The sequence below is a fragment of the Trachinotus anak genome, unplaced genomic scaffold (genome assembly GCF_046630095.1).
Source record: "Trachinotus anak isolate AG129_WGS33_773 ecotype Australia unplaced genomic scaffold, CSIRO_AGI_Tana_v1 ptg000025l, whole genome shotgun sequence".
Lineage (NCBI taxonomy): Eukaryota > Metazoa > Chordata > Actinopteri > Carangiformes > Carangidae > Trachinotus > Trachinotus anak.
Window position 1 is genome coordinate 10,361,567 of NW_027273876.1, and position 1,134,672 is coordinate 11,496,238.

At 40.1% G+C, this 1,134,672-nt stretch overlaps 37 protein-coding genes across 72 annotated transcripts; 16 read left to right on the forward strand and 21 right to left on the reverse strand.

Moving 5' to 3' along the window:
* The first annotated feature begins 282 nt into the window (after positions 1-282).
* On the forward strand, positions 283-178,069 carry nrg3b (neuregulin 3b). Of its 3 annotated transcripts, none has more exons than XM_071462733.1 (9): positions 283-2,800; positions 92,755-92,887; positions 150,215-150,288; positions 156,470-156,496; positions 160,221-160,323; positions 162,924-163,050; positions 168,736-168,845; positions 173,399-173,581; positions 176,838-178,069. In XM_071462733.1, the coding sequence occupies exons 1-9, from the start codon at positions 1,957-1,959 to the stop codon at positions 177,586-177,588; spliced, it is 2,352 nt and encodes a 783-aa protein (XP_071318834.1). In that variant the 5' UTR covers positions 283-1,956; the 3' UTR covers positions 177,589-178,069. The 3 variants fall into 3 exon arrangements, with proteins under 3 accessions (XP_071318834.1, XP_071318833.1, XP_071318835.1); XM_071462732.1 differs by having other exon boundaries at positions 284-2,800; positions 92,752-92,887; XM_071462734.1 differs by lacking the exon at positions 156,470-156,496 and having other exon boundaries at positions 284-2,800; positions 92,752-92,887.
* A 30,984-nt stretch (positions 178,070-209,053) lies between these two features.
* On the forward strand, positions 209,054-218,720 carry cep55l (centrosomal protein 55 like). Its single transcript, XM_071461826.1, has 12 exons — positions 209,054-209,189; positions 209,661-209,890; positions 209,989-210,096; positions 211,020-211,169; positions 213,783-213,836; positions 214,348-214,492; positions 214,769-214,914; positions 215,273-215,466; positions 215,725-215,848; positions 216,106-216,177; positions 216,390-216,515; positions 216,646-218,720. Exons 2-12 carry the CDS (start codon positions 209,702-209,704, stop codon positions 216,856-216,858), a joined length of 1,521 nt encoding a protein of 506 aa, XP_071317927.1. The 5' UTR covers positions 209,054-209,189; positions 209,661-209,701; the 3' UTR covers positions 216,859-218,720.
* A 1,737-nt stretch (positions 218,721-220,457) lies between these two features.
* Positions 220,458-469,956, reverse strand: rbp4 (retinol binding protein 4, plasma). 4 transcript variants are annotated; one of them, XM_071461831.1, is made up of 6 exons: positions 469,952-469,956; positions 222,530-222,634; positions 222,207-222,343; positions 221,987-222,093; positions 221,385-221,597; positions 220,458-221,161 (listed from the first exon to the last, which is right to left on the reverse strand). In XM_071461831.1, the coding sequence occupies exons 2-6, from the start codon at positions 222,629-222,631 to the stop codon at positions 221,124-221,126; spliced, it is 597 nt and encodes a 198-aa protein (XP_071317932.1). In that variant the 5' UTR covers positions 222,632-222,634; positions 469,952-469,956; the 3' UTR covers positions 220,458-221,123. The 4 variants fall into 4 exon arrangements, with proteins under 4 accessions (XP_071317932.1, XP_071317933.1, XP_071317931.1 ...); XM_071461832.1 differs by lacking the exon at positions 469,952-469,956 and adding an exon at positions 436,826-436,829; XM_071461830.1 differs by lacking the exon at positions 469,952-469,956 and adding an exon at positions 285,967-285,977 and having other exon boundaries at positions 222,530-222,632.
* Positions 226,109-238,610, forward strand: pde6c (phosphodiesterase 6C, cGMP-specific, cone, alpha prime). Of its 2 annotated transcripts, XM_071461821.1 has the most exons (22): positions 226,109-226,777; positions 227,637-227,789; positions 228,785-228,874; positions 229,091-229,231; positions 229,345-229,419; positions 229,505-229,569; positions 229,903-229,969; positions 230,773-230,820; positions 231,075-231,224; positions 231,737-231,880; positions 232,306-232,371; positions 232,492-232,647; positions 233,129-233,236; positions 233,694-233,803; positions 233,892-233,979; positions 234,077-234,177; positions 234,368-234,475; positions 234,628-234,691; positions 235,158-235,232; positions 235,327-235,410; positions 236,083-236,236; positions 236,350-238,610. In XM_071461821.1, exons 1-22 carry the CDS (start codon positions 226,310-226,312, stop codon positions 236,400-236,402), a joined length of 2,568 nt encoding a protein of 855 aa, XP_071317922.1. In that variant the 5' UTR covers positions 226,109-226,309; the 3' UTR covers positions 236,403-238,610. The 2 variants fall into 2 exon arrangements, with proteins under 2 accessions (XP_071317922.1, XP_071317921.1); XM_071461820.1 differs by having other exon boundaries at positions 236,083-238,610.
* fra10ac1 (FRA10A associated CGG repeat 1) lies at positions 240,628-257,514 on the reverse strand. The gene is made up of 14 exons (XM_071461828.1): positions 257,400-257,514; positions 256,624-256,706; positions 256,262-256,354; positions 255,528-255,573; positions 255,234-255,310; positions 254,938-255,021; positions 254,636-254,720; positions 252,899-252,944; positions 245,650-245,763; positions 244,333-244,375; positions 243,332-243,465; positions 243,116-243,166; positions 241,441-241,525; positions 240,628-240,817 (listed from the first exon to the last, which is right to left on the reverse strand). The coding sequence occupies exons 1-14, from the start codon at positions 257,415-257,417 to the stop codon at positions 240,775-240,777; spliced, it is 1,002 nt and encodes a 333-aa protein (XP_071317929.1). The 5' UTR covers positions 257,418-257,514; the 3' UTR covers positions 240,628-240,774.
* On the forward strand, positions 258,461-269,514 carry lgi1b (leucine-rich, glioma inactivated 1b). 3 transcript variants are annotated; one of them, XM_071461822.1, is made up of 11 exons: positions 258,461-258,600; positions 259,002-259,259; positions 259,430-259,501; positions 261,030-261,101; positions 261,778-261,849; positions 264,183-264,254; positions 265,040-265,209; positions 265,437-265,601; positions 265,799-266,019; positions 266,489-266,735; positions 267,634-269,514. In XM_071461822.1, the coding sequence occupies exons 2-11, from the start codon at positions 259,048-259,050 to the stop codon at positions 267,981-267,983; spliced, it is 1,653 nt and encodes a 550-aa protein (XP_071317923.1). In that variant the 5' UTR covers positions 258,461-258,600; positions 259,002-259,047; the 3' UTR covers positions 267,984-269,514. The 3 variants fall into 3 exon arrangements, with proteins under 3 accessions (XP_071317923.1, XP_071317924.1, XP_071317925.1); XM_071461823.1 differs by lacking the exons at positions 258,461-258,600; positions 261,778-261,849 and having other exon boundaries at positions 258,618-259,259; XM_071461824.1 differs by lacking the exons at positions 258,461-258,600; positions 261,030-261,101; positions 261,778-261,849 and having other exon boundaries at positions 258,618-259,259.
* Positions 270,152-278,319, forward strand: slc35g1 (solute carrier family 35 member G1). The gene is made up of 5 exons (XM_071461827.1): positions 270,152-270,776; positions 272,454-272,628; positions 273,485-273,619; positions 274,027-274,223; positions 275,431-278,319. Exons 1-5 carry the CDS (start codon positions 270,419-270,421, stop codon positions 275,841-275,843), a joined length of 1,278 nt encoding a protein of 425 aa, XP_071317928.1. The 5' UTR covers positions 270,152-270,418; the 3' UTR covers positions 275,844-278,319.
* On the forward strand, positions 282,153-365,912 carry plce1 (phospholipase C, epsilon 1). 5 transcript variants are annotated; one of them, XM_071461814.1, is made up of 46 exons: positions 282,153-282,477; positions 293,698-294,050; positions 294,149-294,200; positions 294,461-295,126; positions 295,317-295,727; positions 295,846-296,055; positions 318,888-319,063; positions 319,806-319,948; positions 332,079-332,233; positions 332,385-332,552; positions 338,066-338,211; positions 338,311-338,458; positions 338,632-338,742; positions 338,828-338,937; positions 339,147-339,263; positions 340,874-340,915; positions 341,296-341,424; positions 341,564-341,700; positions 342,048-342,154; positions 342,341-342,465; positions 342,584-342,728; positions 343,120-343,284; positions 343,528-343,642; positions 343,905-344,064; positions 344,167-344,289; positions 345,280-345,416; positions 345,517-345,755; positions 345,926-345,987; positions 346,277-346,442; positions 346,583-346,690; positions 347,085-347,201; positions 348,102-348,260; positions 348,657-348,792; positions 352,235-352,353; positions 352,797-352,914; positions 354,054-354,191; positions 354,772-355,062; positions 356,133-356,296; positions 357,500-357,761; positions 357,999-358,117; positions 358,377-358,505; positions 358,671-358,868; positions 359,119-359,334; positions 359,549-359,761; positions 360,458-360,666; positions 361,777-365,912. In XM_071461814.1, exons 4-45 carry the CDS (start codon positions 294,506-294,508, stop codon positions 360,620-360,622), a joined length of 7,020 nt encoding a protein of 2,339 aa, XP_071317915.1. In that variant the 5' UTR covers positions 282,153-282,477; positions 293,698-294,050; positions 294,149-294,200; positions 294,461-294,505; the 3' UTR covers positions 360,623-360,666; positions 361,777-365,912. The 5 variants fall into 5 exon arrangements, with proteins under 5 accessions (XP_071317915.1, XP_071317913.1, XP_071317916.1 ...); XM_071461812.1 differs by lacking the exon at positions 294,149-294,200 and having other exon boundaries at positions 282,154-282,477; XM_071461813.1 differs by lacking the exons at positions 282,153-282,477; positions 294,149-294,200 and adding an exon at positions 289,609-289,770.
* Positions 366,162-645,152, reverse strand: LOC139608268 (protocadherin-15-like). 3 transcript variants are annotated; one of them, XM_071461819.1, is made up of 39 exons: positions 644,457-645,152; positions 506,256-506,406; positions 493,927-493,941; positions 493,150-493,215; positions 485,799-485,959; positions 485,058-485,213; positions 480,832-480,951; positions 479,693-479,803; positions 476,352-476,522; positions 468,252-468,360; positions 466,327-466,439; positions 464,975-465,181; positions 462,304-462,438; positions 460,098-460,247; positions 459,818-459,909; positions 458,944-459,045; positions 451,094-451,226; positions 450,602-450,681; positions 446,830-446,923; positions 442,538-442,666; positions 434,054-434,173; positions 433,749-433,934; positions 432,139-432,375; positions 430,784-430,900; positions 428,201-428,341; positions 426,145-426,257; positions 407,272-407,381; positions 406,570-406,710; positions 402,719-402,846; positions 398,375-398,605; positions 398,010-398,098; positions 396,060-396,236; positions 395,421-395,639; positions 392,927-393,037; positions 379,245-379,266; positions 378,446-378,484; positions 378,143-378,216; positions 373,555-373,684; positions 366,162-369,644 (listed from the first exon to the last, which is right to left on the reverse strand). In XM_071461819.1, the coding sequence occupies exons 2-39, from the start codon at positions 506,386-506,388 to the stop codon at positions 368,868-368,870; spliced, it is 5,439 nt and encodes a 1,812-aa protein (XP_071317920.1). In that variant the 5' UTR covers positions 506,389-506,406; positions 644,457-645,152; the 3' UTR covers positions 366,162-368,867. The 3 variants fall into 3 exon arrangements, with proteins under 3 accessions (XP_071317920.1, XP_071317918.1, XP_071317919.1); XM_071461817.1 differs by lacking the exons at positions 366,162-369,644; positions 373,555-373,684; positions 378,143-378,216; ... (2 more) ...; positions 392,927-393,037; positions 644,457-645,152 and adding an exon at positions 529,111-530,083 and having other exon boundaries at positions 394,547-395,639; XM_071461818.1 differs by lacking the exons at positions 366,162-369,644; positions 373,555-373,684; positions 378,143-378,216; ... (3 more) ...; positions 493,927-493,941; positions 644,457-645,152 and adding an exon at positions 529,111-530,083 and having other exon boundaries at positions 394,547-395,639.
* Positions 539,492-541,967, reverse strand: LOC139608276 (leucine-rich repeat-containing protein 51-like). Its single transcript, XM_071461834.1, has 4 exons — positions 541,765-541,967; positions 540,974-541,179; positions 540,303-540,451; positions 539,492-539,666 (listed from the first exon to the last, which is right to left on the reverse strand). Exons 1-4 carry the CDS (start codon positions 541,832-541,834, stop codon positions 539,537-539,539), a joined length of 555 nt encoding a protein of 184 aa, XP_071317935.1. The 5' UTR covers positions 541,835-541,967; the 3' UTR covers positions 539,492-539,536.
* An 18,055-nt stretch (positions 645,153-663,207) lies between the features above and the next one.
* LOC139608654 (glycylpeptide N-tetradecanoyltransferase 1-like) lies at positions 663,208-668,250 on the forward strand. Its single transcript, XM_071462617.1, has 12 exons — positions 663,208-663,337; positions 663,448-663,556; positions 663,766-663,910; positions 664,745-664,863; positions 664,981-665,072; positions 665,530-665,646; positions 665,791-665,961; positions 666,311-666,419; positions 666,618-666,788; positions 666,909-667,076; positions 667,217-667,354; positions 668,038-668,250. The coding sequence occupies exons 1-12, from the start codon at positions 663,318-663,320 to the stop codon at positions 668,059-668,061; spliced, it is 1,383 nt and encodes a 460-aa protein (XP_071318718.1). The 5' UTR covers positions 663,208-663,317; the 3' UTR covers positions 668,062-668,250.
* A 1,590-nt stretch (positions 668,251-669,840) lies between these two features.
* Positions 669,841-714,745, forward strand: svild (supervillin d). The gene is made up of 29 exons (XM_071462372.1): positions 669,841-670,179; positions 682,475-682,971; positions 687,796-687,830; positions 691,348-691,412; positions 693,848-693,945; positions 695,081-695,186; positions 696,401-696,936; positions 697,466-697,601; positions 703,718-703,865; positions 704,404-704,487; positions 704,713-704,799; positions 705,040-705,223; positions 705,470-705,642; positions 706,715-706,870; positions 707,128-707,264; positions 707,528-707,675; positions 708,041-708,186; positions 708,424-708,599; positions 708,868-709,003; positions 709,167-709,467; positions 709,775-709,929; positions 710,167-710,269; positions 710,497-710,704; positions 710,785-710,918; positions 711,016-711,171; positions 711,765-711,908; positions 712,339-712,448; positions 712,862-713,017; positions 713,415-714,745. The coding sequence occupies exons 2-29, from the start codon at positions 682,595-682,597 to the stop codon at positions 713,499-713,501; spliced, it is 4,482 nt and encodes a 1,493-aa protein (XP_071318473.1). The 5' UTR covers positions 669,841-670,179; positions 682,475-682,594; the 3' UTR covers positions 713,502-714,745.
* A 37,954-nt stretch (positions 714,746-752,699) lies between these two features.
* LOC139608590 (G protein-activated inward rectifier potassium channel 1-like) lies at positions 752,700-765,857 on the reverse strand. Its single transcript, XM_071462524.1, has 3 exons — positions 764,746-765,857; positions 755,503-755,719; positions 752,700-755,119 (listed from the first exon to the last, which is right to left on the reverse strand). Exons 1-3 carry the CDS (start codon positions 765,412-765,414, stop codon positions 754,446-754,448), a joined length of 1,560 nt encoding a protein of 519 aa, XP_071318625.1. The 5' UTR covers positions 765,415-765,857; the 3' UTR covers positions 752,700-754,445.
* Positions 765,858-768,987: 3,130 nt separating this feature from the next.
* znf281b (zinc finger protein 281b) lies at positions 768,988-776,317 on the forward strand. Of its 3 annotated transcripts, none has more exons than XM_071462521.1 (7): positions 768,988-769,204; positions 771,490-772,017; positions 772,181-772,294; positions 772,482-772,604; positions 773,556-773,649; positions 773,778-773,896; positions 774,323-776,317. In XM_071462521.1, the coding sequence occupies exons 2-7, from the start codon at positions 771,562-771,564 to the stop codon at positions 775,949-775,951; spliced, it is 2,535 nt and encodes an 844-aa protein (XP_071318622.1). In that variant the 5' UTR covers positions 768,988-769,204; positions 771,490-771,561; the 3' UTR covers positions 775,952-776,317. The 3 variants fall into 3 exon arrangements, with proteins under 3 accessions (XP_071318622.1, XP_071318624.1, XP_071318623.1); XM_071462523.1 differs by having other exon boundaries at positions 768,991-769,204; positions 772,482-772,605; positions 773,566-773,649; XM_071462522.1 differs by lacking the exon at positions 768,988-769,204 and adding an exon at positions 769,211-769,536.
* An 8,024-nt stretch (positions 776,318-784,341) lies between these two features.
* LOC139608994 (uncharacterized protein DKFZp434B061-like) lies at positions 784,342-793,203 on the forward strand. The gene is made up of 12 exons (XM_071463177.1): positions 784,342-784,507; positions 786,275-787,618; positions 787,754-787,876; positions 788,570-788,679; positions 788,999-789,054; positions 789,208-789,374; positions 790,216-790,344; positions 790,485-790,530; positions 790,618-790,655; positions 791,055-791,142; positions 791,459-791,717; positions 791,951-793,203. Exons 1-12 carry the CDS (start codon positions 784,453-784,455, stop codon positions 792,140-792,142), a joined length of 2,607 nt encoding a protein of 868 aa, XP_071319278.1. The 5' UTR covers positions 784,342-784,452; the 3' UTR covers positions 792,143-793,203.
* A 1,680-nt stretch (positions 793,204-794,883) lies between these two features.
* On the forward strand, positions 794,884-834,278 carry lrp2b (low density lipoprotein receptor-related protein 2b). 2 transcript variants are annotated; one of them, XM_071463138.1, is made up of 81 exons: positions 794,884-795,261; positions 796,259-796,369; positions 796,487-796,609; positions 797,151-797,267; positions 797,436-797,546; positions 798,130-798,246; positions 798,361-798,477; positions 798,604-798,747; positions 799,575-799,691; positions 800,005-800,133; positions 800,351-800,520; positions 800,737-800,960; positions 801,370-801,576; positions 801,694-801,896; positions 802,020-802,160; positions 802,613-802,822; positions 803,018-803,210; positions 803,661-803,786; positions 803,911-804,041; positions 804,530-804,667; positions 804,953-805,231; positions 805,333-805,572; positions 805,678-805,800; positions 805,920-806,036; positions 806,328-806,705; positions 807,762-808,007; positions 808,320-808,528; positions 808,613-808,797; positions 808,927-809,155; positions 809,468-809,645; positions 809,822-809,950; positions 810,109-810,275; positions 810,621-810,764; positions 810,871-810,980; positions 811,207-811,387; positions 811,675-811,888; positions 812,420-812,656; positions 812,769-812,960; positions 813,186-813,658; positions 814,468-814,915; positions 815,054-815,219; positions 815,327-815,485; positions 815,581-815,870; positions 815,985-816,188; positions 816,382-816,624; positions 816,961-817,086; positions 817,203-817,322; positions 817,859-817,990; positions 818,131-818,332; positions 818,446-818,741; positions 819,487-820,003; positions 820,110-820,265; positions 820,570-820,740; positions 820,887-821,110; positions 821,211-821,388; positions 822,162-822,358; positions 822,549-822,794; positions 823,118-823,246; positions 823,911-824,030; positions 824,282-824,398; positions 824,495-824,611; positions 825,186-825,323; positions 825,573-825,695; positions 826,967-827,095; positions 827,957-828,088; positions 828,247-828,372; positions 828,740-828,883; positions 828,995-829,160; positions 829,386-829,514; positions 829,916-830,136; positions 830,316-830,498; positions 830,745-830,864; positions 831,205-831,292; positions 831,494-831,558; positions 831,666-831,819; positions 832,108-832,171; positions 832,279-832,410; positions 832,678-832,767; positions 833,027-833,110; positions 833,420-833,473; positions 833,868-834,278. In XM_071463138.1, the coding sequence occupies exons 1-81, from the start codon at positions 795,195-795,197 to the stop codon at positions 833,898-833,900; spliced, it is 13,860 nt and encodes a 4,619-aa protein (XP_071319239.1). In that variant the 5' UTR covers positions 794,884-795,194; the 3' UTR covers positions 833,901-834,278. The 2 variants fall into 2 exon arrangements, with proteins under 2 accessions (XP_071319239.1, XP_071319238.1); XM_071463137.1 differs by having other exon boundaries at positions 794,885-795,261; positions 833,417-833,473.
* Positions 834,279-835,926: 1,648 nt separating this feature from the next.
* Positions 835,927-856,586, forward strand: LOC139608457 (MAGUK p55 subfamily member 3-like). 8 transcript variants are annotated; one of them, XM_071462232.1, is made up of 20 exons: positions 835,927-836,065; positions 845,059-845,195; positions 845,837-845,955; positions 846,656-846,733; positions 847,189-847,269; positions 847,767-847,904; positions 849,019-849,100; positions 849,569-849,654; positions 849,764-849,838; positions 850,370-850,566; positions 850,647-850,711; positions 851,231-851,248; positions 851,592-851,633; positions 852,888-852,953; positions 853,208-853,366; positions 853,560-853,640; positions 854,302-854,395; positions 854,625-854,733; positions 855,515-855,634; positions 855,794-856,121. In XM_071462232.1, exons 2-20 carry the CDS (start codon positions 845,159-845,161, stop codon positions 855,971-855,973), a joined length of 1,827 nt encoding a protein of 608 aa, XP_071318333.1. In that variant the 5' UTR covers positions 835,927-836,065; positions 845,059-845,158; the 3' UTR covers positions 855,974-856,121. The 8 variants fall into 8 exon arrangements, with proteins under 8 accessions (XP_071318333.1, XP_071318334.1, XP_071318332.1 ...); XM_071462233.1 differs by having other exon boundaries at positions 851,595-851,633; XM_071462231.1 differs by lacking the exon at positions 852,888-852,953 and having other exon boundaries at positions 851,520-851,633.
* Positions 856,587-856,588: 2 nt separating this feature from the next.
* Positions 856,589-861,214, reverse strand: psmc5 (proteasome 26S subunit, ATPase 5). Of its 4 annotated transcripts, none has more exons than XM_071462241.1 (12): positions 861,144-861,214; positions 860,044-860,118; positions 859,874-859,943; positions 859,658-859,755; positions 859,505-859,561; positions 858,993-859,223; positions 858,249-858,375; positions 857,953-858,143; positions 857,264-857,362; positions 857,067-857,177; positions 856,895-856,981; positions 856,589-856,762 (listed from the first exon to the last, which is right to left on the reverse strand). In XM_071462241.1, exons 1-12 carry the CDS (start codon positions 861,201-861,203, stop codon positions 856,709-856,711), a joined length of 1,260 nt encoding a protein of 419 aa, XP_071318342.1. In that variant the 5' UTR covers positions 861,204-861,214; the 3' UTR covers positions 856,589-856,708. The 4 variants fall into 4 exon arrangements, with proteins under 4 accessions (XP_071318342.1, XP_071318343.1, XP_071318345.1 ...); XM_071462242.1 differs by having other exon boundaries at positions 860,044-860,115; positions 861,144-861,212; XM_071462244.1 differs by having other exon boundaries at positions 861,043-861,147.
* Positions 861,215-861,476: 262 nt separating this feature from the next.
* Positions 861,477-871,491, reverse strand: smarcd2 (SWI/SNF related BAF chromatin remodeling complex subunit D2). Of its 2 annotated transcripts, XM_071462240.1 has the most exons (14): positions 870,916-871,205; positions 869,219-869,418; positions 867,341-867,383; positions 867,116-867,238; positions 866,461-866,580; positions 865,682-865,777; positions 864,995-865,096; positions 864,698-864,859; positions 864,303-864,400; positions 863,860-863,995; positions 863,596-863,718; positions 862,904-863,005; positions 862,729-862,822; positions 861,760-861,896 (listed from the first exon to the last, which is right to left on the reverse strand). In XM_071462240.1, exons 1-13 carry the CDS (start codon positions 871,063-871,065, stop codon positions 862,769-862,771), a joined length of 1,509 nt encoding a protein of 502 aa, XP_071318341.1. In that variant the 5' UTR covers positions 871,066-871,205; the 3' UTR covers positions 861,760-861,896; positions 862,729-862,768. The 2 variants fall into 2 exon arrangements, with proteins under 2 accessions (XP_071318340.1, XP_071318341.1); XM_071462239.1 differs by having other exon boundaries at positions 861,477-862,822; positions 870,916-871,491.
* A 1,555-nt stretch (positions 871,492-873,046) lies between these two features.
* atxn7l3b (ataxin 7 like 3b) lies at positions 873,047-877,573 on the reverse strand. Of its 3 annotated transcripts, none has more exons than XM_071462885.1 (9): positions 877,434-877,573; positions 876,830-876,876; positions 876,583-876,707; positions 876,276-876,408; positions 875,869-876,040; positions 875,427-875,527; positions 875,280-875,302; positions 875,065-875,110; positions 873,047-874,033 (listed from the first exon to the last, which is right to left on the reverse strand). In XM_071462885.1, exons 3-9 carry the CDS (start codon positions 876,631-876,633, stop codon positions 873,954-873,956), a joined length of 606 nt encoding a protein of 201 aa, XP_071318986.1. In that variant the 5' UTR covers positions 876,634-876,707; positions 876,830-876,876; positions 877,434-877,573; the 3' UTR covers positions 873,047-873,953. The 3 variants fall into 3 exon arrangements, with proteins under 3 accessions (XP_071318986.1, XP_071318988.1, XP_071318987.1); XM_071462887.1 differs by lacking the exon at positions 877,434-877,573 and adding an exon at positions 877,274-877,348; XM_071462886.1 differs by lacking the exon at positions 877,434-877,573 and having other exon boundaries at positions 876,830-876,970.
* Positions 877,574-877,689: 116 nt separating this feature from the next.
* LOC139608805 (nucleolar transcription factor 1-like) lies at positions 877,690-885,781 on the reverse strand. The gene is made up of 21 exons (XM_071462884.1): positions 885,442-885,781; positions 884,887-885,062; positions 884,575-884,652; positions 884,047-884,202; positions 883,885-883,949; positions 883,705-883,783; positions 883,513-883,593; positions 883,211-883,260; positions 882,017-882,149; positions 881,822-881,863; positions 881,671-881,739; positions 881,367-881,416; positions 880,408-880,549; positions 880,240-880,281; positions 880,089-880,157; positions 879,811-879,872; positions 879,011-879,200; positions 878,876-878,923; positions 878,721-878,792; positions 878,364-878,432; positions 877,690-878,273 (listed from the first exon to the last, which is right to left on the reverse strand). The coding sequence occupies exons 1-21, from the start codon at positions 885,473-885,475 to the stop codon at positions 878,220-878,222; spliced, it is 1,761 nt and encodes a 586-aa protein (XP_071318985.1). The 5' UTR covers positions 885,476-885,781; the 3' UTR covers positions 877,690-878,219.
* Positions 885,782-886,409: 628 nt separating this feature from the next.
* slc4a1b (solute carrier family 4 member 1b (Diego blood group)) lies at positions 886,410-898,425 on the reverse strand. The gene is made up of 18 exons (XM_071463198.1): positions 898,315-898,425; positions 895,751-895,797; positions 893,821-894,001; positions 893,376-893,511; positions 892,746-892,818; positions 892,200-892,242; positions 891,862-892,046; positions 890,735-890,945; positions 890,447-890,650; positions 890,217-890,365; positions 889,845-890,039; positions 889,465-889,713; positions 889,257-889,346; positions 889,008-889,174; positions 888,656-888,897; positions 888,285-888,454; positions 887,495-887,668; positions 886,410-887,354 (listed from the first exon to the last, which is right to left on the reverse strand). The coding sequence occupies exons 3-18, from the start codon at positions 893,975-893,977 to the stop codon at positions 887,274-887,276; spliced, it is 2,526 nt and encodes an 841-aa protein (XP_071319299.1). The 5' UTR covers positions 893,978-894,001; positions 895,751-895,797; positions 898,315-898,425; the 3' UTR covers positions 886,410-887,273.
* A 9,412-nt stretch (positions 898,426-907,837) lies between these two features.
* Positions 907,838-937,481, forward strand: ngfrb (nerve growth factor receptor b). The gene is made up of 6 exons (XM_071462422.1): positions 907,838-908,208; positions 912,121-912,262; positions 919,338-919,694; positions 930,729-930,948; positions 931,900-932,060; positions 933,090-937,481. Exons 1-6 carry the CDS (start codon positions 908,155-908,157, stop codon positions 933,431-933,433), a joined length of 1,278 nt encoding a protein of 425 aa, XP_071318523.1. The 5' UTR covers positions 907,838-908,154; the 3' UTR covers positions 933,434-937,481.
* Positions 937,482-955,253: 17,772 nt separating this feature from the next.
* Positions 955,254-966,707, reverse strand: LOC139608784 (alpha-tectorin-like). Its single transcript, XM_071462853.1, has 24 exons — positions 966,638-966,707; positions 965,582-965,605; positions 965,054-965,169; positions 964,419-964,697; positions 964,243-964,338; positions 963,941-964,106; positions 963,350-963,750; positions 962,666-963,242; positions 961,994-962,577; positions 961,220-961,769; positions 960,536-961,134; positions 959,954-960,108; positions 959,358-959,758; positions 959,006-959,202; positions 958,446-958,841; positions 958,055-958,338; positions 957,483-957,760; positions 957,204-957,323; positions 956,883-957,067; positions 956,637-956,797; positions 956,239-956,490; positions 955,971-956,130; positions 955,762-955,858; positions 955,254-955,661 (listed from the first exon to the last, which is right to left on the reverse strand). Exons 1-24 carry the CDS (start codon positions 966,684-966,686, stop codon positions 955,549-955,551), a joined length of 6,240 nt encoding a protein of 2,079 aa, XP_071318954.1. The 5' UTR covers positions 966,687-966,707; the 3' UTR covers positions 955,254-955,548.
* Positions 966,708-980,995: 14,288 nt separating this feature from the next.
* Positions 980,996-1,011,406, reverse strand: LOC139608783 (alpha-tectorin-like). 2 transcript variants are annotated; one of them, XM_071462849.1, is made up of 25 exons: positions 1,011,253-1,011,406; positions 1,010,722-1,010,793; positions 1,010,578-1,010,616; positions 992,385-992,500; positions 991,773-992,051; positions 991,584-991,679; positions 991,274-991,439; positions 990,423-990,823; positions 989,739-990,315; positions 989,067-989,650; positions 988,357-988,906; positions 987,673-988,271; positions 987,087-987,241; positions 986,466-986,866; positions 986,113-986,309; positions 985,200-985,595; positions 984,809-985,092; positions 984,237-984,514; positions 983,958-984,077; positions 983,627-983,811; positions 983,381-983,541; positions 983,001-983,252; positions 982,660-982,819; positions 982,399-982,495; positions 980,996-982,299 (listed from the first exon to the last, which is right to left on the reverse strand). In XM_071462849.1, exons 2-25 carry the CDS (start codon positions 1,010,765-1,010,767, stop codon positions 982,196-982,198), a joined length of 6,243 nt encoding a protein of 2,080 aa, XP_071318950.1. In that variant the 5' UTR covers positions 1,010,768-1,010,793; positions 1,011,253-1,011,406; the 3' UTR covers positions 980,996-982,195. The 2 variants fall into 2 exon arrangements, with proteins under 2 accessions (XP_071318950.1, XP_071318951.1); XM_071462850.1 differs by lacking the exons at positions 1,010,578-1,010,616; positions 1,010,722-1,010,793; positions 1,011,253-1,011,406 and adding an exon at positions 993,034-993,068.
* A 7,972-nt stretch (positions 1,011,407-1,019,378) lies between these two features.
* On the forward strand, positions 1,019,379-1,022,495 carry LOC139609104 (neurexophilin-1-like). Its single transcript, XM_071463356.1, has 2 exons — positions 1,019,379-1,019,570; positions 1,021,640-1,022,495. The coding sequence occupies exons 1-2, from the start codon at positions 1,019,379-1,019,381 to the stop codon at positions 1,022,381-1,022,383; spliced, it is 936 nt and encodes a 311-aa protein (XP_071319457.1). The 3' UTR covers positions 1,022,384-1,022,495.
* Positions 1,022,496-1,026,307: 3,812 nt separating this feature from the next.
* Positions 1,026,308-1,040,073, reverse strand: LOC139608755 (speckle-type POZ protein). The gene is made up of 10 exons (XM_071462802.1): positions 1,039,951-1,040,073; positions 1,030,882-1,031,085; positions 1,030,661-1,030,782; positions 1,030,111-1,030,262; positions 1,029,873-1,030,000; positions 1,029,572-1,029,749; positions 1,029,170-1,029,225; positions 1,028,291-1,028,413; positions 1,027,760-1,027,902; positions 1,026,308-1,026,594 (listed from the first exon to the last, which is right to left on the reverse strand). The coding sequence occupies exons 2-10, from the start codon at positions 1,030,957-1,030,959 to the stop codon at positions 1,026,450-1,026,452; spliced, it is 1,125 nt and encodes a 374-aa protein (XP_071318903.1). The 5' UTR covers positions 1,030,960-1,031,085; positions 1,039,951-1,040,073; the 3' UTR covers positions 1,026,308-1,026,449.
* A 1,270-nt stretch (positions 1,040,074-1,041,343) lies between these two features.
* Positions 1,041,344-1,047,647, reverse strand: cenpt (centromere protein T). Its single transcript, XM_071463277.1, has 13 exons — positions 1,047,288-1,047,647; positions 1,046,874-1,046,994; positions 1,046,650-1,046,794; positions 1,046,470-1,046,563; positions 1,046,231-1,046,367; positions 1,046,040-1,046,097; positions 1,045,724-1,045,860; positions 1,044,359-1,045,363; positions 1,043,366-1,043,686; positions 1,043,171-1,043,270; positions 1,042,722-1,042,892; positions 1,042,429-1,042,533; positions 1,041,344-1,041,841 (listed from the first exon to the last, which is right to left on the reverse strand). The coding sequence occupies exons 1-13, from the start codon at positions 1,047,371-1,047,373 to the stop codon at positions 1,041,712-1,041,714; spliced, it is 2,610 nt and encodes an 869-aa protein (XP_071319378.1). The 5' UTR covers positions 1,047,374-1,047,647; the 3' UTR covers positions 1,041,344-1,041,711.
* A 1,356-nt stretch (positions 1,047,648-1,049,003) lies between these two features.
* LOC139608771 (cytochrome c oxidase subunit NDUFA4-like) lies at positions 1,049,004-1,051,163 on the reverse strand. The gene is made up of 4 exons (XM_071462834.1): positions 1,050,987-1,051,163; positions 1,049,872-1,049,960; positions 1,049,636-1,049,696; positions 1,049,004-1,049,325 (listed from the first exon to the last, which is right to left on the reverse strand). Exons 1-4 carry the CDS (start codon positions 1,051,035-1,051,037, stop codon positions 1,049,269-1,049,271), a joined length of 258 nt encoding a protein of 85 aa, XP_071318935.1. The 5' UTR covers positions 1,051,038-1,051,163; the 3' UTR covers positions 1,049,004-1,049,268.
* A 2,962-nt stretch (positions 1,051,164-1,054,125) lies between these two features.
* LOC139608770 (protein FAM117A-like) lies at positions 1,054,126-1,060,820 on the reverse strand. The gene is made up of 8 exons (XM_071462833.1): positions 1,060,145-1,060,820; positions 1,058,781-1,058,926; positions 1,057,916-1,058,011; positions 1,057,453-1,057,569; positions 1,056,537-1,056,665; positions 1,056,178-1,056,364; positions 1,055,243-1,055,414; positions 1,054,126-1,054,595 (listed from the first exon to the last, which is right to left on the reverse strand). The coding sequence occupies exons 1-8, from the start codon at positions 1,060,266-1,060,268 to the stop codon at positions 1,054,286-1,054,288; spliced, it is 1,281 nt and encodes a 426-aa protein (XP_071318934.1). The 5' UTR covers positions 1,060,269-1,060,820; the 3' UTR covers positions 1,054,126-1,054,285.
* Positions 1,060,821-1,063,527: 2,707 nt separating this feature from the next.
* rundc3ab (RUN domain containing 3Ab) lies at positions 1,063,528-1,072,134 on the reverse strand. Of its 2 annotated transcripts, none has more exons than XM_071463354.1 (11): positions 1,071,818-1,072,134; positions 1,068,428-1,068,543; positions 1,067,857-1,067,984; positions 1,067,391-1,067,476; positions 1,067,210-1,067,299; positions 1,067,037-1,067,117; positions 1,066,743-1,066,908; positions 1,066,418-1,066,575; positions 1,065,960-1,066,079; positions 1,064,897-1,064,997; positions 1,063,528-1,064,785 (listed from the first exon to the last, which is right to left on the reverse strand). In XM_071463354.1, exons 1-11 carry the CDS (start codon positions 1,071,922-1,071,924, stop codon positions 1,064,643-1,064,645), a joined length of 1,296 nt encoding a protein of 431 aa, XP_071319455.1. In that variant the 5' UTR covers positions 1,071,925-1,072,134; the 3' UTR covers positions 1,063,528-1,064,642. The 2 variants fall into 2 exon arrangements, with proteins under 2 accessions (XP_071319455.1, XP_071319456.1); XM_071463355.1 differs by lacking the exon at positions 1,071,818-1,072,134 and adding an exon at positions 1,071,274-1,071,292 and having other exon boundaries at positions 1,064,505-1,064,785.
* A 1,932-nt stretch (positions 1,072,135-1,074,066) lies between these two features.
* On the reverse strand, positions 1,074,067-1,084,400 carry pth3r (parathyroid hormone 3 receptor). 4 transcript variants are annotated; one of them, XM_071462636.1, is made up of 13 exons: positions 1,083,993-1,084,400; positions 1,079,641-1,079,746; positions 1,078,441-1,078,551; positions 1,078,103-1,078,227; positions 1,077,595-1,077,686; positions 1,077,173-1,077,326; positions 1,076,917-1,077,070; positions 1,076,778-1,076,838; positions 1,076,630-1,076,696; positions 1,076,460-1,076,554; positions 1,076,146-1,076,287; positions 1,075,964-1,076,005; positions 1,074,067-1,075,874 (listed from the first exon to the last, which is right to left on the reverse strand). In XM_071462636.1, the coding sequence occupies exons 1-13, from the start codon at positions 1,084,056-1,084,058 to the stop codon at positions 1,075,434-1,075,436; spliced, it is 1,656 nt and encodes a 551-aa protein (XP_071318737.1). In that variant the 5' UTR covers positions 1,084,059-1,084,400; the 3' UTR covers positions 1,074,067-1,075,433. The 4 variants fall into 4 exon arrangements, with proteins under 4 accessions (XP_071318737.1, XP_071318736.1, XP_071318735.1 ...); XM_071462635.1 differs by having other exon boundaries at positions 1,077,595-1,077,689; XM_071462634.1 differs by having other exon boundaries at positions 1,076,460-1,076,696.
* A 928-nt stretch (positions 1,084,401-1,085,328) lies between these two features.
* Positions 1,085,329-1,088,039, forward strand: taco1 (translational activator of mitochondrially encoded cytochrome c oxidase I). Its single transcript, XM_071462638.1, has 6 exons — positions 1,085,329-1,085,395; positions 1,085,562-1,085,850; positions 1,085,934-1,086,040; positions 1,086,233-1,086,366; positions 1,086,797-1,086,959; positions 1,087,600-1,088,039. The coding sequence occupies exons 2-6, from the start codon at positions 1,085,565-1,085,567 to the stop codon at positions 1,087,807-1,087,809; spliced, it is 900 nt and encodes a 299-aa protein (XP_071318739.1). The 5' UTR covers positions 1,085,329-1,085,395; positions 1,085,562-1,085,564; the 3' UTR covers positions 1,087,810-1,088,039.
* Positions 1,088,040-1,088,193: 154 nt separating this feature from the next.
* kcnh6b (potassium voltage-gated channel, subfamily H (eag-related), member 6b) lies at positions 1,088,194-1,095,984 on the forward strand. The gene is made up of 12 exons (XM_071462632.1): positions 1,088,194-1,089,231; positions 1,089,808-1,089,957; positions 1,091,144-1,091,569; positions 1,091,809-1,092,202; positions 1,092,513-1,092,712; positions 1,092,830-1,093,082; positions 1,093,171-1,093,364; positions 1,093,458-1,093,566; positions 1,093,821-1,094,090; positions 1,094,428-1,094,608; positions 1,094,978-1,095,182; positions 1,095,304-1,095,984. The coding sequence occupies exons 2-12, from the start codon at positions 1,089,814-1,089,816 to the stop codon at positions 1,095,598-1,095,600; spliced, it is 2,673 nt and encodes an 890-aa protein (XP_071318733.1). The 5' UTR covers positions 1,088,194-1,089,231; positions 1,089,808-1,089,813; the 3' UTR covers positions 1,095,601-1,095,984.
* On the reverse strand, positions 1,095,978-1,101,991 carry LOC139608668 (DDB1- and CUL4-associated factor 7-like). The gene is made up of 7 exons (XM_071462637.1): positions 1,101,580-1,101,991; positions 1,100,358-1,100,516; positions 1,099,992-1,100,103; positions 1,099,743-1,099,861; positions 1,099,383-1,099,592; positions 1,099,051-1,099,168; positions 1,095,978-1,097,619 (listed from the first exon to the last, which is right to left on the reverse strand). Exons 1-7 carry the CDS (start codon positions 1,101,715-1,101,717, stop codon positions 1,097,447-1,097,449), a joined length of 1,029 nt encoding a protein of 342 aa, XP_071318738.1. The 5' UTR covers positions 1,101,718-1,101,991; the 3' UTR covers positions 1,095,978-1,097,446.
* A 4,916-nt stretch (positions 1,101,992-1,106,907) lies between these two features.
* LOC139609107 (G-protein coupled receptor 15-like) lies at positions 1,106,908-1,108,299 on the reverse strand. The gene is made up of 2 exons (XM_071463357.1): positions 1,108,291-1,108,299; positions 1,106,908-1,107,756 (listed from the first exon to the last, which is right to left on the reverse strand). Exons 1-2 carry the CDS (start codon positions 1,108,297-1,108,299, stop codon positions 1,106,908-1,106,910), a joined length of 858 nt encoding a protein of 285 aa, XP_071319458.1.
* Positions 1,108,300-1,109,054: 755 nt separating this feature from the next.
* erbb2 (erb-b2 receptor tyrosine kinase 2) lies at positions 1,109,055-1,132,604 on the reverse strand. The gene is made up of 27 exons (XM_071462405.1): positions 1,132,356-1,132,604; positions 1,124,468-1,124,619; positions 1,124,040-1,124,220; positions 1,123,797-1,123,937; positions 1,123,022-1,123,087; positions 1,122,797-1,122,912; positions 1,122,502-1,122,643; positions 1,122,031-1,122,159; positions 1,120,878-1,121,019; positions 1,120,701-1,120,774; positions 1,120,376-1,120,466; positions 1,119,053-1,119,255; positions 1,118,475-1,118,604; positions 1,117,283-1,117,373; positions 1,116,566-1,116,720; positions 1,116,434-1,116,481; positions 1,116,158-1,116,296; positions 1,115,862-1,115,984; positions 1,115,636-1,115,734; positions 1,115,359-1,115,544; positions 1,114,970-1,115,125; positions 1,114,807-1,114,882; positions 1,114,343-1,114,489; positions 1,113,890-1,113,987; positions 1,113,552-1,113,743; positions 1,113,013-1,113,403; positions 1,109,055-1,112,884 (listed from the first exon to the last, which is right to left on the reverse strand). Exons 1-27 carry the CDS (start codon positions 1,132,426-1,132,428, stop codon positions 1,112,523-1,112,525), a joined length of 3,903 nt encoding a protein of 1,300 aa, XP_071318506.1. The 5' UTR covers positions 1,132,429-1,132,604; the 3' UTR covers positions 1,109,055-1,112,522.
* Between the last annotated feature and the right edge of the window lie 2,068 nt (positions 1,132,605-1,134,672).

Here is a 1,134,672-nt window from a genome sequence, read left to right on the forward strand (position 1 = left end):
TCTACTGCCCACGGAGGTATCAAGTTGAAGTAGTGCTCTAACTCACCCATAAATTATGAGCGGGGTGTTTGGTTTGTTTGCTCTTGTGTGCCGCTGGTGGAAGACATCGGGGTGGCGCCTCCCTCCTTCTCCTCCTCCTCCTCCTCTGCCTCCCTCCCTCCCTCCCATCTCACCGCTCCCTGGGGTGTGTCTATGGCAGCGCCTCTCATCTCCACACCGTGTGTGTGTGTGTGTGTGTGTGTGTGGCTGCTGTTGCTGCCGCCTCCTCCCTCTGCCTCCTATCTGCATCTGCTGCAGAGCTTAGCCAACACGCACATATTCTCTCTGTCTTGTTTTCCCCACTACCTTCCTATTTTTACCCACCAGGAAATTTTCTTTTTTTTTTTTCCTTTTTCTTTTTTTTGTTGTTGTTGCTGATGAAGGAGTCAGCGCACACCTACAGCTGTGGAGTCTGGGGGGAGACGGGGGGCAGTCACTAGTCGTCACTTCGGAGTATTGAGGACGGCGGTGAACCGGAGGAGAGCGCCGGATGGGATAGGAGCCGTGAAACCCACATCACTCACCGCGGATTGAGCAAGCCCCCCTCCCTCCCTCCCCTCTCCCTCTCTCTCTCTCTCTCTCCGTCTCTCCCTAGTCTGCAGCCTCCAAGAACAGCCGCCGCATCATTTTTTTCAGAGCAGCAGCCCCCTCCCTGCCCCTCCTCCCTCCATCCTCTCTCTTCTCTCCATCTCCCTTTCTGCTGCTTGCACCACTGTGGGAATGCAGCGAAGGTAAACGAATCGTAGAAGCTCCCTTTCATTCTTTCTTCTTCTTCTTCTTCTTCTTCTTCTTCTTCTCCCACCCAATGCCGGATCTATCAGCACAGTGACGGACTGCGGGCAGACAGCTCTGGAAACACACCACTGTCACTCCGGGGGAAATCAGAGTCGGGCGGTCGGACGTGGATCAGTTGGATTTAGCCCGCTCCTCCGGACGCCAGCACCACCCCATCTCGCTGGCAGATCAAATCAGATCCCTCTCTGCCCTGCCTCGTTTTCAGTTTCCCGTGGCTTTTTTCAACCGGCTTTCTCGCCACTGGATTACCGACAGCTGGAGCGACTAAAAGGCTGGCCGGGCATGGAGAACTAAGGGCTGTTAGAGGCAAACTTGCAATAGCCGACAAAGACACCTGCAAGAGGAAAAAGGAAAAGCCCTCTGATTGCACGTACAAAAGGTCAGATGAACTCCGCTGAAACCTGAGAGAATAGAGGAATAAAGGACCGACCAGTGGTTTGTATTTTAAGGACCCTATGCGGCCGATGATCACGCGGCTGAGAGTGGGAGAAGGGAGCTGCCGGAGCCGGGGCTGTTGATGTACGCGATCTCACACGCACATGGATTTACAGCTCCAGTCTGAAGCTCACCAAGCAGCGGATCGATATCCTTCTCCGTTTTTTTTTTTTTTTTTTTTTTTTTTTTGAGTCGGCTTTGGGAGTGAAGCATCCTGGGATTTATCATCGCTTCGTTAGCGCTGAACTACAGTGAGGCGCCCCCTCGCTTCGCTCTCTCACCTGTCCATAACCTGTGCGCTCCCGTGGAAAGTGTGTGGCTGTTTTCGTGCATATTTCTGTGCGTGTGTGTGCGCGTGTGTGTGCATGGGTATGCTTGGTTTTGTTGTCCGCCAGAGGGAGTGTAGGTTATACTGCTTGTGTATGCATTTGAGTGCTGTGCCAGCTTTTAATTAGTAGTACTTGACTGTGAGTGATTGCGTCTGCTTGTGCTTGCAGGTGCTTGTGCATAAGTTTGTGTTTTACATTTGTGCATGTAGATATATATAGGATAGGCATTGTGCAGGTACTTACTTAAGATGCCCAGCATTTCTTTTGCACCACATCCCCTTCCTTGTACATGCCCCTGTGTCATTTGGCCACCTGTTTGACCTCCCGAACACCCTAAGAGACGAAAAGCTCCAGCAGGATGAGTGAGCGCTCTGGTGCGAGCACTCTAGCGGCCATGACGCTGGAGGAGCCAGGGGCTGAACAGGCATCTCCCCGAGCCCCAGGCCCTCTCCGCTGTGGCCCTTGCGCTGTGTGGCCTCGCCAGCAGACCTGGCTGTGTGCCGTGCCCCTGGTAATGGGCTTTGTGGGACTGGGCCTCAGTCTCATGCTGCTGAAATGGATTGTGGTGGGATCTGTCCAAGACTATGTCCCCACTGATCTGGTGGATCCTAAAGGTAGCATTGGACAGGACCCTATATTTCTCTCCAAACCCAGTGCCATGCCCAAGGGGCCCGACATTTCCACCGCCACCACTACTTCAGCTGCCTCTACCACAGCAATGGTGTCAACTACCACGCCGCTAGCTGCGGATGGCACTGCCCCAGCTCCAAGAACTCGATCAGGGCCACCAGCAAACCACTCAGCCAATGGCAGCACTGCCAATGGAGATGGCAACCGCGCCCCACACCTTCACAATCGTGTTAGCAGCCGCACTAGCGGCACTGTGGTTACCACCTCCACCACTCGCGCCACCCGACTCACCCCACCACCCAGCGGTAAGGAGGTCACCCCTCGCAGCACTGTCAGAAAAGGAACCGGCGCTGGTAATGGACATAATGGAGCCGCCAACTCAAAGCCAGGACAGACTTCTGCTACCATCACCACCACAGCATCCGCTTCAACTACCGGTACTGTGAAGACCACCGCCAAGGTGCAGCCGACCACCTCCCAGCCGGCAGCCCCGGTCAAACCCACGTCACGCTGGAATCATGGACGCCCAGGCAAGGGCCCAGCCACACGCCCACACCACCGCTTCCGAACACGTAAGTTCACTTTCTGAGTTGGAGTTGGAGGTATGGAGTTGTATGAGTGAGTGCAGTTGTGTGAGCTTATCTGTGGAACTTGAGATGAGTGCTTCACAATAGCTCTTTTCTGGGCCTTCATGGCAGTAATAATAGTATGTCACTATAGCTACCAGTTATCACATATAACTCTATGTCTGGGTAAAAGTGCTTTGATATGACTCATGGTCTAAGAATATATATTATATTATTTCTCTTTATATCTACATGAAAAGTGGATACTCCAGCAGCTTAACATTAATCGTATTCATTAGCACAGAGAGATATCAGGGGATATTCTCAGTATTTTCACCCCTCTCGTCTTTATCTTTTACTTGTGCATTAATCCGATATGAATCTTACCTCCGGAGGAGTTTTTTTCACACACTAGTTTAAGGACCATTAAAGGCAGAGCACCATCTAGTAGAATTTATTTTGTTTCGTCTGCTAGAGTTGGGATGTTGAATCTTTAGGATGTGTGCTTTGACCAAGGATGGCGTGTTTGTGTTATGAAAACAAATAACAGGCGCTGGTTAGGTGTCGAATTGGGAGAAAGGTTAGCTCTCACCTCCTGTCTAGAGGAATCAGATATAGCGAGGCCACACATCCCATTTAGATGAGAGGATACTTGGAGCAGAGTGTCGCAGGTACTGCTTTGTACACTGCAGGGAGATTCAGAGAGGGAGAGGGTGAAAACGATGAGGCTCAGAGGGGAAAATAGATATAGGGATGAGAATAAGGTTGCATAGGACAAGTGGAAACGAAAACGACATAGGAAATAGGAAAAAAAAGGGGGGGGGGTTGCTTTGAAAAACAACATAAAGCTGAAGAGGATGGCGAGGGGAGGAAGAGAATGCGGGAAGCATAACAAAGCAGGAGAATGAAGAGTGGGAGCTGTGAGTAGAGAGATGGCAGATGGAGTGGGCTAAGTGAGGGAAAGGCTTGAGGGAGATAGAGGGTATAAAGCAGGGGAGCTGTGAATTTTGCATATTTAGCATTGTGTAAAGAAGGAAGGCTTCCTGATTATTCATTCCACAAGGGACATGTTTTTAACATCACAAGGTATTTTTTTTTTTTTTTCAGATGTGGGCGGGGCAGGATGTGAGGGTAATCATGAGCACTGACTGGATATGGGCTATGTGGACTTTATTTTTTCTCAAACTCAGGGTGCTGTGTTCTGTCGGAACATAACATTTCATTTGCAGCTTTGATTTAATCCTCCCTATTGGCTCACACTCGTCTCAGCTATGTTGCATATTCACCTTAGCTTCCTATAGTTGCAACAAGGCAGAGGCTCTAGTGACTAACAAGTGCTGTGATCAACATATCACAGCTAAAATATGGGCTAAACGGATTTACCATGAGAGCGAATTATGAAACAGTTTCTGTCAGTTTCCTGTTCATTTTTTTCAGCAAAGTGCTCTAGAGGGCGGTGACAAAACATTAAAATGAAAACTGACACCATTTCCCCACATTTCTGGTGTGGATCATATGTTTAGACAATGGTTCCGGTTGACTACATCCTCTCATTTATCTGCTGGATGCGTCAATGGCATCGATTCCACAAGCAAACGGTGATCAAGTGACATCATTTTCTTCTTCTTTACCTCAGGGCGAAAATACTTTCAGCATAGCCAGTTGGACAGTGGATATTGAAGCATCTGTACTCTGTTGGCAGCTGTGGAGAAAATAATGTTCTAGTTTCCCCAGCTGAAGGAGAACATGGGCTGTGGTCAGCTTGAGTTCAGCCGGCAGCAGCGGTGGTGACAGAAGTATAGAAATGTCCATAGACAGTCCTCAGACTCCTCCTACAGAATAATCCACTGCTCCAGAGTCATTGACGTCACTAGATGAAGAGCTGCTGAACAGCTGAAAGCTGCCAAACCGGGCAGCCCCCTTGTGTGAACATCAGGAAGCATGTGTTTGTACTGTATTCTATGAAAGGGCGCTGCCTTCAAAAGCTAAAGCACACTTAGTAAAGCTGCCCTCAGTTAATAAAAGCTTTCAGATAGACAAATAATTGTCATGGGCAGCTGATGGTTGTGATAAGTCTCCAGCCTTCATTTTGACATCATGCAGAGTGGCCTGATATTTTTTATTCACTCATTGAATCGTTATCCCTGAGTTTAATAATTGTCTGTCAGGCTTTCTACAGGCACCAAAACACATATCTGCCATGCTCACTGATTTTTAAATGAATGGGGACATTTTTTTTTTTTTAGTAGACTCTGCATTGCTCGGTTGGAATAAAATCCTTCAGAAAAAAAAAATCCTCAAACCCTTTGAACCAAGAATATAGAAATACTAATGAAAGCCATAAACTCAGCCTCTTTTGTGCTTGTCAAAAACATCACCATGGCAGCTGGAACTGTGAAAGCTCTGTTGTTAGCCCTGGCAATAATCAGTGACGTCAGTGGCAGTCATAAACACCTTCCTGCAAAAACAGAGATATTTGTAGAAAACTCTTCTGTGATTCTGCACCTGTCCGCTACTTGTTGGAAAAGACCATTGACATCTTCGGAGCAATGAGTAATATCATTGTTCGCAGACTCACGAGAATGTTATAGTGGTCTTAGAGCTGCAGGTAACGTATGTGTAAAAGATGTCAAGACATGTGCCAGGTCAGAAAGCGGATTTGGCTGTAAGATCTTTAAAGAGGAAAAATTCCCCTTTTTGCAGGGAGCAACAACTCTGACTCTGCAGCACTCACTCCCTATACTTACGCATTGTATATGATATATATCAGGAACAGTATGTCTGACAGGATGTGGCTTTTCACTTGTCATTTCACTAATTTGGTGTTATGTTGAAGCATCTCTTTGCAATTTTGCTGAAGGTCTTGCTGAAATACGATCTATTCTCATGGCCCAGAATCTGTGCATGAGTGCAGTGTGTTCATCGATGACTGTAAGTTTATTGTTCTATGTATTAACAGACATCTGGCAGAAATGAAATTAGTTACTTTGTGTTTGTCGAGAAGAAATAAAAACCCCTTGTATAGTCAAGATAAGCTGCGTACTTCAACTTGTGCGTTTAAAGAAGGACGATTGTTAGCACAGGAGAAGCTTGGGTCACAACATGTCAACAGAAGTGACAGTTTTGTATTCATCAGCAACACTTCTTCAGCTGTGAATCCATCAGTTTATAAAACAGACCATTAAACTACCATGCTTTATCACTTCCAGTATTCATGAATAATGTGCATAGAATTCAAACACTAAACTTCCTGTGGCTAGAAATGAATGCTCAAAGTTCACTGTGGACTCCTACCACTGTTGTTGCTTATGCTGTCAAATCAAGGCCACGCTGTGTGTTAAATGGCTTCATGTTGCTATGTTATTCTAGCCTGTGCCTAGTTTTGACACTTTTGCTGTGGGTTAAAATATTCAAGCATTCTCTTTACTGGAAATTACTTTCTCACCACCCCTGCGAGGTTAGCATGTATTTACATAACCCTCGTATGCAGCATTCATGTTATATGTGCAACATTAACACTGAATTCTTAAGGGCCACACTCAGCCTTTTATGAAGCTAACTCCAGAGTTTTGGGATTGAAGACTCTTCTAAAGCCTGATTGTATCGAGCTTACTGTAATAGAGCATAGAGTTGAGCAATACAGCGTATTTAAAGTGTAATGATACACAGAAAACTCGGCTGATGATGAAACGCCGTGCAAAACATGGCTTCAGGTGAGGTCTCGGTTTCAGATGATCTGGACTGCATATAGTAACGTTTTTTTTTTTCTTTCCCTCTCTCTCTACTCATTGCTGTCTCTTCTGCTGCTTTGGTGAAGGGCTAAATGAATCTCTGTGTCCTGGAAGAAAGACAAGCTCTGTCCATCGGGGATAATGACATATTTTACCTACTCCTTTTGTCTTCTTTTTTCCCCCCTCTCTCTCCCTCTTTCCCCATGGTTATTGTGTCTGCTCTCGGTGTCATTGTATTCCTCCATCTATTTTTACTTTGCCTTTGTGCTTTCGGTCCCCTTTCAAACGTTAGCTCCTCAGCTCACATTCACGAGCATATGGGCAGACGCAGAAAAACTGGCACACTTGTGAACACAAAGACAAGCATGTAGCATATGTGTGCCCCTATTCATGAATCTATCATCTGGTTTTTCTGTATTTGAGGCTATTATGTATCCGACACTACTCTCTACATACAAGCCCCATTGGCTCAGAAGTAGGGAAGTAACAGACGAATGGAGCCGTGCACAATGAATGCCTGTTGGGAAACCATGGGACGCTGTGTTGGCTCAGGGCCCATTGCGTTCTCTTCTCGGCTGTAAGAAATCTTCCTTAGTAAAGTGTGGTTGTAATTCCCTGCACATCTCACTAGCCTGATTCCAGACGTGTGAATCGCCAGCCACATTTAAATTCAGAGGTCTGGCGTTGCTCTTCAACTGATCCAATGGCTGGTTGGTTTCCCCAGTTCAGGGGAAAACAACCGAGTCAGTCAGCGCCGTTTATGGGTGGGTCTCATTTTGGGAATGTCACCTAACAGAATACAAGGAAAGTGACACAGCTATCAAGGCTGCTGTAAATCAACTGACTGAAACAACAGCCATTAAATCAGAACAGCTGTGCACTAAAGGCATTAGAAAAAAAAAAGAAAAAAAAAAAGATGAAAAAATGTTGTTGCTGTTCTCCCAATGGGTTTAATTTATCAGCCGGCTCCTTTGGCACTTGAGGAAATGAATCAGGAGGATGCAGTGCTTATAGTTAGTCCAACATGTTGGAACTGTCTGTTCAGAGGTTTTTCTTCACGGTCTACAGGCAACAGAATTCTTAACTTTGTCACCACTTCTTTATCCTGTACAATAATTTAGCATAAACAGCTTTGATTAGCATGATAAACGGCAAGCTGACTTTTCTCAGCCACTGTTAACGCGGAGTCGGTGTTGCCTGAAAACGATGTTGGCAGACGGATAAATAGTCACAGAGATTGGTTAGTGCAAAATAAACTCCCTCCTAAACAGAAAGCAGCTTAACAGTGTCAAACTGAATACTGGGGTGGTAGCGAAATGGCATTTGAGTCTGAATAAAATGCTGGCATCATACAGTTTTGAAATCAAAAGCCCAATCAGATATTGTGCCACAGCTGACTTTTTTTTCTCCTCTTTCAGACAGGAAAACACAGGAGAATGACACAGACAATGTCTCTGATGTCACAGAGAAAAAAAAAGAACAGAAATGGATGTTTTTCTTGACACACAAGCCCCCGTATATATATATATTTTTTTCCTGACTATACATGAAGCCCACACAAAGTACTACTGTAGGACCAGTGGAGCGTGTAAGGGGGATTAAAAACAAAGATATAAATCCATTTTGCCTCTCTCTCTCCAGGGAGGTCAGGCTCAGATTTGCCAGGCTGCCTCTGAGGCCCCTCTGTCTCTCCTGAGACATGCTCCGCTTGTTCGTTGAGGCTGGCCCAAGCAGGGCTGCCTCTGCACAGTGTGATTGCGCAGCTGCACCAATTTACAAATATCCTCCTGGTTGGGAGGCGAGCTCTGATGCCTCAGCTGCTATCATCTTAGGCTTAAAGTTATTAGGCAATATTTAAGCTCAAACTGTTTCTTTGTCTTGGTCTCAGCATGTGACACGCAGATCTACAGCAGTCACACAGCCTTGTTGTTGCTGTAAGCCTCGGAGGAGCAGCTTGATGGTGCAGTCAACATACCGAGTTACACTTTCAATGACTTTTTCCTTTTTGGTGGCGCCGGGCACAACTATTTACTATTGTTTTGCTCTTGGGAAACACCTGATGTGCAATTTTCTGTCCATGGTGGCCACTACACATCAAGTTCTCATTTAAGTGGTTTTAAAGGAGCTTAATTATTTAATGTAAATGGGGAGTTACTTCAGTATTCATTACACGGGCTTGCATGAATGGTAAGATTCCAGAAATAGAAATTATTCATATTAGCATTGCAGGGGACATTAGCAAAAACCATGCCTTCAGACATGCTACAGTACATGGAGTTTTTCTGACAGTGCAGTGTGCCAACTGGCTCACATTAGTGTTTCTATTGTGCAGAAACTAACCCATAAAAAGCTATACAAAGTTCTTTTACCAATTAAATGGACAGATTTCTTTTTAAAAAAAACTTTGAATTATCCTTATTAAATTGACATAGCTGAGATTCATCAGTAAAGAAAAAAGTAAAAGATGAGCACATATTCTTTGCACACTCCAATTAATGAAAGTTTGCAGTATTCTGCAGTGATGACCCTGAACATCTAGCTAGCAGAGACACTTGACACTGATAGGCACCAATTACAAAGAAGAATACATCAGTGTATTCAGTGGGGTAAGCCTGCAGACAAATTATCTTAGAGTGACAGCCCAGTGAACGCTTGAAATTTTGTGGGAATTGATCCCGTGCCCTTTCCATTGCTGGTGCCGTGCTCTACCCACTGAACCTCACAGAATCAATAAGGAAGAGGGAGGGAGGGAGAGAGCCTTGAGTAAGGAGGGCTGTGAGAGAAAGAGAGAGAGAGACAGCAGAGGGACAGAAACAGGGTGTGTTGGATACAAAAGAAGGAAGAATTTATTAGGGCAAAGACTGTCAAAAACCAGGAGAGCACGCTGCAGAAGTAAGGATCTGCAAGGTAAAAGAATATAGACGTCGGACCATTCTACTCATTCTATTATTAGCTCTCATTTTTATGCAGATTGCCTGCAAGGTATTATCCATATTTGAATTTAAAAGTAAGTATTTTACTTCAATCCTGTCACCTCAGTGTCTGCATGATGTATCCTATATAGAACTAAATCAGCAGGCTACGCAAATCAACGGAGGTCATCAGTGTAATGTAATATAGATTTTATGGTACCACAGGTGTGTGTGTGCATTAGGGTCTATTTATATAAAAGGATTAATTGATTAATTGAGAAAACAAAGGCCAGACTAATCAAGAATGAAAATAACGTTAGTTGCAGCAGTTGCAGTAGTTTTCTGCAGTTTGTCCAGTATTTATTACCACATTGCGTAACACTGCTGAGAGCATGAGAGAGAAAAAGATCGGGCACTAACAGGTCAACATGAGCAACGTGCGAATGGTTTGGACACACAAAGGTGAAACTGCTACAGAAATATGTCACGTTGGCCTCGCGGTCCAGCACTGAGCCCACTGTGAAAGGTCCGAGAGCGGAGCCTGCGATGGTTGTTGCATGTCATCCTCCCTCACACAAGAGACATTTGATCCATGACTTGAGCCTCTTGGGTAACACTTCCTCTCAGGGTGTGTACATATCCCACCTCCTTTCAGTTGTTGGCTGACCCTAACCGCAACCATGGCCCTAACCCTGCCCCTACCCCTAACCTTAACCTTCTCTAACCTAAAGCACACAGAGCTTGTTTGGGTGTGCTAAAAGGCCAGGGCCGCATACTTCCTGTGGGAATTTGGCTCAAGAAGCAAAAGTCCCCGCCTTCTCTCACCCTGTGACGCTAAAAGGTTTGTCACATGAGAATTGGTTTGAATTACCCAACCAAGTCTTGTTTGTGTGCATGTACAAGCCTACGGGTTAAACTGCATTGTGTCGGTGCTGCAGTGGATATCTTGTGAAGTTCATCTGATGCTTTTAAATGACATTTGACTGTCAGGCAGCAGTCGAGGGACTCGCAGACTGGCGGAGGAAAGGGCTGCCTACTGTAAGTACTGACTGTGGCCATCTTAGGGCTTCTTAATGTCACTGTGTGATTTATGTAGACAAAATGTCCACCGGGAGGTGGCAGAAAGAAGAAGAGGTAGGGCGGGGTGGGACAGGCTGAAATATTAATATATGGGAAGACAAACATGTGGAATGTGTGTTGCCGGAAGTGTGAATAATTGATGAATCTTCCCTTTATAAAGTGCTTGAGATGTCCCACGCTTGATGGTCTAATGGCAGAAACATGGTATAGGATTTTACTGTGCATTATTCAGTCTCCACGGGCTGTCTGTCACAGGCAAAGGCACCAACAGCCACAACTAAGTGGACACAAAATCCGTAAGACTTTTGGAATCAAATTCTTTTTTTCCCATTCTCTTTTCATAGATGTGGCAAAAGCCCCCCCCCCCCCCCACACACACACACACACACACACACACACACACACACACACACACACATGCACAGATTTAATGGTTACTAATGTTTCCACAGAGAAATAAAGGTGTTCTTCGCCAAAGGAAAGAAATAATCCTAATTGAAAGTAAACAGTGGGATCATTATTATCTCTGAACACGACTCCCCCACTTTATATCTTTTCAAATTGGAAGAAATGGAGAGTAGAGAACAATTTTAAAGACTGGGTTTAGTGGTGGTGGTGATGTGTGCGTGCTGGGGGAGTACTCACTAACTCACTCATTTTAATCACATGCTGTCATGCCTACTTACCCACAAGCCTGCCACAGTCCTATTTTTTTTTCTTTTTTTTTTTTTTCCCAGGAATTGTGTACTCAGTAATTAGCCTGGTTCTAATCCCAGGCATCCATTCATTCACTCATTCACTCATTCACTCATTCACTCATTCATTCATGTGCTGAGAACACAGTGACTTGCTGATAGCTCAAGGGGCACTGAGATATGGTAGTGCATGTGGCTGTGGCAGTGCAGAGAGGATTACAGTCCATCATATCTGATCTGAGACTGTTAGATCCCAATATTGAATTACGGACCCTGCGGGGTCTCTGGTTCCGTTATCAATTTGCAAACGAATAACGCGGAAAGGAAGAGGATGGGGGCTGGAGGTGGGTGTGGGTGTGGGTGTGGGGGGGTGTGTGGCTGTGGGGCAGGTTTTGGTGGGGATGCGATGAATCTAATAACAGCCAATTTTTTTTTTTTTTTTTGTCCATGGGACTGCAAGTGGCAACACAACTGCAGTGCCATGTGTGATTTAGGTATTATGGAGCTTGCATTGTTCCCTATTCAGTTGGATATACTGTCCCATTTTGGAGGGATTACAGCTGTCATGGCTGCATAAAACCCTCATTAAACATTAAAAACATATTTACGACACACATCCTTTCAAGCAACATTTTAAAACCTGCACGAGGGGTTATAAAAGTCCTATAAAGACATTTATATTATGTTTTTGAGCGTTATTAATGTTAAAATACGTTTCCTTTTTTAATAGATACTCGAGTGACAATTCATACAAACATAATCTTATGCGGTCAGCCACATTTTCAATGTAAAACTTGCACTTATCTTGTTGGCAAGAACATACACCTCCAGTTGTGAAGTGGAATTTAGAAAGTGTTGCATCAATTCCTCTAAACCCGTCTGTGTCTAAAACCTCGAGTGTTGCAGCACGGAGAGACATTTAAGTCACGACTTCAAACTGAGGTTTTGCGCGGCATGTGGAACATGATTTCTCACCAGCCCTGCTTCGCACATAGCATCTGGGTACATGACGAGCCTGCAGGAAAGTGTGGATTGCGGAGGTTGCAGCAGTTGGATTGATTCACTGCAATGTGTGGCCTGCTGCCACCCCCAGTGACGGGAAATGTGCCATGGTGCCCTGGTTGAGATGGAGAGGCTTGTTGTGGTGTGTGGAGGTGGAGGTGGAGATGGAGGTCACCTCTGTCTCTCTCTCTTTTCTCCCTCCCACTATCATTCATGCCTCTATACTTAGTTTCTCCTTTTTTATTCTCATCCTCCTGTCGTCTATTTTAAGGCACCTGCTTGTCTCTCTCTCTCCCTCTCTCTCTCTTTCTCTTTGTGGGGTTTCTTCATTCACCTCACATCGCTGACAATATGAGAACCAGCCAATGAGAGCTCTTATCTTAGAAGTGTACCGGAAGAGATAAGAGTATCATTCATCATTCCATATTAGCTACTGTCACCACTTCCTGCAGAGAATTCCCAAGGAAGTTATGACAAGGAACCGACACTATTTCATTATTATTATCAGTTGTGCTGCGTTTTCATCGCCCTCTGAGATCCTTCAGCCCTTCATATGATACCGAACCTTAAAGCTGCACAGGTGTAACGTACTTCGTCAAAGCTTTAATGTTACATAATCATTCTCAGTCACGTCTTTTTGCGCCTTACTGTAGATGTCAAATGGGATTGCAAATAGATTATCACATTTGTTATTTTGTTAAGCATTACATAACGGTGATATGTAATACCTCAGATCCACAGGTGGTGGAATTAGCTAATCCCATCAATAAACAATGAAATTATAATTCTTAGAGCTGCTATGTTTGCAAAAAAAAAAAGAAAAAAGGACAACCTTTTGTACTCACTCCTTCAAAAGGCAGACACGTCTTCACTCTTCTTCCCTCTAGATTTTTTAAGCGTGACTTTAACTGTGTCTCAGATAATGTCCTGAAAATTAAAAACACCTCCCTTGAGAATGGGACTGTCCCAGCCTCTGTCAGTGCTGGGCTTGGTAAGCCTCCTAAGAAAACGTAACCTAGACAGCGAGGTCCACAGTAACCTTCCATTTTTTCAACCTTTTATAACTGTGATACGAGCAAACGTTGCGTATAAAAGGATTAGTAACTTTGTGATTAAAACATTATCTGAGACTTAACTGCCAGTGATGTTTAAGCTTTAAAAAAAAAAAAATGTTTTCATACATGAATTTAATTGAGTTTGTTTTATGTAAAGGAAACTGCCTTGGTCATATGCTCCTCCGGTGGCTATGGTATATTCACCATTCTGCTGCTAGACTCCTGATCAAAACTAAAAGGAGAAAGCCTATCAAACCAGCTGATGTGCGGTGATAACGCCGGCTCCGTGTATCATTAGGCCCTAACTTTAAAGCACTTTTGAATGTACATAAAGCTTTAAGTAGCCGAGGTCGAGCCCACGTGGCCCACTCTGAGTTGTCTGACATTTGTCCACTATCAGTCAGATCCTCCTCTGTGGATTTGTTAGATCTTGAGAACCAGGAGAGAACTGGAGATGCAGAACTCTGCTCCCAAACTGAGGAACGATATCCTGAAGGATGTTAAAGAGGCAGCTTCAGTGAGGCAGCTCAAAAGATGTCTGTTTTTTTGTTAGTTTTCATTGAGTCTTTTAACTTCAAATACATTCATGTTGTGCTACCTCTTTTCAGTATCATATTACTTTAACTGATGCTAGATTGTGCCACCTTACAGCTCAACCACTTGCTTGTTTTTTCATCTTATAAACACTTTAAGCTACATTATTTGGAGCGACAGATCTTTAACATCTATATTTACGTAACATCTATGTAGGAATATAGATTTAATCTAAACCCTTCAAAGGCTAAGTGACACCTCGTTTGGGTTTTTTTTTTTTAGGTATTTGCATGTGAGATTATTCAGTGCAAACGAAAAGATGGCCCTTTGTGAAGTTCCAGCAGATGCCATTATTTTCAAACACGGTCAGAAGCCTCAGGTGTGCCGATCATGGCGCTGATGAACAGTGAGAGAGGGAAGCCTGAGTGGAGAGGGAGATGAAGACAGGGATTGACTAAGGTCCTCTAATGTTATTTTCCTGGGGGTGTGCACAGCTTGTCTCATGTGGTAATCCATGCATGGTAAAACCTTATCCATGGGGATAATGTCAACTCACTCCCGAAGATAACAAGACAAAAGCCCTTGCCTAGCGCTCACTCCAGAGTGTGTTTCATATTCCCCTAATCTGCCATCTTACATGGCTCTGTTCTATGGATTTGTTGCCCGAGCTTGCCGATTAACACAAACACACAGCTACACACAAACACACACACTTTGGACTGTGCAGCTTTGCCGGTTACTTTTATCAAAAAAGATGGAGGACAGAAATGACATTTATTTCATATAACTACATTAACCGCCCTTTTCTGTTGTCTGCTTGAAGCACAAATGCTGAATGGGAACAATGCACAGTCAGCTGTTATTGTCCAGTTCATCATTAATAAAGGCCGATCAATGGGGAGTAAACACATACATCAGCCTTCATGGCTGTCTTTATTACATATTATTTTAGCCTTGGATTTAAGTGAACCAGATGTTTTTATTACTCGTGGACTACTCATGGCAAGTTGCTTGAACAGTGGAGAGTTACTGTACACAGCCCGCTGCACTCCTTCCTCCTTAAATGGAGGAAGAAATTGTCAATTATCTTTGTGTGAGTGTGACTTTTTGGCATGTGTCTTCGTGAGTGTGTGTGTGTGTGTGTGTGTGAAGCACTGTAGTTCTTCAGCAGCACAGCGTGAGGATCAAAAGATCATAAAAGGACATTTGGCAGTGTAGTTCATGCTGAAAGTGGCCTAACAGATCCAAGGTTTAAGAACACTGAATCTTCACTAGACTGAAAGAGCATCCATCACATTCACACCCAACCCGTCAGACAACTCAGTGAATTATATATTGAAAGTTCCCTTCCGAACATCCAGGCAGAGACATCTTTCTCTCTGTCTCTCCCTTCCATCTGATGTGCTGCATTGAATCATTGATAGGACATCCACAACAACAGCGCTCCTCCCTATAAAACACCTGTCACAGACAGCCTGAAAGGAATATAACTGGAGCGAGATGTGGAATCTGTTTTTGATCTTTTTAAGAGTGAGTGTGCGGCGAAATGATGCCTATTGGGCCTTGTGTACAAAAAATGGTTGAGATTATACTGTTTACTTCACTACCTGATATTCAGCTCATTGGAGCTGAGTTTTTTTTTTTGGACAGTGACCTATAAAAAGTAGTGACATAAATTCTCATCATCATAATTTTATGAAATTACTCTCTGCAGTGGTTTTTTTGTACTCCTGTGTACTCCAGGAGTCTTCTCCTGTTATGCATCTATATTTACTGCGGGAATGGAAACACCAAACTCTGTCATGTACTTTTCCATGACGGGAATGAAGGGCTCCGTGCAAGTGAGACACTGCCGTTATAGGCACTAATATGCTCTCCTCTCTCAGTCATCAAGTATACTCTTTGATCTCAGCTGGAGTCAGGGATGCTTCAGGGATATGATGGAATATTTTATTGCAGTTGTGGGAAAGTAGTTGATGGGGTTGCCTCAGTCCGACGGTTCCACCCTCTCCCCCTCATAGTAAGTTAAGCTTTAAAGCCTCAGCTGAGCACCCAAGTGACTATTTTGCATGTTGTTACTCCTAAACCGTCTGTTTTACAAAAGGACTGTGTTCCCTCTGAAATTTCAGAGTGTGTGTGTGTGTGTGTGTGTGTGTGTGTGTGTGTGTGTGTGTGTGTGTGTGTGTGTGTGTGTTAAATAACTGTGGTATGGGGCTGGCAGGAGGCCGGGAGGGTTAGTAAAGAGGAGGCTGACAGTTCAGCCAGAAAGAGTGTGTGGCATTACAGAGAATAATGAAGATTAAGTTGAGATCGGGTAGTGGGAGGAATGGAGGATCAGTGTGTAAGATCAATGTATGGAGGGAAGTTGAGATAGATGAAGGTGAGGACAGACAGATTTCCTGTTTCTCAGAAGTGGGAACCGTTGATTAAAACAGCCCACATTTCTCTGAGTGGCCACATCAAGGCTTGATCAGATAAGAAAATAAAGCACAAGGCATAATTCATGGTTTTCTTCTTGGCAGAGGGTTTGGATTTTGGTCCACAAACAGCAGTTTGTGTCCCTCTACACAATCGTGATTTGCTTTTAGTAGGGAACATGGGACCAGATTCTGTGGGTTTTATTAAGTATGAAAGATGTTGACCAAAACTATCACCTGTCATTCAACACATTTCACTCACAGAGCATTTTATTTCCATTTAGCTTGTGCACATCCAAAGCAAGTCATGCAGTATTACAATATGTAATAATAAGTAGGCCTGTGCTTTTGTGTTGGGTCACATCCAGGGCAAGGCCATCAAACACTGGGCATAAGTCAGAAAATAGACCCGCACTTGTTCTTTGGTAATCCACGACAGCTGGTGTGTGTGTGTGCATGATGGATATCATGCGTGTCCACACGTGCATGTGTGTATGTGCAGAGACAGAGATACGAGATAGCAGGGCCAGATGGGTCCAGCTGTGGATCTGGTGGCCTAGATAAAAGGCTAGATGGGTGCCACCACCTTCATGAGGTGCCAGCAGAACATTTAGAGTAGGTGTTAAAAGCTCGAAGGCTTTGATGGGCCCCAAACGTCCGGCAGAGAGAGGGCGCTCATTAGGAGCTGCTTCTGCATGAAGTCTATAATGAAGAATGTTAAAAATTGAACTGCAGCATCTGTGTCCATTTAATGTTCAAATGACCATTACAGCCTTGATGTATCAATCAGGAAACTAGACATAACTATCTATCTACTCAACTGGGGCAGAATGTAATTACTTTTAATGTTGATTAACTATTTCTTTCAATGATTAATGAATTTTTAGCCTATAATTTGTCAAAGAAATTGTAAAAATTGTAAAACATTTTGCCAGAAGCTAAGACGAGGTCCAAAATGGAAATATATTCAATTCACAGTAATATCTGGTCTGCAACTCACATTTTGTTTCTTCATTATAAATTATTCCGCAGATTATTTTTTGCTTAAGAGAGACTGTGTTGCATTGTTTTCATCATTTTTGCATAAAAAGGACGGAAACTGAAACAATCAGATGACAGAATGGTTATTTCTCTGCTTCTCCACTCATGAATTAATTGACAGTTGTAAATACAATAAAGCAGATTAAGTCACCAAACGTTTCCTTGATAAACGACTACAAATGAATCAATCATCAAGATTCTTGTTTGTTAATTTCCTCCCTGTCAACAAGTCGATTACTCAACTAATCATGTCCTAGGGCTTACATTTAAATGGGGAGAATATATGAAATGTCACTTTCAAAAATTTGTCCAGACGGTGCGTGCAGCCCATAGCAACCATTTCAGAAAACCTCAACACACGGCCCACTCCCACACAAACACTTAAATGGCCATTATGAAGGGAGAGGTGGAGAGCCAGCGCTGGCCTGAAGAGAGGGAGGAGGTGAAGTAGCCGTTCTGTCCTTTTCCGGGGAACTTTAGGACAGCCAGAGCCTTCACCAGCACCCCGGGGAGAGGGAAGACAGATTAATGCAGCGGCTTTAATATTTCAGATGAAAACGTATTACTGCTCTCTTGCTCTTTCTTCTCTCTTTCTCTCTCCAGCTCAGGGAAGTGGGCCTGAATTTTGCTTGCTCTGTCCCTCTCTCTTATGTCTTCCTCCCTGGCTAGGAGCATGAATGTGTTTTGCTGAGGGGTATATTCCCCCGTCCAAAGCTCCTCTGTCTACTCATTGTGACAGGAAGTGGTAGATCAGCAGGAGACAAACCTAAATGAATAGTGGAGTGGAGTTTTTGTGTGGGTGGGGCCTCGTCTATCTGTCTGTCTGTCTGTCGAGCACTGAAAGCTCCTGACCTTGCAACCAACCCTTCGCTGTCTATATTTGGCAACATATTATATCTATATGTCACCTTGGATGAGATATGCCGAGGTTCTGTCCACTCATATCTCCGACATGGAAACCTCCCTCTGAGAGACGCCACGCCCAGCGCCACTTCATCAGCCAGACAGCCCCTGTCTTCAAGTGTCAAGACAAATCCATTGTGATCACATTTTTCATCTGATCCGGTGACATCCATCCTGGCTTAAGAGTAAAGATTCAGCGTATCATATATTACAGCATGCATAGGTTTCCAACATGTCTGCTGCCAAGTAAATCCAGCCTAAGAAGATTAGAACACACAAACCCCTCTCCACATGTGTGTGATCAGGCCAAATAAAGGAGCTCCATGGACGTAGGCTTACAGGATGTGCCATAGGGCACCTCCCAGGGGACTTGTGGACTATATAACAAGCTTTTAGAGAGGGATGGGAAAAATCTATAGCATCTTATTGCCCTTATTTAATGACAGCAATGTTCATGGATACTGTGATCTTTTTCCAATGCTGTAGTCCATTTCACTTCTGTCAGAACAGACACTGAAAAGATAGACCTGGATATTTTAAAGAGTCATCTTTAACATTTTGGACCCACAGCACATGCATAAGGCGATACGAATGATACGAATAAAGTCAGGGAAACATAGTAGATAAGGCAAATATGGCTATTATTTCCTCATTTAATCAACTAATCTATATATTGTAACAAAACTCCAATCACAAGTTTCCAAAGTCCAAAGTGACTTCTTCATATGCTTTGTTTTGTCTGTGTCCAGAACCCTGTCATATTCAGATTAGTGTTATAAACAAGAGAGGGAGCAAATCCTCACGTTTGAGAGGCTGGGACCAGTGAATATCTGCCAACTGTGCTTGAAAAATGACCTAAATAATTAAATCGATTATCAAAGTAGTTTTCAGTTGATCGACTAATTAATGAAGTGAATATATGAAAAAATGATTGAATAGGCTCAGGGAAAAGTTTATTGTAGTTATGAAGCAAATAACATATAATAATGTCTGAATGTGCGTCATGCTCAGTAGTGGTTGCTTTTGTAATGGTTTGTAAGGGAAATAAACTCTCTGCGTCTCACATGACCTGCAATTCCAACTATGACCACGAAGCCAAAACAGCTGCAGAGCCCAGCACTGATGCGTACTGGCTCAGAGGTTGTACTATTTGAAGCACAATCTCTCGAATCATTTAAGTCCACAGTACCCATTTAACACCCATCCATTACGTTACTACTTGTGCAGGTCAGGGTCATCATGACAACTTGGCAAGCAGAGCAGCCCTGACATGCTGTTCCTTGGCGAGTACCGGGGAGGGGGAGGGGGGGTTATGTAGACTATGTAGACTGTGGTCCTGCAGAGACATGTATTCCCTGCAGTGTGTCTTGGGTCAGACCCTGGGTCTCCTCCCAGTTACCGTCCCCTCCCGGCCCAGTAAACCTCCAAAGGGAGATCTCACAGGTGCCCAGGCCGCCCTTGCTACTGCAGTGTTTTTTTTAATCAGGAGTTTGTGCTGGCAGGTTCATTCTGTTTTTTTTTTTGTTTTTTTTTATGATTAGCATTCTCACGGTTTTCAGTTGATGCATACTATTTAAGATGCCATTCTTCATCTACCTCTGCTCTCTGAGCCTGAGGCTGTTTGTTGGAGAATGAAGTCCTCTTCCTTCTGTATCTTCCTCCTCGTTTCCAGAGCTGCACATGTCACTCGCACAAAGGCTCACATGTGCCCACCTAGGCGCACGGGGAGACACATGCTCACACTCTCATCACACACTCCTCTCTCACACATGCATAAAAAGCACAGGTTTTCTCTCTTATGCTCCCTGTCTCCCTCAGTCTCTCAATTTCTCTCTCTCTCTTTCTTATACACACACACGTACACACACGCACCTCTGCATTTCATCTCCCCTGGGGGCCTCCTGCCTCTCTCCAAGCCAAACGGTGCGCTAATATGCTGACGTGTTTGACACTCGCTCTCCCCCTTGTTTCCCCCATTTCTTCTCTCTCTCCTTCTCCTTCCCCCTTATCACTGTTTTCACAGCTCCCCCCGATCCTTCCCATCTCTATGAATACACATGCTGAAAGACCTGCGCATACACACACACACACACACACACACACACTCATCTGCTGTGCCAAAGCAGAACTCTTATGCTGATATTTTCTATAATTAAATGTTTGCCGCAACAATTGAGGTAATGAACATAATGAAAAAAGTAATGAAGATACTTTCACCAGCGAGTGGAACCTGAGTGCAAGGTGCAATCTTAATTGCCAGTGATTTCATTGCATTCAAGATTTAGAGTGTCTGTAAAGTGGGTTCAGATTTGTAAGGAGATACCAGGTGTTATATAGATGCTCAGCTATAAAGTACTTTGTCTTCATAGTGTTTTAAACGTGAAGGTAGAAAAACTTAAATGTTTATTGTAAGGGTATTTTACGATACAGGCATATCCAGTGATTTATTTCAGCTTTATGGTGTCTATCCATCAAGACAGTGTAATCTTCAGCTCAGTCAAAATGCTAACATTGACTACAAATCCCAAAGGACTCAAAACACTGCTGTTCTCTTTCCCCCCTTTATTGCATAAAGAAATGTGCACTTTATTCTTCAGGTGTGTCACAGAAGAAATAGTCCCATCCATAGGAGTGGTTACAGCCAAATGGAAGTGCACACATCCAGACCTGATTCAATATAATAAGCAACCATTAGTTGGGAGAATTTGTGAGAGTTTGCTGTTAAGTTAAAGTTAAATATCTTTGGGTTTTGGACTTTTGGTTGAACATGTGATGAATATCTTTCAACATTTTCTGGCATTTTAGAGACGACACTAAGAGATTAGTCAATTAGTCAAAAACATAATAACAAGATTGTTAGTTGCAGCTCTGGTATATTACAAATCAGTTAAACTTTGTATACATGACACATTGATAACTAGCATTTAAACAGTAATAAAAACATAAGAAACTTTCAAACAAATGCCCAAAAGTAAATATCACAAGTCAAGCAAACGATCAAACTGAAGGACGAAATGTGTCATTTGTAACTGGCCTTTTGAACAACACATAGTGTTTTTTTCTGATCTGATGCTGCTGTCGGCAGGACAACATCATTTGTCAGTGACTTCCAAAACTGTTATGCACCACTGTTAAAAAAAAACAAAAAACAAAAAAAACAAAAAAAAAAAAGAATAAATAATGAAACTTGTGTTGTTTTGGAGCTCCTGCTGAAAGGATTGATGCTTTTGTTTTTCTTGTTAGGACAGTCCCCAGCATCACTAATGAAACACAATCAAATGTGGAAATAGGATTCAAATATGGAAAAATGTTAAAGATTAATCTTGGGCAGCACAGGCAGAAAGAGACATATATCAGACACTGATGGTGTCTAGCTCTTGCCACCATTCCTCTCGCACTAATAGTTACACTTCTATGATTTCGGCTGTCTATATTCCTGTTGTTGTGTTGTTTGGTTTGGTATTTTTGTGTGGACAGTTCCATCTTGAATAGCGCTGGCACAGCTGCTCCCTCTGACACAGCATTACTAACAGAATCACTGCTCCCCAGTCCTATCTCGCTCTTTTCTTGAAAATAAAGTTCCGTCTGTCCAGTCAAGGAGCTGTCCGGTGCTGAAAGCTGTAACACGGGCGGCTACAGCGCTGAGCTTTTAGAGGTCAGCGCGAGTCAGCAGAAGACAGGGTGCAAGAGCAACACGAGGAACACGATGTTGAGAGGCAGAGACACACTGAGAGCAGCTGGTCGAGGAAAGAGTGGGAGAGCGAGAGGTTGAGCCCAGAAAGGGAGAGAAATGTAAGGCTAGAGAGATGAGGACAAAATGGGGAATGGAGCAATGAGAGTATCATTCTCAGTTACACTGTTTCACATGGTAGAGCCCCTCTTTAAAAGGCCAATTACTCTGTAATAGTCCTAGACTGACTAGGTGATTTCTCACTGTGCTGAGTGGAATGGCAGAGCAGGAGTGGAGTCAGTCCAGTGGAGAGACCCAATCATCACTGCACTGGAGTGAAGGGAGTCAAGGGACACACACACACACACACACACATATACTGTATATATAAGTGTGTGTGTCCTTTGTGTGCGTGTAGCTGTTCATGAGCAGTTTGTGTGTATAATTGTCACTAGTCCACTGAATTCATTATTGAATGTGACCTTCAGGCACTACAAGCACTACAAGCATTCTTCAGTTGTGTCCGCGTGTGTGCTAACGTGCCTGTGAATGAAATAAGCCTCACCGGGAGACATTATGTACACCTTTCTGATACGGTTCAATACAGCAAGCTGTGAGACAATACCAGAGGCTGGGCTGAATTCACTTTAAAATCCAACAAAGTCAATTGGATTTTTTTTTTTCTATTTGTTGTAGTCAGTTTCTGTATTAAACTGATTTAATTGAAAGCGAATTCAATTTAAAATAAAAAAAAAAAAGAAAAAAGGCTTTGCGATCTCTATTTGACAGCCATGATAAATGCACCTTTTCCCCACTGAATCATTCTCACCTGTACCCACACTAAAATCCCCTTCATTTCTCTCTGTGACTCTTATTTATTTTTTCATTTCATTTTTCATATTTTCATTGTCTTCTGTCAAGCTTATCTGACATGGTGGTACTGCGGGCTTAATACAGACAGCATTAATTAGTTGCTTTTGTTTTTGCCAATGTAGGGATGTAAGCTTGTTTCAGTGCTACACTCCCATCAATTTGGATAAGAATATCAGGTATGCCCTGAAGTATAAATGGACAAGACTGAGAGGATTTTAGGTGCTATACAACACAGCTGTATCCCATCCTGACAAAGAAAAGATTATAGTTACGTAATGTGTCAGCTAATACTGTCCAATACCTGCACTACGAATGGCATCATTAATTGAAAGAGGACCTCGAGTCTTCTAAGCTGTCATACATCTGAATGTGGTTTCAGAATAATTAGTTATTATTCACCAAAGACAGCCAGTCAAGGAAAGGGGGGGGGGGGGGGGGGGGGGTGGCAGCTCACATCACTGAAAAATAAGACAATGCACTACTTATAAGTGCTACTTTGGTGTCAGTATTTATACACTAGATGATGCAAACGAACAGCAAGAATTTCATTTTAATTTATTGATTCCATTCTCCATGAAAAGGCTTGACAAAACAATATTCTGGTATATGGAGGATGATTGAAAGCTGGATTTATTTATTTAATTGTTTATTGTATTTGGATCCTCATTACCTGTTACTAATGTAGCAGCTACTCCTCCTGGGATCCATGGGGGAAAATAGCTACAACAAATCCATGAAATGAAATAAATGCTGGAAAGTCTAAGCGAATAAATAATAAGATTATCTAAATACATTTTTATAAATGTCAGTGTGTTTAAGTTAGCTAACTTGGCCTGTTTACTGATTTATCCAGCATTGTCCAGTGAATGTTTTTGTAAATGTATGAATTGATCCTGTTGTGAAAGTCGTTTGAATTTGTTGTCTTTATTTATTTATTTGCTTTTTTTCTGTACTTCTTTAAATTTGAAAAATGTTTTAATTCATAAAAAAAATTGGACACACGCAGTTTTGCGGACTGACTTCTTGTCAGTGTATTTTCATAAAAGATTGTCACTCATCACTCATGTCAGTGTGTGAGTGATATCAGTCGAGCAAACACTGTACAGATCTTTAAGAAGGAATGATGGACCGCATCATGAAACATCTAATCAGGAAGGTGCGACAAACCTAACCGACACTCACGCTGAAGTGAGTGAGCTGACAGCCTGTCACTCAGGTCTCAAGCAGCAATTTGGAATCAAAAGATGTGGAGCATAGCGGATCTAAGAATAACCTCAGGCTTAGCACAGCCAAATATAAAAGGCTGGGGGTGTTGGAACTGATTTACTAACTGACGGACTAACCTTTAGTAGCTGCTGGTCATCTGAGAGAATATCAGACTCCTTATAGGCTACGCTGATGTTTATCACAATACACCAGGATCTCTCATGATGAAGGAGAATGCCGCAGCATACATAAATAAACATGTGCTGCTCGCTTTTTGAGTTTCTTGACAGGCAAGATTTTCCAAACATCAAAACTGTCAGAATCTAATCTAATTTGATTGTTGCTGGAAAATAAACTGGGACAGGCTTAAAGCACAAGACAGAGAATTCCCTGACCTCCCAGACTGACTTTAATGGTTCCTCCTCTGTGGTTCCCTTTAAAAGCCAACTTACCACAAGCTAATGGTTGCGTATGAATGTTTAAACACATATGGATGGGATCAAAGATTTTTAGATGTGCGTGACAGCACCCATTCCATCCCATGTGGCCTATGCTGGCCTCAACTAAAGATCCTTGAGTGAAGTCATGCTGAAAGGAACAGATGACACTGCTACTGCAGCATTAGTACTCTGTATGTGTGTGTGTGTGTGTGTGTGTGTGTGTGTGTGTGTGTGTGTATACTCACAAGGGGAGTGTAGAGAGAGGTATGATGGAGGTGGAGGAGAAGCTGTTTTCACACCCAACATCCTGCCAAGATTGTGATTTAAAATGATACAAATGCATCGCATGTGGAGAGATACAGTGAGCTAGTCCAAGATTGAGAGAGGTTAGTGCTGCCAAAATGGACTCCTCCCAAAACACTCAGGCTTCTACAAATATTAGAAAAGGTCAGGCTCTTTGTATGAGGTAGATAGAAGGTGTGCACATACATCGCAATGGCTATTCATGTTCTTGTCTCATTTTTTTCTATTGTACCAAACACTAAATGTATTGATCTACTAATGCATTGCATTCCTGAGCATATCCAATAGTGGGCAGTTCTGTCTCTGCACGCGTAATTGGTGTGACCTTGTATGCTGAGTGAACACGCGTGTGCATATGTATATGAAGTAGATCGCAAAGTGGTTTGTAATAAAGTGATGTTGCCGCCTTTCACTCGACTGACTGACATGTTGACAGGACTTTTTAGCGCACAGGCACAACAATGGAGGCACTGGGGAGAATATACAGACAGACAACAGAGCAAGAAAAAAAAATCACCAGGAAGCGTCCTAGCAGTTGTCACCCAGGAAGTGGGGCGTGTTTGGGAGTTGATTAGTCTGGAAATAACTCTCACACAGTACAGTCTAGTATATGACTTATAGACAATGAAATTTAAAATGATTATAGATTTATTTTTCTCCATTATCTTGCACAAACATTTTAATTTTTTTTCATTGCAGTGATGGGAACATAATTGACAGGAACAAATATCAAAAAGACCGAATTTGCCATTTTTTCCCCTAATATTAAAATCAGTTATTTTCTAGCAAAATATGTAGACAGCAAAGACATGGTGACTGGACACCAGCCTAGATTTAGAAGTGTCTGTGATTAAGATGCACAGAGTGAAAATGATGCACAGACCAGACAAGCAGACACTCAGTTCACAGAGTTCATATGTCCAGATGTGAGGAAAACACTTAATACCTATAAGTGTCTTATGTCACAGTCATAGTGTGACATTTGGTGCAGTGATTGCAAAATTGCCAAACAGATCAGTGCAGTGGACCAACTAGATTTCACAAGTCAAATCAAGCCGCTTTAATGCATCGGTTACATGTCCTTACTGCCAAGGCCAGGGGGCAGCGAAGTAGAAAAAACGCATTGCATCTGTTTCTCTGTTTCTGCCACTTTCCAGCAAGTCAATAATATTCCAATTTCACAAAGTAAATGCAAAACGAATGATGTCGATCGGGGCGGTGAGTCAGGGCAGCCCTGGCTGGGGCCTTTAAATTGAATCTTTCCACATCAGGCATCACTTTTTGCCTGAGCCTTGTAAACAAAGACTAGTTGCATATTGTCTAATCCAGGATTAGATTCACCTGTAATTGGGCCTGCATGGAGTGAGTTAACTGTTAAATTGCTCCTCAGTGAAGGGATGCCACCTGATATGCCTGGGCCAACTGTCTGGGGAGCACAGTGATGAGTCTCTAACAAGATGGGAAGACAAAGAGCAATGTGCTCCCCAGGAAACAAAAGCTCTCTCATAGTCCTATAGGCTGTTTCCAACATACACAGTAGATTCTGTACTGCAGTAGACATGATGAGCAGGACCACAATTATCTCTGGCCACGAAAGCCCTCATTGGCTCTCCACAGTGACAGTGGACTACAGACTTTGTATGAGGAAGTTGTGACCACATTAGCTGCTTTCATTGGTGCATTTGGGGGCAATTTCATAATGATGTGGAGTGGCAGCCATTAGGGTTGTGGTGTGGTAATGGTAATAGTCCAGTGATTGCAGCAGGTGCTTACAGGGGTTATGAGCCCATTCAGGCCTCATCATTACAGAGCAGTTAAGAATTGAAAGCGGATTCACTTAAATCTGAATGTGAGGCAATTTAACACATGCATGCTTCATGTGTTGTTGTCTGCAGTATTTGCTTCCTCTTGGTGAACTGCTTCCTAATGTCTCTCCTTCCTCTGTGACCGATGGAATTAAACCCTCTACACTTATGTGAAAAAGCTAACTGCCTTTTACATTGTTAATGTCTTAAATAGGTTTTTTTATTTCAGTCTGTTGTTCCTTTGAACGCTTGTGCCGGCCCATTCCTCGGGGTCTTAAATCACTGGGATCCCATTGTATTCATATGCTCTGAGCAGCCCCATTTGGATGGGATTAATATTCCAGAGGGATGTGGGTGATAAAATATTAGCCATGCTCCTCGGCAACCAGACTCATCATTCTGGACAGCGTTTTAACCAGTGACATATTACAGAAGGTGGTTTGGGATAGACACCGCGAGACACAACCCGACCCAGCCTGACAGCACATAGCATCAGCTATAAGATGGCCTATATAGCCAAGACATTACATCAGCCCATTTGAAGAGCTGGCAGAGCCTCCTAATGGCTTTCCTGTGTTCTTTTCCTAGGTGTATGGGCTTACAAGAATGGCTATACACATGTATAAATGTGTTTGCATCCCTCAGGTTAGCTCAAACCTGTTCAAGTTACACCAGTACAAACCTTTAAACTCAAAGTGCGTGCCAAGCTGATGAAATGAACAGAAAACAAAACGTGTTATTGATATTCCACTGTGGACAGGATGCACAGGCTCAGTTGGCAAAACAAACTGCAATAAAATCTTGCAGGATATGCTACTATGCAATTTAAATGGTCCCCATAACAAAGGAACAGATAAGATATGGGAAAGATAACAGAAAATCACTGTTGAACAACAAACAGTAAATTTCTACCATATGCTATGATAAATAAACAAAAGCAGAACACATAAATCCGTTTTATATTTGCTGATTGGATGTAGGGGTCTCTCCGGCTCACTGAACACAGCTGAGCCATAGCTAATATCTGCCCAGAAAGTTTGAGGTTGTTCCCCCGGCTCTTTTGTAAATAATAATAATGAAAAAAACTGAAAGGGTTTAAATGTCTGCACATCTGGGGACACAGCTGCTAAGCTGGTAACACTGAAGTGTTTTCGAGGTGCGGGCATCAGGCCGCTTCCATGAATGTGCATTTCATTCATGTCTGTCTGTCGCTTTACCAATGAACTGCTTTCTATTGCACATAAGCAACACAAATAAAATACAGAAAATGTGTGGAATGAAGACAAAAACATGAAAAAGTGATAACGCACAAAAATATGAAATGGTGATTTTCGGTGGGAAAAAAAAAGATTTACTTTTCATACTTTATAAAAATAGTTGAACCTACTGTAAGTTATTTATAAAATAGGCATAATCAAAATAAAACTGCAAGATGTAAATATTTATGGTCCAAATTACTTTGTTTGTTTGTCTTACAGTTGTGATACAACAAACCTATGGTTAAAGAGTTTCTTGTTGGGACATGAGATTATTATTGTATCTTAAAGGAGGTTTTACCAAAGGCCATGTTTGGGAGGATCCACGACGCACGAGTAGCCTTTTTAGGCTCCATGGATGAGAGATTTCCTGGTTCCTAATGAGTGGTAAAAAAGGCACTGAAAGGGCTACATCACATCTATACAGTAAAACAAGAAGTGCTATCTCACACATAATATGATAACTTACAATTAGCATACTGGTGAGCACGTAAAGCCTACACAATTAGAACGAGCATGCAGGTAAGCAATGATAGAAGGCGATAGCACATGAACAGATTAAACACTTGAGAAACCCTCCCTTCGCACGTCTTTGTTGGGAACTTTCCACCAAAGGACGAGCTGTAATGCTACTGACGTTTTATGTAACTCATCACCACTCACTCCTGCCCTTTTAAATCAATTGTAGGCCTGTCTAACAGCGTTAATTTCCATCCACCACAGCTTGAAATACAGTGCGCCTCTGATTGGATTTTGTCTTACCTCCATAGCAAACACCTTAACAATATCTTCCTGAGGTTCGTGAGGGGGGTGCGTGCCTGTAAGGCAGATTTTTTAAAAAGATTTTTATTCTGCTCCCCTTTGATTTGCTGTGTCTCTATGATGTGCTCTCCGCTTGCCCTGCAGATAGGGAGTGGCCCTACAAATCATATCAATTATGCCTCATTTCCATTCTGAAGTGGGCCCGCACATCTTAATTGGAGAGCACACATGGCCATTTATCCTCTCACACCTCCAGGGACAGTGAACACATCATCTCTGAGCTTTGCCATCCTAGTTGTCCTGCTATTACCGCGATGCGAACCCAGAGACAAATTGCTGCTGTCGTCGTGGACAGATTCTGGGTGGTGAGAATCTCTGAGTCTCTTGAGCATGGTGTCAATATCTTTGATCTTATTAACACAGAAATGTGGGAAATGATCAATGCATTTCTGTCATGCAGTCATAGTTTTCTTGATGTCTCGATTATAACTGGTTATCATTTTAATACGGCCATTTGGCGTAGCATTGGTAATTGTCCCTCTGTCACTGTTCATTTCTCTCCATTTCTCAATATTAGAATATAGGCAGAGCACTAAATGAAGACCATGTTTTAAATGACATACTCCAAAGCACTTTCATATCAATTCTCCTTAATGAAAACAAGAGGGAAAGTTTAATGAGTATTAGATCATATATATTACAGTTCCAGACAGTACAATACAATGCAGTGCAGTATTTTACAGCTCAGATATTGTGTAGGGAGTCGTGCTCTGCACAGTCATGCTGCAAGACATTTGTCAAAAAGATATTGTGTGTTTGTGAGAAAATAAAGCCAGCACATCTAATCTTTGAGAGTAAAATCACAACTATTGAAAAAATGCATGTATGGGTTCTAGCTTTCGTTTTTCTTATGGATAATACGTTGTGGCTCTAGGAGCTTGATTGTGTCATTGACTTCAAAAGCTTTGTGTAGAAATGTGAAGGATTAATCTGTCGCCACTTTAAAAGAGTGGTTTTGTTTTTAATGCATGACTGTCTGGGATGATGGGGTTGATGGAACTGCTCTGCATTACTGTTTAATACTGCACCTGCGGTTAAAGACACATTGTAATGGAGCTAATTCATACAGTCTTCCAGAAATATACATAAACTGCATGTTAGGATTGTGTTACAATGATCAATGGGGAGTCTCATGGGAAAGTAGCTGATGTGACTGGTGTTTTGTGTGCCTGCTTTTGACATAATACTTAAGATACAACACTAGATTGTCCGTGTGGATGCTTGATTATCTGTAGAAACTGTTGAACGCTGCAGTCAGTCTGTGCTATTACATTTTTCCAAAGCATCAAAATTATGTCGCTGGACCAAGAGTCTGAAAGAACAGTTTTTTTTTTAAACCTGTGGTCTAAACCCAAAGGTTCAGAATTCAACCAGTATGCTAAACAAGGCTTTTTAAAAATAAATTTCTCTGGAATATTCAAAAGGTTTGGAAGGCATCTATGTTGTTTATCCATGAGGCTGTTCTTTGTCACAGCTTTGGTTGGAGCTAAATGCTAACATCAACATGCTAACATGTCTACAGTGATGACGCCAACATTTTGATGTGTAAGTAAAATCACACAACAGTGGTCGTTCTTCACAAATGTTGCCATCTAAATGTAGCTTGTCCTGCCTGCTAACATTTACGAATTACCACTAAAGTCAAAGGCCGAACAATATTACCGTCGGTAAAGCCACTGGCAATGCTCAAGATAAGACTGAAATTCACATACATTCTCTGGAGTTTCTCTCCCAGCAGCTAGTTAATTGCGCTCACCTGGCATCTCAGGTGTCATCTAATCCCAGCAGTTTAGAGGTGAGAATACAAACCAGGAGGACTCTGGGGGGCTAAGATAAAGAACTGCTTCAAACACACCTGCGGAGGACAGCTGCAGGGTTTCCAGATCTATGGCCACTGTCACGGTCCTGACTAATGTGGAATAAAGAACCGGGCAGCCCTCCCTCTGCCCCTGCCAGATCAGCCATAACATTTCTTGAAGCCAGGGGTTTTATGCCACTTTCATTGATAAGCCATATAAGCGGCAGCCATGTCTGACTATACTTTTGAGAAGAGGACACTCACAATGCGGTGTCCCTCCCCACGTTTTGCTATCACATGCAGTTTTCTCCTATTTCTCAGTCCACTGCAGAATGGAAAACAAATAAATATATCAAATTTGTCAAAGAGGCAGGGATCTGAGAGCACCATAACTTTGCATAAAAGCTATGACTCGGTGCTGAATGTTTGTTCTTATACTAGCGCTGGCCTGACCTTTAGAGGGCGATCCATAATGGCCTGCTCACAGAGAGACTGAAAGTGATCAGATTCGGGCACACCATTTCAGCGGGCGAGGTCTTAATCGCCCATGGCCTTTACTCCTGAAAGACTGTCAACATCTTGTATTTTTCCACTTGACCGTAGGACCAACAAACAGCCATATCTTTACTTTCAAATGAAATTTATCCCTCAAAACAGCACTAGATGCGTGTTAAGCCCACCTATTCTTTATTTTAATTTTGATGAAAATTCACTGCAGGATAGCAGTGAGGTAATGCGCCTCTCCACTTCCCACATTTTTCACTTCCATGTACCGCAGCTTCCTACCTAAGAGCCGAGGGAGAAATGCAAATAAAAGACGTGTGGATCAATCTTGTTGACCAAGTGGGACATCCTCACTCTCTCTGGCATCATTTTAAGAGACATCAATTACCCATGGTGCACAGCTGTATCACCTGTCACCTGCTTTGTTGTCTCAGAGCTTGCTTTTTGCTGAACTAATGCGATGCAGGGCTGCTGGTGCATTGACTGATTTCTGTGACCGTCATGTTATTATTCTCTTATTCTTTTAGTCATTTCCCCCCACAGAGTGGCAGATATGAAACTAGGGGGTGAGGCATTGTTCCTGTTTTACATTGAAATTGCCCCATACATCCATCCATGCACAATAAACCGCCATAACAGGAAGTAAATGAAATCGGTCATATCGAGGTTTTGTATTTCATTTTGTGTAATATGGGATTCCATCTTCTGGGCGTCCATCAATACATTTTTCAAACTGATTTTAAGCCCATTAACAATGTTTCTGACCATAATTATGGCTGTCAATTTTCAATCACATCAGCTGCAGTGAGTTACATTGTAAGATCAGAAAGTCATTTAGTTTTCATACAAAATATATAAACCTTTGAATTTGAAGCTGCTCTTTGCATCTTCAGTTCTTAGCTTTTTTGTTTTTAATTTTTATTAATCCTGAGGACGCTGGGGATGTTCAATAAACGCAGGGGATGATTTACAGTCTGCAGAAAAACAAATACGGCATAGGGAAATGATATCAAAAGATATCATAAGTTTCAGCCTGACAGTGATTGATTTCGCTTTCTGCACCAATATTGATGATAGATCGATTGCAGGCGCCACAGACTGTGACTATATGAAAATAACACGGATGGAAAATAAATATCTTTTCATTGCTGGAGGAAAAGAAGCGACAGATTCAGAGCATTCAGAGCAGCTATGAAAGCTCTAAATGAAGTCTCGTCTGGTTTTGCAAAAGGCAACAGGTGCAGTAAGTGTCGTTTTAAGCTTTGATATTGTAGCACTAATGAAGGCTGGTTAATTAAAAAAAAGGTAGACGAGGTGGAAAAGTGTGTTTATGATTCATTTCAGGTTCAGATTTAACACACGTCTTGCTTTTGATTTCATAATGGGCAAATGAGAACAATGAAACCAACCCACGGTTGGTGCTGCTGTCTGCCCTGTCCCCACGGGTAGCTCTGCAATCAATAAGCAGATTTCAAGTGAAGTAGTGTTAGTCTCAGATAAAATAAACAGAATAACAAAGACTGCGTATCTTCCCTCTCCTCGGGAAGCCATCTCTCTCTTTGCTCCTCATTTCCTCTGACCTGCATTTAGCTGATTGGAACGGCCTCAGTAATGGTGGACCTTGATTGATTCATAGGTCACAGAGTGGAGAGCAAAGGAGGAGGGAGCAGATGAAGAGGTACAAATGGAACTCATAGCGTAGGCTCAGGCAGGAGCACAGTCATTGACGCCATGCATATCCGCTGAGCTTCGGCTCATCTCCCTAAATGCCATCTTAACACCTACACGCACATTTACCTATATAATCTATTTAAAGGCCCAGCACACCTATGGCGCACCCACACAGGTGTTATTTTGGCTCATGAGACGTCTTCATGGCTGCATGTGAGTGACTGTGCTGACTGGGTTTGATTGAAAATCTGCTTCAGTGTCCCTTTACCACTCTGAGGGCCCTGCGACTGCGCGTGCTGGCTCATTGATAAATTGACTGAAGCCGTCTATAATGGCATTAGATACACCTGTGTCTTTCTGCTAGTCCAAGTCACAGTGCGTACATGATAATGACTATTCCCAACATAGCTTCAGTCAACTTCAGCCTGAGCAGAGGTCTAATCAGCCAGAATAACTGACAGCACCTGTGTTGGTGAACAACATCTTCAATGTCCTTCTCCATCTGATTTTTTTTTAATGCTGCTGCTAACGTCTGTTGCTATGCTAACTGCAATTCACTCAACATACAAGGCTGAAACCATGTTTGTCATCTACTATGTCGTCATACGCGCATAAATAGCACTGAGCAACAGGGTTATTCACTCTCACTGTTGCCATGATGTTTTCTCATATTTTTTTTTTCTCAGATGTCTCATCATGTGAAATGACTTCCTGATTGAGTAGGTTATTTTGAACAGAGCCTCTCGTCACACTCATTTCAATTGCATTGCCATTGTTGCCACAATATTAACTACAGTATGAAGGGCATGTTTTCTGGCTGAAGTAGCTAATTGGAAAGAACCCCCTGTGTGGCGTCCTCCTTTCTTGTTTAAAATCACTTTCTCTGGCACTAAGCTCACCCTCCTGGTGGGTGATGATCTCACTAACCTCAAGGGCATCCTGCAGCTCATTTATATGAACAGTGGAAGCCAAACTACGCCACCAGAATGGCATGAGTTTTAAAGTATATTTATAAACAAAAAGTACACTTTTATTTTTCACACACAGAGATCAGGGTGGTAAGAAGTCTATCTCGCCCACAACTACCAAGAAATCACCTACAAAATGTTTCTAGAAAGGAAATTAATGATGCAATCCCACTAAACAGCATAGAAGTGCTTTAGTTTATTGATAAGTTAGTCAGTGAGAACGAATATGTTTATTGGATCCTCCTTAGAATAAAAAAACATCACAAAAACTGCAGCACCTGAAGCAAAAGTAGTGTGTTTTGTGTACTTTTTGCTTCAGTTTTGTTTCGCTTGTAGTGGAAAATGGGAAATGATTTAGCAAGTCAAAGGAAATGTAGACTGTGAGAAATGAAGTGTTGTTTTAACAACAGAGTTAAGGGTTGTTCTACGTAACTCAAGTGACACAGAGAAAGATTATCTCACGGTCCATGCTATTCTGTCTCGACCAAACACCCAAACAGGGCCGTGGCTTCCCCACAGAAACACCAGCATCAGCGATATCACAGTGGATGCCATTCAGCTGCAGTAAAAAGTAATGATCACTGATCTCTCAAGAGAGACAAAGAGAGATTGTATTAGACAACTTTGGCTCTTCGTGCAATCAACATTTAAGTAATAGCTATAATACTAAGATAATAAAAACCACTTGAACAATAATTACAAAGAACTCAGCAGCAAATTGAAGATGTTCGTAAAGTGCACTTTACAGGAGCCGTCAGTTCAGCACCACAGAACTCCAGCAGAAACAAAGACTAGCACCACAGGTCTCAGGGCTGCATGTTATTCTGCACAAATCAGAAGCAGTTCGGATTTTCTTCTGTTTTATACCCACTATACAATTCTTTGAATTTGAAAATGAAGTGTATGTACTATATATTGAGACAAATGTCCTACACTTGAACACTGGTGTAGTCATTGGATTAATTAAATCTATAAGTAGTGTTAGGTTCAGGGTTTTCATTTCAGTAAAAGTGCAGGTATATCATCTTACTCTCCAGCTCACCTTACACTACCTCACTACTGTATACTGTGCTGTGTGCAGAGCTGCTCTGCTACCTATAGCACCAAGAGTTCACGAGTAGAGGAGAGATCTTGGCTAGAGTAATAATTTTTTAAGATCATTTTAAAGAAAAAAAAATGAAGTTAGCACTTGAATTTGTATTTATTTGTTTCTTCGCCGCCTCTGTTTTTGGGTTAAAACATCTTAAGTTAGACGTTTCCACTTTGCATGCAGCAACCTCACCGCAACCCTACTGCAGAAACACTGAACTTCCCCACTCAAATACACCAGCAGAATTATCTGTTAGACTGAAGCCAGTGTTGCCAGCCCTGATGCATGGTGTTTGGTGGTGGCAGGATGCCATAGTGAAAGGGACACCCTCCCTCATTCTGGAGGATCGGGGGTTTAAGCTTCTGTGTTGGTAAGCATTTGCCCTGCTTAAGCATCCTTGAGCAAGACACTGATCCCTGCCAGCTTTATAGTAGCTGCTCGGTAGCTGACCTTCTTGTGCAGGGTAGAAAGCAGCAAAGACTGCTTGCTTTTGTAGATAAATTACCTTTTATTATTATTTTTACCTCATTAGAATGGGTTATCTTAACTGGAACTTGGAAAGCCATTTTGAAAGGATACATTTGTGTAAAACTAGCAGCCAAAATGCCAACAGTATAAACAGAATTTGTGCCAGCTGCACCTCTGTGCTGTTGTCTGTTTTGGAAGATGCCAATAACTAAATTTTATTTCCATATCAGAGGACGACGGTGTAGCACAAAAGCCAGGTTCCAGAGAGTGATGTTTGCCGTAGTTGTAGTGTTCGGCTTTTTGATGAAATAACCAGTATTTCCTTCGTTCAAGTATAATATGCACCAAAGGAAAAGTGGGAAAATATGCTGCCTGTAACAAGTGTTAAGAATGTGGCCTGTTTGTGTTTTCTCTGGACCAACACCCTTGGCACATTGGTAGCCTCTCAGAGGAGAAAAACAAGAATTCACATGTAAGCAGTCATGTGTGGGGACAGGAGAGCTAAACCTGTTGTCTTCACCTTCTCCTGTTTGGCTTTTTTGGGGAGACTGTGTTAAGTCCTCTGCCAGCACTAAAGCCAGTGAGCTCTGGGGAAGAGAGAGGTAGTGAGGGGAAGGGATGCGATGTATGGGGCCACTAGTATAAAGACTTCATGTGTGACTGAGCTAAAAGTTCCATGGAGGGAGGTCATTTCATCCCCCCATGAAACCTAGATTGAAAGCATTTGTGATCTTCTGATCTTCCTTAATCTCTGCACAACAGATGCCTGACCTACTCTCAAACGGCTGCCATGCAACCGCAACACTGTTACAGTAATGATTGACAGTGATGCTAGATTACAGGACTGGGCAGAGCACTAACAAAAAAGTGATTATATAGAAGTAAAATAAAATGTTCAGATAAGTAATGAATGAGTTGTTTTTGAGGTTTTTTTTTTAAATAAATGGTGCTTGTTACTATCCTACATGACTTGAAAAGAGTAAATGTACGACAATGATAATAGTAAATTATAAGAAATATACACATGGATTTTTTTTTTTTATATATACCAATAATTAACATGTTCACATTCCTCAGAGGATCTGACACTTCTCCTTAAAACATATCATTCAGAAAATGTGCTGTTTAACAAATTCAGATCACATTTTGACAAACAAGGACCCAGAGTTGAAAGATTCAGGTGGATTTCTTTTGAAAAACCAGAAGGGTGCTAACAGCTTTGCACCTGGAGGCATTCGCATTTCAAAAATTGTGAACATATAAATATTTTTATTCAGTATTTTTCACCAGCACAAGGTAGATTCTCAGTGTGAGGTCTAAGGCCAGCCTTGGCTCTCCTATCCCAGCTTTTAGATTATTAAATTTTCAAGGTCACAGGATTTCTGTCTCAAAGGTTCTGTGTATGCTTTTCATCAGCAATTATACAAAAAAAACCCCACATTTATTGGACCTGTTTAGGAAAGCATTCTGGATGCAGTATATAGAGGTCAGGGTCAATACTTTGAAGACATCTGAGGAATTTTAGATTTTGGCTGTGTTGAGCTCACGGTGACCTTGAATGAGAGAGGGAGCTCAGGCTGTTGAATTCACAGTGGGTGACTCAGAGAATAATCTGTTCACTTTGCTAGCAGTCATCAAGCAGTCAGCCCCTCATCTGCATGATCCAGAATTAATTATTCATAAGGTCTTTTTCAACGCTAAAACGTAGCACATCTCTCTCCGCTTTTGTCACAGTCGGAACTGACGATAAAGGCTAACATATGCCTCCATCTTCTTTACTCATATTACAATGCACTGCAAATGACACGGTCTGTATATAGGATAAACAAGAGGGTCAAATCAATGTCTTGAATTTGTGTATTTTGATTACACTTAAATGTCAGAATATTAATGGAATTTGGCTGAGTTTATGTATTTCTCCAGAGCTCATTGGAAATTCTGATCCATGTTTAATGGGTAAGAGCTACTCCATGGGGGAAAAACAACTATAAAAGACCACACACACACACACACACATATATATATATAAATATATATATATATATATATATATATGTATATGTACACTGTACCATACAAATAAAAAGAAAATAGGAAAAAAAACTGCATATTATGCCTTTGTTATACCCATGTCATACCCTTTTTTATATATTCAGCACCATACTATCTATTGTTTGTGATAATCATTGTAAAATATACTACAGACATTTTAGATTTTAAGAGTTAATATCAAATTTTATGTGTGCAGTGTGTGCTTCTCCTATCCTGTCTTTTATTTAAGTTCAGACCAACAAAGCTACAATAGCTTAAAATATAAAGCTGACACTGACTAACAATATAAAGGCCCTCTTATGGGAATTCCTTTATAATAAATTGCGGTTGTATTTCCATTTTATTTGTCAGATTTACTCACAGCTTACAGTTACTATTCATATAATAAGGCCTAATAAAATGTGCGTTTGTTGGGAGAATAGGAGGAGAGTTGTCGTATTGAAAAACAAGCATATTATACCATGATATGAATGGCCTGTAATGTAAGCTGCATGCAGAGCAATACTGAAACAAAGCAGTGAGCTGTTTAACATGGATGTTGCATAATGCATGTTAAAGACAGTTGGAGCCAATGAAATACAGAAGAAATATTTTGCAAAAAGAATAATCTTGTGAAGTGAGGGCAAAGCTTAAGCAATACAATAACATTAGGAAAAAATAAGAATTAAAATAATGACTATATATGCGGTTAGATGAAGAAAAAGTAATCATTTTGTCAGGAACAAGAGCAAATCTTTTATGATAATATATAAGGCATATATTACATGCATCACATATATGCATAATTTCAAGATGATTTTCTTTAATGATTAATCTACTGATTATTTTCTTTATTAATTAAATATGTGTGTGAAAAATGCTCGTTACACTTTCCTAAAGCCCAGGGTATGATGGTCAAAACCTAAAAATATTCACTTTATTATCAATAAAGACAAAAAAAAGCAGCAAATCTTTACAGAACTGGAGAATGTTTGGTGTTTTTGCTTTAAATATGGCTTAAATGGTTGATCAGTGATCAAAATTGTTGCCAAATATTTTTTTCAGTTGACTGTTGTTGTTTGTCTCATTAATTTCATTCCAGCAAACAACTGGTACATTTGAAAAAAACAAACAGACATATGAATGGTCTTGAGGTGAATGTATACATTTTAGTTTTTTTTTTTTTTTTTTGTGGTAGCTTTTATCTCATGCCCCAAGCGTGTCTCCCTGTAAACAACACAATAAATACATTTTCAAGGTGTTTTATTGCTGCACTTCATTGAAACTGAGCTATAAGGTGGACCACTGTGAATAATGCTGCAGCTTCATACAGAAATTGTGTTTCTCTTTATTGAATCTCTTTATTTTCCAGCTTAACTGCCCACACATTGGCTTCATGACTCAGAGAGGCAGCGTGACACATAATATATGCATCTGATAAGATAATGAATCTCTCAAATGCTGGAGCAGTGGATGTTCCCACAGTAGTCTGATTTGAAGTCTGGATCCTCTTGAGGCTCAAAGGATGTTGAACTCTGGATTATTGTCTAATTGTTTGTAGAGTAGGCCAGTCTCTCTATAACATCACTCATTATAAATTGTAATTTATCTAGAAGATAATTTTGACACTAGACACTAGTATTTCTGCCAACTCCGAACGTCTCTCTCCTCTGTCATGCTAAAAGCTGAACACAAGTGGTTTTAACATGAACCAAAGGGAATCCCAGCTTATGATTAATTAGAACGCCCCTTAAAAACGGGAAAAAAAGCCCTTTAAGTAACATTTTGAATGTAGCTATGCAGCAATCACTCAAGGATTACTGCTACAATTTGTACAGTGTATGGCAAAAGGCTGCCTGAGGTAAGATTAACTTGCAGCGTTATGTAATCCAGATGTTAGAAGATGTTCTGCTGTTTTGTCCCTTTTCCGTTAACTGCACTGAAATATCTTTCCAAAGCTCGTTACATTTTTTGTTCTTTTGCTTTTTGTGTTTTTTTGACATTGACATTAACAAGTGACACACTGCATGTGCGTGTGTGTGTGTGTGTGTGTGTGTGTGTGTGTGTGTGTTGAGTTTTTCTATATCTATCTGTGGATACAGGACATGTATCTCGTATGTATTCAGATGTATTTTTCATGGCCTCTTGATTATTCATTTGTGCTTATTTGAGTGTGCAGCCATAAAAGTCTCAGTGAAATCTAGTGAATTCTGTTTGAACGTTTTTGGTGCAACTCTGCCAGCCATTTGCAGGGTTTACAGAGCTGATGAGAGGTGCATCTTATGGCTGGCACATCCGTATATAATGTGTCCTTCACAGTTTACGAGCTGGCAGAGCTGTAATGAAATGTACGCAGGGATAAACAAAATATCGCCACTGCTTTGTAGTGGGCAAGATATATGAAATCCACACACAGTGTAAAGCTTACAGTATCTAAAAGCATATGCTGATCATAACATTTAATAGAATAATGATCTCCAGCCGGCCAATAGGCTGTGAGGTGGAGGTAATTACTATGCAGAGAAGAGAAAAATGTATGTATGTTCCCTCACAGCTTTAACCACTACTGAAAGAACTCTGCACCCTGCACAACATAATCTATAATTTAGTGTCAGGGAGTGTGATGGAAGGAATGTGTATCAGCAGGAGAAGGTGCACACATGCAGTCTGTCAGAGCCTGGCCTGATCAGAGTGTCATCAGGTCAGAAGGTTATATATGCTGTAATCAAAGGTGGTGTGAGGAGAAGGCATCTATGTCTGTATTCAGAGCTCACAGTCACAGACCCGCTCCTGCCTGGTTGAGTGGATATAGATTTTTAATGTTTTTATTATGGCACACGTGTAGCCGTCAGCTGTGAGAGCTAGCTCTAGCTGGGTAACCTGAGAAGGCGATATCTCACACAATGTATGGAGGAATACCAAGAACAAACTGCCGCCACTTAACAAATCCCCACCAATCCCACCGTAACCTGTGATGTTTTACAGATGTGAAAGGTGTACTTCACATCTGTCTGCGCATGTTTGCCCGTTGAACTCATGTTGTAATTAGCAGCTGTAAATAGGCACCTGCTTTATTGAATACAATACATTTAGCAAAGGAATGCTAATTGCTAAGCTCATTCTCTTATGTTTCACAAATAAAACATTATGCGATGTGCCCATCTGAAGAACATTTATTTTAGAACATTAGTGATCTGTTAAAATATTAAAAATACCGATTATGACAAACAAGGTAGAAAGGTATACTTTTGCATAGTGTGACCCATGCATTTGAAGATAACTATTACAAATGTAACATGTCTCTTTTCCAATTGTTGCACATACAGTATGAAATTGACTCTAAAGTTGTAACTCATGCTGCAGCCTCAGGAATATTTTAATACTGAATTATGGCCGCTCTGGACAGCTACTTCATGCTGGTGCCACTTGTCCCGCTACATGGTGTTGATCTAGCTGCCTAGGTTTTGGCTACAAATCACAAAGTCCCTTCCAGATACAGTTAGAAAAACATTAAGAGGGAGTTACCTTTCAGATGGGTTAACTAACAGTTTCAGCCATAAACGCTGTGTCTTGCAGTAAGCCCCGGAGAGTAGCTTTTTGGAAGAGTGGCCTCTGTGGACTCCAACCTCCCTAGGCAAAGAGAGAAGAGTCAATATAAAGTAATCAGAAAGTGTCATGTCCTCCATTTGCCTGTGGACAAGCCTAAATAAATGTTGAGTCTGGCTGGCCTTGGTTGGTGGCTGCATCGTTTGTCACTGAAGCACCGAGGGGGCAGCGTGTCTGAGGCTTTTCTCGAGGGTCATTGACCAGTTTGTAATCAACGAGCTTATTCTGCTAATGTACCACTGTGACCACGGACCCGTGTCATGTGAATCACCATGGCACCAACCAAATGAAAGTGTTTGCTTAGAGACATCCCTGAAAGTCGAAATGAGCACACCTGCTCATGTGACTTTCTCAACATGTGTGCCACTCAGCCGCAGGCAGAAAATGTCTCACAGGCACCATACTTCCCTGTAGGAAGCACAAGATTGAACCTTTTCACTCTCTACCCTTTTAAAGGAGCCATGCTCAGGTCGTCACCCATCATAGGAATTTCTATAATGACATGGTGTTGCAATGTAGTCTATGACGCTCAGATGAACATGAAGCAGGCACTCCCTGTGTTGCTGAATGATAGTGTAGCACACTGAGATTTAGTGTAAATGTATCACAGCCTCCACATGTTGTCCATACCTGTTACTGTAAGAGGACTGCAGCTCAGTATCTGTAAGGTAATGAGTCCTGAACCAGCTTAACCCTATCAGTCCCAGTGGAAGCTGGGAAGCCCCCCCCCCCCCCCCCCCCGTTTAAGTGAGGCTTGCACACAAACTGATTACAGGAGGAGCATCTTGCTGTCAGTCAACATCTAATTAGCCCTGGCCCTAACAAGCAATATGAGCTCGTAACCCCTCCTTTTGTGTTGTAATGACCAAGCAACAGCTGCACATAAAGTTTGTTGCTTGCTTTCCGTTCTTTCTTAATGAGAAAAGAGGCTGTAAAGAGTTTACTAAATAATTGGCAGCCTTTTTTTTTTTTTTTTTTTAATTGGTTATAGTGTTTTTGTAATCTTTTCACATTCATAATGTTGACTCTGTATTTATTTTAAAATAAAAATAGTTGTAGTCATTCTGAAAAAGATATTGTCCTATACATCCAAATGTAAAGCCAGTAAGAGACTCTGTGAAGCTGATAAAGGACAAGAAAGAGAATAATGATCATAAGGATTATCCTTAAACCAAATGTTCAATACTGTGGAGCGAAATATAGATATTACAGTACCTGTCAGAATTATTCGTACAAATAACCCTACTTAAGACGGGCCAGTGTATATTGTTGAGGTTATTATGCTCTGAGTTATTTCTTAAAAATATTTTACTTTGTATAGTTTGTGTAGTAAATTTTTAAATTGGAGTATTCATTCTTAGGAAAAAGACAGTTATTGTTGTAAAGCCAATGTTTCTTACACAAAGAAAAACTAATTATTAACTTAAACATATTCAAAACTTTCATACACACAATGCAGCTCAAGACGCTTCACAGATTAAAAAAGGAAGAGCAAACAATTCAAACTGTTAAATTATTACAATGCATTTACTTCCTATGGAATCCAAGTGGAGCATATGGCGAGCCTTTCATTTGGCTGCTCCTTAAAGCCACGACTGTAATCTCCTTGATATGAATAAATTCTTATAACAAGATGAATGTGAGATGGTCCGGGGTAATATTTCATATTTTCGCATTGACTGCTGGAAAAGGAAAACTTAAGGACAGTCGGAGTGGGAAAGAAAATGTGTATTTCACTCCCTCCAAGCCTAAATCCTGTGATGCTTCATAAATTAACTTAAAAGGCAGGAAATCAGGATTGCCCAAGGTTAAAGTTTGGGAGCAGACTAGTAAAACTCACCCAAATGTCAAATGAGGTTTCATAGACATAACTTTTGGCGAGTTAACTGCAGTCTCCTTCCAAACAGAAAGTACTCTACTGTGCTGTATCTACATAGAGGATGCCAGCTTACCTGCACCATCACCTCTAGCTGTCCAAAAACGGAGGCAAAAAACAAAAAAAAGTGTTTTTCTGAGACAGCTGAAAGGTAAAGTGAGAGGACTGTGTGTGCTGGTGAGGTGGTGTTCAGTGTGTTGAACACACATCACAGCAGTAAAGATTGAGCCATGGAAGTCTAAACATCCTGTTTTCAGAGTTGCACATAAGAGCAGAGGGAATTGAAGGTTAGGGACAAACAGGAGGCGACTAGAATCCAGAATATTTTTTTCACAGTTTTTCCCACTTGCAATTGCTGCTCGTTTTTAAATAAAATATGAACTATAGCTATTTTTTGTTAGCCATCTTGTGCGTTTCTTTTTCTATGTGTAAAAGAACTGGAACAATCGGGTCAAACAGTACAAACTGCAAGGGAGTCCGAACAGGCATGAAGATGATTATTTGAATACACAGGAGAACCAACCTCATATATTCTGGGAGACTGTCTTCTGTGTGCAGCTCTGGTGAAAGCCCTATCAGCAGACTTTTTCTGCTGAGACAGGATAGCCAGCAATCCTGGGTGGGAGGATCTGAGGGGCCTAGCAATGCTGCGGGGGATTGTAGTTTGCTGTGGGGGAAGTTTTCAGAGACCATGCAGAGGTGTGAAAACAAACAGTCGAATTTTAGAGTTTGGAACGATTGCAGAGAAGCTAGCATTGGTGTAATGTGGTGCTTTTTTTTATATATTTGAACAATAATCAATACCCAATTCATGTGAAAATAGAGAGAATCACAGTAGCCAAGAGGATAAAGGTGCAACAAATGACAGATGGGGCGTCATTCTGGAGATAATCCTGAATTGGAAGAAGCTAGATTTCACCACGGAGTTGGTCTGTTTGTCAAACCACAGCACAAATATCACCCTGAGGTTTTTGCCATGTGGCGTGGCGTTGGCGTAGAACAGATCCAAGCTCCGGGCGATGACAAAAGCTCCAGGGCCAAATAATATTCTCATTCAGCTGTAGAAAGTTGTGTTTCATCCAACTTTTAATGTTGTGTTAGCAAAGGGCTTTAAAGGCTTTAAAGTTCAATGAAAAGTCCCAATCAATTTTCATGTGACAGGACTTTCTTTCATTTTGGAACAAAGGGCACCATCACAGGGTAATTGCTGTAATCATACTTTGGATTAAATAACACATTGGGAATGACACAGACCTAGGAGACTCTTGTTAAACCAGGAGTGAACCTAAATCCTAGTAGCAGCTGAACTCAGTGGTTAATGCATCTGTTAATGCTGTTGTGTTCTCTGTGCATCATGCATTACGCATGTACAGTACGCCACCACAACTGCCATGTGACTTCCCGCAGCATATGATGATCATCATGCAGCAGGAGGAAAATGTTTACCCATTTGTGACTTGAGCTTAGCAGAAATAAGCGCTGCTTTCAGACGTAATTGCATGAAGTAAAAAGCTGCCAAGCGGCGGGTCCTTAAAATCAGTGTGGCATGATTGAGAGGGAGGGAGGAATCTTCTGAGCACAGCTGGAGTCCCAGGGTATAGGAAGCCTGCGGCTGTAGCACTGCGTGTGTAGGTTGCAGGCTTTGTGGTCATGTTTGCACATTTATGTTACGTCTGGGTATATTACAGTACATTATCTTTTTGTAGGTGCACCCACAGGTCTGAGATTGTGTGTTGGTAGCTTTGTTTGTGTTGGTGCGTACACATGTGCTGAGAGTCTGCTGCACATACATGTGGGATGAGGGATGGGACACGTGAGAACTCGGAGTAAATTCCCTGTGGCATGATAATAAACATATACCGTACTACCGCTGAGGAGGCAGGTGAAAGCCCCATCCAGCAGGTCTTAATTACATCACAGCCAGTCCTTGACATGCTTGGGTGAACACTGCTGGCGCAGGACCTGGCTACTGTGCATGTACAGTTGGCATATTAATAAGGCTGCATGTCATGGCATCTTTCTTCCCATTATTGCTTGGAGATGGTCTTTGACCAAAAGCGTGCCCTAACAAGAAAGCATTGTACAGGCAGGAGTATGTGGATGCTTTTTCTGTTTCTTTATTTTGAATCTCAACTCCAGCACTTCCACTCCAACAAGCCTTTATTTGGTGAGTGGAGATCCTTATTTATTGATAATAATTGAGTCTGCAAGGTACACGGGCCCTCCTCTCTTAGTCAGATATTTGGTTCATTCCACATTCTGGAGAGCCGGGGGATTTCACAACCTGCGAGTCTGAGGAATAATTTTTATGAGTGATCTCAAAATTGCACCATAACAGCAGCATGACTTAACTAAATGGAGCTGGTCAGTTACTTATAGCCTCAGAAATAACTTTCGACTAAGCCCCAGACCGGCCCCCCACACCTCCCAACCATACCTCAGCAGGCCACTCTACATCGTTTAACTCCCGGGCTGAAACTCAGTCCCACTCTGCCCCTGGGTGTGCAGCTAAAGCTTATTACCAAAATGTCCAACAGCAGTTTACAAAAAGCATCTCCTCCATGTCTGCACTCTGGGTTTGCAGGCCTTAAAATGCTACACTGGTACACTCACGAACAAATGACTCTCTGTATCTGTAAAAACAGAAGACAATGCAACGGGCTCATACATTTCACAGTATATGAGGAATTAATGATTCATAGAGTAGAAAAAGAACATCATGGATTTATAATGACGAATGCATTGAAATGAAATACATATTTAAATGCAGGACATTTGTCTTTCGCAGCAAGACAAATGGTCAAAGTGTAGGAGCTGTCCCACATGAGGCAGGATTTTTGTACACAAGGCCTGTGCATGTTTACGTTTTGCATGTTACAGAAATGCTGCAATCTGCAGGCTCTGTACCATAGAAAATATAGAATATGGCATAAACCACTGAGTTCAACATCTGTCCGCAGCACTTAAACATCAGGAAATATGTGTCACAATATGTGACACATATTGTGTCAAGACATTATAGTGTAGAGTTTTTTGTACAGCAAAATGTTTTTCCTGGTGAAGGCCTCTTTTTCCGTTTGTAAACCCGAAGTGTGTCTTTATGTATGCCAGGAGACTCAGATTTTCTTTCCACGTCTTTCCTTCCCTGCACATAACCTATCTAGCAGGCAGTTTAAAGTTTAAAGAACACACAGATACAACACGCTCACACACTTACCTCGATGTTCTCTCGTGTGCATGCACTCTGCACAGCCGCACACTTGCTCACAACAGCTACAAACCTGAACCCATTTTGCCCGTGAAGGCGAAAAACAAACCATGAAGCACAATCTCTCCTGTAAATACAAGGTGAATTTGGTCCACACTCGGTAGGCAAACATCGAGGCCATCTCATAAATTGTTAAGATGGCTCGAGGTGAGTAAATTAGGGAGTAGACTCATTACCTGCTTTGTAGAGTAGCCTAGACAGTGCCTGGAGCAGGAGGCGCAAACACACCATTACAACAACACCGCAGTGTACTGCTGCACTCCGTCCCAACTCTCCCTCGGTCCTCTCCTTCTTATGATTTCCTTGCTGCCTTCAAGCTGTCTCCCCCTCTCGAGTTCTCCCTCCCCAGTCAGCCTCATTCATAAAATCTTTCTAGAACACGATTCACAAGTTCCTTTTGGAGCACTAACCATTTCAAACCTTTTAAAGTCTGTTTTTTCTCAGGTGATATACATGTCTTTATAAACGCACAACACAGTGTCTCAGGAGAAGAAGAATCACCTAAAATAAATATGTAGACATTTTCTACAGCTTCTCAGCTGAGCTACACTGGAAACAGGAGGAATTAGCTCGCTTGGCTTTGTCCAATGGTATCACAATCATCTTACGAGTAAGTCTTAAGTGTGTCAAAACACACTTTGTGGTTTTATAGGGGGTTATGCACTAGCTGTTTCCCCCTAACTATAGTCTTTGTGCTAAGCTAAGCTAAATGGCTGCTGCTGGTAGCTTTATATTTTGCATACAAACATGAGAGTGGTATGAGTCTTCACATCCAACTCTCGGCAAAAAAGCACATAATAATAATAACATTTACTAAAATGTCAACCTCTTCCTTAAATGATGGGTTGCAAACAAATAAAGATAGCGAAAAAATAGTATTTTTAAAGTGAATTTTAACCATAGGCTGCAGGAAGACTCCCCATGGCAAACACTATCTGAGACGCTCAGATAAATAGACTGTATTTAATTCAACACAAATGCACAGTATTCTGTACACTGCATATTTGCCCACCTAGAAGAACTCTTGTAACAGTTTCCTGAAAAGGCCAGATTCAGATGGAAACTGTTGTTTTTTTTCTCTCCGTACATTATGTCTCCAATAGTTTGTAAAAACAAAATGCCAAAAATCTAATTTTAATCACTGTGTGTCTTAATTATCAATGTATATATGCAAAGTGGAGAATGTGAATATGCATAACGTGGACCTTTAAAACATTTGTGGTCTAGTCCATGCCATCTGTGTGTAATGTGGGTGGTGTTTCTGGGTCTTTATGCAATTTTGAAGGCTGTCAAAAGGGTCAGTGTGAATGCAATATCATTATGCACAACCCAAGATAATACAGGGCTGGAGAGGGCCTTGTCAATGCTTGTTTAAATGCACAGCATGCACAGTATTACCATTACAAGATCTCTTTACCTGTCTCATAGGCTCCACCACGCCGTAAACGCACTTGGCATGCAGAACAGCGCAGTAAATCCGGTTGAATCCAGCTGAAGAAGCATGTATTTTGGAAACTGAGTGGACTGAAGAGGGTCTATAACTGTTTTTGTCACACTGTTCGGTTATTTGTGTGTAAAAAAAAAAAAAAAAAAAAAAAGGCATCTCATTTTGATTTTAAAGTCGAACACCTTCTTGGACAGAGAGAGTTGATGTAAAATACATGTTGCTTTACAGTTTAACCAGCTGAATAATGACTGTGCATACTTGGCTGCATGCATGCTCTCTCCTTCATCTGATTAAGTCAGTCCACTTTAATTATAGCAGTCACTGATTTAAAGACAGGTTATTACCTTATTCATCACAATCCTCTATGACTCGGTCAGTCACATGGCATAACTAATTCAGGATTAGCTATGCTTTGTTACAGAGAGTACTGGGGTACATCTCCAGCTGTTTAAGACATAAAACACTTAATAATGACTATTTTACAGTGCACAGCAGGATGTCAATGGCTGTCTTTTTGTTCTAATTTGATTGTTAAGGATAAAATTTCCATCCTTTTTAGATGTCAGGCAGGAGAGGCATCGGTGATCAGATATAGTGTATCCTCAGGAGGATTAAAAAAAAATTAAATTCAGCTGATCACAGACGGATTGGCCTGACACTTTCACAGTTTCGCAAAATGAAGATTAGGAGCTTTGAACATTACCCTGTAGCAAGTGCAAAATATGTTTTTTTTCTAACCGAGGTCGCCCTCAGTTGCAGGATGAATGATGACGTTTTGCCACTTCATACACCCAGCAACTGCAGAGACAATGTGGTCCAGAGAATTCTCATATAGTTTGTGAAATGGATTGTAAAACACAAGTCTCTGGATCTGTGAATCCTGCTACTGCAGGATACCAAAAGTGTTGAGCCTTTTCTTTCTTTAGTGTTCGGCTTCCCATCATGCCTCAAACTGAGCCCAACAGTACACTGATGTTTTAGGAAAACATTTTAAAAAATGGAGATAAGGGAGGATTTGCTGACAATGATTACATTTCGCTTCATTCAGTTCCAGCATTTGCAGATTCATCTCATGCATTTAACATAATCTCAATTGTTGACTGTGTGGAACAAACCTCTGCTTGAGAAAAGAAAATGTCTTCGTGGTTGATTTTTAGGGAAGGTAACCTCTATAAATTGAAAACAGTTGTTTAGTGGTTCAGATCCAGAGCTAAACAGCAGTGCTATCTTTAACCACGAGATTTCATTCAGTGTTTTCCTTCTAAGGCTAATGCTGTGGCTACGACTGATTTAATGCTGTGTGATTCCTTGGAAACTACCAGTAAGTGTTCTTTTGAGGATTTACTTTATTTCTGGTGTCTGCAGGAATTGTCTTTTTAAGCCCCTTTGTTATTTGTTGTCAAATATAGGGATTCGGATTGTTAACATTTGACATTTTGAAATATATGGAAATATACACAATACATATAATTCAAAATCCAATAAAATTTTAATCCTTTTAGATGAATGGCTCATGCACAGATACGCAGAATAGATACAAAGAAGGAATTCCGGGTAGGGATGAGCACCATGTGCAAAGACAAGCTAGTAAAAAAATTGTGAACACCCACACAATGACCTTCCTCTGAATTGAAATTGGCACTCATACCAATTTCTTTATTTATCAGGTTACAAGCCTCTGGAGCAGAATACTGCTTTGTTAACACGCTACCTCTTCAGCTCTAATCAGTTCAGACCTAGTCAGAGATCCTTGGATACCATTTCCCTGCCTTGATTTCTGTAGTTCTATTGCAGGGCACTAATACTGTTAGTGTAAGGAATAAATGAACAGCTCAAAACAGGGATTGCTTTGGGTTGTGGGAAAGAAAAAAAAAATGTTTTCTTCATGAGGCGCTGGTCCAAATCCCCCAAACACAGAAGAGAGATGTAATTCTAGTGAAAATGTATAAAGTTAAAAACTATTAATATTTCAGTAATGCTCAAATTAGTTCATTTCTTGCACAGCTTGCCCTAGCAGGAGCCTTTCATATACAGACAGAGATACACTCTTTCAGAAAACATCAATTAGAGACCTTTGTAAAAAGTGGTTGGTATATTTTTTTATTCCATTATACATCTTAGCTAGAATTCAAATGGCAGTGGAAATTGAAATAAGTTCCTGTGAAACATCACAGTGAAAACAGTATGGGCCACGTTCTCCATGAGATAGTAAGAAGGGACATGTCAGGAGTGTCATGAAAATGAAGACTTGTTCCACAAATGGCAGTTTCATCATCTGCACTTGCAGATACTGCACAGCAGAGAGTTTCTAAAATGGTTCAGATGGCATTAGAATTTTAAATTTGACAACATGAAACATGAGGTAGATTTTTTCCATTCATTTCGACAACTAAAAAAAAAAGAAAAAAAAAAAGAAAAAAGCTGTGGTGGAGAACATGTGGCAGGCAGTGAATGTTTTATCACAACTACATTTTCAGATTAGATGGCATGTGAGGTTGCAGCTTTTTACATGGAAGTCAATGCAACAGAACAGTGTGTAGATGTTGGAGGTTGTATTTTTTTTTGTCATCTTCATAATGGCTTGAAGGATTCTTTTGACAGCAGGTGGCATCAGTGCCAATTGAGCTCGCGTGGTTTCAGGTTATTTGTAGCACTCCAATGCAAAGCACACATTTATGGGCTTCTCTCTCTTCATGTCATCTCCACTATTCATGTTTGCCTCTGCCTCTCACTGCTATTACCAGCGAAGATATAACAAGCGCAGACAGCTGATGTCTCGTTGGGCATCAGTAATGCAGGGGGCGATGGAAAGCCAAAGCAGTGCCGTATCTCTTAGGCTCAGAACACAAGGATAAGACACGATGTATAATGTTGCTCTAAATAACAGAGGGAAAGTAAGCTTTTGACTCACACAATGCCGGGATCACATTATCTTTTTCGTGAGTGATTTTGTTCTCGAGCTTTTTATTTATTTGACTTTTGGTAAGTCTTTCAAGTGATCACATGCAGCCTGATAAAGGATTTTGTTTTATTTTTTGTACATGAATAGAAACGTCCAAGGCTGCACAAAAGAAAAAAAAAAATGGGGATGATTCACTTTTTTTATTCAGCATCGTGAAATTCAGAACTAGTGTTATGAAAGCTCTAATACAAGTATACTGAATCTCTTTCAGAGTTGCATCTCATCATTTTCTACTGCTACTTTGTCATTGACAGCAAAATACTGTTTTACAAAAACAAGTTTGTTATGGTCAGTCAGGCACAGGTAGGAGCTGATATAAATAAATAGATAATATTAATTTATGTAAAAAATAATATCTGAATCATCCCTGCTTCTTTGAGGAAAACCATGAGATTATGAGCTGGTGACTTTGAAAGCTGCTGTACAGGTTGTCATGTATGCAACATACAGCAAGGTGACAAATGGAAAAAACAACACAGAGTTAAAGTCTCCGACCAAACAATTCATAAATCGGAACAGAGCATCAATAACGTGGACAAACATATAATAGACAAACAGAGAGAACACTCAAACAATAACTCTCATAACATAAAACAGCCATTTGCACAGGGAATGTTGACTATACTATAGTCAAGCACTATTGTGAAGCCAAACCCGGCTCTCCAGCCACTCTGCACTTTATTAGACCTGAACATGTAACTCCTCCAGCCAGAAGAGGCAATACACCAAAACTACTCTCTCACCTTAGGAAGTCAATTACCATGTGACCCTAAAAGCCAATCACCTGCCAACTCTTGTATGTAGATGACATGACTTCCATTGTCCTCCATGCTTTGATGAAGGCCACTGGGCTAAAACGTTAGCATATTTGCTGACATGGCTGGAATAAAGTGGTGAAATTGAGACTGGTCAATTTTGTTCTGAAGCTCTGTATGCGTGCTACTGTTTCACCCTTGGGTAATTAACGCTATCATAGTGAAGTGCTGGGCCACTACATGCAACCAGAACAGCTTCACTGCTCCTTTACATTGATTCCTCAAGTCTCTGGACTCTACTGGAGGAACGAACACTGTTCTTCCAGAGGATATTTTGTCATTTGATGTTTGGATGATGGTGGTGGATGTTGGTCCAAAATCTCCTGTAGGTGTTTAATTGGGTTGGGTGACCACTCCCATCAAGGAAGAAATGTTTTTCATCTTAGGATAAAGGTTGATCTCTCAGAACAACAATGTATTGATTTGCAGTGATCCTTCTTTATAAAAAGACAAGTGCGGGTCACACATTGAGGCCTGTACTGTTCTCTTGTTGTTTGCCATATGTGACTCATCTGACCATATCACTTTTTTCCACATCTCTGTAGACCAGTGTCTGTGGTTTTTTGCACCACTGAACTCATCTTTGTAATGAGGGGTTTATGCACTGCAGCCCTATTATGATATCCATTTCTATGTAATTGACTGTTCTTGCTGAGTCTGATCACGCACTCCATTAACATCCTCAGTTACTTGAGGAAGAGTCGTCTTCTGTCTGTCCTTACATATCGCACTATTGTTTGGGCATCACGGTCATCACATGTGTGCTGTTGACCCTATTTACTGACGTCTTCCTCATAGATCTAAATGCAGATGTCACTGTAGTCACTCTTCTTATTGAAACATGAGCCGGTTGAGTCGTCTTTGTGACTGAAGCTCCTGCCTCCTGCGCACCAAGAATGAACCCTATTTCAAAGTCACTTAGATCTTTTCTTCTTGCCATCTTCATCCAGAATCAGAATTTGCCTGGTCAGCATTTTTATACATGCCGCAGAGCATGATGGGATCTTAGTCGTTGCATTGTACAATTGAGTGCACCTCTGTGGGAGTGTGTGCTTTCGTAAGATTTCTCCACTTGTTTATTCAGCTTTTCCCTTCAACTTGTCGCCAGCCTGTATATGATATCATACCATATAGTAGAGTTGAACTGGAAATGGAAAAGGGCAGCTGTCACTTCACGCAAATCAAGTCACAGACGAGGAAAATTGTAACCACCGGTCACCATGAAATGACATTTTTAGGTGATACAGTTGCATAGGTAGAAGAACAGAGAGGGCCAAAGGCGCAGACCTGGCTCAGTGGAGGAGTCCTGGCTTGTCCTACAGTGCTACAGCTGCCAGGATGTGTTCCACTAGGTCGGATGGAGTAGCCCTCCTCTCGCAATTGAATGGTAATGAGAGTGACTGACGGGGATGCTTGGAGAGGCTGCCAGAAATGATGTTTTGTGTTTTCTTTTGCTCTCTCTTCCTCTGTGTCATGCTGTATTCTGGTGTACCTGTCCTTCCTTATTCACGTCTGCTGCTCCTTATTTAACTCCACAGTCGAAACAAAATGCAGGGAATTTAGCAAGATGAAAATTAGGGTTAGCTTGAGTGATTCCAGCAGGGAAGTATAGTCATTGCAGCAGAAAAATAGGACAGAAAAAAATAAAATAGATCAGATGTCATAAATATAATGCTTTGCTGATTTTTACACCACTGAAAAGAGCAGATGTTGACTAAAAAAGTACAAATTTGCATTGAATATGAGCCTTATACTTAGAGAGCAGAACTGCCGTGTGTCTTCCTGCTGTCATGAGATGTACAGGTCCAAATAATACACAAAAATGAGTCCGTGAAAGTTGTGAGAATGGAGGGGTGGGAGGCATGATTGAAACCATGATGGCGCCTGGTTACAGTCGTTGTAATCCTGCGATTACAGAGTGCACGACATTACACGGAGCATCTGCATGCGCTGACAGCAGAAGGGGAACAATGAGAGCAATGGCTTGTGAAAGTAGTGTTGCTTTAAACCCGTGGCCAGCGGTTCAGCATCCCAGCCACAGATATGTGCCTTCGCCGCTATACAGCCGGGATTACAACATCTGTTGTTGTCAAAAAAAAAAAAAAAAAAAAAAAAAAAGGCAGAACCACATTGCTTTTCCCTTGCCAGTCTCATTCTTTCTGTCAGCCTGCGCTCTGCAACAGCTCTGGAGGGCTTCCATGTGCTGCAGAGTCTGATGTATTTCTGTGTAGCTATGTCATGGTGAGGCACATTAAGCCTCACTATTCTTCTCTAGTCTCACTCATTATTCCCTGCGAGTACTGACCAAAAAGGACAGTGAGTTCACCCCTCTCTTTCAGCAGTGTCCTTTTTTTCCTATAATGATAGATGGAAGATAAAAGTTGAAGTCTTCTTCCTTCAGCTCTCACCTTAACCCCTCGGTGCTCGCCTGTCCTGCACCTTTAATGATGTGATAAAATGAGACGCAACACTCTCTCAAGGCCAAAGAAGAAAATGTATTCAAAAATAAAAGGAATGACGTTTTGATCTTGTGACTTGCACCAGATGCTTATCTGCGTTGCACTGCTATTATCGGATCTGATGTTTACTTGTCGGCAGCACCACTCCCAAAATGTTGTTTTGTGCTCTGATTGTGGCTTCACTTCTTTCCTGTAACTTTACAACAACCGTGTCAGTGAAGGAAAGAGGAACACAGTATGGTACAAGTAAACTTTTCCTCCACTAAAGATGCACTACCTCTCAGAGCCACTCAGACCCTTCTTTGTCCTGTTATTGTGGTGTAATTTTGAAAATGGCACAGAGCTGTTGTGAAAAACATCAGTTCTCCCAAGTTATCAAAACCCACTCACAGGCGTCTGTGACAGTGAATGTTATGGCAGGTTGCACGAACTGAGGACCTAAGTCATCTGCCTGATGTGATTATGCCTGATGGACTCTCACTTCCTTCCATTTTGGACGTGAGACATTTTGAATCAGAATCATTTTAACAGGAAAGTGGCAAAGGATGCACAGGGAATTTCTTTACTTTTACTTGCTGGGACTGACTTAAGGGAGGCCCCTATTACTGGAAAGAAGCAGTTTATGTAAGTGTGACAGCAGCTGCTAAATGATCACTTCAGTGAAATGCACAGGAGTCATGTTATATATGGAAACACGCTCTAACATTGGTGCTATTGTGCATCATGTTTTTTTAACTCCTGCTTTCAAATGTACAGCATTTAATACTAATTATGTACGGAAGCTAATAAGATGTATTTTTTGCTCCTGACCTCATTAAGGAAAAATAAAACAGAGCACGGTCTGATTCAGACTGACAATAATTCATCTTTATCACATAATAAAATGCATGTAAAAGGTAACAGCACTGTTTTAAAGGCAATGCCAGTTTGATCTATTGGAAATTGCATTGAGATCAAAAATATTCATGCCGTACCAAAGGGGGAATATCTGTACAAACTTCCATCTGGGAACAACTCGTTGCCTTTTTGTACTGATTGCTTCTGCTTCAGTAGTTTGAAAAGCAATGTGGTCCATTTACATATTGTATTTTTACCCTTTTGTGTTTCACTTCTACACCTTTTCCTTGTTTCTCCTGTCTAATCTGTGCCACTGTGATCAGCTTATGTTTCTTTTTCAAATTTTAGTAGTATATTGACACATATTTTTCACAGTTCAGTATATAGACAATACTACTGAAATGACTCTAAATAGTGGAGTTTGATGTCTATATTGCAAGGCTGACGGGTTGCTGTGGCCCAGTGGGTAAAAGACAGCAATAAGGTTGTATGAAGCTCTAAAAAGTCAACAGAAGGAGGGCTATAAAGACAGAGAGCAGGGGGTGAAGAGGGGGGAGACAGACAGTGCATGATTGAAAGTTGAGGGATGGGGGATGGGAGGTGCAGAGGGCACGTTAGCTACCAGGGATCAGAGATTAAGCCAATGACGTTGGGGTGGGTTCTGCCAGCTGTCCTGCCCCAGACACCCTACTCAGGGGCTTAGGATGGGCAGCCTCTTACTCTCATAAAAGTTCAGACAAATGTCAAGCAAATTTCAAGAAAAGCCAGAAAAATAAAACAGGAATTTGCTCAATCAACTGCATCAGAGCAGATAAATTCACAATAATGTACTACCCATATTTGTGTAGGCTACTATATTTAGGACTTCAGTTTGTTGCTTCCTATAGCATCCATGGATAAGATGTACCATGCTTTTTCACTCATGTTAAATTATTGCTTTCTCGTATAAGTTGCCCTTCCACACGCGTAGCACACAACAGGAGATTGACCATGTCAGCCAGTTCTTACCTACTGCAAATACTCCGTTTGGTTTGGTCGAGGGGTGGTGTCTGGGTAGAGCGTGCAGGAAGTCTCAGGTCATTAGACTGACTTTGTAAAAGGGGGCTGGCAGGGTAGTCTGTTTAACGACCAGTCCAACTGATTTAGACATTGGCGTTCTCACATACAATGTAATGTCTAGATAAATTCAGGGTTGCAGTGCATGTTTGAAAGCAGTATACACATTTGACAACTGTACAATGTTTGCAGGAATAACTGTGAGGTAATGATGTGATGTGGCGGCTGAGATGTGGGGAGGCTCATTGTTCCATAGTTTATGTTTGGTTTAGCTCTCCAGAGTATGGGAGCCTTCTTATAGCCGATATGCTCCATGCAGCACAGTGAGAAATAGGAAAAACAAGACTGTTTCTTTTATCAAAATGTGGTTATACTTGCAATCTCTCCTTGAGACCTTTGCAGCACTTGCTGTGCTGCTGTGTGCTTTGACTAGATGTTCAACAAAAATGAACAGATTGGGTTGTCTGAGTCTACCTGCCCTGCACTGTATCATACTGGGAAGAATGGAGACCTTAACTGTTCCCATCGTGAATAATAAACAGTGGATGTGATTGGTAGAAAGTGGCTAAACTAAGACTACTAAGGGAAACTTGAGAGGATAGATCATACGAATAAAACTCCCTGTGCTGGAGATTCTTTGGGTTCATTCAAGAACCACAGTGAAGAAAACTCCACTCAGCCAAGAGTCAGATAGAATAAACATAGTTACTCCCAGCAGTCGAACTGGGTCCACATTTGGTGGGATAGATGGTGTTATTTTCAAACCATTCAAGCCAAGATATTTCATGCTGTTCAAAGACAAAAACAAAGAAATGCAGTTGGCAATAGTCAAAATGACCAGGCAGCTGGGATGGGCATTGCAGCAGCTGCAGCCCACTCACCAAGGAGAACATCAGTTTTGGACAAAACCCTGGGTTTTGTCCAAAACTGATGTTTTGTCCAATGATTTTGTTTTTTGTTTTTTGTTTTTTTTTAAATCTGTTATTCATACATATATGCAAGGCAGCTACAGAACAGGATAGTAAAAATTACTATCACAACTAAATCTCTTGATTGATCGTGATGTTTAATAATTACATTAGTAATTACAATAATCCCATACATAATATAATACATAATATATAAGAAGATATTAATAGACCGTTGCACCCATATTGTAGAATGTGCACAACAGCTGTTTTACAGGGAGATTGAACTATTACACAGGTAATAATGATGCAAAACCTTCAAGCATTATATACAGTATTTAACAAAATAATTGCTATAGGTTCCACATAAACAACACCAACACACAGCTCAAGCATTTCAGTTGAATATTTCTTAGCTGAAACATTTGTATTCACATGGCAATACATAAGAGCCTTTTAGATGAAGCATTAAAAGCACATTTCTTTTGAGCAAAGTTTTATTTACCTACTTTTGTTCTTGACTAAGAAAGCTGACTCACTGACATTTTATCCAGCAATTGCAGAGGTGCAAGGATGACAGCACTCAATACAGCTGTACAATGGACTCCATTATGTCAAGAAACAACAATGATCAGACAGATTTTAAACAAGCGCCTTTTTAACCTTCACCTTCATTTTCACTTCTATATAGATTGTATAGATAATTTTGTGAAAATATGATACTAAAAATATATAAATATATTTCTATAAAATATATTGAAGAAGTCAAAGAAGTCACAGTTATACAAAAAAAAATGGTATATGAAAATGTCTAATATTTTTTGTAACTTCCCTGGTTAGGTTAGATTTCTTATACTTGAAAAACGTGTGTGCTAACAATATTTCAAAATAAAAGTGACTATTTTAACAGACATTTTTGGTGTGTTCATTCTAAATAAGTTGGGATAATGGACCCAGGTTGTTAAAAAAAAAAAAAAATCAGCTTTCTTTTATGTTCTCTTTGGCTATCTCTTTTTACATGCATTGTAGGTGTTTTCTCTTTTGAGGACAAACCACTTATGTTGTTTGCGATTAAGGGGCCTCTAAATTCTTCCTAGAAGTGCTTTTAAATCCTCTGCAACAACACTGACTGTTTGCCCAGGTACATACGTCAGAGAAGCCAGCAGAGGGCTCAACTGCTGGTGGGAGAGGAGGGATTTAGATACTCCCTTGTGAGGACAGCCAAACCCCTGCGATTACTGCTTAATCCTCTCCAGCATATCATGTGCATCATGGCAGCGCAGTGAGCCTTTGTAACATAACGGGGGAGGCTGGTGTGGGGCTGCTTAGTCCATATTTCCCTCTGTCTCTCTCATGCTCTCTCTCCTAAACTCACTCCTCCTCTCTTACTCTCTACTATTATTTCCTTACTCTTTATTTCCCCTGTCAGTCAATTTCTGTCTCTCTCCCTCCTTCCCTCCCTCCCTCTCCATTGTCTGATGGTTGGGGAGGATGGGGGGAGAGGCAGAGAGCAGATCAGTGGGGATTATCGCTGTCTGGAGAACACGGATGGATTTGTACGCCATCGCCGTAGTTGGATGTTGTGCCAACCTGCCCTCGACTAATGGGACAGCAGTGCACTGTCGTAGGACAAGTTTATATCAGTCAAAAGCTCTTAACCAACCAAAACCGTCCCTTTGGTGACTCATGTGGGGCACTCTTCTTCAGCATGGCTCCATGTGAGCCATCCATTGACGAACAAACATGACAATTACAGAAACAACAAAACATTCCATATTAAAATGGGGATGGGGAGACAACAGGGGGTGCAGCAATGTTCGAGTTCAAAAATTAAACCTGAATCCGCTTATTAAAAAAAGAGTAAGCCCCTGGCTCCCTTTCTCCCCAATTTTTAATCTGCCTCTCTGTCAGTTTCGTGTCCTGCTCTTCGTCATCTTTCACGCTCACTCAGTCCTTCAATCATGCCAGCTTTCTTCTTTGGTTGACAGTGAGGTCAGAGAAAGTTTGATCTTGAAAAAATTCAGCTGCAATCAAGATTCTGTGCAGACTGGGCACTTCCACAGGTCTAGATGGCAGTCACCAGCTGAGGTCCCTTTGGTATACCTTTGTATTTCTTTGCCTTTGAGCCTCAACCTTTTTCTATCATATGTCAGAGACCCAGTGTAACAGTGCATGTTCAGGGACTTTGAATACTCAGAAATGTAGCATTGAGCAATATGTCTGCTTTCATTGCAGGCTCATGACATACAATCATTGGCATATTTATTTAGACTTTTTTATGTCAATGTTGAAACAAAACAAGCACCTGTTCGACAATCATAGCTTTTGAAAATGACATCTGAAATCTGGCCCGCAGGGTAAATGTACTACTGTCTGAGCCTCACCTCCCCAGTGATGCTCCTCTAGAAAGCAAGCGGGAGGTGATCTTAAAATGTTTGTCATATCTATTTCAGGAAAATCTAAAATTATGTGTATGTGTATGTGGAATCTCATAATATTTCTGACAGGCTCTGGTATGCCTCTGCAGCTCATCTTATGCTATTTCCAATCACAAATGACACAGAGTTTATGTTTGATTGGTTATTTTTTTTATCTCTGCGAAGCAAAGCTGGGAAACTCGGTGACGATGCACTCACATCTGAGTTTTCCTCTACTTTGCCATAGAAAGTTAAACCACCAGATAAAGGTAAACCACCAAAAAATGAAATATAATGTGATAAGTTGTGATCTTTCAAGGTGGCTGGTAGCCGAGCTAGCTGTTTCTTCCTGTATTCAGTCCTCAAGCTAACCTAAGCTAACTAGCTTCTGTCTCTAGCTACATATTTACAGTACAGACATGAGAGCAGGATCCATCTTCCCAGCTAACTCAAGCATTTCAAGCTTTTCCTTCAAAGAAACATTACAGATGTTGGTTTGAATGTGTTCTAAAAGCCTATATCCTTTAGCTGGCTGACTTCTTCCTGGATTCCTTAGAGACACAGTACCTTCATGATGTATTTCTGACAGAATTGTTAATTTGTTACGGAAACTGGAAACTGGATTTGAACTCTTTCGAGGAGGAATGAGTGATAATGATGTCCGAAATAGTCAGGCAAAACCACTCTATCAAGTGTATTTCTGTCCACTGAAAGGCGAGGAGAGATGTGTCCCAGCTTGGAGGTGAATGCTGAATTTAATGACAGTCTCTGGTGTTTGAGTTGTCAATCAACTTGTCAATTAATCACAGCCGTCAGTGATGGCCTCAGAGAGTGCTTAGACATATCCCTGCATGCTCTCAAAGATGAAAAAAATGTCTGTGCTTTTGACAGAGCCATTTCTGCTCAGCATTACTCACCAAACCTTGATAGGAAATACTCGAGTCTGGATGAAGGCACAGTGGCATTTTGCAAAGGGATGGTTGAATGAAATCATTACTGGATGTTTCAATACCAACCTTTTGTCATGAAAGAATGACTATTTGAGGCCTCAATCCAGCCCAGTATCAATTTTCTTTTCCTCAGTGAACATCCACAAAAAGGGATTTTATTGCGAGTAATTCTGCTTGTGAAAACAAAATAGAGTTAAAGTCTTCTGGAGAGATGTAGTTCCAACATTAAACTACAACACGGAATCTGAGTTAGTCGCTTACATGTGAATTTAGGATTGCATACTGTAGAGTAAGGTTAAAGGCTTTTTCTGGCCTTGTATAGTATAAAATGTATATCCCCCTACAGATACAGCAGGCTGCTTGAATGTATATTTTATGAGACTTCTGTCTTCTTACATCAAGAAACCCACTGGTTCCATTTTTAATGGCTGTCCCCTTGGCTATTCATAATGGGTGCTGCTAAACCTCAAAGCTACATTCACATACTGTATGTGCACACAATTCCATGTAACCCATAACAATAACACACTCAATTCACACTGCCACAATGTAAATGAAGGTGCATCGAGTGAATAATGGGGGTGAACACATGAGATGAAGCCACATAAGATAAATGTCAGGTTTTGCAGAGTAAATAATAATCATCCATCACCAAGGATCAGTTCCTGAACAGGGAAAGACCTAAGAGAGCCTGGGAAAAATAAATACCTTGCTTAGGATTCCAGTTATTAATCTGTATTTTGGTGCAACTTGCACGGATGTTCTGCTCCTCCAGTGATCTTTTCATCTCATATGATATGTAGGAGTCGGTGCTCTAAGAGGGCAGATGAGCTGCTACAAGAAATGAGGTGTCATAAGCAGTGGGCAGGCAGTGGTGATGAAGAAAAAAGGATCTGGAGTGCAGTTCTTGAGTGCCATTTCTGGACAGGAATCAAAGAGTCAAGTAGAACATGACTGATACAGTAGGAAACACCGAATTTACTCACCCGCCTTACTCAGGTACCCAATATTCTGGGCACTGACTAATACATTTACAAGAGAACATGAAACATACGGCCATGTGCGGGATGAGTAACTGCCTGCCTGCAGATAGGGCTCAATATTTTGAATTCAAGTTTAAGGTTAAGTCTGGCAACTGGTGTTTTTTTGAATATTTAAAAAAGGTGAAAATTGGGTAAAGACTAATGCTTGGGTATTTTTGGGTGGATCATCAGTCAAAAACAGAAACGATGATTTGCACACGTAAACACACAGAAACATCCATGTCCCTTCAAAACCAGGCTGAATCATTATTATATACACACTGTCTCTCTGTTGTGACACTGGTAATGATTTTTGTGTGTCTCACCTGCTAAACATAGTATAAATGTTTGCAGTGTGCAATGCTGAGGGCTTTTCACTAATTGGCAAACGGGCAAACTCCTATATTTTGAGCGAAAAAACATGAAATAGTTGTGAGAAAGATGCCAAAACCACAGAGCACATCCCTCTTTAGTATCGCATAGCAAAGTCGCCTGTGTTTAGTACAAGCTCAGTGAATTTGTTTGGTGCTGAGCAGCAGAAATGCATCCTATAAAAGGCAGATAATGAGAACACAGGGGAACACAGGAAATGTAGGCACCAAATTATGTAGCACTGATGTGAAGGAGATGGTAATGGTCAAATAAGATTGTAGAGATTGTGCACTGATTTGACTTGCATATATGCCAACCTTTATGTTGATTCCATTTAAAAATTGCAGTGAAAGCAAATGAGAGAGAGAGAAAAAAAAATCCACAATAGATGCTTAAAGCAGTCAAGTGACACTTCACCCTAGAACAGTGAGGTCTGAAGTGGTTATTGGTAAGAGCACATTGGCTAGCTCGCAGGTGTGCTGTCAAAATTTCTCTATAACTGGGAATTATGGTGCCAATAGACCTGTAGACAGAATGATGTAAGTGAGAGAGCTGACCGTGGTGCTGAAGTGAGAAGCCACAGCAGAGCATTTGTGTAAGTTTATGCTTTGGTGTATGGCATTGTTGTGTCTCCAAAAAGTAATCTTTGCTTTGGTGATGTGTTTGGAAGGTGTGGGCCCCACTGCAGAGTATGAATGATAGACGGGCTGCCAGCGCGGATGGATGAAGTGCGCTGGCAGTACTGACGCTTGTCTGTGCCAAAGCCTGGCACACATTGTTCATTCTTGGCCTCTAATCCATGCGATCTGAAACAGAGGTGCTGACTCTAGTCAAAAAGCTCGAGCACCGTCAGAAAAGAAAGCTACCCCCTGCTCACCATTAGACGTCATGGTTTAAAAATAGCTCCTCTGTGAAAGAACACACTCTCTCATCGGTCCAAATGCATTTCATATTCAGTCTGTGCTCCTCAAATTTGTCCCTTTTTTATTAGCCCTCAGGATTATGATTACTCCAATTTCAAAATCGTGCCAAAACAACCCCAATGGTGTTTCCATCTGATCCCCAAGGCAGAAACAAGCCTCTCCACAGTAAGTTGCTAAGACCTGCAGAAATCATATTTCCACATGCAGTCACGCAGTAATGTTCTCCTTGGTACAGCATTTCCTTTTAACAGTGGGATTTTAGCCACAGTAAAAAAAAAAAAATGTATATGATGCATCACTAAAAAGTGGAGCCCTGTAATTTTCTTCTACCTACAGCAGAATCATTATTTGTGGTACACCAGTGAATACAGTTCATGAGCTGATCTGCATAGCACTGCTTTGAAGGAATATTACTGGGTAGAAGGTTAATGAAGAACTTATATAGCCATGTCTAAGCCTAACGAAATGTCTTTTTTAATCATTTGAAGAAAAAAAACTGGACCTTACTTTTGTTTTCTCTTAAGGATATTTCTAGTGGGCCTGCAGTCATCAACCTACTACCGACTTTGTTCTTTCTAATCTTCATTACTTAGATTAAATTTGAAATATGTTACTTGTACCCATATAGAAAAATTAATTGAAATTGGATGAGAAAAGGTACCGTCCGGTTCTTTGGAGTAAGTTATCAACAGACTGTTCGTTTTTTTTATGCCCTCCAGCAAAAATCTCAAATTAAAATCTATTCATATTACAAGTCAATTTAAATCAAGTTAAATGTTGGCAGCAGCAAGTATAAGCAAGTACAGTTTCAATGAATAGGACTCTGCAAACAATGGAAATTCATGTTAAACACTGCAGAGCTCTCTGTCGCCAAGGGATATGAATCCAGGTCATGACTCTGCATGTTCTGCCCGCATGGCCAGGGGAGACATCACATCGCATCATTTGCCCATAAGTGGACATGTTTGTTCTGACTAGTCCAGAGGATCATCAACCTCTCGCCCCCCCATCAGCCCCCACCTCCAGCCACAGATAGCCCGCTCTTCAACTCTGTTTAAACAAATCAGAGTGACTGGCTGCTCCTGTCAATGTCATCACCCACCAGAGTGAGATCATGTCTCATCCACCCACCCCGCAAGCAGCAATCTCACTTGAGAAGAGTGTGGGAGTGCTGGGGAGAGACACTTTCACATTTGAAAGGGCAGAGAAAGTGGCTTGGATTCAGGGCAGCTGGCCTAGCTGATGTGACGAGCCACTGCTGATTCTGTCACTCATCGAATCAAAGAAAACATTGATGCTGATCTGAAACCAGAAGGGACGTCATATTTTCTTGATCCTTAAATCTTCATGGTTGTCAGAGCACAAATATCAGAAAACAGAAGATTCATAACCTTCTCTCCAAGCCCCTTAGCATAAACTCATTTCTATGCCCAATTACAGTTTATGTCAAATGAAAGATGCCACAATTAATGTTTATGACTGATTAAGTATTGAAGTGTGGCTTATTGTTTCATGGGGCATTGAGCTTAATGTTTGTTTAAGGGCTGTAAAGACAAAGCGTTGTCTTGCCATTGTCATACATTTTAATTACTACTTGATTGTTTGATTATGTCATGAAAGACATTTTTGCATAGATTAAGGAAAGGTCATGTGAACTTGCACACCAAAGAAAGACTCCATCATCCAATTGTTTGTCTAAAGCTTCTCAGTCATGAGAGTCTTGAAATTGTATAAGGCCAGCCATGAAAGCAGACTGTCATATTCACTCTCAAGATACCATATTTGTGAGTATTGGTGCCATCACACTTCATTAATTAGAGAAATTCATCACAGCCTGGGACCCTACAATACATTTTATGCCTGCACACTGATGATAATGCCTTTTGTCTTTTCAGAGGCTGTAATAGAGAGTGAGATTTACTGAAATGAATGTCTTGCTTGAATGGCTTGCAGACAAATTTATTGTATGTTGTACATTGTATGTAGTTCACTCCACAAACAAATTAAATTATACTTGTCCTTATACCACGGGCAAGGCAAGGCAAGGCAATACAAAGCAAGGCAAGTTTATTTGTACAGCACCTTATCAGAGGTTATTCAAAGTACTTTACAGGCATAAGATAAGACAAATAAAAAGATTAAAGTATAAATAAGATAAATAACTGTAAATACATGTTTACTTAAAGTACAGACAAGTTTAAAACTAATTTCATCAACACCATAAGAACTGATAAATTAAGCTTAGTTTAAGAAAGGCTATATTTGGGGTATATCGAGATCTGATTCCAGCAGTGGGCAGTACGTTGGCTAAAAGCCAATTCACCACATTTGGTTTGAACTTTGGGCACCACTGACTGACCAATCCCTGCAAATCTGAGTGTCCTACTCAGCTGGTACCTAGCAAACATATCTGCAATATATTTTGGGCCCAGCCAATCAAGTGACTTATAGACAATCATTAGAGACTTATAGACTATATTAGACCAAGATTCTTGATTCTTTGTACTAATTATTTCAGTCTTGCATAGAGTGGTTTACTTTCTCAAGGCACAAACTATCTATCTGGTTAGATAGATAGATCTGAGTGTCATCTGCATAGATATGATAAGCAACCTTGGAGAATTCGACCAAGCATCTAAAAGTTGAATATAAGGGGCCCAAGAACCGATCCTTGTGTAATCGTTCTTTCAGATTCATAATTGCAGATAGTGACTTCATATCCCCTGCCTTCTAAATATGACTCGAACAACCTGAGGAACATTCCTTGGAGCCCAACCCAATCTAGAAGTATTTTATGATCCACAGTGCCAAATACTAAGATCCAATAACACCAGAGCTGTTAGACTCCCTGAATCATTATTCAGGCAAATGTCATTTAAAGCCTTTATGAGAGCAGTTTCAGTGCTATGATGTGGGTGGAAACCTGATTGAACGTTGTGAAGGATGTCATTCGTCTGCAGGAAATTATTGATTTGTTTAACAATTACTGTCTCAATACTCTTGTTTATGAAGGAAATGTTTTGAGAAAGGCCTGTAGTTGTTTAGTGTTGAAGCATCCAGATTTCTTTTTCTTAGGATGGACCTGACAACTGCAGTTTTTAGTGATGCTGGAATGATGCCTGAGACTAGTGAGCCATTTACAATATGCAGCAAATCCAATGCCAAAGAGCTAAAAACCCTTTTTAAAAAACTTGAGCATGTGGATGGTTTAATATGCTGCACCATGTCTTCAAGAATTTTGTTTTTGATTGCAGTTAATTCAAACACAAAGATCATTCTTTTTTCAGAGACTGATAAGGTGGTAATGTGGGAGAAACCATGTGGGCAGGCAGCAATTCGGAATGAGAGCTCAGTTCTGCAGACACCATTTCTTCCATTTTCTCTGAAAACCCCAGATACAGGGGTGTGGGGGAGAGAAAGAGGGTGGATTGTAGCAGGGGTGTTCCAGGTGACTGGGATATATCACAGCTCTCACCCTGAGGTGTGATCCAGCCTGAGTCATGTCACTGAGCAGACAATATAGAGGCTGCTGTTTATCACTATGTTCCTCAAACACAGTCATATCATCACTGATGGCGCCATGAGGCGGCAGCATAGTGGGGTTCATGTCCTTGGGCATCGAGTGTGCTGCGTGCAGTGTGTTATCTTGTTCTTGGTTGGTTAGAGGTAGAAAGTCCCCCCCGTAGTATAGCAGGTGCCTGTACCCTGGCACATGGTGTAAAACATGCTCCAGTTCTGTTTAAGAGCAAGTCATCTGATCTAGAAAGCTCACTGCAGCCCCAGAATAGACTGAAGTTGTCAATAAAATTCAGATTTAATTGAAAACATGTTTTCTGGAGTCATGCATTCAAGCTGAGTGAACAAGAGAACATACCGCCCACCCCGGGTGACAGTGGGCCACTAATGAATATCTGTCTATTTAAATTTGCTGAGTGTGTTGAGAAGTTCTTCTATTGCTTCTTCTTCATGTCATTCTTGCCTACATGCACAATAATCTGACTGATTGTCTTGTACTCTGACTGGATCTGAGGAATTAACTCTCATGTCAGCCACAGTTACATTAACAGTTTGTGGAGTCACCACTGAGCAGAGGACTGTGCTCACGGCCAAGTGCCGCTGCCTGGATGACCTTTTACCGGCACAAGCCACATTAGCCCCTAGAATCGGCCTTGTGCTGCTCTTTGTCATGTCTGTGACATTATTTCTCACCCTGGGCCATCCTGGGCTAAGTTCACTGCCGTTTGAAGTTTCATCTGACACTAGCGGTTCAAATCTTTTTTATAGATACAGGGGCTGTGGCCGATTGGCATGGTAAGCTCCCCTGGGGTTAGCATCTCTAGCTTGCTGGACACTTGTAGCACTGCTACTAGCTTTGGCTAGCTAGCACTCCCTAGCACACTCTTTGCACCAGCAAACTTAGCAGCGAGCTTCTTCCACTGACTGGTGCCGCCGTTTGATCCAGTTAGCTTATGGGGCTCTGACATAACCCTGATGAATTTGGGGAAGTCTATGGAGTTATACACCACTAACATAGCTTGCTGCATTGCGCTGACACAGGCTCCATCAGACTCACCCTCCTTAGCAGTGGCTCCAGACCCTGCGGGCAGGAATTCTGATTTCCAAAAGCGCAATTTTCTGCAAAAGCCTGCAGTAATTTCAACAGCAGGGGGGAATCAGAAACCAGAGGAGGCATCTTTCAGCCAGACACCAATTTTGCTTAGTACTGAACAGTTTGCCAGGTGATGCTGTCAGTCAGACGGGCAGGCAGGTACAAGAACAGCAGTCAGGTCCCAAACATGGCTTCAAAATGAGTTTAACCCCTGTGTGCACTATGTCAAATTAGATTATCCAGCTCTGTTCTGTTCTCTTGTATAAAGCATGTCATTGTGTTAGTTTGTAGCTTCAGATTGTTTTATTCAACATAACCTCCACAGATGCTTTTGTCTGAACCTTTTTCTTTCAGTCCTGTGCTGGAAATACTATTATGCATTTCCCCATACACCAGAATAACATTCAATCTTACAAAACAGATTGAGCGTAATACGATAAATTCCAAAGTAAGTAAGTTCATCTTAATGTGGACGGTGCCAAAACAACATTTTATAGAGTTCAGAAGCCATCTGTCATTAACAGCAGCTCTGTGAAAGCTGCTCAGTCTTCACAGAACCAAGGACACAGGAGATTTGCTTCTTGTTCTGTGTTCTGCCTTTTATTCAGCACCAATAAAATAAAACACACCGTGTAAAGGAAAAACCCACATACTCACAGTGCTCTGGATACAGCTTTTCTTCTCCAGTCTTGTCTGGCTGCTTCACATTTAATCAAATCACTTCGTATCTCCATAGCTCATTTGGCAACCCCTCCTGAGACCAGGCCAGGTTTAAAGAAGAGTTAATTGAGTGCATGTACCTCTGTGACCCGCTAGTCCACTCTTGACTCTCCACCTCTTGACCAGTGCTTGTTGGCAAGGCACACACTTTGTGGGCATTCTTGTGCTGTTTGTGAAGCCTCTCAGACAATATCTAACAGCAAACATGTGATTTCAAGAACAAAAGAACGGCAAGCAGAGAGGATGGATAAAGATCTATTGAATCTGCTAGGAAAATAAACAGCCATGTTGTGTGTCTTACGTGACTTCACAACCTCATGCACGTGCATAGTTCCTCTCACAATGTGAGTAAGTGTCCTGCATTCTGGACAAGTTTGCCATCTTAAGCCTCAGAATATCTTCTACAAATACATGGACTCTCTTGTGTTTGTATCCTTGAATCCGGTGATCACCTAGTAAACAATACCACTACTTCCCAAAGTCAAATTTTACTGTTTTCATTAGATGCTACATTTACACTTTCCCAAAGTCTTCATCATCATCATCAGTATCTATGTAAATGTAAAAACTGTTGTATGACCGTTTAAAAAAAGCAAGAAAAGTGTAATTTGTTGCATTTGTATTGTATTGCATTGTTAAAGTTGTAATCCTTCTCAGATTTCAGTCCTGGTTACCTTGGTGACAGCCCTTAGAATTTAATTCAAACAGATGCAATTTAATACTGCAGGTCCCAGATTTCAGGGGCAGAAAACTCTCTTTTCCAATAACAATGAAAACTACTGTCTAGAGTGATAATTTCAGAGAGTAAATACATCAAATGGCTACTGAAGAAGGAAACACCGACCATAAATAGTACCATACATAGGGGATTCATTTCATGAAAACCTTAAGGATTATAACCTCAGTGTTAACATGTTTTCTTCTGAACATCAACTAGCTTGCATTTCTTTCAGATATATTCTGGAAAAAAAAACAAAAAAAAAAACATAAACAAGTTTTTTTTCTTATTTGTTGTTATGTCAGTGACATGCGGTTTCTAAGTGAAACACATGTCCTTTGGGATGGATGCATCTTTTTTTTTTCTCTCATTATGAAGATGTGAATTTTAAATATACCAAGTAGAGAGTTACACACAAGAGATGAAAGGGGAACAATAGTATCCCTCTCAGAGTTTGCCCATGGTTTCCCTTAAGCTAAATGCTGAGTTGGTGACACACACTCAGAGCTCATGAATTATGCAATAGCCTAGTTTCATTTTTGTGAAAAACTTGGGCTAGAGGTGATTATTATATCTACTGTCTTCAGGGTGAATAAACACTGTTGCTTTTGCTCACCCCCCGCACCCCACACCCCATTGTATATTCTTGGGCGTGACGAGGATGAATATATCAGCTACAATATGAAGTAGCTGCGAGCTGTGTCTTCTTACTGTATGGTGGGATTTCAAATGTGTAAAACTGAAGAACTGGCCATGCAGGTTTAGGTTTTCTTTGTTTTTGGGTGGGGTCCTCTCTGCATGGTCGCTCTATACATCTGCCGAATTTAGTATTGTTGAATTGAACATATAGACCTATATATTGACTAATTTGTCTGATCTTATCTAGTTTGCAATTATCCTAAGTATTATCATGTTTTCCCATTCACAAACTGAAGACCTACATTACTCAAAGGCTTAAATTAGAATCTTACAGATCACATCTCAGAAAAAAAAACATTATGCAGAGAGGCTTCAATTAAATTTTACAGCCGTTTCCACTGGATACATTCTGGTTTTGAATTTTTTAATTGTAAACAGGTTCACACCTCTTAATTAGCTGTCTGTCACATTTAATTGTGATTGCGAACAAATGCATGCAAGTCTTCTGAGGAAACTGTGGTTTACAGCCCATAAAAATTCTAAACTACAGGCTTAAATTAGAAAGGTGATAATTTGAGGATTAAACATATTCTGATACGCAGATTCGTGGGGAAAAAAAAAAAAACATTGTTGGCAAAAAAGCACCCGCAGACAGTAAACAGAGTTCGTGAACATGTAATTGGGATATTCTGGATAATGAGGAAGAGGGCTGGTTTGGAAATGAGGAGAGCAAAATATGGAATGGTTCAAAGACCACTTTTAATTTGAAATTCATTCTTCAAAACAAATGCAGTTTTGATATTGCTTGTTTATTTATTGTTTAATAAGTCGACAACTGAGCAGAGCTACACTAGGTCGTATGATTTCGACACGTTTTCATACAGCAAGTAACATATAATTTAGCCAAATGACAATGGATTTAGATTGTATGCTTTAAGTTTGCTTTCCCGTGCAGGCTGATAGTAAACCATTTATGGTAATATGCTTGGTCGGTTCATGAGTGGCCAGCTCTGATAAAGCACTGTGTCTAATTAACACGCTGACAGCAGCACTGTCTGGGCAATCACACTCTTCCAGTTTATTAAAGTGGTTAAGGAAGTCACTTTGGCCCTTGGGGGACTGGTACAGTAATTTTCCCCCTGCAAGCCAGATGATACGCCCAGAGATGAGGCAAACCAACTGTGACTGTCTCTCCCTTCCGCTTTCTTTCTCTCTCACTTCTTCTTTTTTCTCTCCATTTTCCCTGCTTTTCTCCCCATGCCTCTCTTGCACATCAATATCTTTCTTCCTTGTCTCTTTTTCACCCCACCCCCCACCCCCACCCCCACCCTTCACTCTTGGTGCAAGTCGGAAATGTAATATCACATGCATTTTTCTGGTATTTTTTTTTTCTTTCTTTCTTTCCTCCAATGGTCTCTAAAAATAACTCTCACAGCAGGAAATGCTGAGTTTTGCTTCCCGCACCACTTTAGTGTAAACAACGAGACATTTTGATTGGTCAAGACAGGCCTCTGATAGCAGCACAGGAGAGTTGAGCTTGATTGGTGTCTAGTCAGCAGCAGTAAACAGCAAAGGCACAACACAGAAAGACTTTGAAGCCGCAAACAATAATTAGCATGAGAGATGAGGCAGATCTGGTTATTGTATTTACTACTTGGCACGCTGAACTGTAATACTTAATATAAGCCAGGCTCTTTCAAATATAATTTAGATGATGCTTTATTCCTGTTAATTGCTGTTGACCTTTCTTCCCCTGAGATAAATCAGTTCATGAGATTATACCCTTTGCCAAATATTACAATGTTCATTAGAGTCAGAGGTGTGTGCTTTTGCAGCTTTGTGTAGTGAGCCAAACCAGGAAAATCTTTTAAGATAATGTAAGGCTCAAAAAGCTAAGAAATCCAGCAGAGACATTAGTGCAAAAAATACTGAACCATTTGGGTGAATGTCTTTTTTAGCTGCATGTGAGGGAGCAGTATTTTACCTTCCTGCTTGTTGCTGAACAAGGGATATCAGCTGGCCTGATTGTGTGCAATGGGAATTCAAACAGCATTTGATGTGAAATAGATACCTCTCTGTTTTCTGCCAGCAGTCCCTTTGTAGGGGCCAGTGTATTTTTAACCAAGTGATTTTAAGCACGACCCTGTTGGGGCCCAGGGACTAAAACATGTCTGTTTTAAAGGAAATGCAATCCCAGAAAAAAAATGTTATCGTCTCTATAGCTGCTATAATCTTAGCACCATGTATCATTATTCCTTAGTAAAATTCATAGTCGCCCAAAGACATCACAGGAAATGTTTTTGCTATACATATAGTATGTGATAGGATTGCGATATGATTGGGGCCAAAACCGTAGCTCGCTGAATTCCAGTATTTTCCACACACAGGATACTGAATGAAAACATCCTGCTGTCAGTGCACTGTTGGAGGGTTTCCACAAACAGATAGCTGCACTACCTCCAAAGATTTGGCTCATGTTTAGCTTTGCTTCAGAGCACGACTGTATGTTGACAAAGCATGTTAATGTTTTTACAGGCAAGGAAAAGTCTTGTTGGGTTGGTTAAAGGCTGTTGTCGTTGTCCTTTCCTCCCCCTCCGCTCTGAGACATACCCAGAGAGACCTGTGGGCAGTTTCTAGCACTCCTCTAACTGATCAAAGGTCAACACTTGGCAGGGCAGTGACACTGACCTTGGGCATGTGTGTCGTGAGGTGGCAAAGTCTAAGGCTTTCTGACATGAGCCATAGTGACTCAGTCAGGCCTCAGCCCTCAGTGCACACAGACTAAACTGTGCCATGTACTTTTTTTTTTTTCTTAACTAGCACTGAAAATGCTCACATCATTGAGCAGCATCTCTTTTTTTTCCCAGTAAGCTTCACTCACGGAATTAGAAAGGTTATACTGGGCAGGGTTCATAGAATTTCATGATTATTCATGTTCAAACAACCCAAAGATGGAAAACGCTGCAAGCAGTTGGCAAAGGTATGAAGTAACTGTAAGGATGTGTACAGTGTGCCTGCGCTGTACTGCAACTGTAAAAATGGAACATTAAAAAAAGATATACAGAAATTGTATAATATGATGCAGTTTCTACTTTAATAGTACCAAAAACTATTGGATTAATGGATCTGAGTTTATATAGCTTTTCCATTCAGTGTCTCACACACATACAACCATGCCAATATTTACACAAAGCAGGAGGAAAGAAAACACATTATTTTAAAAATAATTCTTTCCTTGAATTACCTGCTAATTTTAAAAGCAGGAATAGCAACGTAGTCCTGCTGTGCCAGAAGATATAATTAAGCTTGTCTCTTCCCACCTGCCTCTAAAGGTTAGACTTATCAAAACAGTGATGATGATTAGAAGGAAGATAAATTACCATCATGCGTTTGTATATCAGGGGTCCAAATCAACAGCTCAGCCTGTGACATGTAGCTCGCAAAGGAGCACCAACCAACCAATCAACTTCCCGCTGAGCTAATTATGCATATGTTTGTTTATTCCTGTTTAATGATAATAAGGCGATACCTCTGTGATATGGATAATGATGTCGTGATTTAGCAAGCTTACTGGAGACTGGGGAGGGAAACGACTGCAGGAAAGTATTGATTTTGTAATCTCTTTAAACACAGCCTATATTAGACTGATTCTTCAGGAAACAGGAGTAGCCAAAAGATTAACTGATGTTACTTCATGGTATTGAAAAAAACCCCCAAAAAAGTATCTTCTTTAGAAGAGATTTCTAATTATTTTCTATACATCTGCAGCCAGATGTCATCGTAATCTCTGATTAAGCATTGTTTTGCTTTGAATGTAAAGATGCAGTATCTCTTTAACGGCAAATTGATATGTCTGCATGTCTTTTGTCTAGAAGGATCACATAGCTATTATCATAAATTTCTACAAGTAAATATGTGCAACAAGGGGATTCAGGCTGATACAGGCTATTTCCCTCTACCCCAGCGGTAATCAGTCAATGCACAAAGCAAGTCATTGTGAGTGTAATAGCTTCGAACCTTGATATTGTTGTATTGTACACAACATGCCCTCTTGACACCTCATCCCGAAGGTCTTTTCAATCCGAGGAGATCCAGTCGGACGGGGCTGGCGGGGGATGCAAATGCATCCTACAAGTTAATGTCTGCATGTGGGTAGAGGATTGGAGGCCTGTGCTGTCAAATGATTACTCAGTCAACAGCCACAACCAGACCAAGTAAACATAAAGAATCCTGTTACAGCCTCACTGTTATCCAAACCCCCCCCCCCACTCACATCCCTCGAGGCTGTCGTTTTCTCCCTTTCCCCCTGGAGTGGTAGCAACAGAGAATGAGGAGGCACGACTACCTCTACCAAACACAGGAGAGGGAAGCCTCCTTCATGCCTCATTGACTTTGTTTTCTCTGGCTAATTTTTTCCTCCCGCCGCCCCTCACCCCCTCCCAAAAAAAAAAAAAAAAACAAAAACACACACACACACAGACTCACATCCCATTCATCTGCCGCCCTCCTCTTTCCACGCCTCACCGTTTTGATAGTGATTTTGACACACAGGCTGTCATGCAGCAGTTCTCTGGGAGGTGGCGATTAACAGAGCTGTCGCCATATGGAGTGAGATCAGTCGTCAAACCCTACATAATTGGCCCAGGGAGGAAAAATACTTAGGTAACAGGGCTCGAAAAGGGGGAGGGAGAAAGTGGTGAGGGCGGACACCTTGGTCTCTGCATCCGCCAATATTAAATGCTCATAAAAACACTTGCAAATGATTCATTAGTAATAAGAAACTAAATGCATCATAAACCCAAAGGAAGGCAGGATCACATCTAGCATTCTGTGATGTAGAAGAACAGAGGGACAAGTGTTACAGAACGGAAACATTAGCCAGTTGTGTGCAGTGATAAGCCACATAGAAGGCTAAGAAAGAACTATTCATCAAATTAATACAGGAAAAACTCACATTTGATGAAGCCATTGTCATGTCTGCACCTAATATTGAAATGGACTTGAAGTCTGAGCCAGGGGTTTACATTGCTGACGGCCTAATTATATGGATTGGCTGCAGTAGAGCGTAGCCTATCAGCTCTGGGGAAAAATTAATTCTGGTACAGGGGAAGAGAGAGAGAGAGAGAGAGAGAGAGAGAGAGAGGGGTAGGCTGCAGTCAGCTTCACTGCTGTGAATTGATGGCTGCAGAGGGCCGGGCTGCTGTGTGTGTGTGTGTGTGTGTGTGTGTGTGTGTGTGTGTGTGCGCGTGCAGGCTTCTGGATCACTTAAAGCTACACACAGCTTTACTGTAGGGTGTATTCTTTGTGATTTAGAAACTGCGTGTAGCTCTGACAGATATGTGCTGAATTATAACAGCAGCCATAAGCAAGATGTGAGCAACATTCTGTTGATTCACTGCTATTCCTGCACGCTTCTGTGTGCATGGGCTGGTTTTTCCTGGCTGAATAGTGCATATTCATTATCCCTGTTTATTTCGAAAAAACCAGCTGGTGGTCAAAGAAATGCATATCATCCTGAAGGCATGCTGTGAATGTTGCCTCGGAGTGACACTTTAAGGCATCAAGTGCAGGCTGTAAGCTTGTTAATGTAGCGTTTACTCTCTGTAGCAGCCAACTGGATGAATATAGGACAATTTTAAGTGTAGACAAGTAAAGGTGGCGAATGTTACCAGCAGAATATTTCATCATAAAGGTTACATTTAGACAAAAGTAAGGGCTGATGATAAGACATGAGCTTGACAGGACGAAAACCAATGATAGCGTTGGATTTTTTGCATCACAGAGGCATCTAACAACAGAATCAACACACACAAATAATGTGGTAAAGATGAGCCAATATTTGTTGAGGTTACGTCGAGCTCCAGATGCTCACAGCCCCTGGTTGTTTTGTGCACCCGTCCTACTGACATTTCTGCAACAGCATGCGCAGGAATTCTGTTAGGCAGAGGTTTTATGTTAACATCTTCAATTATGTAGTGAGGCTGATGTAATGACATTTATGCATGGTGGCACTTTTTGCTTGCACTGATTGGTCAGCCACCTGCTTTATAAATCTAATATGATATGTCATTTACAGTGTCTGCTGCAGGGCTTATCATGTAGCACTCTCACAGTCTTTTATTAGCTCTCTCACATGGACCAAAAAAAAAAAAAAAAAAAAGCTGGGCGTGAGATAATATCCTATAGGACATAAACGTTTTGCTGACATACTCAGCTAAGTTAGGCTGAATTTGGAAAATGTGAAAGATTATGACAACTTTTCTAGCTGTTGCCGCGCTGTGAACTGAAAGCCAGCACGTAGCACAAGTGCCCACACCCGCTCAGTGTGCAAAACAGGGTTTGAACCCTGCATACACAGTATGAAAAATAAGCACGACATCAAAATGTGAGAGGAATATGTGATCTTGCAAGCCACATGAGTTTGGAGTTTCGTGCCAACAGATGTCACGCATACAGATAAACTGGGAGAAGATGAAGTGCTAAAATAATCTTGAGGGCAGTGAAAGCATCCTGTCTCAGCACCCTGTTAATTGGCTGAGTCTCCGTCTGAGACTTTTTGGGGTTGGAACCACTGCAGAAGTCTGATTCCTGTCAACACAAATGAGCACCTTATATGCTCTGTGTTATATGTTTAATGGTCAGCCAGACACTCTAGAGTCCCACAGCATATTCAGCCTGTTTTTCAGAATAATAAGCTTACATTTTCCCAGACATTTTTACTTTTTCACCGTCCATTAGTCCTACCTGCAGTGTGTCGTACCTTTCCCCACAGTGTGCAAACCACTTCTATGGTCACGGACAGTCACGACTACAGACAACAGGGCGCAGGCTGCCAGTGATTGACAGACTTGTTGTGTTGTGAGTCTTTCCGAGCAGAACATTCTTCTCTGCCCTCTGTCTTCTAATCCTTCCATGTTATCAGTCCAGTCAGTCTGACCAGTTTGTTATTTATGTGTACCATCAGCCCTCTCTCATGCTTTGTGGCGACAGGTGTCAGTAGCTTTGCTGCAAATCCTCCGCTAGCTCCTCTGTCTTACTTATGCTCAGCTGTGGATTGCTGTCAAAGATGGCAGAATTGGTTGGCACCATAAGAGCACCATATGTCTTTTAGCATGACATGGACACCTTCGAGAGAATCCGTATGTTTTTTCTTTTGTTTTTTGATATGCTGTTCACCCTAGAGAAACATTATAGATCGCACAATAAGTATATGTTAAGGGATATGTCCTTCATTGCCATATGCATCATGATAACATGACCTAAACCTTGATGACTAAATCTACAACAATTATATCAGTTCTACATGTGATCACAACAGGCTCACTTGAATAATAATATAATAACAATGATCACTTTAAACAAAAGCAACCAAGAAACAAAAGCATCTAAACTAACGTTACATCATTTGCTGGTGGTCCAAGTGTCTGTCACACAGTATTGTCGATTCAAGCAGCGTAGCCGCCTGCACGTCCATCAGCAGACATTTGTCCTATCAAAGCGAGACACTAAGCTCCTGCCTGCTCGCTAAATGTTCACTCAGCTCTATAAACTACAAATGTCAAGCTCTCCAATGCCACTACCCAATCAAGTTTTGAACCACTGGAGTATGAGGATCGACTCCCACCAGCTCTTGTTTGCTGGGTGAGGCATACTACCGAATTGTGTTGTTTTTTTTCCTTCTGTTGCATGGATCTGTCTACAAATGAATCTCTATATTTGACGCAGCGGAGGCATAGTCCTCCTGTTTTTACTTGAACAACACGCAGAAATATTACAGATGCCAACCTCAGTCAGGTCAGCTTTTTTTTTTTTTTTTAGCTTCGATTTTATCTTCCACATCCATCAGCAGTAGTGATCCAAAAAAAAACAAAAAAAACCATCAATGTCAACTTTGAAAGCAATTGCAGATCGTTGATCTCAGCCAGTATCCACCCATACCCGTAATCTGAACATGGCACAGTCGTACTTGACCTTTCCTTTCACTGGAATGAAAATAGTGAACATGACAAGCTGGGGTTCTGGCAGAAGTTCCCAATTTTTGCTAAAACACCCACCCGTCTGACAGGAATAAAGACTGCAGGCTGGTTGGGGTTGTCACAGCAGAGCAGTGGTCCTGTCAAGTCAAAAAGGCCACATTAACCATTAACTAAAATCAGCATCACTTCTGACAGCTTATTTACGGGAGCTTTTTCCATGACAATTGTTGTTTTTGGTCTGGAGGCACAAAGGAAAGATCCCTGAGCTGCCACTTTGTGTTGCAGTGAGGGCGGTAATGTCAGCTGCTGCTGTTGGTGTAACTGGATTAAGGTATGCAGCACAGTTTGTCATTTCTTAAGCTCTGCTCCCCTATTTGTCAATAGTGACAATGTGAGATTGCCATTTTCAGCCTGAGCATTTACCTGAATAATGTAGTGCTTGCATTGTTGTTATTATAGTAATAACATAAAGACACAATATGCTGTGGTCTGATTAATTCAGTCTTGTGTGATGCTTAAAGTTGGCTTTAAGATATTCTAAATTCTATTCTATTTTTCATTTTTCTCCCTCTACTCTTATGTATCTTCATCATTTCATTCTTATATCATCTCATAACAGCATAGTATAAGCTGCTGATGAAACAAGCTTCTTTATTTATAGTTATTAACACTTAGTCTATGAATTAATAGTTCCTAGACAATAATTTTATAGTTGGTATGACTGTTACAAAACAATACGATAATATGGCAGAACAGTTAACTCACTTTTCTAATGCAACGATACTTTGGCTGTTTTATTTATAGCGCCATATTTTTTTCTTGTGTAAGAAATAAATGCTTGAATCACATTATGAAAATCATAAATTATGGTGGCATATTGGTGCACTATTTGTTTTTTCGCTTCGGTAATGAAACATTTGTCTTTTGCGTGGCCATAGTTTCAGGTGACCGTGAATGTCAGTAGCAATTGTCGCAGCAATTTGCTGTCATTTCCTGCAATGATTCATCCCCAGCCAGTAAAGCTCTGTTTATTTGCCATTCAAAGCACTTTATCTTGTGCTTCAGCTGGGGAGTTTTCTGTTCTCAGCTTTGAGCAACGTGCAGTATCTTCTGCTCCTAACGTGCCAAAATTCCACAGAAACAGAAAAAACACAGAGACACACCAACATTTCACACTTTGTCCATGAAGCCAGAATTCTCTACTTTGTTTCCTCAAGAGAAAGTTTTTCGCAGTAATTTGGAGACAGTGGGTAAAATATATTTGCCTGCAGCGTTCATTGAGAGTGACATATCAAGCAGAGGTAACATTGTTGTGCGGAGAAATGAGGGGGACTGCGTTGTATTCATCCCCAAATGGCTCTAAGCAAAACTTCTTTGATTAATATCTCTGTTAGAGAATGCTATGCACCAGGGAGAACCACTTTCTCAAAACACAACCATCATTCACACACACCATTTTTGTCCGTCAGGTTTAATGTTTTGGTACGTCCTCTGATGGAGGCCGTAGAGGAGAATGGAGAAGAATATTTTGGGGAAGCAATATGTTGTACAGGGATTTTAACGGCTCCTGTGTGTCAGGAGAAATCATCACCATTAATCACGTCATGTACTCATGCTGGATGACTCGTGCATTAAAATCAAACCCCATCGACCATGCTGGCCATTCTGAAGCCATGCAATTATTAGACTATATTGTTAGAACTGTCAATATGTATGTATATTATGGAAAAAGTAGAAATAGCATATTAAAATGAGCTTGTGTGTGTGCGTGCATTTGTGTGTTTAGGGGCTGCAGCCGTGCTTCATATCAGAGAACGAGGTCACTCCTGTACAATCGCCATACTTTTCTCGGCTTAGCACTGAGCAAACACACACACATACACACACACACAGGCACTGTTTCTATCTTTCTCTCCCACACACACATGCACATAAACAAGGCAGGTGGCGAGGTGTTAAACAGGCCATGATTTGGCTAGAATCAGACGGCAGACACTCCCTGAAGGCGGGGGAGGGCTAAACAGGATTTCACTGATCGAGCATCGGGGCCTGTGCTGCCAGTCCCGCAGCATTAACAGTGACACTCTGGCACTTCTGTGCAATTGGACACACACCAGAGTGTGCATTTGGCAGCATTATTTAGGGTAAAGCCTGTGGGTACATATGCACTAATAAAACTTGTGACATTCTTGTCACCATGGACATATTCACAAGGCGGCCATCTTTCTCTGACATCACGCAGACGGTGGGAAGCTCAAAGTCTGTCACAGAAAGGTTAATGTCGTTCTGCTGTGTTCCAGGTAGCAAGTCATAAAAATGAAGGGAATCTGACAGATCTTCTGAACAAAGCAAGAACGTCTTCTTATTATGTCACTTACTTCCTGACTCCTAACTTTGTCATGTCATATTACCTTACAATGTGAAACCTATCAGAAACAAGTAGAGTAAGAAAGGTGAAGTCAGCAGCGATGCACTTGCTCTGCTGTCATAATATTACTGCACAACTGATGCAGGTTGACCATGAAACTATATATTGTTAGTCAACGTTTAATGTTTGCACAAGTGGGAAGATTCATTTGTCATCTGACAACTTTAGTATCTAACATTCACTGTTATGTTAATGTAAACTTCACTTCATTTGCTAGCCTTACCTTCAACATTATGGATATCAGCGTCAGTCCAGTTGCTGTATCCTTTTTTGAATCCTTGTGGGGATCCTGGCAAATTCATGTGCCCACTAATCTATTTGATCAAAGGACAGTAACAGTAAATGAGTCAAGGGTGTTATTCTCACACAGTATTTATTAAGAGACATTCAAATGTTCAAGGCTTTCTGTCCTCTGCGTGACGTCAGATTGCCGCCGTGTGAATAATCCCCTTCCACTTATCATCATCGTTGAATTCGTTTAAAATGGTCACATTATCAGTGTCGTGTCAGTGTCTCTGCTTCTTGTCAAGTAACGCTGACAGCAAGCTCGCTCCCAAGGGAGGTCAAGCTACAACCTTTTGCTTGTTTCTGCATGTGTCACCATGATTGGATCAGAGCTGTGTCTTTCTGCTGGAAGTGAGCAGTGTGAAAGGCATTTAATCCTGTTCCCACTGCTCCATCGAGAGCAGCGGGCGTTTGCTGGTGTGTGCAGTTGCGTATTTCTACCTGTGTTTATTTCTGCAGAGCTTTGAAGGCGATAATGCCTGGGTGAATCTGCAATACTTTGTGTGTGTGTGTGTGTGTGTGTGTGTGTGTGAGAAAGAAAGGGAGAGAGGGACAGAGCCACCTCGAAGATATGGATGGTTATATTGAGCCGAACAGGGTGACAAGGGAAATCTGCCTTGTTTAAGGGAAAGCACAACTCATCAGGGCTTTGCTTTGTCCATGTGCTGCACAGTTAGTGGGATTTATAATTGGGATTAACTGATGTCCCCTGGTGAGTTTTTCCAAGCTGGTTATCATTAATGTAATCCAATTAGTACATTCATTGTGTTTACAGATTTGTCTCTGAATGACTCATTGCAGGTGTACTTAATGTAGACTCAATTATTAACCTTCAGTAAACAGATTCACTTGATATCCTTCATTCCATATTCCTGGCTCAGAATAGTCTAATATTAATAATTTATTTTTTGTTTATCAGTCCTCTAAAATGTATCTCTGATTACTCAGATGCTTCAGCACAGTAACAACAAATGGCAAAGTGAATTTGAATTGCTTTTAAGACCTTGAAATTAAGCATTTCCATGGAATTAAACAAATATCATTTTGGGAGATTTACTGATACAGCTGATCATTTTTCTCAGAAGGCCACGAGCACAGAGGTTTGTGTATCTATATTACAAAAGCCTGATGCTGGTTGCACTGGCCTCACCACAATATCCACAGTGGATTTGGCAAGCACAAACACACTTTGTCAGTGTGCATCGGTGAAGTTAGAGAGTGTGGATGAAACACAGATGGCTGAAAAGAGTTGATCAGCTTAACACAGCTGGATGAGTTTGAGTCCGAGTTTACCACTGTGACAATGTTGCATCACTATAACCTCATTGTGCCCAACTGTCCCAATCAAATCGTGTGCAGAATCAAAGCTGTTAGCAGGCTTCTCGGTTTTAGACTTTATATGCTGTGTCAATATTTATGTCACGAGATTGCTAAACTACAACACTGTGTGCTCAGATGGTTTGTTAAAGAGGGAAAAGGCTCCACCCTGTAGTGTTTTCATTTTTAAAAAGTAAGTGAGAAAAAAAGACCAACAAGGTGTCTGTTGGTCAATCAGTAATCTTGCGTTAGCTGCCTGTGCATGGCGTGATCCAGCCTTGTGCTTTTTAGCTAGATGGCATTTGAGTAGTGACTGACAGCTAAAGCTAGCAGATAGTTAATAACAGCTGGTGTCCCTGAGTCAGGAAAAACACATGGGACTGAGCAGCAGCACGTCCTGTCCTCACACATTTGTCATAATTACCCTGAATAGCAACAACACAACAAAACATAGTATAATTCCATAGAAAAAAAAAGGAAATTCAAGGCGCTCTTCTTTTTCAAAGATGTAAAAAGCCTTTATTCCAATGGCCATTTCCTAATTGAAGGTTTAAAAATATGTGGTCTACATTTAAAAATGAGTTGAGCTTCTCAATAAAGAATGCTCTGGATTCCCTTCTTTTTTTTTTATTCCTACTGATTTAGAGTCCCCGACCTCAGAGAGCACCTTCAACACATTTCTCTTTTTGAGATTTCCTGAGCACCGTGGACAATTCTACCCTTTTACTATAATGATTAGAATATATGAAAAGTAATTTTCACACCAATGTTTCTATTATCAACAAACGTTAGCTGCAGTAAATTGGTCTGGTTTTGTAGATATAGAAGAATTTTCGAGTTCTTTGAAACTGACTTCAAGGAAGATGCTGATTGGATAGATCTGTCAATGACAAAGTTAAAGCCTGTTGAAACAAAGGGGTGCTGTGGATCACTCTAAAGATTTTCCTGTTTCTAGTAATCAAAATGAAGTTTTGTCTATAATAATAATCTAAATTCTAATATACATTTTTTATTCCTTAAAATATTATTTCGCAGCTCTTATCGGGTTTACAGCTTTTATACCACTGTTTATTGTCTACCTTGGATGGAGCAGCGATCTGATAGAAAAGTACTGCTGAGCCCAATTGATCTCCTTCCAGGCAATCCTGGCTCAAACACTACTGAGAGACTATAGTAGGTATTAATTTATGCTGTTATTATTGCTGTAATTATAATGTAACTTATTTAGGTTATATGCATTGTTAGACATGCCTCCTGGCTGAAAAGGACATAAAAAAGTGTAACAGACAGGCAGACATGAGTAAATAAAGGGGGTTTGTGTGATTTTTGAGAGGTCTGTAAGAGTGCGCCTCCACCAACCAAACATAGGAGAACATGGGTGTGGCTTGTCTAGTTCCCTGTTGACCAGCAGGCGGGCAGCAGATGACACAAACTTGGACAAACTTGACAGTAAAATTACAGTGCACAGCTGGATTGCCGGGGATGCACCCCCCCTACTGTGCCTCTCCACCCATAGCAGCCCACATACACATTGAATCACCATAATAACAAACAGGCCCGGGCATTAAATAAATAAATAAATACATAAATAAATACACACACCACACTGAAAAATACCACTTTGCAATGCACCCACATGAGCCTCGAATCGGACTCTATACGGCCTCCTGAAACACTTACACAGCTAAAACCATTTCAAGGCAGCGTTTATGTGTCAGATACAGTGCAAGGCAGCATTAGCTAAGCTCACATTTCCCTCCTTCAAAATCTAGAGTAGGCCTGTGTTTGCTTTTTCATATCAATAGAATCACCAGTTGAGATGGTGTAAGGGCTAATCACAGTTTCCCTCCGGTAAGCCTAAGTCCCAAACCCCATCTCAGTCAATTTTTACACCAGCTCCTCTAATCCCTCTGCCTTTTGATGTTTCCTGCTGTTTGTATAAAATCAATAAAATATAAAGCAAAAAAAAAAAAAGAGCTCTCCCCTACCTTCATCTTGGCTACTTTGAGCAGACCAAAGCCACCGAAAGGAACTAGCTGCCATGCTACTGATCTCAGGCATCACAAAAAGAGTAAATTGTATCAGTGGGTGCTAAGACCGGCCCCCCTGCTATGCTCATGTATGCCCTCAGTAGCTCCATATGCCAAGAGAGCTGCCAAGGGAGCGGACAGGCAAGCTCAGTGACTGCCAGTCTGCAGATGCAGGAGCCGTCCGCTCATGCATATTAAACCCACACCACCTGCTCGTCGTACATCACACCCTGCGTTCTTGGTCCCAGGAATTTTAATCAACTGCGCTGACAGGAAGCTACTCTCTGCTCCACGTAGGTGAATCATTCAACTCTTCTCCTCTTACTCTGGCTCCAGCTGACATGGGCACGCAGGTTGATGTTGCATTCCCGCAACATCTCAGAGTTCCCTGGAGGAAGGTGGAGAGTGGCAGAGAAAGAGCGGAATCTGGTGATGAGGCAGGAGAGGGAAAAAAAAAAAAAAAAAAAGACCACAGTGCCTTAGAAATGGGAATGTCTCCAATGCTGTTTGGTTGTCTCTCTTGTCAAGTTCTCACGCTTTGCTTGCCACCCCTCCTCTCCGTTTGTTCTCTCAGGTGTGAATAATTGTCCGCGTCCTGTTGGATTAAACAAAAGAAGACAGAAAAACAAGAGAGATAAACAGCATCAATAATCGGTGATCAGAACCACTTCTCAATCTTTATTGGTTTACACAGTGTGGTCGAGGCAAATTAGGCTCCTTAACTTTCCCTTTTCTGCTTTTTTTCCTCTCTTCATGACTATTTGATCTGTTTGCATGTGTAAAACCGCATCTAGAGATGAGCGCTGCATAAAACAGAATTTTGAGTCATTTCCAATTCAAATATTTTTGTCAGGCATAAAGAGGGAGCATGGTGAATACCCATGGAAGGCAGAACAGAAAACAGAAGAAAATTCAACACAACCGTGCGGTGATCATAAGACTGATAACAGTGCATATCAGCTCATCAGCATGAAGATATCAGCATTTTTTTTTTTTTTTTTTAGTTTCAACTGTCATGTCGGCGAAGATGTTACAGTAAGTAAATGAAGACACAATTAGGTACTCGTTCGACTGCACCTCAGTCGCTCTGCCAGATTCTGCTGGCAAAGCATAATCCTCTAGAACCCCCAGGATTAAATTTTTATGCCATCTTTTTAAATATAGTCTTTAAAAAAAAAAAAAAAAGGCAGATGGAGACAGGCATTGCCAAGACAAGACCAAGTGTGGTATCAGCAGTGTGGTAACAGTTAGATGCACATTAACAGGCAAGCCAAATATGCCACATTTGATAAATGGTTTGCTAGCATTGTTAATAAACTGTAATGAAGAACAAAAGACTCTTCATGGAAATAAATAACATATTTTGATGGGCACATGCTGTGTGCATGTACACACAACTGCACACACATACAAATAACACATCGCAACCGTATCTGTAAACTAGCAGTTTGTGGATGTTGGTGTTATTTAACAGGCGATATAGTCGATTATGAATCCTCCTCATTTCTGTAACTCATATTGTTTGGTCTCTCAAAATGTCAAAATACATCAAACACACATAAACCCACACCGCATTTAAGTCTTTCTGGCCATGGGTGCCCTTCATGAGTTGTGTGTTTTTCACTAGTTTTCAAGCCTCTTCATTGTGTCCCGTCTGTAAATAGCGATGAATTATTAATTGCTGAGTCTTTCCTCAAGCAACACCACAGGTATGTATATTTCAACAAAACTCCAGCAAGCTTTAATTTGTGTCTCATTTCTTGCGTTTCTTATCCTGGAATCCAAATCATAATTTACTGTCATTGCTATGGCAAAAGCACTAAAGTGACCTCGCTCATTAAATATACATTTGATAGATTCAAATTTATTTCTCCAGTTGTTGGTTATTCCATTATTTGCTCTGTAAGTAATGGAGATAATGGCGTTAAAGTACATCACCCATTGTTAAATATGAGGTAGAGGCTCTCATCTCATTCTTTACAGCTTTTATGTCCATGGCTGCAGTGGCATCTATACACATATTGTTATAGATAATATTAGTATAAATCAGCTCCATTAACACGGCTATCCAAAATACCTGCAGATCTCTCTCAAATTAAAGAAATATGGAAAAAATTAAACAAAAACAATAGGCACTACATACAATACAGCTAATTGTATGTTTGTTTCATTTCTGAGATCGTAAGCAGTAACATAATTTTGCCCCTCCTGGTGCTATATTATGATAATTACACCACAAATTACAATCAATGAATCAGGATAAATTATCTGTCTAGTTCCATATTACTGCAAATGGGTTGTGAAGACAAATTAGCACAGGAGAAATTGCGTCTAATAATATTGTTCTGGGTTTTAGCGTTCTTCTAAACCTCATTACAGATTCTGGTCTTAAACAGGAAGTCTGTAACATCTGACAGATTAGATTTCGACCTTGATCGCCAAGAAGCAGCTGCAGCAGGCTCTGCAGGTTGAAAGAAAAAGAGTCACTGCTGCCTCTTGTCACAGTGCCACTGTTATGATCCCCATTTGAAGGCGGCTGGCGTTGTGGCTTCATCACCACCACTGAGTCAGAAAAATGTGCAACTGAGGTGGCAAATTGTCTCCAAAAACCCTGAAGGCAACTTCAGAAAAGCTCTTAGCCAGAGCCTGGGGTATTGATAATAACTTGACAATATTGTTGTTAATGTTGATGTTAATTTCTGAGAAATGTATTAAATGTCATGCAGCCCTCTGTGTTCTTTGTATTTGCTTAGGTGTAGGCTACTTTTATAATACTGTAGCAATATATTTGTAGCTTTAACAAAGGTCCAGGGTCTATCAAAGAGCACAGCATTACTCACAGCTGCACAGTGAGAGGTGTTGTAATAAAGTAAAGGATCTTTGTGAATACATGACGTTCACTACCAAGGTGATTTCAGTCTTCTTAAAGCTCTACTAAGGAGAACACAAAAACGTTCAGGTAATTTCTCCGTTCTGCAGAAGACTAGTCCCTGAAATTCTGTGTTTTTCCCAAGTAACAGTTCCACTCAAAATCACATCCTCCCTCCCATGTCAGCCCCAGCTCCCCTGATGTCTGTTCAGCCTCTCCTATTGGAGATGCAGGTTGTGTCTGACAGTGCAGACACACTGCACCTCCAACAGAGGTATAGTGCACATCAGACAACAAACAAGCTGAGCCATCTGATAAACGCAGTACAGGCAATTTGGACATACAGTGCTGCTTCTTGGCTGTGATAAACATTTGCGCTATGTTGCGTGGGTTGTGGAGAGAAATTTCATGGTCACTTTATGATCTGTTTTGGAGCTGGTTTGGGAGAAGGAGGGGTTGTTGTGAGGACTGATCCTCCAAACTTTAATCAAGATTCAGCTGACACTGGGTCAGGAGATAATGTAGATAATTAAAACTTTTCATTAGGGGGTGAAGTGTTCCCTTAAGGTTTAGTGCATGTTTTGATGTCTTCTGGGGTCTACTTTATTAACCTGCTGCTTTCGGCCTGCCACTGTGAACACATTCAAAACTTTTTTTAGTTCATCCAATAATGATGCTATGAGATAATGACCAGACTCAAAGGTTTCACGGTGACCAAGAGGAAAAAGAGTACTTTGAACCCTGCAATGAAAAACAGAATTAAAATGCATTTCTGTTATTTCCCATATGAACCCTTCAGAAACGTTTGCAACTGCTTGCACATAGATGGAATAAATGTTCACTATCAACTTATTTTCTTTGAACAAATGCTAAATAATTAGACAATAAATGTACAGTATTTACAGTATACCACAGCCCTGGGGTTTGAAACCACCACCACTGGGAATGAAGTGAAGGACAAACAGAGTAACTGTGACAAATGTCCCACTGAATGCCTATCACTGGGCTGTCAGGGCTACCAAGGCCGTATGCTCCTTAACCCTGCTTACACGCAGCGACTGCCACCTTTAACCAAATGTCCCACGGGTCAACTACTATTTGTTTGTGTCAGGTCAGGGACGGAAGGTCTCCCAAGGCTTGTCGTCTCGATAAACAGGCAAGATGTACACAACAGAATGTATGTGCATGTTTCTGTGTGTGTGTGTGTGTGTGTGTGTGTGTGTGTGTGTGAGAGAGAGAGAGACACCTGACAAACAGACCTCACAAGTTTATGCCACGTGTGTCCACTGAACTATAGGTTGATACAGATTGACCATGGCTGTGTTAGTATTATGTCAGACCGCTAAAATAAATCCTTAGATTTCTTATTCCTCCGTCCTCTGTTGTATATTTGCTCAAAGCTTTATCTCTCAAGGTCCTTTATTCATGCTCGCTACCTCAGTGTAATTTGTTTGTAAAAAGTTCACGTATGCTGTTCACACCGCTGTTGGTTTCTGTGAGGCTTATGTAACAAATAGTAGCCTTTATAGCCTATAGCACGTTTTTTTGCCATGTGTTGTGCCATAGGTGGAATAAATTACTTTCATGAGAGTTATACCTCAAGTTAAAATGCTAGCCTGGTGTTGCACAGTGCTTGAAATCAAAAACTAAAATAGACTTTCACAGCAGTTTATTTACATAGGGAAACATGATTTAACCCAGATTTGTTGTACTTGTATAAGAAATGCCAAAAAGTCATGTTAATTATCCAACTTCTGACGACATAGAGCTTCTGCTTGTTGCCTTTTGTGACATAACTTTGACCTTTGGCCTTGAAATGAGAATGAGTTTTGTGATAGAGCTCAGTATTTCAATCAATCATGGCTAGCATCGTCAGCCCTACTGTTAGCTTAGCTGCTGTTGTCTCCACATTTAGGAAGGTGTTCTAGAGATTTTTAAGATGCTTGAAAAGTTGGCAGATTGCAACCATATAGTTGGCGCTTTTTTTCATATGTTGGGAAAGTGTTGTAAAACTGTATCAACAGATGTCAGTCGATATAAATACGCTCGTGTGCTTAGCGTTTCTGTCAAGGCTAATGTTTTGTCCATATCCACTGCACTATATATTTCTCTGAACATGATTCTGGTCAAAAGGCTGCATTGCATGATGGGTAAGCAATCAGTAGGCTCTCTTAGGACTCTCCCTTTACGTAGTAAGGCCCTCTTTGATGTGTGCTGCAGTAAACACAGGCAGTTCTCGCCCGACCACAGTCTCCTGGGGGATAAGGCTCAGCACAAGAACACTAATGAGCACATTAGAAGGAAGCCATAGAGGGAAAATGCTAGTTGTAAATGGAATTGTCTCTTGTGTTGTCTGCACTCTGTGTACAGTAAGAGTGTGCATGTGTATACATTTCATACAGAATACAGAGTATATACAGAGTATGGAGGCCCCCATAGGACAATTACTTAAAAGCTTTTTATTTATTTTTTTTTGGTGACATTTTTTTTCCAACTTTAGCAAAGCAAAATGTGAGATTTTAAAATTGGATTTTAATCAGGGCTGCGAAAAAACTGTAAAAAAACCCACCACTCTCAGCCGAACCATAATTAACAGTTGAAGGTAATCAAGCATTTGAGTTAGAAGTGAAAATGGAACTGTGAAACAGAGGTGACATATGCCACTGACAATAACAGGAGCAAAGCATTACGAATGGAGCATTCACCATTTATTCCATTTAAGCAAACCACAGGGCATGAAGAAGTGATGCATCACAATTCCACCCAAATTTTCATGGCTATCATGTCAAGGCGTGTGTATTGGTTAAAGATTATGCTTGTTTTATGGAGCTTTGTCTTGGTAAAATGATACGAGTTTGATCCATACTCCACTACCAATTGATCAAAGTTTATAGCAGGAGGCAAACACTGAATATGTCTTAGTGGTTAGCACGAAAACCCAGATCCACGCTGCATTGTGCATCATAATATCTGCAGACACTGGCCCACTTGTAGTGCACATTGATTCGCTGTACGTGTTCGCAGAGAAGAACATGTGCTGTGACATTTTTTTTCCATTTAATTGTATAAAAACCACAGTGTGTGTGAGCACCATGTGCATGCATTCATCTTAACATTCACCTTTATTTTGATTCTCTAGCTGCAGATTTAACTCATGGGACTTCGCTTTTGTTGTGGAGTTATCGAAACCTTTATGTTACAATAACAGATCTGCATGCATTGATCCCCCCCCCCCCCCCCCCCTTCAAAAACGATGGTACATTTCAGAATGAAGAAAATCCTATATTTAGTTTAAGCTGTTAGACGTTTTGAAGATATTGATTGAAAGCAATTCAATAATAACGACTGAGAAGAACTTCTAGCCTCGGTATTCCTCTCAGATAACTCTGATCTCTCAAGCATCATCCGAATCTGTGATCCCCAGCCAGTAGATTCCTTGAAAGTTACCAAGGGAATTGGCAATCTGGATTGCCTTTGTGCAACGGGGAGAGTGAGAGACGTGAAAATGATTTCAAAGAGTCCAGGATGAATCATGCTTCCAGTGCAGCTGCCATTTATTAGCACATTTTCTGCCATGGTGTTTTTTTTTAAAGGTGCCTAACAGTGTTCTTGTTTTTTTGTTTTTTCAACTGTACCAAACATTGTTTTTTGGGTTTTTTTGGTACCTAACAGTGAGTTTGCTGGAGGGTTATTATTTTGTGAAGAGGCTTCATTAGAAGCGTTAATAAATGAATCAAATGGCAACTTGTATGTTTTACATAATTAGTCGTGACACCACATCTTAATATTAACTAAAAAGCAAGGGACACATCATTTATCAGCTATTACCTCAATAATGAAGATGAAGATTCCATTTAAAAAAGTGTGATATGCTTTCACTCCTGATTTGATATCAGAAATCTTTAAAAAATGTGCTTTTAATTGGTCTGACTGCTTGGATCAATTACAAGGTTGACACTGATATGTTCAGGGTCAGTCCCTTGATAGTTAACAAATGATAGCACAGAGAAAAAGAAAAAAATCACATCAAAACATACAAGTCCACATTATCACCACTCCGCTCTGACACATTCAAGTAACTGATTAATTGCTTTCTTAACTTGCTTTATTTTTGGCAGGCGAATATTTAAAGAACACAGCATTTCAACAGGATCTCGTTTGACAGGTGCTCGTTCAAAAGTGCCCAAGTTGTGCTCGCTACGCTGCAGATGTTTTACCATTTCTTGCCTGTCACATTGATGAAAAGGGAACCCATAAGAAATTGACAGGCTGTATTGCTGGAGGCCAAACATATCTGAAGATGACTTGTTCTTGGTGTGGCCAAGAGGGCTAAAAGAGTGGAGGTAATCCTTTAAGGCTTAAGAGGGCTTTTTGCAGATTTTTGAGAGCTAATCAGTACAGCCTGTTTGTTTGGAGAAACCTCCTGCCTGGTAAAGAATCGCAGAGTCTTTGCTTTGTAGAAAGACAGGTGAGAGATTTAGCACTTTTTATTCCTTTTTTAGTAAGAATGCTGTGATACGTGCATTTACTTTGACATATTGTACAGGTGAAATGAATCATTGGGTAGTGGTATAGGTGGAATATTAAAAAAAAAAAAACACAGAAAATTTCAAAGATCAGCTATTCTAGAAACCCTTTGCACTTTCAAAGTATGCCATAATATGTTTAATTTAAGACATTCATGTCAGCCTCACTCCCTCTGGGTATGAAAGTGGCACATTCACTGCCTGGAAAAGAGAACCAATATACAAAAGGTGCTGTTATAACATGCCTTGCAGTTTTGTGGGAGCTTTATCCCTCATGAAAAAAAAAATAAAAAATGTATGGAGATGTCATACATCATCATTGATACCCAAAGTGCTGTGTCATTGGTAGCAAAGTGACCTTGTGTTGTTCACATCCTACCCCTCTGCTCGGCAAATGAAATGAACTATTTTCCAGCAGCAAAGCCTCAGCAAAAGCTTCTTTTGAGTTCTTTTGATAAGATGACATGACAAGTTAAAAAAAAAAAAAAGTTTTTGAAACACTTGAGCACAGATAAGATTACTTGTGATAAAGGTACTAAAATGGTGTTTGGTATCAGCATGACCTTGGCTTTTCTAATGTAAATATATCAATGCTTGGGCTTAGAGCACAAAATCAATTTTCTCTTTTGTCAGAAAAGCTCTGCCTCGTGTGCTCAAACCTGAACCGCTGACCTAACGTAGCGGGCGTTGTCTTTGTACATCAAATGTGCTATTTTTCACATGTGGTCACTGCTGCTGTCTGAATAAAAAAGCTACGAGGGACTTTAAACGCTGTGACAATTATTGCCACGGACATGCGTACCGTAGGGGGACGTTGTGTTCTATTTTCTATTATTAAAGTTGCATCTTGGAATAGATAACCTTTTGAACAATCCACCGTGGGAATTTGTGGAATTAATATTACAAGATGTAACGCAGTGTCTTTTAAAGCCGAGAGAGTGAGGGAGTCGGCTTGGGGTCGAGGCCTACTTTCATATGCATCACACTCAAGGGGCTGATAAATAAGAACTGATCCAAAAATTATTCTAAGCAGCAATCAAAATGCAAGACGTGCAACAGATACAGAATGTGAAAGTATTACCTTTCTTAGCTGTTGAATACATCCTCTTACATATGGTTAAAAAAAAAAGACAGAGACCCCAAATGTGTCAGAAGATATGATCTGAGCTGCTACAGTTAGTGGTTTAAATGATATCTTCCAAAGTTTTTACTCTGACAGAGTAGAGTCTTGGTTGGTCCCAGGAGCACCACATATCTTTTTTTGTGTTCCCTCTGATCTCTCATCATCTCCTGGGCCTTACATCAAGAGCCCCAGATTTATCGATCAATGGCCATAAACAAAACACAGATTGAACTGGGCACTGGGGCACAACAAACGGATTACCGTGTTTTTATTCTACCACACGCGATTGGAGGCCTGAGCTTGGGCTGAAAAAAGGCCATTGGCCAGCAGAAGTTGCGGCACATAAAGCAGACTGGGCAACAAATATTCGGCAGACTCACAAAAAAGGATGATAGAAATAGTCCTGGAATGACAATTTGAAGAATATGGTGTGTGAGTGCACGTTTGTGCATTTCAATGGTGTGTCTGCGTGAATAGTATAAATGGATGAAAGCAGAATCACATGTGTAATCCAATTGTATTGGCAAGGTATTGAGCGTAATACCAGTCAATCCAATTTTCAATGCTTGACTACATGATGTAGTGAAAGAGCTCCTGGGTGATAAGTTCTGTGTCATTGTATTCGTGCGCGTGTGTGTATTTGCATGCATGTGTGTACTTGTGCGTGAATGATTTTGATAGAATATCTGCATACATCAGCGTGCGGCTGCACATGCTATAGCACACATTATTTATACGTCGCACTGACCACATGCCTGACAGCTGTGCATATTTCACAGGGTGGAGAACCCTGCATTGCAGTGCTTGAACATGGCAGCCATGCTCTTGATGTGAGAGCAGCTCAGGGTCAGAGTAGAAGAAGAGAATTAAAGCTACATCACCGGGTCCATCTCTCTTGTCTCTGCTCTGGCTCTGTGCGGTGTGACATTATTATCGTCTCACCTTCTTCCTTCTTTCTTTCTGAACCAGCTGACTGCCAAATTCACCGAGGAGTTGTGGTTAAACTACTTCATTTGAAAGAAACAGCAGGGACGCAGTACATATGTTTACTGAAAGCATCAACATATCCAGCAAAAGCAGTGCAATACTGTTAACATTATTAATACTAAAGCAAAGTATTGCTGTCAATAACATGGCTTACATCATTACTTTGCTTTCTCTATTGCATCAGGTCCAGTTCACAAATCTTGAGGCAGAAAATGCAAATTTTACTCAGTCGCTAATGAAGAGAGTTGGTCCCAGGGCTATCCTGCCTTTAGCCCACTGAGTTTCAGAAATCAAGGAAGGAATAAAGCCTTCTCTTTCAATCTGAGGAGAGTGATCATTTAAGTACAAAAAAAGAAATCACTACAGAAGAAGAACTACAACCATGACGGCCATCTGTAGCAGGCAGCACATCAAAAAGATTAAAGAAATGAGAAATGTTCAAGATGCAAAGCTGAAAGAAGGAGACTTTTTTTTTTTTTTTTAGTTTTTCTGCCCAGCTGTAACTAAATCTGTCTCCCTTTTTGTCTCTGTCTCCAGCAGTGGCCCCCACACTTCCCAGTCTACGTTCAGAGGTCTTCAAGCCATGTGTGGAAGACAAGGATCTGGCTTTCTGTCTGAATGAGGGAGAGTGCTCCATCATCGAAACCGTGGCTGGGGTTCACAGGCACTGCAGGTGAGTGAGAGAGTGCTTGTGTGTGTGTGTGTGTGTGTGTGTGTGTGTGTGCGTGTGTGCGTGTGTGCGTGCGTGCGTGCGTGCGTGCGTGAGGCATTTGGTTTCTTTCTCAGCATTGACGTTTCCTCTCTTTGCCCTTCCCCTCCAATCACTAACCTTGGGGTCATTTTCATTCAGGCTGCTTTTTTTGTCTCCAGCCTGACAGACTGTGTTCTTAGAGTGATGAAACACAGGAAAATCGTTGTGCAAATACACCTAAAACGCACTGAAGATCTATAATCACCCAAAGCACTAACCCGGGGATCAGAGATGCTTTGGCCGCATTAGGTGCAGCGGATTCGCTGATCTGCACAACCAAACTACACAGATGGAAAGAAAATGTTTCCATGCAGATTCAGCGAGGACACACATGGGGAGCAAATGTGATCAAACCTCTGTCCTCAGTTTGGTCTGACAAAAGTTTTAATAGTGGTAGCGGTCTTATAAAGAGGCCCTTTCCTCATGTATTAACCTTTCATGACTGTTGTTTGATATGACCTCCTTAGTCTAAGGTGCTTTTTAATGATAGGTGTGAAGAAGGGGCTCTTGCAAGATCCTTCTTTGATCATACTCCAAAGCAGGGGATATTTTTTGCAGTTTTCTTTTCTACCTTTTTTCCTCTGGTTTGCCTCGGGCAGTCGCTCAAGCCTCAACTGCCCACGAGAATACATGCACACAGGTAACTCCTATACACTTGACGTACGTTGACACATTGTATAATGTGGCAGGCGTAATTAAAATGCCAAAAAAGAAACAAAGCCAATCACAAACTATTCCTTTGACAACTTATTTGCCTACGTTAGCAAACCTGTAGTGTGTATCTGTCAGGCCACCGTGTTATGTTTTTTTCATATTTATGAGCAAGGGCAAACAAATTGTGTTTGTATAGCACTTCAAACAGGAGATACAAAGAAAACAGAGGGTGACTTACATTCAGTGATAGTGTTGTCTTTACTGTGATACCCAACAAAGTTGAAACAGTACACTAGAAAACACTCTTATAACTAATGCATATGTGATTTTGTGATGCTGCAGATTTCTGTACATACCTGTGTCATTCATTTGTGGGTGCAAGTTCTTGCTTTGACCTTCAACTTCACATATCTACATATCTTAGTATGTTCCTGCAAGTCTGCCACCCCCCCCCCCCCCCCCCACCCCCCAACACCCACCCACCACCCACCACCCCCCACTGTGTGCACTGCACACTTCCAGCTCTGCAATCACTCTGATGTATCACTGCGAAAATGCATCACTTTAAAAATACATGATAAGAAATGTTCTCTCTGAGTGAAGAGTTGTGCTGAACGGTGCTGAATTGAAAAACAGCTCATTAGTACACCTACCTGGAATTAAAGGGTCTAAATCCTTATCTTTTTTTTTCTTCTTTTTTTTAATTTTTTTTTTATATAAAGTGTATTATAAATAACACATTTATATAAAACTTTTCAAGTTTCTCAGAAAAGTAAATGTTGAGCAAAAGAAAGTTGAAAATAGTCAGGAATTTGTGCATTGAATGAAAACTCGCTGACCACCGGGTTATAGCTATAAAAAAAATATATTTTCATGACATTTCATGATATATAATTTCACTGTGAGACAGTTAGGAATAATTAAATGATAGGAGGGAGAGTCAGTCTGTGCTTCCTGTCAAATTACGGTGGCCGGTGCAACAATTTGGAAGGTACCACCTGTTCAACAGCAGCGTCAAGAAACACTGAACACCCATAGCAACTACCCTCTGGGTTATAATTAGCGCCAGTTGAATGACTGCATACAGGACTCAGGACAGACTGGAGGGGCTAACCTAAAGGCACTGTCTGCCGATTTCTCTTGAGCTGAGTGCCTGTTGTGTGAAAGAATGATTACAGGTTTGTGAGATCTTTTATTGAAAGGTTGTTTCTTTCGCCAGAGAGAACTCAGAGGAACATTATCATTTTATTCAAAAATCTCTGCCAAGTTAATGTCATCGCAGTTTGGTGCAACTCCAGGTGTGCCTCTGATTTTTAAGAAGCGCTTTTGCAAGACAGTAATCACTAGTTTGAATTAGACACCTTGCAACAAGCAATTTGAAATCTGAACTTACTGTTATCAAAGCTCCATAAAATTATTTCTGACCACTACAAATTCAGAGCAACAGAGCCCTAATTCTTTAAAGATGAAACGGCTCAAGTTGTACTCAAGCCTTTAAAACCTTTAGAACTTTCTTTTTTCCATGACATAAAATAGTCCTCCTTCCAACAGTCTTTTTTTCTCGTCTGGTCCACCAACTCCTGAGAAAACTACCCGTGTGTTCTTGGCCTGCGAAATGTTCGACTCTCTTCACCAGCCTTTTGTTTACTGCAGATCTTTGCCATTTCATACTGAGCAGGTAACGTATAGTCAACTGGTGTTTTTCTTTTTTTTGTAGTTTTTTTTTTTTTTTTTTTGGTGCGGTTCAACCATATGGACTGACAAAATGTAAACAATGAGCTGAGAGCTGCAAAAAGCTGTAGAGTTGCTGCTGTGCTACTGTCTCCGTGCTACACTGTACACTGTGTTATCTTCTGCTCCCTCTTCCTGTCAGAGATACTGTGAGTGGAGATAAACCCAGATACTGTTCATCCACAGGTTAGGGTGCTGGAGACACTGCTGTTGTTCATTCATCCCTCATGACAGTAAAGTAGGGTTAGGGTTAGTAAAAAAAAAAAAAAAAAGTAAAGGTTTAACAATTACTGCCTCCTTTGATGTCATCTTCTCCTCCAAGCCACAGTTCAAAGAGTGTAATGGATGGCTGGATGTTTTCCATCATGAGACAAGTAAAAATGTCAGAACAATCTTTAAACACTTGAATCAATGGATGAGAACAGCTTCGAACTCGGGAATCAATTTATTTTGTTATGAAACATTTCCCTCCCCCTCCTCCCTCGCTATGGAACCCCCATCCCCCCACACCCCATCTCTCCCTCTCTCTCTCTGCCGGATGTTCATGTTTGCCAATGCTAATAAGGAGCCCAAAATAAACATGCAAATGTGAGTTTAAGACCTACTTCCACATCAGTGCACTGGCTTCTTATACATTAAATATAGTAAATGTACAATAATTCAAAGACCTTGTGATATATTGGGTTTGACACACGATAGTCCAATCAAATACAGAATTATCACTGTATAAATAACTACAAATCAAACCATTCTCAATGAAGGTTTTTTCAAATCAAGCAATTACTTCAGTGACCTGCCAAATTCCACAAATTTTACTTCTTTTATTAGAAGAAAATGGCAGAAGAGGTCAAATGAAAAGTATATTTTTCTGTTTGTGCTATTTTAGATCAGTGATGTAGGCATATGCTGGACTATGTTAAAATTTAAGCAATTTTCAGATTCCAAAATTAATTAGTTAAACGTTAACAGGACAAATATCAATAACAGCAGTTGTATTCAAAGTCTCCTCTTGCAATTTGCAGTGCTATGTCAATGCAGCATCTGTTGACTTCATAGAAATCTAAAAATAAAGAACTTGAAATGTCAAGCGTCAGCTGTCACACTCGGCACGAATCAAAGAAGACTTGTAAATCTCAGTATTGTCCTGTGTAGATCCACGGTATCAAATCCACCTTCAGGAGGAGGAGAAACATGATTTTGACGTGCATTTCTGATAGCAAAGGCAAGACGATAAGATGATGACACACTTTTCTTTGGGAGAGATGTCAGACACACTGAGGGCACAAAAGTAGAATGCATATATTGCAGGGAAATATATATAAAAAGCCAAAGGTGGAGGAATACATTATCAGGAGGTGTAGTAGATGGCCGTCATACCCAATCATGTCACCTGTTTTTTCCTACTCCTGTGTTCAGCACCACAGCGCTCACAGATTTTTTTTTAATTTTTTTTTTTTTTTTTGATTGTGAGTTTGGAATAAAACTATCACTAAAGCTTCTCCCCCAAAAGCAAAATATCTCCTCATGCCAGAGGGAGCGAAGCACCGCTGGCGTTCATATACAGCACCCAAAATTAAATTAACATTGGAGGAGATAACACATGTTCCCGTGATCCTACAAGAACTGTTGCCCGGTGTGGGAATTCAGTGTCGGTACGTGAAGAGACAAATAGAACCTGCGGCAGACTGCTGAGACACTTTGGCTGTGCCAGAGCAGCAGAGTCCTGCCAGTGCCTGACAGTGTCACAGAGTATGCAGCTACCACCACGACTGTCACTCCGTGCATAATGGTGCATGCTGACAGCTCTGGGTTGAATAACAATCACAGCACACTGCCACGAGTGTATTTAGTTATGACCAAAAATGATTTGGAATATTCTCTCCCCAGATGGGGGATTCAAGTCGAGACTGCTCAGCGTATCAGCCACGAATGGGATTTGTTTGTGTACTTTTTTTTTTTTTTTTGACAGAAAAACAGCATATAACTGTGCCTTGAACCATGCACGTTTGCTATGATCTATACAGGTGGGTGGAACAAGTGCGATTATGCTAATTATTAGCAGCAGAATTTCAGTGCTACATAATTACTACTGAAACACACCATGTCCTCCCTTTTCTTCAAGTACAACCACATTCATGGTTATTCAGCTAAATATCAAATTGTATTTCATTTTGAATCAGCATGTTTTTGTTGTTTTTTTTTAAAAAAAAGGCCCAAGTAGAGTTGTTGGGAGGTTAATTGGTGGTTCAAAGAGTAAGGCACTGGCTTGATCCATATGTGAGGTCTGTGAGTTACAGGAGGGCATGTGTGTAATTCAGTGATGCAGAGCTCGCCAAAGCCACTTAAAGTCCTCCCTGGCCACGAGACAAAATAGGACCTTATGGCCTCTGATAATATCTTTCGGAAATAACTGTGTTGTAATTGATCATTCCGCATGGATGACCTTCATTCAGCTTAGCTCTTCCTGATGATACACACCAACCCGAGTAACGTTCTTTTTCCATTTTTCAACACAATCATTTCTAGCAGGTTCTCGTTAAAAAATACTGGACCTGTTCAGTGGTGCAGGTCTCCACTTTGAAGTGAGGGCTCGGCTGTATCAGTCTGACATGTGCTCAGCAAACCAAAAGCATGCAGTTAGCCACGGTTGGAGGGCGTTGTAGAATATATTAGATGGAATGAGGGTGCACTGCAGCGCTGGCCGCCACCTGCAGCATTGTGTTGTGCTTTGGTGACACACAGCAGTGGTCATAACATTCAGACATTGAGAAGCTGTGCAGGCTTTACTCAGCGGCCGCAATACAAAGAAGTGGCTTCTTGATCGTTCAAAAAGACAATTAATTGTTATACGTATACAAATAACAACTACTTACATACAGCTTAATCAGACCAGTATTATTTCTGCAGTAACATGCTGCAAAATCTTTGACGTAAAGGATCTCCCTTGCAAAAATCAGTAGGAAAAATGGTCTCACTTCACTGAAAATAATTGCCTGCTTTCAACCTAATATTTCCCAACTTGTATGTGCATTGTATCAACAACACAGAGGCTCAGTTGTGTTGCACAGATGATGCAAAGCTGCTGCAAGTTAGCTGTATATAGTAGAAATAGCTTGATGATGCCACATTGCCAAAAGAGAAACATGAGGAGGAAATACAACTTGTGTGTGGGTTGTGTTTTTTTACACTCAGTAAACCATTATTATGGGTTTGGAATATTTTCATTCTAATTGATATGTAAAGCCTTAATGATAATATAAAAAAAACAAAATTACTGTGCCAAACCAAAGTTGAGAAGAGGGTTACATAAAAATTAAACAGGGTGCATTTTGCATTTTAAGAAGCAATTTTAACAAACACGGTTCAGCATATAAATTTCCACTGCAGAGATATTTGAATGCATTTGTTCTAATGTGATGATATTGCTAGTATCAAGGATTTAGTGGCTTGTGCAGACCATCTTAAAAGAAGGTTTAAGACTTGCAACCAGTATAGAAAGGTTTAATGAGCCTGTGATAATGGATGTTTACATATGAATTTTATCACTGCAATTTTGGCACCAATTATGGGTTTAGTTAAAGTCAAAGCAAATGGAATTGCCCTGACATTGAGATTTGTCGCTGCCTTTAATAATGATGATCATAGAGGGAAAAGTGAGACTTGCCTGATGGTTTCTTTTACCATGTCTTTAAATATCTGTACGTATTTAATGGTTTCACTTTTATTCACCTCAGCATGGAGGATGGAATCGCTATCCTCTGTGTGTGTCTTTGTGCGTGTGTGCATTAAAAGTCTGGCAAAGCTCAAGGTAGCTCATGTCTACTATTACCATGGTAACTTCTTCCCTCATTAGTATGAAGCCAGAAGCAGAAAAAAAATAGTTGTTGACTCACTCATAGTGCGCCTGCTAAGGCAGTCACAGTCAAATGTTCTATCATCACTTATCTTTTGCATTATGTTTTCTGCGTTTCTTCAGATTGATCAGACATTAGAGGAACTGTCAGCTAATGGTGTGAGTGACTGCTGTCATGAATAATTCATGACAAATTTGCACATTTGATTGCTTCGACAAAAGCTATGCTAACATAAGATATTAGCTCATATTTAAACGAACATTGATTTGTTTTACGTCCTTTTCCTTCAAAATCCATCTGTGCAGATGGATAACTAGTAAAACCAGAATTTGCACACGCTGTGTGTGTGTGTGTGTGTGCATCCAAATGCCTTAGGGGACATGTTCATCTATCCTGATGAGGAAGCACACAAAATCGCACAAAAGCAATAAAAAAAAACCCCTCTGCTCTTCTTTAGTCCCCATGAGGAAAAGAGCTGTTTCTATTGGTAGTTTGCTGTAGGGTTAAGCTTAAGGATAGGCTGACAGCGCCTATGTGTGTTTGTCTGTGTCTCCGTGAGCCTGTTTTTATTTGTTGTTTTGTTTTTTTGTTGTTGTTTTTTTTCTCTCTCAGGACCCAGGAGACGTTGACAGCAGTATTAACAGAATCTGATATGACAAAATGAATCATATAAATGAAGACCACAGCCTCTTAAGTTTCCCCTTCCTGTTTTTCTTCCTCTCATCTTCCCTTTTCTACGGGGAGCCAGTTCACCGATTAAATTGTCACTGCAGCGTCAGACCTTGACAGGCTGCACTAATCCACGATGCTGTCGCTCCTCTGCTGATCCATCCTGCTAGGGAGGACGTTCTCCAGGCTAAAAGCCAATGGGCCATGTCCCCCACTACCCCACCCAGCTGCTGTATGAAAGCAACACAATTATAAAAGTGGGAGCAGACTTACCTGCTGGCAACATACCATGACAGACCCATCATCTTGCATTGGAACTGAGTACAGTTGGCAAATTAAGTTTCTAATTCAACTTAATTAATTGAAAAGGAAAAAAAAAAAAAATGCTGGCGCCCCAAATGTTGAATTGTACTACATGATCTCCTCCTTTCCTGACCTCCAATAAGAAGACAGTTCATATCTCTCAGTATCTCTCAATATATGAGTTATTTTTTCCAAAACACTTTCCTTGTTATGTGCATCTGCAAGTCAAACAGTGTTACTCCTCCTTCATCTGCTCACTATGCGTGCATACTAATATATACACATAATTTCTCCGTCCATGCTTCCGTCTCAGTTCTTTCGGCATTGTATTTTACATTCAGTGGGCCCATCACAAACACTGCAGATGAAAGGACTCACGTGTCCATGTTCAGCTAACAAAGGCTGCCTTGTTTTTCCAAGCCACAGGACTTAATGAGCATGGGACAGACATGCTGTCAAGAAATCCACCATGGCTGCAGACAATTAAAGCGTTCAAACGCCGTTGGTCTATGATTTACTGTTTAACATATTCAGCTTAGTTAAAAAAAAAAAAGTACATTAAATTGCTTTTTGATATCAGTAGCAACCAATGCATGCTTGTGTAGTAGCGTTAAAGAGGGGAGTGGAATGTCAGTTGCCCGCAGGTGATAAAGTCAAACTGAAATTAAATTAGTTGTTGCTAAGAAATCCTCAGTGTAATTATGGAGAGATTATTGACCTCGTTTGCAGATCCAGGTGTCATGCCAACAGCATTATAGACATCTCTTTGATATTGGCAGTCTATAGAAAATGCTTCACTGGCCACAGGGGATAAATTTGTTGCAGTCCTTCAAATGGCCACTAGGACAAATTGGCAGTAAAGCTGAATTCATCTATGATCTCCTAGCAAAGCTGGTTCTCAAATGTAGTATAAGTCAAACACTGCAATGGGAAACGTCCACCCAGAGGCATACAAACCAAAATTAAAAAATGGTTTTGGTTTTGGTCCCAATCAGAAAAATATGCACAATAGCTGCATTATTAATATTTCCTCACAAAGAGTGAGGAGAACTCAATTTGACTCAAAGACATTTTACCCAAGGTCTTGTGAATCTGAAATCAGACAAAAAAAAAAAAAATTGAATTCACATCACCCACCTAATAAACGTTTGCAAATTTGGTCCCCCTACAACCACCATAGAGTATGAATCATTTTATCACTGCGTGCTCCCAATTACAAAATCACAGCCAAAGAGAACTGTGCACAGATACATTTGAAAAAAAAAAAACTTCAGATCACAAATGAGATGAGAGATGAACCAACACAGACATGAACCAACACCTCTCTCTCTCTCTCTCTCTCTCTCTCTCTCTCTCTCTCTCTCTCTCGCTGCTCTCTCTCTTCCCCTCATCAAATGCACACTAAGACTTCCAATAAAGTAATGACAGAGCATCTGAATGTAACCGGCACAAAGAGACTGCACTGGGTTTGAAAGCAGCAGCTCAGCCCCTGCTAGTTGCCTGCTGCACTTTTACGTGTCATTTTGTTATGAGCTCAGCTGGTGAAGGGTAGCAGCTGCTTCTCATTACTGATGTTTAGACTAAATGATTTTCACCGGTGGACACAGAACAGAGACCATACAGCTACATCATCACGTCTGAGCCCAGAAAACACTTTGACAGCTGATTCTGCTAACTCTGTAGCCACCACATGCAGATGGTATCTCAGGATTTATTTTTTTTTTCTTTTCTCTCTTTCAAGGACTGCCTACAGTGTCTGTTACTCTGTCATTAGGACAAGATGACCAGACTGAAGAGGATAAGAAGAGAGACAGCTGCTAGTTGGTGTGTGATAATTACATGTAATTTTTTTTTTTTTTGTTAATGGGGAAACAGTGGAAGGAGAGGAATGTAGCTGCCTCTCATCTTAGGGGCATCGAGTGGTGGAATCTCTCAGGTCGGGAGCTCAGGTGCAGGTTAGATCTTGAAATACACTCCTCAACTGTGCTTAGGATTGTTGTCTGTAATCCACCAGAGGGAGCTCTACTGATTCCATCATTACAGGTTGAAACTTCATGAGAAGAGAGACAATTTAAGTGCAGCTCCTTTGTATTCTGCTCAGGAATGATCTGTTAAGGAGAATCTGATGCTGAGGCCTTGATATTTCCATGTGTGTGTTTTCAGTGTATCAGAACTGCAGAATTCAGTGGTATAGATGCTGCATACAGAGAAATTAGTGAAATAGTCCGTTGTCTTCCTCATTCTCTCTCTCTCTCTCTCTCTCTCTCTCTCTCTCTCTCTCTCTCTCTCTCTCTCTTTCTCTCTCTCTCTCTCTCTCTCTCTCTGTCTGTCAGAAGTTCAGTACAGTAAGACTCAGACCTGCTTTTTACTGGCTTCGCCCGAGCTATAGCTTGTACATTTTATCTGCAGAAAGGTGTCAAATAAGATAAACAATCAGTTAGTTGGGAAACACAAAGCAGAGGATTGAGCAGAAACAGATAAGAAGAGAGCACTGGAACAAGCGAGAGGAAACGCGAGAGAGAGAAAAAAACAGAAGAAACAGGTGCAGTTGGTGGTGCTTAACCAGGGTGATATTTCATCATCAAATGATCTGACGTGATTCTTTATTTTCCCTGATATCACCATGCTACTCGGCATGTTTCCACAGGAGGGTTTGCTTTGCTGTTGCACTGGGAGAACTGTCCATGTTTATTGATTGAACACCCCTGAATTGAATTTGAATGTAATTAAGTAAAGTAGCAAATGGAAAGAGACAGAGAGAGGCAGAAAGAAATCCCATTGTTCCACCTCAACCTGTCTCAGACTGAGAACAATTATCAAGCAACAGACTGGTTTAATCCATGTTCTTGGGGAAACAACAAGCAAACTGGGGATAAATATTCATTTGTCAATACAGATAGATGTTAACTAACAGAGCCGGGGCAGAAGGAGGATGCTCCGGCTGCAGAGGAAGCACTTACAAACACTGAGGCTCATTTGAATTCTTCTTTTACCTGAAAAATACTTGAAAAACTAAAATAAAATCACAGTCAAAGACTATTATAAAAATTTACAAGAAACAGTCGACCTGCACTAATCTAACTAATTAAGTTATATAACCACCTGTTGATGTGTAGGTATTGTCCCATGTTCCCATGTTCTTTAACCAACTATCTAATACATTTATAATAAATTACAAGTAAAGGCATTAAAATATTCGGGAGTTACCAAAAAAAACCAAACAAACCCGAAAAACAACAACTTATTTTTATGTAAACACCACACAGTAGTAATGCAGCATCCTTTATATACTAAGCTGGATGTACTATTGGGCATGAACAGAAACAGTCACCATCCTCTCTAAGTGCCAGGATTTTTTTTTTAATTGAATATCCTGAGTTTAATATCTAATTATTACTGATCCTTTTAATATTTCTTTTTCCTTTTAAAGACCACATGATTACGTGACAGTGATTACATGGCTGTCACAACCAGCAGCCAGGTCTGCTGATTCACACACGTGTGATGTAAGCGCAGTGAATTTGAACTAAGCACATCAGTCTGTCATGTGTGCACTCAGCTCGAGGCTAAGCCATCTTATCTATATGCAAATCTCAGTTCAGGGACCTTTTTTAGGAAGCTACATAATGTATGTGTTTTTTTGTGACAGAGCACTTGGCAGGAATGCTGGCGTGTAGTGAGTTCTTGGACAGGCGAGTCAGGCTTTATGCTGCATTGGTGAATTCATATGGGAGGTCAAAAGGGAACAGGTCACACTGTTACTCTATGCATTAGAGGTACTAATGTGGGGAGGACAATGATGGCAGTGACTGACAGCAATTGACGGTTTGCCAAGCCCCGCCTCCCTTCATTACTGTTGCTGTGCACATAAGCAGAGGTATTAAATATGCACTTTATAGCTAAAAGGCTGAGAATAAGTACAGATCAAAAACCAGTTGATTCATTTGGGATAAGTTATGCTAAATAATGAACCAGCACTTTCAACCTGACAAGAGAAAAAGCTTGTTATATTGATTGGGGTTGAGGACTAACCGATGTGTTTGGTCAACTACTGCTGGGGTTTTACCAAATCAGGTCAGTTGTTTATTTTGGCAGCTTATGACAACCAGAAAAAAAAGCATCACTCTTGCTACATTGACCCTGATTTAGTGTGAAAACTTTGCATTGTGTTGTAGTGTGGACGGGCAGAAACTGATTGGATCTTATCAGTCATGACTTCCAGTGGTGAATGCAACATGGATAACAAGCGTTGCAGACCCTGTTGTCTCTGGTAGCAGCTGTCGTGCTGCTAAAATTCTGCATTTCAATGCTACAACTGTCTTTGCTCTTTCTTGTTCGTAGTACTTTCTGTAACTAACCAGCTGCGGAGTCAACAATCTGCTTCCTGTTCACACTGGCCCGGTTTTTGTGAATGGTCACATGACATGGACAGACATCATCTTTACATGTAAGTCGTCTGGATTGAGATCATTTTCTTTTTAAAATTAAATGTATTTGTGCAATATTGTGATTAACTTGTAGGAACATAAAGTTAGCGTTGACTGTGGCGTTGTGACGTTGTGTCATTAGCTGGGAATTGAGAAAACCCACCTCCTGAGGCAAAACTTCATCTTAAAGTAATGTTTTATTTTAGTTTGACATGTTGAGAGAGGGAAATCTAGGCCTGTTGCTTGTTTCAAATGACCTCTGATGAACGGACATTGTAGCCAGTGCTCCATGTTCCACTTGACCTCTGCACGACCTCTGGCATAGTAAATAATGAAGCGAGGAGTTGCCTCGGAATCTGTGCGACTGGTCAGGACTGTTGATCTGTCAGTCTGTTTTTGTTTTTCACCGGTGATTGTGTTACTTCTGCTTAAGTTAGCATATGTGGTTAGCCACAAGTTTTCGTTCATTTCATGGACAATACTGCTGCCGTCTGCCTAATGTGTGGCTCCCAAATTTCCCTGAGCCAAATGCAGAAAGACACTGAACAACTTGTCACTGGCTCTCACATCATGTCACCTCAACACGAACAAAGATGTCTCTGGCTCCTTCAACTCTACAAAGTACAACAACAAATAAATGTTTAATGAAAAATCAGTGAGATACTTAAATGGACTTAATGTTTACAAAAGGCTATATCTGTAATTATTAAATCACAACATAAGTAAACATTAGTCTTTTTTTTAAATTTTTTAAATTTTTTTGCTGAAGCCACAGACAGTCCTTGATAAATGTCACCAGGCACTACTGTATTCTCTTTTTGTCTGCGCCAAGAAGTTCTTTTCAGTCGGAGAAGCTGTCTAAACTTTTCCAAACAGTTCAGTGGATATGAACATTTTACAGGAAATCGTGACAGTGATTACATGTTTTGAAATGCCTTTGGGTTTTTGGATGCTGATGTCGTTGAAGCTTTGTTGATTTACGTATGCGTGTCAGTCTCCTGCTTGTCACTGCCATTTCGAGGAATCTCAGCAGAACGCAGCTTATGAAAGGTCCTGCCATCTCTAATTAGGTGTTGTCATTGTGTCGCAAACCAAAGCACAGACAATATTTTGATATTTCAAAAAAGGGCATTGCAGAGCATCAGGGCTTTTTACATGTCCCAACTTAATCATACTTGTTTTCACAGCCAGTATCAAACTTAATAAAATCCATACAAGTACACTCATAAGTTTTATAATTCATCAAAAGTACAGTATGTCTGATTTAATCTTTGATGGGGTCCAGAGTAGCCGCTGTGTTTTCAACTAGCTGATCTTTTTGATTTTATTTTTCAATACTGGCGCGTCTAAATTAAATTAGTACCGTATTAACTTTGTTGAAGGAGTTCATCTTTGCATAGGCCTGCTTTATGCAACAAATTAAAAATAATTAGGCTGCCCTGAATGCCTGATTGTAAAGTAATACTATACTGCTTTCTCTGATGCACACACACACATACAAAGAGAGAGGGGAGAGATTATTAAAAGAAAAAAAATACAATCATTAAATCCAGTCTTTTGAGTTAATTCGTCTGGTAAGTTATTAATGCTAGTAAAGAGAAAATTAAGTTTCACAGTAAAGCACACACACACACACACACACACACACACACACACACACTGATGTTACACACCGGGAATGTTTGATTAAGGAATACATTACGGGCACCTTCTTATCTAAATAACAGCGGTTTACAATAAAATTAAAAAGAACTTAAGAGTGAAGTAACACAGAAACCACTAAATTTAATCATATTTTACCAACTTTTTTTTTTATGAAGCAAATTATTGATTAAATTACCAGAAAGCTCCAACTGTTTTGATATTCAAACATCTTATTTTTCAAAGAACACTTTCTTCTCTTTTTTGTGTGTGTTTGAGCGTATCAAGGCTTTGTCTGTCGTGTTTGTCAAATGTGTGGCACAAGCTGTAAACTCGCATGAAGTAACTGTCATAGCACAAGCACATCGTTAGATTTCAATCCTCGGCAAGCTGTCATAAGTCTGAACAGAAGGTTAAACTTTCTAATTGATGTCCTGAGCTTCCTTAATCACTGCTCATGCGAGAGAGCAGCGACCTGGGAAAGAGAGAGGGCGGGAGACAGGGAGAGAGAGAGAGAGAGAGAGAGAGAGAGAGAGAGAGGAAGATTAGAGTGTCTTGACAAGCAAAGCCTTTCAAGTTCGTAGGTTTGAAGTGCTAATGACATGCAAATGTGTGCAAATGAGTGTGCACCCACCCCCTAGAACTCTCGCCGAACACTTGAAGCTGAGTGAAATTCTGCGCTCGCTCGTGTTTGTCTATAAATAGTGAAAGTTTGGGGAAGTTGGAGTGTTTTTAACTTTATTAGCAGTGGTCCAGATCACTGGAAACCAAACAGGACCGTCTCTTTTTCGAGATTAAAATTAATTTCATTCTTAAATTAGTAAAATGTTTTTTGATCAATATGTATGTCACAGTGAAGAATCTAATGTATACATTTATGAATCAAATTAATAGTAAGTTGACATGTGAAATAAAGTAGCACCGAGTTATACTGATAGCAATAATCTATCTATCTATATGTATATATGATGGGAGGGGGGCTTGAGCTTGAACTTGATGAGGCTGAACTTAATTACACAAAACACCAACTGCATAATGCAGCTAAACTTTCAAGAGAGAGCGGTTTTACTACATATGACAAGACAAATAAATGGAAGAATGAACAGATCAATGATCCAATTACCTTCGCTGACACCCAAATCCATAGACAGTGTGGAGAAAGATGGCAAACTAATCCATTTCACAGCAGTTAACAACTTTAATAAAAGTTTGCTTGTAAAACAAAACAATTAGCAACTGTGTGGCGCAATGAGAGATAAGATGAATGATGGTTGCAGAGTGGAGGCAAAGAGGGAGAGCATATAACGTCATGGTAGATTGAGAACAGCAGCTGCTTTACAAACACTGGGGGCACATGAGAAAACTTTTAAAATCCTTCGACATTTTCAAAGTGAATCGCGTCAGAGAATTCACAGTTCTTTTTGTTTTTTTGTTTTTTTTTTTGAACTTGCTACTTTACACACTAGACGATTAGGAAAAATTGCGACACACACAACGATGTAGCTGAGATAATCCTCCTGACTCCTGATATGTCACTGACGTCAAGACCTCTAATCTCACAGGATCCTCTGTGATCACAGATGCATTAATATGCATATTTATGCAGCGTGAATTAATATGCAGCTATAAAAGAAAAAAACTACAAAATGGAATTTGCCGTGGCAGGTGAGGAACACTGATCCCCTCACGCATTTTGCTGATACGCAACAGGTCTCGTATTATCGTTGCGGCTCAGAATAGTCCACGGGTCAATTAGAGGCGATGGATGGATAAATCTGTGAAAATGTGTCCTCACGTCACTCCCAGCCAAGCCTCTAATGAGGATTTCACATCTGAGTTTTGGGATGGATGTATCTGGTGGAGTTTAGCTTTGATGAGTGCCCGGCTGTAGTTGATGATCAGATGACAAGTGTAACATTACCTCTACCACTGAAATGTAGTCTCAGGACTGGGGAGACAAAAGCAGCAGCCCCTGCAGTGTGCATTGCCTTGGCAGCAGCAAAGAGTTGTAAGGAGACACTTAGCTGTTTACGATATAACAAGCTGGTCTCGGAAATAAACTCAACAATGTTTCTTCAGTTCAACACTCACACAGGACATATTGGCGAAACTGGAGGACTCTCTTCAGAAAATATTCATATTTGTCATATTAATTCAGTCAACGTTTACTCCGTGAAAGGACAAGGATAGTTTTTTATACTTCTTGCTGTTGTCCCATTGTTGTATTGCACTGGACTCCTCCTTCTTTCCACCTGCTGTGGATAAGTCAACTGTTCACTGTCATTAAGCTCCTAGGAAAATATCTGTCTCTAACCTTCTAAATCCTTTTCACTTTCTTCACTTTTTTTTTACTGTCAAGCTATGAGGTAGCATACCATGAGCGTGTGTGTACAAGGAGCAGTTGGCCACAGTCTTGTATGATGTGATACACACAGAATATACAAGGGAGTTGATGAGAACTGTTGGGAGTCAGTGAAAATAATGAGGTGAAACTTCAACTCGGCAAAAAGCTACAGAACTCAAGTTCGATTCTCAGCAGGAATGGGAGCAACCTTTTCACATTTTACTTTTAATTTTTTTTTTAAAATGTTTTATGAATTAGTATTCCCATCAAAAGCCTGGAAGAGAAAACTTCTTACAGACAATTTGTAACTTCTACCTGCAGCACAGCATTTCTTTGTCATTGTTTCCAAGAAAATACCTAAATGTCACCACATGCTGGTACTGTTTAAATGAAATTGCCACTCTAATATATAATCTGTTGCATTTTTATATTGATCTATTAAAGATGCTACGTTATCATTTATGAAAAAATACTCTCAGCTTGACGTGCTACAGTGTCGTTTGGACTTTGTCTTTGTGCAAGAAGGAAGGAGATATAAGACCTGTTAGTGGTTCAATAATGCTGCCTGTCTGTCATTAAAGTAAATAGACCAGGTCAATGGTATAAACAGAGTTTTTAAAAATCCAACTTGAAATACGATTGGCTGCTTCATGTACTGGACTTCATGCACTCTTAGCCACTAATTGCCAGGAAAATACAAATTAAAGTAAACAACAAATGAGGGACAGCAGTAGATTATAACTTAATAACATAATAACACTGTCATTGTGTTGGCGGTCTTTTGGTTATATTGTGGTGCTGAATTGACAGCTCCCCGGAAACCTTCAAGAGGAACAAGTTCCCTCGCTGGGCAAAAACGATTATTCTTCTAAATGCCTCTCTTTTCTTTGTATATTTGGTTCCTTATTTGATAAAGTAGCAGTTTTCAAGCCACAATTAAAAAAGCTCATCAGCAACACTGAAGTCTTAAAAAGGACTCAGTATCTATTACCTCTTTGATTCTGCCTCGGAGAACAGTGGTAGACTGAGACAGCTCTAATGAAACAACAAATGACCTGCTATTTTGACCAGGCCTTTGCATTAGTCTTTGTTTTCTTTGTCCCGAGCCTTTGATGCTGTTGGTCTTCATATCCTTTGGTTTGTTTGCTTCGCCCCTTCTGTTCTCAGCTGGGTTTGCTAAGTCTTGATCATAAATCATACTCATACATGGTCTCTGAATTAAAACTCTGATTCTTTTACCTCCAAAGTTATTATGTTATGAATGTTATCCCCCATTGGTTACATACATTATATCAGTGGTTCCCAACCTGTGGGCCACGTCCCCCTGGTGGGTGAAAAGGTTGGGAACCGCTGCACTATATACAGAGGCAAGTCTACATTTTAAATGATGTGGGGATTACTTTTCTTTTTGCTTAGCAGCTGAGTAAAGGAGTTTCTCAGAAAACCAACTCCTGCAATGCAAAAGCCTCCTCAACTCCACACACACACACACACGCACGCACACACACACACACGCACACAGATCAGCCATCCACAAATTTGCAGCCCTAATATCTACACAAACCCAAAAACACAAACATAATCCAGTCTCTCCTCACTGACTTCCTGCAAATGCACATATCGATTATGGCCTTGGCTCATGCCAGCATTCAAAGAAAAGACAGCCAGGGAAGAAAAACCTTTGACAATAGGAACCCCTCTATGAGGACAAGCTTCCCACTATTGTTAGGGAACCAGACACTGTCTCAGTATTTAAGTCCAGACTCCATTTATTTGGCACAGCATACAACCCACCTTAACTCCCACCTTGTCAGTCAGTCTCTTTTATCTACTGCCATGCAGTGTATCTTTCACTTCCCTCTACAGATGGTCCCAGTATTGCACGGTGCAGTGCACACATGCAATTACGGTTATATTGCTCTAGTCCAGTTTGAGCTTGTTATAGTTTTGTTATACATCTCTTTTTTAATGCACATGTGACAGATATGTTTGCTATGAGATAAAGTTGAATTCACACTGAAGAGTATGGGAAATGAGGAATAAACGACTGTCAGTTCTCTGACATCAGTTTAGTGATATGTAGTTTAGCGACCAATAAATGCGCAAATGAACTAATGTGATGAAAATACAACTGGCACCTATGTGTGTGATGAGGCAGATATGAGAAACAAATAAACAGTAACTGCAGGTGAGATAAGAAAAACAAATGATTCGCTCTCATAAATCTCACAAGAAAGGACACAGTGGAATTTTGTAAGAGCATGTGATTGGTGTGAATGATATGGAAATGAGCTGAATATGATGGGAATTTGGAGCAATGTGTATAAAAGATCAGTAGTATGACAGAAACAGTGTTAATGAAAGATAAAACAATTGTTTGTCTACACAGTTGAAGCGTGGTAATGAACATGAATTTGCATGCATGTGGGAATGTGTGTAAACTATGTGGAATATGTTTCATGTCTGTTAATGGCTGCTTGTTTTTCCACCATGCAGCTGAATATAGGCTGGGTTGAAAAGGTCCTCCATGATGGCTAAAATCATATTTTCTGATGGATTAAACACATTTATTAAAAAAAAACACATGCTGGCGGAAGTGACTCAGATCAGGAAATGACCACCAACACAAATTACCAACAAAGTAGGCATTCAAGACATGAAACTGACAGCAGTTATGCCTCTTGGGAAAGTGGAGTCTGTCTGAGAGAAGATGAGGCAGGAAGGAAGGAGAAGAGGGAAATAAGAATAAAGTGGAAAATAACTTCATGCTGTTTATCACAAGGTGAGGTGAAGTGACTTTACAGTCCACTTTAGGCTGTGGTGTGTTTTTCAGGGGCTCGAAAGCTACTAAAAACATTGACAAAGTGCAGATTCTGTTTAAAGTCCTTTTCACAAAGCTAAGGTATCAGTTTCACATGACAAGTGATGAACACAATGCAAGAGGGGTGATACAGCGAGATATGACAACGTAATTGCCGGCTGGTGTTCTGACATTCCAGTTTTGTTTTTAGTGAATCAAGCGCTACATTATGGAGAACTGAAACTGACAAAATCCAAAATAAAGAAATAATTAAATGACTCAATAAATGAATTTATATGCCAGTAAACGCACATAAAAACAATATTAAAATAATTTAGGCAGTAATTAAGTTATAAAATGTGGCATAAACTGATATTGCTGTTATAATTTGCTTCTGTATTCTTTTACCTTTGTATTAGTACCTCTCTTCCCCAATAAACCAAAACCATGATCTTTCCTGAACTCTAACCAAGTGCTGTGAGTGCGTAACCATAACCATAGACAGGTTTGATAATGCTGTTGTCACTACAAGTTCATATTGTACTGCACAGTCAGATATCTTTGCAGAAAACAAATACATTGTTTGTGAAGGTTTTACTGATACAAATAAACTGTCAACACATGCGTACGTTACCAACATTTCCTCATTAACAGAAAATGAAATCTGGTTGCAGCCATGTTTCCTACAAAACATTCCTACAATATTTGCTGCTGCAAATTAGTTGTATGTAATTTGTGGTAGACACACGTGTCACCTGTATCAAATTTTATTATTATTATTATTAGGTTGTAAGATATTGACATCAGCAGTCACTTACAGTAACCCTATCTGTGTTTTCACTTTTAATTTCATCAGATAGTAGGCTACATCGGAGTAAATGATACGTATGATAAGTTTGTTTAATTTCCAGTAAATGTGGTGAAGGGGAAGTTTTTTAATCTTGTCTTCAAGATGGAGAATGTGGTGCTTTTGTGTTGGGTGTTTGTACAGGTGTGCGATCCCCCTGGCCAGACAACCTGGTACCAGTTGCTCTTGACATTCACTGTTAGAGTTGGTTGGCTATGGTTTGGTTCATTGTTACCGTAGGCCACTGACATTCCCTGTAGACTTCTGCTTGGATGGGTGTATGATTTGCTTACAATGCCTTATATAACAAATGTTTCTCTCTCTCTCTCTCTCTCTCTCTCTCTCTCTCTCCTCCTCCCCCTCCCTCTCTCTCTCTCTCTCTCTGGAAGGCGTTTTACTACTGAGATCAGTTGTTTATGTTTGACAAGGACTGATGGGAACATTCCACCTCAATCTGTCTTTGGTCCCTGTGTATGTTTCCTGATATTTTTCAAGCTGTTCCTCAAATTTAATTCAATTTTTTAAAGTGCCATGTCCTTTTGAAAATGCAGTTGTAGTTACAAGATTGTCTTCTAAATAGCTGAGTCTTTGTGATGACGATGGAAATGGTTGTACAAATGGATACTATTATCCGATCATTTTCAAACACTTAAAACACATATGCTTCACCATAATATGCAGGCAGTGTAGAGTGGGTTTATTAGAGTTGTTGCTGGAAACAACTGCCTGCTGCATCTGGAAATGAGAACGGTAAGACTGCTCCAAAACAGTAAAGTTGCGGGCCTGAAAACCAAAACAGTGAGCTGAAAGATGCTAAAATGATCCATAAAGATGAGGGGAACTGTAGTCGCATGATGATTCTGTGTGGGTTCATCATCACGAGCGACCCTTTTTACATTACACATGGTCCTTTAACCCACTGCTTATATAAAAATAACAGTAAGTGCAGCTTTAAGTAAACTCATCATTTTATACTAAATCATACTTCACTTCACAGTGTCAACCATTGTGTTTAATATTAATTCATTCAGATTTGGATCTTCATACACATGCATGGATTTAACATCATGCACTCACCTGGTCTGCTGCACATATCGGCCAGCATAGTTTAGGCCCCAGTGCTCACACATAGAACAAATGGCTATACATCAATATAGCGGATGCTATTTTATGGAACAAGCTGACTTGATTATCATTTAGCAGTTATGGTATCAATATACATGTCGGTCTATTATATCAAGTGGAAAAATGTGGTAAATTTTTGCATAGTCCAAGTTGGATGTTTTGTGATGAATGTTTGTTTGTGACTGGTAAAATATTGACTATTAACTTGCTGTGTTCCTAAAGAAGAATATGTAAGTCCAACCATATAGATGTCAGACTAGATGTATCATCAGTGGTTTTCCTCTCTTATGACTCATATAAACTGTCAATATGATTATTCATATTGATTATGCACAACTACAAATGTTATAGTGTTATAAGTATAATATTATTGATATTGATTATCTTTCTTAAAGCTTGTAAAGTTCCATTATGATGAAGTGTTCCCATAGTAACACTTCACCTGACTTGAAGAGAGATTGTAATCGCTCTGCCGTCAAATAGTTGCTGATGATAGCAATCAGGAAAACTGGCAAGACTGTGGATCAGTTTCAGGACCTCATCTGTGGAGAAAGGAGACAGATAATTTAAACCAAAGCCAGTAAGGTCAGCGGAGGGAGTAGTGGGGGGAATTGAGGACAGGGCCCTTTGGTAGTTGAGAGAAAGAGCTTTGAACATCTTCTAACTTCTCGTCAAGACAGGTGACAGAAGCCTCAGAGGGAGGAGGGGAGGAAGGCGTGAGACGACGGGGGGTGAAGAGAGATATACAGAGAATTATCTGCTGAGGTTAGAAGCACAGGATTGGAATTAGACGAAGACGGTTGAGGTAGCAGCTGAAATAAATGTCGATAAGAGGGTGAGTAGCAACTGAAAGTGAGAGAGGTCATCAGACAAGGCAGATTTGAGCCACTTTCTTTCAGCAACCTGAACTCGTGTTCACTCAATTTGCAAGGCTTCAGACAGCGAAGAGGCCGTCGGATTGACAGAGACGTCCTGAAGAAAGTGAACAGAGAAGGTCAAAGGAGAAGAAGGGGCAGATAGAGATATGGATTTACTGTGGTCAGATCACAGAGAAGGGGTGTGAAGTGGAGGAAGCGAGATTAGGTTGGACAAGAAGGATGGAAAGATGCCAATGGCTATTTTGCCAGGTGGTGATAGTGTGAAGCATGATGTATACTGAACCTAAGCATCTTTGGAGTTAAATGGAGCAAAAAATAGACACTATATTGAATGTTACTATGCTATGAAAGACTCTGACAGAATAGTTTAGAGAAAAAATAAAATTTGCTTCACCATCTTAATGGAAATCTATATCAGCCATCCATTTAACACTGCAGAAGGTCTTTGAGAAATGAGAGCTATCGTTGGCACCACAGGAAAGGGGGCTGGGGTGGCAGTCAGTTTAAGGCTTCATATGTTACTTCTGTGCTCAAGTAAAGCTCAATTAATGTTTGAGTTTCAAAAACGTTTTCAGCCAGCATTATCTGCAGTGTGACTATCTCCTGAAACTGAGGGTACTTGCGCAAGAAATATGGTTGAATAAGAAGATTGCAGTCAGTGTTTGCCCGAGGGCAATAAATATATGTGAAAATCCAATTTCTCTTTAACAGTTGATTGTCCATTGATAAATGAAATTGTGGCTACTGCAAAATCTGGCTAATGATTTTGGGGTTCAATAAAACTCAAAATTAGTATATCAGTTTGATTACATTGCATTTAAATAGATATAAAAATGTTCATGAATCAAATCAGCCGTTGTCACTCTCGTGCTTCAGTGACAGGCTTATTGTACACACCAAGGCACTTGTTTAATTACTGTACATTAACATATGTGTTTTATGCATCCCAATATGTTCCAATCAGCTGTTGTCTTCCCGCTTTGAGCCACTGCAGATATATGAGACTTGTATCAAAGCTCTGCAGCATCCACTGTGACTCTATCCAACCATTGACAGCACTGCTTCTAACTCAGCTGTCACTCAACATAATGAAATCCTTGTTACAGAGACCCTTTCTGTGCTACACTTCAAGGACACCATTGGTTTCGTTGCATAAATACTGTGTGGAAAGCTATAGCCTTTGAATAATTGGAGGTAACCTTAGACAAATTAAAGCTCTTGTAAAATGAAATTATTCTCACCACAGGTTAAAAAAGCAGCTTATGAATCTAGGAAAATGCCTAAAGAATTCACTCTTTTTCACCCTGCACTTTTGGCTTCTACATTCTGTTAACCAACACTGTGATCATACTCACTACGCCCTGTTTGCTCTTTTTCAAGAAATACCTGTTATATTCAGACCTTACTCTACATTACTGAAAGAGCTGATGCATTTCCATCGCCCACAGATTTCTAAAAGATATCTGTAGCAGTTTTGCTAACGAGTCTCCCAACACATACTGTATGTGTACGTGCTGATATGGTATAATTACCCCTGAGTAATAACCCTGTGTCCATTTTCACACAACGGTTGTTGTGTAATTCCATAAGGACTATGTTTCTATACATTCTGTGGGGTTTAAAGAGGCATTCCACCATTTGAACACATAAAAGTCAGTTTATTCATAATGAAAAATATTATTCAGTCTATGAAAACCATTTAGTAATGTCTTCTTTGGCTCTGAAGGGAGCTCTCCAAAGTTAATAAAACATAACGCTAATGATGTTATCAGGGTTATGGCTTGAGCTGGAGATGTCAAATATTTAACAAGAAGCCTGCATTTCAAACTGAGGGTATGCAGTGGGCATTAAGGAGGCAGGGAGGGTCTGATGAAAGATGCTGTCAGTTTGCTTCATGGAAAATGTAGGAGCCAATTTTTTTGCAGCTGGACCCAGGACTAGAAGTCAGGATATTTTGGTCAGTGCTGCTTCGATTTTAACTATTCTTCTTTTTACCTGTCTCTATGTTGTGTTTCTTCTTACATAGCTCTCTCCGACCGCCATTTTCATACGCAGTAAATATGTGGTCACATTTATATCAGATAGCCAGAGGGTTTGACAAATGATTGTTCAACTGGACAAACCAGAGCTTAGGCATCACTGACTCTGACTGCAGCAAGAGAGTAAATGTGAAATTTGACTTCCTCCCCGGCGATCAATAATTATTACACTACCATTTCGCAGGTGACATGTTTGATGGGTGATGGTAACTGAGCCCTGACAGAGAGAAGATTTGGTAAACACAAAGACACCTTTCGGATTACAGTGTTGTTTAATCCTGCTGGGCCTGTGTACGGCACATAACTGTAGATTTACTCCAAAGGGAACAGATTACTGAAACCGAAAGGAAAAAATCACATATCCTTTGGCACACAGTGTAATTGCAGGAAGTTACATGCATCCAAATGTGAAAGGTTAGGAGTAACAAAAAAGGCAATTAGCTTTCTTCAGCCATTTTACAAAAATTCCCCTGAGACATGGTAAACAAACAAAAAGGCCAACTATTTTCCCCCACCAAGCTCTCAGCACATGCATATTTTAGGCTCAAGTGGAAAGCAACCACTACGATGAGCTTACAGTCTCAGAACCCCATAAAAGGCACCTAAATTGTACACTTTACATTTGTTGCTCTCTGTGGTGAAATGCTTTCTTATTGTCATCCTCACAAAGAATCCATAAAAGGTCTCTTTGTGTTTATGGAGGGAGTATAGAGAGGAAATGTAGAAATCCTATTTGTTAGTCCTCTTGCCTCTGCGGCTCTTGTCTGCTGCTATCAGCCTTTACAGTGATGCACTAGCGAGCTCCAGTGGGTTTATAGTTACTTTATCGCCCTCCATTAGCACCAGTGTCCTGCATTACAGCCATGTCAGTGACAGATCAATACAATGTAGGGGAGTTTGAATTGGCCACAGAGAGCTCCTTGATTCTTGCTATAAAATTTGTGTGACGTGGAGAGGTTGACACTGTGCTGTTCACTGTGGCCACTAAAACCACTGAATAGTATTTCAGACCATGAGATGAGCAACCAAACAGTAACCTGCTGTCCCTTTGTGCTCACAATAGATCTGTATTGTAAACAGAAAATATAATTTGGACCACGCTGGGGTTTTTTTTTTTTTTTCTTCCTACTGATTGCCGGTCAGGCTGCTGTTTGTGTTGTCATTCATATGTGACTTTGGATAACTGACACTGGAGATAAGATATTGTGAGTTGACGTTGCACATTATGCCCACAAATGCCTGCAAATGCCTGTTATTGTTGTCAATAAGATTGTGTGCCTTTAGATCTATGCCTTTATTTCTTTATTTTCCTGCTCTCCCTCATGATATCTTGACATATAAATATCTTGACAAATGCATACCATTCCTATATCTGCAATTTTTTCCAGGATTGACGCAGGTAGCATGGAATTTTAATCACAATGCCAGCTCGCCACATTCAGTTCTGGTATCTGGTATCTGGCAAAGTCCGATTTTCAGGTGTCTAGATTTGTCAGTGAACGTATCCTGGCGTGACTATGAGAGAAAAGTCATATTGAAAATAACCGCAGAGTAACCACAGCGTTCTGAAAACACTTCCAGTCATTCTAATTATCCTTGTCCTTGGTGAGGTTATTCAATAGGGTTGTCTTCTATGTGCTTGAAAGTCTGGGGTTGAGATTAGGCTCGGCTAAATCTGACCCTGGTCAAATTTATTGAAAATTCAGAGTCAGTTTGCTCAAAAAAGACATATAAGGGCCCAACTTTACTGTCTCATCAGAATCAGGGGCACACTAGGGGTTGTCATTTCATTGAATTTAGGACAGGAAGGGAGATGCTTATCTTAATCTGCTCCGAGGAAGTATTAAAGTAGAGCAGAGTTTCTGACTGCATTGAAAATTGACCCAAAAATCTATAGCTCCAAAGTCACATTTGTGACAGGATCTCTTTGTAGTACAACTGAGCAGAATTACTCAGTAACACATCGCTGCAACAGTGACGCTCAGCTTAGTGCCCGTGACTGGTAATGATGCGAGATGGATCGCAGAGACACCAAAGTTGTGCTTGAGGGTGATCTTAAAAAACAAAAAAATCTTCCCCATGTATAGGAGAAAATATTCATCATGGGTATATCTCCTCATATGACGTCCTTGCCAGAGTTCATCCTCCATTGTTATGTAATCTGGCAGGAGCCTACCTCCTGGAACCCACTTATCCTTGTCCTGTCGTCTGTCTCCCTGAGCCTCTGCCTGGGAATGGGACTGACAACACACTCTGCTTTTAATGTACCATGGAGCGCAGACTGCAGCTAGAACTGCTATGTTCAGGTGGAAGAGTCTTCTATATGTGTCACCTGAAAGATTTGTTGTGTCTCAGTGAGGTGTCTTATTGCTCTGTTGTTCTTTCTGGAAATATTATCACACAATAGGCCAATAATGGCACCGCCGTCATCTTAAGATCACAATGATTCATTTGCAATAACTGAATGAAGTTTGATTATTCTCTGTTTTCTTAATTAATGTTATAAGTTTGTCTTCAAAATGGACACAATATAGACCTTAGTTTAGTGTTAGTACTGTGTAATTTGTGTTTTCGCTGTCTAGCTAGAGGCCACAAGCCATCTCCACTTGGCTGTCTGGGTTTTATGAAACATCTCATCTTTCAAAATGTCCCTTCATGACATCCCACTTTCTGTAGAGTTGCTAGATTTTCAAAATGACAAAAAGTGCATCTAATTATATTTACCCCCTTTGGTTAACAGCTTGTTGGCCTTCTCTTAGACCACCGAAACATGTTTTTGGACTATCTAGTGGGAAGCAGATGGTCCTCTCTTCACTTTCCAACCTAGTCTAGATGGGTGAGGCGAGATGCACACTGTCGAATGGAGGCTGATTTGTACTTAATTGTACATCAAAGGTGCATGAACAAAAACAGTCTAACAAATATGTTAATTGCAGTTCCTTACTCAAAAAAAGATTTCTTGAAAGTTGGAAACCTGTGATGTTTACTGTGGTCTTTTTTCTTTCTCTTCACTTTAACGGCATGTTGACATCAACAGTTGTTTGTACAGTATGTTGAGTACTTCATAACACTTTTGTGTGATAGCCATATTTTGAGGTAAATGCCAATTTTAGGAACTAACTCATCAATTAATTTAAGATGCAAGCTGGCAATGAGACAATGGAAGCATTTCTTAAAAGTACAATTCAAATTTGCCTTTTTAGGAAACTATATATAAAAGGAATATTTTAGGTTCCACATGTGTAGTAAACTCAGCATAGCAATAGGCTTAGTTGTTTACTCCAAATCCAGGTATTGCCCACTCAATTCCTGACGAATCTTCGATGCAGTACAGCTGTTCATTCTGTTGTCATACACAGACAATATGGACATACACTCATTAACACTCTCACTGGTCATTGGTCTGCAGTACCACTTGTGTGTTCCCACTAAACTGCTGTACCTGTTCACATTCATAGAGCCATGTTCATCAGAGGAAAACTTGGAGTTGATTGCAAACAAACAGAGAAGAATGTGGAGCAGTGGGCTGCGTGCACACATTATGTGTATAAAGATAGTAAAGCACACAGAAAAGCAGCAACATTAATCAACTGTATAATAACCTGTTAACAGTCTGTTGTGCTACTTGCGTTAAAGATGCAACAATTTTTTTTTTAATCATCAAATCTGCGTTCACTCTACAAACCTTGAACTGATAATTGAAAGTTCTGGCAAAAAAAAAAAAAAATCTGGCACAATACAGTATGTTGTCTGAGCAATCACTATGTCTTTGTACTTGATAGATGATGTTTTTGCAACAATGACACTGATTGTGTTACTTAAATTAGCCTTCTCCAAAGCCATCTGCAGTGCTGTAAGTTAAATGCAATCAAGACCTGAATTAATAGACTCAGTATTAAGAACAAAAGAATTTTAATAAGTCATGACCACACCACGGATGAATAAACTATTGCGCTGACATGATAATTGCAGTTTAAGTGTCACTTTAAGCTCTAGGCTCTCATCAGGTTATTTTCTGAATGGCTTTTAAATTTGAAACCGGTGAGTTTGTCTAAATGGCAGATTGATAATCATAGAAGGTTTTATTATGCTAAACATTAATGCTCATATTGAATAAAATCCTTTTACCAGAAACTAATCAGTTAAATACAGATTTTCTCAAAAATCAATTTTTACAAATCCCAGTGCTTTTTGAATAACTGGGTCCTGCATTGTGACCCACTCAAATGAATGCCTCTACTTATGTGCTATTTTGGGTGGTTTACAAATGGGCTCGTATTTTTGGATTTTCCTCAATCTAGCTTTTAGAGATAGTAGATGCTGTAATCGTATATCAATTTGTTTCGAGTAGTTTCACCTTGACAGTGTTTCTAACCAAAAACACCCAAACTGACAGCCCACGTGATCATCCTTGACCTGACTTTACCAATAAGAACCAAAAATGGTTGCTCATGAGAATATTTCTTTTTTCTTATCTTACAGTAAACTGACACAGCATCATCAATGACTCCCACATTTGTGTCCATGCTAGTTCTGATTAGTCATGTTTAACCATGGCAGAAACCATGCACCATACCAAAATATCATACTGACTTATTGAACTTCTTCTCCAAACATGTTTTAAACTGTGCAAAAATACTCTGTTATGATTGATATTTTTAACGTGGTTTTCCAACATAAAAAGTTTAAAAAACAAAAAACACCACTGCTTACGTTAGGTTGACGCAAGTTGATGGGATTGGTTCCTTAGGTTTGTCATAATAAATAGTCATGGCATTGACTCATATTAAAACACCATATGTACATGGTAACAAGGTTAAAAACCAGATTTGGAGGGGTCTTTAAATATTTTAAACATGAGGTTGAAACCAAGGAACATATTCAACAACAACAGTGCTTTCATGTGTGTGTGTGTGTGTGTGTGTGTGTGTGTGTGTGTGTGTGTGTGTATATATATATATATATATACATATATATATTCAACCAAATGATTATGTATTTTACAGAGAAAGTTTCTACTTTAATGATTTATTACAGTTTACTCCTCAAAAAATCAAAGCCAGAAAAATATAATTGGGATGTTCCCTCATGATGAATATTTTAACTGAAACCAAATGAAATATCAAAAATAAATTAGTTTTCAGAAGGCGACCATAGTCAGATGGAATTACTTTCCATTATTGTCTGGACTAGACAACAACACAGCACACAGTGTTACAGCCGAGAATTTAATAATCTTTCTACAAAGAGGGAAAATACTTTGGAATAATTACAGCACAACCAAATCAGTGACTATATATTTACTTTAAGAGTATTACAATGTGATATGATACACCAAACTGAAAAAAAGGGTGTATCAAAAATTACTGGTGCATGAACAAAAGCAGTAGAATAAGCAAAGAAAGAAAAAATACATTTTTTTAATCAATATGAATTTAGTCCATGGATTCTCATAATGGTCTCGTATTCGAGCGCTCAATTTACATTTCTTCTTACATCTTGCAATAACACAGTGTATGTTATTAAATAATACAAGTAAGAATAAGATTTACTAGAATAAGAACAAAAATGAACACAGCAGCACTCGTCTCTTGTCTCGCCCCTTCTTCTTTTAAGACTGTAAGATCATAGAAATTCTCTCAGCAGAAGCTTCTTGACATGGTGTGAAAATGCGGAAGCTCAGAGAAAAACTGTGCAATTAATGCTGCCCAATAGGTATGCCAGGGATCATGCATTTCAACTGAATTTCCATGGAGTTTCACTTGCACACTGCAAGGAAAAACAGTGGGTGTGGATGAGACGGAGAAACACACCTGGGCAGCAGCACCTTTAACATTAAGTAAGAGAAATAACAACTTACAGATACTATGAAATCGCAAACAGAGGATTGGGAGAAGCAGCATTTCAGGAGTCATGAGATTCATATTTGAGGGATAGACAGAAAACCTTTAATTAAAGGCTGCAGTAATAAAGATGAAATGAAACTATGTAGCAACTTTGCCAAAAATCCAGTTTCTTATTCCTCTTTCCATCAAAGTGCTGTTCAGTCATTACTTTGATGGCTCTGTTGCACATCATTACTACCTCTAGCACCTTTATATGATGGAGAGGAGGAAGAAGAGGATGGCAACCGAATTTGTTGTTAAAAGAATCAGATTTTCTTTTTTTTCCCCGCTGTTTCACCTCTTCCCGACTATTTGTTTTTCTGTGATATGTAAGACTTATTGCTGACTTCCATATAAGACTCATTACTTACCAGTCAATACAACCCCAGTAAGTGTTAGCTAAAACTAACCCTTATATTTGGGTATAAGGTAAAACATTCAATGAAATAAACATGAGCAATAAAGTTTCTAAATAGAATATTTAGTTCTGAGACTCCTGCAGGAGTCTTGGCTTTCTAAGATTTTCTTAACCTTGTGTGACTGAGTAGGAGGCAACCTAAGAATCTACGAACATATTTCAGGTAGAGAACACACACACATATATATATGTATATATATGTATATATATATATGTGTGTGTGTTTGTGTGTGTTAAATTAAATTATAGGCATGGTTTACACATGACCTAGACCTAGAGGAAGTGTGAAATGATTTATTGGTGGTTAGCTGATGTCAGAGCAATAGAACAGCACAATTGAAACATCTGATTTGTATGAAACTTCATTTTGCTATAAAAGGCAGCTAACAACAGAAAGTATGCATCATGTGTGAAATATGTTGTGATTCTTCTTCTGGGAATCTTATGTTGTATGTCAGCGCAGAAGGGATGAAAAACATTCCGAGAGACAGTTATTTTCTGATTTCATTTCTCATTTCATTTAATTTTGACGTAAATACCCTGCGCAGGACTGGGACAGAGATAAGAGTTTGTGTTTGTGTGCACATCCTTGTATGCAGAGCTTACAGGGAATGTTGCCAAAACATGCAGATACACTGCCAACAATGCTAAGAGGTGGCTTAAAATTCACTCGCCTACCCGGCCTTCCCCCCTAAAGATGACAGCAGCCTGGCACTTTGCGCTAAAATGTAAAGCTTCTCACTCATTTGTATCAGTCTAGAAAGGTAGCAGCACAGAAACAAATGATTCCCTGCATCAAGTCAAAGGGTCTTTTTCCTTTTTTCTGCTGAATTTGAATGGAACCTCATGCTGTCGCTTCAACCCTCTGATAGCAGTTTGGGCACAAATTAATGACACCAGTGAGGCCCCTTCAGACGCCACAGAGGTTCAGTGACTCGTCTTTAAACATTCATGTGTTCCCGAAACAATTTTCTCTGTCTAATCTGAGGACGTTAGCAGCGGCTTAAATTATTCATCAGCAGGTTGTCTGCCAGTGAAAGGGAGGTTGCGAGAAAGGAAAGAGATCAGTCATGATGGGCACTGGCACATTAGCACAAAGTAATAAACATGCAGAAAGTAACTTGTATGCATACAGTTCAAGCTGAGCAGAACCAGATCAATGTGAAAGCCGGAAATTCAGAGCCGCAACATAAATCACATGGTGATACTATCTGGCCAGATGAGTTCTGATGTATTTCATGTGGTTTTCTTGAACATAAGAGAGATGACTGAATTATAAATCAATCAGTCATGTGCTTAATATGTTTTCTTTTTTGCTGCTTGTGCCATTAATAAATAATTTTCTTTTTGTAGTTTGTACTAATTAAACCGTCTCATGTCAATATGATTTATTCATTTCAGTTTTTTAATATCCAGGCTTAAAGGACAAGCTTGGTGTTATTGTGCACGTTTGGTTTTTCAGTAAGGCCAAAGTCAACAATGTGTGTTCACTTTTCAACACTTTCCCTGCCCTGTCTTTGTCGCTTAATCCTAAATCAAATGTTCTTACCAAAGACGTACATCTGCAAAAACAGGTGAAAAATGCATAGTTTTGTTTTCAAAAAGTAGTTTCTTAAAACATCTGGTATGTACTCAGGCGGGAGTAAACAGTGCATTTGTTGGAGACTTCTAATTGGATTCATACACATTTAATGCTCTGGTGAGCATTTACAGCAGCATTAAACATTTGTTAGCAGGATTGATTGACAATAAGAAACTGAAAAATATCAGCAGACTTCAGTATTTCAGAAATATTTGCTCTCAAATTGCTCACTGTGCAACTTTTTCTAGAGCTCTACAGATATACACATGCTTATAGAAATAGATCATTACAAATCATGGTTGTACATCTATTCAGAATAGACATGTGGTTTATGATTACACTTATGACTTTATTGCAAGTTCTAATTAGCTTATATACACACAATGTAACATTTGGTTTTCCAAAAGAACCCAATACAGTTCCTGTAGTTTTTTAGTTGTATGTAACAATATCTTTACATTAAGGGAACTTTTTTTCATTATGGTGTACTGCACTCATAAGAGTTAATTTTGCATTGTTTTATTGATTTCCAAATTAATCAATGCTGCAACAAATGATTTTTTTTAAAAACAACCTTTTCTGCTACTTCCTGTTTGATTCTCTTTCTGTTTTTGTTGTCAGTGCTGCCGTTTTTGAGTTCACATGTGAGAACAGATTATCAGTTTGTCCAGAAATCATTAAAACTCACAACATTAATCTGACATCTTTCCATCTTTTAATCAGTCATTTGGACAAATGATTGTGTCTCGCCGTTTCCCTGTTGGTTTACTGTCTGGGTTGAATGCTCCTCAGGTTGCTCGCTGTCACTGTAGGCACTGTGCCATGCATGTTGAACTGACTGTGGGGTTGGCATCCATAATGCAGGCTGGCAAGGGGATGTGTTAGAGTGCTGATAAGAGCTACCTGGGGCAGCCTCTGCACACCGAGTTGATGGAGGGGGCATCTGTGTCGCCTGCAGGATAAGAGAAGTTATCGTGGGCGTTGCTTGTGTTCTGACTGCAGAATAAAATTAGTAAAACAAACCAGTGTTCCAAATTATGGACATAACATTAGTGCTATTACTCTGGTAGGATAAAACTAAACAAGCTTTGACCTGAAGACGTGGAACTCATTTTTTGCAAAGATATCACGCAATCCCTTGGCACTCTACACTGCTGTTGTACTTAATAAGGCTTCTTCTTATCTCATTAATTTCCTTTCACATCCTCTAGCCTATATATGAAGGGAGTCCTGAGTGTGGTTGGAAGCTTTTATTTTCACTGCTTTCTTCACCTTGCCTGCACAAACAGACCCTATGCAACTATTTCTTTTTGTGTTGCATATTGTATTTAACTTTTTTTTTTTTTTTTTTTTTTTTTTTTTGCATTGTGGTAATATAACCTGTTATGCTCAATTTCAATTTCCATGCCATTTTCTAACAATTTCCCTGGCACCCGTTCTCGGAAATGACTTTCTAGGCAAGATTTTTTTTTTCCCTTTCTATTTGTCTTGTCAGGGCCAGAATGCCCGTTCCTTGATTTAGTCAGGTGCATAGGCAATCAGTTCACTGGATGTTTAATATGCAGCAAAGGATTTGCATAATTATTTCATTGGCTATCACCTGTGCTGTGCCTCTGAATAGAGATACCTGATGTGGATCACAGAGTTGCCATGGTAACTTCCCAAATCAGCACTAATTAACAGGTCAGAGATTTTGCAAGATGGAATACTGTTATAGTTGTGTTTTATGAATCCCTCCATTGTTGTCAACATAATGGCCATGTCTCAAGCACAAGCCTTTGTTTTTTTCCACTTCAAACTAAATTAAAACTGTCGTACTGACTCACTTTTTTTTAAAGGCATGTTGTTTTTCAGTAGACATGACAAACACTGGGAAAGACATTAGCAATCAAAGCTAATGTATTCATTAAATCAGTATTTTGTTTTTCTCATTTTTGGGCAGAACTGCACAAGTAAATAAATGTGCTTTGCTCATATGATGGTCCTGTATAGTTCATTTGACTATTAGCAAACTATTGGATGTATATATATCTGGCGGACATTTCTTGTGACAAATATAGGACCAATATCCACTTTACTTTTATCTCTCTTTTGGTCTTCTCCACCTTCTTCTCCAACACTGATAAGAATATCTCCTCACTATGCTTCACTATGTTCACCAGCTAGTGACTAACTTTGTCCGTCTGACATTTGGTGTTGCTTTAGTAGTGTAAAGTATTCTCACTAAAAACTGATGCCTGCTGTCACTGGAATTATGGTTAATGAGAGCGGTGAGAGTGAAACAAAACAGCAAAGTTGTTGGTCTCAAAACCAAAACAAGGGCTGAAGGATGCTAAAACTCTCCATAGAGCAAAGGGGAACTGCAGAGTCAGCGACCCTTAGCGACCCTTTCAACTGACACAGTAATTTAAAGCATTAAAAATAAAGTCAGTCTAGTTGGTTGCATTGAGATATGGGAGTTTCTGTACAGGGACTGAGTAAGCTGTGCTCTTCAGTTCAAAACACAAATCAAGACAGCTGCCCTTATTATTTTCAGTCCATACACACACACACACACACACACACACACACACACACACCTAACACGCTAGGCTACCCTGTATTCTTAGTAACTGATTCATAGGCTATGTTTGTGTTTGCCTTACAGGTTCATTAAACCCAGGAGGAACGTCATTAATCAGACTACTTCTCACCGCGCTCTCATCCAGTAGAACCAAAATTAAGTCTACAGGCTGAGAATTGTGTAAAAGAAGCGCAATCATTCATGAAAAATGTGAAGTTAAGATGGAAGAATTTCTACTGTTCATATGACCAAACTTTAATTTCTCTTTCCTAATTAAAATCAGCGATGAACATCACCAAAATGAACCTGCATTTTATTCAAGTTTTTGTGAGAGTGAGACTCCTGAAGTTCTGAGTTAAACACTTTCCTGTAATAAATATACAGACCTGAACAAGTGCCCCAGCTAAAACAGAGGATGTGCCAAGATAAAATACTGTAGCTATGTTTTTGAGAGAGTTTGTGTGTGTAGTCTCGATACACACAATAAAAGGCTGCTGTACTCACATCCTGTTTCTGAGTTTCTTTTTTGGCAGTGTAGCATTAACAAGGTTCGTTTGAACTATGTTATTCTCCTGTGTATAGGAGGATATTTTGGGTCGTCTGAATTAGCTGAAAGTATAAGCATTATTTGCTTGCATTACATTAAGCTAGGTTAACCCATGAATAATCGCCTCAATCCTTAAATGAGGTTTAATCTACTTTCACGCCACCAGTCCCTAGGTTTCAAACCATGCCAGAGGGATCCCCAGTTTGCATCTATTAATCTGATCATTAGCAGCTCCGAAAACTTAACATTGCTAATTTGCACAAAGCTCATTTCCATTCACTGACATGTGGTGTTGATCAAGCACTTAACTCTTTCCCATGGCTAACCTGCTCATCTCTGATGTCTCTCTGATATAAAGCTGATGTAATTACCGTGCATTTCAAGTTGACTTTCAGCACCTAGATATGTGTTGTTGACATGCTGCAATAGCAAAAACAACTCCCTGACAAATATTAGCTCAAAAAAAAAATGTTAAACATTTTGTGTCAAGTGGTTTTTCTAAGGCATTGTTTGTATCCAACTGGCAACACAGGCTTGTGAATGCACATCTGAAATACAGGGATTTGACACCCAAATATCAATACTGAATCCTTTATCCAATCAGTTTAGCAAATTGTTGAATAAATTGTTTAATTAAGTCACAGAAAACAGAATGAATTGATTTATTGATTAATTTAATCATCAGTAATCATCATGCAATTACCACTGACCCATTTAATTACCATCCATTACAAGTTGCGCAATTGCATCTTTAGATTGTTGTTGCAGTTAATCTTTTTTTTTTTTTTTTTCTCACGACGTTAAGGCTAAAACTCTATTAATCAACTTGTCTATATTTATTACAATGGCACAGTAAAAGAGGGATACCAGCTTTCATTACTCAGCATAGACCTATTTTTGTCCACTGACCAATTAGGCTTAGAAACAGTTTCTCTTGGACAGTGAAGGCAGGTTTTCTTGCCTGAGGGGTTTACGTATTAGCTGGGTAAACAGTGTTGCAGGCTATCTATTAGCAGCGCAGCGGTGTTAATGATTCGTGTGACGTGTGTGTATTGTTATTTTGACTTTGTTGGATTTCACCAAAGCAGCAATTAATCTTTTCAGTACAACCAAGTGTGTAATTTTTATGCAGAGATGCATATACCTATTGTACATATTTAATAAGTTAACTCTCAGTTGCTTGGTCAGATTACTTTGGTCACTATGAGCAGGGAGAGGGAGACGTGCATGTAGAGTAATCTTCTGTGCCTGCTTTGCAGTAACACTGTGGTTACATGTTCCTGTACTTCCTTTCTCCCTTTCCTACCATCCTGACTGAAAATACAATCATTAAAGAAAGGTGTTCACACTGCGAGACAGCAGGCTCCAGTTGTACAAGTTCGAAAATGTACTGCACATGGAAGAAGTGAATATGTGAACTTTCTTTTGTGCCTCAGAAACCAGCATGAGTTAAAAAAAAAAAAAAAATCTCCATCTGCTGCAGTTACTGTGGACTGGTCAGCGGTATCAGTGGAAGAATGGGGTTGTGGTTGTGCTGTTCACTCGTCCTACTTTTATGGAGGTTTAAATCAGGATGGATCAAAACATACCGCCTCATTTTCCATTGCATTATAGCTGAAAAGAATCATAAAATAGACGTGTGTGGCTGGGACAGCGCACAGACTTAAATAGGACCAGAGATCTCATTCTCACAAGGAAAAACTCAACAACAGGCAAAGGTTGACTCATTTAGAGGTTCTGACGTAAAATGAATGAATCACTGAAAAGGATCAGACTACCAGGCACCAGCCCAAATATGATGGCTTTAATTTTCTTGACAGCAGTACTCAAAGCAGTGGCACCGAATATAGTATTTGCCACTGCCTATGAGTTTCAATGCAACCAATTACAGTACACTTCTTGAGCTTTTAGTGCACGCTATTCTGACACTGGTGTGTTTTTAAGTGAATGGATTTAGCCAAGTAGCTCACTTTGACCATGAACACTGATTTTCTTTTTTTTCCTTTTTTTTCCTTTTTTTTTTTTTTCCAACAAACACCCCTTTCACACTTCAAAGTCCTCCCCCTTCAATCATTCTATTAGACCTGGCTGAGGACACACAACTTCATTAGAGCTGCTGCTTTGAGTAATGCCACCATGTAAAATCAATTTGGAGGACAAGGCATGCTAAATGACTCCTTTTTGGCTTATCCTTTAAGCAGGGCTTGTTTTTTTAACTGGACATAAAGAAAACAGATGAAAGATTTCTTAAGAGTTCCTGAGCACCTACAGGTTGATTTGGATTCAGCTCGTTTATGTAATGTCTCAGAAGAACATGTAGATCATTGTGTGAATGTTCATGTTCACACAGTGTGAAAATTATATTTACATGAATATCTTAAATTGCTTATGACCAGAGGATTACACCGAATCTTACAGCCATTTCTCTATCTCATATCTAAAAATTGATATTTCCTAGCCTGGAAGAATAAGTTATTGAAGTAGTATTCTTCCTTACAATTCACTTTCGGTAAGCCCACCGTGCTTTCTGTGTCTCATCTGCTGCATGTAGTTAGGTGATTTCTAAGAAAAACTAAATGGAAAAGATCACAGATCAAGTCAGCCTTGAGAAATGGAACTGTAGTCAGTGCTCTCTGTACTTTTCTGAGAACTAAGGCAAGATGGACCACCACGGAGCTGTGAAAATGATGGTTTGAACTTGGCTTGGACTTTTAGCCAGGCTAGCAGTATGACTCTAGGGATAACAATGTTGTTCTGCCTGTCAGTTGGTCAGTCCACCACTGTGGTCCAGACTGAAATATCTCATCAACTACTGGGTGGATTAAGAAAGACCCTTTGTGGCCCCAAGAGGATTAATCCTAATGATGTTGTTGGGTCTGTGACTTTTAGTCTAGCGCCACCAGCAGTCATCGCGTTCACTTATCTTGTGAAATATCTGTGATGGATCATTTCTAATTTAATTCATGGGGCACGGAGAGCAGGATGCAGCAGAGGTCTCTGAGGAGGGCCGAGGAGTGTCTTCCCATATGTAAGTTCATGTAAGCAGGATAAAGGGAGGAGGCTTCCGCTGATAACCTAATTACACTAGACAATCAGGGACATCTGGTGGTAAATGACTGCTAAACAGACACATATATACATATACATGTACGTTGTAGGGGGTAACCATGTATTTCTCATTTCCTGTGTTATATCAGATCTAATGGTCATTTCCCACGGCACCTCTGCTGACAGAGGATTTTCTGGCCCATGACCCAGTTTTAAAAGTGGCATATATGTGTATTTTATTTTCAGCAGCATCAGGAAACTCGAGCAGAGAAAATGGTGTATATATATACAGGACATATGTGTATAATATCAGAGTGTTATACTTAGAAATCTTGCATGATCCCTCCAGCAGGACTGTCCACATACCACTCACTCACCAGATCGCTCTTGACTGTGCATATGTTCTCTTGATAATTACATAATACTTTTAATAAATTACCCAAAGAATACTGTACACTCAGCTTTGTATGACACTGTCATTTTATATTTAGGCCACCTATTCCCTAGAGCAGACACTGCACAATAGAAAAGAAATTTAGTTGCGGTCTGAACCTCAGTGATGTCAGCTCCTTTGGGTAATCTCCAGCCCTATACATATCTGCTCGAGTGGTGCTTAACAACAGCTTTGGTGCACTGACTCAGCTGAAGTGCGTACCTCGATTCTGAATACAAACCTAATGAAGTAGACAGAAATCAGTTCAACTGAAGTAGGTACACCAAAACACTGGCTACATGGCCACACTTTACCACAAATTAACTTCTGGCAAGCAGTGGTGATACACTGTACATCTGTGTGAGTAGAAGTTTATTAATTAGCATCTATTATCCAATGCTTTATATTATCTGGGAGAATCATCTGCCCTGACAACAGACATTTGCTGGAAGCGTTATGCTTTTGGGTGGTCCGTCCGTTCCATTCTTGTGAATGCGATATCTCAGGAACACCTTGAGGGAATTTCTTCAAATTTGACACAAACATTCACTTGGACTCAACGATGAACTGAATAGAATGTTGTTGTCAAAGGTCAAGGTCATTTTGACCTCACAAAACATGTTTTTTGCCATAACTCAATAGCAAAACTTCACACAAATGTGATGAAATGAAGACATTTTAAGTCCAAAGGGTCAAAGATTAACTAATGTTCTGCGGAAAAAAAACACTTCTGGCCATTCTTCAACGCTGTAACAAAGGGGGGATAGTGACCATATTTCCTTGGCGGAGGCATACAACCATGAGGTGGTAATTCTAGTTTTCATGGCTATGTTAATTATAGTCATTTGAAATCTGCCACAAGCTTGAAGTTCAGTAAATCCACAGAGGAGAATATAAAAAGTGAAATAAACATCAAACTGTACAACCAGCAGATGATCTAGTATCCACAAGGCAGGGCCTGCAGTTGAGTTCAGCACATCCTACTCAATGTGTGTATTTGCTCTTTTCCCTCAGTCTGATGAGAACAGTAGTCATGATAGCAGCACTGAATGTCAACGAGCGGGGAAAACCGTGTTCTTTAGTTCCTGAGCGGAGGGCGCCGTCGGGGTAGAGATCAGCCACGTGACAAGGTGCTGTGACTCATTTCCAGCTCACTGGCATTAACGAGCAGTGCCCTTTCTGCTGGCAAGCGCAGTGTGGGAGCAGGCAAGCTGGCTTGACAGTGTGATAAGAAGGAGGGAGTGAGAAAGCTCCTGCTGCTTTCATCAAAGAGAAGTCAAGAGTGGAATACATTCACCGGCGCAGTTCTGCTCAGATAATTGCCTTGATAAAACCTATTCTTTGTTATTTTGCTTACCTGTTTAACTGAGGCTGTCATGCATGGAATAACATGCTTGGATACTCTCGGAGATAATCAGTGACAGAGACTTTTTGTTGGCCTTATTTTTGAATACTTCCTGCACTAATACCTACTTTAATTTTAATTTTCTGTTTGGTACCATGTAGACTCCAAAAAATACTTATCATAATTTTATCAGCTTGATACATCATGACTTTCCCTGATTTTCTTATAAACATCATTGTGGTGACATTTTTTTCAGAAAAGTATTAAAATGCTAAAAATTTGAATAATTAATTTTCATAGACCCGAGCTGTAAATAATGATTAGACTTGATGGTTTTTCATATGAACAGTATCTTTACATTTACATTTACTCACTTGGCAGACACTTATCCAGAGCAAGCAACACTCAAGCTTCAGTACAGTGGGACACCTTGGAGTAAATTAATGAGTAAATTAAATTGAGTTGATTAAAGTAGTCTGTTCAATAAGTTAAAGTGCAATGAGATCAGGTAAAGAAGTGGATAGTAAATGAGAGCTAGACCTGTCAGGGTGTTAGAGAGATGAGTTAAAGAGAGGGACACCCCTATATCTGTGACTGGTGTTGACAGTTTGACTGTTTACGCAGCCCCACACCTCCCAAAATTTGGATTCCTGTTCCTAGAATTTTATAACAAGGTGTAATTGCCTCAAAACGTAAGTAACATCATTATATAAGATAAGTTAAGATAATTTCTTTGTCTGTGAAGGCAACCAAAGCAATGTACTGCATATATTTGTTGATGCATAACCAATATAACTTAAAAACTATAAATATTTCATTATTTGGTGTAATGATTTATGGTCAGAAGAAAAGTTAAAAAAAAAAAAAAACACTTAAAGGAAAGTAATGAGTAAAGTCAATTTCAATAGTTTTCATCTAGGTGTACACATGAAAGTGAAAATATGAAAGCACAAAATGAAAAGGAGAGACACTGGTTTCTTCATGTTACACCCACTTAGCTGACAGAACTGCAGCAGCAGCTGGTGCCCAACCCACTATAAATCTGAAACAGAGTTATCTTTTCTGGGATTTGATCAAATTTTGATTTCACAACAAATATGTCAGTGATTTCACTTCACCAGAAGTACTATTTGGCTGCACTCCAAGTAAGCATGTTAGCCTACAAGAGCGTTGTAATCTGCTTGCTTTTACTCTTAAATTTCAACCTCACAATTCATTGCTAGTTAAACAGCACACGAAGTGCTTTACTTTGAAAAATAGCTTTTAACACAAACCAAACAACAGAAACGCCTCCTCTCTTGAAACGGTTGGAGTGCTAATAAGCTCAGACATCTGGCAGCGCTGCGTTCCAGGTGAATATGTCAGTGCCAGAGATGGGGACAAACGGGTGGATGTGTAGAGATAAAACACTGAAGGTTATCCTTGATCACTCCACGATGTAATCTCATCATCACTGCCACTTCAAAGTGAAAGGATAGAGAGAGAGAGAGAGTGCGATCTTGAGCCACATCTTGCTAATTCAGCAGATGCGTGATCGGTTATCCGGAAATCACACACAGTCATGCATCAAGGGTTGCTGCGTTTATAGCAGGAAAACCTTATTTTTTTTATTTTTCTTCATCTTCGTGAAAAATGGGTATTTAATGGGTGCAATGAAACCGATTTTGCAGATGTGTTGTTATTTTAGTGGCAGCAGACGTGATTGGGATCCTTGCATATGTACACACATGCAAACCCGCGCACACACTCGGAGATTTGGGCTCCAGGCAAAGCTAATCAGCAGCGCGTAAGAAAGTAATTAAAAGCTACAGCAGCACCTCACATGCAAGACGAACCAGTTGGAGGAGAGAATGTGTGCATAATATTGACAGTTACAGGTGAAAAAAAAAAGGAGAGAAAAACACTGTTTTTTTTCCAAGTTCCACCACTGTAAAATACCACCAGCCATCAAACAAATGTCTGTGTCTGAATATACAGTATATTGCAGACTTTTCCTGTTAATTTGGCTTGTTTGAATTGTACCGTTTCAGTGTCTTGTTATTTTTATTTGTCCTCATTATTGTAACTCCAAAGAGCAAGCCAAGTACCTGCTGTGAATTGCCACATCTTGGATTCCAAATGGGAATTTCGCCCATGCCAAGACGACTACAATTGAAGATTTTTACCATCACACAATGCGGCACTAGTCGCTGGTTGGAAGACTGTTAGAGAGGCTCTGAGCAACAGCATGTAGGGCATCCAGCATGACAGATTATTAAAGGCTTTAGAGCTCGTTTTTAACTAAATTCCTTTAAAACATTTAAAGCACCGTCTGCAGCATGAAGGTCAAACAAGGATGTGATTAGTGAGAGATGGAAATGAATAATTTAGGACAAATATCACCCATGTAGCAGATGGGTTGAAGGTACAGATAGATAGATATATATATACCTCTGTATTTGCTGCTGCACAAGATGCTAAATAATTTCATTTTATGTGCCTGTTACGTGCTGACACTCAGCACGTAACAGGCACAGCAATCAAACCAGGAGCTCACAGACTCTACACTGAGAAGCAGGTAATCAGGGGTAGCATTGTTGTCCTTTGCAGTGTGATTCTGCAGGATTTGAAGTTTTTGTTTCATAGAAGAAAAAAAAAGTTTTGTTATCAGTAATCAGCCGAGTAAAGCAATCAAGTAACACATTACTGAATGTGAAAGGTCTATTTTTCAAGCAGGGCAAACACAGTAATTAAAATTGTAATCCTTAAGATTTCAGTTCTGGTTGATTTTGTAGCACCTGTAGTTACAGCAAGTGCACTTTAATAGTGCAGTAATCATGGCCAGCTACTATGACAGAAATACAACCAAAGAGCAGCTGGTTTGTCTGTTCGTAGTTCAGCCGAACAAATTCAGCAGTAGCAGTTTGTTATCTGCAGCTCTTCATCTAACAGCTCACACAAAGCCATGATGGTTGTCTTCCTTTGTAGATGCATATCTGACTAACGACGGCGGTTGGTGACAGTGACAAATACGCTGTGTTTCCTGTGACCGCTTCACAATAAAAGCCACCATATGTTTCGCCAGTCGAATGCTTTTAATACGAAACAGCAACAGTAGGAAATGTTCAATTAGCATTAACTCAATAAAGCTCTGCCAGCTCACAGTCTGTAAAGACCGTGAAGATCCAACAGTAAGGCTGTTAACAATGAGACAAAATTGCGCTGGGGTACATGCTGAATCACTTCCTGTGAATATCCTGTATATACAGCACAGTGGGGTCCAAAAGTCTGAGACCGCTTTCCATTGAAATACTCAATATAATTGTCCACATACAACACAATATCTTGGCATGTTTCTTTTATTTCTGTATTTCTCTACAATTATTCCCAACATTTATTTCCAGGCCATTCATTCATTCATTCTTTCATTCATTTCATCTAATTTCCTCCTCCACAGCACCCGTCACTGCACATAAACAGAACATGCATCTGTAATATCAACCATAATTCTCCACTCGAACCATGTTAGCAGGCAGCACAGCTGACTCTGTTGACAATGCTATCAGTGTATGTCAGCTGGCTATTGAGTTGCAAAATGTTTTTCCCTATCAGCATGATTTGTTGAGCATGGGAAAATCTAATTAGCCACCATCATTGGGGTTGGAGCTTGACTGACACTGATGCACTCCACGTTGACAGTTTGCCTCTTATAATTCCCAGGCTCACCCACCCTTCATTTTCATTTCTTTTGCCCATCACTTTCATGTTCATCCTTTTAGCCGTGATTCTGAAGTGTGACATAGATAGATATACTGAATTTAACCAAAGGCCAAACGTGGAAGCATATCCGCTGACAAATGCATAGCTGGAGCTCTGCTTGCCTCAGACGGATGCATGATTTGGGTTTATTTTGTTTTGGGCAGTGAAACAAATCATAAAGAAATCATCTGGATCTCTCTGCAGTATTTTGCATTCCTTTAAAATGTTGTAATTTCATTGAAAATTGGCCCAAATCAGCTGTGAAATATCCACCAGGTGCATGAGTAGCATTTCTACTGAGGACGCTTTTCCTTTGAAATACACTTTTTCTCCCTACTTTACACTAATGGATGTAAATAATATAGTCCAGCAAATTAGAAAGACCACACTGACCGAGCTGCATGGGATGAAGGGTAATTAAAGCAACAGAGGTCATCTATTTCTGTGCTCGGGCTACATTTGCCTAGACAGGCGGTGCATCTCAGCCTCTGCCAGCAATAACAGCAAAACTGGGGGAATTGAATAAGAATTTAATCAATACCAATTCATAGCTGTCCGCAAGTTAAAAAATAGCCTTTGCTCACATGAAAAACTCACTGATAGGTAAATCATAAAATATTGGTGTATTTACAGAGTGTATAGTAAATATGGATCACTGTCCACACAGAAAATCTATATGGTTGACATCTGCAGTGAGACTGTGAGGTTATTTCTCCAGCTCAATTCTCTTCCAATTAGCATCGCGGCTATAACTTTGCCCTGCACCCTCATTTTTCATTTCTAAATGTGAAATCCATTCTTTAAATCTTTTAGGGGGGGATTTTGTTTTCTCACTGCCTAAGGTCTGTATTTGTTTTGTGTTCCAGCTGGATCCCAGGGCTCAGATTTGTGTTCTGTCAAAGCATTGACCTGCTTAGGCTGGTGAATTTTAACTCAGGAGTGTTAATATTACAGCTGATATATTATTTATCTTGGGTCTGGTCTTACAAAGAGGATATCAGAATGCTAAAAGAACGAGTAGCACAATTTTGAAAATGTTTAATATCTATTACACAGCTTAGTCAGATTGTTCTAGTATGCAGTCTTCCTCTTGTGCACAGTGCTGCTAGTATGATCATATTGACTGAACTTAATTGACTTAACTGCAGGTTCATACCAGCATGAAATAAAACAAATGGCTTCTTTAAGGCAATCAATGTATGCACAGAGCTGTGGTATAATTTGGGAAATCGTCAATAAGTAAGGATATTACCTAATGATGTGTACACTGAGTGCTATAAGCTCATTTGGGTTATTTATTTATTTATTTATGTCTTTATTTTTATGAAAACTAAAACATTTTAACACTGCCACATGAATTTACAACTGCAAAAACCTATGTCTGAAGAGATTAATGGACATTATTGCTCAATCAGAATTCCTGTTGACCGTGGTAGAAACAGAAATATATACAATAGATGATTAATGGGTTAAAAAAAAAAAAAAAAAAAAAAAAAAACCACCAGCGTTCCCTTGTTTCTCTGATAAATTCTCATGGCTCTTTCACACTGTCAGCGATGTGTCTGTTACGAACGCTCCTAAAGCTTCTGTGACAAGGCTGAAAGGTCTCAACACACAGTTTTCACCATAGGAAGCAGACTTTTTGCATTTGTGCCCATCAGTATGAAGATGATTTAGGTCACTGAACCTGTGATATACGAACTCAGAAAATTGATAACTTAAATGGTTTGTTCTTTACTCATAAACATTTGTGACTGGGAACATTTGGGGTGCATTCAGCCAGTATTATACAGTGAGATATTGCACAGACATAATTATAAAGACACCAGGCACAATGTGAGTTTAATGACAGATTTTAAACTGGGCTAAGATGCCATTCATTGTGTATGACAATGTACTGCACGGCGGCGTCTGCCTGCGGAGTAAAGAAATGTGACCATCTATTCAGGGCTGGTTGGCTAAGGCAGTCAGATTGATCACAATGGGAGCAATCTCTTCTTTCCCCCAGACACTTGTTTGGGTTCTGTTAGAGAGCAGTGTAAGCTGTTCCAGTCGTCTCTATCAGAGCACACTCCTCTAAACCTCTCGCACTTGTAGGCAGCTTGCAGAAGTAAACATCCCACATTCAGCACAGAGGAGGCACAGTGTGTAGCTGTGTGTAGCCAGTCACTTTAAGATGTAGCCTCTCTTCTCTAGAGCACACGCACGCGCACGCACACACACATACACACACACAACTTATTACATTGTGCCTCGGTGTGAGAGTAGTTATAGAGGTCCCTAATCCATCTTTTAAAGCTGATACTGTAGCTGAGCCAGAGGGTCTGGCTTCAAGTCAGTTCATCTACACACAAAGCTCTGCCTTGACTCTTTGTGTGTGTTTGGGCATTTGTAATTGTGTGTGCATGCGCGCACATTTGTGAGTGTGTTTGTATAGGTTCTTTGGAGTCCATTAGCATTTGCAATAATTTGAACTCAATCATGCTGAATGTAGCCGACAGGATTAAGGTTGTAGCGGCAGATGTCAACAGCATCCAAAACATTGGGCACAAAAGGCAGCACTGTCCTCTTTCTTTACAGAAAATAATTTTCAAAAAGCTAAAAAAAAAAAAAAACTGCGGTGACCCCGGTGAATAGTGAGTGGGCCTGCACGAGGAGGAAAATACAGAGCAATAGTTCAGTTATTGGAGGAGAGAAAGTTTACTCAGCTCGACCTCCTTAATAAGCCCCTGATATGAATGCAGATGAGAGGAAATACCTGGGGCCGCGTGGCGTCGTGGCTTTTGCACTCTCTTATGCATCACAGAGCAGAATGATCCCTCAGATACAGAAAAACCAGAGCTAGATTTGTACTATGCAGGGCAAGACGAGAAGCAGGGATATGGGCATAACTAATACCGTTGACATTTGTGAAGAAAACCACAACATAATCCTATGCACATGATAGTAGTATTTACTTGCAGCTCTTGGGGGCATTCACCGTGTGAATGTTTCTCATCCATTTCTTTTGTAAAGATCACTGTGCATGGCAGCAGGCTGACCAACTGTGGTGGTTATGCTATTGATTAAAAGTGTGAACACTCATGTGGTATAACCACAAACAGGACCGTTATAATGAGGCATATTGAGAGTGTTAAATTTAACTTGCTTTTGCGGTTTGCTGATTACTTCTTTGATTACTTGTTCGCAGTTATTTAGTCTAAAACGTGTAAGAAAATAGTGAATATGACAACGTATAAGTATAAAATGTTTGCTTTGTCCAACCAACAGTAAAAAAAAAAAAAACCCAATGGTATTTCCTGTAATTTTCACAGACAAAAAACAGCACAAAATGAACCAGTGGTTACTGCGAGTCTCCTATAAAGCAAAGGTGAAGTCAAAAATAAGGTGAGATGCTGCAGACTGATGTTTATGCTCCTGAGAAGACAGAAAATGACAGCGTTCCATGAGCCATTGGTATTACGTGTCAAAAGATCCCAGCTTCCCACCCTACAGTCTCTCATCCTATAATCACAGTATAATCATGTTTTAATGGCAGTGCCTTCTCCTTTAAGACGAAATTGCCAGTGTATGGAAAAACATCCCTCTCACCCTGTGATAATGAAGAGATCTCTGTGTTTGATGCTGTGCTTATTTACGAACCGGAGCACTTGTTTAGATAAAGGTCATTTCTCAACAGTTATTTGTCTATGGCACCATTGCTGTTCTTATTACAAGGACATGCAGGGAAATAGAGATTAATAAAGGCTGATATGGTGGCACAGACGCCATAAGTGAATAATGAGCACCATTACATGCATATACAAAAGACACTTTAAATTTTTACAAATTACTTTCTGAAATGATTTAACATACATGTATGTATTTATGTATATTTGAAAGCATGTAAAGCAAATGCGTGTAACGTGGACACGAATTCTCTCTCAGCTCTGTAAGATATTACACGTTTTAAATCCACTCGTGGTTTGAATGCACTCAAGTCATGTTTCCTGTATCGAACATGCGGGTGATCTGCGTTATTCTGGGAGGATCACCCTCTCAAAGACAATGTGTGCATACTAGACTGTGATGTGATGTTACAGTACATACAGCTTCACTTAGAAGGAGGTGAATTATTCCGGTCACTCTTGTTACTGCCGCGGCGATGTAATCTGCCGCGCCTACTATAATTCTTGGCACCTTTGGTAAACAGGCTTTCTAATAGGCTGTTTACGAACAAAAATACAACTCAATCACTCGCAAGTAATGAGTTATGTCAGGACTCTTATTCTTCTATCTGTTGTCGTGGATCCAAACAACACAATTGAACTTAATTACTTTTTCATGGCATTAGTTCTAAAGGGGCATGTAAATGACACCAGAGAGGGTAAGCGTTTACACACCTCATTGACAAGCAGGGGCTCTAGTGGTGTTTTTCCTTTTGCTCGCCATCTTTCTTTATTACTGTTTAATAATCGCATTATGTCCTCTCAAGGTACAGTTCAAACACCCCTGCTAAATTCGTAATGTAGTGCATCATAGCAGAGGCAGCTGTGTTTGTGGCTGTCTGGCAAAAGGAGAAGTCTAATGAATAATAAAAGTCACAGAATTGTCTCTGGTGATTCAGGAAGATGTGTTGTGATGGCTCTCATAACCTCTTTGGTGTCTTTAAAAAACAGTCAGGATGATCCTAGTCAAAATATTCAGGCAGCTCTCTTATCATCTTGGAAATCCCAAATTACACAACTGACAATTACAGCTAAAATCATCTGTGTTGGCAGTAGTTAAGCACATGCAAAGTATAACTCGTCATTAGTTGAACACTCAGAAACATTACTATACACTTTACATAACTGAATAAGAATAAGAGTGAATGCAGCTAAAACCCAGGAATTGTAGCGTACTGTAGATTTGCGATTTAACCTAAGGTTGTAATCCAAGAAGGATAGATGCATCATACCTCAGGAGAAATGTGTAACTCTTATTTATCGGTGTCCCAGCTTCTCTTCTTGTCTCCTTAGCATGTGCATTGCTAAGATTTATGTGAAACTGCGCCACTGCAGGCAAAATGAACGACAGGCTGACATCTCCAAACAATCGGCAAAAGATTTCAAATAACACAGTCAAGAAAGTTGAATAACTTTTAATAAAAATGTCAGTTGGGATTTGCATATTTAAGGCAGCCCTGAAGATATTACTCGCAGCCATGTGGAATGATCCACACAATATGGATAGCAGGAAACTGATGCACATGACAACACCGCTGGAGTGAAAGACAGCGATAGGTGGTTATCTACGTGGCTTCCACTCTGTGGAGTATGAGCTGTTGACTGTTGCTTTGCTTTGATGCCTCTAAACAGACTATATTAATTGATGATGTTTAGCAAGTCTTCTGCAAACACACCAGATGATCATCACAACTGGACTTGATGGATGATATTGCCCCCCCCCCCCCCAGTGTGCCTGCGTTAGGCTTGCTCTGTGCCTATATTTAGAGATAAGAAGACAAAAGACATTAGAAAATACATCAGGAAAAGTCTTTGGTTCCAAACAGCAAAGAGAGTCTCTTGTTGTTTTTTTCCTTTTAGTCAAGTGTGGAAGCACACAAACAGTTTTTTCCAGTAAACCTCTAAATAATGGATCACTAGAAGTGGAAAGGCAAAATGATAAAATGTGTCAGTGGAGGGTTACGTGCAGGGGTTAATAGTACACAATGCAGGTGTCTGGCATTATACCAGGTTAGAAGTGCAAATCTTGTGAATATTTAACCTGAATGGACTGCTGGTAAAATTCATCCTTAATCTTCAAGAGCGGAGCTTAAAGTATTATTCTCTTCAAAAAGAGAATAGAATTTCCCAGTCTGCCTTTTTTTTTTTTTTTTTGCTTTTGTGTGCATATGTGCATGTGCCCGCACACACACACACATACAGAGAGAGAAAGCAGAAAGAAATCTCTGAAGATGAAGAGGAATACATCCCCTTCAGCAGCATCCCCCCTCTCTGACTGTGTCCGTTCCCCCCCCCCGTTATCTCTGGCCCTTTGAAACAGCACCTGTTACAGACTCGCAGCTTGGGAGCTTCGTCATGATGCTGTGTGCACTCCTGCGTGATGCAGTGCCAGCTCTCGGTTTCACGTTCAGCACCGCTGACATGCAAGGCAAACAAACCGGGACATCTTCATCCTCCACGAGCTTAATGACTTCTTGGAGCATTGTAGATTGAGCACACCAGACCAGAACATCCTGTGCTGTGTTGGTCTTTGTGCCATGCGCCTATTGCAATATTTTATTTTGCTAGTTAGTCCAGATGACATTTGATAGTGAGACTGTGTGTGTTTATCTTGATGAATGAAATGGCTGCTGTCACGTTGTTTACTGTCTTAGCTGATGAAAATGTAATGATCCCTGCAGCAAAATGGGGACATTGCAGCAGCAATTACACCAGGGTACAGCTCAAGAAGATGCAGTATACTGTAAACACTGGTTACCAGGGCTGCTAAATGTATTCAGGACCCCCAAAATAGTGAAAGAAATGGGGACAGTATAACCTTACTTCAGTTTATTTACCGTGTATTTATCACAACAGTAAAGAGGCTCATTAGTAAGAACACTAATGAAGCTCTAATTAACTGTAGTTGTGTTTGCATGCACAATGTCTGAGACTACAGTTGTGTGACTGACAGTCTAGATTTTAATCACGATATTATAGAGCTTTATATCGTACATCATACTTTACATGTCCATAGTAAATGAAATACCTTTATTATTGCGCTGTTTTGTCGTCAAAGTAATTAAATCTAAGTGAATTTATGATGCCAATTATTTAACCGCTATGGCCGTGTCATAGAAAGAGAAGTTCCTCAGTGACAGCCAATCCTTCTAGCTTCATGTCTTTGTGGCCTCCTCTTGGTGTAGCTTTTTAAGTTTTCAACAGACACATCCTGGCAGCTGCATATCACTCTTGTATGTAAACAACTCACACATAGTAATAGACATCCATCAAATTCACTCAAGGTATAAATCATGTCCACCCTACCTTCCCCGCTGCACTGCTGCAGAGGACAGATAGCAATATGTATGGCTTATATGATAAAGAAGGAAAACCGTCTATTGCAGGCATTTTGGCCTTGATTTGTGTTTTTTTTTTTTTTCATTCTTTTTTTTTTTTTTTGTAGCCATAGAACAATCTGGCCAGATTGCAGCCAACTCATAGCCTATTCTTCCCTCATAGCCCATCAATAACAATGAGAGGAGTGTCAGCCACTGATTAGGCTGTGATATTGAGAGCAAGGCAGTGTACGCCTGTGTGAATGCATGCCTGCATGTGGTGGGTGTGATATGTGTACGTGTGTATTTCTTATTATAAAAGAAATTAGACCACACGAGATCTACTTTTTTTTCTTCTCATAAAAAATGGACTTTAGTCAGTCATCCCGACCTTCCCAGTGGTAAAAATTAGGCTGGGCTGGAAAGCAAATGCAGCTTAAATCAGCTGCATGCCCTCAGCCTCCTCCAATGCTGTATTTATACATCCTGATGAAACAGGTATGTATCATGGGCCGCAGCAGGTGCTGTATCTCAAAAACGAGCAAATTAAAATGCCACAGTATTCGCCAACCCCACACAGTGAATGGGATTTAAATCATTTATTTCAATATTTAGCAATTAACATAATGCCATATTGCATCTGTGATTCTCATGCATATGCAAATCTTGATTTTACTATGCATGACTTGTAGGTCAAGTTATGGAAATAAGGGGTAACGCCCAATTCAGTCATACTTAACAACATCAACTGCACCAGTTGGTATGCCATATGAAATGTGGCAGTGAGTCAAAAGACTTGGTGCAGTGTAATAAGTGTCTAGTGAGTGTGGTGAGAACCCCTGCTGCCAAATAATGATTGCCTTTGATAGTGAGACTGAGATTTCCAAGAAGTCAGATGATTAAGGGAAAACGGATTCAGTCCAACATAAGATGTATTTCAGATTATTTGTAGATACTTCCTGCTAACTTAACCTAATCATCATCAGGCTTAGATTAGATCAAGCGCCAACATTTTAGTAGCATGTTGTGCCTCTTCCTCATTGGTTTACTAGTATTTCTGTGTCATGTATTTATGCCAACGTAAAAAGTTAATCATGTCACAAACAACCAACATGTAAAAGCTGGTGATAGTTAAGTCCTGCTGTTCAGAACTTGCCAGCTTTAGTTGTACATATTTCATCCAGATAAATCAAGACATTATGCTAGAGAGTTTTTCACATTTGTAGAGTAAGGATGTGGCTGCGCTTTAACCTCTTTTTTTCAAATGGTGTAAACGTATTATTGAGCCCTACAGGATGCCAAATGTTCTGATCAGGGATGGAACTTTCAGTGCAGCTACATGTCCCCTTTGAAAACCATTTGCCTTCAATCAAAGGAATTGATTTCAGCTAATCATAGCTCAGACCATAGGAATATAGACACCAATAAAAAGGTCAAATAGAAATAACATACACACAAAAGCAGTTACATACATTACAAATCACCTATAAAGCTGCATTCAGTATGCTGTAAATTATGTATTATAATGAAATGTTATTCAATTTCTTAGCCCTATTGCAAAAGTGAAATGTAAATGAATGCACATGCAATATGTATTCATTTACCCTAACGCTGCATATACAGTAAAAACACAAAACAAGGCAGTTATACGATTTAATTTTAAAAGACTCAACTCTTTAGATGCTTCTGGATGAATCACTGATGCAATGATCTGAACAACACAAATGAGAAAAAAATCTCACCACAAAATCCATTTAGTGCCTCTTCTTCATCAACAGAGGCTGTTTTCCCAGTTGTGATGGATTTAGATGTTACTATTTCCGGCTGTAGCTCAGGCGGGTTAGAGCAGGTTGTCCACGAATCAGGAGGTCGGCGGTTCGATCCCAGGGTCCTCCAGTCTGCATGTTGAAGTGTCCTTGCACAAGACATTGAACCTCAAATTGCCCCTGATGCTGCTCTGTCAGTGTAATGGTGTGGTGTATGAATGTGTTTGTGAATGGGTGAATGTGGTCTGTATTGTAAAGCACTTTGAGTGGTCTCTAAGACTAGAAAAGTACTATATAAGTGCAGACCATTTGCCATTAGCACTCTATTCCATTTTTTTCTGAGTGCAATTTGTAAAGTCAAAAATGAACTTTGGAACTCAGCTTTGAAGCCAGCGTGGATGAGGAGTCCTTAAATCAATACTTCGACGTTTTGGGAAATGGGCTCATTTTCTTTCTTGCTGAGAACTGGGTGAGAAGATTGATACCATTCTCTTGTCTGCACAGTAAATATTAAAGTGACAATAGACAACTTTTTTGTGTTAACTTGTCATTTTGAAGTAAATGTTGGCTGCATAATGTAATGGCTTTAGAATAATGACACCATCTGCGTTTAGCTATTGGTAGCTACAGGTAGCAGAATTGGCAGACAACCGGAGTAAGTGTGGAAACTCTACCAAAAGAAGTGCCCCATTGTAAGGGGGGCCTCAGACAGGCACTGACTCAATGGAGGAAATCATGGTTGGACTGGGATAGAAATTCAGCCCACCAACCGCTAGCAGTCAGAAACAACTTGATAATCTTAACAAAGTGCACATTTCCTGGCGGTGACCTTTTAGTATATATTTCTTTTTGCAACAGTGGCACCAATGTTAATACCACTTGGAAAAAACAAGTGGGGAAAATTGTCTATTGTCACTTCAAGCTACAGCCACGAGCTGGTTCACTTAGCTTAGCGTAAAGATTGGAAACAGGTGGAAACATCTTGCCTCACTCTTTCTAAAGGTGCCTATGTGCACCTTTAAAGCTCACCGGCTTTTAGGGTGGCATTGTATGAGTGCGAGTAATTCTTGGGAGAGCACATTTTTCCTTTGTTTTTATGACGTGAGAGTGGGATTGATCTTCTCATCTATGTCTCGGCACAAAAGCGAAGAAGCGCATTTCCCTACGTGTCAAACCGTTGCTTCTACTTGCTCGGAAAATAAAAAATTGTAAACTGTAACTGCTGTGCCCAAAGACTTTAGCTTAAATGACTCAACTATCTTCAAAAACTTTGACTCTATTATATCAATTCAAGTCAACATAAGCTGTGCGACAGAATTGCACATGTCACTGCAATTGGTTGTCAACAGATGCTGGTAAAAGTGAGGGATTAAAGTCTGTATTTCACAATTTATTCTGTTAAAACTATCAGTGACAACCAGATATTGTGCATCATAAAGCAAGTTACAGGCCTGAGTCAGTCTAGTCATGAAGTGCTCAACATTCTGGGAGTAATTATTATTTCCCATCAGCTATAGCATCTGCCCTGTGTCTCATCAGTTGTAGCTCATATGGAGGTAGTATATAGGACATGTGGGAGCTAATATGGATGGGTGTCAGAAGCTAAATGAAAAGTTTGGTTGACTTGATCACGTCCCCATCCCTCCTCTCCTCCTTGAACTTCTTTTCCCTCCCCTTGCACTCAGACTATCCTTTATTTTTCTTCACGTTAATTAACAGGCAGGATGGTAATTAGTCATGAGGCAGTGCTCCCCACCCCTCTGTCATCCTCCAGATTTAGAGGTGTGTTTTCCCTGTGACTGGAACATGTGTTAAAGGCAGCTGGGTAGTTACAGACAGCTCTGGAGCAGTGGGGGAAAACATGCTCCGAGTCTATAGCTGCTGTTCATACACACAGTGGCTGCAGGATATAAACACATACACACACACACACTCTCAAGAAAGCCATCATATGTGTCCCAGTGCACATACACACACACACATCTGGGCTCATATATTTCCCTCTTTTGAATCCCACCAGCACACATACGTAAATACAGTACAAGCTCTTGTTCTCCTGTTTTCCCTCAGTGGAGATACGCACCCAAACACTCACTCAAAGCGCGTCATTATCTCATATTGTTTATCATCTATTCAGGCTTTCGACGCCATGTTCACACAAACACATTTACAAAGCATTGTTTGCATCTCATTGAGGGATGGCTGAGCTTGTTTCACAGTGCTACAGAGATGGTACGAGGGGAGAGATGGAGACATAGACAAACAGAAAGCAAGCCCAGATGTAAACAGATAGCCAGACAGGCTTTCTGCCTTTGGGTTTGTGATTCAGAATACTAACAAGGCGTCTCTGCTCACACTGAGGGATGAAAGGTGTGAGTAAGGGCAGAGTCAAGCGATGGGAGGGGAGGAATGATTTACCCTTGAAATCTGACTGGCTGCCTCTGGTGCCTCCCTGGATTTTGTGATACATCATTGGCTGTTTGACTAAGACTGGCATGCTGACAACAACAACAACAAAAAAGAGAGAGTGCGTGCATTTAGTATCTAATCAAGTTTTCAGCTAAGAACATAGGGATGCCTAAAGTTTATATCTAGCCACCCAGAAAGTGTCAGTATCAGTAACAAGACCATTAGTCAAACTTAAAGGTTCCCTGTTTCCAGTGATATGCATTTGGCAACTTTTCTAACCAAAGGTTCATGCAATGATTCAATTTTAACATCAGATGTAATATGAATGCACGTGTCAATACTCCCACTGTGGCCCTGACTTCACTTCTCCCATACAAAAGCTGTTTTCGTTTGGTAATTAATCTGATGTCTTTGCATTAGTCATTTGGAGTGTTGCTTTACGCATCATATGGCATGTTCTTTTGCATATTCCATTTCACTGTAAAATGTTCCCTCTGATTTAATGGTCTATCTCTATGTTGATTAATGAGAACTTTTAAATGGATATTGAGTTTCAGATTTTCATCGATGCGTCCTTTTCAGATCACTTTAATCATGTTGACGTTCGCATGTTTTGGCCCTAAGATGCATGTTGAGCGCATCACGAACAATGACCACAAGAACCCAACTGATGCCAGAATTGTTATTACACTAGATACTGCGTAAGGCATATAATTAATTACAGCAGCCCCCGGCTCATAACAGTGGTCATGAATACTTTGGATGAATATTTTGTCTTAAATGGGGCTATCATCTGACTTATAATAACATCATGAGATTGAATTACTTTTTGTGATCTCTTATATCATATCCGTATCATTGTTTCCTCCAAGCATCTCCAGGAAGCAGCAACAATTACTGCATATATCTCTGTGTGCTGCTCTGTAGGACAACACAGCATAATTATGTGTATGTGTGTGTATGTGCATGACAGAGAGGATGAGAGAGTGTTTGGAGAATGCCAGGGTGTTTGAATTAGTAATTTTTTCTGTTTAATTAAGAGGTAGACATCTGTAGGAGAGAGAGCGACAGTACAGAATCAAGTTCTTTATCCCCTCCTTTGCCTGAGCACAGAACTATAGAGGTTTTCTGTGTTTTGCTTATTACTTCGGAAATGAAATGACACAAAGAGTTTGCGGTTGAAGATTTAGAGGGCTTAATTCAAGGATATTTTTCACACATCAGTTGAAGAGTAATGAGTCTCACTATTTAAAGGTGCTGTTAGAGAGATTTTTACTGCCACATAATACGAAATGGCCGTTTCAACGATCACGCCCTGCAGCTTGACAGGGCTGCTGATCACTATGAATGGCACTGAGTTTTCAAAAGCTTTCCACCTTCACTGTCTGGCACCCCCATCGTTTTTATATCTTTAGTCTAACTGTTTTCCTAAAGTGGCTGCAATGAGTTTTTTTCTAAAGACAATGTTATAATAATAACAAAAATAAGTTAATACAGGTTAAAAGCTTCATCAAGAAATGTTGGATACCTTACTGAATTTCTTTTCTATGAGGTGCTCTGTGTAGGTGAAATTGGACCTATGCCGAAAAAATTGCCCTGCGTCACCAGGGCACAGCTTCACCTATGCTGCTCCACCCACCTTGGCAGGAGCAGGTTTCTCTATAGCAGCAAGAGCAAAACACGAAACAGGCTCAAACTGGAAAAAAGTGGACACCCAGTGAAAATGGTGACGCAGCTGCATTAACACTAACATCAGCTTTGAGCCAGCGTGAAATTAGAGGACCTTGTATTCTGTTTATTTTCATCACTCCATCAAGCATCATAGAGTAAACAGAAGAGATAACAAACTGCACATATTGAGCTGAGACACACTGAACAAATGGAGCTGAAACTACAGCTTGGGGTGTAAAAAAAAAAAAAAAAAAAAAAAAGGAGTTGACAATCTATCAGAGTTTTCTCTCTGATCCCAGCCTTAACCACCAACTTGTGATCTCCACTGCTGCTCAGTTAGTTGCACATAGCTCACTCGTCGTTGCCGATGTTGTTCCCCCCCCCCCCCTCCCTCCCAGTTTACCAACAATATGTCACCGACTGATGGAATAAAGAAAATATGGACAATTCCGACACGTCGTTCACTCATGTACAAGTTTATGTTGAAACAGACACATCAAAGCAAATCCCTCAATTGTCTCCCCTAAGCCGTGAAAGAGCAGAGGGATGGATCAGCCCACTGAATGTGCTCACAGTATGGCCACTATTGAAGACAGGAATAAAAAATGCTTAAGTCCTCTTCGAGGGAAAAAAAAAACAAAAGACGATTGAGGATCGTGCCAAACTAGAGCTGAGTCCTGAGGAGCAGCTCCAAACTTCCTATTTTTGTCCCATATTTTCTGTGACTTCAAGCTTTTGTTACTTTTTTATTTCATTCTGAAAGTACACTTTGTTCTTTTATTCGTTCAATGATCAGCAAAGAATTTGGGAAATGAAATCCCTAATTAACATGAATTATAGATGCATCACAATGTATAACAATCATGTAGAATTCCTGCATATTAAAGGATATTTCTAAAATATTGCAACATCAACAGCCCAGACTTTAAATGTCATAATTTCAGTGGATATATTTATGACAGTTGCTGAGGGATCTGCAGGCATCAACAGTGCAGGGATATTTATTTGGTGATGAAGGCAAATATCTGGACTCTGCCAGGACTTTGTTTATATGAGAGTTCCAATGACGGCAGCTTCCCTTCCGCAGTAGATCTTGCATCGTCTGCATCATGCCAAGCACTCTCCGTCCCAGTACTCCATTTCTTCCACTGGGACCTGGCATTCCTGTCAGTCATGTGCTATCAGTGAGACTGCAGGCGCTGCTTAGGCCTGCCCAACTATCCTCCCCTTCTTCTCTTTCTTCTCAACCCCACCCGTCTCGACAGCTTCTGTGTATCTTCCTCCACCACCTCAGTCCTCAGCCCGTTTTTTCTTTTTTTCTTCCAGTCCATTCATATCTCCATGTAGGTTTCCTGCTCTCAACTCCTCTTATCTGAAAGTCTCCTCAGCTGATAGTTCATGTTGTACTGCAATACTTTTTGCTTGGTTTGTCTTACTTCTAATCTCGAATCTTTCTTCACTCTCTTTCTCCCTCTCCCTCTCTCTCTCTCTCTCTCTCTCTGTCACAGGTGTAAGGAGGGTTACCATGGACTACGCTGTGACCAGTTTGTACCCAAGACAGATGCTATCTTGTCAGACCCAAGTACGTTCTCTTTGCTTTTTTTCTATCCTGCAGTATTGTTGTATTGATCTGCAACATGAAAACAAATCCATAGCAAGTATATGTAACATGGCCTTGAGCAAATCTCTCACTATACTGTATCAGTAAGATAAATAGCCAGTAAATCCAGTAAGATCAGCCTCAGATTAGCTCTTGCAGCATCATTCTAATAAAGAGAAATCTCAATAGTCATTTTAGGTTTTATTTTGTACAATCCCAGTGCTTATATGGTAATATTTCTCATTCCTTGTGCACAGTAAAAAGCATAGTTTCAGCTGTAGTAACTCTAAGGAACCTTAAGGTGCTTTTAGTAACAAAACGTTCTGGCACTCTTAGCAGAGCAAGGGGAGGTGTTAGATTAAAGGCTTTTATTTAGTCAGGCATATTGGTTAAAACACCATCCGATAAATAAATAAAAAGTGGCTCTGCACTCCGGACAAACTGACTTTCAAACTGCCTGAGATAAAAGGTTTTGATCAGGTTCATTTAAATGCTTAAATAGTACTTGTGCTTTGATGTAGAGGTAAAAAAAAATATTTCAAAAGCTTCTCTACATAGCTACAGTACATACACTAAGAGGTAATGTTGTAATACACCTGTTACAGTATTTAATTCATAAGCATATAGATGTTTTCAGTCACTGCGTTATCTACTTGGTGGCCATACATCAATACAGTGGTGTGACAGTGTGGACATTCTGAAGATGAGCAATTATTAAGACATTATTCAGTCACGTGACACAGTCAAAATAAAAATCATGATACTGTGTCTCTTTATTGGCCGATACACAGCCGGAGCTACTGTGCAGATATTAGAATTAAACCCTGCAAATAAAACATCCTGTATCTTTTATTGTGGTCTTTAATCTTGCTTTGCTTTAGTCTCGGTAAAAGGAAGGAAAGTCTTCAGTTTCCTATTGTTCATGAAAAATTCCCCTGAAGTCTTTGAATCCCCGTGACAGCTGTGTAGTGTAGTTAAAAAATAAAACCAAAAGTCAGAGGTACAAGGAAGAGAAATTGGAGGCCCCGAGCATTTCCCATGAGACTGCGGCTTTACCAATTCGCACTGTTTTATGGAGTGACTTGGCTCCTCTGCACCAAGAGTCAGAGAGAAAACTTAACTCCTATTGCCTCCTGTTTGATGCCACCAGGCCCACTGAGAGTCCATTAATGGGGTCACAAGCCAGTGTCAGGAAGCATGTTTCATGTACCCTCGTGGCACCCAGTTTTCACGATGGGATTTATTTTATCTTCTACAGGCAGACATCAATTTTTCCTGTGTGCAAAGATCAGGAGATTTTTATGGCGTTCTTTGAGATAAGCTGCATCTTATTGTGTTTTGCAACAAAAATGGACACTCAAAGAACCAAAAATATTACATCACATTTAAAGCATGTTGCCTATTATTGAAAATATATGATGTAATAAACTTGAAAGGGAGAATATAAAGAGGGTTTGTTTAATGTGTTAATGCATTTTTCATGTTATTTTATGCACGTTACACATTTTTAAGACTCTGCTGTAAATTATACTATATGTACATTTGTTACTTTTAATCTATTCATATCGCCATGAATACCTAATACCAAAACTTAAGCATTGGATTAAACATACATATACCTTCCAGAGGGCTTAAACTGTTTCAGGGACACGCGTGTCTAACAGTAGCTACAGGTAAGCCTGTGAGGCAGCTTGATCAGCATGCTGGTGAACACAACACTTCATTTGCACTGTGGCTGCTCCGATACTGTAAAACTGCGGTTGTACTGTTTAAGGTTGTAATTTCCAGTGATTTTTCTTCTTGTGCCCCGCTAAAAACAACTGTTATATCTATTAACTCACACTTTCAGATGTAAACGAGGTGGAAATAGTGTGTCAAAGAGTAATTTTTTCCTTCTCAAATGTTTTTATTTCTAGAGGCCTGTTGAGGTAAAATTATTCATTAATATGCATGGAAAAGCAAAGGTTAGAGCAACAAATAAACTGAATTTTTATTTCATTATAATGTATGTGTCAAATGAAAGAAGATAAAAGAAAAAGATGCTGAATATTTCAATCTGAATGCCTTTCTCAAGGTAAAAATACAAAATGTGGATGTTTCTAAAGTCAAAAAATTGTTTACATATAAAATGACGTTTCCACATGTTGCAGATGTTACTGAATGTACACATTTACACAATGTTCCAGTGGGGAGAGAGAGTGTTTGGATGAGTGTCAATATGTCATCAATGATGTTACATGTTACATACAACTGCACAATAAGGTGCAGATGTTTCCAGAGGGTGAACAATTGTGGCCAAGAGTCATCCCCATCCAACCGTGGTGTACAGTATATATACAGCCTGCATATAATATAATCTAAACTGCAGCCTTGCCAAACCTGTCCTGAATATAAAAATCGCATGGGAAGCAAGGATGCACTGTCTTTTATTATGGTTATATAAGCTTTTGCTTTCATCTAACAGAAGGATTTGGGAGCTTAAAGGCCAGACACCAAGGTTGTGTACATACCCGCTTTCCACTTTTGTTGTGTTAAAAGTTCAGTCCGTTCTTCTGCCTTGTTTTCTTTTGTTACATTCTGTTGTATTGTTTTCTTTTCTGTGTTCCTGAACCACCTTGAAAGCATCACTAACTGGTTTGTTAGTATGTAATGGGTATGCATTCTAAATGTCATTCACATAATGTAACTATTTATAAGGATAAGCTGGTACATAAAATAGATGACAGAGGCAAAGCAGGTGGATAGATATATTCAACATACACCAAAGAATAAAAATAAAAATAAAAATATAAAATGTTTATTAAAGATTTGTTCAAACATTTTTAAGGAGTAATTTTGTGCCATGAACTCATTCCTTACCTCTTTTAGGAGGAAAAAAAATATGAACATCTGTAACACAAAACTGTATCCAAATGGTCTTGTACAAGCACTCCATGCAAGCACCTGCTCACCGCACAAAGCTGTGTTGTGGCCACAATGGTTGAACCACCGTAAGAGATAAGTGTAGAAGATTTGAGAGAGGAATGAAGCCTATTTTGATCTCTGTTGATACAGAGTAATCTAAAATTTACCCAGATTACCAAGGGTTTTTAGGATTATCCTCCTTTCAAAAGCCAAGTCATGCAATAACATACACACATACATGCACACACTAACAACAACTACAAGTGCAATTCAATTGATTGTGTGTATGTGCGTCTGTGTGTGTTGTGTTTGTTTGTTCACATTCATGTCTGCATGCAGAGCTGAATGTTATATTTTCCTTCACTGATGAACGCATGGGACAAATCACACGCTGTGGTTAGAAAGGTTTCGTCTACCATGCCTGCTCTTCTCCTTGTACCTACTTCTTTCTTTTCTGAAGTCAATCTCTGTGCACTTAACAGTCTCGAATCATCCGTCGTCCCTCATCCTTTGTCTTGGTATTGACCGCTCACAAAACAGCCACTCAGAAGAGCAGTTTGGATTGGCTTGCACGCGGTGCCGCTCTGTCATACTCACATCTTTACAGAGGTAGAAAGACAAACAGAGACTGTTGTGTACATCTCGAAAGCCCAGGGACAAAAGGAAAAAGAGGCACCCTGCCAGGTGCTCCAGCTATACTGCTGCGCGCTCCACTTTGGAAATGAGGAAGGGAGAAGGAGCTTGGGGGTCTTGCATATTGGTGCACAGTGGGGAAGTGGCGGGGTCTTTAATTGGAGGCATGGGAGTGTGGGAAGGCTGCAATTTAGCTTATACCTGATAAAGAGCCGCAATGAGTTTCTTCCTCAACTGTGAGAGAGCTTAGAGCATGCCGCTAATGATGTTCAGTTGGACCAGTTGTACCTTTGAGACTACAGAGGTGATGTTTGGTGGAGGATTGAAGACAGGAAAGAGGCAGGTGAGACAGCCTGTGGTTTTACCCAGCTGATTTACGAAGACGAAGACGGCAAGCCTAATTTGAACTATTTATCTCCGGTAGATATTATGCCTGCAGTAAGTAGCTACACAGGATATTGGGTTCAATAGCACACAGCCAGACACACAAACACACACACGCACATGCATGCATTGGCTTCCCAGCTCCCTGCTCGCCCAAGTGAAGGAGGGGATTAAGGATTTGATTCACTCCTGCCATTGTCTCTCCCACCTGCCAGATTCATGCCTCTTAAAGCATCTGACATGATGCACAGGTATTCTCCAAGCTTCCTCAAGGCCTCCCACAAGACACCGCAAATGATTCCCCAGGGTGCTTTGAGTTGCCAGTGCGAAGGATTGGGAGCCTGCACATATTATGATTGGTGAATGTCTCCAGACAAGGCAGTGCCAGAGGAAGGGATGTGTATCGGTGTTGTAATGACATCATCTGCGAAGGCTGTGACAGTCAGGGCGGTTTGGAGCGGAAAAGTGTTCACTGTTGCCATGGGCAATCATAGGGAAAGGCTTGAATGGATAATACAGATCAGGCAACATCACGAAGAAGCTGTGTTCACCTCTCTGGCCTTGGCAAGTGTTTGTGCCTCAGTGACAGTGAGCGCTTAGTCACAAAAGTGTGGACTGTATCTAAATCTTGCAAATAGCTCAAAACTCCTCAGGGCAAAAAAAGCATTATGTCCACTGGCCAGAATTGATTGGCTCTTAACTGTTTTAAATCATTAGTTTGTGAGTGACTGAGTATGATTCAGTAGGAGCGTATGACAAATGCTGGCATTTGTTAAATAATCCTCTTGGCTACAGGAGATAAATGTGAAAATGATGAACTTACATCGTGTTCAGTACAAACATGATGACACCTACTTCCTGTTTAAATATAAAGATAAATTAATTCGTTAATTGATTGATTAATTTGGGGATTTCAGACTCTGCCTTTCAGGCGTCTTTCTCATTTCTCTCCTGTTATCACTGTAATCATGAAAATCCCCTTGCCTCATTAAGAATCTGTCAGGCAGTCTGAGAGGAGATGACAAACTTGGCTTTGTATTTAATAATATCAATTGCGTGCTCTCAAACTTTCTCTAAATGGCATAAGTTTACAAGGGATTTCAAATTTCACGATAAAACAACATATTTCCACAACTCACACCCCTTAATAGAGCGAGATAACCCTGTTCAATTATTGTAATCCATTCATCCGAGAGCTCATTTGTCACCCCAGTTCTCTGGTTTTTATTTTTCCTCAAACTTATAAAGCCACTGCACTGACAGATTTCCCCATGGTACAATCAAAATGCATCCCTGACTATTTTTATTATTTATTTTATTCTTTAATTTCTGTGTCAGCCTTTTTTTTTCTTTTTTTTTTTTTTTTTTGAGGGTACCCACTGTATAATCTGTCAGGGGCTTGGCACGCCGCATTCTATTTAAAACTCAGACCACCTCTGTCAGAAAAGCAATTACTAGTGAGAGTTTCATTTTAATTTAAATGAGATTACATTACAGTGACATGAAAAGGGGGCACTGTCAGGATGGAAGGAACACGAGTGCTCCTTTTTTTATCTGTTTCCCCAGTACTGCTATTGGGGGGAAAGACTTAACTGCACGCAGAAAGATTGTGTTAGTGAGACAGAGAAGATCTATGTCAAAGTGTGTGTGCGCAGACAAGTGTACACACACTGTATGCCTAATGGTGTGAATGCATGTGAACATGTGTGTCGGTGTGGTGCATCTTAATGCCACCAGAGTGTGAATATTGAAAAGCTATGCTTGGAGACAGAGGAGAACAATTACTGCGATGCCTCAGGCTCAAGTCATTATAAAAGGCCTGTGGAAAGCAATGTCAGTGACATAAAGCTATATGATATGTCATTTTCTACTTTTATTTTCGTGATCCTTCCTCTAATCCTCTCAGCCTCCATATCTTTGTTGTTTTTCTCTCTTCATCCAAAGCTTCTGCAGGCTGTGTGAATTCTGAGTGTGTCATGGAAAAGCATACCAAGCATCTGGGGCTGGCTGGCTCATTACCTGGTGCACAGGGGAGAGCCATGTCAGAGAAAGCCGTCAAACCAACTTTATGGTCTTGTTGCAGCATGTGTGTCTCCCTAAGGTGAATTCTAAGTAAGATAGAGGTGCATCATGTTGTAACTGTATTCTCTTCCCCTCTCTCTCTCTCTCTGTCCTCCCTCCCCCTTTCTCTGCTTACCTATTCCCTCCCTTTTCTCATGCTATCTGGCCTTGAATGGAACAGCGGATGAACTTGGGATCGAGTTCATGGGTAAGACAACTTTTCATTGACTGCGTGGAGTCCTCAATCTTTAATGTGCCTCATGTCTGCGGAACACCACACACAAAACACACAATCCAGCACAACAAGGCCGCTCACCTTGGAAAATTAATGTGGGCCAGTCTCCATGGAAACACCGTGGTGGTGAATTAGGTGTATTCTGTCTGCATGAGGAACAGTGCTGTTAGAGAGGTGTTGTGTAATGAGTATAAAGCAATAAAGTCAGACTGCAGCAGTTCATGTATGAATGTGTGTCTGCATCCCTACATGTGTGTATTAGTCAGTTTAGCAGGGATTTCTGGAACTGTTAAAATATGTAAAGTGTTTAGAGTTACATATACTTCATCTGGATTGAAAAAAAAATCATCTTAAAGCCAAATACAAATACTGAAAGGTCTAAGGGCCAATGGAGTAGAAGGCAATGGAAATACAATTTAAACCTCTTTGGAATTCCCTTGATATTACTTACGGTACCTTTCCACCTTCCAGGTGGTTAACAAATCTTTAAAAACCAAATTATCTGGCCCTCTTTCTTTAATGGTGACACACTACTCTTTGTCCAGAGGGACTATACAATCACAGTCACACACACACACACACACACACACACACACACACACACACACACACACACACATTTCTCTCTGCCACACTCACACTGTTTTTCATTTTCTCTTCTTGTCGTCTCCTCCTCGCTCTCTGACTGCCTTTTGTGCATACATAAAAAACCAACACTGCATACTGTGAAGTTTTCCATTAACATGGCTTCATACACTGCCGTCACATCACACGCCTGCTCCCGGAAATAGGAGGAAAGAGAGAAGAGGGTCTGAAAGAGAAGCCTGCCCCTGTGCACAGCTTTCCTCAGTTCAGTGATTTTAATCTGGGGTCTGAATTAGTTCAGAACGCTACTGCAGGTGGGCGGATGCATTAGAGCAAATGAGAACTGGATTGATCGATTGGTAGCTGGACAGGTGACAGACAGAAGCACAGATATTTGAGGTAAGCACTGTGCAGGCTCACTTGCTTATTCATTGTGCTCCATTATGACTTCTTCTTCTGCTGTAGCAGAGAATCTTGTGATAGTTGTTATATAAGCCCAGTATGTGACAGTCAGTCTGAGACAGTCAGTCAGAATTCAGCAAAGCTCTGTTTGAAGTGGGATTGTGTGCTCTAAATATGATCTTGTCTTTTAATTTTCTTGCATTCTTTAGCCCGGCAGCTGCAGCTCTGTGTATCTCACTAGTTTGCTCTGATGTATTTCAGGCTGAATACCCCAGTTTGTCATGGATACTTCTGCATGGTCTTCATTATAGCATTGTATAGAGTGGTTGCTGTGGCATAGCTGGCCATATGGGATTGTCTTGTCCTTGTGTTAATGTGACTCGACTCAGTCAGTACAGCTGAGGCCGTTCAGTTTGTTCCCTTTCCCAACGTGCTCTTGCATCTAATTTCAAGAATGCCTTGTAGGCATCAGGCATGAAAGGCCTATAATGGTTTTATGTACAGACTGCATGTTGATTTTTCCTTGCAGCCATTCAGCAGAGCTTTGTAAACAGCTGTTTTTATGTTCAGATTTTGGAAGAGCCTATTTCGTCTATCCAAAAAAAAAAAAAAAAAAAGGCAGAGGGTTGTCTCAGGTGGCGCTCCACATGAGCACTGATGATGGAGCAGCATGGAAAGACATCTGCCATATATTTCAACCATAAACGCAACCATGAAGAGGTCATCTCACTAATTAAATGTAAAGGCTGGAGGGTTTACAGCAGCACAGATACACACTTGACATATTACTTATAAATGGAGAACAGAGGCAACTTCTGTTCGTTTGTAAATCGCAGCTTGAAGACATTCACTGCTGCCTGACAATCAAGCATCTGCGAGTTAAGAACTTGTTCCACCACTCTGAAGTATTGTAATACTACTGTCACATGTGCAAAAAGTTCCAGTGTATCAGTATCATGGTATTATTTTGGCTTGTTATAGTTGTATATGTTACCATATACATAAAGACATTTTAGTAGAGTAAATTACAGCAAAAAATGTTTGTAGGCTGCATTTCTTTGTGTGCTATTTTACTTTCATTTCTTCTAATTCAAGTTTTTATAACTTTAATTATGTATTATAGCCACTACTTACTTTAATTATTAATATTTTTTACTGGATGAAATTGATATACCTTATTCTATATGTTATTATATTTGTATCAAATGGATCCTGGAGTTTTTGTTACATGTGTATGAAAAACACACATATATGCAACCAAAATCCACGTAGCAAATTGTCATTTTGCCAGTCTTAAATAAGCGGTTGTGTGTCACATCTGACCACCCCTGCAGCATTTCTTTGGACCGACTCTATTTTCAGACCAACCCGTTCTACCTGCCTTCGCAGCAGCTGAGTGGGCAGTTTGGATCTGTGATGTATATATTTATACATCCACATTTTGTAACACCAGGATGTGTTCAGATGTTATCTTTAACATTTGCCAGAAGCGTTTTCATATTAAAAAGGTTTCCCTCCAGTTTGAACTCGGTTACACCATACTACCCCCTGAAATATGTTGATGCAGCACTGATGCAATGCACAGGAGGAAAGTGGAAAAAGTAAATGATGCAAACCGACTGCGTGGTTGTGCCCCAGTGTAAGCTTTGAACATGGGAAGCTCCCCAACAGTCACTATGCCCTTTAAACAAGAGTTTGGGGGAAGATGATAGACCTGGGCAGACAAGCACTGATGAAGACCTCCCAGGACAGTTCTCTGTTGACAGCATCAAAAGCCACAAACAAGCCCTCAAAGGTCATGAACAGGTTACGCTGATGTTTTCTGCACTTTTCCCTGCAGCTGTCAAGGTGGTGAGATCAAACACAGCAGGATTTATTGTTTCTGAGTGACTGAGTGATGTCACAGGATGTTGTGTTCAAGGTCGGAAGTGACAGCGGCACAGAGAAGTCTCTCCAACTCTTGACAGTAGGTGCCAGCAGATTAGTTACGTACCAAGGAGCAGGTTTTAGGTGGAAAGTTTTACTGTGCCGATGTTTGACCACCGGACAGTTTATTTGTCAGGTGATAATTTGCTCCACCTTCACCTCTGCACCATGCACCATGGTAAGTATCGCAGGTCCCTGGTCCAGCTGCTCAGTCAGACAGATATCTGCTGAGATCAACTGCTACTTGTCCCAGCTGCTTGTGACCTTAAGCCTCTGTTGCTGATGTGCAGGGGTCTGACAAGAAGCTCCGGGAGCATTCATTTGCTGCTAATTCCCTGTCGCCATCAGTCTCTGAATGCTGACACACATAAAGGACTTGCACGCTCAGAGACGCACGCACACTCGGTGTTGGCCCCCGCTGTGCCGAGGCAGTCCATCGGTGTTGCCTGCTGGGTTTGTCTGAACGAAATGATTATCACACTTCAGTTAGCACATGTCACTGAGCCCTGCTTGTGTCTGCCATGTCCCTATCCCATGCTCAAACACTGACATTTACTGACAGCGGCATCGGTCGCTTTATGCTAATACAGATTGTGGGTGGATTGGATGTCTGTCTGTGTGTGTCCGTGTGTGGCTCCGTGTGTACGTCCGCACGCTGTTTGTGTGTGCCTGGTATGTTAATTCACGATACAACTCTTCCTCCTCACTCAATCACAGCAACAGCCCATATCCTTTGTGTCACAGTAGAAATTCAATGGCCTGAACTGTATTCTGTCCTCCGCAGAGAGTGGTGACACCTACCAGAGGCAGGTGCTGTCCATCTTCAGCATCGCCTCAGGGATCTGTCTTCTTGGAGTGGCATGTATGGCTCTCTACCGCCGCAACAAGTGAGTGATGCCAGCCTGCGCCACATTAGTAGAGTGTGCCCCCGGCTGTGCAGAAAGAGCACTTTACTATCGTGGCATGGAGCCCGATGAAAATCTAAGTGTGAGTCAGCGAGCGGATGTTTTAGCAGGGCATCAGATCTAAATTGTGTAGGATACATTTGCGACAGATACTCATGTAAGATTTATTTGTAAGGTGCTTTTAGCAAGCAGGCGCACAGAAAACAAAACACACAGACAAGGGAAGAGCTAGATCAGGTTCAGAAACATTAGATCCAAACTGTGTGTGTGTGTGTGTGTGTGTGTGTGTGTGTGTGTGTGTGTGTGTGTGTGTGTGTGTGTGTGTGTGTGTGTGTGCGTGCGCGTGTGTGTGTGTGTGTGTGTATATATATATATATATATATATGAGTGACATGATAAGAGGGTACCAGGCAGCACAAAAGCAGCCCGTCAAAATCAGTTACTCACTGTAGGGAAGAAGAAAGAAAAGGAAAGTAGACAAAGAAAAGTAAAGGCAGGGGGTAAAGGTGGTGAACTCATGTAGGTTCCGTTGATTGAACTGGGCTTGATAAACAAAGATGGGTTTTATCTTCAGCACTGTAGCGCTCTGAGTAGTGCAGCTCCTGTCGGTCAGCAACACCCGAGAGCCCGGGCTCAACGGTAGAGTTAATGTAGCGGAAATTATCCGAACCCAGAAACCTTGTTAAATTGAATCTCTTTTTTTCTCCCCAAATGTTGTTTGACATTGCAGCTCAGATAGAAAAGCTTCTCTTCCTAATGCTAAAGTTCATTCTGCTCTTCAGCAACGACCTAAAATTCTGTTTGTATCATATCGGTGCTTCGCAGGGAAGATTAGCGGAGCTGCATTCTTGATTTGGTCTGAAGACTGCGCAGAGGAGTTCGAGATAGGAGATGTACTTGTACATTTTTGAAGACCAGAAGAAATGAAAATCAAAGTCAAGTTAATTATATGTGGTTATAAAGTTTAGTAATTAGGAAGGACGTGGAAGTGGGACTACATATCACAATAGTGCTGACGCTTGCAAAATATGCACCATCAGTCGCTGATTATCATTGGCTGGACTGAAATGAACTTCATTAGTGCTGTACTATATTATACTATACTAGATGATGTAGTAAGCTTATGCATAATAATTGAGCTTGGCTGAATTAAAAACAGACACAGCCAATGAATATATAAACTGGTGGGTTTAATGTTGTGGCTGATTGGTGTATATTTTTTCTCTGTTAAATGCTGTCTCTTTTTTAAATAGATAATAAACTTGGTGAATTTTTTTTTTCAGGGTGATTCCCTCCCAAACCACCAGTTAGTCCCAGTTTAGCTTGTTCTTTTCAACCTGTACCAACTTTTTTTCCCTAGATTTTTCACTTCTTGTCACGTTTTTTTACTCAGCAAACATGAAACAGGCCTCGGCTGCAGAGAGACTTCAGCAACCCAGTATTTAAAAATGAACATTTAATGGTGAATTAACATTTAATCCAAAAGTCTTAAGCATCAGTTAATTTTTAATCCAATCAAAGTTTAATCCAAAGTGAGAGAACATTCTCAAATTTAATGTTTGGCATAGTTAAAAGATGGCATTTTGCTTTTTTTTCCACGCACGCTGTTTGTTCAGAAGTGCATTTTTTATGGTTATGGGAAAAGATTGGAAGCAATTATATTGGGTAGGTGAAAAAAAATGAAGCTATTTATGGTGCAGGAGAAGTGGAAAGTCTGCTGCAGTCACCAAAGGCGCAAATGAATTAAAAGCCACATTACCCAGCACTCGGGATGTGACACTGTCATAGATTATGCATACTTGTGCATTATCCATACATCAGAACATGTTAGCAACAAGACAGTTTCTTATAGTCTCACTCTGTAATGTAAGAATCCCAAACTGTGGTGACTGTGTTGGTATTTCTGAAAAATCTTTCTTACTTTCTATTGCCAGAATATTATCACAAAGGCATGAAATTGACGTTTCACGGAACATTGCCTTGATTAAATTTGCACTTGTGCAAGACATCTTCTCTCCAAATGCTATTTTTGTAGCCTTTCTGAGCACCTTTCACCAGCAGCAAACCTTCAGTTACAGCTCGGGGGGCGGGGGGAAATGCGTACATGTGAGTTGCAAATTGACCGAAGCTCATTTTGTTACTTTTACCTTTTTACAGCATAAAAAACTTTCGCTAAACGGCAAATCAAAAGCCCTTAACTGTCACAGATTTTTTTTTTTTTAAAGGAAGTAACGAAAATGTTAATTTGTTCACATTTCTAACTTATTTGTTTGTCTATAATGAAGAGTTCTTACAGTTTACTGGCAGACTTCTATACAATATGCAGTACGTGCTTGTTTTACGCACTCACAGTAAAGTGTGTGCATTAAAGGTAACAGGTCAATAAATACGGTCACCTCGCTTGCAGGGCAATAAGAGTGTTTTAGCATAAGACAGAAATATCCTGACCACAGCAAATAGCAAACAGACATTTTATAGTGAAATGTACCACCATGGTCATCTTTGTGAAGAAACCCTCTCTTGTTCTACTCTTTAATTCAATCATAATTGCTGCTTCTCTCTGCACCTGCTTTCCTCCACAGGAGACACAGGGAAAAACTCCAGGCTCATTTCTCTGACAGTCGCAGCCTGAGGGACTGCCGTGTCAACGCCTCTGGCCTCATGTCCAAATCTGCTCCCAGGCTTCAATACAGCCTTCAAATCCAAAAGGTAAGCCTTTGCGTTACACTAATACATTTCTAGTCATGTCTTTGTCATTATTATCATCGTTTTCATCTTAATAACCTACAGTATTTCTCTCAAAACAAAGAAAACAGAGCCTATAGAGTGCCTGACAGGATGATGTATGATATGTGTCTTAATAATCTCTCTACTAGCTCAAGCCTTTTGTTCACACTCACGTCTGACATGAGCTGAGAGACAGTGGGGAATTATAGTTTAAAATAAATGCCTCATGTGTTATACGGGAAAAATCTGCTTGTCATGTTCACAATGACAGTTTTCTGTGACAAACTAAAGATTGGAAATTCTAATCTGTGGTGTGTCAGGGATCTTGAAGTCACCATGCAAGCACAGCAACAATACCGTATAGTAGACAAGTAATATTAAATGGCACTTTATTGTTTTTTACGACTGAGAATGCCAGGAGTATATTTTGCAAGTGTGTTCACTTGCTGTATTGGAAATTTTGATTTTGAAAAAATGGGACCAACTTCTAGTAAATTTTAGGAGCAGAGCTTAAAAATTTGCGGCAGTTTGAAGAAGTTTTGAGGAGTTATGAGATCAAATTATTGCCTCACAAAGAAACACAAACCAAGACATTTTAAAGAGAAGAAGTGCAGGCCAAAGGAGAAAAATCTCGCCTCACAATAACAAATCTGAAAGACAAGCTCCTGCTTAAGTAAAGAGAACCAGCGGGAGAGAGAAGTGACCCAGACATTCAAAGCAGAGCAGGTGGGGGATGTAGATGGCACTCATGAGGCTGATGTCTCCACTGACTCCCATGGTAATTGCAGCCTAATGCACCCATGTAAAGGTCTCATCAAGAGTGCAATCGCCATGATGCATTAGCACTTCCCTAAATGCACCCTAAAGCGGCCACATATTCTGTTCATTTATCGCGTGCGCCTGCACTTTTTATTTTTGTGATTTATTTGTTCAGTGTGCGGCTGTCTTTGAATGTTCGAGGAGGTTATACCCATCACTACTTTCCTATCATGTACCTGTGCTAACAAGTTGGAATTTCTAGGCTTTTCCCACCCTCACACATTGCAACAACGTAAATAAATCTTTCACTTCTTCTGCAATTTGCATGAATCTCAGTATACGTGTGTTTAAACGTAGGTCGTGAGTAGTGGTTACAAACGAGCTGCGCCTCATGATGACATGAAAACTTATCTTCCAACGCATTTGTTTTAGACACAGTTGTATTTGTTGTCGTCTGAAATTCCTCATTCAGCTTCAGCCTTGTTCTGTCATTTCTGCGTTTGCCAGATGTAGCCTGTTCTGAGGCTGTTAAATAATGCAACAGTGTCTAGTGTCACCCACTGAAACAAACACCCCTCCAGCTAGCCCCACCCACGGAACTGCAGTTGGCACAATCTGAAAGCTTTTTCAGGGTGTCATTTGAAATCATGGCTCTGAGCGGTTGACAGCTGAGAGTGGTTCAACAATTGATGTAAATTTTGTAGCTGTTAAGTAGCTGTGTTTAAGTGACATGAAAAAAAAAAAAAAAAAAGGATTTCAAATAAGCCAGAGCATGATTCCACTGCTGCACAGACACGTTCGCAACACTCTGCAGAGAAACCTTGTAAAAAGTCCCAAAAGTTCCACTGACATCAAACCATTCTCAGCACATCAGAGCCCAGTTTAATGTATTTCAGTCAGACGCAGGCCTATTGTCCCACAGCACAATAGCAGGCTATTATATACGATGATGAGAATGAGAATGTGGTGACAGGAATATGTGAGAGCTCAGACTTTTGTGAAGCCTCATATCTAGCCACAAAACGCTTTTCCGAGCTGGACACAGGGATGAAACCAGGCGCTAGGCAAAGACCAAAATAAAAGAGAGGAATAACACAACAACACAAAAACACAAGCTATAAAAGAACAGTGTGAGGGAAGCTTAAGGTGGGATGTGAAAGATCACTGGCTGTAAGCACCCAGGAGGGGGGCAGACCAAAGAAAGATTAACAAGTGAAACCTATTTTTCCACATATTTGACACAGCGACCCCAGACCACTGCTTTTCTCCACCCACTCGCTCAGCTTGCAGCCATCTATGGAGAGGACGTGTGCTGTGGGTGGTGCAGTCCTACAAGTTCTTCAGGTTTTCTTTAAAGTTAAACTGACTGAGCATGGAAATACTTTCGAAGGAAGAACAGAGCACAGTGTTCTCACAGAGGCTCAAAACCATTTGGTGCATAACTACTCGGCATCACAACGACTGTGTGCGTTTGAGGCAGTAAGGTGGAGGATGAGCACAATGAGCTGGAAACAAAAGCTGTGTTGAGACAGGTGCAGAGGGGAGGATGAAACACAACAAGTCCATTTTGGTCTATGTCTTCCATAGCATCTCTATGATACACCCAGGCACTACTGCAGTAGCTTTAACCTGCTCAGAAATACAGCTCCCTCAGATGAAGGTGTGTGGAGAGGCAATGCAAAGACTTGTACAGTTTGTGCTGACATCATTGTTAAACTGTGATTTCTGCAGCAACGCTCTAAGTCGAAGCCAGCTCAGAGATTAAGCTAGGAGCCCCTTCACATCTTTTTTAAAATAGGCACCTGCACTGCCTCTCTGTACACTATGTGTATTTTACAACTACTATATCTGACTTCTCTGTGCACCTGCTCTGACACATGCAGCATACTGTACGTAGGTATTTCTGTATGTAGATATATGTCTGTTCCATCTGTGATGTCAAATACCTATACATATTTGCACATCTGGTAACATTTCTGTGCATATGCTCCCACCATCTGTAGCTCTGAGTTTGAAAAGCCCTGTGAATTGCGTGCACTCCATGCACTTAACTATAAGTGCACGGAGCTGCAAACAGTTCAGTCATGTATGATAGTACGACTCCTTTCAAAACACTTCCATGGGAAAAGGGGAAAGAGAATTGGAAATGTAATTGTGTAGTTAAATGCCTCCTTACCTCATGTGAGATCTGAATCAACACATCTCCGGCAATAACTGTGTCTAAAATAAAAAGCAATAGGGTATGCACCCATAAGACTCTCTCCGCTGAAACAGACGTGCACCAACATGAAGGAATAGGGGCACACGGGCTGAGAAGACTAGACACAAAAACTCAATTCCCAGCAGCTGGAAGCTTGAGTGGTGGTAACTATTCTAGCCTAAGAAGAAACTGAGTCACCCGCAGGAGTGATGCAATGCTACGGGTGAGCATACTGTATGAATATTGCATGGGGATAGAGAATGAGTACGGCCACAGACCAGAGCATTGTGTACCAAAAAAAACCTCTAACGTGCCACAAGGCTGTGTTCTGTTTCACCACAGTCAATTTTATAAAACTCTGAGGTCGTGAGACACAGTGCCTTCTCTCTACGAGTCAATACTGCACCAATTTTTGAATACCAAAGTATTTTTTCAAAGTGTGTTGACACAGATACGAAAAAAATAGCCCCAGAAGCAGAAAGCAAAAGACCATTTTTGAGAGCAGTTTGCGGAATAAACATCAGCTGAAAAGGTTTAAAGTGACACTGTGTAACTCAAAACAGTGCATAAATCGTGTGTTAACTTAAACTCATAAGCAATATTAATGCACCCTTGCTAAATTCAACAGACCACAGTTCAACAGTTTATACAGCTACAGTCTGATCTGGTCTGGTATGACCAGTAGCTTATTGCGGCTAATGTTTGTTAAAGCCAGCTGACTATACCGATAATACTGTTTAACTGACATTACTGATTTGCTTTCTCTGTGGCTCCTCTCTGCTTGTGTGACTGTGACACAGTGTCGCATTTACCATCGTTCATTGTTTCAGCAACTGTTCGGCTTGCTTTAAATAAACAGGCACTGGACAGGTAATCAGTGAATCTCCCTTTCAAGTATTTTCAGATTAAGGGGAAGTGTTGAAATATGTCTGACAGACTGAAGTTCAAATGCATGAAAGTGTTGTGAGTCTCTTGAAGTTGTGGGGTTTTTTTATCATATAGGAAAAAGGCACAGTGAGTGGTGGAAAATGGTGGAAGCATATTAGCCAGTTGTTCAGCAGGTGTTGTGACAGCGGTGGGGATGATATTAGAGCTTCTGTAGGTATCACCATGATTAATAAAATGACAGGCCGGTGCAGCTTGACAATTAATAATGTTGTCAACAGTTACAAACTCCATGCTAATGTGCGTGCCAGTACATAATTCTAAAACAACTGATTAACATTTTGATATCAGGCACAGCCAAAATTGTGTTTGTCATCAGTAGTTGTCACATCTTGGCTCAGAGAGTTGACACGCTGCTCAGTTTTAGTATAAACTGGTGATGCCTGGTGGTGCTTCGTGCTCCGGGCCTTGCTGAAGAATGATCAAATATCCCATTATTCACAGTACAGGACCTGTGATTTGATGGTAATCAAAGGAGGATTAATGCTGCTCTGAATGCATAGGTTTTCCCTACCCCTTATTATGTAGTTGATTTTTCTGTTATTCTGTCAGGCTCCTGTATTTTCTCTTTGTATCCGCTTGAAATGAAGCCACTGCGCTTTGTGTTTATCCGAGGCTTTCACAAGTGGCGTAAAACAAGGCGAAAGTAAGATAGTGAAATGGGTTGCGCCATACAGGTTCGCCATTGTCTGCCACAGTCCCCTGACACAGATAGCGTCCTCCAGGAAAGTTTGCCACATCAATTGTTCCAGAAAGCGCGGCGCTCTCCGCCCGCAGGGTATATGAGAGGGTGGCCAAAATGATCCTATTTTCTTGCACAACTAGTGAACAGCAGTAACAGCTCCCTCTGGGAGTCAGGGGTGTAAGGGAGAAAAAAGAGGCTTATCAGGCATGAGAACCGTGAACCAGCTCTAAGTCACATGCAATTGCTTTAATGATGTACAATCAGACAGAGAGAAAGGGCAGTGCAGGAAGTACTGCAGCTGGAATAACAGAATTATCTCCTGACTTAGTGTTCAACAGGGGGGCTCTTGGAGCATGCATGGACGCTGTGCCAGAGCTCTGTCTGGGGCCTGTTGTAAGATAATGGTGTTAATTTTGATAAGAATAAAGGGGAAGAATTGAGGGGGGGGATACTTTGGGAACCCATTAATGTAATCTTGTGTGGGATTAATTCTTGAGTGCAGCGGGAGTGCTGTAAGGGCCAGTGTGAAGTTTATTCACAAAGCGTCCCCACCTAATCTGCAGTTTAAAATGTAAAGTGTAATTAAAGACACTCTGCCTGAGACACTAAGCCTGACTATTTGCTTATTACTCTATCGGAAATTGTTTTTATGATCTGCTTGTTTTGAAGTCGTTGCCTTGTGTAAAGCACTTACGGTGGCTTTAGAAACGTGCTCTATAAATAAAGATCATTATCATTATTATTATTATTATTATGAAGGGAGTGTTACATTGGTGAGACAACATCCTCAGCCTGCCTGGGAACTCAAACCTGAGTAGGGACTTGCTGTTAAGCCACATACAGTATCAGCAGCATTATACATTTTACCCTGAGCTTAGTCCTGTGTTGACTTACATAATCACTTACACCTGAACATCTCGTTTTTGTTTTTCGCTCGCTATGACAAAGGAATCCAAGCTAAGCCATAACAAAGAAACTCAATTACACTGCATGGGAATAATGATGAAGACACATCCTGAAGCCACAATTACCATGTTTTATCACTTACTGTATGCGTTACTCTTCTTTATTTTTGCAGAGCTGCGGTTCTCACGGATCGTCTATCAAGGGCGGCAGCGTGGCAGCCGGCACATCAGCGGCAGCCCCACCTATTCTCAGCAGAGCGCTGTCTAAAGGGAAACGCTTCAGGTGAAAATGACATCCTCTTATTTCGAGCCCTCTTTCATACACAGTATCTTTCATTCAGTCAGCCAATATCCAGATATAAGAGGCAGCCAAGGGAGAAATTTAATCATCCTGCAATATGGTAGAAAATATAGACCTCAAAATAATAAACCGATCATTTGTAAACATTTTCAGAAAGATTTATGGTGATTATAAGTGGGAGCAGCTATGTTAATATATATCTTGTATACACTGGCAACACCATAAGCTTTGCCTGTGTGCATACCCTTAGTCAGATTCAGGCCTTTTATAGGAGGATTATAGATTTAGCTAGTTCCACAGAATGAAAATTAGAGTCTCTCAAAATAGTTGGAAAAAGTAGATGTCTTTATTTACGTGACATGTCCAGTAAATTGTGCAAAGTGATTAAATATGTACTCAGGCAGATTCTGAAATGACTACTTGCAGGCTGATAGGGAAGAGCATACAGGGAGGAGGAGACACCCTCTGAGGAGAAGCGAATTTTAATGTGCAGAGTTAAACATTGATTCAACCAAATTCCTTTCATGCCATCCTTCAAATGACAGAAGATTCAACAAAATTAACAACATTTTGCTACGAGGGATCTCAGAGGCAGTAGTGCTTTGTGATCACAGCAGTCGGTATCAAAAGCTGCCATTCCGAATCCTCAGAAGAACATAGGGATGTGCGTATAGAGCGTGCCACAGTGGCTGTATCTTGGATGCTTACAGAAAGGCTTCATTTGCTTTGATGATATGGGTGTAGACACACTTTGACAAACAATGACATTCAGCCGCACGACGTGCAAAAACTAATTTCACAAAACTTTATTTCCCCTAGCACCTGCTGCGCTCATTGTTGGCAAATCACTAAAAGTGTTTGATTGCTGGTAAATGTCTACATTTCACCTGATCGGATTGTGTTGAGCAACACTGGGAGCAAAACTTGATGAAAGTGTTGCAAATCTAAGAGGACAGACTGTGCAAAAAGCTTCAAATATTCATTTGAAATCGAATTGCATTGAGCAGTAGACAAGCCTTCAGCAATATGTCATGAGAACATACAGTACTGGATGTACAGTGATTAAAGGCAGCTATGTTTGGGGAGATAATGGGGGAACTCCGATGTTGCGTTTACATGCAGAGGGAGTTTTTAGATGTGTGGTTGACTATGATGACAACGGCAGTGAAAACCCCACTGAGGCGCCAGTTGTTCTCTGCTTTAATGGACCTCAGTGCTGTGTCACAGAGGAACGTTTTTTTTTTTTGTTTTTTTTTTCCCCAAAAAGGTTGTCATGTGTGGCTGCAGGGACGGTGCCAACTTGTCCTGGTTTTTTATTCTCCACAGTGTCATGCAGGTGCCTCATGGAGGGCAGCTGACAGTCAATCATCTGTTCAGCGTGTTCTCAGAGTAGGAGGAGGCAGGGGAGAACCAAACTGTGATGGATGATGTCGAGATGCTTTCAGCTATTGACCTGAGAAACTAGACCACATTGTGAGCTATCAGGAGAAATGCCCCATAAAAACATGTCAATATGACCCATCAATATTGCTGTAAAAGGTTACCTGGGCATCATAGGCTCTGTCACAGTGTATGACCATGTGCAGATTGATTCACCTGCTTGAATGCAGACTATATCGGTTGAAGTGGAATTTTTCAGGACAGTGAAGCCATCACATAAATCACTGAAAATATAGACATCATAGTACAGACAACCATGTTGCTGCTCTTTAACCAACAAGAGTAACAGTCCACAGCCGCGCTAGCAGCACTGTGAGGTTTTACTAAGGTACAGCACTGCTTTGAGCTAAATGCTAAATGTAGCATCCCATCATGCTCACCTGCAGCAAGTACAATGTTTACCATATTCAGCACCTTATTTTAACGTGTTAGCATGCTAACCTCTGCTAGCTCTAAACACAAGGTACAGGCTGATGGAAATGTCATTAGTTTTGAAGGTATTTCATCATCAAACCTGATAATGGCAAAAAAAAAAAAAAAAAAGAAAGAAAAAAAAAAATCAGGGGATCACCAAAATTATTAGGTAAGTCATCCTGAGGTGGACATGAACCAAATCAGAACAGTTGTCAAAATATTTGACTAAAAACCAAAAATGTCAACATCATGATGGCACGAGGGGATAATTCAGGGCATCACCAAAGTCAGTAGGACTGTGAACAGACTGGGACAAAGCAGTGGACCAACCGACAGACTGACATGGCCATCGACATGTGGTTAGCGTGCCTAAAAAATATTGTGTTATTTATTGTACACAACAGGCTAAAATGAACCGATCAGTCGTTACAGATACAGATACATTGTGAATAAACTGACCAGCACTTAGCTCGCTGCTCTGCCTCTTCTCACACTTATTTCCGAGATGCTTTGGCAGCACGACCAGACGGAAATAAAAACCTTGCGAGTCAGGGTATAATCATCACACTGTCGATGGTCAATCATTGTTTTCATTCGTGCTGTTGCGGAATTTGATCAATCACCGAGATTCCTTTGTCATGATTGGAGGGAATCATGAGGAAATTGTAGTCTTGTGGGCTAATCAATACGCTCAGGTCGAGTCCGTGAGCATGAGTTTTTCACACAGTGAGTAGGAAACACACTCGGTGTCTGTCTGCTGTTCATGCGGCATACTGTCACGTTGTCCCCCTCAGTCTCCCAGGCTTTTCTGTCTGTCTCCACTATATCCAAAAAACAGGCATGAGAAGAGAGGATCTGATTAAAATATGTACAGGATTACTCTCCCGGCCAGGCTTACCCATGCTGTACATTTTTCGAGATAAGCAGCTGTCGTTCAGTTTTAGACCGTTAACATTTAACATTCATTAATTACAATAGCCTGGTGATTTTGTCCATAGAAACATAGTGTAATTTTTCCAGCTTTCAGTTAATCCTAATTAAAAAAAAATCAGCATGCTAATAGGCAACAAAACTGACATAATTCAGCTTTATTCATATCAACTTTTTACAACATCAGTCGACACAAAAGCTAATGCTGGCAAAGACTAGAGCCAACATTAGCCATGCTTATTGTTCCACAGCCATGGACATTTGGAAATTATTATAGCTGAATATTTTTTTTGCACAGTGTTCCGTTCAGCTATCAATTAATATGTCCAGGGGACTATTTAGTTTACTGCATGACTTTGAATGAATCAGGGAGTTCAGTTTAAGGACAAGCTAGGAAATATTAAAGTTTGAACAGCCTGATCACTATTGAAAGACCAAAAAAGAACCACTGTATACATACAGAGCCAAGAGCCAAAATCAAGCTGGAATGTTTTGTCAGCGTCAGTGATTTGTGTTAAGTGCTACGATAGAAAAAATTTTTCACCCAAAAGCACTAATATGTCATAAGTTGTTTTTGTGGTCCAGTTTAACTAACACAATCAAGTGATACATTGCTCACAGGAGAAACAGAATCAGGTGAACAGCAGGAGAGACTCTCCAAAAAATATATTCAAAAACACTGAAAATAATTTAGGTCTGTATTTCACTCGTGCTGTCGGAGCCGTTTGTTCCTGCGTTATATACTCACACATCAGCCTGCAGTATAGTGCAGCATAATTTTGATTCACATCTGATGTCACTGCTTTATTGCGGCAGACGTGCAGAGATCTGCTTTGAAATCGACCACCTACTGCCCACAGAACAATTTAAAAACAGTCTGCCTCGGGAGAGAGCACAGTTTTCTTTGATCTTTAACGGCAGCAGGATGTCATTACATACGGGTCATTTTGTTGTGGGTAAATTAAATATTATTTAACATACAGTTGAACTCATAGCTGGTACATTTTAAAGTTTGCAAAGAGAAACATTTTAGCATTTAGTGTTTTACATATGCGAGCTGTGTTGCTCTATGGGCGGCATGTCAGGGTCAGGCCAACACTCTGCTCCATATCTTGACAACTATTGGATGGATCCCTCTTAAATTTGCTGCACATATTCACGGTCCCTAGAGGGCGAATCCTAATGACTATAGTGATCTGAATTTTCCTGTAGAATCACTTGCAGTTTTCACTTATTCAGGGAAATAACTCTCAACGTCCACAAAAAAAAAAAACACACACACACACACACACAACTTAATTTTCTCTAAGAGGACTCTGTGAATTAGCTCCCAGAGATGGATGGGCACAAAAAAAAAAAATCTCGATTTTGGTGATCCCCTGACTTTTAATAAGTAAGTGGCCAAGTACAGCCTCACAGAGCTGCCTGCACGGCTGTAGACTCAGTCTTGTTCGACAGCAGTTCCATCGAGCCATGACAAATTATTTAACACCTATGTAAATTGTATTGCTTACTGGTAAATTACTACTCTTATACTCATGTATCTGATGCCTTAGTCTTTTACTTAAGATTTCAATAAAAACATAAAAACAGAAAGGTCAGTCCATCCCAGTCCATTTTAAATCAATGAACACAGAGGATGATATAAATTTGATTAAGCAAATGAATAAGTGATTCAGTGCAGCTTTTTGTGAAATACCGTGCTAATCAGTGATGCTTATCCCCTCTGTTTGTTTCTGTTGTGGTTGCAGAAGCAGTTCCCTTTCACTTAGTCCTGCCCAGCAACGCAGGGAGGCTAATTACTTCAGAACCCCACCCATTTCCAGAGGGAAGCACAAAATATCGACAAATCTCATCGATGGATCCAGAGTGGCTGGGCATGTCTACAAACATTTGCAGGAGGATGAGTCGACAGACATGGAGTCCATAAGAAGGTGAAACCTCTTCGGTCTCTTTGTTAGTTTTCTCATGTTTGCTCAGTCCTCAACGAGGAAATTCTCTTTGCCTTCCTCCTGAGGTCAAATAGACGGTTCAGCATTGCAGACCCCCGGACTAACTGAGGTTAAGTTGGAGTGGCAGAAGGATAATTTTGGGAGAAATGAGTTTATGACTGAAATGCTCTCAGTTCAAATCCGTGAACTAGTTTATGAAATCTGATCCAGGGAAATAAATGAGATCTGCTGTGCCCTCCTTCAACTGGGACTGTCACAATTAATTTGGAGAAGGCACTTGATCCCAACTGCTCAACAGTATCATGGTGCTGGGGAAGTCCAAGATATGAGCCTGTGCGTAATCCTCCCTACACTTGCCACCAGGCTGCTGCTGTGTGAATGAAAATGTGTTTTATCTGCATGGTTTCATCATGGTTAAAAATACAACTATGCCTAAGCTAATTATCAGATGATGCACGAGTTTACATGATTTTCAAGATTTCCAGGATGGTTTGAGTTTGGCTAATGCTTCAGCTTTATGTGAAAGCTTCATGGTCCACATATGAAAGGAATAATTTAATTTTCTGTCGTTTACAAGCTGAAGATGGAGCCACACTGGGTGACGGCAGCCTACTAGAACAAGGCTAAAAATTTTGCAAAGGATTAATTTCAGGCATTCACACATCTTGAATTTCCCCCATGCTCATCCCAGTGTCGAGTAGGGACAGCAAGTTGCCCTATTTCCATGGCTATCATAAGTGAAGCACAGCTACTGGCGCTGATTCAGGAGGCTTTAAAAGCAGGGAGGACTTTTGGCAGAGCCACCTCTCGCCAGTTGGCTATCAGGGGGCTTTAAAAAAACTTACATTTCATAAGCACAGTCTGATGATTCTTACTGGCAGGCTATTAAAAAAAAAAAAAAGGTAGCCTGATGAGAAATCCTCTCTGACATGTTTCTTATCAAAGAGGAGGTGCTTTTTTTTTTTCCAGGTGACCTCAAGGAGGGAAAATATTATCCATGTAGAGACAATGAGTTTTATAGATTATGAATAAGATTGATTGTTGCGGAGCAGATATTTATCTTACACTGCTCCTTGAGGTGCTTGTTTTCCTCAGTACAATAATGCACAATGTCAAGTAGCGCCACTGGCATTTCCTCTTAAACATGAAACACTGAATTGTTTTAGGTTTTTATTTACAGATTCAGAAGAGAGCGTCTGTAAGCCTGAGTAAGGCGGTCCTATTTAGCATATGACTCAGAAACAACCTAATTTGCTGTCTGTGTGTGCAACTTGAGTGATGGCACTGTTATCACAAACGCCTGTCGTTGAAACAGTCCCCACACCCTCGTGCATTCCACTCACTTAAAAGTGCCTAGCAATGTTTCTATTAGCATGCCAACCTGCCTGAGTGTTACAGTGACTTGTAAGATACACTGCACGCTGCCAAACTCTTTATGTGACCTATTTCCATAATTTACATTTTTAAACAAAGCTCCATGGAGCTCAGCATTTCTTTCCGATGGTTGTGCAGAGAGATCCTGCAGGACCATAACAGTTCCCCTCTTACACACACACTCTCACATATGTGCACAAGCACACACGCAGAATAACAAACAAACAAACTAATAAAGGAGCTAATGAGAATCCTTTTTAAAATCACAACGGCAAAATCTGTAAGCTATAGGCAATTAAACCTAACACAGCTTTTTCAAGTGTGAAGGAGAGGAGCTGAAATCAGAGGCCTTCTCATCTTTGGGATAAGATTGCATTCGTGCTGTTAAACAGTTTAGATCTGATTAGCCATTGATGATTCCCTCGCAGATCCCTCAGTCGAACGCTTTCTCTGGCCTTCAGGAGGTTGAAATGACCTATTTCTCGACTTACCATCCACGCAACACCAAGCTACCAAGCTTACAGCCTCCTCCTCCTCCTCTTCCTCCTCCTCCTCCTCCAGCCCCCACCTCTCCCTTGTTGCCATGGATACACCCTCTCCTCTCTGGAAATGAGAAACGGGAGGTGGAAAGGAGAGTGAGAGAACGCGAGTCGGAAAGTGAGGAAAGAAGGAAGATTCTGTGGAGATGATGAGAGTGCAGCGAAGGAAAGATGGAGGCACAGAGTGTAGTGTGGTGGAAAGTGTTTAAAAAAAAAAAAAAGATGCGAGAGACAGCAAACAAACACGAGAATACTCTTCCATGTTTTCCATTTTGTGACAACAAATCCCCGCAGAGTACTGTCAGTTTAATTATCCAGTGTCAAAACATATATTTACCCATCGCAGATAAGGACAGAATTGAAGGCAAATTTGCTACGGGAGTTATTTTTAGATATGTTTTGATCTGCCGGATTTACCTCCAGCTTGCATTCGCCCCTCTAATACCGAGGGAGGAGTGGGAAAGTAATTCAATTATTAAAACTTGGTTATGCTACAAACAGTCTCTGAAAGCCGACAATAACACTGGCTGTCTCCTAAGGCTGTGCCAGGGTGATTCTAAATATGAATTGAGTCTTCAGTAACAACATTAACTCTTGTGCACATTCATTGTATATACAAACCTATCCACTTGACGCTGAATAAGTTTGCAGCTCTGCTGTATTATTTTCAAACTGAACATGATGCTTTTCAAGCTTGTCGGCTCGGTGTTTCACGATACTTTGCGCTTTTAAGATACGTGACTGCAGGATGCATGATGATGCAAACATCCACGCTGAGATTCTCACACCCACAAACGCATCCATGTTCACCCCAAATGTCACATCATGAGCCTGCCAGACAAGGTGTGTTCTTTCAGACTTTCTAATGAGTCTCATTCCAAACACTAAAATTAGAGCACAAGTGCAGCAGTGCAAGGAGGCAAGGATTTTTCCACATACCCACCCAGGCCAGGGTCAGGAATCCAGCAGCTGTGTTGCTAAAGCCTTAAATCTCTGATAAGGCAGTCATGAGAGAAGGGATTTTTACATTCAAGCAGCAACAATACAGGCTGCTCATGCTGAGGATTATAAATAATTACACAAAGATTATGAAAGAACAATACCTAAATAATAATAATTTTGTTGGTGCGAGATGATTTTTTTTCTGGAATTGAAATGAAATGGTGAAAAGCACAAGAGAGCGGAAGCTTTATCTCCATGTTCTGTATTACTCACTCTCTTATATCCCTCATAGGAAATGAGTGTCTAGGACAAAAAGGTCACAATATAAATCACTTGTTCTCTCATTCTCACCCTGCCATTTCTATTCTTTCCTCTGCCTAAAGGTGTGATTCTGCCGGTGGAAGGGTCGGCGCCCTCCTCAGCAGGACTTCACTCTCTCACTTCGCAGCCAGAAAAGGATGGACCGAGGTCCCTTGCACCCGCCTGGATAAGGGAACAACCTTCCTTCCACCCTCCCTGCGCACCCGTTCTGTGCCCATCATCCCCTCGCTTCAAGCGACTGACCTCGAAGCGCCGCATGTCGACACGACTGAGCAGAACCAAGTGGGGCTCCTCAAGTGGCACCCTGCGCTGGCTGGAAAGGCAACGGTGCCCATTAGCAATTCTCCTTCTCCCCCATGTGAGACCATAGTGCTGGCGCCTGGTGTTATGCCCAGCAGTGTTAGCCCTCCCTCTGCCACCGCCACTGCTCCACTGGGGCCGGAGAAGAATCCCTGCTCCGCACAAACACCCTGCTCCATTGAAATTACAGTGGAACTCTCGCAGGAATTAAAACAGAAAAGCCTTTCCAGCTCCATGAAAATGTCTGGGTCTCACAGCGAGATCCACCGCGGTGGCACAAACACTCTCGAGGCCGGGACTGTGCAGGAACGAAAAAGCATCCAATTTTCAGCCGGAGTTCAGCACACAGGCAGTGGGGCCAGAGGTTTGAAGGCAGCAGGCCAAAGAGAAGCCCAGGGACTGTGCCAAGGTCAGACATCCCTCGCGTACGGAGGTGCAAACTGCTCCTTGGCCACCAAAGGACCCAGCTGCAGAGGAACTGGAAACGCTCACGCCAAGCCCTCTGCAAGCTGATTGGATTAACTCTGTAAAGCTTCAAAGACACCGTTCCCAATAACTGTATACCTTTGCTAGTGGCACGGGATGGTTAGCAGGTGTGACCATCTGTGTGGCCACACGGACCAATAACAGATGGCCGTCGATTTTGGAGGAACACGAACAGATTGAACTGCGGAGGCAAAAACACTGACACAAGAAAAGACATCAAGTTATAAAGAAAAAGAGACAAACAAACACACATTGTGAATAAATGTGACTCAATAAGAAAAACAAAACCGTGACTTGAGTGGGAGCTTGACTTTAACAGTGTATTGAAAAAAAAATGCCACTATTTAAAAGGAGCTTCTACTTAGAAACCAAAATAGTGTGTCATCTCTATGTTGTTTCTCTAATGTAAAGAAATGAAATTATATATGTCATATAATATATGTCATATAGACGTATATATATTTGACATACAGTTGTGACAAAATAAAGACTAAGATAACAGTGTTAATTAAGGGCTTTGTTCATCTCAATCCATTCCCACTACACCATCTGAATGAAGTCTGCGCTTGTGTTTGCAAGTTTTTTGTCAATAATATACAACATAAAATAATCAATATAAATACCAACAGTGGTTAAATTACATCTAACATAAAATATGCTAATATTGGGACACATTTTATCTGAGTTACCCCTTTGTCGCCATGGCAACAGACACCTGTAGCATGTTGTTTTTTTTTTAGAGTGGATTTAATCATGCACCTGCTCAGCTATCCCCTGTACCCTGACCCTAAAAAGAGCCACACTAATTAAGTGTAGCTCATTATTTTTGCTTCAGATATTTACCAGATGTATTTTGATAGCTGATCTTCAGGTGTGTGTGTGTGTGTGTGTGTGTGTGTCTGTGTGTTGGCAGGGGGTCCACAGGAATTAATGAGGGTAAAGAAGGTGCAACAGGAAGGAGGAAGTACTCCCCTGAAATTATCTTCTCTTCTCAAGTCTAGAAAAAAAAATAATAATTCTGCAAGCGTCTAACAATGACGGTACAAAATGAGCAGAGGATAATGGTTAAAGGTTTGGTGACAGAGCACGAACACTGCGTATGTGGGGGGAAAAAAAAATGTTTCAGACGCTGTGAATGATTAGAGCAGTTTTGAGATTTTCCACGTTCTCACTGAGGCAGCATTACAGTCTATGTTCATTATTTCTCATAATGCACTTTATACCGTACCCACAGGCCACAAACACAAAAGAAGAACCACTTCACTGTTTTGAATTACAGGAATAGCCATGAGGTTTGTGGCTGGAAATGAAGCGGAGCAGCACACAAGCCGAGTACAATTCTTTATTTATGCCTCATTTACGTCAAATTCAGTATATCTGCGTTTCCGCCCTTTCAGGTTTGAAATGACTCCGGCAACTGAAGTTGTACAGGACTTACAAATGGGTATTACTGAGATTTCTTCATCACTGCTCTGCAGAATAAAACTATCTGGAGTCTATATGAAGGTTTTTATGAAGATTAAAATGAACTTCATTGATCCCCTGAGGGGAAATTGAGCCAAGGCAGCTGCAAAGTAAAGATAAAAATTACCATAAATAGAAAATATTTAGGATTCTAAATACACACAGTGACTGTTCGCTAGACAGACCTCACCGCACATTTCACTGAATTTTCAGATGTTTATGGATTTACATACTGTATTTATCCAGCAGTGCGAGACCACAAAGGGAAGGTTGCAGATATAGGCAAATTAAAGGGAAAACCTGAATAAATAAGTAGAGAAACACAATGAATTTAGATGCTTTCACATTCACTGACTGGTTTACGGGTATGAAAATGATGTGAATGATATATGCTCTCCCCTTCATTGTCACCTATGGGAGATTTCGAACTGACCACCACCATAATCGAAACATTAAATGACGGGAATATTTTTAGGAAGAATGGTGGTCATCCGTCCAGAGGACTTCCTGATGTAGAATGTATTCCAAAGAGCACTGAAGCAGTCCTGGAGCCCCCTGGTATCCCGGCAGTTGACTGAGACACCTGTCTCTTTGCATCACAGTATGATATTTATGACTCAGATGCACAGGATGGCACAGAAATCAACAGTTATGTTTACAGCAGCAGCATCAGCCGTCATGTCGATGATTTAATATTTACAACAGTTCTTTGTCCCACATTATACTATTAAAATGAGTCTGAAGTTTTTTATATCAAGAATTAATGCTAAGGTTGGTTGGTTAAGTTTTTACATACTGCATATATTTCATGTATTTTATTATAAAATCCTAAACTTAAATGGGCGCTGCCTCTTCTGCTGTGTAATGTTTGAGTCTGTTTGTTTCTGGCAATCTTTTTTGCATGTCTTGGTTTTTTAACAGGAAATGTGAATATGCTACAAGTGGCTCTGTCCAGCAGGTCACCAGACACACGCAGTGGCCAATCCAAAAAAAAAAAAAAAAAAAAAAGAATCACTGATCCCTTCCCACAGAAAACAACCAATATTGATGCCATGTTGTGTAATAACTAAAAGCTCCACACCAAATGTCATTGCTCTCCTTTCCTGGTCTTTGTCTTTGATCGTCTTACTTTAATAATAAATTCAGATAATTACCAACGTGAGAGCACACCATCAAGTATGACACCTAAAAATTCTCAGTATTGTAGTCAAATTTGAAACTGGAAATAATGATACCACCATCAGTTCGTGTCAGAGAAGTCTCCTCCCGGTGTGCCGTTAATGAGAGGCCATGTGGATTTGAAAAGTAAAAGATCGGTCTTTGATCAGTGCTCACACTGAACACTGGAAACGCTGTTTGAAGCACCACTCAAAAGAGTTCCAATCTCTCTGTTTCCTGACTGGGTTCTCCTACAAAAAAAAAAAAAAAAAAAAAAATCTGAGCCGAGGCACCAGGCAAGACCCGCCTGAGGCTATGTGACTTGGTGAACTGTGGCTGTTGCTGTAATCAAGACAGAAAATGAGAACACTGAATGAACAGCAGTCAAGGTTCAGTCAATTGAAAAAAAAAAAAAAAAAAAAAAAAAAAAATGACTTTGATGTCATACTGTTTTATGCCGTTTAGATCTTCATTAAGGATTAGTCATTTTCCAAAAAAAAAAAAAGGCATTTTTTCAAATGAATTACACTTTTCCCAGTGTCTTAGCACGAAGTCAAACTTCTTGGGTCTATTTGCGGACAGCATGAGGATTCTGACTTCGTGAAGGGGCTGTAATGCACAAAAGCAAGGAAAACAAGGAGGAAGATTAAAAAGTAAGTGTTCTCATTACCTGAAATGAGCCAGGTTTGTCAGGGGTGGGCCCTGTAGCCCTTCGATTAATCCTCACTGGTGTTGACTCTTTTATGTTACTGAGGAATGTCACACACACGACTGGCCTCCCTCGCTCAGTGTGAGAGGAATACTAATGTGCCAGAGGTGCAGGGGGACAGTGAGCTTCCCCACCAGATGGCATGGAGATTATGAGGACAGCAGGCCGGCATGTGTAATGCAGCACTACCAGAGTGGATGTCTGCTATCATCTCTCACCAGCTCTTCCATGGGATATCAGGTGTTATTTAACACATCCATTGGCAGTGTTAACACAAGTGACAATTTTTTCCCTGAAATTAAATACTTTTTTTCTTGTTTTTGGTAACCAACCAACACACATGCTTAAACAATAAAACAGTAGGCCATTCTGTCTGCTGTGCACCATGCTTTGGTGTAGCTTGTAACACTTATGAATGTTGATAGAAGTAATAAAGTTTGCTATTTTGTTTTTCTTACCATCTGCCTCATCTTTAACAAAAATTAAAAAAAAAAAAAAAAAAAAAAATTTTAAAAGAAACTTCAAGAATAGAAAGTCACACCATCTCCACCAGCTGCACTGTCCAGTGTGGGAGGAGAAGTGTAATTCTGTGGGGATACACTGTGCAGAATATTTGTACATTTACTCTCATAAAGCTATGTAATATCCAGCTATTTCAAGTAAGAGCAATAGTTTTAATGTGTTTAGCCATGTTAGTGGCATGTCTCTAGTGACAGTGGGCCAGCAGTCTACCAATCCGGTCCAGACTAAGCTATCATAAGTAGTGGATGGATTGTCCTGAAATCTGTAAGGACATTCCTGGTCCCCAGAGGATGAAGCTCATTGACTTTAGTGATAGAGACATCATGAGGCTGACATTTTTGTTTTTTAGTGACATGTCGTGGCAACTATTGAATCTTTTATGGCTAAATATCCGCAAAATAATGACACTCTCCTCAGCTTCAGCTTTACTTTGTGTTTATGGCTTAATTAGCAAATGTTAGCGTGCCAAACTCAGCTGCTGAATATGGTTAGAACACTTACTAAACAACAGCATGCATTATGGTCATTGCGAACATGTTAGCATGCCAGCAGAATTGAGCTCAAAGACACTGTCCTCGTGTAGCTGGTAACATGACAACAAACTCTTGGTCTTCATCACAAATTCTGCGTGACTGATGTACAAGTTGTACCTTTTCAGATGTAATGAGAGCAGATGAAGGACCTGCTGGCACGCTGGTCAGGAGAGGGTGAAAGAAAGTTAACTAGTTTTGTGTCTGCATTGTCAGATCTTTTGTGACTACTGCTTTTAACATAAGAGGCTCCTCTTTGAGTGACACTGGCACAATTGTGCGGAGTGGGGAGCAGAGAGAAGAACTGGCGTTTAACAATGACGTTTGTGACAGCTAATTTTTTCCTTATTAAACTCTAATGCAGCTGTTCTGGAAATATCTCCTGGTGTCATCCCATCATACTAACAGTCAGTTATCTATGTGAACATGAAAGAGGGCTCATTTTTCCATTAGGAACACTTGCAATTTATCACCTCATGCAGTGTCGCATTTAGATTCAGAGGGATCGGTAGAACAATGTTCAGTAGTTAACCTAGTTAGTTTGCCAGCGGAGCAGTGTTACTGCAATGCAACAATAGTCCATCTGCGCCCTCTTGCCTCAATGTTGCCCAGATATTGTGAGTTAGAGTCAATAAACAAATGTTTAGTAACAACAAAGAATATGAATAGCTGACAGTGCTCATCATTGGCAATATAGTCTCCAGTGCGACACAGTAAAAAAAAAAAAAAACACACACACACACAACGACATTTTGTAAATGTACAGGTGCTGGTCATATAATTAGAATATCATCAAAAAGTTGATTTATTTCAGTAATTACATTCAAAAAGTGAAACTTGTATATTATATTCATTCATTACACACAGACTGATATATTTCAACTGTTTATTTCTTTTAATTGTGATGATTATAACTGACAACTAATGAAAACCACAAATTCAGTATCTCAGAAAATTAGAATATTACTTAAGACCAGTACAAAAAAAAAAAAAAAAAAAAAAAAAAGGATTTTTAGAAATGTTGGCCAGCTGAAAAGTATGAACATGAAAAGTATGAGCGTGTACAGCACTCAATACTTAGTTGGGGCTCCTTTTGCCTGAATTACTGCAGCAATGCGGCGTGGCATGGAGTCGATCAGTCTGTGGCACTGCTCAGGTGTTATGAGAGCCCAGGTTGCTCTGATAGTGGCCTTCAGCTCTTCTGCATTGTTGGATCTGGCGTATCGCATCTTCTTCTTCACAATACCCCGTAGATTTTCTGTGGGGTTAAGGTCAGGCGAGTTTGCTGGCCAATCAAGAACAGGGATACCATGGTCCTTAAACCAGGTACTGGTAGCTTTGGCACTGCGTGCAGGTCCCAAGTCCTGTTGGAAAATGAAATCTGCATCTCCATAAAGTTGGTCAGCAACAGGAAGCATGAAGTGCTCTAAAAATGTCTTGGTAGACGGCTGCGTTGACCTTGGACCTCAGAAAACACAGTGGACCAACACCAGTAGATGACATGGCACCCAAACCATCACCTCTGGGACCTTGATTTCCAAAGGAAATGCCAAATTTACTTTCATCAGAGAACATAACTTTGGACCACTCAGCAGCAGTCCAGTCCTTTTTGTCTTTAGCCCAGGCGAGACGCTTCTGACGCTGTCTCTTGCTCAAGAGTGGCTCGACACAAGGAATGCGACAGCTGAAACCCATGTCTTGCATACGTCTGTGCGTGGTGGTTCTTGAAGCGCTGACTCCAGCTGCAGTCCGCTCTTTGTGAATCTCCCCCACATTTTTGAATGGGTTTTGTTTCACAATCCTCTCCAGGGTGCGGTTATCCCTATTGCTTGTACACTTTTTTCTACCACATATTTTCCTTCCCTTGGCCTCTCTATTAATGTGCTTGGACACAGAGCCTTGTGAACAGCCAGCCTCTTTAGCAATGACCTTTTGTGTCTCGCCCTCCTTGTGCAAGGTGTCGATGGTCGTCTTTTGGACAACTGTCAAGTCAGCAGTCTTCCCCATGATTGTGTAGCTACAGAACTAGACTGAGAGACCATTTAAAGGCCTTTGCGGGTGTTTTGAGTTAATTAGCTGATCAGAGTGTGGCACCAGGTGTCTTCAATATTGAACCTTTTCACAATATTCAAATTTTCTGAGATACTGAATTTGTGGTTTTCATTAGTTGTCAGTTATAATCATCAAAATTAAAAGAAATAAACAGTTGAAATATATCAGTCTGTGTGGAATGAATGTATTCATTATACAAGTTTCACTTTTTGAATGTAATTACTGAAATAAATCAACTTTTTCATGATATTCTACTTATATGACCAGCACCTGTATATGATCATTTAGTCACATTGTGCAGAGCAAACTCCAAGAACTCTTATTAATGTTCCCACTCTGTACCAAGCGTTAAATACATGATAGAACAACACACATTTAGGTATTTAGTCAGAAATGCACTGAAATACAGAAATGTATGACTTCAGGCTTCGTGCCTGCACTGTTTGGCATTCAGTGGTGAGTCAAACTTGTCACGAGCTCTGGCATTTCTGTAAAGAACCAGCAGGCGTGTTTTTTTATGAGGTTTCTGGAAACCACAGTGCAAGAGCCCTGTGTATCCCGAAAAGTCATTAAGCACACCATTGGGAATCATATTTCCACATTTTCTAACAAAGTTTGACATCCCACTTGCTTAATGACCAGCCCAGACATATGGACATGGAAGAACTCATTAAAACATTCACCCTGGAAAATGATTTGGTTGGACAGTGCTCCTTCCTTTTGGTTGACAGTTTAAATTTCCAGGTTGCAAAGTAGCAAAACACAGAAACTCAAAAACTCACATCAAGAGTAACGTCCAGTGTGTCTGGGCAATTTGTGAATCATTAAGATCTACTGACATATACATCATCAAGTGGTATACCAAGCAGCTCATGTTTACAGGGAAGAGCCAGGCTAGTGCAATGGAATGCAATACTTCAAGAAAAACACATTTGCCCACAGTTTCTGAGTATTAGTGTCAATGAAAAATCAACCTAACACAGGCTTCTCTCTATCTTGGCTGTGAATGGCAGCATGTAAAGGGTGACCATATAGTCTGTGGGATAACAATGTTGGCCTCACTGTCTAGTTTGTTGCACATTATTTAATGACATTCACTGACACGTTATCTTTGACCCGACAGGCCACAGACATACAGTATAATGAGGATCAGGTGCCTTGCAAGGATTGTAGTCGAAAGGGCTCCATCTGGAATACAGTAATAATACTGGTACAGTCTGCTGGTGGACGGAATAGGCACAAAGTGGTTTAAAGGTCATGTTCCCCCCAGCAGTGTCAGAAATGATCTTGACGGTGTAGAGAGTAGGAAAAAGGACATAGAAATACTTCAGATCATGTGCATTTGATCTATGGTTCAGCTCTGACATTGAGGGCACAATGGATCCTAATTAGCGTTTTTACATTGTGGAAGCAATACACTACATTTTGGATGTGCACATTTGGTTAATTTAAACATTATTCCTTTCATCCCTCCCACAGTTTAGGAATGAAATATATAAGATTTAAAGTATTTATAGGGTTTATAGTATTTATGGCCATACTTCAATTAAAGCACAGACTTTTATGTCCTGACTAAATAATAGCCTAGTTGAGTTTAGGCTACATATTGTTGCCGCGATTAAGTTTCACGCTATGAAACACACCGACAACCAATAGCCAATCTTCTGTATAGTGAATAAAAAAACTGTCTACTCAAATCCTTCTGGACTCTCAGAAAAATCTTCTTTCCTCACAGAACAATCCTGTAAACTCGGCTAAACTGCTGACATGCAGAAAGGACAAACACTCTGCTGCATGCTTTTGTAAGAATTTCCCACAACACACATAAACCTTAAGGGTGGCTATGATTGCTGGAGCATCCACAGGCCAAGGCCCCCTGATCCTCTGGGACTCTAAAGTCAGCCTTCAAGACCAAGTCAGCCTGCGAGGCAGATTGTGGTCATGACCTCAGACTCTGTTTTGGTCTCTGCTATAATCAGGATGTTCCCTATGCACAGGCTGTCAAGATGCACACAGTTCAAAGAGATTGTGGGATAAATTCAGATGACCAAAAGGAGGAAAGCCAATAAATGATTCTTCTTCTATTCTACTAACAATAAATTCTAAAGCCAATGCCACTTTAGGTTAGATAATAAATTTGGAACCGTTCAATACAACTGTGTCTATGGTGGTCTATTGTCAAGACGATCTCCTCAGAGATGTTTCATCAAATTATGACCTTGACACCGCCTCGCCTGGAGACTTCATCACTTCTGGCATCTAAAATTCCCCATAATAGGCCAACACTCAAGAAACAGTTTTCCCTGTGCCCACAACAACATTTATTAACATTTTGCAAATATTTTTAAAAAGAGCCCTTCACAAATTCAGCCTTCACGCTCCCCAAAACATGTAAACAGATTTTAATATGTTAAATTGCTTAAGTTTTCCCACTATTGCTTGTTTTTATTGTAGTGAATATCTAGAACAAAGGTGCGAAAAGATTAGAAGTTCAAACGTTTTAGTTCATTTTACACACAATAGCTGATGAAAGTGACTTGGTGTGATTAACACCGTGTCACAGCTGGGGGCTGAGTCGACCTGGATTACCTTAACCTCAGCTGCCTCGCATTGTCCCCAATCCCCAGCAGCTGCTCGTAATTGCTGCTGTGCATTTAAGGCAGACTCTCCTGACGCTCCTGTTGGTTCGTCAGCTCTGCCTGTCATTCTAACTGAAGCTTTCAAGCAAGACTCTCCTGCTCTCTTTTTCATGACCTGCCAGCAACCTAACCTCTATCAAGTGCCTGCTCCTGCCACTGTTTGCAGTGTTGTTTCTGTAGCTCTAGAGGTCATCTGTTTCCCTAAACCAGCACATCCAGTCCCTTCAGTCCACCCCCATCTGCCAGTCTAAATCTTTTTTCTACCTTAAAACTAAGAGTAGAGCGTTTCTGACTTTGGTGACTCACAATGCACTGTTACTCTTCCCTCCTCTATCTGACCTGAGGACCTTGCGAATGAACAGGTTTAGGCATGAATGGATTACTGAGCAGGCATAGCAGACACAAAGGTTAAAAGAGCCCCCAGTTAATATTTTTTTGTTGGAAAGTCTACAAAGAGGCACAAAAGTAGTAAAAATAGACACAGAACAAGAATAAAGAGATGCAAAGACAGAGAAAACAAGCACGACTTGACCCAAAATGACTACAAAGAGCCACAAACTGAGTTAAAAATAGATGCTAAATTGCCACAAAGACGTACGACCAGAAAAGAGACACAAAATGTTTAAGAATTGCAAAACAACTAGAGAGCAACAAAACGAGTGTGACCAGAAAAAAAATGTCTATAAAGAGATGCACAATGACGGTAAAGACACAAGACATAAAATTAGTCTGAGAAAAAAGAGGAGAAAAAGCGATACGAAAAAACCAAAAAGAGATACAAGATGGTTTGTTTCTTTCAATCTGGGTGTCTTGCTCTTGTGTGGGAGGGGTGAGCGCACCCACTAAATGAATTAAAGCTATATTAATCTAAATCACACGCATTCAGGTTTTTTAATTTTAAAACCTTGTCAGTGTTGTTTTGTCTTGTTTAGGTTGCAAATGACAGAAGCGAAGTCATTATGTAACTGCAGGTGGCTAATGAATGTACGTTTTTGTTCTGAAGAAGAGAATGGAAAGCAGGGTCACTGCTTTCAGGTGTCTCATTACAATTTTCTGCATGCTTTGAAATTGTAAATGTATAGAATGAAGTTAAGACAATAATTATAGACTAGAAGGCAGAAATAAGGCAGCAAAAGCATATCTGTATATACTTTGCATATGATACAAGTGTACAGAAGTAAGAAATTAGTGAAATGTAGTATGGTATCAATGGTAAAAGTAATCATTATGAAGATATAAATCCTTTCAGAGTGTTCCAGTTTTATTGCATTAAGCCATTATCACATTAAACGCGCTTTTGAATGAGGCTCTTCCCTTGCAGGAGAAAAAAAAAAAAAAGATTCTGCACTGAGTTCAGCAGTGATGGCCAGATTTTCAAGCACTTTTAGAAAAATATGTTCCTGGCTGAAAATGGGTTTTATGTGGCTGGGTGGTCGATTATACTCAGACACTTAATGTAGGTCAGACAAAGGTCTAGAGAGGGATCATCTCAATCCCACTATGTAGAACTTGAAAAAGGAAGAAGTGTGGGCATTAACATGTCTCTGCCACTTTTTGGTTTGGTGGAGTGACCTGAGCTACATTGTACCAAGCCCAAGAAGACTGAGAAGGAAAATCATGCAGCATCAATTTGTAAAAAAGGATCATGAAGCATTGAAAGCTGTCCATTCTGGTTTCTACAGGTCAACCAGGGCAAAAAAAAAAAACAAACTGTATGACCAGTTTTCAACCTGATGCATTCAGTGAGGGTATGTCAACACAGTCCTCTCTTTAAGTCTTTGTGGAAGAATACTATCAGATGAGCCTCTCACTCAACCCCCGAGAGAAGGATCAATATGAAAGATGTTGCTCTTTTTTAGGGGAGGTGATATTAGTGCAGATGACTGGTAGGGTCACTTCTTCTGGACAGAATAATCACCAAGTACAGTGGAAGAATGCAGCAATCAAGATAACAGCTTAAGTGATCCATCGTACCAGTGGATGTAAAATCCTGCTGCGTTCCCTGGACTCCAGGCTCAAAGTTTTACTCCACTGACAGTGATGTTACATGTATGACACAGAAGAAATTGTTTTGGAAATGTTTTGGCAGCATGGGTAATTACTGCCTGCGTCACTCAAGACAGAATCATCAAGTCCTTAAATAGCTACAGAGCACTTGGGCAGAAGTGACATGCAAATAGGGTGTGACCCCCACCCACCCCCAAAAGGAGGAGGACAAGAAATCAGGATGTTCACATATGGATATGTTGCCTTCATAAATAAAGCAAGAGCCAAACCCAGACCCTGTACTGTGAACTACCTGAGCTTTTTTTTTTTTTTTTTTTTTTTTTTTTCTGACTTAGAAAGCCACTGCCACGGCAAATCAATCAGTCCAAGAGCGCGAACAGGGGATGCCACTGTGCATGAAGTGAGGGCAATCAGATATAACCCAGATGGCACAATGGAATACAAGCAGCAGGATTGTCTCCCATGGAGACCCTTCCTTTGCTGTGGGATGAGGCACACACCCTGCAACACAGTGGTGCAAATCACACCTTTTTGTATGGGTGATAATACAACATGCGCCACCCAAACAACCCCAGCCAAGCAGCCAGCGGTTCTACGACGCATTATCCAGCTGAACTTGAACGTTTTCATTATAATTATCATTTCAAAGACACTCTCCAAAAAAATTGCCTTTTGTAACCTGAAGTCAAAAATTGGTTCAATTCTCTAGTCATGCTGGAATAATGAGTGCAACCATTTGAAATCATTTCCTTTGTAACTCAGGAATAAGAATTTGTCAGTGCTGAATATTTGAGTGTTTCTGGTGTTTTTACCCTCTCTCCAAAATTTCCATTGGCTTCTTTCTTTTTTTCAACCTTTTTGTCCATTAAGAAAAAGTTTCGATGGCATAAATTCAGCAGGAGCAGCAATGTCAGGTGTGTAATTGGCTTGGAGTTCAACCACCTCTCTTCTTTCTTTGCTCCCTCCTTCTGTCCTGCTGGCTCCTTTGTCTTATCTGTCTGAGCGGTGTGTTTCTGCTGTCCAAATTTACTTTGCGATGTCTTCATGTCAGAATAAGACAAGAACTATGAAAAAATAGTCATTGTCAACCCACTACATAAGAATTTGTTAAAAATATAAAATATCTTGTGATTTTAATGTTTAAGTGCCTTTTATGGGGATGTTACAAATCCTGTTCATAATATATATATTTTTTTATTTAAGCTCAACATCTGAAGTATTTCACCATTTACTATGAAATTCTAACTAGTTGAATATTTTCTATTTTCCAGAACTTATGATAAAAGTTTCTTCATTACATCTGCTCTGATATAATTTTATCTTGATCTTTTCTTATGTTGCATTTAAAAGCATGATCTATCAGCTGTTACAATACTTTGGGCTGCATATATCCTGTAATTCATTTGTGGAAGAAAACTGTAGAAGCCCTTGTTTAGTGGGTTTAAATTTCCGATTTAATTCTAAAAATGATAACCAAATCTTTTTTTCAATGCAACGATGAATTTATTTTTCAAGAATAGAAATACACAAACAAACACAAGAATCAAAACTGGTAACAATCAAAATGAATTTAAGTTCATTTTTTGGAGTCTTGCTCCTGCGTGCTGGAAAGATTTTTGAAGCCAGTCACCGAAGCGTCTGATTCTGTTCCTTTCTTTGAACTCTGTTGTGGTGTTAGAGGTTTTTTCCACCTCTTCCCACTGCTCTGTGTCACCCTGGCTGGTGGTCATGTCATCCTGCATTGGAGTGATGACAGGAGGTTCATCAGGGGGGATCTGAGGAGCTGACGGACCCGCAGCAGAATTTGGCTCTTGGCTGAGCACTGGCTCTTCCTCTGCTTCGTGCAGGCTGTGGTTCGTGCCATACTGGATGGCAGTGTTGGCGAGAGTTTCGGCTCCCTGTGTAAGAGGAGGCGGTGGAAGAGAAACAGCAGCAGACTCTGCTTCTCTGGTTGGTTCTGTGTTTTCTTCCAGACCAGACACCTCGTCTTCACAAAGGACGGGAACAGTCTGTATACTGCCGTCATCCTGTTCCTCCTCTTTGGTGCTCACATCAGCAGGCACTGCTGCATGAGTCTGAAACTGGGGCTGGAACAGCGCACAGATTTCCCTGGCTGCTACATCAGCGATGTTGGTCAGCACATCTGGTGCGAGGCACTGCAGTTTCTTCATCAGGGTGTCTTCAGTGTAACCCTGTCTCACCTTTGCTTTGATAGACAGTACCAAGTTGTCCCTGGCGGAGCAGGACAGGCTGATCTGTTGGAGTGTAGTGGTTAGAGCATCTGAGACCTGGTCCAGAACAGCCTTTGTGACGCTAACAGCCATTTCACTAAGCTGCTGTGAAGGCATGTTTAAGTAGGTAGTTGGAAGAGGCACCCAGAAGCCCTGCAGCACTCTGGGAACCACCTTGATCACCACGTCTCGTGGGCCAATCAGCTTGTAGCTGGGTGCTTCCTGTTGCTGCTCTGTCAGGATCCTGGCATAATTCTGAGCCCCTTTAATGATCTTTGGATGTTGAAAACATGGAGGGCTGGCCTCTGGTGCGTTGACAAACATCCTGGCTTCAAATCCAACATCTCTCATCTTCATGCTGGTGTTCACCCCCCACACCAGCATGAGAAGAGGTTTGGCATCAGCATCATCAAAGTCTTCAAGTTCAAACTCCCAGAGCTGCACTCTCAGAGTGCTTTTGCTCTGCTCCACCAGCATGTCTGTCATATCCTCGACAGTCACCTCAGGTGGGAGCCTGTTCTCCTGCTGGAGCCTGATAAGTTGTGCCACCAGTGCAATCTGAGCCTTGTATGAGCTGATGTTCCAGCAGAGTTGGAGAGCCCGTTCATATATGGGTGTGCCGAACAACACCCTGATGGGTCTGTAAACGCCTCGGCTCCCTTCAATGAACTCCATGAATAATGTGTTGCTGTGTATCTCAATACAGAACAATGCTAAGGTGTCAAAACAACGACAAAAGATTCAAAACAATTGGCTGAACACGTTGAACTTGAGAGTACTCAAACACAGTCGATGCTTCAGGAGCAAATGGACAAAGTGTGTTCAGGGTGAAGAGTGTGAGAATTCTGCAGAGACTCTAACCATTGTGACTCACACTCAACCTTCTTGAACTCTGACACAGAATATTTAGCATATTCTCAAATTAGAATATTCTGTGATTATAATATCAAATATAATTATTTTATTTTAAATATTTCATTTATCTAAATACAAGCTTTTTTAAAACATTTTTTTTAGAGTAATTATTCCTGTTTCCATATTTGTTGTTTTCTGAATTACATTTAAGCATAGAATATCAAAAAAGGTGGTGGTTGTTGTTGATCAGGTGTAACATTAAAGTGATGTACACATTAATGCGTTAATAATCATGATCCAGTCTTAGATATTAGTCAGAAATGTGCCATTTCTGCATCCTAACACTTTGACTTTTGGTAATGTGTATATTTTGATATTTTTTTTTAGCATGACTGTTCCAATAATTGCACTTGATGCTCCTGTGGGTTTCAGCCACATGTCATCGCTGTCCTCAGCAGATGGAGTTGCTCAGTTGTCATGGAGAAAATTTGAATGATGCAGCCAAAGATTTGAAGTTTAATCGACAAACTCAAAAGTGATTCAGTCCAGCTGTCACACTGGACTCAGAGTGAGAAGTACAGATCTGACGTGAAATCACATTAGAACAGACAGAAGAGAGCTCCTTCTTTTCCTAAGAGGAGAAATACTGTACCAAATATAGATTATTCATATCATTCAGTAATTAGAAACAGGGCTGTTTTTATTCTAGCCGAAGTGATGATGCAGCAGGAAATGCACCCTTGTAAGATTCACATTTTATGTTCTGGATAAAGCAAATTCACAAGAGACTTTCTGCTTTCTTTGAAGTCATCTGGCTACTGGCTCAGACTTTGAAATAAATAAATGGATAACACAGGGGGGAAAGAAACTTTTAAAGATATTCCCTCAGAATCAATTCCTGGTTGACAGAGTCAGAATTACAGCTTTAAAGGCTGTTTAGTCAGAGCGGAGACATGTGACATAAAAAACTTGCCCATTTAAATTTTACTCAATTCTTTAAGCAGAAAACATGAGGTGACGTTTTATCTCTGGATGAACTGTAGTCTCCATTTTTTAAGGCTGTGCAAAAGTTTACGGACTGAGTCCAAGATTTAAATATCCAATAATATCCTTTTTTTTTTTTTTTTTTTTTTTTTTTTTTTTTTTTTTAATAATGCTTGAAAATAGCTTTAGTGGCTATTAAGTGTAGAAAACACTGTCAGGGGATGCAGCCAAGGGGAGTAGGCAGGTAAGAAAAAGAGATGTGCATAATGCTTTTAACTGATCTCTTTTCCATTTGTGAATTTTTCATTCAGACGCCAGTGTTAAGATATTGAAATGTGTCTTTTGATCTCTTTGCAAATGCACCAGTTCATACCTGTTGAGGATGATCTTAAATGTATTCTGAATATGTTAGTTTTCCTGAGTTTTTGTGACAGAATAAGTTACTGATCAAATTTCGAATGAAGTCTTTAGTATTCAGGCACTAAATCCTTTTCCCAAGTATTCTGTCCAACACTGGCAGTATCCTGCCATTGTGATAGCCGTGGGGGCTGTTGACAAACATGAAAGCAAGCAGCATGTGTCTATTTTCCAGAGGAAACTCAATTCCTGTCCTGCAGTGACACAGATGAGAAGGGCATCAAAGCATGCGTGGTATGCAAAATGACTGCCAATGCCATATTTCACTTAGGTAGCGTGGTTAACTCTGGTTCAGGGAGAAATCAGGGGGACACAAAAGATACTGAGTGAGTTGCAGCACACCGAATCATGCCAAGCTGTGCTAGCTGATAGCAGCTAGCATACAGCACCCGTCACATCTTGCTGCGCTGATCTACGCAATTAAAAGGCTCTCATGCTCACATTTTTCCTGGGGTATTTCTCCTCGCTGCTGCGGACTGCTGTGCAACATAAACATGTGTATATAGTCTCCATGAGGACGTTGCTTATCAGAGGAATGGCCACAAATAGATTTCACTTGATGGTACGTTGTACCTAACTGGAGCAGGGGAATGGCCACATGATGGCCCACACATAGAAAATTCCATGTTATGTCAGAGTGACCTTGCTTTATCCTTCATGCATGGCTTGCATTTGGGATATCAGCAAAGCCACACGGTGGAAGCGCCTAGAAAATGTAAAGCTGTATCAGCCTCTGAGGGCAGGTTTTTTATTTATTTATCAATTTTTTTCAGTTCTCTGAAAGTTGCAGACATTCAACAAAAATAAAATCTAATTTGTATATAAATTTTACAGTGTGCACGATTCAAATCTAACTGCTGTCAGGCCACCAATTTACATCCATAATCAAGTGAAATGATTCGTAAAGTTCCTTTTAACATAAAGTACGTATTGGCATTCACTCAGTAAATTTGCTTCTATGTCTGATGGCAGCATGACTCAGATCAGTAATTTGTATGTGTGAAGTCTGACTGAAATGCCTTTTTAGATGTAGTGGTGCTGCCATACAGAGCATTACAGCAACAAAGTGGATGGTATAAAAATATAACACCTAGCAAGAGGTGTAAAGTTTGCCTACACAATAACAATATACCTAAGGTATTTCTATTTTGGGAAACTTTATACCATATTTCATTAGGAAATTACCCTTGATCCATTACTGTATCTGTATGCTGTTACTACCTGCAGATCACTTTTTACATAAAAAAACTATGATCTCATAAGATATGATGGATTGCTATATCTAGAATAGCTGTGTATTTCCATGTAGACCAGCTACTTCATTAAGTTAAAATCGCATTTTATTTGTCAATAAATTATAGTTTGAAAGTGGTCAGTTTTCAGAAATAAGTATTTTTATTCTAAATAGTCATAAGTTAATTGGCGACTCTAAATTACCCATAGGTGTGAATGTGAGCGTGAAGGGTCGTTTGTCTCTATATGACACCCCAGTCAGACTGGTGACCTACCCAGGGTGTACCCCACCCTCAATGTCAAGTGGGATTGGCCCCTGCCCCCTCGTGACCCTAAAGTATGGCTAATGAATGGTTGAAACAAAATAATACATTTTAAGGCAACTCTTAAAAAATTTGGAATTTCATTTTGCTTTCCTACCACTGGTGAATGGAGGCCAGTAGAAGGGAGATCTGGTCTCAGTTCTTGGTACCAGTGAGGAGTCCTGCTGCTGCGTGTTGAACTGCAGAGAATACAGACTGACTCCCACCTGAACACAGAAGTGAAAGTATAAAAGAATCAAAGATGGTCTCTAGCTCTCCAAATCAATGAAAAAATTTTATTATCCGTGCAGCCAAAAAAGCAACTACTGGCAGAAGTTATTTGTCTGTCAGATTTTTACGCAGATTTAAAAATGACACCCAAATTCCTGGCATGTGTACAGAGTTTTTAAAGATAGAGGCTGAAGAGAACTGGCTTTACCACTAGAGGACATTTCAAGTGACAGGGATGTTAGCTGCAGTGACAATGAAGTTTATTTATTTGGTGTTATTCCCGCTTCCCACACAGCAGTTGTTATGCTGCAAACATAGTTCCCATTTGTGTCATAGTCTGTCGTTGTGTGACAGACTATGTTAGATTGTCAAATGGGGGTTGTCACCGGAAATTGAAAGATGAATTGATAGACATCCCAAAACTCAGCTAGAATTTAATATTTTTTACATACAGACGATATCTGGTCCATGATTGTGTGGCTACGTTGGCCTTTTGTCTAATGAAAGGCTATGAGGGTTCTTAAAATGAGGTTATGATTCATCTGCCTCAATACAAGTGGTTGGAAGAAGAAGAAAGAAAAAGGAAAGACTGAAGAGCATTTACAGGTAAAGCTCACAGCATGGCCTGTAGTGCAGCATCTTTATTTAGGAAGAAGTCTCTTCTCTGTGTGTCAGGTGCTGAAATGCCCTTGTCACATTAAGTGGCAGCTCTCAGGACACTTAACATTCCTCCCCACCCCCCTCAGCAGATGCAGTGTGTTTTTAATGACATTGTCTGCTTCCTGTCAAGTCAGCTGGGGGCTGATATGAGGAAAGTCACCTGTGGAAGGACAGCAGGAAGAACAAGTCTTGAAGGGCAGCACAGGAACTCTGCTGCTGACTTCTGACTTCAGTGCTACATTAGCTGTAAAGGAGAATCGAGGCTGAAGCACACGGTACTGCTCTGCACTGTACAGGCACTGTGAATTCTTCCGTTTTTGTGTTTTCTCTAGCGTTCGCTCAGTGTTCTTTTAACAGGGCTCATAGGAATTATTCCATCGCATGATTGAGTGGTCCATGAGGACGTCCAAAGGGAAATATGAATATCTTTTCATCTTAGATATAAAGGGAGAAAATGTTGAGATAGGAAGGTACTTAACTAGAAAATTGGCAAGACAGACAGCAAGGCTTGGGCTTGAATGGCTTCCTGTGTGGCTGCGTGCATAGATACTTGCACATAGTGCCTGCTTCACAATTCAGGTGTGCTTTGCTTGCTTAAACTGTGGTCAGCTTAATCTTCAATTCAAATGAATCTGCTCCCCTCGGGCACTTGTCTCAACTCTTTCTGTCATTTCGTTTTCTCTTTAATTTCCTCTTGCTGGTCATTTTTCACACAGAATTTTCTACAGGAAAATGCCTGCCAAGGTAGGGCAGAAATCTGGGCAGGAGGGATGACGAGATGAGAGAGGAGCCGGTGGTAAGAATCCCCTATATAAAAGAGCTGACACGTCCGCCTCTATCTGGAGTGAATGCATGCTTTCCCCACACGCCAGTGACCGCATGTGGGTATTAATGATTAAAGGCTGCACTGAGATAGTGCCTCTTGGTGGTAAAACTGTAGAACTGTGTTCTTCGATAGAATTGTTGAGAAAATTGAGAATGACATGTTCAGTATTCATTCATGTGGAGCCACCGCCCCACATTTGTTTGATTTGACTGAACAGAGCTTTACATGGGCAATGCTGAAATTACTGCCTGCCTTTTGACAGCAGGTACCAATTTCATTTAGTTTCAGGGTGTCTTTGTTTCACGTTTCAAAAATAAAACGCCTCATTTTCAGAGAAATGGTCATTCTGCCAGTCATGAACATTCGACTATTACACCTTACAACATCTAAAGCTGCCTTGGCTCCCTGTTATACACTATATTTAGCATGCAGTATATTAAAAGGTGTACGATTCCTATAACGTTCCTCATTATGGATGTGAACATCCTTAAATCTGAAATAACTTTTGTTTTGTCTTTTTGCTTTTAGTGGCCACTTGAAGGCAGTTGAAATGAGCTGTGAACACTGACATATTAATATCTTTTAAGATGATCTTGTGAACTTGTTTGAAAACATCCAGCAGACATGGAGCAATATTCACTTGCAGTAATATTTGCATAAGATTACTATCCACTGTCTTATTGCACAGGTTTAGCTCTCTAATAACCTAAAATGCATTTAACGTCTTGGACACCAAAGTTTAGACTCCAGACAGACAGGCATTAAGAGAAGGCATATGAATCAGGCAGGTGAAAATTGCAATCATTCACCATTTAATATTCAATATTCAAGTACAATTTAAAGGGTACCTGATCCCTTAATCAATTTAAGGTGTAGTCACTGCAGTTAATAATGCGGTAGAGCTGTGCATCATCAGCATAACAGTGAAAGCTGTTACCTAAAGGGAGTACATACAGACAGAATTAAAGAAAACTTTTAAAGCCAATGCATTTTTTTATGTGCTGATAATTACTCCAGGTTAGATATTATGTTTAAAATAACTGTAAATTGGAGTAGTTTGAAGTACAACTTATTTAGATAACATTTGAAAAATGTCAACAGAAAACACTGTATGTAAATCCACTCTTTCAGTTGTTTCATGGAAACCTAAAGGCCTGTGGAACAGGTACCACATGGGATCCTATTACTGAGTTTGAAAACAGCAGTCATTACAAACCGTGTTCAGCATTTAAAAGACGCAATAAGATTCTCATTCAGTAATTATGATGTCAGTGACCTCCTTTCGTTATCTATGTTATTTCCACCCTGGCTGGAATGAGGCCTCCAGTTCAAGACAAGAAGTATTTACAAATATTCCAGATTAAATCTTGTCCATCAACCTCAAAAATATCAGATTTTTGTGTCCACAACAAGAATCTCTCAGATCTTTTTCCACCCTGACGAGGTTCAGCATCGACAAATAGGAATTTTAAAATTGATACAGAAGGGACAGAAAAGTCATGCAGATGAGGAGTAGGCCATCAGTAACGTGAGGAGTGTTCGTGATGAAAGAATCCTTACCCTGCTCACAATTTCACACTGTTATTTTACTGGATCGGAGATAACTGGCACATCGTGTAGTTAGGTGCAGTTTAACACCATGTTCTGGGAGAGAATGTAATATTCTCAAGTGTTGTTCTGCCAAGCAACGACTCCTTAACCAGTTTCTTGACCTTTTCAGCGCTTCATTTTTCTCTGCAGAATGTGTCGGGCGTTTCTCCTAAGAGGACGTGTGTTTGGATGTGTGAAGATTATAATTAGACATTTAACCCACAGGAGACTTTTTAAAGCTTCTTGGGTCATACCCCATATCACTTGATTATTGAATCCCAGGAAGAGGATTGTACAGTTGAAATCAAAGATGTAGATTGCGATTATAGAACATCAGAAATGTACCAAAACTGTAGCAAGTGATTAGATATTACTACTTTTTTAAGCTGTCTTGGTGCTAACTCATCATGGCCAATGAGATGTGTAATCAGTGAAATCGTGCCATATGTTTGTTTCAGGATTAAAGTGGTGGGGGGGGGGGAATTGGATTTGGGCAGAGAAAACCTAAAACAATATTATCCACTGAGTTCAAGATGTTGATGAGTACACAGGGATTCATTTCTGGATCTAGAGGCAGCAGCAACGCAGGTGTATGACGTTTTTTTACATACTAACCATTCTTCTATGTGAGAGTAGAGTAGACACCATATGGTTTAGAGCTCTGCTGAGTCAGTGGACAGAAAATTAACTGACAACAGTTTTAATTTAAGCATTTAATCAAGCAGAAATGTAAAATATTTGTGGGTTCCAGCTTTTCATATGTGAGGATTTGCTGCTTTTCTCTGTTTATCATTCTACAATAAATTGAATGTGTTTGGGTTTTAGAATTTGATTGAACAAAGCAATGTGGGAACTTCTAATAGGCATACACTCTTCTCCGAATTTTCAGCGACTAATTAATACAGTAATCAATTAACTGGAAAAATAATCAGCAGGTTGATTGATAATGGAAATTAAGTTGCTGCCCTGGTTAGGAGCTTTATAACTGAGTGGAAAGTAAAGGGGCTGTTTGTATTTCAACACACATGATAATACACAGCAAATACACAGTTAGTAATTATTTTTAGTTTAGTTATTCATGTCTCTTTTTTAGCTGTGTTGTTCTGATGCATGTGTTGCTTATATGTAATCATAAAAATCTCAGACCATACATTTTATGGCACTATATCAGGCAGGCTTACCATTTCTTTATTTTATTTTATTTTTTTTAAGTTTTTTTGGCCTTTTTAATGCCTTTATTGGATAGGTCAGTGAGAGGGTGACAGGAAGGTCAGGGAGAGAGAGGGGATGACATGCAGCAGTCGGATTCGAGCCCAGGGCCGCTGCGAGTAGGACTAAGCCTTAATGGTATGCGCTCTACCAGGTGAGCCACCGAGGCGCCCCAGGCTTACCGTTTCTAAATTCACATTTCTTGCCACCACACATAAGATACATAATTGAAGTTGACAACAAGGATGCACAACCATGAACATTTAATCCTGGAGCAGTGAAATTTGAGTTTCAACCAGAGAAGACAGAAGAGTTGAAGAGGAGCAGAAAGGAAGAGATCAAGTGAAATATATTTTTGCTGTTCCTTTCATGCACAATCAGTGGAGCTGTGTGCCTGTACTGAAAGACTTTAGACAAGCAGCAGGCCTGACCAGCTAGGCTGTGTTAATGGAAGATGTACTAGATTTTTAAATGCAACACTAAGCAGCTACCCTCATTCAGTTCACCCTGGTCTCATCAATAAGTGAGCAAAAGGTTGCAGCTTTACACATCTGGTGTGAGCATGTACATAAATCATACTCAGACTTTATTACTTATATTTGATTTAGTAATTTCATATTTGGTCGTAAAGCCTCTGCCTAAAGCAACTCACCACATACTCACCACTCTGCAGCTGTACTGTATATTCTTGGCAGATGCTCAATTAGTAATGGTAAGTCAACACACACACACACACACACACACACACACACACACACACACACACACACACACACACACACACACACACACACACACACACACACACACACACACACAGCCTGAAATGAAACTACAACTCAAGGTTACAAAGATTTACCCTCATCACAAATTCAGCTGGCCTAGTGGAAGATATAGAGAGCTTAACTTATAACTACATACTCATTTCCATAATAGTGAGTCGATGAGACATCAGGTAATTTACTGCTTGCCCCTAAGGTTAAATCAGATTAGAGGGAGTGAAGTAAACATTACAATGGTTGCAGAGTGGCTGCAATGAATCCAGTCACTCTGGTTGTACAGTATAGTTGTGCTTTTGCTTCAGAACAAGCAAATGGTAATATTTTAGTTTAGAAATAATAAATAATTTTTAATGGCATCAACCACCTCAGTATCACCTCTCAGTGATTTGTATAAGCCAACATAGGATGTAAACCTTAATTTGAACAAAGATGAAAGTATGTGTAAAATATATATTAGTAGGATATGAAAACGGATACATTTGTAGGATAAAATAGACATGAGGCAATCAAAAAGTTCAGAGAAAAATGCATCCCCATCAACAATTTCACACTGAACTCGTGGGCTAAACGTTTCTTTGTGTGTTGTTGTACCTTTTTGTGATTATCCTTCTTTATCCGTCCACTTAATGAGGTGTTTTGATCTCAATTCAGCCTCAGAGAGCATCAAAACTGCAACAACCTAATTTGCAGTACAGGTGTTGGCAACTGAGCACAGTGTTAAATGTGCATTGTCATAGTATTTTGTGCTTTTCTCTGTGAATGCAAACCCAGGATTTGTTTGGATCACAACCAAATGGATGACCAACATTTTTGCTTTTGTTTGCACCATTGAAAGTTTAAGAGAGGTTTGGCAGAAGAGTGGGCTTAGAGACAACTAATTGCAGAGGGAGGCAAAGACCCATCAGACGTGATATTGTGACGTAGATTTGTTCATTCTTTACACTAATGATGTTGACTGCCTAAGCTCTCTCTTGACTATGGCAAGAATCTTGCAATAATCTTTCATCCTCTTAAGCAAGGAGAAACTTTGCCTCAGAGAGTTCCTAAGATAGATCACACATACAACATTTCATACAACATGTAAGATTATCCACCATGACTTTGCAAAGATGAAAAACAGAAAGATTTTGAGGCAAGTTGTTAAAAAGGCAGTAAGAGGAAACAAAGAACCCACTGAGGTTCTTTTCATATAGCCTAGCTTTCATATGATGTAAGCTGACTCCCATCAGGCAAAGAGAAAAAATAGCATTGAATGAAATGTGGAGGTGATGGAAAACATTATGAGCAAAATGTTTTTCCTTAATATTTCATCTTTTGGTCTTTTGTCATATTTCAAGGTATTTAATTCCAATTTGTGTCAGTGGAGAGTCTCTGCAAGGCTGCACCAAGAGCAGTGGTTCACAGTGGTAAAGGCGAGCCAATTGTGTCAATGTAAACCCCTCTTTTCTGACTGCTGGCAGGACTGCTGATCACATATGCTATTTTCAGCTTCACATTCACAGCACATAGGATGTTCTGCAGAACCACTGAGCAGCAGCCACAACCAGAGTTGCAGCCGAGTCCTGATGTTTTCATGGGCAGCACGTAGCAGGTTTGGTTTTGATTGGCTGATCCAGAAAACACATCAAGTTTTGAACACCTTTTACTCCTCACAACACAGGTAATGTACCATTGCAGATGCCATCCATAACTTAGCCATTCCCACTCTTTTTTTTTTTTTTTTTTTTTTTTTGTCTGGTGAGCTCCTTCAACACCCCCGTTCATGTCAGAAATGCGTTCATTTCAAGTAATTTCAAACCATGTTATGTGATACTCTTGCTTATATTGTCACAATATCAGTTTGGGTGAATCGGTCAAACTTTAACCTTAACCTTAGCCTAATCACTTTTAGCTTGCTATTTTTATCCAATCATTTTAGCTGTCTCACTATATCCACTACTTTTAACCAACTATTTCATTACTTTCAACTTTTTGAAACTTTTCACCGTAGATTCAATTTCCCCAGTACTTGTAGGCTAGCTATCTATTTCAACTGTTTATCTCTTACTCTTAGCTAACTGTTAAGACTCTTCTGCTCGTTAGCTTGTACACTAGCCACACAGTGTTTAGATGTTACAGCTGGCATTTTTCTTTTCCCAAATTAGTTGAGTTACTCTGCAATCTTTCCCCATACCCCCTGGCAGCTGCAGAGGTGCTGTACCCCTTGGGATACAATTAGGAAACATTTCCTGTTTCCAAGAATAAAGAATGAAGATCGGTGTTTAAACCAACATTGTTGAGACATGTTCAAAGTGTGCAGGAAAAAAAATTCTTCTTCTTCTTCTTCTTCTTCTTCTTCTTCTTCTTCTTCTTCTTCTTCTTCTCCTCCTTCTTCTCCTCCTCCTTCTTCTTCTTCTTCTTCTTCTCCTCCTCCTTCTTCTTCTTCTTCTTCTTCTTCTCCTCCTCCTTCTTCTTCTTCTTCTTCTTCTTCTCCTCCTCCTTCTTCTTCTTCTTCTTCTCCTCCTCCTTCTTCTTCTTCTTCTTCTCCTCCTTCTTCTTCTCCTCCTCCTTCTTCTTCTTCTTCTTCTTCTTCTTCTCCTCCTTCTTCTTCTTCTTCTTCTTCTTCTCCTCCTTCTTCTTCTTCTTCTTCTTCTTCTTCTCCTCCTTCTTCTTCTTCTCCTCCTTCAGATAGGCCTGCAACCAATAGGAGGGTACCAGACCTTCATCATCATGGTTACAATAAAACATGGTTAAGGTCGTGGAACATTGAGGATAAAAGGAAAAATGTTGATAGTCAGTTTCAGATGGGAAATGAACCACAGTCTCCTATGAGAAAGTCCTGTGCTTGGTTGCCCATCCATCCATCTCTACCTCCTCCTAATATGCACTAATTCACCGCGTTCACTCATGAAATCCATCTTCTTATCTTCAACCTTTGTTTGGATTGTGTTTTTGCTCCTCGCATTAGCTGCTCACTTACACGCATAGTGAGGACTGAAGAGAAAGCTACTGAAAGCTACTCAAATTAACATGAACTTCTTCTTCTTCATGCGCATGTGGGCTCAATGTCTGTTTGATCATGTCTCATAAATATAATGCTGTTCAGCAGCTCGAACCTGGGCTCTCGGTGCTAACCAGCACCTGAGTGCATTCTAAAATCACATGGGAGTAATTCAAAATGAATTGCTACATACCGATAAGGCAATATATACATACATACATACATTCACTGATGAATGAGCTGAAAACAAGTTTCAAGGCTGTTCAAGCAGATTTTCATGCCGGGATGTATGCAACTAAATAATAACACATGGTTGCCATGTCTAAAACAGTATGGTCATGTTATGCTTTGAAAAATGTTTTTTGAAGGTTAAAACATGATAACTCAATGGTGTGGTACGAATAAAAAGCAGGACAAAGGTTATTATGAGTGAACAAGATTTACTTATGTTTTTCCTCACAAGCATCAAAAAAAAAAAAAAAATTTAGGATGTGGTTTGTTTGTTTTTTTTTTTAATACAGAAGACATATTACTTCACTGAAATTCCAAATGTAAATGACTATTGCTTTGTTTTTAATACAGCGGATGCATTTTTGATGTGTTCCTTCAAGGCCATCTCGAACACTGGTTCCTCTGACTCAAATTTGGACCTGAATACTTAAGACTAGACTCTTAATGATTCAGACTATGACTTGACTCAACTACAGCAGGGTGCACACAGCACAAAAACACACACACACACACACACACACAGACAGAATATAACTCACTTTAATTCCTTCTCCAGCTGTCGATAGTGTAATAAACCCTCAAACAGGGTGTGCTTGGTGTTTCTGTGGCAGAAAAGCAGAGCAGTTCATTAGCCTTATCTCTGTTAAATTTGCCCACCATGAAACAGCACAGGGAAATCAAGCCTGGAATCCGTCAGAGTTGGTCTTGGCAGGATTTACTTGTTCATTAATTACATTTTGTAATGAGTATTTCTGTTGAACATGATTATTACACTGGTGCGATAATGGCTGTTTATTTGATGGCAACACAAAAATATCCATCTCAGACCTCTCCTAATGTCATCGGATGGAACATTTAATCAAGCTTTCAAGGTTTGGATAAATAAGTTTTCTTTCTCCTTGAAACGGAGAGGCCCAGGGAATATCTATTAGGCCCCTAATTGATTGCAAACTCACGGTCTGAGCCACATCTCAATCTTCCCAGCTTCTCCCACTCTGCTCTCTTCCACCCTGGTTCATTGGTGTGTACAGTGGGTCATAACATGCGTGGCAATGGCTGGTTTCTTGGAGGGTGAAGAGCAATAATTTAATCATTAGACCACGAAGATTCGAAATAAGACCAATGAGTTCACAAGGGCACACACAAGATGAGGAGTTGTGGGTGTGAGTGACAAGGATAAACTTGTGTTGTAGAGGCATTCACGGAAAGGGGAAAACATAGATATTTAATAGCACTGACAGAAAAACTGTGTTTATTCATTTCAGTAGCTGAAAAGGCTGGAGAATTTCTATATGGTATGAAAACAGTTTCAGTCCCAGTTGCGTTTTTAGTAGACATGATCACAGAGTCACTCTGGCAAGGGATGGGAAAGATGAGAGAGCAAAAGGGATGAAAAGGAAGGTAGAGAAAAGGGGAAAGGGCCGGAGATGAGGGAGAGAAAGCTGGACGGAGATAAGACATGCACAAGGAGAAAGAAATAAAAGAGGACGAAAGAGAGAAAGTGATAAGAACCGACAGCAATAATTTATTCTGTTAGTCACTCCAGACCTCCAACAGAGAAGTGTGACGCTCCTGTAGAGCCTGTGAACCTTTTCCCTCCGAACCATGGCAGATTAATAAACGTTTACTAAATGTAAGATTGGGACTTTTCAAAATTAAAATGGATTGCATGCGTTTTAGCATTTAGCAGTAGTTATTTATATGAGTAGTTATAGTTATTTATTAATTAGGCTGCAGACAAACATCCCAAGCAGTTATACAGGTATGAAAACTGGCATAACTTTGGCATAAAACTGTGTGTTCATGTCCGATCACATCATTCATGAAAAGCTATTTAAGAAAATAGGCAAGGAATGAAGTATCTGGCCAAATTGGTAAACAAACAAATGAAATGATTTAATATATAAAGCAGAGCGATGTTAAGGACACTCACTCATGCAGGCAGGAAATGTCAGTGATATAACAGAAGTCTGCTGTTGCAAAAAATGTATCATGCTCTTTCATTTTCAGTCTGGGAAGGCTGACTGCTGATCTGTGGGTGGATTTCAGTGGCAAAACGAACTTGAAGTTTGTCATAGTTTCTCACAGTTGTGTTGATGTCACAGTCAATAGTGTCAGTGAAGTCTTTATTTCCAGAACAGCGGCCCGGTGCCTCCCATCTCATTCCTTTATTTGTTTAAACGTAAAAAAAAACAAACACTGGAACACGTCATGTTGTCACTGCGAATTTATGGTGATGTACCACTGCAAAGTGTTTGTAAACACTGGGAAATTTTTATGAATCGTGATTAAATATTAATGGATTATGTATCTTGCTTTTTGCTGCTATGAATATTGTAGAATGGCTGCAGGTTTGCACATGCTGTTAATGCTGAAACTGTTACATTTTGCACATAAGTTTGTTCTTACTATTTAATATTGTTGATGTTGAAATAAAAATGGAAGTTCTTGGTCTGAAAATGCGTATTTTATCTTAATCCTTCTCTGGGTCATGGGGGCATCAACCTACTCCACTATACAATAGGGAGGAGACACTGTATAGACTGATACCCACATGGACAATATACAATCTGAAAACCCACCTGACCTCTATGTGTTTTGAAAGGAGGAAAAAATAGCACAGGAACACAGGAGAACATTCAGTTGCCACACTGCTCACTTTCATTAAAGTTTCATCTGATCTGGTCTATCAAGGTGATTTAGCTCATGCATTACAGCTCTCTGCGGGGCACAACATCTCTTGCGCTGAGAGATTGTGTGCTTCGCTGGGATAGTGCTGCGCTGGTGCGCGCTGTGAAAGAAGTGTGCCTCTCACAGGTCAGCGACCCAGCTCCAGGCGATGGCAGCAAGTCCAGTCGGTGATGCAGGGCAGCATGAGGTCTGCTGCAAAGTGTTATGGCTGCTTGTGCTCTGTGGTCATGGCTCACCAGGAGACTGAGCCGTGAGCCAAGCTCCTCCCAGGCCTCGGTGAGGAAATCCAAGGCCAGACTGAGAGTCAGCCAGACCTGTGAATCCACAGCAAGACAGATGGTGAAAAAGGGAGGAACAAATTTAAAAATGTTATTGCCCAGTCTTTCAACAGGCAATAATAATAATGATACTAATTATAATAGTAATATTTTTATAGAGATATTTTAAGCTTTCTTTTAAAAATCCATAGTGAGCTGGCTTCTCTGATATCTATAGGCAGATCTTTGAGCCTTCAAAGCCTGCATTCCCAATTTCCCTGCGGCTGTTACTGGGAACCTTCAATAAGCCAGCAGTAGATGATCTGTGTTCTTGGAGGTATATGGGAGTTAACGATGTAGCTCGGTCCTCGCTCATGAACGGCTGTATGTATAAGGAGGAGGACTTTATAATCAATTCTAAATGTAACAGGAAGCCAGTGCAGAGCAGCTAAATCTGGACTAATGTGCGCTCTGCTCTTGGTTCTGGTTAACAGCCAGGCTGCAGCGTTTTGAATGAGCCAAAGTCTCTCAGTGTGCAGGCCAGTAAAAAAATGCATTACAGTAATTGACTCAGCTTGAAAGGAAGGCATGAATCAGCATCTTTATGATTTATAAATGTCATGGTGTTGTCTTTAAACTCTCTTTACCTTTATAAATTAGCTAGTGAACGTTGACTAAAAATCAGATCTACCAAATCTATCAGAGGTAATCAGCAGCTTGGCTTGTTTTAAAAATACAGTATATACTCTATAGCCTGTATATCTTGTCATTCACCAGACATTTTTGGTTTTTCAGACAAACATATGAAACTTCCAGCATATTCGCCAATTAATTTAAATTATGCCAACGTATTCGTTAGAATTCAAAGGATTGTGTGCATATTATTGACCCCAACAGCACATAAAAAATTGAGTAATTCAAAGTTTATTCGAGGTCCTTGAACCCAACTTTCACTTTGGCTGAAGTGCAGTTCTGAATATAATGATACTCTGAATATTGCAGTACACAGTTTCATGATTGTCAACCACTTTTTATACCAATGCCACTGATAGGAACATTCTTTTGGCCTCAAGCTGTTTTCATCTGAGGCATATCAAACACAGTGCACCTCTCAGCCAGTCTTACAGATGAAAAGGAATTTGTTCCTCTGTTGTGAAAATTCTGAGACAAGGTCAGAAGACCCTGAACACTTTCCAACAAGTTTGGCACATTGGAAAGCAGTCTAGAGAATATCCAATGCAGCCAGTGACTGCAAGTTTTCACTAAAAATTATTCATGTGTATTTACTTCTAGTTGTCACCTTTGTCTGCTCAAATCACATGCATAACTTAAATAATGAAACACTGGCATTTTGCCCTGTAATGGAAACAAGAAAGGAATATTTTCAACACCATCCACCATCCAACACAGGGCTGTTGAGATGGATCAGATTTGCAATGATTCAGTCTGTAAGAGAAATTATAATTGCAACCTAAAGAAATTCAAATACTGCATATATTGACTTGTTTGTGATTCATGTGCACATAAGAGTTTGATGCAATAAGTTTAAATAATTTAACATAGACAGTGAAGAGATATTGATTTATTGGAAATGTTTTCTCGGCTTCTACTGGAAGAGTCAATTAGGATATCGATGAAACAGATTGCAAGGCAACTAATGTAATAAAATGTAAAGAATTGCAGTGACAAATATAAGTGGAAACCCTTATTATTCAGTGTTGTAATTACTGTAAACTGACTTGGAATCATTACCATGTTTGCCCTGATGAAGCCATAGGGTGAAACTGCTGAAATAAAAGTTTATATTGGGGTTCAGTACACACATCAGCGTTATGTGGTGTAAACATGTCTTCTGGAAATTAAGAAAAAAACAAAAAACATGATGGATCATGCTCTCACACACTGCAATATAGAACTGTAGTAGAGACAATTAGCACCTGACTTGCTAATTAATGCCTTGTTGAAACATTGAAAAGATTATTTTTTAACAGGTTTGTGTCTGTTCAGCACATCTCACGCAGATTCATTCGGGAGGGAATGGTCTGTATCTTACACCTGTAAGAAATAATGAAACTCCCAAGCCTGAACTCCAATTCTGTATTCAGCATTAGTCAAATGTATGCCCAGTGTGACTCCTACAGTGTATTTACAGCTTAAAATTCATCATAATTATCCTTCCAAATTAAAGGGGGGAAAAAAGGACACCCCAGCCTCACTTCTCCCCCTCCCATCCCCACTGAGTGTCTTCACCTCTGCCTTCTGACGCCGTGCACACCTGGAAGAAAACCAATGATTTATGTAAGGGCCACACACAGTACAAACAGCAGGTGTCTATTGGACGTTTACTGTGAATGCTTGGTTCCAAGGTTGCACCCATTCAAACGTGTCTTTAATATGCATTTTACAGTTTCAAGCATAAATATTTAAACTGGGTCCGAGGTAGCAAATGCCCTGTTGCACTTGTTGCTGCAATTTGTTATGATGACCCCTGCTTGGCCGTCGTGTTTGGTATTTTTAAATATTACACTGTTTCCTGGCAGAGCAGTTTCCATTGAAGGCTCTTTCAATATGATGTGTCTGCAAAGGTTACATAGGAAAGGCTACATTTGAAGTCACTGAGATTCAGACACAAGACAAACCAGTTTGGGTCCTGTTCAGCTCTCCTCCGCCTGTTCGCTTCATCTAATACAGGGGGCAGCCGGGAGCAACATATTAATCTGTCGTAGAAGATCAAAAAAAGCTGAATAAAAAGCATCTTCCCCACTTATTTGATAGTATAATCTATATCAGGTAAATGCAAATTGTCTCAAATTATAACATTTTAAATTACCACTGCTGAGAATAAAGGAATCGCGATATATTTTCATTTTTATTTTGCACTGCACCGCCCAACATGTCATGTTTCGAGACACCCCGTGTTACGTAAACGTACGTACCCGCCACACGTTTCGGACGTGACGTCAACGCGCTGCAATTCAAACTTCAGGAAACGAAAGCGTCCGGTTAGTAAACGGTCTTGTTGTCACAACAGACTACATATCAGAGGATATCTCCAATTCGCTTCTTCTGTGAGTCTTAAATATTTAATGTTTATCAATGCCAATAACCTTTGTTCTCATAGTATTATTTCAAATTTAACAGAGGGCAGTTTAGATAATGTTACATTAGTTTATGTTAGTCAGCAACTAAAGACAGGTGGACGGAAATCTCCAATGTGAGGTTAAGTTTTATCTCTTATTTATCTGTTTTATATATTAAATTAACAAGGTATTGAAAATGCAATAGTTTGGGGTCTATGTTTTTGAAATTAATGAGTAAATCGCTTAAATTCATTTACACAGACTGTAAAATATGAAATATGTTCATTGCAACCTGTAAAACCTATTTCACAATTTGATATTAATATTCGGTACCACTTGTTCTTTGTCAAGGGCAGTTCTGGGGTTTTTCATGGCTATTTAATTCAAATTCAAACTCAATACCTTCTGGTCAACTTCACATGAAAACATCACTCTGTCAAATTGCTCTCATGTCCCCAGACTCTCTCCAGGTTAGGGCTTCAACACCAACAAAAGCAGCCATGACATCTAAGGGTGCCAAAGAGACCATCGTCAGCAAGTTGGGTTTCAAATCCAGCAGCTCTGCCTCCAAGGCTGAGGCGGAGCTGGAGAAAGTCAGGAAGGAGAACGCTCACCTGAGGAGAAAGATTGATGAACTGGCCAAACGACACATCAAACCGCCTGACTCAGACAAAAGCAAGCTGCTGGAGGTAGAGGAAGTCTCCATTTTGTCAGTTGAATTCAAAATTTACTGTATGTTTTTTTCTTTTTTGGCTGTTTAATTTAACGCTTATGTTCATCTTGTCAGAGGATTCTTTCCCTTGAGACGCTGCGGGAGAGGAACAATCAGCAGTTACTGGTTAAAGAACAGGAGCTGGAGACTATGAGACAGCAGCTGTCAGCTAGAGGAGGAGAGGTATGTACACATCTCTGCAGATATATATGGATTTAAAAAAAAACCAAACATTTACAGTAGGCCTGTATAAACAAACATCTTCTGTAAACATGGACACACATGGATAAACACGCTGACACTCCAAGGCAGTAGTTATCTGCCCAGGCTGAGGAGATCTACCTACAGCTGAGTCTTTGAGAGTACTCTTTAACTTGTGAAGATTTGTTGCACTCTTGGCATTGTATTGGTGGCATATGTATTGCTGGCAGCAGACAACTGTCAGAAGGAAGAAATCATGCTAGAATTCCACTGAGCTGCCACAAAAACAGTTGGGGGTGAAATAGCTTCTATCCCATTCTGACAGCAGCTCAGCTAAGTGAAGTTTAGGCAGCCAGCAAAAGCTGCACACCAACACATGTTGTGTATGCTGCTCACTTGATATTTATAAACCAAATATCTTTCTCTGTAGTGGGTCTGTGCACGTATTAGCATTCATGACTTGTTAGTGTTGATGACACTGCTGGAGAAATTGATGCTATTTATTTGAGACTGTTGCTTATCCTTGTGAAATCTCTTTTCTATTATGGCAGAAATCGTTTTCTAATTTAACCAAGTCAGAATGGCACCAGGCTAAAACTTGGAGATGGCATGCTGGTAAATGAAATATCAGCTATTTGTTTTCCTAGACACTGTGAATGTGTAATGTGATTTAATCGCACTTGCCTCTTCCTCATTAACTTGCATCAACAAAAGTGCTACCATAGCTGCTCAGCTGGGAAAGGCCAGCAGACTGTCAGCCATGTAATGTCATTTGCGTGAAGCAGATTTGCTTGGAAAAGAGTAAATATCCTCAGTGTACTCTCTACTTAAACAAAATCGTGTTGGCATGGTTGCCGTGGAGGACAGTCAAGCTGACGTTTATTTCATATCGGTTTGTATTTCAGGTGGTAGCATCACTGCAGGCGCAGCTGGAGCAGCGGAGGAAGGAGGCAGAGCAGAGAGACGTGTTGTTCCAGAGCCTGTCGCAGGAGACAGAGAACGTGAAAAACGAGCTGGCCACTGTTTCTGCCCGGTGCCAGTCCCTGGAAACACAGGTGACAGTAGGCTGACCAACTTATAGCCTCTATGCTTGTCGGAAGAGTTTCCTCCTCCAAATAAGCATCTGCAGGATCATCTTATTAGGAATCCTTATTCTTCTAATAATGTAGTTGGCTTTAAAAAGTGAGTCTGCTGATACAGTTTGTGAAAAGTGTTAATTGTATCCTGAAATTGATCATTCAAGTGCTTGGTCACTAACTGATCTTTTAAATTTTGATGACTAAATCATTTTTTTGCTGGCTGTTAGTAACAAAACTGTGAAGAAATGGGGGGAAAAAATCCAGATGATTATTAGAAATCTTGAGGAAGCACTTTTTTTTTTTTTTTTTTTTTTTGTGGTGTTGTTGTCAGAAATCACTGAACAGAGTTGGTTGAGTGGTTATATCCCTCACTCTGACAGCATACTTCCCCCCAGCCTGGGATTAAATCCTCCACAGCTTTCTGTCCTCTGCCTCCTCTTCTAATATCCTATCTATAGTGCTGATGCAGTAGACGTATTTTTGTTGAATTAGGATATTTTTTGACAGATCTAATTCTGTTTTAGTGATTAATTGATTGAATCCCAGCAACACTAAAGTCTGACTAACAGAAATGCACTTTAAAGGAACAAGTAAAGGTATAACTTTATCAAAATTGGTGTGATATTTACCTCTGGCCAGGTTTTGGAATAGCTGTGGCAGCCGTTTAGATGAATAGCTATTGCACCTCAGATTTATCTCATGGTGATTTTAATAGGTTTTTGTACATGTCAACAGATTTTTTTTTTTCAATGACGTAGGGCAGGAAAGGATAACTGTTTGGAAATGCAAGTGCACTTGTTCCTCTGTCCACTAGGTGGCAGTGTGTGACCTCTGATCGTTTTCCTTACCTGCAGCTATTATCCTCTCTATAGAGCAGCCTTACTAATTTGTCATAATGAAAGCTAAAGGCACAAATAATATAGAACTCAGAGTAAAACATTGTTAATTTAAATACACATTTTTTAATGGTTTTCCTTTTCAGCTTTCAGTACCGGTAAAATAATATAACACTTAGTAATTAAGTGAAAGATGAAAGAACACCTTTGTCCAAGTGACACTTTATCTATAGCATAGAACAATTAATATAATCACATGGTCTGTGCAAGAGCCGTGAATTTATAGTTGCCGCTCAGCTCCCTCGCAATTGTAGGCTTTTATTCCCTTTCAAAGGGCAGAACTGATTCTTGGTCAGCCCTTTGATGCTTAGATCGCAGCAGGCCCTCACTACACTCTTAGAAAGCGGTCATCAAGATTCTCCTTGAGTCCTGGAGTGGCTTAGATGGCAAAATCATGGGTAAGGACTTGAGAAATTTGGATTGCTGAAGACTCAGACATCATATACTCCCTCTTCATGGGCAAAAAGAGGTGTTTTGGCACCCATCATAAGATCAGTTCAAGATAATACAAATGGGGGGGGCAACAAGGCCCAACACTATCAATTTTTCTAAATGCTCAAAGCAGTATTTCGAATTGTATTATATATCATTATGATACTGTTTGAGCTCCCCACCTTCCCTGTGGTTACATTGTGGTTTCAGTCGAGGCAAACATCTAATGAATTGAAGAGAGTGAGATTTTTTTACAAGAAAGCTACAGCTGCAGTGCTTTAAAGATTCATGTTTTTTTCCTCATAATGGTCATCCCGGATGCTGGATGCACTGTATGAATCTAAATGTTCATAACTCCTGCTTTGGTTTTAAGACACTACTTTTGAACTCAAGGTTTTGAAAGGAATACTGGGTACTTGTAAACTTTGCATCCTTTTCGATATCAGTGTCTTTCAATTCCCACTGCAAGTGGCTGTCCTTATCTTGATATCTGCACGGTTATTTTCCAGGAATGCCTTCCTCTTTCCAAACCCTTGTCTTAGTTCCTTTTGCATTACTAGAAATAATCCGACCAACAGACCCCAGCTCAGCCTTTCCCTCGTTCTTCCTGGATTCACAAAACCTATTTGTGGGCTTAGCTTATGGGACGTACGTTTAAATCCATCTGGAAAAAGTTGACAAGCTCATGATGCTTGTCTGGTGGTGTAGGAGCTCACAGTGCCTAAGCACAGGCATGATCGTTTAGATGTCCACTGTTGTGGCAGTGCTGTAAAGGTTTTGCTGGAGCTTAGTCGTTGGGGGAGGTGGGGGGATCAGACGTGTAGACCTCAGGGTCAGGGTGACAGAATTATGAGATGACTGTCATCTAGGGAAGGATGTCGAGGAACTGACCCTTGGGAGGCTTCATGTGTGCTGATGTGGGTTGTTTTTTTTTTTTTTTGTTTGTTTTTTTTTCCATTATTAAAAATTAAGAGGATGAATAATTTAAAGACTGTGGCAAACCTACTGTTTTTAGTGTCTGTTGAGATTTTACACAGAAAACTGATGGAAAACAGACGCAAACAACAACATGTACATGAAGTTTTAAGGCGTGTGTGTGTGTGTGTGTAACAAAAAAGATCAACACCTGCTAACGGATTTTTTTATCGTGTCGAAGTATTTGAAGTTGAAATTTTACATTTTTGACAGGTAGATATGAAGTGTTGCCAATATATATATCAGACTTGGGTTCATTTCAAGAATCTGTTTTTCTTCTCAGCAGAACGGACAGGTACCTCCTGCAGACTTGGCATTAGTACAAGATCAACTGAGAGATGTGAGTCCAGTCAATGATTTACTGTGTGTTTCTGCGTCCTGTCTGTTTGTGATTTAAGTACACACTTTCTAACTACTGAAAAATGTTTGTGTATCATAGCTTTGCAGCTGAAATATCTCACCCATCTCAGATATATTTAAGGCATTTGATTCAGTTGCACTCAATTCAGCACCAGGGGAATTGAATAATTCTCTGAAGTTCATCTGTCAATATTTCCAAGATATCTAGGACCCATTTTTATGTCAGTATCAACCAAGGACACGCTGGTTATTGCTTTTTTTGGACAGAACAAAAAACACTGTAAAGTAAAAGCAGCATTTCTTTTCTATCCACGTAGTATTTTTGATGAAAAACTACTTGTCACAAAACCAAACTCCTGTCTCTGTTATCTATAATAACAAAAAAAGATACAGAATACAGTTTTTTTTGTTTTTTGTTTATTGAGTGTCCTTGAATTTACCAAGTATCAAATGCAGCATGTCAGTGGCGGGGTTGTGCATCTCACCACTAGGCTCTTGAGAAGAATCAGCAGTGGTTGGTGTACGACCAGCAGAGAGAGGCCTACGTCCAGTCTGTCGTTGCCCGCTCACTGGAGCTGGAGCAGCAGTTGGCCCAGGCGAAGCAGCAACAAACCAAACAAGAGGCTGGTTCAGATGGTGAGAAGTTGAATTAATAGTAGTTTTTTTTTTTTAACCACAACATTAAACATTTAAAAACCACGAGATGAGAAAAGATTAGATCTAACATTGATCCTGGTATTAGAAGGGTTATCAAAAAAGCAGCACTGAGGACTGTTATAGGGTTATGACATTTAAATGACAATTCTTCTTTTATAAATCCTATATAAACAAAGCTGCTTTGAGTCAAAAATTGTACATTTTAATTGCAATAAAGGCCTTTCTTGATTTGCCTAATAACACTTCCTATTGCAGCTTCTGCCACCTCAGCAGGCCCAGAAAAAGAAGCTCAACTGAAGAGCCAATATGAGCAGTTGCTGTTGGAGTTGCAGAAAGACCTGGATAGCCAAAAAGATCAGTTTACCAGAACCCGACAGGAGCTGAATGTGCAGAGGGAACAGGTAGAGACTATACGATTTCACTTCCAGCTCTTAGGATTCCTGTTTCTGTCTTATACAGACTCCCTAATTAATATTCTTATATATTATCTTATATTCCACTTTTTGTGGATGTGCTGCTCACTTTCTTGAGAAACCTTACACTCTCCCTATTAAACTATGTTCCAATTCATTTACATTCACTTCACTGCTAGGATTGGTTTAGTGCTGAATCTGCATGCAGCTGGAACAATCCCATTAAATATCCACATTCCCTAGTTTCAGACATCTTTATAATTCATCTGTGAAACTCTATGGAAGAAATGGGTAGACAAAAAGTATACACCGTCCTGAAAGTCAATGTTTTCCTTTGGCCCGGCAGACCTTGAAAGATCAGGCTGAGCTGCAGTCTAAGAGGGAGCAGGTCACAAGGCTCCAGGAGGAGATGTTAGCACTGCAGAGGAGGTACGAGGACAAGTGCAGCGAGCTGTCGTCCTTTCTGATGAAGTATGAAGAAAAGAGCAAAGACCTGGAGGAGGCCAAGATGCAGCTGCAGGCAGAGCGACTTAGCAACAGGTAGGTAGAGCAGCAAAGTCTGCCCTGGTTGTCTAGTTTATTCTTAATTATTATTATTAAAAACAGTGAAGTGTTAAACTTACCTTAGATTTTAGGGGGAAACAGTATTGAAAAGCTTAAGAGGGCTTTGTGAATGTGCCAACAACAGCAGCAGTTAACAGGTTTTAATAGGTATTATTTTCCACAGTTTGACAATCATATAAGTAAACAGGATTATTTCAAATATTTATTTTTGGATTACACAATCATTGCATCCAGACATGCAGCGTGCGAGGAGAGAAAGGTGTCATCTCAGCGGGCAGACAGGATGAGAGTGGAACTGGAGAATATGGAGATCAGATTGGAGGAGGAGAGGAAGAGATCTGCTGAACTTCTGCTGCAGGTAACACTCGCATTCACTGTCGTGTCGCCTGTAGTCACTCTTCACCAATATCTATTTATCAGTTATCTGCTTATTATATCAGAACACTCATGATACATTAAAGGAAGCCTGCATTTAAGACTTTATCCATCCAGGATTGTACTTTACTTAGAATTGAATAACCGAGAATGTTTAAGTAGAATCTTGACCAAGTTTTATTTGAATGAAAAATTATTGAAATATAGCATTGTATTTTACTGATAATTTGGCTGTCACAGGTAAATATGTTGCAGAAGTCTCTTCTGAGCCAAAATGAAGAGCAGAGGAGAATCGCAGCTCTAGAGCAGCAGGTAACACTTTGCATGCTTTGTTTTTGTATTTTGTGGTCAGCTATGATGGGAAGGTCCCTGGTATGTTGTTGTTATTGAGCACACGTAGTTGTAACTATCTGAAGTGAGTTTACCTCTTCAAAAATTGGAAATCCACACCAATCCCACTTGTGCAATTTAAGTACAATGAGTTCTTGGCTCTCTCCTCGTCATATATTTCTGCCCCTCCTAAGATCCAGTTCTCTACCAAGGACTTTGAGAATGAAAAGATTGATCGCCAGAGCATGCAGCACCAGTTGCATAAGGTGCTGAAGGAGCTTCGCAAGGCTCGTGATCAGATTGCTAAACTGGAGTCTGCTGTAAGTGTTGCCAGACATCAAAACCACAAGTTCAATCCTAATTCTTATAGAGAGATTAAAAACTCAGTCAATTTAGTCTTTAAACTAAGGTCTGACCTATTATGATATAAATGAATGTTTTCTGTTTCAGAAACAGCCGAATGCCCGTTTCTCAGAGCCCAGCTCCTATAACAGTCTAGAGTTTGAGCGTCTTACTATCGATGACCCTCTTGGCCCTACATCTCCATCTAAAGTCACCAACCTACTGGATGAAAGTTTCTTAGAGTGCCCTAAGTGTCGGGCCACCTATCCCACCAGCCGACACAGGGAGCTCCTGGCACACATTGACTTCTGCCTTGCCTAAGCTCATGCAGTCTAGATCAGAGGTTCCCAGTCTGGGTGGCAGGTCATAATCATTAAGACATGCTGCTGGTGACAATGGTTAACAAGTAGACATTGCTCCCTTATAATGATCATAAACCATAAAAGACTGGGAACCAGGGGACTAGATCATTAGATCAGTTTTAGACTATTCCATATGTTCCAATTTGGAGAAACAAAACTGATTCCACAAACACAGCAACTAAGTGAAAGGCAATTTTTTCATTTCCAATGAACTGCAAAGTTGCTGAGCCCTCATGCAAGATGATAAGTTTGAAATACAACACCTGCTGTTATAATGATCACTGGACATTTGCAATAAACCTTACATACTTAAGTCCTTAGCAAATACAAGTAAAATTGAGGTTTGTTTTTTTTTATATATATATAAAAGGAAATCAAGGGACATTCTTAACATGCTGCATGTTTCATCTTCAAATCACCTAAAAGTATTCAAGATTATTTCATGCTCCATGACAGCTTTTAGATTGGCATGATTGACATGTTTACACTTTCATGGCTTGTTTGTATTAGAGATCTTTTTGTTCTTATCATGTCATCAGGCCAAAGATTGATCTGATCATTCATTGAAAAAGACCTATCATATTCCTTATGTTTATGTAGATGTCCAGGATCTGCCTGCTTCATTTTTTTTTCTATGGTATTTTTCAGTTTTGGTTTTTCTGAAGCTCTTAGTGAATTCTGACAGTTTTATTTTGTGTGTATTTGATCAAATTATTTATTCTTGGGTTATTTTATGCGTGAGCTACTGTCTTTTTAGGTAATTAAAGCTTTTATTTTCCTTAGGTAAATGTAAGTAATTATAATTATGTAATACTGTACAATGTTCTGCATTTATGATGGCCTTTTTGTGGGATATACCTTATTGTATTCAGTATAAAAGTTTACAAACCTGCCTAATATGCTCCATTGACAACCATCTGCAAACACTGTTCCTCCACTCCTAGTATCAGCAATCAATGGCCTCTGTGTAACATTTTCCTCAGCATGTGTAATATTGATAGCATATTTGCATTTTTCTGAGGAAAGGGAAATTACCTATTAGCAGCAATGGTCCTTTGGCATCTGACATTAATGAGGTGGAGGACAAAATAACAGGGAACATTTTTCTATGTTTTAGCTTTTTGATGTTATAATTGTCATAATTTTGGGTAAAACTGCATCTAATGTGTCTGACATGTGTTGCCTATTATATCCCTAGTGTCGCGCTCTAGGACAGAGTGTAGCAGTGTTTCTCTGTCTAGGGTTATGCAAACAGTAGGATGAAGCTCACTGACTGTAATCATGACCAAGACCTCTAACCGCGAAGTTTGACTTGACTAAACTTCACAGACCTTAAAACATCCTGCATGCATCAGGGAGCTGAATTTTCTCACATGTTGCCAGGTTGTTTGTTGTATTCTTTCCTGTTAGCGTGAAGCTCGCCTCCATCTCCACCCTGACTTTATAAGCCTGCAGCCCTGTAAGGCTGGAATGAGATTGCATGAGTTAAGTCCTTGGACTAAACTATTTAAGGTAGGGGATTAGTGAAGGTCCTCTTGCTAAGGGAAAAGGGGTTAAGGTGCCTTTATTCCTGCTGCCTTGGCAATGTGACTAGATAGACTTAAGACAGACAGACACTGCTATTCTGTCCTCTTTTAGAGAGTTGTGTTTTAACTTGGGCCATGTATCTTTTAAAAGAATGCAATCCGAGTATCAAATTGCTTTGCTTAACGTTTTTCAATCCAGTCATCTTTGTGTTATTCTAATCATCTGCTCCAAAGTTGTTTTTTATGATGCACTGTACTGTACAAAATGTGCAATAAAGATGGAAATCTCCCTCCAGTGCAGCTGTACTTTGTTTCACATCAGGTTGTGGTTAGAGGCCAATGGTTTCTGGAACTTTTGCTCAATTAATAAGTAGACTGACTAGAAGGGGGGGAAAAAAATGATGGAAAGTCAGTTTGATATTATGCTAAATGCATAATCTTCGCTATCTTTCCTTGTCTGTTTTTATACCAGTTTAAAAGTATGGTTTTCATAGCACTTATTATAAGTGGTGACTGAGATAAAGATTGATGATGCTGAGCTTGCTGTGTCTTGACTTGTTTTGCTCACTTAACTGTGAAGGATTAGGCATCAAGAGTGTATTCCATTTACCGTCTAGCTGATGTAACACATTCTAATGCTCCAGCCTCAAATTAATTTTAGCTTAGTCCACAAAATAATAGGCTATTCAAGTAGAAAACATTCTATTGGTTTCTATAATGTCTTGGTAGCCATTAGATTCTGTAACACTAAACGATCAGCTATGAAAAACGGGAGTCTACAGCCACAGTCAGCTCTGTACTCGCACACAGTGGTGTTTTGAGCTGAATGCTAATGTCAGCATGATAACTTGTGCTGCTTAGCAGATATACAGTAATGTTTGCCACATTCACTGTCTTAGTTTAGTGTGTTCGCATCCTAATATTTGCCATATCAGCCTGAAGCCAAAGTACAGCTGAGGCTGACGGGGATGTTGTTAGTTTTGCTATAAAGTATAAGGTGGACATGAATATATGGATCATATTTCATGGCAATCTCTTAAGTAGTTGGTGAGATATGTCACTCAATAAGATAAACATCAGCCTCGTGGTAGATACTAGAGTACATACTAGAGTAAACCACAGAGGATCAACAAATCAGAAAAATTCGCCCCCTGGGAACCAAGAAAATCTGCAGAAAACTTGGTGTTACTTCACATATCTGAGATATGATGCTGAGATATTCATTGGATGAATGAAAAGTTAGACCTGGGGGTATCAGTACTAAAGTTTGTGATAATCCATCCAGAAGTTGTCATGACACGTCAGTGAAAGCCACAAGTTTCAACTTGCGTAAACATGTGAAAATGTTTTCCTGAAAAAACAAGTGTAATAATTACGTTTTGGCAACAGCTGTCAAAATCATAGTTTAAAAAAACAAAAAAAAACAAAAACAAATTTGGTGTAACACCTGGCCAAGTGGGAGGGCCTGCTGCCAGGATTTAAACCCAACTTCTTTAACTCAGTTTTAGGTATTTAAACCCACCCAAAGCACACTCAAAATAAACTTAAAGTATTTAATTGAGACATAATAATGTATATAATAGTTACTACAGAATTCCTTAAAAGCTGGCTTGCTCACTCTCTCTCTCTCTCACACTCTCTATCATTAATGCACTTCCTGCCTTAGTTGTTTTTACTGATTTGCCCCTTACAACCTTGATTTATTTATGTAAATAGTTAACTTTATTAAATCACTTTAATGTTGATGCCAGCATCTGTGATCTCCCTCCTTCGTTGTCTGAACAGGTGCTGAATTATAGGACAGGAAGCTGCTGCTGGGAGCTCATATCACACGCCTGTTTTTGTTTGATGTGGTATATTTGCAGCTAGAGGATTAAAAAAAAAAAAAACAACAACAACAAAACAGAACATAAAATTCAGCATTTACTTGGATTTGGTGACTGAATCCAAAGGCAACAACATGAATCTATCGTTTGCAATCGAGGAATACACATAGATATCAGATAATAATCAAAAATCGAATGAGCCAACATGGTATGAATGTTTTTATTTCAAAAACTGGATCAAGAAGTACACATCATACAATCAAGAAACAACCAAACTGCAATGCCTATATAGCACATATGTATATTAATATGTATGTAATAAGGTTTATTAACAGTACCTACTTTTGTGCTACAATATACTGTGCATCCTTCAGTGTAAAGGTAAAGCCAGTGACAGTGAACCTGTTTTGTAGTAAACATGGTGGTTATGGTTGAGAGCTGCAGTAATGTTGAGAATTCAGCTTCCCTCAAAAGTGATTTTCACATCTGATTTTTTTGTCATCTTGTTTTCTAACTGGTACCAGACAGCAAGTTCCACTGGTTTCCCTGAGGAAGGTTGTTTCACACTACATTTTAGTCCCTGTATGAAAAGACCCAACATGTGATAAATGTTGAGTAAGACTAAAATGTTCAAAGTCCAAGAATCTCTTTTACTAATGGGGGAATTTGGTAAAGACCGGCATCAACAGTCATCTTTCCTTTTAATTTAGAGTTATTTAAATATAATTTTTAAAGAAGAATTGGCTACTTCCTCTATTGAGATACACAGAGACAGTAGAGGAGACTAAGAAGAGAAACTCTAGTGTGATTGAGTCCAAAACCGGCAGAGGGGCACAAAGTCCCAGAGGTGGCTTCTTCATAAAAAGAAAGTATCACTGTAAGTTAAGAGATCCGGCGTTCTCGCAGAAGCCTGCAATGGAAAGAGGACAAACATTTAGCTTTCTCTGATTTCTGAACAATGCTCTATCTTGTCAATCAAGTCAAACAGTGGTCACGAGGACTCGAACAACTTAAGTGTAGTTAATCATTCACCTGGTCTTTAATCTTACTGAGTGACTGAGTGTCTCAACAAAATAGCACGGATCAATAAATCTTTACATAAACAGACGAGCATGTGGCTGAGCTCAACTCACCATTGTGTGTAACACGTCTGTATTTGCCCAGCAGACACAGCGCCATCTTCTTCTGGGTGACGATGGGCTGGTCCTCTGGCCTCAGGCCGGTGGGATGACGGGAGAATACGAAGGAGTAGCTGTCTAAGCAAGTGCCATCAGTGTCTAGTAGTCTGCATGAGTAGTGGATGGCGTAGTTATCGTAGTCAGTGTCGATAACCCAGTGGTCATCATCTACGAGCAAGAAGGAGGGGTAGAGTTTAGTCTCTTAACAAACCATCTTTATAATTTGTGAACCACTTTTTAAACATGTCTGGGAAACACTGGCCAAAAAACCTCTCTTTAATATTAAAAGATAAAAGATTGTCTGGCTACCAAGCATTCATTCTCCTGAGTTGGACTCACAGATGTACGTGTAAGTGCTGATTGTGATGATTACATTAAATCTGGAGGTCAACAAACCCCTTTGTAATACTATATCAGTGCCTTCTAACCACCTATGACAAAAGGTTATGCTAACAACGTGCTTGAATTACCTGTCACGCCCAGAAACCAACAAATTCATGTCTGACTTTTAAAGACAGATCCTCTTAGTGTTCAGGTAGAAATGTTCCACAACTTACTTCCCGTCTGCAGGTAGGCTGCAGCTCCCCAGTATTTCATCCTGAACTTGGCAGGGTCAGGGGTCTCCTCAAAGGTGGCCATCATGTCAGCGCACATTTCCCAATTGCTAGAGGCCACAGAGAGAGGAGGGCATTACGAAATGTGGGAGACAAAATGGAGGATGCCGAGAGGGGGAGGAAGCTCACTGATTTAACCTTCACAGTGAAGAACAGGACTCACTTGAGGATGATGACTCTCCCCCTGGCAGAAGCAGTCATTTTGCCATCTTCTGTGACAGTAAACTGGGCTATAATGTTGTCAAGTAAGAACAATCCCTCTGGGTCCTTCTTTCCTACAGCATACCATGTCCCTGCATACTGAAAGAGAGACATCAACATGTAAGTCCACTCCCTACCTCAATGTTTTTCATTAAAAGTTACAGCATCAAATATTCCACGTGAAAGCATGGACACAGAAAGGAAACAAATCTTAGACCTTCTGCCTAATGAGTCAAAAGTCCTTTAAACAGAAGTGATATTCCTATCTATCTCTGACCAACTCACCCTGGTTCTGTCAAAGTTCTGCATGACCTGGATGTTGGCCACCTGGCAGTCCTGTGCCCAGGACAAAGCCACGAGACAGAGGGCCACAACGTACCGCAGCATTCTACCTCAGAGCGGGGAAACAGACGGGGAAAAAAGGAACAAACAAAAAAGAAGGAAAGTGATTGGGAGGGACAGTTTCAGAAAAGAAGGCATAGCAGGGTACAGAGAGGATGGACACATTTGTCAGCCACATTACCACTTCATTTCCTTTCAAGTCCTCAAGTCAAGTAAAGTGAAGTGTAATAGTTCCATAAAAAATGTTCCTGTACGCTACAAACTAATAAGTCGAAAAAGTAATCAATTTTACTTATGAGGTTACTTACTGATTAAAATGTTTTAAAAGTGTTTAAATATCTTTAGCAAAACCAAAGATCATTCATGTTAAATGTTCAGTAAAAAACTCAAAAGCAAAAACACAAGTCCTTTATCAATGCATACCTTGTTACCAAAAAGACGAGAGCAGCTCACAGAGATCCTCTGGTTTTCTGTCTGGTCTTGGCCTTTTATAGTAAGCTAGGATTGTGCAATAACTTCTGGAGACCTGAACCTCCCCTGCTCTTCCAGCAGCTAGCTTTCCTTCCATTGGACAAACATTTACATAACTGTGAGTCCCAGTCCTATTGATTTGTGTGTTTTGCACATTTGGCCCACCACCCCTCCATATCCCCCCTAAAAATGTGTTTTCCTGTCAGAACTGCTGAGGCTTTCTTGGTCTTGTGAAAGCAGCCACTGGCAAAGCCAAGAGGACCATCTGGAACAAGCTATACAATGCATGTGTAGATACAAACACCTTCTGCTTCTGCAAGAAGTTAAAGCTTGAGCGTTGTTTCCTTAGAGTGTGAGCACACATGCACAGGACAAACCTACACTTAACGCCATTAATCAGACAGAAATGTTTTTGTGTGCATGGACTGACCCCCCCCCCCCACCTTTTTGTGTGGATTGCACCAAATGCACATTTCAGGTTATTTACCCCACCCCCCCACCCCCTCCAGCATCAGCATTATTGCATCAGCTGTGTGAGATTACTTAATGGGCCCACTTTTTAATTTGCAGCACTGTGTTTGTATAAATGGTGGACAGAGTGGTGGACTTTCAACAGAAAGTAATCAATGTGAAAGAGACGTAATCCCATCTTCAGTACACACAAAGACTGAAGTTTCAAACACCAGTCAATGATGATGGGATAATGTGTGAGCTATCTTAAAAAAAAAAAAAAAAAAAAAGCTTGTGACATTCAGACTGAAAACAGGGAGTAATGTCACTGGTTAAATAATCCACATGGATCAAAGAAACAACTTTATTTGCCATGAACAATCCTTTTTTTATTACAAATCTGGGACTGAGCCACATCTTTGCATCTCTGCTTTCACAGCATTGTTGTAACTTAAAGGGTCAGTCAGGAATCAAATGTGTTTTTAGTGAAAATGTTTATAGCACTAGACAAAGTTAATTAGTGACTCCAGTGAATACTACGATAAAGGAACCATATTAATGCAGTCTCATGTATTCAAGAACCTCTTTAATTCCTAATTTAAAAAACACATGGTCTTCCCAAGTCCAGGGTCAAACAATTTGTGACTTGTTTTAATTTTGCTGTTCCAGGATTATACAGTTGAAATATGTCTCTAACACAGATCTTAAATCTAGTGTGCCCTAGTTTTTGCAAAGTGCTGTTGTTTTTGCACTGAGATCATGTAACCAGTCCTTCGAGGGCTTGGTTGAATAAAAGAGCACAGCGCAGCCAAACATCTGCAGCTTGCATAACCAAGGCTCTGGCCAGTTGAAAACAGTGCAATCAGTCATTTTGAGCAGAAATAATAGCGGCTGGAATTTGGCCAGAGGCGGTGCAACATTTCATAATCATGGAGATCCAGCCAAGAAACGTACGTCGTTCAATACACTGTTAGTTTTGTGCTTGCATTTCACATTTTGGGCAGTGTAGTGGTAAATGGTCAGTCACTCAGTCTCTTATTTTGATGGGCTATGAAACTTAAGTAACTCAAAATCCCAAATGATCCCTTATAAAACTGGGACTGGGCAAAAGACCTCAAGGGTGAATACACTGCTTCCATCTGAGCTTTGGAGCTTTGAGCAGGGCAATAGCACAAGGGGAGAAGTAGTTTTTTTAGCAGAGTTTTTGTCCACCCAGATAAATATAATGCAGTCCAACTCAACAACCACCACTGCCTATGGCCTAAAATACCTGTTGACAAGCTTCACAAAGATAGTATTTTGTGCGCAGGGGTAGTATTGGATTGAAATCAATTGTTCAGGTTTAGCTTATAAACTGGTATTTACTTGATTTAAGATTTGGTTTAAGTATGGAGCGTGCACCAAGCCATCACCTGAGGCCTTTTCACAAGCTATTTAGTTTTAGTTTTTTGTTTTACAGTACTGTTGCATAACAGAAGCAAATTTCTGAGCCAGTTTTCTAACTGTTTTTGACTCTTTAAAGCAACTGACTGAATTGAATTTTGGGAAATCCAATCCCATCATCCTGTAATTGACACCAATGGCAACAGTGGCTATTGTTCAGTAGGCTACATGTTATTGTCACTGTAATATGCATCCCCCAAAAAACTGAAAAAAAAAATATATATACATAGTAACCAATACCATTTAGTTAAAAAGCAAAATACTGGTCTTGGGTATCAAAAATATTTCATCATTACATTTAGTTGCCTTGCCTTTCTGTTGTTCTGTTGTTCCTTTCTCCCAAAAGAGAAATCAGCTACTCTAATTCATTTCCACAATGTCTCACATCCACACACACACACACACACACACACCCCTTTTGTAGTTGTCTCCTTGATGAATTTGCCTTAATCCCCGCAGCAAAAAATAGTGGGGAACCCCTTGTCTCTTGCCAGCCTGCCAGCAGCTAACCAGACAGCGCGCTCAGTTAATAATAGCCAGCCATCTTTGTTTAGGCCCCTGCTCTCAGACATCCAAGTCCGACTAATTGGCTAATTCCCTCTTCAAGGGCTGATACCTCCATGAAGATGGTGATTTCATTAGTGCGCACAGGTAGGCTGCTCGCACACAGGTTTAGATAGGCTACCATTATGGCTCTGAGCCCAGTCACTGTCAGTAGACACTATTTAGGTACTACCCCCACTGTACTAAAAACAACAGGAGCAGTGATAATACCTCCTGCAGGTTTGGCTCACCAGGAGGTTGTTAGAGGCAAGTATGGCTGCTGCCATGTCACCTGATGGCCCAGGTTGTTTAACAAGTGCTGTAAGCAGGCATGACGCATGACATACTGGATGGGAACAGGCTAACGGTGTCATGGAGTCCAGTACCTGCCTCAGAAAAGACCCTGGCCCTGGAGGAACTCCATTCACTGACTTCACCTTTAGCCCCTGCGTCCCACCTGGCGTTTGACCTGGCCACAGCCTCACTCTCGCCTGCGTCCTGCCCGGGATGGGCCGGGAGTGCCCGATATAAAATGATCAGCGTTGGGATTTGCAGGTTAAGGACGCTTAAAGCAGGGGGGGGGTTTAATGTCATGACGTCACATTAATTAGCGGCCACTTTGATCCTTTCAGCCTCTAAGCCGGGATGCATCAGTGACTGCCTCCGGGACCGCGGTGGAGGATGCTGCTGAGCCACCCCGCCCTGTGAGGCCGCAGAACAGTCCGCCGTCCGCCGCCCGCTCTGACACTTCCCTCCCCCCTTTGCGGGTGATGCTTCTGTGAAAAGGGACGCAAAAAACCACACACAGGTTCACAAATGGCAGACAAGGACAGCGTGGAGAAATACCTGGAGAACAACCCGCAGTTCGCCAAAGAGTACTTCGACAAGAAGCTGCGCGCCGAGGCTCTGACCGCCGCCTTCTCCGCGCCTCTCGACGTCAAAGACACCGCTTCTTTCAAGGATGTCAACTCCGTGCAAGAGGCCGCCATCATCTTCGAGCTCATCCAGGAGCTGCAGAAGCAGGGAGACATGGAAAAGTCCCTGCACAAGGTGTTGCAGAGGATTGCAATGATAATACAGGCCGACCGGGTCGGCTACTACATGTGCCGGTCCAGAAACGGAATACCTGAGCTGGCGTCTTGCCTCTTTGACGTGACACCAACATCCAAGTACGAGGCAAACCTGATCAATCCGCAGGCTGAGATTGTGTTCCCCATCGACATGGGCGTTGTCGGGTTCACCGCACAGTCCAAAAAGCCCCAAAACGTCCCCGATGTCACAAAGGTGAGGAGCAGTGAGGCGTGGGAGAAAGTTGTGTGTGTGTGTGTGTGTGTGTGTGTGTGTGTGTGTGTGTGTGTGTGTGTGTCACTCAGATGTTGTCAAAAAAAAAAAAAAAAAGACATGGAGATGTAGCCTGTTTCTGCAAAAAGTGAGAGTGACCTGCGGAGGCCCTTAAAAAGATGAAAGTTTGTTAACTTAAGGTCATTGGCTGGACTGTGGGCCACGGAAATCAGTGTCCCCTGTGACATCCACTGGCAGATCAATAAATTGCTATCACACTTGTTTCTGTTCACTGTGGAGCTCATAGAAGTGACTAGAGTTATTTTTATTTTACCTGCCGGGATTCAAACAGCTTCATTTAGTGATATTGGACAGAGTGATGTAGCTACAAATTGAAAATCAGTGGGGGAAAAAAAAAAAAACATGTAAGGGAAATAACTGCATGACATAATTTTAGCTGCAACAAGTTCTATGAAGACTATGAAACCCCAGCTTCCCTGTTGGATTTCATCAGTTGGGTCATTAGTCAGCTGAAGCATATACACTGACCCATCTAGTCTATTGCCAAATGTGACTGTAGGTTGAATGTCTCTTGCTGCTAATAATAGACAATAATAGAGTATTTATTACCGGACAAACAACAAATCATGCCGTGTATCTGTCAGTGTTACACACAGTGCATCATGATTATGAATCTGTCAATCTGACAGCCGTCTGATCTGCACGGACGGACCACAGGGAACTGATGAAATGAACAGTTGCTGAGGATGTTGCTGTATGTTGGTGGTGTTGATGTGTTTAAGCGCACCTGATATGAAGTTTTGTTTTTTGTTTTTTTTTTGTTTTTTGTCTCTCGATCCAGAATCAAAAGTTCTGTGACTTTGTGGACAAACAGACTGGATACAAGACCAAATGCATGCTCACTTTCCCTCTGATGGCCGATAAAGAATGCCTTGGAGTCGTCATGGCACTAAACAAAATAGGAGCTGATGCGTTCACTCCAGAGGACGAGGCTGTAAGAACACACACTGAAACATTCTTTTTCACTCTTATCGGTAGTGACTCACTAAGCGAACTCCAACAGGTTTTGGACACTCTGATTGTTTAATAAATTGAATTTGAATTTGGCCATTATAGTATCAGATAGAGGTACTTGAACAAATTGTATTTCTTGTGGGATAAAAAGAATAATACACCCTATTTTGCATAAATTCTCTCTTCATATCCATAGTTACTTGTCTGCTGCCTTAAAAAGCCAGCGCTATGCTATTTGTAATTCCCAAACTAAATAAAGATTATTGCTGTAATTACATCTCGCCAGTAGGGTGCAAAACACAACCATTATGTTCAGTGAGAGTCAATCAGACCTGACAGACATGATGCGGTTGCTTTATGCAGTTGCTAAAAGGGCAGAATTATTTAACCAGGAATATGTTATCTGTAACATTCATTACCGTCTCTTGGTGTTCAGAAGCCACGCATTCACACTGAAGCACAGTTCCATAAAGAATGAACAGGGGCACATGGAAATGATGTTTTTTTTTTTTTTTTTTACAGACTATTGAGGTTGATTCTCAGCTATGAGACTGGTGATTCGCTGTAACTGAACAAGAGAGTAAAGAGATTTAAGGAGAGGGTTGGCAGAGATGATGCACGGGAAACTGCTAAGATGCATTACAATGTCTGACACCTCTGTATTCTTTGTGTCTGGTGTTTAATTATCTTTCTCTGTGCAAATTATCTTCAGTATTTAAGAAAAACAAACTCATATGTACTTGATTCATCATCAAAGGACCCGGTAGCTTTATTGTATATGTATGTAAACTGATGTACAAATCATTAGCCAACTGTGGACTTAAAGGACCTTAAGTTTATTTGCTGATCTGTCAAGTCTAGGTTTCGTCATATGTGGGCAACATTTTATACCCTCACCCACCATGTCATTAATCTAGAGTTCACTTTCTATGCCGCTGTGTATTGATGAAACCTATAATCCCATTTTGTTCTTAGCTCTTCCACAAGTACATGAACTTTGCCCAAGTCATCGCCCTGCAGCATTACACAGCCTACATGTTCAATGTGGAGTCCAGGAGGAGTCAGGTAAACTGAACTGCTGCTGTTTGATAAATGAGAAAAAAAAAAAAACCAGAAGTGGGTTAAGAGAGTGGATGTCATGCTGTGATGTTATCCAGTGGGGGCCTCCTGTCATTCCCCTGTTATTTGCTTGTTGGTGGTATTTGTAATGCACAATGGAGCTCGTTCTACAAACACAGACGTTGAATTGCCTCCGTTTACCACCTGCTGCTTTGCTCACAGGTGCTGCTCTGGTCGGCCAGCAAAGTGTTTGAGGAATTGACAGACATTGAAAGACAGTTCCACAAAGCGCTCTACACTGTAAGGACCTATCTACAATGCGAACGATACTCAGTGGGCCTGTTGGACATGACCAAAGAGAAGGTTGGTCTTGCAGAATAGATTCGGTTTTTACAGACTGGATTGAACAGACAGCATTAATGCCTACAGGCTTAAATAATCCAAAACTATTATTGTCTGTTTTTTTTCTCTGGCAGGAATTTTATGATGAATGGCCCGTGAAACTGGGAGATGTGGAACCCTATAAAGGACCAAAAACGCCAGATGGCAGGGTAACAAACTCTTGAACTTTTCTGTTGTCTAACTTAGTTTGAAGATGATTGGTGATTTCTAACAGGCTTCTCCTTTTTCATACAGGAAATCATCTTTTACAAGATCATTGACTACCTCCTGGAGGCCAAAGAGGAAATCAAAGTCATACCGTAAGCAGCATTACATTCTACAAATGCTACAAATGCACCCAAACAGTACATTTCAGAGTCCACTTGTCATAGATTATCAAACGGAGGCATCCCAGGTATTTGAAAATACGTGGTACAATCGTGGTTGCCCACCCATTAACCCTGCATCTGTCTGCTGTTTGTACCACACACAGTCCTGCCGGTTTCTAATGAGAGTTACTTGGCGGCTAACGTGACACAATAGCTGAGTAAATGTGAACTGATGGTGGAGCGTCAGCGCTGCTTAACGTGCTTGTCAGGGATTCATTTGCTCACTCCAGCTCACACAGCTCTGCGTGTTTCTCTCTTTTTCAGTGGTCCACCTGCAGATCACTGGGCTTTAGTCAGCGGGCTACCAACCTATGTGGCAGAGAATGGCTTTGTAAGTCTCTCCCGGCTGCTGCGGGGCAATTCATTACCCAAATCACTGGAATTATTAAAGAATGAGTAAAGGGGGAGAGAGACACATCAACTGCTAAATCAGCGGCATAAAAATGAAGTGAACGGACACATTCAGCACAATGTGAAGGAGCGTATAGATCCGGATGTAGGATGATATTTTTCTGTCTTATCTTGTGTTATTTAAATTGAGTCAGCTGTTATTGTTATGTGCATCATGATGTGCCGCATATCGTGTTATGTCATCAGCAAAAGAGTATGTCACTCTACGTTTGATCATTTTGGTCTGAAACATAAGCTAGAGTCATGTAGGTCAGTGATTGGTGGAGAGTTTTCGTGACTTGGTGCAGTGACTGAATATATAACAGGATACCTACACAGTTGAGATTTAAAAAGCTTGTTAAAAAAGTTGAACATACTATAATGAAGTGGTTTTATAAGTGGGGTCTAGGTACCCCCAGGGCTCCTTGAGGGAGTTCCTGGGGGTCCCAGCAAAAAGGGAAATAATTAATATCCACTATAAGTCCAGCCATAAGTAACACAGTGACAGAATGTATGACTATTTTGGTCATGGGTTTCAAACACTATGTGTCATAAAACATCTAAAAGCCAAAATCTTATGTGGAAAAGTTTGAGAACCACTGGTTTAATCTATGTCAAGCTCTAACAAGCAGAGGTAGACAAATTTTATTCAAACAAAAATGTTGACAAATAACAGCATTGATTTGAAATTGATAAAGTAACAAACACTAATGACAAAACCGAATGTTTTTCATGTGAGTGCAGATTTGCAACATGATGAACGTGGCTGCAGATGACTTCTTCACTTTCCAGGTGAGGACACTTTCACTGTCCATCTGTTATAAAGCAACACACAGGACACATGCAATTGTTCATGGCCACCTTGTTATGTAGCCGATGCCACACGATAGACCGAACATCAGTGTCTGTTTTGTTTTACTGATTGCGTAATACACGTTCACACTGTCCCTGCACAATGTGCTGATTTTATATCCCGCTTTTTTTGATGCTGGTATTCAGGAAGAATGGAGCCCTGATTTAAAACATTTGATTTCATTGTCTCTCAGAAAGAGGCTGTGGACGAGACAGGCTTTATCATCAAGAACGTCTTGTCGCTGCCCATTGTCAACAAGAAGGAAGAAATTGTCGGCATCGCCACTTTCTTCAACAGGAAAGATGGCAAACCGTTTGATGAACATGATGAACAGATCACTGAGGTTGGCGCCATGCATTCTCTCTCTCTCTCTCTCTCTCTCTCTCTCTCTCTCTCTCTCTCTCTCTCTCTCTCTCTCTCTCTCTCTCATATATATATTCTATCCCATCACCGTCATGCAGAACGTCTCGTCTTGGATATCATGTTGTCGTCTGTCTGTCTGTCTGTGTGTCGACGCGCTCTCGTCAGTGCTCTGCACCGCAGGTTTCCCCCTGCAGAGGGAAAAGATTTGTTCTTTTTTTGGGAGTGTGTGGCAGCATAAATTTACATGTTAATGAAGGAGCGCTGCTAAAACAGCAGTAACTTCATAATGCTTTGACAAATGAGGATAGCTGCGGCACCACCTGTGTGCCAAATGTAGGAAAGTAACTAGAAATATTTGCCACTCAGTGCATTTTCTTAGCTTAATTACTGAGATAATAGCAATAATTATAAATTCATCAGGGTGGTAGAATAGAGGGGACCAGTTCTCTCTTCTTTTCATTCATTCTTTCTCACTGTCATGGTCTGTCCCAGGCCCTGACACAGTTCCTGGGCTGGTCGGTGCTGAACTGCGACACCTACGACAGGCTGAACCGTATGGAGTGGAGGAAAGACATCGCCCAGGAGATGCTCATGTACCAAACCAAATGCACCAAAGGGGAGCTGCAGTCCATTCTGGTCCGTGTCACGTGCCCCCCCCCCCCCCCCACCCCCCACCCCTCCTGAGGCCTACCTTTGATCCCTCAACATTTGCCCAAGAGACCTCTCAAGCAGGCATTTAAAGTAGTCAAAGGTTAATCCAGAATTAGTGGCTTTTTGAGTAGCAGTCGTCCAGTAGCAGCTATTAGTCGACTAACAGAAGCTGTGACGGATCATTTATCCACTTGGCAATTAACTTTTGAGGTGATGACACGGCAGTTTATGTGGTTACAGCTCGGAGCAGTACTTGTTATTAAGTGTGTGAAAACATGAAAACGACACAGTTTGCATTTTCTGCTTTTTGTCGCCAATGTAAGAATTCAAGCTGTAAAATGTTGTAGATGATGGCAGCGTGTTCATGGGTGGAATGTGAATTTCGTTTCACATGATTCTTTTATAAACAGAACACCAATGAGAAGTTTGATGCAGAGCCTGAAGACTGTGACCAGAAAGAGATGTACAAACTATTGGTAGGTTTTTTTGTGTTTATCCTCTGGGACAATCCTCAGAAGCACACACAGCGTAATCATGTGGCCATCAGTGCTTTTTGAGTGTCACGCTCACCTCCCTTCTGTGCGGTGTTTGTGCAGAGAGCAACCTGCCCGCCAGCTGACAACGTCAACGGAGAGAGCCTGTACCTGTTCTCCTTCAGTGACTTCCCCGTCTCAGAGTTCGACCTCATCAAAGCCGGCATTCGCATGTTCTTCGAGCTCGGAGTTGTTGAAAAGTTTAAAGTTCCCGCAGAGGTGAGCCGGACGCTCATATTTTTTTTTTGCACTTCTCTTGCATGTTGTCCTTGCCATTATATGACCTTGCAGTGAACTTTAAAATGCAGACATATGTGGAAATCATTGGAAACTCATTTACGTCTTCTATGTAATGTGTCTATTTTAAAATATGTAAAGAACAGAGACAATGAGCCTCAGAGAACCAGAACGTTCAGTCTCATCTGTGAATCTTTCAGGGTGACATGCAAACTGCCATGGCGGCGTTTGCCTGGGAAAAGCAAGAGTAGATGTGATCCTTAATTAGTCTCTCGAAGCGTATCATGCTGTAGCGACAAACCTGAGTGATACCCATCGGTGTAGCTGAGAAGGCAGAGTGACATCACTCTGGGTTACAGCTCATCTGGAAGCCCCCTGGAAAAAAACAAAACATTTTTCATCCTTATCACTTTGTCTTTTTTCCCTCTGACCAATACCCACCCTCTCCATCTCTGCCTCTCAGACACTGACTAAGTGGATGTACACGGTGAGGAAAGGTTACCGTGACATCACCTACCACAACTGGAGGCACGGCTTCAACGTAGGCCACACCATGTTCTGCCTGCTCCAGGTAACGCCCGCGCAACGTCGGCTGTAGTCCTTTCATTCCTGTCTCCTCTTTACAACTGCAGCCTGCCCATTGTGTTTCGTATAAGAGTTAAGTGAACCCAATAATGTTGACTCGACAGCTTATGGCTCATGATATAACATCTGGTGACAGTTAAACAGACGGATATGTCTTATAAGAAAGTAAACCGCTTACATAGGCATATAAAATGTTTTATTTCTTCATAAAACTCATTGAGTATTGCAGAAAATGACTGGGCTTAAAATGAGTATTGATAATGTCTAATGTTTAGCTGTTTCCTGGTTTAAAAGGTCTAGAAACAGGCTCCAAATGGGAATATACAAATTATTTTCATGGACAGATCAGATCATTTTATAGGTGGCCACAATCTACACACACACACACACACACACACACACCTGCACATAATAATCCATGGTTTGTCTCTCACCTCCTCCAGACAGGGAAGCTGAGGAAGTACTACTCTGATCTAGATGCCTTTGCCATGGTGGCTGCTGCTTTCTGCCATGATATCGACCACAGAGGAACCAACAACCTCTACCAGACAAAGCGAGTCCAATGAATCGAAAGTGCAGTTTTGAATGTGTGCGTGAAGTGTGTCCCCGTATTTATTTATTTATTTATTTATTCAATGCAGGAGTGCATCTCCTCTGGCCAAACTTCACGGCTCGTCCATTATGGAGAGGCACCACCTGGAGTACAGCAAGATACTCATGGGAGAGGAGGTACGGCACGTTGTTGGTCAAATGATCAAAGAACAGTCTCGCTTATGGGGGAAAAAAAACGACGCCCATTCTGAGCGCTCTTTGTCGTCTCTTGCAGTCCCTGAACATCTTCTGCAACCTCCAGAAGCGTCAGTTCGAGAATGTGCAGCACCTGTTTGACGTCTGCATCATCGCCACTGATCTGGCCCTTTACTTCAAGTAGGTTTTTCTGAAACGTACAGCAGCTTTTGTGGCAGACATGAGACAAGCTGACTATAGCTGACGTTGCTCAAAAGTTAGGCTGCAGCCCTTTGTCCTCAGTAGGTTTTACTGAAGTCAATTTGTGTATTTGTTTAGTTGGTTTGGTCTGACTGACTGTCCTTTATCTCATCTGCCTGTCCTCACGCAGAAAGAGAACCATGTTCCAAAACATTGTGAACGCCACAGAGCCAATGACAGATGAAAAGGAGGCCACCGCCTACATTGCCAACAACCCCATCAGGAAGGAAATCGTCATGTATGTATCTGATTCACGCCGAAGATGACGCCGCTGTTGTACGGTTTATTTTCAAATATGTCTGTCAGACAGCAGGCCCTTGCAAAGCATCAGCATCACTGGCAGGGTGTCATCTTCTCTTCTGTGACTGTCTGTATGTCTCGCACCTCCAGGGCCATGATGATGACAGGCTGTGACTTATCGGCTATCACCAAGCCCTGGGAGGTACAGAGCAAGGTGGGTGACCAGGCTTCACGTGTGCCGACTTTATAAACATGAAGAAAAAGTTGCAAGAGGCAAAAACGGTCACAGAAAGCACAGGAGTAAATAATAGAAATAATAGGTTTTTTTATAATGTAGTTTGTTCTGCTTGAGCTTGTCCACATTGCATTTATTTCTTCCTGCCTTTCTTCAGTCTTTTATCAGGTTATTACTTCCAAAAAAAACATATATAGAGAGCTGCAATCATTTTATTATAAAGCCACGGCAGCAAAATAAGATGGGTTTAATAGGCCACTTGTATTACAGCGTTTGTTGTTACTTTGAGATCAAATGCTAAAAGCTTTATAGAAAAGAAGCTTTACAGAGAAAAATATCCTGAGGGTTGTTTTTTGGCTTCTCATTCACAGTCCTTTCCCTCCTCTATTTGTCTTTTATTTCCCTTTGACATTCTTCGTTCTTCTGCCTGTGTGTTTGTCTCCAGGTGGCTCTGATGGTCGCTGCTGAATTCTGGGAACAGGGAGATTTGGAGAGAACTGTTTTGGACCAACAACCAATTGTAAAAGCTCTTTCACATTTTACAGGTTGTGATTGTAGAACAACCATTTACCCCCTTTCACACCTGAAAATCTCTCCTCCGTCTCTCTCCTCAGCCCATGATGGACAGAAACTGTGCCGAACAGCTACCCAAGATGCAGTGTGGTTTCATCGACTTCGTGTGCTCATTTGTGTACAAGGTAATGATGTTTTTATACACGTTGCAGAGGACGTGACACACACATGGATTTCGCCAGTAGGGAGTCGTCCCTGTGTCTGTGTTGCAACATTTCATCTTTAACTGCTGGAATTTCAGCACGCCCACAGTCTTAACAGGGGTGTAGGAATTCAATCCAGCTTCAATTGGATTTTGATTTTTCTGCAAAGGGAAGAAAAAAAAAAGAAAAAAGAACAGATTCTGCCCATGAGTTGTTTTGATTTGGTTCAATTTAGTCAATTTTGATACTTTCAAGAAGTAATATCTCTACAAATGTAAACCTTAAAAGCAGCTAAACCCAGTTATTAACCTTACTCCAAGGCTGCAGTTTAGTTTAAAGGGTGACTTGTGTTTTCAAAACAATATTCATTTTCAAGCTCAGCTCTGACTGTGCCGTGAATACGTATCTGTGTAGGTTTAGGATAACAAGATGTATAGAGATGAACCTGTTGAACCCAGATGGCCCCAGCAGGCATGTCAGCTAGCCGTCAGGATGGTATGTGGACAAGAACACACACATAGGCTACATGCATAACAATGAACATGTGTCAGGCATCCTTGTGGACTTTGCCCTCTATGTACACACACACACACACACACACACACAGTGAATAACATATACTTAACATGCAGCGTGTTCCCCTCCATTTGCCAGGAGTTCTCCAGGTTCCACAAGGAGATCCAGCCCATGTTCGATGGTCTGAACAACAACAGGTCACACTGGAACGAGCTGGCTGAGGTGTACAACGCAAAGATGAAGGCCATCGAGGATGAGAAGAAGAAACTGGAGGAAGAGGAGGCCAAGAAAGGTAAAGAAAAAGTCGACACTGATCCAGATGATGGTGTGATAGAAGATCTCGTCTTCCGTGTTGAGCGTGATCCTGTATTTATACATCTCTGTCATTTCTGTGTGTTTATCTAGCTGGTGGCGGTGCAGCCGAAGGAGGAAAGTCAAAGACCTGCACCATCTGCTAAATTCCCCCAGTGCTTGGATCTGGACCGATGCGGTTCGGTTAGGACTAGTCTAGGCTACGCTAGCCTATAATTCTGGTCTGACCAGTCATCTAGTTGGAACTTTGCTAGGCTAGCTTGGTCCGGTCTGATCTACATCGGCATAGTTCTTACTGGTTAGGTGCTATCCACTCTGGTGCAGTCCAATCCAGCCTTGTTTGGTCTGATCTGGTTCAGTCTAGCCTACTTCAGTCTAGTGTAGTCAGGTCTGGTCTACAGTCCAGTCTGGATTAGGCAAGTGTAACCATTCTCCAAGGAGAGTCAGAAACATCACCGGGAAGTAATGTTGGGATTCTGACTGCAGGAGAAGCCGTTTCACTCTGAAGGTGTGATGTATTTGAAACTTCCTGCTTCCTCTGCTTCCTACAAACACACAAACATGAACATCTGAAAAGCAATACACACATGGACAACATGTAGAGCCCCTTCATATAGCAATAATTGAAACGTTCGTAACTTGCGTGGTTTTTGAAACCGAGGTTGGAGAAGCTACAGCTAAAGCACAAGTCTTGAAGTATAAATCACTTGAATGGAGTACTACATGTACTGCGTGTGGGTGTGTATCCATGCCAAAGCAATAGCTTTCACACTGGATTCCTATTGGCAGTCAGTTACCACACAGTATAGTATTATTGTAGGTTGCACAATGCACTTAGCTGCTGCTGTTCTGGCAGTGGCAGGCCATGCACTGAGGGCAGGAGGGTGGGCAGGGGCACAAGCAAAGAACTTTATACTTACAGGGATCAGAGGAAAGGGGTTAAAATTATGGTTTGAGGTTAACAGTCTAAGTAGCATGAGATGTGAAATTGATTTCATGAACACAAAAAGAGGGAAACTGCAATCTAAAGGATCTGTGAACACTCCATCAATAAGGGCTGATGTTTTCTTACCTCAAAGGCACAGATGAGTTATGTAAGGTTATATTGATTTTAATATGCAATCTATCCATATACATATATATATATATATATATATATATATATATATATATATATATTTATTTATTTATTTTTTCGATTCTTTGTCTGAGCATTTTGTACTTGAACTGTCTTCATGGATGGAGAGTTAGAGACGAGGCCAGCTTTGAGAGATGGCGTTCTGAATCTATGAACGAATGCACACTAAAATCACGTTCAGGCATCAAGAATATGTTTTGAATTTGTGCAACTTTATTGTCAGCTTTGATGAACAACCCGTGAGCTGTTTTACTTACATCCAACCACCTGGAAAACCAACTGAAAAACGGCAATGTGTTTAGAACAAACTTACAATTCAATATCGAGTCACAAAAGATTTCTTTTAAACGTGCATGATTTCACATGTATATAGTTTATAACATAGCAATTGTAAAATGTAAATTGTGTAAACTTAATAACTGCAGCGTAAAATTGATTTGAGAGATGTAAAAGCAGCCGCTGCTTCTTCTGAGGAGGCAAGAGTCGCAGTGAGACAGGGTACAGTAGATCTACCGCTCCTCTAAGAAGATTTGATAGGATTTGATTTGCCAGCCAGCGTTTGAGATCCACACAGCTTTAGACTTGAAATACCCTTCTTACAGAGGAGGTAGAGCAGGCTACCAAAGCCTTATCATTTGAATGTGCAGACGACTTGTGTTTATAAAGATGCAGCTGTAGCATCATTGACGGCATGACTGCTGAGGCCAAAGTCCCGTGCTGCTTCTTTCTTCACTGATGCAACAGCGAGATGAATCTCCTCCACAAAACCTCTCCAAACATGTAAACCTGAATTCAACTCGATTTGGATTGGTAGTGCACCCCCGTCGTGCACTTTCTGAAACACATTTAGCAACGTCTCACCCGGGACAAAGGCAGGCTGTGGCTCTCAAATTCCTGTTACACAATGTCATCTGCTCTAATCAATGAGGCATCCATCAAAGGCACTTAATCCTATCAGAATGGATTTGGGACTACCTGGAAACTCCTTTTCTGCTGCTTGAGGTGAAGTGAGGAGCTGTTGTGATCACTGGAGCTAAAACCGGTTCCTTCAAGGATCCTTTTTGAGATACTAAATGATGCACTGTATACTTTCTACTTATCCCATCGACTGTCTCTCAGCCGTTAGGAATCTATCATTTGATGTATGAAATGACCTCTACTGTATGTATGTGTGATGTAATATGTGTAAGCAAATAAAGGATATTATGGAGGTGTATGAACAGACAGTGGCTTTTTCTCAATATGGAAGTCTGCATAGCGGATGCACGAATGTAACACTATCACTTATTCACACCTGACTCATGCACTTGGAGGTTAGACAGAGAATAAATTTAAGAAACCTTGGGCTTAGTTGCAACAGCGCTTGTTCTTAGTCACATATCGTGCGGGGATCTTAGAGGCTCCAAAGCTGGATGAGCTTCTGGGGAAAGAGGATCAGTGGATTGGTTCTGATCCCTGCCCGATACAGTGTTGTCTGGCTGCAGATTCTGCATGCACAAAACCTGAGGTTGTGTTAGCATTTTAAGAAGAACGCAGTCATTTAGAGTACATTAAAGTATAGAACATCAGTGAGATGAAGAGCAGAGTTTGCTGCAGCTGTATGTGTGCGGTTTGAGTGCAGGATGCTAGTGAGGCCTCCCCTGAGAAGATGAAATATTTGACATGAGGGAACAAGGAAGAAGCCCTATAATCCATCATTTTGTGGGACACTTAAGCTTGTCAACCCTTGCGTCAACATGACCTCTCATTCCCCAGAGACTTTAGGAGTCAGTGGGTGCAGAGCTGCTCACTTCTCTACACGGGGCCCTGCTTCAAAATGTTCATGTCAAATTTAAAGTCCTCCTTTCCACACAAAAATGTGTTTGCTTACTTCACGAGAATGTTTGACCTCCTTTGTGCAGAGCGATGTGCAGTATGTGCAGGGTTTCATAGTCTGTTTTCACATTGATCTGCTGAAGGTACAGTTTCAAAGCCAATCGTGGTCCAACAGACAACTTACATGTTAGTGTGATGTGGAAACTGAAAACCTCCTGCTTCCATTCCAACTTTGCAAATGGACTTTCCGGTAAAGCAGAAGCTGTTGTATCCAGCAGTGAAATGTATTTGCATATTTACATATTCATAGATTCCGGATTTGTCAACGAAGGACAAAGTGTAGATGTCATTTTCTACTTTTTTGATGAAAAGCCGTATCAAACAAAAATCATTTTTCAAGGAGAGTATTTTACATGTCTTAAATTTTTAAAAGTTGTTATTTGAGATTTAAAAATTCCTCCCAGGATAGTTGTAAGGAAAAGTTTACAACTATAGCCCGGGGCCAAATCATCCCCACCTCCACTCGAAAAACAACAAACTATTACTGCTCAGTGGACCAGTTTTTAAAATTTATTTATTTTTGTTTTTTCTATTCCACTTAACCACCTGCTAGTTTACACTGCCATCAATCGCACAGTCAATGACTTCTCCTGAGAAAGCAGCGAAGGACGTTCAAGCGAGACAGAGACAGAGCAGTAAGAGGTATAGTAATTGCCTTTATTTAAGCCAAGGTCTATAATCTCCCAGTTTCCTCCTCTGCAAGTCCAAGTCAAGGCAGTGCTTCAATCTGCCCTTGGCCAGAGGGACATCAAGCTAATCCTTGTTGTCTTTCAGTCAGAACAGACTGCCTGACTCTTTTGTGTAACCACTGATCGCTATTTCATTGAAACTTTACTCGTGCAAGAAGGCGTACTACAGTGGAAAATGCATCCACTATAGTGCAGATTGAATTCATGAGAAGTAACATAAACATGCGTTTAGAGAATTGTGACAAGAGTCTACGTCCACGCCAATGGCTCTGTGAGACTGCACGGTGGTGTTAAGAGCTAAACGCTAACATAAGCATGCTAACACGGTACAATGGTAATAATGGTAACATGCTGATGTTTAGCAGGTACGTGCTAACCATTCCACCGTCAGCATGTTAGCAGCTAACACTTGCTAATTAATTAAAATAATAAATAATATTTGTCATTAACCAAAGTATTGGACACATTTTTGACTCAATGTTGTAAAGTTACGGCATCACTAAAGTAATTTTATTTCATCCCAGGATCAACTTCAATGTGACACACACTGCCATCCCTACAGTCATGCCAGTAGCACAAATGACTATTTTCATTTATTTTCCGCAGAGATTGTGGTGAGATTGAAGCGGAGACTGTGACAGGCGTGTGAATCAAAGACTTTGACAGGCACAGGGTAAACATTGTGTTTATTTCTGTAATGAAACATAAAGTCAAACAACACAACATGCACACAAGACAGAACAGAACAGGCTTAATGTCAGTGGCGCGCAAAAAGGAAGCGTCGTCACAGCAGGGTTTCCACTGAACCCGGCAGAGTCAGAGAAACATGTCTTCAAAGTACTCATCAAACTCCTCCTCCCTAAACAGATAAAGAAAAATCACAGAAATGTTAGTTCCTGCCATGCACAGTTTTGACACAGACGGTTACGTGCTTTCTCTGGTTGGCCCAACTCTCGCTGTGTTAGCACTCAGCTTTTATCGATGCGGAATACTACACAAACAAGCACCTAATTTACCTGCCGTCTTCGGCAAGTGAAACACAGGAGCAGCTCTGAATGTAGAGCATTTCTTTCAATCATGATGATTGTGTTGTGCGAGTAAAAAGGAAACGAAGCATGAAATCCAACTCAAACATATTTATCATTACACAAATTATGTGTCCAGTGCAGTGGGTCAGAAGTGCCGCCATCATATTATCAAATGTGTTTTGTCCTGAGGTCAAGAGCTTTGCTCATATGGTTGATGTGCTTACTGTTGACCTTTGCAGTAAAATCTGAGAGCAGAAATCTAAATGTCAGATTAAAGGTTTAGTCACTTCCCTGACTGTTCAGGACAGCTTTGTGTGGGGTATCTAAGTGGTCTACATCCTGTGCTATGTAGAGATCAGTAACCTGTGTAGGCTAATTGGTGAAGACGGCCTGTGGTGGTTTTACAGCAGCTTACTGGGTGTGATTTAATATGAACATTGGCTGCTAATCTCACCTTGACTTTTCCTCCACGGCTGGGGCGGGTCCTCGCCAGTGGTCAGCTTCTGATTGACCCTCTGGCAATTCCTCAGCTTCAGAGTCTAGGAGAGTTTCAGAGAGCTGTCACGCAAACTGAATTGTAAATCAGGAAGCAGCCAATTGGCAGCTGAGTCACATATATAGCTTGACCAATCAGTGAAGTTCAGACTATAAATCTAGGTGTTGTACTGTATATCTATGAATGAATCCAGCATGATTCATGCATTCGTCTTATTGAGAGAGACATTTGTGGATAGTTTGTGATGGACAAATTTAATGTTTCCAGAACAGCGACAAACTGAGCAAAGTGAGCAACTGATCTGGAGCCACAGACACCCAGGGGCCAGTTTTACTTTGTGGCTCTGTGTCAGATTGTACTTTAAAAACATTCATTATTTGGGTCTATAATGTTCTCATAAGGTGCCAAATCCTAAATAGCTTCTTAAATCAAAATACTTCAGATTGACTGTCAAAGTAAAAACCTGAGGGCTGGTAGTATTTCAGCAGAGGAATTCTAGGTCCTCTGATAAACCTTGCATTTGTAGTTTCCTGAGTGCACAGTTCTGGATGGTAACTTGAAGGCAACAGGGTTCATAAACAATGCAATGAAGGCCAGATGTGGAAGGTCAACAGGGGCCCATTAGCATATTTTTGCTTATTAACGGTTTAATCCAGCCAGGGCCAAACCAGATAACATTGTGCAAAACAAAAGATATGGGTTAGGTTTGGATGTGGCCCTATTAAAAGCAGCCTTCAGTTTCCAGGATAAAGTCCCTAACCTTACCTGAACCTGATTACATGAGGTTCTAAGATTCCTACTCAAGCTCAGCTGTCCACTGCTTCAAATATGTGTGACTGAGACAACAAATGTGTTTGTGTATGAATTCCAATGCATGTTGAACCCACTGACATAACCTCTGGACAGACAAAGTCTGTTTTTGTGTACATCTTCACCCATCCACCCACCCACACATCCATCCCTACATCCGTCCAGTCCCTGGAATAAACAGAACATCGTCACAGGGGCAAAGACATACTTCATTTCATGTTGCTCACAGTGAAGAGAAAAATGACACGAGAAAAAAAAAGTTGGGAGCAATGGTGAGAAAGAGACCTGAGAAACACCAGACAGAGCTGAACACAGAGCCAATGGATGTGTTTCCAGAAAGGATTGTCAGGATGTTTTCACTGCAGGCGTTTGGAGGAGTGTCATGGCCTGGAGGCCCAGGAGAGTAGATCATAAACTGTGCAATGTGTGTGTGTATTTTGAAATGGGGGAGGTACTTCTGTGTGTGTGTATGTGTGTGTGTACTTGCACTTGCTACATAGTAAGGACCAAAAAAAGTATTTTACTAACAGAGTGAGGACATTTTGGGAAAGTGAGGACATTTTGGCCAGTCCACCTTAAAATTACATTTTGAGGGTTAAGACTTGGTTTTAGAGTTATGGTTAGAATTAGGTTTAGGTTAAGGTTAGGTTCAGGGTTAGGGTTAGGCACTCAGGTGTGATGGTTAAGGTTAGGGTAAGGGGCTAGGGAATGCATTATGTCAATGAGTGTCCTTACAAAGATAGAAGTACAAGTATGTGTGTGTGTGTGTGTGTGTGTGTGTGTGTGTGTGTGTGTGTGTGTGTGAGGGAGTTATGAACATTACCCTTGTCCGAGTTCAGCAATTCCTCTGAGCTGCTGGAAGAGGTGGAGTGATCTGTAAAATAAGATGTTTTAATCAAACGGGACTCATCAGAAAATACAAAATAATGTCAAACACAAGAAAATTGGGAGTTATTGGGAACAAGGGAGCTCCCACAGGTTGTTCCCATCTGATGAGATTACTGCTGTAACTAATGGGACATGTTGAGAGGAGTCTTACCTCTGCGCCTCTTGTGTTTGTGTTTGTGCTTCTTGGAATGTGAAGACGACCCCTTCCTCTTCCTCTTGCATGGAGGCCCCCGGTTCTCCTCCGATAACCTTTTAGTCTTTGTCTTTGCTTTTACCTCTTTCCTCCTACAAACAGAATCACAAGTTGACCAAACTGTATTTAGAATATAAAGCAGCCAGCTATGCCACTTCTCAAAACACAAAGTGAAACCCATTCACGGCCAGAGGCGCTTTCAGAGGTGCATCACTGAATCTTGGCTGAAGTCTTAAAAGGGTATAGACTCTCTCTGCCTTTTGATATGACATCTGCTAGAAACACGCAACAGAACAGCTGAAAGACCTGGCTTCATCCATTTAACGCTGGAGTTTTTTCTGATTCCAGTCATCTCACTTCATACTTCCACCCGGACCAGCTCAGGGTACATTATTACACACGGTTTGTGTCCAGATTCCACTTATGAAGATCAAAACATTGTGACACTAGAATTGCGGTTGTATGCCTGTGCCCAGCAGTCAAGTTGCTTTTGAATTGGAATTGAAGAAAAGGCACTGAGTGTATTTTGGCATAGTTAGCGTATGAATCCTTCAGTCATGGCCAAAAATGTGTTCTGTAAGTGACCTTTGACCACCAAAATCTAATCAGTTCAATCCAAGTTTGTGCCAAATTTTTTAAAAATTCGCTCAAGGTGTTCCTGAAATATCACGGTCTTGAGAATGGGATGAACAGATGGATAACCTGAAAACATGATGCCTCGGGCCACAGCTCTCACTGATACAGAGCCATAAAATACACTTCTTTATAAGAAGGTCGGTCAGGAGACGTGAATTGTGATTTGAATTCTAAACTCCTGCAAAAATAATGTGTGCTGACTATCCATGGTGACTTGCCCTACTTTTAGCTGACGAGCGCTCACTTTCTACAATCTCTGAAATCACTCATCCCTACATTTTTAATGCAGAAATGCATCGAGGGTAAAAGGTGGGCTGGCTTACTTGTGATGGTAGTTGAGTTTGAAGGAACATTCGGGGCAGAGTCCTGGAACAGAAACAACATGGAATCATCATGGTGGTGGAGGAAGACATGGCTTCATTATTATTATCATTATGATTATTATTATTATTACCAGGGTGCTGTAGCATTCATTCTTGCACAGCTTAATTGTAATGTTGGTGAACGGGGACACGAAGCTTAAGCTACAGCTGGAATCAGAGTAGGCTGCTGTATTTCAACCACTTCTGTAAAGCATTTAGGGGATGAAATACACTGAAATGAACATGGCCCTTGGTCGCTTGCTTGTAAACATTCCTAGTTCTGTTTACATTCAGTATTTCTCACCAAAACAGATTGTGTGTCCTTGGGGCCTAACAAATGTGTTGAATGTATTTTCTTCCTCATAAAACCTTTGCAAAGAGTTTAATTAGGTCCAAGCTCAGCATGGGGCAGTTTATTTCATTCAGTATTTATGTTTCTTTTATGGACAGAAATCCCTGAATGAAAAGCACATTGTCTTTATCTTCCTGTTAAGCGTTAAATAGTACTTTAAGTTTCAGTTTCAATTCCTGCTCCTGCACAATCTAACTGCAGCTACAACCAAATGTAAACTGAGAAAATGATTCAACCTGATACATGACTGATATGTAACAGCATGATAAGCATAGACGTGGAAACCTGCTCCATGACATAAATAAATAACATGTGTATAAACCAAAGAGAAGGGGACCAAGGAAGGAACTCTGTGGAACTCCTGTTTCACTCTCAAATACAATTTCTATTGTTTAAAATAGCACGCTGCTCATGGAAGCGGTTTAAAACGTAAAAATTCAAATGCTTATGTGTTTTAAGAAAGTCATCCATTAATTTATCTTTGTTAAATCATAGCAACGTCACCCTTATCTTTCACATTTCTCTACTGCATCTTACCAAGTTCGTGCTGAAGGGTTCCCAGATTATGTTTCATTACTGTCATAACATTGGATTAAGGATTACTGCAAGTTTGGAAACACTTTTTCTTATTAATGAGGAGCAACGACATGTCGGGATGTGACCTGTTGCACTAGCTTGTTAAAAGAGCCTGCCATTTCCTGCTTGACTGAGCTGACTATGACTGGTGGGCCCTCCAATTACAGTAATTATTCTAACAGGATTTTCTGCAGTATGATACCTGAAGGAGGATTATTATGAGCCGGGTCTTAGACCGGAAACCCCACCAGGCCACGGCCACACATACCGGCTTACATGCATACACACAAACACAGTTTTTAATATGAAAAAGCAGAGAAAATGGAAGGATAATTTGTCTTTTGGCTTACTGAGTTTGACCAGTGCATTCCTCTTCTCGCTGTGTTCCACGTAGGCAAAATTCACCTCCCAGCTTTTAAGGCCTTCCTGCTTCTCACAACGTTTGTTTCCACACTGGAACTGACCTGGAAGATCAGTGAGAACGTGAACTGTACACACACACATTTAAACTCCATGTTGATAATACATTAAGCAAAGAGTCCTGACAGTGAGTGTACAAATATTCTTGCGTGCAAAGAATTGAAAGAGCACAGCACAGTCGATACGAGAAAATGTAACTGAAAAAGGAAAATGTTTTATTTCACGATTGAGAAATTCAGAGTATAACTCTCCCAACACTTCAGACTCTGTCAGGCAAGCTCCAAACACCGCTGCTCTCCTTCACCACCCTCCCCCCCTTGCTCTTTGCTCTGCACCCCTTCCTCCTTATCCCACTGCTCTGTCTCATCTCCCTTTCTTCACCTCGCCTCATCTCCTCAGGCCTCCCTCCAGCTGCTGCACAGCCTGCTTATTATCCCTAGAGGAGCTTAAGGTGGCACTGATCTGGTCTCTGGGGTTCCTCCAGATTGTAGCAGGGGGAGCGAGTGCGTCAGAGCAGTTCATTCTTGGCAAAGGGACGAGAGGAAAGTGACGCCTGCCCTCACCTGCTTCATGAACAAGACTATGTAAAAATTCAGGTGAGGTGACGCTGGTCGTCGTGGCCTCCAGCCACTAGGGCCATTAGGCAGACTTTCTCCTCACGTGCTGTATTAGATTAAAGTCCTGTGACGTCAGCTAAAAAGAGACACTTCTGGCTCCGGTCCTGGGTCGTGACGAGGTTTAGTTGACTGGATTTATTTGGGTGGGCTTGATATATATACACATAAAAGAAACCAGAAGAAATATGAGTTTATGGTTGCAATTAACTAGAATAAGTAGATTAAGAATTAAGTAGAATACTGAGCTGCATTTTTATTTTTTATTTTTTGGACCAAAAGACACCACACAGTTAAGATTTTCACACAATTTTTCTATTTCTTAACACCTAGCCAGTGACTTTGGCCAATATCCCATGATCCTATGGCTTACTGTATGTCAAAGTCCGTGGCTGCTTTCCTGGATGATATTTTTCAGCTTAATAAGTTCACACCTCTAAATATCCTCAACAAAGTAATTGAAATTTCTTGGGAACCATGAATGTCCGATAGCGGTATTCCAAACAGGACCACTGAATTCCAAACACTGGACTTACTGAATGACAGTCATTGCCATGCCTAGAGCTACACTACTAGCGTGGCTTAATATTATATTCATTAATGAATCAACCAATTCTTTATCATAGAAAAACTGCAACAACTTGACGGCTTAAATCAATAACTTCTAATGAAGTTTGTTGTTTTTTTGTATAGGTTCACCTACCTACATTCAAAAAATACTTAAAACAGTAAAGGGAAACTGAAAATCCCGGGAAAATCCCTTTAAATGCTTAATGGCTGGTCTTTCCTGACACTATGTGGGTGTGACTTGGGGCAGGTCCATCTTCTCAACTCTGTGCCAACGTGACGCCATGAGCAGTGAACGGTGCTTGGAGACATGAGAGAATGCTGTCTGGTCTTCACCATCATCACTGACGTCAATGACAATCGCACTGAAATTCTCCAATGACATCTTAACTCTCTCCATCACGCACACTCACCCAGAAAAAAAAATAAAAAATCAATCACATACATCCACTCTGTCTACACACACCAGCTTTTATCTGTAAAGAAAGCGGGAAAATATGCATTTTGCTTACACAAAACTGGGCGCCCTTGAACAAGGTACTGAATCCCTTTGCCGCTGCAGAGAAACAGTCAGTGTCAAATATAAAAGAATAAAAAGAATCTGATATATTTGAAGGTTACAACACAGAGAGTGTGAATGTGTCTGACCCTCCAGCTACTCATAACCACAACACTGACAGAACAGAGTCAACGGAAATCTGTTTCTAGGCAACTTCTTTGATGGAATAAATGTCAAAAACTAAATACAATCAGGGTCAGGAAACTATTCTTCACTTATTTCTGATTTTCTGCCCCCAGGCGCCACAATTTCCCACATGAAGGGTAATAAGCACAGCTTTAGTCACTGGTGCTGCGTTCAGACGGCAGATTTTTAGCATAGGCCCTATGCTAAAAACACAACAACAACATCCCTGCATTACAAAATAAGCCCTACACAAAAGCTTTTCTATGGGTCTCTGTTGAACATCTTTGGAAAAAAAAAAAAAAAGGCCGCCATTGTGTTTTGTTGACAAGCACATCAGGTGAGCCTCACGTGCTCCATGAAAAGGGTTGGCACCAGGTTGGCTGAGTAAACCCGTTAAGAGAGGGAACTCCTGTCTTCCTACGTCAATGGTTACTAATGCCATCCGCCAGCAGCCTGAGATCAAGACGGATACGCCACAGGACAGATGGCTGCATGATTAGCATCCATTGGATGAAGTTGCAGGGCAGTGACCTGAGCCTGTGCTCTTTCGCCTTTTTATTCACTCCTAAATAACCGTTGACAAAGAACACATTATTACGAAAACTAGGTCTGTTTTTCAGAAAATATTAGAATTTGACAGGCTAATTTAAGTTCACGGGGTATTCTGACTGCGCTGCTGCTATTAGGCCTAACATGTCCGGTTTGTGGAAATATTTATGATATTTTAGACCAGTTGAGAAAGCAAACTTATTTAGAGGAATAATTGACAGTTCAGGGGAATATGCTTATTTGATTCCTTGCAGAGAGTTAGATGAGAGGATCAATATCACTTTCATGTCTGTGTGTTAAGGATGGTATGATGCTACAGCGAGGAAGCCAGTTAGCCTGTGTCTGTCTGATGGTAACAAAATCTACCTTCTCATCTAAGGTTTGGTCAGAAAGCAAAAGAGCCAGTTTCCCAGAATGTTGAACTATTCCTTTAATGGCATGCCTTTGGAGAACAGCTGTGACTGCAAAACTTTACACATTCCTATCACAAAGCCGCTCTATACGATCATCAACTTCAACTGCTGGCTAGTGAGTAACATGTGTGGGATGTTCAGGCTCTGCTCAAAGTTACATGGAGATTCTTGTTAAGAATATACTTATATACTATCCTAGGAGGCCCAAACAAATAGATTTGATTTGCTCCCACCCAAAACGATTTTTTTTATGATCTTAAGGTGCTGACCGATTCAAAGGTCTGTCTGAAGGCTGCATTCATGTGCAGTAGTTATTGAGCTGGAGACTTCAGTGCTGCTTTGCAACCAATTCTTGATACTTGCAGCCTCCTTCTCCCCGCCCATTCTAGGGGTCAACCACCTTTAATAAATTCTCCGCCTGTGGGAAATGATCAACACTCAGTGCCCCAGGCAGATTTTTCAAATATTGGGAAAATAACTGCCAACCAAAAGGCTGCTTCTCTGTCCACAGAGTTCCACCCCTGACTCTGGATCAGATTTACCCCTTTTATGCCTGTCTTTCACATTGACGAGCAGTCCATGCTGTCGGCCTGAAGTTCAATGCTGATTTTATTTTGGAACTTTATTTTTCCCACTGTGTCCTGTTAACTAAGTAGCCTAAGGAGCATTACATCCCACTGAGATTATGTTTTTTTTACACTATGTGTCCAAATACTTGATTTCCATCTGCCTCTTCCTCTGCATACCACTGAGAATATTCAGATTTCATCGTTTCCATGTGCACTCTGCGACACACTCACAGATAAACACATTAAAACAATAAGAACTGAGGCATTTGCACTTCCATTGTTATACTGGACGACTCTGAAAGCTTTGCAGGCTGTGAACTAATGAGCTATCACATCTAACACTTAAAATACAGCTGAAGTATTTTGTCTGGAAAAACAGAACCCAGCGGGATATTCTTATAAAGTACCTGCCAATGATGGAGCGCAGGTCATAGGAAAGCAACCATTTAAAGCTAGTGGAATGGGTTCGCCTTTAAATTGGCTGGCCACTTTCTCTTGACTTAAAACAGAAACTTAAGGGAAACTGCCAGGATATAACAGGATGTAACAATATTCAAATTCAATCGTTTGTTAGTGGCGTACATGCTGTATATGAACCTGAGAAATGGAGTAGAGGTGACAGGTAGAACCTCAGGCAAGAGCAAGTTGGAATAGTGAAGTAAAAATTCAGTCACAAACTGAAATCCCCCCCAAAAAATGAATGACAACAGAAAATAAAACTCTAAGGTCAGCATGCGAAAACTGTTATGTCCCAGTGACGGCTTAGAGTGGCCTCACACCCCAGCTAACAGTGTTAGTTACACAGAGGTGGGTCAAATCTGATTCCTCCACTGTAAGCGAGCGTGTGGTGGCAAGCGTGTTAAAACCATTTTTTAAAGACAGGAAAGTTACATAAGCTGAGACCTTTGGTACTCCATTTACTTTGACAGGAGGCCCAACAAAAATAAGACTGGCCTCAACTACCTCTGCTCTTTGACCTCTTCCTGACAGCAAGGCTAAAGCTCAATTTATACCACACGGGAAACCCACAGAAAAAAACATGCATGTCTTTCACCACATACTTACATCTGCTCTGGCAAGACTCAGAACATATTTTAACATTCAATATACTCACTCAGAGATGGACTTCTCTTATTACAAAATCCTGTCTCACATACTGACACCTTATTGGAAGCAAAGATGACATATGGCAAAATCACAGCTTTATGTGCTGATGTGTAATGTGAGCAGAAAGGAAGAAATTAACTGTGGTTCCATGGCTTCAAGTTTTTGCCCGCTGTTAGAGCTAAAAAGCAGCGTTTTTACAAGCGAGTCCCTGATGTGTTTCTATCATCCATTGGTGCACAAGGAAGCATATGCACACGCAGGAGCGTGTTCACATTCCTGCCGCCGCTTTCATGCTGTTCCCCTGATCCAAATTCGGTGGCAGTAACACGCAAAGAAGCACGGCAAGGTGACGACAAAAGTAAGGAAGACCTTGCAAAATGGATACAACAACGATGAGAAAATCTACAATAACCAAAAACTCATCTTTGCAAATGTTTTATGTGGAATAAAATATCTTTGACGTGTTCGTTAGACCTCAAGAAACAATGAATTTAAACATAAATATTGTTTGTTTACAAAAAAACTCAATACCAGGCATCTTTATAGGAGCTGTTTATAGGAGGTGATTCTCCTTCCCTCACACCTGACTGGAAGAGTCCATGTGAATCTCTCAGAGGTATGACTGTTTCTAGACCAGCCCGAAAGATTCAGCGTGAGCATGAAGAATGTCTTACGAAGCAGGAAAACCTAGGACTCCCACAAAAGGATAACATGTGATCCCGCTCTTGTGTACTTGATTTTCAAAGGGAAAATATTTCAACCTTTTGGCCCTGCACACTCCTCCATCCCGTTTCACACTGTGGCCATGAAAAGAAAGGTCAGTGCTCTTCTTAATCCACCTGATTGGGTGAGGAGGAGTCAGCATTACCTAATACCAACATGACCCGAAGTGCACGCAGAGCAGGGGATGCTAAGAGGATGATTTCCAAAAAGGTGCCCATGGCAGAGTGGAAGTGCAGGAGACGCAGGATCCGTCTCATTGGGAAAAGTTTGGTCTTATCTAATTTATCAGTGAGCAGAAGTCAAGTGTGTTCATCTGACAAGCACTACACCCGAGCCTGGACCAGCAACATGTAATGCAGGTGTAACTACCTCAGCGAAAATAACGAGCTCAAACTCCAGTCATATTGAGTCCACGATAAAGACTTCTTCCACCTTTCGCTAGAAACACAAACACTTTTAACTTGAAATTTTCCCAAGTGTGTCTGAATGAGGATGTTGGGTCCACCTTCCAGCCTTAGATTAGTATTGATTTCACTTGAGTGGTTAGTGTCCCATGCACTTAATAGTGCTTAAGAGGTATTTCACTGTGAATCATCAATGTACACAAATCACAGACGTGACAGCTAAAGTGAAGAGCCCGATCTAATCCCACTTCCTGTAGAGTATTGCTACAGGGGGCGAGCTGTCAGAGACCAGGATTACACAGTCTTAATCTGGAACAATATATTGGCTTAGTCAGCTTTCTCGGACACACTGTGTCAGTTTGTGAGAGTGTACTGATGTAAACATGAACAAATTATTCAAATGTGAAGTGAGTGTGTTTGTTTGTGTGTATTTGTGTGTGTGTGTGTGTGTCTCCATGCATATCAATGAGCCGTCAAGGCAGGTTTACACCGTGTGAGTTCCTGGTAGTGCCCGTCCTATAAATATATGTCACTGTCACACGAAGGAGCAGCAGAGAGGGAGGAGGTGTTGTACTACTCATGAACAATTAATATACAGTAATCATCAAAGCGCAGACAAACTGCTGAGGCAATGGTATACCATAAACAGCACACTCAAATTCAGCACGCATCACAAGTGCAAAGGTAGAATGAGGTTTTTTTTTTGGGTGTGAGACATAAGCAGGGAACGAAAACGTTAGCTATGGACCACCACTTGTCTGAATTAACAGATGAATCGATTACTGAATGGCATGAATACTCTGCTGAGGTTGGCTACCACGAGTAAACGAGAAAACAAAAAGAAAATTCAGGTGAAAGGTCAAATATTTGAAAGGATTTTTTCCGACATTCCAGTGAGTCAAAGCAAAGTGAAACAAGCCCATCTGTAGAATAAATGAGGACAGACTTGTGTTAGGAGGCGTCCACAGTGTGACACATACTGCTGTTATTTGTCTTTATCTCTGTCGCCATCCAGTGGAAAGCGGTGTGAACTGTTTGTGAGCATGTTGGTAGGAGAAATCTTACGTGTCACAAATCCACAAATAAAATGAAACACACAATACTTGTAACGTCAGACGTCCGTCAAACACTGGAATGTCACTTGCAAACCTTTGTTCAAGCTGATTACTTGTTTTTATTTTTTAACATCTTTCACCACCATCTGCAATTTATTGTTTTTTTTCCAGCTGTGAACAGCTGCTTCACATCCTCTATGCATTGCATTGTAAGAGAATAGTACACAACGAACAGCACACTCAAAGTGAATATGCACTCTGTCTGTTCTGAGTCTAGTTGAACACATCACAGTCTAAAAACCTGTAAATAAATACCTTCAGTAAGTTAAGGTGATTCTTTAATTAAGAGGAATGTTTTACGTGTTTCTCTAATTAGGGTCATATGAATATCATAGTGTTTTAAGAAAGCAGTACATGCAATAATAAAAAATAAAAAAAAACATATAGAAATGTATAAACTGAAAATTGAAAATAACTTTTGCCTGGGCCATACCTTTGCCAGAGACAACTTCATTCTCAGTCCTCCAACGAAATCCGAACTGTTGGGCACACATTCAACAAGATCCGTGTAAATCAGCGAAATCATTTACAATAACGCAGCCGCACACACAGCACAGATTACACTCTTTCCCTAAAATAAAGCTTATTAAGTGATATTCAAGAAATCCCACCACAGCTCATTCTTTGCCCTGTCCTTGAATTGTCATTAGCTCTCGGCTGCATTTGTTTCAGAGGAGGAATTCAGTGCCTCAGGGTCCGAAAGTGCCAATTGTAAAAGCTCCTCAGAAGGTGTGAACAGCTGAAACACAAGTCTTCATGAGAATATTGTGCATTACCACTTTGCATACGCGCAGGTCATGTAATGTGGGGTGCATTTGTACAGTATCTTTAGAGGCTTGGATGAAGCATCAGTGAACAGGAAACATCACAGATGGTGCGCTCGTCATTAATGTGTTCGCCGGTGTCTGCGTGTAGCACATTTTCTGTCCGTGGATTCATCTGTATGTGCTGTCACACCTCATTTGCCCGACACTACTGATCAAAATGTGACTACACTTGCTGGACTGACGCAACTCACCACTGCATTTGCAATCATTATGCAAATCAGAATAATTAATGAATAACACTGGACTCATGTTACATTTTGAGTCAACTGGAGTTATCGTGCCAGAGCTGTTTACTCTTTTAATTTGAACTATCCTGCCTCTAATAATTAAGGTTTAATCTGGGTGTTATGCATCATCTACCTACAACAGCTGGCATATGTATGTAAACATCACAGCCGGAGATCTCACATGAGTTTGACAGGGATTTAAGTATAACACCATCAGAGCAAACAGTGCAGCTATGGAGCCATAAGCACTCTGCCCTTTGGTTTAACATTGTGTCAATTTAAACTCTGGATTCACACCAGAAAGGCCCTGTGGTCACTAGAGACAGAGCACAGTGCCAAAAAGCATCATACCCCTGACTTGTATCGAAAATAGACCAGCGGTGGTGGATATCAGTGTTTGGGTTATGAAATTCTAACCTTTACTCATGGCGCCACCACTGGGACAATTAGTGTCATTTTGGAGCCCACTGCAAAAATGGATCACCTTGCAAGTCCTGGCAGTGGTGTCTGGGAAGGCTGAGGTTTCTATAGTCACTGTATTATTTTCTTTCAGTACATTTTGTAGGTGTTCTAACTTTCACCTCATGACAACTTGTGCTTCACTTCAGTTTTTTTTGTTTTTTTTTTTTTACCTCTGCTGCTGCAACAGCTCAGCTGTTACAGGGAGATTAATAATAGTCCTTAACAGATAAAAGGAGCATGCAGCGTTTTCTTTTCCCATTACTCAACGCTGTATATTTTAATAAGCCAACATTACATAAATAGAAACAGTAATTATGTGCAATGTGCCATACTGTTATCAGTGTGTCTAAATATTGCCATAACACTGGCTCAACCTCATAATAACACAGCACACACACAGAAAAGCTACAATGTCCTACACTTACCTGTCTAAAACTGGCTACTTATGTGATAACTTCAGATGTTCTATATTACTATATATATATATTATTACTATATATTATATTATCATACTAGTCACTAACCATCAGGCAACACGAGCCACTTGATATCTGCTGTCACGGTGTTTGATGCGAGCTAAACCTTCTGCTACTGTGTTTCTGTTTAAACTGGGTAATAAATCAATCAATAAATCAACAAATCCATTTATCCTACCTTATTTTCCTTGTATCTGCTGAGGTCAGCTATGCAGTACTCTTTAAACAGCTTGTCGTAATACTTCTTGGCAAGTTCTTTTTCCCTGGAAAAGAATAGGTCCAGAAGTCAGATAGAAAGAAACAGACTCATCTGAAACTAACAGATTTTTGTCACCACACACAAGCTACTTCTGGATTCAGACTTTCCAGATATTTGTAATTCCTTTAGAGTCAAAGATTTTCAGAACAAAACAGAACAATAATCAAAAGCAAACGAAATATTGAAGCAGCTTGTATGAATAGTTGACCACTGATGGGCACCATGTCATGTCCTCCTCGTCCTCGTCCCTCCAGAGGAAGCGATGATTCTCACGCAGCACGTCCAGATCTGTTTTGTCTTTAGCTCTAAGGGAAACAAAAATGAATAAGAAGGCTTTTAATCACAAACACACATTTAAGAAGAATTACAATAAAATGACTGCTAGTATAAACTGTGATGAAGTATATATGAAAGCAAATGCGTATCCAATGATCTGTTACGGTTACAGACATTCTCATTAGTTGAAGTGACAGCAGATGACTGATTGTCAAGCTTGACGGTGAGACACAGTGCTTACGCAGAGCGTTTGAGGTCGGCCATCTGTCCTCCATAATAAAGTATGTAGTCACCGACAAACTTCTTATGTCGCTCAAACTGGAAACATCTGCTTAAGGTCAAACTCTCTTTGAATGTTAACTTTTGCACACTGAAATAAAAAAAAATGCTAATTTCCACATCCCTTACTTTTGATGCTTTTAAATGAAGGCAACTAATATGGGATTGTTACATGATTCCATAGTCATTTCAAAGTTAAACCAAAATAAAAAATAAAAAAAATAAATAAATAAAATGTCAACTAAAAAAAGGATACAGCATTCATCGATATCAGGTGGGCTCTTCTGTTCCTGGCTTCCTCTCTGAAAAACAGGAAACACAATCAGATAAACAAATGTTAGGTAATGTTCACAGCATACTTTGTTCATTTTTATACTCCATATATACTTTATATACTTCAGAGGGTAAATAACCATCTTACGAGTTTGGCCTACGTGATGACAGTGGGTGCATTTTTAAGTGATTTGTCACTGAGTTAACCGAGTAAAACTGAGCCAATCTTTTAATTTCTGTTTTGAGTGTCTTGGTCTTACTCCACACTTTGAGACATGGATCAACAGTGGACTGACAAGAAGTTATTATAAGGCAAAGGAATTATGGTCTAATTTGGTCCAATATTACTGGAAGCATAAATCAATGCTGCCATTAAAATATCTTCTCTGGATGGTAATGTAAGGACCATGGGGGTTTTAATTGGCAGTAATGAAAATTTGGAGGAATGGATGAATTAGATTTTTCTTGTTTTTACACATCACAAATAGCACATGAAAGTTTCAATTTGATTGAATGATTTCATTTAAATATAGCCAATACTTATATATTACCAGAACTCACACATTAATCACAATGTGAACATGTGATCGAGACGGAATATCGCTCATTTTGGGAAGCACAATCAAACTACATGATGGCCATGAGGAGCAAGCTCTGCCATAATTAAACATAAAACATACCAACTCGCATCCCTGAGTGTGATTGATTGTACACTACCTGTCCACCTCATTACAGTGTAAACTCCGGTGAGCCACCTGGGAGTGCCGGCCTTTCTGGAATGGCTTCTGTAAGAGTTCCTCTTCACTTTTCCTGACAAAGGCACAAATAAATACAGACAGTTGTGTTAGTGGATGAGGCAGTCAGCCCGGCCAAGTCTGAATGTAAGCAACTGGAGACAAAAGTAAAAAAGGTGGTTGAACAAGCACTTATGTTTATCCATCAGTCTTTGTATGACTTCCTACGCTGTTAACCCATTTTAACATCTTAACTAACATCCTAACTCTAACCAACGCTGTGAGTTTAGATGAAAAATGTTTTAATAAAGTGATAAATATATTAGTGAGCCTGTGCGATTTTACCTTTTAAGGCCTCTGTGTGAGGACTCTCCCTGTCCATCATCATCATCACTGAAGTCAGAGTCATAGCCACCACCTCCGTGCACCTGAGGAAACACGGGAGCTCGTTTGTGTGGCTGGAATCACATCTGATCATCATCATCATCATCATCATCATCATCATCATCCTTTAGACACACAAACAGACCTCTGTACACAGTCACTGAGAAACATGCACAGCAGCCGGTGACACTTCACACGGGGGAATCAGTGGTCTCTTAGATTCTTCTCCACTGCACACATGTCAGGTTAAAGCTGACAATACAGTAGATTTGACACTATGTACCGCTGTCTAAAGGTCATTATCATCTGCTGAGACTCTAAAGGAAGGTGTGAAAGAAGGAAAAAACACAGCCAGGAGCCAAGAAGCACAAACCCTTTATTATTCGCTTTTAGAAGCCACTAAGCAAAACACTAGTGTTTTGTTTTTCTTCTTGATGCTTTACATAGTCCTGCCTCTGTCACAGGCTGATTCATGAGGGACAATATACATACATTTAGCTTTCGTCATTAAACTTGCAGCCAAAGTGCGACAAGCGATTCTGCTTTTAGCTTTAAGCATAACTGTAAAAGCAGGAGTAACAGCTACCAGAAATAACACTGCGGCTAACTTATCTTTAGGCTAATGTTTCATGCGAACTGGCTAAAAACAAACACACGAAACGGTAAATTCTCTTTCAAACTTCTCTGTATAAAAAAAAAAAAATAAAGAAAAAAGGAGGGCAGGTTTTAAACGACACCTTCACGAGATTATCCATGAGTTTCTTCCCTTCGGTCTCCGGCAGCTGCTTCCTAATGTTTACAACATGAAAAGCCCGTCGCCGGATGATGACGCGGCACAGCGCATCGCGGCATGATGACGTTTAGCCTAGCTTCATAAATTATTCTGATAATCTGCTGAGAAAAGATGCCGATTCGTATCCTTTAGCATGGATATTAACACAGGAGTCTCTTTGTGATTTCAAATTAAGATGTTCTGGTTAAAACCTAACGCTTTAGATCACTAGAGGCTTACCAAAGAGGGGGTGCCTCTGGTAGCTCTTTGGTTTTGTCACTTTAACTGTGCATGGGCAGCCTAATTCATCCGTCAATATTTATTCAATATTTATTGGAGGGAAGATGAAGTTTTTTTTTTTTTTTTTTTTAATCACAGGATATGGTCCTGGGGAAAAAAAAAACAGGAGCACAACATCAAACATTGACTTTCATTTTAGAACAAATGTCCCAATTACACTTGGTGATTAATTGGGATCATATCGTTCATTTCCGCTTAAGGACAATATGGGGAACTGTAGCTGGAAAATAAAGAGGGTATTATGCTGTTTGAGTGTTTCCCTATAATTGAGTCCTCGGGTTACGAGAGGTGACAGGGGTGAGAGTTCGCCACAGTCTGGGAACAGAAGCCCAGTGTTTCATGACTTTTCCACAACCCACTGAACTCACCAGAGCAGTCAATGTGGGACAGAAGAAAGAGAGGCAGTCACAGACCGCTGCTAGAAAGAGCGGGCCGTGGGTGGCTCTCATCCCATTTCCCAGGCCACAAGATCACAGAATTCATATTTTATGTTTATTTCTAACCATATAGAACGAACCCATCCCCTTCTCCTCGGTTAATGTCATTATTATGCCAAAGCAGGGAAGAAAAGAGGCAGCATCTGAATGAGTGAGGCAGGTGCATTTGCACAGAGCTCATGAATAGCGGCTTGCCATTAGCCATGCACGGCTCTGAAGCGCGCATAAATAATAGCTGGCAGTGCTGATAAAAAAGCGCACCTTGGGGCCTCCCCCCTCCTCCCCCCTCCTCTCCCTCTCTCCTCCGTCTCTCCCTTTCTTCCCCTCTCTTTCTCTCACGGGAATTTACGTTTTTTTTTTTTTTTTGTTTTTTGTTTTTTTCCTCCCCCTTTCATGGCAGCAGCATTGAGTCTGCAAGACAACTTCTTTGTAAGCAGCAGACTAATCAGAAATAGACCAATTTCTTTCTTTTTTTTTTTTTTTTTCCAGCAGCTGTCTTTTTATTTTTGGGAGCTTGAGATAATTCCTTTTCATGACAAAAACCTGAGACCTGTTTTCTCTCTGTCCTGCATTTGTAATCCTGCGCCTCGCAGAACGAATCCGCTGGACTGGTGCCTTCCTATTGAGACGCAAGAAGCATAGACACAAGCCTGCATCCGAGCGCCACAACACCAGCTCCTGTCATTAAAACAAACAACTCCGATTCACATATATGTAAAAAAAAAAAAAAAAAAAAAAAAAAGAAAGAAAGAAAGAAAAAAAAAAATCAGAAAACACTTCAAGCTTGCTTGTTCAATCCCGTGGTTACTCCGTGTGGCTTTGGCTTATAGAAGTTGCATGCTCCGGGAGTGATAGTTGTCGGCCGGGACAGCAGGAATGGGATACCCGGGCAGAGCAGTGGGAGGATGGAGAGGATGGAAGGGATGGACGCTCTTGGTTTGGGTCGCCGCTGCCGGCTTGATTTTAGCAGACGGACGGAGAGTGAGGCAGCCCAGATGTCCCGCTGGATGTATCTGCACCAAAGATAATGCCCTGTGTGAGAACGTCCGATCCGTGCCTCACACTTTCCCCTCAGACGTCGTTTCACTGTAAGTGGTCCTGCAGCATGAAAGACTCTTGATTTTCATTGTTGGCTACCATATGATTAATAGTCAAGAACGCTTATGGCACCTTTGTCTCTGCCTTTCAGTGTATCCAGGTGTCATGTTTGTTTTACTTTCTGATAAATTCACCTTTAATATGTTATCTGTCCATTCAGATCTTTTGTCAAGTCTGGATTTCATGAAATCACAGGGGGAAGCTTTGTTCACATGCCTGCCCTGCAACTGCTGTGAGTATATCTATCTATCTATCTGACTAACTATCTATCTATCTATCTATCTATCTATCTATCTATCTATCTATCTATCTATCTATCTGTCTGTCTGTTAGGCATGGTCTCCCCAGGGGACCTGTATAGAGGCTGATATGCAGATTTAAGGAGGGATTCTCTGTAATGGTGTCAGGATTATGCAATACACCACATGGCTACAGCAACTAACAGCAGGGGCTGTGTGTGTGTGTGTGTGTGTGTCTTTGTGAGACAGAGAGGCAGAGATAAATATTGAGCGTGTTTTTATTGTTAGATATAACAAGAATTTGCCTTACAAAAACATGGTCATGCACATCACAGTATAGTTTATCCTGACGTGTTTTCGCTAGGGCTAGAGTCCATTGAGCGATTTGTTATTGCAAATCCACAAACCAGCAAGGCCGCCCTAAACCGTATTCTCTAATCGCACTTGTTTCAGGTCACTGCACATAATAGCACGCTGTCACTGGGCATCACTTTGTCTCAGCAAAACATTTTTCCCGGCATCACTTCCTCCATATGACACTAAATCAGTCTGCTTGTGCGTGAACTCTCAGATGTAGGACGTGGTGTCAATGCGTCGATGCCAGAGAAGCATGCTGGCGACCAGGAAGAGGGAAAATTTAACTGGGGAAAGTGAGTGAGTGGTAATGCCCCTTCTGTCATAATTTACTGTCAAGGTGACCTGGAGTGTCCTAACCTCCATTAAAGCACTACTAAATCAATGGGGCTTCTCTGTGGAGAACAGTGGAAGACTGTGACGGGTCACTGTTACTGGTTTGCTGCACATACATCTTGGATTTATAAGGTCTTAACCCCTTTTTTCAGGATGAATTTGTGATTGAAATTTTATATATTTTGAAACACTGATGAGATTTTTCTTTCAGTTATTTTTAGACTAGATTCCCCATGTAGAGGCCAAACTTTTCCGCTGGATTTACAGTCCAAATCCTTCAAGTTCTCATAATCAGACTTTATGTGTAGATGAGGTGAGGTGTAGAATATGTTGTTGGACACCATTCTTACGTTACTGGTTCAAAGGGTGACTCAGAAACATGTGGGAGGAGGCAACCATTTCTCTCCCTAATTCCTTTCATGAAAAAGAAGTGTAGGAGTGAGCTGCCATTTCCTTGTTTTATTCATTTCATTCATTTTTTTTAAACCGCATCCCGTGGGCAGAAATTCTGAATTAGCCTGTTGTCTTTTACAGTTAATCTGCGACCCCATCGTTTTTCAGTTTTGGACTCATTCATCGAAACAGTTTAGAAATCCAGCTCCCAGATTTTGTTGTGGTAACAAACAGCAAACACCAAATTTTGCAGAGTCCTGTCAGCTCGTTGTTGATGCTTTGAAGCTTAGCCTAGTTCGCCATCTGTGTGTATAGTAAATATCATTTTGAATTACAAACAGTGAGAAAATTATGCAAATGAAGTCAGTTGGTTGGGAAATATAACAGATTATACACTAGCTTGAGTGAACTTCCTCGTTTTTTGTTTGTTCTTCACAGGTTGTTCACAGCAAACTCCTTTGACCTCATTGATGAAGATGCGTTCCTAGGTTTACCTCATCTCGAATATCTGTACGTATTTCTCTTTAAAGCTTGCAATAGTCATTCTTTTGAGTATATACATAGTTATTCATACTGTATATACGGTGTAGTGAATTTGTGTGATTAGAGTGTCATAAAATACGCAAACATACAAATACACAATACAGTGATCAGATTAAGACTGTGGATGAGAGCGGTGCATTGTGGTACAGCAGTGTCTCTCGGCACCGCTCTCAAAAAACTGTGCAATTCTGGGTTGCATGCTGGGCATTTTAAAGTGCCTACCCACCCATCTTTCACCCACACAGGTTTTTCCACTTATGTTGCCTGATTATGGTGAGATAACTTACGGCTTTATGATGTCGTTCGTGAAGTTTGCTGGCCTCATGTAATCCCCAGCCTAACTCTGTCCGACATCAATCAGAGCGGACGTCTAATTATCCAGAATAATTGAAAACAACTGCTAAGGTTCACAGGGCCTTTAAAGTATAATTCATTTTGACATTTATTCCAGTATGAGTGCACTGGATACTTGTATACAGTTAGTCTACAGTGTAATATGCAACTAGGAAATGAGGTGTTCTACACAACAGTCTCTCACCACAGCAAAGGGAGAAGACATGCAGAAAGTTAAAGGATTTCAGACGTGAGAAAACTGACGTGGGAGTAATCTATTTTAATCTATCAAAATGCTTCTTGTTCACAGATTTATTGAAAATAATAAAATTGCATCGATATCTCCATTTGCGTTCCGGGGCCTGAAAGCACTGATACATCTGTAAGTATTTTGTTTCTGTTGGGGGTCATGTTATTAAATTTACTACTGAGGAACGTGCCTCACTGATTCTACTCTTCCATCCTTTGTTCATTCCCAGCTGTTATGATTTTAACCCCAAATCATTTTTCACCAGCTGCTTTTATATTCGCCATTTAAATAATCTCTCAAAGGAAGGCACTGTGGTAGAAGGTAATAGGATCCTGGTATTTATGGCATTTCAACATAAACTGTGCATCATTTGCCATTTTCTCTCAGTGTATCACTTTGTTTTTGTCTGAAGTGCAAAGTAGGCACAAGTACTGCTGCCCGTGGTGATATCCAAGGTTACCGGGCTGAAGGTGTCAGCTGGATCGGGTTGCTGAAAGGCAGATGATGGTGACTCTAGATGTTAAATTTACATAGTGGACCAGCAGAGATGTTGTTCACATATTTATGGCAGAAAAAAATGAATGATTCTGTGACTTTAACTCATATAGTTTTATTTTTGTGTTGTTATTGGAATCCATTTTGAAAAATGAATGTTTTGTTTTATCCATTTCTCAAAATCAAGTTTAAAAAAAGCAATTCTGTCTCCTTAAGACTACTGTGGTGTCTTCTGTGAGCATGATAGGTGGGCTAATGCACAGTTTGCATCTGTGGTCATATTATTTAGGATAGAAAATACCATCCCTGGTTAATAGAAACCATGTAAACAAAATCTTAATACAGGAAAAAGCTACACAACAGTATATAAACTGTATTTTTGTAAACACTCTCTCACTCTCCTGAACTGCACAGTGTGCCGGAACTAAAGATAGTTGAGAACATGTTCGACCTGCAGGTCAAGACTAAATATAACTGCACAGTAACCTTAAACCAAGTGGCTCATAATCTGCCCCTGAGTCTATGTCAGGTTTGTACTTCACGCATTTTGAGTTCATGCAGGGTGGTGCAGCCGAATGCTTGCATACTTGTGTTCATCACCATGCATGAAACCTAATGTGTGTGGATGTGTGGATGGGTGGGTGACTTTCAACTGTCCCTCATCACATTTTAACAAATCTTGTAGAGCACTGCAGAGGAAAGCACTCAAACATGAGAGGTTTTTATCAGGATTTATTCAGACACGGTTTTAAGTGAGAGAACTCTGATGATAAGCCAAAGAATCACCATCTAAGTTTAAATATCAGCGTTAGTTATCAGTAAGTAGTTAGTGTCAGTGGTTCAGATTCATCTCAGATGTATCACACTGACTGTAGAAGACAGAAAACAGTTTGTTGTGCATTTATGAAAAAAATCCATAAGGTCCATTGGTCTAGGATTAAACAATTTCCAGTTAAGATGGAGATCAAACAATAATATGTGGACAGATACAGAATTGTTACTACCAGTGTTTCTAATATGACCCACAATATCATATGCAACCACATGAAGGGAAAAGGTGCCCTTCTCCTGATGCTGTGGATGCCTTCACTTGGTTTAGAGGAAAGTAAAGAAACCTTTATACCAATAAAATGATGAATAAATGCACTATTAGAGGATGTTTCAAATGCATCACATACAGAAAATACAGAAAAGGCACAGACAGGGGTCCTGCTCAGATCCTGCCCCCCCCCCCCCCCACCCCCCCCCCCCCCCCCCCCACCCCCCCCCCCCCCCTTCTGTTTGGAGAGCACATTCTTTCACATTCTCAAAGTAAAATGGCCTCTCCCCCTGGTAAACCCACTCTCAAATAAATAATGCAATATCCATGAATTACGCTGACATTTCACTGCATTCACAACTCTTTCTGCTGTGGAGTTCAGTCTCTGTGCTCACAAATGAAAAGTGTCTGCAGGGCCTGTGTTCGTTGGTTGGTCCTAACTGGCTGGCGAAGATGTTGTATCATCCACTTGACGGCCTGGGAGAAGGGTAGCACTGTTTAAGTTGGATGGAAACATAGAGCAGTGATACTGTTTTTCAGTGCCACTGTGTCACTGCTCTTTAGAGAATGAAATATTACCCTGTGCGGCTTCACATACAGTAATGGGTACGTTGTATAAAGAACAGCAGGTCTCCATTTTCCGACGAATGATATCCCCTCCCCGTACTCAGTTTAATTACTCTCCCTTGATTAATTAATCACTAATTCTTTCATCCCCTGCCGTGTCACTGCTTAGCTAGATTGTGCTATGTCACAGGGGGATTCAGGTTTTGACCTTACATTTGGTCGCTTGTAATTTTGTTGGTACAAGAATTTGTGTATTCTGCGCTCTTTGATCCGGGGTAATGTCTCAGTGTCTGCTGTCTGTGGAGAGACGGCCTTCATCTAATTCAATCACTGTGTGTACTGTGATTTTGTTTTCGTTGATTAGGAGTCTGGCTTACAACAATCTCGAGACGCTGCCCAAGGATGTCTTCAAGGGCATGGACGCTTTGACCAAAGTGTGAGTGCAGTCTGTATATCAGACACAGTATATTCGCAGTAATTCATCTTCAAATACATAGGCTACATATACTGCTTATATATTGTTAATAGGACCAGGAGTAATCGTCATTTTTCTTTGATATGATTCTCTCCATGTGTTTGAAGTAAGTTGATATAATAGTTGAAATAATTGAAATAATGGAACAAATGAACTGTAATAATTTTTAGTGTCCAGAGAGATTTATTGGGGAGGGGTGGGCTTTGCTGAAGCCCAGAGAAAGGATTTTAGAATGGTGAGAAAAAATTTCTTTTGTCTCGTCCATTTTACTTAAACTTTGGAACTACATACTGTAATATTATAAAGTTATGGTTAAAAGGGAAGGGAAAGGAGAGGAATCTCCACTCAATCAATGAGGTAAGAAGAAACAGAGTAAGAAAACGACAGATTGTAGAGGAGAGCTTGGGTTAGGGGGCCAGAATGGTAAGTCAGTTACAGAGAAAAGAACTGGTTGCTGGCTTTGATCACACTGCTACAGTCAGCTGGAATAATGCATGCTGCAATCTGTGTGTGTGTGGATGAAATACACACATCCAACTCAACAGCAATTCAGCCTGAGAGTGGGCGACAAGCAGAGACCACTCAGGCAATATAGGCCACTTGTTGTTGTGCAGCCGAGTGGAGGACAGACAGAGGACAGAAACTTATTTCGGATACGTGCTTCAAATGTGCATATTAATGATATTATGTCTGAACAAACATTCATCTGTTGACTGATATTCCATGTGATTCATCTGGGCATGTAGGGATCTGCGAGGCAACAACCTAATATGTGACTGCAAGCTCAAGTGGCTGGTGGAGTGGATGCACTCCACTAATGCCACCCTGGATCAGATCCACTGCAGCGGCCCACCCATTCATCAGGGGAAGAAGATCAATGACCTGCTGCCACACTCTTTTGACTGCATCACAGCAGGTATCGTCTTCCTCTGTCTGTCCCGTTGTCATAGAGGAAATACATCAACAATAGCTCTCGGTCCACAGTTGACTGCCTCGCCCTTTTCTCCTCTTATGTCTCCTGAGAATAAAGCCGACTGCTCCTCCTACCTGTCCATGTAGATTTTATCAATAAAGGAGGAGGAGGAGGATTATTTGGAGCGAGAGAAAGGAAAGAATTAATTTCCATGTCGTACTTTTTTTCAGAGTTTGCCTCCTATCAGTCGTTGAAGTTCGAGTCCATTTCAGTGGAGGCCTTCACCTTTGGTAAAGATCAGTATGTTGTGTTCCCCCAACCGTTTGCTGGGACGTGCAGCTTCCTGGAATGGGATCATGTTGAGATGACCTTCAGGACCTATGACACCATTGAAAGTGAGTTCAAAAGCAAAGAAAGAGCAGCAATGTGTACTTGTTAACTGGGGCATAAATGAGGAACCATGCATTGATTGTATAGTGTCAGTGTAGTTAATCACTATTTAGCGATATAAAACAAATTCTATCTGTTCCTCTGGTATCATTGATTATCAGTCTGTTATTAATAACGTTTTGTCCTGTCTTTTCCTGTCTAGGCACCTCCACTGTGGTCTGCAAGCCCATGGTGATCGACAACCACCTCTTTGTCATCGTGGCCCAGTTGTTTGGGGGCTCACACATTTACAAACGCGACACCTCCGCCAACAAATTCATCAAGATCCAGGACATTGACATCCTGAAGATTCGTAAACCCAACGACGTGGAGACATTCATGATCGATGGGGAGTCTTTCTTTGTCATCGCTGACAGCTCGAAGGTCGGCTGTTTTTTCATTTGCCGTTATCCAGAAGCTCTTATTGATCAGAGCATAAACAGATCACAGTGATCTTTACTGTACTTTTTAATAACAACAACAACAAAGTTATTGTACCTGACTCCAATATGTTGTGAAGGTGTTCTCATTATTGTGTCCAACCAATCCTCTATAGTACTCCTCCCACCATGTCAGCCTTTCCTTCCCCCTGCTGTTCTGCACAGCATGTCATGTTGTGTCGGCTCCTGCTGATTACCCCGGCATTGCCAAATGTTCACATATGCTCTCACATATGTTTCAGGACACTCAGGCACGCACACACACACACACACACACACACACTCACACACACTATTAGTAGATCACTATTAATCACTTTCTTACAGATCTGTAACACTTGTTATTGTGACTTGAAGTTGTATTTTGAATAAAGTTGATCTTTTCTGACATTTGACATTCGTTCTTCTCGTAGGCCGGCTCCACAACAGTGTACAAATGGAACGGCAATGGCTTCTACTCCCACCAGTCACTCCACCCATGGTACAGGGACACAGATGTGGAATATTTGGAGATCTCCAACAAACCCCACCTGATCCTGTCCAGCAGCTCCCAGAGGCCTGTTGTGTACCAGTGGAACAGGGGTCAGAAACAGTTTGACCGCCGGACTGACATACCCGAGATGGAGGACGTCTTCTCTGTCAAACACTTTCGGGTCAAAGGTGAGAGCTGCAGCTTGAATAGCAGCATGTGTACACACACACACACACACACACACACACAAGGTGACTGACTAGAAAGACACCGTGGACACTGCAAGCGATTTCTAACCATACAGGTTCAGGTAGGGCCGTCACAATATCAGTTTATTGTGGCCAAAAGAATTGATGATAATGATATTATTGCTGAATAAATAGAAAATTTGAAAATAATAATTATATCAGTCAAATGTATCTTTCATTTTGATTATTGTGTGTTTTTTCTCTTTTGTGGCAAATGAATCAGACTCAAATACAAGTGCAGGGAGGTGGAGAGACAGTCTGTAACTACAACTGTGCAAAAGTGTATGAAAAGAACAGCTTAATGGATGGTGAAACAGCAACCAGATGAACTGATGAACAAAAGATCCACAAAGCCTAACATCTGCCATCATGATATTATCATATGCGTATTACTGACATGATATCATACCACAGCAATCGTGATACTCCCAGTTTCACAGTATCAGCTGGTGTGAGTTAGTTTGCACTTGGAGCTGCATGAACTCTAGATTCCATTATTCATTTTTAAAAATTGAGATTGTCTTGAGTGTGTCATAAGATTAACAGTGGACTTTGACCCAGGGCCAGCGTTCATTCATTGATTTTCAGTGATTACACTAGTTCCTCATTGCTCCACAGATCATATAGTTATTCATTTTAAAGTTGATAAGTTCCTTCCCATAAATCTTTACCGTTTACAGCATTAGTAACATTTTGCTAAGTAGCTGTTGACAACAAGCTTTGAATTATTTTGCATTTGCATAATAAACTGTTTTTGTGAGCCTTTCTATTTCACAGTCTGATTTAGTAGCTGAATGTGTAGACTAAACAGCCCCTTGAATCTTTGTCCTTTTCCAAGGTGATCTGTTTATATGCTTAACAAGATTCATCGGGGACTCCAAGGTGATGCGCTGGGACGGTGCCATGTTCAAGGAGGTCCAGACATTTCCCTCCCGTGGTTCTATGGTGTTCCAGCCTGTCTCCATCGGCAAGTGGCAGTATGCCATCTTGGGCAGCGATTATTCACTGACGCAGGTCTACCAATGGGACACCAAGAGGGGCCAGTTTGTTCCATCTCAGGAGCTGAATATCCAGGCCCCTAGAGCATTTTCTCTGGTTTCCATTGACGACAGGGTGTTCCTGCTTGCATCCAGCTTCAAGGGAAAAACTCAGATATATGAGCACCTCATGATTGATATGAGTAATTAAACCCACTGTCAAATCAGGACAAATGGTGTACAATACCATTCAAAGGCTGAGTTCTGTGATATTGTTTAACTTGCCAGTCGAATTGGAATCTGCTAGCACTTCCCACCTACATTCAAACAGATGGAAGTTTCGAGCAGAAGCTCAAACTATTTAAACAGATGCTTCAAACACAATTCAGGACCTTTAGGTTAGGTTAGGCTGAGATTAAGTGTCGTAAACTCTTACGTTGGTTATGATCAGTGCATTTATTCTGATGTATTCTACACAGTCCCTTATATATAATGTTTGGCAACCTGCAGCAACTAGTTTTGATAAACTCCTTGTATTTTCATCTTGATTCCTGCTTGTTTAGGAAGGCCTTATTCTCCAACTACCCAGAGTGCGAACTGACCATCTGTTAGGAAAAACAAACCATCAACACCATTGTTTTTGTCTGTGATTCAACCTTGTAGGATTACTACAGCACCTTGAGATACATGTTTTTTCTGTTCAACTCTAGTAGGAATTTGATAGTGCTGATGACCATGTAGCAATAGCTACAAAGTGAAATATTTCTTGAGGAAAGGAGGCAAAATTCATCTAGGGTGACGTGCAGTCGTATCCAAAAAACTATAGACACAAGAGACAATTTTCTTGAAGTCCTCTTTAATTAAACAAGGCCTTTCAGGAAAATTAATTGAGCTCTGTTACACAAGAGCTATTAAGACTCTCACGTGACACAGTCTGGGTTGTTAAATACCTTGTTGAAGACAGACAGTCTCCCAAATGTTTAAATTGTAATTGCAGATAAAAGTTGGGCGACTTGCTGAGGATTATGTTCATTCTTCTAGTGCAGTTTGGTAGCTAGCTAACCTTTGCCCTACTAGTCTTTTTGTAATTACTTCGTGCTTGATATATGTCATGAAGAATCCACTGAACATTGTGAGAAACTGGGATAAAAACCCATCTCAATTCTGTCGACTCTCAGAAAAGCAAGACTGTACGCATGATGCTTGCTGATGAATGACTCACTAGAAGCATCTCACTGTGTCAACCGGCCCTCTCTCTTTCACTGCACTCTTGCCCCTTTTCTCCCTCATTGACAAAACCATTGTTGTCTTTACTCCGCAACTAAAAGCCAACCACTGTGCAGCACCTACTACCTGTGCTTTCACACGGTCCCTCTTATTCTGACACAAAGGAAACCGAATATCGATAACAATTTAACAACTTCACTGACAACAGTTTGCCAAATATAATGTTTACGTTTTTACAATACCGTGTAAAGTACTTTATATGATATTGCTTTTGTATGTAGAGGGGACCACACTTAATGTTTTATTTTTCATAGACATAGAATTTAGTGATATTAAAAAAAGAAAAGAAAAAAAGGATCACTTCCTTAAACACTGTGTAACATGCAACATGCAAAACAGTATAGACTTGTGTCAGTCTAATCTAGTTAGGTAGGGGTAGAGGATATTAGCTATTCCTTTGTCTTCTTGCTCATTGTATTTTATGTACAGTAGTAATAAAATACTAAAATGCTAAATCAGAGATGTAGTTCTTTTATTATTGCTATTGGTTTGTGTTCTCTATTCCTTACAGGTGCTGGAGTCAACAATCATTTTATTCACTCAAATCAGTGATAGGCAACATTATCAGGTGGACGATCCTCTTACCAATCCAGTTTGGCTCTTTTTTCTTAGCTTTCTAACCTTTTCCTCTTGAGCTGATACAGACGACGTGTTTTGACAGTAGTGCAGTGACATCCAATACTGCACTAAAAGGTGTTGTCAATATGTTGTGGGCAACAAACTGTGATGGTAAATAAAAGGGGCTGAACTCTGGCCTCACATGAGTGGTGGAGGTAGGTGGTCAAAAGTGCAGCAGTATGAACAAAAACAAACACAGTGATTTCCCCCTAGCCTCTTCAAGCTGATTACAAATGATTCAATGGCATTTTTTGGAAATTGCTACATCATAGTCAAAGCTCAAAGTTGTTATTCAGTTTGTCAAATGACCTAAAACCTCATTATTTTGAACTAAGTCATGATTTTGATTCATAGGTCATGGTTATGACACAAATATTATGTAAAAAAAAAAAATATGACCTTCGCAGCTTTAATGCTTCTAATAATCCTGTAGCCCTCATACATGTATTTCCTAAAGACGTCTGCCTGCCCAAATGTGCGTAAGCTGCGATCTGGTTGGTTCAAATCTTGACTGCCTCCCAAAACAATCGTCCTGAATGTTTGGTAATGCTTTAGTTGTCCAGCAGAGGTGGATCAGGTTCAGCTCTGCCCCCCTGTGGGTAAAGTAACCACCGCATGGGTTGTTCCTATCCTGGCACCAAGGTTAGTTATTAACCTTGTCTTCTCAGTTACTCAGGGCACCGAGGAAGGAGGACAGCACTCTGTCCGAGGCATGCTGCCGCCCAGCCGCCGCATCTTATCATGGGCGACTGTAACCACTGTACACATGAGCGGGCTTTATCCGTAGAGGACGACATTACTGTGGTGTTTCACAAAGTTGACAGCCATGGCAAAGGCAGCGGCGGGGACGACCACCACCACCACCACCACCACCACCACCGCGACGAGTGCGGCGACGACGATGAGCAGGCGGCGGAGCGGCTTCACTTGCAGGGCAACTGTCATGTGTCGTGCGGTTATGGCGAAGATGCTGAGGGGAAGGAGGAAGCGAGAGGGAGCGACGGCTCACAGGAAGGCGGCGAGGAGAAGACGTGGTGTCCGCCGGCGCTTTGCGTCAGGAGCAAGCCCGCATCACCCCGAGGCGGGCGCGTCCGCGAAGGTAGAGCAGCGTTAAGCGGCATTTCGCCCCCGAAGTCAGTGTCGGCTGTTAGTGAACTTTGTGGCCGGCAGAAGATGCAGGAAATGAAGTGATTAAGCCGCCAGAGGACCGTGGGGGGGTGGGGTGGGGTGGGGGGGGGGGGCTTCCTGCGTAGCCCCACGTTATACAACCGTGTAACGTCACGTATTTGTGGTGATGGTGCTGATATCGTGTCATCCACCTACAAGTAGAAGGAAATCACAAAAACAAAGTCACTTTAGTATTTTTCCTAAAGTTTGGACGCCTGTCTTTTTTTTTTTTTTTTTAACTTGAAGGCTGCCACAAATGACGTAATTTTATAATAAGATGTGCGTCAAAATAAAAGTGGACTACACTGCCCAAATACTTTAGACTGTGTGAACAAATACTTGGTAATGCAAATATATTGTTTATGGTCGTTTATTATTATTTCAAAATAAGCCAACAATGTTTCTGTAAGTGGTGGCTCGTCATAGCAAGAGTCTAACGTTACCTGTGTCTCTGTATTTTAATTTAATTTTTAATAATAACCACAACAGGACACACATTGTTCCCATTTACAGTGGTTATGCCTGTGAACAGCTCGGTTGCTAAGTGTGTAGCCTGCCGTCTGCTCAAAGCCAGATTAGCATTTGCATCATCCTTAAAGAGGATGGATGACTGTGCACTTTTACAGTACCAGGGCAACCATACCAGCAGGCTTTTTGCATATAAATAAGACCTTGTTTTGCATTTTAAACATTTTCATGTATATGGCTACAGTGTTGATCTGAATTTTTTTTTTTTACCCAAGGTTCAATAAGTCAGTGCCTATCAACAAGAGAGGTGTGTAACTGTAGAACAGGTTTTTCTATTGCTGTAACAGTATATAAGGAAGAAAGGCTCTATGGCTTTTATTTGGAAACACATAAGGAAGTGAGAAATATATTTTCATGGCCTCTGAGTATCAGTTTTGCTTACTGTAACTGCCAGTGACAATGTGAAAAAGAAAGACACTACTTATAAATGTGTGGGTTCCCTTTACAATTCACTGGAATTCTCACTCCAGGGAATAATTATTTCAGGTTTCCTTTTTACAAAACATAAGTGAGTGCGATACTGCAATACTAAATCAGTAAAGTAACACTAATGATCTTCCCGGCTGTGTCTAGTATGTCTGCAAGCAGAATACGAAAGATCGCCATACTCAAACAAATCTGATAGCAGTACACCAGTATGATAGATTAAAGGTTAGGGAGGATAGACATTCAGCTTTTTGGCTTGGTGCAAGCTTAAAAAGACAAATGCTGTATCTCAAAAATGGAATCATAAGTAGACCACACATTGTGGACAAGTACAAAGAAAGATGCCTGAGTGACCTCAGGTAGAAATTTAATCTCCGCAGGCATATCAGTTTATTGTTCCACAGGCAGGCTTTGCAAACACTACAGCACTGTCTTTTGTCTGTAGTTTTTGCAACTGAATTTTTGCCCAGGCCACATGGAGCTCAGTAACATACTCGCCATCTTGCAGTTACTGTATCAACACAAGTCCAACAAAACAAGCAGGATTTTTTTGTGGAACAGTGTGGAACAGTGATACCTTTCTACCCCTTCATACCTCTCTGCCACCCTCACTCCCTGTTCCTGACTCTCTCTTCCTTTTCTCTCTTTTTCACAGAAAAACCAAAAGGATGTCCCGGTCTTGGTTTGTTCTATGCGTTCTTGTCCACAGTTTTCTTCTCCATCATTGCCGTCTTGGTGAAGACCATCCAGGGAGTGCACGCCATAGAAATCAGCGCCATACGCTGCTTCTTCCAGATGCTCTTTGTTATGCCGTTGCTCATCTACCACAAGTAAGCATGATGGAGAAACTCAAACATTTAGATCTCCACAGTTAGACTTTTTAATCTCAAGGTTAAAGTTTTACACATCCTATATTTGAAATAATTAGGGTTATACCAACACTCCCAACCAAACCAAACCAGCAATTTATATGTTGTGATAGGATTAAATGTTTAAACTCAGCGAGGTAGCATATTTCCCTGCCAGCAGTTTATGTCTGTGGATTCCTGCTGTTGTGTTTATGCTTTCACTTTTAGGCAAGTCCTGACTAAACATGCAGTCACTGCTCAGACAAGTTTAAAAACTGTTGATGAAAAACAGGCTATGGGAAGGTTTGAAAAAAATTCTTCCCATATATTATGTCATTTGCACACTTTAACACAGTTAAATACAAAAATGAACCTCACAGCAGAAAATTAAACTTTAAAATCACATTGTGACTCTTGAATGTGACCCTTGTGTGAATTGAAATTAAGCTGAATTCCCAAAGACTACCGCCAGTACTTCTATTCATTCATCTGCTTATTCATCAATCCATCCATCCGTCCTCTACGTTATTCTTTAACATTAAATCACCAACAAAACAGCCCCTCCTCCTCTCCTTTCAGCCCCACCGATGCATCCATTCATCACTGTCATTTCCTCCCAACCTAAGTGTATCCATCTATCTATCCAAGTATCCAAGTCATTTGCCATCACTCAGCTCACTTTGCTGCTCAGTTCTTCTCCATCCATCCACCCTTTTTTACCCTAAAATTCTTTTTATTACTTCCTTTATCAGTCAGTCTAGTCATCTATCTATCCATCCATCCATCCATCCATCCAGTCATCCATTCATCCATCATCCTCATATCTCTGCTCCTCCAGGACAGGTTTCCTTGGTCCCAGAGATAAACGTATATATCTGGTGCTTCGGGGTTTCATTGGTTCCAATGCCATGATCCTGCTCTTCTATGCTGTTCAGCAGATGCCGTTAGCGGATGCCACCGTCATCATGTTCAGGTGAGAGCTGGTAAGAACTTAATTGATAGTGGATTAGTAGAGATTATACTAACACTTCAATTAGATTCTGTCCTTGCTGAATTGTACAGTTTTGGTTAATCTCCCTCTCATTCCTCTTCTTTTCTCTCCTTCATCTCTTTATCTCACTTGCCAACATTTTCCTTATTGCTCTTAACTTTTTATCTGCCCCACATTCTTTTTAATACATTGAATAGATGGGAAAGTGGATCTACATACATTAAGCATACAGCTGCATGCTTCATATGTCACAAATCCGTTAAAACAATAATCAACCTTTCTCACCACTTTTCTCTCGATTTCCCTCTGTTCTTTATTTATCTAACTGTACCCATGCGTTTATTACTTTCTATTAACCCCCCTTTTTTCACTTTCCGTTGGCCCCACAGTAATCCTGTCTTTACCTCGCTCCTGGCTTGGATCTTCCTGAAGGAGAGATGTACAATCTGGGATTGTGTCTTCACTGTCTTTACCATCACTGGAGTCATCCTTATCGCCCGCCCACCATTCCTCTTTGGTGATCATACACGGGGCATTGAGGGCAACTACACCAGCCACATCAAGGGGACCATTGCTGCGTTTGCAGGTAATACAATTAAGATTGATTAAGTTTGATATAAGCATTTATAAAGTGTTCAAGTTTCTTGGACTGTAATAAGTAGACATTCGATCACTCAGACAACCATTCAGGAAGAAGTATGATGTTTAGAAATTTTGTTCAGACCCCTGGTATGTGAGTCCCTTATTTTAACCACTTAACCAGGTCAGGATTACCATGGCAACCAGAGGGATCCAGTTCAGTACAGTTATGTCTGAAGGCACAACCAGGTCAGCTGGGAGACACGGTCGTTCCAATTAGTTGTGGTTTTACTCCCGGGGGTCTCCGTTAAGTCGTGGTGCTTAAAAAGCTCCTCTCCAAGTGAAAGAGCATTGGTTTGAGGATCTATGAACCCAAATTTTGCTGCTTGCATTTGCATCTTGAATTTTTTTAACTTGCAGGAATTGTCAGTTTACTGACATAGTCGTGATCCCTCACTGGCTTCCCACTTCCCATCTGGCAAAGTGGGAGAGAGCTTTTTCTTTTGAAGAAGTGCCATCCCAAAATCCCAAACAAGGATTGACCAGTAAATTGGTGCTTTATGCTTATACTCTATGGCTAAGGCTCTTCAGTACAATTCAACATCTCAGTGGATTGGTCTCAGTGGTGGTTGGCGTCATAATCCTTCCTAATAACATTTGTGAATAACCCTACTGTCACACCAAATGTGCAAACGCAACACTGTGTAAATAAAGGCCATTATTTTCTAAAGTGCCCTCCTTAGCAGCTGCTCAAGCCATGGCAGTGTGTGCTTCCCTGATTTTCCACCGGGTTCAAATAAATTGAACTTTGGCCCCTGCAAAAGCTGGCCCTGAAATACAGCGAGATCCATGGAGCAATACTTTGGCATTGATAGGAGGTAAAGATGATGACAGTGCCAGTTTGACTGTAGAGAAAGATGCAGGAAAAGTTCACAGGCTTGGCAGAAAATATCAGGTTAGTAAAGAGAGACTGAAAATACAGGGGAAGTCAAAGAGGGATTCACAGATGATTTTGTTAGGTTGTGGCAGTTAGCAACAAGGGAATAAATAAATGGTCACTGGGGTCACAAGAAGAAACTCATTCTAGTAGGTTTCAGTCTAGTTTCGTTAATTAATTTGAATAATTCCATGATGAATTCAGTGATGCAACAGATTTAAATGTACTTAATTTGTTACTGTTCCTCTTACCTTTTGATTTACTCTTTGTACTATAGGAGCGATCGCTGCTGCTTTCACATTTGTTGTCCTTCGCAAGATGGGGAAGAGCGTACATTACTACCTCTCTGTTTGGTACTATGCTGTCATTGGTTTCATCGAGTGCGTCATCACTGTATCCGTCCTTGGGGAATGGAAAATCCCGTTCTGCGGCCGTGATCGCTGGATGCTGATGTTGATCGCTGTCCTGGGTATTGCTGGTCAGTCCTTCCTGACAAAGGCCCTGCAGATCGAGAAGGCCGGACCCGTGGCCCTGATGAGGACTGTGGATGTGCTGCTGGCGTTCATCTTCCAGTTTATTTTCTTTAACCGTGCACCGACCTTGTGGAGCCTCGGAGGGGCGCTGTGCGTAGTGGTGAGCACGAGTGGAGTAGCAGTCAGGAAGTGGTGCAGCAGCTCTCGCAAGAGCTGAGCTTTAGAAGCAACATAGAGTACTTACGTATTAATATTTATTCTATTTTTCACTATCATATGTTCTTGATTCATTCAGTGTTTTACTTGTTATTTACATGCAAACCTGAGGAGGACGTTTAAGCTATTTAGAGAGTTGAAAGCTGAAACAAAAGGATAATCTAGTGGGGGTCAGTTATGAGCTCGTGAGAGTTTTCAGTTCAGCTTTGAATTCTGTACATCTATACATGTTGACTCCTGGGAGTCAACTTGTGTAATTTACTGTTATGCATTTATATTTGTGTAAATGAGCACAGCTGTGAGGGAAATAAGCAGAGGAAAAGGCTGTATATCGACTTTACTACCCCAAGCTGTGTCCTGCTCCCTGGAGCCTGTGTAGCTAGCTGACTGCTTATTTATGAGCAAATTCCTATTCTCTCCTTAATAAAATATGTACAGCATAAAAGGGGTGAAAGCTGAATTTCACCATATTGAAGTTTGATGAACGATGTCCTCAGTCCCATTTGCCTTTTGCTTTAACCTGAAGGAAATAGCCAAAGAGAGAGGTTTTCTGTATTGGGACCATTCATAGTGTTTGACATTATTACAATGATAATACACTTAAAAAAGTATACTACATACTTTATTTTATTGTGGTATTTGCTAGGCACTATGAAATAAGGATTTCATAGTGAAGATAACACTAATGCATCTGTGGTGCTGACAATACAACTATGATCACTCTGTCATCCACTATAAGGAAAGGAAATATAATGCACACCTAATAAGCAGTATAAGCACTTCAATACAGCCATTTATTAACCATTTTTTTAGCAAACAAAAAGCATTTATTATTAACGCATTGCAAATATTTAGGTCAAAAAAAAATAGAAAACCGAAAATAAAATCCCAAAATAGGTTTTCAAAGTTTTTACTTGAATACACACTCATGCTGTAGGATTCTCTCAGGGATTTTCCGCCTGTTTATAATGGCCAAATTTGAATTCCACCATTGCCCAGTGAGCTCACCCATGAAACCATTATTCCATTGTGATAAATTGATTCTTTGATTAGTTTCTTCCTCTGTTACTTTACTAATATATTAAAAGGAAATGGGGGAAAAAAATCTATTGTGATCAGTTCATAGTTAAGCATTTCTTAACAATATCTTTAAAGTGCCTTAAGTAGGGACCTTTAACCTCCACCTTCTCTTTAGTGGAGCTGCTCAGTAACCAGCAGCGTTGTACTGGGCAGTTCTCAGGTGTCACTGTGCATATGGATCTGAAGTAAGATTCTTCTGAAAAAAAAATCAACTCAGTAAGTAATGACTTTAAATGCTTGTATGACAAAATCATACAGCATTTTTAAAACAAGGCACATAAGATGTGAACCTTATATTCCCTAAAGGCCACACTGAATTCTCCATCATCTTAGAAGGAGTTAAGTCTTATGGTGGCAGCACTTAGTGTCATTTTAGGGCATTTATTTAGTGCTCTCAACAGTTTACGAATATATTTTTTTCTTTTTATCTAATGTGACACTTGCTATAACACTGATGTTTGTTTCCTCAGTTCTCGTCTTTAAGAAGTCAAATATAGATTTGAAGGGGACTAGAGGAGATTTACAGTGGTCCTGCAAGGCATGGCACAGTATGATATGTGAAAGCACAAATAAGGCAGGGCTCCACTTTCTATGCTGGAGGAAGCACTCTCTTAGATTGACCTGAGCTTTCATTTCATTTTTATTTTCATGTAATTTGCTGTGGTTTGAAATCAATCTCAACTGTGCACAAACATTATGCAAGAAGAAGTTAAATTATACTGATTAGGAAGGCACTGATGATGTGATATTTTATTACCAATATTACCAGTAACAGTTATTAATAAAAAATGCATCAGCTCATAAAATTCTAATCCTACCCATTGGTTTTAAAGAGCGGAATAAAATGTAGTTCAGTTGTTCATTTTGGGTCAATGTAAAACAAGCCCTGGGATATGATTCCTTTTTAAAGTGATGAACAGTCATAGTGTGACATATAGTGAAATCAGCCTACCACTTGTGATTCCAGTGTCGTATTTTAGTGTGGGAGAATTTATTTAAAGGCACTGTGACATTTATTAATCATTGTTCATAGTACAGAAGGGTGTTATGGTCATTTCAGATGTTCAGAGGCTAGTTTTATGTTCTTCTTGTTTGGTTTCCTTTGACATTGACTTTTAGAATTATACTTTAGTTGACTTGAATGCTGGTAGTGTAAGCACAATGTGTTGAAATGCCATCAAATGGTTAGGTAAACGTTTGTTACCTATAAGGACCTATAAGCCTTACAAACCTACTAAAGATGTTTTTAGGATTTTTAAACTATGCTTTAATTGTATTTTTACAATTTCTGTAATGTATTACATCAACATATTCTATAAGATGTATATATTTCTGCATAGTGATGGTTCATATTTAGTTTATTATTTTTCAACAATAAATTCTATATGAATTTAGAACTCTTGTTGTCTGTGGTCATCATTATATGTTTGTGACATGACTGCAACGTGTGGAACAGACCCTGTTGTAGAGGGGCTGTCAGTTCTTACATCATTGTCCTAAAGTCTATGGCGTTACCCCAGCTCCACTAACGACTCGATGGGTGACAATGGTACTAGGCTACCATTTTACAAACCACTGAGTCAGGCAGCTGTTGACAGGAGGGCTCAGAATAATACCTGGCTGAGTGGATTGTAGTCATTGTGTGTTTGTGCGTGTGTGTGCGTGTGTGTGTGTACGCGTGCAAGTTATTTGTCTGCGAGCACAACACAGATTCCTACTCTGCCTTTGTTTATTTTCCTTTTATTTGTAAACGACACACGGTTGTGAGGCATTGTGTATTCATTGTGCGTGTTGCCTTGTGTCGCGATGTCACACATATCTTGCAAAACAGCCCCTCGTACCTCGCACAGAGGGCTAACCCTCTACACATTTTACTCTAACCCCTGCCCTGGGTCTAGGCACGGTTACAGGGTAATTCCTCAGCTGAGCACTGGGCTAAGTCAAGTGTAAAAAAAAAAAAAAAAAAAAAAAAAAGGCTGAACCAGAACAGAGCAGCTCTTTGTCGCAGGGTAGAATAACTTGGGGCTAAAGATGTCTTGTGTAGAAAGATTCTCAGACTGCTACCTACAGTTGTAGTAATACTTTTGTTTCATTTTCAACATGCATTGTGATCACCATCAGTTTCTTTAAAGAGCAATCACCTGTACAGCACTGTATACTCGTACTGACGTGTATACATCATACTCCTTTGTACTCAGATTGTTTATTTTGTTAATTATTATGGGTAGTACCATCAATACTGTTATTATTATTATCATTATTATCATGAGAAACAGCGGTCATGAGAATTGTATGATTGTAAAGTCTCCCTGCACATGCAATCAACTGTTTCTGACAGCAGAGGGCAGGATCCACAAAAGTAAGGACGGAGTTGCATCACCTTTCCCTCCAACAGTTGCGGTGGTATACAGTGTTATGTATTGCCTTGTGTTTCTCTTCACAGAGCCTTCCATGTCCTGTGTAAAGCACAGTGAGTGGCCTTGTTGTTGAAAGATAAATAAACTTGCCTTGCCAAGGTAGCTTTAGTTGTGATAGTGCAAGTAGGTGTGGTTTCATTAATGTTTCACAGTCATCAGCTGAATGACCAAGATAACGTTACATATTTTTCTTGCACAGGAGTAACTGTTGATTTTTCCATGGACGTAAAACCACCTGGTCTAGCGTCACCGAATGGGATGTAGCCTGAAGTGCAATTTGCTTCAGAGTTTGAACCCACAGGGAGAGCTGCAGCAAATGTGTGCCGGTGTGTCATTTAACACTGCCATCCATTCATAACAAATTCATATGCAACATTGTTTAATCTGAGCACATGGCACACTATCAGCTCATGTGAGCTGCTCAAGTGGGAGCTTCACATCCACAGTCTAAGGTTACCTGGGTGAATCAGTGAGAGACGGAAGGACTAATCCACACAGACCAGAAAATCATGTATGTACAGAACGTTGCAGCCTGAAGTTTAATAATTAGATTAATTAGATCTGATATCAACCATATATAAAAACTAAAAGTTAGGATTTCAAGTATGAAACTGGAAAATGAGCAATTTGCTGGCCTGCTTTGGAGGAAGGCATACAAGTTTGTACTTACACTATCAGGTAAGGTCAAAGGTGTGTGTGCTGAATAGTCTAACACGATTCTGATTCATTATCTTATTTGCTTTGCCTTGTCAATGCCACAGACAGGGATGGAGTGTGTTTTCGAATAGGCCTGTCGCTGTGTGTGTGTGCACATGCTGAACAGAGCAGATCCTCTTCCACCAAGCTTCAAAACTGTGTCATCTCCCATGATTTCCTGAGAAAGGTACAACCGGGCCAGTGTCTTAATCTAGAGTCAAAGTCTCTCTCCTCCTTATCTACTTCCTCTTTGTGCAGTTTAGCACACGTGCCTACCGATGCAGCTCTCTTGCCCTCATTGGCTGCGTTTCACACTTGTGATACATGTTTGAATGGGATTTTTTGCATCAGACGTTTCATTTCAGCAAATCTAGAAACAGGTCAGTACCATCACAACGGCAATGGAGATGTGACGAAGCTCCAAGTCACATTTGAGTCAGATTTTAAGAGCAAGTAAAAATGTAAGATATTGCTGCACAGCCTAACCCCCCCCCCCCCCCCCCCACGCCCTCTCTTTTATCGGCGAGCTGGGGATTCCCAAAGGTTTGCTTTGCTCCTGGGTGGAGGAGAGTTGGAGGAATGGAAGAGTTGCACATTCCTGCTGGATGGCATAAGACTTCCCATCGGTGGAGCGAGAGGGAATTGGAAAATAATCCCTCACTTTCCAAGTCGAAATAAAAGCTGTTATAAGCCGTGAAGTGGAAAAGGGCATCTCTCTCAAACACGTGCTGCTCGCTGTTTCGAGGGGGGCGGGGTGATGGTGGTGGTGCGTTCAGGGGTGCACACCGCTGCACCACCGTAACCTACTTTCTCTTCTGTGCGTTTGCGGCCCACGTAACTTCCCTCTGCCAGCCACATGACTGACACTTTCACTCTGCAGGCCGAGCAGGTTCCTGATGGGAACCCGGCTGAGGTGAGGCACATCTGGCTCAAGATTGGCAGATCATGGGTCAGGGCCTTGTTACACTATCGGTCTTAGGCCACCAGTAGTCAAAATTGTCTCTGGGATCAGCCCCTGAGTTAAACCAAATGCATAACAGGTGAACGTACATAGCATCGCACACAATGCACTCTGAGTTTTCATTACTATAAAACATGAATCGCTTCAGTTTGGAGGAAATAATGTACAGGGGACGCTGCATAAGTTGACGACTGGTCACGGTGAGAAATTGTTGCCAGACATTCCAATGTAGTGACACACACACACACACACACACACACACACACACACACACACAGTACCATAAAGTAGCCCAGAGCCGCAGCTATTGTCCTCCTGTCCACAGCTCAGTTGGCTACTGAGAAAAGCAGATGCTGCCTTTAAGTGCTGCCGGATATTTTGGTGTTAGGCTGCCACTAGGGACAATATTTAATTGTCCCTAGTGGCATGATATACCTTCAATGCACTGCATGTCTACCTTATCGCCTCTAGATCCCCATCCAGCACTGTGCACCCCATAGACTTTGCCTACTTAGAAACTTAATTATATACCGCAACCACCCATTTTATGCTGGAATAACACCACCCTGGTTTTGTGGTAGTTAAACAACTTCATTTGGGAATATGCACCATGTGAGCAAGGTCCCTCTAAAACAGATTAGCAAGATTAGGTAATTGTAATATTATATCAACATTACATTTATATTTAGTAGTATCAATTTGAACAAAACAAAACAAAACAAACAAACAAACAGAAAAAGGTAGGTAGGTGTAGGTCTGACTTTATGCGCCTGAGGCGGTTGCCCACATTCAACCCTACCCTCATGGATACTGAGCTATAAATCTGCAAGATAAATAAGTGTGGCACTGTTTTTCCATAATACCATCACATCACATGCTGTAATTCTACCAAACAGGTTTTACTGCACAATGGTCTATATGTTACTAGCCCTTTTTGCAAAGTATTGACTGATGTGTTTATATTTACCTGGGACTATTCCATCTATAGCTACACTCTTATTTCAATTGTCTATAAGTATAGATTGAATAACGCATTGTCCATCAATTACGTTGAATTAATATGTGCACAGAATATAGCAGCCTACAGTACTAACAAAAAATGATATCAGAAACAAAATAAAAAAAAAAAAACAGTTTTGTAAATCACTGAAATGAATTAAAAGAAATAAAATAAACATGTATGTCTGTCTGTCCGGACTTGCAAAAAGTTGACCTCCCTCAATGAACAACATCAAAAAAAAAAAACTAGCCCACGGTTTAACCAAAGTGCTGAGTGGTGGAGCCCAGTGACCTATTCCGAGGAGCACCTGAAGGTGTCAGCGAGGAGAGAGAGTTTCCCACCGCAGCGCGAAACTGCATCAAATGTCTCTCGGCGAGGTCCGTGGAGTGGGCCGGCGACCCGGAGCCCAGCGGGACATGTGCTGAACCAGGCGGTGTGTGGAGCTGTGCTGGATGCTAACTGCAAATGACAACATTGGCCGGTAAGTTGTTTTTGTTTTTTTTTGTTTTTTTGCCGCCGCATCCTCGAAACTGTCACGTCAACCCACGTTTGGGCACATTTTTGTTGGGGTCTGTGGGTCGGTTTGTTCCCGAACTGCCGAGAAAACCCGAAGTCAAGCAACACCAGCTGTATGGTGATGTTTGTCATTCATTCGGGTTTGTCCGGTACGAGAAAGGAAATGAAATGAAACCGTGAGCTTGAGTCTGTCTCAACCGGGACAGCAAACTCAAATCATCCATCCCAAGCAGAAATAGACTCATAAAAATGAGGGTGTACTCATTTCTTATGTTTTTGTTTTTTTTCGAGCTCTTATTGTGAAAAAGTTAACTCGTACCTGCCATCGTTTCTCTTTGCTGTTGCGTGGAGGTGCGTTGTTATGCATGGAGGCTGTGGCACTGTCAAAGTTGTTTGTTTTTATTTAGCGAAAGCCCCGTGGCTAAAACTAGTCACTGGAGTTTTTCTTTGCTAAAGCTGCTAGCACTCTTAATAACTTCAAAGCTGTGTGTGTTGGTCTTTTAGTTTGACAGGTCAGGTCATTGTTTACACAGGAGGAGTCCCCTGTAGACATCTCTGGGGAACAGTGACCTGTAACTTTCTTCAATGTGATGTTGCAGTGGAGGTTGCCTTCAAGTGAAGAGATGAATCAGTTCCAACTGGAAATGAAGGGGAAACACTGCCTTAGAGTAACCAAATCCAGACCAGAATCCACCGCAGTCATGGATTTTGCCTGTTTTCTGTGGTGCTCAGACACATGGGGAAGCGATGAAAAAATAGTCTGCAAGGCAGGCTGATACTAATAGGATAGCGGAACCATATTCATCAAAATGAAAGACCACAAGAAGAAAAGACACTCAAGATACAACTTACACCTATGTTATTTAATGAATATTGTCTTTATCATGTGGTTGACAAATTCAGTAGTTTTACAGTCCCAATCATTTACATGTAAAAACTTTCACTTTATTTGTTCATATTCATTCAACTTCTAGTCACTACGTGTGCTCCAACATCGAGACAGCAGCTGCAGTGGAGGTGTGGCGGTGTCTTGAGATAGAAATTTAGAGCAGGAAGGGATGGGAGACTGGTTGGACTTGTTTTCCCTAAACTTGCTTGTCTGTATTAGTGCATCCTCTTTTCCGAAAACGCCAGTAGGTTTTTGTTCAGCTGTGAAGCAGCTCGGGACTTTTTTTTTTTTTGATGATGTTGCAGTTTTTCTGGTGTCTAGCTTCAGAAGAGCATTGATTGTGGCCATAACTGACCTTTGACCTTTTAATCTAAACATGAAGCAATTGTGTTTTTTCTTTTCCTTTTTTCTTTTATTTTTTATTTTTGCGATGTGCTTATTAAACTACTGCTGCACTTTGATTACCTGTTCATGGAAGTTAAAGGTGCCCCATGGAGTTTTCTTCTACACAAACAGAAGTTATGTGTTAAAAGTTTCACAACAAAACATGGCGTATATCCTTCATCTCATTTCCTTCATTATAAAACATTTGCAAAGCTGATTTTTCAGACTCATTTAAATCCCGCGTTATTTACAGCCATGATAAGCTTGCTCAGTTCTCCTTCACTGCCTTTTTTGGTTTTACAACGTTTATTTATTCAAATTTTTGTGTGCAATATAAACAAAAAAGGGATCCATTTGTGACATTGCTCCATAGTACTACTAGTGGTCAAAAGTCCACAGGGTGGACTTAAAGGGTACCTTTAAATCTGCCAAGTCTGTTAGCCACTTAACATTAGTAGACTGTCATAGATACATTCCTCTTATTTGGTGTTTTATTTTTTGTGATTTATTTTTGAGAATTATTTGCCAGCAACATTAATGGAGCTAAAGGCTGCATTTGAATTGTTAAACTGAGTATGTTTTAAGACATGTATGATCTTGAGCAAGAAGCTGCTGTGTGGTCACTGAATATGTCTACTCACAAAAATAGAAATACCTGTGGGACTATTACTGGCACGGAGATTCACATGTTTTCCCAACAATATCTTCTCATACTTTTCATGCTGTCTTGCACACAGCAGTTCAGACAACATGTGTGAACATGAGCAAATTCTAGGCAAGGGCGAAAACACCGCACAAAGCATTTATTATATTGTATGTAATCACCCAGATAAATAAGCCAGATCTCAAGCAACAGACTGTCTGGGCTGAAACCAGATTTCCATTGGCTTGGACTTGAGCTTAAGTTGAGTTGGTCATGACTGGGCAACATCTGGGAATCTGATTGATTAAGTGGCTGCACAGAATGAATAGTTTATTAGGCATACGTTGTGTGATGGCCATATGCTTACATAATGTTTAGTCTACCCCCGATAATTTAATGTGTTTTATAAAGGAAAAAAAAAGAGGCTGATTATGCAGACCAGACAACACAGAGCAGTTCCAGGTTTATTAGCAGCAGTAAAATTTGGTAATGAAAAACCTTTAACTGATGGCCACAGGGTCACAGCGAAGGTTTTACACCATATGTAAAGTGTGAAAGCGTGATATGGACATGGCTGTCCATCATATGAGGCTTAACATGGGCAACCGTTGCTGAGCCTCACAATTAGTCTCTTATTCTCTCACACACACAAACACAGACTCATTTCAGTCTGTCCTCCAAGTTCAGCAGTCTCCCCCTGTTGAGTCATCTTTTATTCTGCCTTTGTTAACGAGTACATGCACACACACACGCGCGCACGCACACACACGCACGCACTCTTACATTCACACACTCATCCACCATGAAAATACAGTCACCCCTTCTTGAGTCAGCCCTCCCCCTGTTGTTACGCTGATGCACACACACACACACACACACACACACACACACACACACACTCACATACACATACAGTCTCTCTCCCTCTCTCTTTCTGTACAGTTTCCACTGGCGTCTCTCTCTGCCCTGCCCTCTAATCAAAGCCATATGTTCCCCAGGTCCCTTGCATGAAAAGTCTGTTCTGTTTGCAGCGCGGCTCCCACTGTAACCAGCCCCACACTTTGTTACTGACAGAGCGACTCAGTGTTGAAAATGAAGTGTAACCTGCAAAGGTTTGCAGGTTGATGTTTCATCCTTTTAGCTTTCTTTTCCTTTCAATCTGCTTTCATAATCCATTTGATACTGGTGCTATCAGTATCATCTATGTGGTGATAAAAGTTGGTTATAGGAAGGTAGACAGTTTTAACTCACTTAAATCCTTCCTATTCCCTCATTTGTTTCAGCATTGATGAGCTCTCCTGGTGGCTGCTTTGATAAAATCTTCATGAGTAAAAGACATGTCAGTCCTTAGCTTTGATCATTCCTGACAGACGAAAGTGTTAAAGATTTTCAGTGTGTCTAGGTTCACATTTCCTCTTCAGATGAATCAACTGTCTGTCTTAGTTAATTAGAGAAACATGTGGTTCGGGAGGGCCAAAATGCGGCTGCCCAAACGTATTAATCTAAGAGACCTTGCCAGTTTGGCCCCATTATGTGACCATGACTAATGTAAACATAACCAGAACTTGGTATTTTGGGTCCTAACTCAACACTTTAATAATACTCCCTTCAAATGATTGGTAATACATGCCTTAAATTCTCCTAATAATGGGGGTGCCATTCTGTTTGGATGGATAAAGTACAGATTCCATTTAGCTAAGTTTTCATCAGTGAAATTTTCAGGCCAGCAGATGGAAAGCAGTTTTCCATTAGTTCTTAACCCACTTGAGCTGTGATTCCCTGCCCAAAGCTGGAAAGGCAGGCCAATTCCAGCTCTTGGAATTTGGGATACAAAGATTTGTCTCATGTCTTCTATCAAGGCCCTATGTAGTTGTTCCTATTGTGAAACTAAATGTAACGTACACAGTGTAATTGCATTTTTAACCTGTTTTTCTGATTTTTGAAGTTTGCTCTTGATGCTTGACAGTGTTTAATTAAGAAGAATTTACAGTGGCCATTACTCCGTCGATACTGGGGGATTGTTAGTGATGATTTTTCAATAAAAATCAGGCATTAGCAGGGTTTGGACTCATTAAATGCTGCAGTGGTTGAGGGTTGGGTTGAAAAAGAAACCACGTCACTTTTTTTCAGTCAGGGTTTGGTCTGATTTCCTCTCAGTCAGATCACAACCTGGCTGCCCCTCAGTTACTGTATCCATACTACAAAAATCAAAATAAAGATATGTTATATTTTGCGATCACTAAGAGTCGCATTACTTCCCCCTTACATTCTTAAGCAAATAAAGATTGTAAGTATTGAAACTGCACCGATCTCTCCCTTTGTCAAGGTCTTTGCACAGCATGGTAACATTTGTTAGTTTCTTTTCAGCTGCCACCAGTTTAAGGAATGTGTTTCTATTGTAGTCATATGATGGTTCTTTTCTTCACTCACCCCTGTGTTAAAGAGAGAGGGGGGGGGGGGTCCTTTGTGTGGAGAATGCATTATTATACTGAAGATTTAAAGGAGCGTTTTCTGTGACTGGATCTCAGAGATGTTTTTCTGATTTCCAGTGCAGTTCCACAACCTTATACAGTCTAATTCACATTCCTGTGTAGTATGTACGGAGCTTTTAATAAGCCATCAATGTGCACTGTGGTTTGGATAGCTATCAAAGAGCAATGCATCAAATTTCCCCTATACTGGTTATTGTTGTTTTCATGGGGCATGTTGCTATGTCTCTTAATAGCAGCTCACTGTAGTTATAGTAGTATTTTTTATAATCTTCCAGTAGTTCATATAAGATTGTAAATTCATTTTTTCCAATAGCCAGTCCAGTTTTTTGGCTAGATTAAGACTAATGGCAAAACCAAGTGTCAGATCATTGCATCCCTAGTTGTTAGTTTTGTTTCTTGACTAAATCGCCTACCAAAAGGAGTTTCTTACATTTTCCCACAGGATTCAAATCTGTTTGTGTTCGGTATTTTGTTGAGAAAGCTAATAGTCACCTTTTTGGCATCACCAACGGATTTGTGACTAATATATAATCTGTCTGAAATCTTCGCTTCTTCCTTGTGAGACTGTTTCTTTGCAGTTGGTTGACACTAGTTGGACCATCACTCACACAGCATGCCTTTTTTTTTTTTTTTTTCCATGACCCCCACACAACAAAAAAGGGGATTCCTTCCCTCCCTGGCCTGTTCATTATGCTGCTGGAATGCTGAAGATCCAATGCTGAATCTGAGTGTGAAGTATTTAGCAGAGTGTTTTGGAGGCGCGGGAGGATAAGTGGAAGTTAGTTTGAAGCTAGCTCTCATTTTACATTAATACATTTTCAGTTTAATTTACTCTGTCACTTACTTTCCTTCGTTCTCTGACTTTCCAGTATTGAAGTAAGCTTAAAAAGTACTTGTACATATGAGGTGTAAAGGTTTTTCCCAATAACCACATCGCTGCTCACTGGTGAACTTTCCTGAGCTGCATGTGAAGGTGGACCTAATCACATACCAGGCCATGAGTCATCGTTTGGATGACTTGTGAAATAATCCCTTGTGAATGAACATTAGAGAAAGGCTTTTTTGTGAGAGTGAAGGCCCCCCGTTGATAGCATACACACTGATTTAGGACAGGGGTTGTTCAAAATCTGTTCCAGCCATGAGATTACTCACTTTGATTGACAACCCATTAGACAAATTGTAATTATCAGTGTTTAAATCCATAATTTCAATAAGCAGTTGAATGTCTCAACTTGTAAAAACCTATGACCCACTCTGGAGCTGTGTCAGATGTAGATTCAACTAAGATCAGTTAAGACCTCTTTGAGCCTCGCCCATAAAAGTTCACTGCTCAGTTCTGTCGTATCCCTACCTCTGAAGCCAGTGCACTGGCCTTTCATCACTGACCTACTCAAGATTATAAAACACATTTTGTTATCCTTTTTTGATAATGTGACAGTCATTGATATTTTCACTTCAAGGCCTTGAGATGCCCGACATGTGGACCTGGCTCCAGTACACGGTTGTGTGTGAATGTCACGCTGCACCTCACTGAAATATTTGAACATGTCCTGCGTGTGAAAGCAAAATTAGTATTAAAAGGTGTAACAAAAGAGTTAAGCTCCAAAACAAATCATACTGTACGTCATTTTTGATGCATGGCAGTTTGGAAATAACCTTTTTTGATAAATGAGGGAACAACTGGCACACACTCACAAATACAAAACCGTTGTACACATTGCTGTTGTTAACCATCTGATTCTGATTATATCCAGTTTCTTCAGCACTGTCAGAGGTGCTGAGATCATCCCCTTTTGCTTTCATCAACATGTGTTGCACTTTATTGCAGCGCGGGAAATGTTGGATCTTGTTGGACAAAGTACCCAGCAGCTCACTTTTAAAGCACAATGGGTAGACAGCTGTCTGTGCTTGTTTCATCAGGTTTTTCAGTGGTGCACAGTTTGAGATCACAGTTTTCCTTTTTAAAATCTGTATTCAAGCCCACATTCAAACCTTTCATTTGATAGAAATCATTTCCTTGAGTATTTTTTTGATAAATATTTCTAAATTTCACATAATCCAGCTTGTCCAGGATAGTCTAAAATATGACCAAGAGCAAATGTGCAGTAGTCTTTGCTAGTTGCCCGGCAACCTCATGATTGGCATGACAAATGCAACCGACCCACTAAAATCTCAACTTGTTGTTGACCTATTGTGCAAATCGCTTTAGAGGGGCTGCTAGCTGGAGTTTGTTTTCTTTTGACAGAAACAGGTTAACTAGTTCCCTCTGTTTGCAGTTGTTATGGTAAGCTAAGCTAACCAGTAGCTGGCAGTACCTTCATATTCACAGATATGAGAGTGGTATCAGTCTTCTTATCTAGCCCTCAGCAGGAAAGCTGAGGAAATATTTCTCATGTTGTTGAACTATTGCTTTAATATTGAGCAATGATCACCTAAAAAACAAACAAAAAAACATACAGTACCTCATTTAGGACAGAATCCTTTTGCAAATACTTGATGAAATCAAATAACTGGGTGTCATGCCATTTCTTTGTTTTGTGCTGTAACTGCCAGAGTGATGATTGTCAGGGTTAGGTATTTATGTCAGTAAATGATGTACAAACCTTAAAAAACGCATTCTGATTGGCTGCTGAACTTTCAGACTGCCTGCACAAGTCCCATCCCTCATGTCATTCCTCGCTCTGTTTCTCTCACAGAGCAAGAGAGTGAGAGAGACACAGCCCTCTCACGCTCCCTCTCCGTCTCTCACTCAGTTGACAAAAAAGTAGTGAGCAGGAATCCTGATTCACTTTGAAAACCTGGAGCATTAGATTTGCAAAACCTTTTAAGAAGCATATACCCACATTAAATGTAAGTATTGTCAGAAAATTAGGTCAATTTTTTTTTTTTTTTGTAATGGCATTTTGTGGGAAGAGAAGCCTGGTAGAATGAGTGCTGTGTTGGACAATATTGTGTATAATACAACAAGTGAAGTAGAAGTGATTGAGTGTTTTCTTGGTCAGTGCACTTGTCACTTGGTGTGACCTGGTTTCCTGTGTGGGTGTGTCTGTCTGTGTTTGTGGCCCAAGGCTGAGATTTAGCCTGGAAGAGCCATTAGTTTTCCTGGCCAGGGTCACAGTTCAGCTGATAACAAGAGCTACTTTGAACTGTGCTTGTTTGTGTTTTTAGGTTATGTGGTAATTGTGCTGTTTCTGTATATTATAATTATGAAATACAGTCCTGAGGATAAACACTAAATGAACAGCTGTCACACAGCTATATCAAGTCACACTTTGAGTCCACATGTTTCCATTTTAAGTAACCATATTGTTGAAATGCTATCCCGTTGCTAATTTCAGTGTTTTTAAATTAGCTCGATGGCAAGCACAGCTGTCTTATCATGCCTCTGGGCACATGGCTTCAGGACTTAAAGCTGCAGCACGCAACTTCTTGCCTTCGAGTAACCAAAATATTGCGCTCGTCTCGCCCTACCGACAGGTTCATGCCCTAACATGTGTGGTGTCAGTTTGTGTCCTCGAATGACATCAGCTTTGATGTAGTAGCCAACATCTGTACAGCCACAACATCCACTCAAGCAACAGACAAATACAGATGGTCTCCAGTAAGAAAAGTGATGCGTGCGCGCTACATGTTTACAATCACATTTAGTTTTACTGCACTGCTAGGACTTGCCGGTGCTACGGTTACTCTCACCCTTCATAACTACACCCAAGCTCAATGGGAGGTTGTGCCCATAAAAGATTCTACATACCAAACTTAATTTGTGATTTCAGGCACAATAATATAGGCATGTACATACAGGTTTGCAGAAAGGTGGAGTATAATTTTATTATTCATCCTTATTTTTAATGTAAAAGAAAGATAAAAGCGGGGAAACAGTGGCCATGTATGATTTGATGCCAAAAAAGTTAGCGTTTCAGTTCAAGCAGGATTGACAGCAGTGGAACAGCAGGAACAGATGAGAGATACACTGTCACAGGTTGTGGCTACAAGTTTTGCATGTATTCTTTGCCAACTTTTTGATATGTCTGGTTGAACCTGTTAGTTGACTGTGACACACGCCGTTGAGATTCTTCCTATTATGGATCACGGTGGGCTCTTGCCACAGTGAAGAATGGACTATTCAAAAAAAAATGACATGATGACAACTTGACAGGCGCTTCTGAAAATGGACTCAATTTTGATTTACTCTGCTCTGCTGGAAACATTCAAAAATGTATCTTGTCGCTTGTCACTAGGTCAAAGGTCTTAAGGAGTGAGCAGTGTAGCAGTGTAGGAAGTAACAAGTTGCTCCCAGGTGCTGCAGTTTCAGTCCAGAGTTTATTGTGCAACTGATATGTTGAAATCCATTGTTTATCTAGGAACCTATTGTTAGTTAAGTTTCTTGGGCTAATTTACTGTATGTTTGTTTCCTTTTAAGGTTTGCGTTTTGTTTTGGTATTTGTCATATTTCAGGAAGGGCAGAATTTGGTAAATGAATTGAAAAACTTTTATCCTTCCATATCCTGTAGTTTTGTATGTTTTTCATGTAGAATTACTTTTTTGATGAGCAGCATTATGTTGATTATTTAATTATGTAAAATATTTATTAGTTTGGGGGAATTCTGGATCTTTGCATGTTTATTACTTAGTAGTTTATTATTTTAAATCAGCAAAACTAGTAAAATTACAATGGTGTCTTTTTTGTGGATTCATTTGATTATTAGTGTCATTGCAGATGTGTTGAACAATGGTCTTGCATTGCACAATATGAACATAAATCAAACAGTGCTTTCTCTAAGTGTCCCATCATCAACGGTTCTCTTATTTGAGCTATCACATCAGTCTCATCAAAAGACTGCAGCCAAGCTGCAGAGTAGAGGAAGGCAGACGAAGGTTAGATGACACTGTGAGCTTATGAATGGAGCACTTGTCTCTTTCATCCCTTTGGCTGAAGGTCTGTCTGTGTGAAAGTAGCACAGAGCCTTGAAATAAGGCTGCAGACATCCGACACAGACACCTTGATAAAAATACTCTATATGTGCGTGCGTGCATGTGTGCGTGTTATAGGGACTTGATTTTTACCAAGAATCAGTTAGCTGAGCCCTTTCCTCCTTATTTGTGTGCCTCTTTCTCCGTCTTTCTCTCTCTCTCTCTCTCTCTCTCTCTCTCTGTCACACACACACGCAGACACACTGAATGTGTAGCTGGTCCGTCGTCTCTGGGTCGGTCCCACATTCCGACTGTGGCCCATGTATTTTGGCAGCGTGTTGAGGGCTGTGGTCACTCTAATTATGAGGTTTTGGGCACCAGTCATTTGGATTTATTCATTGCTGGCCGCCATTGCAATACCAGAACCACACAATTAGTATCCGTGCATGTTGTGGCTGAGCGTGTCTTTTACGGATGTATTTCATGCTAAAAGGGTGCATAACTAATCTTTGCCCAGCTCTGATTTCTTAGCCTGCCAGTGTGCTAGATTGATAGAGACAGATTATTCCAAATTAAATCTGTTTTTTCTTTCTGACATATTGGGTAAGAGACATCATTTCCTATTTATTGTAGAGCTGTGTGTGATGAAAGCCAGCTACTGAAAATGGACTGTTCAGTTTCATGGACATCATTACCTTTCCTCGTTTCCAACTGGCGTTCTGCTGAGTTTGCATAACTGTCTTCTTTTAAACAGTCCGTGCTTTCATTCGCGACAAGAATCTTGGGCTTCAAGACCACTGGACAGTATCGACATAAAAAAAAGCTGTTTGTGATAATTGTAATCAAATGTGGTGATAAGTGTTTGTGTTGGAGGAGGTGGGAAGTTCGGGGGCGTCACAGTTTGTATAAATAATGTATGTATTTACTAGCATTGCAAACTCATAGCATGCTGTTACATTCACCACTAATAACAGTGAAGTGGCTCACAGTTGCACACTGTTTTCTGGAATCCATAATGTAATCTTATTTTAATCAAAGGTTTGTTTTCCAAGTATTCTGGGGGCATTTTATGCCTTTAGTGATAGAAGACAGTGGAGACGTGACAGGAAACAAGAGGAGAGAGGGTGAGTTATGGGGAATGATATCCAACAAAGGTCCCCTGGTCAAATGGGAATCAAGGACACTTCAGTTCATGGTCAGCGTCTTAACCCCTAAACCCCCAGGCTGCCCTCATTCTGAAACTGCTATTTCAAGATACCAGTTGCGTAACACTAATCCAACACAGTTTTTTTTATACTCCAGATAATGTCAGTAAAGGATGATTTTAGATAACTGTGGGATGATGAAGATGAGGTGATGAGTCCATATTATTTCTCCCAGACACAGCATACCCAAAGTATTTATAAAAGTTCCTCCTGTTATTTAACTATACCAAGTACATAACATGTCTTACACTGCATACATCATCTCAGGAAATGGTAATAAATGCACTTTATATAGTTTTATTCAGTGGAAAATCTGGTGTTTTTGATGGGTTTAAAATGAATGTTGTTCCTCCCTCTGTTACCCCTTCCCGCTCAAAGTCAGAATTTGTTTTTTCAGTTGTTTCAGTCACAATGGCTCACACACTGTGAAGTGATTTAGCTGAATAGTTACAGATAAGAAAGCTAGTGTGATGAAAGAGGAACACAGTATGTGTATTACTCAGTCTTAAACTTTCTAGCTGTCTCAGTCTGTCCTCTGAATATGGCATGGAATTTTAACGTTTATTTGGCGTAAAAAAAAATATATAATTGGAAATTAGTCATGAAAACCAGGAAAAATAATGACTGCTGTGTCTGTGTTCTGTCTGTCTGTCTCTCCCAGGGCCTGCGAGTGGATAACTATGTCAGAGATACATCAGAACAGTGGTACACACATGGCCGTGTAAGCTGTGACTGTGACAGTGCTATCAAGGAAATTCCTCGGTCCCCCAGGGTCACCTCCGTGGGTTCTCTATCTGGTGGTTTGTACAGCTGCACAAGCTTCTGTTTCCACAACACACAGAGACAGACAGAGCACACTCTGTATGGACGTGCTGTCTTAGTCACTCAAGAGGTCATTGGAAGCTGAAGTTGTTTTGCCCCGGCACAAACCTATGCTCATGATGACACACTGAAATTAAAAAAAGAAGCTTGGGACTGTTGTGTAGCATGACGTGGATTCTTCTGATCATCTAAGTAAGTAACATGAACTTTAAAATATAGGTGATGACTGACGAATGATGAATGATTGAAACTTCTCTAGTATTGTTAGTAAAGATATTGCTCCACCACAGCTGAGCAGAGAAAGCAGGGCTCACTAACATTACTCATCTGGACCAGCTGTTGGTAAGCATGACAATGCTGTCACCTTACAAAATATATGGGGTTTGAAGCCTGCAAATTTCATTTCCTCTGCAAATTTCATTTCCTCCTTGTTCCTCTATGGAGCCACTAATTGAGATGGAAGAAGTCATTCTCCAGTATAAGGAACTTGCAGAGTCTAGTATTTGGACTTAAGTCAAATTCTGAAATGTTTCTAAATGCTGTTAGGTTAGATTACTCCTGCTTACCTGCCCTCAACATTAAACTCTTACTTCTTTTCAAAGCTGCAGTGAAACAAGGGACAAAACAAGACGCTCCAAGGAGACACGATGGACACTGCAGAAAATCAGACACAGGTTGGGGCTGTAGTCCTGGCTCGCCGTGCTTCTCCTCCATCCACTGGGAGCAGAACCAACAGAGAGGCCAGACATGCAGATGACAGCCAGGAAATACAGCGATACTCTGACCAATTGCTGCGGTCAAAACAGAGGAGCAGCCCTTCCCTCCTCTTATATAGGAAGCTGTCATGTGACAGTGGGGAAGGGACAATTTTGGATGAGGAATATGGGTGTTTGGATTGCAGCTCAAAACTCTTCAGTGCCGAAGAGAAACTTTGTCCAGAGCTGTCGGCTGGCAAGCGAATTGAAGGAATAACTAATACAGTTGCTCCAGTACCTGGGAAAAGTTCAGAGGGATCTCCATGCCATCTGGACGCCCCAGGAGAACGTGTGGATGCAGGCAGAAACAGAACTGGCAGCACCTGCTGCTCCTGCACCCTGTCTAGCCTTTACATGACTTCAAACACCTCCTCTTGCCACAGCCCCAGATCCAGTCCAAGCCCTGACTGCAGCCCTGTTCACAGTCCCTGTCTCAGCTCCAGCCTCTCTAGGCCCAAGCAGAGACACATCCGCCGCAGCAGCCTGCCTGTGTCTATGTTGGCTTCCCACAAGGTAATAAAGAAGGACAGTGCTAGCCCCGGTTAGCGTCAAGGCTGTGTTATGTGTTTTATATACTCTAAAATGCATGTTTTTCAGCACTAGATGAGCCACACAAATGTCAGTATTTACACTACAAATGTAATACTTTACCCCAATAAACAGTCTGAGTTTCAGGCACTGCTATGTGTTTCTCTTCCTCTAGCCATCACCTTGCCACTCATTGCGGTGCAGCCCGTCCAGTGAGCCGAGCTCTTTGGTGTCATCTCCCTGTAGTTCCCCTCTTACCAGCCACCATCAGCATCACCAAAATGGACACATCCGCCGGCACCATCTCAAAGACGGTTACTCGAGTTTAGAGAGGCTCAACAGGAGGCCCAGGGTTAACAAATTCTCCCTGGAGAAACTATTCCTGCGCCGGACATCTCTTGAAACCATGACGACAACCTTTGGGCACGGTGAGAGGTCACCATCATTAGTGACCAGGGACTGTAGCGGGGGCAGCAGCAGTGATGAGATGGATGGAGAGGGTCCCTTGGATAACACAGAGTTTGTAAGGAACCGGAAAGAGCGTTCCACTGTCCTAGTGAGGCGCTTCTTCAAGAATAATCAGAAGGTAATTAGGTAATATTAGGTCTTTTAATTGATTTTAGATGTTCTTTTTTTCCCTTTTATCACTATGGAAACACCTTCATTTATAATGAGCTTCAAAGTACTTTCCTTCTCTCCATAAGGTGACCAAATCAGTGTGTACTGGAACCAGAGCGATTGTCAGGACGCTGCCGTCAGGACGCATCTCAGAAGAGGTGTGGGAGGTGGTTGTTAACCACAGGGTATGGCAACCCAGCAAGAAGGATATGTGGCCAATCTTGATGCATGGCGTGGGAGAAAAATTCCGAGTCTGCAGGGACATGCTACGCTTTGTTGGGGTTAAGCTACAGCAGGTAAGAGATTGAAAACACAGAGTATGTGTGTATAGAGGTTTTAAAGCATTCCAGACTTCAAGAACTCAAATGAGCTAAGAAAGTTGTTGCAAACATAGACTCAGGACAGAAATGCAGTGAACTTCTCAGGTATATCTTTCACACCCAGGTGTTTTAAAATGATGTCAAATTTACACACACGTTAAGGCGGTAGGTTTGTATGTGGTTTCGGCCGCAAGAAAAAGTAACACTTTATAGCTGCGGTGGCACAGAGTATTAGTCTTTACGACTTGACTGATTCTTGGTTCAATGGAGAAAAATTGTTCTGGATTTGTGCTTTCCACTGTTTGCATAGAAATGTTATGCCTGTTATGCATGGCAGATGAATAATTTGTTCAAGGAATATGTTAAGAGATCGACACACGCGCACACACACACACACATCCCAAAACACATACACATAGGCTCTTTGTTCAGGTTAGGGCCCCTGCTGTGGAAAAATGATTTATTCTCTGTTGGTTCTGCTCTCAATACTAGTGACAGACGGAATGACTGAACCCTCTGTGTGTGTGTGTGTGTGTGTGTGTGTGTGTGCGCGCGTGTGTGCGTTTGTAGATGGACTAAGCAGAGTTGGCATCTGCATTAAAGTTACAGCCATGGAAACTGGAGAGAGACTGAATGAGCAAGACAGAGTGAGAGAGTCAGAGAGGGATGGAGGACGGAGGAAAAGAGACCCAGAGAGAGAGAGAGAGAGAGAGAGAGAGAGAGAGAGAGAGAGAGAGAGAGAGAGAGAGAGAGAGAGAGAGAGAGAGAGAGAGAGAGAGAGAGAGAGAGAGAGAGAGAGAGAGAGACCGACCGACCGACCGACCGACCGACCGACCGACCGACCGACCGACCGACCGACCGACCCAGTTCATTGCTGTGTTATTATCCAGTTTCCAAGCAAGAGAGAGAGACTGTTTTACAAACACGTAAAACCTCTCACAGGAGCGGTTCAGCTTGAGCGGCCGTGGCAGGAACATTTCAGGGAATACACACGCCTATCTTTCAATAGACTTTTGTCTTGCACGCTCACATTTAACAGCAATCTGTTGGAAGTCGTGCTCGCCTGTCCTAGAGGTGCAAACATTATGAGAATCTGTGAGGACTCAGGAATCGGCAGCATCAGACAGGATGCACTCTTATCCGTCTTCTTCCTGTAAAAACTCAAAACACATGGAGACCGAAACCCAGTGTCCTGAAGACACCTAACAACCACTGAATTACACAAGACCAACAACTCAGTCTCAAATAGCATGTTGTATTATGATGTTCCTGCTTTGTGTAACTGTTGCTTTATTATGGTAAATTCTGTTGCAGTGTATATGTAAACAGCAGCCTACTGGCATTTCCAGTGTGTTGATGCAAACCACCTGACGTTTGGCTGTGTAGATGAGTCAACTGCGTTAGAAAATATGAAAAAATAATAACAGACAACATTTGAAGTTTATCGTAATGGTTAACTGGAGAAAAAGATTGAGTGTTTTTTTTTTTTTTCTTAAAATGAATTTCTTCAAAATCACTTCTCTAAAGCACTTTTATAGTCGGGTCCCCGCTGGCACTGAAAGAGGAGGAGTGTCTGTGCACATGCATTTGCACATGACTGTGAAATTTTTTACGTATTACATTTTATAATGGGATTCCGACATGTGCCTGCATAATATGAGTGGTTACGTACTTGTGTTGTTTTCATGGGTTCATGCATAAACACAACAGAGCCAGTACTGTCTAAGGTTTCTCTTGTATGGAGGGGGGCTCGTACAGTCGCGCCACACAAACACACACACACACTTATACTCGTGTGCATGCTGCGGTGTGGTTTTAGACTTCGCCAAAACGTTTTTATGAGTCCTTTGTGGTCGTTGGAATACGGGCTGAGCGAAGTCCAGGCAGAGCTGCATTAATATTGAATCCATTGAAAATGGGGGAGTCGCCAGCACTTCCCTTGTCAAAACACCATTTGAGCTGCACCCGTAAGGGGTCACCACAGAAACTCTGAAAACACTGAGCTGCAATGAATAAGAAGCGATGTAGCAGAGTTGCCATCAGGTTCATCAAATACTATGCAGAGGAACACATCCCAAACGCATGGGAGCCAAACAGTCGAAAACAGCTGCAAAGAAACAAATTCCCTCTATTTTCAGTTTTATTAGATCATATATTTGATCATATATCTAGTGCACAAACATTGTAAATGATTGCATAATTGTTCACACAATACACACATTTGGAAATGTAAACATGCAACCAATTTAGTCAGGCTATACTACATGTCTGTTTGAATGAGTTCACTTCATACCTGCTGTGCGGTGGCCATAGCTTTCGTTTCTTTATGGACTGGGTTGGTGCACTGCAATATTACACACATACACACAGACACACACTGTTTCTGTCTGTCTCTACTCCCCCCTGTGTTTTACATGCACACAATCACACTTTATGGTACACTGGCCCCCTGTATATGGCATGTGGGCCTGACTCTGCAGTAATCGTGTTGAGTTTTCTGGAGGTATCCTGTGGCCTCGTGTGTTTATTGCTACAACTAATGAAGCGAGCCAAAGAACACAGGATTATATGGAGGAGGGACTGGAGCAGGGCAACAGTGGCAGAGAGAGAGAGAGAGAAGGAGAGAGAGAGTAAGGGAGGGGTAACATGCTAGTAGAGAAAGAGGGAGAAAATGAGATTTTAACAGTGGAAAAAGAAGAAAAATCTACCATGGAAGGAAAGTGAAAAAAGGTTGGAGGGGGGTTGTCAGAAAGGGACTATTTGAGAGAAAATAGAGAGAGTGAGAAACAAAAAGAAAGATGTAGATGTTTTACATGCAACAGAAAATAAACACGATGATGATCCTCAGGACAGCACATCTGTAATAGTGTATTTTCCTCCTTGTCCTCTCTTGGGCTCTGCAGTGGGATCATTTAGTTAGTTTGGCAACTATCAATACTTAAACATAGGAGCCAATGCTGGAAACCAAAGTGAGCACATGATACACATATACTGTTCCCATTATTCTTTATGCTCTCTCACCATCTTAATGGTATTGGTAACTCATTAAAGTGTGTGTCCACTTTAAGATTTTGTGAAGTAACACAGAGATGCTGAGCCGGGTTTACCAGTTAAACTGCAAAATAACTCTGTTAACTCCTCCTTTGCACTGATCAATGCATTTTTTTTTCATATTGTGGTGGTATCAGGGAAGTTAAACACGGAATAGGGAAGTTTCATTTATTTGAAGCATGTTTAACTGTCAAACCCTCACATACACACACACCTGGCATAGGGACCCACCAGTCTCTGTAATCAGAGGCATTTTATTGTTTGCCTTTGTGGAGTCTACCAATTAGAGCCCTGCTGAGTCCTTTCATTTAGTGGAGTTAGGCTAAGTGGTAAGTGACCATGCACAATGTTGCGCACACACACACACACACACACACACACACACACACACACACACACACTCAGGCGTGCACAGACGTGCACATGCCCATTTAAGTACCTTTTAGACAAGCTGTTAGGGCTGAGCTAGACTGGTGTTTGCTTGTCATCTGTCATATGTCATCCTCCTTTTACTGATGAGGAAGGAGTCTTCAGGGACTGGAAGACATTCTTCCTTTTGGGATGCTCTATGTTTTCCCGTTTCCCTCGGTGTGTCTTGTCATTGGTGGATTTACTGTTTAAATCCAGGAATAACTGAGCTGAGAAAGTGAATCAAAAAGGTCCTCTCCTCTCGCTAATGCACCTCTGTCACCACATTATTGACGAAAGCATCTGAAACAGAAGACGCTAGCTGTGAATAAACTTGCCACATTATTAGATACATCAACTTACACATGTATTTGCCTTAAGGGCAGTCTAAATGTTTGGAGGCGTGTGTGATCAACCAGGCTACACCTTTCTAGCTTGTACTGACACCAAATTCAGTTGACCCCCTTATGAGCTTGACACCAAAGAAGCAACTTGTTTCCAAAGTATTTTTTTACCACTGTAAAAACCCCATTTTAATGTTTTTTTCACTGATATCCTCAGTACTGGCCAACATAGAAACACAGAATCCTCCTGGAGAATTTAATGACACCACAGGCTTATGTTGGTTTTTTATTATTCCAACATTTCGGAAAGAAATGTCATTTTTCCACCATTTTTGTATGGGACGAGATTTCTAACATATTCAAAATGTTTTGACATTGTAGTAGGGGGCAAAACTGTGAAAATGTATTAATTAGACTAGGTTATTTCCCAGCATTCATTTTTCAAGGTTTTGTAACCACATGTTCATTATCACTTGGTCCCCTTTGCATCCTGCATTCTCCTCTGCTGCTGCGGGTCATCACGTTTCCATCGAGCAGTGAAGCATGCTGGTGCCTTTTGCAATTCCTCCCCAACCTCATTAATAACACACTCTTAATCATTTTTTCATTGCAATGGGATTCTCGGTGCGGCTGTTAATCATATGGGAGGTTATCTCCTCTGCTGCACCGGACGTCATTACTTTTATGACTCTGACTTCTTGTATCTCTTGCTGTGTTTTTTTTTAGCAGTAGGTGGGGCTCAATATGAAAACACAGTTCACCAGAGATGAGTAGCGTGGGTCAGGTTTGATTCACAAAAACAACAGTCCTGAGTGTATACATCACTTCCTGTCCAGGTGGATTAATAGAGGGAGAGATAGGTTATCAGTTGTTGTCACAGCACTACTCTCTCTCTCTCTCTCTCTCTCTCTCTCTCTCTCTCTCTCTCTCTCTCTCTCTCTCTCTCTCTCTCTCTCTCTCTCTCTCTCTCTCTCTCTCTCTCTCTCTCTCTCTCTCTCTCTCACGGACACACACATGCACGCTTCACCGTGCTCCCGATTCACTCTGCCATGCGGTTGCTCTGCTGTTGGTGATAACAGTCACACACATACCCACACTGAATATTTCCTCTTTTCATTTTCCCTTTCAGTTTGAGCTCAAATGTTAGATTGCTTTTCATGTTGAAGTGACAGAGATGGCTTTCAGCGCTGTGTCTATTGAAGTCGTTGGCGTGTTAAACTCTGTTTAGACTGAAAGTGAAATCTCAGTGTCTCTCTTCAGACAGTGGTTGCAGCTGATTACAGGGGAATATCGGCTGCCGAAAATATCAAAGTAAGCAAATTTTCTGCTTTTCGCTGTAGCTGTAGACGAAATAGATTTTTTTCCCCCAAACCAAGTCTGTGATGATTGCTTCAAAACATGACTTCAAATATCATTTTTTTCTTCTGGAACAAAGTAGAGAACCATCCATATAGCTGTGGCTTATGTCAGTATGACTTGCAGTGCTATGTTACACTGCTGAGTGATGGTGTCTAGCTTTGGGGCTAGGTTATATCTGGTCAGCAAATATTATCTCAGCTCTCCCAAACAATAAGATTGCAATACACCCTGTGATATATAGAAACTTGTTAAATTAATTCTTGTTTGCTCCGCTGAATGGTATGTTCCCTCTAGCCCTTTGCTAGTTAAATATCCATCCCTGTAAAATGCATCAATATGTTTAAAGGCCAGTTATTTACGACCTCAGGTAATAACTCTCGCAAACACATCCAGGTCTTTGTTACCAATTAGTGCTTGTTTCAGAGGTAGATAAAATGTCCAGCAAATATCCGGTTTTAAGCCGTCCGTTCCATGCCAGATGTTGCCGTAAGGTGAGGTTGAACTGATTAGCTTTCCAGGGAATTGCTTCAGTAAATAGACTGGTTAATTTCTTTATAATGGCAATCATTGGCAGTTTTCAAGTGTGTTGGGCAGATGGCCATGAACAACAAATACTGTGTGCATGCACAACAAATTTGTTAGAACGGTGTCACTGGCCCACAATGTGAGATGGGAATTAATGTGCATTGTTCAACACAGTGCAACGCAGTGCTAACCTGATTAGGTTAGAGCTACTAAAAAGGTTGAAGTGAATGAATCACAATCAGAGGAGAAATCAGGCCTTACCAGACTCAGTGTACCATCCAGCTCTTGGTACAGGCCATGGTTATTTCTCACCTCAACTACTGCAGTGCCCTTCTGGCGGGTCTTCTGTCACACACTGTCTGGTTGCCCATGGCCGCCCGAATCAAATTCAAGTCAAATGCTTGCCTTCGGATTGACCTCTGGGTCTGCACTCATCTACTTGAACTCAGTCATACAGGCTTATGCTCCTTCTCAGCCACTGCTCCAGGGAATGTCGCCTAGCACTGCCATCCCTGCGCACAAGAGAATCACAGTTCAGACTGCTCTCGTCTGTGGTTCCCCGATGATGGAACAAGCTACTGAATGTTATCAGAGCGGTGGTGTCCCTCTCTATCTTGTAGAATCTCTAGAACTCATCTCTTCCGAGACCCTCTCCTCTCCTAACACCTCCAACACCTGAATGTGGCTAACTAGCACTTACTATGCATTTTAGTGCACTTCTTCACCTTCCTGCACAATACTACAAATGTAGTATTTAATACTTGCACTAAGGTCTCATACTACACTGAAGCTCGAGTGATGTCCTTCACGTGTAAATCGCTTTGGATAAAAGTATCTGCCAGAGTGAAAATAAAATGTAATCACAGTTTGCCCTATTGGACATTAATAAATTGCCACGTTTGCAGGAAAACTGGACCCAAATGCAGACGGAGGGAACTTGTTGTGGTGACTTACAAACAGGTGAAGCAGAACTCAGAAAATGAAAATGCAGGCAAAACACAGGAACAAAAACAGCAGCACTAGGAGACAACTGGGGGGAAACTCAACAGGAGCAAAGCAGACAAACTGACAAAGATAACCAATTACACGATTGAGGCTGGGATAATAGAATACAGGTGAAACTTATCAGCTGTAAAGGAAAACAAACATAAGGTACATATTTCAAAATAAAACAGGAAATAAACAAAAGTCCAAACATAAAGGTCACACAGAGTCCTTTCAGGGCACATCATGGCATTAACGACTTTATCCTGCGTTGATGATGGTGCTGGAAGTCAGAGTAAACCTGCGAAGAGAGAGACATAGGATTGTGGGAGATCCCACACATAATGGGTGTTATCTCACCTCTCTCAACTGTTGAAGTGCACTCGCTGTACATGTTTGTTTGCTGTATGTTTGACTGAAAGCTCTCAGCCGGCCCCTCGCTGTGTGTACACTGTAATGCACTGAGGAAAAACACTTTGGATGAGAAAGGTAAGAAGAAAAAAAAAAAGATCCTGATGAGGCCAGGCTGTGAAAATTGGCTTAGCATGACATGTATATTTTTGCGAGGTGAACTGGAGTTGAGCAGCACTGCGCCTTTCCAGACTACTGCAGGATACCTGCTGTTGTTTTTTATTTTGTGTGTGTGCGTCATCAGTAAAGCATGCAAATTAACAAAGTGAATTCTTTTTTGTGTTCATCCCAGTAGATTATCAATCAGTTAGGCAACTTCAACTTGCATCATTGTATCAGTACAGAATGTACCAGAGAAAGGTTCAGATCTTATGCGCTAATGAGGGCATTTGCTGTACATGCTGAACATATCAAACATATTTCTTATCCTACCTGGTGATTTCCTAAGAGGCTCCAGCCACTCGGTTTGGAGACTGAATCATTACAAGCAAACCACAATGAGACAAGATGGGAGCGGCGGGTTTGATTATCTTTCAGGTTGTGGTTGGCACTTGAGCAGAAGGTTTATAAAGTAGTGCGTTAAGATAACCAATTCCATCTGTGATGTTGCTCCAAGTTGGTGAAATACCAGGATCTAATAAAACTCCTATCAAATCTTGAACCTCCTATCTCAGTTTTTATTACCAAAGAGCAACTTTTAAACAACCAGGAAGTAAAAATTCAGCTGCTTAACAAATACAAAACATTAATATCTAATGAGTATTCAAAAAAAACATTTATTTTTTTCAAGAATTAATGACTGAAATAAATTCGCACACAAACATATACTCACATATGCACACAGACACACACACGTGCTTACCCTCCATGTATGTCACACTCATTTAACCTTGTGTCTACCACTCTTATGTTCTCTCTGTGTGTGTTGTGCCACTACAAAGGAATGTGCCAAGCAGGCCACTTTCTCACTCAGCTGGGTGTTGGGGCTTAGGCAGAGATTAGTTTGTGTGTGTGTGTGTGTGTGTGTGTATGTGTGTGTGTGTGTGTGTGTTGAGACACACTCCTGTTTAGTCAGATGTCTGCTTACACAGAAAGAGGGGTAGGACAGTAAATTTCTTGCATGCCTTTGTGAAGGAGTGCTGTTCTTCAGAATGATGGTGTCTCGATAATGTGACCTCTTCCCTCTTTAAACACGGCAAGAATCCATTCTCGGCTCCATTGGTTTTTATAGTTTTACTTGAATCTGCTGCGCTTGTTTTTGTTGAAAGACATTCCAACTGTTTGCCTTTGTGGGGTGACAGAAGGGTGTCAAAACTGCATGTGAGTGTGTTTTTGCTTCAGGCCTCTCGCATCTCTGTGACAGTGTGGGAAAACCACGCTGCTCCAGAAACTGGGAGAGTGTCCCTACAGAGATCCAGAGCCAAGGTTGTTAAACTATGAGTCAAAACCCGGAAACACAAATACAGACAGTGGAGAATTTTGACCCCAAGAGGTGATCAATATTACATCGTCTGGCACGATTGCCACTGACATGCATTCTTATGTGGCGGATGATGATTAGATGAGCGAAGTTCATACAGTTACACAACATGGATTTTAAGTATCATTTTAAGGACCACGTCCATTATGAGAAATGTAAACAAACGCACACACTTGAACTTCCTGTCATGGTGGCTGACTCTCAAACTTCTCCCAGACCTCTCCCAGTTTCATCATCCTCATGTGACATAGCATCTCTGCTCACAACAGTCTGACTACATGGCTGCTACATGTGTCATACTGTTGCTACACTCTTCCAGTGGTGTAATCACATTTTAGCTTTGACCATAATGCCACTAAACACCTTCTAGCTTGATGAAAAGAACATTTATTTTTGACCAACAATTTCCATACAAAAAACGGATTAAACGAGAGTGAAGGAGTTGTGGGTCGCTGCTATTATTGTTGCACTCAAAGATTAACACAATTGACATAAAAATAGCATGGCGCACCCCCCCCCCCTTCCTAATGCTTTGACTCATATTTTGGAAGGGTTAACCAGAGGTGATTTCGCCCAAAATACACACTGAGGCTTGCAGGATGTTATACAGTGGCAGTTGAAATTTCATTTTCTGTTTTTGTGTTGCAGCATTAAAATACACGGTCAGAGCAGGATTTCTGAGAAATGTAAATGCCTCCAAAGTTGATAAGGATTACTTTAAAGATGCTGTCTACTCATATATATATATATATATATATATATATATATATATATATATATTTACATTTATATTTATATATAGTTGACAACAATGATGAATTGAGAGAGCTGATTTGAATTGCTCTGAGGTGAAGAGTGAGCCTTTGGTGCCATCTAGTGGAGAAGAGAGTATGTTATGCTGCCGATGAATTTGGATTGTGAAATATTTTTGATATGTGAGCACCAGTGAGTGATGAAACTTGAGTCATGATTTATGTTTAATAAAAGATCAGAAGATCCTGGCATGAATACTGTACACCCTGTTCTGCATGCTTGTGGTGTGTGTGTGTGTGTGTGTGTGTGTGTGTGTGTGTGTAAGAAAAGTTTCATCATTACACTCTTGTCGTACTGTATGTCTGACTAATCGTCCTTGTGATCCCTGTGTTATTGCTGCAAAGTGATGGAGAAGTTGTTCAAATAATCAATCAGTTGATTGCCCAAAAACAATAATAGATGACATGTCTCACAATAGACAATAAAGAGTCACTGGTTCCAGTTTCTGAAATATAAGGATTTGCACATTTTCTTCATTTTATGTGAATATCTTTGGGATATCGACTGTTGGTCGGAGAACATGAGCAAATTAAAGTTGTCACCTAAGGCAGCTGCAAATTGTGATTAATCATTTTATAGAGTAGGGGATTATTAAATTAAATGAAAAAATGATCAAGAGATTAATTGATTGCTGCAAGTAACAATTATTTTCATTATCAATCAATTTACCAATTACTTTCTCCATTAGTTGATTAATCGTCTGCGTTATTAAATGTCAAAAATGGTGAATAATGTCCATCACAGACTGTCTTAAAATTACTTTGTCTGATTAATAGTCCAAAATCCCAAGAAAATTATTATTTTTTAAAACAGTTAAGATAAAAAAAACTAAAAAGAACAAGAGGATTCTTGCAATTTAGAAGCTAGAACCAGGGAATGTTTGGCACTTTTGCTTAAAAGAGTGCTAAATTAATTATCAAGATAGTTGCTATTCATTTTCTATCATTCAACTAAATGAGTAATTGATTAACTGCAACCCCAGTTGTTTTCTTCATCTTTATCAGCTTATGCTTAAGAAATAATAAAAAAAATTTAAAGTTTATTGCACATCCACCAGAGGGCAGTATGCTTTTTAAAATTAACAGGGCGTTTGCTGTTTATTAGAAAGAATTATCCTCGTAAATATTGTGTAGCAGTATAAGTTCCAGTTTGTTATTCGAGGTGGGAGGTGAGGTGTTAAGAAAAAGACACAGAACACAACAGATCCACTTCACACTGTATCATTGTCTTCATTCACATTGATTGGGGGACTTTGTGCTTTCTCGAGGCAGTTAATGTAACAATTGTAGAATAATAGATGAGTCTGACCCCTAATTACCGGCTCAGGAGGCCAGGCTCATTAGCTGAGTATTGACCAAAGAAATGCAAAGAGGGCAGGCCAGCTGTTTGCTTTGTTCTGAAGACCGCTTTGATGTCAACTGGGCATGAAACAGATTAATTTTTCCACTTGATTAGGCAGATTCAATAGGACATACTGTATTCACTTAGACCTGGGACTGTTGCGATTATGTGTGTGTCTTTGTGGGAGCATACCCTCCAATTACTGATGAGAGAAGAAATTACCCTCGGCTTTGGTTTCAAAGAAAAATAATATATTTGCCAAAATTAATTTAATTCCTGCTGTTTGTTGTTTCGCTTGCCTCACCTTAAACACAGAGGTCATAGGTCAGGGTATGCTTCACTACAGCTTAAAAATAGGAAATTAAAATGGGGGAAAAAAATCAGTGTTAGAATGAAAAATAGAGTTGTTGCAATAAACTGCAAGCTGTGGGTTGCCATTAAGTGATCTGGCTTAACAGAAAAGCTGCAACACTCGTGATTAATTAGAGGTTGGCATAGAAACGCTCACCAGAGCAAAGCAAATAACAGGGATCAAGTGGCCGTATCTCGGTCTCTAATATGGTTTAATGGCTCCATGGCATCACCTGTGCCCATGAAAAGCCAAGCTGGAATGTGGAGGTTGTTTAGCCATTATGACACCTTAAAGGTGATTTGGGCTCAGTGAGACTAATTAGGTTTTGCCCAGGAGGGGCCAATATTCAGGGTGTCCTTTTACTTACACAACCGCCATTTTAAGAGCCTCTGATCTGTGTTGGCTGAAAAATCACAAAGCATGAATGAATTTTTGGTTTTGGAAACAGTTTGAGAAAATAATTGCGGCTCAAGGTTCACTTACAAGCCCTTTCCAGAGCTTTCACCTGTCATCTTCATCGTTTTCAGTAGTTTTCATTGTTTTATCATTTGAACACTGCAGGAAAAGTCTGTTATGATCAAACGTGGTCCAGTTCATATTATAACGTAGTGACACATCACCTCGTGTGTTGTATTTCTTGCATTTTGCACACTTTGCACACAGTGTAGGTGCAGAATCATTACATTGTTCGCCTTTGTCTCTGACATCGTCCTCTTAAAATGCTTTGTCGCAGCAACAGCACAGTTCAATCAGGCCACTGAGACTGGATAGGTTCTGCACCGACTCCTGACTTCACCCAGGAAGCACAAGCTGTCTATTTGTATTAATAAAATGAATAGAGCACTATCTCTTGATATAAACATCACTTTGTCTTTTAGCAAAAGTACCCCTCCTTAACTGTGATTGACTCAACACACTTAGAATTGATTGTCTCTTGAAGAAATTTGGATCACTTTGGGATTAGACCAGCGTGATGCTGACTTTGACAAAGGGGCTTCAGTGGTTGATTTCCAGGTTCTGTGTATTGGCTCCTAACCAAAACACAGAGACGTTATTTGAGTGTTGTCAGACATTGTTTACACATTGAACAGGCTCCCAGAGGAGGATCGATTGAAACCTTGTATACCAGTGTCTCCTCGGGCTTTGTGTGTTTAGAGTGTGCTCTCTGATAAAATCTCCTTTCTTGCTGCTGGGTTGTGATGGGCCAGTTGCCTCATAACCTAATATGGGGGTACCCTCTGCGTTAGGCAGACATCTCCGAGTCTCTGTCTTTCCCCCCCACTCTTGTCTCTCTCACTTCTGTGTCTTTCCCTCCCCTCTTTTCTCTATCTCTTTCTCTCTCCCTCTTCCTTTTCGCTAACTTCACCGATGTAGCGATCTCTCATATACTCTCGCTCTTCCTCTCTCTCTCTCTCTCGCTCTCTCTCTCTCTCTCTCTCTCTCTCTCTCTCTCTCTCTCTCTCTCTCTCTCCCTCGCTCTCTCTCTCTCCCTCTCATGCTTTCATTTGCTCAAGCCTCCTCTCTCACTTGTGTGTGTACAGTGTACACAGACTAAGATGGATTAGAGCTTGGTGGTTTTTCTTCCATTCTCCTCAATCGATCAGTCTTTTCTGTGCTACAGTAAGTAAACTGTTTACTACTGTTTACTATGAGTTTTTGTTGCACTCAGAGAAAAACTTTCAGCTTCAAGCATCTTTTCATTCATTGTGTTTTTGGGCTCTGATGAATTACACCTCACGATTTGCATTTGACTCTGATCATTATTGCACCGATGGGATTTGCTCTCGTTAATTAAGCTGAGCGTCTTGTACGAAGTTGAACGGGGGGGGGTAGTGTTTGACAGTGCAGTGCTGTCAAAATGTGTTTGCACCTAATCTGCTGTTGTGTAAACTTCAGACAGTGTGACAAGTATAAGAACCAAGATTTCTCAGCGGGCACCTTATCGCGCCTCTGTTCTGTCATGATTTAACAGAGAGGGAATAAAGTTTGTCATTCATAGTTTTTTTTTTTTCGAAAATGTAACTTGGAAGAAGGTAGATGAAGAAAAAAGTTTCAAATTGAACAGCAAGAAAGCTGTTGGTGTAGTCTTACATGTGATAAATGTGTGTTGTAGCAGTAACCTATTAAATAACAGTGCAGTATAAGTAGTAAAACATCCTCTGTATTGTGAACCTCAAGAACATTTACCGACAAATGTACTGATGCAGCTTGTATGTGTCTGCATGTAGCACCAAGAGTATTTTTTGTCCAAGAGTTTCATAAGTGAAAAACATTCGTCAGCCTTATCTCCTGGTGTCTGAGCAGGGCTGCGTGCTGTCGTGTAGGAGAGTGTAGCGGCTCACTGTAGTATGACATCATGAGAACTGTAAGTGGGGGAGTGTGGTGGTGTGGAGGAGTCCCACTGGGTGCTCTGGGTAATGGGTTCCAGGTTGTTTTGGCCTTTGCAATGACCCTGCTTTTTTTTCCTCTCCAATTCCTGTGTCATTTTTTTTCTCCTGCTATACTTCCTCTGCCTTTTCCTTTCCTTTTCCTTCTATTTCATATTTTCTTGGTATCTCATTCTTGTGCTTCTCTTCAAGTAGCTTGTCTTCCTCTCTTCAAGATAAATCTTATCTCCATCGCAGGGATTATGGAAAGAGGGATTGTAACAGCACAAACTTGAACCCATGGCCTCATATTCTCATGTCTCCTCTCTGTTGGCCTGGTTGCACAGACACTGTAATTTTTTATTTTTTTTGCCATGATGATTTTAACACAATTCTGTTGTTTACCTTTGTTTCTGAAATGAGGCCATAGAAATCAACATGGGGCTCAAGCTGCTTCACTTATCAACATGTTATCACAAGCGATTAGCAAACCTATGAACTTGCCGCTCAATAAGGACAGAACCTCACTTTTATCCTCTCTGTATTCAGGATGATCTCATTAGGAACCACTTACCGTGATTCTTTCTGTTGTAATCATATTACAGTAATAGATAGCAATAATATCTATTTAATCTTACTATATAATTTCCTCAAAAGTATTCCACTGCTGACATGATGACCTGGGACCTCACAAGTGTGACCAAACACAGCTTGTCATTCTCTTTCTTCTCTCCATTTACTCTCTACAAATTAGATTACTCACTTCCTTCCTGTAAATGAGTTTTTTTTTTTTTTTTTTCCTGTTGCACTTTCTCCAGGTTATCTGCTTTTTTTTTTCTTGCTAAGCAGCAAAAGTAGCTTGTTTTTATCTAATGATGCTCATTGCATCTACAACAGCATGCAGTGTGTTGCTGTGTGTAGTATTTCAGTTCATGTCTCTATTTGAGTTTATGATAAAAAGCATTTTTTAAACTTTATTTTATTTTGCCCGTCCCAGCAGTTTTCCACTGCTCTCGACCCAACTTTTGTGTGAAACACACACACACACACACACACACACACACACAAAGTACACACAATAATGCCGTAAGCTTGTTAAAGGTGTGAGGCGGTGCTCGGGAGGTGGGCCCAGCTCTTGGATCTTTGGTGAAACAGCTCCTTGTGAAATTCAACAGGGGATTATGATTCTAGTCACCCCTGGCCTCCCTCTCCATTTCCTCTGTTGTGCTCCCCTCTGTTTTTCTCTCTCCACCTTCTTGTTTGTCTCTGCTGCTGCACTGTCCTTCTTCATGTCTGTTCTCCTCTGCTCCCTGAACCTTCATTTTTCTCCTCCACCCTCTCTCCTTGATTCTTCTCCTGCTTCCTATTGAACCTCTCTTCCTATATTTGATAAACCCTCCCCAAACCTCTTTGATCTCTTTTATAATTGTTTTTGTCTTTCTGTCATCCCTATAAACCTATAAAGTTTTAGATGTATGGTTCTGCATGGGGCACCATGTTACTGATACAACTGTGCAACCAGATAGTCAGATGCTGTATGGACATATAACCAAATTACATAACTAGGTCAAAGAGCCAGCAGGTCATAAATGGTGTTATGAGCTAAATTCAATAATACACTGTTATCAAATTAAAGCTTTGAAATAAAGATTTAAATGCATGTTAAATACATATATGCATCCTTTGAGATATTCTAACTGTTATAATGTAATATATATATTATTGATAATTTAGGCCATAAGTTAGACCATATCTTTTTCATCTAATGTCAGAAAATGCCAGTTTTCCAGTTATAGGGAATCTCAGAAAAAAACAACCTCCTCAAAACTTTTGGGGGGTTCCCAAATGCCCAAACACTTTCAACACCCACATTGCATTGACATTACAATACTGCATGAGGCTAACCCCAAGAAATATTAGCATCATGATCCACCCACTGAGCCACAGAGGGCCTGACCTAAGATGTGAGTCACACAAGAGGGGTTTTCTTTCAAGCCTTACAAAGTAAAATAGCAAAGTTGCACTGCAATTGCATGACAACTGAAGGCATTTTATTTCTCATTTCACATTACCTCCATTTTTCTTCAGTTCAGGTACTTTTTTTGCAGTTTTTTTTTTTTTTGTCTTCTTTGCTGTCTGTCAGTCATTTCCTCTATGTCCACTGGAGCGGATGTTGCTGTCAGTCCAGTTGTCACTGTATGTGTTGATGCGCTGCAAACACCTCTTGTCTCCAGTTTCTATCTTTTTAATGTGGTTGACGATGCTGAGTCTCTCAGAGAGGCAACATCTTGTAACCCCGGGGGCCAGGGCAACGCGCTGAAAATCAGCTATGAAATATCAGCAGAGGATCAGGATTGTTTGTTTGTTGTTTTGTTACTTTTTTTAAAGAAATGCGTGAGTGGGAGGTTTGCTCAGAAATTGGTGTTTATCTGTGAGCAACTCTGACTATATATGGCTTATTTTCATGTCTAAATGTGCTGCAGATGCTTGACTGCTGTGCATTGCAAATACTCAAGACATCAGGCTCCTCTGGTCTATGCAACGCTGACTCTTCGAAAAGATGGACCAGCAGACTAGAAGTACATGGACCACCTACACACACATTCCCATACACTCAGATAAAACTTTGCATCCACAAAAGCACGTAAATACACGCAGCATGCCGTAAATATTCAACCTGTATGAATACACATAAAAGAACTGTATACATATAGAATCTGATTCTGTGTACACATAATTATACATAACTTTTTTTTTTTTTTTTTTGCCTGTGAGCTCATACACACACAATTGAGCACAGCACTCACTCATCCAGTGGTGAGACAGTCCAGGCTCAGGCTGCGGGAAGCCAAACATTACCTTGTGGAGACAGAAACAGCAGAAAAGGTCAGAGCAGAACAGGACGGTGCAGAGGGGTTGTCTGTTTCTTGGTGATGCAAACCAGGATTAAGCGTAGCTGGGGATAAGATGAGTGGTGTGCTCTCTGTGTGTGTGTGTAGTAAACAGCAAAACACACACATATGCACATAGAAATAGAAATTAGCGATTGTAGAGCAGGCAACAAAGCCCCTTGAAGCCCCTTTTCACATGTTTGACCTCAGTGATGGGATGTCTGCATGGCATGTTTGGTTGTGCTTGGTTTATGTCTGTCGATTTGGTTTTCGCTGTCAAGGATGGGTGGGGTTTAGAGTGTTCCGGACGTGCTGAGATACCAGAGCTGCTGAACATACCTGGCTCTTCACCGAGTTTTCAAATAAACTAGGTGCAGTTGATTTAAACGTGCATGTCGCGCTGGGTGGGCAGGGTGCACATTTTCTCCATTTCCCACCACGGGGTTTTGTCGGCTCCGTTTTCACTGCATTAAAGCAAATGTGCAGTCCAAGCAGAATGAAGGATTTTAGGAATACTGGGCTTTCTCAGACCTAAATCTTCTAGTGATTTACAGTACTTACAGAATGAAACATCGGAAAGATTCAGCTGAGTTCCACTCAGTTCTTATTGCTCTGCAAAAATCATTTCAGTTCGGGAAGAAACATCTGAGAGTAATGCGCAGGAGAAGTGATTGTAAATTGCTGGTATGATCAGTGGTGGCCTTATTTTCATGATTTTGCTGCTGGAGGTTATTTGTTACTTTTACCTCCAAGTGGCCTTTAGTGTTTGCCTGTTAAACTGCTGTTTAAGAGGTATACTGTAGGTTTGAAAGACATTTCATAGGATGAGGAAATAAAGAGGAAATTGTGCCACATCCTGCACCTTGTTCATCTTTTTTTTTTAATGCTCTTTAGCATCAAACTTATTGTGATTTTATTTTTATGTATCATGTAATGGGGGATTCTTCTACCGCAAGTTTTGTTGTTGAAACAAAACATATGAACCCTCTGCTTTTTGTAAATAATAATAATATTGCACCCAAGTCTTACAGACCAAAGACCAAAATAATCAACTCACTGACAATTGACAAATGTCTTTAAGCTGAACATCTGCTTGTTCTGTGTAGGAAGGGTTAAGACTGACGTCTCTCCCAGTGACCTCAGCTGAGTCCAGACCAGAATAACAGAGTTCTTTTAACATTAACCCCCACCCTCCCCCCGGTTAACCTCAGCTAACCTCGACCCTCCATGATGCTTCTAAAAGTAGATTTAGAAGGAGAAATGATGTATTTCTTTTCCTTGAATGTCAGCTTCGTGGGAGAGTGTGGCAGGGGGTGGCAGCCCTGCAGGGTACAGTAGCAGTGATTAGTATAATCCCATTTGAGCACTTGTGTGCATTTAATTCATGATGCTAGTACCAGATTAAAGTTTGTGGCCTTGTGTGTGTGTGTGTGTGTGCGTGTGTGCGTGTGTGTGCATGGCAATAGTGGGAGAGAGACTGTACTGTACAGACACACACATTTCACAGACAGCTGTGCTACATTTTATTGCAGGACCTCTGCCTTGGAATACTGGAGAATATTGAAGAGTAATTGAAGAGGGGTGTATATTATACGTGTGTGTGTGTGTGTGTGTGTATGATTGAGAGAAGGAGAGTGTGTCAGTGTGGGAGAATGTGAGTGTGTGTGGTGGGTCAGAGTCATCAAAGTAAAGGGGTTAAGATGTGGGTGGTTGGATTTCAAGGAGACAGCTTCAGCCCATACATACTGTATGTGTCTGGTATGATATACATAACGGCACGGGCATGAGTCAGAGTGTGTTTGCATGTCTGCATTTTAGTGTGCGCATGTATATGTCTTTGTGTGTGCGCATTCCAGCTCAAAGTTCAGTAGATCTGCGTGGTGCCCACAGTGCCCCTTGCTAATCCTTTCCCAGAATGGCTGTTGCCAGGCAGAGTAATTACCCAATGGAGCACCAATGGGCCTTAATGGCAAACTCATTCTTAACTGTGGGTAACGTGGACGTGAAAGTCATAGCATTTATATACTTCATATTGGTGTTGGGTGACTAATAATATTCTCTTTTAATTCAAGAATGTGCTTGATGGAGTTTGAGCCACGTCCTTGAGAACGTCCTCTATAAACTCCTCAGGTGTCAGCAGGCCTCAAACAAACACGCACATTGGATACATCATTGAACCACACTGGAAAGTCACGCTGGTGATGTCATTTTGGAGTAGTTGAACTCAAAAGTTAGACAGGAAGCTGTCTGTCAAAGATAAAAGGTAGAATTGTAAACAGGAAGAAATGTTTCAGGAGTTGCAGTTTAGACTTTTCTACAGTTTTTATTGGTTCAGACGAACTGAACATGAGCTGTCCATAGGTGACCTTGGTGGCGAAAGTGCTGTCTCCCATGGGTATGGGTGATGTGCAGGGTTAGTCACGGTTAATCTCTCTCTGGGCAAGATGTTTTTGTAAGAAAAGCATTGCACACTCCGTCTGAGGCAAACAGTTACATCAGCGTTTTGTAAGTGTCTAGCAGTGGGGAAATCAGAGCCATTCGTGTGGGATATTATAACTGCTGTTACAACTTCGTCAAGCGACAAACATGTGCAGCATATAGTAAAGGGAGCACAACACTTAAGTTAAATTTGTGCAGAATGTCCCAAAACACAGATCACATAGTTTGTATACAATTATTATAGTTACAGTGATTAGCAAAGCAGGCTGTCTACTGTAGAGTGTAGAATTTTGAAGGAGGAGTCAATTTTTTTTTTCAACTTACTGTAAGTGGAGCTCAATCAGTGCAGCTGCCTCTAGCAGTTCTAATTTACCTTCATTGAGCTTAAGCCATTTGCATTTCCTGTGTGCACACACAGTGTAACATGAGATACAGGGCTGCATTAGTGGCAGTTGACTCACACAGCTATAGTTCTGCTAAGTGGGAGAGCATGATCAACATAGAGGCCTGTACTTATGTAATTAAGCTGAAATGCAGTTATCACACCCATGCCTGGTGTGACTGTGGCTACAAAGCCGTACCTTCTGTCTCTCTGCCTGCCTTCATTATAATGGTTGATTTCTTTTTTGTTTTTTTACACTGAGAAATGTTAGTGAAATCAAACAGTACTGTTGGTTTACTTCATTGTTTCCCTTTAATGGATAATGTTAAAGCCAGTTAATAGCTTGCTCACTCACCCCTCCACATCCTCACTCTGTCACTCACTTCCTCATCCCCTTGTGCCTTTAAGAGTGAATTTCCATTCTGTCTTTGTTATTTATGGATTCACTTGTCTTGGGACATCTGTGAAACCCGAGAATCAGATCAAACACAAACTCCTGAAACATCTCCCATCATGGATGTCTTGTGTGTAAATGGGCAAATACAGTACTATATGTACAGTCCGTACATATGTGTGTGTTTTTGTCATTTTGAAGGAAAGTCGATCAGTGTGTCCGTGTGTTGTCCATGCCTGGGGTTTTGAAGATGAGTTTGTTTGTTTGCGTGTGTGCATGTGTGTGGAGGCAGCTGTTCTGTGTCCATCAGAAGCAGCACCACATACACTGCAGTGTCCTTTGTAGTTAGGATTTTCTCTCTCACACAGTTTTTCTTGCTTCATTAGTCACTTCCTTCAAACTGCAGGTCTGTGTGTTACAGCAGACCGAACAGAGATGAACCTTTGCAGTCTGAGGAGAGAGGATCCTTTTCAAATGCTATCATGTTGAGAAAGGAAAGATCTCGCAGGAAGAGAAACTGACTTTAATAGAGCTATTTGTGAGTTTTGCTATTGCTACATCGCTAATGTTAGCATTAACAGCTGTTTACATACCAGTCTAGAAGAAATGTTGCAAGTTCAGCATCAAACTTCATTGCTTTACTTGCCAAGAGCTGTCTCCAGCGATGGAAAGCAATGCCAGTGTTAACTCTTGTCTCGATCACGTCTCGTCTTCTAATAAGTTAGCATGCTAACCAGCTAGCTAAAGCAAGTGGCTAAACTAACTACGGAGATTGTACCTGGTCCCTTCTAATAATCATCTTAATAATTTAATTGTTGCAAATCCACAATCATCTCCCGGTGGTTTCCACCATATGCATCAAACAGGCTCTATTCTTAAATAGTTCATTTAGGATTCTTTGTTTTGTTGTTCCTTTAAGGCCTTCATGCTGTTGTAGACAACAGTAATAGAAATCCCAGGGGAAACATTCAGTGCTGGTCATTCATTGCCAATATAAGTCATACTTAAAAATCTTTCAAAAGCACAAAATGTCATCTATCATTGACTTTAGTTGAATATGTATGCGTGTTGGCTCTGTTGAACCAGACCCTGATTTAGACAGGTCATATCTAGTTGCCTTAAAGTGTTCTTTAACTGCCAAAAATGTAAGTTTAATAGGATAGAATAATATGAATAGGAACCATACAAGGCAAAAATACCATCACCCATCAACCCAGCAACATTTTGTTAATGGTCCTTTTATTCATTTTTCTGGAGTGCTGCAGAAAGCTGCAGTCATTATCAGGATTGATGTAGAGAAATAAAGACTCTGTGCACTGAGGCGTCGGATGGCACAGGCAGTGTGGAATAATGATTTGTAGACACAAATACAAACTCCATATTAGCTGTAGTTTAGGGCTGTTTTTTGCATTTTATTCCAACAGTGATTGTAAAGCTTTGATGCTCACTCAGTACAGAAATGTTTAAAGCAATGTAGAATAGCATTAAAAACTTCTCCACCCAGGATTCCTAAGTTGTTTGTTTATTAGTAACGGGAAAACACAAAATCCAGCCGTAATTAACTGAAAACATGCCCATCTAAATTTAGAGTAAATAGTAACGGCATGAGTGCTATGTCTAACTGAGGCCAAGTTGTTGCTTGTAACTCCTTTTTGAATGTGGAAGATTACAGTGTTAATGTAGGAGACTTCGTGTCTGTGCAGTGGACATGCACAGTCTCTGGATGCTGATAGAGAAAGTGAGGTCTTTTACCAGAAATGTGAGTCAGAGAAAGTTCTGGATAAGGAAAGAAAATAAAAAATCAGAGAAGCTATTAGCTTAAATGGGTTTAATCACAATGTTTGACTTCCTAATGTTGTTGAAAGTTTATGCTTTTAGGAATAAGCTTGTTGCTGGAATGCAGGTCAATACAGTGTATCTCCCATAATTGGCTTGTTACTGAGAAAAGGAGGAGTGTGTGTTTGTGTTTTGTGTCTCACCCTTTCTCTCACTCTGGTTCCCTCACTCTACAAACGTGCAGGCTGGTATGTCTCCTTTCCCCTCGAGATGGCTCAAATCTGACAACAGCGAGGCCTACACCCCATGCAGGAAACCCATCCCATTAGGAGAACAAGTTGGCCATGCACTTTGTGTGTTTGTGAGTGCGTATGTATATGTTATGCCACTGCACTGCCAGCCTGGGCTTCATACAATCAGGACAGATTCACATGTACTTTATATGAGCGTTTACACCATAAGCCTGTGGGTGTTCGTCTTCACCTACCTCCTCATACTGTGAGGCAGTGCTGATCAACACTGTCAGCGACAGTTCCACTCAAGCTGTATTTTATCTTTAAACTTGTATTCTATTCATCCCCCACTCTGTCACTGGTATTGATTTTGTCCGTTTTTGTAATATCCATCCCCTCTGAAGGCATTACTGCCCACTTACATTGCCGCAAAATGTTGCCTTAATGGCTTTTCTCTGAAATTCGTACGAGAGGAGCTCATCTGCAGGTTCGCTCAAGGACAAAGAACAAGCCAATCGTTTTGGATAAGTGTTTCCTTTTATGTCAAATGGATTTTGTTCCAAGAAGAGTGTGAACGGAAAGAGGAGGAGGCTTTTCTTAAAGGTCAAAATGTTCACTTGGTTAAAACTCTCCAGTGACGTCTCTTCTTTCTGTCTTTACCTTTTGTCTGCTGCTTATTTTCCCTCTCTGTATACCTACGTTATCTGTGTGTCTCGCTCTGATGGTTTCTGTCTGGATTCGTTTTCCCACCTTTCTACCTATCTGTTATGTCCCACAAAGGTGTTCCTTTCTATTAATTCTTTCTTTTCACACTTTGATTTCTGCTCTGTCAAGAGGAAATTGCTTCTGAGAATGACCACAGCAGAGGAACTGATGACAATGACCTCTGATTCAAATGTTATATAACAGCCTGAAAGGTGAAAAACAGCACCGGATGAAGTGAATTTCGCTATAAAGCTTTTGTGTCACTCTTTCATCTCAGTTTTTCTGTTCACACACTTTTGAAGGTTGATTGGATTTTTTTGTGCGATCTTTCAAATCACTGTGGCGATAAATGGCGTAAGTTCTTTTTTGTAGCAAAACGCGACAATCCTGGTGGAAATTGCAGTTTGTGTTTTCCTTGACACAACAGATCTAACTGAACTTACAATTTTTCAGTGACTGATAGTTGAACGGTTGCTAGCGCAGCTCTGATGACTTCTCAGACTCTGGTGTTTGCCAGTTCACAGAGACACGTTTGTCAATCACTTCCTCAACAGGTTACCAACTGTGTGCAGGACAGAGAGGAACTCAACCTGATCCATCCCGCCAAAAAGCTCCTGCTGTCTTGCCCTGGATGTGCGTGTCTCAGGGAATCTCGTTGTTCCAGCCCAGCCAGACCTGATCAGAACTCCATCTTTAATCCCCGGTGTTGTGATCCGTCTCAGCCACTTAGGTTTGTAGCCATTATGACTCTTTTTTTGGCCTCATATAGTTTTTCCAATCATCTTAAAAAAGCTAAACCAATTTAAGCAGTTTGGCCTTTTGGTCCTTGTGCATCGTGTGCATGAGAATTAAGTCCCGGAGATGCTGTGAACTTGTCCATTAATAGTAAAACATTCAGAAAATTCAGTGAAGTTAGATGATTTATAGTAACTTAGAAGTGGAAAAAATGAAACTGTAAGAAATAGTGGCTGTAATGTGTGTTAGTTACATAAAACAGGGAGGTGAAGAGCGAAACAGATGCTTTGGTTAAACATCACCTTGGGCTCTAGGAAACTGTGATAGACATAAATAATAAATAAATAGATAATGGAATTTTCTGACTGACAAATATAATCAGTTACTAGAGTGTGTGTCTTAAGACTTACTAGTCATCTATTGCAAATGCAACCTACAAGTAGTAAACATACTCTCTGTATGGTAAAGAATGAGCATGCACACCTGACAACACTAACAAACTCAGACATCTTCTGGCTATAACTTTTTTAACACCCAAAAAGTCAATATAAAGCTTCGATGTTGTATATTATAGATACATCTTGATGCTAGTTGTAAATGCTTCCAGTGACCAGACAAACGGGCAGTCGGCTTGATACTGGCTGTTTTTGCCTGCTAACAAAAGCAAAAGCAGGCAAATACTTAGCAGTACGTCGTGATATTCTTCCTCAGTTACACTTGTCCTCATTTATTTCTAGGTTTTATCGCTCTTGCGGCCAGAGGACGTCAGTGTGTTCCCTGCTGACCGGAGCCCTGCTAGAGGCCACAGCCGCTCTTGGTGCCCGCTCTGCCCTGCCCTTCCCTTTGCCCCAGAGTCCCAACTGCCACGCCGTGCTGAAAGGTGCGTGTACCAATAAGGTTTTGTGTATTTGTATGTCTGAGTGCACAAAAAACCTCTGTGAATGAACACTGATTTAAACTGATGTGGTCAGTTCTACCATAAATCAGAGTCAAAGTCATAGGACTTGAAATGTTAGCAAGAGTAGTGAAGTTAAACTTTAGACAGTTCTGTTGTTAACACACCACATCGACATTAATATACTTTATTGCCCCTCATGTAAAGTTTGTGTTCCAGCAATTGTTTATAACACAGTTACACAATGAAAATCAGCAGTTCCACATGCTAGATCAGACCAGAGAAGCATTAAATTGGCCAGTGAAGCAGGGACTTTGGGCAGAGGGCCTGTGTCTGTTTGATTCTGAGATAAAAAGGTTCTCACTATTCCCCTGTGATCCACTGTTCCACTCTTTTCTCTTCCTCTCTGCCTTTTTCCCACATGGTTCCTCATCCACAGTGGGTTTTAGGTCGGCAGGAGCACGTCTGTTGTTGATCCCAGCGTTTGCCCTTTCCGTTTGTCTTTTCTCTTTATTTTCTCTCTATTATTATTATTAACTCTGCCTTCCCTTCTCCCTCCTCGTGCCATCCTCTCCTCTCTGCTCTCACTCTCTTCAGTTCAGACACACATACACACATGATGCTCAAGTGGCGCAAGGAAGAAGAAAAAGCCCCCTAACATCACAGCATCCGCTCAACACTTGTGCACACACGCTTGATTATTTCTTAACATCTGAAAAGAAGTTATATGCACATCAAACAAACACACGCACACACACACACACGCCTGCTTTTCATTTTACGTAATATAGCACAGGGCAGCAGCGAGTTCTGTCCCTGTAATACCCTGAGAAAGACATTAAAGGTCAACTGTAAAACTTATTTTCCTTAGTGGGACAAAAAAAAATAAACAAGCTCTCTTATCATGCATATAGTATGTCACCTCTTTCTATCACTCATGCTCTCTCTCTCTCTCTCTCTCTCTCTCTCACTCACTCCCTCTTCACATGACATCATTGTCCAGGTTGTCGGTCAGTTGCTCAGCTGGTAACTGGCTGTCCACTTTCTCTACAATGATGTTACATATGACTTCAATGTTAGCCGATCCTGACATAAATTTCCACTGGCAGTGGGCCAGGGGACAGGCTGTCTCTGGCAAAATTAAGGAGACACACACACGCTCACATGAACTCACACAAGCACACAAAAGCATTCATCTCTGTACTTGTTTCTCTGTGACTTGCTTTATTATTAAATCTGGTAAAAGTAATAATAAAACTTTAATTTTGATTTGAAAGGTTTTCAGAGGCAAAAACCATTTAGACACACACACACACACACACACACAAAAACACACATACACACACACATACACAGTGCATATCTTCAACATGACACTGTGTTCTGTTCTAATGGGTGTTACAGGAAACAAAATAGAGCCAGACACGCGCACACATAGCAGCTTACAAGTCTTGGCAGGACTAGGATTTCATAGAGACACACACACACACACACACGCAGACACACACATAAAGCATCAGCATGAGAGACTCCCTGTCTAACTTTCTCTGTCTCTCTAACCTAGAACCAAAGCTACCCAGATACCAAACGTTTGCACATGAGCATTATCTTCCTACACTTACACACACAGGCAGTTTACCTATGTGGCATGGCATGTGCCATTCGAATGATTTGACCTTTAGTGCACCAGAACGCAGCAGCGTGCTGTCTCCAGGGATGAGGCTGCTCCTGTAACAGAGACACATACTGTAGCTTTGCCGTTTTTAAAAGTTTTGATTCACTTGATAAACTAAAAGGAAGGATTGCAGTCAGAAACACTGACTACTCCAACTGAGTTCGGGCATAGGCTTTCAAAAGACATTGTTTTTGAGGTTAAAGTAAAAATCATGATGTCATAAAAGACAATTAATTATGCTGATGCTTAGTGAAGGTGTGAGTTCAGTTTCAGATGTGGAAATTGATGGTGCAGTTATGTTCCTCTATTCAGTCTTGTATGTAACAACCTCTTCTTAATCTTCCAAAGAAAATGTGCATTTAGTGTACAACTTTCACTTGAGTCCAGGATGTTTCTTTATTTAAATAGAGACAAGAAACATGTTGTGCATTTTTGGTACAATCATTACTGAGTTTCCAGAGCCTTTGTCACCTCACTCCTGTCACAGAATCCTGGTGTAGTTCTTACTGAAAGCTGCCATGTAAGCCTTCATCAAATGTAACACCAGTCACACATTGTTCATAAACAAGCTACTGTAGGTTTGAGTTTGTTACACCAGACACGCAGCTTTAGAAAAGTAGTGCACCGCCACTGTCTGCTGAAGTGATCCACCTCTTCTGGAAATCAAAGGTTTTTTTCTCCTCTGGTGAGGGGGGGGTCATCTCGGTGTCATCTCTATAGAAGAGGCTTTTGTGCTCTCTCTCTATACGTTTCCTCCCCTCTTTTTTGCCTTGATCCTCCTCTGTAATGAAAATGCAGCTGTAAAAAAAGAAGAGTGAAACCTACATTTTGGTCCCACTCTTATTACTTTATTCAGGGTTTCTCTGTATCTTTATCTTTAATCCCAGAGCTGTAACTTCTTTTCCCCAGCCAATATTCATACTGACACTCTTGTGCAATTACTTTGAAATGTTGTGACTCTATTTTCTTTTATTATATTTTCTATTATTATATAGCTGCATTAATTGTAACTTGCACTAACTCAGCACCAGCCTTACTTTATAGCAGATTCCTTATTCTCTAATAAAACTCTTTTTTTTTTTGTATCCTGCTGGCAGTTGCATATCACAGGGAAAAATTCAGATGGATTTGTACAGTGTGAGTGTTAAACACTAAATGCTGTGTTGATTCCAGCACTCATTTTCAGGGCAGGTGTTACATTTGACAAGTGCTTGATATTATTTATAGTACAAATTATTTAAATTCATTCACTCTTGATGTATTTGCGCTGCATATTTTCAATGAAGCGGATCAAAAAGTTGCATTAATGAAGTGTGAATATCAAAGTCAGGATCTTGAACATCTTTATTATGATTTTTTCCCCCTATAATTATGACCTACTAAGTCACAACTATGAGATATGGAGGTAATGATGAGGAGAAAACAACTCAATTTTTTCCTTTTTTCTTGTGAATGCAGTGTTCGTGCACATAATTCCTATCACTACCTTAGCCTAATGGAGAATTGATTTTAGAAACAGTATAATGGCAGCAAAACTAAGTGGTGCTGCAAGTGCAACTTAACAAACCTGATCAGTGGCTCTGGCCCAAATGCTTTCAAGGATTACCAGGATAATTGCCTGGACAGCCTCGGTGTATTCTTAGAGTTTTAGTGTGAGTGGTGAGAGGTGGAATGTTTTTTCTAGGCCTTCTCCACGTTCCACATTCACTGTGGTGACCTGAAAGCTTTTCGCTGGTTCCTCTGATGTATGTGAACGACTTATGTCTTTATATAACACAGCAACCATTGGGTTTTCTTGGTAGGTTAGGAGGAACGTTTTGATAAATGATATCTTACAGGTTGAGCTGGCACATGTCTGGCTCGGTGTGACAGGTTTTTGTTGTGAAAGTAAACTACTGATACCTATCAATGCAAATACTGGTACTGGAAAAATGCCAACTGGTTAAGACAAGGGTAGGGTCAAGGTGATATGTGTGTGTGTAAGTGTGTGCTGCTGTAACACATGTGGAGACATAGTGAGAAACAGAGAGACCATAAATCATTGCTAAATATGCTGGTAATTAAAAGCAGTTGTTTTTGCTTCATGGAGTTTGTCTTGTGAAATGTGTGAAGTCCATGTCAGCTCCAACACCGTTGATGTTTGAGGCTTCGACAGGAGCTGTTTTCACTAGAGCACAATATGTGGGAAAATGCTCCTTTTGAAGTATGTTTTATGTAGTCATGGACAGTTGCATCTGCTCATGATTTTGCATCCATCATTGTGTGTGTTCATATAAGTCTTATAAGTGCATTCATGGATGCATTTTTTTCTCTATTTTCAACATTTCACAGATCAAACGTTTAACATAAAAAGCAATCGGCAGATTAATCGATAATGAAAATAGTCATGGCAGCACCAGAGGAAACCAAAACATCATATTCAGTCATTCATTGATTCATTTCTCATGTTATCCACCATGTTCTTGTTTGCAGTATTGATCTGAGAAACAGGCAAGAGGTCAATGCTGCAAGACAAAAAAACAGACACAGAAACTTAAACTGCAGAAACATCAGCAAAGCAAAATAATATCAATAATAAATACATAATGTATTACATAACAATAGTAATAATATTAATAAAGTGGTATAGATTATATAGGTTTCTGTAGCAGGTGTTACTCCTCATATAATGGATGTGTAATTGTTGCATTAAATGTTTGTCTTTGCCTCCTTCACTGTCAAACCATAGTCATTTGAGTACAATGAAAACCTACTGAAGGCCACTGGGATTTAGCCACATTCATGTGAACTATAAATGTTTAAGTGCTTTTCTTGAGCTCATTTCCTCCACAGCACAATTTACTGTGCTGCTGAAAAGGAAGTAGGCTTCCATCCTTCCAGCTTGGAGTTGGTGTTTCTTTCTCCTTCTTTCTCTTTCACTCTTCCTCTCGGTCGACATTGTACATTGTGTTGCCTGCAAGCATTTAAAACCCACTGACAGCAGATATGGTGGGGAATCATGGTGAACGGAAGTCACAAGGCTTTCAAGAACACACACTGTTTACATGGCCGTAATTACTAAAAATACTCTTCTGTACGCTCTTATACTGGACTGTGACTTTTTCCCTCTCTGAATTATCAGAACCTTTCAGTATAAACTGTACAAATACTCAGAGTTTCTGCATTAGCTCTGGTGTAATGAAGTTGATCGTGTAATTAAACAATTAATTAAGTAATAAAGGAGGGCGTGTTACACTCCCTGTAAGAGGCTACTTATATAGCTTGAGTTTTGGTTTGTGAAAACCTAAAAACAAAATGGTACACTGCTGAAAATTTTATTGAACCCATTTAAATGTTTATCTTAAAATATACTTTTATTTCTGCTCTGTGCTGTATGTGCAGTATTAAGTAACAAACACAGGGCAACGTGTTTTATCCAAAATACACATTTCAACCGTGTAAGGCTGCAACTGTTTTCATTATTGCTCTGCTTAGTCTAATGATCATTTTTAGATGAATTGATTTGTTGTCAGAAAGGAGTGCCCATCACAGTTTCCCAGAGCCCAGAGTGATGTCCTCAAACTGCTTGTTTTGTCTGACTAACAGTGAAAGAGGGAAAGACATTCAATTTACAATGAAATGAAAGCACAGAATGGTAGTAAGTCCTTATATTTAAGAAGTGGGTATCTGCAGACATTTGGCATTCTCTTCTTGATAAATGACTGAAATGATTAGAAAAGTGGTTGAGTAACTTGTGGATCATCAATTAATGGACTAGTTGTTTCAGCAAATACATAGTAACTATGAATTAAGTCCTTAAAGACACATTTAGACACACAGTATAGAAGAAACACCTCAGTAAAAAGCAATATCTTATGGGGAGATTACATCACACTTAATTATTATTATTGTTATATTATATTTTGTTTTCCTAAAATGCAGAATTTACTAAATGTTTCCCTTGGTTGATTCTGTGTAAAATGGTTTTTGTTTTGAGGTATTATCCCTTATTACTTGTTTTGTACTCTGTTCGTATGAGTGTGTAAGTTATGGCAATGTGTGTCTGTGTAGCAGGATGGTCTGACTGGTCCAGCTCTAGCGCACGGCTGTGAACTATGTATGGTGTCAGTGGAGGGTGGGCGGGAGAGAGAGAGAGACTGTGAGAGAGAGAGAGAGAGAGAGAGAGAGAGAGAGAGAGGAATAGTGAATGTCGTGAAGAGACAGAGGAAGGAAAGACTGCTTGCTGGTCAGGGAAGGGAGAGTAGCCAGGTGAGCCAAAGAGAGTACAAGACAAAGTGCAAGTTGGAGAGAGTTCAAGTTAGAAATGAAGTAAGGGAGAGAGAAGTAGAGCAGACAGCCAGAGCGAGTGAGTGAGCGAGCGAGGGAGAGAGAGAAAGAGAGAGAGAGAGAGAAAGAGCAGCTGCAGGAGATAGGAGACCGGCGGCTCAAATGTGGACAAGTGTACCTCGGTCGCCCCGGCACTGAACTGTCAGTGTGGGAGGCGGAGTGGCCAGCTGTATCTAGCAACCATGAAGCACGCTCAGAGAATGGACTTCAAGCTGATCAGTGAGTAGAGGGAACAGCGCAGTGTGGCTGCTCATGTCTTCACAAAGTAAACTGGTTTCCAGTGGCTGGAGAGAACACATATGAAATATGTCTGTCTGCATGTGTGTGCACATGTGTTTGTGTTCATGTAGTGTCTTTATGTATATGATAACAGGAACTACTGTCTGTTTTCTAGTGTGGTCAGCACTTTGTTGTTATGCCTATCACAAATCAAGAGGACTTAACTTAAGATTAAAAAGGAGACCTGTACATGTAATCACAACAAGCTTTGGTTTTATCTTGAGTATGAATGTTTGCTCAAGTTTTGGATTATAGAATGTCTATTGATGATAATTAGTTTCTTACTTAATTACTTAAGTTTCATTATTCACCATTTTAAAAACCATGTAGTCCTTTTCTGTGGAACATATTGCCTGTGACTGAGTTACATGACTATCTAATTGTTGCCAAATGCAGACTCACAGTTTCAGTTTTTGTGCTTTGTCAGTCTCTTGGCAGGACTTGTTGTCTTTTATGTTTGACTTGTACCTTAAATGGGCCATGTTATGCTCTTAGGTTCTATGTTTTTCATTAGTTTAATACAGGGTTCATTGTATAAATGCAGCTGCTACCTCCAATTTATATATATATTTTTTTTTTGTGGGGAAGGTCTTATTTGCCAGTAATGCTCACTGGCAATAAGCCTTCCTGTGACTCAGGTTTTTTTTTTTTTGAATAAGCATTCTCTTTTGTGCCTTTGCTTTTTTGTTTCCTTATATATTGCGTACATATTGCGCGATTTCGTAAATTCTAAACACATAACCCACCAACTCAGTGTGACCGTCTGTAACCAATATTTAGCTGCAGGGGGCAGTAGCAAACACTGAGATTTAATTAGAAAAAGTTGATGTTTATTGAACCATGAGATCAGTGATGCAGCAGTTTGAAAATGTGTGTGTGATGGAGTGCTGTGCACTGTGCCCCCTTTATAGCTGAAACCCGACAGCATGACAGTGAAGAATTTCAGCGTCTCTGGGTAACTTCACTTTGAACTGACCCTTAGAATGAAAGTCACACATGGCTAGGAATATGTTTCGAGTCTTACAGTTGACAATAAAACCCACTGAAATTATCCATGTGCTCCATCTGATTTGTATCAAGTCACAGTGATGTTATTGGCTTAAGGTCCAAGTTTTATTTGCAAAGTATGTTTGCAAGTAGAAAGTGAACGGGCCTGATTCACAGCAACGTTTGACCCGATGCCTCTCATATGAAGAGAACAGTGTAAAGCACTGCTATACTTCTTTAAGAATCTCAAAACCCCTAAATGCACTTTCACTTGATTTAATTATGTGAGGTATTTGAGGCGCTAATTTGATCTTTGGTTTCATAACAAGGAAGCCTTTGCTTAATCACTCTGAATTTATCTTTACCTTGATTTTTGTCGTGGTCCTCCCCTCTAACAGCGAAAGGTCAGACTCTAAATGTTATATTTATGTCTGCACGTGGGACTGTGTGCCATAGTGTGCATATCAGATCCAAGAGGGAAAACTCCCTGTGATAACTCAGTGTTGTCAGCAGTCAGACAGATCAATGTTTATTGCTTCTGCTGCTGCTGTGTGTCTGTGTACTTGGCTGCGTCCACGTACTGTGATTCCTTACACTGTTTATTCTTGTGTGTTGACGCTTGCTACTGTTAGTTTGTTTGCTACCACTTGTTGATTCTAATTTGCACGATTTTTTCATGTATTTACTTTTATGTGCTTGTGTATGCGTGCCAGTAAGGACTAGGCAGTATCAGATGTTCCTCTGCTATTTATGCCATGGAAGAATACCGAGGAACTGTTGTTTAACTGTTTTCTAAAGGGGAACTGCCTGATGCGGCAGTTTGGCTTTTTATTATATTGTTTAAAAAAAGATGAAAGATTTTTTAAACAATTCATTTTTGCTCACATGCAAAACTACAGTAGTTCAGGATTCAGATATAAATACTGAGGTGTAGGGCAGTTTAATAAACATTTGTGGACATGGTCAACTTTTCTACCAAGAGAAAGCAAAAAAAAAAAAAGATTTATAAAATTATATACGTATGATGTATTTATAGGTTCAAAAAGCACATTTATTAACAGTCCCTCGACTTAAACTGTTTGTGCTGCACCTGTTTGAGTGCCCTACATACTCCTGCAGGGGAGTTGTCATCAGCTCCAAACGTGCTTATGAGAACAGCGTACGTATGTGTGGACTTGGCTGGCAAAGAAAGACAGCAGGGTCTATGTTCAAGGTTCCTCTCCTTTAGCTGGTATTAATAGCCATGATTCATTCGATAAACAGAACAGACCTCGGTGCAGCGTTGAGAAACCTCAACCGTTCTCAAAAGCAGTGATCAGTGAGTCAGTTATTGGTTTACTCAGAATCAAACCAGGCAGATACAGTGTCAGTGTGGAAAAGACTCTTTTCATTTTGCTGTGTTTTGTCATATAGTGAACCCCTTCAAATATCTATTATATGTAAATTGTGCAGGATGATGTGCTGATGGATGAAGTGGTCGTCATGGCTGAAGTAAAGTTACTATAATCAGAGGTTCGGCAAAGGTGACACAAAGAGTTATTGTCCAGCCTAAGCTCTAAAGCCCCCTGCACATAAAGTGTGACATTGCAGACTTGTCTAATGTTTTTTCACAACAGTCAACATGCAGTACTCCAAACCTCTGAACCTTAACCCTATTAGATCAGATCACACATGAAATACTGCTTTTTTACACGCATGTATACACACGCACACACATTTCCTTGTTCTCTTAAAGGCACGCTATTTGTTAAAAACAGAAATATATGGTTAAAAAGGATGTTCAGCCAATCTACACCATCCACCACTGCATTTAAAATCCACACACACACACACACACACACACACACACACATGCACACCCACAGGGTATTTGTATTCAGCAGCATGCATTACACATGAGTAAACCCATGCATAAAAATCACAGGGACATGGTGGTCAATTAGTCCAGGTTCATGTTCTCTCAGTCTCACAGCAGGAGTGTTGCACATCCATTGTGGCTCATCAGTGTTTCTCAAGCCAGTGTTTATGATCTGTAAAGGGCCAGGGGCCTTTTTCTCATGGGTCTACAGCTGATTATATTAGATAAACTTACCACTATCACTGGAATCCAAGATCTCATTCCATCCATTAATCAGTCTCAGTGTTTATTTATCAGGGTTTTCTGTTATCATCGCTGATGTTGTACAGCGTGTGTGAAGCTCTGCAGGAAGAAGTTGGATGTCATGTATAACACATCCCTGACAAAGGTTGTTGAAGTGCTGATAATGTTTTTTTCTAATGCATTTTTTTCCAATGATCTTTAAAGCACTTTCTAAATAATTTACATTTCGCTGTGTATACTTGATGTTGTCTCTGATGATCATTGTTTTATGGATGGAGCCTTTTCTGTTTTCTCTGCTGATGCATGTTTGCTTTTTAATTAATTCCTCAGAATCTCTTAAGACCTTTTTGGTCACTGCCTTGGCTGAAAGCTTTGTCTTCCTTTGGTTTCCTAGTTTAAAAGATGAATAAATAAATTATTGAGGCCTCTGTATGGTCATGAAATTCATATGACTAATTTGAGGGTGTCTCCATTTCCACTTCAAAAGGGTAGCTTGTAAAACCAGTTCAAGGCTAAAGATGAGGAGATAGTGCTCATATGCTTGATAGAGGTGAGACTGGATAGTTTTAAAACTTTCTAAACTTAATATTTGTAATCATATTTTGTCTAATAAGAAAACAACTCACAAGTTAGGTTTCATTTTCATTATTTCTATTTTTTTTTTTTTTTTTTTAAATACAATCTTTTAATTTAACATCATTTAAGAGTGATATTCAGGGTTGGTTCAGCTAGATATTTTTTGCTGTAAAAGTATGGGGTTTTTTTGGGGTTTTTTTTTATGGGAGGTCAAGGAAAAGTGCATATTTTAATGCATACCTGCGCCATGCAAAAGGAAGAGGAGCAAGACAGATGATAAATGTTACAAAACCAGATGAACTGCTTGGTCTGATATGTAGGTGGCCACACTTTTCTTTGTTGTTTGATTGTTTTACAAGTTGCAGCTGCTTCTACACAACTTTCATAGGGCTGGTGTGACACGGCCTGTCTGTCGAGGTGCAGTGTTTGTGCTTTGGATTTGTTCCGTATGCAACTTTATTTACAGGCCGTGTCTTATGTGTAGTCTCTGAAACACATTTTCATTTTTTTCAGTAGTCAGATTGTTTTGATTCTCCTGTTTCATTTAATGCAAACATGACTGAAAAATATGCTCCAGGTCTGCACTGTATAATGACCCACAATTCACACCCTGCAGGTCTGTCTCTGTGTAGGACATTTAAAGAATTTAGTGGATTATACTGTCTCTCTAACTGTGATCAATAGCTCACACCTGTGTAAACTGCAAAATTTCCTCTTATTCTACTTATCCCTTCCTTCCTCTCTGTCTTTTCTCTGTCCTCTCATCCTGTCTCTCCACTGCTCTCATTTTTCTATCTCTGTTTCTCTATCTTGTATTTTTTTCTTGCTTTTATGAAACATTTTTCATCAGTATTTTCTCTGATTGAACAACCTTTTCCTGCTACGTCCTTCAGGTTTTCTAAGTTCATTTATTTTATTCTGGCTTTTCTTTCTTCTTTTTCTCTTCCTGTCTCCCCTGCCTCTCAACACACACACACACACACACACACACACACACACACACACACACACACTGAGAGTTCATTACAGAAGCTGTGAGACCGGATCCACAAATCAAACTGTGTAAATAAGCAAGTGTTGTTCCTGCAGAGCAGTCACTGCTGTTGCCATGGCTACCTGTGGCACATCTCAAGGATTATCAAGGACAACCTTTAAGCGTGTGTCTGCATATGTGTATTCATACACAATAGTGCATGTGGGTGGTCGTGGGAGATTTCTGTGAGTATGATAGTTGACAGTGACCAAAGAGAATCTGTCTAATCCTGGTGTGCAGTCTCTTTGATGCACATCTGCTTGCCTGCATGTTATTTTACAAACACTTCTAGCTTCTGTCTGAATAAAGGTTGTGTAATGGTTTGGTTCTCACCACTCAGCAGCATTCAAAACCGCAAACCCACCCCCACCCCCCCGGCCAGCCTCAGCTGTAGGAGCAGGGTGGTGACTAAAATAGGATCTCTAAGTTACTGCATCTGAATGTAGGTGAAACTCCTCAAAGACTCCCTCAGATGTTTCCTGGCAAAGCTCCCGTGTTGGAAAATGGCTGTTAGTTTATGTGGCATCGGTCCCGACAATGTACTGTATGTCTACCTGGCAGCTCTAGCACCAGTGTAGAAACTGTCCATTAGTCCTTTGTTAGCAGAGATGAGGACAGGTTTGTGTGTGTGTGTGTGTGTGTAAACAGACAGACTAATGGACCTGACTGAAATCCAAACAGAGGAACTGGCAGGTGATCAATGCTGTTTACTTCCAGAGGGTGAAGTGTGCAGGCTTCCTTTGGCTGGCCGAGGGATAGAGAGAGTATGGTATGCAGGGATTGGTGGATCAAGAAGACTTGTGACATTCAGTTTAATCCTGAAAAAGTGATCCACATTTCATTGAGGCTTAAAGCTTTCATGGTGAAAGGGAAACATCAGAGTAGATAATGTCTTATTCTTAATCTCTCCTCTTTCTCATTCCTGCTCTCTCCTCTTTTCTTACTGGTATGAGGAGCAACAGTCTCTGCTTTCTTCTTGCACTTGCTAAAATTTCACCTCATTTTTCCCTGTTTCATGTACCTGTATTCCTCTCACTCTTCACAAAATTGCTAGATGGTGATATTAAATGTGAAAAAGTCATGAAAAATTCACAATCTCTCTTCTTGTCTCTTCTACTTCCTTTACTCTTCCATCCAGAACGTCAGCTGGCCAACAGTATGACCAGCAGCAGCTCTCTTCCTCCCAGTGTCAGTGGGATCAGTAAGGAGCTGGCAGAGCTGCGACACTTGGTGCAGTTCCCTGAGGAGATTGCCTGTATCCTCACCGAGCAAGAGCAGCAGCTCTACCAACGGGTAGGAGGAAAATTCATTCAATACATGCTGGGGATCAAACAATTGAAAAAAACACGTTCTGTGTGGTTGTTGTTGGACAGGAAACGACAAGATAATAATTCTGAATTGACATCTTAAGTCTTAAGAAATACCGCTGTGTGTCTTACTGCAGGTCTTTCCCTTGGACTACCTCTGTTTCCTCACTCGAGACCTGGGCAGTCCAGAGTGCCAAACTAAACACCACCCAAACCTCAAGGCCTCACTGTCTGCGCCCACCATGCCTACCCAGAGTGCTCAGCGAAGTAACGCTGTGGAGGACCTGGTGACACGGTTCAATGAGGTGAGGAATTTGCCAATATAAATGTGTGTGTGTGTGTGTGTGTGTGTATACTTGTACTTGCTACATAGTAAAAAATGTATTTTACTAACAGAGTAAGGACATTTTGGGAAAGTGAGGACATTTTGGCTGGTCCTCACTTTTTGAGACACCTTAAAATCACATTTTGAGGGTTAAGACTTGGTTTTAGAGTTATGGTTAGAATTAGGTTTAAGTTAAGGTTAGGTTCAGGGTTAGGGTTAGGCACTCAGTTGTGATGGTTAAGGTTAGGGTAAGGGGCTAGGGAATGCATTATGTCAATGAGTGTCCTCACAAAGATGAAAGTACAAGTATGTGTGTGCGTGTGTGTGTGCGTGTGTGTGTGCGTGTGTGTGTGCGTGTGTGTGTGCGTGTGTGTGTGTGTGTGTGTGTGTGTGTGTGTGTGTGTGTGTGTGTGTGTGTGTGTGTGTGTGGCATTATCACATTTATTTTGCCTGCACACAAAAACTAAGGCAAAAAGTCCCAATGTCAATTGGTAGTGTTATTTTTTTGTTATCAATTCATTCTGAGATTGTTTCCTTGATGAACTGATTAATTATTTAGTCTCTACAATGTCAGATAAAGATGAAAAAAGGCCCATCACAGTTTCCAAAAGCCCAAGATGTCTTGTCTTTAAATTACTTGTTCAGTCCAAACTGAAAAAGATTCAATTTAATGTCACAAAAGACAAAAAAAAAGAGCCGTGAATTCAGCTGGAACCTGGGAATTTAGGGCATTTTTGCGAGACAAATTACTTCGTTTCTGCCAATCAACTAATCGATTAATTGTCTCAGCTCTACTTCCACTGTAACATCCACATTTTACACTTTTTTAGGTGTGACCTTTTGAAGCCAGTAGGCCACTTTTGGCTTTAAATCCTGCACAGAGTCATCTCAGGAACCTTTCCCAGTCAGCCGACAGTAAATCTCACAAGCTCGGTTTTTACTACACGACCGAAGTCTGGATGAGATCACTTGAGAATCTGTGATACCATTCAGCAAAGAATGTGGGATAGTTTGACGGTGTGACTTGTGAATGCTCTGATTTTTTACACACAGCCTTATACAGATGTAGAGTTACTCATATTGAAAGCTCTCAACTATTGGAAAAATATTGATGGAAAAAAAACTATGTTCCTCCTGTTTAGATAACTCTGTAGCTTGCCCTTAATGACATCATCAGAGACAGTGAAAATGCCTGCACTGCACTCTGACATGTGAAAGGTTGAAAAGCATAGCAGAACAGTAATTGTGTTTTCCTTTATGCTGCTGTGTTTGCTGCGCGAGGCATACCATCTTATCAGCTCATGACTGAAGCGCACACTGCGCGGTGTAAGTTGGCTGAAGTTGCTCTCCCGGGTCTCGTGTCTTTATGTTGAGTGACTTTGAGAATAAACAAGCATAACACTGCGCTGGTGAGAAAGAGAAAGTGAGGCAGAGAGAGACTGATCGGGAATGATGATGTCATCTTTAAGTTGCATGCCTTTCACATCAGCTGGTTTTCATTTAAGTCAGTGAGAAGAGAGGCACATGAAAAATAGTTTCCCAAATGTGCATCGTAGCCATATATGGGCACAATGGAACAACAGTCAAATGACAACAGTGATTCTCGGTGTGAAGACACTGATGGTGACGGAGACAAGATAGCACGTAGGAGTATCCTGTCTTGTCTTAGCTGACTGTACGCTAGGCTTTGGATCAGTTTTCCTACAACTTTGGTGGACAGTGATATGTAAAATATTTACATTAGAAATCTGTTAGAGGATCTTCCAATTTTTTAAATTGTATTTACAAGTCTTTTTCACCAGGCACTTGTCACATGCTTTTATTCTATAACTCCAATAAACCATTATTAGCACTACTGAATCAGTTGATCAATCAACAAAAAATAATCAGCAACTGTTTTGATAATTGATTAATTATTAGAAATTTTAACTCCCCATTCCAGCTTCACAGATGGGAATATTTTCTGTTTTTTTTCAGTCTTCTATGTTAGTAAACTGAAAATTTTGGACCGTTGAACAAAACAATAATAATACGTCACCATGGGCCCTAGGAACTTCTGATTCAGTGTATTTGTTTTGGGGAAACATTTTCCACACTGTACGGACTTGTTTTTTTTAAAGAGATGCAGGTATATGTGGGTAATATCTGGTTGAAGTTGTCCTGGTTAACAACTGATAACTCTGTCCTGGATGGGATCCACTGTTTATTAGTTTTAGTGTTTTATTTTTTTCCCTCACACTTGACTGACAACGTGTTGTAAACTTAAATAAAGAAATATCTAATGGTTTTGATCCGGCATTTTCTAGCCATGTATGGGAGTGAAAGATTATGCTAAAAAAGCGATAGCACGGCAAGAGAGAATTTGGCGGCAAGGAAGGGTGAACAGTTTGGATCCCTTTGTGTCTGTCTGGAGTGTTTAGCTTTGACAGGACCAGTATGTGCTCATGAGCTGAGTTTGTAATAGTTCTCTGTCAACCTTGGTTATGTAATTCATGTATCAAGGAGAAACTGACCCTCATAGTTCAACTAATAACACGCGCACGGATGGAGACAGACAGACGGACAGGCAGATGGACACATAGACAAACATCAAAGGGGGATCAGCTTGTACCCAGCTCCGGTTCTGTGTGTGTGTGTGTGTGTGTGTGTGTGTGTGTGTGTGTGTGTGTGTGTGTGTGTGTGTGTGTGTGTGTGCTTGAATTTTTGTCAACTGATAATACCTGTGCTGTGTGTATAAGGAGGGAGTTGTTTGAAATTTTAGTCTGTTGTACTGCCTTGTCTGTTCTGATCTCTGGTTTGCTCTTACACACTCTCTCTATATATAGTATATCTTCATATCCTGTCTATTATCTCTCATGCACACCACTGAGTACACACTTCTGCTATCTGGAATATCAGAGGCGATGCCAACTCTGTACGACGCCTTGATCTGCAACGGTTCAAAAAGCCACTTTGCAGACGGCCCGAATGGTTTAGATGGCGATTGTAATCCAACCCAGCTGCGGACATGGCTTCGCATTATGTCGTAATGCTAGAAGTGACTGATAGCAGATTTTCACGCAAGGCACGCACCTCCTGGCACGCACAGAACAGGGGAGTAACAGATAAGATACTGTAAGGCAGCGGGGTTGTTTGTCAGAAAGCCACATACAGTAGATTCTAGAAGAAGCTTCCGAACAACTGAAGTAACAGAGAGCGAGGCGCTGCTTCCTCTCTGGCTCCAGGGGGGATTTTCTGTAGCTGACATTGTGTATCGGATCCATATGAAAATGGTGACAAGTGAGAAAAGAATTTCTGACTGCAATTTATTAAAATCAGCCAATTAAAAAGCTGTCTATGTAAAAACAGAGAGGCTGCAACACCCAGATCTGGTGGGTTTGGAGCATTAAGTGTTCAATGGACATGTTCGAAGGAAATAATGACCATTGTATTTTATTATATATATGACAGGTCCCTACTTAAAATTGAAAAGGCAGGTTACCAGTTATCAAGTTATTTGTATGGTAGAGGACGGTTAAACACTGAAACCTGTAGCGAGTTAAATTAGATGCTTTTGAAAATTTGAATCAGGTGATCGGTGCAAATAGTAACCAATAAATTGAGATTTCCGATTTCCCCTGGTTAGTTGATCGCTCTGCGATTTAGTACCTCTTGTGGAGCTTTTGATCATGTCACATGATCGTCATCAGGAGATGTAGCTGAAACGTTTAAAGTTCTCAGACAGAAAGGAAACTTGAACATCTACACTTTGATGACAAACGGGCCAACTCCATCTGCAGATGAAGCTAATGTGATATGATAGAAAGCTCCAGAACAGCTACTAAATGGACCTCGTGGAGAGGTTGTTTTCTCAACTGCAGTTTTTAAGGTCAGGAATAAACTTTGAACCTCAGTAACATTTAAGTTCCCCTCAACTGCGTAATCCGTCTGACGGGATTTGGAGGATGAGTGGCGCAACTTTAACTTAAGTCTCAGCTTTTGATGTTTCTCAGGTTGAGCAAATAAAGACATTACATGAGCGAGAACAGTTTAGAGGAGACAGTTCAGTGTGTGAGATGGATTACGTTTTCGCAGCAACCCCCAGCCCTCAGGCCTCCAAATGCTCGTGCTTCTATCACACAGGAATGCATAAACTGGCATACTTTCACTCATATTGGATTGGGTCTTAACAAACCATAACATTATTAACATGAGTGAGTTTGAAATGATGACAACCAACTTTTTCAAGTCTGACAAATAAAACTTGGCTTTTAATCAAACACTGTAGATCACATGTTTATGAAGTAAGTTCTGTCCATGTACAAGCTCACATCTAGGATGTCTGTATATACTGTGTGTTAAATTGTATATGTAAGTGCTTGAAGGTGATATGTGAGTATCTAGTGTATGTTAAAAGGGGGCTGTTCTGTACATGGGCAGTGGGTTTTGTGTGTGGTGCGTGTGTTGTGTAGGATTTCTGTACTTGCTTGTGTCATAATCTGCTGAGAGGTCAGAGGTGAGATGTTTTGTCAGAATGGAAACAAAAACTACTTGTGAATCTGTACTTTGTTACATGTTTGTGTGTGTGTGTGTGTGTGTGTGTGTGTGTGTGTGTGTGTGTGTGTGTGTGTGTGTGTGTGTGTGTCTTTATTTAGTCCCTGTGAAGTCAGACTGTGGTGGGCTTTACAGAACCTTACATAACCCAGTAATAGATCTCTGGGCCAGGGGGATGTTTTTAACGCCTGCAAGGGGGTTAGGGAGTTTCATTGGGGGTGTGTGTGTGCGTGTGTGTATGTGTGTGTGTGTGTGTGTGTGTGTGTGTAAGCGTGCGGGCATGCGAGAATATATTCATAAAGCTAAAACGCACAGAGACAAATATGCTAGAGAGCAAGAAGCAGTCTGACTGAAATCTGATCTTTTCCGGTAGTGCGTGTGTGAGTGTGTGGGTGTGTGTGCGTGTGTGTGTGTGTGTGTGTGTGTCCATCACAAAGAATGTGAAAGGAAGCTGACCCTGATAAATATCTGGTTTGTATCTTTTGCCTGTGCTTGAGGGCAGTCTGAGCAGAGACAGAGTGCAGCTGATAGATATCTGATCTCATTCTTTCTTTTGTGTGGCGTGTGTGTGTCTGTCTGTGTGTGTGTGTGTGTGGGGTCAGTGTCAGTGTGTGGCCAGCTGGCATGCTCCTGTGCATACATTACCACTTTAGACACAGGTTGCCATACCAGAATTTGAAAGAGACGACACGAGGGTCATTTTCCCATAGACTTAAATACAATATGACTTCTTTTTGCAACCAGTGGAGTTGCCAACTGATGGTCATTAGATAGAATGCAGGTTTAAGGCACTACCGCATTGGCTTCACTTTTCAGACCTGGAGTCTATGTCCATTTGTTTATACAGTCTATGGTGATAAAGCTGGCAGAAAAGCTGCAACATCAAGGATGTTGCTGTTTGTTCATCAGTTTTGAATGCGATAGGAAATATTAGTAATATGTACAACTCTGTATCAATAGGTGAGTTCGTGGGTGACGTGGCTTGTCCTGACAGCAGGGTCTATGGAGGAGAAGAGAGAGGTTTTCTCCTACCTGGTCCATGTCGCTAAATGCTGTTGGAACATGGGAAACTACAACGGTGTCATGGAGTTCCTGGCAGGACTCAGGTTTTAAGCAACACACAGACAGACACTCTCAAATATTGTAACACAATCATTCTGGGGTCACAAATATACAACTAACTGAGAATTTCTTTTGTCCTCCAGGTCTCGCAAGGTGCTGAAGATGTGGCAGTTTATGGACCAGTCAGACATTGACACCATGAGAAGCTTGAAGGATGCCATGGCTCAGCACGAGTCTTCTTCTGAGTACAAGAAGGTTGTGACCAGAGCCCTCAACATCCCAGGATGCAAGGTGGGTTGCTGTTCAGGTGACGTTTGGGAATGTAATGGTCTAGTTTGTCATGTGGGTCACTCCTCTTCAGTTTCATTTGTTTCATGACTATAATATATCATATATATGACCATATATGAAAATAAAGCCATGACAGGATGTGTTATGTGTTCGGTCCTCTCCCTGCACCATAGGTTGTGCCATTCTGCGGGGTTTTCCTGAAGGAGCTGAGTGACGCATTAGATGGGACAGCAAGCATCATTAGCCTCAAACCACCTCCAGACAACACAGAGGACTCTATAGAGGTACAGTTGACAGCATACACAAGCATACACACTTCACATATAACTGATCCAAGCATTAAGAATGAGACAATCGTCCTCTCTCTAGTTTGTGTCTGACTACAGCGGCCAGCACAACTTCATGTCGCGGTCTGGTTCAAATGGCTTACACGTCCCAGAAAAAGAAGCCACTGTCAGCAACATCCTCCAGATTATCAGGTAAATTGCATCCACGTAGAAATGACATGTAAAGACTCTGTCTTTACTTTTTGTCTAATGACGGTCTTCTCTCATCTTCTGCTCTTGACTTTATAATCTGTCGGCTTCACTCCACAGTGTCTATACCACTTTCCTCTACTCACCTTTTTGCTTTGAACTCAAATTTTCAAATATTCTTGCTCTTGACACTTCTCTGACTCTCTCCTCAGATCTTGTAATCGTAGTTTGGAGGCGGAGGATCCGGATGAAGCGTCCACCAGTCCCTCTTCTACTGGCCCATCCCCCGCATCGAGAAACAACTCTTTCAGGGACCGCTGCCGCAATCAGTCAGTGCCCTTGTTTTTTTCCCCTCTTTTTATTTCACATTTTGTTTACTCTTAAAGGCAGAGTTCTTTCAGTGTCCAGCATCAAGTACTAATCTGCGACTCTGGAGCTCTTAAAAAAAAAATGTGTGTTCTGTTTAAGGATACATGACAGGGGCGACTGTTTTCTGTCACAGGGTCTTGAACCCATTCAGCTGAAGGATGATCTCTGTGTTTTCACTGCACGTGGGGGATGTTGTGCAAGACAAGATTTTAAGATATATAGAACAGAATCACTTGGCACCAAGCATGTGACCCAGTCCATCAAGACACTGGGACACTGTGTATCAGTTGATTGCATAGTTGTTTTGTTTATCATTTAACTGTATGTCGTCATTCTGTCTTCTTATTCTCATTTTAAAAATATCATATAAATTCTTTTTTTTTCTTCTCTTAGTGTGACATGTAGAACAAAGTCTTTATCCTAAATCTTTCTCTGTCTTTTTATCACTTCACCAAAGACCTCAGAAGAATGTTAAGGCACCCTTCATCTATTTTTAATTTCTGGGTGCACCACTCCTTTAAAGCAGACTGGAGATCTTCTATTGTGTAGCACTGTGACCCTTCCTGCTAAAGTTCTGTGCCCAAAACTGAGTTCTGTATTTTCCTATTTGCTCACAGGCAGCGACTCACGGACAAAGTAAAAGAAAATGGACTATTATATACAGATTTTATTTTCTATGAAAGCTGAACACTGCCATGCTGTGAATGACTGGCAGATGGCAGTTTCTGAAAAGGCATTTGTGGACTTGCAACCACAGCAGCCTCTGTGGCAGTAAATAAGACAACTGCCATATAATGATTTTCAAAAGACTAAAAGTCAGGATTTTTTTTCTTTCAAATAATATTCAGTGGGCTCATTAGAAAGGAATATGTTTTCTGTACAGTACATTAAAAGTATCCATACTTTAGATATTTTGCATTATCAGTGCAAAGTCTGAGGCCAGATGAACTGGATCCTCACCACACTTCTGCTGCACAACGTCTTATTTTAGGTCATTTTTCTGTCACAAAGTGAAACTGCTTTGTGAAGGAACTTATTTACAGATTGTTATTGAGATGAGGTGATGTTCACATAAACCCCTGTGTCACAGAGAAAAGAGATAACAGGTTAGTTTCCTGTCAGGGCAGGAAGGAGCAGAGCTCTGGCACTTTTCAGCTCATTGCTGACAGGTAGCTCACTGGAATTAGGACACCAACATGAAATGTTGTTAGAAAACTGATTTAATTTCAAGCTTGGGCTGTGGTGTTTGTACTGAGGAAACCTGGATTATCTTCTCTTTGTTTCGAGACAGTTTTCTTTGACTCTGAGTTATTGTTTCACGTTAGAGCTCAGGATAACACTACTTCATTTTGGCCAGGAGAATGCTGTTCATCCGTTTGTTCTTGGATGCAGATAAATATCATCTTTCTTACTCAAAGAGGTTTAGGTGTTCTTTTCCTGTGTTTCTCTCTTTCCCTCCGGCATCGTCTTTTTGCTATTTTTCTTTTCACTTCTGAGGATTGGTGTCTGCTCTTTATTCTTCTCACTCTTCCTCTCCTCCTTATTTGTCCCTTTCTACTCCATCCTGTAGTTCCCATTCATTTAGGACACCGCCAGAATCAAATCGTGTCTTGTAAGTGATTGTAGTTTCAGGAGTAACTTTTGTCTAACCTCACCTAGACAGTTTGTGTAGAAACTAGTTTAGTAGTCAAGGAATGTGCAATGACAAATGCATGATGCTTTTTTGCTTGTTCAACCGATGCACGACAGTACAGTGCTGTTTGTGGTACTGTAGGTGCAGCTCATTCCTTTCCTTTGACCAGACCTCAATGTATTTTCTAAATAACTGCATCCGTGCACTTGCTGCAGTAGTTGAAATCAAACATAGGAACTGATGCATTTGCAGGTTCCCATGTAAACTAAAACACTGACGTTCAGACACTTAATTTTTTTTTCTTCCTTAAATTTTTGTTCACACTGCATCTCCTCACTTGGAACTTCTTCCATTTTCAGATTCATGGTCGGGGACTTGTCGGATTCAGATGGTGACTTGTCATCAGAGCCAGTGGTGAAGGAGGTAGAGTTTCAGGGGACTGAGGAGACGCACAGAGCTTTCAGCCATGGCACTGAGCTCATACCCTGGTAAGAAACGCACACACACACACACGCACACACACACACACACACACACACACACACACACACACCCACTCACACTCAAGCAAAAACTGCACAGCTAGTTCAACAGACACTCCACACTCTTTGTATTCTCTTTTTCTAGGTACGTGTTGTCACTACAACCAGATGTTCACCAGTTCCTGCTGCAGGGGGCTACAGTCATCCACTACGACCAGGACAGCCACCTCACAGCTCGCTGTCTGCTGCGCCTGCAACCTGACAACACAACACTCACCTGGGGTAAATTATGACAGAAATTCATTAAAACCAATCTTAATATGATTTATAAGACATGATTATTTATTTTCTTATTTTACACCACAAGTTATGTGTCTGTCATTGAGATATTTTATAGTGTGTTTATATCCCAGACAGACAAGCCACATTTCCTCTGTCATTATTGCTCTTTAAACAAATGGAAAATAGGCATCTGTGATATTAAAAAAATCCTATTTCCTGTGTCATTATTATGTTTTAAACATGTTGTAAATGTGTTTCGCACATACAAATTAACCTGGTTGTAAATATGTGCATTTATGCCTTTAACTGCATTTCAAACATATCATAAACATGTTGATTTACGGCAGGTAAGCCTCAGAGCGGAGGAGCTTCCCCTTCAGAGCAACCGCTGGGGTTAGGACAGACTGTGGTGGCAGGACTAGCAGAAGGCCTGTTGGACCTGGGAGTGGTGAAGGTTTGTTAAATTGTTTTGGGATGTAAACTGCAACAAAAATCTCCATTGGAATCTAATGTAGAGACTTGAATTTGCATTTTTCTTAAAGCAAGTAAAAATGATGTCCCTATCCTTATTCCTTTAAGTTTATATGGAGGCCAGAAAATTGAGGTGTATTACACCAAATATGTCTATTTGAATGTGCAGGCAGTGTTTCTGGGGCACCAGGCAGTGGACGTCCATGCTGTGTGTTTGCAGAACAAGCTGAGCCAGATGACGGTGGAGGAGAACGGTCTCAGCCTCCTCTATGGTCTCAGCACCACCGACAACAGGTTAGTTCCTCAGAACCACTGACATCCTCCTTTGTTTCAGTGGTAATTGGTAAGAAGATGAGGAGCTGCCTTCCAGTTCTAAACATATTCCAACTGATCTGTCAACCACTGCCAACAGGCTCCTGCACTTTGTGGCCCCCAATCACACGGCACGAATGCTTCACAAGGGCCTGTCAGAGTTGGTGAATGCAACCAGGAAATTGAAGAAGTTTCCGGACCAAAGGTTGCAGTGGCTGAGGAGGCAGTATGTCAGTCTGTATCAGGTAGATATACTCTGAACTAAATGATGTTTCCTTCACAATCACACACAGTCTGTTCCATCAATGTCTGAAGTGTTTCAGCTTTCACTTTTTTTTTTCCTCTTTAAAGTGAAATGTGCCTTGGATTCTTTTTCTTCATTGCTCTTTAAAGCTAAAAGGTAGTTTCTTCCTCTGAGCCATTTTCTGCCAATTCATTGTTTTTGGGAATTGAATCTCAAATTCCCCAAGGGCCTGAGCAAAGCTGAGGATCATGGGATTGACAATGATGAAATAATGCCTATGTACGGAATATCATTTTGAGTTTTAATTTTCAGCTAAATTTTACTTGTGATAGCTCATGTGTTTGCTTCCTTTCTCTCTGCGTTATTGTCCTTTCTGTGTGTGTTTCTGTTAGGAGGATGGCAGGTACGAAGGCCCCACACTCGCCCAAGCCATTGAGCTGTTTGGTGGGCGCAGGTGGAACATGAGCACTGGTGGCGCGGAGAAACCTGGTGCCCAGAAGAACAGCCCTCTGAGCATCAACGATAAAGCCAAGAAGAAGAAGAAGGTCCTTGTCAGGGTCAGTACATAGAGAGTTGACCTCATCTTTTTTTTTTTTTTTTTAAAGGACTAAAGTACATTTTTAAGTGTTTAAGTCACCGAACATTTCTTATAATTTTAATGATAAAGAAGACATACAGGTTGACCTGTCTTGATGTATTATACACTATTCAACCTATCAACTCATACAGGTTTAACTTTTTTATTGTTGAATGTAGTTGTTGGTTAGTTTTTCACAAAGTGTTTTACACCCCCAACACAGGGAGACAGTGGGGATGCCACAGATGACGAGATGGTTTCAAGGAAGACACGGAGCTGTAAGGAGGGACTGTATCGGAACGGACCGGAGTCCGACAGCGTCGACCAGGAAGATCCAGGTGACATTTTTAAGGAACCATTTAAATTCACAGAAAGAATCAAAACTTCGTAGATGTCTGCTGGGTGAAGATGTAGCTAGATTAACAGGTATTATACCAGTAATTACTGTGGTAGTTACAAGACCTGGTATTTTGCTTTGGAAATCCAGAAGGGATAAAAAAGAAATCCTAGTTAAGCAATTTTTGCATCACATAATTTCCAATAGAACGGAATTATGTCTGTATGATCTTTATTTAAACTTAGCCTCCTTTGCCTCCACAGAGGACAGCTTCCCTGGACCATTCTCCCTCTCATCCAATAAGAGCCCTGGATTGCTAGCCTCTTCTTCCTCCTCGTCTTCTTCCTCCAGCATGGCAGGGTCCAGCCAGTCCCGTCCACAATCCTCTCCAATCCTTTCAGCAACTGCTAAGTCCCAGCCAGGGTACGTGCTGTATACGACGACTGGAGCTGTGAAACTTTGACCCCACCGACATCCGTTTTCATGTCAGGTTAAGAAATGTTTCCTCCTCTCTGCGGGTTGCAGGGCCTGGAGCAGCAGGTCGTGGCACGGTCGAGGTAAAGGCTGTTTCAAAGGCTTTCAGAACCTCATGATTTCTGACAGCACGATGAGCTTCATTGAGTTTGTGGAGCTCTTCAAGTCATTCAGGTAAATAACAAAAAAATATTCTACTAGATCCTGCAGAGTAAGATACTGTCCATAAATCACAGATTCACATATTGACTTGGCACGCTGAATTCAAACTTTTGAACGTTTGATAAGTATGTTTCTGTTTTATCCAGCACAAACCAAAACCTGGATCAAACACATTTTTCTGGTTATATGTAACCTTCCAATATTCAGTTATCACCTGAAGCATTGATATATGTGTATTATCAATGGTCTGTTCATCACTTTTGCCATGTCACTCCCTCTTGTTATATAATTATTGTGTTTTTATCAATAGCAGCTAAAGACAGTGAGATCAAACAAATTCAGCAAATGCTTCTCAAGGTTATCATGTCTAGGATATTTTTTCCAAAGATTCCTCTCTGTATAATATTTAGCTTCTATAATATTTTCCCCTGTCAAATCAAAGGAAACAATGTTTTCCCTTGATAAGAACTGGATTATTCTCATACCACTCCTCCTACATTTCTTAGATTGTAATGTATCCTCTCATCTGCTGCCGAGCAGTTTCCTTTGAAATTCCTCTCTTGCTCAACTACAGCCGTTCAGAGAATGTGGAACTTCTTCAACCGTGATTTAGTCCCTAAAGACGGAAGCTGAAATACATTACAGTATGTTTAGACGTCTAGCCCAGGTCTGTCCAATGACTACTTGAAGTGTTAATTATGAAGCTAAATCATGAATCTCAAGCTCTTAAAACTTTTGTGTCAGTTTGTTAACAGGAAAAATAGGATGTTAAAATATTTTTTGAGTGCCAGTGTATAAGTTAAAATTTTCATTTTTGCTCACAAAAAAAAAGTTTTTCAAAAGGTGATGTATTCCAAAGTTCAAGTGCTCTGATTGCAAAATAGACAGAAATAGACAATTCATCTGCCCATCTATGTTGGTCAAGCTGAAATTAAATTAAATTTTAAAGACAGTCCTGTATTAACAACTCATCAGTCAATATGTGACTTGTTGGTTCCACAGCATCCGAAGCAGGAAGGACCTGAAGGAGCTGTTTGACACCTTCGCTGTCCCCTGCAGTCGATCAGGTCCAGAGTCAGCTCCTGTCTACACCAACCTCAGAATAGATGACAGGGACACAGGGCAACAGCCAGACCTTGGTACAATATACAGTTATATTCATTTATATATTGTTATCAGACAAAAACATGTACAAAAGCATTAACATTATTCCGTTATCGTCGTTCCTCACCTCTCCAGACTTACTAACCCGCAACGGTTCTGATCTTGGCCTCTTTATCCGGACGAGGCAGCAGATGTCTGACAACCAGAAGCAGATCTCAGACGCCATCGCAGCAGCCAGCATCGTGACCAATGGGACAGGAGTGGAGAACGCATCACTAGGTGTCTTGGGATTGGCTATCCCCCAGCTCAACGACTTTTTAGTCAACTGTCAGAGAGAGCACCTGAGCTACGATGAGATTCTCAGCATTATACAGGTAGAGTCTGGAGCCTGGATAAATGAATGCAAGGGTGACACTTCAGACATTTTATTCATTTGAAATGCATGGAGTGGTGGCTAAGATGAACATATACTGTGGACAAGGAAAAGGAAGTAAAAGAGACTGTTGATCAATAATATTAATGAATTGTTATTTTTTTCTTGCAGAAATTTGAGCCCTCATCAAGCATGAGACAAATGGGCTGGATGTCATTCGAAGGTTTTGCGAGGTATGGTCAAAATTAATATGTTTCAAAATGAATTTTATATTAAAGTATATTAAAGTATACTGAACTGAAATTCAGATAAAGAATTACATAACACACTGTATTACAAAACAGTGGTAGTTAAAGTTAAGTTTGTTTTAAATTTAAAAAAAAAAAAAAAAAAAAAAAAAAAGGAATAGACTTTTCAATTGTAACAAGCCCCGTGAGGCATGTTTCTGACAAACATTTTAGTGATTGTTAATTGTTATCAGTGCAACACCATCATGTATTATAATCTCTCTGTCCATACCAGATACTTGATGGACAAGGAGAACTTTGCTTCTCGTAATGAGGAATCCCAAATGAACCCGGAGGAGCTGCACTATCCTCTGTCATACTACTACATTGAGTCTTCTCATAACACATATCTGACTGGACACCAGCTCAAAGGAGAGTCCTCTGTGGAGCTTTACAGTCAGGTCAGTCAGACAGTTTTACCCAGGACATTTTTTTTGCCCATAACTCCTGTTGTTGTCTTGGTTTTTTTTTTGTTTTTTTTTTAAATTGTTTTTTGTTTTTTCTATATTGATACTAGATTGTGAATGTGTTGGTTACTTAGGTGCTACTGCAAGGCTGTAGGAGCGTCGAGTTGGACTGTTGGGATGGAGATGATGGCATGCCAGTTATTTACCATGGACACACACTCACCACCAAGATACCATTCAAGGTTAGAAATGCATATTTGTAATTTGATTCTGAAAAGAACAAACAACAACAAACAACAAAAAAAAACCAAAAACCAACCATCCATTGCTGGCTCTCCCTGCTTTCCACTCTCATGCCTTATATTGTCAACAACAACCATATTTTTGAACACAATTGCTGCTGTATGATGAATTAGTTTTGACGGCGGTTGACTCACATCAACTGGCATTAGTTCACCAGCTGGTTACTTTTGTATCATTTATTTCATGTAATCAGAATGTACCCACGTCTGATTAATTTGAAGCTGTATATAGTAGTAAACCTCATTAGTGCTGGTTTCCACAGGGAGTTTTATTGTCAGATATTTGACTTGGAGTGCTGTTTCTAAGAATTAAATCTCTCCCATCATCCTCCAGGATGTGGTGGATGCAATTAACCGGGCTGCGTTTGTCAATTCTGACATGCCCGTCATCCTGTCCATAGAGAACCACTGCTCCCTTCCTCAGCAACGCAAGATGGCGGAGATCTTCAAGGTATGTTTTCCAAGTGTGGTCAGTTTGTTTCTGATATCAGTTGTGTTAGACTTTATGATTGATGAGTGGTGATGGTGACACAGAGAATCTTTTGGCATTTGAGTGTATAAAGTGTAAAATCTTGACCATAGTATGACCTTTTCAGCATTTTAACCTCGAATCCCCACAAGCAGAGTGTCGCTGGGAAACTGCTTCCATCTTTGTTTAAACCCTGAAGATTAAGGACAGAAAAAATGCACAAGTAAAACTTTTATTAACGAAAAAGTTTAGCCAAGCATTTTTGCTCTTATACTTAGGGAATTAGATACACATACACCTTCAAGCTGTGTTGTCTCTAGTCCAACCTCACTACTCCCCAACCACCTAACAGGTAGGAGTGTTTTCCTCAGTGGCACTTGTAACAGCACTTTTTGAGCAAGAGTGGAACAACACTCATTTGTTTTCCTTGTCCAGATTTTCTCAGCTGCTGTGGGCATTCAAACTGGCAGACTTCCAGAGAGTTTGCTTTTTTAATCTTCAGGCTACAACTGTCCCTTTCCTCTTTTTTTTTTTTTTTTTGTTGTATACTCAAAGCCACACATATCTGGGCACGACTGATACATCACAGAATAACATCATGCTTTCATCTGAGAAACCTTCCCATCATTTCATCCTCCCTGGAGACCGACTTCTGAGTGGCTTGATAAAGAGAAGTCTTTCATGTTCAGACAGCTCACCATGGGCTTGTTTATTTGTTATGTTGTTTTCTGTCGATAAAGGCACTTTCATTTTTTAGTTGTTGAGGATTCCACTACAGCTTCTGAGCTTCCCTCTCTTTCTCTCACTTGACGTTACAATCTGATCTGTACCTCACATTATTTATTCATGTCTGCCTATCATGTTTCAATTTTTACCCACTAGACGGTGTGTGGGGAGCGCCTCGTGACGCGCTTCCTCTTTGAAAGTGACTTCAGCGATGACCCTCACTTGCCTTCGCCGCTGCAGCTGCAGGGGAGGATCCTCCTCAAGAATAAGAAGCTGAAAGCCCACCAGGCACCAGTGGACATTCTCAAACAGAAGGTTGAATAGAGAGAGGGACATCCTGTCCACTCATATACACACATACTGTATATATGTACATATACATAATTTATAGCTACTGTCATTTATATCCATTAATGGTACTTTAAGGTAGCATTAGTACATTGAATATTTAGTATTGTTGAGTGCTGTCATGCATAAATATTAGATGCTAATGTACCTAAATGTGCATCTCATTACAACATTGTCACTCAGTTTACCTTGCAAACACATTGTGCTTCAGTATATATACATATATACCATAGATTGCCTGCAGATAAGAGCTTGTATATTTATAGATGATGGGAGATAGCTCACACTTAAGGTACACGTATATCTTTGTAAATATTAGTTCTTCTCGCACACATTTTTTACAGTATTTTACCCTTTTCACAGGCTCACCAGCTGGCCCACATGCAGGCCCAGGCTAGCAACGGGTCACCAGGGGTTACTTCGCCTGGCAACCACAACAATGAGGAAGAGGAAGAGGAAGAAGACGAGTACGATTATGACTATGAGTCCCTATCAGATGGTAAGGATAACTGTAATGGGGTTTGTAATTCCTGTAAACGGCAACAAGTACTTTATCTTAACACAAAAGGACCTACAAAATTTCCATGGATTCTCGGGCTAAAAACCCCATAGATTATATATAGATTCTTATGTTGAATCAGGTTCTGTTCACCCTTATTCTGTCTCTCTTCTTTTCAACGCTTGAGTCTCTCTTTATGTTGTCACTCTGTTTTCACTCCCTTCCTTTCCTTCTTTTTTAATTTTGCCTGCTTTCCACTTAGCTGATGTCCTCACAGCCTCTACTGCCTCATATGGCCTGGAAGGTAAATGCACAGCTCTGATGCGTCTCTCTCAGCACCAGTGTTTCCCTCCCTGTTTTGCAGTGGTAGTAGATGCTCTCTCACTAATTTGTCTTGTTCTTGGCAAAGTGACAACATATACAACCTAATATTATCTTTCCTTAGTATCCTGATGTGGTCACTTAAAGATGCTACTTGTAGACATTGACATTGCAATTCAGTTTTTCTGGGGAAATTATGGGTCCTTGATGCAAATTTATTAGCTGTGGTTGTCTACCACTGCAGAATAACTACAGAGGAAACATGGATGTGTGATGGTGTGTGGATGTTCACTAGTGATCTGCACCAATGATTCTTGTCTGCGCGCACACAGTAAGAGCTGCTGGCTTTCTGCTTTTCGAGTGGACAAAATCATGATAGCTACTTGACTGTAGCTATCTTTCTTGGGAACCAGCAGTTCAAATTTAACCATTACATACTGGGTAATATCTAGTACACTATAAAAACTTTTTATAATTGAATTCAAGCCATTTGACTATAAAAGAAAATATTATAGAGGTTGTGTTGTTTGAAGGGACTTAAAATGAATATACATTAATTAATGTTCTGACACTGAGGTATTGAACTGATGACGTGTTGCAAGACGTCTTCCCTCACCCTCTACTGTGGCTTGAAAAACAACTGCGTGTTCTTCAGACATTTTGACAACGACAGAGAGGGTCTTTGTAATATTACTGTAACTCATAATGGTTTTAGAATATCATTAGGGTGCCATCTAAGTTTATTTATCACTACTGGATTGCTAATAGTGTATAGTCAGAGACACCAAGAGTGTTTGTTATGATGTACTCTTGTTTTATCACTATTATGTAATTGCGTGAGTGCGACAGGCATCCCAACCTCTCGGTTTGCCACAGCCATTTTTCTTGTGCCGTGTGTCAGTGGAAGTGCCTTTGTTGATATGCAGGCTGTGTATCCATCATCCAAAATTACTTCTACTTTGAATTACATTCCCTCACTATGGCCACTGTATTTAGAGTAACCTTGGTGTTGGTTTTTATAGCAATTGTAATGTGAGCTTGTGTTGTGCTCGTGTATGTGTATGTCTCTGTCTTTGCCCTGTTGTTTTGACATATCATGTGGTTGACGTCATGCTTTTAGATATCTTTCATTTCAGTGGTTTTTAAATACAATTTAGTCAGGGCAGGATGGGAAGACTGTAGACTGCAGGAGCCGGGAATTGAACCACAGACCGTCCGGTTAGTGGACAACCCCACTCTACCGCTTGAGCCACAGATAGGATTATGAATGACATCAAAACTGAATGTGTGTTAAGAAAAAAATCCAAAACATTTTATTCATTTCAGGCAGTGTTTCAACAATACGTTGTCTGCATGCTTTCTCTTTCTCCCACAAAGACATCACCTCCCTTCCTCCACCCCTCTGTACTGTATTTGTCTGTGACCTTGCTAGTGGCTGGCCAGGCTCATCAGGGAAACAAAACAAAGCCATCTGGTTTCTCAGGCCCTATGTTGCCCCCGCACTAAAAAACAGACCAGGGGAAACTACCCTGTCCCGTTCCAGTCCCAGCTCTGCTCTCTCCTAATCCCTGCCCTCTGCTTGTCCCTGTCGGAAGAACTTACCGGTCATGGACCTTTCAAAAAACGTTCCCCCAATCTAAACCTCATAGCATGGTTCCCTGCTGCTGAACAAACCCTCTTTTAGTCAAATATTAACCTACCAGTCAGCTATCAAGACATCCTGGCTAAATGAACCACCCTCCACTCTCCACACTGTCTCCATTTTACCATACATGCTTAGTGCTTAACATCACCTGGCCCAGAAAATACAAACACTTGAGTACTAAGCTGCCAAGTTGCCACCATCCCTTGTTTAACAGTAGCTGCCTCCAGTCCCAGTCTGGTCCAACTCACTTCTCTGGCTGCTGTCTACAGCATGACCTTCAGGGTCATCCCTGTGGCTAAACCCTTTTCTAAGGTAGAGATTCCAATTGACAGTATTTAAACAAGTTGTCAATGATGAAAAAGCTTTTGCATTTTTACGCTGATATATGTCTCTCTGTGGTTTTGGCTGCGAGGAACATGTAGGCAGAATGGGAGCAAAGGGAAGAACTCCCTACTGTTGCTCCTGTTTACAGTTGATAGACATTGCCTTGAATATCAGTAAGGGGGGGGGGTGCTCTTTGTGGGCGTTTGCTTGGGAACATGCTCATGAGGTCTGCAAGTAGTCAGGGATACACTAGATAACTGCTGATGCTTTTCCTTTCATAATTATTCACTAATTGTTCCCACCTGCTCAAAGATTTCCTCCCATGTTAGACAGATGAGATACAGACGAGCTAGAATTACAAAATAAAAGTCCCCTTAAAGTCGTAGTTAATCTCTGAATGAAATGCAGAAGCACTGTGGAGTTTGAGAATTGATCTTCTGTAGAAATTAGATCCCCACAAACACACTGAATATGCTTGCACCAGCCTAATAATGTAAGTCACCAGAGTAAATAAAAAAAAAACTTCAAACCAAGCAACAACTAACATGGCTGAACACCAAAGCTAATGCAGAAGTGCCTTGAAGCTACAGTTATAATTTATTCAAGTAACAAAAAAAACCCAACTCCTCTCTTGAAATAAAGTCACTATTTGTTTTGACAAGAAGTAGTAGTTTCCCAGATGCTAAATTTACCTCTTCTGATATATGTATTACTGGTGACTTAACGCTATATATTAAGAGCAACTGAGACACCAGTGGAAAGTTCTTATTTATGGATTTTTGTCAGGTCTGTTTTTGCCTCAACTTCCCTGGATGTTGCCTTTTATGCCACTAAACATGAGGATTATGGATTGGAGAAGGAATTACATTCAATATTCTTTGATTTTAATTGTAAATCTATTAGTGAAATGTGTCGTTAAGGAAAAATAAGGGGTTTAAAAGAGGTATATTTGGGTGTTTGCTTGCTTGATTAACAGGTGCATGATGGTTGCACACATCAATATTTTTCAACATCGGTATTTTATGCTGAAAAATACAGCCTAGCCCTCTTATTTTGGCTTTTTTTCAACAAATTAACCAATGGTTTGGTTGGTGTAAATCCCAGGTATCATCTGTTTTTTTTTTTTTAACATCATTTATTTTGTCTGTACAGATAACATCTTGGATGACAAGCCAGAGGGGAAGAGCTCAGCAGATAAAGAAGAGCAACCTGTCGATGAAATACCGAAGAGAATGAAGAAGGCTGACAGCACCACGCAGAGCAAAGGAAAGGTCGGGAACTACACAATTAAAATGACTTAATTGCTGCAGTTTTCCCAAGAAGTTGCCCATTTTATAGCTACTTGATGCCAGTATTTTTTTTTGTTGTTTTTTGTTTTGCTATTTGGATTCAAGCCAGTGCTTATTAGTAATTTATTTTGGTTTTATTTACTTGAGTATTTTGCCTGGCATATGACATCAAAGGATTACAAATATCCTGAAGGCAACATAAATGGGTAAAAATAAGAAAAGAAATATTAAGATTGAATTTGCTGCTGATGTAAATGTATAAAAATTTGGATAGGAATCTGGCATTGAGGTTAAGTATGTAGCCCTGCTGCTTTGTTCCCACTCGCTTCTGCCTGTGCATATACAAAGCCCCAGTAGCACATCACTGTCTCTTCAAGTAAAATCTTAATGTCTTCTTTATGTCCTGTGTCTACCTGCACCTGTAGGTGTTTGACATGGAGCTGGGTGAGGAGTTTTACCTTCCTCAGAACAAGAAGGAGAGTCGACAGATTGCTCAGGAGTTGTCCGACCTCGTCATCTACTGCCAGGCTGTGAAATTCCCCGGTAGAGAATATTTTATCATCCTGTCTCTGTGTCAAACATTCCTCTTCTTTCACTTCTCATTTCAACAGGAATTTCTGATTGTTACTGTGTGTTCCCTGTTTTCCTACACGGATTCTTTTCCCTGTGCAAAGTGATTTATTCCCCGCCTGAAACTTTCTTCCACCCTCTCTTCTTTTACTCTCGACATGCAATCATCTTCATTATCTGCTCTTCTCTGTCTTGCCCCACTCCCATGTTATATTTAAGAGGTCAAACCTTTTCTCCATGTTTTTAATTTTTTTTTTTTCATTGCGTGACATTTAATATCCCTGTATTTCACTCCATTCGTCTCCCACACAGGACACCCACTACGATGATGAATCCCTTTCTCCCCATGGGAAAGATATGGTTACGTTTTTTTGCGTTGTCAGTCCCAGAACTGCACAACAGCAGCACATCCTGGGTTCAAATCCGACTTAGAGCCTTTGTCACATGTGACCCTCTGCTGTCTCCCAGTTTAAACTGTCTTGCTTTAAGTGGACATGTCAAAAATTGAAATGGTTAAAATTAGGATATGGCTTTAATTCTAGATACAAAATGCTCTCTGTTCAGCAGTTCAGGATGTTTGACTTTGTTTTCTGTAACCACATAAAACGCCTCTTATTTGGTCTTTATTGGGATCTATCTTCATTCTTTGCTACCATTTATCTCAAGTATTTCTTTTTGTCCATTAAATATCCACCTCTTATCTCCTCTTTCCTCCCTCAAGTGTCCTCTTCTCTGCTTGTCTCCTCTTTTCTTTACATGACATCTGCCCTTATAAACCCGCCTGTGTTTCCACTGGTATTTTATTTGTTTACTGTTTCCAGGGACCTGAGATCTGAGAAGGAGAAGGGAGGGCAACTGGCCCGATTCAAACAGACAGCAGACTGGTTGCTGTGGTGTCAAACGTACTTAAAGTGACGCCTGCAGGACAGAGCAGCAACATCCTCATTATGATGCAGTGGCAGCTTTTAGGGAAACAAATTGAGAATAAGAATGGAAAAAGATACTTATCGTCGTCATCATCAGCATCATCATCGTTGTTGGGTCTCCAGTCTGTCTGCATTTCATTATTGACCACACTCTCTCTTGTTTGCTTGTTGTGTGTGGGAACCCAGGCCTGTCCACACTGTCTCCGGCTGGCTCTGGCAGAGGGAAGGACCGGGGAAAGAGCAGGAAGTCCATATTTGGCACAGCTCCCGCTCGCTGCAGCACCACAGGGGAGGTCACGACCCAGAGCCGCACCCCTGGGAAAGGTACGCAGGGCCGAGGGGTGCTTATTCTTAACATGAGCGTGTGTGTGAGTAAAAGGCAGATTTAGTGTTGTATGTATTTTTGCTCCATTTTTATTTGTGTGACACAGATATTTCTTCCGTCCAGAACTGTAGATTAACATGGGTGCAACTAAATGTGGAATGATTTGATTTGACAAGCAGCTAAAACACTGTTGGCTCTATGTGAACTGAAGCATGCAAGCCTATTGATAATTATTTTGGATCGAATTGCTGTTGTGCTCAACATTTCATGATGTGATGAACTGAATTTGGACTTCCTATTGTTGCCAAGAAATATAAAATATTAGTTTTCTTACTCTACATGAATACATGAAGGAAATAAGAGCTGCAAAGTACAGAAAAAACTCATTATTTAGTATGAAACAGACAACAGTAACATTCAGGACATAATAAGCAGCAATAAAAATTAAAGTTTTGGAAAAAAACTGATATTTGTTGAGAGTTAAACTCTCAAAAACTGCCATCAGATTTGACTTTGGCAGTTGTATCTTCATGTTCCCCTACTGATGATGTTCATGTCTTCTCTCTGTCCCACCTCCAGGTGGTGCTGAGCGGCTGAGCTGGGAGGAGCAGCAGACGTCTCCCATCCTCAACCCCCCGACCTCTCTCAGCGCCATCATCCGCACACCCAAGTGCTACCACATCTCCTCCGTCAACGAGAACGCTGCCAAGCGCCTGTGCCGGCGCTACTCTCAGAAGCTGATCCAGCACACTGTGTGCCAGCTGCTCAGGACGTACCCAGCAGCCACCAGGATAGACTCAACCAACCCCAACCCTCTGCTGTTCTGGCTGCACGGTATTCAACTGGTGGCGCTCAACTACCAGACCGATGGTGAGGACGGCGTAGAGAGATGCTTTTCACTTTTTGTATGCGGATGAACACCATCTCTAACTTCAGCAGCACTTTCTAGGCATTTGACAGTTTGTGTCTCTCACAAGCAAACATTGCTCATTAAGTTTTTTTAAATTTTATTTTATTTTGAAAAAATATCTCATCATCCCAAATAGTAATCAGTGGAAGAGAGAAGAAAAATCTACTCCTCTCCTGAATCTCCTCATAATCTCTTTATATCTTCGCAGAGCCTTGACATTGGCTTAAAGACTTTAATTCTAATTGAGCCAATGCAGCCAATTTCCAGCATGAAAAAAAACAGGAAATTTTTGATTAAATTTAGCGACATTATTTAAGGAATCTGTGTTATATCTTTCAAGTGACAGATACATTGTTTTCTATTGTTTATCCCCAAATGCTCCATTCTTCTTTCCACCCTTTCTGTTTCTTTTTAATTCCCTCCCTCTCTCACTGCTTTTCTTATTCTTTTCTTTTTTTTCTCTTTCTTTCTGTCTTACTTCCCTCTGGTTTTCCACTATTCTCTCATTTGCCTCTCAATCCTTAGAACCTGTTGTGTGTGTTTTCTGTCTGAACTCAGACAGTTGAAGTTATTTTCTCTAAAAAAAAAAAAATCTCCTCCTCCTCTGTCTCATTCTCTTTTGATCCTTGTCTCACTCCCTTCCTGTTTTCTCTTCGAGGTCACTCATCCCCCCCTTGTTTTTCTGCCTTTCTCTGCTTCCCAAATTCTGTTTGGGACTGTCAATTTTTCCCAATTTGAATCAAAGTTTACAAAGCATGATCACCCAGTGTTGTGCAAGAAGACACTTCCCTGCACTCAGACATGGAGGTTTTTGTTTATAGGACACTCTGTCAGTCAGGTTGAGCTACATTAGAGCGAATGACCAAAAACAAACAGGTCACATAGGGAAAATCCCTCCAGTTAACAATACTCCACCTCTTTTAATTGCCTCTTTTGCTAATACTGGTGAGGTGGAGTTGAGGTTTTGGGTTATACAGTAGCTTTTTGCTTCAGTGCTAAATGAACTGACTGCCCTTCCTCTAATTCCCAGACCTGCCCATGCAGTTGAACACAGCGTTGTTTGAGGCCAACGGTGGCTGTGGCTACGTCCTGAAGCCAGCGGTGCTGTGGGACCGTAGCTGTTCACTTTATCAGCAGTTCTGTCCGATGGAGAGGGATGTGGAGAAAATGAGCCCCGCTGTGTATTCCCTCACTGTGAGTTCAAATGATAGATGGAGCAGAATGGAGGAGTGCTCAGAGTGACCACTTCATCTTTTCTCTCTTTGCCCTTGTATCCTCACTCATTTTGATCCACACCTTTAGCTTCCTGCCTATTGGATTGTTTTCCTTCCTTTTTTATACTGTCAGTTTGAATTCAGGAAAATAAAAACTTTTTTTTTAAATGCAGATTTATTTTTTTTAAGTGTTGAGAATATTTCACATTGATTTGTATATACCTCCATATACCTCCAGGTTTGTGAAGCCTTAAACCATTAAAATCTTTTTCTAGCCTGTTTTCCATCCTTCACCTACATATACCTGCAACAACTGCACAGACGTTATGACTCGTATTAGGTCCATTAAGGTGTGTTTGGACAGTTTTATTGTGAAGTGATCTGTATGTGTTTTCATTATTTGACAGTCATGAAGGCCACCCAGTTAATTCTATACACCAGGGAATGAGAACAGGACCTCATAAAAGCTCTGCTCCCACCCTCTCCCGGTCTCCATTTAGTTTTCAGTCTGTGCTTTTCATCACTTTGCATCACTCACTGCGTTCTCTTTGCAAAAACGAACAATGAAAGCCAGAATATTACTGCACTAAATCTGGCCTTGGAAGCCTGTAAGATATATTTGAGCTGTAGAGAGGAGACGTTACAGTCTGAGAAGCAGACATTCAACTGTACTAGAAGTGAAATGAGTTAGTTAGTTAGTTTCATGTCATGACAAAATTATTATTGACATAAAAGTGAGCAGCATATTATATGTAACTATTTTTTTTAATATGAGGTAGTTTTTTGTGGCTTAGGAGTCATGTAGCTCTGTAATAGCCTGATTGAATAACAGCTTGAATTAATGTTAGGAAAGACACAACAACACTATGTTTCACATCCTTGTTATGTTGCTGTAAACATTCATAGCAAGTTGTACTCTTTTACCCACTGACATCCAGTGAACAGAGAGAGAGAGAGAGAGAGAGAGAGAGAGAGAGAGAGAGAGAGAGAGAGAAGTAGAGTGTTGTTAGGTCAGAGTGACTTCAGTGACTGTTGTTTGGCTTCAGGCCTGCTTAGGTTTCAAATGCACTGACAACAAGCTTGATTTAGAAAACAGGGATATGGTAAAAAAGGATCTTCACTGCAAGTGTTGTTGATACAGTTATTCATCATGTCACGCCTTCTCTCCTCTGTCTTCCTTCAGATCGTCTCTGGTCAGAACGTTTGTCCCGCTAACAGCGCTGGCAGCCCCTGCATTGAAGTGGACGTTCTGGGCATGCCCATCGACAGCTGCCACTTCCGTACCAAACCCATCCACCGCAACACCCTTAACCCCATGTGGAACGAGCACTTTCAGTTCACCGTGCACTTTGAAGAGATGTGCTTCCTGCGCTTTGCCGTGGTGGAGAACAACAGTTCCCAGACTACTGCTCAGAGGACTCTGCCTCTGAAAGCCCTCAAATTAGGTAGGAGTCTCAGATGCTTTATAGACCAGGATCTGCAGCAGCAACTGTTTTTATTTATCAGACATTATTTATCAGACATAAATTAATCACAGTGTGCAGGTATGGAGCTACAAATGCACAATCAAACACAAAAAGAAGAAAAATGTATTAATAGCTCAACTTCAAGGCCCTAAAATGTTTTAATCCTTTACATTTTCAGGATAAAACAAAATGTGTTTGTTGTTGTCTGTGTTTCAGGTTACAGACACGTCCAGTTGAGGACACAGCATAATGAGCCACTTGAAGTGTCCAGCTTATTTATCTACAGCCGCAGAACAGAGGAAGGTCCCACAGGGGGCGCTACTCCCTCATCCTTGGTAAGACTTATTCAGGTCCGGTCTTGAGATGCACATTTAAAACCTTTGCACGTAACAGAATTGTTAATATTTTAAATATTGTAGATCCAAGAATGTTCAAAAAAATCCTGAGCAACATCACTGCTGTGAATCAGTTTGGTTTTGCTTTATCATGCTCTCTGAGGAGAAAGCCAGAGAGACTGTCTGATATAGCAGAAACATCACGGCAGTATGTTTCATAGTAACCTGGTGCCTCGCTCCTCTCCTGCTCTCTACACAGCTGTTCAGTTCAGAGGAGAAACTTGCAGCCCAGCAGCACCAGGTGACGGTGCATGGAGCCCCTGGTCCTGAGCCCTTCGCTGTGTTCAATGTTACTGAGCAAACCACTGCCAAGCAGCTGCTGGACATGGTTAGTAACCTAGAAATAAAGATTTATGAAGCTTGAATAAAGTAATTGCAGCCTGTGAAAAAGACCACCTTCCCTCCCCTCCCCCTGGCTCCTCTCCATGCAGACACACCTTTGTGTCATCTTATGTCCTACAGACCTAAAGTTTTTCCGCTCACCTTCCCACAGGTTGTGGCGTCTGCAGGAAACCCAGCCGACTACTTGCTATGTGAGGAGAGGGTTCCTCTGCTGAAGGAGCGCAGTGAGATGAAGCGCTGTGCAGAGCATCGACCTCTAGCACCTGAAGAGGAGGTGGTCAGGCTGGTCTACAGCTGGAACGCTGAGGAGGGATATGTGGGGAGGATTTGCCTCAAAACAAGAGAGGAGGTCTGCACAGTCTATTAGAGCTTGTGTTTTGGAGAAGAGGAAAATATTCATGGTTTAATGTTTAATCTTCTCTGTTGAATGATTTAGAACAGTTTCATCTTTATGTGAATATAAGCTGTTATCCCAGTCAATTAATACCATAGACTGTATATTTTATGTAGAGTATGGCTCCCCCTTGTGGTCACCCTGTACAATTAACGATACATTGGAGCTGCTTTACATCTGTTAATCTGCTGATTTACTCTTGCAGAGCTTAAATGAGAAGAACACAGTGTCAGAGGGAGAGGAGGAGGTGACTGTGGGGAGCAGAGACGGGGCAGGAGGAGGAGGAGGAGGAGGAGGAGGAGGGGGAGGAGGAGGAGAGGACGATATGTTCTTTGTCCAGGTTCATGAAGTTTCACCAGAACAGCCCCACACTGTGATCAAAGCCCCGCGCTACAGCACAGCTCAGGACATCATACAGCAGGTGAGGACATTCAAGGTAGCATGTTTTTTTTTAACTGATTAAAGTTCTGGTCTGAGGAGACAAAATAAGGTAAGCTAAGGTTTGCTCATACCAAAAAAAGAAAAAAAGCTGAGGCTGTATCTGTCTGAAGCAATAGCCTCTAGTTCTTACTGGCTACAACAGAAACTGTATACCACTTTATTTTAGATTCATGTTCTCTCTTTTTCTGTTTTAGACTCTGTCAAAGGCCAAGTATTCCTTCAGTATCCTATCAAACCCCAATCCATTTGACTATGTCCTGATGGAGGAAGTGACCAGGGACGTGGGCTCGAAGAAGTCCTCCGCCGGCAAGCCTTTGCAGCGGGTGCTGCTGGATCACGAGTGTGTCTACCAAGCGCAGAGTCGCTGGCGGGGCGCGGGGAAGTTCATTCTTAAGCTCAAAGAGCAGGTAGCTCTAAACACGGTCACCGCTTTTCAGTGGTAGAGACGTTTTAGTTTTTATTTTTCTTGCTCTTATTTTACAATCATGTGCATGACATCTTCCTTTGAGAACGGCACCACTAACACCTTGACTGCTACTGCATACTGAGCTCTTGTGTGTGCTTGCAAAAACAGTTTCATGACTTCCTGTTTATTCACATCTGAATTAATCCATGTTGTTGTGTGATATTCATTGTATTAGAACACCTGCATGATGGCTTGTATGTGCTTTTAACCTGTCACTGCTTCCCTTGTTTGTAACTTTTTGTTGTGTGCACCTGCTTATCTGTTTGTTGTGATTCTTGTGATTTACAGAGCAATGTTTATCTGCTTATATTGATTTAGTGATTTTATATGTTGTATATCTGTCAGTATTTATTTTATTTATTCATCATCCATTTACACCTGTGACCTTTTTCACTGACACATTTGTAATATGAATATGCTGTTCAGTGACCTGCCTTGTTAAATAAAGGTTAAGCAATTTTTTAAATTTCTGTTTTGTTTTTTTGAAGCATTGAAGCAAATTCATTCTTGAGTACCAAAAAAGAAAGCAAGACCTGTTTCTTTTTAAATTTATAAAACATAAAAACTACTTCACTCCTGGCACATTTCTCTTTGCTCTTTATGCATTTCAGCAACATGAATCTATTTCTGCTTCCAGGTGGTGCGGGAGGACAAAAGGAAAGTCATTTCCTTTGCCAGCGAGCTCAAGAAGCTGACCAGTCGCAGTCGCAGCATGACGACTGGCAGCGGAGTGGACGGTCCTGCCCAGAGTAAGGATGATAGAGCTGCATGCTGTGTGGCTCTGACAGAGCTCCAGGAGTGAGGCTCACACTCTGCCTGCTGTCTGTGCATGGAAAGGCAACAGAGGTACCGTATGTTTCTCTAACCCCTAACACTGCAACAGGAAAGAAAAATTCAAGGTGCCAGTCTGGATTTACAAGTTTTACTTAATGATTCAAACACATGAACCCCAAACCAACTAAATAAAAATATTTTATTTTGAAATTTCTAAGTAGAACTGCTAATTTTGTAAGCAGGTTTATGTGTAAAATTGAATTGGATGTTTGTGCTTTTAGAAACTAAAATTGAGTCGTTGACACAACAGTCACTTCGCAAGGTACATTTTGGAGCTGTTCGTTATCTCCCACTTATCATAAATGTTCAAATTTCCATTTTTCTGAGCACTTTAACATCGTCACGTCGATGTTGACAAAATAACCTCAGCACTCAAGTGTGATATAATCGAAAGGCCCCGAACAGTCACTCATGGTGAGATTGTTTTGTCAACTATAGTTCATAAAGTCAAGAATGAACTTTTGATCTCAACTCGGTTTGAGTAGGTTTGAGGTGTACTTGGATTGATGGTGAAGCATGAAACTCTTTTTCTCATTACAACAACGACAACAAAATAATCTAATTCCTGAATTAGGTTCATAATTATACCTAAACAGACTGCTTCAATAGATAGAGGTGGGTGGGAAGCACTGAAAACCCAAAAAGGTTGTTTAGTGTCATAAATGTATATATACATCCCTAATTGTACTTCTCTCCCACAATAGTGAGAAAACAGTACCTTTTAACAAACCATGTAAAAGGACTTTGAAGTAAATTAATTCTAAATACTTATCCTAAAATTTTAGCACTAGTCGTCAGCCATAAAAAAGTTCTGCAATCAGCAACTTCACGTGTGAATTTCATTAATTCAGTAATTTATATGTCAAGGGGAAGAGAGGACATATATTTGCAATTTACTTCAAAGTCTGTTTACAATTCAACGAATTGTCCACTCCTATATATTCTAATATTTCATCTGTAGCAACATTTCATCCCTTTATAACAGAACAATTCATCATGGTTGTGATCCTGTTAAGTGCTGTGTTTTGTTTTTGATGCATCGGTCTGGTACCTCTGTCTTTATATAAACTATATGAACAATATTAAAAGAAAATATGACAATAAGTAATGTGTCCTCTGCAGGGTATCTGTCTGCAGCTGCGGGTCTGAAGGCGTGGGTGGCAGAGGGCAGGGTGGGGGCAGGAAGGTTCCTACAGGCCACCTCATCCACCTCCTCCACCTCCTCCTCCTCCTCCTCCTTTAGGGGGAAACTCCAACCTGTCCATCTACCCACCCCCTCTCTGACCCCCCTAGCCTGGAAGCTTCACCTCCTCAGGAACTGGAAGATCCACAAATGAGGTCCAGAGAGCGAGACTTGCGCTGACTACTTCTAAACTTGGAGGATTTCCCCTTTTGTAAGAGCAGCAAGGTGTTTGAATGACAGTTCTGGCACACTGTGGATATGCTCCTCTCCAGGTCCTGAAGGAGTCTGATCCTGCCTTGTGTTAGTTGGGCAAGTGGAGGACGGGTTAGCTGACAGGGGTTGAGCGGCTTTGCTTGGTTGACTGGAAATCCCACCATGCGTCACTTTAGAGCAGAGACGCTCATGTGGGCAGCTCCGGCTCGTCTTGGTTTATTGGTTGTAGTGTGGCTCCACAGAGAGACCACAGCACCAGGGGCAGCTGCTGATATTGAAGTCATCAGGTACGTGATCAGGGATACAAAAAAGCAGAAATGTATTCCCTCTCTTTCCGATGAATGGGAGGAATTTGTCAAAAGAGAGCACTTCCCTTAGTCACATTAAAAGGATGAAGAGGTATGGGTTTGCTTTCAGATGTGCCAGTGTTTTATCTCCAGTAGGTTACATCAAAGTATAAGACGGTGGCCTCTGGATTGAATGAGTTTAGTGAACCACAATTCTTCAAAGAGTTTATTCAGGGAAAATTCAAATATGGCTCCACAGGAGATGAAATGGCCTGTGTACTAGCACAGGCTCAAGTTCACAATTGGAGATATAATCTGTATTTGGTTTAAAGAAAGTTTATAAACAACTTTTTTTTTTTTTTTTTTTTTTCCTGGTGTCACAAGAAGAAAGCACACAGCAGATGGGGGAGGATCTGCTCAGAGATGTAGAAGGAGAGATGTAGGAGAGTGCAAGGGCCGAGGGGGTGAAGCAGTTTTTCTTCTCTCCTTTTCAGGTATGGGCTCTTTTGGCTGAGGGCATTGTGAAGGAGGTTGACAAGCTGGCTTGTACGATTCTTTTCTTAATGTTCCAGTTTCACAGTACTGTAAGGGCACATTTTAGGGCAGTGCAGATTGTTGCCTCCTTCTGTGAGCAATGTCAAAGTGAGACGACATATATTCTGACATATTCTGTGAAGGAAGCAGCGAACGCTTTATGCGACCTCTTGGACACTACTGTCTCTGCCCTAAAGGTGACAATACATAGCAGCATTTTAAGGCAGTCTAGATGTGCAATGTTAACGTGTGCAGGGGAGCAACCTCTTTTCGCAGTTGTTGGTGAAGTTGTCCTTCTATGTTGCCTTAAAATGTTGCAAAGCTGCCTTTAACTTTTGGTGATTTTGTAGCTGTATCTCTGACAATGATCTTCGGCTGGTTCCATAGGGGATTTTAGTGCTATCATCGTTGTCCATAAATCATTATTGCAGCAGGCATCGTATCTTACCAACTACATTAATACATTGTTGGAAAATAAACATTATATATTTATAGTTATTTTCCATGAAATACAAACATGACTTTCTATTGAAACCCTTTTAGTGTGTTTAACAAAGGAAGCAAAAGTTCTCAAAATGTAAAGGTGTCTAAAACAAAAGAGCCCAAACAACAACTGAACCTAAGTAAGATACAGTCTAAAATTGGCAAAGTTCGGATATAATTCCAAATATTTGTTGCTATGACCACAATTAAGTTGGAACTAAAAAAAAACCTGTTGAGGTTCAGTACTCAATGCTAACAATGTTAACACACCATCTTAGCAAAATTGACAGACTTGAACCTCAATGTGACAAAGACTTTGAGGAAAAATTGCCCAAACTGAAGTATTTCCTTCAGTTTCATCCTTTATTTGAATGGAACAATGATGATTAAAGACTTCTTTCCTTTGGAGGGACACAGCCTAGTCTTCTGCAAACAGCATTTTGCACATTTTGTTTCCCTTTTGCTGTTATCTTCAGCGTTTTTGTGTTACTCCTTAATTAATGGCAGAAACTTGATTGTTAGTCAAATTATCTTTTTTTTTTTTTTTGTAATGATCGTAATATTTATTATTTTTAATTTCGGGCCAGTTGCGAATTTAGTTTTGAGGAAAGCACAAGATAAATATTCGGATTGTTTTTATAAATCTTTGTCGAAGTACGAAATCCGAGCCCAAACTTGAAATTCCCATCACAAAATTATTCTTAAACAGAAGTATTTGTATTGATTTTAAGGCCTAGATTTACTGTCCTTGATTTGATTGCAGAATCTTTATAGATTACTAATATTGATTTATGTCATTGATGATGATTGTAGAGTTTATTTCACTCACTGTTCATTTCAAGTTTCTTTCACAATGTTGTGAAACCTGACTATTTGGGGCCACTTTTCCCCTCGTTTCCATATTTTTGAAATTTTGATGAAGTTTTTTTTGGCATTTCAGTTTAGATCTTCACCCTAGTGTAGTTACACTAACAACCCCTCTAATATTTTAAAATCTAGAGCAAAATGTTTTAAGTCAACAGGTAACATTCACAGAGCACACAGCTTACTGCACTGTGAATTCACCTCTCTAACATTATAGAAAGAAAATTAAAACATTTTCATTCATATTTACTCAAAAAAAAAAAAGAACTGTTTTATGAGTTGTATTACTAAATGTTCTCTGAGCCCACTCCTGTTAAAGGAATGCCAGGTTACTAATGTTTTATGCTGTTCTCTAGATGTCCATTTGCCTATTTTTAACCCACATTCCAACCCTGACTGACATGAAATTTTGCTTTCAAAGAAGCTTCCTCCAACCTGCAAACAGTAAATAATTGCTGTTAAAATGCAGGAAACAACATATACATGTATCAAAAATGTTGGACTTTTATTTTATAGGCATTTTTGGCATATGTCTTTCTGTCCTTTTTACTTTCATTTGTCTTTAAGTAAGACTTTGCTCAGTGCCAAGTAATGATGTTTGAATTTTAGTGCAATAGTGAAGTTCTGTCACTTCAGCTCTTTAGGTTTTATTATCTACAAATTATTGACATGTTTTACTCCTTAATTTTTAATTCTTATTCCGTATTCCTGACCTCGACTTGTTCTTAAAATTAGTCAGAATTGACATAATGCACGCACAAAGATGATCTTTTGTTTGTCGCAAGGTCCCTAAATCTATCTGTAATGAAGGTAAATTTGTGATCCCAGACACCACCACTCTGTTAATCGTTCAAGGCTCTTGTATAAATGAAAACATGTAGAGATGTCATTATACACAGCGAAAAGTTAATATTTTAGAGCCAGCTACTATGCTGGATAACAGTGATATCATCTTATGTAACTATGTGAAATCCACACTGACTTTGAACAGGAAGGGACATTTTCTGTTGAATTGTACATTTATGATCCATCTGCTTCATCACAATATCACGTTTTCTTTCATTCTAACTTGTAGACCTCATTTCTGAATGTAACATTTCTTTATGTGTTGAACCTGAGACGTGTGTTTGGATGTTATTTATTTTAATGTGAAGCCCTGGTTGGCATTTATCTGTTGTTGTTTATGTATAATTTCCTGTAAGTAGTTTTTTTTCTTTTATTTATTTCAATATGAGAGAAGATAATCTCTGAACTGCCCTCACTTTACTCAAACGTATTTAGATATGTAAAGAAATATTTTACTTTATGTGTAAAATATTCAGTATAGTATTCATATTTCTGGCATGTTATTCTGCAGTACACAGCAGCATCCTTTAATGCCTTTTATTTTGTGACTTTTTCATAAATGTGTACAAAAGCTGACAATTTGAAACTTTGTCAAATCTTTTTTTGGATGATTTTGGTGTATTCATTATATCCACTGAATATGACACGTGTTTTCTGACTGTGGGCTATGTTTTATTTTTAGCACTCTGTTGTTTCCATAAGATGTGCAGTATACCCTTTAACATCCACTATCCATGTAATGATGTGGCTGTCCAGTGAACATTTGTCTATTTACTTGAATTTTTAAATGGATGATAATTGGTGGATTTGTTATATACCAGGATCATAATAAAACTACAAATACTTAACTTTGTTGCATATCAGAGAGTCTCTAAATGTGTGTGTGTGTGTGAGAGAGAGAGACACAATGACATAAAAAACAAAGGATGCTTATGTGATATGATGCTATATTACTTATCTAGTGTTGCCTGTGTATAATTGGCTCAGTGCTGGCAAACTACAGCAGTAAAGTGGTCTTACATGTATCTGTGATACAAACAAAAGAATATAATATTCTACTTTGATACTTTAAATACATTGGAGTAATGGATTATTTATTGACTATTTCTACTATCCAAATATGTCTTCCACCAGCTCAAGTCATGCCCTACACCAATGAGTCACAACATTTACAGCAGGTTGTGGCTGATTGGTGTAAGTCACAGTTATGAGATATGATCTACAAACATGCAAAACGACTACGAATGACGCACCATTTCTGGTCATAGAGCTGGGGGGCCTTGTACTGGTGTCTGCCCAGGGCCTTGTTTTATAATCCATCCATGCAAATAATGTTAGGACTAATTTTGTATATCGCTATATACAAATTTTTTATGCAATACTTTGCAATAAACTTTATACCCTTTGTCAGGAAAATGTACAGTGTATTATTTGCCCCACACTTTTTACAACATATTTTTATCTTTGGGTTTGTTAAGTTACAGAAAAGCAAAGTTGTAAATAAGATACACGATGGCTGAATTTCATTTAGCTGCTCCAGTTTCAGGGTCCTGGTATTTTGCATGGTGGCTCACAGACACTCTGTCATTGCTTAGTGGGAGACTTGAAGAGAACAGAGCCATTGTTAATAACACTTGAGCTTTGCGATGACAAGTCAGAAGTCTGCTGTGAAAAAGGCCTTTTCATATAAATGTTAATAAGTGGTGATTAGCAGGGAAATGTTCAGTCCTTTATCTGCTGCATGAATGACATCATGTAATCACCTGCTTAAACAAAAGAAACATACACAGTGTGTAACTGTGTCTGCACATACGCTCGTAATGCAACTGTCAGTGAACTTCATATCTAATGAATATGTGCTAAACCTTGCATTTAGGATGAAACACACATAAGTCAGCTTTGTTTTTTTTTTTTGGGTGAAATGCCCCTTTTAACATCATCGCAGCTACTAATCAAATCTTTTGTGCCTGTGTCATAGATTAATGAGCCGAGTTCAGTCTGTCTTTTACTCTAATAAAGCACAGTGGGCTCGAGAATCAGTGACACAATCAGCTCATTTGGCTGAATCAATAACAGCGGCTTGGACGTGCCCTTCCTTCCAGAAACTGTTTAAAATACTGCTTTTCGGTACAGTCTGCTAATTCCGGTTAATAAGGAGCACTCAGTTTCAAATATCACCACTGGTGTGGCACCCTCTGTTGAGTTCCTTAATGCAAAATTATGCAGACATCAAATTAAATGTGAGAGTTTTAAAACTTGGTTAATTCCGCAGCTTAATGGTCCGGCTTCTTTCAGACTTCAAATAAAACAATTCACCGTAATGTAGCTCACAATTAAAAAGTCCCCCCCCCACCTTTATCGTAATGAACTTTGATAAGGAAGAAGGATCCATGTGCTCTGTTGAGGGGATCTCTCAGGGATCCAGCAGAATTAGGGAATTAAAAAATAATCTCTTCATTCGAAACAGTATCGATTTAATTAAAACAAAATGCAAATACTGTATCTTTTAAAAGATGTTGCTTTTTTTCATAGCTTTTTAATCAGGTTAAAACTTTAATCTGAGTCACCCCTTTTAATCTGCATTTCTCTTTCCCTCTCATGCATTCAGTGTGACATTACATACACATCAGGTCTGTATGCAGTATCCAACAAACAGGAAGTGATGGATAACATCTCGCTTTTGTTAAAAAAAAACAAAAAAAAAACCAACTTATTTGATCTTGCCCCAAAAATTCCATTTTAGAATAAGCCTCATAATTAGGATATTCCAAAATGTAAAATCTTATTGCAGTTGTTATAAATGTGGCAAGTTTCAAATACAGCTTCTATACTGAGCGATGCAAACTTTGTGCGAGAGGAAAAAATATTAGTGGGCTTGTGGAAACAATTTGCTTATAGGTATAGTGTATCTTCAATATTTGGGAAATATACTTATTTCCTTTCTTGAGATTTAGATGACAAGATCAGTACCACTGTTGTTACTGATAGCAGGTACAGTCAGGCACACATACATGTAAAATTACTGACGACAAGGTCTGCTTTGGTGAAGCTATGCCCACACGCCATCTGACAAGTCACACACCTCACCACAGTCGCGTCTTTTTATTTTGAGAAGGGAGACATTGATTGAACTTCACGTTTTAATGGATGAAATAGTTTTTTTTTTTTTTTTTTTATTTGGATAAAGTTTGCCAAGCAACTTGACAAGGATAAAAAGGCAAGTTTGAACATTACAAGACTTCATGTGTCAATGAAAAGTGTCAGGCAAATTCAAGACGAGTCGCACCAGTAGCCATTAATACTGAATGAGACAAAGTGCAGTTCCATACAGAGACACCTGTCGCTTAAAGGGCCATAGAAAGTTCGGAAACTTTTTCCTCAAGTTCGCTTCATTATCTCTTAGCAAAGTAGAAATATAACAAGTCCTTTCATTCTAGGTCAAGTTTTGTGAAGGTGTTTGCAGCTCTGAGATCAGTTGGGCAGAGGGGATGCTCGGATTGGACTATTGAGAAGTTACAAAACGGACATTTTAATGAGTAATCCGCAAAAATAACAAATTAGAAGTTACTTCTTCATTTTTATGTATTTTTTATCATCAATCTCTGTCAACTGAAACAAAAATAAATGAAATTCTTCATTCTCCTTCTTCGAGAGGAATATTACATATTACCAATCTCTTTATTAGCTTTCTCTTAATTGGATTGGAGCATCCCCATTAGATCCACAACTAATGAACAGAAATGATGTCTGAACGCTTAAATGATCCTGGCAATAAGGAGCGAGCACAGTGGCGTTAGTATCAGTCAGAGTTTGGTCATGGGTATGTGAAGGCTGTTCCACGGGCCCATCCATAATTCCTCCTCGTCTGACTGTGTTCTGTCACTCGGGCACTCCAATGGCTCCCTCATAACAAGTCCATCGTCGTCGTCTTCATTACTGTCGTCTACTTTCGACTCTCTCTCGCCCTCTTCCAACTCATCTCTCTCCTCCGTGCTCTGAGGCTGCTGCTCTGTGCCGCCCCGCGCCACTTTCAGCAGGTTTGATTTAGATGCTGCACTCTCAGGGCCCGTGTTGCTGGTGCTGGTTGACCCTAAAGAAACGCTGGATTGTCGAGTGTTGAACACATTCAGCGTTTTATTGTTGTCAGTGTTAGACAAAGAGGAAGTGGCCGTTGCAGACGTGGCCATTCCCGAGCTCTGGAAGGTGTGCAGCGTGTTGCACCTGCCGTCCGCTGCTGTTCTGGGGCTGTTCAGGGGTACTCTTTCCTCCAACGTGGCAGCCATTTTGTCTAGTTTTTTAAAGTGCTTTGCCAGCCGTGAGCTGAAGATGGGGGAGGTGAGTTTGAGGTTGTTGTTCGTGGTGGTGTGTGCGTGCATGGGACCTGTGGCGTTAACGGAACGTCGGGTGCGGATGATGGAGCCGTTCTGGGCCATGTAGATGCTGCCGTTAACGTTAGCGTGGCTGTTGAGGTTGGTGGGTAAGCGGCTGCGTTGGGTTTCTGGCATGCTGTCCTCGCCAGTGGAGCTGCTCTCGTACTCACGGTCCACCACCAACTTGACCCGATGTTTTCTACTGCCGTGCTGAAAAAAACACACAAGTAATTTGGCATTAAGAAGTTTTTTCAACTTTTTTCTATGCCCAGACCCTCCTTTCAAATAATTTTGCTTCAAAGGAGCTATGTAAATTTTGCTAGCCAGTGTTAGCATTAACAGCTGTTTACTAACCAGTCTTGCCAAAAGCTTCAGTCATTGTTGCGTTTACAAGACAAGAGGATATACTACGTCCTCTGAACAGCGCTACTTCTTCAGGGTAGACTGGAGGCTACGCTGATTCAGTATTGGAAAGTGACCAAATGGGCTAACCTGGCTGGGGATAGCTAGTTAGCATGCTAACCTAAGTAAAAGAAAAGAAGTGATAGAAATAGAAGCAAAGCACCTACAATTTTGACCTGATGATGGTGTTACGGGGTCGGCCAAGTTGCTTTAAGTTATCTTTTATTTGGAAACCACGGATGTTTGTACCAAAATTGACAGCAATCCATCAAATAGTTGTAGAGATATTAAAAGACTGGACCAAAAGCCAAAAGTAAAAAAAAGAGATGCAAAAAGAGGTCTATAAAACCTCTCCTTTAACACCAGGCTGAGACTGGTGTGAGTCCGTAACACCTTTAACAGTCTAAGTACATTTCTACCTCAGCAAACAACCTCAACCACTAGCAGACAGGAGACTCAACATTTTCAACTAATGTAAAGGTTCTGTAAACTCAAATGCAATTTGTTACCATTACTTTCACTTCCCACCTTTTAAGGATTCCTTTTATGTACTGTGGAAATCAAGAAATCGACAAAAGGATAGTGAGGCTTTCACTCACACTGCAAAGACACTACACAGCAAAGACAGGTCAGTGCAACAGTGTTTACTCCAAATTTTTGGCTGTAACTCTTAAACTCTTAAAATAAAACAGTATGTAACCGTAAAACCTCTGCTCAGGTGGGTCGGAGCAAACACTGCTGTGCACATACACACACACACACACACACACACACTTTGGAAGAAGAAAAGATCTGTTGTAAAAAAGAACGGACTTGCTACTGCACAACATAACCCTCAGATTTTCCATTTAACCTCAATGGTGTGGAAGAAAGAATATGTTCATTATCATGGAAAAAACATATTTTTTCCTGCGCATATAACAGGTGCTAGAGGAACTGACTGACTGGTAGTCAATGGTGATAAATGAAAAAAGCTTGAGTTAACCTTAGATGCAACAAAGAGAGGTCAGTGAATAACAATCTCTGAGCTGCAGCAGCAGAGAAATAAGCAGCTGGAAGTGGAGTTTTCACAAAAGGAAAATGAGACCCGTCAGCTCAGGAGAAAAACTGCCAGGGAAAACCAGGCGACCACTTCAAGAGTATCAGAGCTGTTATAAAAGAAGACGAGGCAGACAAGAAGAGCGAGAGAAGATAGGCTGATTGGAAAAAGGGGATTAAAGACAAGCTAAAAACACAGAAAGAGGTACTGTGAGAGGGCAGCAGAGGACATGCAGGCAATTTAAACCCCTGTGAACGTAAATCACACCAAGCACGAAAAAGAGACAGAGATTACAGTAATAAATTCCACTCAGGTAATGACTGCACTCCCAATCCAGGCATTTTCACCAAGATCTTACTTAGTGGCAAAGAATTTAATCATGGTGGAGGGGGGGCTAGGTCCTCATCTGCATTTCAATCAGCCGACTCATTTTCCAAATCCCCCTCCTCTTCCTCCTGGTTTCCTTCCCCCCCATGGCCGCTGCTCTTCTTCTCCTCCTCCTCCTCTTCGGCATCCTCGATGATGGGTGACAATTCATCCGAGGTCTCAATCATGCCTGAGCTGATGCCTGATTGGTTGTGGCTGGAAGCGTGCCTACTTGTTGACAGCTTCCGTGATCCAACACTTTTCCCCTCTTCCTCCTCCTCCTCTCCTGATCCCTCATCTTCCTCACTCTCCTCCTCGCTCTCTTCCTCTATTGTTTCATGTGAAGAAAGGGGGTGTCTAGAAGTTCTGGGCCTCGAACTAGAAACCGCAGAACCTGAGTATCTCGAACTTTTAGAGACGCTGCTGCTGTTTCTGTCTGACTCATTACTGTTTGTGGATCGGCTGCTCCTTCCTCTCCGTCTGCTCGTGCTTTCTTTCTTTAAACTGGCACTCCCACTTCTACTTTTACTACTAATGCTGTCACTACTTGCGGAACTGTTACTAACACTACCCTTTGAGCATTTCTTGCTCGACTCTTTCCTTTCATCCTCACTCTCTAACCCTGACTCCTCCTCTGACTCTGACCCCTCTTTATCTTGGCTTTCACTCTCCAACTCTCTGTCTGTGTTCGGAGTTCCCCCTTCCTTCTCTGCCTCTGAGTCAGACTCATTTTTTTCTGTTTCTGTATCAGATTCCGTCTTGTCGTGCCCAGCTGTGACAGATGATGTGGGGCTACTTGTGTTGGAGAGACTAAACTCTGACTCTTTGCTGCCACTTCCTGTTTCAGAATCGCTGTCATGAAATCTTTTTCCTCTCTTCCACCATCCCTCAGAGGAACTATCTTCCTCCCCCAACTCCCACCTCCTCCTTGCCTCCTCTGTGGATCTTTCTGACACTGATGCAGAAACACTCATATCTCCTATGGAGCCATAAATCTTCCTGCTTTTCTCCGCTCCCCAATCCAAGCGTTTTCCATCATTCCACTGTTTGTCTCCCACCCTGGCGGGTCCCTGGAGCCTTCTGGCAAGGGAGATAAGACTGAGGGCCTCACTCATCTTTTGTTTTACTGGCAAGGGTTTGCTGGCTTCAAGGGATGTCTGGAAGTAACTCCCATTGATGACCATGCCACCGTCCATGCTGAAAGACCGGCCAGAGGACGACAAGCCAGGGAGCTCTCCCCTGTGCTCTCCTCCAAAAGCATTTCTCATCCCATTGTTTCCCATTGTCACACCGCCTCTGTTGCTTCTCCCCCATGTTTCCATTTCTCCTCTACCTCCTCTTTCTCTCCCTCTTTCTGTGGATTCATCTCTCCCTCCTCCTTTGTTTTCTCTTTTCCCTGCCTCCCCTCTCTCAAACCCCTTTCCTATACCTTCCTCTTTTCTGTCTTCCAAGCTTTCTCTTCCTCTATCCCCCACTTCCAGTGGTCCAATTCTGGCTTTGTTCCATGGTGGGTGGATGGCAGGAGGCTGTCCAGATGTTTTGCTCTCAGTGGTCAGCAGTGTGCCGACTCTCATCATGGCTTTCAACCTAGCGGTTGCGCTCGAGCTCTTGGCCTTTGTGTTTATGGTTGCAGCACCCTCTGATGGTTGTTTTTTATCACCATCACTTCTGGGGTCTTCTGCAGTCTTTCTTGGGGGTGCAATAGGTGGAGGACGGGGCTGGAAGTAAGCAGGGTGTGAGGCTAATCTACCTCCTCGAAACTGTCTCCTCACCTGATGATATTAGTCCAAAACCAAATAAGAAAATTTAGGAAATAGGCAAATGACTGCAAAGTCACAGTATTACTAGAAGCAGGCTTTGACCTTGTATCTCGTATCAGTCCATAGGAGAGTTACTATGAAAAGTTAAATGATACAAATACGTAGATATCTTTTCTGTCATTGGAGAGTATACATCTTAAACCTGCAGTGCGGAACCTTTCTCTCGACCTTCTGCCAGTGAGAGTAATTACACAAGCAATATCAACTCTCTTTCTTTTTTAGACTGTAATCCTTCCTCTAAACGCCAAGTTTTCTTGCAGAATTAGAAAGCAAGATATAACATGTTAATTAGTGAGCCTTGGAGTTGGTGGTAACTGGCTCATCAACCCAACCTTCAAAGCAACCTATAGTCCACTGGTGTAATGGTGTAATTTCTACTATATATGCTGAAATCACGTAGAGGTTTAGCAGTCAAAAATACATTAAATTAGGTGGGTGTTTAATGGCTAGTGATGGGTTGTGTTCTGTTTCTACAATATTTTTCTGTGTTTACCTCTCCGTCAGACTCCTGTGGGCTGTAGTAGTAGCTGCCGTCATCATCAACAACAACTTCTCCATATTCATCGTAGAGGCCGGAGGGTGAGATCAGCTTCCTGCGACTGCCGTACTGAGGAAGGTCATACCTGCACAGAGGACGGGAGGGAGAAAACGGAGGGAGAAAAACCAAAACAACACAGAGCATTACAGATAAGCAATAAGATGCCTTGCAGACCAGAAATTGCAAGTCGTTATTTTTTAAGGGTTATTATTTTGTGGTAAAATGATAGATAATTAAACTAAAACTGAGACACGAAACATTAGAAAAATTTGCTTTACAAACAAAACTTCGCTTGCACTTGGCCGATGCTTTCCCACAACTACTTAAAGCCGTAACATACAGGACAACACCGTAGTTCACTCCAATGATGAGCAGTGTCTAATGACTCCTAAGCAAAGCTGCTTTAATCACAAAAGTGGCATTTTGTTGCCAGGAGACATTTTCTTAGGAGAAAACACTGGAATCGATTTTCTTCCCCTTTGTCTCCTTTTGTTGCCTGTTGCCGGGAGCGCTGCCTGGCTCAATTGGCCAAGAAACTGTGTTGTGCATCACCACTTGGGCTTTGTGCCCTGCAGCAAGCAAGTCGGAGATCCAGTGGGTCAAAAAAACATATCTTTTCAAATGCTTTTCTGGAAACAACATGTCCCAGAGTGATTAAAGTAACAAATCTGCTGGTAGTCCTTTGGCTTCCCTCCATAACAGAATTGTACAGAAAAGTTGCCTTGTGTAATCACTCTGCTTAGAGTCAACTGGTGGAAGAAGCTGCTCTCCCATTACAGGAAGTAGCCAAGTAATAAACAAATGGAAGGGACAAATGCATGAAGGATGTGTTTGGGTGAGAAAAGGGGAGACAGACAGAGAAAAAAGAGTCAGGGGAAAGAAAAAACAACAAGCGAACAGTGGATTGGTCAAAACAGAAAGACCAGGCCAGTCTTAAATGTTACAGAGTTGTAATCCTTATAGTATAGCCTCATGTAATGAGTCTTAACCTTCCACTAAAACCTGCTTATGGGATTTCACAGTCATTACCGTGAAATCACTGAAGTGCACACACAATCAAATTACTGAAGGGCTACAGAAACTCTTTGCTTATATTTTCCTCCTTCACATTTTTCTCCTTTTCTTTCTTATTCATCCCCCTCTCCATGTCACCACTAGGGAGCAGTAATGATATGATAATCAGTTCATGCTGTTCAGAAGTTGCCAGAATCATAGTGTGCCTTTGTTGCTTTGTGTGTGTGTGTGTGTGTGTGCGTGTGTGTGTGTGTGTGTGTGTGTGTGTGAAACTGACTAAACTGGATCACTGGCCTGTTCCTGGTGACTCTCCAGATGCTAAACGGTTGTTTAATGATCAGTCTGTGGACGTGTGATCACATTCACGCAGTATGCTTTAATAGGCCTTAAAGATCCCAAAATGAAACTAAATATGAGTTATTATTAATAATTGGCAGTCTTAATCCAGTGCTCACATATGAAGAAACTGAAGATATTTTTCAATGGACCATGGAGACAAAATAAGAAATTCTGAGTTTGTTTTTTCAGAATGGATGACTCATTATTTGGATTTAAGTCTCATTCCACCTATTCTACATGTTGAAGGGAATTTACTTTTCACAGCCTGTGAGAACAGTTTTATAATGTTACCTGTATCTATGGAAAAGTTTGGGAAAATTATTCTAGTGACATCCTGACATGGGCTGAATGAAATGTGGTCATTTGCCCAAAAATGGCACTCTAAAGACAAATGCTATAGAGCTGCATTATGGATAATGTACAAACAATTTTTTTTGGAGCTTGACAAACACTAGGGACTAAAAGTCATGAGCTGCTCTTGACCTCTGCTGCTTCCATTTGATCGTTCTTTTCTTGGTCTGTTTCACACAAATCCCATTGCATCTAAGAGTAAAAGTCTGCATGTCCAGCTTGTTTTAAGTTATGTGCAAGGTGTGTGAGGACATGAAAAACAAATGGGAATATTTTGGAACATGCACTTATTTTCTTTCTTGCCGAGAGTTACCAGTCCTTTTCCCTCTTTGGTTTTTTGATTTAACAAAAAAGATATAACATGTTAATTATTGAACTTTAAAGCTGCGGGATGGTGGAGGAAACTGGAGACGCACACACGACTAAAACTAGGGCAGGTGCTAGGCCGAGAAACAAATAAACAAAAAGCAAACAAACAGCTCTGCAATTTTTGCTTATTTACTGCACCAAAAAAAAAAAAAAAAACTGTGATGTTTCAAGCAACCATGCTCATTCTGCAGGAAAGCTGTTTCCCCCTGTTTCTAGTGTTAATGCTAAGCTAAGCTAACTGCTGGCTGTAGCTTCATACTTAATGTACAAATACTCTCATCAAGGAAGCAAATACGCATATTCCACAACATGTGGAACTATTCCTTAAATGTTTTTCCCCATGAATAACTTGCACCCTGCCTACATCAACCTCAACATGCAGACTTATCTTTTTGTTCTTGCATTCATCCTCATTCATCCTGTGATTACAACACAGCCGATCATGCCAGATTTCTAGTCTCCTCATCCTATGTGTTTCTGTGGGTGCCTTAACTCGACACCTATCAGCTACGCAGCAGTCACAGAGCTCATCACCCACGCCAATACCAATTTTGGAAAAGCAAGATTTAATCCCTTATTACTGTGTGTATGGGTTGAGTATTTTACTCTTGACTACAGGGCAACATGAATTTAGCTTATTTTGTTGTTGTTGTTTTTTTTCTTTTTTTCTACCAAAACATCAGACCCATGCAACAAATGGTTCAAGTTATTTTTTGCATCTGTACAAATCCAATCATAATCACGCCAGTGGCAGATGGCTACATTCCCACATGCAGAGAAAATCCTATTTCGATCTTGTCTTTTGAAGACAGATTAAAGAAAGGGTCAAAAGGTTATGAACCTACTCTACTGTAGCAGTGGAAGCAGATACTAGAATGGCTTCAGACTGTTTCTCAAAAACAAAACTTTGTTTAGGTCCTGAGAGGTGGTTTATTACTTGTTAGTATAGTCTACCTGTAACTTTCATTTATAACTGAAACAAATGAAGTGATTATATCTGAATCCCACAGGGTCACAAAGTCTGATTTCCTGCTAATGTGTACATACAAAGTCAGACATGAGTTTGTGAATGTTGCTCTAAGCCAACAGCATCTGGCCCATTGTCTGCTTCCACGGCTGGCTGCCTGATTAGCTGCTATGGTAATGCAATGCTAGGAAGAGTGAATTAACTGTGTGTGTGTGTGTGTTTGTGTGTATGTGTGTGTGTCTGTGAAAGAAAGAATGAGGAAGAGAGCATTTCTCACTGAGTGTAAGAGTGAGTGAGTGATGAATGTGTTTGCCATGAGAGAATTTATGTCTGTGTGTGCGTGTGTGTGTGTGTCTGTATGTGTGTGCTACTGTGTATTTATGTGTGAGTGTGGGTGGGTGTATAAAATCAAGTTCCCAGGAGTCTGCAGCTAAAATTATAAAAATTACACAATGCATCATGGATGGATGGCTGTGTGCCGAATAACACGCGCACGTACACACAAACACACACACACACACACTTGGGAGGGATGCAATGATTCGTCAGGGGTCTTGTGCATGAACGCTTTGATTTAATGTGTCTGTATGTGTGTGTGTTCAATATATTGCCATTTCTATACAATATTCCTTGCCTTTTCAAAATTTAGGCTTCCAAGGAATGACACATGCGTACAGTACACACACACACACACACACATACGCACACACTTTGAACAAAATCATTGTAAGATCTTCCTCCAACCCTGACGTCCTATACCATACGGACTATACGAGAGTAGGTTGGTATGAGGCAGGTTGCTGGTGTCAACGTTTCACAGCGGCCAACACACTGTGTGAGTGATGCGATCAGCTTGATATCAAAGCAGCTGCCACAAGGCCCACACGAGGCTCAGCTAGATAGAGCGCACACGCTGACCTCCAGGATCATATCAGAGGAAATAGAATTTATCAGTGTTATTAGTGAAGCCTGGTGGTCACTGTTAGAGGTCGAAGGTGAGAGATGAAACATAGTGGAGGTGGCCTGTATTCACTGTGCTCAGTATACCTCCTGCTGTGTGTCACATTGGCAAATAATGCATGTACAATATTGCATTGAATTATACTCTAAGATCACTTCACTGCTAGGAAACAGCTGACTATTACATCTGAGTGCTTCAAATGAGCCTACGTTATGAATCTGATATACCAGTATCATGCCTTGGCAGGATCCACAATTAAGTAATAAACAAATGTTCATGGAAATGAATGGTGTTCCATTACTGGACATTGTATGACAACAAACACCTTACATGTGCAAAGGAAAAGTATCCATATTTATTTTTTTTATATTATATGATCATAACACAATACAACAGATAAATGTACATACTCAGATAAACCTATGTTACGATAACAGGGAAGCAAATATGCACATACACCCTATATGTACAGAAAGCAACATGTGCTGTAGGGTGTGCAGGAAACTGTCCACACGGACAGACAGACAGACAGACAAACTCACCCATGATCATAGTTGTAATAATCCTGTGTGTAGTACTCCTGGCCGGGGTCGATGCCAGATTCCATCGATAACTCCTGTGAGATTTAGTAGCTTGTATTAGTACTAGTATTAGAACACATACACCCTACACACACTATGAGACACATATACATTATATACATTATATACTGTATTTTTAAATACTATATTTAATTATAATATTTAACCCCCCCCCCCCCCCCCCCCCCACCTGCCTGACAACCCACGCTCTCAAAAAGAAAACCACAGATAAAGTGGAGTAAAGAAAAGAGAGAGACAGAGTACCTCTGGCCTGAGCAGAGAAGGTCGCAGAAGTTGTTGTGTCTGCCAGAAGGAAAGAAAAGCAGCGAGTGACAAGACAAATGGAAGAAGTTAGGCGCTCACCTGCAAAACAGTCTATTTTGAAGTAGACATCTATTTTGTAAAACAGAAAAATCAATTGCTGATGTTCCCAATTCAACATTGCTTGAAGGCAGAGGATCCAATATGTGTATTTGTGTCATTTGGAGTTGTCAATCAATTCTGTTGAAGCAGGTATTACATTTTACATTTTCAAAGAGTTAGCACAACTCAGTTCAGAAAATAGAAATATTCAGACAATTAAGAAAAAAAAAATGTATTGTCAGATTGATTGCTGACAGTCAAACAGAACTACTTGGCAGGGAGCTGTATATTCGCCAAATAAACAATTATGTGCAGACTCATTTTATACACTGACATCAACTGTATTATTCATTAAACTTTAACAGCACCTGCAAATAGCCGACTTTTCAGATTTTGAAAAGATTGGCTGACTTTCTTTATCAGTGTCTTTTTGTTTTTACATTTTAATATGCACCATCAATGGAGGTCTTGATGTTGCGAAATGTCTTTAGAGATGGGAAACAGTCAGTCAGTTATGTAGACACAATAAATTGTAAACACAAGGCACTGATTACATGCTGCTCTATCTTGATTACATCAAATAGAATAGAATAGAAAAAGGAGCAGAAAACAAAGAAGGGCGCAATTTAACAACAGAGGACAAGAAGAAAGAGTAAACAACACATGCAACTGTAGCATGCAAGCAGAGACAGACACCTACCTCCTGTTGTCCATATCCACGCCTGGAAGATCACAGAAACATAGAGACCATAAACCGACATTACCAAGAAAACGTGTCATTAAACATAACACACTTGATGTCGATGTGTGTTTCATACATTTCAGCAGTTCACTGTGTAGTTTCCTTACTACAGAGGAAATGGGATGTTTAAAATCAAAATCCAAATAGATGTAGCCCACTGGAAACATTTTACATTTTGGAATTTGACCTAGTTTTCATGAGGAAAGCAAAAAGATGAGATGTGTAGAAGGAGGAAAAAACAAAGAGAAGAAGAAGTCAAAAAATACACTATGTCATTGTGTGTTTAGCTGCACTTTACTGTTTATTTTGATAAATATTTTGATTGTAGCTCATAAATATATAATATCCACATCTCATTTACAACCAAAAAGAGCCCATCTTATTGTTGAGAAATTTTAGTTGGTGTATGACGATATTGGCCATAACAATAATAAATTGTAATTTATGGCTACTTTAATAAGTGGGATGTTTTATTTGTGAGTAGAAATCTATTCATTATCAGGTATGCATGTATGACGTAAAAATCTGTGCAGTGTAAACACACTGCTTAGCACAAATCCAGTACTGTAGTGGCACATAAACTCTCCCTGCCTGACTCCAATCAAACGTTTGTGCTGTCTTTTTTGTAACAGCAGGTTACAGGCAAATTAACCGAGAGCCAATGGCAATAATTGTCCACCTGCCTTAAAACTGTATGGGCTCCTGGTAAACCTTTTAACTTTTGAAACAGATGTTATGATGTCAGGCACATTTAAAAGAATCAGAATTTTCAAACCTATGAGTTTTGAGGGTATTTTTTTTAATCGAGATGATAATACTAGAAGAATATCATTATTATGGTTTGCAATTGAGTATCTGGAATTTAGCTATTCATAAGCATGAATGTCCGGAGCAGCTCCTGAATTGCATTCTGTTATTGTATGTTATTGTGTAGCTATGTCAGTATTTTCAGAGACTGCATACTCCTACAGCAGAGGAGCAGACTGTAAAAAAGTAACCTGACAAGATGCTGAAGCTTTGATACATGAATCTTATGACCATGTGTTACTAGCTTGTATATTGATAATAGCTTGTTATTGACAGTTACGTTACAAACATTGTCCTGATAACATTTCCTTTTCAAATATTATTAAAATAAGTAAGCTAGGTACGGAGTTAGAGCCAGTGAATTCAGGTTAAAAAGTTTGAAAAAAGAAACCCTTACAAGCATCTCTACAGAATGCATAACATGTTTATTTGTGCCGTGGCCGAAATTTGTACAAAGCAAAAGGCTTGTTAGTTGTAAAAAATCCGAAATGTAAAAAAGTTTAGTTTCGTAAATGAATGAACACATATTCTTGATAGTGGCTACAGTACTGTCAAATTAAGACTTACTGTCCTTAGAAAACAAACTTCAAAGACAGTAAGGCCAAGTGAGACAGTGAGACGGAGTAAGAAACTTCAAAAAATGAGGGAAAAACAATGTTTGGATTAAAAAAAAAAAAAAAAAAAAAAAGGAAAAAAGCCATAGGGAAGAGTAGTAGGAATAAAGAAAGAACAAGCCAGAAACCGCTCTGTCCATGCATCTTAACTATGTCGCCAGCAGGATCTATTGTCATGTGAAACCAAGGTAATGAGCTGGCAAAATGATGATGTATCACAGAACAACAAATGGCGACTTTTGGAGGACACATCAGATTCTCCCCTCTGTTAAACACACACAGGCAGACGCATACACATCGCTAAACCACTTCAACTTTTCATTAAATAGATTCAGACATGAATATACTGTCTTTGTGCCTCTTAAACACACACAGGCTGACGCACTATTCCAGCACAAATTGCAGCCTGTCATTCACCATCAAAATACCGTTTTGAATGAATGAGCGTGCTCCGAGAAGACAGGATTATCTGGTTAAATAAGGGTGATGAGTAGACGCACTGAAGGACGCATGAGTAGATGAATAGATGCAGTTGAATGAATTAATGAATGGAGGGATGAGTGGATGAAGACTGATGAAAAGGTTGGTTTTTGGGTGATCCACAGGGTAGAATGAAATCGCCCTTATCACCATCATGGAGTGTGTAAATGTGTGTGTACTCTTCAGATTATAGCTGGCAGCTGTATGTGCAGAGCATTGTGTATACTGTAATCTGTGTGTGTGTGTGTGTGAACATAAGTCTACCTCTGTGTCCTTGTTGCTGTGACAGACACATTATTAGGTCCTCTTCAGACAAAAACACACAGACTGCCATCTGATACACACACACACAGAAATACACACACATCTGACATGATTGACTCCCGCTCTTTGTGTCCTCTCCACCTTGTCTTGCAGTGTGTATGAGAACATATTATTAGCTCTTAAAGAACACACTCTACTATGACACCCAACAACACTCTCCTATTTTCTTTCTGCATTTTGTCTCTCAAAGAGCCTCCATACCTCCCTCGCCCTTTGCACTGTCACTCCTCTACTCATTTTTGCTTTTTCTCCTACCTGTTTCACTCTCTCTGCCTATTTCAGCCTTTTCTCTCTACATCTTCTCATTTTTTTTTGTATATCCTTGCACTGTGGTTGTATGTTATGCAGAAAATGACTTCAGATCTGTTCACGTTTCCAGACAAAAACACTCTGAGGAAAACAACCAGTAAAAAGATGCTCCTTTTGTTTTGCAACTGTAGATGTGGTTAAAGGCAACAGAAAAAAAAGAAGACAAGTAGCCATGTTTCAGCTTTAAACAGTGTCCCCAGGCTAACATTCACATTATATTTATCCAGCATCTAAGAAATATTGTCAACTTAATTTGGAAATTCAAAGGTTTAAATGTGTCGCCTTGTTACGCGCTCCCCTCCCTCTGTTGTTTTCCTCCCTTTCCTCAGGTGCTCTCGATCCGCACTGACTGTGTGGCCCTGCCCACCACAGCCTATTTAAGTGAAGATCGAGCACACAATCAACGCAGTTTCCTGATAATAATTGACAATCAATGAATTTCCATTTCCTTCACTTCCTGTCTCTCTTCCTAATATTGTGCTCATGTTGTGCCCATTTCTTGGTCGGGGTCGGGGTGTTTTGCATTTCCCTATCTAATCAATAGCGATGACATATTCATCTTGACATCATCATTTTCAGTCAACGCTGAAGCTGTTTGACGAGTCATTTTTGTGGGGTTGTAACAAGCTGTACCACAGCTTTAATGGTTGTTGACAGGCAGCTAGCTAGCTATGTGGGAAGATTTCTACATTCTGCCTACAGAGCTCTGATTGGCCAAATGCTTCTTCAGCAGGCTGAAATGGCTCCCGGTGGGCACAAGTGGGCATACTGTAATTTTCTTTGCTGCATCTCATGGCTGTTTACTGCTTCAACGACTCACATTTGCCCATGATAATCGCTGCTGTGGTGAGGATCAAACCTGCAACTTTACAATTACATGACAGCCGCTATCTCACTATGTCTCAAATCTCTGTTTCTCAGTTCAGTTGCAATTAAATGCAGCCTGCGTTGCTGCATGTTGAAAACAATATGTATTCCCATAGATGTCAGGGGATGTCTGTTTTCTAGCAAAAGCACACAATAAGAAGCAAAAGACTGAAAGCAGAATCTGTCTTTGGGAAAATGATGATACTCTGTGTGTGTGTGTGTGTGTGTGTGTGTGTGTGTGTGTGTGTGTGTGTGTGTGTGTGTGTGTGTGTGTGTGTGTGTGTGTGTGTGTGCGCGTGCGTGTGTGTGTAACGACATGCAGCACACTCAGGTTGAAATCTAATCTTAACATAAAACATTTCCAACCCAGTCAGCTGAAACAGCAGTACTGCCTGCAACCTCTTTAATGCTGCTGTGTGTTTGTGTGAACACGTTCACACCTGTTTATTCCCAATTGTCTGGGTTTTCACTTTGGGTGTACGGATTCAGCCTTTTATGAAATCATGTCTCAACAAAAAAATAAGGGTCATGGCTTGATCATGATTTGTGTATGTTAGTAAAATGCATTGAAACAAGCTCACTGTCCTCGACCATAGCAGATTCAAAAGATCTATCATTTTGTGTGTGTGTGCGCGTGTGTGTGTTTGTGTGTGTGTGTGTTTGGTATCTGACAGTGGAAACATTCTCATCACTTGACATTCAGAGATATGACTATTAGGGTTTGTTTTATGTGGCTGTGTGTCGTGATTTGATCCAATTGCCCAGACATGATCGTCAGTGACATGCTAGTCTTGCGAGACAGATGTTATTCTGTCACTTCATAATGACAATATGCGTCTGGAGACAAGTTGCTGAAACTGTGTTAGTGGATGGCTGTGAAATCTACTGCTGACAGAGCAACAATCACAGGATTTTATTCCACATCAAGTCATTCTTGCAAGAAATTTGACACGTTTTTTTAAAGTAATGCCAACGCTTCAAAGGCAGGTACTTCTGCACATTAGATTTACTGCCGCTGTGAAGGGCAGTGGACAAATTACAGCCTGCAGATGAGACGGACATGTCACTCCTTTAGCAGCAGGTATTTTATTAAAGAAAAGGGAATGACCTGACATATCTTTAAAGCTGTTACAAATGACATTCCTGGTAGGAATTGCCTGTTAAACTCACCCAGTATTGAGTGACTTTATTGCAATTTTAAAAAATCCATATTTTTATGTCATTCAAATGTGTAAAAGATGTAAAAAGAAGATAAATATCAGAGAGAAAGAGGAAAAACTCTTTTCAGTCTCAGCAGGCTGAGAAGTCGTACATTGCAACCTGATCTGCAATAATATTACTTGTCATTTATGACTTTTACATGAGTAGTTTTATCATGAATTATTATTATATATATTTTTTTCGCTCTTGAAAGCACTTGAAATGACACCGCCTACATGAAAGCAAAGAGCTCACTCTGGTGCTGAGTACCACTGAGATGTACTGACTGACCTGCAGATAGTAAGTAAATTGGACAGAAATGTACTGTAACTTCCACGTAATTTGTATTCTACAGTGAAACATCCTCTAGTCCAGTTGATGTAAAGGAGAAACTTCTGCAGTGGTTACAATTCCAGCACTGAGGCGATAGGTGTCAATAAATCCTGTACACTTAGTTAGCACCACATATTTTATTGAGAAAAAACATCAATCATTTCCCAGTAAATACCTGCACAATGACAAGAGAACCTATATAAAAAGTTCATAAAAATGTTGCACATATTGTGAATAAAAATATCACCCTACATAAATGTTTTTGAAATATTTCCTCTGTGACTATGCACCCACCTATGTATTATCATTATTTTGTCTCCTTGAAAAAACAGAATAAACAAAAAAAAAAAAAGAACAAAAAACATTCACATGATATTGTGGACCATTAAAAGACAATGCAGGACCACTATGAATGAAAACAGTGTGGGTTGTGGGGAAAAGATTCAATAACTACAGACATTAATGAAAATGAGAGTTAATGGAAGACTGACTGAGAACAACAGAAAGACAAACCTTTGTGTAAACCTTTCAGAGCTAAAAATCAATACGCGGAACTAGAGACAAATGAGTATCTATAAAACGCAAACACAAGCTAACAAATAAACTGTGCTTTCAATTCGGAGCAACTCAGTTTTCAACATGTTGATGTCTTGACGTATTGATATAAAAAGAGATACAGTATATTGCGCTTTGACTCATATTATTAACAAATATGGTAAGATGTTTGCAGACAGCAGCGTACTGATAGGAGCAGATAGATGTAACATGAAAATACACAGGGATAAGAATCTGTGATTTTACTGTCAGTGTTACAGCGCTAGATAACTATGTAACAGTGACCATTAATGAAATGAGATGGAGAGTGAAAGCTGCATGTGACACAGATCATGTGACTGGCTGTAGTCCTGTAACAGCGGAAACACTGCAGCAAAACTTATCCGCAAAGAAAATACAAGGAATCCCTGTTAAACACGGTTGAGTCCAAGTTGGCAGGTTTAACGATGTTCTTCACTGTGCTGATTGATTTTCCTTCACACCTGAATCAACCAGTTTGGAAGCCCACAAGGTGTGTGTTAAAGCCATCCCCAAGTTGTAATAAGCCTGCAAGTGGACCCATCATCAGTGTCTTGTGAAAGAGAGACACTGACTGCAGCTAATTGATGATAATTTGTTGTTGACAAGTCAACTGCCGTCAATTGCTTGGAGAGGATGTAAATGTTAATGACATTAGTCGAACTGAAAGTTAACCAGTCATTTGATTTCACAGCTCCCATCTGTAGTGATTTAAGCCAATTTTCCGCAGTGTTAATTAAAGAACGAGTCCTAGAAACGTTGTTTGGGGGGAAACTAAAATAATGGACGATGCAGATAATGAGTAAGTCTCCCAAACGAATGCGCTGAGGTTGTAATTGGAGCCAAGCTTTTGAATTCCTCATAGTGGTTCAGGTTCACAGAAACGGAGACACAAAATTAAAAAATGTACTCAACTCGTTAACCTGACGATCTTTTCCTCCTCATGCGTCACCGCTCCATTAATCCATCTCTCTTCTTGTAATAGTCAAAGGGAAATAGAACAAAGTAACAGAGTGGACGGCCTTTCCAGCTATTACATGACTGAATTAATTATGGCTCTGTGACCCTCTCCTCTTTTTTTTTACTGTTTGCAACACGTACCATCATTTGAGAGGAGAAACATTTTTCTTCTACCAATAGAGTTTTTATTAGGTCTTTTTTCTTTATTATGTAGAAAACATGAACTCATGTTGCAAGAAATTATCTAATCTTCACAGCATCCCACCTAGCTATTTCGAGCAGTAGTCCTTTGACAGCTCCACGGGAACCATGCAAAAACATTAAGGAATTCCCCCTGTGAGCTTTCCATATCAGAAAGGCAAAGGCTAGAGCATTGTTGACTGAGAGGGGAATCGTTTCTCAAGTTCTTCCACGATGGAGTTCATGTTTGGGTTGGGCTGAATCTGTGGAGCTGGTGGAGGAGAGGATCTTCCCTCTTCTCCTGTTCCTTCTCTGCCTCCCTCTCTTTCCTCCCCTCCTCCTCCTCCTCCTCCTCCTCCAACTGCTAATGCATCCAAGGAGTCGAGAGAATCAAGAGAATCCACAGAGGCCCGGCTCCTCATGACCTTTTTGAGTGGGATCTGTTTCTGATCTATTTGACTGAACATGTTGGCCACAGACTTCTCAATATCCGCTATGTTTTGGATGTTCTTTAAGATTCCCTTCAGCTCTTTTCGGGGAGCTTCAGGCTCCACAGGGAGGGGGGGTGGCGGCGGCCGGAGAGACACGGGCCGCAGAGCTGGTGCCTCAGAGAGTGATGGGAGGACAAAGGTGGATGGACGCAGGAGTGAGGGCGATAAGGGAGGAGGGAGAGGTGGAGGTGGTGGGGGAGGGGGAGGAGGAGGAGGAGGAGGAGGGGGAGGAGGAGGAGCTCGGTTCTCTGTATGGTTGGAGTGAGATGAAGCAGGAGGGAGAGGAGGTGGGGAGGAAGGTTGCTGCAGAGAAGGAGATGAGGGAGGGAGAGGAGCAGATGTGGGAGGTGGTGGAGGGGGTGGGGATGGAGGTGGTGGTGGAGGAGTTGAAGGAGGATCGGGGATAACCTCTAAATGGACCTGAAGTCTGTCTTCGGCACTCTGATTTCCTGTTAAGTTTGCCCCGAAGCGCCGCAGCACGGGAGGAGTTGGCTTGTGACTTGGTGGAGGGGTTCCTCCATCACTTTGGGTGACAATGATGCTCGGGGGACCCTCTTTAGTCTGAGCAACTGAGACATTATGGGTGGGCGTGTGCTTGTGATGCTGAGGAGACTCTGGGAAAACAGAAAGTAGAAGATCAGGTGACAAAGATCCTCGTGAATCTCTGTTTTGCCTTTGTCTCATTTCCTGGAGTGCCTGTTGCTCAAACTGTCTGGCTTGTTCTTTGACTGAGAGCTTGGGTTCCAGACTTGGGCTCCCCATCAGGTCTGAATCCAACCCACGATCAAATCCTGAATCCAGACCAGCATCTTTACTCTCCTTGAATTCAGCCTTAAGAAGCTCCAGCTCCCACTGCACAGGATCCATGACCACTTGGCGTCTCAAAGCGTCATACATCTCTCTTCGATGTAATCTTGATGGGAGAGTCCAGCTGTGTCCACCTCCAGATCCCCATCCACTGTCGCTGCCGCTGTACCCACCGAACCCCATATCACCTCCAGGGGAGCTGAGCCTCAGCCAGGCCTCTCGAAGGCCTTTCCTGGAAGGGGAGAAATTCCCAAGAAGGTCTCTTCTTCTCTGGCTTCTTCCAAGAGTCTCTGGACTACTCAAAGTCCCATCCTCATGGTAGATGGGATTTTTGATAGTCAGGGGGTTTTCATCAGAGAGAAAGGTGATGTTGGACTCAGACTTGGGCAGATTGTTGAGCACCCCTCCGTTAGCAACACATTGCCGATGGGCAGCGATTGCACGGGTGGCAAAATCTGAGATCAGACGTTGGCGGTCGCTTTCATCCAAACTGCCGCTATTTCCACCACCGCTGTGGTTTGACCGGCTGGTACATGAATTAAGAAAAAAAAGAGAAAAAAAAAGATGGAATGAAGGGAGAAATAATGAAAGAATTACAGACACAGTTTGAGGGAGAAGAGTGTATAGTGACTCAGAAAGATGCTGTAATATGAATCAAAGGTAAATGAAAACGAAATTGGAGAGGGGGAATGAATTAAATTTAAATCAAAGAGCAGTAATGCACAGAATAGTAAAATGAAATGTTCTATAAAGGGACGTGACACATCAAGAAAGGTAGAAAAGGGAGATAAAACAATAGTCTGCTTGCTCGGTTTTTTGATAATGAAATGAGGAGAGACTCCACATTAACAGATGAATGAGGAAGGGGATGAGAGGAAACAGATGAGGGGTCTTAAATGAGGTATGAGTATTTTATTTCTATGCTGTTTTTACTAGCGGAGCAACAGATGAAGCAGGAAAAGGAAAAGAATGCAACGAGATTTTATGTGTTCTGCATTACAAAGACACTACTGTATCACAACTATAAACATTGCCAGATCTGCTGGGGCAGGGATAGACAACCGTGTGCCATGGAGTTCTGAGAGTGTACACATTTCTGTCCAAACAAAGACTGATTATATCTTCGTCTCTGAAGGTGTGCTATAGTTGCATATTTTGGGAATTCAATGAAACTCTCCAGACTAGTCTAGACTAGTACTCAACGGCAACTATGCTAAGGCAACCAATGCAGCTTTACCAGAGTTATCATTCATCACTGACCTGCCGAGCAACACAGCTTTGCTCTACGATCTACCAAAGTATAACTTACTCGGCACATAAATCAACAGGAACCTATGACAAGCACGGACACAAACACAAAACTAAAAGCAAGAGGACTCTCACAACATTGTATCAAACAAGTCACAGATGTGAAGCAATTTGCAGCATCCTACTCACTTTTGTCTGTCAGTCATGTTTGAAGGTGGATGGAGGAGTCACCATGAGAATAGGAAAAGAGGAGTGATGAAATGATGTTAAAATGTTCAAAGATGTGAAAAATAAGAGCAACAGCAGCTGAAAATATCTATGGCACATGGTAACAAATCAGAATTAAATATTAGGGGAACACTGGGGTGAAGTTTGTCAAATTTTCCACGATTTGACAAAGCATATTTCCCATTAATTCATCCTGGGATCGTTGGTTGTGCATTAGTGCAGTTTTGCGTTATTGCTTTGTGTCACCTTATGATACACATTCGCACCTGGCAGATGCCTTATCCAATCAGAGCCATCCACTCCTGTTCGAAGGGAGGGTAAGTAACATTTCAGAATTTATTGAGGGGATGGAGAATATTGTTCATTTTTTTTGTACTTGTCTGGGATTACAACCGGGAACTTTACAGTCACAACTTGATCGCCATACCCCTGTGGTTGACAGAGGATTAACCTCAGCCTCTACTTTGTCTCACATACAATGTATCCGTAAAATAAATATTCAATTTTCAAAACATGCATCATTTTTGTAAAAAAAACTTTTTTAAAATTTGACTGCTTAGTTGCTTCTCAAAAATAAAAAAATAAAACAAATACATATGAAAATAATTAGTATTATTGTGAATATTATTTTTTTTAATTTACTGAAGGCGTTAAGCCATTTTCTGTCATTTGAAATTGCATGAGAGACATGAACAATAATAATTCACTTGAGTGTTGCTTGGCCTAAAGTGATTAACATGACAGCATATCGTACATTATATTGTGTCAGTATGTTATATTATTGAAACAGCACAAGTGATGGCAGTAATGTGTTTTACTGTAAGTAACATGACTTAATTTCACTTATTAGAGAACATGCTTCATTTTATGTGCTGCTAATAATAGGTTAAAGAAAAAATGATCTTCCATGAGTAATTGAAAACAGATATTTAAAAAAAGTCTCAAGGGACGGTAATTAAATAGAATGGAAGGAATGAAAGGAGAAGAAATGCCTTACACTGAAGGTGTTAAGCTGTTTTCTGCCTTTTATAATTGAATGGGAAAAACTAACAATAATAATTATGGAAAGAAATATAATGGAAAAAAAAAACAACAACAAAACAAACTACAGTGGCCACATAAGTACAGTACAATAAATAATCCAGTGTACAAATGTGAACAAAATCACTTGAATGTTAACTGGCCTAAAATAATGAACCCTAAGGCACATTATACATTATATTGTGTCAGTAATATCTTATAGTATTATAGCAGCACAAGGGATGGAAATAACATGTTATATTGTAAATAACATGACTTAGCTTAACTTATTAGAAAACATGCTCCATTTAATGTGCTGCTAATAATAAGTGAAATTAAAGTTAATCTTCCATAAGTAATTGAAAACAGATATTAAAACCAAGTCTGTCAGGAGAACAGCCAAAGGTAATTAAAAAGGGAAGAAATGCCTTGAAAATCAATCCGCTGAGCAGTTTGATAATGGACCTTAATTATGAATGTGCAAACTTTTGCACTTTGCTAGGTTTTATACTCTTTGGGGATTATTTAGTCTGTACAACACTGCAGTGATACAGAACATGCACACATACAAGCCTTACACAAGACATACTAAACACACACACACCCCAACACACAAAAGACCTTACCCACCACAATTAAACATGCTTTGCAGCTTATCAATAGAATTAATTATCGCCCAGGGTGGTCTTTATAAATTACGGGCTGCATTTATTTCAATTATCTCATATCCAAGTTCATTTCCGCACACATTTTTCAGAGAATCATTCAGGCTGGTTAGTCTCACACGCACGTACACACGGACACACACACATAAAAACACACACACAGTTGGAAATCCCTTGTTGTAATTTGGAGATAGTTCCTACCATCTTGCATTTGAATTGCTCTAATGTTAATGGGAGTTGGGAGGCATATCAAGGACAGACAAGAAACCGGTGATGCATGTAATGCTGATAAGAATTCCCCTCAACTTCCTCTTAACGCTCCAGTAAGGAGAGTGCATCGCCTTGAGTGAGTTTGTGTGTATGGGTGTGGTTGTAAAAACTTGCAGATTAAAGTTACTGCCATGCTTCTATTATACTCCTGTTTAACCACTCCAGCGCGTGTCAGACCAGTAGAAATCGGCAAAGGGATAAATGAAACTATTTGCTAGAAGATACACAGAAATTGGGGCGGTACGAAAGTGAGGAGAACATGACTAACTTGCACAATAATGCACAACCTTCTGAGGCAGCATAGAGAAGATGTGCAGCAATGTCCTTCATCACTGATAGGAGAAGATGTAGGACAGAATTAATGAAAAGAAAAATTATCAATTTTAACCAGAGGGATTATTTATATTACCTCAGTTTACTAGTCATGGTCCATGGCCTTATGATTATCTATAGCAAATATTATGCATAGCAAATATTCACAAAACACATACAGCAATCTCATGTGAAGGCTGAGTCATTCAGGATACATTTGGAGAAAATCTCTGGCAGACATTTCAATAAACGTGCCTTGAACGTATATATCTTCCTTGAGATTACAGTGATTCCGTTATTATTGAAAGCCACCAATCGATGAAATTCTTGAAGTGCACTTGAGAGGCTGCACTCAAAGCGAATATTGTTCCGCGGGCAGATCGCTGACCTTCACTTATCTTTTGTAGAGTGATGGCATTGGTATGCATTACAAGAGGCAAAACTGACATGGAAAAAAGCTGAATGTCACTGAACTTAGTGAAGATAAAATTGCTGGGTTTATCTACAGCTGTTAATGCATTCAAAAATCAGAGCTTTGTTTGGTGCTAGTCTGATGTGGGGTTAAAAGGCCCTGCTTGATTAATCCACAATTATGTCGCCGCTGCATAATGTCAGTTTCTCGGCCGATGCAAAATGTGAATTGAAGGAAATGTCTCTATACTACTAAAAAAGCTCAAAAGGCCTCATTCACAAATGTCTGATTCTACTTTAAGGCACTTTTCAACTTGATAAATAATTGCAAAGGCTTCTAGCTTAAAAGTGATTTGGGAAACGTCAACAAAGCAGGTCAAGTGTGATGAATCAACAAGAGCTAAGTACTGGGTAAATAAGTCTTAGCATTTATCTATTTGACATGAAATTGGCTCAAGCGTTTGACCAGTTAGTTTAATTGCCAAGCTATGTTGGCAAGCCTTTAAATGTGGTTGTTGAACAAGTCTGGTCGATGATGTGGGTGTGTTGATCAGTGACCTGAAGAACACCAGTAGTCCACGTTCCTCATTAATGTTGCTTTGTTAACTGAATAGCTGCACAATCTCATAGTTAATTAAATCAATTGCACCACAATACAGTTAAACTATGTGAGAGACTTATTGTTTGTTGATTAGTCAGTGTTTATTTACGACCACAGTTTTTGCACTGCTGCATTCTGGTCTCCACTACAAACATCTTTGTGTTGTGATCACTTTCATTTGCAGCATTGTTGTGCTCCTGAGTTCAGAGGGTTTTGATATAAGCTTGATGCTGTAGATGGAGTTTATTGTTGTGTATGAGGGTTGTGGGTGGTACACTTTATGACAGTTTTCCTGATGTATGCATTATTTCCTCCTCTTTCATTTTTATGTGTGATAAAGATTTATGTTGTTATTTTCCATTTCCTGATTGCCTCTGGTTTGGATTAGTGTTAGTGTTTTGTGATATATTGATTTTGTAGGAATTCCTACTGTTTGGTTGTAGATGTTGAGAACTATAAATCTTTTTAAGTGCATTTCCAAAGTGTGTTACATGACATAGCACAGGTGTAATCTGTTTGGTTTGTTTGGATTTCCTTGCATCCAACATTTGCCTTATTAGATATCAAAATATCAAAAACTTGACTTTAATATTAAGTACATTGTATTCAGATATTGATATTTCTGTCCTTGTCTTCTCATTTTTAATGCATGAAAGAAGTGAAATTGGGAAAATATGGGATTTAGGCTTGACCTTAACTTTGTGAATAATAGCTTTAGGGTCAAGAGATTCAAGGATGCAGGTATATTTGCATTTTCCCTAGCAATAGTTAAAATGTAGGGAGGGGTAATGTTGTCAGACTGACTACATGTATGGACACCACAAAGCTCCCATCAATACAAAAGGCACACTGCCAAAGCCTGGAATTTAACCAGAGAAATGTGAGCTAATCCCTCTGTTTTGGCCCATCAGTGTAAATGCCACTTTCACACTTCACTTACATGGCGTTGTCACCCAGCTCTTCATACAGGTTGTTGGCAGTGCCTCCCCCAGGTTTGCCTTTTGGCAGTGCCATCTGGATACGGGCTGTTTTGGCACACTCTGCCTGGCGTCTGGACACAACATAGAGGAAACACACCGATGAATATCTAAAGTAAAAATAGAAACTGGACCTTAGAAAGTAGTAAAAACACCATAATGAGGACTGGAGGACTTCTTTATTTGAAGGTCTGAAGTTTCAGGTTTCAAGTCAACCACCACTATATCCATTTCAGGCTGTGCCCTTACTCATGCCTCTGGCAATGTCAGTCCACCACTTTGGTCCACACTGAAATATTTTAACAAGTATTGGATGAATTGCCTTGAAATCTTGTCCAGACATTCAAAGTAGCCAGCGGATGAATCCCTCTGACTTAAGCTAGTCCCCCTTTGCTATCCGCCTTGGCTGCACACTGTGTTTATTGTCTTGTAAAAACCTGTATGCTAAAACACTGAACTGTAAAACATGGCAGTAGACCTATGAGGTATCCTGTAAGTTTATGTTAAATATGCTTCTCTGCATAACTTCTATGTAACATGTATATTGAACAGTGTCCATTTTGGCCCCAAGTGGCATTTACAACTCTGAATTTGCCTCCAATTTATAATATTCCCTTGAATCAGCTGCCTCTGTCAGCTTGTGGAATCAACAAACAGCTGCTGCAAACTACTGGTCACACCAGACCAAAAAGGTATATGACTCGTATATGTCCACACACACACACACACACACACACACACACACACACAAACACACACACACGCTCTAATAAAATCACTGGCTTTAGAAATTTACTGATTCCATGTTCTTCAGGATTTATTTGTTTGATTGTCTGCTGTCCTTTCTGTTTCACCACGCTTCCTGATCTCATCCATTTTATTGTACAATGAAAATCAACAGATTAATCACAATAAAAGATGTTTAACACATCCATGACATTAATATAATAGCATGGGAATATGAAAGCGGTACTCACTCTTTGAATCTGGTGGCATACGATCGATGCAGCAGATGAGAGACAGAGAAAGATTAGTGATTATTTGAACCATAAATCACACCATATGTCTTGTTAGCCAAGTTTGCTTATTGCAATTTAAAAGCAAAGTCAGACAATTGGTCTTCATTACAGTCATTTAACAACACTGACTAGTAATTATTATGCTGATGATTACTACACTGTTTTTCTTTCCTCAAACCTCCTCTTCTCCCCTCAGTGTGTCATTTGTTTCTCTTTCTCAGCAGGATGAGAAGCTCTCTCCAAAATGCACTGATCCAGTTTAAATGTGTGTGCACACTTGTTTATGTGTGTTTGGGAGATGGATGAAATTAATAGCCTTTCACAGTGGTTAGCTAAACAAACTATTAGGATTGGCACTGTGGGACAGGCTGCAGTGCTGAGTCATCTAAGGAAGTGACTGTCCCAGGTGATAAAATGATAAATAGTGCTAAAGGATGTCCTGTGGGAGAGACTGTCAGGTCTGTCAATTTGTCTGACTGTCAGCCTGCTCAGAAAAGACATTCATCCGTTTTCTAGATGGCTTGTTATCTTTGTTACTATTCTTATTTGAAGTCAAACACTTATTTTTTTTAACCAACATGTTTTGAGGACCTAAATTCAAACATTATAATTCAGTAGCACCAACTTGATGTCGAATGGTTTAACTTCAAGCACATTTACATCAGTTGCTGGAAACCCAGAAATCACACCAAAAGTACATTACAATGAAAATTATAAGCTTTTAAATATAAGATCTATTGCAGCGCTGCTATATTGCAATGCAATAGATTTAATAGCTGCCTGCAATAATAAACTTCACTAGGCACACAAGAGATGTAAAAATGGACACAAAAAGGAGAAGGCTGTGCATTAATGGGCTGCTGAGATTTGGTAAGGACCGACACATTTGTTAACCCATCTCTCATTACTTTAGCACCTCCCTATCCTGTCAGTGGCACTATGCCACAAGCCCATTTGTTTCTAGTGAGCATAACAATCAAATATTCTAAGTTTTACTTTTTTTTTAAGTTATCCTCTTAGATGACTGGATATTGTTGTTTTTAGCAAATGTTACCCAAACAGGAGTAAATAGTGTATTTTTTGGGCACTATTTTCAGCTGTGGATGAATACACATGCAGTGTACTAGTGATAATTTATGGCACTGGGAGGACAGTGCATGTAGGACTGATTTAAATTCAAACTACAGTTCCCATATTCATCCTGATGAGGAAACAATGGAGGGCTATGGCACAGAGGAAGAGGAAGCTATGTCAGGCTTTGGCAACACGGATATTAACTGTAGGATTAGCTCTATGTTCATTTTGGTCTTTTCATCAAATTTGTAAATAAAAACAACTGCACAGAAATCGACAGCCTCATCCTTTAAACACAAGCCCATCAGAGGGGATAGAAAATTTTACTCCTAAAATGTAAATATTGCACATAATTCCAACTTACTGTCTGTAGGTGATGATAACGATCAGTATGGCAGGGACACAGCAGATAATGATAATAACTGCAAGAGCCAACAGCGCCCCTTCTGTGTAGCCTACAGCCTGCACAGCTTTCTTTACGCTGGTCACCACTTCAGGGGTTCGGATCTCCAGAATCCGTCCACCAGGAGGGAGGAAGGGCTGGAACTCTTTGTTGATGTCCAAGAGTTTACCATCGATAAACCTTGGGATGAGAGACACGAAGATGTGACTGGGACTGAACGAGTGTTAATATGTGGTGGTGAAGGCCAGAACTTTCTGTCAGCTAAAAATTTCTTTCCAAGTCGGTCAGTTTCACACTAGGAACACGCAAAACAGAAGCCCACTCATTTATTTGTATTTCCAAACTCCTCACCCTTAGTGACTCTAAAATGACGCCTGACAAAGTTTAGTAACAACTGCCAGAGAGTGCAAGACTGACTTCAACAAAAAACCTGAAAAATTGAGTCAATGGCGGCACTCCAGAAAATTAATTGAAGCCAATTAATTTAGGCAGTTAATTAATTGTGATGTACGTTAGGGTAGGACCTGTCCCATTTTATAATAAAAGACTTTTGGAGAGCTGCCACTTTAGTTCTCATGGATCTGTTGGCAAAGTTCTTACTTGTAGAGCTCCTGTCTGGATACGGCTCTATTTGTCAGGGGGTCGATGGCATAAATCATGAGGTCTGACTTGGTGTAGTCTTCCTGCTCCAGCCCATCACCATGGCGATGGGGCCCAATGGTTTCCACAACAACCTTTGCTCCTGGTATCTGATCTTGGACGTAGCGTTCCAAAATGCTGAGGATTAAAAATAAAAGATTGTGATTGATAGGATCATATACACAGGCTATTACATGATATGTACACATTTACAAAAAATACACCTCTGTGGACACAAGCATGTACTGAGACACAAAGCCCTCAGACTCCAGTCACACCACACACAAACACACAGACACACAAACCACACACACATTTTACGGCCTGTCAGCTTGGCACACTCGTGCTGTGCAATATTGATTTCTGTCCCCCAAGAAACACCTGCTCACAGCAGGTCCCTCTAAGGTGTGTGTGTGTGTGTGTGTGTGTGTGTGTGTGTGTGTGTGTGCGTGACAGAGAGAAGGGAGTGAGGCAGAGGGAAAAGACAGTAAGTGCTTTAAAACAGTATTATCATGTTACACTGTACGTGTGAGGAAAAAGAAAGTAGCAACCTCACTGAGCTGCAGCACAGTGTTTGTGTCTGTTGCTGCAGAAAGGCCACCTGTGAGTGTGTACGTACCAGAAATATCATATCATGTAACAGATAATACATTTTCTGTTTAATATTTACCTCTTGTGTTCCTTAAATGAATGAAAATGCGTTTGGTAGACTGTCGAGGGAGATCATTTCAAAGAAATTCTTGTAACAAGCTGAGTCTCATAAGAACATAGATTATCTCACATCTAAGCTGCACTGTGGTATTGATGAGGTCATCGTTTTCAGGGCTTTAGCCCCACATGTTTTGAGCACAAAATGCCATATTTTAAATATCGTGTGCTGCCTTCAAGAGACAGAAGATAAGGGAGGAGGGAAAGGAGGCAGCTGGTGGCACAGGTAACTCAGAAATTGTGCACTGTGGAAATTTTCCTGGGAAAATCTGTCCCCATACTCTACTACGAGGATGGCATCAACTAATAGAAGCACCTTTAAATTTAAATGCAGACAAAGAAGAAGATGTATGAATATGTAATGAACTACATCTGTATCCAGAGCTTAGTCCTTCATTTTTTTCATTACACCAACACCATTGTCTGCCCTGTAACTCTGGTGGTCTGATGCCTGTCCATGTTACAGTCCCAGTGTGGATTCTAGTTCAACACCACACTCGCAACATTATTTTTACTAGGACACTTCATTATGATAAAAGTACTATTTTTAAATGCAGTACTGTTTGTGCTCTTTATCGAGTCTTGTTGATTTCCCCATGGTGGCAATTACAGCTCGAGTTCTTCCTATGGAGACAAACCATAGCTAAATCAATATGGAGGACTCATAGACTGGTGTAACTGTGCAATCTGAAATGGCATCAAATCAAGGTTAAAACTTAATTTCAGTACTGTGTGGCTGTTATTTTAATGTACACCTACTCTAATGAGAATCTGTGACTTTTTCTGATCTATTACTGACTTTTCAGGCTTGCAGTGAGAATGAACATTTGGACGACCATATGTCCCATATATCACTCCACTGTTCTAGGACATAAGGAGAGCATTTATTTCCAAGGTAAGTGGGCAACTGTCAAACAAAGTCCGTCAGTAAATGTTATATAAACAGAGGGTCGATGGTTTGACAGACAAGGTGTCCATCAACAGTTACTGCATGTGCAATGTTGATGCTGTGTGTTGAACCCAGATTGCATGTAATTTAAATAACAGCAGTTTACTTCTTCAAAATAAGTTTGACTCTCTTACAAAGGGTATTTGTAGTGCAGCTATTTTAACACTGTAGATAATTTATTTATGTATCACATTAAAAAAAAGAAAAAAGAGGTGATGATCGATAGATAAATCCAACAGTACAATGTACCTTACCTGAGCAGCTTATCTTTGTTTTTCTCCACATAAGTTGGAGGGACATTTGATACAACCACCTGCATGTCGAGCTGGTTCACGACTGACACCTACAAAACAGGAAAATAAATGCAAATAATGAAAAAAGTTTTGCGTTAGAAAAATAGAACATTTTCAGTCTGACCACGCTTCAAGCTTGTGACAATTTGAATTTGTTTCCACAGTTGCATATTTATCTACTTCAAGGACAATCTGGGAGCAACAATAAATCCCTCTGCAATGAAGTCAAATCATCTCGACCTAATTAGTTTTAAAGAAAATGTATAATATAAGATAAAATAAACCACCCTTTAAGAAAAGAAATTGTCAAAAATATATATACACACCACTATCTCCGCCTTGCTGCTGTGTCCTTGGCCATAGTTGTCCGTAGCAACCACCTCAAATTTAAAATACGACCTCCTCATGTTGCGGTACATGATTGCCGTCTTCACTACACCGCTGTAGGGTTCAATGACAAAGCCGTCTTTGTTGTCTTTTGTGTCTTTACCAGCCTGAGGGGGAATTATCAGCCGGTACATCATTGAACTGTAGTTACCAGTGTCTTTGTCCAGAGCCTGGGAAATGAGAGAAATAAGACTCATTAGAGTGTATCAATATTATAATCATCATCATAACACCACCACCACCACAATATCATCATCATCATAATCACTATTATCATGACACGTCACCACCATGCATGCAAACAACACTGTGGTCAAGTCATTGTTGTCATTATCACAAAAACCTTTTGTGTCATTTCTGATTATGAGAGTAACTTCTTCACTTCCTTATCATCATGATGCTGATCAATACAGCGCAATGCCATATACAGTATATTTATTAGTTCAGGATTGTTATCTATCTTGTACTTCTCATTTACTAAAAGTCTCATCATGTTGTTGCTTTATCAGAATTTCTTTCTTTTTTTTTTTTTTTGCTTGCAGGGGAAACCTGCTCTGAGACTTTCAGTGCTTCAGTTGTTTGATGTAGTACTCTGAATAAGCAGTAGGGGGTAAAGTGGTGCTTTGAGCTGTATGAAGTACTGTTCTCCTGTCATTCTGGCTAACTACCAAGTCTCTCCCACACAATACAGGCAAACCTCACATTCACATCCAGACTCACAGTCAGACAGACACTGATTTATTGCTGGGTCTTTACAAGAGGGGCTGGGAGTATAGACTACAGATTCAGCACTGAGACACCCACCATATCAAAAAGGTAACACTCTGATAGGAAGAAACAAAAAATGTATTTTTCATGTGGTCAGGGAATAAGAAAATAGAAGCAAGGAAGGAAAGAAGAAATAAAGGAAAAAAGGAGGCATACATATAGAAAGATAAAGGAATAACTGAGTAAGAAAGCACTGAGAGAAGAACAGACGCACAGATCTATTTTTTGTGTTTATACTTGCAGAGGTCCATGGCACAGTTAGGATAACTTCTCAGCAATAAATCAATATCTGCAGTAATATCAACCACCTGTTTAAACTGCAATAGCACAGGTGTGGGGTACAGAACTGAATATATATAATATATTTTCTATTACACCAAGGCTATAGCTGTGTTCAAAATCCATGTGGATGTGAATTCTAAGCAGGTTCCAATTGTGTGGTGTGCTCACACTGGGAAAAGTGGCCAAATCAGGTATACGTAAATCAGTCAGCATGGAATCACAAAAACCCTTGATTTTTGAGTTCACAGCTGGAAAAAAAGAAATGATAATTCTGAATGGTGGTGAAACAGTTCCTGGAAAACCACAAAACAATCAAAACAAACAAAACAACAACAAAAAACACATTTAGCTGTCTCTTTAAAGGAGCTATTTGAAAGTTTTACGATTGCTACATAGCCAACACTAGCATTAACAGCTGTTTACTTACTAGTCTTGCCATCTAAGAGTTTAAACCATACAACAGGTTATAATACGCCCTCTTAGCTATACTACTACTTCAGGCCAGCCTGGATGCTACAGAGACTTGATATTGCAAAGTGACATGACAGTCCGACTGGGCAGGGCTAGCTTATTAGCATGCTAACTTCAAATAAAAAAATTAAAAAACGAGGGTTGCCGAACATTGGTAAGTAAACTGCTGTTAATGTTAACATTGGCTATGCAGCAAGAGCAAAACTGCTCTTGCTGCATAGCTCCTTTAATTTGCAGCGCTCAAACTGTCACTCTAAGGTAAAAGTTTGCTTGTCTTGACACTGCTTTTCGCTCTTGTATGCTAGTAATATGTATATTGTGTATAATGTATACAATATGTATGTAGTATGGAATTGGGACTACAGGGAGTTTGACACTGTAATCACTTTAGCTCTAACATAGAATAGAATAGATACATTTTCACAAATGAATCCACCGATTTGGCACTTTATCAAAGTTAGCAAGTATTACAAAACTTTCAGTGCTTTTAAAGGCCTTTCTATTCAGCATTTATGGCACATTCTGACATAAAAATCAACTATATGGAAGACAAAATAAAAGCAACCACTCTGAATTCCCTCACCTCAGCCTCATTCGAATGTTCAAATGCATTTTCACATGAAGACTGAATCACTTTGTAAAGCAAGGCCGTGTTCAACACCATTGTGTGAAAATAATGTAGACATTTCATTAATATCAGTGAAACCTCTGTAGGGTGCAAATGCAAGAGATCGAACAAAAAGGAAAAAACGTTTAACATCTGTTTGCGATGTCGAAGCGCTGATAACCAACACATGCCAGCACACATTCCAGATGGATGATTGTATAACATGGCTGCCACAGTTGATGTCATGATGGATAAAATGAAGTCGCTGTGCTTTCTGATTGAGGCTGAAATCTTTCTAATGCTCTTTGAAGTTGTTTCATTTGATAAATCTTCAAACTCATGAGTGTATTAAACTTGACTTCCTGGATATATATCATCTTTTTACCAGTACCTCCAGCAACACACCCACACCAGTGAAGCCCTTTAAATGTTTTTTATGCTGGGCTATTTTTGGTTTGAACACCCACCAAAAGGAAAGCTGGAAGGTTGGAATTAGTAATTAAAATGGGGATGGAAAGGCTGGAGAAAGGAAGAAAATTCTGGCTGTGGTGCGAAAAGTGAAAAGAAATGTCTTTCGAAGAAGAAAATGTGACAAAAATGGATTTAGAAAAATAAAAGAGGAGGTTTGGAGGTAATGAGTAGCTTTGCTCATCCACAGTCTAATGAGTATCTGTATTATGGCATCCTGTGAGGGCCAAAAAGACTAACTCCTGCACGTACACTTGGAACTCAGAAGACAGGACTTGAAGCAATACACACAGATAAAAAAATTCACCCCAGTATACACACACACACACACACACACACACACACACACACACACACACACACACACACACACACACACACACACACACACACAACTCACACCAGATGTGATGGAATTAGTTAGACTTGAGTGAAGCCACTGAGATTGAAAATGCACATTTTTCAAACTTTCTCTCTGTCTTTTGTCTCATTCTTTCTTCTGGATGTTATAGCGAATGTGCCGGCAGCATCCCTGTCTATCCTTCCAGTCCCTCCCATCTATTCACTCATTCATCCACCCATGAATCATGTATGCGTTCCCTGCCTTCTTCTGACCAGCCGGTTTGTCTCCCAGCAGGATACCACTTATCTTTTTGAACCATCAATCCTCTCTCTTCGTTGCGACCTCCACATCTATTGCTTCCCCCTGTGATCACTGAGCCTACTAGCAAGCTATTAGTTCTTTGTATCAGTCTGTTTAAGTATTTAAAGAGGTCAAGTTACTGTAGACTGTAAACCACCTTTACACACACATTATCCATATGAAAAACCACCCTTAGGTGCTTGCAGCAAAAATAATTGGAGTCACCAGATTTATGAGTGAGAGAAGCACATTTTCTACTTGTGAAAGTCTGATTTTAAATATGACTCTTTGTTGCATACTCTTCCTTATTCTCTCATCATTCCTGTCACTCTCACTGTGTACGATCTAATGAAGCAGGAATACTGGGTTTTTAAAAACTGTAATAAAATATTAAAGCGCATACTTTTCTGCCCAAGACCATGCCCGAGTCTCCTGTGGCATCCTGGCTCATTATAACGTATTGCTACTTCTCAGATAGCGGCTGAAAGAGAAACGCTCTGTGACCCATTTTGGGCCCTGGAAGGCATTTTAAAAATAATACGAGTCACTGAAGTTGTTTACAGTGATATGAAATACTTCACAGTTAGGTTAAAGTAAAGGGAAACAAAGGGATGTATCAATTAGCAGAGAGACGGAAGTAGACGCTGAGGGAGTGACAGAGTAATCTTAGATCATCTTGTTACGTACTGGCTTTAAGATTATCTCTGTTTAAAATAAAGAACACAAATCCACGTGCAAGCACCCGCACAATGAAATGAAAAGAATTTAGCTGGACTTCATCTTCTCTTTTATCCAAGTCATAATATTTTGAGTCTCACACTAACAAATTGGATATTATCGTAAACAAGGAATGGTAACAAACTAAAGGCAACAAATAAAATGAAATCACATATGTTATTGTTGGAATATACTTAAATTTAACCTTTCTGACACAACAGGAGACAGGATTACCTGCATTACATTATCAGCTTTTCTGTTATTTTATCCACATGAGACCAGATGATTTGTGTGTGTTTGTGTGTGTGACCATGTCTGCATTTGTACCTGTACTTCCAACACTGAGGTGAAGGTTTTGGCATCTTCTGCAACCCCTCCGATGTAAAGAGGTCTGGTGAAGACTGGTGGGTGGTCGTTCTCATCCTGGATGTCAATCACCACCTTAGCTGTGTTAGCTAGGACACACACAATTAACACATTATGACATATTTTTGCATTTGGCATTACAAAAAGATCAGCTTCTGTTCAGCAAGAGATTCAGCAAAGAATTTCTGTTGCAGTTGTCTAAAAAAGATGAATGAATAGACAAACACTGTCACTTGTGTAAAGCACTGCTAACCAGCTAGACATCCCATCTCAGGTAAAGCCACAGCTTCTGCATTGCCCACTATTACAACTGGAGTGCTGTCTTTGCTTGTAGGTGATAATATTGACATGTCGATACTTCCTGTCTAAATTGGTACTGCTCTTGGTTTCCCTTTCTAGAGGTTGGACAGGTTGGCAAGTGTAAAACTAGGCGGACAATGATTGAACGGCCTCTCTCTCTCTCTCTGTAGTGAACAATCTGCAGCCAAAGTTATGGCACACTTCCATGAGGTGATCAGCAGCACTTTGAGAAAACAAAGATGAGCAGGGAAGCAGCAGCAACATGAAAACATGGTTTCAAATCTTAAACATTTCTCTACAACACAAATTGTAGTAAATTGACTAAATAAGCAATAGTCAACTTTGGGGCAAAACACTCCTTAGGTATTATGACTATCACTCAAAACCTTTGAAGCCTACCTGCCTTACCAGGACTGTGTGGGTGTGGTTTGATCAGATATCTTTGGTAACACATGCAAACAGCCCCATATCTATCATGACATTTTGATTCAAATTTGGCAGGAAATATTCTGTTCATGACTCCAAAGTGAGAAGCTGAAAAACAAAACTGCAAAAGGTTTACACAGTCATCAAAAGGTGGGATGGCAGAGTGAATAATGACTGAAGGCTTGTTAGCTTCACTGGCAGAGCTGAGAGAAGACTGCTGAATGTTAAGGGATGCTGCATTAGAGGCGACCCTGCTCTGAGCCGTCTGATCACATTGTTGAGATATATGCATCAAAAAACCTCTCTGGTCATGAATATTGACAATATTGCTGTCAACATTATGGCCTTTTCAAGTTGAGTTTTCAAAATAATGACTGTGCCAAGATTCAAAAGTTTGGCATCATTAATATTGTAAGATGCATTTTGAATTACACACACAAACTGGACGGAAAAAAAATCTATTTAATATATATTAGCCACTAATGTAATTAAACCACACTATTTATTCAGCATAAGACAAATTACTGTGTCAATGAGCCTCTGACAATCATATTCAGTGACTACAACCTGGAATGACTTGCATTCAGCCTTTATCTGGCCAATAACAGCATCTTAAATCACACCCATGTAAAACTGTAACACAATACAGCTACAAAACCCTGCAAAAGAACCATGTGTCTGAAAGAAAGAACAAATCCCAGGATTGCAAACTGCTCAAGTTTAACTCCAAGAAAGACAAATGAAAAAAAATAAATCACCCGAAAACTTTGGCACATAAAAAGAGAGACACAAACAAACAAGCAGCTGCAAATGTTAATCTTCTTATCTCCCATAGCCGTCCTAGAGACACCGTACCAAAACGTCTGTTTACAGTTCCAACCTTCACTTGAGTTTGAAAACTGGATTAACACATTATTAGAATCCTATTGATTTTCTGCCTGATTAAAATGCGTACCAAAAAGAATTGAAGGGGATTTGCTAATGACTACAATGATTTGCAGTTTTAATCCCTGCAGAATGCTCAAATTCAAATGGTCGTATGAAATGAGAACAGCATGTGGTAAAATACTATAATTAAAGAAGAAAGGAGAAACCTGGGAAGCTGAGCATCAATTAAGAAGAATGCAGGTATGTTGTGACAGGAAGAAAGAGCAAATAGAGAAAGAGAAAGCCAGCAGAGATAGATATTTAGAAAAAGGCAGAGAGAATAGGCAGGAAGAAAGAAAGACAGAGGGAAAAAGAGTTAGAGACTAATTAGAGCCATTTTCACTTCAGATATTATTTCAATTAAAACCATGACAACTTGTTTTGGTTGTCCCTCCCATGTGCAACTGAAGAGAATTCATTTTGGGATGGATTGAAATGAGGACAGAAATGAATGAAAATGAAGACATAAAAAAGTATTACTACAATTATTGCCTTGTGGTTATACGCCTCCGCCAACCAGCTAAGTTGCAGGAAATGTGGTCACAATCTCCTCTTCTTGAGTTACAGCATTGAATAATGGCCAGAGGTGTGATGTCACAGATGATGTGATGTTGATCTTTGGCCATTTAGATATAAAATGTCATCACTTCATCAATTTATCCCATTAGACATCTGTGTTATCCCTGAGTTATGCCCAAAATGTGTTTTGTGAGGTCACAGAGACCTTGATCTTTGACCTTTGAAGACCAAAATCAGTTCATCCTTGAGTCCAAGAGAATGTTAATGCGAAATTGGAAGAAATTCCCTAAAGGCATAACTGAGATATCACGTCCAGGGGAATGGGATGGACGGACAACCTGAAAACATAAAGCCTCTAGCCCTGGCTGTCGCCAGCGTGGAGGCATAAAAAGAAATTAAATGAAAGACTGTGCTTCGATTTAAGTAGGTTCAGTTCAATGTGACACTGACTTGTCACACTCTGATCACTATGGACCATCAGGGGTGGAAAGTAATGATTACATTAATTTATGCACTGTAGTTAAGTACAAGTCTTTGGTACTTGTATTTGACTTGAGTACTTCCCTTTTATGCTACTTAATTCTTTACTTCAATACATTTCAGTGGGAGATATTGTTTTACTGCACTACATCTATCTGACAGTTAGAGTTACACTTCAGGTTAAAATCTTACAACATAAAACATAAAAAACAGAGAGAGGGATATTTCTAAGACTTATTTCTAGTTCCATCACAGAGATATTTTCCCTCTAAACATCTCAGGTGCCCAAAGAGGCAGATTTATTCAATATTTAAAATATAATATAAAAAAAAAAAGAAAAATCTAATAATATTTTGCTGGGGCCATACCGCGAGGTTGGGGAACACTGGACTTCATTATATACAGTAGTTTAAACTGGTTCTATATCAGTCAGCCACACAATAAAAAATTGCAGACAGATTTAACAATCTAATAATCTAATATTTAATAATATGTCAGTCACAGGGGTTAATTTCTATGGAACCTCCGATGTAACTTACTCTATACTTTTCCTTTTGAAAGTACATTGTGCTCATAATATTTCTGTGTGAACTTAAGTCAGGTTTTGAATGCAGGACTTACTTGGCATTAATATAATGTACATACTTTTACTTACAGTACGTAAGGATCTAAATATTTCTTTCACCACTGGCACAGAATAAATGGAAAAAATATGGTGAGACGTGTGATAGCTGATGAAGTTCAAAAGGAACAAAGGCAAACAGCGGCAGTGAAGACAACAAGCTGGTATAGTCCACAGGTTTGATAGACAGCTGAACGAGAGAAAGGGCAGTTTAAAAGGTAAAAACAGCAGCCAAGGTCTATTATAATGTATCCTCCTAGACATATAACTGTATACATAATAAGAAGTTGAAGGGAACTAGAACAAGGTGAAAGCAGAGAGAGCTCCAGATAGAGAGAATGAGAGTGTGGGTGACAGTGAGTGTGCAGAGAAAAGAGAAAGCTAAAGCCTGAGGCAATATTATCTTAATATCATGTAGCTGGCAATGCACTGTTGTTTTATTAATCCTTAAGTGTGTGTGTGTGTGTGTGTGTGTGTAATTACAGAGAAGAAAAATCGGTGATATCTGTGGTGATGCAATCCTGAGCTCATAACTTACTCTTTGAGGGAGCTCGGAGGTTTGAGGACACCACTCTCATGGAGTCTGCTTCTACCTTCAGAACGTAGCTGGAATTGGCCTCAAAGTCCAGAGGCTTGGCTGTGGAAATCGCTCCCGTTGTTTCGTTTAATGCGAACACCCCTGGAGAGAATGAGAGACGGGGAGATAAAGAAAGACATCAAGAGCCAGGAAGTGAGGATGAAAGAAACACAGAGCAAAAGATAAGCGAGTAAGGTCAAAGAGGGATACAAAGTGATAGAGTTTTTTTTTCTTTCTTGTATATGGCACTTGGATAGTAAGTGGACCGTTTTGTAGTGTATAGAGTGAATAGAAGGCAATGTGCCAAGAGCTGACAGGTTGAAGTATTAACATTATTTTAAAAAGAATCCAATGATGGATATAAAAAATCAGGACCTAACCTGACACCTATTACTGGTCTGTACTGAAATAGCTGGAGACACTTTCTTCCTGCTGCTTTAATCAGACAGGTAGAGATATGGTGAATTTCAGTGTATTTCGGCAGCTATTTTCAAATAGTACAGACCCTGTTAGTGGCCATAACTAACAGGCTTCATAACTTAATCATATAAACTCACCAGCTACTTTAACAGCAGCCACACCCATGCAGTAAAGCCAGCCAAGTCCACGAGTGAAATCCACGACAGTACAGCTCTGTGCATAATCAGCTCTGAGTATACTCACCTCCCTCGTTGCCCTCGATGATGGAGTACACGATGGTTTGATTGACAGCAGCTGCCATGATGACTCCCACTGGGGTTCCAACAGCAGCCTCCTCGCTCACTGGTGGAAACCTGGGAATGGATCAGTCAATCAATATCAACTGATAGGGAAATTAAATATGTACATGTAGGCTGTGGGCCCACCTCCTCTGGAGGCTTGACTGCAATTTGGCAAGTTAAATACAACTGCGAGTTAAATCTGTCAAGCACATCCCAATTTTTTTTACTCCTCCACGCTGAGAGATTTTTCTGCCTTGACTTTACCTACAACGAGTGCACTATAAGAACTACTTCGAGGTTACTGCAGTTGCAGATAGGAACATGAAAAGTTGGCAGCTGAACAACAACCTCTTTAATGTTGGCAAGGAACAAATTCGCCTTATCTGTGGCGCAACATTTATGTTTGTTTTCTTCCACATTTCGATATCTGACAACATAGATCATCAGTGCATCGCTGCTCTGATTTAACATCAAAACAGTCAAAACGGTCAAAGCAGTTCAAAGCAGTCTCGGTTCACAGCTACCACATGCTGATAATATAGGGTGAATGGAAGGCAGCAAATAGCAAGTTGATTCTCAAAACATATTGTCATGAACTAAGTCCATTTGCTGGCTGAAAGGTGCAAAATAATTTCTTCAGTATAGTGTATGCTTCTGAAAAAGGCTGGGGCTACACTGTCAATTATTTTAAGTTGAAAAAAACTAATTAGTTAAAAGGGGGCTATTTGTAAGTTTTCCCCTCCACCGAACATGGGTTCTGGCTAGGAGCAGGTGGTGGTGAGAGAGGCTTGACAAGAACTCCAGCCATTGTTGTCCTTATAATACCTGAAGTTATAATACGCCCTCTGAGCAGCGCCATGTCTTCAGGGCACATTGGAGGATACAGTGAGTCGCTAACGGAAAGTGACAGGCAAGGCTAGTTGGTTAACATGCCAACTTCAGTAGAAGAAAAGATGTAATAGAGACAACAATTAACATTGAAGTTGCTCTCCACCACTGAAGACAACTCTTGGCAAGTAAAGGAATGAAGTTTGATGCTGAACTTTCAACGACTCTTCTAGACTGGTGAGTAAACATCTGTTGGCTATGTAGTGATAGCAAAACTTAAAAATAGGTCTTTTAACTAAACTTGAGGAAACAGTCTAATAAACACAAGATATTACACTGAACTGTTTACATACAGATTTGCTTTTCGTTTACAATTTTCTCAGTTTAAAGATATTAAAAACTCTCAGCAGTTCATTCATTTATTCATTTCTAATTAAAAGACCTGAAATTAGGAGAACTCATGTTTTTAAGTTCTAAAGAGGTCTGAAGATTAACACTAGACATCCAGAAGTTGTATTCACTTGAAATTAACATGTTCACATTAAGTTAAGGAATAAAATTAGTTAATTCCACTAAATTACTGTATGATATTTTACAGTATACAACTAATGATTCATTCTACAATAGATTAATTTATTCATGTAAAATGCCAGAAAATAGTAAAAAAGAGCCTGTCACAATTTCCCACAACTCTTTGGCTGATGTCTTCAAATAATGTTTGAAGAAAGCTTTTCAGTTTTTAAAGCAGGAAATCTGTGCATTCAAGAAGCTGGAAGCAGAGAATATCTTTTTCTATTTGTGCTTGACAGATAACTTCAAATTGATTGATTATAAATCAGTTAGTGATTAGTTTTCTGTTCATTCAATGTGGAAATGCTTCAACCCTTGTAGTAATATACATAACTTTATGTAATGCGCTAAAATGTGAAGCCCCCCTGCATGGTCCTCTAGGATGATGTGCACTGTGTTTGGTGAATGCTTGGTCTGCTCTAACAGCAACCTTTCTGGAAATTACATTTATACACAACTAATTTGCAGCCGCAAATATGTTTTGTAGAAAATGTAATTTTCACTGAAAATGTAACTGTGACAACATATATGTTTCCTGTCAAAATATCTGATCTTGCAATACAACATCAACTTGTGACAACAGCATTATTCAACTTTTTAACATTTAACTGAGGAAACATCTACAGTGCCGTCAGACAGTGTTTCTATACTTTTGACCGAAACCAGAGTTTTCCTTATCTTACCCAAAATGCTTTTGTTGCTTAAACCTAACCAGTGATTACCACCACAGAATAACTGGAAAAATTGTTATTTCTAGGAGGCAGGGTTGCTGACAGGCCCTAATAGTGGCCTGAGGCAAGCACTGAAATCAAACCACCAATAGCTTTCAGAGAGAACCCAGGCATGGTTGTGTTTTTGTCCACCTGCTTCTCATTGCATGTGGTGGGCAGTTTTCCCCGCTTACAACCCTGACAGATTTTCTTAAAATCTGGCAACTCTCAAATTTCCAACAGCTTTCCCTCCATTAAATAAACCCAGTGCAGTCATTAGGCCAACAGTCACAGCTGGCTAAACAATAAAACATGGGCTACCAACTGGCTAAGCTATCAAGTAATCACAAGGTGATAAATGGGACTGTTAGGGAGCGAGAGGGAGTGCGAGTGTGTGGTGAGTGTGTTGGTGTAGATGTTAACTTCCAGCCCACAAACTCCTCCAAGCAAAATATGTAATAAACCTGAAGTCTACTGAATGATTATAGATTTAATTGAAAAAATGTGTTGGCTGAGGCAGTTCAAATTGAAGTAAATCCTCTTTATACAAAAAAGAATAAAGACCTTTTTCACAACAGACTTGTGGTAATAGGAAAAGCACAGGTAATAATATCAACAGTGGCTCTGTTCTATTCATGTGTTCCAGTAAGACATGGCAGTGTGACAATGAGCCAGCATGCACAATAGCAGCACCCTGAAACTGAAGCAGCTACAGGCCACCATTCATTTTGTTATTTACACAAGAGCTTCTCCTGCTGTGGCACAATGTCTGTTGTGAACAAAGCATTTTTTTGTCTACTGTACAGTCCCATCCTGTCTTAACTCCGTCATAAAACATGAAGTGCACAGTGAAGAGTTGATGGGAAATGAGGCAAGAGAGAAAAGGATAAAATTGGTCCTCGGCAGATTTCAAACATGAAGCTTTGTATTTCTGGTGTTAGTGTCTTGAAGCCCAAGTCCTCCAGCAAACTCCTGAAACGTTTTCCTTTGTAATGAGTAGAGAGCCAAACAGTGGGTTAGGGTCAAGAGAAGAAGCTTCAGGAACTCACCCAACATGTAAATGTTTCTTCAGGCATTCACACTGTGTGATTTTCTGAGCACAATGAGAAATGATAAATCTGCAGTTATGTCATTTAGCTGCAGCAGCGGCACGAACATGGTCAATCAATAAATTGGGGCTTGTGTTGTTGTAGTGCGACAACTTAGAAACATGATATTTTTCATTGCTCTGCTTTCACTCAAGTATTTGTTCTTCCTCCCTCTCCAGCACCCCCCCCCCCCAAAAATATCAATTTTCCTCTTACACTCACCTCATTCATACCCATCTACATTCCTCCTCCTGCATCTGGTATCTCCTCTTTCCCCCCATCTTTCCCTACCCCCCCCACCCCCCCCACCCCCACCCACCCCACCCACCCCCCAGGCTGCTGCTTCTAGCCAACATCCCAGCAGACCTCAGCTACAATTGTTGTCCATTCCCCCATCCCTCTCTCTCTCCACAATGGCTACTTGACAGAGGTAAAGTAGCACAATGGAGAGGATGCCCACACACACACACACACACACACCAATACAATCATACCCGCAGACATAATTACTTATAGATAGCAAAATGCATCTACAGCTATACTCATGCACACATACACACAAGACTCCATGCACATACAGTATATAGAACAGGTCTGAGTACAGATAAAAACCACACACCCACACACATGCACACAGAGCTCATTATCAAGTCCCTGTCCCCCCTCCTACTCTTTCTAATCATTGCAGTCCTAACTACAGCAAGCTGGGCTGATACTGATAACAACAGAGGCACACACAAATACACACAAACTTGTACTACTGTACTTGTGAGGACATTGTATTGACTTTCATTCAGTCTCCAGATGCTTAGTCTAGCTGTACTAATGTCATATGTCTAACCCTAAAACATTAACCCAAGATGAACCTATTGAATTTTTGAGATTATTGTTCACACAAAGAGATGGATGGCACACAAACATACACATACACACACACACAAATATTCAGACTGAATGTAGGCTAAAGGACAGACATTACACAGAGTTTCAGCATTGTGTGGAGGGAAAGACAGAATAATGAGGGTAGTGATAGATGTTGGGCAATGATACCCTCCTCTCTGTGGGTCTCTCTCTTATGGCCACTGTCATTCATTTGTCTCACTCATTATGTTTTTTCACTTTTCAGCCTGTTTAGTTCAGCTCCTTTTTCTTCAAAATACATCATCATCCCCTTGTGTCATTATTCTTGCTGTCCCTCCTCACACTGCTCTTTTTCATTTCTCTCTTTCTCTACTGCGATTCTGGCTCTGTCACTTCTTTTAATCTCTTTCTCTCTCCGCGTCTCCTTGTCTGCACCAAACTACAATATCCTTCCTCTGTGCCAAGCAGTGCTTTGCTTTGGTTTCATGGGGCTCTGGCAATGCCTCCTCCTCATAAAAGCTTTTTTTTTTTTTTTTTTTTTAAATGACATGTTTGATCTACAGTATGTGCTCGGTGTGGGAGGCTGTGCCTGGAAGACAGCACGGCAAACTCAAATAAGTCAAATCTTATTAGCCGAGATTAGCAGCTTTTCTTTTCATTATTACATGAACTGAGCATGCACTGTACAATTTTATTAACCTTCTATGTTACATTAATTCAGATCACATATTTAAACACCAAAATGAGTTCACACAGAAACAGAAATCAAGAAGAAAAGAATAACATAGGCCTAAAGATAAGCAGGTTTATTTGAATCACAGCACTGTAACCTATAAACCTATAAATGATTGAGAATTACATTTCGACGGAGTGTTTCTATTTTAACCAACACAGCTTTTCTAGCCTTTCCAGCACTGGTCATGTGACGCTACTCAGCCAATCACTGCAGCTCGAGTCAGTCAGTGAGATACGCACCCACAGTGAGAGACGATGTCAGAGAAATAAGTGAGGAAAGTGGTGATCGAAGAGGGAAAAAAGGATGTGTTAAAGCTGCTCAGTTCAGCCAAAACATGTCAAAAAAAGTCTATAGTAATATTAATAATTGTCCAACAGGTGGATCAATGTGACCTTCCTCAAACTGAACGGAAGTAAAACGAAAGCTGATCTGGCAGAAGGCCATGAATTCAAACACCAGCTGAATGCGACTAATTCAGTGTGGAAACACTGTTTTCCCAGTGTTATGGTGAGGTAACCATGCCATCCATTTATAGCCACACTGGGGAAAGCTATAAAGCAATAATATGCAAGAATCATTTCAAGAAAAGGAAAGGCAGTTGGTCCTTCAATGAATCCATGGTGAAATAGCTGTGAATAGAGTGTAAAACGGAAAAAAAAACAATTTGGAGAGATAAATATGATGTATATACTGAATTATCCAAAGACTCCTCTCTTTCCAGAAGCTTTGGTGTCATCTAGGTTGGACCTGTCATGTGTTGTATAATAAAAAATAAAAAAAAAAAAAAATCAAATAAGACCACTGAACTCTTTTATTTGAAGTTAGCATATTTTACTTAAGATAACATGTTTGTAGCTTCCTGCTGCCCCCTCCTCTCCCTTTCCAGAGGGCTACTAATTGACTGTAGGATTTTCATTAGGAGACTGTTGAGTGAGGTGCCTTAACTGCCCAGAGAAATAACCTTTACAGGCTGGAGTTCTGTAACTTAACTTCTTCTTCTGCTGTGGCCAGCGCTGGAAGGCTTCAATTTCAAGAGCTGGTGGAGACAGGCAGGTTGAAAACCAAACAGGTTTCCTATAGAACAGGTGTTGCGATTTTACAGCATCAGCCTGTATTAACGAAGTTTTTCAAACTGTTGTTCAGAATTTAACATTGGATCAGTCAGCTTTAGTTAAAATATTGTGATATTGAGCCAATATTGCTGAATTTATTACAGTCGCCAGGGCATGTAACTAATTATTTTTTTTCTCTATTTTGTATTTTTGCTCAGCACTGTCTGAATAATCAAAATTCATTTTCTGTACCCTCTGGCACTCTCCCTTCACTCTCTAATCCCACATCTCTCTCTCTTACCTCTCTCTCTCATTCTGCCATATTGGTTCACACACAACCTCTCCGTTTTTGTCACTCCGTCTTTCTGCCAATCACTGTCTCTGGTCTGTGCAGTTCTCCTTGTATCTCTCAAACAAATTCTCTCTTTACTATGCTCTTTCAGCAAGTGTCACGGCCTTTTTTCCCCACTCCTTTCATCGCCCTCTTCACACCTTGTGCTTTACAATCTTGTTGTAATTGTCAACTGACAGTCAAAAGGCCTGGTATCTTCCAAGCAGTCTAAACTTGAATGAACAACATTGAAGCAATAATAAATAAAACATAAGAATTGTGGGATTAAATAATGGACTCTGGGTATTGAGGTTGACATTTTTATCAAACTAAATATAGATGAGTATCTATATGGAGCTGTATTTTTTTGTATTTTTTGCTCACTTCCTCAGCTACAAGCAGCAGGAATGACTTCAGGTCAAGTCCAGCAGTATTAATGTTTCCCATGATGTTGTGCACCAAACCAATGCTGAAATATGGGGTTAGGGGTTTATCATTTTTAAATTAGTCAGACCAACATGTCTGTCGAACTAAAGAATAAATCTTCCAAAAACATCCTGTATGAGTGTTTTCTGGATCTGGAGGACAGGACAACAAAGTTTGACAATGCTGCTGAAAATTTGCTATGGTTTAGGTTTGGTTAGGTTAAGGTCACAAAAAGTCTCGGTAGATGTAAGAAAAAGATAAAACATCATGGTTAAAAAAAACCAACAATTCCTATTGGTAGGACAAAGGCTAGGACAACGCAAAAATAACAACGAAGTCCCACATGTTTTTGTTGCTCATCTTAAATTCTATTTCCTCCATCTCATTTAAAATGCCAGAAATGTCATAACCAAGTTGAACAGGTAAAACTCATTTTGTCTTTGTTGGTGCTGAGAATGTAGAACGCACAGGGGAAGTTGTTTTTATATTGTAAATATCCAGGAATATTGTTCTTTCATCTGCACTTCTGAAGCTTGTGATAGATTAAATAATAATAATGAAGAAAAGAAACACACACACACACACCAAAAACAAACAAAAGACTGCAGTGAATTCAACATTTCATCTTTATCCACCTTTGTGTGCTGGTGTGTGCTATTTTGCATTCTGAGCAGACTTAATGAAGTATTTGTATAGTGTGAGTGTGACTTTCATTTCACGTCTTTGTGTGTGTGTGTGTGTGTGTGTGTGTGTGTGTGTGTGTGAGAGAGAGAGAGAGAGAGAGAGAGAGAGAGAGAGAGAGAGAGAAAGCGAGAAAGCGAGAGAGATTGAGGAGACATCAGGAGATAGCAATGATTTTGCTTGTTGTTATCATTAATCAAAACCAAGTCTGCTGTGATTACCCGGTCTCTGTCTCAAGAAACCACCCCGTCTCTCTCTATTCATCAGCCGTTGTCCTCATGTCTTCTGGCATTTGACAGTTGCAACCAACATCTGAAAAATGTTTAACAACTGTGTTGTACTTGAAAACAGACCTTTGTGGTACTGTGACGGCATGAGTCAAACTGAAATGAGTGTGGAGGTAAATATGCTTTCATTAACGTCACATTTCATTCGGCAGCCTGAGAAGTATCAGCGGTTCCCCTGAACAAACACTTGACATAGTAGTTTCTACCAGACACTGTGTGTTCACTCTCATGTAACAACAACTATGAAAAAAACAAGCAGGCAGATGAAATGACTAATTCAAAAGCTGCCAGAGTTTTTTTCTTCCCACAAGCTGTCTGCTCTAGTCTTTTGGCCATCCTGACTGTGCTTCTCTTGAACTCTTGAGTGTTATGTAATCTGTTCCTAAATGCCGAATTGTAGAGAAGACATTAATTGCTTCTGTATGTTCAATTTTTTTCCAGATTTCTTTCTTTCTATGTCTTATCTCTCTTCGGGAGTATGAAGAGATGAAGATGATGAAGTTGCGTAACAGTTTACATCCTTGTCTCAAAAAGTGCCATCACATATCAACTGCCTCATATATGCAGTATTCCTTGATCCTGTGGAGGGAGACCAACATTAAAATACTATAATTCTAAAGTAGCTCATAAAAGGTCACCTTTATAAAAGATTAAAGTATAAGTCCTTGCAGACATGAAGACAATTAATAGCAGTGGTAAAATACCCTGTGCACTCACATGGGACACAATAACACATCTTATAGAAGGATCTGAGAAAAAACACCTATATTTAGGCTCTGTTCAGCGCTGGCTTAAAAATAAATTCTGAATCATGATTTTTCTTCCTGTCTTCATGTTCACGCCGCGCTGCAGTTATATCTCAATAACTAGGGATCAAGGTAATTTTGGGCTCCAGCACAGGACTTGACAGTGGCTGACCTTTCAAAGTAACATAGACACTGTGTCTAACGCTGTCAGCAATGGATTTTCAGTTTAAAGAAGCTGTCTGAATTTGGGGTTTTACAGTGAGTCCACTTTAACTTTTTTTTTCTTTGATCTGTTGGGTTCTGGCAACCTGGGTTTCAAAGCCAAGAAAAACTGTCTCTACTGCTGTTAAAGAGAGCAGCAAGATAACCGGCATCCAGCTGAACAAAATCAACCTGTTCAAAGGAGAGGAAGTGAGGAGGGCTGAATATATCTGACCATTTCTTTTAAAGACCCCCTAATATTTGTTTGAGGTCAAGTAGACCTGCAGAAACAGTTGCATGCATTTATCCCATAATTCAAGGCTTAGAAATACTAATATTGGCGTTTTATTACTTTTCACACAGAAGTAGACAGATGCTGCAGTCTTCAGCTCTTTGCTCTGACAGAGAGCTGTCCACCTGTCACTTTTCTACCTATATTATATATATGTATATATATATATATAATACATATGCTAGAGGTGGTATTCATATTTAAAGGAATTTGAACTAGTGAGCTGTTGTTGAATATCTGCTGGATTATAGCCTTAAAGGAGTCTGTCGCCATCTGTCAGCCATCATCCATGTCAATGACCCGCCAACAGACATTAACAATACATGAGTGTACAGATGTCTGTCCACCTGACTGACTGCTGACTCTGAACATGTCTATCAATCTCTCAAGCTAGCAGAATGTTTAGAGTGTCACTCTGCCTGTCTATCACTTTGACTGTCTGTGTATCTTCTTGTCCATCTGCTTCTCTATTCGAGTCTTTACCTGCTTGTCTTCTAGTTTGCTTCAATCTGTCAGCCTGTCAGCTCACCTGCCACTTTAAAGACATATCTGCCTGTATGTTGATCTGTCTGTGGACATGTGTGCCTGCCTTTGTGCCTGTCTATCATCTTCACTGCGTTGTATTCCAGCAGCACCGTTACATCCACCCCACCCCGCACCCCACCCTGTCGCCTCAAAATTTTACTATAGCGTCTCCCATGTCATTTACTTTCTCCATCTGAAACTCAAACTCCACATCTCTGTCCCTCCGCTACCCCCTCACAACATCCTTCTCTATCAAGCGTTCTCTCTCTCTCTTTCTCCCACCTCACCCTCACTCTCTACCACACCTCACTCCTCTCTCTCTCTGTCTCCCAGCTGCTAGCAGTCTTATAAATAACAACACGATGGTTATTTGCCATTTGTTGTCATAGCTGTTACACTGCCAGGAGCACTGGGCTCACTTGGCTGTTTGTTAGCATAAAAAAAACAAGGTAACCTTCAACTGAATCTGTTAGACATTCACTGGATTTATAGAGCCACAGATCAGATGTGCTTGTTTTGACATATATTGGGGTGGGGACACATTTATCTCATAGTTAAAGTGTTAAAGGGCTTCAGGGACTTTATTCAGTTTGGCAGAAAAGTTGTTTAAATTGATAGTAGACAGTTTACAGCGGATGAAACGGGGTGTTGACTTTACAAACTGACAGCAAGGAAGACACAGAAGGGGCAGCGGTGAGAGGAGGACTAAAATAGTTCAACTAACGACCAAAAGAAGAATATTTGACTGAGAAATTGTATAGAAAATGTAATCAAAATAAAGTGTTCGGCAACTGTAACTTCACATGGTTAGCACAGTTCATTGACTGTATACCTGTATCTGAGAGTCACATCCCATAGCTTTAATGGATTCTCTTTCATGCAAGCAACTTTATTATGCAGTGTCTCGATGGACTTTACAGGCTCACAAGAACAAAGTTCCCCCAACTTCCAATGCTCTCAACAAGTCCAGTGTTTCCAATATACTTTTTGTGGTGACGGCCTGCAGCTGCAAAATAATTGCCGCCGCTGCTTCAGAATCTTATTGAAATGTCATGAAGTTACAATTACACGACTTTGCAGAGGCGCAGTAGTACTGTGGGCCGCTGTCTCAGCTCAAAGTGGGGCCAGGCGACCTGCTTGGTTCAATCGGCTTTCCATTGTCCCAACTGAACTTTCTTTCAAGTCATATCAGTAATTTAAGCTTAATGACTATATCTTTGATTCAGTATCAACATTGTGATCACTGTCATTACAACGATTATCAAATAAATACAGAAAGAAATAATTTAAAACTTTCTGTATTCAAATAAATGAATCTATTTAGCTTGTTATTCTCTCCTTGTATCCCTTTATTGAGGAAAGAAATTTTCATAAATTCTCATTGTGTCCTCACTAATATGATATATTAACAATCCTCAGAAAAGGAAATTCAAAGACTTATTTCCTTCCTCAGATTTGTGGTAAAATTGAAATTACAAGAAAAAAAAAAGAAAATTGTAACAGTTCAACTGAGCTGTGGAACTGAGCAGGTTCTATCCTGTTTCTGTTGTGTTGCTTCCCATTACAGCCATATAATGTTCTGAGTCAGCACTCTTTTCATTGTTTTTTCTAGGAATACATTTCAAAATATTTCTGATGGGTGATGAGAGGATTGTATATCTCATCTTAACAATGACAAATTACAATGGTTCAAATGCATCATCTAATGTGCCAAAAAGTCATAGCAACCAAGAAGATGTGGATATGTGGCTCCGTGTTTTTGTATCTTTGCTCTGTATACTGAGGAGACAGAAAAGTGTGACAAAAAGGGGAGGAGGAAAAATGGAATAAATATTTTCACCAAATTTCAAAAGGGGAATATATGCCTTGAAAATCAGATGCAAAAACATTCACCAAAAACAATACAGTCAGTTGATTCTATAGTTTCAGAAAAGCCAGGCTATTTCTAGACAGCCAATACAACCAGATCCCCTAATTGTAGTATTTCAAGTGAGAAAAGCCACGAAATCAGAGCTAAATATACAGTTAGAGCTTTTGTAGCACTACTTGCATGTTGGTTAATTTTACTGAATTGGAAAAGCCCACAGCCCCCAGCTCAACTCACTCTCCATGGTCGAGGGAAGTGATGCTGTGTTGTAAATTGGAGAGGCTCAGGTATGTGCTTCATGCCCCGGGAAAATCGCCAGTACATGGCAGACCATCCTCAATTATGCCATCACTAGGTTTGAAACTCTGCCCACCGTAATATAATGATGATTTATTACAATTTGTAAAGCCGTCACAGTAGTGTATTCTGTAGAGCAACTATGGTTTGACGTTTTATCACTTTGTTTGCTCATATCTTCACCTGTGTGTGTGTTATTATTATGTTGCTTTTTATTATTGGTATGTTCAAAAAATTTTGATAATCAGCAATAAACAGCCTGGTTGTGTATGTTTGACGGCTGCGTGCATTATGGGAAGAATTGTTGCCTAGAGGAAGCAGACAAAACTGTTCCGTCTGTTCCAAGTGCAAGATTAAAGATTTAGTCTTTGCAGTTTCTGTATGATGCTTTGACACTGGATCAATTTGCCAGAAGTTAGCGCATGCATCTATTGTGAGTCTGTACTTTCTGTTTCAGTTAGCCTGGTGGCAGACAAATAGGACTATCGGCTTTCAAAGGGAAAATCGACAGCTCTGGATTTGCTGCTGTCCAGCCGGCTGACAGTGATAAAAACTGTGACCTCCTGCCTGTGATTCTTGAACAGAGCATGCACTGTATATTGCTGCAGAGAAGCTGATAGACGCAACCTGATTTATCTAAATCTCTTGCCATGGTGTAGTGAGTTATCTTCATCTTTGTAATGATGCAAGACAAAGCAACATATTCCCATCTTTGATCACACAATGTCTTGATTAAAAACAAAGCTTTGATGTTTAGATGTGTTTTTGGCTCCTCACTCTCTCACCACCTTCTGATTAGATTCATTAACAAAGTAGCAGGCTATGAAGCTATTTTGACAGCATGGGGGGTTGGAGGGTACACACACTTGCATTCACAGATACACAATCACACAAAGGCACGGACACAGTGAAGACCAACATGCATATACGCACATGCTTGCACAAGCAGACACAAACAAAGCAAAGGAAAGTGGTGGGAGGGGTTTGTAGATTTCAATAATCTTTGAAACGGCAATACTGTCTTTCTGTTCACTTAACCCCATGCTGATAATTGCCACCGGGTGCTGATAACTATTCATGTGTATGTGATACTGACTGCATACTAATACTGCAGGTGCAAGGATGGGCCTACAGTCAGAGGAACACAGTGAGAGAGGCAGAAATTCTGCTCAGACCACACACAGTTGCTAAAATGATTTAACAAACTTCCTCCTCGGCTCGTTAACTGTTTTACTAGATGAGAAACCCACAAAGTGAAAATGCACAAACAGCAGGTTACACTGCCAAAGCTACGCTTCACTGCTCTTCACTGTGTGTGTGTGTGTGTGTGTGTGTGTGTGCGTCTCTATTTGTGTGTCTGTATCCCGGCATATTTAACTTTAATGCAACCTGAACACACAAACTTTGTTTGACTCTGAGAAACATGACTAAAATGTTACATTTTTCAGAATTCGAATGTTAATACAATCTACTGTGACTGCGTCTGTTTGGTTTGTGATATACTTAAATTATTAAATATGTTGATCAAAATTAAAAATACAGCATCTACTATGATTTTCAAATCATAATGGCAAGGCTAGCTGAAAAATTGAATTATGGATTAGCAATATTATGAACTTTTCATTGTGCAGAGTTCCTAAGCAGAAAGGCAGGTTTGTTTTGGGTCTGTTTGGATTTGAAATGAAACATTGACTATAAGGTTAAAGTGCTGACTTTCAGCTATTGTGAACAGTGTAGGAAATTGCAGACCTTTTTATACATACCCCCGAGGGGCTACAAGTCCTACACTGCTCACCCAGGATGAAAGTGAACAACCCAAAACACACTTGAAGCAGAAAATCAGCACTTTAACTTCACCTGTTTCATTTGAAATGTACTTTGCTGAAGTACTGAGCCAAAACATAAAAAAATGTCACTATCATCAGACTAAGCTTACAGTCACAGCCATATAATACATAGGGTTAGAATAAGTATTTCAGATTTCAGTTTAAAACAAATTACAATAAGTGTTGATTAGGGCACACTTGGCAAGACCCAGTCCCTGAAAAGTCAACAAGTAAGTAACACATGCTTTGGCAAAAGGGGGTCATTTTATTGTACTTTAAAGATTTATAAATATGCAATTTTAATTTTAAATTTTGTCTTACAGTTACTAGGTTCAGGTTGTGCATCATATCATAAGGCTGGAACAACGTTTGTTACACAACCACTGGGGGGAGCCAATGCCAGAAAGCTTCAAATTCTGCGCATAGTGTCTTTAATTCAACATGCCCTTTACAAAGTAACACCACATAAAAAATGCTTTTCAAAGTTTACCCATGTCCAGATGACGTAGCTAATTAAAGTTTGTATAATTAAATATAGTGATGAACAGTAAATGTACACTTGGCCAAAAAGCAACTTAAAAGATCTCTTGTTTCACCATCCCTCTCATTCATTACTGGGATCAATATTACTAATTCAGCTTTGCCCATGGCTACAAGCATGTCTGTTGAAACCATACAAAATGATTAAGCTGCATTAGTAAGCTCTTAAAACCACACTGGTACAATGGTTAGCTTTTATTCAATAAAGCTGGGATAATTAATTCAAAGCTGGTACATTGTACCCTGTGTGAATTCAACATGGAAATACAAGAACAAAAAAACACACACTCTCTCTCTCATAGACACACACACACACACACACACACACACACACACTTAAATACGGGGACAAAAATGTAAAATGCAAAGCACACATGCACCCAAAGAGACATGAAAAACACACATACAAAAGACAAATACCCACAGAAAGGGACATTCACAGTGAAAAATACAAATACGCACTTAAATAGCGCACTGTCACATACACAGACACACACACACACTTGTAGCCGGGAGCTATGTTACATATTCATAAATGCAGTATTATATGGCTGGCTGACATCTCTGTCTTGCCTCTAACCCTTTACCTAAAAATAGACACTAGCTTTACTGTGCTCTGTTTGAAAGACAAATCTTGACATCTTGAAATCTTGTCTGTATATTGGGAAAAAATATGTCTGTATTGACAGTGAGATCACAATTACTCAAGAACAAGCTCATTAGCTTGAAGCAGATGGTGCTCAGGTGTTTGAATAAGGGCTAAAAGCACCTAAATGTCATACGGATACATTTCTTCTATAGAATCAGAAATAAAGGCATGGTTTGAATTTAATACTGGCTGTCGAGTTGTCTCAGACAGAGTCGATTCTGGCATGATGCATGACAGATTATGATGTCAGCTAAGGTGAAAGTGAGTTGCATCACAGTAAATGCCTAAACACCTACGCAGCATATGAAACAAGAAACAAGAGGAGAGGAAGACATAGAACACAAAAAGGAAACAAAATCTGCAAGAGATAAAATAAATGACTCAAAACTAATGCTATCCATGTCACCAACGATCAGTCACAAAAAGTGTCCAACCTTGAATCATTTTGAAACATTTGGAAAGATATTGGGTTTAAAAGCATCTTCTCCCACAATTTTTATCAAAGGTATTGTGCATCTTTGTTATTGTGTCTGACAGATGACATAACAAGCAAGCAAATGGAAGACCAATTCATTCCCTCCAACGTCACTGTGGGGGACAAGTACACATTTAGAGGCACCAATAAAAAACAAGACAGCAGGAAAAAACATTGCCAGGAGAGTGAACTCTAGTCTGGAAACCAGACCCAATCAGTGAGCTCATGCGTCTGGTCACCCTCCAGCTCAGACTGACACAGGTCGGGTCAATCACAACCATTTATCCAAATACAGATAGGGTGGGTGGGTTTGATAGGAAGACTGACAGAGGAATGCCACTGAAGCATTTTCATTAACAACCAAGATGGCTGCCGCTGATGTGGAGTGGTCTCTTGAATCTGCTATCGCGACATAATTAAACAAACTGGACAGTATATTTTCTCTCAAAGAAGAACAGATAACTGCACATGCAGTGTTTGTTGATATGAAAGATGTATTTCCCAAACTAGTAAAAGTTTCATTTACAAAATCGTCACTAAAAAGATGGGACACGCCAAAAACCTAGGGGCTGTTGTGGTTTCTCCGCTGGTCACCATCATGGAGAGCCAGATCGGGGAAGCAACCAAACTGGGAATCACTGCCTTGCAGCTTAGAGACCACGAAGAGGCAGACAAATACGGTGGACATTGCCAGCTTATATTTTTATTGCCAACTGTTTTGTATTTTGTAGCCCAGAGTCCTGGCTATTGAACAGCAAATGGCGAGACATGTTGATGCTCATGGTTTTAAAAGAAAACCTTATGGGAATTGTTGTGGATGAAGTGCACCTCAATACAAATGGTAAGTGTTGGCTACTAAATCATGTTGTGTCAAATGTCTGTTGTGCTGATCTAGAAGTCATGTGAGTGGGATGTTGGGACTAGCGTATTGATGCTACGCCATCACATCTCTTCTCTGCATGCTGTAGTGGGTTTACATTTTTCTGTCGCTCTGTACTACGTCACAGGTTTGTTGCTCTGATTGATTGTAGGTCTATCCAATTGCATCCAGAGACATTTTGGTCTGCAATTGTTATTGATGCCCCATGGAAATTAAAAAATGAACTGAAAGGTTCCAGACCCATTCACAAAATTGCGACTTGGTCAGACAATGGCAGGCTAATTAGAAGCTACTGTACTGTGGAAAAATAAAGCTGTATCAAAACAGAAAGAATAAGCGGAGAAAGAAATAAGAAAAAGACAGAGCGATGATAGCAAGAGATTATTGGAAAATTTCACATCTGACCTCTGTTCACCTTCCAATCACAGAAGAGAAAACCTGAGATGACACCATGACCTCATAAAACAAGCAATAGCTGGAAGAGTTATACTGATTGAGAGCAAAAGTGTTTGTGTGTGTGTATGTGTGTATGTATGTGTGTGTGTGTGTGTGTGTGTGTGTGTGTGTGTGTGTGTGTGTTTGTGTGTGTCTGCAAATGAGGTAAGAGTAAAATTTATTGATGTTGGTTGAGTTTGTAGTGTATGACCGCTGGGTTTATGGGCATTTCAAAATGGAGTGAATTAAAGTGTGTGTAGTGTAGGTGAGTGCCTGTGTGTGTGTGTGTGTGTGTGTGTGTGTGTGTGTGTGTGTGTATGTGTGTACACTTATTGTTGTTTTGCAGCTTCTGTAGACAGACATTTATGCAGCTAGAGGATGGAGCTGCTTTTGTTTTGGATTAAAAAAATAATATTAGATGCTATTCCTTTATGACACTTTTTGAGCATCGGGCATTCAATGTGTTTGTATCTTCAAAACAGTTCTCTATATGATTTTTTCATTACTTGGGGCATGGTTCAAAATTCAAATACACCAGAGCTTGCACAGGAAGTCAGAGGATATTACATGCATTGGCCAGTCATAAAAACACCAGTGGTGAAGACGAGAGGGTAACTGCCCAAAGTACCTTTTTGGGTTGTTGTTGTTGTCATATAAATTAAATACAGTGATTCACTCTTTTCAAACTACAACTAATGCAATGTTGTTGTTAGCCAGAAAATAAGTTTTGCAAAGAAGAATTCAGAGACTTACTGTCTCCTGTTGTTTTTTTTACTTTCATTATTATTATTATTTCTATATAACACAGGTGAGGCGCTCTGTGTTTTGTTATCATGGTGATTTGTTTGGGGTTGTGGGTCATAGCAGAACAGGCGAGTGTCTCCTTCCTTTGATGAATTTCCGGCAGAAGGTGAAAATTGTGCTGTTGCCCCTGAAATCTGACAAGACTCTACTTATTTGTTTTGAAAGGAATTCAGGGATTTGTTTCATGAAAACAAACCTGCCAAAGTTCGTACATTTTATTTCTATTCTCTTCAGGAATCTCATTGCACTAAAGCACATCATTTGAGTGGTAATCAAAAGTGAATTACAGAAGCAAACATATATCGTGCTGTTCAGAACTGACACCTTCTGTGTTGTGTGTGTAAGGCATCAGAGCTGAGAAAACAGTGATCAAAAAGTCATTCACTGGCCTGAGGTGTGATTTTGCAAGGCTGTGTCCCCATGTTTTTTCACAGTTTCTACTAGAATGTGGTAAGTTCTCTTTGCTTTTAATCCATCAGAAAAAGAAGTTAATGAGAATAAATTTGGTTATTTGCATGATAAAGCACCGTGTTTTATTAAGCCTGTAATAACCAATTTCATTATTTCATTTTCACAGATGAAAAACATATCCTGTCCTGGTCTGCAGGAACAGCTTGTACCTGCTAAGATGTTTTAATTGATATTTTTGGTTGTGTGTGTGAAATAGAGATGGATCTGTCTCTCTCTGAGTAACTGCTGCTATTGAAGCAGCAACGATAAACTCAGTGTGTGTTTGTGTCTGGGTCTGTCTGATGGAGCATGGGATGTCAGCTCCCAGGTTTAGTGGTGTTTTATAGGTAATTTACGGCTTCTACAGAAAGATGTTCAGGTAGGCAGAATTTTCTTTTCTTTCTTTTTGTTCAAAAAATCAACCGCTATTTCAAAACCTCTTTCATTTGGTTGGTTGCATCTCAACAGGTTCAGTATTTATTTCAAGTAGCTCATGTTGAATTTCTTACAGAAAACACTGGAAACAGAGAGAACAGAGAGAAACCAGAGAGAAGGAACAGACTTTGCGTTGCTACAGTATGTTTACCATGGATCACAGCTTCATGGCTACTTCTATCTTCTCCTTCCTTGTGCAGTTTAGCTACATGTAACATCTTACATGGGTGCATGAAAAACATATATGTAAGCATCTAAATGAGATCAATCTGTTAAATGATGATAAAATCTAAATTTGGTGATTAAACATGAATTATGGTAATCATGAGTATTTTTCCAACTAGATAAGGGAAGATAATACGTAAGCTTTTCATCAGATCAAATCCTGTTTTTCGTATTTTACCTCTTCTGGCATTTTCTTTCTTACACCCTGTATTGTGATTGTTAGTCATATTACTTCTCTATATAGTAGTTGGCATGTCAGTAGTGGAAGTGGCCATCCTGCACTGGATTCAAATGGCATTTATACACACAAGGGATTTGGAAGACCAGAAGAGCCAGTGCATGTGCATACATCATGTTACATAATCCAAAGTTATTTTGAAGTGTAAACATACTTGTGACTGTACAAATATAGATATAGCAATCTTTAGAGAATAGCTGCAAAAATTGTTTTTCTCGCCCCCAGTGATCCATTCATTTCAAACAGGCCTTTACGACATGTATTACTATGATGTTCTCAGTGCTACAGCCAGTATAAACAGATGTTGTCACATCAACCACAACTCAAATTTGGATATATAATGTGTGTGTGTGTGTGTGTGTGTGTGTGTGTGTGTATACCTGTATTCTTCCTTGGTGAACACAGGAATGACAGAGGGCTGAAGGACTGTGATCTCTACTAGAGTTGTGTTCTCCTTTACAGGCTCACCATCATCATAGGCCACCACCACCAGCTGTCAGTCACACACACACACACACACACACAGACAGGTAGAGACAGAGTGAAAACATTCAGTAAATTTCCACATGCATATTTGCAACATGGCACTAACTGTTCTGTTTATGCCCTCTAACACTGCAAAGAGATCAGTTCACAGTATTTTACAGCCTGCTTGCAGTGGGGACAGCCAAATAAATTGATGCAGCTAATGCATGACAGGCCAATAATAAACCAAAATAGATGTCTACATTTTTGTCGCCTGCTATCTAAAAGCACATTATTTGCATGGGAATTGGAGAGCAGAATGAGTGTGTATCCCGCTAGTGTGCTTATTTGTTCCTGCTTAGCCTTTCTTCTTCATTTAATTGGGGGGTAACCACTGTTAACTGGACCCAAAGGAGTCGTAATGAGGGCTAAACTTAAATATCAAGACACTGAACTATTGTGTTTGCTGCTCATATTTAGCAGGGAAATTGTCACTGATACCGCATTGCACTTCTTTATATTCATGCAGTAACTCACACTTCAACCACAAGCCCAGTAAATTCAAAGATAAACCTTTAACTGCTGGAAACTCATAGACTTTATTGGAGCTTGTGGTGAGTGTTTAAGTGCCTTGCTCGATAACACAATGACTTTGAACTACACTTGAATTTTCTCGTGACAGTCTTGCACAGTTGCTTGCACATGCCGACCTGCTTCGAACCAAACATGTTGTTTTAAACACCTAAAGCTGTCGTAGTTTCTGTAATGTTGTCGCAATTAGGCACTTGCTACATGTCAATGAGACCATCTAGCTGTTTATCCGTCCTTGAAAAGATGATACCACAGACACTGTTTATCTCAGCCATAATCCAAAAAATGTGCGCAGTGTTGGACTGATTCATTTTGTTTGACTTATTGGGAGCAAACGAGGTAGAATGAGTCCCCTGAGTGACATCTTCAGAGGACGCTGTATCCTTGTTGTGTTAATTAAAGCCCAATGAAAAGATGAAATTAGCATGGCCCAAAGCTCCGTTGAGGAGCGCAGCTGGGAAAAGGCAGTTTTGAAACTAATAAGCTACTGTGGTATACTTTACTGTGGAATACTTTGTATAGTGCAAAGGGATTTACAAGACTGCTCCGCACAAAGACACCTTTATGTACACTAATGCTACAGGTAAGCGAGTAAAATCTGAGATTAATGATCAGACACATTTTTAATGACTCAATTCATGTGATGTCGCCCCAAAGCTCCACCCACTAAACACATAGCAGAACAGGGGGGTGCATCAGATAAATCTTCTCCTGTAATGATGTCTCTATCAAGCTACAGACCTGGGGCCAGTGTCTCCAGTTTGAATACATCAGTTTGATTGATTGGGAACTATGTTAAGTGATGCTGCATCCTGTACTATATTATGATATATACAGTATATTACAATGTGATATATAGTAGACTCACTGCCACATGGCTATATTTAATACATTCACTATATTACAGCCTGATGGGAAGTTAATTTCCAGTGGGAGAACATTTTACTGCTGTTCCACTCCATCATAGATGGGTAGGTTTTATGACGTCTAAAATGGAAGGGAAAAATGAAAAACATTTGCTCCTGTTCCTGGTGCAAAAAGTTTACAAAGCAGGACTGAGTCTGCAATAGGCATCCAGTTCTGTTCAGTGTCATGTAAACACAACTGAGACACAGTCTCCTTTTACAGAATGCTGCATATGACATCTGCCATCCAGCCTTTTTTGTGTGCCTTTAATAAAAAGAAATGTCTGCTTGGGACCCCCAGCAGACAAAGTAGGATCATTTTGTCTTACAGAATTTGTTTCTCCTTATTTACTCCCCAGGAAATCCTCTGACAACCCTTTAGATTCATTATATGACCATCCTGACCGAAGGTTGGGAACCACTGGCTTACAATACGGCACGCATCATGGGTTAAATTGTGAGCGTGCATACTTACACTGAACTTGAGGTTTGGCTCCTCATTAAGGTTTACTCTGGTAACCACATGTCCTGTCTGTTCCTCCACACCAAATATACTGGCAGAATATGGATACGCCTCCTGGTCCACTTTATAGCGCACTAGACCTGCTGGGGTGCCCTGTGAAGAGAACCAATACAGGATATACTTTGACATTAGGTTGACACATTTACATGGATGTTGCATTGTAGGATGAAGTTTCTCTTGTGTGGTTTCTGGAGAACTGCCACTCTTATTTTTATGCAGAGCAGCCTCAAATTAATGCAGACTGTTACAGAAATTAATATCCAAAGCAATTAGTCTGGACCCAGATGTCAAACAGCAACTCCTTGTCCAAATACTGAAGAAGCAGTTCAGACATGCACACACACACACACACACACACACACACACACACACACACACATACACACACCACCACTTGGGATAAATGAGCTCCAAGTTTAGGAACTCTAATGATCATAAATTAACCTCTCAAGAGTTATTGATAATGAGTGACCATCAGTTAGTATAAAAATTTGCCTGAAAATGTCAGGAAATACATAAAATCACATTATTTTATACAAAATGTAGCAGAGAGGATAACATGTTTTTGTGAAAAAAACCTTCAGTTTGCATTAATGAGTACATGTTCCTGGGGTGAGAAAGTAAATTAACTTTATATGGTTGTCAGGGGAAATGGTTTGTAACACCTGTTTTAAGTCATCAGACAGCATGATTTGAAGAAATTTCCAGATGGAAAAAGTTAACTCTGGCACTCTGGCACCAACATTACGTTGATTAAAGAAGAGAATGAGGCGCTGTGCTGTATATGTGTGGTAATAATTGTGAAATAACCTCATGTCCCTTGTCTTCTATTAAAGTATGGACAGCAAGAGAGCAAACTTTATTTATGCAGCACTTTTCAAAACAGAAAGTGCTTGACAGGAAGAAGAAAAGGAGCTCATTATTGCTCCTAGACACTGTTTCTGTGCAAGTGCTTATCTGCATTTGAATAGAACAGTATATCTGAAAAGATGGGTCACTTCCTGGCATTGTGACACTCTATTTAATAGGTCTGGTAAATATTTGAAGCAGGCCAGATCGCCAGCTCACAGTTCCCCGGAATTGTTCTGTATATCATCTAAAGTCTTGGCAGTGCATCCGATTTTCTCAGGGACAACCTGGACTAGTTACTGACTGCTATTAAACTGAACTGTTTGCTTCTTTTCTAATGGGGTGAGAGGGTCTCCCATCAGGAGAGTCATGATGACTTTGATTACACTGACTTGATTAAGGCTATGAATCTGATATGTTTGACAATGACGAAGTTATATTGCTTTGACAGTCTCAGACAGGTGCAACCCAGTCACACTGCCAGTAAACAGAAAGGTATCCAAGGTAAACAGAAAGGTCTCTAAGGTCATATTTCCTCCTTCCTTCTTGGTTTAAAAAGCACCAAGTTAAAAACAGTCATTAGGAAACTGTCATTAAATTTCTCTTTAACTGATATAAAAGTTATATTTTGGAGAAGCACTGCAGTTATGAGGGCACTTCAGAGTCATCTTTTCCAATGAAGGCTTCCATTAAATAACAACTTGTAGTGAGTCAGCAAAAGTTCGTACTTTCGAGGTATGTTTTGGGTCTGATGGGTCTGATGGGTATATATATATATATATATATATATGTATACATACACACACACACACACACACACACACACACACACACACACACACACACACATATATATAGATGCTATTTAGTGCCTTGTTTGAGCACTGGGAAACCTTTTATTGTACACTCTGGACAGTATAATGTTGTTTTTTCACCCATGAGAGTCTAGCTTGGTGCTTAATCCTCAAGTCTGAATCAATTCAGCTGATGTAGGAGGACAGTGAGCACATTAGTCAAAGGAACATGGGACTTTTAAAGAGGTTTCTGGGGCAACATCACCAGCATAGAAGATCTCACAATGAGGTGGGGGAGTGAAAAATAAGACCACAGCTTCTTGAGCAGTAATACAAATAAAGATACTATTATGTTTCTGGTCTTTGTCGTAAATTAAGTATTTACAATAGTTGCTGGTTTCCTATATAGTGACAGCACTTACTTACCACTTGGTTGTTTTTAGTTTCCAATAAAAATGAGAGCTATTTTTCACACAGCTACTGCATTTCGGATCTGCATCTTAACAAGAGGCTGTGTGACTCAGCAAATTCTTCTAAGAGATTCTCACACACTGCACTTAACGTAGACCCCTGTATGAGCATTTTACACCTTTTTAAACCTTGGGGTTAACTGCACCAGACTATCTAATGGCTCGCGATGGAACACTTTAAAGTCAGCTAACCTTCATTTTACAGCAAGCAGAATAAACCAGCCTATATTACAAAGATGTTTAGAGTTAAAAGCCCAGTTGAGGTATCACAAAGAGCTTCACTGGAGAAAATAGTGCAAGTACATTCAAAACACACACACACACACACACACACACACACACAGAGGAGATATACATACACATTTTGTGGAACAGACTGTGAAAAACACTTTGATTGAATAGCAGGAGCTGGAAATGCTCACCGCAGGGTCAGAGTCATTGGCCATCACTGTAGTTACGATGGTTCCCTTGATAGCATTAGGGGCAACCATTCCTCGGTACACTGGCTGGCTGAATACCGGAGAAAAGTCATTCATGTCCTTGAGAGAGATAAAAACACACACCCACACAGAAGATATAAGCATTGTAGACATAGAGTAGATCGAGCTATTTCTGTTTTCCAGTAAACGCCTCACATTTTTAACAATAATGTCGTAAACTGACTTTGCTCTCACTTTGATTCTTACATTTCACCCTCTCTCTCCTTTCCCCAAAATGACTCACTATAGTGGATTTGTAGGTTTAGGAACATCTGGCATCGATGCTGGAGTTAATGTAACAGCTGTTTACGGTAAAAACACCTAAACCAGGTAACAGAGCCCTTGAGCCTTATGCAAATGTTGGCTTAAAAGTTCTTGAAGAGTTTGGTTTTATTTTGGCTTGGATTCAGAAAAACATCCATTTACCTGTGAGTAGAATAAATGCAGCAGCACACTGAATAAATAGGGCGGTCAAGAAAACCTATGTTTTATTTATTTTTTACAGGTGTCAGCAGTGCAAGAAAAAAAAAAAAGTTTGAAAGAGAGGACACCAACACATCCAACGCTGAAGGATGGGGTTTGAAAGCTTGTTTCACAGCTGTCAAATTGAAACATAGAAGAAAAACAATAAGTAAACAAAGATGCTGTCAAGAGGACAGAATTTGTCAGATTATTGGTCTATAACTATTAAGTCTCGGATGTCATCAACAAAAGATGAATGCGCCATAGCTGTTCCACAGATACAGTGATTGGGCTAATGCATGCAAAGACACTGGTATGGCCCCTGGATGTCAGTAGGATCAGAACAGGATCAGAAACAGTGAAGTGAATTCCCTCTCTAGCAGCATCAGAGAGAGGGAGAAACAAAGCAGGAGGACAGTGTGGAACTCCAGCACAATACTGTGAAGGTATTACACCTGCTTCTGCTGAGGTGATGTGATTCTTTGACTACAAATGCTGCTCTGTAGTCTGTCTGATGTCAGTCATATTTTGAGAAAGACACAAGAGGCTTGCTAGTTGTGCAGTATGACAAGATTAAACTGTGATGAGCAGCCTTTGTTTTTGCTTTTATCTGGTGTCTTGTATCTAGTTGGAAGTAAAGGACACATTCTGGAGACTGCTATTGCAATATTTTCTTAAACTTCCTAAAGCAGATGAAAAACTTTAACTTTTAACATCCCCTTTCTTTTAAAAGCTGGTCAGTCCTGCATTCCCTGCTGTGCCACATTACCAATTTACTGTACTGGCCCTTAAAGTGAGAAGACACAAAACTTATGAACACACACCCACACACTCACCATTATTCTGACAGTAACAGAGGCGAGTCCCGGAGGCATCGTCCCCTCTCTGTCCAAGGCCTCTACAGTGAACGTGTATGTGGGTTCTGACTCAGTCAGCGCCTCATAGTCCAGGACCTTAAGAACTGAGAGCTCCCCCGTCACTGGGTCGATGTGGAACAGCTCAATGATGTCCTGGTCTGCGCCTTCAGTTCTTATTCGATATGTGAGATTGGAACTGAGGTCGGCATCTATCGCCTACAAAGGGAGAGAAAGAAGTGAGTCATAGAATGAGGAAGAAAGAAATATCACTCACTTGTGAGTTTTATGGCATGTTGAATTTTTCATATTTGCCAGAGGAACAAGCATCTACATGTGCAGGAGCAGCATTTTCATTGGAGCGGTGTCATGGCTGAAACGCCTGCGGTAGTAACCTTTATAGTCCAGCTGGTGGACTGTATCTTTCTTTTACTTCTGTAACTACTTTCCTGTGTAGCTAGAAGGAAAAAAACACTTTTTCTACTTTACATTCTTCCTCAACCCACAGGGTTTCTGCAAGTGTTGTCAGATTACAATTCTAACTTTTTCAGAGGTCATTAGTGGTCGCTGGAATCTACTGAAACCAGTTGAGCATTTCAAGGAAAATTGAGGTAAATTATTCGAAGTAATACAATTAGTCTCATTGTCTGGACTCAGGAAGCAAATTTATGACTTGAAATGTTTTTATTAAACTGAATCCAAACTGGTCTCGTATAATGCGTATATAGTGTATAATAGAAGAATTGAGTACATTTTTCCCTAATTAATTACATGATGTTTTTATGGCAATTTAAAAAAAGTCCAACCAGAGTCATAAAGAACTGTCTTCAGCAACTAGAAGAACAAGGAGTCCTGCTACAAAGCCCTGATCTCAGCATCATGGAGCTAGTGTAGGTTTACATGAAGAGACAGACGACACTGAGACAGACTGAATCCACTGAAGAACTGTGGCAACTTCTCCAACAGCCAACCTGCAAAGTTCCTTGAAAAACTGTGTTCAAGTGAACCGAAGAGAACTCGTGTTGTTTTAACCTTTTCAAATGCAGCGTCCCACTTGTGAGTGCTTTTGTCATGGTAGTGCTACTGTGGGTGTGTTTTGGTCTGGACCAGACTCAGAGTCTTCACGCTACAAATTATACACTGCTCCAGCTCGTTTTCCACATAAAAAGCTTCTCGTACAGATATATATAAATATATAGCAAATACTTCCTATAAGGATTCCTTAAATTCATTTTTATAAAGGATTGTTACCGACATCTTACTGAGCTGGACATTTTCCATTTGAAAAAATAAACTTGTCGGTGTTCTCAGGTATGAAATGCAGCCTACTTCAAAACTTTCTCAAAAACATCTTTAGCATTTCTGTACTGCATTTTCTGTCAAGCTGAAACCTGCCAATACATCAGCCTGCAAGATTTATTGATCATACTTGGGTGTTGAGTGTTTACAAATTTATAAGCTATTGAATCAAGCATTTTTCCAGAAACTCATGCTACAGTATATCAATTCATTGTCAACTACTGTAATTATTATTACAACATTAAATACTCAGCTGCAAATAGACCAATCCATCCATCCAGCTATGCACTCACCTTTAATTGCAATATGACTGTATCTTTGGGGCTGTTCTCAGGTAGGTTGACATTGTAGGTTTGTTGGGTGAATATGGGGCTGTTGTCGTCTACATCCAGAACAGTGACAGACAGTGTTAATCTGGATCGCCGGGGGTCCACTGCACCATCCCAGGCTTCAACGATCAAAGAGTAGTGACCTTTCACCTTTAAGATGAAAGAGATTCATAGTCAAACAACGACACTACAGCTATGAAAACACTCCTGAACTGTGACATTCATGACATTCATGTGAAATTTTGAATACATCTATTGTGTCCTCTGACCTCTCTGTCCAGAGGCACAGTAGTTCTGATCGCTCCGGTGGCATTGACGGAAAACAGCTGGTGGTGGTTCACGAGCCGATAATGGACCTGACCACTTGCCCCCAGATCTGGGTCTGTAGCCTGAACACACACAGAAATAAACCACACACATAAGCAATATGAAAAAGAGGACTAAAGGTTTAAATGCTTTATTTTGAAATGCAGGAAATGAATCAGGCTGCCTTTCAGTCAAATCTTCCTTTTAATTAAAAGTGAGCCATTTCTCAAATCAAACTCAATGTATGTGTGGCATCTGTGAATGTATACAAGTGGTTGAACATTTAACCTCTTTAAATCTAGTTAACATTCACAAAGCTTTTCTCCTGGAATAGAGAAAAATATTTGCAAGAGGTTTGAGTGAATGTTTGAGTATGTGTATGTGTGTGTTTGTGTGTGTTTGAGAGGGAAAGATATTGGTAATAATGGTAATAATGACAGAAAAGAATAATCAGCAACATTTCTTGTTTTAACAGGTTCATTCAAGGAGGTTTTTGTTAACGTTTCCACAATTCATTGCTATGAGCTCAGACCTTTTTGCCTCGTACTGTTACATAAAGTACAGTATCACCCAGGTTGCTATTTAAACTTCAGCAAAGAGAAATTACACAAAAGTGACAGTGTAGATAACAGCTTCTTCATCACTTTCTTACTTTTTTCTTCGTATTATTGCTCCTGTCTATAGGTTTCGTACAAACCTTTTAGATGTTACTTTGACAAAGTGACAAAGACAGACCTTGGGGTTGCTGCAGCTCTCTATTTATCCTCGCTTTTTTCCCTTATTGCTAACTTACTTTCCACTCGTAGCAATTATTAAGAATTAATGAGACAGTGGTGCCAATTTGCACTTGGAAAAAACTAGCACACTGTGGCACTTTTTTTCACCTGACTCTTTCTATATCTGTGGGCTGCAGTCAACCTCCTCCTCAGACTCCTTCTCAACATTGACTCTTTCAGCTAATAAAATTATGTGGTGAGAAGGTGACAAATTGCTAGCTGATGTTACTTTCACCCTGTCTTGAGTGTTCATCCTGTCTGATCGGCATTCTGACGCCATTAAAATAGATGAGACCTCAGCAGAGGGAAAGAAGAGCAGAGGAAATATTAGCATGTGAGTGTGTGTACACATTCTTGTGTGTGGTGTTGGGGTTTGCCTATGGTGCTTTTTGAATCCTAAATTCCCTGAAAGAAAAATATAACTTGGGGGATTATTGGCAAGTGTTAAATAAAAATAAATAATATAAAACAAACATGCTAGCTTATAGTATGGAAACTCTGTGTGTGAGTGCATGTGTGTGTGTGTGTCTGTGTGTTTAATGTTATCAGGTCAGGTTTTTGCATTACCAAAGTGGTCATGAGCAGGATTAATTTAAAGTTGATTCAATGTTAAAAACATGGACTACCTTATCATTAAGGATACTCCTTATGGCATTTGCACACATTATGTTTTAGTGCTATTGTCAGCTCAAGTCATGACAATAAAGTCTCAACTAATCTCAACTTTATTAACAATTAATAACACTTGATCCAAAAGTGCTTTATAGCACACACATAGGAAAACAGAGCAAACCAAAGGAGACAACACACTAAAAGAAACAAATAAAGTTTAAATCAAATAAAAACAAATTGAAAATAACCACGACAAACAGCATCAATAATAATATAATCACAAATTATCTTTGACTAATAGCAATAATGTAGTGACCAATGAGGATAGGAACTCTGACAAAATCAGTTTGAGATCAAGCTAGCACAATCATGAGCAGCTAAAACCCTGTGGAATAAGTCTAAAGCCATGCTAGCAGCTCTGTATGACCACTTTAGCACTGCAGTGCTTTGAGCTAAATGCTAACAGCAGAATGCTAACATGCTCACAGTGATGATATTAACATGTTGATGTTTGTGAGGTATAATATGTACCATGTTGACCAATTTAGTTAAGCATGCTAGCATTCTATCATTTGCCATGAACAGATTATGAGACAAGGGGGCCCGTGGGCACAGACAGAGACAGAAGTGAAAGGTCCTTTACCTCTCCCACGCAGGACCCCACACTGAGAGATACAAAATGAATCTTTGTTGTTGCTCTGTGTTGACTGCAGTAATTCTCTTTGTGGTCATTTTAAATCTTAATTTTGTCTCTTTTCAGTTCTTTTATGTTTTTTTCAAAAGTTGTTTTGTGTCTACTGACTTGCCAACCAGACATTTTAACACTCACTTCAAACCGAGGTTCTGGACCAGAGGTGGCCTGACACCTTGGGCCCCTGGGCCTGTGCTCAGTGGGCCAGTTTGGTAATCCTTTCATGTAATTAGCACGAATTGCAAAGTACAGCAGAGGCTAATTGTTTTGCAGGTATTTGATCATTAAACAAAGTGTTGGAAAAACTGACATTCTGACCTGATGAGAGTGATATACATTTGTCATTTTTCCTCCGTTGTCAATTAATGCAAACATATTCAGAATTGTTCTTTTTCAAACAAATTTCTGAAATGAAATGATATCTGGGTGCACTTCGTGATGACTTGCAGTATCTATGTATTTCATACATATAGCCTGTATAATAATGAGGTCATAATTGTGTATGTCACAACTGTCAGTTTAATATGTTTATCTAAACTCAAATTCATATTTATATTCCATTCTATTTGCTGTACTATGTCATTTCTTGCCGTTGCAGTGACCCATTTCTTCCTGTTTTTGGATCATTAAAATTTCATCTCATCTCACACAGTGAGTGTTAGGATTAATAGAAATCAGACTCCGTCTTGCCAGTGTTATGTAGACTGCCATAGAGCAGAATGAAGTCCTCTTGATATGATTTATGCTCGGAGATTCATCACTATCTGGGTGTGAAACTGTGTTATAAATCTAATGGAGCATCCAGCTTTTGGGTGATTATCTGGAGTTGTTTAGAGAAGGTAGAGAGACAGAATGAAACATGGACAATGAGAGAGAGAACAGGAAAGAGAGAGAGAGAAATATTGAAAAAGAAATGGGGTTCGAGAGGAAAAAATTGGTGGTGGAGAGGAAGTGGTATGAGAAAGCACATTTTAAAATGTGGAACGGCGTGAATTTTGTTCATGTAAAAAATGAGAAGCAGATTTAACGTGTGTGTTCAAATGTTTATATTTCTACAGTATCATACATGCAAAGCTGTTTTATAAATTAATGATGTGCGCAGTTAGCTTAGCTTAGCATGAAAGCTACAGCTATCCGAAGGTTGCATGATTACAGAGTTGGTTGTGTGCTATTAACGCTGAGTCTAATTGAACGTTGACTGACCATTTAAGGCCAGTGTGCGGGATCAGTATTTGTTTTCTTGTTATCTGTCAGAAAAAATCTGAGTTTCCATGTCGTAATTATGACTTGGATGTTGACATGAATGTTATTTATAGGACAAAAACTCATGATTATCATATCTGACAATAGGCCATGAATGTGGCACACGTTATATCAGCAACCAGTCACCATGGCAACCAGACTCTGGGAAGTTATTGGTCATGGCCGAGAAACCGCCTGGTAAAAAGGCCAGTTGTCATTGTTACACAAAATGTTAATTAGTGATTTTTGGTGGCGCTTTTAGACAAATATTGTTAACTTATGAGCTTCAGTGCGTGTGTGCATGTGAGTGTGTGTGTATGAGAGACTTCCTCCCTGCCTCCATCCTTACCCCTGTATTCTCTCCCCCTCTTGTGTCTTATCTCTCCATCGCTGCCTTTCTCACAGCTCTCTCAGCGTAATTACATCGCAATTTTGTTACCTTTGGACAGAGCCAGGCTGAGTGGTATCAATCTTCTCATCTCGCTGCGAGAGAATGAATAAGCCTTTCTTCCAAAATGTCAAACCATTTTAAGTGACACATTTTTGAGCTGTTACCAACAGTGAATATACATTTAGAGTATTTAGGCCCCTTGACTATTTTTCACATGTGCTGTCTTACGAAAACAACAAGTCATGAGTCATTTTTTCTTTTTTTTTTTTTGCCATGAAAAAAATTTTTGCCCTGTAATGTCAGCCAACTGATTCAGAAAAATAGACGACAATTTTCTCCTGACTACATGAAATATAAAGAATTATGAAAAGGACACATGTTTGATAAATGACAGGGGAAAATTATTGTCCATAAAACCTTCCTTCTAGCTGCCTACAGTGAAGTTGTCATATCCTTGCATTTTAGACACTGGATTAAATCCTTCAGATAGTGGGCTGAATTAATCGCCTTGATGTCAAACATATTGATGACTGCAGTTCCTGGAGTTATGGACTATAGAAGGTGTGTGTGTGTGCATTGTGAGCATGTGTGTCTCCATCTTTTCTCCTGTGCTCTCTCTTCCTCTTGTGTCTTATCCTTCCCTCGCTGTCTTTCTCACAGTTCTCTCAGCATAATTACATCGCCAGACAGTTAAAAGCCTAGAACACAATAGGATTAATGTCTTGACTGCCTTATGTCTGCTGCTTTTCAACACACAAACACACTGACAAAAAAAAAACAACCAAAAAAAAAAACCAGCAGCTTGAAGCCTGAAATACACACTCGAGCTCTACAATCGCAAGCTCTGCTTTTCATGTTTGGGTGCTCATACCTCTTTTCTTCCAATTTCCCTCTTTTTTTTCCATCTGTCTTTTTATCACTTTCTCACCTCCACCTCTAATTTCATTCCAAGATACAAGGAGAGAAGTGCCTTCAACTGAGAGTAAATTACGGAGATTTTTTTCATCTGTCTCTGGGCACATTTCTTTTGCTGCAACAATAAACCATATAGTCAGGTGTTATAACAGTGTGGGAGTCTTTTCTTACTCAGTCAGACAAGCAATCACTCTGGTATCTTACTCCTACATTGTGTGTTGATGTGTGACTGCTTCTGTATCGGAGTCTCTGTTATTATTTCTTTAAAACCCTGTTTGCCATCAGGTAGCGTTTGTGCTCCGCCTGAACTTCACTTTAAGATCTGGTGGAACTTCACATGTAATTTTCTGCAGGAGGAACACGCACTTACAAATCCACATGACACATGAACCATAAATGTATCACCTATGTGTACTTAAAAAGTGCTCTGCTATATTTTGTGTTGGTACGATTTAGAGGTGTGGCTCCCTACACCTGTGGGACCAGACCCCCCACGCATAGGATCACAGGATAAATCTGAGAGGTTGTGATATGATAAACAGGACGGATCTCCACTGATGTTTGCCTTTTTCTTGTAGACTTTGATCATTTTACCTTGTCAGGCCTCTAGAAAAATGAAATTTCTACTAACGGAAGGAGGAAAAAAGTAAACTAGTCATAATCAGATATTTGTGACTACTGATGAGGAGGCTGCAAGTAGACACCTCTTCATCTGAAGTTGTCACAGAGCAAAAATACTGGAAAAAAATACTTTAGAGAGCTGATGTGTTAATAGAAATAAAAGAAGCGTCGTGCACTCCATACCCTTTTAGTCTTTTTTCCATTAATGTTGGATCCTTGCACTAATTGTGGCTTTCTTGGATGTGCCAACTGAATGGATTTTTGTTTCTGGTGAAATGCTGTTGTCATAAATGGAAACTTCACTATTAGTATGAAGAAAATATAAACGGTATGAAAAGAGATCGATACTAATCTAACCCTACCTTCTGAAGGTTTTTTTGCCCCTCAAAGATATTTTTCATATGAATCAATTCAAAACCATTTACAAAGAAAAAAAATTGGAGCTAAACAAGCTGGTTTTGTGCTGCTGACAGCACATGTAGAGAATAAACAACCATGCTGGAGTGACATGAAGGAACAGCAGTCTGCGATCTGTTTTTTTTTTTTTTTTTTTTTTTTTTAAATCCCAGCTAACAAACAACTGCAGCAGGTGATTTCCCTGATTCAATCCCCTCTCTGTGGTTGAAGGTGTGCAAATCAGCAGAATCATCTAGTGTTTTGTTGGATGGGAAGAAAAATCCTTCCAATCCTCTGTGGCACATGATTGCCTAACCCTACTGTAAACTGATGAAGACGTACTGGAGGCAGCTCGCTTGATATGAAATGTTTGGATTTTCAAGCCTCACATCATTTCATACCCTGTTGGTTCAGCATGGATGTCAAAAGATGGGGCATCAAGGGCAAACGGTACGACTGCAGCTCCTATGATGCAGCCTTATTCAGGGTTTGTCCACATTACAAAAAAAAACCAAAAAAAACATGAAAAACAGGAATCAACCCTTTATTACTTCTGCCACTATATACAGTACAGTAATGTAGATGAAGACTTGGCTTCAGGTTGTGGCAGTTTAAAATACTCAAAAGTCAGAACCAGCAAGGATTAGGTTACTAACCTAACATATTTGTTTTAATCTATTCAACAAGGTATACATTTATTATTTTTGACTGACTTATTTGATGATCATATGACCTCTCTCTGAATTCATCCGGGCTTTTCTCCTCTTTATAAAGGCACCACGTCTTCAACTCATGAAAGTCAGATTAGGAATGGAACCGTACTCCCTTAACTCTGTTGTCTCCCCTCTTCTCTCTCTCTCTCTCTGTCCCCCCCCCCCCCCCCCCCCCCTCTCCCCAGTGTCTCTCATTTCTCTCTGCCACCCAAGCATGTCTCACTTCATCCCCTCTTTCCATCTCTCTCTACCTTACCAGCATCAGCAAACCAAGGTCAGGTCCATTCATTCTTCCGGAAATCTGTTTAATACCTACAGGTACGGACTCTGGTTTGGAATGAGGCCCAGAGTCGTGCCTTGCACAGCCCGCTGAGGGATCACACCGTCTGTTTTGGTTTGGAAAATATCCAAGGGTCCTTGAAGGGAGGAAGTTCAGGATTGGAATATTTTCAAGTGCCCTCTTCTAAAGATTAAGGTGGGTTTTTGGATGTTGAAACTGGAAGATGCCCAAAGGTCCCAGTGACAGTTAAAATTTGGAAAGCTTGGAATGAAATGTCCTATTTACAGATAAAGGTGGATTTACAGGTTTGGAAATGTGCCCAGGGGTCTGAATTTAAAAAACGGTATTGAACTTTAAGTTTGGAACCTGTTAAAAGTCTGACTTTTTCAACATCCTAGACAAGGGTGTACAAGTGCCACATATTTATCTCATGAGAAGTCCAAGTGTTCAACTAAAGAAGCATGATTAACATTTGGAAGCTGGCAAGGTGTCAGACTGATCAAAGACCCCCTGACACCAGTGTATAAAGGCTATGAATTAAGCTTAGAGAAAATCCAAGCAAGCGTGCAACTGAGGGAGCATCTTTAAAGATCGGAGCCTATCAAAGTGTCAGATTTACCTATGACCCCTGTCTGGGGAATACATGAGTCAGTTATTAGGTCTGGAACAAGTCCAAGAGTCTTTGTGATAAGTGGAGACATGGCTGCTGATGCAGGTGAAAATGTACCCATGGTCCTGACGTGGTTGGTCATTGTTGAAATTTTGTTTCTTGTGCTTCTGAGATTGTACACTTTTATGAAGAATTGTTCTAAAAAAATATATGTACATAATCTCATCATAATAATCCAAATAAATTATTAGTCATGAAAAGACCTTGTGTTTAAAATTAAAATGCCACAAGAAGAAGTAATAATTTCAAAGTCACAGGCAAACATTTGACCCTATTTCAACTCCATTTGACACTTGAGGGCACACACAACTGAAATCCTTGTATCCTGTCTACCTACAAATATGCACACACATGCCTGCACACAGTCCTCTGAGCATAATAACATACACTCCTAATTACAATTGTTAGAGATCTCAGGTCCCCATTGTGAAAGATTATAAGAGCTGAAATTAATTAGACCCTCTGTGAATCTTGGTGCGGTGCATGTGTGAGTTTGTACGTGTGGTATCACACTGCGGCAGGAAACACAGAGAGAGCTGGAGGGTAAATTTGTGTATTTCCTTCATGGCGGCGATCTTCTATCAGGATGGCAGAAACAAGACTGACACTGAAACACGATGATGTGTGGCACAATAACAAAAACAGCTGTATAACCAGATACAAGCATGTTGATCTGGACCACTAGAGAAATAAGAGAGAGAAGAGTACAATCTGTCGTTCCTCATCGTCTCCCATGGTGTCGGTGTCGGGTCTTTTAATTGCAGATGTGCAGTCAGGAATTATTGATACAGTGAGACAAATTTCAATCTAAATGAGCTTTTTTGTTCCTGACGCATCATTATAAAAAAGGATTAGTGCCAGCATAAGCACACAAAAAGCCCACAAACAAATGCACAGTCATGAATGTGTGCAAAATAAACACATTAGCATACAAACAGACACACACACCCTCATGGAAACATGGTGCACTTACACATGTTCACACAGACTAGATATTATTTACAGTGATGAGGTAATAATTTATTTCAAACATGTAGTGAGCAGCAAGGTGATGAAAGGACATACGTGTGTGTTTGCTGCTTCCTTACGCGTGTGTGTCTGTGTGTGTCTGTGTGTGTGTGTGTGTGGTCATCTTCTTACCTTGACTTGTCCAACGTAGGCATGATCCTGCTCTTCGGTGACAGTGAGGTTCAGTGGCAGTGAAGAATCGAACAGCGGGTCATTGTCATTAACATCTGTCACCACAATGTTCACCATCGCAGTGGAGGTCTACACACACACACGCACACACACACAAATTTGTGTTACTACTTTGGGACTATTTTGTTATTAAGTTTGGGAATGTTTGCTGTAAACTCAAAAATTTGTGCCAGAAAAGATACAACAAACATAACCAGTCATCTGAAGCACTGAAATATGTTTTTGTGCAGGGGATTCAATAGAAGTCTTTACAGTTAGTGTCACTAATTCTCACTGTTTCATAACCAACAGTAAAAAAACAAAACAAAAGAAGAAAAACTGTAACCAAGAAAGTGCAGAGGAGGAGGAGAAAGAGAGAAGCCAGTAGGAGGTCACCCAATTTCTTAATTTGACTTTCATGAGAGCAGGAAAGAGAGCGAGTGATCGAAGATTTGACTTTTAAAGAAGCAAAGTGGGAGGAGGAGGAGGAGGAAAATGGGGGGAGAGCTAAGCGAATCACAACAGTGGGATGAAAAGAGAAAAAGCAGTGTGTGTGTGTGTGTGTGTGTGTGTGAGATTTACAATTACAGAGGTGACAACAGGCTATTGAGGTTGGCAGGGCACACGGTGATGCAAGTAATTTGAGGTTAAGAGCTCACAGTTGACAAAACGGTTTATCTGAATGCCAATATATGTAAAGTAGAATGAGCTCTGATAAGGCAGACTGTGAAGCAGACGCACACTCACACACAAAGCTAAAGAGATGCACTAAGCTGCATTTTGCATCAGGGGGCTCTGAGCACATCCTTTTCAAATAACAGCACACCTATGAGTTAATTATCTTTCTGATGCCGTGGCCAGCAGCCAAAGTTTAAAAGCCACCATGGAGACACCATGTTTTCAAGCCTTCAGATTTATGTGCTGCATTATGCCTTGATTATTTTATTTTGAGTTCTGGAAAATGATCAATATGACTGTAAAAATGAAAGTTTAATCAACTGATACATACATTACATGCTCATTTTCCATGTGTCCCATGGTTTTTTAGGTACTAAAAGGTTAAAATGTCAGTGCTCTGAATGCATCCTGTCTAGACTAAAGTGTGATTTTGGCATTAGTCAAGTCTCTTCCTGCAAGGTAATCCCTCTGTAACTGAGATCTGTCTTGACAATTACTCCGCAACCACCTGTGGTAGACGGGAATCCAATGACATCTGCCAGATTAAAAACTTTGCCAGTATCACAAACTCGGGGCATGTTTCCCCTGCTTGTGCCATGTCATTACAATTAAAAGATACAGCAGGCAATATTTGATTTTTTACTTTAAAGTATTGCCTGTGTAGCCATAGCCTGATAACTTATTCTTACACAGACCTCCACTGTTGTCCAAAATTGACTGCAAACAAAGCAGTGAGCCACGTTGTTGCACTGGGTACTGGGCATGTTCCCTCATTACGATGAACATGGGCAGTGTGATTTAATTCGAGTCAGCTCTACATACATTATCCTGCCGCTGTAAATTCACACCAGGGCACCGAAGATGGAGGGTAGTGTTAGAAGAGGCAGAGCAGTGAAATCAGCTGTTTCATTCATGCATAATCACTGGCTCAGTCTTCAGCTGGTTGGCTACCAGCTGACCGATAGTAACAGCTAATCATATTTGTGTAGCTGTGCCGCGCAGCCATTACAACCGTACACATCGTACTATTACTCTGATTCTGAAATAGTCCAGCGAATGTGATGTTTTCTTCTGTTTGAGTAACATTTGCAAAAAGAAAAACAACATAAGTAATCAGTAGAGGTGAATGAGCTTGTGGCTGAGTGCCAACTAGAGATGTTACAAATGTGACATTTTCTGAAAAGAGCAAAATGCCTTATTGTTTAAGCCACTTAATAAATGTTCATTAATGTAGCTACAATTGTGCTAATTCACACTGTATTTAATGGTGGATGCTAATTCACTTTCCCATGCCATGATGCAGTACTATACAGTCCTTATGACAACAGCACACTACCCTGTGCAAAAGTTTAAGATGCATCCTAAGATGCACAGTGCCCTTACAGTGGAGCTGGTTTACTGCACCAGCTTGTAGGGTCCTCAATCTGTGGCAGTATGATGGATTCACTGGCCAAATAGCCAATTAGGCACTTTGTAGTCTGACACACTCACAACAGGACATTCAATAATAGGGGACACAGACGGGTGTGCGTGCGTGTGTGTGCACGCATATGAAGACAACCCAAGGCCTTTCGAGTGATGCTGATTAATGGGCCTGTATAGGGAAACTACACCCCAATCTTCTCTTCTCCTTATTCTACTTCTTTCTTTCCTCGTCTTCCCTTCTGCCTCTCACACCATTCCTCTCTCTCTCCCTCCTTCCACAATTCTCCACTCTTTTCCTTCTCGTTCAAAATATAATAGACTGTCAAGCAGACAAATGTCCAAACTACTTTTAGCCATTTTCTGACTTAAAGACCTTCGGGGCACAAAGATAATACACTAATTGTCAAGGTCCAGAGAGCAATTGACTAAGTCTACTGTATGTGTGCATGTGTGTGTGTGTGTGTGTATGTGTCAAGACTCCTTTATAGAACTATCTATGAACACACAGTGCAGTTATTAAGGTAATAAGAGCCCCCTGAACACCCCTCACATCCCTCCCTTCCTCGCTCTATCCTCCTCCCACTTGTTCTCTCCCTCCATATTGTGTGTGAGGGCGTGTGCGAGAGAAGGTCAGAGTATTCAAATCAGCGTTTTCTGTCCTCAGAGGGAGCTTAAACTTTACCTTTTGTTTTAATTGACATGGAGGGGAGAGGGGGTCAGTGACTAGAAGGAGGAGGAGGAGGAGGAGGAGGAGGAAGGAAGACCAACTTCTTTTAATGCTAGTCCAACAGATGGACGATGGGGGGGTAGAGGAGAGGAGAACATAAGAGAAGCAAGAAAGGAAAAATGATGAAAGCTAGAGGAGCAGAGAAGAGACTTCATCCAATATCTTCATTTGACTTTCATGTGAGGGCGACTAAAGATTTGACTTTTAAAAAAGGAAAGAAGAACACAAAGAGAGAGAGAGAGAGAGAGAGGAGAGAGAGAAAATGACTTTGATGACCTGTGATCAGTTAGGGAGGTGAGGATGTGAGGGAGGATACACGCTCCTTTATATAGCTCTGGTAAACACATCCAAATGAGAATTTTGTTGTTTTTTTTTTTTTTTTTACAAACAAAAATGACCAGCACTAACAGTAGCACTTCCAGGTCCTTCAAGTGTTTCATTCACAGTGAAATACATTTATATCTCGTCTTCATCTCCTTTTCAGTGGGCGAATAACTCTCACTTCAAAGCTTTTAGAGCACTTGAGAGTCGGATTGTAAACTCAGTGAAAGGACTAAGGACCAAAACATCAGACATGAAGAAAGTCATTTCCAGTTTGTGGGATTTGTGGTTCATCCAACAGCTGGAAAACAACAGCACTGCTGATCATACGGTACTCAACATCTGGCAAGGAGTGAGACAGACATGGCTCAGTTTCCTTCCCCACAACAAAACATCAAGCTAGCGTTTTTGGATTTATCCACTTGGGAGAGCGTTGTGAAGAGCTGATTTATGAATGTGAAAAAAAGGACAAGTGTGGAAAAAAAGGCCAAAACTGAAAACTGAAAAAGAAGATTTTCAGATTTAGCTTCCTGTTTCCTCTGAGAGACAGTATGATCTAATAACATCAACATGCTCAAGCATATAAACAGAAGACAGCATCAGTGGCCAGTTAAAAAGTCAGTCAGTGTACAAGTATTGAGTCTTAATATTCTATGGTATTCTGTATAGTTAATGACTTTTGTTAGTGTGCAGTTTTATTCTACAAGGTCTTCTCCCGCACGTGTGACTGTTAAGAGTTTGGAACAAAAACCTGAAGGCCGTGCAAACCCTCACTTATACCAAACATCTTTTTCTCAGGTATTCATTTGTTATGTTCTTTTTCTACTCATCCATTTTTAGAACCACTTATTGTGTTCACAGCTGCTGGGCCTGGAGTTTCCTGTCTATTTTTGTTATTATGATTTTTATTTTTACAGAATGCCAAGTATTTGAAAAAATCGCCACTAATACCCCTTTTTTCGCATTATATGATAATATATAATAGAGCTGTGGGTTTTAGATCCCCTCCCAGCAGCGGCTCAGCTTAATTCCACTGGGGATATAAAGCAACTCAAGTAAAGACAACCACTTAATATCTGTTTGGTACATCTGAGTTTCTTACCCCATCTGGCTGTCCGTCTGAGGCTGTGACCACCAGGGTATAATAATCCAGAGACTCCCTGTCCAGAGGCTTGTCCAGAACCAAATACCCTGAACTGGAGAGAGAAGACACTGTTAGCTCTCTAGGCATGGGTTTAAAAATAGATCAGAAAAGAAAAATATATGCTTTGGTTTGGTTGGACATTTCACCTAATAAGAGGTAGTTTGATATCCATGTAGATCGTACTCATAGTGATAATTGCAGCCATATGTCAGTAGTTTCTATGCTAAAATGGTAAAATGGGAAAAAGTTGGAAACCTGTCTTGTTTTCTCAAAATGTCTATTCCTCTTAATACACACCACTTTAGACACAACATTTTAGATATATGCAAGCACTGGTAAACACTGCATGGAAGCCTTAACACCCAGAGGTGTTTTTTTTCTGTTTACTGTGCTTATTGGTACTTTGGTGATGCAGCCTATGGCACCTAATACCCAATACTTCACCCACAATGAGATAAAGGAATGTGCTCTTGGGCACTCTTGCTATAATGGCTCAGACAGTGATGGTGCCATTAAGAAACACTACTACTATAGTATATATTATATCCTGGGTCATTATACATTAAATACTGTCTGCATTGGATTCCACACAATAGTGGTTAAAAAAAGTCTAGTTAATCTGGTAGAAAATGCACAACACTAACATGCACTCAAAGATCCATGGTGCAATCGTATGAATGATCCAAAACCAGTAACCAGCTCCTCGGATCAATGCGTCATAAAGCACAGGGTGGGAATTATTAATATGGTGCACTAAGGGGTTAAAATGGGCCAGAGCCAAAAGTTGCCTTCAAAATTATATAATCATATCACACTTTTATTTTTTTTTAACTCTCCCAGGTAAATAGCATATTGCTCTTGATGTGTAATTCTCTGGACTACTCTATTCTCTAGATATTTGAGGTGATTTCTGAACCAAACCAATGTTAACAAAGAAGCTTTATAGGTTACTGCTATCAATTATCAGACGTCATCACATCATCAAATGCATCAGGCATGTACAGTCTGTAACAGCGTGAATAGCATATTTTCAGTCTTTGTTTTGTCTTTGTTTTGCTCTGTGTTTAAAACATTTTATGTGTATCTACTAAGCTGTGTTGCCTTGGAGCACTAGACACGTTCTCACCCCTCCCTTATTGTGGTATCTGGCCATTCCAATTAGAGATAGAAAAATAGATTAGACAGTAATAGTTAGGTAATGCACAAATTCATAACTGATGATGTTGCTGCATGAAAAGACACTGACAGACAAGGAGGAGCAGCAGTGGGTTCTTCAGACCATTGAGGTAAAGTGAGAAATATCCACAAATCTGTTATTGTCATTTATTCCCATGCTGCTCTTGCGCCGTGCACACACAGGCAGGTGTGTGAGTGAGTTTCTATGGTCATGGCGATGTTCTGCATCTCTGTCGCTCTGAAACTTTCTCTTGATTCAATAACAGGTTTTTAAATTAGTTTGTCTTGATGAAGAAGAGGAAGCCTATAACATTACAACTACATCAGCTAGTGTGGCTATGAGAACAGCTGACACTAGAACCTGTGAGTAAAATAAACAGGTGGCATTAGAAACACACTCTGAATGATCTTGTGAGTGTTGAGAATAACAACCCTCAGGTTAAACATTGTTTAACCAGATTTAATCATCCAAATCATAACCTTGAAAATGCTCTAGCAGCCAGCAACCATTTTAGGCTACATGGAGTTTTTAGAAATATAATATGAAATATGAAAGAGCCATTCTTCTCATAACCACTTCCTGTCCTGATCCACCCAGTTATAAACTGTTTTTGATGCTTTCTTAATTTTCACAGCACCTCTCTCTAACTGATGTAGACTAGTGCAGGTGGCTGTTTCTTGAGGTTAGGTGGTGAAAAAATGCAGGAAATCTATTTTTAAATTATGATATACATTTCTGGGGGAGGATCCACCAATTATGTTTGGAAAGTAAGAAGTTACAAGTAACATCTGTGATGATGTAAAACACTCACATTTCTATCCAATGTTCTGTCCAACTGTGGTTGGGGCCTTAAAACGTCCATAGCCCAAAAGTAAAAATGTTCTCTAGCAGATCAAGAGCTTCTGTGCAGCCTGTCTGAGACTTCTGACCAATCAAAACCTGCAGAAATCTTTGATGTTGGCCTTGATTGGTTATGGTTTTTATTTTCCAAGTGGAGATTTACATAACGATTGAAGTGTTTTTAATTTAAGCTCCTTTCATGAATTAGATACCATCTGAAACACACATTTTATCCAAATATCATCTGTGTGTGTAGATGTGTGTGTGCATGTGCTTATGTTAAGTGGTCTACAGAGGGAAAGATGCAAAGCTGTTTCTTTTTTTTTTTTTTTTCCTTAAACAAACTAAAAAAAATGGTTCATGTATATTTATGGATGAGTGATGAAAAGCAAAGTGTGTGAACACACATGCATGCATGCACACACACACACACACACACACACACACACACACACAGTCTTATTTTCTCATCTAATTTTCTTTTTTTTCTTCACACACCTACTGCTCTCAAACCAAACATCTGCTGCGACATGTGGAGTGGGCCCACAGCAAATCCCATTGTTCAGAATGAACCCAAGATATTTTTCTTCAAAAACTAACGCTGACAAACCTCCTCAAAAGCTCATCACCTGTATCCCGCACTGATGCTGGCACTTTTATTTCTCTATAAAAGTAATCAGAATCTTTTTCGCCCATTAGCGTGTGTTGCATCAGTGCCAGCCACCTTGAAAAATAGGCCACTACCCGACCCGTGTAGGTGCTCTCCTGACGCACTTCCAGAGTATTAAACTGAGCCACATCCTGCACAATGAAAGCAATGAAAAAACACTCCACTCTCTGCCAATTTGAGCTGCACGGCATGTTGCATTTGTGCAGTGGAAAAAGAACAACTTATACTGTCATAAACACAGCTGAGATGCTGAAGGATGTTTGGCATTTATTGGAATATTCCACAATGTCTGACAGAGCCCATCAGATATTCCTCGAGTGCAGAAATTAAAGCTCTTCAATTCATTTTTATCTTTGCCATTGTGCATTTCTGTGAAGCAGACTCTTTTAGTTAGTAGTTTGCTTTAATTCCTCATTTGTCTGTCACTCTTGTTCATTGTTTCCTTCCCAGCTGTCTTACATTTTGTCCCTCATCTTTTCCTCTGCCCTGCCCAGCTCTCTTATCTCTTTTTCCACCCTTTTCTCTCTTCCTCCCAATGTTCTTTTCTTCCCCATCCTCACAATTCTCCCCCTTCTCTTGCAGTCTTGTGCCATACTTTCCTTTGTTACTCTCTCTCCTTCTCCCTCTAGAAATGCAGATAGGATCTTTCCCCTTCTAATGAGTAATAAATGAATAAATAAAACAAAAAGCCCTCAGAGTCTGTGTGTGTGTGTCTGTGTGTGAATGTGGGAGAGAGTATGGGTGTGTTGATGTGAAGCCCTTGGCAGAGCTTGAGCCCTGAACGACATAATTTAGACTGCTTTCAACTGCGCCCACACACACACACACACACACACACACACACACACACACAAACTCACTATAACTACATGCTTGTATATTGCCATGGTTGTTGGCATACATACACTTAGATAGCACACATACACAGTTTTAGCCCACATAAAGAAACTGATAGGATTTTCTGAAAATATTAACGTCAACAAGCTCCAAGGGGTTCATCAAACATGATAAAATAAGAATTTTGTGTGTGTGTGCACTCTTACGTCTGCTGGAGTGCAAAATGTCCATGGGGGTCTCCGCTGTGGATTTTGTAAGTGATGGGGTCCCTCTCCCGATCCACTGCCTTAAGACATAAACAGAAACGGACACACATACACACACTCTTATTTTCCTTATATGCTGTACACTCATAACCAGGGATTACTGTATCTGCAGTTGCCAGGGGGTATGTGAAAAGATTGCGAAGCAGCTCAATTAATTTGAAAAAAAAAAACTAGAAATTACAGTTTGATTTACATAAAATAAATATCCACATATTAAGTCAGCTGTAACTCTTGGACAGTAAGTTTGCAATTAATGCTAATAGTTAGCATTGTGGAGAGTTAGCTGTGGAGAGAAGGTAGCTGTTAACTAAAGTAATGAATAAACAGTTCAAATAATTAGATAGAGGTAATGTAAAAATGATTGCAGTGGTCAAAACTAAGACAAATGGTTGAGATGGTTAGATTAAAATGGGACAGAGAGCATGGGTGTACCTGCAGATTAAGCAGTGTAGCTCCAGTCCTCATGGCTTCACTGATCTCCAGGTTGTATTGTTGCAGGGGGAAATGGGGAGGGCTCTGGTTGTTTGGGGGCAAAACTTCAATATAGACAGTAGTAATGGATGACCTAGAGAGAGAGAAAGAGAGAGAGAAGTGAAAAGACAGAGGATAAAATCGGCAAAGGCAAATTGAACAGTGTGAGTGTACAAAGACGGCTTGAGAAACAGAAAAACAGATAAAGGAGGAAGAGTAGCAGAGAAATGCTAGAGCGAGAGATGAGAGGGGAAAAGAGGAAGAGAAGAGCTGGAGGGCAGCACGAGAGGATAGTGGGTTAAAAAACAAAGCAGTGCCAGGGAGGGTGAACAGTCTATTATTTAAGAGTGGTTGGCCAGTGTTTGTTTCTTTGCACTTCATGCTGTGTTTAACTAATCGATAAAAGCACGAAGTCAACAACAGCGTGAGTGGCAAAGACACTAGACAGTTCTTCTGCTGCTGGGCCGACAAAACATTTTTGTTGGAGGGGCTTAACGTTTCTATTATGCATTTTGACAAACTTATCCTGTTGTTTCAATGATTCATTCATGCAGAGGCTGGTGCCGTTTCACTGAAAAAACCCCTCTATTTTTGTTAGTTCATTTAATAAAAGGATGTCTGAACAGCGTGACACCATCTTGTCAGGGTGGTATTATATCATCCTTTACTGTGCCCTTTATTATGCTGCATTATGAACCTTATTATACAATGTTATGAACCTTATTAAGCAGGGTTGGGAACTGCATTATGCAGGGTGGCATATTTGAAGACCTTCAGAATCTCAACTATTACTTAAAATTGAGCCCTGCACCAGAGCACATAAACCTTTAATATCATATTAGAATTTATATTGTTGAGGGCTTTGTACACATGTACAGAATTGCATTTAGGAATGAATGAAGTGTTTATACACTGATTACTATTAAATACAGTTATAAAACAAGGCTAGCTACACAACTGTGGACGGGGTAAGGCATTTTGATTAAAGTTTTTCAAGACAAAATTAGATAAATAAAAAGAACATTGAATTTCAGAAAAAAAGGGGGAATTACTGAGTTTCTAATCTGACGTCCAAAGAAAGTGGATGTGGAGTAGTATCTGACAGTAGATGTTTCACTTTGTAAAATAAAGTCTTAATTAAACAGTGTTTACTTCCCCTTTGATAAACAGCTTTGGCTCCTCAGTAAGCTGTATTCACTGACATTTTCTAGTCAGCATAAAATATATCCCAAAAACAGCATGTTACTGTAATGACCTACAATTGACAGAGCTTGTTTATTTTTGACACCATAAACAGCTCATGTCCTTGTGTCAGTTTTTCTTTCTGAAAACATTTAATCACCTGCGTCACAGTAGTCTGGCTTCAGCGCTCTGGAAATTTGACTGCTTTGTGTAATTGGAAGATAGCAATGTACGAACTGCAAATTAAAGTAGGACCCAACTGCAAACAGAACTGACATCTGCTATATCAATTATTTAGAGATGATTCAGTCTGGAATTGTGATTCGGAACAACTCCTTCCCCAAAAGAACAATAAGATGCAAGACAACTGGGAGTAGCTGGAGGTCAATAATGACCTCAAAGTAAAACGGCAGAAAATATGACTGTAGAGACAACAGCAGAGGCTTTTGGGATATACAGCATGTTTTACCACTACAATAAAAATAATGCTCAGTACGTAGTATCACTGGTCCTGCTTTCCAGCTTTAGTAGCAATGTGTGGATGTGCCACCATTCATCTTTTATCTAAAGGAAAAAAAAACATACACTTTTTCCACAGAGATCAAGAAGAAAATATTGATATTATCTAGCACTTCTTTACCTTACCTCAAAGTCAGAAGAATAATCTTATTCAATATTGCACCCGTGTGGAATATACAGATTGTTCAAGCTTTGAGATGTTTAAACTGAGTCGAATATTCGTATATGTAGGTCCCAAAAATTCATTTAGCCATATTTTGTATCCTAGAAAATGTTGGGATCACCATTTAAAATAGGGCTGTCACAATATCAGAATTTTTTTGGGGCCAAAATGATATTATCTCAATATTTATGGCAATTTCAAAAAATATAATAAAATATAACAATAATATGTTCATTCAAATTTGGCTTTAACTTTATTTGTTGTTTGTTTCGTCTCTTTTTTGGAAAATGAATTAGACTTAAGCATGAGTGTAGGGAGGTGGAGAGAGAGAGTCTGTGACCACAACTGTACAAAAACAAACATAAAGAACAGCTACACTTAATTAATAGTGAAATGTCATCTTGTGTGTATTATTAACAGAATATCAGTGTTTCAGTTTTTAAAAATCACAATTATTGTCAATACTGTTAAATTGCAACACCCCTGACTTAAGATTAAAGTTTGGACAGTGTTTGGCTGCACAGTATGAGTTTGCCCTCACTGGCCTACCAGTGAGTCAAGTGAGGTTTACAAGTTTTTCAATTATTTTCCTGCAGCCTCATCAAAGACGGTGTTGAGGCCCAGTGCTGAGTCACATGAAAAGAAGTAGTGGCTCATATCTAGATGAAAGAAAGTGCACTACAGTGAACCAATCTTAAGTTTTGCCAAATTGGTTATCACTAATGAACGAGCTGGAGGATGCTCAATTTCCCAGTTTTGCCACCACACGACACGAGTGATATTAGGTTTTACTCACCCTCAACTTCAGGGTAAGAAACCACAGGGAATTAGTTTGCGTTCCCACTTGGTGAGAGAGCAGAGTTCCAGCAGGGAGGGAAGGGAGAGATTAACTCCACTCAAACTGGGTCATCGACTGAAAAAGCCAAAGAACCTCGGGTCTAAACAATAGCTCACAAAATCTGTTTACATTCACAACAATAAATAAATAAAGAGATAAAGGCTGGAAAAACGTAAGCTGTCAGAGAGAGTGAAAGCCAGTGTTTTATTAAAACAATTCAGATGGCATTATTGATGAAAACCGATTGAGGGATGGAGATTATTCAGCCGAGGTTTCTGTTGTGGCGGGGACCCATTTCTCCCTCTCCCTCAATCCTAAAACTTTGTCCTCCAGTAGAAAGAATCCTTCCCTTTAAATCTCTTGTGTGTTTCTTATTTAATATTCAGTTTCACATAGTTATTTACTTGTTCCTACTTGAAGAGTACATACACAAAAACCCTCAAATGTGCACACATGACTCTATTTGCAAATCAAATTCTTATTGAAACTAATTTAGAAAGAATGAAGTTGCTTAGTCTTGGGCAGGACAGATTTAACAGACTTGCATCTGTGAGCATTTTCTGATCACTTCACTGTTGAGTCAATGCTCAGCCCGCACAAATAACCCCCTCCTCCCCTGTCATTCAGAGTAATTTGTTGGTGCAGCAAATCATTATTGGGTTAGGTGAATGTTTAGGTGAATGGCTTCATCACTGGGTGCACTTTCCTGTCCTGTTTCTATTACTGTCTCTCAGCTCTCAGTATCACATTTCTGCTCTTCTCATTGTCAAAGAATCCTGGTCTAAACCTCTTTTATAGCCGAGGTGTAAAAGCACATTCTGACACCTCAAGTCTGTTTTATTTCAACCTATGGATGTAACTACTTTGATGTTTGTTGGGCTGTGAGCACTGTCCAAGACGTTCCAAGCAATCAGCTGTAGAGTGGCTGATCTGATCCAGTATAGGTACAGACACATGAGCGCTGCTGACGTGCCGCTTTCAATTTGGGGCCATGTAGACTACAATATTTATTTGCTTTGTCTATTGCATATTAAATTTAATTTCTGGCTCAGAACCAAGGCTCATTTGAATAGATTTTATGTGTGTCTTACAACTGCATTTTACCAGAGGAGCAAGACTTGAGTTATGTGACTTGGATTCAAGTTGGATTCAACTAAGAAGTCTGGAAGATTTATCATGCAAATTCATTTAAATGATTTAAAGCTGCAATATGTAAGCCATTGAAATCAAGCTAGGCCTCCTTCTCCAGCCCTGTGCTTTACGCGTTTACGCTGTATCAGTTAATGTTGGCATAGGGAGCTTATTGCTAGCGTGTCAGTCAGCCATAGCAATGTCTTCCAGCAGTTTAATGCCTCTGTGCGAGAGCAGTGGTAGACCAGAAGTGTATTGATGTGTTGATTGACAGCCCTGCCACCTCTGACTTTGGCCTTCTCTGATTGGTTAGAACAGCAAGGCTCGCTCAAAAACCTTTTGAAGACTATAGCTCACTGCTGTCAGGATGTTCAGCGACTCAGAAGCTTTTGATAGTATCTCTCTACATTGGAAAATATTTCGGAGGATATTTCAACTAAAACACAATATTTGAAAAAAGTTACATAATGTATCTTTACATTTGGTCAGGTACACATAATGACATATTTAAGGCTACAACTTTGGTACTTTGAAATTCAGTGTCTGGTCCAGGACATATTAACTTGTTGGTCTATAGGCTCGGAAAGTGGGGGCATAATTACCCCTGACCAAAAGAGGAAAAGTGTACTTCTATTTCTTTTTCTACAGGTGTTAAATAGACGATGTGTCCCTTGGGTGTGGAGGATTTGGAGCTGCCTGAAAGCACCTCCGAACAAGGAAGGAAGGAAGTAAACTGATGAAAGTAAAGTGACAACTACTGCAAGTAATTGTTTTTTCTTTTGAGTACTTAGTATCATGTAGTATGTTTTGGGTAATTACGTCTTTTCAAGTAACTTGTCCAGCACTGCATGTTCAGAAACTCTAATTTACCAGATGCCTTGTAAGGTACAGTGTAAAATTCTCTCTTTATCTCTCTCTATCTAGCTATTTATCCAACATCTCTTCCTAGCTCATCTCTTCTCTCTGGTGGTGCCCTCTTTTCTCTCTTACCCTCCAGTTTGATGAAAGAATAAATGAGACCCCTGAGCATGAGCTGTTTTCAGTATTCTGGGGAGCATCTAACTAGGCCATGCAAAAGTACTTCTAATCTGAATGAACCCTGTACAGTACATCCAAGGGTCTTCAACAGGTCCAGACCCCTAACAGGGATATGGAAAGCACACAAGCTGGGATCAAAACTCATTTAAAAAAAAAAAAAAAAAAAAAAAAGTTAATGTCTTGTTGGTGCCCATCAGGAAGAGGACACACTGCTCATTTTGGGTGCTGACCCGTAGTTTTAACAAATCAGTTGGCAGACATAGATATTGATTGGCTTTGCAGGTTATGTTTTCAGCTGAGATAAACAGGGGGTCTGGGGATCTTTGGGGACAATCTGTGAGCCAATCACTGGAACCACCTCAATCTGCAGTGGTTCACATTCTGTATTGATTTGGCAGATACATAGCAGAAGCCAAGTGCGAGAGGAGAGAGGATTCTAGCTTTTACGATGAAATATTGATGAAAACAGCAATTTACTGCAATATTGACAACTAAATCACACATTTTATAATTTTAATACGAATTATCATAATGATTTTTGGTCTACATGTTAGGTATTATTAGTTTTGATAAATTGAATTGATTTATAAGACACTAGCTTGATTCAGTCTAAATTTGAGGACATCCCACCAGTCAACTGTTGAAACAATTCAATTTGTGTTACTTCATAAATCTTTGATATTTGAGCATCTTATGGGCACCTCTTTGCTATCGCTGAGCATCTGTGATTGACTAACCCCCTTAATCTTTGTGTTGTGTTCGCCATCGTGATCTCTACCAGTGGCTGATTGTTTGATTAAGCGTATTGGATCAGGGTGAAGGGCAGTCGGAGCTGTCTGACTATTCAGCCCTAACAAATTTGGTGAATTCTTGCTATTAAGCAGCTTCTCCTCATTTTCAGATTTAATAAGTATTCTTAAATAGTAGTCCCAGCATGTAATTAGACAATTTGACCATATTCAAATGTATTACAGGCATTAAATTCCCTCTCTGTGTTCCTGCAGCACAGCTGAATATAGATGGGAGCTTTATATTAACTTTGGATAAGCTTTTGCACAGAATGTGAACTGTGGATTGTGTCCCCTAATGCCTCTAGTGAAACTGCATAATGAGGGGATCCTCTAATGACCAGTATATACTGCAGGAATGGTAACAGCGAGCAAAAAAATTGTGTATTTAAAATGTACTTTAAAATGGCAGGCTAGGTTTTTTCAGCTTGGTTTGAGCAAGTGAGACTTTACATTCAGATACAGACACTAATCTGGAGTGACTAGCACTTCTAGGAGCAGTGAGGGGTTTAGTGTGGAGTTAAATGCTCACAGAAAAGGTAACATCGGATGGACACGATGGGTCATGTATAAAATGTTCATACTGCTTGTCTACATTCTAACATTTACCCAGGTGTCAGGTGAGTTAATTTCGTTTTCATCAGGAGACTGATGAACAGAAATTTGAACTGTTTAACATCTGACAGTGACTTCCTTAAGTGTGTTTTGAAAAAATGAACGAGGTAAACAGGAATGTTCCCTTGTTTCCTTTCACACACACCCACCTAAAGGACAATTATCACTTCAGTATTGCACTGTGCCTTTTCCCCAAACAATGTAACTAAATGTTGCTTTCGATCTGTGCTTGTTGCTTGAACAGCAAGGACTTCCTCTCTGCAAATTTAATTTAACATTTTGTTAAGATGTGCCCGAGTGCAAAACACCAAGAACTTCCTGTATGAACAAACAACAGGCTGTTCTTTTTTTGTTTTTTTTTTTATTCCTGAGTTTTCCTTATGGTGTTTCTGTATTTGATGATATGCAACAAGACAAGAAAAACTGGAAATTTGGAGGAAAATGAAAAGAGGGAAAACATGCATCAGAAGGACCTCACATCTCTTGATGCACGTTGTCCCCCTTTTCTGCAACCTGCAAAAGCACATGGCATGTTCCCACTGAGTCCTTGCTCAATGATGTTTCTTGAGTGAACCTGGAAGCATGGTGCCACCAGAAAAAAAAAAAAAAAACACCCAAGGAATCAAACTCTCTGCCAGTGCAGCTTCTGCATCAATCTGTGAAGCCGCGTGGTTTGACCACGTTCCAGTGAGTGAACAGGTCGATGGCTGGATTTGCTTATGTTCTCAGATAGTGCACGGCTATTTCTAAAACTAAAATTTCACAATTTAAATTAAAGTGTTTTCTGCCAGACTTTTGCTACCAAATCAATACACATAGAATTTACACAATATCTGGAAAAGCTGCTTATTTCCATGAAATAGCCCAAATTGGAGAATAAACTGGAGTGTGTGAGGTTGGTGAAAGTTATGGCTCCTTATTGATTTAATACATGAAGGAGAGATGAAGGGCAGGAGACAGTGAGCATCAGGCAGGGGAGAACAACATTCAAAGAAATGTCACCTTATCAAGTCAGTCCTTATCCTTGTGTGCGACAGGACCAGAGTGCAGTATATTTTGTTTCTCTTACCATTTGTGGTATTCATCCTTGATGCAATGTCCTTCTGCATTTGCTGAAATTCTCCCCTCTCTGACATGCAGACAGTATAATTTTCTTTAGATTTCTCAAGTAGAATAACTAGCAGTGAAGCAACCGCTCATTACCTTTGACTCTGCTTTACTCCCTTTTCTCCTTTCCTTATTGTGCATATACCATCCATTTTCCTCTCTTAGACTCCTTACCTGCCATTTTCCAATATAAAACTAGAAATCGTGACATATTTCCTAAAATGAAAAATGCCTCACCTGAAAATGGTGAATAGATGGCGAGAACAGCGGGGGAAGATGAACAAGAAGGGAGCGACGGAGAGTACTGTGGAGTGTCTGACAGTGAGTGTGTTAAAAAGCTCTGGAAATGTGATGACCTATCGTGCCTCGGCTCCAGAGCGACAGAAGAAAAGACTGACGAGACAGAGACAAGACAGAGAGACAGCCTCACCTTCTCTGAGGTGCAGGCCCATTGTCCATGGCTTCTACAGTCAAAGCGTAGCTGCGCCCCACGGTCAGCTCGACCCCTGGTGCCACAGTAATGACTCCAGTGCTGTGAAAGCAGTTCATGCAATATTCCATAATTACACACATGTACAAATTACTCCAATGAAGGAGCAGTATGTAGCATGTTAACATTAGCATTTTAATTTCAATACTCTACACTGTATTTCACATTGTGGCACTACTTGTCTCATCAATGGCCGTCATCAATTGTCTATGGCAATTACTTATCATCGTAGTTTCAAGTTTCAAGTTACCTTTGATACTGTCATTAATAACATCACTACTAAGACATCTAACAATAGCACAAATATTACACGTCCAGGCAACTGTCATTTTGCACCTGACAGCAGCAATGACATTTTTACACTGAATTAAAAATCCTCTTAATTAGTTCAAGAAATGCATGACATTTTGGCAAATATGCTTATTTGCTTCCTTGCTGTGCTTTGGTCTCTTCTGGTTGCCTCAGACTGCAGCCAGCCAAGAAATAGTCTGATACAAAACCCCCAGTAAAGACCACAACTTCACACTTCAATTTTTTGGACAGATAAAAACAAATAAGCCAATAATTGAGCTTTACACAATGTTAGTAGCCTCTGTGGTGGCAGCAGTATGTTAGCGGGGCAGCAGCAGCAGCTTCAACCCTCTGTCAGTGCCTACGCAGGACGCATTCAGGCACAGGGTTCAGTGTAGGTCACCTGTGTTTTGGCAGTGCTGGTTTATAGCACAGAAGCATGAGCGTGGCCTCAATTTTCTAATCTAACTTTAAAATAAAATATTTTACATGTACATTATCACAGTGCAAGTGATATAATTACCTGTTTCCAATAAGAAAATGTTCTTGGGCACCAGCTAAGATCCGGTAGGTGACCTGACCATTAGGACCTGCATCAGAATCTACTGCTGACAGCTGGGAAGAAACACACACAGAAAGCACATGTGTCTAAACACTCACTCATGCATTTGTTCTTACACCATAATGAAAGATGTAGTTTCAAATTCATTTCAGATTATGTGTAATCCTGTAACAAAGTGGGTTTCAAATACTAAACATTTTAAGAACTGTGTTATTAATAAGTAGTGTGTGACAGTGTGTACCTGCAACACAGTTTCTCCAGGCATCATATCAGTAAACAGGTTGACATTATAAGAGACATTGGCAAACGTCGGAGTGTTGTCGTTGGCGTCCAACACCGTTATTGTCACGGTAACTGGTTCGCTCTGCTGGACGCCGTCTGATGCTATAAGCTGGAGAGACAGAGACGCATGGGGAGGGAAGAAACAACAATATGTACTGTTTTTTTGACAAGAGCCAAAACTGAAATGTTTCTTCTTGCAGAAAAAGTTACACTCAGCCGAGCTACAAAAAGGTACCTTTGGAGAATCATGAGGTGGGCGGACTATGTGCTCAATACCTACCTGACATCTTGATAGTGTTGTGTTTGTTTCCTTGTTTCTTTTGAGGTGGAATTGCTCTGTACATTTTCAATCTAAATCCCTGCTCTGTGTTTATTTACACATTCTTGTGGATGCAGCTGAAAAGTCTTAAAAATCTTTGAACTAATCTGTTTCCCCTATATTAATTTTACCTGCATACATAGCGCCCGCAATGACTGTTGACTCCACTACCTTTAATTAAATATAGTAAATATCAAATATACACAAACCACATAAACAAGCATAAACAACCATTTATGTCCAATTAACCATAAAGTCAATGCTCAAAAACACCTTCTATGTTGTGTGTTACTCAACTTGTTTTTTTAAAAGTCTAATTACTTAAGGAATAATTGAACAATTTTGAAATACGCTCAGTAGCTATCTTGCAAGATGTCAGATATGAAGATTGAAACCCTTTATATGCAAATTATGAAGCTAGAGTCAGCAGCCGGTTACCTTATCTTAGCATAGCTTAACTTAGCTTAGCATAAAGATTGGAAATAAGGAAACAGCTAGTCTGGCTCTGTCCAAAGGTAACAAAATACACACCAGTAGTATACAAGTATACAACACCATGGGTTGTGTAGAAGAAAAAGAAATTCCATTTAAAATGTAAGTATGCCGGATACAGTGCTTTTACATTCAAAATAAATTATGTGTAATTTTGTGGTGTCTTTTGAGCCTCTCCTCTCTCTTCTTCCAGCCACTCAACTCTCCCATAAAGCAGCTTACCCTAGCAAATTGAACTAACACATATATTTCCCCATGTTTTAGAAATCACACACAGTGTGTACCAACAGCAGCTTCTTCACCGATACCAATCTTCTCCTCAAGCTCATCTGCCAACAAGCTGATTGACTGCTTTAACTGAAAATCATCCTTTAGGTCTCATAGCTGACTCGCTCACTCTTCCTTGGGTTTAATTTCTCCTGCAAGGCTTTCATGATGATTACTGTACACTTCTGCCTTTCAATCAATACACCAGACCCTCTGCCTTTCCCATCTTTAACTTCCCAACAGAGGCATGCACACATCACCTTGCACAATGTGCTGCACTCCCACACACACAAACACACACTGCCAGTGTGACCAGGCTGAACTTGACAGATAACAGACTGCTGTATGAAGTGCTGTACATCATATCATGAGGCAACGCAGACACACACTCGTATACACTACGTGCTTGGCAACAGGCAGACTCTCTCTCTACCAATAAAGACGCGGTTGAATTAGATTGCACTGAAATAAAATAGATAAGAGAGGAAGAATGGCACATTGAGAGGGAGAACAACAACAAAAGAAAGGAGGATAAAAGGGAATAGTGGACCTGAGGAAGGGAAGGAGACAAAATAGATGGAGAGTCAGACAGAAACAGACAAACTGATGGTGAGAGGTACACAAAAAGGGACAGGAAGGAACCACGGTAATAAGTCCCATTCTCTACATCTATTTCTGCACTGAGCAGTGGAAGAGCTAAGCACTGGCCTGAATGCTGAAAACAAGCCAATCACTCATGAAAGCCATTGCAATATTAAATGAAGCCCATATCCAAACAGTATTGGAGGTAAGTGAAATTCTGGACTTACTTCCCTGTTTATGAAAGGGCATACGTGTCACATACACATGTATCCATCTTTGTCTCTTTTCTTCTATTTTCTTTTATTCTCTATTCCTTAACCATCTACCTCCCTGTCCTCTTATCTAGTTTCCTGCTTTCACCTCTTCTCGAGATAAAAAGTCCTGCTGCGGTTTTATTAAGGGTATTGGAGGTATTCAGATGCATTGAAAAGCTCATCTTTCTCTCTCACACTCCCACACACCCATGTTCTATATAATGCACACAAATGCCGAGGCTCAAGAGTACCGTGAATGTATAGGAGTCTTGTGTCTCTCTGTCCAGTGGCTGCACAAGGGTGAGATATCTTCGGATTCCAGTAGCAGACACAGAGAAAATATTAGAATAGCTGTCCAATGAGAACTGGAGCTGAGGATCCCTGGTCTGTTGAAGAGAAAGACAGATGTTAAGATGTATAGAGCAGGCATTAGAGCAGGGAGCTTTTCTTTTTTAACCTTAAATCACCCAGGTAAGGTACTACTGCTGGTACATTTAAACCTGGGAGCTGCCCAGTATAATCACAGTAAGATAATGACAACTGTACTGAGCAGCTCAGCTGGTTCACTCACATGGGTACACTGAGATTTTAGGATACTGGACAACGGAAGGGCAGATAACAAAAGTAACAAGATTTTGACAAAAACTGGGCAATGAACTTTGCATGTGTCTTTCTGTATGGATATATTTGAAATATTACCAATTCTTATTACAATTCTAAATAAAAACCTGAATGAATGAGTGAAGAAACAGATGCTATGCTATATGCAAAACAGCAACGACGTGCTTCAATGGGAGAAGGTGAATGAAAAACATCTCCAAGGTTTTCTTTACATAAAGATTATTCTATGAGGGCTGTGTGTGTGTGTGTGTGTGTGTGTGTGTGAGTTATATTCTGTGATGAAGAGGCAATCCTCATCCAAGTCCTCCTCTGACATTACCCACACAGTCCATTCCCCTGTGTGTGTGTGTATGTGCGTATGTGTGTGTGTGTGTGTGTGTGTGTGTGTGTGTGTGTGTGTGAGCTCTCATTCCAGATAAGGCTGGCTCAGCAGGGTAACGGCGGGGGGTGGGGTTGCTGATAATATTGCCGATGTAGCCAGTGTGGATATTGAGTCATAAATAAACACAAACACACACAGAGTTAAGGACATGCACACACACAGACGTTCACAGTCGTATGCACACACATAAATAAAGGTGATGGACGACGCATAAAAGCAATTAGGACTAATCATCATTGTTGGTACTTAATACTGGAGGAAAGACCAGGGTTAGCAATATTTAAAATAACTCAACATATATCAATCACCACAAACACACACACACACAGTCTCAGAAACACACACATTATCCCCACTAAGCCCATGCCCTGCTGTGGGGGTCTTTTAGAAAGCAATGAACCAGAGCTTGTTTTTGACAAAATGACTATGCAACATCTTAAACAAACTAAGCTCTTGGGAAAGCACTGGCGATAACAATGTTGCAGTACTGTAAATTCTTACATTATCACTAAGAGGCAATTTAAGAGGGAAATGGTTTTACTTTCCAGATTCATAGGGGAATTAGATAGGGCACTTCACACACTACAAGCAAGGCACAAAGAAGAGATTCAGTAGAAAAAGAAGGATAGAAATGGAGAACAATCCTTCATTACTGTATGGTGTGTTTAAACGCAGTCACCATGCTGCTAGCTCTATTTACAACGTGATTTGTGTTTGAATTAGTTCTGTATCACTTTCAGCACCTTTTAAATTACAGTGGGTTAGTGCTTGTTTCCATCAAGCCCGGATATAAGGTCATACAATACCAGCACAGTATAAAAATAACGAATGGCTGTTGGCTAAACCCCGCCCCCAAACAAGGATTGTCCAATCATGGCTTAGCAATCATAGCAGAAGCTTGGCAGGGATGTCAAACTTTGATTTCTCCACAATGAAGCAGTGTGCATGGTGCTGTAGTAGTTGATATTTGACATCTAAAGAGCTAAGAGGGTCATGTCTCATTATTCAATAGTCTATTATTTATTTAGCTTTTAAAAATCAAAAACAAAAGAGCAAAAGTGTAAGCGATGGATTAAGCAGTATATTTATGACCTGTGCTGACCTGTGTGGGTGCAGCCAAACACTGCTGACCACTGCGTGAACTGAACGATTGAAGAAAAACTGCGTGTTTCTGAATGTCCAGAACTGAACAATAACAAACTGGCCTCCTATGCACACCAGGAAAAAAAGGAAATTCACCAAGTGAAATATCAACAAGCAGATGCAGCTACACTCCCAAACCACTTTGAATCGTAGCTATCTCTTGCTAGCATAATTAGCATTGTATGAAGGTGGTGCCATTCAGTGCACAGAGTCTTGGAGTGGTATATACTGCCACGATCAACACGGTTATCACTGTAAACTGCGTCTGTGCTGCGAGAAAATGGAAAGGTTGACAGGCCTATCAGCAGTAGCCGGGGGGCTTAGCAAACGATTAATCACCACCTGGTTCTGGAAGTTGTTAAATGACCATTAAAACACTGGTCAATTAGCTTTAAAATTGATAACAAGTGGATTCTCATTTTTGTCATCAAAAACACATAAACATCAAACAGTTGAAGCTGCAGAGAACTCAGCAAAAGGAGGTAAAGGAAGAATGAATGAACTCAGCTGATACCCACAGGCGTCATATTGGCTGTTAGCTATAAAGGAAGCAGATGCAACTTATCATATAAGTGACACGGATCTTGTTTATTTCAATGTGGGGAAAAAAACAACTCATATTTATTTGCACAAAGGCAAAGGTGTGTGTATATTTGTATATTCAATCCATAAACAAGAATCAATATTTTAATAACCTCTGTTAAGTGTTATAATTTGATTAGTACGAATTGACCTCTAGCATTATCAGTGACAGCTCTGTTTGTTTTTATCCTCACCTCCTCCACATCATTATCCAGCGCTATGATGGCCAGTGCTGTAGACAGGCTGTCGTTGGTCGATACGGTGGTCCCCACCGGCGATGCCTCATTGACGTAGCCATGGTAACTGGTCTCCAGGAAGTAGGGTGCCTGGTTGTTTTCATCCAGAACTTCGATTTGAAGGTTGGCAAAAGCTGGCAGGGGGTGACCATTGTTTTGTTCTGCCTAAAGAGGAGAAGTAAAATAATTGTTCCCCTATGCTGTGATGTTTCACCTTCTGCATTGTACTAGATCCTGATGCTGCTGTTAAGGTGTTATTCAAACCTGTTAAACAGTGCTCAGCAGAGTTCCTTGTCAGATAATAAAACAGGCCAGTTTCACATGTTAATGTTGAATTTATAACAAATTATGGGGCAATTGGATATAAATGAATGGACGAACTGCAGTTTTTGATAGGGTTTAGTTGTTGGTCTGACCTTATCTTAGAGGAACACACCTTTTGCTCAAATTTTCAGCTTTTGAACTGGAAACATTTGCCTCAAGGGTATAAATTTGAGGAAATATCTGGGACATTTCTGTTTAAAGGAAGCAATTTCCTTTGCCTTTTAACTGTGAATCTGACAAAATAGACAAAATAATTTTGTGTATTCAGAATAGAAGAATTCAGCTTTTAAAGTTAATTGAAGTCAAATCTAAAACATCTGACTACGCAACTGTCTGATTGCCTGTGTTTTTCTTTCTATACTCTCCCACCTGTCTTCTTTTCTGTTTTTAGCTTATGTCTGTGTGCCATTGTCGTCTACATCTCACCTCTGTAGCTTCCGACTGCACTCTCTTTGTTCCCTTACATTTCTCTGTTATTACTTCATGTAGGATCCAACAGCTTTATCCCAACGATCCCAGAAGTAAAATCAATGCAGCGCCATTTCATAAACAAAATATAATGGGTTTTAATAGCAGTATGCACACTTACATACAAATCCAGACACACCTCTAACTACAGCAACAACATCCCATACAGGAAAAATTCAATTTTCAATTTCAGCAGAGCAGAACCTGATGTATGCTTGGTAGTGTAATTTAATTGGTAGCCTAATTGAGCCAAAAACACCTTCACACAGCATAGCCCAGCTCTAATACTTTACAATTAATGCCAGAATAGAATACTTTTAATTGAAATAAACCAAGAGGCACCAAATAAATAAACTGAGAGGGAACATTTAGTCTTAATTTAAGCTTACAGATGCGCTGACCAACAGTGTGATGGATATCTGGGGGTTAAAGGCAGAAAAAAAGCAATGCACATTCCAGAGGGGGGTTGTGCTCAGAGAAGCTAAACCTCTTGTGTTTGCAGCTCAGGTGTTCCTCACCTTGATAACCAGATCAAATCGGCGGTAGAGTTCTCTATCGATGGGCTTTAGTAGCAGGAGCTCTGCCGTGGTTCTGTTCAAGCTGAAATATTCTGCATAGGAATCTGGTTTGCCTGAGAGAGAGAGAGAGAGAGCGAGACACAGTAAGAACAGAGAGATACGATAAGAACAAAATACACAAAAATTAAACCTCTGTGTGTGTGTGTGTGTACACTTGTACTTGCTACATAGTAAGGACCAAAAAAAATATTTTACTAACAGAGTGAGGACATTTTGGGAAAGTGAGGACATTTTGGCCGGTCCTCACTTTTTGAGACACCTTAAAATCACATTTTGAGGGTTAAGACTTGGTTTTAGAGTTATGGTTAGAATTAGGTTTAGGTTAAGGTTAGGTTCAGGGTTAGGGTTAGGCACTCAGTTGTGATGGTTAGGGTTAGGGTAAGGGGCTAGGGAATGCATTATGTCAATGAGTGTCCTCACAAAGATAGAAGTACAAGTATGTGTAAGTGTGTGTGTGTGTGTGTGTGTGTGTGTGTGTGTGTGTATCCCCACATTTGGAGAGCTGAGATGAGAAAACTGGGAGCATTAGCCATGCCTCCGTCTCTCTGTCTCTCCCCTCTCTCTTTTATACTCCCCTTAGACGCCCACCAACCAAACATATATTGATTCTTTCACCAGTTACTGATGTCTCCCCTTTCTCTCTGTCACACGCACACACGCACACACACACACACACACACACACACACACACACACACACACACACACACACACACACTACATATATGGTGCTTTGAAATGCTACATTGCTCAGCAGGGAAATCAAGGTCTGGTGAGAAGAGCAGCAACACAAGCACATGTATATGATCACATTTCTCAAGTGTGTATTTCTATGTGTGTGTGTGTGTGTGTGTGTGTGTGTGTGTGTGTGTGTGTGTGTGTGTGTGTGTGTGTGTGTGTGTGTGTGTGTGTGTGTGTGTGTGCGTGCATGTGTTGCATCTTTATGGCCAGCACAGATTTTATTGGCTTCTACTGAGGGGCGGTGCATTCCAAGTCAGCATGATTCCTCTTGTGATTGTGGTTACGGGTGTTTGTGTCCAAGCCTGAATGAACGCATTCTGTGCTCCACTCGCAGCTTTCTACCAGTTACTTCCCTAAAACAATTTAACAACTATCAACAACTGTTACTCTTGACTGAGTCTAATGAATTCCACTGGATCGAACAACACTGTCTTTAAACACTAAAGCTTCTTTTTTTTTTTTTTTTCTTAATTCATTTTCTCATTTAAAAAAAAATCATAGATCTCGGAGGAGCTGCAAAGTTGCAACTGATTTTTTTCCCCTTTTTGACACCGTCTCTCATAATCCTTACTCGGAAAGAGATTAGTTTCACAGGAGGAGTCTGGGAAATGTAATCAAGTCTGTGTCAGGACACGCCAGTAAATTTTTTACGGACTATGCACATCCTCACCAGTACAAGTCTTTTTTTTTTTTTTTTTTTTTTTTTTTTTTACCATTTCCAACAGTAATCAAGATGCCTTGCATCGATGGTTCACCGTTACATCACTTTCAACTTAAGGTACTTATGAAGCATTAATGGGAGGTCAATTCCATCTGTCATTTTGGAAAAGTCTTATCCTTTGCAAACTGGCTCCAAGCATGCAATAATTACTTCGTATACTCTACTGAGTCAATCCTGCTCCTAAACATTTAAGTAGCTTCCCTAAAAAGCCTCAGGATCCTTTTTCTAACAATTAACAATTAGCCCTGTGTGAACAGATGTGCTGGTGTCATTGTGAATTACAGCGCTATCTTTATTGGTGTATGATGCCTGCCTACCATGCACATCATGTCACTGCATTTATTTCTACTACTGCCCGACCCTCGTGGCAGAACAGTCTAAACCCAAGAGATTTTCGACCTACCAATGAGGATGGAGTATAGGATTCCTGGTCTGTCAGAAGGAGGTTGTATGTTCCTGTCTTGGTCCACAGCTTGTATGGGTGGAGTCACATTGAGAGGATTCACCTTATTCTGCAGACAGAACCAATGGAAGCAGATGAGTTGAACAGTGTTACATACACATACGGTCAGAACCATCTCCTACAAATATGACAAAAAATGTAGTTATGAAAGGCATCAGATCAGGATACATTAATTTACACTCATGTGTAGTTACATTTTGAGAAGAAATGATGGAAACAAACAAGCAAGCTTGGAACTAGTAGAACATTTATCTTTCCACCAAACAGTGCCGGCTTCACCTTGCATCATGACAGTTCACTGCTTAGTTTACAGGGAACAGTTGTTGTTTCCCAGGTATAAAGAAAGCTTTAACCTACGCCATTAATTTTATTCATGTAGCGACAAGCTATGAGCATGCCAGCAAAGCCAGTGAGAGTTAAACAGGAGTTGTTGGCAAACACACACTGTGGTGTACTTGAAATGGACACGCGTGCACCCACACATCAAATTATACATATGTGCAGTGCACGCAGAGCATTAAAAGAAGCAAAAACACACAATCAAGTTTCTGTAAAATCAAATCATAACTCACAATAACAATCCCGACCTATTTTTATTGTGAATATTTGTTGTTCAGATAAGATATTTTTAATATACAATATTTATCAGTGTATAGACACACACATACGCACTGTTTAAGCCTGTAAGTGTGGATCCGCATCTGTATGCAACTGAGGCTGGGCTATAATAATGACTTATAATAGTGCAACATGCTGAGTTGTGTAATACAAGGACCCCAAAGGGACAAACATAACATGTCTATAGGATAAAATCTACTATCATTGAGGCTGTAAAATGTCAAGCCAAGCACGCCAACAAGACTGGGTGAATTCCCAAATGAGCACACACACGATTCTATACACTCATACACCTCCCATGATACAATATGTCACCAGTGCACCTGTCGTGCAGCACTTAAAATCTACTAGCCATCACAGAGCCATAGCTCCTGTTGCCTGTCACTAAGCGAGGAGAGGAGGGAGACACAGGCAGAGGAGAAGTTATGGCGAGTAATGAAGTGGAGCAAAAGAAGGTGTTAATATATGGGAGGGGGGATGAATCTGCCAGAGTTCAGGGTAAACAGGGGGCAGAGAGAGGTGTGAATGCAGCACAGACGAAAGAGGGAAAATCAGAGAGAGACTGCCAGGTCACTCAGAAACTAATACCACAATGGAAAAATCTTTTCTTAAATGTCACTTCATATTATAGAAATATAAAAGCAGAGCAAAAGCTCAGTAAAAGTGAGTGGTATGCACCAAGCTCTGCTTCAATACATTTACATGAATTTTGCCCCAAAAAAATGCTAACTGATCTTTGAATGCCCTGACCAATCAATCCACAAAGGAGCCTTTACACTGCTAAAGAAACAACAGACAACTCTCCTTCACACTTGTATCCTGGTCTAACACATACTGTATGCTTCTGTTTTTCCCTCAAAGTACTAAAAGCACAGAACAGAACTTTGCACTTTGAAATCGTGTCTGGTTTTAAAACAAGGCTTTTGACTACACTGTGCAGTATATTCACGGCACTTCAGTCATAAAACTCTCAGCAGCCTTTTATCCAGCTTTTTTTTTTTTTTATTGTTTCAAAATGTACATGTTAACACTTAGTTTTCATCTGCAGATCTGAAAGCAGCATCAGTGTTACTTTATTACAATGTTTTGTGTAGCTTATGGGTATACATGAGTGCAATTCATAACATAATAATAATAATGTCTGGAACCTACTTAACTGCGTCATGGCTCTGCTACTGTACATGCTGACTCACCTGTGTGGTTTACTTCAATAACATCTGCAACTTAGGACTTTCATTATCAATTAATCTGCAGATTAATTGATTAATAAGTCCAAGTAGCTTGTTTTGCCCAACCAAGACTTAAAACCCTTAAGTTTAACATCATAAAGAAGCCACCACACAAGAAAAGATCAGATATTCACATTTGATAAGTGTCCACAGCTGGCTTAAAAAAAACTTGTAGGAGACCGCTTATTCACAATTACTAAGCCTGAAAAACTGAACCCACCTAATGATACAGGCCCAATATGTGGACCCCCAGGCAAACCCAACAAGCTGAGAAGGTAATATTAAAAAGCTCTTTACTCTGTGGGTTCTCCATGCTTACTGTCAGAAACATGCAGAATCAGGCAAACACATGCTGCAGAACTAGCAGGCAAAAATAACAGCAACAGGTATCGAGCAGACATGAGTGACTCAGACACCACAACAACTAAACAACACCACCTGGCAAATGTGTGTGTGGGGAAACTGCCTTTTATATATAGTGGAGAACTAATGAGCAGCAGCTGTGCAGGCAGGCAGCTGATCCTGAGAGCAGGCAGGGGAGCGAGAGAGGAGGGAAGAAACCATCCCTCCCCGCCACCCTCCCCACCCCCGAGGGCATCTAGTGGTCAGGTGAGGCTTTGTGTCAAGCATTGAGGTATACAGGAGCGCATGGCAAGATGCTGTTTGTGGTGCAACAGAGATACAGCACTATCCCCCTATCAAATAAATCCACCATGCAGTGCACCGCAGTGCTGCAAAGTTGCAGTCTGTTTGGAAAACAGCTAAACTGCTATTGTCTTTGATGTTTTGTTCACAATTACACAACTTGTTGCCAGTATGACACAATGACAAACTAGGTCATTAGTCAGGTATTGGGGGTGCTGTTTATTGTACTGTTCTAATCCATTTTTCAGAGGCAGCCATGTTTTTGAAGTGAATGTGTGAACTTGGCCTGACAGCCGACTCCTCAGCATGAATGACCAGCATCTTAGTGTGTATCTGCGTGTGTGTGTGAGAGGGAGAAAGACAGAGAGAGAGAGAGTTGTTGCGTTGGCTCTAAGGCTCTGAGGCTGTCATATCTTATCAGTCTGATTAGGACTCAAACTATAATAGCGCCTTGACTCTCCTCCTCATTCATTCCTCTCTCATCTCCTCACCTCGCCCCACCATCTTTCTTCTACCCCTGCAACAGCAGCTCTCTGTTGTCTGTCGCTCATCACATCTATCTGTCTGTCTAGCTGTCTATCGTTCATTGTCCTCTGGTATAGTCTTTTCCAAAACACTTACAGTGCATCCGGAAAGTATTCACAGCGCTTCACTTTTTCCACATTTTCTTATGTTACAGCCTTATTCCAAAGTGGATTAAATTCATTTTCTACCTCAAAATTCTACACACAATACCCCATAATGACAAAGTGAAAAAAGTTTGCTTGACATTTTTGCAAACATATTAAAAATAAAAAACAAAAAAAATCACTTGTACATAAGTATTCACAGCCTTTGCCATGCCACTCAAAACTGAGCTCAGGTGCTTCCTGTTTCCACTGATCATCCTTCAGATGTTTCTACAACTTGATTGGAGTCCACCGGTGGTAAATTCAGTTGATTGGACATGATTTGGAAAGGCACACACCTGTCTATATAAGGTCCCATAGTTGACAGGGCATGTCAGAGCACAAACCAAGCCATGAAGTCCAAGGAATTGTCTGTAGACCTCCGAGACAGGATTGTATCGAGGCACAGATCTGGGGAAGGGTACAGAAAAATTTCTCCAGGATTGAAGGTCCCAATGAGCACAGCAGCCTCCATCATCCGTAAATGGAAGAAGTGTAGAACCACCAGGACTCTTCCCAGAGCTGGCTGCCCAGCCAATCTGAGCGATCAGGGCAGAAGGGCCTTAGTCAGGGAGGTGACCAAGAACCCGATGGTCACTCTGATAGTGCTCCAGCGTTGCTCTGTGGAGAGAGGAGAACCTCTCTCCACAGCCAGCCCGCCTGGAGTTCGCCAAAAGGCACCTGAAGGACTCTCAGACCATGAGAAACAAAATTCTCTGGTCTGATGAAACAAAGATTGAACTCTTTGGCCTGAATGCCAAGCGTCATGTCTGGAGGAAATCAGGCACTGCTCATCACCTGGTCAATACCATCCCTACAGTGAAGCATGGTGGTGGCAGCATCATGCTGTGGGGATGTTTTTCGGCAGCAGGAACTGGGAGACTAGTCAGGGTCGAGGGACAGATGAATGCAGCAATGTACAGAGACATCCTTGATGATAACCTGCTCCAGAGCTCTCTGGACCTCGGACTGGGGCAAAGGTTCATTTTCCAACAGGACAACGACCCTAAGCACACAGCCAAGATAACAAAGGACTGGCTTCGGGACAACTCTGTGAATGTCCTTGAGTGGCCCAGCCAGAGCCCAGACTGAACTTTTCTGGAGAGATCTGAAAATGGCTGTGCACCGATGCTCCCCATCCAACCTGATGGAGCTTGAGAGGTTCTGCAAAGAAGAATGGGAGAAACTGCCCAAACATAGGTGTGCCAAGCTTGTAGCATCATACTCAAAAAGACTTGAGGCTGTAATTGCTGCCAAAGGTTCTTCAACAAAGTATTGAGCAAAAGCTGTGAATACTGTTATATTTTTGTTTTTTATTTTTTTTTACTTCTGCAAATTTATTTTTAATAAATTTGCAGAAGTTTCAAGCAAACTTTTTTCACTTTGTCATTATGGGGTGTTGTGTGTAGAATTTTGAGGTAAAAAATGAATTTAATCTACTTTGGAATAAGGCTGTAACATAAGAAAATGTGGAAAAAGTGAAGCGCTGTGAATACTTTCCGGATGCACTGTAGCTACAGTCACTACACTGGGTTTCATTCAAGCAGAACATATCAAGGTACTAATGTTGGATGGCTTCAAAGTCTAGTCTTAATCAATCAAACAGCGCCTCTGAGAGACTGCTTTGAATAAATGAGAGTGCATTCAGGCAAATCTAATGGGAGAGACCATGCTGTTAACATAAACATGCATTTATTTCAGTGACCTGAAATAATTCACTTTAAGAACATGATTGTTTGAGAAAAAAAGCTCCAGTGTATCTGCATTTTGCAATTTGTGTCGCCTATGCTATGACTTCTTTTTTTTTTTTTTTTTTCTTCTGCAGGTGCACTGACAGTAGATATGTCACAGAGGGATGAAGGGGGGGAAAAAAAACACATTCAGCTTTGTGTTGGTCAATCAAGAATATTGTAAATGCACATTCAAGGTTAAATACTGTGCACATTGTAGCATTGTGTGAATACTTTGCAATCATCTAGATGGAGACAGTAATTACTGCTGCTTTGATAAGTTTTGAAAGTTGTAAAAAGAGTTGGTGTCTGATAAGCCCTCAAGTTCATGGATACATTATTCAAACTCGAGGTGGGTTCATATTCAATTTCTCCATTCCAATTATTTCTGAGCTCTTCTGCAGTCAATTGGAAATAATCACCAATCAACCTACCTTCATAAGAATATAAAAACTGAAAAATATTGAAGGGGTACTCCAAAGACTTCCCCTTTCATGATGTTGGGAGAAAAAGCTGTGAAAGTTGATGCAGCTGAGGCTGAAGGATTCTGAAGAAGTATGGTCAAACTCCAAAAACACTAGATCCTTCATTTCCCATAATACAGCTCAGTAGCATCTTTTTTAGTCCACATCCCCCTGCTTTCTGCAACAAATCTGTAGCCTCAAGACCAATCTGAGATAACCATGATGACATCATAAGGTTTAATTTCTCAAACTTTGGAAAGCTCCTAGTGGTATGAATTACAAGTAAACCAAAGCTCATGTGTTAAGTTAGATGAGTGCACTTTTAAATATATTTGCACCTAATAACATTAAATTGTAAAATTCACTTCACTAGTTCTGCCTACCTCCAATCCATAAAGTATAGTCCTGATTCATAGTAGATTACAGGGCAAGTACAAGAGCTTGGTTGGAATCAATGATTGGCACAGATTTTACTAATATATCGTTATTATTAATAGATTTTATTACTTCTCGCAGCAGGAGAAGCACAGGTGTAGCTTTAACAATGGCCATTTAGGGGCTTGGTAAGCCTTCAAGCGCAATGGAAGAAGCCTGAAAACTGCATGGGATGCAGATAAATTTATGTTTGCTGTGAAAAAGGCCCATCAGGCTTCCTAAAGAGCTGTAATCTGACATCTGCAGATTCTTACCCCTGTAGTGAACGGAGATCATAGTTTGAAAATCATCAACAGGCACTGAAAGCAGAGTTTACGGAAAGGAGAAGCCAAGCAGCCCCTTGTTTGTGTGTATGACTCTATTTCTTATTGCTGTGATGGTGTAAGATCATAAATACTGAGATCAGTGAAGCATCTGGAGTCTTCAGCAGAGCTGCATTGGGAGCAAATTGACAGCTGAGAACCAATCTTTGTGTTAGATGCAGCGTGTTTTATGCATCGTTTCGGATTTTAAAACCCCTCAAGTATTTACCTGGCATAACTTTTTTTCTGTGTGTCTGCCTTTATCTCTCCCTCTATCTCTCTCACTATTTCACCCCACCCCCACCACCTCTCTATCGTAAACCCCGTCCTTGTCTGCTTACACTTGCTCCTTGTACAGGTGTAAAGTTGATTTACTGTTGTTGCTCACTGTGCCTCCATACCTTGGCTGGAAAGGAAGAGAGAGAGTGTGTGTGTGTGTGTGTGTGTGTGTGTGAGTGTGAGTGTGAGTGTGTGAGTGCATGTCAGTAAGAGCGTATGTGTGAGTCAGGAGAGATAGAGAGAGAGGGGTTTGAAGGCAGTAGTGTCAGCAGCAGTTTGAGGGCCCTAGTGTCTCTGGAGTAAAGGGGCATATGTGTACACGTGTGTGTGTGTGTGTGTGTTCAAGTCTTGGTGTATATGTGTGTGCATGTGTGACAAAGATCTCAGTATAAACAAAGAGATGAAGTAGACAATGTCCGGTTAGGCATGACTGCGCTACTGTCCTGACACCGTTACGGGTGTTTGTGAGTGTGTGTGTGTGTGTGTGTGTGTGTGTGTGTGTGTGTGTGTGTGTAGGTGGATGAGGGGGTTGTTAAGGCATGAATGCACTGCTAGCTTGTCACCATCAAGGGTATGTGTGTGCGTGAGTGTGTGTGGTAAGGGATGAATGCTCTGCTGACTTGTCAGAGTTGAGGATTTTGCCTGCAGCAACTTTGTCTCATTTACAAAGTGGTATTGCAAGTCACTTTGGATAACAGCATCAGCTAAATGCTGGAGATACAAATACAAAATGATACATACAGCTGTGTAAGCATAAAAACACAGCACAGTGTTTCAGACTCACTCTTGTAACACTTGTTCATACAAAAGAGATTCACATCATGATCTGTCAGAACAGTCTCAAAAAAAACCACCCGAAATATCTGTAATGTAAAAAATTTAGTTTAAAAAAATCTTTTTTTAAAGTTTAACACTAAGGACACAGGATATGTGATTAACAACTTATGATTAAAATAGCATTGTTCTTGTTTTAAGTGATGCTAATTGCTTTTGAAATCTAAACCTTGTTTCTGCCAAACTTCACATACTAAACAGGACTGCATATTTTCCAAGGCCACATGGATGATTTTACCCTTTTGTTCTCATTACTTAGCTGCTGGTTAGCACGCGCCACAAGTTTTCAAATGTCAAGTTGAAAAAGGTCTGTGTTTCATATTTCTAACTTCAGCTGCCAAGATCTTTGGCCGCACAGTCTATTACTGTAACATAAGAGGTGCCGGAGGAAAGCTTCCCTCGTTTAGTTTCACTGGATGTCAACAGGGCTGACAAATACATTGAAAAATAATGTGTGATATTACTAAAGTCAATAGATACATCAGCGCAGCATCAGTTCTTGTTACAAACATTAAATATGAGTATGTAAATAAGCCCTTAGAGATTAGCTCTCACTATCAACCTTAACTGAAGCTTAAAGCAGTAAATGCAGCCACCTAAAGTCACTAAAGTGCATTAAATAAAAGTGTGAACTAAAGACAACAGGAATGCAGGCGCGCGCACACACACACACACACACACACACACACACACACACACACACACACACTACTATTGTCCGCTGAAGGAAATTGGTACTGCAGCAGTGCACATATTCACACAGATAGAAATGTGCCCTCTGCACCACACATAAAAATATAATACAGTATATATTTACATAAAGGGCCCACACTTACCGGCTCTGTCAGCTCCAGCACATTAGCCCGATACGTGATGGGACTACAGTCTCGGGTGTTGCCCACAAGTGTACATGGTAGGAACATAGGACCCAAGTCGTCACCATCCAGTACATCCACAGTTAGAGTGGTGGTGGCTGTACGCCGCTCACTAGGGTAGGGGGCTCGATCCTAGACAGAGAGAGAGAGGCAGCTTTAATTTAGTTTTTAGCTGGTGCCACAGTTTCTTATTTGCACTTTGATATTTGGATATTTATGTATCTTCAAGTCTTGAATAAAAAGTGAACATAGTCCTGCTGAATATTTTCAGGAAATCAGCAAAGCTGCCGGGAGCTCTCAATACCTTCAAAGGCTGGTGTCTGCTCGACTCTACATCTTCATGTCTATTTATACCTCATCAAGAGCAATTAAAACTTATTTCTAATGCATTTATAACTGGTTCAGCACAGCACAGACTGGCCAGGCATGATAAAGAGAAACTGCTTTAATGTATGTAATGGATTTCATTAACAATTTTGTATGAGGGCTTGTCAGAAATGAGAGATTCTATAGATTTTAAACACATTCCTCAATCATAATCAGTTATTGATTTTACCTCACTAAAGGCTTTTCTTTGAAAAAAAGAAAAAAAAAAGAACTGGTATGAAATAAGCTCAAATAATGTATACAGTTTGCGTTACAAATTATCACTGAAGTGCTCCCACTCACCTCCATCTGTTGCTGTTCAATAATTGGCCAAAGAAAATTCAGGACTTAAAAACAGAAAATAATATTTGGCATCTTCCAGGCTTCATTAAAGGACATTAATTGGCTAAGACTGATAATCAGGGAAGAGTGAGTACCTAAGAGGTGGTGTCACCTCTTTTTTTTCGTGCAACAAAGTCCAAGCAGATTAGGTGTAGAAGCAATAAATGAAATAGAGTGAAAGTATTTGAATTATAAATAAAAGAACACAAGGTAACACCTTCTCTCAAAATCACTCCACTCCCACGCCTGCCTGTGTCTGTCCAGAACTCCAACAGCTTAGTCTCCCTGATGTCATTTATGAAAATAATGGAGCCTTGATTATGTACATGATACGTGACCAGTGTGTTAATTGTAGCTAATCCAGTTGTTAAACACCTGCTTTGGTGTAACAGATTTTTCCCTAGTGGTGCAGCACTACAATTAAACCACTGGATATTTTCTTTATACCACACTTCCCTCATCTTCGCCTTTGTAAGTTTTAAATAGTCATAATAGATCAAATTAGTAGTAGTAATTGCATACTGATTAATCATTGATATTTACAGTACATTCATTTGTATCATGAGCACACAAATGTTTAAAGTCTTGCTCCCAGAAATACACAATCAAATCAATCAAAATGTTTCTATTGTGCGCACCTTAAGTTTGCAGATAGACAAAAGGTATAAGCTAACAAAAGAATACATGCAGCTTTTGTTATTTTATCTGAATGAACACTAAACCTGGTGGCCTATCACATTTTGGTCCTAGTAACACATTCGGGTGCAAATATTTGTACCGGGCAAAGATCTCAGGTTTCTGGTAAAACCTGCACCAAAATATATGACCTTGATACGCACAGAATGAAAAATGAATGTGTGTACACACTATTAAGTTTTTATTCAGAGGAAGGCCTTCAGGAGACCTTAAGCTGAAATAGCAAGGTCTTAGTGAGGCAGTGTGAAATATCAATACAACTAGTCCTAGTCAAACTCAAAAACTAAAGCTATTCACAAACTTTTATTTATGCTTAGCCATGAATGTACAATTACTTTTTTTTTTGTGTGCCATTGTCAACTTTTGGTGAAGTATCCGCCATCCAATTACAAAGGAAGCTTCTCAGCAAATTCACAAAAAAAAAAAAAAAACACTTAACAGGCCTATTCATCTAAATGGTCAATATAACTGCAGTGTTTTCAAGTTTTTATTTCAAGATAATCCAGATATACACAAAACCATGTTTTTTATTTTGTAGACCTCTCAGAACAAAACAGCCAAATCAGGGAATCTACAGGAAACTCAAAGTGAATAATCAATGCAACAATCACATGTCTACCCTACAGGGGGGGAAAAAACCCTCTAAGATAATATTGGCTATTTCAAGTTTGTGCAAGTCATCTAGATCTCTGGGTCCTTCACATTATTCCTAGTGATGTCTGCAGATCAGGTAGCATAGTTGGATATATCAGCACTTGTATGCCTCTTTTTAAAAGAAGCCATTTTCTGCCACTAAACATTTTTTCCTCTAAAGCTTGAAAATGAACCAAACAAGATAAGTAGCAATTAACTTTTATCAAGTGCTGTTGAAATTCCTGTTTTACTGTTATCTAATTACACCTGGATTGAGTGTTTCTCTGTCACTGCATTGCATAGTCCTCATCTCACTGTCAATCACCCGACAGTACAAGAAAGAAATGGAAATGTTGCTGTATACTTGTCTCTCACTGCTGTATGTAAGACATATGATAAAATATCAAATAGCTCTTAAAAAGATATGAACATTCTGTTGTTTTGATAAGGTTATAAGTTCCTGTGGCTCAGTCATTCAGAACTTAATTTTTTTTTCTCACGTAATGATTCAGTACCCCTGAAAAGGTCAGCCATATTCCTTTACCTCCTATCACGTGTCTCTTACACACGCCTCTCTGAGAATTTATATTCAGCAGATCCACAGCCACTCAAAATAACCTTAATATTGTATTCAGATGAACAGTGAATATGTCAGGCTTTCAAGCAGTCAGAAACACATTAATCTTTCAGTGTACTGTTGACTTTTAATAATGCTTTCAGGGTAAATGGGCCTTGAGACATATGAATATTTGCCAGAATACTTTGTTGAGAACCAAAGGATTTGTAAGTAAGGTTTTCCTGTCACAACAAAAACCTTAATGGTGCAATCATCTTCTTAAGTAATTATCTGTCCTGTCGCACTTTAGATCCTTCAAAGTTCTCCCACCGTTTCCCATGAGTCTCTTTTACGTGTTGAGTGAAATTAACTATATTGTAAACCGCTTGAATAAAACATACAGAAAGCTGTGAAATAATAGGAGGAACACAATTACATTAACAAAGACATTAGTGATAGTCAAGGATGCGCTTATAGCTCCCTTACAGCTGACTTGACACAGCAGTCTGTGTGGCAGTAATGTTACCATAATAATAAGAATTTACATTAAAAAAATAACAATGCTACGCTGCAGACTTTATCCCCACTTGCTCTGGAGAGAGTTTATTTGCTTAAGACCTCTATTATTATATGAAAAATCCCATATCATCTTCAGAATTGGTCTTTGGTAGCTGCATGGCATGCAAACAGACAAAGAAAAAACACTTACGTTAGCCTGTATGATGACCAGGTACCGTGTTATCTCCTCATAGTTGAGTCTTTCTCTTAGAACAACAGAGCCAAACAGTGTCAGGGGGATGTCAAAGGTTCTGTTGGCTGTCTGAAACACACACAGACACATTACAAACACAAACACAAAACACAAAGAGCCAATGACAGGGTCAATTGTCCATTTTTCACTTTTTAGACTTTTTAGACAAGTTAAAATATGAAATAGAGAGTGGGAGGACTGCAGAAGAAAGAGCTGGGAATGTGTCAAAGTAGAAGTGACTATATTCCTCTATCGGCCTGCCAAGAGTACAATGAACACTGAAGCTTCCCAGCTAAAGACAGAAGAATTTCTACGAGCTACGCAATACTGGAACAAAACACAAAAGCAATGTAATAAAATATGAGTCAAGAAGAATCAACAGTAAAACAAAGCAAGGAGGTAAAAAATGTAAAGACAGCTGAAATTCTGATAGTAACAGAATATTTGTACAGATACTTAAAGCTCTAAAACTAAAACTCTCCATGTTTTCATAATATATCACTGATCTTATTACACCTATAAAGCATCTTGGGAAAACAGGAAATAAGAGATTAAAGAAAGCCTGTTGCATCTAATCTCATGAAGCAAGTAAATGATACAATCAACAGCAATAGTTGACTCTTCTTTGTAAAACAAATCCCTAGTGGATCTGTTACTGAGCTCAGTTATAACTAATGCAAAATGTGTCAAACTAAATGTGTCAAAATTTGAGACAGGGAGAAGGGGTTTACTATACCCAGCATTTGACTTTGAAACAATATTTGGAGGGAGAAACTGCATCTAATGGCCGATAAAATATTATTTGGTCAATGTTTTTGATTTCAAGACATAGGCTAGTTGTCAACCCACTATTTATTCTGTAAATAGTACACAGAGAACATAGATGACTGCTACTACTGCTACTGTGATGTGAATTTTCAACAGTAAAATAAATAGATATACAAACATACAGGCTTTTTGTGAATTTTGGCTCAGTCTTTGCTCTCAGAGAAATTTTATGAAACCAAATTCTGGTGCTAAACCAACAGCCTCCATAATGAGTTTATAACTGGCTATATCACACTTGGAAGAGTTCAGCAGGCAGATGGATAACCTACTGGGTCTTTCGGGTTGTACTGGATGGTATATTCTATCTGTCCGTTGGGACCGTCATCGATGTCTGCTGCTCCGTTGTTACCCCAGAAACCAGAGAAGATGGTGGTTCCGACTGGCGTCAGCTGAAAACACAACAGAGACAGGACATTTCAGTATCTTTGTCCAAACGCTCACTCTACATGTTGTCAGACACAAAGACATTAAACAGGTCCTATCCCACACTGTTGTGTCTTGTCTCTTGTGTCTACTGTTGGTATGTTCACAAGCGTTTGGCCATAAGGGATCTTGGTACCCCACTGTCTCTACAAAACAAACAGAAAATGACTTGCAATTTTATGTTTACTGTGCTCAGATAGGGCCTGACAAGGAAAATCGGCGTGCACCTGTTTGTGTACTTCCATTTGCACTGGAAATAAAATGAAACACAGACAGCATAGCTTGCCCAACGTTGTGTCTATAGCCTCTGCCTCAGTCTTTCCCCATCTCACCACTGTGAATATTTGCCACACCTCATTGCCCCATCTCATAAAAGTTTTGGATACAAGTGGAAAATTGGGTGACAGAAAATCGTGCACAATATGTTAAGATTGCTTGTCACTTAAAAGTCAAAAGAAAACATTGACATCTTTACTTTTCCCCTTTGAGTTCAGTGAAATAAAATAACAATAAAAACAGATTGGACCCAAATGCTCATGGTTATAAAATAATAAGTCACTGTCAAAATAGATTAGGCATAGCTTATTACACCTACCCTTTTCACAGTATGAAAATTAACAAAATTAACAAGTAGTTAAGACAACAGTAGAGCTGAGCTGCACGTGTAGCTGTGAGCTACCAAATTCACATAATTATTTTCACAATTCATGTTTGCCAACCGCTTGATGCAAATTTGCATTTTAAGTTCAAACATATTCTTTCATAACAGTTTCTTTCATTCATACATGTCAAAACCAGTGTTACTTGTAGCTAATTTGTAGCTAACTGATATAGAAAAAAAAACCCCAAAGAACTATACACTTTGGAAAGTTGTCAGACCATAAGTACATGTACATATTTTTTTTGTTCGTCAGGCACTTTGCTTCACCACATTCACTTTGAAATAGAATAATGGATACTACATTAGAGTGCCAAGTCTAAGTTATAATTTGAGCAGGTTCACATCAATATAAAAACAATTGTGCGGGAGATACAGACCTTTTAACATATAGTGCTGAAAGTTTAGGGATTGAAAAGGAACTGGACAGATACACATGAAGCCAAACTAAATCATCATATTTAATATTTTGTGGAAAATCCTTTGCAGTCAATGACTGCCTGAGGTCTTGGCCCAAAGACACAGATGCTCTCCCAGTGCTTCACTGCTGCCACCCTCTGCTGCTGCTTGTTGTGGTGTCTCTCTGCCTTTAGTCTGGTCTTCATGAGGTTGAATGTTGCTCAATCTGATCGAGATCAGGTGATTGACTGGGCCAGTTGTGTATATTCCACCTTGTCACCCTGAAAAACTCGTTACTTGTTATGGGCGTATGTTCAGGATCTTGGTCCTGAACCTGAGTGCACAGAATACTCCTGTAGACACGTGCATTCATCCTGTTGCTTCGGTCAGCAGTGAAATCATCAATAAATTCCAGTGTGCCTGTTCCACTGGCAGCCATAAATGTTCAATCCATCCAATCCACTACTATGTTTGACAGATGAGGTGGTGGCTTTGGGCCATGAGCTTAGCTTTAGATACAGGTTGATTTTTTTTTTTTTATCCGTCCATTTAACTTTGTTCTCTCTTGATCGCTGACAGAGAAACATGTTCACCCACATCCTGGAGAGCATTCAGGTTTTTTTTCCACCATGCAAATGATTTTCCACTCCAATGACTTGTGCTCCTTGATCTATCAGGTCATTTGTCATATTATAGTTTAACTGTGTTCACTTGCTTTTTTTAGAATGTACGCAAGTGTTTATTTTGGCGAACCAACATATCTCTTTAAGATTTTTGCTTTTTTAGCCTTTCTAGTAGCCAAAAGAGATGCTCGATATTCAGAAAGATAATCAGTTTGATTTAAGTTTTTTCTTCTGACAGAAATTCTCAGTCTGAGAGTTAAACACTTTCCATAGCACATGAAAGGAACAACTTTGCCAAACATAAAATGCTATGCTGTATTTTTCCAGCCTTGTGCCTTGGGATCTGTGATTAGGTGTCAAAACAGAAGTCTAATCTCCAGACAGCACAAGAAACATTTGAGATTAAGTTTAATTTAGCTGCCACACCAGTGATTTGTTACATCATTTCCCTCTGCCTCCCACTGATTTAACAATGGTCTTCAGAACGTCTTATGCTGTCACTTTTGGATACGGCTCTAATGAAACAACTCCACACTTAGGCTCTGGTGCCAGCTCATGAAACAGCCACAGGGATCACCTTGTACCCGAAAACTTTCACAGTGAGTTTATAAATTGTGTCCTAGGTATTCTCATAAATAACCATATTGAATCCCTGTGTGTCATAATCTGTCTTCCCAACTTTCTTGCACTTAAAAATGGTTAGTTATAGACAACTAAAAGCAGGTTTAATGTAGATAAAGCTGGATGAACTCCTGAATCACTCTCTCAGAATTAAATTTACTGCATTAGGTGTTGGGAGTTCTGGGGGGCAACAGAAGTGAATCAGACAATAGCTGTCTGCCTAATGAGCAGACTTGCACTCATATCCGAATAAATCTGCTCCAGCTTTTAAATTATTGCTCACGTCGGAAAAAATGTATTCACTTTTTTAAAATTATTGCCACCAAACTGACTACATTTACCTTGGCATAGCACAGGAATCATATTTTAAAGTTTTTTTTTTCTTTTACGATGCATCTACTAAATTGTACGGCAGTCGTTGAAGTGAATTGAGGGGATCATTTTAGTAGGAGTAACGAGAAACTGGAGCGCTGCAAGAGGTGGCGGGTTCGAGGAGGAGGAAAGAAAAGCAGAAATATATATAGAGTGTGGCAGTGGAAAGGTGGGGAGGTTGAGGAAAGATGACATAATGAAGAGCAGAAAGTGGTGAAGGAGCATGGAAGTGGGGGAAGAAGCTGCAAAAACAGAGGAGAGGCCAGGAAAGAGAAAGAGAGAGGTTGAGGAGACAGATTGAGTTGGACAGGCTGTGGAAGAGTGTATAATAAGATATTCTACTGGGTCTGCCTGTGCTGGCAGTAGGCTCCACATATCCTTGTCCAGTTTGAGTTTGAACTTCTAGTTAAATTCTGCCTCCCTAGACTTTGAAGGACACACTAACTGTACAACCGGCATTGTAAAGACTATTCTGGAAGCCTCTGAATAACAGATTTAGATCCTTTCCACAGCTGCCCAAAACTTCAGCTTTTTCCTTTTAGTCTGACAGCAAAATGCCATGTACAGTACTGTTTGGTGGAGGTTTCTATTTCAAACACACTGCAATGTCCGCCATTGCCAGGCTACATTTTCAAAAAGCAGTGTGGCCCCCAAGAGCAGCATAGGAAAAGCTTGGTATAGTCTCACACCCATGAGACCTGTACCTGAAGTCAGGACAGACAGCAGCAGTGCAGGATAAGTGCAATAGATTATATATCAACTAGTCCTCCAACCTGAACAAACATGCAGGTCATTTTCTCAACCCTCTGATACAGCCCATAGGAGTGTCCCCTGAAATAGCGCCCCTACGGTGGCGGGCGTACTGGACCTTGGTTGTCATGGATACAAAAATAAACATGTAGACTATACCCAGAGTTGTGTACCTACCTTCGTCGCCATGGTTACTATAGCAACAGTCATGGCTTGGTTAGGTTTAGGTACAAAAACTAATTGCTTAGGTTTAAAACAAGTTCTTCCTCAAGATTAGACGACCTTTGTTGTCATGGTTACAGTAATAACAACATGGTTAACTTTGACGAATGGTCATGAAAACAGAAACAAGTGCTACTACATGGGAATCGAACACTACTCTCCTGTGTCATAATCCTGTGTTTTGTTGACCCATCCATCCACCCAACCTCATCCTGATGTGGGTTTTGTCACTCTCTTTACTACGTCACCACACTTTTCCCTTTGCTCCTACGGCTGCAAGATGTCGCCTAAAACAGAACGTAACTATGGGTCATAATAAACTGCTGCACAAACGACCTATGGGATTGTTTTTTACAGGACAATCTCGTTTATGTGTGTGTGTGTGTGTGTGTGTGTGTGTGCTTGTGCGTGTGTGTGAGTATTTTACCTCACTGACGGCCACATAGTATCTTGGCTGCTGGAAACGTGGCGCATTGTCGTTGCGGTCTCGAACAACGATGCGGACCTCGTGTAAGATCACCGTGCCTATCAGCTCGTTGGTACACTGAACCTGAACCACGATGGACTGTATATACGAGGGGGGCTGGGACAGAGAGAAACAGAGGGACAGACAGAGATTATTGGAGTGTTGAAGCTACAGTAGTCGTACAGGTTAATAAATAATTTACCAGAAAGTAAAACAAAACAAGTTGAACTATTACACAGACGACTGCCAGCATCTTCTATTGTACTTTTTGTGCCAAACGAGACTTTGAAAAAAATCTGCTGGATTACTTTACACAGCAAAACAGCAGGAGGCTGATCCAGGTTCTCATCCAACAGCAAATGTTGAAAAAAGTGAAAAAGCCATGGAAATCTGCTTCTGCCATATCTATCATCTGAAGTCAAGTGAAAAAAGATCAACTAAAACCAAGAAATAAGGAAATATTGTCTTCATCTGTTGAAACAACATTACGTTAAATGTGCTCCTAGTTTTACAATCAGCAGCAGGACCTGTGCCTGTGTGATCAGGAGACACCAGATTCATTAGGATTTCGCTTTCTATCTATCTCAGACTAAGGAGCTAAACCAAGCAGAACAAAATAGAGCATGATAAAAACTGTACAGGACAGGTGAGTGCAGTATGAGCATAGACAAGACTAAAATAAAAACACTTCAGTTGTCTTACATCTCTATCCAGAACCCGTCCGGTGCTGTTAAGGTAAAGGGCCTGTTTGGAAGGGTCGAGAATCACCCAGTAGTCGTGGTTATCCCTTAGAGAAAGAGAGATGGTACGATCTGGACCCTCTGCCACGCCATTTATCTGCATGTTCTCCACCAATAACGTTCCTGGGAACAAAGTAAAAATAACTGTATTAACCCAACAGTTAGAGAGAAAGACACAAAGCCCAGACTGCATGGAAATAGAGTATGATTCAAAAGAAAGATAAAAGGTTTGGCCCTAGATTGAACTTTATTAGGTAAAGAAAAGAAAACAGAGAGTCCAGAGAGAACCCTCTGCTCTTCTTCGTGGTCAGGAGTAGAAGAGAGAGAATAAAAAGCATGTGGATTTCAGTAAAATTTAATTAAGCAAGACAGACCAGATGTGGGGGCTAATCTGTTTGCCTTCTCTATATCAATATCTGGAATACAATAAATGAAACACAAAATAAAATCTATATTTCAGAGAGAGAAAGAGCGAAAGCTGGTCTGCCGAGAATTGAATTTAACATTTACATTTGCATGATTTTCACAAAAGAATAAATAAGAGTAAACATTTTAATAAAACAGATGGTGCAGATGGAAGAAAGCGTGAGTCATTTAACACAGTCAACTGTGGCCGGTGAAGCGAGAGAATGACAGGAACACTGAGAGAAAGAGAGAGAGAGAAATACAAATAGGGAGAAGAGACATAATCTGGATGGAAACTGTCTGCTGTATATTTTCAAGCAAATCATATCTCCCAATCAATACAGAGCCAGGAGGAGTTGTGCCGGAGGAGGACAAGGGGTCAAAGAAGTTTCAAAAGTGGAAAGAAAAGGCAGCTGGAGAATCAGATAAACATCTGTGTTTCAAAGAAACTTCCTGACTTTATCAGTGATCGACGGTATCAATGAAAGACGAGCACTGCGGCCAAACTGCATTTGTATCTCAATATCAAAACATAATAACACAAGCCAGCACAAGCTTAACGCAAGCCAAACATGTGATTAAATCTATTGCTGGATTTTTACAGATTTCAACTTTGGTGTTAGTTTTCAGTCTTTTTTATTTATACTTACCGAAATTCACATGCTCACTTATATGTTTAATCAGTTTCAGAAACCAATGTTTTGAAATACACAGCTATCACCTGTCACCTGTTTTAAGTTTACTGGAAACAATTATAACAGGCGAGGGGAAGGAAAAAAAAAAAAAAAAAAAAAAACACTGGAGAAGCAAAAAGTTTAACCACTTGACTCTGTGCAGCTCCAAATCATAAGAGACCCATTACCAGGCCCTGCACATTGAATTATTAATCAAAAAAAAACTATTGTATGTGTGTGTGTGTGTGTGTGTGTGTGTGTTTGTGTGCTTGTGTGTGAGATAGCACAAAACTATCCTTCAGCACATTATTAAGCATTGCAGGTTTTCAGCCTAAGACATCATTTCCTGTGTGCGTATGTGTGTTTATTTGTGTTGACATTACATTGTAAGTGGAGAAAGCTGTGTCATGCGTCACAATCCCAAACAAACCTCTGTGTGTATATGTGAGTGTGAGTGTGTGTGTGAGTGAGTGGGAGAGGGAGAATAGACAGAAAGAGTGAAAATCAGAAATGAGAGATAAAGACAGAGATTTGGAGAGAGAGGAAAGTTGAGGAGGGCAAGCAGGATTGTGTTTGCTTGCGTGTGTGTGTGTGTATGTGCATGCGTATGTGTGTATGTGAGAAAATCATATTTTCCCTACATGTGCAGACACACACAAACACACACACACACACACACACCTGCACTCAACAATATAAACACACACCAAACTATCTCATATCTGATCTGCCAGATATAAAATTGGGTCATGGCCTTCTGTGCTACCATGGAAACCCTGTGAGATGCTTTGCTGTGATTCGCTGATGTTAAATAAACGGGGACATTTAATGAAATTGGTTTCTTTATATGAAAAATGGGATCGAAAATAGAATTCATTAGGGGAAATCCAGTCCTTGCTATCGCTTCTCTGGTTTTTCGGCTGCTGTCGTGCAGAATGAGTAAGAGAACACAAGGAGATGGAAAGCGCCAACACCGTGTGTAACCGATCTGTATCTAATTTAATTCCATAGAAGGTCTAATATAAATGGGCTCTTTTCACAGTGACCTCACTTTATAGGATGTGTGACTGAATGCCACACTCAGCAGCACCTGATTAAATTGACCCATGTGTTAAACCGTACAGGCAGAACCTGCATGAAGCCGCGAGTGAGTGTGTGGCAACTGCAAAAGACCGTCGGAGGGAAAAGAGGCAAAAAGAGCAATTAGAACAATGAAAAAAATAGCAAAGGAAAGTGAGGTGAGAGAGACTAGGCTGAATGAGAGGGTGCTAGAAATAAAGCATTAAGAGGATATTAGGAGACAATAGAGAGAATATGAGCATTATGGCAGCGTATTAATAGAATTTTTACAGGACATTAGCTTAACTGAATGTGGAGACACCACTGAGGTGCCATTCAGGTACGAGCCATGCTGGAAAGTAATCATTACATCTACCTGCTACTTCAGCTCTTGGCAAGGGAAGGAAAGAGGGATTCTAGGCCAACGCCCATAGGTGAATATAAGGTATTTATCTACAGCTTATCCTGAGACAGTACATTGCCCGCAGGACAATTTTAAACAGATGAATGTTATCTAAGATACGTTAAAGATAAATAAAAAAGCTCCAACCAAAGTTGTTTTCACTCATTTATGTTAATGTTGGTGTTTGTAAATTTGCTTGCTGATTGGAGTGTTGTGCACTTAAGCGACGCTGCCATAACTGAGTGGAACCGAACACATTTTCACTGACATCAAGGGTGAAGATGTCTGGCTTAATCACGGTTGGCAGTTTTCCCCCTCTGACAAATTAAGGTATCCTAATGTGGAAGTTAATCGGTCTCAAAACATTAGTTTGAAATTGGTTATGACACTGGCTTTAGAAAAAAAAACATAACAAAAATATTTTATGATTTTCTCAGCCTCAACAATCTGGATGAAAAGTACAACCCACAGCCAACTTATGATTATAAATCAACAAAAATTTCACTGCATTAATTTCATGCATTGTGAGATTAAATACACAGTTTAATAAAAATCTGGAACCATGACATTGTGAAAGTGTAATCTTGGCAAATACAGCTCAGCTAGGAAAAATCAGCTGCACCCTGCAAGCAGATACCGGTCTTTAGCGGCCCTGAGTCGGCCCGCTGTCGGCATTCCGCTCAGGATGCAATCATGAGGATGTAATGGAGACGAATTGAAGTTAATTTCATGGGGCAGAGGCTTGTGGATTATTTATTTATTTTTTTTTCCCCAAAGTAAAGTTTATTGTTGAAGCAGCTGATAACTGCATAGAACAGTAAGAACACAGATTTGCTGATTTGCAGGTAAAAAGATATCAAGCAGCCTTTTCAAATTTCATTGAAAACGTGAAAGTGTTTTAGAAATTTGCCTTCTTTTCAATGACATTTCGATGGCTACATTTTCAACATGTAGCAGCGTTTACAGGATCTCCTGGTTGTATTTCATGTCTTTTCACATATTGCAGGTGGATTGCACAGGTTTGAAAATGAGTCATGGCAGCTTATTTACTTGCACCTTCAACCTGGATTCCTCTGTAATTGAGGTTTTATACTCGTTTACCTATGTTTAATTTACAGCTACATCACTGTGTTTGGATACCACCCTTCAGTCATGCTGCACTTACTCTCTGTGACACCTGTGTCACCACTCTTGACTAATTTAGAAAAGCTCACAGGCACTTCTTGCCACCAGTTTCTCCAGAGGGTTGAAAGGAAGAAAAGTCAGCAACTGAAGGCCAAAAAAGTAAATGAAAGGTTTATTCTGTCTCAGCTCTTGCTATTGACAACCCATCTGAATTGCAATAGTTTTCTTACAACACACACACACACACACACGCACACACTAGCGTTATACGTTTAGTCTCTCCATTTTATCATTTATAAGAGAAATTAAGTTGTGTGCATGTTTTTTATCTGCACAGAACAAGCAAAAGTTGCTTGCGGATGACACATCTACTGGGTCTGTGCCGTGGACATTACCTGCTAAAATGACACATTTAATACATTGGGGGAATGTTATTGTGTACATTGTACTAGTATATGTTATATTTTGAAGACCCCCCCCTCTGAACTGGAGATACTGAAGTCTCTTTGCTAAATGTGTGTATCGTCCTGTGTGTGTACCGTATGTGTGTGTATGTCTGCCTGTCATGCTCCCATTCCCACACATATCCACTCATTCTAATCACCCTTTTACTTGATATTATTAAAATCACACTCCTAATTTCAGTATTATCTTCTTTTATGACATTTCCCTGGGCTAAAAAAATCGCCAACTTGTATGTTGCCCCCCCCCCCCCCCCCCCTTTTCCTCAAGTCTCTCTCCCTTTTGCTAACACCATCCCTTAAGCTAGATTTTCTATTAAATCCGTAACACTATTTCACAGCCACAGAGCAATACATGGCATTATGCATACAAACCATTCCAATACTAAATTATTCTTCGACAACCCTGTCAGAAGGATTAGAGCTCAAACAGGCACAAACACATACACACACAATCGGGCGAATCACGCATTGTTGTTAGATATATAAGATGGAGAAATAAACACACCCATGTATATGCACACATATGGCCACGTGCACACACATTGTAGCTGCCCTAGCTTTTACTATAATAGGCATATCTCTGAATTATACAACAGTCTATTAAACAGATAATACAATTTTACAACCAAATGTATTTCTTTATGAACACAAAAGTGGCCTTTTTTTTCCTGAAAACTGTGTTACTACCACACATACAAAATCAGACAACAGAACACATTATAGCTCAATCTGCATGGCTAAACTTCTATTGTGACATCTTGAATTGAAGTAAACATACCTATTTTGCAGCTGAACAATGTTTTTATGCAAGGGTGTAATTTCCACTGGAGGTGGGTTGGTGGGGGGGAGGGATGCACCCACCAACCCACCAACCACTTACTTTTCAAAATCCAGTTTTTTCCCTCTTCACCTCTACAGCTTCAGCTGGATAATCCACTTAAATCTCTCTAAATAACATCTTCTTATTGTCCAGCTGTTGAAATCCAGATGAACAAAAGAGGGGCTGATAAGGGTGTTGATATACTCATCTGAGCTGTGCTCACAGCAATAAGCTTAACAGCAGCAGTTTGTGATTTACTGACTTTATATTGCCTTGGGTCTCTCCTCTCAGGCTATGTATAGGCTATTGCTCAAACCTCTGGTATGCAGAGGTTGCATAGTAGCTGAGAATATGACCTGCAGACTCTACTCAGGGCTGAATCTTAAACAATTTAAATAATTTAATCTTCACTTTTCACGCTCACTATTCTCTTAAAATATGCTAGAATGGAGCATAAAGTAAATAGAACATGCGTATGCATAATTATAATAAAAACATTTTTTAAATTACTTTTATTAGTATTTAGCACTTCTACCATTCTCAACAATACTGTTACTTTGGAGAGTATGATAAGACTAATTGCTGTGTTATTATTCTCTAAATGACAATGTTAAATGAGTTAAAAAGGTTTTAACCTGCTTCATTTCCATATAATAAAATGCATGTTGCAAGTGATTTAATTCAAACAAACACATTGAGATATTCAAAATTAAACATTCTCTGGAGGAAGAAAGTAAATAATCACTCCTGAGGTTTCCACATCATATTGTAAGTATTATAAATAACAAATAAATCTAGTTGTTGTTGTTGTCACGCACAGCCAACTCGGGTGGCCAGTGGGAAATGCAAAACAAAGTCCAACATATAATTACTAGTACGAGGCTGATGTGCATACCCAGGGAACAGTAGAGCTGGAGAAATTAGAGGACAGATAGCTTGATAGTGATGAAGTCATCAGTAACAGATACAGACGTGCCAGCTGAGTAGAGGGAAGACACTGCTCTCCTCTCTCTGGTGTTGCTATGCTAATCTCTTTTTATGTCAGTTAGGATTACTCTGATCAAGTCTCACTTTTTAAAACCTTGTCAAAAAGCAGACATGGCAAACATTATTACAGGTCACCGTTTCTGTACCGTAATCTATGGGCCGAGGATAAGAGTGTGATTAAACCACACAGACCAACTTGTTTGTTTACATTTCACCTTCCTCCATAAGATTTGGCGGCCTTCTTCCAGGCCTATGTAAGCCTTAATTTACTTTGTTAAAGTAAGGATTATACTAATCTATTAAAATGTGATATCTCTTCTGAACTTGTTGAAAAATATGTTCATATGGACACAAGGCTCCACTAAAACACCTCTGAACAGACTCAGGGATCGTGTGTTTGGTTATATTCCTCCAAACATTCTAAACGGCACAGCCAAACCAGGAGCCAGTAATTAGCTCATACAGTTTGAGCTAACTAAACACACTGAGGATATTTTCTTTGGTGTTCAGATAAGAGGTGTCCGAAAACTCTGGCAGCCTTATTTTTTGTTAAGAGAAGAGAAGAGAAGATAGTTATTTATCTTGAATATTCAAATTAGGCCAGTGTCCCATACTATCATATCTGTCTTTCTTTGCAAAGCAACCACTTGACACACAACTTCAAGCTCTGGGGAACCAAAACAAAAAAAAATAAATAACTTGGACTTGAATAAAGACTCAAAACAGAGGGTAAACTGCTAGCCTTGCACTATCCAAAGGTTTTTTTTATATAATAGATTAAACCAATGAGATATAACATGTTAATTAGTGAGCTTTAGACGTGCGTTTTGGTGGGTTTTGTTGTCATGTTTTCCAGACTAAGCTAAGCTAACTGACTGCTGGCTTCACATTTACACAGAGAGTGGTACTGATCTTCCACCCCAGACCACAGCAAGAGAGCAAATAAGCATTTCCCAAAATGTCTTGCTGTTCCTTTAAGTAAGCGGTCTTATGAAAGGCAACATTCTTTAACACAAGCATGCACTCATGGACAGACGCAGAGAAACTCATATCTTTTTGTTGTTCACGCTAATGCACAGTGACGTAGCAGAAATTGAATGACCTAATGTCTTATCCTCTGCAACAGGGATCAGACTCCACTGGAACAGACCTAATGAATATGAATGAGGGTTGGGTACCTGCCATGCCAATCAGCAGCTGCTGGAAAGGTCAAGATCATCTCACAATGTTTGTTTAACGTATTGTAAAAGGTGATGATTATCTAAAAAAATTAATTAAATTCTAATAAAGTGTTCCCTTGTCTGAGGGCACAGAAATCCTAAAACTTATTCACAATGAAGTATAGAATAAAGAGGTTAAACAGATGAACACTTTACCGTTGGGGCTCTCTTCGTCTATGGCAACGATGGTAGCAGGAGGACCCGACCGAGACAGTTTACATTCTGCGAGGGTGAAAAAAGAGAAAAAGTTAGCGTAGATACAGTCCAGGGACTTGCTTCTTTATATCCATTTTAGAAAAGCCTGAAATGTAATACTTAATTGTGAAGCCTATGGATGATTTCACATTTTGAATGTCAGTATTTCAAAGGAAAATGTTTTTAAATGGCTTTTTTTCCCTTAAAGATAAGTGGCTGCTGCAATCACTCTGTGAGAGTTTCACATTTTGAAATGGAATTGAACTTTGCACAGTGCTATATATATATGTCTGTGTGTGTGTGTGTGTGTGTGTGTGTGTGTGTGTGTGTGTGATGGATATCAGAGATGGAGAGAGTGGTTCAGAGAGGCAACAACAAAGAACTGAAAGGAGCGAAGGTGAAAATAGGGGAGGAGTGGAGAAAAGGAGTGAGGTGTAAGAGGTTAGAAGAACGAAGAAAAAAATAAGGGGACAGAAAGAGAGCATCCAGACAAAAGAAACTGCTGATGGACAGGACAGAGACTCTTTTTCAAGACACAGACAAAGACATATTGAAAAAGCAAAAAAAAAAAATGCTGTAAGGACGACACATATGAAGCAATGAATAAAAGCTTGGCAGATCTATATTTTCACCCACAATGATGGGCGTAACCTCCTCCAAATATCTCTGCAGGGTTAGCAGGGGTTAATGAACTAACACAGTGACTGAACAGAGGAAGAGAAAGGAGACAGTTCTTACCCTCATATTGCCAATCTGCCAAAAGAAACAGCCACGTCCCGTCACGAGGGAGGGAAGAGAGGAGGTAGCAGCCAAGGAAGGAGGAAAAAGCAGAGGAAGAAAGAATCATGAAAGATAAGAATTAACCTTCAGAGAAAAAAAAGGGGGGGGGGGGGGGGGGGGGCATGAGGTGTAAGCAGAAAAAGATATAAGAAGACAAACAGTGTACAAGCAAATAAGAAATGTGCTTGTGTATTTGCATGTACAGTGCATAAATGTTGGCGTGTTATCTCTATAAGCTTTTCCACCTGCATTCAAAGCCACCACCTACACCTACTGTATTTACTATGTGGAGAAACAATTCTTAACCTGAGCTGGAGGCTTAAAATGGACCCATTCAGGGGGAGGATTCTCCTTTATCCCTGTGTCCTTGCCAGGATACAGGAAACACAAGAACACCCACATTCACCAGACAGGGCAACATCATTGTTCAGCTCTTGAGGATAGTTGGGAAGAATCCCACGGGAAGGCTAAAAGACGGATATCTGCTCACCTAGAAAATAGACTTCACGGAACAATGATCACACCGTTTCTCTCTCTCTCTCTCTCTCTCTCTCTTCTCCCTTCATGATTAAGCTTTACAACTGTGTGACATTATAGATTATCTCATGATTCATTGTATCTTGTTTTTTGCGAGGGGAGACGGTATTGAATGTTCCCAAATATAGATTAAACTGTTGTACGGCTCTGAATTAGCTTATCTTAGTGCTGAAAATGATTGCTTTTCCAATTTGTTACGGTGCAAAGGCAAAGCCTGTTTTCTTAGCTCATGGGCCAGCTGATTCAAAACTGACCAAATGCTGGATTACCTCTACTGCCAATTTTTTTTTTCCAATGCAAGAAATATGACAATCATTACTATACAGCACCAAAGTAAAACTGAAGGAGGTTGGTGTGGACAGATGGATATACACAGCAAAGGCTTGTCTTCTGCAGCCTACATGTTGTTGTTAGTTTAGATGAATAAATGCTGGCTAGTCTAGTTGGTGGCTTCCAGTCTTTATGCTAAGCTAAGCTCCACGCTGAATGCTCAGTCATGAGAGTGGTGTTGATCTGACTCTCAGAAAGAATACAAACAGGCATATTTCCCAAACTGTCAAATTCAGAGATAGTCAGAGCTGTAATATTTAACAAAGAAACAACACAATGATCACAACACAATGATCTCTCCCTCCCACCAAATTATTTGAGCTGTCAAAACATAATTAAAGAAAAACATGCAAAACATGTTTAATGTAGGATCAGGTATTGTAGGGAGAACATGTTAACAGTTTTGACAGATGCATATACTTTTCAGTGCAATCTTGACAAATTCTTGTCAGCAGCATTTTCTCTACAAAAACATAATCCTTAATGCCAATTTGTTTTTCCGAAATTCCTTTGCATTCCTTGGCAGTAAATTTTGCATTTGACACTGAGTTTTATGTTCCATCACAATATTTCAGGCTTTCCTTACAATAAATTTTGTTGTCGCTTGTGTTAAGTTTTGCATAACCTTGCAGTATTTGGCACTACTTCACAATTCATTTTGCATTCTCTCTGATCTGTAGAGAAAGGCTGAGCTGTATTATGATTTACAGTAGTATTTTAGTAGTAGTAGGCCACTGCTGGTTGTTGCTACAGTGGGAGAGGGTGCAGCCTCATTGGTGGCTGGCTCAGGCGCAGGTCTGTATCATTGCAGCTAGGTAGATAATTGGTGGAGCTGCTCGACTGAGCTCCGTAGTGCGACAGCCTCAACCACCACAGCCAGACAGAGCAGCAGCTGCGGTCACAGCCTGTGGCTCTATCCTGTTGGAGCTCAGCCTCTTGAAAGGAGTAACAAGCAATAAATGCATCATGTAAAGTGTCACTTCATCTCTCCTTTCTGTAGTATCTGCAGAGCGTTTCCCTGAAATGACAGTTGGTCCTGTCCCGTTATATTACTGCACTGGGCCAACACACTAACTGTTCCTATGGATCAGGTGGAATGTAACAAATATTGTGAGGGAACGTAAAACGTACCTCTTCACTCTTTTGAAGCTTTTTCTGAGTGTGCATTTCTGAGGGTGCATTTCAGGTTAGCAATCCAGAAAGATGCATGAGCCATGGAACAATAGTCACTAGTTACATCACGCTCTACCAGCTGCCTTGTGTGTGTGTGTGTGTGTACGTGCATGTATGTGAGTGTGTATGAACGGCAGATGACAGATGTGTATCCCCTGCTTGACTGCCTTTTTATCCTTCAGTGTAAGCTGATGCCCCTCATCTATTACTAACCAGCCATTTGTTCTCTATGGGGCATCTCTGTCTCTCCCTCTCTCTCTCTCCCATTGGTTTCTACCCTCCTCTGTCTCTTTTCATCTGCCTCCCTCTCTCCACCTGTCAGTATGCTTTCCCCCTCAAATAATAAAAATTAAATGGGATGAAACAGTAAACAGCCTGGGCTGTAATGCAAAGCGACGGATGAGCACGACGAGATCTGGAAATGAAATGAGCTAAAACTGAACACCCTGAATACAGGTAATGTTAATTTCAAGTCCAATCTCTCTGTGTCTGCAGTAAATTTGAAGAAATTATATAGTATAGTCAAGTACAGACTTGATTAAAACAAATGTGCCCTTGTAATTGCACAAAGGTTTAACCAAAAGATTAAATCAATCATGTTGCCACATACTGTTATATTAAACCATGCACTCTCTCTCTGCATGAGTTAACCCTTACTGCAGAAAGCCCCATCAAGGACAGAAAGACAGGATGAAAAGTGAATTGCATTGAAATGCAAAGTCTTTTGTCCTCTTTCTAACAGGTCACAGGTATATTTCCTCACAAGAGTACACTTGTTTGTATGAGATATCCAATAAAAGTGTTAGTGTTCTCTTGTTTGCAGGTACTTATCCCCCCTTAAGTGTCTACTCATGTTCACCCTCAAAAGTTTACCTGTGTATTTCTTCCCTTGTTGATATGTACTTGCCCTCCAGCAAGCACTCATTTATTGTCTGATAAGCGTGCACTTGGGCTTTCCTCTTTCAAAGTTACTGGAAAAAAAAAAATCACTAAAATGGCTTTGTGCATGGGCAAGTGAATAAATCCATCTAATGCCAGATTTCTGTCACGCTGATGAAAAGCTCCATGGAGAGCTGTGTGAAGGGAGTAGGGGCGAAGCGTTCAAGGTGTGGACCACATGAAAAAAAAAAAAACATAAAGACTAAGAACTTTGAAATAGACCTCACTGTTCAGACAATATCACAGGAAGTCAATGAGAAAAGCTCGGCCTCTTGTAGATTTATTATCCGTCCAATGTCTCTTCATTTAAACCTGCTGTGTTGCAATCAATATCCTCTTTATTTACTATTCAAATTCTTTCCATCTAAATTTGGCAGGCAGAATAAGCAGGTACAGGATGCCAAGGGTGGCAGAAAAAAAACTTTGAAAACAAAGTCGACTGAGGAGGAAGAGAGAGAGAGAGAGAGAGAGAGAGAGAGAGAAAGAGATAACTGACTGTGACTGCAGCCTGAAGACCACAGCAATCACCCAAGAGTCCAAACAGAGCTAGAGCTTCTTGAAAACAACTATTGTTGTTCAGTACACACAGACACACAGCTTAGCAACTGTCTCCATGATGCGCACACGCACGCACACACACACACACACACACACACACACACACACACGCATGCTGCTAAGGCGCTGCTTCTTCACAACACCACTCCATGTGCACAGTCGCACCACTTTACACTGGTTACACATTTCGAGCCTGAGTGCGTGTGTGCACTCACACATGCTAGAGTTACCATAAAATATACATGACCAGACTGTGACTCAATGAGGGCACCTGGACAACGCTGATTGTGTGTCTGTGTTTGTGTGTGTGTGTGTAGAGAGTCAGGATTCATTGCTTATGTAGACTGAGTCACTCCACCAAGAAAAGCTGCCACACTGCCAACAACAAAGGAATTAATGTTAGCGTTTAATGTTGTGTTATTGTCCCAATATTAAAGGAGTAGTTCAACATTCCTCGAGACTCTTTTGTAGATTGTTGTTTTCACATGTCAGTGTCTGTATGGATTTAAAAAAAAAAAAAAAACACATATAAAAACATACCTTGTTTGTCTGAAAACATTTATGAAGAAAACATTCATATGTATTTAACATATATGGCATATGGTGGCAAATAAAGTCTATTAAAAGACTGTAAAAGCTGAGGTGGACCAGAGGGAATTATTGGGAAATAAAATCAGAATACTAATTATAGCTGCAGTGCATATAATCCAATAAGAAATTAGTGTGAGTGTCAGTATCAGATGACATGGACAAGCATGAAGTATTGGCCCAATGAGGACGGTTTCTTCCCAAATGACAGTGGAGAATATCACAGGCTTCCCTGATCCATCTGAGCTATGGCACTGGCCTGCCTCCACTGAAATAATTGACTCATTTCATCTGATGATTTTTGAGATTGGGCCTGTGACTGATGCGCTGTGAGCCCAATATCACAGGACAGGAAAAGCAGAAGGTGGTCTTCTGGAGATAACTATATTCTGTATTCTTGTTACATATCCAGTAGAGAATAGGTTGGAATTGAATTTTGGAAATATGTTCAAGTATAACGAAGAACCTTAAAGTAATTGCTTGTCATTTTGTCACTTATTTGCTGTCTTGTTGGAAGTTTGAAGAAAACACTGATATCACTCATGTCTGTATGATAGATATGAAGCTATAGCCAGAAACCAGTTAACCTAGCTTAGCTTTGCTTAACAGAAACAGTTGAAACAGAAGGAAACAGTTAGCTTGGTTCTGTCAAAAGAGTAAGAAAATCTCCTTATAGCTCACTAATTAACATATGAATTTTATATTTGAGCAATAATGGTTATGTACATCCTGACATTGTATAAATGCCGCCTTCATATCCCATGACAATGATAAACACCAGTGTCAAATTAGTAGGAAAAACCAATTAGAGAGAACGTCTGTAGGTAGTGTTGTCCTAATTTCAGGCAAAGCATTTTCCTTCTAATATGAGTTCAAAGTAGTTTCTGAATCTTTTTAATCTTTTTTTTCTACCATGCCATATTGTGAAAAATTTGTGCTCATTTGGTTTAAAATTGTACTTGACTGAATTCTGCTTGTTACCATCTGTTAAATATTCGCTTGGCTACCTTGCCTGGAGTCGAGATTGTGAATGGGAAAACTCAATGACGGTGAACTCCAAAATACACTGGAGTTATAGCTGAACATACTGTAGCAATAAAGGCAAATGGATGTTATTTAAAAAGATTGTCTGCGTTGACCAGATTTCTGAAAAGTCTTCTCTCTTATTAGAGAGAGTTTCCATTGCTTGATTGACAGCCACAGAATCTGGATCTGGCACCCTCAAACAAAAAAAAAAAAAAAGGAAAAGTAACATTATTTTATTCATAATAAAAACTGCCCACTGTCGTGAGCCAGACTGAAGTGAAATTGATAACATAGCATGAGAGCAGTTGGAGGAAATATGCTTTGAGTGGAATATCTTAAGATATCATTCCCAAAATACAAAAAAAATAAATAAATTCACCTTTTGGGGTAACCTTTAAAAAATGCTGCTAAATGAAATGTGTTTGTCTCTTTCACAAACAAACAATTAAATGAATGAGGATTAATTATTGGAATCACAGTGACCTAATATTGTGTATGTAGTGTTTGTATGAGTGCAGCATTCCCGCAGTATGTGTGGGCGTGTAGCTATTAACACTGTACCGCAGGGTTTGTAAGTTAATTACATGTTGGCCTTTTTTGATACAACTTAATTAATATGCAAAGAGCTGTTTCGAGATAAGTTACTTATTAAAAGCACATTATTAAAACTGTGTAAATTAAAATGTTACAACAAAAAGCTACACCAGTAATTTCTTTCTTTCATTGGAACCTTGGTGTCTGGTGACCAACACTTAATACATTTCAGTCCTCATACCAGAACATTTTGCCACATAATTGACTGGCTGACAGGCTTGAATTCAAAAAATGTACAACACAGTCTTTCAAACAAGAAGGAACTGAGAGAAGTGGTAGTAAAAGGCTAAAATATAGGAGCAGACAGATACGAGAAAGGTTGTTTTTTTTTTCTTTTTTCCCCTCTAAAAGTTCTCGTGTCATGTCCTTTTTTAAGCTTCCATCAGCAGGTACACCAATCGACACCTCTCCCTGGGGTCTGATTCCTCTCTGTCTTCTCTCCTCTACCCAACCATCCAGCCATTCATCCATCACCCACTCATCTATCCACCCCACCCCAAAAAAGGTGGGGACAACATTGGAGAGGAGAGGATTCGAAGGGGGAACAGAGAGGAGAAAAGAAGAGGAGGACAGATTCAGAGAGGAGAGGAGAGGAGAGGAGAGGAGAGGAGTAAAAAGAGAGGACTGTAGAAGAGAGACAGTGTGACCTTGTGTTAGATTGATGTATCTCTGGAGAAAACGGATTGTCGACCTGCTTGCACACAAAAAAACGTGCAGGCACACAAAGACACACATGCACACACACCCGACTCACTGCTGTAGGAATCACCACTTTGTCACTGCGCTGGCTTATCCATTATCCTGACTCTCTCCCTCTCTCTCTCTCTCTGTCTCTGTCTCAGAATGTCAGGACTGTTCCCAGCCAGTGTGGAGCTGAACACAGCTGACAGCAGTAGTGGTGGTAATCAGGCCGTAGTTGTTCTGAGGATACATGATGACAATACATAAACAAACCTGGAGTAACCTTACATTCTCTTAAGGTGGCAAGCAACTGTAGCTCATTGTTGTCTGTAGACGTATTCTGGATTTTAAATGTTCTCCTCATGAAGACATGTAAGGTCAAAAAAGATTTAAAGGAACAGTTCAACATTTTAGGTAATAAATGTGTTTTGTTTCTGCGAGATCAGTGGTGATGTTGTGCCCTGTGGCATTTCTGACCATTACAGCGCAATGTTTTAAAGACACTGTGAAATGGAAAAAGATGTTTTTCATGCGTTAATTGCCCTTTTATCTCTTGCTGTATGCTAAATGTGTATAACAACATCCCTCCCTCCCATCCAATCCAGGTGTGTGTTTGAATTTCAGTTGGCTTTATATGTCCAAAGAATGTGGTTGAGGTCTAATTTCACTGCTTCTCCTGATCTGACAATGCTGAAGGAAGTTGTGGATGAAGTAGAGCAGTTGTCTACATCTCCATATCTCTTTACGCCTTTGTATCACTTTGTGTCTCCCAAGCCACTCACACTTTTGAGCAGTCCAATTGCATCTGAAGGACTGAATTGACATCAGTCTTATAACTAAACCCAACCCACATATTCTCCTCCACTTGGAAATACAAAAGCTAAAGAAACTCTTACCTCTGTTTCACTGTAACTTTAAAGAGCAGGATTCCATTTAATGTGCATGTAGACACACAGGTGTGAGCACACTGACGGCATAATAAAGCTTGATGCCAAGCTAGTGCCAAGAAATGTAACAATAGACCAACATATGCAAGGAAGAATACTGCTGGCTTAGATGTAAACAATGCAGGCTCCTAAACATCCTAAAAAATTGGGTTTTGTAACTGTTTTGTCCAGAAGTGGGTGTTAAGTGGGTGTTATGTGGAGCCATGTCTTGTTGCCAGGTTTATACAGCCTGAACAGAGACCCAAACCAGTATCTGTGCTAACCTAATGGCAAGCTGTGCCAGCTGAGGATGCTACATAGCAGTACAGGTAAACAAGCAAGCTACACTGTGTAAATAAGGCAGTTTCAGAGGCGTTGTTAGGTTTTTACTTTCCATCTGATTCAAGTCTTTATGCTAAACTAGGATAAACACATCCTTAAAAAGTAATGCTGATCTTCACCTCACCCTCAAAAAGAGAGCATGTGTATTTCTCAAAATGTGGAACTAGTCCATTTGAAAGGTTCTCACCTCTCAGTCCTTGTAATGTTGTCAGTGTTGTTACATGTGTTGTCGCCCTTTCAATCTCAACTTTGACCTTCTCTTATTCACTGAGAGTGTGAGTACACACTTGATTAGTACACTCTTCAACTACAGACGGTTCTCCAGAATAAGGTCAAAACAGTGAAATGTTACTGTGTGTACTATACTCTGTGTGTGTGTGTGTGTGTGTGTGTGTGTGTGTGTGTGTGTGTGTGTGCGTGTGCGTGTCAAGGACAAAGTCTCCTGTAAAGTTAATTGAATCAACACAATACATGTAAGCTGAGGTCTCTTGCAGGGGATATACTGAGTTGGTGGGGAAAAAGAGTTGTTGAGAGAGCAACAGAGGCAGCAGCACAGAGAAAAACAGCAACAAATATGAGAGGGGTGAAGGTCCAGAAGCAAAGAGAGATGTGGAGGAATACCAATCTAGAGAAATACCAGTCTGCTTCAGGGATGGGGGTTATAAAAGGGAGATGATGAAAGCTGATGAGAAGAAATGGTAGATGGAAATAAAAGGTCATGAGGGGGACAAAGACAGAGAGGAAGGTATGCTGAAGTGAGGCTAGATGACAGACATTTACTTCAGAAGAAACATCTGACAACAAAGTAGGAATAAATATTAACATCACCTTGAAAACTCCAACTTCAGCCACATCCACAGCCACATCCACGTGCAGAGACTCACTAACACCCTCACACACGCTGACACACACACACTCACACACAAAAAACAATACTGAAAAACCTGCCACTACACTGGCATAACTGACTGTCTTCACACAGATGTACAAGGGATGATCATCTGCACAATGTAACAGAGTCTAATACAAGAATGGAATCAGTGTTGAAGATTATAATGTCACAAAGCTATTATTAACTGCATCATTTTCCTTTGGTCTGCATTAGATTACACATATTATGTTTTAATATAGGGCCAGACATTGAAGAAGTTGAAAAGGTTGTTGGAACAACCACTGATACCAACACCAGAGCTGTGAAATCACTTCCAAGCACATATAAATATTAGCAAGTGGTATAAAAAACTTTAATTGGAGCACTCAGAGTTTTTGTTTTTCACTATCTGAATTGCAGAAAAAGAGACGGGAGGTGTGGAACCATTCAGGGTAGAGTTTTTGGATGCAAATATCACTTGGTCTACTGCTATTGATGGACAATCAATGAGAGCAGCATAGGCTCAATGCCAATGTGGCCCCAGTACCTTTACACTACCCGCCACAGTGTTGTCACTCTCATTGAGGGTTCATCATATACAGTAAATGGCCAGCTGGTGAGGAGTGGAAGTGGAGACCCCCATTCACAATAAGTACTGACTTAAACAGAGGTGTGAGTGTTGGATAAGGGAGGAAACACCATGTATATTTAACTTCTGGCTCACTATGTCATAAAAGATACTTTTTTGGCTTTTCCAACACTGCAGAGTGGGAATAAAATCACATAAAGTGAAGTAAAATTGTGATATAATTGATCTGTGGTTTCAGACTATCTTTTAAAAACGGCTTTGCAAATATTACACGAGGAAGAAAAGACATTCAAGTCCTCATAAATGTGAACTCCACAGGGTACCTTTAAAAAATATATTGTTTCAGCCATGGTTTTATAAAATACACAATATCCAGTTGGCGACATCTAAAGCACAGGGAGCACACCATCTATCAGTGCATGTTTTCTGCTCACTGTAAAGTTACTCTCCCTCTTGATGAACAGTGCTCTACAGAGCTGTGTGCGTGACTTCATTCAGAGTGACACCTCAGAATTGGTTTGGGAAAGGGCCACAGTCACACTATGGCGTGACATTTACTATTTTTCTAGTGCACCTTGCAGAGAGCTGGCTGTCCCGAGAAAGACATGGTGAGAGAAGCGACTTAGGTGAAAAATAGAGAAGGTAATATCCAGTTGAAATAGTGTTGACACACACAGACTAGCAGACTGTTTCATTGTCAGGCAGAAACTCTCACAGACAGTCACACAGATGCAGAGGAAGACACTTACAAGCATTTAGGCTTCATAAAAGAGCATCATGAACACAGAGATAGACACACATCACACTCAATATATGACAACTCAAGTGTAACTCTTTTTTCATGCCTTCTGTTGTGACTTGTTCATGTTCGCAGATAAGTCACATTCAATTAAAACAACCACTGAAGTACTGCCTACACACCACAGACTTCAAATGAATTCATAATCAGAGTCAAGTCGAGTGCAGGAATTCACCACAGGGTTTTCATTTCCATCTGCTCTTAGTGCTAATAGCAATCAGTAATTTTAAGTTTGAATCCAATGATAATAGCGAGAACGAAAGACTTGTGTGTAATGATTTCAGTAATGAGCACTTAAACATTATGATCTTAATCAGTTGTCATAGAAGTGAGGACATGTTTCTAGGGAAGAAAACAAACCGGAGCACAAGGGTTTGAACCTGTTAAACTTTCAGCCAAAAGTCTGATTTAACACATTGTGTGGTCTCTCACCCTGGGATCGAGGCTCATTAAAAATACACTGGGCCTCTTGTCACTTGGGAAACCAAATGTGAGTAAACATAGTTTCTTACCTTGGGACCCGGGCTAATTAAAACATACTAGTGCTCCTGTCAGGCGAAGGTCCAAACAGCTAAAATCACCCGCTCATCCTGGGACTCCAGCTCATTAAAAACACACTAGCACTCATGTCATGAGGGGACCCAAACCGAGTAAAATATTGTCTGTCAACCAGAAGCCCAGGCTCATTAAAATATACTATTCTTGTTATGAGCAGATCCAGCAGAACGATGTCTGCAATCCTGTTTATGAGACCCTGCCAGCAGTTTAGGAAACACAGCTTTACAGGTGTAATCAAATGCAAGTGAACAGGCGTGATGAGCGGAGACAGATGGGTCCAGGGAGATCTGAACTGAAGGGGTGTCTAGAATTGCATACTTTCAGCGACAACGAATTTCCTGAAAAGCTCACACGCACGCACCTACAGGCATGCTCCATGCTTGCACATGCTCCCCTTCTGCCTCTGCACACACTCACAGACATTCACCTTTGGCTGCAGCCCCCATCAGCTAAATGCCAACCAGATAAATCTCAAGGACTAAGAGTTAAACGGAATATTAATATTCTGACAAATCGAGCAGAAAGTCAAGAGAGTATTCCGCTCCCATCGGTGGTAATATAATTTCTGTCTCACCTTGCTTCAGTTTGCTCTAAGTTCAAACCCGGATGCTTTTAAAAAAAAAATTTTATACATTGAAATATCCCTGTCATCATTTTTTTTCCCTTTTAACCATTTTCAAATGAACAGCAGATTCTTCTTACATTGTTTAGTGAGAGAAGGAAAAACTATGACTATGAGGTTTGCAACACAGATGACAAAAACTTATCATACATTAGTGCTGTAATTACAAGTCCAATAAAATCCTGTTATAAAAAATTATAATTTCATTTAAATGTAAATCTTAATATAACAGTTATTAAATGAAATAAAGGAAAAGCTTTTACTCTTTAATGGGTTGCAGTGGGACTATGATGGCACACGGACAAATTGGTATCCATCTGGTTTGCCAGATGACAATTTTTGACAATTAATTTCTGTATCAAATTTCACAGCAATCCATCCAACACTTGACATATCTCAGTCTGGGCCAAAGTGGTGGACCAACTGACTGATGTCACTGTAATGGCTTCTAAAAACACTAAGCACACCAAGCACTAATGTGGCTGAGAAATAAAAGATACTCCTTTGACACTATGCATCTTGCATTAGCAACTTGCAACAACCTATGGGAAAATGTAGAGTGGGGTCCAAAAGCCTGAGACCACTTTCCCCAAAGAGGTCTGAGACTTTTGGACCCCACTGCTACCAGGTAAACAGTAAGGGCTATTGTTCTTACACTATTATTTCATACTTACTTGAAACACTCCATGCAAGTTGTAACATTAATTTGAATCAATTATTAACTAAGAGTGACTCAAGCATAAAGCATTACTGGTAAAAACAATTATGTTGAATGGAAAAGAACAGGAAAAGACTGAGTAGAAGGTTTAATAAAAGGTAAAACTGAAGAAACAACTGAGTTCCCTTTTGCAAATTGTGTAGTGTGTAGTTATCACACATCAAAGAGGATCAATAATGAATCAGGAAAATCCCCTGACAAGGCAGTTGACTGAGATGTGCTTACCACCTATGACAAGACTCAAGTCAAAACAGTTATGTGTGCAATTCTCATATTACATCCCTGCTGAGCAGACTTGACTCGCCTCTGACTTTTAAGAAAGAGGAAGAAAAAAGATGAAGCCAAAGAGAATAGAGAACACAGAGACAAAGAGAATGACTGAAAAAGAGGTGGACAAGAAGAGGGAGGAGGGGACATAAAGAGAGACTGCCTTTACCTTCTGTGTCTTGGCCGAGACAGGTTGATAGCAGCAGCAGATAAAGGACTCCAGCTCCCATTATACTCGGCCATTTGACCCGGCTCCATGACAGTGGCCCCATTAAGTGCGTTCTAACCATCTTCACCACCATGCTTCACCAAGCATCCAGCTGCATAGAGAGAGGAAGAGATAGCAACAAAAAAACACAGGTCAGTCACAATCACTCACCTCATTTTTAGCTGCACATTACGCAACATTGAAAGCGGCATCACAGAAACATCTGGTAGCCTCAGTGGGCCCTATTCACAACTACCAAAAAAAAAAAAAAAAAGAAAAAGTAATTCCATGTACAGTAATTTTGAGGTTCTGTACTTGACTATCAGGCTAGGCCACCTGTGCTTTGGCATTCAGTGAACAACGACATGGAAGCACATCTGCCACTGTAGAGAAACAGCCGCAGTCATATGGAGTTTTTAATGAAGTTGAACTATATGCACTCCCGCCTCATTCCTACAGGAGTAAGCTTTGAATGAAAATATGCTTTCCACATTGACAGAGCGTTCCATTACATCCCTAAGGTGAGATGCCCTCGCAATCTGATGCTCAGATGGCATTTAATATTCATTTCTGGTTGCTCTTCATGGCTGCTACGTCGCAATCCAAAATCTTTGATCAATCTTTGTGCCCGTGCATCAAAGTAAATGGCTGCTTCATGGGGACTGTCACCACAATGGAAACTATAGAAACCTGTGGATGATGATAGAGAAGGAAATATTTTGTGCAATGTAAAATGCCAGCGGTGCCAAACAACATCTCAGATCTCACAGCGGAACATTTGCCGTAGCAAAATTAGACATTTTGAAAAATGCTATATGGAGAGAGAAAAACATAAAGCCGATATGTGTGTATGTGTTTTGCTTGGATTAAAATCAATTACATTTTATAGGGAAAACAGAAACAGCCATACAGCTGAAGGGAGAATAAAAGGTTTCTTCAAAGGTCTCAGTCGAAGCGACATTTGTTTACAGTCTGACTTTGTATGTGTATGTATCTACAAATTGCTCTTTGATTATAATTGCTCTTTGTGGTGAAGTAAACTGTGGATAGTTGCTTTTTTCCCCAGAGTAATCTGCGTCACATTCATTCTGTTCCACACAGGTGGGAAAGCAATTATTTACATGGCTCTACAAATATGTAGAACATATATTGTTCACTATGTATATCAGTGCATTGATCCAGCTGTATTATTATGAGCAACTGACTCTTCACTAAAACCCTGCTCATTAATAGCATTTGTCCACTCATAGTTTAGCAACTGGCACTAATCTTCACTAACTAATGCAAGAAACACTCAGGAGCTTGCATGGGTGAAAACTCCCGGAGAAAACACAACAACAAAAGTAGAAGTAAGGAATTCAATTGTTGATCTGCTCAAACCTAAACTGCAAACTTATTTTGAGGGTTTACAAGGTATAGTAGAAAAATAACTGCTCAGGACTAGAACATCCACCTCATGGGACCCATGAGTTTATAGCAGCAATAGCAGCTCTATCCTTGTCTTTAATTGGTTTAGTTCACACTCTCACAACTCCAGCCAAACTTATGTGAGATAGTGCTATTCAGCTTCTTTTCAAATCCAGTTCTGTTTTAAAAGTGAAGCATACTATTGGAAAATTTGAACAGTCGAGCATAAATTTAACCACTGCATCAAAACTAGCTAAGGGCTGTGTGAGAACAAATAACATTAATTATGGTTTCATTTATAATACTCTGCTATAGCCTAAAACCAGGACTAATGGTAGTTCTACACTGCAAAACACAAACAGTCCTTTATTTCCTTGTCCTCCAGATGGATCATCAACTGGTGAGGTTGCTAGCCATAAACTAATGGAGTTTTAGTGGTAGCATATCAGCAAGAGCTGATAAAATCTGCAGGCGACAGTTGTTCAGATGCCTTCTTATCTTTAGTCGTCAGCCAGCAATGAGAAGCTTACTTTTGTTTACTGTGTGAAATTGAAGACCCATAGTGTTACAAATATACCAATGCCCTTATATAAACTGTTATTATGTATTTAGATTTGAATCACATCCTGTTCAAAACAACCCATAGAAACTCTTCTTTCAATCATAGTATGATTCATTTAATATATTTGAATTGGTCAAGATGTAGCACCATGGTATACAAACACATTCCCCTCTTCAGCATTGTTTGTTCAGTTCATTTCTGTGGTAATGCTGAGAGTTTGTTTTATTCTACAGACAGAGATTATCCTGAGAAGGACCTTTAACTGAGACTAAACTCAGCTGGGCTTATTCAGAACAACATTAACTACTTCCTGTCATGCAAAATCTGCCGCCTGTTTAATTAGAACTGATTTATTAATTTCCCACAGCGGAGATTACCATGAAAGAGTCAGATTACTACTGCCCTACCCCTTGAATGGAGATGGAGTTGGCTGATGACAAAAATGTAATTGTGATATTCTGCCAAACCCCAGAGGTAAAATCCAACAGTCACGGCGGCTTGAACCAGAGGCAGCTTCATTTGAAGGACACACTTTAGACTCACAGTGCCATTGTGCTGCTCTTAACCACTCTTAATTGAGTTTACCATATTAAACTCAGGTACTCCCGTCTATCCATAATGGCCTGCAGGTGTGGTGGACTGTGATCAAGATGTAACAGTGTGTCAGAGAAAGTCTGCAGAGGAAACTGGTTACACCTCTGACACCACTGAGAAGCAGATGGTGTTTTTCTAGTCTTGTCAGCCACTCAAAACGCTTTACACTGCAAGCCACATTCACACACACATTCATACAGCATTTTTTCTATGCATTTAGCACTTTTCTATCACACACACCCAGTCACACGTCGGATTCAATTTGGGGGTTCAGCATCTTGCCCGAGGACACTTCCACATGCGGACAGGGGGGAGCCTGGGATTGATTACCTTGATGTGCCTCCTGAGCCACAGAAGTACAGTGGGGTGCCCTCAGTGGCACTGATTTTTAAAAATCACCAGGGATACTAGATGAACTCAAAGCTACTTTGAGTCCCAAATGTCATGCTAACCCTGTTGATTGCTAAAGAATTCTACTAGTTTTTTAGTAAGATCCCCAAATGACTAATCTTTGGTAGTCCCTGATAGTCATGTTGTGATATTTGCCAGAAACTAATGGTCACATGAGGGCTAGCTTGCAACATCTTTGAAATTGTATTAGAAGCAGAAAAATCCAGTTACATTCTCTCAAACTCTCAAAAACATTGCTAGTCATATGTTAAAATATGACTAGCAATGTTTTTGACTAAATGATAAAAGACTTAAAATAAAACTTTCTTTAGCACTGAAATAAAGCTACTACAGGGTTACAGCCCAACCATCTGTGCACACTTGGTGAAATGCTTCTAATTCCATCATCTAGTTACACCTTCCATTGTTGCTTAGTGACCCAAACTGTGAAACACCCTCAAGAGCTGACCTGACAAAACAATGACTGCAAATACACTTGTTTGATGCAATAACCTATTCTCAGCGGCCTGTTCTCACAAGGCCACACAAAGCCAAATTGATTTTTAACAGTGATGAATAGGAGAAAAGTTTGTGCTGCCCTGCTTAAAATCGAGATCATATCAGAAATTAAAATTTTCTTATTTCACTTTTATACAAAAATATACATGTGTTTGTTCTTATTTTTATAGAGACTACTACAATTCTCTTTATTACTAATTTACATGAAAGGCTCATTGTGAATGGGTAAAGAAAGAGGCATTTATCTCCACATAGCATAGCATATCTAAACAATGGCTAGGTCTGACCAAAAGATGCATTAATAAAGAACTTTAGTTCCCTCTACAGTAGACCTGCCGACTCTTTCAGTCTGCACTCTAAACCTAATATGAATGCAAACACGAGAGGATCCATGAAGACGGTCCCTGATGGAAAGCCTCAGTAAATTTATATTGCAGAGACTGGATTTTGATGCTGCCTTTTCGATTATATTGTCATGAGCTGCATATAGGCAATTTGACCTGCACCAAACACAGAGGAGATGATCAAGACAAAGAGAAGCAGACAAGTTAGAAGACATGAAAAACTGTCAGATATATTGTATTTAAAGTATATTTGCATCATAATTGCATTTTACTGTAACCACACTGTAAGATTAAACTGAGTTAGCCACGTTTGTAAACGCTAGAGCTACAGTCCACCATATGGAAAACACTACACTTAAAATATGCTTAACCAGTGTTTTATATAGAAGTTATAAATGTTATAAATGTTAAAATGTATTGTTTATTTAACAGGGAATGTGCAATTGCACAACATACCTAAAAAAAACATATCTATGGTCTCTTGGCAGGGGCTGCCAGTGATGTGGATGTTGATGCAATAAAAGATTTAATAACAGACAGTTACACTGAATTAAAACATTACAGCTCAAAACAAACATTATTACAACTTGAATAACAACTAGTCACCAGACAATTAGACAAAAGCATAATGAAAATCAAACAGTTAAATTAATTTAGAAATTCATAGTAATAATGCTGTATTTCATGCTGGATAGTGTAAACAACATAAAATCAACTAAGGAATATACAGCTTGACAAATAGTTTATTAATAAGATGATTCTTTATCAATCCCTGGTTGTAAACTGGTCTCAGTCAGAACCACCACAAGCATGAGACTCTGTGCGTTGGACAGAGTTGCTGCCTTATGTTTAATTCTCTGGTAAAGTTAACAGAACATTGTTGCAGATGATAGTAGGCCATGCTGTTAGCATCAGTAACCAGGATGAAATGTATTAGGGCTGAAGACACTTCTCCTCTGGTAGAACTTCAAAAAGTTTTATTCCTCCAGAGATGAGGGGAGATGCACCCGACAGAGAGAGAGAGAGAGAGAGAGAGAGAGATGCTTGCACAAAGGAAATTAGGAGGAGAGAATAAGGGAAATGTGGAGATGCAGTGGAAACAGAGAAAGGGAGGGAGAGAACAGAGAACAAGAGAAGAGAAGGCAAAAAAAGCAAGAAAAGGAGATTAGGTTAGAAAAGAGGAGGAGAGACCAAAGATGGAGACCAGACCGATAGACACGACACACAAAGAAAAAGGAACAGGACACAGACTGTGACCTGTACTTTGAAAGCCACTGGTTTGACTGAATAGCAACAATCTCTCATTAATGTAAAGTTTAGTTTCCTCACAAGAGGAAATGAGAAGAGGCCAGAGCTGCGATAGGATGGGATGGAAGTGAGGATAAGAGTGAAACAATGGCAATCTAGGAGACTGAAAAAGGTTGAAAAGAAAGACAAGAAACAAATGAAAAGAGAAACTTTAGAAAGGAAAGAACTTTTGACCTTAAAACTGGGGAGATATTGATAGAGAATATGCGTCTGTGTGTGTGTGTTAAAAATAGTGAAATAAAGAAACATAATAGAGACTTAACCCACAACAATAAGTGAGAGTGAGAAATGTTGTCATGCTGTTTTAAGCTGTTCACTTCCTTGGTGTTTGTGATCAGCTTCCCGTCATTGCGTGTGACTGATGAGACCTTGTTACTGTAACTCTAACAGACTGCGTTTGCATGTGTGCAGAAAAAGACAACAAATAAAAATATTTCCCTTGTACTGTCACAGCCGACATCTGTCTGTTTTCTTCTGTCACTCAGTCTGCAGTTTGTCAGTGTCTGTCTGCTTTGTAGGGCGGCCTCTTTCACCGCTCCTCTGCTGCCAAAACAGGACTAGGAATTTCTTTTTGTTTTTTGTTTTTTTTCATTTCAGGAAGATGGCTGGCAGCCTTATGCAGAGTGACTTGCTATGAGAGTTTTATTGTCTTGCTCGAGGGCGTTTTGCCAGGACACGGAACATGTGAACTGCGACTCTCAGGTTACAGGACGGTGTGTAATGGAGCCATGAACAGAAAGAAAGAAACTTCAGCACCATCCCCACATTTCCTAATTTCTGTACACTCACTTTTTCATACAAGATGAGTAGGGTTTGAAACACAGGATAAGCCACTGGGTGCCAGGAATTTGTCAAGTCTTAGCAGACAAGAGTGTCAAGTTAAATATTTTAAATCAGTTTTGTGGCCTTAATATGATAAACAGCTTGCATAACACTGTCAAAATGAAGTAGATGATCCATGTAGGTTACAATGAACAATGTTTGCAAACACACATACCACCTCACAACCGCATTTGGAATTATTAAATTATACATAGTTCAATTTTCTGTATGAAAGACCTTTAAACCAGGTTTGCAACATGCTACCTGAATCTAAACCTGTATCTACCTCACTTGGCTGTATCACAGAAAAAAACAAACACAAACACACACACACACATAGTTGTGTTGACCAGGCTGTCCAATAAGCTAATGGTGGGGCACTTTCCTTGTCTTGTTCTGCCAATCTCACTGAGTGTCCCAGAGACAGTCAGCACCTGTGAGTGTGAAACAGCAGCATCCAAAACACCACAATTTCCCTGATTGTACACAAGCACTGAACAGAGAAAAGCACACAGAGAGACAGAGAGAGACAGACAGATAGACAGTAAGTGAGAGATTGGAAGCAAGCATAAATTATAAAAGAGTTTTTAAAGCCTCAGGTCTTAATGCTCAAGTTCTGGATGTTATAAGACTGCAAATGCTTCAGTGAGAAAAAGTGAGGGAGGGATGGAGACACAGCAAAGCAGGTTCTGGAGTCAATTTTTCAACCAAACAATGAGGACAGATTGTAAAGGAGTAACAGAGGAGTGAGGCCAGCCCGGGCCACCACATCTGACCTGATATCCACCTCTCACCCTGCAACCTCCAACATGAACACTTGATCCTACAGCTAGACACAGAGCCTATGTTGACACAATGTGCAATAAATTGTGAAGTGTGCATATTGTGCAGTAGGATTTACAGATGTGCAGGCCAACCACACTTCCCACAAATGCCCCCACTAACATCCTAATGCCAAGAATGGAAATTGAAAATGTGCACCCAAATGACCTGTTTGGCTGTTGTTCCATCGAGTCAACAGGAGGCTCGTTTGCATGTGATGACCACCAACAGTTACTCCAGCTCGAAAAGCATAAGACAAGTAGTAGTAAGTAAGTACGGAAAAGGGAACATGTTAACATTTTTTAAGTATTGTTTAAAAAAATCTCACTTTTCCAATTTCAGTATCTCATCATTAAGTTCCCAGGTTTTTTCATACTTCATTTCAAGGTTGTTAATTTGCACTCAAGTTGTAATTTGAATATTTTTCTGCAGCACTTGAAAGCTGCTGTAGAGTTAGAACATCACCCTGCTGCACATTCATGTCAACAAAACTCACACTTGTTGCAGTTATGTTACCTCAAGAGCTACCAGATAAATGAAACAATTTGTGCGATTTGTTCGCATCAGCCTCAAAGGACTTTTTATTTTCCTAATGTAATCAGTCTGTTATTGCTGAGCGCAAGGAAAGTACAATAAACCACAATTTGGCTGGGAAAATAGATGTATTGATCAGTTTTGCCACCCCAGAACCAGAAAGAATGATATGAGCAATGCAGGAGAAATTTTGTTAATACAGACCAAAGTGCCGAAACCAGAAGAGAGGCTTGGGTGGCAAAGAGATGAAGAGGAGAATGAAAGGGGAATGAGGAATCAAAGCAAACTGAAGAAAGAAAAGCAGACTGACGACAAAATAAAATTGGGAACATATAAATTGAGATGAAGAACGGCTGGAGGATCACAGAGCAAGAGAATTATGGTAAAAGAGAGTGAGAGAGAGAACATAAATATCCCAGTGCATTACATTTCTACTATTGTAAGTGATTATGCTATATGTATATATATATATATATATATATATATATATATATATATAGTTTTTTTCCAAAACTGCCACAACAATACTGCTCTGTTTTACAGTCATGAAAAATTATATAAATTAATAAAAATGAAGGTTGAAGTAATGTATCTAATGCTGCTTTCTCAAGAAATACTTTAACCATCTTTATGTACCCATAGTGGTGGGAAGTGAAGGTGATGAGAATGATGATTGAGGATGATGTGCATTAAGCCATTGTGATGGCTTACTATTTGCTTTGTGGGTCATAGTATTTTTTGTTTCTTGATAAGTATGTTGTTGTGGCAACTGAAAATACCTAATTTAAAATACAGTTTTACGATTAATAAAATAACATTTTTAAATATGCTAGAATAACAGTTTTTATATCAAGATTTTTACACAGAATTACCACACAGACCCTGTGGTTCCTTTCAGCTCTATGCAGAATTTTAGTGTCCTTTAGCTCAATGTTTTGGATTCATTATTTTGCTTCATTCTCACTGCTCTCATCAACCTCTTTTCCAGATGCAGAAGTGAGGAAAGTGAGGAATTTAGCCAGACCAGAGCCAGAGGGAGAGTGAATATTGGACTTACAATAGAAAATGATTCCATATGGATAAAGACGTTGTTGTGTATGTGCTGGATGTGTGAAGAAGTAACTGTTTGCTAACAAGTTTGCTTTATACAATCAAAGGGCAATTATATTTTGGTGTTTTGGTGTTTAACTTCACCGATGTGACCCAAAAAATGCGGAGGAAAAAACAGACTTCACGGGTAGACATCAAAGAAAGACAGGAAGAGGAAGCCTCACACTCAGTTCAGAACCACAAATCAATAGATCGATGTTTTAGCATATTTCTCCTCTTTTTTGTAAAACTTTAACAAAGACAACAACCTTTTTCTACCATTAACCATACCTTCACTGCACTGTAGATGCCACGCACTGATATTACAGGATTACCCAACAGAAAAACATTGTTATTGAAAGTAATCTCTGGTTTTCATGAATGGGCTGCATGCTGGGGCTTAGCAGGAGCTTCTGTGAGATGAGAGGGCCACCAATACTAGATTGGGAAAAAAATGTCACCAGTTGAAGCTCTGTAATAAATAAATAAATAAATAAATCTTGGGATTAACAACAGAAAACAAATGTCTGGGCATTAATGTACCACAATACAACAATCTGTGGTCAATTTACAAACCAACACACATATGAATGCATATTCCATTTCACTCATGCTGAAATTAATCGACCTGGGTAGCAAAGCTATTTCCTGTCCTCCATTAAACCATGGTGACTCATTTCCTGTTCTCTTCCTGAGCAGATCTCTACTGGCTGGTGACACAACATTAGGAAGATATTCCACGCACGACGCAATGGAGCGTAGTCTGTATGCAGGAGAGCATTACAGTGTGAGTTTGTGTGTGTGTGTGTGTGTGTATATATACACATGTGAAAGTGTATATATGAGCTGGTGGGTGAATGTGCGCTTGCTCACATCTATGGTGGGATATTCATATGTTACAATTCACATGTGAGGGAGTGAATAATGAGGCATGCCTCGCGGTTAACATGGTGTAAGTAGGTGTTAACTATGACAGATTGTGCTGCCACTGGTGACCATGGCTGATCAGTCTGATAGCCTTCACCTCCCCGCTCCTCAATTATTTCACAGTCACGTAATTGTATGGATGGCGATAAATCTCACATCTCATTTTGTGCACTTGATTTCACCTCTAATGTCGTGGCAGTTCCAATTTCAATTTGTCTCATGCTTTTTTTTTTTTTTTTCCCTGGAAAAACTCCCGCTAACAATGAGTGAGATTGTAGCTGTCAGCTGTCACTGTTTTACCTAAAGAACAGGACACACACATGGACGTGCACTAGTTGTTGTGTTGAGTGTTAACTCAACCCAAAAATGAGATATCCAACAACACCCCTGTTTCCATAGGAGTTGAAAATATTAGAGGTGGTACAATATTTTGGCCCCAAGACATAAACAAATCTGAATCTGTTGTATGTTTACAGTGTGAGAAAATCTATGCAAAATCTAAATTTAAAGTGACAGCGATGCTATCTGTGGCAGTGGAAATGCATAGCAGATATTTTTTTGCTTTCCAAGATGAATAAATTGATTTTTGATTTTTCACAGTTTAATGAACTTTTTAATTTAAAAGAAAAGAAGGTTTTCAAAACACTTTTGAATGAAAACACAATTTTAGTCATTTTTTGTTGAATTATTAGTACAGCACTGGCTATGAACAATGTGAACAATGTTGTGTGGGCATTTAAGACATGGTATCGATTGGTTTGTTTAAAGTAATTTATTACAAGAGTGATTTTTCCTCTAGGCTTGCAAGGCCAGGCTACATCTCAGGGGAGGAGATAGAATTCTGAAAAAAAAAAAAAAACACATCTTGAAAACTGATTGAACCAAGCAGATACGTGTTGGTTCGTCCAGTTGAACTGTGGAGATTTTTTTGGCATCTTGAAACTGCCATCATCTTGAACTATGAATTTAAAGCAAGACTTTATATAAGGTATGATTCTGCACCTGTGTGCCATATTTGTTGTCTGAAATGTATTCTGAAACAGATTTTGGTGAAGAGTTCTGGTGGAAATTGACATTTCCAGAACAGCCACCATATTTTTTTAGCCTGGAAATTGGTAGGAAGCAGCCAGCAAGTGGTATGTTTGTCCAATCAGGTGTTAGAAGTGTTCATATTGATGACTAAGGAAAGAAAACTACTGTCAATCATTTATTGTCAGGCCTACTAGAAATGACATCTATCCCAAACATATGTCTGGAGAGTCATGACAGGCCACAGTGATGGAAAAATGTGGGCTGGAGTTTGAAGGCTAAGAAAAAATCTTCACTGTTCAAGTTGCAGTTAAATTTAATGACTGAAGTGGCTAATTTCACTGGAGTGTAGGCTTTTTCAACATACCAAATGTCATGCAGTGCTGGTTTATTTAAAGACATAGTCCAGCAAATTCATATTGAACTTGGATTAGAGTTACAACTCATAGGAGACAGACTTTCAGAGCAATAGTAAAAATTGAAGCAGCAGAGGACAAGATATGTTGAATCTTGGCTCCTAGCATGGGCAAAGCTCCAAGAACATTGGATCCTACAATTCCCATTGGAGCAATTCTGTAAAATAATTTATTCTGCCTGGTAAACACATCTCTTTCAAACACTAGCATGCGAAAGTAATGTGAACATGCTAACATACTCATAACACAATAACTAAGTTGACATGTTTAACAGTGCATCTTAATTTAGTGTGTTAGCATGCTAACATTTTCTGATTAACACTAGACACAGAGCAACAGTATTATAAACTAATACGAGCAGCATACTTGTGTGAGGAGCGTGAATGTGCAATGTGCACAGCCATGACACTAGTCTTGCTAAAAATTTCTAGTCTCCAAGCTCAAGCTAAGATTACTCAAGGGACCAAGTGTCACTTTAAATCATTTTCTGAGACTTAACAAAGCTGCTACAGAGCCACAAAATACATTACACAGCTGTTTAAGCAGGCTGTATAATACTCGCTGTAACTATTAGGTTGATTTGACATGTGGAAAACCCTTTTAACTGTCATACATTTTCCTGCCAGTACAAAACAATGACACCAAAGTCCCTTTTGGCCAATTTTGTAAGGGCAGGCATTTATGTAACAGTGACATTTATAACACATTCCTACTAGCACCTGAACAAGAGTCCAACACTACCATTACCAGCTATCACCAGACCTCTTCATGCTGTTAGAATTCTCTCTGTAAAATGTCTGACTCATAAAATCTGCCTCTCTCAGCCCAGTGAACTAATTCTTACCCTGACTCTCCCAAGCCTGACATACTGCCCTGAAACAGGCGTCAGGGCTTGCACGCAACTCACGGCTGCCAACACCACTTAAATGTTGTTACCTGAGTTTGGCTGCAAAGCTGCTGAACCCGTGATCTGCAGGGAACTGATCAGCACACACAGCGCTGGTGCACAAAGCTCCTCTTTTAAGACTCCATTTATTATTTGATAAACCAATAAGGGAATGAATAAATAAATTAACAAATGCATGAATTAATAATTTGCTGAACACAGCTTAAACCAGCCAGAGAGAGCAGCTCCTGTAGTTTTTCGTTGAATCACAACACGTATCATAATGTGTTTGAGGAGATTCAGAAGCATGTTCATGTTTTTCTTTCTAAAATATCAATATCAAACACAAAATTGTGAGAATAGCTACAAAGTTTTTAATAATCAGATACAGTTCGGGATATTTCGTTTCTTGACAAACAACACAACACACAACACAATGGTGCTGTTGTCTCCCAGAAAAGCAATCACAAACATTCTCTCTAGAATGGCTCTCATTCAAAAAAAAATACAACAGCTAAGAACATATTTTAGAGGCAGCCTGATTTAGCTCCTCTCTAATTTAGATCTGCCTCATCAGGTTCATGAGCCTTCTAAGAAATAGCAACAGAGAAACACTGGCCCTCTTCATAACACTTCAAAACTGACAGCTTTGTTAAACATTAACGACAGGTGGGAGAATGAAAAATGGGAAGAGAGAGAGAGAGGACCTGCTGGTAGAATAACTGAGATGGAATGAAAATAACTGGTCCGAAGTTGTCTTTCTTTGAGTAGTGTTTTACATTGGGGGAAAGGAGCAAGAGAAAAATGCAGAGAGAAAGCAGAGTGCAAGAAATACAGGAAGAGGAAGAGCAGAAGAAGAAAAATGGAAAGAAGAAACTGATGTGACATAATCCAGTCAGTCCAGTCAGCATGGTAGTTATTATGAATTCCACACTATTCAACACACACACACACACACACACACACACACACACACAGCTGCTGGCAAAATTCTGTGTACGTCAAAATTAAGCTGTAAGTGCCCTAAAAAGAAAGAAAGTAGGTTGTTAACTACCTTATAAACCATTATTAAAAAAAAGCCGCTATTGCCCCACTTCAATATGAGACGTTTGAGAAAACACTTCAAATAACAGTATACTGATCCCACAAAATATAGGATTTAGTTTGCTGTTAGGTTGTACGATTTTCTCTTGCATCAAAAAAAAAAAAAAAAAAAAAACTTCTGAATGAGCCCCACTTACTCATTAGATATGTAAAGCTAATTGAAATAATAAAAAAGTACATTTCCAGGATGTAAACAGCTGCTTAGCCACAGCTCTGCTAGCGGCTCTCTGAAGCTGTACTTAGGCACAGCGGTGACGAGAACTAAAGGCTAACGTCGGCATGCTAACAGGCCTGCAAGATATACGTACATGAAATGCACCTGAGCTCCTCAAATTCGGAGACAGTTCAGTGTTTCAGTATAGTGTTTGTTTCATGCATAACTGATGCTTAGGACTGTTTCTAGCTTTGCTTCCATGTCAGGCACTGTTTTAGTCCTTGTTGTGGTTTTTTATGCCAGTTTTAGCGCTAGTATGCTTGACCTATATTATTCTAATACAGTAGCTCTGTGTTTTCACATCAAAAAGTACCCAGTCTAGACATAAAATTTAAATAACAAGGTAGAATTAGAAAAAAAAAATATATATATAAAAGGCCTTCAAATAATGTACTAGAACTTACTGGTACCATGTCCTCATTACAATTTAAATGTTTTCACACAAGCAATCATAACCATAATGAGGTGATGATGACTCATTGTTATTATGGAGAAGTACCACCATTTTCAAAAATAGCCTCTACTATCAACTTCTATCCCCATGTGTTACCTGACATTATATATTTAAAACCGGTACCTCTGAGCTATTAATAATAAATGAGTTAGGCTAATTTTATTTTAGAAAAAAAAAAAAGCTGCTGAGTTTATGTAACACCACTTCATTGGGCAAAGGTAGATCTTCATTTTAATTTTGCACTGCTGCCATTTCAAACTTAAATACTTTAGACTCTACATTTGTATGACAGTTATATGATTGGGAAATGATATAAAACGCAAGCAATACAAATACTTTTTAGCACCAACAGTTCTGGTTTGTGTTACCTCATGTGTGCTGGAAAATATATATTTTCTGTATGGCTTCAACCATGAAACCATATTTTGTAATGTTTGTTCTATATCAAAAACTTTTGGGTAATTCTACTTGAACCCATTGTTAAAGGAATAGTTTGAAATTTGTGGGAAATATGCTTATTCACTTTCTGGCAGAGAGTTACATGAGAAGATCAATACCACCCTCATACTGTATCTGTCTGTCACAGGGGGAGGATGTAGCCTGGCTCGATCCCGCAGTTACCAATTAGACAGATATAAGACTGGTATCAATTTTCTCATCTAACTCTCCACCAGAAAGCCAATACAGGAAAGTGTATTTTCCCAAAATGGTGAGCTACTGGTTTAATTCTTTTGGAAATGTACTACTACTTGGTTTACCACTGAGCAGTGAGTTTGTAAATTGCCAGACAGTAAGAAATAGTATTTACTTCAGCATGTTGCAGAGCTGGCTAGACTGTCCAATCGTTTCCAAAAGTACCTGAGAAAGTTAGTAAATATATGAGTGTTAAACTATTTAAAGCCTCCAGTGATCCAGTTTTAAGTTTTCAGGTGCAAAATTTTGTTGCTGAGCAATATTTAGCCGACTGGACAGCTCAGTGTGAAGGGAGAGTGAGTGGAAGAAAGACATGCGGTGAGAGAGAGAGAGAGAGAGAGAGAGAGAGAGAGAGAGAGAGATGGTGGAATCAGTTTGGTGCCAAGAGCTGTGTGCTGACCCTGATTAAATGCCTCCCCTAACTCACTGGGACCACTGATAAGACCAATGCACTCTGGGCAGTGTGTGTGTGTGTGTGTGTGTGATGTGCGTGTATATTCAGGAACCAGAACAGGAGATAAGGTGTGTCTATACATGTGCATGTGCAAAGTGTGTGACTATGAGTGTGTATATGTGTGTGCGTTCCAACACCAATTCTCCTGTGTAAACACGCTGACCTGGCACAACACCAGTAGACACTTTGAAGTTGGCAATACCCTCTGTAATCTCCCTCCCTCTGTCTCTCACACACACACACACACACACACACTCACACACACACACACAGAGCCAGCGGCAAGACTTAACACTGGCAACCTTCTGTGGCTTAGCATGTGGCCAATAACACACACACACAAACACACACAAACACAGACACACACACACACAAACAAATACACAAAACCTCTTCCACTGTCACAGACAGCTAGCTCCCACACAGAGATAAAACAATAAACTCTCTCACACACAAATACAAAAAAATAAAAAATACAGACTCTCACAAAACGCTTTATTTTTGTTTTTATTTATGCCACCTATAATGGCAATTCTTGCTGACACTTAAGTGTGACTGTGTGTGCGTGTGTGTGTGTGTGTGTGTGTGTGTGTGTTTTGCTAAAAGTGTCTACTACTCTGGAGTCTATCACACTACAGCCTCAGAGCATCTTCAGGTCTTAAATCAGACACGCTGACTTCCTGGCACAATCATCTGCAACTCTCCAAATGCACCGACTTCTCTCTTTAGCAGCTAAAGAGCCAGATATTTCCCTCAGACGCTGGTAGAGACCAAAAACAGAGCTTGAAGAAGGTGGACAGAAGGTGGACTGAAATATTGGTGGACAGAAACATTGACAATGTTGCTCTGTAACTGCTGGATGTGTGTAAATGAGAGCTGTGTTTGCATTTCCCATCACAAGTAAGAGAGTAAATAAATTATTTAGTAATTGAGGTGAGCTCACAATTTAAGATAACTAGGTATTATGTCGACTCCTTGACCAGACACTGGGGAGGTGGGATGGGTGGCTGCAGACCACTGGCCTTGACTCCTCCCCTTCACATTTGTGTACGTTTAATCACCTTAATTGTCCTCAGTCATGTGCGTTCTTGTACTGTATGTGGATTGTATGCGTGCAGAACATATGGTTTGTGTTACTATTTACTGGAATTTTTGCGTTCCTGTTACCCCACAGTGCTGTTACTCTGATGTACATTTATGTTAACACCACCAGTTACAATAAAAGTGCATTTTGGTCCTGAAATGCAGTTCATTAAGAGAAGCAAAAGCTACTATTTATGAACTCTGTAAGGAACAAGTAATACTATGTCCACTGTAAAATAACAACCCTTTTCTGACCCTAAATAACCTTTGCAGATGTGTTGAATGGTGCCACAAAAGAGGCTGCCATCGATGGCTGCAACGTGGGTGAAAGCTGGCTACATTATAACCTCATTATTGGTTATGTCCCGCTTTTACATTCCCACTCACACTGAAGAGATTGCCATTGCACCAACTGTTGCTGGCCATGTATCATTATCTCAATATGTCAAATTGTGAGTAGGCATTACAAGCAGCAGGGATGGTGAATCTACATGACATTGCACCATATAATAATTCTAATATTAGTTTCTTTCTCTTCTGGGTCCAGGACTGAAGAGTTTTAGAAGACCCTGATCAGATAGAAAGCTACTTAGGGTATTAAAATGGGGCAAGGGGGTTCTCAGAACTTTTATCACACAGGATTAAAATTGAGTTCATTTAATCTCACCCTGGGACTCAACACACTGCTAAACTTCTCCTACAGGGAGCCACAACAAACAACCAAAAACTAATTTTCGACCCAGTTTTAGAAACTGCAGGTCTAAGGAAAAGGAAATCTAGGGTGGGACGATATAAATTAGTAAGTTGGCATGTTGTTGTATTCATGTTGAGTGTCCTTTTGTAATCATTATAGCAAGAGAAGTTAAATAGCTTTGTTTACTTTTTTTATCCATTCACTTTATTATTTGTTCTAACTTTGCCTGTTGTGTAAAGTGGGTAGTCACTCTGCACAATTAAATTTGTACTCCCCTCCATAAGTAATAATGGGAATAAAAATTTGCTCACAGAGAGAATAAGTTAGGCAGCTCTTGCTGATTTGCCTCTTTGTTTCTCCTGCCTGGGGTGCCAGATATGCAGATTCCAGGCTGTGTTTTGGCCAGCAGGCAGATAATCTTGTTATGAACAATTAACTTGGTTGTATTGTTGAATGTAAACCCAATCCCTCACACAGAAGCATTCAAAACAGCACCTGGCACCACAACCAACAAATTTCAACAAAATGTCAATGAGGATCAAAACTCTTGCACCAATGTTGGAACATAACAGTCAAAGTCATTCAAAACTTCATCCAGTGCAAACTCGAACAAAGCAAATAAACTGAAGTGACCCTTCCTCTTCAGCAACACAGATCATGTAAGTTTTTTCTGTCTTATCATTATTGCTGTGATGAAATAAAACAAAGAGAAGACTTGCTTCAAATATATATTTCATAATGTAATGTTGGCCACCAGGTTGGATTTCTTTGTAAGCCTGCTGGAAAGCTTCACAGCATCAAATAGGAAGAAAGTGCTATTCTTCCCGCACAAATGTTTCTTATACCAAGGACTAAAGCTATGATTGATACGAGCAGCTCATGTTTTTGGTTTATTCTGTCAGAGAATTTGTAGAGTTTTGTTTTTGTCACTTGTGGGTATTTGACATTCTGCAGTTATTTATCACTAAATACAAAGTACAGCCAGGGCAGCCCGGTAGTTGAGTGGTTGGGGCGCGTACCACGTGAGCGCAAGACGTTCTTAGCAGGCAGTCGCCGATTCGACTCCCGACCGGCACGACTCTTTGCTGCATTTCAGTCCCCTCTCTCTACCCCCTTTCCTGTCAGTCTCCACGGTTCTATAATAAAGGCACAAAAGCCCAAAAAAAACAAAAAAAAACAAAGTACAGCTGAGGCTGATGGGAATGTCATTAGACTCGAACGTATTTACACTGCATTCATACATACGGATACAGTCTCTGGACTCTCATGAAGACGTAGCCCTGCAGATGTGTCATTTACATACTCTACTCCAATTGGTTGTTGTTTTCTGACATGCTTGCAGTACTACACACAATGAAGCTGTTCATTTCTGGTTTCACAATTTGTTTCCATGAGTATGGAATAGCTTTGTTTGCATCCTCAAAAATGAATACTCAAAAATCCTTTTCATACAACAGTGATGCCCAAGCCAACAAGACTGACGGGCACTGCGGTCCTGTATCTGTGCTGGAAGTGACCCCCTCTCTACAAGTGGAGCCGAGTAGGAAACAAGTCTGTGCCTCCGTTTCTGCAGGCATTAAAACAAGTGCAGCTGGCTCTTGTCTTGTTGTTCCTCACATTGCTTCAGAGTGCATTTGCATAAAGTTGAATAAATTCTCCAATAAACAGCAGCCTATTGCTGTCCCAGAGTCTGTAGGCAGAAACAGCCTGTTAGACATAAACCAACGTACTCAACATAAATACAAATAATTTGCCCTGATGTTGGGTTAGATAAAAAGTTATAGGGTCACTTAAACTATTACAATTCATCCGGAGGGGAACATGAACATGAGCAGGGACATCTGAACCAAGCCAACATTTGGCAATCCACACAATAGTTTTTCACGTTTAGATTTCACTCAAAACCACAAATCATATGGGAGAAAGACAGGAGGAAAAGTCAGGGTATCACTAAGGTCAGCAGGATTCATCCCATGGGAACCATATGTGTGTCTAAATGGTTAGGGAAATATGTTTAATCGTGTTTAATGATGTCCTTGTCTCAGAAGAATGATTGGCCTGTTATTTTGGGTGTCAAATATCTTAAATCACTTTTAAAATGAGTTGTTCCTGCTGTGCTTAAGTGGAAAGCAGGCTGAAAGAGCACATGTTTTACTTTCACTACACGTTCTCTCATCTGACAGGGAACACTTAAACTTAAAGTTCATAAACCCACAGAATATGTCTTTAGTTACAAAGCAGCTAGTGTTGTTCAGAGATGCCTGACTAATTCAACAAGACACATCTATGACAGCTTGTTGTGAGCATTAAGCCAAATATATACCTCCCAGGATAGGTACAACAACACTGTCTGGAGAAGTGTGAAGAACTATTCAAAATTGTGGGTTTTACAGAACTACGAGAACAAATTTAAAAGCCCTTTGAATACACCCCAGGTGGGGGTGTATTCAAAAATGCAGACAGAAGTGTATAGACATGAAAAAAAATGAATTCCACCTTATTTTAAATGCACAGGAGTTGGGCAGTGACAGGAAGAATAAAACCAGGTGGAGAACATATGCTTTTGATATACACAGAGAATTCACCAATACCTGTGAGGATTACACTGTCCACTGCTACCCTTAGATAGAAATGGAAGAACTCAGCCATTGGCTGTTTTCTATCAGGAATAAGAATAGTTAGCCTTGCTCACATGAGTGTGGCTAATTCAAGATGACATCTTTCTAATAGCTAGTCAGGCTACTGGGAGGATGGGACCAAATACAGAGAGTACAGATATTACAGGTGAGGAGTAAGTAAATGTAAATAAAGCTGTAAAGAGGGGGTAAAGTGTAGGGGGATCTGCTGCTAAAATTAAAGGAGGGAGTAAAAGAAGAGGCCCTCTGGACATGACCTTCAGCACTTCACTAACATGGCTAATTAGGTTAAAACAACACCACCCTGACACAGTGTGTTTGGAAATAGATTATTAGAGCCAACACCAAATTGATGCAGGGTTTTGAGAGGGGGGTTGAAAATGCATTCATGTATTTTGCCATCTAGGTTGAGGGGAGCTCTGAATCAGAAAATTGAATCATTGTCATCACTTAATGCTCTTTCATTTGTCATTAACTTAGTTTGGCAGTGCTTAAAATGTTGGCATAAACAAAATTCTAGCTGTTGTTGTGATAATGGGGAGTGATTAATACAATTCGGAGGCAACGCAGCGAAATGCTTCCATCTTTAAAAAGTCTCGCCAAATTTTAGCTCTGCACTTGACTCTACTTTCAAAGACACAGAAACATGCTTTGGACTCACAGAAAAGTTTTCTCCCAGTAATGGCTAGATGAACTCCTTTCTCAGCTGCATTTGACAATTCAAACTGTCGAACTCCAGGCCACTGAAGTGTGTATACATCATGCAGGGTCAGGTTGAGTTGTGAATTTCAAACGACTGCCAGGGGAAAAATAATTTGTGCATGTGCATGAGGTCATTGTTACAGATATTCCACTACTGTCATTGGGGCAACTCCAGGTGATTGTAATGAAATCTGAGTAAGGCTCTACCAGTCATGCCAAGCTCTGTGGAAACCAGGCTAATCAGTAAACCCTGCCTATGCCTCTGTTCGGTCCTAGGGAGGAAACAACACAACTCCGGTCTCACAAATGTTGACATAACAAAATTCAACTAAACATTTTTTTTGTATTGTATGGGCTGTTTCAGTCTATGGCTAACTCATGATATTGTGACGATCAGGGTTCACTAAATGGCCTGTTCCACTGCTGTCATTCTGGCCTTTTGCCACACATGGTGTCGCATTACTTCAACATGAAGACTGCAGCACTACCGTATGATTATTTCAACAACACAATGATTGCATCTGAATTTAGCCATGACTATGGTTAGCAACATTCCTGTTGGCTTGTTGCTGACGAGTTAAGCTGAATGGTGCCAACAAGCTTTAGTGGCCCAAAGCTTATAATGTGAAACCTTATATCTTCCTATGCTCCAGATCCATTTGTTTCCAATACATTTTCCACTGCATTATTCGGAAAATACATCTTGGTACCATAGGAAACGTTTTGTATTGATTTTGTAATAACTACTCTCAAACTTCTGACATTAGAATACATTTTTAATGGCCTGGGCTGGCCTCACAGTCATTTTCTCTACACATGTATTATACTGATTAAAGCAGGGGATCCTAATTGTGAACCTTGGGACCTGGATTAGCAGGGTTTATCCTGCCAGGTAGTTAAATTAGCATCCCATGTGTATATCAGTCAGTGAGCTGTTGATTGAAATGAAGACCAGAAGGGCTCTGAGCCTGAAGGACAGAACTACTGGATTGAAATCAGAAAGTATCAAATAATTCCTGCTAAAATGATGATGATAATGCCTTGCCTCGACTTTTCCCCAGAGACTTTTCAGGTGAGATGTTTGTGGAAAAGTCTATTAGGAAATGAAGTATGTGTTGTTAGATTACTACCATTATCGATGCTGAATGTACTGTCATGAAAATACCTGGACAACCAGTACAAGACTTACTTTAAGACCTGTTGCCAAAAATATAAGTAAAATTATATGTTTTGCTCAATTAACTTGTGCTTTTTAGGTGATTTTATCCAGGCATTTACACTGTCAATGGTCATGGTAAATTAACATTAAGGAGTGAAGGCATAAAAGCCAATATTTGGCAAAGAAGGAGAGTAACAAAGGGGCTTTTTGAAATAGAGGGATGGTAAATGCATTATTTCTTCACTATGCACAAATGTCAAACAAATTAACCAAATAGCTACATAAATAACTGCTCTACAACAGTAACATCACTTCACAGTCTCCCATTCAAAAGGCAAGGACTTAGCAGTAGTTATTTTAATCGAAGTCCTGGTGCTTCTGTCAGCCAGCGTGACTAACAGGATTTGACATGGTGACGAGTGGACGGGTCCCAGGTTCACAAAACACATTCTGTCTGTCTGACCCCACTCTCTCTCTCTCTCTCTCTCTACACACACACAGAAGCGTGCAGATAGGCTACATACGCACACAAGCCCACACACAATCCCACCCGCCCACACACAGGTAGAAAGCAATGTCACATAATCCAATGGATACAGTCACTTTGACACTCAGATCCAACACACTCCACTTCACCACTAATGCACAGACACAGCAGCAACACACACTCATGTGTTTGTCATTGTTGGTTATTTAAATAGCTCTACCTGTATGTACAAGCCACTATCACACATGGCTGAGCCAAGCTTGACATTATATAAGGGTTCATATTTTGACACCCAGATTGGATTGAAGATCATAAAAACGGTAGGCTATTGTAAGAGCAACAGTAAGGGGAAAAAGAAGTACACCTACTTTACACCACCCCCACCTCCACCTCCTGTCACCTTTGACTTTCTCCCCTCACTATCTGCTCTGTATTGAGGAGGCAACAGCTTGCAGTAATTTAAGGTAATCGGATGACTCTCTCTCTCTCTCTCTCTCTGCCTTTATAATCCGAGACGCACAGGCTGCTTGTGAGGTAACCTGCTTCTGATGGGACCACTGCATGGCTCAGAGACAGCCCATATACTGTAGCGTAGCTGCTGTCTACTTGTTGAGAATAAACTACCCTCACGGTTCTTTTAGATGAGATAGGTGATCCATGACAGGGGAGCGTGCTGGGAAATTGCAGCTCAATTACAGAAATGACTTATGTCACATATATATGCTGTAATGCATTTTATCCCATTATAGTAAGACCTCCAGCAACACAACTTAACTCAGTCTGTCCACCTCAAAATCACATTAAAAATCCAATATTAACTGTAGGAGATGCACTGCAGGTTACATTAAAAGGAGTGAAGTTCATGTTTGATCGACCTGTGTCATTATAACCACAGTGCATCAGTGATAACCAATAGCTGGAGAAGCTGTGAAATAAATGAGAGCTGCGTGTTGCATATAAATGTGCTGAGCTGTCTTGAATTAATTTAAGTCGACGCCAATTTTTTACGAAACCAGTACCAATAATCTCCTCAGCCTGTTTCAGCACCACGGACAGCGAATCCTCCTATTTATCCCAGAATACACACAGAAAAAGGCTCCAACTATTCAAACTATAGCTGTGGTCGACAATGTAATGCAGAAGAGTTTTTCAAAGCATGTGTCAGCAGCTATAGTCTATCATCTATCTGCCCCCCCCCCCCCCCCCCCAATTTCATCCACAGGAGCAGCGTTTTCTTTCCACACACATGCAAACTGCTTCATCTCCACCAAAAAGAAAACAGACCCCGCAGAGGAAGATGAAGTGTGGAGTATATCATGTTGTGGAAACAGTGAAGGCGGCCGGAAGAGGATAAAAGAGACGAAATAAAAAAGGTGCCTTTAGGTCACTGAACTCACCACCGAGTGACACGGACAACACTATAAGTCAGAATATAGATGTTTCATCAGGGACAACAAGCTCAAAGGATATATAATGTACACACTTACCGCGTTATCCTCGTTGAAGCCATATGTTTAACATGCAAATCTACTTTTCCACACACTGTTGCCGTCTCTAGGCCGCGGTAAGACACAGTCCGAAGAGAAAATCCAGGAAATAACATCCACACAACTCATCCACCCGCCTGGATATAGACCGACCCCACTTTTTTTTTTTTTTTTTTTTTTTTAAGAGAGGAGGGGGGGGGGGGGATTCCGCTGTTCTCGCCTTCAAGACTATATATATATGTCTGTAAAAATGAGTTTATCTTCAAGAAATGAGACTATTCTGGCCTTCGGTCAGTGAAAAACAGCCTTCCTCTCCTCCAGTCTTCTTTTAGTTTAAGTCTCCAGTGTGGGACTTAGAGGGTAAGTGCGAGCTGCGCAGGAGAGAGACAGAGTAACAGTGTGTATCCTCCACTGTTGCCCCTTTGCTTTCTCAACCAGTGAGAGAAGACGGAGAGGGAGGGGGAGACAGAGAGACCTAGCGACACGAACAGGAGAGAGAGAGAGAGAGAGAGAGAGAGAGAGAGAGAGGGAGACGATGCGGAGTCAGAAAGGGAGGTTTTGTCTCAAGGTATCCGAGCATTTACCGCAGCAGCGGCGGCGGCGGCGGCGGCAGAGGCGGAGATCGGTGCACCACGGTAATCTAATTATGTCCACGGCAAAAGGCGCACGGATTACCGGCTGCTCGCTCTGCCCTGGTCTTTGCGCCCCATGGCGGAGAGGGAACATAGGAGCACTGTTTTTATTTGAACTCGTCGGTTTCCACTGACACTGATGGCAGTAAAAAACAAACAAAAAAAAAAAAAAAAACAGCAGACTAAAGTTAGCACCATCTAGGGCAAAGACCTTCACACATCCTCCCAACATGTTTTCTTTTCTTTGCAGTAAAACTTGACACGCACAATAACCAACACTGAAAAGCAAACAGCACCCGAACGTCTTATCTATATTTGCCTTTGCATTGTTGCAGAGACCTTGCTACAGGTGCACGGTGCAGCACACAGTGGCACCTTATGGTGGTCCCCAAAGGGCATTTTTGAAAAAAGGATTTCCACACAGTGCAATTAACGCTTGGATTTCATGCTTCTTTGGAGCTGTAAAGCAGCTCTATTTATTGGGGATTAGCTGTTCCTGCATGCTTATTTCAAGTTCACGCAAGTTCTTGCAAGGTAGCTATATTTTCTTATCAGCCTCTTTTCCAGCAACACAACAAATGTCTTGGTCACTGCTTTCTGAAAAGCAGTCCTGCTGACTTTACATTCCCTCACTGTCAAAGTGAACACGCAACTGTGGCACTCCAGATATCTTGATAGCAACACATCAAAACAAGGATTCTACACTTTTAGGACTCTGTCCATCCTCACATGAATAAGTAAACAAATAAACAAATAAACCTAAAGTACTCATAGCTCAATGCAAGAAAGTAGTAATCGAGTCCTTTACTTAAGTTAAAGTAAATGTAGCCTACAGAACACCCCACTGTGGGTAAAACTACAGAACTTAGAAATTTACTTGAGTAAAGTTTTGAATGCATTATCAGCTAAATGTACTTCAAGTATGAAATGTAAAAACACTCAATATGCAGAATGGATCTTGTGCATTAGTGGAACTGATTGTCAACTGTGAAAGCAGAAGTTTAGATCTTGTGGAGGTGAGGTTAAATTGAACTGTTTTGAGGTAGTTGAATCTGTGGCAATGGATCACATTTCACAAGTTTATCACAATGTTTTTACGGGCTTTATTAATCCCTGAATTAACCAGCAACTGTAAAGTCAATGTAGTGGAGTAAAAAGTACAGTATTTCCCTCTGAAAAGTTGTGAAGTAGATGTATAAAGTAGCAGAAAAAGAAACCCTTCCCAAGACCTGACTTTGATTTGTGATATCTGTGGAGTTCCCCCTTAGCTACTGTTCATGATGCATGACGGTTTAAAACCAAAGCAACATGTCTCTGTACACAGCAAGAAAGTCTACACAAAAAAAACAGGACTTTCATGCTGTGAAGAGACAGTACAACTGTACTACACACCACCCACATCTAAACTCTTTGATGAATCATTCCGGGTTAAAGTCTCTCACCCCTTTCTAAATGGTGGCCCGTACATAAAATATATTGTTCCTGCAAATTCTGCTAAGGTTTTAATCAGTCTCTTGTCACAGGGATGCAGAATACACGCTGGCTAAAGAAGTGTCACAGCCAGCGCCTTTTTAAAATAATTGCTCTGAATATGTTGAGTTGAGGCGGAAAACTGAACTCCCGCGAAGACTCTCAACAAACTTGATTATACATCTTCAGTGTGGGTTAATGAATCTCTAAAAGTCTGTGTAGAAAACTTTTGTGTAATCCTTCTCTGCAGCTTTTACCATCTTGATATTATAAAGGTTTCTCTCAGCCTGCTGATCTGTTCACTATTTTGAAGAGAGATTATTTTCTAGCCAGTTGCAAAGGGTTATTTATTTTGTGAGCCCGTGTACTTTCCCAGACGACATACTGGCACCTACAGGGGCCACTCTGAGGGAAGAGGATCTATAATTGTGTAATCCTTTGCCCAATTTGCTTTGAGTTGAGGCATCCAGCTTTATGTCCACATCTATTTGCCGACATGGGTAATACAATCAAAAAGTCGAAGTATTTAGAAAGCAGTAGCTTTCTTTGCTGGAATATAGACAAATTCAATAAACTACAAAATTCAAAGGTATGAGACACTTTAAGACAAATGTAGTTGCCTACATTTTCAGCAGCTAAATTTATGATTGCAAAAAGGAATTTAAATCAATTAAAACTGGTTAATCCTATAAACAAACAGCTTTAATGCAACTCCTCAGATCTTAATTCCTAATTCACTTAGCAATCTGGGCAAGCATGCTAAGTTTTATCTTGTGTCTCCTGCTAGCTATAAAAGTTCAATTTTGTTATCATAGCACAAAATATGCACTCTCTGATAAGTTTATTACCAGTCATCAACAGGCTTGGCACCATTTTTTTTTTTGGTGAAAGGAGGTTACATTTTTGGATCCCAGGGGTTATTTTAAATTGGCGACAAGTGGTGCTAAGTGGTGCTTTAGAGGTGAAACTGACCATGCTTCAATAAAAAGACAGATTTGCAGCCATTCCTCCTCTTTTAACTAAGATGTATTAACCTGTGAATAGGCAAAAAATGTACTCTTCATTATTAGCATGAGAAGTTCCTGCCATTTACCATGCAGAATGAGCCAAAGTGTTTTGCAGCAGTCATGGAGCTGACTATTGTAGCTATAATAATGCAGCTCACCATGATTGTTCTCACTCAGGGCTTTAGCTTTTGCTAATAAAATGTGATGGAAGAATAATAGATGTAAGATAGCCATCTGCTCTATGATGTTAAAATGCATGCAGTAATTACTTTTTTTACTTTTTTAATTTGCTGATAAAGTTTGGATATAATAGAGGACGGCGAGAGCTAGACCAGTTTATGCTGCTGTATGACCCGTCTGTCCATCTGCACTGTGGGATCACAGTACAGAGTGACTGTAACTGCACTCACTGTGTCTGATACACAATCCAACACTAACAGCTACATCTACTGCACATCGAGCACAAGGAGTTTTAAATGAAATGCCCCTGTTGGATATAAACTGATCTGAGTAAGCGTAACAGTTACAGAGTTAAACTCATTTGAAATCTGATTATATAATCTAAGGATTGAAATTACTACCAGTAAAAGGGGTTTGCAGGCAGAGGTCCAGGCCAATTATAGCCCCTAGACCACTGTGATCTTACCTGTGTGTCCATCTGCTCTGCTCTGCTCTGTGGGATTACACCAAATCCTATTGAGCTCAGGGAATGGCAGCCAAGATCAGTAGGCCTGAACTAATCATGACAAACCACCAGCACAAGAGAGGTTTGTCTTTTCCAGCAAAGCCCAAGATGGATAAAAAGGAATTATCAATCACTGGTTATTAATGCTCATCAGAGTCGGTGCAATTAGCAGATGGCACAGTGAATATCTGATAATGCTATTGTGGAAATTAAAAAAAAAAACAAAAAACAAAACGGTACAGTGTGAGGCACAAAGCTTGAGAGTCTGGTAGTTAAAGATACCATCACATAATTGAGGGAACACAGCTGATTTTATGTTACTGAGTCATAAAGGTGAAATTCTCTTTCCACTCGCTCGGCTCTTCAAGAGGAGGAAGCGACACTGCAGTGCAGAACTGTTACACAAGCAGGTAGCAAGTTTAAATGTTTCAATTTATATACATTTCCCCCCCCTTTTAAGCAGAACCTACATGTTATTCAGTGTTTTGGGGGCTTTATTTTACTTACTTATACTCTTTCACTTCAAATAAATGTGACACATCGGTGATTTAATCTGTGGCTGTGCTTTACTCTGCACTAACACCAGCCTAAGCCAAAGTTAAAGAAATATTGCAAACTGAATGTTTTTCAGTCTGAGGTAAGTCTGTTTCAATCAATATTTCAGCCATAGCAATAGACTGGATTTAAAGGTACCCTATAGAGTTTTTGACCAAAAGTAGTGCTGTCCCTGTATTTTTTAGCTTCAGTTTGTATTGTGATTGAGATGTAGGTACAGAATAGTTTTTCCACCTTCTGTGGACATCAAAATTACACCTAATTTGTTATACATCAGTCAACATTATAGCATGAACGAATGGTCAAACATGTATGACAATGCCACGATATGCTGTGTCTGTTTTACTAGAATTGTGCATGTGTTTGAGGATGCACAAGTGCAATCATAGGGGTTACAAAATACAAATTGCCAGTTTCAAGCTATTTTGCTAACTGGCAGATGTTTGTGCTTTAACATGCAAAGAAATGTTGTAATATGCCCACAAAGGCAGTGAAAAATAAGACTGAAAAGCTTGCAGACATTGATGGCAACAACGTGTGACAAAAAATATAAAGAAGAACATCTTTAAATGGCACAAAATGTGTTTTGGAGAGTAACCCTGAATGTACTGCATCCAGTACATATCTTTCTTTGTTTACAATAAAACTCCACAGGGCACCTTTAAGCTTTTGGGGGTAGGGCCATACTCTTAAATGTTGGCTCATATTCTCATATTTGTGTCCAGTCTGACTAAGATTCAGGAAGTATGGCTAGGGCAAGATAATGTATATCAGGACAAGCAGTAAGAGTCTCACAAGGCTGTCAAAATAAACTTCAACTTTACATAAATCATTTCAAATGCTGGCTGGTTGCCCTGTAAGTGGACCCCTTAGTACTTAGGAAACCTTGATAATCCAGGCTAATAATTTCTGTTTACTTTTGCTTGAACTCAGTTTTTGAAAGGATTTATGTAACAGATACTTTCCCAAATCTCGACAAGGTTGGTTCCAAAAGTTTTTTTTGCATGACCCATAGTTAGAAGAGCCACAATTATAAGAAAAGGACAAAGATGAAAAATACAGGAATACTTAGTCTGTGTTTGTGCCGAGCTTGAACTAGTATCATGAAATTTGGCCCAATAACTGGAAATCATGTTAAGGTAAGTCCCAAGAAACATGAGCCCAATTGGCCAGATGGTGGCGCTGCACTGAGGCCCAAAAATGCAATTTTGGAAACTATAAAATTTGTAGACATAATTCTGATGATTGACGTTAAAAAGATGAAACACAAATCATGAAAGAAGATATTGCACAGTTAAAACAAGTTAACCCATTTAATTGCTATTACATCATAATGGCATTTTGAAATTTAATGATTAGATGATTGACTATGGCCATAGATAATGGAGACTTAACCTCAAATAGAGCCCAGGTATTGAGACTCCCAAAGATACCTTGGATCTTGGATTCCAGATTCTCTCCTTGCTAAAGGAGATGGTAAGCCACCATTAGCACTTCATCTACCCAGAAAGGGAGACATTTTTCCTTCATCCTCTAATCGGGTGATACCAGTGTGATGGCACTGTGTTACAAGCCACATGTCGTGCAAAAGAAAATTATATTTAAAAAAAAAAACTTCTCTTAATTGAAAACAGATTCAAAACTGAATTGGACCCAACACTAAAAAACCTGATTACAATCAAAGACTGAGGAAGCCTGAATAGACCGAACTGAAATCTGTTACATAATTGGTTATCGTTGTTCCAGACGATGATCTCGGTGATCAACAATATTCAGAGCAATTGCTGGTAATTTATGCCTTTGCCAATGTCAGGACATTATCTGGCTCATTTTCCCACTAATGTATTAACTCCATAGTGTAACATCATCATCCCCACATATAACTGACACTTAGTATGCGTTTACTATCTGGTAGGTAAGACAATATGTTATTTACTAGATGGACACTATTGAATTTTGATTTTTTTCCCTGCAAACATTGTCAGCTTTGTCAAGCCTGAAACCCTTACCTGCTCACGGCTTTAATTTTTGGTGACTGAACCATTTCTGTCTGCTGAGTGCAAAAAGGTTAGTACCCGGAAACTGCCGCCTGCGGCTATTTTTCTTTTAAAGTTTCTAATGTTATTACAACCTAAAAACATCTGAAGAACCATCTTATGACAATATGCATGGTCTTTATGTCAGTGACTGAATGTCTGCCATTTCCTTTAAAAATAAAAAAAAAGATCTGTAAGAAATACTGATGTAATGAAATCCACCATGGCTTCTATAATTTATAGCCTGTTTGATAACAGAAGAAGCGGAGGATACAGTTATTCAACTAAGTGAAACAAAAAAAAAAAATGTAAGAGCGAGAACAGCAGACAATAAGACAATTACAAAGACAGAAAGCGAGAGATAAACAGAGAAAATGAAAGGCGAGCAGAGAAAATGGAAAAAGGAAAGAACAACATGAAAGAGAATGCTATATTTATTCTGCCTGCCATTGTTAAATCCATCTAATGCTGGAGCCCTTCCTAGTTCATTTGGTAGAGCAGATGTTAATAGCTTAACAGGGCTAGGCAGTAAGTGTTTAATTAGGTCTGGGGAAAATGATTTATTCGACACATCTGGGCCCATAAAATAACACTCTCTGGACTCTGTCCTTTATGACACCCAAGCTGGACTCTCTCCCAAACGTGCAAACATTCAGCAACTGCCTGGTGTAGCTTGAGCCTTGACAAGCAGAATCCGGAGCAGAATAAACACCGTCTGTGTCCTGTAGTGATGTCATACCTCCCGAAGGGAGCGGAGAACAACTGCACCTTGTGGGAGGAGAGGCGCGGTAGGGGGTGTGTGTCAGTGACGATCAAGCAGTGCAGCAGAGCAGTTTTAGAGTTGTGGATTACTGGGATTTGTGCATGTCGCCTGCCTGCTCAGACCACATCAAAGCCACATGGAGCTAGGTGCAGTTCCACCCTGTCCTTCTGTGGATGACAGCTTTGACTTTGATATTTCTCTCACATGGGACTAAAGCTATCTTTCTCTAACAATACATGTATGTGGTTGTGGTGTGAGAGACCACAGTGAATGACCACGCCAGGACAATAATGTAGGAGTGTGAAGTGTTCCCCACAACGGTTTCCTCTTGAACAGGAAGATGACATGTTCAATTTAATTGAGGATGCCATGAATGTGTTTGCAGCTACTTTTGCGTCTCCAGCACAAGGGCATCAGTTATGGGCTTTTATTTTCCCTATAAAATTGACATATAGCCATGGCACACACTGTGCTCTATTGAAAGGAAAGGGAAGCAGGTAACTTGATTAGCTGTGGTTTATGCCAGCTGCCACACACCTACGGATAGTGTGTTTCTAACCTCGGCAGTGCAGTTACACCATGAGATGTAGCAATCAGTCACCAAAACCTGTGCAATTCACACCATCCACACATCCTTTGAATGTGAATTGCATCATGTGACACTGGGTAAACTGTTGACTCTCTGGTGTCTTAATACAATTTTATGAGACCTGCCAGCCAATGAGATACAGGTATTTTTCCCAGCAGTGTTATAAAAAATAATGGCAGATTCTAACTTCTGCCTGTGCTGCCCACAGATTAAATAAAAGCCTTGTTCCTCAGTTAATGTATTGCACACAGTCATCTGAAAGCATTCAGTCTTTTTTAATGCATTCAGCTGGCTGCTTATAAATCATTTGTACTGTTACAATTTTAATTTACAATTTTAGCATTCAATTTTATTTTAAAAAAGGGATTATTAATCATGCACAACATCACAACTTGACTGCTCACAGTAGAATAAAAAGCACATTATCTGCCTTTGGCTGAATCTGTGTGGTGCAGTTTATTTTGTACCTGCCATTCTGCACCTTTAAGATAACAATATTTTTCTAAGCTGGTCTTAGTGAGTGACTTTCCTCATGCATGACTTGGAACAGCTGTTCATTAAAAGTTATGGGCAAGGAATCTGACTAATAATCTAATAATCAATTACTACACATAATTTCTTATATAAATGAAAATCTACAAAAACATGATCCAGGATTTAAAAATGTAAAGCTTCAGATATCTCAGGTTGAATTCTGTTTTAATGCTCAACTGCTTCACAGCTTTATTTACTGTTTCTCCTTATGAACAGTTGATAATGGCATCTTTTTTTCATTCACCCATGCTGCAAAGTGATGGTCCTTCTGTGCCAACAGAAAACTTGGTTGGTGTTTTGAACAGGCTGTTTCTAAACAAAGAAATGTGGATTTCAGTTTAAAAATTTCAGCACAATGAGTGTATTTACTAATAAGTGGTATAGTTACAGAAAATATACAAAATATCTATATAATTATCAAAATGTTGAACTTGATATCACTGCTCGTATACAACTTCACAGATACCACAGTGATTAATTACCAAGTTGTTTTCCTTGCTACTGGAATTCAATGAGTGAATTACGAGGATTAAAAGGAATGGAAAGCACAAAATGATTTTTCTATTAAATAAGATTCAGTGACAGAACAGAGTAACTTTTTCACTCCAAATAACTCAATTAGGAATTTGTTGTTTTGTAACTGTGTGAGACTCATGTAAAAAAGATTCCACTGTGCACTCAATAAACTGAAAACACTGTACTGTATATAGTGTGAAACAAAAAGAAATACACATGAAACATTTTTAAAAAATATCATTTTAGTTTTAAACTGCAGAATTACAGCTGTATATGTCTGTTCATTAAGTTCACATTGTTGCTAAATTACAGTCACCACAGCCCAATCAGCAGTCTAAATCTGTAAACTGCATGTAACTATTTCCTCATCCACCATACAGTCAAAGTGGGCCATCCTGCTGAGAGCAGCTGCAGACCTGACTGAAAGTTATTCATTGATATTGGCTTCACTGCACAGATTGAAACACACACTCTAAATGCTGTTTCAAAGGAACCATGTTAGAACAAATTTCAAAGGAAGCTGAAGTATAAACACTGTCATAAGAAGTACTTTACACAAGTATCAATTTCACTGTTTAGTCCCACAGGGCCTACATTCAGTTTCCAACAATTTCATTAGTATTGGTTCCAGTACACAGCCTTTGTGTCACGTGGCCTAAATGCTGATTCAGGAGGATTTCCATCCCACCAATTAAAGATTTTGCAGGGGAAAACACTGATACACTATTCTGCACCAAATAGAGCCTGGAGGACAGCCAGTTAAATCAGCCTCAGGGCTGATTTATGGTCCACATTTCCTCACTAACAAGACCAAACAGCAATAGCAGAGACTCAAAGCTCTTTACAAAGTAAACTCAACGTATTACATTCATATTGCTTGTGTGTGTGTGGTTGTGCTCATGTCCGTGCATGCATGCGTATGTCTGTAAATTGGATTCTGATTGTCTCACACTGATGATGCCAAATCCATCCCTACATTACATATACAATAGGTATCACACACACACACATAGATTATATATTTCAGATTAGGTGATCTATAATTGTACTCTCATTCCCACATAATTAGAACTACAGTTCACACACATCAGCAAAACAGGTTGCATACCTGAATATGGAGGTGAGGTAAAAGTAAATTGAATTCAATGAAAAGAGCTGAATGGTTGGTTTACGTGAACAGCACAATCTATGATCCTGTTGTCATCTGGTGCTGTTATAGACTTGTTTATATTCGTAATATCTGTAAATACTGTAGTTATATAGGCTGATATTCATATCACAAGTAGTTGAACAAAATACTTTCTATGGTCAAATGTTAGTAATTGAGCATCATAGTTGTTATATCATTATGTTGTTCAGTCAATGGTCTTTGTAATTTATCCACACTAACTCCAAAAGAAAGAGCCAGACAGCCAGAGGTGAGAGTAGATTAGCAGCTGGCACTTGAGGGAGCCTCTGGACTCCAAGAACATCACAATGGATATCCAGTAATTTCCTTTCAGTGAGCATTAGTGGCATCATTAGTATTAGTGCCAGTATTAATATTTTAGGGAGAGAGTTTAATAAGAAAGTAGCTTTTACAGCAAAATAAAGATTGTTTATTGGAATGAACAGTTTAATGTATTTGTAACAATCACTGTCAACTCTCCTTGGTTTCTTTGCCTTGGTTCATGCTGTGACGCCAAACATCCGCCATCACTCGCTCATCGCGTGTCACAGAACTGAAGTCCATCATCTTCAACTGAGGCAGAACAGAAATCACATATCTCCTAAAAAACACAAGCACACACACTAAGTTAGCTTAAAATCCAGGGGACTCCATGGACATTGTGAGCACCTCCATATAAAGAATCCCCATGGAATGTTGAATAAGGAAGATATCTTTCAACTGATGCAAAGTAGACCTTGTATGCACTTACCTGCTATTTCACATAAACGATAGTATGAAATGAGATGAAAATTTAATCAAGAAGCTGAATGCATGAGAAATCTAACAAATGTAGAGCGACCTTCTCTCTCCGTTTGTGTATCTATTGTTGTTATGCAGATGGGAACTGGAAATGCAGTGTAATATGAGTAATACTGATCTCCATTTAAGCACCTATTAAAGTGTTATCAGCCTACTTGCTTCCACAAACTTCAGATTTACACACACAAGCTAACTGCAGACTTCTACCAATAGTAACCTCTTGCTGTAACCTTCAAGAATCTTCAAGTATATAGCTGCAGTGTGAAACACCGTCTTTCTGTGCAAGGCTTTGTTTCACATTTGTTCTGCTCGGCCATTCAGCTCTTGTTATTAACCAGCAAGCAATGGCTTCATCTCACAGCCAAACATCTAACATCCAAACAGAATGTGTGTGTAAATGAGCTGAGTAAACTGAAATAAATCTCCAAGTCTCCACCTGTAGCCTTTTTGGTTTTCAATTTCATTCCCATGTAGCATGATGGTGCGTAGATGCTTCAGCTCTCTCAGCTTGTCTACATCTGCAATCTTTGCGATGCTGTTGCCATGCAAGTACAGTGCACGCAGCTCAGGCAACCCACACAAAACCTGGAAAAAAATCATAATCAGCTCAGTTGTACATGGAATTCAAAAAGCACATACATACATAAATTACTATAGTAGGCATGTGGTGATGCCCAGATAAGACAGTGAAGTAGGAAGAGCCATGCTACCAATAACAGAGGGTGCAGTAGCTGTCCTTTAAAAATGACGCCAAGAAGCTGGAAAACTGGAAAACTATGGCCTGGACAATTAGGGACTTGTTTCAGTAGAACACCTTTGGAGTATTTTAAAGCAGAAGTTATAGCTACAAAAACCCCTCCAGCAAAGAGCAGCTGAAAAGAATCATCTGTAAAGAATGGCAGAACATCAAGGCTGCTGGTACCCAGGGGGAATGAATCTGTCATCGAAAATGAAGGCCAACATGCAATATATTCAAAAAATCAAATGAATTTCTCTAATGAAGGATTTGTATTTGTGTGTTCAAAGAAAGAAAGAAAGAAAGAGAAACTAAAGAAGCAAACATGCAAATAGAAATAAGCTATGAGAGAAGAAAGGGAGAAATCTCACTGGGTCAATGACTGTGAGCTTGTTGAAGGACAGGTCCAGCCACATGACCTTCAATGGCTGGACCAGAAAATGGTTGAGAATTTCCTGGAGGCCGATAAGGTCTGCAAGATTGTTGTTATTGAGAAGCACCGAGCAACTCACGTACTTCCCCCGTGAGTTGGTCTTTGCAGACCGCCTGCGATTTTGGGGTTTCGCTCCCAGTGCATCTGAACCATGAATAAAGTCATTACAATGAGCTTGAAGTAGTGGCAGGCTTTTTTTTCAATATTTGCATTTACATTTCTGGAGCTAAAAGACATCATTCAGTTTATTTAGGTGAAATATTGCAGTCAGTATTTTCATAGACTTTATGGGCTTCAGCATAGAAATGAAGAGCCTTCAGAATATATTTACTAAATAATTATTAAAATCTTTAACAATGTGGTCTTTTTTTTCAGGTGTCCTATTCATTAACTACAACACTGTGTCTAGTTTGTTACTACACGTGGACAATACAGTGTTCTATACTTTGATCACAGCATTTAACAAGTGAAATCTTGCAACTGACAGCTGTGTCAAGGGGGATCACACCGCTAAAGGTTTTCATTAACTACAAATACAGCTGGGCTAAAAATAACACCCTTCTATGGTGCTGTAATCCTCTGATAAATGTTAGCATACTTAACAGTTATTATAGCAAACTCCCACTAAGAACTGTGGAAATCTTACGAACTAGAGAAAAATACTAGCAACAAAACAACTAGTGTAGAAGCTCAGATAGAGAGTGAAACATTAGAGGAACGTGATATTACCTGAAATTTGGCTCAGAGATTTAAAAGATAGATCCACTGGAGGACCATACATGTCCATGTCTTCATACATCTGCACCAACAGCAAAATGAAAACTTCACCCACAGAAACTGTTCACTGAACATCCACAAACTGTGGATCATTTTCCATTGGCATGAAAACACAAAGGTCCAAAAAACATTTTGAAATCTTGGATGCACAGTGTTACCTAGCAACAGAATTCCAAAATAGGCTAAGATCAGTTTTATTTTTACTTTTCAGAATCAGAAATCAGAATCAGAATCAGTTTTATTGCCAAGTATGTTTTCACATACAAGGAATTTTTTCTGGTGATTGGTGCAATTGATCAGCAACAGTGGGGCTCTCTAGCCTTGTTGATGAGGCTAATAGCAGATGGGAAGAAGCTATTTTTGTGGCGAGAGGTTTTGGTCCTGAAGGACCGCAGCCTCCTGCCAGAGGGGAGTGTCTCAAAGAGTTTGTGTCCAGGGTGGGAGGAGTCAGCTACAATCTTCCCTGCACGCCTCAGAGTCCTTGAGGCGTACAGGTCCTGGAGGGACGGAAGATTGCAGCCAATCACCCTCTCAGCAGAGTGGATGATACGCTGCAGTCTGTTATTGTCCCTCTCCGTGGCAGCAGCGTACCAGATGGTGATGGAGGAGGTGAGGATGGACTCAATGATGGAGGTGTAGAAGTTCACCATCATAGTCCTTGGCAGGTTGAACTTCTTCAATTGCCTCAGGAAATACATCCTCTGCTGAGCTTTTTTGATGAGGGAGCTGATGTTTAGCTCCCATTTGAGATCCTGTGTGATGGTGGTTCCCAAGAAGCGAAAATGCTCCACGGTAGCCACGGGGGAGTCACACAGGGAGATGGGGGTGGGTGGGGCTGGGCTCTTCCTGAAGTCCACTATCATTTCCACTGTCTTCAGAGCGTTTAGCTCTAGGTTGTTCTGCCTGCACCAGGTCACCAGACGCTCAGTCTCCCACCTGTAGGCAGACTCATCGCCATCAGAGATGAGTCCAATGAGAGTGGTGTCGTCTGCAAACTTCAGGAGCTTGACAGACTGATGGCTGGAGGTGCAGGTGTTGGTGTACAGGGAGAAGAGCAGAGGAGAAAGAACGCAGCCTTGCGGGGATCCAGTGCTGATGGTCTGGGAGTCAGACACGTGCTTTCCTAGCTTCACGTGCTGCCTCCTGTCAGACAGGAAGTCGGTGATCCACCTGCAGGTGGAGTCAGGCACGCTCAGCTGGGAGAGCTTGTCCTGCAGCAGAGCCGGGATGATGGTGTTGAAGGCAGAGCTGAAGTCCACAAACAGGATCCTGGCATAGGTCCCTGAGGAGTCCAGGTGCTGGAGGATGAAGTGGAGAGCCATGTTGACGGCGTCATCTACAGACCTGTTGGCTCTGTAGGCGAACTGCAGGGGGTCCAGGAGTGGGTCAGTGATGGATTTGAGATGGGACAGGACAAGGCGCTCAAATGATTTCATGACCACAGAGGTCAGGGCAATGGGTCTGTAGTCATTTAGTCCTGTGGGCCTTGGTTTTTTGGGGACAGGGATGATGGTGGAGGATTTGAAGCAGGCTGGCACGTGGCAGGTCTCCAGTGAGGTGTTGAAGATGTCTGTGAACACTGGAGACAGCTGATCAGCACAGTGCTTCAGGGATGATGGAGAGACAGAGTCAGGACCGGCTGCTTTGCGGGGGTTCTGCTTCTTAAAAAGCCTGTTGACATCTCTCTCCAGGATAGAGAGAGACGTTCCTTTGGTAGGGGAGGAGGAGGGTTCTGATGTGGCTCTGATGTGGAGGTTAGTGTCAGGCTTGTCCCACTGTCTTTCAAAGCGGCAGTAGAACTCATTCAGATCGTTGGCCAGACGGAAGTCATTAATGGAGTGGGGGGGTTTAGGTTTGTAGTTTGTGATCTTTCTGTTTTTTTAATGGTTTAAATTATATAATTCTGTGCTTCTGCAGCTGCTCTGTAATGTGAGTTAAGTTAGGTCAACTTGTCAGTGTCATCACACACTTGAGGCTGCTTTTTTTATTTAACATAAAGATGATAAGAAACTTCTTTCCTTTTATAAAGTAAACTTAATTTCAATGCACCTGTCTGCAGCTAGGGGCCTCTCAATCAAAATGGTAACACAAGAGGAGTTTGAAGATGTCTTGAAGTGGTGTGGGATTGTGGGAGTTGTTGTCTTCATTGTTACACAACTCATTGCCGTTTTATTTCTAGGATTCCTTCAATATTCATTTCTCCAGGTGGTTTTTACTGGCAGCTGAATTATCTCTACCTCTCCAAAACAAACGGACCCATTCATTAAAACTGGTAAAAACACTTCATGTCAGTGTTTCTTTTAGCTGAGGTGCCGCTAATGTTAGCTCAACTTCTTTCTAGGTGTTCAGCTTGTTTTTAGGTTAGGATTCCTTCAGTGTCAGTCACTCAGGAAGTCTTTACCAGGAGCTGAATTATCTGCAGAGGTCTCCTCCTCACCAAAAGAAACAAGCAAACCGGGTAAAGAAAAGTGGTACAAACACTGCCTAAAGCGCTTTGACATTAAAAATAAAGGTTTTTCTGATGGTCTCAGGTGGACACAGGACGTCAGGTGGGGCTGGGGAGATGTCTGCTCAGCTCCTCAGTTTCTCAGTTTAACTTAAGATCCAGATGTCCGATGACTAAAATCCTTCATCCAGTTAAAGTTATATGGTTATAAGGTTATAAAAAGTGACAGTGACGTGGCTTGAAACAGTAAGAAAGTAGTTTGCTGGAAATGTTTTTAATGTCCAGCCGGCACTATTGGAAAGTTCCCTGAATTGGACAAGCAGATTGAAAATAAATAAAAGTGTGCCAAAAATACAACAGAATGAGTTAGAGAGGGCAAATGTAGGACGAGTTTAAAAAGAAGAGCTGAAAGAGGGAAGAGGTGATGATGGAAAATTGCATCCATCAGCCTGAGTTTTCCCTCACCTTGTCATGCAATCAGGGTGTCTGTGCATGTGTGTATGTGTGTGTGAGCATGTGTGTTTGTGTGGCCTAACTAATAGCACAACAGCATCTCACTGAAGGAGTAAGGTCCTCCAATAAGATGAGGAAAAAACAGACAGATACATGTATATGCACAATGAAGCAAAGTCAAGGACACAGACAGAGACACTGGCTGAAATCACTGTGTTTGTGACCAAATATTTAGGGTGTCAGACTGTGTGAAGTATGAGTGTGAGAAGGTTTTATAGACTGTGTATTTTTGAGCTACTTGCTTTGAATTCCTTAGAGCAGATTTTCAACTTAAAAGGCCCACTGTTCATAAAAACTAAAACTAGAAACTGCATACTGGCATAGGGTAACTCAGGACAGCTAGTTGGAGAGTGTTGTCATCAGTGTGTGTCTCCTCTTTGCTGAATCTCTTAACGGCAAAGATCAGAAAACAGGGTCATTTTAGTTGAATAATATATCAAAAGGAGTCCCAGTATCCCTCAAAATGCAGGCTTACATCCAGACCAGATGGAAAGATCTGGTCTTCCCTGAATGGGCAGCACTCCTTGCTCCTTCTGCAACTGCCATCTACTTGCCCTTGAGTGATTCACTTAACCCCAATTTACTACAGAGTCTCTGTTCAGCAGCAGACAGTATGAAGTTACTGGGCAGCTCTAAGGTGTGACACTGGAGTAAAAGAACTCCTACTTTGAAGGGATCACACATCACACAGTGTTATATAGTATTGAATACACAAAACAATACGGTGACAGTAGAGGAAGCACTAAAGCCACCTCACCCCTTTGACCTCCAAAGTCTAATCAGTTTGTCCTTGATTCCAAGTGGACATTTGTGCCAAATGTGAAGTCATTTTTTGTGAGGTCACTGTGACCATAACCTTTGACCTTTGGCCTTTAGCCACCAAAACATCATCAGTTTGTCCCTGAGTCCAAGTGAATGTTTTTAAAAAAATTGAAGAAGTTCCGTCTAGGCATTACTGAGATATTGTGTCCACAAGAATGAGACAGATAATCTGGAGTACAAAATGTGTGCATTAAAGTTACTTCTTTGGAGCAAGAAGTCATACATTAAGTCAAAGTTTAATGTTCAGTATTCTGTGAGGTATTTTCTCTGATATACTCAAGAGTAAGTCCCATAATACAAACACAGTGTAATGAGAAATAGTTTACGTTTAGGCACCCTGGTGTCAAAGGCTAAAACCCAAAGGTGGAAGCATTGTCACAATTTGTCAGAAAAGTTGTATTTGCAGTTGTGTTTGGAGCTGCATATGCAAAAATGGCTGGTCTCAGCAAGCAAAAAGGCATAAGAAAGGCTCAATTTCAGGCTGCACTGCGGCATCAGATCTGCATAAACACAACAACAGCTGGGTCACACCAGCCACCGTGGTGCAAGTGCATTTGTTTGCAGCCACAAAGTTACAAAACAGGCAGGAGAAAATGGACAAGCAAGCAGCAAAGTGGCATCCTGGCTGTAAATGAGTCCATATAAATATCAAAGTACAGACACATTTCAGACTAACCAAAACTTTCCAGCTGTTTTTTTTTTTTTTGATCTATACATTTGACACAAACCATCTACAGCTTGTAGAGCCAGCACAGTAAAAGAGGAGCTATAGCCAGCAATAACTAGAAGTAGCTGCTGTCCTAAGCATAAACAAAGCATGTAACCCTGAGATTTTTTTTGCCTTGTCAAGTTCACAAGACAAACATCGATTTATGTAAAATGGTGAAGCAGAGCAGTTTTAACACTGTTATGTGTCATCAGTCTGTGATGCAAAGGCCATGGTCTCTTCTAATTAAGCTTTATTTGATGATTTCTTCCTTTTCACTTAAGACTTTTTTTGCCCATGCACCCACATTTCTTGTATGCATGAAACTGTATTTTCCATTTTAGAAAAGTTGAGTCACAATGCTTCCTGTTTTCATTATGTATTACTGTCAGCAGATAATATCCCATCTCTTCTTTTTTCTCAGTTTGTTTGCCAAAGGTTGGTAAAATTAAGCACTAGCTCTTTCATTCAAGTGACCTGACATTGAAACCTGCCATTTACTGATGAAATTTTAGATAAATAAAAAATGTTTTGCTCTCTGACTCTATTGTGACTGTGGCAGTGATATTTTGATGTGAATAAAATTGGCACAAAACATCATCAATCTAGGGAAATTAATGCATTGTGCATCATAATTAGCAGTGTCTGAGGTGTTTTATAGTGGATTCTTCAAGTCTAACAGACAGGTCCCACTCATTATATACGTGTCTTTGTACTGCCTGTCAAAAGTTCAAGGATATATAAGTATTAGCAATCATTGCATTGAAAATCTAAGATTTCATCACAGTGATGTGTGTGTGTGTACATTCGTACTGGATTGATGTGCAACACATGATTTACATCTAGTTCCATTTTCCCAGTGTCAGTGCTGAAAGTAGTGTTGGTTGTGTGTAGCATGTCGAACTTGAAGTTTGAGTCCCATCAGACCTAAAATGAATGTTCACTTTTCTGTAACCATGATCGTGATCCCAGAACCATAGCCATGCCCGAGTAACCATGCACACATACTGTACAGGAGGAAGAAGTAGTTCATGGACAGAATTTCCCTATATCAATGTTCTATTCTTGCAACTGGGTTGGTTTTACTGTGCAACAAGTGTGCAGGGGGGTAAATGTGTGGGAAGTGCAGGGGCTAACATCTTACCATAATAAAAATCTTGTAATAGTAAAAAAACAGGTTATGCGTTTATGTGCTTGTGCTTGTGGATGCATTATTCTGTTGTGGTTCAAGTATGAACAATATAGGGAATCTGATGGATAAATACACTTACAGTATGCCGTTCCACCTTAGTTTCCTGATGTGACTGCATAATGCTGTCAGCTCAGCTAAAAAACAAGGGGAGCTGCTAAACAAGAGCAAATATACCTGCCTTAAGCAGACATCCGTCAGTGTCTTTTTCCAAAGTAACTGAAAATGCATTCCCACGGCAACGATACAGCATTGATGACGCAGTGCAAAAACCCTCTATAGTGCTCTCTCTAGCTACCTGAGTTTGTGGTTTCAGGCAATGTCTTTAGCAAAAGTGCCGTGTTCGTGTTATCATTCTTACTGTAACACCACAAGAGAATTCAGTAGTTGTCATCATTGCTGATGCCCTCTAGGAAACTCATTGTTGCCCTGGGGAGCACGGAGACAGATATTAACACACACAAATGAAGTGCAATCACAAAGATGAATTGTTGTACACACTTACTGTCAAAGTACAAAGGCATCAACACACAATTGTATTCATAAACACACCAAAACGAGATCACAGCTACAATTCATATTTTTTGTAGCCAAAAGGGACACAGAGGCAATCCTTTGCTATTACACCTACATGAACTCCTAAAAATTCTCTACCACATCTCTCATCTCGTCTCCTTCCATTACTTCACTCTCTTCTGTATTGACAAGTACTGACCTTCACCAGTTTACCTCCTCTCTCTCCCTCTCCGTCTCTTTCTCACCAATCTCTCCTCTTTGTCCTCAAATATAGGTATGTGGCCTGTGTCTGTCAGGTCTTCTACCTGAATGTCTCCAGTGACGACAGGCCATGACAGCACTTTAAAAAAAAATAAAAAGAAGAAGAAAAGAAATTCAGGCTCTTTTCCTGCCAGTTTCTCCTGATTTCTGTCTTTAATTCTTCTGTTTGCCATGCACATCCTCAACCTCTTTCTGTCACCATCTCTTACTCTGTTCCCCCACCTCCTCTCCTTTTAGTATTACACAGGAGGTCATGCTATTAGCCCGCTGGTCACTCAGCCTGCTCCTGGTATGGGCACGCATGGCTGCTTACCTTGTATTTAAAGTCTACAGACAGTCGATCAGCTGCCCCCACAGTCAGTTACTCCCTCAGATCCTCGATTGTTTAGTCAGTCAGTCAGTTAGCTGCTCTGTCAGATGGTCATTCAGCCAGCCACAAAAAGTATCGGTCATGTCAGTCAGTATGAGAGACAGTGTGGGTAAGGCAGTGTTTCAGTCCATTACTGACGCAGTTAGACAGTTGATGCTATACAATGATAGTACTAATTAGTTACTCACTCAGATGCACAGCTCTGGTTGGAGACAAAAGCGTACATGACAGGAAAAATGTCACCCGAGGTTTCAGCAATACTGTGTTTATTTAACTAGAGAACTGTCTTTATGAGATGAGCAGTGCATTTAAAAGGTAAAAAGAAGTCAATTTCATCTATTGTGAAAAAATGTTAAACATGTAATCTATAACACAGATGTTGAATACAAATTCATTATTCGGGCATGAACAGCTGAGTTTTTTCTGTTGTGGTTGACAGTAAATATGAAAATAACTAAATGAAGTTAGGGAACTTCTAAAATTGTCAAAAGAGTTTGATTTTTGTCAACAGCTTTCACATTGTTATCTCACTTTAATCTTAGAATTCTGAGATGAACAAAATTTTATGATACTTTCCCTACATCCAATCACCTCAAGTAAAAAGCTAATGTTAGGTTGACGTCAAGGTCAAAATTCCTTCCCGCTAAACTTCTAACTTTTAGCTCGATTTAGCATGCTTAGCTCTTCTAGTAAAGCCTTTCCTCTAACAAAGTTAGTAATAATTTTTTCGATTGGTTTTCATGTTCAACATGATGATGTTTAATGTCCCCGACATCCCCTGTAATCTAATTTAGCCACTTGTTGGCAACTGTCCTTTGTTAAGAGACGTAAAAGCTTCGAGATAACACAACTGAGGTATTAATTGATGTATTTTATTTGTAGAATAAAAGGTGAAAATCTCTAGAGCTTAACCACAGATGTTATTTCAGCCAAAACCAAAAACCTGTTCAAAAAACCCATAGACTTCAGGACGAGGGAACCAGATGTGCTAAAATGCTAACTAATTTCTAAGTTTCAGGACTCATTCCCATAGCACTCTATGATTTCATATTACTTTGGTGTTCTTCTGGCCATTCCTTACCATACCATGAGGTGACTAATGACACTCTCATCAGTGTCAGCCTTTGTTTAGTGCTGATTAGCAATTCTTAGTATGCTAACACAATAAACTAACAACAAACACATCAGACCAACTTCACAAACATCTAGGCCTTCTAGGCATCCCCACAGTTAAAACCCCTTGTTTTATTACCATTATTGATTTACACCTACATCATTAATTTCTATATTTTTTATAGTGGCCTTGCAATACAAATCATGCTTTATTGTTTGATCAGTTTACAATGTTAAAATATCCTTATATTAATGTTATGAGGGGTATGAGGAGTATACATGGCAACATGAAATTAAGCAGTAACAATGGTTTTTCCACTCTAAGCCATTTTATCATGATTCGAATCTGAATACAGATAAAAATACAGATATTTTTTGTGAAGGACAAACAAATATTAGCTTTACATTACAGTGTTGAGAGACTAAGAAGAGCACAATGGAGTGGGCAGTGAATTCTTGTTGAAAATCATTCATTTACTAAAAGGAGAGCACCTAAAAAGATACAAAACTGAAAAGCTGCTCATAATTGTTCATAATAAAGTATAGTCTCATCATCCAGACTTCTTTTCAAACCTTTATTTAGCTAAATACCAGTGGGAACACTTTTTTCCCAATACCACCCATTTTCACCCTTATTCAATCACACAAAGTGACTCCAGGGAGTTGCTCAATACAGCTACAGTACAGCTCAGCTGGAGCAGGTGGGGTTAAGTGCTTTTGTCAAGGGCACCACCAGAGAGGTTTGCTGTTGTGGAGGGAGTGTGGTACTCACTTTCTCTGGCCCAGAATTGGGGAGGGCCATTCCAGTCACAAGCCAGCATCTTCAAACCTAGTACACTGAATCTTTAGAGCAAAAAAAAAAATTCACAGATTTGTTTCAAAAACTAATTTTAGGATTAAAACAGCCTACATAGCTACAAAATCCTGGTTTAGGTGCACAGGCAAAGAAGTCACATTACACGGCTCCTGTTTGGTGCTTCTTATGATGTTTTATGTAACCTTGGTTGATAAATCTGTAAAAGTTCAGTTAATAATTTCACATATTGCCAAGCAAGATCAGAGAGTGCTATATTTGAAATGAAATGTCCTTTTTAATTTGCAACATGAATCCCCAAGAACCAAATAATTAGCAAAGCTGTTAATCTTCCTCAAGGCAGCAACAACATTATTTTTTTAGTGAAGTACTAAAATAATTATTTGGGGAATCTTCCATTTGTTTTCAAGCTACATGCATTTGACAGGGTCTAAAATGCAGTGTCAAACATTACGGTCATTATGATTTCTAAATATCTGGATTGTAAATTGTAGTGTACTGTACAGCAAACACTAGGCACCAAGCCTTGGTGTTTCACAAAATCATGAAAACAAATCATTTACCTTTCTAATCATTTATGTTTCAATCATCAAGTGTGTGACATGTATCCGGGGTAAAAACTATTTTCAAGATTGTCATGGTGCCTGCATCAAAATACAGTGATAGCTTTTCTTGAACTTCCTACCTAACTGAATACCGGATTGGGTCAAAATTTACACAGCTGGTTGCAGATTTTAACTCCAGCAAGTTAAAATGTAGGCTTATACATGATCCTGTACTCCTCCCTGTGACAACATATCCATTACTCTGCCTAATCAACTGAGCTAAACTCATCTCACTCTGAATAATAGAGAGTCCTTTTTCCTTAATAAGATACATTAAGTACTGTAGTGTATGCTATTGAAAGTATACATTTAATTACTATACTATTAATATTAATATTATACTGTGATTTCTCAACTGGGTCGCAATTAAAGTAACTGAACATTAAAATTTTGGATAAGAAACAAGTTCAGCTAAATTTACAATAAAGGCTGCTTTAAAACTAGGCTGCTAAAACTTAAGCTTGAATTTTGAGTGCCTGGTTAAAAATAGTGAGCCTTAGTTATACTAGAATTCAGAAAAACAAAACTTTCACTAGAAACTAAAAACTGCTAATATTAGAAGAGATTAAAAATTGAACCCATGGTCAGTGGAGTTGAAAGTCAAATCAAATGATTCAAGTGTCAGATGTCTACAGTATCCGTCTGATAACACTTGCCCTACAAACCCATACAGTGTTTTGAAATGCACATTATTTCTATCATGTTGGTATTTACATTTGAGCATATCTGCACTCATTGGAGCCCTTTTTGGCCAACAGTTACATTTATTGTCATGAAATTTGGATCAGTTAATGATGATTCTTAGTCCTTAAATCATATCATATCAGTGGCACAACATTGGGCACATTTTTGGATCCCCTGATAATAAACCTTTCCTTTTAAAGCACTACCTTGAGGTTGATTTCTGACATTCACACTCAGCATTTAGCTCAAAGCACTGCTTGTCTATGAGCTGCCCACATAGCTATGAACTTCTTTGTCTTCTTTTACAGTTCACGAGTCAGAGCTGATCCTTAAATAACCTTATCCTTCAATCTGCAATTTGCTAGATTTCTAGCAGCAGCCAGATCTTTTCTTTTTTACTTGTCAGACTGTTTTGATATTAGACAAAGCTCTAACATGTATACTGCAGAACAGACTTAAAGATTAAGACACTGAAATTCTTTATTTAAAATGAGATGTGTTTGTGTTTCATCATGCATTTCTGCTACAGCTGTGGCCGAACCGCAAGTTGTTTTCCACATCCATTATAACTACCCTGGTTCTTCAACCATTCATTCTCACATCTTTGTGTCAACACAAAATGGTAGTGAATGTTCCAGACTGACTCTTATTGCTCCTAGTGATTTGTTTCTCCCTGTGCATTGCAAAATTCTAACTTGCTTCTCTCGTCACCTGTTCTTCAACCTGCTTCTGCGCCTGTTTGTCAGCTGTCAAGTGAGTCACTGTCTGCCACGCTTCTCCCTTACTTCCACACTCACCCCAGCCACGCTCCCCACTCCCTTCCTCGGCCCTGACTAGAAAATTCAAATTCAATAAACCTTTTTCCTTATCAACTCTCACTCTGTCTGGGTTGGGTCCCTTCTGTGTACAAAACAGTAGTAGAGTCAGCTCCAAATGAATATATATATATAACCTGAGATTTGGTTTTTCGAGAATTTTTTTGTGAGAGTATTGAGGGCAAGTATGGTGAAATATTTTCACTGAAGTCTCCACTCCAGATTGAATTGTATCACTTTCCATCACACAAGTGATATGAGAAGCAAAAATCAATTGCCTCATATGTGAGGTTCCCCTGAACACACCTGAGTCATTACCAGACAATGTACTCCTAAGAATCCAATAAAACTTGAGCCTCTAGTTTTTACTATTTGTCTACGCGACATACAAAACATGCAGATAAATATGCTGATATCTAATATCATTATTATGGAGAGGACAAGAGCATATAGACTGACTCCTCTAACTGAAATAGATGTAAGAATTATGAATAAAAGTTGATCAAGAACTTTAAAAGAATGCTGTTTCTATGGCTGAAGAGTAGTAAGTAAAAGAGACAGACCCGACATCTAGAGAATAAAATCTTAATTACAAAAATATAGTGTTACAAGGGAAAAACAAATTTAATTCCCAGGAGTGAAAGTAAAACTCTTTATAGGACCGTACAAATTAGGATACACTGTAAGTGTGTGTCAATTGACAGAACTGAAGCTCTGTTTAACCACCATCCTAAATATGTCTTCATTAAGGGAACAACATCTGCAAAAGAGGTAAAAAACAAAAAAAAAAAAAAAAAAAAAACAATTTGGTTGCACATTCCCTAGAGTAAAAAAACAAAACCTGACTGGGAGGTCCAAACATCTAGGACAAAAAAATTCTAACAAAAAAAAAAAAAAACTCATGAAAGTAAGTGTGTTATCACTATAAATATAAAATGAAAAATCTTTAGAGGATGGTTCACAGCCAAGAAAACACAAATATGTACATTCCCAGGAGCAACACATTGTTTCTTAGGTCATAATGGAAAATAAGGACAGAATTCAAAGAGTTTCACCAAATATAGTAACTCATTTTCAAAGCGTGGGTCACAGTTCACAAAAGGGACACAAAGAAAAAGAGGGAATAACTGAGCAGATAACTTTGTGTTAATCTAAGTCTGCGTAATGACTCAATAAATCAAGTCTATGAAGATGATGATTGGCCATTCTCTTAAGCTCTAGCCTATTTAAGTGTCAGTATATTAAACATTCAATGGCTTTTGTGGCATACACATTTAAACATCATATTTTAACATTTTAAAATGCATGAACCAATTTCAAGCTGCTAAAGAAGATTCTGTATTTATCTGTGAGTTCAAAAGACAGCAATCAAGTTAAAATGGAACAGCTTCCCTGTTGATGTATAAGATACAATTAAGCAATGAAATTTACAGAGTGCCGATTTGAAATACATATTCAATCTTCAAACAACCTCCCATCTTGTGGCATTACCACCATCTGAAAGCTGACAGAGTACAGAAATCCATTTTGATTGACTCTGCAAAGGTCATGTGATTAAGACAGTTATGGGATGATATTTATCTTTATGCACTGTCAAATGAACACTTGACATCAGCAGATTACACACACACACACACACACACACACACACACACACACACACACAGAATCATGGACAATGTCATTTGAATATGTGCTTTAACCCCTCAGAGTATTAGTGTGTGTGTGTGTGTGTGTGTGTGTGTGTGTGTGTGTTTGTGTATACAGAAAAACCATAATTCATTATTATCTTCCACACACAGACAGTGACCTCTTGGCCTTAGAAAAATAGCGTGTGTGTATCTACATGTGTGGAGAAAGACATGATGAATGTGTGTATGTGTGCACGCGTGTGTGTGTGTGTGTGTGTGTGTGTGTGTGTGTGTGTGTGTGTGTGTGTGCATGTATGTTCTCTTGCTCCCAGAGAAAATATACACATTACACATATTCTGATGACAGACAGTGGTCGTTTCACACCACAGAAAGCAGTGTGTGCATCTGGTTCAGTGTATGTGGTGTGTGTGTGTGTGTGTGTGTGTGTGTGTGTGTGTGTGTGTGTGTGTAATGTGTGAAGATAAGAGAGACTAATGTCCATCAGCCACAGCAGAGGATGTTAGTAAAGGGTTTAATTAGCTGTCACACAACTGCCCATAGAGGGAAACACAATACTCACTCTGTGTGTATATACTATGTGTGTGTACATGCATGTGTTTAACATGACAAAAAATAGCATTTTATGTGTTATTCTTTTCTCATGCATTAACCACCACTGCTTGTGTGTTAGTGTGCATGTATATGAATAAGTAACATTACACGTATGCTGATGTATAGAGGACAAGTGAAACTGATTCCCCATCAGCCCTTTTAGCATGCATTGAACAAACAAGCAAAGCATCAAATAGAGTAGATGGTTAAATTGTGAGCTAAAGTTAGGGACCAACTCCAAAGTGCATGTTCAAAGGTAAAGAATGCTTCTCAGATTTTTGCTAAGATCTCTCTCAATATTTTTTTTTTTTTTTATCTGGACCATGTTCCATTATATACATTACCCCTATTTTTAGATGTTATACTATAGGCTCTACAGTTTTACCAAATATATTTCCTCATGCTCTGGTGACAAATGTAATCACTGGCTGAATTATGTTCAGATGTTCAATATTACATCAATATCATTGATCCAAATTATCAAACTGAATCCTTTAAACCTGGTAATTTTAAGATGTCCGTTGTACCAATATAAATACTGTTGCATATTTAGAAACTGCACTGATGTTCTATATGAATTGGCTTCAAAAAATGAATCAGTTGAATAGTAATCATAATAACAGGAGCATATGTTTTTACTTCCAAGAAACAGACTAATCAGCGCACAGCTGCTGTGGGCAACAATGATCCTCTGCTGATTTCATCTGGTGAATCATTTTCCCCCATGAAAGAAACACACAGATGAAGACAAGAAGATATTAAGATTGATTTAGAAGAAGGACTCAAACTTCACAGCTGTCATGACAGGAATCCACCAATATCTGCCCTGACTTTGCTAAATAGTCCCAGACTCCCAAATTACCTCAAGTCATCTAATGTAAGGTCAGCATAACTCTTCAACTTCAAATGTGAAATGACCAAAAGACTTTTGCCAGAGGATCTTTGGCTAGGCATTAGTCCAAGGTGTTCCTTAGATGTGATCAATAACATTTTTAAATCAATCCTAAACTGCAAGAGGGAGCCACTGAAGTTGAGTAAAAACAGGACTAATATGCCCTGTAGTTCTCATTGGGAGTCTGGCTGTAGTGATTTGCTCTGCATGACAGGTACAGTATGTAGGATTTACTTACTATTAGCACGAGACATTAGTGCTGTGGTTCTAATGTGTTGGATTCTAAACCCCCTAATAATAGGTCAAGATTTGCACTTACACACGAGTATTTAATTCTACCATTGGGACCATCAACAAAATATAATTGTGCAGATCATGTAAATAGATATAAACAAATTATTAATTTACTTTTACATAATCCCTCATTGTAAACTAATTGTGTACTATTCATTTCAGGGTCATAAGAACTTAGTGGCTGCACGCTTTATATTTTACAAAGATGAGTACAAACTACCTGTCAGCAGCAAGTTACCTTCATTTATGATTCTTTTTTAACGTACTATATATCTGAGATGTGATTTGCCTCTAACTTATGCATGACTGATGGCTCCATAAAGAGTTTGCCTTTTCCCTTGATGATGGTTGTAATGGTTTGTTTTGCTTTGTATTCTCAGAAAGCCCTGTTCAGACTACCAAGCACAATCAACATAATTATTAGCTTGAAAACTTTATTCTCCCGATGGTGCTGTGCACAGAGGCTTTGGGCCATGCTAATTTTCATCTTTTCACTGAGCTTTAATTAAGACAACAAGGATTTAGCGTCCTCCAATGACATTACCCTGGGGACTAATTCCTCCTCATTTGCTCCCGTAACTCTCAAACAAAATAAAATGGTCCAATACTGTTCTGTTTTGGGATTAAAATAAATTGGGCATATCCTATTGATTAGATTTTCAGCAGACTGGGACATTAAAACCACATGGCAAATTGTGTCTTTTATGGGATGCAGTGTAATACAGTGGCATGATCAGGTGAAAACCTTGTAACTCAAAAAGCTACTGCAGGAAGTAAACATAGCATTTCCAGACTGACAGCTGTGCATCTTTCAAAATGATGTAAAAGCTCAGCTCATACACTTTATAGGCCCTTGAGTCAAACTTGAATATAGAGGTCCATAAACTTTTCTTCAAGTGGAACCCACGCACATGAATGTTTGGAGTCAAGAGGATACCTCATAATGGCAGGAATAGGGCTCACAGCCCTGCCTTTGATCATAGCCTACACAACTTCAAAGGCACACAAAAAGAATTTAATTTAATACTTAATGGAACATTTTTAGGAAGAGTACAAGTCCTACCTGAATTCACCTTTCTCTGAAAACCATGACTGAAAAACATCCATTTATCCATCCATACATCCATTTTCTGCCACTTATCCAGGGTCAGGCTGCAGTGGCAGCAGATTAAGTAAGGTACTCCAGACATCCCCTCCCCAACAGGACTTTCCAGTTCCTCCTGGTGAACCCTGAGGCAAAACCAGGCCAGATGATATAGACAATCTCTCCAGCGTGTCCCCTACCGTTGGGACATGCCCAGAAAACCTAAAATGGAAGGTTCCCAGGAGGCATCCTGATCAGATGCCCAAATTGCCCCCCTCCTTACCCTTATCTACAAGGGTGAGTCCAGCTACTCATTATGGCTACTTGCATTTGCGATCTCATTCTTTCATTCACTACCCAAACCTCATGACAATAGGTGAGAGTTTGAATGTAGATCAACCAGTAAACCGAAAGCTTTGCCTTCCGGTTCAGCTCCCTCTTCACTACAACCGTCTGGTACCTTGCTTGCATTACCGTTGATGCTGCACCTATCTGCCTGTCAATCTCATGCTCCATTCTACCCTCACTCGTGAACAAGATCCTGAGGTACTAAAACTCCACTCGCATCCAAGGTAGCCTCCATCATTTCCAGGAGCAAACCATGGCCTCAGACTGGAGGTGCTGGGCCTCATCCCTTCTGCTTCACACTCATTTGCAAACCATCCCAGTCCATGCACAGGGTCTGATAAAGCCAACAGAGTAGCAAAGCAATTCTGAGGTCCCAAAATTGGACACACTGTTCCCTCCAGCTGCACCCTGAGATGCTGTCCATGAAAATCAAAAACAGGATTGGCGACAAGGAAGAATGCTGCTGAAGGCTAACACCACCTAGAAATGTGCTTGACTTATTGCCTAAAATACAAACACAACTCTCACTCTCGTTACATAAGGAAAAGATGGCTCAGAGTAACCCTTCTCAGTTCCTACTTACCCATTTCTAACTTGACAGATCACTCACACTTTCCATGAGTAACTGCAACCTGAGGTCTACTTTTGTCCAACTTATGTGTGTAAATATTTTGTATTGGACATAGAGTTCATGGCAGGGGGCAGTACCGTTGCTCTACACATCCTGTGTAAACTTGCTGCAGTTGCTGATTCTTTTATATGACTTATATAGACTGAGGTTAGAAAACTTCAATTTGAGTACTCCTAATCTTTTGTATACTAAAGCCATCAATTACTAAATCCTGTCTAGGAAACACTAAGAAATAGACAGGGGGAAACATAATCAGTACATGTGGAATCCTCCAGGGTTCAGTTCTAGGGACTCTATTATTTAACCTCTATGCTCCATTTAGGACAAATCTTGGAGGACAATAATAACTGTGGTGCTATAGATTTACTATGTCACTGACCAAAGCCATTAAGTAGCTGGATATGACTAAACTTGGGAGTTGAATGAAGACAAGCCATGTAATTATATTTGGCAACAAGATGAAAGACTTATTGCTCACAGTGATTCCAATAATATAAAAATCTTAGTCTTTTAAGGTACTCAGATAAGACCATCTATAGCCACAGTGATGCAAAAACTATATTTACCTTTTATAATCTCTAACATAATTACAGGTTTCTTTTCCACGCAAGATTTGGAGAAACTTGTCATGTCCATGTCCAATCTTGTCCATAGTAGTATCTCCAACAGAGTGCACTTTGGTCATTGGATGACTATAGCATGTTCAACAGCAAGTGCTGAAGCTAGAACACAAATAAGAACAAGAAAAACTAATCACATTTATTCTGTTTATAAATGTTTACTGTGGCCTCCAGTTGGTTATCAAATATACTTAACTGTGTCTTGACAAGTGTATAAATAATTTAGTGTGTGAAAGCCAAAATACATTTTTTGTTTGTTTGAAGAATATAAACCTACTTAAATTACTACCTTAAGTAAGCAATATGTCAGAAATCCAATTAACATCTTATGGAACGAACTTCCATGCTGTTTGACGTGCAAATCTAGCCACATCCACATCCAAATTAAATTTTAAAATTAAATTTTCCTTTCTTATGCCTTAGATTAATTAATTTTCACTTCTGCACTTCTATTGACTTTAACAGACTATGGGGCTTTTTGACTGCACATAATTTCTCATTACTTTGTCCGTCATTCTTTTGTATTTCTACCGTACTTATTACATTTTATTCTATATTAATTTATTTTCATGGCATTTTTATTAAAGGCTTTAATACTATGAATTGTCTTGGTGTTTGAAAAGGTTTCATACAAATAACCTTGCCTTTTTATATGCATTATAACAGACCTGTACTTCTGCATTGAATTCTCTGCAAAAAGGAGACTTTCTAATGACATACTAAAATCAGAAAAGACAGACAAGGAAGGATTTGACTGCAAACCATGACCCTTAATTACACCTAGACCAGTGGAAAATAAATAGCCTTCACTGGTTTCATGAATTTCGTCCCAAAATGGGTTGCAGGCCTACTTTTGTTGCCTCCTTGCACTCACCATCAGTTGCAATGGATTACTCATTGACTGTAGGTTCAGTAAATAAGTAATCCATATTTAGCTGACAGAATGTTAGAAGAAAGAGACATCGCTGCAGATCTTTCTTTGTCTTACAACGCAAGCACAGAAACAATCTGAACCTCAACTTTTATAAGAAGTCTCTACTTGTTTCAGCTTAGATTTTCAACACTGACATCTGCAAGTACAGGCAACACATCTATCTTGTGTGTGTGTGTGTGTGTTAGGGTTAGGGTTAGAAAAGAAAAAAAAAGGAAAAGGAACAGTAACAACTAAGGAATAAAACTATGTGTAAGCACATGAGCAAGTGTGGATGAGAATTTATATGAAAGTAAATGTAAATGTAAATGTGAGAAAGGTTCAATAAAGATCAAAATTTAAAGAGCTTGTGTGTGTGTGTGTGTGTGTGTGTGTGTGTGTGTGTGTGTGTGTGTGTGTGTGTGTGTGTGTGTGTGTATGTGTGTGTGCGTGTGTGTGTGTGTGTGTGTGTGTACGCATGTACAGTAGCAGTGTCAGCAGTAAGGCAGCATTAGTGAGGGCAGTAGAAATGTCAGCCCATCCGTCAACTTGACATCTGCAATCTCTCCTCCTCTCTGTCCGTCCCTATCTGCATCACTCTCATTCACTTGGTTACACTACTCCAGGCTCAAAACCTATTTCTCTGTCTCTTACTTCTCTTACATTAGTTCTCTCACACACTTTTCTTTTGGTTCTCTATCTACCATTCTCCATTCTGAATCTTTCACTTCTGTCTTCTTATCTCCATCACATTTCCTCTTTGTTATTGTCTTTCCATATCTTTTCCACTCTCTCTGGTTTAATACAGTCATCCATCTCGCTTGTGTGTCCCACCACAGAGCAGATGCTGTGCATCTTTTTTTTCTTTGCAGTGTGTGTTTGTGTGTTTTACAGAGAAAACAATGAGATGCTCAGAATATGGCTGCCCTTTAAAAAGCCCTGTACCAAGCTGCTTTTTTTTTTTTTTTGGCTGAGCAGAACGCTTTCAAAAGTTAAAAACAGCTGACCTTTTTCAGAAAAGCACATATGACATCAATTGCTGTTTTTATCAGCCGGCCAATCACGACAAAAAAAAATTGAGGCTGGTGGGTGGCAGTTTCCTATTATAACAACAGAGATGGAGAGTGACTCAAGCACAAGTACCTGTTGAAACATTAGGAGGAGCTAATGGCACATGCAACAGATTCAGATGTTATTGCCCCTCTGAAAAGAAGTAGGGCCTAATAAGGTGTTAATTGGGAACATTGTGTATTTTCTGTGCTTATGTAACGCAGTTAGCTTCAAAAGCTAAATAGTTAGCCAGCTAAAGAACAAGTGGAACAGGATGATCAAAGTTCAACTCAAACACATAAACAAACAAAAAATAAGTACATCTGAGCACACTGTAGAGTTCAATTATGCAATATTTTATTACAGAACAAAACATTAATACATAGACTAAATTCTGGAGATCCCTTGGGGTGATGCAGTAGAAGTAATTTTGGTGTGGAAATTCCTTTGCCCAGGTTGCTAAACCATGCTCAGAATAATAAACTGTGTGCATGCACTGATAAACTGCAAATGTTTGCTAAATTGGGTGCACGGTTCTTTGATGAGAAACAAAACACATACACTTTTCAATACTGACACAGCAGCATGTCTCATGTTTTTGTTTGTCAACTTACATGGGAACATACATGCACAAAAATTGGTTTTCCCACTGAGGTTTTATATTTCTCCTCCACCTTCACTTTCCTCTTATGTCAGTTCATGTAAGCTCATAAGCTGTCCTTTGAAAGACTTGCAGCAAACAGGGTCAAAGTTCAAATTGACTGAACTTCAGTCACATGCCTGTATAGTGCTCACATAACACTCAACACTCAATACAAGAAGACAAGGCTTCGACTGATGCTTAGAGATTTTACTGCTTGGTGTGTGGGTGGCCCAGCTTAAAGTCACTCCCGCAAGCCCAACATCAGGAACAAACAGAAAAGAGCAAACTGCCACATTGCTCTGTAAATTAGTACGTTGACTAGTGAAGCTTGTTTAATTGAGCTGAAAGAGTGAAAACATACTGTATATACACACATTGTCTGTGTGGAAATACACTTTGTTTTAGTAATATAAGGGCCAGTACATACGAAACGTTAAAGGTAAAACTAAACCAATGAGCCAAATCATTATGATATATTAGATGGTGAGTTGACAGTTGGTCCTCATGGTCTCTGTGTCTGATGTGGGAGAAATGGACACGTGTAAAAACCTGAGCAACTTTGACATGGGTCAAATCGTGGTGGCCACATTTTGGCTCCACCTTACAGGATTTAAAGGGTCTTAAAGCACTTTCAGGAGTCTTATAGCTCCAACCTGCCTGATGTGGGGGCACACAAAGGACCAACAGCATATTAGGCAGTGTTGGTCATAATGTTTTGGCTCATCAGCATATAATCTCCTCCACCCTTTAGCTCTCTGACAAGAAAAGACAAATTTATCACTGATTTTCAAACTCGCTCCTCTCACCACGCACAATGGCAGACATGCTGAGACACAAAAAAAATATGCAAGGACATGGCTCCCTCACACACATACACACACAAACACACAATGAGACGCAACCCTGCAGACTCAAACCACAATTGGTTTCAGTGAGTTGTTACATTCTGGCCGAAAGTCAATTTTACACTTACTTAGCCCCATAATAAGAAGTCATGTTGACAACCCCATAATACATCTCTCCTTTCAGAGGCTGAGAGAGAAAGAAAAACAAGGAAGACGGCAACTGTGGGGGGTTGAGCTGCATTTGGGGGAGTTGATAAAGAGTCGCTAGGAGAGGATGAGCAACGAAAAGAACAAAGACAGAAAAATCACTGTGACATACTTCATAACTCCAGCTCTTGGGAGAAAGTTAAATTTTCATAAGTCAAAATATGCATATACTGCATATTTTAAAACATAGTATATGTTATATATTTATGACATTTAAATATTCTCATTACAGGGGCGACCCCATAGTGGAATGGATAGGGTGCACACCACATGGGCAAAAATGTCCTGTCTCTCTCCACTATTGCTGTCAAATAAAGGCATAACCTGCCCCAAAACATAACAAAAAATAATATCTACTGTCATTATAGTCCGATGTAATTTTCACTCTAACATTGTATTGTAAAATTGTAAGTTATAATCCTTATAATTTTCATAAAATCAAACCCCATTTTGGATGCTACTTATGGTCTAAGATTTTCTGACATAGCCATTCAATGTAGTTTTCTAACTATAAATGGAATCTCTGTCTGTCTGTCCCACGATCTTCTCATCAAGCACTCAGGCCGAGACCCAAGCTCTGCAAATTGGAAATAGCTCATCACAGTAGTAGAACGGTAGAACACAGTCACATGTAGCGAAGACACTGCAGAGCACTTTGTTTAAGATGCAGTATCAGCAAGACAGTAACTTTCAGTTTACTTTCCCTACGCAAGCCTGAATTGTTAAGATTATGAACAGGTGGAGCAGGTAATTTATCCATTGCTGCTGTTATGGTAACATAATGTTACACTGTACATCATTTAACGTTGCCATTCAGCCATATTTTCTGTTTCTGAAACAGCTACGTATGAGTGAGAAAATGCCTTAAACTTTATGCTGTTACAAGTGGGCTGGGTTACAGTGAGAGGTGTTGCTAATATTTTGTGTACCCCTATTCACATCAGTGGGAATAGACAAAATAGCATTTTTTAAGCTGAAACAATGTTTTTATAATGCTGGGAAAACTGATAGCTGGTTGGCTATTGAACATTGGTCAGGAAAGCGGATGCAAATAGTTAGTTGGCAGAGCTAATGCAGGGATTTTAATTGTATGTAGTACAGTTAAAAAAAATGAAAATGTTGTATGTTCTTGTTGTGTATTGTAGTAGTACACTCATTATTGTGTTTGCGCATTGGTCAGGCAAAGCAGAAAGACTTGCACTGGCTCTGACAGGGATGTTAGCACGCCTAAATAGTCGCTACAGGTGCTTTGCTCAGTTTTCTTGTTGACAAGGGAAACACACTCCTTCAGCTGGCTTGGCTGGAAGCATTTAACTCAGGATGTCACTGTGTGTGTGTGTGTGTGTGTGTGTGCACATGTATGTGTGTGTGAGAGAGAGAGAGATGGATTAGAGATAGAGATGTTTGCAAGGAATACTAGAAATCAAATTGGAACTCTACCTAAGCAGAGAAAAACATGAGAGTTAGGTTGTATTTTACTGTAAAATACCGATATTACATCAGCGAGGGCAAACTGTTCTGTAAACTTCAAAAAGTTAACTACCAAATACAGACTTCACTTTCCTGTTCCGTTTTGACACATCCATGTTTGTTTATGTTTGATCTGTCTTTTTTTAGCTCAACTTCAAAGGAGTGCGTGACATCAAACAGCCGATTCATGATACAACGTGTCATTATCATCTGTCAATCACCTGCTGAAATAATAAGTTACACTTTGGCTCAACAGCATCAAACATGGTAACTTTATCTCTGTATGCATTATTCATGCATCAGTATTCCTTGGCTGTTTCAAAGAGCACAATAAGATATGCTAAAACGGTGACCTTCATTCCGCAGCAGTAGTTTCACATCATTTACGCAGGTCTCTGTTTGTCTGCCTCACAGACACACTAACACAAAGAGCCCAGTTTGTGATAACCATCATCTCCTTTCCCACTGCGTTGGTTAGTCAGGATACTTGTATGGTTATGTGTCTCTGTATAGACAGATAATGCCAACACACTGAGATATAAACTGTCTTTCACTCTACCCCTCTCTGTGGATGACTAAATGATGGTGGACCGCCTAATGTGCAGCATTTGATCTGGTCTTATTGAGAGAAATGGACAAGGACAAAGACAGTTTTCAACCACACAGAGACTACAAAGCTGTCCTTCACAGAGAGAGTGATGAATATATGTTTGTGGATGTGATTCACAGTTATTCAAGTATTAAGAGCTTTGGTTAGACTTTGAGGTGGAAGTTGAACACAAACATATAACTTCAAAAGGAGAAAACTCTTCTTATTACTTTTGTGAGCTACTTTAACACTTTTAGTACGCTTCAAGTGTAATAACTGAAGCCTGACAGCACATTGGTTCTAAGTCCATTATTTTTACCATAATCACACTACAATCATTATGTATTTGCATATAAAGCCACCCAAAACGTGGCTTTGAATCTCAAAGGCCCTGAGAACCTTATTTCTCACTCTACCATCTACCATCTGCCAAAGTTTGAACAGTTTTGGTTATTTCCATAACTGTAACTTTGACTGTTGCTCATTCAGTAGGCCTATGGATTTAAAAACTTAAAGTAATATTTAATATTCATACTGGATAAGCAAGTTGAAAACAAGTTGTGATTTGATCAGAGTGAGTGTTGCCAAATCCGCCCATTTCAAACTAGAGAGAAGAGCATAGGAAAAAACAGAAACACAGAAAACGTGTCATTTAAAATAACTGAAACTGTTCAAACACTGGCAGAAACCTGTGGTTCATGGTTAGATGCTGATATCTATCAATGACTAATAATGTCTGACTTAACATCCTACTAAAGGTCGAACCTTGTCAGCTGGCTCATAGCAGCGAAGGTTCTCCTTGCAACAATATTCTAGTTTGACCTCTGAAAATGTCACATATTGACATTTTATGCTTTAGTGGTAATTGTTGTAATATTGACTGGTGCAAGTTAGAGGTTAAGCCAAGATAGGATTCCAATCATCGACTCAGAAGGGCAGCAGCACACACACACACACACACACACACACACACACACACACACACACACACACACACACACACACAAGATTTGACAAACAGAAATTAAATGTGCTTAGCATGCACACAAATTCACACCTGAACAAATCAATCAAATGTTCCACAAATATAAATTTTTATCTAAATGATACATCATCATTTATACTGCACATATTTATACCACCCATCCAATGCAATATTTAACATGAATGGAGAAAGTTGGACAGCTGTTTAATTTGTCTATAAAACTGTACTACTCAGTTACAAAATACATGATTCTACTTGAGGGATTTTGTTCTTCAAGACCTGATGTTTAGAGCATATGGTGAGTAAGAAGCAAGCTTGCATATGTGACGCACTTCAAAGAAAAATGCTGCTCCTGTAATCTTGGGCAGCATAGCTTTGATTTGTGACAAGAAAAGATCTCTTCTTAAAGCTTGAAGCAAGAAAGCTAGGATTTGACGCTGAATGATAGAGCCTGTTTCCAGGTCGAGAGACTGTTTGACAGAGTTTCTCATTCAGAGAAATTCATTAAATTATCTATGATCAGAGGAATTGCATAGCTTTCTCTGTTGGAGTTAGTTTGTGTATTTCCTCTGCACTATTTTGCATGTTACGTAATCATTAACCAGCTAAAAGCCTTTTTTAATGAAAGTGGTGGCCTGGGAGCACACACACACATTGGGTTGGGTGCATACATATTTTGCATGTACACACACAAACACATACATCTCTGATATGGTAAAATGTTGCCTAAAGCGAAGCTGCAGACCACTCACAAATGTCCACTTATTATTATCAAGAAATAAGTAACACTTTTCTTCAAAGATGCCTCTTCACACCATAAGTACTTGACAGATGCTTCCAAGAAGCCTTCATACAGTCAAAGCCTTTTTTTATCGCTGCCTTTCATTAGCGCTTCAAAAAAAAAAAAAAAAAAAAAAAAAAAGATATATCCACTCAAAAGATAAATCTCTGAAAGTCAGATAGGGACGATGTGATAAATGGTCCTCTAGGATGCTTGGCAGGAAGAAAACAACCACCAAACAAAAAACACATTTTGTTCTGGGTTTATAGGATCATCTGTTCATTTGTTTAATAAGATCAGAAAGCTGTTGATCACCTGACCTCATGATCACGTGCAGCAGTAGAGTTGCTAGATCTATAAAATACTGTGTGTACAATCATGACTAAAACTGTGCACACACAAAAGCAGAACTATGCATATGTATTGTTTTTGTCAGATTTATAAAGCCATGCATGCCCAGTGCTCAGTTTTATGTATCTCAATCATGTCTGGCTGGTAGACCTGTCAATGAAAAGAACAACAAAGAAGAAGGTGAAGTTCTTCAACAATGCCAGAGCAGCCACCATTACGTGCAACCATTTCAGATGGGCAGTGATTTCTCAATAATCAACATGACCTTTCAGAGATATAATCACCCATTTACTTTAACTTATACCACTCATCATATCAAAAGAATTACCAAAGTGAAAAAGAATAAAATGAAATATGATGAATTCAGGGAAATCAAAAGATTCCATTCATGTAAATAAAAATAACTGAAATAGAGCATAAAGTAATTAATGTGCATTTAAAGGACATTTTATCAATTGTGGGGTAGTCTGCACAAAATCAAACTATCAGTGACACTGGAAAACAACCAAAACAAATAATTATACTAGTTATAATAATTATTATTATTATAATAGTAAAGTGGCCATTTTTTATGTTTTTATGTTTAGAAGTCACAGAAGTACACACAAAGAAAACAGTCTTCAGTTGACGCTCTAACAGGCAGTTTCTTCTCATTAAAATGTAGAGTCTGCAGAAACAGAGTCTAGGCTCATGCATACCAACCCTTACTTTAAGAAACACTGATCTAGTGTAATAACAGCACTTGCGATGACTGAAGGTCAGATACCGATGAATGCACTGAGGACAACCTCAAGGATACTAATCCTATATTATATAGGGGAAAAGCCAAATTTTACATTTTTGGCAGTCAGCTCTTATTCGGGGTGACTTAAAATGACTGAGCAGCTGTATATTCAGCATCTTGCTCAAGGACATTTTGACAGAACCCATGGCTGTTGATGTGCACGCTGTCTGCCTTCGGAGATTGAATCTGTAACCTCACAGTAATGGGATGGTCTCACTAACCACTAATCTGCTCTGCCACCTGAGAAAAAGAGACAGAGAGATGGATAGACAGAGAAATATGAGTGCATGGAGAAAGAAGAAAAGGGGGAGATGAGGAGAGGGAATAGACAGATGGACAGGGGAAAGGATGATAATCGAGCAGGGGCAGAGACAGAGATGGCAGAGAGACAAACAAAGTGTGAGTGATGGTAAAGAGTCAGTAAATGGATACTGAAGTTGAGGACGGGGAGTGATTGAGATGAGAGAGAGCGAGGTATTGAAATAGGCAGAAAGAGAGGAAGACCTGAATTAGGGAAAAGAGAAATGGTCAAGAAAGCAAGCTGGATAAAGATAAATGGACCTAAAAAAGACAGAGGTCACATTCACAACAGTTTGGTCTCCTCTGTCTGGAAGTCTATTCTAAATACTCATCAGCCATTGGTCAGGCCGGAGGAAGTGGTAAATGCTGAACCCAGTAACCCTTCATTTCCTCAATGACAAATTCGGATGTCCTTCCATTCCACTTCCTCTCTGTCTCACTTACCGCCAGCGCTGTCACATATTCTCATTAGTCACTCTGGCAGCTTAAGATGTGTGTGTGTGTGTGTGTGTGTGGAGTCAGAGAAATGGAAACAGAGGAGGATGCAGAGAATGTATATGTGAGAAAGAGAGAGGGATTACAGAATGAAATGATACATGAGTGTATGAATGAGGGACAGAGTGTGTATGCGAGAGGGAATAATACAGTTTTTGAGTGTTTGTATGACTGATGATGATGTGTGTAGTGGCTGTCACTTTATGGATGTCTTTACGTGTTTATGTATGCATATACGTGTGTGTGTGTGTGTGTGTGTGTGTGTGTGTGTGTATGTGTGTCTGTGCCAAATTTCATGAGAATCCATCAGGGCTGGGTGATCTGATGACCTCATATCGTGGACAATCGAACTTTGGCATATGATCTTCTCAGATGAATTGTACAGATTACATCATTAAAAGGTGATGAGGTGATTGAGATATCCAATTTTAAATGTTCAATCGCTGCTAATTAGCACATTGTTCATGGTTAAACTGCCAGCACACTAACTGCAGCTGGTGATGTCAGTCCTTGTTCTGCTCTGCAGCCTCTGTGAGCTTGATGTGGCGGCACACGTTTGGCACAAGTTCTCTAGCAGAGCAGAACAAGAACCACAGTGGGACTACTTGGGACTAGAGAAACACGAAGTGGGATGAGCTGACAAGATGGGACAACCACTAAATTTAAAGTACTTGCATATAGCACCTCATAAATAAATAACAGCATTGTTCAAATGAATACTGCACATGAACTAAGCAAAAAGTGTGATTGGTTGTGATAAAATTTGGAAACAAAAGACAGCGTTGGGGGTGAAGATTAGCAGTGAGCGGACAAATACAGTGTAATATAATATAATAATATAATGTAAGTGTCAAAATGACAGAAAGATACAACTTACAACTTGAGTTGTAGTGACAGGCTTTGTGTCCAGTCAACCATATGCACAACTAATCATGTGATCACATGGGTTCAACTAAATATTGTGATACCCATGATTCAGATCACTATTATAGATTGCGATTCTACCCAAAAAGATTGTCATGTGATCTTCTGGTCCGATGCCCACCCCTAGAATCCATCCAATAGTTGCTGAGATATTTCAGTCAGGACAAAAGTGATGAATCAACTGACAGACAGACAGACAAACGATGTCATCCCTAGAGTCTGGCATGGCTGCTAGCATGGCTAAATAAACATGAGGTTTTATTGACTAAGTTATCCTCCAAATCCTCCCTTCTCATTTTCAGTCTCTGACTATGGTCAAAGAGCGCACACGCACGCACGCACGCACGCACGCACGCACGCACGCACGCACGCACGCACGCACACACACACACACACACACACACCCTTCTCCCTCTTACATTTTTCACTTTTGGTTGTTGTCACACCTTGAAAATATACAAGAAGGGAAGCTACACATTTACATTTTTTAAAATACATCTCTATACTCTCATCATCATCTCTGTTTTACAATTTTCCTGTATCATATATAAGAAAAATGCTCATGCTTAACAAAATGCTTAATTTGAAATGTGTAAACAAGTATCACATACAGTTTATATTGTGTACTGAGAGAAAACTGCTTCAATGAAGTTTTATATTGCCCTCTTCCAAACTGGCAGGTTTTCCTCGAAAGCATCACAGTACTGACTGCTTACACAGTGACTAGACTCAGTTCAAACAGTATGGATTGTGCATCTGTGCAGACTATGCAGACTGTAAGCAGCTGCCAATCCATCTGGAGAAGACCACATAGCCACAATACTGTCCATCAGGAGAAGTGAATCCAGGAACAGATTGGATTAGGAAGTGCCAGATGAGATCCTTTTCCCAGAGTTTCACAGTGAAGGACCCATTTCAGGATAGGTCTGCAGGCAATCAAGCAGCACTGCCCACAATAAGCTAAAATCAAAGCAGTAGCATTAGCAGAAATGTCAATTTCAGATTCAGACTAAACTTTTTAGTGAATATAAATACATAAAGGTCAGATGGTGACCCTGAACCTGAGACAATACATCACTGTATTCTGGATGAGGAAATTTACAAAATCTGATAAAGACTAAAAGTTGGGAGAGTTTTGAGTTAGAAACAAGTGATTCTAGCAGACCTCTGTAGAAGGCCCCTGATCTCTGCTTGAGGCTAGTTGCGAGTGGCATTGTGGGTAGTTTTTGGAAGTTTCTCCCATCTCCACACAGGATCTCTGGTGCTCAGCCAAGGTGACCTTCAGGTTCTGGGTCACCTCTCTTACCAAGAACCTCTCCCCCAATTACTCAGTTTGGCTGGCCAGCTCTAGGAAGAGTACTTGTTTTTCCAGACTTCTTCCATTTAAGGATTATGAATGCCACTGTGCTCTAGGGAACCTTCAGTGCAGCAGAATTTTTTTTCTGTAGCCTTCCCCAGATCTGTGCCTCGATATAATCCTGTCTCTGAACTCTGCAGCCAGTTTCTACCTCCTCTTAGCTTGGTTTATATGAATATGTGGAACAAAAAAGATGATGTCTCTGGTTCTACTGCATTTACTTTGATCTTTTTTTTTCTTCTAAGTGTCCATTGAGTTTTTGACAACTTTATAGGAGTGCAATACTAAATCAGTGAATTGATCTATAAAATATTTCTAATGTGATCCAGAGGGAAGGAGAAAGGAAAGACAGTAGAGTAGACCAAGCATGGCAAAAGGAATAAATACAGTATATACATCTATCTTCTCTGAAGTGCCATTAAAATGCAGCGTTTAGAAATTCTGAAAATATACTTAAAAAGCAAAGCAAAGATTACTCTTTTGAAGTTACTTTTAATCAAGCACACAACCAGGAAATCCACTGAGAGGACCACACCTCTTGGTGAGAACTATGGCAATGGAGCTATAAGGTCAACGAGTCCTAGTCGATAAATGAGAAACTACAATGAGTCAGAGCATCCAAAAATGACCTATGTGGGGATTTTAAAAAATGACATAGTATTTTCTAATCTTCTGATTAAGGGAAGGCAACTCAGACCAATCTGGACAAAATACAAACCCATTCAACCTATTTATTTCTTTATTTATTTTTGTCCATAGGATCTAGGTTAATATCAGCCTGTGATGAGATAAAAGCCTTGAAATCTCAGCTGGATCCCAGCCTGAAATGGGCAGAAAAGTTAAAGAGCCCCTTTGGACATATAATGACAAAGAATCATTCCTACTCTCTGACACACACACACACACATACAGACACACAATTTCTCTTCTATTTCTGTGATAATGTGACAGTTGAGGTCAGCGATAAAGGGAGAGCAGAGGGGAGATAACTTTGAGAGGATGGGAGAGAGTCTGTGCATGGGGATGTGTGTGGTAGGAAGAGTAGCTACTGTATGTGTGTTGTATTCATGTGTATGTCAGCATCTGATTAATGTTCAACTGGAAGAAACTCTCTAAACCCAATTGTTGTAGCTAGCTGCAGTGGTAAGGTCAGTCAAGTAATTAGCTCACCAGAGCAAATCCCCTAAATTCCACGGTATATTTCAGGTAGAAACCAAATAGTAGAATAATCTAATTTTCTCTTTCCTTGTCAATCACCTGTACCTCACTGCCTTTGTCAATCTACTGTACCTCTGTTCTCAAAACCTGGGCCACTCATCGTCCTCTCTTCCTCTCCTTTCTCGCTCTTATCCATGCTGCACTTTTATGCACTTTTATCTTTATTCTCCATTCTTGTCTTGCCCTCTACCTTGTATCCCCCCGTCCCCATTCCCCTCTGTCTTTGTGTCTTAGTTCAGGTGATGAGTTCAATAAATGATGAGACATATTTTTCAAGTTCGAATACTGATCCAGCATTTTATTAAGCCACACAGTTTTTATTCATTTTGTGTGAGTGTCTCTCCCTATTCCATCTCTCTGCCTCCCTAGTTCTATGCTCCATTATGTAAAAGATGCAACTAAGGTCCATTACATACTCCATGCAAAGTGTACCTGCACTTACACAGATATGAGAGCTTGCAAAAAAAATATCTAGGTTCTGTTTCAGAAGTTACAAAACCTCTTCTTTTTTTTTAAGCAATGTCATGTAATTGTTTACGTAAAATTTCTGCTTTTGGCAGCCTTTAACAAACACCATTTCCCGTAAGCCCTGGGCCATGATGGGTTTAAAGTCACAACCAGAATGAGCCAAGTGCATGGACAAGTCAAGAGTCTGGTGCTCTGGTGTTCAGGTATGGGTATTATAAACAATAGTACAGCTATGTAGACATTTTAGAGTGCAGAGATTAGAGCTAAGAGTGTAAATTTAATTTACAGCGACATCGTGGCTATGAAAGAAACCACATTATAATGACATATGTACGCTGCTGAGCTGGTGATATTCCTTGGAGCTGCTGCTTTCGGAAAAAAAAAATCTTTGTTTAACTCTGTTAAAAGTTAAAGGAGGTTTTAGCTTTTAATGCAGCCAGCGCACGGTGTCATCTCTTAGTGACGCTCCACTCTCATCTGTTTTATAATAGCTTCATGATAAACAAAGCTTTGCAATATTGCAGCAGACACTACTGTGTTAACACTTGAGAAACACATTTTGCTCTCTATTAGCAGTTAGTTGAAGTCAGCAAAACACAGTTTTTGGTGTAATGTTTCTAGGTGTAATTCAAGAAACGCGACATTGACTAGCTTTCTGCCTTTAGCTGGTTAAGTATCACTTCAGAAACAAATCAAGTCTACAGTATGTAAATGTGTGAACTACACTGAACAAAAATATAAATGCAACACTTTTGTTTTTGCTCCCATTTTTCATGAGATGAACTCAAAGATCTTGAATGTTCATTTCTCTACCATAAGCCGTCTCCAAAGGCGTTTCAGAGAATTTGGCAGTACATCCAACCGGCCTCACAACCGCAGACCACGTGTAACCACACCAGCCCAGGACCTCCACATCCAGCATGTTCACCTCCAAGATCGTCTGAGACCAGCCACTCGGACAGCTGCTGCAACAATTGGTTTGCATAACCAAAGAATTTCTGCACAAACCATCAGAAACCGTCTCAGGGAAGCTCATCTGCATGCTTGTCGTCCTCATCGGGGTCTCGACCTGACTCCAGTTCGTCATCGTAACCGACTTGAGTGGGCAAATGCTCACATTCGATGGCGTCTGGCACGTTGGAGAGGTGTTCTCTTCACGGATGAATCCCGGTTTTCACTGTTCAGGGCAGATGGCAGACAGTGTGTGTGGCGTTGTGTGGGTGAGCGGTTTTCTGATGTCAATGTTGTGGATCGAGTGGCCCATGGTGGCGGTGGGGTTATGGTATGGGCAGGCGTATGTTATGGACGACGAACACAGGTGCATTTTCTTGATGGCATTGTGAATGCACAGAGATACCGTGACGAGATCCTGAGGCCCATTGTTGTGTCATTCATCCACAACCATCACCTCATGTTGCTGCATGATCTGTACACAATTCCTGGAAGCTGAAAACATCCCAGTTCTTGCATGGCCAGCATACTCACCGGACATGTCACCCATTGAGCACGTTTGGGATGCTCTGGATTGGCGTATACGACAGCATGTTCCAGTCCCTGCCAATATCCAGCAACTTTGCACAGCCATTGAAGAGTGGACCAACATTCCACAGGCCACAATCAACAACGTGATCAACTCTATGCGAAGGAGATGTGTTGCACTGCGTGAGGCAAATGGTGGTCACACCAGATACTGACTGGTTTTCTGACCCCCCCCCCCCCCCCCATAAAAGCAAAACTGCACGTTTCAGAGTGGCCTTTTATTGTGGCCAGCATCTTGATATGCCACACCTGTGAGGTGGGATGGATTATCTCTGCAAAGGAGAAGTGCTCACTATCACAGATTTAGACAGATTTGTGAACAATATTTGAGAGAAATGGTTATTTTGTGTGTATATATATATTGTGTGTTCATCTCGTGAAAAATGGGAGCAAAAACAAAAGTGTTGCATTTATATTTTTGTTGAGTGTATATGTCCCAGACCACATCAAGCTTCAGTGTTTAGTGCTGAGTATCAACATACAACATTAAACATACAAACACAACAAAAAACACAAAAAAGAGCAGCACTACCTCCACATTCACAAGATCAATCAGCCAGTCTGACATGGAATAGCTACACCCCCAATCCCCCAACATCCATCATCTACAGTCCCTAGTCTTGCATGACGTGTGTGTGTGACTACCTAAGATGAGTACATCAGCTATGTGTGTGCATGTGTGCTTGAAGACCTCTCTGTGTGGGTCTCCACATTCATACTTGTGTATCTTTATCTGTTTGTATGCATGTGTGAACAGAACTATGGTCTTTAAAAGCATCAGGGAACTGAGCATGAGAGGGAAAAAAGAAGAGAAATATATAAAACAGCAAGGGGTGGGGGGAGGGGTTAGAGATGGTAGAGATTGCAAGACGGAGACAGAAAGGGAAGGACAAAGGGAGGAGGGAAGGATACCAGAGGGAGGGGGAGAAAAAGATTAAGCAACTGAGAAAGACAGACAAATCATTAAATTCATACCCTGGCCGTGAGGTAGATGGTAAATGAAGGTAGTGAAGGTGAAATCGTAACTGAGTCTGACTCAAAATTCAATTATCTCTATTAGTTCACTTCATTATCTGGGCTCAGGTGTTTTAATGTTCCCATTATGTTATCGTTGGAAAACGGCGCCACTCTATTGGCTTCATCTGTTTCTCTATTTCTACCTTTCGTTTTTCTATCTTTTTTTTTTTGTGTGTGTTGTCTCCTGACAGATTAATAGACATGAAAATAAAAAGACAAGGCCAGGTCAGTCGTTCAGCCTTTAGATCCTTTTGGCACTTTATAGTGGTAGGATTTTAACATTTTCTCCTGATTCTGAGGATCATTTTCCAAACATATCATCTAGCACATATTGATCAGTTTCGTGGCTATCCTGATTGAAATTCATATTGACCACAAAATGGGAGTTTAGCCAAAATCCATTAGAAAGCTGTTTAAGCTGCTTAAGCTTTCAGCAATGTCACATGAACTTCATCAGCAGATGGAGTTATTACTGCAAACCTCTACAATTCAATGACAATTTTGCTGGCTCCATCAGCTAATGAAGATCATATCTACTAAATGGACCTTTTTGTTTTTGTTTTTAACCCTGAAGGTTTTAAGCCAACGCAGTTGATAAGACCTCAATGTGTTATTAAAAAATGGTAATTTGAACACTGAAAAACATCTGCTTTAATGTTTGCTGAGGAAGATCATGGAATATGTTTGAAAGGCAACACATTAATCTTATGGAGAGGTTGTTTTCTCAAATGCCCAACCGTGTCTTGGGCTCGTATGTGGATTAACTTTCTAAACCACACAGCTGTTTGTCTTTAGTCTTTAGCTGCATCCCTGGTTAGTCAGTTCACCACTTTAATCTGAACACATACAAGATGATTAGGCACAAATTCCCGACTTTTTTTGTATGTACCTGTTTAGCATGCTACATTAGCATTTAGCTCAAAGCACTGCTGTTTCTATGTACAGCCTGGCAGAGCATGGCTGTAGACTCTTAATCTTGTTAACCTTTAGTTATCCAGGTAAAACTAAACTGAGCAAACACATTTTTCTGCTTCTTAGTCAGGCAACATCCACAGTAATACATTTAAACAATTATCACTTTTGCTTCAAGTCTGGCTTCCATACTACTCCAGTTAATAAGATGGAGACTTTTAAAAATGCTGCTGGCTCTGTTTTAGTTTGAAAACTGTTTTGTGTTTTAGTTTGGACAGGTAGAAACTGAGACTTTTGTAAACGATGACACAGACACTCACGTTCTCTCCCTGATTGGCTTTTATATGTCACGACATATGCTTCCCTGATTCGTCACGCTTTTCTAGACTCGTTCATAGTATTTTCTGTAACTAGGCAACCAACTGTAGAGTTGACAGTCTGCTGCCTGGTTACACTGGCGCGTGTATGCCCATTGTACGTGAATGATCATGTGATCTGCACGTTCAGGTTTGTTCGTGTGGATGGAGATTATTTCTGATACAGAGCTACATCACTTATCTGGACGTTTTAAAATGGAAACATATTTGTGTTAGGTCTGGAAGCTGCCCAGTCTCCAGTCTCTACTGCTGCCAACTGGGAAGCTGGAGTGCCTTGCTCAAGTGGACCTTTTTTATGTATATAATTTCATAAAATAACACCTCCATTACTCTGGTTGTCTCCCTCTATAATGAAGTTATTGTTCTATGAGTGAGGGAGGCGCAGTCCAATTATGCTGCAAGGTCAGTGCTTATTGATTTACCATTCATCTGTTGTTGAGGTCATTACAGCATGGTAGCTGTGATGATAATCTTGATTATGGATGTATAGTTCAAGTAGTGTTATGAAGGAGGGAAGAAACAGGAAAAGGAAGAAAGGAAAGCACGAACGTGAGGAGCTTGGAAACAAAGATAAGAGGTAGATAAGTAGAAGAAAACATGAATGAATGCATGAGTTAATTTAAAAAATTTCTTAAGCCAATAGTTTTCTTTGACATTCAGCAAAGTCATGGGAGAAAACAGAAAGAAGGTATGACAAATTAAAAAGAAAAACAAAAAGAAAAATGAGAAAACAAGCAAAAGAGAAGACGGAAAGGGACACTTAAAAGATTAATCATTTAAGTTCTGAACTTAAGTATAACCGGTAATACTTTCCACACACAGACACACACACACACATACACACACATACACACATACACACACACACGATAATTTGGCTAGAGGTTGGTTTGAGACAGAGAAACAACAGGATGCAGAAGAAACAATGTGGCTGCCTCAATTTCTCCCTATGATGAACTATTTATTTCAATTTCTGACCAGGTTTGTTCACCAAACACAGTAATTGAAAACTAATTAATTGATATCAGGAAAAATAATGAAATATTGCTGCCGCCTGAAATGTCTCTATCCAGCACTGAAGTTCTCCAGGGTCTCCTCTCTCTATCAGCACTGGATGCTTTTCAATTAGATCCTTCATTAAAATGCCTCAGAGCAATTAATGAGCTTGTTAGGGTTAGTAATCATATAATCGGTGCATGGATAAGATATCAGACTTTGAATTTCAATGAGAACACATCAGACAAACAAATCAACAGCTGAGGCCATTAGGAAGGTGTTGACGTGGAAAGCTGAACATCTTGGACAGCTAATACAAGCAGGGTGTTACAGCCCACAGACCAGCGGGTTAATAAAGATTACTACCTGGATTTGACATCAGAAAAACTAAATCCAATGTTACCAACAGCTTGCGTTAGAGAAACATCACGTCAAATTAAAACTATGATTGCATTTTAAATTTGAGTACTGCATTCTTCAACATTTTGGAGAAAATTCAAGAGGGGGACACAGGGAACCCAGGTAGCTGAGTTATAAAGTGATGCGGGGGGAGAAAAAGTAATGTTTTATAATGTAGATTTGTCTGCCAATAATTTCCAGCTGACCATTCACGAAGCCACGCTCCCTAAGTTACTCTTGCTGTGCCCATTTAGCTTTCCATTCTCACAAAACCACATATGCAGCTTTCACTAATGCTACAGTGGCAGATTTGCCACTGTCAGTGCTTTAAACACTGGTTTCCAGCTGACTCATTTAAAAACAAGAACCCAGTTAAAGGAGTTTTAAATATGCACTTGATGGCCACTGAATGTGCTACAAAACTGAAGCTAAAGCTACATGCCCCAGGCAAAAAGTCAGCATCCTCACTGGTCAATGAGCCATAGAGATGACACTGAACAGCTTTGTTCGTGTATTAGTAGTACACAAACAAAGTAGTTAGTAGTAGTAAGTAAGCCCTGAAAGTATGATAAGCAATAACATAAATCAGACCCTAATTTTATTGCTTAGCTAAACAGCTAAAGCCAAGACAGAGGTTAGATTTCTGCCCTGTTGTTTGTTTTCCAAACTGCATTTCACTTTTGGGTTGCTGAGTACTGAAACTGTTAAAAAACACTCTGATACAGTAGCATCAGAACAATCTTCCAGTGCAGAGATATTAAACAGTGAATGTGTTATTGTGAATGTTTTTTTTGTTTGTTTGTTTGTTCACAACATAACCTGGGACCCCACAGGAATTAAATGCTCCTTTTGGAGGAAATGCTAGTTTATTCCTTGTGCTAGTTAGCTGAACATGCAGACTGTTTGATCCATGCTTGACACTTTTATTTGTTTTAGTTTTTTTGTTTTTTTTGTTTTGTTTTTTTCTGACAGGTGTAATGTATAAAGACCTCCTTCCAAAAATCAGACTCAGATACAAAGATTTGCAAGTATTAACACTACAGCTGAACAATATGTAAAAGAATAACAATTTTTTTTAAAATTAATATATATTATACATGAACTTCTGTCTACACTTCAAGATCATAGTAAGAGATTCAGAAATTCATGTTAACTCTCAGAATTAGTGTGAATAATGTGAATATTTTTTCCATTGGGTTGCTTATATTTACAATATGAGATATGAATATAGCATTACTACAGCTCTGTGCCCTTGGCTTCAGCATGTGGAGAAAGGTTGAAAGGCCTGCCGTGCTAAGTTAGTGAACTATGACTGGACAATTGCTGTTCGTAGGAGCAGTGGGTATTATACAAATCCACATGAATGAGCCATTCTAGCCGAAGTTTTATCAATCTGCACTGTCTACTGCATTCCTTTGCAAGTGTTTGAAAGAAAAGAATGATTATACTATAAAAATACAAAACAAACGTTCTTGAATGAGGTCAGATGGATTTAAGTGGGCCACTTAAATAAATCCCATATGGGTATAATTACAGAGATAGAGCTGGGTCCATATGTTTCACAATGTTCATTAAAAAGGTGCTGACTGCCAATATCATTCAGCTCCACTGACAGTGTAATAAAAAAGGAGACAGAGACAGAAATTGAGCGTGAAAAGTCCGACTCAGAGAGACGGAAAAGCACATTTCTACAAAATAATTCTAGTCTTTGATGACATCTCCGCCCTCGTCCTGCTATGAGAAAGTATCAACAAAAACAAAACATCAATGATAAAACATCATCAAATATTTAGAAATCGAATGTCTAACTTTTATCCATTTCTAATTACCCATGGGAGGTTGGTACACACATATGCTCAAAATGATTGCACGCGCTGTTATATACAACAGATTTAGCAAGCAAAATGCATGAAGCAAAAACAGTTCTCCCTAAGGCGAGAGGGAGGTGAATGATATTTAGCAAATCAAAAATGCTTTCCTCTTGGTTCAAATTGGTAAGCTGGTGTGAGAGAGAGTTTGTGTTCATGAGTAACAGAGACACAGCGAGAACTAGTTTGCATGTCTGTGACAGGGTGGGAGATGGCCACAGTGGAAGGTGTTAATGTATGTGTCAGTCTGAATTCTTATTTGTTATGCCTTTGGAGACTTTAGGAAGTAATACGGAAAATTTAAAACTTAAATTGTACAAACAGAAGCAGATACGGAGCAGCAGGAGGAGCGGTAACTCTTCAGCATAGTGAGAATGAGCAAAAAGATATAACAACCCAGAGACCTGGCAGCACAGTATGGCTTGACCAGGCCTGTAGAGAAGACACACACACACACACACACCCATGCAACGCTTTAAATCCCATATGACTTGTGTGTCATCCTAAGTCATGTATTTTGTACAGTTGCCTCATTGACTATATACAGAGGCAGATATCTGAAGAATGACAACTACATTCATGTTCAAAAAGATTGAAAGTGCTATATCGCTACGTAGCCAGCGTTAGCATGAACAGGTGTTTACTTAAGAAGAGCTTCAGCTGTGTGTTTACAAGACGAGAGGTTAGAACATGCCTTCTGGGCAGCACTGCTTCTTCATCGTCTCATGTCAGACTGGATGATCCAGCAACCCACTATCCAAAGTGATATTATGAGACTGGGGCTAGCTGGTTAGCATTCTACCTTCAGAAGCAACTTCAGTTGTCTTGTCAACTATATACAGGCCCAGATATCCAAGGGACCACATCTACATTCAGGTGAGAAAATACCTGATGCATTAACTTTAATACCTGGCATATTGTGAGCTTTTATTTCTATGATGTTAAAATAATTTTGTAAACTACACAATATGATAGTTACCTTATCCCTCTGACAATGTATGGGAACTCACAGATTGAACTTTTAAAGACTACTATTTTAGCTTTAGTCAGCACAGTTCTTGTGGTCCCGGCTGAATGCAGTACTTTGCATTCAGTCTACAGTCTGTCTAGATACTCCTCTACATTTCATTTTTTTGTTTTACCGAGCAACTTCTTTCTTGCTGACACTGAACTAACAGAGGCCCATATGCGCTTGCACATTAGAGAGACACATATGGGATATGTTTGAGGGTACAAGTGTCATGCAGAGTTTGTTGTGGTTGTCATTGACTAACGTCTGCTTGCACAACTCAAGCTGTCAGTCGGGGGTGCACAAGGTAAGCCTCTCCCATCTGTCGCACCACTAGCAGGTGGCCTGGATAATGATGTGGCGTAGCATGGCTCAGACAGGGCACCAGTCAACAGAGACAGGCGGTGGAAGCATGTCAGTTTCCCCTTTCTGTACAATGAAAATGATTTTATGATTGTGAGTGTAAAAGGACAATGTAAGCCTCTTAGTGAATGGTTTCACCTTGCATGAGCAAAGCACTACTGAACTACGCAGGGGGAGGCTTGATCATTGCACTAAGATAGTGTTGAACCCCTGCAAATTCCTCACATGCGGGAATCTCAGTGTCATCTGTCTCAAGATGAAGACAAGATAAGACTTTCTTCGAACACAAAGTCCTGTGTTTAAACTATTTGTTTTATGCTACCATGTCCACTAGTGCTGCACTGTGACTGACCCTCACTTCTGATCTCTCTGTGATCTCTGCTAATAACATTTGGTGCAATTGAATCTGTCTTGTGCTGCATCAACTAGTTCAGTGTACATTATTACACTTAATAGACTGCTATCTCCGAAGGACAGCATCTCAAGAGAGAAAGAGAAAGTAATTAACATTTCAGCAGGCAATCACCATCAAAACATCTCTTTCAAGCATCTATTGACTGTAGCAGAAATCACCACTTTTTCTGATATGCTCATTTCTTAATGTTCGCATATTTGCTTATGTACTTTTTGTGTACACAGACACAGCTGGGACCATAATATTTTCCTTGACAACTTCAAACTTTGCACAATATAAACACAGCAAATAGCAGCAGTGTAGGAGTTATATTGTTCATGTAAAGAACTCGACAGAAAACACAGCAGCTTGGACAAGCTCTGGTAGTTTCTTTTAAAAGCTTTCCAACGCCACCATCTGCTACTAACCTCACTTCACATCGTGTTATAAAGCCCCCACCATTCATGCGTTTAATGGCATCTCGTGTACACATAGCGGTAATTTCTGAGGACATACACAACCAGCACTGTCGAGGAATGCAGGATGCACTGAGTAGCTGTAATGCGACACATGAAAGTGGTGCTAAAAGCAAGCATATCATCAGACTAAGATTACCATTCACACAGTTACCAACAATCAGAGGTGTCATCCCTCCGCTTTTCTACCCAAAGTTAGATCAAAGCTTGTCCTCCACATTTTACCAATTTAAACTGGAATACCAAATATGTTAAAAAATTTAAGAGATATTTGTTAGCCAATCAGAAATAAGCAGAAAAAAAACCCAATTGACAACAACAATGAAAGCAGTGACCGAGAAAGTACTCAGATCCTTTACTTATGTAAGAATAATAATACAACAAGGTAAAAATACATTGTAAATAAGTAATAACAAGTATCAAAGCAAAATTACTCATTCTGAAGGAAAATACCCCCTTCACTGATATTTTATTGTACATAAAATAATTAGATTGTTAATACTGATGCAGCTATGTTTGCTGCTCAAAGTGGAGAGTTTCACTAAAGTTTTTTAAGTTTAAGTTTGGTAGTTTGGTTCAGTGGTTCCTAACCTAGGGCTCAGCTCCTTCTAAAGGGTAACTGGATAAATCTGAGGGATTGTGAGATGATTGATGATATTTTCTTTTATTTATTTATTTATTTTGTTATTTACCCTAATCTTAGCTTTTTTCTAAAATATTGGATTTTGTTTAGGGAGCTTTTTCTTTGGTACAACTATTTATGAAAAAGGTCACAAGCCAAGAAAGTTGTGATCCACTGCTTTAATCTTTGACACTATCTTTTGTAAGTTTATTATATGTTTTTTTAGTACAATCTTAGTTGGTCAAGTAGACGGTAACTTCTGATAACAGATAAATCCAGGGGAGTAAACAAAGTAACAAAATGGAAATACTCAATTACAAGTACCTGAAAATTTTACTTAAGCACAGTAGTTGATTAAATGTACTTAGTTACTTAGTAGACTGGATGGAAGTATAAAATGTGTTTCCTAAGTTAACTCCAGGCAAATGGATTCAGCACCGCGGACAGTGACACAGAGGTTAACTGAGGTCTGGAACACTGACGTTCAGCATGAACAAACTCCAATCATAGTTCAAAATGAAGGGTTCTCAAACGAGACACATTCTTTCATCAAGTGTGAGGGAGCATATACACACCCACCCACACACACCACGTCTAGTTTTTGCCACTTGATGCTCTTAGAGGATATCCTATGAGGATTGAGCTTGAGACGGTCTCAGACCCTCTGTTCCTCTCTGCAACCCTCAACACACGTGTGCGCTCACACACACTTCAAAACACACACACACACACACACACACACATACATGCAGTGTTTATCCCATTGGGATTATGACATGGAAACACCTAGACATGACACACAGGCCCTACAATGCACAGGAACACAAACACACATACACAAACACGGGCTGTAGAGGGATTAGGATATTGACAGCCTCAGACTTCACGTAATACTGTATGTCACTCTGACTGGGGCATGACCATGGCACCACTGTGTCTCTGGTGAACACACACACACACACACACATGCATGCATGCATGCACGCATGCACACACACACACACACACACACGCACACACACACGCACACACACACGCACACACACACTTAAGAGTGAAACTGCCCCCTCTCTGTCAAATCCTATTAAAGAAGAGGAAATGGTTGCAGGTTCGTATCCCCCCCCAGTAAAACCTGAGCTGCACTGCATGACAGACACACAGATAAAGTGGCATTCACAGAGAGAGATAGACAGAAACACAGACAGATAGAGCACACAGACAAATAGACCAGCAGACAGATAGATAAATGTAGAGTGCACACTCTGTGGTATTGCTTTTGAACAAAATGTTTCTAAGTAAAGTATCACTTCCAAAGGAAACTATGTGGTTCCTGCTGACAGCATCAATTTGACCACTACTTGCACCAGAACCTGCTCCTAGTCATCATAGCTATTGCCTCAAAGGAAAAAGGAAGCAATTTCTACAAACAAAAGCAATGTGGCCTTGTTGCCAGTGATGAATGATAGTTACATATTGAGTGTCTGTTACTGGGGTAGAATTGTTTCTGCTGATATCTCATGGTTACACTTAAGCTACAAAATGAACCATGCTCCCACAAACTGCGCTTTTATGATTTACAAATATCAACAATGATTTCATTTACAAGATCAAGTCTGCGCAAATACAGTATTGAAATAAATCTGGTAATCTCACAGTACCTTTATTTCTCTGTGATTGGCTTTTTGTTTAATCTCATTATGTAACAATTAGAGATAATTTCTCTCCAATGATTGCTCTTTTATAGAAACATAAATATTTTGTCAAGGAACATTGTGTGTTCAAAATCGGATCAGGCCAGGAAAACCTTCAAAATACTAAAATGTTTCCCTCCTGCAACTCTAAACTTGAGTTAAATGGGTTAATTGGGGATAATTTGCATCAGAATCTTGATTTGAGCAAATTAATACCCAATGATGCAGACTTAAACAGATTTAGAAGATAAGGAAGATAGGAAAGATAAATTCCCATCCGTACTTTATCCTCCATTTTTTCCCCTCAATGGTACTGGAGCACACATTAGATGGTTTCATAAACACTTTTCTGTTAGGAGAAATGGATTGAGGGTTAAACAATCAAATGGGAGGATGTACTGATTGTACTGATGAGTGAAGGATGTGTTTGCTGACAATAAATAATTTAAATTGGGCTCAGTGATTAATGTGCTGTATGGTTCCCCTCTCTAACTGTCAGACAAAAGATTAAGACAATTTGGTTTAATGGTGAAAATAGTCCTGGTTCATTTATCACTCGATATAGGGTGAAGTCACACGTATAAAGATTCTGTCTAACATTGCAAATCGAGCTATTAAAATATGCAGAACTGTGATTTTACTCCTTTCTTTTTTGTTTTCTTTTTTTTTTAAAGCACCTTTCAAAAACCAAAAAGAGCAAAGGTGTAAGGAGTGGACTGAATATAATCAATGTTTTATTTGGTTTGGGGTTTAGATTCCAGCAACTGTAGACAAACATGTGGTGGTTGGCTGAGATAGAATTATGTTTCCCAAATTCAAGTCTTAATCCTCAAAGTCTACAAGTCTCTCTTGTAAAACTATTTTGATAATGCTAAAAACAAAAAGCAAAAATCTAGTCATTATATTGCTTGTCCAAGTATGTATTTCTTTGTGAAGCAGGGTTATGCTATACAACAAAAAACATTTTTATTTAAATAATATACTGTATTACTAGGCTGTATAACTAGCTGCAATAAACTGTCTTTATTTGCATGTCTTCTACATGGATATTTTGGACATGTGGCTTTACTTTCAGTCTTTCAGCATTATACTATATATGTGGTAAAAAAAAAAGTCAGCTTTATTAGGTAGCTTGCTATCATCTGAGCAACCAAATTAACATTGTCGGCTTGAAATGAAAAGCTGCTTTTGCTTACCTCAAATCAAAAACCAATGGTGTGAAAAATTACCAACAATTTAAACTGGTATATCGGCCACTATTATCACTGTAAACCGCATAATGCTGCATCGAAAGCATGACTGCCCTATAACAATCACCTAAACTTCAACACTTGTAGCTGGCCTCCATCCTAAAGCAGTCGATCACTGTTGATCAGATTGATGAAAGCAGGCCTGATGGTTGATCGATGGCTGGAGTGAAGGAGTGGCCATAGACATGGTATCAATCATAGATGTGGGGCTAGTAAGTTTTGTAAGAGGTACCGAGGGACAGTGAGTGATGGCTAGACCCCCTGTCCCACTAAACATCATTCATCGGATGGAAGGGGCAGGAGGACAAACTGCAATGAAGACAGGGACAAAAGGTGAAAGGGGCCAAAGAAGCTACTGTGGGAGCTGCTACAATGAGCTTGTTACACAAATTTTAAAGGATCAAAGACAAAAATGCCATTTTAAAGTGTTCCTCTGATGGCATGAAATATCAGTTTACACTCAGCCTCACGTCATTATCTGACGTGTGGACCGTGACGCTGATCAGATCAATGCAAATTACCCTAATTGATTGATTGCTGGAGTAAAGGGGTCAGTCAGGCAGATCAGTTGTTAGTATGAGGCCAGTTTGTCATCATCTATGGATGAGAAGTGATGATGTGACCTGTGAAACACTCATTATTCAGCTGTCAGGGAGATAGTCACATGTCATGAAAGATGAAGACAGATAGCTGGGCAGACAGACAGTTTCCTTTATCTGACAACATTAAAAAGCTGACTTTCCAATGTGGTGCTAAAACTGGCAACCATCCAGTTTGGTAGTGGTGGATAGAAAGACTGAATGAATTACTTAACATATGGAATCACATAAAGATTGATAGTGATACATAAAGAAGCTGAAGATAAAGGACAGACAAGTGAGTAAACAGAAAGGAGACAGACAAAACAACACTCGGAGTGAGAAGAAATTATTTCTTCCCCCCTTTTTCACTCTTCACACACTCTCCCTCTCTCTCTCTCTCTCTCTCTCTCTCTATCACTCTCCGCCCCTCCCTCTGTGCCGCTGAGGGCTATGATTATAGTCAGTGATGGGGTTCAGGAGGGCTTTGTCTTGTGCCGTCTGTGTAATATGCTTCTTATGAGATATTACTGGTAAATAATTCAGACACTCAGTCACACAAACAGGCACAAAAGCACATTTACGCATTAGCATGCACATACTGTACTATAGTTACACACACACACACGCTCCCATGCATATACCTCATACACTTAACAAACGACAGGACATAAAATAGTTTTCCAGTTAAAGGGATAATGCAGCCATTTTTCAAAGCAATTATACATGGAACAGCCTAGGGGGTAAACTGTAATATAAGCTGTATATTTTGTGGTTTTAGCCATTTCACTGTCTTAAGGTAGTTTGCTTTTTACTGCATCAAGCCTTAGTGTGAAGAGGAAAGCGCGAAAACCTGTACAATCATCCAGGAAAGTGGTTTTATCTATGGGCTTTTACACACATGCATATGGAAATGAGAATCCTGGGTACATTTACATCGTATTAACTGCATGAGCCATTTGAATACTCAGGCAAATTCTTTTTTGTAAGTTACTGCACAAAAGAAATATTTAGAAGCAGAAAAACACACACAACATTTAAAGCGTCTCTGTGACTTTCTCTTGTTACATGAGTTACTACTATAAGGTGCTTACTGTATGCAGTTTCATTCTATTAGGGGGAGATTTCTGGCACACACTGTGCAGGGGTGCAAGGCCTTGACAATACTTTGACTAGACGGTGATTAAAGGAACTTTTCACAGGATCTTGCAGTTACTATGATTAATTTAGATTCAGAGGAGGAAACCTTTCCTGTCAAGCCCCAGCAGGTCATCACCTACACATAGGTGGTTTTTCAGAAGACAAGGGACATTAATTCTGTCTCATCTTCTTTTTTTTGTCCATACTTTTGTCTTCCCCATCTCTTGCAAATAGAAAGGATGTATCAACATGTATTTACTCAATTTGCATCATTGCTTTATCTCTGCAAATGGACAAATAAGAAATGTGTCCGGTGAGTGATAAAGTCCATAAGCTGAATTAAACCCACAACGTTGTGATTGTGTAGCGCACGGACTGCTAAGTCACCAATGCCATCATCTGTGACTTTAAACCTGCATGAAAATGTCATTTACCTGTCAGACGCGGTGACAGAAGCTGTGGGTGTTCAAGTGACAGACTTAGGAGAAAATAACACAAAGTAAAGACAGCTTAAAAATAAAAAGCTCTTGAGCTGCTGAATAAAGACAAATTGTTGTCTCTCAGTGCTGTGAACCCCTGGATAATAATGACAGACGGAGTTGACCTAGTGATGCTATACATACATTAACTACTGTATATGGTAAATTATTCAGGTGTTGCAGTTACTCTTCATTGCTGTTAAACTGACAACAAGAAGTTCAGAAAAAAGAAAGATTTTTGCAAACTTCTTTGTGGTAAAAAAAAAAAAAAAGTGAATGGAAGGTTATACATACACTCAGTTCATTACTTCTCGACTTGCTTGTTTGTGACAGAAATTTGATTTGTTATTGAGCAGTTTTTTAAAGCCTGACACATTTCATTTTTCTCATGACAGTTTGCTTCAGGCAACACATTTGGTGGCGTCGAGAATTCTCCTGAGCATTTATTTGACATATCAGCCACAAGACCCACTTTTGTTCGGATGTGTTGCAATTTGTGACTGCTGCTATCAAGGACACATCAAACCTGTCACAGCTGTGAGTGTGTGAAGACCACTGATACCTAATCTGTACATGTGACCCGAAGAAATGTGGGGTGAAGGGAAAAAAGATAAAGAAAAAAAAAACAGAATGTACCAATTTTGTGGAAGACTGGTCAACTAATATGAGATAGGAGGCGCTCATCATCACAGATAAGAAATCTGCGGTGTGACCAGCATAGATAATTAGCTCCTGTGTGCCATGCCAGGCTGTTTAACACATGAAGTCAACAGTAATGAAAGTAGGAAAGCAAAGGGCGCTTTCACACCTCACCTGTTTGGTCTGGTGCATTTGCCCATTTAGTTCAGTTTGTGTGGGCTGGTTTGAAAGTCTAAAGTCTCAGTCCGCTACTGAGTGGACTCTGGCACGGTTCATTTGAGGTGTGAAAGAAAAGCAGACGAACCACAGGACGGTGTGATAGCAGATCACAGCTTTGGATTTTAAAGTCAAAACCTTGACTCCTAAAATCATCTGCTGACTGTGACGACCTATCTGCAGGCTATAAGGAATCTATAATCTATATTTATGCATGATTATTTGGTAACCATGGCAACAAGAATGCATGAGCCCATGTGAAGGCAGGAAAGGAAATAAATTATTATGAGGACAATGTATTTAAAGTATCAAAAGTAAGTACGAAATGTGGAAAAATGTCCCATGTTGCTATTATATATCATATCATTAGATTATTACTACTGATGCGTTTATGTGTAAGAAACACTGCACTGTTGTGGTTGGTTGAACTATTACATAGGGCTGGAACAAACTATTATTTGTTATGGATTAACCCATTTCTTATTCATTGTGACTCATTGATTCAAGTGAATGGCAAAGTGGTCTCAGACTTTCTCTGCTTTCTCTGCACGTTTAAAGGAACTCGCAAGATTTCCCTCTGAAATGTAGTGGAGTAACAACATTAAGTGGTATGAAATGGAAATACAAATACTTAGTTAATGTGCTTGGTTATGCTCCACTGCTGAATATGAAAGACAAGACATTAGTCCAGTGGTGGTCTGGACTAATTATGCTCATAATCTATTTATTTGAGCTTCTTGTGACCACCACACAAGATAATGTCTGCCACTGGAAAGTGATTTCCCCATGTGGGTCCATGATGATGATGAGCTGATGATGCAGGATTTCAGTTGCCACAAATGTCCAGTCAGTGAGTTACCTGTCAGTCAAATGATTACTTGTGTACAGCTCTTGGTTAATTTGAATTAGGCCAGTCTGCAACTAAAGAGGCTACATTGTGTAGATATTTTTTTCTTCATCTGGACTAACTGAACACAGGCATGGAAGTGCTTAAAGAAGACTTTAAATAAATGTAATACTTTTTGTATGCAACATCCACTACAGTATGTTTGGTTGTAGTCATACAAATAAATCTCCCTGGAATTCAGTCTATTTATACATGTTTCAAGACTTTATGTATATTCTATCCATCTTCTATAAAAGATCAAACTTAAAATTCAAATGCATATGAGAAAGAAGAACTGAGACAAGTGAGCACTGTCCAGTTCAGTATCAAGAAAACAGCCTCATCTTGTAATTTTGCATTTGTTCATATTTGCTATCCTCTTGCTGTCTCTTTGAATACTGTTTTACATTAATGTGCTGTTCTCTCAGGGACACGGTAACTCACATTGCTTTACCAGACCCTGAGGACATTTTTCAATTATTAACTGCAGACTCAGTCGCATACCAATACTCACAGTCACCTGCACACACAGACACACACACACTTTAACACACTTTCATAGTCACCCAGAGTGAGAAAGAGGCAGAGAGAATGAGAGAGCCCATACATGAGTAATATTTGGTATGAGAAAACTTATTGGAAAGGAAAGGGGTATTTTGATGAGGGGTTCAAGTAAGTGTTATAAAAAGGAGAATGTATGTGTATGTATAGGAGCAAAGTATGTGTGAAGAAAGACAGACTCACTGTGGAAATATGTGTCTGTGAAACGCAGCCTGACATGTCTAACTATGCATTGCAAAAGACAGTCCATCTATCTATTAGGGTTGCAAAAACTGAATATTTTCTCACCAAATCTGAGGATTGCTGGGTCTATAAAATATCAGAAGATAACAAAAAATGGCCATCACAATTTCCCAAAGCCCAAGTTGATATGTTCATACTGATATCCAGTAGGTATTCAGTTTCCAATCATACAATACTAAGGAAACCAGCAGGTATTTACATTTGAGAAGCTGGGATCAGTGTTTCTACTCTACTCATCTCCTCATTCTCCCTCACTGCAAAACACTATGAATATATGAATATGCAAATATTGCTCATTTCAAAAGCTTAACTTCTGGACACAGGATGGCTCTTACTACACTGGAAAGTCTTGTTCTGTGCACTGGAACTTTTCCACATCACACTTGTATCTGTGTTGCATAATGGACCATAACAGGTGTATACTTAATCAAGTATTGAAAATATTGCCAATTAATTTTCTATCTATTCTACATGAACAAAAGAATGTGGATGCCCAAACATTACACCTGTATGTAATGTAAATGAATAGCTTATACCAAAACCAAGGCCATCAGCATGCTAGAAGCTGGCTGCAGGGATTTACTCCCATCCAGTCACGGGAGCATTAATGGGGTACGGTACTAATGGTGGGGGATAAGGCCCAGCTCTCCAGTCCATCCTAAAGGTGCAGGATGAGTGAGCAGGGTGAGCAAACTGTGCATCTCTAGAAATAAGCCTGTTAGACATATAAGCTTAAACACTGTAAAGATAAACAGAAATCCAGCCAAAGAGGCTGATGTGAAGCCTGCCAGCCCCTGTTGTTCTAGGCACCATCTGCATGCACTCAGGGAGGTCAGCAAACACAAAACAAACGCACCCTCCAGACACAATTAAAAACAGTCCCTTTCTGCTGGAAACTTTTAATATAGATAGACAGACCCGCGAACCCTCCTCTGTGGTTCTCACTTCCCCTCTCAATCAGATGCACATACAAAAAGGGGCTGGATGCCGACTGTGTTGCCAGTGGTGTAAACAAACACAGAGCAAGTAATGTGTGAGAAGCTGTGACTGGTTTGCCGCTAAATTTACTCACATGGGATTATAGAGCCTGAGATCTCTGGCATGCGGTGATGCACCAGGAGAAAAGAATTGAACAGAAAATGACCCACACATCACGACCCCCTCCATGAACACATTTTACTAATTAAACTTAAGCTGCAATGCCTTATAATAACTTTTTATTCAAACACTTGTAATCAAAATCAGACTTTTCCAGAGGTTGCCAATATTTCCACCTCTGCACCTTAATGTTTATGTCAAATCATAAATGTGCCTGTGTATTTACTTTTTTTTTTTTTGTTTGTTTGTTTTTCATGACTGTTAATTCTGATAATTTCTCACAATCACCTGAAGATAGCATGTGGACTCACCCACTGTCAGTTCAGCATATATTCATGTTTCAGTCAGTCGTTAAGTCACTTGTTATTAAGGTTAAATTTGATCTAATGCAGTATAGTACCTAGGTGACAAGTTTCACTCCGTCTCCTGGGTGTGAGTGAGTGGGTGCACATGCCTTCGTGATCTTTGTTTTTCCAGAAAATTAGAAATAGAAAGTAACTTTGATACTGATCCATCTTCCTCACCTTGTCAACCTTACTTTGGCACACTCTGTCGTGCATGAACCCAGGGTGATCATGACAGACTGTTTGTGTTTGGCGTTAATTATAACTGAGTCTAACTAATAAATGAGCACGGGAAAACAGCAGCAACAAATCAGCAGTGAAAATAGATAATTAAATAAATAAAAAACACACACCCGGAGGCAGATGTGACCAAATGTCAAAAAAGTGATTCAGTTATTTTGGAGCATTCAATGTGACACGAGGGCAACAAGTGTCAGTTCTGCTGAAATCAATGTGCAGCAGCATAATGACGCCACTTGGTATTTCAGCAATTGGGATGCCTTCAAGTGCTGTTGGAAATATTTTAATAACAAGTCAACCAGAGATGAATGATGCAATCAAAGGGGTAAATATGAAAGTTACAAGTCCCTCATGGTTGTACTTGGAGCCAATGTTTCCAGAAATGTGAACAAGAAAAAGGTTTTATTCACATTTTAGCACAAAAAGTCATCGACATGTTCATTTAATTTATTCGTTTTTTTGCAGTTTCTTTGCAATGCTCAAAAGTTAAATGTACTGAACTTGAATGCCTCAGCAAGGCACACAGTAGCACACGCAGAGCTTTCTCGAAGTGTCTTTTTACTTGACATTGCAAACTTTTGTTCATATTCCACAGAAAACAAACTAATTGCCTCAAGCTTGTTAGCTCAGCATTGGTGTTAGCTGGGGTCAAACGTAGAAAAATAGCAGTTTTAACACAAAATTTTTCACTTTACTGTGATACTTGCGAGGGAAGTCCAAGATTATAAATCATACTTTTACATTTTGGAAATTATTTTTCTTATCATTTAACTAACTTTACAAAAACATCTGAAAAAGCAAAAAAGCATGCTTTACAATAAAACACAGCACATCGCTGTTAGAGATGTGCTGTAAAGCAGAGCTGTGTTTTATTGTAAAGCAATACTGCAGGAATGGAAAACTTTAATAGCTGCCAGGCTGTTTTGACTGATGTTCTCGTCCACTTGGACCAAATGGGAACCCGCCATGACATCACCAATTGGTTTGTGAAATGTTCAAACGTCCACATTTGGACGAGAAAGTGGAGCTGAGGGGGAGTGAGGGGTGGATCTGACCTGCTCTGTACTCTATCCTGATTGTCAGACAGGTCACAATGTGTGGTACAGCCTGTCAATCACATGGTGGTCACACCCTAATGCATGCTCTGCTTATGTCTATTTTCCTCTAAATGGGACCATAATTTAAAAAATCATGTTGTGTTGAAAGAGATTTGAAACTAGCGATTGAGAAAATAAACTCATTAGGAAAATGTTTACTGAGGTAATAAATCAAGTGAGAGCTAGGGCCATTTTCACATACAGTCGGACTTCTTTATGCAACCAGTGGAGTTGCCCCCAGTCATTAGATAGAATGCAGGTTTAAGGCACTTCTGCCTACACTTTTCAGACTCGGAGTCTATGTCTATTTTCATATATAGTTTATGACTTGGGCTAATTACTCATAATGACCGTGGTAAAAATGTATTTATTTCTAAATGCCTCACATAGCACTTTTGAGTTAGGTAATGGATGGCTAGCAGGAGGTACAGTGAGGAGTTGAGTGGATGTGGAGGACAGGGGAGAGCTAAAATCACCATGTGTTCACAGCATGGGGTTTGAAGTATTAGGATCCTGAAGTTGCTTTTCGTGTGATGGGAAAACATGCTGTGAAGCCACTCCATCTGTATGTGTGTGTGAGTGTTTATGTGTGCATGTGTGTGAAGGTCATGCTGTGATTACTTACTAATCTGAACTTTATGTTCTATTGTCTCCTGATAATTATTTCACCACAGACTGACTGTGCATGTGCGTGAACGTCTGTCTATCTATGAATGTATCATGTGTTTAAAATAATTTGTCACTCATCTTTTCACTCGTAATTTGGTAATAAAATTTTTTTAATAACTTTCTTATTTTGCCATGGTAACCGATACGCACAAGTGTAGAGGTGTGCAGTGTTTCCTTTAGATAAATAAAAAGCAGGTGTTAAAAAGCCAACATTTGGACTTCTTTTACAACCTGCTTCTTTCTCTTTAGATTTTAGTACTGAATGAAAACAACTAACACTGTTTGCTGGGAGCATTCATTGAAATTTCAAACAAAAGTGTTAAATTAATAGTCTGGCATTTTGGGAAATACACTTTTTTGCTTTCTTACCAAAAGTATCGAGAAGAAGATCAATATCGCTTTGATGTCTGTATCTTAACTATGAAGCCAGCAGCCAGTTAGCTTAAGTTAGCAAAGCTCACAAACCAACATGTTCCATCCTGTAACTTCTTGAAGTCTCCACTGGTTGACTGGCAAATGGTCCTGACAAAGTGCAGCACATAACCTCCCATAAAACAGCAAATTGTTGTTTTCCACTTCAGTTTTTGTTTACATTAAATAAAAACAAGAGACAATGTTAATTGCTGTTGAGCAGTTTTTGTTCTGCTTCCCTTTTTATCCTTATGATAAGCTAAGCTAACTGGCTGCTCGCTCCAGCTACATATTAGCCATAAAAGCACAAGAGGGGCATCAATCTTCTCGACTCCCCTTAAGAAAGCGATACAGGGTATTTGCAAAAAATTGTTCAAATATTTTGTCATAATCCATCAATGGCTGAGGTCTTGGTATACTGTCTGACAGGTCGCAGACCCAGGCATCTGGTTTACTGTCCACTGGGACAGTAAAATGACAAACATCACCGACAGAAGCTCCCAGTTAAACTTTCATGTATGTCATATCAATATTTGAAGCTTGACAACTTCATATTTCTGGATCAGGAGTCAGGACCTCCAGTATTTAGAACAAGTAGCTTGTGGGAAAAAAAGGTGTATGAATGAGCAGGCAACACGTTTCCATGTGCGAGATACATATTCAATCAAAATTTTATTTATCATGTCCTCTGCTGCTCATCTCATTTTCAGGTTGCTGAGAGGCCACGGGTTGTGAACATATATCACTAATGTAATGTTTCTGCCTTCTGAGCCAACAAGAAGTGAATAAAGATGTTTGAGTTTTAATTATCAATAGCTTTAGTTACTCATAAATATTACTATATATTACTACAAATATTACTCACAAAGAAATGCGATGCATACGCACCTGTTTTGGATTGCAGCTATAATTACCTGCTGGCTTCTTTGTTTCCCCACACCCTGATGAGGGCTGTGAGTCGATACGCATACGTGTTGGTCTTTTAATGCTAGCCCGTACAAATAAAGGCGTTTTAACCTTTTTGACCCTACTGAGTGCCTGGATCTGGAATTTTTTGTCATCCTTGACTGAAATCTTCCAACCGTTCACTCATGAGTATTTTCCCTTCCAAGAGCACCAGCGGTTCCAGGGACACCAACAGCGCTCCAGTTAACTTTTATTTCTTACTCATAAATATGTTGAAAGCCTAATTAGATTATATAAGGGACTATAACATATTCTAAATAGACAAGAAGATTTGAAGTTAGATGTGATGACACGCTAACCAACCCCAACCCTATTTTAAATGTTCACACCATGATGTGGCTCTCTTGGTTGCAATGATCTCAGATTGTTCAGTGTGTGCTCCAGAAGTCTCATTCTCACAGGTGCTGAGGCTTTTATGTTATCCCATACCTGGGATCCTGTCCAACAACAGGAACAGCAACACTCTCTTGTCATTTCCACCAACTGGCACATCAGTATGTGCTTAAACGAACCACTTTAAATTTTGAGTGGAATGAATGAATGTTTGTGCACCTTGGTAAAGGGCACCACTATGTTTCTTATGAACAAAAAGTGACTTAAATGATTGACTTGATTCATGCAGTCTTTCATCACAGAAACAATAACAGTTCTAGAAAGTTGGGCCTTGAATTGCATTTGATGATTCCCGTCTAAGCCTAGAGTGTTTTGGTGCACCTTTGCAAAACCTAACATCAATTCCTCTGTCCTTGTTTGACTGTTCTTGGCATTTCTAAAAGCATCTGTCATTGCTTAACAGAAAGGACAAATTATGAACAAACAGACAAGTATGCTTTTGTCAGTCTACCAAAAGACAATGTCAGGCCACAGAGAAAACAAAACACAAATCAGTCTCTCAAAAAGTTGATCAAATCAAGAGTAAACTATTTTCTGCCGATAATACTGACATGCAAAACGTCAAGCCAGTTTCAAACAAGCCAAATACGTAAAAACAGTGTTTTGCTAAAGATCAAACTATTAAAAAATATCTAAAAATATACAAATGGATTCCTGAAAAAGAGACAGATGTCAAAATGTGTCTCTGTTTTTACATAAGTTCTTGATATTGATTGTCTCAAATGAAAATTAAATGACAAGGAAAACTTTTTCACAAACTCAAAGTTGGTATTAAATGTGGATGACAGAACAGCACTATGAGTTGGACATAAAGTGGATTATGTGGTATTAAGGATGACACAGCAAATTAGTGAGCAAGGAAGTAAAAAAAAAAAAAAAAAAACAGATCAACTAAAGTGTTCACATAGCAGCTTAAATAGATTATTAAGCAGCTAACATTTAAAGTGGAAATAGACAAGTTTATTGTTTCAACTCATCATTATAAAGTAAATGTTGATTGTACAATGTAACGTTTGTAGAATAATGACACCATCTGCATTTAGATTGGTTCCCTAGAAGTCTTGCTTTCTCTATACGCTTCTGTCTGATGCGGGCACAAACTTTCATGGAAATGTGAAGGCAGAAAGGAAGCACAAAGTGCTTTTGTTGTAGCACTCCCAGCCAAGTTGCCATTATTTCGACTAAATCAGCAATTAACAAAGCCCTCTCTGCCTTTATCATAACACTGAGATCAGGGGTTTCTAGTTCAAATTGAGACTCTTGCAGATATTACTTGCATTGTACAGTAGCCAGGCTGCTTGCAGTTGCCGTGTTGCTGACACAACCACTAGCAGCCAGAGACAAACTTCTATTATTCATTATCTGATTGATAATCTAAACAAAGAACATGTTTTGCCTGGTGGTGACCTTTCTAAAAGGAGCAGTGGTGAAACTATATTCTGTCATATTCAATCTGGTCTTTTTGACATACCAATTAGATATGCTGGGGACAGGTTGAAGTTGTTAACTTTTTGAAGTTGTTCTTAAAAAAAAAAAAAAAAACTAATGCAGAAAAAATAAAGAGCCCATTCAACATGTTTTCACCTGCTACAAACACAACCTATACAAAACACCCCGATCCAGATGTTGTTAATCATATCAGCTTTGATGTGAGAGAAAAATACTGAATCCAAACTAAACTGAACCGAGTCGGTCTTTCACAAATTCTGGCTGTACTTGGCCAGTGTATAAAAATAAAAAATTGAAAATGATTCTGTGAACAAAAACAACTGGCAATAACATCCTGGAGCCAGGTTGCGTGCATGTGCTGTATGTGTGTGTTGGGCTTGCATGTAGACACACATTTGCATCTGGTAGCTTGTATTCTCTGTGTGTGTGTGTGTGTGTGTGTTCTCATTTCATGCAGTAGCAGGTGCACAAGAGCCTTCGGGTGTATACAAGAGCACACTTCCAATCAACCTGTATTAGGTGTGCATGTGACTGTGGGTGTGTGTTTACCAGCCTAATTATCAGTGTTTGTGTGATACCAGATGAAAGCGCTGAATTATATATTCGATATTTGACAGACAGGACACACACATACACACATGCATTAGAGATTTCCTGGCAAAAGGAAGCCTTCGGCAGAGGTTTAGTTTGCTTTAAGCCTCATTTAGAATCTGTTGTTTTTGTAAATGAAAAATGTGAAGAGGGAATCTGGATAACAAACTCCAAATAGCTTCTGGACTGTTTAACCAGCATTGGCACCAAGACATGTTTGGTTAAATCAATCCAATTTAGACCCTTTTTTTTACCAAAACCATGGATAAATAAACAACCAAGCACCTGAAGAATTAATTATCAAAGTTATATTTATACCTAAATGGTTTAAATCAACTTAAGATGTAGAGGAGGCCTTTTACTTAAACTGTCAGCAGAAACAAACAAACCAGTCACATTCGAACATGGAGGGCCTCCAGTTTCTCCTTAATCAATACTTGTTCTTGCAGGCTCTCAGTTGTCTCTATATATTACGGCTATAATAATGTGCTATAGTATGTATATATCTCATCCCAGATCAGATGTCATGTTTCAGTGTTAAAACATCGGGCAAAGATCAGGAAGAATGGCATTAATACAGTAAATGCTGCTGCAGTTTTACTGTGATATAGAAGGCACCGACTGTTGCTTTACAGTTGATGTGAATGTACATTTAGCCTTTTTTGTTAACAGCATTTGGGGGATAGAAGTTGAGTGAAACTTGTGGTTTGATGCCATTTTCCTATATTTTTAGTTAGTAAATTTAAAAGGTGGAGGAGTTGTTTTTTTTCCACACCTCTCTGTGCCACCGAAGTTCATTCAAAATGATGAATTTTGCACAACCTCATGTTAGCTGATGACATTTTCACTGCATAACAGCAACAACAACAACAAAGAGGTGCACCAAATTCACAAATGTAACACGGGATGTTGTACTGGTCGACTGCAATTTAATACAGCCTGTGTTAAAACTCTCACTGAGGTCTCACTGAAGTGACTAGTGCAACCATAACTTTGAGAACCCTGGTGGTGCCTGCTGGTTTCTGGGATTTATTTCTTCGGGGAGGTTTTACAACACTTATAAAAGACACCCTGTAGACAGCATTCCCAGTAAACTACCAGTTTACTTATTGAATATTACCTAGACCTCTCCCCAGGACTGAGGGGGCTTCAACCTGATCAGAGGTCTAATCAAACTGAATAGTTAAAAACATCTATGGGGAAAGGATCTTTAAACTACTGAAGTATCTGTAGCATCCATTTGATTCCAATTTCTGCTAATTATGGCTTTGCTGGATTAAAGCTCAACATATACAAGATTTTACTGACTTTTCTCTGACATAAATATTCAGTCTCTCTCTGTCTCTCTTTTGTCTTTCATTCCTTTTTACTCTCTACACTTTGTCAATGACAAGACATTTATTTGAAGAAATAAGCCAGTGTTTACTGATACAAACAAACATGCTGTATGTTAGCTGACAATACTTTAGTGCAAGAATTACCTATTATTTACCATATTTGTTGTATATATTACGATATTATTATTATTTTTTTTTTTTTGCAAGTTTTACAGTTTTTTCTCTGAACGAAAGAAAGACCAAACAAACAAGTTTTGAAGATAATTTTGTTGAACGCAGGTTGCAGGGAAACTTGGTGATAAACAGTAGATTGCTTCAGGTCTGTTCAATTCACTGAGCCTGAAAACCCCCAAAAACAACAATCTGTTCCATGGGTCCTTGGTTTGGTTTGGAAGAAGAGAAGAAATACAAGCAAGAAAGCAAAAAGGATGTTAGGAGGGAAAACGGATGGATGGATGGATGGATGGATGGATGATGGATGGATGGATGGATGGATGGATGGATGGATGGATGGAAGGTGTTGCAGTAAAACTTGGCAATAAACCTAAGATTGCTGCAGAACTGTTCAATTCACTGATCCTGAAAACCAAAAAAAACAACAATCAGTTTTTATCCTTCAGCCATGGCAGTAGCCCCCCTCTCTTTCTCTCTCTCTACCTTTTTTTCCACTCCCTTCCTCTCAAAATCAATTTTTCTTGATCCATCTGTCTTTACCACTCTATTCTCCCACTCCATGCTTCTTTTTTGTGTCTCACCTCTTTTTCCCTCCTTCCCAAAATCTTTTTTGCTCCCTTTTCCCTCATGCTCTAGTCCATTGGGAAATCAAAGAACTTGAATAAGTTTCATATCACCACGGGAACAAAAACTCATATGGTCGCCATGGGAACACACTCATCCTGACACCACAGGAACCATTTCATTCAGTAACCAGAGGAAACGGGACGATTTCATGTTCTTGGTCCCTTTGACTGGCTTGCCAAGAGGAAATGGCAATTAAATATTGCTGTGAGCAAAGGAAAACTTGTTTGAGTTGAGCAACTTCTGAGGGAAAGAATATGCACGCGTCCACACAGTGACACAGAGGTTACTCTCTGTGGCACTGAGAGCTCAACACACCTCAACTTAAGAAAACATATGCAAACAGTAAAAACACAAGCAAATTCACAAGCGGGCACGAAAAAGTGATGCGGGTGTGTCCCTGTGGCTCACCTGATACGGCGTCTACTATGAATGCTTAGTCCCAATCTCAGCGACCAAAGGCTCAGGTCTGACCCGTGGCTCTTTGCTGCATGTTATCCTCTCTCTCTCCCTGACTTTCCTGTCTGTCGGAATAAATAAGTTAAAAAAATGTTTTAAAGCGATGAACCCACCGAGGACGCACTTGCTTGGATGCATTATAATATATGTATCAAAATACATTAATGTGCAATTGTTACTCAATGCTTTTACCTTCAAAATCCACAAAGCATCCCAGCCAGGTTCATGATTTTTTATTGTGCTCTGGAATCAGTTTCACTGTGTTGTTTGCAGCGCAACCAGCACTATTAGGTTGTGTTGTGAGTATTTGCAGTACATGTGTTGTTGAAGATGATGAAATTGATAATGTCTTGTGTTTTGTCTATTTGCTTGTGTTTTCTTCAGTTGCAGCACGTTGAGCTCTCAGAGCCACTGTTGGTTATAATCAGATCAAAAACCAACAGACGTGTGGATTGGCAGGGACACAGAGGGACTGAGACAGAGGGACTGTAGCAGGTGTAATGAACATGATGCAAAGAGCAAATAACAGACATAAAAAATGTGCTCCACAAGTATTACTTTGTATATAATGCGTTAAAGGATAGATTTGGATATTTTTCAGCCTAATACAACACTTATCTTTAAATCTATGATTTGTTATATGAGACAGATTTCTCAGTTAGATTAGTCATATCAAATGAAAACCGTGTGAGCTTTCCTTTTGTATCAAGCAGCAAAAAAAGTTGTAGCATGGCGTGTTTGAGTTCATGTCCTTGACCTGACATTGCACGTCCTGCGATGTGACTATTGTGCATGCTCACACTGCGATGATGATGCTGAAAGGATATACTGTGCAGCCCTAGTTTCAACAGTTAGCACCTGAACTAAACTTTTTCAGCACTGCTCAGGAGGTGATACTAAATTCACCAGAGAGAACCAGGTTTTAATAAAGGACTTGTCTTTAGCTCAGCAATGCAGTAAGGTCAATTTCAATATAGAGGTGATATTCTGATTCAGAACGCCATATAAACTTTTACGTTGTGTGCTTTGTGAACTAGTTAAAGTTTTTCAGTAATGTTGGGTTGTGTAGGCATTTTTAAAACCATGTAACATGTCTAGTAGTGAGCAGCAGGGCAACATGACCAAACACTACATCACTATGTGTTATTTTCACTACATACAGATAGTGAGAGTAAAATGATGGATCCTGCAGTCTGTTTTCCACCTGATTCTTCAGCATCACCTCCCTGTCTTCTGATTCTGTAAGCCAGTCAAGCAGCCAGCTGTTTTGACAGTATGGAGCACAGAGATAGCTAGTACTGGTTGCTGCCAGTGTTTCTTTCAGGGAAGCCTATCTAAAGGGACATATAACTGGACACTGGAGAGCTGGTCTGTTGCCAGTCTCGTCTTCTCTCTGTTGACCTCCTTCTGCCGCTGAGGCACGTCAATTAATCCAATCATACTGGCGTGTAAAAGTCAATACATATAAACATTGAAGACATACTTATTCCATTGTCCCACTGACAAGAAAGACTTCTTAAAAGTTCAGGCTCTAGGAAGCTCCAGGTTACAGGCTGTCCAAGATTAATATGGGACAGATTATTACAGCGACTCCTAAAGTACATATGGCATTGAGTGTTGTATTAAGACAAACTTTACACATCTGAGCCTAGCCTTATTCTTAAAACTATCATTATTTTACCAGTACATTTGTATACGAAATGACTATTTGTCATGCTTACATTGTGAAGAAAAGCAGTATGTTTAATGTGTCCTGTAATATGACATAAAAAACATATACATATGATGATCTGGCAGAAATTGGTAATGATACCTAATACATTTTATTTTATTATTCTATATTATTATTATTATTATTATTCATTTCAGAAAGAGGAAATGAGGTGCATGCATTGATGTTAACATCTACTAGACTGTTGCTGTGACAAATCAGATCTGTGAATGTGTCTTTGTCGACATGCACCCACTCATTAAACATCCATCAGGGTGTCCTGTGATGCATTAATGTGTCTCTCTTCCTCTTCCTTTCTCTCCATCTCATTATGTGTTGAATCACCTTAGAACGGACACCAATATGCATGACCACGTGCACATGCCCAAATCCATGTCTTCGTGGAGTTTGAATGCGTGCGTAATTATTAGCGTGATAATGAGAGTTGCATTTAAATGGGTATTGAAAAGTCTGGTGTCAGACAGAGCTGCTGACCTCGTCATGAACCCTAGACACACAAACACACAAAACACACACAAGCGAAGAATTAAATTGCACACAGTGACATGTGCACTCCTGTGCACCAATAACACACATTCATGTCTGCGCACACACATACACACAATTACTTTGATTAATAGACATAATTTCTGCTTCAATGGCTTCACCACCACATGTCACTGCTGTCTGTGTGTTTATGTGTTCGAATGTTCATGTCTGGGTTTGTGTGTGTGTGCGTGCGTGCGTGCGTGCGTGCTTGCATGTGTGTAATGCTCACAAACACAGGAGAGGTGGGAGCAGAAGGAGGGGCAGCAGATTAAATAATTTACTCATGACTTCTGCTGCGACCTCATGATGAAAACAACAGATGCTAGTTTGGAAGTAATTACTGATATAACATTTACTTATTTAACATTTCCATTAACATGTCTAATTTTTCAGAATGTAAAAACAACTACTTTTCTACATTTTTTTTTTCAGTATTTAATTCAAGTTGATGCAAGATTAAAAATGATACTCCACTGAAAACCTTTTGAGTATCAATATTGTATATGACAGAAAACAGCTAAAAATACATCCTTAGTAACCTCTCAGACCACTGCAGCAGCATCATCTACTTCTCTGCTGTTTATCCCTATGGTACACTCCTGTTTCACTTCACAAACTATGGATAAATAAACTGCTTTCGTCTCACACAGTTGCCCTCTTTACACTCTGCCGCTCCACTGCAAGCAAACAAATGACTAAATGCCACACAGCTGATCATTACTTTCCAGTTATGTACACATTAGTTGCTATTATAGTGTCCCTACAAGTAATTGGAAACCATTACTTCATGACTGCTTTACCATTCCCTGTGTCCCCTAAAGTAAAATAAAGCATCATTCTAGTAAATTGATGGTTCACAGCAGAGATTTTAAATGAGAATGTGCCATTAGCTCATGACAGGCCAAAACTACAGACAGAAGGCTTCTCAATAAATTGCTGTCATTATGTGTATAGCACATTTACATTAAGAGATGTGTGCTTCAGTGTGGGGGGAAAAAAACTTGAGGGTCTCAAAAAGAAAGCTTAATACCAGCATAACTAGACTGTAGCTCCCTCAGCGTCGTCAGGGAACCATTTTGAGTTTTCAGTGCGCTCCATTTGATGACCACTGAACCAATGCTCATGCACTGCCACTAACATCCAGGTACTAGTTTTCTGTGTGATGTCTTTGTTGTTACTTTTTTCCATTGGTAGTTGCTGACTTCCACCCCCTGTTCTAAAGCCAACATGTGTGAATTTATTGTTGACTTCTTTGGGATTTGTAAAACTGCAGTCGACACGTGTTGGTATGGATATGAGTGTGTGTTGTTGATAAGGTGAATCTTAATTTTCTCCGACAGTGATTATGATTGCCCCGCAGAGACACACGCGCACTGGTGTTAAAGACTTCACAGGTGACTCATTATTTAACAGATGGCATTGAGAGACCACAAACAAACACAAATAAACACACAAACACAGAATAACCCCAGCCTCCCAAACATACACACACCTCCAAAACCCAAATCTCCCCCTTGTCCTTGGCTGCCCTGTGAAATGAATCACCATTTGACACACGCACACACAAACAGAGACACAAAAACAGACAGACTATTCAGACTCCAGATCCCATTGTCCTCAGATAACCTGTGGTATTTTAGGAATTTGTCACCTGCTCTTGATGATGAATGCGCTGGTTATTTAAATCTAAGCTATTAATGACTAATTACTTAGCATTACAAGTTTTTTGTCCAATTTCTAGGCCACTTTGCAGACTGACGAACTCAAACACACAGACACACAAACTACAGCCCCACAGATGCTAGATTTCTAATACTAAAACTGATATCAATATTTTGGAGTTTTAAAAAAATGATATATTGATATATTGATGGTGATATATTTGCCGATATATCATTAACAAATAACACATATAATGTGATAATAGCTAAAAACTGTATGAGTCTGTCAGTTTGATTACCATCTAACAAATTTGTCTGGATCTAGAGTTCCTTTTCCAATAGTCAAAAACAGTATAATAGTTTCGAAGTAGATGGTGAGAATCTCTGTGTGTGAGAGTGTGTGTGCATGTGTGTGCGTGTATGTGTGCATGCGTGCTTTAATCCTAATTTGCCTCCTCTGGCTGTGTGTGTTTGCTTGCTTCACGATCTCATGCTGTGAATACACACACAATCACAAAAAAACATCCCTCTCAACAAGCACAAATACCCATGAAAACAAACTGTAGGAAGACCACTAAAACTATTTAAAACATGGAAACACAAATATCATTTGTCTGGTTGGTCAAAAACACAGTGGGAGCAGCCTGTAGTACTTTGTTAGAGTTTGTTGATAGATTATATTAGAAAACTTTAATCCTCACAGTGGAGCAATTTGTTGTTTCATGAAAGAACACGAAAGAACAGAATTACAATAGCGGTCTGTCACTCCAGCTTCCCACATACAGTATAATTTATCTATTAGAGCTGTATTTTAAGTGTGGTTCTGCTACTTACATTTCTTCATCTGGGAATTTTGTGTTTGTATGTATGTATGTATGTGTCTGTCTGTCTGTCTGTCTGTCTGTCTGTCTATGTGTTGTGTATGCAATGATACTTTTTTTAATTGCCTTGGGGAAGCTTTTTGTTCCTTCCAGAAGGGTCAGAGGTCATGGTAAGCTGCAGAGGGGTGTGGATTGAGTATCTTGTTCAAGGACGCTGCAGCAGGGTTTAAATCCAAGGAGGGTTAGGAATGTTTAACAACAGTGGTTTTAAGTATGCTGTGTACATCATTTTGACATTAATAAATCATTGCACATTGATTGTGAGCCATTAGTATGATTAACATAAACACTGAGACCATCTTCAGGATTCTTGGCAGCATGAATACATCTTATATACATCTGACATTGGGCAAATTCCAAGTAAAGGGCTTGTGCATCATGGATGTAAAAAAAAAAAAAAAAACAAACTTCACTGAATGCAGTAAAAACAATCAAATACATTATATTATTGCTGATTTGGGTTTTTTGTTTGTTTGTGTTTAGTTCAACATAATAAAACATAATGCTTTGGAAAATGGACAGGATGTAAACATTTCATTTTTAATAAGCTTAAACATAAAAATACCGGTGTGGTCCCTTAAAGGAAAAGTTCAACACTTTTGGAAAATGCACTCTCTTGCTGAAAGTTAGATGAGACGATCAATACCACTTGAATTCCTCCATTAAATATTGTTTAGCTTAGCTTTGCATCAAGACTGGAGACTGGAAGAAGTAACTAGCCGGGCTTTACATTTCATTGTTTATTAATTATTATCAATTAAACATTAGTGAGCTTTAGAGGTGCCGGACGGAGGATTTCATTACTGTCAGAAAGAGCTTTATGCTAGGCTAAGCTAACTGGCTGCTGGTTAATGCCGCACATATAACATATATTTGTCAGAGAAGTATTGATTATTTTTTTTTTTTTGTCATCTAACTCTCAGGAAGAAAATAAATAGGTGTTTTTCCAAACATGTCAAGCAACTGCTTTCAAGGAATGAGTGCACACTAGCAGTGGTTCTCCAGCAAACAAACACAACTGAAGTAATTAGTTGTGTTTCGATCTTACCAGACAAAAGCTGTTTTCAGTCAAATGAAGTGTATATACTACTACTCACTTGAGGCAGAAGGTCAAAAACGCATCAAGTACAGAAAGAAATATAGACATTGAAGATACTCTGATGTGTGTTCATTTCTTTTTTTCAAAGTAATAATGTCTAAGTGTGAATAAAGCATTGAGACCGAGTGGCTAGTTGCCTGTTCATCACCATGGCTGATTGCCAGTGGGTTCTTTTGGACTTCTGTCTTATTGATTTTTAGCCATTTTGTGACCACAGTAACACTAAAGGAGATTGATGTGTAACACCAAATAGTAAGAGGCTGCTGCTTGGAGTGCAAATGGACCTAGAGCTTTCACAGTTTCTCACAATGAAAAATTATGGAATGAGCAAGAGGCTGAAGTAAAATAATTTCCTTGCCATTCCTTTATTTATCCTCAGTAAATCGAGAGAGAGAGCAGCTTACACTAAAAAGGAACAAGCAGGTTTTATGGGAAACGTGGTCCTATTTTTTAAGAACAGAAGCTCCATATGTATCATAATCAATTTCAATTAGTTTTGACAGTGAGATACCACCATCACTTTTACAATGAAAGATCTTCAAATAGTTATACAGAGTCTTGCTGTTATTGTATAGAATATTATCCAATATTTATGGAGAACATGTGGCATTTTTCCTCTTTCATGGTGACACTGACCGTATAATCGTCCTACAGGGAAAAACAGCTTAGAATAGAAGGGACCGTAATGTAATTTACCTGGAAAAGCTTGCTCCCTTGTGGATTTTTGCTCTATTTTGTCTTTTTTCACCAGTGCTGATGTGAAGCAAAATATCTTTGTTCTGCTTGTTCCCTCATTTGCAAACAAATCTGTGACCCTGACAAACCTTTCCTCCTTTCTTGTTCAGAGTGTAAAGCAGAGTGTTTTTCTTTTGTTCAGTTCACTACTATGAGGTTGTGACACATTTATTTATTTATTTTGCTTAAAGGCTTTTGATTGTTGGCTTTGTATTAAGGTATGAATTAAATCATTTCTATTTTTGCACCACAGGACTTTGTTTTGACAACCATTTTCCAGCAGTGTTTTTTTTTGTTTTTTTTTTAACATTATTCATCCAATTTAAGTTGTCAAGAAAAAGGATAGAAGCAATTTGTGTGTGAATGTGTGTGTGTGGTTGTCGCACTCTTCTTGTCTGTCTCTCATTCTCTACAAATGTGAGGGAGACAGACAGGCCTGGAAAGGGACTAAAACACACACACACACACACACACACACACACACACACACACACACACACACACACACACACACACACACACACACTTTAATGCTTTTGTTTTGGTAAGGCAGCTGCCTCAATTCTCTACACATCTGTCGATTTAGTTTCTTATTACAAATAAGAAATGAAGTACACTAGATGCCAACAACGACAAAAAACAATCAATAATATTTATTTACAGGAGGATCCATCCTAATCAACTATCTGATTGGCAAAGCCCTTCCTCAAAAACATTGGTGCCTGTGATGACACAGTGGAACAACTAAAATAAAAACCCAAGCAGGAGCTGAAATAAAGAACAGGGTGTGATGTTGTCAGCATGTGTTATCACTGTGGCACTTCAACTGCTTGTCAAGGAAGGGACACTAAGTGGGTAGCTATTGATGTTGCATTAACAGCAAGTGAAAGGTGTAATAAATTAATTCATGTATATACAGTTTCAAGCTGAATATATTCTTTAACGATATGAAGGTAGTTTCAGATTTTGAGTGTGCTCAGTTTAGCCCATCATATCATCTCTGGCATGAGTCTAACATGGACACAAATCAGCACCTCCTCTGAGTGCGGGGTTTCCTATTGATTGCAGTTACAGCACTGTGCCCTATTAGTATCTTAGTATCACAGTATCACTTGCCTCATACTATAAGTCCTGTAACACCTTTCTGTAATGTTTCCCATTTAGGACATGTTTTTAACACCAACATGTTATAATAATATAATGATAAATAAATAATCAAATTAACTCAATCTGAAGCCACCAACGAAAACAACTCTGATCTAACTTTATGAGTCTTAAAACGATTTACTGAGAAACTATTAACCTATCAGTCTCAGCGACATGCCAGTGTTTGGCCCACTGTTAAAAGTGAGACTGGCACATGAGCTGATTGGTGTATCACAGTAATCACTGAACATATCAACAGCTCTGATACTTTTGGACAAATTCAGCTATTATGCTTGGTTGTAAAAGCTTTTCACATGTTGCTATGGTAATACAAATGCACATCAAAGTTTGATTAACCATGTTATTTATTGGTTATAATGATTTTGCAAACAAATGACATTCTAGATGCTGGTTATTGACTTCCACAAGGTCAGAGGATTAGCAACAAACCTGAGTAAATGTTTGTTGTTGCATTTCATCAGTTTTTGTTGTGTTATGTAGTTATGTAGTTGGCATTCTGATAAATCCATAATTATTTTAAGTTTCACAAAAAAGACTGTTTGATACCTTCAGAATTCAAATACACATTTTGTAAAAATGTTTATAGACAAACCTGCATATAACTCATCATAAATTAGTGGACATCCCATCAAATGTTTCATGATCTCCAAAGCTAATTCATAGGTAAAAATAATAAAGGTTTTGGATCTGGGAATAAATTGATGAAAGGGACTTCAATGTAAGATTGTTGGTAACATTACTGGTACAGTAAATGGTTAATATACCAATATATATAAGTATACCAATTGTAATAGTATATGAATTGTGACATCTTAGCCTTTAAGTATGAGATAATTCTCAATAAAAACAGAGCTAGTGTCCTCGACGCCAGACCATAGATCTCCTATATCCTCCACATATCCCAGGCTGTGGAGCTCCCACATCTTTCACTGTTTAATTAGAGAAGAGAATAAAGAGGATCGAGCTCTGTCCGACTTTTACCTCAAAGTGCCTTTGTGCTTCACTGACAAACTTTGGAAGTCTAGTTTGTCATGAAACCTTGCTATGATCCCGCTGTGTGTCAAATACAGTTCACAACCTCCTAGCCACTAAAAACCCAGGGATAAGGGTCATCTGTGTAAAAATATTGAAGCTGTTGATCTTAATTCCTCTACAGATACATGGTTTTAACTTGACAGCAACTACTCAGATCTTCTCAGTTCCAATTTAATTCAACAAGACAAAGATGATCCCTGTGTTAATATGGTTTAGGAAAAACAGCACTTGAGAGGATTAGGGAGACAGAGAGCAGAGGCAAAGAGTAAGAACAAGAGGAAACAGCAAAGACAGTGAGACTGGCAGAGACACAGATGGAGAGTGAGGAGAAGAAGTGGAAAAGAAACAGGAACAGAGGTGGAGTGAGAAACAAATGATTAGAGACGATAGGTTGGAAAGTAGCATCTGCCACCTACAAGATGTGGGTGATTTTGTGTTGTGAATTTGCTCAACTTACATACCATGAGGGTAGGTAAATAAAGGGAGACTAAGACAACTAATAGTTTCATTCATCAAATACATTCAGTCAATATCAATCCATCTTGCATTAATCCATAGTTGTAACTCATTTGAGAGACTAGGTGATCATTGTCTTGATTTAAAATTATATTTTCCATATATTGTCTGGGCCGGTCTCCACAGAGGTTGCTGCTGGAATGCATGAGTTTCTTTTGGTGCATGCGCATGACATGGTTATCTTTTCAGAGCTGCAGTTTATCAAAACATAATGGCTGTATTTCACTTTAAGTTTTGTCAGGAACAAAGTCACAGAACAGCCCTGGAAGTAGCTGGTAAGGAAGATGAAGAAGAAGAGATACACCGCCAAGCAGCTGCCCCCAGGTTCTCGATTCCCATCCTTACCCATACAATCAAAGATAGAGAGATTTCTCTCCATCATGTGTGATGGGTCTACTGGCACTGCTGTGATGGAATGGTACTGTCCTCTATGTGCACCTGTGCAATAGCGGCAAAGTGCAGGTCCACTTCAAAGAGCTACAGAATGAGAGAGCAGACGGTAAGAATATTATCCAGGCAATAGATAACATCATAAAGGAGGTCAGTGGGAAGAGGAGTGGCAGGCCAAGTTGGTGGCATGTGCAACTGATGGTGCATTGGTGCCAACAGGGGCACGTAATGGTGTAATGGTCAGGCTGAGAGGAAGTAGCATGTATGTCCTTGGAATTCACTGTATAGCTCCCCGGCTGGAACTAGCTTTCATGGAAGCCATCAAGAGCTACTCTATGGCAAAACAGCGTGAAGATATGTGGTTGGGTGTATGTATACATTCTATAGTAAAAGCAATAACAATAGGGCAAACCTAAGGCACAACTTCAAAATGATGGGCAGAAGCCCCTTGTACCAACTAGGGTTGAAGGCAGCAGGTGGGTTTCTTCAGCTGACTGTAATGACTTACTTTCATTGTTATAATCAGTTCATTGGTGGCCATTGAACTCAAAATATCCTAGTTGGACAGATTTTGTATTAAGACTCACCAGATGCTGAAGGGGGAATCCAGCGGAGCAAAGCATGCCTCTACTTCAAAACCTGCATCCAGCAGTTTTCATGTCCTGCAACTTCATGCATGACTGACTGACCCACCGCAGTAGCTTCTGTCAGACTCTTTAAACCACAGCTGTCTTAGTGGTTGCAGTACATAGCTGCCTGACAACCACCCAGACAGTGCTGACAAAATGCAAAGCCAGGTGAGTGACTGAGAGAAAGGTGAAAGCCTGTATGGACCAACACAAGAGTGATGACCCTAAAATGTGTCATGACAGCCAAGTTCAAACTGCTTGAGTCTGCAAAGTTGATTCACTGACATGAGCACGGGGATTCTCCAAGCTACAAAGTCTGTCAGTTGGCCTAATGCAGATCACTGGAAAGGTATAGTATGTAGGTTAGATTCATAAAATAACTTCCATTTCATCTACACATTCCTGAAAGTGAGTTTGGTGAATCAGAAGTGCATGAATTAACCAGACTCTTCTCGGACTTCCTGACACCCTTGGGGGTCACAACTGAACCAATCCCATAACAGTGGACCATTCTCAAGACTGTTTTTTGCAACACCAGTGCCCTCACCCTACCATCAGACTATGAAAGAGGTTTCAATCAAACTGTTAGTTAGTTAGTGAAGAGCAACTGGAGGTCCCATCTTACATCAAGAAGCGTGTGTGACCTGCTGACCAACCAGCTCTCAACTCCCTCTTTAGAGGATTATGACCCCACCCCTGCTGTCTAGCTTTGGCATCAGGCCTAAAAGGCAATAATTCATGGATGGAAAGAGGAATGCTGGATGGGGGAAGGGATGTTTTTGTTTATTTAATTTAATCTGCCCAATTCATCTAAAGTAATTTTACAGATTGTGTGTGTGTGCATGAGAGAGAAGGAGAGGGAGACGAGTTCTGAAACAAAATAGCCTATTCATTTTACACACTGATGGTTAAAACAAGAAAGTGGCCTGGTATTTTGGAATCCAGCAGCCACAGAGGCAGGTGGACAAAAAAGTTAATTTCCCGCCCTGGAAGGGGGAGACAGACGGATCATTCTGAGCCCTCTAATCTTGTCTTCTCCAAATGTACCTGACATTTCACTGCATCATAAGCAAGTGCTCCCACCCAACCAGGCAGAGTATTGGTGGGAGCCTATGGAATCAAATCAGCAAGATAAAGGAGAGAGATAAATGAAGAAGAGAAAGAGAGACAGAAAGAGGTGGGCAGATAACATGAGAGGTATGACAGAGAGAGAGCAGAGAAGAATGACAAGTAGAAAATGAGAGGAAGACAATAGGAAAAACACACTAGACTGTCTTCATGAAAATGATTTTATTACTTCCTGTCTTACAGCCATGCTAAGAAACCACCTTTCCAAAGTATTTCGTGGAATTAATGAGTCACACACTATTTGTCACTTGATATTATATTCACATGCAGGTGTAACAGTGTTGGAATGAAACTTTTAAGCCATTGTTTGAATATCAACTTTCTCTGCCAGAGCTCTTTTGAACTATTTTAAAAGGATGTTTTCCACCTGTGTGTGTGTGTGTGTGTATATATATATATATATATATATATATATATATATATATATATATATATATATATATATATATATATATATATATATATATATAATTAATCAGAGCACAGGACTCAAGCTGCTTGAAAACACAGGTGATCTCATCCTCAGCTAATTGTATTATCTTCACAGTAAAGGTCTTGAGATAAATTCAGCAATGGCAGTTTTATTTTTGTGACTCTAATCACATGATCTCAGTTTACATTATTATTCGGTATGTAAAGGTCAGAAGATTCCACTTCACTAATGTTGCACTTTTTTACCACTGTCATACCTGCAAATATTCAGTTTGAAAAAATAGTGTCATCAGTGTCTGCATAATAAAATGTCATCATTGAAACAGTCTGACCTTTCTGTTCTGCATTTTATCAATTGTGTACCTGTTTTAACTTTTTCAGTTGAATGTGCTTCATGTTCCATTTTGACATCAGTGAATGAGCACTGTCATTTCTACAAAATCAGTGCTTGTTTGTGCTGTTTTGTGTTCTAACTTTTTGTCAACACTGGAGGTGAGAATGTGAGGTATTTTGTAGGTGGACATCTGCTGCTTTGGACCATCATCTTAAAATTACACAAATATCTGATGGGCATAGTTGGAAGAAAACGAGACGTTCTTTCTTATTATTTCTTATTTCATATTCCCAGTTCCATTGCACACAGCCAGAATCAACTCATGCATCAAGTTACTGTTATAATACTCATGATGACATGTGACAGGTCAAAATGTACTGATAAGTTAAGCATCAGTGCTCTTTAAATTTTTCACCATATAAGCATGAAATTACTGCTGCAAAACAAAGTTGCAAGCTTGTGTTGCAGCAGTGACTTTGCTCCACTGATTTTCTTTTTAGATTATTATATCTTACTACTGTAGCTGTGGTGGACGGTGTGTTATCCCATATGATCTTCTCAGAACTGTAGACATGTCCCCAATTTCAACCCTGTTTTCCAGAAATAATGTTTATATACAACTAATTTAGAGAGAAAATGCATTTCCAAGGAAACATAAGGCTGACCAGATTAGTTATTTTTTCTATCAACATAAGGAAATATTTATTTACATATTTGGCAAGTTGCAAATATGTTGATGCCAAACATATCAGTAAGACGTCCACTGAGAAATGGAGCAACAAAAAATGGATGCTGTCTATTTGAAGATGCAAGTCATGTGTGGTCTCCAGTCTTTGTCCAACCTTGTGCGTGGTTGTGACACTAAATAAAAGTGGTATGAGAAATTTACTTGATTTTTAACATCTGACAATGTTTACACAATTAGATAAGCATGAGACCTTTGAGATCTACAATTAATATAAATAAATTAACTAAAACATTGTTTATGAACAAAGAACAAACCAAAAGTTTTGTTATTTGTGGCTACTATTAATGGCATAGATTAAACACACATCCTGAAAGACCAAATTCAATTTCATGCATGGTTTGAAGGCATTTTTCTTCTTGATCATCTGTTATATTCAGATCTGCACCATTGGTAATAAATGCCCCCCCCAATATATTTAAAAACATTTCTTGTTTCCCCTTGACAAAGTTTCTAATGGCAGACAAAACAATGTTCATAAAGAATTGATTCTCATTCAGTCTGCTTGTCTTTTCTGTGACAATGTGATTAGCCTTTTGACCTGTAGCAAACATATGTCTAAAAGTATGTGGTTTTTTACTTAACTTAGGTTCTACTAGATACCAAACCTGGAAGAAAGTTTTGTTGTGACAGAAGACGGCAGTGAGCCAAGCAAGGTTGTTTAGACACCCTTCTCACAGCTCCTCACTGGGGAATTGTTCCCAGACAATGTGGGATATGTAATCCCTCCAGCATGGTCAGACTCTGCCCAGGGCACACTTCACAGCTGGACATGCTTTCCTCCATAAAGGAGCTCAAAAGGCTCCTTCCAGTGCAAAGAGGCAGCAGCTCTGCGTTCCAGATGTTGGAGCTCCTCACCTCCTGACCATTAATGGGCGTTGTAATCAACTGATACATTAAAAGGTTCATCTTCAGGCTCACTTCCCTCTTCACCAAGACAGTTTGGTACAAAGCCAGCATTACTGTTCTGCCTTCCCTGTGGGCAGTGACTCACTCTCAAACCAAAAGCAGGAATCCATTGTTTCCCAGTAGAGTATGATGGTCTCACACCTCAAGGTGCTGACCCTCATTCCAGCTGCTTCACACTCAGCTGCAAAGGCCCTAACTATGCACTTCAGGTCATGGCCCAGTGAAGCAAGTGAAACTACCTCATCAGCAAAAAGCTTTGATGCAGTCCTGAGGTCACTGAATTGGACTCCACTCCTCAGCTACGGCAAGAGATTCAATCAATCTCAGAAAAAAATTTGTTTACCAACCCATGTGTATCGACTTCCACATCACTGTTACCCCTGAGGGGATCAAAAGGCACCATCTTTACCAGTCTTATTAGTATTTTAACACAACACCTTTGCCTTATTTATGTTAGTTATAAGTGATACCTACTATATGGACGAACACAATATGGTTACAAATATCGAGAGACTGTTCATTTGTTCTCAAATCCAATCTGTGTACAACAGAGTACTGCGATCTTTTAATCTTGAAATCTAATCTCAGATAAAGGGTCCTCTGTGTCTCTGTCACTATCTCTCATTCTCACACACTCACACACAAAGACAAATCTGCACTAAAACAGGAGTGATAATCAGTTTTGAGAGGCTGATTGACATTTGTCAGTCCTTTTGGATGTTTGAGCCTCAAATATTACACTCAGGTTTCATCATTGTCTCCATTTCCTCTGTGTGTGTGTGTGTGTGTGTGTGTGTGTGTGTGTGTGTGTGTGTGTGTGTGTGTGTGTGTGCATGGAGGAAAGAGAAACAGGGTGTTTTTCTTCCTGTGTATATCTGTGTGTACAAGTCTGTCCACAGAATGATAATAAAGGGTGAGGTTTTGTCCTCAACAACAGGAAGCCTGAGAGATGTCAAAAGTCATGATGTCATGATGATGACACACTGTTTTCAGAAAATGATACAAAAATAAAAACAGAATTTCTTTGAACCACAGAACATCCCCAAGGACTACAGCTGACATCAACTCTCATAACTTACAACCTAGACCCACTGAAATTGGAAACTGTTTTTACTTTCTGTGGTACTTTTGACTGAAAGTTTGTCTTTAAATAAAGTTTACTGCACACTCCATTATTAAGTTACCAACATCAAAATACAGACTGTTTTGTACAGCTTTCCTTTCTTCTACCATTGAGCATGGGCTGATTAACCTGGCTACATTAGCCAAAGTATTCCCATACTGCTGACTTGAATGTGCCCAGGGGGAGGGTCTGCAGTTTCAGGCTTACTATCCATCTTGAGCTAATTAAAATAGCCAAACTTTTATAACTTTTATAAACATTGTCTTGTTGACAAGGTTTATGTTTTAACAGGGACTATTGAAGATCATAAAATGAAAACAAGATATTTTCAATAGCCTATTTCATTATTTTTATTTGCTGTGTATCCACTTTTAGACGCAGAACATCATCATCACACTGCCCTCAGTGTGGACTGGAACTTAAACCAGCCATGTGGTATTCCTACCAACACCTCAGTCAGTTATGTCAAGGCAGGTATTTCCTTTTTGCCACCTTGAAACATTTTGCTTCCACAAAATTGTTACTGGTCTTGTGAAGAGATGGCTGAAGCAGTGTAGTCAGAGGACATGGGGTGGAAAGAATGTGTTTACTTGTAGAAAAAAAAAAAAGAATGGCCAGCATCCATCCACACCACACTCAAACCCAACCGCAGGATTTAATGCATTACTATCTACAATACTGGCAGCCTAGACAGATTGAATTGACATTCAAAGCAATAGAACCTCTTCTCTCACTGTAAACATTGTGTCACAATCATCAAACATCCAGAAATGTGTCAATATAATTTCTGAGAAAAATGAATGGACTCCATCAACAGTGTCTCATTATGATGTGAAATGAGTTGAACCCTGAAACATATTTAGTTTCTCCATCTCCAACTGGATTATCCATGACACTGGCAATTTTGATTTCCCTCAGGTTTGTAACATCAGTAGTTAAAGGAACAGTTCAATACCACCATCTTAAACATTAAGCTACAGCCAGCATCCAGTTAGCTTAGTTTAGCACAAAGACGGGAAACAACTTGGCGCTGTCAAAATCTGAATAAAATAGTTCTAAGAAATGGTCGGGCAGGGGGCGCCTCGGTGGCTCACCTGGTAGAGCGTGTACCATTAAATCCTACCCACAGCATCCTGCAGTTCACATCAAACCCACGGCCCTTTGCTGTATGTCATCCCCTCTCTGACTTTCGTGTCTGTCTCACTATGAATAAAGGCATAAAAAGCCTGAAAAAAATAACGCTCAGGCATAAAACTTTAATGTTTCCAGCGTTTATGCTAAGCTAAGATAACTGGCTGGAACTACATATTTACTGTGCAGATATGTCAGTAGTATTGATCTTTTGTGTGTCATGACAAGAAGGTTAAAAAGCCAAAATGAAATTCTGTCTTTGAATTCAATAATCATGAAATGGGCTTGCGTATACTTTTATGAACCTTACCTCTGGGGCATCTATGTCAAGTAAGTGGTTAAGGGGTAATTTTCATTTAGTTTTTCTTAGGTTTCTCACTTTGGTTAATAAAAATCACTAAACTACTCCTCATACCCAAGTGTGCCAGATTAATGCTGCCGATTAATGCTTACTTGACTACTTCCATACTGCCTGCTGAGCACAGTATTTTTTTCCTTTATGCTTATGTCCAGCTCTTTCTGCTCTGTGGGGCATAACATACAATAACTCCCCTTCGGAGTGTGCATCACAATAGGATTACAGCCATGCCAGCACTCCAGCGTCTTGGCTGTATGCTTGGTGTCACTGTCGTGCTGAAAGGTGAATCATACTTCACCATAGGGATGTATTAGCCTGGTGAAAGGTAGTGCCTGCTGTTCGCCAGACATGGTGCAAAGTGTTAAATTTTTGCATCATTAGACAAGATAATTTTTTTCCTCATTCTCTCAGAGTCCTTTAAATGCTGTTTGACAAAAGTCCAGGTGGGCCATCATTTGCCTTTTACTCAAAGTGGCTTCTGTCTCGCCACTCCACCACGAAGCCCTGATTGATGCAGTACTGCTGAGATGGTCGTCCTTTCAGCAGGTTCTCCAATCTCTGCAGAGGAAATTTGAAGCCCTGTTAGTGACTGTTTGGCTGAGGAGGTCGACAGAGAGTCCCTGGACTTCAGGGCTCGGTTTCCGGCCTAACATGCCATGTGAATTGTGTGACCTTATGTACATAGATGTGTGCGTCCACTTAATTCAGGATAGCACAGCTGGACTCCAATCAAGTATATTCAAAGCAAACAGGATGCACCTAACCAGAGGAGTGCCACATTAACAGGTCTGAATATTTTTGTAAATGAGAGATTTCAGTTTTTGATTTTTAATGAATTTGCAAAAATGTCTTCATTTTGTCATCATGGGTTACATGGGTGCAGATTAATGAGGAAAATTTGCAGTTTTCTACTATCTACAACACAATAAAGCACAAAAGTGAATGGGTCTGAATACCTTCTGACAACACTGTATTTTAGTCTGGGACAAAGTAGTGGACCGACTAAATGACTTACATTGCATTCCATAGAGCTACGCCACAAGCATGGCTAAAAACCTTTAAAATAACTGTCAAAGGACACAGCCTTTCTTACACATGCAAGCCTCTTTAAATTGCCTCAGGGTCACAGTAGAATATATGACAGCTGCCTCCAGGCTCTTCTAATAACCTCACTATAAGGAACTCATATCCATATCCAACTTCCAACTCCACATGGCATCATTGCATTGCAAAACTGTATCCACCAGAACCCCAAGCACCTCCTGGATAAACCACTTCACCACTCACAGAGGGGTCAGACCAGTCTGCCAGCAAAGCTGAGGAAATCCAGGGTTACAGAGGCCCACATCCCATTCCTCTTAATCCAACCACATGCTAGGCCAGATGTAAACATTGCTGTGGGACCTGTGGAGTTGAGCTCCTCCTGCTTCATTAGGAAAAGGTAGGAGGCTGATGATAAACTTGCCTCTGTGACATCCTCTTATGTCTCTCTAGCAGGTTTCTGCTCCTTGGTCTGTGCTGCCTGAAGCTGGAAAGCTGCCACAACTCTCCATGGCAATCTAGCTGTGACCACCCAGCTGGCCTGGATAGTGGATCAAAGCCAACGAAGCCCAGACCAAAAGACATCCACAAACTTCTTCTGAGCCACTGCAAAGGAGCTACAAGGGGCATTAAGCATGATGTCACAGGCAGACAGCTGCCAAGTTTTTTTTTTTTTCTTTTTTTATCAGCACCCTGCCCCTGTATGAGAGATGTGATAGCAGGTCCTTACATTTCTGCAGGCTCACTTCAATTGCTTGAGACACATTGTACCTTGCAAGAGACCCATTACTCCAAACCCATTCCCTGTCTGTCTCCGCTGAGGCCTGCTGGGAACTGCAGAGTAGAAACCACACACCACGCCACACACTGCAGAGCCTCAGCTTCACCACAGTCAAGCAAAAACACTCCCTCTTAAATCCAGACGCTGTCCCTCCATGACAATGTACGACTTATCTCTCAACCAAAATTTCCAGCATACCTTCATGGACAGCTTGGAAAGTATTATACTCATAGAAGTCTAAGTGAACCGCTGCAGTTTAATGAGGTATTAGTCGGGGAAAGATTCACTGAAAATCAATTGAGTCGGGCAGCTGGAAGTAGAACCAGTGAGCTCAGAGGAGTGATGTAGATGATGATGACAGCAATCCGTGGACTGTCTCTATGTGATTCAAACACCATATTTGGTTTACACGACTGAGATATTAAGATAAGAAAATTCCACTCAGGCCACAGATGAATTTTTAAGTCCAGTCTAGACCTGACAACTGTAATCAGAGGTCTAAACATTAAAAGTTATGACCCCACTAAATCTAAAGGGGCCATACTGTACAGAGAGAGCACAATAAAGAGGATATGGGAGAATGTAAGGGAAAGAAATAAAAGACAAGAAACAAACAAGAGGAGGACAAAATAGATGAAGATAAATGGACAGAAACACTAAAACCAGTGAGAACAAAGGAGAAAGGCTGAGGTTATATGAGCTAAACAAAGTAAAACAAAGGTGAGTTAGTACAGGCAGCCAGTGTTATGTTTGCCTCTCTACTTTGCAGTCAGAGTGTAAGCTATAGGTAATCTACAAGCATGAATGGCCATTACAGGTCATTCCAACACTTTGAACAACTTTAGCTACAACATGACCTTCACTGCAGGAGCTCTCACTCAGCAAGGCTACAAAGAGTATACCAGAGGAATTCTAATAAATTTTTTTAGTACCATCACCTCTGAAAATCTTTGTTTATTCACTTTCTGCAGATCTAGACAACAACATATACAAGACAGACAAAACTTTCAGTAGCTTTTACAAATACGTGTCTTGCCCAACCAAAAATGGCAAAATACTGGTTTAAATCCATCCCACTGGGTACGGCTGACCCACAACTGTGTGCAACTTATTCCAGAGAGGTGAAACCCAGAGGACACAATGGATACGCTGCAAGGCTGTCTGGACTGAACAGCATGGGAGTTCAATGAATCATCTCTGGACAATAACAAACTCAGAAAAGTGGTCAGCTCATGGATATCGTATAGTGAGGACATTCTTATCCCTAACCCTAGCCCAACGGCAAACACTGGCCGAGCAAAGACCCAGTGACATTAAATAACAACTTCTGAGCTAAATGTTTCATAAAAGGCAAATTAAATGTAAAACGAGCAATAACAGTCTAGCCTCAGACTGGGACAGTGTCAGGACCATGGTTGGTTTAAAGGACAAAGTAAAGGATGGGTTGAGAAGGCTTTTTATCACACCAGGTTCTGGCTCAGGAGTTAAATATGTTTTATTCAAGATTTGATCTCCATGATTTAGCAGCAACACTGCTATTTTAAAACACAACCTACTCAACTCTAGTCGATCTGTCTCTCCCTTTTTAGTATGCAGTGTTGTGAATACTTTTTAACATTGCAAAGCCAGAACAAGCCCTGGCTCTGCTGTCATGAGCAGCCATTTTCTGTCCTGCAGTTCTGATCACTATTTTTGATTATATATTTAACATGTCATTCTGTCAGTAGAGGGCCCCCAAACTATGAAAACCATTGGAATAATTCCCATTGAAAAAAAATAGCCAACCTAAGACTCTGAATGACTATAGGCCTGTAGCCTTGACTTCACTTGTGATGAGGTCCTTTGATAATTTGATCTTCTCTGCCTGTTGCACATGGAATAAACGGTGGGGTTCAGGATGCACCTACAACTCTGATCAACATTTACAAGCACTTAGAGGGTCGTAAGAACTGTGCAGGTCTGCATGCAATGGTTATTTCTTCATCTCAAACAATTTATTGAAACAAAAGCTAACAACAGTGGTGGGTATACCACAGCAAAAAATGCCAATGTCTCAATAATTTGCCATGTGTCCTTGAGCATCAATTACAGCTTGACAACGACGTCTCATGCTGTTCACAAGTCGACTTATTGTCTGCTGAGGCATGGCATTCCACTCTTCTTGAAGGGCTGCCCTCAGGTCATTGAGGTTGGATGCAGGGTTATGACCTTCTACATGACGACTCAGCTGATCCCATACGTTTTCTATGGGATTCAGGTCTGGAGAAAGTGCAGGCCACTCCATTTGAGGTACCCCAGCCTCCAGCAGCCGTTCCCTGATGATGTGACCTCGATGAGCCGGGGCGTTGTCGTCCATGAAGATGAAATCAGGCCTGTGTTACTCATGCAGAGGCACAATTACTGGATTAATGATGTTATTCAGGTAGTATCGGCTTATCACAGTACCATTTACAAGGTGTAAGGCAGTACTGTATTGACTAGACACACCTGCCCAGACTGTAACACCACCACCTCCAAAGGCTCATCTGGTGACAACAGTGGCTTATGCATAGTGTTCTCCTTGACGTCTCCCACAGCGTTGGCAGCCATCATTCCTGCTCAGTGTGAATCGACTGTCATCAGAGAATAGCACTGAGGCCCCCTGGTTCCTCGTCCATCGCAAATGCTCCCTGGCCCATGCAAGACGATGACGCCTGTGCCTGGTGGTGTGGACAGGTACCCTTGCAGGTCATCTTACACGAAGACCATGCTGATGTAAGTGGTTTCGAATGGTCTGACGTGACACTCAGGTGCCTCTCACCTCCATTAAACATGCCTGAAGTTGAGTGGCATTCATCATCCGGTTCCGCAGGACACTGTTCACAATGAAGCTGTCATCAGCATGGGATGTGGCCAAAGGACGTCCACTTCTATGCCTTTCTGTGACTCTTGCAGTCTCTCTGTGTCTCTGTTGCAACCAAATCAAAATGGTGTCAAGAAGCCTTTTTGGAATTAAATGTGACAAAGACTAAGCAGATGTCTATTGATTTTAGACGTCATGACTGCAACCCTGTCAAAACCAAAATTAGTGGATATAGAAACTGTCGTGTTGTACAAGTACTTGAGAACCATAATTGATAATAAGCAGAGCTTTGATTGTAGCACCAGTATGTGTTTAAAAAAAAAAAAAAAAAGCAGCACCTTTTTCATCTGAGGAAGCTGGCTGAGTTTGATGTTGACAGGCTGTCTGATTCCTGATGACTGTTTTTCTAGATCTTTTATTGAGTCAAATTTTTCTTTTAGCCATTGGTATGTTTCAATGAATCTAAAACAGAAAAATTCTCTAACAGACATTATCAAAGTCTTTAACAGTATCACAGGCACTCAACAGAAAAGTTTGTCTGAGTTGTATAGCAAAGAGTTAAGGAAAGCAGAATCTAATCTGTCTGACAGCACCCGCCCCCTGCACCTAGAGTGTCAGACCTTGTCTTTCAGGATCCTGCTTCAAATGCCCACTCGCCAAAACCAACAGATACAAACACTCCTTCATACCCTGTGCCTTTTCACTGCTTAACTCCAATAGGTAATATCAGGTTGACCACCCAACCACGCATGGAACACACATGTACTCTTTAATTATATTATAGGGCTGCACAATTAATCAAAATATAATTGAAATTGCAGTATGGCCAAGTGCAATATCAAAATCGCAGGAGCTACAATTTTTTTGATAAAGGTGCAGTAAAATGTGTCACACCATACTATAAGCGTTGTGGTGCTATTTATGGGGTGTGAGATGCCTTGGTCTACAAATCAACATTCTCCAGATGTAAAGTCACGTGTCTGTTCGAAATAAGTTCACACAAAAAAAATCACATCTTCATTTAATTAAAAATTTAAAATAATCATAATATGATTTTTTTGCATAACATTCAGCCTTATTATGTTGTATTATTGCATTGAAATTGCCTTGCCTGTATTTGATCTTGTGTTATTATTGCTATCCAACCAGTGGCCCCTCTGGAGACAAATAAAATTCTACTTGACACTCTTAAAAAAATAAATAAATAATTAAAAAGCTGACAAATCTGTGCAACAGTGCACATAAGTAATTACAATGCACAGCAGTAATGCAGTACATGAGTAAATGACAAAATGAGGGAGATGCGTGTGACAAAATTGTTTTTGTTCAAAGTGTCACAAAAAAAAAACAAACAGTGAATAAGTCTGTGCATATTTATGCCTGTATGTGCCTGCTTGTGTTATTAATTAAAGATAAAATGAGATGTAGACATAGAGAAGTTTTGTGACTGTAAATGTAATAGTATGACATTATATGCATTTGTAAAAAAATGCAAAGTTATTGTGCACATCACACAGTACGTAAATACAGTGGAATTGAACATGGTTGTGCGTGTGGAAACTTGATATATTGTCTGCTGACTTCTCATTTAGGTTCAAGTCACTGCTAAATCTCCTAAGATTTTTCAGCTTGAGTAATTCACTGTACTTTATCCTAAGAAAAATTATACTGTCAATAGAGAATATTTATTAGGGGACTAATTTCCAGTAAGGCGTGTGAGAAAGAGAGGGGGAGAGAGAGAGAGAGAGAGAGAGAGCGAGAGCGAGAGAGAGAGAGAGAGAGAGAGAGAGAGAGAGAGAGTGAGTGAGTGAGTGAGTGAGTGAGTGAGTGAGTGTGTGTGTGTGTGTGTGTGAGAGTGTGTGTGTGTGTGTGTGTGTGTGTGTGTGTGTGTGTGTGTGTGTGTGTGTGTGTGTGTGTGTGTGTGTGTGTGTATGAGAGAGACAGAATCAGTGTAAAGAAAAGCAGCTCCATGATATCTACCTGGGTTGAAGCTGAAACCCTGCATGTGCATCTCCTTTATTAGCACATACAGACACTATTCACATGCATTTGTGTGCAGGTAACAGTGTGTCTGAAAGCATGAGCACCTATTCTTATGCATGTGTGCATTTCTCCAATTAGACACACTCACTACTGTCTACTGTCCACCAGTAAATTCAAAGGGAAACTTTGAAAGCAGAAATTTGACTGTAGCTTATCATTACCATGCTCACATTGTGGCCGAAACATCAAAGGAAATCCCTTTGACTTGGATAACTACAGTCCATCTCTTACAACCAATAAAATATAGCGGCACAGGGAAGAGGCTTGGTGAAGCAACTAAAGAAACAGGTCAAGAAGAAACATAAGGTAAATATTAGTCATTTTTAGAATGGGTTATCTACAGTACAGTATCTACAAAATAACTGACATGAAGACAGTCCAGTTCTATTGATAGATCAAGCAAACAAAACTCACAGTCATGGGTATTTTTAATGTACAATCACAATGGAAGCTTGGCGATCATTGGTTAAAGCTCCTGCTGTTTACACAAGTTCCTATACACTGGGCCAAAAAGTTTCTGTCCTGCACGTACAGACTGCAGAGACCCTTGATTTACTTAACTAACTGACACAACTAGAGACATACAAAATTATCACCCAACTCTGAAGTAGGGCTGGGCGATATGGCTGAAATCTGTATCACGATCTAAGTGTTTCATATTGGTCGATATCGATAATTATTGAAACATTGTATGACCTATTTAAAATAAGGACCAGGAGGGAAAAATACTAAATTTAAACATTTTTATTTTAAACTTAACCTTCTGTTCAATGTTACAATCACAATGAAAACTGTACTGTACAGGTGAGCGCGGCTAAGATGGTAAAACAAATTGGTGGTATTACCACTCTTGGTCGGGACCACGTTCTTGCATAATTTGCAGACAACATTTGTCTGACTACGATCAGATTTGTAAAATCCAAAAAACTCCCATACTGGTGAGCTGACCGTTCCGTTCTTATCCACAATTTCCTCCTCGCTCGTTGCAGCACTCATCTTTCGTTTCTTGACCACACTGTTTCTGCGACCACGAGACAACAAGATTGCGCAATCAAACGTGATACTGTTACATGATTGGCTATTAGCCTGTCACTCACGTCGTTGCTAGGCACCAGATAGAGGACGAGTGCCTTTGCTCATGCAACCAAGCTTGCTTCGCAACAAAGATTCAAGCAGAGCTAAACTTACGCCGGTTTCTTGAGGGAAAAAAAACCATTCTATCGAAACGTTCTATCGAACGCATTTTCTATTGATATCGAGTATGTGTCTATTGAGATACATATCGTTATCGTTTTATCGCCCAGCCCTACTCTGAAGTTCCCCTTTGCTCTATGGAGGTTTTTTTGGCATTTTTAAAGCTCATTGTTTTGGTTTGATCGTCTGCAACTTCCATTTTTTGGTTTGCTCTCACAGCTCTCATCACACTCAGGAAACTATTTTCATCGAATCAGCTCTTCAAACCAAGTGTGTACAAAGCCACACCACAAAATTAGCAACTAGCTAGTTAGCATAGTCCATATCAAATTAAAAAAAATTTTTTTTTGGACATAAACACTGATATTGATGTATATGCATGAGGCTAGTATCAGCCAATATGTAGGCCTGGCCAATTAATCTGTCTATCTCTAGTAAATACCAAAAGTGCTACAAGGAGAATGTATATTAAATTTCAGGCCTCAAGTACAAATGTTGTGTATGCACAAAAATGTTGTATACGTCATCCTTCACACTCATGGTCGGAAGAGTGCAATCGGAAAATGAACTCCAGAAATTGCATTCCTCCATGCTGCTTCATGCCTGGAATAAGCAAGTTTCTAATGGTTTTAGTCAGTTGGCAACACTTAGAGGCGATACAGAGAAACTGTGCGGATCTACAAAGAAAATGTACTGCGTTCGCATAGATAGATACATCTAGATGTTTTGGTGCATATGCCCCTTTCCAGCTTTGTGCGTTAGATAAGTTTCAGTGTGAATTCTACTCAAGGCTTTGTTCATAAGGTCAGGTTTAAATCACAACATATTGACAATTGTGCGAGAATACACACTATGAAAGAAAAACTGCAATTCTGCACATTTAGTTTGAATAAGTATATGAGCAGCTTCTCAAGACCTTTTGAATGCCTTAAAAGTGAAAAGATAAGAATACTCTTCTAAAAGTGACAGATAAGGATGCTAAAACCTTGATCAGCGGTATCACCCAGCTCCTGCATTTACTGAATCTCAAACCTCTCACAAAAATTGACATGACAGGTGGAAGACTACTAGTGAGCTGCTGCGACCTCTACAAATTGAAATGCGTTGAAATGGCCTCAAAACAGCTTTTCACAGTGGTGTAGTCAGCAGAGACATGAACCTGTCAGAGGGCAACCAGAAGAAGAGTTAACAAGTTATGTTTTCTAAAGTCTAGCAGTGAAAAGGAACCTAAAATTATCACAGGTTTTTGTGAAAAGAAGTAAAAGCAGCTCCTGCATTGTAACACACTTTAACACCTAAATAAGTGCTTATTATACTGAGGGACTCTAATCCATCACCTTCCAATTATATTTAAAATTTCTATTTTTCTTTATACACCAGAGGGTTTCAATTCAGCGTGGAAGCCGATTTGTGCTCATGTGTTTGTTTGGGTTTTTTATGTTTTTTGTTTTTTTGAGGATTAAGAATCCAGTTTAAAATGCAAGATTAACAGTTTAATCTGTTATTGAAAAAATGTTTGCAACCATGTTGGAGGCTGACATCAGGTCCTCTTGACCTTTGAAAATGCAGCCACAAGTGCACTTTCACTGTCAGAAATCCACTAATTCAGTATTCCAAGAAAATAAGAAAAGGAAGAGAAACATTTTTTCAATTGGCAAAGCAAGACAAAGACATTCATGATATGACATACTGACATAAAATACTACAGTGAGACAAATCAAGTGACAGCTTTTTCTTATAGTTATATATCCATATTTTGACTTACAAAAAAGGGAGAGAGAAATAGAAGGAAAAAGAAATCTTTGGAAGTCTAAACAACAAGATGCAGAGTAAGGTTTTGGCTATTGATTAAATGGGTGGTGGGTGAAGTTATCAAAGGGGCTGGGAATGTTTTAGTAATTTCTTCCTATAAAATCAGTTCTATTTTTGATTCCTATTCTCTCTGTTTCTGCTTGTTTCAATTTCTTTCTTACGACTGACAGTTTGTTTACACGATGGGAGTAAATATCCTCCTGTGTCACAATTCTCTCTCCCCAACCCTGAGACAGATGAGAAATTGAACAATTAACATTTCTGACAGGAACTCAATTAAATCCTGTGGCCACACGAGAAGAACCCGGGCATGCGTGTTAGTGCATGCATGTCTATGAGATATGATATATATATCTAAAGTATATTTATTATTGTTAAGTAATGTGTACGAGATAAAGAACACTGAATATGTTGAATAAACAAATCCTGGATTAATTATTTCACATAAGTATTAAGACTTATTAAGACTAAAGACACATGCGCTGGGGCTGTATCCAGTCACATCTTTACAATGGTTTTCCTATCTATCTGACCATGCACTACTTCTGTGTCAATAGGGATTTTGATTACGTTAATTCTAATATAATTGACCTTTCCTATAAGCAGTTGGTTAAATCCATATTTCATTATGGCAGAGAGAGAGACAAAAAGAGAAATGTGAGACACTTAATGACAGAAAAGAAACACAGACTGCGCAAAATGCAAAGAGGGAGCAGGAAAAGTGAGACGAGAGAAAGGGACAGCAAACGAAAGAAAAAGAGACAGAGACAAGCTGCCCCTGTGGCACTATGTGATAAGGATATTATGTAGATTGAAATGCTTCATGCAGGTTAAAATCAGCATAAAATGGTTCAGCAGTTTTCTTTTTACACTCACATCATGGCTTTACTGTTAAATTATACACAGACTTAACTTTGAGTGTGATCTGAATGTAAAGCTGGTTTATAATCTCAATTTGTGTCCAACACCTTTGAATTGAGGATATGCAGTAGCCTACAAGTACACACAATTTTGTGTAGGTGTCAACATTTCAACACAACTGAGGGTCAAAAAGTGTTGAATGGTGTATATTTAATGAAAATGTTAAGTTTGTTTCATAAATCATAATCCAAAAATGCAAGCAGGGATGGTGTGGCATGTGGGATGTGGACAATTTCAAAGAATGAAGAAAGTACTTAAGATATAAAAGACTGGTTTTGCAAAAAATAGTCAAGATATTTCAGTCTGGACCGAAGTTGTGTACCAACAGACCAACTGACACTGCCTTCCCTAAGCATGGTTAAAAATAAACCACTGAAATAAGTCATTTTCACTTTTTCAGTGAATGCCATACAGTATACTGGACTAAAGATGGACAGAAAACACCACTCCAGATGGGTACTTTTGTTTTTCTTCCTCTAGAGTGATGTACGTCCTGCAAATATTTCTACACATATATTTTATATTCCTTCAATATACGAACATCTGTGTACACTAATGTAATGTCTTTCAAAGAGAGGGCTGTTAGATATTACAGCTATGAAAAATGTGTATAACTAAATGTCAGTGTTTTCAGACTGACTTTTCTAGGGAACTGGCAATGTTTTCACAAGATCTTTTCCCATAAAAACATTTGAAATATGATGAAGCAGGTAAAGGAATTCAGTGTTCTCTAAGCTAGGAAAAAGATTAGAAAATTATATCATTTTATTATGTTGCAGCTTGTAAAGAAAGGGGAAAGACCAAAGTAGAGTAAAAAGACCCATGACCTATATTGATTTCAGCAGGAATGGGAGATAGAGCCGAAAAGGTTATTGTAAACTTTGATTTTTTTTTTTTTTTATTTATTCCCCTAATTATTGATAGCAAATACATCATGTTGGTTCTGCAGGGTGGCTAAGTGCAGCATTTTTCAAATTGGGGTCCACAAAGGGTCCTGGAGGGGTTTGAGAAGCCTCACAGCAAAATGATAAATAATTAATTTTCATCATTTTTTTTTTCATACACTACAGTCTAGTGTAAAAATGTGATTCTTTTCCTCATGCTGTAGGCTTCCCTCTTTATCCCCTTTAACTTTGATGTAAACAATTAAACTTTTGTTTGGTCTTGTCCCAAACACCTACATTGGATTTGTAGGATTTGCAATGGTCCATAATGAAAGATCATGTGCTGTCAGCAAAGTAACTGACATATAAAATGTGACACTGTAATGAGACTGAGTAACTTGGCTTGTTTGGTAATCATTTCAAATCGTTCCAAAATTATAGGCTTATTTGCAACAGCCTAATGTATTTGTTGGCTTAAATACTTCTTTTATGTTGTAAAAACAAATGATTCAATATTAATTCACATGAATTGTGAATGTGAAAATGTGCTCTGAGGCAAAATCATAAGTTTTAATTCAGCATTATTTAAATCAGATGTAATCCTCTCTCTTTTACTGTCTCAATAACTGACTCTTGTTTTCATTTGACACTTCTTCGCCTGTCAAATCCACATTTTCCTGTGTAACCATCCATTAAAATATCAACAGAATACAGTTTTTATGGAGAGAGCTGTGACACAGAATGTTCACGCTCAATTTGGAATAATGACACAAAAATAATCCCTTAATATTTACAGTTTCTATGCAAATAGGACCCCAAAATCTTACAAACACAATGGAAACTAGTGGATACTTCACTTGACAGTAAAGTGAATAATAAATGCAATACTGATATCAAGAGAAGGAAAGGGAGGTGATAACATACACTGTCTTCAACTAGAAACATGCATTAAAGGGGAAAAGAGTAGAAGCTAAGGGTGGAAACAGACACTGCCAGTCAGAAGGAAAAGAGAGACAGTACCGAGCAAAGAGGAGAGATTTAGTAATTACTGTGTTCCAGTGCCCCACTGTGTAGCCAAACTATTTCTGGGACCCCAATCTCATAATCCCCTGCCCGCCAACAAAGCATTTTCAAACTAATTTCCTGAGAGCATCACGTCAGCCATAAAACCACAAATGGAGCAGTAAATAGCCTAATAACACCCAAACAGTTTCTTTTTATTGCTGTGTTTTGTCTCTTTAGCAGTGGACAACCTAACTTGACTCTGCTTTCTGGGAAACGTTCAACCAAGTAAACAATAGGGAAATGAGCAGGTAAAGTGTGATGGGGTTGGTTTCTAAACGGTTTGTGTGAGAGGTGGAGGGTGTGACGCAAGCAGCCAATCAGCATTCAGATAAATTAGGGTTGCGAATGATGTCTTAACTGATGAAGTAGGCTTAGTGACCAGATACAATGTGACAACTCATTAGGTGCATGGTGGTATCCATGCAGTTTTACTGAGGAATACATGCTGACTGAGTGCTGTCAGGGACACAGCAATGTTGGCAGAACCCTGCTGGGCATGCATCTTCATACATTTAAATGCTTACTGAAAGTATGAGTCAGAGTTGCCTTGACGTGTTTGAGGTCAGACTCCTGCTTCATTTACATCTCCATCAAATTCAGACAAGAACTGTAGGATCTAGAAGGCCCATTCAATATCTATTCACGTAGTGCTGCTCTATAAACTCAATGGTTAATGTACCTATTGATCGTTACGATAAAGATCTTTGAAAATGCTGACTGCACTCACACTGGACTATAATGGGCAGTTAAACACACACATGCACACACTCCAACTCTATTTTCACACAAGTATGAGAGTGGTTTCATCCACTTACACATGCCAACATTCACAATCACATATGCTTAAACATCACTAAACCACTCAGGACATACACACAATTACAGTCATCATTTTAATACAAAATATATGAGTAACGAAAAGATACCTTTTGTTTGTTTAGAAGAAAAATCCGCAAGGCACCTTTAAAATGCTAACACATGCATCTTGCCCTTGTCCTCGTCCTCCATTGAAAACATTGGTATGTGTTTGCAAGGAACCATTTACTGTAATAGAGGATAACTTGTAATAGTAAGAAGACATTTTAGGGAAGTTGAACAATTATTTTTTTAAAAAGAAAAACATCACAATGCAACAAACATTTTGTGAATATAAACCTGAATGTAAAACAATAAAGCAGACAGATTCCATGACTTTTCAAACAAGTTTTATTTTGATCCTTATGCGCCTTAGCACTGTTTCAGCTATGAGTCAGTTAATTGCCCTTCTTCCTACTTGCACAGCCCGTCTCATTCGGCTTTAAAAAGTTGCCAAATATCAAAGACCTTATGACTACAAAGCCTTACACCTGAACGACCCATGCTGTTCACACATTTCAACTTGATTTTCTAAGACCGTAGGCAAAAAGCGACAAGGTTCACGTTATAGGATTTCAAAGGCTCAAAAAGAAAAAAAAAGAAAAAAAACACGCCACATACAACTGCAATTAAGCCACACATACCTGTGTGTGTGTGAGTGTAGACACTCACACATGCACATTCAGGCAGATGAGACAGGGTAGTGTTTGTGCACACTGTACACACACAACCACAAGTGAATACATGCTCATACATGTACATGTCAAAAACATATGCAGAGGCAACCCAAAGCAGCAGCATGGATTGTCCTAACCAGGGCAGAAAGATGATTTAATTAAACCAGTTACTGTACCATATTTTTTCTTGTACCACCACTTGTCACACACTGCACCAGGTGTAAACCAGGACCAGACAAACTTAATCCTCCATGAATTTGAGAGTCATCTTCAGCGTCCCTAAAGCATCACAGTAGGATTTCTGCATTTGTGTTGCTTTACAAAGCTTTAAGCTGACAATAGTATGTATCCTGCCTAAGCACCACACTATTGTCTTTCTTTCAACCAATATAAGTTTACCAAAGCATTTGCATGTGTCCGTGATTCTATGAATACATAGAGTATTCACAGTAGCTGACTGACATTAGATTTATCTGATATGGATGGGAAGGGAAACACACTGCTGCATGTTAATGGTAATCGGCTTCACAGTGTGCTGGACCTGTGTCCTTCCCAAGGTTGACTTCACTTAGCTACAATTGTATTTTACCTAACAAAGAGAATGTGAGGCTGTTGCTCTGCCTCCATTCCATAGGTCATCTTTAGACATTAACAGCACATCATCTGCAAAAAGGAGAATCTTTTGACCTGGAAAGTGAGCAAACTCTGCTGATGAAGAATTTGTGGTGCAACTAAAAGCTCTGGAAAAACCAAGTAAGTGGACTGAAAAGAGTTTTTATTTTGTCAATCTACTATTTCCAAGGTCAAAACCAAATTAACATGGTTTAACCTAAAACAAAGAAATAGCCCAGTTCTGCTTTGGATTTAAGATGAAATTAGATTACGTGACTGGATGATTGGTTGGTTCACACATACTTCATAGGAAAATTATTTTGATAATCTTATGATCACTTCATTTTTCAGTAAAATTGTCCATTTAATTTTGGACTTTTCAGAAAAAACATTTGAAGACTTCACCTTGGCAATGGGAAACTGAAAACATTTTTCATTATGAGAAGATTATGTTTAAAAGGTATTAAAATTAATTGATTAATCATGAAAACAGTCAGTTTACTCAATAATGAAGATATTTGTTAGCTCCAACCCTACTATGGATTATATCATAGCAAGCTCACATGTCAGCAGATGAATTTTCATACCACCTGAGCAAAAACCATCTGCTAATGAAGACTATGTAAATGGACTGAAAACTTTGGAAATAACCTAGTGGGAGGGACTTTGAGTTGGGATTGTTTTGTTAAAGACATTTTATATCCTTGTCAATGGGTTTGGGATCCAGTTTACTGCACCACTCAAGTTTATGGTAAAGTCCATTCATATAGATGTTGAATAATGCAGGGGTTTAACTACACTTTTTCGCACTCTTCATCCTTATGAATACATGCTTGTACTGCACATTCATTATTGGTGTTCATGGATTTGATGCAGTTATAGTTTTACCACCAATACTGCTTTCAGTTAATTTATAAGGGCCCTTCATGTCAAGTCAAAAGTTTCCTGTAAGTCGACAAAGCAATGTATTTCTATATAATGGGCTCCATCTCTCACTCTCTCTCTCTCTCTTCCCCCTTTCAGACAGACACACACACACACACACACACACACACACACACACACACACACACACACACACACACTCTGACTGAATATGTTTAATCATTTATGAGTCCTCAGCGCTGCTAATGCAAACTGCACACCAATACCCACTTAATAATTAAAGCCTCATATTGATTGTGGCATTACAATGCTTGTGTTGGGGGACATTAGTCAGTGCTGCTGATGATAATAACACTGCTGATTCCCTCCTATAAAACTAGCTTTCATTCTGTGGGCGAATGGAGATCGAGGGGAAGGGGAGGAAATGAAAGGACGCAGGGAGGGATTTGAAAGACAGACTGAAAAGTCGAAGGATTGGAAAGGAGTCTTGAGGAAAACTCGACAAACAAACTATTGAAAGAAGAGAGAGGAAACGTACGAGCCACAGCAAAATAGAACAGCACATGGTTTGACCAAGGGAAATAGTGAATTAGACAAACAACTAATCTGTCTTTTTGAACCAAGTTTAATCAAATGAGGAGGTTGTTGGGCTATGCTTCAGTTTTTGATAAATCAGTTCTAAGCTCATAGTTGAGCGCAGTTATACCATACTGCTTATTTGATCACCAAGAATTGCATTGCTGTTTTATTACAAATTAAAATGTGTTGTTTGAACTATACTAAGAACATTTTGTTACTGTCAAGTTACCAAAGGAACTGAACATACAAATTTACCGTGGCAGAAATACTTTCGCTAATTGATTACACTTCATTTCTACCTTGTGTTTGAGTTTCAGCAGTATGAAACGTTCCCTTGTCGTTGGACAAATTAATATTGGTTTACACAAACCGCAGCTCAAAGGTAATGTTAGGTTATCTGTATCATTGCTGCACAAGCTGGTACAGTACACAGACACTGGCAGTATGTACATATTCTAACAAACACCTGCACATAGATGATATCAACAGCACTGACAGCATCTATCTAATAAAATATAACGTACATGCATTTATGGCTTTTTCTGCCGGCGTTTTATTGTCATTATCTACATATATAATGTGATGTGAGTGCACCTGTTATTCTAACCACTTTGTTCATGTCTGCAATATAGACTTAAAAGATAAACGCAACACTTTTGTTTTAGCTCCCATTTTTCACATGTGGGAAAAAAAAGAACTAAGATATTTTTCTTAGCACAAAAAACACTTCCTTTTGCATTTTGTTCACAAACGCTTTTGAATTTGTGATTGTGAGTATTTCTCATTTGCCAAAATAATCTGTCCACCTGGAGGTGTGGCGCATCAAGATGTTGATTACACAGAATGATTATTGCACAGGTATGCATTGGGCTGGTCATAATAAAAAGCCACTTTAAAATGTGCAGCTTTATTTTGAAAAAATACATTCATTAAGCACTTAACTATAGATTGTGCATTTTTTTTCAGAAAGGTCATAGATCAGAAAAGGTGTCAGTATCTGGTGTGACCACCATTTGCCTCCTGCAGTGCGACACATCTCCTTTGCACAGAGTTGATCAGGTTGTTGATTGCAGCCTGTGGAGACTTGGCCCACTCCTCTTCAAGGGCTCTGTGAAGTTAATGGATATTGGTAGGAACTGGAATGGATGTGGAGCATCCCATATATGCTCAGTGGGTGACAAGTCTGGCAAGTATGCAGGCCACTGGGATGTTTTGAGTATACCGATGCTTCCAACATGGGGCAGTGCAGTATCATGCTGCAACAGGAGGTGAAGGCGGCAGATGGATGGAACAACAATGAGTGTCAGGATCTCAATAGGGTATCTCTGTTCATTCAAATTGCCATCAATAAAACGCACATGTTCATTGACTGTAGCTTTTGCCTGCCCATACCATAACCCCACCATCACCTTGGGGCACTGTATCACAGGATCAACACGAGTCAACAGTTTGCCCAGATGACGCCATACATGCTGTCTGCCATCTGCCCAGTACAGTGACATACACAATTCAGCTGTGAAGTGCCAGACACCATCAAAGGCGATCTTTTGCCTACTCAAGACAGTTTCGACAAAATCCTGCCATTAGCTCAAGACCCTGGTGAGGGCAATAACCATGCGGATGAGTTCGTCTGAGACACTTTCTGACAGTTTGTGCATAAATAGTTTGGTTGTGCAAACCAACTGTTGCTTTAGCTGTCTGGGTGGCTAGTCTCAGAAAAAGTTGTGCTGTCAAATTCTCGGTAACAACCTTGGAGACGGCTGATGGTTGTGAAATGACCATTCATTTCATGGGCAACATCTCTAATGGACATGATATTTATGCTCAGTGTACTGTGAACTAAATACAGTATGCAAGGAACACATAGTAAAATGAAAGGTTTTGAAGAGGAGAAAACATGACAAAGGTTTGGGTCACTGATGTGAGTCACAGCTTACATGATTAATAACTGCATTAAGTGTGCATTGTGCCAGGTGTAAATTGTGTTCAGTGGGTAAAGAATACTATATGGCAGCAAACAATAAATTCCTCTGTTTAATAGAAAAAAAATGGAAAAAGTAAGCTAAGAGTTCCATCAAACCAGAGTAATCACACCAAGTCTTGAATAATTTTTCAGTGTGCACATATGCTGCAGGTTTTCCATGTTATGTTCAGGAGTACATGATCGCCAATGGAAAACACTGGCTATTAACAAAAATCAAACCTGTGATTCTGTCAATTCCTCCCTGGTCCCCAAGTCTCCCTTCCTCCCTTTTCTAAACTTTATTGTGAACATATGACCAACAAGTATAATATTTTACACCAAAACTGTAGCTGAAAGTCAAAAGACCATGGAACTAGATGTAAACTGTCTGCCATCAGACTCACACTTTGTATTACAGATTAAAACTAATGTTATACAGTTTCCTGCAGCATTAACATATTACACAGATACTAAAAAGGGAAACACTGTGCTACTGCTGAAAAGATCCAAAAACTTTGACTTCTAAACCTTTAGATGTGCATGTCTCCATCTGACATGTGCATCATAATTTGTGGTTTTCCAGATGATAAAAATGCCAAGCAGTCAAAATGTATACTTGTAAAAAGAGGTGTATAGAGGCATTTTAGACTCCAGACTCAAAATGACATGACTGAGCACATTGGATATTACTGTAAGAGGCGTTCATAGAACAGAAGAATGGAGTGAAAAATAAGCCGTCAAACTAAGAACAAAGAACAACTTGAAACAACATACTCTTAAACTTGTCACAGTATGCAAAGTAATTCTGAAAGACTATACTGTGCACCATTTTGCCAATGTTTTCTTCTCACTTTTCTCTCAAAAAGGGTTTTTAATAAACAATGATGTGTTTCTGTGTGTATCCAGTCTGACTTTTAAGGTTTCTGACATTTTTCCATCTCACTGCACCTTTTCCAAGGAGGTCACTCTAAGTAACTAAGTATTCAGAAAGAGTATCCAAGTCCAGATGTTACATGCAAAAATTCATCACATACTGAGTTTGTGTACATGTGGCTCTGGTGTGTGTGTGTGTGTGTGTGTGTGTGTGTGTGTGTGTGTGTGTGTGTGTGTGTGAGCACGTTTGGTGGTAATGAAGAAGAGAAAGTCAAAAAGAAGAGAGATGGAGAGAGAGCATGCATTAGATACACTGAATGTGTTTGTAGGTGCGCATATGTGCGGTCAGTTCCCTCATGAAAACAGGGCATCAGCCCAAAGATGTGGTTTCTCTGAAGCTCTTACACTGATGCTGCTACTCTAAAAAGGCTAAATAAAAATATATTCCCTTGGTAACTGTACGTCATTCATCTTCATCACCTTTATTCACCGCTGGTAGATTGACTAAGAGTGCTTTGAGGGCTTGGAGCCAGAGGTAAGAAGGTTTTGGCGAGCTGTATAGGAGGAAGAACAAAAAACTAGACCTAATATCCAATAGCTGTAAATATGTTTGATGATATTGTGGTCACATAACACTAAAATGATAAGGTGCTGTGCACAAATAAATAGATTTAATTATGATTTTTATTTTATCTAGTATACTGTAGATTTAGATTTACCTGCTCCTTTGGCTCCAAACCCTCACTTACTCTCATCTCGGCAAATTTTAAAACTGGCTCATACACATATACGTATTATATTCAAAGTGAGAACTAGCTCCGTATGTGGCAAAACTACAAACTGAATCTTACAGCTTTAGTTGCTGTGATGTACCCTAGCAACAGCTGCCTTGGAGTTATGCAGCCTCCATCAGCTGTGATATGAGCATCATCAAACTCATTCACATATGGAATGAACTTAGGGTGATCAATCCAATCTTTTTAATTCTTAAAAAAAAAAAAATTAATTCAAAAATGAAACTTGTTTCTTTTTACTAAGGGCCCACATTTGTGATTTGACAATATCTCCATTTGGTAAATCCTACACTGAAAATAAATGGGCTGAAGCATCACGAAGACTGCACCAAATTACTGTGAGCTGACTGTAGGAATAATATGAAAAATGTTATAACCACATAATGTACACTCATAGGCTCTAATAAACAAAAATGGGTGTGTGAAAGGGGCGATCATGGGAGTTCATGGCGATGAACTAAGAGACAATTATCGTCCGGCTTATGGAGCATTGTCATGTCTTTCACTTTATGTTAAAAGTTTATCGGAATTGTGTTTATGGTTTGTTTCTCCTGCCCTGAACTACACAAAAAATTCAGTTATTGCATTTACAGGCTTAAGTTGTATTTGGTGACGCTAACCAAGCTAGATGAAAAGAAAGCCCAGGCTGATATATTGTGACAATCGTTGCAACAGCACTTCAATAAGTCAGACTTATAACTGAGAAAGTTATACAATGGCTTATCCATCACTACACATACACACCTATCTGGATAAGAAAATTATATCTTTAGGGTAAGTTTAGGTCATTGTCTTTCTTTTCCTTTTTGTACTGTAGCTTCAGAATTATCAAGAAAATTCAGTCACGCATAGACTAATAACTTGTAAACTAATAAAGCAACGGCTGCTCCTGTTTGTTCTGTATAGTTGAAAACCTGAGCAATGAAGAACCTCATCACCATCATCATCCAGCTATCCACATCAAACAATTTGTCATTTCACGCTTCATTTGCAAATTTAGGCACACACACACACACACAATATACAGTATGGATCATACAGCACACACACACACACACACACACACAAAGCTCTCTTAGCACTCCAGATGTCACATCATTTACTATCACACAATCATTCAACCATTAACGGCCTTCGTAATCATTCACACACACACACACACACAATATACAGTATGGATCATACAGCACACACACACACACACACACACACACACACACACACACACACACACACACACACATAATACATACACATAATAAACATAATACACACACACACAAGATAATTTGAGTATAAGAAGCAATCAGTCAATTCCACACAGATTATATAAAAATATAAAAGCAGCCGAATAGAGGTCAACTGGAATGAGCAAAGTCCTGATATTATAAGTAGACATTTTGGTGGTGGAGGCAGACAGACAAACAGTGTGTGGGTATGAAAGATAAAAACACAGACAGACAGACACATTTGAGACTGTGAGTGCTATGTTCAGAGAGTGTGTGTGTGTGTGTGTGTGTGTGTGTGTGTGTGTGTGTGCATGTCTAGCGGCAACAAAATCAAAACAGAACATATGAAACCTGTCTGTTTGCCTTGAAGTCAAAAGAAGATGAATTTATAGATTTTTTTCGACTGCACCATCTGTCTCAAAGATATAAGGAGCATGCGTGCAAGCATGCCTGCCCTCACACATGCAAACACACACACACACACAAAAAGTCCTACATTCATAAGAAGAAAAAAAATCATATGGCACAAATTCATTCTTCTGGGTAATTGTTTAGCCACTCAGCTGAACAGTTGTAATAAGACTCGCTGACATCTCATCAAGCAGCCGGTCACTTCAACATCACACACTATCCAATATATGTTGTGTCTCAAATCGGACGCCTCAGTCTGACCGCGTAACATCGCAAATCAAACACTGCCGTTGTGTGCTCACCGGAAATGACAATCGCAACATGTGACTGTGTGAGCACCTCTCCAGTTTGCTTGCCCTTTTTCTCCTCTTCCTTTTCAGGAAGCTACCATTCAAGTGGAGGTTGTCAGCCAGAAGTGGTTCATCTTGGCTGTGGGTTGGGCAGCCTTTAAATGCTTCTCTCTCTCTCTCTCTCTCTGTCATATCAGCCACATCCCTTCCCCCGCCATTTTCGAAGGGTTGAAAATACATTGTTGGTCGTTGCCCTTCCACTATGTAGCCAAGATGGCAACCGTTAATGCAGAGAGGTTTCCATTGTTCTTCACTCAACTTTGTGATCATCCAGGTACCTAGATTGCACTGCATGTTGCCGTACTTGTCAGTGTGAACACCATATGCACTCAAAATCACAAGTGTGAGTAGGAAAGTGTGTGAATTGAGACACAGCATTTGTCTGTTAGCAGTGAGGCCTATGGATGACATCTGAATTCAGGAGAAGCTTTTCTGTAATATCAAAACATTCAAAAGAACTTGCTAGTTATGCATATGAAGCTGTTTGGATGTGACTAAATAATTAAAGCCTTCATTTTCGTATATTTGGGGTCAGCTTGAATCAATCCAGCCCTTACAAAGTGATGTTTCAGCTCCATCTGGGTTAACATTCAGAGATTTATTGGATTGAAGACAATTTGGACAGTCATCATCTGAGCTTTTGATCCAGATATTTTCCGTACCTTAAAGACAAGATCCCAGCTGAAGTCTGTAGAGAGCTGGATCACTGTCATTACTCTGGCTGCTTAGACAGAAGATCTGTATCTGGGCTCTAGTACCTCTCTCTGAGGTATTTGAGACATTTTGACCTTTTAGTGGCCACTTAAAACTTTTAGACAAGAAGCTTATTGATTGTCAGTGATGATTTATGTTAGTAAAGACAGAGAGAGAGAGTGTCACTGAGAAAAAGGGATGGAGGAGCAACAAACAACCTGTCGACACACTATATTTTTTCTTAAATAAAAGTGTTTTCATTCAATCCTCACTTGAGAAGCCCAAGTCAAAGAGTTTCATTTCAACGAGTGGGGTTTCGTTTACACGACATCAATTATGTTGCAGTTACACCAAGAATGCTGAGTGAACAAACATGCTAACAGCCAAACAAATACGTACAGAAACAGAAAATTACTTTGGCCTGTTCCTAGAACACAAATTTTGCTTTCTTTCTGTCTCTCTGCCTTTCTTGCCCTTAGTCCATGAACAGGTTTCTATGTAATTCAGCAAGAAGTTCACCAAAGAGCAAACTCATTTTTTTCTCTGTGCCTCAGATGTTGTCTGTTGCAACATGGTTTACATCAGGACTCTTTCTTAGATGTCTCTCACAGCTCCAGCATGTAAAAGACTTCAATTGCAACATCACAAATCAGACAAAACTCTTTTTTTTTGTATTAGTCATATAATTATGTTCTAGAAAATAAACTTTCAGGTGTCATACATATGGTTATTTCATATCCATCAAGGCTTTTTGTGGACTGACTGTACTACACAATATTTAGGAGATGAGACGAGATGAGACGTAGATGAGACGTAGTGTCTATCACATAGCCTGCATGTGAGGCATTTCGAGAACATCTCTAAATTGTTGCATCTACCAATGGTCTGCATGTGACATTATGGCTGCAGAAAATAACTTGGCTTACATTCTCTGCATGTACATCAGTCCCAAGATGCACCACCCACTACCACAAGTACATTCTCAACCTGTGGGAAGCACTGAGTATGTAAATACGGTGAATGGAAGTGAACCTGAAATTACTCAGTTACTCAGCAATGAAGGATGTGTCTTTTTCACTCCCAGTGGGAAGGAGGAGGGTGAGGTGTAATTAATCTGGCATAGCTCCTGACTGAAGAATTATAGTCACATGCTTACAGGTTCACTGAATGAAATAAAACAAAATTCATCTATCACGTTGCATGTGGTCAATGTAAGTAGAGGGCATCAGACTAGTCAAAAGAAAGAAAAATAATCGACAGACAGAATCAATAGTTTCAGCAAGTGCCCCAAAAGTACATAAGTTCTCATTCAAATGACAAAGACTCTTGCAGCCATACTAATTATGACAGGAACAAAGGAACGTTACAGAGTGACAAGTCTGTGAGGGGGAGGTTGTGGGGGACTGGGTGGGTCAAAATCAGATTTTAAGTGTCTTGACCTTGACATAGAACTTATTTTTATCCAAAGCACAATCTTTTGCTAAACATAACCAAGTGGTTTTTGTGCTTTAACACAACCAAACTTGACATAAAGAAAAAGCAAAAAACCCATTTTGCCATTTAATTTGGAGAACCTACCCTGATATGCAAATATGATATAGACCTTTTTCACACAGTAACTCACAATATGATACAATCACAATACTTGATATTATGCAAGACAATTATCTATGATACAAAACAATATTTGTGTAAGTGAAGAGGAAAAATATCCCTAAAAAATGCAGGAATCATGTATTTGTTCACTGCACTGTGGTGTCAGTTTCACAGAATTTGACAACTGAGATAAAACAACAGAAGATAAAGTGCATAGTCTTAGTTTAGTGCCTCTTTAAAACACACATCCACACACTGACTGAAACTTGGCAACAGTCCATGTCCACATGTGCCATCATTCCAATGTAAAATAGCCATAAATTTGGCTGAACTGCTAGAAAGCAGAACAGTTCTGGAGTTGTGTCTAAAATAAATAAACATTTCTTGTTTTATGTAATCTGGAGACATTTCTAACACATATCAGTTTCACTAAAACTTGCAGACTGCAGCTTCTGTCACTTCCCAGCTATCAGGCAGATGACAGAAAAATACCCAGTGTGTAGGTGTTTGTGTGTGAGTATCTGTGTGTGTATTTATGTTCAGTCTCATTTGACTGCTGACTGCTGACCGGTCCGCTCCTCGTCATGAAGCCTGTGTGTGGTTGCACCCAAGTGTGTGTTGCTGTGTAAGAGTGAAAGACCTTCTCCCTCCATCGGAAGAAATAGAGCCTGGCTGTTGATACAGCACTGACCCATGCATGTGTGTTTGTGTGCAGGACAGCATCCATTTAGAGCACCTTCATGTTTTAATAAAATATCAATATTTGGTGCCAGTGTAAGAGTGCAAGAGGAAGTTGTACAATGTATTCCCAAATTCATAATTTGCCCCATCTGTATTTTTCACAGGTGACATTTTGGAGCAAAGGTGGTGCTAACAACATTAATAATAGCTCTGTTCTATTCAAGTTCTATTCAAGTGTCTCAGTAAGGCGTAACAGTGTGTCAGTGAGCCAGCACGCACATTACCAGCATCCTAAAACTGAAGAAGCTAAATAAAATTCAGCCACCATTAATCTAATTATATCTACCTGTACTTTTCCTGCTGTGGCATGTTAAAATGACTTTTGAGAATATAAATAAATCGTTAAAAATAGAGCAGAAGTGTGTAATAAGATATGTTTTGACAATTAAATGTAAAGATAATGTTTAGAGCCAGAATCTTGCCTTGTGTACCGTCTTCCACTCCCAGCTGCAGCATGTCTCTCTTTTTGTCTGCTGCTCTCTCCGACTGTTTCTCTCTTGTCCGACCTACTTGATATTTTTCCCCAATCTCTTTATTTCTCTTTGACTCTGTATCCTGTTCTTTCTTTCTCTCTCCCTCCATCTCCACCTCCACTGAGACTGCTCTCCTGCTTCCTGCTCTCTCTGTTCTTCATCGTGATTGTTCTACACTTGTCTGAACCTTCCCTGAAACTCCCTGCAGGATGGGTGGTGAGCGCACACATGCACACACACAAACACACACCCTGCTGGGACACATTTCCACCTATGTTTCATGTGTCCAAAACTACTACTCAGAAAAAAATAGGTTCTCTCTCACGCACACTCAAAAGCTTACACACACTCTCAGGAGGCAGCAAGCCAGCGCCTACATGCATACACACAAATACATACATACACACACACATACAGCTGTTTCCGTGACATTTGTAATAAATGGCTTGGTGGAATTTCCTCTGCTGGTTAAAAAGGATTGAAATGCCACTGCAGGCATGATCACAAATCAATAAACCATTCTAAAAGCTGCCATTTTAGTGTTTGTGTGTGTGTGCCTGTGTGTGTGTCTGTGTGCTTGCGTGTTTGTGTTTTGTTTTTTTTTTAGTCCACAACTGGTGAAATTTTGTTCTGCCTCTACAGTTCCATTTGGTTTTTCATTCATTTCATTTTCTTCCCTTCAACGTCCCTAAACTGTGGTGATAAGATGAACTTTATTGATCTTCAGGGAAATTGCAGCAGCAAAGAAAAAGATCTAAAATGTAATATATTGAAGTGTCCTCACTGTGTCCCTATAGTGGGTTGAAGGGATTCTTTTCTGACTTTTTGTAGAGGAATTCTTGCTATGCTGCTGTGTTCCCTCTGTAAAGACAGATTTGCTGTTCACAGATTTGGAAATTTACATTACACTACCTTTCATACAAGGTCTGCATTTTAAATACAAATTAAAGCAGGATATTTACTGGCTTACAAAGGAGTCTGATAGCTCAACACCTGATTTATTTTCAAAAGAAAATACCGGCTTACTTTAACGATTTCTCCATTTTGTTCTCACCAGTACTGTTTTAGTGAGAGTGTGTGTTATCACCACCTAGAGACAAGATTAAATAAGTGTGAATTTGGGGATTCCAGGAAGATTAGTAATGATATGGTAGAAATGTGCGAAGGGACACGGATTAAGGTGTAAATCTGATTCATTTAAGATAAATCCACACTGCCTTACTGCCTTTGCAATGGCTTTCTGGCTTAAATATGTGATCCTCTTAGTTTCTACATGCTAAAGCACTTTCTGAACTGAGTATTTAATTTTGGATTTTCTTCTGATCACTGCCACACTCTGGTATTTTCCTCAATTCCCTGCTTACTGAGATCAGTGTGTGACTGAACTCCAACATGGCAATGAACACCCTAATTTCCCCAGAGAGAGCTTTGTGTGTCCCAATAATGGTACATTCTCTTTTTTGAAGCTTGAGTGAAAGCATGAATAATTCTGGCAGTGAATCACACTTGAAGTCCATGGTGTTGGAAAAGGCATGGGAGGTGATACGTGCAATGCAAGTGCAGGAGAGATTTATTAGTTACGCCACCACAGCAGGGATCCTCTGCTGCTGCTTTTGAAATACTTTTTAATGGATGATTCTTTTTTTCACTACTGCCTCCACTGAAACTAAAACTTAAATGATCCCCAGGATTACCAGCTACACTTTCAGCTCCATTCACTTTTGGCTGGATGTCCTGAACAGTGTCTGCTGCTTGTCCATCAGCATTTAAAAACTGATTGATGGCTCCCATCTCTTCTAAGATCAAGCCACTCTGACCAATGCCAGACTTTTTTTTATAAAAATGGTCTAGTCACTTCTGTTGTCAGGGATCTGACATAACACTTTTCAGTTTGCTTTATGTACATTATGCAGCCAAATAGTGTTTAATTCCAGCAGCAGAGCACCAACCTCCATATATTTCAGCTATTAGGCAACTGAAATACAACTGAAATTATAAATTAATTAAGATTAATAATTAAATAACAACAACAACAACAACAATAATAATAATAATAATAATAATCTACTCTCACAATCAATACATTTTAAATAATATTCCAGACATTTTGTAGTTCCAGCTTCTCTGAATGATTTTACAGGTAGAACTGTTTGTCAGAGTGTATCAGGGACTAGCCAGGTCATTCTTAATATAATTGAAAATGAAATAGACAAGTACATACTGAAATATGTTCCTACAAGATTTAAAATAAAAATAAAATAAAATATTAAATATTTAAAATATTTATTTCAGTTGACAGTGATTTATTTGAATCAATATAAAATGTGTGTATATATATATATATATATATATATATATATATATATTTTTTTTTTTTTTTTTTTTTTTTTTAATTTATATTTCATTGTTTTAATTGTCTGGTTTAATAATAGAATCATGACCCATCTAGTCTTCAATAGGGCATTACTAGGAATTTGGTAACATCACCTTGGGCTCAGAGTAATTGTGCATTTTCCATTATTTTCTGACATTTCTTATACAACAAAGAGCAGATTAAAGGATAATAAAATAATTGCTAGTGAGGCTCTGGGAGTTTTCTATTTCTTATTTGAAATTTAAAGAAATGATGTTTGGTTTTACAGAAAATCAGGTGTGATAAGCCTGTGGAAGATCTAGGCTCTTAAGTGCTACTTCTTCTTCAGTTAGGTAATAATAAGTATACTTTTCAATGGTCAAGAGACATTACAAGCACCAACGCAAAACAATCGACCAGCCAACTAGACTAGAAACACACACACACACACACACACACACACACACACTCGGCAGAAGCAGCATCATCCTTATATCAACTGTGACTTAGGCTGCGTATTTACTGCTCTGCACAAAATCCAGCTGTAACACGACATTTAAAATAATTATAGTAAACTAGCTTATATTGCTTACCTTTGATGTCTTCGCCAGTAATATAATCAGTTCTTTCAAATGAATACTGACAGTCTGGTTTATCCGAGGTTGAGGTTGAAGGCCTGCAGGAGACGATGCACTTTGGAAACAACATGTGACAGGGGTGGACGTCCGGTGTTTGGGATCCCGATGGAAAGCTCCTCTCCTGTCAGGTGACCGGCGGTTCTCCACAGGTGGCAATAATTAGTGCTAAATTAATGTTAGCAAACACAAGCGTCTGTTGACGGGCTAAGGAATAAAAATAAATAAGAACAAAAACAAATAAAATGAATAAAATAGCACGTCGCCTGTGCTTAAGAACGGCGACTGAACTTGAAGGTGTCCTCCGTCCCTCTTGGAGCTGTTATTGCTGAACTTCAGCCCCCTCAGCCGCGGAGAGCATCCTGCCCTCCCGGCACTGTTGACCGCTGAGTGGCAGAGAAGGATCATGGGAACATGAGCTGCTGACACTTTTACAAAATAAAGGCTGGATGTGGCCACAACAAGTGTTTTCTTTTTAATTGCCATAATACAGAAAAGGTTTCACAGTTGACAGCTTGTACAGGATGCGTCTTCTGTAAACCACTTTGTAACATTAGTTTTCACTTATTGTTTTCAGCATTCGTATTAGTCAGTATTGACTCAGTTGTTGTTCAGAAACTAGTGGAAACACACCTCTGCATTGGGTTGCTGCTCTAACTACTACACCATATCCTAATGATTGTTTTGAAAATATTCTATTTACTGCTGTTGTAGTGATGTTTGGCAAAAACAACAGTAGTCAGCTGCAGCTACAGAAATATTAAGCCTTTTTTTTTTTTCAAAATAAAACAAGACATTTGTTGTGATCTGTTTTAAGGATGGTTGTGATATTTTTTCCTTGTCCCATCTAGTTTTGTAAGGACAGAGATATAACAAAATAAAAACAATTAAAAAATATGGATAGCTTCAGTGGCAATGAATGGCCTTGGCTTGTAAAGCCACAGACAGGCTAAGGAAGTCATACAGTCTTAGGAGATGAACTAAAGCATTGTTGCTTTTGGCCTTTTCATGGGATGCATTGGCAATTACAAAGATATTTGGCTTCAGCCTCTTTAGTTCGTTCAGCTTTACCACTACAGTATGTGTGTTAGCAGTCAGGTGACTGGTTGGGCCTGACTGAGCCCAACTGAGGCCTTTAATTTAAAAAAAAAAGTAATTTCTCCTCATCTATGATGTTATATTTGTTCACAAGTCAGTTCCATGTACTGTATGTCCTGATAATCAATCTATTTTTCACAATAGTGCAAAATATTGATTTAGAATTATGGTTGATTGATGCTAAGTAATAGTTTCATAGTGTAATAAAATGTGTTTTTTTTCCCCTAAATGAGTTCTGAAGATCTTTGTTACTGGCCAACATTACTCAATCATTTCATTATTCAATATTCAATGTCTGTGTTCTTGTTTCTTAGCATTTCATTAAACATTTTGTAGTCAGGACTCCCACAATACATGTAAATCTGACACATGGTGTTTTGTAGCTATCATCTACTGAGCAGCAATTGCATCATTATCCTGAAACTACTTTTCTTCCCACTAAATTGTCTACATGTTGGTTGAATGTCAAAACTGCCAGATCAGATGGTGCAACAGAGATGGGTCCTGGATCTTCTGCCAGCAGGATTTGGCATGAATTAAGTCCTGGTCCCTTTTGGATCATCTGTGATGGATGAGGTGGGAGAGTGGATGTAATGTGTGAATGCTGTGTAAACAATAGCATGAAGAGAGACAAATATATATGTGTGTGTATATATAAATATATATATATATATATATATATATATATATATATATATATATATATATATATATGAAGCACTGAAATTGTACAAATTGTTTTGTTTTTGTTTTTTTTATTTGTTTTGTGTTTTTGAGTTTGAGTGGATCAGTGCGTAAGATCTCAGGAGAAAGAGGACAGAGGAGGAGAGTAAACAGAATCAAGCTCTAAAGGGGAAGGAGAGGAAGAATGAGATCTGACTGACCCCTGTTCTGTATTAACAACTGAACTCACACACTGAGTGTGTAACACATTTGGAATTCATAACCAAAAGTTTGGGAAGAACGATTCACATATTCTACCGATACTTCCCCTACAGCAGTGCGCGCTTTAACACACAGCTCAACAAACCTATTTTACCCCATGGTGGGAAAACCAATAATATCTAATAACTATTCAATTGTCAAAATCGCCCTTTGCCAGTTGCCTCGCTCATCTCTTATGTTCAGCCATCTGTTGGAAGTTCCAGAGCCACTTCACCCCACCATCATCACCTCTTCTCCTCCCTGCAAATCAAGCAGACTCCACTGGGGGTGTTTCAACATAAACTCAATCCATCATCAATGGCTGGCATCCTTGTGCTGTATCAGAGCCAAAGAATGTCTTCCTTTTCCCCCCTTTATTTAATGCCTTCTCTGGCACAGTGCAGATAGTTTTCATAGTTGTCTGAAGCCCTCTTGATATTCCTAAAGGAACTATTTGTAAGTTTTGTTATTGCTACATAGCCAGCGTAAACAGCTGTTTACTTACCAGTCTTGCCAAGAGCTTCGGCCATTGTCGCATTTAAAGCACTGGAGGTTATAATACACCCACTGAGCAGCGCTACTTCTTCAGGGCAGCCTGGAGGCTGCGGTGATTCGGTAACAGAAAATGACAGGGCTCGCTGATTAGCATGCTAACTTCAGTACAAGAAAAGAAATTAAAGACATAGAAGCAAAACAAAAGATTTGTCTTCCACCACTGGAGACAGGCCTTGGCAAGTAAAGGGATGCTGCTCTGTCATTTCCCTGTGCACTCAAGATGCTCAGTATTTTCAGCTGCTCCTACCTTGTTGTATCTGTGCTCACCATACACCATATGAGTGATGTAGCTCTAGAAATCTAAAATTGTGCTATAAAGCTATATCAGCCACTGCACCAGTAGTACAGATGTATGCCCTGGCTACAACAGTGTAAATTTTGTGTAAAGTACATGAGTGTGTGGCAGTCTTACAGTAGCACAGTTTGGGAAAGCATTAATTTTTCACTCAAGAAATGTCAACCAGCATCCATTCCTCTGGGTGCTGTCGACTGCTGAGTGACAGAAAAGGATCATGGGCTCATGAACTGCTGACACTGAAGACTGGCTGTGACTGCGGTAAATGTTTTATTTTCAATAGTCAATAGTTTTTAAGAATGAACAGCTACAAAATGATACATCTCATCTTCTCACTTTGAGACTTTTTTTTTTTTTTTTTCATTGATTTTTCCATTTTGATTTTATTCCCGTATCTCTGCATTTACTGTTTGGTGTGTGTGAAGCACTTTCACCTTGCATTCCCTGTGAACAACACCTTTCACCACCACGAGAATTCATGACATTTGAAGGGGAAATTCTTGGTTTGAAATCACTCCACTGTGGTCTTAAGTGAAGGTAGTCCAAAAAAATATACAGACTACAAACATATTTCTCTCACTGTTTCTCTCATTCCTGCCACCCCTGTGAGACTGTGTTAATTCTGCATGTGTGTGTGTGTGTGTGTGTGTGTTGGCAGTCCCTAGCCCAAGCCTGCTGCTAGTTGCACTGACACGATGCTGGACTGCACAGTCACCGGCAAATTGCGTGTGTCAACCATTTCTCTCTCTGTGACTGTGTTTTCAAAAAATAATGTGTGCGCACATGTGTGACTGTGTAGAGTTCAGTTTATGTGTGGGTATGTGAGCCTGTGGGCATGTATTTTTGTGTACCCATATATTTTGTGTATTCTGGGCGTGCTGGTGTTGATGTTTCTGTGTGTCCGTGTGTGTGGCTTACCCAGTTGCATGCTGTCTCATCCTGTTGTCTTTCTCATTCTTATAATGTTTGTGCTGAATAAATCAGCTGGGAGCCAGAGAAGGAAGCAAATCTTCTAGAAACTCAAGGATCCCTTCTCCCCACACTAAGAGGAAGCTTTTATTACAGCAGAATATCCATGCTGTCGCCACAAAACCCTCTGAAGCTCCAGTTTTTGTGTTATAGCTCCTTCAGTTCAAGGTCCGCGTTACCCATGCCCTTAGGAACCATAATACCAATTCAAATCCTATTCTATTATATACTTTCAAAATCGTACAGGATAACCTGTCCTATTATAGGCCTTATTTTACTTTCACTATTTATCAGCTATATACTTAAACCAACAAATAATTTATTCTGCAGACAGAAACACAGAGCAGACGAATGGATACTTTTCAACAGGTGACACTGTGTCAGGACAAGATTACAGAGGATATCTCACATGTGCTGTTCATCCACTGCGTTTTTCTTTTCAGCTTTTGATGCAGTGACTCTAAAAACAGCACTAACTCATTGTCCCAGCACGGCTTCTTTTCACACAGGAAGAAACAAAGCATCTAATTTTTGATATTTGCTGCATTTGATTTCTTACCGGCGGTGAATAACAGCGGTCTCCAGATTTTCTGATGAAGGTAAAACAAGTTTACGAGAGAGCACTGAAGCTTTGTGATACACTTTTGATTAGTCCTTGGACAACTTTCCAGATAGTGTGGTGTGGAAAGTAACAAAACAGAGCCAATTGTAGGGAAATTTTTTACACCAAATTCTGCCATTTTGATGATGTTTTCATTCAGCTTATGTTGCTTCATATTTTCACATTTTAACACTGATATACATAGATAAATATTGAATTCAGCAGCTTGATCAGTAGAACCGTTCTGACTTTTGAAAATCAACTGACAGAGGCTCAAAACTGACGGACAAGTTTTTAAAGTGATTTGTTTTTGTTGCCTGTGTAATTTTTTATGCATATGAAGCATATCGTTTGCACACCTGTCAATCGACGGGTGTGTCAAAGAAGACCAAAAAAGCAAAAAACTCCTACATGCTGTCTTGTACACTTGCAGTTAAAAAAACGATTTATATAAGGTTTCAGTGCACAAATCCTCATCAGGTTAGATTTTAACTTGACAGATAACTTTTCAAGGTGATTTTTTGTTATCCATGTCATTGTTTATGAATGAAAAAGTTTTCTCTCTTCCAATTGTGTGGACAACCTGCTCTGCCTCCTGAGGCACAGCCATACTTACCTGATTATATGATTATATGCTGTTTCAAACTTTTGCTGTCTGGCAACTCACTCAAACGTCAGTGAATTGAACTCATCCAGAGAGAGATTCTTCAGCAAGCAATTGTACTCACATTGCATGAAGTATAAAGGTGACAAAATGTCCATTGACTGATTATTATCTCAAGCACTTTTGGAAGTGAATGGAGAGCAATTACAATCTCGAAGGAAGAACATCAGTCTGAAAACGTAAAAATGCATTGGCAAAAGGTTAGCAGCCTAATGTACTCAGTTTGGAGATAATGAGTCACAGCAGGTGGTCTTGCAGAGGACCCTACATACTCACCGGGAAAGTCCTGCAGGCTGTTTTGTTCAGCTGTAGTTGAAACAGTTAAACCTAATTTTCCTTTCTCCTCTAAAATAATGCCTGAAAACCACTCCCATTGTTACTCCAATAGATTCATTCAGTCACCTCATGCCAATCCCTATGTCTCTGCCAGCCACTCAGCCAAGCATTGCCAGTCCCAATGTGCCAGTGCTGGCTCAGCACACAAGATCCCTGCGTGTACTGAATACAGCCTGTGTTTGTGTGTGTGCAGACAAGTGTCCTGTTTGCATGCATATGCATACACAAACAAGTGTCTGTATGTGTGTAGACTCATATGTGTGCTGTATGGTTGTACGTGAGAGTGTGTGACTGCAAGTGTGACTCTGTGCTTATATGTGACTCGATGCCATTGTCCCTCGGGCAGTCAGTCAGCCTGTAAGTATAGCAGTCCAACACTTTGGTCCTGTGTAAAATATCTCATCAACTCAATTGACCAACACTCCAGTTCATAACAAGACACACCTGAAACACTTATAATGAAGTTCCCATTAGGGTGACAGGCAATTCCTACCGCAAAGAAAGTGAATCTAATTGATTTTGGTTACCCCCTGACCTTTTCATGATGGTTACACTGAAATTCCCAGCTGTACCATGACATACTTCAAAATATGTAAAGTGGACTACCACCATATTCTCTCAGCAATTCTGCGCTCTTCAGAGGATGCACCCTTTGGATTTTAATGACCCAGTGACCTCTCCTCGGGCACCAACTGCCGGGCAATGTGTGTGCTTGTTACACATTATATCTAATAGTCTAAAGGGCAGATAGTCATGTCATTTACTGAGCAAATTTATGCCTTCCATGGAAAGGGTCATTTTAATATTGACAACTCTCTGACCTTCCCACCAGCACCACACTTAAGCTATCATTTACACATATGCAAGACGGCGGATGAGATAAAAAATCAATACAGAAATATATTGCAATACTTACTCCACTGATAAATGACTACATTTATACCAATGCTGACACTTTCTCCGGTAATATTAGTCACACACTGTTACAGTATTGATTTGATTTAATAGGAGGGACAGGTGTGTCCTCTGTTAACCATGGCTATCTGAAGTAGAAGCTTCAGTCCTCTAATGGCCACTTGGTGTTGGCTAGATGTTTAAGTTCAAAGAAGAGAGAGACAAATGAACTGTTATTTAATATTTTTACCTCATCCCTACCCAGGCGTTCTCCCCTTAGACACTAGCAAGTCATAAAACTATATCCAACTTTCAAGAGAAGAAGATAAAGAAGCCCCTAAGACATTCAACAAAGTGCATCAGTCTCTGTGGGAAAGACTAAAGGCCAGATTACATTAGTTACATTTGTGGCAAAATCAGGTCTTTTCAATGAAATTGCTCTGGTATGTGGATTCAATTGCAGGGACACAGTAAATCCATGTGAATCTCTGGCAATGAGTTGCTCAACTTTGATGAAGAAATCAGTCAGAAACGGTACAAATACGTCTTTTGAGTAAACTATGTGAACTTAGTGTTCTGTCAGTGACCTCGCTAACAGCCTTGCTGACCGACAACTGTTAGCCTGCTAATTGAGCTAGCATTTTCATAGCTTGCTAGCCATTAGCTCATAAGCTACAGTCCGGTAGTTCATCAATTATCCATGCTAGCAGTCCCTACATCACCGTGCCTCTTGCTCCTTTTTCTAGTTCATGAATTTGTGCAAATTAATTCCACTGTACCACTGTTTGATTGGGTATTAATGTAAAATATGCTATTCAGAGCAGCTATAGTAAAAGCATTGGGAACTGCAGCACAATCAGGTATGTCAGGCGATTCTGGCAGGAGCAGCAATTATGTGTATGAAAATGTTCCTTTAATTATGACCATGATGTAACACGGTGTGCATTTTAGATTGAATGTGCGGCACAGAAAACTAGAAATTGTTTACTGTTTTGTGCCATTGTTCAGTTGTCTTTACTCTGACCCCTCTGTCTCTTCCTTTCTTTGTCTTTGTAATGTCAAAAACTGCTCTACACTATGAATCTGTGTTTTTTCTTGTTTTTCTCCCCTCGCTCACTCTCTCTCTCTCTCTCTCTCTCTCTCTCTTTCTGTCTCTCATTCCCTCTGTTTTTTCATCCAATGAGGAAAAAGGACTGATGCTCTGTTGCTCTCTCGCTCTCTGTCCGTGTGTCTGTCTTTGTGTGTTGCTCCACATCTTTTACCGTTGTCAAAAATAGACCTGTTCACTCCTGCCCTTTTTTTCTTTCTTTCTTCCTTGCTCTTTGCCTCTCTCTTCCTCTCTGTCTTTCATGGATGTCATAAAGACATTTGTGTGCTCTGAATGTGGAGTAGAGGTGATGTTTGGCTGTTTTGAAGCAGAACTGTCTGTCTAACCATGTGAATACGGACTGAGACCTATTGATTTCTGGTTTACGAAGGGATCAGAAGCTAATCTGTATGGCAAACACACACACACAGGGATGCGTGCGTACACACACACACACACACACACACACACATGCACATGCTCACATTCTGTGACAAATATTTTCCACCAATTACACTAAATACATGTTTACACCAATATTCACAAGAAAAACCTGTTTAACTTTTCATGGAGAATCATGACTTTTATATTGAAGGGGAAGCATTTGGGCATGCAAACACAGAGTTCAGTTTAGGTCACAACAGCAGTGAAAGGTGTGGACTCAAAAAGTGTTCATTCCTGCACCTGTCAGAAGCATCTTCGCTATCTCTCTCACACACAAACACAATTTACGTGTTCACAGTTTGGCATCCGATGCATGCATGCACACGCGTGATAAAATGTGTGAAAACAAGCGCATGGTACTGCATGTACACACAACCATCAAAGCATAACGTACAAACACGAATAAATCAAGATGAACCGTTCCATCATTTTCCATGCGAAGCGCTCTGCTGAGTCACATGCAGCCTGACACTCCCAATAATGCAGCTCGTCTTTCATTAATTCCAGCCCTTTCTCTCCTCTACCCACTCTTCCTTTTATTTATTCAGTTTATCTGCCTCTTCTGCCTTCCGTCATGTTGATTTGTGGTGAAACTCAGATTGAAGACTGGAGCTAATCTATCTAAAGTAAATCAAACTCAAACACATCAGTCATCTTAAACAGACTTGTCCGTCTGACCTCAAAGCTTTCCAAAAGAGTATGATCATGCTTAGTTTCTAAGATGAAATATTTAAACTGATGTAATAACAGAGTTTGTCAGGTAACAGATTGATGGGATTACAGTAAACTTTTGAAAGACTTTTGATTGTTGTGATCTGGGGGATGGTCCAATTATTTTTGAAACTAAAAGCAGACTTAGTAATAGAATAAGAGGTATGTCTCTGTGTTGCACTTTTTGTCACGCTGATTTGTGATGAAATTGGGAGGAAATAATGTCCCAAATGGAGCAAAACTGTTTCCTGAACTTAAGCAGAGTTATCTGTCTGACCCTAAGGCTGCTTCTGCTGCAGTCAGAGTGAGAATTGTTTTCCTCCAAGCTTAAAATTTTCTGCTTTGGCACTCCTCAAAAACTGGTGCAGCATCCAAAGTTAGGTCACTAGCTGATTTAAATGGCGTACTACATTTTTCTGGAGATTCTGGTGCCAGACAAAATGTATTTATAAAGTTCTTTTCTTAAACAGGCTTTTCACCATGTTCAAAAGATTATAAATGCAGGTAAGAGGAGGAGAAAAAACAAGATAGATAGGACAAGAAATAGAACCAAATACAAATAAAGACATGGCAGGATATTGTTGGCAGGTTTTAGATTGCACTGTGACACTGAATGAAGTAAGTGCCTGTTTTCGTTTTCTTTCCAGTTGCATCCCGCATAAGGTAAATCGCACATAATCAGTTTGGGAAACTAATATGAGCCAACAGCCAATAAATGCTAGTAAAATTTGACTGTGGTTGTTAAGCTTCATCTACTTCTATGGCCACTTTGGCAGATACCCAAACCACCATATGGAGTTTCACTTACAGCACAAAATTAGTTTGGCTGCTAGAATAATGGAAGTGATTGATGAATGTACAAACCACCATGGCCAAAATCCAAAAGAAGATTTGTTTTCTGCTCAGAATATAGTGAAGAAGGACAGGGAGTTTATATAGCTGCATGAACAGACACAGCACAAACTGTATGTATGTGCCGGTACATTAGTGTCCATGGTTACAAATAATAATATCATGCAAAACGAAACTCATTCCTCTGATGAAAAAGTTTAATTGGAATTTGTTTATCTAAAAAGAGAAAAATAAAGTAGTGAGTAACACAAACTGATGCACAAGTTGGTTAACTACTTTTTAAAAAATGCTAAAGTAATAGTCAGACATTTTGGGAAATATTCGTCATTGCTTTCTTGCCGAGCATTAGCTGAGAAGATTGATACCACTCTGTCCTTTAAATATGAAGCTACAGCCAGCAGCTGGCTGTCTTAGCTTAGCATATAGACTGAAAACAGGGGAAAATAGCTAGCCTGGCTACAAGATCCCCCTAACAGCAGCCCTGAAAATAACATACTATTTACGAGCCCTTGCTACCTTTGGACAGTAGGCTAGCTGTTTCCCTTGAGCTCGGTTCACTGGTTGCTGCGTTGTAGCTCCATATTTAGCAGACATAGGCTTCATGAGAGTAGCATTAATCTTCTTCTCATCCAACTCTCACATCATTTCCTTAAGAAAATACATTAACCGTTTGTAATGATGTTGAAATAAATTGCATTTAATTGCAATAAGGAGACAGAACAACTTTAAGTTCATCCATTGCTTCAATGGATGAACTTAAAGAGGAGCTTCTCCTCATGAAATTCATTTGCCTCCTAAATTTTCAGTCCTGGTCGTGAGTCAATGAATTGAATTTTGCACCGCTTGCTTTTATTTACTGGAGCGAAATTACTCTTGAGGTCTGAAACTGACTGGCTGAGCTGATATAAGGATTAACAGGATGTAACAGCGAAGAACACATTTTGAACAGCGTATTTTCAATGTGTTCAAAGTGAAATGTGTACTTTGAACTACAGCTAAATAATATGTGTACTGTAAGCTACTTGTTAGTGATGAATTTTGTATTTGGGATGTTACTGTTTCTGAGCACAAATGAATTACAGTTTATATTCACACTACGCTCATGCAAGTGTCTTATTATTTTCTACTTGACAAGTTTGGTTCTGGAAAAAGGAAGCCACAGATTAATTTACTCAGCAAACACAGTGATGCATTTTTATACATATGTGTACTTCAATTGATGTAATTTATTGCGGCCTCATTCTTGGCTATGATTTTTAGAGTAAGATACATGCTGGTTGTTTTGTAATTGTCGGGGAGGCAGTGGCAGAGCGTTTGAAGTGAAGAGACATGTATGCTGTAATAGATTATGAACACTAAGCTCATGTGACAAAGCTCATCTGATTCAGTGTTGAAATCACTTGCCTTGTCCCATTTAAATTGTCCATATTTAGACTGAAAGCCATTTTCATTAATGAATCAGTTTCATTAAACACATTCACAACTACAATTGAGATGAACGGTACAATCTCATAGTTTGTTGATTGGGACTCAGAAGACCAGTCATATCTGGCTTCCAGACGCAGTTCTTTTTCATCTGAAGAATTTGATCATTCTATAGGTGAAAAGTAGCTTAGATCATATACAGTAGGTGTTAAAACTCACAGTTTTTTCTTCCAATTATGGCCTTTCTTAATCATCTTATATAAACCGAAATACACACTTAACCAAAACCCTAACCCAACCTTATCCAAAATTTAAACCTAACCTTAACCAAAAAACAGGTATTAACCCTAAACTGAAATGGTTTACCTTATGAAGACAAGCTGTTTGTCCCCAGTTGGGAGGTGAGGCCCCATAATGTTAGTGCAGGAACAGATACAACATGAGTGAAACAATTACATAACCACACACACACACACACACAGTCTCCTTCCCTCTCTCACCCTGTAACCGTCTTTCCAAACTCAATCAGTCAGTTACCCGTGGTTGGCCTGGCCATGTGTTACTGCAGGAAGCAGCCAGCCAATCAGATGACAGGCTCATTGGACAGACACAAAATGCCTTGTTCTTGCAAGAGCTCCAGAGAGAGGCACGAGATAGGATATATATATGAAACCATATTCTTCAAAACTTCAACTTACTTCAACTTCAAATAAAACTATGGAAAAGTGTAAGATATGGGACCTTTAATCGTAGTTAAGACTATTGAAGTATTTGCAGGTGTCCTCCTTAAGAGTTGACATCTCAGGAAGATACAAACCCAGACAGGTACAGTGTGTCTGTTCCTTGTTCTGTCACATTCCTCTTCAGGAGTTGGGAGAACAAGAGAGTGAGTCAGAGTGAGAGAGCAATAGAAAGGCAGACAGAAAGGAAAGGTGAGATGGAGGTTGTCCATGGTTGCAGATGTAATGGTCATTATTGTAAAGTCAATGTTTCGATCTCCCACAACAGCCATTTTCCACCTTGTCCTTGAACAAGACACTGAATCCTGCTTGCCTGACTTTTAACCACACAAGGATGGACAAAGGCGGGAGTATAGTTTGGGTTCTGTTATTTTTTCTCCTCTCCTCTCCACGTGTTTTTTCCCCATTCCTCCTTTTTAAATGGCGCCGCAGATGGCTGCCTCGGTGTTTTGGTGCGCTCTGCACCATTCACTAGAACAAATTCCTTGTACGTGAAAACATACTTGGCAATAAACCTGATTCTGAAATGACAATTTGCCAACAGCACAGCCATCCAGCTTCAATATTGAAAGCTCTATGGCAAAATCTGGCAGAGAGAGAGAGATAACAGTAATTAGTGGAAGGTGAATGCAAATACTGTTGTTCGCTCTGCTCATCATGGCTGGCAACATGGCCAAATATTATCAACAAACAAGACCCCGCGATTGCATGATTTAAGAGGGAGGATCCGCCAATCAGAACAAAACCACCCGTTTCATTTTCTGAGTTGTTGGCAACATCAAAGTAGCGTCCTGGACTCTTTGATGAAAAGATGTTGATTAGGACCCAGAAAACCAGGCCTGCAGTAATTCCAGAGGCAGGGGAGAGACTGGTGCTGCCTTCTCCAATTTAACCATGGGGTTTTGGGTTTATCGCTGATTTTCAAAAAGTTTTAACTTGTGGTGGATCCCACAAGCCAGTTTACCTGTAACATTACAACATGAATTTTTTCTAATGTCAAAGCAACAAAAATAACAAAGGATATATCATATATCTATCTAAGTCTATGTGTTCATGTGGAAATCCCTTCTTTGTTTGTTTCATCATCACCCTTGTGGGGAGCCAGTTAGCTCAGCCTCAGGCTAGACGTTTTTACAAGGAAGACAGTCCATCAAGATGACTGACAAGCATGTGGATAGATTGCATAGCCTCCATCCTGTCATAAGACATGATTGTTTAAATGTTTCTGCAACACACTCGGTAAATATGCACATACAGATTGGATGAAACCATGAATTAAATTACGTGATGATTCTTTTGAATGTGCACTGCTAACACTTTTAAATAAATGGTTAATGTCACTCCGGGGAAAAATCGACAAATCGACTTTGGTGCCCCCTAGTGGTAGTTTCAAAAAAATAATAGCGGACAGCAAAACACCAATGTTGGACAGTCCACTTCCCCTAGTAATCAGATGCAGGGACACTGAGATAAAAAGGGTCTCCACTGTGGACTGAGAGAAACAAAGACAGTCAGAAACACACAGACACATAAAAAAGCAAAGAAAAAATCTTACTCCTTGTCAATTATCATCTAATCCACTGATTATTGAAGCTGAATGCAAAACATAGACAGTCTAATAATTACTCTGCAGTTTTTTAGAAATATTTACTCTATAGTTGGAGTGATGACTTATTTGACAGTCGTCTGTCAAGACAAATTGAGTTGAGTTGAGTTTGGATAAAGAAATGCATAAGTGACAGAGAATGAGACAAGGACAGAACAATAATCTGAGAGACAGTGAGTCAGAAAAACTGAAAGACAAGAGTCAGCAGAGAGAAAGAGAGGTGCCAGGATTGTCGCTCATTCATCCAATCTCACAAACAACGGAGTTACAGACACTGAGACAGACGAGGGAGATGGGGAAGAAGAAGAGAAAGCGAGGCAAAGCGAGGAGGATCTTGTTCAGCAGAGAGATCACAGCAATACAGATCTATTTACAGATTAGAAACGGTTCTGACTGTGTGTGTGTGTTTGAGTGTGTGTGTACTGCAAGGCATCAGCACAACGCAATCACACACAATTACACTCACACACACACACACACACACACACACACACACACACACACATACACACGATTGCATGATCACATCTACACTCGCATACACATATATATACACACACACACACACACACACACACACACACACACACACACACACACACACACACAGCAAACATAGGCTACCTTTGGTTCCTCATCCCCTGAGCAGAGAGCAACAAATTGCCATACTGCAGTTTGTTTGGCTGGGATTGTGATGTATTTTGCTATTGCAGGTGTTTTTGTGCCATCTACAGGCCTGGGTCTGAACATGTGACATTCATTTTTAGGGATTAAGTTATACTTCCTAAAATTTAAAATGTTAATTATTTGCTAATCCAAAAATGACATGCAATTTGCAAAAGACATGATAACTGATAGAGTATCTGGAATAAAAAAGGCCTGGAGCACAGTTATAGATAAGGTGCAGTAAATAATGTTTTAACATAATGCATTTCTTGCTGTTTAATTTGCAGAACTTTGTTGAACAGGAGGCGGTCGCAGTCGAAACATTTAAATAGTCTGTGCCCAGGCAGCTGTCACTCACAGGATAAACAGGTTGTGGGCTTTGCTCAGATCTCACCAATGGCATATTACCACAACAAATTGTATAGAAATATCCATCATAAAAACACCAGTGAAAGCCTATATGACTAAACAATGAGGCTGCCCTGATATTAACAAAATGTCACTGATGTGCAGGGCCAGGCAGGTAGCAGGTATCAGCCATAAATCCAGATGTTTGGTCCTGGAATGACAGCTGTGCTCCATTAAACCACTCAATGCTTTGAGAGCGAGTGAGCCACAACCTGTAGAAAACTGAACAAAGAGGTTGCTTTGCATCTGTTTCACTGATATTTAGCAGGTGAACAAAAGATTCACACCGACATCCTCTCTCTTGGTGTAGGCCCACAGTGTGCAAGCTAAGATGTACAATTGAGAAAAAAAAAATCTGAATCATTAATTAAAATAATGTATTATAAAACATGGTCAGGACAGCCATGATTGGAAGTCTCATCTTAATAACAGCTGCTTTGTCTCAACAGGAGCAGCTTGATTATTGTAGATAAGAAATACCCAGAGGAATGGATTTGATCATCATCAAAATATGTCCACCTATGGAATGATCATGTTTAAACAGATGGATAATCAATATTACAAGAAATAAACAAGTGACTACAGTAGCTATGTTTGTGTCATTCATTGTGAGCGGTGGGAGTCACATTTAAAGACCTTTGAGGATGTTTTTTTTGTTGTTGTTGTTTTTTTGGAGCATTTTTGCCTTTAATGTAATAGGGACTGTGAGAGAGAGAGAGACAGAAAAGTTAAGGAAGAGAGAGGGGACAACATGCAATAAAAGGCCCGGGCTGGATTCAAACACAGGCCACTGTGGTACAGACTGAGCTTATATGGTATGCACTCAACCAGGTGAGCCACCAGGGTGGCCCTTAAAGAATCTTTAAACAGTCATACTATTTCCATTCATTTCTACCCCCACCAAGGAGGTCACATCACCTGTGTCTGTTTTTTCTTGTCAGCTGCAGTTCACAAAAAGCACTAAACCAATTTGCACCAAACTAAGTGTTTTATTTTCCGTACAGTTTGTTTACTCCTCAGCCTCCTCTAAAGAAGAAGTGCCCAGACGTCCAACCAACAACAGGAGGACGAAGAAGGTGCCCGAACAGAGGGAGCGTAAAGAAAAAGCTCCCTCTGTGAAACATGAGGAGAACCAGCAGGAGAAGCCCAAAGATATCTTCAGCTGTGTGAAAAGCATCATTAACAGACTAATTCCTGAAACCCTCCAGGATTCAATAACACAGCTGAAGGGGCTGAAAATGGAGACCGAGGAGAGTCATCAACACCATCTTTGAGAGGGCCACACTGAGGCCGAACTCACCTGCCCTCTGCACCAACATGTGCCAATCTGTCTCAAAGGTAAGTCATGCGTCTATGATGGATCCTAATTTGATCTTTTGTCTTATCAACATAACTTGCTTCATGAGTTCATGTTCTCTCATAAAGCAGCAAACACTGATCATTTTCCATATAAATATCACTATGTTTTCCAAAGAATGTGAGTTGAACTTGTCTTAACAAGGGTTCCTTATGGTTTTCTCCTCTTCAGATCCAAGTCTCAACTACAGCTGACTCTACGGAAAAATCCAGACTCTTGTGCCTCTTACAGAGGCTAGTGTGCTGCTGGGACACATCCTCTGTCTGATGTCCAACAACAGTCCATCCTCTATATCCCCTGCCTCGACTCCCACTAACCCCCAGCTTCCCCCAGCTTCATACCCATCGGGGGACTTGTGAACCCTGCCCCCCCGCCCCCAGTCTCCCCCTCTCCCACCACCCCGCTGCTTCCACTGTCTCTCTCTCTCTTCCTCTCTCAACCCAGCCAGCCGAGGCAGACGGCCACAGTTGACAGATATCGATGATTATGTTGTAAATTGCAGTACTAATCAGGTTGTGAATTTAATGTCAGTCAGTGAAGTATGACAGTAATCGCCATGTTGAAATCATCAATACATTCAACTTAATTTACCTGCCTTCGCAACAGACAGAATGGGTGAATTATTTTCTACATGACAACAAACTCAAGTGGGTTTTTGAGGTAGCTCATGAGAGTCCCAGAACAGTTATAAGATTACATTTTAATAACCTCTGGGAGAAATTGAGTCTTTTTCAGATCCACGGCAGAAATTGGATACAACCACAACAAAACAAAACTGACTGCTAGATATAGAGATAGACATAGACATACAATGTATGAGATGTTGCATTAACTCACCAGAGACGTGCTGTGTGTTGTTCCATTGGAAATTTCATTTAGTCTTCATCCTCTGCCCCTCTGCTGCCCCCAGGGTGTGCAGCTGAGCCAGCTGTGTCACCAGGACAGTCATCCTGCCTGCATCCTAAGACTTGGTGCTGGAACGAAAAGAGCACTGACCACGAGTAATTGGTGGAACATGTTGTGTGTTACATTGTGTTGAAACACCTGAGCCTCAAGAGGAATGTGCTCCTCTGCCCTCTCCTCTCTTGTCCTCTGCCTCTTTATTGTCAATTCAACAGTTGTTTATGAGCTTTAGGTATACAGGTTATTGGTCTGCACTAGTACTATAGATGGAAAGGTCCAACAATTGTTGGTAGCATCCTTTTCCTGTTGACATTAAGCATCCAGTGACAGGATAATACCACAGTGCAAATATGAAGTGGAGACAAAAACAGCTCCAGGCTGCACTTTAAAAAAAATGAAGGTCACATCTATATATCATCTTCTATTTTAGATAAACTGCATGTTTCAGCTAAGAAGGGATCAAAGGAGATTGTACCATTTGTAGCACAAATGGTTGTACAGATGCATTTGGCACAAATGTTTAGTAATCTTGAGGATGCTCCCCAAATGAATTCAAGCAGCATGTCACAGACTCCAGTAAACCTCCCTTGGGGTAAACAGAGGATGCACGATGCATGAGATGTCACAATTATTATTAGCCATCATGCTATGAATGATCAGCAGGGAGAACTCATGAGCTGTCGGATCGTTTGGTCCAACTAACAAACCAACTTGTTGGAATATAACTGGCAATCTCATGAGTTGCCAAACAATGATCAGCTGATAGTTGAAGTTGTTTGTTGAAGTGGTTTACCAGAACTAAAGCCAGAAATGCACAAACTGTCAGGAAAGGTAAGTAAAGTTGGTAATGAAAGCATTACTTTCCAGTTGTCAGGCTATTTTGTTCAACTAAAGGGACGTATACCTCCACAGACATCAGGTGTGGTCTCCGTGACTCACGCCTCAATGTTCAACAGTCAACGTTTGTCTATCAGACTACCCAACAAGTTGAAAAATCCTGCTAAATGGGTTCCCAGTGCATTAAGAAGAGATGCCAAGGCATCCTGACCAAGCATCCATATGTGACGAGTCACATATATTTGTTGTTTTTTTTTTTAAAAAAAGCTTATTGTAATACATTAAAAAAGTTTTTTTAATGTATGTATTACAATATATCTCAAATAGAGAATTAAAATTAAGAATTGAAATATAAATCTAGCAATTGCAGATGCTACTCTCCAATAAGTAAAGAAAAAAAAACCCTGTGTTTGTCTTCTCTCTTTCCAATGTAATGTATTTTATATAGTCCCTAACTGATTTACAGCAGACGAGTAGACCTGAGGAGTAAAGCGGGGCAATATTTGGCAACCTCATAATTAGAGAAGGGGCTCTACCCTTTTCTAATTATGAGGTTGCCAAATAGATGATGGATGAATGTTTATCTCATGTTAATCTCATGGCATTTGTGTTATTTTGTTAAAAAAAAACAAAAAAACCTCATTAAGGCATATTTTATTTTGGCAAAGAACTTTTACTTTGAAAGTTAAGAGGTAGCTACTCCTGATTTCATACAAATCTCCTTATCCTTCATCACTGGGAAATAAACCTATATATTGTGAATTGAATTTCTCGGCTGAATTGGATTATAATTATAATAATTATAATTGTTTTCAAAAGTATCTTCTCTTGTTTATCAAAGGCTTGTTTGTCCAAATGATTGGTATGATGTGAAGCTATTTTAAAAAATTAAATAAATGCAACCCTCTGTATAATTTTTTACTTAGTTGTTAAGTTTTCCTTTGTCATTACTATATAATAAAACACATCATAAAAGGTCACTTAAAAGGTTACATTTGTTTTTGTGCTGAATAATTGTCAATGACTTGGCAACGACTCTATGGTCAAATCGCTGAGCTACTGTTAACATACTGACAACGATCATCAAGTCCTGAAGATAAAATGCTCTGGAAAAAGTGTTGGTTTTCAAATAGTAGAATGTATGGGAACCCTGCAATTAGACAAACTCAACCAATTAAATCTGCTCCCTGGATCAAGCCGTTATAAGCTTTAATCTGCCGCAGGGCTCTATCCAGCAGCTGTCTGACATATGAAGACCGTGAGAAGTTATATTTAATTGTTAGTATTGTTCTCAGTTATCTATCGGCTGGGTGGGAGTTGGGTTTGGTAACTGAGGCGGCGACTCTCCTCCCCTCACTGCTCGCTGAGATAAGACCTTGAAAACCACAAATGTATCAGAAAACACCCCAGTTCACCCTCAGCTTTCAAGGACTTGCACTTGTTGACAATGACTGATTCAAACTCGCTGTAAGTATACCGGTCGTCTCTGTTTTCAGTACAATTGACGGTATATCTGAATATCTAGACTGGATACACAAGCACATACAGGGATGTCAGTGCATGAATATGCCTTTCAGTGATAAGAAGCTCGCAGAGGATGATGGTGGAAGTCTAAAAAAGAGCAAAAAGAAGCAAAAGAAGGAAGGTGCCTGGAGACCAGAGGGACCCAGAGACCCATTTGCAATGGTTTGTGTCATTGTGAGAGTGTGAGTCCATATATTCAGTGATGTGTTAGCTCATTTTTATTTGTATGTGTACTCTCAGAAACTACAAGTTAGATGTTCTTTACAGCAATCACGCATGAAACACATAAAAGTGTTGTGCTTTTAATCGTACGCATCTGTATTCAAATGTCAGTTTTCAACCTGTCCGTTGCCTGTGCTGTTCTGTTCTAGCTGGACTCTCTGCCAGAAAAGAAGCAGCAGGAGATCCAGAGAGCCCTTCACCTCTTCTCCTTGGGCCCAAGTCTGCCCAAAACCCTGGAGCAGGCCAAGAGGCATACCTACCGCTTCTGGGAGACACAGCCTGTCCCCAAACTGGGTGAGCAGTAATTCCTCCTCCAGAAACATTCTAGATACTCAAAATAATTTGACATTTTGGATTACTCTTACTTTCTTCTCTGCATGGATTAGAAAAACCAGACATAGCATGGCAGTTTGGGAGCTTTAGAGGAGCTGGCAGGTGGATTTTGTGACCGTTTGGTCAGAGCCATGCTAGCTGTTCCCCCCGTTTCCAGTCTTCATGCTAAGCTAAGCTAACTTGCAGTAGCCTTAAATGTAACAGACAGAGACGATAGCGGTATCAATCTTCTCATCTAACTCTCTGTAAGACAATGGATAGGCACATTTCCCAAAACGACTACAACTACTACTTCTTTAATTGTTAAAATATTTGCTTTTCACTATAAAGAAATACTGAAAGTCAAAACTATTGCAAATCTATCTTGTGTGTATTTCAAAACTTACATGCATGTCCACTCAGGGGCTCCTTCTGCCATCTTATTGGCACATTTCTACCTTCACCACCAGCATCTGTGGGCATAAATGGATTCCTGTTAGTGGACATGATACAAACAATATTGGGATTGCGTATGGAAACATCGCTGTACACAGCCACTGTTTTCGCCACCGCTCACAGGATGTGTATGACATTGCATGCTAATTTTGTGAAATTAGAATATGTCTACAGGCCTTATGTCTACAGTTTTATATAAAATAAAAGCCCAGTAATGCTCTGTTAGCATTGTCACATGGAAAAGTATACATTTTTAAACATCATTAATCGGAGAACATCATTCACTACGTTTAAAATATTGAGAATAAAGTTATCTATGCTGCATTCTGAAATAGAAATCTTTTATACTTACTTCCTCAGGTGACAATATTACAACTCATGGCCCAATAGTAGAAGATGAGGTCAGTGTCCGTAAAGAGCCCTACTCTCTGCCTCAAGGCTTTTCCTGGGATACTCTGGACCTGAGCAGCCATACAGTGGTAAGTTGCTAACTTTCTAGCTCAAGCTGCAGCAGGCAAACTTTTCTCTGTATGAAATTCAGGAAGAATTGACTGAGATTTACTGCAGATTCAAAGCTTTTCCACCTGTCATTTCAGCTGAACGAGCTCCGCACTCTACTGAATGAGAACTACTTGGAAGAGGATGACAACACCATCAGATTTAACTTCTCTCTGGAGTATCTGCAATGGTAAGCACACAGGTGCATTTTGTCATGTTTTGATCTCTAGATTTTTGGTATTTATATCTTTTTTAAACCTTTTATTCACCATTATATGCATCTAGTGGAGATGGTGCCACTGAGTTATACTGAAGAAATTAAAGCGCTGAGTGTCTTTGAAAGAGAAGATAATTTTCCCACTTTTAAATACTTGCTACTCTAATCTCTTTACTGCTGCATTTTTTCTATGTGATCTGCATAAATTGTATCTCCACCTTTGGGGAAAACTTACATAAAAACATAATAACATTTACTTTGAAACTAATAATTAACATTGCAGGAACTGGCACAGGTTCTTGGCCCCAGGGTTAACAGGAGCTGCTCTATTCACTCAGCCTAGTCGACTCATGCTAAAATTCTTTCATCGGAAATTGCAATTAATCAGTTTATTGACCTACTCTTACATTCGCATTCTTTCCCACCTTAGGGCTTTACAGCTTCCTAACTGGCTGGCCCAGTGGCACTGTGCTGTGCGAGTAGACGCCAATAAGAAGTTAGTTGGCTTCATTGCTGCTGTTCCTGCTGATGTGCGCGTGTATGAGACGTGAGTAGCTCATAAATATATGCAAAGTTATGTGTTTATGTGAACTCCAATGAGTAATATTAGTATTCTGAGCACTCATCAACAAATCTGTAGCAATTTTCCCTGCAAATGTCTCAAAGCAAATGCTTGAAACGTGTTCTGCAGGCAGAAGCGGATGGTACAGGTCAAATTCCTGTGTGTTCATAAGAAGCTGCGCCTCAAGCGGATGACTCCAGTTCTGATCCGAGAGCTCACCAGACGGGTCAACCAGCGGGGCCTCTGCCAGGCTGTCTACACAGCTGGCATAGTGCTGCCCACACCTCTCAGCTCCTGCAGGTAGTAGCTGCTGCACAGGGTTGATGCACGTTTAATTTGAAGGGGAGCTGAAACCATAATTATCAGCATGTCATTATGAGCCATCAGCTTTCAAAATTGATTTTTTTTCATCATTTGCTTTATTTATTTTCTTATTTATTTTTTCTTCTCCTATTTAACAACATTTGAAATCCATAACACCAGTTAACCCCTTCTCCAAGCTTTAACACTATGAAGAGTTAAATGAAAACAAGCAATTTCAAACAAATGCCTTACAACGGGGGCTACAAATTCTCTTCAGTTAGATATGTGTGTATATCTTTGTATTTTTGCTATTTTTCTGATGAAGCACTGTCACTGTCTATTTCAGATACTGGCATCGCCCTCTGAATCCCCGAAAGCTGATGGAGGTCAAATACCCGGGTCTGAGACAGAGCACGAACCTGCAGAGAGCCCTGAAGCTCAACCGCCTGCCTGAGGTTAGTTTGTGCTGCCACCTACAGACAGAAACCAATTAGTGGCACTACAGTCTGACTTTGGCCCAGAAACGATGACCAAAATGTTGGACTGGCAAAAAGATACATACCGGCAAAAAGATACATACAAAATATCAAAAGATAATGATTTTAACCATCAGGAATCTGCCCTGCGATTTCTGTCTTCCCTTTTTCTCCAAGGTGACAAAAACCAAAGGTTTGCGCCCCATGACCAAAAGAGATGTTGTGGCGACACACTCATTACTCCAGACAAACAGCAGCAAGTTTCACCTCAGCCCCGTCTTGTCTCTGCAGGAAGTAGAGCACTGGCTGTTGCCACAGGAGAATGTGATTGACACCTATGTGGTGGAGGTCTGACTGTTCAGTTTGGACATTTTCAGTATTAATATAAAAATATATAAAAAAAAACACCACATATTATACTGCAGTAGTTACTATAGGAATTCACTCATCTCTACTCTTCACACACAGGCGGATGATGGCACACTGACAGATGTGGTCAGTTTCTATAGCGTCTCCTCCAAGGTGCTGAATCACCCGGTCCACACTGACCTGAGAGCAGCTCACCTCCTTTACATTGCCTCCTCTGCCACAGACCTGGCCAACCTCATGGAGGACACAGTGGTCGTCGCTAAATCTGTGAGTTATTTATTTATTTTGGATTTATTTCCTCTAATTGGCCTAAAATTATTAGGATTATTGACATTTTTCTTACAGAAGTGAAAAGTGTTTTTGGTTTGTGTGATGACAAAATAAACACTCTTTTCTCTCACTGACAGAAAGGCTTTGACATCTTCTCCGCTCTCGATGTGATGGATAACAAGAATTTCCTGGAGAAGCTGAAGTTCAGCATCAGTGACAAGAGCCTGCATTACTACCTGTACAACTGGGGATGTCCTAATATGAGCCCAGACAAGGTACTAATTCCTGCAATGTCACTACATGGCAAGACACAGTCATGCTATGTATTCACAGCCCAGAGTCCTATCAGATGTGTCTTTCAAATTCAATCCAGTGGAATTAAACTGTTGGATTCAAAAGGGATGATAGGAGATTGTCATCCTGTGCATAACAAAACTAAAATGCATAGAATCATTGGTTATTTATTCTACAATTATTATTATATTATTTATTATTTTATAACAGTTTTTATATTAGTGAAAAATGGAAATACATATCTGGAAATACTTTATTTATCACATAAAGAGACACATAAAACCTCAAAAGAAAACCATACTAGAAAATGCTTTTAGATGGATTTTAGTACGTGCCAAATTCAGAAGGGATGAGGAAACATGAAGAAGAGCTGCTAAAATGCACTGATTTATAATGCTGTATGATTTCAGTTATTGCCACGCAATAAGGCTGGGAATAAGGAAATGATCTCAATACAGCTGAAAAATCACTGACACCAGCAGCAAACTGCAACCTAAAACTATATACATAAACAACAAGCTCAAATGCTGAAACATGAAGTGAAACAGCCATTTGTAGAATACAAGTTTTCAACCTCCTAAATTTTGCTTTCAGTGGGGATGATTAGTGTATTTGATAGCTGTCAGTCATCACTTAGTCATGCTGATGGATGTGTGTTTTACAGGTGGGATTAATGTTCCCCAACTGACCTGCCACTGAGAGGCTGAGGAGAGCGGTGAAGAGGAAAGGACCAGAGTGATTGGCAGGGCAGTGGACATCAAACTGCATCAACAGCATAAATTAGGGTTGAAAACATGAACTGACAAACTGCAAAATACACACCCACAACTCTGTGAAAGAAATAATGAAATAAAATAAAATTCCATTTGTCAATACATTCATCATCTGGTTGTCAGTTACTCACTGGGTTAAGCACTTCTGCAATAGGAAAATATCATTTTTGACATGATGAAAAATTGAGTAAACAAATTCATGCAGTTCAGAAAATGCTCCACACACTAGTGTGTGTGTGTGTGTGTGTGTATGTTTGTGGGAGAGAGAGAGAGAGAGAGAGAGAGAGAGAGAGAGAGCGATAGCACTGAGTATTTGAACAGGCAATTCACATAACCACAAGTGACAGAACATGTAATATTAGTGGGACCAATACACAAATTTGATTAGAGGACAAAAGCATTAATCATTCTTATGCACACACACATGCAAGAACATACTCACTTGCAATTCAATGTCAGTGTGTTTGCAGAGGGTACATAATACCAGGCACAAATGCGATCAAGTTAAATCTCATCTAGACATAAAATTGATTCAAGATGTGTATGAAAGATCTGTTCCTGCAAGGTCAACTTACAGCATTTGAATCAGTTTTTGTCTTTGGTTTTGACCATGCAACCGATTAGTGCTACCACTATTACATGCACTGTTACCTAACTGTGAGACAGCTTGATACAAAACCACATGGTACATACATTGTCAAGATATGAACAGCAGGAGGCGTTGCAACATTAACATGAACCTTTTAAGCACTGGTGGTGCAGATGTCAGCTGCTTTGATATGCTGCAGAAATTGAATTAATTTGGGGGATTTTTCTCTTATCTTTGTTTTTGTGTGTGAAATATTGGATAGTTTTACCTCTCTGGGCCCCTCACAATTTATCAAATGAAAGACTCAGAGGTTTAGTGGGGAAAATCACTCTTTGATGGGAATATGTGAGCCCTTTAAGTAGACAGTGCATCATTTTAAAGGGGTCACAAGCCAACAGGTTGGGACCACTGCTTAAATCCATTGCAACTCATCATATTTAAAAGCTCATTTATGTTTTGCATGTGCACAGTGATCACCAGAATGAATATTTGTTATTTACTATTAAAAACTGTCTTGTTTAAACATGCATGTAACTTAGTAATTAACAGAGAATAGTGAAAAGAAATAGCTTGTGTTTACCTCAGTATTGATATTGGTATTGAGATTGGTATCGATGCTGATGAATCTAGCCCTGGTATCGCTTGGTATTGGACTGAAACCCAATTTTTGTGACATCACCCACTGCAAGTAGGCCTATATAAAGGAATTCAAATTAGCCCCATCTTTATCAGCTGCAACATTAAACGGAAATACCCATTAATGCATCCATAATTCTCAATCTTTATTATGATATACATTTTTTTCCCCTTCTTTTCTTCCTTGCTTTATCTTAAAAAAGAAACGACATAGTTTTGGTTGTTGGTTTGGTTGTTTCTGTGTTTGGGTGGAGTGAGCTTGGGCAGTTCTATTTGGAAATAGGACTTTTTTCTAATGCACCTTTCTGATGTTATAATTCAAAATTATTACAGTCTTTAACAAAAACACAAGCCTCCACAAAGGGGATTCCAGAAAGGGGGCGTTTCCTAGAAGCACATGAACGCAGCACCGCCGTGAGTTTGGACCAATCAGAAGCTAGAGAGCATTTTAAGTTTGAAGTTTCTCCAGAGCAGCAGCAGCAGCAGCACCTCTCACCGCCACTTCTGCAGCCTACCCGGGCGGGACGGAGCCCTGTCTCCCCTCAGTTTCGGTGGAGGATGCGTAAAGAAAGCCTAGCTGTTTTCTGAATAGAGCGAATTTTTTTAAATTTTTTTTTAATTTTCATCCTCTTTCATTCTTGCCGGCTAAAAGTTGAACAGCCGACTGAGTGCGAAGTGCTCAGCCTTGTCACGAACTTTCCAAAAACACAGCTGCGGTTCCGTCGTGTAACAGCTTTCTCCGGGGGGGGGGGGGGTCGGCAGTATTTCAGTGGATTCCACACGGGTAGACTTCCGTAAATGACTGCAGGTATGTGAACTCACATCATGTTGTGCTCTGCTAATGACTGTGTTGTTACAGTTTAACTTGAAGTCCTGCTGATCAGCACGGGCTGAACGCTTCCTGTGGACCATTTGAAGTATTTGACATGTATTTACGGAAATGCTCATCAGTCACGGTCTTGTTATTCCGTAACAAAATGTTACATGCAAGGGTGTGATGCGTAGTTTGTGTCGAAATGCAACACACGCACATTCACAGCTTACTGTCATTACATTAGTCAGCGTGGTTTCCTTCCTCAACCATTGGTCTAGTTCTCACTGAGAGAATACAGCAGACACCCAAAGTAACCCGTGTGCTGTCTAATCTTTTCTCAAAGCTTGTGACACGCACAATTACATCCTGTGAAGACATCAACACTCAATACTCCCAGTAAATCGGTAGTTTTCTTTTTGTTTTTCTTAAAGCATTCCCAAGCCAGCTGGTCTTATCCTCTCACCCACTGTCTCGCTCCGGCTGACTGGTCAACAGGGACTAGTTGAGTGGCTTGTCTGCCCCCTTTCCACAGCCAGGATCTAACCCTGAGCAGTCCCTCTGCAAACAGCTGTCAAGAGGAGTGAGCGTTTAGAGCTGTGTTGTGCAAAACCACCTGTGAAAACAAAGTGATAAAATCATGCGAGAATGCTGAAATGTGCCTCAGGACCCACCGTCCAACTCTGCTGTGGTGAAAAAGATTACACCACTGTAACTAAAGACAAGGTTATGAAAGTTGGCGCAAGACAGTTTGGAATCAAAGTCGTGTTTATCTGTGTCAAACTAACATGGCTAAGCAAATACTAACGCGCCGCCTGAATACTGTGTACACTGAGGTGGAGGAGACTTGTTCGATTACTTTTTAAAATGTGGTGACTGTACTCTTTATGAGGTGTAGCCTATGTTTATACAGTGTGCCTTTCTTTCAGCAGTCATTATCCGATGTTTCTCACCGGACATGGCTCTTACCACCTGCCACCAACCAGTGAAATCCAGTGTTTCTGTACAAAATACTGTGGTTTTGTTAAAACATTACGTAATCTTTAGTTCATTACACAGCATCTTTAAAGTGTGCTGTTTAAAAATGTGTTCCACACTTCACTTCATTTACCTACTTGGTTCCAAAAAGTACTTTCTAAGTACTAGTTTATTTTAATTTTGTGCCAGCAATCATTTTAAGAGTAGTTGTTGTTTTTTTTTCTCAAATGCTGAATAGAATGAAACTCAATGAAGCTTCCTATCTGAGGGATATGCTTTTTTGAGGCTTGCCAGACTGTAATTTTTCTACGGTAGTGGCCTGTGTCAAAACAGGCTTCCCAATACCTTCCTCAGCCAGATGATGTTGCGCAAGACAAAAAAAAAAAAAAAATGTATTGTATGCTTTGTTGTATGCCTTAATAAGACATGCTCAGTGTCTATGTGTCAGGAGAGCTCATGTTTGTGTTACTCTGCAGCTCATTAATAACAGAGCATGCTGCTTTGTGTCACTGTTGTGGAGATGGAAAATAACACAAAGTTGATGGACGAAGTGCAGTCGCCGCTGAGCAGTATCCAGCCTGTGCAGAGCAGCTGGAGCAGAAGCAGGGAGTGGCTCTTGTCATGTTTCCTTTTCTCTCTCACCTACGTAATTCTGCTGCTCTTTACCTGCCTTTTCTTCGGACCATGTAAAGACCCCAAACAAAGACACAGACACTCCATTGTTGTTGAGCAGAAGTGAGAGTTGTGTGGTTGTGGTAAGTGTTATCATTCACCTGAACGCCTCATGTCAGTCAGTCTGGGGGTGGTGCTGCATTGCCCCTGCAGGGATTTTGTTACTTAACACTGGTGAGAGGGCTTTTGTCGGGTGGAGGAGCGTGCTGTAGATGAGGGCGCCTGCTTCGGGGACTTGTCTTTTTCTGTACTGGAACATCAACTTGTTTCCCTTTAGATTTTTTTCATCACAGTAAGCTGTCATGAATGCAACTATGGATCAAGTTTCAATTCCTAGATCACTAACGTCACAAGAAAACAATAGAAAGGTGTGCAAAGCTCTGAATCTGACCCCCACCTCCACCCCCGGCCTTTTCTCTAGAATGATCATGCATTTTAGGGCAAGTGAAGCTCAAGAAGTGATTGGCACTTTGAGCCAAAAGAAGGAGTTTTATCTTTTAGCTTATTGGCTTATAGCTTTTGGGAGCCGTCAGGGGACTTTCCCTACTCTGAAAGCTTCAGAGCAGTGGATCGTTTCTTATTAGGCCTTTTTTGTGTGTGTTGTACTGCTGCTTTGCCAGCATGCTGCCAAAAAGGTGAAAGATGTTTGGTGCACTCAGTGAATGTACCTCCTACAGGGTGTTGCTTAGCTGAAAAGTAATTGAAGGGATGTAAAAAACAAACAAACAAAAAAAAAACTCTTGTTAAATTAGGATTGTAACTTAGATTTATTTGGGTAATTAAGGTTTTTAACAAGGCCCTAAAAGAGAGAGGCCCGAAATAAGTACACTAGTGCACCTGGATTGTCTGGGTTTAGTCTGAAATTAGCAGCTAACTTCTTTTATGTCTGTTTTGGATGGCTAAAGGGAAACCTAGACACACCTTTGTAATGAATTATCTTTATTAAAGCTTCTGGTATTATGCATTTCTGCACCTGGTGAGGTTAAACAAAATGGCAAGGGAGGCCTCTAGGTGTTCTTTTTTCTCTTTCATGCTTATGTTTGTGACAACATTGTATTTATAATATGAAGAAGGCTTAAGAACCACTTGAAAGTGTATCCTGCTCGCTCTTGTGTAAATGTTGTCCACATTGAAGTGCGAAGCTATGAAGATGCTTATGTACAAAGTAAGACAGCATTTATTTAATGGAATAAATGGTGTTTCAAATGGTCAGTGAGATGTAAGTATTATGAGCAGTTCTCAGTCTGAGGCTGTACAGTACCTGCCTGTGTTACTTTACAGATAAGTAACACTGCAAAAAAGACAGGCACAAGATCCACCCCCTCAGCCTCATCCCCCTCTTCAGGTCCCACCCGTCCCCTCTCCTCAGCTCTCACTAAGGTTTCATGTCAGCTGCACAGCCGAGAAGGTCTGCAGTACAAATATTTATATGAAGCAGAAGGGATGTGACAATATGAGCAATAGGAACTCCACAGGGAAGAGTGCTCGGGGTTACCCTCAAGCTAATCTCCTCTAAGACATATTTATAAACTTAGCTAGCAGTTAGGGTGGACCGCTTCCAGCTTCAACACCAAGATGGTAACTGTATTTGGTCAGTTACTGCACAGCAAAGGCCCACGTCAGTGACGTCTTTGACCAGTGTGATATTTGAATGGAACATAAGCATATGGTTATACTTGAGACTTTCATTTGATATGTGCACACATAATAGTTTCCATGCGTAAGAGCAGCCCATGCCTCTCTCCATACTACATTGTGCGTTGTTTTAGCTCCGTGCCAATTTCATCTGACACCATCGTCAACTGAAAACAAAGCCTCTGAATAAAATATCAGAGGGTGTTTTGGATCTGTGTTCAAAACAAGTGGGTTTATGGGGGACCCTTTCTGTGCATGTTAGCCAGAGTTTTATTGTCTTTGTGTCCATGTGAGTGACAGATGTTGTCATGAAACATCCATTAATAAAACATGCAAAGCAAATGTATCTCTGGTAAACCATATGCAGGGATTGTGTTTAAAATGTTAATATAAATTGAAGGGGGGGTTTTATGGGTTGCCTTGAATTTATACTAATGGAACAAGTTCACAGTGGAAATCCGAATCATGCTTCCCCTTTTCATCTTACTCTCAGTTTTATTATCATCAGATAATAAACAGTAGTTCCTGTGTCAATCAGGTTTCTGCTTTAGTGCTATAAAAACATCAGTTTCACTGACTTTGAAGAATCAGTTGTAATTTAGGTGCAATCCAGACGAATATCTGTTAAGGGGAGTGGTTAATTGATTTTTCACAAAGGGAAACTCATTAGCCACCTGTAACATCAGCTGCAAAACCGTCACCCATCATCTTTCTCTGCACACTTCACATAATGAACATTTATTATAATCATAAGGCAACAGACATTTTAAAATACATGCTTATTCACTTTCTTGCCGAAAGGTTAGACGTACCTTATAGTGTATGGTAAATATGGAGCTACAGGCAGCAGCTTATGAGCTTAGCTTATCTTAGCTTGGCGCAAAGGCTGGAAACATGGGGAAATAGCTAGCATGGCTCTGTCAAAAGGTAAGAATATTTGCCTGTCACACCTCTAAAGCTTATACACACACAAACCCTGCACCCAGGCATATTAGTTTTTCTGTTCTTGTAACATTATATGAAACATTGATACATTATTTAAACATTTTATACATTTTCATGTCAATCCTTACAGGACTCAAATAGCCTGGCCTCAGTACGACTAACCACAGAGTCCTGCCGTTGTCTTTTTTTTTTGTTTTTTTTGTTTTTTTCCACTTGAAACAGTTTAGTTCATCTGGCTTAGTGGTAAGTACCACTACTGTTAATACTCCATCTCTCAGCCATAACCCATCCCCCCCCCCAAGATAGAAGACCCCCTTAACCCCTCCACCCCCTGCTCAGTAGCATTCCAGCTGGCCAGATGGTGTCTGCTCTGCAGTGGACACCAGAGAGCTGAGAGGGAGAAACCCTGCGAGGAGGATTCTCTGGATGAGACATTCCACCCCACTGATTCCACCCCTCCTCCTCCTCCTCCTCCTCCTCATGTCACCCTCTCTCTCTGTTCAGTCTTGTCTGTATGATGAGGACCATGTTGATAAGTTGTTGACAGGCAGAGAAATTGCATTAGAGGTTTCTAGGGGGAGATAGCTCTGTAGTTACTCTGTGGTAAACTGAGCAAGAATGACAGTCGACATCACTGAACTTTGTGTTTAGCTCAGAGTATTTGTAGAGAAAGTTGGAGTTGCAGGCTTTTTACGTTTAACATGCACATGTAGTTACATTACCACAAGTGAAATAGTAATTGTACATATTTACAACATGTATATATATATACATTTTATAGCAATTGAAGTGTGTGCTTTTCATATGCTGTGTCTAAAGTCATTTGTTTGTTAAATTTCATCCCTGTTGCCAACTTTTAAATTTAGCTTTATGTTATGAATGTTACATGCAGGTGCAGATTTGATAGAAAGTGGGTTCAGGAACTAGTAAAATAAATGCTGGAAGTACACATGGAAGAGGAAGAATAAATTAAACAAACATTGTTGTTCTTCAAAATGACCTCATTCAACTTTAAAAATAGTCCGCACACCTTCCATTGAGTGGACTGATAAATTCACATTTCTCACTCTTTGTCAAAAGTTGGCAAATTTAATGCCCTTGAAGTGTTGCTGCAGCGAGGCAATGCTTTCCGTATGTTGGTGTACAACAAAGGGTAGCGATTGGTGGGAGGGTAGGCACCTTAACTGTAGCTACTACAGTATATCTGTCCCATAAAAAACCTGTGTGCATATTTGTTTCTGGCCCACATTAACTCTTTGAAAAGAATCCAATTTTGCACATTGTGTGGGTAGATGCATATTATCCCCCTGTCTATATAAAGCCTCATAAACCCCACCCTTCCTACTCACTACTCCTGCTTCCATGATTGCAGCCCTGTTAGTGAGTCAGTGTGAGTGTTCCTGTTGCCCTGCTTTCACGACTCTTCAGTTGCGTGTTAGTTTGCGCTGCAGTGTGTGTTTCATTGTGAGTTTGCTTGTTTGCTTTCCCATACGTCACATTTAATGGGTCCTTTGAATATGGCAAACAGAAAGCCGGAAGTCTGGGACAAAGAGACAGCCTGTAAATGAAAAAAAAACATTTGAGCAAAATACACACATGCTTTTCTGTCTTTAACCTCGAAGCTTTGTTGAGATTGATTGACAAGCCGCCACCCCCCCCTTTGTCAGAGATTTCCAGGAGGGGAAGCAGCATTCTCTCTTTGCCTGGTGGCAATCATAGCTCTGCCTCAAGCAGGTCAGTACAGTTTTTACAGTGTCAGTTACTAAGGCAAAGCAGAGTGCAGGCATGAGCACCCAGGGGGTGTTATGTCAACTGGCTTTCGGGTGACTGGCTACAGTCAGCGGGACTTCTGGTAAAAGGGATTTGAGGGACTTTGTGTCTATGTGAGAAAGAGAGGGGAGACAGAGAGGGAGGGAGAGGGAGAGATGGATTAGTCTCTAACCCTGTTTTTGCCCCATCCTCCTCCTCCTCCCCTGCAGCAGCAGATCTTGTCCTCCCTCCACCCCCGTACCACCAGACTGGGGCCCCTTGGCACCGTGGAGACACATGCCCCACAAAGCCATCACATCCACCCCCACAAAAGCCCATTCTCTCCAGCCTCCTTCCCTTCTCCTTCCCTCTTTCCCCCTGCTCCGACCTCTGAAGCTCTCTCAATTCTCTTGTTGTACCCACTCTTCTTTGCTTCTGGGCTCTTTTCATCCTCCCATTTCTCTTTATAGCCTCCTCCACCCTCCATACTCCTTTTCCTCTTCCCTCTGCTTTTCCTTCCTCTGTCACTTCAATCCCTTCTCCCCCCTTTTTCCTCCTTTCCTTCCAGCTGAAAGCCAGGGAAGATTTGAGTCATGTGAATGAGGGGCTTTTGCCATGGTGGACAAACACACCCCTCCTGTCAGAATCACCCTTTGAAGCTCTCTGTAAGTGGAGGCGGGTTTCACCAGGATGAAGTGTTGTGAGCCTCTACAAATGCATTTAAAATTTAATGCTGCTGCCTCAAATGTTGAAAGATTGCTTTTTAATGAGAAACACATTGACCACTCAGTATGTGGTTGATTGTTTTGTGAGGGTGGCTTAAAAAAGTGTGACACACCCTGGACCCGGCCCCCCTCCCCAGCTGTTTCCTGATGCATTTGTTTGGTTGAATAGATCGGTTAAAAGCTGATGCTTAATGTCCAGTATATGGAAGATATTATTGGATTAGGCACTGGTGACCCATACTCAGGCCTATCTGATTTCAGTGGTTGGTCATATGACCTAGTTGTAGTCATACACACTCATGCAGACAACAACATGCAACATACTGTATGCTTTACAAATCACAGGACACAAGCCACCACAGCAATACACTGATTATGAATGAACAGCAGCCTGGTATGTCACTTTACCTGGATGCATATAAGCAGAATAAAGGTAAGACTTGATTTTCACCTTAACCATAAGTAAGATTTTTATTGTGGCTGTGTTAGCACAGAGATTTGGAATAGTCATTATGTGACCAAACCTCAAAGCAATGATCCTACGTGACGCCGTCACTTGCCTCTTCACTGAAGAGTACTTAATGCTTCCATCTTTTGTTTTGCTCCTTTATGTTTCCTGAACGTGGCTGAAGAATTTCTCAGAACTGCACCCGCTGAAGTACCGGCAGTCTGTTTTTATACTGGCACCTGGTTTTCTCAGCGGAGCAGAGTTTCCACTCTCCACCTTCTTCCCTCAGGAAGAATGTGTGTCAGGAGTTGGCTATATCTTTAACTGCCTCCTCTCTTTTTTTGCACAGCAGAGGAAAATGGATGTCTTCAAGTCTCTCTGATGCTTGTGGTTTCTTTATGTGGATTCCTGAAGGTTTCCAGTGGCAAAATGTTGTCATAATTGTTGCAGCTGAACACATACCTTGTGTAGTGTCCTTTTCAAGTGTGACTACAACTTTACTGATCTGTCCATTGTAAACCTAAGAACTGTCAAGCTGCCTGCAGCTTCAGGTGTATAGAGCTCTGTGGTGATAACTGTGAGATTTAAAGTAAGATAAGGAAAGACATAGATGATGCAGACTGATAGAATCCAGTAAAGCTGAACTGAAATAATGCTGAAAATTTGATGACCACATGTGGTTAAACTAAAAGGCAGACTTTCTATCCTTTTAAATTTTTGCTGAACAGAGCTTGAATGCACATTGCTTGGTCCTGGGCCAATGAAGTGAGCAAGGTATCGCCTTGCCTCTTCAAGCTTCAGTTTGGGTGTTTCTCACTTTATGAGAAAGCTCCTAATTACTCGTTTTTTTTTTTTTTTTATACAGTCAAGATCCCTTACCTTTCCCATGCAAATCCTCTGTTTATGAGTAGGGTGTAGCCTGCATTCCTGCTCTGTCCTCTTGTGTGGACATGTGGTTTTTGAAAAAATACACACTGGTGGGCTACAGGTCAGCCTTTGCCTCTGAGGCAGCTTTCTGGCTGGCCCTTGTCTTGGAATGAATCAGTGAGTTAATGTGTATGTGCTTCCCATGAATCTGTGCGACAGGTATTCTTTTCCCATAAGCAGCCTGGTTCCCATTGTTTCCCATGATAATGACATCAGTGGGCATGAGTAAGAATGAAATCCTGGATTTTTTTTTCAGGTGCTTTATTCATGTTTCATAATATTAAAACAAACTTTACGCAAGTCAAATTTGATCTATTCTAACATTTTTTTAACATGTTCTCATAATACTACTTGCCTCAACAATTCCTGTTGAGCAACAATTTGTTTTTTCTGTGCTTTGAGAGCTGCTTTGTGCCTGGTGCACAGAGGGATGTTGATAGAGCTTTGTGTTGGCATAACAAGACTTATCAGATGGCGTATTTTGAGAGCCTTGTTGTTCTACTGTACCTCCTGTGTCTGAGGGTTGTTCTGTTTCAAGTTCTCACCTCCGTGTTAAATCAAAACACCAGCCAGTAACACATCAGAGTAAAGGACAGCATAGATACTGTTAAACTACAGATAGCAATTCCCAACCAGGGGTACCTGTCACCCAGAGGGTACTTTTACAGTTGCCAATCGGTACATGGAAAATTTATAAAGTAGACAGCACATTTTAGTAGGATAAAAATGCCTGATATTGTATTGGCTGCAACACCTTAACACTGTGTGTTGTGATGGCTGTGTATGTTCAAATTTGGTAGCAAGCAAGATAAGAGGTTAAAACTGCTAGAAGTAATGCATAAGCATATATGGTTGAAATAGTTTGCTAAAAGTATTGGATAAATAGTTTTAAGAGGGAGTAATACCAGTGCAACCAACCTCAACATCAACAGTTCACTTGTATGAAAACATTGTTTATATGATGGGTAGTATGACATAACATCCAGCATAAAACCAATTCAAATGAGCATATTTGGAACATAAAGGGTGGTGTTGATAGGGGAATACTCAAGTTTATTTGACAGGGCTGTGGGGAGATGTAAGACCAAAAGGTTGGAGACCCCTCACACATTTCAAATCATCTTTGAATTGACTCTGGTGTAGAAACGTCGGCATTTGTGGTATTTTGCCGTTGTTAGTAGGCCTAAAGCAGATATTATGTAATCTCAAGTAACAGCTTATAATCGCTGGCGCTCTTTGCAGAGAAGTAAATATTTAAAAATGTGACTACCATGGTGCACTTAGCCTTATAAGAGGAAATGATGACAGTAAATCTGATACTGTTTTAAGTCTAAAGGGGATGTCTGGCTCTTGAACCCATTCAAAGTTTTCTCACTGCCCTTACTCATCCCGTCTCTCAAGAGACTCTTGGACATTTGCCAGGTTTATGAATAACATTTCCTGATTAATGGAGTTTTATGAAGAAAGATATGGGGCACAGTCAGGAAGTGACACATTTGATCTTTGCTGAGACAGATCTTCCTCCTGTAGTCACTACGAACTCCCAACGGGCAACAAAAGGTCAGACAACACTCCAGTGATTGGAAACACAGGACTCAGTTTGTTTACATGCCCTAGAGGAGCAGAAATAATTTTGCCTGTATGAATTGGCAAGTCAGACTGGTATAACTGCATACTGAGCAGGACAGATCCACTGTCGTCAGTGAAACAAAAACCATGCGTGTGCTCAGATAAGTTTCTCACATTCTGTCCATCAACAAACTCCTCACTTGTGATAAATGTGACACTGAGAGCCTTTAGGACAGTCAGACCAACCAAGCTTATCCACTTCAGTCTAACACAAATGGAAGCAGATATTTTTTTCCCCTCAAAAACACCTGTATCATCATGCACTGAATCTGTACTTGCAAATTTGACTGTATTCAGAGCCCTCTTAATGTGCTTTGGTCCAGCACGTTTCTGCCTGCCTCCACTTGTCTGTATTTCTGAAGAAATAACCATAAATAGGTATTGACACCTCTGGCTATTGTAGCTGTGCAAATGGCCTACCAAAACAAGTATTCTTGGGTGAGTTCACATTTGCTGATAGGGATGATGATTTTTAAAGTATGACTCACAAATGTGTTTTCAGTCCCCCTTGTTAAAATAACAGAGGCAGCTTCCAAACAAAGCAGCCTCGATGTTCTGGGTCTCCGTGGACCAGCTTTAGCATACTGTTTAGCACTCCTTTTATAGGTAATGACCTAGGTGAATTATGTAAGCTTGTGCATAGTCCTGAAATCAACATCCAAACTCAGGATCGTTTTGCCTTCATAAGGCAATTCACAGTCATTGAAGTGACAATCAACTGAAACCCAAAGGTTTTTGCCATTGTTTATGATAGGTTTTTAATAGGTCATTTGGTTTCCATTTTTTCAGTAAACTCCATTTAACCTTCATCCTCATCTGATTTTGATTACTTTCCTAGAATCGGCTCTAGTTTCTGTTCTGGCTGTTTAAATGACGATGCATACTTGATCACGGGACTAACTGGAGAAGAAATGAACTGTGCTGATTTTTCAGTTTAACAAAGAGATGGTGATTTCTTTCCCCTACATAGGTTAGAGCGTACATTTCCCACAGTGGAGGTGTGGTGGACATCTCCAGGCTTGTAACAAGGAGCGGACAACATGTAATGGTCTTGCAGTTTATGGTTAAGCTGCATTTAAATTTACACAAGGGAGGCACTGTGGTCCCTTATTGTTTAGTCATGCACTGTTATGCTAGGTGAAGGAGGGATGGGAGAGGTCAAGGTGAAGACTGAAACACACACACAATCACTTAAACACGCACACACATGCATGCACACACACATACACACACATCCCCTGACATACACCGATTTCCTGAGTAATATTTTAAAGCCATAATTTTTAAGCAATCCAAGGGACCTAATTCTGTGCTGGTTTTTATAGCCCAGCAGGTGGTCAAGGGTCAGACAGATGCACTTGAGATTTGTTCAAGATTTTCAGTGTTACAGGAAAGGCTCTTATGACCAGGCAGTCTCACCTCTCGTGTCCCTCTTGCCTTGACCCATTCCTTACTTTCCCTCTTTGTTCTTGACTCTTTAATTACTAACATTGTACAGACAAAGCACCCTCTTGTACATTTTCTCCTGTTCCCTGCCTATGAATGTGAGAACCAGCGTGCAGAGTTAACTAATGCTCTGTCATGTGATGGAAAACAGGGGGCTACATTAACCCCCTCCCCCTCTCTAACATAAATATACCTCCTTTTCATTAATCTCCTTCTTTTCTCTTTGGCTTTCCCCACCGCATGGTAAGCATATTTGTGCTGTGAAAAATATCCGTAGAAAAGCCCCTGTGCTTGGTGTGGAGCAGTCAGAGCCTGTGCACACACAATTTTCATCGCTACTGTCAGCCGGTGATGCATTTACATAAGTGCAATTTTCAAACCTCTGCGTTGGAGCCATGCGTGGTTTTCTGCTCTGTGAAAACTTAATGGAACAAAATGAGCTCAACTCAGCCTCATAATTTCAACCTCCTAAATTTAACTCACTTGGTATTGAAAAGTGAAAAGTTATTAGAGATAGAGAATGTTTTAATGTGCAAGAGGTGGAAAGAAAAATGTTACCAGATTTTCCTTCTCAGGGACACAAGAGCCTGGAAAGGCTATACCACAATCTGTGCACACACTGGAGAAGACACACAAATATAGACCAAAAACACACTGACACTCACATCCACACTTAGGGGCAATTAAGAGTTTCTCATGCATTGTGTTTGTTGTAAATACAGAGTCATTATGGGTGGGATAATGTTCAAGAGGTGATTAGCCCAGGCACAAAGCCTCAACTAAGTAGGGAATAAAATGGGATGAAGATGGTATTTGATGTGTGGTTCTCACTTTCTCTCACTTCCTCCTCCCTCTTGCCGGCTCCATGTGAGTCAGTGGAACAGAGGTTATATGAGAGTCTCACTGTGGTGGTCTGCTGTCTTTTAGCGGAGCTGGCTGACATCATTCTCACAGGGGGGGGGGGGGGGTCAGCTGGGGCAGGGCAGAGCATAGCTTGGAGCTCTACATTGAAGGAAGCTTCCTACGAAAGCTGCAGAAGTCTCGGTTCATCTGGTTTTACATAGTTTTAGAGAGCCAGGATTCTGAAATTGTACTCTGCTATCATAACACACTAATGATCTTTCTTTCTGATTTGCAGCTCTGGGGTGATTTTGATGGAGTGAGACATTGCTATCGAGGAAGATCTAAAAGAAAGTTGGAAACCATACCAGTTGAAGAAGCAAATTTGCATTGAACATTGAACAGCATAATCTGCATAATGGATGGAATAGACACCTTGCAGAGCTCGGCCCCAGAGACCAAGGCTGAGCGAATTGCCCGCTACAAAGCAGAGAGGAGGAGGGAGCTCGCTGAGCGCTATGGTAACACAGAAGAATTCACCTCCAAATACGTCCGCAGGGACAGGAAAATTGCTGACACATCTGAAACGGTGCCTTCAGCAACCAAGGAGAAGGAAAAATATGAGGATAATGGATCAGAGCCAACATATAGCAGGAGGGGCCTCAGGAATAAAGTAGTAGAACCTGTGGAGCAAACTGCTAATGAAAAAGAGACCACCACTCAACTCAAAACAGAGACAATTTTATCCTCCAAATCAGAAACTGTCTCCTCCATAAAGACATCCTCGCATTTCAGGTGAGTTTATTCACATTGTCACAAGCTTGAACAAAAGCACACCCCTCTTGCCTGTTGTTTGTGCAAGACCAGTAACACTGTAGTTCTCCCTGTGACATAAACTTGGCCAGAGACATTAAACACTAAGCTGCACAGGCACAGAGACTTGGAAGAATGCTAGTGTGAGTGGCCCAGGCTAACATCTCGGGCACAGACCTCAATAAAAGTCATCATTGATTCGTGTATGTATCTCACTTCTGACACCAGTAAGGGTACGGATAGGGCTGGGCATCGTTAAAAAAATTTTGATATCGGTACTGATACTGATACCTTGACTTTGATACCGCTTATTGACAATAATTTTTTCACGACCAATCCATTTTAACAGAAAAGAAAATGACAATACTCATTACTGCAGAAATGTTAGTTTAACTTGAGTTTTATTTTTAAGCTCTGCCTCTTTACATGCTCAAACATGTTCATGTAAATAAATAGCTCTTGGTCCAAGCATGCTGCATGCTTGGCTCACTGATGCTGATTTACTCATTTACTCCTTAGGCATCGAAATTTGGTATCGAATGACAAGGCTTCTTTCAGGCCTGGATAGTGTCAAACCAATTTGGTCCGACCATAAGAGTATCAAAGTTCGATACCCAGCCATATGTACAGGCAGAATGAATAGCTATACAGTCTATACACACTTAACTTACAAGTGAATCTTGGAGCATAATAATCAGATCCCCACAAATTGCAATTGAATCAAATACAGTAGCTCTGTCTAAGGTATTCCTTGAGTTACAGTACATTTGCAGCTCATAAAGACAGCTATTAGATTATTGTGAAATGGCTTGCTGCCCTCTAATGAGTGAAGAGGAGGCAACAAGTCTGCACATTTGGAGACCACTTAGTGCTATCTTCTGTTTGAGGTAAACACGGCTGCTAACATTTCCAAAATTGGCCATGCGTGCAAGGCAGAGAACTGCCACATTTATTTTGCCATGGTATGCTTTGCAGCAATGACATGCACGCTGCTTGTTTTGGTTCACTTTAGAGTCATCTGGGGGATCTCACATGTTAGGCACATTTGAGGATAACAAACCGGTATTGTCAGGATGATGTGGAAGACTATGGAGTTTTTTCACTTGCTGACAGGAATGATTTTCTGAGAATTTTGCATAGATGGAGTAGGACATGTCCAGTCGTGGATCTGGGGATGTTTGAGCTGTAATCAAGCTGGGGATTCTGCTGTTTGCACAGAGGCAGACTTGTCTGCTCTTGTTTGCTCTTGAAAAACAGCCCGAGGGAATGAGAGAAGAACTGAGGTGGACAGGGCCTTAAGATCATTTCAGAGTTTGGGGCTTGTAGGGGCAGGGAAATTGAGCTTTGCCAAGTTTTCATGCCCTGTGCTTAATGAAGCAAGATAACCAGATCGCTTTGATTGATGGCTTGTTTGAACCAATTACTCTATAAGATTAGGAAAGACATGTCTTGTGTCATAATAGACTCTCAAAGGAAATGCAGAACGACAAGTTTTATCAGATCTTAGCGGATAATCTCTCATGGCAAAGCTCTACTAGTTTAATAATGTTTTTTGTTTGTTTTGCATATTGGCCTGTTTATGTCAGTTAGTGTTGAAATGGATCCAGGTAAAAACAATCTTGCTTAATTGTGGATATGGAGGAAGTTAGAATAAAATATTGTTTTCCAACGAGTAGTGGAAAAGGAGCTGTTTTCTTAATGTGTCAGAACCACAGCAGAAGGAATATTTGGCAAAATACAGAGTAAAGACACACACAAAGATATGGATGACATTTTTAATTAAAGAGAGCACAAAGATGGGTTGACGTGTTGATGTGTTTGTCTCACATGCCTGTCGCGTTAGCTACTAATCTTGTCAGTTTTGTTATGACGTTTGCTGCATGTCAGATTCCAGCTGTGCAGTCCTGTGTACAGACTCACTGATGGCACCAATAGTATTACAGAGAAGAGATGTGCAGAAGCTATTGTTAAAACTCATCAGCTGATCCCACACATATAAGAGGTTTTTGTATATTATGCTTTCAATTTCAGTTCCAGCGGGTAATTGGAGTTATCTGTGATCTTTTAAAGTATCCTTACAGATCATTCTGAATATTATATTAATACAGTATATCTCTGATTCCTGGCTGACTTGCATGTACTTTATAAGTAGAGCTTTGCAGATATTCACTGAACTGTAATAGGCAGCATGTTTGTGTGTCTGTTACAGAAATAGCATGAAGGAAACTGGAACTCAGCTGTCCCAGTGATAATGAAAACTGTCTGTCAACAGGTTTATCTGACACAGACATGAATCCTCCCCACGTAAAGTCACAGTTGAAGGGTGACATTCCAAAACACTTCACTTTGACATTTACTGTCATTAAAATTCACCCTTAGTGATATAGAAAAATACAGATTCTGTACTGTCCCACGGCCTGACTGCCCATGAATATGTAATTATAGCTTTCTGGCTGCTTTCATCTAATTTCAGAGAAAACACAGTAACATCAGCTTCCTTGGTTTGTCAATTAATGTTAGCACTTGAACCACAGTACAAACATAAGTGCAGTGTTTGCACAAACATGTAAAGATACTCAGTGTTCCCTTTAGGATGTTTCTCAGCTTTAATTAGTGACAGTTGTTACAACATACCACCAGCGAAGTCGTGTTATTGCGACTTTGTAACATTTTATAAGATTCTGAAGCAGCGGTGGCAATACTGTAAATAGCAGAAACACTGGGTACTGTATGTATCACTGTTTTGCAGTTAGCATGCAAACCTTTCATGCTTCTTTATACAAAGCAATGTTAAAGAAGTAAAAATTGTGATATACAAAAGTAGGATAATGGGAGTGGGTGAGATTCATAGTTAGCTGTACATTAAACTGTTTTTACATCCATCCACGTGATCAAGATAAATACAAATGCGATAAAGGATGTAGTTCATTTGTCATTTTTTTTAAGGCAAAAAAATTTGGATTGGATGTTTTGGTATCGGTCAAAACGAGACTGGATGGGATTTAGGCTACTTATTGTTTACATGACTGAAATGTTACGAAAGCTTTAGAGGCAACAAGATTTTAATCTTTCAGCCATGTCAGAGTCATGATTATATCCATTCTCTACTCTGACTTCACCCTCTCTCTCCATATTTCAGTCTCACTTCATGCTTTGTGTGTATAACTATAATTTAATGGAGCAAGAGAGTGGAAATTTACTCTAAATACTCAATAGTGAATGTGTTAAACTTTCCTCTATTCAAGTTCCCCTGTTACTGTATTGCTGTTTTTCCTCTCGTCCTCTCTCTGCACTCCACTCTTCTTATCTGGTTAGTTTTATGGGAGTGTAGCACCGACATGTGTGGCCCCTGTCCGTGAGCCAGCAGTCAGAGTGTGGGTGGGGTTGATGAAGTGTCGCTGAGCCCTGCAGTTGCAAAGTAGAGCGTTTAGTCACCAAGAAACAGACAAACACACTTTCCAGTAGCTGGAATTGGGTAATGTTGCATTCTGTAGAGCTTTTACTCATGTGGCTGAAGTTAGGTAAATTATGTGACACTGTAATAATCTTAAAGCTCATTACACAGCCACAGATTGGTGTGTATTATATCACTGTAATTATTGTTACACCTCCATCAATTTGTCTTCCATCACATTGCCGATTTTCAACCACACCATATTCACACATCATAAGTACCTTGGTCTGGCATATTGTGGTTTCTCACAGTATGACAAAGCTGCACTGAGGCAGAGCAGCCAAAATCTGACACAACTTTCTGCGGGAGCCAAACCCAAGCCCAAAATTACTGTAAAAATTACTTTTGAACAAGGAATCAAAACAAACACAAGTTAGACGACAGTGAGTTGGATTCAATATATAGTTATTTTTCTGTTTTTTCCTACATAACATAGTCCACACTACAGTACTCTTTCTTTTAAATTGTTTGAGCATTTATTTGGATTGTTTGACTGCGGAATAACTCTTCATTAAGAAATTTATTTTATATCATAGGTTTAATTGATGTTTGCTGTAATATTTTATAGAATGTCCTGTCGCATTTTGTATAATATGAAATTTCACACATCTTCAAAATGTCTCTAAAATAGACACAAAGTGACCCAAAGCAACTCAGCGGCCATCGCTCACTGACACCTTGTCATGTGGTCAATTAAAACTGTTGCTGCTGTGTTTTAATGGAGCACAACAGGCTGTATTTGAAGTAAACAAAGCATCTGAAATTGACCGGGTTTTATTTAGCCAATACCAGTCACTTGATTGGTCCCGATCTCGATTGGACAGATGAGCTTGGGGCTATCTCCCCTTCCTCAATAACCTTTGACCCCTTCCAGATGTCCACCACGGTCCTCTATTGTGTTTTAAGCAGTCCTCTCCCCCCTCCCCTGTTACATCATCACTGCTGCCCCACAGGCAGCTGCTGTCCCCATCCATATTTAACGCCCATTACTTAGAGATGAATGGCCATCTTCAGATGCTACACGGTCAGTGCTGTTCTATCTTTGCCAACAGGGGAGTGGGAGAGCAGCATGAGTAAATGTTGTGGGGTGTGTATAATACAAGGGAGAGTAAGTGTCACTCTGCAGTCCTGTTAGTTTGGTTTATGTTGCAGCGGTTTTAAAATGTGGCTTAAGTGTGCATTTTTGGATTATAGCTGTTTGATTTAGACTTCATATACTAATTTTTCTGTCAAGCATGTAAGCATCAATTGTAACAGCTGCGTAATCCTGTCAGCACTTCAGTATGTTAGAGTGACCTCATTTGTCTCTCTCTCTCTCTCTCTCTCTCTCTCTCTCTCTCTGTCTCTCCTAGGGTGCTGGAAACTGATGACACCGAGGAGCCAAAGGGTAAGACGAACCCTCCACTTTCTCCGCACTCACATCCTACATTGTTCCACGGACTGCTTTATCCCTTAACTCATTCAAGCTATCTCTATTACTTAGTCTTGAAGGAACACTGAGCTCATTGCTGATGTCAGATTACCTACCAGGTTTATAGATGTTTTCTTTGTAATACTCTGCCACTGAGGAGGAGTGAAAGAAAACAGATCTACTGATGGGCTTGGCCTTGTTTTATTGTCTAATTTAAAGTTAATGTTGTGCCTCAGGCGATGGTTTTCTTTCTCAAAAATAAGGGAGATAATGTTTGGCACGTGTCTGCAGAGTTTTTGTTCAGAGACTGGGACATAGGAGGTGTACGCTTACACTCGTGTGTCTTTCTGTGCAAATGTTTGACCATATGTAATTACACTGAGAGCTTGTTTCAGCCAGCTAGCATTATGAGCTAATTTTGGAGCCTGCTGCTATAGAGAGAAGAAAATGGTTAAGTTTACACATGGGCCACTGGCTGCTTTTCTGACTCAGTCAGCCACCTGAGCTCACAGCCTGAGAGTCTGTCTGTCTGTCTGTCTGTCTGCCTGTCTATCTGTGTGATGCACTGCTGCCTGTATTTGTTTCTCTGATTGTATATTTGATTTGTCTGCCCTGCCTTGTGCTTGCTTACTTACCATTCAGTGGTGTGTGTGTGTGTGTGTGTGTGTGTGTGTGTGTGTGTGTGTGTGTGTGTGTGTGTGTGTGTGTGTTAGATTGTACAAGAAAAAAAAAAGATAGCAACAGAGAGTGGTTATAGGAAGGTAAGTCAGTATTTCAGGACATGTGCAGCAGTGTTGTGTAACATTTTTCACTTGCACAATATATGCAAACAGACATTTCTACCTTTTAAGTCAATCAGGAAGTCTAGTTGACCAAGTCGAAGTCATTTTCAAATCTAATCAAAACAAAGAGAAACAAGGAACTAAAACTGGAATTCAAAGACTATAAGATATGGAAGCCATTATGCTAAGGTCACATTAAAAGACAGTTCTTTAATCTAAGACTTTTCCATTGAAAAGTTTTTCATTGTTTTTTATACTGATGAAAGTAATGCATTGTTCCTAAAAGCGCACAACACACATAAATAGTAAATGACAAACCTGGTGTATCCAGTTGTAAATAAACCAAAGGTTTTATGCAAATGTTATCTGATCATTGTATTTGACTGAGCTGCCAATTCACCTACTGCCATTGGTGGAGCTTTTTCATTGCAGCAACATAAGCAGTATCATCATGTCAGTACACTGGGTCTGATCTATGGTGAGAAGTTGTAAAATTTAAAACACAGCCTGAAGACAAAAATGAACACGGTAATAATCTGCCACATACTTTTTTACAATCTGGTCTGTTAACGCAAATGTGATCCTGAATTATTGTATTTGTTTCCTAGCTGAATATCCCCCAGATCTTTTTATCTAGCACTTAAAATCCCACTGTGAAAAGTTCACCCATGTTTACCTCACTGAGTTCAATGATTTTCTTCTCTTCTGCTTGAAAAAAAATCCAGTATGTTCTCAAATATTTGAGAACATACTGGATTCATTTGAATAAAATTTAGCCTGTTAAACAAATCATTAATTTAGACCAAAAATGTGAATCACTGTCTGTTGATGAGAACTTTATGATAACAGAACTGAATGAATTTGGGAACAGAATACAAAATAATACTGAATACTGGGGATTTCCTTTGCTCTGAATGATTATCTGTCAAAAATCTGCGACCAAAAATAACACTGTATTGTCCCAGTTGGAAGAGAAACACATACAGAAAGGTACAGAAAGAGAAACAAAGGAAAGTCGGTGTTCATCTTTAATAGAGATATTTGCGTGACAGAGCAAGGGAGTGCGAGAGCATTGGCAGTGCATTCACAGTGCTGATGGAGCTTCCGGTCCAAGCTGGCAGAGGAGTCAGCGCTCTGAGCCAGAACGCCTCTCACGGTCACATTGAGGGTTTCCCCAACCTTTTAGCTATCTAACTGTTACATACAAAGGCCTTCAGTTAGATGTGTTTCTACTGTACAAGTGCACTTTGTCATATTGGCGAAATATAGAGTGCATTCAGAATGATTTCAGCTCACTGTGACTTCACCGGAAGGGTGCTACAAAAGCATATAAACATGTTTAGAACCCATTTCTCCGACATAATCATTATACACAGTAGGAGACTATATCCATTACGGTGCAGTGTCTTCATTTAAAGCTAATACTCTCTTTGATGATGTGGATTGTACGAACTCTACTTTGTTTCATCATGTTCTCATATGTTCAGACACTATTGGCCATTAAAAGGTCAAACACCCATCCAGCAAGCGTTCTCAGCAGCTAAAGCTTAACAGTCTTGTGAGATAGATGAAAACACTTATGGAAGAGTCAGGGAACTTAAGTGGAGGTTTTTCCATCGCTTGAGTTTTTCTTTTCTCTCTCTCTCTCACTTGGACGTTGGACGGATGATGATGTAAAAAAGATTGGACTGGAGTCAAAACTAAAGGAGTACAGTCTGAGGGGAATCAGCAGCCTGCAATGCTTAATGTTTCATCATCTGAACTAAATCATGCTGAGTTCTGGACAGCAGGGGAGCTTGGAAACATAAATCATAACTAGTGTATTAGGCCTAAACTGAGCAGTTTTTTCCAGTGGAGAAGGGGGGGGGGGGTTGTCAGAGACATTATTTGGAATTGTTTGTTCCTTTGTTTTCTTTGGAGAGGGGGGACCACCTTGGCAATAAAAACCGATTTAGAGTGGGAGAATGGGATTGAGTGTGCTGACTTAAGAAATTTGTGTTGTTTTGGAATACCATTAAATTTAATTGTTTCCTTTTGTTCAGATTAAAAGAATATTATATTCTCAGGGCTGGTTTTGATTAGTCAGTTCACATGAATTTTTTTTTCTCTCTCACACATAAGCGCAAACACAAAGTAAATGTATTTCTCCCTTTAAAAAATGTCACGTATCTTACTATCACTCTTTTATGGCACTGAAGACTCACTGAATCCACTGGTGACTTCTCAGACTCAGCCTGAGGCCAGGGCACATATCACACTTTTCATTTCCTTTTCTGATCCAAAGACACCTTAGAAGCACCAGTGAAGCCAATAAGATTATATCCCGTCAATTTTCCTGCCTGCATTTTTCAAGCTGTTCTCCTCAGTGAGAAAAATGTCCACTTGAGCTGAGAAGATTGTGATGTGTGTGTTTTTATTTTGTGCGCAGCTCATTGCCCCTTTGAGAACATGCATTGAATTGAGTCTGTGCTCAGCTCTGCGGCTGCATGTGATTGTGTTCTCTGTTTACAAAAAGTTAGTCCCAGAGCAGACAATGCTTTATGTTGTGGATACCAAACACACGGCATCCATGTTAAACCATCGTTTTAACGTCACACTTTGCCATGTGTGGCTCTGCTGTAAGGAAGCGATTCTCTCTTCTAGTCAAACAAGCACCTTCTTACTGTTGCGTGCATAGTCAACATTTGTGTGTGTGTGTGTGTACTTTTCAGTTGATGAAACGCCTGTGGATTCATCCAAGAAGAGGTCTGTTACATCCAAAATGTCTCTTTTTAAGGTATGGTATTTTAGGTTTGTCTTGTACCTCCGTTTATCCAAATGTTTTGTATCGTCTGATTTATTGCATTTGAGTATCTGAATGCGTGACACAAGATAGATTGCTGAAACATTTAATTGTGTGAAACATTTTGTTTGTCAGGGTTGTCTTGGCTCAAAATAAGGTAAAGTATGAACCAACTGGGCCTTGATGAACTACTTGTTTTCGATTCAGAATAAGTTACAGTTACAAGGCCAAAATCTTCATAGAAGCTCTGGTCATTTACAGCATGTCTGTCTGATTAACACGTGTCTCAGCCACTTGTTCTTTCCACCTTCATTCTTCCCAAAACTGCCAAGATGACAACACACAGTTAACCAAATCCAGACTTCAAATCGTCAACGTCTAAACTTATGAGTGATGTCACAGATGCTATAGCCATATTTTATCACCAGTCTACAGTTAATTCTTTTCATATCCCTAGCTGCTTTACTCAGTCCAGTGCAGCTGGTGTATGCTTCAACCCCCCTCTGGAAGTTTGCTCCATTAATAACAAATTGAGCTGTTCCATACAGCTCTGAGCTGTCCTGCACCTGGATGCACGCTTGGCCAAAGTCATGACTTCCGCACACACAGTCCACGGAGGTCTTAAACCAGCGGTGGGAAGAGAAGTTTAGAGAGCCAGAAGATGCACTCAAAAACAAAAACTGGGATAATGTCCCCAATCCTTTGGGAGAGCAACATTTGTGCTTAAAAATTATCTGAGTATCGGGCTTTCCCAGGCTGGTTAGGTTTCAGAAGTGGTTGGGTTTCATGATATTGGATGTAAATAGCTGTTCTAACTTGGCCTTCACAGACCAGGAGCAGTGCCAAGGTTGGCCAAGTGAACACAGATGGCAGCAAGTCACTCCAACCAAAAACCTGCTGGGAAAATAGCCTCCCACAAAGAGGCTATCTTACAATCACACTTTTTTTTCCCTTTTTTTTTTGTCTTCTCTCTCCATCGTTTGTTCTGCCTTACATTGCTGTTATTGTAAAGTCTCTCACTTGAAGGTCATCAGCAGTGACAGATGCTCATTTGCTGTCTTCACTTTGCCCTTATCACTCACTTCTCCTCCACTGTCCCTGATGAAAGCCAGTGAGTCAGTGTCTCCAGCAGGAGAGACCAAGTAGGAGTGAGGTTATAGTGTGTCTGCTTTCCAACACGGATGTAGGCAATAAAATGTGTACATGCAGACCTCTGGAGAAAGATACAGCTCATTTACATTTTGAATTTCTTGACTGAATTTCCTGACAAGTATATTAAAAACTTGTTTAGCAGAAGATGATATATTGATGCTGGGTGGAGAATAAGTTCTTTCAAAACCTGTGAGCCTCAGTTAGTTTCTAAGAGGCCTCTAATTGTGTAAGCTTTGGTATGTAATTTTGTGAAAAACTAGCATTTGATATCCGTTGCTTTCCTCACAGCAGGAGATCCACTTATCTTCAACAGGTCACCCCAGGGCGCTGGTGAAGTGTTTACTGACAAAGCTCTCACACAGCTGTATGGTTCACACTGTATCCAGGTTTAAAAAGTCTCTGACTACAAGTTGACCTAAAAAAGAGATAAAGACATTTAAGTTTCATCTTTTTTAATGGATCAAACTGAACATGATTTTTTCTCCTTTCTCTGTTTCTATTTGTCTTTCTTTTAGCTGGCACCAAACTGGAGTATACATTTCAGGTTGACAGGGTATCTCCAAGGGCCCAAGGCACATTCATTAATTATGTCATTAGGTATTATTGTTATATACTGCTATACAGTACTGAAAAATCTCGTTCAATAATAAATATTTATAGGCCTTGTTATCTGCACTGGTTTTCTATCAGTACTTTCACCAACTTTCAAACAGGTACTAAATTTCATTCTGTGTGATATTAAAAAAATCACAAGAAGTTTTAACTTTGTTTATGTAGGGTTGAACAGTGGAGTACTATTTTTAGATTTACATTTATCACTTATTGTTTTTATTGTAAAGTGCCTATAAGAGGGTAATAACCCTACATCATCAAGTATATCTAATCCTCTGATCTCAATAAGGACAGTGAGTCAGACAGTGCACCCAGTGAAGCAAAGTTTAACCTTGGAGAAGGTAAAAATAACAATAAAAACAAACCAAAATGCTTCCCTTGGGGAGACTTTGCTTTAATGTGGAAAATGTAGCACAGATAGTGTTCATCTGTCTCCATTTTAGTTTGTAATGTATGTACTCAAGGTGGGTAGATTTCCCATATTTGCACCAGTCCAGTAAAACCCTCATTCACACACTATAGTCCTGACCTCTGAGCAAGTGGAGGGCGGAGACTTATTCATTCACTCACTTCCTTATCAAGATGTTTCTTACAGCTGGCGGAGGACTTCAGCATTATGTCTTAAAAATCCAGCTCCTAACCGTCACCCCTCTCTCTGCCTGTAGGATCTCGGGGGGACAGAGGATGTAGGCAGAGATCAACATGCTGATGACGGAGTAAAGCGTCAGATAATGAGCAGTGACGAAGAGGAGGCCGCGACCAGGTGAGCAGGATCAAATTTGTTTTGATGTGGGCTTGGTCACACGTTTTTATTCGACCAACTATATTTAAACTCTGGAGTCTTCCGTCTTTTTAACAGTCAAGTAAGATCTGGTTGACTGTGATACATTACATATACTACAACACAAGCAGATAGAACAACTTGAAACTGACTGACACACTCACACACACACACCGAGCAGACTGAAAGGAGCACAGAGGTAATTACACAGCAATTGAAAGGCTGTCCGTTGATGTAAACAGCCTCAGAGATAAACCAGGTAAACCTGCAGAGCTTGCCTTTAATAACACATTCTTTACACACACACACACACACACACACACATACACACACACACACACACACACACACACATGTGCACACACATATGCACACACACATACACTGGGCTATGTGGTAGCCATGGCGATGTAAACCAGATTGAAGTTAATAGCTTAAGCAGTGAGAGCCAGACTGTACTTAGCACTGTAACCACTGGAGTAAAAAGTCTGGACTCTGCCTCTGTGTGTGTGTGTTTGTGTGTGTGTGTATTTGTGTGTGCGTGTGTGTGTTTGTAGATAAGTTGAAGACATAACAAGTTCCTTCTTGTCCTTTTTTGTCCACATGGAGTTTGAACTGTTCTTAGTTTCCTCCAAATTCAGAAGTGATATCAGTATCAGTATGTATTTGACCTTTTCAGCAAAGCTCCATTGCACTGCACAATAAACCAGTGATTTTCATATAAATAAAATATTAAAGAACATAATACAAAAACAAAACTACTACTTAAAAAGTAAATTGCTCAGAAGATGCAGTTTGTTAATTTACACTGTCCCAATGCCTAGATTGATTACAAAGCACCAAATCAGTGACTGTTTATTGATTTTGGCTGTACCCTTTGTGTTAATAAGAATCAAGGAGAGCAATTTCTGCTCTGTTTGATGCAAAATCATGAGCAGCATACAGATAGATGCAGATAGATTCAGTAACTATCAGTTAAAGGTGGCTACTACTGTATCCTTGGGTTATTTAGTAATAATAATCATCATAATGAATTCAAATAGTAACATTTAATAGTTTAAACATTTAATTTGATAATTTTTTCCACCATCTTTGTCCTTTTTTGCTTCTATTTCAGGCTTCCTAAATCTGATGTAGGCAAGGCAATGGAAGAGAGAGAGGCCACAGATGAACCTTCATGGAGGGAACACCGTGAATATGCTGCCACTGCAGAAGAAAAAAAGGTCAGTTTTTCAAATATAAAAAAGTCATCTCTGTGGATTGTGTTTGAAAAGATATTTTTGACCACTGCATGTCAGCCAATTCCAGAGCTCTTACTCACCTTAAATTTGGCTCTGTTCTCCTCAGATCTGGTTTAGTTTAGTTTGTTGTTTTTTAACTTGATGTATAGATTGTAATCTGTGCCATTTATGTACAGTTGCAACACAAACACACACATTCTTTGGTTCATCTGGATAAAATGTTTTTATGTCACCGCACAAGTCATGAAAGAATGTACACATACTCTACACCACTTACAAATGCCCCCACGCACTATGCTCACGATGTTTTTCATTTAAGCACACCACCTGGTTAGCATTGCACTTTAACACCCAGTTGGCCTCAGTGTATTCTTATTCCTTCATCTCCTCCTAAATCAGCACTCCCTCATAACCTTTGACCTGTCTGTGGGACGTCTGCTGTTGTTCCAGCTGCTGCTGTGCCTTTTAAGCAATAGCATATTGAACACACACGAACGGGTCTGTTTATATGCTTGTTCATGGAAGCAATTTACTGTATTTTGAAGCATGTATTACAACAGTTAATTTATGGTAGCTTGGACTACAAAATGCTTTGTATTTCACAATTACAACATTACTTGGCATATGTCTTTTATTATGTTTTTTTTTTTATTTTTTGAAAAGCAAATGCAATCTCCCAAACAAAGGACAAATCCCTCACTTTCTTGAAACACTTTGTCTTTGTTTCAGCCCTTCACTCTTTGTTTCCCACTTAATCCTATTTTCTAATCACTGTTGTTTCCCTTCTCACTATCCCTAAATTGCCCGTATTCATTTGCTCATCCCCACTATTATGTCCCTTTTAACCACCTCGTCCTGACCTACTAACCCTCAGCCTCTTGATAACAGCAGCAGGTCACTGAAAGAACAAACAGTAGTGGAACAGGAGTATGTGTTTGTGTACATGGTTGCATATTACAGTCTTTGAGACTTTTAGACAAGCAATAAGAGAAGGTTTTTACTGTTTATGTGGAAACTACAGGAGAGTTGCTATTGGACAGTGTTGGTCTGGTCGGAGAGAGTAATGTGCTATAAAAGGGCACCGCAGATTACACTTCATCAAGTGGTACTGTAACTTTAAATAGTCTGTTCCAGATATTATAAATATAATGGCTGGTAGTAAAAAAAAACTCTTTCTTTCTCCCGCTCTACATCAGCCTTCCAGTCTCCTCTCTGACAGCAAGAACAGGGACGCTTCTCCCCCTCCCTCTCCTCCCTGCCAGCCTGCCTCTCTGCAGCGCCAAGACTCAGGGCCTCGAGGCATCAAGGGAATTCTAAAGAAAAGCCGCTCCACCAGCGTGGAGTCCGACCACAGCGAGGGCTCGACGCCTGAATGCGCGCTAGCCCGACAAAGCAGCGTCACCCTCAGCCACCCTGAGAGCGAGGAAGAAACGGAGGAGGCAGATGAGGAGGAGCAGCAGGAGGAGGAGGAGGAGGAAGAAATAGAGGAGGAGGTCTGTGAGGAAAATGACAGAGAGGATGAGCCATTAACTGATGATGTCACAGACGGAGGGAGCTTCAGCGTGGACAGACAACAGAGTGGGGGCAGCAGCGGTAGCAGTAGAGGGAGCGTTGAAGAGATGCGAAGTCCCTCGCCCGATGAGAGCCTGGAGAAGACCTCCACAGTGTCAGAGGATGTTGAGGAGCTGGAGAGCAGCTTGGATGGAAGTCTGGGCTCATCACTCAAACAAAGGTCATTGGATGAACACAAAGACAGCAAGCATAATGTTAAAGTGGGCGTAGTTTGTCTGTCCAAAGAAAAGTGAACTGAAAAAATATCAAATATCTCAATAAATCTCAAATATTACAAAAAAGTATGAAAGTGAGTGACAGGATTTTTACATGTAATAATAAATTAATTAGTAGCAGTTGTATGGATTCTAGCTAAAGCTGACAAAGACAAACTCCATGCTTATGATAATCAAATGCTGATTACATCCTTTTAATATATTTAAGTGGAGTTTTTATTCATCTGAGGCAAGTGACTGAAGCTTCAAATAATTGAACAAGCTCACCATCATTACAGGCAAAAAACAGTACATTTAAAAGTAAAGTAATAATAAAGTACACACTAAATATAAAGTACAGTATTTAGTACGTATATTACCATGAACTTATGACTAGGTAACATACAGCTTTTCAAAATATATAATACTCTAAAAAATATAATAAATACACAAAAAAACTAAGAAAAGAACTTATAGGTATTTTTCCTTTTTCAGACTGGCAGAGTTCACTAGTAAAGATGATGAGAAGAAGGATAGACTGAAGAAGCCCAAGCCATCTGAGATGATCCAGACATCACTGGCTGATCGCTTCAGTCAGCTCCAAGGTGCAGAAAATGCCTGGAGGAAAAAGGTGAGTGAGCTTTTACTGAACCTTTCCTTTGTGTAGTGGGGTTAAGTTGTTGGTCAGTTGGGATGAGTAACAGGTCTACAAGATCTCTTAAAAGTAAAAACCATTTCTGCTGCAGCATCATTATGGCAACATCAACCATGTACTGAGCAAATCCTGCCATATGTTGAGGCTTCCCCTCGGCTTTGTGTTCAGGGAAAGAAAGATTTGGCCCCAAACACATTTCTTCCTCTGCTGAATCAGCTAATTCCCCTGGTGGCTGCCAAGCGGGTGTGAGGTTGTGGAGGGCTTGGTGTGTGTGTGTGGGGTGGGGGTAGGGGGAGCAGCAGATTTGGGAGTGGTAATGCCAAAGCCAGAGATCCAGGGCTTAGCTAGCCTCCCAGAGAGAAAGACAGACACACCCCTTCCCCTTGTAAAAATAAAATCCTACACCATGACAAACACCTGCAAAGCCTTACAACCTAATGCCTGCTTCCTTTGCTGGGTTTTGTAGACCTCTCTCTTCTCTCCTCAAAGTTACAAAAGTAATTCCCCCCCTAAGCAAGCTTTTGTGTTCTTCATGGACATCCAGGTCATACAGTTCTGCAAAGCTCAGCATAGAGGGTTTAAGAGACACATGATAAGACAACTGGCATTTTGAAGTGGTGATGGAAGTGCATGCGGGTTTCTACATGCTCCTATACAAACAAGACCACCCTCTCTGAGTACTCAAGTGGAGAAAGAACATTACACTAGATAATAACTATCCCATGGACTCTGTGACTGACTGATACTGCAGCAGAGGAAAACCCCCGTGTGTGCCACGTGAACAACAGCAAAACAGTCAATTTGACACTAAAGTTGAAGTGATGTCATGTTTATTTGTATGAAGCATCTCTTGGCTTGATGTTTGTAGAGACCAGTGATCCTCTTGGGGGATTTCTGGTTTGGGTTCATGCTTCATCCAAAGATGACCTAACCTTAGAATAAATTCACTCGTAGTCTGGAAAAAACCTATTTATGACTAAGTACAGACAGCCAAAAATGTGGACAAATCCCCAGTCAACTAAATACTTAAAAGTGATGTCATTTTACATTTGGTTTGTCTTCAGTGTGATAAATCAACACAAAGTCCATAAAATTTAGTGTAATTCCATTAATGGCACAAAAAGTGCATCCTCAACACTCCCGCATGAAGGAGGACCAAACTGGTGTCCAAAAAGTCTGTGGATTCCTTTATTTCTATCTGAGGTTACTGCTTGTGAATTGGTCTGGAACCTGCTTTGTACTGCGGCTGCTACTGTAGAGCTCTGGGAAACTGACTCACATCAGAGATGTAGATAATGCATGGTTTGGCTAAATTATTGGCACTGATGCCATGTCTGCATTAGCAATGGGGCATTTACTGGCATGTGACTATTCTCGTTAGATTCCCTTTTCCCTTCGTGAGGGGAGGCCATTGGTTTTCATGTTTAGGCATGTCTATTTATCTCAGACACTGCCAAGCTGGAGCAGATGTTGTTGCTCTTTGGTTGATATGTGGGAGACCAGGGAATCAACATGCATGGTACACACCATGGTCATCTCCAACCAGCTCCAGATGTTTCCTGTTAAGCCTGCTAAGCTGTTCTGTTCTCCATGCTTGTGTTGTAAAATAAGGTCTTGTTGTAAATTTAATTTAAAGAGAGTCTGTCATGTCCTGGATAATGATCGTTAATCATAAGTTACATTGACTCTTTGCAGCATGTTACCAGTTAATGATTAAGAGTGTCCAACTTTGTCAATATAAATTCAGTTTTGGCATCGAATTAAGTTCAAGTTTTTTTTTAAGTTCTTTACAAAATCCACATAGGCAAAGAAAGAATATTTGAAAATATATGGTTTACTTTCAAATCCTCCAGGATTTGCTAAATGTGTAGGTTTTGTTTTCCAGCAATGACTCACTGAAGACTAGTCTGACAACTCTTCACAAGTCAAAACACTGACACTGCAGCTACCCCCACAGAAACTTCACTCCATTAAGACTCGGTTGGAAACATTGTCCCTGGAGTGTTGGTTCCCAGAAAATGGATTAGAGATAATCAACTAAAGATGAGTTCATTATCTGAATTACATTGTGAGTGTGTTGAAATAGGCTGCCTAAATGGGCATTATTACAACATCATCCACGGGAAAGTTAATGCACTGAAGGGAACCCAGTTTTTGCCATTAATTCCACCTATGGGGTGAGACAGTTTGACTTGATTCACACGAAATCATGAAGCTAGTTTCTTGCTGTCACAAACCGGAATGTGTGTTTGATTTGATTTCTTCTCATGCATTACTGTAAACAGTCTGTTTCCTTTTTCCTTTCGCTCCCATTCTGCCAAACTTTATGCCAGGCTTTAAATGACCCATATCTGTTCTAAACTCTTCTGTGCCAAAACCTGCTCACTCCAGCTGCTGCAATCTAATGTTGCCCTGCCATGCTCCTCTGTTCTCCTCTCATAATTTTCCTGTCCTCTTCTCTTCCTACTATTCCTCCTCCCTTTTACCCTTCTTTCCAGTTCCCTCTGTCCTCACCTGTGGAATCTACCCCTTTTTTTGACTTTGACACCTGCCTGTCAGCCTTTCCTTGTCCCTTCAGGTGAGTGTTTGTACATAAATATGTACCATAAGGGCCACTCTGCATGGACTTTATTTTGCCCCTCTCTCTCTACCTGTGCTCTGGACAGTCTCTCACTCTCTGAGGATTACCACTGAGACATCAGAGCTGTCGACACACTTGCCATCGCTACATGAATGTGGTTTGCTGACCCTCAGTTGCTCGATATCTGTGTCAGTGGTTTGGCTGGGGTGCTGTCTGCACCATACAGTAAGGCAGGGCTGAGAAAAATTGTTTCCTGTGGGGGTCTGAGGCCCAGGCTCTTTCCTCTCCTCCCCTCTCTCTGGGGTCCTGTCAGGCCAAGGTATTTCCCTTCTCTGATTGACTCCAGAGATGGGCTGCTCGCTGGAGGGGCTGTGTCAGTGTGTGAGAATGCTTCAGGACTGTGTTAGATGACAGATATTGTGGTTTGTATTGTAGCATGACTGTACTGACTGAGAGGAGATTGTAGTGTATAAGCAATTTGATGTATTAATAGTTTAAAGGTACAAGAAACAGGATTTACTCCTGTAGTACAAACATTTGACTTATTTGTGTAGCAAATAAGTTTGTTTATCAGTTTATCATTAATTTTATTTGTTTATTAAAAAAATTAAATTAACAAATAAAATTGAAAACTCTCATACTCACTCATGCTACATTCAAGAATTGTGTGTGCAGAAAGGTCTCTGTATGTCAGATGTGTCACATTCTCTCATGTTACGAAATCAGCAAGGGCTCACTTTGATGTTCAGCCCCAATGTGCTGTCTCTGTGTGCATGCCAGTGTGATTAAATGTATTTCTTTGAACTTTTTCCTCATGTCAGGCTAATATTTGACCACATCGAGCAACATGTTTGACATTAGAGTACAAGAAAATCTGTTACCACTTGTACCTTTGCCATTGTGTGAGTGAGGGGGGAGCAGATGGAGAAAGAAAGAGGAGGTTTGTTGTGTTTGAGTGAAAGATTGTTTGAAAGAAACTGGAGTTTTTCCATTCATTCAGTACATGGCTGTTTGTATGTTTAAGAATGTTTCATATTAATTCAGGATAAATACAAAGGATTCCTTTGACCTGTTATTTAATCTACTCTCCACAGGAAGGTGGTTTTTATGGCAGTGCAGTTTCTAGCTGTGAGTGAGTAAGCAGGGATAGAGTGTCTTTCTCAGGGACAGTTCAACAGTAAATATACTGTTGGAAAGAAGGACTGTTGTGTGCATTAAACTTTTGACCTTCTCGTCTCAGAGTCTCTCCAACCACTGGGTTATCTTACTTCTGCTGTAGCAACCACGGGTTTTGACCTGTTGGATTCATATCTGCAGGACTTCTCTTTGAGAGGGAAGTTTATGTTGAGCATTGGAATTAGGTAGTGAATTAGCCTTTAGCCTTCGAAAATAGTATAGTAGATCTAAAAAGATAAGTCAACAATATATATGTGTGTGTGTGTGTGTCCGTGTGTGTGTTTTGAGCTGTTGGCCAGATCAAACAAGCAGTCTGGAAATGTCACTTTTAGCTCTGAGAAATTATGATACATTTTCACTATTCTCTTGCATTTTGAGTCAAAAGGATTAATTGGGGGAAAAATACAGACAGATAAATAAATAATGAAAGTACTCATTAGTTGTCATCCTATAGCAAGGTTTGTTCACAGTTTGCATAATCAATAGTTTGTATGAGTTACTGTCACACTATCCAAGCATCCACTGGGTGAGAGGTGAAAGGCCCCCTGCACCAATAACCGGGCTCTATTCATGATAGTACTTATTAAAAATTCACGTCAACACGTTTCACATGAACCAGAAAGATATTGAACTCTGCTATTTCATAAAACATTGAAGTTTGAGTATTGAGCTTGTTCCTGCTGTTTTAAAACTAAACAATTAATTTTGAAACTGTGATGCAAAAGTACAATTTTAACAAGCTGTAGCATTTTGAATAAAAGTACAGCAACAATCATTTATTTTTCTCGCTCTAAAAGCAACTGCAGCCAAAAAGCATAGTCATCTGTAGCTGATTAAGGCAAATTCTGTGAGTTGGCAAAACAAGGCTATTTAAACTCCTACCTGTTGTCTGGTTAATACGGTCTTTCCATGCCAGTGTCTACTATTAAAACTCAATGAGGAAGGACCCTGGAGGTATCCTGTTTATTACCATGTAAACAACCAGCAAAGGCGTGGACGTTAATTTATAAAAGTAAAGTTTACATTACAATATTGGTCAGAAAAAAAAAAATCTGAAATGCACACTTTTCTCAAATCATTCAGCCTTTTTTTTTTTTTTTTTTTTTACATAAATTTTGTGTCCAAATTAGAGGATAGACTTTTTATTTTCCAAGGAGACTCTTTCTTTTCTAATGCAACATCGGTCTGGCTACAGTTCACTACTTTAGCCCAACATCTTTTTCTCTTTAAAGCTGTTGACATCTGTGAATGTTTAAGTTGACCCTTCAGAGCATACAGCAGAGATGTTATAAGTTATAGTATGACAGTCAGTAGATCACACAGGCCATCTGTCATCCACAAAGCACATTCCTCTATGACTTTAACAAGGTATTTGGTTTCGGGAATCCCAATCATTTGTTTGTCATTTACTTTAATTTCAAGCAGCACAAACTGTCCTGCCGATGCCCTCAGTTGAATAAATGCTGAATGTTTCACAGCACAGAATTCACAGCAAGAATTGTTTTGGCGTCTACTTGCAGCTGTTCAACAATTGTCCTCTGTATTATACTTTTTGTCTGATAAGAATTTATTTTGTGTTTCTTCTGTGTAATCATAGTGCAGAGATGGGTCTTCCTTTGTGAGGCTAAGCTGCGTGTAACCCACTGCAGAAAGGAAGTCCCCACTCATGCTACATTACACGCAATGAATTGCTCATTATTAGTGAAGGAATAAGGGGTGGCAGCCAGTAAAAACCCAGGCAGGGCCATAAAACGCTTCAAATATTTAGGAGTGGAATATCATTAATTACCATAACACGGCTCCTGGGGTCCAGTGGGACCAGGAGGCCCAGTAAACCCCTGCTAATTCATTTTTAATGGTAGAGCTCAGGTGCAAAAATGGCAGCAGGGGTAAATCACGTAAGGAAAGCTCTACTGAGTAGTGGGTGATGGATAGCCTTGTTATATAAACAGGGGTTTTGGTGTTTTATTGTTAGGACTCAACATTCTTCATGTTTTTTGTTTGAAAAACAAAGTTTGAATGACACAGTAAAAACCTCTGTGGAAGTATTTGTTTTTGGAAGAAGTCAGCCTCCTCCACAAATAATTAAAAGTCATGGGATCATTCATAGTTTCCTGTTAAATTAATCTTTGCCTGTGTTGCTCCACTGTCTTCTTTCACCATCACCACTAGTCTCTCTTTTCCTCATGCAACATCTCTCGCTCTCATTGTGACATCAGTGTGTCCTCATAACTGTCTGTTCCCATGTGAATTAAATGGACAGTAGAGTAAAAGACTTTCACTATTTAAAAGTACTCTTAATACTGTATCTGAAATTGAATTATATTTCCAACAGAAGTCCAACGTAGATCCTGAGCCCAAGATGACGCTGGTAGAGAGGATGAAGATCCTCAAGGAGAAGGAGGAGCAGTGGAAGAACAAAGGCAAAGGAGCAGCCAACGACTCCATCCAGTTCACTGTGGCTGGACGTATGGCCAAGAGAGGTATGTTTACTCTGAGTGGACCTAAGCTGGTACAAGCATGTTTATAGTTTTGTGATAGGCCAAGTCATTCCTGCAAGCTCTCAAGTCTCTCAGGTCTTAAGTTTGCTTTTTTTTTTTAATATAACAGCATATACAGAGATCCTGCTGAGTCAGATTTGATGCTCAAAGTGGTTTACAGCACATTATTCTACAATTTCTACAGGGATGTTGGATACTTGGAAGATGATTCCCTTTAGAGCTGCAATGATTAGTCAATTATATTGATTAGCTCATCGATAGAGAATTATTTGTGCTGTTAGTTTCAGTCAACTTTCAAGCAAAAATACCATTTATTCACTTTTAATTTTTCTGTAATTTGAAAATTTGCTGCTTTTACTGTCACCTTTTACTTTTGAAATATTTACATTCATTTTTCACTGTTTTCTGACATTTTTACACAGAACAAGTTCTTGGTTAATCGAGAATAGAATTATCAGATTAATCTGCAACAATAATGATCTTTAGCTGCAGTCCTGATTCTCCCCTTGTGTTCCACCAGGTCTTGTGTCAGACACAGGAAAGGAGGAGTCACCTCTTATCTCTCTCAAGAAGTCTAATGCCACACCTGTGAAGCCACATGAAGGTACTCACTGAGTCATTCAGTTAATCAGTCAGCACATGTTGCAAATATTTCAGATATTGATACTTGAACTAGATCTGGGTCACTGACTGCCACTAATTTCAGACGATAAAGATTTCTTATTGACTTTTGAAAACTTTCTGTTAATGCCAGAAATGACTATTGTTCTGAAATACTGGGTGTATTGAGCTACAGTTTATCAGACCTCTGTTTGTTTGTGTTGGACAGAAATCTCCAGTAGAACTGATGTCAAGGTGGAAGGAGATAAAAGGCTCGACAAGCTTGAGTCCTTCCTAGACAAGCTTCACAATAAAGGTACAATCCCTCTGCTTGTTACTGGTTTCCACGTCACATTATATTTAATTATACACTGTTTTATTAAGCATCTATTGTACATGTTTATTTTATTGCCGCATAGGTGACCTTGTCCTCACACTGTTTGCAAAAAGCACAATTCAGCAAAAATAAAAAAAGCATCATTTTCATTATCAAGTTGTGTTTTAACACTTCCTGTTCCATCCCTCCTGTTTCCTCATGCTGTGGTGGGCGGGTCAGGTGTGAGCAAAAGCAAGACATCCACCATTGAGGTGACGGCAGAGACGGAGAAAGAAGTGATGACCCTGGACGATGAGGAGACGTTTGGGAGCTTTTACAAATCTGTCTCACCCTCTGCACTCCAGGACTCCAGTGTGGTCCTTACTGAGGACGACCTCAGCCAGATTCAGGCCAATACACCAAAGTTAGTTTATGATTATCATAAATTAGTTAGTGGCATCTTATCCCTTAAGAAAATTTTCTGTATCTTATTGACAGGAATTTTCCATTTGCCATCAATTATGTCTTAAGCATGTTCCTTAAAAATTTAAGGAACTTAAACTTATATTTAATTTAACTTATATTTAAGTTATTATTTGAACTTCTGCAGGAATGGTCTTAAATAGCTTGCCTTAATAATTTTCACTGTTTTGTGTATGAATGTCTAAAGGCTGACCTCAGCAGTAGCAGAACACAAGCGTGCAGTGCGACCAAACCGGAGAAATCAGGGCTCCAGGAACCCTCTGCGGGCTCTGGCTGCCCGCAACGACCTCCGGCAGGTCTACACCGAACAGCGGCTCAACGTAGCCACAGTGGAGACCAAGAGGATCCAAGTGGAGAGGAGTAAGACTGCTCAAACTTACCTACTGTGGCACTGCTAAGGTTCTTACCCCAGCTAAACTTAAGAGTCTTAGAGGGCTCAACAGCTTTAAAGGATCAAAAAAAGTTAAATCCAAAAAAACATCAATAGAACAATTAGCATAAGAATGAGATTATACCTAGTGAATATAGTGACCTTTCAATATTTTAATGTAATCTCATGAATTGGATAATGAGTTTACCTTTACTGGGGGTTGCTTTTGGTGTTATATTGTTCATCATCTACGTAAAGCATTTTATTGTATGAAAAGTGCTATACAAATAAAGTATGATTGATTGATTGATTGATTGATACAAGCAGTAGGGAGCTGTGCCTTACTTATTTTAAGTGTTAATACTTATGGAAGCTACTTTGTGTCCATTTCAGTTTTAATTTGACTTTTAATTCAATTATTGTGAATGCAAGGCTGCATTGTTTTATCCTGCTGCACTGCTGTCACAGCGACGCTAACTCAGGCTGAGGTATTAGGAAACTGGTCACATCTATATGTGGCCAAAGAAATCACCTTTCTCCTGCAGAAATTTATTGAGAGAAATTGCATTTTTCAAACCCCCTACCTTTTTACAGAGAGAGGCTTTCTCATTTCCATGATGTTTAAGAAACCAGATTACTGCAGAAAGCTGACGGTAACATGGTTACTGAAGTGTATGCACAGCAAATGCACTGCATACAAAGAAAAGCTGAAGTTGGATACCAGTTATCTGTATTCAAGGACTGAATATATTTTCTGTTTGTCTGCTGCTTGTATATTCTCTATATTCAGCTCCTCTCTTTAGATACTCTCCAGGGGTTGACCTCAGAGACCTTTTGACAGTTTACATAAGAGGAAGTGGGAGCTATATACGTGCTGTCAAGTGCAACTCACATTAAAAAAGACAGTAGAAAACGCATCCTGTCTTTTATAATCTATGCTAAAGCTTTGTTTGTGTTTTGTTTTGTTTTTTTTTTGATGGCAGATTAGATCATGACACTGCATTAGTTCAACCTTTAACCTGTAGTAGTTGATAACTGTGTCACTTTTTGCCTCCCACCCAGTGGCAAAACACTCCAACCTGGCCGATGTGGCCTTGGCAGGCCTCGCCAGCAAGGAGAACTTCCGCAAGGTCAGCCTGCGCAGTGTCAAGTCGACTGATGTTGTGACCAACAACAGTGCAGTGCCTTTCAACAAGCTCATGCTTATCCGCATCAAAGGTCAGAAACACAAGAGTTTTCACACAACACAATGTTTTCTACAAACATTTGTTGAATGCTGCTGTGATATATGGTGATTTATCACCCAGAAGCATTTATTATAAAGACAAATTGACATAACACTTAAAACTGCCGCTAATGAGAAGCTCTCAAGTGTGTTTCTTGTATTGTTTTTTAAGAATATGAAGTTAATAACAAATTTAAAAAAAAGATTATGTCTCTTCGAGAAGTACAAGCTGTTTTGTCGCTGTCTGTAGGTCGGAGGCACGTCCAGGTGCGCTTGGTGGAGCCCACAGCCAGCTCTCTAAACAGTGGTGACTGCTTCCTTCTCATAACACCGAAGCACTGCTTCATGTGGAGTGGGGAGTTTGCCAACGTCATTGAGAAAGCTAAGGTAGCAAACTTCACACATTCTTGGATATTGCAAAGACAGGCTTCAGAGCCAGCATTGCCATGTTTAGACAGGTGCTGCTACATCTTGATAAAAGTGCTGCAGAGAGAAATGTCCTGCTCCAGGTAAATCCAGGTCTGCGTTTTAACCAATATGCCCTGACTAAATAAATGCTTCTAACATGACTCCTACTTGCTGTAGAGATAAGAGATAAATGCTGTACCTCTACGCAGTTGTAACATGTATATTATTCTTTGTGTGACCAGGCATCAGAGATGGCCTCGTTTGTTCAGGCCAAGAGGGACCTTGGCTGTAAGGCCCCCCAGGTGACAGTGCTAGAGGAGGGCATCAACACTGAGAGCAGATGGGCCAAAGAGTTCTGGAGCCTGCTGGGAGGAAAGACCAAATACAGAGGTACAAAATACACACATTTATTATTCACACTGATCACACACTTTACAGGTCATGTACTCATGATCTTTCTCGCTATGTCTGTACCTCTGTCTCTGCAACAGCTCAAAACTAAACACCTCTAGCAGTAAGACTTTTATTTTTGGTGTTTTAGTGACAGTGAGTGAGAACTGAAGTTATACTTTTTGCTATAACACTGTCTAATAGAACTTATCAAGACAAGATATCTGCTGTTTTTCTGAAGAACACTTAAGCTGTGTTGATGCTTGGTTTATCATGTGACAGATTATCTGTCTAACCACTCTGCCCCACCCCTGCTGTCATACACATAAGATTACCTTGCTCTCTGTGTTGTGTGTGTGTTACAGGGGCAGGGGAGCCAGAGGAAGATGAACTGTATGAGAGTGGGGTCTTAGACTCTAACGGGGTGTACAGACTCCAGGGAGACAAACTGGTGCCTCATGAAGATGCCTGGGCCTCCATCCCGAGTGTCTCGTTGCTCAGCTCTAATGAGGTAACATCACTAATGCAATGAGAGTAATGACCTCATAAAAGTTTGGGATCTGCTTAGAAAGTCTGAATAAGGATGAAAGGATCATATAAAAGTTAGAGGTGTATATAATAATCTAGATGAATTTCATTATATTTATGTATGCGTCTGTTGTGTTGCATGTTGTAATAACTGCAGTGGGACCCTGACATCTCTCTCTTCTCTTTCCACCTTCCTGCTGCTGCTAATACTCCACACCAGGTCTTGGTGTTTGACTTTGGCAGTGAAGTGTACGTATGGCATGGGAAAGATGTGCCCTTGGGTGATAGAAAAGTGGCCGTCAAACTGGGAAAACAGCTCTACAGCGGCAGCTACGACTACAGCAACTGCAGAGTCAACCCTTTAGATGCTTCCTGCACAAACAAGGATGTACCTCAGTGAGTATAACAGACAAATACCACACAACTGTAAGAGTTTGAGAGTTGGTTAGATTATTGGTTGTGTTGTTGTAGCCCCTAGTGGTTTTCTTTTGCCAGCACAGCTGCACAGAGAAGATTTCCTTTTTTTTGTTTTTGTTTTTAATTATCACATATGTGGTGTGTGTGTGTGTGTGTGTGTTTGTATGTGTGTGTATGTGTGTGTGTGTGTGTGTGTGTGTGTGTGTGTGTGTGTGTGTGATTGTGTAATTGTGTGTGTGATATCCAGGCAGGGGGAGAGTCGTCCTAGCTGGGCTCTGTTTGGCCGGCTGTCAGAGCACAATGAGACATCGTTGTTCAGGGAGAAGTTCCTGGACTGGGCTGAGAGGAAGAAAGAGGAAGCAGCTCAAGCTGAGGACATCAAGGTAGACGAGCTTAGACTTACTGTAAACAAAGCAGTGACTGTTGAGGTCTGACAGTCTGTTATAAATCAATTAAGATAAAACACTGCTCTGCGCAGTAGCTCTGAATATACTAAAGGAAGTGACAAATTTAAAACCGACTTAAAAACATTGTTTGCCTGCTCAGAGTCCAGTCCACTCCACTGTCCGCTCCCCACTCGAATTGGAACTGCAGCCATGTGATGCCAGAGCCCTGCTGGACAATGAGCCTCAGCCGGTGAAGACTGTTCTGGAGGGGGTTGACGTCCAGCGGGGACATGGCCTGGTGAGGACAGAGGATGACAGGCAGGCAGAGTTGGCTACAGTAGCTGTAGACACCTGGCACATCAAAGAGCACGGTGAGGAGGAGCTGCCTAAAGAGAGTCTGGGCCAGCTACATGAGGGCGACGCCTACATCATCCGCTGGAAGTACTCTGTCACCACACTTGGTGAGTCATGCTTGTAATACAGCGGTAGCCTGAAGAATTAAGATTAGACTTGTGAAATGGGAGGTTTGAATATGATGAAATATTATAAAAACCAGTGAGAAAATTAATGTGTGGAATTAGTATCTGTCTGACTAATAATGCATCTATTTGAAAAGTACATTTATGAACCGGTAACCGTCCCATCACTGAAAAGGTGAGAAAAGATGCATTTAAGTGAAAGAAGACATTTGAGTCTTGCAACTGTTCAAAGGTGGAAGCAGAAGTCCTGATTTCACCACCTGGGTTCACTGTGGTTCTGTTCTGTCAGTGGGGAAGCGGCAGAAACCAGGGGAGCTGAGCGCAGGAGCTCCTGGAAGAGAGAGGACTGCTTGTTTTTTCTGGCAGGGCCGGCACTCCAGCATCAGCGAGAAAGGAACCTCAGCTCTAATGACAGTGGAGCTGGGCAGCCACAGGGGGTCACAAGTGAGTATCAGGTCATCACGGTTACAAATCAAACATTTTTATTGGAGGCATAGTTCCTGTTTAGCAATTAAAAACTGTTCTTTAACAGCTAAACAAACGCTTCATTCGTCTATAAGTATCTAGACATGTATTCACTCAATATGAACACATAGACACATTAATAGCTGAGTGTTCAGGTAGTAACTGATATATGTGTGGCTTTGTTCATCCAATTGTATACGATTTGTGTGGATCCAGGTGTTGGTGAGTCAGGGGAAAGAGCCGCCGTGCTTCCTCCAGCTCTTCCGGGGAGGTTTGATCATCCACAAGGGCAGCAGAGAAGATGGTGCAAACACCACAGGTAAAAAAAAAAAAAAGAAGTAGATGTAGAGGCTTTAATTTTCTGTATCACAATACAAAATTGCATCAAACTCATCATTACCACATGGTGAGTTCGACTTGGTGAGTACTTGTGCTAAAGATAGACTCAGAGCTAACTTTAAATTTTTTTTTTCTTTTTATGTCACAGTAACACAGAATTTTTACAGCCATATTCTGGCATAAAGACGTCTGATTTTGTCTGTCCAGGTGGCTGGAGGTTGTTCTGTGTCCGAGGTGAGGCAGAGGTGGAGGCCTCGCTGGTGGAGGTGGACTGCCAGCTTGCCAGTCTGCGGTCACGTGCCAGCCTGGTGCTTCTTAATACTCAGAAAGCTCAACTCTACTTATGGCACGGCTGTAAAGCACATGCCAGTGCCAGGCAGGTGGCCAAAAGAGCTGCAGACAAACTAACCAAGAGGTAAGACACGTGCTGATGTCTAAAATTGATGGACCTATGGCTGCTGTTGTGGACCAACTCTTTTCTGTGTTTGTGTCAAGGTGTCCCTCAGAGTTGGGTCTGAGCAGCACCAGCAGTGTGAAAGTTGAGGAGGTGGAGGAAGGAGCTGAACCCTCAGAGTTCATGAAGGCTCTGGGCCCACAAGACAAGAAAGCCTACGACTGTATGCTGCAAGGTGCGTCCTCACATTTACACGTTACTTAAACCCACTCAGCAACTTTCCAACGTATCATCAAGAAGGATCATTAATGATTTGTGTGTGTCGTGTCCAGATCCAGGGAAGTACAACTACACACCCCGGCTGTACCGCCTGAGTGCCAGCTCTGGGGCGTTTGAAGGGGAGGAGCAGCTGTATCCTGCCCGGGTGACAGAGGGAGTCATGGCGATGCCTTTCCTGCAGGAGAACCTCTACGCCACACAACAGCCAGGTACCACACACCTGTAGTAATGTTGGACTTCTGTGAATAATATGTTATTATTTGTCTGGTGCTTTCTATTAACCTAAACATCCCACTTTGATTCTGGAAGCTAAATCAGTGTAAAACAACTTATGATATGTTCGATTTGATAGAATAAATTAAAAGAGTCAGTGGGAGTCCGGATCTACATAATATTTGACCCTTGCCTGAAAAAGAAGACATACAAAATTGAATTTATTTACCAGCAAGTGGACTGTATTTATTCTCTTTGTTAACCTTTGCATTTTTATGAGTCAAAAGTCTAACTAAATTGTGGCGAGATGTTTTGTCTTGGCAGGTTTCTCATCTGGAACGCACAAAGACGCACCACACAGACATTACAAAGACATTCAGTTACACATTGTCTCTGTATGAACCTTGGACTGATGAAAACTTAACCAGATGACGCTAGTGTTTAAAAGAATCTCTCACATCCTTCTCTGTTGATTGCTATGTTTTATTGTTGGGACTTCATGTGCAGCCTTCTAGCCTTCACAACAGCTACAGTAGAATATATTACCCCTTTGTGCTACTATATAATTCTCATCTCTTTACCTCTCCAGCTCTGTTCCTGCTGGATAACCGTATGGAGGTGTACCTGTGGCAGGGCTGGCAGCCTGAAGACACACAGTGCACCGGCTCTGCAAAGATGCGCTGGGACAGTGAGAGGAAATGTGCCATGGAGACTGTGCTGCAGTACTGCAAAGGTCTGAGTTCACAGACAGGAACTCTGGCTAAAAGCCTATTAGAGCTGAAATGTTTATGCACTGTAATCAGACAGGTGCTCTCATATATTTTCTCTCCAAAGTGATGGTGCACATCAAAAACAGTCATTTATTAAAGCATTTCCTCATATCCTGATTATTTATTTGAAACTGATATAAATGTTGTGACATTATCTTGCTGCTAAATAATGGTTTGTGTGCTTTTGTGTTATAAATATTGATTTTTTATTTTCAAATATCTACAGTAACTGAGACCAAGTACTTAATTCCTCCATAAACACTGCAAGTGCTTTTTTACATTATTTCTTCCATCCAGTAGTTGTCTGAATTTGGAGCTGGATTCAAATGCATCACCACCTTTGCATTTTGGTTTCCATCTCTTCATCACTGCTGCTTTTCGTGTGACTTACAGAGAAGAACCCTCGGCGACCCCCCCTGGCTTATCTGGTCCTAGCAGGCTGTGAGCCCCTCACCTTCACCAACATCTTCCCATACTGGGAGAAGGATACCAGCATCACAAAGGTAGGAGTCATGTAGTTGACTCTAGAAAGAATCTGAATCATTTTTGACCAGCTGTTCAGATGGATAGACTTGTCATCTCCCAGATGTGTGTATTAAAAGTTGGCATGCAAAATCATATTTAGAGCAAAGTGAAGAGTTGTTTGAAAAAGAAATAACACAGAAATTCTACAGCGCAACAGAGCTTTTTTCTAATGAAAATAAAAAGAATTAATGTAAAATTTAAATGCTGCCTTTGAGTTAAACCAGTGACCTTTCAGTTTCCAATCAACCTCCTTAAACTCATGAATAATTCATTCCATATTATCTATATAAATCTTTTGATAATTAATCATTTTAGCTTAAACAGCTAAAGAAGTGGGAACTACAGTACTTCAATTTTACGTTTGTTTATCTGCTGTAATTTATATGTGCAGGTTGAGAGCTCCAAGAACAAGGTGATCTTGGTGAAAGAGGCTCTGTCTAAGCTCAGTAAGCAGCAGTACTCCATCGAGGAGCTGACCCGCAAACCACTGCCAGAGGGAGTGGACCCTCTGCGCCTGGAGGATTACCTGTCTGATGAGGACTTCAAGGTAGGACACACCTGGTGACTCCTGAAGGATCACAAGGCCAAACACTGTTAGAAGACAAGCGGAACATATACCAACAATATTCAAACACAACTGATCATTACTCATAAGAAGCTGAAAAGCTTAAAACAACAAAAACTTCGCTTTCATACAGTAGAAGCTTCCAAGACAGCTAAAGCAGTCGTGTGTTTGTTTTGGATGGTCAGTTGTACAAGTTTATTTAGTGCATACCTGTATACAAATTATCTATAAAAATATTATAGACTGGATCTCTATCTATGGACTAATAACAGTCAATGACCTTTGTGTCTTATGTTTTACAGTATGATGTTAGTACACTGGCAAAATATTGTCATGTGTAATCTGTTGTGTGACATTTTTCCTCTTTAACGTTCTGCAGACACTTCTTGAGATGAGTCGAGTTGAGTTCAACGCCCTGCCGAACTGGAAGCAAAAGAACCTGAAGAAAAGCAAGGGTCTGTTTTAAAACAAATCTTTCGCACACACACTTATCTTTTCTTTATTTTCTCAGCAGTTTTTCTTACATTTTTTTATTCCAAGAAAAAAAAGAAATAATGTCCTTCTTTTGTAAAGGATAAAAAAAAAGCAAATGTACAATTTTGTTGAAATGTTGATCTATTTTTAATAACAGTGCCATTTTTAATGTTCCCTTGTGTCATTTAAATATTTTAGCCAACAATTATGTGCAATTGTTAATCTTTTTGATAGTAAAAGGTTTTCCCTGTATGGTAAGAATAGTTACCCTGTCATTATAAATATGTAATATACTATAAATGAATGTGTTTTTATCTTTAGTCCAGACATGTCGATTTTTGGGTGAGAATGTGTTTCTGTGAAAATTGACAGTGGTTTAAAACTGAGGGAGTTATTCATTTTTACATTTCATGGAAAAAAGGCAGCCCTGTGTTGTGGCAACAGTGTCTACATTCTGAGGTTGACAAAGAAGAGCGAAACAAATGACAGCTCAGAGAACAATGTGTGGTCGTTTCAAAGGAATGGGTTACTGTCAAAACAAGGCTGTATTCTAGACGTCTTGAGCTTCAATTTTCTTTTCGTCACATCAGACTGTGACCTTGTGAAGAGCAGAAATTGGTCAGAATGGAAACATGAAACTTAAACTCTGACTTTCCAGCCATTACCTTGATACAACTGCCTGTAGTCAGCGTCACTGAAATTGGCCCATAATCATCCTTTTTTTTTTTTTTCCATGTTTGGTACTGAATATTTCCTGGATCCAATGAATAACTTCCTGTGTGCCAGTGATGGCAGCCCTCTGATAAACTGGTTGTTTGGGACCAAATCTAATCTAATGTTTTTGTGAATACGTGTTTGCGTGTGTGTGTGTGTGTGTGTGTGTGCGTGCGTGCGCGCCTAAATGTACAACTAAAAGTATTACGTGTGTGTATGAGAGACAGTGACGTAAACTGCAGTACAAACTGCCTTTTGTAGCAACACCTGTGCTCCTTGTAATGGGATGTCGATGTATACAACATACTGTTCATATGACTGCCTGTGATGTGTGAATTAGGAAATTCTCTGCATGATCACGAACATGTTTTGCTTAACAATCCTATATGAATTTGTTGCAATATGCATCTTTTTTTGTGATACAACAGCTTTAATTTCTTGGCACATAAAAATGAACATTGGTGGTTGGAAAATGAGATGCTGGAGCTCAGTATTCCCTTTTTAAATAAAATATTTAAAACATTTTCTGGTTCTGATCTTTTCAACAGCACCAGTGTGAATGTTGTCATAACATTGCCCCCAAATACCCTAAATACAAACTAATAATGGCTCAGTGGGACATTTGAGTAGCAAAGGGTAACAGAGGGATTGTTAATGTTATTAGTGCTTAACCTACTATGGCAAGTCAAAATGTCTGCTGTGAAAAGGCCTGTTGGGATCAATATTCAAACAGTCGCTGCATTACAAACACAACATTGTATTTCTTTGGAATAGCTAATCACAGTCATTTATTTAATGGCTGTTCTTTCTTTGGGTTTTAAATAAATGTGGCGCTGTGTGCTGTGGGCCTGAAAAGAAGACCTTTTCCAGCCTGTGTTCCTCTGCTTTAAAGTCTAAAGAGGCTACACAAGCTCTGACAGTAGTTGGACATGATGCCAGTTAAAGCATCTAAAAACACCAAGATCCTGTACAAGAGTAAAAACAACACAGGGCAGCTATTTTTCAAAACATCTTCATAGGCCTTTTTCACAGCAGAGACTTTGACTCGTCGTATCGGGAAAAGCATGGGTGGAACTAATCACATTTACCTCAGCTCCGTTTTGTTTTGGGGGTTCAGAAAGCTCTGCAAGTGAGCCAGCAAGCACAATGCCAGGGCTGGACCGGGTCCACCTAAATTGAATAAAGCCACCATTAATGTTATTAGTAACACCTGTGTTGAACAAGTCAAAACGTCCACAGCCTGTGAGAAAGGTCTCCACAGCTTTATTAGATTAGATGCTTTAAAATCGATGAACCCGTGTTAGACCACAAATGGCCATTTATTAAAATATCTCAAGGAGCCTTATCTGGCAAGAATGATGCTGTTAGTTTTGGCTCATTTAGAACTGCTGTTAATAATACAGCTGTAGATCACATTCAGGTATTTAGTAAGCTCTTTCTTGTTCGTCATATTGTTGTGCACAGGGCGGTAGCCATGATTTTGGAAATACTAAGATGGTAAATTTAAGTCCCATATCCCTGAGAAAATGGAAAAAAATTTTTTTTAATACTATGAAGATATTAAACCTATAACCACAGTTTTTTTGTTTTTTTTTGCCACTTGGGGTCAGCGAAAACTAGCTGTTAACACTGACATAACTTTTAGGTTGATGAATGGAAACTTGTTAGAAGGCAGCCTCAGAGTACAGTGGCTGAGAGAGCTCAACGCACTGCACCTTAAGAAAATTAAGAAAACAATCAATTTGACAACACGTGCTGCAAATACACACGATCAAAGCAAATACAGAAATGCACTGCAAGTAGCACAGACAACAACTGAAGTGTTTCCAGGGGAAAACAAAAAAGTGGCCCAAGGCTGAGAGGAACTGCAATGTCCTGTTCACTGTGGGATATATATATATATATATATATATATATATATATATATATATATATATATATATATGACATAATATTGATTATATAGGACATATATACAAGACCTCAAAGTCCTACCTGTCATAGCTACAGCCATGATTGTGCTACTGTGTAGCTCTCTTATTTCCAAGGACCTCCTGAAGTCTGCTTATGTTTGCACCTTTGCAAACTACTGCATTAGGTAAAAGGTAATCATGACAGTCATGTTCAACCACCAGGGGGGGTTGTCTGTCCAACCTTCACCCTCTGAAATCTGTGCAGCCTTTTGGGCTGTGCTTTATCAAAAAGGGATGAGTAGAAAATGAAACACTGAAAACCAAACCAAAACAAACTTGTTAAGCAAAATGAAAATTTGGTTTGTGGGTGGAGGTTAGGGTGAGGGGGTTTATCACGAACTTTGTGTCATGAACATTCATAAATATCCATTAAGTTCTGCCTGACTCATTGCAATATCTGTTTTAAACAACACCTGCTTTGGCTGGGATGCAGTGCAGCTGTGCATAACACACCCAGGGTCACTGACATACAATATAACCAAACACTCAGAGACAGGTGTGTATTACATAAAGGAGACGTTTACTCAAACATAAACAAGCTCTGCATCGCTTCCCTGCAGAGCCACATATCATGCCAACAAACAGCCCTAAAGTTATTTCCACAACAGATGGCAGGAGGTATCTGTCGCTTCCTCCAACAGCAACTGGGCGGCCGGTTTGTTTATTTATTATCAACTCTGTCCTGCGAGCATTAATCATCTGCGTCGCTCTGCCGTCTGGCTCAGGTGCTACAGCAGCCCACAATGTGGGCTGACATGCAGGTAAACAATGAAGCTGCTGATACAAGGCAGATTAGCTTGAGTAATAACACGCTGGATGTGAGATGATGGAGCTGGATGAGGAGCTTCATTGGGCGAAACAGTCGAGGGTTTTGATCAGGCCCCACATTTTGACTGAGCATGACCCCGAAGAGTTCCTGGACTCGGTCTGGACCCATGATGAAGCAACATGAGGTAAAACACTTTTCAGTCACTCCTGCTGTTTCTGCAGAGGTTGGCTAACATATATGTACACTTATGACTTAATAACTGCAACCCGCCATCCTGTTTGTTTTCCCTGACAATATTGATGAATGTTAGTTAGAGGCTGAATTTTCAAAATAAAGTGTCCCATACATTTTTATCTAGGTTCTGTCAAGTGTAACTAAGTTGAAACCAGGTTTTACTGTTAACACACAGATTAGAGGAATAGTTTTAAGACCTTTTGGAGATGAGAGGATCAATAACACTCATGTCCATATGGTAAATAACTATAAGGCAGAAGCCACTTAGCTTAGTTTAGCATAACACTATATAACAAATAAATACAATAAAATTATATATATATATATATATATATATATATATATATATATATATATATATATATATATATATATATATATATATATATATATATATATCAAATAATTATTTTTTTTTTTTTTATTCAAAGGGCAGAAATGAAACATTGCAGTGTTGTGAAGGTTCTGTGCCCTAATATTTCTTGGCTGGGAGCAGTAACTTCCTGGAGCATCCGATGGTTTCCTGGCCAACTTCAGAAAGTCACTGCTCCCAGCCAATAAATAGTCCTGTACATAACCAAGCATAAAACCATAACTTGTCATTTTTGTGCTTTTTTTTTTTTTGTGCTCATTTAAATATATTGAGTGAGTTAGCTATCTCAAGCCAACTGACCACTTCCTGTAGCTTTATTTTAACGGTACTGGTGTAAGAATGGTATCAATCTTCTTATCTACTGTAATTATTCACGAGAAAGTGGGGAAGTGTATTTCCAAAACCAATTTCTTTAAGTTCTTTGTAGAAATGGTGGCAAAAGGAGAGACTTCTGTAAATATTACTAACATAGTGGAGACAACCATTACAACATGAAACATCCAGTGTGTTTACAACAGCTAACATTAGGCTGGACTTTTTGACTCTGTCTTGCATTTTTACCTCAGCAGTTTCTCCACTTTTGCAAAACTGTCCTTGCCAACCTGTATTCACTAGTGATTCAGAGCTTTCAGTGCGCTGATCTCAAAATTTAAAAAAAGACAAAAGTAGTATTTTCATTTGCGTGTGCATAATAGACGCCACCTTCAAATGTTCCCGAGACATTTTGATTTCCCCAGAAAGAACCAAACAATGCTAATCTGCAATATACATTTACCTCTGCTTTTCTTTGAGGTCTTCTTTTATTTTGAGATAAGATGTGTATTAGCTGGAGCCGCTGAAATGAACTCTGGATGGGTGTGCTCCTTGTGAGTCCTTCAGATTCTCATAAGCCACAAAACAATAGTGGCGGGCTTGCCTGGAAAGAAAAACAAAGTAAAACTCTTGTTTTATGTGGGAAATCCAGGACCTTGAAAAATTAATTGCTCACTCTGAGTGCAGGAGGCAGTGTTGAAAAGAAGCAGACCTGCAACAACCTTGGATGCCCGGTGTGTGTGTGTGTGTGTGTGTGTGTGTGTGTGTGTGTGTGTGTGTGTGTGTGTGTGTGTGTGTGTGTGTGCGCACTGAGGAGAATCAGTGGGAATAAAGGCGATAATGTTGCTAATCAATGTTGCTCTCTGGCTTCCTTCCCAGCTGGCTGAAGTTCTCACAGACTGCTTAACAGCTACAGTGGGATTAACTATTTATTTAATCTATTTACTGTTTTTTGGTTTTTAAAGCACATTTTTCTTTACTGGTGTATTGAATGGAGGACTTTTATTTGTGACAGTGTATTTACACTGTGGTGTTAAAGCATCTCAGTGATTCTTTTCTTTAGCGTGGATTTGTCAGGGTTTTCGATGGCACCTCATGGCCTTAATAAGCAGATAGAGCTGCCTCAGGAGTCCTGGTGTCAGGACCTAAATGTTTGTCACTTGATAACAAATAACTAATGACGAAGACTGTGAAAAGCAGTTGGAACCTCTGACAAAGCCAGTGCATGGACCTTGGACCTGAATATATCGTGTAGCACTTTCTGTTCTGAATGTCATGAATTCACTTATTTTTCTTTAACCAATCTACTGAGAGCAGCTTTATTTAAGGATAGTGGAGCTCTCCTAATCCTAGTTGACCTGCTTACAATTCAGTAGGCTACAGATGTACTGTACGTCCTTCAGGGAACCAAGGCCAAGCAGGCTGCAGCTGCACCCCTTCCCCAAACGAGATGACCCAAAACTAATGATGCGTCCAGGCAATCCTAATCAAATTGAATTTTTCTTTTTTTCTTTTTTTTTTTTGGCTTTGACTTCAATAGATCTTGTAAAAACATAGACTCAGTTATGGGCTGGACTGGCAGCAGTAGCTACCGACTGAATCTTTTGATTGCCCTTTTTTTATTGATAGATGTGGATGCTGCTTTTAGTACTATTTGTTTATTTGATTTGCTCTTATGTGCATCAGGTAACACATTAGAAATTTTCTTGCACACCATAAAAAATCTTTAATGTCTAATGACTGAAATGTTGTGACTCAATGAAGTGCAGGAGATCTGGTTTCTTCTCAATTTACTCTTTAAATCAGGACTGACACACTCATTATTTTGAGTTTATCCACTTTTTTTTCCTCCTGAATTAGCCAGTTAGAAAATACTGCAAGCCAATATAGCTCTGTTCTATTCAAGTCTCCCAGTAAGCCATGTCATTGTGAAAGTGAGCCAGCATGCACAATACCAGGACCCTGAAAATGGAGCAGCCAAATGGAATTTAACTATTTATTTACGCTTGTGCTTTTCCTGCTGTGACATGTCAAAATGTCAGCTCTTCTAAAATGTCTTCAGTAAAGTCTTGAGAGTCTTAAAAGAGGTAATCTTCTTGTAAGGGAATGTAAATGAAGAATAAAATAAAACCAAACAAGCAAACACTTGCATAGCACACATGTTTAGCATTAGGAGAGCTGCTCCCACTGAGCCAACTGCTGAAGTGAGCATTTATATTGTCTGATGTGTAATGTCAGCGGGTATTTCCAGGCAGCAGATGGTGACAGTTTGCCTACTTAACTTCAGCACTCTCTCTCTCTCACTCCCTCTCTTTCACACACGCACAGACACACATGTACATACTCACACACCTTAACTACACGAGCTTCCACCACACGGAGAGAAAACAAACAAATTCATATCCGACACCATCCTCTGACAAAAGCAGGAACTCTGCACCACTTGCTTGCATAAACACCTCCTTCACACGCACAAACATGAACACACACGTACACACATCTCCCCGTGACGAAAGCCTGCCTGTATCGACCACGACATCAGTCCCGTTTCCCCTCGGATGAGAGGAGAACTGCGGATGACAGATTGATTGAAAGATCTTCCTCCCCCCTCTCATCCATCATTTCAGTCTGTTCAATCCATCGGCCACAAAGGGAGAGAAAACCATTTAGGCCAGCCCTGACCATCAAGTCACCCAGAGGGGTTTTCAACTACACACAGCTGGGGCTCTGCTCTTACAGAAAGCAAGAGAGCCACAGTTTGTTTGGCCTGAATTAATTCAAAGTGCCATTTACTCGACCTTGTTTCTGAATGTAAAGGTAGCAGACCTGCTCCTCCTGATGGTGATGTAGACTGAATGTTATTAGCCCTCTGGCGGTTGAGCTGCTTGATAATCTAATGCCAAAAGTTCTTTACCTGAGTGAGGTTGGGAGAAGCCCAAAATTTAATCTCGAGACATGGGGGGGATTTGTCTAAGCTTCTCTAAGATATGTCTCAGCTGATGCTGTGAGAAAGTTGGATTTTGAATCTATTCATCTTGCCAGTATGTTTTGCAATTACAAGCATGAGATAAATGGTGGAATAAAACTGAGAAGTAGGTACAGCTACATATGTGTGTGAGGCAAACTTATTTTAGGTTTAGATGTAAAACACACTCACATTAATGTCTTGGCTTATTTGTCTCTTTTATTGTGTCAATTAATCTATTGCATTCTGCACCAAACAACATTATAAACAATTGCACAGATCAACACACAGATGGGCTTTTTGAGACTGATAGATATTAAACGCCCACGCAGATTCCTTGTGGGCAAACAAACTGACTCAGCAGTTAAATTTTTAAAGTTTAATGCAGTGGTTATTAAGTTCAAGAGCTTGTGTTGAGAACAGTGCATCCTACACCACAGTGGTTCCCAACCAGGGGCACTTCTGCAGCAATATATACTTATATACTGTACTATACTCCGACTTCCTCCCACAGTCCAAAGACATGCACATTAGGTTATTTGGTGATTCTAAAAGTGCCATATGTGTGAATGTGAGCAGGACTGGTTGTTTGTCTCTGACTGGCGACCTGTCCAAGGTTTACCTCGCCCAATGTCAGCACCAGGCCTCCCACAACCCTTTAAGGATAAGTGGTGTGGCTGATGAATAACAGTGATTTACTTATTAAACCATTGAAATAGTTATCTTAGAACAATAAATTAATAGTAAAACACTTAAACTTAATGTATAAACAGTTGAATTTAATTAGTTACAATTACTGTTATTATCTAATAATGGATAAATGGCTGACATGCCCAGCTTCTGCCAGTCCAAGTGTTGCAGGAGGAATGCAAATGTTACCAGACTGACCAAAACACTGACAATTCAGTTGTATGGAAAAACACAACAGTGGCCACTTTTGTGGCCCACAGATTTGGACCATGGTGGTGTCAGACTACTTAAGTTCATCTGACAAAACTCAATATTCTAGCGTGATATTGTTTTATATACTGTACACTATATTTTAATCACAAAATAAACAGAGTAACCCACACACAGAACATTCAACTGTGAAAAAATATTTGAGTTTTTTTATACTGTCAAAAACTGTCACAACCAGGCTAGGAGTCAGGACGCAGATGCAGGATAGTGTTCTCAAAAAAGGTCTTTATTACTAAATCACACTTGAACAAACAAAAATCACTCCTGAAAACTGGAGGAACCAAACTAAGAGACCTGTAACAAAAAAAATCACTCGATGAGGAACTAGAAAAATAAACCAAAAGGTGCAGGGTACCGACTTGTTTCAAGACTGTGGATGGCTAGGATGGTCGCATACAGACACTGACATAGACGACACACTGGCACAAGACAAGGGGAGACACAGACTCTTAAACACATGGTAACGAAGGACAGGTGGAAACACTTAGACAATCAAACCAAGACACACGAGGGAGGGCAAGTGACCTGAAACGAGAGGAGAGTTACCAAGACTTCTAGGTCAGAGACCCATTAGAGAGGAATGCCAGCATCAAAGCTGTAGAGGAAATCACAGCGGAAATATGGCTGTAACAAAGTTTTGTATGCTTCTTGAAAAAAGAAAAGAAAGAAATGTGATTCATTTCTAAAGGCGGATATTTTCAAAAAACTACTCTTTTTGTGCTTTACAATAAATAGCTTTATATAGATACAGCAGAGAGAGACAGCAGATGAGCAGGAGATTGATTTCTGTGACAAAATGTAACGTATTTATTAAAGTTGCAACAGTCGGGGACAACACAGCTTGTGACACAAAGCAAAAAATCCTCTGTAGACCAGAACGTCTCATTTCGGTTCGGACTTCGTGGTGTACAACAGCTACAAAGTACCACATCTTTGTAGTCTGCCCCTATATTGGGACACAGCTTTATTTGGTGTCAGTGTGCTTTGCTAATCTCTGAAAGCAGACTGAAACTTTGCAATAAAAAAGGTCTTTCATAGGCCAATATGTGTCTTTGGGATTTTAGCAGGAGGTGACAGCTTTGTAATTGAACCATCATTTCTGTATGATGATGATGGGACTTAGCATCCCTACACAGTCTGCACTTATTACATCCAGTGAGCTTTTTTGTTCTTATCGTCTAATCCTTGCTAAGCCCATTGGGGTCTCTGGCAAAGCTAAATGGGGTTGTCCACTGTCTGATATGGAGTGACCTTCTATGTGGCAGAGGAAACTGAATTAGTTCTGCCAGGGTGCAGTCTCTGTCCTGCCAATACTCGCCAAGTCCTCATTTCCATCTCACCTCTAGTCCCTATTTAATACTTCCAAACTTGCTTATATGAATTGAATTGCTCCAAAATGACACTTTCACCATTGTGAGACAAGTGTCACCTTTTACATCTTGATAGAATGAATCGGAGCAAACTGTGACGAGAGCACTAAATGTCCAAAGGTGGCAAAATGGTCACACTTTTATATGGCTTTAACTATAAATTCAGTATAACTTCTGTATTTTTGTGCTTTTTACTCCTCCTGCCTATTTTATCTCTTTTATGTTCATTTCATCCTCATTCAACCTCTTCTTCTCAGTGCATCTTTATATGTAAATTTCTCCTTTTTCACTGTTGAAGTAGTAGATTATGCTCCAAAGGATTATTCCATATATACAGATCTTTAAATCTTAAATTTAAAGAATATTAGAATATTTTTAGAATATTACTTAAAATGAATGTTGAATGAAATGTTCCAACAAATACCTAAAACATAGCAACACCAAAAGGTTAAGCTTAAAAAACAAATAGCTGGAAATTGAAATATGCTAATTTGCTATTTTGCAGGATTGAATGACAAGATCAATACCACTCTTATGTCTGTCTGTTACTATACAAAGCTACAGCCAGCTGGTTAGCTTAGCTTAGCATAATCATTGGAAATGGTTTTGTCTAGAGCTTGGCCTGGTCTGGGAGCGTGTGCATGTTAGTGCATGTGAGTCCCTCCATCTACCACCTGTGAGATGTCATAACAGCATTTAGGTGAAAACAACCAAAATTTCAAACTATTTTTCCAATAAAGACCAGAGCACAGGTGGACTGGCCATGGGGACTATCAGCTCAAATCCTTGTTGGCTCGTAGACCGTCGAAACTACCTAGTTTTTAAGTTTGTACTGGCTCCATCAGCGTCTTTACCAGCTCTGTCAATGTCATTCATGCGGCTGGTCCCAGTGGATAAGCTCAAAGCTGAATTTCTTTCCCAGTCCGACCGTGGCGGCAATACTGATCTGACATCACTGAGAGGGGACCCCTACAAGCGTCTAAAGAACTCCAGCTTGACTCAGAACTGTTTTTCTTCTGCTCCATGTGTGAGTAACAAAGATGGAGAATGAGAATAATGTTACATGTTATGTATGAATTTGTATAATATTTCTATCACTAGCTTGTTTACTGCGGGCTTTGCTGTGGAGCATATGACGGTAATGCTAGCTGTGGCTAATGGTTGTGGTCAGATTGTTATTTGTTAGCCCTCGTGTACCCACGTGTACACAGGGTAACTTTATTGCTTCTTGTGCTTTTAGTGGCCACTTTCACTGGGCTTCATAACACCTTGCTGCCTGAGCTCATGAAAGGAAGGGGGTCTGTTTGTTATGATCTGAGATGCTGGTGGTTCACCATTGTTTCTTATTGTTTCAAATTTAATTAATGCACATCTCATTTGAACTGAAACCCTTCAAACGCAATTCCTCAGAAGCTCTCTAAAAACCAATCAGATCCCTGGGACAAAGAGAGAAGCATCCTGTAACAGTCTCCATGGTGAGAGCTAACTGATTGGCCACCACTCTTTCTATGGGATCTGTAATTGGACTGCAGCTAAGGGTTCGTTGCAGGGTTGATACTGTACCTAGATTTCATCAAGGGCACCGTAAGGTCGGCTCAGTCATGACACACAGTCTAACATGGAGTGAGGAAAGAGGATGACGAGAGGTGTGTGGGATAAAGCTGCCACTGTGTGTGTATGTGTGTTTGTTGGAGTAAAGGCAGGGAGATTTCGGCTTCTGTTTTGTGCTCCAAAGCTTTGATATTTTCCCCCAGATTAGATGTTTCTGGTGTTTTTATTACAAGCGTGTTGAAAATAATTTATTCCTACAGTATACACGTCTCCTGTGGTTTCATACAAACTCATTCTCCTACACAGATGCTGTGAAATTGCTTTCATAGTTGCGTTTACCTTTGCCTGTAACACTTACTACGCACACGCACACAGATACGCACGCCCATACATGCACATACATGCTGCTTGAGTAGGCACACATATAATCTGAGAATATTCAAAATTTATATCAATTTATATTTATATATTCTCAGCTGGGTTTCAGTGTCACTGCAGGTGTTTATCAGAGCAGCAGCTCAGTTATGTGTTTCATTTTGTGTGTGTTTTCCTTTTTCTCACTCTCATTTTCCCTCCATCTCCTCTACCATCCATTTACCCGCTCCACATTTATACCTTTTCTTTCATCTTCTCTCTCTTTCAGTCTGTCAGCCTCCATTCTTCCTTTCCCCTCCCCTCCATCCTGCTCCCCTTCTCCATCTTTGTTAAATTTGCAACAATCAGTAGCAGTGGGAAGGCTATTTTCCGGCTGTGTGCCAACACCAGTAACTGCAATTTTAGGTCAGAGGTGGCGTTGTATACACCTCAAAGTGCCTACTGGACAAAGTAAATGTGGGTAACATGGACTGGATGGGTTTCCACGGTAACTAGCAGGCTTCCCCTTAATATCTTACAGAGTAAATTAGCTTTATTTCCCTGAGAGAAGCAGCTGAGTTTGGTGGTTTACATATGATCTCCCTTCTCAATCCCTTGAGATGATGGTTTTTGTCAACGCGTGCATGTGTTCTTTGTCGTTGCCAAACTTGATTAATCTGATTTGATGTTGAAAACTGCTTTCTAATTATCTTCAAATGGTTTCCCTTAACGGGCTTTTCCTATTTGTAAATGCACTTGTGTCACAGGCTATAAACAGCTGAAAAATATCCCAGTTTAATTGCAGGCTTGTGTTGCAGTCCAGATGACAGGATCGCTATTAAAAATGATGGCGACTGTGTAATTGGGATGAATGTTGTGTGTCAGCGTGTGGCACTGATGGAAACACTGGCCCTGGAGCTAACTGACCAGCTAACCCTCCTCACCGGGCTGCGAGGAAGTAATGGACTCAAGCAACTGATTCAGTTCCCCTAGCATGTGTCAGTGCACACACGTAGCACATGTCACAAAGGATTTCTGCACTGTGCTGTACATACGTGATGACACACCATTGTGCAGCCCGGCATCATGTATGCACTCACACAGATTGCCCTGACATGCACATGTGCAGACGCACTGTTTCTACAGTAAAAACTATAACTCGTCGTCTTTCCATATCTACAGAGTGGAGAGAGAGAGTCAAGTGTTTTTTCAGCCACGGACAACTTGAAGTTTAATTTCACAACATCAAAGAGCCGGCTCTTTCTCTCAGTCTCTCAGTCCCAAACCTTCTGTTTATTTCCTCCGCTGAACTTCAATTTTCCCCAGAAGTGTAATTTGATGATGTCTTGCCTTTCATGTCTGTGCTAATGTTGGTTGTAATGCCAGTGTTTGTGCGTTTAGGTGGAAAAGGTAAAGGTGAAACCTCCAGAAGATGATTTAGATGTTTCATTCCTTTACTTTCTCCTTAATATCTACAAACGTTCAGGGGGATTTGTTTTGGCAGAATCCTCTGTTGTTTTATGTATTCGAGTGATGTAATAAATGTGACACAACATCAGCAATTTTCCACAAGAAACTCAATTTGAGCAGCAGCAGAGGGGATTCTCTGTGGTGCTCGCTAAAGCTGCAATTTTTTCTTTTTTTTTTTTCACGTCTCACCTCAGTGCAGTCCATTACAAGCGTTTACTATCAAGGGAGTTTATTACGGGCAAAAAAAAGTCACCATGATCCTTCCATTTCCACCACCTAGCACGTGTTTCCTATAATGACAAACATGCGTTTTGACATGTTTGTAAAATAATCTGCGCTGTGACCCCTCCTCACAAGGGGTTATGAACAAAACCATTTCCTGCTGTTTCACAGCCTCCCTGATGATTTCTACTCCTGCTGGCTGGCTGCATTTGTTGTGTGGCCCCGATCCATCTCAGCATGACCCCAAGGTCCTCCCGCAATGCCACACCAGCGTTTTCATGCACTGAAAAAAGGCCTAATCTGTGTGTTTGTCATCACCAGTTAGGGTTACTTTGATGGATAGGATGCAGGGCTTGAATAAACCTTCAGTCCTACAAGGTTGAAAAGCCACATTTATATAGTTTATCATTATCACCTGTATGTGTATGTATGTGCAGACATTCATTCACTTGCTATTTCTGCCCAAGTCCAACCTTCAATATGTGTTTAAAGAGATTAATGAGGTTAATTTGTTGTCTATATTACAAATTGCCTCTGGAATAGGTCCTTTAGGCTAAAGAACCCTTGTGATTCATCCTGCAGGGTAAAGGTCTCTCAAGCTGAACATTGAAAAAATGTGATTTTCTATAAAACCAGAAAAACATTGTGGATATTCAAAGAGGTGCTTTGATGTTTCAGTTTCTGTACACAAATATGAAAGTGCTCATAAGTGAATACAGTCCATGCATATATACATACTATTCCTTCATCATTTAATCAGTAGCAATGCCTTGTGCACAAGCCGTGTAATTTACACACATTTTCTGACCTAAGACAAACCACATTATAGCCCTGCTGCACTCCCCATTAAACACGATAATAAGTTCCCCTTTCATTAAAGGAACAGTTCAACATTTTGGACACTACACTTCTTCGCTTTCTTGCCAACGGTGAGATGAGAAGTAAAACTTAAAGCATAAAAATGATAATGAGCTGTTTTATGTGGGTCAGGTACTGGACAGTTTCTCAACCAGGATCAGTGACGTCTTTGGATCTTCTCTGGTTGCTGGCAATCATATTTTACTGCCTTTTTGTGCAGTGGAACAGTAACGTCAACTTCAAGGACACTGCTAAAGATGTTTTTGACTTTGATGACTTTGATGTAAGTTTAAAATGTGGGCTAACAAATACCTAACCTCAAATACCCAATACCAGACCAATTGGGTATTGGGTAAAAGAAGCAGCAGATCAACTGTGCCTTAAAGGGAGAATGAATTCATTTACACAATAACGGTGTCTCTCTCTATCGTACAAATATGTCATATTTTCTATCTGTGTAAACAAAGCCGATGGATTAAATGTCACCTGCTCACGTGTAAAATGCGGTCATGCTGGATTTCACTGACTGCTCACATGGACACCTCATCCCCTGTGGTTCGCCACTGATCCAGCCATTGGAGGTTGAGTCCTCATCCTCACACACACACACACACTGAAATACACAAAACACACTCCACTGAACACTTCACCTTCTGTGTGCTTCTCCACTGAGGCTCCTTCAATCCCCTCCATGCTGAGATGAACACACACACACACACACACACACTCTCTCTCTCTCTCTCTCTCTCACACACACACACACACACACACACACACACACACACTCTCTCTCTCTCTCTCTCACACACACACACACACACACACACACATTCAGGCTGGAAAACACATGCTGTATCTCCAACATACGCTGTTACACATACACTCACAAAACATATATTCCCTGCACTTAAACAGAGACAGGCTCCCACATTCACAAAACACGTGCTGTAAACTGTTTAAAATTTCCATCACGTCTGTCCTGCATTCCTGGGACTTAGTGCAGGTGCATTACAGAAGCAGAAGTGGGGGTGATAGTTGGAGCTTTAAAGAAATACACCAAGTTTTCAACCTTGGCATGTTTCACCTTCTCACTGAGAGACAGGACATACATGTGTCCTCCTGGAGCTCACCTGTGTTTTTAGCCATGTTACTGGCATGGCTCTAGGGATGGCAGTGTTGGTCTGTCAACTGGTCTGCTCCTCAACCTCTTTTGTCCAGACTAAATAGGTCAACATGAAATTTGGTCCCGATATTCATGTTGTTAAGAGGATGAATCTTACAGACGTTGGCGAGCCCCTGACTTTTCTTTTATAACCAACACGATTTAAACGATTTCCCGCTTGCCCATTTTATGACCAAATATCTGCAAAATGAAAGTCATTCTCCATCAGCCTCAGCTGTATGTTGTGTGCTGATTAGCAAATTTTAGCAAACATGCTAAACTATAATAGTGAACATGGTAATAACTGTACCTGCTAAACAACAACATGTTAACTTTGTCATTAAGGAAATCATAATTAATAAGCTAGTGGTCATGTTACAGATCCACTCTTGCCTCTACACAGTCTTCCGGCGATCACAGAGCTCCATATGGACCAACAGGTGGCTAATGCAGGCTTGTTAGTGCTCAGGTGACAGAGAACGACTGTGCTCCCCACAACTGGTGTCAGACTGTTAAGCTATTCAAAATGGTACATATTTTACATTTCCTCATTCATTTATTTTTATAACTCTCCTATCTATTGCTATTTAGCATTTTATTCTAGATTTGTTATAACTGTTCATTCTTCCGTGTCATTAGAGCAGCTTCCAAGGAGACTGGGAAACAGTCTGCAGTGGAAACGATTTACTCTAATCACTAAACAATCACACGTTTTGTGAATGCTAATCTTCCAATGTGACAAAATAATTTTAACCCTAGGGCCACTTACTAGCTTTTTGGTTATCTTAGGTTGCCTGCAATGCATTCTCATAGCAACAGCAAATCTCAAAGAAGTCATTGCCCCTCGAAAAAGAGACAGTTTGGCACATAACCCCCTGTGAGACCACGATTTAGTTTTTGTTCAAACTGAAAAATGAGATATTATGTGTTAATTAGTGAGCTTTAGAAGTACTGACAGGTGGATTCTTTTAACCTTTGGAAAAAGTCAGCTTAGCTGTTTCCCCTTGTTTCCTGTCCTTTGTGTTGAGATAAGCTAAGCAGCAGCTGGTGCTAACTCCATATTTACCCTGCGGACACGAGATTGGTATCAACCTTCTCATCCAGCTCTCAACCATAGCAAATAATTATAGTTCCCAAAATCTCAAACTATTCCTTCAAAGCACTTTGTAATTGAAAATGTTGATAAGAAGGAAGAGCTACCGAATTCACTTAAATCCTTACTCCTGGTGTCATGAATGTGAGATACGAGGATATTCCTTTAGATATTATGTTGCATGTCCATTTTCAAGACGGTTGTTCACCTGGTGTGTTTAATAGATCTTGTTGTTTTCTATAGATGTTTTTGCAAAAAAACGAAAAAAAAGTGTATGTCTGTCATGTTTTTTGATGGTAAAATGTGTAAAATACCTCTTTGATGTGCACTGGTGATAGCTGATAGGTGTGGTAACTCTATCCCAGCTGCTTCAAATCAGCAGATTGTGACTGGCGCGTTGAACACAACCTATGTAAGCTTTGTGTGTGCTGCTGTGTGAGGAACTCTCATGTGACTGTGTTCATCCAGTGAAATGCTGATTTGATTAAACTGCATGAAAAGGAGTGTGTACATGTGTCTTTTATTTTCATCACTATCCTGAATAAATAGTCCAAAAATCCAAACTCCAAAAACCCCTTTAAATTGATCCAGCCACGTGGTACAGTACCTGACGTGTGTGTGACGTGTGACAGGGCTGGAGGCGCAGCCTTGTCGGACCCCTGCGTGAACAGTGACATGGGCAGACTGTCAGAGCGGCAGGGTGGCAGGGAAGGAGCAGATTAATAGCACGGATGTGTGAAAAGGAGGAGTTTTTTTTTTTTTGTTGTTGTCTGAACTGCTGACTCTGTGAGGGAGTATGCTGTGTGTGTGTCGGTCCATGTGGCGACTGAGTGGTAGTGTGTGTGTGTGTGTGTGTGTGGACATGAATGTGTGTGTGTGTGTGTGTGTGTGTGTGTGTGTCTACCAGATGGAGCTCTTGACAGTGAACTGTTTTGGTGTGGGGGTGCAGTGTGAGAGGCGACATTGAAATGATGTCACTCAGTCCTCTTCCTGTCTCCCCCTAATTTAATAAACTCTCTCTCCCTGTCTCCCTCTACCTCACCCTCTCACTCTATTGCACTCTAATTCCATCAGTTCCGGATCCCCTTGTGTACATTGCAGGGGCAGGTGGTGTGTATGTGTGTGTGTGTGTGTGTGTGTGCGTTAGGAGTGCAGAGGGTTAAACATGCGGAGAAGACAGTGGGTGCAGTAAATTCATGGCCTTTCCCGTTTGACAAATGACTCTGTCAGCCTCTCGAAGGGCAGCGGTCCTCCATCGACCCTCAAGGTGCCCTTCCACACATTCAACTGCGACTGTGAGGATCCAAATCACAAGTGCAATGAACTTCGTGAACAAATATGCAGCAGATGCCTCTGGGGAGCACAGTTAACACATTTCATTGTGTCCCCCAGTACAGTGCATCAGCCATTCGCAGGGTTAGCTGCAGAAGGAATCAAACCTTTTAAAGGGCTCATTTATAATGAGAGAGCACTGAGCTGACAGAGGCCGGCCGCTCGGAGTCACATTAGCTGTTGCAAGGATTAAACCTGTGACAACCTATAATTGTTATTTATTTTTCCAAGATGAGATAATTAAATGTTTAAGACTGAAAGCTGAGGCTGTAATTCTGCTTCTCCGAAGATAAAGGTAAATCTCTGCAAACCTACGCAGAGATGGGTGACTGTGGGTAACGTAGGTAGCAGAGGTTTACCTTTGCACAATGCACACATACCCCCCAATGTCAACAACATGTGTTGCAAGACCTGTGCATCAAGCAAGCCGATTGGGTGATTCAAATCCTGGCAGGAGGCAGGTAGTTGAATGTATAACAATAAAAGAAACAGTTACAAGGCCCCCAAAGCATCGTCACTAGTCATATAACAGGGCACAAAATTCTGATTGAAATTAGATAATTCATATGAGGTGTTGTCCCATCTGAAGACAAACACATCTGAAGACAAGTCTTTGTAGCTTTTCAGGGCTGTCACACCTTGAAGGTAGGAGAGAGGTCACAGTGACAGAGAAAGGTGAGACCTGAATCATATGAACAGGGACAATATCACACACTTTCAGGCAGTCTTTCCTCAGAGCTGTTCGTGTCGTTGATCTTGTTTAAACATATGAAAAATGTGTGAAGAAAGACAGAAGACAGCCTGAGAGAGGGTTTCAAATCCTGTATAATTTCTCACTGCGGTACATCTGCCCAATCACTGCCTGAAGGCTGTGTGCTTGTCAGTTTTTGAAGTCACAGAAATGGTGTAAAAAACATTGTGAACTCACACTGAAGTCACAGCCAATTCTTGTCTTCCCCACAAAACTACTCACATTACAGAGACCAGTTCTCATATCCCGTTATAAGCCACTTTTTCTCCAGGATTGTTTGGCTGAAGAAATCACTTTCATCAGTTTTCACTGACGATATTTGGGAATGAGAATCAAATCAAAGTCATCAAACTGCTCAACTCTCTAATTTTGACTTTTTAAATCACAGAAAATAGAGAGAATTGGATTTTCAAAGCAATTTTCAACTGCTCCACAACAGAACGTGGTTCAGCTGAGTGTGAGCAAATCATATTTAATGGCACTATGGGGGGGAGTTGGAGGAGGGCTTCTTCCATTAGGTCTAGGCATTGTGTGACAGCGGGGGAAATGAGAGTTGGTTTGGAGTGGGTGGGTGGGATGTGACTCCCTGTGTTGGAGAGGGATGAGGGGCTCCGTTTGATAGAGTTTGGTCAAAGTGGGCTGATAGAGTTGAGCTGTACAGTTATGAAATCAGCTCTGAAATGGAAGCGTGTGGGTGCCAAGTGCCTTGTCGAACAGTCACTTATCTAATTGCATGTGGACAAGTTGGGGGGGGGGGGGGGGTGTAAGAGAAAATTAGCTGTGTGCCTATATATGTGTGTGATTGTGTGTGTTCATTCATCCCATGCCTATTGTAATCCCATCATATGAAATCCATATTATTGCCTGTGTGTTTTGTGGTTTCCAGAGCCAGCGCTTGCATTTGCTGTCACTTGCTTTGAGGATGAAATTAGGTCATTTATTCATGTAGTTACTGTACCATTAGTGTGTGTTTGCTTCAGCTCATACTATACTTTCAGGTGGAAGAGCTTCCTCTCCCTCCACTCATAAGAGTAACTGGAGTGATTCGGATTGTGAGGTCTGGATAATTGCTGAGGGGAGTCAACACACCAGCTCCGGATCCCAGGTCAGTTTCTCTACAGCGCTGCAGAGATGCTACTTTGCTCCTTCAGTGCCAAAGGAAGACAGTTCACCTGCCACAGCATATTACCTGGTACTCTCTGCACTACAGTACAATACACTACAGAATTACTGTATTGCATTATTTTTATTGCTGTTTTTTTTTTTTATTATTATTACTGTCAGTTCCTTCGTTAGTAGAAAGTAACCTCCATTTTGCAGAAGATGAGGTTTTCGATCATATGTGTTAGGATATTATCACTTCTCAATTGGAAACGATGTTTTTACAGCATGCGATGCAATTCAAGAGATGACCCAGCAAGACCTCCAAAATAATGAAAAAGTACATTGTTTTTATTTACTTCCAAAATTAAAGATTTTTTGAATATTCAGTGAAACAACGTTTTTATATTGGCTATTGAAATCACAACAAACATTATTCATTACATTACATCACATTTACTCATTTGGCAGACGCTTTTATCCAAAGTGACTTACAAGTGAAGCTACAGAGCAGTGGGAAACCTCTGTGTAAGTTTTAGGTAGTACATCTATTTAATAAGTGCCGGGAGAGTGTACAAGAAAGTGCATCAAGAAGTGAGGAAGTGCATCTAGAAGTGATGCACTTATCATATGACCTCTGAACTTCTGATCTGCAATCTCCATGATTATGTTAGAATTAGGCATGAAAACTAATCAGTTAAGATTAACAAAATATAGCATTAGTTCAGGTACAGCACTGGAAATTGCACTTATATTAACTCCTTCACCAGCCGTGTGGCTAACAGCTGACTTGTAACATCCAATCATATTCATGCATGTGTACAGCCCTGTCACTTATTACTGTTACAAAGCTGATATGTTCATGCCAGGGCAGTTTACTGCCGCAGCTCCCTCCAGTACCCAACCTCCTCCTGATGTCCTGTTTTTGTATTGTACATTAAATGAATGGTGGGTTTATACATTAGAATTAGTTGCTCCAACAAAACATTTTATGTAAGTGTCTATGATTCAACTTGGTTAGAATTCGATAACAACGACTGTAAATGACCTTTAGTATGGTCCCGTATACTTAAGTCATCTGTGGTTTGTTTGTTGATTTCATTTGCCTGAGGCTGTGTTATTATTTGTTGCAGTATTATTACAAGAGCTGAAACTGTTATTTTGAAGGAGTAATGTCGGTAGGAGGCAAAAAAAAAACCCAATAAAAAAACCCTGACTTTGTTTGCAGCTGCCTGATAAGGTTTGTCAGTGTTTCTTTTCATATTGTGTGTAATGGCTGTAATGTAAGACTGCTATATTAACACAATACACGACAGCCCTGCTGTGCTTAGCAAACAATTAAGGTTCTTTGTTCTGAAGAAATGCTGTCATATAAACTGTGGTGTATAAGGTGAAGCATGCTTGAATGAAGTAGATTGAAGCTGCATTTCCTGTGTGATTTTACACTTTCTACTTTCTTATGTTTTATGTTAATTGAATCTAAAAGGGGGGTAAATATTTCTTTTTAATTTTCAATATGCTGAGTTGTTGTGCTTTATCAGAAAAAAAGGCTTAAAAGTGATTTTCTGAGGTTTATAATTCAAAATCATGAGAAAATGACGGTAATGTTTTGCCTTATCTCTTATGGTATATTCATGGCATGTTTATGGAGCTATGCTATCATCATTCAGCTAGGAACACTTCAGTCATAGATAAAAGAAAACAACATTTACTGTTGATAGGAAATGGAAATCAACAGAGTTCTCTCTTATTCAAGGCAACACTTTGTAGACCCTGAGAGGTTTAACAGTGTTATTTTTCTGAGAGGCACAGTCTCATTATCAGGACACTGTAGGATAAGATCATTTTTGCACATTATAATTGATATTTGATTCAGATGGGTTTTTCCTGTCCTGTCTTCTTTTAAATTCTGGATCTGCATATAGTACAGATAATATAAAACTAAAAGATAATATAAAACTATTCACTTCGTCATCAAGACTATGATCATTCAGTAAATACAACAACCGCGTCATGGATCGGGGCTTTAACATCAGTGAAGATTAATGCTAAACGGCTGTGACAGGCAGATGCAGGAGCGGTTGAGTGACAGATTAAAAAAAAAAAAAAAAAAAATGCAACACATGTGTGCGTTCCAGTGTGTGTGCATGTGCTCTTGTATTCCTATGTTTGTGAGGACATTAACAGAGCGTGATAGTCTTATAATGTTTGTGGTTGTGTGCTAGGAAAATGCATTGTGTCAATGAAAGTCCTCACAAGTACAGAAATCCATAAGTGTGTTTGGGAGGGGTTCATCTGTACAATGTGAACCATGCTGTATATGTTATAAGCCCTCTGCTGTGATCAGTATGTATGGTACAGTGTGCACCTGCTGCATTATTAAGGAGCAGTATGTGCGTGTGTGTACACACATGCACACATGAAGAAGATGAAGGTGATTCAGACACATGCCCCCTCCAGTGTTCACTCTGCCCCACCTCCTCCTTTTCCTCTGTCCAAACGACAGTAATGAGATATTCAGGTGCAAAGGTCAGCTTGAGTCCTTCACCTTCAGCTCCATTTAGCCGTTTTACTCCCTCCGACCCTGTGTGTCTGTCGGTAATGTGGGGTGCAGAGTGAGACAGGGGATTACAGTATCCCTGTGTGAGCACCGACGAGGCTGTGGAGGTTTCAGTCAGAGAAATTAACGACAAGCTGGGACACCGTGGATTTCATGTTTCATTCATTACTACTACCAGGGGGCACACATGAACGACATGAGATCAGTTGTGCATCTGTGTGTGTGTTTGGAGTTAAAGTTGATGCATGTTCACTGCCCCTCTGAGAAAACTGTGTGTTTTGTGTGCGCCTGAATGAGCGGTGGTCGACAGGAGCTAACCCCTTGAGGGGAAGCCGCTTGTGTGCATGTATGCGTTTTGCATGAGCGCGCATTTCTGTGTGTAGATTCACACTCGTACATACATATGCACAGAGACGTCTCTGTGTGTTTACCTTAGCTGTACATGCACGCTTGTTTTCTTCAGGCTCGTGGTGTGTGAGCAGCACTGCTAAGCCCTCAGTTCATTCATCTTATGGAAGACACAGGCCTGGATTCCTTTCTTTAATTAACCACTGAGGGATGCATCTAGGGCAAATCTCCAACTGTCAGTGCCTCAAAACATCCTCTGAGCAAAACTTCAAAATCAGACTTGGAGTGATACGCCTCCCTGTATCTCAAATACCCCAAATATGTTGCCTTGATAATGTGTTGTTTCCCTGCAGTGAGTAAACTTTCAAAGCTGGTGGTATCAAAGCAAATCATATTCCACTGCATCTCATAACACAGGACTGCACGCTTTTATAATTTACCCCAATGGTGTTCACACTGGTTAAAATCAAAAAGGAATGGCTGAATATTTGCATCAGCTGAGACCGCTCTTTGCACTTCCTTTTTTATTTTAGCTGCATGAGTGGCAGCAGAGTATCAGATGTTATGAAACCTCATGTTTTGGGCTGATTTCTTTTATTTGACTTAAGGATCAGAGACGCTGCTCCTCACATGGTGTGAGTGTGTCTGCTGTCAGACACCCTGAGCTGAGAACACTACAGTTTAGTCTCCTTAGTCTCTAGTTTATTATTGTCTCCTCTCTCCTTTGATAATTATTTTTCGTGCCATCCAGTGAAGCAAATAATTGAACTTAAAGGGTCAGTTCACTTAAATTACAAACACACATTTTCCTTCTTACCCTGAGTGATATTTACCCATATTCTAGATACGAGTAGTGCAGTGGTTTCAGCTTCATTTTTTTTTACAGGTTTTAAATATCTATTACTGACAGTTCTCTGACTATACCAGAGGGGGAATTTCTTTTGTGGGGCTCTGTTTTGTTTGTTTGTTTATTGCTATTTATGCCTTTATTTGATAGGTAGTATAGAATCAGAGGTCATGTCCTGGAATTTGAGGATTTCAAGAACATAAGAGGGAGTCTCAATCGCCAATTCGCCAAGTAGCTAAAGAAAACACATGGCAGTCTTTTAGTCCTGATTGTGAGTACACAAATAAAAACAATCTGTAGTGAAAAGTCTCGGGAAAATTGTGACAACTGGTCACAACATACTGCATACAAACTGATGATGACATAACTCCATTTTTAGGGTCAACTAACATTTTCAGAAAATGTATAGAGACAATTTGTTATTGCTATAGGGAAATTTGAATTCATGACCTTAGATACTGAAAAAAAAATGGCTACAACCCTGTGAAAGAGGTAAGGGGATGTCAGCTCAGAGTGGTTGTTGGCTGGACCGCTTGCGAATGTCACTGACTGACTGAGTGAGTGAAAAGATTACTGGTCTGAGTGTTGGAGTTTCCTCATTGGCTATTACTCTTTCGAGATGATTTGGTGAGAACAAGCAGCGTTGCCATTTTACCACATCTGTTGCCAGATTTAGAGATTTTTTTTTTCCTTTTTTTCTTTTTTCAAAATTGTTGTCATAAAAGCAAAAAAAGCGACAAATCGAACAACTTTTTGAACAAACCTTAGCTACTTTCCATAGAGTGGCAAAAAGGCAGAGCAGCAGTTTGTTACCCAGACAGAGACAACTGAGTGAAAGACGAAATAAGAAATACCATCTGTCACTTCTACCTTTCTCTCTACAAATAAATATAACTGAAATCACAGCACAGTCTTTGTCTTCAAGTTAATTATATGGAGATTATGTCAGAATCATAATTTTAGCAGCAGCTGAGCAGCAGCTTGGAAGTGACTGCTGGTAACATATAGTCTTAGTGGGCTGTGTTTCAGTCTCTATTTCATACTTGTTCTGTTGTCTGACAACAGAAACAGAAAAACATAAATGAGATCAGGTTTGTTGGGAGTTTGGCTGTATTAAAAGACTGTATGTGTGAGCACAGAGAGAGGGAGAGAAGCAAACAGATAAGGGGCTGAAACCGGCTGTAGAATGCAAATATGATGTGGTACAGCCACATGAATCTTGTTCCAGTTCTTCACCTGGAGGAACTGAAATAGTTAATAATCAAACTTCCAGTTCAGCTGGAGGTACAGCTTTTAAAAATTACACACAAAATTACATACAAAACCGAAAACTTAAGACTAACTTATTAGATTAACTTATTTAATGCATATTTGATGTACATTTTTGCTCTTTTATCTGATAGGTAGACACAGTTGCAAGTCAGTTCCAGTGTTCAACCAATCAATCCACAGTATCCCTTTCAGTTCAAGTTGCTTATATTATCAATCAGAAGCTCTGTCTCCTCTCATTGGCAGTAGCTCTGACCACGCTGACATATCTACCCTGTGTTTCACTTTACCACCTTGCAGAAAGCCGAATATGGGCTTACAAATAGATCTTCTTGACAGAATGAGACAAAACTGGTGTCAGCTGAAATTCTGCTGTAGCTGTTGATTCGCTTCAGCAATCTCCTGTTATCTCCTGCAGGGCCAAAGCAGCACTGCTGGCTGTAACCTCGCAGCAAAATACGGCTGCTTTCTGAGGGCTGGAGGTACAAAAGAACGTGTTTTACTTTAATGGCTTATGCATTTTTAAACAACATCTCATGTACTGAGTGCAGGAGTCTCCGAATGTGTATGTTTCTTTTTTCATATCTCGAGTCTCATCTGGGTCCTGCAGTCCAGTTCAGCGATTTCAGACCTGAAGAGAGGGGCGAGGAGCGGAGAAACCTTCTGTCCGATTTTAATATTTAAATATTCACATACAATATGGATATGCTTGTGCTTGTGTTGTGTTCTTTTATCATCTCGGTCATATCTTTCTTCTTCTTGTTCTTCCTCTTGGTGTTTCGTGCTGTCTTTGCTTCAAGGATCATCAGTAAATCACTGCGTGTCACTGCACTGCAAGGCTCTAACAATCAATTACTGCAATCAGTTATTCCAGTATCTTGAGGTTCACAAACCTGAAATTACCGGATTTTTAGCCACACATTCATGGTTCCCAGATGACGAACCCTACCGACAATGGTGATTCCCTGACTTTTTCCTCAGGCGCCTGGTAGTGGTGAAATAACTTGACAGCTATCGGATGGATAGCCATGTAGTTTGTTACATGACAGTTTGACCTTAACATTTTAATCTTGAACAACAAACCAGAACTGAGCTTTGTACCAATCCTTTAATCACATTTCAGGTGTGGTGACCACCGACCCCTCTAAATTACATTTAGCCCTTTTAAGATGATTTTCTCTCTTCCTCTTTTAGCCTCTTCGTATCTTATCTTAACCCCGTCCTTCCACTGTCTGTCCAAGCAGCTTTTCTCAAGGATGTCACAAGGTCTGCATGCTCCATGGTATAGTGATTAAAACATTAGCATGCTGCAGCATATTGGGATAAGGCTCGGGAAATGACTAGTAGACAAAAATCACACCAACTGTCTTCAGGCCTTGGGGGAAGAATCATGACCTTTCACTGGTTTAGCTGAACCAAGGGATTTTACTTTGAAACAATAGCAGTGATATGCTATGTGAGCACCTCTGGAAGGTCAGCTGAGGTACAAATTCATAGCACGCAAAATTTTGAAAATTTCCCCAGACAATCAGCACACTGTGGTTTTACTTAGAGAAGACTGTTTTTTAAATAAGACAGCGAGGACACCTGGGGAAACTAGGCAACACAAAATGAGGAATCTGACGAGATGAGTCAGTGTCTGTACGTAACAGAAATACTGAAGGACATTACTAGAGCTAATGAATGTTATGTTACCTAATATATGTGATGATGCATAACTTTCGGACATGAAAAACAACAACAGAGGGTTTGACGCTGATTAAAGAAAAAGCGAGTGCTCCTATTGTACGCTCAGGCTAAACTCTGTCCATGAGAAAGGGAATTAATTGCTCCAGAACAAAAAGTACAAAAGCATTTAGTTAAAGGCATGTGTGTGACCTTGAAGATCGGTACATAAATGAGATAGAGGGAAGCAATGTGTCTTCCTGTGAAAGGTACTTTCAGGCCAACCTCAGTCTGATGTCATTGTATTTATTCAGCGGTGACAATCCCACTCTCATTTATCCTGGGTCTAATCCAGTCTATTTTACATGGTCCTGTCGTACCAGCTGATTTTTAAAAAAGAAGTTTATCTAAGTAAATGTGGAAATCTCTTTATTCACCTCGCTGCACCTTGTTTCACTGTAAATATTCCTAGTCATTAACTATGGCGCTATGTGTCATTTTTTTCTAAATAAGAAATTGCATCATCACTCAGAGGAACATCAGTCCATGCATCAGCAGGGGCATAGGTCTGGTTTTAAAAAAGGAGGAGAAAGTATAGTGAGAAAAGGAAACAGTTTCCATCCTCAGAGGAAATTACACTCTTGTGAATTATTGAGTGATCACAACACACCGTGATGTTCAACGCTGCCTCTGACTGTCTTCAGCTCAGTAGTGAGTTCAGTCAGCTCCTGGTTTAAGTTCAGTACACAAGCAGGTTTTATTAGATGATTAATATCTCAGAATAATCACGTCATTGATTCGGTGGCTTTCGTGATCTTTCAGTGAGCTATTGAACAGACAGCGGGGTACTACATATCATGACTGAGCTAACACTTGCACCTTCATTAAAGTCACTTACTACTCAGGTGTGGTTTTAATCACCACTCCTGGTGTTAATCACCACACCTGATTTGGTGTTTAAAACTCATTCGTACATATGGTCAACACCTCTACATCTGTGGGCTTGTTATATTTTTTTTACCATCTTGCAAAATGTTCTTCCTACCCACCATCTGACTTTAGATAAGCCATGGGTAAATACTGAACTCACAAAGGCTGCTTTCCACTGCCTTTTACTTGGCGAATGGAATAAATTAGAAAACATTAAAACACCTCATCCCATTTGGGTGATTTTAAAGCTTTAACTTCAGCGATATTTGTGATCTGTTTTTAATGCCGTTTGTGCTTCAGTGGAAGTGGGCCTGAAGTTTGTTTGTTGTATAGTGTGCTGTATAGTCTTCAGTCTGAACATGTTTGCCCCGCTGTACTCGGGTCCCTCTCTAAGCAGATCTTAATCTCGATGAGACAACCTGATTAAATAAAGCTGATATATATGTTGTTTGTTTGCTGCTACCATAAAGCACACTGTGCACAAGCTGTTGGAGAACAAGGCTTGTGATACTTGTCATCCAAAGACTGAAACATCATCTGATTGTGTCTTTAATATTTTCCTGTTCTTTGTTGTCACATAGCAGGACTGAAGTCTGGGAGCAAGCTGCACATGTGATGCACACTCGCCTCATATGTTATATATCTACAAACATATATCTGCAATAATTAGGTCAAAATTAATTACTTGAATTGTAGTATCAGGTTTAGATGAGGCAGAAAGCAACTGCAAGTCTTCACAAGTATAGGAATATGTGTGTGTTATGTACAGTAAGAAGGGACCCAAAGGAAAGTCTCCTGAGGACAAAAGAAAAATAAAAAATCAACAGCAATCCAATTATCCTGCCCATAAAAACATCCTCAAAGCTTTGCTGCCGCTTCTCAGTGTTGATGGACTTTTTATTGTCAGAGCATCTTATTAAAGTTCTTCTGATATACAGTAGCCAATATGCAGTCAAGAATCAATATAAATTACATAATGGTAACAGTCATAAACATGTTTTTAAAGTATGTAAAAGTGCAGGTTTTGTGTCTTTTGTGCAGATTGTGGCGTGAACGTTCATGAGTTTTTCATATAGTGCATTTGTATCTGGTAGCCGCCCAAATTTAGGACAGTCTTGACAAGCTGAGCAAGTGTTCCAGTTTCTTAGTAGTTACTCTGTTGATTGAATCAGTGAGTAATCAAATCAATCAAGTAATGAGATTTAAAAATTTCCCCAACTGATAGAGCACAACGTTGTATAAGAAACCACAGACCTCCACAGAACATGCAATCTGATTACGTTCCTCCCAAACACAATTTGTCCACTGTTAATGAAAATGAATGCCTGCCTCCACACACTGTTTCAACAGTAGGCTAGTGAGGCTGCAGAGCAACATAGTTAGTCCAGTCACATTTAGCTCAATGTAAACACATATCCCCACTGTCAATGCAGTGTTAAAGTGTCAACACCACTTTATTTCCATTATTCTATTTGACACTTGAGGCTCTTGTCTAGAGCAGTTTGCGAAGACAGACCTGAGTAAACACATCACACTGGAAGTTTTAGGGATATAAAATGCTACATTTTAGTGGCAGGATGATCCTTTGGCCACCAAGTTATCCTGCACAAAATGTTGCCATGGCTTTGACAGCTGAATCAGACAGTAACACCTCTGTCACTGAGGGCATCAATGTGTCAACAGCTGTGATGAGATTCTTCCTAAAAAGTGAAATGGAGTCATATATTTTATGGCGTCAGATGAGACAAGACATGAGTGTGTGCGTGTGAGTGTGTGAGAAAGAGAGAGAGAGAGAGAGAGAGAGAGAGAGAGAGAGACTTGTCATGATGTTGATGGCACACTTGCCAATCGCAGGTAATGGCACCACAGGAAGAAGTCAGTCAGCGAACATCCTGGGTCTCGATTGTCACAGATATTACCGACACTCTGCTGAGCTCTGACAGACCCCTTGATGTGAGGAATAACATCTGTGAGTTGTGAACGATGCCCTGAAACACAAGGTGAGAACACAGGCCAATAAGGAACGTAATACTGATTTTGTATTCATGGTGAGGAGAGAACAAAATGTTTTTTCCTCCTCTCATTGTACAGCTTTTTTATACAGCTTGCACTCACTCATTTTCATTTACTTATCAGTGTGCAAAAGGTGCTGCACTGCAGGCTTATTTTATGTATTGTATTGTATTTTATGTATTGTGTACACATGTTTCTGCTTTCACCATAGATAAGCATGCTATGGATTGTCATAAACAATGCAGGGAATCCAGTATGGTGCAGCAACTATAGGCAGAGATTGTTTTTATTATTTTTTTTATTAAAGCACTGGCTACCATTTCCACTATTCAACTTGTTTGCTCATGTGTCACACTTCACATAAAGTCACCAGCTGCAGATGGTGTGGAACCATAAAACTACACATAAAACACAAGAGCTCCTCTCTTCCTCTCTGGATAGTGTTACATACCGGAGAATTTCCTGAACGCAACACTTACTAAAGATCATGCAAACAGAATCAGTGCCTCTGTAGCAATTGCAATTAAGCCCTTGTTTTCTCTATGTAATCAATACCCACCTCTCCTCTTATCACCTGTGCGGTAGCTTTAACAAATGGCTTTTAACATCACAGCTTTTTGTTGGCAGCAGTTCAAAAGGTCATCTTTTGGGGGGGGGGGGATCAAACAACAAAGTTTTTAGTGGAATATTGATTCGTCATGGGAATGATATTCTGAGGAGCAATTTCATTTGCCTGTTTCCCCTCTATGGTAAATTAGAGCGTGGCAAGTCTTATCAAGTGCATTTCAGGACAAGAGGCTCACTGTGAATACTGATGAGAGAGAGGGAGGTGTGACGTCTCCGCCCTAAAACTGGGGCTGATATAGGAAATTATTCCTAATGAAATATAGTCAGCACTTGCCCAGTCTGGTCTGTTATTACCCATGTAGATGATGTCTGTGTAAGCATCTTATTAGCCAGTATTTAACAGTAGTATCTCTGGATGCATTTGTGTGCATGTGTTTGCTCCATCCTCCGACCAAATTTAAACATATAGTTAGACATCAATGTGTCTTTTATTATATATTTGCACACCATGCATATGCTCTTGCACTTGGCCGTAAAAGTGAAAATCTATGAGCTGCAAACATTTGCATATTGATGAGTGGGCAATGAGCAAGAGCTCATTCTAATCAATTAGATGCCAATCTGTGTGATACAGGAAACTTGTTTGACTACTAAGTGGAATTTCTCTCTAAAGTGAATCAGTGCAGTAACCTGCCCTGTCAGATAAAACATTTTGAGACAAGCAGCACAACATAAAAATCAGATTTACTTTCATACCTCAAGGATGATGGCAGCGTTATGAAAGACCAATGATTCATTTCATAGAATTACATTGTGTTTTATAAGTTGTACCATGACTATGAGCTGTAGGTCATGGTTGCACTGTTCAATCATGTAAAACCAATTTTTGCTTATCCTAATTGCACAAACCTGCCTCTTCAAAACAATTACCTCTGAGTTCAGTAAAAACAGATGGCAAAGAACCTGCAGGGAAAGCATTTAGCATGACAAAGATATATATATATATATATATTTTCATCCTAACAACATCTCAGCTGCCATATTGTCTTATTATAAACTCACATGAAAACATAATGTGCATGCTGCTTTTTTTTTTTTTTTTTTTTTTTCCTCAAGGGCATTACAACATATAAGCCACTCTCCTCCTCAGCTGATAATTACCATGACAGGCCATGCTGCAGTAACATTAACACAAGACTCGGGAGTGGAAAAGACTTTCATTAAATCCTGGTGCGAGCAGATCACTTGACCCACTTTACTGCCGAAAGATATCAGACATCACAGGTCACCGAAGGTCACCAAACCTCCCTGAGGACATACTTTTGATTCTCTTTTAAGTTTTTATTAAGCACCCCATAATAGACTTGGCTTGGCCTCGACTGCAGACATAGGGTGAATGCAAGGGCACGCTTTAAAGCTGCCCCACCCATATTCTGAGCTTTAAAGCATGTATCTATAGTGCTCTGCAGCTCTGTCATTAATATGAAGCTTAAATATATTTACCAAAAACTCCATTAGTCTCTTTTGTTGAAAGAGGTTAAGAGTCAGTCCGCTATGCTTTGGGTTGATAAAAATAAATGTGAAAAGCAAAATTATGCTAAAGCCAAAAACAACGTCTGGATATTGTGCCCACGAGTAATTTTGTCACAAATGTTCCAAACGCCGGAGGACAGAACACACTAAAATTTGCTTTGTAGCCACAGATGGCCATTTCCCTCACTAACCGGAGACTAATGGTATTCCCTCAAGTCCAAGTCGTGTCACTGCATTAGCTGTTTTAGCATGTCGCCCCCCCCCCCCCCCCCCCCCCCCCCCACCTCACCCCCACTGCTGCTCACAGTGTAGACACAGATGGTCAGTGCAAGTGTACAGGAGGACTATATGAACGACACAAAGCGGAGAGCGGGCTAAGAGTTACAAAATTAAATTTCATTCCAAACTCAAAAAGAGTGGCATTGGCTTCTACAAAATGTTTTGCTTGTGACTGTATGATTATCATCTGTGTGTGTTTGTGTCTGTCTGACAATTTTTTAAATTTTATTTATACTTAATCTTCAGTAGAAATAAGAGTTTACTCCATTTTCAAGATGAAATTCATCAAGTGGACAGAGTGGGTGATGAATAATAAGTAATCTGTGCCAAGAAGGAATCCCGTCATAATATAAGCCAGCAATCAGTTTTCCTGCCGGAGCACCAGGGAGTGGATGAGCGATACAGTAATTGCTGTTGTCTGAGTGAATCCCATGGGGGCTTGCTGGGCAAATAATGCAGAGCTAATTGATCGGGACTACTCCCCAATTGATTGGGATACTGGAGCCAGTGTAATAAACCAGAGAAGTCACTGCCATTGGCATGTGAGAGAGAGACATTAGGTAAAGGCTCACACACATGTTCTCCTTTAATGTGTTTTTATTGTAGTATAAAGGAACAATAGATTATCAAGCAAATTACTATTTTGTTATTTACAGAATAAATGGCTGTAACACAAAACTGGCTGACTGAGATGTCACTGTATTACAATCTAATAGTCTGTGAGTAATCTGCTTTGTCAGGTAAGACTAAGAAGGAGAGGTCAGTATCCATGGTACAAATGACTCACTTTCCTGCTTTACTGACTTGTCCCCAAACCACGCAGTGATTAACCTCACCCAGAGGCTGTAAATCAGCCTGGCAGGAGCTGGATAAGAAAGGAGGTTCTGGGTGCATATGCAGCTTCTGCACAACTTACATCCTGGCTAGCACTGCATCATTTTCCCAGAAGACAGACTGGCATTGTGGCCAGTCTGGGACATGTGCACTCAACATTTGTGTGTTTGCCAGACTGAAGAGCCTGTTTGCTCAGCTGCTGTTTTTTCTTGAAACTGGCGAATGTGTGAAACAGCGTTTTATTGGTCATTATTCTGCTGCACTGATAGCAAATCTGTTCCCAGGCCAGGGTCCCCAGTCTGGCAGTCAAATGCTTAGTCGTGACAAGTATAGTGTCCAAAAACCCTCAGAGAAAACTATGAGTTTGACTTCAATATCACTTTATCGGTTGTTTCCTTCACTTTCATATGTTTTCAAATACAAACTGCAAAACGTATTGGTGATTCCCAGCCAGGGGTATTTGTACCCCAGGAGGTACTTTTGCAGTTAACAGGGAGTAAATGGCTGCAGCTCATATATTTCATTGATAAAAATTTGATGAAATAGAAATAGATGAAAAGAATATAGATTTAGCTAGAGCCTAATACTTGAACTGTGTTGCAGCGAGTGTGCTAAAAGTAGTTAGCAAGAGAAACAGTAAGCTAAGAGTAAGTTCATGGATAAATGGTTAGTTAGCTTATTTCTGCCTTCAAACAGAACGGGGCCACCAGGGGTCAAAATACACATCATTTGTTGCGCCTCACCTCCTTGAAGTAGCACTTATTACAGCCTCCTCAGCCACCACCGTTGACTCATCTGAGCTCTACTAGGAATTGCTTCCCAGCATCTGGCTTTAATAAAAGTTTTAATTATTTATAAAAGTTAGTGTGCAGGAAATATCCACCCCTGAATCAGCTGTCAAAGGACTGTGCTGAATAAGTCTGTGTGCTCAACTCATCAGATTTATTTGTGTTCGAAAGCAGTTCGACTTAATAGAATTCACCTGTACAAAGCTCAGAAATACTGCCCGGGTAGACAATATCAAAGCCTATTGCCTTTGGTAACAACATTGTGTGGGATGATAAAATCTGAGGAAGACTCAGAGTTGGAGTCAAAAGTTTGGAAAGCTGTGTTATAATGTTTTCATGCCCCAGAGCTTGCCTCTTCTTCTGCTGAGAATAATTACAATTTTATCCTTCCTTATGACACAGACAATGATTAGCTGACATCTCATGTTTTATAGTTTAGACAAAAAACCCTCCTATCAAAAAGTTGTGTGGATGATGGAAATCAAGAAAAAGAGGTGAGACATCTTTGTGTCCCAGAAAATATGTAAATTTCCTGAAGATATGTAAATTTTCTGAAAATATGTAAATTTTCTGGGACACGAACAAGTCTTTATTCTCGAGCTTCTCTTTGAAGATTACTAAATTATCCCACATGGTATTTACTGAATGAGTTACTTAGGTAATCCAGAGGGGGCAGATGAATTAATATGATGAAGAACGCAAACTAAGTGAGCAAATGCAGGGCCTTTTGGAAGATCAAAGCTTTTAGTTTTAGTTGGACAAGGTTTTCAAGTGCTCGAGCTGCATTTTTTTTTTCAACACGTGAAAGACAGGAAAATTATGCCTTTGTCATTCACTGAAGGTATCACCTGAATCAAGGTCGTAGTAGAGCTCGTGTGTGTGGGAGATTGACAGAAAAGAATGCAATTTATTTGAATGAAGGGTGAGCAATACGCATCTTGAAATAAATGAGCTTTGCAAATAACCAAATGCAGACAAAGGACTCCTCTTTTCTGTGACCACATCCTTAAGTTTGTCACAAGAAAGTAATCAGACACGATCACTTATTCTGTAATCTTTCTGTAATGTCTCAGACATAGCATTTCACCGAAAATATTTAGGCAATGTTTTTTGTCGAGTGTAGACAGATGAAGTCACACATATAAGCGGGAATGTCTTCCCCAAGCAGTGCTTTTCACTTATTAAAAGATCAATCAAATATTTATTAGACAAGCATGCCTTTCATAGGAGACGTACATGCTCATAAATTTTCAGCCATGTAGCAGTTTGACTCGGACCATAAATGATTCTGTCTGCTTCACTAACTCTTCACAAAAGTCTTAAACAATTCAGAATCCCTTCCATTTAAAGCAAAGGAAGCCCTGTAAAGGCCGTTACTCATTCAAAGCTGCAGCACTCGCTCCCAAGGTGCATCATCTGCTAATGTGCCCTGAGTGATTTCGTATTCACAGTGGTAGGATTGTAACACAGAAAAAGAAAAAGTCTCGGCGGGAAAACCCAATTAAGATGCCAAGGAGGGGCATGTAATAAGATTCTGTCACTCCGTAATGGAGTGACGGGCCTGGTAATAAGGCGGGCACACGTTGAGCTCTCATCCCGCTCGTTTGGTAATTGTGATAAAAACACATTACACCTTTTTAAGACATGTGATCCATTGTGTGGTTTCTACAATAAATGAACAAAACTTAGTTAAAGAAAAGGCCTCTGTAAGATATCCGTGATCAACTAATATTCAAATACTTTAATGCTACATGATAAGCCCAAACTAAATAAATTACATTATATGAATGAATGGGTAATAAATAATTTGACAGCCTATTAATGGTTTAAGTAATTTATGCCTAAAAATAACAAACATTTACTAGTTTCAGCACATCAAATGTGAGGATTTGCTGCTGTTCTGTTGTCACTTTGAACTTGTGGCTTATTATAGACATTATCAGTATTTTAAAAACTAAACAAGAGTAAGGAGGATGATTGATAATTAACATATTCTTTCATTGTAACCATCAAATAAATCTGAGATACATCATGTGAAATAATATCATGGTATCAACTGTGATTCTTGCTTATGTAGTCGTGAATATTTAACCTACATTAACTGTCACTTGGTGGAAGTAGGAACGAGCTGTAAACGCAACAGTCACATACCATCAGCTTTTAAAGTTGATATGGAAAATCTGTTCACACATCCAGCAAATACAGAGCAACATTATCATTGTTTGAAGTCATGTTTCTGGCTAGAGGCTGAACTTTTACTCTGCTCATCATTATGCTCTATTTTTGGTGTCCACCAACTCCTGAGGGAAAAAAAAAATCTGGCTCTTTAGCTGATAAGTGCCCCCTGTGTTCACCAGCTAGATGCTAACTTTGTCTGTCCACCTTCAGTACCAACACCATGTAGTACTGTATTGTACTGAGCAGGTATTGTGCAGTGTTTTTTTTTCCACTCTAAAAAAAGAACTGAATTAATGCTATAAGAGTGAGGACAGTGATCCAAAACATTAATGTTACAGAAAACCAAGAAAGCCTGAAAACCAAAACAATAAACTGAAAAACTCTCAAACGTTTCAAAGAACTGAGGCCAGTTGATAATTGTCCTTGGGTTTGTTACAACTTCCACATTATATGTAGTCATGTGTTAATTATAGAAATGCTGATTATAGCTGCTTTAAGAAAGACTTAAGTTTCCCACGGGTTTAAGATATTAAAAGTTCTCTTCATGGCATCCTTAAAACAAGCTTAACTTTCTCTCAATATTAACATTTTGCATAAAGAAAATGTACTTAGCCAAAACCTTTCTGTCACAGTTGACGTATTAGCTAAAGGATCTATCTCTATGTGGTATGACTCTGAATTCATTCAACTATATCAAATCAATCCCTCTCCCTGAGAAACAAACTGCATTCTTTTATCAGTTGGGTTTATAGCAGGCATTGTTTTAAGAACATTTTATTTTGTAAATAACTTTTGGTCATAATACTGCTGACAATATAAATCTGTGGTTGAAAAAGACCTCTTGAGGTGGCATTGCTTTTAAAGTATGCAGTTTTTCCAGTGGATGTGAAAAAGAGGAGAAATATTGATCTTGAAGCAAGCATTTTTCAAGTAGAGAATGCTTTCTGTATAAAGTCACCAAAATTAATTCTTACACTCCTCAGTCTGGGATTTTACCTGAAAGGCCACCACAGCAATAAAGAGCTATTGTATGGTGACTCATGGAGAAAGCAAAGAAAGAAAAGCAATTGAGATTCTGCAGGGGAGAGCTAAACAATATTTACCTAGGCTGCCCTGAGCGAGCCTGTGGGCACAACACAGCTGACACCACGAGTCTCCGGTCTCTGCTAGTGATCAAAAGGAAATTTTTAAATCTGGTTTGTTCTCTCATGAACATGTTGTCATTGTCTGTTTGGTAAAATATTGACTGGTATTGGAAGCTCTGTTTAAATCTAATTAAAAGATTTGTGCTAAAGATTCTAACAGTGCTGATTCTGCCGATACATGTGAAGAAAATAAGTGGTGTGTATTTACAGTAAGAGAAAGTGTCCATGGTCCAGTGAGGAAGATAAACTCCCACTCCAACTTGTTCGGTAGTTTGATGGTCTCTTCATCAGTTAGAGCAAACTCACTTTACATGTGATCTTAGTTCCTAGGAATAGATTAAGCCATAGCTGCTGGTACCTGTAAATGACTGCATCCATGTCAGGATGTTAAAATACAACAGAGCTCTATCCTCACATCCTCGATGATCTCTCAGTTCACAAGCTCGTCCAGCTCATGGAGCTAATGGCACTGTGCTTTAGAGAAGCGACAATTTTTCTGCTCATTGACTATGGATGAGCATCTGGCCAATGTGGATGTGTGATCTGATTACTGCGCTGCACCTGAGAGTTTCTCACTTTGTCCCTATCCACACAGATAAACATGTAGACATGCAGAGTCACACGCTGCACCCACATGTGCCCATACTGAAGCTTACAAATGCAACTTTAGACTATATGGCAATGACTGGCACTCTTTTAAGGAGCCTAGCAACTGGAAAATGGACTTGTGAACAGGCATTACGCCGATTATTCATAATTTCATAGGTTCCTAGGTTTTCAAGTGTAAAAGCAATAATTAACATCACCACTCTGAAAGCTGATTTAACTGATGGACTTAGGCATGTGATCATATACCTAGGTAATTTAATGGGATACAGCTGCTTGCAAATTATGACACGAAGCACATTTGGATCTGCAGTGAGTCTATATGATGAAAAAATGTAGGCTTAATGCGACTTCAGATATTGTTAAGTATGCATTGGTGGAAACGACAAAGCTTAATTAACTTACCTAAGTACAGCTCTGAGGTACTTGAACTTTAGTTTTTGCACTCCTACCCTACCACATTTCAGTGGAGGAGGCTGAGTCAGACAGCCTGGGGGAAGTCTCATCCATAGCCCTGGCAGAGGTCGCTGAGGTAGTCAAGAAACTCCTCAGCAGCAAGGTGCCGGGTGTGGATGAGATAAGACCTGAGATGCTGAAATCTTTGGACGTTGTTGGGCTGTCATGTCTGACACACCTCTTCAATGTCACATGGAGGTCGGGGACATTGAGTATAAGTACTCAATAGGCAGAGTAAGTCCTGTTGGTGTTATGATATTGTATTATTTGTTGTAGCTATTGCATTTACATGTAAACTTAAATTTGTAGCTTTTTTAGGTGTAGCTTTTGACTGTAACTGCTTTATACACTTTTAGGATCCTTAATCTACAATAATGCATTTATAAGCTGATCATTTGTATCACCTGAGAAGTAGAATTATCGCTATAAATGCAGCGGTGTAAAAAATACAATATTTCCCTCTGAAATGCAGTGGAATAGGTATTTAAAATAATATGAAATGCACACAAGGTCATAGGTAACCTTAAAACTGGCCTTACAATCGGCCTTAAGTAAAGGACCTTACTAAATGTACTTGGTTACTTTTCATCATGATGTCTTTATTGTACTGTCTCCAACAGTAGGAGTTGCTTATGAAACTTCGTTAAAATGAATGAGTTTCTGGGTTGTGTGACCTATGTTCAGTAGATTTACTGTTGTGTGATGATCAACTGTACTTTTGGTTTCAACCGTCTGTCCTTAATCAGCTCAAATGTAGTTTTTACGTTTGGTTGGATCTCATCCATTTCTGGCCCTGCCTTACAAACGTAGGATATTTTATCGTTTTTTAATAGATGTAATGACCTTCATTCCACTGAGGAAGTGCCATTGAAGTGAAAATTAGGCCAATCCATTTCCCAAGTGTAATTTAATAACAGAGTAACAAGCAAAACAGATTTTTCTTTACAGTTGAATCCTTCATTATACAGTATTATGTCTGTGTGAAAAATGGTCTGTGATTTACTCTTCTTCCCATCATTTATCTGAGTTAATTTTATCTAAAGCTGGACAGAGGTCATTTTGTACTGTCAACGAGTTACATAATCAAATTTCTGTTTTCTGCTGTTCTTTGCAGTGTGACCAATTAGCTCTGGACATCCTCAGATGTGTAATGTCTGGAAAATTGTACTTTTGAAGAGCTTTTCCATCTCGAAAAGAGAAATCAAGACAAAATAAGACAAGCGCCACTAAGATTTCTGCCAGCTTCAGAACAACAAAATCATAGCTCAGAGGAGACCGTTGAAGACTTTGCTGTTAAGCAGAGGAAGAAGTACACACATGTACCTGCTAAGTTAACATTTTTATGGTTTTGACTGATGTTTCTTTTACCCTGAACTCTTGCCCTCTTGAAAATCGTTTCAAAATAGAAGCTACTCACATTCACATTTAAGATTTTAATAATTGATGAATGTTGGTTAAACCATCGCAGCGGGCAACACATAAGCTGCTGATGCATAATAACGGCTAAAATACCTCTGGGTGTTGAACAGAGTCAGCTCATACACAACTGGAGTCCCGGAGAAAAGGTGATGCAGCGTATGGAAAAAAATCTGTACTCATAGACACAGCTGTGATTTCAAAGAATTTATTATTTAGCAGTTGCAATATGAAGTTTTATCTTACCTTTATATTGGCAATAATATTTGTCCCCTGATGTCAGCATCCCTGCATTCGCAGATATTTTACATTTTAATAAGTCAGTTCATGATGAAAGACAGTCCATAGTTAAAAACTGACATGTGATTACATTTGGTCACCCATGCGTATAGCAGGCCAATGCAAACACTGCACCAAAGGGTAAAAATAGTTAAAATCAGTACAGTAGTAAACGTACAACTCAAATGTGCATTCAAACAAACTAATATTCAGTACAAGTGATAAGTAAATATAGTGTATCGACCTGACTTGTGTATCAGAGTTTTAAGGGATTTTTTTTTTTTTCTTTTTACCCAATTCGTGTTGATTGACTTTTCGTTAAACCCCATGCCTACCAAGCTTTCACGGTAAGTTATCACTCACAGTTCTCAGTACGTTTTGAAACAATGGGTTGTTGATTTCCGACAGAGGTAGTCAAAAGCAGGCTTCTCATTTCTAGCAGATTGCCATCAATTTTGTATGTTAGGTACCTAACTTTAGTCCCATGAGTTGAATGAAAACTAACTATAAAGCTATGCACATGGTGGCTATATACTGCACAGGATTTTGTGATAAAAGGAAAAGCTTTGTTCTCGTGTTGCAGTGTAGAGCTAGTCAGTCAAGTGTGATGAGGAAAAATGTGAGATCAGAGTGTTTTATTTTGCTCTTACATAAGTGTTTGGCTGCTTACATACTCATTTGTATTTTCGCACAGGACATTTTCATTTTTAAGATTATAAGAGAAAGGGCTTTTAGAATTAATCCTAATGTGTTTGGCAAACATAACACTACCTCTGGTAGCACTGGCTGGTAATGGTATGCAACATTTCCTAAATCAAAAAAAGACCAAGCAAAGGCTGCTAATGTTAGCCTAAACTCCGACAGTTTGCAGGATAGGTGCCCACACAGTGAAAAAATAACATCATGGAGGATGTGTTTAGGAACTTTTTTTTTTTAAATGTTACCTGTACAAACTACTGTAAAGTAGTTACTTAATTACATGTTCCTTGGCCTAGAAAGTAACACTTGGCTAGCAGTGCAGGAAGTAGGCTTATTAGCAGGCAATGGTAATGTTTGCGGCTAGCTTGCTTAGCAGCAGCAGACAAACGCACATTTTAAACATTTGCTCTGTGTTTTTGAAGGTTAACAAAAAGACACTACCATCCAAACTCTGTCAATGAATATCACTCTTACTACAGTCCCATGTGCTTGAGGCATGTGGAAAAATCCAAAGCTTGACAGCCCTGCCAGTGCCTAGCTATGGGCCCTAAGCTTTGACTGGACAACACTGTTTGGTGGAGGGGTTCAGGTCAGGTCAGGCTTACTTATGTCTGCCTCTTTGGTGCTTGATAAATTGAAAAAAGTTGTTGTTTGAGATAATAAGAAAGTCTTTGATGCAGCTCCATGAAAAGAAGTGAACGAAACAAGCACAAGGGCAGAAGTGTTAAAAGTCAGTAGGGGGCACAGATGGTGATCTATCAAAAACGACTCACAGTATGAGCGGATGGATGGCTTATTGGTGTTGTCCTTCTATTTGTGGCAATGGACAACTCAGTAGAGAGCCTGTAAGTAAATGTAAAATACAACTTAGATCACAGTAGTCTCTATGTATATACAATGCCCATCAAGCCTGATTCAATTTCAAAATGTCTTTTTAGTCTTAAAGGTGGTTTGCAGAAGTCAGCGGTCAGCATTCATTCTGCGCAGTTTGGGGGGCAGGTTGTCCTCCGGCCGACTCCCAACCAAAGGGATCTGGATTTGTGTTGGAGTTGGAGCAGTGATCGTGTTAATGGCGGCTGGCAGTCTGTGTTTCTCTAGCTCACCCTCCTCGGTATCTCCATCCAAGGACAACAGCTGGACCTGTTCCTCTGGCTGTCCTTGCCTCGCAACCGGGATGGAGCTGGACCTCAGCCTCTGAATACTAAGCGGAAGGTCTCCTGTGCTGGAGGCTTTCCCCCCTGGCAATGCTGTCCCTGTCTTCAGCCCCCTCCAGAGGTGCTCCTCCTTGGTGGAGCTCATGCGTTGGAGTTTGCTGGGCAATCTAGTGACTTGGTCCTCTACGTGATCTGCATAATCAGCTGACAGGAGCCTTTCCCTACGGCCTCCACGGCCACCGTTGCCCAACAGAGGAGAGGAAGGGGTGGGTGCAACAGGCAGAGGGTTGGGTGATGTCAGCGAGGACTTCTCCTCGTGCTCTTTGACGCTGTAGGGAGGTGTAGGGACCTCAAAGGTGTTGTGGAATTGGGAGTAGTCAACTCTGAAGAATCCCTCTTCCAGCGACATGACAGGGAGGAATCGATGACCCCACAGGACTTCATCCTCAGTGTAAGATGTCCTCGCCTGACATGTCATACCTATGATGGAGAGAAGAGACATTACTGTAGAGGATTATTTCAAATAGAGACAAGAAAGATGAAAAAAACTGTAGAAAGTGGCCTATTAAATAAAAATGAAGATAAAGCCAGACAGGGAACTGAAAGGAAAAGTGGTAAATTTGTTTCAGGGAAGAAAGACAAAAATATGGGGAGGAAAAAACAGAGATGGAGAAGAGTATGTGCTATTAAATATTTTAAGACCATGGAATTAAATATTCTGTTAAATATTTCATTTTATTACTGCAAAATGGTGCATGCCACAGGCAAACTCATGATGAAACAAACACTTATTCAAAGTTAAAGATAGATAGATAGATAGATAGATAGATAGATAGATAGATAGATAGATAGTTTGATCTAACCAGTGGTTTCCACAATGCCCTCTAGAATGACAACAATCTCAAACTGCTCATTCATGAGAGATCGCTGCGACAGATCGAAAAACGGGCTCTTGGTGTTGATTTCGTGACAGATGGTTAGAGGCGACACCAAGAAGAGCTGGTCCGCCCCCGTCCCAAATCCCACATCCAGTTCACACTGGTCCAGGGGCAGGAACTCACCCTCGGGGGTCTGCCGGGACTGGAAACACAAACAAACAGGACCTATTACATTTACATTTAAATTTATGGTTCAGGATAATTCTTTCAACTTTCCCCTCCACAGTGGGGTCAGAACACAGGTTTATGAAAGCAAATAATCTTTTTACCAAGTGAATACCTAATTGTGACATTTAACCATCGGTGAATGCTTAATGTTGAATTTAAATACCACTTAATTTATAACATTGAAATACTTCCATTTGGGAACCATGCATCTGAAGTAAATTTGTTTGTGTATTTGAATTTTCCAGCAGGAATCTTTAAGTGGTGCAGTTTCAAAAACTTTTTAGGGCTCATAAATTCAGACAGAAAGTTGAGTATTCTTTATTTTTAAATTAATAAATACATTTAAAAAAAACAACAAGTTGCTCTAATTGGACTGGTTAAATTCAGACACGAAACCAAGTCAAATATTTCCATGCTATTTAAATGAACTGATTGGCTATTCAAATTTCTGCATTCAGTTGCATATAAGATTTAAATTAGTACAGCTATTATTTGCTTTCACATAAGGTCAACCTTTGCAATGGGCAAATTATTCATTTGACTAAAAGAAGTGCAGAGAATTTATAACAGAGGTCTAAATCACTACTTACACTGTATCCACATTTCTAACCTCTCTGACCAGCTGTTAAAGGCACAGTTATTATTGTCATTTTTTATGAATCAGTCTGTTCAGCTGTATAAAGCACAAAGGTAGTGAACAAAACAAGTGTTCCTGATGGACAGCAGTAATGAATATTATCAACAAGCCTGTGTATAGAATCCCTCCAAAAATTCAAGGCCTTGTTTTTTTATCTTGTGGTGTCTTTACGACCCAGAGGATGGCTGGTGTGCAGTGTACGAGGCCCACTTCACCAGCAGGGAAAGATTTTATGTGTCTCTGTTGTATAATTTGTGCCACTTTGATTGATATTTTTCATCCAATACCCATTACAGATACATATATGTGCATGTGTTTTTTGTAGATGTAACCCTGATGGGAATGTAACTGAAGCAGTGTTATGGGTCCCATAATATGGCTTTGAGAAGGTAATTTTGTTTCGTGATTCGACATGGTTTCATGTGAAATGGGATACTGGTGTGAGAGTTAAAGGAGCTATTTGTAAGTTCTGCTATTGCTACACAGCCAACATTAGCAGGAACGGCTTTTTACTTACTGGTTTAGATGAAACACTCAGCATCAAACTTTATTCCTTTACTCATCCAGAGTTGTCTCCACTGATGGAAACCAACAACAATGTTATCATCTGCTGAAGTTAGCATGCTAACCAGCTAGCCATGGCCTGGCCAGACCATCTCCTTATTTTCTGATACCGAGTCACTGTGGTGTCCAGGCTGGCCTGAAGAAGTAGAGCAGTTCAGATGGTGTATCACAACCTCTTGTATTGAAAACACAGCAATGGCTGAAGCTCTTGGCAAGACTGGTAAGTAAACAGCTGTTAATGCTAACGCTGGCTGTGTAGCATTAGCAAAACTTACAAAAAGCTCCTTTAAAGTGAAGAGGGAGTTGACTGTAGGGCTGAAAAGCTGGCGGGACAAAGCCTATAAACTGGAAGTGTTCATAGTTGCTCTGGATTTCTTCCATCATCCCCAATTAAAGAGGCAGGGGATGAAGAAGACAAAGAAGGACATGTTTTTTTTATCTTTGACTAGGATTTGATGTTGACATTCTTGCAAAAATGATGGTAACCAAACACACATTTGTGACAGCTGCTTTTGTGTGAGTTTGCTGACAAACCTGCATGTTTTGTAAAATGGGAAGGGGTGGTTGAACCTACCCAAAAATCTATGATGACATTTTATCAGATGGGATATTTATTCATCTCTCAAAGCAGGAGTCAACAAAATAGTTTTTTTTGTTTTTTTTTTCTTTTGGCAGAGAAAGGGTAGATTTTAAATTCAAAAAGAAACATCAAGACATATTTTTTGCATTTAGTGATAGAGAGCGGAACAATAAACCCAGGGGAGGAACAACACTTTGCAGGACCCTAATGTTGTTCTCTGTGCACTGACTGGTGAACATGCAGGGTGAAGGTGCGAATTAGGGTGTGAAAAACAGCGGTCTCCCACTTCCCTTACATCTCTGTCAGACATCGTGAGCATGGGTAAGATTTATATTTTATTTATACTTTGGCCTAATCATTTATTCTGTACACACCTACTCATTGCCAGAACATTAGAGTACTTAGAAACTCTGTAGAAGCCTGACCTCAAAGGCAAGTATCATTAGATTAAGGAGGAGACAGTAGTGCTCGCTCTTCAGAAACCAAGCTCAATCAAATAAAGTAGCCGTTAAATTAAAACATGGAATTAGGAAGGGGCTTGAGGAAGTGGAAAAAAGGAAACATGGAGCTTCTAAAACCTCTTGTCCTGTCAATTGCAAACCTCTTAATCCAGTTGATATGTCAAGAATGAATGATTAACAAAGAAAAGCATGTTTGTTTCACCCAGAAGGCCAAAGATAAAAACCCTGCTGAAACCCACATGAATTCCTCTATCAATGCGAGTGAATAAAATGCATAAAAAAAAAAAAAAGAAAATTAAATCTTCTGTCCCGGTAGATAACATTTATTACCCAAACCAAGTTATATTCCTCTATCGCTCAATTCAAATAGTTCTCCCTGTCGCCTCATGTTAACTTGAATGCAGAGTAGTCTCCCTGGCCCTTTGAGTGAGGAGCCACTTGGTCCACAGATGGCAAACAGACTGCCATTTGTATTCAGAGTGATGTTGAGGACAGAGGGATGTGACATTTCACAGGAAGACGTCTGTGCCCACAGATCTCTGGCTCGCCTTGGTGAGGAAAAGTGTCACCCATCATGCTGTATCGATGATGGGTGCCCCCGAACTATGCAGACAGGGAGCCTATGTCTCATGTCTACTGACGTTAAATCTGTATAAAACTTCGAAAGCAAAAAAAACAATGTTTTAAATAGCAGAATGCTGTTGAAAAGTGTGGACACCTGACAAGAAAATTAACATAAAGAGAAAAAAAGGCTGTAAAAAGCCACACCACTTGCCTGTCCTTTCATGTACCTGTCTTCAGGGTAATCTTGTCATTTTGTCGTCATTGTTATGCCTTACATTCATATGTGAAATGTCTGTAGATTTTCCAATTGATGCTCCCTCTGGTCGTTCCAATTTCCCTTTTACATTTTCATACAATTGTGCTTTTTGTGCAGTGAAATGCAACCCAGTGTTGTAGCTATTACTTAAATATATTAATCAGTGTCTTGCCCCTATCCTGCAGCATTTCTTAGATATAGAGTGTCCAAAACAGGCAAAACTCAGAATTTAATACGATTTAAATGCAAGTGTGATTTTTTTGCAAATGATTTTTACACATTACTGCTAATCTCTGCTCTTGAATAGCTTCCTCCCTCTGCTATAAGTGAGCACATTAAATCACTTTTAAAAGCCTTACATTAATTTATTTCTTTCACCCAATCATTTAAAAATGTAAATTGTCATTGAGATGCTGCCGGCAGGTGTCCCATTTTTCAGCAAAGCTCCTACAAGTCAATGAGATTGGAAACCAATTTCGTGGGAAGTCATGTTTAGACCATTGTAGTTATGAAAGTGAAGCTTTCAGGGCTCCATTGATGAGCACCATGGTGTTGCAACCGAATTATACATCTGCCAAGGAAGGAGGGACCTGCTCGAAACTGAATGGTTTTAACAAGGTGAAAGCCTTGTGTGTTCTCCTTCTGCCGCTAACCAGTCACTGCCACAAGGGGGAAGTTAATGGCCTTTGTAAGAGGACCTGGTATAGAGGGAGTGCTTAATTTACCAAGCCACCTGAGATTCTGGTTGAGTGAAAGCAGGCCCTGTCCCTGGTGACTCACTTCCTCCTCCGTTGACAGTGTGTGTGTGTGTGTGTGTGTGCGCGCGCGTGTGTGTGTGCAGGTGTGTATATGAGAAAGATGCAAAGAAACACAAACAGCAACATCCAAAGTTATACAAGTGTATGTGTGTGTTTGCATGCACACATTTGTCCTTGTGTGTTTGTGTGTCTTCAATGCAACCGTGTATTTGTGTGTGCGCTTATGCCCATGTGTGTCCAGCTGGAGACTTTGAACCTTAAGCTGGACATCAAACATAAAGCTCACAGAGACGTCACATTTGAGCAGCCATTACTAATCTTTCGACAGCACCATTAAAGCTAACTCATCTCTCCCTTCTCCGCCTTCTTCTCCTCTTTCTGCATGTCCTTCAGAGTAAGACAGTGGCAGATGTGGCAAGTCACGCTGGCATGTTTGCCTGCCTGTCTAGCTAAATGCCTGCATCCATCCCTGTCTATCTGCTACTACTAGCCCTTATCGCTTATCTCCTGCTGTGGACCAACCTACTGCGACGAGCTTCTGCTGACACTGACGAGCACCGCCCCAGCTGTCACTCTCTCCCTCTGCGTCTCTGTGTTTTTGTTGGCTCCTGTTTTCCACATTGCTGCTGCTTACTTTCTCTCTTGTTTGAGCTCTTTTTTGTCTTGTTAGTGTGGGTGTTTCCTCTGCACGCTGCCCCCGAACCAGATGTAAACGTGCTTCTCTATTTTAAAATCATATTCTGCCAGTGCTGCAGGGGTCAGTGCACCACTGAATTCTATTGGTTTATTAATGAAAGGTGCATTAATATTAATGGCAATTCAAGGTTATCTCTTTAAGTTAATATGCATTATGGATATAGAGAAATGCGCAGTCCTGCCAAGGTAAAATGTTTTTTAAAAAATTGTGTTTAAGTCACAAATTGAAGTGAAGACACTTACAACTTAGTAACCTTTGACACAAAATGTGTCTTAACTGCACTGAAAATAAGATCTAATGAAATATAACTCACACTCAAAAGACAAACTACCTCCCTGCAGGTATGAATTACTCGAAAGATCTTGCATTCCAGTAAGGCTTCTTGACTGGTGTGTGGGATCATAAACTCCCACACTCATGAGTCCATCACTTGTACCATAGAGTTGTAGTTGTGAGGAGCTTTTTCAGGTACCCATGTCTTCCACATAGTCTGTGAATAAAAGTGGACATACCCTTTGTGACGTCAGCCATAGGTTTCTGAAGAGTTTTAAAGCTCAGAGTGGGCTGCTCCACCATCACCACCACCCTGCCTAACCTGGCAGAGGTCGGGTTGTTGCAAGCATATTCTCATTCACCTGTCAATCAAAGTGGCCATGCCCTCAATTATGCATAACTTTAAGCCTTAATAAAATTTGAATGGATGAGTCCCCATACATGAAAAAGGAAATTAGCTATAGAAACCAAATTCGTTTTTTGTACCAGGCTGTAAAGATTTTACTTCGGCTATAAAGTTGAGCATTTTAACATAAGAGTCTATGGGGATTGACTTGCTTTTGGAGCCAGACTCAAGTGACCATTTGAAGAACTGCTGTTTTTAGCACTTGGGTGTTGGCTTCACTGGCTTTCGTTGTCGGCTTTTACTTTTCAGGTTGCTGCTTAGTTTTCCAGGTATAAAAGCCTTCAGTCTTTTTCCCCATTGACATTTCAATTTTGACATTTGTGCTAGAAGATATCTGGTTCTTTGACAAAAAAAAAAAGTTTGAAGTTGTGCATAAAAGTTTCAGGGAAGAATAAAACTACAATTCCCAAGGTGTGTTTCTGCAAAAAAACACTGTAAAACATAAAGTAAATAAAATTCTGCTTAAAATTCTGATTTGTGTGTTGCCATCGAGGGAGCAAAGCTAAAGATAATGTTTGGAAAACAGCACAACAGTAGCTTTAATCAATTCACTTTTGGATTCTGGGTCAAATTTGGATAAATTCAGCAACTATGGCAGCATGTTTTCTTCACAGTAAAGCATTTTTTAAATTTTCTACCGCTCAGAATTTCTCAGAATTGTGCCTCTGACTTTCTCCATAGCAACAGTGGCCAAGGCTCATGTGTGCTGTAGCATTGAGATTGGGCCAAACTGATGAACTGGTAACCATAACATAAACCTGTATGGTTGTTACACCAGTCAATGAGAGACCAGTGTCTCTATATCAAATAACACAGAGGATACTGTTATAGAAAAAATTTGAAATGGGAAGACAGACTGGGAAAACACACATCCAGAACCACTGCCACTCCAACTTCACTCTACTTTTGGACCTTCAACTGGTAATATTTGGGGAAAAAACCCACCAATCACTCGGTAAAATATTTCATGATTCAATCTTTTGGGGATATGGTTGAAACTAACAATTGTGAAGAAAATAAAGTTGAAAAAAGTTATTATACACTAATATAATGTGCTTATTTGAGTTGCTTATTACAGCTGTCTATTTTAACCAAACATGGCCAGGTTGCTGTTTTAACAAATGTGCAAAATCTAGTTGCATTCCTGCATATTGATTTGTAAATAACACGAGTGCTGACTAAGCAACTGATGACCAACTTTAATTTTTGCCAAAAATCCAGAGTATCCAGGTCCTGTAAGAATTTACAGCCCACGCCAATCCCTAAATATCCCTGACAATTGATAGCAGGTGCCGTGCCACAGCGCGTTTACACAGCTCCATCATTAGGATTTACAGCAGCATGCCTCATTTCTCCAGTCAGCTTTATGGGCATCCCATCTGACAGTGACCTTGAGCTGTGTGTGTTACCTCCACATGAGCCGCGGCATTGTTTCTACGGTTCAGGTGAGGTACTACGGGGTGATGTAGAGTCAATTTATTCTACAATACCCCACTGTACACTGTACAGTCTGACACCACGATGGTATAGCTTTATGGGCTCTACAACGTCAATTTTAATATAGATTAAAAGACACACTGGAACACTATTCAGCGGCAATGCTACAGTGGTATCCTGCACACCATGGCCTTTTTAACAGCACATTTAATCAACAATCCATATGTGACAAATCATTACATCTGCTTCAAGATATTATCCTGCAACAAACATCAGGAACAGCACTGCCTAAAAGTGAACTTAGAAAGCATGTTGTGATTGGTTACTCTCTGTCGTCCGGGCATGACTGATGCCACTGAATGTGATGCTCCTTAGCAGCCAATTAGGAAAGTCCTGGATGTCCTACATCATGACCTTCTACCAACACATGAGTAGCTCTGGCTTCACGGATAATTTAATGGTCATTTAAAAGTCCATCATTAACTGGCAGAAATCCCAGCTCAGGATCATCACCTAAATCCAATCAATTGATTCCTGATAGAAAGCCAAGAACCGTTTTAAAAAACAATCAGAAAAACAGATGGATGAAAGCACTTCAAACATCAAATGTTCCCCCTGTATATGCTCAGGCCCCTTCATTAAAAAAAAGACCTTAAAGGTAAAGGCAAGCTTGAGTAATGTACACTGCTGGTTCTCCATAATGTGTCTAATATGCATCAGTATTGCAGCAGCAGTTGAAGCGTGTTCGGCTTTGAATGTTGTGAATCAGAACTGATTATGTGCAAATCAAATTTCAGCTCAAAGTAGTTGCTCTGTGTTATGGTGGCAAACACGGAACATAATTTAAACTATCTCAACAATATCTCTTTGATAATAAATCTGAAGTCGCCCCATGTGCCTTAAAAAAGAGGTAATTCTACTGAGGCAATATCGTGTGCAGACAAATCTCACCAAGTTCAAACATGACAGCGTGCCCCATGGGTGGACGTCCAACTGCTTTCAGTCGTTTTGAACTAATGGGATGAAAGCAGTGGAAGTTACAGAAAACTATAACAGAATATTATATTGCCTGAATGAAACTACTGTTCTCCGTGGCAGGAGAAAAAGTTGATGATATTGCATTTCTGCATTGCTATTAACACACCATAACATATTTTTTCTCTGCCTTTCTGGGCTCTTAATTAAAAAGCAAATGATAATGAAATTAAATAAAAATCATCCTGAGAGCTGAAACATTAGCGATAATAGGTTACTTAATCATGACTTCTAATGTGTTGAACTGAGTCACTTTTATTTCTCTGTTGGGTATCATTTAAGTTTTTTTTTTTTTTTTTTTTTTACCCTAATCGACAGAGACTGGGCAGCAAATGATAATTAAAAAAAAATGCCTGGATAAAATCAAGGTGCAGCATAAAGCATTAAGTATGACTACATTAATGCACTCATGGTCATGGTAACTGAGGCCTACTGGGAGCTTTAAAGCACGATCCCGGCAAAGTAAAGTGTCACTTGAGACCATCTGAGACTAACTCTCCCTGTCACAACAAAGCACAGCTGTCCTTCAGACATCTACTCACGTTTGGACTGCATGCATGAGATGTGTTGAAGTCTGCCACAGAAAGTGAATGCAATACTTGTACATAAGACAAAGGTATATTCGTGTATAGTTGTGTACTGTCTCATGGAGCTCCCAGTGCTTCAGATTAGTGGCATTTTTGTCTGAGTAGCTTCAGGATACATTAGTCTTTACCTCATTTTGGCCCACTAAACATAGAAACTGCTTCAATAGATCTTCTAGCCCATAAGCTGTCTCCCACCTACTGTCCCCTGGGGGCCCATTCATCTCATCTGTGGACAGTTGAAGCAGAGGCTGAACTTAGATATACAGCCCATTGACAGCCATTCTGCTGACTGGAAGTGGGCAATTTGTGGTGACCCTGAGTGTACCAGGCACCACACTCAGGAGCTCAGAGATGAAGAGGCAGGAAAGCAGAAAGAAAAAGAAGGCTAGTGATGAATTCAACAGTGCCGCAGGGGGTAAATGTAAATGGTCACTCATTAAAATACATCTTATGTTGGAGCTTCATGTTAAAGCCACAGCCTCCCTGCAAGTCACAGAGACCCGCAGGGAATGCAATCAATTCTAGAGATGAATGGGGATTCAATGCATGACTTGGAAAGCCCTCATAAAACATAATGAGCAATTTCAGAACAAATTAAGTGACTGTCAATTAGTCGCAGCCTTGATAATGGCATTTCAAGAGTTGAGATGGAGCAAGAGGCAAACGCTCACTGCGCCAAAGTGCGCTTACTCGGTTAGTGATTTTGGAGACATTGCGCCCCTCCGCTGGATGACCTGTAGCCTACCTTAATGAGTTTGCACCTGATCTGCGCGGACACCATATGGCTGTTCCGCAGGTTCCCCACTCGGAACATGAGACACAACTTCCCGTCCCGCTGCGAAATCACCGCGTCCTGGCTGAACATCAGCGTCTCGGCGCGCTTCTTGGGCTGCGACATCTTGATGAACATGCAGCCGATGAGGAAGGCGTCCACGATGGACCCCAGCAGAGACTGGAAGAGGAAGAGGATGATACCCTCCGGGCACTTCTCCGTGATGTAGCGGTGGCCGTAGCCGATGGTCGCCTCTGTCTCGATGAAAAACAGGAACGCGGAGGGAAAGTTGTACACGTTGGCGACGCACGGGGTGTAGGACGGGTCGGGGCCGCCGTGGGTGAGGTCGCCGCGGATGTAGGCGATCACCCACCACATTGAAGCCATGACGAGCCATGCAACTGTGTAAGTGAGGATGAAGATGAGCAGGTTCCAGCGCCACTTGAGATCCACCAGCGTGGTGAAGAGGTCGGAGATGTACCGGCTGGTCTCTCCGCCAAGGTTACCGTGCTGGACGTTGCAGCGGCCGTTCTTCTCCACAAACCGCTGCCTCTTTCTCTTAACCGGGGCGGAAAAAGTCATGCCCCGGTTGGTGTTCACCACCTGGTAGTCCTCTCCAAATTTCCTCCTTATAGCTGACATTGTATCAATCCCCTACTGGTGACAGGCGATCAATACTTGTGCAGAATCGGGCTCTTTACGCAAGTTTGGTACCCCCCTGGCCAAAACCATGCAATGACACTCAGCGCGCTACTCGCATCCTGTGAGATGGAGATGCGCTTCTCTCCTGTAAATTAATCCCAAATGAGCAGAGATTCTGCGCAATGCATGATTCAAGACTCAGTCATTTACGCAAAGGAGTCCCCTGCCGGTGCCAACTTTTTGTTCTAATCCATGTCTGAAAAAGAAAAAAGACACGAATTCAGTATCACATTTTAAACAAAAGCTTGATTTAAGGGTCTGTCCTTGGTAGATCCACTGAGTCGCTGCTATTCAATAACCCTGTGAATGTGAATGGCAGGCTACAGTGCGCACTGCTGCCTGAGGGAACACGCTCTGGTAGGAGTGACTTCAAATTAAAGTCTGAGGAGGAACTGCTGCACCGGTGGCAAATTTCTCTTTCACAGAGGGGTGGGGGAGCTGATGTGGGGTTATAGATAGGTGAATCTGTTTTTTTTTTTGTTTGTTTGTTTGTTTTGTCCTGTATCCAATTATGCAAAAGCATCAGAGCGAGTAATAAAAGGTAACAGTGAAATCAACTGTAATTTTTTTTCATGTAATCCCCCCCCTCCCCGCAAATTACTTTGAAATTTGTTTCCTGTTGCCCTATTATCTCTATCTTGAGGAAAACGCTGTACCAACTATAAAATTGTTTTTTCGATGTAGCCTCCTTGTGGTGATTGGCGGATATTTGGTTCCCCCTAGTGTTACTGCAGCAAACCTGAGCGGTGCCAAGCAGTTTCAGACAGACTGTGAGAAGTCTCAACGACACTATGTTTATTGCAATATTATTGGGGTTGTTCAGGAAATGTAATAGGTTACGTGGGTTATAAGCATGTTTCACACCAACTCCCTTCATTATCAAATTAATACGGCTGCTTGTCCTGAAAGCTGTTTTCACAAATGGCACATGGGATCAGTGCTGTGGTTTTCTGTGGCTGGGTTCATCTCTAATGAGGCCAATGATGTGATCAACACTGTATCTGTGTATTTTTTCCAACAGACTAGTTGTAAGGTTGTATGATGCCTCTGTAAAAGCAGGTGATGAATATCAAGTTGGAATGCACTGAGAACTTTACTACGTTGTAATTTCCTCTGTGGTCGCTTTATCACTGTCAGCGTGTCATTGCACACTTGTAAAACCTCATTGTTATAATTACTTGAGTACAAAGGGCTATGAGACTGACGAGGAGACATCCAGTTGGACTTAGTCCCAGGCCAGCAGGAAATTAAGTGTTCAACACAATGAGCTGTTCCTCATTAGGTTTGAGGACTGCTTAATACAAAATAAATTACAATGAAAACAACATGGTAAAGTACATTTTTATATTTGGACATTATTTATTTATTTGCTCTTTATTCAATCTGGCTGTCCCATCGAGATTAAGATCTCTTTTCTCAAGAGAGACTTGGGAATATGAAGCAATCACAAAAACACAATCAACAACAAAGACATAACTACACAATACAATAATGACAATGATTTTCAGATGAACGAAAGACATGGGATTGAACTGTGAAATCACCTTAGCCGCTAAATCTCTTAGAAGCGATTACGCTCACTGACACCCACACAGCTCTCACTTATCATTTAACAAGTGCAACTCGACTGTCAAACCTACATTTCAGTTTATACTTAGTTGTTCCATGTTCTTGAAGAGTATGTTAACAACATGAATGTGAATATGGGAGTGATGTGTGCAATGTAATTTATAACACCACCATAAACTTGCTGACGACAAAAACTAAGCATTCTAAACGTCACAAATAAGATTTATTGCAGGTGTTTTGTATTTCATTTCATTAGATAGTACATGTGTACTTAATGAACTGGTAACTCAGGGTATGTTAACGAAGGTTAAAGCAGAATATGTCCATTCAGCCACATACATTTTAACCTATTCACAGTGAACGGTACATCACATTAAAATTGTTGTTCATTATCAGAAATATTGAGATTCATCTAACACATGTGCAAAACAAGTCTGTAATGTGTAACATTATTCAGACAACAGGGGAGTGATATGATGAGTCAACTCAAATGAAATTCAACAAGAGTGTAAGATAATAAGGTTATAATTATTAAATGAGCACTCCATTGTTTCATGCTCCCCCGAAGCAAGATTTAACCCACATGCCAGGAAATCACAACTTTCAGTCATTAAACTGATACCTGGAAATTAAGTCAGTGATTAAAGATGTGTTGTTCTGCACTATGACTGTTTTTGCTGTTGATTCGTGAGGTAAAAATCCAAACACTGTGTTATCTTCTTCTAACACTTGCTGATATGTAATATCAAATTTTAAAAAATGCATCAGTGGGAAAAGAAAAGCTTTCAAGAATTATTATGCAAGGAATCAAAATAACCAGTTCTACTCAACCACAGGTGTAGCGCCTCGGCATTTCAAAGGAAAGGACACTCTTATTACCTGAATCCATCACACACCAACAGAAGCTTTTCTCTTCGATCTAAGGAATAAAGTTCCAAGAAGACAGACTCAACATTTACCACTGCAATAAAAAAATAAAAAATCTGAACTGGTGATAAAACAGTCACATTTAAGCTCACTTCTTCATGTGTGGATTTTGTCACGGATTAACTTGAGTTCAAACGGCAAAAGCTGGGTGCCTAAATTAACGTCTAGAAAGATATTTGACACAGAGAGATCTTTTGCAACACAGGGCCACACGATTGATATTGTACTTTAGTCATGCAAGTTCCCTGATGACATTTGTGATGCCTCCAGTAATCTATAACCAATTCACTGTGAAGCTTTTCGGAGGTGTCTGCTTTGCACGGTTGGTAATCCCTTGCTGTATTTGTTCACTGCATGTGGTCTACTTGAATGACAGGCACAAACGCATTATCCATAGTTACCGTTCAGTTAATTAACGCCAATCATCACAATAAACCTCAAGAAATTAAACTTCAACAAAAATAAACCTAATCTTATTCTGTTAAAGGTGTTAACTCTAAATTTTGACACACTGACCCTCTTACAAGACCAGGTTACAAGGTTGATGTCATGTTTTTAGTTGATATTGCACTTTAGTTGTGCAAGTTTTCTAACAAATTTTATGAAAATCTGAATGTTTTTCTTTGGGAGGCCCCAGGGGCCGTTGCCCAGTTCCAGCGGCACAACCCATGGTCTCATGTTGCTTGGCCTGATGGAGATGATCTAAATGATATAAAATGGCGTACAGGTTTTGAATTTGGGGAAGAGAAAGAGAATTGAAGCATTCCTTTCTACGTTCATGTGAAACAAATCTGTGCAAGCCATCTTGCATTAGGCAATGCTGTGAGGCAGTAGGCCTAAACATGATAATATATATCATGCAATCCTATTAAAAAATGCAACCTAAAGAAACAACAGTGAGTTCAGTGATCTGAAAAACATTTTAGCACAAAGGTCAAATTTGTGGCAGGGCTATTGCACTATATACCCAATACATGCTCATGTTAATGCGTTCACCTCGGGTCCACCTCCTTTGAGTGTGTTTACATCACTGACCAGTAAGACTCTCTCAAACCTCGGCTGCCTTCGCCTGTCTCCTCTCACGACCCGTCCGCTGCACCCATAATTCCCCGCGCCACGACAAGATGGAAGAAAGCAGCGACCGCCGGAGAACAATGTTTTGGCAATAAAACCCCAAAGCGGCGAATACGGAGACGATACAGGCACGTTTGAAACCAACTGCGGTCATGTGTAGGTGAGTGGGAAACTACATTGACTTTTTATTCGTGGCGAGCGCCCGGTCTTTGTCGAGATTTAGGCGACGGGGACGTCTGGCTCGGCGCAAACGGGAGATGCAGTGAGAGCCAGCATCATTGTTTCTGTTGCATGGGCCGTAATGCGGGTTTTCAGTCGGGGCAGCTAGCTAGCTAGCTAGCTAACTAGCTAACTAGCTAGCTAGCTCGTGGCAGCTTGATTGTTATAAACACAGTCGCCTTAAAGCCTGTGGTTTTATTCAGCTTGGCCGCTGGATCTGGAGTCAACATGCACCGTAAGAGCCGAGGGATGTTTTGCTAGCTCGGCGTGCTGGTGAGCATTATCCCGTTGTAATTACAGCTAATGTTAGCTATCAATAAATAGAGCGCCAGCGTTGCTCGCAGCCAGACAGATTTGATTTCACAAGCGTCATCAAAGCTTGGGAACTGGAGAATGAGCAATTCAAGCCTGACTTCAAAGCAAATTAGCTGTTTAATTTCGCCTTGCCGATGGCTATTAGATTTCCCCCCCTCACTAATTCATGTTATTTGGTTTTAGCGTGTTTCCACCCCCATAGCATCGCCGTTTAAACAGTCATTATGTGCGTTGATAGCGTAAAGTCATGGATCCTTGTTTTAGCGTTAGCTAGCTTGATAGCAACACTGGGTAACAGGCTAAACGTTACTTTACACTGTAACGGATCGATTTAGATAAGTATTGACTACAAAGGGGGTTAATTTCAGCCTCAGTAACTCTGAGTGGTGATCCGACTGTATTTGAATGCGCGATTATTATTTGTAGGACGTCTTGGATGATTGTTTTGATTGAGGACTTGAAGATAACGTTGATTGTGTCTCATTGTTGCTAGCCGGCTAGCTAACTAGGCTAACTATTATGCATCACAAAAGCTCATCCGCTTTCTGTTGAATTCAGTGTCGCGCAGCCAAATGGTCGGCTGGTCTAGACTAAACAATAAATTCTCACCCCAGTCATCCTGCTGCACGTCCCGCTTAGTCTCGACTGAGCCTACCTAAAATCACTGAAATGTCTCGCTGGATTTGACCTAAATATCGTTTGTTTTAGACAAGTGTGGTGAACCGATTAATTTGCCAATATTGGAACCAATGACCCCAGCTTCTGCAGTTACGTTAGGTTATTAGCCAAAGATGGCAAGTGGTGTTGTGCAGAATGAATCAAAGTGTTCAAACAATAGGGATGTTTAGCACAGATTTTATTTTTGGCTGCAATCCAAGTCACATGTGGTGCAAAATGTCGCAAGTTAAACAATACAATATGTAGATTAAATATTACAGATGCAGTCTTTTTTTTAATATATTGTATAAACTAGACTGAAACATTTCAGTGCTGAAACTTGTGTATGATTAAGTGTGGAGATTCACAATTTTTACTGTAAAGACACTAGATTAAACCCCCATACAATATAGACCACTGACACCATTCATCCTTAATGTATGTTTCTTTTTAACCAGATTGTTCTACCAACACCTAGGCACAATTAACCTCATTCATTTATCTTCTGTTAAAATTTTCTTTGAATAAATCTTTTTACTTGATGCACGTTATAGACAATTCTAAGTAATTTCACTTTCAAGCTCAGATGGCTGACCTCATCTTTTTCAGTTGGTGTTTGCTAAAGAGATGGTAATGTTTGGTCTCGCTAACATATTCATGGTATATGGATTCTTAGGTTACCTCAGTAAGCTGTGCCAAAAGTCTTGGTGGTAGGACTGAGATAATGAATCGGAAAGAATAGAAATAGCCTTGATTTTGTTAATAATGTGCACAGTACATTGAGTGTTAAAGTATTATTTTGTCTTCTACACTGATACATAAATCTCTATGAATTATCAGTATTTACTTATTTCACTGTTAAATCTTTTAATATGCTCTTCCATATTTCAGCAAATCTGTATAAAGTGAAGTATAAAATTCAATTTAGAGGTTTCACTTGTTTTTTGTTTTTGGTTTTTTTTCTAACGTAGTGCATTTTGAGCAAAATATTTATCAAGGCTTCCAGTTACTTTATTCAGTGCGTCCGTTAGGTAAAGCCCATTAAATCCAATCAAGTAATTAATGGTTGACTGAGGGGAAATTCTGAGAACACTGTCGTGCATGCAGTACATGCTGTGAAGGTTATGTAGCACTGACTAAATTTACTAACTGGCAATACTTGATGCTAAAATAAAGATAACATGACAGTTACGTTGGATTTTATTTAATTACTAGTATTTAACATTACTTTTTTTTATCTTCCCTCTCTTTCAGGATATTCTCCTCCTGCATTCCTTTTTAGATTTATTGCCCTCCTTCTTCCCTGCACAAAGCAAAAGCACCACCATGAGTATTATCCAAGACAAATTAGGCAATGAGTTTTTGCGCAACGGTGGCATGGACCCTAATTTTGCACCAGGTATGCTTATGTTCAGCCACCTGCCACCAGTCACCAGCTTTACACGGCTGGCCTCCCAGTCCGTCATGGGCGAACTTCCCCAGGAGATGATCCTGAAGAAAGAACGCGACTCACCCCCAGACCACCAGGGCGCCACTGCTGCGAACACAGGGGGCTTCCTCCACAGCATGGGCATTAAGCAGGAGCGGCTAAGTGAGCTGGATTACCGTATGCCCCTTTATGGTGGGGGTGGAGGTGTTGGGGTGAACTGTGCTGGAGGGGGCGCGGGGAAGAGTGGCACTGACATGCCGGACATGTCTTTCGGCAACCACCACCACCAAAACCATCAGAACATGCTCATGCATGACCTCAGCCTCAGCAATGTTCGTTCACTTGGAGAACCGGTGAGCTGCCTTTTTCTGCCTAGTTTCCTGTCTTGTTTCCTTGGTAGTAATTGTAATGCACAGGCTTTTATATATAGACTGTTGTTTACTTTTACAATAGTGATTGCTGCTTCTATTTGCTGTTGACACACTATGGTATACATACTCTGTTATATGTCCTTAGATGCCCGGAAGACCAGGTAAAGATCCAAAAGAGACCTCGGGTAGAAGAGGACGGAGGAGCAACGGAGATGGGCAGGGAGGCAAAGCCCGAAGGAAACGCAACGATGCTGCAAAGGTTAATCTTTTCTCCTCCACTACACCAGAAATATGTGTTTGGTTGAAAATTATCTGCACGTGACAAGAATGGTCTTACACCTTCAATGCTTTCAATCTACAAATGAGTTTGAACTATGCTAACATGCTATGAGAAAGCCAAATCATTTTTACTTGTACCCCTTGTACTCATGTTGTTCTCCTTGTAGGCCATGATGTTGGATGCAGATGGAGTCTGCCTGTCCCCCAACTCAAAACCACATATCTGTGAGCACTGTAATGCTGCCTTCCGCAGCTCCTACCACTTGCGCAGACATGTGCTCATACACACAGGTGAGAGACTTTCGCTGCTTGTTAGTGTTTTACTTTTTCCTTAGGCTTTTCACTGTTGAAATATAGCTCACTTTGCTAAACAGAGCTTTTAATGCAAAAAACCAATTCATGTAAGATGCACACATGACACGTTAAGTCAGAAGCAGAATGGATACCATTATAGAAGGCAGGGTCTGCTTCTTTATAACATAATGTTGTGTCACTAATGCAGCTGACAAATTTTGTTGAAATATCAAGTCCCATGTCCCTTTGGAGGATATCGAAATGTGCAAGTGGGGAAAAGGCCATGTTTCCAAAGCCTGACAAAGGAAATATAAAATAAGATTTACCATTAATAAACATCTCTTGGAACAAAATCAATTTCAGGTAACAAATAAACTGCCCTGCAAGGAATCCTCCAATCTAACTGATCTCCCCTTCACCACAAGTGCTTGAGACTTTATTTAAAACCAGACAATCACTAAAGCCAGGCATGACTCAGTGATTACTCATGTATTTCTGGATGTCTTAGTCATTCTCTTTGCTGGGAATTCCTCACGTGGTTCTTTGAATTTGAACTCATAAATAGTTTCAGTTTTTTGGTTTTTTTTAACAGCCTCAGACAATTTAAAGCTGTTGTTTTGTCCTTATTTCTTCCAAGTATAATTTTATCTGACAAAAGGTCTGTTAAGTATAAAGTATTTAGTGCAGTTTAGACATGTGAAATAATTGTTCTTGTGTAAAACATTTTTTGGGTAGGAGCCCTGTGCTATTCTTAATCTATAATGCAGTCCAGCTTCTTTAACATATCTGTTGATGGTTGGTGTGTAGAACTGTTTATATATGTGTATTCGTCCACCGGGTGTTTTCACAAAAGGCCACAGGTTCCTTGTTATTTTAACCATGTGGTGAACGCAGTTAAGTAGCAGGCTGGGTGTATATTAATGTGGTGAGCGGATGGTTGTACTCTTGATCGCACAGGTGAGAGGCCTTTCCGGTGCAGTCAGTGTAACATGAGCTTCATTCAGAAGTACCTGCTCCAGCGGCACGAGAAGATCCACAGTGGTGAGTTTCTGTACATGGATATATAGTTAATTAAGTGTTAATTAATGCTTTCACTTGGCAGCAGTTTGTCATTTTGTGGAAACCTTACTGGAGTGACACACTAACACTCTCACTGCTGACCTTTGCAGGAGAGAAGCCTTTTAGCTGTGACCAGTGTAATATGCGCTTTATCCAGAAGTACCATATGGAGAGGCACAAAAGGACACACAGTGGCGAGAAGCCATATCGCTGCGATACCTGCCAACAAGTAGGCAACATCTAGTTTGTTTACTAAGTAGCTTCCCACTGTTTTGCCTGTATTTTAAAAATATATTTCTTATTGGTATTTTATGTGTGTAGATTTTGTTACTTTTAAATTGTACTTTATGGAATGGCGTCTATGAGTAATTACCACCATTAGCATGTAAATGGTCCTAAATTTTGTCTTTTTGTTCTCAAGTCATAATCATGCACTCATAGTCTCTTTATAAAGCTTTGTCTCTGTGGTATTAATTGTATCAGAAAGAATCAAGGAATATAATTTTCTCATGAAATGCAACTAGCTATTTACCTCTGCACTACTTTTTCTGTTTTTAAGACAAAAAAATAGCATTTTAAAACGACCACTGTCCATCCAGTGGAAACTAAGCTTATACTTTTCTCCTTTGTCTGTCATCTCTCTACCTACTTTTAGTTTTTCTCTAGAACAGACCGGTTACTGAAGCACAAACGGACTTGCGGAGAAGCCATAAAGAAGGGCCTGGACCCGAGCATGCTGGAGCTCAGCGAAGCGGAACTGGGCCAGGGCAGCTATTCACTCACTCAGGGAAACTCTACCACCTCCGGACGCAAGAGGGCCAAGTCCAAAAACGGTGAGGGCGGTGAGCGCAAGAGGAAGAAGAATGCCTCAGCATCATTGGCAGCAGCCTCATCCTCTGGGGGGATGGCCCGCGACCTGGGCCTGCAGGACTTCAGCATGGAGCACCCCTCAGGCTCTGGCCCCACCATGCAGGGACGTACTCCCAAATTGGTCTTTAAAAAAGCTGGCCGCAAGGGTCTTGACAAGGGCCTGCTCTCTCTGGAAGACAGTGCTGACGGACAAAAACTTCTGGGCCAGAAGCCTGGCCCCATGGATCATGTGGAGGGTTCTGGCCTTGACAACATGGGTTTACTCCAGGGAACCGGGGGCAACAAGCAGGGGCCCACCACCAGCAGCAACTACGATGATGCAATGCAGTTTGTGAAAAAGCGGCGCTACCTCCATGCAGTTAACAGTGACTATGGAGCCGGCTCACTGCACATGGCAACCCAGGGCAGTAGTGTAATCCAGGGCTCCCTGGGGCCCGAGCCCACGCTGGCCATGCTGGACTCGTCGCCTTTGGAACTCAAGCACGACAAGTCGGGCATTCCAGATGAGGTGCTGCAAAGTCTGCTAGACCATTATAGCCATAAGCCAGAGGGGACACACCACCATGACGTGACTTTCGACCTGCCAGACCACCCACACCATGTTGACCTCCAACCAGCAGCCCCTGTTACCCCTGAGTTGGAGGATGACTCACCCAATGGTGGTGACAAGACAGCAGTGATGAGCGAGTACTCAAAATTCCTTCTGCAGGCCCTGGAGCGCACCAGTCATAGTGGGCCCTTCCCCAGCCTTGGTCCAACAGGGCCTTTCCCTCTCCTGTCCAGCAGCTCCAGTCCCACAGGGCCCCTGTTTTCTGACAAACACGTGTACACCACATCCCCTCTGGATTGTGGCTACCCACCTGCTGTCTCCTCCCCATTGCCCATCGTCGCCCCTTCATCAACCTCCTCCTCATCCTCCTCAAAGTCCCACTATGGCATGCTTGTCGGCTCCCCCTCCCAGGCAGGCTACCACCTCAGCTTGGATTCTACCAGCCACCAGCAGCTCACTCCATCCCAGGAGCTGACTGAGCAGTTGGAGAAGCAGCACTCCCCCGGCACCTTCAACCTACCTCCCCAGGACCTGGCTGCCACAGCAGAAGGTCCCAAGGGGCAGCAACCCAAGGCTGGAGGGAGCGCTGCACCCACCAACGGCTCCAGCTACCCAGATCTGTCCCCACTGAACCCCCCTAAAGAAACCACGTACCAGATTGAGAACTTCGCCCAGGCCTTTGGCTCCCAGTTCAAGTCAGGGCGGCGGACCCCTCTGAGCTATGGCAGTGATCCTGGGGCAGAGGTCGACCACCGAATACGGACTCCAGTGTCAGAATTCTCAGGGTATACCAGTTTGTTAGCTGACGTCAGTGAGCCAGTGAGTACAGGATCAAAAACCCCAACAAGCCAAAGTTTCAGATAAGGGTCAAACAAGGTGAATCCAACGGGGGCTGTTCTGTTACTGTCCATACGGTCCCTATGCCCATCCTAATTTTGTTCTCGTAGCAAAGTTTTGTTTTTTAAACACTGCCATTAAATGTTAATACAAAAATGACCAGGGAGGGTCTTCCATGGCCTCAAATGCAATTTTTTAAAATATTCTCATTTTTATTATGTATTTAGTCGCTTAATTTTTGTTTAAGAGTAGTGATTTTGATATGAACATACCGTAGATTTAAATGTAATTTAAAACATTTAGAGGGTAGCGAAAAACTTGCTTGATTTTTTTTTTTTTTTTTTTTAAACCCTTCCCTTCTACTTCTTTCCTGAACCCTTGTGTTTTACCAATCATCATACCATTCATTGTAAAGTAATAATGAATAATGTTGATAAGTTCAATAATAATAACATTTGTGGCAGGGAAAGGCCCAGAATTCAAATGGCAAAAAAAGTATATATTGTCTGTTACAAGAAACGTTTTAACTCAGGAAAATAGGCAAAATTGTGTAATAAGACTTTGTATTATGAGATGCAATTAGCACAGTTTTTACAGGTGTACTTTGAGACTACAAAGCTTTGTTTTTTGTGTTGTTTTTTTTTTTTTTAAACTCGTCAGAACAACAAATTACAATACATGATCATGTTTGGTTTCTACTGCGTGTAGCTTTGTCGAGATTATGGTACTGTTGTGTTAATGTGAAGACATCCACATTTCTTTTGAGAGCCACATGTGTACACGAGGTAGTGCAAATTGTAGTGGAGTTTAGCCCACGGTGCGCCCACAGCATGTTCTGAGGTGAAGAGGATGTTTGAACATAACTGACTGTTGTTTTATCGGCATGCTCTCAGTTGTTGACGTCTGTCTCGTCATGCACTCCTCTGGCTGTGCCCACCAGTGGTCTAAGGCAGCTTAGACAAACGTCTACCCATCACCATCACAGCTGTCTCAGAATACAGTGAACATCCATCCCTGATCTTTTAACATGCTGTTGCTGAAGTGATTTATTTCTTTTTTTTAAACAAGTCACCACTTTTCAGCTCCACTCCTTGCTGTTCCTTTTTGTGTCAATGAAATCAAACAAGCACTTTTTTAAACAAATCATCATTGGAAACAACAACAACCCATTCAATTTGCATATGTGATACATGAGTATTATGCTAAGGATTATTAATATTATTTTAAGAGGAGAAAACTGTGAATGGGGGTTGGGAGGGAGGGAGGGAGGGAACGAGCGAGCGAGCGGTGGATGGGAGGGAGGCATGGATGGTGGGTGGGTCACTGGGAGGGAGGGAGGGGAGGGCTGGATTATTGTTTATTGGGGTTTGATAGGGGTTGACTAGGCATGACCATGGGCATTTAAATGTATTTTGTTGCTTTTTCTCAAGGGTAGAAGAGGGGGGGAGGGCTGGGGCGGGGGATTTTTTTCTTACGGTTTGTCGGGTGATGTTGTAAAAAGATGATTTGCCATAATTTTGTTATACAATATTTTGAGAGTACCTCTTTGTATTTAAGTGTTTTGAGAGACGGGCTGACATGCTGGAACCCTTATATCTTTTATCCCATGGGTATGTTGGTTGCATACCCAAACCCTTTTATTTATTCTCCACCAGCCACAACAGAACTCAGTAGCAGATATATTTTTTTTTTGGCATGTAATCACCGGACCTACACCCTTACCCCGATTCCCTCGTCTTTTTAAATGATTTTTTAACCCCACCATTTTAGTAATTGCAAGAAACTGCTTCAAAAAAAAAAAACAGCTAAGCGACTGAAAAGTTAAGTTATACCCACCTTCCCTCCCCAAAATGCAGCCCTGCACTCACAAGAATAAACAATGGCCTTCTTTGTCTTCCGTGGCTAAAGCCATTCTATCCGGCAGCCAGGGTTGATATTTAATTTAGTTGATTTCCTGTGAGCCCCCCCCCTTTTCCTATGTCTGTGAGCTCCACAGCCAAGAGACTTTGAAGCTGCTCAGATCACAGGGAACAAAGACTGACTGACCAGCCACTTCACTCCAAACACACACTATGCTTTTAAAGGAGAGAAAAAAAGACAATAAGATTGACCTAAATATACCTCATATCACTAAAGCGTAAGAAAGCAGGGACACGCGTTTCATGTATGTAGTGGAAATATTTGTAGTATAGGTTCGACATATTGTATAATCATTTAACACTGCCTGTGTTTACAATTATAGAGCGAATGACTCAAAATGCAAATGTATTTTTTTTTTTTTTTTGTTTTGTTTTCTGTAAAAACATCCACGCCAAGCAGTGTTGCATTCTAGATGCCTCATAGAACATTCATTTTTCTCATGTTATATCCCTTATTTTTGTTACTTGCCATAATGTGTTTTGATATGATCTCTAGAAGGATATTGTTTACAAAAATGTACAAAAACACTAAAAATGTGTGTTCTCAATTTTTTTTTTTGAGTTTTTCTCCAGTATGCATGATAAAGACATTTTTGTATGGCTTTTTTTCTGTCACCTCAATACCAAATTTTGTAGCAAAAGCCTCCCCATTCCTTTGTCTTATTTGTTCTAGACCCCTTGTGATATGATTTCCCAGGCTGTACCTGTTATTGAGCTGATGAACGGATTAGAGAAGCCAATAAAAACTTTTTGTTACAAAAAAAAGTAAGTAGTCTGTGGGTTTTCTGTCAAAAGCACTTGCAAGTTCCTGCAAGAATCAACCTCCAGCTTTCACTTTGTCAGTAGTGGCTCAAAGATGCCCAGGTAGGAATGTGTATTCCAGTTTCCGCTGCTTTGTTGCACATGACCCTGATCTGAAAGAGCTGGTTGCCCGTGTAAATCCTACTTACAAAGCCAGTAGGCCACTGGTGTGGTGAGACGTGTGTTCAGGTTTTATAAAAGTAACAATACAACAATCTGAAAATAACAAAAGTCCTACACTCGATATTTTTCAAAGCAGTAAGTATATCAAAAGCAAAAGTAGAAGTCGTGAACATTTCTTGGTATATTCGGTATTTATGTAAAATCTGAATTTGTTTTTATGTATCCCAAAATCACATTTTCCTTAAAGAGCTTTACAATCTACAAAACTGAGTAACCACGAGTACCCATAAAATTGTACGAAATCACAGTACATCAAAAAATGTAATTTCTTACTTTAGCATTTTTTTTGGACCGTGATGGTATAATACCTCAACAGCATATCAGCTGTTGCATTGTGTTAATGCATGAGTGCACATTCAAGTTGCCTGAGGTCGGGACCCTGCTTTTTTTATTTGTACCATTTTCTTCAATGTACTTCTTACGCCAGCTCTTTAGAATACAGGAATAAACAGGCAGGATGGTGTGTCACCCACCTGATTCAGATGAGGAAAGGCAGCACAATAAACACACAGTGCCAAATGAGGGGTATGTCATACGTTAACAAACTGTGGATTTTATGCAGGCATGCGTACAACAGATGCACCTTGCCCCTACTGTGAGTGAATCAAGTTTACAGTCAACCATGTGATCTGTCCAAGGAGGGGAGTTTTTTTTTTTTTTTTTTAGCTCAATGAAGTCAAATATGCTGTAATTTAGACATGAGGCCTTGTTGCCAGAGGATGGAGCTGTTTTCCTTAAGGAACATTGACAGTTACATCGACGTAAAAACACAAACAGTTCCCCAGAATGTTTGGCATATTGTACAAGTGGCCTCGTCAGTGGGTGCTGGGAAGTCAAAGTTAAATACAGCGTCAGCCTACTTTTGTTTTCACGCAGACTTCATGCTGTTGACACCTGATGCAAAACGCTGTTTCCGAGACACTGACGAGATGCTAGAGTGTGGCAATATTCTCATGGCCCTTGACTTTTATGTGGATTACATAAGCAGCTATAACCCTGTTGTTCTTTGTGGACATCTCAATAGCCTCAATTTAAAAGGAGCAAACTGCTTTCTCTAGCTCTCCACTCAAACATCACTATCACATTTAGTTATAATCAGCCCATAATCATGATCTTTCAGTAACCTTAACCAAGAGCTTTAGTTTGCTGACCTGAATCATACCTAAAATGTAGTTTATTTGCTGTAACCACAAGCCTTCCCTCACCTTAACCATACTGTAGTTGCTATGCACAGACAGAAACTGAAGAGTTTGTAGAAACTGAGAATCTTGAAACGCCGACATTGTTTATAAAACACAGTAAACATTGTCTGGGCTTTTTCAGAATTGTCCAGTATTGACATTCTTGTCTGGAGATAAACAGACACAACCTATTTTTTAGGTCAGTTGTAAATATTTATGCAAATCAGGCTTCCTGCTTTATTTCAGTTGCTTTCCTAATGTAATCGTTTCAAGCATAGATGAGGAGACATTCTACATAAATCAACAACACAGTGTCAACATACAGTTGGACGGCACATTAAGAAAAAAAAAATGGCAAAATGAGTGAAGGAACGGAACAAATGCAGATACTTCCAAACAGAGCATTAGAGATTAATGATGAGTACATCAGGAACATCAAGTTCTAATCACAACTGTCATTGCCAGGAAGGGCAGGTTGGGTGGGGTTAATGGTGGCAATGAACTGTGAGTGACTTTGGACTTAGCAAGGCAGTTATTGCCTGATCGCACGATCACACCTCTGTTGACACTCCTCACGGCAACGTGTTCATAAAACCTGTGAGTGAAAAGCGTAGCTGGGGAATAACTGGTGTATTTATTTGGACATTTACCTGCTTTGGAACAAGTGTTATGATAAGCTAAACCCAATTCAAAAGTTAAAATTTAGTATCTGGAAAAATTAGCAGCTTGATAGTGTAAAACTAATATGTAAAATTAAATCTAATTATATTAATTATATAAAATCTAACATTTCTGTGTAGCCATCTTGAGGAACAGGCATTTGGATTTGTTATAAATAGGACTTGCACGCCTCAATTCTCCACACTATTTCACATAACTCTGTAAAATCTATAAAACTGTTTGTCAGTTTTCACTGGCAAACGCCAAGGATTGGGAGGAAAAGATGAAGAGTGACATCCTTTTTGTTCAGGAAAACAATGGGATGTATGGGAAATTAGTATTAGACACAACTGGTGTGATTTATGTTGAATGTTTCAGGGAAAAGTAAAAACTATTGTTGATATATTATGACAATAATATAATGATATGATCTAATGATCTATTAAAGACTATTTGCAAACATTTTTTCCAATTACGTGTTTACATAATTAAATTTATAGATTATATCTACTAAAATATACATTTCAAAAGTTTCACATTCAGATTTAAGTGTTATTTAAGTGTTATGGGTTCTCATTATTGACATTTTCAGCCTACTTTTACGGATGTTAAACAAACTAATTAATTTATTAGTACTAATTAATGCATGGTTCCAATTGAAAGAGTTCATTTGAACACATTTTTGGAAAGCTGAGTTTTCAGCAATCAGTGTAAATACCAGTGTAGCTTTGATGAAAGTCTAAAACAGAGAATATGTTATTAAGTATGCTAAAAATGTTATTATTAGTTTTACTATTTATGCATTGATGCCTAAAACTGATTTATCAGATGTGTTTTTATTAATCTATTTTACATATTTGTTCAGGTTTTTTTGTTTTGTTTTTTTGTTACCAAAATAGAAACCTGTGTTTTGTGTGTTACTTCACCTTTAGTTAAAAATTTATTCTATCTTTAGGTTATGTCATTTTTCCACTGACACCCATGATGACGTTAAAGTGGCGTAAAAGTTGATTCACGTGTCAATTCTGATAAGTAACTGGGATTAAGGTCAGCTTGGAGATAGAAGAGATGATGGTGGGACGATAGTTTAGTTCCCATTAAATTTTAGACTTAAAAACAGTACTTAAGACTTCTATTCCTAAATAAAGACATACTTTGATATTACAAATGTTCCTCACAATTAAAAATATATATATATTTTTAGCTCTTTTACTGCTTGCACCAGGATTGTATTATCTCATATCTTATGATATTTTTAAATCAAAGGTCACCTTATCCTTCAGCCCACCCTGTTTTATTGGCCACCTAGTTTTCAATAACGCTGTTGTAAGAAGACTCACTCGTTTTCTCAAACAGCAGTTTTAGACTTGTTCGTGGCAGCATTTGGCGTCATGGACATATCTTCTTTTGTTGTGTCGTGTGGACACAGTCATGTTTTAAGTGGGCCTGTGGAGAAATCGTGTTTGTATAGCTTGTCTCAGGGTTAAATGATAATCGGTGGAACTGCAATAAATTCATAAAAACACTGGCAAGGAATGCAGCCTTTGTTCCTCTTTTTCATTACTGTCTCTATCAGTAACTTATAAAGACCAAGGCAGAGATATGCACAGGAAACTGGAAAGTGAACATTGTTATTAATGACAAACTGCAATGCTGCATGAAAAGCAAGTAAAGCACATTGTTATTATACTGTAATATTATTTTTGTTTTTCATTTTTTTGGTAGAAAACTCCCAATTCCATTTTCTATGTTCCAAGCTTTGTAGATAAGTTCAAGGAAAAAAATGGATATATGACATCACTCTGTGCCAGGGTGATGTGCTGCGCTTTATATAGCTCACTGATAATAAATTCTATCAGGAAACTCTTTCCTCTGCTGTAAAGCTCCGTCCTAATTTAACAAAGTGGTATCTTTCCAGCTCTGACAGAGGGTAGAAAGAAGTCACAGTTCTGACTTCAGTTGGCGTTTGCTCCAGGCACACCGCAAATCCAGAACATGTGCTACAAACGTATTTGCTCTTATCAGTGACTCCTTACTGGCATACACCAATGCCTTCTTGTGTTTTTCCTGAACTTTGATTTCAGACAGTTGGGTTTCAAGAACCATTTTACCAGCTTTATACTCAAAGAGTAAAAAGTGGTAATTCTCTACATTAACCCTAGAACACTAACGTCGGGTGATTTTCACCCACACGATTCTTGTCATGTGATTTTCATTGTGTTGCTGCTGTCTGACTTGCATGGGTCCTTGCGTAGCTTCAGGCTGAAATTAAAGAAGAGTACTACAATTTGGCATACAGTGTTGTACTTTTACATAAATTGATGAAAACTATATTTTATCCGGAATATTATACCGGGTAAAATATACCCGACGTTAGTGATGGTGTTACTAATTTTAATATTAGGGTTAAGAAAGTACACATAAACCATTTTAAAACTCCCAATGCAGTCCATAAGTAACTTTCAGTTTAGTTTGGGAGTCGTGATATTTCAAGTAAAGCAGAACTCTTAACATAATGAAGGATTTTAGTGCTGAGAGCTATGTAAAATGACCTGGCATAAAGGAAAACACTGAATGTGTGCAGGTTTCAAATGAGTATTATAAACTCATTTGAAAAAAAATGTGTCATTTCTCGATTATATTTCAATTGCAGGTTTTTGATTGCGGGCCTTCAGATGACCTACTGTACCATTTAGGAAGCTTTAAGATTGTTTTCTGACCCTTGTTTGTAAAGCTGAAACAATTAATTGATGAGTCAATCAGAATATTAATCTGCAACTATTTTGATGATCGATTTACCATTTTAATACTTTTTTTAATAGCAAAAATGCCAAATATTTAGTATTTAATGGTTGCAGCTGCAGATTTGTATCTCTTCTTTGTCTTATGTTATATGTTAGGGCTTCATACTGTTAGTCAGAGAAAACAATTTGAAGATGTTCCCTTAAGCCAAATTTGGACAGGAAGTTGTCAATATTTTTCTGCATTTAAAGGTCAAATTATTAATCTATGAATCCCAAAAATGATCACATTAATTGATCGTGAAAATAATCATGAGTTGCAGCCTTTAGCTAAGCTTGTTTACCTTAAAATAAATCAATTGCAGTAAATGCAACACTTTTCATGTAGCACAACATTTCAACACACAACACTGAAAAACTTATTTCTGTTCAAAATCAATCCAAAACCTGTCTTGAGCGGCCACTGCAGCCATGTTGAGTTTGAGGTTGGCTGACAAAAAATGATTTTAGCATTGTCACATGCCCCCTGTGTAATCTTAAGAGCGCTCCTAAAGATTCAGTTAAGTAGTTGCTGAGACTATTTCACACTGTGCTCCCAAGAGATCTTCTGTCAAACAAGCACCATGGCCAACTCTTCTTTTTTTTTTTTGGATTTTGTGTAGATGAAATTTGCCCAAAGTCTTTGTTTCTGGAGCCTATAGTCATCTCTGTCTTTGCCTTGACTTTCTATAGCTTTCATTTCTGTGAAACACTTCCCGGCCATTAAAAAAAAAACCCAAAGTGACAGAGACAGATATACGTCACTGATGATTGATAAATAGATATATGGCGTGGAGACGTGGAAAGTGGGTCGCTGAGTCTTCTTTTCTGTGTACTTTAGCAGACAGTCCTGCCCCCCGGAGGAGTGGCTAATGATTAAAACTGCCAGACACCTGAGCCCTCATCAGTTAAGGTTTTAGGGCACTAAAGCCTCTTCCACTCATAACTCTCACTGGCTTTTTTTCCTTTCTTGTAGTGAAGTTTTATCCTCAAGTTCTTTTCCAATGGCTGGGAAATTCAAACTCCTGTCTTTCCTTTGGCTTGTTGTAGCCTGTCTTGGTAAGTTTTATGTGTGTGTGTGTGTGTGTGTGTGTGTTTCTATGTATATATCAACTTTAAACATTTAAAAAAACTTTGTAAATTGTTAGACTGATAGATGGGGTAGCTTAGATGATCCTACGTTCAATTATCAGGTATTTGAGGCAGTATAATAAGAAATCCACACATAGCTAATGTTTTAGAAAGTTTTTAATAATATAGTTACTATAAAGGTGATTTTATCACATGGCTCACTCAATGCTGAGCCAGTGATACCCTTGATAGTTGGATATGCTAATCTACGAATTAAGACAGACTGCTTGGATAAATGTCTCCTTGCTGCAATCTTCTCTCACACAATCAAAGTAATTGGAATTAGTTCTCAATTTATTTGTTTCTCAAAAGATGAAACCTAGCCATTGTTGTCATAATTTTTTTGCCTGTTGAAACAAAATAGTTCCTTTAATGACTAGTGTATCCAGTCTCTCAAACTTGTTTTCAGCTTCTTTCTTTTCTTTTCTTTTTTTTTTTGTTACCTTATTCTTTCCAAATTCAAAATCCAAATATACATTTATGTATGAATCAACAGGTAGAATAAAAGCACAATTTGCATAATTGCTTCAACCACAGCTTTAAAGCCTTTTTTTTTTCTTTTTGTCTGAATTGGTTTGGTGCTAATGCAAGCAAATGTAAATATTTGACTAGTGTGTTGATGCAGACAATCTGACCTTACTTTATGACCCTGTTGTTACCCTACCTTCCTTTAGAAAGCTATTCCAGTCAAGGAAGTATCCAGATTGACACCAGATCCTCTAGTCTGGTTATTGCTTAAAATGTTTAAAACCTAAATGAGCTTCAAGTGAGCTTTAAAGGGCATATGTAGACCTGCTTTTTTTAGTTTTTGGGGTTCATATGAAGTAACATAATTACAGTGAAAAACCTTACGTGGTGTCGGTGTTGTATCTTGGTCAAATCTGTATATATAAAAAGGAAATACATATAACAATGTGAATTGAATTTCACATTATGCCTTTGTGTTGACTTGCGTTCATTTAGCTCTTCCATATACATTTTATATATTAATCAAAAAATCCCTTATTCTCAGTTTGAATGTGATTCATCTTTGTTTTGACACTTACTAATAAACATCTTCTGAATTTGAGACTGAGACTTTCCTGAGAGCCTTGATTTCTTCTGTTCATACCGCAGTACAAATGTGTCTTGGATATTGTTTATAGACTGCAAACAGTTAATCTAATCTAATAACCTAATTATTATGATGGCAACTTTAATAACAACCACTGAAAAAAAGAGTGGATTGGTTATTCTTCTGTTTCAGGTTGTGACAAAAGAAAACTTGTGATAACCCCAATTCCTTTTACACAGTGAAGACCTGGATTTCAGGTTCTCGGTATAAAATATGGTGCTGCCACTCTCATTGCTCTCATTAGTACGTTTTATCTTCAGGTAAAGGAGAATCTCTGCCCGTAAAACCCATAAATCATGCTGTTGTATCATAAAGCTGTATATCACGGCATATCATTTGATCATGACATGACTGATATTGACTTTTGTTAATAATTTGATGGAGATAAGGCTACATTATCAAGCAAGTTGCATTTGAAAAAGTCACCCTCATATTTTAAGAGCAATACGTCCTTATCTTTTCCTCCTGTATCTCATGGTTAATCTTGCCAGATCTGGGGGCCTGTTAAATAGATAAGATAGATGTTTTAGTAGAGTTGATTTTCTTGTTGTCTAATTTGATTATGCCTGTTTCATCCACAGTGCTGGAACCTTCAGATGGTGCAGACACAACAACGAAACCTCCAACACCTACAACAACAACTTCGGCTAGTACAACCACAATGACAACACCTACAACAACAAGTTCGGCTAGTACACCCACAACGGCGGCCCCTACGACAACAGCTCCGGCCGGCACACCCACAACGGCGGCCCCTACGACAACAGCTCCGGCCGGCACACCCACAACGGCGGCCCCTACGACAACAGCTCCGGCCGGCACACCCACAACGGCGGCACCTACGACAACAGCTCCGGCCGGCACACCCACAACGGCGGCACCTACGACAACAGCTCCGGCCGGCACACCCACAACGGCGGCACCTACGACAACAGCTCCGGCCGGCACACCCACAACGGCGGCCCCTACGACAACAGCTCCGGCCGGCACACCCACAACGGCGGCACCTACGACAACAGCTCCGGCCGGCACACCCACAACGGCGGCCCCTACGACAACAGCTCCGGCCGGCACACCCACAACGGCGGCCCCTACGACAACAGCTCCGGCCGGCACACCCACAACGGCGGCCGCTACGACAACAGCTCCGGCCGGCACACCCACAACGGCGGCCCCTACGACAACAGCTCCGGCCGGCACACCCACAACGGCGGCACCTACGACAACAGCTCCGGCCGGCACACCCACAACGGCGGCACCTACGACAACAGCTCCGGCCGGCACACCCACAACGGCGGCACCTACGACAACAGCTCCGGCCGGCACACCCACAACGGCGGCCCCTACGACAACAGCTCCGGCCGGCACACCCACAACGGCGGCCCCTACGACAACAGCTCCGGCCGGCACACCCACAACGGCGGCCCCTACGACAACAGCTCCGGCCGGCACACCCACAACGGCGGCACCTACGACAACAGCTCCGGCCGGCACACCCACAACGGCGGCACCTACGACAACAGCTCCGGCCGGCACACCCACAACGGCGGCACCTACGACAACAGCTCCGGCCGGCACACCCACAACGGCGGCACCTACGACAACAGCTCCGGCCGGCACACCCACAACGGCGGCCCCTACGACAACAGCTCCGGCCGGCACACCCACAACGGCGGCCCCTACGACAACAGCTCCGGCCGGCACACCCACAACGGCGGCCCCTACGACAACAGCTCCGGCCGGCACAACCCCAACGGCGGCACCTACGACAACAGCTCCGGCCGGCTCAACCCCAACGGCGGCACCTACGACAACAGCTCCGGCCGGCTCAACCGCAACGGCGGCCCCTACGACAACAGCTCCGGCCGGCTCAACCGCAACAGCGGCCCCTACGACAACAACAACACCAGTTCCTACAAGGCCAGGTAATTCCACCAGTTTCCATTTGTATTTTCCTCTGTATCCTAGAGTTCAATGGTTTTAGGTGATCACCTACTGCTGCAAATGCTTATACTGGCGTATATATATGTGTGTGTGTGTGTTTTCCATGAACTTTACAGCTCCTTGTGATCTAAACCCATGTGGCCAAGGGAGCACCTGTGAGGCTCGTGCCGGCAAATCCTTTGTATGCTTGTGCTTGCCTGGTGATAACTACAATTATGACACAAAAAGTTGTGAGAATGGTAAGTATTTGGATGGGTACCACCATTATGACACTGTAAATTCACGAGAAAGTGACTGAATGAAAACTTATCATAATAGCAAGGTTTAGCCTATCTGTATATCTGAAGTAGTATATGGTCATTTAAAATTATAATCACATGTAGAAGAACAGCATTTCATTAATCATCTCACAAAATATGTTAAATTTCAGTTCCACTGAGAGTTGACAGGGTCAATACAGCTATGTGTCTGGTAAATATAAACCTGAAGCCAGGATGGTTAGCTTAGCTTAGCATAAAGACAAATAAATTGCTCAAGTGGTTCTGTCCAGTGAAAACAATCTGCATTAGTACTCCTAAGTTAACTAATTTGTTATATAAAGAACAATAGTAGTAACAATACATTATGTTATTTTTGGGTGTTATGTCCAGGACATCTTGGACTGGGGGTTGTTTTTGGCAGTGACTTCCTTAAGTCTTGTCATTACAGCGTGGTTTGCCCCTGGTTTCCATTCTTAATGCTAAGCTAACTGTTTGCTGGCTGTAGCTTCGTATTTAATAGAAAGATTTGAGAAAGGGATCAATGTTTTCATCTAACTCTTGGCAAGAAAGCAAATAGGCATATTTCCCAAATTGTGGAATTGTTCTTTTTGATGAATAGTTTACACAGGAAAGTATGTAATTCTTTCTTAAGATGATGTTTTGCTATTTCAGCCAAAGTTTTCCCTGGACAACTAACCCTACCTGGTTTAACCTATGATGACAAAATGGAAAATAAGACATCAATAGAATTTAAAAAAACTACACAAATCATTGTTGAAACGGTAAGTAGTCTGTTAGCCCCTCTCTTTTATCTGGTTTTGTTGACATTTTTATAAAAGCTAGGCTTGGGATACAAGGCATTCTCGTTGCTTGCATGTTTTTCAATACCCCTTATGAACTTAGCTTGGAGTAATAGTCTACATATATTTGTCCATGATTTCCACATATTTCATTTATTTTCAAGTCAATTTCAAACCAACAGCTGACTGTGGCTATCAAAGCAGAATCATCTCAGAAATGAAAATGATGTAAAAAGGCTGTTCATTCCCAGTGAGACAATTACCTAAACAATTTTTTTTTTTTTTTTTTCCCACAATACAGCTGAACGATATTTACAATGAAAGTGGTTACTCTAATTCTACAGTGCTAGAACTCAAGTAAGTCTCAGAACAACAGTGGTGTTTATTATCCCTTTGTCTGTCTATCTAGGACCACACTTCTAAAGTACACTTCTAAAGTACAATTACAGGATATTGCACTTAATGATTGCAGAATATAATTATCAGTAAGTGTGATTTTTGTCCATATAGGCCAATTCAAAAGAGCAATGCTGGGCCAAGATCAGACAGCGTGGTCATTGCAACTGTAGAGATCATCTTCAACGCAAACTCTGAAATCACAACACAGGTGGTTGGAGACAGGCTTACTCAAGCCGCTAACTGTGAAGACTGTCTACTGAAAGGAGCTACTTTCAATGGTACGTTTATTACCCAAATCTATATATGTCCATTCTGTATCTAATTTGGTATTGAGATTTACATAATAATAATCAAACAAGACAAATCTGTTTGCAGGTAGAACAACAAACACAAATATCTACTTGTATTTTGTCCCATTAAACAATTAATTGTATTATTTTATTTATTTATATTTTTTGCAGATTTCACAGTTGCAGCTGTGAAATATAGAGCTATCTGTGTATGCTTTAAGAAGTACACTCTCTTTAGAGGTTTTTGGCTGAGTGATCAGTTCATTTATTGTGAAATCAAAATGTTCTCTGTGTTTCTCCTGGATGGTGCTGTTCAGTATGCTTGCTTCACTAACCAATAGTTACACAATGATGTGTATGTACTGTACATACTGTATTTTTTTTTCTGTTCTGCAACTACTTTGCAATTGTTTAGCATCAATTGCAGACAACTAGAGTTTTCACCAAGTATAGTATGTTTAGGAAATACAAAATAAATTTCATGAAATTTTAGGGTATATACCAATTTCCCCATATATACAATTATTTGTTTGGCTATTGAATAATACACAGTATGGAATAAGCATTTCGATTTGGATAATGATAGAAGCCTATTATTATTTAACATATTGTATGATAAATCATTAGGCTGCACACTTTTGTGTACAGGGTATCACTCAGCCATTGACTTATTGACTAATGTCTCACTGATAATATTATATCAGCATACAGCACATTTCAATCTGCATTTCATATCATATTGTTTTTTAGTTTGGTGAATTTATTGTGCTACTGTAATACTTGAGTTACATTTACTTATGCTATCTTTTTGTATTTCCTTCCTTTAAAGCCACAGACCTGTGCAGTCAGAGTCCCTGTGACAAGACTACTGCAAACTGCTCATCAGCAAATGGATCGTATAACTGTGCCTGTAACACCAACTACATTAAGACGGACTTCAGTAGCAGAATATGCATTGGTAAGGGCATTTAGTGAGCAAGAGAGAGATAAAGTGTGTGTGTGTGTGTGTGTGTGTGTGTGTGTGTGTGTGTGTTATCTGATGAACCTTACTTTAACAAAACTACAAACTACTTCAATGTTTTATTTTTATTTTTGCAGCTTGTCCCAGTGGGAAAAGAACACTGGATTCTCTCACATGTGTCAAGTAAGTGCTTAAATGTAAAAGTAAGTGCTTAAATGCCCCTGCAGTCGAAATGAAAATAGGAAATGAACAATTCTTCTTTTCTTTCAGTTGTCCATTTGGTTATTCCGGTTTCAACTGCACTGAATGTAAGTATACAGTATGTGTTTGTTAGTGAAGGCAAAAAACAACAACAACAAAAAATTACATAATGACAACCGTTGAAAAACATAAACATAAACATAAACATAAGATGCCATTATTAAAAAAAAAAAAGATCCAAAATTGTCGACAACACACATAATAATTATGAGCTATCAATTAACAACAACAACAAAAACAACAACAATAATAATAATAATAATACTTTATTTATACACCACTTTTCAAAACAAAATTGCAAAATGTTTTATATAGTTAAGCCAGGATTAAAACATGACACGCCTTCAGTTAGTAGGTTCTTTTTTAAGAGAAAATGTGATAGGAAAGATGTTATTTTAATGTGGCATTGTTATTAACGTCCTTGTCATTGTGTTGTGTTTTGTTAGCATGGCAGCTGGCGCTGGTAATCGTTGCCTCTGTGCTCGGGGGACTGCTGCTCATCGCACTCATTCTTCTGCCTGTGCTGGCACTCAAGTGAGATTCTTATCTGTTCCGTCACCAACCCTCAATCATTCATTACTGACTCTACCGTGTCTGTGCCATGTTCCTCTCTCACTCACGTTACACATTAACCTTTATTTAAGCAGGTACATTAACTATGAAGCTTTTTTATTGTGACAGCGTAGTCTGGTGTTTCACTGTAAATCTTTAACTTTATTTTAGATGCAAAAAAACATTTTGTGAATAATTTGACTTGAAGAAAATCCAAATTCTAAATATGGACTATAATACACTAATGTTGTAGCAACAACAATAAACATTAATATATACTTTTCTTTTGTCTTGTTAGACCCCCAAAGAAGCGCTCTAAGAAGAACAAGAATGCAGACATGGGGAATTATGTCACTCACTCTCCTGTCAAAGCACCATTGGTTAACAGCAGCTTGCCCAACAGCCAGGCACCCTCACTTAATGGGTTGGGCACTGGCAGTGCTGCGGTGCCTAGAATCCCACGGGCCACAACCACCAGCAGCTGGGACAGCAGGACCAACCTGGAGATGTCTCGAAGCAGCAGCCGGCAAAACCTGACCCCTGTAGGCAGGAACTCGGTGAGCATGCCTCTGTGTTTTTGATTTACAAAGAGGAGCAATGTGGGAAGGCAGTAGGGGTAAACTGAAGAAGTATAACAGTTAAAAGCAATTTCCTTAAAGAGCTATAGTTCATTGAAAAGAGAGAGTCAAAGATAATGAAAACATTCAGCAGGGTCAAAAAAGAGGAAAACCAGGCATAAACATGCTTGTTTTACAATTCACTTATAAAGAATTTTCTCTTTTCATAATAGCGACTCCATGAAGACCAGGATAGCATGAACCCATACACTCAGTCTCGACCTCAGAGCAGCCTCTACGCTCAGGCACGACCTCAGAGCAACCCATATGCCCAGAATCGACCTCAGGTCAACCCGTATGCTCAGAACCAGGGCCAGACCAACCCTTACTACTTGCACGACGATGGAAGACGCTCGAACTACTAAGGAACCACAAAGGTTTATTCTACAGCAGTGTTTCTCAAACTTTTTTAGACCAAGAACCACTTAACTGTTAAAATAAAACTCATGGACCACCTAACTCCCCAAACATCCACAAAACCAATAGGGCCTACTACTTTAATAGTATTGTGTTCAATTAGTGTGTTTAAAACATGACATTTGAACAGATTTACTCTTTAAGATACCACTCTTTGAGAATTACCCAGATCAAAAACTTGTTGAAGTTTTGTTGGAAACACCTTGTAATTCTTGTTTTTTCCCCCACATCCACAATGGTTGTATAGACCTATGCAATGGCTGAAGAAATGTAGAGTACTTAATTATTGTACTGTAGGGCAGTTATGTCCTCTCACCCCATCAACCTGTATAGTCTGAAGTCTATTCTGACCAATTATAAGTTGTTATAAATCATTCCTGTCTTTCCATGACTAATCTTTGTTAATGTTTGGGGGATACACTTTGGGTCTTTTCAAAGATTCCTGAATATTTTTATTGTCAATCAGTTAAAATATCACTTACTAAACAATATAAATGTTAAAAGGCCTTGAACGGGAGCTTGTGTGATGCTAATGCTAACATTTCTCTCGTCTATGAATTTACAAGAATTTGTTTTGCATGTAAAATGTTTGAGGTTTGTGGTGAGTCTAACTCTATGTTAAACACGTATTTTTGTGAATGAGATGAGTTTGTTTTGTTCTAATAGAACTTGATTCTTCCTCCAAATCAGGGCCTGTTAGTTTCCTCTGCATATTTGAGTATAATTTGTGTAAAATGTTTTCTACAGTGAAATTGATGTTATGTTTTGTATAACTGAGAGTATATTTTGTTTATGGTTAAACTCTTTCATGACTGATTGATACCAAGCTAACATTCAGCATGGATAGCAATATAAAATATAGCAATATTTAGAAATATTTAACCATGTAATGTATTGTATTACTTTTCCTTTTTCTCACAATATATCATATGATATTTAATTTCTTATTACCATAAAATGTGTACATACACTGAGCCATATGTTAAAATAAAGGACTTTCCACTTCTGATTCTTTTTCATGGATTCTTTCACTGAAGAAAACAAAAACTGAGAAGGCAGGTAGGTGAGTTATGTTCAGTTTTGTGCATTAGATGTTTGACTTACAATTAGGTTTATGTTCATGTCATGATCAAAACATGTCAATCCTGAGACTGGATAAATATGATTTAGACACATAGTAATGCATTAAGGCAAATGCAATAATTTAAACTATCTTTGTGACATTTTTTTGGTACTACCACTGGAGGGAGCCAAAGTTAAAATGACGGAAACACTTTGAAAAGAGTTACTGTATGGAAGAGATGGACGACAGGGTTGACACAATACACAGCATTACGGTTTGTAGGATTTATCCTTTGAAGGAGCTATTTGTAAGTTAAGCTTTTGCTACATAGCCAATGTTAGCATTAAAAGCTCTTTACTTAGCAGTTTAGAAGAAAGGTTGAGAGCTCAGGACCAAACTTCATTCCTTTACTCTCCAAGAGTATCTATGATATATAATATAATTTGTAATCTACAAATGGTATGTGTCTGTTTTAAAAACATTGTAACAAATGTAATTTGTCATTAATGTGCAACAACAGATAACCAGTTGCCAGCTGCACAGCAGGTGTATCAACCTGGAAAATATGATTTTAAGCTGCAGTGACTGGAAACATGGTTGTAAGGAGCAGATCATCTGTGGTGCAATAAGAAAACATCTGATTTGTTTTGAAGCGCTGATGTGCTCCTTGTCAGAGCAGATGGTCCACATAGTATTAAGCTGTAACTGTAGCTTCTCTGCAGTTTTCTTTCACTGAGGATAAATGTGACAGAAATAAAACTTTTCAACAGGCCTTTCACTCATCCAGCATTTGCTACAGGTAGATATTCATAAAGCTTTAGCTTTATTTGTGCTGGAAGAACAGCAACCACTTGGTTTTTGCTGAAAAGCAATATTCCTCTGTGCTATAAACCAATTAAGCAATATTGGTGTTGCAAGGCCACACACAATAAAATGCAATAAAGAAGCCAGTAGAAGCTGCCAGTCATCACTTCAACTGATGACTATAAATATGACAGAGTCTCAGTAATGTGGCACTGATTTAATGATGAAATGCTACACACACCTCTTGTAATGCTATTCTTTTTATTGTTCTGCTTAAAAGTATGTAGACATATTGAAACCTTTGCATTTGTGTGAATAAAATTAAGTGATTATAAAGATACCCAAAAATATCTATGCCATATTTATATGAAAAAATATAATCAATGCACAATGAAATAAGTACCTGTACAGTACAACAAAATACTAAAGTACTGCTATGGACTACCACTACTAAGGTAGTATCAATTGTAGTTCATTGCAGGGATATTTATTTCGATATTGTAATTGGTTGTAAATCATTACATCAGTCATCACATACACAGCCATTATACCATATACTTGTTGTATAGAACATATAACACTCTACATGTGCTAGTTGCTTTTATAAGTTCTTTATAGAAGGTGAAGAACTGAACTAGAATTAGACCTGAAAAGAAAAACTCAGCCACAGAAGTTATCATTATTATTATTATTATTATTTGGTTATTAAGTAAATACAGTAAGTCATTTGTGCTAAAATATTCTGATATCATTTGTGGATGCATAAAAATTAAAAAAAAGGCACTATATAGTCTTTATTACCCCTGGTTTCAACTACAGACTTCCTTCCACACAATTACACAAAAATGAGTCTTTAATTTTTCTTGCTGATGTAGACAACATACCAACAGGTAAAAGTTAATCTTAGATGAAGTTTATGTAAAGGAGCAAGCCATAAAAAGCTGTATTACTCCGTGTCACATTATTGGTCTGCTGGTTGCTCCGGGTCATACATCTCAATCCCAAAGGCACAGTCTCCCTCCAGCTCATTTGGCTTAACAGTGTCTCAGTGCAGATTTAGCATGAGTGTACACACTTTGTCAGACTAACACCTGAATACAAGAGAACTGAAGAGGAAGGCTGAGAATTAAATCATGGCCTTTAGAGGTCTTCATCTTCTGTCTTTTCTACTGCTGTTTCAAGGAATTCAACTTGCTCAAGGTATGTGTATACTCTTGATTTCCAAACAATACATTTTGTAGTAGCTGATCTGTCTACACTAATGGTCATGCATATAATGGAAGAAGAAGAAGCATTCTGGAGAATGATTATTGATAATTAGTGAGATTTTGGCGTTTGTGCATCATCACAGTGGGATTTTGACCAAAATGTGTTTAAATGGATTCAGTCTTTGATCAAACACATTGATTTTTTTTAGCTGCACAGAAATGTTTCAGAGATTCACACTTAAAATAAATGAGTAGTTTACAAATACTGTGAGAAAAGTGTCACAAAAAAAGTGAATCCTCAATTATTGACAATTCCAGCTGTTTTTGACTTAATTTTTACATTGAAACAAAAACACTGACATGTGCTGTTGAAATACTGTACAATGAGTGAAGTATATAAAAAAAATAGTATAAAGTTTATTTTAAACTGTATTGACATTTTGAAGGAAATCCTGAAGTAATGTCAATGTTGTTTAACATTATTTGGTAGCCAATAAAAAGTTTTATGTAGCTACAAAAAAATTACAGTAAAATAAATGACCAATTTTGACTTTTTGGCAGGGTTTCAGTCCACACAAAGATTTGACTGCATTTCACTGGAACGTTATGGATGCACATACGATACAAAGTACACATCTGTGCGCTGATTCACACATCATCATCATCATGACACACAAATGATTGGCTGCATGGGTCAAGGTCATGAGATGGACTGTTCATTCATGGTGAAGAATTAACTACCATTTAAAAGCCAAATCACATGTTTTTAGGTGCTCTTGCTGTCATAAACGTGGTAACTCATTTGTCAAGGAAACAGTAAAATACACTTTCTTTTCACTTAAGTGACGATCACTGAAAGTACTTTAAACCATGTTAAATGTGCAAATGACCTTTCTTACTAGGACATTTACATGACCAGACCAAATAACAGCCATAAAAAGATGAACGATGATAGATGTTTCTTGTGTTTTTGCGTGTTTTTTCTGCAGGAAGCTGTAGCAGTGGTGAGTTTCAGTGCACCAGTGGACAATGCATAAACATAGCCTGGAGGTGTGACGGAACTAAAGATTGCACAGATGACTCGGATGAGCTGAACTGTCGTAAGTATTACAACCAGTGACTGAAAACACAGATAGCACCAAGCAAAGCCATTATAAGACCCCAGTGTGTGAGTTATTTATATGTAAACTCTTCACTTGTTCTGTTCTCTGTGGCAGCACCGCCAACCTGCACCTCACAGGAATTTAAGTGTGTGACAAGTGGTGAATGCATTTCCCTGGGGTTTGTCTGTGATGGGGAGGAGGACTGCGTCGACGGCTCAGATGAACAAAGAACCTGTGGTACGCAGACTGATTGTTTCAGTGCTGTTGTTAAGGATGAAAAGCTGAAATTATGTGGCTGTCTTCTTCGAGATGGTGTTGACTGTTAACACACCTTGTGCTGAGATTTTTGAAAAACTCATATAACGTGTTCTGAAAATGAACTCAGGGTTCAGAGAGAGTGTATGAGCATGTTATTCAGAAGCTGAGGTATCATCACAGAAAACACAAAGGTGCCTGCTCATGTGCAGTAATGAAGAGTAGAACCACTAGGTGGCTACATTATCTCAGTATAATGCTTAAGCCTTTCAACTTGCATTGAGTTCAAATGAAACAATACATGTTCGTGAACCTTATGCCAAAATCTGAATCTAATTCTAATGAACAAAGTAAACAACTGTCTCAAACTCAATGACATATCTCCTTTTAATTATTTAGGAGAAAACAATGGCAATTATACTATCAACAAAGAGTAGTCGTCTTGCACTGAAGTTGAGAATCTACCCTTTTGTCATTGTATATTCCCAATTACAAATCTAATTCGCCTGCTTAATTGGTTCAGGGGGACGGACCTGCAGCTCAGACCAGTTCACGTGCCAGGAGGGCCAGTGTATCCCCGGCGATTACAGATGTGACCACGTGAAGGACTGCGTGGACAACTCAGACGAGAACAACTGCGGTAAGACTTTTACATCTACTGGGAACTGAACATGCTGTACTTTACAGTCCAGAAATCATCACACTGATGCAGAATGTCAGATATTTTTTACTTGAAGGTTGTTTGTTTAAGTGGAACAATTTTACTGGCATTAAAGTGAGTTTGTGTTTTGTTTTTTGTTTTTTACAGACTATCCACATTGCACTGAGAAGACATGTGCTAACGGGGCCTGTTATAAGAACTCTCAGCACTGCAATGGGCTACAGGACTGCAGAGATGGCTCTGATGAGTTCAACTGCAGTGAGTAGATGAGACGCACAGGATTCCTCAGTTTGTCACTGGCATTTGTGGTTTTGGAGACACTGTAAACAATATTTTCTGTCGGATAAACTGAAGAAAAATAATCCGTGCTGCATTACTTTTCCCTCTAAATGTAAATATTACAGCAAAAACATAATATAATAAATTAATTTACTATTAGGCTAATTGAGCTTAAGTTATATGCATTCTTTCATACATTTACAGTCTTTGTTGTTATTTATTGCACACGGCTTCTAATTATGTAGTGATAATAATGTGTTATTAACTCTGTAAGTTTTGTTTCATTTCTTTTATTTGTGGTTAAGGTAAGCCAAGCTATTCATTGTTTTTATGATGGCAGGAATATTGCAGGTAAAGGCACTAAAGCCTCAACATTTCTGCCTCTGGTTCTTACATACATACATTTTTAATGATGCAGGAATTGAAGCTTGTTCTGCTGTTGCACAGGTAGAGGCTGTTTCAGTTTAGCTAGTTAGAAGCTGTTGGATTCCCAGTGGGGTCTCAATAGTAAAGTAAGAGTGTTTGACCTTTTGTAAATGCTGTCACTGTGTTTTATTTTCAGCCACACAGCACTGTCCCATCCACCAGTATCAGTGTGCAAATGGCTTCTGTATTCCTCATTCCTTTGTATGCGACCACTGGGATGACTGTGGGGACAACAGTGATGAACAAGGCTGTGGTAAGGATGACACGGGCTTGATCACACAAGAGTTTTAACAGAGGTGCAACTTGCAGTTTAGAGGAAGATGGGTAAAACCTGAATAAATGTGAGTCCTGTCTCTTTATTCATTAGCGTACCAGAGCTGTAGCGGCAATGAGTTCACATGTTCCAGTGGTCGTTGTATTCCTCAACACTGGGTGTGTGACAAGTTCAACGACTGTGGGGACTACAGTGATGAAAAAGGATGTGGTGAGAAAACTTGTTCTTCAAACACAAAACATTTTCTTTTTCTTTTCTTTATTTATTTGCATCATTCAAAAAGTAGCTATTTTTTAAATTCATAATAAAATAACAAGTGTTTCTTGGGTTTTTTAGATAGTAACTCTCGAGACTGTTACCCCGGTGAGTGGGGATGCCCGGGCTCGACAGTGTGCATACCAGTGGGCAAAGTGTGTGACGACAAACCTGACTGTCCTGGAGGAACAGATGAGACCAACTCCACCGCACAGAAAACCTGCAGTAAGTCACACCAATGTACTTTTTTTTTTTTTTTACATGGGTTGAAGAAATCTACACGTATAAGTTCCACACTGGACCTCACAAAAACCTGCAGTAATGCTGATGTGTGTGTTTAAATTTCACTTCATGCCTGCAGTGGAAATAGCCTGATCTGAATAAACAAACTGAACTGAACACAAGTGAACTGATGAAATGTTGCATAAGTGAGAGATCTGGTCAAATGTAGGATGCCATGCACTTTGCAGCACTTTCATAGGGCTATAAATGTAGGCGCAAGGGTTTTACACGTCATAGCGTATCATACTCATAAACATTTCTCGGAAGTCAGCTACCTTTCGCCTTCCTTATCGCTGCCCTCATGCAAGAGCCTGACCGAAGATATTGGCCGAATTTATCAGCTGACATTGCTGGTCAGGCGGAATCAAGTGGTGTCGTCACGGTAACCTGCCAACTAGTTTGTGAAATGTATTGCTGAAAAGTTAATGAACAATGACCCCATCCTTTTCTCTTTCTATAACTGTAATGTAACCCTGACAACCATCATATCACTCACATATATATATATATATATATATATATATATATATACATGTGCTGTGTACAGTATAATATATATGTATTGGTCAGGCTCTACACACCTGTTTTAACGTGACCTTTTTTCTCTGGTACTTTTCAGTTGATGATTGCTGTAAATGCTGGTCACGATTCTGATAATAAAGTTCTGGCAGAGAGGCTGCCGAGATGATGATGATGATCACGATTAAGAAACCTTAAATGACCTGACCGAGCTTTGACTTGGATTTTGGTTTATTCAATTTTTCACACAGGCCTGAATCAGTGCTCCACCTTGAGCTGTGAGTTCCTCTGCCACCCGTCCCCAGAAGGAGGAGCTTGCTACTGCCCTGATGGTTTCATTGTAGCCAATGACAGTCGTTCCTGTGTGGGTGAGTGCCATATATCATATAATCTACATTTGATGCGACGGTGATAGTAGGGGATTCTCAGGTACTGACAGCATACACAGTTTTGGAAAAGCTTCTTAAACATTCGATTTGTTCTAAGGCTCGAACTGATAAGAAGAGAAAAGCTCTGGTCAAATGGTTTCAGGTTTTTTCATTTTAGCGTTTACCATAAGTCAGCCTTGAATGGCTTATTTTTACTGATTTAATTTCATGGTACTCTGGTTGCAAATTACTGGTATTTATTCTCACCCTAATGCCTAAAACATATAAAATGGCTACTTGTTTTATTGCCCAGACTATAATGACTGTCAGATCTGGGGGATCTGTGACCAGCTGTGTGAAGATCGTCCTGGGACACACCACTGTAGCTGTGCTGATGGATACTTCTTGGAGCAGGGTCACGTGTGCAAAGCCAATGTGTCAGGTACAGCGAGTCACATCAGTAGCTTTATACAATACGAACGTGTAACTACAAACTGTGGGCTGTTCATCATGGCATAGGAGACACTACCTGCAATCTCTGATCTCTGACACATAATGATACAAAAACCTAAATGTAATATGCACATTTCTTACAATTATATCAGATATGTGAGGTAACTATAAATTCACTGCTAAGGTCTGGTATTTGTGTTTTCCAGCTGGATTGCCGCAGCTCATTTTCACAAACGGGGGTGAGGTGATGATGGCAGATATACACGGACGTTTTGTCAGAACTTTGGTGCCGTCCCAGGGCAAAGGATACGCTGTTGGGGTGGCCTACCACTGGCACAGTGAAACAGTCTTCTGGAGTGATACATATACCAAGAAGGTCAGTCTGGATCATTGTCTGGTGACAGGTTTCTTCCTCCTTTACTTTTGTCATAGCTTCTTTATATCATTGCAAAACACAAGGTACTTGTCTATCAGAACTTGATCACTATACATGGATCAACCACATTAAAACCAGTTGCTGGTTCTCAAGGTAGTAGGTAGTAGTTGAGTTGGGGAGAAACACCCATCTCAAACCCTTACTCTCTTTTCCCAGGTATATTCTGCCAACTATAATGGGGGCAACATTAAGGAGGTTCTGACTGCTGCAGTCCAAAGTGTCCAGAACCTCGCTGTGGACTGGATCAACTTCAAACTCTATGTGTTAGAAGCTATCGTGGAGCGCATTGACATGTGCGACTTCGATGGAGGGAATCGCGTCACACTGGTAGCCGAAAACCTGCATACACCACATGGCCTCGCCCTGGACCCTACAGTGGGGTGAGTTTAAATGCTTTGGTCTTTGAAGCTGCTGAGAACGGCACGCATGTTGAAAATCGTATAAGCCATCATTACATGGGCTGCATGTTAATACATCTGACTTTAATGCTATGTAATATTTTATATCATTTATGTAAGTATTAGTAGTGGAATTAATATTAGTATTCTTTTCTTGGTATTTTCAACTTCTAAGTCATTAGTGCAGGGTGATGTTTACATGTTGCCATCAGCTAAAGCCAATTTATGATCAAATACAAAATAAATCAGAGGCAACTTTACAAGGTTTTAAATTAGTCCTGTTAAAGAACTCTATTATTCTGTTATTTCAAGAGGTCTGACCTCCACTTCACATCATTTAGCTTGTACTGTAAAGCATCCATTCAGGTCTAATTTGTTTGTTTGTTTGCAGCTATATGTTCTTCACAGACATGGGCATTTCCAGTGAGAAAATGAAGCTCGAACGTGCCTTCATGGACGGCAGTAATCGCTTCGAGCTGGTGAGGAACAGACTCGGCACTCCAACAGGAATTACCCTTGATATTGTCAATCAGAGGGTCTACTGGTCTGACAGCCACTTTGACACTGTGGAGACTGTCACCTACAATGGTTTGGACAGGTAAAGGTTGCACTGAAAATGTTGTCAGTCACTGAAGATTTCTCCCTTGAAGGAAACACTGATGCATCCACGTCGTGCTCTCTTTGATGGCCATTCTGTGGTGTCACTCTTTCCCAGGAAAATAGTCCTGAATGGTGGAACCCAAGCTCCGCATCCCTTTGGAATTGCTGTGTTTGAAAATCATGTATTCTTCACTGACTGGACCAAGATGGGTCTAGTGAGAGCAAACCGGTTCAACGGCAGCAACCCAGCACTCCTCTATCGTACCGCAAAGAGACCGGGCCATGTTGTAGTCTCACATGCTGTCATGCAACCTGTCGGTAAGGAAGTGCGCCTCTAACCATCCTCCATTGTAAAAAAGTGTCTTTTTGTTTAACACTCCAAGATGTCTCATTCATAATGTGTACAAAGTAATACTACACTGAGCTGATTCTGTCTTACAGTGATGAACCCTTGTGGCAGACACAACGGTGGCTGTCAGCACATTTGTGTCTTGAGTCACCGCACCGACAATGACGGTCTGGGCTTCCGCTGCAAGTGTCGCCATGGTTACGACCTGCAGCCTGACCGCCAGACCTGCTTTAGTGAGTTTCATTTGACCTGATTGGCTGAAATGACCTGATTTTTACATCTGAGATGTTACTAAAATTATATTTTACGTGTTCTGTTTCTGAATACTCTGACAATTCAATCAAACAATCAAATTTATAATATTTTTTCCACATTATATAAATTACTATTTTATTGTATTTCATTTAAGATTTTAAACTGTTTCCTAATCAAGGTTAAACAATGATATCTGGTGTTGTGTAGACAATTTAACCTACAAATTAAGTTATGCATAAGTAGTTTTTAACAAAACATTTTCAAATAAATAATGTAAATTTGCATTATATTTAAGCTATAATATGCATTATCATAACATATATTTCCTTCTTAACCACTTACTTACAACGAACATGCAGGAATTTATGATTACATTGCTTAGGGAGTCTCATTACCCGTGAGTAACCACGGCCACTCACTCTTTGAACAGAGGTGAAGGACTTCTTGTTGATGGCCACCTCTCTTGGGGTACGGGGAATCCCACTGAACTTGTCCCTCCAGGAGGACATCACCCTGCCCCTCACAGGGCTTGGAACTTCCTTCTCTGGCTCTGCTGTTGAGTTTGACGGCAACGAAGAGGCCATTTTCTACAACGACAGGTCCAGAGGCCTTGTCTACAAGTCAAACCTCAACGGCACCGGTGAGTTTTTTTTTAATTACATTTGTGTAATGAAGCACAAATACTGAAAAAAATGGCTCCTGTTGTACAAAATGATTTCTTACCTGAATTTGTTACACATAGGATATAATACCCTTACGTTTTGTCTTTTCAAAACTCTGTTCAAACTGCTTTGTGTCACACCTCACTATATTGAGTTCCTTTATGTGCTCTCAGTCCAGCAGATTTTGACAGGCTACAGAGTGGGGACAATTGATGCCATGGCTTACGACTGGACCTCCAAGGTGTTGTTTTGGACCACAAGCACGTACAGGTTGGTGGCGGCCTTCAGAGTCACAGACAAATCCAGACGAGACATTGTGACTGGACTGAGAAACCCAAAGGGAATTGCAGTGCATCCTAGTGCCGGGTGAGTGCTCACATGTATCAAGGATGTTTATACTAGAGTGTAACTGGGACAGCGAATGAATTACATGTTACAGCACAGTCACTGGCGTACAACCTTTGAACTTAAATATCACAGTGTATTAATGTAAGTGCAGACATACCTTTCTACATGAATAGTATTTTTATGATTAGCTGGAAAACCTCTTTTTTTTCTTTACTCCAGTTCAATAATTATTGAAATTATTGAAATTGCTCTGTTTATTTAAATCGCTTGTTCTCTACTATGTCACTGAAAAATACTGAAAAGGTAATTATTTAATGTCAGTTGAATGCACAGTTGAATATATTCAGGCTTCATGATGATTTTATAATCCATTAAATGACATCAAGATTAAAAGTGATTCCATTATATTTGATGTGGACTGACAATAAACACATCTGTTCTCTCGTGTTTCTAATCAAATGTCGACAGCTACTTGTTCTGGTCTGACTGGTACCGTCCAGCGGTCATCATGAGAGGCTTCACTGATGGCAGCAATGCTGTTCCTCTGGTCAACACAACACTGGGATGGCCATATGGGCTCTCTGTGGACTATATGTAAGCATAGTGATGAGCTGCAGCATTATTAATGGATTTCTGCGAACAATTCAAGGGATAAAATATGAGAATGTTTTATCCCTTCATATTCACCAATGAATTGCTTGTGATGGGCCTCTGACAGGATGGACAGGCTGTACTGGGTGGATTCCCTCTTGGACCAGATTGGTCACATCGGCATTGAAGGCCTTGACAGAGAGACATTTACCAACATCGGCCAGATCACTCAGCCCTACTCTTTGACCATTTATTCAGGTGGGTTTCTTAGCTTTCCATCATGACTCCCACTTATTGAAGTGCACAATTCACGCATGCACAATTTTCAATTTATATACGATATATAATTCAGGTTTATCTGCAGCTTTCATGCAATAAACTTGTAAAACAGAACTGAACTTTCTTATTTGAGAGAATATTTGCATTCAGACAAAAACAGTGGTGAACAGAGGGTTACTAAATTAATCTAGTGCCACGATATCATTATATCCCATCTATAAACTTTCCTTTCTACCACATGGAAATTCATGCATAGTGCCTTTATTCCTGTACCGACTAGTAAAAGTTACTTAATTAATTCTGAGTACAACCTTTCTTTGGGAAAATTTCAATTCTACTGCCCTCTGTTTATGTAGTCAAAATTTTTCAGGTTTAAAATGACTTTATAGTAATTATTATACATTCATGTGCACATTGTGGATTCGTTTATACTACCTTAACCATAACTCTCTATTTTTGTCATGTAGACTACCTGTATGTGTCCGATACACGGACCAGAGGAATATTCGAGATGAGAAAGAGGGATGGAGGAGGAAACATTATGATCAGACAAGGAGTCACCGGCATCATGAACGTTAAGGCCTACACAGCTGATCTTCACAGCAGTAAGTTCACACAGAGGAAGCAAATAGAGTCTGCAAAATGTTGAACACTCCAGTCCTACAGTGACTGATGTAGAGAAGTAAGTAAAGGCAATTTGGATAACTGTGTATATGTACGGGACCAATGGGATTTGACTTTCAGCAGACTAGAAGAGAATGATATCCATATTGTGTTCTCAAATCAGAATAAACACCGACTGCAGGGCCAGGGCGATAGTTGAGCAATGACTCAGCCAGAGATGATAATCTCTAAACCCACTGTCTGCCTCTTCATCATCCTCCCAACAGCCTTCACCAGCCGGTGCAATATGGTGCCCAACGGGCAGTGCAGCCACTTCTGTTTCCCGACTCCCTCCTACAGTCGAGTGTGTGGCTGTCCGTATGGCATGAAACTTCAGGCCAATCAGAGGGACTGCGTCAAGGATGATTCTGTTATCCCACCTGACAACATCTGTGGTGACAACGCCTTTGAGTGTGATGAAGGACGTTGTAGGCCCAACTCCTACCGCTGTGATGGGATTTTTGATTGCATAGATAAGACAGATGAGGCCAACTGCACAGATACAGGTAAATGTATAAAGTATGTGTGTATTTGTGGAGTAATGGAAGGAAATAATTTAGCAAACAATTGTTTTAATCCAACTGCCTGCCTCATATGTCTCTACCAGGAGCAACCTGCTCGCCATGGGCGTTCACCTGCAGCAACAAGCACTGCATCCTGTCCAGCTGGCGCTGTGATGGCATGGACGACTGCGGCGACGGTTCTGATGAAATGAACTGCCCCACTCGTGTTCCTACCACCTGTGCAGCTACCTACTTTACCTGCGATAACAACAGGTGTATTTCTAAAACATGGCTGTGTGACGGTGACAATGACTGTGGTGACGGCTCTGACGAACACAACTGCAGTAAGTTTGGGGCTGTCAGTCTATGATCTGATTGTACTTCATGTAATGCTGCACATACAGATATTATCTTATAAACGTACTGGAAAAAACTGCCCTATCTGTCAGATTCAACCATCACCACATGCCCCCCTGCCTACTTCCTGTGTCCCGACCACCGCTGTATCCACAACTCCTACGTCTGTGATGGAGACCAGGACTGCCTGGATGGATCTGATGAGAAGAACTGTGGTGGGAATTACTGTCACTTTACTGTTTACTGTACAGAACACCTCCTTACTGAGCCAAATACATTCATTTTGGGGTTATGAAATAAGATGTCTATGCTTATTTTTCTTCTTCACTTTAAGAGTTTTCCTGTTCCTCCTATGAGTTTGCCTGCGCCAGCGGGGACCAGTGTGTCAGTTCAAGATATCAGTGTGATGGAGTGTTTGACTGCAGGGATCATTCTGACGAACGAGACTGTCGTAAGCTGGCAACACTGACATAAGCGAGATGTTAAAAAATTAATTATGCGAATAGTGTTAATTAGCAATGTAATTGGATTGATTGCCCCACTTCTGTCTGTCAGGTTTATTAATAATAATACATTTTATTTTCATTTTATTGTTGGCCTTGTGACAAATATGTCAATGACAATGCTAATTCATACATATTACACCTCTATCTCAGTGCCCAGTGTTTCAGTTTTCTGTCGGTGAGCTACTAAGCTAAGCCACTGCAGTCTAGTCATGTTTAAATATGTGTTGCCCCTACAGCCACTCGAGGTCCAGGCCTCTGCCACGATGACGAATTCCAGTGCCAGACCGATGGTTTCTGCATACCAGACGAGTGGGAGTGTGACGGCCATCCAGACTGTGAGGATGGGTCTGATGAGCACAACTCCTGCCCTCCTGCCACCTGCAGACCCAACTACTTCCAGTGTGCCAACAAGATGTGCATCCCAACAAGCTGGTTATGTGATGGTGACAACGACTGCCGGGACATGAGTGATGAACAGAACTGCCCCACCCCTCCATTTACTTGTCCATCTGGACAGTGGCAGTGCCCCACTGACCAGGTGTGCATCGACCTGGACAAGGTGTGCAACGGCCAGAGGGACTGCCCCAATGGAGCAGATGAGTCACCAATCTGCAGTGAGTTTTAGAAATATCACCTCTTCCATTATACTATGTGTGTCTGGTACTTAGTCTGCCCTCAATGATATAAAAGGGCTAGACAAAATAAGTGAAACACCTGTCAGTAAAGTGCAATACAGCTGTTCAGCGACACCACAAACTGCACCCTTTAAAACCATTAACTTGGATCAACACTTCTCTAAAACAGTTAACAACAACGACATTATAAACTTCATGAAGGTAGAATTGATTCTTGGACTATTGTGTTAAACTGAATTAGTTTTAGCTTCAGTACCTATAAATTGGAAACTCAGTGAAGGGGTAGGACTAAAAGACAAGCGACAACTGAAATCTGAGTGGCCAACCCACCCTACCGCTCAGTCAGAACGTGATAGATAGCAGGCTTGGACCCGGAGCCTCTGTATGAAGTGAATTTCTAACATTTCTTGTTTTCAAGTCCACAAAGAGACACAAACCACCACATATAGACATGAAACAACGACAGAGAGAAGTAAAACATGATCCAAAATGGAACATAAAACAACTGAAAAGAGATGCAAAATGAGTACAAGGAGACAAATAACCAAATGCAAAACAAACACCAAAAAAACTTCAACCAATGTGATTCCATCTTTAGTTGTCTTTCTGCTTCTCTGTCTTTGTGTCCTGCTGCTGTTTAAGAGGACGAGGGGGCCTTTTACATGTCTGTGCTCAGTAGCCTCTTCTTTCAGAATCTGTCCATTGCTGTAGGGTATTTGGAACAGCTATTTGTTAATGTTCTTTCACATTAGAATATTTGAAATAAAATCCATTTATTACACTGAATAAAGAAATTAAACTGTTAATTAAGATAAAATTTTTGTTGCCAAGAATCAAGGCCTTAAATTTGAGTCTTAACACATTTTCACACATTTTACAAATGTGCCCCCCCCCCCCCCCCCCCCCCCCCCCCCCCCCCATTGTGAGTAAATGTGTAAATAAAATCAGAATCAAAGCAAAATTGATCAATAATAAATTCAGTCCCATGCCTCATAAATACTCACTGCTAACTTACTGATATATTATTTCATTAAGACCAAGATGACTGTGAACTGAACAATGGGGGCTGCAGTCATGGCTGTGTCCAAGGACCTTTTGGGGCTCAGTGCACATGTCCACCAGGATTTCAGCTCAACGACTCCAAGACCTGTGAGGACATCAATGAGTGTCTGATCCCCAGTTTCTGCAGCCAGGAGTGCTACAATGAGAGAGGAAGCTTCAGGTGCTACTGCTCGGATGGATACGTCCTACAGGTTGATGGACGCACCTGCAAAGCTGCAAGTAAGCAACAAGTATCACATTACAAATAAAGCTGCAATTAAACAATGCTGAATTGTTGTAATACCAAGAGAAAATCGTGTTTTCAGTAATATTCTCAGTGTTTATTTATAGACGCATGCTCATTTTTTTGCTTTGAGATTGTAATTATGTAAATTAATCGCTTGGTTGAAAAAAGCCTTAAAGTGCAGTGTACACAGGAGCTTAAAGTGAGGGATAACACAATAAGGTACTAACAAAGTTACACACTACATGCAGACAAAGCAGAAAAGGTTAGATAAGTTAGCATGAAACAATATATTCTTCTGCTCTTAGACCCAGGAGCAGCTATACTTCTGGTTGCCAAGCGTAGCCAGATCATCGCCAACCGGATCAAGATGAGACCGCCCCAGATACGTCCAGTGATCAGCGGTTCAAGTATCGTGACTGTGGACTTTGATCGCCTGACTTCCAGAATCTACTGGGCCGATGCCTCGCAGAAGAAGATATGGAGCTCCCTCCAGAATGGCACCGACAGACGAGAAGTGAGACAAATGATCATACAGATGCATCAAACCAAAACTGTGCAATATTTTCGTAATATGTTTGTAATGTCTCTGTTATTCTAGGTCTTCTCTACTGGTCTGATGGTACCAGAGAGCATAGCTGTGGACTGGGTGGGGCGGAACCTTTACTGGACCGACTCTGTCATGGAGAACATTGAGGTGTCTACTCTAGATGGTCGCTTCCGCAAGGTCCTCCTCACTAAGAACGTTACCAGCCCACGCGGACTGGTTCTGGACCCTCGTAACTAGTAAGACTTTTTTTTTTTTAATTTTGCATTATGTTTACCTCCATTTTTCTTTATAAAACAATGTCTTTAAACAACTTTGAGCCCTTGTACATCCAGTTGCAAAACATAATAAACTCTCCTTCCTCCCAGCACCAACCTGATGTTCTGGTCAGACTGGGGCCAGAATCCCAGGATCGAGCGGGCCGACATGGATGGAGCCATGAGACGAGTCATTGTTAGCACTAAGCTCTACTGGCCCAATGGCCTGGCCCTGGACTACACCACTCGCAGGGTCTATTTTGCTGACGCCTACCTCAAATATATCGACTACTGTGACTATGATGGCAAAAACCGCCGTCAGGTCATGGCAAGTGACATGGTAGGTTTAGTTTGACCATGTTATTTAAGAAAAAACAATAGGTGAGAAAACGTGAATCAAAATGAAAGAATAGATAGAAAGAAAAGTCACTCACTAATTTTGTTTGACAATTTGTTTCAGCAAAGGACTTTTGACCTGTTGTCAAAGTAATTTTTTACATCAGACAATATAATGGATGTTTTGGGTCTATACTATAAAACCTGGTGAGGTTCCACTAGTGAATGGTTATAAATGTATCAACATACTGTAAATCAGGGCGGTGCGGAAAAGAAGACCTTGAGCTCAGAATAAAACATGCCCACCTCACTCCAGGTTCTCCAGCACCCTCATGGCATGACCATCTTCGAGGACACCGTCTACTGGTCGGAGCGCTACACCAGCAAGGTGATGAGCACCAACAAGTTTCACGGTGGCAACGTCACCATTCTGATGAGCAGTGTCTACCAACCCATGGGCATCGCTATGGACCATCCCATCAAACAACCCACAGGTAATTTCCAATAAAATAGCAAGTCAGCAAAACCTGCACACTTGTAGTTTTCTTAAGTGTTTTTAAAATGTTGTGTGTTGGTCCGGTGCAGGTAGAAGGCTGTTATGTATGACAAATGGAATAGGATCGTATGTTAAAATAGTATCACAGGGGTGACATTGTGTTTTTGTATTTAGCCATCAACCCGTGCAGAGAACACCTGTGCAGTCAGCTGTGCCTGCTCTCAGGCCTCAGACCCAGGTACTACACCTGCCACTGTCAGTCTGGCTGGAAGCTGGATGCTGATAAACGCACCTGTATCAAAGGTAGGTGCATCCACATAGCTAAACTATGTGGATGAACATTAATTTTCTAGTTTTGACTGATATTCCATTTGTAGTGTTTCTGTTGAGGTATAATACTGTGCATCACTTTGTGTGAGTGCTGTGTTCCCATCATCATGTGCTCTCCCGTTCTGTTGTAGATGACGCCCCCTTCTTGATGGTGGTGAGAGATTCAGTGATATTTGGCATTCCCCTGGACCCTGCTGACCCTTCCAACAATGCAATGGCCCCTGTGTCGGGCATCAGCCAGGGCCGGGACATCGACTTTGATGACCAGGAGCAGTTGGTCTATTGGGTGCAGAGCACTGTGAGTTGGGGACTTAAATTGAATATTTGATAAATGTTTTATTACATATAATAAATTTACTGTGATACAAGGATGAATTTAGATTAAAATGTGTTATTACAGGCAACTGAGTGTGTGTTACTTTAATAGCATAGAAGTAGAAGAAAAGGGTCTGACTTTGCAGAATGTTTTGCTTAAGATGAATATTTCCACTACATGTAATGGAAATTTATGGTTAGTTACTGGTTTGTGCTTGTGCATATTTCTTTCTTCTCTTTTTTTTTCTTTTTTATACTTTACTTGAGAGCCTACAGTTTCTGCAAGACTTGTTTTGATGTATGCTTTGTGATTTTGCTCTGACATCAGGGTTCTATATGGCAAGTGAAAACCAGCGGTACCAACAGGTCTGAGTTTGCTCCAGCTGCTTTCATGGGCTCACCGTCTGGGCTGGCTTTTGATTGGATAAGCCGAATAATGTATTACACCAATCCCACTGTCAAAGCCATTGAGGTAAACACCTTTTGAGACAAAAACAGACAAATTTTTTTAATATATATTTATATGGTAATTTCTCTTTTTGCCCATGTAAATAAACAAAACTTAACAATTATCTTAGGTTATCCGTGTGGATGGAAACCAGCACTACAGAAAGACCCTCATCACCTCCACCGGTAAACCAGAGGGAGTAGGAGAACCCATTGGAATAGCTCTGGATCCAGCTCGAGGGTAAAGCTCACTGAGAAAAGAAACCTATGGAGTATTTGTTGTCTTATTTGAATTCAGTAGCATGGACAAATGAAAATCATGAAGCATTACTTTCTAATGCTTACTTATGTGTTTCTGATGAACAATATTTGTAAATTCATACATACTTGCTGTGGCTGGAAAGACACAACCAACTGACCGGGAAGTCACTCATCTATTTTGCAATTTTCACACTCTCCCTCCACAGGAAACTGTTTTGGACAGACAAGGGGTCGGACAATGGCGTTCCTCCAAAGGTTGCGAGTGCTGACATGGATGGAGGTAACCTCAGGAACCTCTACACGGCTAACAACATGGGGAACATAGGATTCATCACTGCTGACATCACTGCCAGGAAACTGTACTGGGGTGTGGCGGGCACAGGAGTGGTATGTAGCGTATACATGGTCCAAACTCAGATACTGGTCATTTTTGTGCTTGCTTTATTTTATTGTATGGATGTTGAGTGAAATTTATTCTCCTTTTCTTTTTCTGCTATAGTTTTACCAAACTGTCACACTCCATAAAAAGCAATATCCAACCGAATCATCTGATGCGTCAAACCAAACTTTTTTTCATGTTCTACTTGTTGTTATGGCACCTCTAGTTTCATATTTATCATGATCCTGATTCAGCTGCTTTCAGCAACCTCTTCCTCTTTGCCCTTTTTGCCCAGATTGAAAGTGGCACCATGGACGGAGTAAGCCGGGTGACAGTGGTCAGTGGTCTGTCCCATCCATGGGGGCTGACGATTTACCAGAACCACCTCTACTACACCGACTTGGACTATGAGGTCATTGAGAGGGTGGACAAGGACACCGGTGCCAATATGGTGGTGATGAGGAGTGGCATGTCTGGCCTGCGTGCTCTCAAAGTGCACGCCAGAGACAGTAGGTGGATTCACTGGTTTAATTTAATGCAGGGGCATCTGTTTTTGAGCTTTTTGGTGTTTTCATTCAGACTGTTCATTATTCAACAGGTAATTATTGCCAGTGAGTGAGCGAGTAGGAGCTCAGTGTCCTCTTCAAGGACAGCACACAGCAGGATAAAGCACCACTTGTATTTCATCTTTTGAGTGTAGCTTGCATTGATAAGGGTTTTAACCATTCTCATACCAGTCCTCATAGCTTTTCTCAAAAATTGATTATTTATTTATTTACTGATAAGAAAAAACAAGTTGATAAGATGAAGAAGTTAATTTAAATTAATACCTTTAAATCCTCTAAGACTTGCAGCTGTGCACAATAATGCATAATTACAAATCAAATTTTTTTACACATGCAGACTCTAAATAGATACATAAATAGATAGATAATATAAATGTTTAAGTGCTGTTCAGTTGTCCACTTGCATTATAGTAATATGGTCTCATATCACCCAGTAATGCTCACCTCCACCACTCTCTCTCTGCCCCACCTCAGACTCTGCAGGGACCACTAATGCCTGCAGTACCAACAATGGGGGCTGTCCCCACATCTGTCTGCCCAAACCAGACAATCAAAAGACCTGTGCCTGCACATCTGGCTTTTTCCCCTCTCAAGATGGCTCCCGCTGTGAACAGTATGAATCCTTCGCCATCGTTTCCACCCAAAAGCACATTCGTGGATTCCACATAAACAGCTCAGATCACTCTGAGGCTATGGTGCCTGTTGGTGGACGTATGTTGGCTTCATAATTTTCTACTTCATGTTGTTTGATCTGTTTTACATATTTTACAGCCTTCAATACCAAATTATCAGTTACTACAAGTAGCTCTCTTCTCTTTTACAGCTTCCTACTCCATGAAAGGCAAGCTGGACCTCCATATCGAATCTGGCTTTATGTACTGGACTGACAACGCCACTTCCACCTCATACAGGGGCATCTTCCAGGGCAAAACAGATGGAGGGGGTTACAGGAGTGTCATTACCTCGGGTGTTGGAAGAAGAGGCATCCAGGGCCTCGCCGTAGACTGGATTGCAGGTATGAAGCCACACAACCATCCAACCATCCCTTCATTCATCCATTGTCTTTACAAGGAGTCATTAGGAGCAAAGAAATTAAGTGTATCCATTTCATTAAGAACTAAGCCCCTATTACCCTATCACCCTATGTATTAGCCTGTCAAGCACTATATCTTTGTATCTCCCTGTTTGCGCTGATGTTACCATTCTCTTCTTTTTCCCATTTCGCCTTTCACTTCTTCAGGTAACTTATACTTCACCAATGCCTTTGAGAGCGAGACCTTCCTGGAGGTGCTGCCCATCAACACCACCTACCGAATGATTCTCCTCAAGTCCACCGAGGACCAGCCCCGTGATGTGGCCGTCAGTCCCAAGCTTCGCTACCTCTTCTGGGCTGACGGTGGCCAAACCCCCAAGATTGAGCGAGCTCTGCTGGATGGCACCAACCGCACAGTGCTGGCATCAGAGAGCCTGGCGTCACCTCGGGGCCTAACTGTTGATTACACTAATGACTTCCTCTACTGGACAGATGATGTTCTTGATATGATCTCCCGCATGGCCATAGATGGCACACAGAGGCAGATTGTCAGGTATGGGAGCCGATATCCATCTCCGACAGGAATGGCTATATTTGGAAACTACATGCTGTGGGTGGACAGAAGGCTTGGGAAGCTCTTCCAGGCCAGTAAAGACCCAGCCAATACCAACCAGCCAGAGGTAAGATTTAAATTAAAATTAAAATTAAAAATTAATTCACTGTTTTGTGGTATTTTGCTGAAATTACTAAATGATTTGAATAGCTTACACAAAATATTATTCTGAGTCAAGTCAATTAATGTCCAAAATGTCTTCTTGTTATAACCATATGCACTTCAGCAATGTTTAAGTTAGTCAGAAATAATCTTGTGTAGTTTACAACATCTGCACTAGAGCTGTAACTAATGATTATTTTTTAGTATCAATCGACAGATTATTTTCTCAGTTAATCAATTCATTGTTTGGCCTACTCTGTGTTAAAAAGAAATAGAAAATGTGCCTACAAATTCCTACAATCCATGGCAATGATATGACATGACATTTCTGTCTGACCAATGATCCAAAACCCAAAGATACTCAATTTACAATTATATCATTATAATAATTATATAATTATTTGCTCTTATAAGCTGTAATCTGATGGCTCCCTTTTGGCAATACAGACAATTGATAAGTCATGACTAGCAATTAGCTGCAGTAGCAATACATTTTGGCAGCTGCAACAGCAGTTAACAATGGGAAATAAATAATTTTATATGGTAAAGATATAATGTGGTGAATGTCAGTGTGGTATTGCTTGAAATGTATGAACCACTGGCCAATGAATAGCAGTGAGCACCAATAATGGTTTAGCAGCATCATAACAGTTGCTTCCACATCTAAAAAAGTGTTGAAGTGGGATCCAACGAGAGCAACAGACTGATTATCTTGCTGTTAATGTTCTATGCCTGTGCCACTGATAACGAAATCATTATTTACAATGTAACCAGGTAATCCGAGACAATCTGGATGGACTGATGGACGTCACCATCTTTGATTCTCACGTCCAGCCCACATCTGCCAACCAGGTGGGCTTCAACCCATGTCAAGAAGATAATGGACGCTGCCAGCAGCTCTGTTTTGCCATTCCAGGCCAGGAGAAACCAAAATGTGGCTGTGCACATGGGTCACTCCTTAGTAACGGAGTAACATGTGGTTATGGACAAGATGATTTTCTAGTTTTCACCACAGACTACACGATAAATAGCCTGAGGTTAGACTCTGCAGATCACAGCACTCCCTATCCAACAGTGAACTTGGGCTACAACTTGATGGCGTTGGATTATGACTTCAAGGATAAGCGAATTTTCTTCACCCAGTATATGGGCATCGGTCGAAGCAGAATTGGGTACATCATCACATCGTCCATCACCAACCCGCCTGTCATTATAGCAGCAAGTGAGTTGAGCATTGCTGTTTTATTTTTGGCTTTATTGTCTGTCCTCACTCTCTCCTCTCACTTAGTCTGTTTCATTTCCTTCATGATCTTAATCTCTTATTAACTCAACATCCTCTTCTCTTTGCGATACTGCACAGATTTGGATGATCCAGAGGGACTGGCCTATGATTGGGTCAACAAGCGTCTCTACTTCACTGACTACTATAGCCGCAATGTCCAGGCCATTGGGGTGGATGGGATGAATCGCTCCATCATCGCGCATGCAAACCGCCCTAGAGGCATCATTGTCGACCCCTGCTATGGGTAAAAATCATTGAGCTTTATTTCACTACCAAATATCAACGGATTGGAGATGATTTTAAGGTAGAGCTCCCTTTCCTCACTCCTCTCTCTCTGCTCTTTCTGCCTAGTTACCTCTACTGGACTGACTGGGGCACCCCAGCTAAGATTGAGAGGGCCACACTGGGCGGAAACTTCCGGACCCCTATCATCAACAGCAGCCTGACAACACCCAATGGCCTGTCTCTGGATTACGAGGAAAGGATGCTCTACTGGGCTGATGCCTCATAGTATGTTCAGTCTTTTATATATACTGTAGTGTAGCAGATCCCACATTGCTCAGATGTGTTTGACAACTTCTTTCCTCCCTCCCTTTTCCTCTCAGTGACAAGATAGAGCGGGCCACTCTGACTGGCGAGAACCGACATGTGATTTTGCAGGGTGTCATGTACCCGTACGCCTTGACTGTCTTCAAGCAGGACATTTTCTGGACCGACTGGAGTGAGAGGGCCGTCTTTAGGGCTGGAAAGGATGACGGCTCTGGCTTTGTGGTGCTAGCCCAGGACCTGCAGTACCGCCCAAATGACATCCACGTTTATGCAGCATCCAAGCAGGAGAGCTGCTCCAGCTCCTGTCAGCAGTTCAATGGAGGCTGCAGTCATATCTGTGTTCCCGGTAAGTGAAAACGTGGGTGGTAGGAATCGCTCACTAAGAGTAAATAACATAAAGACACATACAGTGCTGCTAAATAAAAAGACAAACTTCACCAACCCTTTATCTTTCCTGCAGGTCCAACAGGCCCAGAGTGTCAGTGTCCTCATCAGGGAAAGTGGTACCTGGCCAACAACGGCAAAGACTGCATTCAAGACACAGGGAAACGCTGTCAGCCAGAGCTGTTCACCTGTCTCAATGGTAACTGCATCTCAGCACGCTGGAAGTGTGACGGCTACAACGACTGCCATGATAACTCAGACGAGCTGGAGAGAGTGTGTGGTAAGAAATGAAACTTTGAGCAGTGTGTGGTTGTTATTTTGAGCAATTTAAAAATGTTGCACATACAAAGTGACTTCTGAATGTGAACTGTAGGAATGTGAACTTACTCAACTGATATTTTACAGATTTAAAAACACAACATAATCATCATGTTTAAAAAATAAATCCAGAGTCTGTCCTTTCTCCTGTGCAGCCTTCCACACCTGCTCAGCTATGGACTTCACCTGTGACAACGGGCGCTGCGTGCCGCTCAGCTACACCTGTGACTACACAGACGACTGTGGTGACAACACCGATGAACGGGGCTGCCCCTTCCCCACCTGTAACCCTGCCACTGAGTTCAGCTGCGCCAACGGACGCTGCATCAGCGCAGCCTTTGTCTGCGACGGCCACAACGACTGCAGAGACAACGCCACCTCTGATGAAATCAACTGCCGTGAGTAATGATCAGGCTGATCGAGAGATTGATTCATTAACTGAGGAACTGATTATGGTGGAGGATGAGATATTTACACATACTGCAACACAAAGTTTTGGTATAAAGGCTTTAAAGTCCTTCTGATTTAACTCCCGAGTGGTTCCTCTGCATGAGTAACCATCTGCTCTTCCTCATTAACTACAGTTCTCAACAGCCAGTAGTTGAATATTATGGTTATACTGGGCACCTACCAGATGTGACCCCATGATGCTAAATTAGAGGCATGTATCTAGAATCAGAAAACTGCCACTGACCCTGTGTCTGTGATCTTCTGCACTCTTTGGCCCTCTCCAGCTGACCGGACGTGTCCTGCTGGCCAGGTGAAGTGTGACAACACCAACATCTGCATCTACCCTGAAAGTCTGTGCGATGGCTACAACAATTGTGGAGACAACAGCGATGAGAATCCTCTCTTCTGCGGTAAGCTGAACACTCAGCGTTTGTCTTTCTGCTGAGAATATGAATGGTAAGAAGCTGATGTCTTCCCGGCTGAGTCTAAATCTGTGAAATTGTATTTGTGTGTCCCTTTTCTACAGCGGGTCGCACATGCTCTCCGAACCAGTTCCGCTGCGATGGAGGGAAGTGTATCCCCGACTCTTGGGTGTGTGACTCCATCAGAGACTGCAGTGATGGGACAGATGAACCTCCCTCCTGTGGTGAGTTTCACTGGATATTTCAGGTCTTTAGCTGACAGGTAGATTTCAATAGATTTCCTTGTGGACTTGATTGCAGATGGAATTGTGTGTGACTTTCTTGTCACTACTCATATATGTAATGCATATAGTAATTTTAAGTGATTTTAAGTGTTTTTTTTTTGTATGTGAAGCCATTGCATTGGAGGACATCTTTAAGTAAAATTTTGTCCTTTCCATTTTTTTTTACTTTACTCAGCCAAAATTGCCTAAAAAGTATATTATTATCCTGCCATTTTCTCAATCTGGGAAAACAGTCAAGTACAGTAGGCAGAAAGTATCTAATACCAGCTATGTATCCATATCTATTCTGATGTTTATTTCTCAGTATTTCATGAACAGACAATAATCATCTTAAGGTAAATGTATTTAGTTGTATCAAAATTGTTACGCCAAGGAGGCGTATGATCATAGGTCTGTTTCTTAACATCAGTGGTCTATGGTTACAGTATATCACTCAGTGCCTCTTGTAAATGATTTCTCTTTGTCTTCCTGTGCAGAGGATCAGATCAAGACATGCAGCCCCAGCCAGTTCACTTGCACCAATGGGAACTGCATCCCCCAATCACTGGTCTGTGACGGCAACAATGACTGCTGGGACAGCAGTGATGAGGCTCCTGAGCTACAGTGTGGTAAGAAAGCACTTAGACATGTATTTATTTCAACATCTGAGGGGAATGCTGGTGATCTATTTATTTTGTGTCATGTGGTAGAGGCTAGAAAATACATAGTCCCCCATGGACCCTTCTTGTCCTTGCTCTGTCCCCTGCAGGACAACGCACCTGCAGTTCCAACCAGTTCACCTGCCCAACCTGGTACCCTGGCCACCCACGCTGTATACCCTCCAGCTTTGTGTGTGATGGGGAGAAAGATTGCGCCAATGCAGCTGATGAGCTCCAGAACTGCCCCAATCGGACCTGCCATATGAATGAGTTTGCCTGTTCCAATGGACTTTGCATCCTTCTTCCCTACCAGTAAGTACGAGTTGTGTGTGACTGAATAAAATTATAATAACAAAAGACAATTCTTCACCAGTCCAGAAATTAATTCCCTTGTCACTGAATTATGACTTACTCCACCTCTCCAGCTGTGACCGTGTGAACGACTGCGGGGACGGCAGCGATGAATTGGGCTGCACCTACGACACATGTGGCACCAACCAGTTCACCTGCGGTAACGGAGCCTGCATCTCCGCCTTCTTCACCTGCGACGGGGAGAGCGACTGTATGGACGGCTCAGACGAGGCGGACAGCTTGTGCATCACGCCCCAGCCCACCTGTGCTCCCCAGCAGTACATGTGCAAGTCAGGCGAGTGCATCGACACCAACAAGGTGTGCAACGGACTGAAGGACTGCCAAGACAACAGCGACGAAAAAGGCTGTGGTGAGAGACACACACAGATGTGACATTGTTTGTTGATGTAAATTATTGCGCATGTAGTGGAAGAAACGCATCTGTCTCACATGTTTTATTGTTTTAATCCAGTGGAGACAGACAAAAGGGTTTCTCTTCAAACCAGAAGATATTTTTAGAAGATTATTCACTATCCTTAAATTGATGTGCAATTGGGGAAATTGTGTGAACATAAATAGTACCTCCAGTCTTAAAAAAAAAAGACTGGAGGTATGGAAAAGTTTCAAGGTTCATAGATAGATATTGGAGGTGTTAGAATATATGAACATACACATTTACACCTCATCTTGCTACTTAAGGGTGACAATTAATCATTATTTACATAATTTAGTGTTAGTGAAATATAATTTTCTGAATTATTGATTAAGAAAAAAAACTCCCACATATTTAAATGTTTTTGTTTCATAACAGTTCAAAACCCGAAGATATTCAGTTTATCATGCAGTGACAAAAAGTAGAGATGAGTAACTCAAGTAATAAATGGAGGAAAAACTTCCAAGCTCCTTGGGCCCTCAGCTATACAGACAGACAGAGACAGAGATTCCTCCAGTTATTAGCAGGATACTGTAAAGAAATCTTCACAATCGTAAATGAATTTTCTGTTATTTGACTTGTCAGTTCATTGACAAATTGTCTGATGAATTTTCAAGGTTGATTCTAATCTGTTAGAATTTTTTTTTTTCTTCACTTCATTATTTTTCCTCGTTCTCTTTAGGAGTCAACGAGTGCCGCAACCCTTCGGTCCACAAGTGTGCCCAGATCTGCACCGACACCCTCACCGGCTACTACTGCTCCTGCCACCCCGGCTACCGACTCATGCCAGATGGGAAAGCTTGTGAGGACCTCAATGAGTGCGTCAGCACACCGGCCGTCTGCAGCCAGATCTGTGAGAACTCTGTTGGCTCCTACCACTGCAAATGTGCCCCGGGGTACATCCGCGAAGCAGATGGACGCACCTGTCGTCAGAACAGTGGCATTGCCCCATACCTGCTGTATAGTAATCGCTACTACATCCGCAATTTGACCAGTGATGGGTCACAGTTAAGTATAGTCCTGCAGGGGCTATCCAATGTGGTGGCATTAGATTTTGATCACTATGAGAAGAGACTTTATTGGCTGGACACAGGAGCAGGAAAGATTGAGAGGATGCGTTTTGACGGAACTGACAGAGAGACACTGGTGGATAATAACATTGGAGGAGCCGAAGGCCTGGCAGTGGACTGGGTGGGCAGGTGTGTGAAGTGGGAGGAACTACATTGTTAAAGATGTTCTTATTTATAAATGATATATTATTTAATTTTAATACCACTTTGTACCTGTTCCTTGTGTCCGCTGCAGGAAGTTGTACTGGGTGGATAGTTTTTACAGCTCACTTCATGTGATGGAGCTGGACGGGCGCTACCAGAAGAAACTCCTTTCAGGGGACTTCACTGATGGAAATACCACTTATATTATCAGTCGACCTCGTGCTGTAGCAGTCAACCCTAAATATGGGTACTAACACGCACATTCACACGCACACACACAAACATACACAGAAGCTCTTGTTCATTGTCTTGACACCAGATTTTAAGAGTTAATGTTTAACATTGCAAAAATCTTTTTTTCCTGTAAGACTTAATTGTTCAACCGGAAATATTTATGTAATCTGTAAGCTATAGTGTAGGTATCAAATGGGTCCAGAAATACAATATAAGGTATTACAAGGTAGTGCTATAGTGGAAAATAGCCTTTTGTTTATTTGACATTTTCCCCTCCCTTCTGTTCTCTCTCCTTCCTTTCCTCCTTTTTTTCCCAGATGGCTGTACTGGACCGACTGGGGTGACGCAGCATATATCGGCAGAGTTGGCATGGATGGAAGCAATGTCAGCGCCATTATCACAACCAAGCTGGAGTGGCCTAATGCTCTGACTATAGACTACACCACCAACAAGATCTTCTTTGCTGATGCCCACCTTAACTTCTTGGAGTGAGTTTAAGATTCAGCCACGAGTCCATAATAAGTGTAAAGGCTGTGAATTCCTGAAGCCTGAACTTCTCTGGATAACAGTTCTAATGAAATGCGTACAATATGTACTGACTCACTACTGACTCATTCACTGTATCAACCCTCAGCTTTGCAGACATGGATGGTCAGAACCGACACCGGGCCATTGCTGGCAGTCTTCCTCATGTCTTTGCTGTGTCCCTGTTTGAGGACTGGGTCTACTGGACAGACTGGAACAGACACACTGTGGAGAAGGCCCACAAGTACACTGGCGAGCAGCGCACAGTCATGGGGAACAACACACATCGGCCCTATGACATTCACGTCTACCACCCCTACAGGCAGCCTCGAAGTATGTAAACTAGAACTGTCTGTGTTTATATTCCAATTATCACAATACACTACAGCTCAGAATTCACTACTATGTTATTTTTAATTATCTTATTTCCCAGGTGATAACCCCTGCTCCTCCCATCACCTGACCTGCAGTCATCTGTGTCTGATCGCACCTGGTGGGCAGCAAGCTACCTGCGAGTGTCCCGATCACTTCATCGGCCTTTCTGTGGGCTTCAAGATCCAGTGTGTTGCTGACTGCTCCAGCACCCAGTTCCGCTGTGGGGACAATGAGAAGTCAGTTTGATATAAAATCAATCTTTCTATTTTACAGTCTTCACAATTCTCATCAGTCAATTCTCAGCAACTCACTGCAGCCTCCAGCCTGCCCTGAAGAAGTAGCGCTGCTCAGAGGGTGTATTATAACCTTCAGCGGTGTAAAAGCAACATGGCTCAATATCTTGTCGAGCAACAGTCACCACCACCCGCTCCCGGCACAAAACCACCATAACTTTTCATAAGTCAGATCTTTTCAAGCTAAGCCTTTGGTATTGTATTGTAGTTCAATGATAATAAACTTTTACTGGTTTTCAGATTTGACATCATGATAAGTGGAGCCAGAATAGAATATAGTAGAATATCTAGATTCACAGCTCATTGTAGATACAATTGTGTTTGATTTAAATTATATTTTGTTTTATTGCATTTCCAGATACGTTTTCTATTGAAATGATCATTGCCGCCCAGTTAGTAGGCCTAATATCTTTTTTGTTTTTGATTTACTGATGATATTCTAATATGTTCTGCATCAGGGACAGAACAACAAGTTATTGCTTTTTTAATACTTCATTTCATTTTGAAATTCAAACCTGGTGTTTACACAATCCACAAAGGTGAAGACAGGCACTCAACGGCTGTCATTAGGATATATGTCAAAATAATCAAATGAAACAATAGATAAAAGCTGACAAGGTAAAAAGTATCAAATGCATCCAGGAATAATAATAAAATGTAGCAATTATTTTCTATAAGCTGACCTGCTTTTGCTAACAAGCTTTTGTTGTTTATAGGTGTGTTCCCATATGGTGGAAGTGTGACGGCCAGTCGGATTGCAGTGATGGCTCAGATGAACCTCAGACCTGCCCTCCCCGTTACTGCCCCATTGGCCAGTTCCAGTGTCAAGATGGTAACTGTACCTACCCTGGCTTCATCTGCGACGGCCACCCAGACTGCCCTGACAGCTCGGACGAGGATGCTGCTCTCTGCAGTATGATAATGAACTTTTCTCTTAATTTTTGCCTTTAGTGCAGGAAATCTGACAGAAAGCTGAATGTTAGTGGCTATTTTTGGACCGGTCAGATTGTTTTGATAAATTATCAATCTCAGCTGAGGCCTTCACACCTAAGGCAAAATGTGCAGTTTTCAAACTCTAGTCAAGCTGCAGTCTGTCCCTGCAGGTGACCACCGATGCCAAGAAAACCAATTCCAGTGCAAAAACAAGAAGTGCATCCCTGTGTCCTGGCACTGCGATGGAGTAAATGATTGTTCAGATGGCAGCGACGAGGATCCAGAGACATGTGCCCAGAAAACCTGTCGACCGGGACAGTTCCAGTGTGCCAATGGCCTCTGCCTGCCATTGAGCTACGTGTGTGACGCCCAGAACGACTGCGGAGATGGATCTGATGAAGTGTATGAAACCTGCAGTAAGTGGTATATTAGATGATGGCAATTTGTGAACATTATACAGTTCAATATTTACGCTCATGATTCTACATGAGCCCGGTGAGAGGTCTGGTGTGGCAGGAACTGAACCTGTAACACTGCAGATTGATTTCCCATTAGACTCAGCCATGTCCCAAGAGAAAACTGAGTGAATTAATGTTGAAGTGATGTTGTTTGCACATACTGTTGGATTTTTCTAAATTTAAGTGGCACAAACTGTTTATCTTTTTATCCTGTGAGTGTCACTCACCATTCTCACCTCTTTCCCCACATCTCCTGTCTCTCCGACTCTTCCTCCATGCAGTGGGTCCAGACTACAAGTGCGACGCAGACACTGAATTCTCCTGCAAGACAAACTACCGCTGTATTCCTCAGTGGGCCCGCTGCGACGGCACCAACGACTGCATCGACAACAGCGACGAGGAAGGCTGCGGTCAGTGCTTATGTGTTGGCAGATGTGCACTGCTCTAGTTGAGTCCATGTCAAATCTAGTCCAGGTCAGGGGCCAACATTGCCTCAGCGTGAAGAAGAGATGTAGATTTTTACTACAGGCGCTTTGTACTGCACTGCACCACCAGAAAGAGCCTTTTGAAGCTGGAAATGCACTAAGAATGATGACCAGTGGACTTTGTGTTGTAGACTTGTGGTGGTGTGGGGCATCATGAGATTTTTCCTGCCTATCCAAACAAGTTTCAAAGCCAAATAGGTGTATGATGTCGACAAGATGGCAGGTTAAAGTGGTGTTATCCTGAGTAAGCACTACTACATTACAGCTAAGCAAATAGAAAATGAGAGCCGCTAAATGTAGCATGTAGTGGAAGAGCACACTGGCAACCGCCCCTTTTGTTTTTCAATGGAAATTTATAATTTTTTATACTTTATTCATGAGAATTAATGGGACTGACTGTGGTTATATTTTGTGATTTCGAGAGTATGAAAAAAAAGCTCATTAAGTGAAGCAGTGATTCAGTTCTTTTTTTGGTTTTAGTGTGTTTTAAGTCTTCAACACCAGCGTGCAGTCGCAGCACGCTTGCTCATTGACCACCTGTTGAATGAACCTTTTAATCCGTCTCTCTCTGACTTTGTCCGTCTAACAGAGGAGGTGACCTGTGATCCTCTGGGAGATTTCCGATGTGACAACCACCGCTGTATTCCTATCCGCTGGCAGTGTGATGGCAACAATGACTGCGGTGACGGCTCAGACGAGAGGAACTGCCGTGAGTGTTATATTTTTCAGTGCCATTGCAAACCAGTATGCATAGATGTAACAAACTGAGATTGCTTTCATCAGGGTTGTCTTGTAATTTGGGAGCTGCAAACTTTGCACTGTATTCTGAAAATAACAAATCATCTTAAAGAACTGCCTCCTTGTATAGTCTGAGTGTGTAGGGTGTATGAATAGTAACACCTCATTGTTATCCCATACTGAATATTTATCTGTCTGTGTGACTGCGACTGTGATCTTCAGAGCCAAGGCCTTGCTCTGAAAGTGAGTTTCGATGTGACAACGCGCAGTGCATCCCTGGAAGATGGGTGTGTGACCATGACAACGACTGCGGGGACAACTCAGATGAACGAGACTGTGGTGAGCATGGCGCTGCACACAAACTCACTCCCTCCAAATGTTCTCTGCCATAAATAACACAAAGAAGCACATGTGAACATCCGGGCTGTCTTCCAGAGTTGCAGACATGTCACCCAGGCTCGTTCCAGTGTGACTCCGGTCACTGTATCCCCGCCGCTCTGCAGTGTGACGGCCGGCCTGACTGTCAGGACCTGTCAGATGAGACCAGCTGTCGTAAGTAAACAACATGAAAACAAATGGCAAAGTGCCCTGCCCCGTGCAGTGCATCCCTGGAAATCCCACGTTTTAGTACTCTAATATTTTTTTGTGTGTCTGCATGTCCTTAGTTTTTCATTATTAAAGGCTAAAGTAACTTAATCATGAAAGTGACTAAAAATATAACTACAGAAGCACGCTAGAGGTAGTTTTTAGCACACAGTCATCTTATTAAGAATTACCATTACAATTGTCCTTTACTTTGTAAAATTGCATTGAACCACACTTCACTACAGTGCAATACAACAGTTCTACAAGATCTATTGAACATTTACAACTGACAGACTTTTCAAATCTTTAATATTTGCCCACTCCCAGAAACGTGGTCTATATGTGGTCTAGTTTCAAATCTGTCTGGTGGTTTGTTTGCCTTTTGTGTCACAAAATAACAGTAAAATGTTACAATATCCAAGAGGAATGATGGCTAAAGCCGCAGATATGAGGCTTAATTTCTCCAGTGGATCTTATTCAGTAAGCGGAGTGAAAATGTACCAACAGTTTACTTCAGTAATTAACCAAATTCTCCCAACAGCTACTCGTTACCCAGGAGGCCGTTGGTGCCCTCAGAGCCAGTTCCAGTGTGCGAACCATCTGTGTGTGAGCCAGAGCTGGGTGTGTGACGGCTTTGACGACTGTGGTGACCGCTCCGATGAACAGCTCAGTTTATGCCGTGAGAGTCGTTCTGTTTATTATAGATCACATTACAACCCTGACTAACTAATGAACTATGAGAAATATTTAGAGGATTTTCATGTAAGTCATTTGTCTGACAGCTCTGCAACTGCTTCCGCCATTAAATCTTGAAGATGTTGAGAGGAAATAGTAGGAAATGGAGGAAATGTTAATAGTAGTTGTGTGATTTGAATATTTTATCCTGTCTGATTTTGGTGTCAACTCAGATTTGTGTTTGTTTGACCAGTGAACATCACCTGTGAGATGCCGTCCAGGTTCCGCTGCACTAACGGCTACTGCATCTACTCTGGCCAGATATGCAACAAGAAGGACGACTGTGGAGACGGCAGTGACGAGGGAGAGGAACTCTGTACGACTCTAACACACACATCACAATCTGTATAGTTTGATAGAAATATTCCTCCTTACCCATTGCCAGGGCTAAATTCATACAACAGGTACCATTTACCAAATCAGCTTCTGAAACCCTCCTGATGTGCAGCAGAAGTCAAATTTGATGGAAGAATTTTGAGTGTTTTGCTGTTTCAAAGCAAAGACCAAAGACTGTAGCAGTGAAGCATTCAAATGTTGTCTCTTCAGACAGATCAGAATCAACTTTATTGGCCAAATGTATGTTGACACATCCAAGGAATCTGAATCCAGTTCTCATCATCTCTCAGTAAACTTAAAGACAGTGGAAAAGAAAGTGTATATATCATCAATATTTTCACAAAATAAAAGCTAATGATGCAAATAAGAGAAGTTTTAGAAAGGGGCTGAATAGAGCTGGAAACACACAGAAACAAACAGAATCCAAATATGCCACCCACACACACAGATTAACATATATATATACTGTATATTGTGTATGGATACATTGGGCTTCTATAATGCAATACATTAGATTCAGTTTGCAGGACAATACTGATTTTGTGGTTTTAATAATAGAAATGCTTTCCTCCCCTTTTTAAGTGAAGTCATCATCAGATTTGTAATAAGTTCAAGTTCAGCAAATGCACCACTAATCATCAGTTTCTGGGCTCACCAAGGATTTAGTCCCAACAACACTAATGCCTCCTGAACCTTCCTCTCTCAGGCCACCGACACGGGAAATTCCAAAATGAGATCAGTATCTGCACAGGACACAAAAGCCTGAAATGTACAAGGGATAGCATTGTTACACAATCAGCTTAAACATCAATCAGAGAAAATTATTCTGAGAGGAGGATTAAATAGTTAGGCTCAGAGCAGAGGTGGACATTGGCTTACTCATCCAGTTGCATTTGTTTTCACAGAAGAGACAGTAAAGACATAGGGGAAGAAGCTTTCAGTGGAATTAGTAATTTGGTGTATATTACACAGTATGTTGTCAATTTTATGTTTTCCTGTATGTCCACATATGACAGTCTACACATATGTGCACATGTGCTTTGTGGGTGTTTAATCTAGGAGGCACAGTCTTTTTATACGCGTGTTGTTGTTGTTTGACAGTGAGGCAGTGAAGAGCAGCACTGTCGAGAAAGCTCTGTAATCAGTCTTAGATTAGTGGAGGCGGACATGTTTCCACAGACGGGGTGTATACCCACTCAGCCTTCCCCGCATACTTGTGCTGATGAGTCCTTCTGATTGTGTCCTTCTCAGGCCGCGAGCCCACGCTGCCCCCCTGCACACTGGAAGAGTTTAAATGCACCAACGGACACTGTGTGGCTCTGCCATACGTATGTGACCACAATGACAACTGTGGGGACCGGACTGACGAGTTAGGCTGCAGTGAGTAGCACCACAGAACACTTATTAAACACCATGAATCCTTCTGGATGACAGAAATGTGACCTTACAGTTTTTCTCCTAATGTGTCAAAATTACATATAACTGCAACCTTTTTTTAAAGCAGAGATTCAAGAATTTTCTATTCAGTATAGTGTGTATGCAGATAATAGCAAATACACTAATAAAACTGTGATCAGATCAAATGTCAAGACAACAGCAGCATGTTGCATTCACCGAAGATGAAAAGATTTCATAATTAGAACATACATATTGCAAGATAATACGAACAGGCAAATGAAACATGTTCCACTCACCAAAGAAAAATACATTTTACTTTTAATTTCTTCCATATGGTGTAATTATGACCATCCATCCTTCCATTTTCCACTGCTTATCTGGGGCCCAATTATGACTTAGTTTCTCATAATTATGAGTCAAGATCTTGTAATTATGAGGTATGGATCTCCTAATTATGATGAATCTTGTGTTCTGAGATAATTTCCTCATAATGACGATGGAAGGATATGGATATCATAATTGTGGGATCTCATAATAAGGAGATCCGTACCTCAGAATTGCAAGATATTTTTTTCACAATTTATCTATGATGCATTTTATGGTTTAGTTCCACTCCGTCATGGTGTTTCAGTGTTAACTTGCTCTATCTGTGGCCACAGCACTTCAGTCAGACAGAAATACCTTGTTGGCTGCTTTATTTAAGGTCTGTTTATTTATTGAACAGATAACTGGATAATAGTCAATAACTGAATTATTCTGCCCATGTGAATGTAAGTAAGTAGATCCTACATTTGGCTCAAGACGGAAGCTGTTTGAAATGTGCTCTGTGTTGTGTGGCTCCAGATTTTGGCCACGATCGCAACTGTGAGGAGAAGCTGTGCCAGCACGAGTGCACCAACCTGAACGGCACCGGCTTCATCTGCTCCTGCAAACCCGGATACAGAGTGGACCCGGACAGCACCTACACCTGCCTAGGTACACACACACACACACACATCGTTAGGGCCTTTGAAAGTGCTTCTCTTTTTCTTTCAATCATACACACACGACTGCACATGGATGGACTCATTATCAACATTTCTCTAAAAACATCACGACTCCAGTTGACCATGAGGTTTTCTTTCCTCTTTCAGACATTAATGAGTGTGAGGTGTACGGCACCTGTCCTCAGGTCTGTAAGAACACCAAAGGCAGCTACGACTGTGAGTGCGCGCCCGGATACAGAAGAGTGGGTGACGGCAGTATGTGCGAGGCAGAGGGTGAGAACAAGCTTTTATTGAGGAAGTTCTAGTTTCTGCTGCCATTGAAAGATGGCCTTCTTCGTCTCATCACCACAAAGCAGCCCTTGTGTTTACTTTGCATTATTAACTTTACAAGTACTCTTATCGTTTGCGGCTTCTCTGTAGGATTTTGAAAAAAATCCAGAATGGATATTAAATAAAGAGAAAAATGAAGATGCAGGCCTCCATGGTTCATGTTACTACTCTAAAAAGAGTCTCAGATTTAATCCAACCTGTTAAAGTCTCCATCCATGAAACATTTCTGAACAGAGAGACTGAACTTTCCTTTTCCTTATGTCAAAAGTTTTAAAGTAAAGTAAAGTGTAAATGTGTGTGTCTGTCTCAGGGGCGACTCCCCTGCTGCTTCTGCCAGAGAACATTCGTATCCGGAGGTTCAACCTGCAGACAGAGGCCTACCATGACTTCCTCAAAGAAGAGGAGCATATCGTGGCTCTGGATTATGACTGGGACCACAACAATACTGGATTCAGTAAGACACACACAGAGTAGATACTGCAAAGAAAGACACAATAAAAACAACTGGGTCCTGACTGGTAACAAATCTTAAATCTTGTTTATTGATGTCCCTGTGCTTCCTCAGGTATGGTGTACTTCACTGTGGCCAGTAAGGACTCTGTGCCAGGTGCCATTAAGAGGGCATACATACCTTCAGTGGATGATGGCTGTAACAACATTGGTGCCGCTGTTGACCTTGGCATCAAATACATCACCAGACCAGACGGCATCGCTGTGGACTGGGTGGGCAGGTGCGTTTGTACTGACCTTACTGAACTACCTTCAGTGCTCTGGTGCCTTGAGCTCAATCATAGTTTATCAGTGAAAAGTATTTTATTTTGTAATACCAAATCAAAACCCATAAAAGGACAACAATATCAGTAAAAGGGTTGTCCTTTAGTAAAGCACTACTGTACTGTCTTTTTCATGTGTCAAAGCATATAAGGTGAGTAGTTAAGCATTTTTTGTCATTTTAGAAACCTTTACTGGGCAGACTCCAAGGTGAAGAGGTTAGAGGTGGCCATGTTGGATGGACGCTACAGGAAGCACCTAGTCAAGACTGAGCTGGGTCACCCATCTGCTGTGGCAGTTAACCCACGACTGGGGTAAGAGAGACAGGGCTACCACACCTGAGCGTACAGAAATATATTACAGATTTAATTCAGGGAGTTAATTGGCTTTGAGGCAGTTGAATTATGTTTGGTTTTTTTTGTGTTGTACATCTACAAAATGAAATACATAGTTTAATTTGTTGGAAATGATTTGCTTTCCCTTGAAACATTTATCAATTTTGCTGAACCAAAAATGGAAACAAATTCTTGACATTTTAAAATTTTATCTCTTCCCATGTAAATTGTCTGTTATTGAACCAGAGCAGAAATAATTGAGCATTTAGCTGCCAACGCTGCTGTGATTATCTGCAATGGAAAAGCTTAAAGGAAGGACCTACTGTATAAGTCATCACATCTCAGAGACCAGTGCTCTAATCTGTGCTGTGTCTCTGCAGGATGTTGTACTGGGCAGACCGCGGGGACGCAGCCAAGATTGAGTGTTCTTGGCTGGACGGTCAAGAGAGGAAAGTCCTAGTGGCAGACGGTCTAGGTTGGCCCACTGGCCTGTCAATCGACTTCACCAACGGTGACAGGATCTACTGGTCCGACTCCAAGGAAAGCCGCATTGAGTCTGTTCTGCCCTCAGGAGAGGAACGTAGAACTGCCGTCTACATAGGTGAGGATTAGGAAGAAGCCTGAGATGAGATGGTAAATTATTTGGGAGAACCATGTTAGATACCACATGTTTGAAATGTGGTTGGGTAATGAAGAATCTTGAGGCTGGTATAAAAGATATTTCCATCAGTTCAGTTTTTCACTTTGGGTTTTGTTGACATTTTCTTGCACCTTTTGTAGATGTGAGAAACCCCTTCAGTGTGAGTGTATTTGAGGACCACATTTACTGGAGCACTCAGGAGAAAGGCGAGGTGTTCAGGCAGGACAAGTTTGGCCACGGAGACAAGACCAAGCTGCTGACTGTTGGGCCCTGGCTGACCCAGGTCTCTGTGTACCAGCAGCAGAAATACAACTCCATCGCCAGTAAGCTGCGCACTCACCCACAGCACACGTTTACACGAACTGCTCTGTATTCATCTTGTGGAATAATGCACGCAGGGAGTTTTCATTTGTTCATATCTCATCCTGATTTTTGCATTTTTCTTGTTATCTCCGGATTATTGCGTTAAACTATAAACCTAACAGTAAAATATGTTGCTACATCATGCTCTTTACATTGTGGAAATGAAAGAATCACATGAATGAAACAACTTTTCTTTGTCTCTGCAGTGAAGAATCCATGTAAGGGAATCTGCAGCCACCTGTGCTTGCTGCGACCGGGAGGTTACACCTGCGCCTGCCCCGAGGGCACCAACTTTGTCCCCGGCAGTAACACTGAATGTGATGCAGGTAGAAAAAAGAAAAAAATATTCTCCTCAGAATGTGTCATAAACACATCCAGCATCCTGTATTTAAATTTCCGAAATTAATCGATGAGCTTACTTGCAGCAATTTTAATTAACTTACATTATTTTCTCCTGTTTCCTTGCTTGAGGTTTATAGTTAACTGGTGCAGAATACCAGAACAGTAATAACTACTTTGTATTAATTATGATGGACACAGGGGAGAAAGAAAAACCGTCAATATTTATCTAAAAACCAATCCACTCATCTGATTGTAGTTTTCCTGCCACAGGACAGGAGAAAATATTTTCCAAGTTGAAATAATTGTTCATATTAAATATGTCAGGGTTTGATCCACCGCCCACCATGCCACCACCCTGTCAGTGTCTGAATGGAGGTACCTGCTACTTTGATGACAACAAGGCTCTCTGCAAGTAAGATTTTTTTTCTTTTTTTTTTTTTAAAAAGTCTTTTGAAACTCAAAATGAACTACAAAACACCACAAAGACATAACCTCCTGGGCAATTATGACCCATGCATAAAAAGTGACGCACAGACAAAAAAATATTCGTTCAGTTAAGTGAGAGCAGTGTTTTGAAATGTTAAGACTCTAATGTTTGTATTTTGGTTCACAGATGTCCTCCAGAATGGAAGGGAGACTACTGCGAGACAAACATATTCGACGTGGTCGCATCCTCAAGTATAACTGATTTTATAGCCATAAATATAAAATTATATTATAAAAACTTTATCTAATTATTAATACGCTGCCTTTTGCCAATCCTCTGCCCTGTCCCTCCTTCTCAGTTGGAATAGCCATCGGGGTGACAGTACTGATTGTGGTCCTGCTAGTCGCTCTGGTCTATGCTGCCAGGAAGAAGTCCAACCTGCTGGAGACGCTGCAGAATAACTTGCCCTCCATGCCCAGTATGCCATCTGTTCCCACCCTGGCAAACTTAAGGTGAGATGGAGCTAGAAGAGAAAAGATGCAATTGATTGTTATTGCTGTCAGAAATGAAAATAAAATGTTTATTTCCTAAATGACATGTCCTCAGTTTTTGGTTATAACTACTACTACAAAATAAGACTAATTTGAGACTATTGCTGGAATTGAGTTTAACTGTGTATATCCTTTCAATATAAATAGACTATTGCACTCAGTATATGTTTTCTGTTTGGGTGTCAGGATAGGTTCGTATGTTATTAACAGCTGAATGATGTGTACTGTTTGTGTGTTGCTCATTTATAGGAATGGCTTCCCTCGAAATGCACCAGAAACAGAACCCAGTGAAACAAGAGTGAATTCAGAAGCAGTCAGTAACACAACAACCGCTCGAGTCAAACCACTTCATCAACTGCCACTCACTGCTCAAATCTTTATATGCATATTTACTCGCTCTGTCTGCTTGTCTGATGTCAGGTTCCCTCCATGTCTGTGTCCATGGTGGACACGGAGGGGAAGAGTTTTGAGAACCCGGCATATGAAGCTGGACAACAGCTCGCCTCCAGCAGCGTGCTGACGGCCACCGCTGCTCCTGGTGGAACAAACAAGGTCAATAAACAAAAATCGCTGCACTGGCTCTGCTCCCACTGTACTGTACCTCCTTTTGCTTAGTGTCTGCATGTATCTGACATGCTGCATGGTAACATTTTGCTTCTAAGCTTAATCAACATACTTATTATTTTAATTTACACTGTAATTCTTGTACATGCTATTTTTATTTTATTTAATCATTGTGCTAAAAATGGAAAAACACCTTTTCTCATCCTGATATATTAGGATTTGCTCACTCTTGTGATCCTGTGTTTCCCTCCTCAGGAGAACATCGATAATCCCTTATATATGGAAGAAGCTCAAGTTGTGGATGAGCACACAAGAATTTCAAACAAACCTGCCACTGCCAACAAGGTTGGTTTCACATCCGTTGTCTAGTTGAAGTCACACCAAATGTTTTTTCTCATTTTATAACTCAAGGATTTTTATTCTAAATTCTCTAAGCACGTGGAAGAAAATGCAGAGAATAAGAGTTATTACATAATAAATCTTGTTGTAGATGTCAAATTGCTCAAATGCAGCTCTGTAGGTTTTAATGACGTAACCGTTGAGAGTTTTATTTACGATGTTCCTTTAAACTGGTCCGAAATTGTCTTCCTTGTGTCCATTTTAGGAGGCTTTTGAGAACCCAGCATATGGCTCAGACGCAGAGGATGTTGGCGTCACCTCTGCACAGCCAGCTGCTTCGCGCCCACAGGTAGCCATGGAGACACTTGTCAAAATGTTATGCAATGTTTACTGTTCGATATCTGATGACATCAGTAATTACACAACCTGAATGTTGAAAATGTGCAAGTAAAAGTCTGAAGATCATTATCTAAGTGGGCCACTTTCTGTTACTGTCGATGTCAGTGCAGTGAGATCTTGTGTGAGTGTGTGGGGTAGTTTTTTTTTTTTGTTTGTTTTTTTTTTTTTGCATGTGTGATTAATATATAATATATATATATGTATATTATACAGTCTTTGCTCAGTTTCTGATGCATTTCTTTTCTTCTTTTCTCAGCAGTTTGAAGCCATTGGGGATGACAGTTCTGTGTTTTTCAAAAACCCCATCTACACGGTGAGTCCAGAATGACAATAAGCAAAGAGTGAACGTGTCAGAGAGGGAAAAAAAGATCTACTTTAAATGTCTCAAAACACTGTTTTGAAAAGATTCTGAACAACGTGGAAGTCATGAAGCCTGATAGCCGCAGTCTTAGAGATAATTCACAGCTTTTATGGACATTATATAACATGATTTTGGTCAGGAACAGACTTACACTGTTAATATAATTGTTGAAAATGTGAAATTGTTTCATTTTATGCTTATATACTGTATATGTATATTGTATATATTTATATACTATAAATATATATATATATATATATACATACATATGACATAAACTAGCTTGGAAACCTCATTGAAAATCTCATTGCTGTCGTTTGTGTTAATCATTGTGATCTTCCAACAGGAAAACCCACAAGCTCCTGACTCTGACATTTGATGTCAGGTCTACATCAGAGATTAAACTGGACCACATTTAAAGACTGAAACCTCAAATAAATGCATGGTTCAACAAACTGAACATTTCAACCCCTGACAGACCTGTAACAAATCAAATCAAATAGTTTGTAAAAGAAAAATATATTTTGTGTCACACACAGACTTAACTTTAATTACAATGTAGCTATTTGTGTAAAAAAAGAAAATCTTAGACATGATTTAATGTAACTAAAATGAGACTTGTTCAATAACTGAATAAAATGAATAAAGACTTGTAAATGCTGTGTCTATGATTAATAGTTTTTTTTGTATCTTTTTGTAATTTTTTTGTAAATTTTGACTGTAAGAAAGTTAAATATTAAAACTGCTATTATCATCACTGTGTGTATGTGGTTTTGTTTAGTGTAATGATTTGTAATGATTGGACTGTAAACGTTATGTGATTTCACATTAAAATTTCAGATTTCATGCCCTTTAGATGAGATTAAGCCCCTGATACTGAACGTTTCATTTAATTAAACGAAGATCTGCCCTGTCTGTCATGGGACGGTGCAACGGTGCACATATCACAGGAGGATCTGTCATCACAAGACTGAGGCTCCCACTGGTGTAATCCACTCTCTCATCACAGAGAGGACTCTGATCCCCAGCCACTGGATCTGACCCACTGAGCTAAGATGAAATGCTTTGTCATCATCCGTCCAATCACACAGAGACACAAATTGAGACTGTGATCGCAGGGCAGCAGCGATGATTCTGCTCATTCGCTCACACTGTCTGAACATATCAAGGTCTCTTGCTTGGTCTCAGCTCGCAACAACTAGGCCGACCAGCAAAGGGACACAAGAAAAGTGAAAAACACAGAGAGGGGGAATGAACAAGTGGAATGTAGAAGAGTGGAAACAATAGGGATAGAGGGATGTAAATCACTGTGATCAGTGTGTTTCTGTGTCATGAGTCATAGTTGATAACACCTCTGGTCCCCCACAAGGCACCTCACACCATCAGCCACGCACCATAGCATTCACTGAGGGACACAGACATGGAGGGAGGGGATGGACAGCAATGGATGGAGAGGGGCGGACCCAGGAGGCATGCAGCTTGCAGCATGTGTGCTTACAGTGCTGCCTTCATGGGCTGTCAGCAATTGTGCAAGCGATTGATTCCTTAATGGCCTTTTTTTTTTTTTTTTTTTTTTTTTTTTGGTAGTGAAAAAAACATTCAGCAGTTCAATAATTTAATGGAATCACTGGAATGCCTACATTCAAGAAGTGATTACCTTTTTAAAACCATTGTTCTGCAGCTGTGCTTGGTTGAATAAATTGGGAATATTAGTGTAATTATATTTGTACTTCTTTGACAAAATATGGTCATATGTTGAACTTTCATTTTTTTCAACAGCCCAATGTTAAGTTTTTGATTTTACATTAGGTTTTAGTTGATGGAAGCCCATGTCTACCAGAAAAAGAAAAATCCAATTAAGTGAAGTGGTTAAAAAAAAGGAAGGAAAATAGTAAATAAGTCAAAACTTTGACACAAACAAAAAGTGAGCTGGTAATTTGTTGTTCCTAGCATCTTATTTGTGGACTTGCATATATGTTTTGTATTTTGTGAAAAAAAATAAGCCATTGCAGGATTAACTTGTCAGCCCCAGAATACACAAAAAAAGCAAACACAACAAATTAGATTTTTTTTTTTTTTTTCTGCAAACCAAGTGATGCAGTGAAGCGGCTTAATACACATTTTCTCTCTTCATTTCCTTCCAACTGATGCTTCCTTAGCTCCCAAGGACAGTGGCAGTGTGGTGTGTGATTCTCGGTAAAAAAAAAAAATAATAATAATTAAAAAAAAATTGGAGTTTTTACGAGGAGCATTTGAAGGCAGCACGGGGAGAGAGAGAGAGAGAGAGAGTGAGGGTAGGAGCGAACTGACTGACGGAGGGGGAAGGGGAGGCTCACTGAGCGATAGGTTGGACGGGGCGCAGGAATAAAACCTGCCGTGTGGCGGTCAGCTGGAGACAGGAGAGAACCACAGAGGGAAGGAGGGAAGAGGAAGCACGGAGAGGAGGCGGACTGGTGGTGTGACAGGAGCGGTGTCGGGGGGTTTGGAGAGGGGCAGACAACAGAGAGAAACACGCACACTGAGGCTGAGGGGAGCCTCAACAAGGTGAGGATGTTTTCTGATGAGCGCTGACTTAACTCTACATTTTTTTTCCAGTGTCTGTTGAAGAAAGAGCAAATTCTCATTTCATTTACTCTTATCTTAGACAAAGCAACCGTTTTGTCTTTTGTGCATAAGCTGTATGAAATGAATGTGCTTTTCTCTCCAGTTTTTGTGTCTGAGTAAACCATGTGGATGCCTGACTGTGCTGTATGTTAATGAGGTGTGTGTTTGTGTGTGTGTGTGTGTGTGTGTGTGTGTGTGTGTGTCACCTGTGATTGATTGCCAGCTCCAACACTAGATTGAACTGTGATGGAAGAGGGTGTTGCATGTGGATGTACACCATCTTAGGCTGTAAGAGCCAATTAAATGACTGAGAATGACCAGCCTGTTACAATAGAAAGGGGGAGGCTGATCAATATCAACACATCGCAGTGCTCGGTGACCTCAGTGAGGGGTTGGCTGACTGGACAGGCCTGTAGCTGTGACTTGGTCGTGCTTCACTGCAGGGCAGGACAGGCTCAGTTTTATGGCTTGATTTGCTTTCAGAAGAAGCAGGAGAGCCAAAGACATTGAGTGAAGGTCAGGGTCATGCAATATGGTTTTTGGTAAACAAAGTTGCAAGGACAAAATTTGCATCCGTGTCTTTAAACCCGGACGGGGGACGCAGGGATGTCTTGTGTCTCGACACCCAGCCCGGTTTTATGATTATGTTTCAGTGTTTTAGGTGAAAATGAACTTATGTAAGTGCAACAGATGAATTGATCGGTAAGATGACAGTGTCATCTTTCTGTCTGAAGGGACCATTAGAACGTCTGGTTGGAAAGTCAAGCAGACGACTTCAGGGAGACTCAAAATGAACACAGGAAGATGCAAAAAGATCACAAAGAGACACAAAATGATCGAGAAGAGCTGCAAAGCAACCATGAAGAGTTTAAAAAGATCACAGACAGATGCTAAGCAACAACATAGAGATGCTAAAGACTACAAGAGATGCTCTATGGCCACAAAGAGGCAGAAAACAACTACAAAAAAGATACAAAAGGGGGAAAATGTCCATGGACAATGTGGTTGCATCATTTTTAGTCAATCTTTGTCTCTTTGAGTCTGGGTATCTTGCTCCTATGAAGGGGGTGTGGGAGTCTTTCACATGTTTGTGCCCAGGATCCCATTGTCTCATAATTCATCCCTGTTTTTCTGTGCGTTTACACATATCATTATGAGCTCAGTGGGAGTTTAACATTAGCCACCAGTCAAAAGCCTCCAAGTTTTGGCCTCCTATCAGCCTGGTTGGCACTTTATCATCATGTTAAGCCAAACTTGCTTTGGCTGTTGAAATTCTTGTTTCCCTTGTAAAAAAAAAAAAAAAAAAAAAGACATTGGCCTGTCTGCACACACGAATATGGGTTTCCTTTCCTCAGACGTGGAGCCAAATTCAATCTCTCAACCCTAGAAGTGATCCTTTATCCTGCTGTGTCTGAGAGTAGGCGTGTTGAAGGTGTTTTGAAGTGATGTTCTTCTTATAAGCCTCTTAAGAGCCGTCTGGCTCCTGACCTCCTCTGCACTACATTTTATGTTATTTCTAGCATTTAGCCAAGTACAGTTGCAATCTCAACTAAATCTCAAGGTCACTGCATATTAATGAAGAGCAACTTTTAAGGTTTGTTTGATAGAGTTTTCTATCTAATTTTATTTTCTCATGTTGAGATCAAACGGAAGTCCTCGATTTCAGATAAGCGCAGTAACAATTAGTTGATCAGCAAGAAAATAATGGGCAAGTGTTGTGTTAATTGATTCATTCTTTCAATATCTTTTTGAAAATAGCCTAAAAAACCCTCACGTTCTCAGGTTCCAGCATCTCAAATGAGAGGTTTGCTGCTTTACTTTTTCATTTATCATTTTAAGTTGAATATCTTTTTGAGTTTTGGACTTTTGATTGAGCAAAACAAGACATTGAAAGACATCACTTTGGTTTCATCACTATTTTTTAACATTTCATAGACTAAATGTTCTTCTTTGGGATGCAGATGTACTGTATAATACTCAGGGTATTTTTTTTTCCACTGTCTGAAGAGAATAGAAAGCTTTTAATTTTTTAAATGAGAGTTGCACTATAAATCCTTTGTGGAGTTTCTACGGCATAGATTAGATTGTAATCCGACTAGAAAATGTACAGAACACAACTTTTTCTCTTTTTTTTTTTCCAAATGCATATTGGAATGAAATCTGTCATATCCAAACATGTCAGATCAGCCATGTGGGTGGCATGATAGGTGGTGGATGGACTATAGACACACACGCGCACACACGCAGAGCGGTGGGCAGATGGCATCAGCAGTGTGTTGGCGACCTCGCCCCTTTCTGTCTCCCTCTCGGGACCCGTCCAACAGCAAATGAGTCTGGCAAACAGGTGGCGTACGTGCATGTTTGTGTGTACGAGGCGAGAGGACAGTGACGTTCAGCTCTCCGTACACAGTGTCGGTGTATTAAAGTACCACGCTGGACTGTAGATCGTGTTAGTGCCTAGTTTAGCAGTAGGATCTATGAGCTCAGTAGCACAACTGTAAAGTTTGGTGACTGCACCTTACGTGGTTGTGACACTATCGTGGTCTGGAGTCTGGAGACAGACAGTCGCTGCTGCAGCTGGTAAAAACTTCGCCACAATCCTCAAGTTTTGTGGAGATAAATGATGAACAGGCAGAGTCAGAGAGACTCCAGGGACAAAGCTAACCAGAAGAAAACTCAGTCAAGCCAAGAAGGATACATGGGACCATCAGTGAGGATTTTACTGTCAGTCACAAACCTCAGTGCTCCATGATACATAACATCTGATGCATGAAGAAGTGGCGTGTGAATATGAAATGTTGTCATGACTGAGCACACTGAGCACCAGCAGCCAGGGGAAGAGCATGATTAGGAAATAATAAAAACCAATAACAAACCAATAAAGGACAGTTGTACCATGCTGCCACGGAGACCCTGCGGATCAAGTGATTACCACAAGGTCAAAACTGTAAATAACATGTAGTTCACCGTGTAATATTTAAGTGTTTAATATTAGAACTTAAACAGACTCCCAGCTTGTTGATGTGTCCTTGAGCAGCTCCCTGTGACGAGGCGAGGTGATTCAAAAGAAAGCTTGCCAAAGGCAGTCAACAGATTATGAATTATTCATTTTTAAATAAAATCTGTATGCAAATGCTGTAAAGGGGCAAAATATAAACTAATGATTTCTAACCCAGAGTCGTGCCGGTAAAAGTAAGGAGGTTGACTACAAATCTAGTATTCCTGCTCATACTGTGGATAGACGTGAGGAAGAAAGGTTTAGCTTAGCATAAAGACTGGAAACGGGGGGGGGGGGGGGCAGCCTGGCTCTTTTCTGCCTTCAAGCACTTCTGAAGCTCATTAATAATCACATCATATCTTGTTTGTTTAACATGTACAAAAACTGCTAATTTGCTGTTTTGGAGCAGCAGATTCACAGAGTCTTCGCTAACTGCCCGGCAACTGCTTTTAGCCAAAAATAGTCTGACACATAACACATTGTAAAAAGCTAATTGCTATTTTTACACTTTTGGTTTTTGTCCCGATTCAATTAATGAGATATAACTTGTTCATTCGTGAGCTTTTCAACGCACCATGAAGAGGACTTTGCTACATGTGGACAGGGCCAGGTTAGCTGTTTCTCCCTGTTTCCAGTGTTTGCACTAAGCTAACTGGGTTAGCTGCCGGGTGCATCTTCACATGTCGTGGACATGATAGTCGTATCAAATTTCCCAAAATGTCAAACTATTAAGCTCAGTCCTGATGATATCTGCTAACACATTCAACATGAAATGAATTATGTATTTGATTAAAATCTTTGAAGGACTAGTATTGTCCTTGCCTAATAATGTCAAAAACTGAAATATGCATCACAGAAATAATAAATCTCTGTGATGAAATCTGATTTAAAGACCACATTACTGACTATAAATTTTTTTTCTGTTCCAAAAACAAGGACAGTGTCTATCAGATCTTCCAAAAGACCAAGGACACGTTTTCCAGTTATTTACTTTGTCTCAACAATTAAAACCTCACAAGGATTTGGTTTGTAATCCTAAGAGATTGAGGGAAAAAAAATGCAAATCATCACATTAGAGAAGCTAGAACCTAGACACATTTGTCCCTTTTTTACTGGATAATCAGTTATTGAAAGTGTTACCCATTCATTTTCTGTGAATCAGCTAATCATTGAACTTCAGCCTCCATTTTTATTTGTGGTAGAGTTTTTCTTACTTAAAATACAAGTTTTTTTTTTTCTTATCAGTCTATCATCTTTTCTGCTACTCAGTCTCTCTTCTAATCTACAAGTCCTTTCTTATCCGTGCCATTGTATTCACTGAAATGCTCAGTGATGCACACAGCCGCGAGCACTGCCATCTTAAATCAAGGAGGCTAGATAATACCACCATATGGCCGGTGGGAACCTTAAGTATTTAGACGATAGACTCAGTGAGTAAGAGAGAGGAGAAGAAAAAAAAATGCAAAAAGATGTTGGATTTAATCTCCTCTCAGCCTCTTGTGATTAGAGAGAGGGAGAGTGTGGAGGGAGGAAGAGATGGAGAGAAAGAAGGTCAGGAACGTGGGCCAAGTGTTCAGGGCTCAATCATAGAGGAGGAGTGGGAGGATGTTTTACCCCAGAACTGCTCGCTTTATGGTTTGAAGAGAGTTTTCTCAATGGACTGGGCTTGTGTGGTGGCCAACAGATAGTGAAAACAAAATAGAATTTCATTTGAACACCAGGAAAATGCATGAAAATGAACATTTAATAATAATAAAATAAATTAATTAAAAGGGGACTAAAGGTTTTCTGGGTGACCAACGAACGGTGTAAAGGTAATATAAACATAAAGTTGTACTACCTTTATTTATGCCCCCCCAAAAGATGATAATGTTCTTTCAGCTTTCTTGACCATTTTAATCTCTTTTAAAATAATTTCTTATGTGATATTGAATGATTTGATAGATCTAATGGCAGCAGGCCCACTATCTGGTCACAATTTCACAAACGGATCTGCTGTTCCTTTGCTGTGAATCTGTTTGTTCACTGGGTTTCATGGACATCCTGCAGATACAGAGACAAGTAAATAGACAAACATGCATAAACATTACCACTTTGGCTCATTTAGCTGAAGCTGTGTCAATCAGTAAGCTCGGCAAAGTGTGTGTATTTCTCGCCTGATAATGTGCAGAATGGATTTTTTTTTAAAAGCGCTACGTTGCCAGTGCCCTGCTGAGTGAGTGGCTGAAGGGGCAGGCATGCTGATGGTGGCGCAGCAATAGACTGAATCAATCTGGGGGTATTATTATCAATGCCTGATGGAGGGTCACTCACGGGTAGAGGTCAAAGGTCATGTCACGCTCCAGCAGTGATCCCGAGTAGACCAGATATGTAATTACGAGACACTGGTGATGCTGGTCCCACGCTGGAGCGTGTGTGTATTTACTGAGGTGCAGCAGAAGCCAAATTACAATACAGTGAAGGAATAGTTTGACATTTTCTTGTCAAGTTAGTTACAGTTAATACCGTAAATATGAAGCTGGGCTAGGCTAGCTGATTCCCATTGTTTCCAGTCTTTATGCTAAACTAAGCTAACTGGTTGCTGGCTGTGGCTTCATATTTCCCTGAGAGGATTGGAGTTTCTCATTAACTCCTGGCAAGGAAAAAAAAACTGAGTGTATGTCACAAAATGTCTTAACTATTCCTTTAAACATTACATTGATGCAAATAGAGGATTTATGGCTGGTTCGTCCTCCAGTCACTTGTATGGAAGATCATTTAATTTTCACATGTTTGTTATGATGCCATTAGCATCCATGTGTTGCTGACTGACTACAACAGCAACAGTGAGCAGACAGACAGCCAATTATCATGTGTAATAGCTCTTTTAGAGCAGCTTAAAGAGGTTGTTTTTCATCACCACTCGGCAGCAGTATGAGACACAATTAAATGCATTGCGCTTTAAACATTTTAAACATGGCTCAGACCTGGGCTTTATAAACACTTGTCACCAGCTCAACAGAGGTCTGTTTGTGCTCTGGCTGCTTATTCTAATTGCCACTTTGGCATGTTGCCATCCTGTCTTCAATCAGTGTTTTTTTCCAAACTAGAAATTTCCTTGGCAGCTGGTATGTTTTCACCAGCCCACCAGGGGAAAATGTGACAATCAAGTGACAGAACATGACAAATAATGAATGTAAGACAATTGGGAATTGCTGTTTTGATTTTTTTTTTTTTTTTTTTAATGGTAGAATATATGACACATAGTGACAGAAAAACAACCAAATGTAGTGATAACTTTGAGATACCAAAATAGAAATTCTCTGGCTACAAGTGATTTCTGTAAAAAATAATCAGCATTAACATTAAACTTCATGAGGCTGATAGATGTCTCCATTCATCTGTCATAACAGTGAATACATTTGACGAGAGCGTGAGAGCTCGCTGCCTTGCCAACTTACTGATCAGGTGCTACTGGCTTTTGTGGACCAGACGTGTGTTTGTGGAAACTGTGGATGTCTAACAATGAGCCAGACTGATTTACCTGCTTTGGATTTGCCCTCTTTGCCAGAAGACGCTGCTGCAGGATTGGTTTGTAATTTCCAACACAAGAGGAAATGTTTCTGCCAAAGTGAAAAACACAGACTTTTACTTGACAATTTGTTTTTCATTAACCACCATGTCTGCTCCATGCAGACTCCTGATGGGCTGTATAGTCAAATAATTTGTGTCTCCAACTGCTTCATATTTATCTTTTTTAATCAGTATTCTATCCTCTCCCATTAATGGAGCACCTTTTCTAGACAGATCCTCAAAGATACAACAGGTGGTTGCAGTGAATCTGGTCCACTGTAGGTGGAAAACATACGCATGAGGAAACGAAAATGTGGTGTTTACCTTTGGAGAGTTGGCTGAGGAGCTTTCTTCTGTGAAGCTGTACAGGGAAGGTGTAGATATAGACAAACACATCACTAAAGCGAAATAATTGTACTTCAAAAAACCAAGATACTCTGCCTGTTGCCTGTTGTTGCTGTTGTTTTTGTTTTACCAATGGGAGGGTTGGGCTTTTGATTGGATTTAATAGTGGATGCTTTGCAGCTTTACCTCCAGCTCTGTTCTGTGTACTTAGATCGAGTTAATGCTGTTTTGCTGGTAAAGATGGATGTGATGGATCACTGCTCTCATGAATGCCCTTTATGTCCTTTATCCTACAGATAGTATGTAGGAATCTGGGCGTTGATCTAACCAGTGCATGCAGTGACTTGATATTGACAGCTGTGGAGGCAAAAAAGGAGTGTGATTCCCTTGCTCCCATATAAGAGGTAGTTATAATATTAGATACGTTTTTAGTGGCACATACAGTATGTCTGCCTTATATACACATTGTAATGTAATGTTATTCATGATCAAATTTAAATCAAGAGTGTACAGGGTCCTTCATTTGTGAGACGTCTTTGGAATGTTTTGTAAAGGACTAGCAAAATCAAATTTTCTGCGATTGCCTTTCAAATTATAAATGGTAAACATAAGTAAAAAACATTCACACTTAGGCTTTCTTTAAATCACTGGAAGGCTAGTGATTGTCTTCATTATTAATTGATCTGTCAACTTTGTTTTCAGTGAGTTCTTTAGTCTATAAAATTGTAAAAAAAAAAAAAATTCTCAGCACAGATTCTAAGAGCCCAAGGTGACGTCTTCAGATTGCTTGTTTTGTCTAATACCCCAAGAAGATATTTACTTTGCGCAGAGAGAATGGCGTGGAAAGTGTGTTTGGTATTGTTGCCATACCATACTAATATTCAATCCAAATGTACTGTGTCTACTATACCACTTTGATCTGGAGGAACAGAAAATGTTAACAAAGGATTTTGCACATTAATTTATGCTCATGGTTAGGGCAACTTAGTGTATTGTGCATTTTCTGAAATGATCTAAAGGAGCTGTTGACTTACCAGTCTTATGAAGAACTGAAGCCATCATTGTGTCGACAGTAAAAGAGGTTATAATATGTCCTCTTAGCTGCGCGACGTCTTCAGGGTAGCCTACAGTGACTCTGGTTATAGCATGCTAACTTAAGTAGAAGGGAGGAAATGATAGAAATAGAAGTGTGTTGCTGAACAATGAAGATGATTTGTAACTACTGGCGTCACATTAACACACAAGATGATATTTTTCCAGCTAATCTTTAAACTATGTCCTCACTGGGGAGTTAATGAGCAGGGTGGTGAGAAATCTGTTGTTTGGAGATGAGATGGGAAAACTTGAGCCCAGGCAGCATAAGCAGCGGCTTTTTGATGCAAAGATCCTAATGAAAATAAGCCCTGAACAAAACATAATTGTAATGAAAATCTTGTATTGATGGCAGTTTGAGGCTGCATGCCTCACTGCATGCAGCAATAAATAAAGTACTGAAGTGAATGATGTGACAAAGCTCAAACACCATTTAATTAAACTAATTATCTGCGAGAGGAGTTGAGCAGGGAGGGATCCTATAGTGGTCAGTATTATCTGACCTCACTTCCCCCTTCTTTGACACAGTATGAAATAAAATGAATGCTTTTATGCCTCAGTAATGAGAGCAGCTGTTATCACACTGAAACTTCAGCACAGTAATGGGTTGATTCATCACCGTCAAAGCATGGCTGATTAGTTGCCCTTTCAAAATAAATGTCCATTTTGATCTAATTTTAAATGAGGAATAATATACTGCACTCAGTCACCACCCTGGTACTGAAACGTATTTGTATAACCTCACCCTATTAGCATCACAAGAGATCTTTTATAGTCTCTTAACATCTTGTTGCACCGACATGTAAATGAGTTGTCTAATCTTTGTCTAAATTCTGAAAAATATTAGATATGCATTTTTTTTTAAAGGGGATCAATCCATGTCTCTTTCTTAATATGAAATCACAATGTGTTAAGATTTTTTTTTTTCTTTCTTCCCCATTCCCAGTTGTGTCTGTGGCCAACAGGAAGCGGAGAGAATTTAAGAGAGTTTTACCAGCTTTGTTCTCCCTCCCTCCCTGTTCTCCCCCCTCTGCACCCTCCTCTGAATGATTGAAGCCATGCCCATCGTGTCTGCAAGCACAGGTACGGCCAAACATATGCTCAAGCTACTTGTTCATTCTCTCTGATGCTTTATATATACTTATAAATAATGCACATGCTATAATATCAAGCATACATTACTGGAGCTTGAACGGAGAGTATTAAAGAAGCTTAACGAAGCTGTCTGTGAGATTACCACATCTGTTTACATGACAAAAAGGTATAATCTCAGACTTAACACGGCTATTGGTATTTGGTAGAGGCAAATTGACATCATACAGCAAATTGACATCAAACCTACAATAAATGATAGTTTCATTGAAATCTGTGGAGGGAGGAGGGTGATTATAAGTTTACAATGGCAGATAGGATCTGGATCTGAATTTCAGTCCAAGCACCTTATTGTTGCTTCTTCATCTGATGTCCTGGTTAAAATGAAACAGTATCAAAACAGATCGAAGATGTTCTTGATTATGATTCCTAAACGACACAGAAAATACATCCTACATGTTGAAATAGATATTGGAAAATAACTGTAGTTTGTCACAGTTATGATGGTGCATTTCCTATAATAAAAAAAAGCTTCTATTTTCAGTATCAGTAGCCATTGTTTTAGTTCTTGAGAGAAAACAGATGTTTGAATGGGTGAATAATACATAGCATCTGGTTTATATGACTCATAGGGCTACATGAGACTCTGGCCCTACTCACCTCTCAGCTCCACCCAGATGCCAACCATAAAGAGGACCTGGTCTTCCTCAAAGATGTCTTCAGTGAGAAAAGCCTTGGTTACCTCATGAAGGTATAACAGATACATTTGCGTCGAAGTGACTTCTTGATATTTATGATTTCTGGCACGACTTTGGCCAACAACCCATGTTTAATGAAGGGAATTCCAGTCACATCCTGTATTTCTTATCATTAAGAACAAAGTTTTGACGACAAAGGCAGTAGAGAGCCACTGCAACAAAATTATCAGACTGTCCTTCCAGAACTTTGGACAAAAAAAATGAACTTGATATTTTTCATTTAGATACACAGTGCATTGTTGTGCAAAGACACATCATACAGCACAACTTTATATGGGGTAAAACCAATCATAAGTATAAAAATGAATGAATAAATAAATAAACTACAAAAATACTATATCTTACAAATAAATGAAATAATAAATGAAAAATAATATTTACAATTGCTCAAAAATACAATTGTTCAATGGACTCAAGAAGCCTTCATAATACAGTAATGTACATATGCTTTTTTGTTTGTAGTTAGTTAGTTAGGAGTTAAATTCTTAAAGAGATCTATATTGGGGAAATACTACCAGGATTTATTGTAAGTACAGAATAATAAGGCTTCTGAGAAACACTGTCAACGCTGTCACTAACATTTAACTGATTCTCAGAAAAAAATCTCTGTTCATAAAAAAATCCAAGTGAATAAGTAAGTTGTTGTGTTGTGTTTGTGCACATCTGACTGTTTGTTGATCATTTGTTTTTCAGATCCATGAGAAACTGAAGCAGTATGAGAAACAGAGCCCGACTCCAGTCCTACACAGCGCCTCCTGTCTGGCAGAGGACGTAGGTGCAACCTAAAATTCAGCTCAAAACTGAATCTGAATTAACACTCTATAATTAAATATCAACTATTTTAGTTGTTGTTTTTTTTTATAGGGGAGACGTGTGACAACATTTTGAAATATTTTAAGCGATTTAAGTCTGTGATTCTCGAACTTGTACACATCAAGGACCCCTAAACTGACACAAATTTGACCTTAGACCCCCATTTGTTAAGATTTTGTCTCGGGGTCCCCCATCTGATAAGAGTTTTGCTTTTAGATATGTGTTTGAAACCAGTGACCGAAATAATCATACATTCTGTCATCGTGGAACTTATGGATGGAATTATAGTGAAAATAAATTATTCTCCTTTTTGCTGGGGACCCCCACGAACACCCTCAGGGACCCCTGGGGGTCCGTGAACCCCACTTTGAGAACCACTGATTTTTAGTGATTTTTCTGATTGACATCCTCAGCTGGCAGAGGAGCTTCAGAATGGACCGCTGGAGGACGATGAGAGAGAGCTGCTTCTCCTGCTGAGCACTCCTCACCTCAAGGTACACTCACCCTCACACTCAGACTCACACACACATACTGTGTCTTTCATCACACATCAAGCAGCTGAGAAGTGCTTGACAGTGTCTCTTTTGCTTTCGACCCAGACACCGTTTCATTCCCTCTGTGGTTCAATATCTTAAATGTCATTGCCTCTGTGCTTTCAGTCTGATTTCCTGTCATCTATTTTATAACAGCCGTGCCAGAGCTGTCTGAACCCCTAATTACTCTTATCATGTGATTATGTTCAAGTTATTGGCTTCCTGGGGAGCAGGAAGAGATGATGCCTGAAACCTGAACACTCATTTGCAAAAGTAGCCAGTGAAGGAGAGTAATTCATACTCTTTTATTTGTTGGTGACTTTTCTTTCACCTAGATTTCTCATGTTTTCTTCTCCACTTTCCATGTTTTTTCCTATGTCTGTGTTGTTGTTTAGGCCTTTTAAAGTTACCAATCTTTTGCATTTATCTCTATTTCTCTTTGTAAATTGTTCATGCAGGCAGTGCTGTCAGCTCACGACACGGTGGCCCAAAAGAACTTTGACCCGGTGCTGCCGCCGCTGCCGGAGGATCTGGACAACGACCTGGAGGAAGAGTCGGTGAAGATTGTCCGCCTGGTGAAGAACAAGGAGCCCCTGGTGAGAGTCACCTCAGACCTGAAGACATGGCAAAATAAGAACTCCTCCATCCCTCGGCAGCTACTTTTCTTACGCCTTCATGTGAGGCTTTGAAACTGGATTTCCTTTAATGGAGCAGCTTTGAGGCTCCAGAGAGCTCTAGGGTGTGAATGTGTCACTGTGGGAAGCTAATAAAAAACCCATGCTAAAGGAAATCCTTCAAGCAGAGGACAAAAAATAGATTTGGTGTTAACTTGCCAGAGGCACCTGCCGAAGAGCCACCAGTTTGGCAGCAACGCGCTTACATCAGAAAGCTAAATGCAACCCACTGAGGTGACAGAATGTAAACTGTAATGCTGGTGATCTGAACTACTTTTCTTCCACTGTTCTGTCACAGCCTCACACACAAAGTGCTTGATTTGTTACATGTCACACGTGGGACTGATATATGATTTATTTTACATCATGTGGAGATCTAATATTATCCAACCCATGTAATATGTGTACTGACTAGACATAAAGAAGTGGATTTACATTTCCATGCAGTTAACACTACCAACACCTCTAAAGCTCACAATTAACACATATCTCTGTTAATTGTTAGCTCTGTTAGCTTTGGACAGAGCCAGGCTAGCCATTTCTTCCTGTTTCTAGCCTTTATGGTAAGCTACGCTAATTGTCTCCTGTCTGCAGCTCTATATTCAGTGTAGACACATGAGATTGGTGTCAATTTTCTCATAACTCTTGGCAAGAAAAAAGTGTATTGCTCAATGTCAAAATATTCCTGGAAACTTGAAATGATTTACTTAGCAAGAAAAAAATCACTGGACTAAAACCGATGGAGAGTAAGGAAGTAGGTTGCAGAACTCTTTTTTTATGATACACTAGTCAAGTCAGCCTAGAGCACAAAAAACGAGGTGATCTTGATGATCAGGTATCAGAATCTTCAGTCACACAGAGTTTTGTAATTTACTCTTAAAAGGTTATTGATTTTTTTTTTTTTTCTAGCAAAAGCCACCAACCTGCACAAAGGGAGCAGCTTTTACCGGTCTGTCAGAGGATTGTATCAGCCCAGCAAACCGAAGATGAGATCTACGTTTGGAAATCTGATTTATTCTAATGTCTTTTCTACCAGGGGGCAACTATTCGGAGAGACGAGGCGACGGGAGCTGTAATTGTGGCCAGAATCATGAGAGGAGGGGCAGCTGACCGCAGTGGTGAGATGAAAAGCGGTTCACACATCAAATTTTGCGACCTCAACGTCAGTTGTATTCTTTTATTACTTTTGAAAACAATATAAATATGAGCCCGGCTGCAGCCAAGTGCTATGAGAACATAATCCGACACTGGGTCTGTGTGGAACTTTCTTAGCACTACTGATACACTTACAGGGAAGTGAGGGGATTACGTTGTGCAAGCACATGAACTGTCAACACAGATCAAATCCTTGAGATTAGTGCCACGAGATTGCATATTTTGAGATTACAAACAAGGGTCGCTCCTGGCTGTTGCCATGGAGAGGTTATCGACTTTTTGCCAACAGAAAATTGTTTCTTTTTTGTTCACGTCTGATCCTCTGAAATTACTACACATACTGGGATTTTCCTTTGCCTTAATTTTCTTGGCTAGTAGGCTTGTTTTCAGTGCACTTGTTTTGTGGGTGTGTGTTGTGTTTGTGTTTCCAGGTCTGGTGCACGTAGGGGATGAGCTCCGAGAGGTCAACGGAAACCTGATAACCCACAAAAGGCCAGATGAAATAAGTCAGATTCTGGTAAAGGGGGGGAAAAAAAAGCTTTTCTGTGTAGCATCGTACTAGTTCAGATACTGGTGATTACTGTGGATACAGTGGATGACAGTGCTGCTCTGATGTTTTTGATCAGTCCCAGTCACAAGGCTCCATCACACTCAAAATCATCCCAGCTGTCGTAGAGGAGGACAAACTGAAGGAAAGCAGGGTGAGGGCAACAACAACCTCTTAGTCCTCCCCCTAAAACTGGGAAAAGATTTGTGTTTAATTTTTTCATTGATGTTTGCACTCATTTATTATCCTTTTGATAAATTTATTTTTAACATGGGAGATAAGATTATTTGCTTTCTTTTTGAGGATTAGATTTGAAGATTTTTACCACTCTCATATGCGCTCATTCAATATAAAGCTACAGCCAGCAGTCAGTTAGCTTAGCTTAGCATAAAGACTGGGAACAGGTGGAAAAAGCTAGCCTGGCTCTGTCTGAAGGTAACAAAATCCAACTTCTTCATATTTAATGCACACTCTTGAGAGTGATACTGATCCTCTCATCAGACTCTCAGCAAGAAAGATTGTAATATGATACTAATAATAATGATAATAATGATAATAATAATAATAATAACAACAATAATAATAATAATAATAATAATAATAATAATAATAATAATATATCCCAAAATGTAGAAATATTTCTTTAAAGTTACCACTGCTGACAGAATATTCGTGCATCCTTCAGGTCTACCTTCGGGCTTTGTTTGACTACACCCCCTTTGAGGACAAGGCCACCCCGTGCCAAGAGGCAGGACTTCCTTTCAAGAGGGGAGACATTCTCCAGGTGGTGAGCCAGGAGGACGCCACCTGGTGGCAGGCCAAGAAGGTGGGCGACTGTAACCTGCGTGCCGCCCTCATCCCCTCCACACAGTTCCAGGAGAGGTAGCCGGCATCAGATCATCTGTGAGTTAAATAACTCCTAACCTTTTATTAGAACAATAATAAATCTTTTTTCTTCTCAGGCGCCTACGATACAGGATGAAAATGGGTTCCTTTCCTGCTCCTGTGTCTCCAAAAACTCCTACATGTAAGCCTTATTTTACCTCTGCAAGCGCAATCATCTTCTCTAACCTTATGTAAGTAAATGTACAAGAAAACTTAGATCTACGGACACAGTTTGTATTGCAGTTCAACTCTAATGCAACCAAGGAGATATAAAAAAGACAGGTCATGTAAAGAGAACAGGGGATCCGAGGTTAAGCTCTAAAAAAACAACAACAAAAAAGTAATCCATCATTTCGTTCCCTGATCCAATTTAAAAAGCAAAGTGAAACAAAGTGGTCTGGATTGAGTTCTTTTCTTGTGTCCATCTGTATAAAAGCTAAACTCCCGAGCTCTCACTAAACATCAGAGAGGAGATAAAGAAAATCAGATAAGTGGGTAACGTATTTCCAAGCTCAGATGCAATTTAGACAATTGGAAGACAATGTTGAAATTTTACAGTAAATCATATCCATGTGTACTAGGAGGCGCAAAACAGTGCTTGTGATACTCTGTAAAACTCTACAGTGATACTGTGTGTCATTCCTTGCATTGCTGTCCTCAGATGATCGTGCTGAGAGAGGTACGTGGACAAACCCTCATGTTAGAGCACATCCCTCATCCCTGGACTGACTACATGTTTTCATGGTTGAATTTCTCCGTGAAATTCACATCAGCAAGCCCACCTGAGACTCACAAAAACATAGATTCTTGTGAACTCCTTTCCCTCCGCCCCCAACCCCGCACAAACAATTTGCCCTTGTTTTTTTAGCCTTCACCGTTGTCTTTGCACCAACAAAAACCTCCCATCTGTGTGTCAAAGTTACTGTGCTTAACCTGCTGTGATCTGACAGTAAAGTACCCTCGACATCAACCTCTCCTCCCTGCTCTTGCCCTGTCTTCTCTTCCTGCCTGCCATCCTACAGAAGACTGTGACAGTGAGGGCGCTCTGAATGGAAAGGAAATAGGTGAGGAGGCACAATCAATGAGTTTATGCTTATCACTGCAACATCACATCCGTGTGCTAATCCATCCCTTCTTTTAGAAACTGCAAGCTGTTCTCGAGGTGTTGTCGTGAAGTGCTTTGCGCTGCTTTGGTTTTGATTTTGAGGGTCAGGATAGATAACAGCTGGTATATCCTTTGACCTCGACAGCAGATGTAACACCTCACCTCGACACTCTAACTCCTTTTTTTTTAAAGTCTGTTCACCCACACCCGACCTGACCCGCTGTTGTCCTCACAGCTCAGTTAGTCAATCTTACCGGTTTGTTCATCGTCAGACTTCCTGGCTGCTCTTACTGACTTAATGTGACTGTGCTTCTATGGGGTTGTTGCGCCTGAAAGCGTCAACACAGCCATTTTATCCTGGACCTCATCTTCACATCATTTGTCAGTCATATAGATCGATCCGGACCAAAATCCTCCACACAGCTTCGCTTCAGATCCGCCCATGTCTGTCAAAATATTGATCTTTCTTTCAAATATGAGACTGTAAGTAAACTACATTTTAAGCAGCTGTCTTGCATAAGAATAGTAAATCTGATAGTAGATTTGTGAGGGCAATATTGATATTCTGAGTGTTAAGATACTTATCTTTTATCAGTTAGTCAGTTAATATTAACTTAAATATTATCTTTCTTGATTAGGATCCATCAAATATGGTCATTAATTTGGGACCAAGATATTACTGAGTAGGATGTTTAAAATAAACTTGTAATTTCTCTCCGATGGTCAAACTATACAATAGACTCTAGTAAAGTAAGTAAAGGGCAAGTAGCCCTACAGTGAAGTAACGGTGATGATTTTGGGTTGGTTTGATTGGTGTGATTGGACAATAATGTGAAAACTGTAGAGGTTTATAATGGCTTTATGTAATTTTGTGTCAGGAATTGATAAGTGGCGCAATGTTGTGGGCGCAATGTCATGGCCCTCACTTTGTGTAAAAGCCAGGCACATTATCTGTGTGTGTGTGTGTGTGTGTGTGCGCTTGTCACTCTGGCAGGCTTTTCACGCAGTGTGTTACAGCTACCGAGCTTCTCCCTGTGTCTTTGTGGCAGCTCATGGCAGCTCATTTATCTCATTGTGCTTCGCAAACAGCCTCTCTTCTTCGCACCACAAGGCGCTTTGTGTTTGGTGATGAGGTAGCAGTAGCATGCATGGCTTCAAAGCTTCTATCCTATACAGTAAGCTGGTTGAATAAATGGTCTAATATGAGCTGTAGTTTCTCCCAAGAGTAAGGCAGCCCCTGCCTTCTGTGGCCATGCTTTCTCATGGGATTTTTACTCAGGTACTCTTACTGATTTCTTCTGGTGGTGTTCAGTGTGTCTGTGTTGTGTGATGTTATGTACACACAGGATTTGAATTTTAATCAGGGAGAGTGAGATACACTGATTTAAAATTACTGGATTTTTTTTTTTTAGTTAACTCTTCATTTAACTTCTTTTTCTCAATGTCAAGTTTTCCTAGTGGCGGTGAGATCTTGCAATAGACTCTGAGATCTCTGTCCACCTTACCTCTGTGCTTGCATGTCTTGGACCACAGCCAGCCTGCGCAGGAGTTTCCGCCTCAGGAAAGAACGTCAGGCTTCACCAGGAGAAGCTCACACTCCAGACGCCAATCACACAGACTTTCTCATTTACGAAGAAGTAACACAATACCTGCCCCGCCCTGGTGAGAGGCCCCGTCTCATAGTACTGATAGGTAGGTTCTTCTGTGGGGTTTGGTGACATTGAAGAAACTGCACTTGTAACTTTAGAAGGAAAATTTGCTTTTAAAGTTACACTAGGCATCAACAGTAAAGTCAAATATCGTTGGTGGTGTTGTGCATGCAGGTACATTCCCGGCACATTATCGCCTTGTATAACTGTGTATTCTATTATTTGTGCTGTCACAGGTTCCCTGGGAGCTCGAATCACTGAGCTCAAACAGAAGGCGATAGCTGAGAATCCTCGACGCTACGGTTTGGCGGTGCCTCGTGAGTCTCTTGAGATATTTTCTTTCATTTTCGCTTTGGCTTTTTACCCCGCAGCTGCAGTGCAGTCAGTCTTGGAGATGCAGGTATCTCTTTCCGTCAGTGATTAAGATGTCGTGGCTTTCACCTTAGTTCCAATTGGTCTCTGTAATGCTTGTGATCTAGGATTCAAATAAGATCAATCCACTGTTGTAGACATTGTAATCCCCCCTCCCCTGGAGATTAGTTAACACAAAGCTACACCAAAAGAAATTAGCTATGGTGTGGCAGCATTTGCACCAGCCTTGTCCTCTCTTGCAATGATCAGCTTTGTTCGTCAGTAGCATTAACAGCTTATGAGAACAAATATAATACTCGGCTCTTTTGGAGTTGACATTACTGACATTAGTTTTGCACAGCACATCTGTTGGACAGTGCTCAGCTTCTCAAATGATTATATACTGTACAGTCTCACTCACTTTATAATCATACAAAGCACATCGTGAGTCGTGAGTTAATGTATGAATTAATAAGATATATCACGAATCCCTGTTACTCGCTATTTCTGTTCTGCTTTCAGAGAGGCTGATCAAATGCATGGATCCCGAAATCATCATCGCTCATTTAGTAATTGTCTTTTTTTTCCCCCCACCCTGTTCTCCTTCTCTGAACATGCGGCCTGAAGACACCACTCGAGCCAGGAAGTGTCACGAGAGAGAAGGAGTGGAGTACCACTTCATCACTAAAGCAGCTTTCGAGGCCGACATCCAGAATGGCAAGTAAGTAATGAACACTTAATACAGCATCTTGTAAACCAAGCAATTAAATCAAACTAATGGGTTGCTGTATATTAAAGAATCCAGGCTGTCAACAAGAAACTGATTAATTAAAGCCACTCAGAATTTATAATTACTTGTTACCAAACTGTTCCGCCAGTGCATATTATTTGCATTTCCTTTTCCGAATACTTCACGATGGTAATTTTTTTTTTTTTTTTTTTTAAAACAGGTTTATTGAATATGGGGAGTATAAAGAAAATCTGTATGGCACCAGTTTGGAGTCCATCCATAAAGTTTTGGATCAAAACAAAGTCTGTCTAGTGGATGTGCAACCAGAGGTCAGTACTAAATGGCAGCACTGCTAATCAAATACATACAAGCACCTGTACTTGATTGACATGGCAGGACTTAGAGCATGTATAGACATAGGGTGACATGCAAGACATTTGTTGTAGAGGATCTTATTCTTTACATAAAAATAAATCCAAAGGACTGCTCCCCTCATTTCTTGGATCCATCTACCGCCATAAAGCCACTGATCAGAATCAACAGTTTATCTTATCACACTGAGATGATTGCAGCTCATTTTATCTGTCTTAATTAAAAGCCTCTGACAATTCACAGCAGAAAGGATTTTAATTAGTGAATAACAGAAACTGTATGTTCCCACGTTTTAGCGTCACTATTCTGACAGTTAAATTAGAGATGTTAAGATTCTGCTCGTCATGTGTAAAGTCTGGATTCAGCCTACAATGCAGAGCTTTTAGTTCACTGTGAGCTGAAGGGTGCGTTCACCTGTCCCACAAACTGTCAGCCTTAAGTTTTATTGGCTTTTATGTCCCCTGACTTTTCTCCCCCACTTCTGCTTCTTGTTAGGTCGAGGACAATTAATGTTTTAAGTCTCATTTTTTACAGACATACAGACATTTTTTAAAGACATTTAGGGAGAAAAAAAGAACATCATCATTGACAACTGAGTTACATTAGATGTCTAGTGACCTTAGACAAAGAGAGACATCTACTGTACAGTCTAAAAATGTTGAGTCCTTTGTTGTTTAAGTACCATACATGCTCTCCCCCCCCCCCCCCCCCCCCCCCACCACCACCACCCACATTCAGGCACTGAAGACTCTACGTACCGCTGAATTCAAGCCATACATCATCTTTGCACGGCCTCGCATCTATGTTAATCAAAGGAAACAGCTTGGCTCCTCTTCCTCACTCAGCTGCGGGATCACGGTGAGTCACATGAGATCCCTGCACACTGATACACCTTGATGAACAGGACCACTACATCATAAATATTGTTGCAGCCTTTCCTGAAGAAATTTTAACGGAAGTTTTTTCCACCTGTGTGCATGCTCTGAATCTACATCTCTCCCTCTGTTTACCAACCAGGAGGAGGACCTACAGGAAATGGAGCAGTCGGCGGAGCAGATGGAAGAGTGCTATGGCCACTGGGTGGACTATGTCTTGGTGAAGGAGGATCCAGTCAGTGCCTTAGCAGAACTCCAGGTCGTACTGGAGAGGGTGCAGATGGAACCTCAGTGGGTGCCTGTGTCCTGGGTGAGGAGCTAGTCCGCGTCACTGAGTACGACTGCTTCACAATGCAAAAGCAGACCCCTGAGCGAGGACAGATAAAACTGCGGGGAGCCTCTGGAGGTTCTGGTGTCGGAGTGATCCAGTGTTTACTGCCATATAACCATCCACAGATACAGGTTTGTGAGTTGAGTGGAATCACTATCATAAAAGAACATCTGCAATGACTGAAATCTGCTTTTTCATCAGTCTGAACGTCAAGCAAGAGTTCCTGATTAGATGGATCACTGTAAAAATAACCAAGGTAGTCATACAGGTTCAGTGCTGGTGTACATACTGTGTATCTAAATAGTACAGTGGCAGTGTAACAGCTCTGACAGGCATGAAGTACATGCATGCAGGACAAAGTTCCAAAAGAAAGCATCTGCACTTGTGTGATCAATACTGAAAGACATCTACACTACTGAAGTGCCATATTGAACATGTCAAACTAATAAATGTAATTGTAAGATGAAAGAATAAATGCAGACCTCTGTAACTTTTAATGCTGGAAACTCCTATGTTACTGTAACCTGATTTGGCTTTGACAAAAAACTGAATTCAAGTAGAGAAGCTGTGTATAGCTGAAAAATAAAATTCATGAGCCACCCAGTGTTATTTGGGGAAACCATTTACTTTAGAATGACTTATGTAACAATTACAAACCAACCCATAAACAAAAGAAGAAAAATATACATATGTGGTTAAAGTGTGCGCAAGAATACACGAGGCCTTTTACTTCCACAGCTTCTTGATCGACATGTTCTTCTCGCTGTCTTTCTGCATCACCTGGAGAAGAGCATGGAGAACGGTCTCAACATTGATTGTGGGAGCATGAGAATAAAACTTAAGATTAAAAACATAGGAGTGTGGGATTAGCTTCATTCTGTTCAGGACAGGAGAGACGGGTATTCTACTAACCTTTGCCACAGCCATCTCAAAGTCCTCCTGAGTGACGTGAACTCTCCTCTCTCTCAGAGCATACATACCTGCCTCTGTGCAAACACCCTGAAAATACACACACAATAAAAATGAATTTGTGTACTACCTCATTTAACTCCAGACTGCTGCCATTCAATGTGCCACTTCTCACCTTAACCTCAGCACCAGAGGCTCCCGGCATCAGCTCTGCAATCTTCCTCAGGTTAATGCCACGTGTCAGGTTCATCTTCCTGGAGTGGATCTTCAGGATGTCCAGACGCGCCTTATGGTGCACAATTAAAATGTACTCAAAACACAAAACCCTCCACAGCATGTGTAATTATGTGGATGTACTGTGCAAGTACCTACCTCTTCATTTGGAGGGGGAAACTCAATCTTCCTGTCAATCCTGCCTGGTCTGAGCAGGGCTGAGTCAAGGATGTCGATACGGTTGGTGGCCATGATGACCTGCAGGGACAGAAGGTGCATTTTAGTCAAATTGAAACAAAACTAATTGGTATATTTAGAGCGATTAAAGTGTATTAATAAACACTGCTAATTCTTCTGTGCTAAAAGACATTGCACATTAACTCCCCCATTTAGCATTTATAAGCAGAATATAAACATTTAATAAATGTTTTATAACAGTAATGTGGTTGTTTAGTGGACAAACGTTAATACACTTTAACAGCATGAAGACGATGATTGCCAATATAACAGTCTTGTATAAAATGTCTTCATAGGAGAAGTTATACTTGTTGACAGTACTGTACATAAAAATGTCCATTTGTTTTTAACTACATTATAATGACTTAATTTATTATGTTTATATGCTGCTTATAGATGATACACAGGCGTTAAAGTAAAGAAACATGCTGTTCTGAAGCTGCCATATGCACACTATAAAACAACATTTAAGTATGAATAGTAAGGACAGAAGTACCTATGCTTAAGAACAAAACACTGGGGTACAGTTACAAAAATAGTCAGCAAAAAAGTTCCTGACATTGAGCAACAAAAAATAAATGGAATTATTTCACTGTGTATGTTTGGGACACCTTGATGTTCTTAGTTGCCTCAAAGCCGTCCAGCTGATTGAGCAGCTCCAACATTGTCCTCTGCACCTCGCTGTCACCTCCTGAGCCGCCCTCCAGGCGAGACGAGCCGATGGAGTCGATCTCATCCATGAAAATGATGGAGGGAGCGTGCTCTCTCGCCATGACGAACAGCTCGCGCACCATGCGGGCACCTGGGGCAAGAGAGAGGGGGCAATTGAGGTTACACAACCAGATGCTTTAGACAGAATCTAAGAACGGCTGCAAAACTGATTATTGTATTAAAGAGAGGAGCTCACCCTCTCCGATGAACTTCTGGACCAGCTCAGAGCCGGAAACCCTGATGAAGGTACAGTCGGTGTGATGGGCCACGGCTCTGGCCAGCAGGGTCTTCCCTGTACCAGGGGGACCGTACAACAGCACACCCTGCAACCACACAAAGCCAAACACAAATCACAACCATTTCCACACTAACAGTTGGAGACACTTAGGAGTAGAACTGCAATAACTGGTCAATTTTACAACTCTGCTATTAATTTGAAATGTCGGATACAGAAGTGGCCAAGGTGAGAGGGAGAAAAAGAAAAATGGTAATGAAAAAGGAAAATCTACTTACATCAATACAATTCCATAATTTTAACAAGCTAAATGACATCTCACAATTAAAAATACTTCTAGGGAGAAGGAGAGTGGGCATATCTTGCTGCCCAATATATCTATCAACATGCCACAACCACGAGGAACAGTGAATGACCTAGACACACACATATGCATATAATATATTGTAATAATATTACTTAATACATATTGATCTTGGAGTTCTTTTTTTGTTTTTTTCTGTTATTGTGTACTTGGCTAAACTGTATTCTGATGCACTGGCAACATTGTTTATGAATCGTCCATGCCAATAAAACACCTTTGAATTTGAGAAGAGAGAGAAAGGTCGATTAAACTACATATCAGTAAGAAAAATGGAAACACTGTGCCCTGCTGAAATCACACTTCTGTATCTGAAACTATCAGCTCTCTTGTCGATCACCCACCTTGGGCTGTGCAATGCCTAAGGCCTCAAACAGCTCTGGGTGCTTGACAGGTAGCTCAATAACTTCCTTGATCTCCTTGATCTGCTTATCCAGGCCACCGATCATTTCATAGGTGGAGTCCGGCACCTTCTCCACCATCATGAGAGACACCAGGGGATCCACCTTGTTGGGCAGGATCTTGTGCAGGGTGTAGCTGTCATTACGCAGCGCCACACGGCAATTTGGAGTCACCTGGTGTAGCAGTGACAGAGGGAGAACTGAATATTTTAGGCTTCATGTTTCCTATCAAGAAATCCTCCTCTAGCTTAACGATTTACTGTACAGGGTAGCAAATATGTCTTTCTTTGATTTGGTATTCAGCCTTGAGCTGTGGTGGTTAGAATTTAAAGGCGTATTTTGTCAGGTGTCATTTTTTTCTGATGTTTAAGTTTAAGTTCTTACAAAGACACCAATGGGAAACTATAACTCTGACTTGCAACCATTATTAAGATGACAGTAACTCTAATACTTACATCATTGATGTCAATGTTCTTGTCCACATCCACAACAAATTTTCCTTCAGGGTGCACCTGAAATGGTGACGAAACATTTCAATTTAAACTGTCAACTAGTACTCAGAATGAAGTGTGCTACAAAGTACTGTGGAAAACAAGTGCACAGCATACCTTGACCAGCACCTTCTTTTTGTCCATGACCCTAACCACTTCACCTACGTAGGATCCCTGCTCCTGCAGTAACTGCAGCTCCTCACGAAGGAGACGCACTAAGAAAAGAGGAAAAAGTATTTACACCCATAAGAGCAATCTCCATACAGCTTCATTTGACAGAATAAAATTACATTTTGAAATACGCTGATGTTACAATAATGAACCAAAGTGTACCTTTGGCGTTGAGCTCATTCCTCTGTGCCTGCAGACGTCTGAGATTCTGGCTCTTTTCATTCACCGTCAACTGTTGAGAAAACAGTAGTTCAGGATTGACAGGAAACCAAAAGTTGTGAATTCTGCTTTATACTACCAGTTGAAATTTTGAAGATATATCAATTTCTCACCTGTAACTCCTCTATCTTAGACAAGTAGTACTGCCGTAGACCTGAGCCACCTTTACTCTCCCCCATCTCCATCTGCTGAAGGAAAAATCATGTAATTTTAAACACAAGCATCAAGAGCTCTTCATGACTGATTTCTTCAAGTGAGAGCTCTACCATTAACACATGCCGGTAATTAATGACTACTTTCATCAGTAACTGATACACTGAATGTTGTTTTCAACTAATTCTTTGCGCTGTAAAAGCCATCATTAGTATTCAAAATTCAGGCTTTCTGAACAGTAGACATCCTGAGATATCCAATTTCCAATAATATAAAACAACAAACAGCAAATGCTCAAATGTGACAGCTCGGGAAAGAGAATATTTAACGTTTTTTTGCTTGATAAATGATTATTCGAATAATTAATCCAACAGAATTACTGCAGATCAATTATCAGTTGATCGATTTATCGAGTTTACCTAACTAACATACAAACGTCAGGTCTTTTCAAAAACAATGACAGTTTACATTGACCACAGATAATGAATATCTGTGGACACTGACTGTCAGGTTAGTAGTGCTAAACTAGACATTTAAAGATATTTAAACGCAGCAAGGTAACGTTATTCAGAAACAGTTTGTGCAACAAAAAAAATAAACGTTAACATTACATTAATTTATCTATTAACTAACATTAGCTAACGTTAGCTAGCATTAGCTAAATCGCACTGTCATGGACAAAATAACGCTGGGTTATTATCATAAGTTGTATTTTACAACTATTGTGTATTATAAACGTAAAAACAGTTGAGACTGTGCCCATTCACAACTACCAGTCATTCAGAGAAGCTAACTTAAGCTAACTACACGTACAATTGACAGCGAGCCTCGGCTAGGTCTGTAGCCGGGTTAGCTACAATGAGACAGCAAACCGGCTGCATACTTTCTACTCATTCACCCTTTTAAATGAACCGACATTTGATTATTCACAGCACAGTCACACAACCACTCCGTCTCACCGCTGCTTTAAAGAAACTATACGACTCAACGCAAAATCGCAGCGTTTCCTTGAAAACACACCAATTAAATCAAAAAAACAGCAGAGAGAAAAAACACCTACATGGTCAATCCCGTCCACCTCCATCTTGAAAATTCTGCATCCGCTTGAGAGCAGGCGCATCCGGCAGAGCACTTTTTGTTAAATAAATGCGCACACCGCCGCCTATAGTCCTGTTTTCAAAGGTACATTTTATTCCTTCGACCAGCACTGACATGCAAACTCAAAGCATAACCTCAGTTATTTCACTGTACAAATATATATTGACCATGGTCAAATTTTAGGCTTAGCTAACCTGGAAACAGAAAAATGTTTCACAATAGCATGGGTATTATTTTTTTAAAAGATGTATATAGTTCTGTAATAGGATGTAGACTAAAGAGGACAACATAACAATCTTTTGTAAGTATATTTATTGTAAAAAAAACAAACAAAAAAAGACTCAAAATGTATAAAAGATAAAGGAATTTTTGATTGATACACAACATGCAAACATTTTACAAAGAGGCTGTACAAAAAAAAAACATTTGTACACATAACATTTCTCAAATTCTAAGTGCCTTCTTCACAAAACAAATTTTGGCACAGCGATATCTGCTAACATGGAATGTTTCAAGAAATTCTGAGATCTTCTCATACAAAACCTTGACAAAACAGCATTTCAATGAAAAGTTAAAGTGTTACAACAACAATTTGCTGCATTGTTTAGCTGACGCACTACGATTGCATTCCTATTTTATTAATACCAGTTCTTTGGAGGTGTGGGTCTTGCAGGAAGAACCCTTCAACCCGAAGAGCCTGCCACAGTTTCTCTACCTGGCATTAAAACAATGAAAAAACACAATAACAAATGAACACAGCATGTAAACATTCAGGAAGTACAAAAAAAGAACAGCTGAATCACAGGTGGACAGAGTGGATTCATGTCCTTACACAAATGAGGAGCTCAATCTTTTCCCAGAGTAGAGCTTTCCTGGAAATCCTGGTTTCTTACATATAAAATACATTTTTCATTTCAAATGATACATCCACTAATATAAAAAAAAAAAGCACCAAAACCTATACAATTATTATTGGCATCAAAAGTTTCTTACCTAAGTCATAAGACATCTTAAGAATTCCTATGTTTTTTAGGATAAAAATCAAAATATTTTGAACAGATATATATTTCGGAATAAAATGCTTAATTAAACCATGCCTCCCAATTCTTGCTTTTTGAAATGTTACCAGACATCAGGTATTGTTCCTCACAAAAGGTTATGGCTTTAAAATGTAAAGATAAAAAGAACCCCTCTCAAAATAGCACATAAAGTGATGCTGAAAAACACCTTAACACAACCAATTCTCACAATGTTTTAAGCATATTGTACCATAAAAAACATACTGCAAAAAAAGGCAAAGATTATTTGAACAGGCTCAAAATGACAGATAATGCAAAGCAAACATATTATTAAGGACATGGAAATTACCTCTTTGGTCCCATAACCATGATTTTAAAATCATTATCTATGGGAACAGCAAAGATATGCATCCCACTTAGAAGCTGGTATCTCATACCAGCGTGGATGGCTTTGTGAACACTTAAGCTGCAACATTAGCGTGTCTCTTTCCAAGCTAATTCCAATTTTAATTAAGAAGACATTAACACCTGAAGTGTAAACCTAAGTTGGCTGTGACTCCTCTGGTCTTTAGGTGAGGCGGATACCCAACACCTGCTCCAACTCTTGTCTTCTCTGCTGCACCTGAAACAAAGAAGGGATAGTGTCAGGTAATAGTGCAAAACTAATGATATTAAAATGATATTAGGTGCTGTCATTCCTTACTTTGGAGTAAATGTATCTGCCCACTGCCTCTGGTAGCCAGGGCGCCTGGTAGAACTCAGTCCTCCTCTCCTCCTCTGGGTTTCCTGTCACATCTGTCATCAACTGATAAAAAAAAAAAAAAAAAAAAAGATATTATCAAACAGGAACCATATGAATGTATTCATGAATACCATCATGAATACAACAGATGCATAATTCAAATATGCCATCTAAGAAGATCACTTCATGTACAACCACGAGTTGATGAATTACAGTTAAATGTGCTTAATGTGGATATACAATGTTGTAAAACTGGCTAAATGTTGTTTATTATTATTATTATAGATTATTGAGACTGTTTGAATATGTCTGTTTATCCAGTTTGTGTTGATACAAACCCTCTATGACCCTCATATTACTATTACATAGCCCACAAAAATGGCCCAAAAGCATTTTAGAATAGAACTCTTCAAATTCAAAAAAGGGAACAAAATGTGTGAACAAGAACAAACATTTGTTAAGGTTTTGATTGAGATATTTGTGATGATACAACAGGCATTTCAGCTTAAAGATGTAGAGGAGAAGAAAAGTTTACAATAAAATATCTATGATACAACCTTACTGACATTTAACACTTATTTTTAATACTTTGACCACAAAACACATCAAAGAGACACTGGTACATGGAGCTGGTGCTGGGAGCGGATGTTTACCTTCAGATCTCTGCTCTGAGACTTGAGCCAGTCCTGGATGAACTCCTGTGGATTATTGCTGAAGCTCAGCATAAAGTCTCTCTCAGTCTTCAGCTGGTTGATGTACTCAATAGTCTCATGGATCTGTAGTAAACACAAGTTGCAGTGATCGATAACGCTTTTTTTTAACAAACATTTTCTTTTTTTATCTATTTTTTTTAAAATTACGATTCTCCTAAAAATGCCTGTGAGGTATCAGTGAATGACTGGCAGGCCCGGCCTTACCTTCATCTCCAGAGCAGCAATTTCCTGTTGGTTGGTTGTAGAGGACAAAAAACTGTTCATTTGGCCCTTCAGTGGGTCGTCCACCTCCACATCAATGTCATAACAAGCTGTCTTTTTCTGATCTGTGGGGTCCACACTGCTCAAAAATAAAGACAGTAAGACAGAATTCAACTTGGAGTGCAATGAGACAAAAAAAAAAAAAAAAAACAAATATAAAGAGCAAACCACTTGATAAGCCAAATCGTAAAGCTAAGGTCTTTTCTGGAATCTAAATGAATAACATACATATAACTGCACTGTGGCTGGAAATGAAAGCTTGTATAAAATTTAAATCTTTGGAAAGAGGATTTAAGATTTTAAGATTTTTTTCTGATAATAAATGAGAAGACACCAAACACTTGCACAACCTAAGGTCAGAGGGATAACGATCCACACTCCCTTACCTAATGACATGATTGATAATGATGGGGTCAGGGTGCTGCAGCAGGCCCGCCAGCTTCATGGGAATCTCAGAGAACCTCATGCGAGGGCAGCCGAAGATCTGAAAAGCATTTAGTTTGATTATGCCACGCTAAAGCTCAAGTTTAGTTTTTACTTTGTTTCTCAACAGTATATCAGTTGCATATTTTAAGGTGTATACAGTCACAGAGTACAGTAGGGTCCTACAAATGGTACAATTTATGACACGTCATAATTCATAATTCACGTCATTAGGTGGATAAATTACTGGTTTGAAGGAACAAATTAGCAAAAAGAACAAAAATTGCTCCACCACACTATGAAGGCATCCTGAAGTATTAAAGTTAACACTAGCTCAAGCAGAAAGCTATTCCATTACTTGTCTGAAATAGCGGTTGCAGTTGATGTACTCCTTCTCATGACCATCCTGCAGCTTGTTGTTCTTGATGTAGAGCCAGAGAGCTTGCATGATGCTGGCCCGTGTCTGCGTGTGCACACCCAGCAGGCGAGCCAGCCGCGGGTCCAGTTTGTACTGAGGGGGCTGAAAAAATAAAAACAGGCATTGGGGCAAAGATAACTGTTAGCAGAAAGCAGTTTTAGCAGGTCATACCACCCAGGGATACCACTGTTTACAACAAGATGGATGAGCAAAGTGTGTGGGTGTATGCACAGATACCTGATGGTCGAGCATGAGCAGCAGGGTGCATTTAACATTCACATCGCCAGGTCTTTTAACCTGGAAACCATCTGTCTCCTGAGTGGTGGGCATTCTATGCCACTGCAAGATAAAAACAAAAGTCAAAACAAGATATCAACCAATTTCTTTTTTTTTTGTCCACTCACAGCTAAATATGAATCTAAACTGAAATATGTTGATACGAAATTATGTTACCTCAAATAAGTTTCCCCCACAGCCCTATTTATTCCTTGTTTATGCCAACACTTACTCACTGTGGTTGAGATAGTTATGCGAGTTGGCATCTCGACCATGTCAAAACATCTTTTCTGATGTTAATTTAAATGTGGGAGAGCAAACTGTGGTTACAATCAAAAGGATTTTCACAAAGGGCTGGTTTAACCTGAAATGAAGTTATACGTATGTCTTTAAAGATTGCTGGACTACACATGGTTGGGTATCTTCCAGATTCAACACCTCTTAGTAATGCCCCCCCCAGGCTGTCAAATGGGCTCGAAAGTACAGGCTCCAGAGTTTTACTGATTCCAGATAGACTCCACTTTTTGACCAGAGCTGAAAAGTGGACTGTGGCTGGTGAATCAACAGCAATCTCACAACATTTTTGTGGCCATGTGCCTAAAATGGCAACATCTGGTTGCATCAAATGCTGATATCATTATGTCATACCTCTACTAAGTGGTTGTCAGGTCCATAGAGCTCCTTATCAAGCTCAATCACAAGGCTCTTGAAGAAAGATGAGAACTTCCTCTTTTGCTTTCCAGGCTAGGAATAAAAAGCGAATAAAAGAGAGTAAAAAGGCAGAGCAAAAAGATTGCTATCTATGGCTTCTTATTGTGCTGTGTCAGGCTGTGCAGCTGCATTGTTTAGCTCTGACCACATTGGGGGTGGCGAAGCACAAAACTGTAGACAAGTAGAAAAAGCTGTTGCACCCCCACCCTCTCAAACCGTTTGCACAACATGACCCCTTTCACTCCTTCCCCTCACATCCCTTTTCTTTTTCTGTTACTCCATGCAAAACTCCTACGCATGCCTCACCCAATGAGCCAGGGGAGAAATATTAACAGAAAAAAAAAATCCTCGTTCATGTGGTCCCACATAACACCATGAGTTGAGCTGGAACTGATGGAAGGCAGGGAGACATTTCAGCTCCTGGTATGCAAAAGGCCAGTGGTTTCAATTCCTTGTTTCAAAAGACAACATGAGCTTGTGTGCATGAGTTCATGTGTGTGTATGTTAGGAGTTGCGGGGTGGAGTGGGGAGAGCTGTAAACACACATCTGGTTGCGTGGTCTGAGCCAAGGACACAGGCCAACCAGAGCTGAGTGACTGTGAAGTTTTCAGAAACACAATAACAGAGACTGAAATACTTGAAGTCAGACCACAGTGAGACAATTGTGCAACCGAGCACGAAGGTTCAAATGTAAATGACTTGTGTTATTCACGTACTTCCTCCAGAAGTTTTCCCTCCACTCTCAGCTCCCAGGAGGACACCTTCTCTGCCTCCTCGCCCTCAGGCTTGCTGGGTGTGTATGTGTTGGAAATGTAGATCCTGAGTTTGCGTTTTTGCTGTCACAGAGATGAACAAGCAGATACATCATGACTTCCTTTAAAAATTCTTGCTCAGTTTAAAATGAACCTTAAGAAATTTGAGTTAGATTCATATGGCAAGTAGACTTTTTTTAAACTGCACATGATGATTGCCGGAGGAAGCTTTTCATGGCAGTCATAAATTGGTCAATCAAGACATTTAAAGTTAGAATCATTAAGATTTTGTGTGATCCAGTGTTACTTTTACACATATATCAGTGCTGTATTAAGTCACTGCCAATGCAAACGTCTTACGACTGCTGTTTCACATTAAAAGCATCAATATGCAGTGGCTTTTATTGTGAGGACATCCCACTATCTTTGACTAACTTCTTCATTAAAACAATATGTGTTTGTTTGGCTGCACTGTAAATGGATACATCAACCACAATTGCCACTAAATGAACCAGGACTGAAATCTCAAGGATTTTAACATTGTGATTAGGCAGCACTTCACAAAGCTTGATCTCTAAATTAGCCAATTATTAAATTTCTGTGGATCATGAAGAGATACCATTATAGGCTTCTTGATGGCTTCCTGAATCTCCATACGCTTTCGGGCGATGGTCTGATCCAGTTTCCTCTCAAAGGCCAAGAGGTCCATGTAGGCCTGGGACTCTGGGACCAGGTCTCTGATCTAAAAAGCCAACAGTACGATGTAAGCATTAAGGAAATACAGAAAACTATAAGCTCACTGGCTCCATCTAAGACATGATTTAGAGGATGGAAATCTTCTTACCCTCTGTGGGAGAACCTTGTCTGCCATCTTGCGTCTTTTTGCCCTGAATCACACAGAAAACATAATACATGATGATACATGATGATTTCCAAAGTAAAAAAACAGAATGAATTAACCACATTAACCATATGCCTTCTTTAAAATATAGAGGATTAAATTGCTAAAAATACCACTTAATTAGATGAGGACATACTGTACTATGTTTCCAATGTTGTCTCATCATTTAGCATTTGCCCTTTTTAAAAATATGATCTTCATTCACCAATTTGCAAGGAACTGACCATGCACTGGCACACACAATACAAAACTAACAGAACGACCTCATTCACTTCATTTGATTACTAAGTATTTGTGAAAACCTCATAGTGCGATAACAAAATCTTGGCCACTGCTATCTCTTCATTAACTCCACCGAACGAGCACCTCAGGCTCCCACTTATCATTGCTACTGACTTCATAAAAGCTGTTTTGTTTTTTTAATTAAATCACACAGCCCCCCCCTCATTATGACAAAATCTAATTCTGAAGCTCTTTAATGAGAATTTAGGATGTTGCTTCTAGCCTTGCTGCTCACTAAACATACTGTACTGGGAATTTTGTTGAGATAAACCTTAAAAAAACAAGAGGTTCATTGTGGATATAAGTGTAAATACGGCCTCACATCATGGCTCGCCTCATTTATGACTGTGGCGTCACAGAGCAGTTTGAAGTCAAAAATACCCACTTGTGTCTGCTGCTTTGAAAGCAGAGGCCAGTCATGAGATACTCCCACCCGCGTGTGTATGTGATCTGAGCTGTGCTTTTAACAGTACAGCAACTTCACAGATGGAATGCAGAGGGGAAAACACATAATGGATAAAGAGCCATGTTCTTATAATGTTAATGAGGCATGACAGACAAAATTATCAACTACATTTTTATGACTGTGTGACAATATTACTACTATGTTATGGTGTGTAAAAATATGAATTCACAATTCATAATCTGAGCAATATTTTCTGTAAATTTCCTCCTGGACATCATCATTGTGTCCGATTAAAATCTTCACAGTAGGCAAACTAAACAAAAATGTAAAACTGAGATTGGAACTCTTCCTGCTGTAGTTTTTGTCCCGGCTGTCCTGGTTTTTAATAGTCCATGGTCCTTGTGAACACTTTCCTGTTATCATTACATAATAAAAAGCAACAAAATAACAATACTAACTCTAACTGTGGTGTTGTGAGTTGGCCATTCCTTTTCACCAGTTGTTTGTATCAGTCAGTCAAAGACAGAAAATGAGGTTTTGTATGTCTAAGTTATGAAAAAAGGAGGAAATGCTGCAGGAAATGTCATGTGATTTAAAAAGTAAACAGCATTTCAAGTGTTGCAAGTAAAACTTTACTTCTGTTTATTCATTGTTGCTGCTGTTAAAAAGTGGCTTGGCAAAGACTTTCAACAATTCTAAATGATTGTTGAGACCCGATACTTGATTTGGTCTAACTCTTGACTTAATTAAGTCATTCAAGTAAGTAAGTAAATGAGTAAAAATGTCAGACGTTTTCAGGTTCAAGCTTGTCAAATATCAAGACTTGCGGCTTTTCTGTCTTTCTTGTTCTGTACCTTTATAAAATGAATGTATCATCTTAAGCTCTGGGAAATGGCAATTTTTCATTCTTTTTGTTGACCAAACGATAAATACAGAAAAAATTCCACACATTTATCAATAATTAAGATAATTGTTAGTTGCAGGGCTATTTATATGAAACTAAAGTCAATATCTCCACAGTGCCAGATTCTCTGATTTGGCGCCAGGGTGTCTTGGTCAATCAACCTTGGCATTGTTCCTCTCCCTCTCTTCTCCTTCTCTCACACAAACACTCTCACTTCTCCACAGTTTACCCTCGTCTGAGGCCTCCTCCCAGTGCCTCTTGCTGCTGCTGTTGATGCTGATGAAGGAACCGCTTCCTTGAGGCGTCCATGCTTGGGGGTCCCATGCCTGGCCGCATTGGCATGTTCCCACCACCATAAGAGGGACCAGGCAGCTGACCCCCCATTGACCCCATGGGGCCCCCCACTCTATTTGGTGGCATCCCTGGGCGCTAGAGAAGAGGAGGAAGCTGAAGCTATCATTTCAAGTTCAAGAATTTTCAAAAACTGAAAACACATTGCTGTGTACTCAACAAGTTTCTTTCCTCAGACCCCTGTACTTTCTTTCTAGTACTCACTCCTTTCCCTTTAAAAAAAAAAAAAGAAAAGAAAAACTAGGATACTGAAATACATATATTTTCATCCTGCACTATAGGTTCACAACAAATTTGTATTTATTCCCAATGCAATCAGATTCTGATGTCAGATTTAATGTCTAAAAGAGTATACAAGGATAATTAGATGGAAGACAGAAATGAGTATTTCCTGACTTCTGCTGAGTCTCTGAACCTATTTGGATGGATACAGAGACACAGAATATAATGAAGCAACTACATGAAATAATTATGTGCTTAGGCTAACATGCCATATACGTGAATTCCCTTTAAATGTTCAAAAGGGCTTACTGTATGCCTAAGTATGCCTACTGCTCATCCACAGTGTATGAAAATAGCAGTTAGCATTGACATAATGTCGCTTACAATAGATGCTATTGTGTGCACCATGAAATTATAGTACTAGCTGTAATCAGCATAAATAACATGTCATGAAGAAACTGGATGTAACTGCACAGTATGTGCAGACTGGATAATGTGGACAACAGCAATTTTAAAATCTGTAAATCCTGCCAAAGTTTTTAATTGCGTTGCTTCATTGTGATGTGTATGTATATATGTTTTTGATCAATCTACAACCATTACCTTGTTTTAAAATTCAGCTACAGGCTGAATTAAGCCAACAATGTACTGCCTACAATAAACAATATATTGGAATGCAATTCCATCTTCAAGCAGCTGCACACTTTGTTCTGTCTTTCAGTTGAAAAGCAAATATCTAAACCCATATGGCTCTAATAGAGACTGTGATAATGCGTGTCAACTAAAGACCACATGAAGGTGCAGATGGTGGCAAAAACGGATAATATATGCAGGCTTAGCTCTGACAGATGGTGGTGATGATAAACTTACTTTTGTTTTCAAGCTAGCTGACAGGAGGCTAAGGGCTGCCACGTGATTTTCGCTTTCATACATGCACAAAACATTGTTGTATCACACTCATTTTTAATTAAACCTCCAAATACTTAAAGACAGACAACGATCACTCACTATAAACGCTGTGTTCAAATTGTTATATGCATTGTATTAGTGGCAGTAAGTAATTACACACCCTTTCAAATGCGGAAGTAGTTTCCACACCTTGATATTTTAAAACTGATGAACCTTATGGTTGTTCTTAATTTGGTATCTCTGTCAGGTGGATCGTTTTAATTGGATAAGTTTGTTTAAACCCAAATTTAGGACTGCTCCCATTTACTCTTAAAAGCATCCAAGGTATCATAAATTTAAGAACCCACAGCAAAAAAAAAAAAAAAAAAATACTTAAGTCAAATAACCTTTCGCTCAACACCAAGTTTCACTGTCTAGGAGAGACAAATTAAACAGAAAACCAACCTGGAGGTACTGGGGAGCAGTGTTCATGCTCCGGGGGTATCCCGCCGGAGTTTGGGGCATTCCTGGCATCCTCATGCCCACTGAATGTCCAACATTCATGGGATTCACATTCGGATTCATCGGACCCGTGAAGCCTCCTCTTGATGCCATCTTCTAGATCCACAAGTGGTTAAAAGTGACGGAAACTTCTACCAAATTTCAGTCCAAATACAAGTCTACCAGGCCGCTAAATGAACGCCGCTGGCGACGAGTCGTGAAGTACCCAGTTAGCTAACTAGAGTAACTTTAGAGGAGGTCGGGGTTCTGGTTTGACAGCAGGCGCACTGTCAACAAAAAGCTAGCTAACGTTAGCTCGTCTCCTACCGTTTCAAGTTCCGGGATTTGTCTCTACCTACAACCAAGTGGTAGCTGCTGCTTGTCATCCCCCCCCTCGTCCTTAGGTCTGAACATCGCCGAGTACCAGATATTTCATGGTGAGGCCGATGAAAAACATGATAACGCCTGACTAACGACAAACTGAGCAACTAAAGCAAAACCAAGTATTCAAACTGCCCACACACACACACACTCAGTGCTGAATGCTGCCTTCCCTGACGTCGGAAATTTCGCTTACTTTCTCCTAATCAAATGTTTCTCCTCTGGGCGTGAACCAACTAAAAAAGGAGGATAGTCTCAATTTATATTTTCACCCGTGTGACGTTATTTCATCAATCAAACTGTTCCTAAGAGTTCATATGAAGTGACATTGATAGGCCTGATACGTTCATGGACGTTTTTCACTTCCCCTTGGCATCATTATGGTGGTGAAATCAAACTGTTCATGACCCTGATGCACACTCATCTTCCTCATTACCAAAAGAGCCGTTGTGTGGCAATTAACTGACTTCATATCATGGCTGGTTTAACCTGTATAATGGCCCCCAGGTGGGAAAAAACCCCCCCCAAAAAGGTTTGCCAGTGTTTACTCCATCAATCGGATACCACCTATCATGCACATCTATTCTAGGAATATGCTTTGTGTTGGCACAATATAAACCAAGATACTGCAGGTTTTTAAAGTAGAGGTCTGCTAAAATACAAGGCCACACAATTCAAGAACAATGCAGGAGCTGCTATAGTTTATATTGTAAATTTGTGGTGCAATTTGCAATGTAATAATGAGATTTTTGGGGGCACTTTGGTTGGACCCACAAGACAGATGCCTGCTTTGCCTGGTTGGTAATCTAGCTTTGTTTCACAGGGTGTATAGGGGGTTTGGCCTTCAGCCTTGTAAAGCGTTTAGGTTCACTTCAGTTTCCAACATGCCCATACTAAAATTTTCCCATGTTGCCGGAGTAACCAGTACTGTTTCCCCTTTGACTGATGTTTCCTGTAGTGTTGTCCTGAGTGCTTCAGGTAAGAGGTAAGACTGGATTCATGTTAAGGTAAGGAAGGTGAAGGCGAAGCACAAATCAATGACTTCAATACAATGCAACACCAGCAATTATTCATATACATACCCGTTGCTGTTGGATGTTGACAGATAAAAGCAACGACAGAGCCCTGGTCAAAGATAGACCCAAGTGTTTTGACAAAAGGATCGTTGTTATATGTACAAACATATCTCACATTCCTCAGATAATACTTGCAGTATCATATGATTCCTGTTAAATGCATCATTTTTCAGTATGCCCATTTGCAGTGCATGTGGTTAACATCCTGCATACAAAACAGCGCCAACATTAAAGTTTCATTTTCTATCCTTTTTGCTCTGCCCCTGAACTCAGAAATAAGACTTTAGGAGGTGCACCTAAAGGCAGCATAACTGAGACCCCCTTGGCACTTTTAAGTTCTAGGAACTCAATTTTATTTGAAGACTAACGTCAAACTGTGTGATCTATATTGTGTTTGCCATCTGTCATTTTCCTGAAGATAAGGTCTACCACACTTTGTTTCTTAGAATCTCTTTGATGGGCAGAATTTACTGTTTAATCCAACAGATGTTTAATTCCTATCAAAACCTTTGATCAACAGCGCCCCCTGTTGGTCGCTGGGCCACATAAGTTCTTGAGCAGGGTTACTGAGGTTGTTCTTGTTGTTTCACATCCATCAAAACCCTATTCAGAGAGTTCAAGTTGACACAAGACCATAGGACAGGTAACAAATCATTTATTATGCTAGACAGATGAAACAAACTGAGAGCCATGATAGCAGCAATTCAACTATTGGAATATTTACACTATCACATCACACAAAGGATATATGTAACCCTTTACAATGTAAACACATGATACAAAGATGTATTTGAATGCTAGAAAACAAGCCGATCTATCCATCAAAAATGAAACAAAAAGAAACCTGCTTTCTGCAGTAAATACCTGCTTGTACAATTAGGGGTTCATTTACTGAACATTTTTAAAACAAGTTTCCACAGGTGAATGACAAACGGAGAGTTGCTTCTCTCACATACATACATACAATGTATTGTAATTCAACTGGAGAACTATGAGCCTGACAGTGAATGTGAAAATAAAAAGACAAACTATTAGTTAAGATTGTCTTTAACATTATTGTTCAAAAAAAAAAAAAAAAAAAAAAGATTTTCAACAGGTGAGTAAATATAAGTACACCTAATGCCTAATCATTTTTGTATTTTAAGAAACAATAAACAGTACTGTATGTGCACACAGCTGCCCTGCTTGGCCACTGAATGAATTACACCAGAATCTATCTCTGTGCAGTGAAATCGTATATGGTGATATTCATTATTTTGGACTCCAGCAACAAACAAAATTAACTGAACAAAAGAGGGAAAAAAAACAGAAGGACTTGTACGATGATTTTGTGGGAAAAAAAAAATAAAAAAATCTGTCAAGTATACAGTGGGAGGTCTGGACTGCTTCTGCAGTGCAGCAAACACCATAAATGTCACTTATAATATCAACGTACATTGATATCACATCATAAAGAACCAAAGGTTAAGTGTTATTGGTCTTCATGTGTGTGCATCTGTATCTATGCACACACACATGATGAATGTGTGTTTGTGGCTGAGTGTGTTATTGAGGGAATGCCTCATCTTTCATCAGCATGCGCGGGCTCTCCTGGTTGTCCATGCGACGTCTAGGACCCATCATGCCTACGGAAATAAAGAGCAGGGATATCGATCAGTCATTCATTCATTCATTCATTCATTCATTCATTTCATCCAAATACACATTATATATTAAATAAGTAAAGCGGTCTTATAATTTCTTTATTCTTAAATCAAGTAAGTAAACCCTAATGTTGCATTGATAAAGATTTGTACTGTGTGTTCACATAAACTGTGCAACCTACAAAGTGACTGTCCCATTGCTCTAGACAGAGATGTGTTATTGTCTGTCTTTGTAGTCATGAGAAACAAATTCTACGCCAAATTTAGGACAATTTGGACAGTGTGGATAGACCTTTAGAAACAGCACAGTAGAGCTGAGCACCTATAGCCGTTATAAATTAATGTTGTATTGTTTAAACTGTAAGACTACAACAGTGAGACTAAAAATTTTGGAGCTAAGATTATTTGAGTAACCACCACTAACAGCAGCTTCATGTCAGGTGATTTTTAAGTGATAATAATCTCCTTTCATTTTATAAAACCTCTGAGCTCTTACAATGAAATATACTGTGATGTAAAAATGTATTACATTCTATGCTGGTTATTATATTTCCCACACAGAGGATGATGTCATAAAACCAAGACTTTACATAGATAGGTAGTATACCAATTTCAAGTTTTTCTGACTATTCATATTCACATTAAAAACAAATGCACCACCAAAAAACAAACAAACAAAAAAAAAAAAGTTAAAAAAACCCCCTGTAATTTGGGACCACCATCATGCAAAAGGGTCACACAGTCTGAAAACAGTTTTAACTTGAAGATCATGTAACCTGTTTCCAAATATTCCCATGGTTATTCATAACAGAGGTACTCTGTAACCACTTGAATATTATACTGCATTGTCCAAATGCTGTTGAATTTATTGCACGTTTAGTCTTTTCATGCCTCAGGTTCCTGGTATGTTGGGACTGTAATTATTTCCACAATGGTTGTGGTTAGTGCTTGATAACATGAGTGTACAAACTGTAGCCTTTCCCTCAAGAGGAAGATGAATTATTTCTACTTACTGCTCTTATGCTTGAATGATTTGGATCTTCTGGGTGAGTTTGGATTCTGAGGTGAAAAGAGAAGAAATACTTTGAGTTGACGAATCAGGAATGACAAGCAATATTCTCCGGGTGTTAATATAAATTAAATAATGTTAGGGATAAAAGAAAAAGTATAATGCTCCTCAAGACTGTTACATTAATTTTAAGAATTTTTCGGTGAAAAGAAAACGTACCTTATCAGATTTCCTTTTCTTGGCTGTAAAAGAAAGACATCCGATTATAGACTTGAAAACATGTGAGTAATTTCATGTGTTCAACATCATTAGAGGATTATATCAGCAATCACCATTCACCAAAAAGAGGTTGTACCGGTGCATTACCTTTCTTTTCTGCCCCATAAGACCAGTCATTATCATTGACATCATCATTATCCTCTTGGTCACTCTCCGATTTGTTGTTTGTGTTGTTACCAGTGACTATTCTGTAAAAGAGAGAAGAAGAAGAAGGCATGACACACACAGTGACTCAGCATTACTACCTGGAAATAACAGTTTGATTTTAAAACACAAAACAATCTGACCAAAAAAATACTTTTTTGCTTCAGCAGCTACATCTGTAAAGATTATTGTTAATGTGTTATATATTCTATCTAGGTGGGTGAATTTCCTTTTTAACTTACGGGACAAAGGAAGAGGTGTAGATGAGCATAGTGTGCAGTCAGAATCCAGTTTAGTGAAGTAAACGTGCTATGAGATTATAGTGTTTTTCACCGGAATAAACAGACACCTCAAGGCAAGCTGTTCGGATGTTTTACTATCATACCTGCGGTTGGCTATGCGGCTGCTGTTGCGTCCCATCCCCAGGCATTTCTCCAGGTGTGGTGCGAAGCGTGAGGCAGCAATGCTTCGGCTGCAGTTGGGACATACGCACTCTTTGTTTTTCCACTGGTTGTACACCTGGCCAAACACGTCCAGTCCGGGCTGGTCCACAATTTCTGCAAATTGTATGCAAGAGTTATAACGGCATTCAATGCATGTTTCAGTTTTATAATTTAATTGCCTGAATGTGTTGTTGCTATGTCTTTGGCCTTCTTTGGTGCATCTATCTGTCACAATGTGGACAGCAAACTGAATTCACACAACTTCTCACTGTCCTGAGGTAATTAAGTGTAGGTGGCTTGAGGAATAAGCTTTGCTTCTCTTGTAGGGAGAGAATGACTTTGTGCTCACCAAAGTCCCTCATGCTTTCTTGGTCCGTGTCATCCAGGAAAAAATAGCCCTGCTTGACGGCCCGGTGGACCTCGAAGCAAAGACCCAGGCATGCATCCTCCACCAGGTCAGACAGGATGTCCTGAGCTAAGCCCTGGCAGGGTAGGATCAGGAAACAGACACAAGTCAAGCCAAGAGGACATACAGAGATGCCTGTTTGTGTATGTTGTCCAACAGCTCTGCAGTGCAATCTTCACATTTAATGTGCATCTTTGAAGCATAATCATTATTATCATCATTATTACTGAGTGGCTTTGCTCTACAGTACCTCCAGCTTGCTGTTGTCCAGGCTGGACATTGAAACCTCCTCCATTTTCATTTGCCAGAACTACCAGATGAGCCGACACTGCTGTGGTCATGCTGTAGCGCAGCAAGCACTGACCAGAACAGGGGCTGCAGCAGGAGGGAAACCCACAGTTATTAGCCACACGGTGCCATTGAACCCCGTTTCACCAGTCAATGTAAATCAGTGTGCGGTCAACATTTGTCGCCTCGGATGTGATGCAGCTACTTACAACTGCACGTTGAACACTGCCAGGGAGTTGCTTCCCACGTTTATAGCCTGCAAATCACACAAAAAACACAATCACTTTGCGTCGGTCCTGTAGCACTGAGCACCTCGGCAAACAGACGCACACGGCGGCCGACGGCTTTGAAACACTGGTCCGAGCATTGGTGCCCGGTGGAGGCAGCTTAGCCCAAAGCTTGCTGAGGAAAACAAAGAGCGGGGCTATGAATAGGCTGGAGGAATTGAAAATGCCAAGAGGTTACAAGAGACGGCGGTATCCTGCTCGCAAAACAACCGGGTCAAGAGCAGCAACGCAGCTGCGACCGAAAGGTGTTAAATGTGTCACGCCGGGCTGAGTCAACAGAAAACTAATGTAGCACATTTGTAGGCGACTGAGTGGTTTTGCTTGTTGAAGAAATACATTTGACTACAGTGAGGCTCGTCCACGAACCCGGCACCGCTGCTGCTGCACTGCGGCGGTCCGCCTCTCAACTCCCCGTACAAACCATGAATGAGCGGGGAGAAAACGACGCCCGTGTCCCGACGCAAAGCCTAAACCACCGGGAACACCTCAATCGCGGCCGAGCGAATTACTAATTGTGTTTATTTACCTATTTCGGCTGGCATCCATCTTTACGTCAGAGAGATCAGACAGTAGCAATCGATCGCTGCACGACGACTTTCCACCAAGTGCTTCCTCTGCTGCACTGCCGGGGTCCCACACACTCAGCTCCAACTCAGTGCATTTATCACCCAGGCCAGCATGTGACTCTATTCCCTTTATTTGGCTTGTAGTTGCCATTAAAAACCGCTGTGCTTTCGGCTAAAGCCCAGCTGTTTGAACTTGGCTACATCCACGCAACAGGATAGATACATCACACATGTAGCACGTTTATTTGAAACCTCTTTGTCTGGTTTACAAACATTCAAACGAGAAAGGATTCATAACATTAAAAAAATGCTGCTAGATGAGGCCAATTCTCTGTTTTATAAATAACATTATTTTGACCCCCTTCAATAAAAAAAAAAAAACAAAATGTGAATTGCTAGCAGCCCTCCAGCTCTCTCTCTACAATAAACCTGTGTATATAATCAATGCAAAATTAAAAAAAAAATCTGCTTAGTTATTGTACAATATTTGTTGTCTCCTTTGTTCACAAGGATGACTTGGTTCACCCTCAGATGCATTATATTGTAGATATAATGTAGATATCCCAGATCTATTTCCAAAAATTTTCTGTTAGCTTCTTATTATGAGAAATGGACACACGTTTCTGCAAAAGCTTCGACATTTTTGGTTATTCTGGCATTAAAGTCAACCACTGAAGAACATGTCCATCTTCTCATATCCAGAATCCAGCTCTGAACTTGACGTCTTCTGTCCATCTCATCACTGTCTAATACATCTCAAACGTGATGTCATCTTCCTCCTCCTCCTCCTCCTCTTCATCCTGTAGATCAACATGATATTTAGAACCATCTGGATGCACGCTTGTATAACTGAATACAAAAGTACATAGAATACGTTTTAGTTTTCTAACCTCATCCCAGTCCACATTGACCTGTTCTTCGTCACTGCTGCTGTCCTCAATGTCTTCATCCTCTGAATCCTGTGTGAAATACAATACATGTGAGCAGAGAAGATAACTTTTTTAAGCCTGAGTGAAGCATATAGAATATTTTTATTCTATGAATGATGCCCTATTACTCCCTCTGGACAGAACATGCATAATAAACTATGACTTTTCTGACTTTGCACCATTGATTGACAGTATACCTACATTTAGTGCTTTAACCTTCATTGTCAGGCAGTGTGTACTATCAGAGAAGTTTACATCATGAAGGTGTGGTTAAGAAGAGTGTATTACTTCACGAGTTGTATCAACAGTTCAACTTACGGACGGTCTGTTCAAGCATGGTTCCTCACTGACATGAGGTTCCAATTCATTGGCACTGAGGTATTTACATTTCTGCAAAGACAGGTATATCGTGAATGTAAGAAAATAATTCAATTTGAATTAAAGAAATACAAAAGGTTGCTTGAATTGCTTACACTAGGGTTACGAGTTTGATAATCCTCCTGCTCTTCTGCCGACAACGTCTGAAGAATGTAAAAAGTGACAGTTTAAATTTAATAAAAACTGACTGGGTTAAAAAAAACAAAAAAAAAGAGGAGGATTCTTTATACCTTAAACCACTTTTGCAGCTGCACTGAGTATTGTCTTAACTTTTCTTGTACTTTCACTTTATACTGTTCCTTCTCCTTTGTGGAGAGCTCCTGCCAACTTTGGTTGACCTTGATGAAGCGCTCCTTTGCATCTGGGAATTTATCCCTCAGAAGTTCCATCTGATTTTTGCAGAAAATTACATTACCAGATCTGTGAGTAAAAAATAAATAAATTAATTAAAAAAAAATCAGTCACATGGTTGACTTCAGAGAGACAACTGAGGATTTCATTTGCTGCAAGTTTTAACCCTATAATGCCAAATGCATCAAATTTGATACAAGCATTTCTGAGACCTATTGCATCACCTTATGGTAAAAACTTCACTCAAAACCCTCTTGTATCCAATCTGATACTTGTCTTCCAACCCCTGGATACCTTTATCACTACAACAATTCAAACACAGTACATGGCATAGTTCCAACTCACTGGATCAAGGTAAAGAAAATTGCAATTTTTACGATTTTCCAGTGACATTTTCCTTGAAATTTTTAGTAATATTCTAACATGAACACTTAATCTGTTGAAGCGAGTTATAATTACATAATTTTTTGCATTTTAGTATGTAGTAAAATCGTGTATAAAATTTGGAAAAACCCATATGCAAATAATTTTTTGTAATTTGTTTTTCAAATTTTGTGAAAGGGCCAAATAAAGGTTCCAGATTCAAGAAATCAGAATTTTCTGTCCATTATTTCTGGGGTCAGGCATTATAGGGTTAATGAATCCTGAGAAGGGACAACTGCTGTTTGACGCTGCTCACCGAGATGGCATCTTGGGCTCGACATGGACTCCGATTACGCGCCGCACCTCTCTATGAATTCTCTGCACATCATTGAGAGAAATATTTTTAAAAGAGAAAGTCAATCTAATGTAGTTTTTGCAAGTAAAGGGTACAGAAACAATCCCCACTGAGTATAAGCTGTTGTTTAAATGAGGCATAGTGAAGAAGAGGAACATCGTAATATCATGGACAATGAATAATTGATAGCTTGAAAAAAGAGCAAATAGGTTGAGTCAAATCAAATAATTCCTTCCTACCTTACGTTCTTTAGGTATTTTGATACCATTCTCATTTAGGATCCGCTGCTGCTCCACCTCATCGAAAGTCTGAGGAGCATAAACATCATCATCACATGAGATCTGTCAGCATCAGCTCAAGGTTGTGACTGTAGTCTTCTAAATTACCCACCTTCAGAAATTCATTCAGCTTGACCATGTACTTGCTCTTCAACTGAAAAAAATTACCAAGTACTGCATTCAGATTCAGCATAATATTGATTTCAGAGTCTTGTGGTGCAACAGTTTTTGTAGGGAGGTCTATATAAAAGTTTGTATGTGTGTGTGTATATGTTCATACCACTCTGCAGCGTTTACAGTACTCCTTCCTCTCTTTATCAGTCAAATCTCTCCAACGTCTGGCCCACACACTCACATAGTGTCTTTTTGAGATTCCTTCCATGGACGCCATTTGCTCTTTGCAGAACAGATTATATCCACTTCTGAAGATACACATACATAAACAAATATAAGGTAATTAAAAATAATGATAAAGCAAAATATAAGATGATTCACAAGATTTTTACATCAAGTTAAATAAGTTTTTCTGGTCCTCCGAAGTTTTTTTTTTTTTTTTTTTTTTTTTTTTTTACGGCTAATGGCAGAAAGGAAATTGAAATGCCATGCCCTCTATTGGATGACAATCTAAATGCAGCCATATTTTAAGAGCACCAGTGTGATGCACCTTTTCAGTGATGCCCCTTTCTTTGTCAGGGAGGTAAGAAAGAGGGTGTGCTCCAAAACCCGAGCAGCACAGTGCCCATTTGAACTGAGTGGGAGTGGGTTGTGCTCCATTTCAAGAAGGTATACTGGTACTCCACATGTAACAACAGTGTGATTAACAATACAGACAACTGAACACATTCATATGGCTTGACATGGTCGAAGTCAAATACCATCTCTGCCAACAATCACAGTACATCCTCATCCATTATGGTTGCAGCTGTTATTTTTCATTCACTTGGATGAAACTTCAAAATAAAAGTCCAGTGAATTCTTAATATAAAAAAAATTGAATTGTCATCTAAGTACATGATTCTACTGTAATTAGTAAATATGACAATAATGGTGAAAGAAGTACAAGCTGCTGATTTTTGAATATAATACAAGGTGAAGCAAGTGAAACAAGAGAATTCAAATTTCACTTCCATTCACTGTCACTGAGCTGTGTGTGTGTGTGTGTGTGTGTGCGTGTGTGTGTGTGTGTGTGTGTGCGTGTGCGTGTGTGTGTGTGTGTGTGTGTGTGTGTGTGTCGCTTACATAGGAGGCTTGGGAGGCAGACCCTCTGCACCTTCAGTATGCTGTTCAACCTGGTTTAACAAGAGAGGTCACACATCAATTTAAAGATACTTAATAAAGATTTTAAACCTTGGCAGAAGAGTGACATAACTCCAACCAAATATTTGCCCTTACAATGAATATGGACTGTATTATATGAATATGAATATTATATCATTAGGTATGGGGAGGGGGAGTACATTGCAGTTCATGACTAGTATTGGCTGATGTAATCACTTACATCTGGCGTGTCTTCCTATTTTGGGACATCAAAATTCCTTCTTACCTTACATTCTTTAGGTATTTTGATGCCTTTCTCATTTAGGATGCGCTGCTGCTCCTTCTTATCCAAAGTCTGAGCGACATAAACATCATCGTCACACATAATCTGTCAGCATCAGTTAAAGGCTGTGACTGTAGTCTTCTAAATTACCCACCTTCAGAAATTCATTCAGCTTGATCGGGTACTCGCTCCTCAACTGAAAGAAATGAACCAAGCACTGCATTCAGATTCAGTTGATTTTTACTGCAACCCAGCATGATAATGTTGATTTCAGAGGCTTGTGGTGCAGCAGCTTTTGTAGGACTGTCTAATTAAAACAGTTTGTGTGTGTGTGTGTATATGTTCATACCTCACTGCAACGTGTATTGTACTCCTTCCTCTGTTCTTCAGTCAAATCTCGCCAACGTTTGGCCCAAACAATCACATTTGAGATACCTGCCATGGACCCTATTTGCTCTTTGCAGAATAGACTATAGCCATTTCTGAAGATACACATACATAAACAAATATAAGACACAAAATGTAATTAAAAACTCTGATAAAGCCAAGACATTATAAGACAGTTTTGTCACAAAGTTAAATAAGTTTTGCTGGTTTTCTTCACTGTGTATCCTTTGGAAATGCCATGTCCACTAATGGATGAGGATGTAAATGCGGCCATATTTTAAGAGCACCAGTGTGATGGACCTTTTCAATGATGCCCCTTTCTTTGTCAGGGAGGTAAGAAAGAGGGTGTGCTCCACAATCTGTGCAGCACAGTGCCCATTTGAACTGAGTGGGAGTGGGTTGTGCTCCATTTCAATTATGTATACTGGTACACCACATGTAACAACAGTGTGACTAACAATACAGACAACTGAACACATCCATATGGCTTGACATGGTTGAAACCGAATACTATCTCGGCCAACACTTAGAAGTTGTGACAAGATAGTTGACAGCATCTCCATCACCTGCTGCTGATTGATTATTAGCTGACAGACATTTATCATATCTGCAGCCTTGTACGCCGCCTGCACTCTGTTTAAGTGGATTTCCCCAAATTGTATGCAACAAGCAGCCAGAAGTATTGAGCAGAGCATCATAAACAGTCAGTAAGAGCCATTACAGAGTAAGTAGTCTGGCAGCATATTGGTACATAAAGTGTGGTGATGGCACAGTGCAAGAAGTATATGGACCAACTGTACAAATTTGGATGTCAAAGTTCTACAAAGGTGACCTGTGTGTCTTTGTGAGGCTTAACCTGAATAGAGTCAGAGAGACAGAGTGAATCCTTGCAGAAACTAAGACAACACTCAAGTGGTGGCTCAAATGACAGTACATCCTTATCCAGTATGGTGGCAGCAGTTATTTTTCATCCACTTGGATGAAAGTTCACAATTAAAGTCCAGTGAATTCTTAATTTTAAATAGTACATGAATCGACAGTAAGTAGTAAATATGATAATAATGGTGATAGAGGTGCAAGCTGTTGATTTGATTTTAGCAAAGTGAATTCAAAGTTCACTTCCAATCACTGTCACTAAGGTGTGTGTGTAGCTTACAAAGGAGGCTTGGGAGGCAGGCCCTCTGCACCTTCAGTATGCCGTTCAACCTGGTTTAACAAGAGAGGTCACACATCAATTTGAAGATACTTAATTAAGATTTATAACCTTGGCAGAAGAGTGACATAACTCCAACCAAATATGTGCCCTTACAATGAATATGAACTGTATTATATGAATATGAATATTATATTATTAGGTATTTGGGGGAATAAACCATGCAAACAGTACATTGCAGTTCATGACTAGTACTGGCTGATGTGATCAATTACATCTTTTGGGACAACAAAATTATTTCTTACCTTACGTTTCTTAGGTGTTTTGATGCCATTCTCATTTAGGATGTGCTGCTGCTGCTGCTCCTCCTCCTCATCATCCAAAGTCTGAGGGGCATAAACATCATCATCAGGTACTTCAGGGGAGTAAAATCCCAGGAAACCATGCAAACAGTACATTCGAGTTCATGACTACTACTGGCTGGTATGATCACTTACATCTGGGGTGTCTGCAGACACCTTCTGCCTCTTTGGGGGTGTATGGTCCTCATGATTAGGATGTTTGCCATATTGTTTCCTAAAACACAAAGAATTTGTTTCACACTGAATTTACACATGTAGCCATCTGGGCCAAATCACATGTGTTTGGACTGTATTGTGTGTGTGTTAATTTACTACCTGAATTCCACCACCCTCGCCTTGTATTCTTTCATTGCGTGCCGGTGTTTCTTCACATATCGATTCTGTGATTCAAAGAAAAAAGTTGGTACTTCATCATGTAAAACTGAGGCCTAAGGGAAATTGAGTGCCGTTTTAGCAGTAGTCTCTCACAGGCCGTACCTTCTCTTTGTGTGGGAGGTGCTTGTACTTCTTGTACAAGACCTCGGCTACCTTTTTGTGGCTCATCTCTGGGTGCTGCTCTTGAAGCTTGGCCCAGTTCTCCTCATAAAACATGGCATTCGGAGGGGTGGGTCTGTTTGGGAACTCTGGATGGATCTACAGCAAAAATGACTCACTGTAAATTCACAGCATTTTTTGTAGGAGGGGCTGCACAGGACACAATATATTCTGAGCTTCACACATATATGTATTGTCTTTTCACATACATACATTTTCCCTTATATTTTTGGACAGCTATTGTCAGCAACCTTTGAAGTCCGCAATATATATCCAGATTTTGGTGTTTTATAGTGCTCCATGGAGTGCATTTATCAATACACCTCGTGATAACGTGCAACTGACCAACAACAAAAGCAGCTGTCCATTTATTTAAGCCTGAGGAGTTGTCACTGTTTTGCATTACCAGACACAGTATGAAGATATAACCTTTCACAGGGCGATTTTGAATTTATATAACTGTGTGCTTACCCTAATGTTCTTTGCAGGATCTGAAATGACATCTTCAGCTTCATCAATGAGCTCTGTGAGGGACCGAAGCTTGCGCATCTGAGAAACAACCACAACAAGGATAACACACTAAACAGACAAAATTTATATGACTGTCAAGCAGCAACATTTTAAATTCTAAATAGCTACCTGTTTACAACACCAATGCAAATTTATATTGAGAAGGAAAATTCATTCTTGAAATTAGCAGTTGACATTTAAGATTTTAACATCTGCTAGATGAAGACTGTTTTTGTCAACTGAAAATCTAAAAGATTTTAAACTGTGATTCACCTTCCGCAAAATCTGTCCCCACTTTTCTTGGCACGCTTCAGGAGAGAAAGGAGGGAAAGCCACCTTAGTCCAGTTCACAGTTTTCAGTCCTCTGTTATAAGCACATGTTCTGCAACATTTTGAGATGTTTTTTTTCATTGCCCGGAGAAGCTTCTGCAGGTTTTCTTTGGTCCACCCTGGAGTGATTGTAGAGGGACAGAAAAGCCAGTCGATTATTAAAATTAATCAAACTGCGATTGACAAGTGAAATGTCATCTTGAAAAGGAAGCAAGAGCTACTTTCTAGTCATTCTTTTAATTTTAGTCATTTTAAGTCATGAAAAAAATCTGCCCAGTTTCTGAATGAACTAGATTGTTATCTCAGAATTCTTAGGTATGATGTCCAGTATATTTTTTTTAAGGAAAGCTTTTGTCACAATCCTGAGGTAATGATCTAATTAAGTCAGAACAACAGAGCAGATTTTGTTTTCTGAAGTGAACCGATTTATCTTCCGTAATGACAGGCAAAAAAATTATATGAGAGAATATGTTATCAGGTTTATTTAATTGTACCCACCAGATTTTACAGTCTTAATTTCAGCTTCACTCATTTTCCCCAGATATGTGTTTCTTGCTGAAGTCTTTCGGTGAGTTAGCTGAATGTAAGCTCCGCAGAAGTTCTGGTCAATCCATGTGACTCCCCATACAACAACATTAGCCGGGTAGCTAACCTAGCAAACTAAGTTTAGGCACCGACGCGACGAATGAACCACGACATGGCGATATATAAACAAAGCTTATTATTTCTAACTTCCTTGTTGCCGTTACGCTCATTTGGCGAACAAAAACACGAAACAGCAAAGAAACGTGGCTTGTATATATTTTTTTTAGCCGATAACGTTTCTTCAAGGCAAGACCCTGTTGAGAGGGACACCAATCAGAAGCGAGCAAAGTGAAGCGTCACCAAAAACGTACAGCCAATAAGATTACGATTCTTTTTCTTCTTCGTGGATATTGGTGGATGGCAAACTTTGCCGTTCAGCGTTGAGCGTTCAAGGCGCCGCCTATTGAGCTGGAGTGTGTAGACTCATGCTAAATCTTCTGAATACTGATAAAGTAGTATAAAAATATAGATATTATATTAATTTTAAAAAGTCATGTAAATAAATAAATCCTCTGTTATTGTCCTGTATCCAGAGAACAACATGTATTCTTTGGTTTATTAACTGCCCTTTTAACCATTTTAGTTGCATTTTTGTACTAATTCCCTTCATCTGCATCTCCGAATCTCCATCTTAAAAAAAATGACACATTGGACTATGTTTTTTTTTTTTGTTTTGTGCTGTTTTTTTTTCCAGAATAACCAGGACTATTTGAAAATGAATTATTATTTAATCTGAACAGTTGCATGCCTGATTTATTTAGCTTGTAACACAATACATTTTATCAGGATACGGAAGTTGTCAAATATGATTGATCATCATACAACAGTAACTAATCAGTGACATGACAGGAACGAAATGAAATAAAGAAAAACAACAAGGGTTTACTTTAGTTGAGTTTTAATCAATCAAATTATGTCATTAACAAGTCTGACATAATGGGGTTAAAGGTCAGCCTGCTAAAGCTAACCAAATGTTAATGAAAGTAATGTAATGGCTCTTTTGGGAGGTAGTTTTTATTATATATAGAGAGATTCCAAGAAAACGGCAACATTGCACACAATATAAATTTGAACAACACACAAAAATTCAACATTTTTTCTCTCTCCATGTATTGCCATGTTGTCCTTTAGCTCTCCAGCATTACCAGTTTGATCACTCCTGCTTAATACACTTTGCTTGCATAATTGCCTTTTGAATCATATATTGTTTAATTCAGAATTTGGATATGACTCACCTCAAGCAAGTGAATACAATGATAAGGCATATGTCACAACAGTACATTCAGTGCGTGATTGCCTAGAAAAACATACCCTTTTGGCTTTTAAAACTACAATACCTCACACTCAGCATTCAGTCTGTCCATTTTGAGTGCTGGCATGATTGAAGATTTTATGTGTAGGTGTCTTACCTCATGCCTTTATGTATTTCTTTTTTGTGAAAACATGTCAGTTATATGAATATTTCCAACTTCAGTAGTATATAAGGCACAATCTATTAAAAACAACACAACATAATGCAAAGAATTTACCTGAGTGACCATTGAAAACGCTTCAGGAATGTTTGACCAAGACACTTTCATACAAGATATTAATGTTGTCCATATTGATGATAGCTGCATTTTTCATTAAAAAAAATAAAACAAAACATGTTTGTGCTCATGGATGAAACATTAATTTGAGCAATATATAAAATAAATATATTTTTGTTAAAATACAAGATTTATGGCAGCAGTCATGGAAGACATCTACAATGGCATTTGAGATTCACAGTATACATCCTTCCCCGGCTCCTCCTCAAATGTCACTTTAGCATCGTCTGCATCCAACTAAAACACAACAGGCACAGAGGAATAGGAACATTATTACACACACACATTCCACATAACCTGTCAGACTCATCACTAAGAGTACTACATAAGTTTGAATTCCTGTATTGAAGGTATTGAGATAACAAGAAACAACTTACACATTTAATTTCCAGTTCAGTGAACAGACGCCCAGTCATAAACATGCGTAGCGGGATGGTGAGGATGAGAATGAAGGGCAGTGCAAGAGATACTGGGCTGGACTTCACAATCCAGAGAAGTGCAAGGCACACTATCTGGATGGCTGTGAACAAGTGCATTCGCCCTGTGCTCACCTGTGTCCAAGATAAACATTAGTTACACAAACAGAACTGTAGAGATGGATCTGTTTTCCATGCAAGCAGCACAACTGTGGGAATGGTAACGTCCATCTGTTGGCTGGTCCACCATTTTGGTCCAAACTGATGAATCCTGATTCTGTTTACTTAATAAGGTTTTCTCTAGTGTCACCATGAGGTTCACATTTATTGTTTTCAGTTAAATGTCTTAACAACTTGGGACAACTTGTCATACACACATTCATGTTCCCCTGAGGATGAATTGTAAAAACTGATAATTGTGATAACTGTTTCATTCATTTTTTATGTTTTTAGTGACGTTCCCATCAGCCTCAGCTGTTCACTTTGTGTTGTGCTAACTAGTAAATGCTAGCATCCTAGCATGCTAAGACTAAAGTATATTGGTGAATATTATAATTGCTGAACACAGTATGTTAGCATTGTCATCATGAGGATGTTAGCATGCTAACATTAGCATTTTGCTTCAAGCAGCACTGTATCAAAATATAGCCTAACTGAGCTGCTCACATGGCTATAGACCCCTAGTGTTGTTCTTGTTTGCCTGCTAAGAAATTTAGGGACTCTAGTCATTGTATTATCTTCAGACTCTTACTCTGGTGGCGTAGGGTTCATCAGGGTGGTATTTCTTAGGGATGAGCAGAAGCAGTATACGATCCCACAGCTGGATGCCATTTAGCGACGTGACCCCCATGTAGAGGAAGATCCCAAACAAGGCCGACATTGGGATCATCTTTAGGATCGGCTCCATCAGAATAGAGAGACCTTGATACAAATAACATTCAGATAAAGGGATAAAGGTTAGTCTACTGTCTTTTAATCAAGAGTGATGAAAATCTGATATGCTCCATTAGATGGTATTCTCAGACTGTAAGTAGCTTTACATTGCAAAATGATGAACCTACAGAAGTGTACACAAGTGATTACAGAACAGACACAAAGACTGGATGATTAGACAGCACCTACCGACCAGCAAAGCCACCAGAATGCCACTGATCCTCTGCTCCATCACTTTCTCTATCACAGGTTTTGGTCCTTTGCTCATGACAGTAAGGGCATTGGCATGGGTGACAGATCGCACTGTGGCAGCACTGAGCCATGGCACACCAAATATCGCACTGAGTCCTCCCATACCAACTAAAACCAGCAAGTCAAAGTGGAACCCAGAGCCTTTGACCATCTTCCTCTCAGGTTTACTAATGATCAGACTGTTGACAGATACAACATTCAAAACAAACTTTGGTAGGAGGCAGGAAATGTCACATTTTCTGAGGTTGTATTCAATGCAGGACTTTGCTGTAGAGATGTAGTGACTCACGTTGTGATCTGAGACTCCAGAAAGATGAGAATGAAGACGAGCAAGGCTGGCACACAGCACGCAAACATCACCCACACAGGGAAAGGCTTGTGCTCTCCGAAGGGGTTGATAAGCCAGCCTCTTTTGGCTGGGTTGGACACCATCAGACCTTTTGGAACCACTAGTTTCTGTGCAGAAAAAAACACTAGTTACTATTGTGCACGTATTCATGTGCATGTATGAGCTAAAAGCTAAAAAACATGGTCCAACCTGAGTGTAGGTGTCGTCAATGTTGTAGTCTACAACAATCATGAGGAAAATGGCAATAGGGACACCAAAGTCACCAATCAAACGTCGCACCTGGCGAGCACAGATCAGGAACATTACAATTTAAAAAAACAATTTTACCACAGCTGGAAAAAAAAAATCTGTAGAATACACAACAGATTTTAGAAACACACAATTACAGCCAACTCACCTTTCCAGGAAGAAATGTTCCATTCTTAAACTGGCGCAGGAAATAGGCAATGAAGAAACAGCCTAACATGAGGCACATGGAGAGTAGAGCGGTGTTGGGGTAAGGTGGCTTGATAGTGTTCACAAGAACAGTCGTATTGCCTGTAGCGTTGTCATAGATGATGGTCTCGACCACCTTTGGGTGCCAGGGATTTTCCACAGTTGCATTCAGATGATCGTAATTCAGAATCAGAGGATGTGATTTAAAGGTCTAGAGAGAGGCCAAAGGAGAATAGATGAAGGAAGATTATAATTTGGCCATGAGCACTAAATTCACAAATTGAACTGTCTCTGATTTCATTTGGGCAAATGAAATGTGTGAAATGGACGAAGATGGTTTACCCTCCCCAGCTTGGCAAAGGTTTCATAGATGAAGATGAGGGAGATGAGGATGGAGAAGATTTCCTGGGTGAAGCGTGAGATGAAGCGCACCAGGAAGCTGCCCTCAAAGGCCACAATGATCACAACAATGATGACTAGCCACACTCCCACCCATACTCTTCCAACAATATATTCAATTTCCTGGGACCTGCAGAACTGAGTGAAGCAAACTGGGGATGAGTCGATGATGACCACCAAATTTGTCGTCATATGCATGATGACAGTTTACAAATTTAGTATGCATCACAAAAATATAACAGTGGGATCAGAAGAGACTATTAAAAAACTCCTTAGTTTACATAGATGTCGATTGAAGTCAGTATTATAACTTACAGCAAAGAAGGCCTCCTCAAACACTAACAGGGGACCAGAGAAACCAATAACGAGGACAGGCTGAGCAGCAACAAAGCAGAAGATAATCCCCTGGATGCTGGTGGAGATGAGGAGCTCCGGGACGCCCATCATATTGTCCACCTTATCAGCTGAAGTAGCAGAGAAATATAATTATAAGGTCTACTGCTAAGAACAGCAATACCGTGTCACATACAAATATAAACACACACCCAGCAGCCCTCCAAAGGTGATGGCAGGAGACAGGGCGGCAAAGTAGATGAAGATGACCGCAGCAAGGACCTGGGCGTTGAGAGCATCTGTGAAGTCACTCTTGTAGTACTGGTAGCGTCTCTTTATGTCTCGAATCATCCCACCAAATGGTCGCCCTGTACGGGCCAGCGGGTCTTCAGCAGGAGGCCCGGTAGCAATGGAGACTGAGGGAAAACAGTCCTGGTAAATAATTGTTTTACTACCCACTTCTTATATTGTTGTTATGAGTGCACACTGATAGGACCCACCCCTACGAGGTTTGGATTCCAGGCGGAGAGCAGGATCAGAGGACTGGAACCTGTCCTGCAGTAGTTTCTTCTGAAAGCTGATGATGGAGCTGAGCATAGCCTCGCTCTGGATCTCGGTGGGTGGGATGACGATGCTGCAGTCCATGAAGTCGGCCATGGTGTCCGTCAGCTCTCGGGCGCTCTTTGCCTGCATTGCTGTCTGATTGAACACCTGCGATAGAGAGAGGGGAGCTGGATGAGAAGACTGCAGGTTGTGGCGTTAAAGAGATTTTCAAATGGAGTGCACACCTATTTTATACTGTCAATAACTATAGTGTAGAACAGCAGTCCATTTCCACATTCTTAATATTTCCATTTTCTGCACATTTTCTGTTTGGAGTGATGTTTTTCTGTTTCTGTTGTCAGACAATGGAACAAGTTTCCATAATCACAACGTCATCTGACAAAATCCCCACATACATAAATTAAAGACAAACACTATATGGTGTGATTATGGCTAAATTCATTTGTAAAATGATCTCTCAGAGAGAACGTTAGAAGCAACAGAATGTCTTTCTTATTATGTCTACACACTGTTGCTCTGCCTGTCTGTCTGTATGGAAAGTAGCAAGTCCAGCAAAAAGTTGGATCAGGTGCTTCTTTGAAAAAAAAGTCTCTAAATCTGGCAACAAATGTGCTAAGTTGGCATCACTACAGGCTGTAAACCAATAGAAACTGTTTGTACCAACTGATTTTGAAAAAGCAACGGTGAGTGTGGGATGTCCAACACTCGGCTGGCTGACCAATGGTGTAACTTGATCACTCAACTATATCAAGCAGTCAGTCAGTCAGTCACTGACATTCACAGACAGTCACTATTTGATGAAGAAACATGCAAACATGTTTTTCACATGTAAGCCTGTAAAGTAGTCCTAAAATATACATGACTCTTGAATTTTGAGAATGAATAACTAGACTTTGATGCTTGAACACAGACATGAAAAATGTCCTTTTTAAATTTTGATGGACTTTGACTATTCTGCTCATTAAAAGTCATCATATCGTTAAGCAGTTATGTGTTTTGTTAATATGTCTCTGGTCACACATTATAGCCTAAGTTTGTACAGCAAAAATGTCAGCTGACTCACTCTGTCAGCCATTAGTGCTGCCATAGCACGGCCAGTCTCATGGTAGTCCATGTCGGTCTTGCTGGGGCCAACCAGAGCAAAGATGAAGCGTACAGGCACCGGAGCCTCCAAGGCAGAGTCAAGCACCACTGCCTCCTTCAGACGCACAAACACAACTGTAGGCTTCTCCAGAAAGTCCAAGGCTCCTGGTTCAAAGGGAAATGTTATGAACAACACATATAAATAGGTTCAAATGTAAATGTTATGAACAACACATATAAATAGGTTCAAATGTGCATGCAAACACATGTATACATATACTCCAAACCTTAAATGAAAAAAGGCAAACAGTGACTCACCTACTAGCACCATGGAGACCTCAACACGGTCAGATTCATCCCTCTAGAATGAACAAACCAAGTGAGCAAACATCACACTTTCCAACCCTCGTCTTAATGCTATATTTTTTAAAAATGACATTTTTAAAGTGGAGCTTGATTTGATGACCTGTTCTCAAAAATGGTGGCAGATCATCTATTTAAATGTGTACTTTCCCCTCAGAGAAACCTACATTCTGAGCAAATACTTACCTATGCATAATGTTTGCAAACATGTTAAGACTTGTGTCACAGACCTCAAAATGAATATACAATCCACTCCAGAAATTTAAAAGGTCAATTAATCCAAACAGCTAAAGTAATAGTAATATCAGCGCACAAAAAAAAAAAAAAAAAAAAATCCAAAACCAGGATCCTGTGAATCCTTCACTCCTCTGAATGACTTTGTAAATGGTCAGATGCCAGGAGTTGCTTTCACCTTTAAAGTCTATCATCTCACCATTGTCATGTTATCAGATTATGTTATCAGCAATAGTACATTCAGATGCAATCAATGTAAGAACTTGCCCGTTCCTTGACTGAGAACCTCTGCAGGTCCACCCCACCAGTCAGAGCTTGGCTTTCTGGGTCATCTGATTGGCTGCAGGGAGAAAGCCACACATGTCATTGGCTGTTTGTGCAGCCTGAAGAATCAATGGCTGTGGCAAACTTTGTCTAAATGTTTTCATCTATAGTACATTTTCCCAGAATGTCGGAAAATAACACAACATAAGGATTTTTCTAACTTTATTTAAAACTACCCACTTAAAAATCTTTCGAGAAGGCACAAACAGCAGCATGAAACAAAACAGATACTTCATATAAGCTGAAACTAGTGAATGCTTTGTGAACTTATTGAACAAAATCTTTGTAACACAGCGGACATTTTAGAGTGAGCTGATCTTAGCAAGCACCAGGTAACTGCAGTACACATTGGTCACCTTTAATAAAGGCTGAAGTAGACAGGGTGGTTTGGTGGTTACAGACCATGATTACAGGTTTGATCTCCACAATAGCTACGTGCTCTGTTCAACTTTCTCTGAGCACTACTGAAATGTCCCCCCTCGCATTTGCAGCTTTGCATAACAGTGTCAGCTAAATGCCTAAATGTAGGTCATTTGTGTTTGAGTCACTGTTGTGTGATGTCTTGGAGGATACCTGCGGTTTTTAAGCAGAGCCTTCAGCACTCCTTCCCGGTCTCCAGGCCTGATCTCCTTCTTGTTAACCATCTCGTTGACCATCTTCTCAGCGATGGTGGCCATGGTCTGCTCCCCACAGTCAAAAATGGTCACACCTTGACAAAGGAAGATGTTGGAAGAGGATCAGGGATGGTCATAAAGAGGGGAGCAGTGTGGTTGGGGTTTTTAGGTGGGTTTCAGGGAAAATCACAGCCAGATAGAAGTGCTGAGAGTGCCAGAACATGCTGCATTTTAAAGGTTTAATCTTGGCTCTCCCATGGTGTCATACTGTCAGGGAAAACTTAGGGAAGCAGGCATTATCTCAGGAGTTAGTATCTAGACAACAATGATACTACAACCAGAGGAAACTATGATGCTATTTTTCAAAACTCATGCTCATGTTTTCGTTGATTTTCCTCACTGACCTGTGTTCATGGTGCGTCGGAGCTGGATGAGGCTCTTGAAGGTGAGGTAGGAGATGTGCGAGGACGCCCACACCCCGGCCTGGGGGTCGAAGCTTTCCTCGTAGCCCGCCCATCGGCCCGTCTCCTGCCAGTAGGTCTCCTGCTTCTGGTCATTCATTAGCTCCTTCAGCTGCACGTACCTCTGAGGGCACAGACAGACAAAGAGGTAAAGAGCGGCTGATGTGGACATGAACATTGGACACAGGCACAAACATGCTTGTGTCCGTGACACAGAGAGTGAAAATTTTGGTTGGGACAGGTGTATGAATTAAGGTTGCACCTCCCACAAGTACAGCTTTCGCATGTGGTGAACAACTGTGGTTTCAATGGCCACTTCCTACTTGTCAGTGTATGTCACTGTGAGGAAAGCATGGGAGCTGATATTTGAATACTGTGTCTCCCTCTAACCTGAGGAAAAATGTAAATCTCAAGTACAAAAAGTTTGTATATTTACTAAATTTTAGCTGTTTCTAGTATATTTTTTTTTAGGATAGATTAATTTTATTTCAAGTCTGTCTTGAAACAACACACGTGGCCAAGGTTTTTTTTTGGCTGCTTTAATTGTTTCTCGTGTTGCACCAAAATTGTTTTTAGTACCAAATTCAGTTTTTTTCTTATTGTTTCTCCACCACAACTCAACAAAGATCCACTATCCAGAGAAACAAAAAGGGAATTTACAATCAAAAAGATTTAAAGTTTGGTAGATACCCACCTGATTCAACTCAGAGTGTTGAATATTATCTTCATCTGAACTTTAGAGCTCATTTTCAGTGACTATACAGGCATATGAGTGTTGAAAGTCGTCATAAATAAAGTGACTATTTTTACTCCTACTATTGATGTATTTTTTATGATCAAACTCTTTATTGTTAATGTAAGGGAGAGGATGCACCACAATAGTCACAAAAGTGATACAACTTGGGGTTCAGCAAAGTCCTTATAGGCTATTTATGATATATATCCTTAAATTATTGTAATATATCTTATAATATCTCTGGGTTTAAAACAAGTAGCTAGCTACCGCTCGATTAACAAAAGGAAACATACATTTGAAAAAAGGAATTTAACTGCTGAGAAGGCCTAAATAATTTTTTTTTTTTTTTTTTTTCGTGATGTGTTTAGAAGTAGTTTGCAGTTTGCACATTTATCCTTTGTGGGCTGGGGCAAATGACATCGGGTGTGTACAAACAATACAGTGGTAGAGAACTGAAAATGAAATTTACGAAATTGGTCCAACACGATGTAAGTATTGTATTCTGGTTTTTGATTGGCTAGGGAGGACGTGTTTTGGCCAATAACAGATTATCATTAAAAAAATTAAGTATATATATATATATATATATATATATATATATATATATATATATATATATATATATATATATATATATATATATGTAAAAGATGCTGCAGCCTCCTCTGTTTGAACAAACCTCACTGAACATTCCTGAGCTCGTTACACGAAGCTATAAGGGTCAACTCCAGCATGCCTCATCATCTCTCTGTGCATCAGATAAAATCATGTTCATGCTTCACTACTTTACAAAAACACTGATGATATTTTGGGTGTTGTTTTCCACAACAGTAACCTGTAGTATTACATGAAGCTACTGTCACTTATACCATCTTCTCGGCAGCATCAATGTGCATATGGAACCTGCTAATGTGGAGAGGTGATGTGCAGGTGACACTTTGTCTATAGGTAAACATGGAGGTTGTCCTGGTCTAACAACCAGCAGACTCCAGGCTCTGGGTCACTGCTAGTTTCCGGTGTGGACATGACTGATTGCTTGTCCTGGACATGTTTGGACTGTCAATACATGTCGTGTGCCTGAAGTGTGTATGTGTGTTTGTGTGTGTGTGTGTGTGTGTGTGTGTGTGTGCCCCTTACCTGACACTCTGCACTGGGGTTGGCGTTGTTGTTGATGTTCCAGGCAGCTGGAGAACAGACACAATGGTCTCAGTTAAAAACCACTCAATTTTTCCAATACCACAGTGAATCATTTTAATTGACAATATGTTCCCCATTTTACCTCCGAGTTTTAAAGTGTGAATAAAATTTGTGTTTGGGTGGATTTCAGCAATCCAGAGATAATGAGGTTCAATGAGGTTCAAAGAATGAATGGAATGAAAGAGTGAATGGATTTTTAAATTTCCTATACACACATTTATTGTTTGGGAAACATGGATTCAGGTTGTAGTTGGTGGAGGACTTCAGTTGTATGTGTCCATTTTATCTCAGATTGGACCAGAGGACTGAAGTTTTCTGTCAAAACAGATTGATTTATTTCCAAAACACAGCTGAGCACAAGGGTGGAAGAGTCAGATTAGACTGACTAGATGCTGTCCGTACTCCATGCGTGTGTGTGTGTATGTGTGTGTGTGTGTGTGTGTGTGTGTACATAGCAATATATGTGTAACTTTTATCAGTTTTGTTTTGCATGAACATATATTTATGCATCTAACACACTAACAAAGAGTACACATGTCTAGATGTTTCAAGAGTGTATGTATTGGCTATTTTTATTGTCATCAATATGCATGTGGTTTCCTTGAAAACACAACAGTATATGCAAAATTGCATTTGCTTTCACCTTGCATAATTTGTGTTTTTCTTAACCCTACTGCTGGTGGGAATAAAACAGAAATTTTGTGAATTTTTGCCTTTGAACATTGCACAAAAAAAACATTGAAAAACTGATTATGTGATTACAAGGCATTAAGAATGTTCAGAGCAGCCCTCTCACTGATGAATTATTTTATGTGTCACCTACTGTACACCGAATAAAACTGTAATATTCATTGGAGCCAACTAAATCAGACTCATGCAGGTTGTGACATCAAGGGCAACTGTTCACATTTTTTTTATTGATTATTTTACTATATTTTATCTACAAGGAAAAAAAGAACAATGTCAGCCCAGTCTGCAACCAGTGTCATGGAAGACAGGCTGTGATGCTACCTGCAAGGGAAGGCTGATCTGCAGCTGAGCACAGTGGACAGCCACTCGCCTCTGGACCTCTGCAAGTTTTATAATGGACTGATATTTTACATGGTAATAATCTTCTCCAACCTTTTCCTACCACAGGTGATGTCAATGGACAGATACCAGACTATATACTAGTATGTAATGTACACATGAGTGACCCACATGAGGACAGTGCGGAGGACACCAAAAGAAGAAGATCAAGGAATGACAGACTGCTCTGGGTCAAACCTTCATGTACATGATTGAAACTGCCTGTAAGACATTATTTTATCCCAGCAGAAGGCTTGCTGTAGATGAATGTATGATGCCTTGCAAAGGACACACTGGCATGATGAAGAACATGACGGACAAAGCAACCAAAAAGTGGGGTTTCAAGTTGTTTGTGCCTGCAGACGCCAGCAGTGGGTACACTATGGATGTAGGCACGTGCAAAGAACAATTCACCCACAAGCTGGGGACTCTCTTTTGAGTCAGTCATGTCACTGACTGACTGAGGATATTTGCAGTCTGGACACTGCACAGCTGTGCAGAGTGATACACAGAAGACCCCTGCAAAAGCAGCCAGTGGTGTTCAGGTGCCAGTTCCTGGGGCTGAGCTCACCAGTGACTGCAGGATGAAGGTTACTGCAGGCTACAAGACCTGTGCTTATTGCAGGATTTGCAAAGCAAATAAAAAACCCCTTGGAAGTGCAAAGCATGGGATGTCTATGTTTTTGTGTATGACTTAGTATTATTTCAGTAATTAAACGTGATTCCACTTTCCATTCATCTAAATTTAATCGCTGTATGTTTGGATTTGAACACAGGATTGTCATTAAACTGTAAAAAGGCCTTTACTGCCCCCCTTGTTTAACCAGCACCTTTGTTTACAAGTTTCAGAGCTCAAAAGTCATTGCTAGAAATGTTTCTAATGTGTATTTTCTTGTTTTTTCTTTTTTTTTAACATTATCTCAGCACCCTTGAAAAAAGATTTTTGAAAAGCTTATTACAGTTGATATAAACAAAAAATAGATCAATGACATTAATACTGCTCTGAGATTATTGGTGCTGAGGTTGTGCTGAATATAAACATATGCATGTGGCACTTTGGGATCAATGTGAGATATATAAAAATGTCAAGGCATGTCTGACTACCTCAGAAGTGGCTGACAGGCCTCGGACTGCACAGGCCAATCACTATAACACAAGTCAGACCTTCTTTTAACTCTCATCAGTACATTTGAGCAGCACAATCCTCAGTGCCTCCTTTCTTATGAACTGTTAGAAAAAACTGTAGTTTCGGCCTAATTAGAGTAAAACTATGCAGAAAATCTTGCATTAAGCTATGAAAATTATTCCGCTGCAGCACTGACCATGAAGTGTGCAATTTCCCAGAAGTGTTCCGTTCCCATGCAACAAAGTTACAGCTTTACTTGTATCATTGCACAAATACCGCTCATAGCTGCAGCAGAAAAGGTGACACTTACCTCCTGCAGGTACTCGCCAAAGCCGACAGCAGTGACAAGTGACTGACCCCAGGATGGCAAAAAAGCGTGACTTTATAAACACCACCTCTTTAAAGCTGCCTGTGTGTGTGCTGCCTGATAATGGGTGGGACTAATACATGCACACACACACACATGTGGACACACACACACACACACACACACACACACACTTTAATTCTCTCTGAAACACACAACCAACAGAGTGATATGTTCTGGTCTCACCCATAATATTGATAGTAAATACAGCGACATGGTATGTGCAGGAAGCCAGTCGCACTGTGTCATTATGCAACCAGCATCTTATCACATTTAATGTCTGTGTTTAGAGGACAACAAAGGCTTGGACTGTAGTGCTCGGTCTGTCTGCTCACCTTCAACACCATCCGGGTAGAGAGTGAAAGTTTGTTTGAAGTCGGCTTTTATCTTCTCTTTATCTTCTCCCTTCATGGTGGTCAACATCTCGCTACGGTCCATTGCCTGAAGCTGAGGCCTGTGGCATGACAAGAGAGGAGACTGTTTTTTTTTTTGTATTGTCTAGTCACTTGTAGGCGCTGAATATGGCAAGAGAGCAGAATTAAGGTGACTCACCCTGTGAAGGGGATGTAAATGGAGCACTCCTTTTCATTTTTGCTCTGTCAGGATAAAAAAAAAACAACAAACAAAAAGATGGAAACACATTTAAATATATTTTCCATTATCTGGCAATACAATAATTCAACACATTGAAACAACACAAGTACAGTGTTTCGCTGTGAATTTGTTCCAGTTGTTAAAGTGTTAAACAAGGCTTACTTTTGGGGAACCCACAAGAGAAAGATTTAACAAAAAAATGGTGAAAATGGAAGCAGCTGAGGCAGAGATATCCTAACTTTGAGTCTCTGGTGTGAGTGAAACACTGGATCCTACTTTCCAAATAATGCAACTTCCTTCCTTTTTAAATTACTTCTCACCAAGGTGCTGGAGTGGTACAAAAGAGAAGAGCTTGTCTGCACAATCAAAGACAGTCATATTGTATAACGCCTGGTATGCAGGACAATATAATAAACAAAACTGCTCATATGAGGATGTGGTCAGAGCATAAGAAGTAAGTAGACTGAGAAAATATCTGAAAGAAAAAAACACACAAAAAAGTTAAAATACATTATGTCCATATGTTGTATTTAACAACCCACAATGCTGCTTGATAATGTCTCTTTGTCAGATCCTCTATCCCTGGTAACTGCCCACATCTTTCAAAATCCACAGTCCCAATTTGTAATGCAGGTTTTTTGAATAAAGCTGTAGTTTGACACAAGCTGAAATCCGCCACTTCATTCATTTTCACAGAGACCAAGACACCAAGGTCATTAGACAACTGTTTTCACAGCCTTGAAAATGTACCTTTTTTCTGTGGAATTCCTCTTTACATTGAAATATATGTATAAAATGACAAGACCCAGATATCCTTAATCCAGTGTGTGTGTGTATATTTGTGTGCATGTGTGTTTTCACTTACAGCCCTGGGCACCAGGTCAGAGGCCATAGTATCCTAAACCGCAGTTACCTGTAACACATAGCATCATGTCATTGATCCCTGAAAACAGCCAACAGGAGATGAAGTCATGGATAACAAGGTGTTTTCTCTTAGGTTTTAATCACAGTGAGTCAAAATGTCAGACGATGATTTCCATGTGTTATTACAGTAACCTTCACGCTGAGTGTTGCCTCTGTTGGAGATTTTACCTGAGATATCACACAAACACACACACCAACACACACACACACACACACACACACACACACATACACAAGCACACGCACACACACATGCACACGCATAAGACACACATAAGAAGCATGTGCCTGTGGATATCTAAGAATACCTGTTTGTATGACCTAAAGTGTACGTTACCACTTAGTCATTACATCTTCAAAACCTTATTGTTCTTTCAACAGTGGTTGATTTTTATCCCAAATTAGGCAAAAGATAGATATCATTCATATCAGAGATATTATTCAATAAAATGGATTTTAGTCATTTACACCCTCCAAAAAGTTTCCAGTATTTGAATCAATACTGATTTTGAAATGTCACTCTTCTCCTAAAGAGATAGAGCAGATTGCTGGTGCTCAGCAGGGGAGGAAGTATTTAGGTCCTTTACTCAAGTAAAAGTAGTGATACTGAAAAATGCTGCACTGAAAAAAAATATTTTCAGACAAAGCATGTTAAGTACAAATCTACTTAAAGTATCAAAAGTAGAAGTACTCAATGTGGAAAAATGTTAGTGTTATACTAACATATGATGTGAGGTGGAGTTACTAATGTGCTGTGACTGCATCATATTCTATAACCTTATTTTAGGCTTTGTTTGCAAAATCTTAATTTCTAAAACAAATTAAACTGTCACATAAATGTATTGGAGTGAAACATACACTATTTCCTACTAAATTGTATTGGAGTAGAATGGAGTAGTATAAAGAGTGGTGGTAAAATTGAAATTCATCAAATTTGCTTTTATTTACTTCATCTGTGGGCGGAAAAATTCTTGATAATAATATAGATTTGTTGACTTCCTGTCATTCACCATATTTGGCAATGTGAAATTTGATTGAGCCCATTATAGTACAAATACAAAGTAAAATTAGTAGCCCATTACTTGCCCATGTAAAGTGTGTAATTCAACAATTGCATGAAAAAGTTAAAATGCTTAGTATACATGTGCTGTGACGTATTAATTGAGGACATCAGCAACAGTTTATGCATCATTACTTCAAGAATAATTTTATTTAGAAGAAAAGTTGTAGGTTGTAATCAAGGACGCAGAGAGACGCTGATTCATTTTAATGTGCAGTATGTTCATTACTTTTAATGAATAGCTGATTTTCTGCGATACAGACCAGTGTGTGGTAAGATGCACAAAGCCTGACTTATGCAGTGATCAGTTACAACAACCTGTCACTCATAATGATAACAGTGGTAGTAAAACTCCTGCTGCTGTTCGCATTAATGGTCGTATTATTTGACAAAGCAGTCTCATCAGAAATGAACAAATCAAGTCTTACCTGTGGAGAGTTTTCCCAAATTATACTGACACAGTTAACGGGTGCTCAAACTTAAGACACTATCACACACAACAGTAGAAACCCCACCCTAAGGTACCCCTTGTTATAACTCAGTGTGGGTCACTGATTAGTGGTCAGTGTGTTTAGGCGTTATTTAACAAGCTTCTTAGTGTAAACTGACCTCAGAACAGTGTTTAAAGGGGCCAACACTTTGAGGCTCCTAATAACCCACCCCTCCCTCACTCGGACAGGACGAAGATAACAGCTGTTAAGGGGCACAGGGATGCTATCATCCATCCACATCTGGTTCAAGCAAGGGGCTATGCTACTGAAGATGACCCTCTCCCTGACTGTCCCCACCACACCCAGCCAGGGGCCACAGGTAGATGCTCACAAAAATAGATATTTGAAAATTCTGGTTTAAAAAAAAAAGGTGAGACAATGAGGGAGGGAGATGGAGCCAGGTGATGGTGATTCATTTAGGTGACTCACAAACTATAGACAATAGTTGCACTGTCCATCATAAAACCATATCATTAATCAAAAAAGGTGTTTGCAGCTTAATGAGTAAGTCAAACACAAATGGTGCTAATGCTGCTAACAAAATCAAATACAAAATAATTCCACATGTGCAGTGGAAAAGATTTGACACTGAGATTTGAGCCAGATGAACTATAACTGGCACTGTTACAGCTGCTCTGTGTGCATGGTGCTGATACGACAACTCACAAGGTTATTTTGAGAATATACTGACAACACTGCAGTGGGAGTGGCTCAATTTAAGTGTGTGTGTGTGTGTGTGTGTGTGTGTACTAATGTACCTGCTATCATTTCCAAAAGAGCCTGTAGCCAATAATAACAAACCTGAGGATTTTTTATTTTATTTTATGCAACTGTATACTTCTACTTGTCAGGGGAAAATATAATGACACTACATTTATTGAGATATTAGTTACCTAAGCTGTTATACAAAATATAATAAGCTCATATATAATATCTTGTATCAATACCTTATGATAATGTTATGACATTAACTGACAAAATAAAAGCCCTGGTCATATAGTTAGTGTTGTGATGTGTAGTGATTAAAATGTGTGTGTTTTCATACAAAAGAATGAATTGCCATTGGATATAGTTTATATATTATATATATGCTTGAAATGTAGACATGCATTATGAAATGTTTTAACTGCTTTAAAATTATTTTTATATGATATAAATATATATAAAAAAAACAAGCACAGCCAAAAGAAAATGGTCATAGAATATCAGTGATGTCCACACACACTGCTGCCCGCAACCATCATTATCTTGGTTACAACAGAAAAATTTAAGATAAACATCTAGCCAAACCCTTAGCATGTGTGCCTGTGTTGATATATTCAAAGGTTTGGCAGCGCACAACTAGGAGTTCCTGTACTTTCACATATCAGGTGACTGTTTTGAGAAGCAGGTAAAATATAACTGGGTCCAAATGCTGACACTTGAAACAGCAGAGAGGGTTAAAAGAAAGTTTACTATGTTAGGATCAGGTTCACAGTTGGTCACAGGCAGGACATCAGCAACAGGTAGTCAGAGCAGAAAAACAGGCAGAAAACCTACTGTGGTGCCTAGTGGGCAGGTGAGGTGTGACTGGGTGACAGGATACTGCATTTCTGTTTTTACAGAAACATAAACTGGGAGTCACAAGTGTTTCTCCTCTGTTTGTCTGGTTCTTCATTCACTTTTATACAGAGTCATCCAATCTAATCAATGAAATGTATTTGTTTCAGAATGAAATAAAAATTGGTACCAACACCATAGACATACTTTATAAAATGTATAGGTTGAAAGTTGATTTAATTATTGATTATCATATCACTGATTAATTTATGATGCAGTATAAATTGCTTTATACTTGAAGATAGACAATAGAACTAATAATAGCCTGAATGTACGTAAATACATTAATCATCACACTTAAAATACCACTTACAAGAGCACACTAGTTGTTAGAAAGAGGGAAACTCAAGAGCCTTTATTAATGACTTCAAACACTCTTGATGTTGGCTTATTAAAAAGTAGCTAATAACTAAAAAGATGAGGATATGGTGGAAGAGTAGCTCCATACCCTGGCAACCCAAAAGCTGTTTTAGAAACTCTTGTAACTACATAAAGCACAGCCAATTACAGCTTGACCCACTATGAAATAGCCTATGCCTCATTGCAAAGAGTTTTGTTTTTTGGAGAAAAATTTTAGGTATTAACAAAAGGTTCAAAAACGTAAATACAGATATATGCTTTTCCAGAGAACAGAATCTGTAGTAGTCGGATTTCATATGTCTTGTTGTAGAGATGTGAAGAGCAGAGCTCTCGACAGGATGATGGTCTTCAGCTCAGCAGGGGGCAGCATTGTAGTATTCATGGCAGCATCACATCAGTGAGAGCAGGGGGATCTATGAGCAAGATGTTGTGTCTTCAGTTTCATTTACAACCAATAAGCGATTTTCTAGGCTGCAGTTTCTTGTCCATAAACACAACTGACACTGTAAAAGGATAAAAGTAAACGTTATAATACAGACATTTCTAAAACTGTCAGACACCTCACAAGTGACCAGGTCGAATAAAATGAATGAATTACCTCCCAAAAGGCAAAGATGTCATGTCATATTTATTTATGGAGGATCCAGTGGAGGTGTTTAACCATTACCTGTGAGGGGCATCATAATGATACACCTTTTAAAGATATAAGGATGTACTAGTCCTTCTGTGTTTGTTTCATTTTGCTCACACAGACCAGCATCTACTGCAGAGCCTTCAGGTCATTTTACCTGAGCTGGAGACAGTTCGGTCACCTGGACACAAACTCTGGCATCATCCTGAAACAAGAAAAGCTGCATTTTTTAGGGAGAGTGTATCCTAGAAACGGCAGTGAACCACACCTGCATTTGAAGTAACACTATATATTTACTGCACGATACTTCTGACCTCATTACCCAGGATATATTCTGTGATAGCCGTACATGATAGTGAAACATGACAGGAAATAATACACTTTACCGCAAAAAGCAGTACGTTTATGAAGGTGACTATTCTTTTCTATGACTTTGATTTCTACCATAAAATGAATTTACCTAGCTGATCTTTCATTTCACAGATTTTACAGAGCTACAGTACAACACAGACGAACCTGTACCTCTGTGACTGTGTCTGAATTCAGTAGGTTACTGTTGTGTCTGCGAGTGAATGTATTTGTTTGATATCAACCATATCTGCGTGTCTCTGAATGCATAAAGAGCGGCATTGACAATCAACAGCCTGAGGCTCAAATGTGATCAATACAAAGGCCTGTTCACCCCCCCCCCCCCCCCCCCCCCCCCCCCCCCCCCCCCCCCTTTTTCCTCATGTCTGCTCTTCTCAACAGAGAAACAAATAACACTGAAATCAGTACTTTTATTATTGATGCAGGGTGGACGAACGTGTTTTACACAAATGTAATTGCTTGGACATCATGGAAGCAAAGAGAATATCAGCAAAGGCACACACAGACAGACACACACGCACACACAGGACCAACCACCCTGTGTAACTCCTGCCAGCATCGTCAGGGTTCAGATCAGGTCACAGTTGAAGGGTCATGTCACAAGTTCTCAAACACAGGCGACACATTCATGCCTTCACTCAGTCGCTCACTCATTCAGAGTTTTGGAGGAAGGTGAGTGATGCTGTTTGGTGTGTGTGTTTGCATGACCAGTTCAGATAAATGTCCAACAGATGAATAGATTTTCTCCATATTCAGTTTCAAATCTAATCGTAAATCAGGAAATTTGAAGAATGCTTAGTAATGAAATATTCCTCAGAGTTGTGGCTGCTAGTGAGCAGAGGATGGAGAGGAGGATGTACAGTAAAGGGAGAGAAAAGGAGATCAGATAGATCAGATCAATAAAGCGCAGATGAGGGAGTCCCACGGGAAGAAGTGGGGTGTGTTGCCATCTGGCCTGTCAAAGGTTCAAAAAAAAAAAAAAAAAAAATCAGTTCAGTCATTTCCCCGCAGCAGGCACACACTGAAATCAAAGACATTCACCACAGCTCACCAGCTCAAACCTTTACTGCACTTGATGGTGGTCGAAGTTGTTTTACAAATATACTAACTACGTAACATGAATGCACCGCCCACACTGCAGTGCTCTAAAGGTTTTCTCTAAACACAATATCACTCTCATGCCAGTTATTGGTGTGAGTGCTCTCTCAGAGTAATTTAAGGGCTCCTCGGCTCATCATGTGATGCTTCTCCATCTATTACAGTACATTAGAAGGAAAGCTCGTAAGAACACTGTGGATCACATTGCCAGTGTTGTTTCTCCTCCTCTGTCGCTGCTGTGTGTGACTGACAGGCGGTCTCCTTTTACATGGGAGATATAATCATAAAATGTAAACAGGGGGCATGGAAAACATGAAAAGTCTACCAAGACTCAGGCTGATGTAGATGTAAATTAACACACACACACACACACACACACACACAAACACAAACACAAACACACACATACACACACCTTTATTCTGCAGGATCAACCACCTGGAACTGAATCCTTTTTCTTGGAACCTGAGATGGGACAGTGAATGTTCCCTGGATCACCCATCCTCTGTCCGCTCACTGGTGACAGATGGTCAGTGTGTGTGTGTGTGTGTGTGTGTGTGTGTGTGTGTGTGTGTGTGTGTGTGTGTGTGTGTGTGTCTGTGTGTGTGCGTGCGTGCGTGTGTGTCTATGTACTTGCATCTGTGTGCATGTGACAATGTGGATGCAGTTTTTCATGCTACAAAAATTCCCCTGAACAGGAACTATTGAATGTGCAGAAAGTTTGTTCCAAAAATAAAGTGAACCATCTGCTTGGTTAGCTGTTTCACTTCCTTATAACATCTTATCATACTCATTTAAATGTAATATTACATTTAATATATGGAGCATTAAAAATCGTTCTGGTTGGACATGCTTGTCAGAAGAGGAGAATTTCTTTATCATTTTCTTTATCTTTAATATTCAGAGATTTGAGAAATTCCCAAAACAAAAGATATTTAAAATTTGCTACTCTAACTTATGTGACTATTATCTGTATATAGTCTCCTGTTGAATGTGTTATGAAAAGATTATCCCACTTCTGTCATAAGCAACAGAAGAGACCAGTCCTCCTCAGTTAAAGTGGTTGTCTGAGGTGTTTGTATCCAGACTGTGCTGCTGCTGTATAAGTGGTCCTCAAAAAGCAAAGAGGATTTCAGGAAGAAGAACTGGCAGTAAATACCTATAACGTACTGTGCTTCACCTGCTGAAAGGTTATTGAGCTAACAAGCAAAACATGGCGTGACAAGGGTTGCACAAAACACTGTAACGGATAATAACTTCAGTAATACCCCATAATGAGGTTTATCATTATGCCAGTAGGAGCACCAACTACTTCAGTGCTCTTAAGCTTATAAAGTGTTTGGGCTGCACCACAACAATTGCAGTGAACTCCATTAAAAGGAACAGGGATAGAGATACGCAAGATCATTTACTTTGATGCAGGGAAATGACGTTAATGGAGACAAATGCAAACACGATAGATTGTTACAAATACACTTGCAAACCTCACAAACAACTCTGTCAAACGTTTCAATCAGACTGTCCTCATACTCAACCAAGTAACATGTACAGTCATGATCTGAGCCCAAGCAGAACACGAAGTGCTGCCCGGTTTACATCAGGCCAACACTTCGCCTCAGGTGTTGGCCTCATCCAACAGTAGATTTCCTCTCCTTATGCATAAAGGCAGCAGTGTTTCTGATGAGAGCAGCCCTGTGATTCCACTTAGTCCACACAGTGTATATTTAAAACAGGGTTTAGAGCCACAATACGCTTATTATGTATCAAGCCGAGACTTTGGACGAAGAATAAGGGGAGTGATTAGAGATTCAGGAATAGAAATAACATCATGACCTGATTCAAGTTTTAGTTTTATTCACATTTCAGCATTCATGTTTCTGCAAATATCAGTGGATGTAAACCTGTAGATACCTGCACAGAAGCTTTCTGGGTTGAAGGTGCACTGTTTTCTCAGCAGGGAGTCAAAGTGACCAGGTAAAAAAAAGACAGCAATCTGATGGATCTCTCTCCATTTTACAAGTTGCTCATGGGAGAAGATGTTTTATGTTTTTAATCCGCTGTTTGAGGAGCAGTGAGACTTTTGGGACAGTGCGGCCTGTAAACCACATGCCAAATGGACGAATTACACAAGACTTAATTTGTCTGATGATTAAAATTTAAGAAGGTTGGTTTGTCCGACTCAGCAAGAACATCCCAGACCATGATTTAAGCTGTTAAAGAGAGAGAGAAAGTGTGTGTGTGTGTGTGTGTGTGTGTGTGTGTGTGCGCGCAGTGGGCGTGGAGAGGGAGATAGCTCCTTCCCTGAAGCCGTTGAGCTGAGCGCTTCTGTCATATGAGCCCAGTCGGAGAAAAGCGCACAGAGCTCGAACATCCGATGCGCCAAGTCCAGCAAGTTTCCTCACTGACTGGATTCTGTCTGCAGCCGGGGCACACGGACTGTCATACGCACTTGGTGGGCGAAGAGTTACTTGGAGAGTCTCTTTCATCACAACAAAACCAAAAAGAAGCGCAAAAAAAAAAACAAAAAACAAAAAAAAAAAAACAAGAAAAAGAACAAGAAAAAAGACGCAGCGATGACAGCCGGGCTTATTTCACTTCGAAATCACTGAGAACCTCATCCTGCTGCGCTGCATCCAGTTGTTCAGCCGTGTGGGGAGATGCATAGGAGTTACAGGATGAATTCCGCTTTCGTAGCAGTGTTGCTTGCAGTGGTGAGTGGGCTCTTATATAATCAAAGTGTACGTTAAATGTTTGCCATAAACTTTCCTCTGGTAAATCCTTCCTGTCGCGCTCTGCGGCGACACCTGCGCAATTGCGCATCCACACTGTCAGGGGAAAGGGGACTAGGTTTATCCTCTTTAGCACCCATCACTTTTTGACAGGAAACTTGCAGAAAAAATCTCTATGAAGTTACAAGCTTCTGAGCGACATTATCCTACTTTATGACGGTTTACATTTCACGTGTTTAATGTCCTGTTCCTTATCTCTCAGTGAGATTTTCGATCTTGAAGGGAAGAGTCTGTGTCCTTGCACCTGTCCTGAGTGGATGTATGCAGCAGCCATTCAGGTTGTTACTCTATAGCTCCAGTTGCTGGATCTGTAGTTCCACCCTTCTCACTTACATGTGGCTCCACAGGCGGCAGGACAATAACAATGTCAGAGTGGCCTCTGTGGAGGAGCTTGCCAACTGAGGAGGAGTTTGGTGAATTTACAGATTTATTTTTTTTAAGTTTGTGAGACCTCAGATTACCATGATCTGGCCAACAGGGAACAGAAATCAACAGAATAAATCTCGAGGGAGTGACAGGTCACAGTCTCCCTGATATATCTCTAATTCCTTTGAGGCCACGCAGGCCCAGGAAGGAAATATATTTTTCCAGTGTCTTCTATCTGACAGGACATGTTTAGTCAGGGCTGCAGGCTTGTCAAGGTCCTAGTTTAGGAACAGGCTGCATCACTGATACACGACAGCTGCTCCCACTGATGGGTATGCATCCTCTGCTGGCTCAGCGCATGCAATATTGATACGGCCTGAATCACCGCCACCCCCTACCCTCACTCTTCCTCTCCCATCACCTCACACTCACATCACTCTTCTGCGTGTGTGCGTCTCTTCCTGTCACTTCATAAGAGGTGATGATTCAGCGCTGTTTGGGAAGGCATTAGCTGTATTGTCATTGCCACTGCTGTTCCCACAGCAGCTCGAGATCTGTGCCCGGATTTAAATTAGGCCCAGCTTATTGGAAGGCTGTTATGGAGGAACTCTAATGGCTTAACAAGCGCTGACAGCTGAGGTCCAGAGGTTAAGTGCCTCCAACTGAAAATTGACTGGAGCATTAGTAAGATTGGTTGGAGCTCCGAAGTTATGTGACCAGATGCTTCTGCACATGCGTTTGTGTTTCCTTGTTGCTTTGAGTGTGTGATCAACTCGCTTCTTGCCTTAGCTTCGGGGAGATCAGCTGACAAAAGTTGAAGAGTGCAACCCTCAAACTCCAATCTGAAAACCAATTACAAGAAACGTGCAAGTCGAGCCACAACTTGCCAATTGCTGCACATCCTTTACCTTCATTCCACAAGCCATTTGCTCAAATCACAGCACCCTGTAATTCATCTCAATATGCAACTTAGCAGTCATTAGTGATGCATTTTAATCCTAAATTTTTGGGCTTTGAGATGATTTGGCGTTGCACCCCCACCTGGAACTGGAGTAGGGTCAAAGAGAAAATACAGAGAAGCCAAATGCTGAAAGTTTGAGTCATTTAACAAGTGTCAGTCAGACATATTGGAACAGGTTTGTTCACATCGGAGGCTGTTAATCTGTTTGTGCAAATGTATGTGTGCTGATGGGTGTGTACAGTATATAAGGGTGCACTTCTGGGGAAGCAGGACACGGATAAGTGTGTGTGTTGACAGATTTGATTCATTACTAAATGAATGCTTGTTGCACAAGGTGTGTGTGTGTGTTTGAGGTAGCGAGTGTGTTGGTGTGAGGAAGAAGACGAGAAAGATCAGTGAAGTTCTGAGGAAGACAGATAGTGAAAGGTTTAAAAAATGCTTCACATCAAAGCACAGAGTCACATTTCAACTGTTAACATCTCAAGTAAGACTTCATGTGAAGACCATTACGTTAAGACCAAGGGTCCTGTAACAACACCACGGGATTAATTTGTTCAAATTAAACCAGAAGAATTTCAAGATTGGCATTGCAATGTTTCTGCAGGGTAACAGAGTTCACTTCGTCTTCCTGATTTCAGGAAAATGCAAAAATGTCCAGATATTATCAAGAGTCAGACGTTACCACACAAAGCCAATGATCCATTCTTGAACTAGACAGCAGAGATAATGAATACCAGAAACTTGAAGGTGAATGGGCTGTGACACCATCAAGAACAAGAGGGAGACGTGTGTGTGTGTGTGTGTGTGTGTGTGTGTGTGTGTGTGTGTGTGTGTGCCTATGTATATACTCACATGTGCAAGCATGCAAACACACACACACCCACAAACATGCATTATCTTCCAGCTGACTCAAAGGTGCCGGAGGGGACACTTGATGTTTTGTAGACCTTCTCTCTCCTGTCAGCAGCATTCCACACACACCTGAACCCTGACAATTTATGTGGAGCCTACCTCCTTTACACTAACGCAACCCTCAATATGCACACATGCATGCACACACACACACACACACACACACACACACACACACCCTCTAACTATGTTCAGAAGTGTATGGTTCATTCTTACTCAACATTCAGTAGGCAAAAATGTGCCTGAAGCCATATTTAATTTGGTAAAGAGCAAACTCACTCACATGTTGCTCATGAGTGTGTTTGAGGAAACTTTAAAATCCCATTCCTTGTAGTTTTTATGAAGATCAAAACAAGCCTAAGAGATAGTTTTGTTTTGCACTCTGATCTGCAGCTTGTCTGTCAACCAGTGAGAAATACAGTACATGGGCAGAAGAACAAAAAAAAAAAATAAATAATGGCCAAAAAACAATCACTCCTCATGTATCTGGAGAGAACGAAGGACAGACCTCTGGCAAATGTCGCTTTTATCAAGGTTTGCTTTGGAGTCTGAGGTATGCAGAAGATAAAGAGACGTGGTGCGAGATAGATTTAGTCTAGAATGATTCAAGGTAAAAGGCCATGCAAACTTAAAGTTCTCAGGCCTGGGCTTTTAAGTGTGTGAGTGCGTATGAGCTGTCACACATTTACACTTGCATATGTAGAGGCACGCACAAACATTTTCACCTGTCATCGGCTAAGATGAAGCACTCAACAGGTTACTGTTTGAAGAATGCAGAGGGAACATAATTCAGCTGTGCCTGGTCTGGATGTGTGATTTTGTTTACTTTTATTAATCTATCTGTGACTTAAGATGTGGCTTGGACTTTGAATATTGTAAATATTGGATGCAGTTTTAGAATTACAGTAAGATTAAGGCTAAGGTAAGTCTTACATGTGTATGACCAGTGGTTTTGGCCTGTGTTCCTTCAAAACAAAGCAATGTCTCTTTGAGCCCTTAGATTACATGTCCCGTGTGTCTGTGGGTTGTGAGCAGTTCAGCCAAAGAGTGATTTGTACTCTTTAGATTGTTTGATTTGAACCCTGATAAGGAAACAACATCTGGTAATTTACAAGATATACAAAATAACCTGGAAAAACAATTTTGTCATACTGAAATCTGCGTTTTCTTCTTTTCTATCCCATTAATCATCTCCCAGGCCTTCAGATTATCTTGCAGCCCCTTGCAGGTCCTGACCTGAGGCTGGCAACCAGTGATTTAGTGGTTACAAAATAAATCTGTGGGGGCACTGTGATTAAAGGAATGAGAAAGAAGAAAACAGCTTCACAGAGTATTGTCTGTCTCTCTAATGCTTTTTCTCATGAAATACTGGATGTTGTTACCTCTTTCGGGCTTCTGGAAATGATTTTTGAACTGCACTCATTACAAAATGCTAAATGTTGCTTTGATTAAGACAATAAATAAAGTTTATTTCTTTGTAGACAACAATTAAAGTCAGTTTTATGTGATAATGCACTGATAATCTTCTGAATGGTGTTAAATGTGAATGTGTTTTTTTTGGCTCGTCCCACTTTGATCTCTCTGGTGATTGGCAGGTTGGGGCTCTGGCCAATAAAGAGGATTGTTCGTCGGGCCAGTTTACAGACAGCGGGGAATGCTGCAGGCAGTGTCAGCCCGGAGAAGGTGTCATCAGACCATGTGGAGTCACACAGACCGTCTGCGCCCCGTGCCTTGACAGTGAGTAACACAAAAAACAGCTGCATGAATGTCGCGCACACACATGCAGTTTGTAATGTACGTGAATGTAAAGACAACCATGTAGAAATACACAAAAGTACATGTGTGCACTTTAACATGAATGAAACAACTGTGTTGCTCACATGCATTAATGCAGAGACAATGACAGAGACATAAATATACACACACCATGTCACGTATTCACTGCTCTGACACTGATGACCTGTGATCGTGATTTAGTGTTTCATCTGATGCAAACTATGTTATATTGCTGCCACTGTGACACTGTCTCTGTAAATTATGTCCTCCTCATACAAACCCTCTACTGTACTCAATGTCTCCGGAGAAGACGTATAGTTCAAACTGACCATTTCTAGATTATGTGAGACACAGTTTGTATGCAGGGGCATAAATTACAGCATAATTTGAATTACTGTTCCTGCATAATTTGAATTAGGACCCAAAAGTCTGTTGCTGGCCTTTAAAACAGTAAATTTCCACATCTGACAACAGTTAGGTGCTGTGGCTTTTCCTTGTGTGTAGTAGTAGTGGTGTTAAATATCACCTTATTAATCCAACTTTTACTTAGTTCTCCTATGAAGGACAAAAATCCACATCTTGGTCATGAAAAATTCTATTTCTGTATTTTTACATGTATTTATTTATGCATTTCTTCATTTATTTATTTATTTCTGTATTTTTTCTATTTCTATCTATTTAATCATTTATTTATATATTTACAAATTTATTTTTTTGCAGTTCTAGATTTATGTATTTATTCCTATATTTCTGCATTTCTGCATTTATTTATTTTTGTGTGTATGTAAATTAGGTAGGCGGTCTTACCTCAATCTAAAGCTGTGTAGGTTATAGCGGTGCTCATATATTAACTACTGTTATCTTGACTTGACTGGTAAAAAGGAGCTTTGCCTTTAGCTCATAACTAGCCTCTTCACTAAACTGAAGTTGTTCAATGTAATTCAGTTTTCTTTGTATTGTGCCAAATCTTAGGGCAGCCTAACCCTAACCACTTATTGGTTCACTCATTATTGGGTGATTATTACATTGTTGAAAATTAGTTGAGCATTAGAAAGTTCAACAAAAATTTGTGAAATGTTACAAATACTCTAAACTCTCTGTAGGTGAACTTTCCAAATGAAGTGTAACCGATAAGTGACATCTTTGACCTGCTGTTGGCGCTTGATAAAAAGTCAGCAAAGTCATTAACACACATCCTCCGGTTAGCCTGGGATATCAGTGTTATGCGTCGTTGCAATCCATGTTATTTCTCTCAGGACGTTTTGGCCGACATCGCCATCCCTAGAGTCGCACCACAGTTTTTTACCCAACATAATAGTCCTCAACATCAGTGTGGATCAGAGGAAAGGTTACTTTTGAAGAATAACTACGGATACACAGGAGTGCATTTGAAGCAGTTTATCCCTACATTATAATTTTTATGAAAGAGCTGTGCAACATGTGTCCCTGACTGTTAAACATCTGGAAAAATGCACAGAATGTAGTATGGATGTAAAGCCTAAGGCTGATTCAGCTGCATGTTAGCAAGTAAACTAGATACCAGACTTAACTGTGCTCCAGCATTCCTGCCCTCCTCATGGCCCTTACCATGTAGGGAGAGGAGCTGTGTCAGAGTGAAAGACTTCATGAGGACAGTGATGTTGAGAAGATACACGAGTGGGACCAGTTCCAAATGTTGTTGCAGGAAAAAAAAAACTGTATTGGAAGATGTTTAGAGCATCAGACAAGTTGTTATGTCACAGTGATTAAGATGGTAAGCAGTGTAGATTTAGATTTGATTAACAGGACTCCTGACTGAAGAGCTCAAAAGGATTTTTAAGGTCCTCTGCATGAGGTACATTTCTGCTGAGTGTAAGGAAAACGGAATTAACATAAAAGGTCTGTTATAGCTCGATCATGTGAGGTCAGAGGTCAGCTTGGGCCTGCAGAGGCCAGGGTTGGTCCTGAGCCAGTTCCTTCACTGTTCCCAGAGTTTTTCTTGCTGTCTGTAGGAATTCCTTGACTATTCTGTGCCTGGGCCAGGAAGTAGTTGTAAACCTTCTTGGGTCAGTGAAGGATGGCAAGACATGAGCCAAGGAGGCCCACACTCAAGAAAATTATTCAAACCTCACAGGTCATGAGAGAAGTCACAGAGAATGTGGAAATGGAGACTGTGAATTATTGTTGTCTTCTTGTGGGTCTTCTTTGGAATGATGTATGCTTTTTTAAGTGTGTCTCAGATCAAGAGTTACAACTTTATAATAAGTTCTTATAAAAACATGAAGCCCTCATCATAAATTGTTCTATTTATTTATATAAAAAGGTCATACTTTAGGCTCAAAATGACTTTTATCAGTTGTGTCGCTGGTGTTGCTGCTTTCTGTTGCACAATGTGGAGGTCTGAGGGGTGATCATTTTCACGCTCACAGTGCTTGTTCCACTTAGACATGAACAAACACAGACAGTGACAGGCTCTCAAAACTGTCAAGAGGCCAGGCAGACTCTGCAGTGACTCATGGAAAAACAGTAATGCAAAGCAGATAGCTGTTCATCTGATAACATCACAATGATATTTTAAGAACACATCAAATATTGATTAGATCAGTAATGCAGGCTGATAGAGTTGAACTCAAGTGTTTTAACAACAATGTGTTTTGAAGTCTCGGCCATTGTTGGGTTGTGGTTTTAGCCTCCTAATTGTAAGTTAACCACCCTCTAAACCCCGCCCAGAAACAGTGACGGTCCAGTTATAGCTTAGCAACTGCAATTAGGCACAACAAGTCCGTCAAACTTTGGATTTCACATTGAAGCGGTGTACTTGGGGCTGTAGCAAGGGACATACACCATAAACAGAGTTGGGGTGAGGGCTAACATTAGCAGCTAGGTCATGCTCCATTAAATATGGGGAGGTTTACCCTCTAGTATCCCCATCTCTTATATTTACCTATTTTATTACCTTACGTAGGTTAAACATTGGTTGGTTCTGATGCCAAAAAACACTACACCAAAACTGGAAGTATAATTTTTGAAAATACGAACAATAAAATCAAATCTAACCTCTGTCTTGCTTCCCCAAGTACAAGCTAAGCAGCTATACATGGCTATGTTAAAGTGAAATGACAGTCTGATCTTATATTTTTCCCTAATATACATATAATATTAGGTCTAACTTGTTGTACACTGCACAACAAGAACAATACTGTGATTTAATTTCCATGTCTTCTACATTTTGCCCAGCTTTATCCTTAGTCTTCAGCAGTAATATTACCTACTGTATGTAGCCATCGTGTGTAAATTTAATATCCCTTTCATAGAATTATCTGGACATATTAAAAAGTCAGCTGGAGACAATTATGAATCAATCATGTGTTAGCATTAGCTTATACTAATTTTCTACAGCTGATAAAATCTGTTAAAGACAGCTGTAGTTTCAGTTGACAAGTCCACAGGGTATCAGCTAGAGATGAGGAGCCTGCTTTTGTTGAGTAAATGAAAGCCACATATTTGCTGTGTGAGAACAGAAAGCTTGACAACTACACTGGAGACCTTTTTGACCAAAATAATTTTTCGCAATCATTTTACAACACTATCTTTCACAATTTCTTTGCATCTTTGGCAAAAACAGCCCTCTCCCTAATTTCCTTTTAACATCAACTCCCACTCATCATGTCTTTGCATGTATTGTTTCAAGTGTATCACCCACAGTTGATTGTGTCTTAATGTGCACAATTATCAATTTATGAGAAACAGACTTTGCACAGATAGTCAACAGGGGCCTGGCTGATGTGCTAAAAAGGACGGCCAGCTGAAACACATGGGGGTGTCTGGATGAATGAACAGATGAGTGGAGATGAAACAGAGCAAGTACAGCTGCACAGCTGGAATGGAGACAAGGCGAACTTCTCAGCCAGGAACTAATGGTTTATTCTTACACGCATACACTTACACACCTAAACACACACATACAAACAAGTTCAGGAAAACACACTTAACCACACACACACACACACACACACACACAAGACACAGAAAACTCCCACTCTGCAGAGTAGCCAGGGCAGATAAACTCAGGAGTCCTTTTATGGGTGTTGAAAACAAAGTAATGGATTGACTGTTAGACCAGAGGTGAAAGTCCTCTTATGAAATGATATGCTGAGTTAGGAAAAGACCATCTGCACCCCCCTCCTCTCTCCCCCTACATCACCTCCCCCTTCTACAACCCCCCCCCCCCCCCCCCCCCCCACCCCCCCCACCCCCCCCACCATGCTGCAGGCTAGCGTTATTAATGTATTGACTTGCATTATTGATGCATGGCATTATGATAATGGCTCTGAGAGCACTCATGGGGAGTGGGGGTGAGGGCAGTCAGAGTGTGTGTGTCTGTTTGAAGGGAGCTAGGAGATAATGGGGTGAGGGGCGGGTTTGGGGAGGGTAACAATATATGACTGGACACTAACAGGCCCACGCACGAGTGAGAGACGATAGTGTCCACTTCTGAAGACATAATCAAACAAAAATGGGAAGATCCCACATTCAGCACCCCGAGTTTAAGACAGAATTGATTCATCTTCTCAAATGACTCTTTTCATCCATCCATCTGTCTCTGTCTCGCTATCTCAGGGTCTATCTCTCCTCATCTCTGTTTGAATCTCTGCATCATCGGAGCATTCGCCGTGGTTGGTGGGCTGGTGACGCAGTCTGAAAACTTGATATGCTATGAGACACTGAGCAGTGAAAGGTCTACATGGAGACTGCATGCCAAAAGCCTCCAGTCTCATACCACACACAGTTTAACTTAGCTGCGTTCAATTTAGATTGGATAAAGGTAATTTACAGTCATTTTGATAAGTGATTTAAGACATTGATAAGCCCACATCCCAAAGATTTGTTTAATTTAGTTTACTTTGGAGCTGAAATAAAAAGTTATTTACAGCTGAGTCATCATTTAAGCCACTTTTAAGCCCAAATACCAAAAATTCCCTGGTTCCAGCTCCTCAAACGTCAAGTATTTGCTGTTTTTTTGGTCTTCTATGTTAATATATTGAATATCTTTAGGTTTGGACTGTTTGTTAGACAAAACAAGGCAACTGAAGACATCAACTTGGGCTTTACAAATTGCAGTTTTTCTCTCATTTCTCATTTTTCTCTATTATCAACATAGTCGCAGCAGTAGTTAAGTATAGGTAAAGGAATCTCCTTCAAGATCATCAGCCAACAGACAGAGCAACTGAGGGTCTGGAAGAGATGAGATGAGCACACAGTTGTAGTAAGATGTTTGAATAAGGTCCAGCAACTAATATCCCATGTCTTCATGGTTCACATGAGGGCTGCAGCTCAGATGAAACCAGAGAATATTTCACATTTTACCTAATAAATGACCAAAAAGACGAAGTAATCATCAAAATAGTTGTAGATCAATTTTCTGTCATCTAACTGATTAATCGATTAATTGTTTCAGTCCTGCTTTACATGACCTCTACTCAAAATAAATAAAAAGTGTATTGGAAAGAATTTGCTTGTCAACAATTTAGACATGATGGAGATTTTAAGATCGTACTTTCACAGTCTATCCCCCACCTCCCTATCTCTGTCTCTCTCTCTCTCAAACACGCACACAAACACACACACACACACACACATACAAGCTGCTCTTACAAATGGGTCTGTTGCATAATTTAGCGTGTTTCCCAGTTCTCTATCCAGCTGAAATACAATTCCATAAAACATGCAATATTGATTGTGTCCTTTGCAGATATATCTGACCTAGGAAATCTTGCAGGTATACAAACAATTTCTGAAACATGTGATGTGATGTCACAAATCACTGAAAAACTGTTTTCAAATCACTGTCTAAAAGATGTTGTTGCTGTTTATGTATATTTTTAAGTGGTTTTTGGACCAAAGTGACCTCTATGTAGTTACATATTTTGTTTGGCCTGTTGAACCTCTGCTCTTACACTTTTCTTCTTACCTGTAAGGCTCAACGCATTGGTTGCATGTCCTCCATTTCCCCTGATGTGATTGTTGTCACCTTCCCTCTTTTTCATTTTTCTGTTTTAACAAGGCTGGCAAACTATGAGGTGACTTGCTACCGCCATCCACTACCATGGAGTGTGCCACTGGTTTCTTTGCTATGTTCACTTTATGCTGCTTTGAGATGTACATGTGATGGTGTCTCTCAGCCAGCATGTACAGAAAGTATTTGTATTTAACAGCCAGAATGAAAGCAACAGTGGGTTTGGTACATTGCCTTTATTGCTTGGAACTTTAACTTTTGTTTTTTTTTTTTTTTAAAACAGAATTTACTGTACGCTAAAAGTTACACAACTTGGCTTTAAAATTCAGATTTGTGTACACAGGTCAAAGTAAAGAGATGGGTCTTTAAAGATGTCAGTACAGTATAAAAGGAAAACTTACTGGATAGATGTAAATGTCAAAATTTCCACAGTCTCACAGAAACATTGCAAAATACATACTTGGCCTTTGATTTTAACTGTGTTATTCCAGCAGGAGATTGAAGCAGCCTGGAGCTGGAATTTGAGCAGTAGAGGTCGGAGATATAATGTGGTATCAAAGCATGGTCAGCTTTGAAAACAAATAAAAAAAAGCTTTAAAGTCAAGTCTGTATTTGACTGGTAGCCAGTGAAAGAGGGAGAATGTGATTTTTCTTCAAGACTTCCCTCAAGGGCAGCTGAGACAGAACTGACCGAGCCCTCAGAAAAGAAAATGACCTAAAAAAAAACTCATGAGGATGAGATAAGAGCATGCTAAATTATCTTATGAATTGTAAATGGAGGAAAAAAAAACCATAAAACCATTTTTTTAAGACTGGAAAATTCACAACTTTAGTGGCCCCAGTGCACGCAGATAGCAATCACCACTTCACATGTATCCGATCTGCAGACACTAAGATGAATGGGTTTAAAACAACAAGTAAACTGAACCACCTTTGATGTGTGAAATAACGTAAAAAAAAAATCCTCTGGTTTTAAAAAACTGAAATCAGTCCTCTTGCAGAGAAAAAGTTCAATGACCATTTTCGTCCCTCTTCTTTCAGGTGAAACTTTCTCAGAAAACCTCAGTCACACAGAGAAATGTCAGCCGTGCACACAATGCACGGGTCTACTCCGCATGGAGACGCCCTGCACGGACGCCAACGACGCCATTTGTGTGTGCAACTACGGCTACTACCTGAATGAAATCTCTCAGCTGTGTGAACCCTGCACCAAATGTCCTGAGGGCCAGGGCATGCTGCTCAGCTGTGAGCTTGACCATGACACTGTGTGCGAGGAGTGCACCGGGGACACGTACTCAGACCAGGAAAGTTCTCGGGAGCTTTGCATCCCCTGCACCATCTGCGATGAAGGGGATGAGCTACAGGCCTGCACGTCTGTCAGTGACACAGTCTGTCAAGGTAAGACGATTAGCTCACAATGGCTCGTATTGAAGTGCACATTAAGTCACAGTGTACTTGTATGTAGCTCCCAAATTAAGGCCTTGATACGCTCCAAAACAGACATCTGTGTGGTTGTGCTTATACTACAATGGGTGCCCTGCACACATATTCACACATATGTAGTCAGCTTGTACACCAGCATAGTTTTAGGCTGCATGCAAACCGCATGGACACAGGCTGATGACATGTGAATCACGTGGACCCTCACAGTGACATGGATGTGCTAGCTTTGGACAAATGTCATTTTTTAATGATCTGTTGTATTGAGGTGACAGCAGAAATATCAGAGATGGATATTGCTGTAGCTCAGCAGTTAAAACCGAAAATATTATCTACATGTTTTTTGTAATTTCAGTGAATGTTCCCTTAAAAGATAGGTTGTCAAGTTCCGAATGTCTAAGGCTGAGGATGAGAAATAAATAAGGCATTCATGAGATTGTTTTACCCTTGGTTAGTAAGAAAAAAATTGAATTCCTGAAAAACTCATCTGTTCTTTTAACAAGACAATTAATCCACTTGTTCGGAGATTTATTTTTCAGCTATTTAGCAAATGGCTGTGGGATGACCCTATCTAAACACTGGGAAAGTTTATCATGAACTTCTATGAAGAGGCAGGAAAGTTGAATGATGGGATGCATCGCCAAGGGTCATCGTAGATTGAATAGAGTCAATGTGAGCACATATTCGCTGTCGAGCACTGTACGAACAGTGGTGACACACTGGACATCCACATTGTCAGGCACATAATCGGATCATCTCAGTGCGACACTATAGACATTGTTAACCCATCGACCTAAATGCCACGCCAAAGGTTGTCTCATTGTCTTCACCGACTCATCCCATCCAAAGACACAAAGACCACACTCTGTCTATGTTGAGGGTTTACAAGGAGGTCATATCTCTGAACGGGGCTCTGAATTTCTTTTATATCATCGCACCCTGTGGGTATCACACTTCAAATCACAAATTCCATATGACTGCAGTCACTGCTCATTCCAATGACCTGATGCCTCACAGATTAAATCAACGCTTTTGTGAGATGACAATAAAAGGGGTCTGTTGATCAGCCATGCAGTCTGTTGGGGCAGCGGTTTGAAGGATGGTGTTATCACAGTGGTGAAGACAGAGCGAGTCTCAGGCTAAAGGGAGTCTTTTGTGCCTCTCCCACGATCCTGTTTGGCCTGTGAGGGATTTCAGTTTAGCCCATGGGGCTACTTGAAGGAGCAAGTAATGAGTAAAACAGATAGTGAAACTTATGTAGATTTGTCCTTCATATACTTTTGTGATTACTTTTATCTTGAATTGTAAATTTAATTTACACTGGGGACTTGAGATGTTTAAAGCCTTTAATGTAAAGAGCTGGCTGCCTACACAGAGTAGACTGCACAGTTTCAATCTGATTTAAACCCTGAATTTTTCTCCCAACTAATTTTAGAATTAGGCTGAATTTCCACCAGATCAGCTGTTGTCTGATGTTCAGTTTTAATGAGGTTATGATCAATGATTGGGCTGTTTGATGGATATCTGGCATGTCTGAAATTTTGCTTGGAATTTAGGTATTTCCGTGATCCACTTTCCCACATATCTGAACTTGTTTTAATATTGCTGGTGTAACATTTACATGCTTGTAGTCTTTACTGAGACTGCTATAATATAAATAAAACTGAGCTTCGCTTCAAAACAGACAGGCCACATCTCCAGCATCCATTCACGGTGAATATGGGACTTCTTAAGAACAGCAATATAGGGGGCTAAGCTATCATTAGCTTTTAATGATCAGTAAATACCTTCAAACAGTACCCTATAGGCTGGGCACTTGTAAAAACACAGTGTCTTCTGTTAAATATAGAAAATTAAATGTGGGTGTGGGGGATTTGGAGTTGTTTGAAATGAAAGTGAAACAGAAGTTAGTCTTTATTTTTAGTAATGTGATGGGTTTCAGAGTGAAATGTGGACGGGGTTAAGTTCGAATCAAATCTGTCAGATGTGACTGGATTGTTAAAAGTGGCTGTCGCTTAACAAATACGGCAGAGCGATAGTGTAGGACACAGTCAGGAGCTGCAAAGGACTACAAAGGAGGAAAACACGATAATAACTTGGAAAATTTATTTTTCATTTCACGGTCTCTAAAGGCGCATCTGACAGAGCTGTGTTCAGGCGTAAAAGTAATGTAACAGGTTATCTAAGTAATTACTTTTGCTGTTGAGTAATGAGTGCTATGTAAAAAAGTTACCAATTTCATTTTTTAAGTGGAAATTGAAGACGTATACTTTGGCCCTGCAGAGTGATTAAAACATGTTGCGGGAGCTAATGCAACACACTATATTAATAAATTGCCCAGTGTCTGCCCATCCTTGAAAGAACCAGGGAAAATACCACAGACAGTAAAGGTTATTTGATAACCAGAAGTGGACACAACATATTGATGTTGCAGAGAGTGCCCCTCTGCCGTAAAAAAAAAAAAAAAAAAACATCTTCCATTGAGGATGATGGTTTAATGCAGCTTGACTCAACTTGTGGTCTGAGAGAGAAGTGTGGTGGAAGAAGAGATGATTCATCCAAGCAAGATCAAGATATAAGGAACCAGAACTCTAATACTAAAATATCATTTAGATAACTAACGCAGTATATTTCATGATTAATGTGAATTAGCTGTGTTTCCAGGCATGGTGGCTCACAGTCCATTGTGTATGGGCTTCATCATCATATGTTGTTCCTCGTTCTAACCCAATCATGTGCTCTTTATTTCTAATGTAATCTTTTTAACGAAGCACAAGCGTTATCAGCACTTACAAATCTGTAATGCTGCCAGACGTCCTTATCCATTAGTGTTGTGGAGTCAGACGACACAGGCCTGAAGGCTAAACACAGTCAGGAGGGTGGAGGGAGAGAGAGGAACACACAGAAGGCCACTGCTCGTGAAAAGACAAGTCGTAACTTGAGACACTGGAGACATAGTTTAACTGAAGATGAAAGGACCAGAATATCACCCTGACTACACTGTTGATTATTTTTACAGAGAAAGCTGGGTTTTCTGTTACTGTTTGGATTATATTTGAGTTTGAGCAAGTGTTGAATTGTAACTTATGACGATTAAGCTCCCCTCTATGTGGACACAAGCTCAGCTGATATGTGGGGTGAAAATCCAATTTCCTTTTACATCTCCAAAGGGATTAGTGGATTGTTTTGGGTCTTACCAAGAAAAAAAAACTCTCTCTCTTCATTTCTCTCTGATGATAAAACATGTTAATACTGACCAGACTTTGTGAGGCTGGACCCACAGAGTGGAGGGTCCAAAGGCAAGATGCTTATCTTAAGGAGTGTGATATGACTTCCACTCTTCTGCATGCTGCTGAGCAAGGTCAGAGGTTGAAGGTCATGGGAGGCTTGCATGTGGAGAGGGTCTTTGTGGAAAGTTCAGGCAGTATGAGTTTCCCCGGGGGAGGTGTATTGAACAACATGGCATAATCCCCACAATCCTTTCAAGGGTCACAACAACAGTGAGACAAGTGAAGTTGGCCAAAAATAGTGCTCTTATTATCCGCCCTTCAAAGTGGCATCTACTGGGTTATCATCTATCATTTATCAATGATACTGTAGTGGTAGATATAATTAATCCCTATCAGAGATTGAGAAGTTTGTCTTGCAAAGTAATTCCTGTTGAGCCCAGAGAGCAATTATTTGAAAATACATTGTGAGAAGGAGTGAGCAGCCATGCCAACACATTGTGACAAGGTCCTTTCATACCATGAATGAGCAATGCCTGAGTTTGACTTGAGAGGTTCCTGCCTGTTCTTATCATCTTGAGGTTTTGGCTATGAGCCCTCAAGGCTATTGGGAAACTGGCTTTCACTCCATGACCCTGTTTCTCCATAAAATTGTACCCAGGATCACCGCACATATGTGGGCTGACCTGTTATCCAAAGCCTGGGTTTCTGGTACTTTGGCAGCAGGGACAACAGGTTGAGGTTTGCAGGAGGCATACAGTTCTATTATTTATGCACCTACATGCACAAAAAGGTCAAAGCACACACACAAAGCTGTGTATATGCATGGGCACTGATATTCCTATGCACAGACTGAAATCAACAAGATGACTTATTGAACATTATGGATACAGCATATGGAAGGATGAAGGTCGAATGGGAGGGGTAGAGATGAAACAAGAGGGGAGGGCAGGGTGATTGGGCCGAGTGCATTTGGTTATTGAATTGATAGGTGAGTAGGAGGAGGGAGCTGTTTCCTTCCTGAGTTTGGTTGACCTTAACGATTGACAGGCTGCCCTCCAGAAATCAGAAAGCGTAATCTGCTAACTAGCCCCATGCATAGCTCTCAAGGCCACACCAGTTCAAGTAAATCCAGACAGAAGGGCAGAGGAAGGGAAAACGGGGGAGGGATAGAAGGAGAAAGGGAGAGAAAGCAAGGATGGGAATGTTTGAGGTGGAGGGGCTTTCTTTTCTTGGTTCCTGGCAACAGATTAGTGTGTGGGGGATTGACAGTTCGCTAAGCCCCAGCCAATTAAGCTAATGTTAGCTCTATAAATTGGTTAAAAACACCATCTTTGGCTCAATTTTTAATGTTTTTAAGGTGACTCATTGTAAATACCGGAACAGAGACATGTCCTCCAACCTAAATAACCATGTAGGACATTTGTCTCTACCATCTGATATGACCCATAGGAGTGTCTCCTGAATTTATGCCCCTTTGGCAGTAGGATATGTGCCACAGATAAAATGCACAAAGCTTAAACATGTGGAGTTTTCCAACGTTTGACAGGCTTGCCGTTGCCTAGTTGTGGTTGCTCTGCTATGATTGGACAATCACTATGTGTGGGAGGGGCTTAACAAATGGTCAATTCCTGCAAGTATCTGACAGACATATAAAGAGTGGGAGACAAATGGGGAAAAAGATAAAGGGCGAAATGCCATCGACATTCTTGATTTCCTGCAGCCAAAGCACTACGACATCAATAGTTGTGAAGAATCCTCTACCCCAGACTGACTAAACAATTCACTGTCTTTGTATTGCACAGTCACTCATTGTGTTGCTATAGCTTGGTTTCCACACATCTACTGACTTATATCTCTACTGACTTGGGCTGTAGGGCCACAGTTGACCTTCTCTCTTTAACCCTTTTGCTCCCTGCTCCATACAGAGTAAGTATTGTCACGATGAAGGAAGTTTTAAAGTCGACTGTGTCTCTTTCTGTGCTGCCAAACAAGAATCAACCTCTTATGGCCATGACTCAGTCTCCTGAATTCGCCTGCCATCCCTCAAGAATTTGCCCCTGGAGGTTCCAGGGGAAATTTTCGGAACTGATTTGGCATGAGTTAGCCCTTCTGGTCCAAGGGTGACCACAACACTTGCGCTTTCGCTCGTGCCGTTCATTCATTGCCAGAAGTCCTGCTTAGGAAGTCAAAGTTTTGTCCTCATGAGGATTTACAGCCTGTGTTGGGGAACTGTGTCTCTGCCAAGCCAAGCCTATTTCTCAGCGATATTTATCTTTTTATCTGTCATGGCTGCCTAGAGCTGAATTACTACAGTGTGGCATAAAAAAGAGAATTTCATGGACTTTTGTGTCACTGGATCATTTGTTGCGTTGTTTCTGTCACAGTGAAAGCTGCTTTTGTAGTTTTCTGAAATTTATGTGTTTCAGCAATTTTTACAGATTAAGATTTGAGATTTGAAGATTGTATTGTATTGTTTTTACAAAAATGTGTAAAGTGGCTGCCGTACATTCTGCTTATAAATGTTAATGAAATGTTTTAATAAGCATTAATGAAGCCATTAATTACAACTTCAAACTCCTGTATAAAGGGTGCCTTAGTATACTATAGTGGTGCCCAAAATTTTAACCGCAATGACAAGCAAATCCAAAGCTGAATTGTATAACAGAAAATAAATGACAATGAGAGTGGTACACAGGAAGGGGAATACAGAGCTGCAGAGAAGAAAGAGATGGAGAAAGCATGAGAGAGCAGAGAGAGAGAACAGATGCTGAGAATGTGGCCTGGTCGATAAAAGCGATGGAGTTACTCCTCTACACTCTCTGGTTTCTCTGGTTGACCTCTACGAGTGCTGATCACATTCTGCCGCAGAACAGGCAAACACACACACACACACTAACTCATATGCACAGAGACGCAGGAGTGCACACACATGCACCCTGTACAAATTCACCAACATGCATACACAGTCAGGGGTGTGTTCAGTCAGGACCACGTGGACAGGAAAATGAGATGGTTCATGTAAGGAAGAAACTGAGCCCAAAGCCTCAAGGAGAAAAGAAATGGTTAAACAAAAGAAACTGTAAATGCCAAAAGCAGATCAGCATAACAGGGGTAACAGCATTCTTCATTACTCACTTGTGCTCGTTGTAACAACATGAATACTATAAAAATGTCCTTCATTGGTGAAGGCCTTTCAGGTTTTGTTGGGCAGGTCTTGGCAGCAGTCTCAGCTGCACTGAGGTGTAATGACATATAATGAAAAAGCTCAACTTGCTTATGTCGGAAGCTCCTCCTTTCCTTTTGGTTTAGATCCAAAGTCAGTTTACAAAGTATATGGTGTTGAAACAGCAGCAACAACACCTGTTTGCAAGAGGTTGGCATAACAAGTTTAACTCAGGTGTGGCTGCTGCAGAGAACTCCACACATACACACTTTGAGCTCAGATTACGAACACACTCCCACTGTATACATAAACCCTTGTGTGAGGGCACAGAGCAACGACAACGACCAAGTTCTTTCTATATAATTACTCATTTAATTCTGGCAAGTACACATGTGCCCAGATTTCCAGTCACAACTTAATCATTAAAAGACAAACACAGGAGGAAAGTTCCAGTAATTTCACTAACAACCAAATAATACTGAACAATAAATACAATAAATGGTTTGTTGAGAGGAACTGACTTAACCCATAATTTCAATAGCTCCATGCCTTTCAGCTTTTATGACTTTAATGACAAGGGGATCAACAGCATGTCTTTAAGTTTGCACACTTGCAATTTTAGAATACATATGACATACATGCTACAGTGGGGATGCAACTAATGGTTATTGATTAATCTTATTTTCATGAGTGAAAAATGCATATTATAGTTTCTCAGAGACCAAAGTGATGACTTCAAATGTCCTGTTTTGTCTGACTAAGAGTCTAAAAGCCAAAAATATTTTATTTACGATAATATGAGACAAAGAAAAGAGGCAAATTCTCATACATATTATTTAAATGTTTTCTTTTAAAAATTTATATTAATTGATCATTAAAATATTAACTGTATGTCATTTCAGCTGTACTGTCTGTCTCATGTTGGTCCAGGGATATAACATCATAGAGAACGATTTAGAGATTTTATTTTTTTAATAAATCAATATATAACATATAGCACAGGCATACTGGGTTAAGTAAATATAAAGTGTATGAATAAAAAATAGTCATTAAAAAAGACAGTACAGATGCCAAGAGTAAGAAGAGGGGAAAGGGATACAAAAATGTGATGCTGACCATGCAGTTTCTTCTAATTGCACATGTAATTTCCATATATTAATCTCTATTTTTAATGATAATAATAATAATAATGAAACCATCTTATTTCAAACACATATTTCTAGAAAATTTAAAAGCGTAATCTTGATGGTACAAAGGCTTTTTTATTCTCGTACTTCCAACATCTTGTGTTATTTTTCATTTTCTAAATCAGTACAGTAAAACAGTGCATTGGTATTTTCCATCAATTCTCTCCTGAAACTGAAAATCAGTAGTTTTATGTGTTGAGCTGCACATCTCCTCCTATTTGCCTTCAGCATAGTGGCTTTTTCCCATTTATCTCAGCTGCTATATCTTTGTGTTCACTATTTTCTAAAATTCCATGTGTATCATTTGTTTTTCTGGCATTTAACATGATAGATTTCACATTTTTGTGACATGGATAAGGCGATTTATTGTGTTTCTCTTAAATATTCCCCAATTGGCTCATCACCCAGCGCCACATTATGCGGGAATCATTGCCGAGCCGATCACTAAAATGTCTTGACATGATAACTGTCTGAGAGCATTGGTCTAGTAACCACTGAGCTCTGTGTGCACTGGAAACAAGCTGAGCTAAGCAGGAAGAGGTCACCCTGCTCTGAGGCCAGACCATCCAATGTGAGAGGCTGAATGAGTAGTTCAGTAAAGGCACTTAGGGCCCTGATTTAGCTGTTAATTATAGAGGGAGGGAGGAGGGAGAGCACAGTAATGATGCAGAGACGTGGGGAGAAAATGGATGGATGGTTAATGAAAAAAAAAGAGAATAAAAGAAGTGACCGGGAAGGTTAGACAGAAATAATTGTATTTGCTTTCAGTCAAGGCACTTTGAAAGAGAAATTTGGCTGAGTGAGGGGGTAAAAGTGCCGTGCACCTGAGCGTAGGACTGATTGACAGAAAATTAAATGCCTGATAGGAGCAAGTAAGAGAATAGCTTGAGGCAAAATGGATAGAGAGAGGACTGATGGATAAAAAGATGGGGAGGGGGCGTTTGTGCTGGACAAAGGAGATCTCTGTCAATGAATGGTGTCTGATTTCGAGTATGTTTGTGTTGATGGGGGGGTCATGGCAGCCAGGCAGAGACAGATGAGCCATGGTCGTGATGGTGGTGTGTATGTATGTGTCTGTGATTGTCTATGGGGGTGTAGTGAAGAGGATGGGAAGGAATTTGATATGTTGCAGTGCATCAATAGCATCCTGTCTGTGTGTATTTTGTGTTTCTTAGGCATTTTTTTTTACGGGTATATTCACAATAGTACTCCGAGTTGCCTTGAGCTGCTAGCCTCAGAGATCAGGAGCACGCTGCAGAGGTCGGATAAAGTTAGCTTCTTTTTAATACTGGTTTTTTTTCATATTCACACATGCAGTTATATGGAGTTTAAAGAGTTTAACTAGGTTTTCATCCAAATACAGTGCAAATTGTAACAGAATTTTGAGATGAAAAAAAAAAAAAGTTTCCACTTGCTACCATGATGTCACTATCGTTTGTCAAGACAAACAGTTGGCAGTGCTAAATTTCCAGTGTGGTGCTTTTAAACTGATACAGAAGAAGAGGGTGCAACAAGATAATGTAAATAGAAGAGTACCAGTCAAATGGTGAAAAGCAAAGTAGAAAACGTGATGCAAATATGGCGTTTATGATTGTTTCATGCTAGCCAGTTGTAATTACCCTGTGCTGAGTGAGCCAAAAGGTCACTTACCAGCAGCACATGGTTCATTGAACCCAGTGGGACAAAGTACAAGGCTAGAGAAGGACCAATGCTGAAAAATTAGCAACAAGACAAACAGGCAGCTGTGACAGTTTTGAATATTATACATATATCACATTCACTTGCCACGTATTGCCACGTGTCACAGTGAAGTAGATAACCCTGCAAGGCAACAAGTTTCCCGTAGGCTTCAGTGCAACATGACACCAACATCATTTTAAGTATTTTAGTGAAAAAAAAATCAATAGCTTTACAGGTTAATGATTAAGAATGATGGACATCTAGCACAATAATTTAACAGGATGTTCAGTACATTGGTGCTGCCTTAAAGTACTTATCACATCTTCACATCCTCCTTCAGCTAAACGGCCCAAAGCAGCTATGTGCATCCATCTAAATAAGCATTCATTAAAAATGTTTTCGCCTCATTAGTGAAAAATGGCCACCTTGCACTCAGCAGCTCTCCTGGGGTATTTAGAGGCCATGGAAATCAACGGGATGATTTCCTGTTGTTGATGTGAGTAACTGTAAGTAAATGACAGGCGAGGATAGGTTTCCACATTCGCGGTGAGGAGTGAACAGGTCTGTTTTGCGTTAATGGCTGGAAGAAAATGGGCAGGACTGAATGGACAAACTTGCTTTTACCCTCATTAATGGCTGCCTGGGGAGAAAGGGGAATGACCAAGTGATGCGGCCTGTAATGTGTGTGTGGGTATATTTGTTGTATGTGGGCAGCATTAGAGACATTTATGGTTACACTGGCTATGGTGGATGGAAGAAAAAACAGTGACAGGAGCTTAAAGATACAGTAGATGATCCATCTGTTTTGTAGCTGTATTTAAATCTTGGATATCAATCATATTTTAAGCTGAAAATATCCTGATCTGCAGGGTACGACAGAATCTACAGCACACCTCTCCATCTGCCGCTACTGATGGAAATAGCAATATCTGGTCTGTCCAAGAAAAAATGTCCTTTACTCATTTCAAAAGTAATTTCTTGAAATCTCATTGTTAGACTGATCCTGTGTCCCGATTCCCTATAACATTAATTCTAAAATGGTTTTATATAGTGAGGTCACACATGGATCAAATGATTGTAGACACTACATGTAATCTCTACAGAGCTTTTTAGCATCTTTTAGGTCGTTGTTTTGGTTTTAGGGTGTGCAACATTACACCACCTCTGCAGTACCAAACTGCACCAAAACTAGCTGGTGAAAATACTGGAGCATTTAGAAGCTACAGTGTAGGACAGCTGTTCCTAACCTTTTCCAATTCATGGCCCACTTGAAAATCTCAAAAATGGTGGTGGCCCACATTCAACCCCATAAAAATATGGAGGCCAAATAACATGTTCTCAAAGCACTTTTTATTTGAATGATCGATATAATAAAACAATTAATGATTCATATAATAAAATAGTACAGATTTTAAACCTAAATTATGCTGTTTGGCAAATGATTGCCAAAACAGTGATAAGAGGCAAGTGACTTATGGTAGCCAGAAACATGACTTGAGATGAACGCTAATGTAGCTTCTTATCCGTTGAACGCATAAACAGCAACTATTTGCAAACAAGTTCGCCATTGTGTGTTTACAGCTTGTTTCTACTGCCCTCAAGTGGGCAAAAAAACTGTTAATTTAGGTTTGACTGACTTAATATCTAAAATGTATAGTATTGTACTGTTATTGCAGTGTTGCTTTGTTTTCACATATTCAGGAAGCTCATATAGATGTTCTTTATTCCGCAGTTCGCTACATTACCACGTCTTATATGGATTCATCAATGGATTCAACACCCACCTATGACAACCTTTCATCAGAGGGCCCTACAGACAGCACCACCACCACCACCAATGGTGATTCCCAGGAGCGGCTCTACCAGGGTCTGAACGACAAACTCATTCCCATCTACTGCTCCATCCTCGCAGCTGTCGTGGTTGGCCTTGTGGCATTCATCATCTTCAAGAAGTAAGAACAAAAAAGAGCATGAAGTTTGAAAATGATACATTGTGGTTCCCGATGATCCAAAGTAGTAGCCAGAGACAGTCCAAACATACTGTTTACTAGGTTTTGACCTAGTCTTGTTTTGAATATTTTTGGTTGCAGAAACCTGGAGGATTATGCAGATCCATTCAGAAGAAAAAACTTTTTTTTAGCAATCTCTGGTATAAGGAGATACAAATTCAATATTCTTTGGCAACTTGGTATCATTTTGGCTTGTGACCACTTAAAACAAAGCCACACGAGTGTTTTTTTTTACTCAAGTTGCTCATATTGTTTCATGTGATGGACTTTCAAAGGACTGAAGGGTGTCTCTAAGTATCCTAAGTTTCTGAGAAAATAAATGAAATTTAAAAAAGTCAGTTAAAATAAAAAAAATATATATATATATACAGTGGGATCAAAAAGTCTGAGACCCTTTCTATTTTTTTCTTAATCATCTTTTGACCCCTCAGATTTATCTCTGTAGCCTGAAGGGAAGAGAAAATCAATCTGGTGCTCATTACAAATTCATATGAATGACAACACCCAATCGGATTTTGAATTTCTGCAGTTCATTTTTAATGAAATCATCTGCTGCTTTTCTGGATGGGAGCCCACTGTTGTCCTGTGGGTAACAATATGGCCCCAGTTTATTCTCTTCTTTTTACATTTAGAGCCAAAGCTCCTTTCTTAAAGTCTACACAGACTGTTAACTTAAATACTGAATATACAATATATTTGTCTGACTGTTTTGCAAGTCTATACATTCAAACACTCAGATGCCCTGAGAAAGTCCAAAACATAAGTCGGCAAACACTGAAGCTGACCATATGTGGCCAAAAAATCAGTCATTTCAGGTGAAAATAGGTACTTAACTAACTGTTTTTTTTCCCGCTGAATTGTGTTTTTCTCTTCTATTGTCTCATTTTTATTCAGGTGGAACAGCTGTAAGCAAAACAAGCAAGGGGCCAACAACTGTACGGCTAACCAGAACCAGACGCCATCACCTGAGGGGGAGAAGCTGCACAGCGACAGTGGCATTTCTGTGGACAGCCAAAGTCTGCAGGAGCAGCAGGGCCAGACTCAGGCACAGACAGGTAACACACTAATACCTGTACCTTCACAGAGGCCACTCCCTTAATGCCAACAAATACAATAGCCCTCATTTATCAAACTGTTGTACTTAGATTGGGTGTAAGCACATTTCAGCACAAAAATCTGTATTTATCTGTTGCTGAATTTCTCTGGTAATAAGTTTTCTTCTAAATCACATATAAGTCTGAGTGATAGCAAACCTGAAATTTGGATCTCTGTGAATGTGAGCAAACTGGAGGCTGCACCCTAAACTGTCCCACCATGTAAGTTGAAAGAAAAGAATTTACTGTAGCAAATCAGTAAACAAGCATTACAACACTGACAGAGCTATAGAGTTTGTTTTTTTTTTGGCAGCACATGCTCCTGGAAGTTTCCAGTCTTCCAACCTTGACAAACCAGTTTGAGAGATTGTAGGACTTTTAAAGCCACATGCTTACCCAAATAATTGTAAATGTGCAAGCACAGCAAAAAAGTATTCAGACAGCAGCTTTTTGTCCATGTTTGGATAGTATCTTAAAGTGGTCATCTTTGGGATGAGTGATAGTTTTGCTGCTAAACAATCATTGATGTTGACCTGACAGTCAGACTGCACGGCCAAAGCTAAAATGCCTTTTTCTTAGATTTTCTATCATGATGTTTTAATGGAAGTACTCAAGCAGAGAGTCCATTGCTACTCATGCAATTCAGCTGCCCAGTGCGTCTTATAGTTCCTCCAAACAAACCACTGTTGCTGCTGCAACACTACTAATATTTACTTGTATTTACTGCCAGTTGAAAAGCTCATAGATAGGATGTAAGTTAAATTCTTATGGTGTTTCATTAGTCAGTCAGACAGAGCAGTAAAAATGGGGATTTTTCATTTTATTGCATTATTTGAATTTAATATAATTCATTTGTAAAGGTATTCTGATTTTTGTTCAAATAAATAATAAATATCTAATTGGCCATTTAATATTGTTTCAGGGAAAGCTCCATATACCATAAATAAAGGATATATTTCAAATAATTAACATGTCCTATTCCCTCTGCAGTTGTCACCATGGATGAAGAGCCTTGCTTGCTCCTTCCTCTTCACACCAGAGAGAGAGTAGAGAAGCTGCTGTTCAGGGGCAGCGAAGGAGACGACTGCGACCACATGGATGACAGCGACTGGTGCAACCTGGCGGGACTCCTGGGATACGAGGAGGAGCGGATTGCAACCTTCCGGCAGGAAGAGCATCCTGTCCGCGCACTCCTGTCTGACTGGGCAAGCAAGGACTGCGCCAGCATCGACACGCTGTGCACAGCACTGCGCAAGATCAACCGTGATGACATCGCCCAGAGTCTTGTGCTCAGCCCAAGTGCCGCAAAGCCGACCGCCACCTCTGTAGTGTGATTTAAGCTTAACAGAGAGCAAACCACCTGAACCTTAAGCTTAAAATTCTTCCAGAGCCTCCCAAAATCCACATAGTTCATGTATTATAACCGCTTTAAGCTATTCCCTCATGAAGCCAGCAGTCACAGTGATGATCAAATGCCATGAATCTTGTTGAATCGTTTCACGATTAATCAACGGTTCAGACAGGAAGATGCCAGAAATCAGACAAAACTGAATGAATATCAGCGTCCTGAATCAAATCAAGGCAAAAGAAGCAAAAACTTTTCATTTAACTATCAGGATGTGCTTGTAATCACTCATTTTCCACGCTATTTCACATTCAGCTGACCGTTTCATCTGACTTTGTTAAGAGTGGAGCAGCAGTGGGCTTTGAACTGAAGTTAAAGTGGATACCTGGCTCTTGATCCTTTGCATCTTTATTCTTCATTCTTAAACAAGTCATTGTGGCCCTTACTTATAGCCTTCATAAGCCAGTGTTGTACCTCTACATGTTACTTTTCAAGTCTATGCTACCAAAGAGGAGTAAACATCTTCAGACCATACCTGACAAGCGACATTATTCACATGCCATGTTAGACTTTTTGAATTTAAGTTGACAAATGGCTTGTGTCTGTTACTGCTACCGGATGAGGCCTGCATACCACAGAGTATCTGGATCTTGGCAAATATGACAGTCTGAAGAAAGATGCTTGGACGCATTTCAAATGAACCTGTTCTCCTTCAGCAAAAACAAAAGCCAAGTTCAGCTATTTACTCTTATTTTAAATATTTGTGTTAGGTTTAAGGCATGGAGTACCACACATGTGGAATTAATCTCAGTGTTGGCTTTGTCTTAAGTGATTTCTGCTGACTCTTTTTTTTTCCCCAGAGAAGTTCTAGATGAACTGCTGGCTGGACTTTGCCAACCAGGTGGTCTGTGGCGCAGATCATTGACCGAAGCAACATGAGACTCCAGTCTATGTGCTTGGGCCTATCTATGTAACACAGGAGCTCCTACACAGCCTCCGTCATACTGACCCAGAAAAGGGAAGGATGTGGGACTCAAAACTGAAGTCACCCAGTAACAACAATGTATACTGAATGTATATAGAGGACAAGTGCACACACCAAATAGAGACATACACATACTATACATACATGCAGTACACACATAGACCTTCAGTATGTAGCCATGCATGCATGTACTATACAAACAGACATACAGAACATGTATGTATTTACACATTTGTTTAATCTAGAAAACACAGAAAAGTTCAGATCCTGCCATATACTGTATGGAGCACTCTTCCGAGGGGACCATATACTGTTTAATCTCACTGTTAGTAGCAAAAATAAGGTAACTCTGTGTCTTTCAAATATGTCTAGAAATTGTATAATTTGTGTGTGCACTATAGATGGTGAAATGCTACATTAACAGTAAACAGCATGCAGAAACTAGCAACTCATTGTCAGCCAATGCACAAATTCCAAGACAAAACAATGTACAGAGAGTACAAAAAGACCAGGATGCAAAGCAAAAACCCAGGGTTTTCTATCTTTTTTGCTTAATTTCTCAGGGTATCTTGAATGATTGTCTTACATCAATATTCTACTTAATATTTTACCCTCTATAATTAACTGAACAATCTATAATTGTTCAAGAGGAGACATTGTGTTTATCCAAGCAGCGACTGACAATCCTTCAAACAGGTGAATAAGAGGGAGAAACGGGACAGAGAAAAAAAGAAAAAGAGTGTCTTGTTTCCTTATTGTTTGCAACAATGACTTTTGGATAAAAGGCAAGTCAGGCGAGACATAAGTCAAAGGATGTAGGATGAATTCAAGCCAAGGGAAAGCGGAAAAGTTTTGGATTACTTAAATGTAAAGGTGAAACCCAGGAATCTGCATTTGCATTAATCAGCTTGTTTATGAATGGCATTGTGTGCTTTTTACTTTGTATTGTGTTGCACCTATTTGATTTTAATTTGTCAACACATACTTCAACATTGTAATTGTGACATGATTATTATGCTGCCAGCTGATGACCCACGGGACCTACTTTTTTCCCCTTTTTGTTTACTGTCTGTTTTGGGGGAAAATGTGAAGGAGCAAATAGTTTACTGTGCTAAACTTACCTATATCACCAACTTCATCTGTTGCTCTTGAGTACAGATTGTACATTGTTACTAACTATTAGCATACTGAGCTTCATGCTGTAGTGTTACTTTAAATGAAGGTATTCTCACTGTTCTCTATAAGGGTTCTTGTATTTTAATTCCCAAATAACACTTGTATATGATATTATGTTTCTCTTATTGTTCTAGATTGTAGCACTTACATGTGTGATAATGTTAGTCTGTTTTGCATCACAAGTGCCTGGGAACTATTTCAGGTGTCCACTGATGTTGTATATTTCTGTTTGTTTTTGTAAGTATATCTTCTTTAGTTGTTGTTTTTTTAACTTGTAAATAATTTGTAATTTTCCAGTTTTTAGCTTAGTTAACAGCTGGAAGGCGCCACTGTACAATATGTGAATGGGACTTTGTTACAATATCAGTGCTACCCTAGTTTAAAAGAAAGGGCAAAGGGAAGGGAGGTACCTTTGCGTCAACAAATTATTCACCATCAGGTGTATTAAGGTATTGTGTCATTAAGACTGGATACAAAAAGGAAACACAAATTTGAAATACGTAATCCGAAAATGGAAAGGCTCTAATCTCCCATTCAGTAAAACACCACTTGAGTGAAGAAGTGAGAAGACTGGTACCACTATTATACATGTCTTTATGATAAATTAAGCTACAGCCGGCATCTTAGCTCAGCATGAAGACTGAAAACATGATGAAACAGTTAGCTTGGCTCTCAGAAGCACCTCTAAATCTCAGTGATTAACACATTATATATTTTGTTCAATACATTGAAAAAAGTGCTGGGAGTTATGAATTAGACTGTGTATGCTATTACTTTTGATATTACCTTTGATCAGAGCCAGGGTAGCTGTTTCCATAATTTTACAGTCTTTAGGTTAAGATAAGCTAACTGACTGCTAACATGTATCAGGCAGTTATAAGACAGGTATCAATCTTCTTCTCTAAGCCTCAGCAAGAAAATATTTTCCAAAATGTCAGACTATATCTTGAAATCGAAAGCAACCCATATGAGCAGAAATTTAAAAGTGTTGCAACGGTTCGTGTTGATGTTTTTTATCTATAGGCTTTGACTTAAGGAACAGGTTGCATGTAAAATAAAAGGTTGAAAGGGAGACCCAAGTACTTAGTTGCCCTACAGTTCTGGAAGAAAATTGCACCACCAAGGTGTCAAGTTGCTATTCTGTGAGGTAAAGCTCTTTGGGTTGGACCTGATTGTGACCAAAACAGAATGAATAATCAAAATGTTGCACAAAACCTGATATAACTTTGCTTTGGTGAATTGATAAGTTTGTTTATTATAAGCTTCTGCGAGAAGTAGGGAAAGAAACACTCTCCACTTCGTTTTTATGACACCTAAAGAAATTGTTTTGGTTTCATGGTTGTATTCAATATTATCCATCACCATAGAACGACCTTCCGTAAAACCCCTTTGTCCATTCTCCTATAGTATAGTCAACACTACATGTCTTCAGAGTTTGTCCTCTTGTCAGATACTGGGACTGAACATGGAGGCTCGATCAGTATTTGTTTAGTTCGGTAGATATTAGAGATCTAATTTAATAACAATGACCAGAAATTGAATTGCTTGAACAGTAAACCGAACTGAAGGTGAACATGTCACAATATTGCACTTGGGAGTAACAAAGTAATCATGTACATGGTGGTGGGAGGTTGGAGAAGGGGAACTAAAAAACTGTCTTTAGAGGATCAGGTTGTTTTCTTTTTTTAGAAAAAGACCCTGGTAATGTAGTTCATATTGACAAGACTGACAGTGCACCAGGACTGAATTGTAGAGATGTGAGAAATATTGAATGTTCCTTATATACTAATACATATACTGTACTATACTTAATGTGAATTTGCAAAATTCTTACAACAGACAAGCAGTAAAACCACTAATAAAGCTCTTAAATGCATTTGTGCTCTGTATTGATCCAACAATGCACACACAAACCTGGGAGAGCATGCACTAGCATCCAAACACACACACACACACACACACACACACACACACAAATTGGTATGGAAGCCCAAAATGTTCAATAGCAAAAAAGGGTTAGGGTTTTATATATATATATATATATATATATATATACACATATATAATGATATAATATAATATTATTATCTAAATATAGTAATTATGTCTAAAAAATAAGTAGTGAAATAATAAATTACTAATACTCATTGTTATGAAATGTTATTTAATCGTTCAGTTTTGTTGGAGTTCGTTGTGTTCCTCTAACTAACAGGAAGTAAAAAGAGCCATTTTGAAAAGTGACATGAAATAAAATGTTACACTATACCATTGTGAAATAAAAACAAAATGACAAAAAAAAGGGCAATTTGGAATAAAAAAATTATATAACAGAATTAGAATAACTCTAACAAATTTTGGTTACTGTGAAACAAAGAGTTTTGAAATATTACATAATAATCAATAAAACAATAATCAATCATCAATAAAATCACTAAGAATTCTATAGTTACTTATTTCTTCACTTATTATTGTACACTTTTGGGATCCACATATTTGCATGTTCCAACACAATCACAGCACAGTTTGGTCTTGGAACAGCCCTGGATTCTTTTGTGTTTTGCCCTCAGGAAGGAGAAGGCCTGTGCATTTTCCTCAAGAGCCATCAGAAAGTCCTTCTGACATGTAATCCAAGCCAAATGAGACAGACTGATTACTGGAGGCTTCAACAGTTGCAGCACAAGGAGCCCTGGAAGAGGAAAGGGGGACTGAAAACAGGGCAGTGTGGGATGGCCTAGTACATCACTGGTTTCATCAAACTGACTACATGAGTTATGACAGTGTGTGTGGTCAGTGTAGCAATGGCAATACAATACTATCATAATACTGCAGATACCAACAACCTGTCAACACAATTAGACTTAGTGTGGTGAGTGATATGGAAAAGTAATGGTGCGTGAAATGACACATGCTATCACATAGGTTCCCACTGGTTTCACATTTTTATGTCACTGTGGGCTCAACACGGTGGTAGTGTTACAAGTGTGAAAATATTGTGATAACTCATAAATTATGGTTGCAATGTAAATTGATGTTTTTTTTGTTGAAAATGATACTTGTGCTGGACAAATTGTAAAGGATGTCTACAGATTTTAACATAAGATAAGCGAAGACAACATAGACACGCCATATTACTTAAATAGATGTAGCACTTACTTACACCAAGGTCTCCTACCTTTAGTGTAGGCTTTAGTGTTGTTACTCACTTGTAAGTTATTTTGGATAAAAGCCAAATGAGTAAAGGTAATGCAATTGTAATTTATACAGAAATGTAAATGTAGAATATAGTACACACCACAAAAAAACAAAACTGCACGTGAATATAATATATTTTTTTGGCTATTTGTGCCAGTTATACATCTACAAATTGTAGATAAAAAAATGTTGATAAAAAAACCCCTCCTGCCGAGACTTGCTCCACTGTGCTCCCAGTCAAATTAAACTTCATGTAATTAATCTATAGTCGTTAACCTGCCTACTGGCTCTAGTGGGACCTGTTTCTGCTTATTCAGATCAGAAATGGCATCAGCAGGTTCTGACCCAGTCCTGGTACTGAGGATCAGTTTTGAAGTGAACCATGGTCCAAATGGAAAACACATTCCCCAGCTAACTGCTGCTAACCTCCAGTGAGTCATTAGCCAGGAATGCTTGATGTGTGAAGGGAACCATGTGTGTAGGAGTGACATGTGGTGGTGAAAGAGGATAGGCCATGTTGGGTTTGGGTGACCAGTTTTTAACAGAGTGAAAAAAAAAAAAAAAAGTTGTGCTCACTGAGTCCAGTTGCTGACTCTGTAGAGCCACATCACTTACAATCAGTGTTTATGTTTTAATAGAAAATGTACATCATCTCCAACACTTGATGTACTGCTGTAATTATAAAAACCTACTTCCTAATGTTGTTGACAGTGAAAACATGGATGTAGAGGCTTCCTACATCTTGCAACAAGATATCATTTGATGTTAAAACATTTAACCACAATGCAACTTAAATTATTTAAATTACTCTGTTCAGCTGTGGAGGTAATTAATGACAGAAGTGCTTGCAAAATAAAATGATAATAATGATAATGATAAATGATAAATGCGGAAAATGTAACTAGTATACAGTACTTTTAAAAGCACAGTAAGCTAAATTGATAATTAAATAGATTACAGCACATAATTAAGTTTTAGTTTGAATGAAAGTGTCTTAATACAATTCATCAAAAAGAAAACAGAAGATATTGATATAAAACATGTGAAACAAAAATACATTTTCAAATAACAGATACAAAAGCAAACATGCAACTTAATTATAGGAGTGGGAAGATAAATAGGTGATCATTTTGATGTAATATCGCCCACTCAATTAACTTAGTAAATTTACAACATGTTATGTTTAATTTTATGACTCAGTGACAGTGTGGTCTCAGAATAACATGTTTATCCAGTCTACAAATCACCACTGGAATAAAGTGAGAACGTGGAAACAAGACTCCCTGAGGACTGTCCAGAAATGTGAGGTTGTGAAACCTTTGCCATGAAAAGACCTTTCCACAGTTCCTGCATAAAATAACACAACAACGCATAATAATTTCTGAAGGTTCATCCTTCACATCTCAAAGGACCTGAAGCCCTGGTTCAATTAGGATGGAAAAACCAATGCTAAAATATTCTGATCTAGCTTTAAAGTACACGAATACTTCAAAAAACATATTTTCTGTCTCGGAAACATGAGAGTTTGAAGGGAAGACTGATGCCACTTTCATTTATTGTATGTCTGGTAAATATGAGGCCACAGTCAGCAGCTAATTAGCTTAGCACAAATAATGAAAACAAGAGGAAAAAGCTCTCTCGTCTTTGCCCAAAAATGATAGTAAGTAAGAAAAATTAGTATTTATTTGGCTACAATAATAATAGTAATTTGTGAAACACTATATGCTGTCCCTGGAATATTCCTGCTCATAATGAAAATTAGTTTTGTTCAGAGCTACCCTATGTTGCGGCCTAAAAATTATGAATGACCTTTCGCATAGATTTTGTAGAATTATATTCAGGCTGAAACCAATTCCAGTATGGCATGAAAAAAGTCCCCAGTCTTCTAACCTCTATGTCTTTTTTGCCTCATACCATACAAGTTAGCACAGTGTTCTTTAAGAAGGCACTCACTTAGAGGAGGTCAAAGGCCAGAAGCATCTTCATCTTTACAACCAAGGGAAAAGCAACTCTCTGAGGATCTCAGTAGACACTTACCATGATGGACGACTGACTGTAGCAAGTCTGCAGATCTTTCCAGACGAGGGCACACGTGTTCTCTTTGGTCACGGTGGACTGTAACAAGAGATCAAACACAAGGCGCGGCCTTTGAAAGCAGCAAAATAGTGTTGCTGCTTGGGACAGTAGGGAAGACATGACTGATCTCTCAAGTCAAAGGTCAGCATCTGACTGGGTAACAGAGGTGGAGCAGGTTTTCTTTTCTCGCTTAGATTCAAATAAGTGTGAATTTCAGGGTCAGCTTCAATTTGTATCCTGTTTTGTAAACAATACATGAGAGGATGCGCCATCTGGGACTGAAATGCAATCTTCCTAATACTGCACTAAATTCAGAAACAGTTTATGTCTTGTCTCTATCCATTCAATTGCACCGACAAACCTTTACAATGAAGACAAACCTTTGGTGGGTTTTTAAATGAAGGATGTGTCTCTAGTGTACAGGAGAGAAAAACTGTTAAGGCAGGTGATTGAGAAACCATTCACTTGCACTTTTATACTTGATACATTTCTATTGTTGTGAACTATTCTTCATAAAGTGGCACGCTCTCCATTTTACATTTCAAAGTTAATTTAATAGTCATGATTACTAATAATCAGGTTGTGAAAACAGTTGAATAATGTGTTCTGTTGCTCTGTGGGATCTTGAGAAAAAGATGTTTTTAAATCTATTGCCATGCATGTCCCACAGCTTCATTGACTGGGGTGTCCCTTTTTTAACTTTCAAAAACAAGAAAACATGGTAACATGTCCTCCACCAGTTATGCAGCCCCTTCCCTCACTTTTTCATGACCTAAAATGTATTTATTGGTAACGCAATTCTGACAATATATAATGCTGGGTATATTGGATTGCCTTGGCCAAATTTTTACTGGGGAATAGTGTTATCTCAGCAATCACTGAACAAAGATTTATGAATATATCTATGAATGTACACACAAAAACTCACTCATAAATCATAGATAGCATATACTTTTTCTTTTCAGAGCAGTAAAGATTCTGCCACTTCTGTCTCTTGCTCTGTCTCTGCTGACAAAGCATTTCTTCTTCCACCTTCTGCAACGATAAATGTGATTTACCTGACATGCCATTTTATCCTTTGTAAAAATGCATGACCAAGGGGTTCACCTTTGTGTTTATTGTCATTTATCATCATGATGACCATAAAGAATGAATACTACACCATGACAAATCGTTTTATCTTTCTAATTTTTCTAATGTTTACTAAGACATAATTAGATTGGCATATATTGATGATCGTTTCATCCCTATGCAGAACTGGTAATGTCTTTATCATTTATGATAAATGGGTAAAAATATTAATCAACAATCTGTTATCTGTTACAGACATGTAACGCATTTCTCTGAACTGAAACATTAATGTAAACTCTGTCTGCACTGTGTATTTATCATTTAACTTTCAAATGATCTTTTTGACCACATTGTAAACCTACCTTGTTGTATACAGTATATCCTGAATGATACAGTGTTTCTCAGAGATCCCACTCAGTCTTCTGCTGTGTTTACACTTGGCTACTCAGAGGGGACCACGTAACCCATCGCTTTTACAAGCTGTCCATCTATAAAAATGAAGTGATGTGGTTTCCCACTCTGTTCTATTATTCTGCTCCTCTTCCTCCTCTCCCACCTGCCACTGTTTGCTGGAACAGAGAGTGAGGCTCTGCCAGCAACGCACACAATTAAGTGAACAGTGATGAAATTATATCTCACGAACGGGCAAATGGAGGGATGGGAGGATGGAGAAGCAAAGTGGGAAAGAGGGAGAGTCCATTCTGTTTCCCTCCAGGGTCCAGGGAAATTCTATTAGGCTTATAATAGAGCCATTTTTCACCTCCTTCTACATCAGTCTATTATTCAATTCCTCCTCCTGTCCTTTCCTACCTCGTCTCTCCTTCTTCAAGACGGTGCAACATCATTTAGAGACACTAAATGTGTCTCTCTTATTTCTCCCTGGAAAACCTTTTTTGTTTGTCTGAATTCTATCTGTTCTTTCTCTGCATTGTACCAGATCAGTCTCAGGCCTCAAACCTGGTTAAAAATCCAGTAAAAAGTCATAAAATATCAACTACATTCAAATGCTGTCAATCTGTTCATAAATCAAATTGATCAAATAGTTAAGTCATTTCTTAGAAGCAACATCTTTATTGGGTGAAGGGTTATAAAACGTCTGCGGCCTTAATGCGGGTTATTAAATCTTAATGAGGGGAATGTGCTTTGGAGAGTCAGAGCTTTTTGTGTCCAAAGTCATTCCACATTCAGTGATGATGAAGCTTTAATGTGTTTAGCAGGAAGTGACACAATCGGGAACATTGACACAATTCACACAGCGTCTTTCAGAAGCTCATAATTGCTTAGAAATTCCAACCGGTGGCTTTGTGGTGAACAGGGAAGGATTTATTTGTTTGTCATGGTTGGTTCAGGGGGAAATGCCATAAAGACTTTACTGGTTTTATGACATTTTATGCAAAGCCACATATATTCCCTGCTTCTATTTATGTTGTCAGTCTGCTTACCAGGTGCCACATTGCACATTCAACTGTACCATTAGAAAGTCAGGAAACCATAGACCGAACATGTTGTTCAAAATGTTGACTTCCTTCATCACATGTTCATGTGAGTGGTTTGTACATACTGTGCCTCCTCCCTTTGATTCTTTTGTTAGCCCATCCTGACAAGTGAGTCACTGATCCAACAGAGCCTTCGTGTCATAACAGAAAAAAGATCTACAGCACGGTAACAATTGTACCAAGACAACCGAGATACCTCCAAAGCCTGAGCTGCACCTAGAGGTACAAACATACTGCTTGAATGACACTGATACTCTGAGCCAGCTGTAGGTTTCAAACGCCTGTCAAAGGAGGCTGGCTTTGAAACCTTGTAACCACTTAACATGAAATGCTTTATATTTTAGCCTTGTTTATGTTGCAGTGGATGTCATTAGAAAATCATATCATGGAGGGATAATTTTTAACATATGCTGAGAATAAGAGCAACTGCATGTGCTGTAGAGAGGAACCATATCTGTAAGGTCTCAAAAAGAAAGAAAAAGTGGTATCATAATGTCCCTATTAGAAGGAGTTGGATAAAAAGTTTACAAATCAGTTCCTGCTTACAACCACATCATTATGTGATGATGAAGGTAACTTCGACAATGAACGCATAAAAATCTAAGGAAGACTATGTAACAGTTTTTCTCGGACAAATGTTACAACCTTACTTGATCTGGTATAATCAATATCTTATGGTGGCTAAGGTTGTAACCCGGTGTTAAGTCAAAGGTAATCCAGTCTTGGGTAAAACATGTTATTCCAGTAAGTTGGCCTCTGCAAGACATGTGTTATTTGTGAGACCTCCACTGTCTCTGGTATCTGGACTGTGTTTTCTGCACTGAGCACACAGGAAACTAGAACTCGGTTCCCATATTCTGCCTCATGAAATCTGATTAGCCTTCAGAATAGCCAAAGACAAGCACTGATGTTGTGCATCTCATATCATACACAGGTTTGAGTTTCAATCTGTGGTGAATGCAGGCAGTGATGGTCATGATGTCACATTGATATGGCCTCTAAATAAAGGAGTGATGTAATGTTGCACTGTGAATGTGGAAGAGGACACGGGAGCAGATTATTGTACTCCAAAAGATAATACAGCTCTCTAGTATGACATGAACCTTTCCCACATCTATCTAGACATCCAAGAAAGAGAAAGAGCCTGTGGGTTTAGTACTTGTCTAGTCCCGGTGTTTTTCTTTTTTTATGCAATGAAGACATTGATATCATGCTAAGAAAGAGTTTTCCCAATAGCATACAGTGAATAAAGAAACCATTGTGCCAGAGATGCCAAAATCTCCTGCAAGGTAGAAAAAAAGACTCTGTTGGTCTGCTGCTCACAGTATATGCTAATGATGCAAAAATTATTCCTTCACTTAAGAATATTTCCAATAAAATACTGAACAGTATATTGCTAGAAAGTCCTGACTATGACCTAACAAAGTGAAGAATCCCACAAATGTACATTTCAGGTTCTTTCCACTCTATTGTTCAGGTATGTTCATGGTCTCTGATGACAGACTGGGGCCCATCGGTCAACATCAGTTTTGGTGCTGACCTGAGGCTGAATGTGTTGCAGCTTGTCTATTTGTGATGTATGCAAACTGCAGAGGGGATCTTGTGAATCGAGAGTGGGAGGCCTGACTTTAAATATTTCTGAGAAAGCAGAGCAAAGCCAACACCTCAGTGACGCTTGATAATCTCGGTTAAGCATGCACACAGAGAGACAAATGCACACCTTGTTGGGTGAATGACAAAAAATACAGGAAACATGTCTTTGAACGCTCTCGTGTATCCCTAGGGATGTTTGGGTGGCCACTGTTTAAAAGGCTTTTCTCTCAGTTTAATTCAGTGAGGCTCAGATTGCTGATGGAGTCCACCACTCAGCCAATAACAGAGCTTTGCAGCTAATGCTGGTGGGGCCCATGTGTAGCACCTGTGGAGGTTTTACTAAATAGTCCACAGATTCATTCTGAAACGTCCCTTGAGGAGAAATACTCTTGTCACAACTGTAGAAATAACATCAAACAAAGTTATGAGAAAGCTCTCTGCACGTCAGTAAAATTTCTTCTGAGATCATCTGAACACTTTTGGTTCCTTCACTACTCCCTGCACAATAGACACTAAATAGTTCACTCAGCTGTGAGCAGTACATTTGCAGATTCAGACACGCACTAATCATCATCATTTGCATCATCACTGTCAGCTGCAGAGATGTATAGTAGTAATTTTCACATCTAAAATATGTGACCAGTTGCAGGATTTAGCAGAAGTAGAGTACATTGCATGGACACTACTTTTTTCGAACCATTGAACTATGTAGTGGGTAAATTTACACACTCAAAATTCAAATTACTTCGTCCCTTTTCCCCTTGGACAACAAACAAGTGGACTTTACCTACAGACAAACTTAAGGCCTCTTTACATTTAATTTTTTCTGCAGTGTGAGTGCTGCCACAGCCGACATTTACATTTACAAACCAAGAGTCTGACACGGATTGAGATCAAGAATTTACTTTGGACTAGACTCATAGAGAGGCAAATAAATTACATAGAATAAGCTGTGTTGGTAAAATGTTATATCCTAATAAAAATACTATCTGAAGATTTAAATTGTGATAAAATATGTAAATGCCTGAACCTCCTCTCTACTAGCTGCCAATTTCTGATCAACTGATTCAAGTCACTTTCCAAAGATCCAGTCTTATCCTGCCTCTGGTCACTATTTTGTTAGTGTGTCTGTCCATTATACATAGTATCTCTGAAGTCTGTCGCTGGATTTTGAAAAATCTCCAAGGAACAGTGCCTCTTATTCCTCTCATCTGGGTTTTTAAATTTTCTCTGATTGGTAAAGGCAGGCAAAGCTCTGGTAATTAAGATGACGCAGAACATCAAGAGACACTTGTTTACCCTCAGGGCCTTCCTCCTCTTCAGTATGGGCCATGACCTCTTTGGTTGAGTTTAACCAAGAGGGTCACCATGTCTGTCTGGCACACAAAACAACAGATACTGTGGCATTCAGCCCTGCTCTTCTCAATCCCATTCTCCTCTTCCCACTCCAGACTTCTACAGAAGCGGCACAGAGTGTCAGGTTCAGCTACGGTATCAGCTGTCAGGGATTGGAGTCAGATCAAAGTGGGACAGTGAAAAGAGCGAGATCCACACCCCAACTCCTGACCGTACAAAGAAGCTAAGGAGCAAACCCCCCCTCCCCCGGGAGTTGTAATGGGAGCGGCCGATTACCCCCGTGTACCACTGCCATTTGGGCCAACCCACAGGGGCTACAGTGGAGGATAGCATGCAGCCATTGAAGAGGCCTTGCATACAGTACATACTGGACAAAAAGGTTGACAATCTCTAACCCTGGCAATAGTAGGAATGTCCTTTCCCAGTGTTGTTAGAACATCACGTATGACCATCAACAATGTCAAAAGCTGTCTGAATTTTTGCCTGCATAACAGCTGTGCTGGCTCATCCCAGTATCTTTCTTATTATTTGAAAATCTCATTAATTGCAGCACTCAACAGACCCACAGTCACCCCATCCTCGTCCGTGTCGATCTGGTGTTGTTCCTCTCTGCTGCATCATGAAGAACTATCCGCCTCTTACCCCTTTAGAAACCAAGAGAATATTAAATTAGGACTGATCTGCTGCCCAATTTATCTCAAATCCTCGCCGATGCAGATCTAATTTCATCCTCTTAGTACCACAAACAGGAAGAAGAAGCAAGTCGATAAACAGCCCATGGTCACTGTTGGAGGGAGTGAAGTGGTGGTGGTGGTGATGGTGATGTGGGGCGGGGTGGAGGAAAGAGAATATGGTGACACAGTGGAAAAGGAAAGCAGAGGGGTTGTCATTATGCTTTGTCCAGTCCATCACTCACTCCATCAACCTCTGCCCTTCTAATTCCTGAGATAAATGTAATTACAGTATGTAGGCAAATTAGCTAAAAGCATTTTAAGCAAATTGAAAATACTTACAAAACTGAACGCAACCTGGTCTGACCAAATGACTTGAAAACTGGAAATTAGATGTTATTTCTTGTCACTACACATGTATCTGTCTTTATTCATACTTATGCTTAATAATATGAATTTATAAGCTTTTGTACATTTATAGTAATATTAACTTGTAGCCCACACTCCATGACTTTGTTGGTGAGTTAGATGAGAATATTACTCATGCATGTGGCCTATTTCCAAGAAATGTAAATCATTATTTTTAGGGGAAACCCAAAGACAAACAAATTTAACAAAAGTTCCATCAACATTTTGTGAATGTACATTCCGTGCATCGTGAGGTGATACCGTACCACTGAGCACTGATGTGATCAGGATGTAAAACCCAAAGTAGCATGAAGCATGAAGCAGAGAAAGTGCGACATGTGAGAGCTTCTGGTGAAGGGTTCTTGAAGAATGCAAATTCTATTCAGTATCACTTACAACTACTTGGTGAGAATATTTTATAAGGGGAAAGACACAAAAAAGCAAAATGCCCAGATGCTTTTTTTTAAGATGTTACAAATCTTTGGTGAGTCAAAAAGATATACTGTTTATCAGAGGATTAAAGGAAGCAGCCATGGGTTGACAGCAGAACCAGATGGCGAGAGGAAGCCCTCTGGTAAATCTCTTATCTAATATTTCAAATGGATGGCTGATGGAAACAGCATGTCACAGGCAACATAATTCATAATTATCACAGTTTTATTGTAATGGATTATTATGGAATTAATTAATGTACAGTATAAGAATGACCACATACAACGTCATAGCTATTATACCTAACTATGAGGGGCTCATACAAAGTGATTAGATTTTGTTGTTACTGTATTTCACTGATTGGTAGATAATGGAGTAACAATGGAAAAACATTAGGGCAGTAAACATACTGTTTGAAAAACACAGATTTCATTCTTGTGAGATGTAATTTTTAGGACAGTAAAGATGTCACAGAGAATCCATGAGGAACACAGCATGGCTGAAGACACGGTACATAATGTATATTTCACTTTATGAAGTGCTGATTTTTCACACATGGTTTGCTGAGTCAATTTCATGACTTCTAGGGTTGCAGCTACAGTCCCCTGACTGTCCGGCCTTCTCAGGAGTATAGAATTCACCAGGGAAATCTAATTACTCTTGACAGAAACTGTAGATGGCTGGATTTGTCTTTATCAAGAATGGTCCTACCAAAACAAAAGGCCTTGTGAACAACAAGAACAGCTATAACAAAATATCTTCCCGTGAAGGGTAGAAACAGCAGATGTGCCCACAGGAATTTAATACATTGTTTAGTATAAGAACTTCTTTTCCCAATAATTGGAATAAAAATACTGCATTTAATTCTTCTTATAATCAGTAAAAATGTAATCATGAATAATCCAAATACCAAAGTAATAACGACTGAGCTGACGTGTGTTTGTTGTTTTCAAGCACTGTGGAAACTGCCTAAGCTTTAGTTGAAACTATATGTGTCAGAATACATAGAACTGCATAAAAGATTAAAATAAAATAATTACATGTATCATTGACATAATACCAAAATAATGGGCAATCTCTTAAAGTTAAAAATGTTTATAAGAATAAATGAAAATGTGTGGGTTTCTACAACTTTAGTTTTTATCTTAAAAAAAACATTTTAACTCCTTGTTCAACCACAGAATTATAAGGGGAAAAATGTTTATTTAAAGATATAACTTACTTGTAATTTATTTGATTTCTAAATCATTTATTTGTTTACATTCTTATTTTCTTATTCTTCAGTGACAATGCCTTCAAAGTAAGAGCATAAGTCGAAGCATAAGTTGAATATCAGTGGTTTATAGGGACATTTTTCTAACCACAAAGTGAAACTTCTATTCATTAATACTTGTTTCATATCAATCTTCCCTTCATAAAGAATCCCAGAGGTTGGAGTCTTGCACAAATGGACTAAGTTCAGATGTAATTATGCTGTGAGCTGCAGTGTGTAGTGGTCAGTGCTGCTGACATGAGGGGCAGCATGTGGAGAGGTCAAACGTCAAAAGGGACCATGTCTGACCCCTCCAGCACACTACACTGGGGACTTTATGAGGGAATCCAATTTAGCCAACTAAGCCCTCTACATCTTGTAAAAGTCAACAAGCTGTCACTCATATTTTCCTCTTTTCCCCATCCACCACCTTCTCCTTCTCCCCCTTCATTCTGTCCCCCTCTTTACTTCCTTCCTGAGGCTACAGAATCCCCTGTCGTTGCACTGGGATGAGTATTCAAGATGGTTTGATAGCTCAGAGTTGGAGACTGCTTGGTAGAGAATCTTGCCAGGCAACGATGATGCAGATAAAGAGATTTAAACCAAAACAAAATATACTCTGAGAGGGTCTTCTGCTTGAAGACACAATCTTAAAGACACAAGCTTGAAGATGCTTGAAGACACATTTTAATGTACCATTTTGTTCATTTTCTTTAAGCCATCATTTAAGGCAGTTCTCTACATCTTGTAGAGTATTTTAAAGTGATTGTATGTCAGCAGTTTACAAATGAAAGATAAGGTATGACTCACAACATATGGATGTTGTTACGTCTGACATATGTGGGTGGGTTCAAAAAGGTGAGACAAAATCTGTGAAGCTTCAGGAGCCGCATTTATTTAATCCGATTAGATACAGGATAGACAAGTGGAAGAAAAGACTCCAGTAAAAAGACAGAGATTAGGGGTGGATATGAAGGCAACATCCATTTTAGCAGCATACGTTATAACTTTGAACTTGAGGGGAAAGATTTCCCAAATACTAAGCAGGGTTAGCAACTAAAGGCCTGTCTCTTTAGTATTTTTGTCCTCACTTGGTTTGTAGCTCAATGACAATAGGTGTGTTTCCATTAACTTGCTTGATGCGCAATTTGAAATTACAAACTAAAAAACAAGTAATGGAAACATGCTAATTTTTTTTTTATAAGGCAAAAAAGTGAGGAAATTTTTCAGACTATTTCGACAAATATTTTTCCAAAAGTGAAATGGAAACACTATTTTCACATTTAAGTTGCATGACATGACACAAGTAGTCACATGACATCCTGGACATCCTGGACATGACAGGAAATCTGTTGCTATGTCTAATTCAAATGATATCAAGAGAGAAGAAAAGAGCTTCATTCACATAACATCACTCAGTGGAAACACAGACAGTTAGCTATTGTGTTTTGTTGACTTTTCCAAAAAAAAAATGCTTCTCTTTTGCACAAAACTGCAATGGAAATGCAGCTAATATCAGTCTGGTGGTCAATTGGTTGGTCCACCACATTGATCTGAACTTAAATATCTAACTATTGGATGGATCTTGCATAGACATTTATGGTTCCCAGAGGAAGAAGCCCATTGACTTTCTCTTGATCGTCACCACCATTTAGCACCACCATGAGGTTAAACTTATCAAGTGAAATATCTGAGCAGTGGGATTGAATTTTATAGAGTTCTCCTAGGTTCTGAGAGGATCAATCATGCTGACTTTGGTGATTGCCTAATGTTTCCTGTAACACCACCATGAGGTTGACATTTTTGGTTTTGAGTGAAATGCCTCTTTAATTGTTAGATGGAGCCATCATCAGGTCAACATTTTAATCTGTGCAGTACTTTGGTTGATGACCAAATTCATCATCATCATCCGTATACGGAAGAAGTTCGGAACCACCAGGACTCTTCTTAGAGCTGGCAGCCCAGCCAATCTGAGCGATCAGGGCAGAAGGGCCTTAGTCAGGGAGGTGACCAAGAACCTGATGGTCACTCTGACAGTGCTCCAGTGTTGATCTGTGGAGAGAGGAGAACCTTCCAGATGGACAACCGTTTCTGCAGCACTCCACCAATCAGGCCTGTATCTACCATACAGACAGAAGCCACTCCTCTGTAAAAGGCATATGGCAGCCTGCCTGGAGTTCACCAAAAGGCACCTGAAGGACTCTCAGACCACGAGAAACAAAATTCTCTGGTCTGATGAAACAAAGATTGAACTCTTTGGCCTGAATGCCAAGCATCATGTCCGGAGGAAACCAGGCACTGCTCATCACCTGGTCAATACCATCCCTACAGTGAAGCATGGTGGTGGCAGCATCATGCTGTGGGGATGTTTTTCGGCAGCAGGAACTGGGAGACTAGTCAGGGTCGAGGGACAGATGAATGCAGCAATGTACAGAGACATCCTTGATGATAACCTGCTCCAGAGCTCTCTGGACCTTGGACTGGGGCAAAGGTTCATTTTCCAACAGGACAACGACCCTAAGCACACAGCCAAGATAACAAAGGACTGGCTTCGGGACAACTCTGTGAATGTCCTTGAGTGGCCCAGCCAGAGCCCAGACTGAACTTTTCTGGAGAGATCTGAAAATGGCTGTGCACCGATGCTCCCCATCCAACCTGATGGAGCTGGAGAGGTTCTGCAAAGAAGAATGGGAGAAACTGCCCAAACATAGGTGTGCCAAACTTGTAGCATCTTGCTCAAAAAGACTTGAGGCTGTAATTGCTGCCAAAGGTTCTTCAACAAAGCATTGAGCAAAGGCTGTGAATACTTATGTACATGTGATGTTTTTTGTTTTTTATTTTTAACATATTTGCAAAAATTTCAAGCAAACTTTTTTCACTTTGTGATTATGGGGTATTGTGTGTAGAATTTTGAGGTAAAAGATGAATTTAATCCATTTTGGAATAAGGCTGTAATATAACAAAATGTGGAAAAAGTGAAGCGCTGTGAATACTTTCCAGATGCACTGTACCTGCAAAACTAATGACATTCATCAGATTCAGCTGTACTTGGTCCATATGCTATTGCTAATTAGCAATTGTTAACACACTAACATGCAGTACTCAGATGATGGACATACTGTATTGAACAATATAACTACTAGACATCTGCATGACAGCATTGTCATTGTTAGCATGTTAGCATGCTGACATTCATAGCACCACTGCACCTAAATGCAGCCACAGAGAGCTGCCAGTGAAGCTGCAGACTAATAATCTTGTGACAATGACTACAAGAGGTAGTTTGCAAATGTGAAATGTATATTTTAACATATACTGTATCTGTAATAACATTAATTGCATGAATACTGCAGTACTACAAAGCTGAAAAAGACATAAATAAATCTAAAATCAAACTGTTTGCAGTTGACTGTATACAGTGTTGACTAGTGATTTAAGTAGTTAACTAGTTGGTAGTAGTTAACTGTATCTTCACTTTTTATGAAGCATGACTTGAATCTGAATTTTCTTCTTTCTTTCTGTACAGCTGTTAACATTCAAACTAAAACTGCCTTGTCATCCTGTGTGGATCTCAGGCACATCTAGGACATTACATTAGATTTGTGGCAAGGGTTTCTCTCAACAAAGGATGTCTGCTAATTAATAACTTGTAGATATAAAGATATTATTTTTGTTATTTCTTGTGAGTGAGTCTTTGTTTCTCTCTCACTCATGTTCACACATTTGAAAGCCTGCAAATGCCATATAAGCCACAGGATAAACCTTCCAATGGTACATTGTCAGAGGAGATAAGCTATTACATGAGAAACACAGGGCGATCAATTAGACTGCTCTTCCAAGATAAATAGAGTGTTGGTCCTTTTGGACCCATCACAAAGACATGTCCTTGGTACAGATAAAATACTGGGTACAGAACACTGTGAACACTGATTAACAAGTTTTCATATGAAGCCAAAAGATGTGAAAGGTGATCTGTAACGTAATCTCTACATAACTTACTTGACTAGTAGTGGAAGTAGTGGAAGTAGTGGAAAGCTGCGAATTGGCCCATCTTTGAAGTCTTTGTACTGTAGCATTACACCAATGACAAATTACATGTTGTGGGTGTGTGGTAAGTGTTGTTATGTCTACTGTAGGTCTTATGCCATACTGCTGAGGACATAGTGGCTGACAGTGATGAATTTCACCCCCAAAGAGAAGACACGGGAGATATTGGCTCTGTCAGTCTCCACAGCCGGCCAAACAAAGGAGGTTCCAGACAAAAGAGAGAAACTTGACCTCTTGTATCACTGACAGCCTCTTTCATGTCAAATGAGAACCATCTTGTATTAATGGTTTGGATTGTGGTTATTGTTACATTTATGTGTCCTCTGCAGAACATGTTGTGATAGCATAGTGGAATTTGCATACTTAGTAGTATTTCTAGATGCTTCTATACAATTTCAAGAAATAAGTACAAATTTTAAGTAAATACCATTTTTATTTAAAAAAAAAAGAAAAAAGAAAAGCAGCAGAAAGGCAGAATGTTAATCAGCTTAAGAGCCCTCATTTAATCTACATGATACATCTTTATTACTAATGATTTTAACAGATGAAATATTATTTTAATGATAGTAAATGTCATTGTAAAAGGCCTGATGATAAAGTAGATAAATATAAGTTAAGTGTGTGTGATGGGTATTTGATCTTATGCTGCCCTCTAATGTTAAAAAGAAAAAAATACCACAACTTTAAACAAGACCTTTAAGAGAGAAAAACACAATTCAGGAGAAATGTATGGGATATATTTCTAATATAACAACTTTTGGTTTGCACCATTACTAGATCAAAAAAGGCAACTTTTTTAACCAAAGGATCTTTCATCAATGCACAGTGAATAAGTTACTGCTGTCCGATTAAGATATTGTTATGTAATACATATAAATTTGTCCACTGTCACCCAAAGTTAGCCTCAGTCAAACAGTGTTTTTGTTATCTTAGCTAGCACACCAGTAACCAAAATCATCTTTTAGTCTGAGGTCAACTTTTCTCCACCAACCAAGGCCTCACAGTGCGGAGGATGAACACCTATGTGTTTAATGGAGAAGGAATTAATTAAGGATTAAAGGACAAGCAGTGTCATTGAGAAGTATGCACATATTGGAAACCTCTCTGGCCTGTAAGAGCAGGTTTGACTGCCTTTCCAGGATTAAATAACATGGCTCCCATGTTGGCTACTGTGGTAATGCAATGTGATACTACTTGATACACTCTTCTTCTTGTGTAACTTATTTTTTGTAAAATAACTTACTTTTATAATGTCATGTCTGATACATTCTTTTGTTTTATAACTTTTTTATGGATGTCTTTTTTATGATGGTTTAGTTTTTAAAATAAGCTTCCGAAGTATACTTTTTTAAGATGTTTGATGTGATTGTGATGTGATTTCCTCTTACGGGTCAGTTAACATTGGCTTGATTGGACCTGGATTCCCTACTACAAATAGTAGCTTATCATGAAGAAATAACAAAAGCAAACCGCCACGATTTAACTGCTTTCACAGTGTTATCAAAAACCAAGCCTTGTCTTGTTCTCAAAGACACTGCTTATTTCCTGAAAGACTGGAAAAAGGAAGATTCCACATTCCACTGTTCCTAGTTGTGACAATGATTATACATATGAGTGAGTATTAATTTCTTCATTGATTCTCAGCACTGAGACTGGACCTCTTTGTCTGTTGGCTCATTTTGTATGACACTACGGAGACTGACCTGATGCCCTCATCTGATAATCACTTCCTGTCTATAAATGTGGCTCTAGCTTACCTGAGGTAAAGGCAGGTAGTTGAGATTGTTTACCAGCAAATTCTGTCCAAAGCTGAAAGTGCTTATCTGCCTTATTGTGTCTGGCCAAACATACCTCTTAATGATTAGAGAGAAAGGAGAAGAAGAGGTAGGTAAAGTGTCTGAGGATTACTCCTTTACAACAGTAATTCCCATTACATTGCAGTGTCATTAAGCCGCAACCTGATTATTTTTGTGGCATTTGGCAGCTTGCAGAAACCAATTTAATGTTCAAGATGGACTGCTGTTGTGTATAAAGCTTCCAAGGCAACAGATTAGATGAATGTATAAATACTTTATTTATACTTTTACCCTTAATTACATATATATTACTTCTTAATTAGTAGAGATTTAACAAGAATCACCACAAAGAAACCAAGGATTCAATCTATAAATATCAGACACTGAATAAAGAAAGATAAGAGATTTTAACTTTAGCATGGTGGACATTGGTCCCCCCTACTGTTTTAAAGCAAAATTACTTACAACAATTACAAATCACAAGGACAAGGCCTCTCACACAGTAATACAATCGAAGAGCAAATGCCATATGATTTTGAAACATGGATCATCTTCACTCTCCTGAGACCAGGGTTTTGGCCGTCAGTAAACTGAACAGCAGACTCACAAGCAGGGTCACAAGGGAGGTCACCTGACCCGGAGCGCTGCTTGGTTCCATCATATTGTCTGCAAGAGAAGAGCCAGAGTTTACAAAAGATAAACTGATGAAGATGTATGTCATCTACATGAAGAAAAAATGACAAATAAAAAGATAAGAGAGCTTTACCAGTGCTCCTCGTGTGAAGTGGTCCTAGTGAGATGGAGGCAGTGTCATGGGAGGATACATCCCTCCAAACTCGCTTGTGGTAATGCGGGAGGCATTGCTGCAGGAAAAAAAAACATTAGGCTCCTGCTGATGCATCTGTTGATGATCTATCTGATGTTTCTACACACTCATAAGGAAACACACACACATACACACAAAGTTGTACTTACAGCTGTGCAGTTGTTGTGTGTCAAAAGACACAGATGGACCTGGCAGTGCAGGTAGATGGATGAAAAGTTGGTAAAGGTGAACATCCTGAAGGAGAATCTGGACACAGTGGAGACGCCATTCTGAACCAGCTCTACTGTACCATCTGCTGGATTAGGACACCTGGAGGACAGGGGAAGTGGTAGAAGTTAGTGTTATTTACAATTAATTTGTTTTCTCAAGAGTAAGAGATCAATGTGAAGACAAATTGAAGTTGCAGTGCTCCTTTACTCTGCACTAATGAGATCCCAGCGGACAGGGTGGTTGGCATCGTTGACTGGCGTGGCCCAACAAGAGTCTAGGATGGTGGCGATCTGCCGTCCATCGATTCCTTCTGTCCGCACCTCCACATACAACCTTTCATCTATTTCCATTTCTATGTTGCTGTCACTGGTCAGGGGGAAGTGGAAGCCAGCGTCCCGGTAGGGGATCATTCTTATATGATACTGTCCGCGGCCAGATGGAAGTTTCTTCCTCACAATGCTGTGAAAAAAAAAAAAAAAAAAAAAAAAAAAAACACACAATATGGCTCCAACTGAGACAGAACAATTCAATTTACAATACATATATATGTAGGAATGTGGAAATTGATGAAATAAAACATGTTGAAGAGATTTTGTTTTTGTCACCTCTCTACAGGGTTGATGCCCACAGACATAGACACAGCATGACTCAGAGGGTATTCACAGCAGAAACGCAGATGGATGTTCCTTTGGCGGCTGATTAGACCATAATGAGGGTCCACATCGCCCTGGATGACGTTCTCATAGATGAAATGGGTTCCATTGCTCTTAAAATGGAAAAGACAAAGTTGATTATCATTGCAACATTTAAAATCTTATTCTGTCTGTACATTATAGTGTCATGGACTGTACCTTCAGAGCTGTCCCACACAGCTGGTCGTCATTGTCAAAGTGGAACACAAGTCGTCCGTCCTGGAGAGTACCTTTACAGGAGTCATCTTGGAGATGGAGGGCGCTTGAGTGGAACCCAGCCTCAAACAGTTGGCAGCGTGACACAGACATGGTGCCTGAACTACTCTCGCAAGTGATTGACGAATCTATGAAAGAGGGATATCAATAAAAGGTTTTGTATAGATAATCTCATAATTCAGAGCTACTCAATATTTTGATATTAACATCATCAATTCAACGATCTAAAAAACAAATCAGTGTTTTCAGAAGAGCTGGGCTCACCATAGCAACCATTGTTGGGCCGATGGTGGTGTTCATCACAGAAGCATCCGTATACACCATCCTTTTTACCACACCACTCATGCTCTGTGCAGTTCAGCTCCTCACAGGGGTCAGACTCAGCTATGGAAACAGTGGGGAAAGGATGAGACAAGAAGTTGATGAAACTAGACCAAGTAACACAAAATATCTTTTTCATAAAGTAGGATAAACAGCTAGCTCTATTAACCTGTTGATATACTTTCTCATTTCTTATTATCAATTAGTACAGAGCGCACTTACGACAATGTAAATCTGAGCGCCACTGAGGGATGTTCAACCCCAAAACTGAGCAGGTTCTCTCATAGGCTGAGATGGCAGAACACAGCATGCCATTGGCTGGAGTGTAGAGGCAGAGGTCATAGACACAGGAAGTGAAAAATGGCTCGGGGTCAGAATGCGCGTGACAGGCACTGAATGGGCCGCTGGTGTTGGTGATGACACCACAGAGCTCAGAGTATTTTTCCCTGTGCGTGCAGTTATTCAGTCCATCACCAATGTCTTCATCAGTGGATCCACAACTAGAACAGACATAATACATTTGAATACTTGGGGGCGACATTGTCTGACTTTGTTTCCTTTGCCACAACATGGTTTACTGTAATATGTGTGTTGTTGTCATGGGGCCTTTGTATGTGGATAATAGAAAAATGTACTGCAGCGTTGCCTAAAATCTCCAAGAAGTACAAAGTGTGGTTTGCAAAATTTGTATTAAAATCACATGGTGGTGAAGCTGAGGAAGACTATACTTTACTGTATGTAGAGAAAGGTTTTCAGCTGACCATAATACTTTGATAGTAGAATAACCTACTCACCTTGGTTGGCTTGTGGGTGCCTTCCAGCTGTGTCCAAACTCATTGTCATTTTGTGCCAGTGTGCCATTGGGCAAGACTTTGTCATCTGTGGGATCACTGTTGAAGTTCCCACACATCCCAGTGACTCTGTTTTGACAGTGTTGGCTGATTCTGACCAGTAGGGTACTGCGGCCATCAAACTGGACCATCAGGTCACTGGCATCGACCACTATGTAGCTTCCCTGCCTTACCACCTGAGCTAAGGTTCCTGTGGTGGTGGGAAGAGACACCTCACTCCCATTTACCTGGTAGGATGAGAGATTAGAGTTTAGACAGACAAAAAGTGAGGAGACACTTGTTACCTTGGTTTACACCAGACAGATATAGATCTTGCAAGTAATTAAGCATTTACCGTCACTCTTTTGTTTGGTCCAATCCTTATGTGCACACTCTCTGGTTGATTCCAGAGGTGTATATCCACTGCTGATACAAACGACACACGGTTGTTGCCACGGTGATTATTGGTGGCTACTACCTGAAACTGGGTTTCATTGATGCCGTGGTTCATGCTCTCAGTGATGATGTAAGAGCATGTGCCCTGGAAATGAGCCAGTGCCCCATCAAAGGTGCTGTAGTGTGGGTCCCCCCAAACAGTGCAAGTAGACATTGCATCAAAACAGCCCCGCTGGCCATTTCTGATGGCGCATTCTTGAGTGGGAGTGCAAGATGCAGCAGAGCAGCGCAGGTCATTGGGAGCAAAACATTCACATCGCTGGGAGCAACCGTCTGTCCAGAAGGACTCACCAGCCTGTGGCATGTGAGAAAAAGAGCTGACTTAGTGGCTGGCTCTCGACCAAAGGTAAATGGTTATTTGAGCAGTATAGCATAATTCATATGATCGGGACAATCATGAATTTTCAAACATATTTACACAAATCTGATGTCTTATTCATTTACAGTTAAATAACTTACATTATAGTAGAAGCCATCATATAGGCAGCCACAGTTTTCCGCAGGGACACATGCTGTCCCACTCCTGAGGAACCCCTCATCACAGAAACATCCCTCAGAGCAAACATGCTCACAGGTGGCATCAATGCTGCTGGCACAGGTGTGGCCACAGTCAGTACCACACAGCTCATAATGGCTGTTGGCTGGACAGTCCAGTCCTTAATAAGTGAGTAAAGAAGTGGTTACAAACTGATGATTTCAGCCAGTCAACCAAGCTCGTATGCATACAGATGGTTAAGAGATTTTTTTCAGAAAACACTGATTATTTCTTAAGCTGTTTATTGATCAACACTACATTGACCAGTTGACTTACTGCAGGTAGTGTTCTGTCTCCAAGGGTAGATTCGAACATTAGCAGACTGACAGGCACTGACATACGCTTGAATGGCCCTGCACAGAAGATCTTGGTCCTCATTTCCCGACACGCAAACATCAAACACACAGTCATTGAAGTATGGCGCTGGATCCACCTGCTCATGGCAGAAGCTGAAGGGGCCATCAGCTGCTTTAATCACCTCACACTGAGCTCTAGCAGGCTGCTCATTGGTACACTGTGGACAGGAGGAGCCACACCCATCATTGCAGGTGTAGTTGCCTGCTACCTTCCAAGCTGTCCCAAACTCATCTGCAGTGGTGACTATTGTTCCAGATGGGGTGCGGAAGTCATCGTTTTGATTCCCATTGAAGTTTCCACAAAGTCCACATGTCAGTCCTCTGTAATTATAACATTAATTAGAGATCAATTCAATGCCATTAATTGAGTTCAATCAATCAAAGGATTGGAGAGTAGAATGTGAACAGTAAAACAATTTGAGACTAAAGCAGAGGTAGGAGCAGAGTTCCTGAGTGCTGCATTTGCTGGTAATTGTGTAAAATATGTGAGCAATTACAACATCTAAGTAGTCAAACCTGTAATTTGATGGCACAGAGATGGACACTACACTCGATCCATCGTATGTGACTCTGAGGCCAAAATCGGCAGTGATAAATGTTTGAGCTCCACTTGCAAAGATAGACACATTTCCATTCAAGACAACTGGTAGATTTTTGGTTATTCCATTTACCTACATCATTGGAAAAACAAAATTGAAAGAAAAAGAAAATGTTATTTGTACCAACTGATTTTGTATTTTTGTGGCTTATACCAAATGTTGATATGTCAGAGCTTAATAAATCTAATTGTTATCTTATTGGCTGATAAGACACATCTCTAACAAGGATCCCTTATATTTGGTTGTTAAAGATTTGTGAGCTAGGTATGTAAAGAGTGGGACTTTACTAACGAGTGCTCTCTTGTGATCAAACTACATAATGGCATCACTGTTTCTAAACTACTTCAGAATATGTTAAATACTTCTGTATTGCAGTTTCATGTTACCTTCCAATATAATTCCCATAAGATATCAGAGACCGCAGTCGGAGGTTTTACTAAATGATATCTTTTCTTATGATGAAAAATATCACTAATGGTTCAAAACTGGTTCAACTCACCTCTACCACACCTCTGCTGTCCCTGGACACACGCACTCGGTGGCCCCACACATTCACAAAAACTTCAGCCGTGATTGAGACTGGCAACCCCGACCACGGCTCATTCTTAGCTTCCACTGAAAATTGGTGAAGTCCATCAGTGTCATTACAAAGGCTTGCCAGAACATAGCGGCAGGTGCCCTGGAAGTCATAGGCCTTTTGGTCAAATGTGCGGTAGTGGGGATCTCCAGAGGCAGAGCAGGTGCCATGAGGGCTGGGATGGCAGCCAAACTCACCTCCCACCACACGGCAGGACTCCTGGGGACCACAGGAGCTGGGATTACAGTGAACTGCCCCAGTTGTACCATTACAGGTACAGAAGCTCTGACATTCCTCACCAGTCCAGAACTGTTCACCACCTTGCCGATAACGTCCTTCATGATGGCATCCACAAGATGTTGGTGGCACGCACTGGTTGCCATTGAGGACAAAACCATCATCACACTGGCACCCATCCTGGCACAGAGTGTCACAGGAGAAGGGAAAGGAAAGGCTGGGGCAGGTGGAGGGACAAGTGGATCCACAGAGTTCATAATGGCTGTTTCGAGGGCAGGTGTGCTCTAAAGAAGAATAAACAGGTAGACAGGTCATTACATTGCTTTATATGATATCCAAACTTAATCCAAAAGGAGGGAAAGTTCTTACCACAGCCTGTTATATTCCTCCAGTGTCCCAGGGTCACACCCTTCAGTTGACACATTAGTGCATAATCTCGCAGGACCTCACATAGTGCTGATGCTGGATCTCTGGAGGCTCTAATGGTCTCTGCACATGCATTCATGTGCTGCTGCGGGTCCACCATGGCCAAACACTGGTTAAAAGGCCCATGTGGTGAGGCAATAATGCCACATCCACTAGAATTGTTATTTGCTTCAGAATTGGTATTTACACTTTCCACACAATGTGCAGTGAGGGAGCCATCTCGCCAGCTGTCCCCAAAGACCTGAGAGCTGTTGACCAAGATGCCATTGGGGGTGCGGAAGTCGTCATCTGAGTGACCATTGTAGTTACCACACAGTCCACCCAGTGAACCATTGTAGGTACCAGGTGCAGTGATACGTAGAAAGTGAGGCCAAACTGTCTGCACAGTCACACCAAAGGCAGTGCGAAGGATGATGCTGTGAATGCTGCTGTGGTAGACTTGGATTCGGTTGGATGCTGAGCTGAATGGTAGTCTGATCAGCTGACCGTCCACCTAAAGAGTCATTTAAACAATTAATGTCAAGATTTTCTGGAGGACAAGATTTTCTCTTTTTATATGAAAATTAAAAAAAAAAAATCATTCCTTTTTTAGAGAAAAGGTTTTCTTTTGTTTTACATGCAAGACAGAAATACATGTCACTAAACCCTTTTCTGTGGTGTCACCGCATATTTTGTCACATTTGTCTTCATCAGCTCTTGAAAAATTTAGTGACTCACCTGAACTGTGCTGCTACCTCCCATCTCAATGGAGACTTTTGTGCCCTCTGCCTCGAACTTAAGCAACCTGGCAAAACCGTTTTGGCCTCTCGGCACTTTCTCTGCTGTCACCACAAAGTGGGGGTGATCAGACAATCCCATCACTCTGGCAAGAGTCAATCGACATGCCCCAGGATACTGGTATGTGAGTCCATCAAAAGTACGATATGACATAGGGCCCTTTATCCAGCATGTTTCATAGCTGTTAGGTCTGCATCCTCTTTCTCCCTCCTCCACCCTGCATGATTCCAGTGGACCACAACTATGTGAGTGACAGGTCATGGTGCCATGACTGCAGCTACAACGTCTCCCACAGTCCTCGTCCAATATGACAGTCTCCCCAGACCGGTAGTAACGCCCCTCAAAGCTGCAGCCACACTCAGAGTGAGGGACGCAGACCCCACCACTGAGGATGTACCCTGAATTGCAGATGCAGCTCTCCTGTGCAGGGAGAGGGCAGTTTTGGGTGGAATTGGGATTGACGCAGGTAGCTGGACATCCTGTGCCTTGAGACTCAAAGTGGCTGTTGGCTGGGCAGGGGATTTCTACACAAAAGCAAAAAACACTGATATTGACATCAAGAACATTTTGAAATGATATTTTGAAATAGTGTTGAATGACTGACATTCATACCACAGAATCCTGGACTCCTCCAGCTTGGCAGCTGAACACCACTCTGCTGACACTGACTGGCATAGACATTTAAGGCTTGACACAGAATGGGCTGGTATCCTCCTCCCACACACAGATCATACACGCAACTCTGTACGAAGGTTTGTGGGGGAACTCGTACATGGCAAGCAGAAAACGGTCCAGAACTGCTCTGGAGGATACCACAATGGTCAGCATTGCTGTATAAAGCTGTCTGATTGTCAGTGCAGGCAGCACAGTCCAGACCTCCACACTGCTCCTCACATCCAGGCTCATCGTCCCCTGATACTTTCCAGCTGTTGGCAAAAACCACATCTGAGCTCACAACCTCACCTTGGCGAGTTCGAAAGTCATCCTGTTGCAGGTTGTTGAAGTTTCCACACAGGCCACATGTTGCATTCCGGTAAGGGGAGGGCAAACTGATCCTGACATAATGATTTGTGTCATAAGACACCACCAAGCCAAAGTCAGTACTGACGATAACAGAAAAACCTGACTCATAAACCTGGATGGTGCCATTGCGAAGGGAGAATGGAGTGACTGCAAAGTTTCCATTAACCTGTCAACACAGAAACAGGCAAAGACATTGTTGCAAAAAATATGATCTACATAAAAATATAACAAGTTGGAAACTTATTGATAGTAAGTGGAGTTCCTATTACTAACCTTAGCCTCACCACGACGTCCTTTGACAAGCTCAATAGTTTCATTATAGACATACACTTTGACCAATCTTGTCCAGGAAACATGAGTGGAGCCTCGGTGCTCGTTCTTGCCCTCTACTCGATAGTAGGGCAGGTCAAGACGACATTGTTCTGAGAGAATGTAAGTGCAGGCGCCCTGAAAGTGAAACAGTTTGCCATCGAAGGTACGGTAATGTGGATCACCACTTATGGTGCAGGTGCGTCTTGGCACATTCTGGCAGGAGAACTGAAAGGAAGTTGGCCGGCAGATTTGGGCAAAGGAGCAGGGTTGTCTGACACACTGCAGACCTGCTGAGGTGCAGGTGCACTTCTCTGCACAGGTATTGTCGCTCCAGAATGAGTCCCCCAGCTGCAAGGGTTCACCTGTGAAGAAAATAAAAAGAATCCCTTATATCACCTATGTCATAGATTTTCATTGCACAATGTGGTCACATATGTACATGATATTGTTGAGCTATTAATCAATAGCTCAACAATGAGGATGTAGATGTATCTCATGTATTATTCACACATCCACATTATTGTAGTGATCGACTTCTGGTTCTGCTGTTACCACTGAAATTGCAGCCTCTTGGTCCACTGTCGATGCGGAAGGCCCAGCGACCGGGCACATTGACATTGCTGCTCGTGCGGAAAACTGAGTTAACGCCTGTTGCACTGCTAGAGAATGACCCAGGGATGGTGAAATGGTGAGCAGAACGGATTGTGTCATATCCAGCCTGGAAAAACATGTCACATGGAAATAATGAAATATATGTTTTTTTATTTTATTTTATACATTGCCATTATTGCATTCAGGTTTGAATATAGCATGGCAACTAAGCTTTTGCAGTTTAGTTCTTTGTAGGCTCTCACCTGTACATTGTAATGTGTTGCGGCTATTGCACCGTAGTTCATCAGCACAAATGAGTACTGTCCACCAGAAATCAAGACTGCTTGGATCGTTGTTTCCTGAAAAAAAAAAAAGACTTGTGGTTTTTATAGTAAATATAGCAAATAATCAAACATACACATACACATGAATGACTTACTGTGCCACTGGTTGGAAAGTAGGCCACCTGATACCATGTTGCAACAAAGACCCAGCTGGCATTGAAGTTCAGTTCCGGGAAGTAGGCATTAATGTCCTGTGTAGCTTGTTGAAGGACAGGGCCACTGGTGTATTGGTTGTAGAGGATCTGACCATTGTTTCTGTTGTCCAGATCTACCCAGAATGGAGCGATGATGTCTCTGGATCCACGCATTGGAAACTGTAGAGCAGTGAATCTAGACCATGGAGCAGCAAAGGTCAGGTGTCCATTGTGATTCACCTGGAAACACATAAACCAGTTCTTACTAAAAAAAGAAGTAGATTACGATAACAGTCTATGACAATTGCATGTGATAATATATGGTATTTCAAAGAATAACATTGTTATGGCTGGACCAATATTTTGACAACAACTAGCTCCAATACTCCTTTAACATTTGGTTAAAGTTCAAGTTCAATATGAAGTTTTTTATGTTTCACAAAATAGTTTCATTTATTCTTGCATATTTAAAACACAGTTCTCATGTTGGAGATTTGCTATGCAATGCATGAAAATGTGATTCCTCCAGAAAGCATACAAGAAAAAGTCTTCAAAGGATATGGATGTTGTAGTCTGCTGAAACTATTTTTACATACAAAAATCTGATTATATGCCCGTCCGAAGTAAACAAAAGGTCTCTGCAGGACAATCTGGGGAGAATTTCCATCATCTGTTTCAGAGCTTGCTGTTCCATTAATTGGGTAAAGGGGTCCTAGAGGGAACAAAAGAGAGGACAAAGAGAAAAAAACGAATAAAACGTACAATAAAAAAATAGAATGACCATCGATATCGGCCTTTTTACCATATAAAGTTCCTAGATCATCACACCTAACCAGTAATATCCATGTGTGATCCTATATACAAAAACATGTTTGTTTTTTTGTTTTTATGGACACTTTAAATCCAGCATATTGGTCAACCAGTACAGACCATTTTTTACAGCATACATTCTGCCATATTTTAGCAAGAGAAACACAGATGTGGTTCAAAACATTAGAAACAACTGCATTCAGTGTAGGTAAGCTAGTTCTAGTGGTTTTAGCTTCTGATTTTGACATAATTGTATGACTTGCCTGTGAAGATTAACATACAAAAGCTAAGAGGTTAGCATAGCATCAACTTACCTTCAGACTGAGAAGTCACTGTACCTGTGTAAGGAAGTTCATAAATATATTTAGACAAAGATTTGAGACTTTTAACATCAATAAAGAAAGGTCAGTTAGTTCATTTGTGTAAATGCATCAGCAGATATAAAAGGGAATTCAACTTGTTTTGATTAAATTAACATTTCATAGTGTCATAGCATAAATAGCACAGATGTGATAGAAAACATTCGAAATGACTGCATATAATGGAGGTAAGCTACTTCCATGGTCCTGATATTTGCGTCCTGTCTCACTTTCTCGGCTCACTGGGACACGTCATGTAACTGAGACATTGTTAACAAAATTAGTTTCACCTCTGCTTTTTTCTTTTATCACAAGTCAAAGTATCAGCCACTAAAGGGCTCTATGTCAAAGAGCAATTTAACACCAGCTGAAGATCTTGTTTTGGATGCGTACTTTATGGTGTCTCAATATGCCATGACAGTACAGTTGGGTGTGGTGATAGGTGCAGCAGAGTACAGTTCAGACCACGTCCCAGGTGCAACCAGAAGGGGCAGTAAAACACTGTAGCATCAGCAGCCATCTCCTTGGCTAACAGTAAATGAAACTTTTGCCGTGGCACCTCCATAAAACCTAACATCCTTAGTTTTTGCTGTCCTCCATCAATGTTAAGTGTCATTTCACAGGGGTGAGGGATGTAAATTCTGAAGTATTATGTCAGAATTAATGTACAACACTTCGCATTGTGCTGCCAGTTAATAGTAACTATGCTTTGTTGTGTTTTTTCACATCTGCTTAGTGTGTATCAAATTGCTGTGTACTGTATACATATTTTAAATGTTTAAAATAGGACAAATGAATTGAACTTTGACTTGACACAAGATGCAGCTAGCATATGCAGCTAACAAAATCCTGGTGTAATAACAGCTTTAAACTTCTGATTTTGACATGATTGTTTGGCAAGAGCTTATCAAAGCATTAATTTACTTTTAGTCTGAGGAATTTTTGTAAATGCATGAAACAAAGAAGAAATAAAAGGGAATTGAATTGGATTGGATTTAATGAAATACTTACCGAACATCCGCAGAAGAAGCAGCAAAGGCAACATGATTTGATATCCCATTTTCAAAAATTCAATTCAAACCTGCTGATCAAATATAATGAATTGAATTACAAAAACAACTAGAACACTCACAGAGAGCACATACCCCAGTAAGGATACCTTCATCCCTTAAATTTGTTACAAGGTTCTTAATAGCAAAAGATTTATCAGATCATTTATTAGACTATTGCCTCCAATAAAATTGAAATTCTCATTCAAAAGTTATTACCAAAATCAAAATAAATAAGCACCACTTTTTAATGAAATACTGTCATTATGAAATAATGAAAATAATTGGACATAATCTTTCACATGATAAAAAATTAATTAATTACCTGCTTATATGTAATGCTTTTGCTCCCCTGTCCCTCGTCCATATGAGACAGCAGGGCTGCAACAAGGTTTTATATGGTGAGACAGCTTAGCACAGTCCCAGAAACCTGTGATTCGACCAATTAACCAATTAACATTCCATTGTTCATAGAGATACTGGTTTAACAGGGATGTAATAAAGATGCAAAAGCCTTGTGTGCTTGAAAACTATCCAGTAGCTTTCCTGTAAAATGTTGTAAAAATCAAAATCATATTTAGTTTTTGTTATTTCTACAACAGTGTACACCTCAGTGTTAACCTCTGAAAACACATCACCTGCTCTTTGTTGTAAGTTATTGTTTTCAGGCCCACATGTCTATAAAAGAACATATTCTTTCACTTTTGTTTAAGGGGCTCTAGAGAGTTTCAGTTTTACTTGCTCATGTTTTGAGATATCCATCTCTTAAGATTTCTGCCTTCAACCAAGTACAATATAGATGAATTGAATTTTTTTTTTAAACAATCAAAACATTGAGTAGTTTAAAAAAAAATTTACTTTCCAGAAACAATGTCCCTAATATTCTGGATAATCTGCAGGATACGAACGGTTTTCATGAGTTGTATTTATTCAGTAGTTAATAGTTCTAGTCAACCTCATTCTTTTTACCATGAAAGTGATCTTTCTTAAACTACGAGGTTGTAGTCATCTAAACCTAACCATATCTGCAGGGCAGCAGATCATTAGAACTGTTTGCAGTAATTGACTTGGAAGTTACTGACCTGAAGTTACTACACAACTTCTTGACAGGTGTGAGAAGGCCATGGCTCTATTTTAACTGTACAAGATAGCATTATTGTGACATAACATATGCAGTAGCATTAGTTGGTAGTGATCATGGCTGTCTGAGAGGAATTGAAAACGAACCCTGAACTCCATAGATACCATCAACCTACTCTGTTCTGTACCTTCACATCTCCTGTTTGTGAAGCTATATACTGTATACTGTATCTTCTGTGTGTTTGTCCAGCATTCAGTCCATTTCCCTGCAATGAAAGAGGTTTGGATGTTTATTTAGATTCCCATTAGCCTCTGTGTTGTAACAGTATTTTCTACTGTAGCTGCTAGGTATGATCTGGTCAGTTATCTCAGTTTATTCATTTTTCTAGTGTTCAAGATTTTAGTCTCTGTGATTTGTACTAAACTAAGTGGCAGGATGGGGCATGGGCCATTTAAGAACCCATTCAATTCTGAGGCAGATCCAGATAATTTAATATGAATTAGATTTCTGGTGTAGTCTGGTGTATGTTGTTTAACTTTTTTTTTTCTTTTTTTGCATTTGTTTTTGTGTGTTTTTTTGTTTGTTTGTTTGTTTTTTTGTCATTAAACTTATAAGTGAAACTGTTGCTCTTCCGAAGATATGATCTTTAAATGCTTCAGTAAATAAGGGCACTTAAAATAACAAAGCAACAGCTGTGGTGTGGTGTGACAGATGAGGGAGTGGTGTAGCAGCACAACAATGGTGTGAAGATGCAAGACATGTAGGTGTTTATTGACAGCCAGCCAGATACAATTAGAATGGGATGTACTGGCAGTACCAAGCCAAGCATCAGTATCAAGCCTTTTAGCATGAACAATTTTCCTATGGCCACACCAAGAGTTATTCAACTGGCAAATCATGATAAACCTGAGAGGAAGTTGTTAAAACTTAACACACTGCCCAATAAAGATTTAACAATGATGAACTTCTCCTTTCATGTCTTATTTTTGCAATTAGGAAACAGAATTCGTTCTTTATCTTATAGTTACTTTCCACATATAAGTGATTAACAGCAGTTTTTTTGTCCATGGTTCATTATTTGTTTAAATAGGTAATCTATACATCACAATAGATAAAGACATGTGAGCAACACAGTAAATGATGGAATGACATAATTAGACAGCGACAGTTTTAGGCACATACAGTTCTCTTCTAATGCATCCATATTGAAGGCAGGGTGTTGGTTTTTCCATTTAATGACTTAACCTTAGAGGCACATAAAACCAGTGCGGGTAGTTGGCCCAAGTTTTTCCACTCAAAAATCTTTATCAATGGGAGAAAAAAAACAAATTAAGTATGACAAACTTGCTAAAAAGTGCAAAGTAAGTGCTAGTTAAGCATGTTAGGAGAGAATGTGCTCTCAGAAGAGATGAGTCTTCTTGAAGATAGAGAGATTTAGACACAACCGATTTAGGCATAATAGCATCCGATTGACTGAAAGGGCAGGTACTATCTGGAGTCTCATGTCATATACAAGTATTGCACTTACTGCCAGACATGGATAAGACGAGAGTGGATCAGTGAGCTAACAATGGTCAGTTATCAGTGTCAGTCCAGACCTCAAGCATGGGTGAAAATGTAGTATTTCAGATAACACCCTTTCCTCCATTGCCTGAACCGCAGCACACATAACTTAATTCTGTCATCACCTACACATTTTGTACCTTGTAGATATCATGCCACCAAAAAAGAGACTATTTAACAGTGATGGATCATTGGATTTTACCAGATAGCAGCATTTTATTGTTGTAGCTGGTCAAGGTGCAGTTAGTTTTAAATGTGAAATCAAGGGGGAAGGGGGAACTGCAACCCTGGAAGGCGTACTGAATGCAAACATGTTGATGTTGGATGCAAAAATGTTTTTTCTCTATTTTCCATCAACAAGATACTTCCTAAAGTTTACTTTCTTTTAATCTTTGATCTGTTACTGTGTTTTTATTCAAATGTAAACGCAAGTAAATGCTGATCTTAATGTAAATATTAGGACAGTCAACATGAACATATTAATTACGATGAGAATAAGGAGCAAGCATAACGGGTTATTCTTTTTTTAATCCTGTTAATCGCAGGCCGCCAATGATTCTTCATTTTGCACCCACTGGTGCTGTTCTAGAGCACTACACTCTAGAATCTTTGGTTGCTACTATTTTGACCCTTTGACCCACCCTTACTTGTTGTGAAGCTGCCACACACACTTCATACAAAGACTTGGCGGAGCAAGATAAATCATGGCAAGTCATGTCTATGGGAGCAAAAGGGGGATGGTTCCAGTCTGCATAAAGGGGTAGAGACCTAAATTGTTTAAGTCCAATGCCTGAATCCTCGTTGGTGAAGATCGAATGAGTTGGAAAATAAAAATATAACTTATCCAGAGCTCGTATATGGATAAATAAATTATCAGATATCTTCATAATTACATGTCAGACATGCTAATATTAACTTCTAGTTTAGACAGACTGACCGTTATGTGTTGTTATGTGTTGTCAAGCAAGAGAAAACAGTTCTGAAATGCAAAACAATAGAATTTTAATCATGATAAAACGTGTGATTAATTGTAATTAACTATTGAAATTCAACAATTAATTGCGATTAAGAAAAAATGTATCATTTGACAGCCCTAGTAAATATAGATCATATGTTAATAAACCATTTGATTGACAGCATTAAAACGTCCTCTGTTTTGGAGCAGAGCAGTCCTCTCTGAGCTTCAAAACCGCTCTTCAGAAACTTATGGGTAACGGCAAGGAGACTACGTCAGTCTTTATATACAGTCTGTGGTGCAGACCCAGGGGTTACTCTGAAGGCAAGCATTAGAGACTTGAATTTGGTTTTGCTAACCATGGGTAGCCCGTGTAGGTCAATGAGTAGTGGAGTGTGTGTGAGTGAGTGTTTTTTGGCCTGATCGATAATGTGCATTATGGGAGGCATTGTAGTAGCTGAGGCAAGAGATAACCTTGGATGGCGTACTGAGTCAGGTAGGGCCTATTTTTTCTCATGTTGTATGGTGCCAAATGGCATGATCAAGAGGAATCATGTTATGAGTTAATGTTACTTGTACTGAGAGTGCATGTGTGTGTTTGATGTGGATATCACAAATGATAGAATGAATGTTCCTGTCAGCTGCTGTTAGTTGTCTCAATATGTAAATATTGCACAATGAATTGGAATAATGTTAATTCTTGGTTCATTTGCAGCAATGTTGGTCATGAAATTTTCAATTCCATGCAATGCAATAAAGTTTAATAGTTTTTGAATTAAGAGGTGTCTCTCCTGCAGTTAATTTGCCAAATAATGACAGCGTTGCTGTATCTTTGTACCTCAAAAAAGTCCTAAAAGAAAGTAGAGGGTTCAGTGACATCTGGCACAAATATACATTTGGTGTTGGATTAGAATTTGGTGGTCAAAGGTCAAGGTCGGTGTGATCTCACAAAACACATTTTCAGCCATAACTCAAAAATTAATATACTAATTATTATAAAATATAACACAAATGTCTAATGGGTCTGTCTGGTCACTTCCCCCAGCATCTGATCCAATTCACCACCATGTGATGATCAGCTGACACCTCTGCGCCTATCTTCACCTCTTCACCTTCTGCTACATTTACATTTAGTCATTTGGTAGACATGTTAATCCAAAGCAACTTACAAGTAAGGGTCTTAGGCCTAAGGTGTTCTTGTAACAAGTACACTTACTAACCACCTTATTCTTGAACATGGTGTTTGTTATGGCTGATCCATCAACAAAACACCACTGGGGTTCAGATCAGGCAGGTTGTTCTTCTCAATCAGCCTCTTCCAGGTTCTCCATCATATGCCTTGAAGTCCCCAAGAAGAACTATACAGTCCCCAGGAGTTGACTCTTTCAGGACCCTACCCACCAACTCTAAGGAAGCCAGGTACTCCAAGCTGCTGTCAGGTGCATAAACACAGACAACAGTCAGAGCCCTCCCCTTAGCAATTTCCAGTCGCATAGAGATGACCCTCTCATTGTCTGGGGACAATCCCAGCACAGCAGCACTCAGTCAGGGACTTATGAGAAACAACAACAACAACAACACAGCTCCCAGGATCACTGAGACACACAAACCCCATCACCATGTTAAGGTGGTGAATCACAGAGGGAACAATAATGACATATCATATTAAAAAGGTAAAAGGGCAACTTCAATGTAACATCATAATGTTCTGGAAAAACACTTCTGGCCATCATTCAACACTGTAAGGGACAGAAAATTGTGACCATACTTTACAGTTGGTTGGATACTGAACTGGTGACACTAATCTTGGGTGTCCACCTTGGAACTGTGGTGATTGTGTTGATTTCTGTGCTGCTGGTTTGAAGATGCATGTGATTTTAGAATTTGTTTACTTTGCAGCAGCATCCATATTTGAAGCACTTTCCACTGTCATGGCTACAACACATACAAGAAATTTTATTATGTTGTTGTTTGTTTCTCTCAATGGATATACACACTAATACAGAAGACATACAGCAGAACAAGAACAACAAAGCTTAACAAAGTCAAGTCAAATCAAATCATTTATATATATCCCTCTATCAGAAATTAAAAAATTGCCTCGCAGGACTTCATAAGTTGTCCTGCAAACATATCCTTTATCCTTAGACCCTCGATTGGAGGAGGAACAACTCCTATTAATGGGCAAAATGGAAGAAACCTGGTGAATGATTTTATCACTGTAAGTATATATAAATATAAGCAAGCACTATTTTGGATCAAATGGATTTGAAGTGTGTTCCACCACACATGAGATTTTCTTTCCATGTGCAGTCAGTCAGTGTGTAGAAATGTTTATGATGTTTGATTGTGGTTCCTACCCATCTGCAAATATGTTGTTTGAAAACATACCATGATGCAGCATGTACGGCATGTATGCCCTAACTCTACTTAAAGCTGGCATGACACACTGTACCCAAATTAACCGTCTTTTCAAACTGAAACCTTGAATCATTATGAAAGTATTTTGCATGACTATGAAAACGCCTTTAACTTCCTTTTGTAACATCTTCACATGGCATATGGATATGAGATAACAGTATTATATATGTGTGCTCACTGAGTACTATGTAACATTATGCAATTGTGAGTTATCACTTTTTATCCATGCTAACAATTTATTCTATAGAATATGGAGGGATGTGATTTTTCTATTATGAGCTTATAACCTTTGTAATGTTTTTGAACTGGTCTCATATTATTGCTAGTCATTATATTCCTGTATGTCTTTTATAATATGTGTAGGTGTGTTCTTTCCAGCATGAGGGTATTCAATAGATCTGATATATGTGAGGAGGCTTTCCAGATATTACAGTATGTAACCAGTGGCTTATCACAGCCTACAAACATTTCTACAGAACAGGACTGGACTATGGACTCTAGGGCACAGTGGAGCTGATTTGCAAACATAGACTCTGTATAAAGATAGAGTTTTAAAGCTTAGGATGGGCTTCTCCACAGACTTGCGGAGGTAACACCTAGCACACAGCTACAACCTACACACCAAGTGGCTAGGCAAGTGTGACAGCACCCAACAATCACTCAAAGCAGCCACACCCTCAATTACTTTATGGCTTGATAAAAATCTAAACAGGTGAGTTATACTACAGGTTTTGTTTGGCACTTCTATGTTTCTTAATTTTTCAGCCTTGGGGGTTGCCACTTATTTGCAACAAGTATGGAAGTATGTGGCCAGAATGGAGCGGATTCCCTTCTTTAGACTGGTAGCAAGTGAGGTGAGCTCAAGGGAAGGAGCTCAAGAGATAGATAGGTGGAAAACAAGATAATATTGCATCAAGCAACTGTGTCTGGTTGATACATTATTACACTGAGTGTTTTTCATACCCAGCTGGGACTAAATCTGCTCATATGATGTTTGCTTTTCAGAGACTGTTTTTATGTAGTCTACTACTTGTGTATGTTCGCCGAATAAATATTTCAAGGGACTATTTCTTGTATGTAAAATAAAATCAGTGTTCGTAAGCTCATAAAGGTGTAACTAAAAGTCATTTCAAGCTGTAATTCTTCACAGAAATTTCAAGCTTACATTTTATTTAAATGGAAAAGTTGATCTGTTGACTCTTCTATGAAGACCAGCATAAGATGTATTTCCAGGGTATAGTGAAGACCTGAAAGACTGTGATGGAGATAATAATGTTAATAATATAAGAGATCTCCAATTGTACACACTTTAATAAATGTGTTCAAAACAACCATTACAAATGCATTTGTTTATACTTTTCAGTTTTTGCACATGTAGGTGTGACAGTGGATGGTGTGACAGATTTTTGTGCTCCGCCACAGCTGATGGTAAGCCATCTCAAATGTTTTCTGGTACTTGTTGCCAGAAACTACAACTTGCAACCAATCACCATGTGCTAGATCTTAATTCATAGGCAGGATCCAAACTTCACGTCAGTTGATTAAAATATATCCAATACCTGATCTGAAGGCTAGAGTAGGCCTGTCCCTTGCGAGACCTTCTACTTTATTATTTCTGAAACTAACGGTGTGTTTGTGAAAATCATGTCAGTCAAAAGTTAGAATTTTTTTCCTACATTTTTTTAATTAAGACATATAAGTGAGCATGTGTAGCTTACATAGTCATTTATACGATGTAAATAGCACACACATATCTGGATATAAACACTGTATGATGGATAATGTACATATAGTGTGCATACACAACTACATACCTAGATACAACTATAAAATAATCCTATGGAAAAAAGGATTCCACCATACACAAGTTTTTTGGATTTCAGGAGCTCTGTAGATGAACTATGCAGCCGATGCTATCAAGACCAAACAAAGGATGGTCTATTCAGGCAAATTACAAGTCTGGGAAAAAATAAGGCTCCATTTGGGGAGTGCCTTGATAACCCAAATGGTCTGAAACAAAATCGTGATACTGTTAAAAATGTCTGACTCTGACATCTCTCTACCTGCTGAATATAGGACTGCACAAATCATCACCATCTCAGAGTATTTGGCTGCTTGTTTTCTTTTTAGCATGTCCAGTGTTTATCTTCAAATTCAGCCTGTTGTGTTGTTTTGTGCTTTGGCTTCAGTTTTTTCCAGGTATGTACAAAGACAATGACATGTACACATACCACTAAGAGGTGTTTCTATTAGCCTAATTACCCTACCCTTATTAACAGTATCACAAACCTTACCCTCCCTAGTGATCAGGTAGTTGAATGAACACCTCCCTAGTTTCAAAGAAAACTGAACACAACTTGTGAAGGGAGGTTTCACTACAGGGCAGTTGTGTTAGACTGCATTCGTTTTAGCTGGGTGTACCTAAGAAACTGGCCACTGAGTGTGTATTAGACTTACAAATAAATTTTGTTTCATGTGGACAGAAACTTATAATTCTCTCTGCGACCCCAATGCAATGTTTTAGGAGCAGAGCGTTTTTTAGTTTTTCAGATATTGATACATTTCATTACTACAAGAACATGTTTATGCATAATCACTGTGGCATAGTCACAGAAGTAGTGTCAAATGAGAGGTAAATTCTGACCTCATGGCCTTCAAACGCCATCTGTACACGTTATAAGACTTAGTAACTTGGCTTAAGTAATATCTCTGTTGCCTGGAAGTAAATTATGGGTGTTCTGTGTGAACATAAACACATTTAAAATAGGATATACAATTAAGTAGGAAGGGATTTTTACATCATATCAGAAACAATTGTATTGGATAACTGACAGAAACGTCACTCAGAGCAAAACTACGTACAAATAGTATAAATGGTGGTTAAAGACAGGTGTGCCGTATACTTAATAATTGCTGCTGGTTAATAGATGTCCTCATTAAATGCAGAGGAGTTTTATTTAGAAGCTGGATAATCACCAGCTGGGCGTGCAGTTCTTTTGTTACTGTAATTACTGTGCTTTGATGGAGTTGGTAGAAGGAGTTTGTTTATTTCTATCTCTGTTAACCACCATGTAAATACACATATGGTGGTTCATAAAATATGTAGAATTAATTTGCTTTCAGGGTGACTCAGGTTCCTAGGTTCCCCTGTAAAGCAAACAATGATGTGTGTAGTGCTAAAATGTATATAAATGTATATACAGAGTGAGATGATTTGCAAATCATGTAGATCCATATTTAATTGTAAATAAAACAAAGACGATATATCAAATGTTGAAATTGAGAAATTTTATTGTTTTATGAAAAATCTATGCTCAATTTGAATGCGATGCCAGCAAACGTGTTGCAAAAAAAGGACAGGGGCATGTTTACTGTTGTTATGTTGCATCACCTCTCCTTTTAACAACAGTAAGCGTTTGGGAAGTGAGGAGATCAGTTGATGGAGTTTTGAAAGTGAAATGTTGTCCCATTCTTGCCTGAAATAGGATTTCAGGCAAGAAATGCTCAACTGCTCAACAGTTCAGGGTCTCCTTTGTCGCATTTTTCATTTCATAATGTGCCAATACTAATAATACGCGCAGAATGCAGTTTGGCATCGTCCCAGTTTTTTTGAATAAGGGGTCGTAAATGAGTACAACAGACTACAGCAATGCAATAATAACAAAATAATAATACATTCATGGGAAAATATATATATATATATTTATTTATATTTATTTATATTAATTAGAGTCAACCATTAAGCTTATGATGTACTAATTATGAAAGGGTTGCCTGGTAATCAGGAAAGACAAAAAAAAAAATAAAAATAATAGGTCAGTTATAACCAGAAAACACCAAGAAGGTCAATCAAAATGTTTACTTGTTGCTAAGTGATGCACACCTTTATGTCCATTTACTAAGAGTCCTCAGATCAGTCTCTAAATTTGCCCTGAATTGGGAGTGACATCTGGTCATCTGTTAATCATCTTCTTTATCATAAATTGGGGCTTAGAAATTGAGAAAAAAACAAAAACAAAAAACTAAATCTGCAATCTGACCTGATCCACAAGCAAACGCAGATTGAGGGAGGCAGAAGACTTTCCAGGCGCACGTTAATCCTAGAATCTAGGACCCAAGAAAATCCACAGCCCATCAATTAAATTATCTATACTGGAATCATGTTTCATCTTCATCCTCAGTCACAATCAGACACAAAATAATGTTTTAATGTGACTGTGGACAAAGGGCACCAGAGGTTTTTCTTTCCGTTATTTGAGGATTATTTTACCTCAATCACTAGAATCAATTCACATGCTTATTGTGTTGTATGAAATAAAACTTCACTAGAATCATGTTTTATTTGCAAAATTAAAAAGGTAATTTAATTCAGAAACCTAAAGGCACAATAACAGTGACCCCAGTATTAAAACTATTCAAACATTCTTGGGTAACGCCTCTGCTCAAAAAGCCTTCATATTAACAGGTTTTGTTACTTCCGGTCTTACAGTGGTATGAAAAAGTTTAGGCACCCCTGACAATTTCCATTATTTTCATTTATAAATCATTGGGTGCTTGGATCAGCAATTTCATTTTGATCAGTCAAATAACTGATGGACACACCATTATTTCAGTAGTGAAATGAGGTTTATTGGATTAACAGAAAATGTTCAATATGCATCAAAACAAAATTAGACAGGTGTATAAATTTGGGCACTCCAACAGAAAAAAAACAAAACAAAACAAAACAAAAAAAAAAAAAAAAAATCACATCAATATTTAGTCGAGTCTCCTTTTGCAAAAATAACAGCCTCTAGATGCTTCCTATAGCCTCTAATGAGTCTGGATGAAGGTATTTTGGACCATTCCTCCTTACAAAACATCACCCGTTCACTTAGGTTTGATGGTTGCCGAGCATGGACAGCACGCTTCAAATGATCCCACAGATTTTCAATGATATTCAGGTCTGGGGACTGGGATGGCCATTCCAGAACATTGTACTTGTTCCTCTGCATGAATGCCTGAGTAGATTTTGAGCAGTGTTTTGGGTCATTGTCTTGTTGAAATATCCAGCCCCGGCGTAACTTCAACTTTGTGACTGACTCTTGAACATTATTCTCAAGAATCTGCTGATATTGAATGGAATCAATGTGACCCTCAACTTTAACAAGATTCCCAGTACCGGTACTGGCCACACAGCATGATGCAACCTCCACCAAATTTTACTGTGGGTAGCAAGTGTTTTTCTTGGAATGCTGTGTTCTTTCGCCACCATGCATAACGCCCCTTGTTATGACCAAATAACTCAATCTTTGTTTCATCAGTCCACAGGACCTTTTTCCAAAATGAAGCTGGCTTGTCTAAATGTGCCTTTGCATGCCTCAAGCGACTCTGTATGTGGCATGTGTGCAGAAAAGGCTTCTTCCGCATCACTCTCCCATACAGCTTCTCCCTGTGCAAAGTGCGCTGAATTGTTGAACGATGCACAGTGACACCATCTGCAGCAAGATGATGTTGTAGGGCTCTGGAGGTGGTCTTTGACCATTCTCACCATCCTTTGCCTTTGCCTCTCCAATATTTTTCTTGGCCTGCCACTTCTGGCCTTAACAAGAACCGCGCCTGTGGTCTTCCATTTCCTCACTATGTTCCTCACAGTGGAAACTGACAGCTGAAATCTCTGAGATAGCTTTTTGTAGCCTTCCCCTAAACCATAATGTTGAACAATCTTTGTTGTTAGGTCATTTGAGAGTTGTTTTGAGGCACCCATGTTGCCACTCTTCAGAGGAGAGTCAAAGAGAAGGACAACTTGCAATTGGCCACCGGCTTAAATACCTTTTCTCATGATTTGATGCACCTGGCTATGAAGTTCAAGGCTTAATGATCTCAGCAAACCAATCAGTTCTAAGTAGTTACAGGTGTTCAAATCAACACAATGACAAGGATGCCCAAATTTTTGCACAGCCTATTTTTCACATCCGATTTAATTCCATACAATTTAATATTGCTATACTAAAAATCTTTGTCTGGAAAATACCCCAGTACTCAGCTTTTATTAGAAAATGAATGGCATGCCAATGTGATCATTTTCTGTGAAGACAGAGTAAATTATCATGCAGCCTCAAAGGGGTGCCTAAACTTTTTCATACCACTGTATCTAAGTGTATTGATTTGTATGTATTTTTGAGAGGGTCTCATAATTCCTCTTTCAGAATGCCCTCCTTCATCCAAATCACCTTGGCTTTAAAAGCACCCACTCTACTAAAACAATTGTTTTGTCAGTGATAGTGTCAGCCCCCAGGTCTTATTTTGCTGGACCTATCAGAAGCTTTTGACATAGTTAATCACCACATCCTGCTTATCTGTGCTCTATATAGGAATCACCGGCAAAGCACTTTCTTGGTTTGAATCCTATTTCTCTGGGTATTCCTTCAATGGAAGAAACACCACCATCAACTAAACATCTCTAAGACTGAACTCTTAGTCATCCGAGCAATCAGTCTCATCACAATATCAATATCAAAATCACCTCTTCATCTCTCACCCCAATCAAGGTCACAAGAATCCTCTGTCATGTTTGATGACCAGCTACCCCTCTCTGTTCACGTTGCATCCGCCTCCCAGTTTGCGGCTTTGCACTATACAACATAAGAAAAATCAAGTCTTACTGACTCAGAACGCCACCCAACTCTTTGTACAGGCCATGGTTATCTCTTGCCTCAGCCTTCTGGTGGGCCTTCCTTCATGCACAGTGAAACCCTTACATACAGTCCAGAGTGCAGCAGCAGGTCTTGTCTTTGATCAGTCTCAAGGGGCACGTGTCAATCCATTGCTCATTGCACCATGTCTTTGTCATGTTTGCCATCCAGCCACTATTGCTTGCCTACAGAGTGACTTCTTGGTCTGCACCCATCTGCTTGAATGTAATCATACAGGTATATGCTCCATCTCAGCCACTGGGTTTCCATGTCCAGTGAAAGGAGGCTTGGTGTCATCTGCAGGCAATAGCAGAAAGTGCACATGCATAAAAGAGCAACTTTGGACTATAGGAACATTGCTAGAACTCCTTAAATACTTTGTACTGAATTAGGATTGACACAACTACACATGCTAATTCACTTGAGATGCAGCAGCATGTTAAGACATGTCAGAAATACAGCAGAATATTTACTTAGGCATATTAAACTCGGATAAATTCACATCTAAAGGCTATAATTGTAGTTTTAATAAACAGCTGATTAATTTCACTGAGTGGATATGAGCTTAAGGTTGATAGTATTCATGGCTGAATATGGTACTGTAAACCATAGAAGTGGATCTCAGCAGTTTAGATGTAATTATAGTATGGAAAATAGTAAAACAAGCTGTTACATAAATCTTCATCTGAAGATTGTGGAGTGTTATGCTGATGTTTTGTTTGACAAAAGTCACATTGAGTTCCCTATGAAGCCAATACTATATAGAAATTATTTTGTGAATGGGCCATGTGCAAGACAGCAGAGATTTACATCCCACAAGCCGCTGTACGGTAACACAGCTTATTGTATTAGAAAACTACAATGTTGGGTTACTTTGGTTTATTTATTTCTGGTTTTGGCTTAATTAGCTTTGGGCACTGGTAATCAGTGTCACCTAATAGATCTGACCTTTGAAGAAGTCATGGGTTGACCACCACAAGTTCGTCACTTTAGAATAAAGTTCTCCCATTATGAAACTGACACATGTTTGCAAACACAGTTTGATTATCCAGAATTCAATTATCCAGAATCTCAGAATAATAATAATAATTTAACTGATTTATACCACAGCCACTGAAAACTTACTAAAAGTTAATTCACAGTTTCCAACCAGTCAGAATCCAAACAGTTTAACCACACACCTACAATGGAGGTGTTTGCTGTTCTAAATGAATGTACCAGTATTAAAAGGTAGGTAAAGACAGCAGCAGCTGAGCCTCAACTTAAGAGACTAGAACTAGGGTTATTCATATAACCATCACCAACAACCAAAAGAATTAGATCCAAGTATCCAATTTGTCTGTACATTGAAATCTGGCCATAAGATGATAAGATCATATCTATAAGCTGATCACTTGGCGGTTTGAATACACTTACCACTGGTAACTTGGAAACAGGGTTGGAAGAGTCCTTGGGGGTTCTGGCAAACCCATCAGAACAACAGTAAGTGTTTTTAAATGACCTTCTTCTCCTTCTAAGTTAGGTCATAAAGCACGACACAGAAGGTGAGTTAACTTGTTGTCTGCATCATCTGGATTGTTTTACTTTCAAATCACTTTTAAATTCAGAATAAACATGATTTCACAATTAGTTTATAATCATTTATTAATCAGTCAGCCCCAAACCACTGATATTATGATAGTGAAGATGTCAATCTACAGGAAAAATACAAATTCATGGATAGTCCTGGCCAAAAACATAATAATTTAAGGCAAATGCTCTTTATGGAAGTCCAAAAATTTTTTTTCTGAGGAATCATGTATTTTAAATACCATTATAATAATATTAACTAGAAGCAAACTACATTTTCTCTCATGGGGCAGATAACATTGTTTTGATTGTACCTGGATACAAATAGTATATTATCATGCAGGAAGAACAGAAGCAAAACCACCCGGACCAGATAAGATTTTACAGCTTTCATAGTGTTATTAAAAGTGAAGCCTTGTCTTGATCTCCAAAACACTACTTATTTCCTGACAGATTGAAAGAAAGAAGATAATAATTATGTCTTAAACATTTCACCGTTCAATTAAGCAATAATCAATATTACAGCCCACAAAAAATAAAAAAATAAAAAAATGACAACAAGTTATTCAAGTAATCATTACTAACCCTGGTTTTAGGGTGATGAGGATCAGCCTATTTAACAGATGAGTGAGTCACTGATTTGGAGAGTTTGTTTATGAACAAATCAAAATAAGAAAATGCTAATCTGCCTTATTTGCCATTTTCCAGCAGCCTCTATCTACACAATATATCTGCTGTGTACTATCTGCCCACACAGGCAGAAGTGTTAGTCCTTTGCAACAGTAATCTGCATTAAACTACAGTGTCATGCAAGCATTAAGCCACTGCCTGATTACTGTTGATTTGCTGATTATTGTTGTGGTTTTTGAAAGGTTAATCCTTATCCACTTTAATGTTCAGGCACGACTGGGGTTGTGTACAAAAAATCCTAAGGAACAAATTAGATGTGTACTTTTGACATAAAGATACTTATCGATACTTTTACCCTTCATTATACATTAATACGTCATATTATACAGAGATTTAACCGGAATCACCACAAAGAAATCAAGGATTCAATTGATAAACATCTGACACAGTGAATACAGAAGGATAAGAGATTTCAACTTAGTGGACATTGGTGCCCCCTCCTGTTGTAAAGCAAAATTACTTACTATTTCTTACAAATACAAATTTCAAAGCCAAGGCCTCTCACACAGAAATACAATCTAAAAGCATATATGAGCGATTATAAAATATGGACCATCTTTGTTCTCCTTAGACCAGAGTTTTGGCGGTCAGCAAACTGAGTAACAGACTGACTAGCAGAGACACTGGTGAGGTCACCTGGCCCGGAGCGCTGCTTGGTTTGATCATATTGTCTGCAAGAGAAGAGCCAAAATTTACAAAAGAAAAACTGATCAAGCTGTATGTCATCTACATGAAGACAAATGACAAATAAAAAGATAAGAGAGCCTTACCAGTGCTCCTCGTGTGAAGTGGTCCGAGTGAGATGGAGGCAGTGTCATGGGAGGATACATCCCTCGCAACTCTCCTGTGGTAACCCGGATAGCATTGCTGCAGGAAAATAACATTAGAGGCTTCTGCTGGTGCATCTGTTGATAATCTATCTAACAAACTCAGAGGCATACACATACTCGCACACACACACTCACGCACATGCAAACGCGCACGCACGGACACCCACACGCACACACACATATACACAAAGTTGTACGTACAGCTGTGCAGTTGTTGTGTGTCAAAAGACACAGATGGACCTGGCAGTGCAGGTAGATGGATGAAAAGTTGGTAAAGGTGAACATCCTGAAGGAGAATCTGGACACAGTGGAGACGCCATTCTGAACCAGCTCTACTGTACCATCTGCTGGATTAGGACACCTGGAGGACAGGGGAAGTAGTAGAAGTTACAGTGTACAATTAAGTAAAGTAAAAGGTTGTGTTGTAAAAGAGGGGATTGGTGAAGAAGGGTCCTTTTAGAGGTAATTCATTTTTTTTCGGACTTTGGCAATCACAAGTAAGAGATCAATGTGAAGGCAGTGAAGTTGCAATGCTCCTTTACTCTGCACTAATGAGATCCCAGCGGACAGGGTGGTTGGCATCGTTGACTGGCGTGGCCCAACAAGAGTCTAGGATGGTGGAGATCTGCCGTCCATCGATTCCTTCTGTCCGCACCTCCACATACAACCTTTCATCTATTTCCATGTCTATGTTGCTGTCACTGGTCAGGGCAAAGCGGAAGTCAGCGTCCTGGTAGGGGATCATTCTTATATGATACTGTCCGCGGCCAGATGGAAGTTTCTTCCTCACAATGCTGTGAAAAAAAAAAACACACAATATGACTCCAACTGAGACAGAACAATTCAATTTACAATACATATATATGTAGGAATGTGGAAATTGATGAAATAAAACATGTTGAAGAGATTTTGTTTTTGTCACCTCTCTACAGGGTTGATGCCCACAGACATAGACACAGCATGACTCAGAGGGTATTCACAGCAGAAACGCAGATGGATGTTCCTTTGGCGGCTGATTAGACCATAATGAGGGTCCACATCGCCCTGGATGACGTTCTCATAGATGAAATGGGTTCCATTGCTCTTAAAATGGAAAAGACAAAGTTGATTATCATTGCAACATTTAAAATCTTATTCTGTCTGTACATTATAGTGTCATGGACTGTACCTTCAGAGCTGTCCCACACAGCTGGTCGTCATTGTCAAAGTGGAACACAAGTCGTCCGTCCTGGAGAGTACCTTTACAGGAGTCATCTTGGAGATGGAGGGCGCTTGAGTGGAACCCAGCCTCAAACAGTTGGCAGCGTGACACAGACATGGTGCCTGAACTACTCTCACAAGTGATTGACGAGTCTATGAAAGAGAGGTATTAATAAAAAATGATTTCTGCAATTTTTGTTAATCTCATAATTTATAGGTGCACTAATTGATGTTAGTTAGACATTGTCACTTCAATGCTCTAAAAAACAAATCAGTGTTTTCAGAAGAGATGGGCTCACCATAGCTCTCATTGTTGGGCCGATGGTGGTGTTCATCACAGAAGCATCCGTATACACCATCCTTCTCACCACACCACTCATACTCTGTGCAGTTCAGCTCCTCACAGGGGTCAGACTCAGCTATGGAAACAGTGGGGAAAGGATGAGACAAGAAGTTGATGAAACTAGACCAAGTAACACAAAATATCTTTTTCATAAAGTAGGATAAACAGCTAGCTCTATTAACCTGTTGATATACTTTCTCATTTCTTATTATCAATTAGTACAGAGCGCACTTACGACAATGTAAATCTGAGCGCCACTCGGGGATGTTCAACTCCAAAACTGAGCAGGTTCTCTCATAGGCTGAGATGGCAGAACACAGCATGCCATTGGCTGGAGTGTAGAGGCAGAGGTCATAGACACAGGAAGTGAAAAATGGCTCGGGGTCAGAATGCGCGTGACAGGCACTGAATGGGCCACTGGTGTTGGTGATGACACCACAGAGCTCAGAGTATTCTTCCCTGTGCGTGCAGTCATTCAGTCCATCACCAATGTCTTCATCAGTGGATCCACAACTAGAAAAGACATAATACATTTGAACACTTGGGGGCGACTTTGTCTGACTTTGTTTCCTTTGCCACAACATGGTTTACTGTAATGTGTGTATTGTTGTCATGGGGCCTTTGTATGTGGATAATAGAAAAATGTACTGCAGCGTTGCCTAAAATCTCCAAGAAGTACAAAGTGTGGTTTGCAAAATTTGTATTAAAATCACATGGTGGTGAAGCTGAGGAAGACTATACTTTACTGTATGTAGAGAAAGGTTTTCAGCTGACCATAATACTTTGATAGTAGAATAACCTACTCACCTTGGTTGGCTTGTGGGTGCCTTCCAGCTGTGTCCAAACTCATTGTCATTTTGTGCCAGTGTGCCATTGGGCAAGACTTTGTCATCTGTGGGATCACTGTTGAAGTTCCCACACATCCCAGTGACTCTGTTTTGACAGTGTTGGCTGATTCTGACCAGTAGGGTACTGCGGCCATCAAACTGGACTATCAGGTCACTGGCATCGACCACTATGTAGCTTCCCTGCCTTACCACCTGAGCTAAGGTTCCTGTGGTGGTGGGAAGAGACACCTCACTCCCATTTACCTGGTAGGATGAGAGATTAGAGTTTAGACAGACAAAAAGTGAGGAGACACTTGTTACCTTGGTTTACACCAGACAGATATAGATCTTGCAAGTAATTGAGCATTTACCGTCACTCTTTTGTTTGATCCAATCCTTATGTGCGCACTCTCTGGTTGATTCCAGAGGTGTATATCCACTGCTGATACAAACGACACACGGTTGTTGCCACGGTGATTATTGGTGGCTACTACCTGAAACTGGGTTTCATTGATGCCGTGGTTCACGCTCTCAGTGATGATGTAAGAGCATGTGCCCTGGAAATGAGCCAGTGCCCCATCAAAGGTGCTGTAGTGTGGGTCCCCCCAAACAGTGCAAGTAGACATTGCATCAAAACAGCCCCGCTGGCCATTTCTGATGGCGCATTCTTGAGTGGGAGTGCAAGATGCAGCAGAGCAGCGCAGGTCATTGGGAGCAAAACATTCACATCGCTGGGAGCAACCGTCTGTCCAGAAGGACTCACCAGCCTGTGGCATGTGAGAAAAAGACACATGAAAAATTCTAAAATTGAGCATGTGCTACACTAATTGCACAAAAAAGCTGCTAAGAGGAAAAAGGAATAAGTGAATTAAATTGTAAGTGTTCCATGTTGTGTACCACACATCTTTAGTCATGTGATACGACATTACTGTAGCTACATAGCAACACTTCTTGTCAAGTTTTCACTCAATCCTGTTATTTGCAGCTTTGTAAAAGTGTTGACATTCATTAGTCCAAAAAATTAAAAAAATCAAATTTTCCAGTGGACTAGAACCAAAAGAAAGCTGCAACCAAAAGCTCTGCACTTAACAGAGAGAACATCTCATTATATCTACGATATAAGAGAGCTACTTAATAGTTCTTGATCAAAGGTAAATGGTTATATGTGCAAAGACTGAAATGTTTGCATAATTCATTTGATAGGGGCAATCAGATGAATTTTCAAACATATTTGTTCTTGTCCATATTTGAAATCTGGTGTTTATCATCTATTGTTTAACTTACATTATAGTAGAAGCCATCATATAGGCAGCCACAGTTTTCCACAGTGACGCATGCTGTCCCACTCCTGAGGAACCCCTCATCACAGAAACATCCCTCAGAGCAAACCTGCTCACACGTGGCATCAATGCTGCTGGCACAGGTGTGGCCACAGTCAGTACCACACAGCTCATAATGGCTGTTGGCTGGACAGTCCAGTCCTTAATAAGTGAGAAAAGAAGTGGTTACAAACTGATGATTTCAGCCAGTCAACCAAGCTCGTATGCATACAGATGGTTAAGAGATTTTTTTTTAGAAAACACTGATTATTTCTTAAGCTGTTTATTGATCAACACTACATTGACCAGTTGACTTACTGCAGGTAGTGTTCTGTCTCCAAGGGTAGATTCGAACATTAGCAGACTGACAGGCACTGACATATGCTTGAATGGCCCTGCACAGAAGATCTTGGCCCTCATTTCCCGACACGCAAACATCAAACACACAGTCATTGAAGTATGGCGCTGGGTCCACCTGCTCATGGCAGAAGCTGAAGGGGCCATCAGCTGCTTTAATCACCTCACACTGAGCTCTAGCAGGCTGCTCATTGGTACACTGTGGACAGGAGGAGCCACACCCATCATTGCAGGTGTAGTTGCCTGCTACCTTCCAAGCTGTCCCAAACTCATCTGCAGTGGTGACTATTGTTCCAGATGGGGTGCGGAAGTCATCGCTTTGATTCCCATTGAAGTTTCCACAAAGTCCACATGTCAGTCCTCTGTAATGATGACATTAATTAGAGATCAATTCAATGCCATTAATTGAGTTCAATCAATCAAAGGATTGGAGAGTAGAATGTGAACAGTAAAACAATTTGAGACTAAAGCAGAGGTAGGAGCAGAGTTCCTGAGTGCTGCATTTGCTGGTAATTGTGTAAAATATGTGAGCAATTACAACATCTAAGTAGTCAAATTTCAGCTGTGATGAATGACAGATACCTGTAGTTTGATGGCACAGAGATGGACACTACACTCGATCCATCGTATGTGACTCTGAGGCCAAAATCGGCAGTGATAAATGTTTGAGCTCCACTTGCAAAGATAGACACATTTCCATTCAAGACAACTGGTAGATTTGTAGTTATTCCATTTACCTACATCATTGGAAAAACAAAATTGGAAGAAAAAGAAAATGTTTGTAAATGAGTACCAACTGATTTTGCATTTTTGTGGCTTATATCAATGTTGATATGTCAGAGCTTAATAAATCTAATTGTTATCTTATTGGCTGATAAGACACATCTCTAACAAGGATCCCTTATATTTGGTTGTTAAAGATTTGTGAGCTAGGTATGTAAAGAGTGGGACTTTACTAACGAGTGCTCTCTTGTGATCAAACTACATAATGGCATCACTGTTTCTAAACTACTTCAGAATATGTTAAATACTTCTGTAGTGCAGTTTCATGTTACCTTCCAATATAATTCCCATAAGATATCAGAGACCGCAGTCGGAGGTTTTACTAAATTATATCTTTTCTTATGATGAAGAATATCACTAATGGTTCAAAATTGGTTCAACTCACCTCTACCACACCTCTGCTGTCCCTGGACACACGCACTCGGTGGCCCCACACATTCACAAAAACTTCAGCCGTGATTGAGACTGGCAACCCCGACCACGGCTCATTCTTAGCTTCCACTGAAAATTGGTGAAGTCCATCAGTGTCATTACAAAGGCTTGCCAGAACATAGCGGCAGGTGCCCTGGAAGTCATAGGCCTTTTGGTCAAATGTGAGGTAGTGGGGATCTCCAGAGGCAGAGCAGGTGCCATGAGGGCTGGGATGGCAGCCAAACTCACCTCCCACCACACGGCAGGACTCCTGGGGACCACAGGAGCTGGGATTACAGTGAACTGCCCCAGTTGTACCGTTACAGGTACAGAAGCTCTGACATTCCTCACCAGTCCAGAACTGTTCACCACCTTGCCGATAACGTCCTTCATGATGGCATCCACAAGATGTTGGTGGCACGCACTGGTTGCCATTGAGGACAAAACCATCATCACACTGGCACCCATCCTGGCACAGAGTGTCACAGGAGAAGGGAAAGGAAAGACTGGGGCAGGTGGAGGGACAAGTGGATCCACAGTGTTCATAATGGCTGTTTCGAGGGCAGGTGTGCTCTAAAGAAGAACAAACAGGTAGACAGGTCATTACATTGCTTTATATGATATCCAAACTTAATCCAAAAGGAGGGAAAGTTCTTACCACAGCCTGTTATATTCCTCCAGTGTCCCAGGGTCACACCCTTCAGTTGACACATTAGTGCATAACCTTGTAGGACCTCACATAGTGCTGATGCTGGATCTCTGGAGGCTCTAATGGTCTCTGCACATGCATTCATGTGCTGCTGCGGGTCCACCATGGCCAAACACTGGTTAAAAGGCCCATGTGGTGAGGCAATAATGCCACATCCACTAGAATTGTTATTTGCTGCAGAATTGGTATTTACACTTTCCACACAATGTGCAGTGAGGGAGCCATCTCGCCAGCTGTCCCCAAAGACCTGAGAGCTGTTGACCAAGATGCCATTGGGGGTGCGGAAGTCGTCATCTGAGTGACCATTGTAGTTACCACACAGTCCACCCAGTGAACCATTGTAGGTACCAGGTGCAGTGATACGTACAAAGTGAGGCCAAACTGTCTGCACAGTCACACCAAAGGCAGTGCGAAGGATGATGCTGTGAATGCTGCTGTGGTAGACTTGGATTCGGTTGGATGCTGAGCTGAATGGTAGTCTGATCAGCTGACCGTCCACCTAAAGAGTCATTTAAACAATTAATGTCAAGATTTTCTGGAGGACAAGATTTTCTCTTTTTATATGAATTAAAAAATCATTCCTTTTTTGATGAAAGGTTTTCTTTTGTTTTACATGCAAGACAGTAAAACTAAACCCCTTGAAATATTTAGTGACTCACCTGAACTGTGCTGCTACCTCCCATCTCCATGGAGACTTGTGTGCCCTCAGCCTCGAACTTAAGCAACCTGGCAAAACCGTTTTGGCCTCTTGACACTTTCTCTGCTGTCACCACAAAGTGGGGGTGATCAGACAATCCCATCACTCTGGCAAGAGTCAATCGACATGCCCCAGGATACTGGTATGTGAGTCCATCAAAAGTATGATATGACATAGGGCCCTTTATCCAGCATGTTTCATAGCTGTTAGGTCTGCATCCTCTTTCTCCCTCCTCCACCCTGCATGATTCCAGTGGACCACAACTATGTGAGTGACAGGTCATGGTGCCATGACTGCAGTTACAATGTCTCCCACAGTCCTCGTCCAATATGACAGTCTCCCCAGACCGGTAGTAACGCCCCTCAAAGCTGCAGCCACACTCAGAGTGAGGGACGCAGACCCCACCACTGAGGATGTACCCTGAATTGCAGATGCAGCTCTCCTGTGCAGGGAGAGGGCAGTCTTGGGTGGAATTGGGATTGACACAGGTAGCTGGACATCCTGTGCCTTGAGACTCAAAGTGGCTGTTGGCTGGGCAGGGGATTTCTACACAAAAGCAAAAAACACTGATATTGACGTCAAGAACATTTTGAAATGATATTTTGAAATAGTGTTGAATGACTGACATTCATACCACAGAATCCTGGACTCCTCCAGCTTGGCAGCTGAACACCATTCTGCTGACACTGACTGGCATAGACATTTAGGGCTTGACACAGAATGGGCTGGTATCCTCCTCCCACACACAGATCATACACGCAACTCTGTACGAAGGTTTGTGGAGGAACTTGTACATGGCAAGCAGAAAACGGTCCAGAACTGCTCTGGAGGATACCACAATGGTCAGCATTGCTGTATAAAGCTGTCTGATCGTCAGTGCAGGCAGCACAGTCCAGACCTCCACACTGCTCCTCACATCCAGGCTCATCGTCCCCTGATACTTTCCAGCTGTTGGCAAAGACCACATCTGAGCTCACAACCTCGCCTTGGCGAGTTCGAAAGTCATCCTGACCTTGGTTGTTGAAGTTTCCACACAGGCCACAAGTTGCATTCTGGTAAGCATAGGGCACACTGATCCTGACATAATGATTTGTGTCATAAGACACCACCAAGCCAAAGTCAGTACTGACAATAACAGAAAAACCTGACTCATAAACCTGGATGGTGCCATTGCGAAGGGAGAATGGAGTGGCTGCAAAGTTTCCATTAACCTGTCAACACAGAAACAGGCAAAGACATTGTTGCAAAAAATAGGATCTGCATAGAAATATAACAAGTTGGAAACTTATTGTTAGTAAGTGGATATCCTATTACTAACCTTAGCCTCACCACGACGTCCTTTGACAAGCTCAATAGTTTCATTATAGACATACACTTTGACCAATCTTGTCCAGGAAACATGAGTGGAGCCTCGGTGCTCGTTCTTGCCCTCTACTCGATAGTAGGGCAGGTCAAGACGACATTGTTCTGAGAGAATGTAAGTGCAGGTGCCCTGAAAGTGAAACAGTTTGCCATCGAAGGTATAGTAATGTGGATCACCACTTATGGTGCAGGTGCGTCTGTGAACTGTCTGGCAGGAGAACTGAAAGGAAGTTGGCCGGCAGATTTGGGCAAAGGAGCAGGGTTGTCTGACACACTGCAGACCTGCTGAGGTGCAGGTGCACTTCTCTGCACAGGTATTGTCGCTCCAGAATGAGTCCCCCAGCTGCAAGGGTTCACCTGTGAAGAAAATAAAAAGAAAGGTTCTTTGAAAGGATTTGACTTCAACACATTAACACTATTACTATTTTAACCATTTTTATCTTTACATTTAGAGCAAACAGTACAGTAGTGACAAAAAATGAGTGGAAAAAAGGTCCCAGGCTGTCTTCTAACAGGGTTGTGATTTTCAGGGTCTTAATCCTGTTGGACAAATATCCTTACCCTTTGACTTTTAATTACTGCTTTGGCATTCCAATACAAATCATAAATGTCTTATATTGTTTATTGTTACTTGCTACTTAGATCATCTCTATATCACCATATTTCTATGTAACAGTTTTTCAGTGCACAATATTTGCACCATATAAAACATTAATCAATAGCTCAACAATAAGGATGTAGATGTATCTCATGTATTAATCACACATCCACATTACTGTAGTGAGCAACCTCTGGTTCTGCTGTTACCACTGAAATTGCAGCCTCTTGATCCACTGTCAATGCGGAAGGCCCAGCGACCGGGCACATTGACATTGCTGCTCGTGCGGAAAACTGAGTTAACGCCTGTTGCATTGATAGAGAATGACCCAGGGATGGTGAAATGGTGAGCAGAACTGATTGTGTCATATCCAGCCTGGAAAAACATGTCACATGGAAATAATGAAATATATGGTTTTTTTTATTTTATTTTATACATTGCCATTATTGCATTCAGGTTTGAATATAGCATGGCAACTTAAAAACAGCTTTTGCAGTTTAGTTCTTTGTAGGCTCTCACCTGTACATTGTAATTTGTTGCAGCTATTGCACCGTAGTTCGTCAGCACAAATGAGTACTGCCCACCAGAAATCAAGACTGCTTGGACCGTTGTTTGCTGAAAAAAATTGACTTGTGGTTTTTATAGTAAAGATGGTAAACATATATATACACATATATGTATTTCCCCATTTAGAACAAGCTGACTTACTGTGCCAGTGGTTGGAAAGTAGGCCACCTGATACCATGTTGCAACAAAGACCCAGCTGGCATTGAAGTTCAGTTCCGGGAAGTAGGCATTAATGTCCTGTGTAGCTTGTTGAAGGACAGGGCCACTGGTGTATTGGTTGTAGTAGACTTGACCACTTATTCTGGTGTCCATATCTACCCAGAATGGAGCAATGATGTCTCTGGGTCCATGCATTGGAAACCTTCGAGGTATCCATGAGGACCATGGAGCAGCAAAGGTCAGGTGTCCATTGTTATTCACCTGGAGACACATAAATCAGATCTTACTAAAAAAAAGTATGAGCAAGTGTTGACTACAGTCTATGACAACTGGATAATTAAATAACGACAATATTTATTGCCATAGTATTTTACAGAATAACCATGTTACAGATATCACAATATTTTAACAACTAACTCCAGTACTCCTTCAATATATGTAACATTTAGGGCAAGTCACAGTTAAATATAAAGTATTTTAGGTTTCACAAAATCCTTGGGTCTCTAATTCATGTGATTTATTTATTTCTTTTTGCATACTTAAAACACAATTCTTGTGTTGGAAGTGATTTTTAAATAAACTCTTTTTACATACATAAATGTGATTATATGACTGTCCAAAGTAAACAAAAGGTCTCTGCAGGGCAATCTGTGGAGAACTTCCATCGAGTGTTCGAGGGCTTATTGTTCCAGAGATTGGATAGAAGGGTCCTAGAAAGAACAAAAGATGGTGCATTAAAAATTACAATAGAAAATAAAATAAATCTTATGATAGAGCATTACTAGATCATCACACTTAATCAGTAATATCCATGTTTAATCCTATAATATCTGTTTCTTCTTTCAATCCAGCATACTGGCCAGTCAGAGGAGACCTTTTTTCCAGCATACATTTTGGCATGTCTTAACACAAAAAGCACAGATGTGACTGAAAACATCAGAAATGACTGCATGTTATTATGACAGAATTTATGTACAACGCATATTGTGCTGTCAGTTCATAGTAACTATACTCACATATATTCACATCTGCTTCGTACATGTCAAATTCATGTGTACAGCACACATATTTTACATTTTTAAAAAGGGATAAATGAATTGAAATTTGACTTGACAGAAGCTGCAGCTAACAAAATCCTGGTGTAAAAACTGCTTTGAGCTACTGATTTTGACATGATTGTTGGACCTGCCTGTGAAAAGCATGAACAAACAAAAACTACCAGGTTATCAAAGCGTCAACTTACCTGCAGACTGTGGGACTGTAGACTGAGGAGTCATCGTACCTGTGTAAGAAAGTTGATAAATATAATTGGACAAAAATCTGAGAATTTTAACACCAATAAACAAAGGTTAGTTAGTTATCAACAAAAATAAAAGGGAATTTAATTGGATATGATTTAATCCTATAATATCTGTTTCTTCTTTCAATCCAGCGTACTGGCCAGTCAGAGCAGACCTTTTTTCCAGCATACATTTTGGCATGTCTTAACACAAAAAGCACAGATGTGACTGAAAACATCAGAAATGACTGCATGTTATTATGACAGAATTTATGTACAACGCATATTGTGCTGTCAGTTCATAGTAACTATACTCACATATATTCACATCTGCTTCATACATGTCAAATTCATGTGTACAGCACACATATTTTACATTTTTAAAAAGGGATAAATGAATGGAAATTTGACTTGACAGAAGCTGCAGCTAACAAAATCCTGGTGTAAAAACTGCTTTGAGCTACTGATTTTGACATGATTGTTGGACCTGCCTGTGAAAAGCATGAACAAACAAAAACTACCAGGTTATCAAAGCGTCAACTTACCTCCAGACTGTGGGACTGTAGACTGAGGAGTCATCGTACCTGTGTAAGAAAGTTGATAAATGTAATTGGACAAAAATCTGAGAATTTTAAAACCAATAAACAAAGGTTAGTGAGTTATCAACAAAAATAATCTGTTTCTTCTTTCAATCCATCATACTGGCCAGTCAGAGCAGACCTTTTTTCCAGCATACATTTTGGCATGTTTTAACACAAAAAGCATAGATGCGATTGAAAACATCAGAAATGACTGAATTTTATGTAGGTAAGTTAGTTCCAGGGTTTATATTGTAAAATTAGTTTGACCTCTGCTTTTATTTTATCATGAGCCAAAATGTCTGCAGTGAAAAGGGTCTATGTCAAAGGGCAATTTCACATCATCATGAGATCTTGTTTTGGATGAGTGTACTTTACAGTGTGTCAGTGTGACATGACAGCACAGGTGGGTGTGGTGTTAGGTCAACAGGGTACATTTCACACCACATCCAAGGTGCAACCAGAGTAGAATCAAATTCAGTAGAATCTGTACAATGAGCAGCCAACTACTTGGCTTACAGCTAAGAAACTACTGCCCCTAGTGTCAACGTGTGGTATCTCTACAAACTCCACACCCTTAGCTTTTGTTGTGCTATATCAATATTAACAAAGTAACATTAAGCATTGGCAGGGTAAATGGCATGTAAATTGTCAACTATTATGACAGAATTTATGTACAACGCATATTGTGCTGTCAATTCATAGTAACTATACTCACATATATTCACATCTGCTTCATACATGTCAAATTCATGAGTACAGCACACATATTTTACATTTTTAAAAAGGGATAAATGAATTGAAATTTGACTTGACAGAAGCTGCAGCTAACAAAATCCTGGTGTAAAAACTGCTTTGAGCTACTGATTTTGACATGATTGTTGGACCTGCCTGTGAAAAGCATGAACAAACAAAAACTACCAGGTTATCAAAGTGTCAACTTACCTGCAGACTGTGGGACTGTAGACTGAGGAGTCATCGTACCTGTGTAAGAAAGTTGATAAATATAATTGGACAAAAATCTGAGAATTTTAACACCAATAAACAAAGGTTAGTTAGTTATTAACAAAAATAAAAGGGAATTTAATTGGATATGATTTAATCCTATAATATATGTTTCTTCTTTCAATCCAGCGTACTGGCCAGTCAGAGCAGACCTTTTTTCCAGCATACATTTTGGCATGTCTTAACACAAAAAGCACAGATGTGACTGAAAACATCAGAAATGACTGCATGTTATTATGACAGAATTTATGTACAACGCATATTGTGCTGTCAGTTCATAGTAACTATACTCACATATATTCACATCTGCTTCGTACATGTCAAATTCATGTGTACAGCACACATATTTTACATTTTTAAAATAGGAGAAATGAATTGAAATTTGACTTGACAGAAGCTGCAGCTAACAAAATCCTGGTGTAAAAACTGCTTTGAGCTACTGATTTTGACATGATTGTTGGACCTGCCTGTGAAAAGCATGAACAAACAAAAACTACCAGGTTATCAAAACGTCAACTTACCTCCAGACTGTGGGACTGTAGACTGAGGAGTCATCGTACCTGTGTAAGAAAGTTGATAAATGTAATTGGACAAAAATCTGAGAATTTTAACACCAATAAACAAATGTTAGTGAGTTATCAACAAAAATAATCTGTTTCTTCTTTCAATCCATCATACTGGCCAGTCAGAGCAGACCTTTTTTCCAGCATACATTTTGGCATGTTTTAACACAAAAAGCATAGATGCGATTGAAAACATCAGAAATGACTGAATTTTATGTAGGTAAGTGAGTTCCAGGGTTTATATTGTGAAATTAGTTTGACCTCTGCTTTTATTTTATCATGAGCCAAAATGTCTGCAGTGAAAAGGGTCTATGTCAAAGGGCAATTTCACATCACCATGAGATCTTGTTTTGGATGAGTGTACTTTACAGTGTGTCAGTGTGACATGACAGCACAGGTGGGTGTGGTGTTAGGTCAACAGGGTACATTTCACACCACATCCAAGGTGCAACCAGAGTAGAATCAGAATCAGTAGAATCTGTACAATGAGCAGCCAACTACTTGGCTTACAGCTAAGAAACTACTGCCCCTAGTGTCAACGTGTGGTATCTCTACAAACTCCACACCCTTAGCTTTTGTTGTGCTATATCAATATTAACAAAGTAACATTAAGCATTGGCAGGGTAAATGGCATGTAAATTGTCAACTATTATGACAGAATTTATGTACAACGCATATTGTGCTGTCAGTTCATAGTAACTATACTCACATATATTCACATCTGCTTCGTACATGTCAAATCCATGTGTACAGCACACATATTTTACATTTTTAAAATAGGAGAAATGAATGGCAATTTGACTTGACAGAAGCTGCAGCCAACAAAATCCTGGTGTAAAAACTGCTTTGAGCTACTGATTTTGACATGATTGTTGGACCTGCCTGTGAAAAGCATGAACAAACAAAAACTACCAGGTTATCAAAGTGTCAACTTACCTGCAGACTGTGGGACTGTAGACTGAGGAGTCATCGTACCTGTGTAAGAAAGCTGATAAATATAATTGGACAAAAATCTGAGAATTTTAACACCAATAAACAAAGGTTAGTTAGTTATTAACAAAAATAAAAGGGAATTTAATTGGATATGATTTAATCCTATAATATATGTTTCTTCTTTCAATCCAGCGTACTGGCCAGTCAGAGCAGACCTTTTTTCCAGCATACATTTTGGCATGTCTTAACACAAAAAGCACAGATGTGACTGAAAACATCAGAAATGACTGCATGTTATTATGACAGAATTTATGTACAATGCATATTGTGCTGTCAGTTCATAGTAACTATACTCACATATATTCACATCTGCTTCGTACATGTCAAATTCATGTGTACAGCACACATATTTTACATTTTTAAAAAGGGATAAATGAATTGAAATTTGACTTGACAGAAGCTGCAGCCAACAAAATCCTGGTGTAAAAACTGCTTTGAGCTACTGATTTTGACATGATTGTTGGACCTGCCTGTGAAAAGCATGAACAAACAAAAACTACCAGGTTATCAAAACGTCAACTTACCTCCAGACTGTGGGACTGTAGACTGAGGAGTCATCGTACCTGTGTAAGAAAGTTGATAAATATAATTGGACAAAAATCTGAGAATTTTAACACCAATAAACAAAGGTTAGTTAGTTATCAACAAAAATAATCTGTTTCTTCTTTCAATCCATCATACTGGCCTGTCAGAGCAGACCTTTTTTCCAGCATACATTTTGGCATGTTTTAACACAAAAAGCATAGATGCGATTGAAAACATCAGAAATGACTGAATTTTATGTAGGTAAGTTAGTTCCAGGGTTTATATTGTAAAATTAGTTTGACCTCTGCTTTTATTTTATCATGAGCCAAAATGTCTGCAGTGAAAAGGGTCTATGTCAAAGGGCAATTTCACATCACCATGAGATCTTGTTTTGGATGAGTGTACTTTACAGTGTGTCAGTGTGACATGACAGCACAGGTTGGTGTGGTGTTAGGTCAACAGGGTACACTTCACACCACATCCAAGGTGCAACCAGAGTAGAATCAGAATCAGTAGAATCTGTACAATGAGCAGCCAACTACTTGGCTTACAGCTAAGAAACTACTGCCCCTAGTGTCAACGTGTGGTATCTCTACAAACTCCACACCCTTAGCTTTTGTTGTGCTATATCAATATTAACAAAGTAACATTAAGCATTGGCAGGGTAAATGGCATGTAAATTGTCAACTATTATGACAGAATTTATGTACAACGCATATTGTGCTGTCAGTTCATAGTAACTATACTCACATATATTCACATCTGCTTCGTACATGTCAAATTCATGTGTACAGCACACATATTTTACATTTTTAAAATAGGAGAAATGAATGGAAATTTGACTTGACAGAAGCTGCAGCTAACAAAATCCTGGTGTAAAAACTGCTTTGAGCTACTGATTTTGACATGATTGTTGGACCTGCCTGTGAAAAGCATGAACAAACAAAAACTACCAGGTTATCAAAACGTCAACTTACCTCCAGACTGTGGGACTGTAGACTGAGGAGTCATCGTACCTGTGTAAGAAAGTTGATAAATGTAATTGGACAAAAATCTGAGAATTTTAACACCAATAAACAAAGGTTAGTTAGTTATCAACAAAAATAATCTGTTTCTTCTTTCAATCCATCATACTGGCCAGTCAGAGCAGACCTTTTTTCCAGCATACATTTTGGCATGTCTTAACACAAAAAGCATAGATGCGATTGAAAACATCAGAAATGACTGAATTTTATGTAGGTAAGTTAGTTCCAGGGTTTATATTGTAAAATTAGTTTGACCTCTGCTTTTATTTTATCATGAGCCAAAATGTCTGCAGTGAAAAGGGTCTATGTCAAAGGGCAATTTCACATCACCATGAGATCTTGTTTTGGATGAGTGTACTTTACAGTGTGTCAGTGTGACATGACAGCACAGGTGGGTGTGGTGTTAGGTCAACAGGGTACATTTCACACCACATCCAAGGTGCAACCAGAGTAGAATCAGAATCAGTAGAATCTGTACAATGAGCAGCCAACTACTTGGCTTACAGCTAAGAAACTACTGCCCCTAGTGTCAACGTGTGGTATCTCTACAAACTCCACACCCTTAGCTTTTGTTGTGCTATATCAATATTAACAAAGTAACATTAAGCATTGGCAGGGTAAATGGCATGTAAATTGTCAACTATTATGACAGAATTTATGTACAACGCATATTGTGCTGTCAGTTCATAGTAACTATACTCACATATATTCACATCTGCTTCGTACATGTCAAATTCATGTGTACAGCACACATATTTTACATTTTTAAAAAGGGATAAATGAATTGAAATTTGACTTGACAGAAGCTGCAGCTAACAAAATCCTGGTGTAAAAACCGCTTTGAGCTACTGATTTTGACGTGATTGTTGGACCTGCCTGTGAAAAGCATGAACAAACAAAAACTACCAGGTTATCAAAGCGTCAACTTACCTCCAGACTGTGGGACTGTAGACTGAGGAGTCATCGTACCTGTGTAAGAAAGTTGATAAATGTAATTGGACAAAAATCTGAGAATTTTAACACCAATAAACAAATGTTAGTGAGTTATCAACAAAAATAAAAGGGAATTTAATTGGATATGATTTAATCCTATAATATCTGTTTCTTCTTTCAATGCAGCGTACTGGCCAGTCAGAGGAGACCTTTTTTCCAGCATACATTTTGGCATGTCTTAACACAAAAAGCACAGATGTGACTGAAAACATCAGAAATGACTGCATGTTATTATGACAGAATTTATGTACAACGCATATTGTGCTGTCAGTTCATAGTAACTATACTCACATATATTCACATCTGCTTCATACATGTCAAATTCATGTGTACAGCACACATATTTTACATTTTTAAAATAGGAGAAATGAATGGAAATTTGACTTGACAGAAGCTGCAGCTAACAAAATCCTGGTGTAAAAACTGCTTTGAGCTACTGATTTTGACATGATTGTTGGACCTGCCTGTGAAAAGCATGAACAAACAAAAACTACCAGGTTATCAAAACGTCAACTTACCTCCAGACTGTGGGACTGTAGACTGAGGAGTCATCGTACCTGTGTAAGAAAGTTGATAAATGTAATTGGACAAAAATCTGAGAATTTTAACACCAATAAACAAAGGTTAGTTAGTTATCAACAAAAATTATCTGTTTCTTCTTTCAATCCATCATACTGGCCAGTCAGAGCAGACCTTTTTTCCAGCATACATTTTGGCATGTCTTAACACAAAAAGCATAGATGCGATTGAAAACATCAGAAATGACTGAATTTTATGTAGGTAAGTTAGTTCCAGGGTTTATATTGTAAAATTAGTTTGACCTCTGCTTTTATTTTATCATGAGCCAAAATGTCTGCAGTGAAAAGGGTCTATGTCAAAGGGCAATTTCACATCATCATGAGATCTTGTTTTGGATGAGTGTACTTTACAGTGTGTCAGTGTGACATGACAGCACAGGTGGGTGTGGTGTTAGGTCAACAGGGTACACTTCATACCACATCCAAGATGCAACCAGAGTAGAATCAGAATCAGTAGAATCTGTACAATGAGCAGCCAACTACTTGGCTTACAGCTAAGAAACTACTGCCCCTAGTGTCAACGTGTGGTATCTCTACAAACTCCACAACCTTAGCTTTTGTTGTGCTATATCAATATTAACAAAGTAACATTAAGCATTGGCAGGGTAAATGGCATGTAAATTGTCAACTATTATGACAGAATTTATGTACAACGCATATTGTGCTGTCAGTTCATAGTAACTATACTCACATATATTCACATCTGCTTCGTACATGTCAAATTCATGTGTACAGCACACATATTTTACATTTTTAAAATAGGAGAAATGAATGGCAATTTGACTTGACAGAAGCTGCAGCTAACAAAATCCTGGTGTAAAAACTGCTTTGAGCTACTGATTTTGACATGATTGTTGGACCTGCCTGTGAAAAGCATGAACAAACAAAAACTACCAGGTTATCAAAACGTCAACTTACCTCCAGACTGTGGGACTGTAGACTGAGGAGTCATCGTACCTGTGTAAGAAAGTTGATAAATGTAATTGGACAAAAATCTGAGAATTTTAACACCAATAAACAAAGGTTAGTTAGTTATTAACAAAAATAAAAGGGAATTTAATTGGATATGATTTAATCCTATAATATATGTTTCTTCTTTCAATCCAGCGTACTGGCCAGTCAGAGCAGACCTTTTTTCCAGCATACATTTTGGCATGTCTTAACACAAAAAGCACAGATGTGACTGAAAACATCAGAAATGACTGCATGTTATTATGACAGAATTTATGTACAACGCATATTGTGCTGTCAGTTCATAGTAACTATACTCACATATATTCACATCTGCTTCATACATGTCAAATTCATGTGTACAGCACACATATTTTACATTTTTAAAAGGGATAAATGAATGGAAATTTGACTTGACAGAAGCTGCAGCTAACAAAATCCTGGTGTAAAAACTGCTTTGAGCTACTGATTTTGACATGATTGTTGGACCTGCCTGTGAAAAGCATGAACAAACAAAAACTACCAGGTTATCAAAACGTCAACTTACCTCCAGACTGTGGGACTGTAGACTGAGGAGTCATCGTACCTGTGTAAGAAAGTTGATAAATGTAATTGGACAAAAATCTGAGAATTTTAACACCAATAAACAAAGGTTAGTTAGTTATCAACAAAAATAATCTGTTTCTTCTTTCAATCCATCATACTGGCCAGTCAGAGCAGACCTTTTTTCCAGCATACATTTTGGCATGTTTTAACACAAAAAGCATAGATGCGATTGAAAACATCAGAAATGACTGAATTTTATGTAGGTAAGTTAGTTCCAGGGTTTATATTGTAAAATTAGTTTGACCTCTGCTTTTATTTTATCATGAGCCAAAATGTCTGCAGTGAAAAGGGTCTATGTCAAAGGGCAATTTCACATCACCATGAGATCTTGTTTTGGATGAGTGTACTTTACAGTGTGTCAGTGTGACATGACAGCACAGGTGGGTGTGGTGTTAGGTCAACAGGGTACACTTCACACCACATCCAAGGTGCAACCAGAGTAGAATCAGAATCAGTAGAATCTGTACAATGAGCAGCCAACTACTTGGCTTACAGCTAAGAAACTACTGCCCCTAGTGTCAACGTGTGGTATCTCTACAAACTCCACACCCTTAGCTTTTGTTGTGCTATATCAATATTAACAAAGTAACATTAAGCATTGGCAGGGTAAATGGCATGTAAATTGTCAACTATTATGACAGAATTTATGTACAACGCATATTGTGCTGTCAGTTCATAGTAACTATACTCACATATATTCACATCTGCTTCGTACATGTCAAATTCATGTGTACAGCACACATATTTTACATTTTTAAAATAGGAGAAATGAATGGCAATTTGACTTGACAGAAGCTGCAGCTAACAAAATCCTGGTGTAAAAACTGCTTTGAGCTACTGATTTTGACATGATTGTTGGACCTGCCTGTGAAAAGCATGAACAAACAAAAACTACCAGGTTATCAAAACGTCAACTTACCTCCAGACTGTGGGACTGTAGACTGAGGAGTCATCGTACCTGTGTAAGAAAGTTGATAAATGTAATTGGACAAAAATCTGAGAATTTTAACACCAATAAACAAAGGTTAGTTAGTTATTAACAAAAATAAAAGGGAATTTAATTGGATATGATTTAATCCTATAATATATGTTTCTTCTTTCAATCCAGCGTACTGGCCAGTCAGAGCAGACCTTTTTTCCAGCATACATTTTGGCATGTCTTAACACAAAAAGCACAGATGTGACTGAAAACATCAGAAATGACTGCATGTTATTATGACAGAATTTATGTACAACGCATATTGTGCTGTCAGTTCATAGTAACTATACTCACATATATTCACATCTGCTTCATACATGTCAAATTCATGTGTACAGCACACATATTTTACATTTTTAAAATAGGAGAAATGAATGGAAATTTGACTTGACAGAAGCTGCAGCTAACAAAATCCTGGTGTAAAAACTGCTTTGAGCTACTGATTTTGACATGATTGTTGGACCTGCCTGTGAAAAGCATGAACAAACAAAAACTACCAGGTTATCAAAACGTCAACTTACCTCCAGACTGTGGGACTGTAGACTGAGGAGTCATCGTACCTGTGTAAGAAAGTTGATAAATGTAATTGGACAAAAATCTGAGAATTTTAACACCAATAAACAAAGGTTAGTTAGTTATCAACAAAAATTATCTGTTTCTTCTTTCAATCCATCATACTGGCCAGTCAGAGCAGACCTTTTTTCCAGCATACATTTTGGCATGTCTTAACACAAAAAGCATAGATGCGATTGAAAACATCAGAAATGACTGAATTTTATGTAGGTAAGTTAGTTCCAGGGTTTATATTGTAAAATTAGTTTGACCTCTGCTTTTATTTTATCATGAGCCAAAATGTCTGCAGTGAAAAGGGTCTATGTCAAAGGGCAATTTCACATCACCATGAGATCTTGTTTTGGATGAGTGTACTTTACAGTGTGTCAGTGTGACATGACAGCACAGGTGGGTGTGGTGTTAGGTCAACAGGGTACACTTCACACCACATCCAAGGTGCAACCAGAGTAGAATCAGAATCAGTAGAATCTGTACAATGAGCAGCCAACTACTTGGCTTACAGCTAAGAAACTACTGCCCCTAGTGTCAACGTGTGGTATCTCTACAAACTCCACACCCTTAGCTTTTGTTGTGCTATATCAATATTAACAAAGTAACATTAAGCATTGGCAGGGTAAATGGCATGTAAATTGTCAACTATTATGACAGAATTTATGTACAACGCATATTGTGCTGTCAGTTCATAGTAACTATACTCACATATATTCACATCTGCTTCGTACATGTCAAATTCATGTGTACAGCACACATATTTTACATTTTTAAAATAGGAGAAATGAATGGCAATTTGACTTGACAGAAGCTGCAGCCAACAAAATCCTGGTGTAAAAACTGCTTTGAGCTACTGATTTTGACATGATTGTTGGACCTGCCTGTGAAAAGCATGAACAAACAAAAACTACCAGGTTATCAAAGTGTCAACTTACCTGCAGACTGTGGGACTGTAGACTGAGGAGTCATCGTACCTGTGTAAGAAAGCTGATAAATATAATTGGACAAAAATCTGAGAATTTTAACACCAATAAACAAAGGTTAGTTAGTTATTAACAAAAATAAAAGGGAATTTAATTGGATATGATTTAATCCTATAATATATGTTTCTTCTTTCAATCCAGCGTACTGGCCAGTCAGAGCAGACCTTTTTTCCAGCATACATTTTGGCATGTCTTAACACAAAAAGCACAGATGTGACTGAAAACATCAGAAATGACTGCATGTTATTATGACAGAATTTATGTACAATGCATATTGTGCTGTCAGTTCATAGTAACTATACTCACATATATTCACATCTGCTTCGTACATGTCAAATTCATGTGTACAGCACACATATTTTACATTTTTAAAAAGGGATAAATGAATTGAAATTTGACTTGACAGAAGCTGCAGCCAACAAAATCCTGGTGTAAAAACTGCTTTGAGCTACTGATTTTGACATGATTGTTGGACCTGCCTGTGAAAAGCATGAACAAACAAAAACTACCAGGTTATCAAAACGTCAACTTACCTCCAGACTGTGGGACTGTAGACTGAGGAGTCATCGTACCTGTGTAAGAAAGTTGATAAATATAATTGGACAAAAATCTGAGAATTTTAACACCAATAAACAAAGGTTAGTTAGTTATCAACAAAAATAATCTGTTTCTTCTTTCAATCCATCATACTGGCCTGTCAGAGCAGACCTTTTTTCCAGCATACATTTTGGCATGTTTTAACACAAAAAGCATAGATGCGATTGAAAACATCAGAAATGACTGAATTTTATGTAGGTAAGTTAGTTCCAGGGTTTATATTGTAAAATTAGTTTGACCTCTGCTTTTATTTTATCATGAGCCAAAATGTCTGCAGTGAAAAGGGTCTATGTCAAAGGGCAATTTCACATCACCATGAGATCTTGTTTTGGATGAGTGTACTTTACAGTGTGTCAGTGTGACATGACAGCACAGGTTGGTGTGGTGTTAGGTCAACAGGGTACACTTCACACCACATCCAAGGTGCAACCAGAGTAGAATCAGAATCAGTAGAATCTGTACAATGAGCAGCCAACTACTTGGCTTACAGCTAAGAAACTACTGCCCCTAGTGTCAACGTGTGGTATCTCTACAAACTCCACACCCTTAGCTTTTGTTGTGCTATATCAATATTAACAAAGTAACATTAAGCATTGGCAGGGTAAATGGCATGTAAATTGTCAACTATTATGACAGAATTTATGTACAACGCATATTGTGCTGTCAGTTCATAGTAACTATACTCACATATATTCACATCTGCTTCGTACATGTCAAATTCATGTGTACAGCACACATATTTTACATTTTTAAAATAGGAGAAATGAATGGAAATTTGACTTGACAGAAGCTGCAGCTAACAAAATCCTGGTGTAAAAACTGCTTTGAGCTACTGATTTTGACATGATTGTTGGACCTGCCTGTGAAAAGCATGAACAAACAAAAACTACCAGGTTATCAAAACGTCAACTTACCTCCAGACTGTGGGACTGTAGACTGAGGAGTCATCGTACCTGTGTAAGAAAGTTGATAAATGTAATTGGACAAAAATCTGAGAATTTTAACACCAATAAACAAAGGTTAGTTAGTTATCAACAAAAATAATCTGTTTCTTCTTTCAATCCATCATACTGGCCAGTCAGAGCAGACCTTTTTTCCAGCATACATTTTGGCATGTCTTAACACAAAAAGCATAGATGCGATTGAAAACATCAGAAATGACTGAATTTTATGTAGGTAAGTTAGTTCCAGGGTTTATATTGTAAAATTAGTTTGACCTCTGCTTTTATTTTATCATGAGCCAAAATGTCTGCAGTGAAAAGGGTCTATGTCAAAGGGCAATTTCACATCACCATGAGATCTTGTTTTGGATGAGTGTACTTTACAGTGTGTCAGTGTGACATGACAGCACAGGTGGGTGTGGTGTTAGGTCAACAGGGTACATTTCACACCACATCCAAGGTGCAACCAGAGTAGAATCAGAATCAGTAGAATCTGTACAATGAGCAGCCAACTACTTGGCTTACAGCTAAGAAACTACTGCCCCTAGTGTCAACGTGTGGTATCTCTACAAACTCCACACCCTTAGCTTTTGTTGTGCTATATCAATATTAACAAAGTAACATTAAGCATTGGCAGGGTAAATGGCATGTAAATTGTCAACTATTATGACAGAATTTATGTACAACGCATATTGTGCTGTCAGTTCATAGTAACTATACTCACATATATTCACATCTGCTTCGTACATGTCAAATTCATGTGTACAGCACACATATTTTACATTTTTAAAAAGGGATAAATGAATTGAAATTTGACTTGACAGAAGCTGCAGCTAACAAAATCCTGGTGTAAAAACCGCTTTGAGCTACTGATTTTGACGTGATTGTTGGACCTGCCTGTGAAAAGCATGAACAAACAAAAACTACCAGGTTATCAAAGCGTCAACTTACCTCCAGACTGTGGGACTGTAGACTGAGGAGTCATCGTACCTGTGTAAGAAAGTTGATAAATGTAATTGGACAAAAATCTGAGAATTTTAACACCAATAAACAAATGTTAGTGAGTTATCAACAAAAATAAAAGGGAATTTAATTGGATATGATTTAATCCTATAATATCTGTTTCTTCTTTCAATGCAGCGTACTGGCCAGTCAGAGGAGACCTTTTTTCCAGCATACATTTTGGCATGTCTTAACACAAAAAGCACAGATGTGACTGAAAACATCAGAAATGACTGCATGTTATTATGACAGAATTTATGTACAACGCATATTGTGCTGTCAGTTCATAGTAACTATACTCACATATATTCACATCTGCTTCGTACATGTCAAATTCATGTGTACAGCACACATATTTTACATTTTTAAAATAGGAGAAATGAATGGAAATTTGACTTGACAGAAGCTGCAGCTAACAAAATCCTGGTGTAAAAACTGCTTTGAGCTACTGATTTTGACATGATTGTTGGACCTGCCTGTGAAAAGCATGAACAAACAAAAACTACCAGGTTATCAAAACGTCAACTTACCTCCAGACTGTGGGACTGTAGACTGAGGAGTCATCGTACCTGTGTAAGAAAGTTGATAAATGTAATTGGACAAAAATCTGAGAATTTTAACACCAATAAACAAAGGTTAGTTAGTTATCAACAAAAATTATCTGTTTCTTCTTTCAATCCATCATACTGGCCAGTCAGAGCAGACCTTTTTTCCAGCATACATTTTGGCATGTCTTAACACAAAAAGCATAGATGCGATTGAAAACATCAGAAATGACTGCCTTTTATGTAGGTAAGTTAGTTCCAGGGTTTATATTGTAAAATTAGTTTGACCTCTGCTTTTATTTTATCATGAGCCAAAATGTCTGCAGTGAAAAGGGTCTATGTCAAAGGGCAATTTCACATCATCATGAGATCTTGTTTTGGATGAGTGTACTTTACAGTGTGTCAGTGTGACATGACAGCACAGGTGGGTGTGGTGTTAGGTCAACAGGGTACACTTCATACCACATCCAAGATGCAACCAGAGTAGAATCAGAATCAGTAGAATCTGTACAATGAGCAGCCAACTACTTGGCTTACAGCTAAGAAACTACTGCCCCTAGTGTCAACGTGTGGTATCTCTACAAACTCCACAACCTTAGCTTTTGTTGTGCTATATCAATATTAACAAAGTAACATTAAGCATTGGCAGGGTAAATGGCATGTAAATTGTCAACTATTATGACAGAATTTATGTACAACGCATATTGTGCTGTCAGTTCATAGTAACTATACTCACATATATTCACATCTGCTTCGTACATGTCAAATTCATGTGTACAGCACACATATTTTACATTTTTAAAATAGGAGAAATGAATGGCAATTTGACTTGACAGAAGCTGCAGCTAACAAAATCCTGGTGTAAAAACTGCTTTGAGCTACTGATTTTGACATGATTGTTGGACCTGCCTGTGAAAAGCATGAACAAACAAAAACTACCAGGTTATCAAAACGTCAACTTACCTCCAGACTGTGGGACTGTAGACTGAGGAGTCATCGTACCTGTGTAAGAAAGTTGATAAATGTAATTGGACAAAAATCTGAGAATTTTAACACCAATAAACAAAGGTTAGTTAGTTATTAACAAAAATAAAAGGGAATTTAATTGGATATGATTTAATCCTATAATATATGTTTCTTCTTTCAATCCAGCGTACTGGCCAGTCAGAGCAGACCTTTTTTCCAGCATACATTTTGGCATGTCTTAACACAAAAAGCACAGATGTGACTGAAAACATCAGAAATGACTGCATGTTATTATGACAGAATTTATGTACAACGCATATTGTGCTGTCAGTTCATAGTAACTATACTCACATATATTCACATCTGCTTCATACATGTCAAATTCATGTGTACAGCACACATATTTTACATTTTTAAAAGGGATAAATGAATGGAAATTTGACTTGACAGAAGCTGCAGCTAACAAAATCCTGGTGTAAAAACTGCTTTGAGCTACTGATTTTGACATGATTGTTGGACCTGCCTGTGAAAAGCATGAACAAACAAAAACTACCAGGTTATCAAAACGTCAACTTACCTCCAGACTGTGGGACTGTAGACTGAGGAGTCATCGTACCTGTGTAAGAAAGTTGATAAATGTAATTGGACAAAAATCTGAGAATTTTAACACCAATAAACAAAGGTTAGTTAGTTATCAACAAAAATAATCTGTTTCTTCTTTCAATCCATCATACTGGCCAGTCAGAGCAGACCTTTTTTCCAGCATACATTTTGGCATGTTTTAACACAAAAAGCATAGATGCGATTGAAAACATCAGAAATGACTGAATTTTATGTAGGTAAGTTAGTTCCAGGGTTTATATTGTAAAATTAGTTTGACCTCTGCTTTTATTTTATCATGAGCCAAAATGTCTGCAGTGAAAAGGGTCTATGTCAAAGGGCAATTTCACATCACCATGAGATCTTGTTTTGGATGAGTGTACTTTACAGTGTGTCAGTGTGACATGACAGCACAGGTGGGTGTGGTGTTAGGTCAACAGGGTACACTTCACACCACATCCAAGGTGCAACCAGAGTAGAATCAGAATCAGTAGAATCTGTACAATGAGCAGCCAACTACTTGGCTTACAGCTAAGAAACTACTGCCCCTAGTGTCAACGTGTGGTATCTCTACAAACTCCACACCCTTAGCTTTTGTTGTGCTATATCAATATTAACAAAGTAACATTAAGCATTGGCAGGGTAAATGGCATGTAAATTGTCAACTATTATGACAGAATTTATGTACAACGCATATTGTGCTGTCAGTTCATAGTAACTATACTCACATATATTCACATCTGCTTCGTACATGTCAAATTCATGTGTACAGCACACATATTTTACATTTTTAAAATAGGAGAAATGAATGGCAATTTGACTTGACAGAAGCTGCAGCTAACAAAATCCTGGTGTAAAAACTGCTTTGAGCTACTGATTTTGACATGATTGTTGGACCTGCCTGTGAAAAGCATGAACAAACAAAAACTACCAGGTTATCAAAACGTCAACTTACCTCCAGACTGTGGGACTGTAGACTGAGGAGTCATCGTACCTGTGTAAGAAAGTTGATAAATGTAATTGGACAAAAATCTGAGAATTTTAACACCAATAAACAAAGGTTAGTTAGTTATTAACAAAAATAAAAGGGAATTTAATTGGATATGATTTAATCCTATAATATATGTTTCTTCTTTCAATCCAGCGTACTGGCCAGTCAGAGCAGACCTTTTTTCCAGCATACATTTTGGCATGTCTTAACACAAAAAGCACAGATGTGACTGAAAACATCAGAAATGACTGCATGTTATTATGACAGAATTTATGTACAACGCATATTGTGCTGTCAGTTCATAGTAACTATACTCACATATATTCACATCTGCTTCATACATGTCAAATTCATGTGTACAGCACACATATTTTACATTTTTAAAATAGGAGAAATGAATGGAAATTTGACTTGACAGAAGCTGCAGCTAACAAAATCCTGGTGTAAAAACTGCTTTGAGCTACTGATTTTGACATGATTGTTGGACCTGCCTGTGAAAAGCATGAACAAACAAAAACTACCAGGTTATCAAAACGTCAACTTACCTCCAGACTGTGGGACTGTAGACTGAGGAGTCATCGTACCTGTGTAAGAAAGTTGATAAATGTAATTGGACAAAAATCTGAGAATTTTAACACCAATAAACAAAGGTTAGTTAGTTATCAACAAAAATTATCTGTTTCTTCTTTCAATCCATCATACTGGCCAGTCAGAGCAGACCTTTTTTCCAGCATACATTTTGGCATGTCTTAACACAAAAAGCATAGATGCGATTGAAAACATCAGAAATGACTGAATTTTATGTAGGTAAGTTAGTTCCAGGGTTTATATTGTAAAATTAGTTTGACCTCTGCTTTTATTTTATCATGAGCCAAAATGTCTGCAGTGAAAAGGGTCTATGTCAAAGGGCAATTTCACATCACCATGAGATCTTGTTTTGGATGAGTGTACTTTACAGTGTGTCAGTGTGACATGACAGCACAGGTGGGTGTGGTGTTAGGTCAACAGGGTACACTTCACACCACATCCAAGGTGCAACCAGAGTAGAATCAGAATCAGTAGAATCTGTACAATGAGCAGCCAACTACTTGGCTTACAGCTAAGAAACTACTGCCCCTAGTGTCAACGTGTGGTATCTCTACAAACTCCACACCCTTAGCTTTTGTTGTGCTATATCAATATTAACAAAGTAACATTAAGCATTGGCAGGGTAAATGGCATGTAAATTGTCAACTATTATGACAGAATTTATGTACAACGCATATTGTGCTGTCAGTTCATAGTAACTATACTCAAATATATTCACATCTGCTTCATACATGTCAAATTCATGTGTACAGCACACATATTTTACATTTTTAAAAAGGGATAAATGAATGGAAATTTGACTTGACAGAAGCTGCAGCTAACAAAATCCTGGTGTAAAAACTGCTTTGAGCTACTGATTTTGACATGATTGTTGGACCTGCCTGTGAAAAGCATGAACAAACAAAAACTACCAGGTTATCAAAACGTCAACTTACCTGCAGACTGTGTGACTGTAGACTGAGGAGTCACCGTACCTGTGTAAGAAAGTTCATAATACAGTTATATATAGTTATAACCAAAGGTTAGTTAGACAAAAATAAAAGGGAATTTAATTGGATATGATTTAATCAAATACTTACCTAACATCCCCAGGAGCATTACAGGCAAAAAGATTTGGCATCCCATTTTCCAAAGCTCCAAATTCCAAACTGCTGATCAAATATAATTAATAATGTAAGTACAAATTAGTACCACTACATCTTGCAGTGTTACAGAGTCATTTTACATTCTTAGATCCACGCATCACCCAGACCTGCACTAAAAAACGAATCACTTGTTCTTTGGCTCATAGCGTTATTATTTAAGTCATATTTCAAACTCATATCATAACTCATATTACTGTCAAATAGGATTTAAAATATTACCATTTATGTTTCTGAGGTAATAATTGTAATAAAAATACAATTTTGACAATGGCAGATGAAGATATCTGTTTAACCAAATGTTCCTTATTTGATTAAATTCATTGTCATTGCAAAATTGAAATTCTCATTTAAAAGTTATTGCCTAAATTCATTTGAAATTAAGCACCACTTTGTAATGAAATACTATCATGATGAAACACATTGATTGGAAATAATGTTTCACATTATAATTAATTAATTAATTACCTGCTCAAATGTGATGGTTTTGTTCTTTTATCTCTCATCCATGTGAGACAGCGGGGCTGCAAACAAGGCTTTATATGGTGATAGCTGGCACAGTCCCATAAACCTGTGGTCTGACCAGTTACAGGTGTGTCGCATGGATAAAATCTCATTGCTTCCCCATAGCAAGTGAACCAAACACTCCATTGTTCACAAAGAATAATGAAGATTAACAGACTGGGTTTAACAGAGAAGTAATATCGATGCCAAAGCATTGCGTGCTTGAAAACTATCCAGTAGCTTTCCTATAAAACGTAGTAAATATAACAAAACCAAAATATGAACTACATTTTTGCAACATCTATCATCTCCCACGTTATCTATCTGATGAGTTATCAGGATATCTCATAAAGGGCTGGTTTGCTTAGATTGCAAAAGAACATATTTTCTCACTCTTTTGGTGTAGTCAGATCTAGATAGTTTCAGTTTAATGGTCAAGTTTTGAAATATCCATCTCTAAGACCTCTGCCTTAATCTTTTACTTTTCAAAATTCAAAACATAAAAAAGATATTTAAAAGAATTCAATTTTCCAGAAACAGTGTCCCTGCTAATCTGGATAATCCGCAGAATGTGAACAGTTTTCATATGGTGTATTTATTCAGTAGTCATTAGTTATTCATTAGATTATTTGATGTAGGCATATATCACTGAAGATGAGTGCGGTTCCTGCGAAGAAGCGATCATTAAAATGCTTTGGTAAATAAGGACACTTAAAATAACAAAGTGACAGCTGTCTTAAATGGTGTGACAGATGAAGGAGTGGTATAGCAGCATGCCTATGATGTGAATATGCAAGACTTGTGGGTTTTTACAGTCAGGCAGATAAAATAAGAATGGGATGTACTGCTTTTTCAGCATTTACTTTTTATGCAAAGACTTATTCAATTGGTAAATCTGTAAAAACCTGTGAGGAAAAAATCAAATCTTAGCAATCACTCCATACAGAGTGACATAAGAGGTGAAACATCAGATTACATCACAATAGATAAGACATGTTAACAACACAGTAAATCGTGGAATGACTAATAAATATGTCTCATGTATGCAGATTGAAGGCAGGATAGAGTTTTTCATTTACTGACTGTACCGTGGAGGCAGGCAGGGGTGGACTGAAACTTTCAGGCCAGGAATTTGACTCCATCCCAGTCCTCTCTCATGGAAACCACCAGAAAGCTAATTTTGTTGGCTAACCCTGTTTGTTGATGAACAGTTGAAGTCAGACGTTTACATACACTTTAGCAAAACACATTTAAATTCAGTTTTGCACAATTCCTAACATTTTAATCCTAATAAACATTACCTGTCTTAGGTATGTTAGGATCACTACTTCATTTTAAATATGTGAAATATCAGAATAATCATACAGAGAATCAGCTTTTGTTTTTTTTCATTGCATTGCCATTGGGTCAGAAGTTTTCATAAGTTTAGTATTTATATAATAATAATAAAACTGAGTCAGGTTTGTAGGCCTCCTTGCTTCCAAACGTCTTTCCAGTTTCGCGCACAAATTTTCAGTTGAGGTCAAGGCCTTGTGATGACCATTCCAATACCTTGACTTTGTTGTCCTTAGGCCATTTTGCACAACTATGAAAGTGTCCTTTGGGTCAGTTTAGAAGACCCATTCGCAACCAAGCTTTAACTCCCTGGCCGATGTCTTGAAATGTTGCTTCCACATAGCCACATAATTTTCCTTCCTGTTAATGCCATCTATTTTGTGAAGTACACCAGTCCGTCCTGCAGCAAAGAACCACTGCAGCATGACATCACCAACCACTGGGATAGTGTTCTTCAGCTTGCAAGCCCCATCCTTTTGGCTCCAAACAGACAATGATCATTATGGCCAAGCAGTTCAGTTTTGTTTCATCAGACCACAGGACATTTTTCCAGAAAGTAAGATCTTTGTCCCCAGGTGCAGTGGCAAACTGTCATCTGGCTTTTTTATGGCAGTTTTGGACCAGTGGCTTCTTCCTTGCTGAGCAGTCTCTTAGGTTATGTCAATATAGGACTTGTTTTACTGTGGACATAGATACTTTTGTACCTGTTTCCTCCAGCATCTTCGCAAAGGTCACAAAAGGGTAGACTGTCACCATATTTCATGTTTGGTCACATACTTGAAATTGTGATGATTGTATAGGTTACTGGGTTGAAGGTGTGAGTGAGGCATCCATATTTTAGAATCTGTAGCTTTTATGCAGCAATATCCATATTTGAAGCATTATTCACTCTCATGGCAACAAATTTCTTCTTTCAGAATCATCTTTACTACAAGCATGTGGACACTGTTTTTTGTTTTTCTCAATGAATTTCCACACTAATACAGGAGACAAACAGCACAACAAAAAGTTAATGTGTCCATGGTGTTTTTTTAATATAATACAAGACATATCATGACTGAAATAAGCAGTCAACACCATGACTGCACATTTCCACCTTGAAGCTGCAGTCTCATAAATATGGATTTAGACAGCCAGGGATTTATACATCATATAACCTGCGGAATAAATGATTAACTAATTATACTTACTGCTCTGATATGACTGCTTGTCACCAATTTTGGTACACAACAGATTCCTCATCTGAATCTGAGTCTGACTTTGGCTCAATCATTTGACTCACTGAGTCTCACTGACATTTCCTCCAACGCTAACCATCTTGATACGCACTGCTCTTTCACCTGTCACTTATATCTTGTCATGTGCAGATATGTTGGTGGAATACACCCTGGTGTCTTACCTACCATGACAAAATATGTGCAGGTTGTATGACAAGTAATGCCCTACTTGCTCTCTAATCTTAGTATGACAAATGAACCAGCTTTTCAAACTGAAAGTATTTTGCATGACTATGAAAACATTGTTACATAACATCCTAATGTCTGATCATAGGTTTTCTTTACACAAGATACATGAACATCAGATAGTAGTATGTGTGCTATGGTAGTATATGTAACATTCTGCAATTATGTGTAATACATTTTTTTTAATCCATGCTAAGAATTCACTCCTTAGAAGATGGAGGAATGTAATTTTCAGTTTTAATTAATTAATTAGTAATTCATTGTCTTTTTTATGAGCACATACATTTTGTATTTTTTTTATTGGTCTCATATTATTACTAGTCATTCCTGTATTTATTGGTGTGATGGTGTGTTCCTTCTTGTATGAGGGTATTCCATAGAACTGATATATGTGAGGCTGTGTGCTTCCAGATATTTACATCTACTCATTTGGAAGACACTTCTATCCAAATCAACTTACATCAGTAAGCTTCAGTGCAGTAGGAAACCTTGGTGTAAGTACAAAGTATTGCATCTATTTAATAAGTGCAATGAGACTATATCAGGAAGTGCACCATCTCGCTTACATTCAGGGCCTGTGCCGTCTCATGATTTTGTGCTGCCTGTCATTCCTGTATTGAAAGTCTCTCTCCTGCATGTTGCTGTTTTCTGCTTGCACATCTTCACCTTCCTGTCTGAGGAAGAATTAGGATTATTCCTCTAAACTGACAGTAAACTCATCAAATGTGCAGTATAGAGGGAAAATATATATTTTTAAAAAACACTTTTATCAAAAATATTTACCTGAAAAATGTAAATATTTAACTGAAAAATGACACACTCCAGTGACAATACAGAATCCTGTATTTTCCAGCCTCAGTGGTGTTAACGTTTATTTTGCTCATCATCTTGACTGTAGCTGGGAAGCGCAGTGGGGACGCGGGAACTTCAGTCTTGAGGAGTTGTAACTGTGGTTGTAGCTGTGGTTGTAGCTGTGGCACAAACAGCCTAAAGTGCACATACATGGCACTGCCACATTCACAGCTATAGCGCTAACTGCTAACTAACTAGCTAACTTTCTGCTCCGGTCGCCAGCATCACCGCTCTCTCTCTTTCTCTCTCTCTCTCTCTCTCGCCCGCGATGCACGCAACCTACGGACGGATTCCTGAAAGTAGCTGCTCTACCTTTGGAACAATATTCTGTCTCAAACTTCTCAGACTTACCGCAGATTTTGGACACGGATGATAAATCAGTGTTGCTACTTTCCTGCTACTGCTGCCCCTAAATGCTCAAGTAAGGTTTCGCTTCACACACATCTGCGCATGCGTATGATGCGTGCAATATGTAAACGTTCAAATAAAGTATTTACAAAAATTATAAAATAAATATAAAAGCTAATTGAAATAATCAACTACAGTGCAATAAAACTGAGGAAAAAAATTGTCAGATTATTCCTCTGAGAACAGTTCATTATACAGTTTTACAGCCTTATTATTTTTTTTGTATTAATAAGATCAAGAGTCTTAATACACTCTCTGAATTCCCCTAAAAATTCAATAAAATTGGGGGTGACTTTTGTTACTCTGCAATATGTACTGTTATTTTTACATTCAATAAGGACAGTATTTACTTTTACAGACTGTATAATTTTTCAGTCAGGTCCTAAAGGTATGAATCCAGGACAGCACTTCAGTTATCGCTTGTCACCCATCAAAGATCCCAGGATCAGTGGAGCCTCCAGAAAATGTTCACAAGGGTGGAGTCACTGAACATTTTGAGGTGGCACACCAAAACCAAAAGACATAACTGAATTTCAAGAATTCTATTATGCTGTTGTAGTATATGGTATAACTATTTCAATATGAGAGGAGTCACACACTGAATTACTTTGGTTTCTTATTTTACAGTTACTGCTAATAATCATCTGATGTACACAAAGTAATACCGGTACAGTAACCGTTTTGAGTTCCACAACAATCCCGATTTAATGTGTTATGTATCTGGGTATACATGTGTTAGGTGATTCATTGTTTATTCAAGTATACCAGATGTCCTTTTCCTAAAAAATCTGAATCAGAATCAGAATCAGAATCAGTTTTATTGCCAAGTATGTTTTCACATACAAGGAATTTTTTCTGGTGATTGGTGCAATTGATCAGCAACAGTGGGGCTCTCTAGCCTTGTTGATAAGGCTAATAGCAGATGGGAAGAAGCTATTTTTGTGGCGAGAGGTTTTGGTCCTGAAGGACCGCAGCCTCCTGCCAGAGGGGAGTGACTCAAAGAGTTTGTGTCCAGGGTGGGAGGAGTCAGCTACAATCTTCCTTGCACGCCTCAGAGTCCTTGAGGTGTACAGGTCCTGGAGGGATGGAAGATTGCAGCCAATCACCTTCTCAGCAGAGTGGATGATACGCTGCAGTCTGTTATTGTCCCTCTCCGTGGCAGCAGCGTACCAGATGGTGATGGAGGAGGTGAGGATGGACTCAATGATGGAGGTGTAGAAGTTCACCATCATAGTCCTTGGTGACAAAAAGACAAATATAGAGCATTAATTTGAAGGAGGATATTGATTGTACACAGCAAAACATTTAATGGGAACAAGCCTGCTCAAGTTTAGAAACACCACACGGAAGCCTCCAAGTATTTTCAATACAGCTTTAACCCATTAACTCAACTGCTTAAGGTCTTCTCCACTGCTGCTCTCTACAATGGTGGCAAATAGTGCAGATATGTTGGAATGCACCTTGGTGTGTTCAAAGCATGTGCAGGTTGTATGCCAAGTAACGCCCTACTTGCTCCTTAATCCTGGCATGACACATTGTACCCAAATAAACCGGCTTTTTAAATTCAAAGTGTGAACCATTGTGAAAGTATTTTGCATGACTATGAAGACATTGTTACATTACTTCCTGATATCTGTACACAAGCATTCTTTACACAAGATACATGGATATGAGATAGTAGTACGTGTGATATGGTAGTACATGTAACATTGTGCAATTATGTGTAATATTTTTTTTATCCATGCTAGGAATTCCCTCCTTAGAATATGAAGGAATGTAATTTTCTATTATGAGCATATAAGTTTTGTAATATTTTTTTATTGGTCTCATATCATTACTAGTCATTCCTGTATTTATTGGTGTGATGGTGTGTTCCTTCTTGTATGAGGGTATTCCATAGAACTGATATATGTGAGGCTGAGTACTTCCAGATATTTACATCTACTCATTTGGAAGACACTTCTATCCAAATCAACTTACATCAGTAAGCTTCAGTGCAGTAGGAAACCTTGGTGTAAGTACAAAGAACTACATCTATCTAATTAGTGCAAGGAGACTGTATAAGGAAGTGCACCAAAAGGGCATAATAAGCACTAAGCACTAGTTAGAAATGTTAAGGTAAGATATCTAAGTACGTAACCAGTGGCTTTCCATAATCTACAAACATTAAAATGTTGTATTTAGACATCACTTTTACAACTGTTTTGAGTTCCACAGCAATCCCGATTTAATGTGTTATGTATCTGGGTATACATGTGTTAGGTGATTCATTGTTCTTCAAGTATACCAGATGTCCTTTTCCTAAAAAAGACAAATATAGAGCTTTAATTTGAAGGAGGATATTGATTGTACACAGCAAAACATTTAATGGGAACAAGCCTGCTCAAGTTTAGAAACACCACACAGAAGCCTCCAAGTATTTTCAACACAGCTTTAACCCATTACCTCAACTGCTCAAGGTTTTCTCCACTGCTGCTCTCTGCAATGGTGGTAAACAGTCCTCTGACATGGCACAGTGGGGGCCGCATCATCTAATGCTACTTTCACTTATACTTGGACATCACAGGTGCATACATTGACATTTTGCAGTTACAATTAATTAACCAAGTAGATCTAGGGTGGCCACAAGGGTGGCCTAGCCTACATACTGTAGCAGCTATGGAGCGGCTAGCCAATTGTGACAGCACCCACCTGTCACTCAAAGTGGCCATGCCTATACCTTAAGCCCTGTTAAAATGTAAAAGGGTGCAAATTCAACTCCACACTTGTTATGTAGTGGGAAATTAGTTGTAGAGACAAAAACACGTTTTTTGTATCACGCTGTAATCATGTGTGCTTCCACTGAAAAGTTGGACATTTTAACAGGTTGCCTTTTGTTTGCAACAAAAGGCATGGCATCTAACTAGTCAAGAGCTGATTCTCTTCTCTCTCATAGCAAGATTAAGAACAAGATTATATTGCATCAAGCAGCTGTGTCTGGTTGATATTCTGAAACCATATGTTAATCAGGAAAGACTAAGTATATATTTTTTCCACAATAAAATAGCAAAAATGGGTCATTTTTAACCAGAAACCACCAGGAGGGTCAATCAAAAATGTTTTCTTGTTGTGATGTTGTGATGCATACAGTAGCTTAAGGTCCGTGTAGTAAGCGTCGTCACATTGGTCTATGACTTTGTCCCAAACTAGGAGTGGCATCCACTAACCGTCTTCCTTATCATAAATGGGGGCTTAGAAATTGAATCAGAGAAAAAAACAAAACCTGCAATTTGACCTGAGCCATGAGCAAAGGCAGACTGAGGGAGGCGGAAGGTTTTCCAGGTGCATATTAATCCTAGAATCTACAGCTCAACAAAATGCGTGGCAAGTGAATGAATCTACTGGAATCATGTTTCATCTTTGTCTTCAACTTCAGTCAAAAACAAAACAATGTAATGTGACTGTTGACAAAGTGCATCAAAAGTTTTTATGTCTGTTATTTGAGGATTGTTTTTGTCATTCACTGGAAATGATTTACATGCTTATTGCCATGCTTGTATTGATTTCTCAGGAACTGCAGCTGTACTTGTAGTGTGACTTCCTGGAGTTGCTATGAAATAGGCATAAGTAGCCATGGGAAATTTTCTTTATACTTGCGTAAGAACCCTGCAAAGAATTTAGACGATAACAAAGTGTCAGTGGCTGCCAGGGGTGTAGCACAAAAGCCTTTATTCAACCCTGCCCAAGTCAAGAACTATAAACACGATTGTTTTACTTTCATTTTTATTTTAGTCTATTCAAAGGGCGTTTTTCTAACAGGTCTCAGAATTCCTCTCTAGGAGTGCCTTCCTTGATCCAAATTACTCTGGCTTTAAGAGTAGCCACATGACATGGTTCTGCTGTCCTTCATAGAAGCTCAGTCCTTATGACTTATCTTGCAGAACCCTTTGACACAGACACCCACTGCCGCCTGATATCTGTACTCTCTAATATAGGATTCACTAGCAACTTTCTTGGTTTGAATCCTTTACCTTGGCACTCCTTCAATGTGTCATGGCAAGGGCAAACATCCTCATCCCATCCCCTCCCACAGGGGTGCCCAAAGAATCAGTACAAGGCCCCTTCTCTTTGCAATATTGTGAGGACCACTGGTGTCCTCTTGATGTTTTGGGATCCTCTTTCTTGTATGTCTCTTTGCCTGCAGCTGATTGGTACATCTGGAACACCGGTGGCAAGCGTTCCAGGGTATATAAGTCCCGGCTGCCGACTAATCTCTCTCTGCTCCTCTCCACAGGCATGCCACATTTTAGATTTGGTTGTTTGAGCTTAGTTTAATCCTTATGTTTAGTTTTGCACTTTACAACACATGCTCTCACATACTTCACTCATGCACACCACACACTACTGATTTTACTGATCCACACCTCATTCTCAGAGCATTTAATTTGGCATCTTGATTTGGTTTAATTTGGTTTAATAAAAATATTCTTTATTAATCTTAACCAAGGTGTGTCTCCCTTTTGTTGTGGTCACTTGAGCCAGGTCATATACACCAATTCCTTGGGTTGAGTTATGGACTTGCGCAGCCTTTCGTATATGCAGACGACACCCAACTATACCTGTCTTCCATCCAGTTGACACAGATCTGGCGCAGATCTCTGTTTGTCTCTCAGACATATCCACATGAATGAAGAAACACTACCTTCAACTAAACCTCTCTGAGACTGAACTCTTAGACATCCCGCCAATCAGTCTCTCCATCACGATATCAATATCAAAATCACCTCATCTCTCTAAGCCACTGCATCACAGTTTCATCAAATCTTCCAGAGTCTCTGAATAATTACTGCTGATTTATACCGTGGCCACTAAAAAGTTTGGATTCCAATTGATTGAAAGATGTGGATTGACTTTTAGTAACCGGACAGTTTAACCAGACGCATATGATGGAGGTTTTTGTTGTTCTTAGTGAATGCAACAGTATTAAACTAAAGTAAGCAGCAGCTGAGCCTAAACTAAGAGACTTAAAAAAAAATAAAATAAAATTTGGGGCAGTCCCGTCTAATATTGCTGCACTTCATAATCTTGCCACAAGATGGCAGTATCACACCTTCTGTTTGCCTCCACATGTGAGACAAATTCTAATCTTAATCAAGATCTAAATGTGTATTTTCATCACCTTAAAAATGACAGAAAACATGGGGAGAACTAGAGGAATGACATAAGGTTTGATAATGTTGGAAATGGTGTGTGTGTGTGTGTGTGTGTGTGTGTGTGTGTGTGTGTGATTGGGCAGGTGGGTGCATGAGAGAGAGGGGATGACAGAGAGAGAGTGCAGACACAGCAAAACAGAGTGTTAAAAATCTGCAGATCTGGGAAAGCCTCCCAGTGTGTGTGCTGTGACTGGAGTCTGCAGCCGACAGGTTTAACTGTGTGTTTGTCCCAGTGTTTAATGTGGACGCAACAATTCAGCACGGACCTCCAAAACTTAACTCTGAATGAATGAACTTCACATTAGAGTGGATGGATCTTCTGATAGGATTTTATGAAATATGGAGATGCTTGCCACTCATTGCTTTATATGGATGCTTCTGAAAGGAGCCATTTGCTTGGTAAGTAAAAAAAACATTGGAGGCACTTAATTCTAATTAGATGCATATCACTTTTTTTTTTTAATTGAGCAAGGGGAGAAAAGTAAGTGTGTTTACTTGAGAACCTGTGAGATACTGACATTTTACTTGTTACTTTTGCAATTATTTTCAGCCTTACTTTACATGGCTGAATACAAAATATTCTTCTTCACCCTATGAGCCTTAAAATTATTAGTTACTCGGTAGTTTTACATGCCAAATTTTATTATAAACCAATCAAATCGGATGCATTTTTAGAATTTAATCTAACAGTATAGGCGTAGTTAGATCACTGTAACTACAGTATGGTACAAGGACTGAACAAAGAATGAATCAAATGTAACATTTAAGACATAAGAGAATGATAATATCACTGTGTATTACTTACAATAAGCCTTTTTATTTTTGTTTCTAAAGAGCCTTTTTTGTCGTACTTCTAAAATTACACAAAATTTGAGAGCATGACTCTTGTATTTTCCATTTTGGTGTTTCTAATTTATTGTTTCATCTCTTCTGTCACATTACACATGACAAGTTTTTGGCAGTGGTTTAATATATAATTTTTTAGGGAATTAAAATGTAAGCTGAACCCCCTGACACACTTAGCTTTTCTGCTCTATTTATGTTGTTAATTTGCTTCCAGTTGTACTCAATGTCAAATTTCTCCCATGCTTTTCTGTCTAGTTGGTGCTTGGCCAACATCATCATGGTGACTTCACCTTTGACAAGAGGGCATCGTCAGACGTCAACAAAGACCAAGACCCTTCTTCACAGAAGAACTGGGCACTTCAAACTAGGAGTCTGATTCAGAACACCAAACTACCCATCAGTCCCTTCATCCCCCTTTCAAAGCAGGGACTTTGGGAAATACTTGGAGGAAGCTCCCAATCACACTCCAACCCGTCCTTAAAGATCAAGTTCCGGCCCATTATGAAAGTTCATGGAACTTCTAAATTCTCCAGGATGTTTAATTGGGGGGACTTTTACTCAAACATCAAGACAGTCAAACTGAATTTGCTGATAATGGGTAAGATCGTGGATCACGGGAATGGCTCTCTTGGAGTCTACTTCCGCCACAACTCAACCGGTCAGGGCAATGTCTCTGTCAGCCTTGTCCCACCAATGAAAGAGGTGGAATTTGACTTGGAACGCCAAAGTGTCGTCAACCCCAAAGACTCAAAGACATTCAACTGCAGGGTGGACTACGAGAAAACTGAACGCAACAAGAAGGTGATTTTGTGTAATTATGACCCATCAAAGACGTGTGCTCAGGAGACGACTCAGAGCCACGTCACCTGGATGTGCTCTAAACCTTTCCAGGTCATCTGCATCTATGTGTCTTTCTATAGCACAGACTACAGGCTGGTTCAGAAAGTCTGTCCGGACTACAGCTACCAGAACCCAGGTGCCTATCTGCCCACAGGTTAAACAGAGGTCAAGCCTGAGGCACTGGAGGATATTGTTCCAATAAATCCACAAAGAGAAATCCAGTTTGAGCGGCTATGTACCAGTCTGACAGACTGTTCTGGATGTTTTTGAAGTGTAGCATTTCTCTAGAAAATATTATTTTCAAGTCTTACATTTTAACAAATACTGTAAATTCTATGATTTTAGTGGAATATATTGCTTGTTGTAGGCTACAAGAATTATAGTACAAGGATTGTTGTAATTGTTGAAATGTTTTTGGTAAGTGCATATAATTAGTGCTGCAATTTAGAATTATTTTTGATTAAATAAACAATTAGTCAATTAATTGATTAGTCAATCGACAGAAGAACACATTAACTCATTTGAAAATCAATTAATAATTTCGGTAATTTTTCAAGCAAAACAAAAAAAGAATCAAACATTTTCTGGTTCTACCTTCTCAAAAACCGAATGTCTTTGGGTCTTTAACTTGTGATTGAACAAAACAAGACATTTGAAAATGTCTTTGGACTCTTTGGAATTTTTTTTTTTTTTTTGTTATTTTTTAAAATTTCTTACTCTACATAATTACTAAAAAGCATAATCAGCAGATTAACCGATATTGAAAATAATAGTTAGTTGTGGCCCTGATCAATTGAAATGTTCATAATTTTTTATGCTATTAATCAATTAATTGTTTGGTTTTATGAAATGATTCAGATTATGTGTTTTGTCCAACCAACAATCCACTACCCAAAGATATTTAGTTATCACATGAGACAAATAAAAGCTGCAAATACAAAGTTCAGCCTTTTCTTCTTTCTACTGACTGAATGATTAATCAATTATCAAAATAGTTGCCTGTTAACTTTATACAGACCAATCAAATAGTCATATTCAAGTAATCCTTTTAGCTCTACACATATTTCCTCCCACAATACTTTCCTAAAACTAGAACATTTTTTGTTTGTAAGGGCTAATATATTATCATTCCCTAATGTCTTAAATGTTACATTTGATTCATTCTTTGTTCAGTCCTTGTACCATACTGTACCTACAGGGATAGGTACCATGTATTTGTAACATTTTTTTTTTGTATTGACCTTGTACAGTTTTGTCATATGTCATCCTTCTCATGTTTTTCCTAACACTGTACTGTGTTTTCCCTGATGAAAAAATAAATACCATGAAAAAAAAAACAACAACAGGTCCTCTAAAGCCTTCTAAACCAAATGTGCCCACTGAAGCTTCAACAGGCCTACATCACTAACAAGCTTTCAATTTCATTTAAGAGCATTTCCTTACTACATTTGTTCTATTTGGAGTAAAGCTTGAGAAGGATATTTATTCATGATCCTTTATCCAAACTCATCCTCTCAGAAGCTTAGTTCTTGTGCAGGCTATAAAAGACAACATTCACTGGCCAAAACAGGTTATCATTACAAGTTAATCCCATTAGGATCCATTATTTCAGAAGGCTCAGAAAGTACATTGTTTAATTCACCTGCTTATTAAAGTGACTGATAATGATACCGGTGTACTATTCAATGGGCCTGTAAGACACTGTGTGCATGCAAAAGCATTGTCTTAAAAGGGTTTTCTTATTTAAAACTATAGTAACATATGTAGTTAACCTGTGATGGCAATTCTAACTTCTGACTTAGATGAGATGTTCCATTGGCCCTGATCTGTGTGATAACCGGATCCTGCTGAACAGAAATGTGGATGTGGATGTCTTGACCAGACTGCTGGTGGGTGCTCCTGTGTGTTTGAGTGGGTAGGGGTTTGGATTAAGGTTGAAAGTTTCGGGGGTGGGGGGGGGGGGTATTTTTTTTCTGAGCTGCTCTCAGTTGTAACATGGTCACTCTAACCTTCTCTCCTGGGTGAACAGATGTTTAATAAACTAGAGAAACTCTGCAAACTGGATTATTAGACTCAGCTTTGGAAACAGGGTAACAAGAGTCCTTGAGGATTCTGAAAAACCCTCACTGTATGCTAGAACTTGAGAGGCACAAACTCGGGCTAGGACTGTACATTCGCCACTGTAGAAAAATGGAAGGAGTTAATGTTCTGGATGGTGCAGTTTGAAGACAGGTATTATTTTTTATCAAAAAAAAGTGACCTTCATTAGAGAGCATTTGAGGACTGAAGAGATGAACGTAAAGATATATTATACTGGCTAACAAAATAAGACCTCGAGATTTGTTCATAATTAAGTGAATGCCACTGAAATTGAATAATTTCTGCAAATTTGATTTCTTTTATGAAGCAAAATACAAGATGCAACAATTTCAAAGTTTTTCTGTCCTGCACAACAAGAAGACTATTCATCATACATTTTCCCTGAAATTTTCTTCACTTTCGGTGACGAAGTCCCATGATCAATTCCAAATGAAACATGTTTTATGTGACATCTCAAAATAAAAATTAAACACAATCACAAAATTCATACAAAAATAACCAGACAAAGTTTGCATTGCATTCAATACAAAATAGTTGTGGTTTATTCTTTTGGGAACAAAAAATGGCAACAACTAAGTGTCACTTCTCATAACCAGCGATATCTACAGGAAAGAAACAACGGTTCCTTCTATCAATTACCATTTTCCACCAGGTTCAAATGATAACTTCAAATGTATTTCATGTGGTTTTCCTTGGTGTGCATTTTTTTCACATTCTGTCTATTCTGAACATTAAAACGTGTTCATTTCAAATTTATTTCCCCTCAGTCTTCATGCCTGCAAAGAAAACATCTGTCCACTTTTTTCAATTTCACGGTTGAAAATGCTTTTGTTTTACACAGCTTCAAAAACACTAGTGTCTGTACAAATTCCTATGAAAAAAATAGAAATGACAGTTCTGAGGAAAAAAAACAAATAAGAAATCCGTCATAAAAGAACATTAACATGCCTGATTGAATCCTAATGTTATTTTGTAACCATTTCTTGACATTTTTTCCCTCTGTTTGTTGTCTCCTGGTTGGTTTGTCTGGTGACACCTTGGATTTTATTTTCTCTCAAGGGCTACGAAGACAGATCCAGACACAAAATACTATTTCCCCAAGAATGACATCCAGTTGTGCGTTGCTATTTTCTGTATCCTCTCTATACTGGTTTTTATTTCCAGCTATTCAAAAAATGAAAACGGACTTAGATGAAGCTTGAAGAGGTCTAGAAGGGAGTACATGTGTTGTTTTTGTCACTTGCTGATAAATCTTCTTAAAGGGAACTTGTTGTTGGTGGTCCAGCTGGGTCTTTAGTCCATGAAGCTTGCTTCAATGTGTGCTTGCCTACAGTATTTCTACTTTACTGCTGGTAAGGGTTGCAAAGGGGTGACCTGTGACTTTAGTGCAATGTTTCCCCAACTTTCTTTGGGAAAATTATTTTGATGATTTTGTCCCACATCTGCTTTGTTTGACTAGCCCTTGGTTGTCTTTCTCACGGGGCTTCTAGTTTGTAACTAACAGGCCCACTTCTTCTTCTTTAGTCCCTCACAGGCCCATGTGTCCTTAAGATTGGGGGCTTCTCCGACTGCTCAACCCCAAGCACTAAGAATTGAGCAAAAAGAAGCCTGATGATAAAATAGACAGTTAAAGACTATATTTATCTGCACTTTTCCTCTAAGCCTCCAAAATTTCTCAACACTTGGCTCTTATTGGGATCTTGTGTTCAGTTCTTCCTTCCGAACGGATTCCATAGTAGGAACTAGAGGGATGTCGAAGGATTTAGTTTTCACACACAGAAAAGAGCACAATGTCAGATCTCACTATGCCAGAGCCGAGGAGAAAAAAGGAGGGGTGTTGTGGTTCTTTTGTAAACAACAAACATCCACTTCACGAGCCCACCTGTCCCTCTCTTCCATCTCCATCTCCTCTACCTCCTCCTTCTTCCCTCCATCTTTAGAAGAGACTAAATACAGCAGGTTTGGATGGGGCAGAAGGGGGAGATTCGGGGGAGGCTGTAGGTAGTGTAGTAGGTAACGGCAAGGGGAAAGGTTGTCCCTGTGTGTTTGAGAGGGGGGATCTGTGTGTTTTTGTGTTTGTATGCGTATGTGTGTATGAGTGTGTTGACGCCCTGCTGTAGGGCTGTTAGGATTGTTTGAGGCGCTTGCGTGGGGGTCCGAGGAAAGGGCACTGAGCTGAAGCCAGGGAGCGGTAAGCTTCAGCCACCAGGTGAGGATGAGACGCTACCATGGACTTCCATCCGGCCGTCTCCATCACCTCTGCAGCGTGGCTGGAGGACGGAGCGAGAGAGACAAGGAAACAAAAACAAATGTTAGTTTTGGGAAATCGATTTGTATGAGCAAGCATACAGGGCTGCATCCGATGACTATGTTCATTCTCAACTTATTTGACAACTGTTCTCAAAGATCACACTAAATAAATGTAAGATGTTTTTTTCTTTCGGAAAATTGTGTCTGACAAATTGGGGGTCATGTTGTACTTGAGGACTGTTCACAGGATCAGAGATTTTTTATAGGTTGTTTGTAGCATTTATTTTGTTAAAGGAAGTCGAAGTCCAGTTAGTTGTACAATTAAGTCTTTCAGAGTTAGTCAGCCATTAATGAGTTTTTGAAGGCTCATGTAACATGTTCTGCTGCCACGGTGGAAATAAACTCGACAAACCAAAACTAGTCAAGAGCGTCCTGCAACATCTTTTTGCAGAAAAAGACAGTGGACTGAATCATCTGTCAAGCTGTTAGGATTACCACTTGCACAGATGATGAGGAGCTCAAAGAGACAAAAGAAGCGAAATTTGTGTTGCACAGGTGTTTTCTTCCCCTTCTTAACTCACACCATAAAATATTTCATGAAGCCCTCAGATTTATCCTGAGACCCCTTTTGGCCCCCCACAGGTTGGAAATGACTGACATAAGGCAAGAAAGGGAAAACAGGAAAACCAAACAAGAGGTTGAGAAGATAGAGCGAGAAAATGTTCCAAGTTTTTTGATCGAAAAATGACCTCACAATCCTGATTGATTATTGTTTGGTCAATCTGTGAATCAGCTACTTGCTTGAACTCTGTAAATATAAATAATGAATCATGCGTAGCTGGGGGAGAGAAACAATCTGAAGAAATATGTGTGAGCTGAACATGTTCAGAGTTATATATTATCACACATTCACACACAGTGAGGAGTCAGGCTGCCCTGATGCCTCAGAAAGTCTCGACTGGGTTTAATAATATCAGACACAGTGCTGGAGAAGAGGACATGTGAAATAAAACTATCCACTGTGACACCAAGATATGAGGCGTGAGGGTGAGTCCTGCTACCGTTGGTAATGATGCCGAGATAAAGAAGAAAGAGATGTAACAACTCAACAGAGAGACAAAATGTGCAGTGGACTGGAGACCCAATTATATGTGACGACGGGCTCCTTTCAGCGTGTGAACTCACTAGTTGATGAAGTCGACTGCCTGTGTTTTGAGCTGGTCGGCGCTGTGCAGGTCGGCCAGGATGAGGATCTCAGCAGCGTTTTCCACAGACAGACTGGTGCACAGAGCGTCCTCGCACATGACCTTCAGTCTCTCCAGGGCATACTGAAAGAGAGGGGATGCAAAGAGGATCAATATACTTTCCTTCTTCACTGGTGTTCATGTGGTTCAAGTGATATTTACAAATATTATCTTTGAGTTCATAATGAGAGGGAAATGTCAGTCTGGCCACTACTGTCTGTAATGTCACACTTCTAACAAAGATAGACATAACTATACCCAGTTTTTAAGATACAGATACAAGACTGTAAAATACTGAGGTTCAAACAAACATCTCCTTTACTTTTAGTTCCCATAGTCCACAAACAGCCAAAGATTTTAAAGATTCAAATTAAATTAAATTAATGAAATAGTACTGCCCAAGTAACATTGTCTTTATATGTCCAAATATTGTGATGTAGTATTATATTATTATATTGTATTATTATATTACCTTGTCAGCTGCTGCCAGCAAGTCATCCGCCATCTTGTCCAGGTTGGGAGCCTTGTCTGTGTAGATGAAGCACATCATCTCTTTGAAAACCTCGGGCTCCACATCGTTGATCTCCACGCGATTCTGACAACAGACAACAAATAACGTGGTTAAATTTAAGTATCAAACACCTTAAAATGGTTCCAAATTTTACAGCACACAATGCTAACTTTGGGGAAAGTAACAAATTACATTTCATTAATTATGGGGCTGCAAATCTCTGCACAGCTGGTAAAGTCAATCAATGCTGTTTATTTGAATAAGATAAGTTATTATTAGTTCTATCTTTTCAGCTTCCCTGTTCATCTGGTTAGACAGCTACTCTTCCTTTGGGGTATTTGTGACTACTCTGAGGACTGTAAACGGGATAATGTTGGAAAGCAACATGACCGACCTTTAATGCATAAAACGTGATGAAAAAACATAGTCCACATTTTAAATATGTTTATCAGAGAGTGAAACATTTTAATCTTTTACAAAGTTTGCAACATAAAATCTAAAATGGCCTTGCTTTTAAAAAAACATCTGTGCAGCTCCTCCTGCAATTTCATTTCTTACAGTCACATGTGCACAAATAGGGGAAAAAGCAATTCTCTGCTTCTGCAGCTTTGTCAGTGAAGGATGAATCCTGACCCTCAAGTACGGCAGGACAATTTCATTTCAGGTGCACTATCATTCAGTTTAACCAAACAGCTCTGTGCTGCAGCCATTTGACAGCACACAATCCTTCACTCACTTTAACCCCTCAACACAGCAGTGAAAACCTGAGCTGTTGAGCCACAGGAACAAAATGAATTTCTCTCTAAGAATAAAAAAAATCTGTTTGGACCTTGGGCTCACCTTTTTGCTCTCCTCCATCTCGTGCTCAAACATGGCGCTGAATACAGGGGACCTTGCTGAAAGCAGAGATATGGCGAAAGATCAGGACAAAAGGAGAAATGTGTAGGTGAGTGTGGGATCAAGTCGGACACATCTGACTGTTGCATGATCCCACATTACTCATCCTCGATTAACTCTCAATTAATCTTTGAGAATTACTAATTCTCAATTACATACTCAGTTACTCATTACAAACGTGTGCGTGTCTTATATATAAAAAACATACATATATGATTGAGTTTAACATTTGACATAACATTTAAAAATGCTTACACCCACACATACAGTCAAGCATTTAAAACATTTAGAGCCAAAAGACAGAACAAAGAAAGAAGATGGGGTGTGTCTGACTCATGTCTCTACCTGCCAGGATGGCTTTGTGGGCCTGAAACTCCTGGCCGGCCACACACAGGGAACAGTCTGTGAAGCGCGAGTTCTCCCACAGGCCCCCCAGCTCATCTGCTAGCCGGCAATCAGGCACCTTCACCATGTTCATGGTGTTTTGCCCAGATATGTTGACTGAGTCCTGCACCACACTCACCTGAGGGAGAGAAACTGAATGTGATGCTAGACTCCAAAATGTTCTTTGTGCATTAAACAACTACATTGTAATGAGAAAAAGTATAAACCAAAGAGCGGGTTAAGACCAGGACGAGGCAGCTACCTCACAGAAGAGCGTGAGCTTGTCGTCGGGTAGAAGACCGTTTGCCTCATCTAGGAGGAAGTCTCTCCGGATGAACTTTTTAAAACCCCAGTCTTTCCCCTGGACAAAGCGATATGCTCTCTGGCTTTCTGCAGAGAGCCAGGACACAGAAGACACAAAGAGGTAAGTCCAAGTAAAGGCAAAAAAGGGATTTTAAAAAAGTGCAAGTGGAAAATTGTTAACTCCACTGCTGACTCACCCATGGCTTTGGTCTCCTCTCCCTTAGCATTGAGGATGGAGAACTTGAACTTGGCGCGCACCTCGGCCTTTGGACAGCTGACCAGCAGCAGGTAGAGAGACAGATAGTCTTTGCTCTCCTCATCCAGGCCCTTGGGATTCACTCGCAAACACCTGATGGTGGCAGAAAGTGCAAAAGTTATGATCGCTTATAAAGCAGATAGTGGTAACACTGTATTAACTAATTCTTATCAGTGATATCAAAGTACACAGGTTACACACCTGCACAAATTCATGCAAAATACTTATTACTATTTTATCTTAACTATATGTGAATCTCATTGAGAGCCAAAAGTTTCGGCTTTGCTTGATAAAAGACAAAAATTTGAGGTAGATTTAAAGACTTTCATAGGACAGAATGCCAGTAATAAGATCCTGGCATTTGTAACACTAATCAAACAGGGTGGGACTTTCTATGTGTGTCTCAACAATCCACTTCCTGTGTGGCACAGTAAGACTACAAACAGGAGATCAGAATATGATGAAGCAAAGCAGCTCTCTTGCCCACCCACCATTTCAGCTTGTCATTGGCCCCTGAAGAGAAGGTGGAGCTCTTGATGACCTCGCCCATCTCCTCCCGACAGAAGCTGAAGTTGTTGATGGTCCACATGTAAGAGAACTTCACCACTTTGATCTGATGGGAATTGCAAACAAACAAAAAAAGTCATCAAAAGCATGGAGACACCGGTTTAATTTAGGTTGAGACAAACTCGTTCACAGTGCAGCGAACTACCTGTGTGTAGCACCAGCTCTCGGCCACAGGCCCGCTGGACATTTCCGCAGGGGGAGGGGGACTCGGGACTCTTGACATTGCCAGCGTGACAGAGGGTGTTGGGGGCAAGAGGGTGAGGGGGAGGAATCCGTCACGTCCACTCGTCAGCGTTCAGTCCTGATGTCCATCTGCATCAGTACACGTCAGATGGAAGCAGTTTGCCCCCTGGAAACAGACAACGTGGGTGTCATTAAGTGATCAGAAAAAAAATTTCAATCCCACCTCCTTGAAGTTCTGTGAAAATCCAATTTAACCTGAAACATATTCTTCTAACACACATGTTCTGTCAAGTAATCACATACCACACAGAAAAGCATGCTTTAACAGAGCAGAGCTCATTGTGATGCAACACAGAGACTCTCCATCTTTCATTAATCCAGTTAAGACTCAGTGTCTTTTAATTCATGTGGCCACACCACGTGCTGCTGAGGTTTGTTGTGTTGGGGCTAGATGAATTGTCCCTGACCCATCGGGGGACAGGAGGAGATCGATGGCCCATGCCTGTTCTAAGATCAATAGCCACTGCAATTGCAATTAAGTCTCAAAAATGAACTGTAAATAAACAAGCTGTCTCCCAGGACTGTGGTAGAGGTTGGAGCCACTGGCCGAAGGTACCCAAATTACCTTCAAGTGGCCAACACCATGCAGATTTGTGATGCACACACTCGCCTCCTCCAAAGACACACACACTAACCCTCATGCCTAGCTCTCTGCAGGAGCTTAGACTGGTCAGCAGTGACTGTTTGATACCACAAAATATTTCATCCTAATGAGATTCTGACCTCTGTCTCTTTCTCTCAGATATGAAGGTCCTTTGGATGAAAATTATGGGAGATGCCATGATGCAGTGAAAGAACTATAAAATGAAACCTTGAAAAACACAACTCTGTACCTGCAGTATTCTAGTTGTTTAAGAGCTGCAACGTTTTGTGAATTTCCCCACTGTGGGACTAATAAAGGCTATCTTATTTTAACAAACTGCACTGAGCTACAACAGGTGAAAAGAGAATGTAAAAAACAACAAGATAACTAAGAACTGCAGCATTCAGACAGACTTCACAGACAGAGTTTTAAAAGAAAAAGTTGGTGTGAGCAGATCTATTTTTATATATGATTTATAAATACAATTTTGTTTTTATTTTTCAAAAAAATCTCCCAGAATCATTATTTCTTTAAACAAATGTTTAAAAACAAAAAGCGACATTGTGTGAGCATCAAAACAGGTTCGGGAAATCTGAAACTATTGAGAGATTCATTAAAAAATGTGGTCTTTTTATGGGATTCTGGATCGCTAATTGCGATTACAATATTTATATGGTGTATAGTGTGTGTGTGTGTGTCTGTGTGTGTGTGTGTGTGTCTGTGTGTGCGTGACAGGCTGCAGGCACCCATGACCATAAACAGAGTAAGCAATTCTAGAGAATGAGAAGAGGAAATTTCAAATGATTGCACTTATAATGCAATGGCTGAAAAAAGATGGAGCATGAAAACAGAACATTTAATCTGCTGTTAAAATCACATTAGTAGCCCCATATTAGCAGCACAAACAGAAATCCTTTTCCCTGACTCATACAGGAAAAAATCCCCAATGCAGTGGAAAAAATGCCCATTACTGGAGACAAGCTGACAGGGTTTTAGTTATCGTGAAGACAACATGGACAAAGACAAAAACTGATAAGAAGTATGTACAGGTATTGTATTGCCCCCATTTCTTCACCTTTGGAAAATGACAATAAATTACCCTGCACTGGAAACCATCTTGACACAATCACAGACTCATAAACCTTCATCATCTTGCTACAAGGTCAGAGGCTGAATGCACCGCACTTCACCGTATCACTCCCATACAATACTCAAGTTTCTTTCCTGGCCCTGATACTGTTAATCTGTGTCCGTTTTTTCCACTCTTCAATATCTTTTCCTCTATTTCATGAATCCTCTAACCCTCCACACATCGCTACCTTTCTCTCACCCCCAGAGCCTTTCATGTCTTCATCCATAAATTCAATTTGGGTCAAAACGCACTGCAACAAATTGTGGCAGCTAGAAGCTGAGCTTTCTGCTGCTGATGATTATGCTGACTGAAGGTGACACACTGACAATAATGCTGCTTAGAGGCTGTGTGAATTGTAAAAACTGAACAGGCTGACAAATGAGTGCATGTCACACTTAGCAACCCATTTAAACGGATTTGCAGAGGTCTAAAATGTGAACTCGTGTTTTTTTTTTTTGTTTTTTTTTTCCACAAATCCATGGAGCACCAACAAAGATGTTGTCATTTTTTCCAGCTGATTAGACCAACACTGTGTGTAAACCGCAGAACACAGCACTGTGGCTGTGGGGTCTTCAAATATTGTTACTAATTAAGATGGTTCATGGAGAATGACGCTGTGAGACCCTATAATATGCCCATTCTACATGAAGAGTGATCAGACTGATGAGTCGAGGGACAAATTCAGTATAGACACACATGTCTATCACTTTTGTCCCACAATTCAATTCTCAAAGGAAATCAGACGAAAAAAAGGAAAAAAAGAAAGAAACTGTGGACGGTGCTGAAAAGGCCTCAAGAATCACATCAGACAACAAAATACAAGGAATTAAAACATTTGGTTTTGTCTCTTATTTATCAAAGTATGACTTTAATATTTAATGTGAGCACAATAACATTTGGTATGTACATTGGAACAGGGACACTTCGCTGATTTTCAACAATATCTTCAATCCATTAACAGGTCCGTGTAATAACCTACACAGTCCCCAGATGTCGACACAAAAAAACACCTTTTTGGATAGGACAGGACGTTCATAGCATGACTACCCTGATGTAAACTGCTGGAAATGTGTGATACCACAAAGTCACAGTCAAAATGAGTCAAAACAACTAGGAGGACTGAGGAGAAAAAACAACCTGTTCTTGAAGCAAAAAGGGGAAAAATCTGAGTGTAGCTAAGAATATTGCCACTTTGAGCATGTATCAGATGCTTGGTTTTCTGCCCAGTTCCAAGACTGTCTTTACGAAATCCAATGAATGAAGAACCAACCTATCTTCTTGATTCTTTAACTGTGGTAAGATGGAGTGAGACGATGAAGACAGAGGAAGGTGGTGCAGGGAAAGAAAATGAAAAGTAAAGCGATAGAGAAGCCAAATGAAAAAAAAACAGGTGGCGAATGAGAGATGGGCCACCGTCTGCGGGAACGTTCAAAGAGATAAATTGCCACAAAAAGAGGTTAGATGGAGACAAAAGAAAATCAAGCAGAGGTATGAGAGCGAAATCAAATCCAGATTCTTGGACAGGACTCTGATGAAGACGCACAGTGCATTGAGTCTCAAGGTTTTGCAACAGCGATGCTCGTTTTGAATTTTTGCTCTGTCCGATAGCCGATGCTCATTCACTGGCCATTAACTGTTAACCGATTAAAATGCGCTTTTTAGAATAGACAAGTGCCTCTAAATATAATGCATGTTGAATCCGCCAAGTGTGCTGTGTATAACCAGCACTACAGCCTCTTTCCATAGAAAAATATTAAATAACTTAAATAACAAATCGAGGCAAATAGTAGCCAGACGTTTTGATGTACAAGCAGATTGACCAAATGAAAACACACACTTAATCCTCCAGCACCGAGAGCACTGTAATGAAACCTCCTTCTCCTCTGCTCTCAGCTGATTAATGATCAGAAACAGCCAACGTGTTGACAAAATGGAAACTTGCAGTCGCATTTATCAGACCACAAATTTAAAATAAACAGGCCAGTCCTCAACATAGCAGACAGCTAGTCTACTGGTTTTTATTCAGGAATAGCAACATGTCAACATGCTGTGGGATCAGTCTGGTGCACAGTCTCATAACTGAATACCCACTCAGATGGTACTGATGTCCCGGGGTATTTTACCTGTTTAATTAATAGCATTAATCTGACAAATTATTATTGTTGGTTAACAGTTAAACAATTAATTAGAAACTAACAGTTCATCTGCTCCAGTTTCCTCTTCATCAACCCATGGACTGAGACGTGAACTGAACACAGATTTAAGGACAAGTGGGCCTTAAATCACCACTGAAGTTATAATCCTTGAAATTTTCATGATATATTTTTTTTGATATATTTTGATATTTTCACAGGCTTTATATACATTTGGTAACTACCTCTCTATATTGTAGTTTAATTTGTAGTGGCAGAGTACACCATTACTATGCTGGATTCAGATTTCCAACCTACGCATTTGGGACTCCCAGGAAAATGATCGTTGCATGTAAGGCTTCACAATTCATCAAAATATTATTGAAATCGCAGTCTGGCCAAGTGCAATATTCAAACTGCAGGAGCTTCAAGTTTTTTGATAAAAAGCGGTACAATACACATACATACATAAATGAAGCATTGCAGTGCTACAGAGATGCTCCAGCCTACAAATCCTATTCTCCAGACATAAAGGAACATGCTGGTTTGGTACAGGCCTCAACAAAGAACAACACATTTTTTCAATGAAAATGAAATGCAAAAATGACCATTCAAACTGAAATCGAAATCCAGTGATTACTGCTCACAGCCTCACTGTTTGCTCTCTTAACAGTGTCAGAGCTGTATTAACTAACTACTAATGAAACTCAACATGTCCTATTGTTGCTGCTCCACATTAAAACTTAGCGCTGACTGAGGTCATTCAACAAAAATGCTTGTCAAAAGCAACACAAGGCCATTTTCAGCATTTTTCTTTTTCCACTAATCAGTTTTATTTTTCACCACAGAGTACTGGAAAAAGAACCAGAAGCCACAGTGAGCTGTTAGATGAAGCGCTGCAGGTGACCGGCTGCACACCTCCTACTTCTCATCGCGGTAACCAACTTTACTGTCTCCACATGTACTGTGTGTGTACAAATACACCAGTTGCTCTTCAGATGTTTTTCTGACAAAAACAGAACTTGCTATTTTGTGACAGGCATCACAAAAATCAACCCGGAATGAAATCTTAAAGACAACTTAGATTTTCTCTCCCCTCACATGACTCACAATCAGTAACAACCAGCATCCAAAAACAAAACACAAACTACCACCAGCAGCGCTCAAAGGCAGGGATACAAAATCTTATAGTTGTTGGCTGAACTTTAACCAGATAATCTATAAACTTATCACCAATTTACACTGATTATCTTGTGTCCAATAATCTGATTAAGTGATCAATACCTGGCAAGGTTTTTAACATTAAGGGCTACACTCAAAAAAAACTGTAGACAGCAAAGATATTTAAACACCAATTCAAAATCTAGGAAAGAAAAGCAATCTACAAACTCGTCAATCATCACAATTTCAGAGAGAAGCAAACAGAGCTTTTCTAACTTTTCCACATTGATCCTGTGAAGACAAACCACAACAATTTGTGGCCACAAATAACCCAGTAACCACCAGCCGAACACAGGCAACATTCCCACTGTTTAATAACATGATGAAAATCTTTTCTAATCCACTGATAGGTCATATTGTATGAGCATATGACGACATAATATTGTAACTTCTGCTGCCCAGAAAATTAGCACTAATTTGACTCATCTGAACCAAATTGTAAGCAGAGCAAGATCTGACAGCAACAAAATAGGATGCAGAGAACACAAGAATAAGGAAATTGGGAACATAGAATTAGATTTGTAATCTGAAATCACTATTAAAATGTATGTATATCTGTGAAGTCAATATGGAAGATAAGGTGACAGGTATGACCACAGTGCTTCTTCCTGACATTTCACTCCACGGACCAAAGAAGAAGGAGAAATCGATCTGCTTGAAATTAAAGACTGGAGGTATGGAGGCATTTCAGACGGCAATTTCCAAGGGGGATGAAAAAATTGCAACCCTTGTCAAAGTGTCAGTGAACACAATGTCTATTTCCAAAGCTCTGGTCTTTGAGGACTGCAGTAGGCTACAGACAAACCTTAAAACTATAATTGGTACAGGGACCGAGGATCGATTGCACAGCGCGTGTTGGGCCTCTGTGGGAGCGATTTCATATTCTGCCCTTGGTCATGGTGCTCTTCCTTTCCTAAAAACTCAATCTCAGAGAGGTATGAACTATTGATTTTGCCACAGCGATCAGCTTGCCTCGCTCTCATCCCTGACTTTGTGCAGGCCCACAATTACACTGAAGGGGATTTGACAGGGCAAAAAAAGCATTAGCACCCAGGCTTCACCACCTGCCTGTACTTCCTCACTAAACCCCTCCTCACTTCACCAGGCATGGGAGGTTAAAGGGAGGAGGGAACTCAATGCATATCTAATGTCTCCAGTCACCTGGTTCATACCTTTACAAACACTTGACATGCTGACCTGCAAGGGCAGACACTCAAGCAGGCTGCACAACTGCACAACAGCAGTCCAGTCACTAAAGTTTCAGAAGGAGTTTTTAGGCTCATGCCAGGAGCAGTGGAACTACTGCTATATTCATTTACAATAATTACAATAATTTTAGTTTTTGTTTCTTTTATTAGCATCATTGGTTTTGCTTTTCTTGGAAAATGCAATGAACAGACATGAAACAATCTTTTGGAGCCACAAATCTCACAAAAATATCACGTGATTTCCTCCAAAATGTTTACTTTCCAGGCATTCGTGCCCATTTACTGCTGTGTGGTACAGACAGGCACTTGGCAAATTATAGTTGACTGCATTTCCAATTAAAATCATACAGCTGATGGGAGAAAGACTTTGGAGATGATGCTCTTTGTTAATTCAGGAGTGCAACTGAAACTGCAACTGAAATTTCCCTAGCATAAGAAGCTCCCCAGCATAGCAAAAACCTATTGGTAAATGTTTGAAATCCACAACTGGACAAGATTTCCTTTCAGGCTGCATAAAGGGTCAACATTAATTCACAAAAAAAAAAGGTATCGGAAATCAACCGCAGCACTCATATGATACATCTACTCCAGCTTAGGTTTCCAACAAAGAAAAAGTTTTGTTGTCGTCATAATCATGATACCAAAATGTTATCATTGCTCAGCCCTCTTGCAAACAACTCAACCACAGTAAAGTTTATGTATACGATTACCAGAGTTCTCTTGACGCAGTTCATATCACTGTGAGAGATAACAGGATGAAGCCTTATCATCATCTGCTGAAAAACAGCTGCAAGTTTTACCTGATGTAGTTACATCTGACAAGCATCTACATAACATTTTAACTTACTCAAGTCACAAAAAACCATTTAGTGACTTCACTGAAAACCTGCAGGTTACTTCTGATCACTGCCAATTCAAAGTAATCTGTAATTAAAAACTAACAAAATTGGTTAGTTTTTGTTTGACATATATGAAGAATTTGGTCTCAGATAAAGCTCAATAGTGGAACACAGTTCATTGTTATGATAGTGAGTCAATATATGATTTTATTTTTATTTTTCATATTGTGTCCTTCCAAATAATTAATAATATTCTAATAATTACTTCAACTATGGCACCGAACCTAAAGAAAACATCCATAATCTTTGCCATTCAGCAGTAAAATACTTGACTAACTGGGAATGAAACAAAAGTTTGTAACACAGTTGTAATACATAAAAATTTAATCACATTTCACACTGGTTTGAAAACTTATTTAAGACTTCAACCATAGTTCATCATTGTCCAAATAACATTTCATTTCTTAAACTGTTTAATAATTGCAAGGTATTGGATTTTTCCTCTGGGTCATCACACTAAAAATGATCTCAGCCACACTGAGTTATGTACGCTCAGTGTGTGTGTAGGAAGCAAAATGATGAAGTCAGGGAAAACTTAAATTAAAGGCCATTTCAAATCTGCTGTGTGGCAGGTTTTGGACTTCAAAAATGGAAAAAAAAGGACAGCGAGACAACTGAAAAGCTGACAACTCCTGCAACACAGTCGTGCCTTGCAGGTAACACTTGCCAGTTCCCAGTCGATTCTTTCATGTTGTATTTCATTATTTCAATTGCACGAACAGTATGCAAGAAAGCAGTCTTGGCTAGAAGCATTTAGATTTCTCCCTTGACAGATTTCCTAAGACTATGGCATAGATTCCTCAGTTACCTACTATATGTAATGTAACCACAGCTCTAACAAACTAGGTCTCCCACAGGTGAAATAAAGTTATGAATATTATAATCTTCACAATGGAAGTGTTTCTGTCAGAAATATTGTGGAGAGCATCAGATAATACTGATGTTCATGTCAATGTATTCACCACCTGCATGGATGCAGGAGACACAAAAAACCCTCTTATTAATAAGAAAACTAATATTATTGGAGATAACCAATGCTGTGGTGTTTGGTCTGTTTCCAGTGAACCTGACTCATTCACTGTTCATCCCCTCAGGGTCACACTGAACTTTATCTCATTCCTTTCTATCCACACAAATGACAAGCTAGTCAAATAACCGGTTCCCGGAGCAGTTTGATTAGAGACGACAGACCATAACAATATGAGCACTTCTAAGGCTAAACCTACTACATTAAGTTATCGATGAAATTGCTCCAATAAGAGAATATAATAAAGGCCCAGGACGTATATTGTCTTGTTCCTGACTCCCATTTATTAACAATATACAGGTATCATACTTTTGACCCTGAGATTAAACGTAGCCATATACGTCTTTCTCTTAAGTTAACTCAGTTTTTAATAGTAAAAGATTTTTTGCTGGGACCAGAAACTCAGTTTCAGTGAATGCAGGCGGTGATAATAGCAGGTATTTAACCTGCCAACAATACAGTGTTATCTTACTTTAAATTGGTTCTTCACTTTAGCTACGCGTAAACAAGTGTGCTTTTAGAAACATACGTTCAAAATACATAAATACTGCAGTCTAGTAATCCAGACAATCTAACGACAGCTAACTCGACTGAGCTAGCTGGCTAGTTAGCCCTATTCCTGTAGCCGCTAACCTAAGCCAAACAAAAAGGTCGGGGAAAATGCCGCAAAACCAGTAAGTCAGTACACAACACGACAGCCTTTATCGTGTGAGTTTAAGTCTTTTGTCCTTATATTGTTTCTTTAGCTTTAATTTATCGACGGACTCACCTTTATGTTGGGTTAAATTGTAACGCTAGTTGTCCGGGATCTTCTGTTGTTGTTAGCTAGCAGGCTAGCTGTCTGTTGAACTGGCAGACATGCAGAGTGTTGTCCCCCAAACAGCACCCCCTGTTGTATTGGAGTGATTCCATGTTCCATGATGACAGGATTGTGACAAATAAATAAATAAATAATGAAAAATTACAATATATTGTGCTATGTTTTAGAAGGGTCGGCAATAAGGTGCGATCATGGACCAGTTTTAATGGGATTTTGTTGAGTATTTTATTTCATATAGGTTAAGGATCATATTTGAATGCAGATGTAATATCCTCAGTTAGCATGAGAGCCATACCATACTAACCATACTAATACTCATTTGACAAATAAATAAGTGAGTAAATAAATTAGATTCAAAATGGATTACTTTTTGTGTTTGAGATGCAAACTATTAGATGTGTATTATAATGTGACCAGGTCATATTTATTGGGATCCATGCAAGACTTGCATATATAGTATGTTACCTACAGTACATTGATGAGAATTCATGTAAGTTTTGATGCAAACTATCAAAGTCAAACTTATATTAAATATTTCTGTTAGAGTGCCAGATTTGATTTGCCTAGCACTGCTCTAAACCAAACTATCTATCTATGGTTTATTTTATATGGATAGTCCTGCAAATTAAACACAAAAATCTCTTTGCCTCTTTGTAAGAGGTTAAATAATAACTAGTTATAGCTCTGTCTTGTTCAGTCATTCACATGGACGCACTGCCTCGATTTAATTTTACCACCACTGAAAACCTATTTATCTTAATTTAATCAGCAGAGTAGATGAGCTATTGCCCAATGCCAAGATTATTAACACAGCGTGCCAAGATTAACGGATATCGACCCTTAAAGGTTGAATTTAATTAAGATGTGAATGGAATTAATCTCTGGATCCATCAGCTCACCTTGAATGTGTCTTTAATACATCTTTATCCCTGATGTGCAAGAACCAAGGTCTTTCTTGTGACAAACTGCGCGAACAAACTTCAAATGTTTACTACTGTGTTTGGTGAAGTTTTCCATTGATACAGCTGCAGTTGTTCCCATATATCAGTTGGACTGACTGCAATAAGATATTAAGTTACTTAAAATGAATTTGCTCTATCTAGAGGACACAGGGGAAGCACTGGACAATATGACCTGCACCAAGACTTCCCTCACAAATCCCTCTGCAAAAAGCTTTACTTTCTTTTTCATCGTTCTCATAACACACTGTACCTACACCATATTTTTATCAATATTCTGTATGGCCAGTCTATAAATGTACATTTTAAATACTTCCACATTTCCATCCTATGACTGACAGTTAAAGGTCAGTTCATCAGTGGTTATGAATGAAGCACAGAAATATGAAACTATGCACTTTATTTCAACGTTTATTAATTTTATTAGTCTGTGCACCCTCTTTTGTGTCATACTGTCAGAAAATATGGTTTATGGAGAAAAAAAAGATAAATGAAGAAACTGACACATACTTGTACTAATCAGGTAATAAAGCAAAAATCAGAAATAATGATAGAAAGAAAGATACACATCATATACAAAATTGAATTTTGGGGAAAGAACATCTTAACAAATATTTACAAATTTACAGAAATCTTTATATTCTGATTAATAGCATTACAAATGGAGACAAGTGAAATGCAGTGTAAGAAAAATACATAGCTGTCTAAGAGATGAAACCAAAAAAAAAAAATGTAGCTGTACATAAAACATTCACCTCCGCTTTTTAGGGATAACAACATTTCCACTGGTTGCAATAGGGATCAGGAGCTTGCGCTGCTCCATGCGAAGATATTTTTCAATGAGCACTTCCACCGGCACCTTGTCATTCACATAACCCTGCCTGCAGAGTACAAAAACACACCAGTCAAGCTAAATGGAAGAAAACTGTGTTTTTTTAAACACATATTGTTGTCAAGATATGTGCTCTCAAAGATTAGTGTTGTATATTAGATGGATATTTCAAAATTAATGCTTCCTTCTTTATGCTGACCTGTCAAAGTCACATCTTTTGCTTCAGACTAAGCATGGAGCTCAAGCTTACCATCTAGAGGTCAGTATAATCGTAGTATGGCAGTGCTTTTTGCCTGTTGTGCTACAATTCTGTATGTCTGACAGCGTTACAGCTGTTTTTCTTGCCCTTTCTCATTGTCAAATGATGCGATGTATACGTCATGTCTCAGGACCGTGTTTAGGATCTAACAAGCATACAAGTGGATCCGAAAGTGACTGTTAGACTCATGGTTTTTAATGGGCATTTTATTTTACAGATGCTCTAATCCATAGTAAAAATGGGTCAAATCTATGGGTCAAATTTTTTTTAGGGATGAGTTTACTGTCACATTAAAAATTTTTGATCACAAAAAGTCATTAATCTTGTCCTAAAACCACAGACATGCGCACTGGAGCACGCAACTGACACACACTGACCTTTTCAACAGAAGTTCAGCATCCTCAACGTCTATGGTTTTTCTCTTTGCATGAACTGCATATGTCTCCAAGTCGTCCGCCAGCCGATCAAAGAATTTATCCATTCTGTTAAAACGATGACGTGTACTAGTTAACTCAACAGTGACATATTCACCAAATTACATCGATAAAGATATCAACAATGCTAACTGGCTTTGAAATGATTGCAGTGCTTTTAAGTTACAAGTAGCTCAAAACACTGTCTTGCAATTCAACTCTTTTTAAACTGAAAATCTGTTGTCATAGTTACTTACATTTCTTTTAAGACAGGGTAAACGTCGGCAGAGACCTTTGTTTTGGCAAAGTGCTTGAACACACCCATAAGGTAGCTCTTAGGAAGGCCCGCTTCTCTCTTAGCTGGCCGTCTCTGACCTCTCTTCCTCTGCACCTGCTTCGGTTTAGCTGGAGGTGAAGCCTCACTTGTACTATTGATGGTACAACAGAAATTGGAAGAACTTGTCAATAACATAAAATAATATTAATAAAATCAGCATATTCAAATCGACATTATAGTGACCTTCAGAGAAACACACAAGTTAATATTTCCTTTTTTGAAAACTGTATTTGACATCTGACATTCTGCACCAGTTGGGCAATATTTTATCAGCATGGGACCATTTTAATATGTGCTGTTATAATGTAAAAATGCTGCAAGTTTTTCTAATGAAGGGACTAGTTGGATCAGTCAGGAAGTTCAACTTGCCTGGCTTGAATATTCTTAAGAACAGAAGGTGAGGCCAGAGGATCCAGGTGAGAAAAGATCCTTTTTTCTCTGACAAATGCTGGAGTCTTGCAGGGGAACTCTGAAGAGTTTAGAAAACAAAACATTTGTTTAAAACAAATCACACACATACAAATACACACTTACACACACACACACAAAAAAAAAGAGACTGACCCTCACTCTCTTCACCATCTTCCTCATTCTCCGACTCTTCTTCCTGTTCAGCAGGGTCCTGAGCAGCAGCTTCTTCAGGTGAAGCATTATGCAAGTGGCCGCTGTCTTCGATATCATGCGTCATTTCCAGGAGATGAAAGGAGTTCTCTTTATCGGCATCAGGCTCAGCCTCTGTACAAGAAGCATCTTCCCGTCCTTGGGTTGAAGACTCAGCCAACTCAGGCATCCCAGCATGAGGCTGGCTGCTCTCATGGCTTCCTACTTCAAAGGTGTTATGTAGATGCGTAGCACTGTTAGCTGTGGACTTGCCCTCAGATCGTCCTATATGCAAAAGAAAAAACTCACTTTAAAATATCTTGACATACATTTCAGATAGTTTAAACCAGGAAATATTTATAACTCATAATGATCATACAGTCCAACATTTTTATTAGCAACCAGACAACTAGACATGATATTCTAGACAATATTATGATAAATATCGATATAAACAGTTTCTACATCTTATGCATATTTTATTCACCATAATCCAGCACTTACTTTGTATTTTTTCTGGCAGTACAAGCAAAAAATATATTATGTACACGTTGTACGTCATTATAGTAAGTTGACAATGAAAAGATAGTATTATCAATACTATTTATGAAGTGATTGGTGAATCAATGTCTAACAATCAAGAATTAGTCGTGAACAGTTTTGATAATCGATTAATTCTTTAACAGATTCTTGAGCCAAAATGCCAAATATTTCCTGGTTTGTGAGGTTGTTTTGTCTGTCTCATCATTGTGAATTGTGTATGTTTGGGTTTTAGGCTGTTGGTTGGAAGAAAAATAGCTATTTGAAGATATTAGCTTCGGCTCTGGGAACCTGTGATGGACATTTCTTCACCATCAATCGAAAATAATAATGAAGGAAACTGAAAAAAAATAACAACAATTGTTAGTTGCATATTGCCTATTATCCACAGTAAGAGATTATATTTTTTGATCTTACCTGCCTCTGTGGCGTCTGCTTCTGTAACAGGCATAATGAGTCCGCCCTCAGAGCGATGAGCCCTTCGACTGATGTGTTCTAAGTCATGTTCCAGCTGTTCTGATGTCTGCTCACCCTCTACCACCTCTTGCTTCCCATCATCAACATCCCCGTCTTCCTCAGATTGAGAACTAGCTGCAGGATCTTCTTGATCACTTTGATCTTCCTCTGCAACCCCCTCTTCCTCAGACTGAGACCTGGTATCTTCCTGAGACTGAGAATCAATTGCACCTTCTTCTTCCTCTTCCGCGGTTTGCGATTCGGCTGCACCTTCCTCCTCTTCTTCAGTTTGAGAGGCTGGTGTAACCTCCTCATCCTCAGACTGAGACCTGGCAGCAACATCCTCCTCAGGCTGGGAATCAATTCCACCTTCTTCTTCTTCGATTTGGGAGTCAGGTACAACATCTTCTTCCTCAGACTGAGACCTGCTTGCAACATCCCCTTTGCTGTGAGTATCAGCTGCACCTTCCTCTTCTGTTTGAGTTTCCACGCTGTTCTCCTCTTCCTCAGACTCAGCTGTATCTTGGCTTACACCAGGCTGAGATTCAGGGTGATCATTGACTGTACTCTTCCATTCCTCCTTTTGATTTTCAACTGAATCCTCATCTTTCTCTAAGTGTAACTCAAAGTAACATTCTTCATTCTGAGGTCCTGCCATAACCTCCTCCTCAGTTGGAAATGCATACATTGACCTCTCTTTTCCCAGCTTACTCTGCTCCGCTTCCATGTGTGTCATGTCTCCCATCTGTCTCTGAAGCTGGGAGGCCATCACAGTGGGTTTGTCCTGCGTTGCAACATTGAAAAAGTTGGAGGTCATGGCATCAGGCTGGGTGTAGAGGGCCGTGTTACAGTTGACAATGTCAGTCGTGATATCAGGTTCACTGAGTTCACCTAGGCCCAGGGTGAAGCCTTCAGAGTAGGCAGTCTCACTGAGATGTTGCTCCACTGGTGCAAAGCTGCTCACTCCTGGGTGACAGGAGGGGAGATAACCATGAAGTAAATAAGAGCATTAACAATGACACTGAACAGAGTAGCTGCTTATAACTTACTTAAGTAGCCTGGTGTTGAAACTGTTAATTAATCAATCAGTGAAAAAAATGTATAATTTGTACAGGTACAATGAATTAATTTGTCAGATATAAGTAAAAACACAATCATCTGTTACAGTTGTGCTGGTATTAGCTCATCTTTCCTCGTTTTATAACATAAGCTTACATTGCTGCTGGTTAGTCTCAGCATATAGACACTTTACAGAATAGCCAGAGCTCTTGTCAATTTGTCATACATATGGTCCAGTACTTCGAGTATTTTAATCACTATGATCACCTTCCATCTGCCGTCGAATTACAGCAGCTCCAAATTCTTCCTCTGTGATTTTTCGACGGTTAAAAACTTTTCTCTCCAGGCCCTTTTTCTCAGTCCGAACATCCACAAAGGGTGTTTTTAGACTCAGAGAAGTGGAACTGTAAAACAGATTGTAAAACTCATTCACATTGTTAACAGCTATCTAATTGTTGTGAAATCGCAGAGATAGATTTACTTTATAAGGTCACTCACTGCAGATCAGATGATGCCTAATCAGAGTCAACCTTTTATATGTTGAAAATACTACATGACATTTTAGCTTTTTTATGCTGTTTACCTTGACAAAGAAAGCGATGAGTGGTCAGATATTGATTCTTCATCTTCCTCTTCAACATCTGTAAACATAAGCATCTATTAGCTAATCAATAAAACTTGTGGTCGAAGTTCGCTGAACAAAACATTCATAGAATCTTATAATACAATCTCGTTCAATTAATTGGAAGCTATCAGTAGTGGCTTAAACCTTACCGTTTCTGTCTTTAAGTCGTTTTTCAAAAGCTGTCACATTAAGGCTCCGACGGGGTCTCTTTCTGCTTAGTCCCTTTGCAGTGCTTACTGCATTGCCAATAGTTAAATCAGGCAGATCCAGCCCCGAGAGCTCAATACTGAAAGTCAAGAAAATACAAACTTGTAATATTTAACATTAGCATCATGCACTATTAACATTAATGCAAGTGTGAAAAGACTGTATAATACACACAGCTCACCTTGAACGCTTGCTGGTAATGCTTGAGTTGGCTGAAGGGAGCTGTGGCTCCTCTGACGCAACTTTCTCATGAACCACGGGGGACCTCACAGGCTCTGAATCACATGATAAAGGACATGCTTAAAAGGACAACAAACAGTTGCAGCATGATGTGTGAGGAAAGTCTGGCACAGGCACATACCTGTCCGCAGGATGTTCCTGAGTATGTGTCTCGGTGTGTCTCCATCATCAAACAGCAATGAGGCTGGGGCGGGAGTGTAAACCTTTCTGAGCACGGCTGAGGCAGTCCTCCTCGTAGTAGCGGGCAGGGATTTTCTGGTTATACTCTGGAAATAAGGTAAATAGGTCAGCTTTATGAGACTTAACATGTCCATTATTAGCATATACTCTGCTCTTCTTCCTCACCTCACGGATTTTGTGTTTCAAGCTGCGCCTCAGGATGTCCTGTGGGGTTTGGGCTCCAGCATCTTTCTTGCTCAGTCTATTGCTGCGCCGGGTCCCGCTGGTACTCTGTACTTTAGAGGCACTGAAGACAAAACCCAAGCTCAACATGAGTTCAAAGTCATTAAGACTCATTTTTAACTATCAAAAAATCAGGAATTTCTGTGGCAGCTTGACGTAACAGTTCTCCACCCCCTGTGTCAGCTGGGTTATAGTCTTTTTAAATAGTTTCCATAGTTTCTATCGGTTTAATTCAAGCTTTGCAGTTACACATTCAACACAGGTAAATCACTTATTGCTTACAAGCTAGGCCGAGAATTGAAACACCATTAATTTGACTGCTCTTCCAGAACAAAATAATAAAGACAGAGGTGCTACCTGCGGGTGATGGGAGTCCTGGGCGGCTCGGTGCTGAGGATATTTTTCAGCAGGACCCGAGCAGATAAATCCTCAGTATGATCCATTTAGAGGCAGAGCAGCTGAGCGGTTAGTCAGCTGGTTAGCTGATGTTAGCTAACAAACGTTTACGAGCAGTAAAACAGCGGCGTTAACCGTGTTAAACTGCGGCTTTTTATAAAGTAGGCGATTTCCCTGAAGAGTGCTGCGTCCAACAAATGGAGCTGAACCAAGGCCGGTGTGATTTAACGCAGGTTTTAGCTAGATAAACGTAATTTCACCTCTGTTGTCTCTCTACTGCTGTCGGACTCGACGATTTCATACCTCGGACTGTCCCGCGTTATTTTTAAGTGAAATCTCGCGAGAAGATGTTTTTCCTCCGCAGCTCATCACCGCCACCAACTGGTTCAGTGTTTTATAAAAAATATATTTAATTTTTTTCAATTTATTTATTTATTTTTTTGTATTGTGTGAAAATATTGTTTTAAAGTAAATTTTCTACCTCTTTATTTGTTGGTGTGGGCAAAATCGACCACCATTTTAAAAACAAGTGCTCTAGTCATTTATATATTATATTATATTATATATTTTGCATCGATTGACTGATGGGTTTATATGGGTTTGTGCTGATCGAGATTTATTTTGAAAGGCATATTCATAAGTGTTCATAAAACTTACAAGAGGAAAATAATAATAATATTCGTCAAATAGAAGTTGTAACATGGTGTCCCTGCAGGATAATTTGTCACCAGAATATTTTTGTGTTTGTTAGTGTAACACTACACTCTGCTGGCCACAAAAGGAACAACAGCTACTGGAAATAAAAAATTATTGAGCCCAAAATTTTAGCAATAGAAACAATAATGGGAAAAATGTTGTTATGTTTAAAGGAAAATGTTGCCTGTATGAAGAGCAAGGCAGCGAGATAAGTCAAAAAGTCTATGATGCAGCCTTTTTCATAAACAGTACAGTTTCAGAAGGCTGCTGACCGCTTAATTTTGTTTTTTCATTTGCTAAATATATTCAACATTTTAGTTGTTGACTAGTTCGCTGTGTAGTTTTAGTGTATTATCTGGATGTTACAGTTTGGAAAACAAAAAGGGGATTATGATGTGGTTAATGAGAAATCTTTCCTAATGTGGCCAATGTTTTATATTTTAAAAAAGAACTGAATGAAAAATGATGAAAAATGAGTGCATTTCCCTCAACTCTTCATTTTCTGTTTAACTGCATAGAGAGCCTGCTCTACTGCCTGGTCCTAAGTTACTGATTTACTAACTTTCACTATTTCACTGTTATTTCTCAAGGAGGTCCTCTTACATCTGTCTCTCTAAGTTGAAACTTGTTCCTTTTCTGTGAGTAACATCTTAAAATATTTCATTATGATTTTACTAAAGAAAATAGACTAATAATTTAACAGCGTTTCACTACATCTTCCAGTCCTTGTGTGAGTTTCACAGCATTTCTGTACTATTACTGGACTTCTACCAAAAGTTAGTGGACAAGCAGGTATTCAACAGCGTATTTTGACCAACACCTTTTATGTCACTTGAACTTATAATAATGGTCTCAAAATGTCATGCCACCAAAAAGTACTAATATAAAAGTACTATAAACCCTGAAGCTGTGGTTTCTGAAGTGTTCTAGTCTTGTGTCAAAATTACTGTGGATTCAAAAAATATACATGCTGGTGAGAGGTGTGATTGAAATGTTTTTAATGATACAACATGGTCAAAAATAAATTCATAAATTAGTAAAACAGGTGGTTGCCTGCTTTATTCATACAGTCATCGATAAAGTGAATGATCCCTTCCCCCCTTCACACTGGAAATTAACTAACCGAATGAGTGTAGCAAGCACTGTGATACAACCTTCATTCAGTGTCATGGATTTATTTCATATTTGGCAAAAAGTGCAAAGGCTTTTCACAGCGTCAGAGACAGAGGTACAAAGACGCGGCGACTTAGAAATCAGGCCTGTCCTTCTTCAGCTTGGAGTAGTCCATGTTAACTGTGAAAAGCTGGAGACACACACACACACACACACACACACACACACACACACACACACACACACACACACACACACACACACACACACACACACACACACACGACACAAATGTACACAATCAGTATGAGGAAGGCAACATGGACTTTGAGGCAAGATAACAGAAAAGATATGGTTCGTCCTTTACAGTAATAGGCCTGTGCTATAAATCTAACCAAGCTGCCACACAAACAAAAAAATATCGGCACAAAACAAAATAATCAACATGTGTTATAGTTGGTGTGAGGAGAATTTAAGTGTAATGTGCAGAAAGCTGTTACTTTGTACTGCTGATTGTGCTCCAGTTTGTTCCAGGGCTCGGGGTTGTTCTTGCGGTCCCATCTGGGGACAAGAGAAGAAGAAAATTCTTTAGTATGACAACGTATCCTTGAGATTTGCGGTGTTCCTCATGCAACATGTCATACCTACACATACGGCGAGGTTTAACAAACATTTAAGGTAGCTATACGCTGAGGACAACAATTCATACTGTCTCAGATGTCTCACTGGTACTTACGAGACATCAGGGTTTTTCAGGGCCAGCCGACACAAGTATGTGGCGCTCATGGTTACCCCGCCACCGATGAAGACGAAAAGGGGGATCAGCTGGTGGGCAAAGAACAAAATCACTGAAATTACTTGCATCAAGACAACAAACCCGAGCTCAACTCCCCACTCACTTAAATGGGAAAGCTGTACCACTGTATACAATCATAGGCTGTCATGAGATTTGAGAATAACATACAGAACAGCATAACAGCCTGTCATAAGATTGTGACAATGACAATGGTGTATGAGTTTAAGACACCACAATGTTTCACCTTAAGGCAGGTTCGCACTGTGTAGCAGGGGACAAAAACATGTCTACCCAGTGCTCTATTAATAACTGCTTTTCACCCCGTCGCCCTCTGATAGACAGTAGACTCCACATGCATTGGCCTGGCACTGGGTCTGTCCCGTATGGTCTCCATACAGGACAGTACGTGCTGCAGCGACCTGCACGCATGGCTGTGGATATATAGTCCTCTCAAGGGGAAGCCCGCATGTCTGCCCCAGATCTTTCCCTCCGACCATTATCATAACTATTACCATACCACACCACTGCCTCCTGTGTTCATGTATTAATGTCCCCTGCCTCATGATTGCGGGCGGCTGCCAGAGGAAGCTGCTGTAAGGCGGCAGGGCTCAATCCTTGGCTGTATGCCGCTACGGGAGGGAGAATAAAAAGGAATGCGGGGATGAATCATCAAATAAAAACTGCATCTATGCGAGTCGTGTTGTTGTAAATTGTCCTCCATCATCCATTTATTCCGAAATCTCTGGGCACAGCTGTCGAGGAATTTGGCATCAGATGAATATGCGGCTGTAATATACATGTTGCATTTTGCCTGTCATCTCAATCGTCGCACGGATTCAGGACGACTTTTTTTTTTTTTTTTTTTTTTTTTTTTTAATAACAGTGTCATTGCAGTGCATTAATAGCTAGTAACATATAAAATAGGCTTATTAAGGAGATAAGGGGAAACGGGAGCGCGCCTTCACAGCGCGTCCTACGGGCGCCAGAGAAAGACACATTTCAATGTCACCGGGTCGTTCACAAGTTACAGCAAAAATACAGCGGTCAGGACTTACAGCTGGGTGGCTCTTGAGCTGTTTGGCGACGAGCCTCAACATAGACGACATGTCGGACAATCCTCCCGCTGACAGAGTCCGTGAAGGCGAATATCTGTGCGGGCAAACTGCGCCTCTGCTGCTGCTGCTGCTGCGGAGGAGGAGGAGGAGGAGGATCTCACCGCTTCCTACAGGCCTGAGCGCACACTGTGGCGCACACCACCTCCGCTGCTGTCAGCCAATCCCGCAGCGAGACGACAGCAGCTGCACATCTGTACCCCGCTGGACCGTTCGCCATGTGTGGGGCAGCAGGTGCAGCCCTCAAGGGAAAGCCTCTCCCGGGTCTCATGGTAAAGATCGTCATTACCAAACACGCCAGAAATTAACCGGGGATTTAAAAAAAAAAAAAAAAAAAAAAAAAAAAAAAAACTTCTGTATAACACATGATCTTCATCAGGAGATAGTTTACCTTGTCATGCTCTAGGTTCCACTTTTTAAAGCTTAAAGAGATTAAAACGTCTTGAAACTACTAGGAAAAAAAACTGTAAATTTTAACATGAATTCTGTGACAACTGGGAAATGAGATCATGTGATGGGACTGAAAGCGCCAGAACAGCTGCAGAACCTGCATTTGTTTTTTGTGGGGGGTTATTTCCCCCACCAGGAACTTTTTTTTAATCCATTTGTTTCATTGTGTATTAATCTAACCTCTATGAAACTGAGATGGTGCATAGCAAGGAACTTATCCTCAAATTGAAAATGTTGAGATAAAATAAATACATAAATAAAGAAAAGGCTGTTAAGGAAATTGTTCAAAATTACAAGATGTAATAGTCTGTACTAAGAGTGAAATAATGATCTACTTTTTACATTTTAGCTCCATCAGGGAAAACTTGATCAGTTTTCACAGCTTTTCTACTTATTCTCCATTTAAGGAGGACTTGTTTTCTAAGTAACTAAATAGCACCGTAAAATGTGCAAAGACAAAGAACCAAGAACTGCATGAACACGAATGAAAGAAAAGAGAAAATGAAAATTCAGCAGCTACATAGATGGTAGAATCAAAGTGGTTAAGAGTCACACAGTCTGATCATGTCACAAAGCTTAGTCTGCTGCTGATTATTTTTGTCTATTAAGTGCCAGAAGACAGTGGGAAATTGTTTGTTTTGCTGCTCCAACAGCCCAGGAGCAAAAGATACAAAGTTTATCATCATATGACAAAAGAAAAGCAGCATATCCTCACATTCAAGAAGCTGGACACAGACCGTCAGGGACGTTTGCTTGAAAAACTGTTACAGCACTATTTGATCTTGATTTATTTCTGAATTTCTCTACTTAAAAAAGAATAATAATAATAATAATAATCTGAAATCTGAGCTGGGACAAGGGGTGGAGACAACTCAAGAAGTGCCATAAATTGTCACAAAGGCACATGAAAGTAAGTTCTGACTGACAAACTGTTAAGTCTTAAATGTCATTGTTTAGACAATACAAACTTGCACACCCACTCTTTAATGTCACAATATGAGTAGGCAATGCTGCAAAACTGCACACCCTGCATATCAGGTATTTGTTTACATCATCTTTTTCTTTTTTTTCTCTCTTTAAACCCATGATCTGATTTCACAATGACCCAAATCAGACCAATCACTGCCAACATTGAAAATTCAGACCAGAGCATCAAGAGTTATGACTTAAGACTAATTTAATAATCACAAAGACAACATGTTATCAATCATATGTTTATCTGGGCAGAACACAGAACCTGAGATAACAGCACGTCCCCAGCATCCACACCAACTCATTAAACATTGACATTGAGGCTTATTTGGAAACAGACAATGTTTAAATGCATCAGCATTTCACCAGGATAGTAAAACTAGAAGTTAGTCAAACAGTCAGACTAGTTAACTTTCCATCCACATGCACACACAAACAAAACTCCTGTCAGAAACAATGAACCCAGGACTAACGTACGTTCCTCCCCCCTCCTGGAAGTGCATAAAAATCCACCTGATACAATATCTCATGTAACACCTGCCTCAATTATACCGACAGAAGAAACAAAACTAAAAGTAACTGTTTTTTTTAGCTTATGTTGCAGGTAATTGAAAAAGATGTAGAAAATACACATTACTACTCTTAAATTTACAATGAAGTACAAAAAAAGTGAATATAAAAATAAGAATTGCGACTCAAAAGTAGCAGTTCAATTTGTGCAAACATGTCTACCAGAAATAAAACTATCTTAACATCAACTTGTCAGCTTGGCAGAAGAAAGAGAACATCTTCAGAGGAACATTTAGGATGACAAATCTACACCACTAAAACTGGTTAGGTAGTCAACTAGGCTGCGAAACCTTAAAACTATAAACATACCATCAAGCACACATTTACAACATCATGGAATAACAGGTTTTTATCCATTAAGACGTGCACAACTTACTCTTTTTGCAAGTAAACAAGAGGACAACAAAAATACCACCTGTACAACTTTTAAAGCAGGAACGCATGAGCTGAAGCCTTTAGGTACTGATGCTACCAAAGTCCAACAACTAGAATATTCCCTTCAATCTACAATAATCAAAATGTGATTTCATTGTATTTATTTATTTATTTATTTTTTAAATCAGGTAAATAAAAAAGTACCCAACTGATTTGTCATGCTTTGTACACCAGCAACAGCTGCAGGGTCAAGTTAGGTTAAAATAAATGAATTGCATATAAATATATTTGAATATTTAAAAACAACCAAACTTATTCAACAAGGGTTTTTCTTACTTGACCCAGACTCCTAACGTTTTGGATAGAGATGACACACTGCAGTCAGCGTTTAAAAACCAGTATCAAATAATAAAGTCTATGACATGGCTTCTTTGGGGAAACAGAATAATCCGTGCAGCGGTGAGGGGTTAGTCTGCCAACAAATCACATCTCAGATGAAGCTAAGAGTAGAATAAGTGAGCAGTCCTGTTTTCAGACTGCCTCGTTTCTCGCACTCAGGTTTGGCCAAAAATAAATCTTTGGATAATTAAATGTCACAACCAAAAGGTCTTAATTTAGAGACGCCACGGTGCCTGAAAACCCAAAACCACTAAAAGGTATAAAGCATATCCTTTGGATTGTGTGATATCAATTCTTTTCTTTCAAATGTTGTTAGTTTTTTGTTTTTTTGTTTTTTTTAATTAAGTCATTTTATACCTGTGTGGTAAAGAAATGGGACTTTCCTAAAAATAAAGCAACAAAGCAAATCTATCCCAGAACACTGAAAGATTTGCATTATGCACATTCATCTCCACAGAAAAGATCTGCAGCTGTGATCAGAAAGCGAGGCCCTCCCCGGAGCTTTCACCCATGACGGCAGCAGCAGCGGTGGTGGTGTTGGCAGGAGGCTCTGGAGCAGCAGCAGCCCGGTTGCCAGAGGGGGTTGCCTGGCAGGAGCTTGTTCCCTGGCTCAGGCAGCTGCCTGCTGGAGAGATGGCAAGGCTACGGAACAACAGGTCCATGGAGGGCAGCAGGGGCTTCAGGAGGCTGACAGGGCAGAAGGCTGAGCCCCCATGGGGGGTAAAATTTACCTTGTTGGGGTCTGGGCAGGAGGAGATGAGGGCTGGCTTTGATTGGCGTGGAGCGCTACAGAATGAGAGGAGCAGCAAAGTGAGACCAAACTAATTCCCATCAAAGTATAGGTGGTGGAAATGAGTTTTAATCTACCCAAGATTGTAACACACTATAAGCTACAAACCCACAACTAAAATTATAATGAGTATTGTGTCGTAATTATAGCTGCACTAACGAGAAGTCTTGCAACCAAATTTCATACAGCAGTATATACAAGACGTCTTAAAAAGGAGAAGGACTGAAAAAGGCAGTAGGACAGATGGTATGACTGTGAGGGTGGAGGCAAGATTATAGGAAGTGTGAACATACAGATCCCTCTGTGATAAATTCTTCTAATTCTGTTAGTAATCAAGTATAAGGTAAAGTTAAACTTATCAGATCATTGTTGATTAAACTTGAAAACAATTCTTATTAAATGCCTAATCTTAACCAAACTTGTTCTGACAGATTGGTGTTCATATTTTGTATAAACAGTGAAAAACAAATGGGTTATTAGCCACCAGAGGGCATCCACATGCTGATACAGTACATATACAGCAAAATACATGAGATTTCTCAGTCTAGAGGCAATTTGTGTAGATACCGAAGGTAAGATGCAGATCCAACATGAGGCAGAAGTCTGTGAAGTTATGTTCAGATGCAAAACTATAAAACTGTACCTGGTCTCCTCCCAGACCCGGACCTTTTCACAGCCCTCTGGAGGTTCTCTCTGGAAGCAGCAACTTTTGTTGGGCCCTGGGGAGGAGGAGATCAGCAGAGGCAGGGAGAGGTCAGCCTCATTCTGGGAGGAGAACGGAGACAGGACGCACATCTCTGGACTGTCTATTAAACCTGAAAACAAGGAAGGGGGACGAGTTAGTATAAAAGGAAAAGACATTATAGAAGTGAAGATAAATAAACCTGTGCCTGAATGTTTTACTTGCTGCTGTATGGCTGTGGATCTTTAAAGCCATCAGTCTGGAACTGCTACAGTCTGTTTGGGCCTCTGCTGTAAACAGCCCCTTGATGATTATCTTTATTTAAAACAGTTTTATGAATTTTTGTGTGCATCTAAGATACTTGTCTGCGTGATTGTGCATGTGTGTGCAGAGAGTGGTTTTCTGATTTTAGGTCACGTCTGAGTGTTTTCATTTTAGGCTACATCTTGAGTGGTTTGCAGCAGGTGTGAACACACAGCAGTCTACTTTTCCTTTTGTTTTATGACTTCTCTCAATTTTAACACTAATGACTTTTCAGTACAGTTTCTGGTCTGACGCATGTAAAAGGCACCATTTACAGAGGAGTTTCAAGATGGAAATTATGTGTATTGTCAATGCAGTCAGCCAAAAAAAACAATAAATACACCACTTTGTGTGCTGAATATAAAACGCAAAACATTTCAGCCCAAAGTAAAGCACACTTCATGTTCAGTGGTAAACCACCTTTGCAAACAGTGGTTAGAACAAATGCTATTTCAATGCATTTTGAATTATAATTCGTTCATTTTGTTTCCCTTCGTCAAACAGAAACCATCAAACAAACCTGCTTATATGCAAGAGAAAATGCACTCTCCTGTAACCACCCTAAGACTGACACTTTGTGCTAACAAACTAACCTTTGTGCAGGTCCAGAGGAGCGCCTTCAGAGTTGGGCGGGGAGGTGGAGATGTAGTTGGGTGAGGAGCAGGGAGAGGGGGAGGTGGAGGATGAGGACAAGGGTGTGGTAGCGGGATCACTCTGAGAACCACTGCTGCAGCTCTGCGGAGGGACCGGAGCCCGGTGACCATCCGGAACCTCGAGGAGCTGACGAGCAGAAAACAACAGGGTTTACCCTGCGTTCTTTAACACTAGCTATGTGGTACTTTTTACGAATCTCAATCCAAAAAAACATTTAAAAAATCTTCCTTTCTTTATAAGTAAAACCATTCTTGAGTTTTTCCACATGTGTGCTGTGTGCAGGGTGAGTGGCACTTACCCTTTGCTGAGGATGCGGCGGCTGGCAGATGAACATGCCTTCCAGCTCCTGGTTGAGGCCCTCCACGCTGCAGCGCAGTCGAGGGACCAGTGTAGACAAGGGAGCGAGGGGGATGGGAATTGGCTGAGTCTGAGGGCACACAAACAAGTTAAATGGAATTTATGTTGCATTACTCCTGAGGAGTAACAGATCTGGCACTTGCTTTTCTCGTCAGTTTCTCTTCTTTCCTCTCATTGTGAAGCTCTGTGAGCTACATTATTTGTTTTAGTACTGCTATATAAATAAAAGTTATCATTGTTATTAGTAAATCAAATCCTGAAGTCTTTCTATGCAGTGCCTAAAACACATTTCTTCATCAGCTAAGTATGAAAGCAACATCTGCTGTAGATATCACTGGAATTCACCAAATTCTACAATGATAATCAAAACTGGCAAAGTATGTTTGTCTTTATTAAAATATCATAAGCTCAGATTTGTATCCGTTCATGTCACCACCCTTTGATCTGAAGCCACCTCAGCCCAGTCAGAGAGACAACACGCAACAAGACAGTGAAGACCAGCTGTGCTGAAAAGAGAAGTGTGTATTTCGCTCTGAAAAGCAGAAGCAGTGTGATGTAGTGGTCTTCCTGTTGCTTCAGTGTTTTACTTTGTTCATTTCCTGCAAGGAGCTGCACTGTTTACTTATAGACGTTGATGAATGTTAATCAGTGATACTTGCACTGGTAAAAACGTTGTTTTTGTCGACTTTTACCGTAAAAAAAAAAAAAACCAAACAAAAACAAACAAACAAACAAACAAAAAAAAAAAAACACACACACACACACACACACACACACACACACACACACACACACACACACACACATATGAAGTAAGCAGCATTGTGTGTTTATGCATACTGATGATGGGAAGGTACCTGAGTAGCTCCTAGGTTACAGCTCCGCTGAGGATAGCCTCGCTGGCGGTCTTTGTCATGCCCCCCTGAGACTGCAGGTTTGTTGCGCTGCTGCAGCTGTTGTTTTAGTTTAGCAATCTGCAATGAACCGAGGGTTATTATCAGTCAATAAGCTTGCACACACAAATGCGCAGAAAACATCCTTTATACATGTCACACACTTTGCAAGACCACCCCCCCCCCCATTTTTAAGCAGTGACAATTTGATTATGTGATAAAAGATGTGATGAGGAGTCAGCCTCTGCTGAAAACTGAAAAAGGGAAGTTTCTTTAGAGATGAGGTCATTTGATCTGTTTCTCAATGGTACCAAAATTATTGAGTAAGGCCTTTTTTTCTCCAACAGTTTGCCCTCTTTGATACAAAAATGCTCAGTTTAGCAAACCTGACAAATACTCCTGTTGAGTAATAAAGGCAGATATTGACCTCTCGCAGATGCTCGGCGCTGCCCCATGATGCTGAACGCTTGTGGCTGCTGCTTCCTCTTCTGCTCTGGGAGTTATCTGACCATGAATCTGGCGTCTGGGGAGGGAGAAACCACAATATGGTCAGCTGCCATAAAAACTAATACCCTCAAAAGAAAAGGAGGTGACTAATAAACAAGTGTATATATATATATAAAAGTTTAGCCCTGAAGCTGCATCACAACCATATTAAAATCAGAGCCCGGAAACTGTGGCATTGAAGTCACATGTTATGACAAGACTTCAAACATATTTTACCAATAGTTTCACACCAAGCACAGATCAGCTTTTCATGCTCAAAGGCTGATCTGCAGCCACATCATATCATCCACACCCACAGATGTCTCTTCGCACTTGTAGAAGTGCGAAACAGCAGGAGAAACTGAAAAACAAAGAAGGGGGGGAGGATGTGGGCAACCAAAGAGCAGTGGCGAGTGCCTGCACACAGAGCAGAGAGGATGGGTGCAGCCAAAACGGCCTCGTCAGCTGACTTCAGGGACTGTTCTCATGGCTGTGGTTCTCACTCTGTAATAGCTATGCAAGCACCGGACACTCCCTCCCTCCCTCCATCTCACAGCAACTTCCTTCTCTGCAAAAAGTGCAAACTAATCTTCCGACAGGCACATTTACAGATAAAAAAATAAATAAAAATAAAATAAATACATCAAATTTTGATCAGTAATTCTAACTATGGAAAAAAAACAAACAAACAAACAAACAATAGTAAAGTTATACATTCCATTCATTTGTTTCAGACAAAACAGCTTTGATTCAAACTTGCCAGCATTATTATGTTCACCCAGGTACACTTTTCATCTGAAGCTGACCTGAGTGGATTTGTCCTTGCGAGAAAGGCTGCTCTGGCCCTCTGGTTCTTTCGGCCAGTGTCCCTGCAGGTACGGCCCAATGATGGCATCGAGAGACATCGTCCGCCTCATGCCAGAGCTCAACTGGTGCGATTTGGCCTTTCCAGCTGTCGGTGTCAGAGACAAATTCTCATTTTACTGGTGGCAACGGGTTAAAATTATTTGTGATTTATTGGTTTTCATCAGTTAGTAAAACAACTATTGAATTTTGAGTCTAACATAACTTTGAGCTCTTGCACGCTAAACTGTTATTTACACCTATATAATCAGAAAACACATACTACTGCTGTTAAAAAGTGCTAAAATAATCAACTCATACATCAATATGTCAAATAAGCCTAAAACGGTGTAATGTAGTTGCTGTCAACAAGCTTTAAGCTACTTTATATCAACATTAACAACATCTATTGCTAAAATGATTTATTGATTAATTCTTGGACAAACAGAAAATTCATTGGCAACCGTAATGAAAAGAGATTCAAAGTTAGGTCTTTTTTTTTTTTTTTTTTTTTTTTTATAAAAGGAAAACTGCAAAAACATTTGCTAGTTCCAGCCTCTAAAATATGAGGATTTCCTGTTCTATTTCTCTGGTATGATTGTAAAGTGAATATCTTTGTTTTCAGAGTTAGCAACCTGAAGCAATAACCTTGGGCTCTGAGAACTTCTGATAGGCTTTTTTCACTATTTTGTTATCTTTCATAGCCCAAATAATTCATTGATAAACTGACCCACCAAACCAACCAGATTCATTTATAATGACAATAAGTTTTTGTCAAATAACCTATCTATAGAGTAATTACTGCAAGGTTGTTTTATCTGCATTCATATATTTTCCACTCACTGTCATATCATTTATGTCCATTTTCTATCTTATTATTAAATTCTACTGACAGTATGACGGACAGATGCATTAGTTTAATAAACACAAAGCTGAATCTACATAGAAAACAAAAGAACAGCTCTAATAACAAATGAATAGTTGATTATTGGTTATCAGTTGATAAACTTGTTTTGGAAGTTCACAGAGATGCTGTACTGACTTCCATGTTGACATTATTATATGACTGAATGCGGCTACACGCTTCCTAATAAATAGGGTTTTACTTGTTTATCTATTTCCACTTTGGATAGTTTTATTGAAGTAGCTCACTAGTGAACCCAGAGGTGGATACAGCTGGTGTGAAACCATGTAAGGTTGCATTTAGGTGATCGACAGTGCCTTTTTTTTTTTTTTTAAATATTTTCTATCATGGCATCACATTCAAGCCTATACACATTAATCTAGGAAAAATAATGCAAGAATAAGGCAGGTGTTAGGCTCATACCTGACTTCCCATCTCTCCGGTTTGATCGAGGTTTGCTGGCCAGCTGATAGGGGATGGTGGCCTTGAGGGGCTGTGGACCCAAAGCAGCTCCCCGGGCCTGTGCAGCTCCACTTCGGCCAGACATGTTTGCCGTGACAAACCTCACCGACTTGAAATCAGCAGTGGGTGTCCTGCCTGGGGGGAGCCGTGGGGGCGCTCCGTGGAAACACTGGTAATGGCTGGCCAAGTTACCAGCTGCAACTCTTCCTCCTCTGGTGATGATGACTACTCAAAACCGTTACAAAAGTCGGGCTCGACTCATACAAATAATCATTTCCGAGTGAATTACAGCCACCAGCAACACTTAGCTCGACAGAAGAGACGTGACTAGCAGCCTGTGATCAAATCATCGGCGGTGATCATACTTTTTCTTCTGGCTTGTGTGCGAGTTAGCAGCCTTAGCAAGCAAAGTTTCTTTGTGAGGATGTCGAGATATTTCACCCTGTTGCCGAACAAGGAAGCAGCTCCAGGTTCAAGAAGTCACTTTAACGTCAACTCCTGCGTCTTCTGAGCAAACTTTGAAGTATATTTCATTGTACTTCTTCGGGCTGGAGCGTGTTTTGGTGGCCCACAAGGCAGCGAGGTGGTCTCAGTCCCTCTGGCCCTCCGTGGTTTTGTTTCAACGCAAACTCCAAACACTTCCACCACCACGCTGGTGTGGATTTAATTATGTAGTGGGCGGGCCCAGCTCCGATCCTCACTTTTCATTGGCTGTCAGAGTCGCCGTCTTCACTCCTATTGGACAATCCGCCATCAATCCGTCAAACCTCGGACAATGAAATTTGCTGTCACCGCCCCCAATTCATATCTCACATTAACCGACCTTCGCTGGCAAAAACGTGTTGAAACACCACGTATAAGCTTTTAAAGTGTGAAAACTGACAGTGACAACTACGAACAGTGACAGTAGAAATCGACAAACTACTTCTTAAACACAATTAATGGTTGAAGTTACTGTGATTTACTATTTTAAGCGAACTGTCATATCTTGCAACTACAAATCATCAATACTGAAAGAGTAGACCTCCACAGATCGACTTAAATAAAACACAAAAGTATAAGCTTTAAAATATAATCATTGTACCAAAAGTAAAAGTACTTATACAGATATACACTTATATTTATTGGATTATTATTATTGATGTAGGCTATATTCATCTCTATTATTGCAGCTGGTAAAGGTGGAGCTAATTCTAACTACTTTATGTGCTGCCAGGGATCTTAATATAAAATCAACACATCATAATTTATTATCTTGTTATATTTTGCATTAATAATCTAAATCTACAAAGTAACTAAAGCTGTAAAATACACTTAGCGGAGTTAAAAGTACAGTATTTCCTTCTGAAATGTGGCAGGTTGGAACACAAAATAGAAATACTCAAGTAAAGTACAAGAACCTTTACACTGTACTTAAGGGTAGTGCTTGTGTAATTGTACTCAGTTGCATTTCACCACTGTAAATCATGCAGCCATTGTGTTTTTTTTTTTACTTTTTAGATTTTTTTGATCCTCTCCTGTTAAGCATGGGTTTCTTTTCATTTCAGTACAGCGTGGAAATGACTACAAAGCTCCAGAAACTTTGCTGATTCCTTTCACTCTATTATTGTATGGTGATGCAATATAAGAACAGGCTGAACTTAAAAGTTTGCACTGCATTGCGTCACAATAAGATTTGACAACAGTTAATGCAGACTTGATGTTCGCTGTGAGGGACTCCACTACTAAGGCAAGTCTCAAGAATATGCTAATACAGTTTCATACCATACAAAATGACTGAAAACTCATTGGTTACCTAACAAAAGGGAAAATACAATTAAATGTCCACAACGAAGTAACATGACTTGCAGAATAGCTGTGATGTAAAGTATAGGTGATCTGTGGTAAATGGGCCACAACGTACAAAACACTGGTATGGTCTTCTAACCGTTCCATTCATTCATTCATTTATAAGATAATTATTTCATCATACTATCCTGATGCCCATTAAATCACCCCAGCTGGGTGTGTGTACACCATCTGGGTGGACTGTGAAGTGGTTTTGGGTGGTGTGCGTGCATGTGTGAGACAGTGTGCATTGTGGGAGATAAATGTCCTGACTCTGTGTAAAAGGGAGTGCCAATGGTGGGACAAGAGAAGGGGGCAAAGATAACACTTTTACAAACAGATCCTAGACCTGTGCTAAGGCTCCCAGTGTCCCCTCACCCACAACAACTGGCCCAAAATGTGCACTCACTTACATGGGACCTCAGCCAATTCTTAGATAACACGCTTGTGTGTCTGGCACACCAGAATGGGAGTGAAAGTGCTTTATCACAAAAGGGTGAAGTGCTGAACCATGTGTCCAGCAGCCTGCTCATCTATCTAGTGCAACTGCACCATACAATTGATGTCACTTTCACAAAACAGCCAAAGACAAAACAAGATAACTAAACCCAACTTTTCACAACCCCTTGGCATCCACTCATTTACAGCCAGGCAGTTAATTGGACAGTATGTCGATCTGGAATGTGTCCCCTGCATAATGCATTTTTACCGTTTACCAAAGGACCTTCAGCTGCTGTTTGCTTAGCTCTGTGTATTTGTCTGTGCAAATGAATTAATGATCCTAACCTATGACCTCCCGTAGGCTGTTTCAAACCTATTTGAAGAGAGACGATGTCACGCTTCACAAAGTTAAGCAACAAAAGGAGAGACATGAAGACAAAAAGTGACCGAGGCACAGGGGGCAAGAGCGTGTGTTTGGTTCCTTGGACCTACAGTAAATGAAATTGCTGGGATGTCAGCTATTCGTTTGGAGCAAGTTTTATTCTGCTCCCTATTTTGTTGTTTTTGTGTCAGATTTTTTTTTTCAGACAGGTAGTCATAAAACTGACACAGTCTCTGAGCGGCCAAACTGCAACCAACATGGCGTGCAGGAAAAGGATATTGTTGGATGTAAATGTGGAGGCAACTCATGAACAATATGTGCATGAACAAGAGTCTGCAGCCTTGGTACAGGCTGTGTGAGGCTGTACTTAGAGGCACAGCACCACATTGAGCCTAATGCTATTATCATCATGCTAACATGCTCAATACAATTATGTTTAGCAGGTATAATGTTTATTGCATTCTCTGTCTTAGTTAAGCAAGTTAGCATGCTAACATTTGCTGGAAAGCACTAAAAGTCATGCTGATGCTGATGGGAATGTCATTTATCTTTCAGATTGGACAAAAACAAAAGTATTGCACAAATTTAAATTTTTTGACCTGATCCATCCAATATTAGTACAGCGTTCGTACCACTGGTTGAATTCCAAAGAGTGCAAGTGTGGCTAAAAAATACACTTCCAGTACACCCCAGCTTTTAATGTTTCCAAAAAAAAGGCAGTTTTATTGCAGTTTTAAATAACACAACATATCCCAACTCTCAACAACACTGCATGAGATTGCAATTTACATGATGGTAAAATGATACAAGTAAGTATGTCATGAAATAAATTATAATATAAAAGAAGAAGATCAAAGACAAAAAAACAAATGACACGCATACGCACGTTGCACATTCACTATTTCTCTGCTGCTCAAACAACACTATCAAGCCAGGTTTGTAGAAAAAGACAATGAAAACATTCACTCTGCATAGTCACAATGCACTCTGCATTTGTATGCAATAGATTTAATGTCTATTTGTTGTTTTATGTTCACATTGTAGTGCCTCTGCAAACCTTGGTAACCTTGTGTGTCACATCCTAAAATCTGTATCTAACCTACTGTATGATTGAATAAGGCCTAAACCATCATTCATCCTAATATCATAAAGCTGCATCTGTTAATTTTTAAATAATGTTCATCATAAAACTGTCTGGCCATATTTTTGACTCAGCACATTAAAGGCCTCTCTTTTTTTGTCTCTTTCCATCCTCTTATAATAGTGTAATATAATATGGCAAAACATTCTTTCTGTTTCCTAAAAGGTTATAACAGCTCACTCATCCCGCCAGTATTATGCAACAGGCAGAATAAGATACAGTGACGGACTGATAAGACACAGACAAATGGACAGGTACATATAGAACAACCCTACAGTGAGTTTTGATGAACGTGACCGGTACAGAAACATTACTGTAATTGCACAAAATCAAGTGTCATGATGTAAGAGAGGTCAAACTTGAACCAGTCGTTTGCATTCCAGGAGGCGTAATCATGTCAAGACAATAGAAGACAGTGAAAGTGAAGGAGGCCATCAGGCAGTACAGCAGCTATTCCTGCATCTTTGTTGGACAGTCCCAGACAGGGAGGCTACTCTTTCTCAAACGCTTTGAAGGTGTAAGTTCGGAGAGTGCAAAGGTAAAGGGACTCACACAAGGGCCACGAAAGAGAGCGCATTTGTCCGCCTACCAAAAGGAGTCTTTTTTTTTGTTTTCATGTTGAATTGTCTCAGTCTGTGAAGTGGTTGGCAGTGTTTCTTTGGCGCCCCCTAGCTGGGAGAAAGAGCAGGACTGTTCTCTGTGCTGATGTTTACCAGGCACTCGCTGGACTTGAGGCTAGCCAGAGACTTGCAGCTTGGGAGGGAGGCCAAGGATCCACACAGGCCCATCATGGAGGGAGTGTAGTCCTTTTCTAAATGGGTGAGACAGACATATAAAGGGAGAATCAATTAAAGCGTGTATGTGTGTAATTAACTCATGAAAACAAGTGGTACAGTCATGATGTAATTGTTTAATATGTCACCTGTGCACCAAGCTCCTCCGTTCTGTTTCCCATCAGTCCTCTGGGAGTCTGAATCCAGGCTGACCTCCACTGACAGCAGCTCTGTGCTGGGGAAACTTCTCCTACAGGTCGACACAGGGACAAGTCCAGGGTTAGAATTAGAACAGAGCACTTACAGGCAGACCTGAAAAATGTGTCATTCTACTGGTTGTGAATTGAGAAAGTTGATGGTTAAATTAAAAGTATGCAAACATGTATTTCTGTTTTTTTTTGTTATGTCTTATTACATATGCTGGAGTGTGGAGTTAGTGCCACTTGAATGATTATGGATATGTACACATACTGACACTGAGCGGAATTGAAATAGAAATTGTAACGATACATTACAAAATTAGGAAACTAAAAACAAACTTAAAGACTGTTAGTTGTCGGGTGAATCACTTTTTTAAATGTAATGTTTTGGTATTCAATTGACTAATGTCCCCCCCTTTGATAATAATAATCATATTACATTTACAGTTTCCATTTCATGTTTGCTTTCATTTAAAGACAGCCTTCTTTAGTGCAAGTTACAAGTGAAATCAAATCCAACCCACAGAGCAGTAGTAGTAGTTCTAATTGGCCAGACTCCTGCTAGTACACAATAGCTTTTTAAATCTTATCAGTTTATGGTAAAAACTATAATTATTTCAGTGGCATACTCCTGGCCATGTGTCTTTGTAAATACAGTAAGAACTGTGCCAGATGTATGCATGAATAAGAATAACCCATGTATTGAATGCAATGTATGGTACATGTATATAGGCTACATTGTATATGTTTTTACATTCATAAAATTAAAACAATACCTGAGAGTGAAGAGTGAAAATGACCAGTATTAGATGACACATCCTTGTCAAGTTACAAAATGATTTCCTTGTATAATGCTTATTGACGATACACTGGAGTTTATGTAGTTATATGTTTATTTCTTTTTTTCAGTTATTGCCATGAGGAGACAAAAATCATTGATAACACAAAACAGTGTCGCTGCTCGTTTTGCATGCAAGCTCAGTTATACCAGCAGACAAACACCCAGTCAGACCTGCGGAACAACTTGACATCCTCTTGGCTGTTGTATGGCTGCAGCGTTGGCCACTGGTTGACCAGTGGGATTGAAAGGTTTTTGTCCAGGTGATTGGAGTCACATGGAATCAAGCTTGTCCTGACAAACATGACACATAAAATATAAGGCAAGACTTCAGCTGTATTCATGACATTACTAAGAATTACTCAGATCCAAACTTCTGACACAGCCATGCCTCAAAGCTTTTTCCTGGAACTCAAAAAATCTCCAAATTATCTGCGTATCTCATTGTGGTAAGCAGCACCCATGAATACACACTATTCATGAAGTCAGTGTTTTGACTATTCTCTGCTTATTATTTTAAATAATGCTATAAATGATTCTTCATAAACCATTGTGTCTTTGTATTGCATCACTCATGTACTGAGGAATAAAGAATTGAATCCTGAACACAACCATATGCCTGTTGTACTCACAGTTGCTCCTGAAGCTCCAGGACTATGGCCTCCAGTTCCTTCTTTTCCTGTTGGCTCTGGCTCTGTAGCTCCTCCAGCCGGGCCTTTAGCCTCTTGTTCTCGGTCTCTGTGTTCTTCAGCTGGGACTCACGCAGGCGCACAAGCTCCTCCAGGTAACCCTGACAACACACATCCACACTGAGTGAAAAGAAATACCCACCCTCAGCTGACTCATTTACACTTAGACAAGACATAACTTGTTAATTAGTAAAAAAAAAAAAGTTGAACTGTTCCTTTAAGTGATATTTTTCTGACTATGTTCAAACACAAAAAGATGGCTGCCTACCTTCTGAGCATTGACAATCTTGAACCTCTGCTCCATCTTGCGACACTTTGTGCTCCAGCTCTCCTCATCAGTGACCAGGGGGATGTAGGGGTGTTCAGGGACACTGTCGTCACTTGTGCTGCTGTCAACGCTCCGCTGATCGTCATCATCACTCAGGTAATCATAGCTATAAGAGAAGCAGTCAGTTTGATTGTTTCAGAATCTAACTAACTTTGTATGTAAAGTACGGCTTAAATAGTGGGAAGATTATATTGGCTGTGACAGAGCTTTTCTCTACACTGTCAATGAATATACCTCTGTGTGAATTTCAAGTACGGTGTGTAATCAATCACTGCAGAGGACTTTCCATCCAAGGCCTCCCCTTTCAGACAGAAACTGTGGGAGAGAAACCACAAGAAATAAGACAAAAAAAACTACACATGCACAAATGTCACTGTACAGAGGTTAGGTTAAAGGTCAAAATTCACCTAAAGTCTATGGCTCCAAGACCTATGAGCATCCCTGTAAGGACTGTGGCTTCTTCTCTTAACATGATGGCTCCTTCTCCATAGAACCTCCTGAAGCACACAGACAAGCAGGTACAAGCAGGTGGGAACACGGCTCCAGTAAGGATGGGGTGATACGACTGTACAGTGAGGTGTCGCTTACCTGGTTGTTCTGCTGTCCCTCAGAGCAGTAGCGATGTATTCAGACAGCCTCTTTTCCATCAGGGCTACTCTCATCCAGGCTCGACCCTGCAGAGGTCACCAAAGTGTAAGACATTAATGGCTGTAGCGTCACATATGTTTGAACAGTGTATTTGAGAAATAAAACATGAAGGTCGCTACAATAGACGAAATTGCTTTAAGTCTGAAAAAGGTCATTCTGGTACAGTCTACAGCAGTCGTTACTAACCTGGGGGTGGGGACCCCCACAAAGAGTGCTGAGATGACTCTAAGGGGTCACAAGATGATTGCTGAAATAATAGTCGCCTCATAAATCTTTAATGGTCTTTGACCATTAATGGTGCATGCAGTGGAACACTTCCTTTAATTCATGTTTTTCTCTTTGCTTTGCGTTATTAATATCATCAGTTACAATACTATCATCGTTACCATTGTTATCTAGGACTTGCCTTGGCTCGGGAGGTGCTGATGTTCTCCATGCTCTCAATGCTGCTGATGCAGCTGTTGGGGACTTTAGCACAGGCCAGGCGGACGTAGTCCCAGTAACTCCTCTGACCATCGAACCAGCTGCCGGAGCCTAAAAAAAGAAATTAACATGAATATTATATATTATGCAAAAAGTGAACAGTGGAGTCCTGAGTTAAGTGGTGCAGCTAAAGTGTGGGTGATTTTACAGAAACAAGAGCAAAACAGCTGCTGTGTTTGCCCACTCTTTGTGTTTAAAAACTCAGAACAAATATTCATGCAGAGACAACACAACAACCCTTGCACTTTTTTATGTATCAATTTTAGTAGTGACATTTGAATCAAATTGATTGCACTTAATGTTATGTGTATAAATAATAAATGAACATTCATTGCTTGTTTAACCAATGACAGAATTTGTGCGCTGTATTCTAAATACGCATTTTCAATAACAGCATTTGAAACTGATCACTATTATTTCTTTCGTTGATTTAAGCTGCCATTTAATAACTCGTTCTTTCTCTAGTATGCAGTCGTTCCCAAAAGGTTCATTACCTTTAAAACGGTGGCTGAGGATGTGTTCAAGGATGGCTGCGAAATTTATGAACTCCTCAGATGAATCATCGATGGGCTCGGCTGTGTATTTCTCCAACAGCGTCTTTACTGAAAATCTATGTGTGGTAGAGAGAGAGAAGGAAAAGGTTTAAACAAAGAGTTTGGTTGCCATTGATAATGTGGGAATATGGGAATTGATTAGTCAGGGAATAGATTAATGGATTACTGCTTTCTTTGTCTCAGTTTACTGCAGGAGGAACACGTCATCGATTCAACTATTATTACACTTTTTGGAATCTGTACTTGAGCAAAGGAATTCACAGAAGTTCATGTAAGGATCTAATCGTGAAAGAACATAGAAAGTTTAGTGAAATAAAGTCAGTACTAATAAAACCTGTAAAATGATTGCGTGTGGGTTTATCTCTCACACTGTGCTGTCCATTTTCCTGCTGATTCTCATTTCCACAGTCGAGCCGGATGTAACCCATTTACTGCGAGTAAGATGTTTGGGGAAAGCTTTCAGGGAGCTCCAACGACTCAATTTACGTTTCACTGGACAGCTCGAAGTTACGACTCTATTCCAATGTAATATATTCACGGCTGTAAGGATGGCGTCCTGTGATGCATGTCCCTGTAGACTACCAAGTGCATTTTGATGTACACTATTAGATTTAGCGAACAAATTTCAGTGATGTGAATTGTAGTTTAATGTCAAGCTTGTTAACTGTGGTTGAGATTAAGTTGATTTTGTCTGATAGATCAGATCCCGGTCACTCGTCCGATTCATCTCATCTTGACATCCAGGAGGAAAAGGCAAAGGATCACCAGTGTTGTTAGGATTCATCCTCTGGCCACCATAAATGTCTGTACCACAATTCATAGCGATCGAGTAGTTGTTGAGATATTTCAGCCTGGACCAAAGTGATGGACCAGCCAGCTGACACTGCCATCCCAGATGGCTAGCATGGCTAAATATTTAACCATTACCAATATGGATACTCCAGCATAACAATGTACTTGTATAATTAAGGGTTTAAAGTCAACTGAGGTGAACTTGTACCATAATATATTCACCATAGACCTCAACCCCCTGTTCTGTGAGAACTAAAATTCAAATTTTATTTCAGGAGACCTTATCCCTCTCATGACCGCTCTTAAATATCTTCCCAGAGACTAAATAATTCAGCGGGGCTATTTGCTTCAAGAACACCTGCCAAATGCTATTTGTCCAGTGACAAAGTGGTATGCTGTGTGGTGAAAGGGGCCATATGGACACGGCCCTGCACCCACCACAAGAAACGGTCATTTGCAATGTCAGACAATTTACTCAATATTAGATGGAAAAAAAATACATTTCAGGCAGATCTTGGTCGTGTTTCGCTGACTGTGACTTTAAGTTTTTAGATGCCAAATGTAAACAGCTTTCAGCAAAAGGCATCTGAGAAGCACACGCACAGTCAGTTTGTGTGGTGTGTGTATGTGCGTCCATAAGACAATGCTTATCCTAACACAAGCCACTGAGGCAAGTGATTTCACTGCCCTTTGTTTCAAAGGCAACAATGTCTCATTCAGCTGCTCTGACTGTGGCCAGATACTGGACAATAATTGGTTGACTATCCTCAAAACGAGCACAATCCCCTGTGTATTCACTTTATTACTGTCAGCAGGGCTGTGACATGACCCAGATACACCTGACAGTGGCCCAGCAGAGGTGCAGACGTGTACGCCTGCACAGATGTCTGGATGTCAGTGTGTGATGTTTGTGTGGTTAATAGGTGTCACTCCCCTTCAAATCTAATACGACAAGGATAAACTGTAGACTGGACATGTGACTGGAGCCCTCATGCCCATCTTGTGGACTGCAGTCACATGACTTGGGCTTTAAAAAGACCCATGACTCAAACTCGAGTTATCTGATGACTTAAGATTCAACTTGCAACTTGACTTTAACACTAACCAGTATTGTGGCAGAATGAGCCACAGAGACAGACCAGCTGTTTGTTAAGGTGTCTAGTGTCTGTATGGTGCCCGCTTCTATCTGAAAGAGGGAAACGCGAAGGATGGTTAAGGATTTTACAACAAAAAACTTTATACGCACAGATGCTATTTAATCGGACACAAATACATTCCTGCTTATATTTTCTGTATTTTTTATTGCCAGGTTCAGCAGGCTTTTGTTTTGTTTTGAAAAAAAGCCTCAATCTAATGTGGATGGAAAAATAAATAGCATCTTGGTCGCGTTTCGGCGACTTTGACTTTAAGTTTTTAGACCTTGACATTTAACACCATTTTAGCTGGTTTTGTTCTTCACTCATTTTTTTGGCCACTAATGCTCCATCATGAATATCATGTTTTTGTCCATGTCTATCTGTTCTTTGGCTGGACCGAGTAGCGAAAGTCGACAAAAACATTAAAGTTGGGGCTCAAAAAACCAAAACAATGAGCTGAAAGATGATACAATGCTAAGTAGAGCTGAGGGTAATCACAGGGTTGGGTGATATAGTATAGTCATATAGTCATTTGATCCATTGTTGTAATAGAAAATATAGTTTATAGCAGCTTTAAACTGGCTGCTACTAAGTGTAGCTGTGGGTGTTTACATTTTGAGAGTTCGGCTACAGAACAGCATCTCTGGATCTCGCAGCAGTCTACAGTCTTTTCTCAAGGTCTCCTCCATAAAGTGTGGCCTATACATGAATAAATGCATGTCTGCTGAATCCCATCATAACTCCTCAGTGAATGTATATGGATGTGTTTGCATAGGATTACACTGTGTGGCTCAGAGCCATGGCCTACATGCACAGCACCTGTAAGTCTGTCTGCATGTGTGGCGATTAAGTACAAACCTCCATCCAACAGCCTCACGAAGGATAATCAGGACTTGATGTATACTGCCTCCCTGCCCTGAGTCCCTGGGGTGCCAGCTAGTCCTTGCCCCAGGAAGGTTGTCGTCATAGCAACCACGCCATCAGTGGGTAGAAAATAAATCGCACTGACAAAGATGACAACGCTAAACTCACACCGAGAGGCCAGTGTGTCTGTGTGCTGCCGGATTTTACATAAAAATAGCGCTTGTCATGAAAGGTCGTAGGCGCGCACACTGGCTTCCTGTCAGTTCATGCAAATGACTTTTTATTATACGGATGACGTAAACGTGGACGTGATGTGTACATTTACTGTCTTGAGAATAAAAACACCACGGCCAATGCGCTGTTACAGCCTATAATATAGCCTAAATATCATAGAATAACCTACATATACAGAATAAAATCTCCACTCACATCAGAGCACTTGCACTAAAACACACACACACACACACACACACACACACACACACACACACACACAGACACACACACACACATAGTCTCTCTGTGACAATAAGCTGACCTGCACACGGTGATGAGGTTCTTTCTCTCCACCGCCACATTCCTAGCCGACGCTTTTTTCGAGACATCTCCCATGGCCATCGCTGCCTGCACACAGCCGGACTCCATCCAGGAGGAGGAGGCAGCCCCGGTATCAAAGGACCCCTCCCTGTCGGCCACCGGCCCTGCTCATTCACTCGTGGGTGCCAGAGAGGATGCTGCCGGCCCGCATCAGAGAGGCCGGGGACATGCAGTGTGTTGTTCTGTTTTTATTATTACTCTTATACACAGAGGAGTCAATTACATCTGTGCTCTCTCTCTCTCTCTCTCTCTCTCTCTCTCTCTCTCTCTCTCTCTCCGCCTCTTTTTTGACCTCATGATGACGTTACTGGATCATCTCGCATCATGCAGGCGGAACATGACGCATCACCTCAGCAGCTTCAGTGACATGTAGGCTACACTTACACAGCTTTAAACATGGCTGTTATTTGTCTCTATTATTCATTTCGGTTATTGTACAAATGACATATATATATTTCCCATATATACTAACATACATTTAGCCTAATAAACAACTGTGATTTATGCATCATTTATATGCACATCAAATATGAAAACCTATGATGGGTTGGTCATCACAAACTCATGCTGTGCAGCCAAACATTCTTCACATCCACTGAGGTTTAACTTAGAGTCTTATAAGCGTCCTAAAGTTTCTGAAGATACCAAATGTGTCGAATGAAGATAAAAGGAGCAGCCATAAAACCACTGAGCCTTGTTAAACATTGCAGCCTATAGCTTCAATAAATGGTTAGAATGAGGTGATACGGTGCAAATAAAAACTTTGTGTGTTTCTGTGCCTGTCAGCTTTGGGGTTCTGCTGTATGTTAAGAAATGAATTTCTATAGTTTCATTTCTTGTTAGAAATGAACGCTTCTGAGAATGGATTTACAGTACAATGAGGGTGATATCATCAACACTACCGCTGCAGTCATCATGCTGGATCATTTCCTCCCTCTGTAATTTCCGATCAGCATCCTCTTCATTCTCCTCCCTCTCTTCTTTTTCCTCCACCCGCTGCCAGAAGAGATTGCTTGTTGTTTATCTGGAGCCTGAACAAAGTTAAAGTGAACCAGCTACAAAGTGTCATACAAAGCTAATGGGGACACTTTGGTTCCAAATCTCTTCCTCTCTAATGAACTGACAGCTGGTTGCTACCATACGTTGTTGGGTGGGGGTTGGGGGTTGGGTTTTTTTGTCCTGGTGGAGGAGTAATCACTCATATCTGTGTCTGTGTCCATATGTGTTGATGCTTCATATTCCTGTTTTAAAAAGATCAGAGCTGTGAAATGGTCAAGTATGTCTAACTAACCCCACCTCCTTCAGTGTCACAGTTATGTGCTTTATGTATTTTAAATGTCCTAAAAAGACAAACACAAGCAAGTCCAATTATGTCCCTTAATAACTGCCCAAACACACATACACTATTGCATGTTGCAGCAACTATTAAGGACATTTTTACTTGCAATATGTTCATTTTTGCAACAGGGGACAGACCTTTGCCTTTGTAATCCCTTAAAGAGGCAGTCCAGTAATTTAGTGTTGCACTTCTCCCACTGTGTCCCAATGTCCATGTCCAACTGAAAATCATTTGTGAAATTGATGGCATACTCCTTTAACCAATCATCATGCTCGCATGGTTCCACACCGCTCTGTCATGAGAACAAGTAGTTTTTCAACTTCACTGGATCATGCAACAAAAATGTTTACATCACGGAGGTGTTTTCCAGTCGAAATATTCCTTACAGTATCATACATGTGCAGTGGGACATAGAAACAGCTTAAAGATCTACTGATTAAAAAAGTCCCGTGATCACATATCCTCTACTTCTCCACCTTATTTAGAACATGAAAAAAACATGCTCAGCTCACACTCTGACCACAGCTGTATAACATTTTTCTGCTGCATGAAGCTGGCATTGTGAACCTTGAACTTTGCACTCCTTGTCCTTGGCTTCCAGTAACATTGGTGACACATCTGTTGCAATCATTGTCGGTCTTGCTGAATATTAGAATAAGCATTAATTGCCTGCATTTCAGGGAGAATGGAGGGAAATTTATTATTTTAGATTGTCGATATTAATAAATGTGTCGTATGTGGTCCAGCACAAAGTTGTAAATATGTGCATGGAATTTTTTGCCCTAAAACAACAACAACAACAAAAAAAAAGCTTTTTACACATAGAGCTGAGATGTTCAGTTCAATTCACTTTATTTAAATTCTCGAGGCATACTCCCAAAACATTTATTAAATTATCATAACTATCTTACACTGTACAAACAATATGAACACATAACAGTAATGTGGACACAGTCCTACACAGGCACAGTTTCCTGTCTGTTAATCCTGTGAATACTGGTGGCTTGTGCTGCAGGTTTGTCACTCACACTCAAGGTCTACAAACAGCTCAGGTGCCTCTTGCTCCGAGCCCGAGGCCTGAGAGGAGTGTGTGAAATTCTGGACAGTGTTGTGAAGGCATTCAGAGCAGAGGTTACACAGTAAAAGGAGTTTGGGTTTGGCCTGCGAGGGGCAAAAGGTTTGTGTATCAGCCCTCAGGGTCCTGTCAGACAGGGCTGAGTAGACAGGAGTGGACAACAACAAAGGTGGAGAGAGGATCACTACCTGTCTGGGCATGGCTACATGTTCAAAAGTAATCAAACCGAGACACTTAGCTTGTCTGGGTAACCACTGCAATAATATTTATAGTGTTTCCTTCATCATAAATGTGAGGCTGGTACCTAAAGGTCAATATCTGGAAAAGGGAGGCTCACTACAGCAGATTCAGAGACAGTGGCTGCTCACACATACACACAAACACACACACATAAGTGCATTTTGAACTAGGTCAGCCAGTCTAGTATGGAAAATCCAACACAGGAAAGACGTGAAGAGGGAGAAAAATCACCAAAAAGATCTCACCAGTTAAACATCCAGGTCTGTCCCTTGACTTTCCTAAATTCTCTGCAGCATCGCATCCTCACAGATTATTTAGCTTCATTTATTTTTTCACATTTCTTTCACATTTATTGAAAGCATGAAAAAAAAAAGTACAATTCACGTACATCGACAGCACTTAAATCAACCCATATGAAATTCATGAGAGAGTTGAGGTTATAGTACAACATAAAGCATCATAGGCTGCATGTTATGTATGACAGTGCACACAGTCCTTACTTGGGCCTTTGGTGTCATTTAGCAGAATTGAAATTAGTTTGTATTCCTGTTGAAATCCACCAAAAAATTTCTGTTGTTGTTGACAAAACCATGAGGTCTGCTCAGCAGCTACTCTGCAGCTTTTGATCATATCACTCAATCCTCGGCAGCTGTCATGTTGTAAATCTTCAAATTTCCATTTTTCTGATCACTTTGAGGTCTTCTTGTTGAAGCTAAGATTGAAAGTTCATCCTTGACCTCAACAAAACAATCTCCGTGCAAGTAAATCCTTGAGACTCCTGCTTTGGTAGAGCATCAAATGCAAATCAACATGGAGGATTTGGTAGAGATGACCACTCTACTTGTATCCATGAGTCCAACATTTCTTTTATGCTCATCTGACCCATCTATGATATCAAGACAATCACAAGATGGTCTCCAGCTCTTTCAGAGATAAGGAGCTGTCTGGATCTAATGCTCCAGGGGGTTGAGTTGAAGGTGCTCCATGAACTTTAGCGTCATGATTGCCCTTGCTGGTCCTGACATGCCTGGCAAACACTCCTGAGGTCTCAGTATCACCCGGCACATAACCAGGCAGGCTGTTTTGCGGGTGGAGAGAGGTGTGGCGTGGCAGCCTGACCCCTGAGCCGCCGCCAGCGGCTCCACCTGATCCCACCACACCTCCAGTGAAGGAAAGCGCTTTGGGATGTGCAGCAGACAAGCTGACACTGTGCGTGGTGGTGTGTGACATCATGCCGCCGTAGTAGCAGCTGCCTCCACCTCCGCTGCTGGTCATCCTGGCTTTCTGTTTGAGGTCCAGAGCGAGGCTGCGTCTCAACCACGCCTTCTTTACCTCCGCCTGCACCTGAGAACAGGAGGACGGAGACAAACTGAAAGTTATGTTTTACCTCAGCAAAGAGTTTGTTGTTCAAAACGAAATTATAGCTTCATTACCTCCCCATTGCAGAAACAGTAGATAAATGCCACAAAAAAGCCCTGGAGAAAAGAAATACGGATTTTGTTAAAAAAGCAGTACTCACACATCAGTGAGTGTAGGGGAGGAGAGCAATGGAATATTTGTAAATGCATCTAAAAGTAGCTGTATTAAAGCAGCAATGTGAAATGTGTATTCTCACCTGCGAGGAGTTGAAGAACATCTCGTAATGCATCTGCACCTGCCACAGCAGCCCGGTGACCTCAGTGTAGGGAAGAGCCATGAACACCATGTAGTGAACTCCAAACAAGGGCATGAGGACCAGTGTGGACTTGAGCAGCTTCCTGCCAATAAAGAGCAGAAACATTTGTGCAGTGGTTTCATGTTTTGTAAAAACTCCCTTGTCAGCAGATGGCAGCATAATAATAAGTTGAAAGATTTTGTGGGGAATTTTATTCTAAAAATTATTCTGTAATTTTCATGTTACTGCTCTTGGAGGGTTAAATGAACAATTACCGGTACTGCTGTCGAGGATCCAGTTTACCAGTGTTGGTTTCCCACAGTTTGGAGGCCAGTACTCGGATTATGTTGACAAAGAGGAGGAAATTGACCTGCAGGGGAAGAGATGCCAACCTAAGAGTCAAATATCCTTTAACAGTATGTAAATTTAAATTTGGTTTCCTTACAACAATGGCTGCCAGAATGGGAACTTGATAGATCCACTTCAGGTTTCCGGCACTGATGTCCCAACATCTGGAAGCAGAGACATAAGAGTTCAAATGAGCATTTGTGATACAGGTGTTATGTAAATACTAAATGCATTACATGACTCACTGCGTGTCTGCCAGCGATGCCCGTGCACTGACCCAAATGGACACAAACACAGCTGGAACGCCTAAAATGAGTAGAGAGAAAAGAATTCACCCGTAGCTCTATATGGGGCAGAAGAGCAGCCTACTCCAATGCCGCTTACCCCAACCGATGATGGTGAGGGCCCACAGGTAGTTCTTGTCAGACAGGAAGGCCATGAAGATGAGGCTATGTAGGTACAACCCCTCAACCAGGATCCAGTAATGATTGGTCGCCAGGAAGTACAGGAAGAGAGTAACAGCAACTTTACAACCAGCCTGAGGACACGCAGCAGCAGGTGAATGAGGCTTTTAAACAGACTATATAATTCTGGAAGCTATGGGTAAATGGTAATGAATATAAAAAGGCATATGGTTTACCATATGGGGCTTCTGTGCAGTGAACTCAGGCTCAGCCTTACTGTCATCAGATATGGAGTAGAGCACAGCGTCCTTCACGAAAATGCTGACCGCCCGGCATATGAAGGAGGTGAAGAGGTGAATGTGGATGTAATTGCGTGTGCAGTGGAGACGCCTGGAAGTGTGTAAGCGGGTGTGTGAGAGAGATAGTGAGAGGGAAGTTGGAATTAAAAAGGATTAATGTGATGCTAACCAAATTATTACATTATTATTTTCATGCTTCTTTCAGGGGCTTATGTATGCAATATCAACAATATTTTTTCAGTTTTATGGACAAATACTTTCAGTTGTATTTTGTTTTGAAGATGGAGGAAACTGACTATGAATGGTAATTATTTTAAGGTGGAGTTATGGATCACATTTTTGACTTTTCTGTTTCTTACTTGAAATAGCAGAGGATGGAGACGGCCACCAACAGCGACGCTAGAGAAATGGAATAGCCGACAGTGTACATGAGATGGAGTCTCTCAAACACCTTCTGAAACAAAACAAAAACATACTTAGAGTTTGCACATGCAACGCACCTTGGTCACCAGAAATGATGATGCTAAAAAGCAGGGCATGAATTGTGTGCAAACAGTGAATTGAGGATGCTTCTGGGAGAAAATCACTATTATATAATACAACACATTAGCAGGATTCAGACTAACACTCTATAATACTGTCAGTACAACAATATGTGGGCGGCAACCGTTCATTTTTGTATGGAGAAGTACATTCAGTCCACCATAACCAGCCTCTGTACAAATACTGTTGTGGAAAAGGCATCTGCTTGAAATGTTTTTTCTATGCCCAGACAAATGCAAACACATGCACAAACACACACATTCAGCTGAGCACCAGATCACACACAGTCTACATACAAATCTGGAGAAATGCACATGCACACACCTCCTCTTGGCCCCTGTGGTTGGAGGTCAAGTATGTGGTGCACTCTGTGTAATTAGCCCAAGTGCGGTTGATACTGGACACCTGCTCCCAGTTTCCTGATGCATCACACTGGCGGTAGGCTCGCCCTGGGCCACAGGGGTGCATAACACAAAACAACAGTCTGTGATACAAAAGACATGTCATCTTCCTCTGGCTTAATTTCTTGACTATTTGACAAGATGAATATTTGAAACGATTCACCAGCCATCAGGACAAGGCTCACGTGTTAGCGCTTCATGTAACTGCCTCTCATGAGGACTGTGCGTGAACTGACACACTTGACTCTTGAGCTCTCCTACCTCTGTGGTTGAAGTCGTAGATGTACTCTGGACACAGCACTGAGATCAGCTGACCCGCTCTGCTCTGGGGCCAACAGATGATCCCGTCCCACTCTGGGATGCAGTCACCATCTTTACAAATAACAGCAAACAGATGTTAGCCTCTTTACATCAGGTGGAGGTACATCCATACAGTCTTCATGGATGGTCAAAAGTAGTTCTCCTGATCGTATGATATTGGGGATGTGCTGATACCAAATACAAACTATATTTGCAGAATATTGTTGTATATTGTGTTGCATTAAACCTACATAACATGAATACATAGGCTTAGATCAGAAGATTGATACCACTAAATATTAAGCTGAAGGCAGTAGCCTGTTAGCTTAGCTTAGCACAAAGACTTGGAAACAGGGGGAAACAGCTAGCCTGGCTCTGTTCAACATTTAATAAAGCTGCCTACTGGCACCTTTAAAGCTCACTCATCAATCCTCTCATCTAAATTTCGGCAAAAGGCAAATAAGCATATTTTGCAAAAAGGTTGAACTGTCCCTTTTTGCAAAATAAAACCTTAACTCTAGGCCTACTGCATGTCAGAAAATAAACCATGGTCTCACTTGTCCGTGGCTGCTCACTGTGCCTCTCCTCTGCCTAACTAATCTCCTGACTGGGGCTCCATCTTTTAAAATTGAATCAACAGATCTGGAAACGCTGTCAGCAGCTTCTACGTCATAGCCTCAGTGAAAAATGTCCCGCTATTGTCTGCGCCTACATTCAACTCTGTAATCACGGCAATACTAGTCAGCAGGATATTGGATGCGTGTTATATCTGATCCTAAATAAATCATCAGTTTCTGATGATATATTTGTACATGCACTCAGTGACCTAACTGTGTACACTTAGTCAGACTCTTTACTTCCCTAATAGGCAAAGCTTTTGAATATTTTGACAGGAGGAAAAACCTCTCAACCAAGTCAATACACCCAATATATTCCCACGGTTTACCTGGAATGAAGATTAATAATAGACTTTACAGATAGATGATGCATCATGACGAAAAAAAAAAACTCTTCAAATCGATTTATAAGCACTGATAAAAGTTTCAGAAATATACTGTATATGTTGTGATGCACTGTTAGAGTGGGACATGCTGAAGTAAAACTGAGCTCTGTCCTGTCCTTAATTCTGATGGATAAAATGTTTGGTAGCAGCACACAAACCTTTAACCAGGGCCATTTGTGCCTGGATGTCCCTTTCACACCTGGCATGAGCACCAATCAGAACGTAGATCTGCTCGTCTCGTGTGATGACATCATCAGAGTCTACCTGTAGAAGAGAGAGAGTTGTTAAATGGACAGAAGCCTATGTCAGATATGCCATATCGTGCTATATGTGGAATACAAGCAGGCAAGATTATGGCAGGAAATAGAAATACAGTTTCCAGCTGCCTGCAGCAGTGTGTATGGATGCATGAAACCTTTTATGATCATTTAGATGGTACACAGCAGGTAAATGACCTGATTTGCAACAATGGAAAAACAATGAGCATGAATGAATCATATCATTCATGTTTCTGCTGTGAGGTTCTAACCTCTTAGTAGTACATTAAATAAGTGTTTTTGTAAATTGTAGCTCCATACATCTGCATTACATCTATAATTTTAAAATAGCTACAAAAGATTAAAAAATAATAAAAAAAAAAAAACAGCTCAACCCATTTGGCATAATAAACATATTCCCAGTGATGACCTTTTACCTGAAAGGTATCCATACTTTGTTATAAATGCTTTAAAACAAAAAGTTGTTAGAGGCATGATCCTTTTAAGAAAGATCTCATTGCTCAAGCAAAAATTGGCTATAATGAATTTTTGGGGGTTGGACTAGGTTGTTTGCTTTTTGTCCAAGTCGCAACTTCAGCTCATCTGAGTAGCTTTCATCCTCACATTTTTTCATCTCTCGAAGTGCCCACAAACATTAAAAGTTTCCTAATAAAATCTCTCTGAACCAGGACAATCTATCAACCACAAACACTCCCAAGGATCCGATGTGCTGCCTCCAGGTGTTGTGAAATAGTTGTGTGAGGGTGCGGTATGTGATGATCCCCCGCCAACCCCTTTTTCTGCATTTGACCACATGGGGGCCTTGTCCTCAGGACCTTGGTTGTGCTGGTGAGAGCTGACCAACACAAGAAACTTTGTGTTCCTGGGTATATTTCACAACAGAGCAGCAAAACTAGCAGTGAGTCAACTAGAGAACTCACATGAGAACGCTTTGCCAGACAGAGGAGGACAGTCAAAGAGCAATGATAAGACAGAAAAGGTACAAACTAAGAAAGATAAACAAAGCAAAGGTTGTGTCCAGTGGAGAAAACAACATCTTGAGACATGAGTTTGCTTCATCAAGATTTAAGGTTTAATTCTGAGGTAGTTGCATTTAACATCTGTAGATCCATTTATACTTCTACTCCAATTCAAAGGGAAATATTGTACTTTTTGCACTCCCATATCTATTTGACAGGTTTCATTACTTTTCAGAAAAGATTTTACATTGTTAAATAAATTGCATTGTAAAAGATTAAACCAGTGGCCACCAAATGCTTTACAAAAAATACACACACATTTCAGATAATTCTGTAAGTTGTAAGCAATTTCACCAAGGAGTGATCTCACCACTGAAATTCTTCATTTAAATAAATATCAGAAGCCCAAAGAGGTAAATCATTTACTATTTCACAAAGATCACAGAGCAGTCGAAAATGTTCACACATCTTCTTCTTTCCTGCCCCATTAATCATCGCACGACCCCTCGGACTCATCTTGTGACCTTTGGGACAGGCTTGACCCCAGAACCAGAACTTAACTCTACCTAACTGAATTAAGCTGCAGTAAACAAGACTTCCCTACTTATTTCCTATTAACCTCAGTTTTTATTCTTATGAGTGCTTTGGCTGCTATATCAATTTCTCTTTGGGATCATTATCCAGATTATCTGTCCATTTATATCTGTCACTTTGTGAGGTTCAGGATCTCAGACACAGCCGTGCTTTGAGCTAAATGCTAATGTTGACATACTTATATGCTCAAAATGACAATGCTAACATGCTGACATTAAGCTTGTATATTATTTACCATGATTACCATCTTATGTTAGCATGTTAGCATGTCAAAATTTGCTAAAAAGAAAAAAAAAACACACAAAGTACAACTGAAGCTGATGGAAATCTCATTAGTTATTTGATTGTATTTGACAAATGGACCATACTTAAGTCTACACCAATATGGTAGATGGAGTGACAGGCCAACACTGCCATTCCTAAAGTCATACTGGTAGTGTGGCTAAAAAACTGTTGCATCAGATTGAAGAATCAATAATTGATCATTTTTGTAATGTAATTGATAACGTTTTGCTGTTAATACATGTAGGCCTATGTTTGTGAAGTACTGTCTGCACAAAAGTAAGTAATTTATTTATTTGAATATTGTATGATATCAAAGTTTGATTTTTAATTTGTGAAATTGGTAGCTCACTTTTACTTGAATAAAGTATCTTGTGCATACCTCTTCCAGCCTGTCACAACCATCTTTCTCTCAAGCCAAACAAAACTTTTCACTCTTGCTAAACAGACTAAAGCTGGAGTGGAACAATTCATAGTGATGGATATGTGATAACTAACATTCTTGGCACAGGCCATTAAAATAAACTGCTAATGGGCATACAGAGTTTCTAGTATTGAAGCACTCTTGGTGCTGAACAGATATCATTTCCAACAGTGATTTATTTTGGGAGGGGATCCCCAGCCAAAGTCAATACAGACATGTTGAACAGCTAAAACCATTTGTTGTTGTATCACTGTGGTTGTGATGGCAATGCTTTTAGTGTGTATATACAGTGTGTGTGTGTGTATGTGTGTGTGTGTATATCTGGATCCAAAATTCTAACACATGTTGATTATTGATGATATTCAAGTCCTTCAATTGCGCCTCAAAAAAAAAAAAAAACAACCACAGAACGTGGGCATGCAGCACAGTTCAATACATGAATGTCAATTCAGACAAGTCATCCACTTTTCTTTGAACAGGAGCGATCCCTGCTGATGGACAGGGCGTGTTAACAAAACAAATAGTCTTAGACATCCCCTCACCTTTGTGTCATAATTGAATTTGCTCTCTCAGGGCTCTGCTCCATCTAAAGTGATTTTCTGGCTGACTGAGCAGAGCGTTGTAAGTCTGTCTGACGCTGACACTCAGGATCGACCCGGGGAAGATGAAGAGAAAAGGCTCAGAGGCAACGGTGTTGACAGTGAGCTGCAGGAGGGTCATGCCTCATTGGGTGAAAGGTTAAAGGGACTGGAGCTGGTGGAGGTTTGTGGGTTTAAGCAGACCAGGTGATTTCTGATGGTGGAGCTTGAGAGCTGATGTTTTGGTTTCACTGCTGCTGCTGCTGTGTTGGTGTGAGGGTGTGAACGTTTTGTTTGGTTCATTTTTACAGGTTTTGTCTCAGTCAGTCAATATCTCATGTGCCCTGAGGGAAAAAATCATTCTAATATTTTCAGAGGAAGTTAATCTTGTATGTGTGTGTGTGTGTGTGTGTGTGTGTGTGTGTGTGTGTGTGTGTGTGCGCATGTATTGCTGCTTTTGAATCCCCCCTCTTTTTTCAAAGTAATAGACTTATTCCTATTTTTTGACATAGGATTTTGAAAGCAAATTTACAAAACATTCTATAATTCACTTGCAATTTTGTTACCAATTATTTGGTACTAGTTATTTTCTTGATGTTGCTTCCTAAGAGTTTGTGCTGCAAAGAGCCCACAACTGTAAAGACCCAATGATTTCATTAGCTTTTCAATATACTTCAATAGACAAGGACTCTCTGCATGATGAGGCTTCATTGCCATCTGATTTGATGTTTTTTGCATTTGGAAATGAACTATTTAATAGACACATTCGAAATAGAAAAAGTTATCCCACATCATTTGTTTAAAAAAGTCAAAAATTACACCACCCATCTATGGCCCGTCTTGCTGGTGAATAGTTGGCATGTTTCCCGAAGCACAAAATAAATCCACGTCCAAAATTCAAATGCTCAAAGGGAGTCACAGATACATGAAATTTTCTATATTTGGCCCAAAGTGCTGCAGTAGGGGGTGTTATTTCTGACTCACTGTCATAATAAAGTGTAATATATGATGCTAATGTGTGAATAGGTTAAATTTAGAACATAAAAACCATCCTTTCATCACCCCAGACTAAAAGAATGAGATTTTACTTGCTGCTGTGTTCACATCCCATGCTCACCAACCCTTTAGCACAAATATAAGAAATTATGATTATTTAAGTCAAATAACAGACCCACTTGAAATTATGTTTGGAGAAATTATAAAACTGCTAATATTCATGCTAAGTAAAGAAAAGCAAAAAGAAATTGTTTTACCAGTAGAGAGTGGCAAAATTAGTTTGAAACAAAGAAATGATAAATATATAAAGGGAAAATAATAGTTATTTAATCTAGTAAATCAATGTAGTAATCAATAACCCAATCACCCAAATACTCAGGATAAGTAAAGTACACTTACCAGTGCTGTCACTGTTATTACACAGTGGAAAAGAGCCAAGGCAGCAATTCCCTGTGTGCGCAACATAACGTCTTTTCTACTGTTGACTTAAACAGGACTCAATACAACTTTCCACACACTCTCAGAATTTTATCCGCCTTAGCTTGTGTTGAGGGAACTTGTATCCCAAAGTGAAAGGCTGTTCTTCTCTGGTGCCCCATCAGCCCTTCTATGGTTATTTTTCATTTCATCAATAAGAACTGCCTTTCAGGGTCTTCTTGAGCTTTGGAGTCTCTTGATCCAGAAAGGATGTGTTAAAAATATTTCCTTTTTCCAGTCTTCTCTCTGAAGCTCAGTGGACATCACTAATCAGGTTTGAGTGACCATGTTGCAGTCAGTGTGTGGTGTGAGAAGGTTTCTTTGTGGAAGAGAGAGGAGCACTGTGGCAGAAAACCTCCTCCTTTTGCAGTTGTTTGGACTGTTGTCTTTTGGAGATGGGTTGGCCTTGATTGGCTGTGGCTTCCATCTCACTTAACCCTTTGTGGTAGGGTCATCTGTCTCTATCTTGTCTCCTTTAACACAGTTTTTTTCCAAAGCGTTTCCAAATGATTACATATATTGATTGACTCTCAAATATGTCATTCCGGAGATCAGGAGATACAGAATGTTCCTGGCTTGTGAATCGCATGGACTTGGTCCCATTACTATATCCCATCATCATAAATAGAAGCAGTATGATTTAATAAAAAACTTTGCTCCCATGGGAAGAGACCAACATTTCTCTACTAGTTCCCACGATGGGACATTTCAGAGGACACTGATGCAGACCAGACTTCAACTAACTACCATTTCCAACTACCAACTACCAATCTAACTACCAATTGGAGAACCCTTTCATCTCTGGTGTGAATCCTGCTGACACTAGCAAATATAACAAAATAAAGGGAAATAATAAAAAAAATAATGGGAAATATGTGCAATATTTTTGGCTGCTGTTGCTGTTGATTTTGAGACCAGCTGTCAAACTTGTATGCTGATATTCTGCAGTGGCCCTCAATCTCAACCAGAAACACCCAGGGGTACTCAAGGACATTTAAGGTTCCCATGGTTCAGGATTTATTGCAGTTTCCTCATCATTCAATCAAGGCATAACAGTAACGCTGTAGTTTAAAATGTAGTAATGTTTGCCAAAAGAAAAACAAAGAAGAAAACAAACAAAGAAAAATTGTGGCTCAAGGTCCCATTATTATTATTATTATTATTATTATTATTGTTTATTTATTAATTTATTTTACGGTCAACAGCGTGAAGCGTGATCGAACTTTTATTTTGAAAGGTCGATTTTTGACGTCACAGCAACCCGGAACTGCCGGGTGCACAACAAGGACAGCAGCAGCTGCGTGTTTCCGACATCTGTCAAAGCTGTAAGTCAGAAAGCGTCACACGGTTTTATTCATTTATAGATTTTTAATATGAACGGTTTCTGAAAGTCAAGCCTATAAAATACTTTGGTACTGTGTGTGTGTGTGTGTGTGTGTGTGTGTGTGTGTGTGTGTGTGTGTGTGTGTGTGTGTGTGTGTGTGTGAGAAGGGCATGGCAGGGGCGGCGGTGCTGGGGGCTCTCCGTGCCCCTCTCCTCCGGACGCTGGCCGTGGTGTCAGGCAGGTGCTCGGCCCCGGTGAAGTCCGTCCTGCCGCCGACCCCATGTGTGCTGTCCCCCCCGTGGAGGGCCTCCTCTGCCAGGACGCTGCAGCTCTGCTCCTCATTATGTGCCGGGCACAACAAGTGGTCAAAGGTGAAACACATTAAAGGACCCAAAGATGAGGCGAGGGGAAAGATGTTTGCGAAGTTTGGCATGATGATAAGAATAGCTGTGAAAGGTGAGGCTGGAGTGTTTTCTTTTTTACAATCGGGCTGTCTTTGTGTGGACTGTAGCTGATTTCATATTTGGTGTTGTCTGTAGAGGGTGGCCCTAACGCAGACCTGAATGTAAACTTAGCACACATACTGGAGCAGTGCAGGAACAAAAACATGCCCAAAGCATCCATAGAGGCTGCAATCAAGAGTGCGGTAAGTTGACAACACTGTCAGTTAAATAGGTGAAAAATTGAAGAAAAATAAAATGTCCTATTGAATTGTTGGTCCACCATACTGTAAGTGTAGAATTTTTAAGTCTCTGGACGGATGAAAACCATTCCTCCAAAAAAATGTAAATTATTTGCTGCACAAAATGCATTCACGCCCTCTCTCCTGGCTCTGCAGGAAAAGGCTAAACCGGCATCCCAGCACATGTTTGAAGCTCGGGGGCCTGGTGGATGTCTGCTGCTCATTGAGGTTCTCACTGACAACAACACCCGCAGCCACCAGGAAATTAAACGCCTGCTTAACAAGAACGGGTCAGGACCGGCTTATAATATCAGTCTGCTGTGACTGTATAGCTGAAATGAAAAAATCACAGATATTTCATGTGCTTTCACCACAATACTGATGGTTAGTCCTCAGTGTTGACGTGATCTGCTTGACATTCAAGATCACCAGGCTACCACCGTATCACGTGATCTGAAGGGAATACATGACAAGGTTTTTACGTCAATAATGCATATAAACATGACTGAGGAAAAAATACTAAAAAAACAAGATAGAAAAGGATCTGTCTGTCTGACTGTAGCTCTGCAGCTGCGTGTCTGTGTTTATCTTGAAAGTGCTAATTAAAGTGTACAAAAAGCAAATACACAAGATTTATGCCTTTGAAAATAAGTGATGTGTTCAAATAGGTTAACATGGGACTGTGTTGTGCTGATGGTGTAATTCTTCGCTCGTCCACAGAGGGATGCTGTCAGATGGAATCCGCCACAGCTTCACCAGGAGAGGGGTGGTGGCGATGGCGGGCAAGACCATCTCGACGGAGAAAGCTCTGGAGCTGGCCATTGAGGTGGGAGCCGAAGATGTCCAAGATAGTGAGGATGAGGAGGAGCAGCCTCTCATGCAGGTTAGACAAGGGGCATCTTCTCAAAGGAGAGCAGTAAAGACACATAGTACGAGGGGACATGTGTGGAGCCGTCTTGGTGGGCTCTGAAATTTAAATGTGAATAAAAATATGTGCCTGACTGTGCTACATCACAGAGATCCATTATATAATCCTGAGGAGACACAAACTAACATCTGTTGAATCCTCTAGACATGCATGATTTTGAAAATGTCAAACCCTTACTGCAGAAGTTTCCTAGTAAAAATAAATGTTACCTGTCTGTCCACCTGGGCCTCCCATCACTATTGCCACATAATTGTTATCAATAAAGTTTTGCAACAGTAACAGTGATATTTTCCACCGCAGACCACTAAGTAGACCAGTATATCAACCTCTTCCTCTTGCAGAATTAAATACTGTCATACAACCTTCTCACAGGTCCTACTCATTTAAAATTGCACCTCTATGTCAGGGGTTTAGACTGTTGACTGGGCCAAACAACCAATGATACATTATAACTGTAGATTTTAGGAAAAAATGATGGACATTTGTCTGTATTGTCTTGCAGTTAATAGAATAATTGAGCTTCGATGATACTGGAAAAAAAAACAATAAGTTGCAACCATGATTGAACTAACAGTTTGATCTGATCTCTCTTCAGTTTATTTGTGACACGATGGACGTGAATAAGGTTCGGGCCTCACTGGAGAAGCTGGGAATGCAGATCGCATCTTCTGGTGTTGAGTTTGTTCCCAACACCCGCTCATCTCTGGACCAGGACCAGCTGGATGCTGCTTCAACACTAATAGAGGCTCTCAGTGACTGTCCAGACGTAGTTCGAGTGTGGGACAATATCCAGGCTGACAGCTGAGTACGATCTCTGGACACTTGGTGGACACTGAATAGCATGTGGAGTATCTCATTTCACAGAGAAAAGATTTTGACCACCTTGTACATCAGTCGGTCCGGATACTACTGCTTGTCATGATATTATCAGGAACAGACATCACCAGTAAGAGAATTTGTGTGTTTTGGCCATTTTGATACTGTGTATAAGGGAAAAAGCCTTGAAGAGAAATTAAACTGTGGTCCCAGTGCGAATGTGAAGTGATGTTTTACCTTAAATATCTCCTATAGTCCAACTGAACTTTTCTACAAGCAGCCAGTAGAAGCCATAGATGGCATATAGAAGCCATCCCAGGGATACACCGCCACCACTGCCCTTCAGGATTTTCCCCAGAGTGGTTCATTTTAAGAGGCACAACTTGTGAAATATGTCTTAAAAAGCTGGGAAAAAGTGTTAGTAAGAGTCCCCTTTTTATTGGATACTCATTTATGAGATCCTAGAGGTAAGAAATGAAAATGCTCCATCAAAAGGACATTTTACATTTACCAGTTGAGGATGGAAACAATGCATTAACAAGGATTAAGTTAAAAGTTACATTTAAAGATCCCCTCCAGATGTTATGTCACATAAGTCTCTGCTGCAAAATTATTTTTTGTCTGGTATTGTTCCAAAAAAAAAGTTTGGTTACCTAGTTGAAAAGTATTAAGATTACCTGTACTCTTTCATCCTCATTGAACAATTATGCAATAATGTGTATTTATTACATTATTTAAAAAAATAAAACAAAAAAGAATACAGATGGCTGAAGGTTACTGCTGAAGGACATTTTGAGCCAATGTCATCACAGGTCATTACCCCCACATAATACTGTAGTGTCAACATTGCAGTCAATAAGATCCCACATTAACAGTATGGATGCAACATATTGAGCGGATGCTATACCTTTAGCCAGCTGATTTAGTTTTTGTGCACCACAGTGTCATGTATGTCACAGCCTCAGCTATATTTTAAATGTACACAACCAAACGGAACTACGTACAACAACACTAAAATCGTAATTTGATGTTAATGGGGAAGTCCAGTGTAATGGCTCTGAGCCCATTTGTTCTGTTTATCAATGCTCGTCATCGATTTTCCTGTCAGTTCCTCTCTGCTATAGCATAGCATTGATCGTTTTCCAGTGTTGGCAAATGTTGCACAGCAACATGCGAGCTGCAGGCCAGTCCTCTGCCCTGTGCCAGAGTGGAGGGTTCAACATCGACGTCTGCATCCGCACACTGAAAACCAGAAGTACACTGGTTTTACCTAAATATGAACCATGAAAGAGGAGAGTGAACGTTTTTGAACACACTTGTCCAAAAAAAGTGTTCACAAGGATGGAGATTTGAGTCATGGCTGCATAGTGGCCAAAGCCAAGGAGGATCTGATTTTCTGGTTTCAAATCAGGTGAGTTGTGTTTATTTTTTCCTCACTTAAAACTGAAAGATTGACCGGCTGGTGAGAGCACATTTTTCTCCTGCTACCTTCTCTGTACAGCTACACTTTGTGAGTCAAGTATTGAGATTATCCAGTATTTGAGGGCAGAGTTTTTTTGGGAGGGGCACAGCTAAACGGGCATTCTGGGAAATCAGAGCAGAGAGGAATTTGTTAAGGGGGTAGTGCAGAGTATTAAACGTCGCTGAGTAGTTCCCTTTTTTTTATTCATATTGATATTTTTGAGTAAAGATTTAGAATTTTAAAAAAAATGCTGAGGCAAAATTTGGATAAATTAAATTAAAGGAATCCACAGTGCAAGTCCAGTATAGTGAGAAAACTACATCATGAGAACAATCATGCAGCTAACAGTGTTAATGAATACTAGAACTGCAGTAACAGTCACAGTAAAACAAACGTCTTTCCAGGAAATTAAAGAAGCATGAAATAAGAGAAGAAACAGTAAAAAAAAAACCAAACATTGTTTAGGATCTCTTTGGCCTAAATATAAACACAATCCTGTTTTTCCAATCACCTGTCGGCCCACAGAGCTCCATGTCTGACTCAGACCTTATGAAGAGTGGGGGACCAGGCAACAGGGGCCCCGAATGCCGCTCGCCTCCAACTCCCAGGATGGAGCTACTCAGCCCTTCCAAGGTGAAGGACCGCTCTCAGAACGTCACAGAGAAGGTCACGCAGGTACGGGGGCCGAGAACCTCACATGGGCTCAGTCTCTGGCTGTGTGCATCAGTTTATATGCTTGAAGCGTGCAGCTGGCCTGACTGAGAGCCAGGAAGTCCCTACTTATTCACTACCAAATTCCAAGTGAAGGTCTGCAACTATATAGAAGGTCTGCAAATTTGAGACTTGCCAGGTTCAGTCTGTCATTTAAGAGCTCACATTAATCATGTTTTGATTTCTAAGAAATAAAGAGGCTTCCAGAAAGTTGCCATGATGGAAGATTGACGTTAATTAACCTGCTGGTGGAAAAATCAGTGGGTGGTTTGGTAGCTGAATGCTTTCCTCCTGGGTGTGAAAAACAAAGTTAGATTGAGCCACAGTTCAATTCAGGCCTGCTGTTGTTACTGCCGCAGCCCTGGGGCTCAGCATTCTGCATCACTGCCTCTGTGGGATGCTGAGTGGTGCTGTCCATTTAATAGTCTCTCTATATATATCTGTATAAACTATCTATGTATGTATCTGATCGATTTATCCATTTGTCTAAAAGGTCTGTGAGATTTATCAGGGCAGCAACTATTATTTTGATATTGGTCTAAAGAGAACAAGAAGGCAGTGTCGCCACGTGAACTCAGCCGTGTGATTGTGACGCCCAGTTCATCATTACAACCCTCCAGCCCACCAGCATCCTGTGCTCAGTCAGCTCTTGCGTGGTTGATTACAGCACACTGGTGCTGTAGCTTTGCCTGAGATTTTTTTTTTTTTTTTTTTTGTTCCAAGCTATCAGGAAATAATTGTATTATCTGGATGTAAGCTCGCACAAGTCTTGCCTCTGCTGAGAGTCACCAATGACAGAATGGTCAAGGATTTGTTGGACCTACAAGGTCGCAAAACCAGAGCACACAGCCTTCACCAAGAACTCGGTCACAACAGTACGTCTTCTAGAAAGGTCTGTTGTTTAGTATTAGTTCAGAAAGAAGGATAGTTTTTAAATTGATGGTGTTTGTTTCAGAGAATGTACTTGCTTGACTGTTTTCTTTTTTCATGCAATTTTGTTCATTTGCCTTCTGAGAGATTACATTTTTTACCCAAAATGCATTACAGCACTAAATAATGTACATTAGAAGTTTAGATTTCCCTATGAAAGATTGAAAGCTTATGCTCATATGTAGGAATCATTGTATACTGCTCTATTCTTTATGCTTAGGTACTTTCTCTGGAGTCTGATGTACTGCCTGAATACAAACTCCAGGTGCCTGAGACAACATGGTGGATCTTGCTTCACTACAGCCCCTTCAAGGCGTTTTGGGACTGGATAATTCTCCTCCTGGTCCTCTATACAGCTGTTTTCACTCCTTACTCAGCTGCCTTCCTCTTGGATGAACATAGGGATTTACATCAAAGGAGTTGTGGCTACACATGTAACCCTCTTAATGTGGCAGACCTTTTGGTGGATGTGCTGTTTATTGTGGATATAGTCATCAACCTTCGCACAACATACGTGGACCAGAATGACGAGGTGGTCACACAGCCGAGCCGGATAGCCAAGCACTATATCAAAGGCTGGTTCCCTATTGATCTGTTTGCAGCGATCCCTTTTGACCTCCTCATTTTCCGATCGGGCTCAGATGAGGTAAGAATTCTGCCTCCCAGAAAGCTTTTATTGTTTATAAGTTTTTCAGCGAAACCCAAATTAACATTGTTTGTAGTACTTCTACAATTACTTTGGCGGTAATCCTTCGAATAATTGTGCTGTCCACAAGTGTCTGAATTTTTAAAATGTTTTTTAACCAAGTTATCTAAAACTGCTATGAGTTGATTGACCATTTTCTTGCCTAACTTCTTCTTTCCTGTTGTTAATGAACACCAAAGATGGCAACTTTAACAAGCCTGTTGAAAACAGCCCGCCTGCTACGATTGGTCCGCGTGGCAAGAAAACTGGACCGGTACTCTGAATATGGAGCTGCAGTCCTCTTCCTACTCATGTGCACCTTTGTACTCATTGCCCATTGGCTAGCCTGCATTTGGTACGCCATTGGCTTTGTGGAGAGGCCGTACACGGAGACCGGTTGGCTGGACAACCTGGCTGAACAACTGGGCAAAGCGTACAATGATAGTGACTCCACCTCTGGTCCATCGGTCAAAGACAAGTATGTCACTGCGCTGTACTTCACCTTGAGCAGCTTGACGAGTGTGGGGTTTGGTAACGTTTCTCCAAACACCAACTCTGAGAAGATCTTCTCCATCTGCGTCATGGTCATTGGCTGTGAGTTGAATAACACTGTTAGGGACTGTATGAAAATTACTGGGCAGGGGATGTTTCACTTTAAAAAAAAAAAAAAAAGAAGATCTTTTTGGAAATGTCAGACTACCCTCTGACCTCTTCAGCAATAAGAAAAAATAAATAACTATCCCCCTTTCATACCCCCCATGCCTCTCTAATAATTTTTGTACAGTCCCTTAATATACAGAACATGAACTCTGCCTGTTTTCAGCAATTTTAACAAATATTACTATTGAACATAATCACAATATAATCACCCAGGTCCTATTGTTTGTCTTTGCTTCTGTCGCAGCTCTCATGTACGCCAGCATATTTGGGAACGTGTCTGCCATCATCCAGCGGCTGTACTCAGGTACAACCCGCTACCACACCCAGATGCTGCGAGTCAAAGAGTTCATTCGATTCCACCAAATCCCAGGTGGCCTGCGCCAAAGGCTGGAGGAGTACTTTCAGCATGCCTGGTCATACACAAATGGCATTGACATGAACGCTGTCAGTAAAACAGTGACAATACTTACTGCTATGACATCTCATGGTTGTTCACTATCCATGTTTTTTATGTTTTATCTAATCGCTGCTATTTCGATGGTTATGTCTTCCCATATTCAGGTGTTGAAGGGGTTCCCAGAGTCTTTGCAGGCTGATATCTGTTTGCATTTGAACAGATCTCTGCTACAGAACTGTAAGGCCTTCCGTGGAGGTAGTCAAGCCTGTCTGCGTGCCTTGGCTATGAGGTTCAAGACAGTCCACGCTCCTCCAGGAGATACTCTAATCCACTACGGAGACATCCTGGACTCTCTCTTCTTCATCTCTCGTGGTTCGATCCATGTCATCAGGGATGATGTGGTAGTAGCAATATTAGGTAACATATCCGATTGTAATGTAGCGTCTCAGAAATGCTCCAAAACCATCCTACAAAAACTTGAATAAAAGGATTCATGCTCTTGCAGAAAAGAATGACATCTTTGGCGAAGTTATCCACCTGTATGATGAGCCTGGGAAGTCCAATTCCGACGTGCACACCATCACCTACTGTGACCTGCACCGCATCCTGAGGGAGGACCTGCTGGAGGTCCTGGATATCTACCCTAGCTTTGCAGATAACTTCTGGAGGAACCTGGAGATGACCTTTGACCTGAGAGATGTGCGTTAGTAGTTCTTTAAAATTTCACAGCACGATATTCTGTGATTTTTTTCACAATGACTGCCTGTCTTTTTTTTTTCTTGTGTTCATCAGGTTGATCAAGTGCCACCAATAATAACAACTGATGACTCCGGTGACGACTGTGGATATCACCACAAGCCAAGACACAAAATCCACTCCCTGGACTGCCGAATTAGGCCAGGTGAGATGTGATGACATAGATTCAATACTTTTTAGATCCATCTTTTGATAAATGTGTGCATAGGAGGTGCTGAAAAGAAGCAATACTAATGCCCTAAGAACACGTCAGTGATCATTGTGTTCGGAGTGTTTTTAATTGGCTTTTATTGGAGCCATGCTGGGACAGTCTCTGGCTTTCTGACATCCTGAGTGGGATTAAGAGACACGTTGACAAAATACTGTAACTGAGTAACCTAAATGCTTTTCTGTAAACAGATGGGATAGATCATGAAGACTCATACCCCCTTCAGTCTTTCCGTCATCGTCACTCACCTCCCCAGGCCCACTGGGATGACCGCTGTAGCTGTGGATCCCCATGCTCCCAGTCCAGTGAGGACCTGGCTAAATCTCTTGCTCATGGTGCCAAAGTAGAGCTTTATCCTCTTGAGGATGCCACACAGGATTATTCCCCCTCTGTAGTGCAGCTGCTACCCCCGAGTGGCGCGTCAGTGGGGAGGGAAGCAGTGCTGGACAGAAGCCACCAAGGTAATTGTCCTTGTCCCAGCATTTTGAACAAACTATGATGGACTGCTGTTGTTGGTGTTGCGTTGTGGACTGAGGCTTGAAAGTTAAAGACACCCTGTGGAGTTTTCATTGGAAAAACACACAATTTTGGGGGTTTTTGTGTATCCAAGGGCCACACACACTTGTTCAATTCATTCCTTACCTCAAAACATTGCCCAACAGTACCACTAGCAGTCTAAAACTTCACAAGGTCCCTTTAATACTATGAATCTGTACTGCGTGCCTTTAACATATCGGGCATTTCCATTACTTTTTCCATAAAATTTCCACCAATTTCTTGTCTTTTTATTTTCCTCAGCTTCATCTTTGAATGTGCCGGTAATGTATCGGTACTGGCCGGACCGACAGTCACAACAGTTTTCCAGTCGCGCATGGCGATCTTCCTCTGTCCGTAACTCATACCACCCACCACCATTCACAGAAGAAAGGCCCAGTGAGCTAGAGTCTCGACTTGAGGTTTTACATTCACAGCTTAACAGGTGAAGTTTCTGGTACATTTTCCTCCTTAAGTGGTTTCATGTTTGGAAGCATCTACTAGTCAGGATATGACTAGAAGCAGCTAAGCTGGAGAGTGGAAACCTTGTCCAATTTCAGTAGAAGCATTCAATGTTCAAGCAGAGAAATGCAGGAAGGCTTATGACCATATTAATGAATCAGGACAACAGGGAAAACAAAGTGGTGCAAATACAGACAGGTGCAGAAAGAAACTGAGAAAGTGGTGCAGTAAGATTTATTAAAAGAGCATTCTGCCATTTAATTAAAATTGCTAGCCATGTGTCCTGAAATAATTATTTCACTTAATAGCTATTGCATATAAAAATTCTTCTGACTGTTTCTTAATTCCCTAGACTTGAGACTCGCATGACAGCCGACATCAACGTTATTCTCCAGCTTCTCCAGAGGCAGATCGCTCCTGTACCTCCAGCTTACAGCACTGTATCAGCCAGTACCCTCCCTTCTGACTCACCTGGCCTGTATGGGACTGGGACACCAGTGCTGCACAGCATGTACCCCATTTCTCCCATACAGATGGACAGCAGAGCACCCACACAGGTATGGACTGATACCAATAATACAGTGAAACTCTCAGTCACAGTTCACTAGAACAGAGATTCATTTCTCGCCTTTTACTAACAAAATAAAAGTTAAGAGGTGTGTGATTTCTTTACTGTAGAACTCAACTCAGACCGACCTTAAATTCACCAAGAAGTCTCAGGAGTCGCTGTCCAGCGGTATCCATGTGACCGTGGCATCGGACGACACCATGTTCATGACCGTCACCCCCGAAACTGAGACCCATACAGGGTTGACCCCACAGCTGCCCCAGCCGTCAGTGAAATCCTCCCTCATGGAGAACCCCAGGCTGTGCAGCAGCCTTAGCTACCCCTCACTGCCGGGGAACCTGGACGTTACCTCAGGACTGGCTGAGATCCAGAAACACCTGTCAGACCCTGTGCTGCCTGTCATCTGAACACCTTTTGGTGGCGACCTGTGGAAGGAGTCATATGACTAGTCCAAGAATCAGCTATCATTACACATTTGGACAGCAAGTAGTGTCTCAAAACCAGATCGTGGTGGCCTGCAAGGATTTCAGTCAGGATTACACTCAGTCAGTGATGATTACAATAGTTGTAACAGTGTGCGAATGATATTTTTGTGCACAGGAGTTTTTCTTTACGTCTCATAATCATATTTTACATCTTCTCGTTCCATCCCGGTTCGGTTTTGAGACCACCAGTTCTGTTCCATCCCTGTTCTGTCTTAATATTGATCCTGTTTAAAATAATTATTTCTCTTGCTGATCAGTACAGTCTGCCCATAGGCTACAGCCTGACTGATGATGCATTAGTGAGGCCCTCAGTGACAGTTAGCTGAGAGTAAAGTAAGAGTGCCAGCATCTGATAACAGTATGTGGGTTGATACTTTTTTCTTTTTCAACATAAATGCATCAAATAAACATTTTTGTTAGAAAAGAGGTTAGAAAAGAATTGTGACCAAGATATGTAGAGTGGGACACTTAACAGTTCAAAAACAAATTTGTCTGTGCGCTCTGAAGCACAAACTATGGACTGATTTTTTTCCCTAAGTTACCACAAACATATCTCTGGCATTTCTGTACAATACCTGGTTAATTACTGGCCAACATACAGAATGTGTCACTTCACTGGACCTCACTCACCTGTATTGATCTGGCTCCATTTTTTGAAAATGAACTGGTGATTTTTTTTTGTTTATGTTCAGAAAACAATTGCACATCACAGCCACAAACTGAAACAGTTGCAGCAAATATGACTCCTGTTCCCTCCAAAGGCTTGTGTTTCCCATCCAATCCTGATCCCAACATAACAACAGGCCTGACTGCATCCAGGATTCAGTGTCAGTTTGATCAGCTCTTTTCTCTGTAATTTACAGATCTTGGGGGATAAAGTCCAGGCAGTGTTTTACAGTTACTGGAAGAATACACTTTTTCAACCTATCATTTTTAACTGTAAATCTGTACTATAGATTCTTATCAATGTGCCACCTCACTGTGAGATAATTGTCTAAATATAAAACTTCTGTATAGTGATTTAAGCTGTGAGGGACTGTTTATTTCTGTATAAAACGAAACAATGTTGCTATTAATAAACTTACCGTTGCAGAAATGACAAAGAAATATGTATTATGGTCAGTTAATACTAGTTGCAGATATAAGTGATGTATCACAACTAAGATGTTTTTCATATCACAAATGATATTCAGTTGAATAAAATAAATATTTATATAAGTTAAAAAACAATTGAATACAGGAATCCACATTAACCACATTCAATCCACTTTTTAAAACATGGCTAAACTGCATTTTTGCTGCATCAAAAGGTGAATATGGATATGAATAAGGATGACGTAATGGCTTAAACTGCAAAACAAAATGCACACTGTAGCATAGAAAAACACGTTATTGACTAGCCTATTTGTTGATTAAACAACATGCTGAGACTTTGAAGGGTGCCGGACCTTGATTCGAGTATGTACACGACAACAGATTTAACAGTCCTTTACTTGAGACCTGGTTTTTGTACTCGTCTGGTGCTTGTTGGAGTTTTCTGATACAGGACGTCTTGGTATTACTGTATCACAAAGTTAAGCAGTAACATACTGTAGTTCTCATTCAGCTGATAAAGGCTTTACACACATCATCTGTATCAAAATGAAGCCAATACAAGCATTTGTCCTTAGTAAACAAAGAATTTCCCACAACAAACTCCTGTCAGCTTGTAAATCTCACTGAGAATGGTTTTGAGTTGTTTCATGCCTCGTTACTTCATGTCTGCAGCTCAGACTCTGAGGATTTCCAGGCAGTTGTTGTAGCAGATAGCGATCCAGTCGGGCTGGGTGGAGGCCCACTGTACGTTATTGATCTCTCCCTCGGCTGTGTAGGCCAGTATAGGGTCCTCGATGGCCCGCGGCATCTGCTGAATGTCCCAGATGAGAGCCTGGTGGTCGTCCGCTAGACAGAGATGAGGGGAAGAGGTTTGATTTGAATCGATTTATCTTATTCAGACAGGAAGAAAATCATGTTACTAAGCACCACATGTAACTGGCCTGATTCTGGTTAATGACTATTTTTCACCAGGTTTTCTTATTCAACAGGACATAAAAACATGTATTGCTTGTGAGTGAAATGAATTTTACTCAGCATTATGCATGTGACTGGGTTGTAGAGTTGTTTTGGTCAAAATGATCTTGTTATAGGATATTAACTTTAGGGATCCCCTTGGAAAATTGGTAGGCAGATCTTTGCTGAGTACCGTATTTTCCGGACTATAAGGCGCACTTAAAAGCCTTTAATTTTCTCAAAAAACGACAGTGCGCCTTATAATCCGGAGCGCCTTATATATGGATTAATTCTGGTTGTGCTGACTGACCTCGAAGCGATTTTGTGTGGTACATGGCGCTCACGGCGCTCTGTCAAAATGTTTTAGTACGACTTTGGTAAACTACAAAGCCGCACCGCTTGCAGTATTACGGCTATCGTAGTCAGGAGCGTCGCGGAGTAATACATACTGTGCTTCACCATAATATTACAGTGTGTGTGTATAAGGACCTATAAGGAGTTATTGTGAATACGCTAACGTTTGATTTAGCGGTATCAAACTGTGTTTTTTTTTACGTGTTACAACTGAACAATGTTGAGAGTTATTGTGAACGCGTTTAATAAAGTTTGACTTATCTGACAGTTTTGTTTCGCTTAATGCGCCTTATAGTCCGGTGCGCTTTATATATGAAAAAAGTTCGAAAATAGACCATTCATTGACAGTGCGCCTTATAATCCAGTGCGCCCTATAGTGCGGAAAATACGGTAATTATCTCAACATCAAACATGACTGATCAATTACTGTAATGAGCTGAATCAGATCCATCTCGTGATCCATTTTGGGAGTAGTAGATGTGACTCTGCCCTTTTGATTTTGTTGTGTGAGAAAGAACTTCTGCTTTTTCTCTTGTAAACTGATTTCATAAAAGTTTAATAATCTCTTCTGTTGTCAGCAGTGACAGTCTTCATGTCTGATGCTACAATTAACCTCGACTTGAATGAATTTATGGCCCCATAATCAGGATCTTACCACTTCTGTCTGAGACCTTTTTAGTAATAACATCTGGAGATGTTGTTGCAGTTTTACCTTCCAACTGTATCAATGATTAACATGCATTTACTGGCACAACGTCGGGATGAGTTCACATACTGTATGTGGCATAAGAAGGGCTCCCTCTTGTGCTCAGTGTCAGTTGCTGCAATAATGTGAAATCTGGTACTGAGATAATGTCTCAGTCTGCAGCAACTCCGACATACATTTTTAGGCACAGCCTTCAACCTCCAGACTGCAAACAAACTTCTGTGTGAATATTGCTGACTGTGTTTTCAGTCAAACCTGCATACCTGCTGTGCAGATGTGACAGGAGGAGTGTGGCGCCCAGGCTATGCCATTGACACAGGCCCTGTGGTTGTTAAGTCTGGCCACTGGAGTACAGGGCACGCGCACATCTAAGATCACCACCTGAGGGTATGGAAAAAGAAATGTACAGACATCAACGGGCAGCTAATGTAACGTCTATTTTCATTTTCAATAATATTCATTTCTGACTTAAACATTTAAGAAGTCCATCTAAAAAAAATTAATTTCACACAAAATTCTATAAGTACAATCATTGTTTGCTCTTTTGCTTGTGCAGTGCAAAGAATGATAAGCATAAATGGTGAGCACTCCTAACCTCCATGCTGTCCATCGCCATGGTGGCCAGGTAGTTGGGGTCCTGTTTGTTCCAGCAGAGGCGGAGCAGTGGGTGGTGCTGGGGATCTTCATAGATGATAGTGCTGTGTTCGAGGTGCCGGAGGTCGAACATGCGCACCGAGCCGTCAGCTCCCACCGAGGCAAACATATCCCTGCCGCCGCCCGCTCGGCTGAAGGAGATGTCATACACCTGCAACGCAGACAGACGGTGAGGTCTGATCAGTTAGGACTAGAGAGCAGTGAGGAGCGTTTCACATGAAAGATGGGTATCCAAGATTAATGTCTGTAAGTGTCATTTCATAATTCTTGAAAGTCTGATCCATTGTGTCATAACATTTACCTCTTTGTCATGGGCAATTAGCTGCGTCTTGACGTGACCTGACACTAAGTTGACCCTTCCCAGCACCTGTCCAGTCTCCAGCCCCCAGATTGTACAGGTGGTGTCAATACTGGAAGTGCCTGCACAGAAATTATACACACACCAAATATAAAAACAATGTAATCTTAGTGAAGCTCATCATTTTTCTAGTTTTCTATGTGGGATTTTACAATAAATTTTCCCTGAGGTAAAAATGAACTGAGCTCTTACCCAACAGGTTTGGATCCACCTCGTTCCAGTCGAAGGATGTGAGCGGCGCACAGAAGTCAGAGTTCTTGTTATTATTGAGCAAACACTCCAGACGGGTCTCTGTATCACTGACCTTTCCATAAAAAGACAAACTATTCTTAATATTTCTGCTCTTTCTGCTCATCCCCTTTTTAGACCATGTTACCAAAATGTCAAAGGAAAAAGAAAAAAAAAGGAGGACCTGACATGCCTCTGTACCATTTAACAACCAGTTTGAATTACATAGAGTTTAAATTGTGCATAGTATGTAATGCAATGCCTACTTTTCCCTGTGTGAAATGAGAACAGTAAGGCTGTGGGTTCAGGTCAGACTGGACTGGTCCTCACCCTCCAAATTCTCAGGTAGTCTCCGCTGGTGGCCAGCAGGTCAGGGAACGCTCCTTTGGTGTCGGGAATCCACATGATCTTGGTGGTGGGGTAGGGATGGTCGAAAGTGTTTCGGCACACAAACTCTGAGCTCTCCTCCTCCAGACCAACTATCTGCACCTGAAGAGACACAATAACAACTCACCTTGAGTGAGCCAGTGTAGTGTTACTTATCTGATCCGGGAACAGTACAGACAGTCAGTGGTGTGACAGGTGGTGATGATTCTAGGGATAAACATCTGAGGATAATCCAGTCAAGGATTTTTTTCCCAATATTTAATCTGATCACTTTCATTGTCATTTCATATTTTTCAAATCACCATGTGTCCAGTCTCCACTTATGCTGATAGCAGCTAAATCAATTAATAGATGTAGTTGCTTTTACAGGTGTGCTAATCAAAGTTCTGTGAACAGAAAATAAATCAATGACAATTTTAATAAGTGACCAAAAATATAATATATATATAATATAACCCTTGCCTTTTTACAGAGTACCTCCAATTGTACAGATGCAGACATCTTAACAGCACTGCTTTACTATAACCTGTCCTTACCTATATGTAATAATTAGCATTTTACTTATTAAGCACACTTATTTAGCATTTATAAACCATTTATCATATTTTTTTCACTGCTTATGAACGCCAAATAGAGCTTATTTCAAAATCAAAGTTACAAAATGCTTCACGCAGAGCATCTAATGAAGATCAACTAAATTTAAAATCATTGCATGTAGATATAAGAAAGCAGATAAGACCAATTCCAATAGTGTATGATAAAAGACATATTTTTGGCACTACAATGAAAAATACTTTTTCAAATGAGGACAAACTGCCCCCTACAATCATCACAAAATGTTTTATACATTCAGAGGTTGTGTGATATTAATGTCATGTCACGAAATGGACAGATGCTAACAGATTATTGCCTAAATTTAGCCTGATATATTTCACCAGTACCTATCAGTATATATCATATTATCATAGGCTTTCCATTAAACTGCATTGTGAACCGTGGGATTTGACATGGGGCCAGGAGCGGAGGGGCAAAAGAAAACTTAATATTGATTATAATTATCTATTTATCACCAGTGAAGTAAAACTCCTGCAGATATTGACAGTGAACCACTGCCCATGCCTGCCAGAAGCAGCAGCACAGGGCAGGATGTGTGCCTTGAAGTTACCTTGTTATTGTACTCCTCCACAAAGCTACCGAGCGCCAAGCGGAAGCGTTTGTCCGGTCGGACCGTCCAGTTCATGGCGTAAACTGTCCACGGAGCCTCGTGTTTGTAGATTTCTTTACGCTTACCGTGCAGCGACATCTCAAAAGATACTACAAATAACCTCTTGGCAAGAAGTAATTACCAGCAGGGAAGGAAGTCCCTGAACGCGTCGCGGCAACCGCCTACTTTACCAATGTAACTTATTGTCTCCGATAACGTTGTGTAATTTCTACTAAAGTGAGCTAACTGTTGAGAGCATGTGGTCGGGACGCTTGTAAGCCACACCTTACATAGAAAAAAATGTGTAAAAGGTGTGAAATGAACGGCTCACGGCTGCTGAGAGATGTTCATGATACGGCAGCAATGGCGGCGACCGGAGGACAGATGATGAGCGTCATCGAGCTGCTGCTGCCTTCAAGACGTGGCATGAATGTCGTAATTATTAGCACAGAGCACAAAAAAAAAAAAAAAACGGCCCAGCAAGTCGTTTTTGAAAAGATGTGGAGGTCGATATCTCGATTCTGGGAGATTTAAGGATCAGACAGGTCAACATAGAAATAATGTTGTAGGCCGTTCAATACCAAATAGACAAATAGCCAACATTATATATTTTATTAAAAAAAGACATCAGTTACCTTAATTCTTCTTTTCACTGTTTCTCACTGTTATTCCTTGCCATTTTCATCCAGCAGGCATATATATTTTATTATTTGTCATATTTTTTGATTTAATTGTTTGAAAAAGTTTTAGATTTGTATACAACTTCATAAAGGAGCGTTTACGAAGAAGCACATGAAGGCAGCACTCAAGATAATTTGGCCCTCACCTGAGAAGCTGTATGAAAAGCTCAACAAAGAGCTGCCAAACAAAAACATTTAGCATATTCTTTGGACAGAGTTGAGGTTCATTCATGTTTTTTGTCTTAATTGCGACTTACATCTATTTTTAATCCAGAAAAACAAATTTAGATCAACACTTGTCCCTTTCAGATGCTCTTTGGCTTGACAATTGACTTCCTTTCATACCTCCACTTATCACCGTGACTGCTCATTTGACTTCTGTTTAACTTAGTGCTTGGAGGTTTATTCATGGGCAGCAACAGTACATTTGTCGTAATAAACCCGAGCTTTGACACTTCATTTGCCTGTCATGTACAGAAATTTGACGTTACCACACACTTTGTGTTTTTTCCACCTGCTAACAACAACATCTGCATGTCCAGTGATCACACGGGGTTTTACAAATGAATTTCCACAGCACAATATTTGCATCACTTTTGATGAGCAGAAGTCAATGGATTTTTAGGGCATACGCTGAATGTCCCCGAGGTCTTAGTTGAAGGATATAGTTTGTGACAGATGCGTAGTAGACCTACAACTTTAATATTTGCTCTCTGTTGGCACCTTTTATGGTTTATAATTATCACTAAAAGCCTTATTCATTTTTCCTCCTCTTTTTTGGCCTGCAGTTGGATGGATTGACATTTTATATAGACATTCATGGACCCCAGATGATAAATCCTTCTGACTTTACTTTAACCTCTGAGTTTGACTCTAGCGCCACCAGCTGGTTGACATTTTTTGCTTTTAATTAAATGTCTGAACAGCTACTTCCTAGGATTCCCAAGAAACAGCTGTATTCAGATGCAGGGTGCCAAGAGGATGAATCGTGCTGGCTTCAGTGATGCTGACTACCTCCTCTTCTGCCACCAGCTGGTCATATTTTTCATTTACCCTGCAAGATATCTCGACAAGCTTGGCTGTCAACTCATTCTTTTGTCATTAGTGGAACAAAGGTCGGACAGACAAAAGTAGACATATGACAAAAGCCATAAAGATTTGGCGTAAACAACATTAAACCACACTGAACCTTTACTCACTGTCTTATTTAATATAGTAATTATCTCACTCCAGGAGAGGTCAAATGCAGTGTTTGTGCATTTGTCATATCCCTCACTATTACCCTTGTGGAATCTCCTGTGCTCTGTGGGTCTGCTCTTTTCCATAAATACTCTATATGCTTTGCAAAACTGCCACTGACACCAAGTCATAAATTTGACTGATGTGTTAACACAAATAAGTGTGGCAGCTTCCATGGACAGATAACACTTTTGTCATAAAGGCAACAAGATACAGTAGAACTGCAGCGCATACACAACAACAAAGCTTCATCAAAAGGTACGGTAGGTGTGTTTTTATTCATGCATCAACCAATGTGGAGTGAATTTCAAACTAATAAAGCAAACAAAGATACCATTTTCTTCAGGCTGTTGAAAAAATGTGTGAGGATTTTGACAGAATTACAGTTTTTCATGAGAGTATAGCCCGCTTGGTTCTTGCTTGTCACATTTCATGCCTGTGTGTTTTTGAATTTATTTTTCATGCTCTAAAGTAGTATGACTGTGTCTTTCAGGTCTTTTATCTGCTCCTCTGCTCGATAATGCCTCCTGAGATACATCCTCATTCCAACAGCTCTGCCACGTCTGGAACTGTGGGGTTAGTATTGAATTTTGACGGGTGTAAAGATCTTGAAGGGGGCAAGTATTTCTGGGCCTTTTGTACATTGCTGTGCTTTGTTCTTGGCTTTCCTGCCTCTATTGCCACCCTCTGGGAGATGTTTAAGGCGCACAGGAGTGGAAGTCCCTTCACGCCAAATCATTTTTTCATACTGAATCTCACTGCCATGGATGCTGGCTTCTTGGCCTTTATCCCACCTGGAATGTTGAATCATTTCATCTGGAAGAATTCGATCACTGAAGCGATTTGGAACTCTGTCTATGCCTTGAACACATGCGGGAGACCCCTCCTTATGGCTTGTGTCTGTCTGGACTGTTACCTGGCTGTGGTTCATCCAATCACCTACCGTAAGAGAAAAGGCCTGACTCCCAGGATCATCATGGTTGCCATTGTTTGGACTCTGACGGTAGCCAGTATGATTGCATACCATACTTTTCATGGGTTATACTTCACCATGTTTCCTGTTCTGCCATTTATAATAACTATTGTAATAACTGGTCTCTGTGATTCTTTCATTGTTCATACATTAATTAAGTCTGACCCCGGCAGAAATAACATTCACCCACAGAAGCAAAGAGCCATTCAGACCCTTATCAACAGCCTGGTCATAGCAGTCATCTCATACCTTCCTCCAGTACTTCTTTATACAATTGGCCTGCCTCTGATCAACAATAGCAGAATCTTCATGTGCACTGTTAGTATCCCAGTTACTGTTACTTCCACTTTGGGATCTACTGTCATGCCTATACTCTACCTAAATAATCTTGGGAAACTGGATCGTTTCAGGCTTGGATGTTGCAGGAAGTCTTAGTTTATGCCTCCTCTACTCATTTCTGCTTCTCCCTCATGCCAAATCTGATTTATTACCAGGGTAGTAACTACTTATCCTGGTGTCCATTCAAGTAAACATTACACCATAATGCAACACAATAATGTAAATCAAATTCAAAGACAAGAGGGAACAAGAAAATAACGTTAAAGACAACAAACAGTAAAACTAATGACAATGACAACAATGTACCCACACCATATCTAAACAGTAAACATGTGATACAACTCAAAAACAATAGTAGTACAACTAAAAAGCACATGTACTGTGACTAAAGGAAAAAAAAATGAATAAAATGAGGTTAAAACAATAGGTTCCTCATTTATGATCATATAGGTAGATATTAAATAGTAAGATAGTAAAGCATGTCCTATTTGTAGAGGGGCTGGTGTTCTGTGCCATTAGATATTTCTATAAATGAAATATTTTTTTATAAAACAAAGCAAAGAAATGAAATGACCAACCTAAGGTCATCCAGATCCTGGTAGAAGCTATCCCAAAAAAAAAAAAAAAAAGTAAACTTTTTTAATTTCCCCAAACTCTCAGAAGTTGAGTTTCAGTCAGCTCTGATATGTCTGAAAATAAAAATGACCACAGCTCTGTTCTCAAGAAGGCCACATTCCCAGCTCATGTTGTGCCCTATGCCTATTTAGATCATGGAAATTGTCATTTAAATGTCGCTTTGTGAGACTTTCCTAAATTTCAGTTATTTATTGTTATGTTGTTCTTGTATATTATTGCACTAATATTTTGTTTTGTTGTAAAATGACATAACTGTGGAATATAAACTAAGCAAAAACTTATATAACATAATCTGTATCTTAAGACTCTGCTTGTATGTTTTGGGACCTGTGTGCTTAATGTCAAGCTTGAAATTAGAAATAAATAATTGTGTTACAAAGTAAAAATTAACATTGTTGCACTCAGTTGTTTTTCTCATGGTCACTGAGTTCCTCCAAAGTGGAGAAGAGGTGAACACTGACGAACCCAGGTGAGGGAGTTCAGGTTGCTCCCATCATGCCTGTGGGGTGAGGTAACGTCTGGGAACTACTGAGGAAAATGGCATTTAGGCTGCTTTGTATATGTAGTTGTTATTGAAATATACTCAAGAATAATAGCAAGAAACAGAACACCTTTCATTTAAGAGTATTTTTATTCGAATATTGGAGTATTTTATTGAATACAGATTATATATCAGAGCAAACTGAACTATAAGCATTGCAGTCGAGAAGACATCGTGTTTCCATATACAATTTCCTATAATATATATTTTCAAAACGTCAGATTGACACAAATCTAATGAAATGTCCAATGAACAGGTCAGAAAAAGTCTTCATGTTATTACAAGCTCATCTACTGGATTATTTTACATTACAGATTTATGCGGGGTTCGTCCTCATGCACAATGCTCATGTTACAAATGTAAATAATGAAGGATGACGGATCATCTTTCATGACCGTTGTACTCACACAGGTGCGCAGGTATAAACAAACATTTGCATGCTGTGGTAGTGACTGTGAACGCTGAGAGCGGAAAATAATAAAAACACAGAACAAACGAGTGAAATGAAAATTAGTGTGTGAAATATGTTTATGATAAATAAATATGTGTGAGTGTGTGGGTACATTGTAGACGAATTAAACATACCTTTACTCTTACCAGTGTGGAATTAAGCTATGTTCACATCCCATTATTTACATCATCAGCTAAGTAGGTTCTGTCCTTATTTGTGCAATGAAATATATGTGTACATGGCAGATGGAAGGTGTAGGGCACTTCTACTGGAATGCAAAAAGCTATAACTCATAAATGGAAAAAACTCAATCACCAGATAAAAACAGCTCTGTTTGCTAGCAATTGATGCTCAAAATATGGACAACCAAGAACTAACTTTTTTTTTTCTTAAATGCTTAAATATGTGCCTCAGTACATTTTCTGCACTGTTACACCAAACAGCAGAGGCTCTTCAAACTCAAACCCAAATTACCCAAATAGAGCAGAGGCATGATAGCACTCCCTGCAGTCGGGGTTATCAGGATAGGTATTGCTAAAAAGCATTCATACTCTTTCTCATCACTGATAATCAAATGACCAAGGAGGTAGATCAGCACTGGAGGGACGTATGAGATAACGGTCATGACCATGCTGTTGGTGATGATCTGTAGAGCCTTCTTCTTCATGGGGTGCAGGTCTCCCCCTCCACGGTAGGACTTCCTCAGGGTCCTGAGGATGGAGGCATCACAGATGACAATGATGGGCAGCGCTATCACATACACAAACATGGCCCAGGCGCTGTGGTTCAGCTCACTAATGATGATGGACACGGTCCCTTGGACCATTGTGACGGTCCACACAGCAGCAGCCACGAGGAGCCGGGGAGTCAGACTCTTCCTTGTGCGGTAGGCGACAGGATGGACCACGGCCAGGTAGCAGTCCAGACAGATGCATGCCGTCAGGAGAGGTCGTCCAGCCAGGTTTAAAGAATACACAAAGTTGCTCAACATTTGAACTGAGCTGATGTGCCACAGCAGGAAGTTACACAGCCCAAACGGGACGAAAAACAAGAAGACTAAGTCCATGATGGTGAGGCTGATCATGAAGACATCGTTGGGCGTGATGGGGGTTCCAGCTTTGTGTTTCCCAAACAGTTTCCAGAGAACAGCAACACATGCAGGACATCCAACCAGAGAGATGAAAGCACTGAGAGACGCCCAGACTATAATACCTTCTATCTTGTCACCACAGTGTCCAAACATGTCCTCTGCAGGCTCAGTGAAGTTGAAGGTTAGATTCTGAGAGCGAAGATGCACATGAAGAAACATTTTTACCGGCAGTCACACCTTGATGAGTCTGCGATGACAGCGATCCGCGATTGCCTATACCTTGAAGATGTGCCCTTATTTTTGGATAAGACTAAGTAATGATGCGGTTGATTTGTGTCTCTTATGAAAATGCTGATTTGAATATGCAAGTGGTATTAAGGATCATCTTCCAGTCTTGGCCTGTACTGATGTTTTTATAAACAAGGAAGCTGATTCCAAGTATTGCAGGTTTGATTAGGTCATTGTAACTGGTTTACTCGCTAATGTTGTATATTCTGCTTGTCAGATTAAGCTTCCTCTGCTTCACGGCACAGTAAGAGGTCAGAGGTCAAGGGTTTGATCTCCATCTGACAGTAGAACAACACTGCTGTTATTCAACCTTTAATTAAGCATCTACTGCGCATTTAAGCGTTTCTGACAACTAGAAATCATTTTTATGTTTCTTAATTGTTTTCCCAATGATTTTATAATGGAAAACATAATCACTATCCAGACTATGCTCACCATACCCATCTTTAGCTTCAGTATGTTTAGATGGAAGATGTGTGATTTCTGCAACTTTAAAGTTACTTGAGGGGAAATAAAAGGGGAAAACTGGATGATGAGTTGTTAAATATCAGTTGCCTGCTAAGTGTAGCTTCATGTTTCACTCTCTTGTAGAGTGTTACATATTCTAATGAAGCAAACAACACATTTACAGTTTTTATATTGAACCGGCAGAAAAGGAAGAGGTGGTTAAAGGATGTGTGATTACTGAGTGTACAGCTGTTGCAAGATTTACTAAACACTAAGACATGGATCTCTCATCCTCCATCTTCTTGAGGAAAACACTGTAGTTGTAGTTCAAGTCATCATCACTGGGTGGCAGGAGTAGCTTGTAGAGCACAGTAACTCGCAGTTTTCACATGCCGAACACTAAACAGACCAAACTTCATACAAATTAGTCATTATTTTCCCTGAGTAGAAGTGAAGACAGGACTATCTGACAGTCTCAAGCCAATAAACAGTAACAGGGTTATTTCTGAGAGGTCATCACTGAGTAATGGGCTGATTTTTCTTACCGTTGAAAGATGTATCGGTGTAGATCTCAGGATTTGAGGCAGTTTACACAAAAGTTAAAAAATGAGAAGAAATCCAGCTTTTCTCTCTGCGAAGGAGGTTCAAGTGTTTTATATGCTTCTGACACACATATTGTATGCAAACAATTCCATAAAAAAGACAATTTCTTCATAAAAATGTCCCCACCCCCCCCAGTGGATTTAATCAGATTAGCTACCAAAATGATTGTTTTTTATTTATGTATATTTATATACTACACATTTACACAACGGGACTTACTGAGCAAACAGGTAGGAAAAGATGCACAGTAAACTCCCAATAAAACGGTTATTATTTTCCTCCTGTCACAATCACACAAACTGTGGAAGATAAAAAATATTCACATGAAAAGTACAAAATATATAGTTTTCTTTAACACATACATTACATATATCTAATTTGATAAAACCTTCAGCACACACCCATCTTTTCACTGTTCCTTCCTTCCTCTCTGGTTCACTCCTGGATGAAAACATGCAGAGTTTCTTTGAGACCTTTCAACACACTTATGTAGATGGTTAACAAACTTAAAAAACAGCCGTACTGTCTGTTTTCATTTGGTTTATGTTTCCTCTGCAAAGTTTGACGGTAACACAATTTAACAGGACCAAACAACCATTTACTTGACATAGCTGGTTCCCATCAGAAAGTTGATTAGCTCAAGTGTTCAAGAAGACTTCAACAGGGAGAGTGAGAGGAGACTGAACATGTTACCATAACCACCAGACAGTGACTAATGCCAGTCCTCAGACTCGGTACCAGTTTTAGTACCAGCGAAAGGTTTTATATTGAAATAACTGCATCAAAGAACAAGACCAACTAGAGAAAGAACATAGATGGGTTTGAAGAGGAGGGCAGACAGGTTGCCCCCTTGTCTATTGTTTAACCTTGTGTGTGAGATTGCTTGGTAATGTGTTGGCTACATGAGACATCGCAAATGAACAATTCATACATAAAAAAAAAAAAAAGAAATGACACTACAGTGTAAACACAAGTACATTAAACTGTGGCTGCATTAAAGGTGTATGTCGTGGTCTCATTACAACCAAAAAAATATCACATTCGTCAACAAACAGGGAACATCTGTGAGCTGTGCTATAATGATCCTGTGAAAACCTTGGTTTCCCAGCAGAGGTGATGTCTGTAGGTACTCACCGATTTCTTTTAAACCATCTAATATGACACCCCATATGCTAAAATTCCCTCAGACCTTATGGTTGATGTTTCAAAGTTTTTGGAAATTTTATTGATTCATTGGTTCTACTGGGTGCTTTAAAAAGACACGGGGTGCTCCTTTGAATTGCACACTCATCTACAGGCTGAGAAACAGATACATCCATTATTGTTGTTAAACCTTTTCAAAAATACCGCAGGATCGATGCCAGAATACATTTGAGTCAATCTTAAGTCTGCTTTTCTTTGTGAAGACATAAGGTCTTCACCTGACAGCAACTACACATATGAAGGGTTTCATTCCAAAACACTATACTGTGTATTCATTATAATATAAACATAAGCTGTAATATAAATCATATCACTCAAAAATAATTCCATTCTATACAACGTTAGTACATGATGATTGAAGGTACTGAAATAAACTCTTACCATGTTTGTATAAAGAAAAAAAAGTTATTTTTATGTAAGATATTATTTAAAATTATATTTTTTAGATATCTTATTCTGGAACAAAACGCTTCAAAACCCGTATGAGAACATCAAGACAAAAGACTAAGAGTAAAACTGATGTGATGGTGGAGGATGATGGGGAGCTGTACATATTTCAACAAACGTCTCAGCCCTCCCACTCACGACCAGACACACTCCGTTCATTGTGTGGACAATCTCTGACAAATTATACATCTCAGAAGTTCTTCCTTAAAAAAAAATAAAAAATGTTGAAACTCAGTAGTAGCTGGTTGCAGCTGGATGATAAGCTGCAGCTTGTTTATTACACAACAAAACGTGGGAAAAATCATGTCACCCACTCACTTATTTCAGGGATTACACTGAACCACATTCTGCTGCTGCAGAGTCCCAAACCTCTGCAGAGAGAGAGAGAAAAAAAAACCTCTACTTCTGTCTTTTCAGAGCTGTGACAACATCGGTCGCTTGGACGTGTGAGCTGGGAGAGAGCTGACTTTCCAACGAGGACATGGGGCTCAGACAAAGGCTCCATTGACTCGGTTTGACCTCCCCCAGCCCAACACTAGTTAACATGAAAAAAAAAAAAAAAAATGAGGCTTCAAAAAAATGCTGTTGATTATTAACTGGGATGCCAGTGTGTTCTCGCTAAGTGGAATTTGAGCCATGCATTGATTATCCAAACCGAGCAGAGCGACGTTTTTGCCTCCTCAGATTCACATTCAGCTCCAGTGTCCAGTGCGTTGCTCACTTTTACACAAAAACACAAACAGCAGAACTGCTTGTTGCTGCACAAAGGGTAACAAATACATGTAAATATATACATGCTAATTCTTCACTTCTTTTGGAATATATTTACCAATAGCTTGTATACTTTCTTGCACAGTGAACGGTCACGAAAAGGCCCATTGTGATAACACAAGCTTGTGGGGCATACAGTGTCATAACGTACTGCATTTTGCATCGTTAAAGCGCAAAGAGTTCCCATTAGTTCTTTGCAAAACTGTCAATCCCTGAAAAGTTTTCTCTACCTTAATTACTTATTCACTATGTTTTTACCACAAAAACAGACATTTTTAGAGATTTGAGCTGCTTAAAAAGTCTGCCTGTACCTCTTATCTCATCTGCCGTACCACAAAGAACACTAACAACCACATACATCAGTGCGGCACAATGCCTCTGTCTTCTCCATACAGGATGCCTTTCTTTCTGGGAGCATGTCTACTGGCCAGATGGGCTGCAGGGCCTTCTCTGGCAAAAACAAAATGGCTTTGAGTGTACTGAAGACCCCCATCAGGTCTGGGAGAAAGTGACCAGAATACTAAACATAATCCTCAATGCATACTGTGGCTCACTTTGTCAGTGTGGTCTATATGTTGTCCTCTGTTTAGCTGGGCTGAGTGGTGTTTCAGGACACATGAGGGAATTTAAGGAAATACAAAAAAAAAAAATGCTTCACATGTAGAAACATCCACAGATATTAAAAAAGTTAAAAGAAAAAGATTTATAAAACAAAACAAAAAAAAAAAAGTCAGCATTCATGAATCCAGTCAAATGTTGGATTCGGTAATAATCAGACCCTTCTCGTACCATGATGGGTTTCACTAATGTGAACTCCTTTGCTTATCAAGTACTGAGTTTTTTTACAGAGGCTGAGTAAAACTTCTTTTTGGCACTTAACAGTCGCAGATTGCTGAGAGGAAGACAGGAATACAAATGATGCCGCAGACACCAGATGAATGCTACACAGTGTTGAGTCATGGTCTGCCACAACTGGGTGATTTGGTGACTTTAGCCACACATCCTCAGCTGGTTTGGATTTGGGTGCTTCACTTGATATTGAGAGAAGTTTCAGTTGCTAATGTCAAATACACACCCAGGTAATTTCTGTCACACAAACGTCCGTCTTCTCTTTCTTTCACGTCTCACTCTTTACCTCAGCAGAACACAATCTGTGGCTCCTGTTGAGTTCATCACTTCGCTCCCGTTTCTTTTCCTCAAGTGTGTCCGCTCCAGGTGTCTGCTAGTCCAAGGTACTCTGGATTCTCTGCCGTGGGGGTCACAAACCCGTTCACATGCCTGGGCACTCCTCCGTCTCTCTCCAGTGCTCCATCCCCTGCCACAGCCCCAGCTACTGCTTTGGCTTTGGCCACGAGGTCCAGATAGTACGGGTTGTCAAAGGCAGGGGAGGTGGGGCCCCCGGGGCTCACAGGGACCAAGTATCCCGGGTTTTCCACACTGTGACCGGAGCTCAGGCCGTTTGGGAGACGTCGGTCTGCTCTGGAGCCTTTACGGGGAAGGGTGCTGGGCCGATCAGGGATCCCCGGTCTGAGATCCTGAATTTCATGGTTGACGTACTCTGATCAGACGAACAAAGGAAGAAATGTCAGAACAGAAGATTGAGATGTGATTTGGTATCAAACTATTTTTTATGGTATTAATCTCATTTTTTAGGAGTGCCCACGGTGGAAGAAATCACCCGCTCACCTGGCAAGGCATGATTATGATTATGCCCATGACTGCGTCTGGGTAGTGAGTGATGAAGGTGATGAGGATGATGAAAGCCATTTGGCCCATCTGTCTCCAGGTCGTCCTGGCTCCCGTTGGGGTAGGTTGGGTCTTTACAGTAGCGTCCGGGGCTGGCTGGGGGCAGCGAGGGGTCGTCTGGAGGCCCGTCCAGGAAGACGGAGTCAGACTGACCTCCAGCTGAGGGGCTGCGAGCCAACGTTGGATACTGAGGAGTCCACAGGCCGTTGGAGGTGCTGGCTCCTAATGGTAGGGTAGGGTACTGGCTGCGGCCAAGAGTGCTCAGGGAGGAGTACATGCTCCGAGGGCCACCTGTGATGGAGGGCTCAACATCTAAGCCCTGATCTCTGCTCTGTTGAAGAGAGAGAGGGGGGATACACTCAAAGTTCCCCAGGTCTCCGAGACTGTCACATATCAAAGCAGCTAAGCTAAGTACAAAGTAGCAAAGTGAGATTGTTTTTATTAATCCTAAACAACCAAAAAAGTCCTCCCCCACTTACCCTGTACGACTGGTGTCTGGATGGCCCATTGGATTGAATCCCATCTCCCTGACTCCTGGGGAAGAGGTTTGGCTGAGGCACCAGATACTCCTCAGCATCCAGCAGTTCCCTCATATTGTTCCCCTCCTCCTCCATAAGTGTCCGGAAAAACTGGCTGTCCACTGGGCTGGACATGCTCATCTGCTCATCGTTCTGCAAGAACAACAAGGATGAAAAGACAATGTGTGTGTGTCCCCTTTGTTAAGGGATGCCATGCTAAGAAAGCAGCATGAGAAAAAAAGAAGAAAACAATCACACAGAAGTAAAACATTTGCAACAGGAAACACACGTACACATACCTGAATGACTACATAGCGAGGAGGATCTCTGGCCATGACACTGAACTCATTCACCAGATTTTTGAACTTCGGTCTGCTCTCGGGGTCGATCATCCAACCTGACATTCAAACATCAAATCACAACGTCAGTAAATCATTTGATGCAAGCTACTACCATGCTAACCTGTTTAATGAGGGACAGGTAACAGTGAAATACATTAGAGTTGTCTCAGAGAGCATGACTCTTCCGATTCAATTTGTTTTTATTTTCCAAATTCTTTAACCTAAAACGTTCAAGTTAACAGTTCAGGAACATTAACTCCTCTGCTGTGGCCAAACTGAAAATGAACTACAGAGTAAAGAAACACGTTCAGTTTGCATATTTACCAGCCCAGTAAATGAGTGAATTTCTTACAGGTTAAGACAGAGACAAAATGTAAAATCAATGCTGCAGTAAGAACAACAACCACTGACATTTGACCATGATCATGTAGACGTCGATGGTGCAGATGAGGGGCTGGGGAAGCCGTTCTCCTCCCTCTAAAACATCTGGGATCTCCCTCGCTGGGATCATGTCGTAGGGCTTCGCACCGAATGTCATCAGCTCCCAGACTGTGACGCCTGAAAGGGAAATGTACGATTATAACGACAAGATGTCTGCCAAAATGTTGAAAAATGTATCATTTACTAATGACACTTGTAAGGACGACTGGCATGAAACTAAGGTGTAAGTAAAATGTGTGTGTCACTATCCAAAATGAAACACATTTAAGACACATTTTTATTATTATTCAATTTACCTGCAAGAATTAGATGATATTTATTTTCATGCTAAGGATTTACAGCAGTTTGGAAACCCATTCATTGCATGTGCAACTACTGACTGAACATGAAAAAATGGCTCTACAGTTTTTTTAAACACTGCAGGTGACACTGACCATAGCTCCAGACGTCGCTCTGATGAGTGAACCTTCTGTGCAAAATGGACTCCAGAGCCATCCATTTAATCGGCACCTAGAAAACACAGACATACCAGTTTTTAAGAAAATACTTAAAATTGCTCCCAGTGCTGATGCCGCTACAGCCGCAGTCCCGTCTTACTTTCCCTCCGTCTGCATGATACTCAGTCTCGTCGATGTCCAGCAGGCGGGCGAGGCCGAAGTCGGTGATCTTCACGTGATTCGGGTTTTTCACCAGAACGTTGCGAGCAGCCAAATCTCTGTGGACCAGCCGGACCTCTTCCAGATAACTCATTCCCTACACCAACACACACGCACAGATCCATCACCCGCAAATCCATGTGTCCACAAATATACAAACTAATACCACATCAAATTTGAAAGGAAAAATAAGACCACAGACAAAATTAACATCAACATTCAGAGACTGCTGTTTTACTAAGAAAATTGTGCACTTTTACTTCTACTACTACTACTCCTATCAGTCTGTGCATCAATAAACAGATGATATCTTGTTTCTTGCTTACGTACCTTGGCGATCTGGACACACCAGTTGAGGAGGAATTGGGAGCCAATGTGGTCCTTGTTCTCCCTGACGTAGTCGAGAAGGCAGCCATACGGCATCAGCTGAGTGACCAGCTGCACCGTGGAGGTCAGACAGATTCCCAGAAGACGACACACGTAGGGGCTGGCAACCCCTGCCATCACGTAAGCCTCCTGGGAGAAGACAGAGCAAAGATGTTGCGAGGTTGTGAACTGTATGTATGCGTACTGTAAGTCTATGTATGTGTATCTGGCTTGTACTCACATCGAGGATCTCTTTATTGGCCTTTGGCGAGGTGTTCTCTCGTAATACCTTAATAGCCACTGGTATTTTCACATTTTCCCCATCAGGAGCCCACACTCCCTAAAACAGTTATCAAAAATCACAAAGACGTGAATCTAAATATCTGAATAACAACAAATGCTGTAATCTTTGTGCATCTTTGTAACAGTCAGATTTGAAGATTCTGCTAAAGAACTTGCTCACATACCTTGTAAACAGTACCAAAGGCGCCTGCACCCAACACCCTGAGTTTTTTCAGCTCAGTTTCCTTTAGGATACGCATCTGAGCCTGATTGGGTGACGCGCCACTGGGTGTTAGAGGCTCTACCAGCTGTACACATGAAGGAAGCAGATGGCAGATTCCTTCATTACACACTGCAACACCCAAGGGCAACTCAACCACAATCGGGCACATATTTTTTTCGTGTTAATTAGACTTCGACCAAATAAATTCTCACTAGTTTCAACAACACAAACAGAGCTCCTGTCAGTCTCAGCTCCCACCTCATGCTCCTGCAGGATCCTCCTCATGGTCTCCTTCCTCTTCAGCTTCTTCTGCCTCCTCAGGTAGAAGACCAGCAGAGCCAGCAGGATGAAGAAGAGCACCACCCCACCCACTGCGGCTGCGATGGTCGTACCCGGTCTGAACAGAAAGGAAACAATTCAACGCAGCTCCTGCTTCTCAAAAGAGGCACCGAGGAAATCCTGTTTGAACTGGATGGAAAATAATCGGAAAAACAATAAGACCTCTTAAGTGCTTTAACAGTTAAGCTATCTCACCCTGTCCTGGTGTCGATGGGACAGCCTCTTTCATCCATCACAGTGCAGCTGAAACAGAGAAACATTAGGTGTGAGATTGTTTTCATCGGGTCTGCACAGGGCGCTTGTAGTTCTTGACATGTGTCCACTCACGACAGTGTGCAGTTGGTGCTGCAGGGCAGACAGTGTCCTGTTGCATTGCTGTACTTCCACACAGTTTGCTGATCCTCCTTCACACCGCTGGGACAATGGTCCACACAGAACTCACCGTCCTGGAAGTTTCTACACTCTGTACAACCATCTGCACCCTGATGACACAGAGAGAAACATTTAAGTACATTTATATGAGACACACATCCACACAGGTATCTAAACATTCTTATTCAAACCCACATAGAAGCAGCATAAACACAGAAGGTTTATTTTGAGGGATGCAACTAATCATCCGTTTGGGCTAAATGATGTTTGATTTATAAAAAAGAAGAAAAAGCAAGAACCTTTTTTTTGCTTCATAAATGAAAATCAATAAAACATACTTGTACTAAAACAATGTTGTGCACGAATTTTCTGTCACTTGGCTAATCATTTCAGGTCTTGATTTTTGGTTATTAATACTATATAATAATTTCCATATAGATAAACATTTGTAGGCAGTTTCATTATACTGGCATATAAGTAAAACACTGAATTGAGCTAACAGGCGATGTTCAAAAAGATTACGTACATTATATTATGGTATTGAGTGAAATTTGGATTAGAAATATCTAAGGCTAAAATGCAGCTGGTTGGTTCGATGAGACATTTTTTCTGATCTTATTTTGAAATGAAATCCACCTAATAATCCCACTGAAACACTGTGACACATCTTACCGGGCCATGACAGGAGGCAGAGCCGTTGAGAGGTCGACACTCAGTGTGACAGGCAACACACAAAGATCCATCTGTGTATTCACGTACAGGTCTGCAACACAAGCACAGAGGGGATGTAACACAACATCCCATAGCATTGTCTGTCATGTGTTGGATGCATTTATCCAAAGCACCTGACAGTGACATGAGGAAATTTGCTGAGAGTTAAATGAGAAGTTTGATACCTTTGTCAAATCTGTACAGCAAATGTGAAGTTGCAGCAGAAAGTTTGAAATAGTCCCATTATAAAGCAACAATTTGTCATTTTTACACTTAGGTTCATACAAACTGGTGTTTCTAGTAAATTAGCTTTAAGTTAAACTAGTCTGCTGCTAACTATGCTACATATTTAACGTAGCCATGAGAGTGTTACTGAGCTTCTCATCTAACTCTTGGCAAGAAAGCAAATATGTGGATTTCCAAACTTCAAACTACTCCTTAGAATTTTCCAGGTAAACTGCAATTAAAAACAAGATTAGTTACTGTCATAGTCTTAATATAATGCAAGACAGTAAATATGTTTTTTTAAATAAATTTGCACATTATGCTTAGTATCAATAACAGTTTGATATAGATTTTCGCTAGGCTCAGCCCAAGACCAAAGTAGTGCGAACTCTGGACGCAAACATATATTTCATGCAGAGAGAAAACAGATCTCTTGTGTCATCATTAACGTGCAATTATTCAAACATAATTCAAGAGGTTAAACACATATGAAATGTTGAGTCATGCTTATGCTTTTGTGTGTGGCATTACTTCATCACATTTTGGCCTTTGTGAATCTGAACTCATTTTATTTCTGTTTTATCTTGTATGCATGCAGATCATGCCAAAATTCACCCAGTTACTGTTCAAAGAACTTGCTGAGTCCCCAGTATAATTACGCATATTTGCTCTGTCAGTGATGTAAAAGGTTTCAGATTGATTTATTGTAACAATACAGACATTTGGCATTGACTGCCAAACCACTCACAGCCCACATGCAACCACCTGTTTCCATCTTTACTTCAGGCGAATGTATGAAATGATCACTTTATTTACTGGAGAACTAGTTTGGGGATTATGACACACAGTATACTCTACATACCGGAACATTATCAATTAGGTTTTTTATTGATTTAGTGCAGACACACCCACAGACAAACTTTCCTACCCCTGATAGATGTCACACTGCTCCACACACTCAGTGCCACGTCGGAAAGTTTTGCATGACACACATTGGCCGGGCCCGGGACCCCAACAGCCCCCATCACACAACGGGTGACAAATGTGCCCCTGTTCCTCTGAAAACACATTGAGAGACAGCAGAGTCAGCAGAGCATGGTGCACATGCTATTTTTGATGGCTTCTTCTCAACAACAATAGTTAAAAGGAGTCACTGTGTCACTGGGCTCCTTGTGAATTTTTGATCTGTCTCAATGAGAAAAGTTATAAAAAACACAAAAAAAACAAATACATTTACAAAAAAAATCTAATAAAGCCTTGAGAAGGACAGTGCAGACAAGCAGCCATCTTCCTCATCTATTGCAAAAATATAATACAATAATATGCATAAATGTTACTCAAATTAAAATGAACAGAACTAATTTTCTGCACTGGTTTTGCAGCTGGATCTGGCCAAAGTATTAAACAGTGACAAGTACCCGGTCAAGAGGAAAGTGCAACTCTCAATAACTTTGATTGGCCTCCGCATTGCCCTGCTCTACAAACATAATGTGCGTTTTCACCTACCGCAGACTTTGGGGTCCTGGTTGTGGTTGACAATGCGGTGGGGCCCCTGGGTAGGATGCAGGAGAGTCTCCCAGGGCAGTGAACTGGTGTAGCACAGCTGGGAATTGTTGTGCAACAGGACCAAACCTCCACTGACGCTGCGTAGTGAACGCAACCCAAGCGACTCGATGTGGAGGTTTTGGATGGCAAGTGAAAACACACCCCTGAAAGAGAGGAAGAGAAGCTGTGAGTGAACAGAAGCGTGGGGTCATTTTTAAGTTGATCAATTTATAATTATTTTCTCTCAATTAATGATTCAATGAATTAACCTAAACACAGCTCAATAATAAAGTTTCACAACATTATTTATTACATGTTGATATTTTTAAAGAGATCAAACCAAACAGTACTTATACCCAACCTCAACAGGTGTAAGAATCTCTTGTTTTCAAATTAGTTTAAAAATGGAATACATAAATGTCTAGTACAAGGAGCTTGCATAAAGCTGTATTCGTCATAGGTTTAACAGTTTTTAAACCTGAAGCCTGGTTATAATACACCTTGTATTATAGCCTGAAATTTCTCTCTTGGAAACTATATATGAGCAAGTGTGAAAAATAGATGTTGATGTGTTTTAGTTAAAGGGAGCAGAAAAGACAAAATCTCGAAGACTGAAAAAATGAAGGGGACTGTCCAACTTTAAGACAGACATTTTGAAAAACAAGTTTGAGACAGGACAAAGTAGTAAAATGAAGAAAACTTGGAAAACGTTATCAATGAATAATTTAAAAAGGAAAATACAATCCACATGAGAGCATCTGAAAAGAAAATAAAAGAAAGGAATACATATATATATATATATATACAATGACACAAAAAGACTGCTCTAATTTCCATAATGTCAGACCTTGCCATAAAACAGTGTCAGCCAAGCAGGTCTCACACTCGTCACGACGACCTAGTTTGAGCATGCTTACGTAGACAGTGTCTAATAGACTCTGTTACTGTTATTCAGGCTAGCGTGTGCTGCAGGTTAAAGCCACTGTGCTGGCTAATAATTAGCCTTTATAACCCTGAAAATGGACAAACTGCCACAACAGAACCAAACACACAGAGCTGAGCACAAATGAAAACACACTGTGGCCGGATGGACATTAATACTGTGACATGTGGTGACGCATCACAGAGAAAGAAACAGATAGTGTACATTGACTTGATATATAAGATAACAATGTAAAAATGTAATATTTAGAGAAAAAAAAATGTTTTTTTGCATTTAATATCTTACTTGACAAACATTATTAAACAGGCAGCTAAAATAACAATTAAAGTTAAAAGTCTTACTTGTAGAGCATCCTGCCTCGGATCACCTTCAGGTTCTCAAATACACTCAGGTCAGTCCACTCTTCAGGCCAGGCATCAATGTACAAGTAACCTGCAAGGCAACATCAGACAAAGAGAGTAAATGCACTCTGCCAAAGGAGATATGGTACGTTCGGTATACCTGGCTTCTATGTTGTGTTATTTGCAAAGTTAGACTGAATCGGAGAAACCGCTCTTGCAACAGTTCTTAATGAAATACATTAAAAAAAAAAGAATAATCTGATTTTCTTTTCTTGATAAAAGCTAAAATAAAGAGTTGGATAAACACTCCCTCACTGTTCAGTACCTGTAATCTCCTCCAGTTTCCTGAAAGCACTCAGCTGCTCCAGAGTCAGGCCTGATGTGTTGGTCACAGGGTCCCTGTACAATGGCAACATAACATTTGAGTAAAACATGCACCAAAAATTAGCTTTATTTGAGTTTTATGCTCTAATTTTTATATTTGGTGTGTTTTCTCTCTTACCTTGCAAAGCTCTGAGGAAGGAAGGCAAGACTGCCAAAAATCTTCTTACACAAATTGAACTGTGCCACATTAGAAGATGTTACCATGGTCATGCCATGGTTGTCCATGACACCGAGGTTGTCCATACCCAGACCATAACACACTGCAATACAAACCACACAGAAAAAACACAACACATTAATTTATCACAAAAGCAGTTATTAGCCTCAGTTTACCAAAAATGTCCAATATGATGGGAAAAGAACAATCAACATCCCTCCATATAAACCAGGACATCATCAGCATAGAATGAAATATAGAGTGGTATATTGCATTAAACAACAAGGGTATAAGTTGATTGACAAACTGTTTGAACTTGTGGTTCAAGAGCTAAAAGTGGGGGAAAGGGGCAGCCCAGCCTGCTGCCTCTAGCAATGTTGATAAGCAGAGGATATCTTTACATGTAAAAAAAAAAAATGCACCTATAAAATGTATAATCAAGATTGTTCAAATCTTTGAAAGATTTGCCACAGATAATGCCATTTAAGGTGGTTACTGAGCTACGATGTGAAGGAACCAACAGATGTTATCACAGCTGACCATTTCTTAACAAACCCTGTCATGTCTTGGTATAAACAGTAAGTTTATGTATCTTTTTTTTGTATTTATTTAAAAGAGAAACAATAGTGGTATTAATGTTGTCATGAATCCACAAGAAGTCAAACTGAGGACAGTTAAAAAGGTCGAACTGAGGACAGCCAAAAAAAAATCATCTGTGATCATCTATGACTCAAAAAGCAGGATTACATCACCAGATAACTCCACTAATAAAAATCCAAACTTCTCTAAGGTCTATAACTGAAGTAAAAACACATGTTCCACTTCTGACATAATGACATAAACCCCAGTAACAACAACAACAAGGTACTGCAGAAACAGGTTGGTTCACTTTGTGGTTCACTGTCAGCATGTGATGCATCAGCACCTGTTTTGCAAAACATTATCACCTGTACCGAAACTCCATGTTATACAGATGAAGAACCCAAAACTTCATCCATAACATTATCATTATTTTTCTTCTGCGTGACTTCTGAATAGCTATTGTATATATAAATAATGTTTCGTGCCCAAATGCAAATGTACCCACTCACAAAACAGCCACAAAGACACAAACCTTTGGGACAGTCTCCTTCACACTTTTCACATTTCTGTGTCTCGTTTCCATCAGGTTCGGGGATGATAACTTCCTGGTTGGCTTTGGGACAAACCAAAGTACAGGCCACCTCCATTGCCAGATAGTTGTCTACAGACAGGGAGACAAAATGCTCAAAGGTCATCTTTGTTGAGAGAAAAATGAAAATGAAATCATGAAATGAGAAGCTGGTAGCCTAAAGCTTGCAGAAGCAGGAATGTGATTTGAACATTGGCAGGTTTGAATTCTCCTGGAGTGTGTGTGGAAATTTTGTCAAGGAAGGAAAATAAATATTTTCTCCTCCTCCCTCCAGCATGTACTATCATCAAGGCGTCCTACAGAGAGACACTTAATCACCAGATGCACCAGAGGAACTGCACAGAGGCCACTAGCTGAGCAGTGTGTTGTGTAGCTTTCTTAGATGAATGGGGGTGTTTCAAAATAAATTCTCACAGGGACACGTCTTGACGCAGGTGGCTCCAAAGTTGAACTTCTTGTTTGGGTTGGGTTTGGTCTGAAAGGTGACAGGGTCGTAGATAGTGGGTGGAGGACAGTTCTCCTTACACACACCGCTGTCGTTAAAATGACGGCACGCCTGGAGAGAAGAGGAATGAGGAAAGATGTTACTCCAGAAATGACAAAGGATGGTCAGATAACAAAAGAAGATGAAAGAAAAAAACAACAAATACTGTATCTGACACGTGTTTGTGTGTGTGTGTGTGTGCGTGTGTGTGTGTCTGTCATCTACCAGGCAGTCTGAGTCTTTGGGTCCTGTGCATCCAGCAGCACACTGCATGTGACAGCAGTCATTGGGCAGCGGACCTTTACACCGCTGACAGCCAGACGCACAATTAATACGGGTCACTGTGAACGAAAATGAGAAAGCGTCAGTTGTACTTCACCTGCTCTGGACTTTTCTAAAAAGAAAACAGCATAGAGTCTCTGTCATGCTGTGTACATTATGTTAACTCACAGGTTTGGCAGTCCTGTGCACTTTCTCCCCAGCAGCTTTTCCCACATACAGAGGAACAATTTGGACCTGTACCAGAAGAAACCCAGCACTTATTACACAGTTTAGCAATTCAACAATAAAACACGAGACTAAGAGTCTACAGCAATGCTAGCAACTCGTTAGGCTTGAGCTAAATGTTGAAATTAGCATGACAACATGTTCACAGCAACATATTGACATTTAACAGTTCCAATTTACCAGGTTCACCATCTTAGTTTAGACTGTTACCACACTAACATCAGCCCTAAAAGTACAGCCAAGGTGGATAAGAAAGTATTTCGCTTCAAAGCAAAGTGTTTGTCAGAGGATCACCAAAGTCATTAGAGTTTATTCACGGGCACTTTGAATAGCTGAGGAAAATTCAACCGTAACCCACCCAATAATGGTCAAGATACAGTGTTTCACACTAAACCACAAATGTCAAAACCCATAGTGGCACTCAAAGAAAAGTCAGCTGATCACCAAATTCAGCAGGATTCATCCTCTGGGGACCATGAAGATCTGTAGCAAAGATTTCATAGCAATCTATCCAGTAGTGGTTGAGATAGTACAACCCAGACTGACAGGGCAGACCGGCCGAACTAAGAGACAGTAAACTGCACAGCAAGTCCTCTTTATTTTCATGCGCATGCTGAGGTTCTTCTGCTTGCCGTTGATTTGTTTGTACTGTAGCACCCTCTAAACAAGTGTAATTTCTCAGGTGTTTGATATTTCAATCAGTCAATCAGCTGCTCACATTTCGATGCCCGGGCCTGCAGTTGGTGCTGCTTGGCGAAGAAGTTCTGCTCATCCAAGGTGTCCCTCCAAACAATGTTCTCAGGGTCTGGGAAGCACAGCTGGGGATTCCCCCAAATATACACCCCACCCAACAGGATCTCTGCAGGGGAGACAAAACACAAGAGGAGATCAGCAACTTGCTGTTACAGTAGTGGTGGATTTGAGCATCAACTCTAAGCTCTACTATATACTATCATCTGACCTGTGAGGCTACGAAGTCGGAGCGTCCTGAGCCCCTGTCCATTTTGAGTGTTATCCATCACAGCCAGGGCATAGCTGGAGTCGTACAGCTGGCTGCCTCGGATAATCCGAAGGTTGTCCAAAGGCACCAGATCCACTGACACATGGGCTACAAGTACATAACCCTGCACCTCCACGATCCCCTGGAGAAGAGGAGGTAGAGACAAAAAGGATGAATTGCTGTGCCAACAGAAAGAGGATTGACAAAAATATTTAGAGCTAACCACGCTAATTAACTAAATACTTGCATTTTCTTTATTTTTTGCCAGCTTTCTTTTATAACTATTGCATGTGCCTCTTTTGTGGTAAGGTTAAACTGAGTTTCCATACAAATCCCATCTTTACTCGTTCTTCGTTCTTTTAAAATTGCTCACTGTAACAACAATATACCTGCAGGAAGGAGAGGTCAGGGTTTCCATGAAGGTGTGTGATCTCCAGGTTGCCGTGGACGACCTGGCAGCCAGTGTAGAGCAGCCTCAGGGTCTCATAGTGGTTTTCCTGGCTGGAGGGCAGGGCCAGTTTCATATCTGTACCCAGGCATACTGCAACGCAGCAAACATATGACCCCAACTTCATGTAAGTGCTCACAAATAAAATACTATTAAAAACTTTAACAGTCAACATTCATGAGATTTTTTTTAAACTCTGTTTTACTGTCAGTCAAAACAAACAACAAATAGTATCAGCTAAATACCATCACCAGAAAGAACATAAATCTCCTAATTAAAACTGGAAATGCTTCCATGTACTTAACATTCAGACAAACAAATAAATTAAATATTTATTTTATGCCTTCAAATAAATTCCCAGGGCTCCTATCAACCTAAAAAATTATCCCAAATAACTGCTGAACTTATTTCTGGCGTAATGCAACTGAATGCGCTCAAAGTGAACTGGGGCGTGAGTGTAGTTAGGGGCCCAACACTCCATCTAGACTGAAGTAATCCAATTAGTTTCACAGCGTTAACATGTGCAACAAAATTATCTTTCTGTACACTGCAATAAAAAGTGCCACGTGTGATAATCATCGAATACACAATCACTTACATTCCTGTCAAAGTGCTGCACTGAACACACCTCACTGATTATTGTGTTTATTGCTGGAATAATGAGCCAATTAATCATGTAATGGACGGTAATCTATTAAGTAAAATTACCAAATACTCTCAAGCAATTGTGTTGTTTGCATATCCCAGTGAATGAAATATCTTTGGGCCTTGGACTGTAAGAGAACTTGAAGACAAATGGTGATGACTGTAAAGATTTGGACGCCACATATTTCGACTGTGTAACTGTTTACAAGTGGCCTTGAATGGGCACTTTGAAATACAAACCACATGCACTGCCTCTGTCTCTCTGATGTACATGATATATTTTCCACTGGCAGCAGAGAGCACAGATTCCCCACAGTGGGTCACACACACACAGCCTTACATTCAGGGCCATATAGCATTACAATTCATGGGGGCTCTCGCAGACACATAGCTCCCATGCTTTAGCAGACAGTCACACAGTGGACAGTCCCTCCTCTGCTGAGGTTATAAATGACTTCCTCTGGCTTCCTTCCAACAACCCTTCAATAGACAACCCACTTTTCCTGATTGAAGCAACCCCCCCCCCCAGAAAAGACAGCTATATGAACACATACATCATCGGGGGACCAGGAAGTGGTGTGAGGCTGGAGGAGGGTGATTGTCATGATATACTGAGGTTCAGCAGACTTCAGGGGATATGTGCTCAAGTCATGCTCCTATGAAGCTTATATGTCTGCCCTGTGTAAAGCTCCCTGGTCATTGCCGGGCACTGAGAACTTGACCCATATCACAGCGCTTGCAACTCAGCTGAGAGGTATTGGATCATACAGTGTAAATAAAGTCTGTATGAAAATCTGACAGCCAGCTACTGCGGCAAATGGGTCCGTGATTAACAGGGTTACTGCCAAAAATACACACCCAGTCGTTGCAGCTTGTGTCAAATATCAAATCAAATGACTAATCACTGCCTCCTTCAGTGATGTCATCATGGAAAATAGTTTTACATGTGAAGCCAAGTGGGGAGTCCAGATTTGATCCTGGAGCATTTAAATCATTTTTAATAAGACAGAATCTAAACACAAACAGAAATCAACTCCCTGAGACTCGCACAGATTACCACACGCACACACAAACAAGAACACAGACGGCTCCGGCACCGGGGATTAGGTAAATGTGCCGTAACAGAAAACACAACAGAGCAGATTTTCCATTTCTAAAAAGTGTGTGTGTAAAGCCAGTTCTCAGCTTCCTCTCCTTTTATTCCCTCATTGTTTGCTCTCCAAAAGTCTCTCAGCAACGGCTGTGTGTGTGTGTGTGTGTGTGTGTGCATGGCCTTGTGAGGAGCTGCCGGCCCCTCCATCCCCACGGCCTAAAATACACTCTCTTTTATCACTTACTCTGCTCTATCTGCCTGCTGTCATGTCACTATCCCTGCCTTACTCTTCTACATTCACTCACTACATCGTTTATTACCTGGTTTTAGAGCTAGTCATTTTCCCTGTCCGTTTCTCTCCGCCTGTGAGTTGTTACCCAACTCCTTTTGGGTTCTGGAAAGTGTCATTTCACAGGAATGTGTGTCTTTGCATATCTTAATGATGACACACTGGTTTTGACCAGTGAGTAAGTGGGGCCAAGAGAAACCAGGTTCTAGTTCAGTGACGTGTCCAAAGGCACGTCTGTGGCCTGTGACCCCATCCAGGTCACAAGACGACCTCTGTGTCAGACAGGTCGCCCACACAGCACACACAACTAATGACTGACACCGACATCCAAACACACACACTCACACAAACACACACACACAGGCTGAATGTGTTAGTCCTGGCTTCTGCACAGTGTATAATGACAACCTGGCTCTGAAAACATCCACTGGTCAGATGTTTCTGTGGTTAACAAGAGCAAGAATGAGAGTATTTCTATTTTCCTGCCTGTTGTCCACATTTCGATCACTGACCTGATTACAGCGGAGTCCCTCAGAACAATCCAGCATTCATTGTAATCCCATTCAGACTTCTGGTATAAATGTTGAGGCACTGCAGCAGCTTGATTCAGATTTCACAAAGGTGGTTTTTGCAATATTCCAGTTTGACATTTACTCTACCTACAAATTACATGACCTTTGCTTGGCTAAAGCAAGGCGACAATTGATTGTATAAGTCTTTTATTATGTCTTTAATGGTGTGTCACAGTCATTTTGCATATGAAATGAAATCTAAAGAATCTTTAAGGCACACTTGCCCTCCAGCCATTCAACTGAAGTGTTTGTCAAACAGTGGGAAAAGAGGTCAGTCTTTCTACACCTATTCCTGTCACTTTCTGTGCATAAAACCAAGTGCAACAATATCAGTGCCTTCAAGGACAGATTATCTGAAAGTGTGTGCCAATATCCCCACATTTAAACAATTTGTGTCATCATACAAACTAGTTTACTTCACTTCATCATTTCTTACTTTCACTTCAACATTTCTCCAAACGTGATACATCTAGTTAGTATGCATCAGGCGATTCATCCGGCAAATATCAGCTCATGAAAAGAAACTGAATAGAGGGCTGATTGTTCAGTCCCTGTTTCGACATATGTCATTGCTGTTAAAGACAGGGAACTCCTACCTGCTCACTCTAGAACGGAGCACCGGTGCCAACTCAATGAGTGATTCAAAATGTAATGTGACTCTGTAGGATTTACAGTAAGTGAACATGGACAGTGAGTGTAAAACCATGTTTCTTTACAGATGGTCGTGGGGACTTTCTTCAGTAACAGCTCAGGTACTTGAAACTAGAGCTGCAACTTACAGTTTTCATTATCAATGAACTGATTAATCATTTAACCTCTAAAATATCCAAAATAACAATTTCTAGAGCCCAGAGTTAAATTTTAAATTTCAGAGTTGTTGTTGTTGTTGGTGTGAAGCAGGAACCAGTGAATGTTTGGCTTAGTAAATGAAGTCAAAGATGAATCAATAACCTTTTAGCAAAGAGTGAATCAATACTTTAAAAGTACAACGTACTTGTCTTTTCAATCAACTGATTTTTCGTTCAACTATGTTTTTGCTTCTTTAAATGCCCTTTTCCCCTTTCATTTGATGTTGGGGACACGACTTATTTTTGTCATAGCAGACTGGATCTTCTAGGAATTGATAGTGACTGATTTGATGTTAATCTGTCTTTCTATGACAAAGGATGTGTTGACTGTGGGCCGACTCTGTCCTGCACCAGTGTGCTGCTTTAGACTGACTGCAAAGTAAAAGCCACCTTGAAGCCACACCTGTGTGTGGCAGCATGCCAGTTAGCACAGGGAGTGTGCATGTGTGTTTGCCAGTGTGTGTACAGTAAGTGACACAAACATGACGACAGGGATGCTACTGCAGGAGTTCGACAGAAGCAGGGTGAAAAAGCCTGCAGTGTGACACCCCGGAACAGTCAACAAGATATTCTTTGGCCTCGGCTCTGCTGTAAGGGATTAGATCCCCTCAAAGCTCAACACAAACAGAACAAGCTGATCCAACAGGACATTCTCTGACAGTTTATTAGCACTCAGATATACTCAGAGTCCTGATACTAACACAGCGCTGATCTTAACAATGTGTCTTGCACAAACTTCAAATTTCTCCCAACCTCCCTGAACACATTCTTTCTTCTCCTTCACCGTACAGCCAAGTAAGAACAAACAGGTATTGCTCAACAGACAAGCAGAACAGGATCTGTGCTGTTCTGGAGCTACAGACATGAACTCCTCACTCATTCACCCTGTCATGCATAGACTGCAATCCCACACACGCACACACACACACGTACACAAACATATACAGCAATGCTACGTCAGAAAATCTCCTCCCACGTACTTTCTTGCGTACGCTACAATTTAAAAAGCACCCGCTGCTGTATTTTAGATACACAGATCATTTAAGAAAGGAAAAACTGAACAAGAAAAGTGCAGACAAATTAGTAGTGTAATGTAGTGGTAATTCATAAAATCTGATTTTGTTCAGATTCAGATTGTTTTTGTTTTAATTTTTGATGATTAAAAAAAAAGAAAAAGTGTATTCTGTTCAGATTGATATTATTGGGCAAAAAAAGTTCCATGATAATTTCATTGACAAACTACAAATATCAGTGATGGGCAATCACAATGTCCATTACATTATTTCAGTCTGTATTGATACATAATATTATATATATAGTACGGAAATTGATTTTTATTGTGATGCCAATGGTGATACAGATTATTTTTCAATCAAACTTTCAAGCAATTTTAAGCAATCTAATTTGTTCAATATATCAACAGATAGGCTTGATTTACAAAACGTTGCCAGGTTGTAAAAAATCCTGCCTGACTGCTTTTTGTTTTTTTTTTTTTTACTTTTAAGCACTTATGTTCAATCATAAGACCCCTTCAATGGACCATTTGATTTACCTACTGGGGAAAGTGCTGAAGACACCTGAAGTCTATACATTGGTTTTATTCATGTATTTACAGGTTATTATTATTAACTTGTATTTATGGTGAGAAACCCATGATCCTTTGTAATTGAAAAAAGTTTTGTTCTAAAGGGATTTTTCACAACCTGGCAAACCGCAAAAGTTGTTGTTCTCATTAATGGTTTGTAACTAATCTATAACAGATTACTAAAATATTTCTTAACCATTTATAAAGATGTTAGTTACAACTAATAGCCCTCAGTGAAGGGTGCCTTATTATCACATATCACAATAACTCTGTAAAGATGTGATTCTGCTGAATGGATCAATGATAATTCTTAATGAAATGATCATTTCTTTTATTAATTTATTTTTGCCATCATTTCTTATAGTTTTTGACAAGAAATAAGGGGAGACAGAGGAGGGATGATATGCAGTGGCAGTCCTGGCCAGACTTGAACCAAGGACGTGGCAGTTACATGGTCTAAAACCCCCAGGCTGCTGGAACGCCACAGAAATGATCATTTCATTTCTATTTTTTAATCATTTCCCAGGTCTAACTTGCAGAAAGTGTTGCACTAATACAGGAGGCAAAAAAAAAAACCAAGGACTTTTACCTCCAAAAAACACATGAGTAGAAACTTGGTCTCTGCATAAAACATGAAACAAATTTTTATGAAGACAATTTATTGATTATCAGGCTGCTGTGATTTAATTCAAAACTGTGATTTCCCTCTACAGATTTGTCAGATGACTGTAAATTAAGGCTGAAGATGTGCAACTCAAACCTAAGGAAAAGGACACGAGAGGGCGTTTAAAGTTTCCGCCGAGGCTGCTCGACTGGTGGCCCCTTCTTCAGCTCAGACAGAGTTAGATCACTAACACACAGGCTAGACTGGTGACTCACAGCTGACTGAGTTAACCTGCCACTGAGGCCAGTCCAGTGGGACTTAATCACTTCACAGTAAGTGTCACTCAGTGGGTGCATAAGGACCTGAACTCTGCAGACACACACACACAGGAGCAGGTTGCTGAAATAATTTATTTCTGACCAGTAAAGGAAGAACAGCAACAGAAATGCTGACCTTTGGAGTCATACACTTGTTGGGCACAGTGTGTGTGTGTGTGTGTGTGTGTGTGCGTGTGTGTGTAGACAACAGGCATAACAGCACTCAGAAATGAAAGTAAGACTGTTAAGATTTATCCTGTTGCGCATGATGTGTTGCTTAACTCAGGGATTAATGACCAATCAGAGCACTCACATTAAACTGATGCTTCAGAGATCAACACTGTGGAGGAAAGTGCACCAACCTGTTCCCCCCAACAATGCAGATGTATCTGGAAATCACTTCACCTGTGACTGCTGGCTTTGTTTGTTTTTGGTGGCGGGGACAGGAGCTAATAACAGTCAGAGGAGCTTCATTATAATATTTTTTACTCATACTAGTGTTTTAGTACTAACTAACGAGAGCTTGAATTAATTATTTCAAAACACTGTGATAATTTATATTATATACCCTTTTAAAACAACATGCACACTAACACACACACAGGAGCACTGGTCTACTTTCCCAGCAGGTTTTTGATTTCTAACAAGTGCATCTCCATTAAAAACTGCCAAGTGCATGTCAATAAAGACTGTGCTGTGAGAGGAGTTATTAATGTCAATACTTCTGCCATCAGCTTGTGCCATAAAAAGGCTTTTAAAAACAGCTGACTGAGCTTATTGATATCCAATTCCACCTAAAGCATATAATACCAACTAGGGCTGCAACTATTTTAATGATTAATAGATTATACATTATACATTAATTGCTCTATAAATATAGATAAAGTTTTAGAATTGTTCTGAGTTTTCAAAAATATTCTATTTATAGTAAAGTAAGAGCAGGAGAAAGCTGCAAAATCCTCCTCTTTGAGAGGCTGGAATTGTTTCACATCTCTGACATTGACACTAAATTAATAATCAGAGTCATTTCTGTAGCTCATCAACAAACCGTTTTCAGCTCTGATAAGAACTGAAACACGAAACAGACTTTTTAAAAGTGTAAAAAAAAAGAAAGGGTCAAAGATGCAGCACTCTTCTGAACGACATCAGATCGTATGTGTAATTAAAACTTTTCTTTGCTGTTGTTTTTCCCAAATCCTGATTTTGCAGGACTGCCTTGCAAACATGCAGTTGTTTGCGCGCTCAGTTAGCTCTCGTTTTACTGGCACGCACTCAAGCTCCAAGTGTGACAAGTGGCCCCTCTATCAGACAATGTCCCCTTTACAGCCAGAAGTGAATAATTGACATCGTCATGATCCGCTGCGCACAATGCGCCGCTTGTGATTGTTGCTTTGTTTTTGTTTACGCGCAGGGCAAACCCGCCTGGCCTGCACACGTCTCACGGTGCCTCCGTCTGACCCCGAGCTGCAAAGCAGGTTCTCGTATTTCTTACCTGTCTCGGTGCACAACCGTGTTGTAGCGGCGTGTGTTTGTGCAACAGGGGCTTGTTTGAAGTAGTTACAAAGCCGTCGGCGTCGTGGCATTAAATCTCCCCAGACGCTACAATGTGACAGGTGTGATTTTTCTCCCCCTATCAGCGCTTCATAAATCCCAGGAGCCTCGAACAGACGGCGGAGGGGACGAGGGCAGCGCACTCACGGAGGAATGTGGCCAGAAATATCAGCCTCCTTCGGCCGAGCTGAGCCTCGAACATTCGCCCGGCTACAACCCACATATCATACTCTCACCCTCCTCACAAGCCGTGTGTCTGTTTTGCTTAAAAAAAAAAAAAAAAGCGGAGCGGTTTAGGTCGAGAGAAGCTCTGAAAGTTACCCACCTTCTCTGCCCAGCGCGCCCGTCGCTGCGAGCAGCACGACCCCGACAAAGACCAAACTTCTCGCCGCCTCCATCTGCTCCGACCCGCCGCTTCTAGTCCATATTCCAAAGCTGGGTGTTTTTTTTTTTTACTGTTCCCGGGGTCCTGCGTTTTACCACAGGTTAGTTTTTTTTTTTTTTTTGGCACCGTTGGAGTTGTTGTTCCTCTCCCAATCTCAGTGACTTCCTCCCAGGAATTCCGTGCCTGTTGGTAGTAAAGCGTGACAGCGGCGGAGCGGAGGCGCGCTCCCGTGAAGGCCTGAGCGGGGAGTGGCAGGTTGAGTCAGCCCGCCCTCCCTCCAAACTGCTTTATCTGCAGGGCAGCGCTGCGCTGACTTTCTGCTGAGCACACTTCACATTTCATCTCGTTACACCTTCAGTGAGAATAAAGTCTCTGAAGTCTCAGAAATGTGCTTATTGTTACCCCACTGTGACCTTCACTGTTCAGGATATAGCTGAAAAAGTCTAAGGCACTTGTGAAAAAAGTGAGGATGCTTTAGTAATTGCAGTATATTTATAAGTTTTAAGTTTATTTATCGGCTAATTTCATACAAAGGGCTGTAAACAGAAAAAAAAAAAACACCTAAATCAAATCAATCTTTGGTGTGACCCTTTGCTTTTCTCTTGCAGTGTTTCAAGGTACCTGGCAGGTAGGTTGTTGGAGAATTGGCCCCAGCTCCTCTGTGGGTTTAGGCTGTCTCAGTGTCTTGTAATCCCAGACTGACTCCATGATGTTGAGATCAGGGCTCAGCGGGGACCACACCATCTGCTGCAGGACTCATTTTTCTCCTTGTCACTGAAGGCAGTTCTTTATGACTCTGGCTGTATGTTTTGGCTGAGGTGTTGTCTAATGCTGCAGAATTAATCCGGGCCTGATCAGATGCCTCCCTGCGTGTTGAATAAGAGTCTAAATATTTAAAGTGCCTTAAACTTGTGCAGTACTGTATGTGCAGACCTTGACACTAGATGGTTGTTTAGACTTGTACGTACCAGCATGATTTAGTGACATCATTTGAAAACCAGTTTGTGCTCCAGTATGCAACTTACACAAATGTGATGTGGAAACTTGAAACCTCCAGTGCACATACACTGACACAGTGGGAGACATCTTATGTCCCGGAGTTATACCTTTGAAATGAAAGGTATTTGCGTAGTACTCGTAGCGTCTGGACTTTTTAAGGAGGGCACCATGTAATCCATCAAGAATTTTTCACCTGGAACTTTGACTTTTTTGTGAAAATAAAAAGATAACATACATGATCTGTTATTCAAAGCAGAGTATTTTTATATGTCTTAAAACATGTCATGGGGAGATCTTTAAATAGGCTGCTTGGCACCCTCAAGCATGACACTTCAATCATCCTAACAACCTTCAAAAGTCAAGTGATCAAGGTATCAGATATGATGAATCAAACACCAAGTATTCACCTCCTTTACTTAAGTAACAGTAGCAATAACTATATTTAAAAAAGTTAAGTCACTGTAAGGGAAAGATTATCACCACAATGTTCTTAAAGGGGCACTCCAGTGGTCCAGAAGAGTGCTCTCATGAAGTTGGGCGTTTGTGGGAGACAGATTTACATTACATTTACATCTCACATTTCCCATAATGCAATGATATGCCTTTTCATTGTCTGTTTTATATACACCTGTGTAGTTTCATCTATATTATGTAAAGTGATCAATAGTAATAAACATAACTGTGGAGAAAAAGTACAACGTTCTCTCTTGTGGAGCAGAAGTTTAAACTAACACAAAAGTTCAGCATTTACTTAAAGTACAAATCCCTCAGTATTGTATTCAAAGCTGTATGAAGCTGAGTAGATCTACTTAGTTTCATTTCACCATTAAATACCCACCTCTCCCCAGAATTCATCTGGCATTCCTTAAATTTCCAGGCCTCCTGTCTGGATCAGTAATTACATTTTACGTTTTTTTCACACACACAAACATCATTATGGACATTTTTAATTCAGGTTTATTTACCAATGGACTTTTGGCTGCCACTGAATGTATAAATGCGAAATTATCTGCATTAAACCAGCTTGGAGCATCTTCATATTTCTTATACTTTTCTCATGCCCTTAACTTCACGGTCACAAATCAGGGGTTGAAGGAGGAAGAATAAACTCTATTCATCCCAGTCTATCCACTCTTCCCCACCCACAGCAGCCAGGGTCAGAGTCCAACGTACTGCTCAGAGCAATCAGGAAACAACAAAAAGCTACTCACTGTGCCAGACAACACAAGACCCAGACAAGGGTTAGTGGTCCTGGTTC

Bases quoted from the DNA above. Each gene is read 5' to 3' on its own strand.
- taco1 (XM_071462638.1), top strand. From the start codon at position 1,085,565: ATGGCAGGGGCGGCGGTGCTGGGGGCTCTCCGTGCCCCTCTCCTCCGG. The intron at 1,085,851-1,085,933 runs GTGAGGCTGGAG...TGTTGTCTGTAG, and splicing joins GATAAGAATAGCTGTGAAAG to AGGGTGGCCCTAACGCAGAC. The intron at 1,086,960-1,087,599 runs GTTAGACAAGGG...ATCTCTCTTCAG, and splicing joins AGGAGCAGCCTCTCATGCAG to TTTATTTGTGACACGATGGA.
- LOC139608276 (XM_071461834.1), bottom strand. From the start codon at position 541,834: ATGTATGAAGACATGGACATGTATGGTCCTCCAGTGGATCTATCTTTT. The intron at 541,180-541,764 runs GTAATATCACGT...TTCATGGTTCAG, and splicing joins ATCTCTGAGCCAAATTTCAG to ATGCACTGGGAGCGAAACCC. The intron at 540,452-540,973 runs GTGAGATTTCTC...ATTTTTTTCCAG, and splicing joins AGCTCACAGTCATTGACCCA to GTTTTGTGTGGGTTGCCTGA.
- pde6c (XM_071461820.1), top strand. From the start codon at position 226,310: ATGGCAGACAAGGACAGCGTGGAGAAATACCTGGAGAACAACCCGCAG. The intron at 232,648-233,128 runs GTGAGCCGGACG...TCTGCCTCTCAG, and splicing joins AGTTTAAAGTTCCCGCAGAG to ACACTGACTAAGTGGATGTA. The intron at 234,692-235,157 runs GTGGGTGACCAG...GTTTGTCTCCAG, and splicing joins CCTGGGAGGTACAGAGCAAG to GTGGCTCTGATGGTCGCTGC.
- LOC139608268 (XM_071461819.1), bottom strand. From the start codon at position 506,388: ATGGTGGTGAAGATGGTTAGAACGCACTTAATGGGGCCACTGTCATGG. The intron at 433,935-434,053 runs GTCAGAGGACAC...TTCATCTTAAAG, and splicing joins CTGTGCCTCTGGACAGAGAG to GTGAAAGGTCACTACTCTTT. The intron at 428,342-430,783 runs GTGAGCATTTCC...TTCTCTTCACAG, and splicing joins CCAATGACTCTGACCCTGCG to GGCACCCCAGCAGGTCTAGT.
- LOC139608771 (XM_071462834.1), bottom strand. From the start codon at position 1,051,037: ATGTCGTCTATGTTGAGGCTCGTCGCCAAACAGCTCAAGAGCCACCCA. The intron at 1,049,961-1,050,986 runs GTAAGTCCTGAC...TTTGCCCACCAG, and splicing joins AGCTCAAGAGCCACCCAGCT to CTGATCCCCCTTTTCGTCTT. The intron at 1,049,326-1,049,635 runs GTAACAGCTTTC...GTGTGTCTCCAG, and splicing joins AGCACAATCAGCAGTACAAA to CTTTTCACAGTTAACATGGA.
- LOC139608994 (XM_071463177.1), top strand. From the start codon at position 784,453: ATGGCTGGGAAATTCAAACTCCTGTCTTTCCTTTGGCTTGTTGTAGCC. The intron at 790,531-790,617 runs GTAAGTGCTTAA...CTTTTCTTTCAG, and splicing joins GATTCTCTCACATGTGTCAA to TTGTCCATTTGGTTATTCCG. The intron at 791,143-791,458 runs GTGAGATTCTTA...TTGTCTTGTTAG, and splicing joins CTGCCTGTGCTGGCACTCAA to ACCCCCAAAGAAGCGCTCTA.
- erbb2 (XM_071462405.1), bottom strand. From the start codon at position 1,132,428: ATGGAGGCGGCGAGAAGTTTGGTCTTTGTCGGGGTCGTGCTGCTCGCA. The intron at 1,118,605-1,119,052 runs GTAGGTGAAAAC...ATGTGTTTTCAG, and splicing joins CCAGGACCCCAAAGTCTGCG to AGGAACAGGGGCACATTTGT. The intron at 1,115,545-1,115,635 runs GTGAGTACAAGC...GTCTTCTCCCAG, and splicing joins CCAATAAAGAGATCCTCGAT to GAGGCTTACGTGATGGCAGG.
- pth3r (XM_071462633.1), bottom strand. From the start codon at position 1,084,058: ATGTTGCGCACACAGGGAATTGCTGCCTTGGCTCTTTTCCACTGTGTA. The intron at 1,077,690-1,078,102 runs GTGTGTGCATGT...GTTTTGTTTCAG, and splicing joins ACCACAGGGGCCAAGAGGAG to AAGGTGTTTGAGAGACTCCA. The intron at 1,077,071-1,077,172 runs GTAAACCATATG...GCGTGTCCTCAG, and splicing joins CTGCACAGAAGCCCCATATG to GCTGGTTGTAAAGTTGCTGT.
- plce1 (XM_071461814.1), top strand. From the start codon at position 294,506: ATGGACACTGCAGAAAATCAGACACAGGTTGGGGCTGTAGTCCTGGCT. The intron at 332,553-338,065 runs GTGAGGAATTTG...CTGTATCAATAG, and splicing joins TGGTGACACGGTTCAATGAG to GTGAGTTCGTGGGTGACGTG. The intron at 356,297-357,499 runs GTGAGTTCAAAT...GTCTTCCTTCAG, and splicing joins CCGCTGTGTATTCCCTCACT to ATCGTCTCTGGTCAGAACGT.
- nrg3b (XM_071462732.1), top strand. From the start codon at position 1,957: ATGAGTGAGCGCTCTGGTGCGAGCACTCTAGCGGCCATGACGCTGGAG. The intron at 156,497-160,220 runs GTAAGACAACTT...TGTCCTCCGCAG, and splicing joins ACTTGGGATCGAGTTCATGG to AGAGTGGTGACACCTACCAG. The intron at 173,582-176,837 runs GTGAAACCTCTT...CTCTGCCTAAAG, and splicing joins GACATGGAGTCCATAAGAAG to GTGTGATTCTGCCGGTGGAA.
- LOC139608805 (XM_071462884.1), bottom strand. From the start codon at position 885,475: ATGAGTGAAGCTGAAATTAAGACTGTAAAATCTG. The intron at 884,653-884,886 runs GTGAATCACAGT...GTTGTTTCTCAG, and splicing joins GGGGACAGATTTTGCGGAAG to ATGCGCAAGCTTCGGTCCCT. The intron at 878,433-878,720 runs GTAAGTTGAACT...TATTTCACACAG, and splicing joins CATGCTTGAACAGACCGTCC to GATTCAGAGGATGAAGACAT.
- fra10ac1 (XM_071461828.1), bottom strand. The intron at 254,721-254,937 runs GTGCCCATCAGT...ATTCTTTTCCAG, and splicing joins GACGAGGAGGACATGACATG to GGAAAAAGAACTTGCCAAGA. The intron at 240,818-241,440 runs GTGAGATTAGCA...TTATCTGTTTAG, and splicing joins GCCGTGGAGGAAAAGTCAAG to GGAGGAGGAGTTTGATGAGT.
- LOC139608590 (XM_071462524.1), bottom strand. From the start codon at position 765,414: ATGTCAGCTATAAGGAGGAAATTTGGAGAGGACTACCAGGTGGTGAAC. The intron at 755,720-764,745 runs GTAGGCTACAGG...TTGTGTTTCCAG, and splicing joins TCAGGTGCAAACTCATTAAG to TCCCGGCAGACCCCCGAGGG. The intron at 755,120-755,502 runs GTTAGATCAAAC...TCTCCATCATAG, and splicing joins GGGCATTGTGGAAACCACTG to GTATGACATGTCAGGCGAGG.
- psmc5 (XM_071462241.1), bottom strand. From the start codon at position 861,203: ATGCGCCTGCTCTCAAGCGGATGCAGAATTTTCAAGATGGAGGTGGAC. The intron at 858,144-858,248 runs GTGAGCTCCTCT...CTCTTGCCCCAG, and splicing joins CCAGAAGTTCATCGGAGAGG to GTGCCCGCATGGTGCGCGAG. The intron at 856,982-857,066 runs GTGAGAAGTGGC...GTGTATTTTCAG, and splicing joins CCTCTGGTGCTGAGGTTAAG to GGTGTTTGCACAGAGGCAGG.
- rundc3ab (XM_071463354.1), bottom strand. From the start codon at position 1,071,924: ATGGAGTCCGGCTGTGTGCAGGCAGCGATGGCCATGGGAGATGTCTCG. The intron at 1,067,300-1,067,390 runs GTAAGCGACACC...TGTGTGCTTCAG, and splicing joins AGGGACAGCAGAACAACCAG to GAGGTTCTATGGAGAAGGAG. The intron at 1,066,909-1,067,036 runs GTATATTCATTG...CTTCTCTTATAG, and splicing joins TACTTGAAATTCACACAGAG to CTATGATTACCTGAGTGATG.
- LOC139608668 (XM_071462637.1), bottom strand. From the start codon at position 1,101,717: ATGTCGCTGCACGGTAAGCGTAAAGAAATCTACAAACACGAGGCTCCG. The intron at 1,099,862-1,099,991 runs GTAAGAGCTCAG...ATTTCTGTGCAG, and splicing joins GGTGGATCCAAACCTGTTGG to GCACTTCCAGTATTGACACC. The intron at 1,097,620-1,099,050 runs GTATGCAGGTTT...ATCTCTGTCTAG, and splicing joins CTGTCACATCTGCACAGCAG to CGGACGACCACCAGGCTCTC.
- cenpt (XM_071463277.1), bottom strand. From the start codon at position 1,047,373: ATGGATCATACTGAGGATTTATCTGCTCGGGTCCTGCTGAAAAATATC. The intron at 1,042,893-1,043,170 runs GCAAGTTGAACT...TACCATCAATAG, and splicing joins CTTAAGAATATTCAAGCCAG to TACAAGTGAGGCTTCACCTC. The intron at 1,041,842-1,042,428 runs GTCAGTGTGTGT...TGTACTCTGCAG, and splicing joins GCTGAACTTCTGTTGAAAAG to GCAGGGTTATGTGAATGACA.
- svild (XM_071462372.1), top strand. From the start codon at position 682,595: ATGGATGGAATAGACACCTTGCAGAGCTCGGCCCCAGAGACCAAGGCT. The intron at 709,468-709,774 runs GTGAGTCATGCT...CTGTTCTGTCAG, and splicing joins GTACTCTGTCACCACACTTG to TGGGGAAGCGGCAGAAACCA. The intron at 710,270-710,496 runs GTAAAAAAAAAA...TTGTCTGTCCAG, and splicing joins AGATGGTGCAAACACCACAG to GTGGCTGGAGGTTGTTCTGT.
- kcnh6b (XM_071462632.1), top strand. From the start codon at position 1,089,814: ATGTCTGACTCAGACCTTATGAAGAGTGGGGGACCAGGCAACAGGGGC. The intron at 1,089,958-1,091,143 runs GTACGGGGGCCG...CTTTATGCTTAG, and splicing joins TCACAGAGAAGGTCACGCAG to GTACTTTCTCTGGAGTCTGA. The intron at 1,094,091-1,094,427 runs GTAATTGTCCTT...TATTTTCCTCAG, and splicing joins GCTGGACAGAAGCCACCAAG to CTTCATCTTTGAATGTGCCG.
- lrp2b (XM_071463137.1), top strand. From the start codon at position 795,195: ATGGCCTTTAGAGGTCTTCATCTTCTGTCTTTTCTACTGCTGTTTCAA. The intron at 811,388-811,674 runs GTATGTAGCGTA...CTTTTTGCCCAG, and splicing joins GTGTGGCGGGCACAGGAGTG to ATTGAAAGTGGCACCATGGA. The intron at 825,324-825,572 runs GTGAGAGTCGTT...TTGTTTGACCAG, and splicing joins TGAACAGCTCAGTTTATGCC to TGAACATCACCTGTGAGATG.
- lgi1b (XM_071461822.1), top strand. From the start codon at position 259,048: ATGGGATACCCGGGCAGAGCAGTGGGAGGATGGAGAGGATGGAAGGGA. The intron at 266,020-266,488 runs GTCGGCTGTTTT...TTCTTCTCGTAG, and splicing joins TCATCGCTGACAGCTCGAAG to GCCGGCTCCACAACAGTGTA. The intron at 266,736-267,633 runs GTGAGAGCTGCA...TCCTTTTCCAAG, and splicing joins CAAACACTTTCGGGTCAAAG to GTGATCTGTTTATATGCTTA.
- slc4a1b (XM_071463198.1), bottom strand. From the start codon at position 893,977: ATGAATGACCAGAAGCAGGAGACCTACTGGCAGGAGACGGGCCGATGG. The intron at 893,512-893,820 runs GTCAGTGAGGAA...TCCTTTGTCAAG, and splicing joins CCGACGCACCATGAACACAG to GTGTGACCATTTTTGACTGT. The intron at 889,714-889,844 runs GTAAACCATCTT...GCCTCTCTCTAG, and splicing joins CCTTTGCCAAGCTGGGGAGG to ACCTTTAAATCACATCCTCT.
- atxn7l3b (XM_071462885.1), bottom strand. From the start codon at position 876,633: ATGAAAATGGAGGAGGTTTCAATGTCCAGCCTGGACAACAGCAAGCTG. The intron at 875,528-875,868 runs GTATGATAGTAA...TCTCTTTTACAG, and splicing joins AGCCGCATAGCCAACCGCAG to AATAGTCACTGGTAACAACA. The intron at 875,303-875,426 runs GTAATGCACCGG...TTTCTTTTACAG, and splicing joins TTATGGGGCAGAAAAGAAAG to CCAAGAAAAGGAAATCTGAT.
- LOC139608755 (XM_071462802.1), bottom strand. From the start codon at position 1,030,959: ATGTCAAGAGTCCCGAGTCCCCCTCCCCCTGCGGAAATGTCCAGCGGG. The intron at 1,030,001-1,030,110 runs GTGAGTCAGCAG...GGCTCTCTGCAG, and splicing joins AGAGGAGACCAAAGCCATGG to AAAGCCAGAGAGCATATCGC. The intron at 1,028,414-1,029,169 runs GTGAGCCCAAGG...GTCTGTTGTCAG, and splicing joins AGATGGAGGAGAGCAAAAAG to AATCGCGTGGAGATCAACGA.
- LOC139608457 (XM_071462231.1), top strand. From the start codon at position 845,159: ATGATTGAAGCCATGCCCATCGTGTCTGCAAGCACAG. The intron at 849,839-850,369 runs GTGAGGGCAACA...TGCATCCTTCAG, and splicing joins ACAAACTGAAGGAAAGCAGG to GTCTACCTTCGGGCTTTGTT. The intron at 854,734-855,514 runs GTCAGTACTAAA...ACCCACATTCAG, and splicing joins TAGTGGATGTGCAACCAGAG to GCACTGAAGACTCTACGTAC.
- rbp4 (XM_071461831.1), bottom strand. From the start codon at position 222,631: ATGCTGCGGTACGTTGTGGCCCTCTGTCTCGTGGCTTTGTCCTGGGCA. The intron at 222,344-222,529 runs GTGAGTTGGTCA...TCTCTCTTTCAG, and splicing joins AGAACTTTGACAGAACCAGG to TATGCAGGGACATGGTATGC. The intron at 221,598-221,986 runs GTAAGTTGTGGA...TCTTGCTCGTAG, and splicing joins AGCCTACCTGCAGACGGGAA to ATGATGACCACTGGGTTATC.
- LOC139608770 (XM_071462833.1), bottom strand. From the start codon at position 1,060,268: ATGTCTGGCCGAAGTGGAGCTGCACAGGCCCGGGGAGCTGCTTTGGGT. The intron at 1,056,666-1,057,452 runs GTACCTTCCCAT...GTGTGCCCTCAG, and splicing joins GTAACCTAGGAGCTACTCAG to ACTCAGCCAATTCCCATCCC. The intron at 1,056,365-1,056,536 runs GTAAGTGCCACT...TCTGCTCGTCAG, and splicing joins CGCCGCATCCTCAGCAAAGG to CTCCTCGAGGTTCCGGATGG.
- LOC139608784 (XM_071462853.1), bottom strand. From the start codon at position 966,686: ATGGGATATCAAATCATGTTGCCTTTGCTGCTTCTTCTGCGGATGTTC. The intron at 961,135-961,219 runs GTAAGAACTTTC...ATTCTTCTTTAG, and splicing joins GAGGAATATAACAGGCTGTG to AGCACACCTGCCCTCGAAAC. The intron at 959,759-959,953 runs GTTTGACTACTT...TTATAATTACAG, and splicing joins TCTGTGCCATCAAATTACAG to AGGACTGACATGTGGACTTT.
- smarcd2 (XM_071462239.1), bottom strand. From the start codon at position 871,065: ATGGCATCAAGAGGAGGCTTCACGGGTCCGATGAATCCGAATGTGAAT. The intron at 866,581-867,115 runs GTATCTCTTCAT...TCTCTGTGACAG, and splicing joins CCATCAAGAAGCCTATAATG to CAAAAACGCAAACTCAGGAT. The intron at 864,860-864,994 runs GTATCTGTGCAT...TTATTTTTTCAG, and splicing joins TGCTCATGCTCGACCATCAG to CCCCCTCAGTACAAACTGGA.
- znf281b (XM_071462521.1), top strand. From the start codon at position 771,562: ATGAGTATTATCCAAGACAAATTAGGCAATGAGTTTTTGCGCAACGGT. The intron at 772,018-772,180 runs GTGAGCTGCCTT...ATATGTCCTTAG, and splicing joins TTCGTTCACTTGGAGAACCG to ATGCCCGGAAGACCAGGTAA. The intron at 772,605-773,555 runs GGTGAGAGACTT...GGTTGTACTCTT, and splicing joins GACATGTGCTCATACACACA to GATCGCACAGGTGAGAGGCC.
- LOC139609104 (XM_071463356.1), top strand. From the start codon at position 1,019,379: ATGGCAAGGGCAAACATCCTCATCCCATCCCCTCCCACAGGGGTGCCC. The intron at 1,019,571-1,021,639 runs GTATATAAGTCC...TTTTCTGTCTAG, and splicing joins CCGGTGGCAAGCGTTCCAGG to TTGGTGCTTGGCCAACATCA.
- cep55l (XM_071461826.1), top strand. From the start codon at position 209,702: ATGACATCTAAGGGTGCCAAAGAGACCATCGTCAGCAAGTTGGGTTTC. The intron at 214,915-215,272 runs GTAGAGACTATA...TTGGCCCGGCAG, and splicing joins TGAATGTGCAGAGGGAACAG to ACCTTGAAAGATCAGGCTGA. The intron at 216,516-216,645 runs GTAAGTGTTGCC...TTTCTGTTTCAG, and splicing joins TTGCTAAACTGGAGTCTGCT to AAACAGCCGAATGCCCGTTT.
- slc35g1 (XM_071461827.1), top strand. From the start codon at position 270,419: ATGGGCGACTGTAACCACTGTACACATGAGCGGGCTTTATCCGTAGAG. The intron at 272,629-273,484 runs GTAAGCATGATG...CTGCTCCTCCAG, and splicing joins CCGTTGCTCATCTACCACAA to GACAGGTTTCCTTGGTCCCA. The intron at 274,224-275,430 runs GTAATACAATTA...TTTGTACTATAG, and splicing joins GACCATTGCTGCGTTTGCAG to GAGCGATCGCTGCTGCTTTC.
- ngfrb (XM_071462422.1), top strand. From the start codon at position 908,155: ATGCATAGGAGTTACAGGATGAATTCCGCTTTCGTAGCAGTGTTGCTT. The intron at 919,695-930,728 runs GTAAGACGATTA...TTTATTCCGCAG, and splicing joins CAGTGACACAGTCTGTCAAG to TTCGCTACATTACCACGTCT. The intron at 932,061-933,089 runs GTAACACACTAA...TTCCCTCTGCAG, and splicing joins CCAGACTCAGGCACAGACAG to TTGTCACCATGGATGAAGAG.
- LOC139608783 (XM_071462849.1), bottom strand. From the start codon at position 1,010,767: ATGGGATGCCAAATCTTTTTGCCTGTAATGCTCCTGGGGATGTTAG. The intron at 988,907-989,066 runs GTGAGTCACTAA...ATGACTCTTTAG, and splicing joins GAGGTAGCAGCACAGTTCAG to GTGGACGGTCAGCTGATCAG. The intron at 987,242-987,672 runs GTGAGTTGAACC...CCAATGATGTAG, and splicing joins ACAGCAGAGGTGTGGTAGAG to GTAAATGGAATAACTACAAA.
- LOC139608654 (XM_071462617.1), top strand. From the start codon at position 663,318: ATGACTGATTCAAACTCGCT. The intron at 663,911-664,744 runs GTGAGCAGTAAT...TTACTTCCTCAG, and splicing joins ACAGCCTGTCCCCAAACTGG to GTGACAATATTACAACTCAT. The intron at 667,355-668,037 runs GTACTAATTCCT...TGTGTTTTACAG, and splicing joins CTAATATGAGCCCAGACAAG to GTGGGATTAATGTTCCCCAA.